Raw genomic sequence first — 1145868 nt, forward strand, 5'->3', positions numbered from 1 at the left:
AAGCAGGGTTTAATTTGACAGGATAACTGTCATCGGCTGGAGAGTTTAATCCTCATCCTCTCTGTCTCGTTTCTTTCTCTCAGACAGAAGCACATATTTTTATTCAGTTGTTCTTTGCACAAACACACACTCAGTGCTTTGCAGGGTGATTGACATCTGTGGCTGTGTGCTGGTGGTGATGACTGCTGGAGATGTCACTGGATACTCGGACTCAGCCGCTCTAAATGTGATTGACAGCTCATACTGCTGAAGTGCCATGTGCTGAAAATCTTCTTAGACAAACCTGCCAATTATCGCCCATAAACTTGACTCTGTGATTATAGTGTGACATTATGACACAAGTATTATCACTATTAGGTGTCATGTAGCCTTAACAATGTGGGCATTTTAAGGTGGAGCTGTAATAAAATTGTAATAAATTGTAATAAACCAAAATGTTGGCCTCAAGATGACATTTGGGAATAGTGCACCATAAATTAAACAGCTCATTAATAAAGGTCAAAGTGGAGATTTTATGTTTTATACAAAATCAGCTAAATAATTTGCAGGGAGCACAAATCTGCATAGTTAGTTTTAAGTAAGTAAGTGTTATATTAACAGTGGGTTCCGACAGAGTTTTTGAATAATATTTCTAATGAAGACTACTGAAATGAAATTAATTGATTAATAAATTATACCTGCATTTCTAAATTTTCATATAAATATGCCATATTATCTTTTTTAGCCATGCTAGCAGTGGCTGTAGGGATGGTAATGTCAATCGGTAACAATCGGTAACAGTATCAAACTACTGGATGGATTGCTATGAAATGTTGTACAGACATTCATGTTCCCTTCAGGAGAAATTGTAGCAACTTGGCCGACTCCTGACTTTATAATCTTGCGGCATCATTGGGTCAAATTTTTAATTTGTTTTATTTATGACAACACATGACATTCCCATCAGCCTCAGCTGTACTTTATGTTTAGTGCTAATTAGCAAATGTTAGCATGCTAACACGCTAAACTAAGATGGTGAACATGGTAAACATCAGCATGTTCCTGTAGCATTGTCGTTGTGAGCATGTTAGCATCAGCACTAAGCACAGCTGTGCTTATTAAGTACAGCCTCACAGAGTTTGTAGCTTGGCTGCAGACCCTTAGTCTTGTTTAAACTGTGCATCATTTGCCCTGTGCCTTTTTAAACACATAACGTGATGTTTGTTTTCATGTTGCATCATCAAGATAAATTACAATATGTCTAATTACATCTAATTTCTACTTTCTTTTTTGTTATGTTCTCTCTATGTCTTCTTAAAAACATGAAATGTCCCATATTGTTTAAGTACTTATGTACTTAAACAATATGTCTGCTCTTACAGCAAATCTTATGTCCTGTTATTTCCTGATACTATCCAGTTTTTTAGTACTTTGTATCATGTCCTGTAGATTAATGTTGAAACACAGAAGGTAAACAGCAAGTTAAACCCCCGTTTTGGCCTATTTTTTAAAATTACATTCTCATATCTTTGCTCACTTACACACAATTCACTTGGTCAGTTCATCAGTTTTCAGAGACCAATAAAAAAAGATACTCACAAACAGAGATTCAGCACTTTCTCCGATTTATTTGCAGTTCGTCAAGCATAGATTATGTCAAAAACAGTGACAACCATAGATCATCACTGCTGTGAATGTTGCTACTAATCAAAACCATCAATACAGTGAATTCAAATGACCCCGCTCATTCATTGTCATTGGCCTTACTTTGATAATTTCAAGGATCAAACAGATTCTGTGGACAGATATCACTTCATAGTTTCACAGGCAGCATCGTAAAACTGTTTCTTTTAATCCCCTTTTTGTCAAAAATAAAATAAAAAAACTTATATTTACAGGAAAAAGTAAACACTCATCACTCATAAGACGCTATTTTTGTCAAAACATTATAAATTAAAAGTGAAAAAGGGGAAAGAATGAATCCTAACAGGGTGGATGCGCCCAAAACAACTCACACACAAGTAGTTCAAAAGATATATATATAGATGTATATATATGTATGTATCCATATATATTCTGTATATATGCTTCTCTACAAAAAAGCAAGTTTACTCTTTCTATGAGTAAATACATTCTACTCTACAATCACTATAACAAGAGTGTACATTCCCAACCAAAATGCTTTGATCATTTATCAGGAGGATATTGGACTTAAAGTGACCATGACCAGGAAGTATGCAACAACATGCTCAATGTGACTGCAATATCGTGTGTATGTGTGTGTGTGTGTGCATATGCATGTCAAATAGCTTCCCATCCCTTCCGGTTGTGCTTCCCAGACGAACACACAAACACATATTTCCCCCACGACACACATGCACACACACCCGGAGAAAAGGAGCCGTTCAGCAGTTAGTCGGGTTAACTTTGCCTCGGCAGTCCAAACGTGATCCCGGATCTATTTCTGTTGCTCTGCAGAGTTCAGAACGACCCGCGGATGGACTTTCTACGGCTCTTCTCCCTCTGCTTCCAGACATATTTAGCACGACTCCCAGGTTTCAACCCTAACTTTCTGTGCTAATGCAAGAATGAGCAAGACACAGTTTTCCTTCAGAGGCTGGATTTACACTCAGGAGAGATTTTACCTGACATTTCATAACTGTCTAGACGGTGAATATCAGATCACATACCGTATGGTTTCTCACTTCTGAGACTGCAGGGATGATCAGACTTGTGCAACAAAGCCCTCAGAGTCTTCGGTGTCTGGATGAATCCCATCCCGCAGAACAAACCAGAGCCTGTTTCCCAAAAGCATCTCTGCATCATTCGCTCTCCTTTTTGACCTTTGACCTGGCAGGGGGATGAAGAGGTGCCTTAGGGAAACCGGGCTCAAACGGTCTCCAAATAGAAAGTCCAAAAACCTGACGTTGCTTGGCAACGAAAGCACTCAGAACCCTTTAACCACTGAACATATTGCAGCATCTAAAACACGCAAAGCTCCTGCATTTGGTGCCAAAAAAGTTTTTGATGACAGCACTCCTCCCTCTTTTCTCCTGACAGCAAAGCTCGAGTTGTAGTTTGCTTTTTGGACCAACAGGTAACTGCTGTTCATCCAAAAAGCAAACTTATGTACAGTGCTACAGACAGCCCCTTATACAGCACCAAGATAACAAATGGGGGAGATGGTGGTGTGTTTTCTCAGCTATACATGGCTCAAATCCTAAAGTACAAACAAGGCCTAACCACTTGTGTAACTCTCCCTACATACAGTACAATCTTATGTGTATTATACAAACCACAGAGCAAAGAATGTCATGCTGTCTCAATGTGCTCAGCTGTTATTGTCGAATGCTGAAATATTTACATAAATTATTACGTGTGCTTGTGTGTGTGTGTGTGTGTGTGTGTGTGTCAGGTGGCCCTGAGAACGATGTGTGGGCGTATTGCTCGTGTGTGTTTTGTGCTTCTTAGATTTACAGGTGTAGTTGTTGAACGCCCATTAAGAGGCAGCGTTTGGGCAGGGAGGGGATGTGTGTGTGTTTACAATGGCTGCCACTGTTTTCCTGTTTGTTTGTGATTTCTTAGAGACATTTCTGGGGAACACTGGAGCAGGAAGAACATCCATCAGAAAACTCGAGGTGACCCGAGTCCAGCGCAAACAACCATTACTCTTTAGAAAAGTTATTCACATGGACATTACTGTCCAAGCCTTCAAACACGGCTACTCTGAGCATGTTTCTTAAGGAAAAAAAACAAAAAACAAAAACGTGTCACAGTAATGTTTTCTATTCTGAGACATTTCATAGTGGAGTACGGCTGGTATTGTCATCTTCCTGATGGTGCAGCAGTATGGGAAACCGATGCCGAGCCTGCACTGAATATGGATTGTGAAAAGAGCAGCATTCGTTTCATTCTCCTTTTTGTTTGTCATGCTTTCTCTAAATCATCACCAAATACATACTTTTAAATAACAAGAAAATGGGATCATTTGTTTCTTTTCCCTGCAATAATCCCTATTAGACCACAAACAACTTGGATACTTGGAGTATATTATTTAAATCAAACCTCAGGCTGATTCCTCTTTTGCATCTAATCTTGTTGTTACATTTCTAAGAAACATGGGGCTTTCAGATAGTGGTAAACATTTCGCTGTAAACCCGAACAAGAAACACACATGTGGGACCTCTGCCTAACCAGGAGGCAACAACCCCCCAGACTGTACAGTCCCACCAGACCGCCTGTGCCAGTTTTAGACTGACTGTGTTTCCCTGAGCTCTCACTCTGCCACCCTTCCTCTGTACGCTGTCGTCCAGCCAACAGACCAAGAGGACAGGGTCAGTAGTCAGGGTGACTCCTCCTGTGTGTCTGAGGGGAAATGAAAAGGTTGCTCACTGAGGTATGACTGTCTGCCTTATTAATGTGGGCCATCTGGACAGAGAGGACGGGGGCAGAGGGGAAATCAGGAGAAGTTATTCACCTCCACGTGAATTCCACATGAGGATGAAAAGTCAGGGCAAAGCAGTGCCCAGACCTAGAGATGAGATGACTAGAAGAGTTGAAGGAAAATCAGAGCAAAAAGTTTAGAATAGCTATGCTGCAAACCCCACAGCAAAAACAGACACGCACTGCAAAGATGCACAGTCAATAAACATGGGTAACATGTTATTACACAGGAGGTGATTTTTTAAGAAGCAGGATCTAGTTTCTACGAGACATCTTAGTATCTTAATGCTGCTGCACGTCAAAGAAGTAAGATTATCCTGGCACTAATTTACTCTCCTCTCTACTGTAAATCCTAGCCAGATAAGGTTCTCATATGGAAACAAAGATTAGCAGATGAAACATCTGTAAAGTTTCAATTTCCAGGACACTGAAGTGGCAGCCTGGGTGTCATTACAGGTCATTACCAGTTAAATTTCTAATTTATAAAGGTTTTATGACTATATAATACAGACTTTATAGATGAATATCCCCTGGGCAGTGGACATAGAGCACACTGTATAGCTAAGTCCAATTGTTGAAGTTGAGAAACCAGCAAACTAAATTATGACCAAAAGCTTGTTAGCCTGACCTCATTGCTTTAAGACACAAAGCTAGAAAATAAGTACATGTTTCAGTTTACCTCCAATCTCACAGCTTGGTGGCATAATTTTGTACCATCTTCAGTCAAACTGCCAAATTCTCTTAACTGTCTGCTCAGTGGTGTCAAAAAAATCTTATTTGACTTATTGTCTTAAAAAAACGGGCTCTGGGGCCTTAGTGAGTTTATTGTCGCTTTCTCAGGCGCTGTTTTTGTTGAATCAAAGCTGGCACTAACACAGGAGATCAAACTGGTGCCCAGATCAAGGCGAGCATGAGGAGAATCAAAGCCTTTTTGATGCACATTCTGTTTGATTCTGCTTCTGCTGACTTACATCTCATCTCTATTAAAGGATAAAAAAATAAATAAATAACTGATGAAGAGCTTTCAGAAGCATGTAAGCACCACAGAAATATGCAGAAATCTCACACAATGCTGAGTGTGACTGCTATCTCAGTGTGTACTGTGTTGTGACACCTGTCCGGTTCCAACAATACCCCAAAATTAGACTCAACATACTATGTGAATAAAGCACTTTAGAGTTTGATTGAATATCTCTGCTCTCAGTCTAATGATTATCTACATAAATGTCTTTAAAAAAGACCCATCTTCTGTCTCAAAATACAAAGTCAATATCTAATCTCAAAAGCTAATTTTGCTTCCTCAAATGTGTGTCTTGGTGGAAATGTTGTCTCTCCCAATGCAGAGTACTGATCCGAGATCAGCAAATGATGATGTTGGTGCGCAGGCAGGATCATATAAATCCAATTCAAGGTCCCACTTTTGAAGATTTTCGCCGGGCTCCACCTTTAATTAGTTAGCCAATAGTTTGTGCTGTGTCTTTCCCATTGTGTTAGAAGGCCCTTTGACAAAGCTGTTTCTGCCACCAGCAGCATCGCGTCCATACAGTAGAGAATTGCCATAGGAGGTTGGAGGGAAGGGTGTGTGTGTGAATGTGTGTGTTTTCAGAAAGAAGGAGTAATAATGGGTGAGAGTGAGCTGTGCTTTTGGTCCCTAAGGCAAGCGGGACAGAGGTGACGAGTGTTGATGGGTGTGTCCATTAACACGTGTAGATGGTAGAGGAAGGAGCGCGTACATCAGAGTATACACATACTATGAACATACAGTACTGTTTTTGTAACAACAGTATTCCCTGCCAGCAGTGAGACTATAGAAAATGTGCTTTTTGACAGGAAAAGTGTGTGTGAGTGTGTGTGTGTGTGTGTGTGTGTGCAGGTGTGATTAGGTTATGAGTGTGTTCAGTAGTAGGCACCTCTGGTCCGGGCCATGTAAACAAACCTCGGGCAGCAGAGAGCGTACTCAGAAAGGCTCAGAAAGACATCAAAGACAGAGGAAAAGTTTGAAGGAAGGAAAGAAGGAAGCATTATTATTCTAACAGCACAGGTTAATAGGAATACCAAAGATAATATTGCATCTCCTAGAACTAGCTTCAATTGCTCAGTGTATATAAAATTGGAAGAAAGCTATACTGTGATATTACAGTTACATTTCACTTTATAATTCTAAAATATTTTATACCAACAATAATTATATTTTATAGAATATTTACATAAATACATCATCATATAGTAATATTATTTTCAACACATCGTTATAGAAACATACACCATACATATATGTGTATATAGTCATGTTATAGCCACACATACACACACATACAATGAATATACAATCAAAATGAGCTATTGCAATGCTGTGTTGGGTAAAACTCCATCGGACATTCACATCTTCTCAAGTAAGTAAGCTCAAAGAGAGGAGTTCAGGTGTATTGCTATAAGAAAGACCAACGTTCAGCCCAGCCTCGCACAGTCGCAGCTGAACGGTTCTCTCAGAAATCCGAGTATTGCTTTGTGTAAAGTTACTCTGCTCTGAAGTGATAATCTGGGCGGAGAGTAGAGGAAACAGAGAGAGGAGCTTTGAGCCTCTCGGTCAGTAGGTCAGATCTGCCGCTGCTGCGGGGCAGAAAGTTTTCCCAGCGGACTGATCAGTTCTGGATCTGTGAGTGCGCCACCTGGATAGAAAGGCAGCCCACTTAGACGGACAGAAAAACAGGTGTCCTGCGTATACAGACAGGTAAGTGTGAAGAGCCTATCCAACAACCTGCTGCCTCTAGAAGTCAGAGAAGAGATCCTGGGGACCCAGATGAATGATAAAAGGTGCGATGGTCCGAGGCTGGTAGAAGGGATTGTCAATGAAAAGACCACCTGCAGTGAGATGAAGAGCAGAGACAAAGAGAGTAGGAGTGGTTACTATATGAATAGACCTAGAAATCGATAAAACACAATGTGAGGCTTCTATACATTAAACTTTCTTCAGTTCTTTGACAACAATCTGGGTTTGACAAAGATTTAATGTCTATGAATGATACAGAGACAATTCCACAGGGATAAAGAAATCCAATAATGTTAGGACAAGGTTCCTTCCAAAAAAAGTGGTACTTGGAAATGTTCCAATTACCTGCTTGTAACATCTACATTACATATACAAGTATCCATAAACTACTCACTTTCTTACCGAGAGTTAAGTGAGAACATAATATTATCATCCTGATTTTTCCATATTGTAACTTTGCTATTTTGCTGTATTCTGTTCACGTGACATCTATTGCACATCTGTCCATCCTGGAAAAGGGATCCCTTCTCTGTTGCTCTTCCTGAGGTTTCTGACTTTTTTTTTTAAAGGGCTTGAGGGTAAAATGGAGCATGAGATTATCAGGAGCAGCAGTAACGCGGGTGTTGTATCAGACCGTCGTGGTGAAGAGGGAACTGAGTCGGAAGGCAAAGCTTTTGATATACTAGTCCTCCAACTCTCACCTATGGTCATGAGCTTTGGGTAGTGACGGAAAGAATTAGATCGGGGATACAAGCGGCTGAAATGAGTTTCCTCCGTAGGGTGCCCAGCCACCCTTAGAGATACAGTAAAGAGCTCACACATCTTGAGAGAGCTCGGAGTAGATCCACTGCTCATTCGGTTCGAAAGGAGGCAGTTGAGGTGGTTTGGGCATCTGATCAGGATTCCTCCTGGGAGCCTTCCTTTGGAGGTTTTCCGGGCACAACTGGCTCAAGACCCCAGGGTAGACCCAGAACACGCTGGAGAGATTATATATCTCATCTCGCATCTGAAGGCCTTGGGATCCCCCAGGAGGAGCTGGAAAACGTTGCTGGGGAGAGGGACGTCTGGACTACCTTGCTTAGCCTGCTGCCTCCGAGACCTGGCCCCGGATAAGCGGCAGAAAATGGATGGATGGATGGATGGATAAATAAAATAGACTTGACAAGATTGATACCAGTCTCATATCTGTCATTAAATATAAAGCTGGAGCCATGGGACGATTAGCTTAGCTTAACATAAAGACCAAAAGCAGGGGGAAAGGTAAAAAAATCAACCGGCTATCAGCACTGCTCTGCTCTGTCCACAAGATATAAAGTGGGCAGAGCCAGGCTAGCTGTTTCCCCTTTTTCCAGTCTTTATGCTAAGCTACGCTAACCGGCTGGTAGCTTCATATTTAGCGTACAAACATGTGAGTGGTATCAATCTAACTCTCGGCAAGAAAGTGAAGAAGCGTATTTTCCAAATTTTTTAACTATATTTTACAGCTCTTCCAGTCATGAACATACAGTAGGAGCTGAATAAAAAGCCCAATTACAAATATTAAATCAAATATTAGTGCAGTTGTAGTAGGATGCTAGCAACAAACATGTTAAGACTGAAAATGAGATTGACATAGGTAAGGCAGTTTTGAAAGTTTATACTCTCTTTGGGGCTTCAGCTCTTTGTGCACTAAAATTACTGTTACTTTGAACAGAAGAAAAACAGAAAATATAAACAGAATGCAAAAGAAATTAATCTTCAATCATGTGAGATTGAAGTAAAGCTTTGGTAATGTCAGACAAAATCATTTGAAAGGTTTTACAACAAGTCAATGGAGCTCAACCAACCATTGGACAAGCTATTGGGTCCTCTCATCCAATGGCTGCGCCTCATAGCTGTAACCATGGAGACGTCGTCAGGGGGTTATCACTCGCTGGTTGGATGACCAAGAGTGGTGAAGGGCTAGCATAACTCTTTTTTGTACCTTTTTAAGCCGAGTTCATCTTAGTCTTTTATTTTTATTTCCTTTTACCCATGATATTAGGTCATTCTTATGGCAAATCTTTAAATCTTTATTTGAAACAGAGACTGAGGCTAGAGGGAGAGTTTTGAGCCCAAGTTTCAGCGGCTCAGTTTAATGTTGATCCTTATTTGCAGGCTAACCAAAAACGTGCAAAAACAACAAATACAGCAACGATACTGAAATAAATAAACAATAACAACAACATAAAACACACTGACAGTGAAGTTTCAATTCATGTGAGTCCCTGATTGCTGCTTTTGATTGATAATTATGTGCACCACAGTTCATGTTTGTGGTTGACATGTTAACCTATGACATTGACGTCTGTCAAGCCAAATAAGAAAAATATGGGGATTTAAATGTAGTCTATGTAGAAGTAACATGTTTTGTCTTGTCCAATTTTTGACAGCTGAATTCAGTGACAACAATGTCCTGAGATCCAAAATTGCTGCTGCAAAAAGGCTGCGGTTGGCTTTATATAAAAGCTCTCCATATATACTGTAGGTGTTACCTCTGATAGCCGTGGGAAACCTGCCAAATATTAATCCATGTCAGGTAATGAGATCATGCAGCTGAATGCAAGATGCAGGATGTGACAAGAGCTTTCTAAATTCATCCTTTGTCTTCTTGCCTTTCTCTCTGAATATCTATAAGCAGAGGGTCAAAAGGATGTAACGAGACGCACTGAGGTACGTGGAAAGATTGTAATTCAATCTGTGCCCATGTATGAGTGTGGAATATTAAAGCTAAATGTAAGTTTAGGTCACAGTATCATATGCAGGTTGAATGTTGAATAAGTGGGTAAATCTTTCCACATTCTAAGTGTCATAACTGCTCTAAAAAGTCGAAACTGCATCAACTTACCAGCTGAAGACTAAATCAGATATACACCAGGCACTGTTCAGCTTTTATAGGAGATAAACTTTATTCATTTTTCAACATTATTATTTATTTATTCCTATACATCCTTCACACAGCTCACATTATTATTTCCTTTTTACAGAGAATGTGTGTGTTGTGTGTATCATATTGCAAAGGCTTCCTACAAAGAATAAACACAATAACAAAAGGCTGATATAGACTCAAAGAATGAGGTCACAATTCACAGTACAAATCCTTCAAGTTTCTGTTTAACTCTTAAGAACTTAAACCTGCAGTATCTTTTCATATTCATAAACGTTTTTTGGAAACATTAAGAAAACAAAATAAAGCAAAAAAAGCACTGTTAATGTCCTTAATCCTCTCCCCATCATTGATATTGTAAAAAAACAAAACAGACTGATTTTCCCTTCTAGAAAAAGTGAATTGTATGTTTTGGAAAACGTGTTTGGTATGCATGTCTCCTGTGCTAAAAGAAGTGGTAGTGGGAGACGGGGTAGGTGGGCACTTTCATGACAGGCAACAGAAGCATTCTCTTGGGCAAACCTAGAGGGGAGACATGAGAAGAGCACAGCTCTGCATGAGTCCAGGGCAACAAATTACCACGTTTTTTTTATCCTCACTACACTAAACACTACGCTACATCTAGGTCCAACAAACACCCCTCGCACTACACAAACAAGGCTCCCAAAGGGGGGAGTGAAAGTGTGTGAGAACAGGCAGGAATGTGTGTACACAAGGTGACACCCTTCATCAGTGGTTAGAGGAACCGAGAAGGAGTGAGATTCACGGTTAAAGACAAGAAAACAAATGGCCAAAGTTAAAGATTCATTTAGGTTGATTACAACTTGGGTCTTATTTCTGTAGTTTTAGCAATCTCTTCCTTCAGTAATGTAAACATTGCAAGTTAATTGCTGAGATCTGGGAACACGGCGACATAGCTACAAGAAACACGAGCGGTCAGATGTTCAGACAGGTTGAACTCAAGACAACAGGTTAGCCGGATTATGTATCACTTTTTTGGAGGTAAAACTGAAAGTGAGCGCACTTTAAAAGTCAGCAATAATCCCACATTTCAAATAAATTTGGCTAATCAGGGGTTTTGTTCTTTTAAGTGATGTTAGCACATTGCCAGATCTCAGCAATTAACCTGGCGAGTACAATGTTATTATTACAGATAGGAATGACGGCCAAACCTACAAATTTTGGACCCAAGTTGTAATAAAGTGGAATAATCCTTCAAAAGGAGACAGCTGAGCAGGAGAAGTTGTTGTTTGTACTGTTCTGTAATGTATAGGAAATGTGTCATTCTAGAAGAGCTTTTGGAATAATGTCTCTGTTCTATGATATAATGTCCTGTGTTCTATGATGTAATATTCTGTGCTCTATAGAATGTTCTAGTTATCCCAGCAGCTTTCTAGAATGCGTTTGTCAAAAAGAAAGCCCAAAGCAGCAATGGGTGCCTGAGCGTGGTGAAAAAGCAGGAAACAGGATGAAAGCTTTGTATCCAAAACATAAAGGAGTAGTTCCCAATGTTTTCATGTGCCTTTTTTTCCCTTCTGACTGAAATGTAAGCCCCAATGGGACCAACCCAAAGATTTATTTATTTATTTTTAACCAATTTGGACACTTTTTCCTCTTATTCTGGCAAGTAAAAGTCAGTAAAAGTGATTAAGGATTTAATATTTACAAGGTCAGTGTAAAACACAAGGATCTCCTTCCTGACTTGCAGCCCACAATCTCTCATTTTTTCTCATCTGCAGCTCTGCATCATAAGTCAACTGGGTGTAAAAAGAAAAAATTGATTTCCACCTTATTGACAGCAGGTGTATCTAATATTTTATATGTATTTGTGTTTTGCCTCAAATTTTTTTCTGGCCAAATGTTGGGAACCAGTGAGCAAGAAGCCAAGCTTAACAGAGACAACAACCACCACATAAAGGTCTCAATATACTGTACATGCTCTGTGCTGACGCAAATTGCGAGGGTGAATAATTTCATTCCAGAGCCTCTGAGTATAATTCTAGTTCTCATGTCTATCTTTTCTTTCCAAATAACATGAACTGAACCTGACTTCCTACCTACTTGTGGGAAGTTACAGCTCAGGTTAAAGCTCAGGGTCAGCTGAACTCACAATGTTCACCCACCAGGATACGTGACATGTACTGATGAGTAACGGGGCAGAGATGCACACAGTGTGCAACGATTTATGCTTCACGATACACGACATTTAATCATTTATTTACCAAGTTTTTTCATTGGCCAGGTAAGAAGCTGCCTACTGAATGCCCAATCAAATATTTTGAATGTCATGGCCATTAACATACTTTAAAATAAAAACAGTCACTGAAATTTGCTAGTTAGTTGTAAACAGAAACTACCATTGAATTCTGAGAATTTCAGTAAGCGGCGCAGTCACAACAACATCTGAAAAGCGTGTGAATGCCAGGGACTGAAACGAAACACCCCAAATGAACGCAGAGCTCCAGCTCCACCAACAGAAAAACTAAGGCGCACTTCATATTCAGGGCTGTTGGGATCTCAGGGGGGTACTGAACGTCTGCCTGCGGCCCCAGACCGGTTCATTCTAGCACATAAGACCCATTCAAACTCCAAGCTGTAGGATGGACAGAGAGGCCTCCCAATGCTACATGAGTGCACACACTACACAAGGCTGAGTCTGTTGAGGTGACAGAGGGATGTATGGATACCTATGCTGTTAAAGGTCACGGACTAGTATAGATTTTAGCCTATAAATGTCTATAATTCCTCTGTGTGTGTGTGTGAGAGAGCCCAGTGACCACTTTCAGCAGTAGCTGCAGTGGCAAAGCTGCCCTGCCACCCTGTCTTAAATAACAGCAGGTAAAGTGAGGAACTCAAGACTATGCGTCCTACTAATCTGAACAGAAATGAAGATGATGGCAGCAAAAGCAGTGTGTCAGGGTTAATATAAGTCCAGGAGAGCTTGTATAGTTAGTTAGAGATGGCTGTTTTAGGACTGCAAGTGCAGGTATGTGTGTGTGTGTGTGTGTGTGTGTGTGTGTGTGTGTGTGTGTCATCGTGATTATGATTAGTTTCTGGGAGTTTTGAGATCAAAGCTTGAGATTGACGGCAGTTCTCTCTCTGACAGAGTAGTAGTCCAACCATAAGAGATGAGGGAGCAAGTGGCAAGAAGCAGATTAAGAAACAAGTGGTGGCACAGACAGATTTGCTTGAAGCATGCAACAAAGAGGTTTAAGCTTTGTTTAATTATGACTGAAATTCAGCGCCAAGCCTGAAAACTGGGATTAGAATGGGATCAAGTTTTAAAGTAATTTGAGAAAAGGGGAGATATTGAAGCAAAAGGAAGTGGAGAAGACGGGTTGGAGCTATAACTACTACTTACTGAAGAATGATTTATTTACCCACTGATGGTTAGCAGTTACGGTATGTTGGGTTAGGAGGGAACTATAAGGTTAAGAGACGAGAGAAGGTGGAAGAAGGGAAGAACAAACAAGAAGCACGTACCGTATGCAGGAGCAGCTGCTGCAGCTGGGCTGTAGCCATACGGTGTCCCAAAGCCTGTTGGGGAAGAGGTTACAGGGTCGAATTCAATTGCGCGCTTGTTTAATTCCAGGCTGCACTTTTCAACATCTTCAGTAAGTTTAGATGAGTGTTTTGGCCACTCTAGCAGACAGCTGACAGCAATTCTGATCAAAATGCAGGGCCCAAAAAGCCCCAGATAATCTGTTGGCCTTTTTCCTGCATGATTCTCTGTTAGTACTGTTTATTATTGAGCTCTCAAACAGTCATGCATGAACTGTCCCATGTACTGTATGTTACTGAAGGGTATTTCTGAAAGCTTGTGATATTTCCAAAACAACTGCAGGGGGAGAAAAATGTATGCTTTTTTTAACCAGAAAACTGAGAAAACAGCCTAAAGCAGAAGAAAATGTCAGTACTGTAAAGCCAACAGTAAAGGAAAATGCCAAGCCCTGCGCAAACAATCATGTAAAATTTTGTATAGAACACAAATTCTATATAGTAGTAAAAAGTAATTGGTAGGGTTAAGTGGGAACAGTGACTGGAGAATAATATGTTCAGTAAAACCTGATGAAAGGATGCAACTGTGTGGACATTTTTTTGACATGATGTATGTATTATGGTACAATTGCTCGTGTCTAACTATCATTTTAGAGGTTGATAAAATTGCCCATAAAAAAGACCAAAATGAGAACCACCCACATAAAAAAATAGATGATGCATTTAAAAAAATCACAAAAGTCTTATTGCCTAGGTAAAAACAACAAAACCACACACAGCTATCCTCTCACAAACCTGGTGTGACATATCCAGGTGCGGCTGCGCTGACGAAGGCTCCTCTTGCGAGGGCTGCTCTTCCTCTTCCTCTGGCTACCTGAGCTGCTACTGCTGAGGCTGCTGCTGCCACGGCCAGGGCTCCTTTAGTCTGAACACAGACACATATTATATGTAAGTGTGTTTCAATCATTCATGATACAAAGATCCACACAGTGTTTAGATACAAAGATACACAGATCTGTCTGCGTAAATAGGGTGCACAGAAATAAAAAAGCACACACACACACGCACACTTATCCAAGACAATGTTCTAATGCATTATGGGCCTCATTGTTCACAAATCTGTCAGGCTCATTGACAAAATAAGTGGAAGAGTGGTGATCTGATTAGACACTTGTTAAATGCAGTAACATTGATTACTGAGGGGTAAACAAAGTGGACAAATTGTCCCACGGCTCTACAGAGGTGATGCTGATCAGAAAAGACTGCACTGACAATTTGGCTCTCAAGGAAAACTGCAACAGATTACGTTGATTATATTTTGTTGTTTCATTCTCTGTGTGTAAAAGCATGTGTCCTAGACTGAAATAGTGTCATCTGTGTCTGGCATGTACTGTATGTGTGTGTCTCCTTGCCTGAGGCAGTATCTTCTTTTTCTTGTTTGCAGCTGCGTTGGGACCAGAGAAGAGTTTTTCCAGAGCTGCTAGAGCAGCACTGGCCTTTGCTACTTTTTTGTTGGGGCCTGCCCCACGAAACTTCTGCCCATCGACCTCCACCTGACATGCACACACACAAATACACACACAGGATGTAAAATATTAATCAAAACATGTTTTATGATTAGAGTTAGACAAAAGGAACACTGCATTTTGTGAAAAGTAATTTTTCCACAATAGATTTTCTATTCTAATTATCGCTGTAGTCCTTTCTATTAGTGGTTTCACATTTTATGTTACAGCTCTGTCAAAACTAACAATCACACAATAATGTTGCCTAAAACCCATGTGTTTATCAGTCATCAGTAACTCAGCCAGCGAGTCTGGCTGAACAGTACAGCTTGTTTAGCAATGTCCTGCTGTCAAGCAGGCCTGCTAATCAATCAGCAGAGCGATGGAGCAGCCAGGCATGTCGGAAAACAACGCACCCCACAGAGAACAGGCCTACTCCAGGAACCAAGCTGACTGATTGACACTACTGCCTGTCTGAGTGTGTGTGTGGCTTTGCCTCTGTATGTGTCTCCCCCTGGCTAAAACGCATGTACGTGTGTTCTTGCGAACTTTTCTATATTTTTTTGGATTATATGTCATGGCTCCACACTCTTTTACATGTGTACGTATAATCTTTTACCAGACTCAGTCTTTTTGTGTACGTGAAACTCTCACCTCCATAACAAAGCGTTTGTCGTGGCTGCCTCCACTTTCAGAGATGAGTTCATATTTGAGGCCTCGTCTCTTTTCGTTTAGCTCCATGACGGGGTTCTTCCCACTCGCTGTTAGTATGGGACCCTGAGTTCGCACCTGGGGAGTGAAAAGATTATTAAACTAAATTAAATTAATTCAAAAGCATCTTCATAGCTTTATTAGAAAGCAAACCTGGGAGTATAATCAAAATTTCCCACACTTAGACTTTAAAAAAACATTTGAATTGAGTGTCACGTTTCTCAAGCCCCACCTCCAGTGTGTTGGAATTGTCCGTGGAGTGTGTTGGGTTATTGCTAGTGTGTGATGACGTCTCGCTCTTCCCTTCACCGTCTGACTTCTCGTCTGAACTCATGGGGTCCAGGTCTGTATCAAAACCTGTTGGGTATCCCATCGCCTGGAGAACCTAGAGAGGGAAGATGATGATAAAGTAAAAGGGAGTTGGGAGGACACAACGTGGCAGGAAAGAAATGGCAAAAAAAAAAATCAGTCATATGCTAACATTATGACAGATGCTCTGAATAGGAAACCAACAAAAATATTTTGTACAATTGTATTTTGCTGCTATTGTGCAGGCCTTCATGGATATATTTATATGATGTATAGTTATTTTTGGTGTGTTGTTTTTGTAGATTTAAAAATCCAAAGTGACTAAAAGAACAACATTGTCTTACTACTGTACTTGTACACAATCTTATATGATATCTTCATCATTACTTATTATTATAGTTTCAAGACCAAAAACATAACTTAAATCACAAGTACAAATGATGAGACCAAAAGTATGCTTACCTAAACACATTAAAACAAATGGGAATAAATCTGAAATCCAGAACTTTCCACATGTTAGTGATGTAAACTACTAGGATGGCAGAGGATCCAGGTGCCCTTGTAATGCTGTCTAACACAGAGGTTCGTAAACGGCTATCTAGCTAGCTGAATGAAAATGCCCTCAGTCAACCAGGTTACATCTTAGATCATTTATTTGCTAAATTGTTGAAATAACACACTAAATGGCATGAAATAGATTTTGCAATATGAAAATTTTCCCACTGATACATTAATGGCCCTTTGTGTGTGATGATTGTGTTTTGAACAAACTTTATTGGCATTATCAGCCAAAAAGGTAGAGAGCTGCTACACAGGGCATTAAGAATGAAAAGCAGTGCATAGACAGGAAATCCAACCACAACGGTAAATGTCTGACAACCCCCCACACTGATGACACAATTAACTATATTTTAACAAAAATTTCTTCCAGAAGTCATTTGTAAGTCACACAATGGTTACAATAAAGCCATTACAATACACTGGCTACACAGAGTCACATGAGTCTGCTGTAAGTCCTCGACAGCACACAGAGCAGCAAAGTGATTCAGAACAATATGCAGGCAGAGGAGAAAAGGAGAATGACAAGTTTTTGACCCAGATGGGTGATTGTGTTACTGCTGCTGAACCAGCCACTACGTTTGAGTGAAGAGTGTGTGAGAGAGTACAGGAGATGAAACTGAGGGAGAGAAGGGGAGCTCAAAAGGTGAGTGCATGAGAGAAAGAAAGTGAGTGAGGAGGAGAATGGGAAAGGAATAGAGATGGGGAGAAAGAGCCTTTTATGGGAATGGAGCGGATGGCAGATTATCCCAGCTCTGTGCTCTGGAGAGCCTCTTTGTTCACAACCACTCTGGGATTACATGGATTTGCTCACCTCCATCCCTCCTCACACGCACCCTCACACTCACACACACACACACACACACACACACACACACAAACAGGCACACACAGACAAAAACATATTTATAGATACACACACACAGGTCTGGCTGCAGCTGGAGCTTAGAAAGTTCTTCAGGTAGCCAAAAAGTGGGTCTTTTATCATTTTGCTGTTCTGTACACATATATATATATATATATATATATATATATATCTGTGTATATGTCCAAATAAGCACAAGCATAAATCAGAGAGGATCACATGCATATGTCAGTTGCACATACCACACACTTCACTCCTTGTCCTCCATTTGCCTTCTTACCTTGACTGCGACGTGGAGCTTTGCGGTCTTCTTGGAGGAGCCAGATGCTTCGTAAATGGTTCCATCCAGATCCACAGACATGGTGAAGACCGGAGCGTGAACTGGGCCCGACTGGGACAGCAAGCGATACTGCAGGCCTGGCCGGATCTGGTTCAACCGCATCAGGGCGTTCATTGGCTGGTTGGAGTCTATGGCTTTACTATCTAGGACTAATGCAACAAAAATGGAGGAAAAATGGTTACAGTAGAAAGTAGAGCAGATTAGGATACATTTAATAAGGGTTTGTATTTATTATCCAGCTGGAATTGGACAGACTGGGTCAATTCAGAGATACTGTAGGTAATAAATCATATTTTCTAAAGGATTTCAGCACTCTTGATGTTTTTTCATGATGAATAAAGGTTTCTATGTTCTTTTTCTTTCAATCACTTTCCTCCTGTTTGTCAGTATCTAAAAATGCCTCTCTGTCTCCATTAGTCGTCGGTTCATCTTCTGCTTGTATGAAGAAAGAGCTTGGGATGGTTGGGTGGCCTACTAAAACGTTAGCAATCAATACTATTGATCTGACTCCAAGGGATGTAAGGAAGGTGGAAGGGAGAGAAGCAGACAGGGAAAAGACAGAAAGAAAATAGAGAGAAGGGGAAGAGAAGCAAGGCTAAGGCATCTCTAGGCATTGTGCTGCTTTGTTTTCAGTGGTTTGAATAAAACTAAAGACAATCCAAGGGTATATAGGACAGAAAAAGCATAAGAAACAATCAGTTAATAACACTCAATAACAGCCATTATTAATTTTTTCCTTCCTTCTCATACCTTTCCTCAGATTCCTCTTCATCTTCTTGATGAGATCCTTGTCATCCATCGGTCCATCATCGTATGGCCTCTTCAGACCTAAGCCTGGAGAGAAAGCAAAAGGGAGAGACGCAGAGAGAAACACACAGAGAGTTGCTAATCAATCACCAACTACAAGAGATGTTTATATGAATACACATGAAGGCACTTGTGTGTGTTCAGAAAGAAAGGGAGGCAAAGTCGCATGAAAACAAGCAATATGTGAGAACGAGCATAAAGATGGATAAACTCACAGACAAGATAAACAGAACAGACAGGCAGACCAGAAATCAGTCAAACAATGGGGAAGACATATAAGCTCCTTTCCTACATGCACCTTAATCTGTAAATGCTCTGGCAATTTTCCATGTCAGTGTCATGAGAAAGCTCGAGTCGATTTTGCTTTTTTTGGGAGTCGCTTTGAAAATGTGCGAACTTTCTCTTGTGTGAACAAAAGCAGAAACATTTCTGCATAAACCACACATTTTAGTTTATGACATTTCACCAAGGCCACCGTGTTTTTGGTGCAACACTGAAAAAACATTACAGCGGAAAAAGCAGGCAAGATATCAAACATTATATCTCATCCTTAAACATATTTTTGTGATGCTTCACATGTCAGCAATATTGACGGTGTTGTCAGTGCTGGTGTGTAGAAAAAACACCTAATCCAGCCAGAAAGGTCACGTCATGTGTGAAAAGATTTGATGCAAAGTCCGACCTATGTCCAAAATGCCCAGATAACTGAACCCAGGAATGCTGTAGGTTTCATGTGAGAAAAGTGGCAGACAGACCAACAGAGTGAAAAATGGATACATACAGACTGAAAGCCTGAATAGACAGATAATCAGACATGTACAGACAAGGACAGAAACACAGACATGTGGAGGGAATATATTGGACAGAAGACAGAGATACACAGGCTGAGGTAGACTGAGCAGACAGGCAGGTAGACAGGTACACACACCTTCTTTATCAGACCAAGGGTATTTCTGTGATGGTTTATTTGAGGGAAGAGGCTCCATCTCCAACACCTTGTAGATCTGTCCGAATGCCATGAGTCTGAGAGCACGCTGTTAAATGCGAAACACACACAAAACACAGGGAAAGAGAGTCAAATGATTTGCTGATCTCCCACTGTTAAAAGAGGTACTCCAGCAATTTAGTATTGCACTTATTTAAAGTTGGATCCTACACTCCCCATAATGCAACTTGATAGCGTTTTCCTTAGACCATCCCTGCCCACTTCTTTCAAACTCCACACTTCCAATTTGCAACGCAGGCTTTCTGTTAAAAAAAGTCTCAAGCCCAAGCAGAGAAACTTTGGAAATCCTAAATTGAATTCTAAACGTTATCCTGAAGCATTTTACTCTCTAGCTAATCTCTATAAACAGATATCTGCATATGAATGCAGAATCTGTAGGCACATAATTTTGTTATTGGAAGTGTTCTGGTTTGTAGTCCATTTGTAGTCAAGAAATATTGGCCAATCACATTTGAGCAGGCTTTGGTTGTATGCAGGTAAACAGATAGCAAGAGAGGCGGAACGCTTTGGCCGAAATGCAGTCTCGTAACCCACCAGCTATCGTCTGACGATGATTTAGCCTTTTATCAATCTCAGCTCTTTATTAGCTTTTTAAAAATGTATCTGGATTTAAATCGTCATCAGATGATAGCGGATGGGTTCCAAGATTGCTAATTGGAGAGTAAACAATGACCGGTGCACAGAAAAGGAACTCTTGGCCCGAAAATCCGCTGGCTACACTGGAAGCCCCAAAACTTTGGCCATTGTCCCCAGAGGCTAAATCGTTGTGAGATATGATAGCTGATGGGTTCCGGGATTGCTCTCTAGCTGACTCCCTCATTGCATTCTGTCTTTATATAGTGATTGATTACTTTAAATGAATGCCCTGCAGCTTGTATCTTCCTTCATGAAGATAAGCTCCTCAATAATGCACATTTTGTGCTTAAATTCTGTTTTCATTCAATTTGAAGTTAGCTGTGCTAATGCAGGACAAAGCAGGAGCTTGTAAATTCTGGCTGAAAAACTGAGAGAGACAAGATGTTAAGCTGGAAGATTCAGGCTAATGCAATGACATTCGTCTTCACAAATATTAGGAGGCCATGTCAACATAGAAGCACATGGGCAAACTTCATGAATTAATGAATGTCTATATATTCATATCTATAAAAACTTGAGTTATCTTGCAACACACAGCATCACATTTGTACTCAAAGATAACCAGAGTAGACGTGCTTTTTAATTTTTATCCCTCTTAATATCAATAACATCAGCAGATATACTAATCAGTATGAATCTCATTCGCAATCTACTGTACACATCCTCAATCTACACAAACAATCGTAAAGATAACCCGAATGGCTCTGCTAATATAATTCCATTAGGGAGGTAGAGTGTCTCAGATATTCATGAGCTCATTGACAGAACAACTCCCTCTGTCCTATCTGCTCTTGTATCTGCTCCAATACAATTATCCCCATTGACATTCCAGCCTCGTTCAGGCTGCCTTCAAAAGAAATGGACGGCAGGATTCACTAAGCCATGTGGCTCAGAGGCTGCCCTGCTCAGTCGAGTGTGTGTGTGAAGAAGGACATGACAGCATGCACGCCCACAGTGCATGCACACAAATACTGTCCTCAGGGTGTCAGAGATGGATTTATGGCTTCCGATGGCAATAGTTTGCCACACCAATCATTAATTAATAAATGCAGCACCACACAGCTCTTTCTGGAGATGCACATGCACGCTCGCACCAGTGTGTGTGTCTGTGTGCATGCAGATTGTGTGGTTGGGGTGGTGATGGGGTCTTTCTGTCTGGTAATAGGCGTGTAGCTTACTGATTCCCACACACTGACAGCTCAGGGCAAGTACAGCTGGGTGATAACAACAGTGTCTTTAAACTGATGCGTGTTTGTGTGTGTGTGTGTACCTGCGCGCTGTAGGTAATGGCCTCAGCCTGCTGGTCGGTCATGTTGGCTAGTGTGTTTGTTGGCTCTTTCTCACATGGGTCGTGTAAACCTGGACCACCTGGGGGAAGCGACAGAAGATGACACACACACGCACACACACACACACACACACACACACACAGTTAGTTGTTGTCACTTTATGTACTGACACAGCCGCTCAGCAACATTTAATTAGGCTTCACTGTCAGGAAATAAGTGACAATGGAAATCCTGATTATTATGATGGACAACAGCAGCAATAGGGAAATGTAACTGGTTAAATTGGCTTTGAGCTTTTCAAACCAGTCACTTAATTTAAAAGGTAAAAATCCTCAACCTCTAATTGTGCCACATTTGTCTTAAATTTGAATACTGTAGGTGAATAAATATTCTTCTGCCAGTGTGACACACATTTTTTTCCACTGTAAATTAAAACTGAGCAGTTTTTATTTGAGTATTTATTTACATTTTGTTAAACATTCATGTACACTATTTTCACTCATTCATAAAGTAGGACCTTAATAAGCCTCAATCTAGAAGGACATCACTGGCTTTTGCATCCAAACAAAATGTTTTTGATTAAGTGAAATGAAACTCAGCTTTCACATACTTTTGAATAATTGGATTTTTTTCCATGGATGCATAACCCTTCAGCTGCTCCTAATTAAGATGCTCTTGTAATGATGGCTTTCCTCAGGCAGCTGTGCTCTGCTGGGTCATCGATAATGTCTCGACCTCTCTCAGAGAAACAGCTCAGAAATGTGGCTCGATGTATCTGCTCATCTACCCAAATCTAGCATGTTCCCTTGCTCACCAGCGATGCCAAGAATTTGCATGGAAACACAAGTGCTCCTCTAATGATTCTTAAATCTTTCCAGCTGTATATTCACGCATCCACCATGGCTCCATACCTGGTAGCAGTATGCCTGAGGCCAGACACTCCATGACTCGACGCAGGGCTTCTCCAGCCCCGAGAGGTCTGTTGCAGGTGGCAATAGCCTTCTCGCAGATAAGCTCTAAGGGCTGCAAGAACACACACACACACACACACAAACCAATAAAAAGGTATTTTCCCCTTTTACACAATACCTATAGTATGTGAAATTAAACTGACAACAAAATTAAACTTGTGGAGTGCGAACTGACACTAGCAAATATTAAAAAAAAAGTATCAATCAATCTGTTACTTAAATGTTGTATTTACATAACATATTTAGTGGTTTTTCGCTAAACATAATTCTTTCTTAATAATAACATTAACAGCATGTCTGTCAATCAGATCTTAATGACACTATTTTATGGTGACTGTATCAGCATTCTTAAGCATAGTATGTGACACAATTTATTTATGGATGACATTTCAGCACAATTCTTTAAATTTCAATAGAAATATGAACCTCCAATCTGTACAGCAGGGAGATGGAGGGCATTTTGTAATAATGCACAAATGCACATAATAGCATAAAAATGTATGTAAATGTAAAGTTCAAGGGGACGAACACTTTCTTTTTAGTTCATAGGATTAACACTAAAATGCACGTAATTAGAGCAAAAGACTCACCCATCCCTTGAGAGGTTCCCAGGCGGGGTGTCTATTGCACATGTCTCTAAGTATCCTGAGAACAATAACGCAGGACTTGAGCCCGTTCACTCGAGCCTGAGAGGGATAGAGGGATGGACAGGGGAGAAGAGGGAAAGACAGAGGGGTGCAAGAAGGAAGATTAAACAGAAAGAGGGAGGAAGGGAACAAATTGACACAGGAGGAGTGGTATTTGTGCAAACACATACAGATAACAGCCTGCTTTACACCCCAAAGCCACATAATGAAGTGATTGTATCTGTCTAAAACTCCCCACAGAGAATGAATATCCTGAGTTATGTTTAAGACACTAAACATTTTGAATTTTAGTTTAGTACTAAACATGTTTTACTACAAATATTTGTCTTCATTTCTCTACATTCTGATCATGTACATTGCTTTTTTGTGTCAGTAAGGTAAGTGAGTTGGGAGATAGATGGGGAAAGGTATGGTAGGGGAATCAAAGGGAAGCATTGACATACTGTACAGAGCAGGCAGGTTCACATAATAGCCAAAAAGAAAAACAAGAATCAGCCATTGCTTTTGTAGCCTTACGATTCTTCTTACATTCATATTTTTTTCCTAGTTCATATACAGTGTGTGGAGTGCAACATGGTATATAGCAAAAATACACTTTTTGGGGAGAATCTGAAGGTATTTTTGTAACTGATGTGTAATATTTGGCAATTGTTGTTCATGATGTTGTAAAACAACATCCTGCAAACTGAACTGGAGATGAGTGAGCATAAAAACATATATATTATAAGATAATTTGTAATAATTCTAACATAAATTAAAACGTATGCTAATAAAAATGTGTAATTTCCCCACACTTTTATCTATTCTTAATTAGTCTAAACTGAGCGGGCATAAAAAGCACCATAGTATCAGCTGACAGTGATTGTATTCCCTCTGGGTGAATCGTCAGGCAACAATAAGCATTGGGCAGGAAGACAGGAAGTGAGTGGGTGCCGACCTGGAACCACTTGGCGTGTCTCAGCGCTGCCAGGGCCAACAGACATCTGTGTCTATCCAGCACCTCCCCCTCCTCCTCCACAGCATCCACTCTCTGCGCAGCAGCACCCAACACTGCCACAAAACAATAACAACCCAATATAGAGAATGTGAAACACACACACGTCATGTCTGAGTGTGTGTGTTTGAATTTTGCGTGGGTGAATGTATGCAGACACACTCAAAAACTGTGTGTGATTGCACACATACACACACACATGCATGGATATTTTGGTACATACAAGGTGTTTTTTATGCCATAAAGTTGTTTCTCTCCTTGTAGAAAGTGCTGACTCTCTACAGTTCACAGATCTGTGATGAATGCCCATAAAAATGTCCTCACTCTTTAAAAGGTGTGTCATTTTCAACACTGTGATCAGTCTAACATGTGTTAACTGCATCACATGTTGACATCCTTAGTACATAGTACAGGATGCACTGTCCCTCGTATACATATATGTGTTGAAAATTACACACACTATTTAACAGTGATTTTGTAGTTTGCTATCTATCTATCAAGTCACTGACAAATCAGTGAAAGGGAGAGCAGCCGGGGTCACAAGGGAAGAGACAACTTTGTGGGTTGGAGAGCCCCCCACAGACATACACCAAACAAATACCTAAGGAGTGTTTGATTTAATGCGTGGGCATTGCTGGAACACACACATTTCCCTGTGCCCAGCAAGGTAAATCAATCTCTCCTTTATGTATTTGAAGAGGATTTCATTTATTTTGATCCAGTCTGCACCAGGCGGGAGTCAAAATAGGAGTTTATTTTTCTTCCGGATTACTTAAGGTGCACTTGATTTCGCAGACTCGTAGAGAAATGGTGCAGAGAAAACAATTCAACACCCTGTCTGGGCAAACACAGAATCAAGCGCTCCTAAAGTAGAACTGAAAAGAAAAAAAAAATAATTCTACGAAAGTTTGACCCAGTCTCGGACAAACACAACACAGGAGGGATCAAGGCAGGGTTTAGTCAGAGCATCGTGGTTGGTAGAAGAGGAGCATTCTTACACTTTTATATGTAAGCGTTTGATTCATGCCACCACACAGCGGTTGAGTTACAACACTCTCACCCATTCTGCTACTTCAGAATCAAAATCTATGCTATGCAAGGCGAGCTGAATCAAACGCAGCTGTGTATGAATGAGTGCGGTTACATGGGGTTTCCAAAGAGGGTTTATTGTGTGCGGGACCTACTGGAAGTGACATAAAACACACTAAAGGGCCCTTTGGGTGTCTATGAAAACACAAGGTAAATATTTTCCTGATCACTCTCCCGTAAAAAGACAAATCCTTCCCTCAAGAGGTATTAAGTTGAAATGTCAAATGTGTGGTAGCAGCACGAGAACATCTATCACACATTATACCTGAACTCATCTGGCCATTATTGCAGCGTAGCTCTTCTTCTGACTGATGCATGCAGTGGTGTGTATTTGTGTTTCTGTGTAATGTATAATGGTGTATCTCAAGGTCTGTCAGAGTGATCCCAGCTGCATGTGGGGCCGCTCTGCTGCAAGTGGATCATTATAGTCTTTCTCCTCTCGCTTGTCCTCCCACTGTTCTCTCAAATGCTCTGCTGGCCGCTCCCTCACTCAGCGCGCTTCTTTTATCATTATCTCCTTCTGTGTTGTCTGATTTTAAAAATTCCCTTTGCTTTCGTGTCTCCTCTTATTTACTATCACAGCACCCTCCCTCCCTCTGTCACCACACAGAGCAGCGAGCTGTATCTGAGCATGCATGCATGCAATGATGTGTGCATAGCCACAAGTACAACTTATATTCAATAAAAAAGCCAGAGCTTTCTTTCTAGAAACATTCTACACACATGGGAATAATAAAGCAAAAGTGATAGCTTTAACTCTTATTAAATGTGCGTGCGATGTTGTGCATGAGTTTGTGTGTCTTTCAGAGATAGTTTACACTAATATGTTGCTAATAAAGTTCTGAACAGGCAGGAGCAGCCAAAGTTTTAAGAGAGCTAGAAGAGGTGCTGCCATTGGATAACACCACTGGTATTTGTGCCTGTTAATGCATTTTTTTTATGTATAAAAGTATTACACCCTGCCTTTTAAGATGTTACCCTATAGACTGGCCCACATCGCTCAACCTCCATGGGTGCCAGATGAAATCTGAGCAATTAGACATCCAGTCGAATTGGTGTGGAGAAAATATACGAGCGGTCTTCTCCATCGTGTCTAGGCACGTGGCATGATGTACGGCTAACCTCTGTGCTATCTCTCATCTCTCTCTGAGACCTGAGTGCCTAGTTGGACGGGAGCCACAGGATGGATGGGCAGCTTGCTACAGCTCAGTTATTGATTTCGCTGGCCTGTTGGCCTTGCTCTCCCGTCCCACCTCCCACAACCAATTATAACCAGTTCCTGCTACCCATGAAAATGGGGGGATGGGGAGGGAAGATTGTTATTAGACTGAACTCCTGTACCTGTCTTGTCTTGTGTCAGCATCAGTTAATGAGGTCAAACCTCTTGTTTGAGGGAAATTGTGCTCTATAACATATACAAATACAAGATAAAATTAAATTGAGTGTGTGTGTGTGTTGGGGTGTGAGAAAGAGGGAAAAACTTCAACTTGTGTGTCTTCCTATCTTTGTGTGCCTACCTTGCCCATTGTTCTTCTCCTGCTCCTCCTCTTCTTCCTCCACTTCCACGCCCTCCTCCTCTTCTCCTTCCTCCCCATTCTCCAACTCCTCCTCTTCCTCCTCCTCTTCTTCCTCATCTTCTCTCATGGCCGGTGAGGTGAGGGTAATCGTCAGTGTGAGTTTGGGCTCTGTTGTAGTTTGTACCAAGATGGCTGCCTCGGGCAAGGAGCTTGTGACCTCATATTTCTCTTCTGTCAGCTTCTGTCATGCGTCAGACAGACATAACTGGATGGTCAGAGGCCAAGGTCACAACATGACTCAGTACAGATGAAAAAGGAGAAGAAGCAAAATATATCTGAGCCTGCTGCTGCTCCCAGATGCTGCAACATCACCAGGTGTGACAGGAGAAATATTAAGTGGCTACCGTGCATGAGAAAACATTTAGAGAAACTGATTTTGACATTATCTCTTGATATTTCCAAACAGGGCTATTTTGGGCCCCATGATGTAACTGACATCCTGAACTAAAACAGCATTGTGAAATGTGAGAAGTATCTCTAACTTGCTTCTATTTTGGGCCCCAGGATGTAACTGACATCCTGAACTAAAACAGCATTGTGAAATGTGAGAAGTATCTCTGATCTGCTTGTCCACACATCATAATGGGCAAACACACAGACTTGTTTTAAAAAGTCACATTTGTACCAACACTACAACCCTATATCAATCACACACGACAACATGCAAATGAATAAAGGGCACTGAATTTCTTATGTGAGCAGATATTAGAATTTTAAAGTAAAGCTGCCAAAAAGAAAAAAAAACCCAAAACTAAATAAATAAAGGTGAAAATGCTGCTTCTCCTAATGATGAATGACAAGTAAGCCTGGATCCTTCAACAGATATCAGTACAGAAAACATCTCTCATTGGGCAGAGGTTATCTAATGACCTTAATATTTTAAAACAGGCTAATGAGGTCCAATTAAATTTAACATAAACAATTAACATGACAACATTATATTGTCAAAAAAACATTATATAAACAAATTATGCGAAGCTGTGAGATGCATTCGATGACAAAGGAACGAATGAGAAAAAAAAATCATGAAAGATGATGTAATTATGTGAAGTATGAAAGCTGGTATAAGCTGTACATTGTAATGTACTTGTGTGTGTGTTATGTGTCTACCTCTATTGTTTCTCAATGTCACATATTCATTTGTGAAACTGTCCATTCGTATGTACACTATGATTCATTCAGCCCCATTCTGAAGGAATCAATTACTTCTGACCTCTGTGGTCAGGACTAACAAGTACTGATGATAATGAATTCAAGTCAGTACACACAGCGGACCACATTTGTTATTTAATACACACGTGCATTTAAGCACATGTGCCAACATACAAAAAATTAATGGAAACAACAACATTCATGCAACAACAACAAAAAACTTTTGTCACAGGAACTTGCAGTCTCGCCCACCAAGACACTTAAACAAATTAGTACACATCAACACACACGTTACCCCCACAGGAAAAAAACAGGTACACACAGACTCACAAAAGCATATAAAGTCATGACTGACTATAAATATTGAATAAACAGAAGATGTGAACTAAAATATAGCATAAGTAAAGGAGTGGCCCTGAGGAAGCATTTGTGTGATGTGTTGCAAGTACAGTATGTGTGTAGTTGTCTCTGCTGTACCTAGCATGTATTGCGCTTGCTCTATTTGCAAGTGGACTATGTTTTTGTGTATGTGTGTGTGCTTGCATTATTTAGTTTTGTTGGGCAATAAATTTGTCATCCAGTCACATTATGGTGACTCAGCTCCAATGTGGAGGCAAAAAACTCCTTGCAAGGTTCATCACATATTTTAGGGTAAGACTTGGTTTTTGGGACTTGGTTAAAGGGGAAATATGTAAGAATTGAGACTACGCTCCACGTGTTGAATTCATATTCCAAATAAATAGGGAGCAGTATATCACATATCAGGTCATAACTGCTGCTAACTGCTGTCAGCTAGTTAGCACAGTTTGCCGTGCAGCTAACTAAGCGATCCTATTAGCTGACTGAGCACCAGAACCAGAGCCGGGCGATTTTGTTTATTATTATTGTAAGCTAAGAGAGCTTGTGTAATGTAGCAAACTCGCCACTGGCACACATCTCCCAGCTGGAACTATCTGAGCTATACTATTGGACTAGTTATCGCTTCTCGAGGCACAGGTGGTATTACAACACAGGACAGGCCGGAACGAGGCCGGGGCTAGCTGGTTAGCATACTAATTTCAGTACATATCTCTGAAACACAATACATACATGTCTTTGACATGACATCAGAACTGTTACTTCTTCACATTCTGTTGATAAAGTTAGTTTGAATGTTTTAAACAAACATTCTGGCCAAATCTTACAAAACACCTTTAAAGCTAGGATTAAGTTTAGGTTAAGATTAGGGTAAAGATTGGGGATAGGTACAGTATGTGGCAGTTATGGTTAGCATTAGAGTAAGCTTCCAATGAATGCAAGTCAATGCAAGGTCCTCCTAAGCGACAAAAACAAGTGCATGTGTGTTTGTGTGTGTGTTTCTGACACTGCTTAAGTGAGCAGTGAGTCGCAGAGGGCCCATCTACATCCCATTTGGCTCTGATGAGAAAATCAGAATCTCTGGTCACTGGGCCGAGACATGAGATTACCTCCCTGCCCACACACACACACACACACACACACACACACACACACACTTTTCATTCCTGCCGTTCTCTCTCTCACTAACCCACTTAACTGCTAAAGAGAATGAGCAGAGAAGAGGCACAGGGACAGAATTTATTCATTGAGTAATTTCTGCACTAGCTGGCCAGGTTGGAGAGTTTTAACCACGTTAGTAGTTATTGCTAAATATCCTCTAACAGATTTTTAGTGAATGCAAAAGTTCACCTGGCTGCCACAATTTCTATCTAACAAATTATTTAAGGGATTTACAAGGGTGACTCTAATCCCTAGGTGCTAAATAAGGGATGAAGGAAGTAGAATTCAACTTAATTCCTAGATCATTACAAGCAGACAAGTACAAGAGTCAAAGTCACAGCATGTAAAAAAGATGAAAACTATGTACTATTTGTGTATCTGTGTGTACTGTAGATTTCAGTTTATTTTGTGTGTACGTGTCTACGAACGTCAGGAGCTTAATTTCTGTGCCATGACTTGTTAATGAGGAAACATGACACTGAGGTAGTGATGAGAGTATTAATCACACATGAGTCAAGCATACCTCTCAACTTCTGACTTGACAATATTGCTGTCACTTGCCTACTTATGCCAACACTCAACGCTTCTCCCTACACTTACGTAATACCCTGATTTAAGACCATGTATTTGCATTGTGCAGTGCTATTATTTCATTAAGTGTATATCTGTTTTATATGCATTAAAAAATACCTTTTCATTTAAACTATATTGTCAATCCCTTTGGACCACTAGCTTAGAACCTGAATGATAAGCACTCTAGACATGTTATCTTTGGTTAATGGCCCTTTCATCGTCATTTATATGCATGCCAGAGTTATCTTTTTTTTACTTTGTTATGGCAGTAATTAATGCAATACGAGCCAATGGTGAAAGGGTTACATACACGTGAATTTACACACACGCACATAGCAGTGAGAGTTGGCAAATTCAAGCAGAAAAACTCATACAATGTGGACGCTTATCCAAATATATATAATTATATTTCTGACATCGGAGAGGACTGAGCTATAACAACTTTCTTGAATTAAATTTGGCAGACTATGATATCACTGGTTTGATGCAAGGTTAAGATGCAATTGTGTGTGTATGTCAGCAGCATGTTTGCGATTGAGTGTGTGAGAGAAAACAAAAGACAGAGACTAGTAAGCATGCAGCTGTGTATGTGTGGGTCTGTGAGTCTTAGTGTGTGTCTCTAACCTCTATCTGTGTGGGTAAATTGTGACAGACAGTGTCCAGCAGTGTCTGTGTGGGTTTGTCTCTACATATCAGCACGAGCTCCAGGTCCATGTCGCCTTTGATCAGAAGGCCTTTGGCCACCAGGCCGATCCTCATCACTCCACACAGCACGCCACCACTGCTGGGCTCTCTGTTTTTATTGAAAAATAAACGATAGGTAACATTCGCATCTTATGTGGTTTTTAACAGTAAGGACACATTTCAATTTACAGTTGAAAAATTAAAATGTTACTACTTCCCTTTTTTCAATAAAATCTATGCTTGGCTCTCAGGGAGTTAACAAAATACTACAGAACTTTAAAAGGAATATTACTTTGACTTGATCACATTATCATCACTAGTATTTCATACTTAATCCTAATCCCAAATGTGTGTCTAATAAATCACTCTGCAGGCAAAAGGTCTAGTTGAGTTTGTCAGTGTCAAAGAATATTTTAATATGTATCAATATTTTATGTAATCTTTGGTAAGCAGCAGTATGATTAAAATACAAGGTGCCAGTTAAGATTACAAAATAAGATCTGACAAGGCAATTCAAGACCTTAATGAGAAGTAGTGAACCATTAATAAAAAGATTCATGAGGATAGCCCAGAGATTGTCAAGTGGTTAAGTTAATTTCGTGCTCCTCCTGTTCATCTAACTCTCTGCAAGAAAGCGAATAAGCGTATAAAATGTCAGACTAATCCTTTAAAAATTTTGGTCAGACAAAATAAGCAACAGGACGTTGTCTCCTACATCATGTCAAGTTTCTTTTTATAGACTAAATAATCAGTCCATTAATTATTTGAAAAGAAATCAAGAAAATAATCGAGAATAAAAAACAATCACTTCTCCCCCACCTGTAGCTGTCAATGGAATCCTCAGTTTTCTCACTGGGCTCATCTCCAGGATCATCCTCCTCTGTGCTGTCTGCTGGTTGGCTGTCAACCTGGCTGTTGATGTCGCTGCTGCTCTGATCCAGCCAATCAGAGACGTGTTTGAGGGCGCACTCGACAGTGGACACCAGCGTCTGAACGGCTTCCAGCTCCTGAGAGGAGGGGTAGATGGTGGAGTGTTTCGCCATGACGTGGCGGTCATCGTTACTGAAGGAGCGGAAGGACCTCTGGAAGGGAAAGGAGATTGAAAAATAAATAGAAATCAAATTTCAGTACATTCTGATTAAAAGTGGCTGGAAACACTAAGACACATAAACGCACACCTGTACACAAACACACTCTCCCTGTCTTTGTCTAAAGCAAGGGCACCATTGAAGAGAGGTTTTCAACAACAGATTGATCTTTAATCCATCAAATCGAGTTTTAGTCAACCTGTTGGGGACTGACTGACAAAAGTAAAAAAATAAATAAAACACACACACACACACACACACACACACACACACGTTTGCATAAATGCTTGCACCACAACCGAACAGCAAACTACTAATTGTTACATAAGCCAAGAAGGAAGAGAATACAAGACAACAGAGTAGGGCTCTGGGAACAGTACAGAATCTTTGAAAAGGACAAAACAACGGTTGTAGCAGGGGAGACTGAATTCAAAGATAACTGGAAAAAGCGAGATGAAGGAAAGGACCAGGTGTAACTGAGGCTTTTGTGATTCCCACTCTGCCATTAATCCCACCCAGATGGGTCCCTGCTTATGCGCATACATATGAAAACACCTTGTAAATTGCGTGTCAGCTGTTTACATCTTCTTATGTGTCACAGTATTTCAGTGGGTGGTTGTTAATGTGGATAAATGTTAAATAGTAAGCACTTTGTTATGTTCGAGAGTGTTACTGTATTTAAACATCTGACCATTAATTAAATGTAAAACTACAATGGGGAACTTAAGTGGAAATGTAGGGAACAGATGTTGGGATAACCTTTCACCTTTTAAGAGTGCATTATAATTTATTATCAAAGCATAACATTTGCAGCAATACACATACTGTAAATTCTCTGGGGCAACTGTATAATTAATAACAAAAATACCCGCACAACAAATAATTAATATATCACAATGCTTGCCATAACACATTCATTAATTTTATTAATTCATCTGTGCTTATATGGCTAGCAGCAACACCACTGTTGCACTCTTAATTTTAATTCTGTTTTCTATCTGCATTATGTTTGTGTTATTATATGCATAAGAATAATATCAACCAGAATTAGAAGTCGCTGCAGCTTTGATGTCTTTTTCTTTTTCACTGGCTTGATAACTGTAGTTTTGCTTTGTCTGGCTTTTTATTTCTTTTTCTCTCTCTTTTCCACTCCATCTTTATTTTTTGGAAATATGAACATTTTATATCTGAGAAAAACAATTAAGATTACAAGGTATTATTTACATCATCTCTTGGTAATGTGTATCTGAAGGAGGAGGTTCATTTTCAAACATTAGAGGTTATCACAGCACGCTGGGGAGCCTGAGGTACGTAACCCAGTTCAACATGAGGAGGCTGCTCTCAACAAGCTGCTTATCTCAAAGACCCACATTTCCCTTTATTCACTACACACATCTACTCAAAGAGAACCACACACCAGGCATGCTAACTGACACACACGCACACACACAGAGGAGAGATGACCTTTTTGGAGTAGTGTAGTTTGAGCGCTACTATCAACCTACTTGAAATCCAAGGACCAACTGCACACACATACACACACACACACACACACACACACACAAAAACACACGTACACACACAAAAACACACGTACACACACACTTCATCCCCATTCTTAATTGAACTGGTGACATTCTCTTTCACCAGAGTGAGTGAGATAAAGCCATTAACAGAATGGAGGACAAGCACTGCACAATAACTGCAGCCTCACAGCTTGTGTAGCTCAGTATGTAGAGTGCAGCACAAACATTTGGCAGGGTTCCACACTCCGTTCCCACTGGAACTGCAATTCTCCAACACTTTGGCAAAGGCACACTGGAGTGACATGGAGTGAATTTAGATACCTTGAAAGAATATGCAAGTATTTAAAATCTGTGCAATCTGGTTTCTTAACATTATCATGTCTTATTTTGATCACCGTGACATGCATGGCTTCGTCTGACATTTCCAGGCAATCAATACTTTTATGTGACTTGAAATGCTGTTTTGAATAGATCTGTCTGTCAAAAATATTAAGCCTCCTTCCTTTAAAGAGACAACATAGGCAATACAGTTTCAATTGTACTAGCTCAGAACGTTTAGATGATTGACAGAAAATTAATTTTGACAATTTCGATAGTTTAATAAATAACTGAAATATGAAGATTTGTATTATCTTTGGGTTTTGGACCGTTGGTCGAACAGAACAAAATAAATGTGATGATGCATTTTACACTAATTTGTGACTAATTGAAAAATGAATAGTTAGATTAATAGATAGTGAAAATAACTGTTACTGAACATCGGGAAAAATCACTGCTATGAGTAATTATTACTGTCTCATGTTTTACCTCTTATATTTATAGAGAAAATGTTATATTTTGGCTTAAGCAAAAAGTATTGCACAAAAAAAGGTGATAACTGTGTAACTGAGTGTGTGTACTTATGTGCTTGTGTACCTACATGCACGTGTGCAGTAATGTGTGTATCTTTATACTTGTGAGCCTTCTCAGAGCAGTGTTTAATAGACCAACAGTCGCAGATTTTATGAGCCGTTGCTAATGGGAGCTTCTGCAGCCATAAACCACATTGCGAAGAGAAAGTGTCTATGTATCTATGTGTGTGTGTGTGTGTGTGTGTGTTGGTACTGTTCGACCATGGGGGAGTTGCTGCCCAGCCGCTTGGATCACCATGTAAATCAGAGCAGTTAAGGCGGACTCACTGACAGGAATCGACCTCCTAGGCCAGCGTGTGCCCAGATAATGTTGCAGACATTTAGACAAGTGACACGAAAAGTAAGCTACTGTAGCCAAGAAAGGAACTGATGCAGGATTTTGCAGTTTCACATTAATTTGAGAGAAACGGTGAGGCAAAAATTTATTGTAACATAATGTTTTTCATAACATTCTTCAAATTTAATGGGAACATTTTTTTAGTTTTTGATCTAAATTGGTCTGGCATTATCTACAGGTGGGTTAAAGAATTTTTTTTTTTTTTAGAAAAACAACGTAACATCATGAAAGATGAAAAAACAGACATTTCAGCATATGGGTATCAGTATTACCAATTTAATGCTGCAAGTGCTGTGTGTTGAAACAGCTTAAGTTGCTCTCATGCCCTCTCTGCAGCCTGGTTATACACACACACAAAGACGCACACTCAATCTGTTAGAGACAACACCTTGGTTGTCCTTGAATCCACCCTGACTGCCACATAACCTAGAGGTCAATTGCACAATATGTCTTCCTGTCCAAGTGTGTGTGTGTGTGTGTGTGTGAGCGTATGAGAGCAAAATAAATCATAAATGATGGTTAAGTCAGAAAGGATCTCCATCCAGATGCCTGTAACAACCCCCAGTGTCACTAACACAAATTAGATTGTGTCCAATTTCAGCACATTGACCTAAAGTTGATCCATGATGGTGAAAATTAGGTTGAGGTTTTTTGCAGGGCCAAAGTTAATGCTGCTATGTCTCCAAATCTAATACGCCATGGTCAAATCAATTTTTGATATTATAGTTTAATGTAGAAAATTAAACACGGCAACAACTCTACAACAAAGTGTGTCGGGGCAAGAAACGCGAGCTGACAATCAGACAGGTTGCAAACGAGCCAACAGTTTAGCCATATTATGTTTGTTACACTTTGTTTGGGGCTAACTGAAACTGAAAGCGAGTGTACGCATGTCAGAAATACTCTTCTAAATTGGCTAATCTGCAGGTTTGTTTAAAACCTGTCTGATCATCTCACTGCTCATGTTCCCAAATATCAGCAATTAACTTGGAGAGCGCAATATTATTATTGACCAATGGCCAATTGTACGAAAACAACAGCAGAATTATACTTTAACATCTTCCAGGATAAAATGTCCCACAAAGTCGGGCATAATTGCCATATGGTTTAACAAAATTAACATCAACTTCCTGCTAAACTGTTTAATCTCCCTCTTCTTTTTCCTTCTATTGCACTCGAATCCTGTTTCTAAGTATCATTAATGTTATTAATTATAATTGTATACTAATAGAGTTTTAGCATAAATTTAGCTCCAAAGCAAATTATTTCACTAAAGCTTAGACCTGATAACTTTGTAAAGAGCCAAATATGAATTACAGAGAATGAAAGTGAGTGAAATCATATGAGGGCAAAAATCTGTTGCCTGCGATTCCTCCTGCCTACCATGGAATCAGAAACAGACATGCACACATTCAACTGTTAAATCCAAGCTCCCTGCGAGCCACCGGCTCACACCATGCACAGTGCGTGTGTGTGTAGATACCTTCGTATGCCATTGTTGCATAGTGCTTTTAGACCACACACTTACCAATTACACTCCATTTCATGCTCCAGTGAGGCCGACCAGCTGGCAGGCCCATGTTACATAACCACATTACACAGCATTTACAACTCGCTGTGTACTAAACTAGCAACACAAGAAAACCCCGTACATATCATGGTAAAAATACTAATGCACACACTAAACATGAAAAGTTTTATGTGACATGTGCACATAAAACCTACACGATCAATTACACAAAGTGTCTTACACACACACACACACACACACACACATTACTTCCATCACTTCTATCCATCACCGCCGATTCTGTCCTTAATGCCCTGCAGTAAAACCATTTCAGTTCAAGGTGTTGTGGTTAGACACGCACACTGTCAGTAGTGGCTGCTTCACTTTAGAAGAAGCAGCATCCAATGATTTGCCTCTCCATCGCTGGCTGTCTCTTTCAGTCTCTTCCTGCCTCATTTTGTCTCTCTGTGGCCATCTGCTATCAATTACATGACCCAATGCCAAGGAGACTCACTGGAACCATATCAGCTGTGATTGGAGTGATGCTCTATAGCTCTCTTTGTTAGAGAGGTCTTTTTAAATTTTTTATGATCTATTGCCTATTATTTTTAGAGTGCTATTTAGGAACATTGCACTGTATGTGTGTGTGCTTTGGCAGTGCACCTGAGGAGGTGTTTGTGTGCTCTTATTTTTAATAAGTCAAGTGCCTAAAGTGTGTGCTAAGACCTTAGATGACAGCACACACTACAAGGTATTGTGAAGAGAGAATGAGAGATGAGGGAGAGAAGAGGAGTGGAGAAAGCCTTTCGAAAGTAAACAAACAAGGTCGACCAAAGCTGAGAGATCGACAGAAGGAGATGCAGGGGGATAAAAACAAACTGGATTTTAATATTTTTAGACAGCTGCAGAAACAAAGGTTTATTTGAAATAAAGCTGACAACACAGGCCAAAACACCCTCATAGTAAAACCATAACAAAACCCAGAAAAACAAATCGCTGCCCATAAATACCAGGCAAAACAATTTTAGAAGTGGTGTTTGAGAAAATGTCACATCTCTTTAGTCCAACATGAAACCAAGTAAAGTTGAAGGAGAAAAGAAAATTCAAAAACTTCAAAAACCCATCACAAAATAGGCTAGAAGTGATGGGACAAGCAACACACACACAAATAAAAAAAACTCAGCGCCATCTCTGTAACAGCCTAGGGGAGATTGCATTAAAAATTCATTCTGTGATTTATCTGCACTCTGCTTGGCAGGCCGGCCCGCCACACTCCGCTATCCTGTTTTATTGTGCTCTCTTTCTCTCTCTCTGTCTTTCAAATTACCACATACGTGCAGTCATACATGAACATGATGGCAGGGCAAACATACATCAAAATATATAAGCAAAATTACATTTACGGCTGCATGATCTAGCTGCAAAACAACAAACAGGCTGTCCATGTCAAGCCGGACGTCTCAACTGTCCCGATAAACATGAGATAGCTCAGGTTCGATTCCAACCCTTTGCTGCATGTCATCCCCTCTACAGCTGTCACTATCCAATACAATAATCTTAAAAAAAAAAAAACCATGGGAGGAAAGTCTGCTGTCATCCATCAAGCTTATAAACCAGCCTTCAAACTACAGTACCAGCCTACTTTGCACTAATAGAAGGTACTTTTTTATCTGTGCCCTTTGCCCCCTTTAATGTCGGCATTGTTTAAAAGGTTTATGGCCTGCCTATAAAATATTATGACCGGACCGCGAAAAGCAGATGAGCTGACTTTTTCTGGGGCATACTATAACAGTATTGAGTATGGCCATGTCTACATGAGGGAAATACCAGAATACAATAAAATAAACATAAAATGATGTCATATGGAAGAACAGGAAAATGTTCTAATGAAATATGCTTTCCTGAATCGACAAAAGCTTTTAAAACCTTACTGATTTTTATTTTTGAAGGCAATTCGGTCTTCTACTAACTGTACATCAAAGTCACTGTGAAGATGTATTTTACATTCAACGCAGTATGAGAAGTGGAACCGAAACCACAATATTGTTTAAATTTACTCTTGGCAACTCCTGCTGTGACACACCCAGGAACTGAGCAGTGACCTAATGATTACATGTACAAGGACCAAGCTATACAACATGCTAGACAGATACAAAATAATCAACCCAAAATCTGTGTGTATGTGTGTGCGTATAGGCACAAAAAAAGAGGGAATGCCAACGCGGACAAACACTGTGGGCATGTGTATGTAGAAAGCTCAGAGGAACGTCGATAAGCAGTTTGGTGTATTGTGCGGTTTAATGCGGTGACACGCTTGCCAAGGTCACCCACAGTATTTGCTGCATCACCATAACTCAAGAATAATCACAGTATTGTGTTTGCAAGCTGCATACACACAAACACACAACACACACACACACACACACACACACACACACACACACACAGGCATGCACTAGTCTCATTACCCTTGGTTATTTATGAGCTCAACCATGTGCCCTCTTCTGTAATGTCCAACCTCAGCACCTTCAGCAACATCTTGTTTTCTCTCAATCATTCATTTTTCTCCTCCCTGCCCCCTTTCCCTTCTTCTCTCTTCCTCCCTTCATTCTTCCAGCCTCCCCTACAAACCACACTTCACTTCATTTTTGTTCCTCCTTCCTCCTCTTGTTCTGGTTTTTAATAATTCATCTTCTGCTCTGCTCCCCCCTCGGGGGAAAAGCTCCCACTGTCACAGGCCAAGACCATTAATCAATCCCTCGTCTCGCTCTCTCTATCCCCTCTCAGCTCTTAACCTCTCTTCTCTCCCCCATTTCTCCACTCTCCACTTCTCTTTTTGCTTTCCATATCCTTTGCGCTTTTTATCTCTCATGTTTCTGTCCATCATTTATGTTTTTATGGTTTTATCTACCCCCACTTGTCATTCTCTACCTCCACTGCTCTCTTTCATCATCTGAGGCGCCCTCCCCTCCTCCTAAACAACACAGTAGTTCTTTTTCAACATCTTCTTCCTCAGTTAACGTGCCTTATTTCTGCATTCATTCAGCATTAGTGCTTGTGCACTGGTAGAAAACTGTAGACCAAGGAAAATTCATCTTCTATCCTTCTTATTTAACATCAACAAATGAATACAGGCAGGATGTAATTAATTCCATACATAATTACTAGTTTTCCAACTATAGGATTACAAGCATGTGGCAGAGAACACATTCATTGCCTTCAGATCAAAATCCCAAGAAAATAATCTAGAAAACCTAATAAATGGCCAACAGTATTGACAGTATTAATATTCATTGTTCTTTATCTTCTTAACCTCCTGTCTCTTTCATTCTTCTGTCTTCTACTTCTTGTCTTTCCCCAATGAAAACATATAGCTTGTATAGGTATAGGCATCTCAAGTCTACTCCCCAAGATGCAAAGCTATACACTCCTGTCTGCAGCACTAGCTCTTATCAGGTATCTGTCTTTGACACGCATGCATGCATGCACGCACACGCACACGCGCGCGCACACACACACACACACACACACACACACACACACACACACACACACACACACACACACACACACATTGTTGTCATGTCTAGAACAAGTTATCAGATTGAATAAATGTCTGGAGAGTGTTTCTCTATTGTTGATAATCCACCAGCATCCAAGTGCACAATCACACACAGGCATTCACGCACCAGCACCTACAGACCGAAGAGTGTATTACCATGCCTGCAGGAGGAGAGGTCGCACGTTTCTTTCGTTTTCTTCCTTCTGACGCCCGCTTCTGGAGTTGCTGGGCGTGCGGTGGGGAATGCAGAAGCAAGGTTACCGGTCAGGATGTTGCTGTCACACTGTTTCCGCTCCTCATGTGCTCCTCTGTCACTCTGGCCACAACTCTACGAGAGGTTGTACTTCTAAGAGATGGAGAAACAGAGAGAGGAAGAGGAGAAAAGGAAGAAAGGTTGATCAGTGACTCAGTAACTAAAGGAGGAAGTGTCAAGGGAAAATTGCAATGCTGCTTCTTCTCTTCCAGATTAAAAAACACAAAAAAGTAAGAAATGTCAATTTAATAAATAATTAAATTAATAATATAATGAAATACATTAAAACAAAGAGCAAAACAAATTAAAAAAAAACAGTAGCATGATCATCATCTAACCAGCATCAACCCCCATCACCCTTAACCCTGCAGAACCCAATTCCACCCATACCTTGATTTTCCCCTGTAACACTCAACTCTCACTCTCACACACACAAACACACACACGCATGTATGTAAAACATCTGACAAAATGGCTGCTCAACCCATGTGGAGACAGGCACATGGACACACACACACGCATTAGCTTGTACACAGGCCTTCATTCATTTTTCATGAGCTTGCAGGGTTCTGAGAGAAGGGGATGAAATACAAACATGTACTTGTTTTCATACATTGGGTTACAAACTTCACACACCCTCCTCAATTCACACACACACACACACACACACACACACACACACACACACACACACACACACACAAACTGCTCTTTCTTCTGTTCTAATGGAAAAAGACATTCAGGACCATAAATGAGTGGGTCACTAGATTCAAATAGAGTATACATGTAGATTTATTTTTTTTAGTATGTACAGTATATATATAGTAAAATATACACACATAATTAGTTTAAAGGAGAATGCCACAACAGTGAGTCTCAAAGTGATTCCTTATTTTGGCAATAATGAATGCACAGTGACATTTCCAATCACTTTACAGAAGAAGCAATGACATAATTGTGTGAAATAATTATTATGGGATTTGTGCTTTACTCTAAAATACTGTGTTTTACTATAAAGCACTCCCAAACCACCCCATGATGAACAGTGGAGAGGGTGACAGGAGAAAAAGGACTGACAAAACTCAGAGCTGGACTTAAAATTACAGTGTTTAGTGCTTGGCGAGCTGGACCACTGTGCTACAGAGTGCTCCTTCAAATACAATGTGGGACAGTAATGGTTCTAACCTTATCTCTTCCTTTCAGTGAACAAAAAACAGAGGTTATAGTAAAGTAATAGTGAAAAAGGGCTCTATAAGAACAACAATATATATATATATATATATATATATATATATATATATAAACAAACAGAATATAACCAATAAAAAATTCAATACCGGTAAACCAATTAACCTTTATATTTTTCCATGCCTCTAATAATGAGCTCATGATTTTCTTAAAAAAATTAATTAATTGGAACTGCAACCTTGAACTTCAATGAAAGTTGTTTGTGAATTCTACCTTCAGCTCATCTTACGGCTCCATAAAGTAAACTATACATATGGTGTTGCAATGAAAACACAGGCCAGTTTTGTCAGTGCAGATCACAACATGAAATGTCAACAGTATCACCACTGACAGTACACAGACGCATCTGGTCAGACTCAAACCAGAGCAATGACATTTATAGAGCTGTGCTTGTCTGCGTGTGTTCACACAGGAGTGTATAAGATGATTTCACAAAGGTCTTCCAGATTCAGGGGTCGGCTGTTCAAGCAGGTGTGGGAAAAAAAGTGCTCATTTCATTAATGAAAACTGTGACAAAATGTTTCCATGACAATGGTGAGATAATGACGAAAACTAAACAAAACAATGGGGCATGGTAGCAAAAGATTGGCTGAAATTTGGACCCACTTCATTTGTAATGCTGCAGAAAAAGACTGATTGCTTCATATCTGGAAGAAGTTAGATAAAAATGCCTCACTTGAGTACTAAAATAAACCACTACTACAAACTACGAGAAACTACACAAAGCTTTTCTGACTTTTGATCTCAAGACTAAAACTACAGAAAATCGAAAAATATCAGGGCTGGAACAAATTATTATTTTCATTTTCAATTATTATTATTTTCTCGATTAATTAACTAGTACTACTAAAAACATCAGAAAATAACTAAAAATGTTTCCCATAGCCCAAGGGGATGTCTTCAAATGTCTTGTTTTGTCCAACCACCGGTACACACTTTAGAGAAACTAGAACAAGCAAATGTCTGTCTGTTTTTGCTTGAAAAATGACTGAAACGATTAATCGATTATCAAAATATAGTAGCAGAGGTATAGTAGCAGTAGTAGCAAAATAGCAGCAGATTAATTTTCTGTCAATCGACTAATCGATTGATCGACAAATTGTTTCAGCTCAGAGAAACAGCCTCCAAAAAGAACACTATGGTGCCAGAGTGTCATTATTGTCTTTGAGTTTGATCTGCAAAACCCATAATCTCTGAGAAATTAGATTAAGTAGGCGCTGCACTAATATGGGAAACAATACAGACATTTATGTGGCAGAATCCAGGAGAAAGTACACATGAATCTATTAATGTCCATTACAGACACCAGACTGATGCTGTTGTACCTTGCTGAATGATCACTGGTAGTTTGCTTTCCAGTTTTCTTTCTTTTTTGATAAATAAACAGTGTCACTAAAGTGTAGAGTATCTCATCAGCTTGAGGCTACATACATCCAGGGTTCTATCTGGATGCTGTCAGGGGACAGAAAAGATAAACACATGTGATTGTTGGTCTCTCCTGGAGTAAACCTGCTGGGGGATTGAATTGTGGTGATGCTGCAGCCTCTCAGTGAAAGCTCAGTGGGATCCAGGGAGAACAAGAACAAGAGAGGGAGAGATGCAGTGAGTAGTTAGAGAAAAGACAGAGAAAACTGGAGAGAATGGGAAATGTGTATGAACAGGAGCTAGTAGGACAAGGAGAATAGACAAAAGAGGCAAAGAGTAAAACTATAAGGAGAATACAAAGTGGTGCAAGGGGACAGAGGGGAATCGGATAAACAGCAACCACAGATATTGAGCTGGCCCCTCGGGCAAACAGACTTCACCAGAGGCTGCTACTCATTTTCTCTCCAGCTCTCCCTCTCTAAGCCACTGGCAGCTGGCCTGCACACTGACAATTACCTCCTCAACACACCTGGCAGCGACAGTGTCTGTGTCTACGCACTTGTGTTTTGCCAGTTACCTTACAGCCAACACTCCTTGCTGGAGGGGGGTAAGCTCTCTTCCAACATGGCTTGGCCACTTAGGATTGTATGCACATGATTATAGTGCAAGCACACATACACAGACACAAACACACTGCCAAGAAGCATAATAACAATGTATCAGCCCCCATTCAATTCTCATTATTAGAGCAATTCAATGATAAACAGCAACACCAATTCCCTCCCTTTGTTTGTCTCTCATGGCATCTTCCGTCTCAGTTTTCGTTAATTAAAATCAAGTGTACGCAAACGAAAAATACACCGTACAATATGGTTAAAAAATATAATGAAACAAAGTGCTTATGTTGTTTGAATCAAAGCTTAAATGAAGCCCTGGATATTCAACAACAATGTGTGGCCTACACTATGCCCACCCTCCTCTGTCTCCCACTGAGACTGAGGGCGACTAAGGGGACCATGTTTTCACAAGCATGGCTGTGTGTTGCCTGTACAAACTGCCTGTTTGTTCATAAATCCTCTTGTGGCTTTGTCTTCCTTGGGCTCACACTGACCAATTATTACATTTCTCTCTGCATCCACCCTCCATCTCTTTTTTAAGGCCTCCCACAAGTGCTCTTATTAACAGCATCCTGGTGAGTCATTAACGTGAGAATGTGAGAAAAGGGGACAAACTGGGAGAAGAAGCCCTACCTCATTAACGCTGGTGGTGGCTCATGGCTTTACCATGTGCATACACACACACACACACACACACACACAGGCATGCGCACAGACACCATCATCTCAATTTGGTTCCATAGTTATTGAATATATTTCTCCTAGAAGTTTACGCATAAGGGAAAACACACACACATCTGTGCTGTGTCCTTCCTGTGCCAAGAGTTGGTGATTATATCCCATTTTCCCTACAGAGATGAAAGGAATCAGGCAGAGGATAAGAAACGAGGGATGGGAACTGATTGAAAGATGAAGGAGAGATAGCAGAGCTGGGGAATTTGCTGAGATGGCTCTAAGCAGCAATTTACACCTTTCTCATTTGATAACCATCAAATAAGATGAGCAGTGGAAGAGACAGTGAAGGGAGACAGAGGATTGACAAAAGCCAGAGAGAGTGTGCTAATTAGTGTTGGAGGAGCTTATTTTCACAATGTATTCCCTTTTAGAGTTTTGATTATCTGCTTAATATTGTAATCAGATCATCGGCCTTTTGAATCATTCTGCTTTTGAACTTTGTAAAATGTTGTGGACTGATCTTTAGTGACTGTACTGTAGCACGGTTGGAAGTTCGATCCACCAGCAACAGTGCCAGCAGGATACCAAGATTCAAGACACACTGTCATTATTTCACCAGTGAAAGGTCGTCTGATTGATGGCTGGTTACGTGCCAGAATAGCTGGAGGAGAAATCTAACACTACAGCCACAACCAAATTGTGCTGGCACTTGTCAAAATTATGAATTATAAAACACCTCAATGTTTTACTGTCACAAAATATGTATCTTTTTTCATTTCAGGGAGTTTTAGAGAACCCCAAAACTAATGATCTACTATAAAAACCATCTGTAGTGTGATTATAACTGAGAAATCCTTGGGCCCTGTCCCAGGGAAAATCTTCCTGCCACAGTTTTTGGAATAAGATACAGTTCATACAGAACACTGATTTACTTTATACAAGCTTACATCAATCTATGTATTTTACGTCCACCTTGCTCGTCATCACTTCCCCTTTATTTATTTTGTTGCAGTCTGTTACTTACTTTTACTTTTTTGTAGAAGGCTCTCTATCCACCTACACATGTGCATGCATGTCCACTTAGTGTACAGCACACTGTGCAATTGTCCTCTTGTTATTGTATGTTTTCAGGCCTTTGTTGGTCTATACAACACGTAGCATGTTTATATGCATTTACAGCAGCAACCAATGACTTGTTTTTATTTTTGATTAATTGTTTAGTGTATAAAATGTCAGAAAACATTAGAACATGCCCATCACATTTTAGGAGATATTAAAAACATGATATTCAGTGAACCATGATATAAAACAAAGAAAAGCAGCAAATGTTATGTTAGCAGCAATCATCTAATCGATTCATCAACTAATCGTTTCAACATTAAATGCACTTAATATAACTTATTTGACACTTGTGGCCTAAAACTAAAACTTCTATTAGTGTTTATACCTGCACCATATTGTTTGCTTTTGAGATGAATCCATGTTTTTGGGCAGATGATAAGAAAGTGACAAAGGATTTCATGTAGTGTTAAAAAAGCAGGTGCTGAGGGACCCTTCATAAAGTAATGGGTATGTATCATGTACTTGCAGCTCTGTGCGTTAGTTCCAACTCTTGGCCTGCTGTCACATGTCATACTCTACTTTTTCTAAACCAACAACTACACAGACGTCTCTATGCACTCGAGTGAAGCAGACCTACTATGAAGCTAATCTCTGCAAAGAAATGAGCAGGTGTAAATATGGGTGATGTTTCTGGCAGTTAAGTCTGTGTGTTATTCTGAAGTTATTTTTGAGCACGACTGTTGATTTTTCTCTCACATAACTATTCCTAGGTAAGGTATTTTAGATCTCATGAATGCTTTGCTTACCAATGCTATTTCTGACCTATCATGTTTAAGCATTAATTATACACCTGAAAGGATGTTTCAGTAGCCTCTATGCTATATTAGCACTAACTTGTGTGTGGCTGGCTGGCTCCAGGGTTATTGGTGCCATAATGTTTGCATCAGGAAAACATCTGCAAAAGTGTGTGGTAATGAGTTGGACCAACATGCACACACACACACACACACACACACACACACACACACACACACACCAGCACACACAAATAATGAAAGTCTTACGACCAGGTGGCACAAAATAAATAGAATGGATGCAGAATCACGCTCCAATACACCTCTCTCTAACCACCTATATTGTGAAGAAGCCTGCATTGTATAAACAGGTGCTAGTATGCCCGGCTATTTCTCTATTGGAGTGAGGCTGCAGGACAGAGAGAGAAAGAGACAGATAGAGAGACAAGCGGTCAGACACATAGACAGTGTTACAGGAGGAGAGAGGCTCACTGAGACAGGGAGATGTGGGGACAGAGATTGAGGTAGAAAGACAGAGAATTACATTTTTGACTGCAGAGGAGATAGCAGAGAAAAGCTCAGACATCTTCAAAGGAGACGGTGAAGACGAGTGCAGTCTCTGTTCTTTTTTAAAATATTTAAAAATGGATGTTGGAATTTTGATGAAAATGAAGATTTTCTACAAACTCGCAAGTATTTCTCAACTAAACTTTGTTATTCATGTCCCATCTCTCCTCCAACCTTGGAACATCTCATTTCCTCATCTATTTCCTTATTTCCGCTATTTCTTTTTTATCCGTTTTTGTGCTGCCAACTATATATTCAGAGTTTAATAGACTAGACTGCAAACAGTCTGTCTAAAATAGAAGCATCAATAGTTTGAGTGTAATCTGGGCAGGATAAAGCAGGTTTGAGGGTTTTCTTTTTTTGTAGCTATGGCTCACAGTTTTGCTAATAGTCAGTAAGTTTGACTTTTAAAACACGTAAAAAAGTTGCTACTATTTGCACATGGAGAGAAGGAAGTACTACCTGCAAGCTGTAGGGTTTTTGTGAACTTCATCCAGGCAGATTATAACAACTATTACAAACACTACAATATGCCAACAAAACAATGGATTATATTTAGAGAAACAAACACAGAACATCCTGATTAAATACCAACTTAACTCATTGATAAGTGTGACAGTCCAGTTACACAACATTAGGTTGCGAGGGCTTTTCCTTCCCATAAGGAACCGACTTCCTCTCCAGTCAAAGGCAAAGGTTGGACACTCTGACCCTCCTGTTTTTGTGCCATTTGGTGTCTATATGGCGACCATTTATCCAGATGTGAAGAACATGTGAGAGTATAGGTCCAATGGCACTACTGTGGAGGCTGGAGTCAGCATGCCTTGCAGCCGAAGAAGAGCCTGTATTTCACTGAGAGTTGAGAGTCATGCCAAGACAAGCCGCTTGCTGACTGGGTGTGAGGTTGCCATAGCAGAGTGCCTGATTGCCTGCTTGCGGAAATAACCAGCAAGTCATTTAAATATGGGAGGAATGCCTGGCCAGTAGCGGTGACAGGGCCACTACCAAACACCTCATATACAGTATATTAGAGGGGCTTGGGAGATCCTGAACAGCAAGACCCTATACTGATACTCCTGGCCACAGTGTAAGTATCCATGTACCCACAGACCATTTAAGTCAATGGACATAAACCAATCCCTGTGACCAAAGATGCAAAAAACAACACAGTAGCATCAAGAACTACACTGAGTAGAACCCATCATGCCTGAGTTCACAAATACCTGGAATTGCAATGGCGAGATCACCCTTGATTGTTCGTAGGAGAGAAGAATGGAAAACAGGCCTCTTACAACCTCCAATTGATGAGATTTGAGGAAACAATCTTTGGGTTATGAATCTACCAGCAAAAGCAATTAACAAACAAGCAATGCTAACTTATCAGTAGATTGCAAGGACTTGAGAGTGGTAGACTAGTGAGACGCTCCTTTAATACAAATGTAAAGGCAGAGTGAGTAGTAAGAGAAGTAGCTAGTTTGTAAACTGTCTTACAGATCTCGAGACTGAACTTAAATACTGAAAAAATGCAATTTTTCACAAGAACAACATTTTCTTGCTGCCCACAGATTCTTACATTTTCATCTGCAAATACACGCATAACACACAGAAAACAGCCGCAATAAAATTACTAGACACAAGACTACTCAGAGGTATCAGTGTTCATGCACTTTGCTTGAACATACACCCTATACAGTAGAGAGTATGATAAGGAGGAAGTGACATGCTGTAGATATTGTCTGCATTATGTCTCATTAATGCAGGACTATGCAGCAGGCTCGACACATGCTGGAAGGATATTAGAACAAAGGACACCAGGACCATGGTGTCAGGTATGTACTGCATGTGCATAATGGTGGGGAGGTGTGCTGTTGTCTTTCATCATTTCCTGTTACTTCTTCTTTGCATCTCTCTCAAAGCCAAAAGAGGTGTTTGTACACGTACTGTATACAATTTATACTCTTTTGTAGCTACTTTTACTATCTTTCTCCATGTCTCTGTCTCCCTGTCCTTTTTTCCAATGTGTTCCTCCCTGACAGATTTATGTATTTTTTTCTACTCTGTTTTCTCTGTCCATTCCTCTAAAACACTGTTAATGTTGAGCACTTGGCACAGAGAATAATTTGCAGGTGCGGCAACAAGTACAACAAGTGCCAATTGCAACCTAAAAACACTCTCAGGAATTGGTCCATTAAAACATTACACAATAATTTAAGGCCCTATTTTTTAGTTTTATGCAATGAAACTAGACTTTTGAAACATTTATTGATAAGTGTTTCATTTATTGAGGAATTATTATTATTCAGGAACAGGGAGGAACAATATAAGTTTAATGACCACATATTCTGAAGACAAATGTCAAATATAGATGGATATATCTGTTTCATGAATAAGTGAACATGATTCTCCTCAGTATCACAGTGGACACACACTGACTCCACTGAACACACACACATAAAAGCAATTACCTCTCCTACTGACTACCACACTGATTTCCCCACTGATCTCAACTTATGCACCTGGTCTGTTCCAATTTATCTTAGCTCTCTTACTTCTCTTATGTTTTCTTGCTGTTTTGTTAACTCCTCGTTCAGTGTTTCATTCTCTTTCTGGTATTACATTTGATTTTGTTTGTCATTTGTATTTGTTTATGTTTGTTTATTGTTTCTTTTGTGATGAAATGCCCTTCAGGTTTTTTATTCTATTTACAAAATAAAAAAGAAATCCAGACAAAATATTGCATAAAACTTTCTGCTAAAACTGATTCTTTATCATTGACAACCATTCTGGTAACCAAATTATATTTGTGCTATTTTTTTTAAATGCACAACATACCTTGATGCTTGTTGCAGTTTTCTGGTCTGTTAGTCCTCTATCTATTGTCCACCATTTTATTTTAATGATCATTTTAATCTGCTGTACCACTAACCATTAAAATCAGCGATGAGATGAACAAGTGATGATGACTAAACACTGCAGGTCCACTTCTGCCACACTAACAGGGTTCAACAGTCCAACGGCTATTACGTTAAATTAAATCTATGCTTCTTTTGAGAGCCTGCAATCAAGAAGTGCGTCAGTAATGCTCACAATAAGGGCAACAACCAAACACACTGTGAACATACCCTATAGTTCGCAGCCTGATGCAGTTGACAAATGCCGGTGCCTTGGAAACAAGCTTAGAAAAATGAGGATAAATTACCATGCTTTGGTTTATTGATTTTAATCCATATTATCAGCAGGACAAGGTTAGGTCAAGTTTTGTTGAACCCAGTCATTGATTTCTGTGACCACTGACAAGCTCCCTTCAGTTCATTTTAACTTTTGTCTTGTCTATATTTGTAGGCATAGGCTTTCCTGTGAAAGACATTCTGTTACCCTGAATGTGTTTTTAACTACTACACTGTAGTTTTGTCTTGACTGGGTCCAGGTATGGGCCAGGGGAGGTCAGAGCACAAAGTATTGATGAGATGGCAGAAAGCAGAGAAAACGCTGATGTTGCTTCTGGGAAGGAAATAGATAACATTGACAGGGGAGTGTACCTCTCCCTGGTCAATTATCAAAATGGAGAAAAGCTGTATGTGTGCGCAGTTCCTGCTGACGGTGGGTCAGAGTGGAGAGACTTGGGATAGATCTATCTATCCATCCATCTATCTATCTATGTTTACATTATGTGTGTGTGTATGCAGCCACATCATATTAAAACTAGCTTAGCATTAGTCATCTCAGGTACACCTGTCATCTCCATGGGTTACCTTACTTTTAGCTGAAAATTTAACTGCCACACATACACACACACACACACACACACACACACACACACACACACACACACACACACAACTGAGTACTGTCCTGCGTCAGTGTGGGGAATAAATAGACTATCACTATGCCAGAACTGAAGCATGGTGAAATTGTGTGTGTTTGTGTGTGTGTGTGTGTGTGTGTGTGCACTCACAGGCTCCTGCTGTGCTGATTTCAGCAGGAACAGATGGTCCTGCCAGGGCTCTGCCGAGGCTCCACAGTCCATAGTCTGTGAGAAGACTTGTGAATGTGCATACAGTGTGTGTGTGTGTGTGTGTGTGTGTGTGTGTGTGTGTGTGTCTTGCAGATTTTTTCCTCTGTTTTTCCACCATTTATCTACGGCACACTTCCTGGTACAGTACCTATTTTACACACAGACACACCGATTGTTGCAGTGTAAGTGATATCCTAGTGGTCTTTGGCCTACTTGTCTGTTCCATTGACACTTAGCAGCTTAATCCTGCTTGAAAGGCTCTTCTCCGCTAAGCTAATGTTTGCCAACACACAAAGCTGTCACACCCCCAGCCCTTTGTGTGTGTGTTTGTCCGAGCAGGTTTGTGCATATGTAACTGGTTATTCACACATATTCACATAAACACCAGCTGTCAAAAAAAAGGGAGTCTGGGCTTTGCTGCATCCTACTTACACTATTACTCAATAATAAATAAATAAATATACACACAAAAAAACAAACAAATAAATGGCAAACAAGGAGTGTTACTGACACACAGCAAATGATCAAATTATTGAATTATCGTGTCATTTGTAGATTTTAAAGCAAGGTTACATAAATGTATGAAATTCATGCTGGCTCATTTACTGAATTCTTACATCACTTAAATTCTAAAGGCTGCACAGATGTATCGAGTCGACTGGTAAATACATCTATACAATATGGAGAATAAAAAGTAGAGGAGTCCAGTAGACCAGTGGTTGACTTAAAACCCTCCCACTTTTGAAACGCATTCTGTGTGTTACGAGTTATGAGTGCATGAGGACAGTGCGGTTGTCCAGATGTGGACTAATTCCCTAATGGGCTTCTACTCTACAACACACACTAGCAGGCAAGCTGGCAAACAAACACACACACACACACACACACACGTTGTAGTACTGCTTGGTATCCCAGTGGCGTGTGCATTATCTGTCTGTCTATCTCTGTCCATTTTCATTAATAAAAGCAGTAGTGTGATGGGTGAAGGCAGATGAGCAGATTAGCGAGATGTATTAGGAAAGCCAAATCACATTGAAGGATCAAGTATTTTTAAGAAATTAATTTCACAGGATGGACTCAGACTACATTTTGGGCATTAATAAACATAGAACAACTTCAGTGACTTTAGCTGTTGCCTCGCCACTCTGCTTCTCTGTTCAAACAGCAGAGAAAATCACTTGAATGCAGATTGCTTCCCCCTTCAGCTGAAATGACTGAATTCATGGACTTTGCTAACTATCAGTTTCAGGTAACATTCTGCAGAAAAAAAGTTATTTTTCTGTACTCAAATACAGCTCACTAGAAATAGAATATTTATTAGATATTAGTATTTATTTAGTTCCCACGTAAACACACATATAGCGTTGTCTATCACAGATAGACAAAGTAAACATGTTTATGTTTGTGTACTCATTCTGTCTGATAGTAGTATTCATAAAATGTGTGCTACATTAGGCAGCTCCATTTTCTCTCCCAACCCTCCTAATTCTTAAGCTGCACTGCTTTAGCAGTGGCTGATCAGTGACTCCATTCATTCCAGGTCAATTTGGTCAGTGTGCTCAATATGGCCGTTTCATTACACACTTCCTTCCTGTCTGTCTCTCCAACTCAGGGTAGAAGAAGGAGGGACTGAGGTGGAGAAAGGAAGGAAGAGGAGGAGAGGGAGAGGAGAGGAACGGTGGGATTGATAGGGGTGTACAGTGGGAGAGAAGGAAAAAAGCGTAAGGGAGGTTAGAAACAAGAGAATAAGAGAGGGAAAGGGTAGAAATGAACAGATTGAGAGAGATAGAAAAGGTTTACAGTATGTGAGAGGGAGATAAGTGCAACATGATGTGTGTGTGGGGGGTGAGAGAGAGATGGTGAAAAGGGTTGAATGACAGTATGTAAGAATAATGGAGCCATAAGGTGGGAAGTGCAAGGCTAAAGAAAGGGAATGAAGGGAAAAGGGGCAAAATAGTGAAGAATAAAAACTGTAAGGGAAGAATAGCAGCAGAAAGTGGAAAACTGAGAAGGACAAAAACTGGGTGAGTGGAGAAAGGTGGGGACAGGAAGGAAGGAAGGAAGGGGAGGCAGGGGGAAGAAAGAACAAAGGAGAGGGTGTGAAGAGAAAAAGAAGGTAAGAATAGTAGAAGGGATGAAGAGAAGTGAAGGAAGGCAAGAAGAGCCTGAAAAGGCATGGCTAAAATGATTCATTTCTTTTTCACACAAATAACAAAATGTTTTATATTAATACTAAACTAAACTTTACCTAGCCACAGGAACAGGTGTTTGTCTTTCAAACTGTGTCTTGCCCAAGGCCACCTCCATTAAAATCACAGATTAAGATTTACAGATTAAAAGATAATTTCAAAAAGGAAAATGTAACAAAAACATCTTTTTGGATGGTTGCAAGATGCAAGTCAATGTGGACCAGGATAAAAATATTGAATTAACTATGTCATATGAGGCTACATGCCCAGAAACACCTCATAGTAGCCCACATGGCCACATACACATATGTGTGATGAGACCCTTCTGTAGCTGAGGTCAAATACTCACTCTGTTTATCAGTACAAGACTCTCTTTTTCATGCTCCAACTTCTTATGAAATTATTCTGCCTCCGCTTCCTTCGTTTTCAATAGCCATCAGCTATTCTCCATCAGCCTCTTTTGTGCGAGTGTTTGATGTCCAAAGGTTCAACTGTAACAGTCATGGCCACTAACAAGCAAGAAAGAAAGTGCAGAAAACTAAGAAAAAGAAAGAAATTCATCCTCAACTCAGTCCCCAGGTTGAGTGTTTCTCAGCAATTAGGTCACTTATTTTAAATTAGTGCTTAATTGAGCTCAAACCAAAACAACATTGTGACTCACAAACTGCATCTCCTCTGCTTTTAGATTCTGGCATGCTAGTGTATGTGTGTGTGTGTGTGTGCGAGAAAAGCATTAAATTGCAACAAGACATGAGACAAAGGAGGGAAAAGAGAGTGAGAAAGAGATTTAGCCTCAACTTTTCCCCTTGGGATTGGTCGCCATGGCTACGGAAGCATTTTTGAGATGAACGTGGGACAAACATAAGGAAGAGTGAGAGAGACAGAGAGAGATTACATGGCGGCACTGAGATACTGTCATGACGTGCACAAGTGTGTTAAATGTAATGTAGATAATAGATAAAGCATTACTTAAAGTAAAATAATAAAATAGAAATGATTGCAGAGTTCTGTAGATTCCAACATATCAGCGTATTGATGTATTACAAAATGTATTACCTGACTTCTATGCTAAACATTCAGGATGCAATAACAAAACACATCTGCCATACACAGCACTGCAGCTCGGTAACAAGATACTTGATATCCAACAAGAAACACGTAAGGCGGCAGGAAAAAGCAGTGACCCAGTACGCACTCTATGAACTCTAATGGAAAACAGAGAGCAATGAGAACAAACAGCATCAAGAGACTATAACATCTCATCTTACAACCAGACAATCAGACTCCATCTATATTTCAAAAGCTGTGACAATGGTCCGTCATGATCCAAGATTAGTGGAGGGCACCTTTAATGAGGAGGAGGGCACAAAAGGATCATGTTTCCATGCTGGCAGGCTAACTACAGTATCACCTGAGGGCAATTTGTCCGAATTCTGTAACAAACCTTGAGGAAGAGTAATTGAACTTATGCATTAAATCCAGTGTTCTTAAATGTCTCATCATCTAACCAAGAAAGTGAATTGAACTGAAACCTTGAATTATTGGTTGTCTTTTTAATGGACACAGTGTCATCTGTTATGTTACAAAGCATGTCATTGTGGGATGTGATTGACAAGCAGCCACAAGCATTATTAAAGAAAAATATCTATTAACTAATTAATAACTACATAACTCCCTTTCACTTCTGTTTGAACAACTATATATTTACTACTATATATTTCAGTACGTGGACAAAAATTGTGCTCAACAATAGGTTTGTCAACATTTGCATAAAGTGCAGCCAATGTTACTGCCGATGAATTATTTATGGAAACTAAAGGAAATAGACTTGAAGACTTGAAAGGACTCGTTCTGCTTGTCAGTGTTGCCATGGACCTACCAAATGTGTGTGTGTCTGCATTTGGGGGGTTGAGTGAGTGTCAGTGAGCGCATGTGAGCGAGAGAGAGAGAGAGAGAGAGAGAGAGAGAGAGAGAGTGATGTGCTCTGCTGCGCTCACTGGCAAAGTCACTGCTTTCTCAAGGACACTGCGGCTAAGGGGCAAGAAGGAGAGAAAGAATGACACACAGGAAGAAGAAGCAAGAAAGAGGCAGAAAGAAATAAAGACATTTATTGATAGAAGGCCAAGTAAGATAAAGAAATAAGCAGACAAAAGCGAAAAAACAGAGTGGAAGAAGCAGCAGATGAGAAAAGTGTGAAAAAAGAAGGGGAGATGGAAAGAAGGGGCTCTATGTGAAAAATACTTCTTGTTGGAAAAACAAGCCATACAGTATGTGAAGTAACCAGAAAACATTGTTTGGCTTACTACCTGTTAAACACAAAAAAACTAGGGCTACAACTACCGATGATTGTCACTATGAATTAATGTTTGGATTATTCTTTTTAGCTTAATCAATTAATCATTTTGTTTTAAACTTGTTTAGAAATTGTGAAAAATGCCTGTCACAGTTTACCAGAGCTCAAAGTGACATCTTAAATTTATTGTGATATAGAACATAGAAAAGACAAAGAAATGTGTGATATTTTGGCTTTAATGATTAATATCTTATCAAAGATGTTAATTAATGTCAATTAATGTATGTATGGATTTCCTGTGATTCATCGACTAATCCTTTCAGCAACACTAATACAACCTAAATCGACTGACACTAACAGGCCACCCCAGACAACACAAAGAGCCCACTGAGCAGCAGCAGACATGTTATAGTTATGTTATGCACACTGTGGAGCAGAGCAGAGGAGCAGCCTTTTCTGCCTGGTTCAGTCTCACCAGCGTTCCACTAAAACCTCTACAGCAATCAATTATTTACACATAAACAGAGACACGCAGACCCCAAAACACTCCCACTGAGATGATAGTGGGGAAGGCCGCTGGGTGAATTGCATAAAAGCTACTTTACATACATAAGTAGGCAGTTTACCAAAGCAGTGGGTGAACTCGGCAACCACTCGGACCAGAGCCCCCTGACCAACTGTGATCAAAAAATGTGTCTAACCTAAAAGCATCCTCAGTGTACATTAATACTGAAGACCAGACCACAAGATGAACGTGGGTCTTTAGTTTATTCAGATACACAGATGGGTAGAGAATACATATAGGTGAGCAGATACAGTAGGGCATGAGATATATAGGTAGAGGGAAGATTTTAAATTTTATAAAAATTTGAGTCAATGTTACCAGTCACTTTAAATGTGGTACCACATCTAAGCTTTCTCTTCTTGGCCTCCAAAAGCTTTTGTGTCAACATGTGAAAATTGATTGTATGTTGTTTACATATAGGAAAAAAGATCTGTGCTGCCATTCTTGTTGCTCAGTAGATATGTACTTGCACATATGTCTGAAAATGGCTCTCAGCATTTGACACCTCTTCCATTTGTCGCTTTCTTATTTGTCAAAATTTAGCCCAAGGTAGAGAGGAAGTCCTAATTCCTGCAGAGTGAAAACCATTGGCTTCTCATGAACTTCTCTTGACTCTTTCCACATTAACTCATGAAGTGATAATGGAAAATCCATAACAAACACACATACATGCACACACAAACACACTCAGTCTTCGGCTCAGCAGGGGTGTGGACCAACCTCTTTGCTACAGGGCTTCTCTTTTTTCTGGCTGATTGGGTTGCTCTGTAAACAGTGAGCCACCAGTCCTGCAGCAGCCCTTCACGTACAGAGCAAGACAGAGCGCAAGGCAGAATATACAGAGATATATAGACAGAGAGATAAGAATGGATTCCGTTATTCATTCCACTCACCTCCCTCTGGCCTCCTATCTGTTTATCTGCCCACTTTTTTTCGGTGTCTGTCAGCCACTGTGTCTGTCTGGAGTCACGGTGTCAGAGCAGGCAGGGTTCAGTACCTGAGAAGACATGAGTCAAAGGTCAGTTAACATCAGTAAGACAGCACTTAAGAATCATGTTCAGCTTGACTTAAGTCACACGCTGACCAGCTGACATTAAAGGGGGAGTAAAAAAAAAGAGGAAATAAAGATATGCTTGTGTACTTAAATAGTCATGTATTTCCTTGCACACGTGCACTCACACAAACACAGAAGTATATGCACGTACACCCTTCACTGCTATCTATATGTAAACAGTTTTCAAGGCAAGAGATAGAGAGGGGCGAAGAGAGGCCTGAACAATACAACAGTGAAAGATGAGAGGTTGGCACTCTGGCAAGTGTATCTTTAATCTCTGTGCAATAAGAGTAATTATTTTGCATTGAAGTATGACTGATTCACTAATGTGCACAGCAGACCCTCATTGTTATATTATTTTCTCCTTCCTGCAAACATCACCTGAAAGGGCAGTGGAGAACTGGTGAGGGCAGAGTGGACAGGGCCTAGGGGACAAGGGATAGGAAACAGGAAAAAAATATTGTAAATGAAGCATGGATAAAAGAAAAGAATAAAAAAAGAGATTGTAAGAAGGGAGAGAAACCAAAGTAAACTGAAGACTATTTGTGGAAAACACAGAAGCGTACAAACCCACTCACTCACTGACCAGAAAATTGAGACACTGCCTCCGGGTTGGAAGTGGGCCCTCCCTTTCCATTTGCATATGTGTTGCTACCTAAATACGTGCATGCAACATCAATTCCATTTCCGCACTTGCTTTCCATGCAAACAGATTACACTGAATGACACATATAGCACTGTATCACAGGTACAGTTGTAGTTTATTCCTCTAAGACATGTTTGTTTAAGATGCCTATTAGCTTGTCTGCTGAATTCTCATTAGCCACTTTGTATAATAAACTGCTGACCCATTAGTTTTTTTTATATTCCCAGCACAGTACAGGAAAGTTGCTTACTTTAATTCACTGTTACGGAAGTCTGATGTACAACCATACTGCAATAAGCACCTGTAGCTTTTCGCCTTCAAACTACTTTGTATAAACTGATTTATCAAAAGAAGTCATTCTCAGTTAAAACCTCCTTTACCTAACTAACACTGTCATAGTCATTCGAGACTTTACTGTGAAACAAAGTTACAGAGAGTATTGGGTTTGTGAACCATTGTGTCCTTCTTTGAGCTAAAACATCTTTAGGCACCATTAATTGATGAACCAGATGAATCTTGTTGGGTTTAATTTGTACTATTGTAAATCAATGAGAACAGCCCTGATTGCTGGACTACTGGGAAATATAAATATATATCTGCTTTGCACAGTATTCATGAAGGGAGTTACAAACCATTTACAGAACAGTGTATTACAATGCATCAAATACAACCCTCTGAGATACTATGTGATCACATGTCCCTCCCTGTGTAGCAAAGTCTGACAGTGATGATCCTGACAATAGTGGTACACCCTCCTACAAATATGAGACACAGTCACACAGCCAAGAAAATCAAGGTTGAACAAATCCACAGTATTTTCTTTGTGTTGTTTGGAGAAGTGGTCACACCTTGTACAAGAGAGCATAACTGAGGTGGGTGTTGGTTGGTGTAATGGATGTGATGTCATTGTCCTGCAAGACAAACTGGTTCCCAGTCGCTTTCTGATTGCATCTCTATTCACAACTCTGACACGCACACACACAAAATCACACACATCAGATTTACAAGTACTATGCGTAGGGTACACACATAAACACAAACTCACTAACACACAATCTTCACGTTTTCAAACCTTTGTTGTATGAGCAGTGTAAAACATCTTTGTATTAATTTATATGTATCTGAGTAATGGCTAGACTGTCACTGACACATTCCGTTTCATCACACCATTTTTTATTTTGTATGCTTTGTTTAGAAAAACTTTGGACAGTTGGACAGCTGGCAAACAAGATGTGACAAAGGGGTTGAGAAAAAAAAAATCAGGTTGGTGACAGTTGCAAAAAGTGTGGATGTCTTATTTTTGTTGGGAAACTGCAGGTGATATTTCAAAACTTATATGTCTTATAATAAAGACAGAAAGAACACACTATTCAGCATTTTGTGTCTTGGACAGTAACTCAAAACTACAACTGGTATAGTATACAAATGTGGGTCCTTGGAAAGCTAAGCTAGAAGTTAAATAGGACAGTGTTTTCCTTGTGTGCAGACCAACTACCAAAAATCATACACAGCAAAAAGTACATCATTACAATGGAGATTATAAAAAACAACCTATCCCAGATATATATTTATTCTCTCTGTAGCAGAGCACTTCTACAGGGGTTAATGGAGACATACTGTCAAGATAATGGTCTCCAGTGAGTGACACGTGTTCTTAATAGAGTGCTCGTGAGAGAGGAAAATAAACCTTCGGTCGACAGCATTATTTAATTTGGCAATCCTTCACATCTCATTTGTAAACCATTACTGATGGTGAGAAATCAGAAGCTCAGTGTCAAACTACGAAGCAACGGTGCAATGGAGCATAAACAACGACATAATTTTATGCTACCGTCGGTGGTAAAAGAACCTGACTGACCTGACTGTGCATAAAACACAACCTGTAAGAAATTGAGCTTATTAGTGACAGATTGCCAGTGTCACTGATTGCCATTTTTTATCAGAGAAGCTGGACAAAATGTATCATGTAATGCAATGATCAACATTTAAAATATATATTTACATAAAACATAACAAAACACAAAAGTAGTTTCATCAAGTCATTCTAGTCCACTTTCTGCCCAATTTAGCTTTGTTTTCTAAACATCCTTACAAGTGAAGCTGTACTACTGATTTCTCAGGTTTCTGCTGTAATTTTACAATACGATAAGGTGACGCTGTTGATTTTACTTTGTGTCGTCTCTAATCATTGTATTATGTTTGGCACTGTGCTCCAGGTCTTATTATTATCATGGACTAATCAGGAAATGCTGCTTATTTTGTAATGTCTTAATCGAATTATTTTATTAATATTGCAGTCAGTGAAAATGTGGTCTTTGAGGTTTTCTAAGTGAGATTGACATGTCATGGGAAGCACCATAGTTGATCTCACTGTGAAACACCAGTGTGCTTTCATAAAAACATAATAGACCATTCCATTTCATTCTAAATTTGTTTCGCTAATCAATTTGTGAAATAAAATTTAAATGACAATCCCTTTTTAATATTCATACACTCTAATAATAATTATGATGTGAGAGTATCCCTAACCTCATTCTCATTTTTAAAATATTACATGTAATCCTAATCCAGATAATCTCCGTTATAAATCATTTTCATTACAGTGATGCTCTTCCATACACGATTTGTATGTGTTTAAAAACATAAAGGGCAATTTTCTCAATTAATTCAGTTCAAAGACTTCTGAGACCAGTGCTGGTATGTACAGCATGTGCGTATGTGTGTGTGAGTTAGAGTCTGTGCATTTCCTAGCCAAAGGTGCAGGTAACCAGACAATTTAAAAAGTCACAGATATGAAATATACACAGGCGTACAACCACAAATGCTGTACAGAAAGATTGCAGTACATAGAGAACCACCAGCCAAAGAGGAACAAAGCCCTCTCTTAACCCACGCAATGCACACCTTTGCACTAGCACACACATATACATGCATGCACACACACACACACACACACATTGGAGGAAGCCCTAGAATTGGTTCTCTGTTTCTATATTTCTTCAGTATATAAGGCCGTCTGGCCCATAGATCTCCACTAACTTAGCCTTGGCTTTGGAATTCCAATCAGGAAACAACTAGAGGGTGAAGGGTGGGATGGGTTGCTGCTAGATGGAGTGTGAGTGGGGGTGAGGACAGAAAGACCTGGTTTTTGTACAAAAGTCATAGATAACAACAGATTACAACAACAGCAGCAGTGAAATAAAATGACAGAGAAATGAAGATGTTGATACAAGCCTAATGCACAGTAAAAGAGTTAGAGCGTGAGGTAGTTAGAGGCAACATGGGAGGGAAGTGCAGAGAGATGACAGGTGTTTCCAGGTTCAGCCTGTTGTTCCTCATTCTTGTGGGTCAGGAGCTGTACTGTGCCTTCTTCCACTACACAATAAAAGCAATTTAAGCCTATATAGATGCAGCCATTGCAGAGTAAATTTACTGCTGACTGCATTTCTTTATTCCTAGGAGCAAGTATTCAGAGAAATCAAATGACCTTCTCTTGTAAAAGAAATGATCTAGTGACCAGTTCAAGTGAATCACAATTTTGAGTTTGAGAGTAAGCCACTTATCTATTCTACTACGCATAAAAAATTATTCGGCTATACTGCAGGTTTGATGCAAGAAATTATAGAGAATTTCTATGAACACTACCACTGTTAACACACAGACACACACAAACACAATTACACACTCGCTTACTCAGCATGTTGAGTTTGAAATAAACCCCCCAAATTCTCTGAAGGCCCAAAGTCCAATTAGAAAAGGAATGATAATAATTTAAAAAGGAAGACAATGTAATGCTTTTTCAGCATTGTATCTTTCCACTATTGATCCAAAAAAAGATAATGGCCTCTGTACTAATCGAAATTGTGTTGCAGCAACTTTTTGCTTTGCTAAAAGGCACACGGACAGCTATCTCAATTCTGTAGAGTTATTCGGTTTATTCAAGCAAAACTGTTTGGTGGGACACTAAGCCGGTGCTCTAATAACATCTGAACGCAAAAAGTACACACACTGTTCTGAACTACACACACCCACTCCCAACTACACACACATTCATGCACAAAGTCTGCAAAGTACACAGACACACACACACATACACAGCAAGCACTAGTCATTGGTTGTGATTTGACATCTACAAAGACACCACTGTTTCAAACGTCACTAAAGACCCCCTTTATGTTATCCATATAGCTGCAGCAATTGGTGCTGGTTTGTGGGCACACTTGTGTGTCTAAAAGGTGTGTGTGTGTGTAGGTCCCTAAAATCACTACTCACAAATTAGTCTACATTCAGCATTGAACAGTGGCTTAAATGTTTAACACTAACCCATTCTGTAGCAGAACATACACACACACACACACACACACACACAGGACCCTATAGACAGTGCAAAATGCTTTTGACACTAATGCAGCATAGGAGATATAACTTAGACATCCTGTATGGAACCGCCAGTAAAAATTGACACAATAAGGAAATGACAGATATTTTAATGTGTTCTATTTTGAAAATGTGCATTTTATGTTATGATGTTACAGGAATAACTCGCTTTTGGCTGACAGCATACTGTAAAGCAGGGCTGTGTCATTCAGAAAAATATCATATCATTATTTTTCTAATTTGTAACGATATCTGTATCTATATCTGTATCAGTGGAAATTAAACTAATGAGAAGTCTGGCATAAGTCTTTTATGTGGTAAAACTGTTTAATTTATCGAATTTATCAACAGAAAATTAATCAGCAACTATTTTGATAATCAATTAATTATTTATATATTATATATTAATATAATATCTTTGGGTTGTGGATTGTCGGTTGGACAAAACAAGCAATTTAAAGATGACACCTTGGGCTTTAGGAAATTGGGATAGTCATTTTTCACTATTTCTTATCGAATGATTAATCGATTAATAAAGATCATTTTTGGTTATCACCATGCAAATCCTTCATTGTTGCCGCAATGCATCATTTTAGGATTATTGAATAAAAAAAACTGTATTATAAAAATGCAACAGTACTGCAGAATTTATGAGTCTAGCTATATTTTCTAGCCCAACTGTAAAGCAGCTGCAGCAAGTGTTGATTTTGCATCAAGGTTAGCTACAGATAGCTAATTTAAGCTTGTTTAAAAGGTGTTTAAAGTCTAGATTTTATACAATTTCCATCATATCGTCTTGGTAGATCAGTCTTAACATTTGCATGGGAGATATACAAAGGGGTAAAGATCAGAAAGAGGTACAAATCAGAAAACAAAGGCTCCTATCTGATTGATAAATAGTAGGAAAGGACATAAGTGTGTCATAAAACTCTCACACACGCAGGCACAAGATCACGTCAAAACTGGGAGTTCTCCTTGAAAAGCAAAATATGAACATATGCCTGTCCTTCAGTGAAAAATTGGGCTTATATGGTCTATCTGATGTCAGCTACTCTGTGGCATTTCATTCAATTAGGCATGCAACCAATGGATGCAATTCGCAGCCTTTATCCAGGTTTATAGGCCATGCTGCAGTGAGTAAATGCTGTGCTCGCTATCATATCAGCCTGACAACTGACAGAGTGCTCAAACAGAACATGAAAAAGGCAGACAGTGATGACGGGGAATAAGGAAGGGAAGTCTTGACTCCTTGTGTTTCTCTCACCCACTCTTGTATCAACACACACAAGCACACCAAATGAGAAAGAGTGACTAAGTCTTGCCCTAGGCTTCATACAGTAGCTCTTAACAAATCCAAGCCTTGCCCAATCATTTCCCTTCTCTCTAGGTTGCCATAGCTACAGTCTGCCTCCTTGTCTGTACTTTGGGAAGGGTGAGACTTTACCACTATGTCTGTGTGCATGTGTGTGTACTGTGTGGTAACCTCAAAAGATGGGGTCTTAACACTTCCTATCCTACTTCTAATTAGTGCTGAAATGAGTAGTGGATTAATCAATTAGTTGATCAACAGAAGATTTAGATAAAAAACAATTTAGATAGATAAATCATTGTCAAGTAGAAATCCAGAACATTCTCTGATATAATGTGAATTTCAGTTTGATACCTTATTTGGATAAATATTAACTTCTTAAATGTAAAGTGTTGTCAAAAAACAGTGGCCATACCAGAGCTTTACTTAAATAAAATTGTAATTGATTGAAATCAGGAACTATCTGATCAAAGAATAACTATCTGATCAAAGAATAAGTAAACAAGATTATTAATTTGACCATAAATTTGATGCCAGCTTTCAGTACTTGACAGTTTATGAGGTTTGGTAGTACAAACACATATTGGTAACAAAAAAGTGAAGAGGTCTGATACCTACACTTAGGTACTAGCTTCTTCAATGTGAGGATTTGTTGCTTTTCTGCCAATAAAATACAGCAACAGAGTACAGCAGTGTATGTGAAGCTATCACAAGTCAGTGGAAATGGTGAGAAAATGAGTGTGTGTGTGTATGTGTGTGTGCGAGAAGAGAGAGTTAAAGCATCCCAAGAGATTGCCAGCATTGCCAGCCTTCTCCTACTTCTGTAAACAGGACAGAAAAGTCAGGACACACACACACACAGATGGGACTGGGTGTGTGTGCGCACACGCTCAAGGTGCATGCGTGTCTTCACAAGCGTGCTTCTCAATGCAATACACCAGATGTCACCTTGCAAGCACACCATAAGTGTGTGTGTGTGTGTGTGTTTGTTAGCTATCAGGTAGATGACAAGAATGATATAAACACTTGAGGATCAACATATCACTAAAACTCCCACCACCTGCCTGCCAGCAGACAAATATAAACACAGTCTTCTCTTACTCTGCTATTTCTTTATCTCACTGCATCGCTCCACTTTTCTCTCTGTTCTCGCTCTCTGCAGTCCTGCCATCCATCATCATTAGGAGGCGAATAGATGCCCTGTCTACACCTGCAATCACTCTCTGTCCCTTTACTCTCTGAGGAGAGGAGAGGAGAGGAGAGGAGAGGAGAGGAGAGGAGAGGAGAGGAGAGGAGAGGAGAGGAGAGGAGAGTGCAAGGTGAAAGGTGAGGTTTTGGCCATTTAAGAAAGATTCAATAAAAGGAAAAAATGCAGATACAATGAATGAATCTGTGTTGTCTATTTATTTTACTTATTTATTTACTTATTAGTCTAACTAAATTAGACTAATATATATATATATGTCTATGTGTGTGTGTGTGTGTGTTAAGACTATACCATCTCCCGATAGATTGATAGTAATCAATACAGCAGTATAAAGTGAAATCTTAATATAAAGCTCAATACTGAGCAAACTATTAAGTGTTTATTACATAGGGATTAGCGAATTAGTGAATTCGGACACAGTTTTGTGATGTAAGATCAAAAAACAGGTTCAGTGGGGTTTCTGCCTGGCTGAGGGGCTAGGTGAGGTCCAGGGGGGACTGATATTTTCTGAATGGGTTTTAATTCATTATGTCATACAAAGTAGCTTCTGTGTTAAGACAGATATATCTTGTTATCATGGTATGTTATTTCATACCGCATGTGTATTTGCATTTCTATGCAAAATTACACATTTTGAATTTGCTCTTTCTCTAGTTGTGCTATGACAGAGCATTAGACACACTGTACCAAGTATGACAACACCAAATAAAGTCAAGTCCCAAGTGTATGATTAAAAAACTTGTGTATCTTAAAATAATATTACAAAACTTGTTATCAATTTATTTATGATTTGCTTTTGTTCACGTGCATAATTGTCTGTCCATCAAGCCAGTATCTCGTACCAAACAAAGCAGGGAGTTGATTAATCCTTTACATTCCTAAAGGAGGACAAAGGATCAAAGCCATTAAAGACAAATATAGAAAAGGGGGGAAGAAGCACAGGATGGTACGAGAGGAAAGGATGGGAACAGCTAAGATGGAGGAGGAGAAGAGCAGAAAGGAGCATACGGATAAGGGGAGGACGAGCAGAGGACAAAGTATTGTCTCCTGTTAATATGTAAAAATAACTCTGCTGCTGCCTGGTGGAGGAGCTAACTGGGTCATAGAATTCCCACAGAGAGAGAGAGAGAGATAGAGGAGAGAGAGGAAGAGGTATCACATCAATTGAGTCTGTGGTATCAGTGTGAAGCAGAAGTCAGTCTCTCTCTTCACCTTAGGCTGTCTGTGCACATCCATTCCATGTATTTGTTCATCTATCTATCTATCCATCCTCCTAATAGTCCCCATCCTACCCTCCCACATCTTTTCAACTCCCCCTTTCCTCCGCCTCTAGTTCCTTTGTTTACACCCTCATTCCTTCCTTCCTCTGCTAATAAACACAGCCTCGACTTTATCACACACACTTGCTAGCCTCTCACATTTTGCTCCCGAGTTCCTCTTTTTCAGTTAACTCAAGTCTTGGTCTCCCTTTCTCTTTCGCTGTCTCTGTTTTCTCTCACTGTAAATACACATTTCTAACACATCCCACTAAATGGGTGAATGAAACGTGGTGTGAAATACATTGCCAGTTAATCTATTAATAATACAGCATTTAATTACCCAGCAGTTAAGCAATGTGACACATCTTGTACCGATGATAATGATGGTGAACCAGGCTGATAACCTTGTAGGAATAAGAAGAATATTTTAACTCAAGTTATTACATTGCATTACATTATTATCAGTGGCACAAAATCTGTCCTGAATGCCTTACACCATGTAATAATCACTGGTTAATGGGATATTGCGCTCTTAAAACATTATCTGGCAATTTACTGGGCTTCAAAAACATGATTTAATTTGATTTTATTTTGGTTCATTTACAAACTAATTTACAGCAGTTACTCTGTCCTTACTTTGTCCTTGGTTTTTGGTCACACACAGCTCTGCACAATGTTCCATGTCATACATTTTTTCCTTGGTCTCTCCTCTTTTCCATCTGGACTTTTTCCCTATTTTATTAATTCTTATTATTTATGCATTATTTCCATTCACATTTTCTCTGATTGTTCAGCACCTCTTCTATTTTAGTCCACATTGTCCCATTCCCATCCATCAAATCCATGCTACTTCTGTCTCAACTTGGGCACCTGTCTATCATAGCATAGCATAGCATGGCATACTGTATGTGGAGCACCTGGAAACAGTTTAGCAATATGTGAGCATAATATCATATTTAAACTTTTCTTATTTCCTTCTTACCCACTGTACCTGCTCAGCTGCTGCTTCTCTCTAATGATTATGCAGCTACTGTGGGTTAAAAACCTGAGGACTAAAGATTATTTGTTTACATAACTGGTCAAAACCAACCATTTTAAATGCTTTTAAATTTTAAAGCTATTTCCAGATGGACTCTAAATTACAAAGACATAGTTTCTCTCTCACAGTTTTTAATCTATGAAATGTAATCCCATGAACCAAATATTTAATGGTCTGCTGTGTTTTGGGGTTTTTACTGTTGCCCCAGCCAACTTCGCAGCTATAAGAGTAACCCATAAACCATACAATGTGTGTTGGTCAGCAATTCTGAGCAGTAATTCAAATCTTTATTGATGAAGAATGCTGTAAGCATACTAACTATTTTTGCAGACTATTTATCAGGCTACTGTACATACTGCACTTGTGTGTTAGCCAGAGCCGAACATCTAGAAGACAAATTAATATAGGAGTGCTCTTACACTGGGGGATTTGCCACCTGTGTATTTTCTCTTTAACTCAAATTGTCAGAACATAACAATTCTTTTGGCAAAGGTAAGCAATAATGTGAAAAGGGGAATATGCAAATAACCTCTCGGTGAAGGTCAATCTACTGCAGAATAATTAAGATACCCTTTACCTCTTTGTTCCTTTTACTTGCCATGTTTCTGCTAATTCATAATCTTTCTTGTTAACTATATGTAGATTACCCAATCTCCACTACATACATGCAAGTGCCTGGATGGAGCTAAATTTACTTAAAATGAGTCCAGAGCTTAAAATGATTAAGAACTCAAAGCCTCGATGGATTAACCTGCAGGGCTGGTCCGAAATGGGCAGGGCTGCTTCTTGGCTGGCTGACTTGGGGCAACAGAAATAGCCTGAGCTGACTACGGCATATGTAATGCACTGCAGCAGTCCTCCAGGGTTCCATGTTTATGCATCTAAACCACCTGCTGCATTTGTATTTGTGCAAAAGAACAGCTTCATATGCTTGTACATGTGATTGTGACAAGGGTGGTGCAGGGTGTTGGTGTTGGTGTGTGACATTTGTGTGGAAGAGAAGAACAGAAATACTCGTGCGCTTGGTAACTCCCACATATCATGCTGTGGTACACTGCAGTCTTTTAAATTGAGGGCCCAAAGAGTAAATTTAGTTTATCCTAATGAACATAAAACATAATCTTATCCTTGTCATGTGTAGGCCTTTAGTTGAAGAGACACTGCACTACAGTGTTGCTACAGTAGGTCTTTGACAGCAAAAACTACTCAGGGTAACTGAGAGAAAGTATTATGTAGCCAGGCTTCTGTAAGCCTTCTATGTGTGTTGGTGCATAAGTGGAAAACTTGTGCAAAAATGTTGGATTGTGTGTTGGCTGTGGTGTGTAAACAATTTAGAGTGATGTCCATAACTATTTAGAAAATAATTAACTTTTTTTGACTTATAGTCAATAGTCTTTTAATGCATTTGAATAATGTATGTATACTGTAGCACGCTATTAGTATGCTATTTTTTGACTGACAAATATGCAATATGGAAGAATACAAAACTATGCAGAATTTAACTACTGGGACAATAAACATCTCTTTCTTGTGATTTTGTGATTAAATATATTTTTATGAGTGTGATTTTGTGAAACTCTGCTGCAACCACAGCCCTATAGCTGCTGGCATCACTGCAAGCTGTACCCCACAAGTACAGAACATGTGTTTGTCCATGTGTCTCTAGTTCCTTTTATTTCAACATCTGTATAACTAACAATTTAGCAAACTGCTACTGTATGCTTCTGACAGAAAACAATGCCGTGCATTGTTTAAAACTGAAAAGTTTAAAGTCCATAAGCATCAAAACAATAAACCCATTTTATGACCAACCAAGAGGATAGCAAACCTGAAATCTTCCTTCTTTCCTGAGACTTTGCTCTTTAAGAAACATGTTGCTTAGATAATTCAACACACTTAATGAAACCACCAACTCTGACATACATAGCACTTACAGACCTGTGTGTGCATTTACCTGAAACAGATTAGCAAATCGACACAGATTAGAGTGTAGCCTACACATAATCTATAGATAAAGTCTGAAGTCTGACTAGAACTACACAGAGTGAGAAAATGTAATTCTGTCCTCTGTGATAACAGCCCTATTTATACAGCCAATGAAATGAGGCTTGCATTACACAGGAAGCAGTATGGTTAGCCTTATGAGAAAAGGAAACAGGAACTTCCCATTTAGCATGGATTTATGGTAACATTGACATGTGTATATGTTGCAGAGGACAAATGCATATCTAATTACAGTATTTTTTTAGAAACTACCAACACATACATTGATGCATGCTTGTGGGTTGTGCCTGTCTGAATTTAACAAATTAACAACAACTAATGCATACAACGCAAAACAGCAAACATCTTACGAAACTGGTGGCTGTACGTGAAAGCTTTACAAGAAAACAAGTTCCTTTACCAGAGTCTTCTGACCAGTCGTATTTGATTTGTGTGTCCACACCAATTTTCATCTTCAAAGTTAAAACAATGATGTTCAACAGTTTCATATTATGTGGTATGGTTACAGAGGAAAACCAGCCAATTAAATGATGGACACGCAAAGTATTTAACATATACAAAAAAAGAACATGAGATGAACATGGCTATCTTGATATACAGAAGCCAGTACAGTAGCAAGCACACATGCACAAAATCATTTTGAAGGCTCCACTCAGAGGCTGCAGTACATCTGGCAGGGTCCCACTAATATCAAGCCAGTACTGACTTATGAACTGCCAATATCGCCACAAAACACACAGCAGAGTTGGCTAAAGGTAGTGCCACTCATTAAATGGAGATCAAGCAAAAGGTCACTAATCAGTGCTGTATTGATCAAATTACCATGAATAATCCAGCATGATGACAAAAATTGATACAACTATATTATCTCGCCATCAATAATTAACAATCTAGAAAATAGAAAAACATATATTTTTTAAAATCTTCCTTGCTTGTGAATCACAACTGATTGTTTACTATTGAGGGTCAAGACCTCTCCTCTTTGACCTCTGCCAAAGGACATCAGGGCTGGAAGCAGGATGCATATAAATAAAACACTAGAGTGAAGCCACATACTAACAACCTATGTCAAAGGAAAGCATTCTGTCCTAAAATGACAGTTTCATGATTTCTGACAAGCATCAAAAGTGATCAGATGCCACATACTGTACCATACGGGTGAGCCCTGCTCCGCAAAGAGGAGGACCCCGCCCCCCTCTGCTACAGCCAAAGATGCCCCTGTGCCTCTTCCCCTCCCTCTTTAATGACCACATTGTGCTAGACTGTAACTGAGCTGATCTCTTTTTCATGCACCTTTAATTTCATCTAGTTTTATTTTGAAGTGTTCTCTTATCCTCATGTGTCTTGTTGTTTTACTTCCTGTATTTGTTTGCTTTTCCCTCCAGTTTTGATTGTTTGCCCCACCCTAATTAGTTGCACCTGTGTCTCGTTGTCTCCCGTACCTAGTGTATTTAGTATAGGTTTTTCCTTTGTTTGTCAGTTTGTCATTTGTACGCGGTACCTTTGTGTCTAGCTTTCTAGCCCTGTGTGCCTGTTGTTGTTTGTCAAGCGTCCCAGCCTTGGTTTCCTGTATGTTCAGCTTGGACTTATCTTCGGTTTCTTTTTGACCTTGCATGGATTTTTGGATTTTGAATCTTGCCTGCTCCTTGTCGGATTTGTTTGCCTGTCTTGGACTGCCTTCCCGATTTGGACCTCTGCCTGCCGGACTATCCGTGTAAGCCTTTCCTCTGTAATAAATTACTGAACTGCATCTGCTCTGCCTCTAAGTCTGTGTTTGGGTCCTATTCCCTCGTGTTCCCTGTTTCCTTGCGTGACACCCATACAACATACATCCCAAAAAGCAATGACAAACAAAAAACAAACATTATCACTAAAGCTGTGAGTTTTTCAAACTTACTAACAAAAGCCAGGACACTCATAAATAAGTCATGGTCTAAGGTTTGGAATCTAAATCCAGCTGTGCAGTGGCTGGCACAACATACCACTTTGAAGTAGCCCTGAGTAGGATGGAAATGCGCGGAAGAAGGTCTGAGCCATTTGGAAAATAAGCCTGACACTACAGCAGAGAGAAACAGATCAAGAACGACACACTACAAACAACCTACCTGTAATCAAAAAATCATATTTACCAAGAGTCCAACACTGTGTATTAACATGCCAGGACAGCCAACCAGTTCATGTACAGGCCAACAGTTATAATGCTTAAGTAATAAAGAGGTAGAAATGTGTTTGTGATGTCAATCAACTGGTACAAAAGCAATTCAAACAAAGACAATCATTACTCACTTATGAATAAAATAGAGAACTTCAGCACCATGGAGAGCAAACATCCCAAACTAAATATAGTATACAGCAAAGTTTTCTAGAGTACATCAGATCAGATCAAAGTTTGTCAAAAAGCAAATAACAACTGAGCTACATAACACACATCATTGTATATGGACTCACCAGCAGCTTGTACAGTTGCAGAGGGCAACTCTCAGCAACCATTAAATGCACATTTTGATCAAATAGTCCATGTTATAAGTTACAAAAAACATTACAACTCAAATATTACATGCAACAGTATATTATTGCATCACGCTTAACAAAAAATACTCTCTTTCCACAGGATGCAAGTACTCAGAGGAAACCACATGGGGAAGATCATTTTCTCTGCTTTGGAACAAGTTTCCTGAGGTTCAGATGACTGACTTTATAACATCTTGTCAGTACAGTATATTATTTTGACTTAAGGGAGCAACAGCAGCACCTTTTTCCACGAACAGCAGCGGCAATAGATAATAAAGCAATGCAAGACATATTTCTCTTTGATTAAAGGGCATGAGTCACTATCATGGTCTTTGTATTGTTATTTTTCCCACTTGCTGCTCATTTAAACTGCAGCACCAAATCATATCAGTCCTGTTTAACAGCTATACACTGGCTGCTTTTTTAGATTTAAAATTTACTGATAACTAAAAGGCCCCCAGCGACATATCAGACATCTTTTTATCAGTAATGAGCTGAGGCACAGTTCAGTCCTCTTAGCAGAGCCCAACTGCTTGTTACACAGACTGAGCTGGTAACAGAGGTGACTGAGCCTTTGCTGTCAGAGCTCTCAGGCTTTGCAACTTCCTGCAAGAGAAGCTCATGCTACCAAAACCATGAAAACGATATCAGTGCAATGTGACTGGGTCTGTTGAGATTGGGAACACAAGGAAGTGCTGCAGGGACGCTGGCAGACACTGTTCAGCCTTCTTGAGGTGTTGTGTGTCTAACTCAATGAGTCACTTGTGAAGGAAGGTTCCCACTTGATAACCACAATGTCATGCCCACACTCACTCAGCCTGAAAGCTAGAATAAATACTGCAAGTGGTTAGTGTCACTGTCAGTCTGATGGTGCTGTAGAGCCTGTTTGTTTGTTTGCTAGTACTCGTCTGCAATATCATTCTATTTCAGTTTAACTCTGAATTGGACCCCTTTATGAGTGCTCACCAATCCAAGCTGCAAATGAGTTACATCTGTCCGTCAAGTCCGTTTCCAATCACAGGTGCACCCTGCATGTTCGAGCCAGCATGTGTGGTTTCAACTGTTTTTCTGTGGTTTGGGCCGGCAAGAGAGACTGTTTGGAGAAAGCTGTGTGGGAGCTGTTGGACTATAGCTCTAATGAGCTGGGGATAAAAAGCCAGTGAGTTGGACCAACATTTCTTTATTCCAATATAAGGTACATCCCACAGTAGCCTGGGTATAGTTCACACACAACAAAGTTGTTGTAGAGTGCAGTAAATGCATTTATAGGGTTCTTAAAACACTTCACATTTACAAATGTCTTTTTCTCAATATTGTGTTTAATACTGTAATAATATGTGTTTAATACTGTATTCATGTGGCTCTTACTCTCCCCACCTACACATAAAACCCACAGCTGAGTGCAAAATATTTGAGACAGATCCACTGGGGCATTGTTGAAAATTCTTACACGGAAATGTGGCAAACCACTAACTTACATTAGGCTAAAAGGAGTGAACTAAAAATATAAACAACAATCCAACACTGAAAAAAGATCTGAAACACATTTAACATCACAAGCTGATGACAAATAGCCATGTAAAGTTCTGAAGGTGAATTATATTTTAAACCTAACTCTTGAATTTAGGTACATTTCCAAATAAAAGGTTTGTAAGTGTAAAATTCCTTCATGTAATTTCTCAGTATTTCAGTTTCATCCAGGCTACTTCACTTACATTGTTACAAATGTAACACAAGCCATATGCCGATTCTCCTCATGTCTGTCTAGCACTGAGTAGACTCACAAACATATGAAATAAAAAATTATATGATACATGAACTGGAAAAGGATACATGAACATCCAACAGAGGATATTCACTCTTTGATTCTGTTTTTAATGCTCTGCCTGCTTGTGTTTAATACCACAACACACAATGAGCTGAATGCTATAAGCCACCAATGATGAAAAACTATTTTTTGACACTTTTGTAGAGATGAAACAAACAGGCAGTGAGATGGCTTATTAATTCAAGCAAAAACATATAGATGCACACAAACAAAGACACAAACATTTTTGCACATATACACATCTCTTGCTCTCCTGTCCTTCCTTTTCCTTTCACAGCTACACACACACACACACACACACACACACACACACACACACACACACAAACAAACAAACACACACACACACACACGCTCACAGGCAGCTGGCTGAGTGGTGGCTGTGCGTACGCAAGTCTGGCTGACACTGATGTGTGTGCTGGAGTGAGACGATGATGTGGCTCCAAAAGATCTCAGGAGAAACATGGTGAAGCTTCTCTGGAAGTGCTATGTGTCTACTCACAGGAATGTATGTGTATGTGTGTGTGTGTGTGTAAGAGTGTGCTGCTCTGTTGTATCCTCTACTTTTTATCCCCATCCTCTCAGCAAGCACAACAAACACGGGTGGATACACTTCAGTAGCTTTGAGGCATCTTTGATTCTACACTCTGTGTCACAGATAAACACATACAAATCTAACTAGCACATCATTTTATCTGTGTACTGTCATTGATACTGTACATTCTATATATTGTTTTTTACCATATTAAAGGAAAAAATCTGTAGCTATCTGCATGTTGTTTCATCTCGTTGATGTGCAGGGCAAATGTTATTGACTGAGTTGATTAAATAATGAAATTAGACATTGGCAGAAAAGCAGAGCATTTCCAACCAGATTAAAAGCTACAGCTAATAATCTATTAGTTTGGTTTATCAATTATTTAGTCAAGTACCTTACTGTAAGTTATCAGAGCCCAGAGGGATGTCTTCAAATAGCTTTTTTTGTCTGAGCCAAAAAAAATCAAAAGGGTATTCAATTTACAATCATCACATTTGAGAAGCTGTAACCTGTGTATTTTTGGTGTTTTCACTTTATAAAGCACTTACTATATTATACATACTATTAATCGACTATCAAAATTGTCATTTACTAACTTTATATCAATTGTCTAATCAACAACAAATCATTTCAGCACTAAAAACAATTATACATTTTAGCTTTAAGCCTTGGAAAAGAAGTCATGTATAGGTAACTGTGTCCATATGTGTCACAACTCATAGTCTGTCTCAGTATTCAACAAAGGTATTGCAATATGCAATATGATTTTGTCAATAACATGCACCTCTGTTTGTGATCCTCTTCCTCCGCTAGCTTGTGTTTCAGTGTGCGCTGGTGTCCTTGTGTAGAGGAGAGACACCAGAATCCCATAAATCCTAATTTATTAGATACATTTCCTAATCAGATAAAGACCCCCTCCACACACACACACACACACACACACACACACACACACACACACACACACACACACACACACACATACAGAGACCCACACAGCATCTCACTGATAATCTCCATCACCAATTACGGGTGATATGCCACAGCTTAACATGAAAGCAGCAATAAATCTGCTAACACCAGTCAGCTGGTCATTGTAGTAGAGAGAAAATATTGCTTGCAGGTGCACATACTGCAAAAGTATCATTAAGATATTTTCTGTCATTGCTTTTAAGTGAAGTATAATTTTTCCTCATTTCTTCAGAGATGCAATTCAGATGTTTTTTCATGCTTATTTCCATCTAGTATTCTCAAACTGTGGTGAAAGATTCAAAATTGGTCCCAAGACTTTTTCTTCAGAGTTCCTATCAAAGCAGCACAAATGTATGCTTCCCATTGGTCTCATGGAGACAGACTTGCCTACAGTTCTTCATGAAAAGGTTTTAAAACTCCTGTGCAAAAGAATAACCTTGAACGATCCGACTGGTATTTTTATTCAAGTAAGGCTTAGTGAGTGACCAGGCATGCTGTATTTCAGCACTTTTCTACTTCACACTCAGACAATGTATGAGCTGTGTGTCAGTCAAAAGAAAAAATTCTGACTGTATTTTTTAACGTTTTGATAATCCTCAACTCTGCCTCTCTCCTTTGTTACTGGCTTGCCATCCTCCTTTCTGTTATTTTTTTGTGATGTGAAGGAGAGAAAGGCAAAGCAAACATTGCTAGGGTGGCTACCTCATATCTACATTGTGGAAACAAGTGCTTCTTTGGACTGAACTCGATCCATGCAATGTTTAGTGCTGTTAGACTGCTGATTAAGGCAGATTGAGCTGGATCATGTGTTTCAAGGCACTAACAACTAGCCCAAACAGACACTACAAACGTACAACAAGCGCTGGCAGTATTCTGCATGTTTGTTAGCAATGAGGGTAGCCAACAACCCCTCATCTGCTCTAATGTATTAATAAAAAACATGAATGGAGACTTAACAGTGACAGATGAAGCTCATAAACACAGCACATCACACTGTGATGAACAAACAGCCTTTCACCAAGCATACATACGTTATCACATAATAACAATATATACCTACTATTAAATTGTTAAAAAATGTCCCAGTACAACCAGTCTTCAACAGCTTGTTGGAGCAAATGGAGGTGACTGCCTTGCTCTATGGCACCTTGGCAATAGTTAAACCATACTAGGATTCAAACTGGCAACCATCCAGTCACAGTCCAAACACGGTCTGCTTGGTTTGAATAAATAGCCCGATCTTCCAGGAAGTCTGAATGAGGGCAAGCTATGGTTTCCCTGATCTAAGCTCTTTTCGACGCAGTAAGCAGAGCTGGGACATTAGAAGAAGGGGATACGGGAGGGTTGTATGTGTGTGTGTGTGTGTGTGTGTGTGTGTGTGTGTGTGTGAGAGTGAGAGAGAGCTCAGAGTTCGGCTGGGGTCTGTGTAAATGGGTTTTCAACATGTGTACGCTATATGTGTTATATGTTGCTGGGTGTGTGTGTGTGTGTGTGCGACTGTGTACAGAGCAGACAGGTGACACTCAATGAGCCACAGTAGTTGAGTGGTAAAGCAGATGGGCCTCCCATATAAAACTGTCAAACTGAAGACGTTCGCTTCACCCAATCGATTCACTCCTTCACTAGCCTAGTTGCTAAAGCCAGAGAAATGCAATATTCTGATTATTATTATCTGCACCGAGTCCATGTATACACAAATTATTAATTAGACCTTCATAGTGCTCATCAATCAAAGTGAAAACAATAAAACACCAATAACATTCCTCCATTTTCGTACAACATATTCAACCGGACATTTCCTTAACTATCTAAATTCGGATTGTTGGGTTAGGCGACTTATGAAACATGTAAATGCCTTAATCATGCTGTTACATCTAGGTATTTACAGTAATCAGGTTATGGGTAAGTGTGTAACTGTAACTGGATGTAACTAATTCCCTCCTTTCATATCCTCCACTCACTTAATTTCATCGAGGGCTCCCATTTGACAGTTTCTTCTATATAAGACAGTTTAGTACAAAGCGGCGATTGACAGCAAAAATAAGACAGGGTAACAGCAAAGATCACAAACTGCATGTGAATCAAGAAGAATATGAATTTTTGGTTCGCTCCTGAGAACAGGAGCTGTCAGGATGACCCGCCCCTTCTTAATCACATCTATACCTCAACCTCTTTCCTTCTGTGTGTCAACACTCACTCCATCTACACTCTCCAGTCTTGTTGTATTCACTGTCTACCCTTATACTTGTATTAAAATGGCACACAATTAGTATACAAATAACTGTTGTGGTACTGCTAACTGCACTAACTAACAAACCCACCAATGCAATAAAAAAGAAACATTCTTAACTCTCCTCGCCCACATGTCCGTCACTACAACCTCCTTCCTGGTAAATCCATCATCACATCAGCAAGTGAACTGGAATATGCAGCGACAGAGCTTGAAAGCTCTGAAAGCTTCCCTCGATAAATATGGCCTTCCCCCAATGACATTATAATGCAGTGATACTCAAAGTCGAACGACATGTGGCATTTGTCAAGATTCTACAAGAAAAATGTTGGTCATACACACTTCAATCAATCAAATGAACGTGTTTACACTTATTCCTCAAATTTTATGTAATCTGACCAGTTGGTTTGTCACGTGTATATGATCATGAAGGATTTTGTGTGACATTCATCAGATCATTTATAGTTTTTGAATTTGCACTGATAAGCTAAAATTAAGATGAATGTTTTTCCTGGTTGAGATATTTTTCAAATTATTATCACAATAATCACAAAATGATGTCATATATCTACTGAAGGAGTGAATGGATTTTCCTTCAGACTCGGTACAATCTTTGAGCTTTATCTCACTTTGTAGAATAGGGATTCTGCATAAACCCACATTGAGTGGTTTACAATGCCATCTGGAGTATTTTCCCTTGTGATAAAATATGTCAATATTTGATTTTCAATTATTTGTGCAAAGCAAAGATGATAAACACAATCAGCTGCATGTCATTTGTTCTTCACTGGCCTCGCTAATTAAAGAAATATTGAACTCAATCTCTGAGGAAAAACAATGTATGATAGATTGAACAATTTTGTATGAACTCTGCGTCTACATTAATTTCACAATTGACCTTTTATATTAAGCTAAATGAGTGCTGAGGTTTTTGGTGTGTGTGTGTGTGCAACAGCTGCAATAATTCAAGTTATCAAATTTCTTTCAGACGCTACCAAGACACTGACTACTTAATCCAAATAACAGATTTCATTACCAATTAGTTCTCCATAGGAATGCATAATAGCACTCTTGTCCAAGTGATAAAAATTAACCTGACCAAGCACAAAAAAGGAAATTAAACTTTTGTACTTGCAGATTATGAGTACTGCAAAGTACAAAGAGTCTCAAAGATCTTTAACAAGATACCAATATAACAAGCTACAGTAAGAGATTACAATTTCAGATTACAAAGGGTTTACTTTTCATTGAGAAAAAAAACATTTTGAAATTTCATACTCCTAACGGGCAATGAATTCGTCATATACAGTACATTAAGCGACATTGTATTGTTACATTGTATTGTATATCTGAATAAAATGAGAATGCAAACGAGACTTCCTCAGGAGGAACTCACTATTATTTCTGTAAGTTCCCTAATGCATCTTATTGTGCCTTTGTTTCATTGTAAAGCAGCCACACAGAGCCAAAGTTCAAGTTAACAGTGACTTGAGAAACCAAACCCTGAACAGTTCATTTCAGGTTCAGTGTTTGTGCGGAGTGGTGCAAGCTGTGGTGCAGGAAACCTTACATGGCCATCTCTCACACTCTCTCCCTTGGTCTGTCTCACTGTCTCTCTTTGTTTCTCTCTCTCATGGTCTGTCTCTCCCTCTCTCTCATCTCTTGTCTCTGTGACTCTGAGCTATTCCTGGATCCCACACTGAGGTGAAAGGAAACAGGAACGGCTGCACTGGCTGTTGGTAGCAGCATTTTTTTTTCTCTGCAAAGAACCACTCTTCCTTTTGTAACACACTCATACACACACACACAGTCAATATTCCTGTGTTGATGGCTTGTTCCTTAGCTAGTTGGGAAGATGTTTCCTCAAACACGTTGGTGTGACGAAAGCCATTCCTGTTCCTGCAGATGGAATGTAGGGGGAGTGTGTATTTGCATGTGTGCTTGACAACAGAGTTACGGTCAGCTGGATGGATCTGAGTCAGCAGGGTGCAGATGGGTCCTTTATTATTGTCATGTAGAGGGATATTCAAAACAGTAGCACGCTCTCTGCTACTGTATCTGCCCGTTGTACAGTCTCTTCTGCACCACAGCACCACAGGGACTCTCCCTAACTCCCTGAAGTGCTTACTGGAACCTTGGCAGCCAGCTGCCATATCGGCCAATTAGAAAAGCTTTTACTAAAGCTCCAACCAATTGGATTAGTGCTACATTTCCTTGCCAGATGAGACTCTAAATGTGCTGCTGTGTGCTAGAATCTGAGAACTGGTGGGCAGACTCCTGTTTCGCTGACAGGCACTGGGCACCAGAATACACACATGCTGCAGAGGTAGTGGCAGGAGAAAGACACATCTCATGACACTATGAGTGTCCTCTGCTACTGAGTGTGTGTTAGTGAGATTCTAAACTGTTTATGCCAAGAACCTAACATAAAGCTAACCAGAACCACGGCAGCCGAGGGATCATGATGCTGCTCCCAGGCATACATAAAACAGACACAACACGGATGGGTTTGCAGAAAAAAGTTCGAAGCAGGTTATGCATACAGAGATGACAGCAGACAGAGAAGGGAAGAGAACAAACTTAAGAGTAAAAAAGACAGAGACTAGACATTTTAGGAGTTTTTCCTTATCAGAACCGACAATCTAAGAATAGAGGGTGTTATCTGCTGTACAGATTGTAAAGCCCTTTGAGGCAAATGTGTGATTTGTGTTTTGGGCTGTATAATAAACTGACTGGACTTGACTTGAAAACTAACTAAATTGTGTTTGTTTACCTGACTGAGTGGGGAATACATAAGAACATATTTAAGTGACAAAATTGTGATTTTCTGGTTTGTGGCTGTTATTCAATTGTCACTCCACTGTATTTGTGTGTGTGTTTGTCTTTGCCATGCATGCCCAGTGCACCTATGTGTTGCCAGTTCTCTATGTGTCCTTAATCTGGGCCCAAGTAAGTTCCATTAGTGGAAATTAAATCAACTTCCAAATCCACTGAAGCAATCCAAATCCATTGGTAATGCTTCAATCACCTGTTTGATACTAGGAAAATCAAACACCAAAAACTAAATATAGAAAGGTCAAAAGCCCTATTTTATATAGAAAATGTTCTATAATTCTGATTGATTATGCCTTTTTATGGTGTTTTGACTTAGGAATGTTTGATTTAACATTTAAAGGTGGGGTATGCGATTCTAATCCAATACACATATATTTGTCAAATTCAGCGAGTATCTCCTCATGGTCCGCTAGCTGTCCGTTCTGTGTGCTCGCTGAAAAAAAAAATCTGGTATTTGTACACAGCCCTGGCTCTGTAAATGCTAAACAAACAAAGTGGCTTAGACCGGGCCACACAACACCATTCCAGCTATGATTTGTGTGTCAGGTAACGTTAAATGACTTGCCCGTGGACATTCAGCTTACTTTCTAGTTTGCCAAGCTGTGCTGTTGTTGTGATGTTTTCTATAGTAGCAAGAGAGTTATGAGTATTGCTGTCTGGGGTTGGTTTGCTGGCTCTGGGAAACTGTCTTGTCCTCTCTGGCTGTTAACGTAGCTGCAGCAACTGTAGGGACAGTTTGCTAACCCACAACCTAGCTAACATTAGTTGCATTACTTGCTGTGTTGTTGGTATTTGTCATGGTATTGGATTCCTGCAGAATCGCATACCCCACCTTTAAGATCAAAGGAAATAAGTCTTGAATGTATCATGTCATCCTTTTCATTTTTAGATGTGTGTAATTCAATATTTACCTTCTCAAAATGTCAAATAAAGTAAAAATAATCTATGGCTGCCTTATCTGTAAGTGTAAGAGAACAAAGAAATGCAAAAATATGCCAAGCAAAATGATAAAAGAAATCAGAAAATAAAAGAAACCAAGAAATGAATACGGGGGAAAAAATGAAGAAAAAAACTGCATAAAAAAAAAAAGAAAAAGAGCGTAGCACAAGGAACAACAATATTTGCCAAAAGAAATGAGGACAAAAACAAAAAAATGAGAAAGAGAAAACAATGCTCGAAGACAGACATACTGAAAGAGACAAAGACAGATTGTGCATTGTGATCGTTTAATACCAGCTCGCTCTCCCTCCTTCTCATCCTCTTATCTCGTCGATACTGATAGAGAGTTCACTGCCAAGTCAATGCTTACAAGAAAGAGTCTGTGAAAGTGCTCATGGGGCCTGAAGCATACACACTCAAACACACAGGTATACACACACTCATGCACACTCTCAACCAACCCTATCCCTGGTACTCTGCTCACTTTTCAAGGCTGCCGCTGGATATTTGTCCATTACGCTCCATTGCAGAAAAGAGACATAAATACTCACACAAGTAAAGAAGCAAGAATGCAAAAGCACTGACAATCTAAAAAAGCAAGGATGTAATAACTCCATCTCTCCCTCTCCCCTTCGTATTAACAAAGTCCACTGTACACAGCACAAGAGGAGCATTATATGGCTGTAACAAGCAACAACTAAAGAAGTCTGTGTTTCCACTCTATAAATCAACTCTATAATATGCAAGTGAAGCTGGGGCTGGGCATTAAAACAAAGACACCCCACATTTCTATCTAACCAGGGCAGGTGTGACTGAGTGTGTTAGCAGGGACACCTCCTGCACATGAAACAGGGTGGAGCAGGGTGGGGCAAACAAAAATAACCTAAAGGCAACAGGCCATTAGTCAAGCCTGGAGACCACCAGGCACAAAGAACTGATAAACTCCTGAAACCAGCACAGACCAAATGGAACCACTAGACCACAGTAGAGACCAAATACAGCTCAATTAGTCAGTCGATCAATACAGAAACAAACTGTCCACACATAAAAATGACAAGAGAAATGCTGCCAAATCTATAATATTGCTGTTTCCACACCAAGAGGAACTGTTTGGAAAGTTTTGCATGATACTGTGCAGGCAGGTCTAAAGACCTTTGTACACTGACAAGCTGGTATGCCTGTTGTGATCTTTCTAGTTGTTATAAGACAGAGAAAAAAGGTTTTAGTTTACCGATTAGCCTACCGCACAGGCTTAGGTATGCCAACAAGCTGGTTCAGCAAGAAGTGAGGGCAGTTCAGCATTTCTTTCTTTCACTGTCATTCACTGGATCCCACGCGCATGCACGCACACAGAAACAAACACATTCTCCCACATACACACATGCGCGCGCACACGCACACAACAGAGAAGGTATATAGTGTGAGTAAATTACCTCGATGATGAAACGCGGTGCTTCAATAACTTACTCTTGGTTCTCTAAAACGGTGCCTCGTGAGGGATAAAAAGGGAAAAATATACTGACAAAAACAGATAGCTAATACTAAATAAAAAACTGTCACACCTCAACTAGCAGGACCTTATAACCGAACAAGAGTTGGAGAAAATATTTAGGCTATAAAGACCTAAATGAGTTTATATACCATCGTTATCTCGCAGCACAGTGCGGAAGTAAGCTATCAGACACCTGCTATATAAGATGAGCTATAACGTCAAACCGCCACCTCTGCTCTCCCCATCGCAGGATAATTCCGTTTAACTCCAAAACATCTGACTGAAAACACTGTAGACTCACAACATGAGGAAAGTTTACGTTTCATCACGTGTAAAGTTCCTCTTTTTGGGTTCTTGTCACGGAAAAAAAGCGAAAGCAAGGACGGAAAACAATTAAAAAGAAAGACAGGAGATAAAGTAGTTGAACTTACAAACCTCCATCGACCAAGAGCAAGTGAGAGATAAACAAAAATTAACCAAAACTCCTGCAAGTAGCTTTTTCTCTCTTGAGATGGCAGCGCTGAACTAAAGCCTTCATAAAATACAAGGGGGGAAACATAGCTAGAAAGAAAATATCAACCAACTTACGGCGTTAGTAATAAGCTGTTGAGAGTCCGTCACTGCCACCAAAACACAGAAATCCAAAGAGGCAAATATCCGAGCTCAATCTGACAAATGAGAGAGTCGATCTGAGCTGTCACCGTCAAGCCGCAACGAGGAGAACTAGTGCCTTGACAACCGGGGCAGCGAGCGCGAGCCCGGAGCCGCCTGCTGGTTTCTCTTCTCTCGCACGAGACAAGAAACAGGGAGAAATCCCTACAGATGAATGAAGGTGGCAGTGCGCAGGCGCAGACAGGGTCGGTTCATTCCGGTGGAGTAGGGCTGTAAAAAGGCAGAAACATAGCAGGGCAAACGCGCTGCATTTACTTATTTATACTTCTGAGACGAACAGAAAAGTGACAGTGGGATAAACAACCGCAGATATGTGGACAACACTAACAGGGCTGTAGAAAAAATACGCAATTATAGACTAAAGAGCAGTTATTTGCATAGTGCATCTAATTAATTTAGGACTACATCTATTGATTATTTTAATCATCAATTAACCTGTCATTATTTTTTTCAGATGAATCGATCAATCATTAAATCGAGGCTATACCCTAATGCGTCAGAAAACAGTGAAACATGTCAGTAATAAGTTCCCAGAGTCCATGGTGCTTCAAATTGCTTATGTTGTCCATATATCAAATATATTTAATTTACAGTGATACAAATCAGAGAAAATCAGCAAATTCTTACATTTGAAAAACTGCAATCAGAGTAGCCTATGTCTGTCCTTTTTACTTGATACATGAGTTAATGACTTAAATGCTTCATTAATGAAAATGTATTGGTTACCAAAATAATTTTCTGTTGGTCGACTAATCGATTTTTCGACTAATCCTGTCAGCTCTTAATTTGACTCATGTGCTAAAACGATACAAAGAGACACAAAGCCTTTTGATTGTAGTTTAAACTGGACAAAGTAAAAAAAACATGCAGTAAGCTACATTTACGTAAAAATGGGGAGAAATCACAATTAGAAAGAGCCTAGAAGTAGCCTATATCTTGACCATGACTCCCTCTCCATCCAAGTGAAGCAGGCAGTCTTATAAATAATTCAACAATAAAAGCTTGCCTCTGTCTGCCTGGTTGCATGCACCGCCAAAAGGAGCCTCACACCCCCTCTGCACGGCGTCAATCTATGCGGGCGTTACCAATTAAAAAAAAATTGCGAAGCAAAATAAAGTTCAATCAACATTCTTGTTTCGCAAATGGCTGTGGCCGGTCAGCCAGATCAGTCAGGGATTACAAGGCTTCTGTCAACTATCAATAGCCTTGTGTGCCCGCGGGAGACAAGGGGAGAGAAAGGGAGAGAGAAGGTGGGAGGGAGGAGCAGGGTGGCTGAGTTTCAATGCGCAGACGGTGCAGAGCAACCAGCCGATGATGCTGTTTGTCCTGTCCGGATCGGAGGAGAGCAGAGCCGCAAGCGACGACAAAATTGAATCCAAAACATCCTGTCCCAGAGCCCCGCATCTGAACAGTAAAGCCTACTATCCCAACAGAGCTGCTGAGAGGGGATGAAGGCAGAAAAAGTGTAAAGCCAGGGGAAAAAAAGCAATTTACCTGCACCTCCCGTTCAGCCCGCCGTTATTACTTCCCACTCAATGTGGCTTTCAGCGCTGCCGCTCACTCCGAGCTGCTCCTCGCTGAACGGAAATTTAGACAACGGGATTTGTTCACGTGGTCACGCTCAGTGCTCCTAATTGGCGGAGCGGCTCGAGCAGCTGCTCGCTCGCACCTGTACGGTGAACGGTACAACGCTGCAGGGAGAGAGAAAGACAGAAGAAAACAGACTGGTGCAGGATATATTCATGCATAATATGGATCGCTTCCCCTTTTACTCTCTCGCGGTGTGTATCAGAGAGAGCAAACTATAATAAGTCCACTAATAATATAATTTATGACAATTGGGAGGCGTTAGACATTTTTGACAACCGAAAAGGAAACGGAGTTCAGATATATAACAATCTAATAAAATTCCTATGGATTTATGATAGATAGTGATCTGGTAAATTACAAAAAGTAGGCCTATACTATGAACACAATCAGATCAGAGCATTGTTAAACAATTAGGCTGAAGGACTACTGTCAGATTATTTGTTGTTTTGTTATGTGCAAAAATCTTATCAGCATATCTATGACTGCACTAAGATAATAGGCAATACACACAGTAGACTTACAGTAAGTAAAATTAGACTGCTGCTTGTGGAGCTTCCTTTTAGTTTTTTGGAATCAATATTACTGCCATCCAAAAGGTGGTTAAATTCCTGTAGTTAAAAGATGAGTAAACTGAGTGAGTGTTCATACTCTTGATTGCATCCCTATGCAAAGTCTGAAAGCTTAAGGCAAAAAGTACTAAATTATTGTTCTAGTAAAATTGAACTGTTTTGAACTAAACTCTGTTAAAAGGCATGGCACGCTTAACCTATGTTTTTAATCATAGTTTAATGTCTGAGTAACATACCATTTGCCTCTTGTAAAAAGAGATCTTAATCTCAATGAGACTTCCTGAATAAATAAAGCTTAACCAGCAAACTAACAAATGTAGAAAATTAGAGATAAAGATTTGAAAATCATTCAAATTTGAAACCTTCAGTTTGGGCTTGAGTGCTACGTCTACTGTAGCTACATCATGATAATAACAATGACAGATCCGTAGATCAAACCAGTCTTTACTGTGACATTAACAACATAAGTAACATCTGTCACACATCTGTCATTAGCATGACAGAAGAATTGCCATGGCCATCTTTTGAATGACACACCAACTAACATATTCACATTTACAAATCCATAAGCATAACCTTATAACACAGACACATATACACAAGCAAGCAGAATATAACACCAATTACACTACACTGACACAGCCACAGACAATCAACACATTTTTATTTTCTTGTATTTATGTAAAAATCTCATTACTTACTGAAACATTGCATGAAAAATATCAGCTCTCCCATGTGAAAACTGCATTTTGTTGCCTTGTACTTGTACATGTGTAATGACAATAAAGTTGAAGCTAATCTAATCTAATCAAATGTACAAGTTGTGAATGTTGGGTGTTCATTCCCTAAAGACCAAAGGCAGCTCTATAAGATGTTCACCACCTGTTCTGAATGGATTATAATATCTCTCTGATCTGAATAGCTTTCCATGTACAGTAATTATGGCCCAATCAAGTCAGTTTTAAAAAACTGCGCTGACTAGGTTCAAATAGCAGAAATAAATGTTATTAATTAATGAAAAGCACATTGTAATAAGAGTATTGTATACGTATATTCAAATAATATTTGCAGCAGTCATATGCCAATAATGTACTGGATTTACAGTAATTTATGTCTCTCTACTTAGAGCGTAGCCCCACACACACAAATATACAAACACACACATGTTGCAACATATTTGAAAAGAGGTTTTAATAGCCTAATTGCGGTAGAGGCTTGTAAGCAAGGCAGAGGCAAACCTCAGAATATAGCCTATAACCCATTCCCACTTTAGCACATGCACAAGCATACCATACACACAGAGTTATTCATCTACCTACTGAGGCCACGGCATAGTAGCAGTCAATGGTGCAGGAGTATTTTTAGATTTCATGTGGGTTGCAGATGCTGCTCTACTGAACCAGGTCACAGCAAATAGAACAGTGTTTTCACTGTAACATTCAATGCCTTTGACTTCCTCTCAGTTTTCCCATAAATGTTTGCCTTCCCATATTTAGTGTCAATTTTTTAAAAGAAATTTGAGAGCAGAGATGTGAGATGTTACTACTGGCACTGCAACTGTAACTGAATGTAGTGAAGTAAAAATCTCTACAATTTGTAATATCTTCTCTTCTCTGTGCTAAGATTTCAGTTTTCTTCATTGGACCTGGCAGATTAGGCCAAGACACTCAACTGGCCTCTAGGCTGTTGGCAGTGATATGGCTCTATGATTTCCCCCTACTCAGTTTTGGCCCAAATTAAAAGCATGTTGGTTTTTTTAGGGCAACGTAGGGCATTTATAATTGACTATGAGAAATCTGACACAGTTGCAGCACCAACTGTCGAAAATGTGCAGTGAATCATCTTGTGAGCTTACATATATATGTACTAGTTGTTATAAGCTTGAAAGTTTCCCCTGTTTCCAGACTGGAGGATACCCCTTGGTTTTTGGAGTCAGGGGGTGGAGAGTTATTATCTAGGAGAACAAAAGCTGAAGAGCAGAGAACAGAGCAATCTCCCCCTCCTCCTGTGTCCTTCTATCCCTTCCTTCATCCGCCCCCATAATCTCTCCATCCCCCATCCACACTCACCAACACAAACGCCTGCCATCTGACACCCCTCTAAGGAGTTCTTTTTTAGAGTTGTCTTCTAAAACACACACACACACATAAACATTGTTTGGTGGTTGCGAGGAAGAGCTCCTATGTTCTCAATCCAAGACAGAGAAACAGGCCAAATGGCATAGAGGGAAACAGACGGAAGGACAGACACCCTTTCTGCAGGTTAATCAGGCCTACGTGCACATCAAGAAAGAGGAAGAAGCAGAAGGATTGAGAGAGACTTTCTGTTGGTGAACCATAGTGTACTGTAGGTTGCAGCGTGTGTGTATCAACCGTTGATCATTTGGTGTGACGCCACCTGGCTGACTGACCACAAGCAGGACATGAGTTGTGTGTGTGAGGAGTCTTGCTGGGCCGGACAGAACTTCGACGGGCAGCAGATGGTGGTGCTAGTGTGGCATGGGCAGAAGAGCAAGGTGGACTCACACACATGGATGCACACAGCCTGCCCTACTTGTGGTCAGACAGCCAAGATCGCCAGGAAGAAGTTCAATAAATACTACCACCCTTTATACCTTTTTATCAACCGTGTAAACATTTATCCATCTGCTTTCGTTGCTTATTAGCACTCATGATTATGCAGACCACGGTACTAATTTCTTTTCTAATTAAAAAGTTTCCTCACTATATTATGGAGGAGATGCCATGTCACTGTCAACAAAGGAATAATCAATCTGTTTAAGTATCTATAAATTAATGTAATTCAGCACAGTACAATACTGCTGTCAAACAGGTGTTTGGAATCTTTGTCAGCCTTGTTTGTTTTAACATAGAGTGAGTATCACTTTTTAAATAAGATCTTATTGTAATGTTGGAGTTCCATTGTACACACAAACAAACGCACTCATGTTTGCACATACATACACATACATGAACATACAGATGCACAGGCACACACACTTTCAGGGGGCTATGGCTGTGCAGCTGTCTAGGGAGTGGACGACATCTCTATTGTTGGAGTGTGATGGATGAGACGGGAACTTGGACTATGGACTGGGGGAAAAAATTTCTTCTGCCCACATTGTGTACCTTCATTACTGCAGTTGATGGAAAAATATGTTTCAGGGTGGCTTTTTGAACAAGGATGTCCTTTCCTGATCCATTTCCATCTCATGAAAGGTGAGGACAAGAGTCGTCCAATTTGCATCACATGGAATGAGCAGTTGATGACGTGACACCTCCACAGTGCTGGTATTGTGTGCAGGAGATGGATTTGCTTTGAGAGCATGTATTTATGTGCTTTGTTATATTGCTTCATATCTGGGCTTTAGATCAGTAACTCTCAGTCATTTCCCTCACACACACACACACACACACACACACACACACACACACACACACACACACACACACACACACACACACACAATGTGGTCGTTGTAATCTGGTCGGGTGAACATCTGTTGTCAGTGACAGGTGATGGTAAGGTGAGACCACACTGTGCCCCCACCCAAAACCTCACACAAATAACCAATACACACTCACATACAGTAATGTTGGGTGCAGCTCAAGCTTTTGGCTGTCAGACTTCATCTCCGTCTCGGAGCATCGGAGCAATGGTGGTGACAGCATGACATACCCACTCATCAAAAGAGTTGACACTCTCTTTTGTTAGTTATAATACTCAAGGATTTTCAGACCGGCTCACCAAAATAACACATTATGCAAAAACACAACAGCAGGTTTTCCCGCACCAGCAAACCACATGAAAAAGTCTCTCTTCTCATTAAGATATAAAACACATGTATTATTTTTAAATCAAAATCATGTCATCCTTGATGGCAAGCATCTTGAACAATATGTTTACTGCCTTCCAGCTCCATTATTGTTCCATAGCTGACCCTGACCCCTGAACTCCCTGCACAGGGTGGCAAGGGAAAAACAAATTTATCCTTTGGGACCGTTGACATTTCATCATCTAGGCATCAAGCAAAAGTAATAACCTGATAATCAGACTGAATTGCCATTTAATTTCAGAATTTGAATTGCTGAACAAATTAGAGATACAGTATGGGTGATGATTCAGAGGTCTGGAACCAGGCTACATAAGTATGCTCATATTATTTCACTAATTACCTCCAGGGCTCACTCTAGACACGCACCTATGTAGTCACGTTGCACATCGATGTTTTGGAACAAGATGCTTGAGAAAATCAGGCTAGCCTCTTCAGTCTTTTCTTTTAAATCACTCCCCAAAACCTTAATGATGCAGCTTTATATTGAAAGCTGTCATCTTTTATTGGTATTTTAATATCTGTTAATTTCATTACAGCTGCTTTTTGATTTGAATGTTTTTTTTAATTATTTATCTGGTGTTCTGTTAAGCATTTTGTAAATTTGCTTTGAAAATAAAGTTTCTTCTAATTTCCAACAATAAAGAAACCTAGTGTACTTGACTGTTTTTGATTTTAATAAATCATACAAAATAAATATACATATCGCACATACCAACACTGACAGGGTTTGTTGGTCGACTTTGTATATACAATTTGCATTCACATTACCTGGTTGGTTGATGATATTTTCCCACATACCAACAATAATGAGATGACACATCTTCACAATTTGAGTTCTGATGCCTCATCAGTTTTGCTCTGCTCTAAATGTGCAGACTGTTATGAATTGCATCTATTTTAGAGTAAAAGGCTAGCTTCTAGATTCAAAGAGCGTTGACATATTTGTTGTGAAGTGACCGTGTCATTCAGTAAGGAGAAGAAGCACAAACTGGGTCTTTTGCCTGCAGTGCAGTACCTGCCTTTTATTTTTGTCACTGCATGTCTGCGACACAACAGGCTGCAAAGAGCTGAAAATATGCTTTTACATTATTATCAAACTATTGCTACATTGTAAGGGCCTTCAAAGAGCAGAAAGTTGGAAAAGACACATACAGAGATACATTCAATGTTGCATGAATATAAACCTGTACTTGCACACCTTTAGAAGTGGAAACAGAGTGAACAGACTTTGACTAACAGACTGTTGGCTCGATGATGCAAAGCAGTGAAACCACCAACTCATGCGTTTGTCACTGTTGTATCAGTCAGGCTAGTGTGAGCTACCCTGAAGGTGTCATAGTTTAGCTGTACAAAATGCTGCTCATATGACATTCCATCAAATGTACAATGACTTCACACTTCTGGCTATGAGTTTGATATGGGAAGGAGAGAGAAAAACAGAGAAAGAGCCTTCAAGGCAGAAATACACAGAAGAGAGAAAACTGAACCCATACAGGGTAGCTCTGATTGCAGCATTGATCTCAACCTTGATGAATATCTATTACTTTCCATCAGTGAGGGACATCAATCCAGCCTGTTCAACCCCTACTCCACATGCTCAATCATCTCTTGTCAACCACCTGCCCGTTCCCTCCTACATAACATCTCGGCACTTTCATCTTCCCCCATCTTTACATCCTTCCATTCAAATCCTTCCACTCCATCTCTTGAGATTCCCTCCAGACCCCTGCATCTATGTTCCCAGTATAGCACTTCAAAAGCAACAAAAACAAGGGGACAGCAATCAGGGAAGAGTGAGAGAGAGAGAGACATATAGAGAGGCTCCTGTATCTACACTGGAGATTGTTAATGAATACAATTACTTTCTATTAATGCTTTTTTAATTAACTAAAATGAATAATTATAATCTAAAGCTACTTACACTGACTTTTGGTAATGCTGCAATAATTTTATTAGGGAGCAGGTGTTGGGAAAGGGATTATTACCTGATACTAGATATCATGATCAGAGTTGTATATATGAATATATCATATTCATAATGGCAGAAGATGTGACATACAAAAATCTGTGCATGTGTGAGCGCATGTGTGTGTGTGAGAGAGAGAGACAGCGAGTGTCTGCCTAAATCCTTCCATCTGTTGAGCAATAACAGATCTCCCATTAGATCAGGCTGAATGGAGAAAATAACAAACAAAAATATTCCAGATCACTGAGTTCCCAACTGTAGAGACAAACTCTTTGCCACCACACCAAACAGATGCATTTTAAAATGTCAATGTAGTTTCACTATCTACAATTAATCACAAACCTACTCCACCTGAACACTTCTCTTCCTGCAAACGCAGACAGTCTACATGCAAAGCTATTAACAAGGTTTGTTCATATGTTTCAGCAAGGGGCACATTCAGCTGATCCTGTACACAAAAATCACAATTCATTACTTTGAAAAGCTTGTAGGGACACCATCGAAAGATGAAGAATCTTTGAGTTTTTGAATGTTTTTATGAACTGAACTTTTGTGCATCATGCTTGTGCTAAATGTCCAATTCTGTGCTAATTAATGTTACAGCTCAGATGTACAAAGTTGAGTTATAGACAAATGAGATAATATATTTCACAAAGGCCATCAATATTCATTCAGACTTAAATTGTATCAGCAAATATTGATGAATAATCCAACATGGTGATCCTCATAGGAATATATGCATTACTTGCTGCAGTATCACTTCACGTGTTTGATATGATTTAATATATATATGTATATAATATTTACTCAACAAATGATGACTGTTCAGTCTAAATTCACACCATACGTGCTGCCATGTCGGTTCTACATTGCTTCAGCATTGCACCAATATGTTGTTTTAGAATGTCAAGAGCCATGTTGAGGTGAATATGTGAAGCAGCACTGTGCTGATTGTAGTAGGTCTTCTTCCAATCCAGGCTCTGAGATCAAATCAAAATCAAATGTCAGTGTGAAGCCGTCTGCTGTAGCTAATGTGTGCTAAGAATGCAGTGGTAATATCATAACATCATATGGTATGGTTGTATGTTTTGTTAGTATATGGTAGCCATCGTGATAGTTACCCCATGCCACTGTATACTGTACCTCATGATACTGTACCATTATGTAAAAACTAGCACTTTATGTCCATACAATACCATGTGCAGAGTAACTACATTTACACAGCTACCTAATGTAAGTGTGAAAATAATACATTACCATCATTATTATTCCTAAACTTGGTGTTCTTACTATTGATTCGAGCTTAGTATTATGTTAATTGTGTGCGTGCACATTTCTGATGTCTGATAAATAGTATGTAAATGGGTGTGTATTTTAGAGTAGAGTATTAAGAGCAATGTAAATCCCTTGGATTTAGATCCAAAGGAGTTATGTGTGATTGACACGTCTCTGTTTATAATACCCTCTCTTACTCTCCCCCTTTCTCTTTGTATTTTATTTTAAATCATTTTATCTCTCTGCCTGTCTCACCCCCTCTCACTCAAAAACATTTGCATGCGTTTCTGCCCTCCCAGTTTCCCTAATGATGGTTCAGGCCCTGGATTCTGGGTACTATGATGAAAATGAGCACAGGATATTTACATCTTTGTGGCTAATCCAAATTGAATGTGTCCCGGGCCCTTAATCAGCTTTTTTTATTTATGAGTCTGGCATGTTGGGTTTAAAGGTGTTAATTACAGTTCAGTTTTAGAGCTGTCTTCTTCTCTTTACAGAACATGCAGCACGGGGAGATGTGTGTGTGTGTATGTGTCCACATATCTGTATATCAATGGGTGGCCTAATGGACATTGAAATGTACACACATGCAAGTGTTCAACTAAAATCATGAACCAAAATATATATTTTCTTTGCACAGACTTGCCTCTCGGATATACTCTATTTATGCAGGAGTGTGTGAACACAAACGCATTCACACAGATACCACTGACATTTTATTAAGGCGTTTCATTATCCTGTCACTGATAAAATAATTTCATTTCTGGTGGGGACGTTGTTTATTCCAGTTAAACCTCTCCTTACTGATTTTTTGTCAGTTTTGTCTTTCAATTTAGCAAACAAACTCCACAAAAGCATTGGGACCTGTGATGTTGTGCAACAGCAGCCAGGGAAAGCTTTCATAAATAAAGAATCTCCATGTTGGATTTTAACTTTGCAGTGTGCACATGCTCCTCCTTAAGAATTTGTTGCCATTCTTCACATCTCACTGCCGATACTGTTTTTGACACTCTTTTATCACAGCCATCGTGGTTTTGGTCACTTCTGTTTACTTTTGATTACTGTTGCCATGACCCTGCTTTTGTGGAGTTCCCAGACATAAACAGAAAAAAAAACTGCAGGTAGTTTTCACAAAAATTAGCCTTAACAGTGTTTCAATAGTTTTGGCAGCTCAAATCACTTGTAAGTACATTGCAGACACACATTAACACTCAGTTGCCCTATCTGTCTGTCTCAGATACACACTGGTACAAATCTTTAAAAAAACTCCACTGAAACACATTGTTCACCTACAAGAATATCTCCTTGTTAGTTTAACGTAAATGCATGTTCAAATATAGATAATGTGGGAAAATGTTTCAACTATAAGAAAGATTAAAATAATGTCTCAGTTCCTTTGATTTAAAGAAAGAGTGCTTCTTTCTAGTCTTACTATTTTGCCAGCAAAATGTTATTTTATTTTAATTTTCCTCATCTTTCCATCCTTGTTAAGACGATGTAATCAATAGGTCTAAATTAAGTCTTCTTTGAGCTGCAATCAGTGATCAACAGCATCTCAATGTGTGTGTTTGTGTGTGTGTGTGTGTGTGTGTGTTGTTGTTGGAGGAAAGGGACATTACAGAATCATTTGAGATTGCTTTTTAAATTTACAAAAAAACAGAAAAGAAGAGAAAATGCTAGAAAAACAGTGAGTGTCTGTAGTCATGTTTTAAAATCCTTTTCAGATGATTTAAATGTGTGTGTGTGTGTGTGTGTGTGTGTGTGTGTGTTTGCCTGAGAGACAGAGAGATAGAGGGTTAGAAGAAAGAGGAAGGGAAAATGAGAACAGTATGCCAGGAAAGAATTATGTCTCAGTTGTGTTTATAATGTGCAAGTAGGTGTGTGTGTGTGTGTGTGTGTGTGTGTGTGTGTGTGTGTGTGTGTGTGTGTGTGTGTGTGTTGTTGGTTTAGACGTCTGCCTCTGATCTGCAGGCTGAAGCTAGATTCACACCTGCTGAAGACTTTTTCCCAGACACTCAGAAATCTGTCACCTCCACATTTCTGCCTCTCACTGTCTCACTCTTGCTGTCAGGTTTTCAATGATCTTTTTTCCACCCTTCCTTTCCTCTGCTTTCTTTCTTCAACTTTTACATTCATTTATTTCTCACTTCTGCGTTGGGTTTTAGGGCACAGAGTACTTTCCCACAGAGATGTGCTCCTCTTTTTATAACCCTCTTACTTTTTTTGATCTCTTTCTCTTCTCATTATTTCTTCCTTTCTCAGTCTCACACTCACCTCTCTTGTGACTCCATCTCCTCTCCTTCTCCTTTTGTTCCTCCCAGTACAATTTCAGAATAATGCATTCTGTGTGGTCATGAAATCCTACATGCAACAGAATGTAACAGAATGAAGTGCATTTGCCTTAAAAGATATAAAATGACTAAAAGACACTAAAAGAAAATATGTGTTTATTTTTCTTCCTCCTCTCATCTAAGCCCAGTGCCATATAATTAGTTAGTTTATATATAAGTGTATATATGTGGCATCATCAGGGTAATTCAGTGCTTCAAACATCAACACCTGGCTTCACAGCCACAATCTGCAATTATCAAAGTTGAGCATCTCACTGGAAGCTATTGGAAATTAACTACCATGCTCAGGACCTAAGAAAGTGTTCTTCACTTTCCATAGCTGCAATTTGAAGCCCATGTAGTAAGAGGACTAAAGAAGACAGTCAACAATGTTTTCTTTAAGCAAGAACAAGTGAACTGATGGAGAGGATATCCAATTATGTTCAACACGAGACCGATGACCTGGCACTGCCATGGAGGTAACCTATCCCCAAAGCAATCAGTGAATCTTGTCCAAACACCATATAGTGAAATGCTTTGAATTTAAAATAAATTATGTGTCAAAATGATCTCAACTCTAACTTGCCAGCTCTTTCAGAGTTTTTAATCGCATTTCACTGTCTTCATCAGTGGATGGAAATGGCTCAGGTGTTATATTGTGACCTTAATGTGGAATGTCGGTCATGTGATAACAAGTGGTTGTATTTGAGTTCAAATGTGAATGGTCTCTTTGATCTTTCTCCTGACTCATTGTTGAGGACTTGAACCTCTTTCCAGTCAATGTTGTGACTGCTTTTGGTCTGATGTTTCCAGACAGCTTGTATTTTGGGTGTAGCAGCAGCGATCTTAAAGGAATAGTTTGACATTTAGTGAATACACTTTTTCGCCTTTTTGCTGAGAGTTAGATAATAGGTTTGATAACCACTCTCATGTCTACATGATAAATATGGAGCTACAGCCAGCAGCCGGTTAGCTTAGCTTAGCATAAAAGAACAAGAGGAAATAGCAAGCCTGGCTTTAGCAACTCTAAAGCTCTGTAATTAACACGTGGTATCTTGTTTGTTTAATCCATACAAAAAACGAAGTGCAGTAACTTCCGTTTACTGTATCCAGGCCAAAAAATAGTCCGGCACATTACCCCCGGTAAAAACATGTAATTTTTACACCGCAAAAACCCACAACTTGTTGTTTGTACATTTCAGTTTCTGTACGGATTAAACAAAAAACATATAGTTGTTTCCCGCGGACGGAGCCCGGCTAGCTGTTTCCTCCTGTTTCCAGTCTTTGTGCTAAGCTAAGCTAACCAACTGCTGTTCATATTTATCACACAGACATGAGAGTTGTACTGTATCTATCTCCTCATCTAACGCTCTGTCAGAAAGCGAATATAAATGTTTAACTAGTCCTTGAAGTCTGGGTGGGATTCTCATCATCCTCTCTCTCAGACTTGCTGCATCTCCCTCTCTCTATCCACCTCCTCACTAATATGATGTTTTTTCTCTGTGTAGAATGGTCCTCCTGATCTTTTATGCTGCAAGTGTTGGTTAAAGTTAAATTTAGATATTGGTATGTGAAAAGCAAGCTGCAGGAGAAAGTGGCAATTCACATCGTACGACAAAGACCATCTTTTATCAGATACAGGGGTTACGATCTCCTCCCCATAAACAACCACATGTCACTGACAGCTGAACCACTTCCGATCACTAAGACCGTGAGATGCAGTTGAGAGCTCAGAAAAAGCTTGTAAGTGGACCTTTTAGTTGAGGTTACTTTGTCACACATTATGCTCCCATGGTCAAGAATGAACATTTATACCTTTATGCTCTCGAGCAGACAAGTCCAGACAATGTTGGCTTGATGACTAGATTCATGTATTTGTATCTCACACTAAAGGACACCATGTCTGGGTGTGCTGTGATGAGTGTTGTGGCCGACAACTGCCATGTTGATGTGCTGAAGATCCTCCTTCAACACAGTATGTTGGAGAAGGAGAGAAGACCAAACTTCATCATAAACATCCTCTAGTTTTACCCCTTCCCACTAGAGGAAGAGAGGTACGTCTTCAAGGACAATCTGATATGGAAGCAAATAGACTGCATGCTGCTCCGCTTCAGGGTGCGCACCCATGTTTTCATTACACACCTACAGGTTTGTGGAACAACATATTTAAAAGGTAAACTCTATCTTAAAATACTTACAAATTCATAACAGAATAACTACGAGATAGAGGCTATCTTAGATTTGTTTTTTTTTGTGAATTTCTTGTGGCTAACCTGCTAAACATTGAAGGGGAAGAAAAATGATGTACAATGCACTATATGTTTTATACTGTACTATTTAATGAAAGGAATCATTTACTCAAATTACAAAAAGAATAATTTTCTCAGCTACCTCTAGTTGTATCCTGCCATGCAGATATTTTGGTATGAATTGCCCAGGTTTCAAAATATCTGGCTGTAAAATTTCTGCCTCCACGCCAACACAACGGAGTTGAACTGAGTTTCGTCTGTAGTGATCAAAGCATTTAAAAGTTCACCTGATTCCAGACCTCTGAATCTCTTCCTGTGTCTCAATGTGTGTTCAGACAGTTCAGACCTTGTGTGATTCACACGAATTTGACCGCTGGACCATTTGTGTTTATTTGCCCCAAACAGCTGTGTTGTCAGCTCAGCTTTTGAATGAACTCAGCAGAAACTCTGGTTCTTTCTGTTATTTCCCTTCAGTCTCTCTCCTTTTCCTCTCGTCTCTGTCCGTTTCTGAAGCAGATTCATAAAGGCCTGGGATATGCAATTGCACTGCCTCTAAAACTGGCTTCACGTTGTGTCAGATTTTTTCATCGAATAAAGTCTTGGTCTTGTGCTGTGATGGCAGTTTCTCTGGTTGGAAAACAACCACCCCAATCAGAGTTTTGTATGCAGGGTGAAAAATAGGGACATTGTCTTTATGTGCCAGAGGCAGACAAATAGCAGCAGAAAAATTGCCTCAAAAATGTCATCAAGCGTGGATGGGATCACTGTTGTTGTAAGTTGACTTACAGAAATAAGAACTCTTAAATCTGCATATTTCTTCGATTGGCATCAAAAATGGGAAGTTAATTGCTCCTAGCAAGAACTACCACAGCTTCTGTTTTAACTGAAGATCACACTTGCGGAATGACTGTTTCTACTGATTGTTGTTATTGATTGGTTAGGACAAAACAAAACAAAAATCCTCCCTCTTCATGACATGACATGGCATGACCACATCGTCAGGAGGTGAAAGATGGAATCCAAGTATTGTAGAAGTAAGACCCCTGACAGACGGCTGTGAACTTCTTCCTGTGTGGTCTCCAGGGTTTTTCTCCTGGTGCAGCAGAATTAAGCCACCTTCATTAACACCCAGCTACACTGTAAATTTAGACAATGAGATCTTATTTCTTAGCAGTTTATTGTCCACACACATAAATACACTCAAGAAGGCACACACACACACACTGTAGAGGGTGAGCGGTTATTTGTCAACAATGCTATGGCACTGTGGTCGCTGACAGTTGTTGCTCAGCCGAAGAAAACATCATCTGAGCAATGAGATCAAGATGTTTTGGAATTTCTGTCATGCTAACCAGCGTTGTTTGTAGAGTACATGTGTCAGTGCTGAGATATTTACAGGGGGACTCAAGTGCTCAAGCAAAAACAAAAGACACTAAGCATACAGAAATTGTTCAGGATAGTGGGGGGTTTATTACTGTAAGAAGGATTATTTCTGCCCTTTATTAGATCTGGTTAAAGAAAATCATACATGAGTAGCAGAGTGTCAGGGATACTCCAGGCACCACTACCCACTAAGGATCCACACCTGCTCCCAGTCACACTCCTGCTCCACGTTAGCTCCCAATCACAGTCAGCATAAAAGCCCTGCACTCACCTCAGTATGTGTCTGACCTCGTTTGAATTTAGGACTCTTCATGCCACTTGGCAAAATACCTATATCTCCCTTCTCCACGCGATTCCCCCTGTCTCCAGTGCATTCTCCCTCCTACAGACTTCCTTCTCTCCATGCCCACTCTTTCGGGCTGTTATCCAATAAAGAACATTCTCTTTCCATCTCGGTGTCCCCTGCCTGTCTGTTGTGTAACACAGAACAAAGTGCCACTTTAGTTCTTATTTTATGCTTGAGATATATTTTGGGGCAAATATACTGCCTAAAGTAGATCTTGGCATTTCCTCTTGTAGAATACAATGATGTTGATAATTATTTGATAGGATAAATTAGGAGAAAGGGCCACATATTAACGGGAACAATGAAGTGAAAGTATTTATAGAGTTTTTGGGAAAGCCAACCCAAGCACCTGTTCCTCTAACTGTTTACTGAGCTAGACCACCATGTATGTGAGTGTCTGTGTGTGAGTTTGTGTGTGTGAGAGGGAGGAAAAAAACAGGAGAACAGAAGACCACAACAACATTATAGCATAATATTCAAAGTATATCCACCATCAACAATGGTGATTAGTATATTCTAACCATGAGCACTTCAGTTTAATAAGCATACATAGAACATGACAATGATTAACCATTAACATTAATTGTTGCTTGACAACTCTGTCACAACAGCAACAATGAGAACAATAATAACGAGAATACAGGGCTTCCCCCAGAAGATTATTTAGCTGAGGTGGTACGCCTCCCGGATCTTGACAGTCTAAACAACAGCCATATGGAGCTTTGTGCAAAATACACATTGGGTCTTCTTCTCCGAAGGTTAATGTTTTATTTCATTAAAAATGTATACATTTTAATTATGCTACCTCCACTATAAAATGCTGCTGGAAACCCTGGAATAAAAATAGAAGCATAAGTAATATGGTTAAAAAATGGAAGGGATGTAACAGTACTGTAATTATTTTTCGTAACAATTACAGCCGCCACTAAATCCATGCTCATTATACATAAGTAATCAATGATCGCGTTTATTGATCTTCAGCCCAGAGGAATGGGAGGTCACTAGGGACAGGCGGCATAATTGACTTAATCAATGCACTCACACTAATTTGGTTTGGAGCCAATGGAAGGGTGAGCTTTCCTCAGAAAGGCTGGGCAGGGGTCAGGCCACCTATCTGTAGAAAAATTGAAGTTTGTGATCCAAGATGAACGCAGAAGCCATTTACCTGTGACCTTCACCTGAACTTCCTGACCACTGAGGCAGTAATTCTGAGTGCTGGGCAAAGGCCTGGGGGACTTAATGTCCATTGTGAATTTAGTACATTAGATCAGTCGGTTAAACTTTATATATACAGTGCAACAGTTATTTTTACATTGCAGCACAGTGCAATACACAGTACTGCACAAAATAAATTGGAGATAAATTTACTTTCTAATATGCATTACAATAAATGCTCACAGTCCAGTTAAGCATGGTAGTTGTATGGTAATATATTAGTTAATGCATTCTGTGCTTCTGAGGAGCAAATTACACATGAGTGCAAGAAGACAGGTGGCACCATCACTACATTTTATGTTACATGTTATCAATCCCAAATTGTTTGACATGTCTTGTCTTTTATTGTAACACACACACTAACACTTTTCATCCATAAGTCACACTTTTGAAATTATAACATTTGGCCATGATCCACCTAATTTTAACAATACAATTTTCAATCATACTTTCAATAGACCTTTTTTATAGCAGACATTTTGGCTGGTCATAGCAGGAAAAGCACAGGTGTAACTGATAACATTAAACTTACTGGAACACTAAATGGAACTGAAACAAAATGTTTCACCTGTGCTTTTGGATTTTATGATTCCTTACTTTCACCCTAAATCACTTTATGGAATGGTCCCAGATCATATTTCTGAGCTACTGTCTTCTTGACAACCTATACACCGCCTGTCGTTTGATACTAAAGCAGACTAAGTTTTTGATGTCCAGGCACCTCGGTACAGGAATAACCTGTAATAATTTTTATTGAAAGGGCACACTAGGACTAGAAAGCTAACATATAGGTACAACAACAATCTGACACTGAACAAAGGAAACACAGACTTAAATACACTCAGGTAGGGGAGACAGTGAGAAACTGATCAGGGCAGGGCAAACAATCAGAAGGAGGAAGTAAAACCACAAGACACATGAGGGAAGGAGAATATTACAAAATAAAACTGGAAATAACACATTTTGTTGAACTTATTTAGATCCGAGAGTATTTTTACTTCCCATCTAAATGTCACTGTACAGGCTGGAATAAATACCTTGGATTACATGACATCATACATAAAGAATTTATGTATGATGTCATGTAATCCAAGGTATATTTCATAAAATGTCACGAATAATAAATGTGAGAATTTCAAATGAAATGTCTGCTGTCAAAAAGGTTTATTCACATTTTTCCCCTGGTCATGTTTGTTTCCCCACTTTGGTATCCACTGGTACATAAGAAAAAAAATTGTAGAAAAAGTATTTCTCTAATCAGTTTCAACAGTTACATGGATATAATTTGTCACTCAGTTTATAGCCTAATCTTATGTTATTTTTGGCATGTGGTGTGTGGTGGAGCACTGACGGAGTGTGAAGCAAGAGACTAACAAGACAGACAACAACTTGTCTGTGCCTGCTCATTATCCTTGGATGACAGTGTGTGTGTGTGTGCGTGACTAGACTCCAGACAGACTTTTGTCTCAAAAGTATTACAGTAATATCATATTTTAATAATGCTTATTGATCCATAACCGCACAGTGTTGCATAAATTACTTTTTACATGCAGAAGAATTATGCATCTAATATTTGTTTTAATCACTGTTTACAATACAATTTTATATTTTAGACTATATACAGTACCAACAAACACCACAGTAATACCTTTAGGCCACTGTGCATCACAGGAACCTGTGAATGCTGTTGCAACTGTTATGTCCATCCAAAAGTCAACATTTACAGTTAAAGTTCATCTGGTTCCACCCTGATTCTGCCTCAGTTGACTGTGCAAACCAGTTCTGGAATCTGAGCCCCTTTTACTGTAAAGACACCCTCACAATCTTTTAGGAGAGAGGAGAAGCGGGAAGGGAAAAGAACAGGGAATCTTGCAAAATAAAAGGCGAAAGAGAAATTGAATTGAACTGCTCTGTTCTGTTACCCCGAACATTGACAATATTTATTTCCAAGTCTCAGCAAAAAACTGAGTCATTGTTTTGTGTGAGGCCAGCCAATCAATCATTGAGTACTCGCAGGGATTTGTCTTGTAAGAGTGTGGTGTCACAGTGCAATAAACAATAATTGATATAAAAGAGCAGGTTAGGAGGAATAGGGAGCTAAATTACTCAGTGTTAGAGACTGCAGGGTGTTTTGTTTGTGAGACAACACATGCTAATATTCCTCAAGAGAGTGAGAATGAGTTCGGAAGATTGCAAAAATGTGAAAAACGAGATACATGGAGACATAAGTGTAAGTGAGACTAATGACTGCCTCTTTTCTTTACAGATGAGATGAGATGATGCAGCGTTAGCACACTGGGTTTGATGTATGTGATGATGGCTGTTGAACAAACAAATGTTGATTTTTATTTCCATCATAATTGGCTTGTGAAAACAGAGCCTTTAATTCTAGTGGCAAAACACCCACCTGAATTTCAGTTAAATTGTTCAATATTTAGTGTTTTGGTTCCAGACCTCTCAATTGCCAGCCAAATCTTCAATTTGTTAGCTATTCACATACAGCATGCTAGTGTTTTAATGGATCTGACCTAGTTTTGCCTTAAGAAATATACAGTCTTGCAACATGCCAACCAATTCACTGATCTGTGAGTTAGATTTTGATTTATTTGATCTATCTGCACTCTGATTGATGCATCTCATGTGCATGAAAAGGATTTATGATGGAGAGCCCTACTTGATTATAATGTGATGCTCTTCACAATCCAGTTAGTCTTGTAGTTACCCTTAAGGAATTATCCTATTTTACTTCTCTATCTCATGACCCATGTACTGTAGCAGTCATGTTGTTTCTCATAATGAAGTGAGAGCTTGAATGGTTCCTGAATTTGAAGAGAAAAATTACAGCTACAATAGTAAAGAAAAACACAGGTGGAGAGAGGGAGACCTGGAGGGAATATAAGAAAAAATAGCATGCATGTGGAAATGAGATTGTGTGTTGTGGGAGCAACATGGCCTCAGGTTAACAAAGGGAGCAGAATGGGGAGAGAGAGACAAGGAGAAGGGAAGGATCAACAAACACTTCTATGAAACCAAACACCTGAGGCCCCGCTACCTCTACCTCTCCCCTGTGAGCTGGTAGCAGTGTGGCAGGATGATGGTAAGATTCATGGAGTCCAGATGTATCAGTGATAAAGGTGTGTTTGTTTTTGAGTGTGTGTCAGATAATGAGGCATGAAGCAAACATTTTGTCACCACACAGTTAGAAGAAAATGATGGATTAAAATATTTTAAAGAGTAAATCCATGCTTTCTCTATGATAGTAAGGTATTTTTTATCAAACAGACAGACACAGACATCTGAAAATGCGATTGAGTACAAAGCAGTTTAGAAATGTACTTAATACCATTCTGTGCAGTCAGTAGGTCAAAGATTTATTAAACAAGTTATTCCCACATTTAAAAAAATGTATAGCTAGCCAGATTTTGGCTGTTTGCAAACACATGGCAATCATGTTGTCTGATTACTACATTGCACATCATTATGATTGATCAAAGCTGCATAAATTGGTCAAAATTCTGCAAAGTCATTGAGTGCAGTAGCTTACATAAAGAACTAAAAGAGGGAAGCACAAAAACCTTAATTTTAATGAGGGTTGTATTTATTCATGCTGCAGTAAGTTTGCAAATGACCACACCTTTCAGACAGATATCATATGAACAGTGAGATCAAGTAATGCATCACGTCACTTGTCAGGAGCGCACAGTTTAGCAGGCAGGCAGCTGGGGCATCATTAGAGCAAGCAGCGTGCAACGGATGCTGCAGATGGTCTCTGTTCTTGTCAGGGTGGATCTGGCATGAGAGCTGAAGTGCGAAAGGCTTGAGAGAAAAGATTTTTCTCTAGCAAATCAGGATGAGAGGTTAAGACACGGGCAGCACCGTGTACAGAGGTTATGCATTTATAAATCTCACGTTCTCTCTCTCTGTCTGTTTCAGTTTATCACCTGATGCTTTTTGTTGGCGAGCCTATTTTCAAACTTTGGTTTCACCAGGATATGTCCGTGCCACTTCCACGCTTCATGTTTGCCCAAAAGTCACACCAGAGGAGCACCTGAGAGGCCCAGGTGTGCCTCTGGCCAGCCCGAGTGCCCCTCTGTTTCGACCACACGCTTGGAAAGGGTGGGTGATACAAGCGGTATTCAAACTCCTGGACCTTTAAGTTAAATTAAGAGTAACTACTTTAATATTTACTCTAGTAAAGGAGTAAGTCATGTATGTATTTTGCTGATCCTCCATATTACAGGGGGATTAAACCCTGTCACGTATAGCCACTGTCAGCAAATCCTGTTCACTGGCACACTCACACACACACGCACACACAAAGGTCAGGGGATAAAGCCCCCTCTGTTTTTTTTTTCTGTCATTCACAATTCAGGTTCAATATCAATGGTTACTGCAGTGAAAAGAAGACAGACTGGTTTGTTGGTGACACAGCTGATGATTACAATTAGTCATATTTAACAATTATTATCTATGGATCCAGTCCGTATGAACACACAGACACACACACTGATTTGCAAAATGCTTAATGCATCTTTGTGCTTATGTCTTATCTTACCACAACTGTCTGCATTTTCATCCCTTGGCAGAGTGTACATTTATTGAGATCACTTTTCAAAAGAACTGTTTCTGATGTGTGCCAGCCAGGGGCCTAGGACTGGGGGGGACAAAGGGGATGGAGTATACAGGGCCCTCATGTGAGGAGGGCCCACAAAGATACTAGAATGAATAGCCGTGGATGCGGGGAGGGGCCCATAGAGAATGCCTAGGGTCCAGAATTTTGTGCTACACCCCTGATGCCAGGCTCACAGACTGCTGCATACTTTATTCATAGCATGTAGCCTACCCTCCTGACACTATAGTTCTTTTAAGCATTTGTTTGGCGTGTTACATTGTGAAGAGATAAAGAGCATGCCACTGAGGAGAGACTGTTGTTGTAGCTGGCTGTATTTTCATTGAACGTTAGGAACACAGCATTAGACCATCAGTCCTGGCTTGCATTTTTTCGACTGGCTTACATTTTTTTGAAGCTCATCCCCGCTGTAGAGATTCATCAGCTTTATTACACATCCCTGAAGGCCTTAAACTGGAGGACTTGAACTTAACTCCACTCAGATGGGATACAACTCCTTAGTGTTTGTAGAAAAGTAGTCAGTTAACTCATAAATCTTGGTGATGTTTTAGATTACATCCCACAAATTATAGTGACAGTATTTACATATGGGGTATCAATAAAATACTTATACCAGGACAAATATGTGTGTAGAAGGGAAGAAGAGATGTTAAAGGATAAAGTCTAGTAGACCTACCTATTTAATAATTACAAGGTACATTAATATTGTTAAAAATGGGGATAGCAGGGTAACATTGCAGTTTGTGGAGATATTTTGCTGTGAAGTCCATCTTCTCTTTTTATATCAGTACTGAAACTCTACTACTCTAAATCACTCTAATCATACTGTAAATCCATGGCAGAAATTTGCTAGCCTAGGCTCACTAGCATGGTACTTTCTAGCAACAACATAGCATGACTTCTCATACCCAGAATGCAACACTCTGTTGATGCAACAGGCCATTGAGGCTGTCCCTGAAATATACCCTAATGTTTTTTGGGTGACATTTTTATTATTGAGGGATGCTGAGACATATAGCACAGCCTCTTGGTCCCCTGTATGTAACCTGTAATATTTGTTATTTGTACTGGTTAATTTCCCTTGTAAAAAATAAAAATAAAATCGTCAACCTGTTATAGCCAGTAATTACTTTGCTGGTGCTCTATGTGCACAAAGCATTAACAAAATCACTCATTCTTTGTAGTTTTGAGATAACGCCTCTCCTCAGCTAGCTAGCTGAAAAGTGGACGAAGTAATGATGTGAGGGCTTTTGTAAGAAATTCCAGTTTCTGACGCAGGACCTCCTGCTTCACCGTGATGTGATTACATTCACATACACCAAAAAAGTCTGCAATTCTCAGACTCTCAGTTGATATGGTCTGACTCAGAAACTGTCCAGGCCCTGTGCCTCTGGGCCTCTGTGAGGAACAGTTTAGCTGAAACAGCCCTGTCAGCTTCTTTCTCTCACATGTCCTGCTGTGATTTCCATAACACTGAAGGTCATTGAAGGCTTCAGAACAACTGAAATACTTCTATCCTTTTAAAGTGCTTTAGAGTGAACTCCATTGCATTTATAGCAGAAGGATCAGATCATTCTCATGACTGGAGCCTCTGTACCTTGCAGTGGCAAAAAACTGAGACAACCAGAATGTGAGGGCTAGAACTAGAGCCCGAGATGTGGAAAAGAAAACTCCACCTCCACACTTCTGTATGGGGACATAAAGTGTCTGAATGGGGGGAGCAACAAGCAGCCTTGTGACCACCGTGACCACTCTTCTGAGAATAACTGGAGAAAATCCAGGCTGGAAGCCACAGTTATGTGGCATTTATCTTCTTTCGAGTGGTAGTTAGTACTTGTGTTCACCATAAATAATGGATAAGATGGATACAGAGATGAAATATACCAGTTAAAGACAGTGTAGTCCCTCATTCGTCCAGGAGTGTTCCATCGTAGCAAAGGTTTCAGTCGTAGTCATCTGGACAGTGTTTTCAGAATCAAGACTTTTCGGCTCCCATTCTCAATTGTGAAAATGGTCTGAGAACTCAGAAATTTAAGCTACTCTGTGTCTACTCTGTGTCTGCTTAGGCCCTACCCTCAGGGAGGAGTCTTCCTGAGTGTCTGCTGTTTACCCTGCCTAGTTTCACCTGAAACTGAACTTCAGTGAGGGTAGATCCTAAGCAACACAGAGTAGCTTAAATTTCTGATTTCTCAGACCATTTTCACAATTGAGAATGACTTCCGGATGGGAGCCGAAACGTCTTGATTCTGAAAACAGTGTCCAGATGACTACGACTGAAACCTTTGCTACGATATACCAGTTAAACTTAATGTACCCAAATAATTATACCACAGTCACTTGCCTAAGTTAAAAAACTCAAACTTGATTTTCTCTGAGTGGAATAGTTTGAGAAAAACATCATTAGTAAAGAAGTCTGGTCTTAACCAAAACTCTTTAAGGATTTGACCTGGAGAGTCTTTGAACTTTCTTTGATGTTGTTTGCAGTGATTGCATCAATACTGAGAAAGGAAGATGGTGATGAGATTGGTGCATTTCCTTGTGAGTCACCTTGTGATTGTCAGAAGTCACGAAACAGCAATAGGTGCGACAACTCACATACACTTTTGGTTTCTTAGCAATAAAGAAGGTTATGCTCTTATTTACAGAGGTTCTATTCACTGCAGAGACTGAGACCCTGTTGCTAGGCCAAGGAAAAAGTCATTTTTTTGTGTTGCTCAAAGCGTCAACAGATTACATTTGAAAAACTTAACAGCAAAATGTTTTTGCTGAATTAATGTCCCGATGACTCAAAATAACCCACAGACTATTTTATGCCAAATTGAGATAACTCTCTACATAGTCGGTGGATTACTGTAAAGAGTTTTCTTGTAATTGGGGTGAACTGACCTTCTGCAGACTGACAGCAGAACTTAAGGCACTTAACAACATATAAAATGACACAACAGCGAAATATTAACACCTTATAATATCATTGTTTATTCAACATTTCTGTTTTTGGCTGCCTTTAGCGCGCACCATTTCCCATGAGCCCTAGACCAGCCGCTCAATTCACCCCACAAATCAAATAAATATGCAAATATGGACAGTAGAATACTTAACAAACAAACAGAAAGGATCTGTGTCTCCCTGTGTTGTGCGCTTCAGTGCACAGATCTGTGTTTGTGAATTTGTGTGTACAACTTCCAAATCTTACAATCGCTTCCAATGCAAATATACTAAAGAAAACATCAACCAACAGTATCTGCAAATATGAGCTTAATAAGGAGGAGAGAATGATTGATAGTGCAGGTCAATGCTCTTTTAACACTACTACACTTTCAATGCAAATGCTCTTTCAAATGGATGCATGTCCCCAACCACACACACACACACACATCCACATGCAAACAGAGTGATGCATCATGTAGTGTAATTATAGCAATCTGATTAAAATCCAACTGAGAAAAAAATAATTGAATGTTCCATACAGCTGTTGCAAATGTATTTGAATACCAAGGAACACAAACACAGAAAATTATATTCAGATTTTAATATTTCAGCTTTGTTTTTCACAGGATAATGATGTTGTGCCGTTGCAGCAAATAGGGACTCTGTCTATCTGTCAATATGCTCACTGCCCATCTAAACTCCTGCCTCTTATTAGATTTCAACCATAAATAATTGATGACTTTGCACCTCCCCCATCTCCTTCAGCTGTGGAGAAGGACACTCAAGGTTGAACAATGTGATTTTGAATGTGCATTTGTGTGTGTGTGTGTGTGTGTGTGTGTGTGTGTGTGTGTGTGTGTAAACCATGAAACAGAGAGCAGAGATCAAAGGACAGGGAGCGTCTGTATTTGATTCCAGGAGTCAGGGACTGAGGGATAGATGAAGTGGAAAGAGAGAGAGTTTCATACAGAACAAACATTAACATTAACAAACATTGACAAAATAACTACAAGAATGGAGAAGCTTTTGATAAAAGTAGATGAAACATTTATGATCTGCTTGCAGAAATTGTGTCACAGTGCAGGGTTTATTTATTATTAGACAAATGGCGTATGTTAGAGACAAAATAATAATTTTTTTTTTAAATATGGGAAGGGATTGGCTCAAAATCATTTGTTATATGTTGGCTTTTACAGTAACAGGTTCGCAGGTTAGCAGATGTTCATGGTTCTTCATAGTCACAAGTCTTCACAAGGACCAACAGAAATTATGTGTGATGCTTATCTGCTCACATCATCCAACATGCAGATAGAAGAACATTAATACAGAATTATACAAATGTGCATTGTTAGCTGCTGACATATTTCATGAATTTCAAAACAGAGTGAACACTTAATCTATCCCTTCCAGTGATGTCTCTGACAAGAGCAAAGTACAAAATACAGGATAACATTGTCATAGTTTAAGTAAGTGGGTTAAGAGCCGCTTATTACTGTAAATTAGGAAAGTGAATGCAGAAAGAGGGAAAGCTTTATGATGACACTTTGTACATGCTGCTCAAAACAACCACAGTTTAAATTTGAGACTGAAACTTAAAGTATTGACCTTAGAAACAGCAGTTGGCAAAACCATCTCCCCACAAGGTCCATTAGTGGCTGTTATGGAGCTTTCGATCGTATCACACGATGCTCCTCAGCAGATGGAGTCGCATGGTTGACGTGGAATTGTAGATGTTCAAATTTCCATTTTCTGAGACCATATTTTTTTATCATTGTTTTTAACTTGGAGCACATTCCCACCAGGGATCTGCTCAAAAATGGAGATGGAGCTGAGTTATATCAGGACAAATAGAAATTACATTTTAATGAACATTAACAAGGGAAAATGAAACAATAATATTGTTGAAATAGATAGACAGACAGATATATATAGATACCACAAAAATCACTTTCTCTGAATAGTGATCTATGTAGACAATGACCCAGTGGAGTGAGATAAATTAAGGAATATCATCAAGCTGTGTTTTAATTTGGCAGGCATTACACTCACAATGATCCCTGACACCATCTGCCATCTTCATCTCTTTGTTTTTCTGTTTCCCCCTCTCATTCTTTGTGTTTTTCAGTCTCTCTTACACACACACTCACACACACACACACACACACGCTCTCTCTCTCTCTTCCTCTTTGTTTTTTACCCTTACCACACCTCTTTACAGTATTCCTTCATTCATTCTCCAGTTGGTAGTTCAGTATGACAGTCACATGTTGACTGGGTCAAGGTCTGTGCTGGCTGCGTGGATGCTAAGAGAATAAGAAAAGATTAGAATTAAGCTGACATGGTGTGTGTGTGTGTGTGTGTGTGTGTGTGTGTGTGTGTGTGTGTGTGCACGTTTGCGTGTGTGTGTGTGAGAGAGAGGGAGAGGAAGAAAGGAAAATAGGAAATGTTTTCATTTCATCCCCACAATGAGCTTCCTCATGCATATTGCTAAACATCTAGTATCCAAGGTAATTTGATTTGTATTTAATTATGCCTATTTGGGACCTGTGGGGTGGCTTTGCAATATGTTATAAATATTTCTTTGTAGAGTGGTAAATGAGCTATCAGAAGCAGTGGTTAAGAAGTAATGAAATATTTAAAAAGGGGTACTTCCCTGGAATGTTTAAATTTTGTTCAGCTCAAATGGCACATAGTGGCATGGACACTGCTGGGGTGAAAGTAGCATGTCTTTGTAGTCAGGTCTGATTACACCTTGACTTAATGGTACCTATAGTGTTTTGAATGAAAACTCACTGTCTCTACATATCCCTTTGTTTTTATCTTCCTCTTTCCCTCGTCTTGCATATGTAGTTTGTATGCTGATCTGTTATATTCCTCTGAGAGCTGAATGATGTGGAGTTGGAAAGCTCTGTGGCCCTAAAACAGGATTCCATTCAATCAGAAATACAGTGATAAAGATACTGAATAGTATAACATCATATGTCTTAATAGAGATGATTTGTTTCCTGCGTGTAAAACAACTGTGACAGGATTTCCTGGTATTATTACAAAAATGATATATATAATAAAGAATGTTCTGACCCAGAAGTTGTACAGAGGCACTGCACTCCAGTCATACATGTAGCTGAAGATTTGAGGGAAGATTGAAGGCATGTCATCACGTCTCTCTGAGGACAGGTTTGTCACACTCCGTATTATCCCTGCCCCAGTTTCTAGAAATAATAATTAGTTGGACTGAAACTACAGTTATGGTTTTATGGTAAAAAGTAGAATCCATGATAATGGTAGATCCACCACTAAACTGTAAAATACAGACTAGGAACCTACTATCATTCTCACATCGATCGTCAGGTCTTTATGAAAAACACTCTAGACAACATTTAATGATTTCTAATGCCGTGAACATTTTGTTTACATTAGTAATGTCAGGAGTAAAAGTTTAGAAGAAGTAAAACAGGCTGATATTTTCAGTTATGAACCAGTGAAAACACAAAATGTTTATTGTGGTCTCTATACACTCTGCAGTTTAGTGTTAAAGATGATGCCAGGAAATGGGTACTTGAACTTCCTGGAAAACAGTGCATCTTCAGTGGTGACGTCATCCTGCATTAGTGGGTGTAGCTAATTAAGTCAAACTAATAAAGACATCCGAATTATTTCTACAATGCTGCTTTTTTGCCCTTTCTCTCCATACTAATATGTTGTTTACACATTGGCTTGACTCTTCACTAGCCTCTTTCAACAGGAAACACCTCAAATTACGGAAGTAATGATACATATACTGGAAATCATTACACATACAGCAGGTAAAATAAGTATTAAACACGTCACCATTTTTCTCAGTAAATGTATTTCTAAAGGTGCTATTAAAATGAAATTTTCACCAGATGTTGGTAACAACTCATGAAATCCACACATGCAAAGAAATCAAACCATAGATGTCCATAAATTAAGTTATGTGTCATAATGTTAAATGACACAGGGAAAAAGTATTGAACACATGAAGAAAGGGAGGTGCAAAAAGGCATGGGAAGCCAAGACAATCAGTAATTAGAAAGCAATCCTGCCCCTTGTCAGTGCAAATTAATATCAGCTGGTTCAGTCCCAACTGATGGCCTATAAAAAGGTGTCTCATTACTAAGGTGTCACAGAAGAAACATCTCATGATGGGAAAAAGCAAAGAGCTCTCGCAAGACCTTATTGTTGCAAAACATACTGATGGCATTGGTTACAGGATTTCAAAACTTCTGAATGTTCCAGGGAGCATTGTTGGGGCCATAATCCAGAAGTGGAAAGAACATCATTTCACCATAAACTGGCCACGACCAGGTGCTCCTCGCAAGATTTCTGAGGAGTGAAAAGAATTATCAGAAGAGTTGTTCAAGAGCCAAGGACCACTTGTGGACAGCTTCAGAAGGACCTGGATTTAGCGGGTACAATTGTTTCAAAGAAAACGATAAGTAATGCACGAAACCGCCATGGACATCTGCTGTTTATAAAATTATGTTTTTTTCACTCCATTTTCACAGTTTCCTGCATACCTCTCTCTCTGGACTGCTGTCCATGGTGCTGATCGCCGCCGTCCTCATAGCTCAGGCTGAGTGAGAATACGGCAACCGTGAGGATTCAGGGTCAAATTTGTCTCTTTTGCCTCAGCTGATAAAGTGGGGGGGATTTAAGCTACAATGAAGCACACGGCAGGTCAGTGTGACTTGATGCCTAGAATTTGATCCAGATTATTCTTTTCCCCCTTGAATGTGTTGACTGACCTGATAATCTTCCCACACTCACTATGAGAGCGTCATCAGACAAGGACAAGGACAGGACCTGCCTCTGGTTCTACTGACCATCTGTTTTAAAACTTTTCCTCTGAGAGACCAATCTCAGTAATCACCAAGATCCCTTTGAAGCTCAGTAGTGTCTGTCTGAGAGTTATTATCTTACTCAAACAAGCACTCCTCAGATTTACTCCTCACAGAAAATCAATCTCCACAGTTTAACTATCTAGTGGCTAAAACTTACTTTGACCCTTGCCGCTGTTGTTGCTTGTTACCATGCAATGTGTTATTATACTCAATTTTATACAATTTTTTATACAATTTATATGCAAAATGTTCAAGTTCTGACAACATAAGGCCCACTACTATGGAGTGAACATTGCTGATGTCATTCTATTCAGTAGATCTTCTAAATATCATACATACACCAAAACACTACTGCACATTCAATGCAGTTTCTTCTTCAGCTGCAGTCATCCATGCATGTTGCTTCAGATGCATGCAATTATAATTTGATTTACTGTAAGTGGCTTACATTCAAATCAAGCACACGCATTTGCATTATATAGCAATCTCAGTTATTTGCAGTCCTCTAGTGGTTGAATGCTGGCAGTACATGATAGAAAAAGCATGGACAGAATTACAGTGGAATGTACCAAAGCATTTCTACTGACTTTATATCATAAAGACAGAGTGATACTGTTACAGTATTAGAAAATATACAAGCTGCATTTATGCTGTTATTGTTGATGTTGTGGAGAAGATTGTTTTTAGAAAGCAGTGATGTTGCCATGTGAAAACCCCACAGTTTATGGTTCTGTAATTATGAGCGTGTGTTAGTGTGTTAGTTTCATAACCACTTGGCCTCTGATGACTCTTTTCATGACACCCAAAATTTGAAGGGAAGCAGTGGCACCAGCCCAATAATTTTAGAGACAAGTACACGAGTTGAATGCCAGTGGACTGAATCCTTGAAATGCCAAGAAGATCAGACAGAGAAGTGAAACAGAAGAACACTCCTATCCTTCAACAACTCCCACTGAAGGGCCATTAAGTACTTAATCCCCAACTGCTCCGATGAACTTGCTCAGGGGCCAGAAGTAGAAGTGAAATGAACCCGGCCAGCGTCATTGCATGTATGTAACCTTGTGTGAGCTGCAGCTACTCCCGCTGCTGTTACAGTAAATACAGCGAAACTGTTTTATTGAATTTGCCTTTTCCATGCTGTGATAGTACACGAATTTCACATTTAATTTTATAGTTTAAATTGAGTAACAACAATGCAAATAGGCCTAGGTAATGAATAGAATTCCACTCCAACAATCAAAAATGGTGATTGCTTTAACACAAAGAAGTTAACCTATGCTTTAATAAAGCATTTCTTCATCATTGGTTATCATATTATCTCATGATAGTGTTACTGTATGGACTGTAGTGCTTTAGTATGTACATTTTAAAAGGAGGACATTCGCACACATACTATATATAAACAAATGGGATGTAAATTCATAATATCCTGTTTATCCAAACATTTTGAAAAAAACCCAATACCAATACAACTTTATCCCTGACAATGCACTAGTATGCAGGCATAAATAGTAATATAAAAATACAGCAAAATGTATATAAAGTTATGGACATACGGGCAAAGATCAGTCCATCGCATCAAAATAATTGCAGTTTTCATTGAGAAGTCACTGTTGACTCCTAATGATTCAATACCTCACCAACAGAGAGAAGTGTTACTATGAGAGCTGCACCTGGTGCAGATGAGTCACCTTCAGCTGGCTGGACTGCTAGAGTTGGACACACAGGCACACACAAACACACACAGAGGCACACACACTTGTATTCCTTATTACTAAGCTGGCCTCTTAACTTCCCTCCCAAACCACAAATGGGATAACACAGAAATGAATAGCAGCAGATTTTGTTGGTAATTGAGTGTTTTCATATGTGCCTATGCAGTTGTGCTCTTTACTGACTCTTATCATTTACTGATATGGACATTTAATGACACTGGTTAAATTTTACACCACAGTAAACAATTTCACTTACTTTCAGTTTATCTTATTTTGTGACAAAGGAATAAAAAAAATCAAATGTTCATTCATAGGAATCATAATAAAATGTCTGGGAAAGCCACATTGTTGGGAAGCTGTCTTTCCTGCTGTGACTGTGTAGAGCTACACTAGATGCAGAGACTGGCAGGTTCATGCCAAAACAAACAACAGGCCAAAAGAGTAGTTCATTCAGCAGTATAATGCCTGTACAGTATCACACAAGATAAACTTAATTATGAGAAAAACTATGTATATGTTTTCAGAGTAATTGTCACACCAAAAAATTGTGTGTGTATATCAGTTCCGGTGTGGCCAAGTCAGGTAAAACAGAAAGCAACAGTGGTCGATAAATTGTTTATTATCTCATTATTGCCCTCATAAAGGGCATATGGTTCAACACATGCCAATTAAATGACTTGTGTCTTCATCATGTGCCTTCCAAATGTCTCTTCATTGATGGTTCTGAAGTAAAAACTTCAGTCCCAGTCCAGTGTCCACGGTATAAAGAACACTGATTCAGAGTCCTGGCTCTCCTCCTCCTGGTCTACAGGGAGACACAAGCTGCCAATCAAAGCTGGCAGAGATCCTGTAAACTGGAGTGTTCTCAGGTCTTCTTGCATTTTTCCCAAATAACTCACTCAGCCAACATCTGAGCATCACAGAGAGAGCCCCAGTGTTCCTGTCTATATAGAAACATGCCAATCCCTCAATGATCCTCACTCACCTTCTGCACTCTGGATGACGCCCAAACCACAAACCAACAGCCACACTTAGTTCATTTTACTGCATGTGTACTTTACAACTGATTACTTACTATGTACAGTATGTCTGATCTACAATATTGCTGATAAAGTGACTTTGTACATTTATATGTAGGAGTCATTACAACCATTGACATATTATAATAACTCATGAACAGCTTTTTTTAAAGCCTAGTAATGGCTTAATGATGTGTTTGATCCCATAATTCATAAAGTTAATTAGGTTTATATTAGGTTTATTAGATGTAGTCTTTCGTTTGAGGAGTGGGAAAAAAAGATGTAACTATCCACAGTTATACATTTATTTTAAATGTTTAGCTATGTGTTATGCATTACCGTTCTTTGGTATGATTGGTCTCTGTTGGTCCAATAGAGAAATTCAATTGTCTTTGGTGCCCCCTATAGTCTGAAACACATGACGACACATTTGAAATACTTTATTTGAATCCACTATCCAATTACAAGTATACTAGATTCAAATATTTACAGAGGTTATATGCATTCTTGGACACTTGTTAGCTGTAACAGGTTGGCTATTATATCAACAACAAGATCATGTTGTGCAGTTTAGAGCCCTTACATTACAGCCATTCAGAGTCAGAGTCTATCAAATAATGTGGATGGTTGTTTTCAGGATGCCATAAATACACATGCACATTGTAAATGCTGTTGTTTTGAATTGCAATAGATTGTACAGGTGTACCTAATAAAGTGGCCACTGATTGTTTATAATAACATTTTCCTTTTTGTCACTTTTTATTAGTAACAATTTAAACATATTTTAGAAAAGAAATGGTGACAACAAAGCATGGGAGCCAAGCGGGGTATACATTTCTTGGTCTACAGTCTTTATGTCCATATTGTTCTTAGATTTATCCAGATCCAGGTAGGATTGTGTCCTTATTGTTTCCAGTAAAGGTGATCCATTTCTCCCATTTTCTGGGAAAGAGTAAAGGAGGAAAGACTGTCGAGGGAAAAGGTCAGTTTGTCCATCACATATGTATATTGCTTACTATGTCCATCCATTGTGTAACACTGGGGGGTACCTTTTTATACCAATTTTTAATTATTGCCTTTTTGCAGGCAATGGGTGGAAACTGGATACAGTTTTAAAATTATTTCAGAATTTCTCTCTTTACATGTTCTAACCAGTACATCAATCAATGTGGAGCCCTCATTGGATACTATTCAAAATTATTAATGAAGGAAAGATAATAAATGCCATTGGTGGACAAATTAATGCCACGCTTAATGGCTCAAGCATTTCATACCAAATGTCAGGTAATTATTTTTTATTTTTGGAAACAGTAGAGAGAGAGGGGTACTCAGAGTGTGGCATCAAGTCAAGGTCCTCACAAGTACAGCAAAGGATGTATCTGTGTATGTGCCAGGATGAATATGTGCTTGTGTGTTTGTGCTGCTTTAATTTCACCTTGATGACAAACAAGGCTTCAATATTTCAGCTCCCTGCCTCCCTTATGTATGACAAAATAGAGGTCACGTCAATAAAAAGTGCCAAAACCTGATGACAACACAATCTGAAACACTGCCGTTTTGACCTTTTCCTCTCCCACCGTCATTTCATTTTACGATCTTTGGGTTTTTTTTGCAGCATTTCTCTTTTATTGGACAGTATACAATAATAAGTGACAGGTATAAACGAAAAGCAGATGCCATGACACAAAGGAAGAGGGAGACATAGAGACGAGGTTGCATGCCCACAGAACATAAACAGAGACCTCCACAACATTTTATCTTTGTTTATTTTAAGAGACCTTAAAATAAACAAAGATAAAATGTTGTGTTTTATATATATATATATATATATATATATTACCTCTTGATGCATCCTACCCTTCAGTCTCTGGGGACATGAAATGCAGTGTTCAGTTATATAGCAGCTGTGACTTTCATTCGTTGGCCAAAACCTTTTTTGCTTCTCCTTCTATTGTGTTTTTGTTTCAGGTTTTCATTCGTCACTCAAGTGGCAGCTACAAGTCATTTTATTCCTGTAGTTTATTAGATCTAATCAATTTTTATAGATATCCCAACAGTATTATATAAAGTTAAACCTCAACTAGCTACAACATTAAAATGATTCTTACACATTTATGCATCAACAATAATTATTAAAGTTAATGATTTAATATGTAATGCTGCATAATGAGTATGTACGTGTTGCTGATAATGTCCTGTACTTTTAAGATTTACATTGCTGCATTCCACCACTGCAACAGCTTTCAGAGTGTCCTCAGTAGATCAAAGTGGAAGCAGTTGTCACTGCCACAAGAAAGCTGACAGCAGGATCATACTAAAGGTCACAATCACATTCTAATAACAGTAGATACTAATTCAGTTGTTTATGCAGTGATTTCAGGATAGATGATTTTGTAAATGTATTGTACCATGACATGCGTCCTGTGTTGTACAGCAGATACAGAATACATTGGAGAAGTCATCCAGATATAAGTTTATAATTTACATTCAAGGAGTAACAGCTCAGAGTAATTCATTCAAGTGCTGCTTAGATGCTACACTGGAGTGGTGGTTTGCAAATTTGTTTTAAATTACAGCAGGTTTGATTGGAGAAAGTAATACAAAAGATAATCACAAAGTTTCCCACCATAAACTGAATTATCCCAGTGAATACAATATTAGCACCGCTTCGCCAAAAGTTAATGCAGACTTTTAAATAAAGATAATGGAAGCAAGAAAAATGTGTTAAAATCTTTTTAATAAGAGAAAAGCATTTGTCTGTTCTATTTCTGACAATGTTATCATAAAAAACATGGGGGATAATAGTTATAATCTATTAGATATATTTTACCTATATCATACAGCAATATGACACTCCAGTAAGCTTTTATATTGTGTTTCTGAAGAACACAACTGTACATACACTTTCTTAAGTGGGTAGAAAAACAAGTATGTAATATTTTGGTGTTATAATTACTGTTGTTGAGATGTGTGATAAACTGATGGAGGATCAGAATTGTAAAGTAATTTTGGAAATAAAATAAAGTGAAACTAAGCAAAAGGTATGAGAGACCTCAGTCATTTCTATGTTTATCTAAAAAAAGGTTTCAGTTTTGTGTGTCACAGGGCATTGAGTATCAGCATGGCCTCGGGTCAAAGTGAGTTATCATCGTATGAGGAGGCAGAGAGTTGAATTATTGAAGGCTTGTATTTTTCATCAAGGTGAAATTAAAGCAGCACACACAGGCACAACACACACACACAATCATTCACTCTAGCAAATTGCTTCTGTGGAAAACCTGGTTGGGACACAAAATAAAAGTCCAACCCATTACTTCAGGGTGTGCGTGAGCTCACGTGTGTTGTTTGTGTGTGTGTGTGTGTTTACCACACTAAATCATATTTCTCACTTTACTCCATCTACCTCCATACTGGTGGATCACAGAGCAGTGATCAGCAGTCATGTTCAGTTGGTTCAGGCTACAGGCTGCACTAAAAGGAGTAGTTGTTCCCCTTGGACCTTACTCCCTAAGAGGACCCTGTCCTGACGGGCACATGGCATTCCACCAAGGGACCAGCCATCCAATGATTCACAGAAGAATATGGTATCACAAAAACACACTTTAAAACACAAAAATGTTTACATGGCACATGTACGTATGATGGGATGAAACAAACCATTAGGCCGAAAATTAGGCAACAAATCACAGTCTTCTTCGTGAGTCTTAATGACTCCTAATTGGAAATGTGCAAGGCCAATTTACCAGCAATTTTCTAGATCAAACATGCCTGTATCTGCAGTAATCTGTGGTGAAGTACATATGGAGTAGAAGGAAGTAGGTATTTTTTTCAGGGACATTTGGTGGCATCCAGATGACGATTAATGGAAGATAAGGGAAGATCTCTGTTTAACTGTATAAACTGACCACAGTGATCCTTTCTAGGACACTGAGATTTTACAATGCATGTGTGCATTTGAGGAGCTTTTGTCCCTGGATTAAGAAGTTGAAAGTGATTTTTAAAAATTTTAATTTTATAAAACCAGACAATGTGATGATGAAACCACTGAGTAGTGAAGTGTCTAAGTCTGAAATATTATCTTCAGAGCATCTTTGGATGATAAATTGAAGTGAAATGAACAACAAACCCTTGTTGCTCTTTTAGGTTGCAGGTTGATAAATATGTTAAAATAATAATGGCCTCTGGTTTCAGCAGCTGATACTGCCTTTGATAAAGGGACTGTTTCAAAGTTTCAGTGTTTCACATGTACTGGAGTTTAATTTAACTTTGTGAGGTATTTTTTACTCTGTTCTATAACTTCACAGTTCACAGTTTCTTAACTATATAAACTGGTGGGGTATAGTGTTCACAGGAAGGAGGACGTCTTTGTAGAAGCTGCACGCCCAAAAGTCAACAGGAAGTGAAAAACCATGAGCCTTCATGACTCATGCTATACACTAAATGACTAGCATACACATATTACAGTAACTATGATCTCTCTGACATGACAAATGAAACAACAAACCACTTTAAAGTTTACTGTACCATGTACTTTTTCAAAGAAATAAATGAACACACATATAAAATGTCAAACTAAAATGTAAAAAATAAACTTATATTACTGTATTTTGCATTTGTGGAGTTTGTTCCTTCATTATGTTTAAATTCTAGAAAATAATAATAATAAGTGCTGTAAAACAATAAATAAATAGGGGAAAGACACAAAAAACAAAAACAAACAAACATAGTTTCCAAGACACAGATGAGTTACTTTCCTTTTTATAGGCATACCTTTTCAAAATAAATGATTATTTGGGTGTGTTGGTTAAGATTATGATCAGATTGTGGTTACAGTTACATTAAAAGAAACCAACATTGACTGCTGGCAGGAGACAGGATGCTAACCCTGGTTTCTGGCTTCAAAGTAATGCCATTCTGCCTTTTCTCGTGAACTGGCCATTGTTCTAACGGCAAAGTTACCTGTCAGCAAACAAAAACACACTGCACATTCTGTTGTTTTGCTGGTAAGGACAGTCTCCAAAACACACCCTTATGAAAATCTCTATCGTCAAATGTTTCACTCCTAAACATGCAGTTTTCCCCTTTTGTTTCCACTTAAGTATCTCTAAGACTGGGAAAATCCCTTCCCTCCCACACTGTCTGTAGTTATATATGAGGTTAACACTGAGAGAAATATTCATACCCAAGACTTCATGTTTTTTTTTTATAATTGCACTATTCCATTAAATGTTATATGTGTATATACCCAAAATTCAGCATGAAATATTTGGTATCTTTGGAAACTTTGGGGTTTCCGCTTGAATTTAAAATAAGCTCTGTGGGTTTGAAAAATGCTCGGCTGCACAGCAGGAGTTAATGGCAGATCCATCAGTGGGATTTTTAAGGGGTTTAAAACATGAAAGATTCTCAGATGCCGAGATTTATGTTGAACTTTCTTGAGTGATTTTGATATCATTTTGATTTAATCAAACATAACTGATGCCAGGTTTCAACTTAATAATGCCAAATGACAAACTAGCTCATATACACCACTCTTACATCAGAAATGTATGATGATCACCCGAAAAGCTATAATTGCAAGACCTACATTCTGTGGAAAAAGCAAATGACATACACATCAGTGCTGCCTTAATTAAAAGAACAAGAACACTTAACATAATGCATAGGCATTAGTATCTGGTGTGACTCTCACCCATATTCACAGAAATTAAATTCAAATTTTGGGTGCACTGCAGGATGTCCTGCATTAAACTGAGACGTGCTGACAAACAACAACATGTCCCAGTCACTACATAAATATTCTTTCATTCATTAATTTAACTGAATCAGGCAGTCCTCATTAATTTCTCCATAAACGTTAGGTGCACCATAGAATGATTATCTTAATTGTGCTGTAGTGTGCAGCAGCATTATGAGAGATTAACCTAATCAAACATTAACTATGTATATAAACTGTGTTGGGAAGATTAAAGCTCTCCTGGCTTGAAGTAAATAATCAGTGATATCAAAGGTGAGTTATTATTACCTGTGGATGAATTTGTAACCAGCTTTTTATGTCAAAGGGACCAAAGTCACCAATCAGCACTTCTGTTTTATACATTTTACACCCGACACTCTATCTATCTTATCAACACTTCCAGCCAGAGGGCATCCTCACATGTTCATATTTCTCTCTTCCATTCCTCTTACCATTGGTTCTCTCAGCTTTACACAGGAAGTGTAACAGTCTGCCCTGCCCCTGTCGCTGCCTCTCATTTCTCTGTATAGTCTCTTTCACACATAAAAAAACTGTGTGCAGTATCTCACCCACAGAGAGAAGCTGTGGTTCAAGGCTTCTCCTCCTCAACAAGAAGTCATCCTCCCTATCTGGCTCTCCTTTTCTGTTTTATTGCATCTCCTCTCAGATGATCCATCTGTCACCCACCTGCAGCTGATCTTTTACCTACACTGCAGCCACATCATGAGCATACGGAAACTGAGTGAGTACTGTGTGTGTGTGTGTGTAGAGCAGCTGCACTTTGTTCATGTGTTTATGCGTATAGTCTTCTGGTGTGTGAGTGGTTAAATAAACCAGTTAACCAGACTGTTAGACACCATCAGTCAGCCAGCTGCTCAGTTTTGAAACGTTTTTGTAATAATGATGACATGCAAAAATCAACTTGCATGACCCTTTTTGTTCTGCAGTTGAGTCACTTACGTTACGCAGTGTTCATTATATTTCATTTATATACACCATATAATTTAATTAGACACAGTATAAGTTTTGTGAAAGCAGGTCTTTTACACAAATAGCAAAAAATTTGCATGCCTACCAGAGACACCCAAGCAGGATGCACCCACACACTCACTCACACGCACATATACACTCACACTCACACGCACATATACACTCACACACACACACACACACACACACACAGACACATATGTTTCACTTCATAGCTGCAAATGATAGACTGCTTCTACATCTGAAGAGCGACTAGCTCTGCAAAACAGCATTTTGCTGTAACAGCCGGGCAGAAAGAGAGATACTTGTATATTAAAGCTGCAGTCACTGATTTTTTTTGCCACAGCAGAACAAGCTGAACACACAACATCTGACTTTGGAACTTACCTCATAAAGTTGTTATGGCGACCTTCTTAGCAAGCAATTAACCTACTTACACGTCTAGGAGACAGGGAACAACATTAGCATTCATTTGGAGTTGTGTTTCTGTCCACCTGATAAATTAAAGTCCTGTATTCACTCTCCTTTTGGCTCTGTTTTAGTCTTCACCAACTGCTCAGAAAACTTTCATGTTATGTCATGTTTTAGCCTATAAGATGCTCCAATATGTTCCACAGCTAGTTGCTAACTTTGCCTGCTGTTTGGTGTCGGGCAGGTGGCTGAATGAGAAGAGAATTTGTGAGTCGGAAAACCAAAACAATGAGTTTAAAGACACTAAAAAAGCTCAGTAGAGATGAGGGGGAACTGCAGTGTTGGGTTTGTTCACATCTTTCCACGTTACAACCCAAATGTCCTTACTGGCCCCAATACTCTTGAATTCTTGAATTGAACTCACACTTCTAATTTCCTCCTTAACTAAATCACCAAGTCTTTTGCAAAGCCCTCCTTCAACCAACAAAGGATTAACATCTCACCATCAATGCCTGAAAAAAATCCAACTGAGAGATTGCATGAGGATGAGTTGGTAGTATAAAAACACTGACTAAGGAGAGAAAATTCAAAACAGACTTGAGGTCAAACACATTGACCAACATCCTAGAGTTGTTACCACATGATAAGCATTTATTCTTTTTTCTTCTTCTACCTGTTCCCCTCTCCAGGTTTCAAGTGGTTCGGTAGCCTCACCAACCTCTCTTTTCGCCGCTCTACTGAGAAATCAGACTCCAAGTCTTCTCAGTCGAATTCTGCAGCAGGAGTGGGATTTGTACCTGAAGATGGCACTGGTTGTGGTACAGTCACCACGGCGAACCTGGATCCAGTTGTTGAGACAACGGTGGACGACATGGGTGCCATGCGTCCTCGCACCGCCAGCTATGTCCGCTCCAGTGACAGCTATACACACATGGGTACGCTGCCACGGCTACTGATGAAGAGGAGAGTCAAGAATAATAAAGGTAAAGCAGCAGAAGGTATGAACAATACTTAAGCAATGACATGTTTCTTTGTTTTCTTCTTTTTTCTCTGGGTCCCCCTGTCTTTGTCTGCTTTGATGTTTATTTCGGCTGTCCACCTTTTCTCTAGGAGGTTCCAGCAGCAACAAGAAGAGTAAAGACAAGAACAGCATCAGCAGAAGTCAAAGCCAGCGACCTGCAAAGGATCACAACTGCTGGCCCCCGAGGCTCACAGACACCTCATCCAAAGTGGCTGGGGACGAAGCTGGAATTAAAGCTGACACTGGGCTTGGCAAAGACTGTCTCACTGATCCCAAGACCCACCCTGAACCTACAGATGAAACAAACACCCAAAGCACCATCTCTGGACCCATAGCTGCCTGCAAAGATGTGTCGCCATCAAGTGGCTCAAGTGCTGCAATCCAACTTGAGACATGTGACAAGCAAGGCATCACCCAGGCAGGTGCAGACTTGAACACAGAAGAGACTTCATCACCTCCACTCAGCCAGGGCAGTGATCAGACCCGGACTTGTGAGGATGATGGGTTAGAGCCCGGGCCTGTATCTGAACCAAAGGAGAAGGCAGAGAGCAGAGAGCTGAGAGACAGAGCAGACAAAGGAAACCAAAACTCTGACAGCATTTACAGGTAATTATTTTTTCTTTCAAATTTTGTTTAATTTTCTTTGATGCAAACAGATCATTTTCTTTCCTTTTTTCCCTCCTTGGACAATAAAGTCACTGCAGGAGGAAAGGTTACTGATTGGGGAGGAGGGGAGAGTGCCATTCATTTAAGGGCAGGTCCTGTAACAGTTTTACCCAGATTTCTTTCACAGTAGATAATGAGAATTTTAATGAAACTAAGCAAAGGTCACAAAGAAAAAACATCTAAGCTTGTATGAATCTATGAATTAATGATTGTAGGCTATGTCTTTTAAATTGTTGGTTGCTTATTATGATAATCCCCATCACACTCAACACGACATATTGCATTTTGGTTAAACAATGAGTGTTTGATGCAGTCTGACCCTAAAGAGGTACAGTTTTCCTCCTCAGTGCTGAGGCTGGATTTCCAGAGTAGGCAACTGTCCCAAGAGGTCCAGGGGCCGCCAGAAGTTCCAGTCTTTTAGAGTGTCAACTAGTTTGTAGTAGTTTATTGAACATTTGGAAGTATTCACCACTAAAGCACAGTATCAACTAACGTGATAAAGGTCTTAAAGCTCCTGCTTTACTACCTGATCTTGAGGCCCTGTCTTGAGGAGGGTCCATGTGTCAAAGTCAGTGCTGGAAAGTAAATTACTTTACTTAAATGCAGTTTTTCCATTTTATGTTACTTTTACATTTGAAAAACATATGATCAGTTTATAAAATACAACGCATTGTTAAAGATTAAACCAGTGGTTCCCAACCTTTTGCCTTGTTACCCCTAACAAAAAAGCTGTGGGGCCTAATTTCACATTTCTATAAGTTGTTAGCAGTTCCACCAAAGAATGATTTCCTCTCATTACTCTTAACTTCTTATTTTCCTTTCGGCTGTTCCCTTTCAGGGGTCGCCACAGCGAATCATGTGCCTCCATCTAACCCTGTCCTCTGCATCCTCTTCACTCACACCAATTAACTTCATGTCCTCTCTCACTATATCCATAAATCTCCTCTTTGGTCTTCCTCTAGACCTCCTGCCTGGCAGCTCCAACCTCAGCATCCTTCTACAAACATATTCACAGTCTCTCCTCTGAACATGTCCAAACCACCTCAATCTGGCCTCTCTGACTTTATCTCCAAAGCATCTAACATGAGCTGTCCCTCTGATGTACTCATTCCTGATCCTCTCATTACTCTTAACATGGTTTTAAAACAGTTTGAAGTCCCAAGAGGTAAAATTATCCAATATTTTACAAAAAAGGTAAGATTTAGAGGAAAAAAAAGTCTTTCCTACCCCGTTAATTATCCTCAAACAGCTACAACAGTAAAATGTTGCGTACACATCAATATATCAGTATTAGCAATTTAATAGTGACATATATAATCATATGTGCATTTCTGCAGAAACAGTACTTTTAATACTTTGAGCAGATTCGGCTAATAATAACTTTGCACTTTTACTTCAGTGCAATTTTGAATGAAGAAGCCTTTACATTGTTGTATTGGCACCTGTACTTAAGTAAAGGATCTTAGCACTTCTTCCACCACTAGTCAAAATCTGAGCCCTACATTATTTCAGTTTTGTGATTACATGTTACAAAAGGTATTCCTAAAGTAATGTGTTTAATAAAATTGCCACATAGCAAATGTGGGCTTGGTCATATTCCAGCATAGAAAAGCTTTACACATAGCAGAGAGCGTGAATGAGCTGTGGGTTAGTACCTAATACGGGCGCAGCAGCACATTTTTGCCCCTGGCCCTCAAAACCGTTTAATGCGCATGCTCTGTGGGTACGCCAGGGGGCGCAAATCGGTATTAACTGCGCGTAGACCTGCCGGGGAAGTTGGACAGTTCACTCTTCACAGTTTGTGCTGACTTTGCTGTGGACAGGACTTGTCTCAGGCGATGGGTGTGAGGTGAGAAGATAACAGGATTCATTACTTCATCTTTTAAAGGCAGCAGGTAACATTGATTCCTTTTATTGATCAGATGCTGCTGGAAAGCTGCCGCACTGTTGGTGTGATGCTTCCATATCTTGCATCGACCTGCTCTGACACACAGGAGACCGACATAAACAAGCGTTTTGTGTGCTCTTTGTGTGTGTTTCATAACGTTGTAGTTGACTTATCAACAAAGTCAGAACTTTGTGGAAGGCTTTGAGGGAAAATGTACTGTAACTCCTGAAAGGTGCCCCTCTCCTCCTCCTCTCAACCGAGCAGATTGCATTTTTTCGTAGCTTTCCCGACATGCCAAGGTCTCTCTGCCTCCAGTATTCCATGCATGATAGCTGAGTGCTTGTATCGTGTTACAGTGGGATTTGCACTGCGTGTGTATGTGCATGCGTGTGTGCAGGTTGCAGTTGTGCTGGCATTCACGGGCGCGCATGTGCGAGCGTGCAGGATCTGCCATTAGTTCAGCCCAGGGACCGTGGGAAATATAGCTGTATGGTATAGTGCAAGTTCAGTATGGGCACATCAAAGAGCTCTCTCTCTTCTCTGTCTGTTCAGCCCTAAATCACAGGTCCTTCCATCTCTCAGCATGACTGTCCATTCCCTTCTCCTATTCTGTCGAAAGTGCAGCTCTTCACTTCTTTGCCGGAGTTTGCCTGCTTTTCTGGAAAACCAATTTAAGTTTATTCTCAGACAGTGTTGGTGGTGCCTTTGGTGGCTGGTAATTTGGCACCATTATGGGTTTTGTTCTTTAGCCTCATTGTCCCTCATGAAGTAAAGCATGTTAACTCCTTTGTTGGGCACTAATTTGAAAAGGGGAGGAACATGTTAAATCTGTTTAACTAGGGTTGAAACAATTAGTTGTTAATAGTTGATTAATGAATTAATCATGGAAAACATTTGTTGGGTTCAGCATCTCAAATGTGTAGATTTGATGCTTTTCACTTTCATATATAACATTAAACTGAATATCATTTGGTTGTGGACTGTCAGATAAAACAAGCTCTTTCAATACATCACCTTGGACTGTTAAATTGTGATGGTATTTCTCACTATTTTTTGCTATTTTATTGACAGAACAATTGATTGATTAATCAAGAACCTGCAGATTAATTGATAATGAAAGTACTCTACTAATACCAATTGCAGCCCTAGTCAAAGCCAATTGCAAGTCAGTTTTCATTATCTAGCCCAAAATCACAAGTTTCAGAGGGCTTTACAATTTGTACAACATGACAACCTCTGTCCGCACATCCTGGAGCCAGATAAGGAAAGACTGGGAAAAAAACTTAAACAGGAATAAGCAGGTCATTTAGGCACCCATAGCACGTACTGTATACTCATCCTCTTCCAGGTTAGGCATACATGCTGCAGCTTGTACAGAGTATACAGATGTAGCAGAGTATAATATTAAGGACATATTATGTGTAATAAGTTCAAGAGTTTCAGGAAAAGTAATCAAACAACCACAACTGGTTTTGCATAAGATTATGTGGAGCAGTTGTTTTTGCATCTGAAATATGTATTAATATCAATCCAAACCTGACTTGCAAGAATAGTTTAAACCATTTTCTATAATTTCAGAACATAAACACAAGGCATGTCAATGAGTGAGCCACAACTGGTATGCCTGACAAGGACTTCAGCTCTACTACAGTGCTTGAAGGCCTTCTTCCTATCTAGGTCTGACGTTTTCAAAGCCTCATGTATGATCGGTGTGTTTTTGTATTTACAGCTCAGTCACATTCTTTTCTGATAAATGCTGACGTTATCAGTGCAAATGATGGAGGCAAATACTTTACATTTGTACAACCATTTTTTTTTTTTTAGTTTAAGCACAGGAGCAGCTTGGGAGGGGAATGTAGAGCTCCTCTGCCGTGGTGGGACCTATTAACATTCCCAAGCCCACTGCCATGATGGGACCCTTTGATCTGGCCTCTCTGTGGTCATGTGTAACACGGCTTTACTCTGGGCCCTATGAGACTCATCATGCAATTGGGAGCTGTGCTGATTGATCTTAAAACGTGTCTGGGTGTGTAATTGCCCCTTTAGCTTGTGCTCGCTTTGTATCACAAAGCTGCACGGCAGTACCCGCAGTATGGCTCCACAGCACAGTGGGGTTTTTGACACATGATCCAGACCCATCATGAGTGTAAAAGTGTGAGTTATGGTGCCTGAGAGATTTGAGAGGCCAGCTCCATATTCAGCAACCTTAGATGCTCAGTGGAGTTTGTTATCTGTCTATTTTCCACGAAGCTCGACTGCAACAGCATTGTACTCACTGGAGGGGCTACTGCAGAAGTGGGTCATGGGAATATAGCCATGTTTTTTGTCTGTGGTAACATACACTGCACCTGTTACAAGACCAGATCAAACACAAAAGCACCAGCATGTGCACATGTGTGTCGATATGTACACACAATTTTGACAGAGGTTTACAGCCCTTTTCCTGTTATTACATTGCCTAACATTTCCCCTCTTTTATCTCTTTTTTTTTCTTCTTAAGCCACATGGAGCCAGTACAGAGCCAGGCGGAATATGTCCAGGTAAGTCTGCTCTGTCCAGGTGTGTGTGCATCTGTATCTGCCCTTGTCCTGTCCTCTTCTGTCTGTGTGTATGTCCTTGAATATGTTGTATGATTGTACAGATTAATGTGCTCTAAAAAGTAACTCCATAAAATCAATTTCACTTTTACTCAGGTAGATTTTAAAACTAGCACTTTTTGTTCTGCTTATGCAAAATGTCAATACATTAACAGTACTGATGCTTGATTAAACCACTGTAACACTTTGTCCACCACTGGTATTGGTGATGAATGTGAGAACACTATAAGGTTGCTTGTAGATAATGGAGAGACAACAATAATATAATTTTTACTTAACTGTCTTTTTCTGTCAGTGACAGACATGCACAATTTCCTCCTCTCTCCCGCATTATTGAATTAGATTTTTTATTGTGAGCGCTCAGATGTAATTGTGGGCTGATTATTAGCCCCTAGTCTTCAGCAGTTATGCTCATTTCAGCAGGCTCACTCTGCATTTAGCTAATTTGGTCTGCCATTTAGCTAATTGTATTTGGAGTGAAGTGCTAATGTCAGCACTGTGCAGCTAGCCAGCAGTCTGCGCTGCAGCCAGTAGGTGGAGCCATACACTAGAGTTGTGAACTCCTTAAAGATCAGAGAGCATCTGAAGCTGCTTCATGACCTTGGAGATGGATGATAGGGATTAATGCATCCTATAGACCGCAAACACACATTAATACAGATATTGGACTTTAAACTGAGAGAAAAAGTAGGAAGAGCAAGAAAGTGAAGCTCAAAAAGGAAGGAAGGAAAAATATGAGAGAGGGAAAGAAAGACTGAAGTGAACTGTTGAGCTCTTGGGATCAGATTTTTTTATTGATTGTACATCACAGGCAGGGTGGTAAAAGCCTTCTGCTATGACCCTGACCTGTCTTCCTTTTGTAAAACAAATATATGCAACTTCCTCTGACCACAACATATTGACTGTAGTTAATTCCCACCACACTGCCTCGCGTGTTAGGATTTTAATGTTGTAGGCAGAACAACGGCATTGGAAAATCTGCATTTTTTGCATCAATTTCTCATCATTGAGAATATCGGCTTGTTTTACTGCTGTGTTTAAACATAACTGATGTAAACAAAACTTAATATCATCAGAAAACATTTATAAGCTACAGTGAGCTGTTTAGTATTACTGTAGCGGTGGTAAGCCACCCAGATCCTCTCACATCTCGTCTCATCATCAATTTACTTAGTAGATGAACGCCTAAAGAACTCGTTAAATAGTGCCTCTGCTCTTTTCTCCTGAAAGTTAATGTTTTATTTTATAAAAGTGTATACATTTTTTATGATGTTAGTGATGTGGTCTTTATTTCAGGCGAGGTGATACACCTCCGCCATAAAACACTGGGCTGTGTATTATGGCCTGTCAATCAATTTGGGAGTGATAAGATCCAATTGTCCTACAATTACTGATCTTATAATTTAGCAGCATGGTCACATAAAATAAGGCATTTCTTATGTGATTATTATTGCTATAAGTTAGGCTTTTTAGGGGCATTTCTGCCTTTATTTGGTGGACATTTGAGAGGTAACAGGAAGTGCACTGTAGGCCACCAGGGCGCCTCTATAACTGGTATTTAATACAATTAACGTTACTCTCACGCTGATACGAAATGACGCCTGACTTTTTTTGGTTCTGAAGTTCTTCAATTTTAAATAAGCTTGACATTTGTGAGTGCTTTTAACATGAATTTTTATAATATTTCACACATGTAATATTGGATGAACACACAACAAGCACATCATTCAGATTTTAAAAAGCAAGACGAGGAGCAGGGTCACTGATTTCTGCTTTAATCCCCAACTCACCTACTTTTTTTTCAAATACTTATACATGTTTTGTCACCCGAATTAGTTTATTCTTTCCTTTTCTCACTCTTACACTCCACAACAACCCGTCCCGCCACCACCCACCGCCCCACCCACTCCCTGAAAGCTGCCAGCACTCCCTCCATCTCCTTCCATTTCTGTGAAACATTTATGACAGCTGATGTTTAAATCAGGAGCTGGCCTCAGTGTTCCCTGTTATAATAGGAAAGACCAGGCCAGTGACTCTCCCCCGGTTTGTCACATGTGCACGCTCACACACGTGTACACTTATTTACTCACATACACACACACAGTATCACACATGCATGAAATGAAAATGAGGCAAAGTTCGACAGTGAGAAAGACAGACAAACTGATATGATCTGAATATGCCCAAAGAAGATAAGCAATCAGTAAGAAAAGCCCCTGATGCATTTAGGGCAAGTTATTCATCTTTTAGGCTTTATCATAAAATATCCATCATCATTAATTTTTCATGCGCAAGTACGGCCAGTCAAGCAATATCTACTGTTTTTGTTTTTGTGACTTTTAGTGAAAGATGTAAAAAGCAGTTTTAAAATGGTTGGGGTTGGTTTGTTCAGTCAAAGTGTAAGCTTGTTTTTGAATATTGTGTATGACGCGTATGTGTGTGGCTACTTGCTCTATGATTGTGTGCGCTTGTTTTTGCCTGCAGCCCAGCCCTGCTTTGTCTCCTGTCCTATTTAGTGGTTTGGAGCTACTTTGATGGTAGGGGCAGGAGGGGTTTGGTTCATATGAGGTTTATTAACATATGTCTGGCACTTGACTCACACTGGTGCTCTAAAAAAAAATATCTTTGTGTGTGTGTGTGTGTGTGTGTGTGTGTGTGTGTGTGTGAAGGGGCTCAGCTGTGTATCTGTGTGTTACTGCATGTTTGATTATGCGAATGGTTTGAATTTCCAAAATCTGTATGTGTCTGTGTGCCGCCTGATTAAATGAAGGCAGTGCCCTGTGGGTGCATGTACGTGTGTGTGCGTGTGACTATAACAGTAGATTGAATTAATGTGGCGCCTCTGTAAATGAGAGGGGGTGTAAACTGTCAGGGCAGGCCCTCGGTAACACACCCCTGGTAAGTCTTCAGTTACTGTTCCTTCACCGTGCAGACAGACTGACAAAGACTCAGACTCAGACACATGTCTGCACACACATATAGTACAAACTCTGTGTTTACTCATCATGGATTATTGCATAAATCAGTTTATTTAGGTCACCAAACAGAAAAGGGCCCAGATATGCACAGTATTTTTTTATGGCACATAGTTGTCATAAATTTGCCTTAGATTTGACTCTTGGGACATGGACAAAATAACAGAAACACCTTAAAATGCAATGCTGATACCAGTTTTTTGAAACCCACGATGTTCAATCATGATAGAGTTTTCCATGGCTACACATATAATTTTTCAGTGTTTGTAGCTGACGCACCAGCAATACAAGATAATAATGACAATGCTAGCAGGTAATGTTTACCATGTTAGCCATCTTAGTTTTTAGCATGTTAGCATGCTAACATTTGCTAATTAGCACGTCAACCTCAAGGTGGCCTTGAGGAATAGTCAGGGGATTATCAAAGTCAGTAGGCTTCATCCTCTGGGGACCATGAATGTCTGTAACAAATTTTGTGGCAATCTGTCTACTGTAGTAGATGTTGAGATATTTCCCTGAATAAGTGAAAACTTTGACCTGCTGATAGGGCTAGAGAAAGACTCAGAGGATCACCAAAGTCAATAGGGTTCATCCTCTGGTTATCTGTGCCACATTAACAACATCTATCCAATAGTTGTTGAGATATTTCAGTCTGAACCAAAATGGTGGGCTAACCAACCAACTTTGCCATCCCTAAGAATGACTATCAGCAAGCTCACTTTGCTAATTGGTTTTCAACTTAAAATGACTCGTTTTCTAGCTGCCTTTGTAATGATGATTTACAGTACAGTGGTCGCTGCCTGAACTCCTGGTGCTATAGTCATAAAACACTGAAAAACTGTGTGATGTGATAAAGAAAAAAGTCTAAAAATTCCTAATACCACATGTAAAGTACAGGAAAACTGCATTAGCAAAGAGGACCAGTGGTCACAAGCACACTGAGTTGAATCAATACCTCTGAGAGTCTCAGAAAAAAGCTCAGATTTTTACTGCAGGGCTATTGTATTCTCAGATGTTTCTGTGATTTTGTCCACCCACTTCAAGGTCAGCATGCTTGTGCCACTAAGCAGAGAATAATGACACATTGACCTCTGTAAGACCATATTACACACTGCTTTATTCATGCTAAAGATGTGTCTAGTTTCACGCATTTGTTTAAGGCTAAGTCATATTAATGTGATTAAAGCAGGACAGCTGATTTTTAATTGCGCTATTTCACACCTAAATTCATATTTTCTGTACAGACAAAGTCACAGCGTTTCCAGCAGGCCTCTTTCTCTCTCGCTGCATCATTATTGCAGGCTGATGTTTCAAACAGGCTTTGAAACACATATCTGGTGGTTCGATACGGATTAACCAGTCGGTGAATGGGGTCCACCCTGTGAAAACACACTGATGACAATCAGACACACACACAAATCATTAGCTGTACCCTCTTAACCCCCAATGGAGCCCGTCCTTTGTTTTTAGACACGCACGTGTGCACATATGGACACACATAAAGATATGTGTGTACATATAATCTTATTTCTGTGTGTCTCTTTTCGTCTCTCCCGCACATACACACATTGTACTCTATCCCCTCTCACACTCTTTATCTCTGTGTGTCTGTCTCTCTCTTACTTACACACACTCACACACTCACTCCTTTCATTAGTGGGATGCTTGTAGGCACATGCAGGGATTCTCCATTGTGCTCCCTATCAGCCTGCGGGATGGGGCTCACTAATTAATATTTAACTGAAGATTGCCTCCAAGCAGGGGCGGAGAAATAGAGATAGAGGTCTGGAAGGAGTGGAAGGTGGAGGGATGGCCATGGAGGAGAAGGGAAGGACAGAGGAGAGAAGGGAGGGAAAGACAGGGATCAGAGACAGGAGGACATGCTGGAAGGAGGAGGTTAGGCTAGTGATGAGAGGTCGGGATAAGGAGGAGGGAGAGATGAGGGGAGGAGCACGGTGATAAGAAGGGTTGGAGAAAGGTTGGATTCGATAGAGCATAGAGAGGGAGGGGGGAGAGGGAGTTGAGGGAAACGAGAATGCTGAAAAGAGAAAGCAAAGGTTCAATGGATGGATGACAGTAAGAGTAACAGAGAAAAAGAGACAAAGAAAGTGACTAAAATGGAGGAACGAGTATCTGTATGCAAGTTTTCTGACAGAGGCACTTGTGAATGCAGAAAATGAAAGTAAGATGGATAAAAAGATTTAAAGGGAAGCAATAGCGAATAACAAAGTAAGGATGAGGCAAGGAAAGAAAAAGAACAAGAAAGACGATTCAGGGTAATGAAGTGTAAACGACACTAAAGTAAGAATGAGACTCTCTTTAGTCGCAAAATGGAACGAAGTTACAACCATTTTTCTTTCAACCTGTGTCTGTGGAGAGTTATGTCTATTACATTAAAGAATCTTAAATGAGATGGAGCAGCGAAGGCCATGGCTTGATGAAATGCCCTGGACTGTGTATTACGATAAATTGGCACATTTATCTCCATAATGAAATATGTAACAATAGCAGTTTTTAATACAACTTTGTTATGTTGACTCACGTCTTAATGAATTACACTATGCCCATATAAAAATCTGGACTTGTGGACTGGACTGTGGACCTTTCGGTTGGTTGCACTAGTGCATAATTGTCATTGGTTGTTTTAGCTGCTACTACTTTTATTTAAATGATGTGGGATTCAGACAAAAAAATCAGGAATTTACTATATTTAGGTCTGTAAGAGATTTATAATATTGGCATTTCAATAAATTCAGTTAATTGTCAGCCCAATTCAAGCCATAGTTCTTCTTAGCTTCTGGAGAAAAGCAAGTAAAAAGTTACTGTTGCACCAGAATAGCTGCCCCTTGACTGTTACATCGTAGTGCAGAGCACAATATATTTTTCTCTGTATCAAGAAATGTCAGAGAACATGGTGTGACTCAGCTGGGGTAAATCTGTTACTTTAATGTCACAGCTCCCCACAGCAGCCATTTGATATCTGTTTGACTTAACATAATTCATCGGAGGATGCAGAATGACATGTGGAAACACAAGCCAGAGCACTCAGAATGTATTTTGCTTCAAAACAATGAGAGGATATGCTCCTCTTAGCAGTATTCTTTCACTTGTGCAAATCAAAATTCGTAATATAAAAAGTATGTTTTTAAAAGTATAATTTTGTAGATTGGGTTTTAGCTAATGCACCTTACAGTGCAATACATTTTCATTATGACCTGTCTGAGTGGGAATTACACCCCTAACATTGCCAATTTGAATGCTAAACTCATAGCTATAGCGGATCATATATGTTTTAAACTCTGCATCCATCATGTTGTCACTTGTGTTTTTCCCACAGCATGCATTTTGGGTTGCATGTGTGGCCAGATGTAACATGCTGTATGTTGTGATTGTTTTGGCATGGTATTACAGAGGATTGAGGGAAGGAGAGCACAGGGCCCCTCTTATGAGATTATTTTTGTCCCTACTGTGTAATCTGTCTAATCCAGCGCTGGATGGTTTGAGATTACATTAAGAGGAGATGCTGCAGTTAATGAATCCATCCTGTGTCTTGTAGCTCCTTATCTATCGGCCTTTTCTCTGACCCACTAGCATGCATTCAAGAGACAGATTAGCAAAGTGATTACTGGCATCATCTGATGCTGTGTGTGTGTGTGTGTGTGTGTGTGTGTGTGTGTGTGTGTGTGTGTGATAACCTCAAAGACAACGTAAGAAAAGGAGAGAAAGAGAAGAAGAAGGAACATGTCTTTCTCGCTTATGTTATGCTTCCCTGCAATGGTGCAGACCAAACTAAATGCAGTGTCAGAATTTTGGATGCTGTCAAGGCTCTCGCAGTGTTGCCATGGTGAAGCGTCCTCAATGATGTCACTCACTCAGGTCTCTGGAGACAGAGCCCCACCCCTCCTGACATCTCCCTGCCGGTATGTGTGCCCGTGTTTGTGTGTGTGTCTGTATGTGAAATGGGCCAGTGAAAATCACACCGTGTTATCCTTGAAACACCTGCCTGTGAGTTTCAGCTTATAATGAGCTGTCTAGCTGCAGTCTGCGTGGCTTTTTAGAGACACATCATTATATTCTGCTGCGCACACACACACACACACACACACACACACACACACACACACACACACAGTCTTTCTCTCTCTCTCTTTTGTCTCACACACACATACACACACACAGAAGGATAACATTTCTATCAACATTATTTCACCACAGGAACCAAAAGCTCTGTAGCTCCTATCTCTAGTAATATACAGTGGTGTGTGTGTGTGTGTGTGTGTGTGGACATGTAGGTGGAATAAAAGGTGTAAATTTGCATTCAAGCTTTTGTGTGTATATGTGTGTGTGTGTGTGTATGGTGGAGGGGGGGCACCCCTGTTGGGTTCCTTTCATGGCAAAAGAAAGCTTAGATTCCTTTGGGAGGCTGCACTCCTCCTCCTTTCTCTCTTCTCTCTTTCTACCTGCATCTTCTTCATTCATCATCTCATCTTTTAATTATCTTTTCTCTCCCTCCTCCCATCTTTTCTTACTTTCTCCATGTTGTATACTCCCCCCCATGTCAGCATTGTCTCGCACTGAAGCCGGGGTTGTCAGGAGGGTGGGTGGGGTTTCTGCCTGCAATTCGACAGCACTTCTCTGTACTTGTGCCTGCTAGCATTCACCCCCCCATCCCCCACCCCCCACACACACACCCTGCCTCCCTCCTCCCTCCCCTCCATCCATCCATCCATCCATCCATCCATCCCTCCCTCCCTCCCTCCCACCCACCCTTCTTCTCTCCTCTGGTCCGCCCTCCCCCACCCACACTCCTTTCATCAGCAAGCAATGAGGTAATCCCTAGCAGCCGCGTGAAGTGCTGCAAGTGCAGTGAGAGGGAGAGAAGCGAGAGCAGAAGCGACAGAAGCCGGTGCAGGGCAGAAGCAGCAGAGATGTCAGGAGCTGTAATATCACTAGTTGTTATCAGTACCAGCTGTTAACAGCTCGCTCGTAGCTAATAGCTGATGTGGTTACCAGCAGCTGCTTGCAAGCTGTAGCTGTGGTGTTAGCTGTTTAGCTTGTAGCCTGGTTTTGTAGTGGTGGCACTATGTTGAGGAGCTGTTAGCCAGGCAGAAAGGCACAGAGGCAGGCAGGCAGGCAGGCGAGGAGGCTGGCAGGGGTGGGACAGGCTTAGCCCAGGGGCTTGGGTTTAGATCAGACACCCTGGGTGGAGTACAGAGAAACAAGAGGACAGGAGACAGGGAAGAGAAGAAGAGGAAGAAGTGAGAAGTAGAGGAAAAGGAGAAAGGAGTGAGGGGAAAGGTTTGAGGAAAGGTAGCAGAGGAAGGTGTGCACCCACCATGACGGAGAGGTGTAGTCTGTGGAGTGCCCTGTCGGCTGCAGCATGCTGCTTCTATCGGGGGTCTTTCATGCAGGTGCAGGTGAGTGAGCATCTATGTATGCATGTGTTTCTGTTTGTTTGTATGTATGTGTTGTGATACAGAAACAGAGAGCCTGTGCTTCCTGGTGTGTAACAAAGTGCTTTCAGTACATGATATGTCATTACCAGGCATATGTGTGTTCTGATTTCATATACTGTCCAAGTTTCCTTATATTTGGCACATTTGTCTATGCACGTGTGTGTGTGTGTGTGTGTTTGTGCTTGTGTGTATTCAAGGGAGGTGCGCTCACTGTTGGCTCCTCTCCTGTCCCGGCAGCCGGTAATGTCTGCTAGCTGGCAGACTGATGATATCATAGATGCTGTACAGTACTTGGGTGTCAGTGTGAAATCACCGCGTGGAGAGAGATAGAGGGAAGCGGCGAGGGAGGAGAGGGGTTTGGGAGTTTTGTATGTGTGTAGGAGAAAAAGAGAAAGGGAATATGTGTGTGTGATTTGTGTATGAGAGAGAGAGAAAGTGTGTGAAGGGTACCATAGAGTGAAGCGTTCAGTATCAGTTTTACTTCAGTCTAATTCTGGCTTCATGCTTGAAACCTAATATCCGACTTATTCCTCGGACAAAATGACACCCACAGTATATGTTGTATGTGTATACAGTAGTTTCTGTGTCTGTTATGCTTGAGATTTGATGCTCTTTGGCAAAAAGCTTGTGTTTTCAAAATGTCAACCTTTCAGGGATCAACAAAATCAAGTTTGTTTTAGGAGGATCTCTGGGCTTTTTTTTTTTTCTGGCAGGGTTTGGTTTGTAGAATACAACCAAACATGAGACTCTTCAAAGTGAGAGTTGCAAGGATTTCACATGACAGCAGTGATGAAAGAAGAGAATACATAAAGGGAATTGGTTAATATATGAAATAATGGGAAATAGTAGACCAAGAGGAACCAAAAGATGTTATCGCCTGGGGTTTTGATACTGTGCTGGACTCTCTTCTCTTCTCCCTGCCACGTTGTTGTAGCCGACTGTGTTGTTATAATTATGGCTTTACTTTAAATGGCAAAGCCGCAGAGTTGTGTTTGTGTGTGTGGTTTAACTGTGTTTCAGGGCAGTAATCCTGATGTTTTCTTTCGTGTCCCACCTTGTCCCTGGCAGCAGGACATTTCGTCAGTGTGACAACTAGCTGAGACAGTAAGTGTCTTCATGTTGGGTTACTTAGGTTGTTTTGTTGTTCTAAAAACAAATGTCTGTCTGAGAGAGCGAGAGAGAGAGAGAGAGAGAGACTCTGTTCTCCTCTGTCGAGGTTTTGGAGGCATCTGCTTTTGTTTAGAGTGAAGTGTTTCAAAGCTCAGAGTAATGAAGTCGTTTTAATTGAATCTGTCATGGGGTTCCTGTGTAGTGGTGGTTGTGGTAGGGGTATGTGTGTGTGAGTGGGGGGTAAATTAATTAGCAATCGCTGAATGGTTCGAGTTAAGTGGGAGCCTTTCTATTGTAAAAAAAATAATTACTTAATTCCCTGCAACTTGGGTTTGTTTACAAACAGTGTGATTTTGTCTGTAGACTAATATTGATTCCCCAATCTATTCTAATTAAACATAGCCTGTCACACACAATATTGTGTGTCAAGTAACCCAAACAGTGTCTGCTACCCAGAGAAGTGATTCTTTTATCATTACTTGGTCTGTGCATTCAGTGTCATATTGATGCTTTTTCTTTGCCTCCAGGGGGTAACCATTCGTTATTATATTTACTCTCATAGTACCTTTCTCTTAGAAATCTGCAACTGGTGATTTTGTTTGCTTTTAAGGATTACTCACTGCCCGGCTGGTGTGTGAAACTGTGAACACTCAGGGGAACCAGTGATGCTGTCAATCCTCTTATCAGTGTTTTACCCCAAAAAACTGCCACCACTTGGTGAAAATAAAGGTCACTGCCATCTCATTTGAACTGTGATACATTTTGATGATAAGTAATTGGTAGATTTGGTAGAGTTTTTAGTTTTTAACTTATTTTTATGAGGTAACTACATTGTCACTACCAGTACTGAAGCAGTGTTTTGTTACATTTACCGCTCAACATTAATGATTTTATAACATCTGATAAGATAAGATGGTAAAGATGTATACCAGATACTTAATGATAAACCCAGATGTTAACATCTGGATGGTGTGTAACAATAGTACTTTTTTCATAAAAACTAAAATAGACAGCTAAAAATATGATGTGTTTTTCAGGATGCTGTGAGTATAATTACTCACAATTACTCTTTGCTGTCTGTACACCACTAATGACTGCAGATTGTTTTGTTCATGCAGGCTGTTGCTTCGTGAGTGTTCATGAGTGGTCTCCACAGCAGGAAAAACTGCTTCCACTACAGAAAATGTTAAAGGTACAGTTCACCGCAAAATCAAAGTTACATATTTTTCTTCTTACCTGTAGTGCTATTTATCAATCTAGATTGTTTTGGGGGTGAACTGTTCCTTTATCCCTTATATTTTTTCTTTATAAACTCAAAATAAGCACAGATAAATTTGTAATGTTGACACTTCACAGTTGCAGCCAGAAAGGGTCAAATACTATAAAACAAATAGTTTTAAAACATTTATTTATGAATGAATTAATAACACAGAATTGTTACCCAAATGACATGCAGAGATGATGTTGATACAGGGACAGTGGTGTGTGACCTTAGCTCATCAGCTGTATCAGTGGAGAGAGATTACACTTGATCCCCTGGTCTAGACTGCAGTATGCTAACTATGGACACACGCACACACACGCGCACACACACACATACAGACATGCAGCTTAACCATTGTGTTTGCATTATACCCAGTGCTTCCAGCGCATCTCTGTAACTGGGACAATGTAAATGTCCGCTGGAGTCCTGCAACGGTAAAATCCCATGAGCCCCCAGAAAAAGACACACACACACACAAACTGATGCATGGATGCACCCCCCATTTAGATTGTTTTTGAAGTTAATCCTTTTATTCTGCGAGCCACTTTCCCTCTCCTTCCCCCTCCCTCTCTCTGTCTCTCTCTGTCACTCCACTCTGTAACCTCGTTCCCTGCTGACCCGACCAGCATGTGGCAGCCGTCATGCCAGCCAGCAGCCGGTCCCTCTGTCCTTTAGCGTTCCTGCAGCCCAGCTGTATCTGGAACGTTGCATGGCACCTCTCTGCCATCCAGTCCCATACACTGTTAACCAAGTTTCTGTTTGTACAAACGGATTCTCAGCGATTCTGTACCTCACGGTATTTCTGGACAAAAACATTCAATACAATATAAGAAAAAAGTTGCATCATCCTGATAACCTTAATTTTGAGTAAAAGAAGGACTCCTGTGATGAGCATAGCTCTGAGGATCTTCTGGTTATAGAATGTGAAGAGACAAATGGGGAGTAAATGCAAATGACCTGCTGATTATGCACCAGAGTCCATCTAAGTAAGTAAAAATACAGGGTGTTGGCTTTGCAAATTACACTGCTAAAATCAGATTTTTACTTGAGTTTTTGTAATATTGATTTTTTTAATCCAATGTTTTAAATATTGAATATAAACACTGATAAATTCACACATTTGTAAAAATAGAAACAGACAATATCGAGCTGTAGTGATATGTACAAGTTAGATCGTCATAGAACTCCATTTATTACATGCAGCAGGAGGATTTTTTTCATGAAATCCTACAAAAAATAGATCATACATATTAAACTGGCCAGCTTTATTGCATTGATGTCCCTTCTGTATGTCTCATCTACGCTTTATCTCTATTCCCAAGAGCAGGTTACAGTTTAATAACAGAAATTGAACTGATACCCTTGGCGAAATGTTCTTTCTATGGTACCTCATCTATATAATACGTATATCTCTACACAGGTCACAGTCTGTACTTTGATGTTATTAGTTTAACAGTAACAAAAAACTGTTATACGTCCTCACCTCCTGCAAGTTAGATTGTTCTCTACTTTCAGTGATGTCTGATGCTTTTTAGATTTTCTTCCAAATGATGACATCGTCTTAAATTGATAGGGAGAGTTTGGTTGGTTTTGGTCCACTCAGTCAGTCACAGCAGGTTAACCAGCAATCAGCTTGTCAGTCAGATCCCCGGGGGGCCCAGTGGTTTTGTATTAGCTTTACCCATCACTCTCTGTTTAGTCACTGCTAAGCTAGCTGTAGAAGATATGGCCCTGCCAATGCCTATATGTGTGTGTGTGTGTGTGTGTAACTGTCCATCCAAGCCAGAAAGGGAGCCCAAGCCAATTGGTATGTTTTAGTATTGAAATATTCACCATGTAATCCCCTCTTCTCCACTCCTCCTATCTCTCTCTCCCTCTCGCCCTCCTCCCCAAAGCTTTTCACCACAAATCCTCTTTTGGCGTGCCTGCCTGTCACACCCTCAGGCACATAGTGTGAAGGGCAGCTGTGCATGCGTGTGTATGTGTGTGTGTCGGTGTGTGCATGTTCCAGAGTCCATATCCTCATTAGAGCACTGTGACGTTTTTGTGCACTAATGAGGAACAAGCCTGCGTGTGTGTGTGTGTGTGTGTGTGTGTGTGTGTGTGTGTGTGTGTGTGTGTCAGCTGTGACGTGTGTTTTTCATGTGTGTATGACTATATGTGTGTGTGGTGCCCCAGACCATTCTGAAAAATTTGTTCTTCATTCACGTTTCTCTGTTCTCAGCTCTTCTTTGGGTTGTAATGTCTGGCTTATACGAAGCATCAAATCTTACAGTTTAGCTTCTGGTTTATAGTGGACAGAGAAGGATTAGTTTAAGCCGGCGTAATCGATCAACAATTCTTTAGATTAAATACTTTATACAAGTTTGTTTGACACCAAATCAAAGAGAGGTTCTCAACTCTCACAAAAACAATTCATGTGAGTGTTGTCTAATCTGCCACCTCTGTTAAGGTTTGATTACTTGTGAGGGAAAGATTGGGGTCATGGTTTAAAGAAACCACCATTTCTGCTGGTGTTGTGGGAGCAGAATTAATCACCAAAGTCAGATCCTTTCATACGCCCAACCATCCTCAACCCCCTCCCTAACGGGTTTCGGGTTTCATGACATCCTGCTACTCCTGCCTTTGCTTCTTAGAGAGAACTGTCACTATTCACACAATTAGAGAGGTCGCTTGCTTGTCAAGAAAACATAAACATCGGTTCGGTCAAAGACACTAATGTCAAGGAATTGACCATTTACAGCAAATGTTTAAACAGTTAGATTTGGTGGAAAAGGGAGGGAGATCTCAAAGAATCCGAGCAGCAACGAAGATTGTAATCCCCCGTTAATAAACACATACATTCAGTCGGCGTTCAATCAACAATACCAATAAGTGTGGTTGTAATGGCCACGCTGTACACCTGAATATGATTGGACATTACTAGTTAGCTGAAAGCCATGAAGCTGTGAATGACCAGTGAGTGATTGTGAGGCATGAATGAAACAAGTGCAACTTCAGTGCTTTGCCTGAACCCGCTGTTTATTTCTAGTGAGGACAGTTCCATAGTCTCCTCCAGAGCATCTCCTTCTGGGTTTTTCCTGGATAGCCGTCATGCTAACACTGTAGAGGAATGTGGTTAGAGGTTAGTCAGAAACATCACGAGAAAGTGTTGCCTACCTTGATTATGTGTGTTGGAGGCTTGAGGCCCAGATTGCAATAAAGCCCAACCAGCTGACTTCTGTAAAACTGATCTGTCATGACAAAATCTAACATCATTTACAACCTGCAGTAACTAACTACTACCCACAGTGATTATACTGTGACTCAAAATTTTCAGCAGCTGCCTTACAGTAAAAGCCAAGCAGGAGGCTTTTATCGCCTTCGCTCGAAGGCTTTTACTGTGAAACAGCTACAGGAAGTGTTGAGTTAGCTTTAACAGCATACTAAAAGTCCACTACTACCTCATTCTTCATCAAGTGCTTTGTCCTTCTAATACATTGTGCTCAGGCTCTCTCTTAATCTTCATGTTGGCCTAAGAGGTCGGAGAAAACACTGAGAGTTAAGTGGTCCTTCAGCTGCAGGTCAGTATTAGGCAGCTTACTCTAAAAGGTAGAAAGAGTGCTTTGATCACTAAAGAAATAAAATGTGGATTAACAGATGTGTTGACATATGGTTCATTGAGCCTCATATCAAATAATGTTAACTTGTTTGCAAGTTTAATTGTACACATTAAAAGCTCAGCTCTAAATTAGATCAGTTGTTAGACCTAAGAGCAAAGAGGTGATGGCATTAGTTATAAATACTGTAATTTAAATAAATGTGGCCAGGCAGGCTAGTACAAATGTGTCTTCAAGCACTCCATGGTTCAGCGCATAATGTGCTTCCCGTTCAAACAAGTGAAAATGCAAAATCGAAATGGTCTCCTCACATCATGACTTTTTAGCTGCAGGCCAGGATCACAGAGGTTTCCAGCTCAGCGCTTCATGTGATCAACTGTTCTCTCTCTTGACATGATAGAGGCAAGCTTTAAAATAGGATAACATAAGAACATAAACCTGTGGTGTAGACTCTTTAAATAGAGCCTGGTGGAGGACAGAGATTATTCTAAAGAATACCTGAAGAGGTAGAGATAAAAATGCCCTTCAACTCAATGTTATAATTATCTTCTTCTCTCTCAACATTTAAGTGGAAGAGCTTAAAGTAATTGCTTTGGCAAATATTTACATTTTGCTTCTTCTTTCTTTTAGTGCCTTTGCCCCTATAGAAACTCCTAAATGTTCAACTCTGTTCTGCGATCCTGCAATCACAGTCGCCGAATTCTCCTTTATTCGGCTTACTGAATCAGGTTTTTCATTATTTGATTTGGCAGATTTGTTTGAATCTGTGGATTATGCGAGCTGAGTAAAACATGTCACATAATATCCTCACAGGGATGCTAATGATGGCAGGCTGATTGTTCCTGGACTTGAATGGAGGTATGAATGCTGAAAGGTGTAGACACTCCTTTAAATGAAGAGAAATGATCTATAGATGATCACAAATTGTGAAAGAGCTCTTGATAACTTTGAGCATAAAGGTGAAATTTCACTATGAACAGAGGTTTATTGCATCGCACATTAGCACACTTTATGTATTGCATCCACTTTGCTTGCCATTGATCGAGAATAAGAATAATATTCTCCTCTCCCCTTTTTTTTCTTATCTTTCTCTCTCACTTCTCACTCTGTCTCCACTTAGTGCTACATTCATTCACAAATTCTAATGATGAGTTTTAAGATGAATGAAGTCAAGAATCTGTTAGTTTTACAAGCTAACCTTCAGAATTGACACAGAGGGCTGAACAGTGTGTGTGTGTGTGTGTGAATCAGTCCTCTGAAGTCTCTCCACTAGCTTCTCGCGGAAGAAATCACACATGCCTGTGGATCCACACACACCATGCTCACATATGCTGGGTACGACACAGCTGAGAGGGAGTGTGGCATAGTGAAGGGATTTGGAGCAGGAGGCTGGCAATTGTTTGCTCTCCTCATCTTTGACCTTACTTGATCTTGGAGAACGCGGAGGCTATTGGATCACAAGCGGCTGCAGCTTTAAAGGCTCAGTTTTCCCAATTGAAACAAATAGCCGTTCCAGCACGGGGAGTTGTGCTCTCATGCTTTTAATGCTCATTGTTTGATACAAAAAGTAGGGACTTCTGGTATGAAATGATACATAATGGATGCAATCTGGAAGAATAGCACATTCTCAGACATTGAGATGACCCTGATGTTAGCAGGAATGTTGAATTAGTTAATGTTATTATTATTATTATTGTTAGAATATTATTTGTTATAGTTACACAAATTCCTGTTGTCTATATTCATGTTTCAGAGGAAAATATAATAAAAAAACTAATTTAGTTATTGAAGTTTTTGTTTTACATTTATGAAGTGTTTGGACTCATGTAATGCAAATGCAATGAAGTGTGTTTGAGTTACAGAAGGCCCTGGACCTCTGTGCAGTTTTTAATGCATCGTTTTCCTTTAAGAAAAGACCTGGGTTCTGTTAGAGCGTCTCTGGGTGATTTGCAGAGAGCAGCCGAGAATGGCAATGAACACACTTGCTGGCACTCGCTTTTTCTCTCTCTCTCTCTCACACACACACACACACACACACACACACACACACACACACACACACACACACACACACACACCCACAGACATTCACTTATGTATGTGTACATGCCTACACATGTATGCATGCATGGGTCTACGCATTGGGGCTGGAAGTAATGGGTTCTTTTTTGATTGTCGATCAATCTGACAATTTTCAAATCAATGAATTTTTCAGTCTCTAAGGTGTCAACAAGTTGCATTTCATTTGCATTTGCATTTGTTAAACAGCTTAACAATTAATCGATTATCAAAAATTGTTGTCAGATAACTTTCTCAATTTTACTCAGTTGAGTAATTGATTAATTGTTTCAGCACTACTGCAGATGCACAAGTTAAACACAAGTGCTCACTCATAGAGATGGAGAAGACTTGGCAGATAGAGGTACTGATATCATTTTTTAGTTAATAATGAAGCGGATTGGGGTGTTAATGTGAACCAGATACAGATACTGATTAGAGATTAAACAGATTTAATTGGCTGATATTTGATAGCTTTGTTGGAAGTAATTCAATTCAAATTAGATTACACTTCTGCTAATAAGATAGAATTCATGCAGTGAAGACGCTCAGATCGTGTGCTGGAACACATAGTGATAGATTAGTTTAAGCAGAGAGACAGAGAGAGACAGATGAGAAGACTGTGTCGAGTGAACAGTAGATATCCGTTATTATGTTTCCGTTATGTAATAAGTAAGCAATATAAGTGTCCAGATATAAAAGAGTAATGGACAAGGAACAAGTAAAGAACATCCTCCACCAAGGCAATTATTTTCTGTATCAGGACATCTCAAATTGCATGATCGTGGTTGGTGAAATGGCTTTCAGTATGTGGTATCTGGATTTGTATCTATTCTGTGCATACTGGATTTTCCATATAAACTCGCAACTACAGTATGTTTAAATGAGATTCAGGGCTTGTTTGCATCTTGTGTTCACACGTGAAGTCTTGGAAGAAATCCCAACAGCTATGCTGGCAATTACAAGCCCGCGAGTGACATCATACTCTAAAAAAGAAGCGTGATGGTGAGGGCTGGGGTGAGGAGTGGGAGGTGTGGGTGGTAAAGGGGGGGGGGTGTAAAACATGTAGGAGGAAAGAAAGAAAGAGAAGAAGGAGAGTGAACGCGTAGCACTTCGTAACAGGCTATCACAGGCTAATTTCCCATGAGCATCTCTTAGAGGGACGTGACTAGTGTCTCTCATGGGAGTGTTTATTCTCACACCTTCACACGCACTCACACACACGCACACACTTCCAAACACTGAAAGCTAGTATTTTTTCTGTTGCTTGAAAGCACTTGCAAGGGCAAGGCTGCTCTCAAAAGGTGTGCACGTGTATGCATCAATGAAAAGAGGTGCGAGTGTGTGTGTCGGTGTGTGTGTGTAGTTTATTACAAAGTCCCAGCTAGCAGTAAAAGCTCCATCTGCATCACCATGACAACAGCCCGGTAACAACAGGGAGACAACACCCATCTCAACCCTCCCAACCCCCATCAGCTGTGTGTGTGCGAGAGTGTGTGTGCATGCTTGATTACTTGCATATTTGATTGCGTGCATTTGAGCGAAATTCCAGTGTGTGTGTGTGTGTGTGTGTGTGTGTGTGTGTGTGTGTGAGAGAGAGCGTCCATTAGGGAGCATCCCAGCAGGTACTGTCTGTGTCTCTGAATGATGGACATGATGGACATGTATGCCTCAGTGGGGAGTGGTCAAACACACAAACACGCACGCACACACACACATTTACACACACACACTCCATTGCTGCCTCTGTATGAATGGAATTGATACCTCAGCGGTGCTTTCCTACCGTCTGCCTCAGCCAGCCAATTGTTCAGCTCGCTGCTCAACCTCCAGGAAGAGATTACATCATTGCTGGCCAATGACAGCACAGCTCTAGGGCGTGCTTCTTTCTGATGGTCTGCATGATCAGGGGTGACGAGGAAGGTTGTGTGTGTGTGTGTGTGTTATAGTAATAGGGAAATAAAAGTGATTGATATGCATCCGTGGTCTACCTATGGGATCAAAGTGTTCCTCATTTACATCTCATCATATACTTTCACTACCCTCTTTTCTTCCTTCCTCCCTTCTCTCTTTTTTCTCCCATCTTTTTCCATCTGTAACTTTTTGCCTCTTTTCCCTTCTTTCCTTCTGTCCTATCTCTCTTTTTTTATTGTCCGTTTACTTCTCACCCCTCTTTTTATTTCTGCCCTCTGTAGTTGCATCTTCAACTGCATCATCATCATGTTGTGTGTTTGTGTGTCCAAGTTCCAAGGCTAGTCAATAGGTCATTGTTTGTACTGTGACTAGGCAAAATTTATGTGTGTGTGTGTACTGACACAGCAGAGAGTAGGATGACACCGTGACCGAGCTATAGATAAACTTGTTTGTGATACACTTCCCTATACTGTGACCTTCCATCTAAAGTGAGTGTTTACATCAAAATCATTGTGTTGGGATTCAGTCAAACTTTTGACTACTGAGATTTATGGAATTGCTGTAAATGAATTTTGTAAAATGTTCTTTATATACAATTTATGGAAATGTCTGTGTTAGCTAGCCCCTCCCCCAGCTCTAGCTTCATATTGAACGGACAGATACAGCACATTTTGGGACACAGTATGTCTTAAAGTAGAGCCTAATCTCTTTACATATACAATTAAATTGAATTTGTGTATAGTAATTAAAAAAACAAAAAACTGCGGTTGTGTTTGTCTGAGAGTGTCCGTGTTTGTATTTACATCTTATTTCTTGGCTGTGTTTCAGCCAGCAAAGCTGATTAATCATCTGCTGTCAGTCATTGATTAATTAATTAGATGCTGTGTCACCATATGTGTGTGTATCCATGGTAACAAGGCTACAGCTTATTTATTATTTATTGAAGTTAAATAATAATATAAGTAGTATTGAAAGCATATTATGTATACGTGTAATAAGTAGGGAGTAGATGTTTATAATGTTATGTTTTTAATTTAAAGTAGAATAATAGCAATGACCCTCTGCACTGTCCGCCAATTGCCCAAAGACAAGAAGAGGGCATATAAATTGCTTTCTGTTATAGCTTTCCTCTTAAAATCACAAGTCAATGAAAGATACATATTTCTATTTTAATTTCAACCAGCCAAGGCCCTCCTCACCGTCCTCACCAACCCCCACCTCTCATTTTGCCTCTCAGCTGCCTGTCCTTCAACTGCTGCTTCCTCCCTTTTTGTCCCTTTCCTGTTTAACTGCATTGGAGAAATGCATTGTGGGTTTGTGGTTTTCCCTTCACACCTGTCACTGTCAAGATAGATGGTACTAGTATGGATGGTAATGGTACTGGCTTGCGGTTAAATGGCAAGTAAGGAATGGATGTGTGTGTGTGTGTGTGTGTGTGTGTGTGTGTGTGCGCGCGCGTGCATGCATCAGTGTGTACATCTGATTGGTTGAAACGTATGTTTGAATTCATTAATGTGTGTCTGCACCTAGACATGTCAATGTGTGCTTGCCTTTTTTGTATGTGCGCACATAAAAGTCGCACACAACAGAGCAAGGTTAGTATTGATGAGTCCTTAGACCTTCCATCCATCAGTGTGATGACCTTTTACCCCCCCCAAAGCCTGCAAATTAGCCATTAATGGTTCATCTCAGAGGATGGAAGAGAGGATGATGGCAAGTGGCACAGCCCTTAGGGGTAATTGTGTGTGTGTGTGTGTGTGAGTGAGTGGTTGTGTTGCGTTTTTCTGAAGAGATATTGCGACTAAGCTGGGCAAAGGTGTTTGTTATTGTTAGGGGCTGATTTAACATACCATAATTAACATATTTGTCATGATGAGGTCTGTTTTAAAATAATGCTTTTCCAGTTTGCTGACTGACATTCAACCCTCTTCCCCACCAATCACAAGCTCTTCCCTGAGCTGCCAAAATGAAAGGTTAGATCTGTATTTCCAGCTGAGTGAATCAACTGCCCAGAGCATCTTTCAGCTGTCCCAGCTGGTCCTGGTTGTCATAGACACTAACTGCTCCTGTTTCAATTAAAGACAAAAGGAGGGTATTCTTAACTGTGAGTGAAATGGTGCTAAAGAGACCAATCAAATGTGAGGTTTTAACATTAAAGGATTTTACCTGTACCTGGTCTCAGAATAATAGCAACAAAAAATTAAATGATGAAATATGTTCTGTGAATAGAGCAGAGACTAAGACGAGATGTGCTCTCATTAAAGGCAAATAAAAGTTCTTTAAAATTACTAATCAAATTATACAAGTGAGAGCCAAAGTAACACATTCCCTGCAGCGTAAAACATTTAAATTTGGAACATTTTACCTAACATAAGGCTTTACAGTAGCTTTCCTTTAATGCGCTCATTGTAATGTATTATGAATACCCTTTGTAGATTGGGTTGTCAGAGTAACAAAATTAGGAATTCAAATGAAACTGGTCTACAAGCCCACTTGAGAGTGTGTATAACATACTTTTTAAAAAAGAAAAAGAAAATCATATACATTTAAGGAATGGCTGATTAAATGCCTTAAATGCCTATTTTTTTATACAGCATTTTTATTTCCTTCTCTCTCCTCTGCCTCCTAGTGCATCACTTCTCTCTCTGTCTCTTTCTCTCTCTGTTTAGCTGATGGAACAAGGTGATGCTCCTGCTGTTTGTTTTACAACAACACACAATCGCGCACACACAAACAACTACACACCCATGCCGACAGACTGGCTGAATGGATCGGTGAGGGAAAGTGCACAGTGAGGGGAATGCTATGATATGTGGCTGTGGAGAGATAGAAGGAGCGACTGAGATGATTAACTTAGAAGAGAAGGGATGAAGGAGAATTTTGAGTGGAGGGATAAATGAATGAAAGAGAAGAAAGATGAAAAGGTAATGGAGTGAGTTGGCAACATAATAAAGTACATATTAAGAGAGAGAGTCAGAGATGAGACGAACAGATCAGCTGTGATGCTGGTCAGAAAGGGGAAATGAGACAACTGAACTCCCTCCACTTGTTTATCTCCATCTTTCCCAGCTCCACCCTGGTAAACAGGTACATGTGAGAATGAGAATGAGGAGGCGTACAAGAAAGACAAAGAACAAGACAAGTTCAGAGGAAGATAAGAGGAAGAAATATTCCAATAAAGAGCATGAAAAGCTTAGAAGTGCAGTGTTTGTCTCAAAAAATGTTAGGTGGATGAAAAGTGGTGGAAAATAAAGCAGTGAAGTGAAGGAAAGCCATATGATGAGTCAGACGTGTGTGTACATTTGAGCAGTCTATAAATTGCACCGCAGAGAGGGAGAAGTGAAGTATGAGAGGCGCAGGAAACCAAGCAGAAATGCAGTGACTGAACAGCAAAGCCTGGATTCACTTTGATTACTCTGTGCTTTAGCCAGCCTCGAAAGATGGAGAGGGTCGGTTCATAAACATCTAGAAAGAGAATTGTTTTGAAACCGTTTCTTTGTGATCCAGAATAAAAGACAGTGTCAGGGATTTATTCTATATCATTGCTAAGTGTGCCACTAGTAATGTAGGATGCACACAGGATGGCTACTGCATTATAAGGCTTATTGGTCAGACAACAGCTATCCAGCTTAGTTGTTTGGTCACATGATGAGCAAACCTCTCACACTGTTAGCAGCCTTTTTTAAAAAAAACCAAAAACATACCAATAGTGCCCCTAGCAGATACAGCCAGAAACACTGCGTGCTCAGCATTAGTTAATGTCCTCTGAGTACCCCATGCAAGTTTGCTCTTAGCGAGGGCAGAAGTGTGTATTCCACTGATAGACACTCGATGGCGAGAAATGTAGCAATGCACCAAAAATGGCAAAGAAAAAGAAGCCTGCGAGTAAGCACGCATGGATGTTAACAATGCAGTTTTCTAATTCTTCCAAAAATCTGTTCTGAAAATGTTTCGTGAAAATGCATGTTTGTTAGGCCTCAAGGATACACACAGTGTCTTTTGTTTTGGTGAGAAATAGTGAACGTAAACATGATTTTGTTCTTTAACAAAAAAAAAAGTCATTTTATGGTTTTATCTTGAAGTTAAAGTTCATTCTTTACCTTGGAAACAATTTGACAAAAACAATCTTAAAGAGTAACTTCAAACTGAAACCTCAGTGAAACCTCGCCTCGCTTCAGTTGGGTGTGGTTAATAGTGTGCTTTGTTGCACCTGTAACCAAATCCAACAGTGATGTCACAGTGTATTGACACACCCTGGAGTACACTTCTACATCACTGCAGCAAGGTGAGAAGTTAAGCCAGCTGTTTACTTTTACGTCTGTCTTAGAAATGTGTTATTCTGTACATTTCTACTTACATGTGATGTTGTTATTGATTTTGATATTGTTAGTGATTAGTTCAGGACATTTTCATTCTAAGTTACTTATGTCAGACACTCCTGTTGTTGAACACGAAAAGCAAACTACAGAGCACAACATACTGCCACAGCGATGGTGAATTAGCCATGAGCTGTTATGTCATAGATTATGTCATAGATTACAAATTAATTTAAGTCAGACTGTTGCCATATCCTTTATTCTTCTGTGTGTAAGTCCCTGTGATGAGTGATGCTACAGTGAACAAAACTGAGAGCTGGAAACATGACTACTAAATGTACTTGTCCCAGATCCTCTCAGCCATGTTGGCAGAAACCCAGGTCACCACACACTGTAATGTGTGTAAATTTAAAGCATGAGTCATTGTAGGAAAACAGCAAAAAGCTGTGTGATTGAGTGGGCTGCTGAGGTATTTGTTTACTCTGGTGTGGCTCCATGACTTTGTTTTCAGCTATTGTTGTGGTTGTATTATCAGATTTTAATTAACTGAGTTCAGATGTTGGCAGTAAATTCTTGGCAGTAAAGTTGATCTAAAGGGTTTAGTGTTATTTTATCTCAATTCACTGTTTTGTCTATCTTCACTGTACAGTCTTTAAATGAAAGCTGAATCTTGATTTGTATTATAAGTCTCGTGGTCTTCAGTCAGGGGTGAACTGCTTGACCAACCAGTAGCAAAACTGAAGTATAGAACAGAAATATAGGAAAAGATCACAGATACACACACACACACACAATCATACACACAATGGGATGCCATGATAACTGCTCCCAACCAGCCATGTTTTCCTCTTCAGTACACCCCACTGCACATGACAGAGCAAAGCACACATGGGGCACATTAACCTCTCTCTGTCACACACACACCCTTTGAAGTTGTGAGGACCGGCCAAAATGTCCTCACTTTCCAAAAAATGTCCTCACTCTGTAGGTAAAAAAACGTGTTTCAGTCCTCAATATGTAGCAAGTACAAGTACGCATATTCACACCCCACTCCCTTACTGTCGACTCAGCAATGCCACACCTATAGATGCTGTTGCCATAGTAACACCATACTCTGCATGCCCCAGCTGGTGTTTCCCTGAGGAAAAATGTATGTGTGCTTGTGTGTGTGTCTTATTTTATGTGTGTTAGTGTTATGTGTGGTATCTTGTGTTTATTCTGGATAATGATTTTGTTTTATGGACATCTGTCCATCCCTTCATTATTGCAACAGTAATGAAAAGGAGTCTTTCCATATTACAACAGACAGATAGATAACAGACATCTGCAGTAAAGCACTGCATTACCTTACTTTCCTTGTCCCTCTCTGCTGCATGCACATTTCTGTGCAATAGCTGTGCAAATTGTAAGCAGATAAAAAGGACAACTAAGTATCTTTTGTTTTGTTTGTTGTTTCCTTGTTTTCCAGTGTTTCTAAAAGTTGTTGGCACCATATGTGAAAATGTATTAGTGAAATCAACAAAAAAAGAGCCTGTAGCACTTCTGTAAACATGGCATTGCATTGCTGCTTCCTGCCTAATGTCCGTTTGTTTCCATGTACAGTGAAAACCATGTAAACTGAACGATTAAGATCTGCTTTTCTTAGCTTATGAAGAGTGGACTTTTTGGAGATACATGTTTTTCACAGGATAGCAACACAATGCTGCATCTACACTCCTAAAAATGAAAATGAATCGGATCCTGATAAAAACATCTGTAGGTACTAATTATTAGGAATTTGACACTCAAAAACTCAAACAACCCACCAACTGTCTTCAGATTCTTATTAATTGTTCCTGAATCCTGATTGGTGCTCAGAAATACATGACATCACCTTTTTGCAACCGAGCCCCGCCCACTTCAAACCAGCGAGAAGAGCACAGAGAAAAAATAAATCCACAAATCTGTCATGTGAAATAACCAGAACGGTGCTCGAGTGCTCATGTATGACCCCATCACTCATAGTCACCCTTAGTCATCTACACTCTGCGCTCTAGTCACTGGGTGAGTCTATGCAATAGAACTGTGCATGTGTTTGTATTCAATTTGTATGTTTGTCCAACAACTTCAGCAACGCAATGTGTGCGGCTACATTGCTGTGTCATTAGCAGAAGTATTAAACTAATTTGAATTGAATTAGCTTCATGCAAGCTATCTAATTTCATCCAGAGAAACGTCTAATTAAATCTGTGTAATCTCTAATCAGTATCTGTATCACACTCTGGGTGACATCAACACTCCAATCTGTTTATTTAATAACTAAACACGTTATCAGTACCTTTAGCTAAATGGAGCTCTGTTATCTCTATTTTTACCTGTGTACACTTGTGAGTGTGTGTGTGTGTGTGTGTGTATATATTATGTAGTCTTTGTATACATGCTATTTTTGTGTTCCTGTTTGTTGTGTGTGTTTTATTTGTGGGAAAAGAGGGTTTGGGTTTGTGTTTGTGCGGATGCTTTGGGGAAATGGATGTTTACTCCCCTCACTCTTCTGAGTGTGTGTGTGTGTGAGAGAGAGAGAGAGAGAGTGAGAGAGAGAGAGAGAGGGGTGTGTAGCCTGTAGGCCTGTTTAGCAGAGAAACCATGGGGTCAGGAGGCGAGGGAGAGATGTGCAGTTAGGAGTCGTACTTAACAGTCAAACATCATTAAAATCTTCTCTGCTCCTGTGTGTGTGTGTGTGCATCAGCATGTCATGTGTATTTATATCTGTGTGCGTATGTGTTGGTGTTTCTCCATCAAAATAAAATAATAAAAGTTTTTCTGTTTTGTTTCTTTTTTCTTTTGCATTTTGTGATGTCTAAGTTGCTGTTGCTGTCTGTTTTCCCTCTCATTGGTGCCAACAGCGCTGTCATGTGCAAACACTCTGGATACAATAGTTTCTTAAAAGACCGAGATAAATGAGCCAGAAAATATATACACAGGAGTGACAGTATTGTAGATACAGTCATAATAATAATACACACTCACACATGCATACAGACACATCCAGAGAGGACATTCAGCCCTTTAGGCAGCTGATTGTCAACATATATCTATTGGAACAATGACATGCACACACACACACACACACACACACACACACACACGCGCTTGTGTTTCACTCTCAGTAATGGTCTTCTCATCAAAGTGCTGATAGGTGTTGCTCACCAGGTTGATTAGAGAGAGAGAGAGAGAGAGAAATAGAGAGGAAATGCTTCAGTAGGTCTTTGAGCCAGAAACAAAAAGCAGGAAAAAGAAGTGATTCACAGAGGAAGCGACATTTAAAATATGAATGGTAGAGTCAGACTGGGACACAGAGAGAGAAAGATGGGTTTGGTCCATAGAGAGGAAAGCAGACACTTGCATTAATATATTTAAGGAAAAATACATTTTTTAACTACAACTTGTGCTTTATTTTCATTGTTGTGGCATTCATATCGGTTTTGACAAGATTTTACTCACCAACATTATTGATGATATCTAGGGACACAGAGGTGTATGTTTTATACATACAAGCCCACAGTACTTTTGAATGACTTCAACCAGGGAGGGAGCCTTAAAGGTTATTACCCAAACTGATTCTGCAGAGCTACGTCTTGGTTCAACCTGGTTTGGCCTAATGTGCTGAGATGTACCAGAAGCTGTGGCTCACACTGTGCTACAGTGCAAAGGATGATTCTAAAAGACATTTTGGGTGCATTCGCTTTTGTTTTGACTTCCACACAAGGGCGTTATTTCCACTGGGGATGGGAGGGACATGTCCCCCTCACTTTTCAAAATCCTTTTTATGCTCCCCCTCCCCACTGGATTTACTTACTAAGATTTCTGAAAACAGAGCCGTCTTACTGTCTCATCTGAGAGGAGAGAGGAGTTGATAAAAATGTTTATATGCTCATCAAGGTTGCTTTCAATTGTCACAGCAATTGAGCTTTATGAGCAGAAGAGAGTGCACTGAGGACTTTATTTTGCCCGGGGTTATGTCTCTCAGGCTACAAAGAAGCTACTGCCCTATCCTCTGATTGGTGGAGGCTGTACCTGCAACCCTGGAGGAGGACTACAGGTGCTACTCAGGACTGTAAAAATACCACAAACAACTCATTTTTATTTGCAGTCAATATTTTCCTAAAAGAGATGTTATATTTGAACACCAATCAATGATAAGGCAGTAACGGACAGTGCTCTTATTGGGGAAAAAAATCAGCATCAGCAAAAATGTAGGAACAAAATGGAGGAAATAGCATTTGCCTTTGTCAGTGTCTCTTCATGTTTATAAAGGCCCTTGAAATTGAGTCAATAGACAGAACGGGGTTGAGAGCCGGGAAGAGACAACCTCAGAAGACCTGGTAAAAGTGAGAAAAGAGAGAAAGCAGCTGATGCAGAAAGCAGAACTGTACAGCAGAAGGAGAGTGTAGTTTTGAGAAAATGCCATGCAGTGCAGAGCGGCACTGTGCTTCCTGCAGTCTCAGTGGGAGTGTAGCTGTATGTCATATCCTGTCCACCACCTGTCACTCAACCCAGGGGGTCTCTGCTCTGACACCATACTGACTGACAGCTCACACCTGTGCTCTATATGTGTGCGTACAGTATATATTTCTGTAGTAGGATATATATCGGCATCCAGCTGCCTCAAGGGGTGAATGCCCCGTGTGTGTTTGTGTGTGCACATGTGTATGTTTGTAGGAGACACTCATTCCTAACGACAGTAGAAGGTCACTGTTATCAGTCTCATATTCTCTATTCTCTCTCCACCAGTCATCACTCTCTCTCTCTCTCTCTCTCTCTCTCTCTCTCTGAAGAGAGTATCTGCTTCTGTGATACTGTCTGATCTTATGAGACATCAGCAGTTATTTTTATCTCTGTGCCCCCCCCCCCCCTTTTTTGGAATTCCCTGGTGTATCCCATATCGAGAGGAATCGATACTGCAAAATATAAATAACTTTTTATCTCAGGGTCTATGACTACGCTATTCTTACTTACAGTCAAAGCTCTCATCCCAAACCAGTTTGGGCGAAGGTTTGAAGCTTTCACTTTATCTTTAAACCATCATCAGGAGCAAGTACATGTGTCAGGAAACAACATCAAATAAATACCATGTGTGTCAGCTGCATCAATTAGGCTGACTTGAGGGAGACTCGACGTACCACTACGACCTGCAAGGCAAGGGTCACGTGACTGCAAGCTGTTATTACTCTATTATCTAATAAAGCACACTGTCTGATGATGTTTTATGAGTTGTTATTTAAAGAAATGTTGCAATGGACACATTTCAATAGGAATTAATTATTGAAAAGTACGTTTGTTGTCTGTTTATTACAGTGGCTGTGTCCTCTTCATTATCTGATATAGACTGAATAGAGTTGGTGAAAGTGTTTTGAAAGGCAACTCACACATAAAAAAATCTGAGGGACAATTCTGTGAAATACAGAAATGAGAAATTAACTTATATTGAAGGTACCATTAATTGTGGTTTTCAAAAAACATTCAGAAATGAATATTCATGAAGGGTATAATGTCATATTTTGGAAGGAGGTTGGCTTGTTCCAAGTCTTTAATTAGTTTGGTTCTCTCATAATCGTTGCAAATTTTTGCAGTGATTACATTTAAGTACATTTAAGTCACTAAATAGAATAGAATAATGAAATGCAGCAGGTTGAACAAGCTTTGCAGCATGTTTCCCTATAATGTGCAGAGTCATATACAGTTGTGTTATGTGCTTCTTCACTGATTAACTTCTTACAGTACAAGTAGACAAGCTAGCAACCTTGTTATGACCTCGGCAGTCTCCAGTGGTCACATGACGCCAGCCTTACAGATAAGATACATCAACACACGTCATCACCCGCTCTCCTCAACATCATGTAAATAACTTCAGTTAAGAATGGCTGTTACTCCAACAAAAATCCCAGGGTATTAAGTCAGAGACACTGACAAAAGAAATTAATTGGGTTCATGCTTGTTAAAATGCAGTAGCTCGGGCTCAGGGGGAGTTCAGGCTGAATCCAAGTTGGTTAAAAAAAAGGGGGGGGTGCAATTTTTTTGGAATTAGAATCTTTAATCTTTAATTTCTTTACTAACATTGTAGGTGTAACAACTTAAAGACATATACCCCATTTTGCCTCTCTCTTTACACTAATTCCTTATTTCTTTCACATTTGGCTTGAGAGTAAACCACTCCCCATTATATACTGAATTTCTTTCTTACTTACATATTCTGAGAAACAAGTAAAGAATATGATTTGTCATGTAATATGTAAAAAATACAAAGTGTTAAACCCACCAGTGAGCTTTTTTTATTGCATCATTGCAAAAGCAGTTTCATTAGCTTTTATTCAATGCCATTCTCACCTTGCTAAGAAAAAATAAAGGGTAAACATAAAAAGTCTAATGTTACCAGCACTCCCAATAATGCTCATATCATTTTACATGTGTGTTAAAGACTATTATACCCGTGTGAACCAGTGTGAATATAACAGTGGAAGTCAGGCTGGAGGGCACAGAGGGATTATGACAGTCTGGAGAGAGGTGATATTGGCCACGTACATACACATAAACCCCTATAATGTGCCTGTGTGTGTGTGTGTGGGGGGGGGGGGGGGATAGGAGGATACAAGGATCTTTATGCAATAATCCTGGTTTCTATCTCCCAAAAAGAGAGGAGACATAGAGTTGAGAATTGGACCCCTGACCTTGATGTGTGTGTGTGTGTGTGTGTGTGTGCTGCGCTCGTGACCAGGAGGTGGGATCCCCCCACCGCCCAAACCCAGCCTCAATCCTCCCCCCACTGCCACCACCACTCAGGGCGTTACCATGACAACGGGGTTAGAGGCTAGCCCACGAGCTGAAAAAGAAAGATGCATTCTGACATGAGCTTAGATCTAAGTGCTGCAGTCTGTTTAGAATGCATTCCTCTCTTTTGTTGGTGCTTTTTTGTCTGTTTTCTTCCCTGCAGGTTTTAAACTTGTCAGCAATTATCTTCCATTTCATTTCTCATTCATGCCTTCGCTCTCGGAGTTGTTGTATTTTAGTCGCATCCCTTGCTCAAGGTACTTTAGTTTTGTGCTCCTTCTGCAAGAATTAGCAAACAAACCTGTTCATCCACAAACAACAATATGCTGATTTGAGCCAGAGTTAAAACTCTACCCTGCTGTGTTGTGCATTCTAAATACCTGTGGCGGTAAATTTTTTGACTTAACATCAAACACATGCAATGATGAGGTGGTTTCAGTTAAAAAGTGGTAACTCTCAGTTGAATCTTAATGACTACTCAGATTGTTTGTCTAATCAAATAATGTTCATTAACAATATTTTAGAACAGCAAAGCCTGCACGCTTCCACAGAAAAGAAAGAATACAGCAAGTATGCAAACTGGACAAAGTAATAAACATATAAAATAACCAATTCAGCAGTAACACCACCCCCCCCACCCCCACCCCCCACACACACACACGCACACACACACACAACATGCTAAAAAGAAAGCGTGTGTGTGCGCATAATATATGTATAAATATGTGCATACATTTAGAATTTCTCCCCATTATCAGCCCTTTCATTTGTTTTCCTTTTAGGTGGTCTGTTTTTTCTGATACTGATGTTAAGTGATAGGAGAGTCAATTTTCACTTGGGGAGGGTTTGGTGATGTCATCAGAAGAAAGTGTCTTACTGGCCCGCTGTGTGGAAAAGAGGCTCAAGTGTGTGGTCCCCCCCCGCCAACCACTGTAGCCTGGTCCCAGACTCACCCCCATCCATTCAAACTATACAGCACACCCACCATTATGATGAATATATCTAAGCCCGTCTTTATATTAGCAGTGTTCTTATCTTTGATAACCTGGTGTTACTTTCACTCAGACCAAAAAAAGAGCTATTAATAGTGCCATCCATGTAGAACACACACATATGCACACACGCCTACATGGATGAATACACACCCACACACACCTATCACTTTTCCTCTCTTCGCCCCTCTGGGGAAGCAAAGTCCTGCATCAGCTGCTAAATTGCCTAAACTCTCTCATCTGCTAATGGGCTGCCTGTCTTCCTGCGTGTCTGCCTCTCTGTTTACATTAATGAGTCTCTGTTGTCTGTCTGCCTGCCGCTGTGCCTTCCTGAATGTCTGATGTCTTGTCTTGTATGCTAGTTGCTTTGTCTGTCTTGTCTCCGACTGTTTCTGCTACCGGTCTGCTCCTGTGCCTCTCCTGTCTGTCTGCCTCTTGGTTCATGAATCTGTTGGTCTCTGTGTTTTGATCTGATATTCTTTGCCTCTCTGCATGACAGTTGTGTTGATGAATCCTCTCTCATGCTTATACTCTCGATATACACATCTTACAAATAAAAATGATCATGTGCTTGTATGCTACTAAACCCACGGGAAATGCACAACATAGGATATATAAGGGAGCCTGCTTACATTTTATTTCTTTCATTCTTTGCCACTGAAATAATATGAAATATATATGATAGTAGCAATACGAATCATATAACTTCTAGTTATGTTGTAGTCATCTGTATATAATGTCCATAGTACCACTCACGTAAAATATTTTCAGAATATTGCTCTATCCTGCATTTATGCACATACTTCATATCCTGCTTGCTTATTGCTCTTCTGGTTAGACCTAAACTGCATTTCGTTGCCTTGTACTTGTACATGTGTAATGACAATAATGTTGAATCTAACCTAATCTAGTCAGCGGTAGTATCGTAGTTGTAGTGGTGCTAATAGTAGCATTAATAGTAAATTAATATAGTAGCAGGGGCAGTTGTAGTGTTAGCAGTAGCAGTTGAAGCTAACCGTAGTAGTTGTTATTCATAGCAAAAGTACTATCAAAAGGCTATTAATTGTACTGGTAGTCTGAGTAGAATTAATGATAGTAGTACTTGTAGTAGTAATAGTAATTTGTGACAGTAATCTAAGTATTATTTGGATGATATGAATAATATATAATATTATATAAATATTAGTAGAAATAGGTTCATAGTATCAGAATAAGTAGTCGTACACAGTAAGTCGAGTTACTGCTACTGTAGTTGATGTAGTCTTTTTTGCACACCAACAGGCAATCAAATACAATGATATGTTGGACCAAGGACTCTGGTCTGATAAGCGTGGCATGCACCTAGACATTGTAATTATACCAGTAATATCATATTGGTCTTTTTAAAAGTCTCCCATTGTACTTATTCCCTTTGTGTCTTCCCCTTTTGTCATACTCTCACCTTTTCTGTGATCTCTACTTCACCTCTGCCCCCCCCCCCCACACACACACACACAAACACACACTCTTTATGAGTAGAGTGTGTCTGCCATTACACCACACAGTACGAAGGGAAGACATTTCCCAGCAAAACAGGCACACAATATGTACAAATAGCACCATAGAGGAATGTCTCTGCAATATTAACATGGGGTAGATTTAGATTGATGGCTACTAGTGTGTGTGTGTGTGTGTGTGTGTGTGTGTGTGCTGGATGCATACTTTCTATTTCTCTCATGTTAGGATACAGTAAAGTTGATGTTTTCTGTGCCTTTCTCTGTCCTTGTCAAATCACTTTTTCTCCACTGCTCCTTTATTTTCTGTCCATTTTTCGCTCCCTCTTTCAATGTGTCCCCTCTGATGTCAGCCTATTTCATGAACCATATCATAAATAGAGCCCCATTGACATTTCAATTTGCCCCATAACCCTTCATACACACACACACACACACACACACACACACACACACACACACACACACTTATAAACACCAAGTTCATTGTTGAGCATCAGTTCAGTGGCAGGCCTCTCCTGGGTTTCCACGGAGACAAGGAAAAGCAATAACGGCACACTTGACCCCTCTGCTCTTTTATTGGCCTCTTCTCCCTTTCACACACACACCCACACACATATATACTCACAGACCTCAAATCTAATCTGGGAGAGTGAGCCTCCATGCTGATATTCCTCCATCTTCCCTTGAGGATTGGCGAAGGAGAGAGGAGCAGGGAGAAGAGGAAGTTAATAATTTCATCTTGCAGTGACCTGGAGACGATAAGATCGATTGTTTGGCTCTTGTAGTCACCTCATATCACACACACACACACACAGAGACACACACACACACACACACACACTCATGTGGGAAGGCAGAAACACACCCTATACACACAGATTATCACGGTTTCCCATCCTTGCGCACGCTCTCTTACACCGTCTCTGCCTCACTCTCTGTCTGTCACACACATTCAGCAAAAGCCTGACAACTTACTGAAACTTTGATTGTGAAGGATGATGAGAAGAACTGTGGGCAAGAGGGAAAAGAGAGAAAACAGGAGAAAAACACTGGGCCAGAGAGAGAGAGAGAGAGAGAGAGAGAGAGAGAGAGAGAGAGAGATTGAAGGAAAATATTAGGAGGAACGACAGGCCAGCCTTAGCGACAAGGCTGTTTACTGTTTATTTTGGTCTCCGGTCTCACTTCTCATCATATTGGCAGAGTCGAAATGATTTCCTTTTCGCTGTTTATTCCTGTGTGGATTTCTTGTGTTGCATGGTTGTTTGTGTATGGGTTTGTGTGTGTGTGTGTGTGTGTGTGTGTGTGTGTGTGTGTGTACATGTGTATATTAGTGTGTCCTCTGTTTGCCTCATCTAAGATCATCTATCTGAACTCAATCTTTCTGCAATCATCAGTTGTTATGGTGTCTTCACGTAGCATCAAGGTCCCAGTGGGGGATTTCCTATTTTTCTTTCCACACCTACACAAATAGTTCCTGAGTGGATCAGTTACTTGAACACATACTATCTTCAGGAGCTCATATAAAATGTAGAGTGTCTAATTAATCACGCATGTTATGTGGATAAAAACAAGTTAAATCAAGCACTTCAAACATTCTGTCAGAGTTTGATTGTGGATTCAACCAATCCAGGTGTCAATATCAGCTAAGAAGCTCGGCTTGTGCTCATTATCATTCACTCAGACACACATAGCTGAAGAGTGTATATGAATTACCATGAAAATATTCAGTGGAATTTATTTTCATGTTTTACAACCCAGCTTTCCCCCTTCTGCCATTCTTTGTGCAAACAGAAATATGAAGCTTTGAAATCTGACATCTGATGTATGAATGTGTGTGTGTGTGAGAGAGAGAGTGTGTATTTGGCATTATTACAATCCATTCTGAGTGACCACACTTGAAAGCTGAAGCTAGGTCTCCACTTTGCAGACTTCTCCCTCTTAGTAATCAGGTCAGGGTCGATTGGATTGTTTCTTGTGTGTGGAGTGTTTGTGTGTGTGCCTGGTGGAGTTTTTGTGTGTGTGTGTGTGTGTGTGTGTGTGTGCCTGATTGAGTGTGTGCATGCTTGTGTGGAAGGCAGTATGCAGTGTTTCTTCCCTGCAGTGTTGCCTTCTGTAACGCAGGTGTGTGTTTTTGTGCATGTCTGTGTGTATTTGTGTAAATGACGCTCTGCTGTAGCTAGGACGCACACACCCATATTACATTATTATACGATTACATGATTTTTTTATGCTCTAAACTAAAGTATTTTCTCAGCATCTTTTTGTATTGTAAATTCTAAATTAAGCCGTTATGAATATATTTATGTTATTAAAATGAAAATGAGATCCAAATCTCTATGGGATTTACCTGAATAAATAAAAATTATATATAGACTGTGCATCTAATCTATGGTCCATTTCCATGTCAATACACTGTAGGAGCTACGTGTGATGAGTCCCATTGCTCCCACCGATGTCTTATTTTCCTCTCGTGTTTGTTCCATGCAGTTCTCCAAGGAGAAGTACCTGCTGGAGTCTCCTCCTGAGAAACTTCGTAAGGAGCTGGAGGAGGAGCTGAAACTGAGCGCTGCTGACATCAGGAGCCATGGCTGGTACCATGGACACATACCCAGAGAGGTAAACGCACACTGTGAAGTGCACTGTAGAATCTGTGTACATGCACCATAGAGTGCATTGAGTAAGTCGTGATATTGGAAGGCCTGAATGGATGTTTGAGAATAAATGGTTACACACATATTTTCCAAGGCAATAAACCCTTGAGGTAATGCGCTGCCTGTGCACAGTATGTCCCAGCACATACACAGGTACACACAAACGTATACAGTATACTATTTTGATTATTGAGTAATCGTTTTGAGTCGTTTTTCAAGCAAAGACTCTAATTATTCTCTGGTTCTCAAATGTGAAGATTTTCTGCTTTTCTTTGTTTCATATCATTGTTAACTGAATTTTTGGGGGGTTTTGGACTGTTGGCCATTAGACAAAACAAGAAATTTGAAGACGTCACCATGGACTCTGGGAAATAATATTGGGCGTATTTCACTGTTTTCTGACATTGTATTGACAAAATCAATCAATTAACTGAGTAAGAATCGTTAGTTGCAGCCCCAATGTATATAAAAATCTCAATTTCAGCGAAGGTTTTAGTGTTACAACTGTGAGAATTTGCGCTGTTCTCTGTGTTATGTCATTGTAAAGTGAATATCTTTGGGGTTTTGGAGAGAACAATTAATTGAGTAATTGAAAAAATTATCTACAGATGAAAATGAAAACACTCGTTATTTGCAGCATTGCAGCCCGAGCTTTTACATTGTGTTTTGATTTCAGCTAACACACTGTACTTTCATACTTCTATATATAAATAACCAAAACTTAATTTATTACTAGCAAGTGATCAGTTTTCAAATCTTTAGTTATCAAGAAACCCACTAAGATATGAATAGAAAGCTTCAAGTTAAACTTCATGTCACAGTGAAATAAATTATGAATACATAAATAAATAAGTTCTGAAAAAGATGTATTGCTGCTCTGGTTTGAATTTAAATTCCCCACATTTCATGATATATTGTAAAAAGACAGAATTAAGTGAGATAAAAGTACAAACATAATAGTATTAGTTCTATGTGGGTTGATGTTTTTTTCAACCAAGTAGTATTAGTTGAGCGATTACTTGGCCAAAGTCTCTGGCTTTGAAAGCACAGTTTAAATGCTTTACACACAGAATGACACTGATTAATGAATCCCATCATCTGTCACAGCTCAGTAGGAATTGCTTTAGTGTTCAGAAGGAGGGGGACCTCTGCCAAACAGACAGCTGCGCGTGTTGCTGATGCACGCAATTGCATTTCACAGCTGGTGACTAAGACACAGATACACAGAGACACACAACAACACACCTGCACCCACACAGACAGACAGACACACACACACACACACACACACACACTGCATGCACATGTGGAGGGACAGCCTCTGTCTCTTGATCAACCTCTGTCTCTCTCACACACTCATAAACACAGACACAGATTCAAATCAACCATCTGCGAGTCTTTCCTCTTTTAATTTACATAAAATATTCATGGATCGCCCCAGTGTATACTTGGGGAAACCCTGAGCCCCCTGGTTACCAAAACAATACTTAGTGACTAGATTTCACACATCCTGTGTGTTCCTGTACTGTGCATTAACTTCCCTAAATCCTAACCTTCCTTCCTGCTTCTTCCTTCTGTGTCCCTCTGTTCACAAGTCATGAGTGTATGGACCAATGTGGCTTTCCTTTTAGTCATTTTATTTGATATATTTTGTTCCAAACTGTGTAAAGCATGATATATTCTGAAAAGCAGTGAGGGATGAGATAAAATAAGCTACAAAAACTCGCCACAACAGGAGTATGGTTAGAAATGGGAAAGATAAGAGGATCCTGCACTAGGTTTGAGCTTTTGATCTGTGTATATACTGCCTCCTGCTGGTCCGTGACACTCTGGGCGCACTGTTTACCTTGTGCTGTGCTGCATTGCATATTTCATGCCTTGTTTCCTGTGTTGAGTGAATTTAAAGCTTCACACCTTCTTCCTTCATCAGCAATGTCTCTTTGCAGGTAGTTTTAAAGGGAATACTGCTCAGTTTGAAATATGCTACTCTTTTACTACATGGCTACTAGATCAAAATGTGTGATCTCTTCCCACAGAAACCAGAGACACATCTGCAGTGTACAGCCTGAAGCTGTTCCATTGACCATGAATGTGGAGATTGCTTTTCTTGATTGCTTGTTTTGTCAATAAATTCAAAATAACTTTTATTTTTACAATAGTGCTGAACTGGATAGAATGTGTCCTCAGAAAGTCATTCCGGCCATTGTCGCTGGCATTTTATCCATCATTGCCAATTGAAACTGTGCATAGCAGAGAGAATTTGGCAGCGAGAGAGGTAGTTGTGTTTGTTTAGAAACACAAACTGTCCTAAGGCATTGTTATAAATAATCATGATTCTCTAAATTCAATTATTCAACAGTCAGTGTCAGAAACAAAATATTCACACTCATGCTGGAGCTCCGTGAGCCAAGTTTGCTTCCAGCTTTTAAGGACTGGAACATTTTGTCCCGTTTTTTCCAATTTAAAAACATATGCATTTTTTTCTCTGTCTAGGTGTCAGAGACTCTGGTTCTACGCAATGGAGATTTCCTCGTGCGCGACTCTCTGACCAGTGTGGGTGACTACGTACTGACCTGTCGATGGGATAATGAGGTGCTGCACTTCAAGATCAGCAAAGTTCTGGTCAAGTCCAATGAGACCAAGGTACTTATTAAAGCTTTTACTAGCTGTCTTAGCACTCATCACTTCTTAACAACTATTTTTTGATACGCTTATATGTGATGCCTTTTGCCTTGTTGTTAAATTTTCTCTCATATGTTTTTATTCAGTGATTTTAATTTTTAAATCCTGGGATGCTTTGCATTTACATTTACATTCTGTAAGCATAAAAACAGTGGAGATGAATGTGCTGTTGCTGTTGTTGTCTATTCTCTGTAGTTTAATGAAAAACAATCAAACCTTCATCACTCAGAAGGTCACTCAGTCCTTTTCTGGGTGGGATCTGGAAGAGCACAGGTGTAACTGATAACATTAACAACGGCTCTGTTCCATTTAGGTGTCTCAGCCAGTGCTTTGCCAGTGAGTCAGCATGCACCACATCAGAGCCCCTGGCATTAAGAACGCATAAATGGAATCCAGCCCTTAATAATGTTATTAGTCACACCTGTGTTTGACCTGTTAAAATGTTCACTGTGTGAAGGGTGTATAGAGTCTTGACTACAGTTTTTACTGGCCTTTATAGACATGGCAGTGTTGCCCATAGCCTCCTCTTCTTATCTCACTTCAGATCAGCACCATACCTGAATGGAGGGCATTTTTAACTTTTATTATTTACACTTGTTTGTTCGTGTTTGGCAAGATCCATCCTCCATTTGAAGAGGCCTATTTTCTCTTGTTGCCCCCAATGATTCAAGATGTGTGTGTACCTCGTTGGCCAGCTGTGTCTCTCTTGTCTCTCTTCTCTGCTTCCAAACCTCAGTTCCGACCCTGCTTACTGATATCAGTTTCATTTTATTATGCACAAAGGAGTTATTAGATAACTCTGCACTGTGTAAACTGCCTTTAAGCACTGCAGAAATAATAGAATTTAAGCGGAACAGCAGCATTTTGAGAAAGTAATGAACTCTCTGGTTACAAAACATGGAGGGTGATATTTGAGCGATTTTAGTACAAGAACGAACACATATTTTCTCACTTAAGCGAAAATCCTGCAGCACCACTCCGTTCAGCGAGTCCATAGTGCAAGCTAATTACAGCAGGTATGCAAAAAAATATGTTATATTAAATTCTATATTCTCTTCTTCTTCAGGTGCAGTTTGTATTGGAGTCTGACAGTTTCGACTCGGTCCAGGAGCTTGTGCGGTTTTACGTGGGCCAGCGCAAACCGGTCTCCCAGTCCAGTGGTGTCCACATCTACTGTCCAGTCAGCAGGACTCTCCCTTTGCGCTACCTGGAGGCCACCTTCGCTCTGGCCAACAGCAAGCAAGGCTCCGCCTATTCGCCGTCCAGTCAGAGGGGAGCGTACATCAAGAGAAGGAGCGTCACCATGACTGATGGGCTGACGACTGAGAAGATGATACCTCACAGGTGAGCCAGGAGGAAGAGGAGTGGAGTGAGCAGCCAATAGTAAAACCCTGACAATTCTTTTTTGCAGTCTTCATCATATTTGTCATTGTTTCATTCTTGCTTTATGTTATACACATGATCAGTGACTCAGACAGCCCCAGTCCAGTTAAGACGCCAGTGGTACCACCAGAACCAGAGTCGGAACCTGTGCCCAACTGCAGGTTTTGTGTGTGTGTGTGTGTGTGTGTGTGTGACACTAGTGTTGTGTTTGAGCACTAAACTAGTGCACTTACCGCCCACATTCCTGTGGTCCCCTCACTTCACGGACACCATTAGCACCTCCCCTAGTAACGAGCATTGAGTCCTGTTAGTGACCTCAGAGTGAAGTTGCAAAATGACTTGTTCACTTGGCCACTTCTGCACTGGATCCCTCAAGTTTCAAACAGAACCAGGCTGTTTGAAGCTTGAATCTACAAAGAAGGAGCAGACAAATATGTTGTGCACAGTGGAAATAAATGTTAGCCTCATAGGGAGTATGGGAAGGAGTTGAGCAAGCTTTTAAAGCATGGAATAAAAAAAACAATGATGACACACACTGGGCTTTCGAAAGCAAAGATGTGTGGAAAAATATATATTTGGGCATGATTGTTGGAAACATTTCCCAGTGTTAATGCACTAAAAATAGTGAATAGTGATCTTTTCCTAAGAAGCCACATTGCACTACATTCTCTGCTCCTGCTTTAAAGTCCTAAACATGGTTTAAATGAATAAATAACACAAGAATATGTCCTGTCATCTTATAAATGTGACATCCTGAACTGCACTGCTTTGTGAGGTTCCCCTCAGTACCTTGACAGCTTTTAAATCCTTACCCAAAGATTTTTAACATCCTAAAAATGCTGTGTTTGCAGCCCATCGACAATCCACCACCATAAAGACGCAATGCGGAACTGTGCGATGAGCATGGACCAGATTCAGGAGTATCGCTGCCCCTTGTCACCTGTTGGGGAAACCCCATTGTCTCCTGCATATAGTGCTAGTAAGTGCCAGAGACACACAGACTCAAGACACATGAATAAAAAATAAAAGCTTTCCCTCTCACATTCACAAACACAGTCTCCATAAGAGATTGTAAGACTCTTCTCTCTTTCTTCAGTCACCAGGCAGAGAGCCCACTCAGGCGGGCGGGTCCTGGCTGTCGTCCCACCCTCCCCCGTGATGCGTCGTTCCAGCGACCCTCAGCTAAGCCCCTCAGCCAGTAACAACCCTCCAGAGCATCCCGCGCATACCTCTCACTCGGCACACTCCTCACCCGCCCATCATCCCAGCTACCAATCACATTCCTCAGAAACAGCAGGGAGCTACTGTGACCTCAGACCTTGCCTCGCCGGGCCCCCTAAACCCCCGACTAAGAGCTATGTGGAACGATTGCGAGTGGAAGAAGGGAGGCAGGACGGAGCGAGGGAGGAAGGAGAGGGGATGTTCAGCGCCCCACAGGTGGAGACAGCGTCCTCATTCAGGCCATCCAGGTACGAGACACAGACAAACACACGCAACATTTTGCTTCTAAACTTGCACTTTATGATGTTTCCAAAGGATACACATCTCTTTTAACTTGCGTTGTAGTACTTTTTGAAAGGGACTCACTCCCTCCCTCACTAAACTCCCAAAGATTTGTGTTGTGAGTCCTACCACTATTTTGTCAGGAAAATGACAAGAAAGAAATTCAGGAGCTAATTCAGGAGTACGTTACATGCATTGAGGGCTAATAGGGTGTTCACAATGTCAAAAACGTAGTAGACAGTAAACTTTCATCTTGTGCAACAAAGACTTTCTGATAACAGTACACAACAGCTTACTATTTGCACCAACAGTGAAGGTCGCTTCTGCATGAATCGTTCCTGTTTTATTTCTCTCTTTTGAGTGGAAAATGACATAACGTGGAAAATCTGGATAATGTTGATCAACTTTCATTGTCTATTTGTTAAGGCTAAACGTACATTTAAGGAATTGTTGTTAGGTCCATAGGAAGAAGAGTACATACAGAAATATGGCTGTCCTGCATGTCAAGTTACTTTATGGCTGGACTTTCAACTGAGTCAGATTGGTGGGCTCAAACAAAAATTAAAAGACTTCCACTGATTTGTTGACCAAGAAGACAGCTGTTTGAATGGAACTAAAAAGAAGTATTTCAAGAGATGCAGTTAGAGCCCATCACTACAGCAGGATACATGTAAGGCAGATATAACAAGGAATGTAGGGCTTTAAGTATAGGCAGAAGCCAACTTGTGTAGCAAACACTAAGTGAGAATCCATATTCTCTCAGGATGTAAAGGTGCTGTGTTCAAAGGTCAGTACACCTGCTGACATTTTGTCATAGAGGGCAAAAAAATGGGAGTGAGGCAATGTTGACCACACACTGCAGTATAGAGACTGGAAAATAGACTTGAGTAAACAGTTGATAATCCTGTGGGAAATAGCCTGAGGGCAGACTTTGTGCTGTGGTCAGAGACACAGCAGATACTGTATTTTATTGGGCTTACAGTGCCATGGGAGGACACAGCAGATGAGGCTTGTAAAAGAAAATGGTCAGGTACACTGAGTTGGCAGCAGCGATGGAGCAGGCAGCAGCTTTGGACATCTAAGCGTCCCCTGTGGAAATTTGGCGCAGAGGGATTATTGTCAGTGTACGGGGGGAAGTAGCTGTTACGGCAGTAAAGGCTACTTATGCTTTGAGGCACCAGTGTGAGCCAGTGATTGGCTGGTTGAAGAGAAAGCAGCATGATTAGGACACAATGTTACTACTAGTGTTGAGTGTCATATGGTAAGGAATATACACTGTGTATCTGGTTTGGTTTGCTCATGTATTAGTCCAATTTGTCGATATGTATGGATGGCAACTATTTGTTAGGGACTTGGTTGCAGATATATCAGGTGCATTTGCTGGAAAATTGTGTTCATGGTAAACTTTCAGCTCTACATTATTAGTTTTATAATGTGTCACATCAGTTCATAAAGGCTTAAATTACAATTACACAAAATAAGTAATTCAACAAATAACCTTAAGACCCCTTCGTCAGAAGTTGTGGGAGTAATTCTACATCTGCATGCATCTTCTTTGAACCAAACAACTGGACCACTGGATGAGCCTACCAAGACATTCTGTTGTAACCCGTTTATCTTGATAACATTCTTCTCTTGCAGTCCTTGCCAGTGCTCATGTCATGTCCTGGTTCAGTATCTTCTAATACAGTAATCGCTCCTGTGCAGGTACGAGTCTTGCCTTATGCCAGCTGAGAATAAGCCTCTGGAGATGTTTGTGCTGAAGAGAGTCAAAGAGCTGCTGGCAGAGGTGGATGCAAGAACTGCAGCTAAACACATCACCATGGCAGACTGCAAGGTACACACAAACACACACACAAATGTATGCAGTACCCATGTGTGTACTAACAAATACCTGCACACACATGCCACACATACAACTAATCATTTCTTTTAACTCTTGGACAGGCGGCTAGAATATTAGGCGTAACCTCAGACATGCAAAGGATGATGGGAGTGTCCTCAGGGTTGGAGTTACTGACACTACCACATGGACACCAGCTAAGACTTGACCTACTGGAGAGGTACAAACACGCATTTTTACTGTCTTCTTTCATACATCACTCACTGCCTCCTTCATTAATTCAGCGATTGATTATCTGTGCTCTTCTGTTCTTCTCCTCCATCTCCTCTCTTCTCTTCCCTCTTCTGTTCTTATCATCACCCTCCAAATCTTTCATCCCCTTTACTCTCTTCTCATTTTCTGTTCCACCTCTTTTTTTCCCTCTCCTTTCATTATACAACATCATAAATATTTCTCAATCAATGTGACAGCATGTTACTAAAAGCAAACTTGATGAGAACTAAATGTGAGGCATCAAACTGTGCATTACAGCTTTGTGTGACTTCCTCTTCCCTATCTTTGCTTGAGTCTCCCAATAAACTTTTTGTACAACTATTCAGCAGAGTACTCGAAGTAATATATATTTCATCAACATCTGAAGGCTCCGTCAGATTATATCACTCATATAATACACCACGATCTGCCACAATGTGAATTTCCAGAGTGGCTTTCAAAACAGGCTTTGACTCAGTATTCTCAATAGTCTGCCTTCCTTTCAGCAGCAATAATTCCCTTTTATTGATAAGTTTTACTGAATAGCACATTCTTCTTTTCTCAGGTTCTACACCATGTCGATCATGATGGCAGTGGACCTGCTAGGCTGCACAGGAAGCACAGAGGAGAGGGCGGCCCTACTCCACAAGACCATCCAATTGGCAGCAGAGTTGAAAAGCAACCTGGGCAACATGTTTGGCTTTGCTGCCGTGATGAGAGCCCTGGAGCTGCCACAAGTAAGAGAGCTACAGATAGAAGTAACCATCATTAGCAAAGAAAATCTCCAAAGGTTTTCAAAGAATTTTCTCGAATGCATTCTTAAAATGTTTGTTGTATCACTCATTACTTCAGATTTCCCGCCTGGAGCAGACGTGGGTGACATTACGCCAGAGACACACAGAAGGCGCTATTCTATATGAGAAGAAACTCAAACCTTTCATGAAGAATATGAACGATGGCAAAGGTGAGATCCTAGTTTACATGGTTGGTATGTGTTTGCATGTGTTTCATGCAAAAATGCACCATTGTGTTTATTTACAACTCTGAACTCAAAACTCTCCTTTGCTCACAGAGTCTAGTGTCCTGTCCAACACCTCCCTCCCCCACATCATTCCCGTCCTGTCCTTATTGGAGCGGGGCATGGCTGTCGGGGAGGCGCTGGAGCCCTGGGAGAGTGCAGAGGTGGGAGTAGACGTGGTCATGTACCACCTAGAGGCAGCTCGTACCATCGCACAACACGGGGGGATCTATAGAACCAACGCTGAGACCAAACTGCAGGGTAAGACCGAGGGCAGTTTTGCAATGTTGATTTGTCAGTGTGTTGGTCAGTTGCACATTTGGGCCATCCACCACTTTAGTACAGACTGAAAAATTTCAACAACTGTTTAATGCATTACCATTTTGTACATTCATGGTCCCCAGAAGATGAATGACTTTTCCTCTAGCACCACCTGCAGGTCAAAGTTTTCACTTATCCAGTGAAATATCTCAACATATATGCACATACTAGATGGATTGACACAAATCTATAAACACGGTTCCCAGACGATGAATCCTAGTGATTTTGGTGATAGCCTGACTTATTATAGAACGAGATTTCTCGACAGCTACTGGATGGATTGCCATGATATTTGGTACACACATTCACGTTCCCCTCAGGGTGAATTGTAATAACTTTGGTGATCACCTGACTTTTCATATAGCGCCATCATCAGGTCAAAATCTTGATATGTCCAATACTTTGTTTTATGACCAAACACCTGCAAAACATGGCCTTCCCATCAGCCTCAGCTGTACTTTGTGCTAATTAACAAATGTCAGCATGCTGACATACTAAACTAAGACGGTGAGCATTATACTTCCTTAGCATCAGCATGTTAGCATTGTCATTGCGACCATGTTAGCATGCTAATGTTAGCATTTAACTCAAAGCACCACAGTGCTTAAGTACAGCCTCACAGAAGTGCTAGCATGGCTATAGACTTAAATAAAAAATGCATCCCTCTTGTGAACCGTAGATTTTTTTTGGGGAAAAGTACATTTTCTCACCACCCCTCTACCCTTCATACTGTTTGGTTTAAGCGCATTAATACAGTCAATCTTGGTAATTTTTTCATCCAAACTGACCTTCAGAAATGATGAAAATCAGCAGTTTTCTCACCACAGCCTCTTATGTTCTTATGGTATAGCTGGTATTGTGTTACATCTTATGCTGTTAATGTATCGCTGTTAATAATGATAAGTGTGTTAAGTATCAGTGTTATCACGACATCACTGATTTGATGTAACGATTGTGTGTGGTTACTATGTTAACTGTATTGATCCCTAATACATACCCTAATGATTCTCAGTTTGAGGCCATTACTGCTTTATTGAACCGTGTGTCAATAGCTATCAGCTCACATCTCTGTTTTCTGTTATATCTCGCTATCGATCAGCCTGACCTCAGTCTGCTCCCTTCATCAACAATGCTAGGAGCCAAAGTTGAGATGCTTACTTCATACAGTTGTTGAAATTGGTTCAGCTCAGGATCTTTCTATTTAAAAGCTATCTTTAGTTAATCTATAGGGTAGGGTTTAGAGTTTGAATTACTAAAAAATATACTTAATAAACATCAAGGCACACAGGTTCAGTTGCCTGTAGCCTTATTGTAATGACCAACAGAATTATGATATTTAAGCATGGAAGTTTGAACAGTATGTGTGACAAAATAATCTCATGGTCCACTTTTCAGAGCTCATCCCACGGCCTTCATCAGCAAATGTTACTGGCTCATCCAGTGACCTGGAGTGTGCAAAGTCTGTCATGTGATAATAAGTGGCCATATATAGAGGAGAAGAGCGCTGATTTAGATAATGAAATATGGTTCAAAGGTCCAAAAAGGCTAGTTAGTAAGTCTTTGAGTTAAGATTATTTATTTCAGTTAGCTAATTTTATTAGTTGACAAAATCAGCTACAGTTCAGTTTTAGTTTTTAGTTTTTCCACATTTTGTGTTTTTATTTTATTATCCAATGATGGAATTTTGTATTAACTTTTTCGTTTTCTGTTCTGTAATCGTGATACAATGTCATCTACAAAGAGTAACATCCTTTCCTCTCCTCTCCAGGATTCCAGGAGCGAGCAGAAATACACGAGATCTTCCAGACTGAGTTTCAGATGCGTCTCTTGTGGGGCAGCCGTGGCTCTGAAGGCAGCCAATCAGAGCGTTACGAGAAGTTCGACAAGGTCCTCACTGCCCTATCACACAAGCTAGAGCCTCCAGTGCGCCACAGCGAGCTATAGCACCTGCCCCAGTACCTGCCATCGCCAAACAACTGGTCTTGTTTTGCATCGCAAAGGATGATGTGGAAGAGTCTGGCGTGAACACTGGGAGGGGTGAGAGTGACTGAAGAGGCAGCTAGCAGAGCAGGTGCAGTTAGCAATAGGAATAGAAAAGAGAGTCTCACTTATAACACGTGTTGCACTCACTGTGGACTTCTCCTTTTGTTCCTCCCTTTGGACTTCATTCCAATTTAAATGGCATCAGAGAGGAGTCAAGCGAAGTGGAAAAGAAGATGGGAGAGATGGGTGACCAGCTCCTCTGCTTGGTACAAACAGTAACATGTGTATGGTGTGTCCCGAGGGCCAAACAGAGCTGCAGAGTTTGGCTTTGCTCCAATAAAACACAGACACTCTCTTGTTTCAAACAACTGCTGTCACACACTGTAGCAGAAATAATAAAAGAAACAATAACTTGCATAGCTCATATATAGATGTTTTGTCTGTGTGAGTGAGTGCGTGTGTTAGTCTTTATGTATGTTTACATTTCTTCATTTTTGTATGTCATTAATGTTTCATGTAGTTTTTTTGTCTTATTGATTTGTTAAGGATATCTAAACATCATGGACGCTGCTTCACCAAACTCACGAGAATCTGTCAGTGCTCATTCTGAGGGAACCATGTTCATATAACCTCATTAAATATGTATCAAGCAGTCCCATTGAATCCTATTAAAAATGTATCAGGCATGCATTAATAAATGTATCAGAAATGAAACATTTGCAGAAGTAATGCAGCAACTTCAATATGGGGGCTTTGCGAGTTGTTAAAAACATTTAAAGGACAAAGCAACCTCCCTTTGTTGTAGCTGTCTGACTAATACATTTGATATTGTGTGTCTTGCGCACAAATTTCGCTAAAAACAGCACTATGGGACAGGAAAAATGGGATGCGTCCTCTATAAAATTAATTAAAGCAATGTTTCACTTAGTATATAAACATTTATGATGATGCTTTGGTATGACTCTAGTTGCAGTTTGTGAATTTGCAGAAATAATTAAAATGTTTGATGCATGCAGCTATAAATGTTATACCAAGTAAAATGTTGCTTTAAACTACTAATTTAAATATAACAATGTGTGAAGCTTCAGAAATATACAGATGATACAGTGAAGATATTTCATATCTGTGGATAATCTTGAATGATACTGAACAGACAGAGAAATCTGTCATCTTTCATCTTTTTTTCACTTTGAAAACCAATGAATGATAAAAGAAGTTCCCAAACCGAATCAAAAAAGGACATCCCTGCTACAGAGAATGTCTTTTGGTTGTATGTCTTGAATTTGTGTTTCGGCAATAGAGCTTAGATGATCCTAATCTTTTTATTGCTATGGGATTACATTTTGGTTTAATGTTCAGTGTTAAATCATTGCTGTATTTACAGCACGTGGGCCTGAGAGGGCTGGAGCCAACTCTCAGAGCTATGCAATCATTTCAACCAAGGGCTGAGACCCCCTGAGGAACAGACACCCATTCAGAATGTTTTAGAAAATCTTTTTTCACGTTTTGCCCCCTACATCACCTTTTTAAAATGTCTATCCCTTGTTCTATCCAAACCGATTATCTATATATGAATGAAAGTCATATCAGATATTAATCAAACAGAAATAATCCTTCTACCCTAGAGTCGCATATCAGAGATCCTTAAATGGATGCTTTATTGTCCTGCTTTCTAGTCTGAACCATATTTGGGGTCAGCTGCACAGATCAGTTTGTGAGGTGAGGAGCCATGTGTCAGTTCCCACTGAGGTCCAACAGGGGGCGATCTTTAGTCAGCAAAAAAAACACTGAATCATTAATTGTAATACAGTGTAACAGGAAGACACACACACACACACACACACACACACTGAAAAAAACACATTGATTGTGTGTGTTTTGAGACCAATGTTTGATATTAATGTTATCAGATATCAAACCTACTGGTTTAGGTTTGATATCTGGTAACACTGATGATGAAAAAGTGATGATGATGATGATAATATGTATGTTTTAATTTGTCCTCTGTTGAATGCTGTACAGGAATGCTCTGACAGTGTGTGGATTCTCCTGTTTTTTTTATAACAGGACTGTATGAGATGAACTTGAAAAGCAAAAAGACAAGAAATGTTTTAGGACTGATCTCATGTTTTTTACGTACTGTACATAGCGATTCACTTTTTTTCAAATAAAATGATTGCTTGTGTCAAAGAGTTTGATTTTGTTCAGGAAATAAAGCATATGATGTAACATGTATACTGCTGGTATAGTTTTGACTGTGTAATACCTTGCCATGTACAAGTGTAACAGAATGTAGTCCTACATTTATTGAGGGAATATTTTAAATGATCAGATTCATCTTTTAAAAAAAACTAAAAGGCGTAAACCAACAATTAGGTGGTGCCTGTGCAGCCAAAGCCTGATATAGTTTATTCCTCTGTGGCATAGACCTCCAAAAAAAATTGTGACCTGTTTTTAATCGAACAAATGGGTTTAATGCTGAGTGCTACAGACAGCCTGGGGAAGTTGGAAAGTACTAAGAGGCTGACTAACACATTGTTGTTTTGGTCTTTTCATGGGATTTGTTGACAATAATTATTAGAAGAAGAAATAAGAAAAATATAGAAGACTGCCAGACTAACACACAAGGGACTCTTTACATTTCTTGTTATAGTAGGAAAAGATAAAGGTGGTGCACACATACCCCACCACCACTGAGTTCCAATGAAGATACTTAGCAACAACTATTTTAGAATTGATTAGTATAAACAGTTAAAGAGCCTTGTCCAGAAAGAGCCATTCTCTTGCAATGCACATTGGTAGCCAATAGGGGACAGTATTTCACTGTCAAACCAAAGCCGACCCTACTACTGAGTTATCCCTCATCTAGCCAACTGCAGTTATGAGCATCCTGGTTCCTTGTCCAGTTTAGGTGGCTGGCAGTGCAGCACTTCCTTAGTTGTAATGGTTCCTCCCCAGGTACACAAGAACATCCTTAGTCCACTAGTTTCTTGGATCATGCACCCTCCTGGGCACTTTAGCTACTCTATTAGTGTTTTTAACGTTCATGATGCATAAAAATCTGCAATATATCTCGTGTTTAACTGAAAATGCACCGTGTGAAGTGCACTGAGCATGCGTGTTGTGCGAGTCATCACACATGTTTCTTGCAGACAGACCCATGGTGATGGTAGTGGGAGGGAGACAAAGACAGATGGACTGTGTGTGTGTGTATCCATGCAACTGTGAGCGTGTGTCCGTATGTGTGCATGCTTGTGTTTTTGTATCAACTTGTGCTTTTGTCAACATGTGTGTGTATATGTGCCACAAAACAGATGTTGCAGGAATACTGCTGTTGCTCTTGCTGCTTACCCCCTTCATGGAGGAGGCAGTAGTGCGGCCTGGCAGCTGTTATACTGGGGGTGGGGGGGGGTCGAGTTTATTCCAGGTGAAAAATTTCCTGGGAAAAACAAAAAGTAGAAGAATTACTGCATTTGTGACATTAAGAAAGCTATGATGTAGAACAGTGAAGAACAAAACAAAACAGAATACAATAGAATCAAACAGAATAGAAGAAAATAGGATGCCCCATAATCTGCTACAACAGAAAATTATCATTCGCTCTGCTCTTTGTCTCGCCTTTCCATACAGTTCCATAGGCGTAACATGTTATGGATGTAATCTCTAAGAGGATTCTCTCTGCTTGGTATCATGGTACATGTTAATTTCAGCTCTTTATGTTCCTTATTGAAACAGACCCAAGATCTCCCTGGCCTGCCAGCCAGCCAGCCAACCAGCCAGCCAACCGTCATCAATTCACCCCTAATCTCTCCCCCCAGTCCTTTTACAGCTAATCCATTGTGTTGGTCATTGTCATCTGATCATGTGTGACCCTGGCTGCTTTATAGCCGGTGCCTGGCAGCGTAGCATTGACTTTTGACGTCCATCTACAGTCAGATATGGGGGAGAGGGGTCCAAACTTGCCTCCGTTTTAGTGGATTTATGATTGTAATTTTGCTTGATTATGAGATTTACTCTTTTTAAAAAATGTCTAAATCACACACTGTATTTTACTTAATATTTCAGACTATTGTTGCTCTTTGCAGTACAGTTTGATGAAGCCTTTAACCATCTAACTTTGAGGATGAGAGGCTGAGGTGAAGATGACAGATGTTTGGGGACAAAAAAACATATTATTTGTCATGTCAGAGGTTAGTCCTTCACACAATGAAATAGTCTAATAATCTAATAAATGCGTGTTTGGCCTCATGAATCGGGTAGAGAGTCACTCTTTTAGTGAGTCCACGGTGGAGAATTTGAAATTTAAAGGGTATGGGAATATTGGCATTGGATGATGAGAGCAGATCCTTTTATCAGGGTATTGTGTATTCAAATTTTACAAACACAGCTTTAAGAACATTAGATTGAGCATGTCCACAAAGGTTAAGGTTTATAGCTATTTTCAACTGGATATATATATTTAAAACATCAAACTATCTCAAAAGCATCTTAATTTAAAATCTAATTTGAATATTTACACCCGTAAAACAAATAAAAATCATATTAAATACAAGTATTGCAAATATTTGTGTAAACCTAACAAATACATGTAAAGGCTCCTTTTTCTTTACTGCGTACTGAGATGAAGAGAGCACGGGATATCCATCAGAGTACAGAAGTGCGGCGTATCGTCCACAGCTTTACGTGAACCTCAGGCAGCTTAGCAAATGTGACGTGACACCCGACGATGGTGTGATCGTTCCTGGATAACTACTGAAACTTACAAGCCATAACAATCTCACCCACACCCCATCTTCTGCCTGTTTGCCTCCCTCTGAGCTCACCCCATGACTTGTTTTCACTTGTAAGGATACTTCTCATCCCAGCTAGGGCGACAGACTGCAACCACAAATGGCACACATCATGTCTTCATTATCTTTCAAAAACTTCCACTGCGGCCTCCACCATCAGAGGACCCCCTCGTTTTCCCGCCTGCCTCCCCATCCATGCCTCACTCTTCCCTCACCCCCGCCAGGCCCCTGGTCGATCTGTCTATCTGCCCCTGCACTGACTCCTCATTAACACATGAATGAAGACAGGGAAGGGCCTGCTAAGGCTTGGACGCCAACAGAAGGCAGCGGATTTGCAATTCAAACCTCTGACCGACCCTCTCCCACCCCCACCTTATCCTCCCAGCCCTGTATACGGGGACTGGAACTGTCACCAGTATGATTGAGGGTGTATGCAAGGAGGGCGAGAGGGATAGAGAGAGACAGATGTGCATTCACACACTCATGTCATGCCACAGTGCAAATACATGCAGACATGCACATGCACAGGTGAGAGCGAGAGTGCTGTGTATAATGACTTTCCAATATAATGACATAAAGGGAATACCAGTTCATAAATGTGGGCACCATTACAAGGCTCAGTAGTTGCACAGATTTTGGCTTAGGAACAAGTGCATTTCGTAATTTTATCCTGGCCACCAAAGGTATAAGAAGTACATAAGAGCAAGGCACTCAATCAAAACATGGGAAAAACAATTCCAGGTCTGGCTTAAAAATTATAATTTCAGTCCCTACACTACAGGAGTTTGACAACAATACAATTCAAAAATGGCTCATTCAGACTGTTGCTGCTGGCGTCTTAACGAAGACCAAGAAAAGTGACCACATCACACCAGTTTTCAGGTCTCTTCACTGGCTTCCAGTGTGTCAGAGAACAGAGTTTAAAGTCCTGCTGCTTGTCTATAAATCTCTGAATGGCTTAGGACCAAAATACATCCCTGACTTTTACCCTATGACCCCCATCCTTTATTTATGTCTCTGTTCTTAACTTTTTAACATCCTTTAAAATGTTTCTATTCTTTTTCATTTGAATGTTTTTATACTGTTTTTATTTCCTATTTTATGTTTTTTATTCATTATGTAAAGCATTTTGAATTGCCTTTGTGTATGAAATGTGCTATACAAATAAACTCGCCTTGCCTTGGGATAAAGGAATTGGTATTTGCAATGCTGACTCTAGAGTTCACAGAAGAACAACTAAAACATGTGTGCAGAACAGAATTCAGTCCAAAAAGTGAGTGTATAACTGAAAGTATAAAAACCGAAATTCTGGAAACATAAAAATAAAGAAAAAATATCCGAAGAAAAACTGACTCTTTAGGTGAATTTGCTCAAACACTCCTCATACTGAGGGCAAAGTTCTCAATATGAAATATAACACATAATATAAAATCAATGTAACAGAGCAACATTTTTTAAATAAAAGGTTATAAACTGCACTGTAACCAAATCATACACAAAATGATTAAATACAAAGTAAAGAGATAATAACCTAAACACAATTTTACATATTTTTGCAACACTTCATCTAATCATGGCTGTGCCCAAAATCATTCACTCATTCACTACACACTTACACTACATAGGCTATACTATGAAGGGGACTGTATAGTGAATAGGGATTAGAGAATGATTTTGTATTTTCTTTCATTATAGGAGGCTATACAATGTAGTAGTGCTGTCTTTTTTTTCTTACATTTTGAATTATCATATATAAATTGTAAACCTTGTACAACATGCTTTAAGCAACACTGCACTTTATTATGTTCACGCCCATAAAGGACATTTTAATTTGAATACTAGAAGGAAGAAAGAAAGAGAGAGGTGGAAATGATCAATTAAATAACAATATACTTGTCTATCGTTTTAAAATAAATTGTATTCAAAAATAATTACGAGTTTGCTTTCAGTTTGCTGATTATCATCAAGTCTCGTCTTGAAAAACTGTATGCAAATAATTACGTCACGTCCGACTTCCCCCTCCGCTACTTCCTGCATGTGCCGACAATATGGCAGCGCCCACAGCGATTCACCTGGAGTTTGGGTAGGCGAATTAAAAACCCTTTATGATCGTTTTGTCTGCCTGTTTTGATGTTGTGTCGGCAGTTATGCGGAAACAAAACGTTGGGCGACCGTTGTATTAGTTTATTTTTGTATCGTTATCCTTCGTTAATTTAAACAAGACCTCAAATCAGTGTAACAGCTAGCTGCCTGATAGTTTTGAGTTTGTTTATGAAATGTCCATCATCTTGTGGTCGCTTCTTCTCTCTAACGTGACAGAGTAATAGACAGAGGTTTTGTGTTGGCTTAAAACGATTTAGAAAATTAGCAGAAAGAAAAACACTAACTCTCATATAACGTTACACAGCAACAGAACTGGACATAAGGAAAGTGAACACTGCTGACTGACTTTAAACATCTTCTCATTCTGACCATGCTGCACTGTGCAGCCTGTAAAACATTTAAAACTGAGATTATCTCAGTCCTCCATGAGACGCACACAGACCGTCCCTCTCTGCATCAGCACGTACTGATGTCGGACCGACGCCTCCAGCAGCTCAGCCAGATGTGCAAAGTCTGCCTGGCAAAACATCATTACTGAATATAATCAATGAACTGCAAAACCAAATAGACCTTACACTTTGATTCAAGTCAGACTTGCATCACAAAAATGAGGACTTGAGACTTAACTTGCTCTAGGCTGCTGTGAGAATTTACTTACTTGAGACATGCTTTGAGACTTGACCACAACCAACATCAAGTCTAAATGGATTTCTTTAAATGGATCTCTGTCAGTTTTTCCAGTCACTAAGATTTTAAGCCAAACTGATCACCAACTGGTTGTAAACTCAACACAACTAACTAAAATAACTTAAAACTGAGATTAATTTAATTTAATTTTTTTTTAACTAACTTTGTTTATTTTCCCAATAATTACTATCTCTTCAAAGTTCTTGCACCCTATAAAGTCTTATGGACAACTGCGTTAGATCATAAACTGTCACTGTGAAAGAAATTCATACAAACAAAGCCCACCAGTGCCTATAATTACTATCAAATTATCTTCAGTTCTTTCCAGGAAACTTCCCAGGAAAAAAATAGTAAATTACACACCTTTTAAAATAAAGTGCTACTTAATTGACACATTCATGGATAAAATAACCAGACATGAATGTCTGTCTGTTTTTGGCTAATCCACTGAATTAAATACCTGACAATTCAAAGTACTTTATCACGGTGATGCAAAAATCCTATAAAAATACAATATTGTCATAAAGCTGCCCTGCTCAGTGATTTGCAACATTGTCCACAATGACTCAATACAAGCAGAGTTATGAAAGGAATAATTGTAACAGTATAAACGGTATGGCAAAATCTCTGACGGTTGACAAATACATCGTCCAACCTTAGCCGCACACCACGAACATTTAATTGTTAGACCTAAGCACCATTAACACAAATTCAGATAGAAAATGTTGAAACGTAATGGTCAGCATTAAGAGTAAAACAGTTTTCCACTCATGTGACATAGCAGTTTGGTCATCAGTGTCTTGTATGCTTGAACCCTGTATACCCCTGTCAGCCGAAGAACTGATGGTCTGCTTCTGACCTCTGTTCTGTCGTCTTGATGCTCCTCATGAGAGTTAATTAACGCCAGTATTAAGCAGCAACAGTATTTTCATTTTCCAGTACTCTCAACACAGCTATGTTAACAGACAACTAGTTCTTTGCCAGTGTTGATAGACTGATTAATCCTCCACAAGTATCTAAATGCCACAAAAGCACACACTTTATTGATCTATTTGACTCTTATTTTTTTCTTTTTTTTGTCTAGTGGTGGAGCAGAGCTACTATTTAATGGTGTGAAGGAACATCATGTGACTCTTCCAAGCCAATCCGAGCCTTGTGAGTATCACCTGTCACCTGTATGTGCATTTCTTTCTTTAAAATAAATGCTGTGTTTACAGTGTAAGAGACTGTGGTGACACAGTGTCAGACGGCTGCTTCTCCGGAAACCTAAGGATGAGAACTGTTCCTAGTGAGTGTTGTGTTTAGAGTTACTTCTTAAAGGACCCGTCCAGTGTTTCTGCAAGTTTTAGTCCATTTACTGCAAATCACACAGGCTGGTAGTATATGTTATGTTTTCAACTATTTACTACACAAACATTTACATTGTCATGTTCAGCAACATCCATCTTTGCATATTATTATTCTTCAGGTTTTTAATCTTCTAACAGTTTGTTAATGCAGTGTAGTCAGCCAACCCTCAGTCCACCAGGACATGAATGCATGAATCTTTGCAGACTTTTCAAATAAATCCATGTTTTTAGCTGCATTGCCATGTGATGATTGTTAAATTAACTAAATGAAAACTAGATATGAGGTTCGGTGTGATGGATTACACATCACGTTTTCAGCCACATGATGTACTGAAATGAGTGGAAACCAATGGCAGGTAGGATAAATGTTTTCAAAAATGTCATATAGGATGGTTTGTGGAGAAAGCAAAGAATCCTTCATACTGTCCATCACTTGTATTCACTTTATTAATGACGTTTCGATAGTGTGCAGGATTCTTTCTTCACAGTCAAGAGTTTGTAATCCTATACACCTCCAGTGAGGCTTTTTGGTATGCAAGAACTTTGTCAGAATAGTTACTTAGAGAATGGTTTGGAAATGAGTGGTAGTAATATAAAGATAAATTGCATATGAATGCAAAGCCATCAGTATTGTTCTGATTTCACATAATTACATCTGTTATCTCAAAACAGTAGACAAATAATGTTTCTTTTTCTAGATCATAATTGCCACACTTTTTATTTATTTAACTTTTATTTAACCAGGAAGTCTTTTTAAGATACATTATCTCCTTTGCAAGAGTGACCTGACATTGTACTTAAATATGAAATATGAACAATATGGAACTTCATCTATATTAGGATTTGGGTGGTGGGGACAGATTTTGCAATTTGTGGCGTGTGATTTGCTTCAGGGCTATATCTGTTTAGTGTAGCTGTCATAGCACTGCTGTAACAGTAAATTATGGAAACACGCGGTGCTCCATAAAGCAGCCGATTCTTTTGGAAATTAAAACACTATCTTAAATTTAGAACTGGACATTAAACTGTATATTTTAAAAACATACTTTCCTGCATTATAACTGCTGATATAGCACAACAATGTTTTAATAGAACATTATAACTTCAGATTTATCTTAATTGGGACTTGAGAGTCACATGTATTGAGGTTTAGTTGACACTATGCTAGTATCATACAACAAGAAAATCTGCAAGCAATATTATTAACCCTTCACAAGCATTTAAGACAAATGTAAATAATCAATATAATAGCTTTCCCTTAGCATTTCTATGTCATAACTTCCTCCCATAAACCATTATCCTCCCATCACTTTCCCTTTTCTTCTCTTCCTCTTCCTCCTTCCCTCCATCGTCATCTCTAACATCTGTGTGGCTGCCTGTTCTGCTTCTAAACTGATCCTTTCTGACTCTTTCACTTGTAAATGTTGCCCACTGGTAATACCAATGTATGTGAATGTGGGTAGTAAAGGGGGTAAAAGGGAAGTTTATGTTTTTCTTTCTGTGGGTTGCAAAAGAGAATTAGGGTGACAGAGCTCAAAGTCATTTCTTGTCTGAGGTCATTTCGGCTGACTTGGCGGCCGCGTGCTCATTTCTCAATTCATAAAAACTTTTCCACCTCAGGTTCCAAATTGATTAGATTTTATTTTGCTGAGGGATTCAGGTTCCTTCCAATATGGGTCACTAACTCAACATGGAGGAGTCAAGGGAAAACCTGCCTGCAGCCCGATTTTTATTTCCCAAACCCAGCTGAGGACCCAGGTCATTGAGAACATAAGGGGAGGGAAAAGCGAAGGCTGTGAATGGCAGTCACCTAGAGCTTAAAATGTCTTGTGATATATTTTTTTAAAAAATGTATTTATATATATGTGTGTATCTGTGTTACGGAGTGAGAGAACAAATGAGAGGAATATGTGTCTTTGGTCTTTGACTAAACAAAGAGTGTTCATCCATGGCGTTACCACGACAACAAAAAGACAAGTTGACCAGAACAGGGAATGTCAGCCAGATATGACCTTGCAGCACTAGCCGACCTCTGCGTGCGTGCACGTGCGTGCGTGTGTGTGTGTGCATGTGCATGTGCAACACTACAAAACCCGAGGTTTTGCCATGTGGTGCACAAAGTTCATAATTATGACGTCAAAGGAGCACAGACATTTTGACATTTCCTGATTGTATTTGCTCATTGTGATCTTAAGTCTAGACTGTTTGTGCGTCTGGCAAGGTTTGCTGATCCTGAAAATGTTGCTCCGAACTACTTTTGCGTTACATATATGTGTGTGTGTGTGTTTAGTACAGAAGGGGTGCAGTGAGGGCAGATATAATTGGTTCTGAATCCTTCGTATTTCTCTTTGACCCCAGCCGGTGATTGATGACCCTCGACTGAAAGTCTCTCTCCCTCTCTCTCTCTCTCTCTCTCTCTCTCTCTCTCTCTCTCAACAACCCCCGTGGTCTAAGGATCACACCGTTTTAGCACCTCGCATCAACAGAAAGATGGATAGCTCATTCCCCCCCTCACATGACCGTCATAATCGCACAAAGACAGAAAAGGAGGGGGGGGCTGCAGGCACAAAAGAAATGCGGGCACAGTTTTGAATCAGTGTCAAAATGGCGCCTTTTCCCTCCCCTCCCTCCATGTCTCCTTCCATCCATGCAACGCAGCTATCCCAAGATGCTTTAGCAGCCTGTGATACATTTTCCTTCTCTCGTCTTCTTGTTCCCTGATCTTCTTTTCCCCTTCTACCTGGACACCGAAGCGCTATCAAAAACCTTCACCTCTCAATGTCGTCGTTCTTTCCTTTCACCTTTCTAACTCCTCCTTCTTTACATTGTCTTTCATTTTTTTATACAGTTAATTTATATAAGCCTGTCTTTTTGGTTTGTGTAAATTTGTGTAACCTTTTACAAGAAAGCCATTAAAAGGGCAGCGCCCAATGACTGTTTCTGTTATAAAAATCTTAATTGATGAAAGTGATGAATGATGAAATGAATTGATGAAAGTTATTACCGACCTGTGTATTGAGCTAAGACAACATATTTATTTTCTGTGTGCAACTTTGAACATGTTTGCTTGTGTGTGCGTTTAGGGAGGGAAATAAAAAAAGAGAAGGCAAGAGATGGAGAGGAAGAGGGGAGGTGAGCAGGTTTTTACGAGAGAATTAAAGAGAGTGTGAGAATGTGCGTGTGAGAGAGAGAGAGAGCAAATGAAAAAGTAAATGGGGGGCGAGAGGATGAAAGAGCGAATAAGGGGTAATGGTGGAGAAAAATTACCAATAGTCAAAGGCAGAGAGAGAGCAAAGAAAAGAGTCACCACAAAGAAGGAGTTATGACTGCTGTAGTGATTAGTTCTGTTTTTAGCCCCGCAGAGGTGCAGGTCAAAATTCACTGCCTGGTACTCTGCTTTGTGTGTGTGTGTGTGTGTGTGTGTGTGTGTGTGTGTGTTTTGAGGGGAAGTATTTGTCTTTTTTTATATGGAGGCCTGGAACCGTAGAAAACTAGCACTATCATTATACTACTGAGCTGGCTGACAGCACTGCAATTAACCTGAACACTATTCACACAGGCTTGGAGCTGCATGTGCAGACACATGCACACACTCACACACACACACCTTATACATCACATATCATCCACTCAGTCTGTTGCCTTCATAGCCACAGTGACCGGGCAGGTGCCTCTAGAAATCTTTTTTCTTCTTTTTTTTTTTCATGAATCTTTTATTATCACACGCTAAATGCCACAAGTAAGCCTTCTGATATGTATTGTGGAATATGTTTTTGTGTTGTCTTAGTTTATATTTTATTCTATTTTATCTCTAGTGGGTATTCGTATTATCTGTTTTTGTAATTGCCATTGGTTCATTGGTTCAAGATGGGAGCACTATAATTTCTGTGATTTTGTGGATGGAAAAAAAAGATTTTTTTTTGGTCAGATGTGTGGACCCAGTTTTGAAAAACCAAAAAAAAAAAAAAACACTTGAATCCCATTGTAACCCCTCTCTCTGTATAATTTCATCATCTGAAAGCCCGGAAAAGGCAGGTTTTTGGGTGAATTTTCGGAAGATTTCAGAAAGCAAAATGTCTCAGTAATTTTAGATGTGCTCAAACACAAAATGTAAGCCTGCATTCTATATATAATAGAATAATTAATTGAAAAGTCAAACAAAATCCAAATTTGTCTCCACTGTGAGCATGCAGCATTTTTTCTCCTGCATTTTTCTGAATGTATTTCATGTAAAAAACTGTGGTCTTTGCTCTGTTTTAATGTGATGTTAGCTCTGCCTTTGATCCAGCTGAACTCCTGAACCCCTGCGTGGTTCGACGCCTACCTGCTACGGCTTCACCGCTCTCCTTACACCTGGCTTGGGATGACTCACTGTCGTTCTCTTAACCCTCGTATCTGCTCCATCTGCTGCTCTCTTTTTCTCTCTTGCTCTGTTATAATGTATTTGCTCTTTTTCTCTCTTCTGTTTATTTACTCTCTCCTTGTATATTACCATCCCTCATCTCCTCTGTTCTTTCGTTCCTGTGTAAACTAGTCAAGGAGGCCGATACTGTTAATTCTGAAGGTGTGTGTGTGTGTGTGTGTGTGTGTGTGTGTGTGTGTGTGATATGGCTACCAGCAATTGCTGTGCTCTCGAGTGTTATCGCGAGTCGTCGTGCTCATATACATTAAGTAGACAGCTGTGAACATAAACACACTCGAACACACAACCAGGAAATAGTCACAAGAAAATATTAGATTTGTGTGTTTTGTTGCATTCACCTGCTTTTGTTGTTTTAATGTGTCTATATTATTACACTATTTTCATGAGAAAACATACAGTTTTGTAAGGAAACACACCAAGCACTAATACACAGACACTCGAAAGCTCTTACACCACCTTGAATCTTAATGCTAACAACCGCCATTACTATAATATATTCATTATTAGTTGTTTAGTGGGGATTTATCCTAAAACCTCTCATTGTCGTTGCCTTTGTGGCTGTCTGTCAGTCGGTCTGAGTGAGGCTCAACCTATTGTTAAGACAAGGTCAATCTGATTGTTCAGGAGGTCAGACTAGTAGAAAATTCAAGCATCGCTGATATTGAAGCCCAGGCGATTTAATGTTTGACTCTAACAAAGAAAATTATTATTCTGAAATTGGATTTTCTGTTCATTTTATTAGTCCTGCGTTGAAAAATTTCAGTATTCAAGTGTGAGGCTAGAGAGAAATATAATTTAATTTATAGTTTTTAAGAAGTAGATGCTTTTGGAAAATGTCTGGCTTAATATTAAAACATTTTTTTCATTTTAACCTTTGAAAATTACATGTCCAGCTGTAGATGGTCTTTGTTTTCTAATCTGTTGAGTCGTTTCGAGATTTATACATGTAAATCATTAATTTTATTTCTTTCTAACCAAGGTGAACAATGTTCACTCTTGGCCACTGACACCAGTCAACCCTCCCCCCATTTCCAGTGTCCTCCCCCCTAACATACACATACACTCATAAATATACATGCACACAGACACATACACAGCCTCGTCCCGCATGGGGCTTCTGTCGCGTCACATCGACCAGGGGGCTGGAACCATGCACCTTGACCCTTAACCCCTGACCTGTGACCTCTGTTGTCTGCCTGTGTATGGGCTTTGTGTGTGTCTGTGTGTGTGTGTGTGTGTGTGTGTGTGTGTGTTTTCTAGGGGACATGAAGCAGCTGCTGGTCTGGATCCAACGGAACCTGCTGAAGGAACGGCCCGAGCTCTTTGTCCATGGAGACTCTGTGTGAGTGTGTGCGTGCACTTGACACACACTTGATCTGTGTACAACAATATAAACTTAAAGGATATGTTATACATCACACCGCCACTGGAACAAAATCTTAACTGCCAAATATGACTGTAATATATGATCAAAAATTGCTCTATAAGAACAGTTTTCAATGTATTGAGAATTTGAAACTGAAGTAGACAGTGAGTCGAGAAGCATTCTGAAGCATTTTTCCTGCAGTTCAAAACTGCTGAAATGCTGAGGGAAAACAGTCTAGCCTTCAGGTTATGGGTTTCAGTAAGATGATTACCTGTGAGCAAGTGTGTGTGTGTGTGTGTGTGTGTGTGTGTGTGTGTGTGTGTGTGTGTGTGAGCGTGTGTGTGTGTGTGTGTGTGTGTGTGTGTGTTGGTCCAGAGCTCAGCCTTATAGGACTAGCTGACTTTTACAGCTGCCTTTGTGCGGGACTATTTATAGCACCACCTAACCAATGAATGGAGAAAAAGCTGGACTACCTATAAACCTTATAGATTAGATGTGTGTGTTTGTGTGTACTTTGTTGGCAGCACACAGTGTTTTTTGAGCAAACCATCGTCAAGGTGTTTCTTGATTATCTTTAAAGAAAATTTAAAAAAAAAAAGATCTATGGGTGTGTGTGATTCATTTACAATCTTTGCCTTTTCTTTAAATTCTATGGTTCTTTCTCAACGCATCCCTGTTGTTGGTGGTGTGTGTGTGCCGTTTGTGTAGACACACGTTTGTACTCACAGGTTCCTCTCACATTGTCCTCTCTCACTGACATCATAGAGCATCTACAAGGTGGAGAGAAGCTCACTCTCAACAGTATGAGAGGCATCAGTATCTGTTTCAGGCATTATCTCACCACCTAAACTGTTTCCTCTGTGGCTTTCAGGAAAAAAACACCAACATGTTTGAAGAAGACTGCACCCATAGGTGTCTGTTGTTACCCTCCCCCATTATCCTCTTTTGAAGGGTGGTGATTTTTTTTTTTTAGGCTTCATCTGTTATTTTTGGGCCCCCATTAATTTACAGTGACAGTTTCCCCCACAATCTCCCTACTCTTTTACCTCTGCCACTTATGTCTCTTTTATTTAAAAAAACAAAACAAAAACCCTCATCATTACTTTCAGTCCTTGTTAGCCAGAAAACAATTTTGGAATTCGTGATTGGTAATACAAGTGCTCTATACATATTTGCAGATAGAGCAGTTTAAATGTACATAGCATTAGCAGCAGTGAGTTACCCCAAAGCGCTTGTTTATGATCCTATGTGGGCTGTAACATGAACATAACACACACATGCAGTCACTTATACTGATTGGTCAGACATAATACTATTATTTTTATACTGTGAAGTGTTGAAAATTAAAACACCATACTTGATTTAATTTTTTTAGCAATGAATTGAAAAAAAAAAAAAATCTGAAAAGATTTCAGTAAAAGAATCCAAACATTTTTTTCTAGTTACTTTCAGGTGCATTCATCAAGTATTTGTTTTTTGCAAACTACATTTGTTTGATTATAACTGTTAGTCAGGCTGTGTTCACAAATAAGTAACCTCTATGTCCCAATCCACCACCCCAAAAAAGTAAAGACTAAACTGTAATTGGTAATAATTAGTCAGAATTTAATTATTAATAATAATGTGTGTGTGTATATATATATATATATATATATATATATATATATATATATGTGTGTGTGTGTTCAAAATACAGTTTAATTAGACAGGCTTAGATTCAGAGAGAAAATAAAAATCTTATGCCCAAGAAATTCTCTTTTGTTAAGAATCATTTTAATCTTTGTTGTAGCGTTTCTTTCACTAATTTAGTTTTCATATTTTGTAACAACTTGAAAGTTTGTTTTTTGTCTTGATTTTTTTAAAAAAAAGGGTGCTTTTTCTGCACATCTGTGGAGCCTTTCCTGCTCTACCTGTTTTGTATGTTTTTACACGCATGTGTTTGTGTGTTTGTGTCTGTTTCCTCTAGGAAATGTGTCTCACTCAAACTGTGTTTTCCCACAGGAGACCTGGGATTCTGGTGCTTATCAATGATGCAGACTGGGAGCTAATGGTGAGCACTGGGAGCCGTGTTCACTGTCATATGGTGTAGCGAGAGAGAGAGAGTGTGTGTGTGTGTGTGTGTGTGTGTGTGTGTGTGTGTGTGTGTGTTTCCAGCAGTTTATAAAAACATGCATTATTTTTATTTTAAGCTCTTTTATCCTATGTTGTAGGTTTTCAGGATGCACCATTACAGTGTTAAGTGTTTGGAGATTGTGCATACAGTTGTTTATGTCTTCATGCATAGGTCCCTGTAACTATATAAAAATGCTTGTGTGGACATTTAAATCAGGAAGAGCAAGGTTAGCCTATATGTTCACTGATACTGAGATGGTTCATTTTCTCTGAGTCAGTTAATGTTTCATAAAACGTGAAAGCAGCTGCAAGTTTGTCCTTGGGGTCTCGTATCTGAACACATATTTACATGCACACACAGTCTGAACGCTTCAATTTGAATCCATTGATTCAATTACGGGAGGCAACACAGGATGTAAATTAAATGAAAAGTTTTTCATTGATTGGACCCCAATGGGAACACAGGAGTAATACACATATTTTTATTGGTAAATACAGATATGTCTCCTTTCACTTGTAGAGGTGTTTGAATATTGAATATTTTGTGTTTTCTAAACCTCAGGGGGAGCTGGACTACCAACTACAAGACCAAGACAACATTGTGTTTATTTCTACTCTTCATGGAGGATAGAAAATGAATTAAGGAATACAAACATATCCTTGACATCTCTGTAACTACCTTTTCACCACATCCTCTGCACTCTTTCACCCCCCGCCCCCCCACATCTCAGCAACACGCCACCCCATTGGACGCTGGGGATGAACCGTGACATCTGAGGTGATTGATGTCGGACCGCAGGAATGAGTGGAAATTCAGAGATGGTTACCAAGAAAAATGTGGAAACTGTGAGAGGAATTCTGTGGACACTTGCCAAAATATAAATACCAACATTTTTTAAAATCAAACTGGACAAGTTTAAAGGGCAGTCACAGGAAGCTCTGGTTGTACTGGTCAACTCACAGGTGTGTAAATACCACAGCTGGCGTGTAAACCTTAATCTCCCTGCATCCTCTCCTCCAGCATGTGAAGCTGTGAAAGACAAAATGACCTTATCTTGGGGTCTAATGACCTTCAGTTCACGAGAATATAAAAGAAAAGGTAGCACTTTACTTCAACCCCCCTAATTAGCATTTCTAGGCAGTATATAAACATTTAATAAATTCATAACACACTGTAATGCAGTTGTAAGCAGGTATGAGTACATTTTAAGTGTTTATTCATGTATTTGTCAACAATTATAACTTCCCCTATGAAGACATATTTTATATAATTCTAACTGCTCATTCATTATTTGTTTATACACCAGCAACCAGTTATGGATGCTTCACATGTGGGGTTACAGTTGTTGACAATAAACAATTCAAAATATACATCTGCTTACTATAAACAATGTATTAAATGTAAATATAGTGCTTAGAAATGCTAATTAGGGGGTTCAAATGAAGTGTTAAAATGCCCCCCCCCCCTCCTCTTTTTTTGGGTCCCATGTGATTACATTTTTTTTTAACTTAAAATATGTTTTATTCTTCTAAATGCTTCTGATATTTTTCCTCACAAAATGAAAAAAGATTAAAAGCTTTTTAAAAAATAGTGTCAGAATCGTTTTTTCATTGTTGTTTTCCTTACATTCCTGGCCGGAGGGATTATTTTCAGTTATAAACACAGCGGTGAAATAACGAATTAAAGATAGGTTAACATAAATTAGGAAAATGTAATTATTATACCCTCGCACTTTAATTTACGAAGAATATTGCATTTGCTGTAAATAATCTTTTTGTAGTGAATTTCTACTGCTATATGTTGACTGTCGTCAGTGTTATAATTTTTGTTCTCCCATGAAAATGTTATTCTTCTACAAATCCCAAACCCACATTGTGTGTTTCTGCACTTCACAAACTCTCTCGACAATGTCAACATGAAGTCCAGTTTTGGACTCCGATCCGAACCACCCTGCGCCGCACACAGAGCCCTGTAGCCAAATGCTTTTCCCAATTAGGATTTTACATCACGCTTCGATAATTCCCGGTGATAGCTTATATCTGATCGATTTAAGCCCATGCTCTGTGATCACACTGCAGTTTTAGGCTGATTAGACGAGACTTGAGGGAGATTTTACCGTCCTATAGCCCCACTCAGCTGGAATATTCATAAGCGGTGTGTGTGTGTGTGTGTGTGTGTGTGTGTGTTGGGGGTGAACTACAGGACCACTGCGGGAGGTCGAGGTCTAGCCTCCGGGATGCCCTCCCATGATCGCCCGGGGCGACCTAAAACCTTTTCTCGGTTGTGGAGTCCGATTTGCAACGGGAAACCGACCGATAATGGCGGTAGAAAGGAAATGCTAATGAGGCTGCGAGGGGGTTAGAGAGGAGAATATGTGGCTCTGTCAGCCAGTGCAGGCCTGGGATACTGAGTGTGTGTGAATTACAGAGTGAGGAGATGAGTAAAAACATGTTTCTGCATGTGTGTGTATAGGCTTGATGGCTCTTCTAGGCCCCCATTTTAAAATGTTGCATTTCTTCCCTAATTGTTTGGACCAAATAGGAACATCAAATGTTTCAAAGTTTATGTAGGCTGTTATTTTTTTCATATGATCTGTTATAGCCTATACATTATGTTACATGAGACTCGAATCAGGTGCAAATCAGATTTGTACCCACTTTTTAATTGACTCTCAGCTTCAGCTAGCACGTATATGCGCTCTGTTAATAATACTGGTGGTCTTCCATCAGTCCTGCAGGGTCTGGACTACTACCTGGGCCTGCACGGTTTATGGTTTAGTCCACGTCCACAGACTGCACACTGACTGGCTGACTGCTCAGCAGGAGAGAGCTGGTGACGATGCTGGGGGTGAGAGAGTCGGCCTGGCCTCACCATCAGATCACACACGTGTATCAGACCGACTCGGAACAGTTCAGGTCACAACACTGGGTGTAAAAAGCGCCTATGATCTCCGGTCTGCGGTAAACAGCCATAAAGTAAACACTAGCCAACAAAAATTAACTACCAGACTATGATTTTACATAATAGCATTGATCTAGTATTTTTTTAAATATATATATATACCTTTCAGGCTGACAGGATGATCCTTTTGAAATTATTTTTTTCTGTAACGAAAAAGAGCAAAACTACCTTGCATCCCTGCATTAAAGGAAATATTTATTTAGTCCTAATATTTCCCCTAATGTTGACACAATTTTAACCGTTATAATTAAACATTTGTGTGCATGTAGGCTAAATAAAGTGACACCTGCCTGCTTTCTTTTTATGCTAAAAGCAACTGTTGCCAGATTTGCTCTCCATCTTGTTTTCTGATGCACCCACAGGCTCCCACAGTTTCCTGCAGTGAATCCAGTGCTGAGGCTCAATGCATGTTAGCTGTATGTGAACAAAACACTATATACAGCTCAAATTGCACAAACTAATGAAAGCTAAGCTTACAGCCTGCAAGTACAAATAACTCTATTTTAGCATCTATCGCCACATTCAAAATGTTACAGGACTCAGCTCTATTACAACACTCCAGCCTGCTGATTATTATTGAAAAGGAGCTCTTTATGGGAAACACATTCCTGTTATGCATTTAGTTTGTTAAAACGCAGAAACACAGGTGCACAAATCATGCATTTTGTGCAGAACAGGCTTCAAATATTATCGGTTGTAATTTAGAGGCCACCGGTATTCTGTAAATTAAATAAAGAGAAACAGTAGCAGAGACTAGCAGAGTCCATTCTGCAAGAGCAAACACGATGCACTGATCCCCTGGAATTAAGAAAGGTTAGCCTTTCATGTTCAACAACAACAACAACAACACACACACATTGGCTGTGTGTGAGTCTACAACTGAGAACAAAATAAGGACGTTTTAAAAAAAGATACTTGAAATAAGAAAATATCTTTTCGAGGTAATATATTTTAAAAAAAAACTTTAATCGTTTTTAATTATTTGTTAGATTAATCTTAGTTTAAATATTTAATCATTTATCGTTAAAAAACAGAACTATTTTAAAGTAGTAAAATCATTATTTAAAAAAATGTACAAAATAAAACGATAGAAACACCTAATGGGCCACGTGATTGATCCGTGACAGTTTGGCTCCAGAGATTTGGAGCATCAACCTCCAGGCCTCTTCTGTTCGGTGTGTTTTCTGTTTTCACAGTACTGTTCACACTTTCACATTTAGTACACTGCCGGTTATTTGCCTTAGAAGCACTAAATGCGTTTTAAAAATTGTGTTTTAAGTAACAGCCCCATATCTGTGGTTATGTGGCTTCCTGTGGATGCACTTTAGGCTTTGCCTTAATAGGCTCTAAATATATTATAAATGACTAAGAATTATTTAAGAAGCAATTTTTTTACCGCCAAATGCAGCTTTTAAAGAAAACTTTATTTAACTAATCTGCCTCGTTCATCTGAATGTATCCTGTCCAGTTAATATTATTATTTTTTTTTAGCTTTGCTCGTCTCAGCCACAACGTGCTGCATGCAGGCCCCACTCTGTGACCACTCAACTTACTGCTTTCTACTATTTGCCAAACAGTCGATACATCAATGCTCCCAGTCGATATTTGCCATTTAAAACAAACAGTCTTGATTAGATCTTCGACAAAGTGTAAATACCAATCGGGCCAACCACAACGCACACCCCCGAAAAACACATTACATTAGGCAGAATAAGGTTTCCTCCACTTTATTGGCCCAGGACCGCGCCTTTTTCTTCCATAACATGCTAAATATGGTTTGTGGCTTACCTGAAATGAGACAGTTACAAAACAAAACGACACTAAAGGCCTTTCTACAGCCTTCTTTGTGGTTTGGAGGCCTACAGTCTTGGTGTGGCGTTTGGCCAAAGACAGCAGTGATGAATGTGAGTCTGCAGCAACAGATGTCCATACACAATTCTTGGGGTTGAATTTGAGTTTACTCAAGAATTGCGTTTGGACAATCAGTCGCTAAAGACTCTGTATATCCTCTGCCAAGATTAAAATAGGAAATTAAGCATTTGATTATTTAAATCACAAGTGTGCACGGGCACAGTTATTGTATAGGCCCATGGCTGCACCTGCTACCTAAATGCCCTTTGACAGTATTGGCTACGTCTGACACTGAAAACTGTTTTCTTTCCCCCTTTTTTTCTACAAGATAGGGAGTTGCAGTACTGTGCATTATTTTTGACATTCTCCCTGCTCAGCATTGCCTCGGATTCGCCTTTTCCTTTGAAAGAAAATCAGCTTTCTCACAGTGCATTTCCAACACGAAGCTGTTGCAGCAGAAAACTAAACTTCAAGATATTAAAAAAAAAAAAAAAAAATTCTAATCTAGCCTGCAAGTAGTGCAACTTTCCTCCAAACTAGTGGGCCTACATCCCAAATGCTTGAGCACACTCCCTTATTAAATGTCAGCTAGAAGCTGATCCCCTCTGTTGGACTGATCACCACATTAGAAGAAAGTCCATTCTTTTTAGCAAATGTTTGATAATGCTAAGGAGGCGTTGTTGCAGCTTTGTACTTTTTCTGTTGCTGTTTGACAACGCTACCGTTATCTCTCCATGTCTTTACACATGGTTGGTAGTTGTAAAGTTAACCCCAAGTCTGTCCAGATCTCAGGGCTCTTAAAATGGCTGAATGGCCGTTGCATCTTTAAGTAAAATGTCACCTCCTTCGGTTCACCAGAGAGTCTTACTTTTAAAGTGTCTCAAAAAAGGGTTTAAAAGACAGGAATCAAACAGCTCAACTGGACTTTCTTTCATTTTAAAGTCCGAGGTGAGAACGCCAGGCAAACGTTTCGCCATTTCTGCACCTGTGTACTGTCATCGATTTGGGGAAAAACTGCTCAGTTGTGGTGCCTCAAGATGCACAATGGCTTTCCACGGATGTTAAATCTAAAAAAAAAAAAAAAAAAAAAAAAAAATTATATAAAAAAAAATCCCCTCCTATTTGAAGAAAGACACTTGGAGCGTTTTTATTCTTCCCTCTGGTGTTTTATAGCTGGTGATGAAACCGAAATTACAAAAAAAGGAAACCCCTTAGTTCCCGTTGGTGCGTCCTTGGTTCAGTTCCCACGACGTGCGTTCTCTCGGGTCTCTGCTCCGTCCAAATGCCCCCCAGCGAGCAGCGTTGGATGCTGACAAAAAAGAGGCTGAGGAGCAGGATAGCAGCGGGCTCCGTACACTCCGGACAGACGCTCCTGCCTTCCTTCCTTCCATCCCTCCTTTACGGGTCTCTCGGACTGACTGACTGACTGACTGGATGGATGTCTCTCTGCCCTCCTGGCTTTTTCTTTTCGCTGCTCCAACCAACGCTGCAGCCGCGACGCAAGGTGGAGAGAGGAGTGGAGAAGGTCCTGGCTTGGTACTGAATTTGAATAACACCACGGGGTGATAAATGTCCATTGTACTGCTTAAGTAATGAATCTCTGCTGTCCTCTATGTCACACACACACACACACACACACACACACACACACACACACACACACACACACACGCAGCTGCGATGAGGGACCAGCAGCCCCTCTTAAAGACACAACAGCCCTATTTTCTACCCCAAAAGAGATTACAATCCCGACACTGTTTACTCTCTGACCGCATTGCATGACGTTTAGTGTTTGTCTTGTGCCCCCTCTCTTGTGTGAGCAAACTAGTGCAACGCTGTAACCAGGCACTTGGACATAAAGCGGTGCCTTCAGCGCCATGTGCAGCCATTCTGCTGCAGAAAGGGCAGCCTACTGTAGGCCTGTGTGGCAAGTGTTGTCCGGAGTGACAGAAAATGAGTGGATTATATGATGCTCATGTGACAGACGATTGATGGGGCGACAGAGGCCGCGTTGTCTTATATTTTACATACTGATAAATCTTTATTTGTATAGCACATTTCATACAAAAAGAGCGCAAAACTGCCATGATCATTTTGAATAGGCTTAGCAATGCATTGCACATGTCCCCTTACACTATAAACCCCTGTTGTGTTGCACTTGTGCAGTTCTTCTTCTATTTATTTTAAAACGCCCAGGTTAAAGCCTTTAGCCCTCAAGCGCACCTGGTTAAATCATGCACACTGTGACTAATGCAATTTTTACAAGCATTTAAACAAAAGAACCAAATTAAAGAGCTTTTTTGAGCGTGTTCTGTTTGTATGCCCAACTGCATTTTAGCACACTGAAAAAATCCTATCAAGAGAGCTGGCACGCTTTTATGTCCCTGCCTGAAACGGTTTTGTATAAAAGCCCCAATATGTGAGTATAATTCAAGAGGTAAAAGGCTTAAGCCTGCCTCCCTCTCACTGGAAAAGGGAATCTGAATCAAGCCCATCATCATGTCGTGCATTTCAGCACTTTTGAATGCTGCGTTTGCGCTGCAGCTTTTTGATGCTTACAAACGTCACCTCCTCTCTCTCTCTCTCTCTCTCTCTCTCTCTCTCTCTCTCTCTCTCTCTCTCTAATAAATCATCCTGTCTGATCCCGCCCCGGGCGCAGGGGGTCCTCCTCTTTAAAGCTCAATCCGTTTTTTCCCTTTTCATCCTTCTGAAGAAGCCGAGTTAACCTCTGCTGATCCACAGGGCCAGAGCCCCTCTCAGCCCCAGCCCGCCTCTCATTCATTCAGCCAGTCACTCATTCATTGCTCCTTTTTTTTTGAGCGGTGAAAAGCAAACCTCTCCATATCTCCACTCCTCTCTCTCTCTCTCTCTCTCTCTCTCTCTCTCTCTCTCTCTCTCTCTCTCTCTCTCTCTCTCTCTCTCTCTCTCTCTCTCTCTCTCTCTCTCTCTCTCTCTCTCTCTCTCTCTCTCTCTCTTTGCCTTTTCATGCCCTGACTCTTCCAGAGGCGGGAAACCCAGTAAGAAGTCAAGAGGGTCCACTTTCACTCTCACCTTGACATCCTTCACTTATGGTATTTATGGATCTGAAGAGTTTTGACACTCAATTTATGCTGTGAAGCAGTAACACAGTGCAAAGATCTTAGTTTGTTCTAAAACTAAAAATGTCGCTTATAAAAACTGACTGACAGCTCAACAAGTGATGCACATGATATGTGGGATCAATTGCAGCACTATAAACTTTTTTAGTTTGTGGATAAGAAACATCTTTAAATCTGCAAATTAAAATACTAGACCACTTCAGGTGATACAGACCACTTTAAGGTCAAGAACTGAATCAAGTTTGTCCCTTGAAAATGTTGTTCCTTCAGTTCTTTCTCTTAACTTGTGTGTATTTGGCTTCAGTTAGTGAGAAAACACAATGCTGAATGTGGAAATTGTCCGACTTTGCAATTTAACAAATCAAATCAAAACTATTAAAGGCTAAATAGCAACACAAACACATTTTAAACACTATCAACTCTCTTCAGTTGTTGAATTAAGGCCTTTTAGCTTAGTAGCTTTCATGTTGGCTGTTAGTCTTGGTGGTGTATAGTAGGGGTGTGTGTGTGTACACACAGAAACAGTAGGGGACCGCTGCACTCCACGCAGGGGCCACTGTGCTTCCCTCCATTCACAAATCAATGTTTAACCCGCTGGCTAAAAGGCCTGGCAGGGGAGAGGGAGGCCCAGTCGGCAGGGTGGGCTATGAAACCATTCCGTCGAGAGATGGAGAGGAGAGAGAGGACAAAGGGAACAGGGGATTCCTTAAAATAAACCTCCTCTGGTGAAGGCATCTCCTCCCCGCTGCTAGGGCACAGCTATAGAGGATGGAGAGCAGAGGAGAGAGGTTAGAGAGAGAGGCAATGCTGTGGCAGGGAATGTCATTGAAATTTATAGTGGGAAGCATGTTTAGGCAAGACAGGACATGGAGTCAAATGGACAAAGAGGTAAATTGGGAGGAGAGTTTCTGAACAGGCTCAGTGGACAAACACAAGCCCTGCATCCATATATCTACCTGCTGGAGCACTATTGTCTTTTCTAAAAAGATCATTAAGGGGCGCAGCACTACGCTAATTTCATCCAGCAACCATGATAAAAGTGAGACTTCTTCATCTGTACTGGCAGCTTGCAATATTTAGTAGAGAAAATGTACGAGATAGGCAGGAAATATGATTCACAACCAGGGGTATTAAAAGAGACAGACAGCAAATGCAGAAAGCCAATTACAGAGAGGCTTAAGGCCATGACACACAAGAGAGACAGTTTTAGCTTTCATTAGAAATTCAGTCATTGTTCCACAGTCTCATGTAGTGTTGCCAAGCTATGATGTTTCTTATGGGGGAAGTACTTCGCGATGATGTTCTGAAGAAGTCATATCATCAGCTATTATACCATCCGATGTAGCTGACAGGACATTGTTATACATGTTGTTGAGGGGGGGGGGATTTGACCTTGTGACCAGGCTAAACCAATGAAAACACACTGCAAACGTCAAAAACATACATGTGTGTGAGTGCAAGTTTTTCTTGGTGAGAGAAAAGTTGACTCACCATCGGGGGCTGTACTTTGTGACACTGATGAAAGGCTGAATTGTAAAATAGATCTTGAAGAATCACCAAGTGGCGCAATGGCTAAGATTAAAAGATTAAAAGAAAATTCTCATATAAATGCACAACAGAGTGTCCTGTTATTCTCCACTCAGGCCAATTCGCACTTCTGCTTTCCCTTCACCACACACACACACACACACTCCTTCCCCCCAAGCATGCCGCTGCCTAAACATCCCCCAGAATTCTTTGACAGTCGCTGCGCTGTTGCTTGGCAACGAGGCGACGGACAGCGTCATCCAGGGAGTAACAGAGAAGATGAGAAGCAGAGAAGTCTACACTAATCTCACCATTACTTTGTAGAGATCACGGGGCCCAAGTGTGTTCACAAATATCCTGTAATTTGTTATTGTATGTCAATGTTTGCAAGATTTAAAGATACAAAAGTAAACCCACCTTTGAGTAAATGTGCAAGGTTTGAGATTTCTGTGAGAAGTTAAAAAAGATGAATTTCCTAAATCATGCCTCTGCAACCGAAATCTCTGAAGTGACGCTAAACTGTCGCAGCATAAAGGTAGGTGAGTTAAAGAGAGACACCATTAAAATGGAATACATTTTTAAAAAATCAAAGATGAATAAATAAGATAAATGTCTTGTTGATGATCTGTTTCATATTCATGAGAACAGATAATGCAATCACACCTGTATCACTGACCTCATAATCTCATTATTTCAAGCATTGCCAGAGCGTTCAGTCTGAGCATCAGCTTCACTCTGCTGACTAAGTGGTGTTGTGTAAAGACCTGACGTACACAGGTCATTTTTTTACTGAAGCAATTCTGTTTAAGTGCTTGAGTCAAACAGCAGTATTGGCCACCTGGGTTAAAAAAACAACAACGCCCAGCCTACTGGTCAATTTATCTATAATGCTGCCAGCTACTCAACATCCCCTCTTCACACTGTCCATTGTGACCAGAAACATGACGTCTGTAAGGTTGACTACTAGTGATTTAAACACAATTACAAACACATGACTTGTCGTGCAAAAACGTTGTCACAGAAACAGCTCTTGTTGCATCGCTTACACATATTACTGAGATGAAAAGGGGAAATTCTTGCCAAAAGTGTGAGTTTCAACAAAATGTACTTTTAATCTATGTAACTAAATAGTGACTGAATGTAATGTTAGTGCAACAAAGTAAGAAGGTGTAGTCCCTCATTCGTCCAGGAGTGTTCTATCAAAATCACACAACGACTTCCCATCTGGAAGTCATTCTAGAATGACTTCCGGATGGGAGCCGAAACGTCTTGATTCTGAAAACAGTGTCCAGATGACTACGACTGAAACCTTTTCCATGACAGTGCAACAAAGTGTGCACCCCAAAAACTCGGAATTGAAATGATCATATACTTATTACAATTCACAAGGTTACATTTTCACAGTCACCTTACCAACAACCTCCTTAGCAACCAACTGGATAGTAGCCTACTGTTGTTTTCAGGACAGATTCTAGAGATTCTCAAATATCAGCTGCTCAGTAACTAAAAAAATGTGATTTTGAAAACGCCATGTATGAAATTTTCGGTTCGTAAAATTAGTTTCATAAACTCAAGTGGTCGTGGAATTTTCTGATCCAACAGATGATTATGAAACCATTCAGTTTACAATAAAACCAATAACCACAACTGTAGTTTAGCGCTGAAAAGATTAACCGATTAGTGGATTGACAGAAAAATGAACTGATAACAATGCTGATTATTGACTTATCGTTTAAGTCATTTATCAAGAAATGTAAATCATTCTCTGGTTCCAGCTTCTCAGATGTGAAGATCTGCTACTTTTCTCTGTTTTATATCATTGCAAATGGGTTCTGGATATTCAAAAACAATCATCAAAATCATTAGTTGCAGTCCTATTGGAGTCACTATAGATTTTCACCGATACAGTGGCTCAATTTGATATGAGTTCAGATAAAACACATGACTGCTTAAATTGTGAAAACATTACAGTCCTGAGATACACAAGATGACATGGGAGGAGGGGAGCAGACAGAGTGAGGCTGCTGAGTAAGAGGGTATGTGCCACGGCTCAGACCCTGAGTGACAGGTATTGACCCGCCCAGCCAAAAGACAGTCTCTGTGGGAACGCTATTGATTATTGCCACAGCAATAAAGGTCCCGGAAGCTTGTGAGAATGTCACGACTCTCTGCTGCCTTCCAGCCCCGGTCCCAACACACAAACACAAAGACAGAAACACTTTCCCTCTGACACACCCTAACCTGCAGCCACTCATTCTCTAACGCTAACAAAAGCGTTCTGACTGGGCGAAGAAATAATGAAAGAGAGATTGGTGGCATAGTGACTGGTGCCTGGTGGATTGAAAAGTACGTGTGTGTGTGTGTGACTGTGTGTGCACATGTATGAGTAGCTCCAAAAGACATATTTGACCAATTATCTTCAGTGGCATCATGCAGATGGTTTTGGTTTGTTTTGCTTGAAGTTTGATATATTTTTGTTAGATTTCTGCTGCCACTCCAGTACAGTGGAATTTCATTTGTGGGGCTCCCAGCAATGAAGAATTACAGTTTTCCTGTCTTTCCAGAATCAGTGCCCATGCTACTCAGAATGATCCGCAGAACATGTTGATAACAGTTTTCATTTAACTATTTTGTCACAGCAAGGACTGTGGATTATTCAGGATAAATGGATTGTGAAAAGACACCTTGCTGTTGAATTTTCTAAATGTAATTTTTCAGTGCTTTGAGTGCCACAAACAAAATTCCATTCACCTCCATTGAATTGAGAAGATACAATGGAGGACAATAAAACCAAAGCTATTTGCATGGCTAGATACCACTAGAGGTGAGTGAGAAAATAGTTGTTTTTTTGTTTAAATTTGTCCGAACCGACCATTTAAGCAAAGCCACGCCACAAGTAACTCGATAACTGCAGTTCTCTCCTGCAATCTGGTCAAAACAATGAAGATTTTCTTTTTGTCTTTCTTTCTCTCTCTTTTCCTTCTCCCTCTGTCTCTCATTCACACACCCCCACACACAAACACCATCTCCACCCTTGACCTCGCAGTGAAAAGTTAGTGCACCCGAGGTTGAACTCTCCCAGATCTGCCTCAGACGCAAACGCTGGGAAAGTGCCCCTGACATACGTGCATGCGTGTGTGTGTTTGTGCGTGAGCGTGGCAACACTTGGGGTGTCATGAATAGGGGAGATTTGACCCTCAACCCCTTGACCTGTCCACACAAATGGCCCCTTTAACCCAACTCTGCTATTGTCAGCCATGATTGCCTCCGTTTATTCACAGAGCCCACCAAAAGAGTCAAAATTCATTATATACCACTTTGCTTATTATTTTCCATCCACATTTATGCCTCTACGTCTCTCCTCATTTCTTCTTTCCATTATCCTCATTCTCTTTCTCCTGCTCCCATCACTCCTCTTTTTGCTATTTTCACAGCGACCTCCACTTCTGATCTTGAATTCTCACTTGAGTGCTGAGCAGATTGAGCATTAGTACTAACATATTTGCATCCTTAAATTCACTATGGGTTTAGCCTTACTCAATTCTCAGCTAAAAATGTATCGTACAAAACTTTCAGTCGGTGCCGCCACATCTTTTGGAATTTTTAAAAATAATTTTACACTTAAAATCAGTATTTGTATTTTTCCCAAGATGCGCCAATACTTTATTTATACTTAGAAAAGTATTTTTCTTCTGACCTAAGGAAGATTTCTTTGAAGAATTAACTGTGTGCATGTCCATATGTATGTACAGTATGAGTGTGGATGGACTGCTGATTGAACATGATGAATTTGACATTGTTTCTGTAATTAAGATTGTTAGTTTAGTGATGTTGTGTCTAATCTATCTAATTTTGATTCCTGGTTCAGGTTATGTTAACACACGATGTTTCATGTTCAAAAAACATTTTTGACAATGTTATCTAGAAGATAATTAAAACTTGGTGGTTAAAAACAGGTGGTCCCCCTGCAGCAAAACCTGAACTGAACACTTAGTTGACCCACCATGTTGAGGAACAAAATGGGAAGTGGGGACTGGAGATGCAAGTATAATATCCCAATTATGACCTCATCAGTAGGAGACTCTACTAAATAAGAGGGATCTGTTGACCCTTGGAAACCGGTGGTTATTTATTTAATTGAGTAGTGGAAGCTATCTTTACCTTTTCCATCTATTTCTGGGTGGCATATTCATTTGCTTTATGTTTCGTACTTTAAACTCATTACCTAACCCTCCTTACAGGAGACTCAGCCATGAAGCCCTCCTGCCCCTGTGGCATGAATTCCACCAGACTCTCTGTGCTTCAAACAGGCAACCACCCATCCCCAACCTTCACAAACAAGAGTTAGATCCCATTATCTTAAATAATTTCAGATCCTTTTTCAAATTGTCTTTTCTGTCTAAAGTACTTGTGCCTTTTCCAATTATCATCTTTTTTGAACATAATCTTTTTTGAGAAATTTCAAATTCTGTGTGTGAGGTAACCAATGAGCTCCCCCTAGCAGCAGATGCAAAACAACCCAACCTCTGTGTTGTTTCTTTGAGAGCTCAGCATGGCTTTTGACACAGCAGGCCATGTACAGTAATTGTGATTAACCCAGTGGTGAGAAATACTCTGATCTTTTACTTAAGTGAAAGTAGCAACACCACGGTGTAAAAATACTTAAAGTGTAAAAGTGTACTTAAAGTATCAAGTGTAGTCATTATGCCTGATGGCCCCTTTCAGTGAGTTATATTATTACAGTGTTGTTTGAACTGCTTTATACAGTGTGTACTTTAATCTACAGCAATCATGATACTTGCAAAGATTCTTGTAACTGCTGTTGCCAAATAAATGTAGTGGAGTAAAAAGTGCAATATATCCCTTTAAGTGTAGTAGGGTAGAATTTTAAAGTAGCATGAAAATACTCACGTAAAATACAAGTAACCCCAGAATTGTACTTGAGTGCAGTATTTGAGAAAATGTAATTAGTTACATCCCCACCATTAACCAAAGAAAAGCAAGTGATCAAAGGCCTCAGACAGGTTGAGTAATGGGCCTTCTCTCGGCTCAAAACCTCCCTCTGCTGGTGAATCTCTGAAATTGCTGCCAGAATAAACACCAGAAACTAACATATACTGATGTAGTGTACATTTTAAACCTTCATTTGCTACATTTCAGACTACATCTTTATCCAATATCTCTCTTACATATTATATTATATCGCATAACATGAAATGCACATGCTTAATGTGTATATAATAATGTTAATCTGAATGTTTATAAAGAGTTTCCCCTCGGGGATGAATAAAGTATTTCTGATTCTGATCATTTTTCTGTTGATTTACGAACTATGATAAAAATGTAACAGGGAGAAAAGAGCTGAAGTAGCCAACTATTACTGACACAAAGTAACAATGTAGCATCACTTGAAATCGTTACTGTAAATGCATTTATTGATATTTGACACATTTACAAGTTATTTAGCCTGCGGTATCAAATGATAAACTGATTTATGCGTTTAGAGGTTTTTCTGACTGGATGTTAGCTGCTGAACGTCATAGCCTCCCCACTGTGTCACCATTGTCTACAGAGATTTACGAAGCACTACAATTTGGCCAAATCACGCCTTCATCTTTGGATAACGTTGTCAGACTTTTCTTGTGCCACAGGCCTAAAGCGGAAGTTGTAATGTAACCCTCTCTCTGACTGGGTTTGGATTTGTTCTTGGAAAAAGCGAGCCAGCCTATACACCAAGTAGGGGGGTTGAAAACTTGGGAAAACCCTGTTTTTTTTCTTGGACTTGCTGACGCGTCCAAGCGGCTACGTGCTGTGCGCCGCGGATTGATACCCTCGCAGCTTAAACCATGTTACTTCACTTTCTAGTTTTAGGGGCCTTGGTTTTCCAGGCTGAATGTTACTTTTCGGAGGAAAAGTATCCGGAGGAGTCGAAAATGCAGCCTCCTACGGTTGTTGTCGCTATCATAGCCAGAAACACCGCTCACTCCCTGCCGTACTACCTCGGAGCTCTGGAGAGACTCAACTACCCCAAAGATCGCATCTCTGTGTGGTGGGTTTCCTGCATGGATTCTGTGCACTGCACGCACTGCCAGGCTGTTTGTACAGGACTCTCCTTTTTATCCGACTATAGCAGCCGTTCAAAAGGTCAATGGCATTTAAATTAGTTTGTGAAAGCAGCAGCGTCCTACCCCTCCCCTGTTCCTTCTGTGCCTTTCACAGCCCAGGCTGCCTTTCACTCCAACACATTCATTTCCTACTGTGGATTGCGGGACATTTTATGTTCTGTTATGTAATGTAATGTTTGTTCTAACTGCTTTTAGCAACGATGAAATGTGTCTAACACTAATGATTAAAACTCACAAACTGAACTGTCCTCCAAGGGTTTTAGCAGTATATGCCTCTGTGGGGTACTTTGGTGTAGTTTATGTGTCATAAAGTAACCCTGATCTCATTTAAAATCTATTGTGCTTGTACATTTAAAGTTTGCCTTGATGTACCTGGATCTAAGAAGAAAGATGAACTGTTGCCGGGTTTCCTAACAGCACAAAATAGAGCTGTGATAATCATATAACACCAGCTATGGAGAATAATGATGTAGTAAAAATGTGATGTTATGTGGTTTGTATAAAGGTGATAATGATACTATAGGTGGTGTGTAATTCAAGTACACTTTTCAGGTAGAGTGGGGATATTGAAAAAAAATCCTATCACAGAATATGAAATTTTATATCACAATATCAAGTAAATTGTCTACAAATTGATTGAGAAATAGCTAATGGATGAAATAACTGTGTCTGATAAGAGTGTCTGTTTTCAGCTAATCCAGCAAATGAAATATCTGACCAATCAAAATACTTCATCTCATTCATGCAAAAATCATATACAGTAAATATCCAGTATTGGAATTTACCACAGTATAAATAGTATTGTAAAATCTCTAACAGCTGAAACATTTACATTACATTGACTCAGGGTATATATCATCATATCAGATCTTCATCACTTTTGATGATGTGCATTTACTTTATACTCTGCTTTCTTTGTGCTTCTCAGGGCAGCCACGGATCACAACACAGATAACACCACAGCCATACTGAAAGAGTGGCTTACTGTCATGCAGAAATTCTACCATTATGTTGAGTGGAGACCAATGGACCAGCCCACGTAAGTCCAAATATATTTAATGTATTGAACTTTATTTACAGTAGTGATCTGGGTAAATAAACACCCTGTCCTGATCCTGTAGGTCATGTGTAGATCGAAGCGAAACCTTCTCAGGACACTTCAGTAGGTGCATTAATGTGAAGGAAAAGAAAGGAGTAAGCCTACTTCCTTTGTTTAATTTTATCAGGATCACAATCAAAGATTCCTTAAAGCGTCATTCTGTTGGTGATAAGTTGAATTTATCAACTGGGCGTAACCAGATAAATTTGCAATTGGTCCAAGTCAAAACTGCACTTTAAGCACCGATCTTGCTCACGCACTCTCACTCTTTTTTTTTTTTTTGTTTATTAACACACCTTTATAGCCTCTACGTCTGTAGTTCACCTATTAGTCGTGGTGGAGCCACTGTATTGCCTAAAGATCATTTTTCACTTTGCTTGTCCATATGCGTAACTCCGTGTGGACATCTGTCTGAGTTGAAGAAGCCATTAGTGGAAATTATCAGTGCATGTCAGTTACACAGTCTAACTGAACTCTGCTAATCTGCTAACAGGAACTGAACTGAAACTGTCAGTCTAGCCGTTGTTTAAGCTGTTTATAGACATATACAGTGTTAACCGCATATAGAATTTATTTGGGTGATCCACCCAAATAGATAATTTATTTAGGAAAGGTATTTAGCTAGAAACCTTTCAGCCTAATCCAATTAGTTGTAAAATATGAGATATGGTAAATCAGTACAACAATATATTATAATGTCTGTATTGTTTCTCTCTGTCTTAGGTCTTATGCAGGAGAGTTGGGTCCTAAGCATTGGCCCAACAGCAGATATGAGTATGTGATGAAGCTGAAGCAGGCAGCACTCAACTTCGCCAGGAAACGCTGGGCCGATTACATCCTGGTACATAATAAAATAATCTCTCTTGTGACAGCAGTGTAAGATTTATATCAGATCCCTTCCTTGATTTATCTGATGAGATGCGTTGTTGCGTCGTTTCATCCAAGAAAACGATTGTTCCAGAGACATGACACCACAGTCACTCTCCTATTCTTCTCTCTTTCCTCTGTCTCTCTGTTTCAGTATGCTGACACAGACAACATCCTCACCAACCCAGACACCCTCAACCTGCTGATAGCAGAGAACAAGTCAGTCATCGCTCCCATGCTAGACTCTCAGGGAGCGTATTCCAACTACTGGTGCGGTATCACTCCGCAGGTGAGTGTGAACTTGATAGTGATCAATCGTCTGCTGGAAGGGAACAAAAAACTGTGTTAAGGACAAGTCAGCCATTACTTTTGGGTTGGACACATGGGCAGCACACAAAAGTGACTAGAAAATAACCTCTTTATATCAAGATTCCTCCTACACATGCATATCTGCTACTTGCATAAACCTGTAAATATTTGTTTTAAAATAAATATGATTTCTTGATTGTATAACTTTGCTCCCAGAAAAGTGACAGAACAGAGATTATGTTATGTTCAAAGGAACCATACTTTTTTATATTTCTGTATGTTCCTACTCTTACTGTATTTCCTAATCCATCTCTCTCTCAGGGATATTACCGTCGAACAGCAGAGTATTTCCCCACCCGTCACCGCCACAGACTGGGCTGCTTCCCTGTGCCCATGGTCCACTCCACCATGCTGCTGGATTTAAGGAAGGAGGGCATGAAGAAACTGGCCTTCTTCCCTCCACACGAGGACTACTCGTGGCCCTACGACGACATCATTGTGTTCGCCTTCTCCTGCCGGGCTGCAGGTTTGTTAACGCTTGCTTGTGGTTATGTTTTTGTAATCACATCCACTTAAAGATGAGGGAGAAAAAGAAAAGTAATTAAGTTTACTCAAATAGCTCATTCATTCATTCATTGACTGATTCATCTTTGATGCTATTCAGAGATACAGATGTACCTGTGTAACAAGGAGCGCTATGGCTACCTGAACGTGCCGGCCAAACCTCACCACACCTTGGAAGACGATCGCCTCAACTTTGTCCATGTCCATCTTGAGTCCATGAGTAAGAACAGACTGTATTCACCATTTGTTAACATTAATAAAGACAAATACAGACGCGAATAAGAAAGCAAACTGATACACAAACTGAAAAATATATGAAAAGCAACAAACAGCATTCATTTGTTAATCCTTGTCTTATCAACCATGTCGTGCAAGTTCATCATGTTGTATTGGTTCAGCTTTCTTTTTTATTAAATTATGTTCTTCTCTTCTAACTTGTGTTCCCTCTTTGTCAAACAGTTGATGGTCCTCCAATGCACCACTCACGCTACATCCATATGTTCCCCAAACAGAGAGACCTCATGGGCTTTGATGAGGTAAAAGAAACCCCATTGTTTTTCTGTACCTGGTACACTGTACCCTAACTTCTTAACTTTTAAGTCTAAAATGATTATAACAAGGCTATCTTCTATTATCTATTTATCCTGATTCTTAAATGGTATTAATCAAAATGCTGGTGTTATGCCTGTGTTGACATCTGCTTTTAATTCCATTTTTTAAACACACACAATGGGCTACAAAATAATGAGCATAAAGGAATTCAACTCTTTTTAGGCTTTTTAGGCTCATGAAGCACGTTACTTTCTTTAAGTTTTCATCTGAAGCAATGCAGTTTAAGACTTGTTCACAGAAGTCAAAGGTGGGAGGTAATTGATATACATTTCAGGTATGACATGCAGTTTACAGAGTTAAATGACCATTTGTCCTCCTCTCTTCAGATATATCTGATTAATCTGCGACGCCGTTCTGACCGTAGAGACCGGATGCTGTTCTCTCTGAATGAGCTGGAGGTTGACGTCAAGGTGGTGGACGCTGTGGATGGAAAGTGAGTGCACTCTCTCAGGGAAAGACTCAACATAGTGAGAGCGCTCAACTGGCTTAGATGTAAAGTGTGTTTTGAGTGTTTCTATGAGAGAGAGAGAGAGAAAAATCAATACCAAAATTGCAGATACTGACAGAAAATGTAGATTGGAGAATGGTCGGTGAGAAGGAAAGAACATTCCCTACAGAAATGCACTGATAAATCAGCTCATCTGGTCTGGTTTACTGGGTTCTCCCATAGTATCCTGATATTTTTGGCAAATTCTGAATAATGGCAACTGGAACATATCAAGGTTAATATCCTTTAATCTGCATTGTTCCTCCTGAATCCAAGTCATTGACACTTCCCCATTTAGTTCCTTTTTTTTTGTTTTGCTGTTTGCTTGCCTCTTTCCCTCCTCCTGCCTCTGCCTCTGTTTACTTGTATTATCTGTCTCAAGAGATGTAACAATTTGTTCATTCAGCTCATGGTTCATGATTTTACTGTATGCTCATGGTTTATTGCTAATCACATTTTGAGAAAAATCTGAATGAAGACATTTATGACAGAAAAAATCTGTTTTTACTATACTATATACTGTACATGTGCACAACCAGGGAGTTTTCTCATTATGCAGGTATTATTAAAAGAGAAAAAAATGTGCAACATTAAACCATACACCTCCATCTGGAGATACTAATTGTGGTGTTGTACATGGTGGAGCATGTTTCTTTTCGGTGTAAAATGAGAGACAAAGCTCTCTATAATGTCAACACTGAGATCCCTTTGGGAAACAGTGTGCAGGCAACAGTGGTCTGTGGAAATATGTAAACATAATAATATAATAACTGTGTGTGTGCGTGTGCGCAGTGCACTGAACAGCAGTGACATTAAGATCCTGGGTGTCGACCTGCTGCCAGGCTACTATGACCCGTTCTCTGGACGCACCCTGACCAAAGGAGAGGTGGGCTGCTTCCTCAGCCACTACTTCATCTGGAAGGAGGTGAGAAGACACACACATTACACATAAAAGTCTTTATTGCTTGACTGAATAATTAACACGTTACATCATATTATGATAATTAACATGTTACATCAAATTATTCATACCTCCATTACTGCTGTGCAATATCTTAATAATCTCAATAAGCTACACTACAACTCGACAGTACATGCACCACTACTTATTATATTATTACATTGTATTATTATACTGTATTATCATCATCAACTGGTAAACCCACTTGGCACTTCACACTTATTTTATTTTATACTTATACCCACCTGGTACTTAATTTATTTTCTGACCTGTTTTTTATAGTGTATTGTATTATATTTTTTGCTAGTACTTTCTCCTGTGTGCACTGACGTAAAGGCGAGCTGCTGTAACAAAGAGTTTCCCTTTGGGGATCAATAAAGTATTTCTAAATCTGATCTTGTTTATTTTCTTATTAAAAACAACAATTCACCCAGCCAGGCTAGTTGTTTCCCCCTGTTTTTGTGCTAAGTCAAGCTAAGGTAACTGGCCGCTGGCTGTACCCTTATCAGTGACCTGTTGGGGCCCCTAGTCAAAAGTTCCTAGGGGGCCCCTCCAACCAGCGTTGATCACCATTCTGTTATAAATAATCTGACACCAGATTATTGTCACACTTAGCTAGCCAATTAGTTAAGGCTAGACTAAATGACAGCATTCAGTTATTTACTGTTATACTTAATCGTCATTAGCTGCTCCACTTACCACTGTCTTGCTTTTTTCCCACATCTTCTTTTTTCACTTCCAGACGGAAAACTCCTCTTCATTTTCCTTCATTGACTTTTAATTCAAACTTTGAGAATGTTCTCACCCCTCTTTGTCACTGTCCCATATTTTCTTTCTCTGTCAATTTAGTATTTTAATAACAAAATCTTGAATGTTTCTTTCTTTGTATTCCTTAACCATCTCTTGGTCATTCTGAAACAAATGTTTTCCCCTCTTCTCCTCAGATGGTGGACATGCAGATGGATAAGGCGCTGATCTTTGAAGACGACGTTCGTTTCCAGGCCAACTTCAAACGGCGGGTCCTCAGACTGATGGAGGAGGTGGAGCAGGTGGAGCTGGACTGGGATATCATGTAAGATGCACACATTTTATTCACATGGTTCTTGTTTTAGTAGGGGTTAGGTTAAAGGGTGAGGCTGGTTAAGTCAATTTCAGTGTCAAAAGTATGTTGTGCGTATATGTGTTGAGGAACAGGGTTAGAAGTCAGAGGAAAAATTCAAGTCCAGGAATGTAATGCACATCACTCATTTGTGTGTCAGTGTTACTGGGATTAAGGTTTCCAGAGGACATAGAAACAAATGTTTTTAATTGAAATCATACTGAAATGATTAGACAAAACTTCAGACACACGATGAAGTCATTTTGAAAGTATGTATCACCAGGACGATAAGAAATGTACCAGCTTCTTTTTTGTGATTCCCATAACTGTCTGGAAATGGTTAGACACACATGCAGAACCAATGCTGCAAAAAAAGAAAATGCTTCGAATATGATTTCCAACCCATTTGGCAACAATGAACAGCAACATTACAACAACAGATTTCAGTACTCAGATGTTTTGGACTTTGCCTCTTTTGTTCTTCATACTCTTTTTTTTCTCATTATGGTTTAATGTTGCTACAGATACTTCGGCAGGAAGCAGGTGAATCCTGGAAAGGAGGAGGCGGTGGAGAACGTTCGCAACTTGGTAATGGCCGACTACTCGTACTGGACTCTGTCCTATGCCATCTCCCTGCAGGGAGCCCAAAAACTGCTCAACGCTGAGCCACTGTCCAAGATGCTGCCTGTTGATGAATTCCTCCCTATCATGTATGACAAACATCCCAAGTATGTATAACAGCACTGACTCCACCAGCAGAAATGTGCACATTTGTTGAACCTATGCATGCACACTTCATACTTTTCTTGTTTTAATCTTTGATCCTGATGAAAATTTTGGTGAAATTATGTAGTTGTTTCTTATCAATCATTTTCACAATCAGTGACTTCTGTGATAGAACTTGTCTTTCAGCACTCTACAACCTCCCTCTGCTGCCAGACCTATAAAGCTAAAACTGACCTCATAATTGCTAAAAACAGCCTTCCCTATAGTCGCCTAAACTTGTGTGCACGCTATAGTTAAGTCTGTGGTTTACTTCTACAAGTTTCTTTGAAAAGAAGGTCAGTTCTGGCCATGATCTCTATTCTTGTCAGTTTAATATGTAGTGCTTGTCAGGCTGAATTTAAACACCACATTTCAAAGTAGGTCTTCAATCTTTCTGAACATTTTTCTTTCAATGATGTACAGGTTTCATGGCAGCGTCTCTTTCTGGGATTGATTGTTTGGATTGTCTGGGATTCAGATGTGCTTGTGGCAGACTTGTGCTGAACTTAACATTTCTTTTAACGTTTTTAGCCACGCTATTGGTATGGCTTGAGGGATGGGAAAATTGGCTGGTCTGACGGTTGGTCCACCACGTTGGTCCACCACGTTGGTCCACCACGTTGGTCCACCACGTTGGTCCACCACGTTGGTCCAGACTGAAATATCTCAGCAACTATTGGATGGATTGCTGTGAAATTCTGTACAGACAGTCGTCGTACCCAGAGGATGAATCCCAACAATTTTGGTGACCCCCTGACATTTTCTTTAGCGCTACCATGAGGTTTACATTTTTGTTTTTTTGTGAAATGTCAACCATTATTGGATGGATTGCCATGAACTCTGGTGCCGACATTCATGCTCCCCTCAGGATGGATTTTAATAACTTTGGTTATGATCCCTTAACTTTTCATTTAACGCCATCATCAGGTCAAAATTTGAATATGTCCAATACTTCAGCCATCAACTAATAACATTCCCATCAGCATCGGCTGTACCTCTTGTTTAGTGCTAATCAGCAAATGTTAGCATGCTAACACGCTAAGCTAAGACAGTGAATATGGTAAACAAAATATCTGCTAAACATTAGCATTTTAGCATTATCAGTGTGCCATGTTAGCATGCCAACATTAGCATTTTTCTCAAAGCACCGCTGTACAGCCTCACAGAGCTGCTAGCATGGCTGTAGACTCTTGTTTACTTTCTCTTACTCATGTTGGTGACAGGTGGTCCAGCAAAGGTTGTCTCAAAACAGCAACATTTAGGTCCTCCCACCAGTCCAAAAATTCCTCTGCTCTTCTTTCTCTTCCCTCACTAATTCCTCCTCTATCCCATAACCCCCTTAACTCACACACAATGGTCGTTGATGTCATTTGTGGTTGTTGTTTGTTTGTGGTTTATTACAAAGACATTGTGACGTGCATTAATTGTGTCATCTATGAAAAACACTGCAGTTTTATAAAATACACACTTCACCTAATTTATTGGCAGCATCTATATGCAACCCTGACCCCATTTCTGACCCTAATATCCCTGACATCAGCCTTAACCAAATTACTTCTCTCATCATCCCACAGTTCTGATCTAGCAGAGTAACTGAGACACATATGAGCTCACTGTAAGAGATGAAATGCACCTTGTGCTGAAGGGCCTGAAAACCAGAAGGCTTGGCAGTGTCTGTGTGCTCCATCATGTGTGGAAAACTGGCTTATAGCCAACCCACTTTCTCTATTCTCTCTCTCTCTTTCTCTCTCACCTCTCTGATTCTAATCCGACATGCTTGACTACTCCGCTAAGAATGCACAACGACCGCACACCACACATTGGTCCTGCTGTCGCCCTTCATGCTAAGAGTAACTGAACTGTCTTTGAAAATCAGCCTCTGTCTCCATCTCTTGTCAAATCAGTGTATTCCAAATAAATCACAAAATATCACAGATATCAATAATTAACACTGAATTGTAGGAAAACTTGCTAAAAGTGCACTGATATTTAATGTTTAATGCAGTTTGTTTTCCATACTATTATTAGGAGTTATAATTTTTTTTATTGTGACATACTAAATATATGTTAAAGTCTCAAATGAATCAAATCACATCGATATCATCTGTATCACTGTTCTCTCTCTGCAGTGAGGACTACAAGTCCCATTTCCCCAACAGAAACTTACAAGCCTACAGTACACGCCCCCTTCTGGTCCAGCCGTGTCACTACGCCGGTGATGCCCAGTGGGTGAGCGACACGGAGACGTCGACTCTGTGGGACGATGACTCTGTACGCACCGATTGGAGGGGTTCCCACAAGACCCTGAAAGGGGCCGCGCCTCCACCCGACATGCTGTCAGCTGCCTACAGGGATGAACTTTAGTGTAGAGCTGTGGAGAACCTGCAGGTCAAAAGGCCATGAGTTCAAAAAGACAGACGCTGAGAGGAGAAAGTGTTCTCAGATGTAATTTCAGTCATGCCACTGACATGCTCAGTGTCATTTAAACAGTACTTTGTTTTTTTTTTCAAAGCATGTTAGCAAGTGTATAGTACAAGACAATTTTTGGGGGGGAAACAATATAAGGGACAGTGTTAATTGAGGCTGTTTGTAAAGTAAAACAATGGGTGTTTTATTACTTGTACAGATGTATTAGCACAACTGATTTTCTTGAGAACAATCCATCCTTTAGATATTTTTATTTACTTTATTCAGACATTTTTAATATTGTGAGAGTTTATACAGTTTGTGTGCCTGATGTCAAGAGCATTTTGTTTGAATGTATGCTTGTGCTGGTGTGTGATGATTGCATGTTTCTAATGCTATTTAGACAGCTTTTAAAAGGAAACCGGAGAGGCGGCTTTACAAGGACTTTTGTTATTCTGTTGAGTACTGACTGAGGCTCCAGTAGCTGCACTGTTTACAACTCCTGGTAAGTCCGGACAAAAGTCTGATATAATTATTGCTATGCTATTATTTCTTTGTTTTGGTATATGTGTCTGTCTATCCATTTTTTGTCCATGTCTTCCATCGGGACTGTTAACGGATACAATTGTATTGTATTGTAACACAAAACTGACCCTAGTTAATATTTCCTTTGGCTGCATTAATAATTTTAAAGCTGATGTACCTCATGGTTTCTAGGGACAGTATAAGACTTTTTCAGTGGTACCAGATTGTATTCAGGAAGTACTTCATTAGTGAAACTAACACATTGAATGTTTGCATTTGTATAATTTAAGCTTTTTTGACTCAATAGACTACCTTCTACTCTATGGCTGCGTTTTAATAGTTTCTACATTTCACACTGAGCCACAGAAATTGGATTTCAAGGTCAGATTTTGTATAATATTTACTAAGCACTCCCAGTTCTGCTGCGATTAGGTCATCTCTTCCACTCTGGCTTTTTAATTTTATGTTTTCGGAAGTATCAAACTGTGTTTATATAGACTTAGAAATGATATAATATAATCCATTATTCTTGAAATAAAAGCACACAATATTTGGACTTAGACGTATCTGACATTACTCTAAAGTATTGTAAAACGCAGTTAACAAAACCTTAAAAATGTTTCATATCATCTCAGCTTAACAGTAACCAGAAACAAAGTGGTTTCAGGCTGTTTGAATTGACAGTACATATGCTTGGCACTATGTTACTGTACAATTACTTGAAAAATCAGTTGACACATTTAATGTTTTATCATATATGGTGACTAATTTAAACATGCTCCCTTGAAATAAACAAGTAATTTTGGGAGTGCTCAAATATCTGTATAAAATCAGTGCATCATAGTCCATCTGGTGGACAGTTCTCCCCAAAAATCAAAAATACATATTTTTCCTCTTACCTGTAGTGCTGTTTATCCATCTAGATTGTTTTGGTGTGAGTTGCAGAGTTTTGGAGATGTCGGCCGCAGAGATATCTGCCTTCTCTCGAATATAATGGAATTGGATGGCACTCGGCTTGTGGTGCTCAAAGCACCAAAAATATACATTTGAAAAACTCAACAGCAATGTCTCTTTCCAGAAATCATTCCCCGGTTACTCAAGATAATCCACAGACTTTGTTGTGAGCAGTTTCATGTAGGGACTATCGGTAGAAATAAAATACTTCCTATTTGCTGCTACTTTTGAGAACAACCAGCTACTTTCCTGTGCTACATCTTATGTTAAAAAATGTCCCCATATGTGTAGTAGATGTCTGTAAAAGCCATATTAAAACACAGCCTTTAATAACCTTTTTTGTAACATTACTGGGATCCTTAAATCTAGGAATGTGTTGACACTTCTCTGCACAGGGTTGCAGTGCAAGTAACTGATGTTGTAATTCTGATGTCCCTCATGGATTTAGATTACGATGACCACGTTACACTAAACTTATATTACATTCATCTGTCTTCAGAAGTATTTATGATGGTCTGAGTTCATGTATTCATTTTCTATTTGTTATTATGAGTGTTGCTTTTCCTTCGTATGTCTTAATTTATTTGTCGATTCTTTCTTGTTGTGGTTGATGGATGAGACACACAAAATTATGTAAAGCAAGCAATCAAAGTGCAATGGCTTTTCTGCCAAAATCCTCTCTTTCAAATGTCTTTGAGAAATACATTTGTATTCAGATGTTATAAAACATGATGTTAGGAAAACTGTATAGCACACTGTTTTTACACTTTTTTTTATTGACTGAATGAGATTATGCATTTTGTTAGTTAATAAACCAAACTTTCTGTGGACAGAGAAGTATCTAAGTATATGGTAATTTTAAAAAAGGACTACCAGATGTTGTACTGGCAAAAATCCACCACAAGAGGGTATAATATAATTTTTATGCACTAACCAGGTGAACCAGGCATGTAGTATTCCCTGGATTTCATGAAAGTCTTTAGACAGTTGCAGGTTTCCATTTGTGACTGGAATTTGTATTATTTTTAAATTTTCTTATTTTGTTGACTCTAAAAATGGACCCACATGGAAACAAAACAAGATACTTTTGCATATTTATTGTTTCATTGGCAAACTTTCATAATAATGACAATCTCTTTAATCCTTTTTACGCTTTAACATCAAAAATCAATCTCAGTCAATTAATTTACAAAGATATTTTAGGAGTTAAGGAGATATTGTAAAAAATAAGGGGTCTAAAAACCAATCCAAAAGCAAATCCATTAGTGGCAAGCTCTAAATATTACTGCGTTATGTTACAGCAACTGCATACTGTAACTGTATTACTACTCAATTAATGGATTTTTTAAAAATCTAAATAGGATGTCTGTTCTGTTACCATTGCCAAAGTGTAACAAGTCAAACCAGATACTGTGTATTCAGCTCTTTTGTTTGTGTGAAGTCATGTTGGTTTCACAAGTCAAATGCAATGGAAAGAGTGTATATATATATAGGAGACTTATATTTACTTCTTATGCACCAATAATACTTACGTCAGGACAGAACTTTGAGTGAGTTTCTTTTTCTCTGTCTACACACACCCATACTTGACACAGACACAAGGCTGTGTGTAAGTGCACACACTAGCCCTGTGCATATCATAGCTGTCTGCAGTGTCTGCACATGCAGTAATCTATCCGGTTTACATGACCTTATTTCCCTCTGGAACACCATGTCACAGATCAGAATGAATGAAACTTTGCTTAAGATAAGTCACAACATACAACCCCATAGGCTTGCTGTTTGCACAAGCATAGCATGCACACTTGTGCACACATATAAAGATGTGTGTGTGTGTGTGTGTGTGTGTACATGCCATGCTGCACTTAATTTCAAGTTCAGAAACTGTTATTCAACCATATGAAAACACACACACACATACAGTACATGAGATAGAGGGATTGGCTGCAGCTCCTAGATTCAGCTTGTGTTCAGTTCAAGGCTGTATGATCTGGAGAGAACCTCCTGTCACAGGAGGGAACCTAAACGCAGCGCCTTATTGGCTGCTGGCTTGGAGGTGGGGATTCGTGAGATCAACTTGGCAGGCGGAGAAACAGCATATAGCTCAGGGCTACAGAGTGTGTTCATAATGTTGAGTTACTTAGGCAGTGTTGTTTTGGGTTTTAAAATGTTTTCTCTTCTCACCCTTTCTTCTCACTGCAAGATTTCCTCCACTATGTATCCAATGGCTCACACGTGCAAACTCTTCATACATGACGTCCTATGCAGAACTGATGTTCTACTTCTGCTTGGTTTAGTCTCTAGACTTTGAGGACTCTCAACAGCTGCTACCCTGCCATCCCCCCAACACACACACACACACACACACACACACCGTTTACATAATTGAATCTAAATAGAACTAACAACAAATCGACTGCTTCTGCGTTCCTCCTTTGACAATGACAGTTTTCACACAGTCATAGAACTGGAGTTACATCCATCTAAGTACTATTTCTATTTTGAACGTGCTTCGCCCTCTAATGGGCTTTGCTATTGGTAAACACCTGAGGCGAAGGCTGTTATGGATGTAATGTGCTCCCATCTGGGCCTGAATCCACTCGTACAGCAACTCAAACCCAACTGCTGACTGGGCATCGACCACCTGAGGGTCCACAGCCTAACCACATGGCTTCAATCTTGAAGTCGAATGTAACCTGAGTGTGTAAATCCGAACTGGACGGTGCCCCCACAGACGTTGCACCAAGCACAGAGTGAGACATACAACCTGACGACGTATCCCTGAGATATGACAGCACAAAGCTAGAGATCATGAAGCAATGACTTCCAATAACACGCTCCTAAAGAGGTCAGTTGATAAGACAATGCATAACCCATTGCCTGCTAACCTGTGCAAATCGCACCACACAATCGAGCTATCTGCTAAGCCGTCAGAGAAGAACCCTTGGCCCAGGGTCGATGTAGACGAAGATTTCCCAAAAAACCTGTTGTGTAGCAGCAACAAGAAATCTTGCCCTTTAGCCAGCTGCAATCACTGATGCAAACACCCCCAAGCTGTGACTCTTGTCAAACAGACCTGCAGAGATGCAACATATCCTGCTGTCATAAAGACCTATATTCATTCTTCTCTGTTACATCTCAACAGGAGCCATCTCAATAGCCAGAAAAGAATTTGGCAACAAGTGAAACAAGTATAAGTACAAAAACATTTTCCAGAGTGGTATGTAGCCTATAATGAATATAATGTATTTTGTCTTTTATGTGTGTGTATGTCTATGTATATAGTATGTATGTAAGTATGTATGTAGCCTACTATGTGTATATATGTATGTATGCTTGTATGTGCATGTTTCATTATTTACGTCTTGTAACTATTCCTAATGTTGCTTACACGTTAAAATAGTAGCTGTAATTGTACCATTTTAGCCACCAAAAAAAAGAGGAGCTGGCGTTAAGCTACAACCAGGGGCACCCACTAATAGGGGGAATAGAGGGTGCCTCCTCAGACATCATTCCCCAAACTACTTGGGAAACATATGTAGCATGTTGGTTACTGAGCAGGGGATCCTCTAAGCCACAGTAATCATCTTCTTCTTCTGTTGGGTTTTATGGTGGTTGGCATCCATAAGTGATGCCAGCATTAAAAGCAGTTTTCTCTAAACAGTTATTTCACCTAGGTCCTAAAATGGCCTTGTGTAATTAATTACAATATATTATCATAAATAAAATATAGCTCTGTGAAAGTGTAGACTAATTCACTGACGCACAAACTAACCTGTTGCTTTGTCTTTTTGCTTTCTCTTCCCTTTTCCCTCTTCCTCCCTGCCTGGACAACATGAATGTACTGTTTTACTTCATATGTATTTACTGTAGTTAATGCAATACCTTATTTTAACTGAAACACCTATCATGTTGCTTTACTATATTTTAATCATATACTTACATCATGTTTTCCCCTGGGGTTGCTAGCTAGCTAGTTGTTAACTTGTTTGCTTAGCTAACAAACGTGTTCCATGTCCATGTGTGTACATGCTGATCTGGGGTCAGATTGGTATGATTTGGGTATAAATAAATCATTTCATTTAAAATATATGGATTTTTATTTATAGATATTATTCATGTAATTTGCATGCAAAATAGGTCTACCCAACAAGTGGACAAAAAATTCTACCTGCGGCAACACTTCAAAAGTAGCCCAATTCTGTGGGGAAAACCGTGGACCTGGCAACCCTGGAAGTGGCTTAGGAGGGAGGGAGAGGATATTTTCAGTTTGGATGGTGGGTGTCTGTGAGGGGCTGCTCACCTCTAGATTCAGCCGCACCCCAAGGCCGTTGGATACCAGTTTGAAGACAGGAATTAAAGTACTGTGGTGGTTTTCTTTGCTCCTGGCACCTCAGGGCTGATCAGCCTCTCAGTGAACACAGCCTCTGAGTCCGACAGGGAATACAGTACCCAGGTGATTTATGGAGTTTCCTGTTGGACATATAGCTTTTCTTGTTGCTTGTAAACTCAAGTTTCCGCTAACTGCTGTTAACTTTAGTTTCACCAAAATCAGTGAATAAAGTTATAAAGTTGTGCTTTTGAACAGTGATCAGTGAGGCCCAAGCTATATGTTCTTTCCTAGGGTGGCAAAGGCATGACCTGCCCTACTCTGCCTCTGATTGGCTTACCCTGATACTTACCCTAGGGAGCATCCATTTTTGTTGCAGCAGTATTTGACAGTTAAAAGAGGAGCAGCTTTCCTGTGAGTGGGCGTGGTTTCAGTGCCTCAGTGGACACGCCCCCAGCGTTTGAGAGCAGAGAATACTGCTTATTTTACTTACTTGGCGCTTTTTTTAATCATTCAAATTTGGCTTTGGTTAATAACACATTTTTCTGTGGTGTGACAAACTCAGAATACATATTTATCATTGCTTTACAAACCAATCTTATGGAGCTATCCGCAGAGATCCACAGAGGTGGAGTTGGACTAGGTCAAGCTTTACCTATTTAGTCAAGCTCCACCAATTTGGCTCTGCAGTGAGCACCACTTGGTCTGTTAACTGGACAGGTGGTGTACAGTTTGGGTGAGGTTCTGAATGAAACTGTGTCACAGCTCTTGTCAATCAGGTTTATTTGTCTTTCTAACATGTTCTAAAGTGTTGTTAGTAATGAGATATAGCATAAAACATGCATTTTAAATGAATGAGATGTATACTTTGAAACAACATTGTGAAAAAAGAACATTTAACAGCAGAGCTGAGCCAGCAGTATTTGGTAGGTAAATCCATGCAAGCAAAACAATTTTCCTCAATTAGATTATTTAAGGCACAAAAAGAGCATACCACAGCAGCACAACTCTACATAAACATGACATCTGAACTTTTCAGGTCTGGTTGACCCGGACCATACTGCTGCAAGTTTTAACTCCATAGGTCGTACATTTGACCTTTTTGCTGATCACTTCTAAATGCATGCTATAGGTTTATGAAATTTCAAGATATTTCCATCATTGGTCAATTGGTTTATATTAATTTCTGTACAGTTTGATTAATTAGCAGACACATGTGCTTGAGTTGTGTAGGGATTTGAAATTCTGTGTCGTTTCTGCCCAACATCAGGAATTTAATTCCTTATTTCTTATTAAGTTGTTATTTGACTGACCTGATTTCTGGGTTGGTACCTTCGAGTTTACAGCAAGCTTGAGAGACTAGTCGCAACGGAGGGGAGGGGTCAAAACAGGAACAAGGTTACAACTGCATTCCCCTCTACAGCTCACATTATCTACGGAACTGCTGCTCCTGGGCCAAACTTTAAAGCGCTGTCTCTCTCTCTGGTAAACAACTATTCGGCTACTTTTCGCGACTCCAATCCCTTCTGCAAAGTACCCCCCCCCCTTTTTTTTTTAGATCTTGTATCGGGTTTATATTCCCTGGACAGTCTGTACTGTAACAGGCGGAATCGAGTGTAAGTGTGCATGTGGAAACCAAACTGCTTTCATGCAACAAAGTAACTGTATGATGGAACATGCAGGTTTGGTAACGTTGTATTGTATTACATGCTTGTTGGTGTGAGATGTCACATGCTGCGTTTATGCGCCATTACCGCTTGCTGCCACTCAGGCTGTTTTTGTTATTTTGGGACGTGCATGCAGTCTATTTAATGTATATGTTCTATTATACACGTCAATGTGCATGGTATTGTTTATTCTCAAGTACAATGAAGCGATACAGGGTGTTGTGAGCATGCTGTAAAAACTTTAAAGAGCGCAAGAAGCACAGGACCAAGCGTCTGCTATTGGTTCGTGTCCACAGGGACTTTTTTGTGGACACGTACCACAAAAGACGTACACGTAACTGTTGACTGTTGTGCGTTAGCAGCCAGTTTCTAGACAGTTTACTGCGATTTTTTCAAATCCTATTTCTCGCTGTCAAGCTATTGGAGGTTTCATGTTCGAACTAGGTTACAGAAAGATCAAATGATGAGTGGGAACCATACTCTGATGAGGACTCGCGTGTAGACCAATGGTAAATGGACTGCATCTATGTAGCGATTTTCTTGGCGGTTTGCAACCATTTAAATACCGCTCACCCTCTCCTTGCAAGCGTGTAAGAGAAACTACGGTGGCCGCGAAATGCGCGAAAAACGCAAGTAGCCGTACATAGAGCCAGTGTTTGGTTTGTCCGTTCTGGACTACTGTAGAAACATGGCGGTGCAACATGGCGACCTCCGTGGAAGGGGACCCGCTCTCTATGTAGCTAAAAACGGCTTTTTCTAAGGTAATGAAAACAACGATTCTTATTTTCAGGCGATTATACACTAATGAAAACATACTTTGAAACTACTTGCATTGCACATGACTTTATTCTGAATATTGAATATTCTGCACATATAATCCACATATGCTTCTGCAGTGTGACTCTGTCCCTTTGTGTCTGCTGACTGCCCACAGGGGCCATGGCCTTCCTAGGGAGTGCAGTTCGGCGGGTGGTGTTGGCAGTGCGGCCTCCTCTCTCTCCCTTGTGCAGGACAACCGCTCGGTCCTACAGCTCAGAGCCCACCAAGGAAAAAAGTGTTCCCTACGAGAAGACACTCAAACAGGAGAATGGAGCCTCCTCTGGACCCACTAAACCTTTACCCAGGTTAGCTTAGTGGATGAATGAATGTTGTTTACTGTGTTATGTGCTGTAAAAGTGACTGTTGACTTCCAGCAGTTTTTGCAATTAAAGACCAGCTTCTGTTTGAATTTTTACATTCTGACGAGATGATTTAGGATTAAGAACATGCACATAGTTGGGTAAATTGAGTTGTGATTATCGACCAGTTGATGGAGGTATAATGGTCATGATAACCAGTGGTGGAAGAAGTATTCAGATCCTTTAAAAGTAGCAATACCACACTGTGAAAATACTCCACTACAAGTACAAGTCCTGCATTGAAAATATTACTTAACTGCGTAAGTATTATCAGCAAAATGTACTCAAAGTATCAAAAGTACTCATAATGCTGAGTGTTTTACTATTGTATATTGTATTATTATTATTATTATTGATGCATTCATGTGTAATTTGCATTTTACTGTTGTAGTTGGTCTAGGTGGAGTGGATTTGAACCAGTTTATATACAGTTGGGTAGTTTAATATATTTTTTACGTACAAACATATGATGAACTTGTTTTGTCATGTTTTGTAAAATCATATGTTTTGTACGTAAAATTTTAGTTTGCATAGTAACCAGTAACTAAAGTTGTCCGACAAATGTAGTAGAGTAAAAAGTACAATATTTCCCTCTGAATTGTTGTGGAGTGAAAGTATAAAGCAGCATAGAATGAAAATACTCAAGTACAATACTAGAGTAAATGTACTTAGTTACATTCCACCACTGATGGTGTCCTCTACAAGGCCTGGACAGATTGTAGTGCTCTGGGGTTCACTCAGGTCTGAAAGCAATATTTGTCAGTTTAATAAAACAAACATCATTTTGAAATAATGGAAACTGTGGATTTAAGTAATGATATCATTCATCTACTCATTAATAAAAATATAAATACTATTCTTTTTAATTTCGGGGTTGGGACTTTAAAGCAATAGGTCGACATTTTGGGGAAATATGTTTTACTTTTGTGCAGAGAATTTGATGAGAAGATCGATATCACTCATATCTGTCCATTAAATATGAAGTTAAAGCCATTAGCCAGTTAGCTTAGCTTAGTATAGAGACTGGAAGAGGAGGGAAACAGCTAGCCTGACATCATCCTCCATAAAACCAGAAACTGGATGGATTAAACAAACGAGGTAAGTGTTAATTAGTGAGCTTTAGAGTTGCTGGTAGGCAAATTTTGTTACTTAATATATTTAACGGACAGACAAGTGAGTGGTATTGATCTTCTTATCTAACTCGCGACAAGAAAGTGAATGTGTATTTCCAAATATGTCAAATAGTTCCTTTGAGTAACTGAAAGGACCTTTTGTTTTTGACTTGGTTTGATTCAGTGAATCGTGTCACTGTTTTGTGTTTTAAGTGGTATCATCCTTGAAAGTCATGTTTTCAGTTCACCTGTAGTTACCTGCCACCTGCCTCAGGTCAGCGGATGTGGTGGTGATCGGAGGAGGCAGTCTGGGCTGTCAGACCATCTACCACCTGGCTAAAATGGGGATGACCAACGTAGTTCTTCTGGAGAGAGACAGACTGACTGCTGGCACCACCTGGCACACTGCAGGTAACAAACTGTAAGGATATGGACCGGTGTAAGGAGTGTGTATGTACCTGAAATGCTGAAATGTTGAGCATCCAAATATTATCTTACTATTTTTAAATTAATATGTTTTAATTCCACATTAATTGCATGGTTCCAACCCATGTAAAACATGCTTAAAATGACGAAGAACTCTGGGTTAGTTGGTTTAACAATAAAGCGAAATCCATGTTGTTACATATACAGTACTTCTACCAAGTGCTATACATTGCTGGAAGCATGCTGTTATACTGTTTAAACCATCCACCCTTATTCTTACTCCTTAATTATCTACCTACAGTATGTTCTTTCTAACCTGCACTTCAAGTCTTTATAAGATTGCTGTAGAGAACGTGCTCATATTTGTGTGTTTGTATGTTCACCTGCATGTGTGCTCACACACGGTTCAGTACGTGCATTCCTGAATTTTTGTACATCTGCCGATGTGTGTGTCTGCTCACTAGGCCTGCTGTGGCAGCTCCGTCCCAGTGATGTTGAGGTAGAGCTCTTGGCCCACACCAGGAATGTGATCAGCAAAGACCTGGAGGAGGAGACGGGTCTCCACACAGGTTGGATCCAAAATGGAGGACTCTTCATTGCCTCCAACAAGCAGAGGCTGGACGAGTACAAGCGCCTCATGTCGGTAAGAATCCAGAATTGTTGCATTGATAGATAAAGCAATTAAAGGCTTATTATAGGACCTAATATTTGGGTCGATTTTGGTATAACTGGTGTACTTTGAAACTGGTACTTTCACTGTTTTCTGAGTTTTTCACGTGATGAAATACACCAAAATTTGAATAACCTCAGCAGAACTTTCCCTAAATTAAGTGTCACATTGGGAAAGTAAATGCTATTTTATCATTTAATTTATTTTTTATCATTTTCAACATAATTACTTAATAGGACTCATTCCTCTTGCAGTGTTAACTAATGTCCAAAAGCAAACTTCCTTGATGTGTTTGTTTGATGAGGAATCATCAAACAATCAGCCCTTTAATGCTTGGCACAGAGGGAGATATTGAATTGGCTAACATTTGCTAATGCTAGGCTACATACTGACACCTAAGTATTATTGTAGCTGCCTGTTAATTGTTTTTCGCTATAGTACAGCCGATGTGCAGAAATGCCAGAGCGGCTGCTCTTGCATTGAGCCGAGGTTATTTAAATATGTAATTAACTGGCTTACAGCTTTATTATAGCATTTAAATGATTTCCATAGCAACAGGTGTTATTGAGTCCACTACAAAGTAGGTGGCTGCGAATGCCAACAGGTTTTTTTTTTTCAAGAACACAAAAAGACTTTGGACAGAGGAAGCATCACTGTGACAGCAGTGAGGTGGGATGAAAGGAAAGATCTTTACCCATAGAGGTTTATCCTTGTATTCAAAACAATTTTAGTTCTAAAAGTCAAAATGAATCAGTTAAGCAAATAACTTTTTGTAAAATTCATACACATTTGTGCTACAAGAAAAGGCTGTTTGCTCTCTTAGCCAGTTTTTTTAAGAATTGCATGTTAATGGGGCTCAGGGCTTTAAAATGCAGAGTTGATATTTGGGTTTGTGATTGCTCAACACCATGGTGGCTCCTGTTTACCTTGATTATGTGTGTCTGAGGTTCAAAGTTCACTCGAAACTTCACCTAACCAGTGCACGGTGTAAAACCGATCAGCCATGAAAAAGCAGCGAACATGTTTAGATCAACAATCCTCAGTTAAAACTTAACTAATGATATGCTACTAGTGACTTTCACTCAACTCCTCCGGCAGCTGCTTCACAGTAAGAAAGATAATCGGATGTGTTTGCTTGAAAGCTTTTACTGTGCAGGAAGCACATGCAGGAAGTTTTCTCATTTGATGTAGAATAAAGGTGATACAACTGATCTTTATGTGAAAAAAATCATACCATAGACCATAACCAATAAAACATGGCATCTCCCCATATTTCTAGCTGGGTAAAGTTTATGGTATCGAGTCCCATGTCCTGTCACCTGCGGAGACCAAGGACCTGTATCCTCTGATGAATGTTGATGATCTGTACGGGACTCTGTATGTACCAAAAGATGGCACCATGGACCCAGCAGGCACCTGCACCACCCTGGCCAGAGCTGCCTCTACCAGGGGAGCCACGGTAATGTGTGCTGGTCTGCTGACTGGTGGTTTTCTTGTTGGACCAGCAGTATACACAGTGTTTTCTTCTATTCATGGATATACATCATATATTACAGTGGTTGTGCATATTTGTAATTGCTGTCTAGTCAACCAAATAAAAATCAGTTATTCTTTGTACATTGTAGCTTTTCTGAGTTAGTTCTTGTATTTTTTAGAACAGCAGATGGGTTGTGTGAAGTGTGGAAGTGTGCCAAAAGCTATAAATTAGAAGCTTATAAATCGTGTGCATGTGATTTAAGTTTCTGTTTATTTTTGCATACTTTTCTGTGTGCTTTACATCATGTTGCATCATGTTAATTGTCCAGATATAGTAAATCCCACCCATTGAACCCTGCAAATAGCTGTTCTGCTGTGAATACTTATGTACATGTGATTTTCTTTCGGTTTGTATTTTTAATTATTTTGCAAAGATTTCAAACAAACTTTTTTCACGTTGTCATTATGGGGTATTGTTTGTAGATTTTTGAGGAAAATAATGAATTTAATAATAAGGCTGTAATGGAATAAGGCTGTAACATAACAAAATGTGGAAAAACTGAAGCACTGTGAATACTTTCCGGGTGCATTGTATACTGGTATACAAATTTTAAAGGCAAGCCCTTTTAGTAATAAAATGCTAACTTAAGGCTTTAGTCTGACTTTTTGGCCTCATGAAGGTAGCTACGTTTTTGGTAGATCACCATGGTAACTGAGACTGCACAGCTGCTGGAAAGCAGGCTAAGCTCAGGCTAATACTGTCGTAAAAATAAGAACTAAATTACCAATTTTTTTTCTTAAACGATGTCACCTTTTCTAGATTACCTTACTTAGCCTTACAATGCTATTGCTGTTATATGTGGAGATGTAGAGAAACTCAGCTAACATGCACTTTAGTGTGCTATTTGCTCTCAGAGCTACTTTATGTTTCTCATATTTCAAAGCATTTTACATTAGTTACTGTATGGTAATCAATGAGGAATTATGAAAATATGAATATGATTCAAATTGTGTCAATGGAGAGTGATTGATTCAGTATAGTGAACCCATACTGCTGTCACAGCAGCGTTGGAGAACATCAGGCCACACTTTTGAATAGAAAACTTTTTCACACAGATACTAAAAGGGCTCTAATATTATTCGATTGATTTTCTGTACCTTACATACTTGCAGAGCATATACATTATCTCCATGTTGCATGTGAATAACTCCACACTGTCCTCTTTAAATCAGGTGATCGAGAACTGCCCTGTGACTGGAATCCAAGTGCGGACAGATGACCTCGGTATGAAGAAGGTGAAGGCAGTGGAGACCCCTCATGGGACCATTGAGACGCCTTGTGTGGTGAACTGCGCAGGTGAGATTCAGACAAGATCAGCTAACTAATCATCCCAAAGACAACAAAACCACAGGTTATAAGCATTTTGGTTTTATTTGACATATAAAATAAACATTGTGCTTTGCACATTTTATGTGAAGCATTCTTGATGTAACTCAGGGAGATATTATGAGCATTCATCAAGAATTAAAGGTGGCATTTTTATGACGTTTTTGTTTCTGTGTGTTACATGCAGGTGTGTGGGCCACCAAGCTGGGAGAAATGGCCGGAGTCAAGGTGCCTCTTATCGCGATGCATCATGCCTATGTGGTGACAGAGAGAATTGAAGGCATACAGGTACAGTAGGACCTCCATCTGTTATATCTGAACAGCTTGATTGTGGTTCATGATGTATTGTACTAAAAAATAAAATAAACTATTGGCACACCTTTCTGTAGGCCCTGTTAGTATGCTGGCAAATGGCAGGAATGATTTTCATATTTTATTTTATTGCTTTTGGAGCATCATATCCTGAAAGAAAATGCTGACCTGTGCAGCAAAACTGTATCTGAAAGTTCTTGTATTGTTGTCAGTACAAGAAACCAGAAGATGGAACATGTGAATGGAGACATAATATATCATTTGTAATACAGACCTGTATCTAATGTAACATCTTTTAATAATTTTAATAATTGTTGCCCAAACACAGTCCAAAAGGTATGCATGCTACTTGTGTTTGTGTTTGTTTCAGTATGGGGTTATTTTAATTTTAGAATCTGCAAGGTGCATTTTATTAACTCTACCGAATGACATGTTGAGCTGTTGTGCTCTTCACCTGTTAATACTGATACCACATACCTTTGGGGTTTATGTAGTGTGTGGACGTAGAGTTAGCTGTAATGTTCTGTTTTCCATCTTGTTGATGTTGCCTTTCTGCAACCTTAACATTACACATAAGCGTTATAGTATTATATATTTTTGCACTTAAGCAAGCATTGTTAACGTAGCTGCTTTTTTCAAAATCAAAGTCTAGTTAATTGTTCATTGTTTTGTTCATTTTTATTATAACATAAAGCAGCATGTTTCCAGCAACGAGGAATTACAAGTAACTATGATACCTGATTGTATGTGTAATGATACATGTGTGATGCCACTATTACCTTGTGACAATTATTGTAAGATTTCACAATTCATTAGAAAATATTAAAGCCTTACATTACATTATGCATGATTTATAATGCACTATTCAGGTATCCTCATAGAAAGTACTACTGTAACTTAGATTTAATTTAGATTAGATTTAATTCTCCATGGAGATAGAAATTCATTCATCTGTCTGTATGGCCAACAGGGGGCACTGTGACATTATAGATTTTCACCTGTAATGGTCCAGACTGCTGTGTTGGAATGAGATGTGTGTATGCTTGTTTGTGTAAGTGAGAAGGGGATATTGTTTTGTTTTTATCCATTAATGCTGATAATGTGTGTATTTGGGGGGCACTGTGTGCACTCTGTATGGAGATATAACACATGTCTGACATGGCTTGTGAACATGATCCTTTGTAACTCTGTGATTGTGGATCTTGTGTGTATTGTGTGTTAGATTTAGTTAGTGTACACATGCATAACCGTGCTCATCCTCTAGAGGCCGGTGGTTTTAGGCATGCTGTCAGAGCTTCCCTGTGTTATGTAGTTTAAGAGCAGCTTAACCAGCATTACAGCTACATCATGTACACAGACATCAGCCCACACACAAAATGACACACTCGGGTGCCATCAGGAAATCTGTTCCTACCAGGATGTGCAACTTGTCAGGTCAAACATCTCATGCTGACCACATGTCTGTCTGTCTGTCTGTGTGTGTCTGTGTATGTGTGTGTGTGTGTGTGTGTGTGTGAATAGTTTGTTTTTGTCCTTGGAGGCTGTAGTGGATTTAAATTTTAAAGGTACCAAGCTTGCTGATAGGAATTGGTATATGTTTTTTTTTTTTTTTTTAACTGTGTGAGTACATGAAGGACAGAGTGTATTGAAGTTCAATGCTCAGTATTGATCACATGGAGTAAGCTGCCTGATTGTACTCAGCACAGAAGAGAGAGGAAATTAGCAGTTTAGTTTCTACTATATGTAGTGCGCCATTTTCCAAATGTCAGCTCGTTCACAGGTATTTTGCTTTTGTACCCAGCGAACCAATTGACTTTCGAATGAAAAGCACTCGTGACAGAATGAATACAAATGACACAACATACTTAAAGTGGAACTATTCATTAGACACTTGTACAAGAATGTTTACTGTGATTCAAGGGGGTGAATGCTTCTCTCTGCTGTGTTTTGAAAGAAGATTTTATGGTATGTCAGCAGCTGCCATACCATACATAAAGAAACGATATGGTTTGTTAAGGTATGTCATGGTATGTGTCACTGGTGCTGTAAAGATTTTTATGGTTGTTATGTCCCGTATTGTGTACCCTGTTTTGTACATACCAAAAGCACTGAATGTGAGAATCTGGGTGGAGTAAAGGGAAAAAGGGATACAGCATTGTAATTTCCCTTTTGTTTCAGCAAATTTCCCCCATTTTTATAATGGTCCTTTTTGATTTAAACTTTTAGTTTTTTAATTTTATGATCATTTTAGTTCATTATCTGATAGAACTACCAAGCATTTGCTGGTACAGCTTCAAATATGCTGTCATCATCTTGCCTTACATTGTGTCTTGTCATTATGAATGAGTATTTTACAGTTCTAGCTGCCAATCAAAGTAATTAATTTTTTAGATAAAGATTGAGGCTCTAGTAATTTACGGTGTGCCCTTTACATTATGTTTGACGCTTTAAAAGCTTTAAACTTACTTGATGAAATTAAACTGAAAAATATTAATTCTCTCTTTTGAATATTTCCACTTTATTCTTCACTCTTTGCAGAACATGCCAAATGTCAGGGACCATGATGCATCGGTGTACCTGCGCCTCCAAGGTGATGCCCTGTCTGTGGGTGGTTATGAACACAACCCCATCTTCTGGGATGAGGTAAGCTTGAATATTAACTGAATTATTAACAGTCTCATTCTCTGTCGATAGCTTTGAGACTCTAAAACCTTCTGTATTGACTACTTGTGTGCCTAAGTGAGAGCCATGACGCAACGTCTATCTTGTTTGACATAAAGTCAGATACTTCAATTAGGAAGCTGAATAAAGTTTAATCCAGTGTATATACTTCTCTTTGTCTCTGTCAGTTTGACCTCATCTCTTATTTAGTCTGTTTTTCTTTCCCTTGTCTTCATTACTTGCTGCTGTATTAGCTTGGAGGTCAAACTGTATTCATAACAGGACTCATAAAACTGTGTGTGTGTGTATATATATGTGTGTGTGTGTGTGTGTGTGTGTGTATGTGTGTTCACTAATCTTTCCCACAGTGGTGAAAGGCTCTATTCAGATCCTTTACTCAAGTAAAAGTAGCAATATCATAATATTGAATTACTTTATTACAAGTAAAAGTCCTGCATTAAAAACTTAGTAGTAAGTAAAAGTACTATTATTAGTATTATCAACAAAATGTACCATAAAGAAAAAGTTTGACAAATGTGCTTACTTGCTTTCATGCCAAGAGTTGGATAAGAAGATTGATACCACTCACATCTGTAGCCAGGAGGCAGCTAGCCTAGCTTAATCTAAAGACTGGAAGTAAGGGGAAGCAGCTAGCTTCTAAAGCTTACTAATTAACACATTATATCTTGATTTAATCAGTGTAAAAAGTTTGTAAAAAAAATTGTAAAAATTACAAGTTGTGGTTTTACTGGGGGTTACCTTTTGGACAGAGCCAGGCTAGCTGTTTCACCCTGTTTCCAGTCTTGCGCTAAGCTAAGCTAACCTCCTGCTGGTTCTAGCTTCATATTTAGAGTACAAACATGAGAAAGCAAATAGGTGTATTTCCCAAAATGTTGAACAAATTCTTTAGTATAGAGCCGCACTCAGGATTTTTTTATGTTAGCTTAGCATGAAGACTGGAGGTGAGGGAAACAGGTAGCCGGGCTCTGTCCAAAGGTTAAAAATATGTTTTTTAAAGCTGACTTATTTACACAATGTATCTCGTTTGTTTAATTTTGTTAGTTTAATAAAGAGAAATGTAAAATTGACAATTTGTGGTTTTAGGTAGAGTTTAACATGAGTGATATCAATCCTCTCATCCAACTCTCTGCAGGAAAGCAAATAAGCGTATTTCCCAAAATATCAAACTTTTCTTTAAGTATCAAAATTAAAAGTAGTCATTATGCAGAAAAAGTAAGGTTTGCAAAATGCAAACAACATTGCAAGTCACCCATCAAACTGTAGCTGATGGTGCATTGAGGCAAGGTTGTTATACTGAATAGAAAGACATGCATAAAATAATAATAAAAAGCGTTTTTCCACACTAACAATCCTAATTCAGTTTTTTGCTTGGTACTGTAAGTAGGGCTGGGTATCAAATTCAATACTTTTTCACTTCTGACTGAATTGTGTCCACTTGCACTAAATCAGTATTTATGAAAACTAATACTAAACTCATATATACTGAAACAGTATTAAACACTGACACAATTGAAAAGTTTGGTTTTGCTATAATTTATTTTTATTTTTAGAAAAACGTACTCAGCAAGGTAAGTTATCAAAAAAGTACTCTGTTGTCATGCATGGTAAAACTCAAATATCTTATTGCCTGCACACTAGATATTTAATTTCTAATGGGTAGATTGACAAGCATGCTCCTAAAGGAGATAAACTCATTGATTTTAATGTCACCATAGCTGTTCTTTTAGCACCACCCACAGACCTTATATTTTTAGTGCCGCTACTGGTGAAATTGCTTTTATTGGAACATTAAAACCAAAGCATTCCTGTAAAAGAATGAAATTACAAAAGGCTGTGAATACCTATTCAAACTAGTGTTTGGCAACTATAAACAGTAATCATATAGGCAGTTCTTTCATGCACCGGCTGACTGTTTAAAGGGGTGGTTGATTTTGGAGATTGATCTTTATAAAAGCCTTTGAATCGACAGGTGGTCTTGGTCTTTATGGATGTGTACTTTCTCTCAAGGACAGGTTTTTAGAGCAGTTTGTTAACTGGACTGGAAGGTTTGGTGGCAGGCATCTCTGCTCTTTTTCCTGTCCTGGTGCTCCACACTTTTCACTTCTCATCCTTCCCATTTGATTTATTCATTTCTTCCTTTAAATCTGTGTTCTGCTTACAATGCAATGTAATCCTGGACCTATCATTCACAGGTAAAGATTACTGTATCTAATTCAACTTGTTCATGTTTAAGAATCCGTCATAACAATAATTGTGATGAAATACATTTCAGTGGTAAATCTTGTAGAAACAATCCAAACAGAAGATATTTCTGTCTTTAATAAAAAGTTATCAAGCCCAAAAGAGAAAATAAAAAATAGAAAAGTCATGAAAAGCACCGGACAGAGTTTTTACAGGTCACTGATAATATCTTCTTGCCTTAAAGTATTTCTGTCTGGCTGCCTGCCTGTCTACAGACTCCTCACTGGTTTTTACATTTTAGAGGATTTCTTTGTGCAGAAGCAGCTTCTTTTGTTCTCGTTCTGCAGCTGAGCGTTGCTTTGATGTCTTGAGGCGGATGGAGGAAGAAAGAGGAGATACAGAAAGGAGAATTAGCAGGGAGACGGAGAGAATAGAGGATGCCTACTGAGTGACGATGAGCAAGATCGATGGCTTGGGAGGGATTGAGAGAAGTGAGGTGGCTAGGACAAAGAACACTGCTCCTCAGATACTCCAGTTGAGTGTCAGGGCTCGGTAATAATGCTCTTTTTTTCACATAAAAGCAGCTGCTGTCAGCTCGCACATCCCTGTGACATTCAAGTCTTAATCAAAACTGAAAGTGTCACCACTGACGCTAATTGTAAAGCCATAGGAACACTTCTGTCTAACTTAAATAATCTTCTAACTTAAATAAATTAAATTCAAATAAATTCTAACTTAAATAATCCCTTATATTTAACATTTTTAACATTTTAGGCTGTAAGTTGCTGCTGTTAACCAACGTGATATGTCTGCAATGACTCAGAAAAACTGTCACCGTCTGAAAGTAAGAGAATGATTGCTTTTCTGGGACCGAAGAGCCAGCATGGAGAAGAGTCAAGTTTGAATGGAGGGGTGCCCAGATCAGTGCCAGGATACAGGGAGAAATACATGACTGATAAAATTGCTGCACAGAGCATAAGCTGGTGTGCTGGACTCAATTTGAGCACCCTGAGTCAGTGAGATTAGTGTAGGAAGGGAGAATTTTAAGGCGAGGCGGTCTGAACTGCTCGGCATGAGTTGTAAGAGCTAAAGGCTCCATTTTGGCCCGGCTGACAAGGAGGGAGTTACAGAAGTCCAGATGAGGGAAAATTAAAGCTTGGACAAGGAACTGAGAGGGAAGGGTCTGATTTGACAGATGTTGATTCCCTGGTGGGAAAGAGTTGATTCAGCAGATGCTACATGATTGTGTTGTGGCTGCAGTGTGTCTTACTCTCACAGTTGGCTGTCTACAGTCGCATGTGGTGACTTGGACTGAAGTCACAGGGTTCTTGTCAACAGTAATGAGGAAGAAAAGGGAAACAGAGCACGTCAGTCTTGATGACATTGGCTTTGACATGGTGCACCAACATTGAACATCCATCACTACAATTCACTGCAGGAGTGGATTGTAGTGATTCATTTTTTAGGAAATAGGAACAAAACAGCCAGAGCTGAGTATCTTTGGTTTTTAAAGTGGCTAATCAATATTTTTATAATAACAATGTATCAAATGGCAATGTAAAAACAATGAGACAATGTGAAAGGGGTCGCTCGTAGTGATGAACCTACAGAGAATTTTCCCTCAGGAGGTGGTAGAGACTAAAAACAGAGCTTAAAGAGAATGGATATTGGACTTCTCTCTCCACTCCAGGTTGCCAGAAACATATAAATGATAATATTGCTCCATAAGTGCTGGATGTGTAAATAAGCAACTGTTTGCTAACAAGTTCATCATACTGTATGTCACTGTTGTGTTTACAACTTTTTTTCCGCTGCCCCCAAGTGGCCAAGAAAATCAGTTTATTGCAGGTTTAAAAAAAAAAATCGTGGAATCTGTCTGTGTTCTATTTGACTACTTAAAGTGGTCACATTATGCTTTTGTGCTTTTTTGTGTTATATATCTTTTTTGTGCATGTAATAGGTTTTCAAAGTGAATAAGCCCAAAGTTAAGCTAAAATAGAGCGTTCAAGACATAGGGTGAAAAGAGGTGCTACAGCAATGTGTAGTATGACCAAAAATATGGTGTTTTTTTGAAAATTAAACCATGTAAACCTATTCTGGTACAACCCCATAATCAAATTAGGAACCTGAAAATGAGCATAATATGACCACTTTGAATTCCTTGGGGGGACTTTCGTGCATAATCAGTTGCTAATTTGCATTTTCTCACAATTTTTCTCTTAATATTTTTCTCAATGGAAGATGTGCCCCTTGTAAAAGCACCTGTTTACCAAGATCAATGTGTTCTTGCAGCAGGATACATAATTTACATAAAATCTGCATGAAAACAAGTTTAAAAATCTGGGGGTTTTTTTGTAAATATGTTTTTAAAACAGAAAACAATGAGCCTTAAAAACTTCCCAACATGGGCAGCTGTTTTTAAGAATGACACACTTGTGTTTTGCCGGAAATAAGTAAGTCATGTATTTGTGTGTGTTTTATTTCCCAGGTGTCTGATAAGTTTGCCTTCAGCCTGTTTGACCTGGACTGGGATGTATTCATGCAACATATTGAGGGTGCAATCAACAGAGTTCCTGATCTGGAGCAGACTGGCATTAAGTCCACCGTTTGTGGACCAGGTACACATTTTTGTGAAAATGCACATTTCTTATAACATTATGCATTACAGCAGGGAACAAGCAACTTTCATGACACTTCTTAAATTGGACACATTCTAATTTAAAAGTGAAATGTATCCGTCTGTGAAATATCTTATGCACCGCTCCCATACTGCATTCACTCATGAATACCTAAACTAGCAGGCTATGTGTCATGTTTGTAGAGGAGATAGTTTGATTAGCTCAAGCCTGACTTCCTGTCCAGGCAATATCACGTTGCCGAAGTGGTTGAGTGAGCCGGTCTGTAGCTGTGAAGCCTGAAAAGTTACAGTATTGAATTGGATTTTTCGTCATCATAGTGTGATGTAGCTGTTGGAAGAGTCTGAATGGTTTTGTGAAGTGAAACAAGTGACAGCTGAAACAAACATTCACACAAATACACACACAAAAGAAAGAAACAGCAAAGCATGAACAGAAAAAAGTAGAATTGGAGATGTTAATAGAGATATAAAGAATGATGAATAACAACATAAGTAGAGACGTAAAGAAGGAGCCATGAAATGTAGAGAATGGCAGAGACAAAGAAAATCTAAGAAATTGAAAGCAAACAATGATGTAAAGAAAAAATAAATTAAGGTCAGAAGTCAAGAAAGATGAAGCTCATAGAGAGAGGAAGCTCAGATAAAAATGGAGAAAAAAATTGTTGAAATTATTGTTGTTGCAGAGCATCTCCTCGCCTGTGACCCTTGCTTTGAGGCTGGCTTTTGTTTGATCTTAAGTGTTGTGCTTACATGACAAGTACACCACATTGAGCAATGAATTTTCATAGTGAGCTTACTGAGTCCTCAACCATTTGCTTGGGGACAGAGCAGGACGAATAGAGCAGAAATCTCAACGAAGTGTTATGAGTTCCATGAGTACCTATGTGCTCAAGAGGATATAAAAATCCCACATATGGTTTGGTGTCTTGGTAATGCACTCCTTCAAAAGGTTGGTTTAGGATTAAGGTCAGAATAACAATTAAGTATAAGGTTAAAGTTAAAGGTTAAACATGTTTTCTTTTGGCATATTCAGCAGATAATTGAATGTGACTGTCATGATACACACGTGTATGTTTGTATGTACTGTATGTGAGGGAGAGTGAATTCATGTGTGTATTTTTAGCCCCAGTGAATGAAGTACTTGACCTTGGATTTCCTTCTCTTTCAGTTCAATTGGATAATTATAATGTGTGTGTGTGTGTATATATATATATATATATATATATATGCACTTAATGTACAAGGTAATTTATTTATCATTATACAACACAAGGTTGTACAACGAACCCAAATACTCTTCGATTTTTAATTAGTTTTCCAGTCCAGAAAAGTGTAAGTGAACCTAGATCATTTTTGAACCACAACTGTGCTTGCAATTGTGCTCTAAATATTTTAGGAACCCATTTTTCTTTGGGCCCTCTGCAGTCTATCCAGTGGTTAGATTGAATAGGTTTAAACTGTGATTTGTCAGTCCATAGTATGTTCAGCTGCTATTCCGTGATCCAATTCCAATAGTGCTAACCCTGGACTAACCTACTATTTCTATTTTGAAGTTTTAAGAATATCTTGCCTGTTAATTCCAGCTTGTTGACACTGAAACAGGAACCTGTTCCTTTTTAAAACTGCACAGATTTGAATGCTAAGCTTCCAATTACTTTTACCAATGACTGCTGATTTCTTATATTCTTATTTAACTGTTGCTCAGAGGTATCTTTGTCTCTTTCTGCCCTTTCACTTGTCAGTCTGGTTGAACCATTGTACAGCGTTTTGTTCTCCATGTACAAAACATGACTTTTTTTGCAAACCCTTACCAGTGTTGGACAAGTAATTACTCGTTATAAGCCTTTTAAATAAGTCTCCACACCCACATATTAAAAATGTAATGCATGCGAAAATAGAAAATGAGACATTGTGTTTTAACAAGCAGCCAGCCTAACATTACGGTTTGGAGCCTAGACTGTATGGTTTGCAGGTATTTACTGACCATTAACAGCTAGCTTAGCCTCTGGTGACTGCACGCCCTCACCCTCCAACTCCGAACAAAACTAGCTTATTCCTGAATGTTGGCTGACCAGTAACTAACATTAGCAAGTCAGCTGAGAACACACAGCATGTAAGTAACAAACCACTTTCGAGTTACCGGGAGGAGCTAACCACCTAGCCACTCCAGCTCCTGCGCCAAGCTAACACGTCCCAGACCAGTTTGTCCACTGAATGCTCAGAGATAAAATTGACATCAACCCTCCATCAAACTCAGACAATGAATATTTGTTTTTATTCATTATTATTAAGTTATTTAACCAGGAAATCTGAAATACATTATTTACTTTACAAGAGATCTGAAGAGAGACCTAGCCAAAATGACAGCAGAAAGTAGCTATCAACAAATAGCTAACAATGTCTTATAGCATAGTAAAATAAGACTTGAAAGACGTCGTCACTGGATCTTTTACACAAAGTAAAAGTGTTATTGGGGAAAATATGTTACCTCTGTGGTAAGTTTGTGTATCTTACATTTGTTGCCACTTTCATCATCCAAGTTTCTCTCGCTGTCTTTTCAGAATCATTCACAGCAGACCATAAGCCGCTGATGGGAGAAGCCCCAGAGGTCAGAGGTTTCTTCCTGGGCTGTGGTTTCAACAGTGCTGGTAAGTGCTGCAGGGACGGAAAGAACGGGGGAAGACTTTTAAAGAAACAACAGAAAAGAAAGGGAGAGAAATGAGGAGTGCACAAGGATGACAGAGTGGAAATACACCAATCTCCAGTCAGATTGTCAACATCATAATCTTTACCTAAAGCAAATATACATATCACTCACAGTTGTATGCTTTCAAATACTTCATGGTGTAGAGCTTTCAGAATCAGAAATTCTTTATTGATCCCAGAGGAGAAACTCTTTCGTTACAGCTGCTGACTATCACGTCAATGCACACAGGAATCGAAGTACTAAGCAAATCAAAATATAATACACTATAATACAGGCAAGGTATAAAAGCTAAGTATGGTATAATACAATGTAATAATATAAGTAATAAGTAATAGTGTAATAATGAGAACTGTCAAGTTAAGTGTAGCAGATTAACCAGATTATTAGAAGGTGGATATTGCACAGCAGCAATATAAGTATGAATAAATATCAATAAATAGGGAATATTAAACAGAAAACAGAGTATATTGCACAGGAGTATTAAACAGATAATATTGCACAATACTTCAAGTATTGCAGTGATGTTCCCTTGGGGGAATCATGAAATGATGAAGCTAGAAAGGTTAAAGTGATATTCAAGTAAATGGCAAAATAAACAGGAAGAAAACAAGCAAATTGCCAAAGAGTGTTTTTCCTAGATTTTGACCCAGCCATCGCCAATCTCTGTCGACACTCTCAAGGCACAAATGAATAATGGAGTGCTTTTCATGTTTCACAGAGTCCACGTAGAACATGCACACACACACACATACAAACAACAACCCAAGTCACTCCATTACTTACGTACTTACTCCATTAGCTTACCTCTGACATTAGACAGGGAGGAATGTGAGTATCTCAGCAATCTGAAAAACATAGAGAGAGGGGGCGTAAAGGGTAAAGTAATCGCCATCAGCGTTAACAGACATTTAACGCTGATAAGAGCAAAAGACCACAGGGTCGAGCTCTAAAGTTGTTATGACAAGAGCTTTGGCGGTGCAGCGAGGTGCATCGAGGTGGAGCTCTAATGAGTGAGCATACAGTATTTTCAACACACACACACATAATGCACAGACCTTCCTTCTCTGTTGTGTTTTGCTTCAGAAGTGTAGTTTTTGTAAGTTGGATGCTAAGTTCTTGCAAATTGCTGAATGGTCTTTGCTGTTCTCGCTCTCTTATTCCCCGACCACTTATCCATGAGACACTCATTCTGTCCATCAGTCTGATCGTAGGTCAGTTAGTATCTTGTTATTTGATTAAGCAATTAGTCTATCTATACAGAAAATGAATCGGCAACCATTTTGATAATAGATTCATTGTTCAAGTCCTGGTTCTAGTGTCTCTATATATCATTGTAACTTAAATATCTTTGAGTTTTGGACTATTGGTCAGACAACACAAGTGATTGAAAACATCACATTGGGTTTTTGGAAATTGTGATGGGAATCTTTCACTATTTTCAGTCATTAATAGACTAAATGATTAATTTAAAAAAAATAGTGGACTTATACTTTATGCAAATAAAAATTTTATTTGCCCCTCTAGTGTGGGTTTTACAGTGTCATGCTGGGACCAAGCTCATTGAAATGGGCCAGGCGTCACCGATATATCACACCTGGAAACAGTGACTTGATAGAGATTTTCCACCTGACACGCACATCAAGGATGGTCCAAATGTCTTCCACTTGCCTGACACACACACACACACACACACACACACCTGCACTCAGCATGCACACACACACACAAACAAAGCATGCTAGTTTTTATTAAAGCAGGAGCTTGGTAATGTCCACTTTTCCCCATGTCATCCTATTTTCCTCTCTCACTGCGTCTGTCACTATTTCTTCCCCCTGCCTCTTCATGACTCTGGGGAAAAGTCTTCTGTCCTTTTCACTCCATCACACATGCACACATGCACACATGAACTCACACAGCTCATTTCACTCAAGGCAGGGCAAGACAACCGGGGGAAATCAGAAACCACAGGGTCAAAGTTGACAGTTTCACATTAAGAAATCCATCATTGAGTGCTCAGTAACTTTTTAAGCCTCCCTTTAATTAATTTTACTTGCTGGGGTTCATTTTGGTTTCCAAGCAGTGAGTAACTCTGCTTACTTGTAGAAATTGTATTTGTTGCCTAGCTACCTTAAGTTACTTATTCTAAGTATGAAAACTATCATGCTGAACTCTGGGCTTTTTTAAAAATCACACTAAAAGGCACAGAAAATTGCCTGTATTTAAGGCAGTACATAGTGAAGGCTGAAGGTTAGTGGCATAACACTTTTTGCTGGGATAGAGTTAGTAAATAGCCAATAGCAATGAGACCTCATCCCGTACAGTTGTGGAGGATAGAGAGATAAATGGAAGGGTTGAAGGGGATGGTAACCCTAAAGAGAGGTAATTTGAATCCTTATGGAAAAAACAAACAAATTCACCTCTCTCGGCTACAAAGCAAATAAGCGTATTTCCCAAAATGTCAAAGAATTCCTTTTAAGTGTAGAGATGGACTCAGGAAGTGTTTAAAATTGCTTAGGATGAAAACAGGAGGCAGGGTGAAACGGCTATCCTGGCTCTGCCCAAAGTTCAAAAATATGCCTACTGTGGCCTAAAGTTGACTTATTTACATGATGTGTCTTGTTTGTTTAACTCGTACATAAAGAGAAATGTAAATATGTCAGTTTGTAGTTTTAAGGGGAGTTGTGTGTTGTTCAAAATATTCTAGAAAATGTGCAATTTGTGACCTAGATGTTTGCAAATCAACATGCTTAGTGGGCTACTATGGTAGAGAAGGATACATACAATTTTGTATGTTTTCTCCCTCTTTTTTTTAATTGCTAGCACCATCAGTGTAAACATCACAAAAGAGGGAGAGAGCAAATATCTGAGAGAATCTGAGAGCAATGCAGAAGAGAGGAGAGGCAGAGATTGATAATGAACAGACATAGAAAAGGAACAAATGTTTGCACATCATAAACAAACAGAAATAGAGTGAGATACCGATAGCGGGTAAGCAAAGGGGAAGTACAAAGGCTGAGAGGAGGTGATGATAAGATGAGTGGAAGCATGAGCATGAGGGTTCACACGCAGATACACTCTCACACATCAGCGTGGTTATCTCGGGTGACATTTTTCAGTGCCGCCTCGCCTTGCTGGTTGTCTCTACAGTGTCTTGTGAGAACTCCATCATGCCCCTCCCACCCTTCTCCCTCAATCTCTCTAACCCCTGCTCCAATTCAGCCATCCATCCCGCCATTCAAACGTCCACCTGGAGCTTTGGTTAGGACTGACGGTGAGATGAGTGGAGCGATGAGAGATGGAGAGAGAGAGGGGACGCCACGAGAGATGGAGGGATAAAGGAGGGATGCAAGGACGCATTGGTTGTGTTGCTCCATAGTGTGTATACACGTACACACACACACACACACACACACACACACACACACACACACACACACACACTGTATGCAAATTACCAGCAACACAACACAAGAAGGGGGTTGCTAAAAGGGAGCAGCTCATTAACCCAGCAGTTTTGGGACTGGATGGATAAAATATGTTTGTTTGTTGGTCGAGTTGAAATGAACAGAATGCTGCAGCTGTCGCGTGCAGCTGATGAGGTCAGGTTGCTCAGGGGCAGCTTTGAGCAATGGTCAAATGATGGAACAAAGGTCAAAACAATCCTCTGTAGGTCATATGATATCTAGAGGCTGTAGCAGAGGACAAAAACTTCTCCAGATTAATGAGACATTCTCAAAGTCTAGTGCTTATGCACATTGCATAAGCACTAGTGCTTATGCAATGGACCCAGTAATCTGTGACAACTGGATAAAAGCTGTGCATTTATTCTTTAACTAACAATCATTTTCATTATCAATTAATTTGTCTTTTTTTTTTTTGCTTAATCACTGAATCATTTCATTTATAAAATGTCAGAAAATAATGTAACATGCATATCACAGTTTCCCAGAGTCCAAGGTGATGTCTTTGTTTTGCTTGACCATCAGTCCAAAATAGTGCTGTCACCTTGTGCTCTGGGAATTTGCATGTTTTTCTTTTGTCATTTCATCGACTAAATGATTAATCAAATACAGACTTATCGATAATTTAAAATAATAATTAGTTGCAGCCCTAAACCAAAACCCAAAGGTATTCAATTTAAAATTATATACGAAGATAGATTAGAAGCAAATCCTCACATTCAAAAATAATGGGTAGAACGAGCAAATTTAGCACTTTTGTTTAATAAATGACTTAAGCAATTTATCGATTATTAAAATCGATTAATTGATTAAAGTTGATGTGTTTTCTGTAAGGAAATGAATGTTGTTATGAGATGTTGTTAATAATAATTTCTGTGTTATCTTTTTCTGTGTGTGTCGTATGTGCGTTTTTGTCAGGTATGATGCTGGGAGGTGGTTGTGGTAGAGAGCTGGCTCACTGGATCATACATGGCCGCCCTGAAAAGGATATGTATGGTTATGACATCAGGTACATCAATGCACACAAAATATTTGAGCAGTGACAGTTGTCACAGGAAGTGTCATAGGTATGGTGCCACTCTACAAAGCAGAACACGATTTTGAGCTCCCGATTGGCATTTTATCAAAAGAGCAGCAGGAACCAGAATAATTATGAAGTTATAATGAAGTCATGGGCGAATTCACAAAAGGATTGCACAGCTTTTGCGGCCGCTGAACCTGCATAAATATGACAAAAAGAAACCGTGAAATTCTCAAAGCACCCGCAAAGGGCGAACTGCACCCCTAACTGCTCTGCCAAGCAAATAGCGTCTTGGTGCTCCGGGGGTCTTTGCAGGTATGTGAATTACGTAATATGAATACATTTGGCACAAAATTGGCCCCAACTATGCAAATGAGCCTCTTTGCAAAAAAAAAGTCCAATTCACAAACACCAGCGCTAATAGCTAAACGCAGTTAGAGTGAAAACTTCTCTCCATGCACCCAGAGGCGTGAGGGAGAGCGCACAGTTAAAGCACCCCAAATAACAATCACTCCATACAGAGTGAGTCATAGAGAAACGAGTGACATCCCACAGATAGAAACGAATGAAAGAGCAATGGGAGTTATTAGATAATTTGAATAGTTATAATTAGAATAAGTTCTCTTTCAAATCAAGCATCTTTCCACGAGTAGAAAGTATTGTTCAACTGCATTCATAACATTTGTTTTTTACTCAAACATTGCTTAACCATGTCATGTGATATGCTACTTCAGTAGACCTACACCTTAAGAACAAATAGGCTATTACTGGGACCACTACAGAAAAATTGCAGATGAACATTTAACAGGCGCAAAACAACTGCATATTGCACTCAGCTGCAAAACTTTGCATGTGTTTGCGCTGTAATATCATTAGCGCAATATCTTTTGTGAATTGGACCTTGAGACGGCGCAGATAGCCTTTGCAAATGATGCGCAATTGATGGTGCTATCAGCAGCCGCAATTCATTCTTTGTGAATTTGCCCCTGAATGAATGTAACGTTTAATGAGCATTAATCTTTTTGAATTCCTCTCCTTCCTGTCTAAGGCGTTTCCATAACTCGCTGACAGGCAACCAACGCTGGATCAGAGAGAGAAGCCATGAGTCGTATGCTAAAAACTACTCTGTGGTGTTTCCCTTTGATGAACCGCTGGCCAGCCGAAACATGAGGAAGGACCCTTTCCATCAGGTAGATGAGCGGTTTGATCGCCAGTGCAGACGGTTAAACAGGGTGTTTCTGGAGGAGTTCAAGGAAACAACCCTAATGTGCGTTTCCGGTGTGAGTTAGTCAGACTCCTTTCAACTGTGATGTGTCATTTAATTCAAGGCACCACAGGTTTTATTGGCACATTTAAAAAAAATAAATGAATGTTTTGCCTCTGTACATGTAGCAACTATTGCTAATGATAGAAAACAAGAATCAAAAGAACTATGAATAGATAATACATTAATTTTATAACATTTTATACTAATAGACACATTTTCAACTGTAAAATTAGTAAAAACACAAATACACATAGAGATGCACAAAATAACAAGAAAATATCCTTTGTGGAGTTATTGTGTTATGTTAAAGCGTGTTCCTGTTATCTATTCTGGTGCCTCTCCCTGTGATGTTACGAGACCATCTTCATATATATTTTAATGATTAACATTAAGCACGACCTTGGCTTTATTCAAGCACTTTCAGTTAGGTAAGCAGGGCTTGTACTGTCCGTGAAAAAGTGTAGGCAGTGTTGTGTATCTCAAGATTTAGACAGACAGACGCCTTTTGGCTTGTGCATAGCTGAGGGGAAATTTCTGGACCCATGGTGATGAGGTTTCCTAACATAGATGAAACCAGTTCACCTCTTTAAGTCACAGGCACATCTCTACTGCTATTATCTGACCAGTCATCTTTGATAACTTTCTATATTTTTAGAGGTTGTATGAATCACTCCTTTTCTCCTCATACCTTTTCGGATTTCCGTCTTTTCTCCTTCAGCCTTTCATTCCGCTCCTTTTTCTGTTTTTTTTCTTCCCATGTATCTACCCACAGCCTTCACTCATCTGTTTCTCATGTAGTATTCTCTCTAATTTGACTTCCTCCCCAACACAATTTTCTCTTCTGTTCATCCTGCTATTTATACTTAATGTCTCTTTCTACCTCTCACTCACTCCCTGTGGTTGCCACTGTCTTTGTTCTTGTCACAATATGTATTTTGTGTGAGAGAAAAAGCAGTGCCGCTGTTTCTTTCCCTCAATTAAACTCTGTAACCTCAGCGTCTGACTGGATAATTGAGATAGTAATGTGACTAGAGCAAATCAACATATGAACGATGCTGCTCAAACCCCAGGTTGTGTATGCTTGAACTTGAACTGTGTGTGCATGAATGTACGGAGTAGACGTTGAATAGAGTGCACTTCAGTTGATGATGCTTAAAAATCATATTTAAGTTGCAAACAGGAATGTAGAACCAGCTGTATGTGCTTTCATATCTGTTACTGAATATTTTGCCAAGCCAGTCTTGAAGTAATGGTGATACAAGTGTTTGCAAAGATATAATTTGTCTCTGACCCCATCGCTCTCTCCTCCTGTCTTCTCTGCTCAAATTTAGAGACAAATTGACTGATTCAGGTTCAGGCAGACAGCAACGTAACTTATCCCCAGCAGCTACATTTATTAATGAAATCTGTGCCAACATGACTATAAATGATACACTTAGCTTCGGTAGCCTGGTCTCAGATGTCTTTCAGCTTCCTTTCTCTCCTTAGCCCAACACAAACTCTTAATGGGCCTCGTCACCATATTTTATGCATTAATGACCCACTTAGCCTTGCTTTCCTGTTCCAGACTTCATTTACCTTTTAACTATTGCAATTTCTACCCCCGCTCACGCATGCAGGCATTCTTTCAGAACAGATTACTGTCACAGAAATTGCATTAGCAATGTTGTCAATGTATTTTGTAGATCATGTCTACTACTTTCTTAGAGCTTGTTTTATTTAGCTTCCCTGACACCTTTCATGCATAATTAACCAGATTTCCTAAAGGGCTTTTTTTGAAGGTTTTTTACAGAATGAGCAAAGGCATGAAGGGATGGTAACTGTTTTTAATGTTTTTCAGTTACTGGTATCTGTCCTCACAATGAATTTGTACATTATGAAGAATAGTTGACTTGTATTTTGGATTAATTTCTATCTGATTTAATTTTTTGATTATAAAAAAACAAGTGGAACTGAAAAAACAACACAAATATCATGTGAAAATCACATTTTAAAAATACATTTTCTAATGCAAACAATGTAATTTAACTTTTTATTGTTCTTTTTTAATACTTAAAGGGACTTAACATGCATAATCAGCAGCCCATTTGCATTTTCTCCTCATTTTTGTCCTCACTTTCTATTACTGGAATTCTTTCTGAGCTATGCACATTGCAGGAAGACCGTGGTTACTGTAAACTATGGCGATACGTTTCTTGCTGTAGCAGGATTTACAACAACTTTCAGATGTGTTTTGGATGGGTCGGAAAATGAGTGTTTAAAATAAGTTTAAACTGATCTGCTCCTTTTTTTTTTTTAAATCCAGGGGGGTTTTTGGTGAAAAGACAAAAACCATGAGCCTTACTTGTAGCATAATGCAAATAATGCTGTCAAGCTGAATTTATTACTCCTAGTTTTTACAACAATAGCTCCATCTGTCTTGAGAGCAACACGCTAATGACATATGACGCGCGTCAAAATACCTACACTGTGTCCGCATCAACTCTACAGAGAAGCAGTTTTATTACATTCACACACACACACACACCCCCCCCCAGATCTGCACATCCTGGTACTGTTTGATGCAGTATGTGTTACAGGCACATAATTCACCATGGCCAGATTTTGCTGCACTTTTGTGTTCCAGTGCAGTGCAAAACTTTCTCCTCACAAATATTTATAGACCACTTGCAATTTGGGAAATCAGCCTTAAATATTCAAATAGCTTTTGACTTTCAGTGAGTCATTGACATTACTGATGGCACTTTAAATTGAAAGCATTTATCTAATGTAAAACATGGACACCGAGGGTCAATATATTGTGTCAGCATGCAGTGTTATTTTCAGGCAGCTGTGACAGATCTAGTGTCCTTTTGTACAACACTGTACCATTAAGACTTAATTCCTTACCATTACAGCTTTCTCCAGCCAGCACAAAAGACCTTAATTTGCATGATAACAAGTGCACGGTGAGGTATTATCATGCTATGTTCAGCATGATTATGGCACCAGATTTTATGCTAGCCAGCTACAGTACAGAGACTGAAAAGACACAAATAACTGCTCTCAGGTAGACAGACTGTAGCTCGAAGGAGAGCACAGTCCCTGTGAGACTGGGTTGGTCCAACCCTCAGCTGCAAGCCCATTAGACCCCTGCTAATCACTCGTTGAGGGCCATCACCTAGCAACTAGCCTTCTTACTGTTGGAGAGCCTCAGATAAATGTAGGGGTGGCAGAGAGAAGAAGAAAAAAACACTGAAAATGTCTAATTATTATTTTTTAAATGAGCTTCTGTTCATGATACCGGCTCTTGCTCCTAATCACGACTGCATGTATTATGGCTAAGATGTACTTAAGGAGTTTGATCTGCCAAGGAAGCTGTCCCTATGCAAATAATGAGACTGTCTTTTAGGAGGCAATACAAGATTATTTCAGAGCACAAACAGGCCATCTCTGACACTGCTACTCACACGTTTTCTCCACCTCGGTAGCACGGATGGTAAATATAGCTTGGTGTGGGAAGTTTTGGCAAGAGACAGCTAGCTGCCTGCTCGGAGGAGAGCATAGCAGAACACACCAAACAACCGACTGTGGGCGACTGTCAATTTTAACATAGAGGATGGTGAGCTCTGAAATATCTTATTTCAACACTGTTAAAGAAATCAAGAATTAAAAAGTGTACTATATTTGCAACAGTTAGTTACAACAGTTAAAAATCAGTTAGTGCTGCTTAAATACTTAAAAAAACAGCAGTCAAAATGCCCTTGAGTAAGACTGTGGTTGCTGTGACAATTGATGTGTTCAATTCTGTGTATATTAAGAGTGAAGTTGTTGAATATGAGAATACATTTATGATGATACAAATTTGTGAATATATGCTCTCAATTAAAATGAAAAACATCCAGATTTCTTAACTTTGGCATATGTTTTCGTGCAATGATTCCAACGTAAACACTGAACAGTAAACATTCTCCGCTAGTACTCTCTGTACTGATTTTATATCTTTGTGTGTGTGTGTGTTATTGTTTGTCTTAGGTGCTGACGGAGCAGGGCTGTGTGTTCCAGGAGAGACATGGCTGGGAAAGACCTGGCTGGTTCAACAAAGGCGAGCCCGCTCCCGTGAGACACACACACACTTACACTACACACACATATACTGTACACAAGCACATGCATGCCAGTGATTTATTTACATCCCCATACTGACACTTTGAAAGACATAAACAATTAAGATGCAAATTTTCTCACAATGCTGGCTGGATAGCGACTGTTGGAACAGATTGACTGCCAATAATAGACGACACTGACACAGTATCTGGCCCAATGCTTCGTCCTTCTTTGTACTTGGAAACGCTGATGATTAATTAGTCTCTAACTATTTGTGTGTCTCTATTATTGCAAAGGTTAAAGACTATGATTACTATGGAGCTTATGACATTAAGAAGAATGTGAACTACAAATACAACGAATTGCTGGGCAAAGAGTACACCTTCGACTTCCCTCCACATCATGACGTGGTGAGATACAAGCGTAAACGTTTGTGTGTGAATATGTGCGTTATTTAGTAGAACAATGTTATTAAATTTCATGCAACATCCTGTTTTGTCAAACAACTATGGGCCAAAAAAACTCAAGGTCCCCAGATGAGTATGAAGGCTCCCATGAGGAAATGGAACATGTGTCCTCATGGGAAACAACAATCATGGACAACTGACAGGGATGAGAGTACAGTCAGTGAGGTTTATGGTGCATAAAGTGCATACCAAACTAGCTCAGCAGCTCAGAGGACACACCACAAGGGGAGAGTTACCAATCTTGACGTCAGAACCTCTTTATTAGTTCTCCCTTTAATTTCACAGTTGTGATGAATGTTTCCTTCAAGGATCTGGATCCAAATATATACAGTCATCTTAGGAATGTTTGGCAAAGAGAGGAAGACACTTTCATTTATTGGCAGGGTCTGTGTTAATTGGATGCACGTGTGTTGCGTTTTGTTTTTTAAAAATAAAGATTAAGAGCGAGTGCCTCTCGTGTAGACACGGTGTGGCCGTGTTTGACATGTCCTACTTTGGAAAGTTCTATCTCACTGGACCAGATGCCAAGAAGGCGGCTGATTGGCTGTTCACTGCTGATGTCAACAAAAAGCCAGGTCAGTCTGCTGCAGCAAGCACACACACACGCACGCACACATGAACACACACACACAAATGCACAGACACAGACAGATGGGAGAAAAGATTGACAGAATAAAGAGGGCAGATATGTGGATAGAGGGACTAAACAAGATGTCAACACATGAGCAAAACAGTCCACTCTTCCACAAAATCTCAAAATACCACTAATACTAAATGCCAGTATGGAGTACATCATAACCGACAGCTATGCCTGCTTTCTGCAGTGACAGGTGTGTACAGATGTGAAAATGGGCCCGATATTTTTTTCTCCACTTTCCTCACATTCCCACTGTCCGTTTTCACTGCTGAACAGGATAGATCGCCTCTGTGTTGACAGCAATATCCTTTCAGAAACTGTTATTTGTCATCTGACCTGTGTGGGATTTGAAACATTTTGGACACTGAACCCACAGACACTGAATGAATGGGCTGAAAGCAACACATTGCCTTCACTCATTTTGTACAAATAAAAATGTAACCTGTCAGAATCATTTGAAACAAATAAGTCTACACATGGGTGCTCTGATGGGGAACTCCACATGGGGAGCACTACTTAGCCTGTAAAAACAGTTGTATGGAGACAGTTTAATGAATAGATGCTATTAGTTGCATTATGGGAAACGTAGGATCCATAGCACTACAAGAAGTACCAGCACACTGGAAACACAGCTCCCTTTAAATGTGTTAGCAACGTTTCGACCAACTACAGGTCTTCCTCAGACAAATACCCACGGGACGGAAATGAAGAATAGTCTTGCACAAACCTACAATCAATAGGTCACAAAAGATACAATAAAACTGTCAAACACTGATTTAAGTAATAAGGTGGGTGCCATAGGTTAACAAGACACAAGGGGGCACCCAGAGTTATTAAAAGGCGTCTTAGGGGGAGTTTCGAAAAACGGATAAAAAAGGAAAAAATACGTAGGCTAGGATAATATGTTTCAGAGGCACATAAAAACAAATATATAGGCTATAATGATAGGATGTAAGATCCAGCAATTTTAAAGCCTGACTCATACTAGGGACTGTTTGGGAATACTAGGGAAGTCGGAATCCCGGACTCTGCTGCATCAATTTAGACCATTCCTTTTTAGTCTGTCTCTTGTTGGACAGATTAAAAACCTACTGTAATTGAAGTGCAATACTAAATCCCTGGAATAACCCTTTAAGCTTGCACAGCTGGTGTTAAACACTCACCAGGAAATGTGTTTACACGTGTGATACCTGTAAATGCAATATTTTCTTTTCTGTAGCCTGTGTGATCGATTTGTGATGACTTTATTATCCTCCACTCATTATGACAACCAGATTCACCCCACCTACGAAGGTAGCTTCTCAGAAACGTGGCTTTTTCGACGCGGTAGGTGATACATCATCTGACCTTGCTTTCTCAGCCTCTTTGTTTATCACTCTCTGTTTCTTGCTCCCAGTTCTCAATGTACAGCAATTACAGTGGCCACACTTGCTCTGAGAATATTTAATGTCTCAGCAGGCCGATTTATGCTTTGCTAACACATTTACACAGCCCTTTTCTTTAATACCAGTGACAGAATGAAACTGTAACATCAATCATTCATTCAAATGAGAGATGACAGAGGGACAGCCAAATATTAGCATGTCACTGCAGCCATCAGTTCCTTTGGCCAGTGGATGACAGAAATGTTATTGTTTTGTCTCTTGTGATTAGATACAGACTTCATTCATTAGGAAATTATATTCATGATGTTCTCATTATAGATGTCTTTTGTTAAGTGATGTTCTCAGCAATCACTTTCAATGGGGTTCATATTTCCTTGGTAACTATTTTACAAAAAGATGAGGTTCACATGTCGTCAGTGTATTCCCTGGAGGCAGAGATTGATACTGATTGCTCCTTAAAAAACAACAAAGTTGTGAAAGAAGTGTAAGTACACTTGAGTTTATTAAAAATTCATTCTTAATCACACACGGGGGCCAGGAAAGCACACACACACACACACATATACACACACACAGTCACACAAAAAGCCTACAAACTGGATTACTCAATAAGAATCAGTTACAAACAGAATAACTCAAATTCGGGTTCATTTTTTAATTCTGAGATTTCCATCGGCTCGGTTCCAAGAGACTGCACACTTTAAATTGGCCTACAAAGTCTGCCACGATAATTAATTGTTTATGTGTGTGTGTGTGTTTTAGGCTCCACTGTGTATACCTGCATGCTGAATAAGAGAGGAGGGGTGGAGGCTGACCTGACAGTGAGCAGACTGGAGCGTGGTGCTGCCAACCTGCCCCTGGCACCAGAGTCCAATGGTGAGACACAGAGTGAGTGTGTGTGTGTGTTGTTTTCATATTAACCTGCTCCACTGTTATATCTATTGCCCTCTCTGTTTCCATTCTTCTGTTTACCATTTCATCACTGTTGTGTTTTTTTATTTTAACTGTTGTATTTTTTATCTGTTGCTGGATATATTTGTCATTCATCCATCCATCCATCCATTTTCTACCGCTTGGTCCCCGTTAGGGGGTCGCGGGTGACTGGAGCCTATCCCAGTGACTTCGGGCCTTAGGCAGGGCACACCCTGGACAGTGGCCATATTTGTCATTCAGTTGTATCTTATTTTTGATCTATTTTTGCTTTCTTCTCTTTATTGTTCTGTCTCCCAATCTGTCTATCAATACTGTACTATATATCTGTTGTATTAATGAATATATTCTTTTATCTATTATTTTTCAGTTCATTCTGTTGTTCTCCTCTATCAATCCAATATATCATTGTCAGTCTATCTGTTTTGAAATCTATCTTGCAACTTCAATCACTCTATCTTGTTGCTCTGCTGTATGCATCTATTGTTATGTTCGCCACTCAGTCATTTTACCTACTTTTATATATATGTCCTCATCCTCCATTTTTTCCCACTTCACCACAAAGCCCATAAAATAATGAATAAAAAGAGTGTCTCCGGTTTGAGCCTAGATGGGCCATTGTTGCATGTCACCCCCAGGGTACACACAGATCAGGAGGGACACATTTATTTATTTAAGAAATACCATCATAGGTGGGAAGCAGCAATTAAATGCCATGATGTGTAAAAGTGACTGGTGCTAGATTAATTATGCAATCTTGACACGTCCTCTTGAATATATCTGCAAAAAGGTAGTTGAAGGTAACATGACTGATTCAGTATAGTTTGCCAAAATGTTATAAAGTTGCTTAAAACTTATACAGCGTTTTAAAGTACATATAACATCTGTCATTTTACCTTTTGTTGTATTTTGATGTAGCTGTCAATTTATTTGTTGTCTGTTGTTGTCAATTTGTTGTTCCACTTAAAAGTTTTTTGTCAGTTGTATTTGTCTAATGTTCCATCTGTCTGTTTCTGTCATGCTCCTTAATCCTTTATCACTCTTTATTTCTTTCCTGCCTTTTCTCCAGGTGATGCATACTACCTGGCCATCGGAGGCGGTGTAGCAGAGCACAACTGGAACCATATTAGAACGGTTCTTCAGGACCAAGGCTTCCACTGCCAGCTGACAGACCACTCTGAGGACATGGGGATGATCAGCATCCAGGGACCCAAGAGGTGGGGAAAGAAAAGGAGGAGGAAGGAAAGGAGGGAAGAGGGCTATTAATGAACAGAGACATTGTCATGATTTATATATCCAGGTGAGAAAAGGACAAAAGGAGTGAGTGATGGGGTGCCCCAGTAGCTCGCTTGGTAGAGCATGCGCCCTATATGCAAGGCTGAGCCAGGGTTTGAATCAAGCCCGCAGCCCTCTGCTGCATGTCCCCTCTCTCTCCCCCACATTTTCTGTCTCTCTTCAGCTGTTTCTATCGTATATATAAGGGCAAAAAATCCCAAAACATAATCTTAAATAAAAAAAGGAGTGACGGAAAAGAGCGGTGGAGAGGAAAAAAGAAGAGGGTAACTGATTGGTCTAAAGATGAGTTATGATTCACATCCTGAACACAAGAGGTGGGGAAACTGAAAAGACAAACTGTTCGATCGATAAGAGGAGAGCAGGTTAAGAGCCTATTTTCAAGACTTGGCCATAGGCATAAGAGGTGAGTGAATGCAGCGACGGAGGTGAATTGAAAACAGGAGACAGAAGCAGGGAGGTTTAAGGGTAATTCTGCAGTTTAATATAGCCATTGGCTGTTTCATGATGCTATAAAGTAAATTCACATCTATTTTTCAGTGAATGATAATGATAGAGAGCACAACTGCGAGCAATCTTTATCTCAACAACAGTTTACACCATGGGTTTGAGGTCCATGGGTTTAAAAAGTTGTACCTGGCATGACCCGTCACTATCTTACCTGAATCATAAAGGACCCGTCCATTTAAGAAGCCTCATGGAGGCAAGAGCAACTGGAGTCAAGTCTGTATAGACCTGAATGCAACATGATTCCAAATGAACCTATGGTTGAATGGATGTAATTTTTTTAGCCATGCTAACAGGGTGGCTCTATGGATAGCAATGTTAGTCTGTCGCTCAGTCCAGACTGAAATATATCAACAACTATGGGATGGAGTGCCATGACATTTTGTGGATGGTATCCATGTTCCCCTGACGATGAATCCTACTGAGTTTGGTGTTCCTCTGACTTTTCCTCTAGTGCCGCCAGCAGGTCAAAGTTGTCATTTTTCTGGTGAAATATTTCAACTAGGAATGTCCTGATAATTTTATTTTTGGCTCAGATCTCAATCCGAGTCTTTTAATATTGGATATCTGCCGATACTGAGTTCGATCTGATACTTATATTTACCTAAATGTTGATTAAATATGTATCTGACACACTGAAATAACACGAGCTACTTGGTCTAAATACTGAAGGCTCTGGTTCAAAACTATGAAGTTTACTACTTTAATCGAATCAATAATTTAAGCTTTTAGAGTAGATAGATTAAAGTTGAACTGGAGAATGTGGCACCTGAACTTGATGTGAGGCGATCAGAGTGAGGGAAGACTTATCACTCTGTTGGTTTTGTGGGAACCACAGAAAGTCTCAGTCAACTTGCGAATGTACAGTGGTGTTACAGAGCGGATCTTCTTCCCTCACAAACAATCTTTAGCTGAGCACAGACATGGCTACAGAGAGCACTTTAACCAACAGACAAGATTTCATTTTGGCCTGTTATCCAGTTACTCTTGTTCAATGTTTATTTAGCGTCAACTGATATGATCTGCTGCCAGCGACATTTGTCTTTTTAACCGGTGAAGCCAGCTAAAAATGAGAAGCTGCTGCTTGAATGTTTTGTATACTGCTGTTTGCTAGTAAGACAGAGAGAGGGGAGATACCAGATTCATTAGTGTCAGAGTATTTAGCCAACTGTGTCTGAACTCAGAGTCACTCACACTAGTGCGCCCAAATACATTTTCACATTCACACACCCAAATCTCACTCACATATGCAGCAAAATGCTGCACTGTAGGCAGTCGTAAAGGAGAGCAGCACTGCATGAGCAGGCTGGTGATCCTACTACTTTTCCTCCAGCGTCACCATGAGGTCCACATTTGTGGTTCTGAGTGAAATGTCTCGACAACAATTGGATGGATTGCCATGAAATTTGGAACGGACATTTATGTCCCCATCAAGATGAATTGTAACAACTTTGGTGATCCCTTAACTTTTCATCTAGCTCCATCATTGGGTTAAAAATGTGATTTGTCCAAAACTTTGTTTTATGACCAAATACCTGCAAAACTAATGACATTCCCGTCAGGTTCAGCTATACTTTTATATTATACTTTGTTATACCTTGACATTTCTCTAATAACTGTAGAATTACTGTACTATTGGATTAATACAGAATTGTTATAGGATAACTATATAACTATAACTGCATAGTGGATACTGGTGTTAAATTCAAAGCCTCTCAACCGTAACCAAGTCTAGATTGTCGCATAAAATTTCTGTAATAAAAAGGCAATCCTATAGAATCATATCTCTTCTCTACGCTGTCTGCCACAATGCCTCCCCAATGTAAACACTGCAGTGAGAAATTCAAGGACTAAATGTGAAAAACTCTGTTTAGCAGATATATAGTCTTTATATTAGGTCTCATGAAATTATACTGTACAGCTTAGCAGGGATATAAAGTTGCAGATTTTAAATCCCTGAACGAGAACAACCAGGGATTAAGTTGTGACAGCAGTCTGTTATATGAATGATGTCAAACGCAGGGTTTATGTGTGAAAGTGAAATGTACATAGCTGTTTGTTGATTTATTTCAAGCCCTCGAAAGTCTCTTGCTCTTGTGTCTGTTGTTGATAATATTCAGCAACTTCCATTGTCTGTGTGTCAATGTAACTTTGGTTAAATGAAAAGTCTGGCTATTCTGAAATGGAGGCAATGCAGACATTTGTATGGAATGCCTGGAAAAAAACACATCTACAAAAACCTAATTTTTGTCATCTTCCACTGTTAACGGCAGTAACAATTACATTTGTAGGATACCATATTCCTCATACTTACTTTTTTCTCCCTTAAACTCTAGTTTTGTGGTTTTGTGATTCTTGGGGTATTTCAGAAAGTTACTGAAACCTAAACTGAAAATGTTGTTCATTGTGTTCAATGTGTTCATTTTTTACCCTCATCCATCAGAACCATCATCCATTGATTTCTTCATCTAAGGATGAGAAATGGTGTACTGTCCAGGTGAAAATGGTACTGCATATTCGGACATGGGATGTAGTCCAAGCTTGTCACTTTCTTCTTGCTTCCTACAGCTTCCCTTTGTTCTTCACTCAAAGAGCAAACCGGGCCACCTTTACCTCTTCCAATCTCATTCTCTGAACTCCTCATCTATCTTTTCTTCCCCTCTCACCTCCTCTCCTCCCCACATCACCGCCCTCTGCCTTTGTTCTTCCTTCTTACCAGCAGCAGGGTTAGGGCATTCTGTTCTCTGTGTGGGCTGTGTCGATTTTTTCTCCTTGAGGCTTTTCTCATCTTCTGTTCTCCTAAGTTTCTTTCCTCTCTATGTCTCTGTAGATCTTATCCAGGTCTTACTCACTCCCTCCCCAGTCTTGCCTTTTTGCTTAATCGCCTATTCTCAATGTCCTCTTCCCCTTTTTCAGATTTTTCTCTCTCCCTCTCGCTTTTATTGCTTACGTCAAACCAGAAATTAGTGCGTCACTAGCAGCAGTAGCCCAATGTGTGTGTGTGTGTGTGTGTGTGTGTGTGTGTGTGTATCTATAATGGAACACACACACACACACACACACACACACACACACACACAATAGGATGTTGATTATAGTGCTCATTGAGTTTTCTTGAGCATCCAAAGCTCACTCAGCTTGTGAGTGTCTGTATTTGCATCTGTGGAGGTTTTTGCTTGTGTGTGTGTGTGTGTGTGTGTGTGGATAATATAAACAAGATTGGCATCTGTATTGCCTCTCTCTGCACTGTAATGATTCTCAGCTCCTCATTACTTCTGACACATATGAAGAATTTCAGAAAATCAACCCTCCAATGTTTGGGTTTTGCTTTTTTAGCAACAAATTGATCTCTTTTAAAGCTTGAGGAGAGAGGAAATTACAGCGTTTATGGAAATGCATTTGTCTCTAGTTTTCTCTCCCAGAGATGTCTCATTCCAATTCTCCGGAGAGGGGAGTCTGTAAACTTGCAGATTTTCTCTCACACAGCTTGGCAGCTTGCTTTAAAGGGTGAAACTGGTACTTTTAACGTTTGCTTTGTAATTATTAACCATAATAATAATATATGAAATGATGTGATATCCTGTAGGAGAGCTCTGTCTGTGTATACATCCTCTGATCCACAGCTGAGAGACACAGTTAAGTGGCAAGTCAGAGGAACAAATTGGTGGTTGCTAGATTCCCTCACCACACACACACAAACAGAGCCATTCACTGATTATATATAGCTAATTGGCCTTGCTCGTGTTCAGTGAACAAAGAGTTTCTTAAGGGAGGGCCGAAATTGGACAGCTAGAAGAAAATATCAGCCAGTGCATTGTACTAGCACATACATGCATGCCTGCACACATGGATGTATGCACGAAATGTTTTATTCACATATGACCATACCCGCATACGTGCATTTCTACATCCAACTATGATCACATTGATTGCTTTTTAGAAAAAAGGGAACCCACACAGATGCATATACAGTACACGCAAGCGTAACTTGAACCCTTCCCCAAATATCTTCAACCCTGGCTTCCTGCCACACTGTTGGAAAAATATCTTCCAGAATAGGCCTCTACCTGCCCACTCACAAACATACAAGTAGCAAAGTAAGCTAAACTTAGTCCTTTATTTTCTGTTGACTCATCTTTATATAATATTGATTTTAGTGTGTGTGAGTGTGTGTTTGTAGAATAAGGAGAGATGGTACAGGTACTGCTGTAATTTTGTAGTAATGTTTTCTAGATTTTTTTTTTTAAAGTCTGATAATTTGAGTATTTCAAAGCATACAGAATAAGTATCTTTCACCACACCAGTTGCACAGGTGCAAATACAAAATATATTGACAGATAGCCACTGTTCATAATGTTTCTGTTTTCTCTTTATGTGCAGTCGAGAGGTACTTCAGGAGGTGTTGGACACAGACCTGAGCAACGAAGCTTTCCCCTTCTCTACCCACAAAGTTGTCAACACAGCAGGGCATCAGGTGAGAACACACAGAGACACACACACTCGGAGCCTCGACTCATTTCGACAGTAACTGGATATGGTACATTTGTCAGCTTCAAAATAACCCTGTCAGTGCTAGTTTAAAAAAATGCAGGTAATTAAAAATAATAATTCTATGCAAATCACATGCTTTTGAGTCTATTATTTCAAAGGTTCAATCAACAGAGATTGTAGACTGTGTGTGTGTGGGGGGGACAGATGGCATGTCTCAAGGCGTCCTTGTGACTTAATTAGATGTCAAGTCTGTCCACATGTTTTGTTTTTCTCTACCTTCTTTCTGCTTTCTATCTCTACTTCTTCCCCTGAGGTCTAACAATTAAAAACAGTTTATAGCGCTGTTGTTTACAAGCACTGGGAAAATCATATATTTATTCTTAGCTGTATCTTTCATTCTGCTTTCTCACAATAATGCTGTAAGGTAATGTAGCCTCAGTCAGTTGACCTCTACACTGTTCCTGGCCTCAGACCAACATGAGCATGTTGCACCGGCACACGCAGCGACACATATGTCCACACACACTCGCTCTGTCTTAGTTGCTCTTGCATGAATTATGCAACGCTCTGGTGATTGCAGTCAGCATCTTCTCACAGCTCTGCAGAAGTGTTTGTGCATGTGTGTGTGCGCGCGTTGCTTGTGTTGTGTTCCAGCTGGTTGCTGGCCTTGTCTGGGTGACATTTTAATGGCTACACTGCTGCGAGAACAGAGCTCGCTCTCTCTCTCTGCCCTCTGCTGCCCTCATAGCTCATTAGACACTCTCTGTCTCTCTCTCTCTCTCTCTTCCCAACTCGCTAGTTAAAGCGAGTGTGCTGGCATGCGTGTTAGGTCATTTGAATTCATGTTTATATGCATTTGTGTACATGTGTCTGTGCTATGTGTGTCTGTGTTTGATGTGTGCCTGGTAAGTGTATGATTGACAGTGTGCATGAGGCATGCATGTGTTTCTGTGTGTTTTAAGTTTGTCGCCTGTTCATCTGGTGGAGTGTGTGTGTTGTGAATAAGCACAGGCCTACATGTACTGTCCTCCCCAGAGTTTCATGGTGTACATATGGGGCCCAGGGTGATCCCTGGCTGGCCAGATGGTCTGGCTGTCACAGCACCCACTGGGGACAATGTTGGAGAGAGTTTTCTCTCCTCATTTTTCACTCCCCTCCACATTTTCTCACTTGCTTACTTTTCTTTTCATTCACATATATTTTTTTGCATCCTAATCATTCTGGTATTAGTCAACCTGGGTGTTATTCTCATATTATTTCTATCGTGACTATTATATCCTGACAGATACAGGAAAAATCATCTCAGTCATCTCAAAGTTTTATGAAATTAAAGTAGTCCTCTGGAAATGCCTGTACATTTTGTTGCAAACTGCATAGCATGACGGATCCACTTCTTCTGTCTGCCATATTAATGTGTGCACACCAGTTTCTTTACATTAGAGTGAGTCTGTAGCATACTTTTGATTTAACTTGTGTGCATCATAGAGATGAAGGGGAAAATGCAGGAAGACAGTTTGTGTCTACAAGTTTCCAAATTGCAAAAATAAAATGACAAGATACACACTGTGCACTTTTCATGGATTGCCACTATAAGATAAACAGATTCTAGTTGTGTTCCACAGCTGCTGAGCATTTCACTACAGCATCTACAATGATTTCCAGGGGACTATGTTCTGTTTTCTTGCAATTGGAAATACACATTTTTGAGATAATATCTGTTAAATTGAGTTGTTTTGGAAAGCTGTGGGAGGCTCACACTCTTGCTGCATTTTCCAAAATCTCTACAATGGAGGTGTTGCGTAAAATGACCAGTACTCATAATGGAAGAAATTATGAGAATAACACCCAGGTTGAGAAATACTTGGCCTTTTCCGTTTGATTCGTAGCGTCTCCTTTCCTATCTTCAGTGCTTCAATTTTCTTGTCCGTCATTCTTGTACATGTCATCTCTTTCCGCCTCTCAGACCCTGTCTCTACCTACTTCTCTGTACTGTTTCTCTATTCTGTTTCCTCTGTCACCTCACTCCCTCCCTACTCTCCTTCTGTCACTTCCACCTCTTAACCCCCAGAAGTGTTTCTTAATGTCTCTCAGGACTTAAAGAATTTTGGACACAACATTCTTTTGTAAAGGGAGATTACAGTTTCCCTCTTTCCTTCTTTGTGCACTTTATCTTATCCTTGCATCTATCTATTCTATTCTAATTCTGTTCTGCTGGTTTCTGTGTTTGTGTGTGTGAGTGAGCACAAGCAGAGGCATGGCAGCATGGTCCTCTGCATGCCTCTCCATCTCTCTAAGCCTCCTCTCTACACCTCTCTCGTCCAGGTGCGAGCTATGCGTCTGTCATTTGTCGGAGAGCTCGGCTGGGAGCTGCACATTCCCAAAGACTCTTGCCTTCCAGTCTACCATGCTGTCATGGCTGCTGGTGCAAAGCACGGCATCATCAACTCAGGCTACAGGGCCATCGACTCACTCAGCATAGAGAAAGGTAACTTTTAATAAGACATCATAAATAACTAACCGTAACTTTGCATTGAGCTGTAGCTTTATAAAGAATACTGCACAAACTACCTGTTGCTACGTCACCTTTCTTTTAGCTAATATCTTTATTCATTCTTTCCCTCTCTTTGTCAGGGTACAGACATTGGCACGCTGACCTTCGCCCAGATGACACACCCTTGGAGGCGGGGCTAGCCTTCACCTGCAAACTCAAGAGTTCGATCCCGTTCCAGGGCCGTGATAGGCTGGAGAAACAGAAGGAGGATGGGCTGAGGAGGCGCATCGTCTGCTTCACCATTGATGAGTCAGTAAAGCCTGAGATTACATGCTAGTCAGAAAAAATTGGAAGCATGAAATGGACAAATTGTCTTTATGACAACATTGTGGGAAATTTTAGAAGACACAAAAAACTAATTTTTCTAAAATAAGGCTTCATGTAGTGAAGCCACTTTGACTTCTTCCACAAATAGATTCCCAACCATAACCTAAAATAATTTAGAGAATCTTACTCAGAGAACCAAAACCTTAATACTAACGCATTTACTAAATGTGCAGTGAGTAAATGCAATACTGATTAAAAGAGACCACATGTATAGTTTGGATGCCTGAGCCCTGAGCTTCATATATACTGTGCAGCCGTTTAATGGAATATTACAACATTTCTTTTAAGATATTTTACATGCTAGATTTCTTAAGCAAATACAGGCCCAAACTGAAACTTTGGAAACATTTCTGACTTTTTCTCTTAGATTTTTGTTTGAAAACACATAAACATTCAAAATATTTGACTTAATTTAGATTCTGAAATGTAATAACACCAACTCATGGTTTGGTTATTACTAATGTTTAATCTTCAGCTGGAGGATTACATCCTGAAATGAGATGAGGAAATTCTACAAACCTTACATGTATCTTATCAGTTCGATACACTGAAAAATGCATGATGGTCAAACTAAAAGTAAATGTTTTTCTCTGCTCCTGATCCTGTATACATTTTGGAGATGCAAGCACACAACAATTTGCTATCATGAAAACATTGCTTTTTATATGTGAAAGAGACATTATCAAAGTTGTGTTTGGGCCTGGCAGCCATGATTAGTGTGAATGTGTGTAGTTGTGTATGTGTTTGTATATACAAGGGAATCTTGTGTGTGCAGGAGGACGTGTGCTGTGTTGTAGTGTAAGTCTACGTGTTACTGTGCACATGAACAGATATAAGCAAATATGCTCTGGGTTTTAAAGAAAAAAAGTTCAACTTGAACTAAATACCTTTTTTTGTGAGCACGTGAAAGAAACAGGTCATGTGTGGTGTTTGTTTGAATATAGTTTCTCCCCCCCTCTACCAGGAAAGTACCCATGTTTGGTCTGGAGGCCATTTTCCGTAACGGCGTTCCCGTTGGTCACCTACGGCGTTCTGACTATGGCTTCTTTATCGACAAAACTATCGGTTATGGATACATCCGCAACCCTGATGGAGGAGTGGTAAAGACCTTAAACACACAACACTTACACATATACCTACACACTGTGTCCATATCATTACCCTCTTTAATTGTTCTTTGTTTAAAACTTTTGTTTTGTTCTCTGTGCTGTCATTATTTTGTCTCATATTTTGCCTAATTTTTCTTAAATCAAGAAAATGTTTTGCCAGAGTGGTGAGATAATTCCACCTGTCACGTGTGCATCAAATGTGCATCAATATCTTGACAACAAGAAACAAGCACAAGCATTAAGAAAACATCTTGATCTACAAAATTCTTGAAACAATTTTCAAGCAGGTGAGATGATCACATGAGTGGTAATTGAATTTTCTTTCTACAAATTTGAGCACTCAATAATTCAATCAAATTTGCTCGGGCACACCAGATATAATTTTCCTAATGCTTGGAATGAGTACATACACCTAACCAGAAAAACAAAGTACTCTATTTGTGTGGTTGTGTTTTTCATACAAGCATATGAGGAGTCTCCTTGTATTAGGTTCTTCAGGTATTATCACCTGTCTGTCAGGTACCACCACTCACTTTACACTGAATAATAAGTTTTATTGGCCAGTATACAGTTTTTTGTGTGTTTCTCTCCTGATAATAATACAGGCACACACAGAATAACAGATGGAACATCAAACAGGAGGATGGAAGCAGCAAGAGAGATATAAAAAGTTATTGGTTGAAGTGGAATGCTCAAAGGCAAAGACAATTTTTTTAGGTTCTGAAAAATAGAACAATCCTTCTGTGATTTGTCTGTGAGTATTTTGATATGCATCTATGAGTGTGTGCTCAATAGACACACATGCTGTGTGCGTGCGTGCGTGGTAGCATGTCTGCCTTTGTGTTTGTACGTGCTCATTTGTTTAATATCCATCCCTGAGTCGTGACCAGCGAAACAAAGCGGATTGACCGTTGGCTTTGTCGAGCACTTCAGTTTGGAAATGCACTCACATAAATGCAGATACATGTGCACAAAGACACACACACACATTCACACAGGTCTATGGGATCTAGTCTCCTGTCACTCAGTATTACAGATCACATCCCCTACAATCACATCACTGGTTTCAGCAGTGTGTGTGTAAGTAGTGTCTTCTCCCCTAAGCAGACCTGCGTGTAAAGAGCCATACAAGTGTTTTCACTCCTCTGTATGCTTGATCTCTCTCTGTTTCCATTTCACTGCTCTGTGGTATAGTGGTAACTAAGGAAGTAGGGACACCATAAAATGTATCCCCCAATTTCATTAGCTTTCAGACCTACAGAGTACTGTACATGCATCAGTGGTGTTTGACAACTAAGTGTAGTGAGTGTTTCCTGAAAAATAAGTAATAGGTAATACTGTTAAGCTTGTATGTACTACACCACCAAATAATGATGGGCAAGATAGTAAATGAATAAATTCATTCAAGTCGCAGTTATAGCGTCTTAAATTTATGTATTGTGACATATTTCCGAGTGAAGTGGAATATGTGAGTAGGGTATAATTTCAAGAGGAATTTTACATCAGGTTCCTCATATTTGATTGGATCGCTCAAAAGTGGGCGTGGCGTACTGTTTGCCTCCACCCACATCTCCCTCGCCTTTGTTGCTAGACATCCAAACACATACCTCCTTTTATGATATTGCTCTGCTTGCTATAACCGCTCCCTCTAAAGCCTTCAACATGGAAGTAGTAGTATGTGGTGATGAGAGAGAGGTGTGTGTGTGTGTGCTGTGCTGTGCGTGTGTGTGTGTGAATATGAAAGAGGGAAAGAGTGACAGATCAGTGGGAGAACTGTGGGGAGGGAAAAGGGAGTCAGTCAGTGAAAATTAGCTTTCTGGGTTACGAGGGAACTGACATTGACTCATGAGTGAATGAATTACTTTCAGCGTTTTATAACTCCTGCACCGTTCTCTTCTGTCAGATATGAATGCCATGAAATTGTCCGTTCTGGAGTGCTGTGCCAGTTGGGAACAGTATTTTTTTTTTTTTTTTTTTTTTTTTACAGATTGTGGATTAATTGGTCATCTCATTTTCACTCTCTTTTAATCTCCATGGTCCTCTTCATCTCCCAAAATTTTAATTCCCACCTCTCTCTCCTTTTCTTGCTTATCTCCCTCTGTCTTTTTTTAAATCAATTTTTTTTGGTTTTCTTGTCTCTCATTTCCCCCCCCATCTCTCCCTGTCTTCATCAGGTGAGTGCCGATTTCATAAAGACCGGCGAGTTTACCATGGAGAGGATGGGAGTGACGTACAAGGCCAAGGCCCACCTCAGATCTCCATTTGACCCTGAGAATAAACGCATCAAGGGCATCTATGCTTGAGAAGGACCACACATGTAAAAGACTGGTTGGAGAATGAGGCTGAGAGAGGTGCAACTGTTTTTTTTTACATGTAGGTGCAACTGTTTTAGTCTTTTACGAGGCATCTCAAATGTTGATAATTTTATTCATATTATATCTGATTTGGTGGAAATGGAGGGGATATAACGACAAATTTAGATGGTCGAACATCTGTATCACGATATCAAAGAGGTGCCGATTTCAGTCTGACATGAATTTTTTGTTGTTAAGGATGCTTCAACTCAGCTCCACATTGTTATACCCTCTCTGGGTTTGAGAGAAACAGTGTTCCCTTGTGAATGTTCTCATGTGAGTCGTATTACTATGAAGACAAATTCAGTCTTATTATCTCCAGTAATAAAATATTTTTTTTACCAGTACACCTGGGTTAACTTAAAAAGACCCATTCATGATCCTGGATTGATCATAAGGACTCAAATAACAGCACATGATCAATTTTTAGCCAGTTTTAGAAATAGAAACTAAACTGAACAATCTCTGTTCTCCATGTCATTGGAGTTTTCAAGCGGTATGGTTGCATATATGATACCTTAACACTAGATAACTCTGGAAGCCCTAATCTTAATTACCATGATCATAGGTGTGATGGTAATGTTATATATGAAGCACATACAGCTGTTTCCCTTGTAACCAAAGTACAAGTTACAAATGCTTGTGTGTCTAAAGTAAATGCCATAAATTAACAGTTAGTGGCCGGGTCCTTTTGTGTACTTAAGCAGAAGAGAAAACTACTGTAGACCTTTTTTAGAAATAGGCTGGTAATAGAGTCAAGCCATTAATTATAATTTTGTCTATAAAGTGCTCTGCATCATATAATGTAGTGCTGTAATATTTAATTTCTAATTCATCCCATGAGGCCATAGAGTACCGTATTAGGGAATAAAAGTATTGTTAAACTATACACTAGCCCTTCAGGCAGTTTGACTCAGATTACAGTGACTGATGTTTGTGCTGATAACAATGATTAAAAACAGAGTTTTACTTGCTTGTATGGTATCTAAATCATAGGCCTGAGTGTTTATCAGAGTTGCAGGGAAAGGGAGAAAAAAACACCTCAAGGCACAGTGTACCAGCCGGGGACAAAACACTGCTGGAGAAAAATGACAGAAAAGGACGAGAGTTATCAGAAAGCAGCTGTTACAGATAGAAACCCCTTTGTTTTCTGATCCATCCCGCCGTTGCTTTGCTCTGCGGTGATAAACTGCTGTTTGCAAACTCCATTCTCTCTACATTGTGATTTAATAAGGCTATCTACCAATTCAGGCTTTCTTAAGAGCTCTCATTTTGTCTTATTTTGCTGTTAAATCAAACAACATTTTGTGCATCTGCTTCATGGCAAGGCCCTCCCAGCAGTTCAGGGGGCATAATCACTTCTCTCTGTTTTCCTGTAGTACTTTTACTGTGAATCATCTGCAGGAGGCATTGAGCAACACCACATTAAAAAACGTCTTGGTCTCATTAATTAATACTTTTAATTCAAAATATGAACTTAGTAGAGCTGAGTAGTGAGTATGGCTGGACTGTATTGTAGGACTTGTGTGATTAAATTGTAAATTATCCTGAATCAACTACCCGAGTCCTTACAGGTTATTCGACAATTTACTGAAAATGTGTGGTGCCTTTACATGTATAAAACTGTGACTTCAACAGTAAGAAGAGAAATCACTAGTTTAGCAAGTGATTCATGTCTTTTATGCAGGTGCAGGTATGAGTAATTAAAGATGTTTTGTTAATTCTTTGTGTTAACATGAGTGTCTGCAAGCTAACTACAAAATGTAGTTTGTTTTAACACTTACTATTAATTATATTTTCTATCTGTGTTTACATCCATTTACACTAACACAGTTTTGGCCAAACAAAAACCAAAGTTCATCACACGCGCTTTGTGAACAGCAGCCCAAAAAGTGTGTCGAAGTAGAGGAAGCCTTTTTATGTATAGCTACTATTTACCTCTCAGGTGTGTGTTGCTGCACATTCTGCACAAGATGTTTACTAATGTGGAATGATTCATTGATTCTGCCCAGAAGGCAATTAATCATTGAAATGGTTGTTCTCAGTAGAAGCTTAGGTTAATAACAAGATTTATATGGGAACACTATCACTACTGGTCCTCTACCACAATATGTCCACAGGTATTTTCTAAACCAGCTTATAGTTTATATTTTTCTTTCTTCCAATAGTGTGATGTGATTATTGCAAAAGTCTTATTGATAGAAAGCTGGTGAAGTTATTTCTTAAATGCAAAAAGTATACATTTTTCAATGCTGAACATTTAAATATGGTTCTTAAAATTGTTTATTCTTGTTGTTACTGTCTTAAGAGAATTTGTTGACCAGTTTAAAGAGCAAAAATGACCAGTGGAAGGATATGACTAATTTTTTTCTGTCCAAAACTATTTGTGTATTAATAAATTCCTTTTTAACTGCCAGCATTTTTGTGACATTTATTATTTAACACACAAAAATAGAGTGAACATTACAGTGGTGAACTATAAAAGTGATGGATGAAAATTAAAGTAATTTTAAATTGTTTCTTTTCTTTTTTCTTTTTTTTTTGGACTGTGATTACCGCTCAAGTCAGTCATTATGGAACAGTTACAGACTGAAATGATTCACCAAATAGCATAAAAATCATATTAACGTTTAAAGTAACAGCTTTGCTTCACTTTAGTCCCCAGCACCAATTTGTTAGTCGTGCTTATTTTTGTTTGTTACATGCCTATCCCAATTCTTAGTGTCAGAAATAATGCCCTTGTCCAGTGCTTTGAAACATGACATATGAAAAGGATTTTTTATTAATTGGTGTTTACTAATAATAACACAGGTAGTGGATGTTTATATAAGCATATAATTACAGCAGGTGTCATAAAACCCACTAGAAGACGACATCTATCCCCCAAACACAGAGATATAACCAGGTCAAGTTCTGCAAAATCGCAGGAGCATGTTTAACCTTCCCCAGGATGGGTGCCCTCTCCCTGGGCTGAAGCGTATCGTGATGCCCCCTCGCTCAAATTGGAGGTGTAAGGGGACGGCTGGTGGGAAGTACCCCTCCCTCACAGGGGTAGCGAGGTTTTTCAAGGATGGAGGTAACCACCGGTACAGGCTGTTTGTCCCACTCTCCCTAGAGAAACAGATATATGATGTTGGTGGGTTGTTTGGCAAAACGGGTAGTATCCTTGATATTTAGACAGCAGGTTTTATTAGGTAATTACACAGTTGGCACTGAACAATGTATCAAATGTGGTGCATCTTCAAAAAATACACTCGAGTCACTACATGCCAGTCACTTGTCTGCAATAGGAGAGTCTGAGGCTGTGTCTTTCAATAGTTTTTGCCTCTTACCATTTTTGTTAATAAAACTCCGACTGACAACAGTTGGTGCATTGCTCATTATTCCTTGCAAAGTTTTCTAGTGCCAAACAACATCTGCTGCCCTTTATATGGAGTATCGACACTACAAGACAAACACTGTGAGCGGAATTAGTTTGAGATTATTTCACACCTGACGGCTTCACCCAAAATATCTTAAAAAGCAATTGTAGCCAAAGTCTTTAACTGCTTAAAGTGGCACCATTAATGGAATGCATGCCAGTTTATCAAAAAGACCATCCATAGTGGTGGAATGAAATAAATGTCAATGAATAGTCTTGACAGCATCTTTATATATGTATGAAGACATCTAGCAGTATGCTTCCTGTCATGACCCTTATCCTGATGTTTTAAATTACGTGTTGGTTGCCAAACCTGTATCAGCTTACTTTGTTATCTAGCACTCCTCTTAGTTGTGCTCTCGATGTCTTCTCACACACAAAAAATTTAATCGGTCTGATGTAGGTGTATTTGTCCTGGTTTGCACTTGCACAACTGATGTTACACATCAAGGAGAAAGCTTTTTCTGACAAACAATACTGATCAAGGCCTCTACACAGTTTTGAACTGTAATTGATTTATTCGCTCTGATCCAAACATCTTGTATCTGTGTGTGTGTCTGTGTTTATATTACAAGTTAACAAGCTGTCCATTTAGCTGGTCTGCCTATGCCATCCAACTGATGACTGCCTTTGAACTAGTTTAACTGGTGACTTGGCAGTCGATTGCAGTGTGTGTGTAAATGTCTGGTGTGTGTTCGATTGGGGACTTACAGGAAAGAGGCGTGCAGTCGACTGGTTGCAGTGCATGGAGATGGGCGCTGTATTGTATAGGGAGTCCAGCACTTCTCCGGTGAATTTGTCCCACTGTAGCTGAGAATACTGCTCCGTCACACTAACCTCACCACACACACACTGGTCATTTCCGTGGAACCTGGAGGGAGGAGGGGGAGAGGTTGAAGGAAAGTCGATAAAAGAGGGAGGCAGAGTGAGATTGAGAAGGAGGAAGAGATTGAAAAAAAGAAGCAGTTAGAATTGCCGTTAGGAGAACACAGTTTCACTTTAAAGGACAAATCATCTGGTTTTCGAGATTAAAAGAAGTAATCACTCTGGTTCCCGGGAGCGAAGGAGGGGGGAAGGGATGAATGCTGAAACCAAAAATTGCTTAGTCACAAGGGAGATGGAGAGGAAGATGCGAAATGAAAGAGAATGAAGGACAAGGGGAACAAGCAAGTGATTTTAGAGGGAGAGAGATGGTTTGTGCATGTGTTACCTGTTAATGAAGTTAAAGTATTTCTGCAGGTATCCTGGGTCAACATGGCTCTTGCAGAGCTCCAGCTGAGTTCGAGGGTAGTAGTGAATGTAGTTAACACACATTTCCTCCATGATGCCAAAACCTCCCTGAGGAGACAAAGAGATTTGGATTTAGATGGGGAGGAAGGCGTGGATATATGGTACAAAGAGCAGATGTAGGTATTAGGAGGGAGAGATGGAAGGATTATGAGGATGAAGGAAATATGGTGAGTTTGAAGGAGAAAGATGGAGGGGAGGAGAGAGATTAGAGAAGGCAGTGCTCGAGGTTACTCTTTTGTTGACAGTGCTCAAGGTGAACTTTTACAATATAAAAATAGTCCTGTATATTTATAGTGTGCTGCTCACCACTGTAGGCTTGCTCCTGTCTTCTGTGTTATAAGTACACTTTGTTATGAGGACGTCGCCCTGCAGGATCAAGCACAAACACACCAGCACTTCACCTAATTCAAAAAGTTTAACAAAAGACCACTGAAGATAATTTAAGGTTACTTAGAGAAAATGTGTTATTTAAGAGCCAGTTGTTTGTTTAACAGAATTCTACTTTGAGCTCAGCTGCTGTGGTTTTGTCTGTCTCCCAAGAACTTCCTATCGCAGCGCTGATTTTACAGCCTGTTCTATTTACCCTCCATTTAAGCGTCTTATACAGCAGTGAGGTATTTTAATTCAACACTTTAAATGCAAAGAATGCAAAAAATACATCTGGGGCTCTACCATTCAGAAGTAGTTGGCTGAGCTTGCAGAGTAGTAAAATTCCCATTCTTGTCTGAATGTAAAATCTGCACAGTGGAAAACTGTCTTTGGTTATTTCAAATGCAGGCATAGTTACTACTTACGGGTAAAACATTCACCATTTTCCTCAGAACTCGGATCGTCTATAAGAAAGAAGATTAAAAAAACAAATACAGTACATTAAAGGGAAAATTCACCCAGCACCCATTTTTAGGATTCCTAAAAAAATGTTTTTCTATCCGTATATCTGGACATGAAAACACTAAACCTAGAAATATAGCTGTAACACAAACACTGACAGTGATCTAAGGGATTGAACAGAACAGTGCTTTGTTTAAGTTTTCCAAAAGTCTAAATAGAATTCCTTGTTACCACTGGACATATTTTTACAATGCATTTCCCTCACCCTGTACAGTAGATTTATTTCAAACACAGCAAGATAAAACACTGGTTGCTCTTGATGCTTTCCTTGGAGGCAGTTTTCATACTTATTAGTTGTGTGTGTGTGTGTGAAAAGGTCTATTAGCTTTGCTGAGAATGGCTTGTTTTCATATGCCTAATGAGGCTGCAGGGTTTGAAACAACACTGCCACACAGGTACTCTCAGATTAGTCTGACATCAACAGCAGCTGGAGATTTTTATCAGGCAGTCTAGCAGATGACCTTCTCTGCTCTGTGTAGGTGTGTGTGTGTGTGTGTGTGTGTCTGCCTCAGGATATTGTGCATAAAAAAAACAACAGATGTCGTCTGCTGACTCTCAACAATGTTTATGTTGTTGTTTGACAGTTTTGATGTTGAGTTTTTTTTTAATCTGTTGTTTTGTAGATGGAGATTATAGTGTGCTAAACTTCACGAGGCCTAAATTCATGTCATGACTGACATAATCATGTCTGCTTATCACAGAAGCGTTGTAACTTTCTGTAGAAGACCGACAGGTCAGCAAATTGCACAAGAGCTCAGATAAAAGTTCAGGTAATCAGTGACTGGCCAGTTTTGTATTGTAAGTGTTCAGTCAAAAGTAGTACAAGTACATATTATGTATGCTGTGTACTTTTATTATCAACAAAAAAAGGTCATATGCAAGTGTTAAGGTGATGTTTCTTTTTCTTTCTTATTAAAGCACAAATTGATGTGACTAACAAGTATTGTCCGTGTAGCCAAAGCCTGAGATGCTGATTCCTCTGTGCCATAGATCTCAATTGTTGTCCAAAAACTATTAAAAACAACATCAATGAGACAGGTGGTTGCACTGGGTGACATGATCCTTCATTACAATAAACATGGGCACTGTCATTGTTTTTGAGATACTCACTAGAGCACCGCGTGTGTGTTAATCCACCGCTGAAAATAGTCTCCAACAAATTTACTATTTACACCTGTTTGAGTAATGTTTGCTAAAAACTACAGTGCCCTGCTGTTTTTAGGGAATTACTTCGCCTTTCTTTTAAAGAATGAAATTATACATTTATAGTTTGTATATAAGATTTATGTTCTCAGTATCAACCAATGGGATTGGGGTTGACACAGTGTTGGTTTTGGTCTTTTTATGGGACTTGGTGACGATAGGAGAAATACAGTATAATGCTTTAATATTTTAGCTTCTTGTGACTTGTGTAGCACCACTTCTTTGGCCTACAACTTCTATATCATTCTGTACCATTATTTTCACTTAAACTAGGCACTGTTTTCAGAGTCAAGAAACTTCTTGATTCTGAAAGTAAAACTCACTTTTATCCCATCCAATATAAGATACAATGCACAATGCGCTGAGTTCCTCTGGGTCCTGCTGTTGCTCACCTGGTAGTGTGTGCTGAAGTGCTGGTCCTCCTGTACCACCTCCAGCTCTTTGCCTCCCCTCACCAAAACTGTCCTCACCCCGCGCCCCGCCAGGTGGGTGTGCAGCTGGGATGCAAATATATAGATTCCTCCTGGAGGCAAGGCCTAGTTAGACAAACAGACCGAGAAACAGACTCTTTTAGGGTCAAGCTCCAACAAAAGATTTTTGTGCTTTAGGGAACAAAACTTGAAGAAAAATGTTTTAATATATTTTTTGGATACATACAGTCTGGGTACACTTAGAGGTGCAATATCCATTTAGGTAGAAGGTGTGTTGTTTGGGTGGGACAGCCATGACAGGAGTATAAACGAGGCCCAGCTCCATGATCCCTGCATCGTACCGCCTCAGACTAGGGGTGTAATGCAACCGTATCCCTGATGAGTCACGATGGCCTGCATGAGAATTATCATGGAATATTAAAATATGTCACATGCAGTCAGTTTACTAGTAGATCATATTAAAATACTGGATTATTTTGCACTAAACCAGGCTATTTAAGATTTGTGAGTGGTAAATATAATACAATATAATACAATAGAAAGTCAGCAGAGAAATTAGAGAGAGGCACAAAAGAATTTAGCAGGTGTAATGAGTGTGTAATGTGTGCTCTCCATCTGGGCCTGCTAAACACACACGCTGCTACATTTTGATTCACCTGGAGTTTATCTTGCGTAGGCCAGAAAATAATTGTTAAAAAAAATTGCTCGTGAAAAAAAATGACTGCAGTCAATATTCCTAAGGTGTTAAGAGCTGTTCTGGTGATATTTCTGAGATAGGTTTAAACATTCAAATCAAGAAGGTTCCCTGGTGACCTAGGGGGTTTATCTGCAACATCTCCAGTTCAACTCTGGCTATTCCTATTGTCTCTCTATTGTCAATCCTCTCATAAAGGCATAAAATGCTCCATACATACTTAAACTAAAAAATGCAATTAAGATCACTGAGCACAGCAGTGTTGCTTTTATTCTGGCTTGATTATTAGCATTGTTTGCACTATCTCTGTTGAACTGGAAAGATTGAAGGAAGCGATAAGGTGATGCACACAATCGTAAGAGAAAAACAACTCTTCAAAAGGTATATCTGGAAAATTTTAAATGTATCGCTTCTGTAGAAGAAAAGCCCGGCTCTCATCTGGAGAGATGTGGAGAATCCTGTTGCTTGTGTGTGTTTTAAGAGAAAGAAAAAGACAGAGGGCATGTGTAACAGTATATGCTCGGGTTCAAGTGTGTATGTGTACTGTGTGTACCAGATATAAGGAGAGGGTTGTGGTAATGGACCTCCAGACGAAGGAACCTTGAGGAACCTGGTCCACCCATAGGCAATCCTGCATCAGGAGGATAGTAAAAAGCCTGCAAGCAAACACACACACACATTACTCATTATGCACAGATGCTTTGAAGTCGTAGCAAAGACTCCTCTTCTCATATTGTACAGAGTTGTGAAGTAAAAATATGTGTAAAAGTCAAAATACAGTTGTATTTTATTCCTGTTTTTTTAACAAATACTGTAAATTTTACATCTTCACAATAACTTGGTGGTTTGTTGTTATATTCTATTCTGGCATTGTATTAGATATAAAAGTACTACATTTCAGAGTGAGGAAGATTTCTCTAAAAAAAAGCCACTTGTGGAGGTTGACAGGTGTTTTAGTGAAAGGAACCAAACTATAATCACACACTGCAACTTTTCAGAAAAACACTTTTTTTAGCCTCCTTGCTCATTACGTTCAAGGCAGACATTGTTACCCAGATGTGTAAACGTGTACCAATTAAGTGTTGAAAGACATGCATTTGGCCTCTCTAGAGTCTTGACAGGTGTTTGTCAAACTTCCAGATGAGAAAGGTTTATTTCACCCACAGTACTATAGGATGTCTTAAAATCCACCTAAAACGAGTCCTCCATCCTCTTTAAGATGTGATCCCCTGTCAAAGTGGTATATCTAAGGAATCACAATTACATTGTTACATCTTCTTGCCCATACTGCAGAGATAATAGCCTCTCTAGCTCTACTAGTGTGGTTCTCTACCATTTTTTATGATGGCCTCTAAAAATAAAGGCGTGCCTACTCACAAATTCCCAACCACCCACAGAATTCAAAATTGTATCATCAACAGATTGTAGGACTGAAAAGGTGTTTTTAAGCTGATTATAAAACAGAAAACTGAGCATTAACACATTGATTAAATCATTTCAGTCTTTGCACTGGTTATGTTCCTTGTTGAGAACCTTCAAATGTCTTTGAATCCTTTTGGGGCTCTATGAGCTGGCTCAAAAAATGTTTATTGATTATTTCTACACGGAGAAAGGTTGTATTCTCATATGAATGCACCCTCAGGGATGCTGGTATATTTTCTTTTTCTTCCTCTTTCACTTCTTGGATTCTGAACTGTTCTGCATATCGTAGCAAGAATTGATCTTTGAGTCACTGCTGACGCAATGGGCGTCAAACCTCCACGCTATCATCACGGAATCTGGATTTAATCTTGATTCATCATCAGTGTCCTCATCTATTTCACAGGGAGGTCCACCTTAAGCCACTTCTGCTGATACATACAGTTTGTAATGGAGGAAAGTATTGTTATATTTAATCATGTCGTAACAGTAAAATCCTTAGAGGCTTGCTTTCTCCGCTACACACACACACACTCACACACAAATGCACCTCTTTTTCTCTGGTGCTGTCCTCTCTCTTCGCGTTCTGACAGTGTCATACATTATTGTTTCTCTACTCTTCCAAATTTCCCCCACTCTATTTTCATCTTTCTCTCTTGTTTTGTGCTTTTGCAAGGCCACGTTTCCCTTCTGATGCGGTGCCGGGGAGAATGAAACAACACTATTAAGAGGTGATGAAAGAGGCCTGAATATTTCCCACCTAATCTTGTCTTCACAGCTCACAGCTCACAGAAGGCATCCTGCTTGTTTTTGTTTGGCTGGCAGATAATCCAATCAGAGAGGGGCCAGGCTGGCTGTGATACAGTGGGGAACAGAGCAGAGAAATATGGTGACAGGCTCACCATTCCCTGTCCTCTCTGCTTTATGTGACTAGCAGGCTGCTTGCTTGCTTGGTCAGCCGGCTGGTGGGTAGCCATAGTACATAAGTGGGGTGATTTAATGCCTGATAAATGACTGACTAGCTGGCTGAAGAAACAGGTGCTTTTCTCCTTTCAGGTGCTCTGTTTAAAAAAAGAACTGCAATTAGTTTGTTCTGGAAGTCTGGAAAAAAAAATTAACTCCAGTGGTGGCTGTGGTTTCCATTAGCTGAAAATGAAATTAAACTAATGGACTGATCAGTCAGGGTTTTTTCTGCTGTTTCTTTTTTTTTTTTACCACCAGAGTGGCACCTTTTAGCTGACTGACTAGTTGGCCACCTGTTTTCAAAGCACATGTAGTTATTTTATCCATTGTTAATACAAAATATGAAGTAGTTCAACTTTAAATATATATTACTGAGTCTAAAGAATAAGGAAACCAGCCTGTAAAATATTATATGTATACCATATGTATGTGCTAGTTGACAGATTAATCGGTTGAATGAGAATATCAGCCATGATGAAACCTTTTCTGCCTCATACGGTGCCTCTTTCTAAGATACCAATGTACATAAATATGTGGTTCATTCGTGTTTGTGTCGAGTGTCCATGTAAGAAAGTAATTGCATGTGAGTGTGCTTCCCACATACAGACTGTCTCCGAGCTCTTAATAGTGAACTTGTGCTGCGTATGGGATCATCTTTTCAAGGTTTTCTTCTCAGTCTTAGGCTTGGATATTACTCGCGTAGGAGTTTTTGTTTATCTCTTATAATAGGTACGAGGACTGGACCAAAATCAAGCTTTATTCCAACTCTTTTTCAATTAGACAGTTGTGTATTAAAAACATGCCAATGTATATGTTTATTCTGCTTCATCTGATGGTGTTTGTGTGGGTGCTCTTCTATTGTGCTAGTCAGTTTGAATCTTAAATCTTTTGCAAAATGATGGCATTCTGGTTGATTGTTACATCTTCAGGGGCAGTTTTAGGGTTAGGACTTATTTGCTTCATAAGTTATATTCAGGTAAGTGTTGCGGAAATGTTTGCAGAACTGTTTTGTTTTATCGAACAGGAAGTTAATATAGCCAGTAGAAGGTCCTCGGAAGGATAGAAGAGGGTGTGTGTGGGTGTCTGTTTCCCATCATACCTCAGCACCCATAGCCCATGCAGCTAGCACATGGCGGCAGTAGTTGAGCTTGCCCGGTTTCATCTTGTCATCACAGGAGCCGCTGTATTCTGGAACATCGCGGATATCTGGTGAACATTCAAACACTTCCATGTGATGCACGATGGCCTCGTTACCTGGAGTTATCACTGACTCATACTGGCAGGAACAGAGAGAGGTGAAAAAAGAAAGAAGTGAAAAGGAGAGGGTCATGTTGTTTTATGTGTTTTTTCTGCTTAAAGCTGTGGCAGCATTGCTATCTCAGACAGGTATGTCAATAAAAACATTGCTGAAATTAATTATATGCAACATACTGTGCAATAGGTTCCATATATTATTCTACTGTACGCTTTTGTACTGAATCTGCTCACATTTATTCACATCTATTTATAGATCTGTAAATATGGATGTGAGGTGATGTGGTTGTTGTGTTGATCCATTTTCTTAGATTTATGTTTCTTCTCTCTAACCATGACAATGCAGCTCTTGTTGTATTAGGCCAAGCTGGTAAACAAGGAACAATAATAGCTGTTTGTGCACCATCTCTATCTAAAACACCCACTCGACAGTGTCTAAATAAACTCTATGTTAAGTGTTTCCATTTTGAGAGGCATTTATACCATAACAATGTGGTTCTTGGGCATGTTTTCAGGCAGCTTCTGTATGAAGCACCAGTAGGTGGTCTCTTGATTTGGTATGATGACATTCGGCGCCACGACATCCAGCGTTTGCACATCTGGAGGCAGGGTGGGTGACGGCGTGTCGGGGCGCAACATCAGCACTCTCTGTACTCCTGTGTGGATCTGGGACAGGTTCAGCTGCTCGAGCGAGTCAAGTGGTTGATCCAAGAATCCATAGATGATGTGCACAGTTCCCTCCTGACCAATTAAAAAAATCAGAAAAGAAAGCATGTTTGATGGCTACGAAGCAGCACATGAACAGCAAAGATGTGTATTTCGAATGAATAGTCTCTCATGATTATTATTTGGCTGAAATGCCTACTAAGGCAAACACAGAGAACTTTTCATTATGTTGTCATAGTGATGAGCATTGGTTTTGTGTCTGCAAGTTAGAGGTCTGATGTGGTACCATGGCAACCATAATCATTATAATGAATGCTTCAGTGGAAATTGTTCTGATCCTTCCAACTTTCTGAGTATTTTATGTACACACCTGAAACCATGACCTCTCCATGATAATCAATCTCATTGCTTTTTTTAAAAAATATGCACTAAAGACAGCAATGAAAATATCACAAAAAAACGCAGACACACACCTTCCCACACACACGGGCACAGTGCAAATGCACAGTGTCGTTCTTTAAGTTACACACATGCGTGCACTCAAACACCTTTCCCGCCTCCCTCCCATGTTATCTATGTGTTCTTGCCACCTGTTAACTGTCAAGTTCAGTCAGTTCAGGATTGACAGACGTTATTTTCGCTTGAGGCCATATGTGACCTATAAAGCAACACGTGTGCTTGCCCTTTACATGTGCACTTACATGTGCACTCATTTCTGCAAACTGAAGATTCTCATTGCACTCCACTCCATTGCATTCCACCTTTGCTGTTAACAAGTCCAAAAAGCAATTTATATTCACAATCCCAGTCTGAAACAAAAAGCCCACATTCTGCTCCCCGGACATGTTCACACACACACACACACACACACACACACACACACACTGTGTAACAAAGACTTTACACACCTCTATGAGGTAGTCTCTTGGATCACAGGTGCTGAACGGTCTTTTGAAGAGCAGGTAGAATCCGTCAGGTTTCTGTTTGGCTTCAATCAACTCGTAGTCTTGTTGGCTGTCCAATGAAACGTGACCCTCGCTGTCACTCCACGCATCCTGAAGGAGAAGACACACACAGCACCTTTAACAAGTCAAACCTATGAATATAATAAACTCCAAGTAGACACAACAAAACATTTAAGAGCACATTGTTTTATTCATCAGATATAGTCAGGATTTGGTGGGGCAAGATTAGACTATGGAGAACACTTTCTTAACTGCGGATTTGAGTAACAATTGAGGGAAACAGTTCATTTCCATTTTAAAAGAGGTATGGAGGGTGTAGTTTTGCCAAGTGAAACTCATTATTCAACCATTACTGAATAAATTCCAGGGGAACTTTGTGTCCGTGCAAACTAGATTGGAAAGTAAAGACTAAACAAAGTGCAGCTACAAATTCTTCAAATTATGCTCTAAAAAAAACTAACCCATACTTGAATTTTGCAGAAAAAATGTTTGAAGGGGAAAGTTTACTGAGACACAAAAGAAAGCTTTGTGCTGAAATGTCACTTAAATGTCATCACCTAGAGGAAAAATAATGTTGCTATTGTATGCTAATTTTAAAATGAACAAAACAAGCCTACACAGTTTTAGTGGATTGTTTAACAGTAGATTTATGATAAAATGAATAGAAAGAATACAGTGAAACTGTTTGGGCAGTTCATGTTGTGAAACCTTCCCAACCGAATGTACTTCGGAGATTCGGAGATTCAGAGAGATTGCACTTCTCTGCCAGGAGGCCTTGCAACAGCTCCGTCTATCCACTTCTGTTGTGTTTCTCACATTCATATCTGTCCAGAATAGCACCTAAGTTCTCTCTCTTTATTTCTGTCTCCTTCTCTGTCCCTCTTATATAACTGTTCTACAAACTGCTATGATTCTGTAGCCAACAATTTTGAAAATACATACGATATATATAAATCTAAAAAAATGTGGGCAGTATACAGTATGTGTTATGTGTGTTACATGTCTGTGTACAGAATACACTAGCTATGACCTCTGCTGAGAGACAGTCATATCTTATATCTAAGCTAAGTTCTAAGTCTTAAAATTGTTAAGATTATGTATGACGTTTTGGTAATATTTATGTCTAGGTTAGGGTTAGACAGAGCTACAGTTAGGTCAGCTTTTGGTGTAGTTAAGAATCTCTGATGGACTTAATGGTCTGCTTAAAATATAAGTTGGGATCCTTAAGAAAAAATAAGTTGGGTTAAAGGATAGGTTTACATTTTTCAAGTCTGTCTTATAACACCACTCACATGCCCATATGTACACTTAAACAGTTTTTGGGTACCCTAACCATTCCTCCAGGCTATACTGGTCTTGAAGAGATCCTTTCCCAATGTGATTCCAATGGCTGGCCCCATTTACACCTGGCATTAACACGTGAGCCGTATCCGGATACATTATCTAGATAACGACAACCAATCCACGGGGCCTTTGCATTTACACCTGGTATTAATAAGTGAGGCAAGACTTGCTAGATACTGCTACTACTAGTAACTTTTGCCAGGCAGATTGAGCAAGCAGGAAGAGGCAGAGTTAGATGTCTTTTCAACTTGCTGGGTGAATTTTTTTTCATAAGAATGTGGTCACACTGTATGGATTGTATTTATGCCTGGCTGAGATCCAATCACAGTGCGAGCCTGACCATTTCGCCAATCTGATCTCATTCCAATCACAATGAGTTCTGCGAGCATTTACACCTTGCATTAACATGTGTTTTTCCTTATCCAGATGGGATATCCAGATACAGAGCTCAAGTTAAGTATAGTATGTTATTTCCCTGGACACTGTTTCCTTGCTGAGCTACAAGTCACACCTATCCAAAGAAAAGAAAGAGAAAAGAAAAAAAAGGTCTGTCTGAATATCTCTGGTATGTGGGGACAAAATCTTAAATTTTAAGTCTCCATGGGCTGATTTGAATACATTGATTTAAAAAAGGATTTTAAGAGTCCCTGAACTGGAGCATATCTATATATGTGTCTATATATATGTGTGTGTGTGTGTGTGTGTGTGTGTGTGTGTGTGTGTGTGTGTAAGAGAGGGAGAGAGGACTGTAACTCAGCAGTGACCTTTCTTCTGCTGGTAGATTTGTCCTCTTGAGAGAAGAGAGACAGATGGTACAAGGGGAGGAAGGCAGTCGGAAGCAGAAAAGAGATCAATTTAACAGGAAAATACTTTACAACGATGTGAGTGTTACATTATGATGGTTTGATTTTAAACTGCATGGATATGTCACACTGAAATTCGGGTAACTTAAAGGGAAACTAGGCTGAGTTTAGAAATGAATTCGGGGGTCAAAACTATTAATGTAAATGTATGACATGCTTTGTTGAGCAAGCAGGAAGAGTTATGAAGAGTTTTTGCTTGTAAAATACTTAACTAACTACATTTAATTAATTACATTACATTTAATTACATAAAAGTTCATTATAAAGCACCAAAATGCACAAAACTAAAACCAAACCATATATCCAAATCCAAAAGTATCCCTTGATTATCATTATGTAAGGTGTCTGCCTCAAAGTTGGTTCACTGTCTTACTGGTCTAATTTAAGTGGTCCTCTAATTTGTAGATCGCTATTCTAGTAATAGCAACATATGTATACAGAAATAAATGTGCTGTCATAACGGCACATTTATGCTTATGGACTTATGGGACACGACGAAACTCTGAAGTGCACCATCCAATAGCTTTCATGTTTGTGGTCTCTGGAGTCCTGCGAGCTCCCTCTGGCCTCAGATCGAATCACAGTCGAGATTCCCAGCAGAGATTTCTTTTTTGTCTTTTATCTCTGCTGAATAAGTCAATACAACTTTACAAACCACCCATTCTCTGTTTTAAAAGCGACACCTGTTTTTTTTTTAATAATGACATTTTATTATTTTTTCACATTAATAATGACATTATCATTTTTGTTACAGGCCTGCAAAGATGTCATTCTCAAAAACAAGTAATAGCAAAAACAACTTTTAGATTTGGATGCTGTGGTTGAACATTTAAACAAGTGGCAATAGTTGGTTAAAAAAAGTATAAAAGTAAGAGTTTTTAGCAGAATAAATGTGCAACAGTAGGCCCCAACACTGGGACAACAAAATGTCGCCCCTTTGTAACTTTTTAACTCATTAACAATTTTTGTTTTGTTTTACATTACACAATATTCTCAGTTCATATTACAGTTAATATAAAATGAGATTTATTTAGTAGATTAACGTCATTTACTGATGTTTACAGTGATCAAGGAAAAAAATTGATAATAATATATAATGTTCATTGAAATTAATATTATATATTGAATAGTTTAAAATGTCCTTATTTCTAGGCATTGATGAGAGGGACTACAAAACTACTGTCATGCAGTAAATCTTTTTATTTTTGCCTATTCTAAAAATTGTGTATTTTAATATTTCTACATACTGGGGTCCCTAAACAGTATTTGAATTGGATAAATTGGGCATGACTGGAAAGCTGAGACTCTTGTGGATTCAATGAGCTCAATTGAATTCATGTGTGATGCTGTTCCCCATAGTAGCCATTTCATTGTAGTGAGACCATTTTTTGAAACGTGACCTCACTGTATAAAATTACCTCTTGTGACCTCTAGGATAATCACAGCCTCTTGAAACTTTACAGCCACAAACTAAAGACTCAGGCCTCCCTAGGTATATTGACAATAAGAAAGATGCAATTCTTACAGAAATCTCCAAATGTCAAAAGTTTTAGAGACCATATCACATAATGATTTTTTTTATGGTGTTCCTCAAGGTCTTGGTGTTTTAATGTGGTATTTTTGAGGGATTTCTGAACATTTTTATGAATTTTCAATTGGTCAAAAATGGTTCAATTCTGCACCAAATCTGTGTAACAAATTGTACCAACCCAAAACTTGCTGCAACACCATCATAATGTTCTAAGCCTTTATACACTCCAAACTTTCATAATTTGAATAGGCGGCCTAACCAAAATACAGTGTTTATTACAGATTTATGACTAGAAAAGAGCTACATCTCATGTTAATCTTCAGATTCCAAGCTTTCAGATGATGTATACCATTTCTATGTGGCGTGTACTGTTGACCTACTATCTCCCCCTAAAGATCCTCTGGAACAAGTTGGACTTAAGAAACTTTACTTAACTTACATTAACATTGACATTAACTCTGCTGTTCTTCCTGCACTGAAACAGGCAGGCCATTGTGCTGAAACCACATAACATATGCAAACAGATGAACTCCTTATTTGCTTATGGCTTTCACCATAGATATACAAATTGTAAATATTTTAACAAAACAGGTTTACTAGTTCTGTAAAAACAGGTTCCTCAAGGTTCAGTTCAATTCAGTTCAATTTTATTTATATAGCACCAATTCATAACAGAAGTTATCTCATTGCACTTTTCCTATAGAGCAGGTCTAGACTGTACTCTTTATAATATTATTTACAGAGACCCAACAAATCCCCCAAGGTCCCAGCGTATGTCATCTATTAAACAACCAATAAGATGTTAGTAGATACCGTCTCAGTTCTTATGTTAATAGTGTGACACAGATAAAGTAGATAGAAAAGGTTTTTCCCATGAAGAAGAATCAGAATTTATACTGGATCATTTTTACTGCAATTAGTATTTACCCTGCTTACTGTTTCTCATTAATATTTCCACATAAACCCTAAAAAAATGGACAAAATGCAAATGAAAAGGAACGTAAACAGAATTTTTATAGCAAGATAAATTGTTTTTCAAAAACTTTTACCTGGAAATTTCAGGAAACAAAATCTTAGTTGGATTTGTTAAAAAGGCTTGGGTGTGGCAAAATGAAAAAGAGGGATTTTCCACATCTTAATCAGCATATTGGATTCAATTTTGATATGATAATATCTGCTAATGATTCCCTGATGAACATCAGCCATTAGTGCAGTTTGAGTGATTTCCAATTAGCAGGGGCCGATAACATCCTTTGTGAATATGTGATCATAAAGCAAGCCGTGCGCCGGCTCCTCATGGGAAAACACCAATCTCGTGCCCTAGGCACCACAGACAGATAAGGAACACTAAGAAAGAGGGAAACCTCCACTCCTTAAGGACTTTCATGTAATCCCTGTGCATTTATGGATTTGACAAGTAAAGATAGACAGAACATTTGGAAGAGAGAGTGAGAAAGTAAAATTATTTGATTTCACACCTTCTGTTTGGAAACCTGCTTGAGGCGAGCCTTGTGTCAGTCTGACTTTTTATAAATGTAACTCCCCAAATTCTTTTAAGTTCAATAATTTGAAAGATTATACAGATAACACACATCACAGGACTGCTTACCCCAAAGTAGCTATTAGTTCCAGAGTCCCACAGCACCACCAGGTCAGCGTTGGTCAGCTCCCCGCGGTCAGACATCCCCAGGACCATGCCGTGTCTGAGCTCCGCGACCTTCAGCTCCATGTAAACCTCCTGGTCAGCGTAGCTGATGTTCCAGGCCAGCTGGAGGTCCCCACGTGGGTCAAGGGGCATGCGGAATGGCATGGGGAGAGGTGGGAGAGGGCTGGAGAGGTTTGATTTAAGGCTGGACACTTCGATAGCATTGGTGGGCGCCTGATACGAAGCCACCAAGATGACCATTAGAGCAGCCAGGGCAGTGAAGTACATGATGGTGACGTCCTGAAGGCGAAGGTTCTTACTGAAGATCTTCATAGCCCCAATTATGGCAGACAAATTGTCATTTACAAAATTACTTTTTTTTTTCGTTTCACCTCTGTTTTTTCTTTCAGTCTTCCTCCGTCTCTTCAGCTAGAGCTGATTTGGAGTTCAATCCAGAAAGTTGTGAGGAAAGTTTTTCTCCAGCGTCGTCGTAACAATGCTGCAGTTCTGTATAAGCATTCACTCTCCTAACTCAAACACTCACTGTTTTGTTTTCCTCGTCAGCTCTGCTCTCCTTTATGGCCACAGTAGACTCAATTTCACCCTCGCAGTGCCCAGGTGTGGTTGTTTATTCTTTTCTTCCCATGTTTTCTTTCCTCTTAGGCCCTTATTTTGTGAAAAGTTTGACTTTTGAGTATCACTAACTTTCCAGTCTTTAGGTTTCTCTGTTTCCAAGCCCTTGTGGGTATTGTCTCTTTCCTCTGAGCAACTGGTCTGTCTCATCCCCCTCCCTGCTTTTTAAGAGACTCCTCCCTTGTGAGTTGTCTGTTTTTATCCAGTCTAATAGTATTACATTTGTTGAGGAAAATTGGATTGTATCCTTTAAGCCCTGGGGTCAACCATGATTCTGTACATCTGCCAGCCCCTAATTGATCCAAATTCAACCATTATCAACTACAATCTGCTTAGACTAAATAAACTTTATTGTGTGCTCCATCTCTGTCTTTTTTTTTTTTTTTGCTTTGGTGAGCATGTATCATACATTTTCTTGTACATTTCCTGACAAAAAGTATTCCACACACTATACCTCTCACCTGGCTTGTTGGGTATTTGATTCAAAGTGGATTTAGGGGGCAGCAAGCACTTGTGGATAAACATGTAAACAAGGCATTAATGCATTAGGCCTTTTCCTCAAGCCACCGCCTAAGGCTGCAGAAGACCTAATCAAACTGTCAATTATGGGTTTCCAAAGCAAGAGGGACACATTCAGGTTGGTTTCAAAGGTTAGTAAAGCCCCTGTAGAAAGGTGTGTGTGCTTGTTTCCATCTGTGTGTTTGTATTTGGTAAGAAGCAGGTGAGATACAGTGGACAAATGGATTTTAATGGATTTAAAGAGAAGAAAAAAAATTACACACAAGGAGCTTGACATTACACAAAATCAGGAATCACAGCAAAACAACACAGAGTCGAAGAAAGAACTGAAGAAAATCTAAATGAAGTAAAATAAAGTTTAAAAGGCACAAACACAGGTACAAAGTTTTATAAAAACACAAAAAATGCATTTTAAAAGGGCTTAGAGAATAAAAACAAATATTACATGAGTTTACGTGCAGTTAATTCTATGTATAGCACCACCACTTGGGTTGCAAACACTATGAAGTGTGACACAGACAGAGTTGAGAATTCTCCATTTACATTTTATCTGATAAAAATATAGTTTATTTGTATACTGTAGCACTTCTCAAAACCAATGTCACATAGTGCCTTACATAAAGCAGACAATAAATACAGAAATAAATTCAACAAAGTGGAATAAAAACATCATAACATAAAAAAGCTAAATTACTGTATATGTATAATGTATAGGGGTGGCCAACAATGTGCTACGGTGATCCAACACCCTGCAGGTTTGAACGGTCTTTTTCACAGAAGACATTTTGACATGTCACAGTAGGAAAAGCACAGGCATAAAAAATAAATAAAAAGCTGAAATCCATTTAGCTTCTTCAGTTTCAGGGTCCTGGTATTGTGCATGCTGCCTCACTGTCACACTGTCATGGCTTACTGGGACACTTGAATAGAACAGAGCCATCGTTAATTAGTAACACATGTGCTTTTCCTTCTATATGACAAGTCAAACTGCCTGCTGTGAAAAAAGTGATTTCACTGATATGTTCGTTCCCTCTCCCTTAAAGAGTGCTAATCAGTCTGTAGAGTATTTGGTTGAAATGAAAACCTGCAGACTGTTGGCCATGATACATAGGTGGCCCCCCCTCGGTAAAGAAAGTAGCAAGACATCAAGCATAAACATGTAAAGAAGGTGCAACAAAGCACACTTCTGACCAGACCCAACCACAAGTGAAACCGACTTGAAACTTTCAAACCAGAGAGGGCATTAAAACAACGCTTTTCCGCTTGGTAGTAATACTCTTTAAAGCTGTTGTATGCAATTCTAATCCAATACACGTATATTTGTCAAATTCAGCGAATATCTCCTCACAGTCGCTAGCTGTCCGTTCTGTGTGTGCGCTAAAAAAAAAAAGAATTGGTGTTTGTAAACAGCCCTGGCTCTGTAAATGGGAAACAAACAAAGTGGCTTAGGCCGGGCCACACAACACCATTCCAGTTATGATTTGTGTGTCAGGTAATGTTAAATAACCCGTGGACATTCAGTTTACTTTCTAGTTTGTCAAGCTGTGCTGCTGTTGTGATGTTTTCTATAGTAGCAGGAGAGTTATGAGTATTGCTGTCTGGGGTTGCTTTGTTGGTTTGCTGGCTCGTCCTCTCTGGCTTTTAACGTTGCTGCAGCAACTGTAGCGACAGTTTGCTCACCCACAACCTAGCTAACGTTAGTTACATTACTAGCTGTGTCGTTGTTCGCTCTATATCTTGGTATTTGTCATGGTATTGGATTTCTCCAGAATCGCATATCCCACCTTTAATAAAGTAATATGGATAGGGATAAGTACAGGATGGATGGATGGATGAGTGGACAATTTACAGGAAATGCAACCTCATTTGTGCGGTAGTTCGGCACATCTCTTTTCATGTTCTGGTCTAAAGGGATCATTCAATACATTCCAAGTTCCAGTGAATTCCAGAGAAAGATTATCATCAAATGTGCTGTAGGGTGAATGCCAGTTCTGCGTGTGTTGGATTAAATTCTGTACGTGACGTCAAACCACTGAAAAAGGTCTGGTTCTGAGCACAAAACAGAGAGAGCAGAACAGAAAGGCGCAGGTTGGTATCGTGTTGATGTAATAAAGACTGTTAGTCCCTGAGGCAAAAGCAGAGATGAGTGTGTCCTTCTAATGTCCCTGGCCGTCACATGAAGCTCAGTATTCTTCTCTTTCTCTATGTGTCTTTTTTTGTTTCTTTTCACCTTTTACACCATCACACATCTACCTCTTTACCCGTCTGTCTTGCTGCTCTCTATTACTGCTGATCACCCTCTCCCACTCTCTTCCCGCCCTCTCATTTCTCTTACATGCACACTTATCTTTCTGCTGCCGCTGCTAATGTGTCAGCAAACATAAACGAGACAAGACGCCGTAAAGTCGGCTGTGATCCGGAGGGAACAGCAGAGAAAGAGGGGGATAGGATGTAAGATTGCTGGGAAAGAACAGATTTAGAGAGAGAATGATGGTCCATTGTGTAATCATGTCTGTGTGCAAAAAGCCTGGGGGTCTATCTGACATTATCCTGCCTAGAACAATGCAGATATTGCCCCACAAAACTTTCTCATCATGCATGGATTTCAGTTTGGGAGAAGATCATGCATGGATACACAGATACACACACAGAAGCCAAAACAATTTTGCGACCAATGATCCATAGCTCACAAACATAGTTTTATGTTGTGTGGTGTGCTACCGTATTCTGTTACGCTATGGTTTGCGTTGCATTTAGTGTCTGATTGCATTACATGTGTAATATATATCTAATAGTCCTGCATCATGTTCGTCTTTTACAGAAACTGCATCAGAGATACATTGTATTGATTTAGCTCAATGGTGACGAGTCTCTGGTATTAACTTATAGGATTGTGTTTATTATTAGGTTTGCTAAATACTGCATATTGTTCATTTAGCTACACAGAAGTGGGACAAAATAACATTACAAGAACACCTTTCGGTGTAATGCAATATCACAAAAAAACCAACATCCTCAATAACTAGGAAAGAGTTGACTCAACAAATAAATAAATAAGGACTTTATTTAACAATTTCTTTAACAAAGTCTCAAACACGCTTCACAAAAAGCATGGCTGGATTACGAAAAGGCTCTGAATACTTCTTCCACCACTGCCAGAGATGCAGAGACCAACCAGTATTCCTTCCTGGTGGATAAAAGCAAAATTCACCTCAACATGACCAATCCAACCATCTCATTCTCTCTTAATATAAATATTTTAACGCAGCACACTCTCAAAGTGCACTAATCTCCACTTCTGTGAGTTTGAATAATGAATGCAATAAAAACTCACACTGCTACTCTTAATGCTGCCTCTAACTGCCCCTCGACCGATCTGACTCGGAGAGGTGAGCCGTTGTAAGGGTGGATGGGATAATCAGATGATGAATGAAGAGTTTGGACAGGAGAAAAGAAAGAGATGATGGAGAAAGGAAAAAAAAGTGCCGAAACAGTTCAGGTTCAGAGGCTGAAATATGTCCTGTAGTCAGAGTTAGGGCAATAGAGACAGAGTGAAAGGACAAGAGACAGAGGGAGGTACAGAGAGAAAAATGATCCTTCCAGGGACAGTTGTGTCCGTCGTCCTAATGGAATTTAATGAACGTTTTGTTCCAAACAGAGTCCAGTTTGTTTTTCCACCTTGGCTGAACCTTGGGCAGAGGACAGGTGTAATTTCTTAATTATCTTTATAGAGTTGGCTGTCACATATGCATACAGCTCAAGTGATTAACTGCTGTGACTGTAAGTGGGAAGCTTAATGAATCTCTTCTAGCTTCTGGTTTCCAGTTTAATAGGAGGACGTAGTGAAGGTCTGACTGACTTTCAGGTTTAGGATACAGCTGGCTGTGTGTTGGTTGCTGGTGATACATTTGGAGAGTTTGTCTGAGGAAGCGCACTTCCCCTCAGCTACCTCTTCATCCCACTGCTCAAGCACCTGCTCTGTTATTTCTCCAGACTTGTGATGCTGACTTTTTGACACAACTCATTTTATATGCATGTGTAGATGTGTTTGTGCACGTCTGTGCAGCTTAGAGCTCTTCAGAAATTAGGTTTTTTTTTATGTAATGAAAATGTTTAGCCACATCCCCCCTAATCAAAGCTCACATACTTCTGCTTGGAAGTCAAAGGGGGGCCTCATCCAGCATCTTGTCCCTCTTTTTATTCACCCCCCCGTTTCTCTTCTCTCTAGCACCCATAGCCAATCTGAGCCTGTGACTAAAGCGCCATCTCTCAAGCTGTACACTCCAGGCTGCATTTACTCACTGGGTCTGCAGGCGCTAAGAGCCACCTCTGAATTTAAAGCGCATTTCACTCGTCTCCGCGCAGTGGCGGACGTCGCTCTGCAGGAATCAGCAAATATACGGAAATCCAACCACCGTGCATCAAACATAGGCTACAGTAGCCTATATTATCGGGGACTAGCCAGCTGCAGACACTTTGTAGCCCTAGAGCGACTGCTTGCCAGCTTGCTTTTAGCCAAACATGGGATGCAAAGACAGAAACATACTGGAAGGAGGAGATAGATAAATAGATTAAAGCGTGCAACAACAAAAAAGCCTCTTATCGATTGGCCGCGGAACCCGGAGAAGCACTAAAACAAATATCTGACCTCGACCTCCTCGGACGGTGGGAAACTGGTTGTTGAAATGGAGATGTCGAGATTTTCTATCATCCCGTCTCCTCCTCCAACACACATGCTGCTCAGGCTGCTGATGATGATGTTTGCGTAGGAGTGTTTTATTTTGCGGACAGCCGTTGGTAGACCAGTCTCTACTGTTCAAACAACTCCAGACAAGCGGTGGATGGAACTGTGTGTGTGTGGCTGGCTGCCTGCTGCAAACACATCTTTCCAGAGGTATTGTTATTGGAGCTCATTTTTGCGTCTTTGGGGTGTTTTTCAGTTGTCTTTCTGCGAGTCTGGAATTGGACAGAAAACGTTTTGCATGCGAACTGTGTCGGGAAAAGTAGTCTAGAAGCAAAGAATACGAATTATAACGTGGACATTTTTGGCAAAGGACGCATTTGCTCTTTTGTCTTTTTTAAATTAACAACCAAAGAGGATAAGGCCCAGGGGTCGAGCTCCATCTCTACTTCGATAGCAGACACTTGAGTGTTTTGCTGATTACTTTGCTGACATTGGGGGCTTCGTTTCATTAGTGGTTTCATTCTTCAGTGACTGAGGTCGACACAAACTACAACCAGCAGAGGTCGGGACCTGAGCTCCAAGGAGCCACCACTACCCTAGATGTGACCCGGTGAATTCCTCTTATCTCTGAAGGTAAGATTCTTCACCCTTTAAGAGAGAAGGTTCGTCTTCTGCTCCATTTACTCATTCATATCTTGGATATTTATATATTGGGTTCACTTGTAGCAAAACGGATCCATCTGCTTGTTGAGTCATACATGCAGTTTAGAAGTTCTGCATGTTAGAAAATTGATATGATTACCTGCTGAAGCAGAGACAATGAGTAGATAGCTAGATAGACAGACATACAGACAGATAGATAGATGCTTGGGCAGAGAGTGCTTCATGAGTTTCTCATTTCAGCACCATGGACAGAACCACACTTGTCTTACAGCAGGATGGGAGGAATCTACTTTTCTTCTCCTTGTTTCACCCAGAACATTTATAATTCATTATAATCCATATACACAACATTCAGTACAATGCACATCTAGCAGAGTGTTTTTTAGGAGCTTAAATTAAACCATGGCCAAGATACATTAGTTCAAATGAAAAGATGTAGATATACAAACAGGCAGAAAGATAGATGAAGAGAGGGTGAAGGCGAGGGAGAGGTTCAGAGAGGTGCTTTGTATGACAGACTTGCTGGCTGGCCGGCTTGCCACATGCTGACAAAACAGCATGGCTTGTGAGCCACAGCTACTGTCACCAAATGTTAGCCATGGTCACATCCAAACTGTTTGCTCCAGATATTTTTAGGCAGGGTGGAAATGCATCTCAAGCAGCATTAAGGCCGTGCAACACAAAAAACATTCCACTGAATGCGGTTAAAATGACAAAATATTTTAGGCAAGGGAACACGCAGGATGCAACCCACCACCTACTGGGTGTTTTGGAAACACTGTGGTGGATGAAGTAATAACTAACCAGCCAAAATGTGACCCACAAGTTTAGCTGTGAATATTTAAAATTGCAGCTTCTACGGTATTTAGATTTGATAAAAGAAAATATTTTCTGTCTTTAAAAACAGTCCTGGGGCAGAACACAGGGGAGCAGTCAACTGGGCAAGAATTTGCACAACCCACGTTATAAAAATATAGAGTTATAATTAAAATCTGACTATTTTTTTCATATGCAGTGATGATAACTCCTGACCTCTGTAGTTTATATGTCAAAAAAGTGATTGGGAACAGTTATTACACAAACCTTCCTTCTCTCTAGCAGAGATATTTTGGTGTTATAGTGGAGGGATGGACCTTAAGAGTCTTGGGGAAGATTTGGTGAGATGTATTTTACTAAAAGCACTATTTCATACTGCCCAGACTGGAAAATAACTTCTGTAAAAGTATCATCACAATGTAATGCAACCTGTTAGAGTATCAAAACTTCATTGTGCTGCTTCAGTCCAAAGCCTCAGTTCAGGCTCTATTGTATGCTACTACCAAAGGAGGAATAATATTCATGTGTGTATCAGCAGACATAATTTGTAGCTAATGATTGAGTTTACCTGAGCTAATCTCCCTAAATGCCTCACCTCTTCCTCATGCACTGAAAAGTTTGAAAGCAAATCCTACCACATACAGATTTGTGACAAATTTAAGAAAAGACCTGACTAAATGAGTGGATAAAACAATGCGTGCGGATGCTTCCATACAGAGTACGAAGGGTCACTGAACGTATGAAAATGATGTGAACAATATCACAGCGCTCCACCACCATCATCAAAACACCAAGAGAGGTTCAGAGAGGCTTGTGGTGGCACCAACACTTCACTAAGATGCGTAATGTAGGTTTTCCTTTTAATTTCCTGGGAGTCCTCTGCTGTATGGCTGTTCATTGAGCTACAGTGAATTCCGTTATGATGTCAGTGCTTCTATTTTGCCCATGCTGCCTTAGTTTTAGCATCAGAGTGGTTTTAAGCACTCCACATCATATCATATCATATCACCTAGTCAAAGACAGTATGACCTAAAGCTAATATAGGGAATGACAACTGGACAAAATTTGTGATGTGGAAAATGAAATAAATACACACACACACATACTGTGCTTCTAGAGGGCCTACAACAATGAAAGACAAGGCAGGGCTTGTGTTCCCATGGCGACTTCCTCAGTGACCCTCGGAACAGCCTTGGCCCCCTGGGAGATCGGTCATACTCCTGTGTGCACAAACACACACACACACTCAAGTCCCCCTCAGAGCGTGACTATGAGTGACTGTGTTTTCCTTGTCTGCTCGCTGCTGCTGCTCTACCAGCCTCTCAGTCATTACAGCAGGAGAGAGACGAGGAGGAGAGAGAGGGAGTTGAAGGACAAGCAGATGAGTGGGATGGAAACGCAAATTTCAAAGACAGATGGGTGATGAAAAAAAGATGAAGAAAGGTGTAGAGAGAAGAATGCCAATAAAATAGGGAGAGATGGAAGGAGAAGAGGAGGAGGAGGGAAGGTTTTAGACACTGGCAGAATTGTCAAAAGTTAATGCAATTACAGAGGCGGCATATACACCTCTCTTTTTTTTCTGTGCATTTAAAGTGTACTCACATATCAGCTTAATTGCCTTTAAAATGCACTATTGGGAGGGGGGATCGTGATAGATCTGCTGTGGTGGAGATAAAGAGGAGAGAGGAGAAGTGGAGTGGATGGATTGAGACTGGGGGAAGGGAATATGGCTGCTCAATGATCATGTTTAACAGTCACCACCCGTTCCTCCCTTCCTCCACCCGTCTCTCCTCCCCTCCCCCTCGTCACCACGCTCTGCTCTCCCCTCGCAGCTACACCCAGACGTGCTCACACATCACGCTCACGTGCCAGATGGGTTCCCACCCAGACACTGATATCACTAGCGCACGCGTCCGGGTGCGGCTGGTCAGCTGCCCTCATCCCATTGAAGCTCATTTCAAGGAGTAGAAAGGAGGTGAGGGAGGCATGGAAGGAGAACAGGAAGAGGGTGAGGAGAAACAGCAGCAGAAGAGCAGCTGCTGTTTCCTTCCTGTGCCATCATCCATGGCAGCTCCATGATCACGTGTGTCTGTGAATTTTCATACACATAAGATATGAATAGTGCCAATATTTGTATCAGTTAATCTGGTAAACAGAAGCCTTCATTTTCAGTGCGATTAAAGTAAAATTATGTGAGTTTTTTTTTTAAAAATAGTTTGGGCGATAATATCTAGCAACTTAATTGCTGATTTCTGGAGACAAGATGACATCACTAGACACACTTCAGAATTAGGCCAAGCAAAATGAGCAGTCAGAACATCAGACAGGTTATAAACAAACCCCAGTTTATCCAAAAAATTAATACAATTTTAAAATAATTGGTAGGAATGATGGCTGAAACTACAAAAATAAGAGTTATGTTGTGAAAATATAGAATTTTCCTTTAAGCCTTGCACAGCCGGCCTGTCTGTCTACATGGCCTGCAGCATGCTGCATACATTACACACTAAATATAAAGGCAGATGGCATACTGCTCAGAGTATGTTTACAATTTGCATGACGTCTGTAAGTACAACCTACAATACACAGTACATTTCAAAGAAGCCTCGGGGCTTTCTCATTACAAACTTTATGGTCCAAAGCCTTTTTTACAAATCCTACATGCTCATTATGGGAACAGCCAAGATTAGCTGTTTAATGTTAAATCTGAATCTGAAAAGTTGCAAACGTCAACATGCTCCTTTTGGAAAGTGATGAAGCAAAAAGAATTTAAGAACAAGCCAGCTCAGCAAGGTCATGACTTACTTTGCCATAAGAGTTGATCACAACAAAAGTGCAAAAAAAAAAGTGAGAGGAGCGATTCTCATTCATAAATTCCTCTTTCCAATGCATTGTATCTTATTATGCATCTCTGCAATTCTGCCTGACTGCACTGTGCTTCATGTTTATCAGCTTAGACATTAGCATACAGTGAGTGAGCTGGGAAAAGTTGGTTCAAGTACCACAAGGCTAGAACTTTTAAGCATAAACCACCCACTCAAAAAACAGAAAAGGCGACGGTGAAATGTCAGTCTGTAGCCCCGTCACCATAGTAACTGAAGACCTATTCGTACTTTTACACACACTGCCTCTTGAGCACTGACCGTTAGCACTAACTACCAAGCAATCATCAGCCTTGAGCGTTTAACACATTTCCTTCAACCATCTTTTTTTTGCCTGAGACTTTTAAAGGCACACAGACATACAGAAGACACATGCAATTAGATAACTAATCAAGCGCAATACTGGAAATATCATGCATTTGATGTTTACTCACCCATATGATTTCTCCTTCCAAGACGTCTTTCCTAATGGTTAGCAGTGAGGAGCTTGATGCCACATACACAAGGATGTGAGCAGAACATTGTTTCTATAAGTCACATATGTACATCACACGTGTGTGTGTGTGTGTGTGTGTGTGTGTGAGATAAGAAGACCAAGGAAAATTCAGAGATTAAGGCTGCACAGAACTCAGATTTTCAACAGATTTTCTTAGATTAATCCTTTTTGGCATGATGTAGAGTTTTATCAAAATTGCACGTTTTTCTGCTCAAACACAAGCATATAAAAACATGAAGACAAAAATAAAAGAAGATACGATGTTCACTGTGCAGGATTTCACATCTGAAATAAGTTTCTGTCAACTGATTTTCACACTGCTCTAACCATTTGCTGCATGGGAAGTGGAAAAAAACATTAACGTTAACTCCTGGCTATGGTCCACCAAAGTCCACCAACCTAAACGTCATGAAATTGGGTACCAACACATACAGTATGAGCATTGTCAGGGCCTTCTAAAACCGTTACCATGACAATTAACAAAAATTATTCATGTGACTGCTTTCTGATCTGACACTGCTTCGGTTAGGTTTGGGCACAAAATATTCTTGGTTAAGATTAGGGAAAGATCATGATCAAAAGAAACCAACATTGACTGCTGGTAGGAAACAGGATGCAACCAGTGGTCTACAGTATCAAAGTCACATGCTTTTGTGGTGCTATAACAGCATCACATTATTACTACTGCCTTTGTTCCTGACAGACAAGAGTTGTAATTTCAACGGACACTAGTGGCCTTTGTCAGGTAAAAGATGCCATTTCAACAAACAACAAAATTTGGCTTTTTTCAAATCAGTGAATTTGAGTGGGCAGCCCAGAGAAGATCAAGACCAAGAGAGTGTTAAGTCTGACATTAAGGGCTTTATGTGCAGGTGCAAGGCACGAAGCTCAGCTCTGTGGCGGTGAAGTGGCATTTTCCTGAAGCACAGTTTTTTTCCCTTTGCCTGTGCCAGTTTGGTATTCATGTGACTTGTGCACCACAGTTGGAGGACATTCGCAGAAGAGGGTGTTTCACTGACAATCCAGGGGTGAAGTACTGCAGTTATGGTGTTTTGTGCCTTTTGCCATACGCCCGCTCGGACCAGGTCAGGTCAACTTCAAGGCCTACATCTGGTTCCGCTTGAATAATTTTCTATGTCTTAAGATAGACAGGGAAAGAGAGCAAGTCAGGGATAGAGACAGAGAGAGAGAATATCCTAAAATCTGGTTCTGTCCAGGTTCAGGAAGAAGAAAAAGTGTTGAAGAACTTTCTAAGAATGCAAAGTATTGCAAGTGAGTCACATAACTGATGATATTTTGTGTGTGTGCACGTTTTTGTGGGTATCATTTCCCGCAGTGCATTTTGCCATATGTAACAGCTGTGATGATTTCATCAGTGCCTCAGATACGTAGTAATGTCTGACTCTCCTGTGACTCTTCTGAGTTGTGTAACTTCTTGTAAATGCCTTGTTTGCTTTACAGACTATGGCTTTGAATATGCAAAGTGACGAACAGCATGATCTATCACTCTCCATGTCAGAGGCGCTGTCTTTGCTTGTGAGTGGCATTGCTGTTCAAAGTGATGTTTTAAACAGAGGCCTGCCCATGCTCCCTAAGGCAGTGCTCACCAGCTGAACAGACAGAGAGCAAGAGTGGTGGAGAACAGAGAGGGAGACAAAGACAGTGAAGTTAATGGAAGGAGAGGCTAAACAGACAGAGAGAGGCCACAGGGAAAGAGACGGCAAGAGAGCAGGTGGAGATAAGAGAGTGAGGCAGTGGAAAGCAAAAGCAAGGAAAAGATGACAAAAAAGTGAATGACACAACTGGCAGTGTGCCAGGAATATGGATGGGGATATAAAAATATGAAGGAGAGCAGCACAGGTACCCAGCTGCCCTTTACAGGAACCTTTTTGCTAGGAAGAGGCAAAGACAAATATACACACACACACACATACAGGCAGATGCAAGGCAATTTAGTGTATAACACCCCCTTATTCATAAAAATACAAACACAGATAACTTTCTAGTTAAGTTTTGTTACACATAGAACTGCTGCCAAAGGACTCCTGTGCTCTCTCTTCTCTCCTCTCTGGCCCACAAACCGTGTGCTTTGTCAGATGTGTGCAATAACAGCAGCAGCAGCTGGGGTTATGTAGCGGTGAACACTGAGATAACCCGGTTGTAATGTTATAATACGACTTGACCTTCACTACACCACGTCTTGTTTCACTACATTTACTGTGGCATCTGGCCAGGCGTGTGTGTGTGTGTGTGTGTGGGGTACTGAGGTACTGTATGGTGCATTTTAATGCACACATTTAGATTGAATATCAGATGAAATATCCATTATCCAGTATGAGGACATTATCACTGATCATGTTACATGTCCTTGACTTACTCTGGGCGCTCAGGACTCTACATTCACACAGTCTGCAAAAACATCTGCCTCTCTTTCAACCTTCTCTCCTATCACACAGGTCACACAGGTGCAGGCATTTTTCTTCTGATTTGAATTTTTGTAACAGAATAGAGTGAAAGACATTTTGTTATAGCTAGAAAACATGAAAAGGCCTTCTGTATGGGTTGTGGTTAAACTGTTTTAATATCCATCAAGGACTGTAGACAATAAGAAAAGTTTCAAGTGTTACAAGTTGCCCTCAACTTCAGTTCAACTTAGTGCAGTAATGCCACAAAAGATGATATTTTCACATTTAAGTACTGGTTTGATGCATCCCGACGCTGTTGTGTTACACGTCACGCCTTTTTTTCCTTCAGGAACGCCGGCATGCTGTCTAAATCACACACTGGGGCAGCATTATGCCGGCGTTGTTTGGTTCAGTGCAAAAAAGCAAACCGGCGTAATGACGGAACTTCTTTACGGCAGTATTGCGGGATGTCTGTTTAAAAAGGGCTTATGTTTGACAAGTTGACAGCCAGTCACACACTGGGGGTGACCACGCATGCAAACTGTATACAGCATGGGGGGTTTGCATGCACAGTAGCAAACAAGATAGGATATGAAAGCTAACATTACATGTGAACTGTGAAGTGACTTCCTGCAGAAGTTGGGAAAATGAAGGAGTTTTGAATCCGGTTTTGAATGTAAACTACTGTATAAGAACTGAAGGAAAGCAGAGATGTTTGATACATGCAGATAAAATAACAATGTTTGCTGTAAATGTACATCTGTGCCTTTGTGCATGATGACCTGTCTGTATTATATGGAGACAACTACTGTATATCCAAAGTAAACCTACAGCTACAGCAGCCCTGTCACAGTCATATAGTGAGAAGACTGAAATTTAGAAAGGTCCAAAATCATCCAACCAATAACATTTAGTGTAATTGGTTATGTAAAATACAGCATTTGATCTCAACTTCATCCACTTTGCTAAGAAGCCAAATAGGTCCAGATGTGACCACACTGTATTATTCTGGCATATGTGACATTGTTGTTTTAATACATTTGCATACCTGCCAAGTTTCATCATTTCATTCATTAATGTAACTTTATACAGATTTTAATTCAGAGCTACTTTTTCTAGTCTATTTTGCTGTGTGCAGAGATTAATGAGCACAACATGTCTCCAAACAAGTACTTGTACTTGTTTACACGGGTTTACGCCTTGCACATTCTGTCATATATGCCAGTTGGCAGCTTATCTGAGACACATGGAGATGTTTCAAGACACATTTTCACCAGTCAACCCAAGCTAAGCTAACCAGTCCCCAACCCAGGGCTACAATCATATGTACCATGCTGTTGCTTGGGGAGAGAAAGCAAAGTTTGGAAACAGTCTAAAATTGGAATCATCTCATTGTCAAGTGTCAAGGAGCAAATGTAATTTAATGGTGTCTTATCTAATTCAGGAAGAGGAAAATTAATTCAATTTATTTGAGGGCAGTGTATTACCCTGAAAAGACCATGTAGCTAGAAGGAAGGTTTGTGTGTGTGTGTGTGTGTGTGTGTGTGTGTGTGTGCGCGCGCGCTGGCCCTTACATATTACACTTTTGAGTGTTTTGCAGTAACGTCTTAATCTGTCATAGGGACAGACTCAGTACAGTATTATCTGCTTGGTGTTTGCATGGCTAACGTTTTTCACACCAGGAGGCCCTAACGGAGCTCTGAGTGTCACAACAAACTGTCTCCTCTGTCGCTGCGATTTCTCAGGAGCAGACTTGACTGACACTGAACTTATAAACCAAGAGTGAACCAGTGGCAGGCAGCAGCTACTGTTGTGATTCTGGTTAGAGTTAGAATAGAATAGAATAGACACACCTATGTGCACACTATATACATGCAGAGATTATGCATTGCCAAGTGTGAGCGAAACGTGCTGAGATTTGGTTTGTTTGTTGCTTTCATTATTTTTATTATTAAATATGAAAGAACAAACAGTGCAGAGAGTTTGCATAAATATCTGTCGACAGACTGATATTCTGTCATGAACAGCAGTTTATTTTTGAGGGGCCCAGAGACTGCAGAAGCTGTCGAGCTGTAGCTCTGCTCTTGTCTGTTGTATTTATGCAGCACTACGCAGAAACAGTAACTGCTGTCCGTGCTATTAGAGTGAAGTTGCTTGAGATGTGTGAGTGTGTGTGAGAGTGAGTGTGTGTGAGGAGGAGATTTTGGAATAGTTTGCTCTACATGTACTGATACACAGACACAGACAAATATGTGCACTTGCCTCAGCTATGACCTGTATATTAAACAGAGGTATCTACACAAACGCAACAGTCTATCTATATTCTAAAGTAAGCCTGTTTTTACTCAATGTGTTGGTTGCAACTGTTGCTTGATTACCATGTGTATCTAGTGGTTTTGACGCACCAAGCTGACATTCATCCATCCAGTTGTGCAGGGCCATCATTGAGTCTCTGTAGCAGACTACTGGCTGTAGTTTTTGCGGTGTGTCCGGCACTAGTCAGGGCTCATCAGTGGCTGATCATGAGCATGTTGAATCGACAGCAGAGGCAGTCAGTGAGATATTGTAAACATTAGACAGAGCTAGTTGGGGTAAAATACCTTCGATTGCAACACTTGTTGCAGCCATTTTTTTTTTTAGGGTTACTTGTTCTCTCCACTAGTGTGTTAGAGTTTATCCAGATGCTCATCATTTTATTTGTCTCCTTCAAGTGTCAAGAACCAATCTGTGTGCTCTGTAAAATAGGATTATTGTTTAGTGAGGAAATTCGATTTTTATTTAGGGCCAAAAGTAAAGATTAAGGCTTATAGAGCAACTGTCACAGCCTTTCAAAAACCCTGAACTTGTCCACATATTTCCATGACAAGAGCTGAAGGATACCTTTTTACCGCTTTTGCATCACTCAGTTTCAGGGCTAAAAACTGCTCTTCAATCCATCAACTGTGAAGTTCAAAGAAGTGTAATATCTCTGAGCCAACTTCAGCCCCTGCTGGTGCCAAGATTATAGCCTGTCACACACAGACTAGTGGTATTATTTGCACAGCAGAGGGTAGAGCATGGCATGGCAGAGGGGAGGAGCAGGAAGTGCAGTGGCAGACTGACAAAATCTGATTATATGCAATTATTTTTGAGATGATATGAAAGTGAAAGCTCATTTTCTTTAACCGTTCAGAGGAAAAAACAATTTTGGAAAATAAATTATGTACTCACAGACTGACAGATAGACATCCTTTTAAAAGATTTTTTGTCAGATTTGTATATACAATTCAAAATTCAAATCAAAGTGAAAGAGGCAGGAAGCTTTTACATTGTTTGCACCTTTCACCCTTCTTTACGCCATTCTTACTGTAAAAGTGCAGTGAACTGAGAAGTTTGTCTGCTGCTACGTTGCAGACACACACACCAAACACGGGGCATTAATATGCTTTAACATATTATCACTTCTTTTATACTGACACAATGACACTGACTTTATCTGAGCACTGATGTGACTCATAAAAGCATCCTCATAATGTGATTTTCTCCAGGAGCTGCACTTAACTAGGAAACAATCCATGTTCTGTTATGTTTCTGTACAAAATATTCAAGATGACTGCTTCCGCCATTGACTTGCTAAGAGGGAGAAGAGCATAGATTAAAAGAGACTGTTTATAGCTTTAAGAGAACTGACTTGTCGCTTACCAAAGAGGATCTAAAACAACAAAAAGAGTTTCAAATATATTAAAAATATGTGTCACTGTCTGCAAACAATTACAGAAGAAAAGTGTCCATTAAATGCTGTAAACAAATTAAAAGTAGCAGTTCAGTTTCATAAGAGGTTTCCTAAACTGAAAGTGTTTGCACTGCCTGATAATACAAGTTTTTCGAGTTTTTATCCACTGGAATATTGTAGCGGGAACATCATTCATTTTCCCTACATGAATATTTCTTGTTACCTGTAGTAATTTAATCCAAAAACTGAGACAAACCCAAAAGTGACATTTTTGAGAAATACTGCAGGTGATGATACTCCTTTGAAAGGCTTAATTTTCTACAATTTGACAACATTATAGGGTCACAACATTCCCAGATATTCCTTAAAATGGAGTGGGATTCCAGAGGTAAATCTAAAAAAAAAAAAACATTATCTAAAAATACAGTATGTTGTGGACAAGGGAGGGCAATCATGCTTCCAGTGCATGCACAGCAAAGTTACAACGCCACTTCTTACATCAGCATGCAATTTGAACTGAAAGAACAACTAAGCAAGGTCACTCTAATGGATGAGATACATTTAGCGAGCTGTGTAATTAAATGAAGAGACCCCGAGGTCACCATGAAGTTTTTTTTCAAATGTCCTCATGGTGCTATATTCATACTAGAGCCATTTTTATGATATATCATTCACCGAGCGGCACTAATTACAGAAACGTTTTCCAAGGCAATACTTAGACCCATGAGAGGGATAAAAAATGTTCCTGGTTTCCAGTCATCACTACATGAGAAAACTAGTTCCTCTCTTTTCTTCATCCACAATCCCAAACTCTCCCCCTCCCTTTCTTTCCGACAGCCTTTGGGATTTCCCAGACACCTGATTCAAGGTCAGAGTTGGGGTGAGCTCAGCTGGTCAGCGCCTTTTAGTAGAGGGATGAGGCAAGGAGAGTTTTACCTGAGGCTAGCTCTGTGTTGTCATTATTCTTAGAGGTGGGTGCAGGGACACAAAGAAATGGTGGCAAAAGAAATTTTTGTGCGATTGGTGAAATTTTATGCTGGAACAGGGTGAGCCAGGAGGGAGGAATCAAATGATGCTGCAGTCAGGGTTAGTGCAGCCAGACAGGATAATATTGTGGCAAGGCTTACGGAGGAATTTGTAAGCATATTAAAAAGTGTGTACTTCAGTCTATGAGTGTGGAAGAGGTGGGTTTGTGAAGATTTTTTGGGGTCTATGTAACTGCTTGCATTAAGGCTTAATGGAGATTAAAAAAAATTTATAAATATTTTAAAATTAACAGATTTACTTTTATTTTTTTTTATAAGTGACTACACTATGCAGGAATGTTGAATACTTATTCAATCCAACAGAAAAGGTAGCAATTTCAATTAGAAGAGTCTTAAAGGGATAGTTCAACATTCTTTCTGTGAAAGCAAGTAAAGAGCTACGCTCGGGAGGCTATTTGCTTAGCTTAGCATGAAGACTCGAAGCTGGGAAATATAGCCAGTCTGGCCAATATGCCTACCAACACCACTAAAGTTTAATAATTAACATGTTATATCTCATTTGTTTTATCAGTATATAAACAGAAATGTAAAAACAATTTGTGGTTTTCGGGGGAAATACATGCTGTAACTATTTCTTGGCAAACAGCCGAGCGCAGGATTTCCTGGAGTCTTGTCATCATAGCGAGGTTTGAGCACGTAACTTCCTTTAAATCCATTTTACATTACTGTTTGTGTACAGATTAAACAAACAAAATATACAGTGTCAATAAATCAGCTTTAGAGGTGGTAGTAAGCATATTTCTGAACTTTACAGAGAGCCAGGCTAACTGTTTCTCCCTGCTTCCAGTCTTTATAAGCTAAGCTAAGCTAAGCTAAGCTAACCACCTCCTGGCTGTAGTTCCACACTGAACTCACAAACATTAGAGTGGTATTGATAATCTCATCTAACTCACAGCAAGAAAGCGAGTAAGCGTATTTCCCAAAATGTTGAACTATTCCTTTAAAGCCATACAGATGTATCACAAGCCTATCACAGCAGGACAGGTTATGCTCCAAAGAAACAGTAATGAAGTGTACAAAGTGAATCACAGTGGCGCTTCATTATCTTCACGGTGGTGCATATACTGTATGTATCACACATAAGTGATGGTAGATGTGATTAATGTTGCATAATTGAAATTAAATTAATTTTAATTTCCTCATTGCACAGTTTATTAGAGGTACACAAAGACTAATTGAGGACAAAAAGCTGTACTCAAACCGCTTTTGTAACGACACTTGATGAAGCATGGGTCATTGTGTCTTTCTTTATATTAACAGATTGGAGCTCTGTTATCAAAGACCGTTTGTGAGCTTGAAAACAAACTCCTGGCATAGAAACTTGAGCAGCCTGAAGGACGTCAATCACTAAACTTTTAAACATAAAAACATTTTTTAGGACTGTTTGGCTTGTGTCATTTCCTTAGAGCACCATGTATGTGTGCATGTCCTGTGTCTTTGAATATGGCTGCAAATATATGTGTGAAATCACTCTTTGACAGCGACAGCTGTAACAGAGCTCATCCCATTGTTCTCGGGGCATGTTATTATCTTTTGTGTATGACTCGAACCCGCCACCTACCACGTACTTCTCCCCATTCAGCTGAAAGCCTGTCAACAGCCATTATTTCTAGCAAGACCTCTGCTGTGATCCCTGCCATGTTCCATCAAAGCGTGGCAATTTATTCCAAAGCCGACTGTCTGAGCATGTTAGCTAGTACTAAAATTACTGCATGTGAGTGTTTGTGTGTGCGTATCCCCACTGCTATGCTTCTTTCGCCCCAAACCTCTTGTCATTCCTGTGGACGAATACCAGCAAAAGGAGCTGAGCAGACAAGTTTGCCTCTCTCCAGTAGCTAATATTTCACAATGGAGTCTGAGTTGCATGTTTGCGTGTGTGTGTGTGTGTCTGTGTGTGCTTAAATAATTAACGTTGTTCGTCGCCTTGCTGCAACACATCCTTCACACACTGTTCTGATTTAGGGAGCCCTAGGAGCTACACTTTGCCTACCTACCCTGCACAGTAACTAATGCATGTACATGTCTGTGTGTGTGTGTGTGTGTGTGTGTGTGTACACATGAGTAATGACATTTCCTGTGTCACTGGTTGGGTGCATTAGTGTTTGTAAGCTTGTCGAGATTTCGAGTAGTTTTTTGTTTGTCTGTTTTTTGCAATCGTAATACATTGAAATGCTATACATGCTTATTATTATGTGGCTGTTGTGTGTCATTGTGTGTGTGTGTGTTTTGTACGAGCTATTACTGTGTGTGTACCTATTAGGGTCAGAGGTTAGTGACTAGGACCAATTTTCTACAGAAACGGTTCAATACCACCACCACCACCACCACAGGAAATGCTCATAACATAGATAAACAGGTTTTATAGATAATATACTGTATTTTACTAAATGCTCCACTATGTTCACAAGCTAGTCCCTAACTTTGTCTGCTTGCCGTTTGGTGCTGAGCAGGTAGAGTACAGTGGGTTTATCAGAGCTTTTTCGCTGAAAACAGCTGCCTGCTGCTGCTGGAAACGAGGTTGGTGAGTGCAGTGAGTTTGCTGTTTCAAAACAGTTAGCTGCGGGTCGTAAAACCAAAAGAATGGGCTGAAAGACGTTAAAATGCTCCCATTACACATTGTCATTTGATCCATTGTTAATATAAAATATTGATTAGTGCAGCTTTAAGCTCTTTATTATCAGTAGACAGAGTATTAATATTTAATAAAGCTCTAACTTAAGCAATAAGTGAAGACTTGATCAATAACACTGAGCTTCACCTAAATGTCAGACAAACTTTTAGCATTCAAACTCTATTTCTTGATTTCCCATTCTTGTTTCCTGACATTGAAAATCCCCACATTTCCCCTCTTCAATTTAACATCAAAGCGTTTAAGGCCAAAACGCTCTGTTCTCGTTGTTCCTCCATATTGATTTGGTTGGTGGACTGTGTGGCCTGCAGATTGGATTAGTGTCCAGCTGTATTCCAGCCTGAGGGGAGAGTAGCTGTGTTGTGGTTATAGACAGGGCAGATAGCTACTGTAGAGACAGTCTGATCCATTCTAACTTTATAGAGCATCTCTGGAGAGACATCTTAGTTACCCACAGAGGAATTCAAGAAGAATTAGAGGTGTTTCAGGGTGAGAAGGTCAGAGCTGTCAGTCACTTGGTGATTAGTACTCTGTCTTACAGTAAAGTGCATGTGAGTAGGCAGAGGGATGTTGATGGAGAGCATTGTTTACACCAGGATGTGGAAGTGGAAACTGGAACAAAGTCAATGTAAATTGCGTACTGGGTAAGCAGGAAATAGTTCTGTTCTGACTGTTCATTTACCTCAAAATGCTCCATATTTTGTGTCCTGACTTTGGCAGTCCTGTTTCTTTTTTCACTATTTCTATTTTAGGGTGTGTCCATGTCAGAGTTGAGTTAGATCTTGACAACACAGGTCTATACTGCTGTGTGCTTGCTGCTGATAATGGCTTACGCCATTGACTCATAGCTTAGCAACAAGCCTACTGGCCTATTTTTGGTTTCAGGCAATTATCCACAATGCAGTGTGATGCTGTGGTCCTATGACACTTCCAGATTGTGGATGTAATGAAGGGGAAAAAATCTGTACCCACATATGTCAAGTATCTGCAGGGTTGTCCCCAAATATAATATAATGTTACTAAACCTGGCAGCAACTTCCTTATTTCTATTCTTAAATCATTGTGTGGTGAAATCTGTCCAAATATACAGTGTACTTCTACATCAGGGACACATGCAAGGCAAGCAGGCAAAAGGGCACCACAAGACAAACAATGTTAAGTTATGGGATAAGAGGAAAGATTAAATATTGTAGGAATGTACAATTTTCAGTTTTTACTTCTAATATTTGCTTCATTGTTGTTGCATACTCAAGATTTTGGTGGGTGTTTTGTGTTTTAATTGTTGATTTATTTAATCAACAATTGTCGAATGAACTGCATACGGATGTTGACAATGAAACAGGACGACTATTATTGCCACCAAACTATTATTGCCTACATATGTGGAAGACGAAAGTTCTTGGCTGCTGCAGGGATCAAACTCCTCAGTTATGTGACAGCCTCAGATACTTTCCTGCTTTACAGTGAAGGGAAGGCAGAACAAAGGAATTACTTTTGACAATTTAAATGACATTACAATGTTTGTGATTAATGTACATTACTTTCAAGAGTGAAATTAATATTTAATGCCTCTAGGCTCAAGGCTTCTTCCGGTAATCCAGCTGCTGTAGAGACTGAAAAGAGGTAATTAAAGGGAAGCATTGATCTAATAAACTGAGAATGAGGTCAGTTCAGTCTCAAGTCAGTTGTACTGCTGCAAATGTTCCTATGACGTACTGTGGCATTCACCCCCAGTCATTTCTATCTGCATGTGACATGTGTGTAAAACTGCTGTGAAGGAAATATATTCCAGTGTTCAAACTGGAACAAATATCAATTGACAAAATCAACAAAATAAATTAGTCTCATGTAGATTACCTTAAGATCATGGCTTGGGTTTTGTGAATCACATAAAAGGACAGCATGCTAAAGCCACAGCTACACTAGCTGGAATAAATGATATATAAATACAAATGAAACATGTGATGTTTGCATATAAGCAATTAACAAAAGGAAACAATCACAATCACATATAAACAAGATAGATAGATAGATAACAGTGAATGTAGATCTGTTGAATCCTGCAGAGCTTGATGAGTATGAGCTCAAAACTCATGAGTCGCCGTCTCCATTTGTCTTTGTTGTGAGCTCTTATTTAAGGTCAGAGTTCACAGGTCACCCACAGCTGTCCGGTTGGATGTTTCCTGCTGATTGATGGAAAGGTCATGATCTTTCTCTCTGTCTGCTTTGCGCATTACCTCACATTATTCTGTTTCTGTTCTGGTATCTGTTTCTTTTCTATCGGCTCATTGTTGAATGAAAAATATCTTTGTCACCTTACTTGCAAATTTTACTTGTCATGTCATTCATTTTATTTTATAAGATATTTTTTTTCTCTCCATCTGATATACCCTTGGTCTTGGTTTTAAATAATCCCTATTTCATTGGGAGATACATCTGATTAAGGAAGCAATGAATGACTTTGAAAATCCTCTCAGGAGTGCAAATGTGTAACCACAGACTCTCTCTACTACCTGTTATACATTTGCCCACAAGATCTCCAGTCAATGTCTTGGTATGCATTGTTGTATTTTATGCAGTTCAGTTTATATTTTAAAACAGAGGCATATAGTGAGCCATACATCCCCGACTATTAGCTGTGACAACAAGCAGACTCAGCTGCATTCATTCTGAGCTGATTTTTTGTGATTCAAGTTTGATTTTCTGTTTCAATTATTTGGTATTGACAACACTTTTATATCCTGACCTCTCTGCCTTCTTTTAAACACAGATATTTTGTTTTTATTTTAATAATGTTTTATGTAGTTTAAAGTATTTTGTTTTTCACATTGTATTATTGTGTTCCAAGTGGGCTGGTATTAATACAAAGACCACATAAGTGTTTTAAACTGTTGTGTTTGCAGCCTTATTACTACTACTATTGCAAAGGTTCTGTCTACCCCAAGGTTTGTGACATATAGTACTTCATATTTACTCTCAGGAGCAAATGAATATCAGCTAACATATGGATTGCATTTGATGTTTTTATTTTGCTATTTTACCATATTCCTACAGTTTATTTAGTAGTTTGTAAGCAGTGGGCATGAACAAAAGTTTCTGGGAGTAGGCATTTGTGAGCATAAAACATCTGTTGTCATTTAACCATGGGCTTGGCTTGAATATTTCACAACACAAAATCTCAGCAAAATCCCTTCTCTTTTCTCATTGCTTGTTATCTTGTGCTTTTAAAAATCTTTTTAGTCACCCAATCACCTTGTTTTTCTTTGTCACTGTCCCATCTTTATCTCCTCTTTTTCCCATCCACTCTTCATCATTTTCATGTACCCTCTGTTTTTGCTTCACCTTTCCACATGTATCTCTCACACCGTTTTCTTCATCCCCTCCATCATTTTGTCTCTCAATTTCATATCCATTCATCAGATCCCTTTCTATGCATATTACTCAGCTCATCTTGACCTCTTTCTCCCTCTCGTTCCATGTCAATTTACTGCTCACTCTGTCTTTGTTCCTCTCACCTGCTCAGTCACTTCAACTCTCCTTACTCCCACCATCCATTTATCTCTTATCTGTCATTTCTGCGACTCATTTTCATTGCTGTTCTGCTGTTGAATGCTGATTTCCCTCTCTCACACACTTCTTAGATCCCGTCTATATAATGAGCAGCATTTGTAGGATGATTCTATTACATGTCTCCTAACTGCTGGATAATTTAATAAGCACCACTGAGATGACACACAGTTATAATCTACTTAATGAAGCCACTGTACTGATGAACTGTGTGCTTTCTTCTCTGTCATTTCTTCTTTCACTTACTCCCTACCCTCCTCTACTCTGTTCCACTCTTTCGCTCTCTCTGTTCCTCTCCTCCCATCCTCTTGCTCTCTGCAGGGTGTTGATGGAGAGCCATTCGAATGACAGCCGGTACAGTGGTCATCACTGGTGGAATTCTAGCTACTGTTATATTACTCCTTATCATCGCAGTACTGTGCTACTGTAGGCTGCAGGTGAGGCCACAGCTGCTTTGTTTGCAGAACTGCAAGTAAGGGATGTCCCTGAATATAGCACTTTGTTGATAGTCATAGGAAGGTGTTAAAAAATAAGTATAGCTATTTTAATAGGTGAAATTGTGTTTGTGACCCTCAATTACCAAGGATAATAAGGTCTTTATTCCAACCAAAAATTTTAAGCTGAATTTATAGTATAGCTACATTTTGTGTCTCTATATATCTCTCTATCTGTCAAGGTTGCACAATCCTCTGTGTTATCTTAATAGAAAATGTTTTAGAAATGTGCACTCTGCGCTGTATTGAAAATACAGTGAGAGACAGTCACACTGAATGGGGAATGGTAAATCAAAATTTTGATCCATCTAATAGTTTCTGACATATTTTAGTCAGGACCAAAGTGGTGGCCCAGCAGTCTAAATGACCGACATTGCCATCCTTAGAGCTATGCCGCTAGCATGGCTAAAATGTAAATTTATGGTAATGAAGCAAAAACTCACTGTATGTCAGTAGTTCTTGATCATGGTCTTTGGGACTCAGAGCCTGCTGGCCATCAAATCGATACAGATCATAATTGGAACTTAGGTGAATCATCTATAGATTAGAAAATGTCTAAGATTGCTACAAGACTGTGAGGAATAAAAGCCATAACTGCACTCACAAAGTGAGTGGTTCTCCAGTCTGAACCCAGTCTTGTCTACAAAGTCTTAAAGTTTAGGAAATAATTCTTTTGATCATTATCTAACATTAGTTGTGTTACAGACTTCAGTTTCATTTCCTACTAGGGAAATCACATTGTGGTCATTTTTAAAAAGTCATCATGCTGTCCAGCTTTCTATGGGGGCTTTGATATTCACATCTACTGGTTTTGGCCAGGTGCTCTGTACCGTGTAGGAATAAAATGAAAATGGAATTAGGTGAAAAGAACTGCTTTCTGTTTTCATGCTTGACAAACTCCATTTAGGTTGAAACATCCCACTAATAACACCACAGGGAAGCATTACTGCAGTTAGTGGATTACTATTCCAACATTTGGATTTGTTTCTGTTTTACATTATACTGTATACTTGATGTTACACTGAACTAATCCCCTATGCCATTGCCTGCTTGGACTTGCAATGGAGCATTAAAAATATTTTTGGCATGCAGAATATGCAACAAATTGAGTGATGATTGCTTTCTGGTGGAGAGTTTGATGAGAAGATGGATACTCTCATCTCATGGACTATCTGTCCATTAAATATTAGGCTACAGACAGCTGCCAGTTAGCTTAGCTTAGCACAAAGTCTGGAGACGAATGGTGAAAACATCCACCTACCAGCACTGAAGTGTAAAAACCACAATTTGCCATTTTACAGATGTATATTTTTTGGCCATGACCAGTAACTTCCTGGAGTCTCTTCAGGTTGCCTGGCAACTGCTCAGAGCCAAGAATTAGTCCTGCACATAATCCCCCTTAAAGTGAAAAAATTGTTGTTTTTACACTTCAGTTTTTGCACAGATTAAACAAACAAAATATAACATGTTAATTAGTGAGTTTTTGAGGTGCTGGTAGGTAGATTTTGTTACCATTTTATGCTAAACTAAGCTAACCAGCAGCTGTCTGTAGGATTATATTTACCTTATAGACCTGACAGTGGTACTGTATCAATCTTCTCATGTAACTCTTTGCCAGAAACCAAACGGGTGTATTAATTTATCAACTTCTACCCCAAATATGCTTCATTTTGTGTAACTGTACAAGCTGTCAAAATGCCCTGAAAGTGAAGCCTAGAAATCACAATGCATTACACCCATTCAGACCAAAGTAGTTTACATTGACAAAACAACTGACCAGCTGCACCAACTAACTAACACTGCCCTTGTCTCAGGGCCAAGTGCTCTCAGTAGCAGAACTAAAATCGACTTTTCCTGCTATCACATACTTTTTAAATACTAAAAGCATTTTCACACCTGTGGGACTGAACTATTTTTGAACACTGAAACTCATCCTTTCTATCAAGGTTCAGAAAATATTTGTGAAAGCAACTTAATCTCATTATCATGTAGCTCCTAATTTGAACATCTGACCAAAAAAGGCATCTGATCATAAAGTAATTTCTTTAGCTTTAATATACACAAGATTTGGGTCTCAACAGCTTAGTCTTGGGACATGAAAAATATTCCAAACTCAGTTTCAAAAGCTCCTAACAGTACTTGCATATGGATATGGTGTTTCTTCACAATCAATGCTACAGAATGGAGAGTTGATTCTCAGTAGGTAGTACTAGAAATCTTTTCAGTCATTTGGTTTTAATGTAAAAAAAATGGCTTAATGGAGTTTTAAGGGAACAAAACAAGAAAAGTATGTTATGACAGTCAAGATTGCGTTGATAATACAACGCACTAACGTGTACACTAATATGTATATAATACGGGCAGCTGCGGCTCAGGTGGTAGAGCGGGTCGTCTACGGATCACAGGGTTGGTAGTTCGATCCCCACGTCCTCCTGTCCACATGTCAAAGTGAACTCCAGTTGCATAAGCCTGTGCATTCCTAATTGCCGGTCCCAAGCCCGGATTAATGGGGAGGGTTACGTCAGGAACGACGTCCAGTGTAAAAAGCCGGCGAGATGGAAACAGATGATCCACTTGACACTAATATGTATATAATGGCTTAAAAATTTGGTTTATTACTGTAAGGCTAGGCAAAGCAAATGTCGCACACATAGCGATTCAAAAGTTCTGAACACGTGCTCGAGACATTTACCACCTTAAAAATTTTATGTAAAACGTCTTCTAAGAGGGGTTTCTGTGGCTCAGCAGGTAGAGCATTAATCGCAGAGTTGGTGGTTCGTACTCAGCTCCTCCTAACCAAGTGTCCATGAGCAAGACACTGAACTCCAAATTGCTCCCTACGGTAACGTTAGGGCCTTATATGGTAGTTCACTGCCATTGGTGTGTGAATGGGTGAAGGAGAGGCAAATTGTAAAGCGCCTTGAATAAAAGCACTATATGAATGCAGTCCATTTACCGAGATCAACGGGTAAATAAGGTAACATTGTTAAAGTGGAAATTATATGATCCTTTCCACTTTCTTTCTTATATTTCACAGCAAAATCAAAAGCGATCCCCAAATTATGGCTTCATATTAGTTGGCGTGATGCCAGGAATTAATTTGAAAGCTACATTTTGTGGGCCAGAAATAGCAACCACAAATTCTCCGCTGAAAAGTGGATTCTGTATTCAAGTCCGTTTGAAATGTAATTGTTGTGGATTTGGCACAATAAAAAAAAATATCAGAGACCTTTTCGACATCATACTGTAGCATGTGCAGCTTCATTGTGACGACACATATGAACATCCAGGGTCATGTGGGTTGAAGAACACCTCATGGGGAAATAATGTAGTGTTAGATTATGAGAGATATCCTCCCTCTGAAGAATGAGTACTTTCTGTCCATAGTGTGCAAACCATGGACAATTGTCTTACATCGTTGATCAATGTGTATATACATTAATTTAGGCTATATTTATTGTATTTTCCATTTTCTTATACTTAATATGTACAAAACCTCTAGCTTTATGGTTGCAAACACTGTAAAATACTACAACATGACCATAATTATCATGATATGGAGACTTAAATTACATAATTCAATTCTTTTAATAAATGCAATATAATAAATTATTGTCTGGATAGTACATGTAAACTAACTTGCCAAAGCATTTATTTTGCTGTTATGCCTCTTTTTAACTCCCCACCCTCTCCCTCATCTCTCTTACATTTTACCATTTCTCATTCGGTACCTTTTTGCACTAATATTCTCCCTGCTTCTCCCTCTCTTCCTCCCGTCTTCTTCTCTCATCTCTGCTCATCATCATCCTTCTCCATGTCCCATCCTCCTTCCTCTTCCACCACCAGTATTACTGCTGCAAGAAGGAAGAGTCCGAGTCGGAGGAGGAGGAGCCAGACTTTGCCGTTACGTCCCGCCTCCCGCCGGTCCACTCCAATCACAACATTGTGGCGGCGACAGCCGCCGCCTCCTCCATCCCAAATGGCCCCGCCCTTTTTTCCACCCCTCCGCTGGCCAGGAAACTAACACGTTCACAGACCTTCTGTCCATCCTGTACACACTATGAGCTACCTTTCTACCTCCAGCCCCCTCAGCCGCAGCTCCACCATCAACCAGATGGGTTGAGGAACGGAGGTGACCGGATCAGTTACCGCAGCGTCCAGCAGCAGGATCTGGACCTGCCAGTGCCTGTGAACATTTCAAACTACCGTAAACCAAACCTCGCCCGGTCGGTCACCATGAGGGACATGTTCACACGCAGCTGTAGCATCAGCACTGATGTTTAGCTGGGCGATGCTGGAACTCGGTGTAAGTTTATGCTTAAATTAAATGGGATGGCCTAGGCTGGACTGGGCTTGAGTCAGACTGTGTTTTTGTTATCTTGCCCAGTTTAGTCCAGTCTAGTATGATCTGATCTAGTCTGGTCTCGTTCTACTTCACCTCTTGCAGAATGGAGGACTCAGATGGCTCTCAGGACAGGATTTTCAAAGGTACTATGCTCAGGTCCAGGACCTTACACTTGGGCCAAAATAGAGTTCAAAGTATCTAAAAATGTTAAATTATCAATAACATGAACTTCTTGGTTTGTTTTGTTTTGAATAGTTCTTTTTTAACAATAAGAATGGAATTTGTTTTACGATTTGATAAAGTTTGTGTAGACCTACTTCCTCTCGACTCTTTTACCCATGGCCCGAAAGATAGACAGATTCCCGCCATGTCAAAATGACATAATCGGCAGGGATTTTCTCTCTGCCATAGCTGCTACAAACAAAATATGATTAGGAGAAGTCTAGTGTTCCCTTTTCCTATGATGGGATGATCTGTCTGTTCCTCTATCCACAGATTATAGAGACTATAAAATATAATTTACCAGTGGAGAGACTAGAGGAGGAAAGGGGATGTCGTGATTTAGCTGCCACCCACAGACATTTTACATAGATTTAACTTAGGCCATAATATTTTAAGACATAAAGGGCTCCAGTCTCCAGTTTGGCTGGTTTCTCTGAGCATCTGCTGACAACACAGTGTATATACAGTATACTACACTTCAGCAGAGAAAGACCTCTGTGTTCTTGCAGACAGGTTGGACTAGGTGCCAAAGGGGGATGGGTTCTTGCATTTGTGTGCATTTTTGTGAGTGTGCTTGCATGCATGTGTGCGTGTGTGTGTGTGTGTGTGTGTGTTTGTAACTCGATCAGTTGTTATACAAGAATTCTTATTCCATACAATTAAACACAGTCTGTCACCCCTATGTATACTGAACCCAGTGGTGGGTTGCAATAACATTTTAAACATTTATTGTAAAGGTTGAGGGGATTGTATTAGTTTCAATGTGCCACTTTTACCTTTAAATTCATGTTAATGCTAAGAATGACCCAACCAGATGATACGACAAACTCTAAGTGGGTTTGCAGCTATTTTGTCAGTGTTTATTTAACTGATTAATGCTATAACACAGACTCAAGTTGTAGGTGACAGTCAGAAGAGCAAAAAGTTTTTACGGCAACACTTAACTTTACAATGTGATATTCATTATAGTTCTTTGCTGGAGTTTCATTTTGTGGACTCTTCACTGCATTCCTTGTGTCTGATTTGTTGATATATGGATTCATGGGCTTAAGATTAATTCACCTTTAAAGGCACATCTATAAATATTTAAAAGGCCATAACATACACTCCAGTCTCTCTCTTCTCTCGACTCGTTGGACTGAGGAATATTTGCTCTTGCTGAGGTACTCAAAGAGTTCCTTCTTGGGATTGTTTTTATTTTCAGCGCTTGGCTGACCAGGCCGGCCGGAGGGCTCATATTCTGACTGGAGGAGCAGTGGCTGAGTTTTATGGACACAAGACACACATTTAATGAATGAAATTATTTACTGCTTGATTTCAAGAAGAAATCCTGGTGGTTGTGTGAGGGGCTTGAAGCTGATTGAATTGTCCCTCTTGGACCCCTCGCCCCTCAAAATGGATGGTAAATGCCGTTGTACCCCCCCCCCTTTCTTTGTCTCTGTTGATTTTATCAGCAATCATACTCATTTATTTTCCCAAAGGGTGAAACAGTGAATGATTTTGTTTTAAGTTTTTCCTCTTGTGACATGTGCTTCCCTGCAAATACACTACGACACACACACACACACACACACACAAACACACACACACACACACACACACACACTTCTCAATGCTATGCTTTCCTTACTTTTTAAACAGAAACTATGTGACAGTTGCACAAGACATTTAGTGCCATAAAGAATTATGAGAGAAATTGATGATGATTATTATTATTATTATTATTATTATTACAAGTGTTTATTCAAATGCAGTGTTGCTTTTACCCTAAAGTATTTGAATTACTTGCTTTATTTTATGATCCAGCTGTTTTTTCAGACTCAGTACATTACAGCAGAAATGTTTCTGTCCTTGTTTCTAATGTATAACTAACAGACACATTGTTGCTAATAAAATGGTGTGAAACTCCTTCTGATCAGTTTTGCTGTTGCAGTTAATTTCACCAAAAACCAAATGTTGAGTAAAATTTTCTTGTGGTTCAAATTCATATTCAAATGTTTTTGAATGACAAGCCTGGGAAGTCATTCATTCAATTCAAGTAATTTACAAGTTTAAAAAGATATTTGCGGTGTGTACTTTTGTATGAAGTGAAGCCTCTTGATATAAAGGTTTATCAATGGGCATTTACTGTAATGAGAATGTGTATTACCTGGGCAGACAGGACTCCACAGGACCATATTTCTGCTGGGTGCCAAATGTTGAACAGTGGATTCAACTAAAAGCATGGTGCATCATCCAGGATTATCTTATTTAGTAAGCAGCTAAACGCAGGGTAAATATCAGCTAGCTGAAACATATGCTTTGGTTGGAGCACCACACCACAGTTGAGCCACACAGAGAGACCTGCAAGCAATCTTGTAGAAAATATGAGTTTCATTTTATGTCTAGACCGCAGGATGTAGACCATTAGGTTTACTGATCAAAGTAGCTTGTTTGGACATCTCTTTGAAGAAAAATGAAGTTGTACCATCCTAGATTGAAAACAGCAATCTAATTCTGTTTTGTTTGGTGCATATGTTGGCTATTGTTGTTGATTAAGCTAATAAGCCAACATCTGTTCATCTCAACCATCTCAACTCATAGAGGAAAATGATTTTTATTTCCCAGCGGCAGCCAAAAGTTGTATTCTCTAAAAGCTTATAGGTGTAAATATGTCTGAAAGGGAAACCAGTGAACCTACTAATATGTTTTTCTTTTATGTTAAAAGTCAAACATCAGACATACTGTAACAGATCAAATTTGAACATGAGAAAACAGTGAAGCCTGGCAAGCCTCTAACCACAGCAACAGCAATGCAGCATCTGTTTGCACACAGATCCAGTCAGCCCTGAGGCGATGAGGTGAGAGTCATGACAGCAAATATGTTTTAATGGGAAGGGTAAGAAACAAGAATGGGATGTTTAAGTGTGATGATAAACCGACCTGACAGTTAGAGGCGAGGAGATGATAGTCACAATGAAAACTCACCCGTGCAGGGAGGCTAAAAGATGAAAATGGGTTTAGTCTGACAATAAACTGAGTGAGTCAGAGAAGGGAGTAGACTAATCACACAATAGAAAAACAACTGAAAACTATTTCAGAGAGGAAATAGAAGTGGTTATTAGAAGGATGAGTCAGAGCTAATGAATGAGAAATAGCACACAGCACAGAATACACAGACAGATGGAGGCGTAGAGGAACTGATATCAAACCGAGGCCTCCCTGGCAGAGACATGAATAGCCATTTTGTGATGGCATTAATACATCAGCACTGCTTCAGACATGAAATACCTTTCAGATTATGATGGATTCCCTTTGATGTGGATACATTCAAACTCCCACTTATTTCTACATGAATTGCAAGTACTGTAACAGGGAATTACTGTCACACTAGCATTCCACCCACAAGGCAAATTGGCTGGAAATGTATTTATTGATTCTCTTTACAGTCACCATAATTTACATGTAATGATACCAGGACCACTTGTCTGAAAACATTGCATCTCAGTTTTCTGGTCTAGAACATGTTTAGCATGCTGTAGCTTGGGTAAACTGCTAGACCAGCTCTGTCAAATGTAAAGGCCTTTGTAACATTCAGTTAAAAACACCTGATGCGGGAATGAGGTCTGTCAACGCTGTGAAAGTGAGGTTGGAGGTCTGTGACCGTATACTTCCATCACGACTGACATTGTGCAGCTCAGCAAGAGTCTGCCTCATAACAGCCTAACAATCTATCAGCTGCTTTCTATCTGAGAGTCCTTCACCCAGGCTAATAGCTAAACATAAACATAAATCTTTCCTTCTGACAGCTAACCAGCTGTCCACCTAAACCTCCAAAATGTGTGTGTATTTCAATGAAACCACCGATTTGTAATGTTATGGTTGTATAAAGTATACATTTCCTGACTGCTTACATATGTGCACTACAGAAGTATATGTAGGTTTTTGGTGTGTTTATGTATTTTTGCAGGCATTTCTGTATTTATTTGCATAAGTGTTTTTATAAGTACGAAAGCCCTAAACGGCCATGGATTCAAACTTTTTATTTCCTCCGTTTTCCCATGATAACAAGTTTTTAAATTTTATTTATTTTCTCGAGATCACAAGTTATTTATGTCATTATCTCGAAAAAAAACAAAGCAGAGGAAATAAAATGTTTGAATCCATGGCCGTTTAGGGCTTCGAAAAATAAGTGCTTACAGGCTATGTGAATTATTTAGAGGCATAATCGCCTCCAGTGTAAGCAGAGCTCATAGCGCAGCCTTTAGAGGTGTATCGATGTTTTTTGACATGCTTTGAATCATCCCCCTCATCTACCTCTCATCCTGCAGCAATGTGCTCTCTCTCTCTCACTCTGTCTGTCCGCTGCATCTCTTGCAGTCTCTCTCTCTTTATCTTTTTATTCCCCCCCTTTACTGTCTAGTACTACATGGTGTGTTTGTGTGTGTGTGCCTATTTTATGGTCCCTGGCCATAATTCCCCAACAGTGGAATTTAGATGCAGTACAGAGGAGCGGCCAGGATTCCCTGAATTATGAATGTGATAGATACGAGGCTATCCAACTAAGATTACAAACCAAAGCTTCCTGCCCCTTCTCCTCCTTTCCACTTATTGTCCTGCTGTTTCAACCTCCTGTCCTGTTCCCTCCTCTCATTCCCATTCCTTGTTCTTTCCCTGCTCGGATTTTGCTTACTTTTCTCACTGCCTCCTCTTCCACCTCCTCCCTCTCATGCTCTCTTTTCAAATCCTGCTTCTCTAATGGTAGTGGTAATAATATTAATAAAATTATAATAGTAATAATAATGATAGGAATGATAATAATAGTAATAAGACTAATAATAATACTTGTAGTAGCGGTTGTCGAGCAGGAGCATGGGGATAGCAGCTGGCCCGCAATCATAGATCCATCTTAGGCCTACTCTACCGCAGCGACCTGGGTTTGAGTCCAGCCCATGGCCCTTTGCTGCACCCTCCCAAAATTCAGAATACGGACTAGGAGCATGGTACACTATAACAAATAGAATTGGCTATAGTGTTTTCCAGGCTGGGTGTGAAAGACTAAGAACAAGGCTTTCGAATGAGTTATAATTTAGTTTAGGGTTGATTAATAGGCTTAAGTCGAAGATGGCTGCAACTCCACCTCCTTATGGTCCTATTTAGGTTCATAAGCAGCGTTCTTGGGCATAAACAAAGACTGCTGCTAAATTCTGTAATGATGATAATAATGATAATAATAATAACAATAATAATAAAACATAGAGCACTTATCAAAACAAAATACAAAGTGTTTCACAAAGAGAGAAATAAAATACCACAGTGAATGATAAAATATAAAATAAATGAATTACATAAAAACAATAAAATAAACAGACAGCTCAGGTAAGATCAGGATATGCTTTCAGATAAAAATGCGTTTTGAGAAGAGACTTAAAAGAAGACACTGACTCAGACTACCTAATTTCTTCGGGCAAGTTGATCCAGAGCCTCGGGGCCCTGATGGCAAAAGCTCTGTCCCCCTTAGTTTTCATCCTGAACTCAGGAACAGACAGAAGACCTCTGCCCGAAGATCACAAACTACGTGAAGGTTCATAAGGGATTAAAAGGTCTAAAATATAGTCTGAAGCCAGGCCATGAAGAGCCTTAAAAGTAATCAATAAGATCTTAAAATCAATCCTAAAACAATCAAGGAGCCAATGATACTGTGTTCTATTACTGAACATATACAGAACATTCCTTGCCAATACTTTAGTCTTTTATTTTGGTATTCCTGAGGCCCCTCACCACCAGTATGGACATTACCCTGCCAAAAATAAACACAGGCAGTCCAAGCTTTGAGAGGTTGGTAGCACATTAGGATGGAGCTCTCTCCTCAGACTATAGACAAAAGTACAACCAACATTACAAACAGACACGTCTCCATTGCCCACATTAACAATAACAGCAGATGTCATATTTGTTGTGATAGTAAAAAAATGTCATTGTCATTAATGTAGTTTTTGTACATTTGCACAAATGAAACACATGACTTTGTGTCCTTAATTAACAAAACTCAGAGATATATGGCATCCGTTCAGAATAGGTGATAGAGTAATACACACACAGATGCTTATTGCTGTCAGAGATGTGGAGAAATAGCCATCCTCCACAAATCTCTCCCTCTCTGTCTCACACACACATGACCGCGCGCAGGAACCATTAATGCCCAGTGTGTGTAATCTTGCTTTCTAAAAGGAGAAAAGGCCATGCATCCTGTTTGAATTTTTCATTCCCCACCCTCTCTGTCTCTGTATAACAACTGATAAATAAGCAATGAATCCTGTGGACACAACGCAGAATGGACTTGATTTTATGTCCTCCACACCCCAACACCATCTCCCCTAGATACACATTTTGTCTGCCTTTCTCTTTTTTGTCTCACTCTCTTCTTTTCTCTATGAACCCTGTCTCTCTTTCCAACGCATGCTCTCTGCCTCTCTCTCTCTCTGTTTTAAGAGCTAAATCTTTCACTGTGTTCCTCTCCCTTTGATACTTGCCCAGTGAACCTTACTGGAAAGACTCTGGCACCAATATGTGGTGGAAAAGTGTGTGTGTCTCTGTATGTGTCTCTGTGTCTGTTTTTGTGGATTGAACGTGACCTTTTGCTTTGTTAATCCACCACCGATTTAGATTTAGAGCGCTGGTGGCTTTGAATCAGTCTGAGAGGCATCTTGTTTGGTGAGCAGTGCAGACTAGCCTCATTTTAGATTAGCATGAATATATGCCACAACATCGCTGTATTGTTATGCAATATTCTTCTCTGTCAACAAGTGTGTGGGTTGTTTCAGACAGAGAGAGAGAGGGGAGAGAGTGGAACAGAGATAGTCTGTATTTGAGTGTTATGAAAGGTGAAGATGTGATGAAGATAGAAATAAAAGTCAACTTAAGTGGTACTTTTTCGCCACCTGGTGGTCCAATAAGGATATGGCTTTGTTGACACATTCCAGCCAAAAAAATAAACGTAATATTTGGGCAGACAACCCCTCTCAATGTCCATAAGTTTAGCTGTTAGAAGGATATTTTGCTTTAACCAATTATAATGAAAATCAACTGAATGGTTAAAAACACTTTTTATATTGTGACTTATTTTGGCGTGAAATAGGCTTTAATTACCCAAATTTGATGATCTGGTGTTATCTATACATGCCAAGACTGGAACCACAATAGGACCCTTGTTTACAATGCTTTTGTAGGCCTATAATCATGTAGCTAGACAATAACGCTAACTCTTTGTAGTCCGTTTAAAATGTAACGTACTAAGTATCATATATAAAACCAAAGTACAATTCTAGGTTGTTTCATACTTTGAGAAATAACTTGCGTTAATGTGTAAATACTATAAAGTCTCCCAAAACTAACCCGTCAAGAGTCGTGAGTCACAATCGACATTTTCACACGGTTGTTACCAGGGTAACAAAATTGATCCAAGTCCCGCCTCTCTGTTTCAAGAACCAATCCGGTTTTATTGTGCGTCTGTTTACCGTCAGCCGCGAATTGCGAACTTCCTACTTGTTCAAGTGCTTTACTTACTGCATTAAATGAACTATAACACACATTTTCATAATATTGAAGGCAGTATGAACACAGAGCAGTCTGCTGAAATCCACTGTAGTGCAAATAACTGTCCAGTTTCGACGCTGGAGGGGAACGACTTGAAAAAAGGAGCACTGAAAAGGTAACTTGTTAACAATTAAGCTAGCCCTAACGTTAGCTAGCTGATATATCGCCTACTTGCTAACGTATGCTAACTTTATTTTCAGGCAATGCTGATTAGTTGTAATCACTTAAAAATATGTTTTACATAGCTTTGTTGCTGTGATATTGCACCAAGACCTTCCGGAGACGACATGTGCTGTAACGTTAAAGATGCTCAGGGATGCAATTTACAGTAACGTTAACTATTTTAGCGGAGGAAACAGAAATGCATTTAATAAAGACGAAAATCTGTATTAGATAACCTCAGACATCGTAACATACTGCACTATTTGACAGGTTTTTTTTGTGGCAAATGCATATATGAATGTCTTTTCTGTTAGCTGGCCAATGATCACCGACTAGAAGTCAAAGTGTACCCACTTTCTTGTTGACCACAAAATCATCAACTATCTATCCACCTAGCTACCTTTTCACTCCCATGAGCTTCCTCTGGGTATCCCACTTATTCTGTTCAAGTTGTTAAAAGTACCTTTTGCTTAATTTGTAAAATATACTGGCTCTTTGCAGAACTTGACAACATGAGATATTTCTTTGCGATCGTCATCTGAGTAATCATTGGTTCAATGATTATAATTATTTGGCCATAGCCAGAAAATTGATGAAGCCTTGTCTTCAAATCCAATATGTATGTTTACAGGGGCACGGATTTAATGAACTTAAAACATAAGTAATATGATGTGTTTATTGACTGTGTTTGTATGTAACAAGTTGGAAAATGACTCAATATTGTGGAAGGTTTGCACTCTAGCTGTAAACCTGTTGTTGTTTTCTTTGGATGTACACAGACAATACAGCTTTTATTGCTACTATTGCCCTTTAGGAATTACATTTTGAGAGTTAATGAATATTGAGAGAATATGTAACCAGCCACTTCAAAGAAATGTTATTTTTTTATACATTTTCTCCTCAAGTGAAACATATCCTGTCTTTAACAATAGTTTCCTTCCGGTCTCTCCCTAGAACTCCATTCTCAAAGTTTAAGAGAGTACACTCCAACTTCAAATCACCTGTAAGTAAATCCCCTCTCTGTCTGTCTGTAACACACATACATATAAATCTTATATGTAGTGCCACATGTGCATCCCAGTTTCATGGTTGTCTGTTTTGAACCCCACAGCTTCAAGTAACTGAGAGTGCTAAAGTTAGCCCTGCAGAGGAGGTGGCAGAGCTAGAGAGGAGAAGAGAGCAGCTGGACAAAGAGATAGCACAGCTGGAGGCTGAGTGAGTACAGCTGTGTGTGTTTGTCTTGTACTGTATTTCTGACTTTGAGGTTCAATTTGAATAGTATGGGTTTAGGTTAAGCATGTAGTGTTGATGACTCAGTTTAGCATTAGGGGACAGGGAATCAATAGTGTTGATCCCCACAAATAATACCCTGAAATACCTATAACACATGTGTGTGTCCATGTGTACGCTTTTTGCCTGCACATAGTTTTGTCAGTCTTTGGACAGATCTGCTTTTGTGTGAGATCTGTTGTGTGTGTGTGTCTGTGTGTTTTTCCAGGGGATACACAGTAGATGAGCTGGAGCATCATATTGATATGCTGCATGAATACAATGACATCAAAGACATCGGACAGTCACTCCTGGGCCGTATTGGTAAGAGAAATACTCATGTAGACATTTCAATTCACTAGTTTTTAGTAGCAGTTAAAAGCGCATAATAGTAGCCTAGGCTTGCAGAATTTACAAGAACAGTATAAAATGTTTAAGTTCTAATGTTTATAATTGAATATTGTGGGTCAGATACATTATACTCCAGACAAATTTATAGACAGGTGAATGTTAAGGTCTCTCCATTCTAGCATATACAGAATTAATTTTTTTACGGAACTCGCCAGCAGTCAAACAAGTCACAAGTATAATATATATATATATATATATATATATATCTCCAACATGTCTGCTGATCGTGACAGCCATTTATAGGATGCATCCTCTCCTCCCTCTGTTAGCAGTGGCTTTTTTGTATCCATGACAGATGAAGTCCACTTGTGGGTATGACTTATTTTATTTACTATATATTTCTCTTCACACCAAAAAAAATAAAATTAAAATAGTGTTGCACAATGACAGCTAACCAAAACTGTCAGATGAATGAGTTGTCTGTCTGTCTATGTGACTCATGTTTACACCTCTTGGCTCATTTATAATAAGCAGTGTGAACCCTGAACAGACTAGATGAGACATACAACAATATGTATTTTTCTGGTGTGATTTGGACCAAAGAAAACAAACTGCACAAAGGTGTGATCACATCCTTAAAAACAATTTCAATGACAGAGATGACTGTAAATAGACAAACAAAGATAACATCAGATTTACCACATGGTCACATACAGTTGTCACAGTCTATACCTTATGGTATTTTGATGGGTATGCACCATTAAAATAGTATAGCTAAGAATGCTGTCTGTGGAGAAAATGAATGAGAGTGTACTCATTAAATTGATATGCAGCCATGTCCATCTTTATGTGTGCTAAAATTTACATTAATGTTATTTATACATATATCATTGGAGGAAACAGTTGAATAAGTGATTATCTGATTGGGTAATGCAACTATACCTTGTAGGAAAAATGTAAACTAAAAATGATGGGCTTCTCTAGGTCTCATTACAATATATTGAGAGAAGTTTATATTCAAGTTGTTCCAGAGCCAGCCACCAGAGGGCAACAGAGCAGTGTCTCTGTTTCCCTCTGAAGGCTGAATCAAAAGTCAGGGCCAGGCTTTCATTTGACTTTAGTATTTACACAACTCTGATTATGTGTGCATTTAGATTGCATTGGCTTGCCTATAAAATATTCACTCCCATTAGATTAACACTTAACAGAAAAATGTCATTGGTTGAAGTGCTTCTCTTATTTGGACAAGCTTGGTCAGGTTCCCACCTCATCCATCTTAAATAAACTGAAAGTCCTTTAATTTTCTGTGTCCAGTCATATGTTGGCTAATATTGATCAGCATTGTTTTCATACATCATATGATGACAGAAATATCAAATTACTTGAAATTGGTTCTACATTTAGTAATCACCTACTGTAACTCAAATCACGGATAGTAGCTAGTACACCAGTTGCAGGCTGTAGACCCTTCACTTTTCTTTCTCAGAGAGATCAAAAAGTTGTGTTGGCATTTCACCTTCTCCCTACAACTCCTGTGACACTGCATAGTACTGTGTAAATCCATCAAGTAAGGATGTGTCTGGGGGACACACACCAGTATGAGGAAATAGGCTACATGACTGTGCTGTATGTGTGTGTGTCTTTAAAACATATTTGTGTGCATGTGCTGCAACTGCATGAGGTTGAGGAATTGTGGAGAAGTTCACACCATTCACACTGTTAGGGGGTTTTGGTGAATCATAGCCAAGTCACATTATGGTCTGTGCGTGTGTCATAACAAACATGACTTTTTACCTACTTTTACGTGCATGTGCTTGTGTGTGTGGTGTTAAATAAAATCTGGACAGAATATGTACACAGGAACAACACAGATAGTTATACATTCCTCAGATGCTAATGTCCACTTTTGTGTTATTCCGTGTAGAAAAAAATGGGCAAGCTCTCATTTTTAGATCTATATGGTGAGTTAAAAGCTTGCTATCTCTTTAAATTCTTTCTCAGTACAGTGAAGAGTCAGGATGATAATGACCTCTTAGTGAATGGAGGTGGCATTTCCCCTCTGACACAATGGCAGTCTTTCACATCACACACACACAAAAGTACAATCTCTGTCTGTCATGCAGACACATGCATACACTCACACATACACAAACTGTCAAACACAAACACGTGCTATCATCCTCTCTTTCCCCCTTCCTGCTCGCTCACTTTCTCTCAAACACACACACAAAGAGTCTGCACTTTAACACTGAGTTGCTGTTGTATGCTGTTATGGGTGGGCAGGCTGTAGAGTGAGAGAAGAGACAAGAGGAGATGCCCTGCAGTACTCTCTAAAGACAACTGTCCCTTTGTCTCTCACCATGTCCGTCTGTCTGTCTGTCGGTCAAGTTTAAGGTCATTATCATATCTCCCTAGAAATTTCCTTTTTTGCCTAATATAGTCTGCAAAATATTGAAATTTTCACCACTTTAGAGATATTTATGTATATTACTTATGAGTTTCGCTAATGAGAAATTTGCCCTGAAGCAGAGTTTGTCATTGTTTTATGAAACAGTTATTGTGATTATTGTTAATTGTTCCTGACAGATACTGTTTATAATCAACAGTGGTATCCCTGTCTGAAATTAGCCGAGTATTCAGGTAAACTGAAATGTCAGAGAAGGAAAACAGACAGGATAAGTGCAGTTTTGAAAGGAAACTTCCATTCAAAACCTTGTACTGTAACCTTGTACTGTAAACTAACGAGTGTTGAGTCTTGAGTGTTGCACCGCAGGCGCAAAGACGATTGATGAAACCATATGAAAAAAATGAACTCAGCCCGGCGCAGCTCAGCATAGCTTGGTTCTGCGTGGTGAGGAAGAGATCTAGATAGTGGGGATGTTAGATGGTATATAGTCAATTATGCTTTAACGGGGTTAATTTATGAAAAAAAAAACTTTTTATTATATTTTAAGCTGCAATGAAAATGACTATGGAGATGGGTTAAGATAAGAGGTCTGTTTAATTTCTATTAGCATTTTAAAGCTACTGTTGAAAATCTTTTCACAGAGTACACGCCTTATGTTTAAAGTGATTCATTTGTTTGGTACTGTGATCTTGGTCTGTTCAGTGTTTTGAAGATTGTTTGAAAAGTAGATTAGAGGGAGATGACCCTGCTGAAGGAGCCTAACCCCCACTTTGCTATGTCTTGCAGCTGCTCTGAGGGGGACCACCACACGAGATCTCTACAGCCACTTTGGTCTGGAACTTGATGACTGAAAAAGAGCCTGGAAAAAATTAAAATACAGTGGTGAGAATGGTTCCCCAGACAAAGGGGAGAGGGACATAAAGAGAAAAAGGAAAGACCAAAGAACTTTTTGATATGAGGATGGATTTAGACTAAAGATGTGACTGCAGGAACTGTGTTGAACTCAATTGGCTCCTTCAGACAGAGGTTTGCTCATTTTCTTTGTGATTCTGTTTTCACCTCTTTACAGAGGACGATCTGATTAACAGCAATGAGCATGATAAGATGAGAATAGTGTAAGTCCAGCAGGCAGGCCTGATATTTATAATAGGCCATGCACACAAACCATTAACTTGAGGCTGTGACAGAAAACAAATGTTTATATGACTTTTCTCCAGCCTATTGCCTGCCTTGGTTGTGCAAGCATATAAATGCTATTGAGACACTACCAGCTTTGAAAGGCCTTGTTTTGACATTTGAGCTTATCTAAATGGAGTTTGGAAAAGGACATGCATGATGGCTTCATGAATGTCAGTTATTTCTCTGATTTTTGTCTATGTACAGAAAAGAGGGAATGCGGGAGTGTCAACTTAAAGTGTAAAATATAATGTGTTAGCTCCTAGTATAATATGCTTTGTACACTGGCAATAACATGTAATAAATAAGTCACTCAGACAGTATGTTCCCATTTGCATTGTTACCTCTGAACCCACTATGGAAACTAAAAAGAGTTACAGATAACATTGTAGTTATAGCATTCATTTTGTGGAATGAAACAGTTGAGCTCAACTATGTCAGAAGGTATCACAATACACTGTCAATTTCTGATATTCATTTCACACCCTCCAACCATTTATGAAGTGAAAGTGTAACTGTTAAAAACAGATGCATTTAGTTAATTTTGATAGACTCCACCTTTTATAACAGGTCTGTCTGTTCAATTTAACCCCTAATATGACACATTAGTTAACATCCCCCTAAAGGTCATGCCAATCCCACCCACTTTTTAAAACGTTAGGGAGGGGAAAAGGATATTAGGCAACTGTCACACAGTTTCCTGTCTGACTCCATGGGACCATCTAAAAGTTTTACTACAAAGAGAGGGTTGGGTACCTACTTCCTTTATTTAAAAAAGTCCCCAATGCTGCTCTGCTTGCCTGAAATGTTCAGTATATGCACTAAACAGAAAACACAGACTGATGGCATAATACACTGGGCGTGCCCTGATCTGTCTGAGAACCACTGATAATGTGTCTTCTCAAACCGATAGCAGCAGACGAACTTCACAGCCCTAATGATGTTGTTTGACTGTGTGTGAGTGTGTGTGTCGATGGGCGTCTGTTCCCTCACGTAAAATTGCAAAAAAATGTGTGTATGAACTTTTATCCCTCATTTGCAGGTCAAAGCTCTTCCTATTTTCTTATATTGATCCTTGCATCACCTATCATTCATTTACAATCTCACATACCGGGGTCAGTGTGGTGTATATATACTCTGTGTTATTGTACCAGATGACACCAGATTATAAATGCTGATCAAGGCGCTCACATGGTTGCAATGTAAAACTTTTACCTTTATCTGATTAGTCTTTGGTATTGCTGCAGATGCGATGTATTTTGTGTTAACAAATAAGTGTGTCTCCATTAATTTGAGCTGTCTAGACCACGGGGGAGGTAACCTCTTTTAACCTGCAGCAGCGACCTACAGCAGTTTGTTATAGTATATCTTTTGTAATCTTCCCTAATTATGCAATGTGCTTCATGACATGACACATTGCTGTGATGATCACTGTGTAAAGTGTCAGCCTCCTTGTGTCATTGGGGGCTAATGTTAGAGTTGCAGTAATCAGCAAGACAAAAAAAAGTAGGTTTGACATATTACTTGGCATACGAATAATCATCTTTCAGTGCTGTCTGGCCCTGCAGTCCACATAGTTAAGTGTATGTAAGCCACTTGTATTTTCATATTTATTGGTTGCCAACCTTGAGTGCAAAGACAACTGCAGGTTTTCAGTTGAACAGATATGCTAGAGCTTTTCAATTCAAGCAATCAGCTGATGTAGCTGTCAGCTGTGTTTGGTTGCAGTGACAACCTGCAGGTTGACGGCTAATTGTTTTTTGTTTTTTTTGTACATTTTGGAACACAGTGGCACTTGATAGTAATGTCCGGGCTATTGTTTGACACCCTGTCCTTCCTCATTGCTCCCTCCTCCACGGGTCCCTTCAGCTGCCAGATGCGTATTTAAAGCAAATCTTGTGGCTGAGTAATGAATGGACGTGGTGAGGCGGACTCCAAAGGCAGAGGCAGGGCTCATTTTACGCCACACGGTTCAGAACCAGGGCCTTTTTGTCACTACCGGGTGGAAACTGCTGTGCGTAGTGCTGGCTTCGCTTACTATTGGCGAGCAGGCAGGGCCGCACTGCATTTCCTCTTCACCAGTGCCGCAAACCCCGCCCCTGCCGGATGGGATGTGTAGAAAATCGCCTTCCTCGATTGGCCCAGGCACCCGTCCGTCAGAGCTTATTCCTGATACACTGATGGGACGCTGACGGCGGTGGGCGGGCGCAGCTTAGAAAATTATAAGGTCATTTGAATTGCGCTTGCTAGCGAGTTTATCGGCTACAATGAACCCAGAATTGATATCAGTGATTGTTAAAATGAACGGATGATGATCGCGGGGTCAGAGTCAAAGAGCAAAGCCAGGCGAATTTAACGCCCGACCCACCGGAGGAGAGGAGCAGCAGCTCGTTGTGGTATTAACAACAGGAGGGGATCCCGGTGCGTGTGTGTCAGTCTCTGTCAAGCCAAGCGAGCGGCGGCAAGGAGCGGAGGGGGCGACCAGGCTAGCCTATAAGCCGATCAAGGCGGAATCGCACACAACGAGTTTCACGTCTAGGATTTCTGCGCACCTACATGCTGTGACGGTGTGAACGGGGTGCAAGGTATGTAAGCAAAAAAAACTGCTCATCCCAGCCACAGCCCAAACTGACTGTGCGCCCCCGCGATGCTCAACTTCACGGATGGATTCGGTTATTATTGGCAAGGAGAAAGGGAAAGGAGCCCGGTAATTACTCCATTGTCCTCTGTCAACCTTGTGAGCGATCGACGGGACTCGAGAGGTGGCTCGACACTTTATTATCAGGCAGCTCTCAGTCCATGAAAGGTAATTTATGTGAGCGTGGACTGCATATTCAGCATGCCCCTTCATCCTGAAAGAGGCTGCTGCTGCTGCTGTCACAACGTCCATCGCTTCCTTGCTAAGCCGATGCGCGTAATACGCTGCGCATCCTGCTTCCCAGGCGCGCCTGTTACCATGATAACTTACATCAGATTAGCCCATTAAATATGGTCCAACCGGGCTACGATTGAAGGCCTTGTGTGAAAGCGCACATGGCACGGTCAGCGAGGCGTAGTCTAACCAACAGTGGGTTGAACCTCTCCATCATTTCCCTTTCCACTACCGCAATATGATGCTACGCGCCTTTTAAATTTCCGGGTGTAGCAGCAGCAGCGAATGAGCAAGCTATAATTTTTTTCTTACTGTGAAGTGGCTGCTGCTTTCTTAACGCGTTACTGCGTTACTGGGCTGTGCTGCCATAAAAGAGATATCTTCCAAAAAATGCCCAGTTCTGCCATACTGATAAACAGAAACAACAGTCCTGCAGTGTTTTTTTTTTTAAATTAATTAATTAATTTTTTTACGTATGCTAATGCATAGATAATAAGCAGTCATGTAAACCTATCCTTTACTGCTTTAGGATCATCTTCCTAGCTATCTGGTGGCACTGAGCACCAATGTCAAGGCATGCTGCTCGATTTTCTTTGAGTCAGGGTTTCCCCAAGGTCTCTGTAGCCTTGGGTTTTATTCAGCTGCAAGAGAAAACTCAAGGATTTTCTCCAGTTTACCAGTTCTCCCCATGTGAAAAAATGTATTGCACTCACATGTGTAGTATATTAACAAAGTGTTTGTGTATTTGGTTTTACATGCAGATTCCATACAATATGACAACTTACTTACTTATGACTGGTTGCATATGGGTAACCTCTTCCTCATTTATTACAAGCTCGCAGTCTACCAGAGCTGAGTCAGTGGATTAAAATGGGCACCGGATGGGTAAACAAAATCATAGTCATTAGTAGATAACATTCTTCAGTAGTTGGCTTGAATACCCTCTTGATCCCTTCAAGATCAGGTTTTTGTTTTTTGGCTTACTTAAACCAAATGTAACCTTTCTCCCACTGTACTGATGTTTGGTCTGAAATGTTTATTATTAGTTGCCCAAGTCTGCAGCCATCATCCGTATCTATATGCGTGTGCATTCTTCCAGGATGATGCGTCTAGCGTGTTGCACAGCCCTGCTGTTTGTGTTGAGGCTGCTGGTGGGCTTGCCTTGGTACCAGGTTCTCCCGGCCATCCTGATCTTCTACCTGGGAAGCGGAGGATGGAGCTTCCTGCAGATTTTTGCCAAAACAATTGGCAGAGACTTACAGTAAGAATGGGGATGTTGTGTAATGTGTATGCATGGTTTCAGTGTTAATGAAGGTTAGAAAAGGCATGGAATTTCAATGTTGTTCATTCTTTCATTTGCTATTTTTCAACCAGTCAGGTCTTGTCTTACTGCCTGTTGTCAAAGGGAGCTACAGCCAGAAATATAGTGCAGTCTGTAAGCATTTTGACATTGACAAATGTACTGTTGTTTTGGTTCTACACTCCAGAACACTGGACCTGAAGGGAAACAATGACTATGAGGGTGACATGCTGACTTTCAGCTCTAATTTGAATGTGTTAACATCCAGATTGGGCGAACAATATTAGAATGGTCTCACTGCACTGTTATAAATTTACATACATATACATTTTTATACAAAAAAGTTTATGATTAATTTATGGTTCATTCAATGCAGCTAAAAGTCCCCCTATGAAATCCAGTGTGCTGGATACACAGCCAGAACAATAGAAAATGTGTCACTGTCCAAACACTTACAGGCATCTCAACAATCAAAGTTCCTGGAAATAGTTGAAGTCAGCCAAAACAAGGCCTTAGACATAAAGTAATACAAATTTGACATTTAAACACACTGTAGTTTTTCACAAGTAGTGAACAAGAAAATTATGCCATATATCATTGAAAAGTCACAACCAAAAATGTTGCAGGTCTTTGCTCAGACCACTGGCAAAGACATTAGTGTAGATAGGGCAGGGCTATAAATGAGAATGATCATTTATTACCTCCTGATGGAATGATACATGACAAAACAATGATACTGACTCATAGTGATACACAGTAATGTTGTCTAAGTTAATTATTAAAAGCAAGCATCCGCTCAAGTTTCACACAAACTACAATCAGAATAAATAACCGTGCAAGTAAAGTGTTCTCACATGTTTGGCCCTGCACAAATGTAGCCTGTCGTCCTTGAAAGACCTGAGGCTCTTCCTCAACAGGTTTTACAGCCAGTGTTTGCAACTGGCTGCGTATTCCTGTCGTGCATGTTCCACAACTTTGTGGCATGGCAGGTAGCCTGACATACTTTAGACAAAGGACCATAGAGACAATGGGGGAGGGGCAGGTGTTTTAATGGTCTTACCTCAAGCCAATATTTACAGTTGGGGGTTACCATGGTAATTTGTTCGTGTTTAACTTCCTTTTTTCCTCAATAGCTGCAGTGCTGGTAGAACAGGAAATTGTAAAAGATGGGATTTTGTGACCTCTCCATTAGCAATAAGCCAAAGTGACCTAACCTGTAGTGATTACCACATTTCTGTGACCCATTGTATACAAAAGATGGCCTCTGCTTTCTCATTGGTCAGAGAGATAAAGATCACAGTTTTCGAAGGCTATATTTTAAAGACATTTTGCTGAATTATTATATAATAAGAGCATGCCACAACTGAGTTTTCTTTTTCTTTAGACCTATTACTACCTATGCTTCAGCTACCTAGTTTGGTGCACCTGCTCAGATGCAAATACCCCTAACTATAAGTACAGTTCTGATAATGTTGTCGTTATTCGTCTATGTACTGACAATGTCTGAAGCCTCAAGGATCAAAAATCACTATATCTGACCATGGTTATCTGGACCAACATGAAACTAATCCGCCATGTAAAGATATAAATATCATCATCACCACCACAATGTAGCCATGAAGTAACTTGGCTCAACAGATTTTTATGATGCTTCAGTAATTATACAGTGCTCAGGAGATTGCCCACTATCTGTACCTTTGCACCATAAATGTAAATTATTGAGTGATATCCTTCCATCTAGGCAGACTTTGCCCCTTGGCCTCACCCAGCCATCTGTCTCATAATGTTTTATGCCGAGTGTCGTTACATTATTTTGCTTTGAATATCAAATTACTATGAATGATAATACTAGTGGTTTTGCATATTTTAGTCCTACAAAATATGCACACTTCATATTACCGCTGACCATTATCCAAAGGAAATCCCAAGTTTTTTGTTTGATTTATCGTCATTCATGCATCTACTGTGCAGAGGAAGTGACTGGTTTCCATACAATTCACTACAGTGTAAAAATCAAGATCAGAGACTTACTTTTCAGCTTTTACATCAAAGGGTAAATGGTCTATAGGAATTATTCCAGGAAAAGTTATTTTAACTGGCTGTGTTTCCCTCTCTTTAATAATATTTTCTCTTGCTCCTTCAGTGCGGCAGGTGTGTTATTGCGGGTGAAGATGAATGTCAGACGCCACCTCAGAGAGAAGAACACTATTCCAAAGATCTTTGCTGAAACATTGCGCCGCCACGGGGACAAAACAGCACTGATCTTTGAGGGGACTGGGGAGAGGTGGACCTTCCGACAGTTGGATGAGTACTCCAACAGAGTGGCTAACCTCCTGCTGGAACGGGGTTTCAAGGTAGGTCTGGTCTACAAAACAAAATATTCCATAAAGAATTAGGAAAAAAGACTTCTGTGGCAAATTTAACATATCTTGGTCTACAAGCTTTTTGAAAAATTATCTGCTTAATAATAAATATATATATAATAATAAATAACTGCTTAACTTTAAAAACGTACACACTACTGCAAAGAATTAAATTTGATTTGATAATTAATTCACTTTCTGTGGAATGGTGGTAAAGTTATTAATAGTGTGTGTCCAGGTAGCTCACCTGATAGTGCGCTCACACCATGCACAAAGCTGAGTCCTTACCGGGGCGGCTTGGGTTCGAGTACAGCCCGCGGCCCTTTGCTGCATGTCATCCCCTCTCTCTCCCACATTTCCTGTCTCTCTTCAGCTGTTCCTATCAAATAAAGGCAGAAACCTCCCAAAATAGTGTGTGTGTCCATCCAAAAAAAGATGGTCTGCTTACTTAATAGCTTTACTTTCCAAACAATGATCAAGCAGAACTGATTACTCTTAATTGTTAAAACTCTCTCAGATGTTGTTTCCATCCAGGAAGAGGGATGATATGACCCCTTTATAGAGACTTATGTTCGATAAAAATAAACTATAGTCAATCAGCTGATGGCCATCATTTTGACAAGCCCCTCTTTTTCTGTTTTTCTCCTCAGGAGGGCGATGTTGTGGCCCTTTTCATGGAGAACAGGTCCCAGTATGTGGGCCTCTGGCTGGGCATGGCCAAAATTGGAGTAGAGGCCGCGCTAATCAACTTCAATTTGAGACTAGAGGCCTTGGTCCACTGTGTCACCATCTCCAATGCCAAGGCTGTGGTGTTTGGCTCAGAGCTGACTGATGGTAAGAGCAGGGAGGATGGAGGAGGGGGGTGGGTAGAGATTAGAGAAGCATCTGAAGGATATGTGGTAGATTTTGTTTGTTATAGTAGTAACATAGTCAAGTTTATAGCCAAAAATCAGAAGTTTGTCTCAGAGGGCTTTACAATCTGTACAGCATCAACTTGATGAGTGCTGTGATGCTTCCGCTGTGATGAGAGAGGTAAGTGGTGCAGGGAGAAAAGCAACAGAGGTCATAAAAGATAGATGGGTTTTTCAGGAGGCGTCTCTCCGATATCAGTCAATGAAGCTTTAAATGGCTGATGGACGGAAAGAAGGGAAAAAGTGATGAAGAGGGAAGTGGAGAAATATCTCTATCATCAATCTGCATTTTACAAGGTCTGAGTTGGTCAGAGAAGAGAACTGACTGTTAAATGATCAACTAAAACAGATACGAGGTGTATACAGGAAAAAAACTAAAACACAACAATGTATCTGATGTAAAACCAGCCCTGCTGAGTCACATATTGTTTTTATGAATTAGCATTATTATTATTAAATCTCTTGTTTTAATGGATAATAATTACAGCATATACAATAATTAAATATGTCTATGTTTTCCTCATACTTAATACTGGTCTTGACCTTACATCTGTTAGATTGACTAATAGATTGACAAATTAGTTGCCGAGCAACTGTTCAATGTGCAATGATTTGTGATTTTTGCTTGGCAATAAGATTGAATTAACTGTTCAATTTAAATCAAACTATTACATGATCACAGTATGTCTAATCTACTAACCTGCAGTGTATTATTAAGCATGCCTTATATTGCTTAGACGTGGGAGGCACCAATGATATTAAATTGCAGTGGCTCAGTAGAATGGTCAAACATAAATTAGGGATCTATTTCAATCTCTCTTTTGGGTCCCTGCCCAATCTAAAAAGCCCTGATCTCAACAGCTATAAAGAGTGAATGAGTTTTGAGCTGTTCATCCTGGGACTGATGGAACAGTCTGTGTATTGGATCCTGAACTTGTCATGTGCTTTTAGACGTTTAAGTAATTGGAAACGCAGCCTCTTTGCTACTGAGCAGGCTAAGTCGAGCCAGTAGCATTACCACTGAGCAAGCATGACGCAAGGCTTTTAAATGAACATACTTTGTCTTTTTTTTTTAGGAGAAAATATGAGAGCTGTTTAAATGTGTTTTTCCTTTCTTCTGTCTGCTTCACCCACAGTCACATTTATTGATACTTTCGTCACACTGCACTTCCTCTCTTCCTCTCTGCTCTCTCTCTCCCACTCCCCCAGCTTCCACCCAAACACCCAAAGTTATTTTAACCTACTCTCTCCCCTGTTAACCTGCCCTGTACCTCCTTTTTTCTTTGTCTGCTATTGCACCATCTTTCCTTCTTCTCTCTGTCAGTAATAATGCAAATTACTCCAGTTTTGTGGTGCATAAATCTTGTACCACATGACGTCCTCCTGCAAGATGAGATAGTGAAATATATCTAATTTACTGTAATGTGTTTCTCTCACTCATAGCGGTGTGTGAGATCCACAGTTCAATGGGGAAGGCAGTGCAGATGTTTTGCTGTGGAGACTGGGACCCCCAACGAGTCCCAAAGGGAACCGAGTGCCTAGAGCCACTGCTGGATGGTGCCCCGTCTCATCTGCCAAGCCAGCCACAACGCTGCTTCACCGGTGAGAACAACATGCCGATCATAACTCTCATAACCAATCCGGATCAGAGTTTCCCAACAATGTTAATAGTTTAAAGAAGAACAAAAACAAAGACACTTTAATTAATTCTATATATATTTTGTTATTTATTTATAGTTTTATTTAGAAGGGACAATGCACAATGCATGTATTGTACCAGATATAGCTAAAAGCTAATTTCCATCTGTATTCCCAGAGATAAAAGATCAGTTGTAGTAAATCAAAACCTTACACACACAAAAAACAGACACAAAAAAAAACATCATATGAAAAACTAAGAAACAAAACAAAAAATAACAGCCACCCCAAAACAAACAACAGAAGAACAATACTAAATCCCACTAGGGAGCACAACATCAGCAGTCCCAACACCAGTAAAACAGACAGTTCATCAATACAAGAAATTACCAACCAAAAACTCAGTACCAAACACCTGGCTCTTAACCAGGACCAAGAAGTACGACCACATCACACCTGTTTTAGCCTCTTTACATTGGCTCCCTGTTTATTTTAAGATCTTGTTGATTACTTTTAAGGCTCTTCATGGCCTGGCTCCAGACAATTTTTTAGACCTTGTAATCCCTTATGAACTTTCACGTAGTTTGAGCTCTTCGGGCAGGGGTCTCCTGTCTGTTCCTGAGTCCAGGATGAAAACTAAGGGGGACAGAGCTTTTGCCATCAGGGCCCTGAGACTCTGGATCAACTTGTCCAAAGAAATTAGGTTGTCTGAGTCAGTGTCTTCTTTTAAGTCTCGTCTCAAAACACATTTTTATCTGAAAGCATATCCTGATTTTACCTGAGCTGGCTGTTTATTTTATTGCTTTTGTGTATTTTATGTATTTTATTTCTTTTATATTTCATCATTCACTGTGGTATTTTATTTCTCTTGTTGTGAAGCACTTTGTACTTTGTTTTGATAAGTGCTCTATAAATAAAGTTGTATTATTATTATTATTATTATTATTATTATTATTACCAGTGCTGGCCACATTCAGTGTCTCTTAGCTCAATAACTACATACCTGATTGTCCTTCAACCATGTTTTCAAACTAAATTTAAAATGTTTAAAAGTACTGCACTTTCTGATACTCAGTTGTAAATAATTCCACATTCCAGCTGCCTTAACTGAGAAGCAGTTTTGCCTAACTGTTGTAGACCGAAATTTAACATAACAGTCCCCTCTAGAGGAAGCTCTTGTTAACCTTGAGCTGGCTATGCAAGTATGAAGTAATGAAGTAAAAACATTGTTAATCATATGCTGCTGATAAACTAAATGAGAGAAATCATTATTAACCAGAATTCTCCACTCTTTTTATTGTTATAGTTATTGGGAATTACTGATGACTCATCACCAGAGATTTTATGAGTTGCTTGTTTCTAAGGCAGATCAAAGGGACAACAAATTTAATCCACAGTATTTATAATAAAGTCATGTAAAATTTATTTATATAGCCCAAAATCACAAATTTACCTCTAAGGGCTTTACAATCTGTACAGCTTACAACACCCTCCATCATTAGAGCCCCTTTCAGGTAACAAAAAACTAGGTAGGTAGAATAGTTGACTGTTTTCGTTGTTATTGTCTGCATTATTTGGCTTTTCATATTTTTCATTCTATCCACAGAGCTAATCAGTTAGCTCTTATTCAGAACAATGAATCGGGTCCTACCTGCTCACTCACTTTTGCTCTTTAAACACTACATGTAATCACTGACAGCCACACAGGCTGTTGCTGCAATAAAAACCATGTACACATGTCATGTTCATAAAAAATGTGTCTGATTATCTGGACAGATGGCAACCAAAATGCATCAGGATCAATCACACATGCAGAGGTAATTAGAGATGAAGGGAATAAGCATGTGCATACAATGTCACTGACCAACAAGGTCAGGTATAATATGTGCGATTTTAAAGAAAGAAGAAGCTGCATGTTGTAATATGTTTTTGTATATTCTATGGCTGCACGATATGGTAAAAAAAATCATATTGCAATAATTTTCACAGCTATTACGATATCAATATGATTCACGATTAGTGGGAATGATAATTTTTGCATCACAATTGTAATTTTCACTGAAAACTATTAAAATCATGATGTGACATTTGTTGGGTTCTGTACCAAACAAACTTGTTTCCTTACATCTGGAGAACAAGATTTGTAGGTCAGCTGATTTGTTTATGCCAGTGAAGGATCTGAAGTTTGTACATTGAGGTAGCACATAACCACCATGATCCATTTCTCTAGCTGTATAACAGAAAGTGTATTTCTTCTGTTTAGCAGTGGTTCGAGTTTATTAAAGATAATATTAGTTATTGTGAGCAGGAAAGACAAATCCAAACACAAATGGTCCGTTGTGATGTCAGGGACCTCTCAACTGGATCTAGAGCCAGTTCAAATATATCTGGATGTAGGACTTTTGGTCTGAACATGACCTCGCTGTCTAACTACACATCGCACTGTATCCCTGAGCAAAAAGGGACTTAATGGTCTAATTTTCACAATCTTTAAAAAGGGATTCTGCTTAATCAGAAGTGTTGTTTTTTCAAAAAGAGTAAATTGAAAGTGCGCCTTTTTATGCACTCAAGCATGCTAAAACGAGCACATTTAGTTGTTTATGTCATCTCATTCTCACTCTGCTGTCTGTTTCAGATCGCCTGTTCTATATCTACACGTCGGGAACCACTGGGATGCCTAAAGCTGCTATTGTTGTGCACAGCAGGTAGGAAGGAGCCGTGCAGCTAACAGACACACAGGAAATGCAGCTGCTCGCTTTGTTGATCTGTGTAGCTTTCATGTGTAGTATAAATACTGTTAGAAGAGAAATACATAAGACATGTTGGTTTTGTTTTGACTCCTTTTACTTTCTTCTCTTGCCCTGCCTCATCCCACCCTGGTTTTCAGGTACTACCGCATGGCAGCCTTGGTATATTATGGCTTTAGGATGACATCAGATGATGTGTTGTATGATTGCCTTCCACTCTACCACTCTGCAGGTAAAACTATAACTGTGTGTGATTAAAGTCGAGATTTAAAGTTACAGTATGCAACTTTTCCTCATGTCAGGAAGTCCATCTTCTCGTGTTCCCTTCAGTCAGTTAAGTTCCTTATAATGTTCATCTTTATGAACTTTCTAGCTTGAAACAGCATCCAGCCTAAGGTAGTGGATAAAGCCAACAAAAAAAGTGGTGCTAATGTTCACCTGTGTTTTTGAATGCGTCTTTTCTGGCACACATTTAGTTCAGTGTTATTGACTTCTTCTGCTAACAGAAAGTGATGCACAAACTCCTCAACATCTCTGAAAAGCCAAGTTCAGATAAATGAAGGGAATAAGAATGTGTATATAATGTCACAGACAAACAAGATCAGGTATAATGTGTGCTATTTTAAAGAAAGAAGAAGTTGCTATTGTTGCTTTAAATTATATGTCTTTTGTATATTTCCATGTTTAGGCTAGCGTTCTATGACCCTGACAACTCTTATTTCTTTGTCTACAGGTAACATTGTGGGAGTGGGCCAGTGTATAATACATGGCATGACTGTAGTCATCAGAAAGAAGTTCTCTGCCTCGCGTTTCTGGGACGACTGTATCAAATACAACTGCACTGTAAGCATAATGTAGATTATAAATCACTGCCACAGATTTAGTGGGCAGAGTAGAACACTGCAATCTCAGTGTTGCTGAAAAGATATCTTCCCTGTCACTTTCTACAAAAATAATCTCAGGATTTAATGTTATTCCCCAGTTTATCTCTTTGAATCCCTTTTTTGTTATTGTAAGCTTGGTATTAAATCATTAATTAGTCTATTCGTATCTCTGTTCTGTCTCATCACCAAACTATTTTTTCTCACTACCATCTTGCTCCATTCTCCTCCAGATTGTGCAGTACATTGGTGAGATCTGCCGATACCTGCTGAACCAGCCAGTTCGGGACACGGAGCGACAGCATCGGGTGCGCATGGCAATGGGCAACGGCCTGCGCCAGTCCATATGGGAGGAGTTCATGAACCGCTTCAATATCCCACAGATTGCAGAGTTCTACGGAGCCACAGAGTGCAACTGCAGCCTGGGCAACTTCGGTAACAAGGTAAGAATGTGTCCTGCTGTGAAGTGGTGATGATGCTCTTTTTGCCTAGATTTTCTTTGTCAGCCCAAGAGTTTAAATTGGCATTATTGTAGTGAAAAAACCTCTTCTGAAATAATTAAGATTACCACCACCCTCTTGTCCACACATCCTTTCACCTGACGGAGTTTCACATTATGTTCAAAGGCTTCTCTTTTCTGCACTGCTCTAAAATCCTCTTCATTTTAAGCACTCTGTTATTCTAAAAATGTGTTGTTCTCTCAGTTTTGGTAGCTCTCATCAATGTAACACAACACACAGTACTGCAGCCTTTTGGCTGGTTGTAACTGGTCTGCCTTCGATTTTCCACACTGAAAGCTTTGTAGTTGTTCATACAGTTTTTTCATACAGTACATATTTTTGTTTATATTTTTTGTCTGTGCTCTAGGTTGGGGCGTGTGGCTTCAACAGTCAGATTCTACCCTTCATCTACCCCATCAGACTAGTGAGGGTTGATGAAGAGACCATGGAGCTCATTAGGGGTCCTGATGGCGTCTGTATTCCCTGTAAACCTGGTAGGTTTACTGTGTACACATATTAAACATCAACTTTACACTTGGTAAGCTTAAATGTACATACAGAGTGCTGGTGTTAAGCACAAACAAACCTCAGGAGCATATACAGCTGCTCATATATTCCCATCCACATCATATGCTTGATTATCATTGAAATAAAGCTGGAAATGCAGTGTGTACTTTTGGCAGCTTGTAGTTATTCTAGCTATTTCTTCTTGTACACATTGGTCTTTCAACTTACTGGTAATAATAATTTAGCCGACTAGCTAAGACTGGCACATGAACAGAAATGTTGATTGATCCTTTATAAATAAAGAATATTAAATGAAAGGATATAGCTCTATATGTTAAGAAGAATATAAAGACTGAAGATTCATCCTCCACGTACATACATCTTGTACATCTATCTGAAAGCACAACTTTAGGCATACTGCAGTTATTTTGCTGGAAAGTTTAAAATCAAAAGTTACTGGCTAAGTAAGTGGCCACAACAAGGCTTCAACAAACCCCCTCAAATTTATTGTGTAGCATTGTGTTTATAATGTAAATGTACTGTAGACATACAGACATGCACAGACACACTTAGTCCTTTCTGAAACCCCTGATGGAGCTCAAACAATCCACTTTGTGTGTGAAAATGGTAATTTGATTTAACATAAATGCCAGTTATACATTCATAAATTCTTCTGCTCTCTCTCTCTCTCTCTCGCTCTCTCTTGCTCTCTAGGTGAGCCTGGCCAGCTAGTTGGTAGGATCATTCAGAATGACCCTCTTCGGAGGTTTGATGGTTATGTCAACCAATCAGCAACCAGCAAGAAGATTGCTCAAAATGTCTTCAAGAAGGGAGACAGTGCCTATCTCTCTGGTTAGAGTCACTCTCAAATACACACATTGAGTTATTCACTGTATTCCATGCTGACTGACTAAATGAATATGATCTTTCGCCCCTACTCTCGCTCACCAGGTGATGTGTTGATCATGGATGAATGCGGCCACATGTACTTCAAGGACCGCACAGGAGACACTTTCCGCTGGAAAGGAGAGAACGTCTCAACGACCGAGGTGGAGGGAACTCTCAGCAGGCTGCTAGACATGAAAGATGTAGTTGTCTATGGAGTGGAAGTACCAGGTAAAATCTTTCAATATACATGCTTTAATACCTGTTCCTGTGCGTGTCGTTAGAATAGGTTACTGCAGCGTGCATAGAGAGATCAATGGAATACTGAATAGATATTTGACAAGAACCGTACTGTGTTTAATATTACATTACATTTATTTAGCTGACGCTTTTATCCAGAGCGACTTACAATAAGTGCATTCAACAATGTGGATCAATCCAAAAATGACAAGAATCTTGCAAGTACATCAACTTCATCAAATATGCTGAACTGCTTCAAGTGCTACATTTAGAAGCAATAAGCGACAGAGCAGCCACCAGTAGCCAGAGCAGGGTGCAGAGGAGCAGTGTAGTGTGAGAGAACCTGGGTAGGTTGAACACCAGATGTGTTCTGCATCAGCTGCAGAGGTCAGATGGCACACGCAGGCAGACCAGCCAGGAGTGAGTTGCAGTAGTCTAGACGTAAGATGACAAGAACCTGGACCAGATCCTGCCATACTAATAATAGTTATTATAACTGCAGTGTCTTGGTTTACTCTTGACTTATTATCACATGAAATGAATTATGCCATTTTGAAATGTCCATACAAATAAAGCTGAGCTGTAGCTGAGGCTCTGCAGACTGAGTGACACCAAAGACAAATCACAGACGGCACTTTCCAGTCGCTGTGATTAGATTAGATAACTTCATTAATCCCCAAGGGGGTGACTAGTTTGACATGCACATGTGACAAATAACAAAAGATAGTCACAGACCACAGCAGACAACATATGAAAGACATTTTCTGCCACAGTGTTATTTACTCACAAACTAACAGATATTCCAAGAGGACATTAGTGTTGCTTGGGAGCCCGTCAAGACAAAACAATATATTAATACAAACAGTGATGTATAGATTACTATATGAAGTGTCTCTTTCAATACTAGCAGTATATGAAGGGGAAGTGTACAAGTAAGATACTAAGACATAAGGGGGGTTCTGCATAGCATTCATGGCCTTGTTGCACAAACATAAGCATCTGTCTGACATTAAACCTCAGTGGTCCACAGAAATAATCCTCTTGACATGCCCATTTCTGTGTGCACAGGAGCAGAAGGAAAGGCTGGAATGGCAGCCATCGCTGATCCATCTCACTCCACTGACCTGGAGAAGTTTGTGAAGGACATGGAGAAGGCTCTCCCTCCGTACGCGAGACCTGTTTTCCTCCGCTTCCTTCTGGAGGTCAACAAGACAGGTAAAATGCTCTTTTCACTGCCAAAAACTGAGATTTTCAGAAGATAGTTATATTTTTGTGCAATTTGAAAAAAACTCTGAATTAGAACTTAAACATTTGATAACGTTTGATTGAATAGTGCTGTGTTTTGGTGTTTTCAATAAGACAGTTAAGAAAGTGAAGCACAGTCATTCTAAAAGAGCTAAATGGCAGCTTAATTGGCTAAATGAAATACCTACATAATCTCTCTGTCTCTTTATTAGGAACATTTAAGTTTCAGAAGACGGAGTTGCGTCGGGACGGCTTTGACCCCAGAGTGGTGTCAGACAGACTGTACTTCCTGGATTCCAGCAGAGGGCGCTATATGCAGCTGGATGAGGAGCTTTATCGCTCCATACTGTCAGGGAAACACAAATTGTGATGACCAGACTGACCACTACATGTACACATAGACAGACACACACACACACACACACATACACACACATAAAGGATTTAGAAAAGAAGACAATATTGTGTGACCAGGATATGCTGGACCTTGTTCCCATATACACAAATACATAGAAAGTAATAGCCATACACACTCCATGCGCCACACTCAAATGCCAACACATTTACACATACATACACGTACACATTGTATTCCCAAAGCCACTTTGCTCTTTAAAATCCCTAAAAACAAACGTATGCACGCCGCACGCACAAACACACACACACACACACACACACACACAGCACCATTCCATCCATCCCTCCTGAAATCTCCCGGCAACTCCTCTCGCTACCTCAGCAAACACAGAGAGAGGCACAAACCTAGTAACCAGGTCTATTTGGTAACTTGAAACCACCCTTCATAGCCACACAATCCCTGCCCACACAGGCCTCAAACAATGCACGCCTGTTAATCCTGTTCCATCAAATCAGATGTGTTGCTGGGGGACACAACTGGGAGGGATGCGGAGTACAGGCTGCCTGGCATCCAGAATGCAAAAACTTGAAACTACAGATAACCACAGACTTAATGGATGCTGAGGAGGAACATGGATTCAGTACAAAAAGTGTGTGGGACAACGGAGGGACCTACAAGGACCTAAACTGTCTCTCGGTTTGTTGTTTTGCGAAAGACTGGAGCCTCTACTGTCCACTTCACCTGCACAATTAGCCAGCAGTGACAAACCTGTGTGACAACTACAGCTTTTCTCTATCTGAGGTTAACTTTATAAAAGTATTCTCTGGTCTCCTTGTCTTCATTTCCATCTTTGCTCTACAGAGCTTGAGATGAAAATGAGGCAAGGACGCCAAGGTTGTTTGTTTGTTTTTTGTTTTTTAAAAGGGAACACCGTAAGGATGTGAGGGATTTTGGAAAGCCTTTCACATGTAACCCACAGTTACAGAAGTTATATTAGACCAGTGGTTGAAGCTGAAAGATCTACTAAAGTGCAATAGGGCTCCAGCGTTTGCAGTGCAATAATCAGCCGCACCACATGAGAGCTGATTTAAAACAAAGCTTTGTATTTAAATATGTCTGCATCACACCAAATATATTTAATTTGCAGTGTTTATTTACATATTTAAGAAAATATGTAAGTTTTAGTAATTTATGTTGTTGTAGAAGCGTTCTCTTTTGTTATAGTGCAAATGAATCAGGTTGTTTTTTGCTTTATGTGTCCAAATCCATTCAGTAACTCTTGGAGTCCTCAAAAAGGAAGCTGCAGTATGCATTTTATATCAGCTGCTGGAACACAAAGTAAAATGATCTGACTGATTCAACCCTGGGCTAAATACATGGGGCTATTTCCATAAACAGGACTTGTTCACATACTGAGCTGACATGCAGTATGTTTGTGTGGCTGTATTGTGCAGGTTTTGCCCTAAAAAGTAGACTTTGCCTATCGTAGGGATGTGTGTATATTCTTCTTAAACATATGAACAGGACTTGACAGCAGAGAAAGAAGCACCAAATCGCCCAATCAGCGACGACTTGTTTTTTCAACAATATTCTGGTGCTAAAGAGGGATGTTCTGCCAGATTTAAGAGCGCCGAAAGATCCAAAGATTCAAAGACGGGGGTAGGTACATTATTACGGAGGGGGTGCGTTAGAATTATTACAGTAGAAGAAGAGAAAATGTGCTTTGTCATCGATGTTTTGTCTGTTGTTTGCAGTAGCTGTCATCAGAGGTTGTAGCAGCATGAATGAGCATCATCAACCACAAACAGAGCACTGTGCCTTACTGTGAGTTCACCTCCCAGATTCACAGGCCCTGGCCCACACATAGTGTCTCATATGGTTCCCTATGTTGGACTTTTACCTTCACTTTTTTCATTCAGCTTCTGTCTACTGTAATTTTGTTTGTCTGTCTCCAAGTTCCCTGTCATAGTAGCCTGGCAAAGCTGGCCGAAATGTTGGGAGCTCATATTTTATTCTGAAAATCATCTGCTAAGGATCAGTCCATTGACTGGCACCTTCATCCTGCCCGGTGCAGGAAGAGTTTGCATTGATGTCTCAATGGGCAAAAGTCCAAATTTTGCAAGGCTGCTGTCATAGCATTTTTGAGGACTCTATCCTCCTCACTTCCTTTCCTTTGAGTCTGTTCTGGTCTTTACTTAGTCCCAACTGTAACCTTAATTTGTCTTCTAGCTTTGATTTTTTGGGTTTGCCCAAGTTTCCATTTGCTCAGCACCTTTTACTTTAAGCCTTTATCATCTTTCTGCCAAGCACCCCAATCCTTTCCCTTAATCCATCTCTAACCTCTTCCCTCTTTCTCTCTTTTTCTGTCTTTGGCCCTCCATCCCTTCGAGCCGGCACCTCTGTTTAAACCTCGCTGTGTCTGTCAGGTACCGAGCCTCACTCTCTGCCATGTCTGCTTTATCTTGCTGTGCTCATGTTGATTCAGACAAAGGGATAAACAGTAGTTGCATACATTTCAGATATTTCCTAATTGTAATTCGTTTAGTGTTTGATGGAGGGATTTCTTATCCACTTTTGAGATTGTTCATGAGGCCTGGTGACATAAAGCTCCAACCATACACTCAGAACAGTTTTAATGTGTGTTATGTGTAGTCTGCCATTACCCTGTAATGTTTTTGTCTTACCTTTTACAACTGACCACATCCTGAGTCACCTACAGCCAGGCTGGCCGCTGCCAACAGAGGTTGTGTAACGAGTCATTTGAAGACTGGCTGTGGTGTAGAGGACTTATTATTCTTCATGAGTTTTACTGTAGCAATTCTTAGGCTACTTTGTTTTCTGCAGACTGAGAAGGTACTCTCAATACCTTTAAACAGCTTTTCTTAGTTCATTGATGGCTGCAGTCTGCTGACAGTGATCGTCAAAGTTGCTCTCACCTATCATTTCCCTGTTTGGGGAAAAAGACCAACAAAGCCATTTGACAGAAATTGAGATTCATCCCTGCTTCCTGTGTGTAGTTCAAAGAGTCTCTTTCTCACTTGTATTTATTCTTTAATGATGAGTGTGAAATGTTCTCATGAATGTCTGAAAAAGCAAATGAGTGACCAATGAAGATGATGTTGTAAAGTGTGATATACGTATCTAAGGGAACGCAGTTTGGCTGTTATGATGCTTGTGACTGAGGGTTGCACTTGTCAGCCCTGATTGCAGTCCTACAGCAGAGCACTCTAAGATGTTTCCATTTTCACTTTTTTATTTTTTAAATGAGTTAAAATTATTATTTTTCAAGGAACTGTTAATTATACTTGATACTGATTGTTTCACTGCTATATGTGTTTGCTTTTGTTTTCTTTGTCTGAAGTCATAGCTTTATGATTTTGGTATAAAAATTGGATTCATGCATAAGACAATCGAATGGCAGTTGTTTTTGTGTACCTTTTTTACAAAAGGCACTAGGAACCAGCTAGGGAGCAAGCTTTTCTGGATTACAGTGGTTGCAGATGTTGACCAGGAGCCAATTTGCCATTTTCCAGCTAATAAATATTGTTGGCAAACCAGATAAGTCAGGTGTAAAACCTAAAACAGCTGAAGGCCTGCAGGGAGTGACAGGTCCTAGGGACAGGGTGTGTTGAGGTTTTGAGACACCTTTTTTGACCAGAGGGGGGCGCTGTGTCCTTGCCAACGGTTTTTTTCTCAGGAAAGGGAGAGTCAAACAGAGACACACAAGTTTCCATGGCATTATTTTATCATGCAGTCTTTGGATGACTAATAAAATAACCTAATGACTACAACTTAAACAACTGTAGTTAGAAATGTGCTGGTGAAAATGAAACCTTATGTGATACATTTCAAAGTGTGGGATGTTTTCCTCCATTTGTAAACCAGATTTAAAACTGGTTTAAATATTTCAGTTGGCCTGTGGATATTATCAGTTAAAATCACTTGACCCTGTTTCTTTTTTCATCTAAGAGACAAATTAGCAGGTCTTCTGCATATTTTTACATTATTATTTGGACTAAAAATGTAGTCAGTCCCTGTCTTCCTAGCTCATACTGAAATCAGTCAAGATAATCTGAGTCTCTGACTGTAAAGCCCTGCGAAAAATGACTAGTTGCCTCTAAGATCATAGTTAAGTTGTGATTATGTGGCGATTATTACACACCAGGCAGGCCATACTGTAGATCAGAAATCCTGGCTGAAGAGTTGTGTTGTATAAAATTTCTGTGTCTCTGCTCGTGCTGTCCCTCACGCTTCTGATCAACATTTCTCACTCTGCTTTTTGCATTTTTTGTTTGTCTGTTTTTCCCTATCATGGTCCTCAGGAACATCAATCAGTGCTAGAGAAGGAAACAAGTTTGTACTCGTCTGCCTGTGTGTGTGTGTGTGTGTGTGTGTGTGTGTGTGGGGAAAGTTGTTTTTTTTTTTTTTAACATTTTATTTTCTTGTCTCATTGCACATGCGGCAACTCTCAGCATGTGCAGAGTGTGTAGTGGAGGTCTGTGAGGTGTGCTGTGTGTGTAACACACACACACTGATGTCCTCTTGTCCACTGAAGGCTGTATACATCATGCATTTCAAGAAAAAGATAAAAAGCAGTGCTGCAAATGGAAAATCATTATTAATAAAAACTATTTAAATTGTACGCTTGGGTTCTGATTGTTGCACCACTTTTTTGTGATTGAGCAGATGTAATAGTTTGATTGATGCCTTACTGCTGTGTTTAGCTATTCCGGGGAAAAAACCTAAAACATGCTGGTGATATCGCAACAGTTAACACTAACAGCACGGCCATTTACCCTAAAAAGGTTTTTTCAATGTACCAAACATTGGGTTAGGCAGTTCACTTTGGGTCACACTCGGATGGTTTCCTTTAAGACAACTTCCAGGTAAAATTTAAAATGTTATATTTGTCTAAATGCATTTGTTTTGTTTTTTTAAGAATACATTATGGATTTATAAAAATTTACTTAGGTTCATACAATCTTATGACTGACATTAGACAAAAGGTATGAATAGCCCCTTTAGGCAGTCTAACAACCAAACTATTCTTTCTAATTTACATACAGTAGGGTCTGATCTAATTTCAACAAGTCTCTCTAATTTTAATATATATGTATTTAATTTACTACTGTGTCGAATCAGGGGAAAAAAAGATTTGCACATCCAATATTTCTTATGCAGGTGCATCAGAGAGGAGCATGATATCTTGTTTTAAAAAAGGAGATTCCTGCACATTTATTGAATCAAATTAATCTTTCGGTCCTTACAGAGCTTCTTCAGAGTATGATGTATTTGAAAGAAAATCGTACTTTGCATGAATCAGATTTTTTTCAAAATAATCTACTACTCCATCCAAAAATGAGTTAGACCCACAACCCACCTCTAAGGGACTCAACAGTGAGTTCTTGTGTCCTGCGAACACCTCCCCACAAACCCACTTTGAACATTGATCGTATGTTCTGTACATTCATTTACTCTACTCACTGTTGGCACAGCTTCAGCCCTAATTTTAGCAATGTCAAGCTACTCAGCTGACCTCAGAAATACAATTATATATCAAAGCCTTTACATTACTTACCTTTTATTTTTTAGCTTTAGCCTAAACTGTGAACGTGTTTGTTACGGGCCCTTTTGAGTCATTTATCTTTACTCGTTTGTGTTTTTTGGGATAACAAAGCCAAGACTAGCAATGGACCAGTCAAGACAGAAATACTAAAACTGAGGAAAGTGAAACTGGAGGTGGAAATGGAGTTTCAAAATGAATCTGTGAGACCTTTACAGAAACGTATGACCAGTTTCTCTTGTCATGACATGAGTAATAATTATGAATAACATTTCATACTGTAGTTGAAACTTGTCTTATTTTATATGCAATTATGAAACTTCAGTTCAAGTTTTAAGACATTATTCTTAGCACTGGTGGAAAAGTACCACACTTAAGTACAACTTTGAAGTACTTTACTTGACTATTTCTATTTTCTGCCACTTTATACTTCTACTCCACTACATTCCAAATGTTTTTATTGTACTTTTTTCTCGACTACCTTTTATTTAACAACTATAGTTAGTAGATACTTTACAGACTAAGATTTTTCATACAAAACATATGATCAACTTCTAAAGTATGATGCATTGTTATAGAAACTTCCCAACAATATATACAATAGTTCCACTTCGTGCAACTATAAGGTACCACTTACATATTAATGCATCAAAATAATGATCCACTAATAATGTAATGAGAGGAGCCATTTTGCATCATGAATACTTTTACTTTTCATACGCAAAGTGCATTTTGTTGCTATTACTCTATACCTTTTGTACAAGTAAACTTATATACCAAACGCAGAATGTTTACATAGTATGGTATTGCTACTTCTACTTAAGAAAATGATTTGAAGACTTCCTCCACTACTATCTGTTAGGCTCTTTAAAAACCCCAGTAATAGGTCTTAGATGCAGAACCTACTGATCCCTCTAAGCTTCTTCTTCGTGTATATTTCAATGTGGGACAAAGTCTTGTGAAACCAGTGTGTCTGTGCTTATGGGTACAGCACATGAGCTTCAGCTGATGCTAAGATACCACAAGCATGATATATTCCTGCACCTATGGGAAGTGAAGTCTAAGTTGGAGTTGTTTTGGAGCCACACATCTCCAACACTTGGCCACTGTTCCCTGATCCCTAGCGATGATTGGCTGACAACCAGGTGGGTGGATCAGGAGAAAAACAAACATTGCCACAGGGTTTGCCACTCTGTATCTATTGACTGCCTACAGCTCACTTAGGCTCGGGACAGATACCCTCTCTCAACCTTTCAGTCCATCCACCTCGCCGCTTCATTTGTCCACGCAGCCATGAGGACCACTGTGGTTGCTGTTGTCATGGTGATGTTGTGCGTGATGATGGCACACGCGGACATGAAGCCGCAGAGAGATTTCAACCTGCAGAGGGTAAGATAGACACACACACACACACACACACACGAGCAATCAGCTTTTTATGTTTGTTTTGGGAAATGAATGTATTTGAATCAGTTTTCAGATTTGTTAAGTTGGTTCTGCTAATTTTTTGTTGTCTTTCAAGTGACTCAAGTGACTTTCAAGCAGATTTTTGGGTCAGTGGTTAAGGTTAGGGTAAGGGTCACCAGGAAATTAATGTAAGTCTATGTAATGTCCTCAAAAGTGACGTAAGTAATGTGTGTGTGTGTAGTCAAAGTTTGAGAACAGCTACTCAGTCGTTGACCCAAAACAAACAGTTATGGGTTTAAGTCTCGCCTCAGCACAAATTGTTATGATTAATACATTTGTGAATCCTTATTTTCCTGGTTTCCTCACACACGAGAGGTTGAGAGAGGTCACTTTGACATTTCCCATGGTAGATACATCATGAGAAATGTCTTAAAAAAGGAGGATCTTCATTTGTTTCCTGTGGCTGATTTGATAGCTGACTGGATATATCCCAGAAGCATTTAAAAGATCACTATGGTGGGATTGTTCCATATTTATCAAAAGGTAAGATATTTGCCAGTCTGGTGTGGGTTAATGCAAGAAACTATTGCTATGATTTCCTCTTTTTTTCTCCTTACAATACCCATTCTATTCTTTACCTACAAAGCCTAAAGCAGCTCAGTGAAAATGCAGCAGCAGGTAAAAATTGTTTATCGCTTACATGTCATGACTCATGTCATGTTAGTTCAAGTCAGAATGTTCCATCAGTATTCAACATTCACACTCCCTCCATCCAGTCAGTGTTTTTAATGATCTATGTACAGATATGAGGAAATGCTGTGGTTAGCAGCAGTGTTTGCAACATGGTACAAATATAGCTCACTTGTTTTCCCACTGGGGCCGTTCATGCTAAAAATGTAGATACTAAAATTACATGTATGTATAAAAAACAGCCACAAAATGGTGCAGGTTCCATAAAAATAAATAATCTTTTCCATGCCTACGCTTGGTGACTAATGGTGGATTAATGACTGGGGAAAAAATGTTGCAATGCACATCAAAGGACACGTCTGGTGGTATTCTACATTTTTCTTATAAACAATAAATCTCTTAAAAATACCAAAACCATCAATGAATTGTTAAATGAATTGCCTACAAAGCCTTATTCCTTTGTGTCACAGATCTCCATTTTGGTCCAGAAACTATTAAAAACACATAGATGAGCTACATAGTTGCACTGGGTGACATGTTCCTTCATTTCGATAAACATGGGCACTGTATTTTATTTTGAGTCAATCCCACAAACACCTTACTGCCAGCTTTATCCTAAAATGTACAAACCAGTGAACTTTTTTCCAACATCAGACATTTTGACCTTTCAGAGCATGGAAAGCATGTTTAACCTGTGCATAAATGATGGTTAGTAGTTAAAGTCAAATATGCTTTTAGAAACTCAAGATTGTTGATATGTAAATTTAATTTTGTGTGTGTGTGTGTGTGTGTGTGTGTGTGTGTGTGTTTAGTTTGCAGGTAAATGGTACCGGTTGGGCCTGGCCTATGACTCGCCAGCTTTTGTTCCCTACAGAGACAAACTGAAGGCCTCCATGGGCATGATCACACCACTGCCAAACGGCAATGTTAACCTCACAATGTGGGATGCCACGTGAGTCTGTGTGTGTGGGGCAAAACAGTACGGTACATGTTGTAAATTGGCCACAAAAGTGTATGTGCTAGTCAAAGAAGAGAGGAAACCAGAGGGATGTATGGAGTGAAGATAAAGACACATTGTGTTTCCTTTGTGTGCTTCAGAACTGTAGGTTGTCAGATTAAGGTGTACCAATATGAGAAGACCACCGTACCTGGACAATTCACCTACTTTAGCACACGTAAGTCTCTGCTCACTTCTAACCTGACTCATCACCTTCCCAAGAGAGAAGAGAAATGATGTTTAGTAAGCTCTGTGACTTTACTTTTTCCATGACAATGTAAATATTTGATTTGCACTCACTGAGTGCCCACAAGCAAACAACCACAACGAGCACACGGATAAAAACAGGCAAGACACGTGACAAATATTTCAGTCAGGACACTCACATCAAGGCTTTAACTATTTATTGCAGTAACATGCATTTTAGTTTGTCTGTGTGGCTCTGCTCATGTGATGCTCTGGAACAAATCTGAGCAAACTTCTGCAAACTGATCCTGAGCCTGAGTTACACAAAATTTAATGAACATGAATAAGTGTTAAAAACACAAAGAAGGGGCTGGGGAGGTGAAGGGAGTTCAATTTCTAAAGGCAGGCAGCAGTGCAGCAGCAAGGATGCAGAGCTCAGCATTGTTGTAAGCAGACTGAATGAGCGTCAAATGTTTATATGGACCGCCGACTGTGAGAGGTGGTCGTGGACATACAGGACTGTTGGGTGTGTGGAACATGTGACCATAAAATTACTTCTGTGCCAAGAATGGAAATAAAAGCAAAGTATTTGTATTTCTAACATAGTAGACAGCTATTGACACAATTTCTGTATTTGTTCTGTGAATTTGTAATATATTTCAAATATATGCACTTCTTGATTCATTTCAATACTACATGTATTTATACTTTATATTCTTTCATGTTTTATTCTTTCTTTCATATATTGTATTATATAATGTAAATGTTAATTGCACATTTTATTTTTATTCATATACAGTATATTTTTAATCTGGTTGCCTTTGGTATATTATACCCAGTTTTATCCATCTCATATAGACCCTCTGTTTGATAGCTAAATTTCTGCCTAACAATTTCATTTTAAATCACAAAACTCAAGTCATCCAAATTGTAGGTTACTATACAGATGTTACTAATTGTTCTACAGAGAGCATTACAATGTCACTCACATTGATTTCCATTCATTCTCATATTTAACATATTTAACACACTGAATGCCAAGAAGTCTTTGTCCCTCACTTCTGTGTTGTACTTTCTGTCAGGCCATAACATGGTGAAGGACGTCACAGTGGTGGACACAAACTACACTGAATATGCTTTGGTTCACAAACACAAGGCTTTTAACAGAGAATACACACAGGTGGCGCTTTACGGTGAGACACACACACACACACACACACACACACATATATATATATATATATATATATTACATATTACATTACATCTAAACATGAGCTGCAAAGTCACTACTGTTCATCATTGTGTTGTCTGTCAATATGTGTCTGTCTACTTGTTTTCAGGTCGCTCTCAAACGGTCAGAACTGATGTAATTCAGAGGTTTAAAGCCTTTGCCTTGTCCCGGGGTTTCCCAAGAGAGTCTATTCTGACTCCACCTCCAGCAGGTAAAGTAAGGGGAACACACACATATCTACACATATACAGTATATACACATGCACACACATATAATGGGGAGAATTAAATGACCCTGAAGTTTCCTAATTCTCGTCTATATGTTTTCTGGTCAACAGGAAATTGCCCACCATCAGGATCTAGACGTTAGGTGAGTCTTTTTATTTTCAAATATGTGAAAACCAGGGGAGTTACTTTCAGGTGTGTGAGTGACTTCTGTCCAACAAATCTTCTGAGTAAATTATTTTTTTTTTACTCCCTGTAGGTTCCCTGATGCACCTGAGATGAGAGTGGCTGCATATTCTGATGTGCTGCTCCAACCCTGTATTCTCTGCTCCACTTTTTTCCCCCCATGCATTTACCATGAAGTACTACAAAGAACTCTCTTTCTGCAAATATCATCATTCTGGCTACAATGATGATAATTAGTAAAATAAATATTGCTGATGAAATGTATACATCATCCTCTAGGCTATTTTAAATCATTTCTTTTCCAAATTACCAAACATCAAACAAAACCTTCACAGAAAAAGGCTTCTCGTTGTGGTAGTTGGTTTTTGCCTTTCATCAAGTAGTTTATATAAAATCTTTGAATTAACTTCCTGAATATAATCAACTGGGTTGTTTCACAGTGTTGACATAGTTAAATAAACAATATTAACCACCAGGCCGAGTGCAAGTGCATGTTTGAGTGTGTGTGTGTGTGTGTGTGTATAATCTACACTGCAAGAAGTGTAGTTCACATACGAACACCAGGGGGCAGAACCTACGCATCACTACATTCAATATGTTTCTGCTGTGAACCAGACCTCATAGCTCTCTCATGTGCTACCTAGTGCTAGCTAATGCCAAAGCTAGCTGTGTAACCTAATATAATGCACATATGATGATCAGGATACTGTGAGAAATTAGGTTAAAGCCACTATGTGTAGAATTAGGAAAATGTTGACTTTGGTTCCCCGCGTGGTAGTTTCATAAAATACACTGTGGCAGTCCAGCCTTTTCCCTACTAATTATCAGCTGTTACATTCTGACATGTATTGATTGGTTGTTTGTTTTAGCTTCAAATTCTGAAGTCCAGTGATCCATTGCTGATTATACGGACTAACAAACACACAATCACATGGACACACTTTAGTATACATACACACACACACACACACACACACACACACACACACACACACAGAGACACACCAAGACACACAAAGACAGATAAAGAGACAATCAGAATTTGCTCGTTTAGTTTTGAGTTCTTTGACGATGCAGAGAGCATTGAGTCTGGTGTCTCTGCTGGTCCTGGGGTCGGCCTGGACCCTGCAAGCGGTCCCTGTGCTCCCAGAACCTCTTATCCTCACACAGGAGAACTTTGATCTGGGCCGGGTAGGTGGCTGAAAGACAGGCTTTTATTATTTTATTTATATATGACAAAGATATCATACTTTCCCCCTCCACCTTTTAGTCATGTAAAATTTTATTAATTTGTTTTACCATATTATGATTTCAGCAGCTCCCCATGTGAGACCCCTTTCTGTCCCTTTTAATAACCACTGTATGTATGTAGGGATGTAAATTATGACTAATACTACTGTAACTGTGTTTTGAAAAATAAAATTTGAAACTATTAGGTTTTATTACAGGTTCTAAGGTTGCTGTCATGGCTGTACAAATGCAAATGCTTTACTATACAATAAATATTTCTGTGTCCCTTTGCAGTTCATGGGGAAGTGGTATGAGGTAGCAGTGGTTTCTACTTGTCCTCACTACATGCAGCGCAAGAGGGGAAACCCCGTCATTGTTGCACTGGAGCTGCAACAAGTTGCCTCTGAGGGCAACTTCACAACGACGACCACTAGTTTCAGGTCAGACAGATATGCATTCTAGACATTTTAAAGTGTGTTTATAGTCAGTGTGACCTGTGCTATGTTTACATGTGTGTGTCCCTGTATGTATGTAGGAATGGCTCGTGTAAGCAGACGTCCACAGATTATAGTTTGACCAACACTCCAGGACGATTCTTCTACCATGTTGCAAGTATGTTTTTCTAGATTCCTTCCTCTCCTCATCCCTTTGGTCTAAATGTACATTCTGTCCAAACCTTTCACACCACAATAACAAGGTTTTCCTAATGTTGAACTAAAAAGCAGCAGGCTTGGTATATCCACCACTATTATGTGTTTACAAACATGTCATGCAGTGTATTGTGAACACTTTCCTTCCTGCAGGGTTCGGAGCAGATGTTGATTCCTTTGTGGTTCATACCAACTACGATGAGTATGCAATGATGCTTCTGCTGAGCACAGAGAAACCATCAGGAAATAAAACCACCACAGTCAAGCTTTATAGTGAGATACAATTTTTGAATCCATCAATATATTAATTTGTTGTGCTTTTTGTATGAATGTTTGCAAAATGTGTTGTTTTTCATTCTATGTCTGGATCAGTCTGTGTAATGGTAATTCTGTCTTCTTCAGGTCGAACTATGAATGTGAGGGCTGCCCTGCTGGACGACTTCAAAACACTGGTCAGACAACACGGAATGAGTGATGACACTTTCATCATGAATCAGAACAAAGGTACAAACACAGACACACACACATTCAGGAAAAGCACAGGTGTAACTAATTACAAAAGTGATGAATGTGTTCCATTTTGGTGTGCCAGTGAGCCTACATTCACCATAAGTATGAAAATTGCATTAAGTTTGAAACATGAATTACATTTTTTATGGCTTTTTAACACAAGGAGTCAAATGTTGTCAGAAACCCCCTCTCCATCTTACTGGCTTTCCAGGTGAGTGTGTTCCAGATGAGCAGGTGACAAAGCCCATCACTACTCTGCCTCAGGTACGTGCTTCAAACTGTGATGTGCTGACATAACATTTGCATACTGAAACCACGCATTTGTATTTGTATGAAGATAGATCAGTCACCTGTTGTGGGTACCTTGTCTGTCATTCAGATTTTGGTTCCCAAGAGGTCAAAAACAGATGTGGTTCTGCCTGTGGTTCGTGCACAAGAGGAGGACGCTGGTAATATTTGACCAGGTGAGAGGACTCAGTGTTTAAAGGTAACATTACATTTACACTGATCAGTGTTTAGTTTGCATTCATAATTTTTCTTTGGTTTAGAAAGAAAAAATCCATTCATTATACACTCAGGCTCCCCCTCATGGGAACTGTAGTGTACAATTGTGAGCTATCAAGGGTACTTTTTGCCCCCATATATTCAATGTCATTAGCATTTTATTCTATTTTTTTATCAAATCAAATCAAATTTTATCAATTTAAAACCTGACACATATTGTATTTTTGTCCAATTTTAGCATATTAACAAATGTAATTTATTGTTACAGAGTGAGAGATCATGTGGAATACCTGAAGAGGAGGCTCATCACACAAACACCAAACATCACACTATTAATGCATTGACTGAGAAAACTATTTTCCTGAATCAATAAAACAACACTGTTTTGTTAGTTCTGACTTCCTATGTTGTTTTCACTATGTTCATAATCACTATTTTATTATGGTATTGTATTTTCATTTATGTGAAAGGCTTGGTATGTCAAAAGTAATTTGTAATGTAGGCGCTTTGTAAATAAAAGTAATTCAGTGTTTATCTGAGTGCATTTGACCTTTCAGAGTAAATACAGAAAGCCATACTCTATATCTTATATTGCATGTTTGTCTGAACCTCTAATTTTTCGAACATAAAGACAAAAAAGAAAGAAATGCAAAAATGTGGAGTCCTAAGGAGCTGACTTGATAAAACACTGTTCTCACCAGCAAACCATTAAGGAATATATTGCTTTTCATAATTAGTGCTTTATTGCTTATCAGGGATCAGTAAGAATTAAAATTTCATCTCCCCCTTATGATAAAATAAATAGTTTGGAGCCATATTTATTATTTAGATCTATAGGTTAAAGTGAACATTCTTACACCAGATAATATATTGTCTTTGATTATCTATGTTTTAATTAATCATGGAGGAAACTCTGCTTTGGGTCCTTCTAATGCTGAATGGACAGATGCTCTATGGATGATAGCTGCAGCCTCAGAAGAAAATGCTTGAGAAGTCTTGATAAATGTACAATGTCATTTAAATGCTTTTTGGCTTTCTGTAAGTTCTGTGCCTCTAGAGGTCAAAACTACTGTATATACATATAGAATGTGAATATATGACTTCTCATATAAAGTCTCATCCAACAGAAGACACCAGCTTTGTAAAATCAGAGGTGCTCAGAAGTTGGGAGGATTCCTGTTCTTTCCTGTGATGTACAGAGCTCCAAAAACTGTACTTGTGTGTAACATATACACAATACAGAATGAAGTATTGTGTAGTTGTTACTCATTCGTCTCTCAGATCATGACGTGTATTGATTTGTTGATGTTGTCAAAACTCTGAAGTCCAGCGTTTAAGTGGTCAGCTGCCCAGGCAAGTCAGAGCACAAAGCGAGACACAGAGAAGCAGAACTTTGCTCTTTTACTTGTTTGTTTTTCACTTGGCTGAGTGAGGACATGCGGGGGCCATTGCACACAAAACATAGGTCAATGCCCTGTCCCCATTTGAAGAGTTGAGATGAGGTATTTTCCTGGGATTGAGTGTCTCAGACTGCAGTCCTCCCAAAGACTGGTGGACAGACAGGCTGATAGGATGCAGAAAGCAGTGATTCTGGTTTCCCTGCTGGTGCTGGGGTGGACCTGGACCCTCCAGGGGCTCCCTGTACTCCCAGAACCTCTCTACCCCACCCAGGAGAACTTTGATCTAGCCCAGGTGAATGGCTGTGTTCTGCGGTCTTGCATGTTATTTTTCCTCTTTTAAGTATAATATTCTGTTGTTTTGAATTTATACAGTCAGTATAAAAAGGTAAGAGGTGAAGAAATGGACTTCTGTACTTCCTGTGTTCTCTTTTCCACCATTTTCTTTCTGTTATTAGATTATCACCCTTTAGTTATGATTTTGGGGATAAAATGTTTTATCCTGCAGGCAGTGGAAACCTTCATACATTAATGACCTAAAAATACATATCTTGAATAGAAGCTAAAAGTTCTTGTGATCTTTATGCATTAAATGTTGAAAACGTTAAAGCAGTTTGGGCTTGAGATGACAGTTTCAGTTACACAAGTATAAGTACGTTAAGTACACATTAGTAAAAATGTTTTTGGTCTGGTATACTGAACCAACAATATGTATTTCTATTATAGGTTTTTTGTGTGTATTAGGTAAATAAATACATTATTGTAACTTTTTCTAACAGTTTTTGGGAACATGGCATGATGTTGCCGTGGCAAGTACATGTTCTCATATGCAAAGTCAAAGGGGAGTTGCAGCCATTGGTAAACTGGTACTGCAGAGAGGTACCACCGAAGGCAAACTCAAGATGACTCGAACTGTACTCAGGTTTGTAAGAAGTTCGTTCATCATACATTTGCACACATTTTCACAAAAACACACTAATGTACATAAATGATCAAAATACATGTTTTTGAAAGTTAGAAATACTTTCTCATCAATTACATTTAAAAAAGAAAATCCTTTTAAAATTAAAATATCTTCTATTTTTACAGGTTAATCCAAGGTTATGAGATATCAGGGGAAAAACATGAATATTTAATTAGCTAATGCATTTATTTATTACGTCAATGCAGACACATTGGCTAATCCTGGCAATGTGTTTTGGTCTGACAACATTTCAGTGCAATGTCCAAAGTGTAAAATCCAGTGGTGTACTTGAGTAACGTTTTGAGGTACTTGTACTTTATCTGAGTATTTCCATTTTATGCCACTTTATACTTCTACTCCACTACATTTCAGGGGGTAATATTGTACTTTTTACTCCACTGCTTTTGTCTGACAGCTTTTTTTGCTAGTTATTTTGTAATATTATAGATAAAGTTACCCAGCAGTATATAGAGTGTTTAGAATTAGCCCCACCTTTACCAGCTTAATGTAGTAATACATATAATAATATAGACATAATACATATAATCCATTAATATATAGTACCTTTAAGTAATGTCTTTACTGTTGGTACTTTAAGTATATTTTGAGTACTTAAGTATTTTACTTAAGTCAAATTTTGAATGCAGACCTTTTACTTGTAACTGAGTATTTCTACACTGTGGTATTGCTACTTTTACTTAACGAAAAGATCTGAGTATTTCCTGGTATAACACTGGTCAAATTTATTGTGTCTTATAAATATCTTATATATTCTGCACAGATGACACTCAAATTAAGTCAGATGCCTGCTGCATTAAATTTGAACACACAGATATAACCTGTCACACATGGTTTGTTCCACTAGTAAGTCATTTTTTTGTGTACGTGCAGACATGGAACGTGTAAGGAGATGTCTGGGGACTATGAGCTGACCACCACACCAGGACGATTCTTCTACCATATTGCTAGTACGTCTCTCTCGCTCTCTCTCTGCCTCCCTCTGTATAATCTTGCAGTGATACAGCTCTCTTTTCAGTTAATGTTGTCCATGAAATATTCACAGGTATTATATCTTTCCCTTTCAACAGAGTGGGGGGCAGACGTGGATGCCTACGTGGCTCACACAAACTACAATGAGTATGCGATAGTGATAATGAGCAAACAGAAATCATCAGGGGATAAGAGCACCTCAGTTAAGCTTTACAGTGAGTGGACACTCTCCATAGTTGCACTGGAACATTATCTTATTTATTTATTCATTGTCGTATTTTGCTATTTGAAAGAGCAATAGCTGGGATGATGTTTTCTGTGTGAGTTTTAAGCACCATTTCAGCTTTAATTCTGTTGAATAAACCAAAAAAGTAAAACAAAACATGTATATTTTGTTTTTTTCAGTGGCCTGTATCATTTTTAACATCTCAAGTATTAGATTTCATTTATTTCATTCAAGTATTAGGATTTATCCCCTCATCTATGTTAAGATAGACCATCTTATTGGACATGAATAGATATAATACATTTAAATCAAACTGAATTAATAGTTTTTTATGAAGTGCTAGTTTTATCTCAAGTGATTATGAGGTGAGTCTGAACACATCATTGTACCTCAAACCATGTTAAAGTTTTAGTATCTGCTTCGTCTAAATAACCCTGTCCTCTTCAGGTCGAACTATGGCTGTGAGAGCCACTGTGCTGGATGACTTCAAAACACTGGTCAGACAACAGGGAATGAGTGATGACACTATTACCATTAAGCAGAACAAAGGTACAACACACACGGAGAGAGATTACTACACACACCTCGCACTAACACACCTCTAAATATGAAAAATTCAGACGATGTTTGAATGAGCGATGAAGGTACATGGAGAGAGATGTTAATATCACTCTTCATGAAACAGTTCAGTTCAGATCTTTTTTGTCCTACAAGAGGAAATTCTACAAATATAAAACATAAACACAATAAAAAATACAATAAGACAATTGAAGACATTAAAAGAGTACATAGTTTGGCTATAAAATGAATGGGTGTCTTAATGTTATGTCTTCATATAATCTCTGTGCAGGTGACTGTGTTCCCGGAGAGCAGGTGGCAGAGCCGTCAACTCAGCCTGAGCCTCAGGTACTCAAAATACATTTAATTAATCTAACCTAAACTGTCTCATCATGTATCTTTATATTTTCATTTAAACACAATTTAACAAATTCAATACAATTTTAATATATTTTAGTTCTTGTTTTATTCTTCTCTTTTAATGATTTAAATCCACTCTGCTTTAACTCAAAGAAATCCCTTTCAGCAGAGTATTATTACTAACAAATACTGGTAGCAGTAGTAGCAGCAGTGCATTTAAATAGTGATGCCTCAAATAACATGTAATACTTCCAATATTTTGTAAACAATTTCATGGGAACATGTCCTGCTCAGATGACCATGGAAAATTAAATGTCCTTTTAAAGGTACAAAAACAAGCTAGACAAACTTCTGCTGTGCTCTCAGTGGAAGAGTAAAATAATGAAATAGTAGAACAGTGTAAATGTGGTGGAAGAAGTATTAATGTTTAAGCATAATGTTGAAACAAAAATCATGCGTTTTCCTCAAGTAGAACTACAGATGTATTTGCACCAGAATGTACGCATTGTACATTTAATAAGTGAAAGTACTCATTATAAAATACTGTCCCTTTCAAAATGTTAAATTATTGATGCATGAATTTGGACAGTACAATTAATGTTGTTGCTTTACAAGAATGTTTGGAATATTTGGTGTTCAGCTGACTTTGTATCTCTAACCGAGTCTGTCTGTGGCTGTGATACAGCGGGTGAGGAGAAATGTGGTGCCTTCTTTGGCTCCTGCAGACGTGGAGGGTTCTGGTGATGATTCACCTCTTTTCAATGGAACCAGTAAGTGATCAGCTTACTCAGTTGAGTAACGGCATGCCCTGATACATTTAGATATTACTGTACAGCATGACACATTCATTTTGATCAATGTGTGTATTGAATGGATGCAACTAATAGCTATCTATCCTTCCTTGTGCTATCTCTCTCCCTCTCTCTCTCGCCGCAGTGGCCTGTAAAGCAGCACCAGATACAGGACCGTGTTTTGGGCTGCACCAGCGTTACTTTTACAATTCCTCCTCAATGAGCTGCGAACTCTTCAAGTATGGAGGGTGTTTGGGCAACCAGAACAACTTTGAAAATGAGAGAGAGTGTCTGCAGAGATGTCGTACGGAGGGTGAGGAGTGAAACATCTGCATATGGAATGATTATACATGCAGCATCAATCTTTTTGCCCACTGCTAGTTTATTCTGCAATATTTTGTTTTGTTTAGTTTTGTTTGCATTTCTTCTTTCAAATTTGTAATGGCCATTTCCCCATGTACTACTAACAGCTGTTGGGGTTGTGCTGGGAAGGATGTTGAATACCATATCAATACTCCAAAACACAAGCAGTTGTAGCCACATCTTTTTACCAACCAGTAGAAGTTGCTGGTGCAGCAACAGGGATATGATCCCGCATTGGGTTACCACCCACAAATACTGTTGATTGTGTCCAAGGAGGCTCCCTGCCAAGCCTGAAGAAGGGGATTGGGCTTCCCATCTGTTGGCCAGAATTAAGTAATATTCCCTGTTATGATGCTCAGGTGTGAGCTGTGGAAAAAAAAAAAAAAAAAAACCTGGAAATACATGAAAATATCAACACTCATCTGTTCTGTCTCCCCAGCTGTGTGCCGTCTGCCCATGGCACCGGAACCCTGCACAGGCCAGCCACCAATCTGGGCCTTCGACTCCAGCGCCGGTCTGTGTGTGCCCTACAAACAGGGCTTCTGCCAGGCCAACGCCAACAAGTTCTACAGCAAAGCCGAGTGTGAGGAGTACTGCGGGGTGGTGAATGATGGTGAGAAGATAAAGGAGATATAAAGAAATACAGAAACACAGAACAGAAACACAAACACATCTAGATTACCCAGCCTATGGCAAACCCACAGCCTCACATACCTGTTAAAGAAAGGGAATTCTGCACACTGGCATAAATGCCGATGCCTGATAAACACCACAAGGAAAACTGCCTGTAGAACTTCTACAGTATGTATTCATGCAAATGCGACACTAAAAAACACATTAAATCTCCACCCACATATGATAAAAGTATTGAATTTATTTTTACTCTTTGACAGACGGAGAGTTGCTGAAGGCAAACTGAGTGAAATGAGGAAACGTCGCTGCTCATCTGAACTCGTACAGAAATGCAACATGAAATAAAATAATGTGAAGTTATACCCCACCAATAAAACAAGCCATTACTCTTTTTGTTTTCTGACATTTCTTGTTTGTTACTGTTATTTATTATTATTCTTGTTTATTGCGTGTAGGATTCCCATTAGCTTCTGCTGATGCAATTGCTTCCTGGAGTCCATAAATACATACAAATGACACAAAAATCTGGACATGCTCCTTTTTCAGCTGCTTCAGATATCAGTTGTACCATGACGCCTTAGATTACGACCCACAAAGTACAGCTTAATTCTTCTCAATTTACAGTGGAATTTTTGGTACTAACGTTGGACCAGTACAGTACGTACTGATACATACAAGTAGGTACAAGGGAACAAGATGTGAAGTTCCTTGAGTGCCGCACACAGGTCCAGTGTGTGGCAGCCGAGACTGTTGTTGCTTTAGAGATGATTTGTATAGCTATTGCCTGTTGTTTCTGCATTAGGTCTGCTCGGTCTTGTACGTAAATTTAAATTGTTTGACATTAGTTTACCTTTAGAAAAGATGTTAAGTTTGAAAGTTATGATATGACCCATGGCTCATTATATCATATTTCAATTTTGATATTGTGCAATGATTCTCAATAAAGTTTTGTTACTCCATAACAACAATGACAACAACAGTGATAATCCACATTAATCTGAACCACCTAAGGCTTCTGAAGTCCTCTGTAAGTACAATGTTATAGCCCTTACTGTAAGAAAGGCCTACTTTCAGTACAGTAACAGATTATGGCTTGTAGTATGTTCCTGACAATACTCTTTTCCCTGGATCTCTGTTTGTTCCAAAGTAGAAATATAAATGTACCCCGTGGTTATTTTGGAACTATGTAGTTAGCCTATCCTTATTTTATCATCACATGTATCCTACCCCTCCAGTGTAGGTAAGTAATATGATCATTTTGAAATAATTTACAGCAGATGTATCAAATCCTACGTAGAATGATTGTAATGATCATTCTACTTAGGAGATCGCTGTTTGTGCCCCGTGTGAAACCAAAAGTCAATGTTGACTTATTTTTACTTATGTAAGTTAAGTTACACACGTAAATTAAGTTATGGACGTCATTTGACTTACGTGACCAACTTATTAATATTTATACTTCTGTCTATACTGTATATAGCTCACCTATAGCGTATTCAAATTTGTACTACTGCGCTACTTATACTACCGTACTACATATTTTGCTTGCTGCACATGTTTTGTTACTGTATATATATATATATCTTAGCATTTAATTTCATTCTGTTCGTACTGTTTACCTGTTACATGTATATATACTTATATGTATATTTTAGCATATTCATATCTACCCCTTACTGTTTATTTTAATTTATTTATTTTACCACTATACATATGTACATTACTCATCACTGCTTTTTGCATTTCTAGTTAGATGCTAAACTGCATTTCATTGTCTCATTACTTGTACTCTGTGCAATGACAATAAAGTTTAATCTGATCTAATCTAATCCAAAAAAACAATGTAGTCCTGAATTAATCCAAATCTCTGACAGTTCTCTGACTATTTTAACCAGAGTCAAACTAGCTTGCAATCCTCGAATAAACCTGTCATTTCAGGATGTCCTATTGGAACAAGTTAAAGAAATCAGAGTACTGCATATCACTTTGAATTGCCATCTCTCATGTTCTCAGCACACTGATTGCAGAAAATGAAAAGAGGCATATGCACCAGCAGAAAGTGTTCTTCCTCCATGTGTTTAATATGAAAATTGTTATATCATCACTGGTTCTAACCCTCTAGTCTGCAGATAATAAGGACATACAAAAGCTAGATTAGCTCTGCACTGTCCAGATCACATTAGGATGGACTGAAGGCATTCCACACCCTTATGTCTACCTATCATCTGTTCATCACTTGATATTTTTATGATCCCTTCCATTAACCTGTTTACATTTGGACTTGCACCTTATTGATCTTTTTCTTTTTTTTTTATTTGCACTCTATATATTTGCCCGGCTGGACAACAGTTTCCCTCGGGATAAATAAAGTTCTGTCTTATATTATCTTATTAAGACTTAACTTTGTCTTACCATCCTTTCATTCATCAGGAAAACCATTTTTTTTGGAGCATGTTACCAACTCACATCAACCCAATAATGATACAAAAGTGTCAAATTGCAAGTGAAATATAATTCACTGTGGATAACATGGTCAAGTGGAAATATCTAACTTTGTAATCATTTTATGGTCCTGTTATCTCTGTCTGGGTTATCTACTAATTCAGTCTTGTTTTATGGACAACAGGACACCACATCACTCTCCTATAAACAATAAACAACAAACATCAGCCAAACAGAGTAATTAGTTATTTTATTGGTGATCTGTTATAAAATAATTTCAGATATTCTGTGAGTGCTGACACAAAATCATAATACTTCTTTAATGTGCTGTAATGTATTTATGTAATGCTGGTTCATGTGGTATCTCTCCATGATGAGTTCAGGTGAGCAGCGATGTTTCTTCATCTTACTTTTGCCTTCAGGAAACATTTTCTCCTGCACTGAATTTGAGTTGGTCTGCCGCAGAAAAGGACTTCCACAGAACAAATCCTTTACTTTGGGAGCCATTCTTCTATAAAAGAGCAAAAATACATTAAATGCTTTTATCATATCTGGGTGGGGATTTGCTGTAACTTTGCATGGACACATACTGTATGTACTGTACAGTGAGTAGATACAGTTAAACACCAGAAACTATTTCACAGTCGTGTTATAAAGATGGATGTTCACAATCAATCAGCAGCCTTTGTCAGCTACAAAATAACTCAGGCAGTCAAAACTTTGATATGTGAGTTTTAAAAGCAACATGAGACAACTACAGCGCTCTGAGATGTGTGAAACATGTTTTGTATTTCACCTTCAGTGTGACATCGCTGCATACACTCTGTCTCACTTTGAAAGTTATTCAGGTTGCCCCTACACCCTCCGTAGATGAAGACCTTGCAACTATTTGAGGAAGAGTTGTAGAAGTAACGTTTAAAACGCGCCTTGCATGGACCTGTTTTCGGCTGCACTTTACAGATCTCTACAGGAAGAGAGAGGGGAAATAGCGCAGAGAGGGAAGATGACTGTTAGTTGACTCTAATACATGCCACTACTGTATTGTTTCCACAGTCTGTTACTTTGTTGAACATCAGAATCAGGAACTCTCTTCCATTCAGGACACATTCATACCATCACTGCACAACTAAATATAAATGTACCACGTAAGTTGATCTCTTACCTATTCTACTGAACAGAGTTGTATCAACAGTAGGATTCTCCACGTCTGCAGGAGCCACAGAGGGCTCCACAGTACTGTTCACCTGCTGTATCACAGCCACAGACACTCGGTCAGAGATACAATCACACTTAAAACCTCATATTACAAATATTCCACATTGAACTTGTTTCAAGATTAAGTTAAACACTTTTCCAGTTTGGAAAATTCTGTAAGGTGTTATTCCAGCTCTCCACTGAAGCTATGTCACATTTTAAGAAGTGAGATTTTATTATCCAAAACTTTCTTATTATTTTTTAATATCTGCATCATTAAATCAAAGGGAAATTGTACTTGTCCTGTTTGTCCTGTTTGTCCTGTTCCTGTTAAAAGACCAAAACTACATTAAATACTTTTATCATATCTGGGTGGGGATTTGCTGTAAATTTGCATGGACACATACTGTATGTACTGTACAGTGAGTAGATACAGTTAAACACCAGAAACTAGTGTTAAAAAGATTGATCATGTTAGGTTGAATGACAATCAGCAGCCTTTGTCAGCTACAAAATAACTCAGGCAGTCAAAACTTTGATATGTGAGTTTTAAAAGCAACATGAGACAACTACAGCGCTCTGAGATGTGTGAAACAAGTTTTGTATTTCACTCCTCACCTTCAGTGTGACATCGCTGCATACACTCTGTCTCATTTTTAAAGTTGTTCAGATTGCCCCTACACCCTCCGTAGATGAAGACCTTGCAGCTCATTGAGGAAGAGTTGTAGAAGTAACGTTCAACAAAGACCTTACATGGACCAATTTCTGGTGCTGCATCACAGACCTCTACAGGAAGAGAGAGAGGAAAAGCCGCAGAGAGGGAAAATGACTGTTAGTTGACTCTAATACATGCCACTACTGTATTGTTTCCACAGTCTGTTACTTTGTTGAACATCAGAATCAGGAACTCTCTTCCATTCAGGACACATTCATACCATCACTGCACAACTAAATATAAATGTACCACGTAAGTTGATCTCTTACCTGTTCTACTGAACAGAGTTGTATCAACAGTAGGATTCTCCACGTCTGCAGGAGCCACAGAGGGCTCCACAGTACTGTTCACCTGCTGTATCACAGCCACAGACACTCGGTCAGAGATACAATCACACTTAAAACCTCATATTACAAACATTGAACTTGTTTCAAGATTAAGTTAAACACTTTTCCAGTTTGGTTGACAACACCACAAATTCTGTAAGGTGTTATTCCAGCTCTCCACTGAAGCTCAATCACATTCTACGAAGTGAGATATTATTATTCAAAACTTATATCTGCAGCATTAAATCAAAGGGAAATGATACTTGTCCTGTTTTTTCTTTTCTGTTTTATACACATTTTTATTTAAATTCAGCCTGGATCAGCAACAGCATTAAAATGTTGCATAAAAATTACAGCATTAAAACAGACATGTGACATGAAACTATAAACCTGTTATTCTCTGTTGAGATAAGGAACCAGGATGGCAGCCTTTCAAGAGACAATACAAGAAAAAAATAACATGTATATGATCAAAAAGAAAGAAGGATAGAAAATCCTTTACTGAAAGAACTGGAGAGCTCAGCCACTCACCTGATCGAAGTCCCCCTGCACAGGGACCCCCTGGAGGACCAGCACACAAACCAGAATCATTGCTTGCTCCATCCTATCAGCTGTCTCTGAAGTTCTGACAGCTTGAATTGATGGAAATGTAGCTCCTTGTCTCACCGTTTCTTATACTCCTCATCTCAGCCCAGATAGTGCATTGACCTATGATTATTTATGTGTGCTGTGCTCCCCCCCATATGTACTTACTCCTACAACCAAACATGGCTGAGCAATCAGAGGCCCTCAGTAGTTGAGAGGATTACTGTTCTCTCTAAGAATACAAATACTGTAAATATCTATAAAAGACACAATAATGCAGGATAAAATATAATGTGCTTGTTACTGATCACTCTTTCACATCATGGCATTTATTTATTTGTTTTATTGATAAGTCCAATGTTCAAATGGTCAGCTGTTCAGGCTAGTCAAACGTTGAAGCAGAACTTTGCTCTTTTCACTTATTTGTGAAGGAGTGAGTACATGCGGGGACAGCACAGCACACATAAGTTATCGATCAGTGCCGTGTGTTGGCTGAGATACGACGTATAGGAAACAGTGAGGCAAGGAGATCATTCACAAAGTCTGCCTCAGTCCTCTCATTTCCCAAGACCCCTGCATTGCCATTCTCCATCCATCCACCGGATGCCCACAGACTTTCCCACCTGTCCTGGTCTGCTGTCATTTCAGATCCAGCCACTCCCTCCTGCCCTGCCATATCCCCTTTCCCGCTTTTTCCATCACGTGACCTTCGCCGCTCACATACTCACCTGCTTCCCATTTCCTCAATCAGCCTGGCAGTATTTTTACCATCCATCCACACTTTGCCTGATTGGCAATGATGCTTATGCCTTTGCTGTCCAGTGGGGCTTTGTTGGCATGGGAAACAGACGTTTACGTTGCCAAAGCAAGTGTGAAATTAAAAAAAGATGTACATAAACAGAAGAATTGTGCTATTAAAAATAATCTATACAGATAAAATAAAATAAGATTAAAAAACACAATAATAAAAAATGTAGACTTGCAGTTAAGAAATACAAATACAAAGAACTAGGTTATATAAACACTGCAGCATGTTGTTTTTTATTTATTTATGAATGTTCCCTCTCAGGTGGCTTGCCGCTAGGTGGTTTAATCTACCAGGCTTCATTCGGCCCGCCTCACCTCCACCTCTTTGCCCATTTTTGGATGAGGCGGAGTCAGGCACTGACTGGATGAGGGGATTATTCTTATACAGCCTATTCTTTGTAAATAAGGGCATGCCCTCAATGATTCCTCGAGATTAAATATATATTTTCTGGGATGGTGGGTGGACAATATTGTTGTGCCTGGAATGACCTTCTAGATAATCACTTTTGTCATTGAGTGAGATGAGAATTTGTTTAAACATCATTCTTGTTATCTTTGCAGGTATCACCCTATGTCTTGCAGTAGTTTTATAAGTCGTGAAATTTCTTTTGAGTGAATTCCAGACTAACCCCCGAGGCCACGGACTTCTCTCAACTCCTCAAACAGTCCAGTCGCTAGAAAAAATGTAGGCCTATCAATTGTACATTTCTGCAAACCACAGATATGTGCAATCTAACCCCAAACATAAGTAACATCATCATGTAGGTTAACATACTGAACATTTGTCTGTGAATGACTTTTTGGCAAACAAAAGAAATATAGTATCTGTCCATGCATAGCCCTTATAATATATAAAACATGAAATATTTCCTATTTTGGTGTAATAACAATGCTTTACAGGCGTTCTGTATTTTGTCATCCCCATCAAATGTGTAACGGAAGGGCTCACCACTTCAAAGCATGAAAATTATTGGGTTTTACTGTAATAGGGTCAGAAGAAAAGAAAAAAAATATATCTAAAGAACTAAAGATTTCTAAATTATTATTAACATTTTTACACATACAGCAGTGGGGTGTGTAGGACCCCAAACAATGGAGGAATAGAGCCAGTCTCAGCAAAACACAAGGAGTAGCCTGCATATTCTTTATTATTTTCTCTTAATATTATATTATATTCTTATATTAATAAATATATTCATATTATTATTGACCATTCATTTTATTGTCAATTTTATATTTTATATTTATGATTCTTGACCTGCAGTACTTTGCTTTATATTTCTTATATTTCTACTATGTTTTGCACCAAAATACCAAAGCAAATTCTTTGTATGTGTAAACCTACTTGGTTACTGATTCTGATTGGGCCTTTGTCATCTACATGTCCAGTGTTTTTCATTGACTGGGCTTAACCAGGAGGGGACGATATTGCTCTATTTACAGATTATTCACACGATCAGATAAATGCACACACATTTGTACAATAAAAGACACAAACAGTACACAACAGCACCTTCCTCATTCCTGTTTCATTAGCTCCTCTACTTCCATTTCAACTCTCTCCTCGCTGCTTATGTTTGTTTGTTTTTTTTTTACAGCAAATGCGTCATTTAATGCTGCAAAATCACCACATACCCTCACCACTACTTGCCCCCCCCCCTCTCTCTCTCGCTCTCCTGTGAAGGAGCCAGGCTTCCTGGTCATAGTTCCCAGAGTTCCCGGCTGCTGTCAGTAGAATGCTGGGAATATCCGGAGAGGAAGGGGAAGTGACATCACAGCGGTGACCTTCCGTACCAGGCCATATCACCTGGTGCTGGCTGGAGGAGAGCTACCAAACAAGCACAAACACACACACACACACACACACACACACACAGAAAACCAGAAGCACATTCACTGAGAAACCTTATTGACACACATAGGTTTGCTTTCCAGGAGACGAGAAAGAGACAGAGAAGAAAAATTGTGAGCAAGTTCCCATGAAGAGAGAGAGGAAGCGATAACTTCAAGTGGTCACGCAGAAAGACACGCTGAGCTGACCACATATTTGACAGGAAAATTCCCACCACACACACAAAATTCAGTCAGTCCCACAGTGTGCTGTGCAAGCCTGCTCCCTCAAAATGTTTTAATAAAATACAGAAAGACAACTTCTGATGAACTTGAATTACTTTCTAACAAGTTAGAAGAAGGTTTAAGAAAGTAAGAAAGGAGAGGAGATGTTTTTTTTAACTAATTCAAGACAATTAGAAAGATAAAATCCGACCTCCATCCTCCCCCACTGTCCATATGATGCTGAAGGCCTCCATATTGTCCACCATCCTGTAGTAACATGCTTCACCCTCAGCCAGGCCTTCATTCCGTTTGCTGTTACACCTGCTCAGTGTCCACATCCTGAAACCGCTTCTCGTGGGAGTTGGGGGTATGAAATGAATGAGTGTGTTGACATTTTTCTTTCTGGAGGAATTTTTTTGACCAAACACAAATAACCACAAAAAAAGAAAGATAAATTTATTAAGCAGAGTACTGTACTTAAGCACAGTTACTTGAATATTTCCATTTTATGCTACTTCTACATTTCAGAGGAATATATTGTACTTTTTACTCCACTACATTCATTTGACAGCTGTACTTACTCATTTCTTTTCACGACCCCTTGCAAAAAAAACAATGTCTGGTTCGGGCCATTTGTCACATTTCAGATATCCATGAGTTGTTAGCAGTTCTACCATAAGTGATTTCATCACTTAACTTCTTTGGTTTTATTTAAATAATCATTTATGGTAAACTTAGCCATTATTTCATAAGAAAAGTAAATAAAATAGAAAAATGTACACAAATTTGTGTAGCAGAACTTTTTTCTTTCCTTTCTTTCTTTCTTTTTTTTTCTTCTTTCCTCTCCCATTTATCATCTCACATGCCCTCAGATTTATCTTGTCATCCTTTAGAGGTAGCCGGACCACTAGGCTGGTAACCACTGGACTAAACTACCTAATGGTGTATAAAGTAGTTAAAACTAGCTCCAGCAACAACATTAAAATACTGCATCTGTATTAACAATCTAATAGTGTCATATGTAATATTCTGTCCTATGGGCCATTTTTCTGCCGACTACTTTGAGTAATTCTGAGTAATTCTTCCACCACTGCAAATAACGGAAATGAGAAATCCATCACCAACCCAAAAACAAAGTGAAACAGACCAATACACACAGGTTGCACACAGATGGGAGCTGGAGTTTGGAGAGTAGCTCAGAGGTTACATTCTCTGGGAGCAAAGGCTGGAAAACACATATACAAACCCACAGACTTGCACAAACACAGACATACCAAGATACACACACACACAGCAAATTATATATTGAAAGAACATGTGTCTCTGAAGAGCAGAATGGACCGAAGAAGACATGGGACAGGGGAGGTATGGACACAAGGAGAGAGGGGAGTAAATAGAGACCAAGAAAGAGGGATGGGAGAGGTAAAGAGAGAAAGAAAGAGAAGATGCAGAAGTCCCTTATTGCCAAATCAGGAAGAGAGGGAGGAGGGATGAGTAGCAATGGGGTGAGGAGAGAGGGAAAGGGAGAGACAGAGTGTGTGTGGTGGAGACGTCATTATGCAGGATGACAAAAGAAGAAGGGATTCTCTGGTCAGCTGCTGCTGCTGCTGTCACTGTCTATTGTCCAACCGACAGAGGACCCCCCCTCCACACACACACACACACACACACACACACACACCACACTCTCTCATCTTGTGTTGGACATCACTTTCTTTCCTTCTTCAAGTTCAACTCTGATTACATGGCCGACCAACTGGCGGCCCCCACCATTTAAAGACCCTGCCAACCCCCTCCCCTAAACCCCAGCTGTGTCATCTGAGTGTTTTCAGTAAGTCTGAGATCGAACAGATGTTTGCTCCAAAAAGACAGTCCAGAAAAATTTGCAAAGGAGTTCATGTGTGGAAAGAAAACACTCAAATACTTAAATATTGCTCAAGTAGAAGTAATATTGCTTGTGTTGGAAACTAGTAAAGTAAAAATACAAAAATATTTGCTTTAAAGACTGTAGCCTTTTCAGTGTGAATAAATCCTACCAAGTAATCTCTTTGCCTGTCAGTGCTGTGGTGGTCAGCAGCTGTCTCATAAGTAACATTATGAGGGACAAGAGATTCATATAAAATTTCAATGGAATATCCACCTGATTGTGTCAAAACAGCATAATGGAAAAAACAAGTATTTATTAGGAATACTTAATAAAGGGTTTATATGTTGCTACTCATTGCTTTACTAACACTTAGATGCACAGGTCATTGGAACCAACACTCTTTCATAAGTGGGTCAAAAATGACGCCTATTATAATAATAGTTTTTGTTTAAAAAAAAATATGCTAACTTCATAATTTAGTTTAAAAGCATTATTTAAAGTATCACTGTTTATTTGTCAACATTATCAACATTACTTTATATTAGAGTCTACCTCTCTTAAATTATGCAGTTTAGACACTAAGCTAGCTAAGCTACGTAGTCATGGAAACGGTTCATCCACATTTGCAGTGCTGGCAAGTTAATGTTAGATAGTAGCAGATAAAATGCATATGAAAAGTTAGGGTAATGATATAAAAACGTTTTTCTCTAAAATAGTAAAAGAGGTAGCTAATATAAAAAACTCGAATGGGGGGTAATAAAAAACTTGAGGAAAACCTGGAATGAAATACTTTCTGTCACACAAATATTGAACAAAAAAATTGCAACAACTGCAGACCCTATTGATTGTTAGAGTCATAAAAATATAACCCTTTAATAACTTACTAACATACCTGCATACATGGCATCTTAATAGAAAGTCATGAAAAAAGAGTCATGTGTCTCACTTTGTAAACCTCGCAACCCAAAAGTTGTTTAATTAAATGACATATTATTAGCTACAAATCATTAATAAATGACTAATTAACTATTAATAAAGCTGTTAGTTACACCTTATACACCCACTAGTAAGTGGTAGTCTGCCTAATCCTAACTCCACTTTAGTGAATGTAGTCACTGATTTAAGACCATTTAAAAAAAAACAAGTGCCTGAAAAAGCTGCTCAATTAAAGTAACGAGAGTGCTTGTAATTAGTTGTTTTCCACCCATTGAGAGCTTTTATTGTTTTTCATGAAGGATGTTTTATAAGAGGAGGCGATAAATTCAGCCAACTAATAGAAGCAGCTATGAATGAAGCTCCTTTCTTCCCTTTGTGTGTGTGGTGTGTATGTATGCGCCTCACGTAGTCGCCAAAGGTGCTGAGCTCTGCATTATCATTTATCTTCCTCCTTGGTGTTTCTTCAGGCACTGCGCAGTGGTGTTTCAGTGTGTATCATGTTGAGTAAGAATATTAGAATGTGTTGACATATTTGTGTGTATATACAGTCAGAGTGAGCTCATGAATGTGTAAACACAACTTTTCTGCGTGTCTTCATTTCTGCATTCAAGTCACTCCAGACAAAATGACCCTTGACAAACTGACCTCAAGAATATTCAACCCTCCACTGTCTCTGCACAGTGTGTGACACTCTGGCCCATTCTCCTTTGACTAGCCTCTCTTTGACACACACACTCACACACAGAGGGTATATGACCACTCGATGACACTCGCAGACAGGCAGACACAATAGAAGACCCAGCACATTCTTTTCCCCAGGTGGCATAAAAGACGCAGCCAGATCAGTGGCTTAATGGGCTCCAAACCAATGGCCGATGATCATTAACCCCCAACGAGTGTCAGTTTCTTATACCCTTAGCCAGACTATTGTGTGACCACTGTGTGCTCGTATCCAGACTATTGTGTGAGGGTTTTTTTCTGTCATGTGGAGCTGGTTAACTGCTGGACGAGGGGTCTAACTTAGGGCATGAGATGGTGACAGCATGTGTTGTCCTGACCTGAGAAAACTGTGGAAAACTGGCCCCTCAAAAAAGGTGTATGAAGTGACAGACAGTGGCGGAATGTAACATTTAATCAAGTCCTTGAGGACAGTTTGGAGGTACTTGTACTTTACTTACTTGGTTACTAGTTACTTCTCAGATTAAGATTGCACATATAAAACATATGAACATCTCATAAAATGATGCATTGTTAGATTCAGCTATGCAACAGTATATAAAATTGTTCAAATTTAGTTCCATGTTGAAAATATTAAAATGCTGCTTACACACATTAATGCATCAGCATTGATAATCCAATGATATATATGATAAATATAATAAAATTCTTTTTGATACTTTTTGACTTTGATGCTAATACTTATATGTACTTTTACTTAAGTATTCATTTGAAAATAGGACCTTTATTTATAATTTAGTATTTTTATATTGTGGTGTTGCTACTTTTACCTGAGTGAAAGATCTCAATACTTCTTCCACTACTGTTGTTGCTGAGTCGCTGTAACTTTGTCTTTAAGTTATGACTTTCTGGTTTGAAATGTCAGCAATTGAAAAAAAGTCATTTATCATAGCGTCAGACAATTAACATTTTCTTTAAGTTCAGAGTATGATGGTTTAAAAAAAAGCACCTCATCATCAGATTGTGGCCCTCAGACTAAGAAAACAACTTATTACCTCATCAACACAGAGGAAAGCAGTGTGGTGTGATCACAGCTACAGAGCAGTTCAGGCTTCTGCACCAGGACAGTTGCACACAGGGTTGAAGAACAGCACTTTAAAAACTTGGTTCCCCTGTAAAATATTAAACATTTTGGGTATTTGAATATTTGCAATGACATCACTCCTAAAAAAAACCCATTGAGTTTCTGCAGGATAATTATACCAACTACAATTTAAACATTATTAAGCATCACAATTTCATTTCCATCCCTGTACTCCATCCAATGTCTTTCTTCCCCTCTCTTCTTCCTCACTTCACCCCCCAACAGCTCTCAGATTCAGCAGGAGCTCACTCCATCCCTCTTTCTCCCCCAGGCCTCCACTCCAATTCCCTACAGCCGTGTGTGAGTGTGTGTGTGTGGACTGCTGGTGGTGGGAGGACAATGGGCAGTAAGGGGGCTGGCTGAATAGGACCATTGAGTCTGCTCAGCCAAACAGAAAAGCATCTTCCATCTCACTTCAAAACCCACAGTTTCACTCTGTACAACCAGGCCTTTATTCTCCATAATTTCACCCTGACACACATGTACACACATATGCGCGCACACACATATACATACATACATAAACATACGCATGCATACATATTTATAAATATATATGAACGCACTAATCATAAAAATAACAAGGGCAGACTGACTCTTGACAGTCTAAAACTGTGTCAAGTGTCAGTTTAGTTGTTCAGATGATAACGGTTCAATTTGTCATCACAACAGCTGAACCTGAAAGTTCACTTAGAAAAAATAGAACAGAATAGATGATAAATGTTGCATTAAAGCAAATTGTAAAGACAGTCTTTCAAAAGCCAGAAAGTCAACACAAAATGTTTGGATTTGTTATTTTTACTGGATTCTGGATATTTTGATTTGTAGAAATATTGTCTGTTATAGTGAGAGATGTGGCTGGTCATCCTGTAACTGCAATATACATGTATAGTTACATTTCCTACATTTTGGAGGGGATTTTTTCCTCTCAATATATTGAATGTCCTATTGTAGATCTATTCAGTTTTGTGCCTATATGTGCATTGCCCTTTGGCTTGTTAGCCATTTTGGCTGATGAAGACCTGGTAGAGTCAAACTGTTTCAGTCCAATAAAGTTTGGATGCTATTCAAGTCAGTGCATACTCTCTGCTTTTTCCATCCTTGAATTTGCTGTTCACCTGCACCTGACCTAAATATAGGATGGGATATGCACTCAATCACCCTCCTGCATTCTTTCAAAAGCCCACAGCTATAAAAAAAAAATTTAGCTAGTGCATATGGAGATTAATTTCCAAAGCCATCTAAGCCTCATTTTCTTTACTGTAATAGAAAAAATAGCTGCAACAGCTGTGTCATAATATGTGTTAACAACCTAATTCACTGTAAACCCGTTAACAAGAAGTATTATCATAAACAGCCTGTCAGACAAAGACAGCAGGCCTTGACAGAGAAAGTGCTGTCGCAGAGTGCAGTATCACCGACCGTTTTTGTCAGTGTTACGCTGAGCCATTTAAACTCCACCAAGCTCGTTAGCCTAGATCCAGCCCTGTGGCCAGCCTGCTCATTGTACATCCAGCACACTGAATCATTGTGTAGAAGGATAATCCATACAGGGTAATTGTTACACCCTATCATGCAACACATAGGGACAGCAGCATTTAGGTATGGACGGATGGGTGGGTCCATCCAAATGACACATGCAGCTAGATATGAAGTACTTAGAACTTGAAAATGATCTTAAATGCAAATGTGAGCAGAAGAGTTTCAACACATAAACTCAGTTTTGAAATTTCTAATTTAACAGCATTTGTGTCAAAATGGCATCACACACACACACACACACACTCAACACACACAGCACACTCTCCTAAGAGTCCAGCTGGGCTAGGTCATGACACAGTGTCCCCAATCACCCCGATCTATCTATCTATCTATCTATCTATCTATCTATCTATCTATCTATCTATCTATCTATCTATCTATCTATCTATCTATCTATCTATCTATCTATCTATCTATCTATCTATCTATCTATCTATCTATCTATCTATGCAAACAACACAGCCCCACCTGGCTTGCAGCAGGTCTGTGTGTTGGAATGGCATGACATCTAACACACACACACGCACATGGAGGAACAAAGGGTGCAGGCAGCAGGAGATGTGATGTTGGAGTTGTGTGCATGTGTGTGTCAGAGACGGGGGGGAAGGCTGGGTTGGGGGGGTTGAAGCTCCATATGGGCACCCCACCCCCTGTGTCCCCCCTCCCTCCCCCCTGCAAACAGGCAGATGTCAAATGGGACGTGCCTCCCTGACGGGGCACAGGGTCACACTGCACAGGGGTAAATAACAGAACAGGAGGGACAGAGAAATGCCTTCCTGCCAACACCCCCCATCCCCAAAACACACCAGAAGAGATGTATACACATGCTACCAGTAAAAAGCTGCTGACACAAACATGCCAACACACAGCCATGTGTACTGAATTACAATCAGTGTGACAAACTTCTAAAGTAGCATGTTAAACCCGACTTTTGATCAAATCGAGGCACTTCCAAATTGGTTTTCATGCAGAAGAAAAAAAAAAAAATATATATATATATATATATATATATATATATATATATATGAAAAAATATAAGGAATGTGAATAACATGTATTTACATCCCATTTGAGCCTCATCTGTTTATGCCACATCCATACCTGATCACTCTTCGGATAATGATTGTTTTGAAGTTTTTATCAAGTTCAGTAGTCATTTTATTTCATTGTTGTGTTTTGTATCAGTTTATATGTATTTTTATTCCTCTAACTATCCTTTTTACAATAAAAGTCCATCTAGGAACAAGCATCGCAAATTAGTTGAGGCCATAAATGCCATATTAAGTGGCATTAGTCAATACACTCCTAATATTTAAGTCTACCACCATTGATATAAATGGGGTGGACAAACTATTAGAAACACCTCTCATTACAGTTCAAACTACAGCCTCAAAAATGATCATGAAGAATCAACACCTCTCTGTTTCATTGAACATATATATTATAACTTTCATTAAGTTAGTATTTACTGCAGGGCTGTTGTATTAGATTGCATTATTTTTAGTTATGTGTACCTAATAATGAGTGTATTTAAATATAAATTACTCAACACCAAACAGTGATTGCTGTGTGTTTGTTCATGTCTCTGATGTGTCTATTTGACTAGGAAGGGAGATGCAACTCGACTCGAGGACAGGTGTCACTTGTATGTGTGTGGAGGTATGGGCAGCAGTCCTAAACAAAGCAGGGGAATGGACACGCACACACACACACACACACACACACACACACACACACACACACACACACACACACACACAGGCTGTTCTCAGTGTATTGAGCCCTGAATGGTTACGCCCGCAGGGCAGGAGTAAGGTTACTTTACATACTGCACTTACAGCTCCCTTTACCACTGGGGTATAAAATGGATTTGAATGAGAAAGAGGGGAACAGAGGGGTGGAAGGAGGGGGGAGAGGGGTTAGAAGGGGGAAGAGGGCCAGGGGACTCCCTTTGTGTAACAGGAGGTCTGCTGCTGCTCTGGCATGGCTATGGAGATGGAGGAGCGGGGTCATTCTCCCTGCTCTCCCTCCCTCTGTCCCTTTACTATAGGCTGACTGCTCTGTCTCTCCTCCTCATCCCACCCTCCCTCTATCCATCCCTTCCTCCCTATTAGCATAGCAGCTGCCTGATACATGGCGTAGGGTGGGGAATGGCCAGGTTTCTGTGTGCATATGTGTGTGTGAGGGTGTTTGTCGGAGGGAGGGATGTTAGGGGGGAGGATAGAGGGGGGTCCAGTCAATGGCGGTCCGTCTGGCTGGTCAATAGCAGCTAAAGCAGGCTAGACAAAGGAACCGGGAGGGAGGGGATGGGGTCGGGGTGTGTAAGGGAGATGGAGGGAGGAGGGAGGGGTGGAAGAATGAGGCAGTGAATGGAGCGCCTTGTCACTAGCGCTATGGAAAGAAGCACAGAATGAACTGGAAGAATGAAAGAAAAGTTCAAAAAGGAGCGAAGGGCAAGGAAAAGACCGGCCCGACCACCTGTCTCTCTCTCTCTCTCACTTTATTTCTTTTACTCCCCTTCTTACTCACAGGCAGACCTTGGGGAGGGGGTGTTCACTTGGTCGTGTTTAGTGACAGACATGTTTTTGTTTTCGGAGAGAAAATGTTGTATCAGCAGGACTTAAAGCTCACTGTCATCCACCAGCATCACTGACTCTGTGCTGATTTCACTACACATTGGTGCTGCGGTTTGATGATGATTTCGATGCTCCATTCTGTGACAAAAAAGTAACCAACATAGTGCAAGACTGTCAAAAAGGATTTCACACAGGATGAATCCACAGAAAATGTGCTAAGTTAGGAGATGAGACTGAGGGATGTGATTATGGACACCAGGAAGAGTAGTTGTTGCCAAGATAACAACTAAACAGGATCCAAATAAACAATAAACAATCTCCTATGTCTAACAATAGCACTTGTTAAATATAGACACCTGTCCTGATGGACTATGGACAGAGGAAAACTGAGCAAATCAGAGGGGAAACTCGTGTATGTCTCGTGTATACAAGATTATTAGGTGTTACATGTGGAACTCAGTCTCACTGTTTATCGCTCCCTGCGATTGCTGCAAGCAAGTATATGTAACCTTTGAATGAAGAAATAGAACATTAGATAAGTTGTTGTTTTTCATCTACACTCTTACTTTCTAAGGTATACTGATTGGCTAATGTTAGTGTTAGCTAACTATAGCTAGATAGTGTGCAGCCGATAATGCTGAGTCAGTTTGTTGACTTTTAGTCTTTTAAGTTATAGAGGTTTTATGCTTTTTCCACTCACTCTCACTCAGTTCACCTAAAGATGATGTCATTAGAGCAACTGACTCAAGAGAGTTGTTGGAAGTGTAAGAAAATTCAATGTGCCATTATCCTGTAACTGCAATTTGTGGCGTCAGTGGCTGCTGTTCAGCAAGTTTTACATATAGACTTGTTTTACGTTGAAATTGTTAGAACTTTTTGCAGTTAAGTTCATCCAACAGCCAATGACAATGCTGATGTCATGTAATTATAATTTAAAAGCTATAAGAACCAGCTGATTCTATCTATGATGAGCTGATAAACAGAGAATGTCAATTTGTTATGTGGACCCACAGAATACAAATTCATCAGGTAGACACAAACACAACTTCATATGAATGCTAATGCTGCTAATAACTGTTTACTAACAAGTTCACTATATCAACTTTATAAGGTGATTATTTGAAAGTATTGTCTTTTAAAATCAAAAATCAAGTAATGCAGGTTTAAATTTGGTTATATTCCAACATAGAACATTAATTTGGTAAATTACAGATTTCTGTCGCTAAAAATAAACTAATTACAGGTCTGTAAAATAACTTCACTGTTGTCGACCATGCAGTTAAAGCCTAAAAAAGTTTTTTCAGTATTAAATTGATCTAAATACCAAAACGACTTGGTAAAAATAATAATAAAAATAAATTTCTCATGATTCAGCAAAGTCTCAATCTTTGATATCATCTTATAAAAGAGTCAAGCACATTCAAAGTCTAAGAACATCTTTATGAACGATGCCTCAGGCGCACAGGTGTGAACGTTGTGGAAAATTCCCAGAACAGCTGTGAGCACTAAGTACATGCCAGGACTGCTGTCCTTCTGTTCATAGTTCATTAATTATTGTAAACATAATTAATGCACACCCACACAGGTATTTTCAATTACTCTGGTTGATTAGACCTCTAGTCAGTAGGAAGTTAGGTGGAGCTATGATGGGAAATAAATAACCAAATCACCAAACTCTATGTACTATTAAGAATGATAAGAACCTAAGATAAGAGGAGAGGGAAGGAAATGTCACTCAAGTGCAGTTTGCACACACAGTCTTGAGAAGAGCTCGAATCAGGTAACATAAGTGAAAACACCTGTGTGGCTGGACGATGGGTGTGTAGGGCTTTAACGCTTTAATCCCAAGTAACATCTAAGACACATTTTGGGAGATGTCAAGATTTGAAAGAAATACAGTTTAGGCGAAGTGACTTTGAGCAGCCATGGTTATAGTTATTAACCATTTCTAAAGTGTCCTTAGGAAAACACTAAATGGTGTATTCAAGTAGCAAATACAAAATCCTGCCACAAGGATAAATGAAGTCTTATTTTGCTTTACTTTGCATAGTCTCAAGAGGAAAAATAGTACTGTAAGTTAGTTTCACCTTAACAACCTGAGGTCATTTAAACATTATGGGTGTCATGTGGAGGGCAACATGAAGTAAAATCACAACCTATTGTGTAGCCTAATTCAAAATACTGGAAAGGCTGTTAAACAGTTCTCTAAGTTCCTCTTTACGTGGCTGTCATCACATCACAGGTTCCTGCAGCAACTCTAAAAGTTCCTCATATGTGTTCTATTCCTAAATGTAAAACAGATCTCATTCAAACAAGCCGTTTGTATTACATTATCACTTAAACAGATGGCAATCGTGTCAATACCGAGGCACTTTGAGGAAGTCATACACAGGGTCTCACAATCAAAGTTCCTCTCATTGTACACAAGTTGAACAGGAGCTGTTATAAAATGAGGAATTCAGTGTTGCAAAACCAATTAAATTGTGTTTTACACGTATCACAAGATGTTCAGTTAATCTTGTGTCTTACAGATCGAGTGTAACCCTTCAAATGAGGGGTGTAAGCATGGATATGAATATTTTATGAGCCACTGAACAATGGCCTTTTGAATGGAGATAGAAGATAATCACACAGATGCACTTGATTGCAGCTGCTGTAACATCAACAATATTTTACTCAATTTATCTGTGAAATACAAAAACAGCAAATACATACACAAATGCAGACCTGTAACCGGTTATATTTGCCACTGTGGTCTGTTCACTTTTTTAATAAAGTAATTTTGATGCAGTTTTCTGGACTTAATACGATTCCCCAGATAATTCTTCATCTGATTTTCCCTCACTGTCTTTTCTTCAAAATTCCTCCCAGAAATGCCTTGCGTTATCTGGCTCACTACAAAGCAGGCTGCTCAATGCACAGGCCAGACCAAGACGAGCGAGGGAAGCCAAGGCACATGAAGAACCTATTAGGGGGCCTAGCAGCCAGCAGCAACCCTGGGAGGCCAGCCAACTCAGTGTGTGAACAATAGAGAACCCAGCTCAACAAAAACATCCTGCAGAAGTGAGAGACTGGGAGGGAGAGAGGAAAGGACAAGCGAGCAGCAGGCCAGATAGCCCCTTTTCGGCCTGCCACGGTATCAAAACACAGAGGGGCTGGTGTTTAGAGGAGCTAACTTTGCTGGTGTTGAGTTTGACAAAGAAATGCATCAGTTCGGTGCGCTTGGTGTGGTCAGTGCAGAATGTTTGAGCTGAGGTCATAGATGGTTCAGCTGCAGCTCAGAAATCAAGTTTAACGGTTAACAATAGCACAAGCTTTTACCTGTCAGTGAAGACCAGATGTAAGATACTACTGCTTTTTTCACTTAGAATTTAAATTCGGATCATACAGAAATGAAACCTCTCAAACCACAACCGTTATTTCCACCACATTTGTAACACCCTCTTTACTCAAACATTTGCAGTTAACTGCAGGTCGACACCCAGTAAATGTTACAACATGAACAGGTCCTACATGTAGAAAGATGTATTGTCGTGTCGCTTTTCCCACGACCCTCCCACAGCTGTGCAATATCAGTTGCAACTCAGCATTTCCATGAAATGGGGAGAACATGAGTCAATCAGAGGTTTCACATCAAATAAACAGGTGCTGAGACTCAAAATGTAACCCATAGTATATTGTGCTTGTTTTACCTATGCTACAAGTACAGTGAAGAGGAGATAAAAAAAAAAGGACAAGAAGCCAAAACTCAGCTCTGCTGCACAGAAGATTATTGAAAATGACAAATTTTCTTCACTTAAAAATCACAGTACAAAATGCACACACTAACACGGTGTTTATTAACTGTTTATGGCTGCAAATTAATGTGTGTGTTCCAGTTTTTTGTCTCATGACCGGGCCAAATGAAGTGAGAGTGAGTGAGAGTTTAACCAAGCATTTTCAGGGCCATTTCATGCATCATCACAGCAGGCTAAGCACATATTTCACGAGAAAAAAAAAATCACTAAAATAGACATAAAAAATAACAAGTAGGAATATGTTTTGTTCCTGTCCAAAAAATCAGCTGATTGCAAATCAGTGAGTCTTTTTTAGGAGCAGAGTTACACAGCTCATGGGAAGGGGTTAGTAAACAAAGATAATTTGAGAAAAAGTGAAAGACATGCTCAAGTGAGAGGCAAAAGCAGGTTGTTAGCAGAGAGCTGAATTGTAGTGCAAAGCTTGGGCCTTAACCGAGCACAAGAGAGGAGTGTGTGTTGGAAAGTTTTTGAGTGTGTGGGGGTAACATAAAACCAGCTCTCCCACAACACACACAGGGGAGGGGACCCTTCTTTAAACTGAGCCTACCCACAATGCACTGGGCTCTTTTATCCTGGCACTGAAAGGATGAGGCCAGATGAATGACAAAAGGAGAGAATGGGGATCTGGGTTGGGCCCGGTTTGGAAGACAAGGAGGGAGAACAGAGAGAGAGGAGGGTGGGGGGGTGTTTCCCAAACCAACCTTTTCTATAATAAATGTGTTGGGGGGGCATGTAGCTTTTGCTTGGGACTTGAGGAAGAAATGTATGCATACACAGAGAATTTGAGTTTAATGATTTCTTTACTGGCTTGTACACAAATGTACAAAAATAATACAGCACTCATCTCCACATGACATCACGTCATCATCACAGTGTTACAAACGTTCAAAAATAAAAGAATACAAACAGAAATCAATAAATCAAACATGATGGAACATCTGCATCACTCATGAAAAATCAGCTGTTTCCTCTTGCTTGAAATGAAGCAAGACCAGAAACACAACTTGGTCCAAAGAAGTCAGCACTTTTTTCTTGTTTTTTTAAAAAATCATCTCACTCATGTACACCAATCCGGCGGCTGGCTCCTTACGTCATAAATGTTATGACCCTGGTAAGCCAAACAACCACACAACCGTGCAATTTTTAATCATGTTACAATGATCTTACCATCAAATGTATTATTCCCCTTTCAAAAAAAAAACAGGAAGACAGCACTTCAGAAAAGAAAGTGCCCCAAGATATCATCATCATCATCATCGTCGATATATATATATATCCATATGTATATATACATACACCCAATCACAGAGATACACGCATCTTTGTTTAAAAAAAAACATCATGTTTTTTTCCACAAAGTAACACACACATTAGGACATTATCACCTGGAGCATATATTTATACAATAGTATTTTGTTGTGTTTGTTTTTTTCTATTCAGAAAAAATTTAAATGTTGACACATAAAAGCCAACTTTTCAACAACAGTCATCAGTGCAATATTCAAACAAAAAAGAAAAAAAAAACATCAAGTTTAAGACAAGCGATGCATATTTCATTTGTTGCCTGATACCAATCTATACCTTGATGTAGTGGATCTATCGCTTCAGTTTCTTTGTGGTTGTTCCAGGTTTAAAATGGGAGGTTCTCAGTCTGGATGACTGTTTTAACACAGCGGCAAGGGGCCCTCACGAGAAGCACACAATCACACACACACACACACACACACACACACACACACACACACACACACACACACACACACACACACACACACACACACACACACACACACTCATCAGCTTCTCATGAGGTGAACCAGTGCTGCTGTGAAGCTTCTATACAACTGTGGGCCATTTGAGCAGTAGGCTTAAAAAAAAATTAACATCAACATTAACATTAACAAAAAAGAAACATACAAGCAGCATTGATACAAATGTTAGGGTGCCATGACTTTCAAAATGCAGCAGCCAAGTTTATGAAACCAAATTTTCTTTTTTTTTTCCTTTTTCCGTGACATCCTGCTATAGTCATGTGTTGTTGTTGTTTTTTAAATCTTCATCGTCCAACAGTATTAGGGTCCTGCTCAGTAGTAGTAACTATTCCAAAGCCTTGGCTCCTGCAGTTACCCCGTACAAACACTGGGGGCGCACAAGGCTCCGCATTTTTGTGCAATAAAACTCCCTGCATTTATAAGTCATGCGATACAATTCCATTTTTTGTATGACTGAAAAAATATAGAAAATAAAAACGACCATACAGCCTGATAAAGACACAGAGAGAGAAAGACTGAGCAAAGTGGAGGTTTATAGGGAAAACATGCAACAATGGCAGTGTGTGTGTGTGTGTGTGTGTGTGCGTGTGTGTGTGTGAGTGAGAGAGAGAGAGAGAGACAGAGAGAGAGACAGAGAGAGAGAACCACAGACTCCCTTGCAGAAAGGCAAAACGATGCTTTGCTTGTCAGAATTGGTTTGGTTGTAGTGTAGAATAAACTGTCCCGACTGAGGATGCAGGAAATGGGTTCATTGCATCTTCTGTATTGAAGTCCATCATGTCTGTTAGGCTACATAGCGGGAAAAAAACATACTGGCATGCGGATGATCACAGACAAATTGTGAATCTCTTCAGACTCCAAACAACGTGGCAGAGTGGTGAGAGAGCTGAACAACTTGAGAATACTTTATAGTCGAGGTAGCTGGCAAAAGGAAACCAAACAAAGTCATTTTAATGGGAGGGAGGGAGGGAGAGGGAGAGAAAGTCCTCTTGGGGGTCAACAGGCCATAGAGGGGTGTCTCGGGTGGTGGTGGGTGGATGGATGGGGGGGGGTGGCAGGTCTACCTCCACACGGGACAGTTTATACTACGAGTCTGAAGCAGCTTGAGTCACCCTAGATATTTTTACACTTAGATTTGTTTTAAGAAGAACCACAACATATTTAAAAATGCATCTTCTCAATGTACCTTCATAAATAAAATTTTAAAAAACCCAGCCTGCTTTCACAGTGATGACTAGGATGTTAATAAAATACTGAAAGGAGATTATAAAGTGAATTCCAAATGCGACTTTTTTTTTGATACAAAGCGAAAGCAGCGGTTTGTTTTAATAACACAATGACCACTGGCAAAGTGGTCGCACTGGCCTGAACAGTTGGACGCCAGCATGGCAAGATCTGTAGGCAGAGCGCATTCAGCTACTGTCTCTTCTTTTCTTTTAAAAACAGAAACAAAGTAAAGCTATTGTGTACAGTACTTCACAACAATGATGGAATCAGTTGTTGTTACATAATGATTACACATCTGAAAGCGTGTTGGATAGCCATAATGCCGGTCTTTGAGTAGTAAAAAAAAAACAAGATCAATGAATCTATTAAAGAAAACAGACCTCTGGAAACCAACAGAGGGCAACCCTTCTTCTCTTGTTCATGTGTCTTCCCTTTCAGATATTCCAGCATGCAGCCATATAGCATCAAGTGTCGAGTTTCAGATAAAATAACTTAAAAAGGGTTTAAACAAGTGAACAATGAGGAGCGACAGGTCAAATCTGCGCCCCCACAAAGAAACTATTCAACTGTACTGGGGATGGGAGGTCAGGGAGAGGGGTGGAAACTGGGCCATCTGCACTCTGGAGTCCAAACACACACATGTGATACACAGACACTGGCTTCTTTTATAGTGGACGACAAGATCTAATATACACATTCAAGAGGAAAGCTTTAGTACCAACAAACTCACCAAAAAGGCGTTTCTTTTGTTAAAGATTCGTGTTGAAGCGCTGTGTATGAACCATGCGGTGCTTCACTCTGGAGTGCACAGAGAGCCCCGTTTGGTTTACAATGAGGGAAGATTATTGTGCAGGACTATTTTTATTTCCTTTTTTATATAATTTGGCACAACTATGTAGATAATGGCAGTTGTTTGTTTTTTTTTGCTTTTACAAGAGCCTGTATGGCTTTCCCATGTGTTGCAGTTTTATTTTCCACTTGTTGTTTTGTTATTTTTTATTTTCTTATTTTACCTGACAGCAGAGACAGATCACCGGGCGCCAGAGGAGTACTTGGCCTTGGTGATGAGGTATAGCACAATGTCTTGGTGGCCCCCGAAGGCGGCGATGTGTAAAGCGCTCCACCCTTCCCTGTTGGCCAGCCGGATATCTGCACCAAACTTCACCAGCAGTTTTACCAGCTCCAGGTTGCCGTCAATGACGGACTGGTGGAGGGCCGTCTGTCCTTCTGGCCCGAAGGAGTTGACGTTGAACTCGCAGTTTGTCATGTTCTGCAGCAACGAGTGCAGCTCCTTGGTGTTGCCCTTCTTCACCGCCTCCTGGAAAACCCTCTGCGGCGCGGAGCAAGTCGACACATCCGCCTGGCTCATGGTTGCAGCTCGCTGGAGGGTGGGGAACCAGTAATCCTGCCTGGGCTCTAAAGCTGATAATAATCGTCTTCTCCCTGTTGAGCGTCTCTGGTCTGGTGACAATGCCACAGTTACACTGGATTATAACCAGTTATTAAGGCACATTAAAGTACTAAAACAGAAAAAAGAGCACTGTATATATCCCAAAAAGGACAAGAGAGGAAATGACACACTTGGTGTGCAAAAATGTTAATATTTGAGAGATCCTAAAATCCCTAAAACATAAAAGGGTGCTCTCAAGCGATCCAGGGCTAGTCTCTAGATGTAGTTCCCCCTCTGTAGCAGCAGCAGGTAGCCTATAGCAGGGGATGGAGAAGAGGGACACCTCCGACTTCACTTGGGGAAATTGGAAGTATGACCACTATCTCCACAGGGCAGCCTCCGCAGGTTTTCCTTGAACGGTCCGACCTGTTTCCTGGCTACACGTCCTGGCTATGTGTCGCTGCTCATGTGGCCAGGGTGTCTGGGAAAGACAAAAAAGACAAAAGAAGTCCACATGAATCCCGATTCCTCACCAACAGACTGCGAGAGAGACCCCGCATTCCGCCACATCCAAGAGTGAGAGGGGACACCTCCGTGCGTTTACGCACGGATACACTGCTTGATTTTTCCCACTTAACATGTCTGGAAATGTAATCCGCTGCAGATTTGTGACTTACCTTTGACAGATGGACGGGTCCGTTGCGACGAAAACGATACAAATCCACAGTGTGGCCCGGTCTGTGTCCTCTGCGCGGTCCGTGTGAGTCTCTGCCCTGCGCTGCGCTCTGGGGGAATATTTTACGCGTCCTCTATTTGCATGACAAAACCATCCCAAAGAATCAACTGTGGAGGAATGGGCGGAAACCCGGGGAGGTTATAGGCTGCCGGCTCGGTTAGGGGGAGGGATCAAGGCCCTGTGAAACTGCAGGGAGGGGGCGTGGTCTTCCGAGGGGGGAGCCAAATGTTGCTGCAGAAATATTAAACAAGTCGCCAGCAGCAACACGGTGAGCTCTATATCCGATCTTCTGTAGCCGACCCCAGGAAGCCAACTGAAAGCCAGAGGTATGATGCTGCCAGACCTGTAAACTGCTGAGAAAGCGGGCGCGTTGTAAAGGATCATCAGCTGGATTAACATCAATAGGAACTTGAAACAAAATGTCAATCAAGCTTCTCCACGTCTCATTGACAGCGATGTAAATGACTAAAGAGCATCAGAGACGCAAAGCAAAAGGTCTACTAAAAAACAAAATCAAACATCCAAAAAAAATAATCCCACACCCATGTGATAATTTTCCGCAACATAAAAATGTGACATCAGGCCTATATGCTGTTTTATTTTGACTCTAAAAACAGGTGAACTTTTATGAAATAGCAGTCTTATTATCTCACCTCAATCGCTCCCGATCTAACTTCTTAAAAGGAACAAAATCTCATCGCCGGCTAGTGGACTACATATAATATTAGTGAAAATAGTTAATTAATATATGTTTTTTTTTCAAGTAAAGATAGTGGACCATTGACACCCTTTCATGTTAAATGGGGGGAGAAAAAGGTGCTGATAATAATGTACTATCCAGGAGAGGGTGGGTTTACAGCTATTTAATGCTGTTGGAGCAATATAACTTTGTCTGCAGTGTGACCCTGAAACGAATGACTGACCAGTGAACAGCTCAGTTAATTTTTGCACGAATATGAAATAAAAATGAAGAAAATGTTGGGTCCAGTATGTGCCCTTGTGGGTAAATGCTATTTCAGACTCAGAGGCTGTTGCATTTACAGTTAAAAGCAGGACATACAAAGGAGTTTTGTTCTCCAAGGCTGAAGGGAGACATTTAAATGTAGTTTTAACAGCGACTGTCTCAAGTGTGAATGCATCTTTTCACAACTAAAAAATCTAAAACCTCACAGAGCCCGTGTGTTCGCTCAAGACAGTGATCACCTCCGAACCAAATGGGGAGGACAGTAAAATACAAAGCCCAAACGGTCGTATAACAACAGCTTTGAGGAGGAGATTATTGGTGGCTGTTTAAATCATAAACTGCGGATATATTCCAGTTGTTTTGAAATGACTATAGACTGTGCGACTTCAAATAACAAAAGCCCTGCGCTACTTCCTTTTTGCAAGTGAAAAGAGGTGACGCTGTGCGCAGATTGACACGCCGCTCAGATCCCCCCTCTACCGTGGGAACTGGGTGCCTGTGTGTGTGTGTGTGTGTGTGTGTGTGTGTGTGTGTGTGTGTGTGTGTGTGTGTGTGTGAGTGAGAGAGTGAGAGAGAGAGAGAGAGAGAGAGAGAGAGAGAGAGAGAGAGAGAGAGAGAGAGAGAGAGAGAGAGAGAGAGAGAGAGAGAGAGAGAGAGAGAGAGAGAGAGAATAGGTATTGATAGATAGAAACACAGTTTGACAGAAAGAATGCATGTGAAAGTGACAGAGCAGGATACATAGATATATTGAGGGAAAGAGAGAGAGAAAAATGTGGAAACCACAGCAGGTATCTCGGCCTCTCTCGGGCCGTTTGCAGGGTTTGGCTGCATTCATCTCATCTGTGTAACACTTTCTTCACCGCTCTCCGCTCTGATGGTTGGGTGGCTTTCACACTGTCCTCTTTTTCTCACACTCTGAAGTGTACATTTGGCGCACGTCTATGGCTGCATCTGTGTACATGAGCGTGTGATTGTGCATCAGGCAGCAACGGAGATCCCACACATGAAGGTCTCAACCTATTTTATTGAATCTGAAAAAAAAATCATTGTTAATATGACTGAAAACATGACTATATTTTAAGATATAGCAAGGTTCATTATTTCCTATATAGGCACATTTGGAGTGCATTATATTTATCATGAAAGGTGTTTGTTTCGTAAGACTGGCTGGCAGGTGTCAAGTGAATTGTGAAATTTAATTGAAACATAAGTGAAACACAAAGTAAACCGTTCAACCGCAGCTCTAAATAAAGCTCAAGCTGGTTCAGTAAACCTCAGCTAACCCCTTGAGACAGTATCTACCTCCATGTTATGTTACTACAGAAACTAACTTAAACGACTACCAAAAAAAGGATGTAATATACAGTATGTAGTAATCACTTATTTTTGGTGGTCACTGTGATGAAGCCTGCAAAGTGTCCCAGTAGGCCTATAGAAAATAACATTTGCAGCAGAAGTGCCACTTCATGGCAATTGTCATCTCGTCCATTATTTTTCTATATAGGAACCCTTCATCACACATTGTCACTCTTATCAAATTCATCCATGATTTTGTTTTTAAGTAAATCGAACTGAATTGCTTGGGTTCATTATTTTCTATAACAGGACGCCTTGTGGTGCATTATTATGGTTTTAAAGTTTGGAGCCCCTTTGAGGCAAATTTGTGATTTTGGGCTACATAGATCAAACTAACTTGACCTTAATCTATGGAAAGGTTCGTCCACAGTGGTACACACTGGTAATGTAACAGTCGTGTTGCCATGGTTACCTGCAAGTTACCATACCAAGCATGCTGATCTAGAACCGTGGTTTAACTGTTGGTTTAACTGTTTAACTGTTTAAAGGTGTCCCAGTATACAGTGAAATATAACCTGCCAGCCAATCATAAATGAGTATTTCTGTTGGTCACTATCTTAGGTGTTTGTCATAGATTTGTTGAAATGTATATGTTTGACTTTATGACCCTCTCAAGTGAGAATAAAGGATGAACAATAGGCCAAACTGTGGGAGTGGGAGACTGTGATTCATCTGTTTTGGACACTTTCAGGTGCATCTACAGGTGACTGGTTGTGTTTCCTGTTTGTTCCTCTGTGGCTCTGAGTCATTGATAGAAATGTGATGAATAGCGAACAAAGACCTTTTCAAGAAGGCTACAGTACCAGATGTGTGTTCTTCTCAACAGTCTTCATATGACACAGCATTGACCTGCATGGGCTTTGTGTTTGTAGTTCAAAACTCTCATAGCACATTGGCAGGGAATGTATAAAGGTTATCGGGTTCCTTTTTCAGATTTGATATTTTTAGGATCATTATAAGTTTTTATGTTTGTTATGTACGTGTTTTTTCTTAGGGTTACTGAATGATGCAGAACATCTTCTGGAAAATCAAGAACATCTGTCCGCTATCAGAGCTTTGGCTGCAGTGCTTCTGGACACTTGGAAAACATTTGCACAGACCGCAGGAGCCAAAAGTTTCTCCGATTGGATGAGTTTCTCCCCCAAACTCTTTGGCATTTGCTCTCCTCTCTCTGCCCCCCACCACTTCGCTCCTGAGTCTTTCTTGATAATGTGCATCTGGGAAGCAGCCAAAACCAGATACAATCATGAGGCTGTTGTGTAGCTATAGCTACTTCAAGCAGAGATGAAATAGTTATTATTATTATTTTACAATCTCTGAATTTCACTTTGACAGGCCAGACTATTAACACAGTTGTGTAAAGGCTAAAACTCAGTTTACAACGACCAACAGACGCATTCCATGCGTGCTTAAAAGCGCACGCCAATCACAATCATAATTTGCAATAACCGATCTCCAAAAATATTTTAGTCACCCTTTAGTGAGGATAATCAGGTTTTGTGCAGTTAGCCTGAAGGGTCGCCTTGGCCCAGAGGCTGCGCGAGTTCAATTCTCCACAAACTCCTAAATGGAAACTGGTCACACAAAGACAATACGAGTCTGTTCTGGTTCTATTTTTTGCAGCCATATCTCTTTTCTATTGCTGTGTGTTGATAAAAAAAAGACATGTGGGTTTTTTTTTCCAGCGACACAGAAAGAACCCAGAGTCGCACAGTGTCTTGTAAAAGGTAAAAGGACCGCCGGACAGATCGAGGCAGATCGGTGCGCTGTGCCGAGCTTTGGCGCCGAGACCCGGGGCAGCCGGGGCCAGACAAGACGGGAGGAGCCTCTCCCGTCCCGTATCTTTGCGCGCATGCATGTCGCTGAAGGAGAGTCCAGATAGGAACACTCACACACTGGGATATAAGAAGGAACATTCTTTAAAAACTGCCATTTAAAATTAATTTTTTTCTTCATCATAACGCTTTGGCAATATTGTTCTTTTACATTCATGCCAGAAATCATGTTGAACTCACCGTGTGTATGTGTGTGTGAGTGAGAGAGATGGAGAGAGAGAGAGTGACGTTTTACCAGGAGGGCGGGCCTTCTGAATCCAATTCATTCCGGGCACCACGTGTCCTCAGAGCGTGGGAAAGAGGCGAGCTTTTCTTCCCAGCAAAGAAAGAGCAAGGATCAAATAACACGGCGCTGCAGCAGAAAGCTCGCGCTCTGCGCAGAGGCAGAGGCTGCGACCACCCGGACAAGGACGGGACAAGACACACAGAGAGGGGCTTATTTGGGAGCTAGGGTGTCGACTTCATTCATAGCAATAAACTACTCAGGGTAGATTAATGTTACTGTAGTTATTATACTGTAAAGTCTGCTTTAAAAAAAAAGCGGACGGCAACATGCCAAGATTTTTTGTATTCCAGGATGTATGTTTGAGAAGAAGTACGTCATCGTATATGAAACTATAAGGACCAACTACAAAAGTAGGCGTCTCGTTCAACCCTCATTTTGCGAATACAGAGATATTTTTTCCTATGATGTAACGTCCCGCAGACAAGAATTAGGCCAGTCTCCCCTCCAGATTGATCTAAACGGCCACCTTCTGCTGGCAAGCTCAGTCATGTATCCAGTTTGTCATCAACCCGAAAGTCTAATTTGAAATAATTTAATATAGAGATGGGAATCTGTTTCCCTTATCTAAATGCAGGATTGAATGAATAAATGAAACTGAAATGAAAATGTTTATCATCCCCAAGCAGACATTTTCTTTGTCTTTTTAATTCTTTAAAACACATAATGAAGACCCTAGCCTGGTTCAGACCTGTGAGTCACTGCCCACATCTCAAATTTTCTCTTAGCAATTCAAATACGAACAAAAATGAAAGAACAATTCAGTCTTTTTATTAGGCTAGGAAGATTTTGGAGAACATTTAGGGGAAATATGCTTATTTGCTTTCTTCCTGAGAGTTAGATGAGAAGATCAAGACCACTCTCATAATTGTAACTTTATGCTAAGCTACAGCCAGCAGCTGGTTAGCTTATATTAGCACAAAGACTGGAAACAGGGAGAAACAGCTAGCCTGAAACAGCTAGCCTCTATCCAATGGTAACAAAATCCACCTACCAGCACCTCAAAGCTCACTAATTAACACATTATATCTAGTTTGTTTAATTCATACAAAAACTGAACCAGCCTAGCTGTTACCCCCTCATTCCAGTCTTTGTGCTAAGCTAACCCCCTGCTGGCTCCAGCTACAATAAATAATAATAAACATATCATATCATCACAGGATGCACTGCTTGAGAGCTTGTAAGTCATGTCTAAGACAGTAATCCACACGACCTCTTTTGTCCAAGACAGTTTCTTGTTGTGGTGGTAGCCTAGATGTTAGATTTACCTAGGACATAGGAGGAGCAGGTTCACCTAGCACTCACAACAATGAACAGTCAACTTCACATTCATGCCCACTTTTGTAACATTCTTCAGAGGTGACACAACTTATAATGTTCTTACAGATAACTGCATTAATGGATGGTGTAACATTAATTACTGCAACAAAAGCCCTAAGCCTACATTTTGAAATACCTTTAACATTATGCAATTGCTAATATGCTGTTATATTACTTACATGCAGGGGTCATGACCTGCCATTTAAGCATGTGATGTTGAAAATTGTCCACTTCTTCCAAATTATTTCTTTTAAACATCTCTAAAACATATGAAAAGGAAGTTGATAGAGAGAGGACTGATTTGGGACATTTGGTTAGATAAAGTCATTTTTATTTCCACTATTTGTTTTAATAAAGGTTAGCTCAGCTCCTTGCAAACCGACTGCTTGTGAAGTTAGAGATCCAAGAATTTCAGCTTACAAATATTAAAGGGTCAGTTCACACCAAAATCAAAAATTCATATTTTTCCTCTTACCTGTAGTGCTATTTATCCATCTAGATTGTTTTGGTGTGAGTTGCCAAGTTTTGGAGATATCGGCTGTAGAGATGTCTGCATTTTTTTTTAATATAATGGGACTATATGGCACTTGGCTTGTGGTGCTAAAAGCACCAAAAAAAAAAAATTTTTAAAAACTCAACAGCAATGTCTCTTTCCAGAAATCATGACCCAGTTACTCAAGATAATCCACAGCTCTGTTGTGAGCAGTTACATGTAGGAACTATTTTCTTTCTACCGACCGTTCCTACATGAAACTGATATCTCTAAAACTCGACAACTCACACCAAAACAATCTAGATGGATAAATAGCACTACGGGTAAGAGGGAAAATATGAATTTTTGATTTTGGGGTGAACTGTTTCTTTAAACACTTTACATCTGTATCTGGTTATCCATGATACCATGATACGATAATTAGGTTATAGTGTGCATGTGGTGGCGAAATGCTTTCACTGAAAGGTTCAAAAAGAAGCATCAGCTTTAGTCTCTGACTTCCTCCTGCAGCTGCTGTGATTCAAACACTCACTGAAACACAGTTACCTCAGTGTTTCACAGTATGACCTGTCTTTGTGGCTTTTTTGATGCAAGTTAAGTGATCAATTAAATAAAGTGCACATCTGGCTATGGTTAGGGTTTCTTAGATTTTATGACTGTAAAACTCAGCACTTCCAATGTAGTCTCAACCAAATGCAGACTATGTACTTCTCCAGAAAACACCAGAAAATCTTTAATTGTAGAATTTTCCTCATTAGATGTCTTAAAACCCTTTTGGGCAATCTCCTTTTCTGCAACCACACAAGTGGAATTTGTGAACAGAGAAGAGGAGAAAGAAAGAGAAAGAAAGAAAGAAAGGTATGAGAAAATATGAAGGGATTCAGGCGGTGTATGTGTTGGGTTACTCTGTGACCTGTCTGCTTTTCAGCCCCGGGGCAGGAAACCCCCACACTGTTAGTGTTACACCTGACAGACATCAGTGAAGCTTAGATGATCTCATCAATCTGTCCACCCTTAGTCCTTTACCATCTGTGAATTCTGAAACAAAGAATACAAATACCGGCAGACAGACAGAAATGATTATAACTTCTCACAGATAAATAAATGAAATGAAAATCTGTTTATTAACACATATTCAGCTTTCAGCTAAATAATTAAAACGTTATACAAATGTAGTCACAGAGAATGAATATATACAGTACCACCGACTGTTAAAAAGGCCAAGGAACAGAGTCCTGTCATCATTTAAACTGCAGCTTTTAAATCAAAACAATTAAAAAGAGTTGTCACAAAATGTGACCCCAGTAAGTGTTAAATGGAACAAACTTAACGTTGATGCACATATTTAGTTAATGCGCTTTCTAGTTTGATGATATATTTACCCTGCTGAGTCAAAGTGTTCTTGAGGAATAAATGTATTACATTTGTGTACAATTCAAATTATCTCAATACGCTCCAAACCATAATCACCATGAATGTGCCATGGTATAACAGTGAATACAATCAACAACAAAAATTACCAAGTCCAAACACTGTCTTTGGTTCACTGAGATTTAAACTCTTACAAACACAAAAGGTTTAAAACCATCAAAACTATATACATCTAAAAAGAACTTAGATAATAATAATAAAAGAAATGATAATAAACCCTTCATCCAGTCATTACATTATCTTTGTTTTTTTTAGTATGACTGTCAAATTTTAATACCAGATGATTAACTGAGGGCAGTCCTTTCATGCAGGTGTCAAAAAAAAGAACTCACTTATCATAGAGGACTAGTGGGCTTACTATTTACTTATGACCTAATTTTTATCCAAATGATTTGCGATACAAATTTCAAGTTGGTGTTCTCACTTGTAATGTCATCCTAAATTCACAGTCCTTATGCCTCTTTTGTTATTTTATCCAGTCAATTAAAAAAGAGAAAAATAAAACTAATATTATATATGAGGCAATTTTATTTAATTTGATTTCATGACAGCTAGGTGCTAAATGTGTAAAAGATTATTCTAGATGTTTTTTGAGGTTCAGGTAAACTGTAGTAGCAGTCAGTTCTGCTGTGCTGCTGTAACGGCCGCTGCAGCTGATTCAGTGTCCTCGTCTGTTATGTGTAAGACCTCCTGAAACATGGAAAGGACACGGCCAAAATGAGAGCCTTCCCAGAACACCTTGCCACATCTGGTGCAGACATAGAAGAGCGGTATCCTCGGCAGGAGGCCGGGGGGCACGGTGTGGAGCTGTATGGGTGCCCCCCCGGGAAAGGTCAGGGTGTCGGGGTCCAGCCCTGAAAGGGGGGCCCAGTGACACTGAAGGGCATACCTGGGGAGTTCAGGGGTCACACCGGGGGTCAGAATGTCACCAAGCTTCTCCTCTTCCTGTTGTTGTGTGTGGTTAGTGTTGTCATGGTCCTGCAGAAATCCTACAAACAAAACACTACAAATTAATGACAAAACTACACTAAACAGAAGACGTAAGAAGTAATGATAAGTAAGTATGATAAGGAGTCAACTAAAAATGAACCCTCTTCCATGATACTGTGTGGTTTGACTGACCTTTCTGTTTAAGCATCCTGACCATGTCCTTTCTGGGCACCGCCATGTACTGATCGCTGTTACACGCCTGGACAAGCAGATAAAAACAGTAATTAACAGCAGCGTTAAAAGAAGGTGAGATGTTGGACACAGCCCTGTTAATTCTGACGAAAGAAAGATGTGGGGAGAGGGGGTTTCTGTTTGACAATGCAACAAGCACTTTGCTTGAAACATACTGACCCCTCAATCCTACTGGAGTAGATGGTGACTTTGACCCTTCTCAGTCATATAGCAGCAATGTGTGTGAAACTTAAAGTTTACTTTAGTAATGCTATGGTTACTATAGTGACCAAAGTTCACCTGTTCAAGTCGAAAAGTGTCAGACCTGCGTTAAAACCAGGTGTCGACCAGAGTCACAGAGCCTGAAAGCTTGCGTCGACTCATTCACACCAATGGCAAACAGACATTTTCCCCTAGTGCCTGCTTTGGTGTGAAAGGGGCTAAGTGTTATAGAAAGATCAGATCAGTGTGTGAGTGTGTGTGTGTAGAGACAGCGTTGACGCCTCAGTAACGTTCACATGTACATGCTGTCCTGTCCTTCTCCATGGTAAAGGTCTTCCTGGTAGGGCATTAGTGACCTCTTGTTTGCCGGCCCCTAACATGCACACACACTTGTCTGTAAGCCATCCTGACAGCATGTCAGTGCTAAAAGCCTTGTCAACACACCTGAGCTCCACCCAGCAAACAGCATTCCACTTAGACGTGGGCTGTAAATCAAACCACACTCACAGACCTCACAAAGAAAGATCCTTGACTAGCTCACTTTAGGCCAGTTCGTCTCTCTTTACCCGGGAAAAGTTTAATGAAGACTGCAGATTGCAAGTATGTCCTCTCCTGTGTGCACATGCAGAGCCGTGTTTGCTTCTGTGGTAACTGGGGTCAGGAAAGGAGAAAGCGGCTAGACAGTGGAGGTGTGGGAATAGCCGAGGTTTCGTCTCCTGTCTTGTCTGTGGGAATGAATCTCTCCCTCGGTACATTCTGTATTCTCCTCTTTATATTCTGCCTTACACGCACACACACACACACACACACACAAAATCACCACACAGACAAAACACAATTCGCACAGGCTACACTACAGTGTGCATAAACCGCATGCATACAAGTGCTCACAGCGCATACACATGGCTCACACGTACAAGTGTGGCGGCAGCCAGGAAAACAGACTCAGCTATTTGCTCAGCTCAAAGTTTCCCAGAGTTGAGCAAGCCAGAACCTGCTCTGAACTCTCAAGGCTAAGCCACGGACAGGCAGGCACACACGCACACCGTCTCACACACACGCAACCTGGATGGAAATAATTCTATCTATAATTACACACAGCTAATTACAAATGCAAAGATCCTGGAGTTATGAAAAAAAGTGAAATTATGTAAATTTAGAAATAACATTATGACAAATGTTGCGGTGATATTAACACACATCATGGTGATATTAACTGATATGCAGGTAAAACATATTTGTGAACAGTAAGTGCTTTAAGTGCATTGAAATGAACATGACAAAATGAACTTGGTCAAAGTGGTGAGGTCTTGCGGTGCCTTATATTTGAATGAACACAGATGGTGGCTCTGTGCCTTCATCTAAGATTTGAAACCGGGTTGGACCGGATGATTTCAGTAACATTTTTTCTGTTTTTGGCTTGCTGCAGGACACGAAGACTTAATTTTTCCACAGCACCACTTAAGTACTAGAGTTTTCAGGCACGCAGTTGTCAAAGACAGCCTAAAAAGCATAAAGCTATGAAGGTGCCGTCTCTGCAGCTCCTACACGTCTAGTGACACACAAAGACTCAGACTGACAGTATTGTCAAACCAATTCAAATTTGGCATGTTTGCACAGGCAAAGTATGTTTGTGATCATCAAGAAGCACGGCATGTGGCTTCAGTCACCGCAGACTGTGCAGGTTGGTCAGCTGGAAGTTTTTATAGAATTGATGCCTGCAACCAGTCCACATTGCCATGTTATTGATTGTGTTTTAAACATGTGTCTTCCGGGTGCATGTCTTCTCTAACCGCAACTCACAAGCTCCTCCCTATGACACTGAATGTACTGACCAAGTTGCAGTGAGAATACTAGTTTTCCCTCACAGTTTGTCAGCATTTTCAAACATGCCAAATTATATTTCAATACTGGCTTTAAGTCGGCATTCTCACCAGGCTTCTTCTTGCAAGTTAAGGACACAGAAGGGCCTTAAGATCAAAAGGTTAAACCAAAAATGAAACCATCAAATCAAAACATTTTCTCTTATTTTTATTTAACTCTACAAAGTTTTAGGCAGTTGCTACATTGCTGCTTTACTCTTTTGTTCTGTGTTTTTCAGGGAACCTCCTGCATTCTCACACTCCGTGTGGCCGTGCCAGAGAAAGAATGCTCCTTGCCGTGACAACAAAGGCCATCTAAAGTGTGATACTGTGTTTCAAAGAATGGGAGGTGGTTGAAAAAAAAAAAGAAAAAAGAGGAGAGAAAGGGGGATAGTGTAGAGGAGGTAGGAAAGAAAGGGAGGGAGGGGGGGTGGGAGATTTTTCCCTAACGTTCTCAAACACACACATACTCACACTACACTGGCTCTGTAGGCAGCTCCCATGGGAAAATCCTAGAGCAATCTCAAAAGGCGGTGCTTTTAGGGCCGATGTAGGTCACATGGTCAGAGCAGCCAATTGGCCACTAGTGATTTGATTCAAATTGTGGTAAGTCAGGTAAGGAGCAGCGTGGGAACTGGAGAGAGAGGGGAGCAAGAACTGCACCATCGTTTCCCTTTGAAAATGTTGTCTTTCCTTCTCAATGTGAATTTCAAGTCCAAGGCCGCTGTGGTCTAAAACATACACACAGTATATAAGAAAAGAACATCTTTTTCTAGAAACTACAGTAACCCTTCCAAGGAAAGACAAATAAAACATACAACACCAGAGATTCATTGTATGCTCCCATCATCCCATGTCTGGGACGTTCTGCCATCTTTGATTACCTGTTGTCATTCTGTTGGGCAGCTATAAAATGTTGCTGCCACTGCAAAATTATGTAGGTCCATTGTAAGTGGGATGGCATACTGAACTGGAAAAGGCTGCCTCATACTACGGTAGAAATTATGAGTAAGGAGCAGCTAACTGGGCACTAACTTTTCCTCTGCTTTCCCACACAGTCCCAAGGTCATGCTAGGTGATTCGGATACCTTCCAACAGCGATGGACAATTTCATACATGATTTTTACTGACGGATGCAAAAAGTGACCTGTTTTAATTTTCTTTGGGTAGACAAAAGGAAGAAACAGGTAGTGGAAACATTTGACTTCATTAGACACTCTCCCACTGAAAAAGTTGACATCATTTCAGAGTTAATCATTAAATCAAGTCTATCTTTGAGTGGAAAATAAAGCCTAAATCAGTTGTCAGTCTAAGCCAAAGAGGTGAGAGCAAGTCAGTTACTGGAAGACATAAATACATTGATTTAAAATTAAAGAGACAATCTTGTGGTTCAGTAGCTGCAACATCCTACTATGGATTTGAACTAGGAATACCATTTTATCACCTCATTACCTTCTCTCTACCAATGTTTTTTTACTCTGCAAACAAACTAAAGGCAAACTTGTTTTTTTGTTTTTTTTATTTCTTACATTTGCTACAAGACACCATTAGATTTTGAAATGCAGCCACATTAAGGTGAAGTTTGAAACAATTGCAACCACTCTTCTAATGTTGAAAACTAAATAATAGGATGAGGGTACATGGGTAAATTACTTAATAAATTCCACAAAAAACACTGGGAATAAATACAACTGATTATTAGTTAATAAGTCCACATTTAAAATAGTGATTTGTCAAAGCAGAAAACAAACATTGAGTCAACAGATGATGACTACAATATGATTAACACTGATTTAAAAAAAAGAACCAAGCATGTCTACAGCTAGGTAAAAACATTCTTATAACTCAGTCTTGTTATAAGTCTTGTACTACATGTGCTGCAGTTTATTAGCACATTCTGTCAGTTTTTAAGTAGTTTGATAGATCCTTTAAAAAATAAATTCTTCCTGTATATACTGTATCTAAATACCTAGAGTAGGGGTCACTTTTCTGCTGCAGCAGGAACATGAGGGAAATACTGCAGTGACCTACTAAATGTACTTTCCCACAGTATCCTGAGGGCATCTGGCCAGTGTCTCAGCCCGACAGTCTGAGGTAATTACCAGCTCTGTTAACTAACCAATAACACCTGACAGCAACCTGAACTTGGACCACAGCAAAGCCTGTCTGGGCTTGACATCACACACACCTTCATCTGACTCACTTCATTCACACACATGCACAAACATACACTGACTCACTTCACTCACACACATGCACAAACATACACTGACTCACTTCACTCACACACATGCACAAACATACACAAATGCACTCACACATACCTCAGAAGCATGAAACAGATGTAAAAACTCACATGCAACTCTCGCACACACGCACACCCTTCCCTGACTCATGTTTGCATCCACTCATTTCACCTGCATGAAACACTATTATTTCGTTCCTGATTTTCCCAGGGATGCAAATCTTTCAGTTGTGTTACATAGAATATGACTGCGAAAGCCTGCTGTTAATTTTATTTCGGAAATTGGCATGCATGAAGAAGATATTACAAATCCAGTGAACTCACCAAAACATGTGTGCTTTGTTTTCTATATCAAGTTGCTTTGTTTTTTCAATAATGCTTAATTGCTCCTTGTGCTCTACTCAGTCAATTCTCTAAGGGTTGAGGGGGTGTGGCCCCGTCCACCAACATCCATTTCTTATTGGCAATCGTCCATGAATAAATTCTCTAAGTGGCATTTTTCTTTTAGAGTTTAAATCTATTCCTTTAACTTTATATTCTAAAAAATTAAGAAAAGCCTTTTGCCCAGTAGAAAGCTATATTTATGATTTAGCCTCTTCCTCAAATCGTAAATATATTAAATGCAGCATCTACTTACATATAAGACTGAAAATCATTGAAGTGGTTGTATTATGGATTTTTTAGACATTGGATTCACTTACAATGACTTATATATATTTTTGAATACACTTTATTTTGTCTTGTTCATTTTTATACTTTCTTTTACTATATTTACTTTTTTTATTTTAAAAAAGATGCTTTGTGTTTATCAAAACTATTTTACATTTGTCCTTTTTCAGTATATGGGGTTGACTTAAACAAATCTCAGCATATACACTACTGCAGTTTTGTACCCAAATGTAATATTATATTCTAGTAACTACATTAGGTTATTGTAGTTAACATTACATGAATATGAAATGTATTGTATTGATGAGATCATTTCATTCTTTACCATTAATATTTCATTGATTTAAAATGAGGATGTGTTATATTAGGAGTTATAATAGATCATCAGTAGTGACACAAGATGAGGCACATCCATGACTTCATGCCTCTGCCCTTCAGAATATGTAGAGAAACTTTTCTAATTTCATCCATTGCTTGTTTGGTCCCGCTCCCTCAGTCTGTTTAACTCTTGCTCAATCTCTTTTTGTTTCTTTCTCTTGTTAACTTTGTTTTCCTCTTTCAACCATTTTCTCACCCTCCACTTGGCCTCAACATTTCTGCCTTTTCTTCCCTCCCTCCTTTGCTCCCTTAGTCCCTCTTTATTGGAGCTCACTAAAAGGGGTAATGAAGAAGATAATAGTCTAGAGTCTAGCAGATAACAGTCTAGCCGTCACACAAATAGCACTAATGCTTTCCCTTGGCTTGGCACAGTCAGTTCATTCTGTTTTTTACCCACTCAACCTTCAACCTCAACCTCTATCTCTGCCTCTCTCCAATTGAACCTATGTCTTCTCTCTTGTTCTATGTCTTGCTTGAAGCTCCATCTACCCCCTTCCAGTGTTCTCTTCAATTTCCCCCTCTCTTCTCTCTAGTTGTCTCTCACCTCTAACATCTTTCTTGCTCTCCTTCTCCAAGTTCTCTTTTTTTCTCTCTCTTCAGATGCCAGAGAGCTGGGGCCGGTCTAAGCCAAACAGCTGAGGGAAAACAACGTACTGAAAAGGTCCAGACAATGCTGCTCACTGGGCAATGGGTTTTGAAGAGGGATCAAAACAGCTAATCTCAAATACATAAAAAGATGGATTAAACAGCCAGCCAGACTCTATTGATATAGAAAATTAATCTGCAACTATTTTAATAATCCATTAATTGTTATAGCATCGAGCAACAATGACAAACATTTCCTTGATGTACAGTAGCTCCTTAATTGTGAGGATCAGCTGTTTTTCTTTGTCTTTTAGGAACGTAAACCGACGATATTTGGGCTCCGGTTCTGGTGTTCAGCTAATAGGACCGCTAACTTAGCTGCATGGCTAACTGCGCTAACTAGCCAATAGCAGTTAGTAGCAGTTATGAACTTATATGTGATATGCTGCCCCCTATTTATTTGGAGTACGAATTCGACAGGTGGAGCGTAGCCTCAATTCTTACATATTACCCTTTAAGTAAAGGATGCCAATACTTCCTCCACCACTGATTATGTGTTGTCGCACTTAAAATCTTCCATGGAAGCTGTCGTTTTTTGAATGCTAACAAATTAACTATTGTTTAACTTTGTTAACATCACTAAGGGTTCAAATCCTAACTGCAAATGCTGTAGTACAGTGCCCTCCAGAATTATTGACACCCTTTAGTAAAAATGAGCAAAACGAGATATGAAAAATGTCTTTGTTTATCCTAATAATCATTTCATTCAAAATATTCACAAAAATGGAACCTTTAATTGAAGTAACATAATTAAAAAATTTTTCTCATAAATACTTGTGTCACAATTATTGGTACCCCTTCATTTAATATTTTGTGTTGCCTCCCTTTGCCAAGATAACAGCCCTGAGTCTTCTCCTATAATGCGTGATGAGGTGGGTGAAAAATGGCACGGGATCTGCGACCATTCCTCCATACAGACTGGCAAAACCTTTATTCTGCGGTTGGTAAACCATTTTTGTGTAGATTTTGAGGTGTGCTTCAGATCATTGTCCTGCTGGAAGGTATTTGATGGATGGTTTAACTGAGAGGAAACTCCACATGCTCAACTGCATAAGGTTGGGGAAACCCTGGGATGCTTCTCTGCCTGTTTTCTTTGGGAAAACACGATTGTTGAGGAGACAAATGATAGGTGTTGTGGTGCTGTCATATGTGCAATAAAGACAAGTGGTTCTCACAAATATAGAGCATCCATACAACAGTTAACATTTGTCTTTTTGAGGCAGAGCTGTTACTCCAAATGTTTTTGCCGTTTGCCAATGCAGTGTGACGTTTACACGCACTTACACACTAAAACTGTCTAAATATGCTCATTTTTCCCATGCCTTCACTGCACCCATTCAACCCAATATTGTTACGACATCCAGAGCTTTTCTTGACATGCGCTAACAGTTCTCAAACAAACAGTCATTACACCCACACATTTCAAACTGAAATTCCACCCACTCGACCTGAATCCATCAGGTCGAGTGCGCACACACACACACACACACACACACACACACACACACACACACACACACACACACACACACACACACACACACACACACACACACACACACACACACACACACACACACACACACACACACACACACACACACACACACACACACACACACGTCATGGGAGAGCCACTGGCAGATTCCTTTGCTCAACGTTCATCACTTTCACCCTCCAGCCCCCCTCTTCACCCCTTCTCTAACTATCCTTTTTTTCCCCCCTTCTCTTCCTGATGTAGAGGCACGCAGAGAATGTTATTGTAATGCAGAGTGATTCATCCAGGACTGTAAATATTGACAGTGGTGGTGGCTGCTGCTCTGGTCTGTTCTCTCCTGAGGAGCTGTGAGGGAACGGAGAGGAAACGACTCTCCCACATGGCTTTTTGATAGACAAGGTGTCAGTGTCTGGGTGAGGTACCAGCAAATCATTTTACATACTGGCCTTCGTGTCCGCTGGTCTGACAGTCGAATGCTTGCTTAACCAGATGTGGGAGTTCCTTAGCAACAAACACATTACAGTGGATCAAGTACTAGACGATGGTGAAAAATTATCAAGATGTTTTGTGGTGGAGACTCACACATTGCTTTAAACACAGTAGTGATTTGATTTACCTGTCAATGCCCAGCACTGAACCTAGTAAGCCAAACCTCACTGCACTCTTTGTACTTTACTATTCAGCACTACTTTATGAGTGCTTTTATACTCTTGGTTAGACTATGTTTTTTCTTTCAACTTGATCTGCTGTATTGTGCTGGAGAACTGGAGCATCTCCTGTATTTCAGCACAAATCTTTACTTTTCTGCTCTCTTACAGAGCCAGGACAGTGACTAGAGTTTGGCAGTGAAAATAAAATTTGGCACTGAAAGCAAAACCTGAACTGAAAAAGTTGAACCAACACTGAAAAAGTTTATTTTTTCAGTTAAGGTTTTGTTTTCAATGCCAAACTCTAAAGTCACTGTCCTGGCTGCATACTTTCTCCCCTTCTCCTGACTTCACTGGTAGTGGTAGAAATTCTGGCTAATTCTACGGCTTGAGGCATACACTGCTGGCCAGATTCACACAGGAGGCTGGTTTATTTTTTCATGTCTTTTATTTATATGGCACCCAAGCAGGATCCCAATGAAACAAATATGGTCTCTCATTTTGGTGCACTTTGATGAATATGTGGGCAGACTACAGTAAGTGAGATAACTTTATACTTTTGTGTGGGCAAAAAATCATCTTCTACATAATAATTTCAGATACAACAACACCACTCAAGCAGTATTGAGTGCAATTTATAGTTTCTGCCTCTGTCTGACCGCATCTGTGAGGCTCGGCATGGACTGTATGCATGGACCATGCACGCCAACAAATGTGTTGGCACGTCTGTGTATGCAGACTCTCCATGTAGTATACACAGAACTACATGTGCATCCACTGTCCGCATCCCTTTTTGGACTACATCCGCCAGCCATTACATACTCTACCGGCCTTAGTTAGGACTTAACCAACAGTGGGGGAGTTTGACATATTTACAGTTTCTACAATTTGTAACTGACATGTGAATTAACAGTTTCTGAAGAACGATCAAGGAGGCAGGTGGAATGAATTTCAATGACCAATGAGTTAATTCTCATGATTACTGCCTCAAAGAATATCCATTTGTTCAAAATAGCAAATACATCTTTCTCCAATTTATCATGGAGTTTTAAATAAGCATGAAATTCCCAATAGACTCCTTTAGCAGAGCACAAGAACTGAGGACGTCAGTAAGAATGGGTAATAAGAGTTAAGCATGTTAGCAGTATATATTTAGAGTACCATTTAATAGCAGATAGTCAACATGTTTGTTTGTGGCTCAAGGTGCTCATTCATATCTAACGCTTTGCAGGAATTACTTCTATTTCTATTTTATAGGGACCACATATGACCAACTGGTCCATGAGTCAAAGGAGAGAGATGCTGAGCAAGATAGTAACATCATTACTGCTTCAAACCACTGCTGAGCTTGTGGACCTACACAAACAGACACAAACACACATCTATGTCTCTCTGTCATCATATATATTATCAGAACACACAAACAACTCACAGTGGACAGGCTAAGGGAGGATGAGATAAAGGCAAATAAAAGAGGGAAAGGGCTCAGGGTTAAGTGGCAATAATGATGCAGAATAAGACATCAGTGTGTGTGTGTGTTCAAACTCACTTCAAAGTGTCTCTGGTAGCCTTGTTCATATCAACAGGAGACACGTGAGAAGAACACAGTATTAGAAATGCAGAGAGGTAGAAAGGGAGGTAAAAAAAAAAAGAAGTGGGGGTGTGGGGTTAAAAAGGAAGCAGTACATGATGGTGAACAAAGGCTGAACGGAAAGAGAGGACTGAGGTTGGAGGAGGGTAAGGAAGGGTTAAGGAGAAGTGGGTCGGAGGTGAGAGGTTGTGGTATTAGGGCAGTGGAGGGGAGGGGACTCGCGGTGAAGGGGTTCACCTCTAGTGTGAATGCAATGAGGTAAAACCAAAAGAAAGGACGATGGAGAGAGTTCCTGTGTCATACACCCTTTTTAATTCCACCCTTCCTTCCCTTCCTACCCTCCTCTGTCCCCTTCCCTCCCTCCACTGCTGCTCCCTCTCTGCGACCGGCCCCAGCAAATTCCCTAGGGCCAGGGGCAGTCCCCTTTCAGTCTCCAGTGACACAGTAATTAGAAGTGTGGGAACTGAATCCGTCCCTCTTTCTGAGCCCCGCACTCCCTCCTTTCGCTGACCCCCACCCCCCCACCCCACGAAGCAGCTCCCGGCTCCTACCCTTCCCCTCCACTTCCTTTGCCACCTCTCTTTTTGCACCCCACCTCAGCTCTCAATCTCAGGAAGTAGCATTTAACAGGTCTGACATGAGAACATTAGAAAGATATATGATAATATCCAAAACTGATATCGAATTATATTAAAAATAAAGTATCTGCACGCCAGCATCATCCACAGCTAATTTGATGGATACCTTCAAATACAGACAACCGATGTTTTTAATTGACAATTTTAAGGATACTGAAGATATAAACATCACATATTAGGAGATTCAATTAAAAATCGTACATCTTACAAAAGCCCATATTGGCTTAATTCTCATGGGCCACCTGTGATGTTCATGGGAGCTACACATCACACACACTCACACACACTCAACCCCATACCCTTCATTTACACCTCCCCCCCAACCTCACCCCCGCCTCCTCTACAGGCACAGAGTCCCCTATCTCTTCGAACAGAGCAACGCTGTCTCTCTCGCTCTCTGTCAAGCCCCTCACCACCACCCCAACCCCCATTCGCTATCTCTGCGGCGATAACCATGGGAACAGCAACACTGTGGGAACGGGCCACCAGTTGACCAAAATAGACAGCAGGAAAATGGAGGGAAAGAAAGAAAGAAAGGGCTCCCTGCATCCAAGGAGGCCTGTGTGTGTGTGTGTGTGTGTGTGTGTGTGTGTGTGTGTGTGTGTGTGTGTGTGTGTGTGTGTGTGTGTAGGAGGTCCATGGGATCATCCAGACAGACAGGTACTCAAGCACTCCAGTCACCTCTGGTTTCCACCAGCAACAAAGGGGATGCTGGGTGGCTTGAGTTGCTACATTAATTCATTAATGGATATGCGGCTTTGGTTTGAGTTGGTGGGACATACCGAAAGTTCGCCTTCTCACACACACACACACACACACATTTTTAACGGTCTTCCAGTTACTAGATAGCAGTGTCCCATGCAAAAAGGCTACACCCGTAACCACAAACACCAACACCCAAACAGCACACTAATACTACACCATCACACACCCAGTCACACCCACAACCACGCACTTCTAAAAGCACACGTGCAAACGAAAGCATTCAGTCTAAAAGTTTACATATGTTCAGGAATGAGATGACTGGAATGACTGGCATTTAAAAACTTACTTTGTACACTGAAATCAATGAAAATACCAGAAATGAAGCATTAAAATGCTCTTTAGTTCTAATAAAACTTGACTGTAATATGTCACAATATTATATTAGCTTTTTGCCTTTTTGTTTTAATCTTGGTATTATATCATATTCATCATCATCTTATTGCATTTACCTTTGCGATTAATCCAGTCTTCATCTCTTTTCATTATAAAGCACATGGTAACTTTCTTTTATGAATTAATGTTATTGTTATCATTTGATTATCTGTATTTGGATAAAGGTGTGATTCCCTCCAACGACCACATCACAGCTTGAATACACACTTCTGATATAGAAGCTATTCTAGATCTAGATATCAGGAATACATGTTTGTAATAGTATGTTTGTATTTGGTGCATGGGCAATGCTGCTGGTCTCCAGAGAGTACACACAAGAATACATGCATGCAAACACACTTCTCAGACTCCATGGCAGTAGTTAAAATGCTGGGACTCAGTTCCTATGAGAAACATTAGACACTGGTTTTCCTTGGCCTGAGAGAGGAGGAGGAAATGAGGAAAAAGACGCAAGTTGCGCATCATCATTATTATAATTTTTTTTTTTTTACCTACTGCGGGGCTAATTTTCCATCCCTTTTATATCCTGTGTGTCTCTCAGTAGCTTAGAAGTCAGAGAAATCCAAAGTCTTGGCTTCGACTCTTATTTTCTCTCCCCAAAACTTACAGTATTTATCTATATTCAGTCTATCTCCTTCTTTCGCCCTGTTGCTTTGTGGGTTTGTCATATATGTCTTCTCTGTACTCTTTCTTTGCTCTTCTGATTTCTATCAATCCGTCTACCCTCTCTATCTATCTACACTGCCCCCCTCTGCTCTTTCAGGCCTTTCCCAGGCCAAGCAGCCTGACCTCTCCAGCCGTCTACCTCTTTGCTCCCTGGGGGTAGGGGGTGTCTGCCTGTGACCATTCCCACCCCGCAAGGACTTTCACTTTAATCTGACTCTGTGAGTAACAGAAGAAAGAGAGAACAAAACAGAGAAAATGTGTGTGTGTGCGTTTGTGTGTGCCTGCCAAGCCTGCGGCTCCCAAAGCAAACAGACTTCTAACCTCCTGATAGCATCACATCACGCAAACTGCAGGCTTTAGGAAGAACCACAGCAAGACTTAGTTCAAAGTTTTAAGGCTGAGCTGGCCTCACATTCCCAAGACCTACACATGCACCTACAAGCAGCACAATGCGACACAAACGCAGATAAGACATTGAAAGAATGTTCACAGAATGTACAGACCTACACTCAGAACGTAAACTGTGAAAACACACAGTCGCAGTGATGACATTCACAGTTTCACACATGAGACCAGTAAGAAAAACATTAATACATAACAGGAGCATCAACCCTCTCAAAACACACACACACACACACACACACACACACACACACACCCAAACACACAAAGTACAGTGGTTGAGTTCACAAACCACAGACTATGTGGGGGGTTACCATCTATTATGTCTGTCTCCATGAGGTTTAAATTTAATTGTTGACACAACTCATTCTGGTAAACTGCGCGCACACACACACACACACACACACACACACACACACACACACACACAAGCTTGCACTAACACACAGCATGCACATACACAGGGGTGTCGAGAAAAAAAAAAACAACAACAACTCAGCCCACGATGGATGGGCTTATTGTTGTATAAATATATAGGTCAGTTGTTTCCAGTCTTGCTGGTTTTCTATCAGTTGCATTAACCACATTTTCATGACACTGAAGGTGTAAAACAGTTTTTGATTGATGGTTAGAATAAAAACCTGCAGGGCTCTGGTTCCTGTGGACCAGGATCTGAGTTGCTTTTTACACCAGAGAGTACATGTCTTGCACACACTATATAATTCTACATAAACTGAGAATCATGGAGCATCCACCTTTTTATGACTCCAGTGAGTCTTAACAGTCCCGAAACAGAATTTCAATACCCCTACTCTTGTGCTACTCTAAGCACACAGACAACAGACCACACACATTCATCATGCAGAGAGACAACAATCATGAGCTGAAAGGTAGCTAAAATTATGCAGTTAATAACCTAACATTAGCAAAACACAGCAAGGACATGATTTGCTTCCTGGAACTCCTTCATATCATCAGGTATGTTGTTATTATAAGCACGAACCTGCCTAAGAAGAGGTATCTTTTCTTCTCAAATATTGTTTTATAACGGTCAAATGTCTACCAGAGCTTATACTGGTGTCCTAAACATGTTAAAAAATATGCCACCACATATCTAACCAAAAACTTTTAGTTTATAATTTTCTGCAGTCTAGAGCTGGGTGATACAGTGCAGTTTGGTCACATAATTAAATTGGAATAAAATCCTACAAACTTCAGAGTAAATTTGGTAGAATGACAACTACAGGGTAATAAGCAGTCTTGAATCAATCAGTAAACAGAAGACTGGAACCACGTTAGCCTGTTAAGTTGTCTGCCTCTACAAAACCTGATGCAACCCTCATATTCTTGGCTTAAACCTATAATCAAGTTATTCTCTCTCCTGGAAGTCACAGCAATCAGATCATGCTACAAAAAAACCCTTCAAATAGAAAAGTAAAAAGAAATTGGATTTCTGCCAAAGGGACTCATTTGTAACATCACATGTGAGCAAGCATGGCTGCCTCAAAAGCATGACTGCATGTGGAGGAATTAACCAAGCTACTAAAGTGGGCACGTGTGCCACAGAGTTGTGATAATAACAACCCTAAACCTCTCACCTATTTCTCATTGGCAGGTATTAGCATGGTTGACAAGAGTTCGTTATCATCCTAGTTGTGTACAGTGCGGGGCAGAAGAAGTTCGGATGGTTTGCAATGTTGCACTGCGCGCATTGAGTGTGGGAGAATGATCTATGATTCACTAAGCTGCAAAGACCGAAGATCACATTTCACTATCGCAAGGGAAACCATTATACCATGACCACAGACCAACCAGCAGTATCTGGGAGAGCAAAACACAATTGCTAGGGCTAGTTCTCACAAAATATTTCTGAAGTTACTAATTTGATTTCCATTTCATTGGTGGAGGCAAAATTTGTTGGTAACCTTTCAGTAAATCTAGACGATAGAAGATAGTTGCATGGATACACACGCTTTAGTAGGGGAAAACAATTTAATGCAATTGTTCATCAATATTTTTAAGTTTCTAATCAACAAATCTTTGACCTACTTTTGCAGTTAGTTTCATACAGTCAATGTCTCAGCATGCCCTAATTATCTTTTTAGCCTGACTTATATACCTAAAAAAAATGCACACATTTCCAAGTTATTCAACACAGTGAACAATAAGGCATTTTTTAATGGCTTCATATATGTTTTGTGTGGTACTGCTGTCATTAGCTGACCCAAGAAAACACAAAGAATTCTGCCTCCCTTAGGAGACTATATAGAAGCAGAGGGCAATCACTCACAGCAGCACAGTCTGGCTGTGCAGCTACTGTGCTCTGAAAAACATGAGAAACTTCCTTTTTCTGTGTATGTTGCAGAGGAAGGCATCAGTAAGTGGTTCCCTCTCCCTGAGCGGCAGGGGAAAGTAGACCCTCTCGAGTGCCTCTCGGCTTCCCCACCTCCCCCATGAGCCAATAACGCAGTCAGACACTCAGACACACACACACACACACACACACACATACACATTCATGCTTATGCTTACGCACGCGCACACACACACACACACACACACACACACACACACACACACACACACACAGACACAGACACAGACACTCAGACACACAGTGTGGTTTCTCCTCTGGAGGGGAACATAAACAGGGCTGTCTGTCTGCGAGCGGAGAGCTAGTTCTCATGACATCACCACCCAGCAGGAATGCTCTGCTCTGCCCCGTCAAAACCCCTCCACCGGCCAGCAACTCGCACACACAAACTCACACACACAAAAACACATGTTGAATGATTTATGCACGTCCACATTTTCACAGGGAAATGTACCACATACACAACACACACCCAAATGGCATTTAGAGCTATTTTCTCTCCTCTGGCATTTTCTTAATTTGCTGTTGTTTTTCATTTCTCACTGCTCACAGATATCTTCTCCCTCTGCATCTCTTACCTTATCTTTATCACACTGTTTTGCTCGTTCTTACCCATAATTTTTCATAATCTCATATCTGTATTACCAGTGCTGTACAGTGTCAAACAACACACAGACCCCAGAAATAAAGAGCAAGCATAAGAGAGAAATTAGAAAGTACTTAAGTATAAACGCCTGAATATAGAGAATAAAGCTATATGACCTATGAGAAACTTTGTGTGTGTGTGTGGGTGTGGGGGACATAGGAAATTACGCACTACTTCATTGTATTGGTGTTTGGAGGAAAAGCCCTATTGAAGCTCTCCCTCCTTCCTTCTCACCTCTCTTCCTCCCTCTCTAACTCTCTCCTCCCTTTTCCATCCCTCTATCACTTCCTGCTTCATCTTGCTCTTCCTAACCATCTCCCCTTGCTATTTTCTCCTTCTTATTCCACTGTCTTGCTACCCTCTCTCCATCTCAACCTGTCACTAATGTTTTCACACAATTTCTCTCCCTTCTCTTTTTCCTCCTCTCTGTTTCTCTCAGGCTTTTGGGGAAAGCAGGGGCAGGAAGCAGCTTGGCTCTCAGACAATGGAACACATCAAAAAGCAGCACCAGCCTCACCAGCTTCTCACACACACATACACACACAAACAGAGCAAGACAAACAGGACATTCCAGCTGCCGGCTGCACCGGATTCCTCGCCTTGGCTAATCTAAAACGGAGGAGAGTGAGACTGGGAGTGGAGCGGAGCAGGGAGGCAGGGTGAGAACAGTGGGTGAGGGAGAGCAGGGGAGAGAGAGAGAGAGAGAGAGAGAGAGAGAGAGAGAGAGAGAGAGAGAGAGAGAGAGAGAGAGCGAGCGAGAGAGAGGCCAAGCAAAGGGGAAGAAGGAGAAACTGATACAGAGAGGGAGGGAGAGAAAGAAATGCTGGGGAGCAAAAGAGGGGAAATTGGAAAGGATGAGGATTAGAGAAGACTGAAAAAGGATTTGCGAATTGTAAGACTGAGTTTTTAAACAATAATGTGTTACTGTAGAATCCACTACTACTACTGTGAATAACTGTCAAAGAACAGCAGCGGTTCGATCCCAGCTTCCCCCAGCCCACATGTCGAAGTGTCGTTAGGCAAGATACTGAACCCCAAATTGCTCCCGAGGGCTGTGCCTTTGGTGTGTGAGTGTGTGTGTGCGAATTAGTTAGTTTCTTTATACTAATGAGCAGTTGGCACCTGCCTTCAGTGTATGAATGTGTGTGAATGGGGTGAGTGACATGTGGTGTAAAGCACTTTGAGTGGTCGGAAGACTAGAAAGGCGCTATACAAGTACAGTCCATTTACCATTTACAAAGTGAGGAGGTGAAATAAGGTAGAGAGAATAAGAGTCAGGTAAACAAAGGAGAGAAAAGTGGAAGCAGATGAGGAGAGAAAGGGGGAAAGCTGGAAGCAGCAGAAAGCTGTCTTCGTAACTGATTATTACATCTTGAATGATTCCTAGATCTATAATTACCTATCCACACATTCATCCGCCCTTCTGAGTGCTAAGAGAAACCTCAGTGGTGTCTGAGCAACTATAAATTCACACACAAGCATGCAGATGCACACACACACACACACACACACACGCAGATACATATCATGTATGCACCCGCACAGACAGCTGTCATTGCATTACTATGCTATCCAGGGGCCAACTAGACTGTGGGAAAAAAGAACAGGCATGATGCTTGGTGAGTGATGGCTCATCTTCTTCCTTATCTATCAGTGTGTGTGTGTGTGTGTGTGTGTGTCTGTGTGCGTGTGTGTGTGTTTGTGTACTATTGTGTCTGCTCAGACAGCCATGAGAATCAACTTCAAAATGAGTCAGGGACACTAAAGACACATCTCACAGGTTACAAGCTGACGTTTTTCGGTGGGATTTTCACACCACTTCCAAAAAAAAACTGCCTACTTCTCACAAATTCAACATTTAACCGCAACAGCAGACTAAAGCTGCCTTCACATGATATGAAATTTGCTCTTCGCTCACCGCGAGGTAGGGCGCTATGCACAGTGCAGACACTTGCAGAGGCAAAGCACTAAGTATACATCCTTATCGTTAACATTATCATTGGATTTAGCCAAGTTCGTAAACTATATACCTATTCACAAACGTGGTAGCCCCACCTGACTGCTGACATTTTGCCATGCATTACTTTTCCTGGCAAGATTGTCGTATGTTTTTAAATCTTGTGTTATAGAATTCAGGGAACTGTGAAAGAGTATGAGTTTTTTTTCCATCACTCTCTAGAGTGATTCCATCCCCGCCTTCCATCCCCGCTTTCAAAGTCTCAAAAGTCAACTTCACAAGCGAGCGTTGAGTAGTTGCAAGCACGTAGGGAGGGTCGAGCGAGCGCTCGTCACAGCCCTGTGCTCATGGGACCGCATCTGTGCACTTGAAGCAGAAATGCTTTTCCGCTTGCGGATACTGTTCTGTGCGTTTGTATCACGTGTACGCGCCTGTTTTTTATGTGCGCTGGTTTTAAGACAAATTAAACGGCATAGTTACAGCCATCTACTGCAGTTCAAATGCGAATATATCAATACTTTTTGCCGAACAGGGATTGTTAACCATTAAAATACAGTGTGATATCCACCATTTCACATTCTAACTAAATGCTTTTTCCTCAAAGATGAACTGGTTTGAATATTTTAGACAATCCATAAAGATCATTATTATATAGTTTTAATTTGTAGGTCCAGTCATTATCATTTATCTTCTTTCAGTGGAGTCATATCGTATAATATAACTCAGATTTCTGCTGTCCAAATACAAAATCTGAGCATTAGTTATCAAAGTTTTTCATTTGCACATCCACATAAGAGTTTGGTCTCATGTAAGGTATAACACTGAAACACAGCTGACTGCTTTGAACATACCCTTGCATAGGACTTCTCAATTAGCATGAGCCAATGGTTCCTCTTTCATTGACTTCTTTATGTGTGAAGCACAAAGGAATAGGCTCATTTCTCTGAGGAACAATCACTCAATGAGTTAACATCTCATTCCAGTAAAGAAGTCACCTCCACAGAAAACATTACACCCTGACAAACACATATCGACAGTAGCTAAGTGAAAGCTAAATATTTGTGATGTCTTACTTGCTCATTCATTCATAAACTCACACATTGGAGTGACACAACAATCACAATGGCCTTTCCTGATTTGGCTCCCTTACAGACAGACAGAAAGACGGACACAGCGACAGCATGTCGCCCCTCAAAATAAAAAACAGACAAAGGAGACAGACACACAGGCTGCCCATCAGTCACTCATAACTGCACCCACTAACTATCTACATGTGTGTATGCCAGACCTGTGTTATGTGTGAGCAGCACTTTCTCCCAGTGTGTGTATTCACTTTTAGTACTTTCTCAAACCGTGTGTGTGTGTGTGTGTGTGTGTGTGTGTGTAACAGGAGACGCGAAGCCCTCACCACACACAGTGGGAAATATTTGGGATGGTTTCCCTCGGAATGTCTTGGCGTGCCTATGGAATGCCCCCCTCCCCACCATCTCCTCCACCCCTTTCTCGCTGTCGCTCCCCTCTCGTCTCTGGACAGTGGAGGTAGAGTGGGAAAACGGCGGGACACACAGATTTGACCCGTTTTTTCACCACGAGGAACGGTACATGCACAGAGATGGCACACAAATGCAGACGGAGCCACGGAGCTCAAACACACTTACAAACACACACTGTGTGCATGTGTATTTAAAAATGACATTAAGGTGTGAGAATATACAAGTCTATAAAAAGTGTCTTCTGGATTTTACACCCTGAAACTGTCTAACCCTATTTCACTCATACACTCACACATGCACGAATATACACACACACATACACACAGAGCAAGTAAAGGGTAACTTTAAACGTGTCTCAACCTCTCACATTCCTCCTGTTTCTCAGCCCGCGGCTCTCTTTGTAGATCAAAGGACAGACAACAAGTCTTTCTATCGCCTCGCCCTCCTCCACCCCTCCTCTTCCTTCAATGCCACCTTTCTCAGACACTCTCTCTTCCTCTCGCTCTTCCTCACTCAACAAACACTCATCTCACTTGCACACAAACTGATTATTTCTCACACAATCTCCATGTTATTTTTGTCTTTCTCCCTATTTGAGTTACTTGCTCCTCATTTGCTTTCACTGCCGTTCCCTTTCTCTCTCCATATTTCTACCTTACTGCCATCACCTCTGTTCTCACTTCTCTCCCTCCCTCCCTCCTCTTTTCCTCTCCCTAAGCCCCCACATCTCTCCCACCCCTCCCTCTCACGGTGTGGCGGTTCCTGTTGCTCTTGTTTTCACTTCCCCAGTAGTCTGGTGCGTGGGAACCAGCGTTTCTGCTGCAATAGTGTCTATGACTGAGTCTGAGTGTGCTCTTCACTGTTAGGTGTGTGTGTGTGTGTGTGTGTGTGTGTGTGTAAGTAAAGGTGCTGAGGTGACTGAGTGTGTGTGATGGTGTCAATATGTGTTGGTCAGTTTTGGGTTTTGAGTGCGTATGCATATTACTGTATATGTATGAGTCTGGGTGTTTGGTTTGTTCCATGTCTATCTCTCATGATATCTCTGCTATCTCAAGATGTCTATAAAAGGCCAGTATGGGACATCTGATGGAACTGCACAACCCAACGGAAGTGTGTGTGTGTGTGTGTGTGTGCATGGTAAGTATAGACGCAGCAGGCATTAGTGGTAGGAATAGGATATAGCTGAATAAGGAAACTGTAACAGACCAATAGCCAACTCCACCCTCTTACCCAACCCCTTGCAGGAATCCACACAGATTAAATTTAAGGACTGCAGACTAAGTTAAATACTGTGACACATGTCAACATTTTGACACAGTAAAATGAATCTTTCCTTGGGGCTGAAAATATCTTTTATTTTATTTATTTTTTTTTTTTTTACAAATTGATATATTGTGAATAAACTATCAATAAATGTTATTTCAAAAATAAACTTATTATTATTTTAATTAAAAACAGTATATTCATTCCAATAAGATCAATATTCAAACACATCTATTGTATGTTCACATCCTGTAGTTTTCATATGTGCCAGAGTAGAGTGACAAAGCTATATTCTTCTGAGCTTTAGAAGGAAATAAACAATACATTTTCTATCACATGAACAATTGAAAATATTATTAATATGGCTACAAACCAGAAACAGGTGTTTCTCTATAGGTTATCCAGTTCATCATGTGTGGTATGCCTCTGACATGTTTAATATTTACTCATTTATTTTTATAGGGACAAGAATAGTGGCCTAGACCAATGCCATATACCATATAGTTTACAAAGCCCTTCCCTAGATGGGCCTTTATACAAAAACATGCCAAAATCCTGTTTTCCTACAAAAAGAGGTGACTTTAAAGTTAACATGATTGTTCCTCTTTTAGTGTGAATAAACAAATAAATATTTATTTTAAATTACTTGTATAAAAGAACACAACTCCCATTAAACACCATAAATAAAGATTTTGAATGATAAATTTTTTTTGTGTTTTTTCCTTTTTTTTTTTTTTTAACCACTTCTTCATTGTACCTAAGTTCAAGTAAGTACTACTACATCTCCCTTTCCCTCTTGGGGTCTCCATGGTGGACACACATTCCTATGCCTCTAAAATCTCTCTCTATTGATACACAAAGACAAACATTAACCCTTTCACTGCACAATCTTTACACACGTACACAAGTCTGTGGGTAATCTCCTCTTCTGTCTTTTTTTTTTTTTTTTTTACTTCTCTTTCCTCAAGACATTCATCAGTGGTGTATGTGCATAAGGGAGAAACAAAGGGAGAGAAACTAACCCATCCATTGCTAATCATGAGAGCTTTACAATCAGATAACAAAGGGGTTAACTTCGCCTGGGTGGGCCACAGAGCAGCCCCTAGGGTAAATCTCTCTCTCACACTCACACACACAAGTTTGTTTCACTGTCCCCGTGGGGGTCAGTCATTGACATAATGCTTTCCCTAGCTCCTTACACTAACTTTAACCATCACAACTAAATATCTAACCTTAACCTAATTGTAACCTGTACCCTAAAACCAAGTCTTAACCCTCAAAAAGCAGTCTCTACCCATGGGGACCTCATGGGGATATAAGAACATGAAAACCTCACGCACGCACGCACACACACACACACACACACACACACACACACACACACACACACACAAATCATGTTTAATTTGTTATTAATTAGTATTCTACTTGACTGACTATTTCAGTAACATATTTAACTATTCAAACAGTAATCAACATATTAATATGAACAGCATATTGTATTTTATAACCTGCATCCTTAAGGTAAGGTGCTTGTATATACTCATTTATTGTTGGTCTTCAATTAAAAATAACATTTTTAGATAATAATCTTCAAAAATTAAACTCCATAAAATTATCAAGGTAGACAGAAAAGACAAAGGCAGGCCCTTTTTCAGGCATTTAAAAAAACTCAACAGATTTTAAATTAGACTAGGCCTAGACTTGGCCTTCCTTTAGCCATAATATAGCCAAGTGCCTTTCCTTGAAGTGGCAGCAAGAGTGACTAATAAATACGAAAGATAGGTGGATGACCATTTGGCCACTGGTTGTTTAGGCAGATTTTTTTGGTGTGTGTGTGTTTGCATCATGATCTTATCATCAAGACAGGAGGTAGCATCAAGGTGGTCTACATTTTGGGTCCGAGACAAATGCACCCAGTGGTGTATCTTGACACATTTCGGGCCCCCTACCAGGAGCAGGCCAGAACACCCAAATTTAGAAACTGTCCTGCAAGGATACCCCTCCCAATCACAACCACCGCCACAGATACACAAACACAGCCGTTATAGCACACACAGGTTTCCCTAAACAGCCACCCATGGAGATATCTACAGGTCAGGTACCATAAATCCGACAATGATTGATAGCAAACATATTTTCTGGGCTTCTGGGCTCCTCTACTCCTCTACATTTATGTGTATCCATATGCAAGTAAGCAATGTTTCTGTAATTGAAGAATGACGAATATGATACTGAAAGATTTTTGAGGAAACATGAATTAAAATATATCCAGTTTCATTTCTCCTCCAGGTTCAACTCATTTCTATCCTGGTTCCCCATTGGTTAAATTACCTTCCAACTCCTTGTGTTACACTGCATGTGAGTGAAAAATGTCTTTCTTTCTAGAAATACCTCATGTTTAATTCTTCCTATGATTTGCCTGTACAAGTCCAGGTTGTGGTGGCAGCAGGCTAAACAACGTAACCCAGACATCCTTTTCCTCAGCCACATCCTCAACTTGGGGTCCCTGAGGCATTCCAAGGCCATATGGGATAAGCAATCCCTGTCAGCGTCTCCTGGGTCAGCCCCAGGTCCTGGATATGCCCTGAATACCTCCACAGGGGAGCCAACCAGGGGGGATACTAATTATATACCTTCTGAATGTCAGAGTTCCTCATCCTTTCAGTAAAGGTGAGCCCATTTGGCAGTTTGTATCTGAAACCTCTTTTCGGTACAACACAATTCAGTACAACACCCTCAGTACTGCCAATGCCATACCCATCTGCCTGCCAATCTCATACTCCATCTTAATCTCACTCATGAACCAGAAGACCCAGGTGAGCCAAACTATCTCAAGTTTGTATACCTTCACCTCTTGCACTAGCTTCAGCTCTTTCCCCAACTGAAAAGTGAAATGCCACATCCAAAGGCCCTGTGTTTGTAGTCAGAGTTCAGCATGTCAAGGCCCCCACCTTTTCCCCACTGACAACACTCCAAACATAATTTTCTCAGAAAAGTAAAATAAAGTTTTTTTTTTAGAAAAGCTGTTCTTCTCTATTCCCCTTTTAAAATATATTTATTTCTTCCCCTTTTACTCAGTATTACACAAAACACCACAAGCTTTGTTCTCATAATTCAGGAACTTATTCAGTTCAGCGTTGTTTTATAACCACAGAAATATTTCCTGGGTATTCATGCTACTTGTACTTCTCACTGATTTAGGAATTCAAGCTTTTTCCACCTTCTCATTGAAAGTAGTTGATTATTAAAGCATCAGCTAAATGCCTAAAATAGAAATGTAGTCTGTGGTACGGCTTGGAATTATTGTGTAATTGTATGTATGTGATCTGCCTTCAATCAGCATTTACCTCTTTCACTCAAGCCGTCTGTAATGCTCATCCTTCCTCCAATTTTGTTGGCCTGCTTAGTCTTAGACCTCAGCTGGTGAACTTATGATTCTCTGTGCTCACTGTAGTCACTATTTTCTCCATTTGAATGTATTGATAATAATTATTTTAGTTAGTAGAACAACACAGAATTCAATGGTGAACTTTATACACAGTTAATTTCAAAGCGTGACTTTTCTTACCTGGCAGCGGCTGAATATATCGCTGGGAGTGGGCTGGACATTGAAGTGTCTGAGGACTCGAACGGCTTGGTCCCTGGCCTTTTCCGAACAGTCGAGGGACAGACAGCGGCCTTCACCTACCTGGGACCGCAACTATATGGGGAGACAAAAACAACACATGTATACAAAGCAAACAAGGAACACACACACACACACACACACACACACACACACACAGTGCATGCAACCACACACACAAAATGCATCATGAGTTTGTAGATTTGATATTTGTTCATGAGTTCATATTAGTTAGTACTTACACTTTGGAACGGTTGTCCACATGTAAGTATGACACGGCCTTCAGCTTGTGCTAACTGACACACAACAAATACACATCAGAACAAAAGAACACAAGTGCAGTAATGCTATTATTGGTGATCTAAAATGTGTCTCTTTGTTCTTCCTCTTGTATGTCTTTGTTGTCTGTGTATAAAAAGATGTGTGTATGTCTTTAGTTTGGACTGCAAACTAACCTTTGCTGCTACTCTATGATCATCAGTGTTCTCCAGCATGACCACATCGACTCCTAAACAGCGCAGGTACCTCCCAAGTCCCTGTAGCATGTTGTCACACACCACCCGCAACTGCTGGGGGGACACAGGGGGGGTGTCTTCTAAGGGCTTCTCGTCACACAGGAGGCCTTTCTCTGTGTCAGAGCGAGGGGGACTGACCCTTTGAGCTCCCTGACATTCCTAAATGGAAAGAGACAATAATGTGATACTTAACTGATCCCCACAGGGGGATTTTCTTTTCACTTGCACCACAGTGCAGGGAGGTCAAAGCACAGGGTGAGCTATACAACTGCACCCCTGGAGCTGATAGGAACTGCTGAAGTGTCTTGGTCAAACACATATTGTCCCTCCCTGCAGGTTGGAAGCTCAAAACCAGGTTCTTCAGCTGGAAGTTTTCTGTATTTATTGCGGCATTTGTAAGCTCACAGGTTATTACAGAGCTGAGAATTGTTTAATGTATTAACACAATAGTTACTAAAATAGAAAATGGGTTGGTTCTAGTTCATGACTGCAGTCTGTGAAGTTAAACATCAGATATAACCCTGCCAATGTTCAGCTGAGTGAATGTTCTACAGACATATGGAGTAAAGGGCTAGAATTTGGCAAATTAAAAAGGAAAAAATCTCATTTATCACGTCCTCTTTAATTTGCAGTTAATTAGCTTTTATTAAAACTACCATTCTGATACAAAGGCCCTCCTAAAGTTACCTGCGTGTTTTTCCTCAGGTTACTTGTTTATTCATGACAAAGTCCCAGGAGAGTGTACAGAAATGCTTTTTAATTACGTGAAATAACAGATTGTAGGTCTGAGAGGACGACCATATTACACGTATTCAGAGTCAGACACAAACACGTCAAGGTCAGGATCACGAAAAGGTCAAGTGCTAAATGTTAGTTTTCCTGAGCTAGGTGTTGACCTCCTAGGAAACTTTGTGACTTTCATTCATTTATCTTCACATCCTAGAACGCAAAGCATTTGGTATCCATGGCAATCTCATAATATAAAGAACAGTATCAATAACAGCAATTGCTGAAGAGATGGTAATTGACTCCTGACCTCTTTGCCTTGGGTCTTCTTGGCCTGTTTCTCCTTCTGCTTCTTGTCTCCACTCTTCTCTGATTGGCTTGAAGAGATGCTGCGTAGGTCAGCTGGTAGCCCAAAGTATGCTGGGTTTCTGGAGAGGACAGAGTACACATCCAGCAAACAACAGACATCTGCCACTAGAAGGATGTTAAGAAACGAGAGAGAGGAAGAGGGGGTGAATTTATTGGTTTGCAGTTCGTAAGGGGATAACAAAATAATCTGTGATATTCTATAGCAAAAAGAACAGCGACCATCTGTCTCCCTGTCATTGTCTGTCTGTGCATGCATAATACCTTACCTGCATATCTAATTTGGTTGATGCGCAGTGGCCGTTTCTCCCAGTTGGACATCTGCTCTGTCTTGTCCAGGGGTCTTCCCAGGACTTGTTGTACCATCAGACTGAGGCCTTTCTCTGCAGAGTCCTCTCCTACAAGCACCTCTTTAGGTCGAATTTGAGTCCACTTGACCTTACAACGCTGGATCTATAAAAGGGAATTACAGACATTAAAGTTAGAATTAAATGGTATGGCCCAGTGTTGAATATTTCTCCTCTAAAAAACAGTTTCCATGGTTGCAATTACAGCAACATTATTAATTTTGAATGATCTAGAATTTGTGACAATGCAAGCCTCCAGGCAATACATGTTTGAACTTTTAAACAGTCCCTTGCATCTAATTTCCTGCCATCCTCTTTCAGCAGGACATTCCATGTGATTTTCAAAAATATTTCTTGGATTCCTAACATAGACTGTAGAAAAAGAAGTGGACACAGCCTCTGGGTCTGAAAAGTGAAGCCAATGCGAAGTGCCTTAAACCTGCATTCTTTCTAATGGCCAGCAGGGGGTGACGCCACTGGTTGCAAAAAGAAGTCCGATTGTATAGAAGTCTATGAGAAAATGACCCTCACTTGATTTATTACCTCAGTAAACATGCTCCTAATTAGTTTATGGTCTCAATCACTAGTTTCAAGTCTTCTTCAATACAGCATGATGTTCATTTTCTAAATTATGGTCCAATTTAGAGTAAAATACGATAAAGCAGGGTATGCTTGAGATTGACCGGTTGCTACCACAGCGACCTGTCAGGATCCGTATCCACTGTACTGTGTACATGTCCACTTCTTTTATACAGTCTATGATTCCTCACATCCTGCACGATGCAGCCTTCTCCAGCAGATGGTGAAGCAACCTCATCAGGTTGGTTCATGGTGAAGTAGCCTTCTCAGTTCCAGCTAGTCTTAAGTATCAAAACTCAGATCCTCCTCCTGTATACATGCTGCTGAGAAACTACTTTCCTGACTACCTGCATGACCCATTCTGAGTTTACAAGTGATTACACATTTTTATGCTGAATGTTGTGATAAATTTCATCAATTTATTACACCAATGAAATGTAACGAATCCTAAATTTAGTAAAACATTACAGCCCTACTAATTAAGGAAGCATGATGCTCTAATAGTGTCTTTTCTATTGTCACTATAAGACCAAATGCAGGATCTAATTTGAAGTAATTTGTATGGAGTTATGTGAATGACAAGATAATGTTACCTTCTGGTGTATACTAAGAAGATCAAGCATCCCCTCCATCTTCAATGGTTCCTCTAAAAGCTGGTGCCAGGTGGCCAAGAGACACTTGAGATCCCCTGACATACCATAACCTGAATGGGAAGAAAGGAGAAATGTTAGAGACAAATGTACAAACAAAAATACCTCAGTTGAATTTGATTTAACCGTTGTCAAGTCTGTTGCTTACCCAGTTTAAGGATATTTCTTTCAGAGAACAAGCTCCTAATGAAACCAATAGTGTCTGGGTGTTGGCAGAATCCGTTTGCACAGAGGTCTAATAAGAAAACCTGGTCAAAACTGCAAGCTGTATCAGGGCAACTTGCTGAGTTGAAATACAGCCAAACGTAGGCTGCCACTCCATGTCAACTCCTACTACACCACCTTCCTAAGGATAAAGACAGGGATGGGTAAGAAAAGAGCTAAAAAAAATGTTTTATATGATTCACTATAAATACTTTCAACAGTAACCCAATTTGCCTACCAATTATTTAAAGAAGCATTCTTTTTCCTTTTTTTGTTTTTGTTTTTTAAAATCAAGCATTTACTTCTCTGTACCTTCAGCACAATGTTTTGACATCTCTGGAGAGCTTCTGGCGTATCCACAAAATGAACCTTGTCTTTGGTGAGTGGCACCTGGTAGAACTTCTGACAGTGAGGCTGAGATGGCATCCACTCCTCAGTTTGTGCTGAATCACTCAGATGTAATTGTCTGAGCATAGGTGAGAAATGTGTATATTTGTGTGAGTGTGCACATTAAAAAAGAGGCAACAATGAGAAAAAAAAAAGAAAAACACTAAAGACTCATCAAAGTAATTCTGTTTCAGACTCTATGAGAAGGGGATGTGGTGAACAAAACTTAGGCTCCAGGTTGCAACTGTTCCTCCTTATATAAAGAAGTACAGCCTGTGCATACCACAAGTTGTATAATAAGATATATTTATGCATATTTTGGCCCGACTCACTGTAGATCAGGCGGTAGACTCTGCTGCGTTTCCCATACCCCACAGGAAGTCGATTTCTGGGGATGTTGTATCTCAGTGACCACTGAGAGGCTTTCTGAAGACCACAGTACTTCACCAACATCTCTACCAATTGGATCTGTAGCTCAAGGTCATCTGCCACTACGTACTATACATACATAATACACATACACAAAAAAAATTAAATCACACATCCTGCATATCATATTGATACTAATATATATACAGAGTACAGCATATCTCTACACACTGTCATATGCATACACACCTACAAGCAACACCTACCTGTACATGGTCACTCCAGTTCTCCTCTGTCATGCTTTTCTAAAAGAAAATAGAGGGTGAAATACAGAAAAATACAAAATGAGTATTATTAATTAATTCTGTAACTGCGTAATCTGACTCAGATATTGCCCTTTTCAAAGTGTGGTGTTGCTGAAATAAATATTAATCAAAATTGCCATCACTCGTCCCAGCAGTTCTGTGTGTCTGCTCGTCTGTGTGCCCCCTCCCCGCAGATCATCACACAAGGCGATCCTATTAATTTCATTGTTGCAGAAGAAAGCGACGCCCACAGAAACACATAGCTTTAAGTTATAAATTCATGAGGTTATTATAAAGATCAGCTCTTTATTGTGATTAGAAAAGAGCAGAGGAGAAGAATCGCTTGTTGATCGGTGCGGAGAAATGCGCTTCTTGTCTGAACAGCCAGGCTACTGCTCGCAGGAGAAATGACCTTCCGTGGCACTTCGTGGTGCTTCCACCTCCTGTGTGTCCCTGGCGTTAAAGGATTAATCGATTATCAAAATAGCTGCCGATTAATTTTCTGTTAATCGACTAATTGACAAATCGTCAAATAAATTAAGAAGGTGGATTAAAGTAATGTAATCAATATATTTGTTGAAGATGGTCTTAAGCACTAAAATATTATATAAGTACAAACAATTCAGCTGCCAACTATAAACATGTGATAAAGAAAGTGTGAAAAGTGTTTATTCTGGACACCACACAAGAAAGGATGTCTCAAAGATGTTACTATTATTATTGCCATTCATTTCGTACTAGCTAAAAAAAATGCAAGTCACTGTTGAGTAGCCTGCTTGAATACCTGGTATATATTATGACACTTATAGAAAGCCTGCTGCATCACTTACCTCCACAAACCTCTTGTACATGAGGAAACGCATAGAGTCCAATCTCCTCTTGTGCAGAGCATTGGGGCACAATCCTGTGTCAAAAAGATGATCAAATCATTTCTCCCTGACATGTACACCCCTATATGAACAACTACACACATGCCCAGTCACACACCTTGGTCAATGATGAATTTCTCCATGAGTCGAAAGACTTGTTTGGTGAGCATTTTGGGCTGGATCTGGCCCATGCACTGTTTGGAAAGAGAGAGGCGAGGAATCGCCTGCGGAAACACAACACAACCATATGAGTTCATACAGCGGCACACTGATGCCTACATACATAGGTTCCCATACGTTCACACATGCTCCATACTTGCTTATCTCTTCCACACTGAAGCTGGGGTGGCACCATGAGTCTAGCAGTCTGACCAGTCGTTGTTCTAGATGATTGTGGCCTGTGACAAAGCCTTCTCCAGCAGATGGTGAAGCAACCTCATCAGGTTGGTTCATGGTGAAGTAGCCTTCTCAGTTCCAGCTAGTCTTAAGTATCAAAACTCAGATCCTCCTCCTGTATACATGCTGCTGAGAAACTACTTTCCTGACTACCTGCATGACCCATTCTGAGTTTACAAGTGATTACACATTTTTATGCTGAATGTTGTGATAAATTTCATCAATTTATTACACCAATGAAATGTAACGAATCCTAAATTTAGTAAAACATTACAGCCCTACTAATTAAGGAAGCATGATGCTCTAATAGTGTCTTTTCTATTGTCACTATAAGACCAAATGCAGGATCTAATTTGGAAGTAATTTGTATGGAGTTATGTGAATGACAAGATAATGTTACCTTCTGGTGTATACTAAGAAGATCAAGCATCCCCTCCATCTTCAATGGTTCCTCTAAAAGCTGGTGCCAGGTGGCCAAGAGACACTTGAGATCCCCTGACATACCATAACCTGAATGGGAAGAAAGGAGAAATGTTAGAGACAAATGTACAAACAAAAATACCTCAGTTGAATTTGATTTAACCGTTGTCAAGTCTGTTGCTTACCCAGTTTAAGGATATTTCTTTCAGAGAACAAGCTCCTAATGAAACCAATAGTGTCTGGGTGTTGGCAGAATCCGTTTGCACAGAGGTCTAATAAGAAAACCTGGTCAAAAACTGCAAGCTGTATCAGGGCAACTTGCTGAGTTGAAATACAGCCAAACGTAGGCTGCCACTCCATGTCAACTCCTACTACACCACCTTCCTAAGGATAAAGACAGGGATGGGTAAGAAAAGAGCTAAAAAAAATGTTTTATATGATTCACTATAAATACTTTCAACAGTAACCCAATTTGCCTACCAATTATTTAAAGAAGCATTCTTTTTCCTTTTTTTGTTTTTGTTTTTTAAAATCAAGCATTTACTTCTCTGTACCTTCAGCACAATGTTTTGACATCTCTGGAGAGCTTCTGGCGATCCACAAAATGAACCTTGTCTTTGGTGAGTGGCACCTGGTAGAACTTCTGACAGTGAGGCTGAGATGGCATCCACTCCTCAGTTTGTGCTGAATCACTCAGATGTAATTGTCTGAGCATAGGTGAGAAATGTGTATATTTGTGTGAGTGTGCACATTAAAAAAGAGGCAACAATGAGAAAAAAAAAAGAAAAACACTAAAGACTCATCAAAGTAATTCTGTTTCAGACTCTATGAGAAGGGGATGTGGTGAACAAAACTTAGGCTCCAGGTTGCAACTGTTCCTCCTTATATAAAGAAGTACAGCCTGTGCATACCACAAGTTGTATAATAAGATATATTTATGCATATTTTGGCCGACTCACTGTAGATCAGGCGGTAGACTCTGCTGCGTTTCCCATACCCCACAGGGAAGTCGATTTCTGGGGATGTTGTATCTCAGTGACCACTGAGAGGCTTTCTGAAGACCACAGTACTTCACCAACATCTCTACCAATTGGATCTGTAGCTCAAGGTCATCTGCCACTACGTACTATACATACATAATACACATACACAAAAAAAATTAAATCACACATCCTGCATATCATATTGATACTAATATATATACAGAGTACAGCATATCTCTACACACTGTCATATGCATACACACCTACAAGCAACACCTACCTGTACATGGTCACTCCAGTTCTCCTCTGTCATGCTTTTCTAAAAGAAAATAGAGGGTGAAATACAGAAAAATACAAAATGAGTATTATTAATTAATTCTGTAACTGCGTAATCTGACTCAGATATTGCCCTTTTCAAAGTGTGGTGTTGCTGAAATAAATATTAATCAAAATTGCCATCACTCGTCCCAGCAGTTCTGTGTGTCTGCTCGTCTGTGTGCCCCTCCCCGCAGATCATCACACAAGGCGATCCTATTAATTTCATTGTTGCAGAAGAAAGCGACGGCCCACAGAAACACATAGCTTTAAGTTATAAATTCATGAGGTTATTATAAAGATCAGCTCTTTATTGTGATTAGAAAAGAGCAGAGGAGAAGAATCGCTTGTTGATCGGTGCGGAGAAATGCGCTTCTTGTCTGAACAGCCAGGCTACTGCTCGCAGGAGAAATGACCTTCCGTGGCACTTCGTGGTGCTTCCACCTCCTGTGTGTCCCTGGCGTTAAAGGATTAATCGATTATCAAAATAGCTGCCGATTAATTTTCTGTTAATCGACTAATTGACAAATCACAAATAAATTAAGAAGGTGGATTAAAGTAATGTAATCAATATATTTGTTGAAGATGGTCTTAAGCACTAAAATATTATATAAGTACAAACAATTCAGCTGCCAACTATAAACATGTGATAAAGAAAGTGTGAAAAGTGTTTATTCTGGACACCACACAAGAAAGGATGTCTCAAAGATGTTACTATTATTATTGCCATTCATTTCAGACTAGCTAAAAAAATGCAAGTCACTGTTGAGTAGCCTGCTTGAATACCTGGTATATATTATGACACTTATAGAAAGCCTGCTGCATCACTTACCTCCACAAACCTCTTGTACATGAGGAAACGCATAGAGTCCAATCTCCTCTTGTGCAGAGCATTGGGGCACAATCCTGTGTCAAAAAGATGATCAAATCATTTCTCCCTGACATGTACACCCCTATATGAACAACTACACACATGCCCAGTCACACACCTTGGTCAATGATGAATTTCTCCATGAGTCGAAAGACTTGTTTGGTGAGCATTTTGGGCTGGATCTGGCCCATGCACTGTTTGGAAAGAGAGAGGCGAGGGAATCGCCTGCGGAAACACAACACAACCATATGAGTTCATACAGCGGCACACTGATGCCTACATACATAGGTTCCCATACGTTCACACATGCTCCATACTTGCTTATCTCTTCCACACTGAAGCTGGGGTGGCACCATGAGTCTAGCAGTCTGACCAGTCGTTGTTCTAGATGATTGTGGCCTGTGACAAAGCTCTCTGCCAATGGCAACTTATTCTGCAAGATTAGCGGTACACACATCTGTAGAAGAAGATTGGAGATGATTGGTTAGAGATTTTAGTGAGGCCATTTTGAAAAGTTCAGATCTAACACATCTTAAGTATGCTTACGTATTCACTGCTTATTAATAAACATGCTCAAAAGATTACACAGACACGTCTGCTGAAAATGTTTTGTCTCACCTCCTCCATATTCAGTTCTTTCTGTAACTTCAGCTTTATGCTGAGTACTGCTGCCTGTGAAGAACAGAAAGTGTAAAACAGTGACAAAACAGAAACAGATCTTTTGCTAAATCAAATTTTTTTGTCTGCCATAAAAATTATGTTAACATCAAATGAGGTGCTCACCTCTTTGTAGCAGTTAAGAGCCTGCAACCTCACAATGTGCAGTCGGAGAATGGCCGGATCCAGGGAATTGAGTTGGTAGATGTTTATGAGAATGTCTACAAAGCTGGGCTGGGTATCTGTTAGTAAGCTCAGAGCCCGTCCCTGGAGTGCCGTTGCTTGCGGCTCTAAGAGTGAGCTCAGAGTAACCTGGTGGAGGGACACAAATGACGACGAACCAAAAAAATATATAAACAAACAATATCTAAAAAAAAAAAAAAGTTTTTAATTTAAAGCAAACTAATCTCTAGTTTGCTTTATACTGAGATTGAAAACATGAAGAATAGAAAAAAGAAGAGCCTGGAAAATAAAGTAATAATTGTTGCTGATATGGATTGTATCGGAACTCATCTTGCTGTCGTGGTGGTAGTGGTAATGGTAATACGTGTGTGGCCACGAAGGTGGCTCATCAGGAGGTCAGCGATAAAAAATGTACAATATACAGGAATAGCTCAGATGATCCACATGCTCCAGTTTTGTCTTTTAGAGGCACCTCATGAAACTGGCTTTTAACTGTGGAAAGCAAACCTAAGCTTCTGGTTAATTTTTACCACTGTGCCAAAGTGTGCTGACATCCTGCGTGTCAGTGTGGTTCACCAGTTGCATGAAGGCGGAGCAGCAAGCTACTCAGAGAGTAGTAAAGACTGCTGGGAAAATCATCTGGGTCCAGTTACCAGACATTATCACCATCTACACCTCCTGCTGCCTGCGCCAATCTCACAGTACCATCAGAGACTAATCACATCCAGCTCATCACTTGTTTGACCTTCTGCCCTCAGGAAGAAGATACAGGTCTATCTGAGCAAGGACTGCCAGAATGATGAACAGTTTTTTCCCCCCCAAGCAGTCAGGCTGCTAAACAAAACCAACAACATAACATTTTTATACCTCTTCGCCCATGGCACAAGTCTGAATTCTGTGAAGTCACAATAATGACTACAGGGAAGTTTAGGATATATACACATATAATACAGTATGATGTATGTCTTCTGTCAGCTTACAAAGATGACAGTTTAATAAATTATACATATTAAGCTAATTATTATTTCAATATGCACACAAACATTGTATATGCTCTTTAAGCTACATATTAAAAAAAGATACCTGTAAAACTCATTGTCTGCAAGTGGGAACATTTGTTTTTCTGCCTAGAGATGGTGCACATCGGCATGTGTGCTAAACTGTAAAACTGCTAAAGGTGAAGCAGGTTGGACTGGAACTGTAGAAGTGCTGAAGTGTCCAGAGGTACAGGTCTAAAACTGATGGAACTGTAACTCTGTAGTATATTTCTTTAGTTTAAAAAAGTTTGTTTGCTGAACCGCATCTACCTTAGGATGTTCTTTCATCCATGTTTGGAATTCCATGAGGATGTGATGGCCGAGGGTGTGGCTCCGACCCTTCTGTTTGCCTGGACAGCTCTCCAGGATTGTTAGTAAGGCCTCCAGAGGCTCTGACAGCTTTGAAAATCCCTGGAAGGCTGCAAAATGTAGCTGTGGGGGGAGAAAGAGGGAATCGGGGGTGTGAATTAAAACTAAAATCTTAGAGAGGAAAAGGTGAAGGTATAAAACATTACAGCTTAATAGTCTTTTTAATCTTATTTTCAGGTAGATTCATTCAAATGTGAACGCTATGTGCATCATTGATATTATAGCCACACAGAATTCATTGACAATTACACACAACCTTTGCAGGCTATAGGTCATGTTCAAGAGAATCTCATAGACACAGTTGTTTTAGTTTGAAACTAAAGATTGCTTCTTCACCATTATTTACATATGATTTGTGTGCAAATTCTGAATTTATCAAAATTATTTAGTGATTATAGAGGGGAGAGTTACCCCTTTGAAATTTAAAAACCTGCTATAGAACATTTGCAATAAATATTACATGTTTTCTAAATTGTTTCTAGTAAATGAGTCAAAGTTGCTGGTAAAATTAGGTATCTGACAAGCAGAAAAGCAGAAACACAGTTAACTTTCCCCCTTGAGCCAGGCAGAAACAGAGACGTATGACACATTTTAGGTCTCAGCTAAAGAATGCAAACTCTGGCATTAGAAACTTCCTACACAAGAAAATAATATCTGTGTGAGAATGCTTTGCACTGTGTCTTAATTTGCAAAACAGATGTCATCCACTCAATATCCTCGTCACACAGATCTCAAGTTCATTCAGTGCAACGCAAATTCCTTCCTTCCTTCCTACTGACAGACACTCTGGTTTCCTCATTAACACACACACACACAAACACACTGGTGAACTTCATTTAAACATGCCGTATCCATGCTCTCTCTCCTCCTCATGTTCCTTCCTGCAAGTGCTTCTTGCAGACACACAAAGACTCCATCTCTCTACCTTTGTAAACACACACACACACTCAACATTGCATGTGTGGAATTGACACACGCTGTGAAAGTTCTCTCACCGTCTGCAGATCTTTCCGGTTCCATAGCTCGAAGAGTTTGTCTCTCAGCACGGCAGGGTCAAGACCTGGGGGGGATCACACATGCATAGATGAGGTGGGGTTTCACTCTGACCTTTGACCTCTATCAACCTGTCAAGGAATCAAACCTATTTGCTTTTTTTTTTTTTAAATATATGAGGCACCTGATGGCTTTCTATTTGGGTCTTTTGGGCCTTAAAATAAAAAGTTCTGATTTGGGAAACAAATTGCAAGATGCAAATCCTCTACATCTAGTTCTTAAGGCTGTAATTCATAAAAAAAATATGCAGAGGCTATACAAGTGAGTCATTTTGCCAACAATTACAACCCATTTCATTTTTCTACTGAAGCCTCCAATGACAAGCCATTTAGTGTTTTTTTTCCCAGTTAGCACAATTACATGCCTGGGCAAATGCTGTTTATCAACTCTTCCAAACAATGTTGCCTGGCTACAATGGCCTTTACCTTGCTATACAAATATAAGTTTGGCACAGGTCATAAAGACTATTCTGAAAACCGCAATGCTGATTTGCCCTTGCTACTAAGTACTAGTCATGTTAATAAAAGGTCAAATTTGTTGCCAAACAGTCTTGAAATACCTTGTTTTGTGTCCAACCTAAATCTTAGCTTATAGGTAATGCGATATACTGGAAATATTGTTTGTTAAAACAGGCATAGCTGAGTAGCCATAACGTCAAATATTATTTCTTTAACAGGCATGGCAGAGCAGCCATAACATCGGATTAACAGCTGAGGTTGGTTGGATAGTAGAGGAACCCGACATTAGCTCTGCATTCCAGCTGAATGTGCAGCCAAAATACTCTAAAGAAAACTCTCAGGGCACATTTTTTGGAAGGCCATGGTGGGTAAAAGGACCTAGAAACAAGACATGTAAGCATGCATGTGTGTTTCACGTTTTGTGTCTATCTGCCTGTGCGTGTGTTCCACTGAGTCTTCTCAAAAGCTCCAGCTTCTTTCTCTGTCGCTCATGCTGTGTGGGCTCTACCATACCTGCCCCCCCTTTCCCAGGGCTAGCTTTCCTGTTCTCTGCTCCCTCACTGCAGCAGCCTCTCTCGGTTTTGTCTCGGATTTCCCCAGGAAAGGGCTATGCGGTGGTCATGGTGTAAAAAATACAACCTTCCTGATGCATAGCCTGGGAAAGCAGACCAAAAGGTCTCTCCCACTCTCTGTGTTGGCCTCTTTCTTTACTGTATCTCTCCTGGCCTTACACTTTTTGTCTCTTAAACATGAACTTTACCTGCCTGAGCCTGTGACTTGGTTCAGTGTTTTTATTTTAGAAAATGCCAGTCGTGCTATGCCAGCCTTTTTGCATGTTCTGGCCCATTTAGTACAAATCAGTATGCTCTACATTAGTGTCAGTCACTTTCCAAAGTATACAATAGATTTTTGTAAATGTATTTCCTATCTTCCAGACAATCAGTGGTTTTAAATAATTTCCACTTGATATGAAAATATATTTCCAGTTACTTAGAAGTTGCTTGATAAACTGTATTTAACCAATCTTAATGGATATAATACCTGCTTTTATTTTTGTAAAAGAGGCTTAATTGTTGCATGGTAATGCAGCACAGGCTTTTCAAATTAACCTACACTTCAGTACCTCACCATGATGCCACAGCTTTGACAGCAAGATTACAGAACGCTATGGAAAACGGTCAACAGCAAAGTAGACTGAATATGTAGTAAATGGCCTAAGACGTACAAAACACTGCTACGGTCCACTGAAAGATCCTTTAATTTCAAGCATTTGAATAGCTACAGAGTTTCCTTTGCTGTTTTCCGTGGTTCTCTGCTGTTATACACCCCACTCCAGCCCATTCATCCCACTGACGAACATGCTTACGTGCACAGGGACTCACTAAAACACAAACAGCACACCCCACTTTACTTCAGTCTCACTGTTTGTGTGAGGAGAGGAGAGGAGAGGAGAGAAGAGGAGAGGAATGTGGAGCATGTAGCTTCTTTATAGTCTTGGCTTGTGGGTGAATGACAGAGCTGGAGGCTCCCCATTCATTACAACATAATGACCTCCATCACCACATACAAATACACGGACAGTCGGCCACACATACAGCACTCCTTCACCTCTGGGAGGGGTGTTTTTTTCTTCTTTATTTGACACAAGATCATTTGAAATATGAGAAAATACTTCATATTCACTAAGTGAATTTTAAAGTAATATGACCCTAATCTCCCACTCTTACAAAACAATAGAAGTCACACTTAAATTTCAGTAAAATTAGACAGAGGTTAAATCCACAGGCAGTTCTAACTGCCTGTTGCCAGGCAGCTGCCAAAATAAAGGAAACACAAAGATCAAGTGTCTAAATTGGGCATTTGGTGTCACTACAGCCACCAGAACAGCTTCAGTGTGACTTGGCAGAGGTTGTGCAAGTGGCTCAACTCCACTGGAAGGATGCCACAACATTCCTCTACAAGTACTTCTCTCCTTTTGTATTTTGTTGTAGGTACTGGAAAAACCTTTCAACAGGTGCTATTACAGAATCTTGAAAATGAGGAATATTTTAAAGCAGTGTTTGCATGTTAATGAATCCAGAATAGACCCGCTACAACTTGGTTTCCATCCAAATGTGGACTGACATATGCCGAGAGGCTCTACAGTGAAAAAAGAATGATAATGCTAATATGATTTTAAACCCCATGAGCTCTCTGTGTTCTGCAAACTAATGTTGCCAGGAAACATACATAAACAAAGCTACAAATCAGAGATGAGTCAAAGTTAGTAACTACACAGTGGCAACACAATTATCTACACTACAATAGGGAATACCTTTAAAAAAATGTTGTAGGTGAACAAGTGCTGGGGACGGTTAGTTGGGATTTAAAATTTTATCTATCAAAAGACAACAACCTGTTGGCCAAAACTCTATCAAACCAGCCTGTTATGCCTATAGTGTTGCTTTACTGATTGTTATGTTGATTACTGTGATAAACCGAGTTAACTCATTTTGTTTTCTCCTGAATTGTTTTTCTTCAGATGTTAAATTGTTTGAAGAAAATGTACGTGAACACATGTGCCTTATAACCACTGCATAAAAGCTTTGTTACCTGACATTCATGACATCAGAGGTAATGTACATTTCACTGCAGATATTACTCAGCTATGCCTTGTACCTTTGGAGTCTATATACCCAGCATCACACTACAGTTAACCATCATGTGTGTTGTTTCTATATTAAATATTGAAAGAGAACTGTGTGTTGTAAAACTGTGATACACACCCACTGCCTTCGGAGTAGTATGGCTCATTTCTGTCCACAAGATGGTGTGCTGCTGTCACTCTGTTGAGGGAGGCACACAGAAAATCACAGTACTATAAATAGAACGTCTCAACCACAATTGCTTGAATATATTACTGTCACAAAATAAATGTAGAGACACTTATTTGCTAAATATGTAATTATGTACCACATACAGTAATATGGTAAAGCAACTGAACTAATAATAGCTAATAGGCCAAGATAGATACCCTACTTACAGCTTGTTAGCTTATGCATTTGCTCTCATTTATATTGGGCAACAACTTTGCAGTCTCTTGAAAGATGTCACTGTGCCAAAAAACTGAGAAAAAAAACTGAATTGAAAATCAAAACAAAAGAAAGTGAAAAAATGTCATACATCCAGCAGTTTAAAACAACAACATTAAGGGAAACTGTTCAGCACCTTATGATTATGAACCAGTTTTGCTGATATTATCATTCCTGCACACACACACACACACACACACACACACACACACACACACACAGAAACCTGTGGGAACAGCAGCCTGAGAAAGGGCAAGATGCCAGCTGGCTGAGACTTGATTTCAGGCTGAGGATGTTTTTTTAGGCCTGAAGTCTGGTTGTTTCTCCCTATCTGAATGTCTGCAGCTTCCAGAGGCGGGCTTTAGCATTCAGTACTGTCCAGACAACAACACTTTTTCAGGGGATGAAGGAGGAAGAGAAGAGAGACACGGCACCTGTAGTCATGTCTTTTTATTATCTTCTATCCCCACCTAGTGGATATAAAATAAATCCTACTTCCTCATTGCTTAATTTCACACTTTGTGTTAGCAAACATTAGGTTGTCTGGCCTAGACAAATCAAGCACAGACTCTAATGACACCCGTGCGTGTGTTAATTTCATAGTTGCTCGAGTGTTTCTCAGCCAACTAAAAGCCACAACAGTGTTTGTAGTTTCGCCAGTGATTGTACCTGGTTAGCTCGTGACTCACTTTGGGCTAGCTAGCTCAAACCTTTGTGCTATGTTGTCATGTTGAGCTCAAATACAGTAGACTTTCTTTTTTAGTGTGTCAACAAGCGAAATATATTTAATTACACTAATGTAAGGTTACGTTATCAATGCGAATGAACTCACCATGTGGTACTTTCTTCCAGTTAGCTATCGTCAGGTAGAAGTTATAGTACCTACCTAGCTAGTTACATCAGGTTAGTTTGTATATACTAGTCGACCAAATTACGCATAGCTATTTTGCCCTGCGTAAACGTCCCAGGCAGACCTTGTCCTCACACTATACACAAACCAGGCTTTGTTCGTCAGGATTTACAGACCGCAACCCCTTAACCATGTCATAACATCACTCTAACGGCAAAACATAAATATCTAAATGTCAGATATTTGATTGATGGAGTTTATCGGGAGCGATAACCACTGTAGGTAAAGCTGCCTGTAATACTAAAAGTAGGGCAAACAAACTTGTTTTTATTCTTCATCTACTGATTGGTTTTCAGTGGAGGCTATCATACAGGTTGAAAGTGTGCTACTGCCACCTTTTGGTTAGGGAAGGCAGAGCAGGGGACGTTTTTTAAAAAAAAACAAACATATTTAGTTATTTCCCCCAACAAATTTGTATTTGATGAGTTTTTCCACATAAGCCGAATATTGTAACATCATTGAAAGAACAGTTTAAAAAAAGTACATGGTTTAAAAAAAAAACACAATAAAAATTGCATACTTAAACCAGTATCATAATAGTCATCTGGGTTCCCTTAGGTGGCCACATTTACAGTATATGCCCTGTAATATAAACAAGCCCTACACAATGACTTCAAAACAGTCATTTATCTTTGAAGTGCATTGTAAAGGTAAACATAGAGACAGTTCTTAAAACCACCGTACACCAGTCTACCCATGATTTTCTATAACTATTTTGCATGTAAAAGACTAATATTTGTTATGTTATACTGTATATCCAGGCTCATATAGGTACATACACATAACATATGAGTAAACTTATTTTGAATAGGATTTTCCCCTGGGGATAAATAAGGTATCTATCTATATCTATATGAGTCTAACCTTTATTTAAATTAAACATATGTATTATTTTTAATAATCAGAATACAATCAGGTATTCAGTTCAGATCCAACCCAGAAAGGCCTATAAAATAGTGGCCGTACCCATTTCACTTATAGGTATTCCCAACCTAATAAAAGTTCAAATGTTTACTGTATCAAAGAAATCATTGTGGCCACATCTATATATAATATATTTACAGTATTTGTTCAATTAGTACCCTAATCCCATCCAAATCGGTCCAGTTTAACAGTTATTTTTTAATTATATTGTGAATGTTTCCATATTTTTTAATGTCTTTACATTTAACTACAGAGCTAGACTGTGCCACTTCTTTACAGAAGTGACTAGAATTCAACAGAAATACTGGAGACCGTGTCACGTGGGCCAAGTTGTTTACCACGTGCTCTGCGTGTCACCCCTTAAAATGACGCAGCCTGGCTACTTAAAACAGCTAGTGGCTGTTGTTATTGTAGCTAATGTTGTTATTGACAGGAGCTGAACTTTCCGTCGTGGTGCATCATATTCCCCAGTCGGCTCTGCTGACTTCTCAGGCTGGCATTTAGAGCAAACATAACTGTGGCAGACAGCTGATCATAGAGAGCAACACTGTCTCTAATTCTTCCAACAAGGCTAGCATTAGCTAGCGTATCCCACATCAGAGCTATCCAGCTAGTTGCTTAGCAGCGATGGAGTGGCTGGGCAACGGAGCTTCAATTTACCGCGATGAACAGTCTAGCAGTGACCCAGCTTCAACAGCCATGGGCTCCAGTGGTGTTTATCCTCACCAGCAGGTAATTAGTTCATGCTAGAAGTCGGGTTGTTGGCTGAAGACGTATATCTTCATCACAGAGGTAATGGAACGGTATTAAAAACATGCTAACTAGCGAAGCCTGTTTGGGGATCATCATTATGCCAAGTTCAATTACTTGACAGTTAACGTTAGCTATCAACGTGTGGGCTAGTGTCTGTTTTTCAATAGTGTTACATTCTACCTTCACCATCGTGTCTTATCAGTTAGCTTAGAGGGAGCAGCTGCCATCACATTTAGCCAACAACTCTTTATAGGGCAAAACATCAGTGACCAGGCTGCATGCTAGAGGGAATGCTAACCTGGTGCAAACCCACAGTTGCGCAGTCAAGCTAGCTATTTGCCACAACCTGTCCTGAGACCATCCATATGTGGGATGGTGAGATCAGAGGCCACAACAAGACATGAAGCAGCAGCAGCTCACTTTCCCATTCCCCCAGGTCCTCGATATTCTCAGACACCCACAGCTGTGTGTGATGTCTGCTGATGACTAGAAAAGGCATTTGGCTGTTTGGCTAGCCATGGGTAAGATGGAAACAAGCATTTCTTTATTTTTAGCCCTCTAGCCCCACCCTGTACCAAATACAGCGTGGTTGTGGTCATGAAAGCTTAAAAGCCAATGGCCTACATTTAGTGTGTGATTCAGAGTGAGCAGGCAGTTAGTAGGTGTCAGCTGTTCACTCCTAGTAGAGCCAATCATTCTGTGGAAAAAGATGTATTAAAACTAAACAGAAAACTTGGGGAGGAAATTTAATTCCTCTCTCCTCCAAAGGATGTTGTTTGCAAGTTCAGTTTAAACTTGGAGTTGACAGATTATGTTTAAACAAATTGAAATTCACTACTGCAGGATTGTTGCATATGCAAATGTATGCTCTAATTTACAAATTTAAAACAATTTTGATCCAGTAGCACCTGTTAAAGTTCTTTTGTGTTCATTATCATTATTTTGTTAGATGTACACACTTTCCTCTATTCTTCTTGTAAAGCTTTGTCCCCTTTGCAAAGGAGAGCATCCTCAGGTTGTCGGACAAGGCAGTGCTAACTTTCCATCAGTCTAGATTTAAACATCAAAGTGCTTTTACCGTCTGGTCGTACCAACCACTGTGGTAGGTAGACAGGAAATATTAGTTCCCTGCCCTGATTTGTTCAAAGCACAATAACACTCAATCATTGTGTATGTAATAAATGTATGTTACAAGGATTTACTGTTAATTTGACTTGAGTCACTGACAGTATGTTCCATTTCTCTCATATCCTAATCTTTCTTCCATTTACCTCACACCAGTCACCATCATCACACCTTTGTGATTGTGCCATGGCTTCACTGTGCCAGAGCCAGCAGCGCTGTGTGAAGGCCTCTATCGTCTCCAGCTGGAGACTGGCTGAGGCCCAGGATCAGCTATGTTCTCTTGGCGTCCACAGCTCCGAGTCCCTGGAGCAGGAACGTGCTCGGACTCTGACCTGCCCCACAGAACTCACACACACCGAGGAGGAGTGGCGCCGCAAGGAGAGCATGCTGGGAGGTCATGAGCCCAGCCGCAGTCCTGTGCTCGGAGCTGTCGGAAGTTGGGATGTTTTTGATAAGGTAAGCGTGCAAACTGCTTTTTTTTTTTTTTTTTTTTTTTTTTTCTCGTGTTTAAGTAAGCTGTTGTGACACATAAAGCTGACGTGGAAAATTAAGCAAACATCATGACTGATTTTGAAGATTTAAAGTGAACATTTACATTGTGTTGATGTTTATTAACAGTGTCTACTTATTTGACTGTGTACTTACTGTCTACTGACCATGTAGTAACGTCATCAACATTTAGTTAATGTCTCCTCTCTTTTCCAGAGTATCATCAATGTCCAGAATCAACCTATAGAAATGGATCAGGACAAGTGCAAGACGTTTCTCCAAAAGTATGAGCAAGAGCTCAGGCATTTTGGTAAGTGAGATGCCAAAGCTGAAGTTTCTTATAAGAATTGTCTCGTTCTCATTAATGGTAAAAAAGGCTGTGTGTAGTTTGTTTTTTAGTTCAATGAAATGTCATCGTTTAGCTATTCAACTTGTAGCTTCAAGATTGTTGCAGCTTTAGGCTGAATTCCTCCTCCAGTTTCACTAGAAGAGAGCATATTATTTAGTTTTCATGTGCATACTCGAATGATTAAAGATGGGGTTTGTGATTCTAATCCAATACATGTCTTTTTGTCAAATTCAGCGAATATCTCCTCACAGTCCACTAGCTGTCCGTTTTAGTGTGTGCGCTGGAAAAGTCCAGTGTTTGTACACAGCCCTGGCTCTGTAAATGCTAAATAAAGTGGCTTTGACCGGGCCACACAGCACCATTACGTTAAATGACTTGCCCGTGGACATTCAGCTTACTTTCTAGTTTGCCAAGCTGTGCTGCTGTTGTGATGTTTTCTATAGTAGCAGGAGAGTTATGAGTATCTCTGTCTGGGGTTGGTTTGCTGGCTCTGGGAAACTGTCTCGTCTTCTCTGGCTGTTAACGTTGCTCCAGCAACTGTAGCGACAGTTTGCTAACCCACAACCTAGCTAACGTTAGTTACATTACTTACTTACTTACTTACATTACATTACTTGCTGTGTTGTTGTTTGCTCTATATCATGGTATTTGTCATGGTATTGGATTTGTCCAGAATCGCATACCCCACCTACTGTTTTTCAGCCAACTCCTGGCCCTTGGCAGTTATAGAATTGTTTCAATTGCAGTTGATGTTTTATCCAAATTATCAGTACTTTCTATGTACATTTTTATAGAAGTAAATGGACTGTACTTAAATAGCGCCTTTCTAGTCTTTCTGACTACTCAAAGCGCTGCAACTACATATCACATTCACACACCAAAGGCACAGCCCTCTGGAGCAATTTGGGGTTCAGTGTCTTGCCCAAGGACACTTCGACATGTGAACTGGGGGAAGCTGGGATTGATGACCTGCTCTACCACTAAGCCACAGTAACAGAAGTGCCTCTTAAATTATTGCAGAGAACGTGTCTTTACTTTCAACTTTTACCATGCCAACAATCTGATGCCTTTTTTCTTCTCTATTTGTCAGGTATGTTGCGGAGATGGGACGACAGTCAGCGATTCCTCGCAGACATGCCTCAGCTCATCTGTGAGGAAACGGCCAACTACTTAATTCTTTGGTGCATGAGACTACAGCAAGAAGGGGTAATGTACTTAAAGGATAACGCTGGTGTTATTCTGTCTTTTTTTTATTATCAACAATACCTCAACAACAAAACCAACAAGGAATTTATCCTGCTAACCAGTCAAAGCCTGATAAGGTTTATGCCTCTGTGGCAGAGAACTCAATTTCTGTCCAAACACATAAGAGCCATGTAGTTGCAGCAGGTCGCATATTCCTTCATTATGATGAACATGGCCTGTGTAGTTCATTCTTCCCTTCTAGTCAAACTAGAAAAGCAGCGTAAACATGGAACCACGTGCCTGAGCATGTGAACTGACATCTGCAGACATTGAAAATGCTGTTGTGGGGTAGTTTTGGTATAAACTACTCTGACCATACTGACTGCAATAGGCCTTTTTCACAGCAGAGATTTTGACTTGTCATTGTAGGAAAAGCACAGATGTTCTATTAAAGTGTCCTGTAAGCCGTGACAGTGAGCCAGCATGCACAATACCAGGACCCTGAAACTGAAGCGGCTAAATACGACTCGGCCGTCATTCATTTTATTTACTATGAAAGGCCTATGCATCAGTAAGCTTTTCGTGTGTTTTTGGAGAGTTCTACATGTATGGCACCACTGTTGTGCAAGTTCACACTTCACAAGAGCTATCTCAAAGTTCATACAGATTAAAATGAACTAGTTCATAGTTAACAATTTTGAACTAAGTTAATTTCTTCAGTTTTTTTCCTTTTTACAAAATGCTGTGAGTTTGACTTTGGTGGAGGAACTTTGCGGCTGTTGGCTCGTGGTCGTTCGTTTTTTTTTTTGTTTGTTTTTTTTTTTTTTTTTTTTTTTTTTAATAAATGATTTCTTGTGATCATTCACTCGCAGATATTTCCCAAGACTGGTCGGATGCTTTAGCTCGATGTAGTGTTTCAAAAATATGTGACTAATCAGATTCTGTGACCCAAAACGTGGCACGCCGGGTGCCGTAAAACGTGCGTGAGCATCATTAACTCTTGCGGGCGTGAACGACACTCGCGTTCATTAGTCGCAAACGGATACGTTCAGTTCACCAAAAATATGAGCACATTCATGCACAAAACTGTATGGCACAGAGGCTAAAACATGCTGTGGCTGTACAGAATGTATTTGCAAGGTGGATGAATTAATTGTAGTTTATTTAGTCTTTTTTATCAACAAATCCCCTGATGAGATGCTAATGTCAGCCTTATCCTTTCATTGTTTTCATGATGTGCCACTTAAGAGGTCCAACAGAGTGAGGCAGTGTGCTTGCACACACAATGACATAAGAACTCCCTTCAGTGATCACTTCTGTGTACTTTCATTATGATCCTAATTTGCATTAGGTATTCAGGTGTCAGATATGTTTAGCTGTTCCTTTTTCCCTTGGTGCCAACTGAGAATATTACACTTCCAAATAAAGAAATGGCCTCACCTGCTTTCTTAATCCCATATGTGGGTCCTAATTTTCACATTTTTATTTTGAAACAAATTTTTAATGAATGCAGTATGAAGATGTTGGAAGGCCACAATTTACCATTATGCTGTCAGTGCTAACCTCTCTGTAGAAATCCAACATTTTTAGTGAGATGCTTCCGAAACCTTGCCACAAATAACATGCACACTGACGCTCCAGAGAGTTTACACTCCAAAGTAGCTGTAAACACACTATATACAACAGTGCGTACTGCATAGATGCTAAGTATTAGAATTCAGTAATTATATAGTTTGTGTCCTGCAGAAAGAAGCACTAATGGAGCAGGTGGCGCACCAAGCTGTAGTCATGCAGTTCATCCTGGAGATGGCCTCAAACTCTCAGCAGGATCCTCGAGGCTGCTTCAGACAGTTCTTCCATAAAGCCAAAGTAAGATGCACACATCTGCTGATATAAAGGCAAATAATTTTAGAAATTTGGCTTTAGTCTTGGATTTTTCAGTGTTTTGTAATGGATAGTGCAAGGCTGTCTGCCTGATTTGAAATCTTCATCTCCCCTCAGACAAATGTTGTTTGCTTTTGCGCCATGTTTTCTTATTATTGTTGCTGTGTAGGACGGACAAGATGTCTACTTAGAAGTTTTCCATACAGAGCTTGAGGCCTTCAAACACAGAGTGAAAGAATATGCAGTCAAGTGTAGAGGTGACACACCCAACAACGTTGAACAACAGAACACTGGTGCAAACTGCAGATTCGACCCCAAAGAAGCCCTGGACTCTTTACCCCCAGTAAGCGCTCCTTCTCTCCTTTTCCCTGATACTCATAGGCTATTGCAGTTACCCCACGCAGCTGTAAGATGGCACCATTGAGCTGTTGTATATTAGTCCTCTGATTTTTATAGAACTTGTAAGGGTCATCTTTAGTTGGATTTTAAAACTTCAGCACTCATGTTCTATTTTTTATTTTTCATTTTTTTAGTGATGTCATTGTCACAAAATATGCAAATAACTATTTTCACGTTTGCTTGCTCATGTTCAGTTTCAAGATACGTGTGTGATACCGTATTTCATAAATAAGGACAGCACTACAATGCACCAGGGAAGGATTCATGGGAATTAGGAAAACAATGTGCAAGTTTGCACTTGTGGACACAGCAACTAACAACTTTTTTTTTTTTAAATCAACAAACCAGGACCTAGAGTTCGTCATGTTGCTGATGTCCTCAGTGAGCCCAGACTTGCTAAACGTGTATGCAGACAGCCTTTTTGTTTTCTTCCTTAATGTGAAACACCAACTTCTGCCACACAGAAACTTGATAGAACATCCTCACGTTTAGTTTTACCTGACTTTGTTTGTATTAAGTCTGAATATACTGTAAAATGTTGCCCATTGAAATGAATACTACTGTGCCCTATATGTCATTATTTGGATAAATGTAGAAACTGTTACAACTGGTAGTGAAATAGGAATGTTAGTATATAACCAAAGGTTAATCCCAGACAACTGGACTGTCTGAAATATTAAGACAATCGATGTAATTATAATCATGTGGTGTTTTGGTGCTGAAGTGGGAGCATGTAGGCTATGTTTTTAAAAAAAAAAATAAATAAATAAATAAAATGATTATCCATGTAATAAATGTTTAATTTCTATGTATGCATGTTAGTGTATACTTTTCCAAGTCCAAAGAAACAAATAATATCCTCACGTCTGCCATCAGTCTTTCTTTGTCCCTTCCCCCTTTATCATTGTGTCAGCAGCTTGGGTATCCCAGTGAACTGGAAAAATTGCCATTTAAAGAGAGGAGTTACATGTGACCAAATGGGCACTCTCTGGAGCGCTGAGTTGCCAGTCTCATACATATTAAAGGCCTTTGTGACACATTAGTTTACAATGTCATGTATAATAATATGACCGAATGGTCACACTCTGAAGCTCTGAGTTGTCACTCTCATACATATTAAAGGCTTGTATACAGGGCATTGTAAACTAATAACAGACATGAAAGAGATTTTTATCTGAGGTATTCCAATATTCAGATGAAGTAGAGTGTGAAAGTTGCCAAAGGGCATATTCCACAGGCTTTTCTACTAAACTTGATCTCTGTAGTTTGGCAGCCTTTTGTAAGAGAGAGAGAATGAGGCCTCCTCCCCTCTCTTGGCCCCACAGCTTGAGTAGCTTAACACATATCCAGAGAAAAGAGAAACCTCCCCTTCTCCCCCAGAGGAAAGATGGCCACCCAGGAATGCGATCAAGCCTGTTGAAACTGAAGCTTGGCTCTCCTTGTCCTGCTTTTGGATTTGTACTGTTTTCTACTCATAGCATCTCTCTTCACTTCAGTTTGAAACCTCTGCAGAGGAAAATTTGAAAATTCACTATTAAAATTCTAGTTTCAGCTCAAATCAGCGCATGAAATCTTTTAAAGAGGCAGAGTGCAGTTACATAACCATTATAATCCTCTAACTAGGCATCAGTAGGTTAATCTCCCAGAGTCTCTCTCCAGCTCCATTTTTAAACCATTTAGATTTTTGATTTGTGCATGACAATCCTCACCTGTGAATGGTTTTTGATAAGTCATTGGACCCTCCTGTCTCTCTCCCTCCACTAGGTGGCAGAGTATCCTATGAAGCGCTGTATAGAGGCAGGACTGTGGACAAGCACAGGGAGGTGGACAAAGGATGACGCTACAGAAACAGACGACATGCGCATGATGGAGACCTCCTAGGAATTGCAGGCTCGGCCCCTGCTTTTCTTCAATCTCCATCGTCTCCCCATTTAAAATAACCTGAGTTTTAAGCCCTCTTTACACAGCAGTCCAGGCTGAAAAACACCAGTGCATATCAGGAGACATGATCAATCTTTTACGCTGTAATTTTCAGTGGAGAACCTGCAGGAAATAATGGTTCACTGGTGACAAACATTTCTCAGTGTTGTCGATATTGAGTCACTGTGGTTGGCGTCTGGTGAGTTGGTTTCTGCAGTGTCTCTTGCCAGCTAAATGCATGTGTTGTGCCATAACCCTGGTTTTACAGATGGGAGTTCTTATATCATTCAAGCTGGTTCTCCTGAAAAAGAGAAACATCCTTATGTGACCGCAAAACAAACTGACAGATTGAAAAGAAAACTCCAGACAACACAAAGAATACTTTGGTACCAAATCAATAACTGAAGTTGGACTCGGTCAGGGGACATGTGATGAGTATTGTTATAGCTGCTTAAAATGAATCCTGTCAAGTATGAGAGAAGCATGACTGACCGTCAGTGGCTTTGTATGTATGTAAGTGTACATTTTGGGTAATGGTGAAAGTTTTATATAGAGTACAACCTGCTGACAGCCTACTATACTGTGCTTGACATTTATTATTTGGTAATTCTGGTATTTTTAAACCTGGGCCCCATTTTTCATATTTTGGGATCTAAATGACTAACAGGTACAAAATATGTAAAAATAGGGCCCATGTTTAAAATGACTGAAATTACCTTTTTTTTTTTTTTTTTTAAGGAAAAGTGTCTTGAAGTAAAATTTTAAAACTACCTGATCGTGTGTCTACAGTAACTACTGTAAAATAGGGAGAAGGTGGTTGTTCTGTTGAACAATTTGATTTCAATCATGATTAGTTACTTCTGAGCATGTCTGCTTTTACCTGAAGGCGAAGCATTGGTTTTGTCTGGAATGAAAGTGCTTGACCTGAGATTTGCTGCCCTTCTCGTCAGTTGTCATACCTTTTTTTTTTTTTTTTAAATTTAGTTCACTAAAAGCTAACCGGCTGGCTGTATGTTAATGAACAAAGAGCAGTTTATCTGTGTTTAATGGCATAATGTCTGAATCTGTAACGAATACAGAGAACATGAGTGTTCCAGTTGTGGTTACTTGGATTTGTTTTCTCTAGCAGTTAACTTGTCAGGCTAGAATGACTTTACAATCTAGGCATTAAAAGGCCTCGGGTCAGATTCGCCCTGCAGGGTGATCTGCATGTAAGGAATTGCGCACACAATCCCACAGGCCTCCCATAGGCTCATTAGCAGGAGAGGATGAATATTGCAGTACGTGTGGGTGGCTTGTCAGTTAGCTGACTCCGTTGTCTGAAAAGAACCGACAAAACAGGTGTTTTAAGATGGTAGCGTTTGGTTTACTTTTGTCTTGGCTTTTGTCATACATTATTGTGTCATTCCCTGATTGTTGCCATTGTTGGGTAGGAAAGGTGGCAAAAGAGTGGTCTTTCTTATTGCTCGAAGTATAACAAGCATTCGAAAGTTAATAAATGATTATCTTACGACGCTGCTTTTACAAATGCAGAACAGGAGCTTACGTCTTGTGATTTGAACACTTTTACAGTTCATGTCATTTATGCATTTCTTGAAAGGCAGGACAAGAGTGGTTTTTAATGTCTATGGTTTTCTAAAAACTATTCCTAGTGTTGTCTGGAGAGGCTTAAAGGAGCAAGTAAAGTGTGCAAGTAATCAGACTACCTCCTTTACATCTCCTATTACCATGCATCTTTGACAGATTTTATCTACTGTGCAGACGAACATGTATTCATACATAATGCCCACATAATACAAGAGTCATAATACAAAATCACTGGGAAATTGCTTGAATTTCCGCACAGTCCACATATAACAACACAAGATGTTGTTGTGCACTTGGCTGCATTGGCTCTTATTGTGCTTCAGCCTTTCGGAACAATAGTCAGTTGCTTATTTATTTAATCAGCTTAACATGAGGCAAAGACAAATAATGAACTAAAGACAATAGTGCATGCTTTTTAGTATGTGAGACAATATTCTAACTCCGCATTTATTACACAAAGCACTCAGCTTTCGATGGAAACATGCGTTTTAGAAGGGAAAAGTCTGCCCAATTTTATGAGGATACTTGAGACAATTATAGTGTTGAGTGTAAATGTGAATTATCCATATTTGGGTGCAAGATGCATGGTGATGTAAGGTGTAAAGTGGGCACTACCTTTTTTTTTTTTTTTTTTTTTTTGTCAGTTAAGCTGGTTATTATTCATCAGCTGAATTATGCTCCCTTGGGATTTTTTTTTTTTTTTAACCAGGCATTCACATAATCTAAGCCTCAAATATCAACTGGCCCACAGGCGATAAGAGTACAAATCACATCTTTCAGTACGTAAAAGGTTTACTAGGCCTGCATGGGCTTTGTGTATTTATTTTTTCTGGTTCAGTGATGGTCCAGAGTAAAAGTAGCTTATATTTTCTTTACCAGCTTGCCATCTGTACCCAGCATCTGAAGCAGAGTCACAGCCGCCATTTTCTTTATACAAGTGCTCTGTGCTGACTGTCAGTGGTGTGTTTGGCTAAAGTTCACGATTCTGGGATCTACACCTGTGTAGGCGATAAAAAGCACCGGTATGGAGGGGAGGGGGAAAAAAAGGGCTGAGCTCTCCACAAAGACTTTTACTCTATTTGTATGCAGAAAGTTTCTTTCTGCATCTGAATGTGTCCTGCACTTTATATTTCTCTTTTTCAAAACAAACTGTTGGGGGGGGGGGGAAAAGAGGTTGACGTGGAGTGTTTGAAGCACTTGACTTTATTTTTCTCCATACCATATTTTGATTGAATCACTTTTTATGTGTGTTCCCAGTCATCCAGAATTTAATCAGAAATTAACATTTTTATTTTACATGCAGGCTTTAGATGAGCTTGTGTTTTGAATTTTTTTTTTCCCCTTTTTGTATTGTTTGACTCTTCTTGTCACACTGTTCAAGGGAGCTTTTGCCTGATGTATTAGGCGTCTAATTAACTGTCCCCTTGATGATTAATATTCTTTAACAAGACAGCCAAAATTAGTGTGAAAATCTGCTGAGCAACATGATCAGTAAGACTTTTATTGCAGACTGTGGAAATCAAGATACCATACGATGCATTAAAGTACAATACATGTGTTTATGACTTAAAGTTACAGTGTGATGCCTTGTTGATTCTGCAGTGCACCTGTCCTCTCACTATTCATTATTTCACAGATTTGCTCTGCACGGTGCTGGTCTGGGGCAGTTCAGATATGAGAAGTATCATAAATACTGTAAACAGAGGTATTGTAAGCAGTGACGCTAAAACAACACGCTGTAGTGGTCTTAAATGTATTTCTTTTTCTCTGTTCAGTGACTAATCAACTATGCAAACTAATTGAATGGCTTAAGCTGTTGTACTAAACCTGTGGCCAGTGTCCATGGGGTCTCAACTACCTAAATTAGCTAAAGATTATCACAAAATGTGAGTGTAAACACTGAGAGACTTGGTATAAGAATTTACTTTTTTAGATATATATTTTTTTTATACATTTAAGTTGTTTTTGTTTTTTTCCCCCGTCCAGACGTACTACCAACACAAAATACATCCTTCACACACAGGAAAGAAAACTGATTATATTCCAAAAATGCAGAAAATAGATCCATGGGCCAGTTTTTCTTAAATATAATATCAATTTCTTTACACACTTTGACCCAGAAGTCATTAAAAAGAGGGCATTCAAAAGTACAGTGGAAATATGAACCATAAGTAGTTTTACACGTTTTTAAAGCAAAGGATTAAACTTGTAACTATGTATAACCTAGCTTTCCCGAGCTTTGTTGGCAAATAAGCAACCCGAGGAGCTCGACCAAACACACTCATCATCCAGAATAGTCTCCAAATCAGCTTCCCAAGGAGACCTGACATGAGCCGTGTTTGTTGTTTGGGATTGACAGGGCCCTATAAAACCTGGTGATAAGTTTCCTTTTGAATAGCCTTCTCCACAGCTGAAAGAGAGAACCCATTGGGGTGCAACTTAATAGCAGAGGTGATAAAACTGCATATTTGCAAATACCTGAAAAGGCTGTTCCAAGGAAGATTATACTTCTCACCGATCAAAGGCCGATCACAACGCCGTCCGTCACCAAGTCGGCCACAGTCCCTAATCCCCTTTCCAGACCACAAGGAAAAGGCGTGGTCCACCAAACCAGGAGAAAACTGGTTTTAAGTGGACAGGTTCTGTAGGTTAAAAAGACTGTAAAAACTGGTTAACTTAAACCAATGACTGGGAAGCTACCCAGTTGTGTTGTTCTGGTATACAATAACATACAACAATTAGTATTAGATGTTTATTGTGATTCATAATAAATACTCATGACAGTTGTAAGTTGTCTATGAAGAGGTGATGTGCTTTTAAACATTGTATCCAAGTGTTTAGAAATGCACACAGTACTACAATTCAGGAAACATTCACTTCATAAATCTACAGTACACTGCAAGGCAAGTTAGCTTCTCTGTGGCGCTTAACATGGTGAAACAATAAGACTTCTGTGCTAAAACAGAACTGCAGATCAACCTTGAATGTTGTGATATCTTCTAACAAGATGATAAACTGTGCTTTAAATGTTTTAAGTTTATCCCTTTTTTGCAATAACGTTTTCAGTTGTCAAGTCACATTAAATGGCAAATACCAGTATACATTTATAGACAATTGGTTAAAATAAAGGAACACCTGGTTAAAATGGAAACAATTGGTGTAATTCATGAGGCAACACTATTAAGACTTGAGGTGGTTGAAAGAAGCTGTTAGACATTGGTGGGTTTAATTAAAAAATATTCAATATAAGAAGTGTGGTCAGTTTTTACATTATTCAATCCTGTGGTCCATATTCATAAAAAGTATTTACAGACTAAATCCACTGAGCTACCTGTTACATTTTCAAAAGCAGCAAAAGGCACTTGAGTGCAAAAGTGAATTTGCAGTAATTTGTAGAACATGGCACAATTCCCTTTAGGGCAATAACCCACTGCATAAGAAACAGTTGAAAAAGCCCTTGCAATATTGCTTTCAAAAGATTTCTTACCAAAAAGGCTGGAAAGTCTCTTATTTAGCTCAAGATACCCTGTTGTGTGTGCCCATTCTTTTCAGTGCTAAGAAAAGAACTCATGATTGCAATTTAGAAAACCTAAAAGTTAAACATTTATACATAACGCCACTACTTAAAGTTGGTTGCATTCACCAGAGAGGACATGCCATAATAACTATTCCTATCTTCATATACAACTTCACATTTCTTGTGTACTTAACCTTTATATTCTGCTGTTCTTGATATCTGAATCAGTGACGTCTCCTGGCTTTCTGAAGGCACATTATGGAATGAAGAGACATTCTTTTTAAATTCTATCAACTAACGTTTGAAGGATTTTATGCACACATCCTGAGGGTTTCCCAAATCGCAACACTGGAAGCAGTGCAACAGTGGTGTAATAAGCACATTAAAAGTTGGGTTTTACCCAACAACAACTGTAGTGTTACTATTGCTTCCTGACATAAACTGTATGACCTTGCTCTTCATTTTGAACATAAAGAATATATTATTACACAGATGGCGCTCCCCTTGTTTCACAGAAAGTGGCACCTAATACATCGATGCATACAGAGTGGTTTCTGCTGGTAAACTTTAACCCTTCTTGTGCCTCTCTGTTCAGGCTTTCTATGCAACCTTCTGGTTGGCAGAGAAGAGCTTTCTGTGGAGGAAAGCCTCTACGTGCGGCCAGATCTTGTTGGTTTCTGTCCCAGAGAAGGTCTGTAGCACACCTTTACTCCTGGCAGGACAAAGAAACACAGAAATCAGTTTTTTACAGTCACTATCTCAACTGTTATTCCAGTGTTACACAGCAATTACAAAAATATGTGCGTGATCTATTAATCAGTTTTGAATGTGAATGGAACTATGAGTATTACCTTCAAACATTCTGTACAGCAAATAAAACGTGTTAAACAGCAATCAAAGTCAACTAATATTTCATCCTTTAAAGTGAACATTCTATCCTCTTCTATTCCCAGTCTGTAATTTCATGCACTTACTTCAAATGATGAACATCCTCTCAAACATTGTGGTAAAAATAAGTGGGACACTAGCTAAACACATCCCTGTGGTTTGAGGGAACACAGAGTAATATGTTTTCCTGCATAATTAGTCCAGAAATAGAAATTATGATGCATGTACTTTCAAACTGGGTCCACAACCTCACAAGAGAAGCATTTGTACTTTTGTTTTGTGTTTCTTGCCTGGGTTTTATTGATTCTCGTAAAACTTTAAGATAAAAAATATTGTGTATGTGTATTCATTATCAACTCCTGTAATAAGGAGAAAATGGGTGTTTGCACTTATTAGCTTGTCCTCTTGGAATGTGGTTCTTAAGCAATTTTTCAGTCATGCAAGCAACTTTGAGGAATGTGCAGGGAGGACAAGGCCCAAGGTTAAGGTTCACTAGCATTTGGCTGTAGCCTTTACCAATATTAGACATTTATGTGAAGTACACTTCAGTGAGATATTACGCTGTAATGCAGTCAGACAACTGCCCATTTTTCCTCTTTAAGTTCTCTGTGCAGCGACGCAAAATAGGTTACTATAATAAACAAAGTCCGAAAGTAATCAACATAAACGTAAGTAGGTGGAGGTATATTTTGAATTATCTGGGCTATTCTACCTGTAGTACTCTAAGACGGGCTCTGTCTGGGTTTCATAGGCCTTCAGTCTCCGCGTGACCGTCGCTGGTGTGTCATCCTCCCTCTGGACCAGAGGCTCCCCAGTCACGTCATCAAAACCCTGGAGAAAACACATAAACAAATGTTGTTGCTGACTTAATTACTTAAAAACTACACCTGTACAACAGGCTGTAATAATACTTTTTAAATGCATGTTGAGATGGTGTGTACATATGCAAAGACAATGTCGGACTCTGTAGTTTTCTTTGGGGCCCTGCCAAACCTGACCAGTGATGACATGGTTAACCGCATGTCTTCATTATGCCGCTGGCTGTCGAGGTGGTCTGATTAGGAGAGACGACATTCAATCAACTTTGGATGGAGCAGCTCTCATATCTGGAAATCTGGTCGAGTTTATTAGTGGACTTAAACCACGACAACTCAAATCGGGCACATCCTGTCTCAAAATGACGCAGAAAAACTAGTCCATGCATTTTGGATTATTGCATTTCCTTATTATCATGCTGCCCAAATAAGTCCCTTGAGACTCTCCAGTTGATCCAGAATGTTGCGGCACGTATACTGAGAAGAACTAGGAAAAGAGATCATATTTTTCCAATATAAGCTTCTCTGCACTGGCTCCCTATAAAATCCAGAATGACATTTAAAATCCTTCTCCTCACCTTCAAAGCTCTTAATGGTCAGGCACCATTGTATCTTAAAGAGCTCATAATACCTTATTACCCGACTAGAACACTGCGCTCCCAGGATGCAGGGTTACATATGGTTCCTAGAGTCTCTGGGTTCGGGAGGCAGACATCATCTCCACATTTAAGAGTAGGCTTAAGACTTTCCTCTTTGATAAAGCTTATAGTTAGGGCTGGCTTGGATGAGTCCTAAACCATCCCTTAGTTATGCTGCTATAGACCTAGCCTGTCAGGAGACTTCCCATGATGCACTGAGCTCCTCTCCGTCTCCATCTGTATGCATTTTTATCCCATTTCATTTAGTTTTGTGCTTTCTTGTCTCTCTCCTCTCTCTTTCTGTTGCTTTCAGCAGGTATTTCTGCCTCCGGAGCGGCAGAGACTGGATCTGTGGTTGTGGGCCGCCTGCTGCCCCTGTGTTCCCTGTTACTACAATTGTTATTATTAGTCTTATTACTATAATTATCATTATTATTCCTATCACTATCATTCCTACTGTTATTACTTTATTAATATTAATATTACCACTACCATTACATTATTACTATTTTAAAATTCTAGGTCGAATTTGCATTGTGCTTCCCCCTCCCCCCCTTCTCTCTCTACGCCCCCTCTCTTTATGTACCTGCTGAGTAGAGGCTGAGTAATAAGAGGAAATATCATAAAATACATGTTTACCAGAAAAAATGTGAGGAAACCTGCTGAGACAGAGTTGCTTAATAAACGCTTGAGGCCGTATAACTTCCAGCCATTGTACTAGTCCACAACTGTAGGACTTATCCAGCCCAAACCTAGACACAGCACACAGACGGGAATGTAAACACTGCTCAAGAAACACAGAGTGTTGTCTTTGCTTTTAAACCAGCTCACCAAGAGGAGAGACAAGGCTGAAAATAGCTAAGCTGAATAATTTTGAAAGTCGTTATAGTGCATTGACTATATAATAACAGATTTTCTTGTATTTTCACCCTGTGTGAGATGTCATGTCTGTTTAAACATAAGCCAGCACAGCAGAAGGTCATTATGATAGTCTCATGCAGAAACAGTAGCAGGAGGTATGATGACATTGTGATATCTTATAGCCACACAACAACAGGTCTTTTTCACATTTTGACTTTTCATTTTAGGAAAAGCACATGTGTTTCTAATAACATTAACAATGGCTCTGTTCTATTCAGTGTCCCAGTAAGTCATATTATTATTTACACCTGTGCTTTTTCTACTGTGTCATGTCAAAATGTCTTTCATGAAAAAATCTCACTTAACTCTGACTTTCTGACTTGTGTATTATTTATGACATCACAGGGGTTTGGTGGTGCAGGCTAAGGAGTGCTTAATTTTCCAAATCCCACACAATGCACACTTTGTTTTTCTGTTACAAGGTAAAAACATGACTACAGCCACACAAGCGGCTCTGTGAGGCTGTAGCCTACTTAGGCACAGCAGTGCTTTGAGCTAAATGCTAACGTCAGGCTAACATGCGCACAATGACAATGCTAACATGTTGATGTTTAGCAGGTACAATGCTAATGTTTACAATGTTCATCATCTTAGTTTAGCATGTTAGTATGACAACATTTGTTATAGCTGAGGCTGATGGGAATGTCATTCATTTTGCAGGTATTTGGCCAGAGACCAATGGACAAAGTCAAATGTTGAGCTGCTAGTGGCGCTGGAGGAAAGGTCGGGGGATGACCAGATGACAGTAGGCTTCACCCTCTGGGGAACATGAATGTCTGTAAAATTTCATGGAAATCCATTCAGCAGTTGTTCAGATATTTTGGTGGTCTGGACCAAAGTGGTGGACTGACCGACATTGCCATCTCTAGAGCCACGTCGCTAACATGGGTAAAAATTCTCTGTGGTAAAACATAGCAACAGGTGTATTGAACTGACTTAATCAGAAAGACAAGAAGGTAAAGTGAAGGTGTCTAAATATCTCGACACTATCTCAAGCCAATCTAAATAGAAACATGTACCACACAGGGTAGGGATAATAATAGTGTGAGGTGCATTACATTATGACCCTTAGTTCCAGCACCAACAGCACAAATATCTAAACATTAACATTGACCAGCTACATCCCTTCATAGTATCAGACTACCTCTTGTATAGTTCAGCAGGAGATGTTGTGAAACATGCATAGACAATTCCAGGAATATGACGGTATCTTCAGTTTACTCAGAGGGCATGCACTGTCCCTAAAGAGCATTTCTGGGTTAAGGAGGAACAGCATGACTAGCTATCCCAAAATCAGCATGAAATGAATGATTCACGTGGAGCAAGATTCTTTTGAAATGTTCACAACACTTTGTTGAATTTATGCCTCAAACAATTCAAGTTGTTCTGAAAGCTAAACTCAGATCTCTGGTAGTAGGTAGATGTGCCTAATGAAACAACCTTTAAGTGTGTTCACCATTTGAAGGGCAGGTGACAGCTGACTGAGATGCTGAAAAATGTCCTATTCCTCTGTAATTTCCTCTTAATTAGCTATTTTCTAATAAATGTAAAAATGAATGTTGAAATGCTGAAAACAATATACAAAAGGACAAAAGATCTGTAAAAGAAAACTTGATAATGTCGATGTCAGATACTATTTTCTATATAAAGAATTTGCCTGCAATTATCAGAGAGCTCTGTCTGTAGTCATGGTAACAGATGCAACATGCACAAAAAATTATGCTGATCAAAAGAAACTTCAATAAAATGATTTTGCCTGATACACATCTTCACAAAACATATATAAATTAAGGAAAACAGTAGGAGTGAGTTCTAATAGCATGCATAATTAAATAACGCATGCTACTGAATGATGAATGAAGATGATACTGAGACTCATTCTTGCTCATTTACATTACTTTGCAATCACCCCAGTCTCCCCAGTGTGTCTTTAAAAAAATACAAACAAGTGTGAGAGTTCACTATTGTTAAAACCTAAATTAAGCTGACAGTCTTCTAACTTCACTAGCTGCCAGCCGCTCTGTTTACTGCTGTGTAATTGCACTGGATGACAGCAAAGGTCCTGGTTTGTTTTATCTTCTTGTCTTTGCAGTTTGTTTTTTTGTCTCCATTTCTCAGTTTTTCAGTCTTTCAATCTGTCTTCCAGTAATCTCGCTTCATTTTGTTTGGGTTCAGTTTCAGTGTCTTTGAGTTTATATCCCAAATATTTCTTTTTTTATCTGCCTCTTCTCTTTACCCCTGGGCCAACTGTATTAGCCTCATATTGGCTTCTGCACCTCATTTTTTCCAGGGTGGGGTTTAGAAAAACCTGAAACAATTCACTTATCTCAAATAAACAATATTCTTTACTTCTTAGGAGAAAAGAAAAGCCAGTTGTGAGCAGCAGGTCCAGAGTAAATTATTAGCCCAACTTAAAGCTCAAGGACATTTATGTTTGAAAAGACATTTTCTGTACTGACAATATCTGGAAACCATAAACTGAAACAAGTAAGGAATGACTGGTAAGAGAGGATGTACTTACAGGGACTTTTGGTGGGTTGAAATCTATGTTGTAGACTCTGCCGCTGGGAGAGTGAGTCCAGCGTGAGGTGAGCCTCTGTTTGATGGTCTGGAAAGGTACATTGAGGTTGATGACTGTGTCCACACTGTAGGATTCATCCAGAGCCTCTGCCTGGGGTACTGTACGAGGGAAACCTGGTAGAGCGACAGGTACAGGGAAGATAGAAGGATGTGATAATTAACTATACCAGGATTTGAATTAAATAGCATAAGAACAAATTAGGTCTAAGCAAACATTCCCCTGAGAGCAGACAACTAAAACATCCCTACAAAGCACTTCTGTGGATACATTTAAAAGATCAATGATTTATCTCACAGCTGTTTTAAGATCTATAACAAACAAAGGTGACAGTACGTTCATGCTAGCAATCGCTTCCCAGCAGAAATGAGTGGCGATACAAACTAGTGCGGTCTTACCGTCGAGCAGCCAGCTGCTCTGCTCCAGTGCTCTCAGGTCACTCAGGATGAGACGTGACATGACATCATCGGGTACCAGCTGACCCTGATCAATACAGGACTTCATCAACAGGCCGAGCTCTGACACACACACACACACACACACACACACACACACACAGAGAAACAGACAGAGGATGGTGTTCATACTCATGACAAAATCTAGTCTTTTTCCCACTTTATAAAGCCTACTTTAATCACAATATGAAATATTAGCTGTACCTGCTTGCCAAAAGCATCTTATGGCATTCATCTTCTCCAGAAAAATAGTAACTTTTGTATGTTTTTAGCTGCTTCAACCCTGCCAGTTTGTAATGGCTCCCTAACTTAAAAATGAGGTTTACAAATATATAATACATCATGCTGAATTACAGAGAAATGTGTATAAAAATATGCACAAAACATTTAACATATTTCCATTTGATATATCAGTGCAGTTTTGGCATTGTGGGTTTGAATATCTAACTCAGTGTAGAAATGGAAAATAATTTGACGAGATAATCTGTGTTCAGGAGGTTAAGGCATTTCCCCCCCTATCACTTCCTCTTTAATTGGTCAGAGTCCAGCTGAAGAAAGGAACTTCCTGACGAGCCTTGCAGAAATGACCTGACAGTGCTAATATACTTCTGTGATGTCACTATGAAACAGAGCAAAGAGTAACACTGACTGTTGTTAAACTATAGGCTGCAATCAGGAAATAACCTTCCTTTGTGTTTAGTACATGATAAATTGGCAAATGCCTCTTTGGGGCCTGAACACCGAACCCTGAACAAGGTGTTTAGTAAGAAAAGGTACTGTTGCACGGCTACAATGTAACTTAGACAACTTAGGAGGATTTGCCTACTGGTAAGTGTATTAGTCCATTTAATACACTGTGACAGAGTTTATATGCAAAAGCTTTACAAATGTTCAGTATGACTTGTGAGAAGGTTAGTGAGGCAATCTCAGGAAGTGGAAGGTCACTGGTTCAGATTCAAGGACTGTTTGGGAAAATTTGAGCAGGGAAAGTCAATAAGGAGAACTGCTTTGACTGCCTGCTGCTCCGGTGGAGCTGCTCAGCTGCCAACAATACAAGGATTTAGTTCAACCGAGGAGCTTAAAAAAGTCTGTACTGTACATGTACAGTATGACAGGGCGTGATGAGGACAAAAGCTTGTGTGCATAAATAAACGTTTGATTGTACAGCAACAGTCATTGCAGGAGACATTAAACCCCACTTTAACCTTGCATTACTGCAGTGAAATTCTCCAACCTAGTAGTTTCTCTGTCATACAGCTGTAAAAACACACTTCTTCATCTGTAGTCCCTCCTCTCAAGGCACAACGGTGCACGGCCTTCCTTATCTTTACACCTCTCTTTATCTTCATCCAAGGTGATATAGAGGAGTAATGGGCCTCCTTCCAAAGTTCAGGTAATGTTGAGTGTTTCCAGTACAAACATAAAAGGACACGCTCTATAAACCTGCTAACCAGTTTGACCTTGGTTAAAGAGAACACAGATTCTTCCATCCAGTCCCTGTTCAACCTCTGTGGTACGTATGTCACACAAGACAAGAAATCAAACTGTTACAGGAGTGGTGCTCTTATCACAGCAGTCCAGAAAACAAACGTTTTTATTTTCCACACTACAGCAGAACTTCCTGCAGTGGTCTCCTTTGTGTGTAATCATCTGCTTATGTTGTGAGTATAATAATAAGTTGTGTGGATTGTTTCTAACAGTGCATATCATCCAGAAAACAATGATGAAGAATAATATTTTTGAAGTGTCTGGGTTTTTTTTTTGTTAAACATGTAACACAGATATGCAATAATCTTATGTTACAGCCTATTAACTGTGTAGATTGCATGTAAGACCATATCTATGCTGCCTTAGTGTATGTCTGAGATAGGACCCCGCTATCTTACCGGTTTTGGCGTTGATGTTGCCTCTCAAAATGTCCCCACTAGAAATGTGTTTCAGTCCAAAACTTTTGGTTATGCGCGCAGACACTGTTCCTTTCCCCGACCCCGGAGGTCCCATAATGACAGCACGAAAAATCTTTTGAAGAACCATCTCTGGACGATTATTTGTTAAACCTGAGTTTTTAGGAATCGAATAGCCGTGTCTTTCCCATGAAACCCCTCTGTGGATGCGCAGCCAAGACTGGTTCGGAGCAGGTAGGCTCTACTTTCTTTCCCCAAAGAGTGCGCAACGTCGCCAAAAGTGGACACGTCTTCTGCAGCCAGTCTCGAATCTCACTGGACCTTGACTTTTATTTCCCTCAGCGCTGCAGAAACAGAAGGAAGAGGAGGAGAAGGAGGGGGAGGAGGAAGAAGATGAAAACGACGACCAGTACAATGCCAGAGGGGGTAGACTGGGATGCACTCCTCTGACGACGCACTCCGAGCAAAAAGAGCTTCTTTCTCCGGCGTGTTGACAAACTTCCTTGCCTATGTGACTGTTTACGGTTTACTGCAGATGTATTTATTGTATAACACGGTTATGTAATTGGTCTACAGGCGGAAAAAAGCTTGATGGGAAGGTTGCAGTGATTAATCCCTTCCGAGCCTCGATCCCTTCAGCGGATAGACCTGCAGATTGGCAGGCAGGCAGCATCGAACAACAACCAATCTGCTGTCTCATATTCAGCTTCTAAAATAAAGAAATTAAATAATGTTTGCAGACATGCCTGATCTAAATAACACTTAAATAGTTAAGAAAACAACAACTTCAGGGTTAGATTTAATCACTGTGTTAGTGTATCAAAATACCTGTCAATAATTTTGAGAGCGATGGCGGGTTTCAATTAACTTAAGTTTGTTTTTATTTTATACCTACTGTCCATATTAAAGAAAGATAAAAGAGATAATCCGTACAAATTATGGTAGTAACAGATTTGTTTACATTTTGTGCCTTTAAGACTCAAAAATATTATATAGCCACGCCCACATTGGGTTAATGAATGTCGTTCTGGTGCCATCTAGTGGCCAGCTGCGGCAGTGCATCATTTAAAAAATCTCATTTTTGACCCTCCTGTTTTGCCGTATCTTATCAACGTCTTCCTGGACAAATACACGTGGATTCCACTGACGCCAGGCAGAAACAACAATAACATGGCAAGCCATGGACTCACATACGACGGCTGCAATTTCTTTAGACAGAGGCTGGTTTTATCCACACTCAGCGGGAAGCGTGTTAAAATCAAAAACATAAGGTCTAAAGATGACAACCCGGGGCTCCGTGGTGAGTTGCAGATTCACTCTGCATGTGTCGTCGCAGTTAGCTCGCCAGCTAACGAGCTAGCTGTTACGCAGTTGGGAGTGTGTTTTATCACTGGGCGTAGGAGGTGGGGAAACGATGGGACAGTAGTTTAAATGTGAGATAAATGCAGTTTATTCCAACTGTACAAAGTCGTGTCGTTGTTTTGCTTGTCAAGATAATTGAACCAGTGCTTGCAGAGCTCTGCCTTACATTATTGGAGTGACTTATCTTGGCATAAGTGAGCGAAGATTATCAGAAGTTCCCACATTAGTTGCAATAATACTCTAATCCACTTGTTTGACTCCATATGTTTTGGTACTGTATGTAAAATATATATAAATAAGGAAATAATTTGGTCATATATACTTGTTGACTTAAAAAGTGTTTTGTAGACTTTTCTTTAATCTAAGAAAACATGGCTTTCATCCACAGATTGAGCAGATGTTTGATTTGGCTAACTGCATTTTTCTGTCTGTCCTCTCCAGATTTTGAGGCCAGCTTTATCAGATTGCTAGACAAAGTGACCAATGGCTCCAGAATAGAGATTAACCAAACAGGTGAGTGTTATAATTAGGATATAACTATAATATTACCTTTTGTCACAGACCATGAGGTTTATCTAATTACTGTTTACTGTCAGTGGATCGCTAGAGAGCTGAGATTTCAGCATTGTTCAACACCAACAGCTGGACACCATGAAAATGAATAATAGGATTTTAGCTGAAGTTATTTAGCGTTTTCCAGAGTATGTTGTTCCCTCAAATATTTTTTTGTCATTTTTAGCGAGTTGCATTGATGTAAAGTTCAACTGTGGTGATGTCCGAAAATATAATTATAACCATCTCATTTCACATAGAGAAGTTGACTGCATTAACGAGCAGAAAACTTTACTGTGGTTTTATTTTTCTGACTCACTCACTGTCCTTATGTGTCTTTATTTACAAGGTACTGTGTTATTCTACCAGCCTGGCTTGTTGTATGGTGGCTCTGTAGAACATGACTGTAGCCTGCAGCGCTCGATTGGCTACTATCTGGAGGCTCTGCTCATGCTGGCTCCATTCATGAAGACCTCTCTGAAGGCCACACTCAGGGGAGTCACCAACGACCCTACTGACCCGACGGTGAGGACACGCATGCATGCATCTGATCACCTTCTAAACATTACGCTTTGTTTCCTAATTTTGCTCCTTCTGATTTCTTTTTGACTCATCTGGCTCATGAACACTGGGTGGAGCTGAAGCGTGCTTCTGCAAAGAAACATGTCAACTTCTTTGTATAGTGAATTTCTGGGTGAAGTGCACCCCTCCCAAATCCAAATGGACACTGCCCTCTGGTGCAGACATCATTACATGTCATTATATGCAAAATCAGATCAACAGTGTTGCAGAGAAAAGTTGGTTTCTTTTACAGACTGTACATTTGATGTCTGAGGTAGAGTTTTAGGACAGAAACGTAATAGGTCTGGGACATAGTCAGGTTTTTGAATCAGTTCAGCGGTTCGTATATTAACTTGAGAAAGTCTTGAAACAGTTTGTGGTTCACATTATAAATTTGCAAATGCACTCTTGTTTTCCTCGTTGTCACACCCATTTTTGTTTGCATGTTTCATGTGGTGTTATAGCAAGTCAGTCTCAGCCACTGCATCATCCTTTCTTTGCTCTTTCATATGAGCTGCACTGTTTCAAACTGTGTAATGTCAACAAACCACAGACAAGAAAAGCAGTAAGTAGTAGAAGCAGAGACACTAGAGAGAGGTGTTGTCATGGAAACAGTGAACAGCGTCTCTGTTTGTTGCTGTTGTAGATTGTTGTCTTGGTGTTCTTTAGCAAGGTGGTTTCCATTTTCAACCCCTTTGAAGACACAAGTGCGTCTTAAGGGTTTAATCACTCTGTCTCCGACAGGTCGATCTGCTGAAGTCCACAGCCCTCCCTCTGATGAAGAAGTTTGGCATTGATGGAGAGGGCTTTGATCTCAAGGTGAGGACACAATGGTGGCCTGTTGATAAGCATTGTATAATGTTATACATTTTACATTCAAATATAGTGCTGCTGCTTGAAAAAAAGTCAGTCTGTCGTTCTGTCTCACGCTCTCTCTCTGTATTGCTGTTCCCTCAGGTGGTGAAGAGGGGTATGGCACCTGGTGGGGGAGGAGAGATAGTTTTCACATGTCCTGTCCGCAGGACCATCAGGCCAGTGCAGCTGACTGACCCAGGAAAGATCAAGAGGATCAGAGGAGTGGCGTATCCTTATCATGCTCACAGTGGTGGCCTTTTTTCATCTGAAAGCAGAAATTAAGTAATATACATTTTCATTTAAAAGCCTTTTCGCATTTCAGTCCTATTGTATTTTTTTGTTTCTATTAGGGCTGCAACTAACAATTATTTTCATTATTGATTAATCTAGTTTTATTAATACTACTTTTTTTTAGTTAATCATTTTGTTTATAACATGCTAGAAAATTGTGAAAAATCACAATTTCTCGCACTCATAATATCCTAAAGTCCAACGTGACAGCTTCAAATGTCTTGTCTGACAAACAGTCAAAAAGCCAAAGATATTCAGTTTACAATGTTAATAAACAGAGAAAAGCAGCAAATCCTCATATTGGAAAAGCTTAAACAAGATCATTTTTGGCATTTTTGCCCCCCCCAAAAGAAAACAATGATTGCTTGTCAAAATAGATGACTAATCAATTAATTGACTTATCTCTCTTTAGTATCTATCTAATGAATGCCAGAAACTAAACTTGCCTGTTGTTTGCTGGATTGATGGTTACTGATTACAGGATGAATGTCAAGCATGGGAGGCTTTCTTGGTTTTAAACATGTTTGTGCAAGTTGTTTCTCGAGTTTGTGCTCCTTTTTCAGTTTCAAGTTTAACTCATTTTTTCATTGATGAATATTGGTGATCTGTTTTCTCGCACCACACAACAAACTCACACTATGAGTCATCAAAAGTCCTTGACAGTCTAAACCCAGATATTCAGTGCGAGTTTCTCCTCAGATGGCCAACAGGATAGTGGAGTCAGCCAGGGGCGTCCTCAACCAGTTCCTTCCAGACATCTACATCTACACCGACCACATGAAAGGAGCCAACTCTGGCAAGTGAGTATCTCAACATTAATATATTTACAGGGCCATCACTAGTTGATCAAAAAGTCCTGCACACTGTCTATCACATGTACTCACTTTATTCACAACTCCTCTGTCCTCAGACCTTTGTGAGGTAAAATCCATATAGGCAAACACCGGTACTCTACGGCAGAGGTGTGGACTCGAGTCACAAATCGGACTTTAAACTCGACTTGACAAAATAAAAAAAAAGACTTGCACCTCGACTTGGACTTAGTGATTTTACTTGGACTTGAGCCTTTTGACTTGAAAATGCTTGATACCTTCCCCCAAGCCCAAAGATTAAAAAGTATGTTATTCAAAAAGTGTGCCATGAGTCAGTTCATTTCCTGAATCAACTAAATACAACAAGACAGGACAGAAACATACAAAAGCCGAATGGTTACAGTGCATGCCGTACCGTCGCTGGTTTGATTCCAGCCAGTGACCTTTGTTGCATATCATACCGTCCCTCTCTCCCCCCTGTTTTCCGTCTGCCTCTTCACTGTCTCTATCCAATAAAGGAAAAAAAATTCCCCCAAAAAAGCTAGTGCTATATACTCCGAAAGTGCAATGTCAGCACTACTTTTTATGATTTAATTTCAGTCGCACTTGTTTTAACAAGTAAATACAAATTTTAAAAAGTATTTATGATTTGTGTAAATTTAATATAGTATTACTCTTTTGTTAGAATGTCATTACATTTGGTAAAGAGCGCATTATGACTTGTTTAGGACTTGGGATTTGACTCTGGACTTTTCTTGATTTGGGACTTAAGTGCAAAGATTTGAAACTTAATCGTGGCAAAACAATGACTTGGTCCCACCTCTGCTATACGATACTGAATGTAAACACAGCCTGGGAAAACCACCAATCAGAAGGCGCCAGCAGCACCTGCCAGCATCCATACGAAGTCAAAAAGCTCTTCTAATTGTAAACAACATTTACAAATGTCAAAAGATAACCTACATAGATACATCAGATGGAATATTTCCATGTACAAGGAGTCAAAGGGGACAGGCTAAAAATCTCTGTTTGGAAACAAGAATAATCAAAGTACAATAATCACAATAGTCAGAAATCATCAATCACAAAAAAATAATTTTCTTTAATAATTCATGATTACAAGTGATCATCAGTGGGCAGGATTTTTTTGGTTCTTTCACAGTCAGAGGAACCTTGAACAGACAATTATTCATTGCTGTTATTCATGGTGACCGTCACTACAGTTTATAATGTAAAAACGGCCATTGTACATTTATAAGCAAATTTTCAATTATCCCAGCTTAAAATAATTCATGTTGGTTAACCACAGATCTCCAGGTTTTGGTCTGACCCTGGTGGCAGAGACGCTGAATGGCTCCTTCCACAGTGCTGAGATATCGTCCATGCCCCAGGGGCAGGGAGACCCCATACTACCAGAGGACCTCGGCAGGAACTGTGCCAAACTGCTTTTGGAAGAGATACATCGGGTAAGTACTGCATAGACCCTCACATACAGTACATACATCAAAGAAAAGATCCATGGTTTTTTTTGTCTCAGCCTGGGATCAGATATATTTTGGTCTTAGTGAATTTTGAATTTTAAAGGAAATACATTGTAATCCCTCTATCAACAATGACTTTGTAGGTTTAGGCTGCTGTGAGGAGGGTATACAAGAATTTTATTTTATAGTCCAACATTTTCAGCCTTCACATAAACAGGCCTTGTGTCCATGAACATCCAAAAAGTGCATTTTTAATCAAACAAGGGAAGGCTTGATATTGATTTGCAGAGTGACTTTATATTATTTTGTGAAAATGTGCTGTGTGTTGTTTTGGTTTTAGAGAGGCAGTAGACAAAAATCAAACCAGTGAGGATTTGCCAACACAAGTCTTTGCTACATTATTGTGCATGGTGTCTGTGTTTCAGTCGCTCTAATACTGCAGGGAAATGAGGGCTCTTTCATCACATAACTGATTTACTAAGCAACTGCCATTCAAAATACCAAGCCTGTCCAGTTTTATTTGCATAATTATAGCAGACTTAGTGGTTACCTGCCTGTACTCAGCTCCAACAAGTCTGCTAACACTTTACAGAATACATACAATGCTAATTAATTATTGGATATTTTTGGAGGGATATATATTTTTATAAGCTTGTGTGCTGAGAAGTCATTTTTATGTTGAAAACAAACTTCCTGAAGAATGCAGTATTATGATACTATGCTACAGTTCAACTTACTCAAAAATCACCTTTTTGTTGGTTGGTTACTGTGCTGGAAAATCTCCATTATCACTGGAAGTTGATATCAGGTCTTAATTACCCAGCACACAGCAGCTGGAGGATTGGTTTCAGCCTATCCCTGGACAAATCAAAATTCTTGGGGAATACCTGACATACGCAGTCAGGACACATTAGAATCTCAGCATGCAACAGTGACATTTATTGCCCTTGTTTATCCACATTCCCTGATAATGACCCCAGTCTGGAATTCAACTGAGAAACTGTTTGTGGGAAGAACCACAATGTAGAAAGCAACTAAATGGTATTTCCATTCAAACCAAATGTTTTGATCAGGAATTGTCTCAGTTCCACTAAGATGGATGCTATAGTCTGTTTAATAAAGCCGTCACGTAAGTATGTCTGTGTGATGGAAAAGTTTGCCGTAACTCAGAAGTTCCTTGTTCTGTCAGCTGGGGCTGGGCCTTTTTTTAAAAAAAAAAAAAATAAATAAAAAGAAGCACTATCAATATCTTAAAGCCTTTCAATGATACATGCTGTATGTTGCATTCAAACCTTATTGTTTTAAGTAGAGACATTAGAAATAACAAAAAAAAAGTACAGAGACAAAGGAAAGCCAGATTACTCTTCTCATCTTTACTGACTGACATATATATATAAAATAAATAAATAGCCAAAAAACATCAGTACATTTAATAGCCAAAAAACAGCAAAACAAATAAGAACACAAAAAAGATATTTAGGATTTTATGCCATTCTATTATTTGTAATAAATATGCTGTCACGGAATCTATGGACCCTAAAGTGTTCAAAATTAAAATATATAATTGAGGCCTTATAAAATAAATGCTTAAATAAATAGGGAAATAATAATAATAAATAATAATATATATTTGAACAAATAAATTGTAAAGTACTATAAGAAATTATCATTTTTATTTCAAAATGGCCTTTTTTCAGAAGTCTAACTTTATTTCCTAATGGCTTTTCCCCCAATTACCCTTTTATTTCATGTCACATTTTCACATTTGTTTTCGCAAGTTTTTGAAAATGTTTTGCTCACGGCAACAGGAGTTGGTGTTGCCCCCATGACATGAAAAGTTACATTATGAAATAAAAGTGTCATTACAAAAAATGTCTAAGATGAAATGAACTTCAATTAAAAACTATTATGGAAATAAGAATCATGAATTAATATTTCATAATGAGTTTTAATAATTTCTTAAATTGTTTCACAGTTTTTACACAATTTATTCATGTTTCTCATTTATTTAATTTTTAAAAAACTTCGGGAATCTGTAGAAATCTACTTCCAATTCACAGATAGGTCTGTGCAGAGCTCAAAGGTCAGTGACTTCACTCACACCAGTGTTTCAGTTGATTAGGTGATGTGTCAGCTAAATAGTGTTAAATGAGATAAATGAGGAATTCTTGACTTGGAGACTAACGGTTATGTTTGAGGCCACAGAAAAAAACCTCATATCTTTCAACCTGTGTAGTTTGTCCCCAAGTGTGACTTACAGTAGTAGCTGTAAGACCAACTTGGCTGTTACTAAAAACATATAGAGGCACAAATACTTTCACATAGTCACACAGGAAAAAGAGCCCACTTCATCAAAATATGTACAATTAGATCCAGTTTGCCTCCACATGGCTCTCCCTCTGAGCCCTCTCTCATAGGAGCCATGTGAGTCCAGTTATCTGGTCAGGGTAGTGCTGATTAACTCTGAAACAGGAATATTGTTGGACTCCAAGCAACAGAGTGGGTAGCTAACGTTTCTCTTTAGCAGCCTTGTAGGGTGGTGGATTTAAAATCCTTCCGTTTTGAACATTTTGTTTCTTTTTTTTCAAAAGCCACAGCTGCTGGTAAAACAGGTAGTTGCTGGTAGATTTTGAACATCATTTGAATAAATGCAGATTTTAATACCTAACTGTAGCAGGAAGACTGGAAGAGGTGATTGCTACAGCAGAAGAAAGAGGGTAACAGCAGTAAAATGGATGTGTGACTCTTGTGCTGGAATAGTTAATTTTTGAAAACCGATAAAGGAAAAGAAATTTGCTGGATTGACATTAAAGGGCAGGGGCGCTCTGTATGTGTGCGTCTGTTTGTTTTATGGTTAATCAGTACAGTGTTCTTGTAGTAAACCAACGCTACACGATGGACATTTTGTTTTTGGAAGCAACATCAATACTGGACAGGAGCTGACGTAAGTGATGCACGCTTAAAATTTTATTGAGTTTTTGATGTTAAATGATCTTTGATTTATTGACAGAGATTACTAACTTGGCTGTGAGGAGAGTTTTGTCATGTGCAGAATGTTTCCACACTATTTTTACGATTAGATTCAGCTTAAGTTTAAAAAAAAAAAAAAAAAAAAAAGCAGACCATAGTGGTTACACAACGAGTCTGAAGACATTCAGGATTTGAGGCAAGGGGTCCAGTGAAAATAAATTTTTTACCCAGGTATGGATTATACCTTGTTTTTTTTTTTTTGTTTTTTGTTTTTTATCCAAGTATTACTGTTGAGCGCTCTCACTAAATTCAGAACATCTCAGGTTGTTGTTTTTCTACAATAAGAATGGTGTCGAATTAGGTTCAAATCAGTCCTCGGGAAAGAAGCTGTTACTCATTGCTTTGTTCACTGTTAAGCTAACAAATGCAAAACATGGATTTTTCTTTAATTTTTAAAATTTCAACCTGTTGGCATCCACTCAATTTTATGTTATACAGTTTTACAGGTTTAGGTCTAGTAAGTCTGTAAATGATCACAGAACTTGCTTGAGTTCACCCACGTCCCCCCCCCAAATTTGATTGTTGGGAAAGGGGGTTGCTGTTCGCTCAAAGGATGCAAGGGACTTTTCCATAAGGCCTTGTGGCCGGTTGGTGGCTGCTGGCCTCTTGGGAGATCTTAACTGTCTCATGTTCTCTGTGAAAGGCAGGGCCTGAAACTGTTCATATGTTATTTTTCTTGTACTGAAATGAAGCTGCTTGTTGAAAAGAATATGCCAAACAAAGTGGAAAACCAGAAACTGTTCAGGAAAGATTTAAGTAAAAAGGTAAGGTGCTCAGGCGCAACACTTTTTCGACTTTATCTGCTCTCCACTTTGGGAAAAGTGTTTGAGAAATGTCATTGAGGTTGTATAAAACCTCACTTTAAAATTAATAAAGTTTCTTGCTCTTAATAGGAACTGTTATATTTTTACTAGAGGCAAATTAAGCGTGATTAGTAAAATGTTGTGGAGTTAAATGTTAAAAATATGAAAAATTCACTCGTATCCAGACAGTAGGAAGTACACACAGAAAAATATTTGTAATTTGTACATTAAGGTGGACTTGCTTTCTGTATTTAACCTGTCAGAATATGGACAACCCATCAATACATACATTACTCTCAAGTCTTGTTAATGGAATAAAATGGTGGAAATAATTGTGATGGAGTGGTGATGGAGGTGTACTTCATAAGGCTACAAGTCATGAATTATTTCTTTGAATTCATTTGAACATACCAAGTTTGCAGAAGGAATGCAGTTAGCAAAATCTCTGCTACATCAACAATAAAAACAATGTCACCATAGTTTTAGTGATATGATTATGTAATTGAGTCATATTCCTGCTGACAAGCTGTAACGATGCCATAATACTACATGACTGTCACATGCATACTTAGAATGGATGCACAGTACAAGAAGCTGATGTTTTGTAGCTGTAGTTAAGCTTTGGCCGCTGTACCTTTTTTTTTTTTTTTTTTTTTGTTAATACAAGACATGAAATAGTAAAAGTCTTATTACAAACTTAAACTGACATAATCACAGAATGGACAGCCATTTTAAAGTTCATTTAATCTATAAAATGTATAAAATGCTCTTGGGTGTGTCTGTCTTGCATAGGCATCTTCATACGGGCTGGTGAGTAGCACATAGCTGTTGTGGAGTAATCACGATGGCATGTAATCTCTTGGACACAGAGTGGATCCTCTGTCCTCTAAATATCTTGTATGGCGAAGAAAAAGGGGAGCAAAAGACGAAGGGTCAGAGGGGGGCAGAAAATGCAGCATTATTTAGGGAGGGGGGTGTTTGTAGGGAGATAACTAACAGAACTGAAGAACTGAATTTGTAGAAAGTGTCGTGAGGAGGAGAGAAATGCCACAGTTGCAACCTGTAGCCAAAGCCTGCAGAAACAAGCCATGCATCCTGTCCCAGACTTCGTCATTCGCAAACATCCACTGTGTCCACGGTCATTAAGAAAAAGTAGTCAAATAAAACCCGGCGAATTTTGAAAAAGATCTAGGTAATAAAACCTGCCTGCCTGACCTCAACAAAACTGTAAACAAATGTGCTTCAAAATGTTTCGTACTTGTAGCTTTGGATGTATGTTTGTCTTTAATTTGGATCAGGACCAAAACAGATCAACTAAAAAAAAATGAGTGAATCAAAGTTTGAGTTTAAGACATTATCACCCTAAATGTGTGTCCAGAGCTGAAAAACATCTGTCCCCTCAACAATCCCCTCTTGGATTCTCACTGTTCTGCAAGTGTAGATGGCTATCAGTGTTGGACCATAGATAACCAATCTTTTTAAACATCTCCACCTCCATGACGTATTTCTGTGTTTTATGTTGCTGAAACACATCACCCCTCCTCTTTCCTTGTTTTAGGGTGGCTGTGTGGATTCATCCAATCAAAGCCTGGCGCTGCTCTTGATGACCCTTGGCCAACAGGACGTGTCAAAGGTTCTGCTTGGACCCCTCTCCCCGTACACGTAAGCCACTGTCATTCAGTAATAGACACACAAAGCTGCCTGACCCTCTGAACTTTACAAACAGGCCCTTGGCTTATTCATAAGTCATTATACAGATGCACTTTGTCCAAATGTAGAACGCACTGGACCTTAAATTTTGTTCTTCTACGCGTCCATTTTTGGCAAGTAACAATATTCCAAAGTTCCAAACACTCATCAGTTTGTTATACATAAGCCTCATTGTTTGTTTTTTACTGATTTTACTTAAAAATACCAGGATTTTTTAAAGTTTTTACTATTTTGCTCATAAATTTAATATCCTAATGCAACCCAAAGTTGTTGTTTCTTGCTGCAGAATTGCAGTTAGTAAAAAAAAGAAAGAAATGGTTGATGTTTTTTAAAATTGCAACAGGCAGAAAATAACAAGCCCCAGTTAAATGCAATCACTTTGGATTGCTCCCCCCCACCCCTAAATTCTTTGCATGTGCGTTCGTTTACATGGTCAGTTCATAAGAAGGTGTTTGGTGAATGTGTGATAGATGGATGGATGAATGAATATATTTACAGTTTAAAGTTATGTTTGAACTACATTCATTTCTTGTAAACAAACCATTTCAAATGTTTAAGGATAAAGAAGGAAAAAGAAGGGGGGAAAAAGCAATTGAACACAAAGTTAATTTCAGACTTGGTCGTCACCACAAATGAGGAGCGAACTATGAACTGTCCATTTTCAGTTATCATGGTACCGGTGCTGTGTCCCTCTCAAGTACAGTACTATGATAACTGAAGATTGGCAGTGCCATCACAATACACTCCTCCCCTTACTCAGGTAATGCTGATGACAGACGACAGCCTGTTACCTTAGCGATGTTGTTTATTTTTTAAAGACGTTTGAAATTCAATTTAAACCTTTGCAATTTTTTTTTTTGTTTCTGTTTATGTAAATTGGCTTTGCCTTATACATTTTTGACATCCTAGCTTTAAGAATTGAAGGTAATGTGCATGAGGGAGAACATATAGGATTGATGCCCTTTGACCTTTTACCAACACCACTCAGCATGGTGTAGAACAAGGACTCTGTGTTCTTGAACTTCCAGTTCTTCCAGTTCAGTTATTTGTTGACAGTTGGAATATATTTCATGCAACATAGGGTGAACCCCTTTCCTTGCATAAAAATGAATCAGAAATGTAATCACCCATTTTTCTTACCAACTTTCTTCCCTCTCTCTCTCACTATCCCTCCAGGATTGAGTTCCTCAGACACATTAGAGATTTCTTCCAGATCATGTTCAAGATTGAAGTGCAGAAGCCTTCAGAAGACGAAAGGAAAGGGGGAGACAAGGTCTTGATGACCTGTGTAGGAGTCGGTTACAGCAACATAAACAAAACCCTGAAATAAAATTAAGTGTTTTTATATAAATGGCATGTATCTCTGTGCTCACTGTACACACACACAAATAGTAGAATACAGTATTTTTATTTTCTTAAATGTGAAAGTATGACAGTTATTTTGTGTGTATATTGCCAACTTTTATGTGTTATACATTATACAGGAAGAAATGTGCAGTTAATAACAGCTAGCAGTCACATGGAATACAAACAATTTTATATATTCAAAGACATTCAACGCAAACTTCATATCCATGAATAACTGCTTCTTCTTTGTGTCTTTGTGTGTGAATCATCCAGTCTGCATGGCACTGTAGTTTAAAACATCAATGTCTGGTTGAACATTACTGGAATTCCACATTAAAAGGGCTTTCTAGATGTTTAGTTCCATGTATTAGTATGATGCTATTGGAAAGGTCAGCGACTGGATATTCACGCGGTTCCTCCCATCTGCTATGGGGTAAAGCTGCACTTCATACCACATGTTTCTCATCACAGGAGCTGGGAAGAGTTAGTCTTGGCCGCATAGACGCTTCAGGGCGTCACCATAACTGCCAGACACTTCAGACTACACAAACAAGAAGACAAAGAAAAGGGTGGAAAAAAAACATGAAATCATGTTTGTCGTTCAGGAACACGTCATTAAAACAAGTGTATTTTCTTATGTTAACAACCTAACAAAATTCTTGTCCAATGTCTCAAACAAGATACCAAGACATTTAAACTTTGTTGAACATTTATGTTTATGTAGAGTCTACTGAACGTATTAAATTTCATCTCTGGGCGTGTGTACTGACCTCTAACTGGGAGTAGAGGGAATTTCCAAACAGCTTCTTGTACTCGGCTCTGATTTCCAGCAAATCGATCTCCGAGCGACTGGTTATTATCCTGGTCAGAGTGGACTCTGTGGTCCCTGCACCCTGGACAAAGTAAAATTTGGGAAAGAAGGTAAGGCACAAATTAGGGTAAATCAAATAAAGAAAAAGCAGTCTCTTCTTCCTTAGCAGCTACTCATATCACATACATTATCCAGCAATAATGGCTACTTCTATGTCTGCAGTTTACATGTTTTTTTCTGCTTTAGAGCTTGTTTGCACATTTCAACCATTGGTGCGCATTTAGTCAAAGCAGCAGCAATAACAGTGGCTTAACATTCCTTTCCACACCACTGGTGACAAATACAATTGTATGATGTAGCTAAAAAGGACAGTGCAACCAAACAATATGTGGATTTTGTTTTGGGAGCCACTGATAGAACTATGGGCTTTTGGGTTTATTTTGGGGACATTGTACAGCTTACCTTCATGCTCTTGAAAAGGATCTCAGCGAAGTATGCAGGAACATTCTTCACACATTTAACTAGACAAAAAAAAAAAAGCTAATAAATTAATAAGTGCTTTATGTTAAATGCGTCATAGACGTGCAATGAAATGAAAATGAAGATGCAACACAATATGAATGGACTACTGTTCAATGTAAGGGGTCAGAAATACGCCGACAGTATGACACATTTTTCTCACCGACAGCCACAAGTAGCTCCTCCAGGTTTCCAGACATCTCGCTCTCAATGCTGTCCTGCAGAGTCTTCTTACTAATATTTTTGTACTCTACCAGAGCTGTCAAAACACAAGAGATTTGAATACAACTTTTTTTTCTCCTGTTGAAGCTGTAACAGATTTCTTTTATGAAGTTGTTTTTTTAGCAGCATGGCTCTAGGGACGGCAATGGTGGTCTGCCACATTTTTTCAATTGCCATGAAATTTTGTGCAGACGTTCATGTTCCCCAGAGGATGAATCCTACTGACTTTGGCGATCCCCTGACCTCTAGCGCCATCATCAAGTCAAATTATTAATTTGTCATCGCCATCACGAGGTTGACAATTTTGGCTTTTAGGGAAATATCTTAAGAACTATTGGATGGATTGCCATGAAATTTGGTACAGGTATCCATGATCCCCAGAGGATAAATCCTAATGACTTTGCTGATCCCTTTATGTTTCATCTAGCACCATCAAGTCAATTTTTTAATTTGTCCAATACTTTGGTTTATGACTATATATACCTGCAAAACTAATGACATTCCCATCAGCTTCAGCTGTGTGTTGTGTTTAGTGCTAATTAGCAAATGTTAGCATGCTAACACAATAAACTAAGATGGCGAACATGGTAAAAAAAAAAACCCTGCTTTGCATTAGCATGTGAGCATTGTCATTGTGAGCATGTTAGCATGCTGACGGTAGCATTTAGCTCAAAGCACCACTGTGCCAGAGTACAACCTCACAGAGCTGCTAGCATGGCTGTAGACTTGTGTTTGTATTACATTAGCATGTAAAGCAATAATATATAAGGGATGTACCCACTCTGTCGAAGCTGGGGAACACTCCTGTGGCACAGGATGTCAATAAACTTCCCCTCATCAGTTCCCCACTTCTTCTCCCCTGCTTCGTATAGGGCCTGGGTGGAATGATAGTGAATGTGAAAATACATACAGCTTTAGACTATATGTTTAAAAAAAGAATCAAAATCAACTTTTTTCATGGCTACATCCAGTGGCTGCAATACAAGGGACAATTTTCACGTTAAACATAGGAGAAGCAGGTTCTGACTTATTTCAGCACTGTTAACTGAGGTGAGTGGTGCCTTCAAGCAACATGAATGTCAAAATAATAATCGAAGTAGTTTGTTAACATTACACCTAAAGATCTGTAACTAAACTGCTCTGCAGTGTGTTTTTAATGCCACTGGCCTAATTTCTTTACATCCACAAAACATCAACCATCCTGTAGCCATATTAACCACATGAGCTTGGAGGCTGTACTATGTGCCATTGAAAAACACTTAACACTAAAATGTGCTTGAGAAACAGGCAGAAAAACGAGGGCTGACTACATGATGAACTATTCAATTGTAGTGAATATACCTTAGCATCTGCTTTAGCTTTGGCATTATCCACACTGGTGCTCTCGTCTCGCTTCCCCTGTGAGGATGGACAGAAGAACATAGTTTGTGATACGTAGAATAAATCCAATATATTTGGCATTTGCTCATTTAAGTGACAAGCCTTACTGAATGGCATTTTTAATATACTTGTCACAATTCAACGTCTAAGCTAAACATTGTTTGCAATTTGATAACAGAGATGACAAGCTTTGTGGAGAAAACAGGCCTCTAACTGAAGACGGATTGTATTATTGAGTTGATTTTGTTTTGTCTCACATAAGACAATATGATTTTTAGCAGTTTTTCTTGAGGTGTTGGTTGATTTCTTTTCATCTCATTTTTGAGATGGGGATGTTCAGAGTTGTCTGACTACAATAAATGTAATGCTTTAGGTCTGATTCTCATTTGTTGGGACACGTCACTTTTTAAATTTAATGTACAGTACCTCAGCCAAGATGAGCAGTGCTTTGCCATAATCTCCAGACACCTCCGACCGCAGATCATTTATCATCGGTCTTCCAGTTTCTTGAATGAAACAGCACAAAATAGATAATTTCACAATAATCTAGCCATATTACACCATGAACATTTGCCAACTGTTTCACAACAATCTGAGTCACTATCTAACCAGTGAAATTACAAATACTTTGTGGTGAAGATACAAACCTGCAAGGTATGCTTCAGACATGGCGATGAGCTGTCTGTTGGATCTCGAGGCAAAGATTTCTGTCAGCGTACTCTCTGTGGTCCCTGCACCCTGTATGTGATGAACAAAAAATATACACAGTGAATGATTTGGTAAAATTTCATGATTCCAAACAAATATGAAGCAAAACAAGTCTGTATAAACACATGAAACTTGTAGAACTGGTGACTTTGCTCCCTGTAAAATGTTTTTAATGTTGTTTCTTTGAACACTGACCAAGACACATTTTTGTCCACTTTATATAAAACAAAAACCTGACTGAAACACATATGAATGTCTGCAGGTATGTAGTCTTGGTGCATCAGCAGGCCAGTACAGATTCTGTTTTGAAGCAGGGTCATGTCATCTTGAAGTTCATTCGACACAGTCTCACCTTGATGGCTTTGATGACTTCATGACAGTCATAGACAGCAGGAGGCGTTGCCAAGGCTACTAACAAGTCCTCAAAGTCTCCGTGAGTGTCTCCCTTCAGGTCAGCGATTAATGTCTGATGGAGGAAGGTTGACAAACACAAATCTTACTCCACCGTCATGAAACTCATTTTGGTTTATGTCTTTGTCACAACACTCAGAATTAATATTTAAAGTAAGTCCATCTATATACCCTTCCTGTGGCTTTCTCGTAGGCCTTAGCAATAAGCTGACGCTGAGCGTTACTCCTTTGGGTCAACACCTCAATTAGTGTCTTTTCTGTCGTACCTATAAAGGAGAGGACAACACAAGACAGGCTTACCACTTACACTGCAGTTGGAGAGTTCATGGCTTTACAACCTTATATAACAGATATAAAACTCGTTCTGCTAACCGACAGGTGCCCAAATTTAGTAAAATATGATTAAAGTGCTTTGCATGTTTTCCTGTAAAATACAATGAAAATATATTGGTAATGGTGGCTCATTGACTTACCAATGCCCTCTATGGCCTTCCTTAATGCAGACACATCTTCTTCCACTTTGAAGTTTGCCGTGTCCTTCACAGTTCCTCTTGCACTGGACTGACACAGAAACAGACTCATACATAACAATGAAATATGATCAATCAGTGTTATTGTTGTAAATGTAAAACAATAACACATCTCCATGTACAGTATATACTGTTTCCTGTTCAATATTTTATATTCTGAGCATCCCTATTTGTCAATATCCATTCAAGCAAGAGCAACCCATGTAATAATATATCATCATTATCATCATCATCTTCATCATCTCCATAATACTGCACACTACAAGGTAAGAGTTTGTTCAACTTACTGTCACAGTCAGTGAGGAGGGGGAGTCTAAGAGCAGGTCCAAGTCATCCTACAATACAAGTCAACACATATGCTTAAATTATCACCTATATTTTCTCGTATTTTACGCCTAAAATAAATAAACCATATTATCGCTCACAGACAGCCTGCAACTACTCACCCAAACAGACATAGTTGCGGTTGTAGAGAAAAGTCTCAAACTAGGGAGAAGAAAAAGCATACAGTATCAGCATCTTGTCACTGTATAGTGATTTAAGTTATTACAGTGTGTAGCTGGTATTGTTTTCATCGTGTGTGTGTGTCATCATGGCAAAATGTGGTCCTGGAGGAACTACCACAGAAGTGGTTTTAAGCACTTCGCCAGGTGTTTATTATGTCCGTCCGTTTGTCTGTCTATAGACAGATTTTGTCGTGCAAGATGCGAAAAGTCACGAAACTCTACAGGTGTGTGGTTGAGATCAAAATGAAGGCCGAGTTTGAAGGTGGGTGTGGTCCGAGCCATGAGTACTCAGAGTAGCCTACTTATGCTCGTGGGTCGGAACGTCGACGTGTTGACGGGCGTCGCGGCTGGTGTGATCCCATCGCAAGATGGTCTCTAGTGTCTCCTGCTTCTGATTGGTTTTGCTCTCTGCACATTTCTCTTCAACTTCATCCTCCGACTTTCACTGCCAGCGCGTTTGGCATCCACTTCGGCTAACATAAACAAATCCACTGGCGTATTCTTCTAAATAACTTCGTATAAGTCCACAATAACTACCCTCTTTGGACAGTTAGAGGCTGAGTAAGCCAGCATAGTCGAGTGGACACGTATGTGAATAACCCAGCAGAACATGAACCTCTGTGCCAGCCGCTGCATTCTAAAATACTAATTTTCCCGATCAGTAAAACATAAAAAAAAAAAAAAAAAACGGGACACAGACAGACAATAAAGACGTGCGCATACATAAAGACTATGATCAAAAGTCAGACAATGGTATTTTTCGTCTCACCTTAGTGACAGGGCCGGACTGATGTCAGAGGAAGAATTTCACAGTGTTCCAAAAATCGCCACACCTTTCAGAGAAGTTGAGAAGGCAACGCCCATTATTAACTGGAGGAAGTTGAATCATGGAGACGTTTTTCATACACGCCTCCTCGTTTGTACACAGTGTCCGTACTGCCCTGTCAGATGTCTTATACAGACACATAAAGCAGGTGGGATTTATGCTATGTCTTCTCTGCAATTTGACTCCCTTGCGCAACAATCTGCCCACCTCACTAAAACCCAACACGCTCTGTAATAACCTACTGTGGGTCCAAAGTCCTGTTTGCTCTCAGGGCAAGGACCTGAGTCAGAGAGAAAGAGGAAGGAGATTAAGAAACAGGAAAAAATAGGCTATTTGTTTTCAATCGGCCTTATCTCTTCAATTCGATAGGCTTTATTGGCATGTGTTGCCAAAGCATTAGGCCTACGATTATGATGAAATTAACAAATATAATGTGATTAACAATATTAGTTAATAAAACAAAATAGACAACGAAATATAAATTAATTTCATCCCCAAAGTAACTTCATGTTCAAATCACAATTTTGTACACATTCTACAAATAGGCCTGTCCAGTCTAGTTCCTTTAGCAGAACTAAACCAGCCTTTAAATCCTAACTGTATTTTAGATGTCTAATAAGAAATTATAGACTATTGTGTAATTATGCAAAATAAGTAACAAATTAAGGGTTCATTTAGTCTGAGCAAAATTCATCGATAGCCCTACTTAACATCCTGAGGCTAAACTAAATGTCTACAGCATCCAGCAGCTCACCACAGCACCCTACATTGGAGACATTTAAGGGAACCATGGCAACAAGAGTGCGTCCACAACGAGACACCGACGTCCTCTTGAGGGCAGGCCGCATTCGCTGATGCACCAGAGTGAAAAATATTACCACTGGTCAAATGTATAAACAAATAAATGCATACAATCCAGGTGAGGTGTGAAAGTGATGTACTGAGAGGAGAGGGACAGCTGCGACATCTTGTGGAAAATTGTAGAGACTACAGAAGTGACCTCTTCTGGGCAAGGAACCTAGACTGTACAAAACAGGCAAAAAAAAAATATATATAGATAAGATATGAGGATTTATGGATGATGACACTGTGTAGATACTTTTTAGTGGGTATGGGCATATTTTCGGGTTCATTGTGTTCTTGTTGAAAATACAAAATATTATACATTGAGTGTAAACATTTAGTCAGCGGCCATTTGCATGGGTGAATTATATATATATATATACACACACATATATACATGTACTGTACACAAAACACATCTTCCTTGACTCCACCTACCTTGTGACGCGTTGTTTGGCTCTTTGAAATGTGGATATTTTACCCTAAGTACAGCCTGCCAGGGAACCTTCCCGGAAAACAGTCCGACGTCCGTTACATTGTTAAACTGCTACCCTAAGCATATACCTAATCTAAATGTTCTATAATCACAAATATAACCACTTGAAGCGTGGACTTGTAAATGGGGAGACTTCACGTTAGCCTACGTGGGAGTAAAGCTTGCCTGAAAGCTTGCCTGAAAGCTTAAACCCAGGGCATTCTAGCCAATTTGTACCAAAAAAAAAAAGGCCTGGCCGTTCTTTGACAGCTCGGTACTCGACGTCAGGCTACTGTATAGCCGTAATGACACTTGGCGACGTGTCATCGACCATTTCACTGTATGATAATCAGTTTACACGGCAAGTATTCCATTTGTTTAGTACAAGATGATGTTTAGACCTATCTTACTTTCTTTATTTAGCTATTAAGATATTTATCTTAGATTATCTAACTAGCCTGCATTGCTAACGGCGAACTAGCAACTTGTTAGCTGGCTAGCTACTGGGATCCTCCCAGCACTGTGATGGCTAGCAAGCGTTAGCTACACTGTCTCACTGAGCCATCAATTTGGTAACTACCTAAATATTTTCTTCATATTTCTTTATATTTCTTGGTTTAACAAGAAGTGAGCTGTTAGCCCTGTGTGGGCTTTCTCTAATTAGCCAGTGCTTCGTGGTCAGTCTTGTTTTAACAGTTATTGCTTATCGAGACTCAGCTGCAGCTAGCTGCCTCTATTGTTTACATGGATACGGTCAGCTGAAGTTCTCTGTGGGCATGTGGCGGTCGTAACAATACTGGATCAACTACAGAACAACCACAGTGGAAATGGAAATGGAGCTGGGAGGTAGCTAACGTTTATCGACGTTAGCCAAAACTCTACAGCCGACTCTCTACCAAAATGAGGATGATCGGGCTAAAGGAGGACAGCTGTGCCTGCTGGACTGTTTGATTTTGTGTGGGCGTTGGACAAAGGACAGGAGTTTGTTTGTCCATATTACAGCTTAACCTGAGGCAAGACTACAAGAGGAGAATAGGACATAAACTGTGCTGGGAACTGGCCTACACTTCCGGCACTGGGATGATGCTAAAGACCCTACTCATCACCAGTCTTCTTGGCTGGGCGAAATGTCACGAGAGCCAGAGCATGACACCAGAGGAGAAGACTGTTATCAGGTGAGGAATGCCTTGACAGACACTGTTTATATGTGTTTGTGAATTAGTCTCTGCAATATTGTGAAAGACATTACAGTGTTTATGCCATTTTCTCATTTGATTAATTGATACCACATTTTTCCTTTGTTTTGCAGGGACCAGATTGTTGAAATGTTTGATCACGCTTATGGCAGTTACATGGTAAGGTGTTTACTTTGATGTAATAATTGTAATTACCACTACACTTCTATTTACAGTACAAAGGGAAGTTGAGAAAAGCTGAAGAGGTCAAAATTATAGCAACACTTAATCAGGGTCATCCAGTTAAGAAAAGCTTGAGTCAATGGCCTCAGTGCAGTTGGATCTGATTTAGTGGAGTTGTGCAGAAAGCAAACATGCATGATTTTGTTGCAGCTGCAGTGTCAGCCTGGTGCAAAGGATGCCAACAGAACATTCTGTGATTCATGGTGGTCTTGATTGTATTGATTCGTCTTTTGTCAATGATGATAGAGATGTCTTCCAGGAGTCTTGATTTTCCTCACGTGAAGCAAGGATCATGGGTGGCTACATAAGATTTGACAATAACTAAGTAAAGTGTAGGTTTATTGTAGGATGCACAGACAAATGTTAGTAAGAAATTGATGATGGTCTTCAAGAGGGTGATTAGAAAAGCTGTGGAGATGCTGGGAAGAAGGGATGGGGCAGATGGTATTACTGGTGACAACAATCAGTTTTAGTTGAGGCGTTAATGAGTGTCGGAAGGACATGATACACACAGAGGAAAGACTCTCCCATTATCAATTATGGATGAAATCCTGTTGTTGGCTATGGGAGAAACCCTTAATATTAATATCTATCATTAGTAGCAAGATATAATTTATATTGTTTCTGCACATTTTTGTCCCCTGATTCTCTGTTGTGGTCCTCAGTATTGCCTGACCAATACTGGATTTGTTTAGGCCAATATCAATATTTGAGAGCTTAAAAATCTGTAAAACAATATATAGGCAGATAAATAAAATTAATAGATACATTTTTTTAAATAAACACATAATCTCTCAAATTTTGTTTTTCAAATAATTAATACAAAGATATGTACTGAGTGGGGCAATTAACAGTTGAAAAATATGCTCCCTGGTGCACAGACTATGCAACAGTAACACTCTTTCTAAACTACCTCAAACATATCGTTAGCATTTCTTTACTGTAATTTTTTTTGTTACTTATTTTTGACTGGCTGATTTCTCAGTTGGGCTCTAGTTCTCAGACCTCAGAGCCACAATTCATTCAAGCCATCTAATTGGAAACTGATTTAAATCTGGGATACCAAATTTAAATTGACCCTCAATCTCAGTCTGCGAATAACTGGCATTGGTAGCCAGTAAAATTTGGGGAAAATGAAGAAAAAAAAATGTTCCACCTGTGATCCAGCAGTTGTTTAAGACATTTAGCTTTTGGTTGCTAGTTTCTTTTTCCTCCTAAGGAATTTTCAACCCCCCAGCCGCCTTTCCTTAATGACACCTTTGCTGTACATTGTTAAATGAAGCTTGAAGACAGTTACTGTTGTTTGTGTTGCAGAAATATGCCTATCCAGCAGATGAGCTGATGCCTCTAAGCTGCAGGGGGAGAGTCCGTGGCCAGGAGCCCAATAGAGGGGACATAGATGACTCCTTGGGGAAGTAAGTTCATCATCAACAAACAAGCCATGTATTTGTAATTCATCAGTTGGTTTAGACCAAAGCCATATGTACCTTTTTAAAGTCTAAAAAGTACAGTAACTGGCTATGTCTCCTTTATAGCATCCCTTCATAGAGCTGTGCTATAGATGCTTTTTAAACTCCTACGTTGCTGATTGTAAAAATGTAACTACATGTTATCAAAATCTATATATTTGCTTGTGTCCAGTTTATTATATCTGACCTCACACTATCCCTTGCCTGCTTTCAAGATTCATTCTCCACTGTGAAAGATGGTTTTCTATTTTGTCATAAATAACTAAATTAAAGAATGAGACGGTGTAGTCCCTCATTCGTCCAGGAGTGTTCTATCTATCTATTCTCAATTGTGGTGAATGACTTACGGATGGGAGCTGAAACGTCTTGATTCTGAAAACAGTGTCCAGATGACTACGACTGAAACCTTTTCTACGATAAATTAAAGAATATTATGTCCAGAATAAATTTTTTTTATTCAAGCAAATATGTAAGGGAATGTGGATTTAACACAAAAGGTGATATGTAATGTCATCTCTTTTGAAAAAGTATTTTGCATTTTCAAAGAAGACGAGGACTCATTTCTTTTTATAATAGTATGCTGTTCCAAACAGATTTAATTAGACATGGAGTAGATGCCCTAGTTTTACAAGAATGCATTAATTAGATGCTAATATAAGTCAATGAAATTTATAAGAAGGACCGTATAATAAATCCATTTATGTACCACGCATGTTGCTTAATGTAATTTCACCCCTTTCCATTTGACATTTGACAGTCTGTGGTTCATTACAAATGAAACTGGATCAGTGGAAAAGTGGGACACCAGCTCCACTGCTGTGCCAGAGGCTCGCATCATAACATTTCTTCTGCCTTTTCTGTAGGTTTTCTCTCACACTGATAGACACCCTTGATACCCTGGTGGTGAGGACTTGCTTTTCCTCTGTTTACAAGCATAAAAGTAGTTTGATCTGCTTTTGTTTCTGAGTCTTTTCCCTGGTTTTTGACAGTAGATTTATTTGTTCCTGTCTGTGTGTGTGTGCGCAGGTGTTAAACAAGCTTGATGAGTTTGAGGACGCAGTGAGGAAAGCACTGAGGGATGTACGCCTGGACAATGATGTGGTGGTGTCTGTGTTTGAGACCAACATCAGAGTTTTAGGGTACAAAACATGTCTGTGATTTATTTATTTTTGTAATGTGTGTATGTATGTATGTATGTATGTATGTATATATATATATATGCTCTTTTTAATAGAATAGTCCTTATAACAATCACTACCATTACTAGACAGAAATTCCCTGCTGTATAAAGTATTTCAACCCATCCAGCCCAACCTTTCTGTTTAATTGTGTATTTTTAAAAGAAAACCTTTTTTCCTCCTTCATTTAATTCTCCCCAGAGGGCTTTTGGGAGCCCACGTGATGGCTGACCTGCTACGGCAGCGTGGGGAGAGGATGCAGTGGTATCGCGATGAGCTCCTACACATGGCCAAAGAGCTGGGCGATCGATTACTGCCTGCCTTTAACACCACAAGTGGCCTTCCCTACCCTAAGGTATCCCTTATTTTATTGTTAAATATCACAGGTCTTATTTGAGATGTATTATATGCCGATGGAGCAGACAATATACTGTCAGATCTCGTGGATATCGTGGATGGCCCTGAAATGTGACTCACTGCATTGATAGAGAAAAGTTCCTCCAGTCAGTGCACCACAGAGGAACTAATGAACAACATATAACTTATTTTAGTAAATAACTTAAGATAATTTGAGCTTAGTGAAGTGACAAGATACATTTTTCATTGTTTTGGTTTTCCAGGTGAATCTGCGGTATGGAGTCCTGAACCCACTTTCACGCACAGGCACTGAATCGGACACCTGCACAGCATGTGCTGGAACAATGATCCTGGAGTTTGCTGCCCTCAGCAGATTGTCAGGAGAGTCTGTGTTTGAGGTATTACCTCCCCCTGCCTCTCTAGAAATTAGGCTTTTTAATGTTTGTTTTGTTTTTTAACATGCCTTTAATTTGAAATTACTGAGATTTAAGAGTAGAACACAGAACATTATTAGTTTTGTTGGAAATTATAGCTGGCTATCACTGATGCCAGTTGTTGAAAGATGAACTCATATATGAATGATGTAATTATTTTTAACAGAAACATTTTAAGAATATAATACTTATTATTGTTTTACAGGAAAATGCCAGGAAGGCTCTGGATGTCCTCTGGGAGAGGAGACAGAGAGGAAGTGACTTGGTGGGGACTGTCATCAATATCCATAATGAAGAATGGGTCCGGAGGGGTGAGGCAATTTAAACACACACATGCATCGTGTAAAACCATCAAAATTGTGAAATAGGCAAGAGAACCACACATATTCTTACACAGATGGATAAAGAACATTGATAATTCAGAAATACACATACATATTCTACAGCTCTATACATGAACCATATTATAGTAGTTTGACTGTCTTCTCACTTCTGTTTGCAGACAGCGGAGTTGGCGCTGGTATTGACTCATACTATGAATATCTGATGAAGGCCTACATTCTTCTAGGAGACAATGTTTTTCTGGAGAGGTTCAACATTGTAAGTCCTCCATCACTGCATGCCCACACAGAAATCTATATCCAAGCATTTGACTCCTGCTGTATTGTACTCCCTGTTGCAACATAATTGGCCCACTTCTGGCCATTTTCATTTTCATAATGTGATTGCGGCTTAAAGACATTTGCTAATACATTTTTATGATGTTTGTCTGCAACAGCACTACAGTGCCATTATGAAGTACATCAGTCAGCCTCCCCTGCTGCTCAATGTACACATGCACAACCCCACTGTAAGCGTGCGCAGCTGGATGGACTCTCTCTTGGCATTCTTCCCTGGCTTACAGGTCAGGGTCTTAAGATTGCACTCGATTAATTACATTTACTACCATTAAAACATAGTAGGAGGCGTAGAAATTGTTGCACACATGTTTCTGGAGTGACATTTATTTCTCACACAGGTTTTGAGAGGAGATCTGAAACCAGCTATTGAGACTCATGAAATGCTTTACCAAGTCACCAAACAGCACAAGTTTCTTCCAGAGGTAATGAATCTCTGCTTTTTTGTTCTATTTAACAACATATAGTAGACATATATAGGCAAGATAATGTATTTATAACACTCAATAGGGGTGTGTAATATGGATACAATCTTATATCACAGTATCATGATAGGATTCTATATTGTGATATAGCAGATTTCTGGAAATCCAAACAAGAACTCTAAACAGTAATCAGATGGGGATGTCTGCTATAGCCTGATCCATTAAATATATTGAATTTAAAGGAAAAGTGTGTAGGATTTAGTGGCATCTAGTGGTGAAATTTCAGTTTGTAACCATTTGAATACCCCTCGGCTCACCCTCCCCTTCCAAGCGTGTAGGAGAAACTACGGTGGCAGCGAAAGGCCCTATCTAGAGCCAGTATTTAGTTTGTCCGTCCTGGGTTACTGTAAAAACATGGCAGTGCAACATGGTGACCTCTGTGGAAGGGGACCCGCTCCCTCTGTAGATATAAAGGGCTTATTCTAAGGTAATGAAAACACAACGATTCTTATTTTCAGGTGACTATACACTAATGAAAACATACTTATGAATATTATATTCCATTTCTGCCAATAGCTCCTCCTAAATGTTACACACTGTATCTTTAAATACATGACAAATGAAGGTACTTCATCATAATGATGCAAAAATCTTGAAAATCCAATATTGCCATGAAGTAGTCCTTCTCATTGCAGCATTTCCTGCGATAACCTAATAGAATCAGAAGTATATCTTCTATATACCTACCTATATACTCCATTCAGAGACCCCACAACAACATCCAAAGAACTGCAGGCCTCACTTGCCTCAGTTAAGGTCAGTGTTCATGACTCCACCATAAGAAAAAGACGAAAACCACTGCTAAGCAAAAAGAACATTAAGGCTCGTCTCATTTTTGCCAGAAAACATCTTGATGATCCCCAAGACTTTTGGGAAAATACTCTGTGGACTGATGAGACAAAAGTTGAACTTTTTGGAAGGTGTGTGTCCCATTACATCTGGCGTAAAAGTAACACCGCATTTCAGAAAAAGAACATCATACCAACAGTAAAATATGGTGGTGGTGGTGTGATGGTCTGGGGCTGTTTTGCTGCTTCAGGACCTGAAAGACTTGCTGTGATAAATGGAACCATGAATTCTGCTGTCTACCAAAAACTCCTGAAGGAGAATGTCCGGCCATCTGTTCGTGACCTCAAGCTGAAGCGAACTTTGGTTCTGCAGCAGGACAATGATCCAAAACACACCAGCAAGTCCACCTCTGAATGGCTGAAGAAGAACAAAATGAAGACTTTGGAGTGGCCTAGTCAAAGTCCTGACCTGAATCCTATTGAGATGCTGTGGCATGACCTTAAAAAGGCAGTTCATGCTTGAAAACCCTCCAATGTGGCTGAATTACAACAATTCTGCAAAGATGAGTGGGCCAAAATTCCTCCACAGCGCAGTAAAAGACTCATTGCAAGTTATTGCAAACGCTTGATTGCAGTTGTTGCTGCTAAGGGTGGCTCAACCAGTTATTAGGTTTAGGGGGCAATCACTATTTCACACAGGGCCATGTAGGTTTGGATTTTGTTTTCCCTTAATATTAACAACCTTCATTTAAAAACTGCATTTTGTGTTTACTTGTGTTATCTTTGACTAATGTTTAAATTTGGCCAATTTTCTTTGTCACATTCTTACTGAAATCTGTTCATTAATGTAAATAAAATGTTTTTTTAGAAGAAGCCAATGTCACTAACATCTTTTGCTGCCCTTGCTTTATCTCCATGCAGGCTTTCACTACAGAGTTTAGAGTTCATTGGGGCCAACACCTACTGAGACCAGAGTTTGCAGAAAGCACATACTACCTCTATAAGGTGAAAAACCAGACATAAACTATAATAAATAAGCTGTTATAAATCAGCTAATTAATGAAACTACTCCACTCTTGTGCTATACACACAAAGCATTTTTATAGCAAAATGAATGTTCCATGTAAGATGTGTGGTGGAGATTATATCTTGATCTTTGCAGGCCACTGGTGACCCCTACTACCTCAGAGTGGGACAGTCCATCGTGGAAAAGCTCAATGCCTATGCCAGGGTGCCTTGCGGGTTTGCTGCTGTGCAAGATGTCCGCACTGGGATGCATGAAGACAGGTATACAAATGCCATTATACACATGTTTACACTGACATGTTATTTACATTCCCCATGTGGATTAGTAACCTTAGATTTCTTTTGATGAAATAACTGCTGTAATGGAACCTCAAAATATATCTTGTGAATGTGTGATAACATCTTCTGTTTCTATGTATGTGTGTGTAGGATGGACTCATTCTTTCTGGCTGAGATGTTTAAATACCTGTACCTGCTGTTTTCGGAGAAGAGCGAGCTGCCCATCAATATTGACGACTACATCTTCACCACGGAGGCTCACCTTCTCCCTGTATCTCTCTCCACCACCAAGCCGCCCTGTCAAGGCAACATTACGGTGAGAGCTCTCACTTCATCACAAACACATGTACAAACATTATGTTGCCATTTTAAATTTTGAATGTCTGATTGATACAAACTGATATACGCTTTAAACACACACAACAAAGACATTTTAATGTAAATGACCCTTTTAATATGTGAATTGACATATGAGTGTAGGAGCTAAAAAGTGTTGTAAGTTTAACTGTTGGTCCTGTGCTTCAGGAGACTGTTACTGTTTCTCAAGAAGAAGATCTGTTCACACACTCCTGCCCCAGCATAGAGACGTTGTTCCCCAACAACCCTTCATTTGCCAAAACCATCCGAGACAGCTACAAGTACCTCACTGGGGTGGGACGAGCCTTCCACCCCTTACCTGTCAGGTGTGTCCAGTCGCAAGGGGCTTTTGATTTTGGAGTGAAAAAAACCTGTTAGCCATTATTACTTTGAGTTTTAACTCGGGTGTGTTTGTACTTTACAGGGAAATTGAACTACCGCTCCATGATAATGGCATGGAGCCAGTAGAGTTCTTGAAAAGCATGGGCATTTCTCTCACTCCACTGAATGAGGTCACGGCAGGAGACATCGGAAGTCAGAGGGTATTTTATTTACTTTGTACTCAGCATGTCTTGCTGCTTTTTAAATTTTTGGACCTCCAAAACTTTAGGGAAGTCAATGGTTTGCACTAGGCCCCAGCATTGTCGCAATGACCTCCTAAACAGAAAACATCCCTGAAGAATTGAGTCAGTGCAATAAACTAATTTCCTTTAAAACAGCAATTTTACATCTAAAGAAGATAAGTAATTAATTTTATTGCATTTTTAGCATTTTTGTGTTGCACTGGTGCAATGCAGGATGTTTCTCTTAAAAAGTGCATAGTAGCTAGTCTGGCAAATGAGCAATCATGGAGTTGCAGATATCCCAAAAGATCAATATATTAAAGTATAAGTATTGAAACAATATTGTGCCCCAATATACTGTATGTACTATACATATGTACTTGTTTGAAAGGCTTTTCTTGCTAGCTAAACCCTAACCCCTTAGAACCTACAGTGGTGGGTAAAATGGGGATATTTACCAACATTTTTTAGACATTTTCTTGATTTTTCTCTATGCTTAGCAGTAGTGACTGTACACTATTATGCTTTCCAAAATGGCTGAAAAGTGAATCCTAGCTGGTAAAACAAGGGGGAAAACAAAAATCACCAGGATGTTCTTCAGCAGGTTTCAATGGCACCATTTATTGCCTTCTTTGAGTTAAAAGTATGAAGAACTTGTTTTCAGTTCCTGATTTAAGACCTGATTTTGTCCATTTGGCTCCCATGATGCACTCAAACAACCTATTGAACCATGCATTTGTATGCTGTATGCATGCCTCAATGGAGCTGTCAAAACAGCCTGCTGCTATATAACCTGCTGTTAACCAATTATATCTTTCAAATTGTACAAATAACAGGGCTTTAAGCAGCATGGATTTAGAAAATTATAAGCCAAATAACAGAGCTTTTTTTAAACAGATTCCTTCATCATCTTATCAGCTATGCTACGCTCAGTTCTGTGTTTACTTAAGCAGTAAGTATGCCCCATTTGGTATCATGAGGTTCCCAACAGAGAAGGGAAAAGTGAAATGTGTCAATCATAGCAAATGGATTACCAGTTTCATTTTGCTTTTTTAAACGGTTTATAAGCATTGGATTAATAGCAATGTTAACGGGGTGGAAATTGGGTCAAGGTAATGAATGTACAGCTTTAAATGTAAAAAATGCCTGGAATGTAGGTTACTGTAATATACAGTATTACAATGTCCACAAATTCTCTGATAAACAAAGATACATACAACTTCCCTTTCTTAACTTAAACGTGACACTTAACATTATGGGAAAACAATGAGTTCAAATGGCCAATGATCGTTGTTTTAAATCATCATTAGGAGCATAAAGGAGTGTACCGAGTAAAACTTGTGGCAGAGGTAAGCCAGACACCGGAGGAGGAGGTGGTGCCTCATGTTGTTCAGCTCATATCCCCTCCATTTCTGGGTAGGACGGTCCTCACAGCGGGACCTGCCAAGTTTGGAATGGACCTCACCAAGCAGGAGCACGGGGTGAGCTTCTAATGTGACAATAATACGGTATACAGTATCAGCATTAAAGCTCCCAACAAGTCGTGTAGCTTTTATAAGAAGCATGCATTTAATGATAATAACACGACCAAAAATTTAAAATGTTACAACTACATTGTGATATTTCCCAAGCTATGGAAGTGTTACCTGTTTTGTTTTACCTGCACTTCTCCTTATCTCCATCCATTTAAGAAACACAGTAACTTTCAATAACACACCCAAACTTTTGTGCCGCAGGTGAAGGGCAGCATAGTGAAAGCCTCACCTTACACTGCATGTGGGCCAGTAGATAATACAGTGGAGCTTAAAGGCAATATCGCTCTGGCACTGCGTGGTGACTGCATGTTTGCTGTAAAGGCTCGTCGGCTGCAGGAGGCAGGAGCCATAGGAGTCATCTTTATAGGTGAGGATGATAACCAGAGGAGCTGAAACCACCTCAAAGATCAGTACGCAGAGGTTTGAATAACTGTCAAATACTGAAGGCTGAACCTTAAAGAAATTGTTCCAATTATTCCCTTATTCTTCTTCTCAGACCACCGTGAGGGAAGTAATAGTGAGGAAACTCCCCTCTTCCAGATGGTTGGAGATGGCGACTCCACTGAAGACATCACCCTGCCTTTGGTCTTCCTGTTCAGCCGTGAGGGTGCCGTGCTCACAGCTGGTCTGGAGGAACATCACAATGTGGATGTGCTGCTGCTGCCCAAGGAGAGGCAGCTGGGACACGGTGAGGACCGGGAAGAGAAAGACTAAAGGATAAGGCTGGCGATAGTCTATGTTTATGTGATTGTCAACAAATCCCATGAAAAGACCAAAACCAATATGCGTTGGGCTGTCTTTCAATACTTTACAACTTCCTCAGCCTGTCTAAGCCCATTTGTTCCTACTGAAGATATAAATCTTTTAAAAAAAAAAATTTCCAAAAAGCTAAGTAATTCCCTAAAACAGCTGGTCACTGTAGATTTAAACAGGAATGTGTGAGTATAAGTAAGTATTTGATGACATTCACTTGGGCAAACGATCCATGTCACTACTGGATTTCAGCATTCAAACTTGTACTGATGATTCAGAAGGCGAACTGCAATTACATCAAACGTCAAATCTTAGTTACTCTCTCTGATCAAATCTTAACTCTCTGTTCTCGTTCTAATTCTGCATATCATTGGCTCTCCTCCTCATCATCCAGAAGAAAAACCTGTCGGCATGAACATCAAACTCCGCCTGGCAGAGGAGGGGGAGCTGGAGAAAGGAGCAGCCAGAGGGTCCACCTTGGAGTTTGTCTTGGAGAAAGAAGATGTGCTTCTTAAGGAAGAGGAGGAAGAGCTCAAAGGACGACTACAACAATCGCGGCAGCAGCGGTTCTGCACGAAGACAGCAGAGAATGACCGAACTGAACCATGTTCAGCAGATTCATCTCAAACCTCAAACTCTGACAGTGGACCAGACGCAAACCCTTGACCACTGCTGAGCCCGAAGCAGCCAAGTTTCCTATCGCTGATCCCTCGTCAGTTTCTGAATGGCATGTGCCTCAGAGCCTCTCACTGCCCTACATGGAGGCCTAACTGACCCAGCCTGCATGTTTACAACAGATGGAGGAGAGCCAAGCAGTGTGATGGCCACACTCCCATCCTGTCTTGACTTAGAAACCTAAAGATGGTTCTATATTTATTATACAGAGTCAAAGTGGAGCTTTTATTCTGTGCAGTGCTGGTCTCTCTGAATTGAGGGATCTCATGAGACTAAACTAGGTAGATAAGGGCTGAAAGCTGTAGGTTAAGATTTCTGGGCTGGTGCTGCCTACACCTAACCTGTAGTGTTGCTATTGTAGGCACATACAAGGTGTTTGTGCTGATCATGATGTAGACCATTGACTAGAGTTTAAAATTACCTCACCTTAGAGGAAATAATATTGAAATATTGATAAGGCAAAAACTTACTCAGCTAGGATTTTATGCAATGCAGTTTGTTTTTAATGTAAATTGCCTCTTTTCCCTTCAACAACTACTTAAATATTCAGCAATGGTGAATGGGATATTACCTGGCCAGTAGGTGGAGTTAGCAACCATAACTTCTCAGTAGTATAACGTTAGCAGATGAAGGAGATGAACTGGGGCCAATTTGGAAAGGGTATTTTATTTTGTACTAGTAAGTAACTTCAGGGAATTTCAAGAGTGAATGCAGTTTGTGAGGTTGACCCATTTGATGAAATGTTTGTGTGTGTGTGTGTGTGTGTGTGTGTGTGTGTGTGTGTGTGTGTGTGTGTGTGTAATAACTATATTACCCAAGAAAGCATCTCAGCTAAAATAATTGATATCAGATGAAACCCTCCTGTTTTCACAAAGTCATCATGCAAGGAATTAAGAATAAAAAGTAGGCTGTAGGCTCGACCACCGTGAATCTTTAGAAATTACGTTTGGATTTTTCAGGTTGTATGCTACTTTTTTCCAACCTATAAATAACTGTGTAATCTCTGTTCATTTGAAATGAATCGATGTAATTTTGAAAACATTGCAAAAAATGGCCAAAGCTGTATTTCTTGCAACTGAAGTCTACATGTAACTCTGGTTAGTTCCAGATGCAGCATCACAGGTTGGTCTGCAGTGCCAGACTGATATGCACTTTGAAACACGGGTATGATCGTCGATTCAAACAGAAATGACAATTCAGCCTGTCTTTGCATTTGTTTGTGTGTGTCGCTTTAAGTAATTTTGAATTGCAGTCATTTATCGTCCCATTTACATTGTGTAATGATGCAATTTTATAGCCACAAGAAAAACTACAGGTTTTAAAAACAGAAGAAAAATTGTAGTATTTAGTGACATCCCTTAAGGTTGCTGGAGCACAGCAAGGTTTTTGTTTCATCTAAAATGGTAACAGTCAAACAGGAAAGGCCAATTGAATACTGTACAAATACTCAACAAATTTTCTGGAAGCATTTTGGATCCAGATTTGTTGTCTCTCTTGTCAAGACCTAAATGTACCCGCTGTTAGTGTCTCTCACTTTCTACACCAATTTAACCATATTCTTGGCATTCTTATGTGTCATAACTTTATGCAACAATTCAGAGAGATGCATAACTCTTTAATCAGTTTGTTCATATTCGCTTCTTTCATTCTCACTAATAACTTGTTGCATGATTTTTGTCTTTTGTGGTACATGAAGTATAGTAAGTATGATGCTGCTGAATTAATTTCAAGTCTTAATCCATCGTGACTTTTTTGTTTTGTTTAGCCTGTATGAGGCTTTGCCAACCGGTATACCTCAGGATTGTGTATGTTACTGTACACACAGAGAACAAGACCATGGACAAGAAGAAGGGGATACTTTTTAATTATTTTTCATGCTATTTAATTTTGTTTTCAGCTGTTTTCTAAGGTTTCTGTTGATCAGTGGCTGAAAGTCAAAAAGTGCCAAAAGAGATGCTATTTCTGTTTCACATCTTCTCTGTATTTAGTTTTTGACTGTGAGCTGAGGCAGTCTCGTCAATAAATTGAACCCCCCCCCCCCACCCCACCCCCCCACCCCACATTACAGATTTACATTACTCTGCATTTTCTGCATCAGTGGCTTCTTCTGAACCATTTTATGTCACTTGAGTCTATCATGTCATATTTTAAAGTAACAGATTTGGTTTCTGGGTGTGGTTTGGACTTTACTATTCAACATCCGTAATGATCATGGTGATGATTTTACTGTCGTAATGATATTTTTAACTGGTTTACACACACTAAGTAGTCAAATCTGGAACTTGAGCACTCAAACACAACTTGAGTGCTCAAAATGCTGACGGAATTTGACTGTAAAACTTTCTACCATTTCACTGTATGTTACTTCAGTAAGAAATATTTTCATATAAAGGAGCAACAACAATATAATTTCTTTACATATTTCTTAGATTTCACTTAAGATAATTTATCGACACTGTCTTTCCTGTGTAGTATTCAGAGAGGAAACATGAAGATTAATTGTGTCCAAAAAGCAGAAAACTAAATGCCCCTGTCCTTGAACAAGTTGTGTATTGTTAAATACACTGAATGACAGCTTGAAACATTTTGTGCCAGATGAGAACAGCTACCACAGAATAGCACAATCACAAGAATGATGACGTTTATGATGACATAATTGATGACAGTGGTGATGCTGATGAGAGCAATGGCAAAACATTACACCACAAATTTGCAAATGATTCAAATACTTAGGTTTTTGGATAGTATAGTGAAATTATACTCAAACAGTTCTGAGTGGATGAAGTTCCTGGTAGTCATGTAGTCGATAATATTCATCTAAAGTGCCTTCACATTCAATGATAGATATTTCCCACATGATAAATGAGCCATGCTTTTTTTACAAAAATGTATAGGACTACTAGTATTCAGTGCTGATACATAGATATATTCCACTTGACTATTTTCATCTAATGCTGGCCAGCTAAAGGTTTTTGTTTCTGCCCTGGTCACTGAATTTTGGCCTTTGTTTGGAGATGGTCTTTCAGCTCTAAGCAAACAAACAGGCCAGGTCTGTCGCCAGCTGCCAGTCACCATTTAGTCTGTGTTTGGGAAAGAATAATGGAGTTAATAGGCGGAATGGACAACAATAGAAAGAAATTATACTACGTTATATATTTGTTTATTTGATGTGTATTCATATATCATAAAACATGTTGTGTGGCATAATTTTACTCCACCTGCTACATCCTGCCAACTTGGATAAACGTACATTATTTGCTCATTAACTTTCTACCTCAACCACTATCTTCATTATGCTGTTATTAGCCCATCTGCGTTGAAAATTAATTGATAAAAATAAATAATTGAATGATTGGTTGACAAAGCGTAAACTCATTAGCATTAAAATAAGATCATTATTTTTTATCAGCACATGCCGCTCTCTAGCAGTGTGTAAACCATGTAACCAAGCACATCTTAATTCTAATGTTATTTAAATCGGTTTTCTCACGTCATCACGTCCCACGTACCTCCTGCGCTGGGCCCTATTTCTAATCGCTCAGTAAACTGCTGCCTTCAGGTGCTATGGGAAACAGTGACATCTCGATTGTAAGAATTTGCAGGTTATGGTAAAGGCATAAAAGATTACATTTAAAAGTGGAAATTTCCATTTATGTTTTTGTTGTCATGGTGTGAGAGTGGATGGAGTTTGCTTAGTTGTCATGGGGTTAGCTTTGTCATCATACTTGCCTCCACTTGATGTCATGTTATGACAGCTAAGCTATCACCAGGACAATTGAGAATACTATTACCTAATAGAAAAGGGCAGACAAAGGCAGACCTGGCAGTCCGAAGAGGACAGGCTGTGCTGTCATTGTGATGAGGGAGCTGTAGAGACAGAATTACACTTTCAAACAGAATGTCAAAAATACAGAAATATTAGGGAGGATTTCTTTCCAAAATTTGACAGAAAGGGAGAAATTACCCCTCACTCTGGGGAAAAGATAGAATGTGCAGTCTTGGCTATTAAATGTGTCACTTCCTGCCACAACAGAAGAGACAACTAGTCTATGAGTGACAGATAGACATTTATAAATATACTTATACTTACAATATTCTACTCACCTTTATGTTGTTATTTATAGACTAAATAACCACCATGCCTCACTCTCAAATGACAAAAGGCTGTCTTGCATTATCCCTACTATTAACATCTCTTTATTGTATTCTATTATCAGTAGATTTTCTTTTATTATTTATTGAATAATGGATATCTTGTATTATCCCCACTACCATCTCTTTATTTTATTTTCAGTTGATTAACACTTGCATTGTTTTTGTTAGTCTTGCATTGTTAAAGTCACATTGAAATGGTACTAATACTAACTTGATTACTTATATGCTATAGCCAGTATTTTGGCAACTCGTGTTGAATGTCATGCCAATAAAGCATATTGAATTGAACTGAATTAAAACTCCATCAGCTGAAGAAGACCGTGAGATGCGGTTGATAATAATGCTAATAGTGCGGAAGAGCTAATAGTTAATTGTTTTCTTTTAGTAAAATAATTGCCTTTTCTTTTTAGTGGAAACAAACAGTAAACAGCTGTGTGCTCTACCGCCTCTCATTGTGCGGGCAAGGCCTACATTTTATTTAATGAAAGGACCAACGCTAGGCGACTTTATGTTTCATGTTTCGATCACATTAAATCAAAATGGCGACTTTGAACAAGTTGATAGGGTATTGCCAGTCCCTGACTGTCTGCATAATACTTCTTCTTTTATTTTTTAACAAGATAATGTGGAAAACACAAGCTGCTGTCTGCTCGGTAACAAGTCTGTGTTTTTATTTAGGAGTTTACGAGGAGACCGTGAAGGCAGCATGTCAAACACACACTCACACATACAGGAGCACACACACCCTCTCCTTCCCTGCCTGAAGCTCCGCTATCTTTAGCTCTGCCACGGATTAACGTTACAGTGCGCAGTGTGTGGACAGACTGCTCCCCGGTGCGACCTGTTCGGTTTATCGCTGTGTGTGTACTTTGCGCTGAAGCTCTCTCGCATTAAAAAAAAAAACACTAGACAAAATACGAACATAAAACAAAAGTGATGGGGGAATGACAACAACCTCCGCCCCCGTCTGCTGTTCGCCGTCCCCGAGAAGACCCCAAGGATGCTCCTGCTCTCCAGTCCGCGGAACGGACGCCAGCGCCGGGCCTCGCTGCTGCTACTCGCCGTAGTCCTGCTCTGTTTCGTCCCTGTCAGTGCTAGCCTACCAGGTAAATTCACGACAACACAGAGCTAACTAGCACCAGACAAACCAATTATCCTTAGCGTAAGCTCATTTTCAAATATCCCGGGATTGTCTGTCATCAATAACCGTTACAGGGACATCTTTAACTGATGAGCTCGTGACAAACAGAAAGGCAGGGGCTTTTTGTCTGTAGAGGAGTCTTTTAAACCCACCGAGTACAGCGTTTTAGTGAGACACGTGTATTTTTATTTACTTTTTTATTGTTGTTTATGGTGTCATTTTGTTACTGATAAAGTAGCTCGCTAGCATGGGATATCCCATGAGTTTAGATGGCCGTTTTGGACAGGTTAGACAACTAGGTGTACCTCTGAGTGAGTGAGAGAAGAGCACAAGGAGAAGACAGTGGCGAAAAAAATACTGATTCCCTTCCTTGTTAGGTTACTCAATGCATTTCCTTGTATGCCCACAGATTTTTATTATTACAGTAATCTAGCCCAAATGTAAAGGATTAGGTAGAATTTCATAGGAGGTCTATGTGGAAATAGCCATAAGAATATTCCTATACTGTGATATTGAGATGCATTTTAATTATTTATTAATTAATGTAGTATTGCTTTGATTAGTTTAACAGTATATAATATCTCAGAAATATGGCAAATGCCTATCACAGTGTCATTTTAAAGACAATACTAAGCAGTAGTGTTTCTAGTGGTGTAATCTGAGCAGCAGCCACAATGTTTGGAAAAGGAGCAAAGCAAGCAACTGTTTCTACTTTTTGTATATAATTAAACCTTAACTTTATTTATATAAACTGTAACTGAACAAAACATTTATGAAAACAGGAATGTATGAATTCATCTTTTCTCAGTTGAGTAACTGGTTAATCTGGAAACTGGTCTGAGCACTGCTTTAGATATTGGAAACATATTTGAGTGCAGGCTTATGCCTGATTGTGTGTGTGTGTGTGTGTGTGTGTGTGTGTGTGTGTGTGTGTAATGGGTCTCCACACAGTGATGATTGCTGTTGATGTGTGCAGGGGAGATAATCTGCTTCTTAGCTTTTAACATAGAAACCCTGTGGGAGAACCACCAGCTGGACTCTCACATGTAATCTTTAGCCTTTATGTGAGGGACACACACACACACACACACTGGACTCACAATGAACATCTACTGCCTTGGACACAGACATGTGTGAATTTATAGGTTTTAATATATATTTTTTCATCTAGTTCACCCCAGCCCACTAAAGTCTGTCCATGAAATCAAATGGGTGTGTTGCTTCATTTTGCTTGTGCACAACACAGAGCATGGAGAGGATGTGGCGCAGTGTCAGCTTTTGTTTCTCCCCTGTAGGGTAAATTAGAAAAGTCCAGTGATTTTCCACTTTCCATCTCCTCACAAATCAAAATTCTACCAATGCGAATGCCATCATTTCCTCTGTCAAGTGCTGAAAAACTAAACTGTGGGGGAAAATATGGTTTGGTGACGTAGAGAAGTTTTCCAGTGTCAGAATAAAATTATCATCAAATCATCACCCCTCTCTCTCTCTAAACCTCTCTCTCTCTCTCTCTCTCTCTCTCTCTCTCTCTCAAAACCTAACATGTCACTGTTGCCAAGTGCTCGCTCATGGTGGGATTTGTTGGGTCTCTGTAAATAATATTATAAAGAGTACGGTCTAGATCTGCTCTATAGGAAAAGTGCAATGAGACAACTGCTGTTGTGAATGGTGCTATATAAATAACATTGAATTGAATTGAATTTTGTACAAGATAGAGACAGACAAAGCTGTCAATACACATAGCCTCCAATTGTTTTATATGTCAAGAAAAGAATAGTACGTTTGGTGTCATTAGCAGTCGTAGGATTTTGCTAGTGTGATTCGTGATGATGTGCCTGTTACATTTGAACGCCGCTTGTTCATAAGAATGTGTGTCAGTGTGTCAGTATGTGGGTTATTGTTTGCGTATGTTATGTTGAAATACCAAGACGAGGCGAAATGACAAATTTTTTCACTCCGTGTAATGAAGTGAATGTGGCACATTGCATCACATGAATTTTATTGTAATCATATCCTCTCCAGAGGCACTGTTTAAGTAAATGGCACTTTATTATAAATTGTTAAGTACATTGGAGGCATCTGCTGAACCTCAAAAAGCACATTCAGTATTTATAGCTAGTCAGGTTTCAGGATAATTTTGCTGGAGTGTGACAACAGCATGAAGTGCATAGTAATCAGGTGGTTGATTCAGCAAACACCGACACATCATCATGTGTAAATATGCCAGAAAGCTTTCACAGAACATTTGGTTCTTGGGATGAAAGTAATACAACATTTTTACCTTAACATGCAGAATTTGTTGTGTAATTCAGGCTCACTGGGGCATATTGAATTAGCAGCATCAGAAAAGTCACTTGTTTATTTGCGTGTTCTTGCAGCTTTAATTTTAGCATTTCACTGTAGAAACATCATCTTCACTTCTCAATATTCTAATTCAGCCTGATCATTGTTGTGTTGCCACGGTTAAATGCCAGGTTTGTCATTCACCAAACCCACATAGAATTGGTGTGATTATTATTCAGAGAGCCACTGCCTCCGGCCTTTTCTTCCACCAGGATTAAGCTTTAACGATTGATATCTTCAGTGCCACACACACACACACACACACACACACACACACACACACACACACACACAGCAACTGGCCTCTGTGTTTTCAATCACCTTTTTTGTCCTGAAGCAAAATTAGTCATCTGCGTTGTAGCGGGGATTGAGAGCAATGAAAATTCAGGGGGAAGGACACATGAACACTGCCAGGGGACATAAAGACCACTGAGTCGATGACTGGGTTCATACGTAATGATTTCTACCCTCATATGACTGGAGATTAAGTTTAGTTTACGTATGTTTGTATGAAATTAAAAGACCAGGTATCTGGCTCGAATGAGGTACAAGGCAGGGAACTAACTCAAGCTTGAATGTTGAGAGTGATAATGTGAGGTTGCTACATGCTATAGACAGTGACACAAATGATCATCTGTAATACTGGGCCAAATTAATATACACATTCACATACATACATACCTTCAGTTTTGTTTTTTGTTTTTTTACCATACTTTGATATATATTGTATGTGAACTCAGTAATTCCAGGAAGTAATTTAGAAAATGCAGTTTAATGCTAACGAGTACTCCTTCTGCTTTCAAATTGATCTGTTTGGAGCTTGTGTGGTCTTTGAGGGGATTTGATATTACCAGCGTTCAACAGTGAGTGAAAGGGAAATTTACCACCCAATTATATTCTGGTAACCATCATACTGAAATTATGCGACAGACAGGAAAGACTTATCTATATTATTGATCTGCCCCATTGTGGTCCTTGTTGTCTCAACTTGGAAGTCTGAAAAATATGTGGTCAGCCAAGGCTTCTTTCTTTCTTTGCCCGATCGCTGCCTTCTTCATTTGAGAGGGTACTGTTGGCTACCAGACCTCTCCAGGAAATGAGAGAATTAATCAACTTACAGAGTGCTTACAGGCATTTGATCAAGCCAGAGTCAACCTTAATTGTTGTACCAGCAGTTTTTATCAACCCAATCATGTGATGAAAATTGACAAATCAAGATGCAGCCTATTTACTGTCATCGGTTTTGCATTTGTGTGTAGCCACATCCTTACCAAGAATGTGCAGTATCTCTGTTACCTGATTTAAATAGAAGCACCAATAATATCTGAAACATGAGTATCAGTGCTGACTCTTCTTCCGTAGTGCTCATACCAAGAAATGTGTCTGTTTTAGATACCATAGCAGGTGCATGACACTGAGTAAAAAAAGCCCATGTTTTTAATAAAACCTCATTTTAAGGTGATTTTGAGTCAAAGCCGTTTCCATCAGTCAATCCAGTTAAAGAAATACTGAATCAGCTCACAAAAGAAATGTTGCCTCACAGACTATTCTAACAACTGAACCAGCCAGAGGCCAACAAACAAGATGGCCATGAAAAAGGAAAAAGTCAGGGACCTTTTTTGCCACCTGCTTGCTGCCATTATATAAATCCCTTTAACCTTTGTTCTGTTTGCTGCAGGGTGTGCTGCTCTGCTCCACTCTAATGATAATGACACAGTAATTATCCCCTGTGTAATGGGTTAGACTCATCATTGTCTGACATGACAGAAGTTACTGCAACAGAAAAGACAAATGACAGATGCAGGGAGCGATAAGGCAGAAGAGACATGGCTGCACCACGAGAGGAGAAAAACAAAGACTTGTTCCGCCTCGTTCTTCTACAAACTCGCATTCCATTGAGGATGAAATTCTTTGATTTTTTTTATTCACTTCCTTTTCACCTTTATCTCTCTCTACTCACGTATCTACCAGTGTATTTCCTGCCTCGGCGTTATAATGTGTCTGCCTACGTGTGTGTATGCTTGCACATGTGTGTTAAACAGGTGCAAAGTCATGCCTCATTTTCCACCAAGCATGGCAGAAAATTCTACATGTAGGAGTCACTGCGTCAGATTATGGTGGGAAACCAATACCTACAATACACTAGTATACTGAAACTGGTAGGGTAGACCGTTTCCACGCATTTAGTCATCAAATTTAGGCTCAGGGCTTTTTGACACTGTGTTCTGAGTATGTTGTTAAAGACTCAGAGCAGACTGAGCAATTTTCTTTACGAAAATATATTGGCAGTTGACTCTGAAACCTACATGTATGCTTTGTCAGCGTTTATCCTGGCTCAGAATCCGATCAGAAGTGGTTTTAATGCCTACGCAAAGTCGAGGAACTCATCCAAAGTGTACAAAATGTGCAAAGTTTTGTTATAGTATGCTGTTCTTTGTTGAAGTAGCTGAGCATGCAAAAAACTTTTTCTTTCTATACTCACAGTTCTTATTTCTTTTCCAAACAGTCTATCACGCATGCTTATTTTATGATCACACTATTGTTCTGTTAACATCTGTCTGGCCCATTATTTGCACTCCTGAACACTGCTTTCTTTTAATGTCGCTGGTCTTAAAATATTTTTTTCTCCTTTTTTTATGTGTTAATTAATTACTTAAACCTATTAATTCACAATAGGTTGTACTGGGGTGGATATTGTGTGCACTGTCCAACACTACACTAGTAATGGGAAATATGGATATCAAGGTATATGTAATTGTATTTCCCGATATCAACATATATAATACGATATGACATTTATTGAGAAAATCATTCGGGAACCTGTTCTTTGATAAAATAAACACGCAGGATTTTTTGTTTTTGGCTAATCCATTATGAAAATGATTAAAATAGAAACTTGAAAAATCAAGGCACTTCACACTGATGCAAAAATTATGTAAAAACAGCTACGGGTCCATTCTCTTTTAATCAGAAATATTCAAAACCGATTAACTGTGATTCGGTCCAGTCTATACAACAAATCCCATTCTTGAATGGAGTAAGTGATGAATGGCCAGAGGGCAAATAGTATGGCTATGACTGTATAAACAGTATTGCAAATGACAACTATTTACTATCTAGTAGTAGTATAACATCATATTGCCTAATCATAAGTCACAGCATACAATAGCAGTGATGTGTTGATGGCAGTTTCCACTTGATATGGAGTGTTTGGCTTACTTCCTGTCTGCTATTAGAGGGTCAGGAAACACACACAATGGGAGTGTATGACCCTCCTGGCCTACCCGTTTCCTACTTCCTCTCTGAATCTCTCTCTCACATACACAGACATGCACACACAATTACAGATTGGGTGACATTTGTTGTATTGTATCTGTAGAACAGCTTGAAGGAGCACAAGTTAGCAGTGACATGAAAGGGGGAGCTTGCTTGCAAGTGTGTATCTGTGTGTGTGTTTGTGTGAGTGTAGGTGTATACCAGGCTGTGTGAGAATGCCTCTGTTTGCCTCCCAGTTCTTCCTGGCAGAGCTGCTGCTGAGCACACAGCCTGGCAACAGCAGCAGCAGATGGTTAGGAAAGTCATTTTTCACTCGTTCCGAGGACTGCTTTCTGAGTCCCTGAGTTAAATAATGTTTTTTCACACCTCCACTGTTTTTGCCGATACCAAACGACCTGATGTACTGCAGAAACGTGTCTGTGTTTTTCTCCCCTTTTTCTTCATCTTCTCGTCTGCCTTGTGTTGTATTTCTCTTCCTCTGTCTCCTTAATGGAGCTCTCTAATTAGCAACAGCACTGTGTGGGAGGCATGTTGATGCAAGGCCACCTCCTATGGCGACTTGACATTCACTTCTGTGGCTCCTTTGTTATGCTGGTAAATAGATTTTAGCTGCTTTGTCATATGATTATCACGATGAGCATCTTTATTGGTTTAGCTGTGTTTAGAAAAAACTGCCATTATGTAATCATGAGTTAGGGAAAAGAATAATAATAATTAAATCTACTTGTCCTGTTTATCTACTGGTGCACCAAAAGCGTATTATTGCAATGTAGTTATAACAAAAATGGTTTCATGTAACTGAATGCTGTTTTCGATGTATTTGACTAAAGCTCTTCCCTGATTTTCACACTTGCTTTGGCCTACCTCACACACCTTCATAATGAAGCACACATACAGTAGGTTTGAGTTTGAGTGCACGTTTGGGTATATATGGGTGCTTGTGTGTGTGAGGAGAATAATTATCTGCATTCATGTGACTGCAATAGGTTCCACCGTATTAACTTCCCACATGATGAATAACAGATGAAGTGCTGGCCAGAGGTGCTCGGATTCTAGCTTCATTATAATAAAGAGTGCAGATTTTTTTTAAATATGGAACACATTGCTTTCTCACTTCCATTATGGGGATTGAATGCTGCTTCCTATTTTGTCTTAGACATGAGTGATTCATTTATGTGGCAGGATTTGCAGATTGTCTTTTTTGTGCATGATGAAACGTATGTGTCGGGACAAATACAGTAAAATATTCAGCAATCTGAGATGCAGTCTCTTACGATGGATTATCGCAACATTATTGCACCGGTGTCTCAATACGTTCTCCTGTGATACTGAGGTGTAGATGTACTGTGCCTTTACTACGGACCGTTTCACTCTGGAGCTGAAAAGTTGTACTTGTAATGAATGTAAGTAATGTAATGTAACATGTATGAAACATTAACGGGAACAGTCTTTGGGTTACAATTTTGGCCTTAATATCTGGACAACATAGATAAATGAGACCCAGAGTCAGTCATGCTAGTGGCTTTTTGAGGCTGTACTGCACAGCGGTGCTTTCAACTAAATTCTAATTTCAGCATGCTAACATGCTGATGTTAGCAGGTATGATGTTCACCAACATAGTTTAGCTTTTTCCCATGCTGGCTGACCTGATGATGGCGCTAGATGAAAAGTCAGGGGATCCCCAAAGTCATTAGTCAGGGAATGTGACATAAGACCCAGCACATATCTGACAAATGTATTATAAACTGGCCAATCCTCACAATGAAGAAAGGTCAAGGAGTTTGAGACAGGAATGGGTTGTTTGATCTGTGACATGAGTACAGTCATCTGTACCTGATCTGGGCCTAAACAGCCCTTGATCCTCAGACAGATACCAGATCAAAGAGTCGTAAAAAATGGGCGGTGGAATAATTTGACAACAGGACTCGTGGGTGAGGTGAGGAGAACGAGAGGGGATAGACAGGGAGAGGGAGCTAATGACAGATGGAGGTTTAAAGGTTTTTTAGAAAGGGCAGGAGACATGATGCCTTGATAGAAGTTTTTAGAAGATACCAGCAGGGTCCTGTGTCTTTAGCCTTGGATTGGTATGGAGTTGAGAACTGAGATGATTTACTAATGGCATTGCTTACCCCAGCTATTTAGGCAGTGTTAGCCATGCAGAATTCAACACAGCAAAGACATCTTCATTTTCAATAAAATATCTTGGCTATCTTATATACTGGCCTAGCACTCCTCTTTTAATTTAACAATGCTATTACATTTATGAAGAAGTGGGGAACACTTCTCCTTATTTTGGACATATTTTAAGGAAAAAAGCCTAAAAATTAACGTCATGGTTTTCATCATGATAGTAAACTGAATGTCTTCAGGTTTTGGACTGTTGGTTGAACAAAACAAGCAATTTGGAAAATGTCAGCTTGGGCTCTGGAAATTGCAATGGGCATTTTTCACAATTTTATGATATTGTATAGACCAGATGATTTATGGGGATTTAAGGTCATGGGGGTTGAAGGAAATCAATAAGAACACGTGCAAAGATCAGACAAAGGTTTGATACCTGGAGGGAAATGAAAAGGAAGGCACGTGGTGTGTAAAAATAGAAGTCACGACAATTGAGGGAGTGAATAATTAAGAGAGTGAACAATTTTGGATGGAATCAGGAATGAGGGAGCTCGGCACATGAGCACGTTACACTCACAGATGTGGCAGCGGGGCCGGAGCAGGTGATGCAGCAATTAAATGTAGAGATGACAGAGAGTTGTAATAAAAGAATTTGATGGGTAAATATTTTCATTAATCGTTATTTCATCATTAAGTAACCTATATAAAAAAATCTATGGCCTAAATCAACAGCAGTCTGAAAATATACAATTTACCTTGAAAGGCTGTATCAAAAACAGACCAAAGAGTCCAAGAAATACAGAATAAAAACAAATTTTTACTTTTAAGTGACAAAGACAATAAGAGAGGGTATTGTGCATTTAGTCAAATGACTTAAGTTTACCATCCCATATAACAAGTCAGACAAAGCAGCAGTAGTAGTAGAGTATGTGGAATATGGGCAATGTACATCATAAAGTCACAAATATGAAATCATTTCACACAAGTGCAAAGTTATGAACAAAAGATACACAACACAACCACATAGTAAAGATTAAATCTTGGAATACCTATGTCTATTTTTTATTTCAGATAGTTTAATAAATAAACTGAATAGTTTGCCACAGTTTTAGTTTTTATGTTTTACAGTTTAAAGGATTTTTTTTTATCACAATATAAGTGGGGATAAAGATGTATCAATGGATGGATAATAACACACTAAGCATGAATATACTGTATGTGTATGTGTGAAAAAGGCAAGTGCCACTCCCCTGCCCCTCTTCTATCTGCTCTTCATCTCTGCAACACTCCCTGTCTGCACATGTGCTCCTTCAATAACATATCTTCCCTGATATTACAGGCCTTGTTGCCATGGAGGTCATTGAGATTTCCCCCTCAGCGATCTTCTGTCATATGTAATTATCTCCTTTTATGTAGCAGTTGAAAAAATCAGGAAAGGAGGAATGACTGCAATAGAAAAACAGGGATTATCAATATTGTTTTTTTTGTTATTGTATCTCATAGCACCTTAGTGAGTTCTGATTTATCAATGCCACATCGCACAGGTAGTAATGAACCAAAAAATAATAATAATTGAACTGTTTAATACAGTAGGCCTATTTATCCACTTTTGTAGATCATTTAAATACTTAAAGTATTAAAAATCTTACATTTCTAAATAATTTATCAAAAAGTTCTTCTGTCTCACTGGCTACTGCAAATGCACAACCCACCAAGCTCAAACTGTTTCTTTTCACATTTCCACAGAGGGTTTTTACAACACTGATCTGTCACCTATAGACATATGAACAACCCTGATCTTTGAGACCTATTATCCCTCAGAAATACTGAGTTCATCCACTCTCTTCTCACCTTATAATACCTCCTGCCAGTATCAACACCCACTGCGCTGTTCACCTTCAGCTGGCCCGCTGTGCAGCTTTGCTGGGCTCATTATCTGCTCTGATAGTGTCCCTCTGCTCCACCTGCCCTCTGCTACCAAACACACCTGCAGTGGTTCTGTGACCCATTTTTTCCTTTGTGTGTATCTGTGCTGTGTGTGTATGTGTTTGAGTATATATCTAAATGCAGTGTTTGGGCTCTATTTATTTGTCACACTGGCAGTAATCAGGTCAGGTGATTATCTAACCTGACTGTGGGCAGATCTGTGAGAGAGCAGCTGTAGATCACTCTTTACTTTGGTTTAACCTGACTCGTATTGCCAAACAGGTGGGGCTCACCGCACTGCGAAATGCATATAATAATTCAAAATGTACTTTTCTTACTGTCCAAACATTCTTGTCCTATCTGGCAAATGTCAACGATGTTTTATTTCTGAATAGAGCTGAAGAGCTGAGACATCCACTAATGAATCGAGTTTCGGCTATTAAGTTGAAGCATCTCTTATTGAGAGCATTTTTGTAGTACTTCTTTCCTCACACAGACTGATATTTAACTGCCTCATTAACCGCACAATTTCTGCATCACAGCAGTGTGGTTGGGATACTAATGATTGATGTCACTCTCTGTCTCACACAGCTGGAAGAAAGTGCCCTCACCAAATAGACTGTGCCAGAGAGGGCCGCCAGTTCTGCCAGCCTGACTCCTCCCACTGTGGCCCCTGCCTCTCCCCATTCGAGGAGAACGAGGAAGGACGCTGCGTGATGAGGAAGAGGCACCATCGGCATGGTATGAAATAAAAAAACATTTCACACACAGACATGCTCATGCAGCATTGCATTCTCTACATAGACAAAAAAAAATGGTGAACTGAACTGATACAGAAAGAAGGGAAGTCAGAGAAGACGCCCTTCCCCAGATTTTCTTTCACTCCCACTGACCGACTAACTCATTCAGTGCGTTTATATGCACACAAATAACTTGCTATGGTAAGATAAGGTAATTTTACATGAGATTAATGTCTGGTACCCTGCAGGCTAATATCTAATAACACTACAAAAAAAACAAGCAAATCTCTTTCTTTTATCTTTTACATCAATGAATTTAGAGAGCACCTCTGGTTTGGTTTGGATTATTGACAACATTCTTATATATTTATAAAATACAACACGTCAGACTTTGTCAGGGAGAGAAAGATAAAGAATTATGTAAATCATTGTCCCTGGTGTTTTCACAGTTCAAGACACCTTAAGTGTTACTTCTGTTCGAATTAGAGCTGAAATGATTAGTTAATTAACTGATTTGACAAAAAATTAATTGCAGCTATTGTGATGATCGATTAATCGTTTAAGTTAGTTTTCAAGCAAAAATATCAAATACTCTCTGGTTCCAGCTTGTAAGGATTTGCTGCTTTTCTTTGTCTTATATTATTGTAAATGGAATATCTTTGGATTTTGGACTGTTGGTCGGACAAAACAAGGAATTGGAAGATGCCACCGTGTGCTAAAGGAAATTAAAACATGTATTCTTTATTTTCTGACATTTTTATAGAAAAAGCAATTGATCGACAAAACACATTTGTGCACTTTATGACTAGTGTGTTTGCTGAATGAAAACACAGAAAAGATTAAGCTTGACAAGAGTAAAGTGAAGACTGATGAATAACCAGGTTCTGCTTATTCTAATTACAACCTCAATTCCAGTCAGATAAACCTACTTACGTTTTAAATGAGTTACAATAATCGCTTCACTCTGGTTATAATCAAATTATTAGACTGCACATAAATGTACTGACTGATATACTGCCATTCTTTCTCTGTTTTCCTTAACATCTTCACTCCACATTCATTCCTTGTCACTGCCTCTTTTCTTTTCAGTTGATCTTTTCTGTATCCTGTTGCCCACATTTCTCTTCCACTCCACCTCTTTCTCTCGATTGCCTATTGATTTTGTGCTCTCCTTCTCCTCCCCGCCAATCTTAGTTTGATCTCTTTATTCCTTCTCCCTTTCAGTATCTCATGTATCTCCTCCAGTTTGCTCTTTTCTTGTCCAGTTCTCTTTTCTCTACGTCGTGTTGTGGTCCTTGCTCTCCCTCCTTCTTCCATCCATATCTCTGACAACTGTGGTGCAGTCTGATCCTCTTTTTTAATCCGCCTCTGCCCCTGCTGTGTCTGCAACACACACACACACACACGCACCGCCCCGCACTGGCGGCATTAATCACTTAGATGACATGCATCTCTCTCTGTCTCTCCCTCTCCTTCTTGCCCTTCATTTCCATCACTGAATCTAATATCATTCAATGAAAGAGCCAAGCTGCGAAAATATATCGTATTTGTCTGATTTCCACGGCATGGCATCGTGCTGCTGGCACGCACACCATGTTTCAAGACGGCACTGCAGAAATTAGAGAGAGAAATGGAAACATGTTGCATATTTGAGTGCACTGTGTGTATTTATGTTTGTGGGCACGTGTGTGTTTTCTGCAGGATTAATAATTTAGATGGGTCTGCAGCAGGAGAGGAGACAGTACAAACTTGGCTCAAATTATTGGCGGCAGCATGAGAGAGAAGTAAACATGAGAAGGAGATGAGTGTGAGGATGTATTGGAGAGAAAGGTCATATCATGCAGAAGAAGAGAAGATTTTTTCTCATATGATGATAAGGCCCGGTCAGTTATTAGTATTTGGACTTTGGATTTAATTTGTATTTGATATGTGATGCAGTTGTGTGTGTATATGTGTGTGTGTGTGGTGTTGTGAATCGAGCACTTCGTAGGCCCCAGCTAAGCTCCCTAGTGGTTACATAAACCCCAGAGAGACCACAGAACACAGTGATCCTCATGTGACCAACTCCCACAATGACAAGCACAAACACACACAAAATGTTGAAATGAACCGATGAAATTACTGCAATTTCACTCCTAAATATACCATATTTGGTTTATTTGGTTTGTCAGGGTCAGCGCACATCTCTTAATGCATCACAATAACACCATAAAGAGCTGCTGCCTTGGTAGTTTGGCAGCATTACTGACTGCAAATTACACCTCTGAAGTCACTCTGTTGTCACTTTAGAGGAAATATGATGGCTGTGTTTACAGGACTGAGCAACTGATTATCTAACATTTTAGTGTGCTTGCTAAAGCATGAAAAATACACATTTTCAATGCATCAGTATTTCAGAGTTTTCAGTTGATCAAGCTGACTCAGTGGCTCTGCAGCAAGGTCAAAATTTTCAGCTTTTCTGCTGTTCTATAGAATAATCACAATAATATCGTAGAGCACTTTTAAAGGTTACATGTTTTGAGAAAATTAGATGTTACAATTTTATGTGTGTCCGTAAAAATGCATCATCCCAAGTCTGCATGTACGAGAGTGGCAGGATGCCTTGTCCTTAGAGTAAAGGAGACAGAAGAGCAGTCCAGCTGATCCAAGATACTGCTGTCATGCTCGTCTTACACTACCCAGGATCCTACTTTGTCACTCTCCTCCTGCTTTGCCTTCTCTGGTTGCCTGCAGCTATTGTCACATCAAATTCAAAGGCCTGTGAGTAGTGTGAGGCTGCTATAGCCTTGCTATAAGGCTGATTTACCCCCCTACTACCACGCCATGGCCTCTACACTGCCTCTGCTGACTGCGTAAAAGGGCCATCGACTAATCAGATGTTAGGATCTTGGTTGATCAATGGACCATTAGCCATTTTTTATGGTCAAGTTGTCATACATTACAGACTTACACATTCACAATAATCACAAATATGCTTTGGCTTTTAATAACCATTAGATTTTTTGATCTCGGTCTGCATGTCCTGCATTTATCCTAAAAGGGACAAAAATACTGGATGACTAAATCAACCAATCAATTATCAAAGAAATTGTATGACTACAGTATTATTCTACTAAATAATTACTGATGGCAGCAGGGCTAGTGTTTAGCTCTCTCTTTCCTGTAATGTCATGGTTCTTACTCACTATGGGTGGAAGTACCCACCCATTCTAGTCACTGCAGTAGCTGTAATGTAAACCAATGTTCCTCTTTCTTACTACAAAATCACAGTCCTCTTTTTCGTATCTTGCATGAAGAATTATTATATCAGCTTTTCTGTCATACATTATTATACCTCTGTGGCCTTGCACTTGTTGGTCTGTTCATGTAGTTTGATTGCTTGTAAATTGCAGGTATTCAATGGTATTTTGCTGTTGTAATCACTGGAAATCACTCTGTAGGGAGTCTAAAATGTCTAATATTTCACATACTCAGTTCAGAGAGGGTGACAGTGCACAGTAGGTGAACAAGTGAGGCCGGCAGCACTTTTTATTGTAAGTAGGACCTGCTTGTATTTGACATGGAGGCGTGCACTGCCATTGGTAAACATACAGTATGCCTCGAAGCCATGTCCTTTGTTCAGAAGACGCATAAACAGGCTGTGAATGGTATTCTTTATATGCAGTTAAATCATATATGACTGTCCTTCTGTAGCTCTTTCTCTAAATTGGACTCTGTTTGATTCCCCCCCCCCTTTTTGTGCTATATTTTTACATTTATGCAATATACAGTATAATAGAGCAGTCAACAAACTGTAAAGACCAAGGCTCCAACAGCTGCTAGAGTGGCTCAGCGACACGCAACATGAACAAATATCCTGCAGCAGTTTACTTTGACAACACAAAGTTAGATCACTAAACTGATGGAGAGCCAAACTACAGTTTTATTTTGCTAACAATGAAATAAACATTGTATCACCTTTCAGTGATACAGTGAATTGCTATCAATGCACAATGAAACGGTCCCGTCATCATATTGTTTGTTGTCTCCTGGCGTCTCAGACCAGACACCGACCATCTGCTCTCAGAATGCGTGCATGTCCTCTGACCTTTAATGTGCGTGCATGCACATTGAAAGTAGCTAGCTAACTATTGTACCTGCTCATCAGCTACTAGAGAAGAGATGGATTTTGTTATCACTTTAGCTGTCGCTGTCATTTTAACAACAACTGACTGGCTAATTCAAATCAATTTTATTTACATAGCGCCAGTTCATAACAGAAGTTATCTCATTGCAGTTTTCCTATAGAGCAGGTCTAGACCGTACTCTTTATAATATTATTTACAGAGACCGATCAAATCCCACCATGAGCAAGCACTTGGCGACAGTGGCAAGGAAAAACTTCCTTTTAAGAGGCAGAAACCTTGGACAGAACCAGACTCAATGGTGGGCGGCCATCCACCGCTAACGAAAAATGTAAAAAATGGCTTCGGAGTGGAGCCACATTCATTCATAGCTAGATAATTCCTCTGTTGATCGCTTACTCTGGAAATTAGCAAGCAATAAATAATAATGATCAAAACATACAATCAAAGTTAATATGAACAGTTGGCAAAATAAACAAAGTGCCAATGCGTTGATTGCTGTGGGTATAAAGGAATTCTGGAAATTTCTGGACATGTTTGGTTTAGGTACCTTGAAAGTGCTTGAAAGGTTCTTCAATTTTACTCTTAAAAAGCTGTACGAACCCTGAGCACTGGTTTAGACCTGCTGATGTAGTCATCTGGAGACGAGGAAAGTGATTGCTTCTGCAATGACTGCTAGAGTTGCACTTTCTTTCATAAAGTGGAAAATGAGAAAAAGAAAGAAAGGAGACAGGCAGAAAGATACTTATGGCTATCTGTGAATGAAGCTGGTATAGCAGATTTTTTTTGTGTCTTGCATATTTATTATTTAGATAAAAATGTACTTTTGTAAGTCAACTATATTTGAAATAAAAAAAATGCATTGAATGAAATATGTATTAGCAATGCTTAGGTAGGCAAATATAGTTCAAATTAGTTTGAAAAAGAAAATACTTTTATATTAACAACATTGTGTGTTGACTTTGACTGTATTGTAGAAATTAAGAGGCTATGAAGTATTAATACGTAGATACTGGCAGTGGCAACTGACTGAAGGTCTGACAAAATAAATTTGTTTAAAGAAAGGGTAAATTTTTTTCTGTGGTTTATTGCAGACTTGGAATTTTTTTCATTGCCAGATGTATTCATTTTTAACACAATAGATGAAAGACAGGTGGGACTGTTTATTGAAGGTTAGAACATTTCCTGTATTGACTAGAAGCTTTGCAGTCAACTGTGACTAACTATTTATAGCAGGTGGGTGACTCACTGCCACATTTATAAGGTACACCACCTTACCAACTTTAGATTTCATGAGCAAAATTACATTTTAACCGTGCGCCACTCCCTCATTCTAAAAACAGACTAACTAATAAAGTAGATACTGTGGAAAGAGCACATGAATAAGAAAAATCTGAAACTGTTTTTGTATTTTGTTAGCTGTCATTTCAGTCAAAAGTCCTGGTTTCAGAGAATTTGAGTGTGAACTCTCAGTCAGACTGACCCACAGTCTCTCTCTCTGTTGTCTCCCTTCCTTTCACATGCTCCATATTAAATTTCCCACTAGAGGGCAGCAGGACACACTGAGTAAAAATCAATAATTCATGGGCAGGACTGAGGACATGCTCACTGTGAGGGGAAGGCACTGTATTTAGTTACAACCTCCCCTAAGAACTCAACATGGTGACATATCAAACTAGGTTTAGTAGTTTGATAGTTCGGAGTCAAGAAAGTACTTTGCTGAAATTATTAGTTGATTGACACAACATCATGAAGATTTATGGAATTTATTTCTCAGTTACTTTATTATGATTTTTTACAGTTTCGTTTTTGGCTGTTGGTTTAGGGCGCACTTTGTCATGAATCTAGTCATCACGTTGGGCTCTGGCAATTTGTGGTGGACATTTGACATTTCATAGATTAAACAAAATACATTTATGATCAAAATAATCAACACAATAATTAAAAAAATATTGTTGCATTATACATTTGCTGAATTTAACCCCAGATGATATAACCATGGACTGATATACTACCAGATATTGCTAATGATATCCCATTCTAAGCTTTGCCTTGGTATGTCAGGTAATATCACAAGACCCTCAACACAGTGTTATTAATTTAAAAGCATTAAGATTCTTCAGAGATGAAGGATTTTTGTTGTGTTTTTTCCCCAGTGTTGGGATATACTGTATAATTACATCACAGTACATTTAGCCATTTCCACACAAATGAAGACCAGAAATTTGGAAATAAAGTGACAAGATCTGTGAAATCAACCCTGTCTAAAGAAGGACAAGGGGACAGGAAGGGACTGTGTGTGTTTGTGTGTGTGTGTGTGTGTGTGTGTGTGTGTGTTTGTGTTTGTGTGCACGCACGCATGTAGTTTGGGGGAGGAAGACATGTGAATGGTTTTTAAGTGAGAAAATAGAACAGCACAGATGTGTGTAACCCTCAATCCCTGTTGAGCTGTTTAGTGTTTGTTTGTTGTACCCAACCGCCCCCTGGGTGCCTCGCAAGAGGTTATGGGTCATTATCAAGCCTGTGACAAAACTCTCTTACACAAGGAGAGGTGTGTGTGCTTAGCCAGTGTGTGACAAACCACACACATACACGCAATCACCACTTTTTTAGGTGAATTATAAACTTCAGCCTCAGTGGAGTCCTGAGGATTTCCCTATAAATAAACATTGCTCATCCAGTTTTAACCATTTCCCTGCAGATTTTAAATCAATCCACACTTACAATACAACCAGTAAATATCTCATATTTGTTTGAGTCTCCTCTGAAATTTAAACCTGTATTACCACATGCTCCTGGCGAGCACACGGGCACGGCTGGAGCTCTCAACCACCTGCAAAGTACAGATGGTGCATCCCGCCTCCACAGACACCTGCTATGGAGTGCACTAAATGGCCATTAGTGAAGGGGGGTAAGAAAAAAAATAACAAAGCAGGCAGTAAACATGCTGGCATGTCATATCATACACATTACCTCAGCCAGATGGCCAGCCTTCTGGAGTGAAAGTGACACTGTAATCATTAATGTAATGTTATGTAGGTGGTTGTGATAATATGTAATAACACATTTGTAATGATTGATTTACCGGCACTGCTCATTTATTTTTAGTTTTTTTACATGGATGTTATACAAAACAACTGTACCTGTATTGGCACAGGATGCTGAATGGATGATATCATGCACTTTTTGCATTCTCAACTTCTTTTCTCATGACGTGCCGCCTCTCCAGCTTTGGGTGCAAATACCTAGAATTTGATATTTGATATATTGCAGGGTAACTTTATAATAGCACTTTGATCACCTCCATTAGCAGTGAGCTATGGGATCTATTGTGAATGTAGCAACTGAAGCCCAGTGAAGCCAAAGTTTGGCTGATTGCTCCTGCCCCTGTGGTGCTCCCCACACACACACACACACACACACACTATCGGCCCTGGTCGCCCCGGAGACCTCGGCAGTACTGCAGGAATGTGGCTCACTGTCTGGTCGTAAGGGCTGTTAACAACAGTTTAGTATTGTCTCCTTTTTTTTATCGGTCCACAAACAAACAACACACATGGACACACTCCCTGTCCATTACTTCAGAGGCAAGACCCTGAATAACACATGTTGGGGACAGGCATGTGTACATGCCTAAACCATATATATGTGCTCTCTGTCTCTCCCTTACTTACACACAATAGTTACACGTTACATACGGTCATGAAAGTGGACAAATTAATTAATAGAATAAGATAATGAAAAGACTCATTAAGTGCACCCCGAAAGAAAAAACACAGTTACTCCTCTGTTTGAAGATTCAGATGTTATTAATTGTAGAATGTGGCTAAATATTTGTTAATATGGCAACCTCAGTCATGGGTGTTTTTGCCCTGGTAACTGCTTGTGGTGCATAACTAACTGATTTGTATGTTATGTGTTTGAATGAAGGTGCTTTTCTTACATTAAGAAGCATTTAGTGTCGCTGTGAGTGGTAAAGCATTTTATGCAATCTGGATTTTCTGTTGCATTTTTTTTTTATTTGTTGCTTGTACTTAAAGGCAATTAAAAGCATGTTTAATTTATGTAGAGGTGAATGAGTGAAACTTTGAATCTTGTCTGTTCTTTAGGCAAAGTGACATTCTACCCCGACCTGGATGAAGAGATTGATTACCTTCACTCTGTCATCGAAAAACAGGAAGTAACAGAGATCAAACCACCAAAAAAGCAATCCAAACATCCTGGTAAGAACCCTGAGCCCGGTCATGAGACAGAAATATACCTGTATAAGTAACAAACACTTCCTGTTTTGTGTTAGGAGGTGTGGGATTTACTTCAAACATGAGGACTGTTCTTCTAATATAGAGAGTGATTTTTTTAAAAAGTGATACAGGATTTAATTTTCTCCCTACATGTCCTCTAATTGACAGTAATTTCCATCAGATATTGATTATGACTCTGTTGCTGTTTGTGTCTTCCTCTCTCCAGCTGCCGTCACCTCCCAGACAGATGTTAAAAACAACAAAACAGATGCCTCCAAACACAAACAGAAAAGCCAGAGTCATCTCTCAGATGAAAACCTGCATGCCATCACTGCAGCCCCCAGCACTGTAGTTTCTGCCCTTCCTAACACACCAACCCCCCAGCCCAGGGCCACTGGAGTTGAGGGCCGAGCCGGTCCAGTAGCTGTGCCAGCATCCAGGAATGACGGCATTATTGTTAGTGAGTATGATTTTATGTCCTCGACACAGTAACACAGCGATGGTAAGAGAGCAGATGCCTGTAGCAGTCTTAAAAGGCTTTATAGCACTCAGAAAGTGAAAACGACTTTTTATTTGGTGGTAGGGAATTCAGGGTGCTGGTATAAGATAAGGGTGTAAGCAGATGATGGATAATGTTAAAATATGGGTAATTTTGTCAGCCTCAATTCTTGTTAAGCAGTTTGACTTTTATTCTCCATTTGCCCCCAATAGAACAGTCAGTTCTTCTCATCATACTGTGGTCATTGCTTTTATGCTGGGTATAATTTTACCCAAGATGACCATAACAACTCATAATCAGCAAATGAGCTAAGATATAATGTCTCAGCAAGGTTGTCGTCTCACTCAATCACTCCTTAACTTGCTCTCTTCCCCTTTCTTTTCTGTCAACCTGCAGTAATGATCTCGCTGTGTGTGGTGGTGGGAATTGTGGCAGTGATCCTGGCAACTGTCTGTTATGTCAAGTAAGTCTGAACACATACGTACATTCAGAAGTAATGCAAGAAGCAGCTAAATGTGGTCTTTTTGTTGTCGAGTAAAGAACAGTATGTTATGGAATTCTCTAAACCAAATTAATATACCAATCAGAGTTTGTTTAAGTGATTTTTAATTACATAATAAACCAGATTAAGTCAATTATTAATGCTTATAAATTAGCAAAAACAACAAAAACTGCACTTTATTTTTGATTTACAGTTAAGTGGAGAAGATTAGTCAAATAGTTTAGTTATGTTTAATGTGTACACAGTTTTTCTCATAAGTGTACATTCATTGTAACGTTTGATGTGATTGAAATGTAAGTTGGCATCATGATATTTAAATTTAAGTATGTATCACATTGTTTAATGCCAGCCAAATGCTCATCATCAATTACACAACATTTTATGGAGGGGTCAGCCTTCACCTCAAGCCTTTTAAGAGATTAATTCAACTATTAGTGTGTTTTCTGGCAAGTACAGCTCAAAGACACCGGGAAAAAAGTGTTCCTTCAGCACTGCTGGTTAATTCAGTAACACTTCACAGAAGACTACTTGTGGGTCTATTTCACTTTGTGGTATTTTTTTGAATTCACAATTTTGATCATTTATACATATTGAATACACTTTGACCCTTAAAATCAAAGCCTCCTTCCATTTGCTGTTCATGTATCATCAGCTGTGAGCTTATGTTAAAGGATGTTATAATGCCAGAGGCAGGAAACAGCCCTCAGTATTGCAGGAGACTCAGATTCATGATGTCCCCCACAGGTTGCAGAAAGAATCGCATCTAGCTCAGAAGGTCGACTACCCTGCATTCAGAGGGGCAGGTGCGCCTGCTGCCACAACCAAGGGTACCCCGGTAAGCACATTGCTCTTCCTTCACCTAACTGCTTTTGTTAGAACTTGCTTTGTTTCCATTTCTCACTTCTTCTTCTGCAGCAACCACATGATTTACTGCTGTGCACAGTTTTCAGACGTATTATCCACACTTCCTTCTTTTATTCTGTCCTCAGATGGGAGATAAGAGTCTGGCCCAAAGTGCCCAAATGTATCATTACCAACATCAAAAACAGCAGATGCTCTCAGTGGGAAAGTAAGTTTTGTTTTTCTACACTCTTTCTGCCACTCCCTGCCTTTCCCCTTTTATCTGTCCCTCATATCTCTATGTAGACTTTAGAATTTCAACCACATCCTCTGAACTTGCTTTAACTCAAATGCTCAAATGGGTTTTTTTCCCCCTCTGCAGTCACAAACCTGAACAGAAAGTCCATGACATAGAGGTCACATCCGATGAGGAAGAAGTGGGAGGAGACTTTACAGTATATGAGTGCCCTGGTCTTGCACCGGTGGGTAGACACACAGGCATACACAAAATGAATCATTTCTGATGCTGTTTGATGACTGAGAATCCATTTTTCTTCCCGCCTTGACAGACTGGAGAGATGGAAGTGAAGAACCCTCTGTTTGATGACTCGACTTTACATTATCAGGGGAATCACAAGTGAATGCTGAACACTTTATATACACGCACACACACACACACACACACACACACACACACACACACACACACACACACACACACACATTTCTCTGGAAGAAACCACTTGATCTCACACTGCATGCATAGAAATGGAGGACCCTGGCAGAGAATGAGGTGATAAAAATGATTGTTTTCTTCTTGGCCCTTTACTATATCTGCCCCGAGTATAGCTTTTAATACAACAAATGTATGTTGGGTTCCTTGTTAATTTATTTCTATCACTGTTTCAGAGCATTCCTGTCTTTTAACATAAGGTTTAGACTCTTAAGTTAAGATTTTCTCCTCCACCTTTGTAATTTTCCTTCATTTCCACAGCTATTTCCAAAGAATGTGATACAATAACAGAAAAGTGTACTACAGACACACACACACACACACACACACATATATATAAGCGAAGATGGTGCCCTCCCTTGTTTTGACATGCTAAACCACATTAGCTAGTGGATAAACAACATTTCTATCAGATAGCCAGGAAATATTTAAAATTAGTCTCTGTGATATCTCTGTGAAAACTCCCTAACACAACACAAGGTTTAGCACTGAAAATGTCACCGTTGGTGTTGCTAATTTTATTTCTTGTCATATCAGCTGCACATAAAGATTTTAAGAATATAGAATATAATGATGATGATGATGTCTGTTTGCATGGTTTGACTGTACTGTATTTGAATCATGGCAATCCTTTGATGAATTATTCTGCCTCCTGTATGTATGCATTCTGTTGTTGGAGGAAGAACGTACAGTGATAGTGACTTCTGAGCACTTGAATAAAATTTTTGGAGACAGACTATACTGATGGATGTGTAGGTGATAAAATATCTTGTATTGTCCCTCTTTCCTCTCTGTCCTTGTCGGTCCCAAGTTAAACTTGTGCTGCAGAATGTACATACAAAGAGTGAAAGTGTTCACTTTTTATATATATTTGTACATGCAGACCAAGGATTGGAATTAAAACTTTTTACCACATGTGAAAATCACTTTGTTTAGCCTTTTCCTTTTGTGCTTGTCATGATATACATTTCTTGGACATTTAATGCCTTTATTGGTGAAATGACAGGAAATGAGGGAGAGAGATGCAACAAAGGTCCAAACGCTGGACATTGCTGTTCATGGTCAGTGTCTTAACTTAACAGGGGTGCGCCATAACAATGCAATAAGGCCATTTTGTTCATTCTTATTAAACATCTAGTTAAAATAAAACAAGAATAAAACAAAGAGGAAGAAAGAAACCTAGTAAGAGATTTTATGTGTGATAAATGCAATGGAAGCATATCAGAAAAGCGATGGAAAGAATGTGCAACTGTGCTCGTATTATCTGGTGGTGAGTGAAATACATAGAATTTGTTTAAATCTGTGTTATTCTCTTTAAGGACAGTCAATACAAACTAATTCTGTGCAGCCAAACGTTCAAATCCACAAAACTTCCTTTTAAAGTCCTGGGTTTGAATATCTCACTCAGTGTAACATCATATAGCTTCAATGAAAAGCTGAAACAAGCTGATTCAGAATATAAATGTGATACTGTGTGGAATATGATGATTTTTCAAACCTTAAAGCTTAACAGGGAAATGAAAGGAAACTTGATGTTAAGGGGTTAAAGAGAGAGGTGTCAAACCGCTGTGCTATAAGCATTTCCTCTCATGAACTGTATCATCACACACGCCTTTCACCTCGCTGTGTGCCGCTGACTTTCTGTCTGTTTTTTGGTAATCCTGTTTGACCTTGTTTTACCTTAGGCACATAAATGACTACACCCAGAAAGTGTGTGTCTGTTGGGGGTAGGGGCAGAGAGAAAGCTTGCATATACCTCCATGTGGGTTTTGTGTATGTGGTTGTATGTCCTTGTGTGTTGGGGAGGGGCTAGGTCAGCCTCCTGTCCCCATTGAGCCACATGCCAAGGGCCGTTAAAAGCCCTTTGTGCTGGTGGAGAGTGGAAGGAAAGCAGCCATTGGCCCTCGGATAAGAACCTGGGTGGGTGGAGGGTCTGTGAAGGTGGGTATCAAAGGCAGGGCCGTTAGGAAGAAAATCAAAAAGCCATCAGACTTGTTTGTGGGAGACGATTGTGCTGCTCAACAGGCGAGGCAGTATTTACATTCCAGCGTTTTACTTAATCAAATCAGTAACTTTTAAAAGTAGTGACTGAGACTTATGCCCATCATGTTTGAACTTCATTTATCTTTTTTTATTTAAAAACATTACAATTAAGCAGTAAAATTACCTTTTAGTTGTGTTTTTGGTGTCATTATTCACAAAGATCTTTGTAATTGTAATTTCTAACAATCATATGAAGAAAACATCAGGGGATTTCTAATAAATAGAGCTTCTCAGAAGTGTTTAGAACCACCAAATGTAACTGACACTGTCCCCTCTTGAGGTGACAAGTGCAGCTATACATCAATGTGTCATTTTCACAAGTTTAGACATGAGCATACCTATACAATCCTTGAATGAAAGGCAATGGTAGTTTCTTACAGCGGGACCAATTGTCGATCACATGACAGACATAAATCAGTCAATAATTTAGACTGTAACATCTCTCAGTCTGATATCACACACACGTATGCATGTGTTGCTTTCCTTTGAATGTACACAGCCTGCAGTGATTGTGAGAAGAAGAAGAGCAATTTACACGATTAAAAAACGCTAAAATACAGACTGATACTTCGTATGTTTTGGTTATATTGCTCCAGTTAGAGGTAGTTTTTTCTTCACTGGTGTGACTGGTTGAGGTGTGCAACACATTCACACTGCTGCCATAGCAACAGGCTTTCTTTTACCTGACACTTTCTCCCTTTCTCTGTTTGACTGGATATGCCGTACGAGCAGTGAGCAGATCTCTGAGGTGTCTTGAAGAGGCCACTTAAAAAGAACTAAAGACAAGATCTGAGACATCTGGGGGGTTTTCAGCTAAATCCCCAGATACTCCCCTCACACATCTCCTCCTCACTGTACCGAGCTATTCAACACTGACCCCCCTCCCCCCTCCCCTCCCCTTCTTCCTTTGGACACCCTGGGAGCTCTGTGCTCTGCTGTCCCTCTCTCTCTGAAGCCCTGCCTGAAGTCTACTATCTCTCTTGCTGTCTGTCTTTTGCATGACAATTATTCTCCCAAGTCCATGGCCCAGGACAATGCTTGTATAGTTGGGGTTTGATGTCTTTTAAGCTATTGACCAGGCTCTTGTGGTCTCCCCAAGGTTCCCTGGTCCTGGACCTACATGGCTTTGTATCTGGGAGAGCAGAAAGAGTGCTGATCTCCTGGTTATAGTGTAGTAAGAGCTGTTATTTCAGGTTCAGAAGAAGAAATTCTGTCTATATTCAATGACTGCTGTTTACAGCCTATGGCGACAGGCCCCCAAGTAGGCCATGAGATAAGTTTGAAATGTAACAAAATTATATATTTCTGCTAGACTTCTTGATTATCATATTTTTCTGGTGTTTTTCCATCACATTGTCTTGTGAAATACATTTTTATTCATCTAAGCCTCCTCTAATTAATAATTTAATAGCACAATCTGCAAAAGTAACATCATTATTTAATCAAATTGTTTACCAGTCACATATCACTTCATTTTGAGGTGATACCAGCCACCAAAAAGGATGGATCTGATGCTAATTGATTCCAAGCTGGATAATGTACAAGAAATATTCCAACACAACTTGATTATTGCACCTGCAAACCTTTAGACCAGTTTAGGACCTTATAGTCCATATCAGACTGGATGCCAAGGCATTGGCCCTCGGTGAACGCAGACCAGAGTGAAACTTCAGCCTGGTGTTTGTTTCAGAGGACAGGAGGGGGAGGTGGGTGTGGGGCGGAATCAAAGGGTTGAGACTTATTGTTCCAATCTGAAAAGAAGCTAATGGTCGACCATCGCAACTCGGGATCTGAAATCCACGGGGTGCCCCGGGGCCAGGTCGTACAATGGCACCCCCTCTCCTTTCCCGCAGTGTGTCTTCCTGCCGCAATCTGCGGCCAATGACTCGCGCTGGGGGAGCGCATCTGTACCATTGCTCCGGCCATCCAGGCTTTTGAATGGCCACCGATCAACAGTGAATGGGAGAAGTTCACCTGAATGTTGTTGGTCATTTTATGAATAAGGTCTCAGTTTTCTTCTATTTCTAGTGTAGTCTCGTTTTACGTTTAAACAAGTGCTGATGTAAAATAGCGTAACCCCTGTTTCCAATAAAGAACAAACGTTTTTAACACAATTAAGACGATATAACAGACCCAAGACAAACATACTCAAACATTCAGTTGGTAAAAATGAAAATGTAATACTAAGGTTAAGGCGTCATGTGTGTCTATCAGCACTAATTCACCAGTTCACAACACTTCTTTATGTGCCACCACTTTGGGTTTGTTTGTCACCCTGCTTATCTCTACACTTACAGGCCATTTCAAGTAGCCAAAATCAGTGTTTTCTATCTGCGATGTGTTGCTCACGAGCTGTCAAAACATTCTCATAAATTTACATCTGTTTGTTTTAAATTAAATGTGGCCCGATTAATTAAGTTAATTTGTTTTATCACAGTTATTTTGGATTACAATGTCAGTTTATTTAATTTAGTTTAAATGTTAGTGATTAAAATGAATTCAGGTCTGACTGAAGCCTCAATGACAGGGATTTTAATATCAAAGCCATCTCCTTGAAGGGGAATAATTTAAACAAACTAAGCATTATAATTCATGAATGAGGTGAGCAAGTTATAGTGTTACAATATGTATTTACAGAAGCAGTGACCCGTGCCTGTTTAGCAATGTCAAGACTGACAAACTGTTGAATGATTAATATTTTCCCGAGTAATGACTTGGCTTTGCGCGTAATGATTTTTAAATTCGCCTAAAAAGCAGAAAACAAAAAAAACAAAAACAAAACAACAAAAAACAACACTGTTGGTCTGACGCAAAAATGGCTCAAAGTTTATGTGAAAACACGCCCACCACTTTGGGAAGAATCAAGGTCATTCACAAATTCACCATCAGCTGTGCACAATTGTCTGCGCTAGCCAATGGGCGAAGAGATAAACACCCGCAGCTGTGATTACGAAAAGCTGTGGTGTCGGGGCAGGAAAGGAGCATTTGAGCTTGAAGGTGAGGTGAGTGACGGTGGTGTTAAAGATAGGGCTTCATGGAGTAGGCCGTAGGCGTATTGGCGGTTATGTTGAACCAAAACGGCAACTGCGTTAACCTAAGTTTTAGCACAATTTCCCCCAGAAAGGACTTTTCTCGGACAGGTGCTGGGTTATTTCTGGAGAGCTTCTTCCTTTCTCATCCCTCTTTGGGTTTGAATTTGAAACGGATGAGCAGGTTGAGCAGTCACCGCTGACTTTTTTTAAACTTTACATTTTGGACGCGCGCTTGTTAATAGGCCCTCACACCGTTTGGAGGATGTCTGAAAGATCGCAGAGTCCGGAGTGCCAAAGCCGGCCGTATGACTTCAGTCGGACCAATCCTTGCACCCAAATTTTGGGTCAGGAGAGTTTGGGTAGCGCTGCGTCATTCCAGCTTCCCCACGGCGTCCTGCCAGACCCGAGCCTCTTCTACAACAAAACCGCTTATAGTGGCATCACACCGGCATCCACGCAGACCTTTTTCCCCTTCCCACCCGTCGCCAGTGACTACAGGGGATCTGACCTGCAGGCTGGAGAGTTTGGGCAACCCAAGCACTGGTATCCCTTCGCTGCGCCCGAGTACACCGGCCAGGTACCCGGCGTAACAGCAGCTACCCAGCCTATAAACCTGAGCCCCCCCATAGCCGAGACCCGGGAGCAAATCAAACTACCCGAAATAAAGACTGAGAAGGACACCGGTGATGACTACTCAACGGAGATAAAGGTTCAGCAGTACGCAACACCGCCAGCCTCCGCCGCCATGCCCCATGGAGTCTTCTACTCTCCGGCCTGGAACCCGTCCTTCTGGCCCGGGATCACCCATATCACACCACCCGGCAGCAATAACCAAAATCCCTCAACATCCTCTGCATCTTCACCATCTATGTCCCCTTCACCCCCAAGCAACGGGTTATCAGGGAACGCGTTTTTCAACGTGAACGCAACCCAGGCTGCCACCGGACCCCAGACGCAGAACCCGGCCTCTTCCACGCGGAGCAGCGGGTCTTCCAGCGGCGGGTGCAGCGACTCCGAGGAGGTAAGACCAGTCATTGAATCAGGTCTCTAATTTTAACCAAATACGCACAGTTTTCTTTTGTGAGAACCGATGCAACTTGTAGGGAATCTGCCCACGGTATTACATGCCACCTAGAAATGTACCCAAGTTTTCCATCTGTAATGGTTTTGAAGTGTTTTTTTTTTTTAACAATGTCCTTTTCTACAGGAGAATCTTTCCACCGAAGAACTGGAGCAGTTCGCTAAAGAGCTGAAACACAAACGCATTACCTTGGGTTTCACTCAAGCTGATGTTGGCCTTGCCCTGGGTAACCTTTATGGTAAGTTTGGTTCCCATATGGAGATACTGGTTTATATTGTACTATGTGTTTTTTAGGTCAGAGTTCCTAGATAGTCACGATCAGACAATGCATAAAATAAAATAAAACAGCTGCTTGACTCTTCTGTGATCCATGATACCACATGCAACTCTAAGAAATGATCTGGTCATAACTGAGTCCAGAGTCAGTGTCCATCTGGGATGCTATGCTATAAACCCTGTTTGGTAGTCCACGCCAGACATATTTTCTGGATTTGTAGTTTGGTGTTAAGATAACCTGTGGATCCAGGTTTGGGAAGTATTTCACTTAAACTGTCAGGGAACTTAGAAGATAAACTCCTGAAATGTTGGTTATATAACACATTGGGACTCTGGTGTAGATGAATCTTGTATCATAGTTTTGGCTTTTTTAAGTCAACGATCCTAGTTTATTGCCATGTGATATTTGTGTGTGTGCATGCAGGTAAGATGTTCAGCCAGACGACTATTTGCCGCTTTGAGGCTCTGCAGCTGAGCTTCAAGAACATGTGCAAGCTGAAGCCCCTTCTTCAGAGATGGCTGAATGAGGCAGAGACCTCGGAAAATCCCCAGGATGTAAGTCTGCTACTGACATCTGCCAACTCGTTTACAAGACAACAGATGATCACCGAAATTCATGGGATCGGTTGGCCTTTTCAGGCCTAGCTAACTTCCTGCTGAGCAAACCTGAATCAAGGCCCTCTACTCTTGTGAAGTGTAATATGCCATCTAGTGGCCATAAATAAGCTGTTTAGTGATCAGATGAAACCTTGTTTGAACCTTGACTTTCCTACATGGCGTACACCAAATGGGACAACCATCTGTTCAATATAGAATACACAACTTCATAAATAATGCTGTATTCAACACTGCATGAACCCTTACTCCCATGTTTCTGATTCATCAGATGTACAAGATTGAGCGAGTATTTGTTGACAGCAGAAAGAGGAAGAGGAGGACCAGTCTGGAGGGAGCTGTGCGCTCTGCTCTGGAGTCTTACTTTATTAAATGTCCCAAGCCCAACACCCAAGAGATCACACACATCTCGGATGACCTTGGTCTGGAGAGAGATGTAAGTACAAACTCTAAAAAGTGATGCCGTTTTGCCTTATTTTTATTTAAGGAATGTGTGTCTAATTAGTCACATTTTTAAAATACTAATGTCCTTGGCAGGTAGTACGTGTTTGGTTCTGCAACCGAAGACAGAAAGGAAAGCGCCTGGCCTTGCCACTGGATGAGGAGTGCGATGGCCAGTACTACGAGCAGAGTCCTTCCCCACTGAACATGGCCCCCTCCCCCGTTCCCAGTCAGGGCTACCCTGCTTCCAGCTACCCTGGTGCCCCTCCTCCCACGCTGTACATGCCCCCGCTTCATCGGCCTGACGTCCTGAAACAAGCCCTGCACCACGGACTGGTTAGTCACCTGACTGGATAAACACGCTTAGGTAGTCCTGGCCAGAACCACAGATTGCCTTCCCAAAGCCTCTGTCCAACCCCAACTCATGCTGAAGACGAGCCTCTAAATCCAGTAACCAGATCCACCGATCATGGGATAGAAACATTCCAAGTGTGGAGGCTCGTCTGCTGACTGCAGCAGTGAGATGGCTCAACGTGGTGGTGAAACTCAATGAACTGCCATGGGCTACATCCTCTTACCATTGACCCTGCAACTCAACACCAACAACTGCTTTGACTTGGAGGAAAATTTAAACGTTGCTGAATGTGCCTTTTCTGTTTTTTTTTTTTGGTTTTTTTTTTGTGTTCTTGGATATTGCATAGTAAATTATTCCAGTGAGATTTGATGCTACAGTATATGGTCGATTTGTGGAGTGAGGATGGAGTTGTAAGTGTGAGCAGGTTTAAAGAGCCAGGTTATTCCTTCCACCACTGCTAAATCCCGGGTAGGTTTTCTGTGGCGCAGATGAGGAAAGATCTGGGTTATCAAAGGAATCACAATGTGAGGGATGCCTCTTTAAACAGAATTCATCGTCAACAGTTTGGTCAGTGTTTGTGCAATACTCCTGTGTCCCATCTGAATAGAGCAGCTACAGTATTTGTCTGAACGGTCTTGTCATTGAAATGGAAAATGCAAATTCTCATTCAGGGTGCATTTTTCCCTTTGATTTTGCACAAAGTTGATTTTGTAATGTTGAATATTATCTTTTTTTTTTTTTTTTTTTTTTTTTTTTTTTTAAATGTCTCATTTGTATACCAAGCCCAGCCCTGTGGTTGTTGATTGTCATTGACATCTTTAGCAAATATTCTGCCGTTGTTGGGGGACTGAGATTCAAAGTAATATTTTCAGGGAATGTGACTTGTTGTTACTCACAGGTGTCATAGCTGCTAATTCTGCCAATTGCACACTGTCTATTTTCTCAATGTCTCAGGTGAATGGTAGTGAGAAGTCCGACCTGAATTGGTTCATTATGCAGTCAAGTTGAGGCTATGTTGTATTTCAAAACCTCCATTTTGTTTTTAATGTAAAGAGTTTTTTTTTTTTGTTTATGAAATGCTGAATAACACTTGATACTAAAAGTGAAGTTTGGGTGCTCATTGGAGTGTGCTCATTGAAGTGTTCTCTTGTCCGGTCCTATTGTGGTGTTTTTTTTTTTTTAACTCCGATTACGTTTTAGAAATATATTAAATTTCATGTAGTCACTCTTGACTATACCTCCATGACTTAGAAATCCTTATAGGTGACCATGAATTTTTTTTTTAATTTTTCTTTTTTAGCAAGACCTAACTTTGAGCGGTCAATTAAATTGATCATCATTTAAATGATCCTTTAGCACAGTTACTTCTACTGATCTTGATCTATGAATAATGTACTGACCTAAAGATTTACTAATGTGCAATCATAACTATTACATTCGTAACATCGTTTTTAATGTGACACATTTTCTCAACAGATTGTAAATGGCTTAAATTCAAATGTATTGAGATGTTAACTACACTGAGATGTTTTCAATCAAAACACCCTAAACCTTAAATAGATATCTGAAATCTAGAAATTCAGTAAAACTGATTTATGTTGAACAGTCCATATGTTGAGATTTGTGCAAGCTGCTGGAATATTGCCTTTTTTTCCCACCAAAAAACAGGAAATTCTTTTGTTGTACACCTACACTTTAACAGACATGCTCCTATTGTCCAACCCATCTTGATTTACAACCAGATATCGTGTGCGTGTCAGTGCATTGACTGAGGAACTGAAATTAAGTTCTTGTTCTTAAGGCACCTCAGCAAACTGAATTGTTACCTACTGTAACTAATCTTTTTTTTTTTTTTTCCCTACACACAGGTTTGAGGAAGTTGAGCTTTGTTTAAATCAGTTGTCAGAAGAAATTAATGGTGTTCCTGCAATGAAACTCAGCGACAATTTCTCTCAAACCATCGTTTTTATTGTCAAGGGAAGATGGACATGAAATGAACAGAAATTAGTTTAACAAGACCAAACTCTATATGAAAGGACAGTCTTAGACATCTTCTAAACCAAATACAGTGCTTAATAAAATATCATAAAATATCACATCATTCAACACCATGCATACCTTTTGAATGGTACATCATTATGAAAATATAAAAATGCTTACATTAATAGGATATATCACATATTCAGCCATTGTTTTATTACTGACACTGCAATTGCAACAGTGCGGAGTGGGAGTTGTCAAATTTCAAGCTTGAGGTGTTTTCCCTTTGGTAGAAGACCAAAGCCATTTAAACTACTCTTTATTGGTCAATTTTTTTTTTTATGTTTTTGGTATGTTTTTTATTTATTTGGTAACAAAATCAGCCTTTGTAGCTCTGGACAGAGCCAGGCTAGCTCTTTCCCCCTGTGTCAGTCTGTGTGTAGCTGGCTGCAGCTTCATATTTATCATGCAGACATGTGAGTGGTACCAATCTTCTCATTTAGCTCTCAGCAAGAAAGCATATTTCCAAAAATACCAAAATATTCTTTTAACCCTAGAGAGGTCAGGCATGTGGTATAAAGTGCTAGGGATTTAATTCATTTGGTCATTGTTCTTAATACAGTTATTAGTTAAAGCATGTTAGTTGTGTTGATTGTGTGCATATACTGTGTAGAAACACTTTTGCACAATGTCCTTGGACAAGATTTCCTAAATCTCAAAGATGTAATGCTTCACATTTTTCTGCAATGTTCAAATTGCTTTCCCCTTCATTTTCATCCATTTTCCCTTTTGACCTGACTATAACTGTTTGGCAGTTTATTTTATTGGCACAGCAGTAACATGAAAACAGAACACACTCTGAAAAAATGTATTAGAAATAATGGAAGAACAAGGAAAGTAAATAAGTACTGATGCAAAAAATGAGGTCATGAAGTCTGCTAATTTGTCAAAAATGAGGTAAAATTTGTAAGTTATCAGTGAAAAATTAAACACAAGTATGCAAGCCCAAGTGTTTAAGCATGGACCCAGGCCTCTAGGTCAGAGTAAACTTTCTGCTGCACTGAACTGTTGTATTTTGAGCAGATCTTACACAGTCTTTCCCTCCAGTCTTTGTACAACTTCACTTTCCAATGATGTTTCCAGGTAAAATATTCACTGTAGCGTTTCTTATCCTCTGCAAGCTGTTGTAGATGCTTTCCTAAGTCTTTTATTGATGCAAACTCATCAACATGGATGAAAGAATTCGGTGGAGCCACAGCTTTGTAATCGTGTAATGGCGGTCCCAGGACGACAGGCACTGCCCCGCCTTGGTAAGCGTTCCTCCACAGCTTCTCTGTGATGTAATCTTTGGCGACTGAGTTCTCAAAAGCCAAATAAAAGTAGCAGTGAGAGATTGTAGGCAAGAGGGCTTTAGTGGTGAGGGGTGCCTTTGTCCAACGACCATAAACCCTCACAGGAACCGTGTCAATGAGCTCATGGTACACTTTGCTTCTCTTGTGGTGGCTCCTGTAGTTGCTGACCACCCAACAGACCAGAAAGCTCTTATTCAGAGGGACATCTTCCATCACATGTCCTTCACCCTCCTTTGGTAGCAACTCGCCGTAGGGTACTGTGATATCAGCATCTCTCCTGTAGGTTATGGTCATGTTGAAGACATTTGCATAGTGCTGCAAGTTTCCATTGTAATTAGGGGACTCCAGGGACATCCAGGCCCACCTCTGGTCCTGTGGCCGTGGAAGGTCAAAGGGCAGCTTTTGGTGGCCCAGCACCAGCTCTCTGTTGTGGAACACCACCACATCAGCTGAGGGGAACAGGGAGCGCTGGTCCACCAGTCTACAGCGAGGGATGCGATAAAGGTCCCAGCACACATCACCCCTCAGGCTGAATGACCTGCCAAAGGGCCAGTACCACAGCAGGATGGTCATGTTTCTACTGCTGCCACAGTTATAGAAGGCGCAGGTATTTATGGCTGTCATGGTCTGGGATCTTCTCGACCATCCATTGAGAAGACACAGCGGTAAAACACTGAGAAAGAAGAGGAGGAGGCCCTTCTTCAGTACAGTCTTTTTAGTGTTATCACACCTCTGTCACAAAAGGGAATGAAGAAGTAGGATTATGAAGGAGTGATGAGGTTCATGTGGCTTTACCTTAAGCAGATGTTAAACGACAAATCACATATACACAAATAACCACTTTGCAAACTATGCTGCTCTGTTTAGATGAAATTTGCATGTACGTTTCTTACTGTTCCATGCATCCATTAGATTCCATTAATTTCCATATGATATAAAAATCACTGTTGTGAGGTAATGCAGACCAAACTTTTTTAATTCAGTCTATAGCCGTCGTAGTGGTGTAGGGCTTAAGGCGCTGACCATGAACCGCAATGTCCCCGGTTTGAGTCGGTTTGACTGTCAACCAGAGGCATAAAATGACCCCAGGAATTGTTAATTGATTTTCATTTTGCACATGAATGAATGGAAACCAATTGCCAACTGTTGTAAAAAATTGAAAGTATATATGATTTATAGTTAAGTAGCTATAACTTGCAAGTATGGTCCTTTAACAATAACCTTAGTGCAGTGTATTTGATAACCCATCAACAGGTCAGTTTACCTCTGATATTTCATTTGATTTACTTTATATAAAATGTATAAACAAAACAATAAAATGCAATAAATCTCTATGTAGTTCTGTAAAGATGAGTCTGTAATTGATCTCACAAATCTATGTGGATTGGACCAATTTAGAATTCAGCACATCTTTACAATACCAAAAATAAAAAGATTAATTTCTGTCCAAAATCAATATTTTTTTGTCACACTGTGAAAAAATGAACGCTGTATAAATTCAAGAAAGTAATTTGTATGTGAAAACATTAGCAGGATTGAATGGTAGCCTGAATGTTCTCATATCTGCTTTGATTAAGTTTTGAGCAACATTTATACACTTGACATAATGATTTGAGACTTTAATTATATTTTATAGACTCTTATTTTGATGGAAAAAAAAATTTCCAAATAGCAAATCACAATCAGTAAGGCATAGGCTTTAATGTTACACTGAATATACTTTAAACATGATATACTGAGATTAAGATAAATTTGACCACTTTACACCATCTATCTGAATCCTGAGAATGACCAGTAGTTTTGTCACTAACCTGAAAGCTAATATTGGACACAGGCTCTCCTGGGCATCCTTCATAGAAAGTAAGCATGATGTTTTACAAATTGTAACGGAGCTATACGCTCTCAGTTAAAATCATACGACTTTTAAATTATACCCTTATCTACTGTAAAAACAAATATTATTCACTAAAGTTTTCCAACCTTTAGGATGAAAACTGTGGAGAATTAGAGCTTCATGCATACATGAAAAGTAGCCCTACATATTTAGGGACAACATTTCATTTTATTCGAGCTACATCAAGTTTTCATTTAAAATCTACTCAAGGTTAATACAGGAGGCATACAGACAGTATCAAAACAGCTGCTGAGCATGACTTTGTACTGATGTAATATAATAAGAAACAAGACCATCTCAAAGGGGGATTCTTAAGGTGTGACAGTCATAACATAACCAGAGTTACAGACAGATGAACGCTTTTGTACAAGCCATGCAGATATTGCTCTAGTATCTATGTAGAGATCAGACCTGTCTGTATTTGACTCACAGCTCTAAATGAACCGAGAAAATGCAGAAAGAAGCACTTGGAAGAAAATTGCTAAAACTAGAGCTATTTGATTTTTAGACGCAATTCATAGACACCAAGAGATGCATTTTCTTAGACTCCTCTTGGTGTTGTTCAAGAACTTTCTTAAAATAAGTGAATGTCTGTTGCATCAGTCGTCATCCAAAGTTCCTGAATAGGGACAGTGATGATTGTAATGACTCACCATTGGGTACTCCAACTCAGCCTGTGACACCCAGTATGAAGAGGACTCACCACCATCCATTCAAATCAGAGACCTTGACATGTTTCTGCTCAACCTCGACTCAAGAGAAACTTGTGCAAGTGTCCTTTTTTCTGCATGGAAAAAAAGTTGTTAAGTGCTGCCGAAGCCAGAAAACACACATTAAGATCCATCCGTTGACATCACTTCACAATCAGTCCATGAAATGCAATCCAGTCACCTATACAAAACATTTCATACTGTTACTTTGTAAATCTTCTCTGTAATGTGTGAGGAGAGATAGAAAGAATGATATAACTGTTCAGAGGACACAAGTTGAATTATGGGTCAGCAGGTAGTGGGGGTTACAGTCCAAATAAATGCAAAAAAATTACATTAATATGATGAATTTGCATTTATTAAATTGTTATTATTTATTAACATTTAATCATTCAGTCAAAGATATCCTTTGTGGTTGTCATCATTTTCTCTCTTTTTTGAAAGTCACTTACTTAACTGCTGCACATTATGTGGTTTCTCTTGGAAGAGAATATTATGAAATGTTAAATCATAAAGTTGAAGAAATAACAGGATTGTGAAACAGATCACAGTCTTGAAACTTTCACTTTGCATAAGACAAGGAAAAAGACCTATGACTGAACAGTTTATAAATAAGGAACTAATACTCACACAGGATGTGAGAAACACAAAGGATGTGGAGCTGTTGAGAATGCTAAAAAACTAAAAGTTAGATGTTCTGGCAAAAAATTTTTTTGTATGTTTGCATGAAAGAGAAAAAGTACATAACAAAAAAACAAAAAACACAGATACTTAACTTATTTACACCTAAGTATTTATTATTTCACACTTTTGCACAAACCAGTGTAACTACCAGAAAATGTGCAGTAAATAACAACGGAGATGTCATGGATAATGATAAAATAAACTGTCTATGCTCTTCCATCAGACTGATCAGTAAGTCATTTGTGTGCTCTCAGGCAGTTAATACAACCTGCCGATGTCATGCCTCACACTATCCAAATATAAGATAAACATAAAGAGCAGCCTTCAGCATAAAATAAGCACAACCAAGTTGCTAAACCGCACAGAAACACACTCGACAAAACTGAAGTACCACAGCTCAAACCACATCAGTAACTTGAAAATGTAAAAATAGACTTTTCCAACTACACCTCTCATCTGATAACATAAAACAAACTTCTCACTTAGCATTGATTTCATTGGATTTCTTTTGAGACATAAATCTTTACTTAAAAGAACATAGTTTGGTAATTTATTATATAATGAGAAAGTAGTTTCTGGAACACAATGGTGTACAGAGACGGCCGTATGCACGCGCTTGTCTTTGAAAAATATCACAACCAGAATAGTTAAGTAGTAGGTCTCTATAGCTGAAAAAACTCTGAACAGAATGTGGTGAAAGATTTATGTTGGCAGTGGTACTGTTGTCTGCTCCCCAGCTTTTGTAGAGCGTTAGAAGGTGCAAGTCCTGCCAACTTAGTTTCAACCCTGATTGTATTGATTCACTGACAGTAAACTGGGCTAAGTGCAAACTATCAGCTTTGACATACAGCTATAGAGAATACAAAAGAATATGTGAAACATTTCAGAAGTCAGACCACATTGACCAGAAAGACACATGAAAAAGAAAACATTAAGCATTTTCCACCAACCTGATCACAAGATGAGGGCTTTGTTCTCTGTTCTCAGTCACCACCAATACCATTTTTGGTCGCTGCTGGTAGGAACGTGATGATGAGCTTGAAGTGTTAAAAAAATTAAAACGCAGCCCCTTTTAAGGAAGTCAAGGTTACAGTTGAATATGATTTGAGCGCAGAATCATGTTACACGCTCCATCCTCTTCAATTCTTGCTTTCTAGAAATTGTGATGCTATTCTGCTCTCTTTGGCAATGCTCTGCAAAAACAACTGAGCATAATCAGATGGTGTTTGCTGCATGTCTGCACTGATGGGGAAAAGGGGAAGTGTTGAACATGATCTAGAATTAAGATGGTGGTGATCACACACCAGTGAGTCATCAGTGTAGCTATGTGTGCATAGTAAAAAGATGATTGTCAATACCAAAAGGTAGTAATGTGGTATTTATTGACCACACAAGTTAGCACCATATGAATGGTGAAAAGTTTAGGAGGAGGAAGGAGTTGATTATTTGCCCTTGATACAAAGAAATTAGTGTTTACCAGAAAGAGCATTGATGTACAGAGTAATAATTAAGTTTTGGCAAAGGCACTGAATGGGAAGATGGCCTTATGTTTCTTGTGTGAGGACTTCAGTACTCTAAAACATGATCTCAAATCACAACATCTTCCACGCATGTGCCCATGTACATGTGCCTTCTTTGGCAGAGTGACAATCAATACAGCAGGTGCCATCTGCATCAGCCTTGTTAGTGTTAAGAAATGATCATCAGCAGGAAGTAACAAACCAAAATATTTCTCAAAATAAAAGGTTATGTTCCGGTTAGAAATGACTCCTCATCATGTGTATATCGACACAACTTATGAATACCTGAACAGACAATCAGGACTAAATTACCTGTGTAACAGTTTATACCGCATTTGCTATCAAACTCATGTCCTATCCAAATCCTAAATTGCAGCTTAAATTTACAGTTATGCTTGCATTTATGTCAGTATTCTAAAAGACCACAAGAGGGGAGTGTGCTACAGAATAACATTGACAATGCATTCACATTGGACTTGTGTTTGTAAGTTCTTGTTGGCAAGGCTGGATCACTGACCCAGCAAAGGGTTAGGCAACTGCCTGGGGGGCCAGGACCCCTCAGACCCCCAGAGGCCCTCAGGTTCATGCAGGTGCATGGTTTGTATGTTGTATGTAATTTGACTAAGTGTTTGACTGAGACTGTTTTTTTTAGGAATCTGCACCAATACAAGTAGAATAGAAATAATAGAAAAAGAAATAAGTACAATAACACCTTTCATCAATGTATTGTAACATCATTTGTACTTTGGACCTCATTTTATTTTTTCTACTTTTATATGATTTTATTTCACTGTATGTATTTACAGTATGTTTATACAATATATTTCATTATGTATACTGAGTATCTTGGGCAAAAGTTAGAATTTCCTTTGTGATGAATAAAGTTCAGTCTTATGTTATTGTCATCTTTCTAAATGCTACACAATTTTATGAAAACCCTGATCCTGCAGGACCCCAAGCTTCTGTACGGGACCCACACACTAACTCTTCTTCTCCCTCCAGTACACACTCAGTGTACATATTCTTTCGATATAGTATTTATTGTAACTCCTCCATTAACACATTGTTTAAGACCACTTGTTAGTGCAACATAGGCTGCAATTTAGCCCCGTGGTTCCTAATGTGTTGGTCATGTACATTAAGATATAATAAAAAAATAAACATTTTCTGCTATTTTTCCTTTAATCTTTGCTTTTTTAATATGAAATACTCCAAAAGGAGTCCAAAAGGTTGGAAAGCACTGGTGTAGCTCATCCTCTTTGGCACATTAAATCTTTTTTATGCCTTCTCTTTGTGGGGTGAAAATATTTTTTTATAATGCCTATTGTGTTTTTGTTGCCTTTATATTGCATATTTAGTTTTAGTTTTACTTGTTGCGTTACATTTCACTTTACGTCTTGTGGTGTGCATGTGATTTATAAAAAACAGATAATATTTAAAGCAGCTCAAGTTATACCTTTGTGAGAGAAACCTCCGAAATTTGAGCCTCCAACCCTTTTGAGTGACTTTTCATTTGGCAGTGACCATAAAGTATGGAAGTGTTTAGAAAATGAATTACGTTACAATGAGTTGTGGTTGCATGCATGTGTGTTAGGGATGTAGACTTTGACTGTTTACCCCCTAGGGAGGACGTGTGCACGCTTCTCCTTTCTGGACTCACTCAGTTAGTGTTGGTGATGTTATGAATAGCTGACTAGCACACACACACACACACACACACACACACACACACACACACACACACACACACACACACACACACACACTGGATTAGAAGACAGCACTTTTGATACTAATTTGCATGTCTCTTCAAAGTCTGGATGCTTATAATAATGGTGATTCTGGGCTCAAATCACAAGTAGGTTATTTCCTTATTGCTAAATGAATCCACTGCATCCACTGCAGGCATAAAACACGACATGATCCAACCTTGCAAAGGGAAGCAATGTGGTTCCTTGACGAAAAAAACACACATCTTTCCGAGTTTTTATCTCATAAATTTGTTACTTTAATCAAAGAGAATCTTTTATCTTTTTTTTTTCTTACAATGGTCCACTTTGTTTTGTTCCTTTCAGTGTTCCCAGGGATGTTTGGGCTCTTAGAAGGGACAACACCTTTCAGTGAGATCTAGAACAAAACAAAATTTCTAAATTACTTAATTATAAACCTTGTACAATACATGTACTTGTGGATTCCACAGCACAGTGTCAACGATGACTGACAATCACACCCTAATTTCCTCTCTTGTGCATACTTGCCTATGAAATGACACAGTTATGTGGCTTCAGCCATATCCCCACCGATCTGTTTCGTTCTGGTTTTGGATCTTTATCTCACTCCTCTCAGCTTGCATCCTTATTTCACTTTATATCAACTTGCTTGGGGGTGTTTCTCCCTCCTCTCTCCAATCACAGAAACCTCAGTGAATACCTGCTACATGAGAGCATTTTCTGCATGTCATGAATGCTGATCAACTGAAAGTAGGCTGCGGGATGAACACAAAACAAACACAACAAACTGAGAGGAAGACACCAAAATACAGAAACACTATTGACGAGAGAGACAGAGAGAGAGAGGGAGAGAGACAAATGAAAAGATTTTATTTCAGGTGAGATAAAGGTGAATCTCTTTTCTTGTTAAACTGTAGAGAGACATCCACAAACTTCAAAATGTGTCCTTTGTGTGACCATTTCCCCAATTCTCAATGTCTTTCTGACATGATAAGAAAATGCACAATATGGCCAAAAGTATGTGAAGTAAGTATTTTGTTCTGGGGATGTTTTTCATTGTTTGGCCCCTTAACGATCTTAACGATACAGCTTCAATAATATTGTAGATAAAAGTGTTATTCCAACTTTGTGTCAGCAGTTTGGGGAAGGCCCATTCAACATGACATTTCTTCCATGCACGGAACCAGGTCCATAAAGAAATAATTTTCAGCATTTGGTGTGGAAGAATCTGACAGGCCTGCACAGAGCCCTGACCTCAACCCCATCCAATGCCTCTGGGATGAATTGAAGCGCGGTCTGCGAGCCAGGCCTTATTGTCCAACATCAGTGCCCGACCTCATGAATGCTCTTGAGGCTGAATGGGAGCGAATCTCTGCAGCCACGTTCCAAAAATCTTGTGGAAAGCCTGAAATCAGAAGATTGGAGGCTTTTTATAGCAGCTTATTAATGCCCATAGTTTTAGAATGAGATGTTCAACAATCACATGTATTTTTAATGTGCGGATGCCCACATACTTTTGGCCACATAGGGTACAAAGTGATTAAATTAAGCACTTATAAACATAGTCGTGTTATATAATCATTGTAAATTAATATTTTAATTATACATTATTCAAAGTGCACAAAGCCTTAAATCTAATGAGATCAGAATCAACTGTGCTTATATGGCTTTATTTTAGTAGAGTATAGTCTTTTAGTGTGTGATCACTGTGTAATCCAATATCTGCATTTCACTTCATAAACAAACTTGAAACCACAGATAATACACTTCACCATCTTGTGATATGGCAGCCTCTGTGACATGCTAATAATGTACCTATACAGTAGGCCTATTGAACTGACTTAATGTGGTTGAGATAAAGTGACAGAAAGCAAGCGGGGGCAGATGGAGACAGATCCAGATTTGCTGGTCTGACTGGTAAGGGCAGGGGAGGAGTAGGCTGCCTCACAAGGCTTGAAAGGTGTGGTGAGTGACGAACAAAAAACAGAAACAGGTGCAGAGAAGAGAAGAGAAGAGAAGAGAAGAGAAGAGAAGAGAGAGAAGAGAAGAGAAGAGAGGGAGGAGAGGTGAAAAAAATACAGGTCTAGTAAAGATAAAGCAGTGTTCTTGCATCCAGTGCTGACTGTGACCACCAGTGTGAGTACAGGCTTCAGTAATACATCTTGCTACCAGTTTCAAATGTGAGTGTGTGTGTTTGTGTGTGTGTGAGAGAGATAGAGAGAGAGTGAGAGAGTGAGAGAGTGAAAGAATGAGATTGCAAAATAATCATAATCACACAGAAATATAAACTTCACAATTTTTTTTAAAATTTCTGACTTGTCTTTGCATTGACAGTGACAGAAACTAACCATTTTATGGATCCAATATAGATAGGTGGACAGAGAGTAAAAGACAGAGAGGCAGAAACAAAGATGGCAGAGGCCCCGAAGATTGAACTCTTCGTTAAGGTAAGACCTACAATAATTGTGATGTGTTGTGTTTAAAAAATCCTGCTTAAACATGGCACTACCTAAATCTCTGACAAAAATGGATAAAAAAAGACAATTTTCGGGTGTCCAAGTGTCTGCTTCAGTATATCTTAGCTACTTTGATAATTGATTTTCTTTCATTCATTAACTGATAGTGTCTGGGACTTTCAAACATGCTGCTTCAGCTTGTCAAAATGTGTTTATAACAAAATGTCAGCACCTAAACCCTCCCAAAGACTCTAATATTATCATTCTGTATGTTGCAATGCATTTCATGATAATACTACATTTACAGTTGAAATGATACAATGCTGGACTGTTGTAACTGATGAAGAATGGTTAATCTCACTATATCTATCTCTTGTTATTTAGTCACAGTATCAGTGTGAAACCAGTATGAACAGTAGAAACTGAAAAGAGGCCTGTCCAGTTTGGAAACCTGTGTCCTGCGCTTTCAAAAATGCCTTAGCTGCTACACATGCCTGTGACTCAATTACAGTGGTGTGAAAAAGTGTTTGCCCCCTTCCTGATTTCTTTTTTTTTTTTTGCATGTTTGTCACACTTAAATGTTTCAGATCATCAAACAAATTTAAATATTAGTCAAAGATAACACAAGTAAACACAAAATGTTGTTTTTAAATGAAGGTTGTTATTATTAAGGGAAAACAAAATCCAAACCTACATAGCCCTGTGTGAAATAGTGATTGCCCCCTAAACCTAATAACTGGTTGGGCCACCCTTAGCACCACCTGTTTAAACATAACTTAACTGTGGTTTATCACACCTTATTTCAATTTCTCTAGCCACACCCAAGCCTGATTACTGACACACCTGTACTCAATCAAGAAATCACTTAAATAGGACCTGCCTGACAAAGTGAAGTAGACCAAAAAGATCTTCAAAAGCTAGACATCATGCCGAGAGCCAAATAAATTCAGGAACAAATAAGAAAGAAAGTAATTGAGATCTATCAGTCTGGAAAAGGTTATAAAGCCATTTCTAAGGCTTTGGGACTCTAGTGAACCACAGTGAGAGCCATTATCCACAAATGGCGAAAACATGGAACAGTGGTGAACCTTCCCAGGAGTGGCTGGCTGACCAAAATTACCCCAAGAGCGCAGCGACGACTCATCCAAGAGGTCACAAAAGACCCCACAACGACATCCAAAGAGGAACATCATACCAACAGTAAAATATGGTGGTGGTAGTGTTATGGGCTGGGGCTGTTTTGCTGCTTCAGGACCTGAAAGACTTGCTGTGATAAATGGAACCATGAATTCTGCTGTCTACCAAAAACTCCTGAAGGAGAATGTCCGGCCATCTGTTCGTGACCTCAAGCTGAAGCGAACTTGGGTTCTGCAGCAGGACAACGATCCAAAACACACCAGCAAGTCCACCTCTGAATGGCTGAAGAAGAACAAAATGAAGACTTTGGAGTGGCCTATTCAAAGTCCTGACCTGAATCCTATTGAGATGCTGTGGCATGACCTTAAAAAGGCAGTTCATGCGAAAACCCTCCAATGTGGCTGAATTACAACAATTCTGCAAAGATGAGTGGGCCAAAATTCCTCCACAGCGCTGTAAAAGACTCATTGCAAGTTATCGCAAACGCTTGGTTGCAGTTGTTGCTGCTAAGGGTGGCTCAACCATTTATTAGGTTTAGGGGGCAATCACTATTTCACACAGGGCCATGTAGGTTTGGATTTTGTTTTCCCTTAATAATAACAACCTTCATTTAAAACCTGCATTCTGTGTTTACTTGTGTTATCTTTGACTAATATTTAAATTTGTCTGATGATCTGAAACATTTAAGTGTGACAAACATGCAAAAAAAAAAAGAAATCAGGAAGGGGGCAAACACTTTTTCACACCACTGTATATCAGGCTGCTGTTGAAAATATATGATGTAGCAGGGACACCAAACACTATTTAAGTAGTGGGTGGTTTAATCTGGGTGTAAATCAGCCTCAACCCTCCATTTGAAATTCCTCAGCTGTTGGTTTAGACTGTCAGAGCAGAGCAGGCTCGACAAGAATACCTGTGCAGGTACTCATGGTTGGTTGGATACATTACAGCACTGATGCTAGAACCAACTTACCAGCATTCCATTTCAAAAACATATTTTCTTACATTGTTTTAATGTCACTGTTTGCAAGCAATGAAAAGTATATGTGTTTATAACGTAATGTCTGTTTGTGTGTCAGGCCAGTGTTGATGCTGAGAGTGTGGGGAACTGTCCCTTCTGTCAGAGACTCTTCATGATTCTTTGGTTAAAAGGGGCCAACTTTACCCTCACCACTGTGGACATGAAGAGGTGAGAGCACATTTATTTGTGTTTCCATGAACTTATTGGTCTTGTCTTTGAGACTGACACATTAACACATACAACAGCATGCACAGTTCAGAAAGGGTTGCAGAGGGGCTGTGAGCCTATGCCAGCACACACTGGGTTAAAAGGGTACAATAGGTACAATAAGGGTACAATAACACATATAGACAGACAAACGCATTCACACTTACACAGTATTCATGTTTGCACATGGGGAACTTGAACATCACACAGAAAGGCCCCAGCTGGCCAACAAGATCAAACCCATGACCTACCTGCTCTCCATCATCACCTCTCTTTAATGTTAGACTAACAATAATGACAAATAATAATAATCAAGAGGAATTAGAATCTAAAACTTAATAGTAAGAATAGTAGCGAGAAAGGAAGATTAAAACAATCAAGATCTTCTCAGATGTTAAAGGTTTGAGACCAAACTCAAAGCTGTCCAGTGTTTGCTGGTGTCCTTTGATAATAAGTAATAATTTGAAACAGCAGGCGAGGTGAGGAGGTTTTTAGAGGTAGGAAGGTGCAGTACATGCATTTGAAGGCGAGGAGGGAAAGGTTCTGATTGCAGTCCTGCAAGATACCAGGAGCCAGTGCAGAGAAGTTACAGAAGGAAATAAGAGAAAACGTGGTGTGAATTTGTATCACTGAAGCATGAAACATTAACTCAAAATATTATCAAAGAACTTTGTCCTGAAAACTTAAACACAAACTGGGAAATGTATCTAAAGTAAATTAGAAGAAACCGTAAAGGAAATGAACCTGTAAATGTGATCTAATTATCCCCTTCTTACTCATTTGTATTTGTTTGGTTCAAAGTTTGTCATTTTTATTATTTGATCACCTTTGGTAAGCTAAACCTTGCTTGTTGTTTGCTGTTCTGTTGCAGGGCACCTGATGTGCTGAAGGCTTTGGCTCCAGGCTCTCAGCCTCCCTTCCTCCTCTACAACGAAGAGGTCAAAACGGACACTAACAAGATTGAGGAGTTCCTGGAGGAGACTTTAGCCCCACCACAGTGAGTAGAATGCAAATGTAAAGAGACGTTTAAAGATGCAGGCTGATTGTGTGTGTATATATATATAAAACACAATACAATACAATGTATATATATATATATATATATATATATATATATGTGTGTGTGTATGTATATGTATGTATATATATATATATATATATATATATATATATATATATATATATATATATATATATATATATGTGTGTGTGTGTGTGTGTATGTATAGAATATCTCATTCATTATAGTGCCGACACATGCTCACATTTTTATTCTACCAATGGCAGGTATCCGAAATTGTGTTGTCGATACAAAGAGTCCAACGGTGCTGGAGAAGACATCTTCCGAAAATTCTCAGGATATATAAAGAACCCCAATCCTGCATCAAATGACAGTAAGGGCATTAGTTGAATATTCATCAAAATGAATTTACACTCATTTCTATTTTATATATAGCCACATGATGGAGCCTGTTACATCTTTTCTGTCCTTAGTGCTAGAGAAGAAATTTCTTTCAACTTTGGTGAAGCTTAACATGTATCTAGAGACACCTCTGCCTCATGAGCTGGACCGGAACCCAAATACCACTGAGTCCTCACGCCTCTACCTGGACGGTGACGCCCTCACCTTGGCAGACTGCAACTTGCTTCCCAAACTCAACATTGTAAAGGTGACCAGAGTTCAGCAGTACTCATTGTATAAAAACTTTCTTTCCATCATTGGGACATAGATCTGTTAATTTTTATCTCTGTGGTGGAGAGGTATTAAAAGCGGTAATGAGCCGTTCCTGGACTTTAAATTCTACTGATGACTTTTTGCAAATAACACAATCTTAAAACCCCTCTTCCTCCAGGTGGTGTGTAAGGAGTACCGTGACTTTGCCATTCCCGCAGAGTTGAAAGGTCTGACACGTTACCTGGATAATGCCTACAAACGAGATGAGTTTCGTTTTACCTGCCCAAATGACTCAGAGATCCTCATTGCCTACCGCTCTGTGGCAAAGTACCTGAACAAATAGATCAAGAGGGAGAGATGAAGCAGTAGAAGTGAGAAAGAAGAATAGAATGAGAATGAACGCAGAGAAAAGGTGACAAAATGCCTGAAAACTGTACATGATTTGTGTCAAAAAAATATGAGTCTGGATATTGAAATTTATTTGCAATGGCATGTTCAATAATTATATTTCTATAAAAAGTACTGTTGCTTTCATGAATTGGGCTCTAGTATTTTTAAAATTGCCAACTGCTACATCAAAGTTGCTTAAAAGTTGTATTTGTATATATTTTATTGCAGGCTCTGGTTGTACTCATGTGGATTTCTTATTCAGCCCCTGTGAGAGCGAGAAAGCACTGTAAATCCCAGAGAATATTTATGTTATGTCTCATTGCTCATGCATGTATTGTGTCTAAGCATTTACATTTTGTTGATTACAATATATTAATTAAAATTGGACATGAAATATGTCCAGAACATTACTAGTGTAAACATAAAAAAACAAATCGCCTTGGCTGTAGATAAGGCAGACTGTAAAGCTATTCTTTGCTTCTAAAATGTCTTTTAATGGAAAGTTTTCAAACTAACAAGGAATATTGTTTCTCTTAATGGAAATGAGTTAACACCCCTTTACACCATTTTCACAGTCCATCTCCATGATTTTTTGTTTTGTAAATTACTGCACGTTTCTCAGTAGTGACTAAGTTATGTTTAACTTTAACATAAATGTAAGTTAATGGAATGAAAACAGGGTGAAGAAAAATAAAAATATTTTGATATGTTCAATATTAAAGGCTATGTGAAAAAGTTTCACTGGTGTTGATTGTATGAATATTATGTGAGCTTGCAATAATGTGTAAATGTCGGGGAATCAAGTTATACAGTATGTGGCCTGGAAGTTAATTGTTTAACTTCTCTTTACTGTCTGTTTTTGATGACCATAACAGATTTTTCACCATGACAGAGGACAGAGGGACAGAACTGAGCATGGCACTTAATCAATTTCTTGATCCATTTTGGATTAGTTTAGTTCAAGACTCACACAGAATGCAAATCAGATTTAACGGATTCAAACGGAATAATGAATGAAACTAAGTAAGTAATAAAAGTACTCATTATGCAGGTACTTTTATTATTACGTATAGCCTATATTATACGTTCATTGGATTATTATCACTGATGCATTTAAAAGCAGCATTTAAATGTTACTGGTTAAGGTGGTGCTCATTTTAATTACTTTATTTACTGTTGGGTATTTTATTTTACTGTATAACAATGCATCATATTTCACATGTTCATAGGTTTTAAAAATCTTAATCTACACAGTAACTAGTAACTACAACTGTCAATTGTAATGTTGTAAAAAGTACAATATTTGCCTCTGAATTGTAGTGGAGTAGAAGTAGGCTATAAAGTAGCATAAGATGGTAATACACAAGTACAAGTACACCAGGATTTGTACAGTTCTTGAGTAATTGTACTGTTCCACAACTGCAGCTTATAGTACATATTCTGTGTGTTTGTGCTACTAACAACGTTAAGAACTAAAATTTTGTGTTGTGTAAACAAACAGTAATACCGAAGACCTTCGTTACGAGATGTAAACAGGAAGACTAGGATGTGCCTAGTCCGTTCCTGATTGGTCAAGTGCTTTGAGTGGTACCAAGGCAACAGCAGATATCAAAAACGCTATTGGTGGACGTAGAAACATAGGCGGAGCCAAGCAAGTGACAGCATACAGATAACTTTGTTAGCTATCTGCTAACTTTGCTCCATCGTCTGTTTGGCAATGTTACTAGCTTGAAGCAGCACACCAGAAGTCCTCGAAAAGTAAGCCTAGTGTTTTCTGTCCACTGAGTATTCCATAATTCTTAGATGTGAAGTTGACTTTGTTTTTTTATAATTACTGGCAAGACGGGTAATCTGAGTCAGCCAGCTGCTAGCTAGTGTTATTTTAGCTAACGTCAAGCTATAGCTAACGTTGTGACTGTATTAAATCTGCTACTTGAAATCAACATCAGTCGCCGGTTACTTTGTTTCAGGCTAACTATGCTAGTTTGTCGTTTACCTGTTAACACTAAGACACGAAGCAACATGATTAGCTAGCGGAACATGCTGCTAATTCACAAATCTATGTTCCTCTTCCCTTTTCCTCCAACAACTTGTGAGCCCTCCATGGAATTTAACCTCCTCTCATGTACCGCTACTGTCTCTGTGCGATTCTACCCAAATTTCACCATCTGGTTTACAGGCGTTTTACAGAATGGAGTGCCATGAAGATGATGATGGAGACTTGTGCAAATGGGCCAGTTTAGTAAGCATCACTATTATTATTATTATTATTTTTTAAAACATAGGCTATGTGAAACAACTGGGACGGCAGTGGGGACTTCATTTGAACGTTTGAACATTGACAGTTTCATAGGCCGTTGGTAGCTGTTGATATTTTACTTACTGTTAATTGGATTAAAGAAACTGTGCTAACCTAACTTATGTTTCTAGGTGCTGGTAAACAGCAAAAATGACATCAGAGCACGAGTGCAACAGTTTGTGGAGGAGAGGATGCAGACCACCATGGTATGAAATAACAATTCATTGACAGCCAATGTTTTCAACAAGCAAGGAGAGCACTTCCTGCATACAGGGTTGCCAATTGGGCTACTTTTTATTTAATTGGTCCAGAAAAAATGTTTTCAGCATGTGTGATAATTTGGACTACTTTTTGTGTCACTTGGGCGGTTTCCCCAGATGAAAATAATCCAATCCCCTCCACTCCTCTGATTACTATGATTGAGATTGACAGGGCACTGAGTTCAGTAGATTCGGCTCAACATGCAATGAATGATAACTGATGACTGTCAAAGCCAAATGTCACTTAAGGTTATTACTTAAACTTTTTTCAAATTATTATTCTCTCATAGCATAGAGATAAAAGACTTAACCTTACATTTGTTAATAAAAGTGAAGACTTTTAACTGTGGTTTTGAGCTTCTGGCAACACTGTCTGCTTATAGCATGTTTGCATTTGTCATTACATCAAGGATGTAAAGAACCAAGGCCATACAACATACTATTTGTTTTGAGTATTTATTATAAACAAATTTTCATAGTATACTGTTAATTACAGTTAGTATACAAGAAATCAATATTATACTGTTTTGTAACAAACTGTGACTTTTGAATGTCACTTCAAGTTAAATATCACAAACAGACTGCAAAATGTTTGACCAAAAATGTAATAAGTATTTGTTCCTGGAATACCACTATCCACAATTTGTAAAAAATAAATTCCAGCAGAGAGCAGTAAGCCTGTCACAATAACTACTTTTGTTGGACGATAATATTGTCCCAGAAAAAAAATGCGATAAACAATATTATTGTCATTTTAAGACCATTTTATGCCACTGATATAATGCTAATATAATAGCATAATAATGCAAGTACACCCTTTCAAAGAGCAAAGAACTGACACCCACCCATGGTGAAACTTGGAGAGCAGATGATGAGAGGACAGAAACAAGGCAACCAGAAATTACAACAAAACGTGTCTCAGACTCTGCATAGTTTTTTTTCTGTTCATTCAGCTTAGGCACTGTGAAAAAAAATGCTCAGGCGTTGTGCCCAAGTCTTATAATGTAGGGGAAACCCTGCTGTTTATTCTGGCATCATGTTGGCTAAAATGTTGGTGACATTCTTATCCAAATAAACACAATGGTCAATATTGTATGATATGTGGACATGACCTCGATAATTTTTGCTGACCTTGGTAAGTCGATAAAGTAATTATCGTGACAGGCCTAGTGAGCAGCTCCTCTATTTCTTTTGGGCATTACATTATGGGACAATAGCACAACAGCACACTCAAATCTCGAGTGCTTTAGTATGCATGCTGTAATTTTATTTTGTCTCCTTTCCATTGTGAACACACTACATACTCAAAACCTGCTTAGAATTAGCATGTGGTATTTAATTGAGACACAACTTTGAGACTTGGATGGATAATAGTACTAAACCAGCACCCTACTGCCCTATTCTGTGGGCAGCTACACTGCAATGCCTTCTCATGTGACCATACCATTGTTGCAATGCTCTTGTCTTCTAGCTCACAGGTGTACTGATTGGAGCTGCTGTCGCAGTCTCACTGATTGGGATTGTGGTGCTCTTCCTTTACAGGAGATTCAAGCTCGCTCGTGAGTCATCCAACCTCTTCCTGAACTTAATACTCATTCTAATGCTATAATACATATTTTACATATTTTTTGCGTGACTCTAATGATAAGGCTCTTCATGGAATTCTATATTTTCTTTTCAGTTTTCTTCAGAATGTGGTCTTAACATCACTTTATTTGCATTTTGTTTTTGGATTCTCTGACAAGGTGAAAAACAGCCTGGTGTACCTCAGTATCGCTTCAGAAAACGAGATAAAGTGCTCTTCTATGGAAGGAAGATAATGCGAAAGGTTTTCTCTATTTCCATTTCCGTTTCACACTCATACACAATCATTTACAGTCAGTAGATTCATCTCAGTACTGTAAATTAGGTGCATAGGCTTTTCTAAATATTTAGGGGAAAGATTATGCTGTGTAAATTTCTAATTTCTACATTTTCCCTGCATCACACTAAATGTTATCCTGTCCCCAAACCCCAAAGTGTTTGTATCTTGTTGCACTGCTGCATGAAACATACTTCACTAGCATTATAACCTCTAAGGCGCCAGTAACTTAGCATTGTAATGCACTCTCATACAGTGAGAAATTACTTGCATGCATTTAGCTTAGTAATAAATGCAGGTCCTCATGATAATATTAATTTCTTACATTTAATCAATACTACTAAACTACACCTGTGTCTACACACAAAATATATTTTATATATATATAATATATATATACTGTCTGCAGTAAACAACAGCAAACCTTTAAATATTGAATATGTTTGTTTTTCTAAGGTCCAGACGCTGTCCTCGATTCCTCCTCCCACCTCTACCTCAGTATCAAAGCAACCACAACGCATACGCAAAAGAACCAAAGTTCTGAGCATAGCTCGCAAGTATGCGCCATTAATACATTTTTTTATTCTGTGCGTGCAAGTGAAACCTTGAAACAATGCTCCTGATTTGTTTTGAGCCTTGCTGAGTGGATTGATTAAAGGAATTTGTGAAATATTCTTTTTGTGTCTGTCAACAGAATCCTGAGGATCTGTAAAGATCCTCCCACCCTGCAGCCCAAGGAACCTCCTCCCTCCGTGCTGGAAGCTGACCTAACAGAGTTTGATGTGCAGAGCTCAAACCTGCCCTCCGAGGTCCTCTACATGCTGAAGAATGTCCGGTAGACAAATATACAACTTTTCCATTTAGCCTCTCCCATTGTTTCTCCCATTTGTTTTCATAATGTGTGTGTCCTGCAACTTTGTTGTAGGGTCTTGGGTCATTTTGAGAAGCCCTTGTTCCTAGAGCTGTGTCGCCACATGGTGTTTATCGAGCTGCAGGAGGGTGAAGGTTTGTTCAAACCAGGAGACGATGACGATAGCATCTATGTGGTCCAGGATGGACGACTCGAGCTCTGCATCCAGGAGAACGTACGTGGATAGCATGTTGATTTTCAGTTAGTCTTCTTTTCGGAAAAGCTTAATTTGGTTTTGTTGTATAGTGGTTCTTGTGCATATTCACTTTTTATGAGTAACTCACCTATCATATTACACACAGCCATTTGATCCATTGTTAATGTACAAAAATATCAAATATCATCTTTACAATTGGACCTACAAGGAGTGATACAAGGAGTGATAAACTGAATGAAATGTGTTTAATATCAAGACAAAACTGTAATAATCATGAATCTTGTTGTATTTTTATTTAATTTTTCGATACATGATTCTAAAATTGGGACAGGTCATCTTTAATGGTGCCTCTGATCATTAACACTTAATCTTAATCTTAACACTTAATCACATCTTAATGAAATGTGAAGCAAGGGCATAAGCACACTTTACTCTGTGTAATGACTGTTTCAATGTCCTCTTCTACCTTCCAACGCCCATGTGCATAGCTCATGAAAATATATGAACAGAAGAGGGCAGTAATGTAATATTTGTCTAGATGCATTCCGCTGTTTCAGAACACAAGAAGTAGAAGAAAAATGATGCCTCTCCACACTTTCGTCTGTATTTAAAGGTACTATTGATAACATTGATAACATCCAGCCACTAGATGACGCACTCCCCCTCCCATTCCAGTGGTTGACAGTTCGTTGCACAACCTGGATATTTCATGGTTGTGTGGAGTGAGACTCAGACTCAGTCATATCAAATGATGAATCTTTCGTGATACAGTAATTAATTTATTTTGCAACATATAGCTATACATTAGCTATAAATTTAAGTTACATTGTGCTGTGGTGTTTCATGTAATGTTATCTGTGGTAATCTTAGGATATGGCTAGCTAGCTTTAGGTAACCTTTTTTTCCCTCATCAATTAATAATTACAGGGGCCTTATATTGCAACACTTACTGTAAAATGACATTTCAGTCATCCATTAGGTAAATATTTACATTTTAATACAGTCAAATAATATATGTGTATGTATGCAATATACAGTGGTGTGAAAAAGTGTTTGCCCCCTTCCTGATTTCTTAATTTAAATAAAAGGGGGCAATCACTATTTCACACATGGCCATGTAGGTTTGGATTTTGCTTTCCCTTAATAATAACAACTTTCTTTTAAAAACAGCATTTTGTGTTTACTTGTGTTATCTTTGACTAATATTTAAATTAGTTTGATGATCTGAAACATTTAAGTGTGACAAACATGCAAAAAAATAAGAAATCAGGAAGGGGGCAAACACTTTTTCACACCACTGTATATGTGGCTTCACTCTAACGTTTGAATGGATCTCTATTGTTGGTGTCATTTCTTGTATTTGTGTTTTCCTGTTTTTTAGGACGGTACAGAACCAGTAGTGAAGGACGTGCACCCAGGAGACAGCGTCCACAGCCTGCTCAGTATTCTCGACATCATCACTGTGAGCTCCTTATTTTTTCTTCATCTTTCACATCACACTAACGTCTCTGCTTCTGTCGTCTTTTGTCCTCTGATCTGTTTCTGTCTCAGTTCTCTGTCTCCTCTACACAGTTTATACTTCCACTCATGTTTCTCTCGTTTAGAAGCAAATCTTTTTGTACTTCCTGTTCAGCTCAATTTGTTTAACCTTTACCCCCAATTTAAGTATTTTGTCCAGTGGCATGCTCTGTTTTGTTTCCATTTCCTATGTTGTCATACATAGTTATAGTGATGTTATATAATTTCTTTACTTAAACGTGCATCTTTTAGGAATGAGTATTTGATTAGTCAACATCTTGAAGTTTCATGAAAATTCTGGCACACTCATATTGCTATTGCTCAGAACATATTGTACTTAACACTAACTAACTAATTCAAACAATTAAAAATTAAGAAATCAAAGCTTGGAAAAACACATTTTTTTTGTTATTATTAGTTATTCCATGGACAGCTCTCATTAGGTGGTTATCAATACTGAAGTCAAAGATGTATATGGGGTTTTAGTGACTGCCTCCTCTGTCTTTTCTTAATTCTATGCTTTTCTAATTGTTTTTTCCTGCCTCTGCCAGGGTTATCCAGCTCCATATAAGACTGTATCAACACGGGCTGCAACTCGCTCCACCATCTTACGTTTACCTGCATCAGCCTTTGAATCTGTGTTTAAGAAATACCCAGAGACACTTGTTCGTGTCATTCAGGTACCAGATTGTCTAACAATAAATATATAGCATCAGAAATCAGAAATACTTTATTGATCCCTGAGGGGAAATTCTTTAAGCTACAGCAACAGGCAGCATGCATGTTGGCGCATGCGCACTATATTGGCATGTAGTGTTTGTTTTTCCTTGAGGCAATTTTTCCGCCCTCTGGAACACATCATTTTAATATAAAACATAATCATTTTCACTTTGGGTGTAACTACAATCTGATGTATAATATGTTCTGCTCTGTTTACCTGTTTGATTTTGTGTGTGTTGCAGATAATCATGGTGCGTCTCCAAAGAGTCACCTTCTTGGCATTACATAACTATCTGGGCCTAACAACTGAGCTCTTCAATCCGGTAGGAGGGAATTTAATTAGTGCGCACACATTTATGTGTATACACACACAGTCATGCAGAGAGGCCCTCATTGAATACCTAAGAACCACTGGTTATGAATTTGTACATAAACAAGCACAGAAAGTCATATACACACTTGGCCACACACATGCAAGCTAATTTCACACAACATTAAGCACAGTATCATAACTCACTCCTCCATACAGCTCAGTGAAAATGAATAAAAATGATTATAGCCCCTCCACAGAAAACAGGGAGGTCAGTAACCTCTAACCCGGGCTTGCCTCCGACTTTATGATAACCAAAAATACTCCTTAATTTTGTCCTTTTTGGGAGGGAATATGTGGAAGGGCATTCACTTTGCCAATTCCTGAAGGCTTTTAAAAAATATATTTTTATTGATTATTGTAGTTATAATATGTCTCCAAACATCCTCAAATAATTAATAAACAAATAAATGAAGTACTATTTAATCGTTAAGAATCATTAATCATTAAGAAAGCTATCACCAAATGGCCATAATCAAATGTCTATACCGTCAGTATTTCTGCAGTGCTTTACCCACTGAACCACACTGGATATTTGACTGTTTTTTTTATTTTTTCTAGAAATGTGTAATTTACACACAACCCAGTTGTGATCTTGATGATCATTTTCCTGTGCTTCAAATCTATTATGAATAAAATATTTTAGGGTTACTCAAAATGTTACTGTTGTCCTGACTAACTGAATTGTGGACTGTTAACTGATTTGTTTTGTTGCCAAATTGACAGGACAGTCAGGCGGTGCCGTTGTCCAATGTAAACAGTGTGATGGGAGAGGCGAATACTGGGAAGACTATTCGTCGTTTGCACTTCCAGGACGAGTTATCTGCTGGGACCACGGAGAGCCCCACAGAGACAGGTCACATGCTCACACACACATAATTCTAAATATACAGTACACACACATTGAATATTTTGAAAGACTGATCCTGTGCTGGAACTTCACTTTACAATAAACAGATGGTGTAAAGGACAGCCCTTCAAACAGCTATAGGAAGCAGCGATCAATCTCAATGCCCACTGACTGCGCAGGTGGGTTACTATCTTGGACATTAGCGATCACCAAATGGCATATGTCTGTATTCATTTCTTGCACAGACTTGTCACCGTCGCTGATCTGAAAGCAAGGACACACACACAGACATACCTAAACTCATAATCTTCCTCCTTTGTCCTGAGATGCAGGTCTTGACCTGAACATGGCTTGTGAACGAGCTCGAGTCACTATAGATGAGGCTCCATCCAGTCCAGTCACTCAGAATCAGAATCAGTCTCACAAAGTAAGACTCTCCTGCCATGTCAACTCTTTACATTGAATCTGATGTTGGCTGTGTAGATGTTAACACCATATCCCAGCATCCACTGCATCTTATGCTTCTGCTTGTCTTGTTCTTCCTTTTTAGTCACTCTCTTATCTCTGTCTTTATAGTCCAGTCTGAAGAAGTGTGTGACAATGCAGCAGACACCCTCTGAAGTGTTTCACTACACAGACAGTGGGGGGCACTCTGATGCCGTCCACCTCAGTAAGAGCAGCATAATCCTCCAGGCTGCTAAGAAGGACCTGCTGGGAATCATCCAGCTGCAGGTGAGAGGTCGATCACATAAAATGAACATCGACTGGTATAAATATTTTGGGGGTTACTTCATTTTTCAAAACAAAGGTAATACTGATTTTGCATGTGTATTGTGCAATTGAACACGTTTTATGGGAAAATTCTGATCACTGGTTTTGGATGGATTAGGGTGGCAGGTCTAATATATTAGGAGAGGTCAGTGTTTTTGTGATGATATAAATAAGCAGTTATTCCGAATATTATTCATTGGTTTTATTTTCTGTTGCAGGACCCCAGTCTACTTGAGGGCAGAGTGACCCTCCATCAAGTCAAAGCTGGTTCTGTGGTGGCTCGTCAGGGAGACCAGGTTAGAACAACAACTTACAAAGCAGTTACAACTTCCTCTCTGTTTCATGACACTGAAGATTTTATGTAAGGATTTTTTCCTTGTGTCTTTTATATGTTAAACTTGCTCAGTGGTGGCTTCCATCAACAAGAAAACTTTATTTGCATTAATTTGTTGTATTTCAGCACAGTATTTAAAAATATGTTTAATTTGGCAGCCTTTTCCACAACGGTGTTGTAAAGCACAATTTGCACACAGTGACCCTCATCCACTCACTCAACTGAGCCACACAAGTAAATGAAATAAGATTTCAATCTTTTCTCTTCAAGGTTAGGGCAGTTTGGTCCGTTCAGCTGCACATGTTTTCTGACCACTGTTAATGACTTGCAAGACTTTGTGACATTTGCAAATCATAAAAATTGTTGTCTCAAAAAATAATCATTGTCTTAACTTACATGCTCCATTTATCTTTTATTGTCTCTCAATAAAATTTAACTGTGATACAATTCTCAATGTCAATATCAAGATGTCATTGTTCAGTTCTCATGTCAAAATGAGATATGAGAAAAGTTACATTTTACCATCATTTAAGAAAATGTTTATTGAAATTCATAATATATTAATGATGATGATAATTATTGTGAAAAAGTTTTTTGATTTTACATTTTGTCCCATTAGTACACCTGAATCTTGGCCTTCACTTTCAGACTGTGACTTTCTCTCCTCTCTCTCCTCTTGGTGTTTCAGGAGGTGAGCATCCAGTTTGTGATTTCTGGCCTCCTACATGTTTACCAGCGGATGATCGACCGTGAAGAAGAGACGCGTCTGTTTGTGACGTACCCTGGAGAGCTTGTCGGTCAACTTGCTGTCCTGACCGGAGAGCCCCTCATATTCACTGTTCGAGCCCAGCGAGACTGCAGCTTCCTCTCCATTTCCAAAACCCACTTCTATGAGTTAGTCACATGGACACACCTGCACACACACCCATCGATGCATAAATGTGTACTCAATATATGTATTCTTCTGTACTGCCTTACTAAAGCGGAGAGTAGTAGCTAAAGATACAGTGAAATTTGAAGGCTCTTAGCCAAACTGTATAACAGATATATAAGTTTTAAAACTTATAAAACTAAATTTGATGCCTTTTTATACTAATTATTAATAATTGTTAGAAAACTTACATAAAATCCAAAACACATTTCAATAAACTGTAGTCTGTTTAAGCTTGGCTAGTTTCCTTTAAGCAAGTTAGCTTTTAGCAGGACTAGTTACTTTTTCTCCCTCCATTATCATTTTTGATTTAGCTGCTGTCTTATTTATGTGGTATAAAAAAAACTCAGTAATTAAGATGTTGGATCATCAACAGTGATTTGGGTAAGTGGGTAAATTGGGTTTAGCTAAGTCTGTCTCACCAGCTAGCCTCAACTAGCCAGAGAGCAGTCACTGCTGTTTGGTTTTTAACGGTTTTCTAGTTCTTGTGAACAAATATGTAGTTACTGCATTTTGGCTTTGTAGAGCAGTGTAGACTTAAAAAAAAAACATAATTATACTCAACAAAAAGACCAATGAGAAGGGCCTGTAACTTTTCTTTTACCTCGATTCTTGTCTTTTCCTCAGGATAATGCGTGTGGAGCCAAAGGTGGTGCTAAATGTTGCTCACACAGTGGTGAGGAGGATGTCATCTTTTGTCAGACAGATAGACTTTGCTCTCGACTGGATGGCTGTGGAAGCTGGCAGGGCGGTCTACAGGTATTCTACTGATAACCTTGTATACCTTGGAAAAATGGTCTTTGTTGACATTATTGCATTCATGTCAACAAGTCAACAATGGAGGCAACTAAATTCTTAAATTTGGTTGTGATTCACAAGCTTGTTTGCTTATTTGCAGTGAATTGAAGTTATCTGTATATTTTTCAGGCAGGGAGAGAAATCAGACAGTACGTTCATAGTGCTGAGTGGTCGACTGCGCTCGGTAATCATGAAGGAGGATGGCAAGAAGGAGCTGATAGGAGAGTATGGACGCGGCGACCTGATTGGAGTGGTAAGGACCATGATGGTGCGGGGGAAGATGGTGGATAGAAGGTTAAAAACTATGAATATCAACTATGTGTGCACTTCACTTCTAGTATCCTGATAAATATTAATGACATATCAGGAGAAACAGTTCTGAGTTTTTCTTTAAAGTCTATCAAAAAACTTGCAGATTTAAATATCCATGAGAAAAATAGTTTGTCAGTAGTTAATCATCACATTCATAGCATGTTCACTAGCAGTAGAAGACTATCACTGCCAGTAAATAAAAACTCAACCAAGTACATCTTATGAATATTTAGGGGGGTAACTATTAAACAATGCAAGACAATTAAACCCATAAATTTAACCTTAAACGTTACAGTTTACATATAATTCTATTAATTTATTTAGAATACTTCATGAAAAAAAAACACTTTGTCTGAGGCTCTTTTTGGGACAACTCCAAACACATTTAGACTGGAGCTTACACTAGCATAACTGGCAGGTCTGCTGAATGAAGTGTGGGTATACACACTGCAGTCGTTTCTCATCTTGTTTGGTTTGATTTAATCTGAGTAAGAAGTAATTTATATTCAGTACCTGTTAAACTATCCAGCATATCAGTACATTTACCAAGAATATAAAACGTGTTAACATATGTTTCCTGATATTGTCCTTCATGGGTTAAGGTCTAAAAATGGATACTAATGCCAGGACTATTTGCATTTTCACTTTGATAAACTACGTAAAGCAAAGTCATTTTGTTAAACTTCACCCACTTTCCTATTGGCTGGTGTGGCTGGTCTCTGCCACGATGCTTCTAATAATACCTGGGTTGATGGATGCTGTGGTTACTGTTACCTGACGGTGGCAATAAGATTGTAATGGCTAACAGTCTGAGACATATTTAGCACGGCTGTGTTGACGTCAACTCTGGATGATGAAATGGGGAGAGCTTATTTATAGCTCTTATTTTATTTTTATTTTTTTTTACTTGAACTTAACTCTGAAACAGTACAAGGCTCAACAGTCATGGACTTTTATTATTATTATATCAAAACTTAAAACTGATTTAAACCTTTACATGCATACATTCTTATGTAAGTGGGGTATTCCCAAAAGTTTATTTATTTGGTAGTACATTATGTTATGTGTCGTAATGTTTAGGAATGATTGGGTTTTCTTTTTATGTTATTATATTTTCGGGTTGTCCGTCGGTCCGTCCCATTCTCATGAATGCGATATCTCAGGAACCTCTTGAGGGAACTTATTCAAATTTGGCACAAATGTCCACTTGGACTCAAGGATGAACTGATTAAAATTTGGTGGTCAAAGGTCAAGGTCACTGTGACCTCACAAAACAAGTTTTTGGCCATAACTCAAGAATTGATAACCATATTTCACAGTTGGTCGGACAATGAATCGGTGACACTTTTGACTCAAAGGTCAAAGGTCATTATGACCACAAAATAGGTTTGCAGCTCATGGAGAAGCTTTGCATCTAAAAATGCCAGGAGAAAACAAAACCCCCACATTCTGTGTAGCTATACTCTTTAAGAATCCATCTTTACATAGAAATCAAGTACATGTGTACCTGTTTAGCCAATATAGCTATGATAATCCTTCATTAATCAGTTCAACAATGTATATTCACTGTAATCACACATATGTATCATCAATATAGGGCTAACTTCCATTTAGCCAAAAAATACACTTTATGCCTTATATTCAGTTCCTTCCAGGTATTCACTACATATATGAGTCTGGACAGACATGGATGTAATGGCCAATGTGGCTTGTCCTTCATTTTTCTTCAGGTGGAGGCGCTGACCCATCAGAACAGAGCCACCACAGTGCACGCTGTACGAGACTCTGAGCTGGCCAAGTTACCAGAAGGAGCTCTCAGCTCCATCAAGAGGAAGTTCCCTCAGGTAGGGTAAACCTTAAGCCTTAAATTTAATTTCAATTAATTTTTTAGAATGGAGATGATTGAACCTAGCCCGACAATGAGCATTTGAATAATTGATCATCAACTGGACAATAATGTGGGTAACGGGTTCCCAAAATTATTTCCATTTTTCTTTTACTTTTCTTAACATTTTGAATATAAAATCAAGTTTAATTTACTGCACATAAATGACAGGGAAGCATTGCTATGTATGTTGTGTCTGTTTGATGAGTAACAAAGAGTCGCTTCTAAAGTGTTTGTGCCTCTCAGGTTGTCACCAGGTTGATCCACCTACTAGGACAGAAAATCCTCCAGCAGGTCAATGGTCCTCTGACAGGTGTGTGCAGCTACATGTGCGTCTCCTTGGTGTTTAGGGTTGTCCGCCCTTGTTGGTGTTTATCTCAACTTACTGTTGAATGGGAGGGTTACTAATATGTTTGCATGTCCCCAGCTCGCAGTTTGGCCCTCCACACCCCCGGTAGTAAGTGGGATGCAGGGAACCAAGCCTCCAACCTCTCCACTGTGGCAGTCCTGCCCGTATCAGAAGAGGTACTTCTCACTGCCTTTACCCTGGAGCTGCAGCATGCACTCATTGCAATAGGTAAGAAAAAAAATTCAGGAGCTCAAATTTACCTACTGCGTATGTTTCACTGCCATCAAGAGGTCAGAGCTCAGGGTCGACGGCACCTCAGGTCCTAGATGGTCTTTGTAAACATCTGGCCACCCTTAGACACTAGTGTATCTGTCTGCAGAATTCATAGCACAGGCATGGACACAGACGTAGGTGTTGTGTGTGGTCATCTTATATTATAGGTGCTGCCTGCTACGACGCAACTACTCTACCTCTTCCCCTGTAGATGACTTGTTTATTCCAGTCTGAACTGGGAAGGTGCCCTCAGAACAGCTCATTTCCTCTAATCTGTGTTTGCTTTGGGTCAAGTAAGATAAACAGGGTCAATTCTTATTGAATTAAGGAATTCACTTTTCATTACAAGAGTATTTAAAGGGACAGTTCACCACAAAATCAATTCAAATTCATATTTTTCCTCTTACCTGTAGTGCTATTTATCCATCTAGATTGTTTTGGTGTGAGTTGTCAAGTTTTGGAGATATCGGCCGTAGAGATGGCTGCCTTTTTGGAATATAATGGAACTAGATGGCACTTGGCTTGTGGTGCTCAAAATGCCAAAAAAATACATTTGAAAAACTAAACAGCAATGTCTCTTTCTAGAAATCATGACCTGGTTACTCAAGATAATCCACAGACCTTGTTGTGAGCAGTTTCATGTAGGAACTATTTCCTTTCTACCGATAGTTCCTATAATTATCACAAATTGCTTGAATCAGCGTGGGTGGCCGTTTCCAAAAGCCTCCGTTTTTGCCCATCCAGACTAGAATGCAACCCCTAGGAGTTTTAAAACAAAAACGCGGCCAGCAGCGTTTCCAAACTTCTTCGTTTTCGGGGCTTGAAAACGCAGCAGTAGTGTGGGCTGTAGGTGCAAATGTAGCAAAACGTATGCGTTTTAAAACGAAAACGTAGTAGTGTGGATTAGGGCTGGGCGATATGGACAAAAAGTCATATCCCGATATATTTAGGCTGAATATCGATATACGATATATATCCCGATATTTTTTCCGCAAAGTGAGAGCAAATGTTCAGTCAAAGTCAAAGCCAAATATGATGTCACAAGTAGTTTTATTGAAACCAGCCATTTCAGTGAACAGTTGCAAAATCAAATGAATAAATAGTAAACAGGTTTTTTCACCTGGTTCATAATTAAATGCTCAGCTGTTCAAATAACAATAAAATGTAAAAATAAATACTGTATAACAATAGGACAGGAAGGAAAGGAAAATAAGGAAAAACTAACATTTTAATATGTTTTTGATTAAAGTAAAATATCTGAATACTCCTTACAACACTGCACTCACCAATAGCCAAGTGCAATCTGTGACCGAAGCACTGCATCCTCAGCCACTCGTTCAGCTCAACCGCTTTAACGATGTTGCTCCCGTTGTCGGTTGTTATAGCAACCAGATACTTTTCTTGGAGTTTCCAGCTTGCAATTGCGTCCTGCAGGGCCTCAGCTATGTGCTCACCGGTGTGATCCTGGGGGAAATAACTTGTTTGCAGACACGCTGTTTTCATCTCCCAGTCTTGAATGAAGTGAACTGTCACGCTCATGTAAGGCTCACACGTCCTGCTCGACCACATATCGCTGGTCAACGCAAAATGGGTCATGTTAGCGAGCCGGTCAGCAAGGCTCTGTCTGATTTCAGTGTACATTTGTGGCAGTGCTTCTCGTGCAAAGTAGTTGCGACTGGGAAGCTCATATCTCGGGTCCATAGTTTTCAGTATCTTTTGGAATCCGACTTGTTCCACAGTTGCAAAGGGGACCATATCTTTAGCAATGTGATAGGACACCGCTTTAGTTATAGTACACCACTTGACACTTTTCTTTTCATAAGGCACACTGCGGAAAAATGAAGTTTGCAGTGAGCTTTGTTTCGGGCTGGAGCTTTTTCAGGTTGTCGATGGCTTGCGGCTGTGGCTTCTGCAGCTCGCAGTTTCAAAGACTCTTCGTACTGCAGTTTGTGCCACTGTTTTAGGTGGTGAAAAAGATTTGTAGTGCTTCCACCCCTGGCTGTAACTTGTTTATTGCACTCCCTACAAATAACGTGATGTTGTTGCTCATCTGATACTTTGAATCCGAACCATCTCCAAATTACTGAGCCACTGCTTTTTCTTTTACTAACCAATTCCTCCGTGCGCTCCGCAGACGTAGTTGCTTCCTCCATGTTTGTTGAAGAGTGGCTCTGTGCCTGCCACCCTCGAAGAGGAGGGGCGGTGGCGCGGGGAGCAGCGCAAATTTGAACTATATCGATATATGCGATATGGTCTAATTCCCTATCGCGTCTAAAAATATATCGATATATTTTTTTATATCGATATATCGCCCAGCCCTAGTGTGGATGTAGCCTTAGTTTCTTAAAAATAAATACAAAGTACCAAATTTTTTTTTCTTGAAACTGCAGATAAAAGTAGCAGCACTTTAAGACATGTCAACTGGTCAAGTGCTTCGACCAGACATTTTGACTGTAACTGCTGTGATCTTTCATATACAGGTCCCACTCTTCTGCTGACCAGTGATATTATCAAACAGCGACTTGGAGCTGCAGCACTAGACAGGTATGTTTTGTGAGTTGGTCGATTACATTTTTTCTTTGGACCTTCTGTCTTTCTGACTCACTCATTAAATTAATTTTAAGTAAGCTTTCTTGGCACAACAGGAAAATACTGTGTGGTGCCAGCTGGTCAATACTGCCTGTCATTAATGGGCTCCTTTCCTCTTCAGTGTCCATGAGTACCGTCTGTCCAGCTGGCTGGGCCAACAGGAAGACATCCATCGCATAGTTCTTTACCAGACGGATTACACACTGACCCCGTGGACACAGCGGTGCATCCGTCAGGCCGACTGCATCATTATTGTGGGACTAGGAGAGCAGGACCCTGCTGTTGGGGAGGTGAGGTGTTAGGGATGGGTTACAGGTGGAGAAAGGTGTGAGGTGAATCAATGGCAAGAGTTAGGAATCCACTTTGATGGGTTTAGGGTTGCTTTACTGATAATTTCTTTGTTCTATAAAAGTGAATAAAATAGTGAAAAATACCTGTCACAAGTTTCTAAAGTCCAAGGTGACAACGTCTTCATATTGCTTGTTGTGTCCAACCAACAGTACAAAACTTAAAGATATTCATTTTTACTCAATTTACAATTATATAAAACCGAGGAAAGCAGCACATTCTCACATTTAAGAAGCTGGAATCAGCAAATGTTTAGCATTTTTGTTTGATAAATTACTTAAACCTGGCCTTTTTGGGCACTTGGTCCAGCAGTTACAGAGCAACATTATCATTAATTTGGAGTGGTGTTTCTGGCCACTTTGCAAATATAAGTCCAGTATTTTTAGTTTCTTGTTTAGTTTTAGTTTTTTAGCTTTGTTTTTGGTCGAGGGAAATGCCCCTTTAGCTGCTAAATGCTCCACTTTGTTCATTAGCTAGTCGCTAACTGTGTCTGTCTGCTGTTTGGTGTCGAGTGTACGGTGGATCTTTAGACCTTTTTCCCTGAAAACCGCTGCCGAAAACGACACTATGAGGGCAGAGTGATCCTAAACAGGAAATTGCGGGCTTCATCACTACGAGCAACCCCTTTCACATTGTGACATTGTTTTCACATTGTCATTTAATTGATATTATAAAAATATACATTATAGCCCCTGTAAAGGATACGGCTGACGTTGTTTTATATTTTTATTGTTGTCATCAAATGAAAAGACCAAAACCAACAATGCATTAGTCCGTCTCTCAATACTTTCTGACTTCCCCAGCCTGTCTGTGGCTCTCATCCCCAACCCCACTGGTTCATGCTGAAGACATACATTTTTAAGAACCAGTAACAAATAAATCATTTCACGTTTAAAGCCCCCGTACACCCATAGTCCACCCACACAGCCACTGGTGCCCCCATGTAAAAAAACAAAAACAAAAACAAAAAAACGCTGTAAGTGTGACCTCTTGGATGCCCCTATGGTAGATAAAACATGATAAAGTGCTTCTACGGTGGCCCAATGTGCAAGAAAGCTTGATGACGTGCCCTCTAGGGTGCCCTACATGCGAGAAAATTAGTTGGGCTCTACATGCCTTTTAAATGGCTAAATAGTTCATAGTTCCCTGTGTGTTTTTATTACAGAGGTGTAGTAGTTATACTTAAAAGCTGAGTCACATAATAAAACAATTTTAATCTTAACCAGGGTTTGGAACTGTTTCACCATAAATGCATCATAACCTTCTGTGCACTGGTGCCCCTCCGCATGCAGCTGGCACCCTAGTTATTTTTTTCACCCCTGCCCCTCAGATAGCTTGAGTCCACCACTGCACACAGGTGTTTTCATTTATGTTGTCTAATTAGACCTCTTCTCAGGACAGTATGGGCGTGTACAAACAGCGCTTGATTGACATCTCCCCCAACATTCTGTTGGTTTCGTTGTATCTATTAGGGCAGGACAACTTAGTTATTTGTACAGTTAAGTGACATTATGTAATCAGAGCTCCATCCAACTTCCACCACAGTAGAGGTCTAATCAGGCAGAGTAATTGAAAACACCTGTGTGGGTGTGCAGAGCCTTTAATTTCATTTCCTAAAACAGTTGGGCACTGTAGTTTTTAGCCAACATTACTCAAACAAAGGTAATTACTGTAATTGTTCCGGACTATCTTCAGTGGCGGATTTTGTGAGCTAGTATTTACTGCAGCAGGATGGTGTATGTGGGGTTGACTCAAAATAAACTACAATACCCATGTTCATCATAATGAAGAAACACGTCTCCCAGAGCAACAGTGTGGCTCGTTGATGCATTTTTAATTGTTTTAGTACCAGAGTGGCTGTCTATGGCACAGAGGAATAAACTATATCAGGCTTTGCAATAATTGTTAGAAGGACCAATTCATTGGTGGTTTTGGTCTTTTCATGACCATAAGAAATATATAGAACACTAGACTTATCCTATCTGGGACTGGAAATCTGAACGTCTTGTAAAGCTGGAGGTGAATAAAAACATTCATGGGTTAATGGTCTGTGTTACAGCTGACCAGTTAGCATTGAACTATTAGGATTTTTCTCTCCAGAGAAATCATGAAACCAATTATTATTAACTAAGCTCTTGTTCAGTCTGCACTCTGCAAGTGTGTTATCAGACAAAGATCTTCGTAGAGTCTGATTTGATATAAAGCTCATGCTGATCATTACGCTCTTGAACCAGGGGTTTAACCAACTTAATGGTCCCACAGGCTGTGAAAGGTTTGTATTTGAGCCTTGGGCATACAGGAGAAATGAGCAAAGGGTGGATGGATGGATGTTGTGAAAGAGAGGTGGGGTGGGAGAGAAATGATCAATATTTGCTCAGGCTCAGAATGAGTCATAGGTCTGGGTTGATTTTATCTTTCAGGGCACACATGCACAGACATCCTCTCACCTTGCACATACACTAAACCTTTAACAGAGGGTCTGTTGCCTGGGTTGCAGATCTGACCTTCCTCTCAGACTATTAAGCCTTTTTTTTTTTTAAGACTGCTAATTCAGGAGTGTCATATAATAAAACTGCCTCTAATGGGAAATTGCACTTGGAAAAAATTAAATAAATTTAAAATTAAAATTATTAAAAATGAAAATAATTAAAAGTGAATCTCCCAAATAACCTTCCCATTCTTATTGCCCCACCTGCTACCCAAAATTCCTAAATATAACAATTACTTATAGTGTATATCATTCGGAAATCACATCTGAAATTACTCCCAAACACAAACATGAAATTGCAATCACACACCAAGTGCTAGTATTGTGTTACCTTATACCTAGTGTAGTCACAGGTTTGCAGTATTTTTCTGGGCTAGCACTCAAAATTCTGTGCAAGCACTGCACAGGAGCCGCTCTGAAGAAAGTGAGGAGTATGAAATGTTCTAAAACATCTGTGCTCGATGCCTCCCCTCTAGCTGGAGCGTATGTTGGAAGGAAGTGCAGTGCGTGCCCAGAAGCAGCTGGTGCTGTTGCACAGAGAAGACGGCCCCCCACCCAAAGGAACTGTGGACTGGCTCAACATGCGAAGCTGGATCTCAAGACATCTCCACCTCTCTTGTCCCCGAAGGGTCTTCTCTAAGAGGAGCCTGCCCAAACTGGTAGGATTGGAAATTATGACACGAGTGTTTTATTTTCTTCTCTCGTTTCTCATCTGCAGACCAAAGCACTTTCCCTTGTCCCCTTCTGGCTGTTCCCTCTTAGCCTCTCATTTAGTATTTTCTCATAATCTTCTCTTATCAAAGATCTTAAGATCTTAATATTCTTTTTTTCTTTTTTTTTTTCAGTTGGAGCTGTATCAACGTGTGTTCGAGAAGCCAGCAGATCGGCACTCAGATTTCTCCCGCCTGGCTCGAGTCCTCACTGGCAATGCTATTGCCCTTATTCTGGGAGGAGGAGGGGCCAGGTAAAGCCACCCAACTGTCTGTCTTCCCAACCAGTTATTCTAAAAGTTCATGTCATAATAAACCATAAACTAGGACATGAACTTTTATAAATAAAATTTTAAATATGATGCCTCTTCTGTGCTTAATAGATTTTATAATTGCCAGAGCCTCAGACCATAATTACAAAGATGTTTGGTTTATCTTTCTGCTGGCTGGGTATATCTGTTTCTTTTTGTTTAAATAGTCCATGTTTATTTCTCCACCCTCCTGTTCAGGGGCTGTTCCCAGGTGGGGGTAATGCGAGCAGTCTGTGAGGCTGGCATCCCAGTGGACCTCATTGGCGGCACCTCTATTGGTTCCCTGATGGGGGCGCTATATGCTGAGGACCGTAGCCACAGCCGCATGAGGATGAGGGCCAAAGAATGGGCAATGGTGAGAGTCAAAGAAACAATAAAACTAGTCTTGTAATAAACTCAAATATTAAGAGCCAAATATGAAAGACAATGATATTTTGATCTGCTTTATATCATCCTTCTTTATATCTGCTTTATATCAAGTAGGCATTTCAAATTTTATCCCACCTATCATCAAAAGACCATTTCAAGTCCCTTTTCCATATTCTTCCATACTCAGTTAAGCCTTTTTTCCCTTTTATTAGTCAGGGGACACTATAGAGGTGACAGGAAATTAATGTAAAAAGATGTTGGATGACAAACGAAGCTCCCCGGACAGATTTGAACCAGGGACGTCCTGTGTCTTAGGCCCTTAGACCACGAGCACACCCCTTCCCACACCCTTGGACTCAAGGATGAATTGATTAGAATATGGTTGTCAAAGGTAAAAGGTCCAGGTCACTGTGACCTCACAAAATATATTTTTGGCCATAACTCAAGAATTGATGACCATATTTCACAGTTGGTCGGACACTGAATAAGTGACACTTTTGACTCAAAGTTCATTGTGGCCTCAAAATAGGTTTTTAGCCATAATTTAAGAATGATTTGGGAGATTCCATTGATAATAATAACCAGCACAGAATGGGCTTTCCTCCATCTCATCCATTCTGCCTTTCACTTCCTGCCTCATTCTGAATTTCGAGCGTCATTGAAATCACGTGACTGCAAACAATGTATTGAAGCGCGCCTAGCTAATCGTGATCCTGTGAGGTGAGTGACTGAGTTTCACCTACAGCTCATAGAGAGGCTTTGCATCTAAAAATGCCAGACGAAAACAAAAGCACCACATTCTGTGTAGCTATACTCTATAAGAATCCATCTTTACAAAGTAATCAAGTACATGTGTACCTGTTAATACATTTATTATAATCCTTCATTAATCAGTTCAAAAATGTATATTCACTGAAATCATACATATGTATCGTCAATATGTTGATAACCATTCCATTTAGCCAAACAATACACTTTATACGTTTTTATTCAATTCCTTCCATGTATTCACTAAAGCCAGACATGGATGTAAACTGCAACTTGACTGGTTGGCCGAGGCATACATTCTTGTTTTTTATCTGTATTGAATTAACTTGCAGTAAAATGTTGATGCATCATGACCTTGATCAAAGATCTTCAGGATGTTACACAACATCTATTGACTGCAGAGCTACAAGGGTTTTCTCCCTAAATGGTGTATTGGTGTATTATGTCAAGAATTAGGCCAAATAATTGTCACAAACAAATGGTTTAAGTGGGATCATTTAGTAGATAAACATTATTCTGTTTTGTGGAAGAGATGATGAGTTCGACAGCTCCTCCTCCACTTGCTCCATTGTCTCCTGGTGAGAGTAATATTTTCAAGCAGCCTCAATTTTATGCTTGTGAGTCTGTCCTTGTGTGAAGGTGACTAACAGCTTTTTTGAAATTTTAATGCAGTTTAGACCTCTATTCTAATTTTGATGTAGTTAACCACACTGTGCTGATTAGTCATCAAAAGTAATCGGTTGGTGTTGCACATATAGCCCTGGATGGTGTGTAGATTAAGCTCATGAACAGAACCTTTTTAGCTGTAATATGAAATTTATCCTTATGTCTTTAATACTGTGACCATCTATGATGGCTAATTTGAGACACCTGTCCAGGTCTGCAGGCTGAGCATGTGGTATGACTCGTCTTCCCACAGTGTATCCAGCCCCTCCTCCTCTGGCTCTGTCCTTGGTTCTGAACCTTTCATCTAGAAGCAGCTGGCTGGGTTGCTGCTCCTTCATATCGAAATTAAAATAACCACTGTTGTAATAAAAAATTTGGCCTTCACAAAGTCATGTGAACAAAGTCATATGAGGACAATTTGCTCTGTTGAAATGTTGATGCTTTTTATGTGGAGTGAATTTACCTGTTTTAAAATGTTCTTTTACATCAGATTAAATTCTGCTTTGTACTTGAGAAAACAGATCTTGGAATTTTGTAGAGGAAAGAAACCATTTGACCTTTCTTTTGACCGGCTTTCCCTGTAGGATATGACTTCAGTGTTTAAGAAGGTTCTGGATTTGACGTATCCAATCACCTCCATGTTTTCTGGCGCTGCCTTCAACTCCAGCATCAGCAATGTCTTCAAGAGCAAACAGATTGAGGTGAGTGAGATAAGGTTACTAAGTAGAATCAGAACTGAAATGGTGACTAAAGAAGAGTAAACATACATGGCAATCAATACGTTTTAGCAGATAAAGATCCTGAAATATCTGTTGGTGGTGCAGGAGAAGTAAATAAATCATGTGAGCCTATTATGTTATCTGTTTCGATGTAACCTTTTGTGTATGCAGGACCTTTGGATCCCGTATTTCAATATCACAACTGACATCACTGCTTCGGCCATGAGAGTACACACTGATGGTAGGTACAGTGTTCTGTTTCTTTTATTAATTTTAAAGAATGCTTTGTTCTTGTTTGTTTAAAGTGTCAATTCAATGTCAATTTCTTACCTAAAATGGCATCTACCCGTGCGGATAGTTTCCGTTTTATTTGCCTCTGAGATTTCTGTCACTGCTGTCCCCATTGGTGAACTGACCTTTTAATTAGTCTCATTGATGAGTTTAATTTTCTGTCGGTTTAGGGTGGTTGCTTTCAATTAAATACATAGTGCTTAGTAGGCATAAAACTTAAAAGAGTTGCCTGTTTGCTGTTTGAGGTTCTCTGTGGCGGTATGTTCGTGCCAGCATGTCTCTGTCTGGGTATCTGCCTCCTCTCTGTGACCCCAAAGACGGACACCTGCTGATGGATGGAGGTTACATCAACAACCTGCCAGGTTTGTTGCACTCAGTCGTTTCAGTTTTAATCCTTCATACCTCCCACTATTTTACCATCTCTGTATGATAGATTATTTCACAAAGCTCTCTTCTTCTCCTGTCCCACCTTTGTTTCTGTTTCCTCCTCTTCTCCCAGCTGATGTAGCTCGCTCCATGGGGGCCAAAGTAGTGATAGCTATTGACGTGGGTAGCCGGGATGAAACCAACCTCACTAATTATGGCGACTCGCTCTCAGGCTGGTGGCTGCTATGGAAACGCCTCAACCCCCTAGCTGAGAAAGTAAAGGTAATGGGTTGATTAAAAATAAAGACACAAGAGACTGTGCGAGGATGTGTAAAAGTAAATGAGTCTTGTGAATAACAATGAGGATATTTTTGTAGGTGTTTTTCAGTGATGCATATGTTCATTTATACACTTGTGGTCTCAGGTCTTGAACATGGCTGAGATTCAGACTCGGCTGGCTTATGTGTGCTGTGTTAGGCAGCTGGAGTCTGTGAAGAACAGTGACTACTGCGAGTACATCAGACCTCCAATCGACAGATACCGTACACTGGAGTTTGGCAAGTTTGATGAGATTGCTGTAAGTATGAGAAAGGTGGTGTTGTCCTGTGATTCTGATTTTGTTTTCTTCTCAGCTGTTTCTTAACTTTGTTTTACCCCTGTTCATGAGTTATTTTAAAAATGTTGATTTCTGTAACAAACATCAGACAAATTCCCACAAAGCATTCTGATTGAATTTATGTTTATTTATGTTATGTTTTCTGGTGTATCTTTTAATGATTTTGCCCATCAGTAGAGAAAATAATATTGATGTGTGAGCATTTGTGTGTATTTGTGTAATGCAGGAGGTGGGATACCAGCACGGAAAGACTGTGTTCGATGTGTGGGGTCGCAGTGGAGTGGTGGAGAAAATGATGAAAGACAGACACCAGGAGGAGTTTCACAACACTCAAAGCAAGAACAATGTAAGGATAAGGATGGATGGAGCGAAAAACATATGGGAATGCTGTAGAATATATGACAAGAAAACCATTAAGCAGAGTTCAGTGCAGAGTAACTACAGAGTCTGGGCCTAATTTTCCTCATGGTTTGAAGTATAACAATACATTCTCATCACAACTCTGATGCTTTTCAAACCTCTTTGGTAAAAATTGTGGTCTACAGTGATGTAGCTGACATTTAGAAGTCAAAATATCATGCAGTCGTGGTTTAATCAGAGCTATTTAAAACATGTAAATACAGAGCTGCAATGAAATAGTGTGTCATAATCACTTTTTGTTTTGATTGTCTGAGTTTTGCAATCAAACTGAGAGGGGAAAAATTTGTTCACAAACACATTATCTGAGTAACTTCTTGGTGTTAGTACCCATCTGTGCAAAAACAGGCAATGCAGGCTCTCCTGATATTTTGTTCACCTCTGTCATTAAAACAACATAACATTTTTAATATCTTAGGAGTAAAAATAAACAAACACTCTTCCCATGAACATTGAAATCCTGATAAAAACATTCCTATGCAACAAATGTTTCATCCTCACTAGAAATGATCTTAGATTCCAGAGGACTTTCAATATATTATCAATCAGAAGCTCTATATTAAATCTAACATATCATCAACAACCCTTGCCTACATTATTGCATCCAATGTGAAGAAACCGTATACACATAACCAACGCAATAACAAGTGTAAGTCCACTACAGAGTCAATATAGACCTTAACAAACAGGATCTTTCAGGAAAATGTGTCAGAGGTTGAAAATGATCATTAATTACCTTTTTAAACAGAAAGAAAGTGTGGGTGAAGTCAAAGCTAAGTGTATACAGTACTCCCTAATCTTACATTCTTAATTATATAATATCGAATTGATGAGCTTACCTAAAAAGACACATTTCACATCCTCATGAGTTTGGTCAGTATTTGTCATCTCATTTGCAGTCTATGTACATTTAATCGACCACATACCATACTGGTTACGTTTTCTCTCATTATTATTGTTTCTACAATATATCCTTATTGTCAGCTGCATTCCGTCATTAACAGTCTCATGTATTAGGCCTTTGGCTAGACTGCTGTTAAAGCAATAACATTATAACTATGCATCGGTCTTCTCTTAACGTACAGAGAAACAGATTTACCGTACACCAGATTTGTCCCGCAGCAATGTCAAAGAAAGACAAAGGACCAATGAAACAAGGGAGGAGAGGATGATGAAAAAAGATGAGATATTTACCCCTAATCTGAGCAACAACATCAGGAGGATGAAGGGGAAAATAGCAGGGTTGATATTGAAAGTTAAACTAACAAATGAACCTGAACAATTGTCGAGAGAAGGATGGAGCTACAGTCATGGTTGCAGATTTGGAGCTGTAATGCTTAAGAGTGTCTTATAAATAAATCCAATTTCCATTCTTTAAAACAATAGCCCTCCCACATAGGCAGTTAATGAGTGCCTTTCTATTTTCAGGTGCTACTGTAGGGTGCAGCTCTCAGGGAAAATAATGGCCCCCCCCGTGATGGATTCTACATAGTATATTCAGTAGTGTCGCACAAAATGCAAAGAAACTAAAGAAAAACACAAACTGGTGGCATAGATGTTAAAACAATAGTTTGTGTAAGATCCAGAATAAACAGCTAAAGATTGCAAGAGAAAAACAGTCTACTCAGTAATCATTAAATGATTAAATGTGATTCGTAGTATCAGTCACTGAGGAACCGAAACAGACAATATTATTATTTGCCCTTTACCAAAATCTATATGTCTACACACTAAGAACATTAGTTAGCAAAACCAATCCAGTTTAAATAACTTAATACTAACTTACTAAGATGTGCTTGACAGAAAGACAAGTGAAAATAGCAAAAAAGTCTCCATCATAGCTTTCCATGGTTTCCTGTAATGTTTCGTATCGTGTTTTAAATAGCGGAGAAGGGTCTGTCAATCATAAAATGTTGTGTGGACAGATTTTGTGTCTCTTAATCCCCTGAAAAATAAGGATGTTTTCACAATACAGTATTTTAAAGGTGTAGTACATCTGCACAATGTTGCTTAAATGGAGACAAAAAGACTAAATCCAAATCAGCTCCCTTCTTCTTAGTGAAATTGCTGGCTGCTATTTATGTTTTTACCAGTGTACGAAAGGAGGAATACGTTGTAGTTCTAACAGACTAGAAGTTGACACCTGGCAGCTGATGTAGTTAGTCCCTCTAACTGTTAGTTGGCTCAGTCTATTTTGAGCATTTCATTAATTTGTATATATATATATGTGTGTGTGTGTGTGTGTGTGTCTTTCAGGTGGTGACGTGTCCCAATGCTTCCTTTACTGACCTGGCAGAAATTGTGTCCCGCATCGAGCCTGTGAAACCTGCTGTGGTGGATGGTAAAACTATCGACACACTCCAACACTCTCACTTTCGGCCACACCCGTGATCATACTTTTTTTTTTTTCTTTTTTCAATGTGTACACACAGTGTCTGGGAGAAGGCATGCTATTACTGTTTCTCCTCCATGTTTGCTCGCTTTTATTTGTTTTTGGGTGGGTTTCGTTTTCCTGTCATACTCTATTAGCAAATTAATCTGTTTTCACATAGGAGAAATTAGACTGCTGAATCCCCATTGCAGAATACATTTTTAGCAATTATGTGTTACACTGTACACACGCAGGTTGTAACATACAGAAGGAAAGTAGGACCTGTGCAAATGTAATATTTGCAGTCAGTAGAAACAATTCACATGTTTAAATTATATTTAGAAACCATATTTAAGTGCAACCTAATACAGCAACCAGGGAAGTTTTTCTCAGATATCTCCATCTGTTTCATTCTTCCTCTTCTTTCTATTTATAACCTATTTGTCATCCATCACTCATCAAACTGCTCTGTTTGACTTCTCACAATGTTGCACATTTTAGCTTTTCTGACTCATTCACCCTCACACCCACTTTTTATTTGTCACCTTTTCTAAGCACCACGTATTCCAACTAATTCACCCACAATTTGCTTCTTTGCTTCCTTTCTTCGCTTCTTCCCTCTCTCAGAGGAGTCAGACTACCACACTGACTATGAAGAGGAGGCAATGGAGAGCGCTCTGTCTGACATGGAGCTATACAATCGCTATGGAGAGCACACTGAAGGGGAGGAGACTGCTGACACGGTGCGAACCACTGGTTTTAAGGGTTTAAGTACAGCAAGTAGCCATTGAATTTTAGGCATGTCTAAAACGAGCATCACAAACTGTAAATGTTCACCTCTGCAGCGTACTTCCACACTGTAATTAATTTTATACTTTTTATTTTTATTCTACTCAACACATTTTCACAATTATTGGGCACCATCACTTTTTCTTAAATGGAGACTTTGGGAAAGTCAAAAGTGTCTTGTTGGCCATTGTACAAAAAGAGATTTAAGTCCATCCTGGAGCCAGGCCCAATGCATGCTTTAGAAGTGATCAATAATACCATTCTGAAATTAATTGGAAGACACTGCAGGGCCACCTAATTAAACTAAAACGATATGTTTTAGTTCTAGTTAAGAGGTAGGGCCTGAGAAAGTTGTAAAATAAGAGGATTTTCTGTAGTTAGGTCAAGACTCGATTAAGCCTTGAATGTTTTCCAAATCAGACAAAAAAAGAAATGATCGCATATACCAGTTCATAAAAGATTCAGGTCTACTGGAATCACTGGGTCTTACTGGCAAGTAAAACTAGTACTATAAACATTTGCTGTTTACTAGTACTTCAAACACAAAGATGAGTAAAGAGATAATTAGTGAGAATGGATTGGAGGTGTCCAGCGCAGGCCATTACAGAAAGGTCTAGAGAAATGCCTTTTTTTTTTTTTTAACTGGATGGTTTAGAGTCTGTAACTTCCATGATCAGGCTAGTCAGAGATCTAAAGAGCAAAATGAGCAGTTCAAATCACATAAAATTTGAGATTGTTAAAGGATATGACTTTTTCTTTCTAATTTTATTAGATGTATAAAATACTACTCCTGATGAAATGTAATTTGAACTCCTTGTCCCTTCACTGGTACATAACCTTACTTCTGATTCTCAGGATGAAGAGCTGGAGGGGAGACGTGCACAGCACATTACCTCACTCACCGACAGCCACCCTCAGTCTCCCACCGTATCTGACAGTTCACTGGACATACCGTCGAGCCAGGAAGTCCTTTCCAAACAGTCCATTAACTGAAGACCGGTCTAATGAACTCTGCCCCTGCAGGTCATCACAATTTAACCTACCTGTCTTTGCGACATTTTACCCTCCAGTCTGTCCCACGTGACTCAAGACCTGTTCCCTGCCCCTGAGACTGTCAGCATGACTGTGATGACCATTTTGCCCTCTGTAACCTGGCCTCGTTAGCTGTGTGGCTGACATAACAAATGGACGCTCCCTTAAAAAAAAAAAAAAGAATACAGGCAGCTAGTTTCACATTTAATCAGCTGCAAGTCTTATGCATTCCTGTTATAGAAGACAGCTGCAAGTCTAGTCTTTTCTCATATTGAGATAGTCAAGGTTACTTTATGTTGCTTTACATGAGTCATACCAGTCCAGTGGAAGATAGAAGGAAGGACAGGTGAGGAGATACTATTTCCATGAAATATTTTTTACATGATAACCAGATTTGAGATAGTTATCACCTAAATCACAAAATAACTTGTATTTCCACTTCTGTTATATAGACACGCAGATTGTTTTGACATGATTTTCCCAGGTTTTGACATGTCTGTCTCTGAGATTTCTGCCAAATACAGCATTGAAAGATTACATAGATAGAAGGAAAAAAAATTCACACAATTATGGTTATTTTTCTGACTTTTCGCTAATTTTGCCCTTTTCTGTTTGAATTCTGCTATTTGCACCTCCTCAGGCCACTAAAAATCCTTCAAGTGAGTGAGTCCAAGATGGCAAAATCACTCGTGCTCACAACACCTCTCCACAGTAATGCCATAACCTGTAATGAGGGGTCACATTACTTTATTTTAAAGAATCACAAGCCAAAAATGTTGGGAGACACTGATCTGAATAATCTACAGAACACACTGTCAACAGTTTTCATTGGGTCTGATTCCTCAGTAGAACGTGGATCCAGTGCAAACTGTTGACAGTGTGGTCTGTGGATTGTCCTGAGTATCTGCGACACTGTTTCTGATGAGAGATATGTTCAATGGTGTGAGCATGACGAACGAAATTCCATCCACCTCACTTGTATTTGGAGCTGCAGAAATCTCAGAAACTGAGATTTTGAAACTTGTGCAAATAAAACCAAAACTATCTACATGGCTAGATACCACTAGAGGTAAGTAAGACAAAAACACTCAGGAGATGCAAATCCCTGCCACGCTGGCAGTCGAGCCAAGCCAGCACATGTATATGGAAAAGGGCTATCAGTGGCCACTTTATCAGGTAAACCCGTCCAATACAACATGACATCTTTACAGAACTAATAATGTTCAGTTTTTGGTGACATTGTCGGAAATGTGTAAATTCAATTATGTTTATTACTGAGGTCATAGTTAAAGGTTGTTATATTGTTTCTAGTTTTTTGTTGGCCCTATTTATGTACATCGGGGGCAGAATATTAGAAACACCTCTGAATATAATGCAGTCCAGCACAACACCATCATTAACTGTGACCGCAATGCTAAAACATATAATTTAGTTAACACCTCCTATGACAGTGCCTGATTATAGGCGTCATAGAAGTAGACTTTATGGCAGAACAGTTGTTTAGGATTGCATTAGATTGTACAGGTGTACCTAATAAAGTGAACACTGAGTGTTTCTGAGCTAATTACAGTGAACAATTGCTCTTTCAGTCTACAGACAGTATGGGCATGCAAGTGTTGAACTGTTGTATTAAGATAGACTTGAACAAATCTGAACCTATCCTTTAATGTTTGTATTCGATCTACGTAATGATCCTCACCGACACTTGCCCGCCAAACAAGACTAATTTAAAACCAGAAAGAGAGCAAAACAAGCAATACCCACAGTGTGCCTGAGACATGGAGGGAAGTAATGATTGCAATCCACTTCAAAGCACTAGTTTCCCTCTCAGCTGGCGAGACAGCCCCCCCCCATCTGTTTGCTGGCTTGAATCTATCAGACACAGACTGAGCAGCAGACAGTGTGGATCTGTTAAGTGAACTTGTCTCAGTACAGTTTTTGCACAGGGGCTATTTGCAGCAGCAGGGCAGTTCTTCACAGGAACATGTTGTGTAACACAAGTTTTTTGGTCAAAAAACAGTGATCAATAGAATAGTCAAATAGTCACAGAAGTGAATAATTATATATTTTCATTATCAAGCCAAGAATGTATACAACCTAAGCCCTACATGATTTTAAGTCACAACAGCTGGACAATCATTCCAGAAATGCAATGCAATGCACAATTAAACTAACAAATCGTTATATAAGCTTGTTTAACATACCTCTCTGTATGACACTATACCATTTTTATACAGTTAACTCAATCTCAGTCACAACTAGGGCTGCAACTAATGATTACTTTCATTATCGATAAGTGTGATGATGATTTTTTCAATTAACAGATTAATTCTTTTGGTCTATGTAATGTCAGAAAATAGTGAAAAATGGATATCAGAGATATCAAAGATATTCACTTTACTACAAAGTAATTCCAGGAAAAGCAAGAAATCCTCACATTTGAGAAGCTGGAACCATCAATGGTTTAAACACATAATTGATTATCAAACTACTTGGCGATTAGTTTTCTGTTAATTGACTAATAAATAAACTAATATAAGCCGGCCAATTTATTAGTCAGACTCTAATCATTAGAATATCAATGCAACTTTTTCTGATTTTATTTTCTTCCCACTTGATATTGCACCCTGTGTGCCTCCCTGTATGAAGCTTCTGTTCTGTAGCTAAAACTGGTGCTACAGTGCCTGCAGGCTTACATATGTAGACAGTAGGAGAATCAGTGTGATAAACACTATGGGGATCCCATATGGTGTTGCGTAAATGGAGTCTAGACACAGAATGTGCGAGCAAGGCGGAGATAGGAAAACATTTGCTGTTTACCAATGAGGTAATGGTGTTTGCACTGGTGTTTTTTTTTTTTTTACTTTTGGGCGGTTTCCAAAAACCGAGCACAATGAATTGACATCTGGCAGAATGAATGTTTCACTACTTTATTAAATGGGACATGGTAATGGATGAAGTGCTTATGTAATATGTGGAACTTTGCCATCAAGTTAATGTAACAAAGCCTTAGATGACCCATGTGGAAAAACAACCACTCGTGCCCTCATTTGGCATGCCTTTTGATGATTAGAGTACAATAATGAATGAAGTTTACCAATAAGCCTGTACTGTATGACATCAGTTACTTGTCTATATTTATGTTATTTGATTGTTTTTGATAATCTATTGTTACTAATAAACCACTGTTTGTTGTGTATTCTGTGTGTCTTTCATTTTTCAGTTTGCCATATTGCTTTGTAGTTTGCTGTAGAAAGCAAATGTGACCATTTAGGGCTGCAACTGATGATTATTTTCACCTTTAATTAATATGCTTTTTATTTTTTTTTATATTCAATGAATTGTTGGTCTATATAAGATGAATAGTGAAAAATCAGAGTTCAGAGAACAGTCCAAAACTGTACATTTTCACATTTGAGAAGGTGGAACCAGAAACTTTTGCTTGAATGACTTGACAGATAATTAGTTTGTCAAACTTTGCTGCTGAGTCATTTTCTGTTGATCAAATAATTGATTAATCAACTCATTGTTTCTGCAATATGACCATTTGTTGTTCGAAGGAGCCCTGGCAGAGGGAAAAGACAAATTCAGAGGGAAGTTTTACTTAAGTTAACACCAGAATACATAAATCTACTTAGTGCTGTTGCCTGCAGGTGTCTCCAAATGAGAACATATGTTAATGACACTCACCTGAGTAAATAAAGTGTCATTAAGAAAATTAATAAAATACCAACCAATGAAAAAGTGGTTCTACTGGGAGGCTCGATTGTTAAATGCCCTTCAGTGGGAGTACTAAAGGCTCCACATTGGAGTCAGTGTGTATCCGCCCTGCTTAAGTTTCCTTGTGCTACACCCTGAATCTTTATCATCTTCAAAGGTTTATAAAGCACTTCTTCCTACAGAGATGGGCAAGCAAAAAGAGAAAAAAGATTGTATTGTAGAGCAGAATTTTCTTAATTTATTTAGGCTATTAATCATCCTGTGACCACTCAGATTTATGGTCAGATCCCCTTGGGGTGTTCCAACACAAAAAAGAAAAGAAAATATCAACCAATGAAGAGCATGTGGTTCAGATGGGTGGCTTGTTAGTTAAATGCCCAGTGGATCCCACATACCACCGTAGAGGGTAGAAACAAGAACAAATAAAGGCATGATTTCTCCCATAGTCAAACAACACGAAGCTCGGGTCATTTGGAAACTGCCCTTTATGTGAATATGTCTGACTGTAACTCTGTCTATGTGTTACTAGACCTGCAATGGACTAGCAATCTGTCCAGGATGTGTCCCTGCTCTTGCTCCCTGCATGCTGGGATATGCTCAACTCCCTCCCAAGTATAGACGATAAATGTTCAAGAAAAACCTGTAACACCATATTTGTGTTGTATTGAGCTCAAGGGAGAGTGCTAAAGAAAACAGAGATTATCATAAATGAAGAGCTATCACACCTGTGGGCCTTTTTACTACACACACACACAGAGCGATGGATCACACATACCAATGGATGATTAATCCCACCTTATTGATGTGTCCTGTAATGAGCTTTTTTTCAATCTCCCACCCTCCCTGGGGAACGCAGACTTGCATCAGCTAATTAATGAGCACACGGGGGAATTTAGGTCGCAAGAAGGGCCGGGAGAAGAGAACGAGAGGGGAATAAGTGGCACTAGCCTCGATCGATATCACAGAGAAGAAAGTGGAGGGCCGCAAAAATGGGGTGGATGAGTACAGGCTTACAGGATATTAGAGTCTTTTGACAGAATGACAAGGTTGACAGTAGACAAGAGGTGCCACAGTGCTGGTGTGTTGGTGAACAATGACCTCACTCTGGACTGAATTACTGTGACAGGCAGCAAGAGATTTAGAGAGCCATTTATTGAAAAATGAGGCAGGTGAAGGGGGGGACAAGGGGAAGTCTCTGCCTTTAAACAGACGGGCAGTTTGATTTATAGAAGGTCATATTTAACAGTCCAGAGCCGCATACTGTATAGCTCTCTCTTTCCATCTTTCCATCCATACAACGCTGCTCATTTCCCCTTCCTCCCTCTTGTTTCATCGCCTCTCATAATTCTTCCTCTGCCTGCAGGCTTTTGGAAAATGGGGGCAAAAAGGACTTAAACAGGTAAGTAGGTCACACTTTTTGTTGCTGTAGTGAAAGCACCTCTGTGACGTGTGAATAGAAATGTACTGTGTCAACACCCAGAAAGGTCCCCGTATAAAAATGTATTAGCACCACTTACTGAACCTAAAATGTAAATTTCACAAATACCATTTACTTCATTATGATTACATGAAGGTGATGATACAATATGTAGCATAGGAGTCAATTTATGGTCTTACAATTTGCAAACTGACAGAAATTTTTTTTAAATCCATTTTAACCATTTTTAACAACATGGATTAATAGTTTTTAGCCGTGCTAGCAGCAGGGATTGCAATGTTGGTTTGTTAGTCCATCACTTTTGTCCAGATTGAAATATCTCAACATTTTATGGATTGCCATAAAATTCTGTACAGATATTCATGGTCCCCAGGGGATCAATCCTACTGACTTTGATGATCCACCAACTTTTCCTCTAGCACCACCACAAGGTTGACATTTTTGGTTTTCAGTGAAATATCTCAACAACTATTGGCTGTATTGCAATAACATTTGGTGGACATCCACGGTGCTCTGGCAATGAATCCTAATCAGTTTTGGTGATATCCTTGTCTTTTCATCTAGTGCCACCAGCAGGTCAAAGTTTCACTTATTTAGTGAAATATCTCAACCTGTGAGTGATGGATTGCAAAGACATTCTGACAGAGCGCCATCAGCAGGTTTGGTACAAAATTTTGCGCAGACATTCAAGTTCCTCAGAAGATGAATCCCACTGACTTTTCACATTTGTGATTTTGAATGAAATGTCTCGAGAACTATTGGACCCACTATTGCCATGTAATTTGGTTCAGACATTCTGTTCATGTTCTCCGAGGATGAAGTGTAATTGTAATGAACTTACATCTAATGCCATACTCAGATCAAAATTGTCCAATACTTTGGTTCATGACCAATTACCTGCAAAACAAATGACGTCACCATCAGCCTCAGCTGTACCTTTTGTTCTGCGCTAATTAGCAAATGTTAGCATGCTAACATGATAAACTAAGATGGTCAACAAGGTAAACATACCTGCCAAACATCAGTATGTTAGCACTGTCACTGTGAGCATGTTAGCAAGCCGATGTGAGTGCTGCAGCCTCACAGAGATGCTAGCATGGCTGTAGACGCTGTCATGTTCACATTTTATAGACTAAACAATTACTCCAAAAAATCAATAGATTAAATAATAAAACAAATGATAATTTATCATTTATCACCATGCTGAGACAGATGCAGGCAATCATCAGGAAGCACACATACAGGTTTAGAGGTTTTTTTTCTGAGACACATTCAGACAGTACTAACAAAATGTATCTTGGATGTGGATTCAGGTTGGTCTACACTTGGGATTCTGAAAAAAAGGCGCAGGAATCATTTCTGACTCATTTTGAGTTGAGGCTTTGCAGCTGAGATCATTCTGCTGCAGTCACTTCTCTTCACTGCCCTCGAGTTCAGAGATCTGTCAGCCTGCAGCTACCACTCCCTCTCAATACGTCTCTGCCATCCATAACATGAGACATGTGCTTAGTTTCAGGACAGAAGCACTATCCACTGAATCCTCCCTTCTTAGGAGAATCACATCTATCAAGAGTCTCATTTGAGGTAAAATTGTGTCCATGGCTGCAGAGTCATTTCTAGGACTGTCTGGATAGTTTTGTGTGTGTGTTTGATGTTTCTATCTGCAGTTTAGCACAGATGCAGAATTAATGTTTAAGAATATTTTGTATTTTTGTGGCTTTGACACAGTAGTGATACAGTGATACTGAGCTCAGGCAGAAACAGATTTGTCAGCAGTTACACATATTAGGGAGAGTTATTTATAAATATATATTTTAAAAAGCAGTTCATTTTATCTAAGTGCTGTGTGGAACAGTAGAGTTGAATTTGCATTCAATGAAAAAAAGATATATATTCACTGGAATAAAGCTGCTTCAATTGCAAACTTACGAACTAGATTTTTTTTCTGAATGTTAAAAACTATTATGGAAATAATTCCTGCTGGTGGTGGACCAAATGGTGCAGCAAGCCTTGTAGAAAGTATTTTCACGTGGGTTGTCTAATTGCTTTAATTTACCTTCCTACTTTTTTTTAACCTTGCTGTCAAGACACAGCATGTAAAAGTGCAAAGAGAACAGGCCAAAGGAGACAAATCCAGATTCATCAGATGGTTATGGAAAAAAATAAAAAAACCACAGACATATATGTACATGAAGTAAATCTCCTAGAAGCTCATTTGGTTAAAGCATGTGCTATTAAACTATGTCTCATTGTGATGAGTAACTATTGAATATAAATTGATATATATATATATATAAATTGAAATTATTAATCCATTAGTCAATCAACAGAGAATTCATGTTGATTTATCAATCAAATATACAAACAATTTGCTTGTTCCAGTGTCTCAAATGTGAGAATTTGGTTATTTTCTCTGGTTTATATCATTTTAAATTGAATATCTTTATATTTTTATCTTTTGCAAATGTTGGTCGGACAAAAAGCAATTTGTAGACGTCATGCACCTTGGACAGTGGGAACAGGTGATGGGCATTTTTCATCATTTTGTCATATTTTACAGACTAAATGATTAATCAATAATCACCCATCCTTCCCATCTTTCTTCACCACAAACATTCACAATAAAGCCAAAAATCACACTACATTTAGCAGAAGCTCATCCTAAAAGAATTACAGAGTGCAAAAGCAGAATGAAGCTTGAATCTTACTGTAAGTGGAACAGCAACGGTATCAAGAGAGCGGAATTTAATATTCCCATAAATAATCACACACGCAACTTCAGGTTCTGTTGTGTCATGTACACAAAATAAATGCCAAGTAGATTTTCTTTGTGTCAGAGATGCAAGCTCCAATAGAGAACAAAGTAATTTTTCCCAAAATACTTGTATCCAACAGCTTGCTTCGTCAGCTCTGGGCTCAGTGGGGTCCAGTAATTTATGTCCGTTATCTCTAGATTTGTCCTTTTTTTGGTCTAGGTTTCAATCACAGTGAGTCAGTTGATCACTGCTGAAGGCCTGTACAGGATGGAGCGATAAGAAGAAAATGAGATTGTCTGTTGTACCCGTACAGACACTATCAACATGAGGCTGTTGCTTTTCTTCAGCAGTTTTTCTAGTACGTGGTGCCACAGAGGTGATGAATCATATTTTACTTTGCATAACAAACATTTTACCTCTCAGACATAAACAAGACGCTTAAACATTTACAGTAAATATGATGGAACACTTAAATGTTAACACCCCTCTGCATACACTACTGAAGCACTCATATACATAACAGTATTCAATCTCTGCACGACTGAACTACTCTCATATACAGTACACCACTTCAACACCTTCACATTACTGAAAAAAGCAGTCAGAAGCCTCTTACACACACAGCTAAAACACTCACATAGTCAACTACCACTGATTACCTGATTTCCAACGACAAAAAATACTGAAATATGCGAGAAATTTGCAGCCCACCTGTACGCATTTCTTTGTTGTAAGTGAGGACATTAGTTCATTTGCAACCAGGGAAACAGGACATGAAGACGTGGGAATAACAGGAAAACATTTGTCCACCACACAGGTCTCTGTACCCGCTATAATCATAGGACAAAGAAGGGTATTTTAAGGAAGAAGTATACTGTCGGAAGGAAATTTGAATTATGCCTGTTTTTGCAAATGTCTGTCAACAGTTAAGTAATAAACAATATGCAGCCTACGTTTTCACGCAGAAATTTTACTTTAGCTATAATGTCAGCAACAACTTGTACCACCAGCATCCCAGAACAATTAGGACAAAAACCGGCCCATTCATGCAGTTTTCTGGCCACACCAAGAATGGAATACTGGCACCTCTACTGTTAGGCAGTGAAGGTCAACTACAATTCACACAAAAGAACAAGCCACTATAATATATTGAAATTAGCAGGATGGTGAGCTGATAACCCATTTTTTATCCAGAATCTCTTATCAGTATCTTAAATCCACATCACAAACTGCCCCTCGAGCACAGCTTTCAAGCTCCACAACACATTCAAGACAACTAATCAACTTTCACAGCTGAAAATAAAATCATATCCTCAACTGGCAGCTTATGTGGGTCTGGATATGAGTCTGCAGAAAAGACTAAGAGTATGACTACAGATTTGTGTGTGGGAGTGCAGGTCCTGTGTGCTGTGTACTGTGTAATACGTTAACGGACAACACAGCATCAGAGGTCAGGATGAAAACAAAGATGGAGTCACAGCTGCCTGTTGAACCAGCATAAGGTCTAGGCAGAGCTGCTGCTTCTTTCAGCTCTCTGCCAAGCTAATAATACCCACTAACGCTGCTGACTGGGAACACGAGGTGAGAGCACCTTGCTGTCCAAGTACGTCACCGGGGTTTGCAGGTGCTAAAAGAAGAATAACTTTTCCCCAGATAGAAACAGGGTCACGGGTTTTGAATATGCACAAAAGACAGACTCCCACATACTTGCTAGAGCCTAAAAAGAGCAAATACAGGATGCAGTGACGTGAATAATGTATTTTTACACCAGACTACTTCAGGTTTGGTCAGAGATATGTATTTTGGAGTTTGTTTTACATAAATGAAAGATAAAGATAAAACAGGTCTGATGACTTTTAATGTAGTAGCTCACAGCTGTGGAGGTGGAAATGCAGACGTTGTCAGAAACACACTTTAACCTCATTGCCAATTTGGTAGTTGGTTGGGTGGCTACAGGCCTGAAAGTGATGTGAACATGTTATTTTTGTATTTTTCAAATGTTTTTTCATGGGTAGCCTCTTCAACAGACTTCCAGGCCATCACATGACAAACAAACATTTAGAGTCTCAGGTGATTTAGAGTGTCTAATCCACCTGGTGTGCTACTTTTTGAGAGGAAACCGTCAGAAACGTGGGAGGATACACCAAACATGCCAACATGCCACCTGTGTATGAAAATATAATTATATGAAACATCAGAATTCAGTCTGCCGCTTCTGCAACCAGACCTCGTAAAACTAGATGAGAGCTGTGATTTCAACAAGAAAATCTTCACTCGCGATGGAAAGATGTACAGCGCTGAAAAGGAGGAGAAAGTTTGTTGTTGTTCAAAATTGTTGTATTAGAGAGACATAAAAGCAGAAATATCAACTCAAGTGTTTATGAATGACCAAATGTTCACATATGTGTGTCCCACTCTGTTAGCCAGGGCAATACTGTAAATAGCCTACTGTTCCATTTTTCTAAGGGCTGTCATCAACATGCATTGTCCTTCCCTTGAAACTGTTGTGTGTTTAAGTGTGTGCATCAGTGTAAGGATCGAAGGGAGCACAGCGCCTGTCAGCACCAGGGTCTCCCATAGCTCCCCCCCCCCCCCGAACTTTTCGCTGACCGCTCGTTTATCACTTTTTTCTCCTGCACTTCCCTCGTCCTTTCGATTCTGTTGCTGGATGAGCTGTCACCAGCAGCCCCCTTCCCTCCATGTTTCATTTCTGCATGTACATGGCTCAGTTTAGTGATGGGAATTACGGCTCTTAAAGGAGTCGGCACATTTAGCCATCTTTTCATCTCATTCGTAGGTTCATTCATGTCTTACTAATCCAGGCCTTTAACGTTTTATTTGTCAAGTCCTTTTCACCACCTCCTCCCCTTTTCCATTTCTCTCACTGCCCATGCCTTCCTCTGATTTTTGTTTTTGTTGCAGGAAAACCCCTCTTCCTACATTTAATGGTCTCTCTCTCATTGTTTGCCAACCCACAGAGATGTGAGGCATTTTGGCAGGGCTGCCCTCAGAGGCATTAAGCCACAGTGAGTGAGAAACCAAGTTAGAAAGAAATGACCTCTTCCCAGCCGAGGAGCGAGACAGAGCCGAGACCTGGGAAACAAAGGGGTTTAATCAGATCAATGTGCCCTTTGTCATCTCGCTGTCTGCCCTGTCAGTCTGTGTATCTGTCTGCCAATTTGTTGTCTGTTTGTTCCTCAGTATCTGTTTTCTATGTGTCATCCATCTCTCTGTCCAGCTATCTATCTGCTTGTCTTTCAATCTGTGATCTGTTTTGCCTGTGAAGCCACAGGTGTCTGAGCAAGTTCAAGCTCAAGTTCATTTATTTATCCATTCTGATATCAATATAACATTGTATTGGCTGATATTCTTTTTTTGTAACATATGAGGGATATCTTGTGTACAAACTATGTCATAGCAGCACTATTTCTACAGTAACATAAAAATAATTTTGGTATCTCTTTACTGAAATTTCTTGTTACTTATCAGCCGACATATGTACCGAAATTGATGTGTCTGCAATAACCTAATATGGGCCAGATAATTTTTTAGTTGGGCTTTACTGTACACAGTTGTTTATCATTCGCAGGTCTTGGGCTGGGCAATTATTCAATGTTAGTGTTTTAGTTAACTTTCTCAGATTCATGTTATGATAAAATTAATGTTTAATATTTTCATTCTATGACTTTGTAATGTCCAAATTAAGGCTTCTGACCAAGCTGTAATTAACAAGACTAAGAGTCTACAGAGCTAATTAGCACTAAACACAAAGTAAAAACACTAATTAATATTTGACCTCATGATGGCACTAGATGAGTTAAGGGATCACCAAAGTTATTACAATTAATCCTGAGGGGGACATGAATGCATGTACATTTCATAACATTTCCCTTTAAATCCCAAATGTCAACCTCATGGTGGTGCCAGAAAAAAATCAGGGGATCACCAAAGTCTTTAGTATTCATCATCTTGGAACCATGAATGTCTGTACCAAATCATCTAGTGGATGGTGAGATATAATTCACGTAATAGGTGAAAACTTTGATTTGCTTGTGGCGCTTGAGGAAAAGGGATGACAAAAGTCAGTATGATTAATCCGCTGAGGAATGTGAATGTCTGAATTATCTCAACAACTATTAAATGGCTTACCATGAAATTTTGAACTGACCAACATTGTCATCCCTAAAGCAATTCAGTTAGCATGGCTAAAAGCCATGGCTAAAAGTCTTCGAAGTTTTATGATAGCTGAAACGTACTCCAGTCTGTGCGATATCAATTTACTGAGACAAGCTACTGGTCAGGGACCTTCTCTAAACATCTAGCAGTTTTTCCTTTACACATATGAATAGTTGGGTCACATCATACCAGTGGAACACAGTTCATTGCCTTGAACATGAGCTTGATTATTTCACTTGTGATTATGCATTTGCCATATCATGATATATATTGATATCGAAAAATATCCCTTTTTTTTGTGATAAACACTTTCTCTTGGTTTAGTTCAAATGCTCTTATCACAACTGACCGTGAAAGCTAACTTTATATTTTATCCACTAGAAATGTATCCAGTTATGCAAGAAGTGAGATTTTACCCAAGGGGCTGCTGCATACAGTGTCATGCAGTATATACACTGCATGTTACATGCCTTTTTTGTGTGTTTTGTGTTTTCTCCATCCATGTGTCACCTCATTTATCACAGTCTGTATGTGTGTCTGTTTCGGTCTACGTGTCTGCCTGTCAGTTCACCAATCTCCACTCGACTTCTTGTTTTCTTTATATGTGTCAGGCAGATATACAGGACACACAGAACAGCTGACAGTCTCTTCAGCTGTCTCTCCCTTTGTCTGCCATGGTTGTGCAGCGAGGAGAGCTGCAGCACGGGACAGACAGATGCTTTCTGGCACTTCGGCTTCACATTCAGCTTCATCGTGATGTCCCTGGAGCTGCAGTAAATCACTAGCCTTGCTGCAAAGGACACATTGTTCCTGGTGGTTTTTGGTATGCACCAAAAGAGTTCTCAGAATAAGGAGCAGCGTGTTTGTGAGTGTGTGAAGGAAATCTATTGTTAGCTCATGTCTGGTGACATCATTGAGCTTCAATTTTTACAACCTTAGCGTTTCTTTCTCCTTCTCTCTTTCGCATACACACTAGAAGTGAATGACTCAAGCAAGGACACATTCGTCTGGGTAAAAAGAGACAAACAGGGCTCTATAATTCATCATTCAGCCTCTGGGAGGACAGCCAGCGCTGGCTTCAGTCTCACATTCATCTGCAGTGCAACACCACTGTAGTGGAGCCCTGGGCAAAGCTTAAATATACCCAGTGGAGACTTCCCAAAGAACCACTCAAATTTGTTTACATTCTAATACCTGCTAACTCTGCAGGAGTTACAGTAGAGGGAGGCCCACTGGAGCTAACACTAGATCTGAGAACTGCAAATAACACATTCATGCTGTTGTAGTTATAAATATTGACAAAATAATAAGCCTTTTTACGTGGATTGTTTTGCGGTTTTATATGATGCAAACACGCACCCAGAACATCACATTCACAGATTTTCGGAGAAGTACATATTCCTTTTTACAGCTAAGTGATGCCATTGAGCGGAGACCATTTCTTAAAATGTTCTGTCAGTGCATTCAAGGACAACATGAACGATTTTAGAATTGGCTGCCAAACAGTAACCCTTTTACTGAAAGAAACAGCCCATTATCCTTTTCACAGCCTCTGTATTTGTTCATATTTTTTGAGTCTGATTTTACAAAAACACATAGCTCATTGAGGCAGTGCTTTTCGGCAGCTCACGCTCAAATGTCAGATGTCAAAATGTGTTCCTGCTTAATTTACAAAACTTAAAACTTACTTTGTGAAAAAATTTAATAAATTGCGTAAATGTGCTGGATTACATATCTTCGGCAAGTTTCAAACCTCTGTAATGTGAATTTCATACCAACCCGGCATGAACTGAAGCCAGTAGCTGCATGGAAGGTGGGAAAAATCAAAACTACAACTGAAATGACAAGTTGTTTAATCAGTTAGTCAATGGACAGAAAATGAATCAGCAACAATATTTATAATTGTTCAAGTCACTTTTAAAGCAAAAATGCCATACATTTGCTGGTTCCAGCTTCTTAAATGTGAGGAATTGCTGTTTTTCTCTCTTTTAAACCATTGTAAATTGAATATGTTTGGGTGTTGGTGAAACAAGAAAAAACCTAACAAACAAACAAGCAATTTGACGACAATTTGACGACATTAATCATGAAAATATTCATTAGTGGTAGCCCTATTCAAAACTTATGCTTTGAAAAATGGTCAGCAACAATGCAAACACATTGAATGGCAATTGCTGAAAAAATGCCAACCATAAATAGCATCAAAAAATGGGTTAGATTTCATGAAAATGGTAAGGATTATAATTTTAATGTCTTCATATGCAATCTGTAGACTACACATTTTTCTAACTGTAGCTACAATGCAGCGAAAATCTACATTGGACAGTAAACCAAACCAGACAGAACCAAACTACAAAGTGAAACAGTTCAGTCCCTCTTTCACCTACTACCTTGACTATGACTCTTATCAGCTGCTCCTGCAGATGCCACACCAGCCTGTGCCCCTTTTTTCCATTACACATTACTTATTTGTGTTTCTCCACTTTTATTCCCATTTCTTCCAATCTCTTCCACTTTCCTCTCTCCATCCCCCCTCATTTTACACCTTCCCCCCCTCCATTGGCTTCCTTCCTCTCTCTTACCAGCCTCCCCTTCACCTCTCAGAGAATCAAACCACTGTTCCTCAGCCAACCAGAGAGCGTAGGAATCTATTAAGCACCATAGTGGAAATATGTCACCTGGGAGCTGATGTTTCGAGCGATTTAGTAGGGAGTGAAGAGGGGAGAAGAGGAGCAATGGAAGAGGAGAGGTGTGCTGCATTGCCAAGGTGAGACAAGGTGGGGATAGGTATGGGTGTCACGTACGGAGAAAGCCTTCCCTCTTCTCTCTCCTACTTACATACACACACAGACACTCACACACACATACTCACAAACACTGTGGCTGGACCTTAAGAGCCGACACAAATGTCATTAGTCTCAGAGGTGATTCTGGACCAGTAATGAGATTGGAGGACTGCCCTGTTAGAGTTATATCACCCTTAACAACACTGTAAATTCACCTCCTTACACTGCAGTGGGCATACATACATGACAACTCCTCTCCCGCCATATCTGAGTAATAGCAACTTGATTTTTTCTTTTTTCTTACAGACTTGATTTTTTTGTTTGGTACTAGATGGTTCATATCATATAGAGCCAGTGAATCTAAGTACTGATCCATCAAACCGTGTAGACAAGAAGAAAGGTTTGGAAACACCAAATGTTGTAAGCGATATGTTTGCTAAAATACAGTTTTGATTGAAATAGTTGTTTTATATTTGAACGTTTCTATTTTGGGAAACTTTGTACTTTTCCTTCTCTAGAGTACATTTACACTTCAGAGGGAACTGTAAGTTTTACTGTATTAGTACGTTACTTACTTTGCATATTTCTTATTGTATTTTTCCAACTTATATTTGAGGTCATAAAATATGACATGTTGATGGAGTTTAAACTAGAAATCTGATATATAATCCATGCGTCGGCTTCAAATTTTAATTTTGATAATGTTTTCTATATAGAGCAGAAGGCCTTTTAAATTAATATGAAGTTAGTTTTTTGTTAATTTAGTTTTGATCTGTAATGGATTTTTAGAGATTATTTCATCATAGCCTGACTGTAATACTTCGGGGTCCATAGGGGAACATGTGCTAACTTCATTCACCTAATATACTGTATTCTGAGTGAAAGTAATTACATATTAGATCATTTCCCCCTTTGAAGGGTCTTGTAATGTAACACTGTAAAAGGATATCAATTAACCAATTATATATAGTTAATATGTACATGTGTGTTTTGTTTTTACTTGTGTTTTTACCGTGAAAATATATTTTGCATGTCGCTATAATGAAGAAACTCCATCAGTTGATAATTAAACAGCTGTACAGATGTGTTTATTGGTGTGCATTGTTTATGATTCTATTGGTACATGTGGTATTTTGTTAAACTGTCACTGCGGCGGACAGGTTTTGGAGCACACCCACTTTTAAACCAGTGGGTTTGCAAGTGATGATGTCACGTACTTCTGTGCACCAATCAGGGTTTAGCAACATTGGAATCCAAATCTGGTGAGAGTTGGGTTTTTTGTTTTTTTTTGATTGTTGCTTGTTGCTTGCTGTTGCTTTTTTTAGTCATTATTTAACATTACAGAGAAACCTAGTTTTTAGGGGCTTTAATGGAGTATTCAAACTTGGGTACTTTTTTCCACAACTGCATTTTATGAATATCAAGTAACTAATAAGCAGATTACTTTCAGCAGACTTTTCTAATCAATAACAATCAAACAAGTCACCAATAATGTTCAATAAAGACACGTAGGCAGCCTGTAATCTATCATGTTCTCACTTGTCAAAATCATTGTCAACAGCATGTGTTACTGGCTGTGGTGATTTCTGAGTTTATTTCTCCCACCACACCCTGAGCTCCTCATGTTTTAATTACGTACCACTGTACCTGGTTCTGCCTTTTGCCTTTTGCATTTTGTGCATCCCACATCTCGGTGATACTGAATGTGTCTACTCTATAGAGTGCTAGAGAGTGCTTTAGGGATGTATTGCGCTGCAGATAAAGCCAGCAGGGGGAACCAATAGGAGCAGAGATTATTCTGCCAAATTAAAGTTCTTAACCATTCATGTAATAAATTGTGTTATATCCTCTGAAATGTGTAAAGTGAGATGCTGAACATTTATGGTGAAGCTCTGGAGTGCAAATGTTCAGCAACCCAAATTAAGACTGAAAGCAAAGTTAGATTCATCATTTACAGTACAGTACGAACCTCAGAGATATAAAATAGTAATTATATGATAAAATATGCAATTTTATTTCTGTGATGTGCCTATTTTGTCCCATTTAGCCACTGAGAAATAAATTATTTCATCTTAAAAACCATGCATGTTATGTGTATTGGTCTAACTCACTATAGCTCACATAATCACATATATTTACACATGAAACTACATTTCCCCAAGTGCTCCATGTGTGAATTAACAACCTGTGCTGTCAGAAAGCACTGCGGAGAAAGATGTGACTGTTTGACCTTTTAGCTGAAGGAGCTCTGCCCTGGCTCTTCTCTGCCTCGCTTTTAGAAAGAGAGCCTGCTTTTGTTCAGGAGCGTACAGATGACAGAGCTGACAGTGATAGCTGCCTTTGTAGAGCAAAGGGCCAGCTCATCACTGTCGCCACCATGCAGAGCTGCAGTATGAAGTACTGTACTTGCGGTTCCACTGAAGCAATTCACTGTACACACTGGGGAGGACATGTTTTGATAAATGTTGATAAATGTTGAGTCAGTGTCATCTAGAACCTTTCCCAAAAACTAATGACAATAATAATTTCTGTTCACTGTGACAAAAATCCTCAAGGGAGCTGCTATTGAAGACAATTGGTGCAAAATGCTTAGTCCTACTGGTTTTAGGTGTACAGATTCAATGAAAACATTTATTGGATAATGATTAAATGATTCCAAGTGTCTGATGAGGAGGCCAGAGGAAAAGAAGACGAAGACTGAGGGGGAAGAACATCATGCTAGATGGAATCAGCGAGCGTGTAGGGTGTATAGACGTGTATATCCGAGCTTTGTTATTCCCTCATCATGCGATAGAATTAAGACCTTTAATCCTCCACATAAACTACGGGATTCCACGGCTCATTTATCGCTGCTGCCTGAATCTCACAGGGGCGTGGGTGGACGACGTGACAGCGGGGATTCCCGTTAACCAGGGAGAATGACAATTACCATCCGGCCACCTTTGCCCAGCAGAGAAGAAAACGTACATGGAGCGATGGTGGATGAGTCACCAGGAGGGACCATGTTTTAGTCCTCTAATGAAGCTTAGTGATAAATAACGAGGGCTGACCTAAGTCTCTGGGGAGGTAAAGAAGAAGTGGAAGAGGGCACGGTGTGTGACGCAGGTTAGACACGGTGTACACATATGCACACCGGACATAGACAACCCCTTTGTTGAGGACAGTCAAACTCTCTATCTCTCTAACATCTTATTTCATTAGTCTCTTTCATTTCCCCCCGGCCCTCCCTACCACTGTCTATTAAATTCATGTTTCCCATCTGCCCACTTACTGTCCTCTATTTTGAAGTCTCTGTTCTCTCCTTTCCATATTTCTCCTTGGGCTCATTTAGGGTCGGTCATCTTTTTCCAAGACTCTGCCAAATGCTGCTCTTGCTAGGTCATTCTCAACATTAGTATTCACAGCAGTCATTTGTCCAAGTGGTTCTTCTTCCAGTCCTGGAGAGTGTCTGGTTTCAGCACCATGGAGAGTTCCGCAGACTTCCATATCAGGGAGCCATGAAGGATTTTTACAGCCTTGTTTTTTTGTAGTTTTGGTGATCATTCCTTTGAGTTTGGAGAACATTTCAAACACTGACTTAATTGCTGAGATCTGGTGTCACGGCAGCATTGTTATAAAGGATTCTAGTAAGTCTGGTGTTATCACGTGATATCAGTACCACACCTGGACTCCATTTACAGATTAAATGCAATCCCCGAAAAGTAATTCTAACTCAGAGTCAGAATTTTCTTCTCTACTTGTGGCTTTCTTCAGCTTTTCCTATTTAGAGAATAGAGGTGTGGCATAGGGTTGTGCAGTAAATATCCTGTTTTTAAAGATTTATTTTCAGTGGGCTTGGAGCTGAGAGCCACAGACAAGGTAGGGAAGCCAGAAAGTATTGCGAGATTGCCTAACACACTTTTGGTTTTGGTCTTTTCATGGGATTTGTTGACAAATATATATTATTTCCAGCCTTATCCTTTAAACAAACAAAATGAGAGACAATTCTAATCCAAATGAACAGCACACCTCCTCTGCCTGATGATGAATGTGAAATAATGTTAAAATGACATTGTCATTTTAAATTGAACAATTTGTCAAATGCCACATTAACATAATTCCCAATTACTTATTTAGACAGACCAAACAGCCTATTTAAGCTGCTGCTGGCAGCTTGTCTGCTCTGTTTATCAGGCAAGTACGAGGCCCTGACATCAAGTACAAATTTGGGTGCACGCTGCAGTCACAGCCCTTGATGGGGATCTGCTTGTATGGCAGCTTATTGCATGCACAGCCTGCCTGCCTGTGGAAGTGCTCATGGTTCGTTTATCAGCTACAGTGAGAGTGTGTGCCATTGGAATTGCGTTCACACAGGCTTCTTAGAGCGAGATTGATGTGGTGGCTAGTCCATGTATGCATACGGGAATAAATGTCTCTTGGCTGACCTTGTTTGTTAGTTTATTTGGCCCTAGCTGTATTGGCTCTGGAGTACAGAAGCCCTCAAGGCAAGTGAGAAAAAAAATTCTGGTGATCCATTTTTTAAGTCTGATCTAAATGTTTTCTGTCCTGTTGTTGATGACTTAAGAAGAGGGGGGAAATGTTTTGCCAGTATCACCATACATTTGTTTTTCATCTGTGAAAACAGGTGAAAAATGTTTTTTGTCAGGATAAGTTTTTGTTGTTTTAATTTTGGCCACAAGAGGCTGAAGTGCAGCACTTCAGATTAGCGCAGATTAAAATACACTTTTAGCCAAAAGAAAGACATGACAGTAATGTTAAATAACTTACTGACACACAATATATGTACCTTGTGTTTAGAATGCATGGAGAAATTACAACTCACCTGGAAGAAAACATGAATGCTTTTAATCCTACTAAGAACATGGGGTAGTGGTGCACTTCAGCCTCTTGTGGCCGAAATGAGTATCACAACAATAAATGCTCAGAAAAGTGATACTGCCAAAAAAACATTTTTCACCTGCCAACATTTTTTGCCACCTGTAGAACAAACAACAGTAACTTAGAAAAATTATCCAGGCAAAACCTTTTTTTCACCTCTTCTTAAGCCATAAAAATAGGAGAGAAAACAATTTAGATCAGACTCAGAAAATGGATCACCAGAATTTTTTTTTTCTCACTTGCCTCTCAGGCCTTCCGTACTGGAGAGAGGGGGAAGAAGCAGGGAAACAGGTGGAAAACAGAATCACTGTACCTGAAAAATATATGTGGTTTGGCTTTTTCTAGAAATGTGGGTACGCTTGTTGTGTGAAGGAGCAATATATCAGCGTTAGGTCCATAATAGCCATCACTGCATGTTAGTATTATAGGTCTTTACAAGGACAAGTCCTGACAAGAACACTGTTTGGCTTTTGTAAGCTGTAGCGTGAAAATACAACCATTTCAACAGATTTGAAGTCATTTTTCTCTTGACTTTTTAGGGAAGATCTACATGTTTTTGAAATTGGAGTAATGGGATGTAATATAATTTTGTGATATATTTTGGTAGTCAATCTAAACTGAGACTTGAGACTTTGCAGCCTCCCGGGTTACCCCCAGTTAACTTGACAAACACACATACACACACACACACACACACACACTCAACCCACTTTCTCTCTCCCCGCCCACGGATTGCACTATCCATCATCTGCCCATGAATCTTTCCTCCTCCACCAGCACACTTCATTTCTTTGCCTCACTTTCTGTCACTTTACTGCTGCCATCCATCTCCTCTCACCCCTCCCTGCTCTGTCAGCTGAGCAGGGTCCTCACTTACGGAGATATGCAGTAGCTTTTTGATTTTCCGTCTTTGAATAGACACAGTGATTCTTGGCCAATAGACTGATAGACATAGACCTTTTCTTCTGTCCATTTTAATATTCGTTCACACAAAGTAATGCTGGCAGTGAAACATTATTTTCTCGCCATCTTTTTAACCCTCATTTGCCCTCCAAGCTGTATTCCTCTTTACTTTCTTCCAATCACTGTCTCTCTTCTCTCTCATCTTCAAACAGTCTGTCTGCCTCAAGAGAATATGGTTTACTGCAAAAGTCCTTGATGTTATTATGGTGTAAGATGTAAAGTTTGTGTAACAAACATTTTGCACAGCACCGTGGGACAGATAACACACAAATCAGTAGCTTATCATTTGCTTAAAAGGGTTAGAAAATCTTCCCTTGATATATGAAAGAGGCACACAACAGCTCAAGCAAAAGTATAAACTGAGTGGTGGTGTTGGTAATGGATGCACTAGCAGAGCCATCATTCACATGCTGTCCATTTCCTCGCTTCAGAAGGTTACAAGTAATTCTTTAAGACAAAGAGTCAACATGCCATGCTAACGGCTCTGTGAGGCTGTACTAAGGCACAGTGGTGCTGCGAGCTAAATGCTGATGTAACAATGACAATGCTAACATGCTGATGTTTAGCAGGTGTAACATTTATGATGTTTACCATCTTAAATTAGCGTGTCAGCATGCAAACATTTGCCAATTAGCATTAAACACAAAGTACAGCCGACACGGTTGGGATTGTCATTAAAACTTTTGACCTGATGATGTCAGGTCAAAAAAGTCAGGGATCACCAAAGTCATTAGGATACATTGTCTGGGGAGCATGAATGTCTGTACAAAATGCTGTGCCAATCCATCTAGTAGATGTTGAGCTTGTTTACACGATAATTAAAAATGTTGACCTGCTGGCAGTGTTAGATATAAAATCAGAGGATGGCAAAAGTTGTTAGGATTCATTCAATGAGGACCTTGCATATCTGTACCAATTGTGAAAGTCTAGATATTTACTGTAACTCTTAAAAAAACAAAACTGTTAATCTCATTATGGCACTGAAAGAAAATGTATCCATCCAATTTCAGTCTGGACCAAAGTGGTAGACTGACCAACACTGCCATCCCTAGAGCCATGCTGCTAGAATGGCAAAAGAAGTGCACAGTAATGGTAGAAGTGAACACCCACTAATCTGAACAGAGAGGCTCACCTCCATGCATTGTTGGATAGGAAAACAAACGTTCCATTGCTGATAAAATTGAGAAACTGTGCCATGGAATACTTTAAATTAGAAATGTCTTGAAATTAGAAAATATAATAATATTATAAAGAGCATTAAAGTATAAGCATAAGAGACACTTGTGACAGGAGGAAGATCTAAAAGCCAAAAAAAAAAATGCCACCGACAGCTAAAGCCAGGAAACAATCCTGAACATACTGAACGTACTGCAATCAAAGTTACACGCACAATCTGCCATAAGCGAAATCTAAACCAAATTAATTTGATAGTGGGAACAGGTGTGGGAATATCTGAGAACATAAAAGTCAGAATATAAGTGTTAACTGTGTTACCCTACCACCAAAATGACATTTCAGCACAATTGGATAGCTATGTCATTAAAATCTGGAAAAAAAATACAGCTGATTCTTTTGGCACAATGCTATGTTTTATGTGACATTTCCAAACAATATAGTTAAATGTCTTGTCTTCATATTGTGTCTTGTAACAGACAATGTTGATACAAAGGTTGTGAACTACTTGACTATAAAGCTCTGTGCAACTGTCCTCTTGTGTCGTGAGACTTAATTAAGCAGTCAAATGAGATTATAATGCACCAAAGTTCAATACCAATAGGAAGTATCATTCTTTAATGCGGGTTAGACCCTCTAAATCATCCTCCTTAAATTAAACAGTATATTTAAAGAACCGAGAATTTTAAAAGAGTTTAGTGTTATTAACATTCCCTTGGGTAGGTATCAAAGTTTAATATTGTCTCACTTAAAGCTTTTCCAAGCGTTAAGGGTCTTAACTCACTCTTAAGATTCACTACGCCCCACTATACCATCTGCACACACATTCATCATCCCCATCCCCCAACTTTATCCTAAAAGTCTCCAAAAATAGGGCACGCATCATGGTTTTGTTAGATTAAATATCTGGACTGCCCGAGAGGTAAAGTCACAATTCATAATCACAATATCTCACTTCTTCTTTTGCCCTGTCACATAACTTCTTGCTTTGATGGTATTTTTATCAACTGGTTTGCACACATTTTCTCACTGTCAGATGGACTGATTAGGTCTCAGATAAGGCCTGATAGTATGTGACAGCTTAATGTGTTGGAACTGTACAAGTTTGATAATGCTGAAATAAAGCAGAGCTGGATTTTATCACTTAGGAAAGTTTGATCCACCAAAAAAAAAAAAAAGAACCCCAAAAAAACAAGATTAAGAGTCTACAGCCATGCTAGCAGCTCTGTGAGATGTACTGTTTGGCACAGCTGTGTTTTGAGCTAAATGCTAATGTTAGCATGCTACAAGAACATCTGGTTCACCATCATAGTTTAGCGTGTTAGCGTGCTAACATTTTCAGATTAGCATAAAACACAAAGTACAGCTGAAGCTGAAGGGAATGCCATTCGTTTAGCAGGTATTTATTTAGATTTTGACCTGAAGATGGCGCTAGATGAAAAGTCAAGGGGTCACCAAAGTTAGTACAATTCATCCTGGGCGGGGACTGAGAAGGGAAACAGACTTGCGTTAAAACAGCACAGGGGGCTGTGTTGGTGGTGCCGTGTTGTTTAGGTACCAGTGAGACAATGAAACCATCCAGGAAGTAAGTTGAGTAATAGATTAATGAGTTTAAAGGCTAATCAGACGCCAAAACACTGCACAACGTTTTGTAATACTCACAGACAGGATTTTACAATTCCTGAAAGTTATCAAGGCAGCAACTATTTTGTCTTTCGTCACAACTGTCGTGATTGTATTCATATAGCCCAATATCACAAATTTACCTCAAGGGGCTTTACAATCTGTACAACATATGACACCCTACTCAATATACTGGTAAAAACAGTTTTCATTTTCCATAGTTGGACAACTGTAGCCTATGTTAAGCTAAATTACACTTAACATATAAAATTACTTTTACTGTATATCAGCTTGTGTTTATTGTTCATTAACAAAGAATGAATTTTCATTCCTAAACTAAATCTGTTGTTGAGAAAAGTCAGATTGAGAGTGTAAACTCGTGCCACTTGGCTGGCTGCTGTTGTAACCGTTGCAGACTCAAATATCGATCTGCTTTGCAATCAGTCAAATGGTGAGTGCTCGTCAGGGTCAGAGGAGACACTAATAATTTGGGCAGATGTGGATTTATGGCTGTATGTGTCTTTCTTGTCCTCCCATTTTCACTGCTTTCATCTATTTTGTCGCTCCTTTCCTACCTCTTTTTCAGCATATTTTAGCACAGCGATATCCCATCGTGTTTGCTGATAGCAGACACATAGCTGCACTCCTTTTATAGAATGAAAAACATGAATCGCTTCTTTCATTCATCCTTGTAGCTCTCTTTCTCGCTGTCATTCTTCTGCATGCTGTCCCCTCTATAACCTCTTTTCTCTTTTGGATCCCTGCGGCCCATTCATGCTTCCTCTCTCCACCATCTTTCTACTCTTCTTTTTTCTGGCTCACCTCCACCGTCCTGTCCTCTCTTCATTTATTCATCCCTCCTTCTCTCGTGCTCATCTACAGTCCATCCACACACACTCCCTCAGTCTCGTCAGAGCTGCCTGGAATTATTTACTGCTTAATGGCCTACAGCAGCTCACACCAGCCCAGCGGTGCTTTGCTTTATTTATTGATTTTCATTCCTTTTGTCTTAGTGTGTGTGTGTTTGTGTGTGTGAAAGTGTGTGCAGGAGAAGCACATACTAAAAGATATAAAGCCCAAGGATGTCCTGCGCATTCGAGCTGCTGGTGAAATGACCTGTGGATTGAAAGATTGATTGATTGATAGATTGATTTGATGAAGGCTAATCATGCATTGTGCATATGTGTGTGTGCATACACTACAGCGACCAGCACTCACTATCTACTATCGTTGACTAGTGATCAATTGTCTCTGAGCAGTGTGAGTTAACACATTTTCTAAACTGCTGGGACTTTGGCCAACGTTGATTTATTTAAATAAAGGGAAGAAACTCAAGCTGTTTAGCATAGCATTAGATAATTAAAAAGTTTGCATATAGTATTGGTTTCTACTATTGATTAAAATACTATATGTTTAATATAATCTGGTAAAAATATACAGTATACTCAGAATGGTTTTCTGGCTTGTAGTGTTATAATAATCAGTCTTTAGGTCCCAATTTACAAATGAATGGTGCATTTCATTTTGCTCTTTTGTGTTCTTTTCTACATGACACAAAATAGAAGTGAGCACACCATCTGAACTGTTAGATCAGCAGTAGATAATGATATATGACAAATTCAAACACCTGCTAGATTTTGTTACTACAAATTAGATCTTAAATTACTTGTAAAATCATAAATCTCTGCCACACCAAACTCCCTGCACAGACTTCCACTAGGGCTTTAAAGTCACTCCCAGGAAGATATAAAAAACCCCTCCCTTTAGGCCTTTTTCCTCCAAGCCATGCAGCGCGAAACACACAACGTTTGTAAATTAAATTAAGGACTTTTCACCCGTATAATTTTGTTTAATGGATTGTTTTGTACTGCATCTATGTTAGATCCTATGTTTAGTATGGCCTAAAGAAGTACCGAAACACCAAGTTTATGGGTGCATCAACTGATAAAAGTGATGACCTGATTGACTTTATTAATTCAATACTTTGGTCTCATTTGTAATATTTATTTTTATTTATAGAAAAAAAAAATCATCAATCCATCCTTGACTGAATGGCACTCTAATTTTGGATCCTTGGCTAATGCAACCATTGCTGTACTGAGAGATGAAATAGTGATACTTGATACTGTTCTTGAATAAAATTTTAAAAATAAGTATTTTTCTGTCATATGCCATTTTGACTTCAGTGAGGGATTTTACTTTTTCCACTACTGCCACAGTCATAGATCATCAGCTGTTTAGGATATCAAGTCATTGCATCTCTTCCAAGCACAATTGCACAAGAAAGAAAATACAAAATGGGAGCACTGTGGATCCATGATTGAAGAAAGGAACCTCTCATAGGAGTGCTAATCAGTAGCTACACTGTAATTCTGCTCTATATATACTGTAGGAGCTGCACTTTATTATCTCAGTCAGTTTGCAGCACTCCTTTGCACACTGATTGAAAGTCCTGCCACAATGGCTTAGAAAAAAACATTCAACAGCAGAAAAACATCAAACAGTAGCATGATAACAATAGCTTTAGACTGTGAAGTGATGCTCACGGAGCACTGCAGCACCTCAACCTCACTGCTCCCTCTGTCCTTGGCTGTGGATGAGATGCTCTCCATTTCGATGTATGTGTGAGAGAGAGGGGAGCCCTTTTACCAAAATGATCGATTACATAACACTAGGCAATAAATACATAAAGACACACAGATAATAGTCCAAAAATGGATGAGATGAAAGGCAGAGGTTCCTGCATGGATGGCACCAGTGTCCCTCGCACAGTACATCCACGCCCCCCTCCTCTTTGTGATGATGATGAGGGTGATGGTGATATCACCACCCTCCCATAGCATTTCCAGATCAATGAGAGAGAGAGAGAGAGAGAGAGAGAGGTCTGTGTATTTTCAGCCACACGCTGACAGCTGTGCAGCTACCCCATGTACGTGCTTCATATCCGGAGAGGCAGTAAGAGAGAGAGGGAGAGAGGCTGGCGTCCCTGTGTTTTTTTTTAATTCTTTTGCTCTGCAGACGCGTGCGTGTCATATCTGCTCCCGGATTTCCCTTCAACTTTTTTTGTTTTGTTTTGTTTTTTGCGTTTTTTATGCTGTTTTCACTGTCGCATTCCTCCGTCCTCAAGAGTCTTTGGAATGAACTGTTTTCCTGCGTCGTTTCCATGTCAGCATGGGAACTGCGGTGTCCAAAAGGAAGAATTTAAGAAACGATGCGATATCTTCCGTGGCAGCAAAAGTTAGGTGAGTGACACCCGGAGCTCTCCGCCTTTGTGTCCATTTTTTAGGCAGCCTCAGGAAGACCTGACAGACATTTTAGCCTTCAGGTCCGACCCAAGCGAAGTTACCATGTGTTATAGTTGAATCACCACTGCGCTATCCCGGGTCCTAGCCCTTCTGTGTAATGCGCAGAGAGGCTCTTTGCGCTTTCCGCACGTCTGCCGACTGTCCCGTCTAGCCCGGGGCGGGCGGCTGAGCAAAATTGTGCTTAAATTGCCCTTTATTCTCTCCAAACTGCACATGTAATGTACAAATGTAGCCTAGGCTACCTATAGGGCAGGTTGCCCTATAATTCCCTGAGACTGTGTTTTATTAGGACTAAACTGGAAGAGGATATGTGCTCCTGGCGCGTCGCAGGTTTTACTGATGTTGTGAATGAAGCATCATTGTGTAATGAAAGTCATGCAGAGGCAAAGCGAGGGCTGCTGTGACTCACAGTAACCTTGATACATTTTCTTAGTTTGGCATCACCTAGAATAGACTATCACCTGCAGTAAAAAAAATACCCTGCCGTTTGATTTTTACGGTCATTTAAACAAAACCGCCTTTCTGTCTGGCTGCATCGACCCGAGCGGACAGCGCAGCGATGAAGCTGCTGCCTTCACGCCCCGAGGGGCAAATGTTCCAGCTGTCAATTAATCAATCACAGCAATCGATTCGGTCTTTAGCAGCGATCACTAATCACGGTCAGTTACTGGACCGGTCACAGAGGGCAGCACTGGTAAGCGGCTGTTAATTGATTCACTGTTTGGCAGGAGTCCAACCCGTTAAAAGCTGTTAGCGACTCACTCTTTAGAGACCTTCACTGTGTGGGCCGTATGGCTTTTTTTTATAGTGGCCAGGTCCGCATCCAGCTGTTATAGCACCATGCAGGCAAAGTAATAGCTATTTCCATCCTGGGCTGCCTGGGCTGCCTGGGCTGCATGTCTGAGGTTGAGCTGAAGCTGCAGCACGTGCGACTGTGTTCATACGTCTACACATGAAGTGCTGGACAGCGAGCTACGATCTGGAGTGAAATCAGAATACAAATTCAGCATTTCTGTGCTTCAGCAGTGGCCTCGCAGCAGGCCCCAGTGTGTGATTTTAATTCAATCAATGAATGACCTTGACTTATGCAGACTCCAACAGCTACAGATGTGGGCTGATGTGCTATTACGTCATTCTCTGTGTGTATGTGTCCTCCTTACGTTACACAGCCTGTATGTGAGCCTTCCTCTGCAGGCATTGCAGTGTGTGTTTTTGAAAGGAAGATGTCAATGTGATGCTCATATACAATGGCCAAAGTGACAACAGAGGGTGTCTTGAGCAGGTATCCTACTGTAAAAAACGTGTGTGTTTCATGCTCATTTATCCCGGTGGGGACTTTAACCTGAATGCACACTAACCCATGGGGACTTGTGTCACCGGGACAAAAATTGAGGTCCCCATGCGTAGAGACTGCTTTTTGAGCGTTAAGACTTGGTTTTAGGGTACAGGTTACAATTAGCTTAAGGTTAGACATTTAGTTGTGATGGTTAAGGTTAGCGTAAGGGGCTAGGGAAAGCATTATGTCAATGACTGTCCCCCACAGGGATAGTGAAACAAACGTCTGTCTGTGTGTGTGTGAGAGAGAGAGAGGGAGAGAGAAATAGAGAGTCAATCTCAAGGCCGACATGACACCATTCCTTCATGTCTTCAATGGAATTACTGACATACTACATATTACACATCTGACACAACTAAGACGGTGTAGTCCCTCATTCGTCCAGGAGTGTTCTATCGTAGAAAAGGTTTCATCTGGACACTGTTTTCAGAATCAATACGTTTCGGCTCCCATCCGGAAGTCATTCTCAATTGTGAAAAAAATAATAATAATTCACACCTTTTCTACGATCTGACACAACTGTTATCTACTGAGTATGATCCTTTCCTACTCACACACACTCAATTGCATGCACATATTTAGTTATTTATACTCTTATATTCACACACACACACACACACACACACACACACACACACACACACACACACAGAAGCACAAACACACACAATTCAGAGTTTAATTGTTCAGAGCTAAAGGCAGAATGAACCTTGCCTCCCGTAGATGGGAAATGCAGCCGAATCACATCCAATATTGATCAGCCTTTCAACTGCACAAGACCCCATGAATGTGGAAGCAAGCACTCAAAAGTCGTTTCTCTCCATTTCACCACGTCACTCACACACAAACATATCTACATGCATACAGTGCATATTTCCATTTCATCTATAAACGCTTGCTTCTCTTCTCTATTTTTTCGGAAGTGCAGGCTGGACTCTGAATCTTCTCTGCAGATTTGTAATGTTAGAGCTCTTTCTGCAGTGTCAGATCCAATATAGCCATTTATTTAGCAGCATACATTTATATTAAAAGTCTTTACCTCAGATCTGTTTTGCACTTCCATACATTCAGTACATTTTGTGCTGCTCTTGTGTCACGTGTAATGCCACAATACATTTTGGGAACAGCTGAATGCACAACAATGTCCTTCAGTGACACAACTGGAATTATCTGGGCAGTTGTTTGTTGGTACAAGGCTAGACGGCTAATTTTGTCTTATTATATTTGGTTATGCTGTAAAAGGTCTGTTTAATAATATTTGGTTGCAACTTATTAAGAAAAAAAACTTACTTATTATTGTTAAATGCCTTTCAGATTATTGGATTATACCCCTCTATGTTCCTACATGCTGGGAATTGTGTGATGGGTGAGTACGGTCATAGCTGAGTTTTGACTCATCACTTTCTCATCTGCAACTGTAGCTAGTGTTCAGTCACCTCAGCTTTCACATTATATTAGAGGGCATAAAACACTGCTGGTCGAGTAGACGCAGGTGCACACACACATGCAGCCTCTCTGTCAGTGCAACCTCCAGATGATGCTGCTGTGTATCTCGCCTTTTTAATTCCTTTATAATTCCTTCTTTCTTTTGCATATACTATACACACAGAGACACACACACACTTTCCCGTGCATTCAGAATCTTACAGGCAAATGACAGCAGATGTATTTGTCTATAAGTCTGAGTCATCATTCTTTACCAATGCATTCTGGCTCCAACCATCAGCAGTACCTACCTAACACCATGCCCTACTTCATGTTTAGAGTTAGGGTTAGAATTAGGGTAAGGGTAAAGAAATATCCTCACTCTGCATCTCAAACTGACTCACACAAATATACAAACACATTCCACTACACACATAAATCTACACGGTACATGTATTTATCATTTACCAATCCTGACAAGTTTTGTAATCTGTTTCTCTTGCATAAACATTAATATGACCAAAGTATATGAAACATTTATTGAATAAGCCGACCTGTTTGTGGAGGTCATGGCATAGACGTTTTTTACGCGCAACAAATCTGCACACTGTGAAGACAGTTGTGGTCATTTATTCAAATGGATAAAAACAACTCATTTAGTGTAGGTTTTTCCAACTGGCGACCTCTTGTGGTCGTGGAAATAAAGACTGTTCTCTCCCAAAACACACAAAAAATACATTGGTTTGTTTATATGATCACGTTTGCTCAATGTTCAGTAGCAAAGCAGGAAATTGCGTGGTGTTCTTATACGACTGCAAATATAGTCTATATATTGGTGAAATGGGCATAAAAAGCATCTGACTTTGACATGGGAGACCAGGGTTTGCATCCTGTTTCCTATCAACAGTCAGATTTGGTTTCTTTTAACCATGAAGACAATGTTTTTCATCATTAACCATATAGATTATCTTTCCTTAACTTCAACCAAGAAGTTACCAAAACTTAATCACTCAATCATTTTTCTTACATGACCATAATCGTACTGCTCTTGCACTATAGGAAAAGTTAGGGGATCACCAAAGTCATAAGGATTTATACTCATGGATATCTGTACCAAATTTTATGGCAATCCGTCCCATAGGCATTTCAGTCAAGATATGCCACTAAAAACCAGAAATGTCAACCTGCTGGTGGCGCTAGAGGTTAAGTCAGGGGATCACCAAAGTCAGTAGGCTTCATCCTCTGGGGACCACTAATGTCTGTATTATAATGTAATCTATACGGTAGTTGTGGAGATATTTCAGTCTGGACCAAAGTGGTGGACCGACCGACATTGCAATCCCTAGAGCTATGCCACTACCATGGCTTAAAATGACTTCTGGTGTGTCTTTGTCCTACCGATAGGTGTGCCAGATCAGAAAACGCTCATTTTGGAAAGCACCGACAGATGACCCATTTTGTCATTGAGGTAAGAGGACTTGTTAGTGGACACCGCACAAGAGTGAATGACCACGTTCATAGGAATACATACAAACAATACATAAGAAACACTAAAGAGCTACCGGGTGTTCGTCTGTGCCTGTGTCATCTTATGCATGTTTATGGATTGCTGGTTATGAAACAGGTCGCACTCTCCCCTCCAGCAGCTCATGAGAAGCAGCGAGCGACTGAGTGAGGGGGGCAAAAAGAGAGGAGAGATTACCTCCAATTTACACACCAGAATTCTGCGACACTGACTGAAAAACCAAATGCTTTGATCTTCCATCAGACAGAGAGGAACGGCTGTGCTGTGGTTCAGCTGAAGGGCATTGGACAACAACGTTCACAAAGCTGTGGGGGTGTGAAAGATGGCGTGAAAGATGAAAGGATTGTTTTTTACAGATGGATGAAAATGCAAATCAAATATTGTGTCTTAGTTTATTCGGGACAGTGTAGGCTTGCAGTCACTCTGTTCATGGGTCGAGGGCTGTTACATAATTGTTTTTTGAAACAGCAGTTATTCAGATTCACTCAAGCTCAACAGAGGGAAACCGTTTTTCCTCTTAAGTTCTGAGAATCTGGTCATTCTTTGCTAAAATCTTGCTTTATTATGCTTTCTTATTTCCCTCAAGTATTTAAAAAAATATATACACTATCTCCCTATCTCTTTCCCTCCTCCTTTTTATAATCAGACAGAGTAATTTTTTGCCATAAATATCCTGAATGAGGCAGATTTTAGTAATTACAGTCTGAAGAATGATTATGGCTCCAGCAGCGTTATGTGATTGTTTGTCTGTCTGCTATCTTGCATATTTATTCTATTTTTTATCTATTCTTTGACGAATCAATCTCAGCCCAAATTTTCTCAGTTGTCATGGAAATGTAGATGCAAGCTTAATTTGCTGATGAAGACCTTGTGATACAGTCGAAAGCTCCAGAACTAGCGAGCAATTGGACTTTGAGTGAAAATCGCTCAGTCAATTTCCAAGGGCAAGAATGGACTGTCAAGTCAGACAGCCTAGGCAGTTGGGTTTGGGTTTTTTGTGCAAAATGTGCACAATATTTATGTATTTTGACATTTTTCTTTTCATTTAAAATTTTTTTCACAATGTTTTTTTACTTTTTATCATGTTTCTTTCTCTCTTTTTTTAATTTATTATTATTATTTTCAGTTTTTACATTACACCATAGGCCTTCTTCACAGAAGTAATCATGACATGTCATAGTAGGAAAAGCACAGGTGTAAATGATAAAAGATAAAAGAATGATGGTTGAATTCTATTTAGCTTCTTCAGTTTCAGGGTCCTGGTATTGTGCATGCTGGCTCAGGGTCACACTGTCATGGTTTACTGGGAGACTTGAACAGAACGTAAATGTTATTAGTAACACCTGTGCTTTTCCTACTATGTAAAGGTAAAATGTCTCCTGTGTAAAAGGCCTATTATTGGTTTAAAAAGATATGAATGTTAAATATGTGTAGGCTACTACAGAGAAACAGTGTGATAGTGTGTGTGTGAATCAGTTGCATCATTCAGCACTGTATGTGGTTGGGGTGACCCTCTAGTATATTGACATTTTAATCAGCTCCCTGATCAGGTGCTTCGTTCCCACATGCCCCATAATGCACCACACTTTCAGGACTGCAATTAACATTCCCAACTCCCTTCGGCCTTCAAAACGCGCAACAAGCCTCTCAACAGGTTCCCATCACCTCTGCTGCGCATTTATGTGTGTGTGTGCTCCTCCATGTGTGTTTGTAGGAGACCCAATTCAATTAGACCATCTGAGAGGTGGATTCGATTAAGGAGCATTAAGAGTGAGGAATTTCTTTGCTTGACAGTCCATTGTTTACAGTGGAGAGACGCCCGGGAGACATCAGCTCTGATGATATTCAGACCAATGGGAACACTGCCAGGGGAGTGATGGCCTGTTTTCAGCCATGAGCCGCTTGTCCTCTAAAGATATATCGTCACAGTGTTAAACGGCATCAGAATCCACAGGGAAAAGGCATGAACTGATTGGATAGGGGTCAATGATGGCATGAAATATGCTGTATGTTGCAGCATTATAACATGTGTCTCTACAAGTGCCTGTATGTCAGTTCTTTAATCTCCCGTGAGTCTTCAGGGTCAATTTTGTAGCCATGGAGATCATTTGTTGGTCAAAATTACAGCTTAAATTTAAGGACAACCTAATTGTTTTACTTAATGATGGTAGGTATTTTTCTTTTTTTACTAGATGCCCATTATTATTATTATTATTATTATTATTATTATTATTATTATGGTAACATGTTCTGAAACTTGGCAAACCAAGCCATCAGGAGGATTTATAATCAGCTCATTTTGAGACCTTCTTTGAGTGGGATTTGTATAGATTGCTATATGTGCCGTTTCCAAGTTCTACTTACAGTGGTGTGAAAAAGTGTTTGCCCCTTTCTGATTTCTTTTTTTTGCATCTTTGTCACACTTAAATGTTTCAGATCATCAAACAAATTTAAATATTAGTCAAAGATAACACAAGTAAACACAAAATGCTGTTTTTAAATGAAGGTTGTTATTATTAAGGGAAAACAAAATCCAAACCTACATGGCCCTGTGTGAAAAAGTGATTGCCCCATAAACCTAATAACTGGTTGGGCCACCCTCATGCTCGAGTTCATGCTTGAAAACCCTCCATTGTGGCTGAATTACAACAATTCTGCAAAAATGAGTGGGCCAAAATTCCTCCACAGCGCTGTAAAAGACTTGTTTTACGCTTGATTGCAGTTGTTGCTGCTAAGGGTGGTCCAAACAGTTATTAGGTTTATGGGGCAATCACTATTTCACACAGGGCCATGTAGGTTTGGATTTTGTTTTCCCTTAATAATAACAACCTTCATTTAAAAACAGCATTTTGTGTTTACTTGTGTTATCTTTGACTAATATTTAAATTTGTTTGATGATCTGAAACATTTAAGTGTGACAAACATGCAAAAAAAAAAAAAATCAGGAAGGGGGCAAACACTTTTTCACACCACTGTACATATAATTGCATTGACTTACAATCCACACATTACATATACTTTAATTTGTCTCCACTTGGAAGGGGACAAATTCCCCACTGCTTTTTAGCAAAGAATGGTTTGCTTGCAAGGTGCATATCAAAATGTGGGTGGGCAATTCACACCTGTCAGAGCAAACCCAACCAGAAAAAAAGTTTGATTGATGAGCGCTAAAAATGTAGAAAATTTAGAAAAAAGTAAAATAAGTAGAGGATAAAGTAACACTGGAAGAAGTAATGAATAATGTTTCACCATCTGCTTTCATTAGTAAGCACACACTTGAAGAGACTGAAGAAAAATGGCATGTTTACAGTTTTGTAATGTTCCCATCTGTCAAGTATCAATCTAGTATCAGTAAGGCAGTTGAAGTGCTGAGGTGCATCTTCCTGTTGTTGAGGATCCTTTTATGCGTCTGCAAAGTGGTTAGCGGAGTTTGTGGCAGAATGTGTTCAAGAAGGAGTGGAGTGTGTGTAATTGTGTCTGACTCATACAGCTTGCGAAATGCTGTACACTACAGTATCTGCTGAACTGTAGACCCAGACAAAGGCAGAATATGCTCATATTCACTCTCACTCGCTCACTCAGAGGGAACAAAACAGATGACCAGACAATAAGCGGGAGCTTCAGATTTCATGTTGTACCCACAGGAGTTTACATAACAGAATAAGAGCTACTACTGGAATTGAGTTCTGCATAGCATCCTTGTTGCATGACATTGTAGTTGGAGACTGTCCTCCAAAGAAAGACGACAGCATCAGTTGTTTCAGCAGATGACCAAAAACGGCATATGTTTATGTTAAAGTGACAAAGCCCTCTAGCGGCCACAGTAATTATGGCTGTTGTCTGTCGGGAGAAAAAGAAGGAAGTCAGGTGAGGTTATCTTTTGAGCGACAAAAACATTTGGAGAAAGTTTGGCGTAGATGGGCGGGTCAACAAAACGTCAGACTGTGACACGGGAGACCGCTGTTCGTTTCTTGTTCCCCCACTGACTGTCAATGTCGGTTTCTTTTAACCACAATCGCAAATGCTAACTGACCTTAACCATGTAGTTATTATTGTAACCATGACGACGCAGATCCCCTAAGCTTAAAGAAGTAGTCATTTGAACCCAAACCAAGATGTTTGTCCAACCTGAACTAAGTACTTACTTTTACCCAAACCTTAATCTTTCCCTAATCAAGTCGTTTTTGTGCCTAAACCTAAGCAAGCCTTAATCATACCTTTGTCACATCATAAAACTGATTGACTGATTTATAATGGTTTTGGAAGGCACAGATAAATTTAGTTGTCCAGCAGATAGGGGTGTTAGTTGAGAAAATGCTTCTATGTGTCATTGTGGAGGGCAGTACAAATAAGGGGCTATGTCATTTAATTTGGAGACTTGTTGGGTCTTTGAGAGCGGGAACTTTTCCAAACTCCTGGTTGTTGTGTTCAAGGACACTGTGACATTCGAGTTGGCAGTTGTCAGGAAATCTAACCTCATGTAAAGACAAACAACAAAGCAAACACGGACGTTGTGAAGTGGATAATGTGACTCTGGTCATTTCTTTCATTAAAAGCTAGCACTATGTAGAAATTTCACTAACTGAAAAGTTACATGGAAACTGTGGTTAACACCATGTCATAAAAATAATACAGGTACAAGGCAGCATATGGGTTTAAAAAGTCACTCTTTGGTTGCCGGCTCCTGTTTCCCATAAGCTCATGAACATGCCACTATGGAACGGGAAAGTTAGTTATTTATACTGTAGTGAACTACATGGAAACCAATGGATTCCTGAAAGATTGGAAATCAATCTAAAAACTTCTGTTGAGAAAACAAATCTTACCAAGGTCACCAAAGTCTCAACAAAGTCCATGTAGTACCTATTCTGGAGCTTTCGATCATAGCACTCGATAATAGCACTTCTTGTCCACATTGGCTCAAAGCTGATGTTCAAAGTTCATTCTTGACCATTCTTTGCTTTAAAAAAATTTAATCCAGAAAAAACTACACTCAATCTACAAAAAAACTCCATCTGCTGTTGAAGATCATGTGATAAGATCAGAAGCTACATAATGACTACTTAATGGACCTCGGAAACGGCTGTTTCCAAGATAAATAATGAAGTTTGAATTTCATCTTTTAAGTCAACGTGGGCGAGAAGTCCTTAAAATGCTGAGAAAAATCACAATTCCATGTCGGCTGGGCAAACTCCATCTGCTGAAGAAGATGTGATATGATGATATGATAGAAAGCTTCAAATGGTCCGCCAAACTAAATGGACCTTGTTATGAGATTGTCTTCTGTTATGCTTTTTCCAAGGTCAAGAATGAAGTGTGAGCCTCATTAAAAAACATTACGTGTTGCAAAATCCTGCCTACACAGTATATTTATTGGGTGAACACATCTCAGAAACAGAATTCTACTTTACATTTAAGGTTAAAGTTTTCACTCTCGTGCAGCCAGTCTCCTCAAGCTCTCCATCACTGTCAGAATAGCTAATCTGATTTGATCTGAACTTGAACCCTTGCCATCCTTGTCACTCCTGTTTGTTTTCGTATTTAATGGGCCTGTAGAAGCCCCTTAAGAGGTTAAATGACTGAAAGGATTTTATGGTTTAATTGAAAGATGCAGTCGTCCCTGCTGTCTCTCTTTGTCTGCCTTTTCCTCAAGTTTACTCCACCTTTCATTTTTAATATGCCCCCATTTTTCTCCGTACACTCCTCTTCCTCTCTGCTGTAATCCTGTCTCTCCTCCTCAGAAACTCCCCTCCCTAACTCGTTTCTTTCCCCAAACCCCTGTCACATGTCTGAGAGCATGCAGAACGAATTTCACACTTGCCTGTCAGGCTCTTCCTCTTCGTTCTCCTTCTCTAACTTCTCCTCCTCATTCATTTTTCACCTGTGCTTCGAGTATCTCTGCAACCCCCACCACCTCATGCACGTGTGTCCCTGATGTGTTGTGCTCACATATCATACATGGAGTGGGTGCAAAACAGTGACATGAGAGAACACAGAGAGAGGGTTTGTTTAATGGACGGATTGAGAGGCGTTTTTCTCTACCCGTTTCCAACTCAGTTTCCTCTCATGTATAATGGATGATGCAAGTCTCTTGCACCATTGTTTGCTGATTCTAATCAGAGTGCCCGGCCTGTTGAATAATAAAACAGGAGCGGGCAAAATGAAAATGTCTAAGAGCTACAGAGGGACACCTGCTGATTACAGTGTAGACCACATTTATCACAACTCTCCTTAACAGGACTGGCTGCTTGTTATATTACCACATGCAGACAAACATTTTGTCTCTTTTTTCTGTCCTTTCTTCTCTTTCGCCCTTGAATATATTATACAGACACTGACTCACACACACACACACATGCACATACCTATGTGCATGTACACACACAAATCTCAAGGATTATAACTTTAAGGTAATACTGACATTATTTCCTAATCTTTAGGCCCTGTTTTATAGAGTGAAATCTGGTTTTAAAACCTTTATTTCAGTTTATAGTGTGCTTGCATGGTGCATATTCTTAGATAAATGTATTTAATCAACACACAAACCACAAACTAACTGGCTCACAGCAAAGCAAAGTATTCCAGCATAAGAGTACTGGTTGGTGTCTGGGACTGCAGGCAAAATACACTATGAAGCTGCTATGTGTAGTCTGCTAGGTCTACTGTACTTGATGGACACTAAAGGCAGCATGTTACATACACAATACATAGAGAGTTGTGAGAATGAGGGGGCAATGGGGCCCATAGGTGATTTGTGCCCTACAGGGGCCTACTGGTGGATTTATCCTGCATGTGAGCCCGTGTGCAAAAATGTCACATTTTTTCTTTTCTTTTGTCTTTCTAATAGGGGTCCACACTAGCCTCAACACTGGTGTGGTTGAGCTCTCAAAAAACCTCCCCTGCTACCTTCATACTGGTAAAAAAGGAGATGTTTAATTACTGATGTAAGTATTCACTACGAACTGGCATTGGTCGAGGACATCCCACAATAGGCTAGAGTCCAGAATTGTTTACTTATATATGTTATATGGCAGATTGTGATGGGTTTAAAGTAACTTGAAAGTCATAGTTCCATTTATAGGGACTCCTCTGGTCAAACATATACCGTTATAACTGTGTTGTTCTTGGAAGGTACTGTAGGTAAAATGTGATCTCTTGACTTGGCCTTGACTTTCTGTTGCATTCATTGCATTGTAGTGGTTTGCATTATAAATCTATTTATAATTTTATCATCATGATTATGTTGGTCTGTTCTGTATACACTATTGCATGTCCCAGGAGAGGGATCCCTCCTCTGTTGCTCTTCCTGAAGTTTTGTGTTTTGTGTTTTTTTTTTAGTTTTTCCACAGGGTGTCGTATGCTATACAGATTTTCAAGCCCCTTGAGGCAAATTTGGGATTTGTGATATTGGGCTACATAAATAAAACTGATTTGACATTGGACAGGATTAATTTATGTTTCTAAGATGTATATTTAATGTTGATTGACTTATAACACAAGGCCATTTTCTTACTTCTGTTTCCTTTAAACATGTAAAGCAGCTTTGTTCACATAAGTTGTCTCTAGAGGAATCCTGTTTTTTTTTGGTGGGGGGGTAAGAGAGAAGGAAAGATGGTGCATCAGAGAAATGTTTGAAAAAAGTCTGTTTTCACTGCACTCCTGCTCTTTCTGTGTGTGTGTGTGTGTGTGTGTGTGAATGTGGTTGTGTGTGCCTGCTGTGTTGGACAGGCTTTAATAATTGACAGAGCTGCCAGGGAGGAGGCGTACACCCACAGATTCCCCTGTATACAGGAGATTCTTCTGCACTGATGTGTGTGTCAGCAGTCACCTCTGACTTTAGCTGCATTAGGAGAACAGACCATTTTCCTGAATCTACTGAAGGATGTAAACAGTTAATTAGCCCTTGATAGTGTAACTTATTTTTCAGGATCACATCGATATAAACTAAATAAATGATGCATAATGCTTTTTACACCAGGTTTTCAAAAAGAAAACAAGTATGCTGACAATCGATCCATTAGTCTGCCTCTCCTAGTTTATCATTAGTGATAAACTAAATCAAACCTCAGTGTTAAAAGTCAGTTTGCATACAGTGAGTATTCTCATAAAAGTTAAATTAACAATACAACAATGTCAGCATTTTTTTCAAGTATAGAAGATGAAGTATAATTCATTCATTCTGAATAATGCTAAAGTGTGTTACATTATAGATGTCTTAATATTGTTTTATTACTGTAGGTGGTCTTAGGTCTTCTTCATATGCTGTTGCGTAATTTAAACTAGCTGGAGTCTGCTGTTAAATAACAGATAAAATCTGCTGTATTTCCTCTGAGAAGTAGTGGAGTGACAGTTTTAAGTCTCACAATATGGAAATAATCACTACTACTACTGTCTCAAAAGTATCCTCAAGTAAATGCAGTTTATTAGACAGTGACTTCCTAGCTGGAAGCAGTGCGAACAAACAAACATCTGATTGTTTCAGTTTTTCCCAATGAAGATGTCCTAACCTGCTCCGCGCACCAATGAACAGGCTAAGTGATGTGTTGCTTGCTTGAAAAACCGCTCGCCCTGGTTCTATTTTTGCAAAGTTTTGCGCACTTGCTCCACCTTCAACCTATTCATTGGTCAAAATCGGCGCTGATGTCCTTGACATTTCCATTTACCCTCCAGTCAGCAGTCAAGAGAGAGTTATTTACGAGGTTGAGAAGCGGCACATCGTGTCTACCGTGTAATCACTAAAATGAATCATTCTAGCTGAAGAAATTATTAAAACTTAAGAAAATTATGTTAGTTATGAATAAATAACTTAGACACAGACTCATTTGCAGAGGGAGAAATCACAAGTGGCGCCAAAATAAAATCTCATCCCCCACTGCAATATCGTTAGTAGTATATCTGGACAATTGGAGAATCTCATCATGAGCCTTGCTATAGGAATAGATGAATACTTACTCACATTTTCTACTTTCCTCTCCTCTCATTCTTAATTACTATCATGAATAACGATTCATACCATTCTAATAGTTATTACTGCGGTATGTTTCCTCTCAGTTAGTATCCATATTGACACTGAAAGCACATCTTCAGAGTTATCTGTTTTTCTTTCACCCCATCTCTCTTTGCTCATCTTACACTCCTGTCACACACTGACTAGAGGAATATTAGGAGGTCACTGTCATTCAACTGCGAGACCTAGGGCAATTTTTTTTAATTTTATTAAAGCTGAAGCTCACTATGATATGGAGCTTTAGCTACAGCATATGTGGCTGCATGAATAGCTGTAACATATTTCTATGTGTATTTCTTTGTGTGAGTAATAGGAAGACCAAGAGAAAAAAGGAGCTAAGCAAGCACCAGATGCAGTACTGTGGTTATGCAGCTCACAGCATCTATTTTCAGCACAATTTCAAACAATCTTCATCAGTTGCTGTCGAAGTATTTTTCTTGACACAAAGATACAGTATATACATCCATACATACATTGTGTGTGTATGGAACAAGAAAACAAATGCACTTATGGTCTGCCAGCTGCAATTACATCCACCAACGCAAACTAAGGTCATACTGAGAAATGAAGTCAACAATCCTTCACTCCATCTCCTCCGGCTGTCTCTCTTTCAGTCTGAGGCTGCCTGAAGTGTGGAGATAAAACAGCTGCATCTTAATCTGTGGGTGGCACAAGCCTACAAAGAAGGCAATTAGGTTTATAATTTACAATTCCCTTGCCCTTCTCTCTTCTCTACCCTTCCATTTCCTCTCATTTCTCACTCAGCCCTCCTTTCCACCCATGAATTAATGTCTTTATGTGTGTCATGTGTGTGTGTCCCCACAGAGCAGCACGAGCATTTGGAGAGTACCTGTCTCACACACACCCTGAAAACCGAAACGGATCAGGTCAGCGTCTCTGCCACCCTGCCATTTTTCCGTCCCTCTATCCAGCTCTGCATATTCCATTGTGGTCTTTAATCCTACCCCCACCTGCGTCACCCCATCCTCTGTTGAAATGCCACGTTGTGATCATTAATGTATCACAACAGCTGATAACTGAAGAAAGATGATGATAGTATCCTCTGTGTCATCTTCTTTTTCCTCTATCACCTTGGTGTATTTTTCATTCTTTAACACTCATATTTGTCTTTTTCACCATCATGCTAGCTCATCTTCTGTGTGAAACCTTGGTGGGTCCCGACCCAGAGTCGCCAAGTGACACGATTGGCCCCAAAAACAACAACCGTCCCTACTCCAACAGCACCAAGGGCTGCAAGGACAACCGGGAGCCCAGCCTGGTGAAACCCCCGCTGGGCGTAGTTCAGCCACCTCCCCCTTCCATCACCATCTCTACCAAGCCAACGCGGCTGTCCCTCGAGCGCAGCTTCTCAGCGGAGGAAGACCAGCAGAAGTGTGTCGAGTGCACCCTGCAGCCTGCCCGCGTGTACACCATCACCACCCAGCGCGGTATGCTGATGAGCAGCGGCCGGGGCAGCAAGGAGAGCCTAGAACTGGACGTCCTGAAGGAGAAGTCGGGGAGTGGCGGGGTGGGATCCAGAGGTGGCTTGATCCAGCCCTCCACTTCCCCTTCCTCCGCCTCATCATCTCCAACCCAGTACCACCATGCCAGCAGTGGCCGTGGTGGCAGCCACCATCACCGCGGTAACCCTCACCATGGGAACCACCACCACCACACCATCTCGGGCACCAATGCGCCTTCCAGCAGTGGAGGAAGTAGCGGGGCAAGTGGAAGCAGCAGTAGCAACCAGCAGCAGTCTTTAACCGTCGCTGGATCCCACTCCCATGTATCACACCACCACAGCCATCACCATCACCTGTCTCAACCCCCACTGCAGACCTCTGTCAGCGCCCACAATATCCGCAGCTGGGGCGAGGGTGGAAAAGGGGAGGCGGAGTGCAGCGGGCTGGCCTGTGACTCGTGCAGCGGCGCCCCCTCCCGGAGCCAGGGCTCCCTGGACCTGGAGAGCGCGTCCCGAGAGGCAGGCAAGCAGCACCGACGCCTAGAGCGGATGTGGAGTGTGGACCGGGTGACTGGGCTGGAGAGAGGTGAGATGGCGGAAGACACAGAGGAAGGGAGAGGCGCTGAATTCCAAACGAGGGCGGGGAGGGGGGGGGTTGTTCATCAGACCCTGTGGCTGGGATTGGCGGGTTTGGTATTGGACCAGAGATGAAATAGCATTTGACTAATTTCAATCACTTACACATAGTAAGTGATTAAATATTAAATAAATATTAAAATACACATAGTGAACATGAGGACAATGCGATCTAGCTGATATTGTTGTTGTTTTGTTTTTTTTTGCCTGAGCGATTCTTTTAATTGGAAATATATACAGCGTGTGGTCAAAATAGTCAAAACAGGATTACCTAATAACATACTTCCCCTATAATATAATCATTTTTAATTTTTGTCGAGACAATATTGTTCATTTTTGAGTTTGAGTTTGAGTTTAGTAAGGAATAGCTTTACAGATCATTTTTAATTTTAAGTTATTTTACTGTGAAAAATCAGTCTAATGAAATCAATCCCACATATAGCTTAGACCTTGGTTTGGATGAATTAGAGTGAAACATCTGGTAAAAGTGAGCTAGTATTACATATAATTGTTCAACACACTTTTTCAAATCTATTTCTTCTCAGGTCTAGTGGGGATTTGAGGGTTTGATGTTGGATGTGACGTGGTGGTCTGTATTTCTGACTCTTCGTCTCCCCGTCTCTCTCCTCTGCTGTCTCCTTCTGTGTGTCTCCCTCTCTCCATTTGTGGAGTGGTGGACTGTGAAGTGCTGGAGCTGTCGCTGGTTTTGTGCTTTCATATTTCTATTATATTTATTACAACATTTGCCAATATGGCACATAGATTTTTCTGTTTTCTCACTTTACCCTGGAATCACCATTTTTCTCTCTAATTGCAGAGGACACTAACTGGTTCCCCAAGGAAAATATGTTCAGCTTTCAAACTGCCACAACAACCATGCAGGCGTGAGTGTCCGACCTTAAAGTACACATAAATCTTACATGTACATAAACGTACATACATGCACACATAGTCTCATTTATGGTATATCTTCTGTATGAAAGGTCAGGCTGGTGTATTGACAACCAGAGTTAATGGACAATATTGGTGTTTTTGCATGTTTCAGGCCATTAACTACAAACTAAGATAAACCTTTATTGGTCCCCAGTGGGGAAATTGCATATGTATTTTACTGCAAACCATTTTCCAAAGCATGCTATAGGTTTTTAGATTGATTTCGTACCTTCCAGGCTGCCATTTATTTTTATTTCAGTAAGCTATAAAAATCAGCTTGCAGACCCTAAAAGCCTGCTCAAGGAGGACAATCCATCATAGTGACTATTTTGTCAATTCTTTTTCTTTTTGGTTAAAGTTAAATAATTCATGCATGGTAAAGCAGTGGAACGTAGGGCTTGTTTTGAAAGTTGGTGCATTTCAAGGACCATTTTACACCTGAGATTTGATTGTTGGGTGCTGAACAGCAAAACACGACCAAATTCTCATTATCACTTAATAAATAAAGGTGATAAGTTGTTGACTTAAGCAAGTTTCAAGTATCTGCAAGTTGATTTTTCATAGCATGCTGAAAGAAACCAATGATTCCCTTAAATCTAATAAACTGACCTAACAAGACTAAGAGTCTACAGCCATACTAGCGGCTGTGTAAAGATGTACTCAAGCACAGCAGTGCTTTGAGCTAAATGCTCGCTAACATGGTCACAATGACAATGCTATTCTGTGGCTGTTTAGCAAGCATAATGTTTATCACTTTCACCATCTTAGTTTAGCTCTTTTACATGCTAACATTTGCTGATTGCAGTAGCACTAAACATAAAATAAAGCTGAAGCTGGTGCAGATGTTATTATTTTTGCAGGTATTTGGTCATAAATTCAAGTATTGGATGAGCAGACATTTTGACCTGATGGTGGTGCTAGATGACAAGTCACCAAAGTTATTTGGTTATCCTCTACAGACCATGAATGTGTGTTCACAATTTCATGGCAATCCATCCAACAGCTGTTGAGATATTTCAGTCTGGACCAAAGTGCTGGACTGACCGACCTACAGCCATCCCCAGAGGCCTGGCTAAAAATGTGTACAGTAATGTTAAGTATATGCAGTTCGAAGTTCAAGGGCTAAAACATGCAAAACCAATAGTGTGTTCTTCTAAAGTAAGTTTAAAAAAACAAACAAAGTGTGTGTCTGCATAAAAGTGCTTGTGAGCATCTGTCTGAGTATGATAGGAACTTGAGAGTCTTCTTCACATCACCTGCAGCTCTAAAAGATATCTCAACTGTTACAACCACTTTGCCTTAAAATGTAGAATCTCCAGCAGCTTGCCTGACTATCGCTGTCTTTTTTATCTCTTTTTAAATGTATCTTTTGCACTTTCATCTTGTGTTAGATGCTTGTTAGACCATGTTCAGAGCACAAAGACAGACTCAGTCAATATATAAAAATGGTTGTTCATTTGGTCCATTAAATAAGCACATACCAGTAGCAATTATGTGGCGTCACAAGTTGACCTTTTATTCACGGAGGTCAACTATGACACACTCTTTTTGTCTCAGTCTCATTATAACTCTCCCAGTTCTCCCTCTTTCTGTTTTTTACACTCACTAGTACCTAAACTGTGTTTTTTCTCTCTTTCGCTCTCTCTCCTCTGTTCTTGCATACTAATTAATCATTGGACACTCAAACAGGATATCGTGAGTATACTTCGTTGCCTGCTTCAATTTTTTTCTTAGCTTACTTACCTCTTGTTCTTAACTGCTGTTCCTTAACTTTGATGTCTACCATTTAACCTTCATCCTTGGGCTGGATGAGGTCTGTGCGTATATGTGTGTGAGTGTGTGTGTGTGTGTATCAAGTCAGAAACCTTTTGTTGTTTGGGTTATTCTGGCCTTAAACCAGGACCAATATGTTTTTAAACTCTGATTGACAAACTCAGTCAGCACAATTAATGTATTTTAATTCAAGTAAAAAAAGGTGGGGAAATGTCCGTCTGTGTGTTGGCTGACCTGCCAAACTAACATGTCCGTCTGTGTGTTGGCTGACCTAACATTGGCTGTCGGCTCACATCCACCCAGCAGTTCTGTCAATTTGGTACACACACCGCCCCCTCACTTAGGACACAGCAATAGATAGAGTTTGGCCATTTAAGATTTTTGTGGCAGTCATGTTAGTGCACTAATCCTGCTCCACGGTCGTCGCCAATTATCACTGAATCTGCTGGCTGACTTTAGACGTGTTTGGAACTGACTGTGGCAATTGGCTCTGGAGAGATTTGTTAAGAACAAGTATTTATAGTGCTAACATGTGATCCCTAGTGCCTTCTGGTTAAACTATTTTATCAGTTATAAAGAAGTCAGTTTTCAGCTATCTATTCAATAAGTCACATAAAACCCTGGTAGATAAATATCCAGTATGAAATTTCTTGCGTGTAAATCGCTGACTTCTGTCAAATGATTCCTGAGTGTTTAGGCTAGCTGAGAAGTAGGTTAAGCAATCAGATAACATAATAGTGTGTTATGTTTAAACCAAGCCAAGCCTTGACATTTCATACTGCACAACCCCTGCTCCAACCACACCTTGCCTAACTAAACCCAACTAACCCAAGCTGCTCTTAAATGTTTTCAAATTCTTTGTATGTTGACCAAGCTAACCTCTGGCTGCTAGCTTAAAGTATAAATGTTGAGGGTTTATTCAAAGTTCTTACAGTAATTAAAAGGATAAAGCTGGTGATTTTCTATATTTTTCTTATGGTCAGCAAATTGTATGAAAAGACCAAAACCAACGATGAGTTGATCATACTGTCTGTGTAGCCAGTGCCTGGTAAAACGTATTCCTCTGTGCTATAGACCTTCATTGTTGTCCAACAAGACTAACTGCTAGTGGTTTTATGAGGCTATACCATGGATGTATTATAGAAACTTGATACTGGACTTCAAAATGGCGCCAATTCACTTGAATGGCCCACTGTACATGAGCATTGGTGTTTCTCCCAATGGCACCGCCCACGTGTTCCCACTTGGCCCATTGACTTTACATTGGGATGATGTCACGCACTTTAAAATCACTTTTCTAGACTTTGGGAAAGTTTTACAAATGGAAAATTATTTAAAAATTCCTATCAGAAAGAGTAATAATTGACCTTGTTTTCAGTTGGTGTCCTGTCAACAGTTTAACAGACATCCCATTTATAATGGTGGTCTTAATACATCCATGGGCTATACTTAGACACAGCAGTACTTTAAGTAAAATGTGAATGTCAGCATGGCAGAACAATGACAATGCTAACGTTCTGATCTTTAGCAGGTTTAATGTTTACTCTGTTCATTATATTAGTTTTTCATTAGTTTTGAAGGTATTTGGTCATACCCCAAAGTATTGGACAAATTGCAATGTTTATCTGATGATGGCGCTAGAGGAAAAGTTAAAAGGAGTACCAAATTCCATGGCAATCCATCCAATAGTTGTTGAGATATTTCAGTCTGGACCACAGTGGCGGACCGACTGACAGACCATAAAGCCATGCCACTAGCATGGCTAAAAACTGTTAAACACACATCAATGAACCAGCTCGTTGCCCTGGTAACATGTTCCTCCATCACGATGAACATGGTAAGTTTAGCTTATTTTGAGTAAAGCCCACAGATGTCATGTAAATACTCCCAGCGCACTAAATGTGTATTAAAATTGTCCTTAACAAATGTACTATTAATTTACTCTTATTTGAGTAATATTTGCTAAAAACTACAAAACCCTGCTTTTTTTAAAAACTGAAACTATATATTTGTGAGAAGTTTTTCAAGATTTATGGCCTCAGTTGGCTGGGCTTGAAGCCGAGTGGCACAGAATGGCAGGGAAGTGCAGAAAGTATAGAGAGTATAGAGAGAGACAGACTAATGCATTATTGGTTTTGGTCTTTTTATGGGATTTGTTGACAGTAAGGAAAATAATAATGCCAGCCTTAGCCTTTAACAGGACATTTTGTTTTGGGGGAATTTTACAAGCTACTCTCCAATACTTACTCAAAGTACCCACAAACACACAAACAATTATGTTTAGCATGGTTGGAGATGCTCCATCTCTAGTTCTGTCTCTGCTATGGACAAATGTTAATAAGCTTCCCTGTAAACAACAATTAAGTCTGTTGAAGACACAATCACACAATGACAGTGATGCATTTCACACCATGTTTGTACTTTGACACATAAAAGTCCAGCATGAGCCCAGTGATATCACTTTCTGCTAGCCAGAACATTTTCAAAATTTCATAATGGCTGATTAAAATGAATGGCTGGCTTCCACAAACACTTTGCTGTCTTTGCTGTCGATCTATTTCTAGTGGATTACAACTTTAACATACAAAATGCATCCATGAGAAATGAAGACCAGGCTGTGGGTAGGAAGTATTAAACCCACAGAAATGGAGAATGTACACTTTTTAGACTGGAGCTGCTACTTGAGACCGCAGACCTCAATGAGCTGAATTAAGATAGTGTAAGCTCAAATCTCAACATACCTTTAAACTGCACATAAAGATATAAAACAAGTATCCATGACTGATTCTGGGAAAGTATCAAGAATTGTGAAATTCCCCAAAAACAAACCATTCCTTTAAGAATTACATCTCAAGTGGAACGACTGAAAAGGCACAAGAGGTCACAAGATCGGTGCCTCGATTGGAAGATGGATTATATCACATGCAGACTAGCACATTTGTTGCAGGGGTGAATAGAAAATAAGATTTGAGCTGCTGATGTGACTGGACTTTTTGGTCTTTATAGTCAAAGCTAGCTGCTGCCTACCTACAACAGCCTTCCCTTCACAGCCAAATAAACCCTGCAGCTAAAAGCCGTGGCATCAGCCTCCCTGCACTGTCCTACCCCTCGCTACGCCAGCATTCTCCCCCTCTCATCCCTTTAATACTGTGCCACGTCCTGGCAGGGCTTTCCGGGGATTTGTGCAGAGAAAAAGGAGAGAGAGGGAGCAGAATTCGGCAGAAGTCATCCAGAGGTACGGAGCGCCCCCCGCCAGGGTGTGCTTTGCTTGAGCGCCGTTTGTGCTTGTTTCTGGCTATAGCTCTGTTGTCGGATATTTACAGCCGTGTCTAATCTGACTAAGCCAAAGAGTCACAACGTGGCACTTGAAGGTGTGAGGACATCAGCAGCTTTCAAAAGGATCTGCTTACTGAATGCCCTGCTACAGTGCCCCAATTCCAAAGCCATAATCTGACTGCCAACCACAGAAAATCAGATTTTTATTCTTAGACAAAACTAAAAAGATCAAAACGGGTGGGTGGTTAAAAAACCTCTGATAAATCTACTGGTATTGTGGATTCTACTCAGCCACACCTAGATTAACTACTGGTTGCAGACTCGCACCTAATCTATAAGAAAGGTTTTGTAAAAAGTTTTGAAAGTCGCAAAATGTGACATTAGAGTCATTCATTAGAGACAGCATTCAAACCTACAATACAAGTTTGTTACTGCAGCATTCTGTCCCAAAAAAAATAGCATAGTTTGGAAAAATACCATTTGGAAAACCATTGGAAACACAGAGTGAGGTTCTGTAACACTTGCAGGAATAATGACATCAGTAACAAGTTCAGAAGCCGTCCCACTCAGGTCCAGATGCTCCGTCACACAGGGGCAGATGGTGAATGTGACACCATGTTGTACATCTCAATTCCTTTGACATCTTGGTGTCATCCATCTGCAGTGTCAGCGCATTAACGATGTGTGTTATTTCATCAAAATGAGTGGAAAACAAAATAGCAGAACAAACTTATAGGAACACTTTGCGCCTTTGATCTAAAAATCCTGCATCCACCTGAAACCATTGCTTTAAAAAAAAAATTATATCTTATCACACTAAGGCCATGTCTACCCTAAGGTAGTCACATTTTAAAATGCAGTTTGTTTTTTTCCCCCCATTTTTGTCTTTTATCCTCAGTAAGCTGTGTGTTTGACCACCAAAACCAGCTCAAAGTTACTAAATTAGAAAATGCCGCTTGTGTTCCAGTATTGACCTGGGACCTGAGATTTCTTGATGATACAGTATGCGATGTATTCCTGACTTGATGGAACACTTTATTCCTCAGCCTTATTTCTCTGTAAGTAACAAACAACACTTTGAAAACAACAGAAAGCTTCTTTTCAAATATGGTGAAGAGCTACTGGCTCAAGATTGAAGCATTTTTGTATTTTTTTTTTTTCGATCTGAATGGCAAACTTTAAGAAAGTAATAAAACCACGAGTGTGGAACAAAAACCTTTGACACAAAGTGTTTTTAAATATATCTGCATTAGTATAGACATTGCCTAGGCCAGAAAGCAGAGCAGAAATTATTATTTTCATACAGTAGCAGTTTGGAGGAAGGGGTTGCGTCAAGTACCAGTGAAGACAATAATCCTCATCCCCACATTGAAGACAATTTTTACCATAGTTATATACAACAGAAATATGCAAAGAAAAGGTAGAAGAGCTATTTCAGCATTGCGCTTAATCACCCCTGTAATCACAGTGCTTTTCCATCATGAAAAAAGAAAAAAGATTTTACCTCTTTGATGTGAGTGTCCCCTTTACTTTATCATGCGTTGCTATTTCCAAATGATCAATCTGGTTATTTTATCACGTCTGACTATACTTAAGTACAATTGAGGTACTTTTATTTTACTTGAGTACTTCCATTTTATGCTACTTTATACTTCTACCCCACTACATATCAGAGGCAAATATTGTGTATGTACAATTGTGGTCAAAAGATTTGAGAATGACACAAGTATTGGTTTTCACAAAGTTTGCTGCTTCAGTGTTTAGATATTTTTGTCAGATGTTACTATGGTATACTTAAGTATAATTACAAGCATTTCATAAGTGTCAAAGGCTTTTATTGATAATTACATTAAGTTTACACAAAGAGTCAATATTTGCAGTGTTGACCCTTCTTTTTCAAGACCTCTGCAATTCGCCCTGGCATGCTGTCAGTTAACTTCTGGGCCACATCCTGATTGATGCAGCCCATTCTTGCATAATCAATGCTTGGAGTTATCATGCTGGAAAAGGCATTGTTCGTCACCAAACTGTTCTTGGATGGTTGGAAGAAGTTACTTTCAGAGGATGTTTTTGTACCAGTCTTTATTCATGGCTGTATTCTTAGGCAAAATTGTGAGTGAGCCCACTCCCTTGGCTGAGAAGCAAACTCACACATGAATGGTCTCAGCATGCTTTACTGTTGGCATGACAGGACTGATGGTAGCGCTCACCTTGTCTTCTCCGGAAAAGCTTTTTTCCGGATGCCCCAAACAGTCGGAAAGGGGATTCATCAGAGAAAGTGACTTTACCCCAGTCCTCAGCAGTCCAATCCCTGTACCTTTTGCAGAATATCAGTCTGTCCCTGATGTTTTTCCTGGAGAGAAGTGGCTTCTTTGCTGCCCTTCTTGACACCAGGCCATCCTCCAAAAGTCTTCACACCTGCCTGCTGCCATTCCTGAGCAAGCTCTGCACTGGTGGTGCACCGATCCTGCAGCTGAATCAACTTTAGGAGATGGTCCTGGTGCTTGCTGGACTTTCTTGGGCGCCCTGAAGCCTTCTTCATATTTAAATAGGAAAAATAGATGAAAATAAGTTATAGAGAGTTACAGAAAGAGCTGAAGAAGGTGGGAGGGAAGACCGGACAGATTGTCTTTAGTTGGAGGTGGAGGTGGACATGCTTTCTCTCCGATTTCCTCTCTTTCATTCTAAATCTTATTAACTGTCTCCACACCTCTCCTTTGTGGGCAGCTGAGGTTTAAGCACAGGACATTCAAGGTGAAAAGATGTCTGTCTGACTCTGTGTATTAGTGTGTTTTAGATTGCTTCATCAAAGTAAGTGATGTTGCTTATCTTAAATTAATACAAAGTTATATTTGCTCCTTATTAGACCATGTTTTGGCATGTTGGAATTTGTGTTGCTCATAAAATTAGCAGTGAATTTTATTGTTTGATGTTTCAAGTTAACTGTTTTTCTGCTGACATTTTTATGGAGGTAAACCAAGGACAAAGACACTCCAAAGATTATTCTTTCCCCATTTATTTTGTTTCTATTTTTATGTGCTTCTCCATAGCCAGATAAACATGGACCCACTCACACATACACACACACACACACACACACACACACACACACACAAATCACATGCTGAGATCATTAATCATGAGTGGTAGCTTGGTGTACTGAAACAGATGCAACATGGGAGGGAGGCAGAGAGATAAAAGGATGTTTATCTGGGGCTCTTGCATAGAACATCATGTCAGGATCAGGCAGAAAGTCACTTTTTCAAAAAATTTGTTGTGTTTGATCATGTAACCCTTAAAGTCTCAAATGGAACCTGAGCGATGACTAGCCGGCCAATATTATCACAGATATACAGTATATGCATTGTGTATAGACAAATCCACCAGCTGATTTATTTTATTTTTTATTTGAATATTGTCAGCTGAAAGGCTAATTTTCATTGGCAGTCTCTTTATCCGATGTTGCATCCTAGAATAACAAAAAAAATACAATATGTACAATAGTTTAAAAGAAATGTGTTGTGCGCTCAAGCAATGCCACCATTATTGCAGTGGCACAGTTGAACTGAATATATTTACACTGACAGTGAAAGTGCGGATGTTTGGGTTGTTCACGGTCAGCAGTCGCACCCTCCGACAGACTCAGGTTGCTTATGTGAATGTGAAAGTTATTTAGTCTCAAAGCACTAGTGTGAAATTGGTTATGACACAGGCTTTAAGAAAAAAAATAACCAAAAGTGTATCGCCTCTGTCTGACTTTCACAGTCTGGATATGAAAGTGCTGTGAAGTAATAAACTCAGCTGGCATTACTTGCTAGCTTATGATTATATAATCAAACTTGCAATCCACGATTTCTTGCATTGTAATCAGAAGAAATGATTACAATGTCTATTAAAACTCACACACACGCTAATGTAAAAGAGGAATGTTGGACTACCAAGCTAGCAAGAGATAATGATGGAGAAAACGGAGATAAATTAAAGTGAAATTGATTTTATAGAGCAGATTCTTGAGGATTTTGCTTTCTTTTGTTTTCCACAGTTGAATTTATTGTTGAAGCAGCTGATGACACAACAGAAAAGGCGTTCTGTTGAAAATTTCGTTGCTAAATTTTTTAGATTATAACCTTAAATTTAATGGCATTCAATGACTATATTTTTAACATGTGGCAGATTCTACAGGATCTCCGGGACAAATTTATTGCATAACGTCTCACTCAGTACACGTCTTAGTCACTCTTCTTTGATAACTTAATCTGAGCAATCCTTTTTTTAGAAATGTTTGTGTAAGTTATGGATTTATGTTAAAAAAAAAGATTTTGGCTGATATATTGTCATCAGATTTTTTTAAGTTTCAAATATTGTCATTCTATCGGCCTCAGAAATCAAGTCATCTGCCTGGAACAAAGTAAAAAACCACACACCATTATGCACCAGTTTGTCATTGCCTCTGATGTGGCTCTGCTAAGAGCAGATGCATCAAAACCTACGAAATACAAGCAGGGTTTCCCTTTTGGCTAGTGTTACATGAATGAATCTCCTGCGTCTCATAGATCTACACTATAAAGGATGAAAAGGAGGTACTTTGGCAATGTGGTATATTACTGTACACCCACACTGCTCCTCTGTGGAAGTCTTTTAAATTCACATTGACAAGGAAATGTGTATATTTACCAATAATTATCTATTTTTTAACCTCTTTTAGTAGAAATAGAAGCTTGACACTAAACTCCTCTTTTTGTCTTGCCTTGCTTTGTTATTTCCCACCCACCGCCTCTGTCTTTCCTCTTTCTCTCCTTTATGTTTTGGTTCTTCCTCTGTCCTTTGTTGTCCCTCCTTTGCTTTGATTTCTCTACCCACAGGAACTTCCGGAAGCATCTTCGGATGGTGGGCAGCAGGAGGATTAAAGCACAGAGTGAGTCAGAGATGTGTGTGTGGTTGATATGTTTGCTCAAATTGACTGTGATGTTGTTCACACTGCCATCATCCGTGTTTTTTCTCTGTTTCCTGGTGTGTTTTTGCACATGTGTGGCACCAAACGCTGCTGCTTTGCTGGGACTTTCTAACGCTCTATTGCATTTCCTTGAGGACTATATGTTTATCAGTGTGTGTTTGATAAGCCAGCGATATGAGTCTGTGCATGTGTGTGTGCATGTGTGTATGTAAAAGTGTGTAAGTTGTAGGTGGTCTTTTTCCTGTTGCATTGCTTTGAATGTTTGCGGGGTTTTTGTTTTCTTTGAAGACAAAACATTGAATGATATATTTTCAAAAGGCAAAAAGCAAAGTGATGATTGGTAATGATGGAAGGGTGTGTGTCTGTGTGAGAGTGACTGCAGATCTATAAGACACTGATAGAAAACCAAAATCTATAGATCCCTTGTTCTAGATTGGTTGTGGCTTCAATGGCAATCTGAGTGTACTTTTGTTATGTGACTGGTCTGTAATTGATTAGCTTGTCCAGTGTTCTGACTTTGAAAACTGAATGGAAAGGAAATGGTGACGGACAAAGTAAGCTAAACTAGTTAATATATGCCCCAATGATTCAAAATATTGGTTACATTTTTATTTATGTCAAATTTAGATGCAAGCATTTCTCTTGTACCAAACCACAGTTTTTTGACTTTAAGAACTGATTGCAAAACAAGATTCTTCTTTTCATATTTAAACACTCAAGCGATTCAGATGACCAATCTGAAATGATTCTTTCCAACAGAAATATGTAATTGCAATTTGTTTGCAAAAGTGCTTGGCCTTTGCTGTGAAAATTATGCAATTTGTGCCATTATTTTCTGGCCCAGTATAAGGTCAGAATGGAAAGGTGTAAAATTGGCTTATGATTATATCAGGTGTTAATCGTTTCTCAAAACACAAAATAATTGCTTTGTCAGACCAGCCTGAACCCAATTAAAACCCAAATGTGTCACCTATCATTGCAGAGACCAACTCACCAAATTTTGTACCTTGGCAGATTTTTGCACTGTAGACATTTACTAAAACCCAAAATCTTGTTGCTGCTGGCAGTCATGTCAAAGTTGTTCCATACCTCAGACTTTCCCTGCTGTGAGGAGGAACTAGTTCTCCTTGAGCTTATTTCTTCAGGTGAACTGACATTTTCCTCATGGTCACAGAATCTGGTGGCAAGGCTGCAGTGTTGATTAAGCCAAATAAAATAAATTACATATAAAATTAAACCCAATCTGGTTCTGACTATAAAAGTCAAACCTCTAGTCAAGATCACAGAGTATTTGTGATGTCTGGATCACAAAATAGGACAAAATGTTTTGATATGATTACAAAAGTTATTTCTAAAAGGAAACCTTTGCCACAAAAAAATGTCCTTTTGATCATGTGAAAAACAAAACATGTTGACCAAAGTTGACCTTACGAATGCTTTGGCTAATGAAAAGTCATTTGTACTTGAAAAGAACAAGTTGGTATCAGCAACCAAATGAAAAGAGAAGCATTAGCAAGGATCCATCAGCCTAGAAACTACAGAGGCCAAAAAAAAAAAGGCGCCTTGAGGGACACTGTTGATTAACCGTGTCAAACACTTTCAAGTAGTCTAAAAATGTTCTAAGAGCACAGTGATTACTGTTCAAAGCAGAGCTGATTTTATCAACGAGTTGTAGCTCAGTAAATCTGTGAAATAAGAACAGTCCTTTTAAATCCATACTGATGATGATACGGACAGAAATGAGCATCAGGATGCTTTATAATGTTAAAGATATATGGTTGTTGGCATTTTGTGTGTTTGTTTGACGTTTGTATATGCAGGCATTTGTTTGTGCGTATGTGCAGAGGAGAGACGGCATTGTATGTACACTCTATTTGTGAACTTGTAGCTGCATCCGCCTTTGCACTTGTGTGTTCTAGGTGGTGAGTGTATAGAGGAAACAGCCTGTTTGTGGACTTGTTAGTGTGTGTGGTATGTGTGTGGTATGTGTGTGTGTGTGTGTGTGTGTGTGTGTGTGTGACTATCTCTCCCCGCCTGCACTAGCATTCGCTGAGCGTAGATCGAAGAGTTTCAGCCGTTCCTGGAGTGACCCCACCCCTGTCAAGACTGACTCTCCTCATGAACCCAGAGACAGTGAGTTAACACGGTCTCACTAATGTGCATGTACACACCCACACACACAGGCGCCGACACACACAGTTTCTTACAACTGCAGTGGGTAGACAAAAATGGTCCAATTGAAAACTCATGGAAAAAGGCTTTAACTCTGAAGTAACCAAACCACATTTACAAACTTTGCTACAAACATGGACATTTACGTAAATGTTCAGATAGCCCAAAAACAATCTGCATGGGATTGAAGAGCGTCCAGGGACAGATTCATGAGCAGAACAAGTTTTAAGAGTATGCAAGGACATTCTTTAGAGAATAATAATAGGTTTTCTCCAAGAAGAATTTTATTAGTAAATGTGAGCGAGCCAAAGTGTTTTTTGCTTGTTAAGTATGGAGTTACTTTATTCTGCAATCAAAAAATAGGTTTAAGACCAAAACTATCCACACTCACTAATTTGTGATTAAAATTGTCATCCAAAAGTTTTGTTTGCAAGACGCCATTGATTTTCTTGGCTCCCGCTGTCTTCTCCGCGGACTTCAAAGCTCTCTCTCGCATTTACTAACAGTGGATGTTGCCAAGCTGTCACGCTGGCCAACAGAGACGCGTCTTTCGTAGGTCCTATCCATGAGATTTCAGCTCAACATTTGGAAATCGCAAAACTTTTGAATTTGCAAACAAAACTTTTGGATGACGTTTTTAAATCACGCATCTGTGAGTGTGGATAGCTTTGCTCTCAAGCCTATTTTCTGATTGCATAATAAAGACACAAAGTAACTCCATATGTAAGTTATCAGTTTGTATTCCTGCATGCAAAAAGTACAGAATTGACCTGGACCTGTAAGACCTCACCTTTTAAATAACGTCAAACTACTTCCCAGTGAAGTCAACTGACATTCTCAATTGTCTACAGACAAAGCTGTAAATTAAATATCACAATAACTACCAGATACAAAAATTTCCTTTTAAAGATGTTCATCTAAAATCGTTTAAGTCTCCTCTTGTTTTCAAGTGTTTATATGTGCCAAAACAGCTGCAAAGAGAATTGTGAGAACATATTTAGAACAATGTACTGTGTGCAGTCATAGATTACCCATCTGACCCTTTGTGCCCTCACATCTTGACTGGCAATTTGATTACAGCTTGAGTTTGCTTTCTGCTCACTCAGTACTTTTGTCATTAATTAATTTTCTTACACAGGAGGCTCATGCGGAGAGTTGAAAGCCACTTAAGGAGCTTTTGTCAGCTATAAAAAAAAGGTCTGGTAATCAGCACTTTGATATATGAGCCAGCTTGCAGTACAGCTGGAATGAGGCCAAATCATCTGTAGCCTTAAATGAAGGTCAACCACACAAAAAAACAAAGAAAACAAAGAACAGGGTCCTGACAACATTTAGAGTACACAAAGTAGGGAGTGACAAATACTGCCAACTGCAAAAGTCTAAAGTACTGTAACTAAATACAAATTTGAGGTACTTGTACTTCATTGAGTATTTCCATTTTGGGAGATTTCCTACTTTTATTGGACAACATACTGTGAAATATTGTACTTACTTTAGCAAAGCTAACTCTTTTTCATTGAGTAGTACTTTGAACTTGACATTAACGTTTAATTAAAATTTTGAATGTTTAACTGAGTAATTAAATGTTTTTCTATGATGATTTTGCTAATTTAACTTCTGAACTTCTTCCATAACTGGCCAACTGGAAGGCGGCCTAATATGACTTGTTTTTATCAGTGTTTCAATGGTGATTTAGTTACTTGAAAGTTAAAGCCACTTTCCGCAACTTGTATAAACAGACACATGCCAAATAGGACCTGTGATATGACAGTATACTGTACTGTATATTTCTATACTGCAGATCTCTCTGTTGAAGTAAGGTGACATTTTGTCATCACGGTTTTACAGCTCAGTTCCTGGCTTTGGCAGATCAAGAACAATTAACATACAGAAAATCCATGGACACTTGCATAAAACACACGATCACACGTACAAACTGACTGTCTCTGCTGTTGACTCTGACCCTGTCCATCTGTCTCCCTATGACCGTGGGTCTTTCTTCAACTTTGTGACGCTCTCTCTTTCTGTGAGTATGTCTTCCAAAATGGAGTGTGTGTCTCAGTCCAAGTGTGTCAAGCTGGTACAAATGTTAATGCGAGGACGCGTGTGAAGTGAGTCTAAAAGTGTTTCTAAAAGGCTTTGAATACGTGAATCAACACACACCGTTTGCATGTGCTGTTTGTCTATGTTGATGTCGGAGTTTCTGTGGTTTGACGTTTTTTCTCCACCTCCATCTTCAGTGTTTCTGTGTTTCAGAGTGTGATGAAAGATAAATGAACTGTTGATGACAGTCTAATGGTGTAGTTGATGCCTCATTCTTCCTCTTTCCTGAGGGAAAGATATTGTTCTCCAGAGGAGTGATATTAATGATCAATCTTGCTCGTCATTCTCCCCTTTTTTCATACTCTTCTGCTTCAATTCCCCTTTTCAAACTGATATTTCACCCTGGGTACCTACAGTTTTTTTATTAGATGGTTTAAAGAACCTATCGACAAAGTCTTTGAACTAGACCTTGACACTGATACTGGATTTTTGAAGCCACCAGTTGAAAAAGAAACAATTTCTTGTTACTTATCGGCCAACACATAAACCAATATATCTGTGATAAGCTAAATAAAAAGGAATCTAACTGTGGTGGTAGATACAGTCATGATTCCAGAGAATCAAAGGAGTCCAGAGGAGAATGGCTTCATACAATAGCCTTTTTATTTATGAATTTTGTACAGGACAGTAGACATTTTGACTTGTCATTTTAAGAAAAGTACAGGTGTTACTAGTAACACAACGATGGCTCTGTTCTATTGTCCCAGTTAGCAAAGATGGATGTTAAAGTCACATGCATTTTGTTTTTATCAATAAACCAACTTTTCCACCTCAGCCAAGCAGGAAAACTATTTTGCGAGATTTTTTCAAATTCTCTTGGTTTCCACTCAGGTTTTTTTATGCGCATTTTGAAAATGCGTATAAAAAAGTAGGTGGATGGAAACCCACCTACTGTGTTAACTACAGAACATTTTTACTGCAGTTATTTTGACTTGTCATAGCAGGAAAACCACAAGTGTAACTAATAACGTTAACGATCACTCCATTCAATTTTAGCGTCTCAGTAGGCCACGTCAGTGAGCATTGTTAATGTTATTAGTTATACCTGCATTTTCCTGCCATTACAAATCAAAAACTCCCGTTAATAAGTTGCATTCTCTCCTTATGCTAAAGTAATAAAATCATTGTTGATTCTATAGGACAAATGAGTTTGATACCACATTAATAAATCCCCCTCTAGGTGTCAAATAATCCAATAGAGCTATCTTGTACCATAATCCAAGGTTATACAGTTTAATTGAATGACAAACTAATATGCTAATCATGCCTCTGCGTCATCATAATTTTTTGTGCATATATCAAAAGTCTTTGAAACAGTGGAATAGCGTTAGTCACCCAGACATAACCACTGACCCTTTCTTCCCAAACATTCAGATTCCTGCGATTACGCATTATTACACTATAATTCTAATACGTTCTTTGATATTTCTTCATTCCGATAGTGATACTATTTTATTTGAGTATTTTGAGTGATGTTGTAACTCAAAATACTAACCACAACCTTGCCCTCATCACCATACTATTCAGTTGATAATTTTATAACATGTTAAGATATAAATATAGTGTGTAATATACTATACTGTACATTATGATTACATGTCAAAGAAGCCCGGTTAGTTTTTTATAGCTCTCCTTGTTAGCTGATGCCAGAAATCCGGCTGCCACACTATCAGTCAGTCTTTTCTTTTGCTTCTGCCAGCTGTCTCGGTTTTTTCCTGTTCCACCTGTCATTTTCTTATGCCACCACCATTATCAACAACTTCATCCTTCTTCCTCTCCTCCGTACCTCACCTCTCTCCACTTCGTGGACATGCCATTCCTTTTCTCACAGATTTTCTCTTTCTGTCACCTTTCCTGCCTCCCACCCCACACTTCTGCCTACACTCTATTATCTCAAGTCCTTTTCCTCAACGGTGTGTGATATTCTCTTTTAGGTGGAGACCTGCAGGCCTCCTGTGGTACCCTGGATGAAGGAGGCCTCGAGGACAGTATAGACTGGGAGGAGGAGAGAGAGATGGAGAGGCTGGCCTGTGAAGGAGACGACTTTGTACCTCCCAAAATCATGGTAGATTATTTAATCAAATGCGAATTTATATTAACTCATTTCATGATTTATGTTTTGTGTGTTCTCTCTGAATTATTGGGGTGTTGGATGCTTTGGATTTTACCTGAGCAGGTGCTGCTGTAAGTTAAATCCCTGCTGATGTAGTGTGTCATCCTTCAAATGATCCTGGTGTAGGCCTATTGTTTTTCTGATTTCAGTCTCAAGCTCAAGCTTAGTGTATTGAATGTGTCGTTTCATCTCTGCAGTTCAGTTCAACCATTCCACTAATAGAAAAGAACAATTACAATTCTAAACAATATGGCTACTTAAAGGGGTACTCCACCAATTGAGTATTCCATAAAGTTGGCAGACTTACAAGGGAAATCATTTTAAGCAGTAGAGATAGAGATATCCAAACTTTTAGTCTTGATCGTATAGATCAAGTCCCCAAAACACTGTATCCTACATTTCCCACAATGCAACTCAGTAGCATCTTTCATTAGACCCTCCCTGCCCATGTTTTTCAAACACCCACAGTTTCTAACACAGGCTTTCTGCTAAATATTTGTAATCTCCAAACCCAAGCTGCCAAAATGAGACAGATTTGAAAAAACAACCCTGATGACATCATCAGGGTTCTTTTTTCAGACCATAAAAAGGTCCCTCCATAGCCACAGACATCATACAACTGTTTTCATAGGAAGAATACTACTCTCTGTGATGAGTGAACTGAACCTGTGAAATCGGTGAAGTGTCCCTTTAAAAATATAGGCTCTGGAGTTGTCTGAGCTGAAACCCAGGGGAAAAAAATCAGAATAGATTTTTTTCTAATCCCTAGTAAACGAGCCACAAGAAAAATGGTTATTTTAGGAAATGGTTATTTTAGCATTACACACTGATGGCAGATCTAGGTTAAAATTTGCTTAATCTCAGGAGGGTAAATTAGGTGCAGTATCTTAAATGCAAGGTATTCTCTACCATACCACTGTGAATATATAGAGCTGCACATTCCCTGCAGGCATGAGAGTGTGATAGAGTTTGCTCTTTTCCCCCTTTCTTCTAATTTCTCTGAAACTCTGCCATTCTCTTCCTTTTCCTCCTACTTTGCTCCATTTTCTCCCATCTTCCACTATTTCCTTTATTCACATACTACTTTCTCCTTCACCTTTAGCTGATCTCTTCTAAGGTCCCCAAAGCGGAGTACGTTCCCACTATAATCCGCAGAGATGACCCCTCCATCATCCCCATCCTCTATGTGAGTCGAACATTTGACATGTGTGCAGACAGGCAAATTACAATGCATGGATAAACCAAGCGTACAAGTTGTTTTTTTAAAAGGTGTTCTATGATAAAGACGTATTGTAATGTAACTTAAAGCATTTTACAATGTTAAATGATTATGTTTTATGGTAATGTATTGTTTCTTAGGACCATGAACATGCAACTTTTGATGATATTTTGGGTGAGTAATTATTCCTGTTCATGTTATTCATGTTAGTCACCCATTTTATAAGACTTCTACCACTTCTTAGTTTTTAAAATATTGTTCCAATAAGGGATTTTCATGCAAAAACATACAGTAAATAAAAAATAATTATCTAAAAAATATGATTCTGACAATAAGAACAGAAGATAGAAATAGGAAATATGAAAGTGACAATTGCAAATGTTTTTGAGGCAAGAAGTAAATATAACACTAGTGTCCAACTAATGAAAGTCATCTCATAAAGAACAAGTAAAGATAGATACATAATAACTAATAAAAAATAGAGCCATACATACATTTATATACAGATAGACATATGGACAGATAGATTTATATGACATTCAGTCACCTTTCGTCTTGTGGCTGGACTGTGCAGCAGTTTGCCTGAGGAGTGAACTCTGACTCATACTGTGAGAGTTAAAGGTCAGAAAAATAGCCACCTGCAACCAACTAACTAAAAATACATCAGATCTGTCTTATTTGGTCTGTTCATTTGGAACCGTTTAAAATCATGCAAAATTACTTAAATACTGTTTAAGACAACTCTTAAAATTGGTTTCTGCATTCTGAAAATGATGCTCTGTTGCTCATAACAGAAGCACTTACAGTAAATAGTCCCGAGTTTCCCAAGATAATAATGAACCCTGCACTGAATAAAGCTCACATACAGTTATTGAAAGGATGTCAAAGGATAATTTACATATATAGATTTCCATTTGACACGGTTGAATTCAAATTAAACTACATCTTCCATTAGTGTCTCTGCTGTCTATTATTGCACCTGTACTTGTACTCACCCTCCAGAGTTCCTTTGTGTTCACTGCTCATATTTCTCCCTCTCTCAGTACATTGTTACTTGCCTCTTTTCATATTCCTTTCTCTTTCCATTCTCGTCCCCTGTCGTTCACATCAATCCAACCCTTTTTCTCTCCCACAGAGGAAATAGAGAAGAAGCTCACAGCTTACAGGAGAGGCAGCAAGTTCTGGAGGATGCTCATCTTTTGTCAGGTGAGGAACAAGGAGATAAAGAACAAAAGTACTGCTGTATTTCCTGTAAAATTGTAGGTTTTATTTGGGATATATGGGGTTATGTGTTCATACACTGCATATGGAATTCCCTCAGCAACCGGCTAGACTGCGTTAAGTTCCTTCCTTTGGGATCTAAGCTCTCAAGATCTTAATTACGAAGAGGCAAATTGGCAGTTGCAATAGTACTAATGTGTTTTAATCTTGTGTGCGTTTAGGGAGGCCCTGGCCACCTGTATTTACTGAAGAATAAAGTGGCAACTTTTGCTAAGGTGGAAAAGGAGGAGGACATGAGCCAGTAAGTTACCGCCGGACCACTGAGTCTATCTCTGTTTGATGAATACTAGTTTATGTCGCCAAATATCCTAACAATTTCTTTTGACAATATCTTATAAAGCATGTGACGATGCTTTGTAAGACATGAAAAACATGACTGAGGACAATCTGAAACTTGGCCAAGAGCTAGCTGTGAAAAGAGTAGCATTACAGAAGTATTTTATCATTGAGATACCTCAGCTGCATTTTCATTGAGACTTTTATTCCACCAATAATCAGAATTCCTCTCATAGAAACCTCCACCAAAATAAACTGGCTCATTCCCAAAGAAATCTTAATTTCATTTTAATTTTGGGCGTTCAATGGATCAAAGATTCTGACACACACTTGTCATGTAAATGCTCTTTACTCTATTTTCAGAATATTAATACTATTTCTGTCTCTGATTTGATTTAAATCAAAGATGTTCCACTGGGATGATTCAAAACTCTGTCTACATTTTTCCTTTATGAGCACAATCTACTACTTTTCTGAGTGATGCATCTCTCCCAGAGGGACCATCTTTGAATAGGCGACGTTCACTTGTTTCGGAGATTTAAACATAAGGCTCACCTTCTGCTCCATAACTCTGGTGGAAGAATACTCTGTTAAAACGGTTGCTTTAGTGCCAATGTGCAACAGTTAATCAGTAAAAGTGACAAGTGCTTGACGCAGGCTTATCTTTCTTGAAATTACATTTGGTGTTGCCTGTTAGAGCTCCTTTTTTGTGTCATTGCTTGCTGTGGTGAATGTAAACAGGACAGGATCTTTTTATTTTGCTCTTGTGTATTCAATTTCATGGGAACTGTCAATCAGATTGATTACATTCAGAGGGGGGAAAAACGAGCCTGTGTAAGTGTAGCCTTTGTTTTTGTTCAGATTCTGGAGGAGGCTTAGTCGCTTCATGAGTAAAGTCAACCCAGAACCCAACCTCATCCACATAATGGGATGCTATGTCCTGGGCAACCCCAATGGAGAGAAGGTATACAGACACGAATGCACACAGACACACACTCACACACACAAACAACATTAGCTCACCGTTACCCTTATTGTGCCAGATAGGACTAAAAACGTCAAGCCATTGTACATTAAAAATGTATATATTAAATCAGCAAAGAAAATATCCCACCATGTAGTGGCTTATGGGGTTACTGCATAGGACTTATCTGCCATATAGCTACACTGTAGCTAACGTTTACCTCCTCAAAAATGTAACTACACAGCAGACCTGCTGAGATACTACATGGAGACCACAAGAACTGTGATTGGTCAGCTTGTGTTTTCTCCTAGTTCCCAACCCCGGTGTAGATTGTTGATAACAACAACAACAAAGACTCATTAATCTTCTCATTTTCAGTAACGCACAAGTAGCAAAGCCAGTTCCACTGCAAACTTTCCTCTCACTGCAATCGGCACTCTTTTATAACAGTGCACGAAAGAACGTACTGTAAACACAATTACTTTGGATATCAATGATTGCACGAGGCAAACCTTCACTTTGTCGCTCTATATCACAAATTGATTGAAAAAATGTAAACACAATTACTGTGGAGCATACAGGCAGATAATGTGCGACAGATCCAGAACGGTGAAATCTGATGCTGAACTATGGTGGGACCAAGATTTATGTGCCTCACAAACTGATTTAATAACATGTATATAGACTTTTTGATCCCTGTCTCTTATCATTACAGTTCAGTACACTTCATGCTCTGTCCTGCCCAATTTTGTCTCTGCCTTTCTTTGTCCTCCCTGCTCATTTCCCCGTTTGGTGTCCTCTGCTTTCATTTTTCTGTTCCGATCTCTGTTTGTCTTATAATCACTATATTATCCTCCTTGCTGTCTCAGTTTCTCCCTCTCTCTTCCTTCACTTTGGTGACTGTGTAATGTTACTGGATATAGCTGAGGGGCACACATGCTGAGTAATACTGCCCCTCACTCTAACTGACATGAACAAATAATACGACACATAACCACATACAAAAAAAATTATCAAAACACACACAAAAGATGGCAGACACGCATGCACACACAGACGCACACCATAGCCAGCGGTGTTTGTCTGACCTAACTGTCTGTTCCAGTCATGTCTGCCAAAATGCTTTGTTATATAAAGTGGATCTCTCTGGGGTTGATGGACAGTCTGGCAGTGTGCAGAACAGACTGCACTTCAGTGATATCTCCACCCCTGCAGACAAACACAAACACATGCAGTTGTTTCAAGAGAGCTTGAATCCAAAACAACAAAATTGGTGTGTTTCTCTGTTTCATTGGGTTTGGCTTACAAGATCCCAAAGTGATATTTTCACATGAGGGGCTTGTCTGCTGTAGTCTTTATAAAACTTCAGTCAGAAAATAGAATTAATGAGATTTTACTTTGCTTTTCCACCTTGTTGTTAGTGCTTTCATTCTGGGAAATTATAAATCTGTTCTCCATTGGCAACTTCACTGCATGGCCAAAAGTATGTGAACACTAACATACTGACATACAGTATATTATATGCTGCTACAACAGCCTCCACTCAGACACAAGATTTTGGAGCCTGGCTGCAGGGATTTGCTAGCATTCAGCTACAGGAGCATTAGTGAGGTCGGCCACTGCTGTTGGGCGACAAGGCCTGGCTCGCAGTCCGCTGAACCGATGAACCTTGCTCAAGTTTTGCTGCAGTGCAATGCAACGTCATTCAACAAGGTGCTGCGTAGTTCAGTCAGATACATGCAAGTGCACACTCCTGGTAGTCAATCATTTTCCTGGTGATAACTTTCCAGAGTTGTACAGTCCTGTCTCATAATCTATATATAAACCACTGTACAGCGTTTTGGCGTCTGATAAGCCAACAAACGCATGGATCTGCAACTCAAGCCAGACTTTCTGGATCCTTTTTCACCATCTCACCAGTACCTGAAACAACACATCTCCCACTAACGCAGTCTCTTTCGTTGTTATTTTAACATCATAAAGTAAAAAACAGAGGTGGTGCGTGTATCATCCGACCATTCAATTATTCCATTCCATCTGGCAAACAGAAAAGAGAAAAATGGGTCAGAATTTCAGTTTTTGTAGGCTTTAATAAAGGCAAATGACTTCTGTGTTGTCTTGTTTTTGTCTTGAAATGGGTAATCTAATAAACAAGAAAACCAAAAAACAAGTCTTTTTTCTGTTATTTTGTTTTGTACTGTTTCTCCGCTGTGAACATGTGCGGTCTGAGCTTACCTTGCGGAGCACGCAGATTCAAAGAAAAAGTTTGTAGCATTTTTGAAATTAAAAATTCATTTTAAGGAATTTGATGACAGACGGACTGTAGTCTGTTATGAACATAAGAGTGACCAAGTACACATAAATAGCGTTTCCTACTGTGTGCAAGGTTTCCTGCATTAAACCCAACTGGTGAAATAATGTTTTGTCCTCACTGATATGTTGTTAAGCATGGGAGTTTAGACAGTTATCCTGCGATGCACTATGTATAAGTGTATATCAACTTTTGGTGAATCAGTTCTATTTGTTACATCCAGAGTCACCACCACCAAAACTGCAGTAATGGTCATCTGTAACCCACCAATTCATCATCCAGACATCATACACACACACACACACACACACACACACAAAGGCTATGTACAAGTAAAAACTCAAAAATGTGATAATGTGTGATGTGTAACTTTTTTAACATAAAGCTGAGGTTATCTCATTATCAGTACAATTCTTACAATGCATTCTGTAGGATATTTCTGGTCTAATAATGCCTATATAATTATTATGCAGGCTACAGGCCATCGGTCAACACTGGTGAACCGGAAAGTCACTCTGTGCGCTCTGAAAAAATCTCAAAAACAGAAATTAGACTTGTTTTTTGGTTTTCTAATGTATTTGATTACCCACAGTTCTTTTCCTTTTTTGATGTCAACAAAAAACTAAATTCTGACCTGTTTTTGTTTGCCAGATTGAATGGAATAACTGAATGATCGGATGATACACTAACCAAAGGCGCATTTAGCCTTAGATTTCTCTGACAGGGGGTATCTGGAACTCTCATGACTAAATTCAAGTGAGGAATTAATGAGCTTCAATTTTTAATGTGCACAGCAGGCAAAAAAAAATGCAGAAGAAATGACGCTGCACTGATCCAATTAAAAAGTCATTATGTAATTAGGGCTGCAACAAATGATTATTTTCACTATTGATTTATCCATCCATTTTTTTCTTTCGATTGATAGAATAATGGTTTAGTCTAAAAAACACCCATCACAAGTTCCCAGAGCCCAAAGAGTGCTTGTTATGTCCAACCAACAGTCCAAGACCCCAAAATATTCCATCTACAATAATGATGGATATTATATGATGGATTTATGATGAAAAATCTGCTAATTCTCACATTAGAGAAGCTGGAACCTGCAAATACTTCACCTTTAGCTGATGAATGACTTAAACAATTAAATGTTATTCAAAATGTTCTAACTGACTTATCATTTCAGCACTAAATGTCATATTGTGGTAGGGAAAAAAACACTTGCAGGACTACAAATGCAAACTATCAGCTAGCATCTCAAATCCTTCTAATTCACAGATAAGTTCACTGTTTGATTTTAATCTTCTTTCTTAATTTCCTGAACATTGGACTCTTCGCTGGGGATATGACCAGGACTAGGGTCTTACTCTAAACCTTTTACAAGCTCAGAGGCAGAGAGGTTCTATGAAGACAAGCAGGAGAAAATGAACACTGTGGCAACTTGTATTCTCATGTCATTTCTTCGCTTCCTACCTGCTCAGAAACGAAAGTGCATATGTCTCTTTGGCAGTAATGAGTTAGATTCATTGCTGTGTGTGTGTGTGTGTGTGTGTGTGTGTGTGTGTGTGTGTGTGTGTGTGTGTTGTGTCTGAAGATGCAGGCTCCCCTGCTGTGAGTGTATCCAAGTGCAGTAGGATTAACTGGTGTTTGCTTTCTTATCTCGACCCAACAGCTGTTCCAGAAACTGAAGAATCTGATGAGGCCTTATTCTGTCGAGTTTGAGTCACCGCTGGAGCTGTCTGCACAGGGTGGGTCTGAACACAGGGAAACACACGTAACATCCAGTATATTTGAAATGACGCAGACAAACCTGTATGTCCAGCATTAAGTGCGTGCTGGGCACTCACTTGCTCTTTCTCCTCCTTATCCTCCCTATTTGGGTGGTGTTTTGACACAGTGTTTCATATTTTGATGTGAATTAATTTTTTTAATTGATCCAACTCATATAGACTTATACGCACTCCATTTTGTGCACAGCACCCACCACACAGGAGAAAGTGGTCATGTTACTTTGTATTTTCTTGAGACCCACTCTCCTCCCCCCCTAGCTGCAGGTGAGAGTAGGGACATGCAGTACTCTCTATTCAACACAGTAGTCAGTATTACAAAAGCTTGTTCTCAGTTCTGGACAACAGGAAACTCTTGTCTGTTGCACCCAGATCCAGGCATCCTCTTCTTTAGCTCTTCACTTTCATAAAAAGTTTCCCACAGAGACAGTTCTCTCTCCCCACCTGTACTCTTGGTGCAACAATAAGTACACCTCCTGCTACCTGTCCATTAGAGGCCCCTCTGCACCCCTGATGACTTACAATTTACACATAACATCAATACAGTACACAAGGGTTGAACTAATCCTCAAATCAAATCCCACAAAACTTTTGACCCCGTCTCCTAGAAATTATGTTTATATACCACTAATTTGCAACAGCAAATATTTCGAGGCTAAAGCTATGCTGCCTGAATTACGTTTTTTAATCAACACAATCAAGAAATGCTGTTAAACATATCTGGAAAGTGTTGATATTCAACATATTTACAAATAATTCATTCAGCTTTTGCAATACACTATCCGGATGATTAATGTTTTTTTATGTTATGTTTATGCCCTCACATCTAATGCTTTGTGGAAACCCCATACTATACTTCTACTACTGTTTTGATATTATGTGCTGCAGTGTGTTTTTGTTTGCTGATATAGAAATGGAAAATGTTCTTGGATAACAAAGTGATTCTGCTTCCTTAATGTGTGATTCAAACTTTTCCTGTCTCATTTACCAATCAAGGCAAAGAGATGATTGAGATGTACTTCGACTTCCGCCTCTATCGGCTTTGGAAGACACGCCAGCACTCCAAACTCTTAGACTATGAGGATTTTTTGTGACGAAGAAACCTGGATAATGGGTGCAGCGGAGCCCTCCAGTGCCACGAGGAACCTGTTAAAACTAATCCAATGACTGAACACAGCTCAACTGTAGTGCTCGACCCGCCAACTCAATATAAACAGTCATACCTGCTTTCAGGTACTAGGAGAGGAAGAAGAGGGATGGCAGGACAAGGAGGCTGAGGACAAACTAAAATATGCTGTGCCTCTGCTCCACCTCATTTTCAGAGTAAGGATCGAAGACTAACAAAAAGGGCCGAAAAAATCCGCATAAAAGAAAAAAATTAGAGAAAAGCAGAGACAACGGGACTGTCCACGTCTTAGTCACCAACTCTCTTTGCCTCTTAAGTTTGAAAGCAAAAAGGAGAATCAAAAATTCAAATGTGTAAAAAAGAAATACCACTTTAGTCACACCTCTGTTGTAAGGACATACTTTTTGAGGCTGATGTGCTTCAGAAAAATCGCTGAAACTCATTCTGTCATAATGTGGTTCTGTTTTTTGACTGGACCTCTCAAATAATCTCAGAACCCGCAAACATACATACACATAAATAACCCATATGTCGATGTGTGTATATATATATATATATATATATATATATATATATATATATATATATATATATATATATCACATGAATATATTAGCATAGCTTTAGTCATGCAAATAATACTCCATATGAGAATAATGATGCATCACTTATTTTTGATGTGCATTGTTGTGCAGTTTCATATGGAAATACTTTGGAATAACTCAGGTTTTAGCCATGAAATAATTAATCTGTTTGTCTATTCTATCAAGATATTGTAATCTTCATCGCCATCGCTTGGAATGAATGTATTATCTCCCTAGAAATGTATCTTCGGTTTGAGGAACTGAGCTTCATGTTTTGGTAAAATAACAAAAAAAAGTACATTGTGCTGATTTTGTGTGTGAGTGTGTGCGTGTGAGCGTGTTTTACATGTTAACAAAAAAAGACAACATGCAGATGTGTTGTGTGCATTTCCGCTTCTCTGTTAAAGCAAAAATAATTGTTTATCACCTTCATCCCCCCAATTTTTCTCTCTTTCTGTAACATACACACAAAGGCATTCTAGTATGATTCATGATGTCAAGAGGGATGTAACAGCCATCCAAGTGCTCCTACAACTCTAGTGTAGGAATTGCCCTATTGATCCCTCCTGCTCTTTGCAGAAGGTTCAGGCCACTTAGTCAGCCCCTGTCAACGGTGCCAGCTGCTCTCACTATCTGCCAAACACTCTTGGCTTCTCTTAATGGCAGCCAAACGAGCTTCCACCACCTCTCACTTCACTGGGCTGTGATCCAGTCTGAGGACCGGAGCTCTCTGAATTGAACAGATCTGCCAGGAGTTTAAGCTGTTAACAGCCATCTGCTGCCCCTGCCAGGTGTCAGCTAGTTAAAAGGCCAGAAATATGCACTGAGTGTGTGTCTGTGTCTGAGACGCACTACCCGAGTGACCTGAGCGATCTCAAATAGATTAAGGATGGTTTAATGTGGAGAGCAGCAGCATATAGCCTACTGCTGGACAGCAATCTGAAACAATGTGCAAGTGCTCGCTCACACACACACACAAAACACCAGTGCTGGGACGAAAAGAAGCTTTAAGACGTCAATAAATCAGGACAAAATTAAAGGGGCACTCCACACAGTTTACAAATGAAGTCAGTTTATTTGTCATGAGGAATACTACTCAGCCTGTGAAAACATTTGTATGATGTCTTCTGTGAGGGAAGATTTCTATAGTCTGAGAAAATAATATCTCAGCTTTGACTTGAAACTCCAAATTTATAACTGAAAGCCTGCGTTACGAACTGGCAGTGTGGCATTTGAAAGACGTTTACCAGGCGTAGAGAGGGTCTAATGAAAGACGCTATCAAGTTGTATTATGGGAAGTGGTTCAACCTCCCAACTTTATGGAAATGCCATACTAAATCACTTAGTACCCCTTTAATATATTTTTAAGAACAGTATTCAACAGAACAGTTTTCAAATTTGCCTTATGTTAAAATAGGATGGTGACACTCCAGAAGCACAACAAATCTCAATACTCTAGCCTCAGTGTACCATTTGAATTTTTCAGGTTGCCATGTTTCTGCAAAAGGCTCTGATGAAGGCAGATTTGCTTAAATGCTTCAACCTAACAAATAAGTTGAGGCCAGAATATTGAGCGTTTGTGCTTCTGGAGTGCTGCCATCCCAGTTTTTATGTGTCTGCACTTTTCAACTTTTTCAAAATGCTGCTATATTTCAGGCGTAATTTTCCAAATGTGGCAGCAATCCAAGGAGACATCGCTAAGTCACGCCACGGCTCACTTCTCAGCCAATCACAGCAGTGTCCCACAATGACATCAGCCCCTGAATGTCAGCAAAACACCGCTGTAGAGCAACACTGCCAAGTGTGATTTTGCGTCATTGAGTGTTCGAGAGGTGATAGGCGTGCAGAAAGTCCAGAGTGCACAAGGAAAAAGATAGTAGTTACTGAATAGATTTCAGTGGTCCCAGCCCTACATAGCACACACACACACACACACACACACACACACACACACAAACATACACACAGGCAAAGATATTCTACATCTGTGTATGGTAAATACTTTTCCATTTGTCATTATTTGTGTGGATGTGTTAATATTTGGAACATTATGTGCAGACGTTTTTGTGTTAAAAGTCAACCAGTCTCACTGGAGTGCTCTCTATCTCTCTACTAGCAGAACTCTGGTTTTTATTTGCTTTTGCCCTCTCTCTGACATTGCAGTGCTGGCCTACAGTTTGTCTGGCACAGACAAGTGCTCTCTCAGCCTGAGTCATGCAGTTTCACTACAGATTTAAAATTAAAAACTTACACAACCTGTCATATCATTGAGCCATTTTAATTCCAGCAGAAGCATTAAGCTGCCAAATTCTCAAAGATGTTGCACAGCTGCTGGGTTTAATGGAATATTTTTCCTGGACTTTACCCTGGCATAACTTTCAGATCAGAAACATGGACACTGGTTCATTTAAAGCAAAGCAGTAATGTGATGGATTCAGATCCATCTATAAAGAAATTACTGGTAATTAATCTTCTGTTTGAATTTATTGGGCTAAACTGACCATGATGTGAAGAGCACTCTGACTCAGGAGTTTGAGAGAGCTTTCTTGTTTTCTTCTTGAGCAAAAAAAACATAATTTCACCGGAAATCTAATTAAAGATGCAAACGTGTCTATTTGTTTCTCTCAGTCTGTGTTGTACTATTTGCCTTTTCATTTCACATATTATAAAAATCAAACAAAAAAGGAGCAAGGTGTGGTTTTCTTTTAGAAATTATTTTCCCCTCTTAGAGAATATGATCTCTGAAATCTGACCTTTTGTTTCATTAAAATATGTGTAAAACAAACTTAAGCTTAAAGACACAGGAGACAGAGACACTGCAGTTTGATAGGACTGCAGAGAAAGAAATGTTTCAGCTTATTTGTCATTTGAATTACTTTTACTCCGACCAATTATCCAAAAGAACACAGATGAAACGCCACTATCTCTCCTTCAACACTACTCTTTATTACATGACCAAACAAGGTTCTGCACTCCAGGACCCTTCCTCATTTCAAACACTGGAGTTGTGAAGTAATTTTGGTTGTAACAACCTAATAAAACCAGCCAGCTACACCACACATACAGGCATGTTTCCATTTAGGATGTGTAATGCACAAGGTTCTGCATTACAAACCCCATTTTAAGTTTTCTTCCTAATGAAACCCCCTGATCAAATTGCTCCAACTGCTCCAGTCCTATTTAAAATGGCAAGAATATGGTTCATTACATGTTAACTTCCCAGTATATGCCACAGCAAGGCTATACAAAGAAATCTGATTGGATACATTTGTTTGTTAGGAATTCCACTTGAATTTAGTTGAATTTTACCCTGTGGTCAGTAAGGGGTCAATACACAGGTGAAATGAAAAGCTTTGAAAGCAAGTTTACTATATACTCAGAGCAACCTCTACAAAAGAGGCTTTTTATACTGTAGACTAATTCATGCAAAGCTGTAGCAGAGGGGAGAAACGTGGATACAAGTGGCAAGTCTGAAATGAAGAGGAGAGAAACAGTCTATCATGTTGGGGTGGTTTAACACGCAGATTCTGTCTGTGTGGAATAAAACTCTCAGTTCAGCCTCAGTGCCAGAGATGAATTGGAAGAACAGGGAGACAGAAAGAGAAATATGTAGACAAAAACAGCACACATTTTGAATTATTTTGTCTTAGGTGCAACATAGTATGCAAAAATGCATATAAGGCTGTCATGATAAACAAAAAGTAGTTTTTAGGTACCTTATCTCCCTGTCCCAGAAATGCCTCGATCCCTACTCTCCATGCATTTGCCTTTCATGCACTCTGCCTTGTGTGCACTGCTTTTCCACCTCCATCTCTCTTTTTCTTTTCTCCACTCGAATTAGAATGGTGAATTAGCATTGAGTTTGATATGCAAAGCAGAGTTTGCAAATAGTTTGTAGTTTGCTAATATTCAACAGCAATCCATTTTCACAGTCTACAGTATGTCCTGATTGACTAGAGGCTTTAAGTCCACTTCTATCCCTACGACATTATCACGTTTTACAGACTTCCCTTTCACCTCTGTCTGGAATGTGGCAGACACAAACATGACAGACTATTTGACAGAGAAAAACGATAAGTGAAAATGTATAAACGTGTGTAAAGAGACAAGAGTAAAACATTATATTAACACAGACAGCTTATGGTAGCCAGCATCCCGCAGTAAGAGGAGCTCTCAAAGATGCTCTTATCTTTATTGTGACCTATTATGCTTTTCCTAATTTTCTATCATATATAATGTTACAATGTCAGATGTTCATTTTAAACGTGGCCAAAGTTTCAAATAATGAGGTAGGCTAAACGTATGTAAGTAATCCCTGTGAGCAAAAAGCTCAGGCTTCAGACTGCCTAGTTGGCATCAACTCTGTGATGCTCGCTCATGATCTGCACTGGGTTGCACCAGCTATGTGTAAATTCTCTCCTAAGTTACGGTGGAAAGTCGACACTAGAGGATTAGTAACTACTACTTATTTTGCAACTAAATCAGCTACTAAAACTGGTTGCAACACGATTACTTGGGGCATAACCTAACTAGTTTGGACGTAAAGTCATAACTAAGGCAAGTGACCAATCAAAAATCAAAGATAAGAGTTCCATCATCGTGGTTACCGTGCTCATTAGCTTTCTGGCTGGAATGAGCCACTTGGCATTGTAGGACATCTTAGTAAGCTAGATCAATATTGAAATCTATGTTGCAAAATGGCATGCAATTAATGAAAATATTATGCTGTGTGGCAGAAATACTGTTTTACCATTAGTGAGTATAATTCTGTGACATTTTATAATTTACACCTACCCTAGGGACCTGGGTAACTATGTAGTTGTTACTTAGAGTTAGTTTGACTTATCTCCATAGGTTAACTGACGATCTGGGGAAGACTGGAGAGGAGACCTGGGGTAAGATACTGCAGGAGATGGATGATTGGATGGATCGCAGGTGTGCAGGAGGATTGGTTGCAAGGCTTGATTGGTAGTTGGTTGCAGGTGTGTATGAGAGGGAATGAAGGCTATGCCAAGACCAGATCTCACACACACACACACACACACACACACACGAACAGGGGACAGACACACACACACACACACCAAGAGTGGACAGACCAGACACACCCACACACACACCCAGCAGGGGACAGACACACACACCAACCGGGGACATACACACATACTGGGATAGAATACCAACAGGGGGCATACACACATACTGTGATCAGATACCAACCGGGGGCGTAAACACATACTGGGATCAGACACCAACCAGGGACGTACACACAAACGGGACAGTGACCAGATATACTTTAGTAATGCATGAATCACAACTTTGTAATAATTTACGCTATAACTAGGCTAAGTTCGAACTTACACACAGCTGGTACAACATGCTGCTGGTCCAGGCACAGCACACCCCATTATCTGTACGGATACTCGTTTCAGCCAAGTACTTGCTCAGCCCTGGTAGCTGTCATAGCAGTCGAGCCGGCAACACAATAATGCAGTGTGCAAGGTCACAGCACTGGGTGTATAAAGAGAACTGGATACAGCGGATGGTTTAACATTAGTGAATATGGATCTGGTACTAGGGTGTGCGTTTTACATTGAATCATAAAACTGGTATTTGTATCTGCATTAACCTGTCTGAATTAGATAAGTTGTTTTTTGAAAATATCCAAAATTAGTTACCTTGTATTGTGTATTACTGTTATTACTTATGGAGCCCCAAAGTGTTCAGTCTTAAATGAAGATGAATAAATTGTGTAAAATCTTAAAAAAATAAACCAAGAAATGTGAAATGATTTAATAAATTATTAAAATTAAATTTCAAATGTCTGTATTTCATAATGAGATTTTTCCCAGTGACACTGAAACTATTTACGAGATCATTAAAAGTCAATCTCATCATAGCGGAATGTTATTTCATCATTTTTATTTTCATATCAACAAAGTTTTATCTTTTATTTCATTGTAGATTTGTTTCAAATTCCCGGCTCATTTTATTTCATAATGTCACATTTCATGATGATACCACTAGTCACCACCCCCTCATCTTTCAGCCAAACACATGCCCCCTGCCTCTCCTAGCAAGCTGGACAACTGCTACCAAATTTAACCAGTTAGCTCCTGTTAGCTAGAGCAAAAAACAATGTCAAAATAATTCAGAATTTTGTCACACTGTTTTCGATCTCAATGACCAAAAACAGCCTAGCCATGATAAGAGTGACAACCTACGTCTGTCTGTCCATCCACCCTGTGCCTGAAGTGGAAAAAAATAAGTGCCAGTAGTCCCCTTATTCACATGCTGGCATGTTTATCAGCCAGTATCAGCAAATCATTAAGTATTACATTCTACAGTGAATAAAAGATCCTAGGATATATTGCTGATGTTCACAACACACATTTATTTAACCAAGGGGACAGCCATTTTAATTATTAGAGTAAAATATATTAAAATTATTAATTATTAAATAATTATTAAAAGTTATTGTAAGGATAATGTAACGTTGCTTAGACTAGCCGCCAGAGCCGGTCCTGAGCTCCCTGGGGCATTAAGCAAAATTCTGCTACGAGGCCCTCCTACCTGACCCGTGAGCCACGTAAACCATTTGCCACTGCCACACAGTAATGCGTGACAGTGCTCCCATTACAATCCTCCCTCCTTTAAAACTGTTTGCTCCATCTGTCGGTCAAAAGCCTGGTTTATGCTCAAAGCAGATCCAGCATCTCCTCTACTGACAAACTTAGCATTTTATAGCATAGCACTATTATTAATTTTATCAGCTGCATCAGGCCCATGAAAAACTGGCTGCCCAGATTTCCTTTGATACATTTTCAAAAGTAAAATACTATTTATACTATGGCTTGGCTGAGATGTGCATCCTGTCAACAGTCAATGTCAATCCATTGGAAGTGGCTGGCAAGCAAGCAAGACACAGACAGACCAAGAGATGCTGCCCACCTGAGGTGAAGACAAAAAGTTAGTAAAAAGTACAGTAAAAAAGGGACTAAAACAACAGTCTGTCAGAGGCAGGTTAAATGTGTTAGAGGAAAGTTTGAGGCATCTCCTAAAACTAGATTTTTTATCCGTGCACTGAAGTTGTCTGTGTGAAATAGCCTGCAGGCTTCCTTTAACTAAAATCTTCTCAATATGTTATTAATCTTTTCTGAATACCAAAGGCTTAATATGCACCGCCCTTTTATTCCATGTAGAAAACTCCACATGGTCAGAAGTCAAACATGGATTATTTGACATTTGGGCAGAAAGGGCATTGTACACAAATCAAGCACTGGGGCTTTTTCACTCATGCCTCTGTCATAATAATAAAGACTGTGTGCCATGTCACATCCCCATATTCCAGTGGCTTAGATTTATATTAGTATTACAAATATGGCTCAGATTTAGGCAAACTGGCTAAAGAATTTCCCATCTGCCAACAATATGCCCAGTAAGGAAATTGACATAGTGTGTATTTTCTACTGTATACAATTTTGCAACTGAGTTTTGCGTGTCATTCCTCCACATCTGTTTTCACTTTTTGGAAAAGTGTAATAATTTTTGTCCAGTATCCATATTCCATCCTTTTAATACTGTGAATAAGATGACATTTGACGTGCACATCATGTTTTTGGCACGCAAACCTAAACGTACTGTAAGTCAGCCCCGTCATCATTACCCAAACAACCATCTGAAAGGGATTCTTCCATTTCATTACAAATGTATTGTCTTAGACTTTACATTCTATTTTATTAACTGATAGTTATTTTATGAGATGACTTTATACTTTATAAAAAACTGTGCATGTATCGATAGCCAAATCTTGCTTTCCTATAGAAATACTACATTAGGAAATACTTTATGTTTTCAAATATGAGGTGAACAAAATCTGACTAAGAGACGGTGCTTCACATTGTTTTTTCTTCTTCCAGACTGAGCGTCTCTCTGCAAAAATGTATCTTTAATTTTCATGGCTGCTGTCAAGTACCTCATTTGAGTTCTTTCTCACTTTTTGTAGCATCATTCACATAGTCCTTTAATCTTTCCAAATGCAGCATTGGTAGCAAGTTAGTTTAGTCCTGCTGTTCTACTAATTGAAAGCTTATTTTACTCTTTATTCTACTTTTTTAAATCCTTAAACCTTTGATGTCATGATCTTTCTATTTGGAAGCCAGAGACTGCAGCCAGCTTTAACTGAGCAGACTACAAATACAGTGTAATAATGAAGGGGAAAGGGGGAGCTAATGGAAGAAAGGGGCACCACTGAACTAAAACATCTCACCTGCAGAAGTAGGTCTAAGTGTGCAGTTTTACAGAACGCTGAGCAAGAACTTTGTTGTATTTTTTGTTATTTTCTTACCTCTGGCAGCTTTCAGCAGGTAAACAATTAACTGAGCATGAAGAGTGAAGGCTCAGATTCTGTCACAATCAGCACTTCTCATTTGCTGATGTGGGGTTTTAGGCTCCCTTCTGTACCCCAGCAGGGGGCATCACACCACAGTTCAAGACCTGAAATAGACTCTGAACTGCATTTACACTGTGTCTTATATGATGAACATTACATTGTTCTGCAGTGAGACTAATTTGTGATGGACTTCAGCCCCAGAGACCCACCTGTTGGATTATTTTATGCTGATGTTTTGATGTTCATGGCTGTATGTAGAACGGCCGATGCTTTTTTAAGCTCAATCTTTGTTGTACAGTTCTTCACACTTATAATGAGATTTCTGACTCACTGATCTACTGTATACATCAAACATGTGGATGCCATGCACAGAAATAATTCTGTTCTGTATTTTTCTGGTACAACATTTAATTTCTGGTAACTTGATATTAATATAATATTCTCTTTTTTTTGGTGGTTTATTAATAGCGCAAGATAAGTGATTAACAAGAAGACACATATGAGACATAACAAGGCAAGACAGAGAAACAAGGACAGCAATAAAAAAAAATACAGTTACGATTAAATAATTAAGCAATTAACAGGAGTTACCTGAGTACATTTGCAATTTCACATTTAGATTATATTATTATACACACACACCTACTGATGTACGAATAGGTGTATGTGTGGGAGTTGTGTGTGTAAGGATATAGGGGGAAGAGAGACAGAGAAGGGAAGATTTATTTGTCTATTTTGGTTAAATTTGTCATTTAATTTTCTCGACACATAAAGGAACATGTAATCTGCCAAAATATATGAGAACCTGAAAGTTATTCCAGAGTAATTTCACATGGACAGATGAACTGCAATGCTATGAAATTAGCACAAGAGGTCAGTGTCACACTTTGTTTTTGTCCAAGATGTGTGACACCTCCACTGAAGTGTGAAGTGTGGAGACTGAAGGTGTTGACATATTTTCCACACCAAAAACTGACAGGTGCAGTGTGAAAATCAGGAAACACAGAGGTCATGAGGAACAAATAAAATCAATATCATGTTTATGAACTTCTGCAGCATTCTTGAGGAAGTGATTTTCATCATTTCTCTTTTATTAGAAATTGAAGAGAAAAACCCATACCTGTTTGGTGAAGGTCTGACTCACCATAAGGTCAAAGAATGTTTTTTTTTCTCGCACACAATTTTGACTTCTTTTACTCAGTTAGCTTGAAGTCAGCATCTAATGGCAATTAGAGGAACTGCTTAAGTCACCATGGTATTAATTTCTGCTTTTAAATGGAGGTTTCCACATGTAACAAAAAACGAGTAACCTAAATAAATGGAAACACATAAAATACTGTCTAAACAATGAGTCACAAATATATTTGTTTCAAACTAACCGATAACGCTTGTAAAAAAAATGCCCCATTTAATCTGCACAGTTTGAATGTAGAATATGTTTACTGTAAGTAAAGCAGTTGGAAGAATATACTGTAGATGTATAAAATTTGCTGTTGACATACATAAGAAAGGAACAAAATGTGATATTTAGGCTCTCAAGAGTACCCTACAGCTTCAGAAATGTTATGGTACACAGCACACACTAGTGGTCTATTTCTGGAACTGAAGCTTAATAACATTCAGACCAAAAACATTACAGAAAGGCAACAATATTTTATTCAAATGATGAACAAGATACAGTATGTATAGAATAACTCATTTAAAGGTCCCATTTTGTTGTCAGGGACCTCTCATGCTATGACAATACAGTGGTATGTGTTCAGTATGTTGGCATGCATTTAGAAGGAAAGAGCCCCCAAAGCTCTTAATGAAATACATTTACACTACTGAATGCAAAATCATGTGAACAGTAAAAGTTAATCACTTAGCCTGGCTCTTCTGACAAGAATGGGCAAAGACTGCATTGAAACTAACTACAGATTTAAATATTGTACATGTAAAATATTTATCTTGTGTGTGGAAAGCATGTTTAAATGAGGTGACATTTCACAGTATGACACAAATTGATACATTTATGCAATTAATTTTCTGACTAAATCATGGGCATTAAAAGATCATTAGCTATCATCGAGAAAAAAGAGTATCCTTCAAAAGTACAGTACAGTAATGTTATGAAAATCTAAAGCCAGAGTGCCTGTCTCTATTTTCAGCACTCCACAGTGGAGAGCACAGCTTAATTACATCTTTCTGGATAAAACATTGGGTAAGCAAAAATAAATTACAATCAGTCAACAACATACAGCCCTCCTCATCCAGCCACTGAGCGTGCACACTGTACGTGACAATGTGCCAGGGCGTACCATTGCACCATACAGAGAAAGATGCATCATATGCATAGTACTAGTCTTAAAAAAACAGACATACAGTTCGTATAGTTCAGAGTGACATGCAAGTAGTAAGTTAAAAAAAGTCCAAAGTCCCTTTCTCATACAATCAGCACTTAAGTGCTGAAGTAATGAGTGTGTGGAAGCATTAAATGCAGTAAATACTGTGTCAATATCCTATGTTAGAGACACATCGAGTGACTTTATCTACTTACACTACCATATTTGAGAAAATGGAGAAAACAAATGAAATGTAAACAAAAGGAACACAAGTGGAAAAATCCTAATTTACTGCTTTGGGATCATCTAAAATAAAACACATCAATAAATAAAAGTAAAGTAATAAAAGTACTTTATAATTCATTTGAAATATTTGCAGAGTGGCCTACACCGACGACCAAAGATGACAACGGTTTTTAAGTTCAACAATATGCATAGATTTGTACAAAAAGTCTGCAGCTGCACCATGCTTCCATCTCAAAACTTCAGTAGCAAGCTCTAATAGCTCAATAAAGAACAAATACTTTAAAGGTTTGTTTTCTTTAAGTTAGCGTACTATATTTACAAAATTAGATGTAATTGAAGGTTTTGGTGTCCTGAAAATGTGCAGTTTTAAAATAACACCAGTGATTCTTACAATACAAAACAAAAACATTCATAATTTTAATTTCACACGGTTGAAAAATGTGAACCTCTGTTCCTCAGTATCACAACACACAACCTTGTTTGTCCAAACAACTGGAGAGAACTGATTTGCAGTTTAAACAATAAAAAACCAGACAATGGCAACAGAATAAAAACAAATTCTGTTTTTCTCATATGCATTTGGTAGATCACTACCTTCATTAATCACCATTTGTTGCAGCTCTATGAATTTAAAAATATATAGCAAACACCTAAAAATCATATCATTGTTCACTTAAAAAATAAATGATTGTTCACAAAGCACTATATCAACTGTTAACGCTTTCTATTGATGGTATTAAATCAGAGCCTTGATAAAGAGCCAGTGATAAGACAAAAAAAATAATCGAAGTGTGTCTATGAGCGTGCAAATGTTTATAAATAGCTTATATAGTGTTTGCATTGGGAAAGTAAACACATGCATTCAATGAAGTAAACATATTTTCACTCCCCTTTTCATTTTGGGAAAACTGTACAAATTCTTCACTCTAAAATATGTTACAAAACTGGGCACTGCTACTCTGCGGAGTGAACCAGACAATCATTGTCAAGAAACCTGCTCTACTAAAGAGAATGTCGAGGTGATGGTGAAGACAACCATCCCTCCCCATAAACCATCACCATCGCCTGCTCCCATGCCCTGTATACCTGAAAGAATTGTCAAGTAAAGACAAGGAGAAACACAAGTGGCTGAACTACAATAAAACACGAAAATGTGTACAGTTGACGCCTGAGACAAAGCATGCTAGGACTATAAATGCATGCAGGATAAGAGGAGGGGAATGGGTTGGGCAATATGGGCTGAAGACAGCTTCAAGATTCAGGAGGATCCTCTCCTGGAAGGTTCCCATGGGACAGTCTAAAGTCCCACAACCCCAAACTGAGCCTTTTAAGAGGAGAGAATGGAATAAAAGCTTTAAAAATGTTGTCAAAGTGCCTTAGATCCTTAATTTCTCCCTTTTTTTCTGCGTCCACCACACTTGTCCACCTCCGAGGAAATGTACATAGGTGCAGGCTGCCAGTATCAAACTGTGAGTAAAGGGGTGTACTGCTGTGTGGTTGCAGGCAAGCAAATACCAGCGTGCATAATAAACCCTCTGCATCAGGAAAGAGCCTCATCCTCTCCCACGTAGGGCAGGTCCATATTCCTCATGCCATCACCGCTCTCCTGTTTCCTAAGTAACACACCAGAGACCCAGCATTAGTTATAGCACTGCTATGGGCCTGCTGTCAACCCTATATCACTGAACAGAGAAAGGAATAAGCTACTGTTAAGCTATGTTTAGGAACTATTAATTGTTACATAATGCAAGGCAGCAAGCAAGTTTACATATCATACACAAGGGGAAACTTTAGGAAATAAAGAAAAGGGGAAACATGGGGAAAAGTTATATTAAAGAAGTTAATTGGTTTTCCTCAAGGAGAGACACAAAGACATCAATTAACAGGCATGTCCTTTGGATACGTATGGAAAGTGCTTCATGCAAAGGAATGAGTAACATCTAATTAAGATAAATGGATGCTCTGGGCTCATGATGAACTGAGTGTGGACAAAAAAATGCTACTTTTGTTTTGACTGTCAGACAGGCATTGACTCAACTGTATTATGTTCTTTTTTGAAGTAGAAGCGTAAAGTGTGGCAGTATTGTATTTCAACACCACAAACTGCAGCCTCAAGTATTGCTGCAAAGTTGTATCAACACCTCTCTGAAACTGGATTGCAATAGCTTGCGCAGGTCTTCATGATATTTTGTCCATCCCCATAATATTGTGTATTATTCCACAGATCAGGTGCTCAGAATATAATTCTGTAAGTATTTAACCACAGCTCTGGTCACTTATTCATGGCCTTGTTCATACAAAGTAGCTTATGCAAGTCCAATTTAGCTTTAACTATTTAAATAACTTCAATTGCTATAATTTGTTATATAATGAAATGGGATTTTATGCACTACACACCACATGCTTCACCAAAAGCACCCTTAATATACAGTAATTCATCTTGCAGGTACTACAGACTCTAGAGCACAACATTCCTGAAGATGTCTTGTCCAAACACCCCTAAACTAGCACAGGCTAGTTTACAAACTCGGTGCACAAGAGTATTTGACCATTAAAGCTATATTGAGAAATACAGCATGCCCGGGGTCTTAAAGTATACTCTTAAACAGTACTAAAGCAGGCAAGAGTTGTCCTAAAGTTATTTACCTTCTTTGGTTACAATGAATGTAGCAGTATCTCACACTGCCTCCTCTGCCTTTCCTGCAGGGCAGGAGAGGGAGGAGATAAATAATAACAGTCTTCTTGACAAACTACTTGATAAACATTAGCTGGCTATACTTAGAGGACCCAGCAGCTCTAAGTAAGAATATAGTAGTGACAGCATACTGTTACGACTACTTTGAATCCTAATATTACTGCAAAACCTTAGCTAGAGACAGAGTTTAGAGTCTGTAGTGTGTCTGTACACAATCCTTACGTGAGCATTTGCCCTGGAGCGCACAAACTGCTGCGGTCCTCTTTACGGCCCCAATCAAAGGGGTTCCCAAAGGAGCGCTTCCTCAGCATAGTTCTCACCATGATCTGAAAAAGAATTATGTACAATACACAAATCCAAAAATTATGCTCAGAAATGTAAAGAAAAGAAAGAAGAAAACCCTCACTTTCATTATAAACAACTTATAAACAATGTTCTGTTGTATAACGACGGTGGTGTTATGGTAATATCAACACTTTTTATTTTATAACCTTCATAATGAGCATACATTACCAACAGATCTGCTATATCATTTATTTTTACTAGATGCCATAGTTTATTGTCCTACAGAACAACAGACAGCACTCAGCATAACCCTAATGTACCTGCACAGCACAGATCATTGTGCCGTGACAAAGAATGGCAAAATGACAGCAGATGTGGTAAATTTACAAGTTTACAAGGTAGATTTATTCAGCATTTTACAGCACAGGGTTATATAATGAGATTAAGTTTTAGTTCCCTTTATGCTACTCACAAAAACAAACGTTTTATACAAAAATTATATACAGTAGATGGGTGAAAAAATAATAAGTCATAGAAATAAAACAATTTTACATGGTGGAGCGCTGAGGATGAATTGAGGAGTCTCACAGTCTGAGGGAAGAAGCTGCTCTGTAGTCTGGTGGTACAGCAGCAGATACTTCTGAATCTCTTGCCAGATGGCAGCAGGGTGAACAGGCTGTGGTTGGGCTGGGTACGATATTTTAGTATCCCTTGTCTTTGTCTGTATGTTCTACTTTTTAACTTTGTTCAGTTGGCAGGTGTGTTCATAATAATGTTGTGTCTGTCCTTTCAATTTAAGTACTTAAGTGCTAGTTAGAGAAGATCACACAAACAACAAAGCGCTGAAAGGCTTCAAATTCATCCCAAACTTTCATATCTTTCGCAACATTTGGCATTAATTAATGTAAATTATGACAATAAATTAAAAAGTCATGCATCTGGTGTAGCACAAAGTGCAGAGAGGGCAATCAAGTAGGTGGTAGTGGTGTAGTGACTGTGTTTTGGGGTGGTGCGATGTGACTGAAATATAGTAACAAAATTAAATATAAGAACTTGAAAAATATCTTTTATACTAATACAGACGTACAGAGAATTAGCAATTAGTTTGCTCCTGACAAAGCATTCATTCTCAGTTTTGTCTCAATGTGTGACAGCATGCCTCTCTCAGGGAAGCTGAATTGAAAATGAACTGTACCCATCAGATGACTCATGACCAGAGGCAAAAACAAATTAGACTTGTGCATGACTGTGATGTTCATAGATGTGATTTTTTCTAAAATCTTCTAAAATAAAAACAAGTTCATAAACTCACCACTGTAGCCAGGCTGGGGATGTGTTTAACAGAATTCTCTACCTCCTCCTCAGTCACCTCAATCAGCATACAACAGTTGTCATCCTCCGGCGGAAGCGGCTCCGCACCATGCCTCGTCACCCATGAGTGCACCTGCACACAAACATGACAAACACCAAGACTAACTTTATAGAACAGATGCACGTTTATAAAGTAGACCAAGTTAAGCTATGCAGGATACAGGTTACAATTTTTTAACAAGACACATTATTTACGGACTTTCATAAATGTCACATTTAGAATTAAATGAATGGATAAAGAACATTGCAAAACAGACTAGCCATAACTCTGTATTGTCAAGGATCTGACAAACAGCAGCATTTCAATATTAGGAGATATTTTTTCCTCCAACCACAAATGGTTTAAATTGCACCACAGCACATGTGACTGAGGCATCACTATCAGGACAGCTTCATATGCAGATCAAAGAATGAGTTCCTGTAAGATGCAGTGGTTTCTCTTCATTCACACAGACGCTCTTCTCTTTTAGAAGTTCTGTTTCAGGTGGTTTACTGCACCCTATGTAATATCAAATGTGCTTTAATGCAAACTAATGGAAAGAGAGTGTTTACCTTAATCTGTGGGATTGATATTCTGGTCTCTGGATTCTTGTCCAGCATTTTCAGCAACAAATCTTTGAGATCATCGGAGATGTCAGCACTGCTGAGACAGAAAGAATCTCAGGTACAGATTAACTTACATTTAAATTTTGCAAAATAAAAGATACAGTAATTAAGTAAATAAATAAGTGGCCACTGAAATGTGTATTTCATGTATAACTTTAGCAAACAGCCATTTAATTATATAAACAACAGCCACTGGGTAGTGATAGCATTTTGACATAGGATGATTGGAGGAGCAGAACTGACTGTTCAGGTAACTCCACCGGTTGTGTTTTGATTTTCTGATGAAGACTGAGGATGCGCTCATCCATAAATGGACACTGTAAATGAAAGAAAGGTATTAGTTCAATGGACAGATCATGGACCAACAGATTGTCATTCAGGAAAAACTCTAAAACAACAAACTAACAAAATCACAGTATTTAGTGTATCTGTTTTTGCCAAAACACTCACTCACCACTCCAAAGACGAAGCAATAAAGTGTCACTCCCATGGCCCAAACATCCAAAGCCTACATGATACACAAATGTGATGAAGATTTTCTGTTATGAAATTGCTCCTTCAGTGTATGATAGTTGAAATCCACCACTGTACACAAAAAACATATTTGGTCCCAAGAAAAATATGAAAACTAGGACAGTAGATTATATATGAAAATTATTTTTAAAACCTAAAAGCAAAGGTTCTTGCATTTCTGAACATCCCCAGAGGGCGCTAGTTAGCTAACTGGTCCTTCACCTTTCCAGAGAAGTTCTTTCTGGTCTCAGAAAGCGTTTCAGGGGCAAGGAAGGCAGGTGTTCCCACTGTGCTGGTCAGGAGGGCATCAGCCCCCTCAAACTGGTTACTGACTCCAAAGTCTGCTATCTTAATGTGTCCATCTTCTCCCACCAACAGGTTAGAAGGTTTGATGTCTCTGTGGATGATCCTCTGGTAATGTACTGTTGAAACAGAAAAAGAAAATTATTACAGCAACAAGATCACCTTTGAAAAATTCTGCTTATAGCAAGAGACGATGAATATTCTCTTACAGTGCAACCAAGTCTGGATTGAGAGGGGGGTCTTTTCATCTTCTGAGAATTTGAATTTTTAATTGTGAACAAATCTGCTGTTGGCTTGATGGGATAAAATTAAAATGGCTTGGACCCATGTGGAGGAGTCTCTGGCACTCTGGCAGTGCACTTAGACAAGAAGTTGGATAAACATTTCAGCAATTACAGCAACAGAAGGATCACACCCACCGTTCCTGCTTTAGATGTGAAAACAAGAAAAACATACTAATCTGTTTGAAATATATATTTTAACCAAACTACCTGCACTGTGACTATAATTGTTATTACTTAGAATGAGGAAAAAAATGAAGCTTCAGACTGTTTCATTGCCCCTGGTGCAGAGGCCTCCTCCTCTCCTGTGCTGAAATGCATTTGGAGCCATTTGAGATCATGTGAAATGAGCCTTGTGTGTGGCTAGGGTCAAGCACACATGTAGGACTTGTATAAATGGCATGGAAGAATTGTAGGACAAGGGCAAATCTAGATACAAAAGAGCTTCATCTTGATACCTCGATTATTTAATTCTAATTTCGACATTCCCAACACTGTATATAATAGACCTTTATCTCTATAGGGGACACAGAAGATTTAAGAAAATTATCACAGACAAGAACAGCTAATTATGGGATATTATTGTGTATTAAGTTAATTCTTCAACAAAATTGTTTCATTTCCAGGAGGTAATTATCTGTATTAGTGTCTGTCTGATCATTTTTACTCCAAGAAGGTTAAGGTTGAAGTACTGAGTTTCCTTTTTTACAATCATTTTAAATTGCAAGTCAAAATTAATCTGAATCTGAGAAGAATCTATATTAAACTGCAGCTCAATCAATATTGAATCAGCTTGAAATCACAGCATATCTAGATGCGTAACAAATGATCTAAGAGAGATAGATACACAACCCTAAACACCTCATTCTTAATGCTCTACCACGCAGTCACAGGCTGAGTGTTGTTGTTTTTTTAAATGTATTTTATCATTTACTGTGGTATTTTATTTCTCTGTGAAGCACTTTGTTTTGATAAGTGTTCTATAAATGAGGTTATTATTATTATAAGAGTAACAGGAGGTTTGGAAGACTCACAATACTCGATTCCCCTGAGCAAATCTTGGAAGTAAAAGCGTGACTGGTCCTCACTGAAAGGTTTATCTGTAGGTACCTCCATCACAGCCCTGAATACATAAACAGGTACACACACACACACACACACACACTCAATTAGCAATCATAACTAATGAGATTGAGCTCATTCCAGTGTCACAATCATTACCATAAAAGAGGCTTAGCTTACCCTTGCTTGACCAGCTCAAACACTGTGACAGAAACACAGATGAGATTAGTGATGAAAGCTTTTCGGTTACCAAGACATAAACAAACTAAAAAACAAGATATTTTAAGATGAGCTTCAAATAACTTTCTTTTATGCTTGCTTTATGCATGACTGCATGGTGTGTGTGTGTCTTTGTGTATGTGTGTGTGCTTGCGGCGTGTATGTGTTGTTCTGAAAGCTGACTGTCTGGCCACAACGTACCCATGTACAGATGGTCCTCGCTGGGGTCATCCAAAACCTGGCGCCAAATCACAGAGAAATGGAAATGAGTCTAAACACACACACATGCACGCACACAATAGATCATCTTTTGTATGCAGTGAAAATAAATACACCCTGGAATCACTCTGGAATCTCTAATAATTGCACATAGAGTACAAAGCCATGACAATGTTACACAGACAACTGTGTTATAATGCCATAATTTTGTTGTATTTGAGGCTCTTTAAAAGGTCTGGGAGGTTTCAGTCATTGCTACTCTCAAACTTTGTTTTCCTTTCCCTTTGTACAGACGTGTTAGAATGAGAACAATGCAACAATGCAATTTGAAATAATGGAGATTGTTGTTTTGATCCTTATTTTTCTGCTATTATCTGCTGAGGCTTCTTTCCAATTTGTTCCATTAGCGAGTTGGCAACATACCTTTGTTGCTCTTTAGAGAGAAGAGGCGCAATCAGAAGACTTAGCCCAAACTGGGTTTTTTAACCTTGATCTCAAACCTGCACTTTTTCTCCCTGAAATGAAATCCACTATGGATTGGAAAACTTTTCGTTTTTGAAGACATAACAGATATCACACACAATTCTGTTTAAAACGTGTTCAGGAAAAATAAAAATATATGAAAAATAAATTAAAATAGCCAAAATGTAGGTTTTAACAGCATTCACCTCTACTAGTTTCACCACATTGGGATGGTCCAGCTTTTTCAGGATGGCAATCTCTTGATAGACCCGCTCCAGGGGTCCTTTGGGCTGAGGGAGGCCTTCAGGGGCCACTTTGGCTCCACGAGGGGGAGGTCTCCCTGGGTGGGCATGGATTTCAGGTGAGGGAAGGATAGGATGGATAGAAGGACATGATGGTACAAAAGACAGGGTGGGTTTCAGTATTGGCATGCAGTGTTCATGTACAACTGAAGCATAGACTATACTCTCTGCAGTGTTAACAATCTGTCCCTGGCTCCAGACTCACGTGGGAAACCTGCCTGCCTCATCAGCCTCCTCTTGGACAACACCTTCATCGCCTACAGGAGAGAACGGGAGATGGATTTGGATAGGGGGGAGGATAAGAGAAAGAGGGAGAGGGGGTGAGAGAACCAAATGGGGAAGAGATCCAGAGAAAATATGAACAGAAAGGTAGACAAAAAAGAAGAGTAAGACCCAGCAGAGTGAGATGATGCATATCTGACAATGCACCCACACACACTACATGAATATCTCAGCGCCTATGAATTTCTCCCCTCACCTTGAACATCCTTTGTGTATTTGTGACTACTAACATTGATCAGCATCATCATCAGCACAAACGATTATAAAAGCTAGACTTACAAAAGAAGACACTGGCTGTTCTTACTGTCAACCCTGGTGCAAAATGATATAAATAAAGTAATGTACATTGCCTCATCATTCCTTATCTTAAAAGAATTACTCAAGATAATGTCAACTAAACCAACTGATAATAATGTTTAGCTGTAACTCATAAAATATACTTGAGACAATTAAGGGTGTGAGCGGTATGTGTATTCGTCTCGAACCGTTCCGTACAGGACGTTCGGTTCGGTATGCGACTTCCTTGGATCGTTACGCCATGTGACCCAAACTATTACTGTCAAAATAGTCTGTTTATGTCGACTAACCGCACGCGTGGAACAAAAATTATAGAGCGTGAGTTTTACCTGGAACGTTTTGGCAATGCACCAGTTGCTGCCTATCAGCTGTAGCATGCTATTCATCTTAACCCAGTTAGCCCGGTTAGTCAAGCTCATGTAGTGTCGCTGCCTCCGAATGGTAAACACGAATGAGAGACCAGAGCTGGAGGATCCTCCCTGACATTTAGATCCACTGTATGGGAGCATTACGGTTTCCCGGTTAGTTACGATGAGCAACTATGAGTGTCAAACTGTATGCCAACATTGTTCAACTAAAGTCGGGTTTGTCTGTGGAAAAAACTTCAAACATGTCATTTACAACGGCATCACCCAAATTTATTGATTAGCGGAACAAGACAAAACCAGATTGGAAGTCGAGTGCTTCTCCACAGCGTTCAGGCAGCCTCTCACTGTAGATTCGGACCATGCCATCATAACTAATGTTATAACGTTAGGAGTATTTCTCGCTGCAGATGTGCGACCACACTCAGTAGTAGAGAATACAGATTTTAAGCATAAGGTCAAAGTGCTTGAGCCCCACCACAACGTGCCTTCCCGTGTGCATTTCAGTCAGTCCGTTGTGCTGCTCTGTATAAACCAGCGCAAGCTGCAGTTGTTGTTGAGTGCATTAACTGTTACAGTAAGAATCATGGTCAATGAACCACTGTTTAATGTTTACATTTTTCAAAATAAATTACAAAAATATTTTTTTTGTTTTCCCTGCTGTACCGAAAACATACCGAACCATGACCATAAAACCGAGGTACATACCAAACTGTGAATTTTGTGTACCGTTACACCCCTAGAGACAATAAATATATACTTTGAGACAAATTTGTGATTTATAAATATTACTGATGGACTTCTGGGTGTTGTTAGCTAACTTGACCTGTTTTATTTTAAAATTATAAAATTATAAATATAATTTAATTATAAATGTACTTAAATACCATGTGAAAGTTAATGGTACCCTGCAAGTACTAGGATAGCCTACATGCCATGCCATGCAGATTTCTAGTGGGTAACCAGCCAGAGATCTCCTTGACCATTTCTTGAACAACTACTGTAGCTGACAACCATCTAGGCAGAGTTGGACAAAGAGCGCAATGTGTGACAGCTACATTGTTGGGTGGATATTTTCCCTGTTCGGGGGAAACAAGACTTTTTTTAATAGCCTCAATGCCCTCAGTTATTATGGCAATGATATAATCACTGAATGTGACATGTGGGCTTTGTCACTTGGGAGGAATATTAAAATAATCCCCATGTCATTGTCCGTCAATATCATGCAGCTTAATGAGAATTGCAGCTCTAATCATGAAGTGCAAACAGAAAAGCTCAAGCTGATGTGTTATTACAGTACTCAGCGAGGCACAATTAACTGGAGACATTTTCATATGGGGAGGTTTCACATAAAATCACACCAGTAAATGTGACAAGGGGGTCTGCTTGTTATGAGGCATGTCTGTGTGTGTGTGTGTGACAAATGATAAGGAATGAGAGAGAAGTGAGAGAAACACAGACAGTGTTAATAGTTGGGAATGAATCACATCTGTATTTGTGTGTGCATGAAGTACTCACATAGTATGTATTGTCATCCTCATTGTAAGCCAGCTTGACAACACCATATGAGCCCTGGGCCAGGAATAAATCAAAGAGAACAGAAGCCAATAAAGTGAGACTTAGCAGCTGTCAATTCTTCACATAAAAAAAATAAAATCACACTCTGTGCAAAGCAAACTAAATAAATCCAAATACACACAGGAACAAATACACATACACACAGGAGGGAAGTGTGTGGGCTGACAGTGTTCACTGAAAGAGTACCAGCTGCTTCAAAGTGAGAACAGAGAAATTCAAATCATCTCTCCCTCTCTCTCTTTCATTTTTGATTTCAGGCTAATTAAGGAAACTGGATCTGGTTTATGCTATCAAGCTCCCCTTCCCACACACAGGAAATTCAGGATAAAAACTAGGCCCAATTAGTAGCCTGTGTGCACAAATCCATGCCCAAAAAAAAAAACTAAGAGAGAGAGCAGGATCAGTTCCTGCTGGGGGAGCAGATTGGAGAGGCAGCACAGAGCTCATCCTACAGTCCCAGAGATGATCTGACAACAAGAGCATCTCCAACAATCTTGAAAGGCTCTAATTGTCTCCGCTGAACACTAAACCACACACACTAACATGTCTACCTACATGCAGAAATCCACAGACATGCACATTCTGTCTTATTAAACCCACAATCTAAAACGTGCATACAAGCACACACAACCGCGCACACACAACCGCTCACTCACACACACACACACACACACACACACACACACACACACACACACACACACACACACACTTGTATCCACTAAGCCTTGCACAACCCTTAGAGAGCGCTATTTATACCACCCTCTCATCCATCTTCCAACTCTCCCTTGGCCTGGTAGTTTACACAGAGTTTGGGAAATGAGGACAGCCGGGAGAGAGGATATCAGAGACTGTTACTGCGTGTCCTTGATGATGTGCGCTACTTGACAGACATGCAGTAGGCGGAAGGGAGAGGAAAATGGAAGAGGCAGTGAAAGGGAGCAATCAGTGAGTTGTCTCTGATGGTACCTTTCCAATCTCATCTTTCAGCTTGTACTGGTTGAGTTGAACACAATCCTTGAAGAGAGGGAGGTAAGAGAAAAGAGAGGAGGAGAAAATGGTTTCTTTTCAAATGAAATCACATCAGATATTTTAGCAGTTAAGATACCCTAGATACATCATGAGCATTCATACAAAATTGGCTTCTTCATGCGAAATCATGTCCATAAACTTTCACTTCAATTAAATTTTCTTTTTTACATTTCCATTTTCAACAGAAACTCATAAGTGCAGTGTTCTGCACATCAGTGTTCCCAAGGGTGCCTGATGTCTTGCAACTTGACACATTTTCTGTGCTTGTCAGCATGTCAGTATGAGTCTGCAATCACTGTCCCAGTTCAATTTGTCATTCTCTAAGATTCTTTCAAAGTAAAACCTCGACAAATCCAGACAAATCCAGGTTTGTAGTTAATATATCTGCTAATCTTCAAACGTGCCTGAGATTTAGGATGTGTTTCCCAGTTTTGTAGTATATTTTGTAGTCTTTAAAGGGAACTAGGCAGTCTAGTACAGGTGTATTCTACCCTCATTTGTATGATGGAAAGCAATGTGGATTTAAAACAATGAGTGATAGGAACACAGACACTGCTGAGAACAAACTGAACCCAGCCTACAGAGAATGATTCATACAAACAACTAGAGGTGCTCTGGCTAACCAGCTCTTCATTAAAAACATATTACTAAATGTAATTTATTTGATTGTTGGTCTCTTGATTAGATCATTAAAAGACCTAAGTGCAAAGAAAGACAGTAAGATGATGTGAATATAGAATTCAGAGGAATTACAATGATCAACAGCATTACATTACACTTGCCATAAGACAATATTTCAAATTATTTCACCTAATTAACCTTTATTTGTATTTGTTTCACATCTACAATATGTGATTCTGTGAAAGCAGAAATGTATATCAGGCTCTAAATTTCATATAGGAGAACCTCTGCAGCCTGCTGCCCTAAGAGAGATTCTATCTCCAGTACATGACATTTACAGGTTTCTGCGTCTATGTGTAACAGGGAACACAACTATTATCTACATCTACTGAGACTGTAAAACCTTACCTTTGCGTCCACAAAGCTCAGTCTTTACCAGTGTGCTGCTGCTTTTAAGACAAATGCACATGTAGTTCTGCTTACTTTCAGACGCAAGTATGATACTGATATTTTGATAACTAACAGATGTTCAAGAGGAGCACCTCTGTACGAGCCTGGCTCTGTGAACATTAGTTAGTTTGTTCATCCATGTGTAACGCTTCATGCAATGCAGTCCTTAAGGGAATACACTGGTCAGATGGTGCAAAGACCATAAATTATATAATCACAATTATCATTACACTGGCTGTAACCTCATATTGGCTAATTTGTAACTGATTTCTTCTTCATCTGAACAATCATGGACAAACAAAACTGACTTGGTTCTACAGAGGGTAAATATTAAGGTAAACAACTGGTATCAATATGGCAAACAGTAATTAAAGCATTATTTTGTTCCAGACAGGCTGGGACACCTTTTAAGCAGCAATGTCATCATCATAGAGGCTTATAAAAATTCAAATCCTTAACACTGGAATGGACTGGATGTTAGCCTCAAGGCTTGACCATACCTGGAGGTCTGTGATGGAAACACTGTGGGACTCCACAGTGGGCCGGCGGGGCAAGCGTGGCGAGGAGTGGGGTGATGTGATAGGCGAGTAGGGTAATGACGGGTAAATATAGCGCCCGTTGAGTCCCGGAGAGCTGCAGGGTGATGCTGCCGATTGAGAGCGCTCCTGCAGAGATAGTTTCCTGTCTGACAAGCTTAACCTTCCCCTTTGCTCTTGGCTTTCAGGTAGCAGAGCCTTTGGCCGGCCAACTGTGTGGGACAGCAGGTCGCAGGAAGGAGTCCGGAAAGGTGTCGCCACAGAGGAAGCTGGCTCGGGCGTCTCAGAACTGTCCATTTCTTCTACCTGAAATGTGATACATTCAAATCATATATATTTTACTTATTGCATGTTCACATGTGTAAGGCTGTCTTGGTACGGGTTTTATATGATGATCAATATGTAGTATTTGTCAGTTTATATCAACTTTATATGAGACAATGCAGTTTGTGCCTATCTTCTAGATGACATTGTGTATTTCAATTCAAGGCATTAGTACAATTAAATAAATTGTTTGCCTCCCTTCCTTTTTGTATTAACAATACCAGCAAGACCTGCACATTACAACACAATCCATTATAACAGATGGACAAAAAATACTTTGTGTGAGATTAATAACCTTAATTATTTTTTGAGAATGTGTCAGATTTTTCAAATGTTGATTCCACTCATGCTCATGACTTCTCAATTTAGATTTATTTATGGATCTACAAAATACAAACGAATGCATGGGATATCATGTTAAAGTGAGAACACTTACTGCCTACATGGTCTCAAAACTTCATAACTACGAGTCTGAAATGGGGTCTGGAAAAAATAAAACTATGGGCATGTATCATGTGTCATGGAACCATTTCATTCAGTAGAAACTCAAATGTCCAATTAGATCTCTGGTACATATAGTGTTACCTGGGTGTGTTTCATCTTACCTCCTCCTCTTCCCCAGCCTCTCCAGGTGGTCTGCTGGGTTCGTACTCCGTGACCACGATGAGGGATTCCATGGGGTCTGGGGAGGGTGTCTCAGAGAGGGTGTTCAAAGGTGGAGCGGGACAGCTGCACAGCAGATCAGGCAGGGGTTGTGAGGGCTGTGCTGGGGGTGCATGACTGCCACAGGAGGCCGGCGGCTCAGCAGAGGGCCAGGGGGTTACATGACAAGGAAACATAGTGCCTCTTCACAAAGACTGACAACCACTGCTCCATCAGATGGGAACCTTGGGGGGAATTGGTGCCTAAGACACAAGAGAACATTCCAGAATAAGAAAATACATGTGGAGAACAATTGCTGTCCTTTCAAATATCTACAGCCCTATTAATAGGTGGAGCCTTTAAATGGTACGAAGTACTGGGACAGAGCAAACTGAAAAACAAACAGAAAGAGTACATTCTGAGTTATCTGGACAGTGTCCTCCTTAAATGGCTACCCTAAAAAAGAGTACTATGCTCCTGAAATACTAGTAATATCTAATATAGCATATCTAGTATATCTATAGCAATATATAATATCAGTAATATTACAACCTCCTTCCTCCTCCACCAGCCACCTCTCTCTCAGCTACATCATTCTTTACTGATGGCAGCCATCAGTGTCCAATTCACAGAACCACTCAACCACAGTGTATCTCCTCTGGTTAAGGGTGTGTTACAATTGTTTGCATTTTCCCCTCTCCCTGTGAAAGATGTCTCTACACATCTGCTCTCGAGCCATCCCAACACCTATTCCCTCCAAGTTCTTTCAAGCCAGCTCACCTACAATCATGCCTGCAATAAAGTACATGATTCATGCTTTATTGGCTTTGTGTACATTCCCCACAATGTGGAGCAGGCTGAAAAAGCCCAGTTATCAGTTCTCACCGATAGGTCTGTTGACAGCCTTTGACATGGTGAACCAACAAATCCTCCTGTCCACCCTATCTGAACTAGGCACCTTGGCTACAGCGCTACTCTGGATTGAGTCTTACCTCACAGGACAATCAATCAAAGTGGCATGGCAAAGAGAAGAGTCTAAGCGTCACTTCCTTTCCACTGGGGACCACAAGGATCGATGTGTGGTCCACTTCTCATCTCAATATACACCACCTCCCTTGGTTTGATTATCTGCTCACATGGTTTCTCTTGCCACCTCAGCTCTATCTGTCCTCCCCACCAGATGGTCCCACTGTCTCGGCACGGATCTCAACCAGCCTCACTGATATCTCAAAATGGATGATGATGGAATGGGACCTTCAACTTAGTCTCTCTAAGACTGAACTTCTGGTGATCCTAGCCAGTCCCTCTATTCAGCACAACATTAGATAACCAGCTCAGCTCAGAGGTACCAAACTGAATTCAGTCAGCAGAATCTCTTTCTGTCTTCAAAAATCACTTGAAGACCTACCTCTTCCAAGAGTACCTAATCACAATTCTTCTTTCGCATGTTCATTCTAATAACATGCTCTCTCTCCCTCCCTCGTTCTCTGTCTATCTCTCGGTCAAAACAAATTATATAGAATTTGCTATGAACTTAGGCTACTCCATGCACCTGCAATCTTGTATCACATGTATCAATTTGGATCTGAGCGTGGTGGCACTTATTCTCAAAGGCTTCTCCTTGATCTACTGTGGCTTGGATTGTACCTCATTTGTACATGGCTTTGTACAAATGCGTCTACCAAATGAACAAATATAATGGTAAATGCACAGGAACTACTTCCATAGCATCTTGATTATCTTGATGGAGTTGCAAGGTAACAAATCTACACATGCTGACTATAGGCTAGGGTTTGCAAACATCAACAAATATCAATTAATGGCATACAAGCTCCCAATAGCTTCAACACTGTTTTAAAAGAGTTTCCTGTTTACACCTGTTCTACTAACACATCATATGGTTCTTCTGTGGCATGTTCAACCAGTGCATAGTGCACAATCAACTGGAGATGAGGTTACTCACTTAGCTTTGGATTTTTGCCATAATTTGCTCATGCTGCATGACCAGGGTTATAGGGAGGGAGCCCAAGACCATATTTAACCAATACCAATATCCTGCTTTAGTATTAATGTTTTAGTTCAACACATAAAACAACAACTTTGCAACGAAAATTGGACTTTTCTGAGGTAGGCCTTAACAAACGGTATATATTATGCATGTAGGAAGAACAAATACAAATAAACAAAAACCTGGTCTACCTTAAGTATACTCCCTTTACTAAACCTACTTAAAGCAACTGTGAAGTGGGAGTCAAGATAAACAAAAAACAGACAGTAACTGTATATTTTTAGCCAAGAATAATTTAGGGCTGGCATAAATCCTGCGACAAAGTATGACAAAATGTATATATACAACTAACGTTTAATTACCTTTGCACACAGCTGGAGCTGTCAGTGTTTGACTGGCCAGCGTGAACCAAGTTGTGTGTATAATGAAAGGGTGTGGGAAAAACAATCAGAGATGCTGTTAACTAGCTCTGAAACATAAGTAGATACAGCTCTTTCCGTATGAAACATCCGTGGGGTCTGGACTTTTTCCACACATTCTGTTAAGTGCTAATTAATGCAAACAAACATGTCTAGTATCACAAACTTCCGCTCTAAGTGGACAGATTTGATGCATCTATAAAAGCCATGGTTCAGTCTGCTTTTGATGTCAGTTATACAACGTGGTTAATTATCATTTGTACAGCATATAACCAAAACCTTTTTTGCATAATGTCAAGAGCACCATTTCCATCTCCAAGTCCACTCAGCTTATTATCTGCTCATTATCTGTGAGAGGAATGGAGAGAGAAGGAAAGGAGGGAGTAAAAGAGAGAAAGAAAGAAGCAGAGAGGGATCCTTGATTTCCGTTATGGTTTTGAAAGGATTGTGGCACTGTCAGTGTGTGGGAGCTGAGTAAATCTCACAGATACAGGAAAACAAGGGGAGGCAATAAGAAAAACAGCTCCAGCCAGGTTCAGAATGAGGACCATGTGTGGGAAGAGACACCCACTCCAGGTGGCCTCTCTACCTCCATTGCCAGCCTATATATAGTGATGCTAACTCACAAAAAGAAAAGAAAGAATCACCACACATTTACACAAAGACTCATATTGAGCATAAGTTCCATAATTACTTCCTGGTTTTCTTGACTGCTTGGTCTCTTTAGCCCCTTTCACACATACTGTAAAATAGCCATTACAAAAAGTCATCGTTATCATGGGATGTTACGTCAATCTTGAATGTTACAATTTTTTCAAAAACACACATTTGCCAGCTGTTGTACCTTTTTCACTTTTCCTACAATACCCAGTATCCTTGTCTCATTCTGCTGAAAAAAGAAGCTCTTGAAATCCAGTTTGACTTTTGACATAGTATCGCTGCCACCAAAGTGACACAATGTGCCCTAATAAGTGGACTCAGTGGAGTACAGAAAAACTTAGAGACGTGACCCTGGATGAAACTCGCAATGCACTAGTTAAGGTAGACGTTTTATATCCAGAGAAGAGAGGCAACTTACCAAGCTTGATCTACTTGATCTCTGATAAATGGTAAGGCATACATGTAAAGGTTTCCATTCACATGAAGAGGTTTTTTGTGCAGTTTCTACATTAGTGATGATTAAAAAGTCTTTACATAACTTTATCACTTATAGCAAGACACACAATGTCACTGCAAATCTCATTCTCCGCCGAGGGCGGGGTTTGGAAATTAGCCCTGAACGTCAGTCAAACAGTGGTTCATTTTGTCTTTGGTGGCAGGATTTGCAGCAGCATGAGAAATCAACAAAAGGAAGCTGAATGCCAGCTTAGTTGGTTTCTGTTGACGTTTTGGGGTCAATAGCCACTAGTTAGGAAGTGAGTTCCGGAAACTTGAAGCTACTGTTAGCCTAGCACTCATTAGAATCCTTTACCTTGGAGCTCAGAAAGCTACTTTGACACAACTCACACGTCATGTTTATCAATCTGTTTTAATTATGTCACCCACCTCTCACCCCAAATTAGGAGGGGACTGGACACAAACTAATACTATATCCAAGCTTTCAGCAAAACATGTGAAATATCAAATCCCTCCTTGCTAGACATCCTTGCTAACTAGGCTAAGCTGCACACTAGCACTAAAGATAAAAACAGCATAGCCCCCAATGTTTCTATAGTTCCTATACAAAGATAATGTATATCAAGGATGACTGAACTGCTGGCTAAAGCCCTAAACTTCTCTGACCCCTGGTGATCGCAGCAGCTAGACGAAGAACAAGCAGTTAGATTTGAGCCTTGTGAAACACCAACAGATGCTGCCTAGCTCCAGATGCCATACTGCGCCTCTTATCATAACAAAAGTCACATGACCTGACATTCACTATCTGGGCAGGAGGGGAGGGGGAGAGAGGACTTATCAGAGCTTTTGGGGGTCCAAGCCATAGACATATAAGTACAACACAAGGCCATCTGGAGCAGAGGAGAATCCCCAGCTTCATTAAAAGATCAACAAGGCAACCCTATCAGTGATCTGCGAAGCCGCGAAAAAAAATAAAGCTCCTGTAAATGGAGGGATGAGCATCTTCAGCCAACTTAACTATAGTGTTATCACACAATCACAGTTCAATATTACTGAGAATCTGAAATATTTCATTGTCAGCCAAGATATTTAACTCCAAAATACACCACACTTAGGCACTGTTATGAAATACTCTTTGGAGATGTTTACCCATTATCAACTCTGTATCAACCACAAAAAACAGTTAATATTAAGGCTACAGCTAAAGATTATTTTCTCAATTAATTGTCAGAAAGTAGTGAAAAATGTGCATCATGATAACCAGAACCAAAGGTGACGTCTTCATACTGATTATTATGACTTACAATGTTATACCTAAAGATATCAATTTTCCAATGATATTAAACAGAGAAATTGACCAATTGAAAATTAATCGATTAACAAAGTAGTTTTGTCATTGACTACTCGATTAAAGCGACTTTCACCTCTAGTTGATTTTTTATTTTTCGATTATCTAACAAGTAACACAGTAATGTTGGTATATGCGAGTTAGATTACAATCATTCTTTACAGAATAATGACATCCATAGAATAGGGAAGTGTAGCCAAATTTGTCAACAGAGACCATTTGGGAAAATATACAGTGTATACAATTCTCACGATTTAAAAAATAGGATTTACTGCCCATTCGATCACCAGCAAAAATAGAAGATGGTGCATTTCAAGTATGTTATCAAATCTGTCATCATGTGATAAACAACACCACTGTATCCTGATGAACAGTGGTCTGAAAACATTTCAAAATCATCAAAACACTGAAAAAAAATACAGGAAAAGAAATACATTGGGGGAACATACAGGCCGATATTGGGTGCTATCTTTTGTAAAGGACATGTTAATGCAATTCTTAATTCTTAAAAAGATCTATACATAATAACAATGAAAACAAAACTGTTTCCATTACAATCCACAGCAGCATTAACTTACTTTCAGCATAAGTATTAAACGTTAACGCAATCAAACCATTAGCAAGACCAAGACTCGTTATTTACATTGTTTTCTTGCGTTAACTCAGAAACACATATTACCTTTGACTCTACTGTTATAACGTTACTGTTATGTGCAACTGATATTAACAATGGTTTCGCTTTCCTAGTGTAGTAATAGCTAACTGACACGCATAACTGAGAATTATCACATTGACTGTAAACATTAAAACAAGCAAGCGCCTTTTACTATCAACGCTATCACAAATTCATAGATGAAACGAGTATTAACCGTCGTCTAAGCTAACTTAGCCCTAAGCGTCAAAGTCAAACAGCTCAGCTAACGTTAGCAGCTGCTTCTTCTGTCAGATACAGATGTTGGGCAGGAGTCAAGGATGCTAGTGCGAGTGAGTAACGTCCATAGTACGCCCGATGACACGCTACGGAAGACATGCAAACAAAAAACAAATACATGTACAACATTAAACCTTACCTTAACGTGTTTCTTAGGCCCACAAGTCACAATTGTGAGGTTGCCTCTCCCTCTTAAGCTGCGGTGTAAGTAACGTCTCTACCACGACGGCTAGCTAGTGGTTTGAGAAACGGGGAGACTGTAGCGGACTGATAACCGATGTTGTGATGGACCAATCCAGCTGAGCACGCAGGTCCCGTGCTTGACATGGAGGAAGTGTTGGAGAAACAGGCAGTGTGGTAACTTACCGTTAATAGATGCAGCAATGTAATTCACAAGAACCTAACGTTACATTACGGAAGAGATGAGCTACCCTTTGTTCGCCTTTTCGTTTAACTCGCGACCTCAAAATAAAACACTTCATGGTTCTTGGGGATTTCTGCTACAAGCATTTTGTAGCCTGCTGGCTCCCCCCTGTGGTGTATTAGAGTCGCACCCTAGAATTAACAGCTTTGTGGGGAAGTTCTTACACTATTTCTCTTTTGTTTATAAAAAATAATAAAAAATAAGTATCTACTCCACAGTAGATACTTATTCTATCAAGCAGGTTAGTGACCAAGTCAGCACCTTCTTTAACAACCTCCATAATGTGATTTTTCAAGCGCCAGAACCACTGAACCTTATTTGTTCAGAATGAGGTGACTTAGTTTTTCCTCTCATGTTAACTGGCTGACAAATTTGCACTGATTTACAATCTCTCTGGCAAACCTGAGCAGAGACTGAGGCAAGAACATCTTTTGGACCAGACAAACATTGGTCCCAGGTACTTGTGGAGGATTACAAGTATTTGGGAGTACACTTAGATAACAAACTGGACTGGACCAAGAACACTCAGGCTGTTTACAGGAAGGGCTAGAGCCGCCTCTATTTTCTGAGGAGGCTGAGGTCCTTCAACATCTGCCGGACCATGCTGAGGATGTTCTATGAGTCTGTGGTGGCCAGTGCTATCCTGTATGCTGTTGCATGCTGGGGCAGCAGGTTGAGGGTAGCAGACGCTAACAGACTCAATAAACTGATCCGCAAGGCCAGTGACATTGTGGGGGTGGAGCTGGACTCTCTGGCGGTGGTGTCAGAGAGGAGGACGCTGGCCAAACTACATGCCATCTTGGACAGTGTCTCCCATCCGCTCCATGACGTGCTGGTCAGGCAAAGGAGCACCTTCAGCGGAAGACTCATCCCACCAAAAAGCACCACAGGAAGTCATTCCTGCCTGTGGCCACCAAACTATTTAACTCCTCCCTCTAAGGGTTAGTCTGTATGACCCTAGGTCACTAAACTGGACATTGAGCTTTACATCTCCGCCATAATTAATAATAATTGTGCAATTTTCTATGTACTACTTCCGTGCAATATTAGTTTTCCCTTGTTAGTTGTTTCTTATTTATTGCTACTGATACTATATACCTCAATTACTCTTCGACAGTACATGCACCTCCGCTTATTAATATTACATAATTAGTTACATTGTATTTTAGACTGTACTTTCATCATCAACCAGTAAACCCACTTGGTACTTGACACTTAGTTTATCTTATACTTATACCGACATGATACTTAATTTATTTCTGACCTGTTTTATAGTGTTTATAGTGTATCATATCGTTTTCTAGTACTTTCTCCTGTGTGCACTGACGTAAAGACGAGCTACTGTAACAAAGAGTTTCCCTACGGGGATCAATAAAGTATTTGATTCTGAAATTTGAGTCAACAGTCAGAACATGCAAGGTGTAACTGGTGCATCTTGCCAATCACACCAAATACTTAACATTTAATTTGTTATCCTCAATTGTTTAAGCAGGAAAGAATTCGATCTATGATGCAAAATCCCATTGGGGCAGGTAGGATGCTAAGAACTAAAGTGATCAAATAAAGAGTAGCCATTTGGAAACCTAGTAAATGTGGCCTTCAGTGAGGGAAAGAAAAAACAAAAAATTAGTGTCACTAATATCCAAGTCAAGTTAACCAGACGACAAGACACAAAATTGAAATATGTTTATTTTCATTAAAAAAATGAAATTAAAGCAATAAGCTGCAAAATACAGGATGGCAAACAATATCCAAGATATCCAATCCAAAGAGACAAAATAAAAAAAAAAAAAAAAAAAAAAAATAAAAAAGACTATACAATGCAACAATCTTAAACACAGCTGGAGCAGTTATCGCCTCTTCTGGAAGATGTTGCCTCTTCCCATTCCACCACGGCCCCGACCCCTTGCAGCCACTGCAGAGAAAAACAAGGGGGAAAAAAAACAAACAAAAACAACAGTTTATTAAAATCAGTCTGACTCAAATAGCAGGTCTCGTCTTAAAATAGAATTCAATACACAATTTGCAGCCTAAAAGTAGAACTAAAATCAATGCCTCTGACAGCCCAAAAGCCAGGATAGGAATGTATTTAATACAGGGATATTTTAGTCCACTGAATTACTCCTTACGTGGTGTATATGTTACTGTATCCACAAGTTAGGGAATGTCACCTTAATACAATGTTGTGGCTCTTTAGTGGAAGCCTGTTTAAATCTGTATCTTTCTCAGGTTGGCAACCCAGTCACGGTCATGTCAAAATGCAAATACCATTCACATGGATGAAAAGTGAAAAAGTAAACATATCTATAATTAAAGTGCTAAGTAGATGCATTGACTAGTAACATTAAGGTTTCAGCAACATTTGTGGAAAGCATTTCTCTCCTGATAAATTGTAGTTCTGCTGCATATAAAAAAAAAAAAGACTCGTGTAATTCAATTTATAAACTGCTGAAATTAAGCACAACTGCCACAGATGTGATGAGGTCGACAAAAACCCAGTGTCTTTCGAAATGTCCGAGGAGATACCTGTCCAAAATCTTCCCACTCACCTTGTGCTTTGAGAATAGCTGCCTTGCCCCTTCCTGCGCCAGATCCCTGGTTCTTGTTCTTCATACTCTTTAACATAGGAGCATTCTTTAACATGTCAGGTAAGATCAGGAAGCGGATCTTGCTGCCACGGATGTAGACTTGCTCCAACTGTGCCACCCGGCCATCACGATAAGTCACTGTTATATTGGACATCTGTAGATATAATAAAATAAAAATTCTTATTTTAGTTACACAGTGGTTCACAATCCAGGTCTTTGAACAATACAATGCTGCTTTCATTTCTTAACATCTAATGAAGGACTGATTTACAACTTGGATTCCAAGTTATTCAAATAAGTAACTAGCAGGATTGGGCCACAGCTGAAATACTTTAGGACCAGGGTAGCCAACTATTGTATTGAATAAGACGCGCCACCAGATGGGGGAGATTGCAAACCATAGATTAACTAGAAGTCAAGAATCACTGTCTCTACTTGCATGGTCAATCATGGTGACAAATAATCCCATATTTAACTAGTAGCTTCAAATTGATTCAACTTTTAAATGAGCAGATGAGGAACACATAAACACTTAAATCCATAAAAACAAGTACAAAATATTTCAGTTGAAAACCATACATGCACGCAACACACAATAGAGTGGAGGGTTAATTTTTTTTAATATTTGGATCCTCATTAGCTGTTACCAGTGCAGCAGCCACTCTTCCTGGGGTTCACGTCAGGGTAAAACTAGTGAAAATCAAATGTCAATGTGGAGGAAACACTTTCAACACAACAGCTTCAGGAAAGTTACACAAGAAGAGGGTAATCTTTAATTTTCCTGAAATCTCACACTCAGTGTTTTTTCTGTATTGTTACTCATCACACTTATGGGCATTTACAGCACCACATATGATAAGATTATTAAAAAAACTGAAAGCTCGCAACTAAAACTAAGGTAAGTGTATTCAAGTAATCAGGCAGTAAGGAGGAGCTTAATTTGTGATTATTATTCATCCTTTATTATTAAGAACCAACCTGGCAGTTCATGTTGTCTTCAGCCTCAATCAGCTTGCCCCTGTACACCTCTCCAGTGTTGGTTTCACAGGTCACAATGTGTCCCTCTGCCTCATGCAGGACCTTTATTGGTACGCCAATGGACATTTTTCCAGCTGTCTTTCTGAAAAACGACATGTATTGTGGGAAATGTTACAATGTGCTGTCCCATAAATGGCTGTCAAACCCATTTCCTACAATCTACCCTTATTTCAAAATCTTTAGAATGGAGATGTTCGGCTGCTGGTCCAAAATCATGTCTTTTGTTTTTGACACCATATTTGGTTATTTAGTTATATCGTGAAACATTACTTCTGTTTGTTAAACTGCTGAGAAACCACTAATTGGGTCTGTCAAAATTCTTGGATTATGTGAAGCTATAAATTGCTAAGGCTAACGTTACACTGCTTTGGCTCTGTTACGGTGTTCCTAATCAGTCTAAAACGTAGCTACTACTGTTTAAAATATTACAGTGAGCTAATACATAGTAATCAGTGGCATTTGGTAAGATGCCATGTAAGAATACCTGAAACTCAAGCTTGATAAATATGACCACTTTCTTTGTAAAAACGGGGAAACTTAACCGCTAGCTAAATTAGCTAACTAGCTAACGTTAGTCCTCCATGAATTTACAATAATACAACATTAACTTACCTAACAATAGTCTTAACAATAGTTAAGACCTCTATACATAATTTTGAAGTAATTATTGGTATTAACTACTACAAACCAAAGCCTGGTGCAATTTAAATACTTAGTTCACATTAACATTTGATTCTTCATTGCAGTAGGAACTTCGATGTCGGAAAATAGATGTAACCATGTTGGCCAACTGAATGAATAAGATCTTTTTAACACAGACAAACACCGCTGTTGGGTAAACTAAGTGAAAATATATTTTATCCAATTTCTTTAAACGGTTACCTTGATTCTGCCTTGAAAATTGATTTCTTTGTTGTTTCTTCTTGAACGAGTCTGCAACGTGCATTTGTCGCTTTAGCCTACCTTTTTGAGCCTTTTTCCGCCTACCCACAATGCAACAACAGTTCGAGTCAAGTGCTTCCTGTGGCGCCCAACGGTGCATTGTGGGACTTGTATTTTTTAGCTAATTTATCTTTTTTTTAATGAAAAAATACTGTTGACTGATTTGTTTATGACGTAATTGCATTGTTAATGGAGTTATTGTACTGGTTTGTTTGATTTGAAGTGCTAATAGAAAGTGTGCCCAGTGTTTTTCCTGGAGTATTAAAGCTCTTTTTGCCTGATCCTTGGTAATTTTTGTCATCTGAATAACAAGGTCAGCTACAAACTGATTACAAGAGCTAGACATGATTTTGCATAGATTTATTCACAAGAGGACTGAAGTTAAAATTGCAAGCGTTTATGCAGTCTATACATAAACATCAATGCAAAACAACAATCTCCCACACACATACACTACCATCACACATGCTATACATCAAGACTTTTATTAAAACAGGTAGGCCTACATAAGGTGTGCACTTTTTTATTTTTCCCCAGTGTGGTCTCTCACCGAAGCAAGGTCTATCCACTAGATATTAGACACCCAAAGTTTTGTGTATGTTGTGGGTCTATGTCTCTACTGCATCAGCCTGAAAGAGAACACAAAGAAAATCACACATTGCTGTTGCTTCTAGAAACTGTTATTGAGTCTCTGCTAATTTGCTTGTTTTTTCTAAAACAAAACAAAAATTTGCGTGCCAATGTCATGCTTCCCATATACTAATTTATGACTGAATGGCTACTACTATAAAGATGCCCACTGGATTGTTTTTCTTTCAGGACATCATACCATCATGGACCCTGCTGCTGCTGCTGCTGTGTGTGTGTGTGATTACAAGACAAATGATGGTGTTACAATGCAGATTCAGCGGGTTCTAAGGTATGTATCTTCAACATTCCCTTGTTTATTTGTGGTTTAGTTTTGTTTTTCTTGTCTTGAAATTACTCAAATATGAATCACCCATATTGAATACAGAATTTAACTACTCCTTATCTCATGTTTATCAAAATAGCACAAAAACAAAGCATTAAAATGAAGTGGCTTATTCCAAACCACAAAGTATAATACACAACTGATATGCATAGTTTTTGAATAAACATACATCAGCTAGAGACATACCCATGTATGTTTATTCCTGGAGACATGTCTCTGGGATTGCTTTAAGGCACGTAAATATTGCTTAATGCACGTCATTCCTACAATGGAGCTTTTTAATGAGGAAAGAGAAAGCGTAATGGCATAATAAAAGACATCATTAAAAGAACCTTCATTTGATTTCCATTGCATTAGGCTCATTGACTGGCGTCAGCAGCCAGTCTACTCTGTAAACACCTCTTGCTGAGTAGTCTGTGGTCATGTGTATGTACTTAACTTGTGTGTGTGTGTGTGTTTCATGTTCTTATATCACGGTGGGGATTTTGTGTGTGTACGTGTGTTTTTCATGCTGTCTATCTGTGCAAACCTGACTCAGAAAGTTGCCCCACTACAGGCATATGGAGTTATATTTGAATAGGTCAAACAAGCCCTTTGTTTTGGATGGTTGGTAACTGCCCTGTATACATCGGGTGCCTTTGAAGCATATGTCACATAGTTGTTGAAACAGCAACAGACATGTGTTGCCTGGCAGTTATCAAATCACTGATCAAACTAGCAACATCAAATGTTCTGTAGCTATCCAGCACTTTGAGAGATACATTTTTTAACAGATCTTTACACCAAGAGATGATGCACCACTTATGCTTGCCTTCAAACAATGTCTTCCCCAAGTTATCAGAGAGGGCCGTTTATGGTTCATTCAGACCATTAGTTACAGCTCTTAGTAGGACGTACTTCTGTCTGTACGTGCTTCATCTATAGCAGTATGGAGTCGTATGGAGTTGTATGTAGGTACATATAGCTAGGTTCATGGTAAGACTGCTGATTGATAGTTGGGTGTGACTGAAAGTCATTCAGTATTGTAGTAGAAAGTGACCTCAGCTGATGACAAACAGTGAACTAATAAGTATTTAAGACTTTTAATCCTGCAGTGGGTAAAAACAATACAGATGACCATTAAAAAAGTTGATCTGATGCAACATTATCAAAAAAAATGCAATTCAACAATTTAAAAGTTTAAAGACTCTTAAAAACGTATTGCAAGTTACAGTACATTCGAGAAAGCATTGTTTTCTGCACATTAAGATGCATTGTTTAATGACAACACACTGCCGTAGATGTTATTGCACTGTATGTCAAGAAAATTTAAGTATCAGCCCATTTTAAACATCCAACTGCTTGTGACAAATTCTGTTGTGCGCTTGTGGATCGGATGCAACTCAGAGATGGTTGATGAGAACAAAGTAATAAAGCAGGACAAAATATTGCCTGGTAACCAGTTTACATGACATCCGAATAACAGAAGGAGAAACAGATTTGCTGTTTTTGTTGATATGATGAGGCTCGGTTAATCCTTCTTCACATTGTCATGTTTGCACAGTTATATGTTTTATGGTAATAAAAATATATTTTGAATACCTAAATATTTTTGTTATGAGACTTCTGTAAGCTCTGTAGAGCAGACTAACTCAGTCTGTTTTAGGGAGAGAGCATGAACATTGACAAAAGCAATGCAACTTCCACTGTCTTTCACCTCCAAAACATCTGTTGTTCCCTTCAGATATGTGACCGACTCTACTCCATCCTGAACAGCAAATCCCATGATGTGTGGCTGCTCTTGCATTGCTGAAAGGGTGCTACACTTTATTTGGTGTCCGTTGGGTATGTAGCTGCTTGGTGCACCATCAAACTTTGCTGCCCATTGACAAGAGGCTTCATGAGTAGTGTTTGGTGGAGTTTGGTCAGGACTGGGGTCCAGGACATAGCTATTAACTACTGTGCCACACGATGAACCCTCTTTACTGGTATGGGAAGAAGTCCGCGTGATACTGCTGCTCCCAACACCCCTGCTATCACCACTCCCAATCACAAACCCATGTCCATCCCTCTGCCCTAGGATGTGCTGATGCAGGATCCTCCGAAAGGTCTGTCTGAACTCCCGAATGCGATAAGCGTAGATGAAGGGATTCACAACAGAGTTAGCATGGGAGAGGATGATGGCAATGTTCATCACCCAGATATGTGGGCGCTCACAGTCCTGACACAGGTAGTTGAAACAGTTGATGATGTGCAGCGGAAGCCAACACAGAGCAAACAAACCTACAATGATGGCCAGCGATTTGGCAGCACGCACTTCCTTCTGCAGGGTTGAACGAGATGCGCTCGACGATGAGGTTATTTCTCCAGGAGCAGGTGTGTGTGCAACTTTGAGACCCATCAGTTGGAGCTGGCGCCGTGCAGCCATGAAGATATGGGCATAGATGACCAGCATGACCAACAGGGGCACCAGAACACAGCCAAAGAAATTGAAATAGACCATGTAGTCCATGGTAACCACTTCTTCAAACAGACACTCCGTCAGGCCTTCAGGGCAGCTGCTGCTAGCTGCGGTGGTGGTGTTCCAACCTGTACAACAGAGCCAGGGGTGATTTATTGCCAGCTTTATCTTTTAATAATGTCAGTGTCAGTACATTTTTTCCATAGCAGAAATAATTCTACAGTATATCCATTATCTATACTGCTTATCCTTAGAGGGGTCACGGGGGGGGGGGGTCTGGAGCCAATCCCAGCTGACATTGGGCAAGAGACGGGGTACACCCTGGACAGGTTGCAGTTATTTACAGGGCTGACAGATAGAGACAAACAACCATTCACGCTCACACCTACGGGCAATTTAGAGTCATCGATTAACCTAACCTGCATGTCTTTGGACTGTGGGAAGAAGCCGGAGTGCCCGGAGAAAATCCACGCAGGCATACTCCACACAGGAGGGCCCCAATTCGAAACCAGAACCCTCTTGCTGTAAGGCGACAGTGCAAACCACTGCACCACCGTGCCGCCCCGGAGAATTCTATATGGTAAAACATTTTTCATAGACTTATGGCAAGTTAATGTGCATGGTCTGAGTTTCAGACCTCTCAAAAATCATCTCAGCAGTAAGAATCACTTAACTGAATTTCCCTAATTGTCAATGTTGCTGTGAATTTGATCACTTTTCTCTAGAAATATGTTTTAATAAGGGGATGTTGAGGCTTAAAGCAGGGTATGTTTGGAGATGTATTTACTTTGATTAACTCTTGACTGCTGCTTACTCACCCTCTTTTCCAAAATTAATTTAAACAACTGACAATGAAACAAATGAACACCAAAACGCAGGTATCAAACAATCTCCTCAGAAACCTATGGACAATGTAACAGTTGTCACAGTTATGTTTTTCTGCAGGCTTGAGTAGCAACACATGAGGTATTGAGAGCATACATTTAAATTTGCCTAAATAAATCTCCCACCTCTGTTCCAGCCCAGCATCGGTGTCAGGCCGATGCCTACTGAGAGAACCCAGCACAATGTGATGATGCCCTTAGCCCTCTCCCCTGTCACCAGGCTGTTGTACCTGAAAGGTTGAGCAGAGCACAATAATACATTAGGGCTAGTTGTTTTATCTAATCTCAATGTGATAGTATCCCTCTGAGACAAAGTCAATATTTGGTGATTTAAATGAGGAGACAATGGCTGTGCATTCAAGCAAATTTTCAAAACACTGTAACCACTTACAGTAATCTGACCAGTACCTCTCCAGTACCTCTGTCTGGTGATTAAAGACACACCACACATCAAGTGTTTCAAATATCTAAATCCAATCTGATGTTGCAAAGGTCTGTTAACAACTCAAATGTGTTGATGCCAGTGCAACAAAAGCCTTTGTCTAGCAAAAGTACCCGTTTGTATGTTCGTCCATCCTTCCTTCCTTCCTTCCATGATAGATGTGACAGTGTGAAGTCCTGTTATGTGTCATTGCATGACCCTGCAAACAGTTGTGCATAACACATTTCCTTCCTATAATGTAATTTACTGGCACATTTCTGTTTTGACATCAACTCAAAGCTCATTTATCCATATAAGAGCTTCAGAACAATGCGGTGAAATACACATAATTGTAGTTAAAGATGTAAGCTTTAATATACATTGTTTTGATTGCTTGTAGCTTAACTCAGGCTCTGGCTTGGATTCAGACAAATATTGGCTAAATACCATACCTATTGACATAGGTTAGACATTTATTTTACAATGCAGCCACTGATAATATTATGTTATAGAAATGAATAAATAGCTTTATGTTAAAATATTTAAGTTTCCTTTGTTTTTTGGTTTATTTCAACAAATCTGACACACTGACGTAAAAAAAAATCAACACAGTTCTTGGTTCTGATACATAATTCAGATCTATCAAGAATACTTGCAGGCACAACTGGACCTGACCAACCTTTTAAAAAATCCTAATTCCAACATTTCAATTTCCTCTTTTCATAATTATTGCTGCATCCTCAAGTTATTAAGTATTTTTGAATAAGTATTAATGTGCACATTACTTTATGCGGACATAAGGAAATGTACAAATTTGGTTAGAGGAATAACAATAGAAAATCAGCATGAATAACTATTCTTGGTAACATCACCTCACCTACAGCCACTGTCCCATGTGACTGAGATCTTTCATGGCCAGGGTGGCAGCCAGTAGGTTATATTAAGCTTCCTAAAACTCTGATGAATTATTAGCTCTCTGGTCGGTCATGCCAGGATTGTGGCACCAATGTGAGCACACAAACACAACCAGAGGCCGTTATGCAACCGCTTATGCAAATGCATCACCTGCTGTGGATTACTAGATGAAATATCCTCCCATGACAGGAGTAACAAATGCAGCTGTGGCTAAACAACAGTAGCTCTGTTTACATACATATGAACAATGAGTCGATGTGTGTGTCAGAATACCTGCTGCAGAAAGAATGAACAAGGTACTTTATTGTAAGCTGCAATATACATGAGCCATTTCAAAGAAATAGTATTTGAATGACAGGCTGGTTGATTTACATGGATGAAACTAACTAAACCCTTGAGCAGGTTTAATCTCTCCAACAGCACACAAATAGTAACCCAATAAAGTCTGTGGTGACATATATCGATGTCCACACTTAGCCGGCCCGATTAGCCTTAATTGAATAAGATCTCTCTATAATTCAACGTGTTTTGCTACACCACTGTATATGTGCTTTGGGCGCCTCTCTTGTTTAATGGTTTACCCACACTCCTCTGACTTGAGTGAAAAGAACATCATGTTTAAAATGTAGATGTACTGTGTAAGAGGCAACATTTATGTCCAACAGCAAAAAAAAATAATAATAATAATTTCCATAAATTTAAAAAAAATATATAGCTCCTTCAAGTCCCAGAAAGATTTGGACAGTCTGAAAAGTTAACTGAATTTGGTTGAAGTGAGAGTGTGGAAAGCTGTCTCTGTTTCAGTTTTCAGTACAGCTGATGTTTCCCCTCACCTGAGAGGGTTCTTGATGGCGATGTAGCGGTCTACAGCGATGGCCAGCAGGCTGAAGATGGAGCTCTGGGTGAGTATGAGGACGAAGCAAGCGATGAACAGGCAGCCGAAGAAGTTGGCACAGAATCCGGTACTGATGTTGGTTTGCAAGAAAACATCACAGGTGATAAAAACATTTTAAAAAACTAAAGCAATTTTTCTTAAATTATTACCCCAAATCAGTCCCAGATTCATTACACTTTGATTCAGGATTACGCTGAATTTGAGTCCTATAAATAGATGATTAAGACATTTTAAAATGAAAAAATAAACATAATGACACCTAATAGTGATAGCGAAGGGAATTGCCAGCAGCCCCACAGCAATATCAGCCACTGCCAGTGACACCACAAAGAAGTTGGTGATGCTCTGCAGGTTGGAGTTGAGGCAGACAGCCCAGCAGACCAGAATATTCCCAGCCACAGCCAGGCAAGCGATCACCAGCTCCAGGCCAATATAAACCAGCTGGTCATTCTTCCACATGGTTATTTTTTCCTCTTTTTTGCTTTCTTTGCGCTTTCATCACACAGACTCAGCTGCTTGACGTCATTTTAGACAAAATACCTGCTTGCCAAACCGCATGGTATGACTTAAGGGAAGAGTGATTGTGTCATGGGAGGACAGTCGAGGGAGGAAGTTCCCATCACAAACACTCGCACCTTTTACTGTCGCACACACTGTTCCAGTCTGTCAGTCTTCCTCTTTGTCTCTACAACCGTATTTGTCTCTTTCGTGTTCAGCTCGGTAAACTTTGTCACAGGCGGCTGCAGAATATTGAGGAGCAAGCGTCAGGGAGTTTTGCCCGACGGCTGCCAAATTAAGAGCAGTGGTCTGGAGAAAGAAAGAGAGAGAGAGAGAGCATGACCTCAGTGGTATAGCCTGTACAAACAGATTGCAGGTCACCACACAGACACACACACACACGGGCCAGAAAAGCCATCTATCTCTGGAAGACAGGGGGAAAGTTTGTTTTCTATACAGGGCCAAAGCAGACAGTCCAACAATACACCTTTTTATTTCAGGAAAAAGTTTCCCGAAACCCTTCACACACTAATCATTCCCGCTACTGACATGCTTTCCTCCAAAATCACTGATAATTACACAAAATAAACCTCCTGCACATTTCAAAGCCATTGTACCAATACTGAAACACTTTGTTAAGTTATCTTTTTTTCAGGGTATTTTGCTGAATTCCTTTATGTTGTAAGCAGATTAGGGTATATTATTACGAGCAGTGGTACAACCTCAGATAACTTTCATGAAGGAGGAGTCTAAATGAAATGTGGGCCACATTATTCAGTTAACTGGGCTGCAACAGCTCAGGGGAGTGAGAAAGAAAGACAGACCGGTTTCCAGATCATGTCAGATAATAATAACCATGGCTGCATCGATACTGTAGATTAGTCAGTGCAGTTTTATTAATTTTCTTTCCAGCAGTTAGATAATAATATAAATAATAATTGAAATTATCTTTGAACTACAGCAAAGAAGTAAAGCTGTTATGCAAGTTTGTGTGGAAGGCTGCTATCAACTTGCATGAGACATTGCCAAAGTTGAGCAATGTGCCAGTTGCAACAGCGGACTTATTCTGTTGAATTTTGAAGTGCTTTTTTTTTTTTTTAAACATTCTTAGTAGTATCAACCCGGACTGGTACGACCCAGCACGCTTAGTCACTTTCCTGCCTGTAGTTAGATGAGAAGGTCGGTACCACTCTCATGACTGTGGGTTAATATGGAGCCAGAGCCGGGAGGCATAAAGAGTGGAAGCAGGAGGAAACAGATAGCCTGGCATTAACATCTTAAATGGGCTGCTGAAGTCAGTTCACCCAGACTATATGGCACACACATTTCAGACACACATTTTTCCTGTTGGTTGAAACACAAAAACATATATATAAAACCTGCTTTATTTCTTATAAATTGAGGAACAGAGCACAGAGTAGACATGTATTTACTACAGGGGAGAAAAATGCTTTGTAAATAGTTCCTGCCAAGATATACAGTGAGTAAAATTTGACAAGATAAGATTCAACAAGATTAGATGACCGGGAAATATTGGTCACTAGGAGACTTACGTCTGCATATTTCAGAGAATAAGAACTCCTGACCCAATCTTCATTCCATCTTGATTTTCCGACTATGTCAGAAATGTATCCACAGATTTATGTGACGCTGGCGAGGCCTCAGTGTAATCTTACCACAAAATTACCAAGTAAATTGACTAGTTTCAGTCTTCTTCTTATGTCCATACACTCTATGAGCCCATGAGGATGCTCACTGACCTTCTCCCGACGTCTCAAGCTGACATCTACTGGATGTCAAATAATTTCATTCAAATCTTAACGCTTACGTTCAAATCTTAACGTCAGATTCTCAACCTTCAATCAGCTTTGAAGTGGATGTAGCTTTGTATTATGAAAGCTGTGATAATAATATTAATTAGAAAATTTGCCAAGTTAAGTTTCAATTCAGTTATTGAGGAATTCCCCGTTGAGTAATATCAAATCACAAACATTTTGGGTTTGGAAACTCACATTTCCGTCACAGTTCTACAAAGAAATGTTTGTAATTTGATTTAAATATAGAAGGGTTATTGCTTTAGATTCCCTACTTTAGTAGCACTTCTCCGTTAAACTGGCCTCACTTGTACTGTATAAGAAGAAAGCATGGCTTACATGAAAATGTTAAGACACACTGGTGGTGACAGTGTTGAAAATTTAAAAAGAACAAAAACAAACCAACCATTTGCTTCCCTTCCACACATTTCCACACATTCAAGGAAGGTGTCACACATAGTTCTTTCATTAATCTACCTCTGTTGGCCACGTATAACCCTGTAGCGCTACCAGCAGCGATCCCGATTGGCAGTACATTGGACCAAAGTCCTACTTTTCTTCTATTGTTCTGCTACAGAAACCTTCTCACAGGCCAAAGGAATTTAAAAACCAGGGTTAATCCAGCGTGTTTGGAAAGCTACAGCAACAGAAAAAATGTCCAGCCCTTTTGTTTTTTTCAGACCTCAAGAGGCTGCAAAAATTTCTGAACCTGCACAAGAAAAGTAATTCTTCAAAGTTAAAGTGAAAAAAACTAAAACTGGACTTACAAAGCTTTTCCCAAACGCTGGAGTTTATAGACCATAAGCCATCCCATGGTGTGCCTTCTTGTTTAACCATCTTCCAGTTGGTTGCTTTGGCAAAAACTACTCCCCAATATTATGAACATGGCTACATGTGCCAAGAGGCCTTGGAGGAAGTGATAAGAAAATGCACATCCTGCTGGAGGGGGATCTGTCTCTGCCCTGTCAATCACTGTACCAGCTCAGCGCCACCAGAGTCAACGTTAAACAAAAAGAAAAGCAGCTGTATTACTATTGGCGAAAGCACTGTGTGTATAACTAATGAGTTACTGACATCATATTGTGAAGCCTTGATAACAGGACAGGATAATAGGACAACAGAGACATAAACATGACCTAAGCCAATATACTGCACAATCACTGCAGGGCAAGTTCGATGTGATGGAAAACAGGTTTCAGCAGTTCATTTCCATCTATCATAAATACACACACTATCATATTTACAGCTACTTACAAATTATAGTAAGCTTATTCCTAATGCATTATGTACTTTTTTTTAAGTGTTCATCTCAGTAACGTATCTAATTCATCTATTCACTGGCGTAAAAACTCCTGACACAGTGAGCGCTTCGGTAGTTACAGAACAACCAATAACTGATATAGTTTGGATGTGCTTTTGATATATTTGGTATTTATAAAACACAGTCGTTATGCCACAGATTTTGGGAAACACCTGTTAAACCGTTAGGCTACTACTCGTGTTAGAAAACAGTCCAAACATCAACTGACAAACATACACAGCACATAGCCTGAACAAGCAGAAAACAATCCCTCTTTTCTTACCTTATTGTGAGTATTTCTTTCCCCCCAATCAGCGTGTTTAGATGAGCACTCTGTTGGCTGGCAGCGCACATTCAAAAATAAAAGGACACAATAAGCTGAATCAAAAAGAAAAACTGCTCTGAAATGGCACCGCTGCTCATGTTCGGTCTGTCAGCAGACGTTTCAAGATGCGCACTTTGACAGTGCAACAGGAAAAAGCGAGGCCGCAGGCGTGCCTCCCCCACTCAATCCTCTCTAGCTCTCGTTCTCTCTAGTGTGTGTGTGTGTGAGTAAGCGAGAGTGTGAGACTGTGTTGAGGGGGTCTTCTGGTAAACGGTGACGCACGGGCGAATGGAAATAACTGATGACAAAAATAAACGTACAAGGGACAGAGAATAAAATAAAATAAAATCAAATACAGTCAAAATAGACTCAATCAACATTGACCTTTTATAGAGCCTACTCTGATTTTCACATCTTAGAAATGTCAGCCGTAAGGACGCGAGAAAGCCCCTTGAAGTCCACGTGCACTCCCCTCCACCACACACCTTGTTTGGTTTCATGCAAATGAGGCGGTGGTAAAAGTGTGCACATAGTCAGATGGGAGGACTGTAAACTGTTAAAGATTACTTCTGGGTTTTGGTTATAAGTTCATATTGTGTATCCATGGAGGTGCGCCAAACTGAATGTTTATTTGTTATATAAATACCACAGTGTGGTGCCATCTTTTGTGCCTTAAAGCTTTTCTTTGCCTATGTAAAGCACTTTGAACTGCCTCTGTGTTTGCAATATATGCATAAAGCTGCCTTCCCTTGCCTTTAACATTTGATGATGCTATTTTTGGACCCCCTCACTACCAAATAATGCATTATCAAAGCTAAGCTCACACGCAGTTTTACATCTCTCTTCCCTTTCACTTCTCTTTTTGTTGTTCTCTTTCTTTGTCTTTATCGCTCTTGCTCTCGGAAAAACGGCTAACATGACATAGGCATTAAAACTATTAGTCTAATTCAACTCACATTTCCAGTGGCACAGGCCATTTTGGAACCACTGAGATCCTCAGATCTCAACTCTGTCTAATTGGTTAAGACACATTAACACGACTTTGAGCAGTGCATTGCTAATAAATGATAAACAAAACTAGAGAAGTATTATTAAAACTCATGTTTCTTATGAAGAACTGTCTACGCAAACAGTTTACGCAGTGATAAGAGTGACGCTGCAGTTCATGTCATCCTGTGTCTTACTGTTAATTAGTCAGACCCATGATTCATCACTTCTAAATAACTTCTATCCCAGAGAAGGCCCCCTGCTGAAAGTCTTGATCTTCTTTCATATCAACAGGATTATAAATGACAAAGGAAATCTTTACTTGAGACAACTGTCAAGCGCATACGGTGGAGGTAACATTCAGGCAACAATATGTTAAAACGTGACTGCTCCAAATGCTCACACAGTGTTGCTGTTCTTTGTTGAGGAGCTTACTCTGTATCATTGGCAGCTGTTGTTTCTTCAGTCATTAGACAATGACACATTAAGGAGATGGCTTAGACCTGTCAAAAGATTTATGTAAACCCTCAAAGGCATGTTGATATTTTGGGCATCTACCAAAAAGCATCAGAAATAGTGAAAATAGTGCACAGAATTTACCAACACTGCAGTACTGCATCACAGATGGGCTTGAAGACATGTCAGTATGCGGATTACAGTTTTGTTCCCTATGTTCCCCATTTATCCAGCCTGTGAAATACAAATTCATCCTCAAGGATATTTTCCTCAAGTGTGACCACAGACCTTTCAACACACCCAAACCGCCATGTCCTACCAGGTGGCTCACAGGACAAAAGCAGTGAGACTATACTGGTCAGAGTTAGCATCAACTGGCCTTTTTAAATGTTCTGCTAGTGCACCTACCACTTCGAATGGAAGAGCGACACCACCTGATTTGCTCTCTGCATGATAAAACTAAGAGACTTTCTGCTAGAAGTGTGGTGGGTTAAAGCAAGCCTATGTAACTTTCACTGAACAGCTCACCACAAGTGAAAACGATAATTGCTAAAAAGTACTGAAGCACTTCACAGGAGGAACTGATGAAGTGAATGTTTGTATACTGTCCTTTTGTTAATTAAAAAAAAGGAACTGAAGAAGTGTGGTTGTTAAAGCACCCAGCAAAAACAGTACAAAAGGCATAAACAGACTGAATATGAACATCTTCAAAATCCAGCTTCCTGAGGCCCTCCTGACAGCTGCAATACATAAGGGTTTCCCTTCTGTCCGCTGTTGTTGTCCTCCACCTGACAGATTTTACAATATGCAGTAAAATGATGCACTCTATAATAATAGATAATAATAACTCAACTAGCATCTTTTTCAAGTTGTGTGCATTTCCTCCTCAATGTTATAAAATGAGCACCACAATTGTGTCAACCCACATTGCCCTCCCTGCCAGTAAGGTAACAATTTAAAGAAGAATACAGTAACATTTTAAGTGAAACTTTTCCAAAACAAATTAAATTAACCATAAAACGTTACTGGCAAGATGATTTAGAATCAGTTTAATTAATATTTTCTATTGTTATTCATTGTCTTTCAAACGCACCAGGAGTCTTGTACGTCACTGCTTAGGCCAATATAATTTTTGCACTTTTTTATAATGGATATAGATGAAGAATCACATTAAGATGTAAACAGTTGATTGTATTCATGCTGAATCTATCGTGTCATAGCCTTTGTCATGTTGTATAGGGGTGTGGGTGTTAGGATGACACGACAGTGGTTCAGATTTTCACAGGAAAAGCTCCCAGGCTGCAGGCTTTATCTCTAATTAAAAAAGAAAACCAATCATGCCATTCTTTGTAGATACAAGGAGATTTTATTTACCATTTTTGTGTACAAACATAGGCTGCAAATGCCTTCCAAACATGTTTGCCCTCAGAATACAGTATTCCTTTTTACAGTTCTACAAGCAGAACATTGAATATTGAACAGGAACAAGAGTCAAAAAACTGAGGAAGGTAAAAAGAGAAATTGTTCGTGGTTGGTCAGCAAGTCTCACCCTCAGCTTTACGTTGTAGGTGGAATAAAACAAAACTAGCATTTTTTCCAAAGGTTAAAGTAGTCTAATTTAATGTCAGCTTGATGTCATAGAGGCGGCAGCAGAGGGTCATTTGAAAGTATTAATTATGGAATGGAAATGTAGTGATAATTACCAGGGTCATGTACAATAAATGGAAGAGATTTGTAACTTTCATATAGAGCAATATGTTCCATATCTTCAGGCTATTCCACAGAAAAATTAAACCTTTTTTGTTGTATTTACTTTTTCATGTACAGAACTAAGGGACTGAGGTTATGGAGGGTACATGCAGTTACACTGACAATAAACAGACCAAAACAATGTGGATTTTAGAGCAATATAAGACTCTTTTCTCCTCTACCACATACCGACAGCTTGGCTTTTTTCAATGAGACTAGAGGTGTGCCAGCTCAATCCTTAACGATCATACGTCAGTGGACGCCACAATAAATTAAACAGAAGCCAAATAATGTACTCTCTAGTATAATACATATTATACACAAGTAAGAGAAGTTTGAGATATGTAAACTCACAAAATCTACCTTCTGAATTGACGAGAACCTTCACCTGCTTTTCAGTTATCTTAATCAGTTGGCTAAACAATCACAGTGGCCAGTCTGCTATACAACATAAGTAACTACAGAGATGAGCCAACAATGCAGGAGTAGGGGGTTAAAAGATGTTTGCAGTTGTACACAGGGGTGTGATTCTGGGTGACAAACAGTTGTAACTTCAACAGGATGGTCGATAAACAGACTGTAACATAAGACTCACATTTTCCCTAAGAAAGCACACCATATAAAGACCATTTTCAAAACATTAATTTAGCTTTAGATGATATTATATCATAAATAAATAGCTCCAGTAGACCAAATATACCAAAACAGAGGCAAAGCATGGATAAATAAGAATAAAAGTCAGTAAAGGAGTTGAAGAGCTAAAACAAGGACACAGGCAAGAAATTCTGTCCTTTGCTCCATTAAGATTGACTTTAACATGGTTTGAATTACAGCATCACAGTCAGATGAAGGTGGCAAGTAGAACGGGCTCGTACAGTATGAGCTAAGACCATGCTTAAGTTTAAGGTCCTGTCTTAGTCTATAAGAGATGAAAGGTGTGTGGCTGTCCTCAGCAAAGGCAACAGGAGACTGAACAACGCTTCCACTGTCAGCGTTTCCACTAACGTTTAGAGTACCACAGGCGCTAAACAAAAAAAGTGTTGAGGTACGATAGGGTAGAGTAGTGTAGGCAATCAGGATGAATGAATGAATGAATGAATGGTGGATTTATTCCCTGTCTCACATCGTAAAATACAGATGATGAAACAATGGGTGCATGCTACAGTAGGCCAGAATTAGCGGAATTTCATAATGGCACTAAAAAAAAAAAAATGAAGGTATGAACACTTTCAGAATCAAATCTCGACTTTGTTATTTATGTGGTTGATACAATGGTGGTGTTTTATCTATATTACCACGTGTAAAGTGAGTGTATATGTCTTAACATGTTTGAGAGTTGATATTTATCCAAAAGAAAAGACTCCTCTTGCTTTAAAGACATTTATGTTGAAAACTTAACATTTGTTATTAATAACATTTACTCATATATGTCCCCCTGTGTTATCTTAAACATGGACACAACCACACACAAGCCCTTATCAGATCCACTAAACTGGTCAATTGGTTATAGTTTTATACCTAAGATATATATGGGAAACCAACCTTGATATTTATCCTTAAAGGATGGGTTCACAAGTCTGCCTTTAAACAATAGCCAGGTGCCAATGTGAACACTGAAACAGGTTTTGCCTGTTGCAATCATTCTTCCTGTTAATACTGGTGATTAAAAGATCCCTTCCTAAAGCACTTTCAATGTAAGTGATGGGGACATAAGTCCTGATTCTGTGCAAAGTATCCAAAAGTTTATCTGAATTCCCTCTTTTGTTTCCCCGGACGGTGTTTTCGCGCTGAGCTGTGGTGAAGGGTAACAAAAAGAGGAAATTTGGTTCTATTTTGCACAGAAAAAGCACTGTGGATTTTGTTTCCCATCACTTCCATTGAAAGCATGTTAGGAAGGCATCTTTTGGCCAGTATGAACATGAGTGAATGATTACACCAAGCTAAACCTGTTTCAATGTTCATGTGGGAACCCCCGACTATTAGTTTTGAGACAGACTTGAAAAAATTGTGAACCTATCCTTTAAATTGGCCAGATAAGGACGTGCTGTAATAATGTAAACCAGATACACACAAGTTAACAACATCCCAAAGTCTATGATGACATATTTGTGAACAAGGCAGCAATAACAAGACCAAAAAGAAAAATCAATAAAACATGCCTGCATGTTAAATCAAGAACACAAAAATTTAAATGAGAAATATGTAATTCTACTATCAACAAAATATTAAGAGCTTTCCTTTAAATCGGCCATTGAGTTGGACACCACAGTTAAAAGGACAAAGACGTATCAGGAGAAGATGAAACAAAATAATATTCCTTCATTAAAACCAACAGATATGCTCTTCAATAGACATACATGCTGAATGCTCAGGTCACTTGAATTGTAATACAGTAGTTCTTACATTGCATGAGTGCACTTCTGCAGCCACAGATTAAATGGTACAAAAAGAGACACTGTCATGAGTGTGTGTGTGTGTGTGTGTGTGTGTGTGTGTGCTGTATTATGACATTGCATAATGTCTACACTAGACAGGCGGTGGTCTCTGGATATGAGACGCTCTGCTGAGGAACACCCATCATTTAAAGAGCTTGTGCCTTTTCCACAGCAGCATACAGTATGTAACTACAATGTGTGTGTTACCTTCATAATAATATCTAAATGAATAATTGATAGGCCGGACAGAACAGCTGAGTAGAACAAGGCTAAATCCTGCTTATTTACTGCAGGACTCGAAGTCAAGGCTAAGACCTACCACTTTCTTATGCAAACAGAAAAAATACACATAGAAAAACAAACCAATTTCTCCCCACCAGGCCCCCAAAATAAATTACAATAATAGCAACAATGATTATAATGTTAAACCAAAAGAAAAAAATACAACTTTAAGATTATGTACATACTGTAGCTGTAAATACAACTGCTTCCTTTTCTCTCAAAAACAAACAAACGACATATTAATTTGGCAAGATGTCCTATGTTACAATAAGAAGGACATGTCGTCAGCAAAGATATAAACACAGACAATTCCTATGTTAGAAAATATATTGCTTCCTGGATATTTAAGCTGAAGACACAAACAACACAAATAGAGGAAATTTGCTTTTATGACTGGAAAAAACGCAAGAAGTCAGAATGAAGTGTATTACTAATCATCCGGTTCCTTTTTTTTTAATCTTACAGTTCCTCCTCGAGCAGTAGCGTTTGTCTCTGACTCCAACCGGGGTTTGTTTACGTTGTAAACACTTTAACATACAGGTGTTGGCTTCCTGACACAAAGAAAAAAAGCCAGTATCATGGCAGCTCTGGATGTTCAACTCCCACAAACAAACAGCACAAATGACTCCTCTTCTTCTCAGAAACGCACTGAGATCATGTAAGACACGGTTAGAATTTTCCTCAGCAGGACATGAAGCAATGTTTTGAGATGGATAAACATATTTTACAAGAGTCTTAAGCAGATGATTGTCCAAAACAAACACAGACAGAGAAACAATGCCCAAACAGAAAAGGTACATGGAAATTCCCAATTTGTTGGCAAACTAATTCAAGAATGAAGAAAAACAGATTTCATTCTCTTATGGACTGATCTTGATAATTTCTTGATTTATGAACCACAACGGTAAAGGTTCAGTGTTAAGACCAACACAGGGCAAGGTGGAATATGTAGATGGCAGACGTACCCGCATCATCACTGAAGGTACAAGGAATTAGACTAAATATCAGGTAATGAGAGATATGAACAGCAAGGACCTCACATCCTCTGAGCTTCAGAGGCCCAATGGTGCCCTTTTGTGTTTGAGGGGGCGCAGGCATCGCCCGAGACAATCCTTTCCAGCTGCAAGATCCTAATGGAATCTGGTCAGTCAATTCAAAAACATACTACTATAGGCTCACTTTGAGCCACAGTCCGTGTCTTTTTCACTCTTTCACAGTCAAAGTCTCAGGTCGGCAGAGTCAATGTTAACTCTATACTTCAGTGGAGAAGAGGATGCTCTGTCGTTTACTGTCTGGGGTGGGGATCGTCTCCAGCTGGAGGAAATACAGCAACACCTGGACCTGCAAGGAAATAGAAAACGGAAGAGACACAATTTTGTGAAATAGAAAGGAGGTTTTGGTTCTTCAGGCTTGCAATTAGACGAGTATCTTTTTTTTTTCAGAAAAAAGCTTCACAAAATTCAAAGATAAAATGCCAAAAGAAGATCTGTGTGGCTCACCTGTGCCATAACTTCCAGGGACCAGCTGTCCCCCATGCTGATGGGTTGGGTGGGGTTAGCGGGGATCTTGCTGTCCTTCTCGGAAGGCCTCAGCAAGGTCGGCCCAAACACCGTTGCCAGATTGTGGAGAGACATCTTGTTGATACTTTCTTTCTCTGCCACCCTGAGGAGAGGAAGACAGGCAAGTCCATTAGCGAGGTAGACAGAGGACCAGACCACATGCAGGTGATGTTAACGTGCAGTGATGGATGCATTTATTAGATTCTACTAGTGCTGAAATGATGAACTGATCAGTCGGTTGACAGAACAATGCAACAATGCTGATATTCGATTAATCATTTAAATAATTAAGCAAAAGTGCCCAACATTTGCTCTTTCAAGCTTCTGTTTCATATTTATTTATTTATATTTGAGCTGCTAGTACGCTTCTTCAGAAGTGCTTGTCGGTTGATCAAACAGCTCTGTCCGATCGTTTTTATAACCTTCCCAAACCGTCAATCCAACATTCAAACACACTTCACGCTGTGATTGGCCAGCTGTGCAGCAGTGAGAAAGTAAGAACTCCCTGGCTCTCTTTTTTCTTTCTTGGCACAACTATTTCTGACACTTGTCATGTGAACAGCTGAGTGTAACACTATGAATATCTTCCAGGAGAGACTGTCTGACAATGTGGACCGTAATCCCTGTATTCAAGCAATATCTCTCACTCTCTCTATGACGGCCAACTTTTCACCCCGCCTTTGAGTGTGGCCGCTCGGAACAACTATAAACACATTTGATTTCTGACATAGTCAGACAACATTCAAACTAGTTCTGATCGAGCATAACCTGATCCTAATTTTAAATTGAATCTATTTTGGTTTTGAAATGTTGGTCGGACAAAATAAAAAAGCAATTTGAAGGCGTGACCTAAGGCTATGAGTCTAAATGATTCATCCATTAATCAAAAAAATTACCAACAGATGAACTGATAATGGAAATAATTTCACATCAAGCATCTACTGTCCCTACCAACAAATACTGAACACAGTTTTGCCTTTATCAATATAAATATATTTTAAATAGTTTAATTTGTTCTTTCTAAGTATGTGAACATCCATGTCTACATATTATGCAAGCGTGTGTGTGTGTGTGTGTTTGTGTGTGCGTGTTAACGTGTTCCCACCTCTTCAGGTGATCCAAAAGGAAAAGGAATGTGACCAGGTTGGGTTCTGGCAGCGACAGCAGTAAGTTCAACATACAGCTCTCTTTGGCAACACTATCAGACAGGGCTGCATAGAAGCAAAGGAATTGAGTTTTTTCATATCCTGCAAATGAAGAACTTTATACATTTTGACATTTAGAAGTTGCAACTACTATGATCAACTACATCGCTGACAATCGATTGATTAATGAACTGATAACCAGCTGTGTTCGATAGTGACTTACTGATGCCACCTGCAAAATTGGGGTAGAGCTCATCAGTGAAGAGTGGTTCTGGCAGCTCTCTGAAGTACAGCTTCAAGGTCCCAGCGATGGCATTGACGTCCATCTCACTCATCATCACTGACACATCTTTATGATCTGCAGGAGAGAGACGACAACAAAATGAAGACAGGAAGTTGTGCGAGGAGGATGATAACACAGGGAATCACCTCGGCACAAGCAGCAGTCGCCATGCGTCTTATTTTTCAGTATCTCATCAGAAATACACACACTCCACACAAGATATGCTCACAATTAGCACACTAACGCACAAATTGCAAATGCAAGTTGATAAGGAGTTAGCTCATAAGTCTGGTTAATCAGTTCACGTCAGAGGAAAATGCCTCACGTTAACAAACTCACAGTCAGACACAGAGCTACATTAATGATCACCTGATCCACAGATAAAGAAAGATTAGAAAAAGGGTTTCCTGTAGGTGATGGTCAATAAATCCTCTCAGCCTTCTTTCCTAGAAATGCATGGCAGTTACAGTATTATAACCAACACAGGGGGTGTAAAGACAATCTATACTTTTTGCTGCACATTTTTAAAGACAATATAATCTCTTAGTAGTATCACTATTTATAGTTTATCCGGCTTCTCTGAAGGTTTGGGGATCTTAAAACAAGTCTACTAAATATAATGCTCAGTTGTACCAATTCCTTCATGAAAATACACACATGGAGGATTTTAACAGAAATATGGTCACACTTATATGTTTACAAGTGACAACAGTACAAATTAAAATAAAACAGATTTTTACTTAAAAGCTTTATTACATAAAACCTGCGCAAAGCATATACAGTATGTAGATGAAGGCTATACTCACTGGTGTCAAAGGCGGTCTTCAACGCCTGAATGTCAGTGGCGACTCCCGATACTCGGTAGATGCCCACCTCCTCCATACCCCTCCTTTCAATCTCCTCTAGGCACTGCCGGACAATGTAGGGAACCTTGGAGCGCTCTCGCCTGTATGAAGATAAACATCAGTGATCACCAACAAGCAGTTTATATCAAGTAAAACCCTTATCAGCATAACTAGTGAATAAATGATGAGAAACTAAATTGAGACAAAAGGACAGAATGAACTAGACTAATAGCTGTGCTTTGCACTGTTTTGATTACTGGAAGGGCTGGTAATGCTTCTGGCTCTTTGCTTGAGTTTCTGTTGAAATGCTTTATCTGCAATGCTAATTGCTTTTGCTGGTAAATCTAGTCAAGTCTACCCACTTGTTGTCTATCTCATTAATGTCACCCATCAGCAACAACAATGGCCACAACACACTGATGCTTCTACTACATGCTCTCTCCCCCTTTCCCTCCCAACTGTCTCCCAACTGTCTCCCTACCTCCTTTGACCAAAAAATTAGGATAAGAATAAGACACTTGGCAGTCTGCACAGGAGATAATGTGGATTTGTTAATGCTGATGAGAAAGTAATAATTTGTGGGATGTGAGGAAAGAAACAAAAAGATTAGCACATGCATAAAAGAGGAGGCCTAGAAGCGAGCCCTGACGGACGTCAGTGGAGAATACAAATGTGCCCTTGATGCCTGATAGACCGATAGAAGCAAGGGAACTGTCAAACAGATGATTACTCTATAATTAGGCAGCTTCTGTGTGTTTAAATGTCAACTCACTTGGTTACTGTGGAGATCTTGACTCCAAACACACCCATTGGTTTCCGTGAGGGCATCCTCTTCAGGCTGAACTCTCGGCTAGTGAACTTCATGGAAAGTTTAACCTCGATCTGACACAGGAAAAAAGGGCTTAAAGTTAAAACAGGCTTACAGAGTGAGAAGCCAATCTATGAGCCTGAAATCCATCTGCAAAAGCCTTCCATGTTCTTGAGGAAATCCTGCCATGTTAAAATCAGATGTAGACAGAGAAATCAACTGCTGAACCACATCCTGCAGAAATTGTTTAGAATATTCCTCACTGCTATGTGCTACTCTAATATAAATGTAAGGCTGTATTGGAGCTACGCAACAGTGACACCTAATATGAGTATTTTGAGATAATAGATAACTATCAAATTTGTCAACTTTTTACAAGGGGAGGAAATACAGGAATGCACTCTGCTAAAAGTATAATTAATGTGATCTACTCACCCCGTTCATGGGAATAACTGTTCTCTGCCAGTCTTTGCCTTGGAGAGTCTGAGGGTCAAGCTGGGCGGAGGATAAGAACAATATATGTGTATAATATTTTATTAACATAGTGGTATTTCATTTGAACTAAAGAGATATTTCACTCCATTGATTCAAGCTTATCATTAGTAAGCTATTTTCTAAAATGAAACCGCTGCAGCTACATGATTCTTTAATGTTTATTTTCTTTGTTTGTTTGATTAAGTTATCTTTACATTCTGTTGTCCTACATATGTACTGCTCAGTTACGTCAACATAGCAGTGCATAATAAAGTTATAATTGCATCAACAGTACAAATCTATCTATCTATCTATCGTGGTGGAATGTTTTCAGAGGTGGTTTTCTGTTACATCCCTTTACTGTATTTTTATAAATATGATAAACACATCTAATTTGTTCAAAGAGACTAAGTTCAAAGCTAAAAGCTGGGTACACACACAGTACACATCTGACACAACAAAACAAACACACACACAGTATACTGTATGTTGTATGTTTACCTAGGCCTAAGTCCCATGTGGTTGCGTGCAAAGCTGCATCATGTTTCTCATAAGTGAATATTTCACCGCTGACTGTTCTTTGGTTTAAGCCATTTAACTACAAAGAATTACGTTCCACTAAAAACAGCAAAGCCGTAAGAGCTCTTTTTGCTTCCTGATAAAAATCACGTTTTTGGCCAACAAATACAATTTTATCGTCTACAGCCTTTACCGGTCGAAGGTTTAGCGAGCCCTGTGCTGTTAAACAACATATACTTTTCCAATAAATCGCAGATCTAACTGAACTGATTAAATGCTGACATGAAGCCAACAGTATGAGCTGGGACAGTTAGAAACACTGCGTAAAAGGATGAAAGAAGACAGCAATTTTACAGCACATTTAGTAGAGACAGGCTTATATGTATGCAAGTTGTTGATTAAGCCTGTTAAATTAGGAAAAAGACAATGTGATTTGAGGTGAATGTGCATGTTTAAGGGTCAGGACTTTCTGTTAAAGGGATAAATATATGGAGCACATGTAGTGACAAACTGAAAATGTGTAGCACAGTTTGCAAGGAAATATTTTTTGTTATTGAACAAATATAAAATTGTAAGATCAATAGCATTTTGGCATTTGTACTGTGTGATAAGAATATTATAACTTTTGCTCACAGTGACTTTTGACACTAAATAAATAATATATTGTAAGAAGGGTAGGCATAATAATCTCCAGCCTACACATTAAAAGTAATTAATCTTCTCTTTTTTTGCCTTGCCGTGTTTGTGTAACTACTTACATTTTGGACCAAAATAGATTTCAATTTCAAATTCCCACATACACTCACAGACATATAGAACATCTTTTTATCTATCTAAAATGTACTACATTTACATGTGTTAGAAACACATTTAGGCAGGTAAATGGTAAATTACCTGAATGGTATGTTTGGCTACCAGCCACCCTGGCATGTTTATGGTTATTTTATTCTGTTCTAAACATTCATTTGGTTGTTAAATCAGTAAAACTGGGAGCTAATCTGTGGGATTTATCAGCCACTGTGGCTTCTACTGACGACGGGAGTAGCAGTTTCTTGCCATGGATTTATGAAGATCCTGCTGGGCAACTTTCTCACCACTCTCGGTAGTTTGTTTTGAATGACATCATCTGTCAAGAAGTGATCATGTCACAGGATTACCAAAGGAACCACTAGGTGGAGCATGTGACTGTAATTCACAGTTTGGCAGAAAACAAGCAGACTTGTCCTAGTGTAGATGGGTACTGCAATTTGAACAAACTGTTCAGGATACAGACTTGTCAGAATGAATACTGCTTATATTAATTCAGAGTGCGTATGACACAACATGAAGCTGATGTTACACCATTGTTTTCACTCATATAAAATGGCAAAGTCATTCGTGTTTTCCTGTTTTTCCTACTTTTGTTTCTAAGTTTGTTCAAGAAAAACACAAAATAAGACTTCACACATCTTTCAGACACAAAGAGAATATCGTGGGTGTGAGGTGAAACAATGTTCATCCATGTACAATCTCACACACACACACGTCAACACACAAACAAACACACACACACCTGCCGTGCTGTGGGTAGAGGAGTAAGAGACGGAGGTTTTTGGTGGCAGTGAATCAAAGGAGAGACTTGTGTTTCAGGCTAAATCTTTCTGTCTGCCTGTATCTCTCTCTCTCCTGTATCTTTGCTTTCTCTCTCTATTGATCTCCTGAGTGACACTTGGCATTATCCTGCAGGCTGGCGTCGTCTTGGCAACCTAATCACCTGTTATCAACCTGCGATCAGTCAGTCTCATGGCCAGACTGCTCAGGAAAGTGTCTGTGTTGGGCTTTTCAGGAGTATTTTTAGGATTTTGTCATTTTTATGGACAGAGCTCCTGGTAATATTGATGTCATTTGTACATGTGCAGGATGGTACTGCTGTTACTCAATAACCATTGTTAACCATGTTTTAAACAGCTAAACCTGGCAGCACAATGATAGATCAATAGCATGAAATTGAAAGCTTTGTGTAAAATGCTGCACATTCTCTCACTGCATCGTAAATCTTAACTGAACAGTCACCACTTTATTGATATTCAAATGACTCCCTGACATGTACTGAAAAGCAATTTCCCTCCATTTAACCAACCCCTACCCGTCCATTACATAATGGGGTAATTAATCTAATCAGCCAATTTTTACATCATGCTCAGTTTAAGTCATCATTGAGCAAAAATATGGATTTCATGCTTTGTGGCAGCGGCAGTGACATAACTGCATATCAGTAATGAGTCATGGTGGGTCTGCTGAAAAGGGGGTGACGTCATGTCATACCGGGATCTGTCCTTTCCCCATGATGCGGTCTGTGCTCTCTCCATCCTCTTTGTTCTGCTTGGTTTTGTTGTAACTCTTCTCGTAGCAGAGCAGCCTCAGGGTCTGAGAGCCCTCCAGATCGATCTCAAACTCCTTATGGGAAGAAAAAACACAAACATTGTTGTAGGGAGATGATTTTGCACAACAATTGGTGCAAAAATGTCCAAGCTATGAGTAGAGACAAGAACAGAGAGATGATACCTCCAGAAAAATCTGCATCCACCCTACACATTAATCCATACATCCCACCACTGCTGAGCACATTCCCTGTAATTATGTACGGGAGTACTCTGCATATGGTTTGCACATCGTTCTGAGGCCCACACTGTGTTGGTTCTCTTAGCATTTGGACAGATGTGAGTCATCACCAGCAGCCCCTCATTAGATGATATTATTTCCACTTTGCTGAGCAAAATCCTCAAAGAGTCTTTGGGTCCACGATGGAAAAAATTGTGCTGCAGATGAACCGATCCACTGATTGTGTCTCAAAGCTCTTCTTCCTCCAACATCCAGCTGTGTCATTAATGCATTGATATTTGTGTATGTATGCCTGCTTGCATGAATATACAGTATGCATATGTGTGTGTTTGCTACATGTTTGCAGGGGCTGCAGATGCTCTGTGTGACTGGTTCTGTTGGACATCTTTTCATTACTCAAAGACGGACAGCTAACTGATTACAGGACCAGATGTCATATACATGACAGGAAACCGAAACCGTACCAAGAAGGAAATGTATTCATATACTGTATGGCTTTATTAGTTGAAAAGTTTTCCAATGAAGGACATTGAGCATATCGTAGAAAAGGTTTCAGTCGTAGTCATCTGGACACTGTTTTCAGAATCAAGACGTTTCGGCTCAATTGAGAATGACTTCCGGATGGGAGCCGAAACGTCTTGATTCTGAAAACAGTGTCCAGATGACTACGACTGAAACCTTTTCTACGATAGAACACTCCTGGACGAATGAGGGACTACACCGTCTGACATTGAGCATAATTGATAAAATAGTATTGGAAACATCACGTCTTACAAATCTGTGCAGGTACCAATTCCAATTTTTCTTAACTTTAAAAGGCCTTCAGGATGCAACACAGACATTACAAGGCCAGGTTTGATTCTTTAAAATGTAAAAAAGTATTACAGCATTGACTAATAATTGACCCCTCTATTAATACAGACTCTGCAGGGACATTTTATTTCCTACTGGAAAATGTAGAGTTGCATGCTTATATTGCAACAGTCTCTCACCTCATTCCATTTGGGTTCAGTTGTGTATCGATACACTCTCGTCTTAGCTTTACTTGAAAAGAAGCCAAAGGAATCCACCTCCAATGTGCAGTAGAGATCTGATAGAGAGGAGAGGATTGAAAAGATATTACATTCAGAAAGTGTTCTTTGTGAACACATTACATAAGCCATTGAATTGGATAAATGTTAGATGTTAACCCCAGAAAGCAAATTATGAGGAATGAGGAATGAGTCACGTTCAATATGTCAAAATGTTTCAAGCATAGATCTCCAGGCAGGTGTGGTGCAAGTCAGTAAATATACCGCACCAGCAGCTGAAGAAATTCATTCTAAAAATGGAAATTCGTACAAATTGACCAGAAATTTAAGATGTAAAACTTCAAAGTTTAACCTAAAATGAGAAGTCTGAGTGAAACACATAATTCCATATTTCTCCACCAGAAAAAACTGCAAAACACTGTTTTCCACTGCTCCATGCTCACATCAAACTCATTTTGTCTGTATTTTCTGTTTATGGGGAGTGACTCACTCAAGCTCTGTTTGAGGCCGGAGGCAGAGTGGACGATTACATTCAGGAACCCGTTGAGACCGGGGGATTCATCCTCTGGAAAAACAGTCAGCGAGCAGAGAAAAAAAAAACAGACGAGGAGGGGTTAGAAAACCATGTAGATCTCTGTTTGTTTTGGAGCAGAATCAGACACGGACGTTAGGGATAAAACAGCCCTGTACAGTATGAAACATGTGGCTTAAACCTCTGTGTACTTTTTATCATAATTATTAATCATAATCATTTCTTTCTAGGGCAGTTTTTTTGGGGGGGGCATTTTATGATTTACAACAGTAACAATACTTAGCCCTAAATGCCTTATACTTTTACTGTGGAATTTCTACTAAATCCACCATGTGACAATGAGTAACTTACCTTCTTTATTGATGCTAAGTGGAATGTGGTGGACAGTCTGCAGTTTGACACAGGAGCTGGTCAACATTTGCAGCTCCATGGAAGTCAAGGAGGAGGTTTTGAAACCTTGAGGGAAGCAAATACATGAAGACTGTAAATTACTTTGTATATTGGTTTCTCTTTTGCTAAAAATGCAAGATGTTTTGCAAATGGGAAAATCTAGCTGTCACAAATAAAAAAAAGCTTAGTTTGGATGAGACATTGTCTCATAGGGACACTTACATTTCTTCTGCTGTTCCTTGATGACCTCCCTCCACTCTGCACGTTCATAGTCAGACGAAATCAGGAAACTGTAACTCTGAACATAAACACATAAAAAATGGCTGTTATTTCATCACCAATTAGTCTAGGGGAGAGGCAGGCTGAAAAATTAAAAGGACACATCATATGTGCAAATATACTATCTCAAAGGTTAAACTCTGCAGTCATGTACTGTATTCTCATCTAGCCAGCTTTAACAGATGTAAGATATCATACAGAAATCGCTCCACACTGATACAAGAAAGCCTGTAATTATGGATCACATCAAGGAGAATGACGCTTAAATAAGATCAGCGAGGGGATATTGTGCTGGAAATGAAGCGGAGGACGACGAAAAGGCAGTAAAATGTGAAGAACAGATGAAATATGGAGGAGAAGGGCGTATGGGGAGCAGTAGGAGGAGGATGATGGGGCAGAAATGATGATGAAAAAAGAGAATGAGGCAGTTAAAGCTGGAGAGTGTCATCACCTTGCCATTCTTGTTGTAGACTCTGAGAGGCATGCTCGGAGATGTTAACAGGAGCAGAGACTCCTGCTCAGAAAGCTTCTTCCTGAGACGGTCGATGACTTTTGAACCCTTGTTGGCTCTCTGAAATCACAGAGGTTGAAAAGTTTGACTGTGTGTGTATGTTTGTGTGGGAAACCTTACCTTGATCACCTTATATTGCTGTGGAAAAATTCTATATCCAACAAGTTGTGTGAAACTCTTTCAAAATCACAGAGGACAAACTTGCACCGTTGTGCCTCTACTATCGGTGTCTGTTAATCTGGATCAGTGCGCATCCACGCTACCTTCTCTCTCTGGATCTCACTGCGGAGGTGTGAGATCTTGACCTTCATAGCATCGAGCTCTTCATCGGGGACTTGGGGGATGGTAAGTGGCTCGGTCTCCTCCGGGCCCTGGAAGGTCAGCTCAGTCAGCGGGATGTACCACTTACTGTCATACTGTTGGTTTTTACTGCAGTGGGAGGAGGAGAGGAAAAGGAGAGGGGATGGATGGTGAAAGGTGAGTAAAAAATGAAGGACGTGGGGTGGATTGATAAAGATGGATAAAAGATGTGGACAGGAGACAGTGGAAAGGGGAGAAAAACATAAAGTAAAAGGAGAAAATTGGACAACAATTAAGAAGTAGGTTAACTGTGTTTGTGAAAAGACATCAACAGGACCTTTAGGAAAATCTTATGTATTTGTATTTTTAATGTCCATTTATGATGATGTTTTTATTACACAAGACTTTTACAAATATTTCTAGAAGTCTTATGTCAGGTCTCAGAGATCTCATTAATAGTTGGAATTTAGCAGAAGAAAGAAATTTCATTTGAGAACATTTATTTCAAACTGTAATGACACTACTACAGGTTGCTTGCAGTGTTGGTAATCTGTGTATTTTGGTGTATTTCACTGATTCAGTCTCTCTAACTTGGTGAGGATTAGATGCAAAAGCAGTCGCGTCTCTTACCCTCCGATCTGTTTCTTCAGCTTGGCGCAGAGCAGCAGATCAGTGAAGAGGAAGACATGCCGCAGCTTCCTGGCTCCCTCCACCAACTCCACCATGAAGCTGTCCCTCAGAAGCTGGCGGCTCTGTGGCAACAACAGACAACATTGGTGGGTCAGTGACACAAAGCTTTTGGTGTTGATAACTGAACAATTAGCTCATTAAAGAGGCACATGGCATGACCTGTCACACAAAAACGGTTGGTGTCAGTTGTTCCACTTGGTTGGCTGGTTGAATAAACATTGAAACTGTACTTATCAATGAAACTTAAACATATGAATATTCTTTTTAATATAGTAGTCTGTATTATGGAGGAAACAGCTTCTCAGCATACAGTATAATATTAGTGACAAGTCTTGGTAACAAATCTGTTACAACTTGTCAGACAGGAAACAGTTAGTTTGCAGTGCCTTTGCATTGGGGCTGCATCCTAAAGCTTCTCCTCTCTTCCCACCTTACCAGCCCTCTGTTACCAGCAAGGAACTTGGAGGAGATAAGGCAAAGAACAGTGTGGAGGAGAGGAGGATCCAAGGGAGACTGGATTTTAGTTTTACTTGCTACGCCATCATCAAAAATGCCCGCTTTACCAGATCATCAGTGGCAAAGCTCATGGGCTCAATATTAACCAAATTATTATCCACAAATGTGGAGGGGTTTGCATTAAATTGCATTGATTAAACTAATTGTGAGTTCTTTCTCACATTCTGGCATAATCATCAATTTCGAGGACACAGAGGAACGAATGAGGTAGCTGAAGCGAAGTAAGAGTGATTTTTGGAGCTCTGGGACTTATCACTGATGTCAGACTATGAAATGAGATGTGTAATACTGTCGTTTGCCAAAAGGGGGCAGTGATGTCATTTTCCAAATAAGAAAACACATTTACAAGAATGGACTTGGAACAAAAACAAGGAGCAGGCAAATGTATAACCACAACTCAATAGTAAGCGGTCCACTTTCACATGCTCATAACCTTGGTTTTACTTGTGGTGCAGGGTATAAAACGGTTAGGCAGGAGAGGTTTACTGTGAAAAAATTACATAATAAATAAGATTTTTATTTAAGTCAGCAGGCAAACAGAGCAGGTAGGCGACACAGACACAAAGGATTTTACAGTTCATCTACTGCCGCTCTCCAAACCAAGCAAATCAAAAAGTAGGTTGGACCACCAATATCTGCTAAAAAACCTTGAGTGCACATTTTACTAGTTTACATTTTAAACAAAATCTATTTTTCTTCACACGACACCTTAGCTTCACATGCAACCAGTAACCACCCCTTCCTATTCACTTCCATGTTGTTCCAGGGGCTACACAAGCACCCACCACGCTCCAAACCTAGCCAACCTTACAACACCCCCGCTGCAAGGCCATGAAGCATGACATCGCACTTGTTCAGAACCAATCACATCCCTATCTTCATCTTTGTGCTCTCCTGTCCCCTTCCTCCTCACCCTCCATCATGACCACACAGTTACTGTCACCGCCAGAATACACTGAAGTGGAGCTGATGCTTATATAGGAGAGGTTTATGTGCTTACAAAACCTGACTGGACATCTGCTGGCAAAGAGGAGGATCATGCTGTGTCACTCGGCGTTAACGCTTGTGCATGATGGATAGGGTGAAGGGAGGGTGACAAAGACAGAGAGAATGTGTCAGAGAAAGACATCACAAGGGAAGTGAATGGCTGAAAGGAAGTGGAGAGAAGGAGATAGCAAGAAGAAGAAATGAGAGAGACAGAGTAGCTCCCGATGGAATACATCTCATTCCTGCAGTTTCTTACTGTAGATACCAAACCATGTGACACGTCACCAAAGCAGCTCCACTGCAGTGAGCCATTGTTAAGGCATTTCTTTATGCACATGCAAGCACACCCACACACAAAAATCCTACAGCAGATTACAATCATGTTCTGATCCCCCGAAATAAGGATCTAACAGAAGTCTAATTCCTACTGGTGGATGTAATTATTCATTACCAGCTGGGTAATAAAGCCTGCAATGGTGACGGCCTATAATAGATAACTTCCAGATGAGTTGCTCTCTGTCTATCTGGCATTTTTCTCTAGCACAACTGGGATGCTACATCAGTCAGAACACACACAACAACTCACTCCTTCCTTTCCTGATCCACTTTGTGTTGTAATGCAGACTGAGATATGTTGAAATTGCTCATTGTAATGAGTCTGGTAAGCATTTACTGTTCATGTTCATCATTCAGACTCCATCTTTGGGTGATGGGACTTTGATGCCACAAGAATGGCACATCTATGAAGTCATTCCACATGTAATATAATCCCCTGAGGATATTTTCTAACTAGAATGTAAAACAAGGCTCCATCTTGCCTTTCTTCTATCAATCTACATGCTGTCATGTCAGTCTATATTTAGGACGTGTCCTGAACAGTAGTTAGAGTAAGACATTGGTCATTTGACATATTACTCAAATACAACATTAAATTGAAGGAAGTACATCCAAGATAAGGCCCCAACAGATGACGTGCTCAGGGAATGTCTCAGGCAATGGGGAACAGAGGAAGACGTGCTGGAGGAAGGACCATCATGGGAGGACAAACCCCTACACGGGATGTACCACCGGAACATAACTGAAGTGGCTGATATCAAGAAGTCCTACCAATGGCTAGAGCGGGCTGGATTGAAGGACAGCACAGAGGCACTCATCATGGCTGCACAGGAGCAGGCCCTGAGCACCAGAGCAATAGAGGCCCAGATCTACCACACCAGACAAGACCCAAGGTGTAGGCTGTGCAAAGAGGCCCCTGAGACAATCCAGCACATAACTGCAGGGTGTAAGATGCTGGCAGGAAAAGCATACATGGAGCGCCATAACCAAGTAGCTGGCATAGTGTACAGGAACATCTGCACTGAGTATGGACTGGAATCCCGAGGTCAAAGTGGGAAACACCTCCAAAGGTGGTAGAGAATGACCGAGCCAAGATCCTGTGGGACTTCCAGATCCAGACTGACAGAATGGTAATGGCGAACCAGCCTGACATCGTGGTGGTTGACAAACAGCAGAGGAAAGCCGTTGTGGTTGACGTGGCAATACCAAGTGATGGCAACATCAGGAAAAAGAACATGAGAAATTAGAGAAGTACCAAGGGCTCAGAGAAGAGCTGGAGAAGGCCTGGAAGGTGAAGGCAACAGTGGTGCCCGTGGTCATCGGAGCACTCGGGGCAGTGACCCCCAAACTGGAGGAGTGGCTACAGCAGATCCCTGGAAGAACACCAGACATCTCGGTCCAGAAGAGTGCAGTTCTGGGAACAGCAAAGATACTGCGCAGAACCCTCAAGCTCCCAGGCCTCTGGTAGAGGACCCGAGCTCGAAGGACGAGACCACCCGCGGAGGGTGAAGGACAAAGTTATATATATATATATAGAAAAAAGACAGAGAGTCCACAGCCATGCTAGCGTTGTTAGGATGTACTCTACACAGCAGAGCTTTGAGCCAAATTGTAATGTTTGCCATTGTCACCATCTTAGTTTAGCGTGTTATGATGCTAACATTTGCTAATTAGCACTAAACACAAAGTACAGCTGAGGCTGAATGTCATTAGTTTTGCAGGTATTTGGTCATAAATCAAAGTACAGTATTGGAAAAATGGAAATTTGCTGGTAAGTGTTGAGATATTTAAATGGATATGCGAAAACTTTGACCTGCTGGTGCTGCTAGATGAAAAGCCAGGGGATCACCACAGATCACACAGGATTCATCGACTGGACACCATTGATATCTGTACCAAATCTTAATGACTGAGGCATTTCATTAAAACCCAGAAAAGTCAACCTTATGGTGGCGCAAGAGGAAAAGACAGTAGGCCACATCCTCTACCTGAGATTTGCAATACTGCCGCACTCTTGTTGTACGATTTTGTAATTTTTATACTACTTTATTTTCATATTTGTATAATTACTTCTTTCTTCTGTATGTATTCTCCTCTCCTAACTTTCTTTTTCACTTTTCAAAGAGTAACTGCACCCAGTCGAATAATCTGGCTTGCTATGCCAAATAGTGGTGTGCTTTCCACACCCTGTGCAGCAGTGATGTAGCGTGGCACTATGGTACTACGCTACATCACAGTTGGCTGTGGTCACTGTTTCGACAGACCACACCTGACCACACCTAGTTGTGCTGTTGGATGTGGTCAGAGGTTCAAGGGACTTACAGTATACCTTTCAACCCACAAAGACCAGTGCAGCTATGTTTTTCCTCCTTCCAAAATCTAGCGTGGGGTTACTCTTTAATTTTTTTTTTTCTATGGATGGTAATGTGTATATCACTACACGGCTTTGAATCTTGAACCTTAGATTTGGAAGTGACATTGTTATCCAACAAGCTAAAATCTCCTGCGATAATCATGATGAGTCAGCAGTAAATTCTTAGACTGGACTAGATAATTGATTGGATTATTGAACAAAAAGTACAACAGTAGATTAGGTTGGATTACTATACAGAAAGTACCCTAACTGACAAACTACTAACACTGACTCATGCAGATTAAAATGAAGGGTCAGCAGAATTGTTTTACACAGGAGCTTCTAGATTTGTCTTTTTGTTCAGGTAAGTGAACTGGACTTGAAATGACCAACTGAGAAACTACGGCTAATCAAGCTTCAGTGATAATCCTCTCCTCCATTGATCTCAAGATAAAGAGATAAAGTAAAGGGAGGGATAACAGCTAGATTAGAGATTTACAGGCTTGTAAAGACTGTGTGGGAGTGAATGGGAATCATGTGCTGGGATAAAGCAAGACTGGCCACTAAAATACTGCAGCACAAAAGCATCTGTTTAACATGCACATTCAAATCAGTCATTAAAAAACCCTCAACAAAGGTTTTGCGTTTTGATCATCAAATCAGAATTAAGATCTTATGAATATTAATTTTTGAGTTGGCACAGAAAAAAGATTTATGTAAAAAATAGCCTCGATAATGCTGTTCTCATAAGTTTTATTATTTTAACACTGAATTAAGGGTTTGACACACTCATTGAATGCTTGTAGGTGCTTATTTAATCAAGGTTCATTGTTTTATCTTTGGATGCAGACACATATTCCAATTGAGGCTCATTCCTACTGTACATCAGTAATCTGATGAATTTAAAAATGTGCTTGTGCTGCTGCTTTGCTCTGCTACTCAGGAAAAGACATCCTTAACAAACCAGCTGTCTCAGCGCATCAGATGACATTTTCATAATATTGAACAGCCAGTAGGAGAAATGTGACTTTCTCCATTTCTCATAATAGCTGACCAGAACATCAGCAACACCGATTTGGAAGGAGAGCGACGTGAGGCGGAGCACGCTGACTGCACAGAACGTAGATTAAATATTGACCATCTCCTGTAGGAGCATGGCTGAGAGCGTGTCGGCGAGTAATGGCATGAATTTACAAAAAATCCATGCTTATATTTAGAACACACGCTTGAAAGGGCATCTCTGCGCTTAGTTGGTGTGTATGTGTAAAACAATGTGTGTATATGGGGACGTGTTTGTGTAATGATAGAGGGAAAGAAAGATGTACCGAGAGATGAAAGTGGTGTAGATGAGTGTGTGCATTTCTACTCAAAACACACACACACACACACACACAGAGTCACATCAGGAGCATATCTTTCCCACAGGCAAACAAAGCAGAGCGAGGACGTGAATTGAGATTTAGGGAGCGCCATCATTTGCATTTTAATTAAGCAGCTTCTGTTTGTCCCCTCCCCTCATCTGGTCGGGCCTGGGCCTCTGGGGGCTACTTGTGCTGCTCTGCTCCTGCATGCCTCCACTGAACAAAACAACAGGTTACTCGCTAGTGTGTACACATAGAGGGTAAGAGTAACGCTTAAGCACTCCCTAAATCCTCTACATTTCAGGCCAGATCATAAACGAGCACTGTGTCCTCTTTCCTATTTCCTATTTTTTCCTACACAAATCCTGCAGTCATCCAGTTTGTGTTGGCATCACATGAACAAAGGATAATGAGGGTAACTCCTTTACTAAGTTAAACCATCAGCTCTATCAAAGGCTTGAGTCCCTCGTTGGACATCTGAAGGCACAGAACAAGTATAGTCATCAACATTGTAATGCTGATAATGTGCACAGACATCGCAGAGAAATTGGAGCACAGATTCAGCTTCAGCAGAGCAACAGTTTAGGAGGGTGAGAGTGTGCTGACTTTGGTAGCTTATACCTCATAACTCAAATTACTTGACCGTTTTATGTAATTATAGATAATAAAACAGCATTACAAACTCCTCTACTACAAGTGATAAAAGTTTTATTCTTGGCTGAAACAATCTCTTGGCTTAAGCACCGTCCTCCTCATTGAATGCAAGACATCAACTTCTCAGCTTCCCAGGTAATGACAGCCTTTTGATGACTGAAGCGAGCTATATGTTGCAGTTCAGTTGGTCAAATGCAGACAAAAACCTCAGGCATATTATATACTCTGTCTATGGTACGATATAATGAGCCCCATCGATTTCCATGTGCTGCTTTCATGTATCCACAATAAATATTTGATGACTGGTGTGGAGGTCTGGACAGACTGGAATAAAACTGAGGCCTGTGGGGATAGGAGGGGACGTGTGTGTGTGTGTGGGTGTGTGTACATGTTCAAAGGCAAACAAGAGCAAGAGAAAGGGAGCAAGTGATTGGAACAGAGATTAGGAAAGTGTGTGTTTGTGTGTGTGTGTATGTATGGAAAGCGTGCAGTAATGACCCCTCTGTGAGCAGAGGGAGGAGTCGGCACAGCCTTTTTGCTCGTTCGCTCCCACCCTCCATTTATGAATAATTAACTTGGAATCTGCCAGTCAGAGCGGACCAGTGGCTCATTACAAGGCATTATGTACGGCAGTGTCACGCAAGCTATCAATCAAGAGGCATCCATTCATGTGCGTCAAGTCATCTCCGGGGGTAAGAGCGACAGTGGGGGGTAGATTGTGAGTGAGTGTGTGTGTGTGTGTGTGGTTGCGTTTGGGGAGATGGAGGGATGGGAAGCCACAAGAGAAACACAGCAAACAGAGAATCACCCTCAACTAGGCAACCCTGGTATGACCATATAAGGGCATGGGCTATGCATTAGGCTGCAGATTGGCGGCCCCTGTACAATCATTTGGCAGTGACTTCAAGGTCATTTTAGAGGGCGGGGTCATGACATTATTGTGCTCAACATCAGAGCTGGAAAGAGTTAAACTGATGAAAAAATGACTATTATCTACATCTTTACTATCCCCTGTCTGAGGAAAAGTGGAGGATATAGATTGCTTTGAATCCCCTTTGGGTCTTATTAGAGTTAAAATGACATCTAAACCTAAGGGTCATAATATTTGATTTCTGAAAACACAATAAAACTATTTCCTGCTGTTTCCTTTATGGTGCAGCAATACCAGTGTTGGGTTGCAAATTCAGAATGTAGCCAGTTACATCAAATGTACGTACTGTATGGTTATTTGCTCTGGTTCATAGTCATGTTGTCAAAAATACATTAAAACGCAAACATGTTAAGCCACAACACAACATGTAATAAGCACGCTGTAACCCCCAACAACACAGTACAAAAACTGTAATTTCTGTCTGCTGCTTAACTTTCCTGTCAGGTCTTTCAGTAACCCCAGACTACTTTATTTTAGTCCAGTAAATTAGTGCGCACTACAGCCAAGTAACATATCACACTGCCTATCAGCTGTTAGAAGAAGAGCATGGCAATAGGGTATAAAACTGGGCTACAGAATGTGGCTCATTTCAGTCATCTGCTGTTTTGTAAATCTCTGAACGCTCACCTCTCCCTTCTTGACAGTCATAGACTGGCGTCGGGGAGTCGTCTCCTCATTGATGCTGGACAGGAAGTTCTGGGAGATCCGCAAGGCGTCCTGCAGAAGCGGGTGGTCCGGGTGGCTGGTGGGTGTGTGTTTGAGCAAGTCCTGGAGTACAGCAGTAGATGGAGAGATATTAAATCAAACAAAAATGTCCAGGTAAAAGAACACATAGTATGCACACAGACATACTAAAACATTACAGCACAGTACATATTACTATTGGTCATTCAAATACGCCCCTCTTTTCTTTTCCTTTTTAGCTCTTTGATACATAAGAAGTTGAGTCATCCTCTTACTCAAAACTATTGCCTAAAATGCACCCCTGCTGTAAACAGTATGTATAGGTTATTACGTTTGCAATAAAGCCCTGAATCCTATCAGTAAATGGTAAATGATTACATAAAAAGGTCACATATCTAATCTGTAATCTGTCACATATTCAGCATTACAATTATATTCTTTCTCTAATTATATTTCTTTACAGAGACTTGAGTTGAGTACAGATAGAGAAAATGTTTTATCGAGATGGTGACAAAGCAGATTTGTAAGAAATACCTGAAATAAAAAACAATTACTTTCAATATTCTGACAATGTTGGCAAACAAGCTGCAGGTTGGGTTTTGATCACCTGTGTCATGCCTTCTAGGGCTAATTTGTGAGCAACCGAGGCAATTATTAATACACGCCAGAGCACGATTGTGACGTGACATTATTAAGATGTGTGGCCGCTTCAGTGCTCACTCTTAACTTACATGAAGCACCAATGTGCTGCGAGTCACTCTGTCCACTGGTTTATATAGCAAAGCTGTACATGAAAAGAAGAGAAATCAGATTGAATTGTTTATATGACTGAATTACTATAATATGCTGTATGTAAATAATTTAAACTAGCAAGATGTGACTGACCCTCTAGAGAGTTCTTGGCCGTCTGGTCCTTCGAGTCCTTGGGGCTCCTCACCTTCAGGTTCTGTTTGGAGACAAAAGGCAGGCAAGTTGAGAACCCCTATAAAAAGACCATTAAAAATCAGTTCAGTACAGTTAAGCAATATGAAAACATAGTGAGGTTATTAGCCATGCTCTAGCACTGAGGTCATCCACTTCCAAATTAATTATGCCATCCTCAGCAGCTCCCCCCCCCCACCATCTTGCTCAAATGGCTCAAAAGTCATGCATCATTACTTAGGCCATTAACAACCCTCCATGATGAATTCCCCATCCTGCATGTAGACACCAGCCTCAACGCTAACTGGCAGACCTCATAAAACATAGACGAAGGCTGATGGTGTATCTGAAATTGCCACATGCTTGAAAAAATATAGGAAGAAAATGTACTAAAAAGAGCTCCAAGACTCAGACACCAGACTGCTGAACATACTGTTCAACCCTGGACTTCATTTTTATCCTGCTAACCTAAAGCTAATCAAGTAAGAGTTGTACATTTTCTCCATTTTAATGTACATACTGTAGTTCAAATAAGCCCCCCACAACAAGTAACATTTATAGTGTTGAAACATCCTTTTTAAAGGCTGCATCTGAAGCTATTTTTGTGGCTGCTGGACAAACAGAAAAATCCCCAAATCTTTGAAAAGAGCTGTACTGTCTGAACTTTCACAATTCCCAACAAAAATATAACACTCTTAGGAATGTAGATTACTAGTTTAAACCAGAGTCAATTTTGTTATGTCAGCCTCCAAAACTAGATTTGAGGCATGAGAATAAGTGCTTTCAAATCTAGTTTGTCTGTGATAAAAGAAATTGTTTTCCGCCACCGAAGCTGTTGGAAACTTGCGTTTGGGGAAACGATAAATGTACAAATTTATTACGCTGTCAAGGCTCATCTACAGTCAGCGTAGGTGATACTGAGCTCATATTTCCCTGGTCAGCGATGAGAACGAGACCAAGCTACAGAAATTACCAACAATTATCCTCTGCATTGTCCCATTTAACTGATGTACACACATGTGTAATGTAAATGTGTAAATCTACACATGGGCACACACACACACACTCACACAAAGTTGCCTCTGGCTGCATTTGTGCAGAAGTATTCAGCAGGACATTCAAATTTAAATGCAGGGAAATGATAAAAGCTGCGTGGGTGAATAATGGGAGAGCAAGTACAGTACATCAGGGACAAAACTGTTAAGCAGCTGCAAAATAGACTCTTTCTATACAACCTCTCAGAAACAATTCCTTTCCCTAATAGTGCATAATTTAACACTCTGTTGTAAGTCAGTTATGTTCTTTGTCATTTTTGTGTGACTGGGTAACACAGCCTTGCTCTCACAAACTGTCCAGCTGCCGTGACACGTTGATCATCCTGAAATAATAGTAATCATAGCAACCACACTAGAGATCTACTGCGCTACACTGCTTGGTGACTTTCATTATCACAACATACTAAATGTGCCGTAGCAGTAACACATTGCATTGTTGGTGCACAACGTTTATATTGTATTCCGTAAACTGTATCATTTCAATCAGTGATTGGTGAACAGCAAATCAGCAAATGTGTGTCATCAGCAACTGTGGAGAAAGGAAAGTTGCACAAAAACAAACAAGTGTGTAGGAGGAGGATATCGCCAACCTGACCCTTATCTTTTAGAGTACAAGCAGGACTTATGGGAGTTCAACAAACAATTTAGTGTAATGGTGGTGAAAATAACTCCTGTGATAAATGTTCTACTGAACGTATACTTACTTTTATCTAAATTAGATACAGCATTGCTCCATACAGTTTCACAAGTCACACAACTTGTGAAACTCAATTGGATAATTAGCTGGTATGCAGGGGGTTAAGTGTTTGACTGACTGATTTTACACGGTGGTAAAATGATCCCATAACTGAGATCACAGCTTCAGCCTTTGCAACAGCTTTGAGATAGAAGCCAAACCAGTAACTGTTCCCTTTAAGTCCAATTCCTTTGCCCACATTTACAGTATAGCTTTCAATAAAAACACACATTTTTATCCCTGCTTGGCATTGTTATCCATTCTTTCCTCATTGTTATCCATTCTTACCTCAGAGATTTCAGCAAACTGTGTGTTAGCCTGGCAGCACTTCTCTGCCGTCTCCACAGCCAGCTCATAGTTGTCCACAAATGCTCTGTAAACTCCTAGCTGGCTGGCCTGAAAGAAAAAGAAACAGAGGAGTGATGTGAAGTTCACTTTTTTATCAACAGATTAGACATGCTGAAATGTCTGTCAGTGACTGTGATTTGTGAAGAGATTGTTCTGCCTGCAAACCATCCATTAAATCAAAAATAAATGTTTAATACATTGACTTTAAACTCTAAGTAAGCTTCTATATAGGATAAATAAATAGCTGGCAAACAGCATTCCTTATGCTCTCAGACAGAACAGTTCATTGTAAAGACAGTAAAAGCAATGAAACCCACAAAACAGTCTTTCAGTCAGAGGCTCAGACACATTCAAAAACAGTCCTCTTCACTACTTCCTTTTCTGTCTAAAAATAAGACAAGATTCCTTTGCCTTTATTCATCCCCAGAGGGGAAACTGAGGTGAAAGGACAGAAATAAGTACAGATAAATAATAATAAGTAGTATATGATATAAGAATAGAAAAACTACACAAGAGCAATTAAACTCAAGGCAAGGAAAGCAGTACACAACGACCAGTGTTGTACTTAATCTAATAGTGAAGTACTGTCTCAAGTGAAGTGACATGGAGGTGTGATTAGTAGCAGCAAAATACCAAGAGTGTGTGTTGTCAAGTCATTTTTTTCATTTATTTATTTTTTCCTTGTACACGCAACTAATGAAAAGAGCCAGACAAATGGAGGCACAGCAGCATAATGTAGCCTGCTCTTCATGGTCAGTCAGTACCTTTGTTTGAACTGTTATTGTCAAGCCTCCATTTTAAGAAATGAGTATAGTTGTGAGAATGCTGGAGAGCCCCGGTGAATCGCTTCATTTCTCATGTTTTGTTAAAATCCAAACTATGGACATCACAAATAGACACATCTTAACGATAGACAATATAAAGTCCACCTTGACCTTCTCAGTGTAACTTTGAAAATGCTAAATTGCAATAGTGGGTAGATGTATAATCCTTGAAATTTCATATCTGAGACAGGAGATTCAGTCCAGTCAGCCGTGTCTGAGAGACTGTATATGACTTGCAGACAATTGAACGGAACAGCCAGCAAAGGAAAGACACGGATCACGGTCACAACAACAGCATGTAACTACGGTGCTCCCCGCAGCCGTTGCCTTGGCAACCAGCAAGACCTGCACTGTGATGGGGTGAGTAATTAATGATTGGTGTAACAGGAGGCTATGAAAGCACATTTAGGAAGCTGGATGGCGGAATAAAACTCCACCAAACGCTGCCTGCCAGCGCTGCGATCCATCTCGACGGTGAACAAAAGGACAATCAATTCTCCTGAACAAAAGCCAACGGAGGAGAGAGTACAGTGAAGACGGGCTTTGTGTGTATTGTCGAGAGCCACACACACACACACACTCTCACACACACTTCTAAAAAGAATACCAAAAACCACAGAAACCTTACCTTAGAGTATTGAATACATGAGCTCTTCATGGCCTAGCTTATTGCTATATTTCCGACCTTTTATCCCCATACAAGCCTGTGTGGAGCCTCAGTAATTTGGGCAGATGTTGTTCGTCCTTTCCAGAGACCAGGCTTAAAGGGTAATTCAGTTTATTACAACTTGGGTCTTACTTTCATAGTTCTGGCCATCACTTCTATCTGTTATGATAGCAATGTACTTATTTCTGAGATCTGGGAACATGGCAACAGCGCTATAATGAAATTCAACGGGCTAGAAATGAGTGGTGATCAGACAGGTTGTAAACAAGAAAGTTTAGCCAGATTATCGAAAGCTAGATTATTTGGAGGTCAAAACAAAAGTGATAATAATCCCTCATTGCACAAGAAAACTCTGCATGCACAACTATGGTAAGTACAGTAGGTCAAAGCTGAAATAGGAAGTTGGTCTATGATGGATGTACACAATGAACAGTTTGAGTAAAATTGTGAACATCTGCCTTTGTTTTCTAACCCTCATGTTAGAAAATGTCCTCATGTTATTGTTTCTGATAGGAATGATGGCCAAAACTATAAAAGCAAGACTCAAATTGCAACAAACCAGAATTATCCTTTAAAACTAGGGGGCACAGAGCCTTTACAGTCAGTGCCCTGAGGCACTGAAACAACCTGCATCAGGAAGTAAGACTGGCTGAGTCAGTGCTTATATTGTTAATTTTTAATTTGTTGCCTTGTGTGAAGCACTTTATAATTAGATTTTTGAAAAGTGCTCTACAAATAAAGGACTACTACATCTGCAAGCCAATAACTGTTCTTGTCTCAAAATGACCTCATTCATCCCCCTTACATCCTATTTTCAGACATTGCCCTGAGCTTCCTAACTTGATCTTTGCTGTCATGGGGGGGGGGATCAATTCTGGCAGGAATGTGAAGTCACAAGTTTTCTAAAGATCATTTACACTTATTATGTTCTCGCTGGCAGTTACAATGTGTGTATGTGTGGTAGATCTTAAAAAAGTTTTTAAAAAAAACCCAGCATCAGCTATAAGGCTGCATGCCACGGGCCACCTGAAATTAGTACCTCCTTTGTTAACAAATAATTGTCCTCATTTGTGTTTTTCAATTACTCACTGATGAATTTCAGGCAGCAAAATTGTTCCAAAATGGATCTATATATGTGTTTTGCACATACATCCACACACTAGGAAGAAGTAAAATGGAGGTAGGCGAGGAGTAAAGCAATTTTCAAAATCCTGCAATCCTGTGTCCTGCCCTGGGCCACACAATCTGCACCACAGCGGAGGCCATTCAGAGCGTGACATTTTGACTGTGGAGAGAACAGAGAGCCCGAATGTCTGCCAGCCACATCCACAGAGCCGCACACAACGCCGTGAAGGCTTACCGAGTGTACGGCTGCAGCTACAGTATCATAGCAGAAAATGGCTTTGGGTGATGAAAGAAACTGCTTGGGTGTTTGGATTTCTCAGTTCAGGATTTGTCCTATGTGAGAGTGTGGATGTGTGTAATCCACAGCGGAAAACAACATTAAGAAAACAGCCTCATGACAGACCCCAACCATTCATGAAAAGACTGGATTTAGCCACTTGGTTTGTACGGGAGTTCTAACCAGAGTGAAATATTTTCTTACAGAGGGAAGAAGCATTTCTTAGTCTACAACGATATAATGATATAAATAGACAGAATTAGAAAGGATAAGACCCTTCATTTGCAGGTAAAACAAGTCTACAGCTATGCTAGCAGTTGAACAGTGGTGCTTTGAGCACAATGCTAACATCAGCATGCTAACATACTCACCAAGGCAATGTCAACATTCAGATGTTTTGCAAGTATAATGTTTACCATGTTCACAGTCTTAGTTTAGCGTGTTAACATGCTAATATTTGCTAATTTGCACTAAGCACAAAGTACAGCTGAGGGCATGGTACATGAATGTCTATACCAAATTTAATGTCAGTCCATATCATGGTTGTTGAGACAGTTCACACAAAACCTCATGGTGGCGCTAGAAGAAAGGTCTGCGAATCACGAAAGTGATTTTAATTCTAAAATGCAGTGACCGAAAGAAAAAAGCAGAATTCTCACATGCTTGGATGTCTTTATGAAATTTTAGTCTGGAAAGCATTCACTGAGATTTGATGAAGCGTGGGTGAAGCTATGGCGACTAGCCACCCCTCAACTTTTTAATCTTGTGAACAATAACTTCAACCAGGTTATGTAGATACAAAATTTTAAATGGTATGCCATCTGCATGGTCTATTTCTCACCTCAGCTTTATCCAAAATCTGATTTTGGTAGACGGTTGCAATGAAATTTGACAAACCTTACGCAAATCCAAAGGAAGCCCAGCGAGATGCAAGTAAGGATGTATCAGCAAATGAGAGCAATTGTCAATCAGTCAAAGAAAATGTCCCACACCCATATAAATCTTAGCAATCCTTCTGAACCACAATATAGTCTGTTCAGATAATATAAGTATTAAGTATTTGTGAGGACAAATGAAAGATCAAGAGGCATTCTTTGTCTTCTTCTGTAAATTCACAGAAGGCTTTTTTGGTCCACCACCTCAAACACACAATGTTAGTTTATCAGTTTGCCTGTCTGTCTTCATGATGTAAAACCTTCACTTTGCCGCTGTGCATGAAGTGTGTGTTTAGGAAGAGCAGGAGCACGAGTGTGATTTAGCCCTATTTTCAGCCTTCAAACACACTTCTGACACTCATGCTCATAACCTGTCAGTGACGCTTTGCCTCTTCCTCTTTTCTCTGCGTCTCTCGCCTTCCTTGTTCTGATGTTTTATGATTCCTAAAGCCCGTCTGCTCCCCTCACAGATTTCAGAGTCATGGTGAGACAGCTCTATCAGAGCTGCAGCAGCCTAAATCTACTTGCATACCCTACTCTTATCCTCTCTCAACCCTCCCTCCCCCATCCCTCGCCTGTATCACCTCCTCTACTCTCATCTAATCTCTTCCACCCTCCTTCCCTCCCTCCCCACCTCCTAACGGAACGGCTGTCATGTAGCCTTTTTTCCTTTTTTTCCCCCTTTTTGTAGGCTCAGCATCTTCTCCTCCTGATTTTTATTAACTACTATCTGGAGACAGGGAGGGAATTTGGCCGAAACTGTGTGAGCGTGTGTGTGTCTGTGTGTGTGCATAAAAGCACCAGTGTGTATGTACAGTAAACATGTGTGTGTACATGTTAGGGAGGAAGCGCGACAAAGACAGCCACACTCCAGATTGGAGAGGTTGATAGAAAAAGTGTAAATAGAGTATTTTGTTAGGCTGATGTAATGGTTGAGGCCAGACAAAGAAAATAGGTAAACGTACGCTCCGTCTCCCAACTGAAGCCCGTACGACAGAGTGCGTTTCCTGTTTTGGTGTGATCTCCTGGTCGACTCGAGTTCACCTATGTTCACCTTTAACCTGTGAATTCTAACAGTTGACCAATGAAAACACTGATGCACTGTGCTTGGGAATAGAGAAGTCAGTGGTGTGTCATCACCATAGTTTTTACAATATTACACTATCAGAATACTAACTGCAGCATTGCTCTCAAACACTGTAAACTGTCTACAATCACTTTGCTCAATATTTATCTTTTTTACCCACACCAGAACCATGACATTAAATTTTTTTTCAAGGCTGAGTGTGAGGCAGTTTTGTTGGATAGAAGGCGAGCTTTTAAAGAAACTATTTAATAACAACTGGATTATGACAGTAAAAGATACAAAATAAATCTTTCAAATTTCTTAGCTTAGCCCCAAGGGGAGCCTCCTGAGATAAACTGATAAGAGTGTGTGTGCGAGAGAGAGAGAGAGAGAGAGAGAGAGAGAGAGGGTTCCTATTTATAGCAGCTTCTTCGAGACACAAAGCACACTGCAGTGATGGCCTCAGCTGCCTGAGGCAGAAAGGCAGCATTGTGAAACATGGCTGCACCTCCCTCTCTGTGTGTGTGAGTGTGTGTGCATATGTGTGTATATGTGTATGTGTATATGCGTGTGTGTTTGAGCACAAGTGAGTATGAGGAGGAGAGAGGGAGACAGGGAGAGTGAGGGAGACACTAGTGGGAGAGGAGCAGTATTTGGGAGAGAATTAACAAATGATTCATTGTGGGTTAATTGACCCATTGTGAAAATGATTAAATAGACCCAGTGCACATTTGGCCCCGACATCCTTGGCAGAAACTACTGGAGGGCAGAGACAGAGAGCAAGCGGCTGTTGAGGAGGAAATAGAAAGAAAAAGGACGATTCAGATTCAATTTGTCTAAATTTAAAATGATAAAGAAGAGCATCACTACAAAAATCGAATCTACATTATTTTTAATTGGTTTATTGAATTACGCTGACAGGTCCTACGTCTGAAAGCCTCCCAATTGAAGAAACGACATTACTTTGAGTAATAGCACAGGTTTTGCTTTGGGTCCGCATCTATAGGTCAGAAAATGCAGCTGTAGCACCCTGAATGTCTTTTCTAATACTGTCAACTTTTTTGGGTGCCCACTGTTGTCACTTTGATTAAGGGTAACAGGCAGGCAGTTACACCCAGGGACGTTTCTGCAGTCATGTGCACAGACACACAAACTACAACCCCAAACACCCCATCCCTTTCACTAATCTCTTTCTTTTTCCTCACCAGTTTCTGGAAGAGGTCCCCGACTCTCTGGTGGTGGCTCCACTGCTGGACGCGGGGCAAAAGTCCGTCGTAGAACTCCCTGTGGATCTCATAGAGCTCAGGCACTTTGAAGAAGATCGTTTCTATCTGGGCCACAGTGAGCACAGGCTGCGACGTCGTAGCGGCAGCTTTCAGAGGCTTCATAGGCTGAGAGGAACAAACAGTGGAGATGATAGGTGTGAAAGTTGCTTTTGCAGGGCATCTTGTACATACATTTAAAAAAATGTATCTGATCTGTATCTGTAAAGCAAGCCCAAGTACCCTCAATCATATTATCTGACTAGGAACAAAACACTGGCTGCATAAATTGGAAGTACCATTGTTGGTACCAGTGCTGGCTGAAGATTGTAGCATATAGCCTACAAGTGAATTTTTGGACACATGTGAATGCTCTTAACTATAGTACATAACTACAATGTTTTGACTGATTCAGGTTTTAAGTATACAATGTAATTTGACAGGTTACATCTGCCTCTTATTCATCTGATCTCAGACATGCTCTACTACGTTGGTTTTTTTGAAGCCAGACTATGAAACTTTTTTTTGTTGGACTACAGCCTTACTTGGTCTGGGATAATCAGTAGCTTATAATGAAGGTTGGCAAACTTTAAATGGACATTACTCCATTAGTTTGCTGTCTTTATGACCTTTTTCTACTTGCATGACTGTTCTAGCTTGTCAGATAAAAATTTAAATGGTTTTGTCATAAAAGTAAAAAGAAGTTAATTTATTATGGCAAACAGTTGCTTATTTACACATCCAGCAGACACAGAGCAGCATTAGCATTCATTTGTTTCTGGCCACCTGATGAATGTAGGTCCAAAATTTACTCTTCTTCTAGCTCTGTTTCGGTCCTCACGAACTCCTGAAAAAAATACATCTGTCTCTTTAGCTCCTAAATGCTCCACTATATTATGTTCACCAGCTAATCAGTAACTTTGTCTGCTGTTTGATGCTGAGTGGGTAATATACAGTGGTTTAATCAGAACTTTTTCACAGAAAACAGCTGCAGTGAATCAAAACAGTAAAGTTGCAGGCCAAGAAACCAAAACAATTAGCTGAAAGATGCTAATATGCTCCGTAGAGCTGAGCGGAACTGCAGTAGGTTTGTCACTACGAGTGACACCTTTCACATTACTTAGTGTAGTCATTTATTCAATTGTTGGTATAAAGGTAATGATCAGGGCAGACTTACAACAAGTGACTGAAGAAATTCTCTGGAAATTATGGGAAATTGAATGTGCCATTATCCTGTGATTTCCACTTGTGGCTGTTCAGTAAAAGTTACATAGTCTCACTTTACGGGTGGGTGATATTATTGATTTGCAACATTGCTTGCACTGGCCTGATACAACATATTAAAGGGATAGCTACCATTGTAAAAATGGGCTCTTCTCATGGTATATACTTTCATATCACTAGACCCTGGAATGTTTCATGTGTCTTTCTTAGTTACATTTTGGTTTCATTTTGGTTTTTTATTTCTACATCTACAGCAAAAGCCAGCCAGTAAATAAGGATTCATCTTGTTACCATGTTCCATTCACATTTTGCTAATGCATCTAGTGGCACCAAATGAAATTCAGCGTGAAGAATCTTATCATTAAATAATTACAGACTTATGTCAAAAAAGTCCATACTGAATACTCAATTTGCTTAATCAATCGGCCTACCGCTAATAGGATTCTTCTGTATAATATTGCTATATGTAGTGTGTGTGTTCTCACCAGCAGCAGTGCCTCCAGGTGACTGAGGTATGTTTCCTCGGTGGCCAAGATCCCAGAGAGGACCCACTTCCTCATCTCCAAACCTTTTTCCAGATCACATTCAGTCTGTAACAAACACACCGACATATAATAATAAAGTTAAAACAATATCCAGCAATACAATAGTATGAACACCAATTAATCCAATCATGTATGTGCCCACTATTTTTTTTACTTATTCTTTAAATAAGTGGTCTTAACTGCTTTCACACTAGGAGGCACACATTTTTTTGTGTCTGAGGCATGAAGACCATTCAAAGCATAGTATTCGTTATATCATCTGGTAAAAAGACCTCTAATATGACTTGTTTCTAAATCGCAAGTTGAAGTGTTCCCAGTTCTTTGTTGATCTTGAATCTCCTGCAAGGTTGCTGTTCATGAGTGCCACAGTTGAGAAAATCAAACAGCAACAATTGCACCTTCTAGAAATCCTCCCTGGTTGCCTCCCCATTCCCCTCTGCCCGGTCAAAGCTCACTGAGGAGTACGGACATGAAAGAAAACAGAGAGACAGAGAGATTCCTCGGGCTTTCTTGTTTAACCACGAACTCTGAAATAACTCAAACAGGCAGGGTCTCCCGTGGGAGCAAGGTTGGCATATAAATATGTGTCTGTGAGAGAATGTGCAAGCGCCAAGTACGCATACACACACACACACATACACAGTGAGCCCAGGTTGGGACGTGGAAGCTTCCAGTCCTTCAGGCTATGAGGAGGAGGAAAGAGAGAAAACAGGGAGGAAGAGTGAGAGAGAATGACATAGAAAGAAGAGAAGAAGAAGAGACGGAGAGGAAAAGCAAGACAATACAGATTCAGTGTAATTAAGAGAGAAGAGAGAGAAGAAAGACAGCAAAATATCATGATGACATAATGACGGGGAGACAAAGATAGAGGGTAGGACTGCATGTTTTATATATCTGACAGTCTAGAAAGAAGAAAGAGAGTAAGAGCAGGAGATAAAATCAAAGTTCCAACCCAAAACTTGGAGCTACACATTGTACTATGTACCTTAGCATAATGCCACCAAAAGGCAGGATTTCTGTTTCTCTGCCTCTTTAGCTGGGAGTGATGCAAAGAAAAAGAGAAAGACAAACGACCACAAGATGAGAGAAGAGGCATGGTGAGAGGAGACAAAGATTGGCCATAGGAAGTAGAGAAAGAGTGAAAAAACGCAAAGAGAAAGAGTATATCGCAGCAGGAGAACAGAGGACGGCAAATGAAAGAGGGAGTATACCGTCTTCTCCACAACACCACATGCAGCTTGATCCAGAAATCTGTGTCATGTGTGAATGGGTGCCAGAAAAGTTGATGTGGAAATGTCCCTTCTGAGTGAAAATCCTGGGATCCATTGCCGGTGTAAATAAAAGCCACCAGATTCCTGCATCAAGAACAACTAATACATTTTCATAATGAACCTTTAATGCAGTCTGGCCTCCCCATCAGGAGCTGTCATCTTAAGTGTGTATCTTCTCTTATCTTATAGACAGTAAACCCTAATGCTGTCATGTGTTTACACAGCAATCATATGGACTCTGCATGTGAAAGGGGCCAAAGGAATGTCAAGACTGAGAGCACGAGAAAAGCAAATTCGGGCTGTGACTTAAGCTGCTATGAGAGGCTGCCTGGCTTCTTGAGACATAAAATAAAATATGTGTGTTTGCGTGGATGAGCGTGTGTGTTGGGGCAGGGGGTAACAGCAAATCAGAATAAGAGCCAGACAAAAGATGTGAATTGAAGTGTGCATGTATTTTATTGTTTTTTGTTTATATTTTGCTTTATTCTTAATTTTTTATGTTGATCTTTTAAAGGATAAGTTCATATTTTTTCAAGTTTGTCTTACAACAACACCTACATGCCTGCAGTATGTACATTGAAACAGTTATTGGTCGCAGTAACTGTTCCTCCTGTCCACACTGGCCGTGACAAGATCCCTTCGAATGCGATTCCAATGGAGGAGATGAGGACAAAATCCACAGTCCTCGTTCTGTGCAGAAAAGCATTTATGGGGAAGAGAAATGCCACCGCTGATATTTCAGGTCATTTTAAGATAGATTTAAACAAATGGGTTTAACCTATTGATTATCACATTTGGGATGCTGGCAACCAGCTAATGTTTGGCATTTTTGCTTTTAAAAAGGACTTCAACAAATAATTATTAAAATTGCACCATTTCTGAGTTAATCTATTTGTGCAAGCATTGTATAAATATGCATGCTAAAATGATGTAGAGTATTCTTGTGAGCTGCATGTGAGCATGTACTGTGAGTACTTGGATGTCTGTGGGTGTACGTGCATTTATTTAAATGACGGGGTAAATGGGCCTGAAACCTGTTTCCATGGCCACTCCATAAGCAGATGCTAGCACTAGTCTAAGGGGACTGTTATAGCCCAGAAGATTATGAAACCTGTCCAGGATTGTTATGGACTCCATTACATAGGGGTCCATTATCAGCACGGTTACAGCAGGGCTAGACTACTGATTAGCCTGTTAGCCAAAAAGCATGATTTAAAAGCAACAAACACATCCAGCACACCATACATGTAGATTCAATTTCAGCAACTTGAGTTGAAGTTACTGCAAAAAAATTAAACATTTACAAGTTGCTGTATGTGGTTACAGTTCTATTTACAATCAATAACCATTAATCAATCAATAACCATTAATACTCCTGAACTTAGTGTAAAGGATTTGAAGAAGCTATGTTGCACTTTGCTCTAGCTTCTTAGCATCTTAACACGATGCTGAGTGATAATGCTTTACATTATCGATGAATCTCCTGATTATTTTCTCAGTTAATCATTTGGTCTGTAAAATGTCAGAAAATAGTGAAAAATGCTGTCTTCACATGTCCTGTTTTGTTTAACCAACAGTCCAAAAACACATAAAACAGAGAAAAGCAGCAAATCCTCACAAATGAGAAGCTGGAAGCAGGGAAAAATTACTTTTTAAAAAGTTACTTTCCTGTAGATTAACTAATCGATTAATCAACTAATTGTTGCAGTTCTACTTTATTTAATAATATAGTTTGGAGAAATCAGGCAAAGACTACAAGTAGAATGGGACAGTACTTAAAGTATATGCACATTCTCCTCCTCTTCATCTGACTGTTTATCTGTCTTCAATAGTTAATACTTCTACTGTATATTTTCTCTCTTTGTCTCTCTTTCTTAGGTGAAGGATGAAGGAAACAATTCTGACAGACATGTATTATGTATCACACAGCTGTCTGGGGATCTGTGCTGTATATAACAATATCTGTTTCCCCTGAAAAAGCTCTACGTGCTCATTATGCATAGACTCTAAGACAACCAAAAGTGGAAAAGTTTTCTCTTTTCATATTAAGAGTGCAAATAAAAGGGTGATGAAAGCAAATAAGCAATGCAACTATGATTTATGTTCGCTCTTAAATGGATTACACTGCATTGCAGCCACTTTGAATCTGTCTGTCTCCACTGACTTAAAAGGGAAAGCCTCGGGCTGCAACGGAGCCCCCTGAATGTTCGTGAATTAATGAAAAATTAATGAATCATTGCTGAGCTACAAGTATAGGCGTGAGCTATGTGACTTTACCCTCACAGGATGTGCCTGCTGGTAAAAGAACATGAGAAACACGAGGGCCCATTTGAAGCATCAAGAACATTCGAAGCAAATCATGGAGACTTTAACATTCAGCCACGTTACTGAAGTAGCAGAGGGGAGACGAGAGCCGTAAAGTGTTTATTCATCGTTTCAGACCCCAGACGACTCCCCTAGGAAGTACCCACATCTCCAGACATATCATCTTTTATTCATCGCCGTGGCAACTAATGAGCCCATCTCTGGGTTCAGACTAAAAGGGTGTCTGGCTGCATTTTTTGGTAATCAAAAAAGTAAAAATAAAACACATTCTTCCTTGCTTAGGGTAAATTTGGGTTTCACGTCAAGTATGTGCAATAGCGTCAACAAAAGCTAATATTTCACATTTGAACCCACACTTAAACCCTTTCAGCTCACACAACACCCCTGAGCGGTGGCTCAACCTAACATGATTTAGGGATTCAGATTTGCTTCTGATTTGTTTATGCATGGATAATGTTCGTGGGAGATACACGAGAATCAATGCAAACAGTGTTTATTTGACAAGCGCTCCGCTGTAGCTCAGGAGGCGCAGATAAAAACTGAGCAGCAGCGACTGTAATAACATTATTCTCCATCTCTCTCTCTCGCTCGCTTTCTCTTTCCCATGGAGTGTAGGAGATTCATATAAACATTCAGAGCCAGGGTGGAGAGGAGAGAAGTGAGCTCCAATGCATGCCCTGTTCCACACTTTATTAACCCTTTTCAATTTTCATTTTTCATTCTAATCTGTTTAGCATCCGGTTCTGCCATCCCCCGCTTTCTGAAATGCCTAATGTGATTGCTTCCTATCTCTACATGTCTGCTTCATAATGGAGTTGTCTTAGAATTATCCTGTGCTGCAGGAGAAAGACAGGTTGTTTTGTTTTTTTTTAAATGCAGCATTACTTCTGGTTATTTAAAGTGCACTTCAGGCAGATATGATAGATGTTGACAGAGTTGATGTCTGCAGGGGTTTTCTGGATAGGATGTTCTCAATGCCGCATCGCGCCATAACTTCAATTGCAAGGAAACAAGCGGTGCAATCAGTGAATGTTCAATGTTTACAGATGTGATAGATCATAGCAAGGGAGATTTCAATGTTTCCTAATCCACTGAAGTTGGTCATCTGGAGGTTTAGAGGCTGAGTAGGAAAAGAAATTACCTCCCCCTTCAGGTCGTGACCTCAAAGTGTGATGTCAGACAGGATGAGCAAGTAAAGAAAATGAGGAGGATTTAGCTATTTTAATATAAATTATGGATTCACAGGAACAGAGAAATCGGCTCATGGCTTAAGAGGAAATCTGAGGGCGCACTAGTGGCCTTGGGGTTTAAGGCATTGACCATAATCTGCGGCGTCCCAGGTTCGAATCTGGGCCAAGGACTTATGTTGCATGTCTTCCATTGTCTCTCTCTACCTCATTTCTTCATCTCTCCGCTATCAACTATCTAATAAAGGCATTAAATGCCCAAGAAAAAATACTTTAAAAAAAATAATTCTGTTTAACTTGGTGAGAAAAAAATAATTAAGTGGGCTCTGGCTGTCCTTGATTGACCATACAAGTATGTGTCACACTGTGCACTAGGATAATAGGAAGTAACATATGCAGTCAGTGTTTTTGCAAAATCATTAAAAAGATTACGCCACAGTCCTCATACTTCAGCTGACTTCCGATCAGTGACCCCCCTCTTTTCCCTCTTCAGTGCAGGGAAGACATTATGAGAGAACAAAATTAAATCAGCAGTATTGCTGATGGTGATGACTCATCACGGTGACATCATAAAACCATCAGCTTCCGCTGAGCCAATCAGAGCTTGTCTGGGCTCTGACTCATCAATTAAAGAAGCAGACTGGGAGGATGTTTGAAGAGTGGCTGTCCAAGGGCAAATCAAGGACGATGGTAACTGCATTTTCATGACAGTTTTTGAAAGCATGTCAGGCTGCGTGGAGAATTTGTTGATGGATAAAAGTTGTTTGACTGTGTAATATATTTAACTGATTATCAGATGCTTCCTCTGCCAACCCTAAACACACACACACACACACACACACACACACACACACACACACACACACAATGTTGGGTTTGCTCAGGGATTCTGCCTCTAAACACGAGAGTTTACTCAGCAAATTGTCTTCAAACTCTGCTACAATAAATGTACCATTCTGCTCTGCGAGAAGAGGATGTGCGTGTGTGCATTTGTGTAGGCACTGGCTTGTGCAGCCTAAAGCAGAGATGACATGATGCGTGTGTGCATATGTATAAATTAAAATCAGCGAGAGTTCCAAGGTCACAGGTCACAGGTTGGATGCAGTCAAGGGACCCATCATTTATTGGCAGATTCAAGCTATCAATCAGGCGCTCACTCACCAGCTCAGACAGCGAGCAAAGACAGAGGGGGCGGAATTACTGATACTGCTTCATGACCACTGATGTGATTACTTCCTCCATGGGCACAGTGGTGAGAGGCTGTATTAGCCTATTACATTCTCCCACAATACCCTCTCTGTCCTAATCGAACACATGGCTCCAGCATGTTCATCTGCTACCTACAAATTCTTTGCTGCAAAAAAATTATGTGTAAATGGTGATGACAATTAGGAAAAAATATACATAAAATAAAAAAGAATATATAAATCATAATAGAAAAAAATTGCAATAATAAATAGAGAAAATATAAATACTAAATACAAAAAAGAAAAAAGAAAAAGATAAGATAGCCTAAAATAGATTCTGGCTGTAGCAATGTTCATTTTCATCTTTGCTGACACTGGGGTTGTGTGTGTGTGCATGTGTGTATCCTCTCCATGGTAACCTTTGAAGAGCACCAGACGTCATAGATCATTGGTTTTCTCTCCGCAGAAAAGAAGAAGCAAAGGAGGGAGGGTAAGAGGATGAAGGCAGTGATGGGGTGATGGAGGTGATAGGCAATGCTGCCTAACACCCTAGATGAGAAAAAGCCAGACTCTTAAGGGGGATAAGTTTCTTCACTGGATGACTGCTTCTGGGGTTATGAGGCAGGAGATATGGTCCTTTATCAATCCTCTCAAAAGGCAGATTTGATTCCCCGTCAATTGACAGATTTTTGACAGAGCAGGATTGCTCTAAGAATAGATTAGCCCACTTCCTGCACTGTATTGAGGTCAAAGTACATAAGTATTGGCAGCTACTGGCACCAAATGGTATATTCATATGGTATTGTGCTTTATCAGTAGTAAAAGAAAAATCCTTAATATTAAGAAGTTCACATCTTTGGTTTGTTTTCATTTTCTGCAGCTGAGTTGCTGCTTTACCGAAAGGAAGAAAATAGTTGAGAAAATTAGTAAGCTATGGCGGGATGGCATACTGACCGACTTGGAGGACTCTAACGATCCAGAGGAGAGGGTGTCCCGACTGCTGCGGCTCTTGGAGCTGAGGTGTGGCGAAGACGACGGCGAGTCATCAATGTACGGCAGGATGTCGTGGTGCCTCCGTTGCTCCTCTGCGCGGTCTGCATCGTAGCCGTATGAAGGAGGGGTCCCGGTGAAATGACCATCTGTGAGGGGAGAGAACAAAACCTTCAGTTTGTACTTTTAACATTCTTTCAACTTTCTTGATGTTTCTGCTTTATGACACAGTTCGCAGTGGAGAGTCGGGGTGCCCCCACATGCCAACCGAGTTAGCATGGATATGGTGATTAGCAGTGTGGCCCGACTGATACAGGATTTTTAAGGCCGATACTGATAAATATTTTGGAGTTCTGTTAACAATATATCAGCTGTTTGGAATTCTTTTTAACATAATCAAACAATCTTGATATTCTGGACGATTTATCTAATTTGCAGGTCTAGATGTCTAGTTTAAAACTATGCTAAACTTGGTGGAAAACTAAAAGTCTAGGTTACTTACAGCCACTGTTTCAATATCTGAATGACTATATTTCATACACATAGAAAGATCATTAAAAGACATGCAAATGCTGTTGACACAATAGTGTTGGTTATACGCAATGTGATGTCACTTTTCAACCAAATTTAAGTCCGCTTACAACATATTTTGGCCTACAAATCACCAAATTCATGTTTACTATGAAGCTTTCTATACTGTACTCCATTTTAAGAGGAACAAAGGTAGGGAGATATAAAACTGGCATTTGGTGATACCAAACAGTCTCCTAACACCATCATTTCATATCTTTTAAAATATCTTTTTATCTTTTAAAACACAACTTCAACAAAATTAACATTCATGTTAACGGTGCCCTTTACAATGCATGCTGTGTAGCTAGATGTCTTACATTTGCTGGTTGGCCTCATGCTCACAGAAGGTTGTCATGTGTATTGTAGTTAATTTTCAACACTAATTAATGCAGGTCTAGAAACTGGGGCACACAAAATGAGCTTCCCCCTGCATCTTTGTTCATGCACTCATACAAAAACATAAAGCTCTGAGAGGAAGCACTTGAAGAGGCCAACTACAAACTGGGTCAAGGTTCAAATAATTTGAACATCGAATGCAGCATCTCCAGGGAAATTTTCAGCAACCTCCCTCTGACCTGCTTCTGCGGTGGGCGCTATCACTTTCTCTGAGGGAGAATTACAGCTCAGCCAGCACAAAGCGGTTTTGGCTATGATTATGTGTGCTGCCCTTTACAAGGAGAGTTGGGAGAGACAGACAGAACAAGAAACAAAGGTCAGAAACTACAATTTGACTACAAAATGATTCATTTTACAGTGTCACATAGAGTGAGGTGATGCATTTCATTGATGTTCAAGTTGTGGCTTTCACTAAACGTGTTTTGGTGAGTTAAAATTGTTCGGCTTCCAGGAGGAGAGAGTACAGTCAGTGGTTCGGGGAATCTGGTGTGTAACAGCTGAGGGGGAAGACATAATGCATCTCTGAATGTCACAGAAGACCTTTTGCTCATCTCCTCCCACTCCTACATTCAACAGAACCGTACTTCTCAGAGAGCTGGCCGGGCCTCCTCTGTGCTGACTCACACTAATAACATGCCACGGCACTTTCCAGAGTAACAGTCAAACACAAACACACAGAACACACTCCAGTTCACACCAATTATAAGCATTCTGTAGCTTCAGAAGGCATTCAGCTAACATCTACTTAAGTCGTTTTTTGTGCCTCTATTGCATCTACAATCTCTCTTTCGATGTGTTTTATGAATTCTTGGCTCATGCCAGCACACACACAGACATATGCTCTTAAAGTCACAGGTCACAGAGTGAGGAAAAGAAGAGAGAAAGAGATAGAAAGAACAATGCCAGTGTGTCCAGGGCCCGTCTGACCTTCAGCCCACCCACCGCTCGCTCCGTATGCACTCGCTGATGCCTGTGGGCGGGTGCGACCCACTGCGCCTGCTTATACCAATGGCATCCTGCCAGGCAAAGACCAACTGAGACTCTGTGTAAGTGTGTGTGTGTTTGTGTGCAGTCTCTTCCCACAATGCCAAACCTCGCAGCAAACCAAACTTGAGTAGTGTACTACATATTCTTCATTCATTTTTAGCCTTAGTATGTGCCACTGTTGTTATTTTGCAACCCCTGCACATATGCTGTTTTTTATATTTCATAATTTCCACAGACTCCTGCTTAATATGTTTTGGTGTTCATTAACACCTTCCTTCATCTTCTCCTTCAGTCTTTTCTTTGCTGCATCCTTTTCTAACTTGCAGTGCACTGACTGAATTGCACTGTAGTATCATTTTAGGTTAGATTTTATGTGTTTACAAAGCACATACATACACACTCAGCCTGTAGCAGCTATCTGTATTCATGCCAGTTAGCATTACTGAATTACCAGATCTAACCGTTTTAGACCTTGTTAACAACAAAAACTTTCAGAAGACAACATGTTAACAAGAAGACAATGCACATTTTTAGGACTGATTCACTGCTTGTCTAAAAATACAGGGTGTGGACATGAAAAACACCAAGTGGGAAATGAGTGAGTGCCATCCTGGCTTATTATTCTTATGTTTCCTAACCCCACCTCTGTGTATTCATGTTAGGGAGCATGACATCTCTCTGACTCTGTTTTAATCTTCCTACCACCTTGCTTTAAAAAAATGTTGTCTTTAGAAACACACTGAGGGCGTGTGTATGCCTGTGTGTGTGTGTGTGTGTGTGTGTGTGTGTGTGGAATGCCTTTAGTGCCCACACAGTCCTGAGGTCCAAAAATATTGAGCATCCAAACAACCATTTTTAGGCTGTAACCACCTCTTGGCTAAAAGGGGGTACAGTCACGGACATAAAACCACAATCATGAATAATAATGATAAACCATAGGAAAATGAGGATGAAATGTCAAACGAACCACCGCAGCTCTGACTAAACAGTGTGTCTTCTGGGGAATGTGTGTCTCTAAGGTACAAAAGCATACATAAACTACATGGTAATTAGCTATTTTATTACAAATAAAACAAGACAATGCAGAAGTTTTCTTTTATGAACTAATTAAGGATTCATAAAACAAAACTGTTGAGACCATAACTGGTCTGCTAATAGGCTTGTCTAATATAGTGTTCATGTACATCTTCGAACCATCTTAGCATACCATTTACCTGTAATGGATTTGTGCACATGTAGAACATGTGTGTGTGCATGACCAGCAGTTTCCAAAGGGGGAGGGACTGAGCTTTACAAGTTGGTTAATGGGTCACTATAGCCTGTGGTCGTCAAACACTTGGCTTCAGTCAGTCCACGTCTGACCTCATCTCGGCCCAGACGCTGCTCCTAACGTCGCCTTGAGTCACTTTCTCCCTGTCTGTCTCTCACGCTCTTTGTATGCTCCTGAATCTCTGTGTATATCATCTTTCTCTCCTTCTTGTGAACAGGTCGCTTGTGTTTCTGTTGATTTGTGGCCTCTACAGCTGGCCTCTTCATCCACATGCTGCTCACAGATCAGCATCTTCCGTTTCCTGCTCCGAGCTGCCCCCCCCCGTTTCAATCCCCGTTAGGAACAGAACAAACTGCAAATGACAGAAAAGCTAACACATATGCCTATAGAGCAGGTGAAATACACACACATACACACACACACTTAGAACATTCTCCAAAAACAGTCCACCTATTGATTTCTTCCTGGAGCTATTGGCAAAAAAAACAACAACCAAACTCTGTTTCGAACCACACAGAAATAAAACACACGCACATGCGCACACACACATTCCTGTAAAATGTTTACATGGAAACAGTGTTTGGGAGGGGAACAGGTCCTGCTTTCCGACTGCAGGTGGAAAACTACAATCACACTGGGAACAGCTGGTGCTCCGCTGCCATGGCAACACATGGATATTTCCAAAACAGTACCACAGGCAGGGCAAGGGTATCAGGGTGTCAGGGTGTCATGTGACACTGATCTGTTGATGGGACATCAACAGTGTCAAGACTTAGGCTTCAAATACTGTACATGGGAGCTGTTTGCAACTGTTAAATCATTACAACTTCTTTCTTAGCATAAAGACTGGACGCACAGTGAAACAGCTAGCCTGGCTCTGCCCAAATGTAAAAATAAATCTGCTTACTACAGTAGAACCTCTAAACTCCATTTAACACGTTAAACCACAACTTGATATTTTTACACTTCTGTTTTTGCAGAGATTATACAAACAAGATGTAAAGTGTTATTTAGTCTAAGTTTGTCAGCACCTCATTAGCTACTTTAAGTGTACAATATGTTTTTCGCACTACCACATACAGTAGGTGCCTTATTGTAATGAGACATCATTTTGAGAGGCCACTTAACACACTCTCTGTCACTATTCATTATTTGTCTCGTGCTATCGCTCTTTTATTCTCTCTTTATTCTCATACCTCTTCTCTCTGCCCTTTTCTTTGACTGTGTCTCAGTCTTTCCTTTTCTTGCTCTCAGCCATCATTAATACAACATCTACTCAGACATGTTACAGTGCTAAAGTGCAATAGCTTAAAAAGATGAATGAGCTAGCCCTCTATTTTCCTCATTCTCACGAATACAAGGAATTAAAAGGCTTGTCCGAGTTTAACTGAGGTAAAGAGAGCTGTGGCCAAGACAAAGGAAACAATTGTTGCCTAAAGCCCTGCAATGCTCTCTGTGGTGCTGCAGGAAAGTAAAAACGAGGAAACAAGCCACTGCTAAGACAGAAATAATTATGAAAACTACAATAATAAGAAAGAAAATGATGAATAACAATAGAATAGACAGAGACAATGCGACAGACTGAGAGCCATGAAATTAGAGAGAGAGGGAACGACTCTCAAAGGACGCATAAGATATCCTCGATAGTGAAGCTGCCTCTCCATCCCCCATCACGCTTTACACTCAGCATGGCCATCATAAATCTGCCCCGGCTGTTGACGCCTTTATTGGAGGAGGCCTGTCGTCGTAACACTGCCAATATAACCCCACCTCTGGCTCTTTCTCACACACACACAATTGAAATACATTCACACACTTACCTTAAAGCCCCACCCAGTCCCATAGGATCCTAATGTTACGCTACAACACTCAGAGCCCTCTCTCTTAATCCAGCCATTTGATGAGAGAGGAGAATGTAATCGGAGATCGAATGGTGTGTTTTAATGGCTTCCTCCAGCTCCCCCCCTTAAATCTGATTCATATACAGTGTGCTAGCAGGGCACAGTGGATTTGGGAGGGCTAAGCTTATTGAAGAGGCCAGGTCTGGATACTGGAGATAAATAAGATGCACCCCTGTCTCCCAAATAACATTGCAATTACTGCCTCTCAAAAATGGTGTCAAATGTATATACAGCACTGTACTGTAAACTATGATGGAAAGGGAACTGGGGAGAGAGTTGCCGAAAGAAGAGGAAAAGAGAGAGAGAGAGAGCACCCATTCCCCTGAGTTCCTCCATCCCCTAAATATCTAATTTAGAGACAATTTGACACAGAAGAGAAGGGGCTGGCAGACGAGTGAAAGTGGAAAGCTGTGGAAATTAAAGTGAAGCCTCAGCTAGAGTTTCGCTGGGGGGGATAGACATGCCGTCAAATGAACTTGAACACAGCGTTTCTCCCGTAATCCTCCTGCGACTGCACAGACACTTGACAGCAGTTAATTTGATAAATGTCACTATCTTGTCATTAGAGGGCGGACATAGTGCTATAAATTGTACGAGAGGTATTCTTAAATTCCTAACTATCTGCAATTCAGGCATGAAAATGTGGAGGTGTGGCTCCTTTCTACTTACTCTCTTTTCTACTCAGAATACGCAACTATGGAGACAGTTTAAAGAGGAATTGTTTGCTTTCACTTGAGGTCACAGTGGGCACTTTGCATCTCTCATAGAAACCATTCAGTGTAACTAGATTGGGAAGGAAAATGACTCTCAAAAGATGAAGATGAAAGGCATTCTTCACACAAGCAAAGTGTGTATTTTGCTACACAAATCACCATCTCTGCAGAGGCAATGTGTCCCTGGTAGCTTGTTTTATTTTATGAATTTATTTTTGGTATTTCTTGCTCCTTTGAGAGGCCCAACAACGACCACACATTCCCTATATGAAGGCAGTGGCTTTCCTCATCTTGTTTTTCCAATTGTTTTCAATTTATCATGAATACTATTTCACCAATCACAGCCGCCTAATGTCTATCTGCTGGTGAACACCTCATTCCCGCTTCCTGGCATTATTAACATTACTTGAGTTGAGAAATCATAATAAACCAATTTGTTTCCTGGAGGTAATCTCTTTGCCTCAGCGTTGATAATCTCTGTGGAAATGACCCAGCAGCAGCAGCCGGTTTCAGTTATAAAGCTGGGATGATCGCCAAGTCAGAGACGCTGCTCCTTTAAAAACAAACAGCGCCCCCTGCAGTGATGCAATCATCCCTTTGTCTCAGGATGGAGGGATGAGAGGCAGAACAGGGATGAAAGAAACAAAATCAACATAGGAAAGGGCATGGCCTGAAATCACTCCATTGGAGGAGGAGAGAACAGAGAGATGAGCAGAGCATTGAGGTTATTTGTATATGTGTGTGCATGCAGAGGTGCTGTGTTTACCATGTGACTTCACAATGCTACAGTTTGTGCTATGAGCTTTTTTAATATGTTTAAATGTTTGTGTGGTTTTGTGCGTTTTCCTAAACAACTCATGGGGACAGATGCAACTGTTTGTTTATTTCTCGGTGGCAGAAATTTATGACATGGACAAAGTCAGATATGACAGCCAGGCTGCTAGCATTGATGAGTTAGTTTCACCTGCAGCATTGCCTGTGGCTGCTTAATATGCTGCTTACTGTGATGCAAAAGAACAACTTTTTAAGTATTAAAACCCATTGCAGTTGGACTTTCAACTGGATAATGTAGGCGCCAGGTTTTGACAAGGGAGAAGAATGGGTGGAATAGATGATGTGATATCTCTGTTTCTGCTGCATCGATTTTGATGTCTTCTTTCAAACTGTCCATCATGAGTCTGACAGTTATAGGAGTGCAATGCTGAATTAGAGGAATACTGACACTATATTATCACAACTACAGTGGCAATCATGTCATTATCCTCAGTCTTTTATGGTATTTCATCTTCAAAGGAGCATCAGCAAAGTTACAGTCAATCTTCACTAAACCTTAATGAAAGCATGTATGCTGCCACAATGATTCTTAATCAACTAAAATGAACTTTTGAAAAGTTTAGTGCAGCAAGTAACGATTACTTTCCCTTAGTGACAAATCTGCTTATTACTCTTTTGATTAAGATGAACTGTCCACTCTACATCAAAATTTCCCAGAGCATGAGGAGACATCTTCAAATGTCTTGTTTTGTCCAACAGTCAAAAACCCAATGTTATTAAATTTACAATGATTTAATACAGAGAAAAGCAAGTGTGGGCATCAATTTTGTGTCAACTGACTAATCCATTAACTGACTAATTGTTGCAGCACATAAGATATTTGAATTCTATGTTCCAAGAGCCTCAGTTTACACGAGATTGCTGCCAGGGAATACTGCATCGCTGTCATAAGTCGGGTATAAAATATGGGAATGTAGACAAACAGGGAGACAAGGAATAAAACAGGAAAATGATTTGATAAAAAGGAAGACAGTGAGAGGAAGACAAAAGTTGACAGGCAGGCAGGTAGCAGATATATACAGAAGAGAATGACCCAAACACAAAAATAAACATAATCACAGTAGAAATAAAGACATGGACACAAAGATAATTACACAACCAATCATACAAACAGCCATATGTCGTATCTTGTGTGTTGTGTCAGCTTCCCTCGGCGCTGTGTGTTTTACATCCTCCTCTGTACCCTCCACTGCTCTCCCTCTCTCTGTTTCAGCCAACATCTTTTGTATTCTCTCTCTCCGTCCTGACGCCGCTTCCTTTGATCACACAAGATTTTCAAGGAGAGCGCTCTCCTGTCTCAATGGACACATGCTCAGCACACACACACACACACGTCGCTCTACCCTCATCCTGCCAGACAAACCTTTGATTCCACAAGCGCCTGTCGTGTCTTCTCTGTCAACTGCTAAAGTCATTAGGAAAGAGACTCATTACCCCGACCCCCGAAGCATTATGGGGGAAATAAACGTTCAAATTGCTCTGACTCTGATTAATAATACAGCGTGCTAAATTACTCCGCTCTGGAACATGGACGGCGCTCATTAGACTGCGGTTTCTACAGGCAAAGATGGTAAAGTGTGATGAAAAATAGAAGATGCTTGGCTTTTAGGTTGTTATGTCAGCAAATGGTATACTATGGGAGTTTTAGCATAGAGGGATGATGATGGGTCTTTTGTGGTATTTATGTGCATTGTCTTGCTCTCTGCATCTGATGAAGGCAGTCACAATAATAGCACATTTTTATCTTCACTCCACTCTGCTCTTTACTTTCCATTCACATTACACAACAGAAGAGCTTTCTTTCTTTCCTCCACATTTTTTTCTTCTAAATACTACCTTTCCTCGGCATCTCTTGCCCTTTGTTGCGTCTCTCTGCTTTCCTCTCATTTTCCTCTCGTGTTGGCCTTTGTAAGAGCCAGTCTGCGATCTCACCGCGGCGGTAAATCTTGAGGGCAGACCTCAACCCTCTGACACTCTCTTTAATGCATCATGAGCACCACAGCGACTGCGTGTGTTTCTGTGTGGGCGGAGAAGCAGCCTCATTAATTTATCTACACTGAAGCTGGCACTTAAATCTCCATGGCTATCTGCAAACTACTCTGCGGGCCATCATAAGTAATGTGTGGGTTTTAAATGCTCTAATGTGCTCGACAAAAATAGAATGAACGGGACTGACAGGAATGCTATTTCTTTATCTTAGCAACAGTTGTTAAACTTGGTTTAAAGATGCTAACAAATACCCCAACAGGCCAAAGTTGACTGAAACAGTTTATCCTTTAATTTAATGTCATCAAGTCATGGTTTGGAGAATGAAGATCCTCTTGTGTAAACCACAATAAAAGATCACAATGATAACTCCTTTCTATTATGGTAAAGTCTGGATCAACTTTGTAAAAGAAGCTAAAAATGTGTGAGTAAACAATTTGGCTGAAACTGAGCAGAATACAGAGGGCTCATCATGACCTATGGTAAAAAGTTTGATATGCGAAAGGTTTTAAAATATTCAAATCTGTTGCTTTTCATTAAATCTCCTGACTTGGCTTCCAATAAAATATGCTTCTGAGAGGTAATGACACTGAAAGGCTATTAAGAACAATGTAACAGAATGAGGGGTAACTGCCAGCAATGCTAACTAGCTAAATGTTTGTTGTTTAATCATCTGCTAAAGTTAGAACTGGAGTGCAACCAAATTTTTGAGGCTGATACCAGTATTGATATTTGAGAATTAAAAACATCTGATAATGATATATACACTTTTTCTAAACTATTTCAAACATTTGTCTTTTCTGTAATGCAATTTCTTGTTACTTATCTTCCAAGATATGCTAATACTGTTATATCTGCAATAAGCTAATACATTGGCTCAGCTGATTTATTTATTTATAGTTGGAACTTATGCTACAGCAAGACTTAAGAGTCTACAGCCACGCTACGACTCTATTAGGCTGTACTTAGGCACAGCGGTGCTTTGAGCTAAATGTTAATGTCAGCATGCTAACATGCTCACAATAACATGCTGTTAACATTGTGTTAACATTATACTGTTTGACAAGTAAAATCTTTATCATGTTCACCATCTTAGTTTAACATGTTAGCATGTTAACATTTGCTAATTAGCACTAAATACAAAGTACAGCTGAGGCTGATGGAAATGTCATTAGTTGCAGGTATTTGGTCAAAAACCAAGGTATTGGACACATTTTGCATAATTATATATAGAGCCTTGCCGATAGTGTGGCTAATAAAAAAAGACAACATATGAGTATAAGGTATACCAAAATATTATCACATTATCACAAGTGTTTTCATGTGTCTGTTGCTGGAGGGTGGAGGTACTCAAGGCCCCAAGCTGTGCAAAGGTCAGAGGTTAGAGGTTAATGCATTGGAGGATTGGGGACAAAGGTCACATGGGTTTTGTGTTACTATGTGCTTCATATGTGTGTGTTTGTGTGTCCATGTATGCCTTGAGCAGGGGAGCTGAAATCCAATTACCAAACAGTATTACTACTTCAATCAATAAAATCATTAGCTAGGAAATGCACCCTGGCCCTATGAGTTATTGACAACACATACCTCCTCTTAAAAATAGTGATCTTGACATCATGAACGTGTCTGTACTCTGTACTTTTTATAAATAGTAGTCTTTCATTTAAAATGCACTACATTTTCTAAATCTCATCTCTGTATTGATCTCACCCTGAAGCTTGTAGCCTTGCATCAGGAAAACTATCCTCCACATTTCATTTGGCTTTGTTTTAGCCCTGACAAGAACGTTTTGCTCCGGTTTCATTTCATCCAGTCTGACAGAGCCTCAGGATGTGAAAACAGAAGTAAAACGCACTTAATAATTGTTCCACGTCAGTGTCTGACGTGTGATAGAAAATTTGACACTTTAAAGTTATCATCGATGAGTGCACTTCCACAACTTGCCATCTGGATCTGATTTGAGACACTATGCTGACAGTTGGACGAATGATTGAGAAATAATATATGACAGGCCACAATATTTTTCAAATAAAGGAAGATTAACTGTCTGACAGGCCGATGTTCAACAGGGGTCTAAGAACTATTGAAGTGTCTTTTCTTCCAAAAAAGTATTATTGTTGATTTTTACTGGTACCACATTATTTTCAGATCCACATGTAACACTAGTATTACTCCAATTACTACAACTACTACTGAGCGTTACTTAGAAAACAGGCCTGATGTGATGCTACACAAGCACTCAACAATAACTAATACAATGTAATAATATATCAATGCATCATTTATTTAATTTAGAGATGAACGGCTTGCAGTGGTAGAAGTATATTCACTCATGTACTGTACTTACTTCCATTTTATGCAACTTTATACTTCTACTCCACTACATTTTGGAGGCAAATATTTTTTATTACATTTATTTGACAGCTTTAGTTACTAGTTGCAGATTCAGATTATTACAAAATATAATCAACAAATCCATTTTCATGTATTATTATAGATTAAGGTGCGGTGGTTAGCTTTCTCTCCAGTGTAGGACTAAGATATAAAATCCATGGCAAAGAAGTAATGAAGTAAAGTGCAAATGGCTCATATTCTTCCAACCATGCTGCTTGAAGCTGCCTCCAATCATTTTATGTACTTCAGACATTCAATGAGCGTGTGTTCCTGGCATTATTTCATCTCTGAGTCCCATCGCATCATCCCCATTACAATCCCCAGAGTCCTGTAACGCAGGTAATGTTGCAGTCTTGCTGCTGTTGCTGCTGAGATTGTCTCTAAGAAACCGAATCAAACCCCCTGCTAGGCCTTATTGCCAAACAACTGAACTTTTGCCTCTCTATAATGTACTGCAGTTAGCTTCATAAAGCCAATACAACTGGATTACAGGCATTCAAAGCCATTTTAATATTCACATATGACATCATTATTACGTTTTACAGTGGGCAGCTACAAAATCTGACATAAACTGATGGTTTAATTTGTTCATTTGAAACAGCACGATATTATTAAGAATCACAACGAAATAGTATTTCGAACAAAAAAAATCTTGTTTAGATCAATGTATTTCCGGTCAAAGCAGGATGTCACATGTGTGGGGTGGGATCATTCAAAACTATTAACCAATGGTATATTGATAGGTAGGTAGGTAGTTTGATGGGAGGGGCCGGATTGAACATTTTTTTGTGTTTTTTTTAAATAATTAAACAGTATTAAGTAGTAAGTAGAGTATGAGGTACCCATTGAAGATGAACTTACTTTATATACAGGTATAAACACAAAAATGCAAGAAATCTTTACTTTTTGGCATTCAATTTACATTAGGTGTATGACTTGCAAAATTAGCTAACAAGCTGAAAAAGTCATGTCTGATTTCCCTGCACAAACTGAATATGCAAGAGCCCCCTGCTTTAGAAATGCAAAACTGTAACACTTTGAGGCATTAAGAAAATCATTATTATATGCCTGATCCAACCTGAAAACAAACTGAAAAGGCTCCACCTTAACCCTGTCCCCTCTCCCGGCTCAGACGTCACAGCCTGCAGCGGTGCTTATCATCTGCAACCAGCAGAACGAGCACAAAAGGTCCCAATCTGCCTAATCTCTGGTCAAACACAAGCTGCAGCATCATCGCTGCTCAGGGCAACAAACGGCTGTTTTATGCCGGCGCTGTTCAGGGGACACGTGTTAGGACTTTGCTAAACGGACCATATAGATTTGCCAAAGCCTGTCTCCAGGGGAACTGTCGCCTGGGTTACCACGGCCAACAGGAAGAGCATTTCATTTCTGATTAGGTAACCTGTCAGGATGCAGAATAGGCTTTTATTCATGCTACTTAGGAAATATAACCAGAAGGAATTAAGTATCCTACGTGAATATCTAATGAATCCTAATTTGAACAAAAAATAAACCAAATAGTAAATCCCAGTGATGTTTGGTTCATGGACACTTCAAAAGCACACTTAGTTGCTTATGCACAGATAGATCTAACCTGCATCTACTTGCCTTATCATTTGTTTCTTGACATCTAACTATTTGAAGAACCAAATTCGGATAACAGCTGACTCAAGACTATTATGGTAAGCATGCTACCTTTGAAATAGAGAACAGTAAAAAAAATGTGTAAAATTGCATTCCATCATAAGGTAAGCTGTCATTTTAATATCCTTTCAATGCATTTCTCACCCAATCCGATGGTTGCCATGGAATTTCTGTGGCCTCTCTCTCTTCTTCTCTAATCTTCTCCTCCGCCCCCTTTCTTGCCTTCCCCCTCTTTATACTGGCACTGGGCCGGTCTGACTGCCTGCCAGTTTCAAGCGTCCCAGCATCAATTACCTGAACCCAGCACTCACATATTCCCATAATGGCTCTAAAACACACACACACTTACAACATACATGCCTCACCCCCACACAATGCCTGATCAAATACACACTCATGAGATACAAGAATATATCCACACTTTCAAAAACCTAGACTCTCAGCCTTTCTCTATTCATGTGTACACACACACACATTTTCACAAAATGAGGACACTGAATAATTAGGGAGATGAAAAAAGAGTCAGTGCCTACACAGACAGTCATTTCAATTATCTCTATTCCTCTGGCTGTCTGGCTGCTGTCTCTTGAAGGTTATGGGCTCAGCTCACCACAGTCTCATCTGGGACTTAGTCATGAGGAGCCAGTTTGCCATTTGATTCCCCTCCATGCAGGATCCCATGCTGGATCTCAAAACTGTGCTGAAGAACCGCTGTGTCTCCCCGTGTTATCCCACCTTTCCTGCTAAGTGACAGCTGTCTGGACCAGGCGAAACAATTCATACTGTATACAACTTAGAAATGCTTGGCTGACAATGATAAACATTTATCCTCGGGTTTTATAAAGGATGAAGGATTTTAGACAGATTCCACAGTATACTTGTGATGTTAAGACCAGCAATGGCTAGCAGCCAAGCCAACTGCATGGCATTTCTTCTCTCTTTACGGCTGTATTGTGACGATAAACAGGGATGTTTGAATGAAGCTCCTCTCCTGCCCTCACTCCCACTCCTAAATCCTCCCAGGTTATTGGGTGCGTGGCAACAGGACCTAGCAGGCAGACACAGGAACCTCTGGGTAGACCTGTGTATGTGTGTGTGTGTGCTCTTTATCTGCTTCACTCTGGAAACACATGCAGGCACACTGTCCTCCATGGCCCTGCCGCAAGGACACAACTCATAATAACCCAATGTCACACTGACAGTTACCAGTTAGGAAATATGTTTAAAATAAGTGCTTTCCATCAACCATGACATTAAATCAAGAGATTAGTATGAAACTTAATGCATGAATATCTCTCTCTCTCTCTCTCTCTCTCTCTCTCTCTCTCTCAAAAAGATCTGAACATCAATCAAAGAAAAGGCAGGACTATATATCATAGTATCTGTTGGGTTAGCGCATTAATAATACACAGGTTTATAGAGCATTTCATTTTTTGTTATACTACCATTATTATAGCCAATTTGATTGTAATTTGTTATTTGTTAGATTTATATTTATATACCTGTATATGCAGGATATGTATGTAAATGCATGGTTCTGTTTGAAAAGTAATGACTGCTTCTGTATATATATAGCCTTTGTGCAATTAACTCCTCTGTCTGAAATAGCAGTAAGTGAGTAAGAGAAGACATCAGAGGGCTGACGTGTAACCATGCACAGGCTGGGTCTTTTTTGGGAAGTCATTGTGTGTGCATTTTCTGATACACATAGCGGATGCACCTCTCTGAAAACTTTAAAACATGCAGTTTGAGCTTTTCCTGCACTTTGAAAACCATGATGAGGCTACAAAGACAGTGGGAGAGATACTGTCGTTGTGTGCGTTAAAACGTTAGAAACTGGAGAAGGTGGTTCAAAGTTGAATTTATTTGAACTTTTTCACCAGTGTGTTGTGTGTTGCTTATATGGGAGGGAAAACAAGTCTGGCCCCCCAAATAAACTCTCTCCATAGAAATCAATGGAAGATTTGCTCATAAAATCTGTCTCGTGCTAAATTGTGAACACAACAGAAAAAGTAACGGGGGTTGACAGAAAGTTAGTGAGAGAAAAACAGAGAAGAGAGATGAGACGAGATAGGAGCCTCTCAGAAGCATTAACTACTTAGAGAGAGACGGTGAGGGAGGCAGTGTGAATTAGAGTCTTTCTTCTCTGGCGCCTCGAGGGAGGAATGATATATTCAATTTGGGTTAAAAGAATGTGTTTAGAAAGGAAACACTACGACGGGCCCGGAGTGCATGCAAGACACGGATTGGAGGATTAATGCCTTTTCTGTGTTTCTGTGCTGGATGGTAATTGAGAGATTCAGGACTGGAGCTTTTACTGAGCCAGATCAAGGCTACAAGCTGCCACTGAAAACTACAAACATGGCCACGAGGGCAGCTGACTGTCAATCAGAACTGTAAAAAAACATCATACTCTGGAGGGAGGAGACCACATTCCCTCCCAAGCTTCAACTCGTACTCGATTTCTTCTTCTTCACCTCCGATTTTTTACTGACTCCACTCGCTTCTTTCTCCCATTTACCTTGTCAATCACATCTCTCTATTTCTCAGACCTCCATGTCTCACATCTCAAACTTTCTACTAATCATTTAATTGCTCTCCTCTGCCTCTACTCCCCTTTCATCTCTCCCTTCTTTGTCTCTGGGGTGGTGACTGATATTGAGGTGCCAGTTACATGGCCTGCTAGGGTAACATTAGCCTGCTTATGTAACAAGACACTACAAGCAGGGGAGAGCATGGCACTGCGGGTTGTAGAGCTGCTCATATGTATGCATGGGTGTACGCCCACGGGTGTCATTTAACTATAAAGCATTATGAGAGAGCAGTAGAGCACATAAGCACTTTTAAAGCTTCAATTCCTACAGGGAATCAGAAAGCTAATATTGGTTTTGCTCCACTGTACCAAACGATTTAACTCAAATAATGCAAAAACAAGCACTTTGTGATAAGTTGCAACCTATTTGATTCTGTGTAACTGAATAGAGCGCTGAAGTTAAACCAAAACTTCCAGGTTCGGTTCCAGAGGTAAAAAAAAATCTCATTCAAAATCAAGCTGCTATTTGTAATAATGCAAATAACTAAAAATATAACATAAAGATGTAACACTGTTATGTAATTAATATTTCTGTTTTTTAGCAGCATTCCAGCTCCAGACCGTTAGACATGAGCGAATAATGGGAATGGTAGGTAGATGTTTACTAGGCCGCAGAGATTACAGCAAAAAGGTTGGAAAGATGAAAATAAGTGTGGTTGGATATCATGGATAAGGGAGAAACAGTTACGATAACGTGTTATGGGCACTGATGCACTGGAGACATTTCATGGGAACTGTAAACTGTGTGAGAATTTAAATTCTAAAATCAAGTAATGTAGTAGATACTTTATACATCTATTTATGTAAGAATATGTATTGTAAATGGCAGGAACACATTTAAGAAAGACTGATGAAAGAACTACAGAGTAACAGAGTTACAGAAGTAAGTGGGATTAAGGCTAGCCTGAAAATGGTATCAGGACTTTCGGCTTTCTCTACAAAGTGCCAGTTTTGCTGCCTCTAAAGCAAGAACATGCATAAGTGCGGGCAAAGTTGCCTGAGCAAAAGCCCATTTGCCCGCTTTGGCTGAGCTGCCCCTCTGGAGGGGAAAAAAAAGGTTTTATTTATGCTGTGCGAGTAGCTCCTAATTGCTAAAATTAGACTAAATGAATCTGCCATATCATCCAAACGTTTATTATTGATACGCATGCCTCCGTGGGACACCGAGATGGAGTGGCCCTTGCCCCCTGTCATGTGTTACTATAGCAGCTGTCTTTTACAATCAAATTGATAGATGGCAGCGTGAAGCTTAAAACGAGCTTAAAAAAAGGGGGTTGCCCTTTTTTCAGGTTAGAGCAACAGCCCCTCAAAAGGTCTGTGCATGTCCCTGCTCTAAAGAAACCTGTTCTTTGTGTCCCACTGCTATTTTTGCATAGTGAGGGTTTCTGAATCTAAAGCTAAACTAATAATACATACATCAGGAGTGTATGACACAGTAAGGGGAAACATGATGAAAGCACAGCAGGTCCTTGTACTCATTCAGACAAAGGCAGATTTCCACATGGAGCGTAGGCGTCCTCAAACTCTGTGGAAACGACCTCCTTTGGTGTGTGTGTGTGTGTGTCTGTGTGTGAGCAGTACAGATGCATGTAAATACGCCTCAGTGTTGATAGATGGCATTTATGTGTCCTTGTGGTGCATTCGGCTCTATATGAAGTCAAGTTTGCGCAGGCATGTGTGTGTGCCTGCATGTGTGTGTGTGGCTCTCCTGCCGTGTCCTTGGTATGTAATAAGCATGTGGGCCTGCGGCTCTTTGCACATCTGTCTGATGATCGAGAGATTGTGCAGTGCTGCTGTGCACCATTTCCACCAGCAGCTGCTAGACCCCCCACCTGCTCTGCCCTCCCAGTCATTTTTTTCTTTACACACACACAGACACACACACACAAATGTTTGTTTCACTATCAGTCATTGACATAATTCTTTCTGTAGCCCCTTACCCTAACCTTAACAATCACAATTAAATGCCTAACCTTAAACTTATCCTAACCCTAACCTTAACCTAATTGTAACCTGTACCCTAAAACCAAGTCTTAACCCTCAAAAAGCAGTCTCTACCCGTGGGGACCTCAATTTTTTGTCCCCACAGTGACACAAGTCCACATGGGTTAGTGTTCAAGTCCCCACTGGGATATAAGAACATGAACACACACACACGTACACACACAGGCCAGATGTGCATGTTATGTACCAGCCCAACAACAATTTCAAATGGCAGCTTCCTCATCAAAACGCAGACAAACAGAGACATTATGACCCAAAAAAGAAGGCAGACAAGAGACGTACAGACTGCGTGGAACTGCAGAGGAAGAACAAAGGAGTAATTTTTGTCATCATCCTTGGGAGGTGTGTGTGTGACAATGAATCAGGCCTGTCTCACCACTCCATGTATGTATGTTCTCTCATGTTGTACGGTAGAGCAATGCAGTGGAGCAAACTGGATAGTTGCTTCGTTAACTACAGCCCCAACGTCCTGCTGTCCTTGAATCCAAACACTTTCTGTCTGAAAACCTTTGATTTAGCTTTAACACCCAAAAATGCAGGATAGCTGCAAAATACAGGCTGTGAGTCAGATTGAAACTAAAATGTAAAACATAACATTCCTGAAGGCAGGATTTATTGCACGGCTGTTGAATTAGACTGCATTAGTTTTAGCTAGATGTACCTCCATTTGGTACTTGATCTCAACATGCAGAGGTGTGTGTGATGCAGAAACAAATTATTTCCAGCTCATACAGAAACACACATTTGCATTCGATTCTGGCTGAGATCCCGTTCATAATGTGACCCAGATTAACTCTGGAGGTGGTCTGGCAGATCTGATCACATTCCAACGCAATGGGCGCTCATATTAATATGTTTATCCAAGGCCTTTGGAGTGTTTTAATCTCACTTTTCTGTCATTTCCTGAGTAGGTAAACATTTAATCTTCAACTAAAACTCTTGAACACCACTGAACCATCTGTTCCCATGTACATCAGAAAGCACGAATTAGGGTAACACAGAGAGAGATAGGAAAACAAAGACTAAGATAGATAGAGTGGTAGAGTGAGCAAGTAAGAGTAAGGGGGAGAGAGAAAACTTAGCCTAACTACTTGTTAAGTATTAATGCAGACATCCTCCAAGTACAGGGTTTTCTGACAGTCCCACATGTCTGCTGTGTGTGAGTGCGCGCATGAATACACAGAGGAGAGTGCACGATGATGATGATGATGATGATGATGGGAAAGTCATTATGCAACCAACACACAGCATCACATCACTTTGATTAGACTAGCCAGCTGTTAATTAAAGAGAAGCTGGACTCAGCTCAGTCTCATGTTGTTTTCAGCAGCACTTGAGTGAGAGGACACAGAGGGGAAAATGTCTGGTTTATATATGAGGAACGGATGGATGGACAGATGCATACAGTTTAGGAATAAAAACAAGGTTAACTGGTGGGGGGATGACATGCTGTGACAATTTCTTCCTATCAAAAGCTTAAGGGCCAAGTCACACCAGAAAGTGGCACAGTGAAATTCATCTACTTTGTGAAATATGTGGATCTAGAGGCTTGGTGAAAGAGGGACCACTCACAGGGCTAGTTGGTAAACTACTGTAGCTGGCGAGCGAACTGCTAACATGTTAGCCAGCCAGCAACATGCTAGTGCTAGTCACAGTCACAATAGCTCCCTGAGTTTCTTTCTGTTTTTTTTAATAGGGCTTTTTTGGCTCCTGTCATAGTATAAATGTGACATAGAAGTTAAGAAACCCTGAACTCTAAATCAGTAATATGCTAAAGTCCTCCTTCTAATGTAAATATAAATCAATCAATCAATCACCTTTAATACAGGTTACTGCAATTCAAAGCACCTTACAAATGACTGACAAGCTGATAAAAATGCTCAAGGCATTAAGCTATGATGAGATCCAAATACACAGGCACACATTCAAGCTTTACGTGCAGAGAGAGGCAAACGAATAACAGTCACACATCAACACGGGCTGATGCACAAAGGTAAACAAACAAGATACACAAACACACAGGGGAACAGTGCAGAGTGGAGAGAAGAGGACAAAACACCATTAGCGTATTTTTAGCTTTTCCTCTGCATGAGGCTGGTAAAAAAAACAAAAACAATTTCTGGGATGTTTTCACAGCGTTATTTTGCCTGATGCAGAATTGATTCTTCAAATCGAACTATCATTTTACCACACAGTACATTTACTGTTTACTGCATTTAGTCCTTTGTCTGTACCTTTGCTCATCTTTGACATTTTGGCCTTTCTGATCAAACCTGTTCTCACCGCTCACTCAGAGATGGATGGAGGCCGTCAAACAGCACAACAAGTCTCAGAAGAGACTAGGTGCATTTTAACGTTAAAAACACAGGGAAACAAGCTTGCAGCCATGTTGTTATATTTTTTCAAATAAAGTTTGTTTAATAGTTTTGCAGCTGTCTGCTTCAGAAAATCAGTTAAAATGCCTTTCTAGAAAGCATAGAACAGAGTGTAGAGAGTTTAGTCAATCAAAATAAAGAGGAATAGTTGGCTTGAAATAGAGCTGTGACCTCGAGAACAAAAATCAAATTAAAGTGTGAGTCTCCCAAAAGACTCTCTACGCTGCAGAGCCACAAATGCAACTATTCCCCCGTGGGCGTCGTGCGCTCCACTAACCTGCCCGCCGGAGCGTCTGAATGATGGAGAGAGGAAGGAGACGAAGGGGGAAGAAGGTAGATAACAAGAGTGTGCTCATGAATGTATATTTCCTGTTGCTACATATATGTGTAGCCGTACCTCTGTGTGTATGACTGTATGTTTTGTTGAGATTATTTGTGTGTATGTATTCGTTAAAGTGGATTAAAAAGGCCATATTGCCAGCCATGTTGTTCTGTTCAAATGAGCGTTCACATCAGCATGCTGCTGGAAAAAACACTGTCAGTACACACGTACACACACACACAAACACACTCAGATGAGGCTCACTGGGTGGTAAGCAGGGCAGCTGAGTGTCTCTACACAACGCAGTGCTGAATGCATGATGTTATGAATCACTTTACATACTCTGTCAAGGAAGATGCAAACACACAAAAACAAAACAATCGTCAGTGAAAAAGCCATTGAAACTCCACTGTTGTCTGTTAGATGAAGGAATACGTTAAGTGCGCTTCAACCAACTCACAAGGAACGAGACCTGGCGTCGAAACGTTAGTCATTTAATAAAGTTTATTGCCTCAAGTCTGTGTGCTCCAGTATCCATTGTTGTCTGTATCAGAAGTTAACTGAACAGTTGGTTGCTTACCATGTGTGCAGTGCTGTGGTGTAAGTATAAATACCAGGGTGCACCTGGACTTAAGAGCCACATGAATCTTGTACTGCCAAAAATGTAAGGTGCAAGGTGTAAGCAGAAATCAGTTTCCTTAAAACTCAGAAATCAACAAGGAAATGTTAAGAAAAATGCTAAAAGTTTTTGACTTCAGACAAATCCTGAAACAGCCAAGGGATCCAAGATGGTGCCATATCATGGTGTTATATCTTGAAAATTCTACATTTATTTCCTGTATGTCCTCCTGATGAGTTTCCGTTTCTCAGATATATGTTAGATTGAATTGTAACAATTTACAGTAAACAGGAGGTGAACTTGGTATAGACCACCAAGGTTCAGCCATAAAAAAAACTGTTTTTTGGGGGAGGATAAAGCTACTCATATCAAATCAATTAATCAGAAAAGATACATGAACACTGTGGGGGGAAAAAAAAGGAAATGGCCTTTAAAAATATCCGAGTCATAAAAAACAGCTTCCATCTGTAGCTGGGTATACCATGTTGTTATCCTCTGCTGATGCGAATAAGATAAACCCTCACCAGGCAGATACAATGAGTTATAAGATGTACAGTGTAAGTTAATATTACTCCTACACACACACGCACACACACACACACACACACACACACACACATACACAACTAGAAACAAACAAGAACCACACAACTACAACCACAAAAACAGATTTGAAACTGCTTTCTGTGTGTTGAAATGTTAATGATGATTATTTCCATGTTTCATGAAGCTCTTGTCAACTTTCTGTCTTTGTCTGGGTTTGGTTTTAAGTCTTTATTCTCCCTGTTATTACATACTGTAAACATTTCTTCGTACAAATGAATGCCGCGATGCAAAGTGACCACTTGTGAACTAGTGTGTGAAATTGTGAATAATCTGTAACCTGTCAATCAATTTTAAAGTATGCATCATGGACCGCCTAAATGGACAATGTAGAAAAATGTAGCCATGTAATGTACTGTGCACAGACAAGAACATTTAACATAGAGAAACACACGCAAAGACAGTAGACATCTTAATCACCAGACACGAAGTCACTAAATCAAACTGACTGAGGTGGCCTCAGACAGAATCTCTGTCTCTGCTGTACGTGAATATTTCAAGATGGGAACTCAAAAAAAACCCCGAAGGATTTTGTGTTCAGTGTGCAGGTAAGTATTCATCCAGAAAGGAGGCCTGTGAACCCCAAACCACATACACTCCTTAATGACTGATTCCTCAGCACGTAATTTACATGTGTGCTCCTATTACCCCTTATCTGCCAACAAAAGCAACCTTCATATAACACTACAGGAGACCTGTCTTACTGACAATAAGCAGAAACAGATAGCAGTGAGCTACTGTTGGGATATCAGTGGGATACAAAGGACAGGGCCCCTAAACCCACATGCACACACATGTCAGTGTGTGAGAGGAGGTGTCTGACCCAAATCCTGCTCATAATGTCTGACTGGGTGAGCAGAAGATGAGGTGTGTGTCACACAGGCTGTGTAAGGATACATGCAGGGAAGCACAAGTTCAACTGTGCGCATGGAAACAATGAACACAAATTAGTGAGAGAAGTGTAAGGACATGCAGTATTTATATTTGTCGTTTTGCGAGTAACACTTCTGTCTCAGAGCGCTACATAGAGCAGCTAAGCACGGCAGTCTCCACTATACAGCAGGAAAAAGAAGGTTAAAAGCACAACAAATCATCGTCAGCCAGCCATGATAGCTTCCACTAGACCAGTTCCATAGACAGGCATCAGTTTTGTTTTGTTGCTATTAACCGAACCGTTAATTTAAGAAACGACGTTATTGTTATAAGTTGCTTTTAAAGTCATGCTAATGTGAATGAGTGTGAACTACATTTGCATTGTGGACACTGGTGCAGCGTTATATCAACAACTTGTTTCCCAGTGTATTCTGACACACTTGGCGTGATGACAACACATACAGTGCATTAAACACAACATTTCAATAGTAAGAAATATTCAGATCTTTCAGAAAGTAACAATAGCAAAATGTAAAAATTGTGTTGAATGTTATATATATTACATTATTGGATTATTATTACTGATACATTAAAATGTAAGAAGCATTGTAATGTTGGAGCAAGTTGATTGCCTGATATCAGACAGAATTGTCAACTCGTTACACTCCATTTCCATCTTCAGTCAACTTGGAGGAGCAAGCGGATTCAAAGGTCTGGACCCAGTCAAGCAAGTCGAGGTGGAGCGAATTTAAACTACTTTATATACTGTTAAATATGGGTGGTTAAATCTATAGTAGTCACTATAGCTGTCAGATAAATTTAGTGGAGTAAAGTAAGTACCTTTAAAACTATATTTATGTACAGTAATTGAATAAATTAATCTTGATTAGGAAAACCTCCACCATTCTCACAAGCACTACTTGGCAGTAAAATTGGAAAATAAATACATGTCGACAGGCACACACAAATTGACACATTGTTGTCAGTGCACTCAGCAAAACATTTGAATGATCTCACACCCTCTTCGGCTGCACTGGCCAAAGTAAGTAACCTTTTAGCACGGAGTCGTGAGCCCTTGGCAATGAGCCTGAGGCAATAATGAGTCAACCAGTGGTCAAGGACGGACAGAGAAAAAGAAAGGCAGAGAGGTGGAGAGAGAGAGAGAGAGAGAGAGAGAGAGAGAGAGAGAGAGAGAGAGAGAGAGAGAGAGAGAGAGAGAGAGAGAGAGAGAGAGAAACCATTATCCATTGAGAAGTGAGACAAAGGACGGTGGGGCCTCGCCACACTCCAGTGAGAACAAATAATAGCTCCCAAAAAAATGGGACAAGACCCTCGAGTGACCCACTTTTTCACCGTTAGTAGACCAGTGATACTCCACCAAAATGATCAGCCAGTCACCCATAACTGTGTGAGGCTGTAGGTGTGTGCGTATGTAAGAAAGAGGAGAGAAAGATCCTTATGTGTGTCGGCAGAGATAGGGAGGGGGCGTGGGAAAGCAGCATGTGCTTCAGTTCATCTTCACCTCTCTCTGGATCCCTGTCAGCTGTGCCCCCTCCCCTTTCATATCTCTCCGAATTGTCATTATCAGGTAACCTGCTGCATATTGTTTTGTCAAGTAATTGTTTGATCTATAAAATAACAGTAAAACAAGTTCCCAGAGCACAGGGCGACATTTTCAAATGGCTTGTTTGGTCTGACCAACAGTTCAAAACCCAAAGATACTCAATTTATAATGATATAGCCCAAATAGAAAAGCACCAAAGACAATCAAGTAGATAGCAAATAGTCAGAACTAGTATTCACAAAGAGTTAACAAATAACCTTCTTGTACTTTTTTCACACAGTCCTTTCGGCCAAATCTTGTCTGGTTGGGTTTTTCTTTTTTGCTTCTGCAGCACCCTGAGAGCAACCGGAGAGCTATATTACCCATGTGTGGAGAAATAATAAACAGGTAAGACACGGTGTGAGTGCCTTCATGAGGTGATTCAGTCTCTAATTGAAGTCATCAATAACACAGCACACAGGTCTCACAGTGATATCAGGGGGGGCTGACAAGCTGTCTGCAGTCCACAAATTCGCTTTTACCACACACACGCACACACACTCTGAGGCCTGTTAAATGTGCAACTTTGTCAACTCTTTGATAACCCTGTTGTCGTCTGGCGCTAGCTACTATCAGCTGTAATTGGCCCTTTATGAGTCCATTTCAGCAGCTAAATTTAGCAGGGAGAGATATTATATCTGTTTAACCACTTACTGAATATTCACAGTTTTAGCCTTAATATTTGGACACAAGAATCTCAGATAAAAAGGTTAAAACAAAGTTTGTATATTTTATATCTTCCAGGTACTTCTTTTGTTTATGTACTGACTTTCTTGTTCATTTTTATAATTGCTTTTGTTGTTTAATACTTTTTTATTTGAAATTTTGAGATGATGACAGTGTAACTCCCTTGATCCTGAACTCCTACTATTTTAACAGAAAAGTCCATGCAAACAGCATTTTTTTATTTTTAAAAAGGGACAAGTCAGGAATTAACTTTCAAGAGGAATATGAAAAGGTCCACCATTGCACTCCATAGATGTGACTGAGATCCAAATTAGTACCTGCATTATCCAGATTGTTTCTTTAACAACCATATGGGACCCAGGCTTGTTTCTTTTGAGTCACCAAATGGCACATGTCTTAAATATACTTTAACAGGCTTTGCCTCAAGAGCAAAATGAACTCTCAGTCTGAAAATACTTGACAGCACTTGTTCTTGTGGCGGTCGCTCTTATGACTGCAAGCCTTTTATGGACCTTTCTTCATTACTCATCCGATGAGTTTATTTAAAAATCAGTTTTGCCCTCTTTTCCTCTGTCAGTTGATGTTCCACGCCTTCAGATTGAAAATAGACTAATTCTCATTCAAACGAACACGGATGAATACATGCATGTACACACACACACATATATATATATATATATATATATATATATATATATATACATATATATATACATATACATATACATATATATATATATATATATATATATATATATATATATATATATATATATATATATATATATATATATATACATATACATATACATATATATATACATATATATATATATATATATATATATATATATATATATATATATATATATATATATATATATATATATATATATATATATATATATATATATATATATATATATATATATATATATATATATATATATATATATATATATATACACACACACACACATATATGTGATGTCCCACCCCTGCTGTCCCCTCAGTCAGATGTTCCGCCTGAGATCCATGAATCAGCCTTGCGCAGACAAGATGAGTGACTGTGACATCAGTATCAAAATATAGCAGTGCTGCCTACATCTGACTTAAAAGCATTAGCAGACGCATTTCTGCTGAAGCCTAGCCTCGACCACAAATAAACGCCCATATAAAAAGTGTCCACATTAATGCACAAAGTGAACATTGGTCAGACAGAAGCTATTACCTCCATGAAAGTCATTAAATCCTCTGAATGATGTCATAACCATACTTGTTTCACCAATCCTGCTTTAAAACATTAACATTTACCTCTGTGGTTCACAAATTAAACACATTCTCCACAAGATTATTACTAAATGCATTGGCAAAGTAACCATGTTGTAAAGGGGAAATTCTGGTATTTTTCAAACTAGGTTTTATTCTCATAATTGTGGCCATATGGCTCATGCTAACTTTGCACTCGCCACCTCCATTGTAGCGACTCAGGACACACAACTCCAGCAAAACAATATGCATCGGGGTAAGCAGCGTCAGCCTCCTTAAGCTTTCCAAATAAATGTAAATTTTACATAAATCCTTTGAAACGCTTCTGAGTCTAAATGAACGTAAACACAGAAAGAAGCCCCCCTCTAAGTTAGAGAGTTTGTTTTCCCTCATATTTTACTAAAAATCTTTTCTCACCAGTTATGCATTTAACAATCTCTGCTTATCATCTTCTCTAAAATCCTGCCCTGCTTCCACTTTAAAGCGAGTTAAAAATAAGTCGACAGAGTGAGATGGCACTTTTTGTTTTGCGGAGGGAAAAGGAGATAATGGCTTTTTACTGGCAGATAGCTCGTTTTCTCAAGAGGTCTGGCCTTGCGACTAAAACGGCAACAGAAAATGGCCCACAGTCAATACCAGTCTATCTACCTGAATAGGATAACACCCTTTAACCTGGATATAGTAATTTTTACATTAAATTTAACCTCTGATGCTCTAAATTATACTGGCTGTTAAGTCTGATGGATGGATGTGTTTTTTTATTTTTAATGACATTCTGAGACGTGCTACTGTAAGAGTTTTGTCCTTCAGACCCTCTGCAATACCTTCAATGTGTCTTTTCATGTCTTTTGAATGCATGAACACACACATCTGATTTATTTACAGTATCTATGTATTAGGGTTAGGTAGGGTTAGGGTTATTTGATACATTCAATTTATTGTCTACTCAGAAATAAAGCTTAACAATGTGCGTATTCATTAATCTTACAGTCTTAGTAAAATATTTTCAGTTTCATGCCCAGTGGTAACGAGTGGAAAGGTTTTCAAAGATTTAGACCAAGAGAGCCCAAGAGAAAAACTGAAGTAATGAAAGTAAGAAAGGTTTAACTTCATGTTTAAATCTTTCTCCTCAGTTGGAGAGGGATGACATAAGCCAGCTAGTCTCTGATCGCCAACACAGCACATGAAAAATGAAACGCTACATCGCCAGCTAATTCACTTACATAAGAGCCTCAACTGAGATGTGAATTTAAAAGTACAGTGACAGAGAGAAATACGAAGAATAAACAGAGAAGCATGTAGGAGGGAGGCAGCGAAAGCAAGACAAAAATGTCCATATTTTACTGTCTATTACAAGCCTGTGCATTTTAAATTGTCCTTTGTATTTTGGCCAAAAAAAGTACAGTACATTAACATGACATCAAACCTAAACTACACTACAATTATTCTAATATATACTCTAAGCTTCAGGACATTTTTTATATCACAGTGGATTTCTCAGACGCCCTGTGAAGATTTCTTCTCCCACAAATCATCTTTCGGTCTTTAACACACACACAGACGCACTCAGGCGGTGGAGATTTAGTAACTATGATCAACACTCCGCTGACAGGGGAAGGGATGTAATTCTCCTGCAGTATTTCTGGAAACATGCCACTTTAGTTTTAATCTTGAGTCCAGACAGATCCAGGCTGTTTGGCACTTCCTCTTCACATGCATCGCAATTGTTTCCACCTTGTGCGAATATGTACAGTACATGTATCTCAGTCAGTGTGTGTGTGTGTGTGTGTGTGTGTGTGTGTATACATGTGTGTCCTGTCCTGAATGACATTGGAGGACTGCAGACACACATATGCATTTTGTCTTTCTTAATCTCAGTTTAACTTTTACCTGCAACGCTGCTAATAGGACAAACTCACTATGTTTGCATTCAGTGCTTTGTAATGTGAAAAAGGAACCCGCTAATTGGTGCAGACTAGAAGTGTGTCCAGACTGGATGTGAAGCAAATTTGAGATTTTAACAGCATACGGTCAGTGAAGCGACACAAGTGGACACAAACAAACAGACGCAAAGTCACTTTAGGTGACGCAAAATGTCCACACGAGTTGAAAATGTTTCAACTTGAGCAAAAAAAAAAAGTGCACAAGACTATCTATAAACATACTAAGGGATATGGGACGCAAATAACACACAAGTTGGAGTTTCTGGTAAGTTTTGAGATCAGTCAGAGTCTCGGCTGTCACACAAACACAGGCACATGTCGCTAGCTAGCTACAACTAACATCTGTACAGTTAGTGAAGTTTGTTGCGAATAAACTTGGACTGCGCAAACAGTCCAGCGGTCAAATTCGCACCAATTACATCAGTAAAAATGCTTTGCATTCAATCTGAACGCAATTTGAAGACAGTGAAATAAAACATACCATTTCTAAGTTCTAATCCTGTGTCTGTAAGTTAATTATTCAATTGTTATATTCAAAAATATATGTCAGACAATCATTTTTGAGTGTTTTTATATTCAAATTCCTGTTTTCTTTTCTTGCAAAACATTAAAATATTTTTAATGACTCATCTTGAACTTGGCCGGATATACATACTGAAAATGTATCCAATAAAACGTGATTTGGGATGACTAGCTAACCCTGCCCATCATATAAAACCGGACTTGATAGTTAGCTCATGGGTCAAATATCATAATAGGATGTGTGTGCTTGGATGTCATTTGCCTATTTTTTCACATATCCAAAGAATGTGCTTGAGGTCTAATTTATTTATTAATCCGTTGTTCTCCTTACAGAAGCTAAAGATGCTCTAACTGCCGTTTCTCTGTGACTTCATTTGGGTTTCTTGGAAAGACAATAGAAGGCAGTTTGAGGCCACGGTGTGTTCTGGACTTTATGTACAGTATGTAACCATGGGAACAGTGAAGCTCAAAGTGACAATTATACAATTATCAGTCACAAGGCTCCTGTTTTCACAGCGGGAGTGAGACAGGGGAACACCTCCGTGGATTCAGCAGTACATCCAGCACAGCTGCATGCAGCTTTTGGACGGCCGCGCACACACTCATACAGACTAACACACACTGACACGCACACGCACATAAACATTCTGATCCAAAATCTCACTTGAGCTCTCACCCAAACATACACACACAAACACACACACACAAACTTCCATAAAACTAACACATCTGTTTCTCCCTGTGAAAGAATAGAGGCCTTGAAGCGAGATGCCACGATGAGTCTGCCAGAGGAGAATCTAATTCTCTCTGTGTTGTGCTTTTCACTGAACCCATCCCCACCTTGGCAGGCTAATTCAATTCATTACTGCTAATTGTGTCAGTGTAAAACACTGGAAGTTTCCATAGTGTGGAGCACTACGTCTCCTCACACAGTCAAGCCATCTGTTTGGTTTTCTGCAAGCCTTCTCTCTTCACGAGACAGAGCAAAGATGGCAGGTAGCTGGATGTGTTGTCAATGTGCAACCAGACACAGCCAGCGTAAAGATCATACTCCTAACTGAATACACATGCAAGTTATTATTGCATTATTGCTCCAAGCCCTGGAAGAAATGTGTGGATCTTTTTCTTCCATTTTCAACTACCAAAACAAAACAAACATAGCTTTTAGTGCTGATTTACAAAATCTGACGATAAATGGTTTCCAGCTGTGGCATCGCCCGTGCTGATGAGATGAAAGATAATGACGGATTTGTACAGCAAGGTTACTAGTTGGATGTGAAACTGCTGGCTGACTCGCTTTGTTCAGCTGCAGAAACTTGTAGCTTGAAGGTAGACTTCAGCAAGGTGAAAGCTTCTCTGAGTGAAGGGTAGTTTCAGTCACCACCAGGGAACATGGCTGCCTAAAGTGCCACAGATTGCCACAGTACAGTCATCTCACACAGACAAGGGTTCAGCCATCTTCTGCCGAGAGATTTAAAGATGTCTTCTGATGGGCACCCTCACCATGGATTCACTTAAATAATCAATAGAGTTATGAATATCTCTTGGGTGGTGCAACAGTAATAAAATTATTCCACTTTCCTCTTGCCCGGAGAGCAGACTGCACCACAGGTCCTCGTATAGATCACTGTTCTCTGTTTTCAATTCAAGGTCAAGGCAAACTGGCAGAAGCACACACACACACACACACACGCATACACACACTAAATACAAGAACACATTTGTGCCCACACATTAACAGACAGACAGACACACATCAACAGCAGGGAGGGGCATCCCTCTGTGGCCAATAACACAGTGCACATGAGAGATGAAGCGTTCAGAGAAACAAGAACAGCATTTCCACTGAGCGACTAGTGTGCTTACATTACGTGTGCACTACAAGGCAATGCAACCAAAGAGTCAAGATCTCATGACAAGGCCTAAAACAGGAGGAAGTGTGTGTCTAGAGTAAATAGTGGGTGTGAGGTTTTCTGCAGTGTGTTTATCTGTGTGTGTGTGTGTGTGTGTGTGTGTGTGTGTGTGTGTGTGTGTGTGTGTGTGTGTGTGTGTGCACGCGCACTACGCCAAAGCTTCTCTGGTGACACAGGGATTCCTTGAGACACCTTGTCCTCTGGCCACCGTCCAATCCACTGCAGAGAGGGGGGCAGGGACAACACCATGTCAATCATTTGTCACAGAACTTCGGCTGCTCTTTATGCCCCTGAGGACATTCAAACAGTGACTGCAGTGCTTCTGTGGACGTCCAATTGGACATAATTTTCCTACATGTTTAATTAATTCTCTCTCTGAGGCTGTCCAATCACAAATGAATCGCTCACTGTGGGTGTCCAATAATAAACTGAATCACAAACTATCCTCCAATCCAGAAAAACCTCTTTCATTTCTGCACATATCCAAATACAAACTTCTCTATCACTCAAATCAAATAAGATAGTAAAACCTGAAACATAATACAGAGTGCACAGTAAAAAGGGTCAAATTGACAAAAGCATCACAGTATTGTATTGAACTGATTTGGATTCAGTTTTTTCCCAGTTTGTGGAGTGGCAAAATGTACAAAACCTCCATTTCTTAACTTAAAGTCAATGAGAAATTTCCCTGTTTCACATGATAAGTGACTAACCTAAATTTGTTCTGGCAGATGGAGCCACGTGACTGAGCCTACTGTAGTGTTGTTTACACTGCTGTGTGTACTGTTCATCATCTGTTGCTACTAGACACTGCTTGTAAGTGACTGTTTAGGGGCGCTGAGTTGTAAGCTACGAGAGCATTTACAGATTGAAGTCAAAGTCAGAGTAAACAGTCCTTGCCTAGCTAAAGCCTCCATCAAACCCTGGCACGCTATTCAACGATAACACTCAATAACGAGGTAAAACAAAGCACCCCAAACACAAAGAAAGTCACACAAAAGCACATTCACACAGTGGTGGGTAAGTCATCATGTTGCACAATAATTCCTTGGTTGCAGGTATATGTGATTATGTGACTCATGGTAGTTGCAGCAGGATCTTTCTTTTAAGCTTGTCTTCTGCAGTGTTTGCAGCCATAGCATTTATTATTTCCTCCTTTCAAAATCTGTAGCTGAAAATGCAGACTGAATGAAAAGGTTTTCCTAAATGGTGCATCACTGGGCAACTGCAATAACTGGAAAAACTGCTTTCTGTATATGAAGTTTGCTTGGGAATTTAAGTCTGTTTCAAAGCTCAGGTATCAGATCGGTGGACAGTGGACAGTGGATCGGAAGTGGACAGCCACAACCTATACTAAACCAGTGGAAAACACTGCATTCTAATGTTAAGTGATTGAATTTGAATAAATTATAATCCTTGGAATAAGTTGAACATCATCATGAACATCATAAATGCATCATTTCTAATAGTCAGTTGATCTGAGAGTGGATGTTTCCTTGCCCATGCAATGACGACTATTGATGATACGACACGATTTGCTGATGACATGTTTAGAGCTGCAACGATTAGTCGACAGAAAATGAATTGGCAAATATTTGGATAATCGACTAGTTGTTTTAGTCATTTTTCAAATAAAAATACCAAATATTCTCTGGTTTCAGCTTCTCAAATGTGATGATTTGCTGCGTTCCTTCGTCATATGTGACAGTAAATTAAAAATCTTTAGCTTTTCAACTATTGATCAGAAAAAAACAAGCAAATTGAAGACATCACCGTGGGTTCTAAGAAATTGGGAATGTAATTTTTTCACAATTTAGCAGTTTTATGGACTAAACGATTAATCGATAATGAAAATAATCGTTAGTCGCAGCCTAGACATGTCCTGCTGAGTAGTTCTGGGGGAGTCAGCATTTCTCAGCTCACTACCTACATTTCCATTCTACTGTAGATATTGGTTTAACCATCAGATTACGGTGTGTGTAAGTGTGCAGACATGAGCATGTGCATTTGTGTGAATGAGGGCGTGTAGACAGTAGGCTGGTATACTGGGTGGGGAGTGCGGAATATGACACCCTGTGTTACGACAGTCAGTTTCTAGTTTTGCAACAAGTGGGCTACAGCATCAATAATGGACGACAGAGAAAGGGATTAGGCAGGGAGGCAGAGTGGTGCGTTCATGCCAGCAAACATGCCCTTTTATCAAAATTCAACAGTCAATTAGTGGGTATGTATTCAGCTCTACATGTGTATGAGATGGTAAGTTTGTATCTTAATATCCGTATTTACATTTTTGTGTATTCATGTGGGGCAGAGGAGGAGAAGTGATGTACAACAGAGACATACAGTACACAGAGGTAATTAGAAATGTTAACTTTGGGGAAATGTCTATTATTCAAATGTGTATATGTATAGGCAAAGAGGCTGACTGCTACCGTTAGACATTTAATGTCTAAAACCTTCCTCTGGCTTTCTACTGATGGACACACACACACACACACACACACACACACACACACAGCACAAATTCAACGAAGCAAGCTGACAAGAGAAAACACTTCTTGAGTTGTCACTCCAGGCCAATCACAACCACTTTGCCCTGAGCACGCTCGGCCATTTATAGGTCTATAAAGTGGGCCGGACGACAGAGAGCTGCAGTGACAATGACACAGGAAGATATTTAAAACTGGAGCACTCAGAGAGAAAAACGAAAAACGGAGAGAGAGAAAGAGGAAGAAGAAAACAGAAATAAAGCTTAGTTAAATGAGACTGTTTGGACCATGTGGACAACATGTGGACACATGGAAGGACAGAGGAAGCTCCAAATCCAACAACAAAGCAACACATGCGGAATCACTTCATATTCTCTTCCTCCTACATTCACAAACAGCTCTGTCACTCAATTCTTTGCTTTTAACGCAGAGCAGAATATTCAGTAAAGTCAATATCCCAGTCAGCTGGTGAGTTCTTTGACATTTTACACACCAGTGTCAAATGTTTTTTTACCCCCAATGCTCCTGGTCTCATTTTTGATGTGTTAATAACATAAGCATGTGCTTATGTGTGAGTCAAATTGCCCATTTGGCTTGTAGCCATTTCAGACAAAGTATCAGCCCAGAGCAAACATCACACACCTTCAGTATGGCCTTGTTATCTTGCAGTCAGGGATATTTGCACAAAGCTTCTGTTGAAGACTTACGGATTGCTGGCCCAACCAGAAAATTGCATAACTCTGACAGAAACTATCCAAAGTGCTTGTTAAGCCGCGTTGAGCCTCTGCATCATTCAAAAGTTACGGAAATTATCTTTAACTTGAAAATATGTGTTTTAAAAGCTTTGCTGGGGGCACAGGTTGAGCTGGAAAAGCCAGAGAGTTGGATTTCTCATCTCCGTTTTGCTCTCGGGTAGGTACGTAGGAGGAGAATCAGGCCGAGAGCTGCTGGCTTGGATTCTGCCGCCTGTCAGAAGAAAAGAGGCCTAACAATGGACTGAAACAGAAAGACAGAAAGGGACAATACAGCTACGGATAAAAATACTATGAAAAGACTCGGCATCCCACATTTAATTGCAGATTCTTTGCAGATGAGTGATTTCCATTCACATTTCTGCCAACCTGCTCAGGATCACATTCAGATTTATCCAAAACTCAGTTGTTATAATGGAACACATTTGATATAACCATGATTTCTTCTGAACTGAGAGGCAACAAATTAAAACCCAGAAGATAACGCCTGCCGACTGCGGTGATGTGTCCTATATTTTTGCAGACAAGTGCAGCCTCTCCAAGAACTTATAAATCAGTTTTCATGGCCAAATTGGGCTTAAAATCAGCCTTTATATTCCATGGTGTGCTCCAGGCTGAATAGCACTGAGTGAAAGAGGCAGGCAGCGAGAGAGAGAAATGGTCAGGGGGATAGAGAAAGGGATATTAAGTGACATAAAAGAGATATCACAGAAGGAGGGATGTTACCGAAGGGCATTCAGAGAAGAGATGGAGGAAGGGGAGGGAGGCAGATCGCAACATGAAATCTGATCTTCCCCAGGAGCCCACAGTTATCCAGTCCCTCTGCAACTAGCGGCTCAACAAATAACAATAAATGGAGCCAGAGTAGGAGAAAGTCTACTGGAAATCAGACTTCTCTTCACATCTGGTAATTTTGTTCTCCATATATTTTTTTGACATTTAACAAATGTCTGTTCAGACAAGACAGATTCTGCTCTTCCTCAAAAGTTTCTTTCTCCCCCACTCCTGTCTCCCTCCATCTGTGCACCCATCCTCCAAACAGCATGTACAGTATCTATCCTGAATCCATATGCATCTATTGTGACAGTAGGTTGTGTCGTGACATGGCTTGCATGTTTTTAAAAAAAAAATGGACGTTACCTTTTAATGTTTTTCGTATAATGTCATCCACCCTTTTCTTGTTCCTATTATGGCACTGAACACTTTGACAGTTTTATTTGTCACCTAGCAGCAGTGTTTTCATGACTTAAACCACTTGAATGCCAAATATCTTGCATACTTGACTTCTTTCTCTCACTGCTCCTGGTCTTGTCCATGCATATTCCATGAAACACACAAAGCTCCATCACAATCACTTTCACAGACCCTTGCCTTCATTCACACTCTAAATGTAATTTTTTTTAAATTTTCTGTGCTTCTATGTGCAGGACAAAGCATCTTGTGTGCAACCTTCACACTTTCACCCAAATAAAAAGTGTAGAAATGTGCTGAGGAGCAAGGTTAATTTAGGTTAAATCATTTTTACAGTGTTGTTCTTCTCAACTCCAGCTGTTTCCACTGGCTCTGGGCCACAGCACTCACCAGACAGGAGTAGCCAGCTGCAACATTAATCAACAGCCACTTTACTCATTTGCTTGATAACGTGTTATTTTCATAGCATAGCTACTTCATCCTGCAGTCTCTCTCTTGCAACTTCTTTACCTCTCTAACTCACTCACACAGCAGGATCCCACCCACCCCGCCCAACCCGAAACCTAAAACACACACACACACACACACACTTTACCTATAATAGCCCGGGTAGCCTGAAACAAGTGCCATTTATTGAGCAAACTCATCCAGTTGGCCAGTGTAAACACAATTCAATACCAAGAGCCTGAGGGAAGAGAGAGAGAGAGAGAGAGAGAGAGAGAGAGAGAGAGAGAGAGAGAGAGAGAATTGGGTTCCATTTTGGATCCGGTTCCAGGCTGGTAAAAACACCTGGATTAGATAAGTTTCAAGGCTAATGAACCTCTTATCAAATCTTTTGTCTCTCTTCAAACAATGTACAAAACCTTGAGGTAGCAGGCTTCTGAATTTTAGTCTGCGCTGACCGTCAGTTAAAATGACAAATGTCACCAGTGACGGTTTGAACGTTAATGCTGTACGTAAATTTGCCAAAAGGACAAAATTAAACTTTTGGCTGTTGTTTAGTTAAAATACTCTGTGCAAGCTGCTGTCTGTATTCGTCCACTGATTTTTCTGAAAGAACCACTCGACGATCACAAGTCAACTGTGTGATTTTGCAGTTCAACAAGACCAACAGAGTTTTGAGTCTTCTCTACTGAAACAATCTCGATGATCTTGTCCTGTCAGTTTCAGTAAGTCTGAATCTCCCACTTAGAGTTTCATCTATATCATTTCAGGAATTCAAGGAATTATCAGCTTGATAGCGGAATCAAGCTGAATCTGGGAGCTCCATTATTTGGAAGAAGTGGTGGAAAATAAGGTGAGGTTAAGTTAGATAGTTACACCTGTTAATTCAATATGTCAGATACATACAGTATATGTATATGCTGCTCATCTCATTTTCAGGTTGTAGCTACATATTCTCAGTTTTAACAAGGCTGCAAATTTGTGTTGTTACTGTCTATTCAGCAATAAATCTCAATTAAATCTTTGAGTCTTAGCTATCTTTTAAGGAAAAGGATTCAGGTTTGAAAAGCAGATTCCATTCTGGATTCAGATACAATAAAATGCCACTGAACTCAAACTGTGGTCCAAGCAATGCGTCTTCAGAGAGATAAATACAGTCTGCATTCATGCTTGTAGACAGAGAGAATGTGCATGGATTTGTCCTGTCTGGCAGAGGGGAAGAGGACAAGGTGTCTCATCCTGTAGCTCTTCATCATCTGCAGCTACAAAAAGCTAATAATGTCTGAAGCTCTTCCTCCCTCTCCTCCAGCCTTTCAGCTTCACTGTGGAAACAACTTAAGGGGTTTTTCTGTCCCCGTAGGAGTGCACTGATGAACCCAGCGCTTCTCTTCTAGCAAAGGAAAAAGAGAGGGAGTCCATGCACTGGATATTACAAGCTCCCAAGTATTTAATGAGGCAATGTTTTGACTATCAAGGGCTTCGTCAGGATTTTGTCCTGCATCTGCACCCAGCTGGGGTCGGATGTGAACACTACCCGCCTTCTCTGCCTCTCTTCTAGAAGCCAGGATGCATTCAAAGGCGAAAGGTGAAAGAAAATTTCACTAATAATTAGTATGTACAAAATCTGCTAAACAAGCTAGCAGTGGTCACTTAAAGACAATCAACTGAACAATATCATTTCATTTGTATTTCATCTGTATCTATCATATATATGACAAATAACCATGCATCTCCACAGACAGGTGCATGATGTTTCTTATCATTTGCATCCATGATGCTCTCGATATCTACGATTTCAAGGACATTCAAGAAGTGAAGGACGGGGAATACTACATCCTACGTATTGCTTAACCCTCAGTGATCCACAATCCTTACTACTGACAGTAAGCCGAGTTTAACTCTATTAAAGGCAACTAAACCCATTTTCCGAAAGAATTATAAGCTTTTAACTGTCTGTCCACACACACACACACACACACACACACACACACATTTAAGCTAAACACATTGAACATACATGTGCAAGAAGTGCATGATGGCCAGACAGACAGAAGAAAGAAACACAGACATGTAGATGTAAAGAAATAGCTGGAGGAAAAGAAGAGAGAAAACTGAGCCGCAGGGGAATAGACTCGGCTATACTGTTCTGTAACAAGGAGGCCGGCTGCTGACATTTGGCATTGATTGTGTTGTTTTATAGGCATTCGTCAGTTAAACCCCTATTGGACAATTACAGAGAGAGCCTGCATGCTCCTGCAGGGAGGGTCGTGACTTTGATCTCTCACTGCTTTTCCCCTCTGCTTGATGGAAAACCCGCGGAAACAAAGACGGAAAGGTGGTGCGCCTCTAATTGGCTCCAAGCGAAAGGAAACCAGAAGCAGCTGTTTGAATGGGGCATGAATGGAGAAAGAGAAATAGATGGAGAAAGAAAGAAAGAAAGAAAAGGAAATGGGAAAAGGTAGGCTGAGATGAAGAGAAGAGGAATAATAAAGTGAAAGAGAAGAGAGAAGAAATTTAGGGAAGAAATGAGGTGAGAAATAAGAGAGAGAATGCCTCACTGAATTAAATAAAAGCTCCATTTGATACATGTTCATTTTCTAAAAGCCTGCAATATCTACACACTGTAGTGCAGGAGTAATCAGTCGAACCACCAATCACATATGATCATAATTCAGTGAGGAAACATCACCATTTAGTCAGTGTTTACTGTCCTTTATCCCTTTTATTGTACCCAATTTTTGTGTTAGGCGGCTAATATTTCGGTATAACCTGCTATGCATACAGGCCAGCGATGGTTTGTGAGTGACGATAATCCCAACTGTAATATATAGGACATCTTGCATTGCTGTAATGAGTGCGGCTGTGTTATATGAGGGGAAATGGTAATCTGATTGTTAGCCAGTTTCTAATTCCCAGACTAAAGAGTGAAGATTAAGGTTTACATGTTTGCATGACTAGACAGGTTTCTGTTGCCGTCTAATCCAGAAAAGAGCATCACTGGGCTTTCAAATGTGTGTGACATGTGTGCCACAAGACCACAGGTTCACCTGAATTTCATGGAAGGAGCATGTTAGCCTTTTATTTTGTACACTTAAAAGTTTGCAATGTGTATTCCTTGCATATTTTGCATATACTTGCCTCTTTAAGTACCTTTTGGTGCATTTCTACAGTATGTGTCTTTGTTATTTTTCACCCACCCTAAGGGCTCAGATCAAGTCTAACAAGTCATGCCAGTCTCAGACAGCTATATTTTCAAACATGCAATGTTTTCAATCAGACAGCAGTAAACTGTGCTGCATTTTATTTTTTATACTGTTTTATATTTGTATCACTGTGTTAAAAGAGCAATCCAGCAATTTAGTATTGCACGTCCACAAAGTTGGGGGACTCACAAGATTATAGATTAAGAAAAGAGAGGCGGAGATATGACCTGACCTTTAGTCACTTACATATATGGGTAAAGAGCCAAAAGAATTGGATCCTACACTTCCCATGATGCAATGACTGGTTAACATCCACGTCTTTCAAACTCCATGCCCACAGTTTGTAACACAGGCTGTCTGTTAGAATTCTGTAGTCTACAAATGGAGATACTCAAGTGACGTGACTTGAGTAATTTTCTCAAACTTGACAGAGCTCCTCCAGAGCCACAGGAGACATGATGCATCTGTTTTCACAGGCTGTGTTGTACTCCCTGTGACTCCCGCATATTCACTTTGACATGTAAAATAGGTCAAATGCTCCTTTAATGTCTAGACAAGAGCACCAGTAAATCTGGACAAATTCTCTCTAAGGGCCGTTTTGGGTGATTCTGATATTAATCTTCATAGATGCCACGTTGCCTCAACCAGAGACCATTCACCAGGTCTTTCTTTCCAACCCACCCCCCAACTTTAACCCGGTCCCTTGGAGAGCTGGCTGTGATAAACGACCCGTGCAGCAAAGCTAGGATACAAAAAACCCAGAAAACACACACACGCACTTACACTACAAGGCCAAAGGCCTGTGGTGAGTGGTTAGCGGTAGACGCTAACTAGCACAGTTTCCCTGCACTGTGGCCAATCCAGATGACAAGCCTAGTGACTGCCACAACATGGGCTATGTTACAGAGAGCCAAGATGGCCGCCGTTCAAAAGAGCAAGCAGTTACACATGGGAAGAAACAAGTCACCAAAATTTATGTAAGGGATTTTCCAAGATGTTTTTTTTTATTTATTTTTTTTACAAGAACTGTCGGTCACCAGAGGAAAGATTGTGGCTAGATGCCTGGCATAGGAAGTAAACCAGCACACATAAGAAGGAGAAGATATAAACAGAAGCAGGGAAGAGTAATTACCCTTTGGAGGGCTGTGAGTTTGTGTTTATGTGCGTTTGTATTTGCATGTCTGTCTGCAGCGTCCAATTATGATCATCCAATCTGCTTCCCTTCACCCAAAGGTTAGCTTGAATGTCCGAAAACTCTCCCCAGTCCTCACACTAATGGACAGTTGATGCACACACACACACACCATCCTTAAAACCGTTTGTTTCACACACATCAAACACACACACTGAGAGGTCCGCATTTGAGTGTAGGGCGGAAACTGTCAGCTCCAGCCCCACTAACCAAGCCAGGCAGTTTGACTCTCACTGGGTAGCTGCTGGAGCAGCTCCACCCCCTGCCCACTGCCAACCAAGCTACGCTACGCCAGCCTCTGTGCCAGGCTGGACTTCTACTGCAGAAACACGGGATGCAACACCACCAGACAGGATGGAGTGCCATGCTCTGAAATACACACTAATAAGCAAACATGGAATATGACCGTGTAGTTTAGTAATTTTATATACATGGTGACAGAATTGCTTCGTATATTGAATATTGTTTGGATCTAATGTTTTTATTTGATCACTTAAAGTTGTATTTGATATTGTTATTGTTGCCGGGAGCATGATGCTATGTCATATCAAGCATGCTGCAGAAACAAAACGCTACACAGCACACAGCACAGTATTATGAGCATTCATATTGTCCATTGTAGCACACAGATACAAATAAAGAAGTGGTGATAGAAAGGCTGTTTTAGTAAAGTCTAAAAGCACTCGGCTCGTTCGGTTACATTAAAAGTGAAACTAACTCAAATCTTGAATGAGTAAACAGGCTTTTTTTACTTTTTCTCAGAAAGGAAGTTTTCTTCTTCCATACCTGATCCCAGCAAAGGGAACAAAGGGGCCGTTTTGTGCCTGTATAATTGGTCCGAGCAGGTTGCACCAGCCCAATGAAAAGCTTAGCTGAGCACCCAGCTGGCAAGAAAGGCAGATCCGCTTTCCACCCCCCACCCCCCTCCACCTTTTTTTCTTATCCTCCCATGCTTCTCTCCTCTCCTTTCCACCACTCAGAGCCTGACTGTGAACCTGCAGCTCCCGTGTGTCGGCTGAGGTAACTGAGGCTTTCACTGCAAAGCTTACTCAACAGCACAGACTGAACAAGTCTTTATAAAAACTACCCCCCCATCCCCCCATTGTGAAAAGGGGGTCATTGTGCCATGCCGGACTACTGTAAAGTATTTGGGGTTGGCCGGAAGGTACCGCTGCACCCCCCCCCCAGCACATACACACGGAAATACATGCTGAATCACATGTTGCAACAACTGCACACACACACAAACGTTTGTTTCACTAGTCATTGACATAATGCCTTCCCTAGCACCTTACCCTAACCTTAACCATCACAACTAAGTGCCTAACCTTAACCCTTACCCTAACCTTACCCTGCACCCTAAAACCAAGTCTTAACCCTTAAAGTCCCCACCGGCATATAAGAACATGAAACACACACACACACAAAGGCTCAGAGAGGACGAAACATACACATCCTCAGATCCTCTCTGGCATCGCTGCTACAGACCGTCATCTCCACTGCCCACCCGCTTGTTACAGGATTTACATTTGCTCAGAAAATCCCCTGAGACAGACAAACACACACACACACACACACACACACACACTCTGATTTCCTTGCAGGTTAGCGTTAGCGTATGTTTAACATCATGACGTTAAGCAAAAAATATATTTAGCAAAATACTCAGAAGACACACACAGAGCGGCACTGATGACATCATCCAGTTTAATCTGCAAAGGTCCCTCAGGGACACCAAGCCCTTTTCTCAGTCACACACACACTCATATACTATAACAGACACACACACAAACTTCCTTCCAAAGTTAGTGACTACTAGCTAGTTTCAAACTAGTGATTTACTAAATCAGGTTGCACCGTTAAAACTTAAGAAATGTCTTAGCTAGCAGAGACGTTTTCATTAATGTATACATCCGCTAGGAAACATCTGTAACTGCCAATCCTTTGTAGGCTAAATGTATTACTTTGTTTTATTGATATTTGCATATATGTTGGAGGAATCTCTGTTTCAGAGTTAGTAGCATTCATCTAGTTTAGCATGAGTGGGAAATATCAGATTATTTTGTAATTTGAGGTATGTTGTGTTATTTTTGTGAAATGTAATAAAATCTTCCAAGTTTACATTATTATTAAACAGCATTTGATAAAGTGTCAGGTGAGATGTGTGGACCGTATTTTCTTTTACTCTTCGCTCTAAACGGGTCTTGTATTAGCAAGCTAACGGCTAAGTTTCGCCTCATTCATTTTGCTCTACAATTTCACATCTATTACAAAGTGAAATGAAACTGAAATGTCTATAGAAATGCTTCACGGAGGTGAACTTTTCCCCCTCAAATAACCTTGACGTCTAAAAAAAAAAAATTTCACTTTTTTACCAAATTTAGCTCAGTTTTAACCTTGACCCCTAGATGTCTTTTTGACCTGCAAATTACCAACACCATACTTACTGGGATTTTAAATCAAAGAACAAAACCATGCTTGGGCAACTCATGTGTGCATTAATAAGAATTTAATTCAAAAACATACAGTATTTCATCTATAAAATGAAACGATAAATAACCCTAAGACCAGAGAAGTTGACGAAAGAGGTAGTGCAAGAGGTTGTGCCTAAAAATATAGCTGCTGACAGGACCCAGCTGAGGTTGTGGACAATACAACCATTGAAGCTTTCTCAGGTCTGTCCTTCTTTGGCATCCCCGCCCTCAGAGACACAAACCCACAGGTATTCCCTGGTTTAGAGGCAGACTTCCCTTCAAATGAATCAATGGAAACAGCAAGAAATATGCCACCATTTCGTAAGTGAAAGCTCCCTTTCTTCAATGAACCGACCTCACTAAAACTTTCAGCGGTTAATTTGTGTGGGGTTTGGTTTTGATCTTAATTCACCCATTTCTCCCACCTTTCCCTGCAGCCCTGTGTGTGAAAAACATTCTGATTGCTCGGTTGGTTTCATTTTAATGCACCTTCTCTTCTATCTTCCACCAGAGACCTGACTATGAACGTCTTAATGAGAATTTTCTTCACTTCTGCAGAGGTTTGCTTGCAGAAAGAGTTGAAAAACTGAGTCATGGTGATGTGAAAGAGACTCGTCTGTTGTCTCAACTCGGCACGAATGATCAAATGCGTGACGTAACATTGCTCGTGTTTGTTCGGTTCAGTTCAAAAATGGTAAGCTGGCAGCTGACGGTTGTGCCTCCAAACATGTTTTGCTATTTTTTTCATGGGCCTAGCTTTTACTTGCCAGGCGTCTCCGCTTTCCCACTGAATGACACTCGAGGGAGATAGCTTTATTTTAATCTTTCAGTCATTTTGTCATTCTGTTTTCTGTCGTAGTCACAAAGACCTGCTCATCTCTGCTCAGCGTGTAGACTTTTCATCCTAAAAACCCTGCAACATTAAACAAACAAAACACACCATGAAACAATTACTACTGTTGCTGGCATGCAGAGAAGAGAAGAGAGCCAATCACTATAGATCAGAACAGCTCTGGCAGATGGTGTGACTCCTCCACAGAGAGACATTGGCGTCTCCAGACTTGGGTCAGCCACAGGCAGGAAATATTCTTCCTCTACGACCCAGTCTGACCATTACCTTCAGCTACAACACAGGAACACATACATGCACACCTATTGCTGAAGGCAAAGCAGCCTCAAAATAGAAGAGTAAACATCAAGTGTGTGTGTCTTTGTGTGTGAGCCTGAGTCTGTGTGTTTCTGTTACGCAACGGGAGAGTTGCATCCCTGACCAATGAAGCGAGAAAAGACAGCTCCGCCTTGCACTCTGCCTCCCTCAGTCTTTCTCACAACACCGTCCCACTCTTCATTATCATCATCAGCCGCCCACCAAAAGCACACTCTCGACTCTTCTCCCGTACGCTACCCTCTCTCTGTTCTGTTGGCTAAAAACTATACACCACCGGGGGCCCAAAATGATGCAGTATTCATCACCTTCACTGTCAACATCACGCCTGTCTGCCCTCAGCTTAAACCCCAACTAGAAAACAAGACCACTCTGCAGGGTGTCTAACCAACATTTTACTTTTTATGCTCAAATTCCAGATTATCCCACTAAATGCATCGCTGTCTGCAACAACACCCCCCATCCCCCCAAATCCTCCATCTCTGTCCTTGCTCTTCCGGCTCGCCTAACTCCCCACAGGGCTCACTGTAGTGGAAAAGATGTTAAAACAAAGAGAGCAGACAGTCCAGCGATAATCCTAAACACAGCAGCTGGGGAATTAGCTAGCCATTTGCTGAGGACTCGCTATCTGGGTTTTGCTGCTAACTATGCACAATCTTAATTGCTGTTAGAGCTAAGAATGTTAGCATTGTACCTCATTGTTGGTGGTGTTTGCCTTATTACTTGTCATCAGGGAGGGAATGGTAATTAAAAGGGAAGATGTCTTTCACTTTCACTGCAAATATGTCTGAGATGGTTTTCCAGACAGGAATGCGATCCTGTACTTTGATGATCACGTCCTGTCTGGAAAAACATTTTAGTTGATTCCGTCAGGGCCACTGTGTCAGTGGTTCTATTCAAATAAATGAATTATAGATGCACAGAGACCTGTTCTCTGTTCAGGGTATTTAGGCAAGGAGCAGTATCGGGTTTCAGACAGTAATGCTACCCAGAATGATACCAGTAATGTCTTCAGTACTGAATCACATATTACAACAGCAAAGCATTATTGATATCAAGCCTTCACATTACTTCAATTAGCTATAACTTTATTGTACATGTACAGTAGGCCTGCTTACACATTCTCTTTATCTTTCAGGGTTGTCATTCACCCATCTAATACTCTCTCTCTGTTTCTCTCACTATCTGACTACCTCTTCCCAGTTCATCCTGGCACTGGAGCGGGTGTATGCTCTGCCTGCACGCTGCTGCCTGTCTGATCCAGCAGAGCGCCAGTCCCAAATCTGTTACAATAAAGTGGGCGCTAAAACACCACTTACTTCCACAGCAGAAACCCAGAGAGAGACACACGCAAGATTTGCACAACCGCACCTTGGTCAACAACACTCAATGTCTAAAAAAATGATGTCAAATATTTGAACTACCCGAGCAGTGTTTGGTTTTACTTCTTGTGAGCTGGCACAGCCTCTACAATGGAACATTTATGAAGGAATTACAGCAAATTAAGCCCTCCTAATGTGCTTCTTTGAGCAACACACTCCACTGTTGTTGGGCTTGAGCCTGGCAGCCAAGTTAGCAAATGCTCATGCCATAAGCTCCAGGCTGCACATCTATCTGCTAGCTGCTGTTTTATTACAGGTGCCGTGGCTCGAAGGCTGCAATTTAGTGGTTAGGGGTACTGCATATAATTGTTTGGAGAGATTAGAGTGGATTTCTTTTGTCCCAGTCTGTGCTAAAAGCTGGTGAAGAGTTTCAACATAAGGTTTGGAGAATTGCCTTCTTCTCTGTCATGTTTCAGGCAGAAAGAGAGACAGGCATGCAGACAGACACCTGTGATTGGAATTCCATACTCAGAGCCGCAGGAGTCGTCTGAGAAAGGCTAGACCTGCACTTTCAACCCAGACTGACCGCATTTATTGTTCACCCACCCGACTGACATTCCAGGAATAAGCAGAGGTGGATCTTTCATCTGTCTCCCACACAAGGCCATCCAAAGGACGCACTGTTCTGCGTGTTTGCGTGCACACACACACACACACACACACACACAATCACGCACATACTATCAATCACGTCAACATTTGGCTGCTTTGTGGTTTTAAGAGGAAAGACGTATTACGTGAAGAAGAGGCTAAAAATGCAAAAGAATATATGAAAACATAATTCCAGCATGAATAAATTACACTCGTTCACTCAGGCTTTCATTCATCTTTCCTTCCTCCACACACAACCAGGCGTACTCGGTTTCCGTGTGGGCTTTGAAATGTCCTTTGCAATCCAGCCCCCCTACACTCCACCACAACAAAGATCAGAGACAGCAACCACCACTCACCTAGGTGGTCTCCATGGAAACTGTTGTCGTGGGATGTTCTACCATGGGGCATAAGGTCATGATGGGCAGCAGGTGGCCAGATTTGACCGGTCTTGCGAACGCTCACAATAGTGGCTTCTGACATGACCACGTGGCCTCCCTGCTGCCGGTGGTGACGCTTCTGGGACTGTGGTGTCGGAGGGCTGCTGCTGTCAAAAGAGTGCTGGGAGTTCTGGGAGTTTTGGGACGGCGAGCGGCTCTTCTCTCTAAAGGGCCGGCGGAAGGCCGTGGTGGGACTGGGTGAGACGTGGCTGGACTGGCCAGAGGAGAAGTCCTCCTCGCTGGACGTAAGGTTCTCGTTGGAGCTGCAGTCCGGTGTGTAGCCGCCGCCTCCACCAACGTCCTCAAAGCTTCCTGGGGAGTAGGAACGCCGTGGCCAGGTCAGGAGGTGGTCATCACCTCCCCCAACGTCCCTCATTGTGACTCCACTACCACCGCCACCGCCACCTCTACCATCTCCACCGCCACCTTCACCCATCATCACCCCACCAACATAGACACTGGAGTAGGCCTGGAATTCAGAGGGCTGCCAAGGAGGGGGTGGAGGTTTGCCACCATTGGCCCTCCCTGAATGTCGCTGGTTGGGTTCCCCGTCTTCATATTCTGCATCGTAGCCGCAGGTGCTCTCAGTGGACCGGCCTCTATACACTGGCCTTGCACGGAGCTCCCCTGCCACCGTTGCCAGGTTACCTGGGAGGGAGTGAAGGGATCGCTTTCGCTCCATCTGCATGGCCTGGCTGCCCAGGGTGCTGATCTTGTCGGAGACGTCACGGTCGTTGACCCTGACCAGACCCCGCTCGTGGTGGAATTCCATGTTGGAGTAGAATGGCGGTGGTGGCGGCGGCAGTTGCTTCTCCTGGCCCTTCGCTACATCACCCGCTGAGTGAGAGTTGGCCCGTTTGATCCTCTCAAAGTTGGACCTTAGAGCTGCCACGCCAAGTCCCATCCCCAGCTTGTCCTTGGGGTCAGAAGGCAGGTCCTTGTCTGGGGGCGGAAGGTTGGGCCTGCGGGGGGAGACGGAGATGCCGCCCCTCTGCTTGGACGGAGAGAGGCCATCTAGGTTGTCGCAGGATGTTGACTCAGCCTGCTGGGGTACCTCAAAGGCTGACTCCAGGCCGTCACCGTGGGAGGCCGACTTCCTGGCTGGTGGAGGCCTGGGTTTGGACCTGCCAGCTCCATCTCCAAGAGGCTGATAACGGCTCCTATCACCAACTCCACCACTACAACCACCATACCCTCCTCCTACTACTACTCCAACTCCACCAGTCTCCTGCATGTGAGGCTGCTGGGACTGGGACTCCGCGCCCTGTGTGGCCGAGTCCACCCCCTCGTTCAGCGGCGTCTTCCTGAAGCCCCACCGCTGCTTGTCATAGCTCTTCCTCTCCTTGGCCAGGAGGGTCTGCAGGTAGATCATGCGGAAGCGCTCCTTGTTCACCTCTTGCTCCAGGCGCCTGATGGACGCTTTGCACTTCTCCAGCTCCTGCTCGATACCGCCGACAGACCGCAGCTCCATCTTGGGGGGCTCCGACTCCGGGAATTGCGCCTTCCACGCTTCGATGAAACCCACCGGCTCCACCATAATATGCTTCCTACTTTATTTCTGTGACCGACCCTGGTTCAAACACACTAGGTGAATGATGCCAAGGGCGCACCGCTTGTCCTTTTTTTAGTCCAGATCGCCACAGAATCCTTATCGACAACAATGGCCACCTACAGTTAGAAAGCGCTGACAGTGTTTATAACAGGCCTTTAGGTAACCCGTTCAGAAACACACAGTCTAATTGCTGACACTTGCCGTGGGTTGCGCAGATGCAACAATGCATCCCATTCTGAACAAGAGAAACCGGCTCTTCAGTCAGAGGAATAGCTGGGAATGTGTGAGGCATAAAAAGGGATAAAAAGCTGTAATAGAGCTTGTCCTTCTCATGCATTATTCCACAAAACGCCACTTTCAGAAGAAGAAATCTTAGTAAAAAAATCTCAGCCACGACACAATGACAGCATCTGTCTTCGCCGGGTGACACGGGTGATCTGGCTCCCAGGGAGAAAAATGAAAAGAATTAAGTGTTTTAATCCTGCTAGATTTACTCACTGTCTGTGTCTACCAATCCGGGTTTGTCAGCGATAGCAGGTCCGTTCACTCTCGCCCATTCATATGCCAGTAATCCCAGGTGCTGCTGCAGCTCCGGACCAAGCGCCTTTGTACCATCAGCGCTCAAGGAGAATGGACAAAAAGCGCAAAACACGACGACAACATCTGAGTTTCTCAGAGGACGCGATCAAACTGGTGGGATCCGATGTAAGTAAATGAATTGTTTCGTTGTCCCATTTTTTCCACGGCATGTACGTTGTATTGTTGTTTTTTTAGGTTCTTTCCCAGGTTTATCCCGTTTCTTCGGCCGTGATGGTGCTGCTGCGTGCGCTCCCATCTCAGGCCAGCAACACTGGAGGGCTGCAGGAATGGGAGGGACCAGAGTGACAGTGTGCCTGCTGGTTAAAGAGACAGAGCACGAGATGCCGGTCACCCCTCACCTGATTATTGTTAGTCCCGGTTAATTTTCTGGCTTTGAAACTTAACTGTTCAAACTTCATTTTCATACCTTAAGAATTAAGGTACGCTTATTTGCATAAGCAGCCTAGGTCTATATATTCTCCCAGCTGTCATAGGTCTGGAAACTCCTGGCACATTTGGCTCTTTTCTTTATTTTACTGCAGTTGTATGATTGCTGGTTTGCTTTATCGCAAATTCAGGCAGCTACATAAAGCTTACAAATCATGTATTACTACAGGCTGCAATTTTAACACATCCTTCCAAATGTCTTAAGAAACAGTAAGCTATCACAACACCCTTTATTAGCAATTAATAAAGATAATTTCAGCACATTACTCATATTGCACCTTCTGGATTCCTTTAAAAGCTTTTTTCTGTAGTGTAGTGGCATCTTTAACCCAACGCTGCCACCTAGTGGCGTACTATCGTGTGTGTGAGATTTCTAGTTTACAGACAGCTGCTTTGAAAGGAATATATTTAAAGATCTCAGTGTAGAGCTCTTCTAAACTGCTAACCCTGTTGTATAGTTTTGCTTTTAATCCTATAAATGACTGTAATTGTGTAAAACAAAATCACTCACTTCACAGGAATAAAGAAAATAGAAACAATTCAAATACTATATTGTTTTATTTACCTGAAACCAAAACCTCAGTAATGCATGTACAATCATTATTAGTCATCAGTAATGATCGTCTTTTTACATATGGTTAATATTGTTCTTCGACCAGGTGTCACTGAGGGGGCTGCACTGCCCCCTCACATTAGATCACAGTTTTACAGCAGTTGATAAGGATACATGATAACAATAACAATAATAATAATAATGCAGAGGCTATAAGAAAATAGGAGAACATTGCTGTACTGCAGGATTACCAATGAATCAAAGTGTAAGTCTGTTGTCCTAATTGCAAAGGACTAACTCATCAAAGTAAATGGATCAGTGATCGGCCTACAGTAGTTACCAAAAGGGAAAAATGAAAGGTAAAAACTCAAAGTAGAGCACAGTGAAGCTCAGCATGAGTCATTTCTAAATGTCTAATATTGTGAAAATAACCCAAACCGTTACAATACAAACAGTGATTTCCTAATATCTGCGATATATCCATCTTAAAACCATCTTAATGTCATTTGAGTATTATACATTAGAATCTATAAATATAAAATGCAAAGCCTACATACAGCTGAAACGCATGCATGAATGTTTTGTACACTGATGTACAGCTAAGACCATTCAACCCAGTGTTTTGAAGGTTCTCTACGTGACAAGCTACCATGGAAGTTGGAAAATAAGTTCTTCATGCAAGGAGGAAAGTTGAGGGTGTTGAGAACTTCCCTGCACACAAAACTGGAATAATGTCATATTGATATAGCATCTGCACACAGAGGTATAAGTGTGTTAAGAAGTGTGTGTGTGTGTGTGTGTGTGTGTGTGTGTGTGTGTGTGTGTGTGTGGTCCTGTTGCAAAGGGAGCTGTGTTTCCTGCCCAACCACTTAAGTATACCCTTGTGTATTTTAGTCGTATTACTGCAAAAGCATGTCCTTTTTAGTCTGTGCAAGGGTACACACACTGCTGGTCATCATGGTGTCTGAGGTGTGTGAAGTTAGAGTGAGCACACAAACTGGACGGCCGGACGACTCCAGCCTCTGAGACCACTCTTAGAATTTTGCAAAGCTTTTATGAGAGCCAACCTAAAAAGGGAGAGAAAAACTACATTAGTACATAACACTATTTAAAACTTTCATGACCAATTTACATTTTAAAATTGTACAATTTTTCTACGGCAGCATCAAGAGTAGTTATTGGTTTTGTGAATATAAGCACGTGTCAGAAAGGTGAAAAGAATAGCACAGAGTGACATTCACAATAGTGGCATGTGGTCAACATCAACGCTTAATCTGTTTCAGGGAGTGTTTCTCTGAAACAGTCCCTGCTGTCCTCTTGTTTTATTAGAATCTATTGTAGTGAACTTGTATTTACCAGTGTGTGAAATAAGCAAATGGATACTCACTCTAGTGACATGGGAGCCAATGGAAGGCATTGAGGAGGAAAAGCACACAGTTGTTAAGTGGAACACAAACACACAGTGCAAACAAACCCAGGCTTCTACCGAAAAAACATGCTTTAGATGGGGTTTTCTCACAGGTGGAAATTTTCATACAAAACTATGCTTCAGTGGTCTAAGATAAGTGCAGTTGACTGTATGGGCTCTAATCCAACACTACCACAAAGTATGGTAAACCCAGCACAAACTAAGACCTCTAAATATTAAAGCCTCTAAGAGTCAAATATACACAAGATCTGTTTCTCTGTGTTGTGAATATCTCCTGCTCGTCATATTGTGCCAAGGAAACTGAAGCATTCATGTTTGAAATGATCTGTATTCAAGTATAATATGCACATACAAAAAACATTGGATATGAATAATGTTGATAACCATTGGCCTAGTATTAAATAAAGACAGAAAACACTTTGATTCAAAGGGTTTATGAGTGTATTTTTCCTTTAAGTAAAAAAACAACATTTTGGGTCCTTATTTGCAATCCACGTTAATTTGGAGTACTTTCTGTATTAGTATTTTTTTTTTCGTAAGACTTTTACATTACGGTCCTTTGAATCAAACGCAATGGAGATGGTAATTACATCATCCCCACTCAGTTCTGTCTCCAATGCAAGACACAAATAAAGTTAATGTCAAAAATCAATACAAACAATATATATCCTTTAAAAATGTTATAGGGAAGGAAAATTTTGTTCTGTTTTCTGCACAAGCAAATAGGGGCACACCTCAAATGTTACGCTTTAGCAAGACCGCTTAGGAAAAGCATCTAGAGATGAGCAAAAAAAAAAAAAAACCAAACAAAAAAAACCAAACAAATCTTTATCATATTGAGGTAGCTGTGCTCTGCCCAGTGCAGAAAAACTGGCTTATTTTCAAATCATTATAGTAAAAAAAACAAAAAAAAAAAACAATTACATCCATGAAGTTAATTTATACTCTAACATTGGGGGACACACACAATTAAATTAGAAATGAGAAACCACATACAATTCATGCTTGTTCACAGGACATGCGGCTTTTGTTTTTCAGGATTTTTTTTTCCCTCTTTTATTTAAGCGGAGCATTCAAACGTTCACTCCCAAACCTTTCCCCGTCCTCATCTGCCACACGGAGCTTGTCCTCTCTGAAAGAGTTCTGAGTTTATACTGAAGACACAATGGTAAACATTAGAAAAGAAATCAAGGCGGAATGTCTAAGCCACGCTGGTCAAAAAATTTACAAAGCCATAAAAAAAAAAAAAGTTGCATAAAATTTTATCTCTGTACAGATCAATGGATTTCTGATATCTTGAATTTTCTTTTCACAAAGGGGGGAGCTAAACAAAACAATTTGCTGTTGCAACTGTAGTGACATGAGACAAATTATGTTCCCAAAATCATTAAAAATATAAACCTTAAAGGCAATATTGACATTAAGAAGAAAAAATAAACAGCAACAGTATCTTTTCTTTCAAACCAGCAACAAAGCCCACAGCTACAGGAGTGATGATCTAACACTCGAACAAGCATTTAAAGCCTCACCCATTCTCAAATCCTATCCCAACTCAAACCAGGAGACTTCTCAATGTTAACAACTGATATTATTTGTTACGTTTCATGTGTTAAAGTTGGTCCTTCTCATACACACACGGTAGGCACACACAAGTACACACACTAACTCTACGAACACACACACTCGCTAGCTATGCACATGTAGGAAGGCAGAGAGGGAAGAGGGAGAGGGGAGAGGAAAGAGGGAAGTGATGGTGGTGGTGGTGGGGGGGGAAGTCGAGGTTGTGCTCAAGTCAATCAGGACCAGAACATGTCGGCCATGTTAGTGTCGGAGCTGTAGATCCAGAGGACCAAGGGGAGGGAAACGGCCACAAAGGGCCAGGAGATGCCCTCCATACATGCAGATAGGCAGCAGCCTTTGGAGCCGGCAGGCTTCTCCAGCTCTTTACCGGGCTCCAGGTAGTTCCTGGCGGCAAACTTGAGAAACTCGTCCAGTAGAATGACAGGCAGTGAGATCTTGAGCACCATCAGCCATTGTATCAGGTTTAGAGGGGTGATCTGGAAGATGATCTGAAAAGAAATACACAAGACAAACGTCAAACTGCTGTTCAGTCTGCATGGTAACACATTCCAGTTTTCAGAGACAGCAGACCATTTTAGCTTCATATTTGACAGCAGAATAAATAACTCTTGCATCATGACAACATTACTTTTGTTCTGTGTGAACCTCATTTCACAGTATCACATTCTACGTGTGACACTAAAAAGAAATATTTCTCACTGGAAGAGGCTCCACATAGAGGATGAGGAAGTGAAGGGACATGGAGAGGCAGATGGCTCCCAGCAGCCACACGTTCTCCCAGGGAGGCATCCTCAGCAGGGACTGGTTCTCTGACACACTGAGCCACAAAAACAAAGACAAATGGACATGTTTGTTAAAAACTCACTCCATGACTTAAGAGGCAGTACTTAAATAAAATAAATAATGAAATACTGCAATGTGTGTTTATTACCCAATATAAAACACAGGGTTTGTGTGTGAAAGTGGAACAATTGGTCACAGAGAGCATTATCTGGGGGAAAAAAATGACTAAAAGACCTAATGACCTGCTAATTTATTGGTAATAACAGCTGGGAAGATGCCTTGCTCAAACTAACCTGTTCAAGGCATTGCACATCTCAATGGTGACCAGCACCGACAGGGCCATGGTCATGGGATAAGGGGACTCAAACACCTTACAGTCCAGATCCTGGAAGTCTGGATTCTCTGGACCACACTGCAGGAAGTGGCTCTATAAGGAGTGGGAGATTAAAATAACAGATTAAAGCTTATAGCAGATTAAATTAAGTTTATGTGTTGAAGAGCGTTTTTAGCGTGATAGTAGTTGCTTGGCTGTAATTCATACCAGCTGGTAAAAGGTGATCCTGGGACCATCCTCAGCAGCAACAAACCACCAGGCAGCAGCACCAACAGTAGCAGCACCCACATAACCTGGTGAAGCAAACCAAAAAGACGTCACTCATATAATGACACAGATGCCTGGTTACTTAAATCCAAGACGAAGGCAAACTATAATTAGATGTAAGCGTTTTCTATTTACTACTAGCTTTTGCACTGATTAGGTGGTACTTCCAGGACATAAAACCACACGCTGGTGGTTGATGCTTCCCAAAGTTTTCTTCCAACACTTTTGTACCAGCAATAAAGAGCTGTTGAGTCCACATGTGAATAATAGAAACACTACTCAAGAGTGTCACATGCAGCAACCACTTACATCCAATGGCTAGGTATCTGAAGAAGAGCCATCCGGAGATGAGCGGCTCACGGGCGTTGCGTGGCGGCTTGCTCATGATGTCCAAGTCTGGTGGGTTGAATCCTAAAGCAGTGGCAGGCAAACCATCAGTCACCAGGTTGACCCAGAGCAGCTGGACAGGGATAAGGGCTTCAGGGAAGCCCAGAGCTGCAGTCAGGAAGATGCTACACACAAAAGAAGCATGATTATGATTAAGAAAGAGTTAAAAATAATAATAATAATTGTGTGAAGTTAAGGTATGATGTGTGTGTTTTTGTTTTTCAGAGGGCTTTAGTTGTACAGGGAATGGATTGTGTCATCCTTACCAGACAACTTCGCCCACATTTGAAGAGATGAGGTATCTGATGAACTGTTTCATGTTGTTATAAATGGCTCTGCCTTCCTCAACTGCAGCTACAATGGTGGAAAAGTTGTCATCAGCCAGCACCATCTCAGAAGCGGTCTTGGCCACAGCTGTGCCTGAACCCATGGCAATACCAATTTCAGCCTTCTTTAGAGCAGGAGCGTCGTTTACTCCATCACCAGTCTGAATGGAGAGTGAAAAATAGGGCAGGAAATTATTAAGGACACCAAATTTTAGAATGGATTTCAGTATTTTACTGTGTATAATAAAGTTTCCACTTGGAGATCACTGAATCTCATTTTATTTAGTTTTGGAGGGAACTGTGCATCAAGAGCATATTCAAACAGAGTAAACTAACAGGTAGATAGTAACATTTTATCAGTCCTTTTTTTCTTACCATGGCTGTAATCTCATCATAGGACTGCAGAAACTCAACAATCTTAGATTTATGTGAAGGCTCAACACGGGCAAAGCAGCGGGCCTTGACCACAGCTTCTCTTTGTGCAGCAGGTGACAGATCGTCAAACTCTCGGCCAGTGTATGCCATGCTAGAAACATCATCGTCCTCTCCAAAAATACCAATACGTCTGCAGATAGCCACTGCCGTCCCTAAGATACAAATGATAGCACATTTACTTCTTAAGGATTGCTGAAATGTAGTATTTGAGATCATTTTCCTTGTGTGTATTGTACTAGAATGTTCTCTTGCATATTAGAATGAACAGTGTAAAAAAAGTTATACAATTTGACAAATGACAAATCATTTGTCAAATTTTATCTCTAAGCAGATGTGACTCTCTCTACGTACCCTTGTTGTCTCCAGTGATCATAATTACTCGGATGCCTGCAAGACGGCAGAGTCTAATAGAGGCTGCCACCTCTGCCCTGGGAGGATCCAGCATGCCCACACAGCCAACAAATGTCAGATCAGTCTGGATGATAAAAGAAAAATAGATGCAACATTCAGAACACTTATAACTGCAACAATGTCACACCTGAAAAGGAACCTAGAAACCAAAAGCGAGACAAAAGCTTCAGGTGAATCCAGCGACTGTATCAATTTGTCCCAGCTCTCACCTCGTATTCAATAAAGCGGGTGGAGTCCTCTAACGCCAGGTCGTCTTTGTTCATGTGGCTGTCTCGGGTGGCCAGAGCCAGACAGCGCAGGGTGTCTCTGCCAGTTCCATATTCCCTGATCACAGACATTAGTTTTTCCTTGATGCCAGGCGTCAAGGGCACCTTGTCACTGCCTACACGGATGTGTGTGCACCTGTCAATCACTCCCTCAGGGGCACCCTATGAGAAGACACAGACAAGAGAATGAGGATGCAAATGAAAGGACAAAACAGTTTCTAAGAGAAACATTTTCAATAAGTAAAACTTTTTATTTAGTAACATTTGTAGGAAACCAATGTTCAGTTATCCTTTAATGATAAAGACTCACTCTAACATGATCATTATAGTACTTTCAAGTTAATGTAAGGCATTTATTTTAATAGCATGGATAGATATCCAGAAAAAAAGCTGGTCGGCAATATCTAGTAACACCAGTAATGTCATGTTCTTATGTCAAAGACTTGGACAATTCAAACCATACAGTAATTCTCAATTTGTCTATTTCTTACCTTTACAAACATCTTGCCAACAGAGGAACGGGCCTTATTAGGAGTGCAGTACACAGACATGGACTTCCTGTCTCTGGAAAATTCCAAGGTAAACTCTTTCTTCATCAGCTGCTTGATCACCTAAAGATATGATAAAACACAAATGCAATTGCCTTTTAACAGTTTTAGTTTTTCTGCATTTAGTTTGTTTCATCTTATTTGAATAAAGTATAGAAAAGTGCAAAAACATGTAAGGGAATGAGTGAAGAACTGAAGGTTGCATACAGAATTACAGGCGTTGGCTCTCTCGATCTTGGACAGGCCTTTAACATCTGTATCAAACACGTTCATCTTCTCCACCAGGCATGTGAGAGCCGTCTCTGTGGCCTCACCCACCTTCTCATACACACCTTTGGTCTGGACACACACATACACACACACACACACACACAGAAAAATGGAAAACCACATGGTCAACCTTCAGCAGAAATTGTCACAAAAAACATGTAAGGGATTATCAACTGAGCCACAATGGGGCTGAAAGATTATGTGCCAGTTAACATGCAAAAAACGATTCACAACCAACCTCATTATAGTCCAATGAGGAATCATTACACAGAGCACAGATAGAGGCCAGCTCCACCAAGGCATCATACTGGGAACATCTGACTGGTTTGCCGTCATTGAACCTAAACAAAACACAGATGTAGACAGGAAGTAACAAATGAGCTAATTGTGCAGACTTTATGAAAAACAAGGGGGGAAAAGCGTTTGTATTTGTAACATCTTGAGACCCACATGGTGTAAATCAAAAATACATTTTCACCTTAGCTTAGAAGGATCCCCTCCAAGTAGTGTGAAATGGATTTATTGTTATAGATACATTATCATCACTGGCGTATGAGACTGAATACTCACACTTCTCCATCCGGGGCATATGTGGAGCCAGTAATAGTGAATTCCTTTAACGAACAGTGATTCCCCTCTGCCCGATCAATGATAAACATCTAGAAACACAAACATTATAGAGACAAGCTATTAGTACTTAATACTTACACAAATCATCCGACACAATTGAGAATTTCAACAATATTTCTGTGCCACATTTTAAGTTCTGTATCCATTCCATCATATATTTAGGTATAAACGCCAAAAAGAAAAGATGGACAGAAAAAAGCTGAGATTCGGATGGACACTGTATCCAGCAGGTGGCAGCAGACTAACATCCACAGCAAAAAATTTCACATCATGAGTCCACTAGAACATAGAACAGAGAATAATAATGAAATGCTGAGCCAAAGCAGACACTGAGCACTCTGATGGGGAGGGTCCATAAATGTCATCTTACAGCAAGGCAGACACAAAATTCCTCTCTGCAGTCACACTACATGAATATACTGCATAAAAGTCGATCACTTTAAGACGGAAATAGTTTGACCTTGAGTATCCACATCTTTGGGTAAGGAGTCTGGTTTATTGAAGGTCTTCATAAAATTAATTCAAACTGTTTTCAATTGAAAGTACAATGAAGGAATGTTTAACCACAAAAAATAGCCATATCATATTAATATTTTATTCCCCGTCCAAATGTAAGAGGCTGTTGATTTTTCCAAGACAGGGATATTTTGATATCAGCAACCAAGGCCAAATCAGAGGGGGAAAAAAAGCGAAGCATAGAGGTTTTGAGTTAGACAACACCAGAACTACTACTATAGGTGTAAAGGGTACGCATTCACTCATACATAACACATTCTTACATACAAAGCACTACATTTGCCCAAAATCGAGAGGGGCAGGACAGAGATACATGGGGGATGAAAATAGAGATATCCGAATAAAATGATGAGCTGGCATTACGGCTGCACTTCCCTCAGGCACTCACAAGACTACAAAAAGCAGTGATGTCAGTGGCGGTCCGACCCAAAACAGAGCAAGTAGGGAATTCAATTTTATTACTACCCTATTCGGACAGGGGTGGTGACTGTCAAATAGCCAGGAATAGCATCCTATGGTTTCCAATATGAGGCCTTTCAAAATTGCATAGTTACATAGTTTTGACTTTGAAATTGTGCAGGATGAGCAAGGCAAGAAGAGACAGACAGGGGGCAGACAGAAAATCTTTCAACACAAGGTCAGTTATGCAACTCTACTGCAAGTGACTAACTACTGCATACTGATCAGCATGCTGCCTGAAAAAGAAGGGGGGAGTGAGGAGGGAAGAAAGGAGGAGAGAAACAGACAACCTACAAGATAAAGGGCTGAGGAATAGCACTGAAAAAGATAGATGGACGGAGCAAGAGGGAACAAATGACGCTAAAGGGGAAATCATGCACACTTCGTAAGACTAAAATAGACAGTAAATTGTAAATAGATAATAGTTCATATAGCCTAAAGTTTTAAAGAAGAAAATAAGAAAATATATACACATGTACTTTTGAGTGTTATTTCATCTCTGCCTGTGTACAACTAAATCCTTCATTATCCGCTATTAGCCATTCAACGTCAGCAGTGCTTAGTGCTCAATAAATCCCTACCATCAGCAAAAAGGGTTGCTTTATTGCTCAGTGAAATGTTTACACTTAAAAACAGTTCTCAGATGTCAGAAAAGCAGTGCTTGCTCTTTCCATGTATGGCAACTGTTTTAAAATTCTACTTATTTTTTGACTTTTCTCCCATTTTTCTTCTAGTTTAAAATGACCAACTCCCTATGCACTGCAGACCTCGTCACCCCTACACTGCCATCGGTGACACATTGGGCCGACACCATGTGTATGCCATACTATGCCATATTTTGGTACCAAAAATTAGGTCAGGGTCCAGAAAGAGATGGATCACTCAGTTTAATCACTGACATCTTCAGTTCCAAAGGTCCCACTGCATCTTCTGTTTAAATATTATGGTCTGTCACTTCTGCAATCCTATTCTAAAAAGGTACAAAAATAACACTAATTTCACTCACTTGCCCCATCCGCAATTAACTTTCAAATCAACTCATCCAGTGAGACACACTGAGCATGTCCTGTCACTGTGTGCTCATTTATCACTTTGCTGGCAGGAATTTTAGCTGAGCTGACTATTGAAGGTTACTGAGCCAACTTTAAATGACTGCCTTCAATAGCAACAGATGGCCTGTGAGGTAAATATGGGAAATCATGGAGTAACTATAAGATTTCTGATTCACATTTAATGCACAGGAAACCTTAGACTTGTGCCTTTAAATTAGATAAACATCCACTATCAATCTTTTGCTGATAGTAGAGGTTTCAGGTTTCTTCTCTTTGTCTCTGCCACTGTTCACCCATCTCTTACCCTGCACACAGACATCTGATTGGTGGTCAGCGTGCCAGTCTTGTCAGAGCAGATGACAGACGTACAGCCAAGGGTCTCCACTGAGGGCAAACTGCGGACAATGGCATTCTTCTTGGCCATGCGACGTGTTCCTAAAGCCAGGCAAGTAGTGATGACAGCAGGCAGACCTGGAGACAAATGGCAACAGAACCACAGAGGGAAAGAAGAGGATTAAGACATACGGGAGAGGAGATAAACGGTTACAGAAAGAAATGGAGACAGCCATTTATATTAATTTATTTACTCGTTATTTACTAAGTGATGAAATACTCATTATTTGTCCCTGTATCATGAAGCATTAAAAAACATCCCATAAAGCACAGCACTGGAACCTCTCAGCACTCAAGCATGTCAAGGACATGGCTGCACGTGTGAAGCTCTCCAGCTTACCCTCAGGGATAGCAGCAACTGCCAGAGCCACAGCAATCTTGAAGTAGTAGACAGCGCCTCGGATCCAGGAGCCTCCATGGACAGGATCATTGAAATGTCCAATATTGATCATCCAGACAGCAATGCAGATCAGTGTGATAACCTTGAATTATACAACATTAGTATAAATTTAAAAGATCATATTAATAGCAATCAATTAATCATAAATGAAATAAACATTATACAATTTGAAACAGAAATAGCTGAAGTTGTAAAATACAAAAAGGCAAAAAACAACAGTGTGAGAGGATAAGGTAGCTTAACAAATTACCTTGGATAGCTGCTGTCCGAACTCATCCAGCTTCTGCTGCAGTGGTGTGCGCTCCTGCTCTGTTGATGCCATCTCATCTCGGATTTTGCCAATCTCTGTGTTACCACCTGTGGCCACCACCACACCAACAGCTTTACCAGCTGCAATGTTGGTCCCCTGTGGAGGAGTTGTGAAAAGCAGTAGAAAAGACAGTAGAAAACAAAACATATTACACATACACAGCTTCTGGGCATAGGGGTAAAACTAGTTTAACAACTATTCTGAGACATGTGTCACAAAGACACAGAGAGGAGATTCAACTTGCAATAAGTGTCAACATGCAGCAAGAGTCAATACTTCACTTTCCTAAACAAATTGTAGAAATAATGGAAGCTACTATGAAAGCAAATATGAACGGAATGGAATGAGTGAACTCTTTAGCTGTTCAGACATGCACTCTGATTGTATGTTCTCTTGCATGTACAAGACAGAACAAGTAGAGATATAAATAGATAACTCAATATTTCCCTAAAGTGCTGTCACTCTCAAATAAAAAAAAGTGGATGTGAAGAGGGATGGTGAGATAAAAAAAACAACAATAAAGAGGATGAAGAGGAGGATGACAGCAGAACATTGTTACCTTCATAAGTGTAGTCAGACTTAGTGTAAAATAATACTGAACAGACTAAAATGGTCCTTGTGAGTCACTCACAGAAAAGAGCATGTTCTTCTTGTCCTGGTTGACAGCACGTGGGTCAGGCACCGGGTCAGTGTGTTTGATCACAGACACTGACTCTCCTGCAGGAAAAGGAAACGATATGAAGGAGGGCAGCAGTGAGAGTTTCTACGCAGGAGACCAAAGTTAGTTGTGATGCTTGGTTGATACTTTGGGCAGATGTGTGGAAGACGCTTTGCAGCTGACTGAGCAGGCCTGACAATTATCAAATACTGCACTGCCACTGCCTTTCAAAACCCATATGTGATGTGTGCTTGCACTGTGTGTGTCTGTGCGTGTAATTAAGTGTGCAAGGTCTGTACTGTTCTGATAGAGTGAGGCAGGGAGCATTTGAAAAGCAGTATGGCCATGAATGGGGAAAGGAAGCAAGGAGAAAAATAGCTGAAACACTAAAATATCCCATGGAATTTGCTACCAATTAAGGCAGCAAAGCAAGACAGGAGCCTTAAGGACTTAATTCACATAAATCTCTTCTCTCGTCCATTATACATCCCTGAATATTCTCCCCTTCTAATCTTTTACATCTACATCGCTGTCCAATTATCCATCCACAGATTCATCCATTTACTTTTCTTTTCCTCCACTTGTTTTGGCATTGATTGAGCAGCCATGACAACAGTGTAATGAGGGCATGTGCGTCAAAAAGAGGAGGAAATTGTTTATTCTTGTTCCGTGTCTGGCTTGGTCAAAAGAGGTGAGTCGGTTGCAAAGGCAGGCCAAGAAATTATGTACAAGTAATGCATGTCTACATATATGTTAGCTATACTGTGAGGACGCCCCGATCACATTTTTTGCCGCCGATACCGATTGCATATCGTCTATGAGCCATATACCGATCGTTTGTGTTTTATAGCAGCTAGTATAGTAGTATTAAAAAATCAAATACTGGAATACCTTGAAAATTGCCCCTTTTTTAACAAAGTGCTTAAAAAGTCCTTGAAATTCAAATGAACCACACAACACTGTCTTATATTTTGACTAAAGTTTTGTTCATGAAGTCATTATAATTAAATTGCTCAGAATCACAAATTGCTCAGCTTTTCATCCACGTCCGATTGATCTGGGCATCCCTACTATACAGGAAACATACAAAATGTATAATCAAGAGCAATGGGTGAGGGCAGAGACACAAACATGAACAGAGACAAAAAGGGGCTAAACAATTTAGAAATTGTTTTACCTGTAAGAATTGATTGGTCTACCCTCAGTGTGGTTGACTTGATGGAAGACAGCCTGATGTCTGCAGGCACTTTATCACCAACTGTGGACAGAAACAACAAAGCACAGGAGACTCTTAAGTACCTCTTCACAATTTAAAAGCATCTGTAAATGGCATTGACTACAGGTGGATGGATACTTTGTACAATACAAGCAATAAAAGCAGATGAGTGGTGTTCAGATTTGATGAAATACCGTATTCAGTCATGTAAATGTCCTACATGTAAAAAGACAACTCTTAAATTAGAGCATTTTATCATGAAAAGAGAAAATACTTTAAGATAAATGCAATAAACAAACAAAAATTACCACACACATACACTAAAGTCTTGGAAATAAAATCAACTGCTGTGTTACCCCAACGCATGGTCCTTGGGAGTAATAAAATAATCAAACTCAAGTTATTTGTTGGACAAAGGCTGAGGGAAAGTCACGCATTGAAAAATAATTAATGTTCCACTCTTCTCCTACACAGGACACAAATAGATTGCTGCATTCTTTCCACTAACACTGGCTTTAACAATCCCCAGTAAAACAAATGTAAAATGTAAATACACACCAAATTCTAAACAAGTGTTTCCTCTGCAGAAAGCAGATAAGTAACATTAAAGCCAGACATTTATTAGTTTTGCTTAGAAGGGTATCAACAGTTTGACTCGTTTGTAGGATTTCACATGCAGTTTGGGTCTGATCTGGGCAGATAAATAGTGCATCTGATAATGAACCAGTCAGCTTTTTGGTTTGATTGAAGAAGTATGTAAAAGTTAGACCTTGTTCTGCATTAAGATGCACATCTGCTTTCAAGTGATATTTTTTTTTTGAGTTTACCATTACAAAGCACATCTATGGAATGGGACTGGAATTACGAACATACAATATATTATCTCTTAAAAAAGGTCAGATCCATGATGAAGAATAAAAAAAAAAAAAATCTAACCTGAGACAGTGTTTTTAAAAAAAGAGTCTTAAGTATATTAAAGTCTTATTAAAGTACCTATTATGTTCCTTGTATAATACTGAACTATTACAGTAAGGCCACGGGCCAGCTAAAGGTCCCCATAGCACCCAAAATTGATGGCTGATGTTTTAATGAAATTCTTAAGCACAATGCCACTGTTGCATAAAAGTGAAATATTACTTTCAGCTTACAGTAAGACATCACGCAGCTTGAAAAGATGAAGGTAAAGACAAAATATAAAGCAAGAGATCCCTCTGTGGACAGTAGTGATAGACATGTAAACCAACCCTTGGGCCTCTGTAGTGCCCTTCTGAGTCGAGAGGAAGAGAGGGGAAAGGAGGAGAGAATGGGAAGAGGGATTAGAGGAGTCGTGCAAAACACACGTCCAAAAATGGGAAAACTATTTTGATCAGTTGCTAATGTACTGCTGGATGAGGAGGAGGGGGAATGATAAAAACTTCTGCTTTAAAACAAGGAGAATCCGCTCTTCGTCATCTGAGTTGAAATACAAACAGTGTGACGTGTCCTTGCATGCAGACTGTTCATTCATTGCCACCATTCTCATGAGTTTGTGACAGATTTAAAAGCCACTAATACAGAGACTGAAGTGAGGAAATTCTACTCAAGAAGTAACTAATAGAACAAACACATCACTGCATTGTTTCACATCTTGCTTACACTATACCAATAATCCAAAATGCACAACCTGTTGTAATGCTGAGTTCATGGTGAGTGATAATACTTCTGCACTGTACCAGTTGCACTACCAAATTTGGTCCTTCACTTGATTAGAGGCTATCAAAACCACTTCATCATCACCTGCCTGCTTTCAAACTAGATCCCTCTTAACTGACAGGAGATGGTGATAGAGATGAACAAGCATAGCATGAGGGAGGACACAAAGGAGATGAGCAACTGCAGTTAATGGAAATATTTAAGACCCAAAGCCTGTGGGAAGGTTCCTACAAAAAGCCACTAATTAGAAAACCTCCTACCTTGAAGTAATAGAGAAACACTCCTATTTAAAACCCATTGGTGTATACTAGGAATAAGGTCACAGCAATTAGAATAGCCCACTTTCACAGGCAATGAGAATAGTTTGGCAGGAAGAAGGCATAAGATCTATTCATTACTCAGGCCTTTTAAATGAAACCCTTATCAATAACAAACATAGGTATGCTGGTAATATTAAATTTCCAACAAGTTCACTGTCATGACAAACCTATTTCTCCAGGGAATAATTAACCTATTACAGTTCAAAGAGGAAATCATGCATTGGTCAATAATAATTAATTAGATAAATAAGCATAAGCTGCAATTATCAATGTCTCTGAACTTACAGTTACTGTTTATTGTTGTTGCTACAAGTCATTTTGGCACAAAATTAATAGTTATTTTGCAATTACCTACAGAAATTTGCTGCAGTGACCCAAAATTTGCAGCTGTTTCAACTCAAGAGTGAAACAGCTATCTTTCCTTTCATCTTACATCACATGCTCTTTTTTTAGCTTATTTTTCTGGGAAAGAGTGGTCAGCCTCTGGGATAGGGACCTCTCTTTCTCCCATGTGAACAAATGATTTTATCTGTGCTATATGTTGCCTAGAGTGAGGTACAAATGCCAGTCTGCATACACTTGAGTGATAATACCCCATCAGCGTCGTTTTCATACCCTATCAAGGGTCTGTATCCCCCCTTTCCTCCCTTATACTAACCATGGTCGACACCCCTAACCCATGTGACTGATAGTATAAGTCTTGACACTTAGGAAATGTTGCAGAAAACAACCATAAAAATATAACAAAGTCTCTGGATTTGAATTACAGAGCAGATTACACAGCACCCAACTATGCATCATGGGGGGTCCAGTGAAACTTTAAAGGCCTTAAGGGAGTATATTTGCTCTCCCAGTGACTGGGGCTCCCTGATGTGCTAGCACGTAGGCTTGCAGCCTTCTGGGACCTTTCATGAGGTCCTCCAGCACTCAAGGGACTCTTCCACTTCTCTTATGAATGGAAAAATCCCAAGACCAAACCTTAACTTACACAAACACACATGACACTGTGCATTCCATATCATATTCTGTGTGTTCCAATAATGGAGCAACACCTTGAACATGTGAGAGGCAAAGGGAAAAAAACTAAGAGCATGGACAAGTGGAATAGACAGTCAGCAGAGGATGGGCAGAAAAAAAGAGCTTGGATGATGACAATAGACAGACTATCCTACACTCTTAAACACAAGAGAGGTAATCTGGCCATGTGGCCATCTGGAGCACAAATTATTTATCAAATTGAAGCTAACATTTCTAAACGTGACATCCTGCCTTGCTGTCTCCTCCCACCTAGGGCAGGACAACATTAATGGTGAACACTGCCATCAGACTGTGGTTAAGATAAACCACAAGCCAGGAAGAACAGAGGTGATCAGTCTCACATATCCGAGTTACATACAGCCAGCAAGAAAGAATCTGCGGAGAGAAAGAAAGTGGGAAAGAAAGGACATTTTATTCCTTATGCACAGGATGTTGTTGCTACAAGGGTCAAGGTCATCACTTTGGCAACAGACTAAGAACCTCTTGTCCAATAAGGAAATGCTAGGTAAAACAAAAGAGAGCAAAGAAGTAAAGAATTGTCACTGTTGCCTCAGCAGAGTGCTGGCAGTAAATAAAACCAGTAGACTTGCTTACGGTTTTTAATGAAACCTTGCAATACTCCAGAGAACAAACTCAACTGAGGGACAGTGAGTCACTATGATGTGGGCAACACAAGCCAGAAATTGAAAGCATAACTGAAGACAACTAGGAAAGCTAAGAACCCTCCCTGTAAAATGAGGTGATGTGAAAAAAAAAAGAAAAAAAGAGTAAAATCTAAAACTGAACTGGCTTTTGCAAGAAACTTCAGAGCACACAAAGGTTTACCTTAACCATGACACCTTACTGTCATACTTCTTATGGTCCTGCATGGCTAGTTATGTAAAGCAACCCTTTCTGACATTGAATGCTCAGAAATGTTTGTATCGTATGAACGTTGAACATACGAACATAAGAGGGAAGGTGAACTTATCAACAACAGTTCAAGACATTTCATATTGGTGTAATACATTAAGTGACAAAAAGATAACCTACACTGATATGGGCACTGCTTGGGGGAATTCCATAATTTAGGTCCATTTAAATTCCAAGCTTATGCAGAATTTCTACCCCACTCACAGTCAAAAGTGCTGCTGCCCAGTGATGCGCTCAATGCTGCCAATAAAAGTGTATTTCTTTTGGTGTTCACAAAGGGGTCCGTAAGTCAGCAGAAGTAGCCCACTTCCCCTATAAGCAGTTACAGGAAACCCCGTTGACAATGTTTTTTGACTGCTAGTGTCTACAAGTGTAAAACAGCCCACTGTGTCCTGTGCTCACTGAACACAATTTTAATGTACACCTAAAATGTGAATTAGGCTGGCTATAGGTTAGCTATAGCTAAATTCAGTAATTAAAACAGTAACAGTAATTAAAATTTTGCTTAAATATAGTAGAATCAGAATGCACCAAAGGCCACCATATTGACATCTTGTCTAAAAATATTTTCTCTGAGAGGTGACTGCATTAGGTGACTGGTGCTAGCTAGATCCTTTCCCATTAAGCTGACAGCTCAGAAGTATGCCACTGATGCAAAAGGAGGCAGGTGTGTCATGTGATGCTCTGCCCAGAAAGACAAAAGCAAACTGTGACTGTCAATGATACCCAATTCATACTGCAGCAAAACAATGAACTGTGACAAGTAAGCAGTCACTGTAGGAAAAACATGTTTCAGAAGACATTCCTGAGATCTACTCCTGATAGATAGGAACAAGATGAGGAGGCTATATGGGTCACATGATCACTGACATTGTACAGCTGAGCTGAATCTGGTATCAGGAACATGACAGTAGGGTTGGGTACTGTTATTGATAATCAAATTTAGTTGATTCTGATTTCAATTGCAATTCTTGTCTAACTGTGGTTATATTATTAGAGTAAGAAAATAAATATTTAATAAAAAAATATTGAATGCAAAAAAACAACAACAACCACCGTATTTTGAGCAGATAGAGGCTGCCAAAAATCAAACTGGCATATATGACTAGGTACTTTGAGTCTTTTTAATAAAAAGATAAAAGCAAAAAATATTCTGTATTTAGCCAAGCATACGTTAATCGTTTAGTGCTTTACATTTGTTTTTACTTAATCTCAAAGTGCTCACATTAGTTGATTCTAAGCCATTATGAAGTATGACTTGGCACATCAATGATGCTGCAAAGTTATACCATAGTACAGTAAATGTTATGTCATGTTAGGCAGGCCACCTCCATTGCATGAGATTATTTTTATAGTCATTACATTTTGCTGTATCATTACTGTACAGTATTTTGTGATGCTTAACTAAACTTGAGTGCTAGCTCCAATATTGTAAACGCTATATACAGACACTGGTGTTTTGGAACTTGTAGAGCAGACCGAAGCACAGTAGGTCCAACCTTCCTTTTCAGTAACCAATAAGCTGAAAATGGAAATTGGACATACAATTCTCTCTCTCTCTCTCTTTTTATTTAAGAGTGGTTTTATTCTATCATTCATTGTCATTTGTTGGAGGCAGGTCAGATTTAATTTCATGTTTGAGAAAACAGATATTCCCGCGATATGCAGCAGCTGCAGTAAAAAGTTACAGTCACTATAAGCCATGATGTTATGTCAGGCAATTATAAAAGTGCTGATTATGGTTTTGACCCAACTGATGTCTAAAGTCTTTATTTAAAAAAAAGAAAAAGTGTACTATTATACAAGACAACTTTATCTAAAATTAACAAATCAATTCCGCACTTATAAAAAAACAAGTCAGTATGAGAATTAACAATCATTTTCGCACACTCAAGTTAGACTAAAGTAGTTATTTAAATACAAATTTGTCCCACAAAGGGTAATACAGCGTTGAAAGACACTGGAACCACACTGAGTAAATCCACAACCCTTTCTTTTAGCTTCTGACAAGATTATAAACAGACAGTAAAGACATCTTTTCTGTGACCCTACTCCACTAATGTGGAGAAGTCTTTTATGGGAAGCTACGTAATTAACACAAACAGAGAAAAGACAGAAAAGAGGCCCACTGAGAAAGACTAATCAGTAAGAAACCACAGAAAACAAGAGAAATAAGGAGCAGTGACGCAAAAGAAACATATGTGGCCCTATCCAAGTTGAGGTTAGCCAAGAAAAGAAGATGTTGAAGAACAGATTGGACCTCTGCTCTTGTATTGCATAACTGCTTTACTCGGTACTACCATTATTCTGAAATTGAGGGGGATGAACAGAATTAGAGATCAGCTGTGTGTGTGTGTGTTTAAAACTGTAAAGTGTACGTCATAACACTGTTGATGTTTACAGAATTGATGACCAATGTTATCCGTACATCTCTTACAGTCACCAATAGCATCTGTGTGTTGAATTACAGCCACAGATTCATCCCCTATTTATTTTTTTTAATTAAAAAAACAAACAAAAAAATGATATGCTGCACATCACTGACTTATTAGATGAAACAAATGGAGCATATTTGTCAAGCTTGATCAGAGAGTAATCTTTTCTGCAAAGTTTTTACGTTAACTAATCAGAAATTTAAAAACTGGTCAGGTGACTCATTCATAATCAACTTTAAGACAGATACTAATACAGACCAACCAATTAAAAAAAACTTTGCTCTCTTCTGTTAGAAAAAAGGCCAACATGAATAAATCAAAACACATTTCTTACTGCTATAAATTACATGATACCATGCTAAACTCTTTGGCCAACATGCAGATTATCTGTAGTTTGCAACCTACAAATGTCTTGCCCAATGTATTTCAGCCGTTAGAATGCATGCCTACAACTTTTATGCTCAACATGTTCTCCATTGCATCCATCTCCTTTTTTTGGCTTTGTCAAAGCGATCACTCATGTTCTTCCACACCCTCTGATAAAACGCCTCTTCCTTTCCAAGTGTGGTGGCTCTCTCTTTCCATGAATGTAAGGCCATCTGACTGTCCTTTTGGTCTCTCAACGAAGATTGAGATGTCTATACAGGCGTACCTGTTCAGACAATCTACCTTTGAACTAGTCCATCTTGAAATAAAATGCCCTGCTCAGTGGCTGACCAGTCTCTAAAATTAGGGAGGTGCCTGACCATCCACTGCGACGACTTGTGAAGCCTACGAGCATTATGCAAGAGGCGCAATGACATCACTTTTGGCGAACGCACCCTCCCCGACAGAGACACTGCATCGAGGATAAACAAAGTTGTTGTTTTTTGGCATTTATGCTTTATTTTGATAGACACAGTAGAGAGAGACATGTAAGAAAGGGGTGAAAAAAGAGATGACATGCGGCCTTGATACATGGTACAAGCTCTACCAGGTGAGCTACTGGGGCGCCTCAAACATAAACAAAGCTTAATACTTTAATCTTACCCGCCACCTCCACAATGTCCCCGGGCACAATGTCCCTGGCCTTGATTCTCTGGACACTCTTCCTATCCTGGCGGTACACCTTCCCCATCTCTGGCTCATACTCCTTAAGTGCTTCAATGGCGTTTTCTGCATTTCGCTCCTGAACAGTAGAAATAGGAGGAAAAAATGTTAGCGTAATTTTCACACAAACACCAAGCATGTCACAAAAACTGGATGAAAAGGGAGATGGAAACAAAGCAACCTCTCAGATATGCTGTTTCAGTTAGAGTGCTATTAATCAAAATGGACTGATGAGAATCTAATCTTTACATAAGCAAAGTGACAAATAAAAAATAAACACATGACCAGCAGTCTAGGATAGACAGTGGAGCAGAATTATTTAAACACTGGGACATGTTGTAAAAGGATGAAAAAAATTTAAAAAGTGAACTTTTGCCTTGGTCACATGGTTCTTTTCAGATATGAAACAACACACCTTAGAGTTACCCTAACTATGGAACTTTTTGACTACAATGGCATTCTTACTACAGTTTCCCCAAATGTTCCGTTCCTGCCTGCTCAGTTCCTTCCTAATCATTCTTCACTTGCCCTTTTCTGTTAGGGCTGACTTGTCTGACAGATTACTCTCAGATTGGATAGTTTAGTGGCAGCGCCCAGCCTGGCAGGCAGGCAGGCAGCTCTCAACGAGACATGGCAAGACAGCGCACAAATTATGGTCTTTTGTAAGGGATAGTAACAGGGACACAGAGCCATTAAAATGGCTGCCAGTAAAGGTGAGGCTTTAAGATTAGATTATAATCTTAATTTCAGAACAGGTAGGGACATATCACTAACGACAGAAAACAGCAGATACAGCCTCCTCCACTTCTACTTTATTCCACTTTATATCAGCCACTTCACAACTGTGCATTTACACAAGCCTCAGCAGAACCTTCATCGAGAATTTCATTTACAATACACTCCAGCAACCTGGTAGGTTGGGTGGATCTCTGCTTGGTCTTCTTTGACCAAGTATGCTGTGTTGTGATTTACAATCATGGGGATTGTTCTTCAAATGAGTTTTAGACATTTATCCCAGGAGACATTTGCGCAAGCAGAAACACCCTTTTGATCTATAACAAGAGTAAGAAAAATGCTGAAAAATACCACTGACCTCAGGGGAAGACGTTATCCACAGATTATAATTCAGGGGTTCCCCTACTTGTTGTTATAAATCTGTATGGGGCATGCAAGGTCTTTCTTAAAGTTAGCTAGTGTGTGTGAAACAAGCAAGAATCTAGTGAAAAATCTAAGGGATGTAGTGTATGGAGTGTCAGTGTATCTGTCTATCATTACTGACTCCAGGGGAACATGCTGTTTTCTGGGAAATTCTGAATTTGATCAGAAAGGGTGCCAGTGAAAAAATAAAAAGATAATTCGTTTTTCCTGTGTGTCCTGATGAATGCCTCCATCCACGACTGTTGCTACCTTTGCTTCCTGTCTATAATTAAGGTGTATGTTGACAAATCAATACTGCTTCTCAAACGAACGGACACTGTAAATCCTGGGGGAAAGCCAAGACTCGGCAGGCACATATAAACACAAAGACATAAAAATACCTCCTCATAAGTGGTATTTAAAAACAACTTATTTTGTTTTATAGTTTTACTCTTGAGGACTAAGGGCCAATCCCAACACATACCTTTCCCCTAGCACTTAGCCCTACCCCTCCATTTTGCGCATTCATGTGTAGGGGTAGGGTGTCCCGATTCTTGTTGAGATCGAGGGGAAGGGCGAAGTGCTAGGGCTATATGGCCCTCAACTGAGGTTTTACAGAGGGACACTTCTAACAGAGTGTTACGAAAAATCTCCCACAATGCCTTGCGCATCATTGTCAAGATGGCGGCAAATTGTTCACAGGAAACAAAAGAAAATCACAAATTATGTATTTTCTTCATAAATTAAGATTTAAAAATTATAAATATCGGATCATCTTAGTTTAATGTTGTTTAAACATTTTCTTTATAATTTTTTTTTTTTTTTTTTTTTTTTTTTTTTCGCTAGTTGTGTGTGTCGTTAGTATGCTCATGTCTCTAACAAAATAGGTAATGTTATACCATTGTTTTAGGACTGATTTGTGCATGACAGTGCCACATTTTCACATATTTACATGTCGCATTTCCCCCTTTTGATGGCATATGACGCCCAAAATTTAACTCAAGTCCAGCAGTGAGATGCAAGAGAAATCACCACAGCTGAAGATGGCATTGTGAGATGTCCGGGCAATAAACTTGTCACGTCTGTTTATAATGCCATCGGAGACTACTGATGACGTATTAGGGTCTTGAAGAGTTGTTGCATTTCAAAGGGGAATATTTCAACCAGTACTCCTTGTAACCCTGTTTCAAGGGGTAAGGGGCACTCGAAAAAGTGAAAATAAAGAAATGGGTTAATGCCGCCTTGCTCAGTGAAAGGGTAAGAGCTAGCGTTTCTCTAAAAGGGTAAGTTAATGAATGAGGACCGGAATATATCAAGTAAGGAGAAGTGTATGAGATTGGTGAGTGTTTACCATGAGAGTCCAATAGGATGTGTGCTGTATCCTTGAGCTGAATGGGCAATGTTATATTTCGAATTTCTGTCTTTAATGATAAAAATTGAATTATAAGCTTTTCCATTCCATGTTTCTTTCCATGGCATTAGTTTCCTCCTTCAGTAAGACTCATATTAAACTTGTACATTCAATACACATTTGGTGACTATCAACGTGGAAGAGGCGCACATTTTCTTTCTGTGATATCATGCTTTTAAGCAAAATCTGTCAAGTTTTTGAGACGTGTCTTCGGTTTTTGCTCCAGCTATTGAGCTATTATCATAACATAAGTTTGATATGAGGAACAACTGGCAGGGCAGAGTCAGGTAGCAAAATTCCACCACTCTTCATCTTCCCAGCATTAAAGTGACACCATCTGCCATCACTCCTATTTAGTACATTTGGACAAATCCTCATGAGAAAAGTTACTTCATAAGCAAAGCTCACCTAACTATCCACTGTTAGGTCATCATTTTAAATTGGCAAAAAGAAGTCGTTGTCTCAACTTTCAAGGTAACTATTTGAGTACTCATAACAGTACATAAACATTTGGCTCAAGAAGACAAGTTTTTAATAACCCATACTAAGGTAGATTTGTAAATGTAATATGCTTACCTGCCAGACTCCTACAATGGCATTTGCTATGAGGATAAGGAGTATAACAAAAGGCTCCACGAAGGCTGTTACGGTTTCTTCTCCATCTTCAAACCAGGCCAGGGCCTACACACAAAACAGAGAAAAAGAAATTAACAATAATTAAACATACCAAAAGAAACAATTAATACTTAAGTGTGAGATACTGAGACCATTGTAGACATTACGGAATAACATTACCTGCACCCCCAAAGAAACACTATTTTATATTTGTGATTCTTGATTTTTGCAGTAAATCTTTTATCTTATGCACCAAAAAAATAATTCAAATGTGAAAACCTACTTGGCAATAAACCCGATTCTGATCAGGTTTGTTTTGGGATTTTCACGTTCCACGCACTTTGCTAGTAGGCGAAGTTGTGCCAGAACCCCACTTTGACTTTTACATATTTGGCACAATGATTTTAAGTATCTAACAATCATTTAATAATTCATAATAAATATCGAGCCAGCTTCTGCCAGTATTGCAAACTGGGCCAAGTGTGTTAGAAAGTCATGTCACAGAGACTGAGTGTAGTAACCACTTTCTCCTCTTTTAGAATCTGTGCCAGGAGTTAAGTGTGTCAAACGAAATGCCAACGGCCCCCCTAACTTCTACTCCAACCTATTTAAGCATGGCCAATCAGACGTCAATTTCAATTCTATCAAGTGTCTATTAAACAATTTTGCACCTTTCAGTTCCTGAGCAACTTAATATAATGTCTAACAAATGTTTGTATACAACTTTGTAGTCTAAATTTTGTCATGCTGAAATACATGTAAATGTGTCTGCATGTGCTTGTGTGATTGAGAGCGAGCTGCATACTACAGGCAATGATTTATAAGCTTTGTAACCATAGCGAGCTGTCATCGTCATGCCTTGGTGACGGATGATGTTCTCATCCAGTAGGCCAATAGTCAATCCTAGTAGAAAGAGGCCACAGGATAGTTCACCTAACACTGTGTCACACAAACTACACTGGGCACTGCCAGTCATGGTGACAAGAACACAAGCATCACAAGTTATGTCTGTCCATTTATGGAACCGTCATGTTATATTCATGATAACAACATGAATACTGGACATCAAAGTAATGTTGAGAGTTTTAGGCAACATGCTAGAGTGTAGCGGCACGTTAATGCCAGGAAACTCAATTATGGACTTCTCAGATGTCTGTCGCTTTCTCTCTTTAACAGCCAAACTCAAAGCACACTGCTCATTCCAAAAACGTGCCACATAATCAAGTGACATTACTATCTGTTCCCAGATTAACAACATATCAGTGTTTCTTTTTAAACTATGGACTTCTTGACTATTGATGCGATAATAATCTTTATGAAACAACAGGCTCAAAAAGGCTGCAATGACTTATGATTTGCTTCAAGAGCAAAAGCATGTATGCACTGACATAATACCTTAAGACAGAATCATGAAAAAAAAAATGGTCATCTGGGTTGTGTCAACAGAATCTGGGCGCCCTTCTTCTTCACTTTGTACAGCATTCTTGCTAAGCGGTGATCTGCACTGAATTAATCAGAGAAGGACTATATACACTTCGTAGGATGACTGAGCTGTGCTGAGAAAATAAAAAACCCACTGAACTCATAACTGAAAGGGTGAAAACAAAGTTGGTGGTGGAGATGAACATAGTGTTCAACTGACAGAATGTCATGTTTTACTATTTGATTCCCCCCAAAACACTGAATATTCTTGGTGGAAACAAAGCAGTCCCTTGTAAAGATCTCAGCGTGAATTACCCTCTCACTACTTTAGCACTAAAATACCCTATCTTTACTCAACTTTATCTTGAGTTGCCCTTATGAGTGTCACTACCTGCTCACAGACTTTGACTACCACTACTCCTGATAACATCGTACAGGAGGTATAGCACTTGGCTGTACACAAGTCAAATTTGAGCAACTGAATTTATTTAACTAAGACAGCTCTATCTGGCCCATACTGGCTGAATGAACACTAAACAAACAACCTGTACAGTTAACAAAACATGTGTGTTATACTTACAAAGGATATGCAGGCAGCAAGTAAAAGGATCCTCACAAGCAAGTCTTCAAACTGTTCAACCACTAGTTCCCAAAGGGATTTACCTAGAAAACAAGAGTTACATTTAAAAAAAATGCCAATGTTTCCCTTTCATTGAAAAATTAAGAATGAGAGATTCAAATCATATACAGGTGACTCCTTGCATTTATATAAAAAGGTACACTCACCCTCCTCAGCTGGCAATTCTGCAGATCATCCCATTCAGACCGCAGACAAGAGAGATGGACAAGCAGTTAATTAAATGTCAGTACTTGATATACAATAGCATACTGCTGTAGCAGCACTGACGCAAAATTACAAAGATACACAGTACAATGGAAGATGATATGTTTACTGAGTCACAGAAGTGATGGTTGCCAGTATTTCAACATACAGATAGTGACGTCAACAACCTCTTTTTATGTTCGGCATGTCGCCCGTTACAAACCGGGAGCCATTGGCCATACATGACATGATTGTTTTTGAACAAACTGATGTTAACCAGCTCCTTACCGTTTGGTCCATATCGTTCCCGTTGTTTCTTCACTTGCTCTAAACTCAGACCTGTGCTTTCATTCACGTTAAAAAAGCTGTAAACTTCTTCAACCGTCTTTGTGTGTGCGTTGTCCATGGTGAACGGCCACTTGAGGACAACGTTTGTTTCGCACTGTTGGTCCCAACCTCAATCTGTCACGGTTCTCTCCTCTATTGATGTCACCCCGGCACTTAAAACAAAAATACTTGAAAATATTAAGAGCACACCACGGTGTTGACTGTTACCGGTTAATTAGCTATACAACAAGACAGCGCAGCGTACAGGTGTCTTGCGAGAGTGGACGAGTTAGCGGCTCCTTAGCTAACGGATAGCTAACAGGCTACAGCTAGCTAACTGTTGGGCTCCTATGGCTCCGCTTGAATTCGCCGGCTGTGCTCCGCTAGCGTTCCCGTGAGACCGAATTATTCATATCAACGTCGCAGTCTCAATTGGATGTTTTAATACCTTCCTCTTCTTTTGAAACGGCGAATTCCAGAATAATTCTGTTCAAATAGATGTTTTAAACATGTGCTTAAGTTGCAGCTCGGCTCCCTTCGACCACTGCTTCTGTGGTGCGGAATCTCTATCGTCCTTATCTGCACCAATCGCGTTCGTCCGCTGCAGCTCTCGCGTGCGTCGAATGCGGTGTTCAGTGTCCGCATGTGGAATCAGCTCATTGGTTGGAGACACCGGAAATCCTACTCTCTCTCTTTCTCTGTCCACGACGCTGTCCCTGTGTGTGTGTGTGTCATGGATATAGTGTGCGTGTGTGGTTTCATAAAGACAGTTCACATTATATTTATGTATTTATATTTTCTACACAATTTCCAAATACCACCCAAGCCACAGTACGCTTATGTGTTTAATTTAATAATATGTTTTGGGGGAAATTAACAATGTAATAACAGACTTACCAGAGACAAACTCAAGAATATGTTTTCTGTTTTGGTCTTATCAATGAAATACACAAAAATACAAATACACACATTTGTGATAAACACTGTATTACAAACAAGGTCAAGGAATATGATAATAGATCATGTGAAAAATGTGCTTGAAAGATATAAAATGTATGTAGACTGACTACAGTTGTGATTTTTATGGACTGGTCAAGGAACACTTGTAGGCTTTTCTTTCCCTGTATTACTCCAAGATACTTTGGACGGATATAGAGAACTTTGTGACACTGACACTTGGTAATGCTTTAGAGATGAAAGTATGACATCCACAAAGCAAAATGGTCAAATTCCAATTATATAACTTTTTACAAATTAATTTAAATGTTACAGCAATACTATATGTACATTTTATAGCCAAAAAGCAATCCAAGCCGCCTACATTTTAGTTGATCATAAGACTGTAGTATAACACCCCTGGCAATGTAAATAGTTAACTTGTTTCATGTCTTTTTCATGTCAATTTCAATCTCTTCTATGGTCTATATACAATTGAAGAATGGAGATTCCTCTCTGTAGATTCTATAATCAAAACAAAATGTATGTTTTTTCACATATGTAGTTTATGTGCTCAGTAACAGACTGATAAATAATCTTAGATTATTATATTTCACCACATTTCATCACCAATAATGACCAGTTTTCTGATGTTACTGACCAAAACCCACTGTTCTGTTCTGTTCTACTCCCAAATGTCTTGTTCATATAAGTGAGTTTCTTATTTCTCCACCGTTCCACTTAATAATTTATACTTTGTTCACTACTGTGAAACATTCTTCAATCTTCTGTTCTATTTTGAGTGAGAATTGCAGGTAAATGAGAACACAAGTTTAGATGTATGTTAAAAAATCCATACTTCCCCCTAATGAATGCTGCAAGCACGAGGCCTGGTAATAGGTAATAGCTATCAGTTTATTTATCTTATATTTGTCAATGTTACTGGAGTTGTGTGAGAAGAATCCCATGCTCTGTCAGACTGACAGAGCAACAGTGTCAGTGATATAACACAGTCCTTATCATTGGCTCTGTAGCCTTTTATCATAGTGTCAGAAAGAATTTATCTGTAAAAGTAGTTCTAAAAGTTGTCTTTGAAATGATACCATACAGTCAAATTGGGCAGTGACATGTCTAAGACTACATATACATAGAAAGCATATACATATACAAAGAACCCTTTAAGCAGTTAAAATCAAAATCCCTAAAGACGATGAGATAGCTCCTGTGTGAGATGGTTTCTGTCTTTTGCAGCCTACAGTATCTACTGTCTATCTGAAAGTTATATTCAGACACTGTGATTAATGTGTGCTGCCACAATGAGACGGCTGCTCAATGACAAGGAAAGACTAAATCTGTGCAGCTATAGTGACAGTTGGAATAGCCTGATAAAAAAATCAAAATTAAAACCTTCTTCTGCAACTATGTATATATATTATATATACAGAGAGAGAGAGAGAGAGAGAGAGAGAGAGAGAGAGAGAGAGAGATGGATATCATTGTGATTTTTTAATGGTAATGCCCATAAACAAATACTTGCTATAAAACATAAATGCGTATGTCTTAAAGGACAATTCCCACTTGGTTTTATGTGACTACAGTAATGTCAGTTGTTATGCTTCATTAACAAGAAATATGCTAAATGTGGAAATAAATGATCCTGTTATTTTTTTAAAAAAAGATACCAACAACATATAAGAATGCAGTAACATTATTGTGATTTTCTTCCCCAAACCTAAAATATACAAACATAATCAAAAATGTTAGTCACAAAAATGCATATTTCACCTTCACTTTCACATTTTTGGAAGCACACAATAACGTATAGTTTGTAAATCTAGAACAATATAATTTATACGCTGTGATGTAAGTAAAAAAAAAAGTGTGCACTGTGGAAAATGTACTTAAGTTACAGCATATACTGTGGGTAACTATGCAGACTTCAACCAAAATAGGGGCAAGGTCAGAGTAAGGGTAAGTGATAATTCATAATTTCAAGCTGAATAGACACTTAACAGTCCATTCTTATTTCATGCAGTACTAAAAACTGAACACAGTGTCTCAAAAAGCAGAAGGATTAAAGTTATCACCAGGCAGACTCTCAATGCATCTATGATCCTTGTTGGTTGCAGCATCAAAATATGGTTAACTCTATTACTATTATACAAATCATATAGTGCTGTTAAGCCTGAATTCAGTTATTATTCTGCAGAATTGTAGCATTGTTGCTTGAGTAAATACAAATCATGATTTTTAGAGTGAATGGCACAATGTGGGTTGAATTAAAAAACAAATGTTAACAGTGATATTTTCTCCCTTTCAATTTAATTCGTGTACAGCATATTTCATTGTTTGCAAATAAAGTCGCTCCATTCCCTTTTCACATTTGACAAATATGTGATGTTTGTTTTGCTCAACAGCTTATGTAACTCACCCAGCAGGGTCACAGCTTTAACAGCTGTGGATTTCTTTTTTCTTCTGACAATGAGGACAGTTTTTATATTCATTATTTTTTTTTGGGGCTGTGTTGGCGACTGTGGCCAACTCGCACCATGTAGGAGTACAGGTGAGTGTAAGCTTTGCAGAAAGATTTAGGTCTGCTTTGACAGATTGTTTAGTGGCTCACAGTGAGGCCAGTCCACTCTCTTTGGAGACCGGGGAATCCCCATCAGACTTCAAATGCTGACTTTGTCTGACTCCTGGGGATAGATGAACATTTCTGCCATTATGCAAAAGACACGGTTAACATGTCACATAGGGAAATTTTATTGTTTTTTTACTCTTTTGTCATTTGAACCTGGGGGTTATTTTAGGACAACATAAATTTACAATTACCACTTGTGTAGATTCTCTTTACACTCAGTGATTTCATAGCTTTTTAATTTTGAGATTTAACACTCACTCATGCCCCTGTTTGCTACTGTCATAAAGAAGGCTATTTAAAGCAATAACATGATAATTTATCTAAAAATGATCCTACTCTGAGCTGTTTCATCCAGCAAAACCTTATCACCTGCACTACCAGTATTGAAGAATCACTGTTTCACATTTACAATCACCAGAGTCCAGTAAGATCAGCATGTTGGAAAAATGGGCACATGCTAGGTGTGATATGGGATTGTGGCAACTGGGGCCCTTTTCCCATAGCATGCCTATGTTTGGCATTCGGTTTTCAGCAGAAAACTAGCTGATCACCTTATAAGGTGTGATGAAAAAGTGTAAGTGCGCGTTCTAAGGCCATCCCAGGATGAGAAGTTTAAAGGTTTGGCCTCTTGACAACCAGTATCCCTCGTTGTTGTGGTGTCCTTGAGAGAGACATAAACACCTCTCTGCTCTAAAAGTGCTGAATCTCTTTGCCACTATAATTTGACTTAAGCGTTTACCCACATGCGTTACAGTTACATGAGTCACAGCACATTATGATGAGTGGCTACTGTAAATTAATATAGTAAGGACTTCTTTATATGGACTAAAATGATGGAGAAAGGCTTATTCTGTGCATTATGTCTTTGGTTTATACAAAAAAAAGACATATTTGTCATCATGTCTGCTTGCTTAAATTATATGAAGAGTTCAGGTGAAGTCGGAATATGGTGAATTGAGCAAAAGTGACGGGAAGTCTTTGTGAACTTCTAGACACAAGCAACCAGTCTATACAACAAGGTGATGAGTATTAGCCTATAACACGATATATTGTAGTCTACCCTATCTGAAAATTATAAAGAGCAATAACAGCTCAGTTGATGTTTTGCTCTGACTATTCACTGATAGTCATTGAAGCCCGCCTGAGGAAAAATCTCATGCTGTCTACAGTTTTCCAGAGTATAACAACATGACATTATCTATGAGAGTCAGATAAGACCGAAAACCATAACCTAAAATACAACTTAGTGCCATTTGAATTTAAAAACCAAACAACTGGATGACTCCTCTATTTGTGTGGTTTTGCTGCACTCGAGTGGACAAAAATATTACTACATGTGGATGTTTCTCAAAATTCTCTGTAATCCGTAATTTAGTTGAATGTGGTGGGGGATTTTTTTGTCCTTAATGTTATTCCTCACTAAATGTCAACCATAGTCAACACATGAAACCAATATTATTACATTATACATTACATTATATTATACTAAACTGATAACATAACAACAGTTCTCTGAGAGTTGGCTGTATGCTGAGATCCTGCAAATGTGTTGGAAGATGAAAGATTATAATAGTGGTCCTGAAGTTAAGTCCTTAAACACGTGCAAAATGAGTTTTAGATTCATCACTTGCTCACATTAAGAGACTTCATAAACGATCAAATTAAAAAGTTTAATGGTTTGAATGTGGATGTAAAATTCCCGCGCAAATCGCAAGGTTTATGATAAAATGAACAGGGACAACGCTGCAATCAAAGAGGGTCTTTGCATGTTTGCATTCTGTCCAAAGAGAGGCTACATTTACAGTGTAAATAGATCCGTATATACCATATATACACTGCTATGACGTATGCGGAAGAGAGAGAGAACAAGACGAGTCTCGCGATATTTACATCAGGGGTCAAAGTTGACGTTGGCCATGTGTGTATGTTGCCGCATCTACCACAGCACTGTTAGATACAGCTACAGTTTGTACTTCATTTATAAATATTCGTGAATATACTTATTAAAATTTGGGTTAAAAGGCTGAGTTACGTTTTTAGGGGATTGTTTATTTCGTCAACGGTTTCCTTAAAGTTAGGTTTGTCAGAATATTCGGTTCTGCTCCGCGTTAGCTTCCGTAGTTGAGCTGAAATGCCAGTTTGCATCTTTTAGCGGCAGGATTTTCTAATGATGGCTTAACGTGACATGTTTAAAATCCGACCACTGTTGAGTGTCTTAGTTAACCACAGACTGACGTCAGAGAGAAACGGTAAGCCAACCTGATAAGACTAAGTGAAATTGTGTCAATTTATTCAGTCTGCAAGCTGTGGATGAGTTTGTTCCTGTACTGCTGTTCGCAAGACTTATCAACTTCACAGGTGGCCTTTATAAGTTCTTTTGCATGATGAGTGAAGGATCCAGAGATGAGCAGACAGCCAAGCTGCTGAAAAGAGCCAATGAGGAAAATGAAGACTCTGCTGAGAGGGTGCAGGTTACAAAAAGGATAAAAGCAGAGGGGGAACCCACTGAAGATGAAAAGAAATATCCCAAAAAGAAAGTGGTCCTCCTTTTGGCATACTCAGGAAAGGGATACTATGGCATGCAGGTACATACTGTAGCTGGTTTTCCTCTCTCTGTTCTAAGCACTTAATTTTTTTGTACATCCTGCTAAATTTAAATGTTTTCTGGTTTCAGAGAAATCCTGGAACCTCTCAGTTTAGGACCATTGAAGATGATCTGGTCACTGCGCTTATTAAATCTGGTTGCATTCCTGAAAACCATGGCGATGACATGAAGAAGATGTCTTTCCAAAGATGTGCCAGAACAGATAAGGTTTGGGTTTACACAGTTAACACAATAGGAATTAATTTCACAGCACTAAGCCAACAAGGAAGTTTTGAAAAAGAATGAAATATCCGCTGTATTGTGCCACCTAACTGTTGTATGTTGTCACTGTTATGCGTTACCAAGTGTAATGTAATGGGGAGTGTTATCATATTTTAACGAGCCATGATAAGCTGCATAATAAGTTTGCATACATCATTGTTACTGGTATGTCATTATGATAAACTGTGTTGGTGTTTGTCTATTTGAATTTGTTTAGGGTGTGTCTGCAGCTGGTCAAGTGGTGTCTCTAAAGCTGCGGTTGATTGAAGACATCATTGACAAAATCAACGAGCATCTGCCACCACAGATCAGAGTGCTCGGTGAGACATTGGTTCTTTATCTTTTTGTATTTGCTGAATTACATTTTGAATAACAAGCCCAAGATGTTGGGGTGATGAATGCTAAAGGATAAAACCACTAACTGGTTTTCATAATCCGGTCTTGTTGATTGGAGCTGAGAGGAGGGGTTTTAACATTCAGCAATTCATTTTTACTTCTTTTCCGACAGGTCTTAAACGGGTGACCCAGGGTTTCAATTCCAAAAACAACTGTGATGCCCGTACATACTCCTATATGCTTCCAACAGCGGCCTTATCCCCAAAAGACTATGATACTGGGAATATAGCAGCCTTTCGCCTCTCTCCAGAGACACTTCAGAGGGTGAACTGTCTGTTTTCTCTCTACAAAGGCACCCATAATTTCCACAACTTCACCTCTCAGAAGGCTGCAAGTGACCCCAGTGCCCGCCGCTACATCACAGAGATGTCTTGTGGAGAGCCTTTTATCTGCAGCAATACTGAATTTGCAGTGATCACTGTGCGAGGCCAGAGCTTTATGCTGCACCAAATCCGCAAGATGATCGGACTGGTGATTGCGGTGGTAAAGGGCTACGCGAAGGAAGAAGTGATGCAACGGAGCTGGGGACAGGAGAAGGTGGACGTGCCCAAAGCTCCAGGACTGGGGCTGGTCCTCGAAAGGGTTCACTTTGACCGGTACAACAAACGATTCGGAGGGGACGGGCTGCATGAGCGTCTGGAATGGGACCGCGAGGAGGAGGCAATCAAGGCCTTCAAGGAGGCTCACATCTACCCCACCATTGTTGAGACAGAGTGTCAGGAGGGCTCCATGGTCAGCTGGATGTCCACACTTCCTATCCATGACTTTGAAGCCACAGCTACTGACACACAAGACAATGAGGACCAAAAACAGGTATCTGGAAGTCCTAATTTATTTAAAACCCCTGATGTTTGACATTAAATATCCATTTTGTTACATATTCTTATTCATTGTTGCCCTCCATTTCCCACAGGACAATGCAGATGTAGGAAACAACTCTGATTAGTTCACCCTGCCTGCTGAAAGAAGAGACATTTTCTCACCAAAACATTCTCTCTCTTTTGTTGGGAATTATCTTTCTTTTTAGTATATCTTCCAAGATTTACTTTTTTAAAAGTGGGATTTAATTCTGCTTCTCTTATACAAATGTTATTAAACAAACAACAAGATAATAAAAGCCTCTGTGTTCTTTATTGTACCCTGATTGTGACCTAATGTTAATTTCACCCTGTAACAACTGCGGATGCCCTCTGTCAACCTGTGTAAGATGTACATGAAGGCGCATAATGTTCATGCCTTGTGTCTTAAAATTTGTATATGCCCTTTCGTAAATTATATTCGTGTTGGTAAGATCATCCCTTACCAAGAAACCTTAGATTGTTCTGAGTCAACATCAATATTAAAACAGGACACTATAGCTTTTATGTCAGAGCTACAGTAGTGAAGATAGGGTTTACAAGGGACATAATCTATTTTATTATATCATACAGTTATTAATTTAAATTCATGTTTTGATCTGAAAGTAATGTGTTGACAGAACTCAGCTGAGAGGTACTCAGTTTAAACTTTTGATAAAAATGTGTTACAGTTGTACCCAAGCAGTGATTACTCTCAAGCGGTAAAACTTCACCCTCCAGTCACTAGGAGGCGAAACAACCGTTGTTTTGGACTAATGTTGCATTCATAGACCTTTGGATTTAAAGTAAAGTAGAACTCGCACCTCTCAACTATGATTGAATGAAAGACAATGCAAATGAAAAGTGTATATATATATATTATGTACACCCATATACAGCAATATTCATACAATCTACTCTAATTATGAGTTTAAATTCATAAACAAAATTTCAAGGATGTGTGCCTTTCATGATTGTAATACCTGTTTTGTCGTACTCTTCACGTAACTTGAACGGAGCATCACTCAGTAAACATGGCGCCGGCCAAAAAACGCAACGTGAGTTCGGCAAAAACAACAGAACAAAGTAAAAAAACAGCTAAAATTGACCTAAATAGCAAAGTCGAAAATATACTCGAGAGCAGAAAACATGCCAACGACGTTTTTGACATCCTCGAGTTCCTTCAGGTAAGTTATACTTCACATTTGTTTGAGCACCTCAACTGAATACATACTGGTTAGCTAGCTTTATTGTCACCGAGCATGTTGTCAACTTCTCTAGCTCACTAAAGCAGTACTCTGCATGTGTTTGTATTCTCCGTGTCCGTTTGTAGTCAGAAAAAGAGAAGGATGTTATCAGTGCTGTCAATGCGTGCAACAAATTGTTCTGCACTTTGTTGGAGAGGAAAGAGCTGTTTATGGGAAAACTGCCCGGCGAGGAGGAGGCATTGAGTGGTGAGTATAGGCTGATAATCCATTATAATTAACCCATGTTATGGAGTGGAAGTTAGCAAGTTTCACACTAGCACTACTGTACATACAGCTGAGACTGATGGGATATCAAATGAAAAATTCTGAAAATGTGTTTATGACAGGACATTTAAGTCCTGTATAAACTTACACATTTCATTTATGTCATACATTTCAGCCTTGATTAAATAACACATATACAAGATTTGGCTGTACATCAGACAACGACATTGTTCCAAACTCTCACTTGGGTTGCATATCATATCATCGTTGTTTGTATCTGTTGTGGTTCAGGAGGGTATAGTGCTGAGGAGAAGTACCGCATGTTCATGCGACACCGTTACAACAGCTGTGTGGAGATGCTGCTTGAGCACCTCAGCCATGAACTTCACGAAGTCAAGGTGAGTTGACTGAAAGATTGAATGGAAATGGTGCTCTCACACACGCGCACACACACGATAAAGAGCCGTGCTGCTTTTAATGTAAGAATGAGGTACTGTAGTATGGAGTCATGAGTTTTGTTAATTTCTTTGGTCACACATTTACTTAAGACTGCCATAAGAGAAGGCTGACGCAGATGGACACGTTTTTTTCAGACATGAAGTTATGTCAAAGTGAGTATACATGATGAGAGACATGTGCAGGAAGCTTTGTTCATTCTGTCCACATGGTTCTTTTCCTATACTTCTCACTAATGCAGTACAGGTGTGCAGGCGTTTTTCACTTGTGCACAAATAAATGGCAAGCGTGATTAGGTACAGTTATTAGTACCAATATCCTGGAGTCAACGCCCTCTTTGATAGTAACACTTTGTTCTCTTTGGCCTTGTTAAATTAACTATTGTCTGTAAGATGGTTTATTATTATTTCTGAAAGCCGTGGGAATAATTGTAGATGACAAAGGGAATCTAGTATACTGTGTTAGATTATTGGCTTTTATCTTGTGTACTGTCATGGCATACCAGCTCAGGTCCACCAGTCAACATTTAGTTGTTATCTTTCTGAAACACCAGCTGTAATCAACCATTATGCTGCACTTGGGGACCTAAGAAAGGAAATCAAGTTGTCTGTTTTTTATAAATAACTGTCCAAATACAGGAGAATGCCCTGTGCTGCCTGATGAAGTTTGCTGCAGCAGAAGGACAGCATCCCCTCGAGGACTTGGACTGGAGTGAACACTACAGTTTCCCAAGAGAACTCATCCAGGTAGGATTTTGTGTCACACAGCCTGGCCATCAGTGGAGGGATAAATAATATCCTTTGAATTGTTCTTTTGTGTGACTTCCCCATGTTATTAGCCAAGACAAGAAATAAGGCAAAATACTTTTGAAAACATTAGTGGCACAGACGCCTTCTGATATTTCTGTTTTTATTTCATGGTCAGGCAGTGGTGGACAGACTGCTGTCCAAAACTACAGACACCTCCCTGCTGATCTCCAGATTCCAGGAGTTCCTTGAGATGGACGATGTACGCTATTATGTCATCAGCTCCATCCGTGAGAATGTGGGAAAAGTCATGGACAAAAACAAAGGGGTAGGAGTAATCTGTTCAGTGCTTAGCTCATCTGCTGTGGCTGTACTTGTTTAACGCTTTCATTGTCACAATTTAAATGCATTTTAAAAAATGTTTTAATTTAGTAAATATTACGTGGTTTGCTGAATACTGTTGGCTTTTTCTTGTTCCTCTCAGGCAGTGGTGCCCATATATCAGAGCAATGTGTTCACCCTCATGTCCAACATCAGTGTGCCAAGCCAGGAGTCAGAGCTCAGCAACTTTATGGTCAAACAGGAAGGTGAGACCTGTTTTTTTTGACAATACCGTAGTGCCATAATGTGAGTTTCTTCTTTGCAATGATGCTGAACTATCACTGTGTGTATATGAATGTTATTTTTCAGTAATTAAAATGATGCATTTTCTTCCAGCCAAGATTGAAGACTGGAAAGCCGCTAAACTGAATGTAAGTAAAATATTTTTTATCCAACATTTCGGCACATTTTTTTCTTGCAACTTAAATGTTTCCTGAATACGATTTTTAAATGTTCTACCTCGTTACAGGAACACAAGCGTGTCTTTGAGAGGATGTGGCTGGGCTTTCTCAAGTACAAGGTATTATACAAATCTTGATTGCACAAACATGCCTAAAAATGTTTTTTAATGTTAAACAATTTTCTACAATCAATGTATTCTCTGTACACATCTATGGCACTGTGCCATCAAGACTATGCTTTGTCTCATTCATTTCTCATCTCTGTTGTAGTTGCCAAGCAACATGTATAAAAAGATCTTGGTGATCCTCCATGACTCCATTTTGCCCCACATGAGTAAACCCACACTGATGATTGACTTCTTGACTGCTGCCTATGAAGTTGGTAAGTTGTGCATGTGGCTTAGTAGTGACAGTACTCTTCTATGTACGAACTTCATGTGAGCTGAACTAAAAATAACCTTGGTGGCATTTTTACATCTGGTCTCTGGGATGTATTATTTCTATAGGGTGTTGCTGGTGATCATGATATGGCATTTTGTCATTTTTTTCAGGGGGGGCTATCAGCCTGCTGGCCCTCAATGGCCTTTTTGTCCTCATACATCAACACAACCTGTGAGTATTATATGAAAAATCAATTAATTTGGCCACTTTTAAGTGTCACATTAATTATAATAAAATGTGGAAGACACAAAGAGCGTCTCCATCCTGAATCTATAAAGGACAACAGTAGACTGAAAGATATTATTAATTGCATACATTTTTTATGTTGTGTGTGTGTGTTTTTGCAGAGATTACCCTGATTTCTACAAGAAATTGTATAATCTGCTTGAGCCTTCTGTTTTCCACGTGAAGTACAGAGCACGCTTTTTCCACCTAGCTAACTTGTTTCTTAGTTCCAGGTAAGATCATTCATGCTTCACTAAAAGTTTTTTTTACCCTCAGTTTATCCAGTCATAGTTGTCTGCATCTGTCCTCTTGGAGTACTGGACAGGTATATAGTTGTAGTTAATACTATCTGTAGTTGACCTGCAGTACCTGAGTTGCAGATTGAAAGCTACATTTCCCAGTATAACCACACCTTTTTGATTGCTGGCCACTGATGAGCCCCACTGATCTAAATGGAGGTCAAATGATACTGCGGCAGTTGTTTCTGGGGGAGAAAGTGTTTTTGTGATTTAAACTGACTGTATCTGGGATATATAAACTGTTAAACAACCTAGTGATTTGCTTCCCACTATTCAAGATAATGACCATTAAAAACTCAAAAAGCATACATACATTAGTAACATATATGCTGTATACATGTTTGTGCTTGCCTCCAGTCACTTGCCAGTGTACCTAGTGGCTGCGTTTGCCAAACGCCTGGCTCGTTTGGCTCTCACAGCACCGTCCACAGCCCTCCTCCTAGTGCTGCCCTTCATCTACAACCTGATTCGTCGCCACCCATCCTGCAGAGTCCTTATTCACAAGCCCAGCACAGAAGATGGTGAGTGTCAGTCACTCTTCTGTTTATCGTTGTAATTTCTCAATATTTGTAATGTCAGACAGTTTGTAAGAATTTTACTGTGAGGTACAATCTTTTAGCAGCATTTTAGCATATATGTAAATGTCTGTTTCTATTCATAATGATAGAGCCTTTGGAAGACCCGTATCTAATGGATGAAAAGGATCCTGCTCAGTGCCGTGCCTTAGAGAGCAGCTTGTGGGAGATTAAGGTGTGTACAGAATGTGATGGTTTTGGATTCACAAATAAGTCATCCATGACACTGACTACAACTTTTAGGAGTCTAACTTCATTGAAGTATAATTGAAAATGAAGTAAAGTTCTTTATGTACTTTTCTTCTCCGTTCCTGCAGACACTGCAGAAGCATTACCATCCAGATGTGGCCAAAGCTGCTATGCTGATCAACACACCCCTGTCAGAACAAGAGGATGACATCAGCGAGGTGCTGGAGATAACAACATATGAGGTGACACTTCCAAACTTTACTGGTTTCTTCATCTGTTTCTGTAGTGTTTAATAGTTTAGATAACAATTACACAATGTTGTCTATTAGCACGTAGAGACTGAATGGAAGTTAACTTTAATAATGCTAATACTCATTGTGTCCAATGTTCTTATCCCCAGCTGATGGAGAGAGACCTGACACAGTCTCAGATGAAGAGCATCCCACTGGAGTTTGAAACTGCAACACAGTTACTAAAAGAAGGTGGAGATGTGTTAGGACAGCACTTCTGTCTGGATTAAAACAAGTAATAACAAGGAATTGCATTCACAGTGTGGTATAAATATCTGGGACCAATTCATCCGTCAAGGTGAATGTTTGTAGCAGTTTGGCCTGAACAGGAAGTGTGGACAGACTTCTCTTCTGAAAAATTATATAAATGCCTCTTTGAGCAGCAACAAGAATAACAGTAATGCATTTGATCTGGAGATGTTATGTTTTTCTCAATGACCATTGATGTCTTTGATGTGTGACTATTGTATATCAATAAAAACCTTTTCCAAAGCTCATGGTGAATAAGTCTGTATGTCTATTAGGCACATTTTTGGGACTGTTAAATGAAATCAGTTACAAAAGAATGGGATTTAATTTATATATTTATTAGCTGAAGGTTTTACTCCAATCTAATTTCTGTACAAGTTTGAATCCTGTATGGCCGAAATGGTCAATGACTGACAGATTTACCATCAAACTTTGAAGCCATATGGTGCTTAGTAGTTTTTGATCATTTTGTCACTTTAACTGTTGATTTCAGTGTCACTGCTACAGAAGCAGTTAGCCATTTCAGCTAAAATGCTATGCTAAACCCCGTAAGCTACGTAAAGAACCATATTTATATTTTCTCAGCAGTTGATGACACCAGTGATCAGGTGGCCACAAACACAACTGCTTAAGTGTGAATAAAATCTTTTGCTAACATGTTAGCCTAATAACTTTATAATATGTCAGGGCTGTGTCTGTCTATGTGTAGTTGTAGGTTTGCCCTGAAGAAGCTACAAAACAATGTAATGCAGCATTACAGGCCCTGCACACCCACACAGGTGTTTTCAGTTACTCAGGATGATTGCATGTTGTGACGTCACCAAACTCCAAGCGTTAATACAAAGGTAAATTGTCCCACCCGAACAGCTGCAAATCAATTTACAGGAGATTCTGGAGAGGTCAAATACAGTGTAAACATGCCCACACAGTCATGAGAAAATTATCAGCGTTATGCTAAGGTTACAGGCCAAACAGGTGAGAGGTTGGCCTTAACCGCTCTTTTCCATCTCCTGTTTATATTTCATCCTCTTGTTAAGTGTGCCATATGGTCACACAGCAGGCAGCCGTGGGTACAAGAACGCCGTGAGAGAAAATTCTGAATCATACCTGACTTGTGTTTGAAAAGAGCAAGTCGAATCAGGGAGAAGCTGCCCAAAACATGTAGGACACGCTAAGGAGCAAAACACATTTGAAGCCATGGTTATAGGCTACGGCATCCCTGCAGTTTAAGTTAAGAGTGTTAATGTACTGGATTTTTTTAAAGGCTTATTGTTATCGAGAATTACAAGACACTTGGCGCCAGACTCTTCCAAAACTGGGAAGGTGAGAAGATCACGGTGAAGAGGATGAGAGAAACAGAACAGCGTCACTTGGATGGGTAATAATCTTGCAAAGTTATTCATGACAATATACAGCATTTCACCGAAAAATATTGCACTGTTAAGGACTTTTATGAATATTTAAGTTTTGCATTTTTTCAGGAGCAACATCACATCCTTAGATAAACGTTTTGGTATTTTTTTAAAGGATCTGCAAACTGCAGTTTTACAAAGTTATTCTCTGGATGCTGAAACTTGTCCACTGCAGACAAAGTGCGTGCATTAAAAGTACAGAGCTTGGAGCAGGGCACCAAAACCATTCACAGCTACTTTTGTAAAAAAAAATTGTAAGAGGAACTTTTTCTTTTGTTTAAAATAATGCAGTGACCCCATTACTGAACTCCACTTGTTCCTGTGACATCTGAAATGATCTGTCTTTTTAACTGGGTATGAAGAGTTGTTTGCTCAGAATCAAGCTGAGTTAATTATATGGCATTACAATAGTAATGCACTGATGTCTTCCTCAGAGGGGGATGGCATAGTCTAAAATAAAGCAGCGATATCATGAAATCAATCATAGTAATGGGGTGATAGATCAATTAATAGGTAGAGGCCCAAATGAAACCCTCCATTTGGGCCTGGATAATGACATAGGCACAGCTCTCCTCTCACTTTGATAAATCTGTGAGAGAGATGCTTGGCACTGCAGCTTCATAGATGGCTTGGCAGGATGGGACATTTCTGCATAAATCTACATGACTCCTGAGCTTTGTGTGTGTGTTGTTGTTGTTGTTGTTGTGTCTGTCCTCCTCCTCCAGTCCCCTGCAAGGAAATAGAAGCTGTCCAAGGTGAGTCAGCACAGAGAAGCTGTTTGAGCATTTGGCTGAGGCTCTAAGAGAGACGGGAAGAGGGAGCTGATTAATCCTACAGCCCCCCCCCAATACCTCTCAGAAAATGCAAGTATGAAAACAAATCACTCGTATTACTTCTTTGTCCATGAATTAATGGCACTTTGTTGTTCATAGTGTCCAAAAAATCTGGTAACTTTTTGATCTCTGTAATCAAAATGTTATTAAAATGTGATCTTGCAGTTGTTTTTGTTTATTACAAAAGAAATGCGTAAGTCTAAAAGACAGAACACAGATGAGTGAAATCAGCTGTTTGAGTATTTATTATGATGCAGCAGTAGAGTCAGATAAGTAAAATCTCCTGAGGTACAAGCTGCATTAACCTTCTTAACCCTCCATGTGTCACTATATAGTAGTTACTGTGAATATGGTATCCCTGTGTGTGAGAGAGTGTGTGTGTGTGTGTTTGCACAAAGGCACAAAACAGGAGAACATAGATGGGGATTTAGCACTGACTGATAAAAGCTGATGTTTTTTCCACGCTCCCCCCCTGTCGTTGTGTTGCTGTGATACAGTAATCCTCTCTTACGTAACTGAGTGGAGCTCTTTCTCTCTCTCTCTCTCTCATTGAACACACACATACACATGCACATGGGCACACACATGTATATATCAATCATACCAGTCAGCACCTACAAATACATGTAGAGGAACTGATGCAGAGGGCAGCAGTGTTAAATTGGAAATGTTTGCTGTAACAAGCAAGTAATGTGATTTTTAATGAAAGAAGATGAAGGAATTGTACAGTAAGTGCCAATAAAGTCTTTGCTAGATTTGTTAGTGCTATGTACATGCAATAATGCCATGTATTCTTCTCTATGTGTTTGTGTTTTTTCTAAGTCCAGTTGCTAATTTTTGTTACACTAAAATGGATTTGTTTCAGGCCAACTTAGTGTGGGGGAAATTTGTGGCGATAATATAAAATAAAACATCATACACAGTTTACTGAAAATATTGTTTCTAAGTGATCTACTTTGCCTTTGTAAAAACTGAAAATATGGACTTTATGTTATTTGCTTGAAATTTTGGCATTTGTAAATGAAAGGTTTTCTGCTGATGGATTTATTATATATTGTTTTGGGTGGTAGCCTACCAAAATAAAAGTGTGCAAGATAGTCAGAAAAAAAGACAATTATGTTGAAAAATTGGTAAAATGCAGTGGTGTAGATGTACTAAATGTAAAGTAAGAAATACTTGGAATGTCACTTATGTAGACATTCAGGTGAACTGTCCAGCTACTAGCTAGAATCTGTAACAAAAATAGAACAACTGAATTCACTTTTCAGATGCATTTTATTCTACAAAGTACATGCAAAAGTTCAGTAGTTTTGCAAAAGTGAAATTTAGTGGAACTAAAATATACATCTTAACTAGAAACACTCAAATAAGTTACCTCAAAATTCTCAAGTACTGCACTTGAGTAAATGCATTTGGTTACCTGTCAAAATGCCAAGGTACTTGGTATGAATACCGAGTGCAGTGAATGCATATTTTTCTGTGTATGCATCTGTTTACAGTGCATTTGTTATGTAAATATTCACTTGTATGTTTTGGTTTTGTTTGTGTGTGTGGCTCAGTAAGCGTATGCTTGTATGGAGGTGTGAGGTTTGCAGTGTGGCTTCAGTGTGTGTAATCTCTAGTTGTGTTGGTTTTGCAGGTGATAATGCGGGATCACACGTCCAGTGCTCATGTGGAGGAGCTGCTGAGGCAGTCTCAGATGGAGTTACAGTGGATCCAGGGACAGCTGGCCATGATCGCTGCCAGAAACATACACCATCACCACTTGCACACCAAGGGCAAGGTACTGTAGCACCATATACTGTAGGCCTGTTACTACTACTGCTACTACAGCTATGATAAAATCTATAAGAGTTTATATTCCTACTAGCCATGATAGAATGATCCTGTTACTAACCTTTGTTATTAGTCCACTTGAGAGGAGGAAATCTGGGGATGAAGCACCTAATTTCTGGACTGTTCTTAGGAAAAAGGAACATCTGCTCAACCTAACATTAGATAACCGTTTTTAGAGTTACATTGATGTTGTGGTTTGTCAACCGCCTTCTCCAATACATTCTTCACAACACAGAAATAGATCTATGCAATGCCATTAATCGTGATGTGTAACTTTTTAATTTAACAATTTGAAATTTTACCAAATATTTAGCCCTGCATATATACCAGAACGTTCAATTTCCCTCTTAATGGACACTTAATTGCTAGCATTACTGGAAAGAATTGAAAATGTTTGCCTATTATGCAAGTGAGAATTACACAACATTTGAATATCTTATCACTGGGAAGGTTTCAAGTTCATTTAAGATGCTTCCACACCATGCTATGACAAAGTGCAACAAAATTATTATGCGACCGCAACATCCATTTTTGCTCTCAAGCAATTTTGCTGAATGTTATTTAATCTCATTCTAGCTCCTCCTGTCGTAACACAAGTGTTAGAGAGTTTTGTGTTTTTGACCACAAATCCCTTGTTTTCAATAATCTCTCACCTCATCTGACCCCAACAAATGTACACCTGTCTGCTGTGGTGTTTTTGGGAGCTTTGATAGCAACTGGCATGCCATTGCCTGATTCAGATTGGCTGCCCAACACTCTTTTATACAAGGGAATGATATATTGTAATACGCTTTCTATCCTTGACTCTTTATGGGGATAAAAACAGAAGCACTGCCATGGGTCAATGAAAACACTCAGGCCTTGAAGTGAAATATCAAATAACTTTTTTATGTTGTTGGCTAATTTTCTATTTTGTAATATACACATATTTAACAACACATCCCCATTCTATTACAAAATCAAAATGTTAGCTTCTTGGAAAACAGTGTGTCATCATGTAATCAGGTGTAAAGAAAAGTGTTCAACGCAATAACACCATCCCAGATGTTTGGATTTTTCTGCCATTACTTTTATTCTATTTCAAGCGTTTTACAAATATGTCCAGAAGAGGACAGCATACTTCTGAAAACACATTTCAGTGTTCAAAATCCACCAAGTTGAGAAAGATGCCAGGCCATGACATGGTCCAAAGAAAGCAGCTTGTTTAAGTAGTTAAATGATACATTGCCTTCAGCGATTTGCATATTTAAAGGGGTCATTGCATATGTCTGCCCAATCCAGTTTCCATCTGTTCCTGGACCCTGGTCTCACAGGGCTTCATGTCATGCCTGAAAACCAATACACTACAAGAGTAATGCATCTACAGTAAGGATGGGAACAGACATTGAGCAAGTGTTGCTAGGCAACAGAGTGGAACAGAGTGCACGTTCTGCTTTCTCTTCTCACTCACGCATACTTAGCGTCTCTTTCTTTCTGTCCTCTCCTCTGTCCTGTGCCTCTGTCCCAGTGCTAAGCAGAGAACGGCTATCGACAGAATACAGTGAGTGTCCGGTGCTGATGTGACCTCACTGAAAACCACCACACTGATTTAATTTGAGTCCTCTGATCGGGGATTTAGAAGAGGTGAAGAGAGCAAAGGGATGGTTGTATCCGTGCTCTGTCCAGGAACATGACAGTGTAGATTTGATTTGATGCTAGAGGAAAGTTACAAGTAGTAATACCAAGGAATTACAACTGACTGAAATATAGTGAGATACATATGAGATATATTTGTATAAATGTGGGATGGAGTGATGCATGGATCGTTGCTTCTGTCAACAAAACACAGAAAATCATTTTCTTCTGCCTGTTAGAAAGTAAGACACAGAGGAGATGGGGATGCTGGACCGTGATCTGCTCTGCTTGGGAAATGTATTCAGAGGGAAAAAAAAGCTCATCTATGATGTAATGATTTACACATCACTGCTCAACAGATTTACACAGTCCATTTAAATGAAAGCTGCCACGCATGTCTGTCTCTTTTTTTTTTTTTAGCACATGTGACGTTTCTGGCCGGTTGAACAGGGCGTGCACATGTCTGCTTATGAGTGAGACAGAGTGAAAAAGAAGGAAGGGGGGGTAGGGTTAAAGCGTGACTGGAAGAAGGAGCAGAGAGCGCGAAAGGAAGCGTTAACAGATTCAGGGGTGGGACTGAGGAAGCGTGTGTGTGTGTGTGTGTGTGTGAGAGAGTGCCAAGCCACTGTAGCTGCTTTTGCTTTCACCGATAGGGTGAGACATCCAGCCTGTTACAGTGGCGTACAGACTAGGCAAGCTATTAAAGCTGCAGATTGGAAGCGCTCATTGCAACTGCACACACAGGCACTTGTACACCGGCACGCACATGCATACACCCGGACGTGTCACCTCCGCCTTCACTGCCAGCTTGTGATGTGACTGGAAGGGAAGAGAGTCATTTTGGGACAAAGGGGTTACTGCCTTTAAGGTAGGGATATTGTCATTATCTGTATCGGCAAAAACATCCATGTCTGTACAAACTGCTGTCCCAGTCCCACTGTTGATTTTCTTAATCTCAAAACACACACACGGTACACTGGATATTGCTGTAGCTGCTGTGAATCTCAGAGATTTAAAGCATTCTGGGGAAACATAAGATAACATGTATTCCCTTTTATGAGGAGCAGTGTTTGTGAAGGATAGTGAATTATTTCTCTCCTGAGTAGTTGACTCTAGATTTATAGCAATCTGTCTAAATCCCACTCCCAAGTGAAACACATTCAGACAACACTTATACTGGACAAGAGTAGCTTGAAAGGCTTGAAAAGACTGATTTTCTTTTTCGGAAAATCTGTTTAATGGTAGGTCAGTAGCTGTACATCCATGGCTGACTGCATCAGGCAGCCCTGATGCAAGTATTTCACTCACACACCAGATGGCGATATGACAACCTATTTAAATCACTCCCATTCAAAATATGATTACCTTGAGGTCTCCTGGTGGCTCGGTTGGCTGAGCACACGCCACTTAACCACAATGCCCTTGGTTCAAATCCAACCACGACATGCTGCTTTCCTAATCCATTCTACTGTGTACCTCCACCATAAGTCAGCCAACAAAGCAGAGATGCCATAAAAATCCTAGAAAATGATGGTTTGATTAAGTGAACCACTGAATGAATACACACATAGCATTTCTTGGTGTCATGATGAATTAAAATCGGTAGCTATTTAATTACTCCAGAAGTGGAGGAGAGCCTAACTGTGCACGGCATAAAGTAGCAAAAAGCCCCTATTACATAATTATATGCTGTAACATCTTATAGCTTCCCACATTATCTGCTTTGCTTAATAAACAGTCACCCCAGCCTCCAGTTGCTCCTCAGTTCTAAATGGATAATCCATTCACAGTGTACCCATCATTGGTGGTGTCAGCAGTGTTGTGCAGGTCAGACAATTCACAGAAATGAATTTCCCTGTATGTTTCCCCCCTGTTACTGGGAAATATGTTTCCACAGCTGATGTTGCTTTCATATGAATAAATAATTTGTTGTGGAAAATTGTCTTTGTAGTATTTCACCAATTCTTTTTCCAGGTATTCCAGGTATTTCCTTCTTTTGAAATAAATGTATGAGAGTTTCAGAAGGCTTTGTGAAAGGCATCATCGTAGTTAAGGACTCCAACCTGTTAACCCAGGTTAAAGCCCTTTTGACCCTTCTGCTCTGCTGACATGCCTTTGAGCCGCATACTGACTACCTTTTGGTGCTGTTCCATAACTTTGACCATTGCTATCGTGGTGGTTAAACCCAAAAGTAATTTCTCTCTTTGGAAGAAGGAAAAAAAATTACTGTGCATATAATATAGCACCTGAAGTGGTTAAACATCTTACATTGTGTGTCACTGAAATCAACAATGACACACACAATCAAAATGTCAACCTAGCAAACTGAACCAAGGTGAAGGACACTGAATAGATAATGAAATGATACTGAGAGAACAGACATCACCTCCACCAGTAGTTGCCTGGCTATTCCTGTCAATATGTTTATTGAGCAACAAGTGGTTCAATTTCCAATATCGTAGACTTCCTCTGAGCGCTGTATGCCCGAATAGCTAGGTAGGACGTATGCTGTTGAGTAGAGATTAATGGAAACATTTTCCCACATGGCTTCATTTGCGAGCACTAGTAGAACTTGGAAGTCAGTTTCCATAAGAGCCTGCTTTTGATATTTTTAAATGCTGTCTCAGCTCTGTCTTACTTCAGTCAAAACTTCATTTATAGCTCAAGTAATCTTTTACCTGTGACGGACCCCTTGGGATGGACTTATTAACTGACACTAGTTTTATTCAATTAGATTGAAAGAAATAAAAGAGGAAACAAGCTGTTTAATAAAGTGTTCAGTAAAGAGCAACTGAGATATTATAACAGATGTAGACAAGCACTTGGAAATTATTAGTTTGTGTGTGCTTGTCCCACTGTGATGAATATGAAAAGGAAGAGAAAAACCTAATATTAAACGCATACACAAAGGAAAATCCTTTGTTTGATGTTAATAGTCTCAAGGTGTCTGCCGCAGGGTCTTCTCTCTCTCTCATTCTTTCTGAGACTGCCTAGTGTGCAGTTTTTATCAACTAATGAATGCTTTGTTCCTATCTCATCCTTCCACACATTCTCGGTCTGCATATTCATACAGTATATGGTTTGTATCTTATCTTATGGTCATCCACAGTGGTGTAATGTTGTGGACCTTCTCATCAAACATCATGAAGCCTATGGAAAACAAACATAAAATACAGATGACCTTTGTTACATCACATAATGACTGGGTGAATGAATGCCAAATACTGGATGTAACTGTATTATGTGGAATAACTGATATCCAATTCCGTGTGATGTGATGCAGTGCGCCATTTGCTCATCCACACTGAATTAACACCGTTGGGAGTGGATGCATGGCCCAGAATGTGCACCTTTCAATGTGTCCCGTTTTAATTCCTCCCCTCCTGGCTCACATTTAGCGGGAGATGTTGTCAGAATTTCCTGTGGCCCCAGAGTGAACGAATGCGTCATGATTCCCAACTCTGACGCAGCTCCTGTCAGAGCAGCTTAGGCAGCTCCCTCGGTACAAGTAAGATGTCTCCCAAGTGGACGGCACAGTGGACACACAGGACTGGTTGCAGTCACAGCCTCTGTTGACTGATTTGGGGAGTGAACTTATCATGTCTCAATTAGATGTCTCAACCTGGCATTGATAAGAATTGATATATACCATTCATTTGCTCAGCCCAACCAGATGCAGTAATTAATTGTAATTTTCTTATTTTGTATGGAATAAAAAGTGTCTAAAAGATTTGAAATGTGAAATGTTCAGAAATCAGTGTCATTGGCATCCTATATTTTTTTATTCTCTGTTCTGGCCACAGGTTGTCAGGTTACCAAAATAATTACTTGTTTTTGATTTTTTGAGTGCACATTAAAATTTTGCACCCGTGGGTTTCTGGTCTAAATGACTCATAAATCCGTCCTCACATGGATGTCCATATGGCCTAATATCTTGCTTTAAATAGGCTGACTGATTGTGTTAGTCTGTCTGTCTGTCTGTCTGTTTGGAAAACCCACAGTACTGGTTGGCAGGTCTATCTATCGCTCTGTCTGTTCTCGGAAAGTCCACCATATTACACTGGTGGGTCTATCTGCAGGCTTGTCTGCTTGGCAGGTCTGCTGTATTAGCAGGTGTATCTGGCTGTCTTTCTGTCTGCTTGGCAGGTTCATCATACCGGCTTTGGCTGTCCATGTAAACTGACATATTGCCTGCAACTTTGTTTTGTGGAGGATGATAGTCTGGCTTGCAGTCATGGGGATCTGGTTGTTGCGTATGTGTGTGTGAGTTCTTTTGTGCGCCCGACAAGATAACAAATGCTCTGGTAACATGCTAATTGATATATTAGAATAATATAAACTGATATTAGAACCATCTGTTGGTTGGTCTGTCAGGGGTTGCTACAAGGAAAAAGTGCTAGAAGAGAACAATGGGCTGACACTTTCACCTCTTCCTTAATTTTCCTCCAAATGGAAAAAGGTAATTTCAATTTTGGAGAGAGAGCAGAGATAGAAGGGGCAAAAAGAGACAAGTGAACAGGCTTTAGATTAATGCAGCACAGGTTTCTTTAGCCTAGGGTGGTAATGTTTTCCTTTTTATAGCTGTGGTAATGTTGGAGTGGCTGGGCTGGCTAAATGTGCTTTTTCAGGAGGCAAATGGGAAGACTACACCCCATTTGGGATTTCGGATTGTTGCTTTCTAAAATGTTCCCATTTCATACATTTATATCACTCAAAATAGAAAGACTGGAGCGGAGCATGAAATCCATTTTTAGATTAACTAATAGAGAAGAGTTCTTTCCTCTGACACAAAACAGAGCAAAGGGCGTCCTCACATCCTTGGAGGGTGTTACATTTCAGGAGGCACAGGCAGAGTTTACATCCACATATCCTAAATCAGCTTCCCCCTTACCTCAGCCAAACAGCTGCACAGTTCCACTATCATCTACAACCACTCTGGCCGCCCGAAAGTGACTGGACATTTTGTAAAAGTACAAGATTGACAGCAGAGCAGCTCTATTCCAAGAGACAAGACAACTGTGAACTCAAAAAAGTGCCATCAAATTGTGCAAATTGATGTCTGGCATGAAGGAAAACTAACTGAGTAATACAAGAAACTATTCAGACCTCAAGAGGAGCATCCAGCCTGCCTATTACAGATATGCAGTGCATTTCCATGGAGGGTTCAATCCCATCAAGAACATTTTTAAAGAGAAAAACACTGACTGGCAAATCCTGCTGAGGCTCAAAACCTGTTGCAGTAGCAGCTTCATTTTCAGGCTTGGTAATCCTTTTCCTGTGACTGACCCCACAGGATGAAACTAACGCCTCAGTACATCACTGTAAGCAAGATTGACAGTAGCCCTATGTTCTTTTTTCATAACTTATATTAATCAAGTGCTTAATTTCTCCATATGTATATTTTTCATCTGTTGATCAGACAGTCCACCACTTGGGTCCACACTGAATTATCACAACAACTATTGGTAATTAATTTGGTACCATTATTACCAGGATGAATTGTAATAACTATGGTAAGCCCATGACTTTTTCTCTAGCGCCATCGTCAGGTAAAATTTTTTATTTGTCCAGTATTTTGGTTTATGACCAAATACATGCACAACTAATCACATTTAGCTGCACTTTGTGTTTAACGCTAATTAGCAAATGTCAGCATGCTAACACGCTAAACTATGATGGTAAACATGGTAAACATTATACTTGCTTAGCATCAGTATGTTAGCATTGTCATTATGAGCATGTTAGTATGCTGACGTTAGCATTTAGCTCAAAGCTCCACTGTGCCGGTAAAGCCTCACAGAGCCACTAGCATGGCGGGAGACTCTTAGTCTTGTTACTGTATATTTATTTAGTCTTGTTAGATTTTACGTATAGTATGAGAACTACTACAAATAATAATGATAGTATTAATACCAGAAACGTCTAATATTATTAGTAATTTTTCCTCATCTTTATTTTTTGCAGTCAAGATATGAAGTTTCATCCCAGCAAGCTACCGGACTCTCAGTCTACAATGTGAGCCGCTTACTTCGATTGCTGGAGGAGAGAAACCGAGCTCTGAAGCTTGAAGTAGCCACGCTTCGCCAAGAGAAGCAGCAGTATAGGAAACTGGTAAACGTTCCACTCCCACCACCCCAGATGTTCCTTTTTTTCTCACACAGACACGCCCATAATCTGTTTTTCTCAGCAACTTTGCACTGTTCACACACTCATTATTTGAGATGACAGTGTTTTTTTTGCCTGCAAATGAGCACAATGTACATATTTACTGATAACTCTCCTCTGGAACTGAAATTATTAAGATGTTATTATTGCGTTACTTACTGTATGTATGTAGAGAGTTTCAGTGAGCGCACTGTATTCTAGTCCCTATTGCAGCCTTTATTCTACGAGGACGCAGCTGTGTATAGCAGGGTGACTCGCATGTGCACATATACTCCCTGTGTTTAGTCTTGGTTATGCAGACATATGGACATGTGTAATGTGGTGTAAAATGGGAGGGGCGTGTGGTTTGGTGTGCATTGTGCATGGGAGTGTGCGTGTGTGCAGGGCCATGTATATTTTTGTTGCATGCATTTGTGTATTTAGTGAATTTGTCCTTTGGAGGCCTCCCCCAGGTGGTCTCAGATGGCAAGGTGTGTGAGCCGTTGTCTTGGAAACACGCCCGTTTGCAGGAGTGTGGACAGACTGTCAGAGGGGAACTGACAGAGCATAATGACTGCTTGTGTTACCAGCCTCAATGGCTTGAAATTAGTGTCAGTAAAATAGAGCGAAACCCACATGCTCAGCATTTCCAAACGTTTATTGACAATGTTTCAGGTCAGCGTTAACCTAGCATTGCCTTTGCATTTGCATATGCGTATTAGTCTGGAACCTCTCACTTCATTTTCGATTTCCAAGGGGCGTTATCAACGGGCGCAGACCAAAATGCCTCTGGACGCAATTGGATAGACCTACAACCAATCAGAGCAACAAAGCATGTGCCGTCCTCATCATATCTGTCATTTGATATCTGTCATCATATCAAACCCGCCCCATATTAGATACACGGTTGTGATTGGCCAGACCAGATCCATGGACGGGTGTAAATCTGTTTGAATGGGAGGGGGGCCAGACATATCTGCCAGAGCAAATGAAAGATGAGTTCGGCAGATTCGTCTGGTTCCCAGGCTAGGTCAGTATTGCTCTCAGGCTAAAATTGTTTGTCACACCACTCATTTGGTTTGTGATTGAGAGCACTGAGACCTTCTCCTCATTGATGTAGTATAAAAGCATATCATATTTGAAAAACTAGTGTAGACCGAAACTGAAATAATTTGCTGCAGTCTCCCATTTGTTGCCTCCATATTAGAAAACTAGATACAGTGCAAATGAAGAATTAACCATACTCTGCCATCACTCTTTTTCCCACTGACAACTATCACGTGTAAAACTTTCCCAGGAACCACTGGGCCCTCTCCTTTCACTATATAAGCTGAGAATTAACTTATGACACACCCCAATGTTAACTTTTAGCATTTTTTTTATCACAACACCGTTCTTTTCGAATAGTGAAATTTATGGCAACCTGCCCAGGGGGAGATGTTGTCCATCTTCACAGCCAAAACCTTGGCACAAACACCCTGTTATCTATCATCATAGCTAACATGCAGTAGTCAGCAACTTAACTCAATAGTGTTATGCAATTATGTATGTGTGTTCGGGTAGATACTGTTAGAGGTAGTCCAGCTGGGTGCCTGGCAGTCTTTTTGCTGTCACTGCTGACAGCTACATGATCACAGACTGCATCATGGTCATTCATGCAAAAACACACTCAGCTATGGATCAGTTAGACTAAGAGAAGTTAAGTTCAGTCATGAGAGCATATATATATATATATATATATATATATATATATATATACACACACACACACTGTGGGCTTACACTTAGTGAGGATATTGAAAGAATAGAAAAGAGGCGAAGTATCACTTCCATCAATTTTGATTTTAATGCTACATTAATTTTCTTTCTATTTATCTTTTAATGAGGGTGATGGTCAAAAGATGCATTGTAGTAGAGCCAGACAAAACACTCATTAGATTGAAGATATAAGATTAAGAGATATGCTGGTACAAAACACACACTTGCACACACCAAATGGCTGATTAGCCAGTTAGTTAGTTATGGTTTAAATGGAAAACCCCCTTTCCTGGCTTTCAAGGCTCTTAAATGTCAACTCTATTCTGTGCTATTACTGCGTAATGTATCAGTTGTCACTGTAAAACAATTCACACATTTGGTTACATATTAGCAGCATGACATAGCGTGCTTCTATCTCTTTTGCACAGGATGATAATGGGTGCATAAAATTGGGCTATTTCTAAATGTGTCGAAATGTACTAGCTGTAGTACATTATATAGTAACTATCAAGTTACTGTGAGATTATAACACCTTTTAAAATTGTTCTGATTAAGTTTTTGTCTGTAGGAAAAAATATACATTGATCACATATCACACACAAATATCACTCTGCTGCTCCCCTTGGCTCTATTTGCTATGAAGCTGGAGCTATTTGACTCGCCAGGCGGCCAGGAGACGACACCAATGCTAATGCTGCTCCGTATCTGCTGGATGTGTAAATAGGTGACTGTTTGCTAACATGTTCACCATATCAACGTAAAAGTTGATAATATGCCAATGTTGTGTGCTTGTTTGTGCTGCCCCCAATGGCCAAAAAAAAAAAAAATCTGATATCGCAGGTTTAAGTATTCTTACATTTCATAACTAACCCAAATCGTAACCCAGTTTGTATACAGTGCCAACAGGCACATTCTGGTTGAGTGTACATGGTTCTCATCCTAGTACAGACAGTGTAGTTGAGTATTTGATTCAAATCCAATGTGGTATCAGCAGCCTGGGCATCTGCACATCTTTCAGCAGTAGATGCCGGCTCTCTCCCAAGAATTGCCACCTTATTTTGCTGAAACAGTTTGCGCGCCCATTTCATCACAGAGCAATAGTGTTGAGTCGAGGTGCAAGTTGAGGGGCTAGACTAAGGCTATTCCATGGATTGGCATCTTTGGGGAAAGAGTGACCACACCCAGATCAGGGAAAGAGGGGGCCACTTTTAACTTTATTCCCCTGTTGTATAGTTAGGTAAGGGTGCAGCTAAATGCCTAAAATCCACCACCTTGCACTGTTGCATTTAATCCTTGTATTGTTGAGAATGAATTTCATTGGGCACTTCTGCTAGATTCTTGTGTCTTCATCTTTTTTTTCCAGTTCATTTGTTATTTTGCTACCTAAATGGCAAGAAAAAAATACTGAGAAGGTGGACTGCTTCCCAGGGAAAAAAACAAAACAAAACAAAAAGCTTTAGACTGGTTGCCTGGAAACAATCTGTGATGGACAGTCAGAGAAAGGTACCTTGGGTGAGGAATGACCTTCTGTATGCTGTGTGACTATTGCTAAAAGGCCACAGCTGTCTCCTTGGACACCATCCCTATGGCAACGACTGTGTACTGCTAGCAGCTGGCCCACTCAGATGATAGTCCTCATGATGATATGGGCTGTCCCAGTGCGAAGACGAACAACGTCTAATCAATAATCCCTAATAGTGGTCTCAGCTGCCTCAGTAATTTCCATTTAACTCCCTCTAATCAAAGGTGCACAGACAAACCAGAGTTAATAGTATTCCAGTGTAATATAACACTAATCAGCTGGAATAATACTACCACCACCTACGGGATATTCAGAAAATTCACACTGTTTTGATTCACAAGGCTGTTTTAACAACTGATATTAGACAGGGTGTGTTTAGGCTGACGTTTTTATCCTTTTCTTAATTGAATTTATCTCAGTGTTCTTTCAGATGGCTCAGTTGTCTCTATATAACTACATTATCGTCTTTCCCCCAGTCCATTTCCCATTCCATTCCTTGTCTTGTTACTTAAGTAAAACTACTAAGAGCTAAAACAAAGCACTATAAGCTTGCTCAACAAGCATCATCCAACCTGTATCTAGCTCTATTCCCAAACATTTTTAAATTTTAAAACAATGATCATGAGAGAAACAAACTTAAAGGTATGTTTAAAAACACTAGACCAATGTTATATATTTTGTTGAGTTGTGTACTTACATTATCCCTAATGTTTCCAACAATGTCCAAAACCCAGAGAAATCCGTAATTTTATTCAAGGTAACAGTGCGTTTCTTACTTGCCTCTAATTGCTATAACTTCTGGGGAAACACGTGATATGTCGGATATGTCAGAGAGTGAGGAAGGAAGTCAGCGAACGTGACTAAACGTAACGGGAATAAAACTTTAATACATTACCTCGTCCGTGAACATGGTTGTCACGTCAGATAGATTTTCATCAGCAATGGTGGTTGTTTAACAACGAAGACAACAACTCCCATGATCCCACGCTACTTTGTGATGTCATCAAACTGCGTCTTTTGTTATTGTTTTGATGTGAGAGACCCTTAGCGACAGAAATTCCATACTGTGCGTTTAAGACTTGCAATCTAATTAGCAAGCTAATCTTCTGCCAAAATATGCCATTTTATCCATTACGAATATTCATGCAAACATTCTAGTTAATCAGATTTTGAAAACCACATAGCCACTACCCACAAAATTCTTGTGTGGGTCTGTGGCCCAGCTTAAGACTTCCACTAGCTCTGTCCACAGTTTCTAGAGAAATCTGTCGTATTAGACCACAAATGTAATTTTCAATAACGAGTTCATACTGAAAAGGGTACAATGTGTCCATTGTACCCTTTTCAAATAAAAACTCATAAAACAACACCGTCAAACCCACAGGCAGCAGTAAAAATATGCTAGCAGATTAGCTTGCTAGCGGTAGTGCTAGCTCGGCTACCCTTGTAGGTCACATGATCCTCCACTTTTAATTTGCAGTAGTCTGTGAGCCTCTTACTTGCTTTTCATATTTCTCTCAGCTCTTTTTCTTCACTCACATCTCTGTTCTCTCACCCCTCATTTTTTCTCCCATAAATTTCAAATCTCTCCCCTCTCTCCACTCTGCAAACTACGTTTGTCCTCGCTCCATCATTCTTCTCTTCCCCCCTCTGACTTCCTGTCTTAACCTCCTTAGTGTCCACACCCAGGCAGAGGGGTTGACTGAGGCCACAGGTCTGGCCTGTGCAGCTTCATGCCTGCAGTAATTTAAGCAGATGTGATGTATATCAGGGAGGGCCATCGCAGCCCATAATCAAATTTCAGACATTTTCTGAGAGTTCATTACAAATGACACAAATTTTGAAATGAGTCATATTTTCTTCCTGGTAGTGAGTGGAACATATTTAAATAATAACACCAATGCCATTTACGTTTTCCTTATGATTATAATTATTTAGGAAACATTCAAACCCACAGCCACAATCAGAGGCTGCTACAGTCTGATCTATTGTAGTTTCCTCACTGATCCTGAAAGGCCTGTTGTCAGAAATCCCAATACAAACTATGTTTCATGGAGATTATTTTCACTTCTACCATAACTGTACACTTAACTTTCAATTCCAAACAAATGGACTACTCATCATGACCTTACTGAGTAATTTACAGTATATACCGTATATATAAAGATTAATCGTTGCTTATAATCAGCATAACAATTAATGATGTATCTCACAGTGCTGCTTCCTAGGCAACTGCTGCTTTCATCTTTCTTTGAATTGGAGCTGGCTATAGAAATAGCAGGGGGAAAAAATCTGTGAATAATGGCAGAATTGTGCTCATCTGAGAGATACAGAGACAAGATTGTTACATAAAAGTCCAGCACTGCCTTGATTTCAAAGCATACACTGACACGAGTGTCCGAAACAAATTTGCGGTCTATCTGGTGGTATTACTGAATCATATTAGCCTTAAAAGTGGAGGGGAAAATAAATTCTGTTGCATCAGAAGGAAATTGTGCTAAAAATATAGCACTGTCAAAATGTAGGGCCCTCCTGGATTAATTGAAAATCCCTTTAACCGGATTAAATCATTTTAAGGACTAACTGTGGTATACCCACACTCACACTCATACATACACATGCATGGACACTCATGAGCCCCCACACATAAGCTGATATCAATATGATATAATTACACATTGTGACAAGGCAGTGTAGGCAGTGTGATAGCAAGTGTGTTCTGTGTTGTAGTTAAAGGCTAAAAGCTGTGAAACTGTGATGATTAGAGTTGGAACAGACAGAAAATGGAATAATTGGTCACATGGGGATAATATTTAGCCCCACATTTCATGCATGTAGAATTCAACCCAAAAAAAAAAACGAGTTTGTGTTGTGTTTTCAGTAAACTTCACATAAAAGCACTGCTATAAAAGCAGTCAAATGTTACAGAAATTATGCTAGTATGAAAACCCCCTGTAGCCTTGAAAGGTGGCTGTAAAATGTTTGTAATGTACTCCATAATGAAGGAAGAAGGCTGTGCTCATTTTGAATTCACAGCGGTTACAATAGATTTTTATTAGCCATGGCATGGCTCTATGGATGGCAATGTTGGTCTGTTGGTTGTTGCTCAGTCAGTCAGTCCACCACTTTGGTCCAGACTGAAATATCTCAACAACTATCAGATGGATTGCCATTACATTTTGTACAGACATTCATGTTTCCCAGAGGATGAATCCTACTGACTTTGGTGATGCGCTGATCTTTCCTCTAGCGCCACCATCAGGTGTTGGTGGCGTTTGAGATGTTCTAAACAGCTTAAACTATTGCCTCTTGTTCTATACTGAAATCGCTTGTTTACAGAGCACTTTTAATTGTATTCAGGCAGGGTAAAATAGAAATATCTTAATTTGTCACCTCTGCTGAAAAAGAGTTATACAACAGAACAAAAAGAATGTTTACTCATCAAATCCTTTTTGTGACTACTGCAATGCCACAAACATACAACAGTTTAAATGCACAAACATGGAATAGAATAGACGTACGTGTCACTCCCCAGCTCACCAACCATACATTATAAAGTGTATTAAATGTGAAAGCAAACATCATACTCCAACTGCAGACATATATACCTTATTTCATTGATTTTAAATTAAATGAAAGTGCTGAGGACCACTTTAAAGGAGTTGTGAGACCCAAAATATACTGTAAAAGTAAACAGTAAACACACAAACATTATACACTATTTAACATTATTTACATTATACAAATTTGGCGTCTTTGAGTAATCCGTTGGTAGGCCTTTTCACAGTGATTAATACAAAACTGACCAGCTAAAGCTACTTATTTATTAATACCATCAACATTATTATTAGATGTGTGTATGTTAGTAGAAAAAAAAGCAAATGTGGCATCAATCAAGACCCTGTTCAATTAGTGTCATGGCTTAAGACATGAATTATGGAGCAGAAGAGAGGAGTTAAGGTCTATCTGGCAGCTGCTGGCATCATGCAGGCTGCTGTCATTTCAGTCAATTTGGCAGACAGGCAGGAAGGTCCAGACTGTGGTTGTACAGGGCAGCTTTCCAATAAACCGTCCTTATTTGTATCCCAGACTCCAAGATGTCTGCTTCCTATTGCCAATGATACCTCTTCTCCTAACAGTAGCTTCTGATGTAGCTGATGGTTGTAGCAGGGGAGCTGGCTGATTAATTTAACAGAGTGGATTTCCGCAGCTCGCTGCACACGCGTACAGCGCGAGAGAGAAAGGGGGAAATTGAGCAGAGGAAGAGAGAGAGAGCGCGGAAGAGAAACGGAGAAAATGATGGAGGAAGGGTGTTAAGGAGGAGGGTCTTCGGGGGAGAGAGTGAGAGGAGAGGGAGAATAGGAAAGAGAGAGTGTGTGGAGAGGGGGCGGAGGAAAGGCAGGAAGAGAGTGAGGGAGAGAGAGACACGCAGGCCCCGGAGCTGCTACTGATGCTGCTGCTGCAGCCGTTTGACAATTCCCCACCCAGAGAGCAGGGAAGAAGGGAGGAGATCAGAGCAAGGAGGAAGAAGGAGTAAGCAACACCTCAGTCAAGATGCTCCTGTGCTAGCCAACACACACGGTAAATACTAATCCTTTATCACCACTCTGCTTCCTCTTTACTGCTGCTGTCTATCTCTGTGTCTGCATCATTGGCCCGAGTATGTTTGTGTTTGATTTAGCTCTGTTGAGTCCTATATATAGTGCACAGGGTTAGCATAGCCAAGCAGCTGGGGAAAACCTGTCTGTGCAGCTGCTGCAGGAGGGGAGACAGACGTCCACAGAGAGGTGGAAAGGAGAGGAGGATTTGTACATTTAGTCTCTTCTGGGACTTCCAAATCCAGCTTCTCTGTTTCTTGACTGTAGCAGAGCCACCTGTTTGGAGATGTGTGGGTGTGAGCGGTGTGTGTTGAGGGGTGGGGGGTAGTCTTTACGGTGTATAGGTCTAATGGTGTGTTTGTGGCTTGGAAAGGTTAGTATGTGCATGTGAGTGTGTGTGTGTGTGTTTGTGCATGGATTTTTCAGAGAGTGTAGGATAACGCTGCCTTTTGTCTGCTGTGAATCATGAATATAATTTTTCCATAGTATGCAAGCATTATGATTTGTAAAACAGCATATGCAGACACATGTTCACATGATCACTTAGACACACTAGGAAAGAGACAAACATGTGTTGCTTTGTAAAACAAATTGATTTTGGGTGTGTGTGTGTGTGTTTGCCTTGACGTTATTGGCTTCGGTAACCTGAGCTTTTCCTGGTTCCTGCCTGCTGAGGGGTTGCCAGGTGTTGGTGATGAATATTAACCCACTTGTGGCTGATTGACACTTGCTCTCCACCAGTTATTTATCTCCCATGAGGCAAAGTCTCTCGCTAATTGTTTGCGTATGTGTGTGCATAGCAAGATGGTATACTCTATACACTCAGTTGCCAGTTTATTAGGTACACCTACAGTAGCTAAAACTAATACAACCACCCTTCAATTCCTACCTTCATGTTCAGTTTTGGTTTAAAATTTTTAGAGTGATATTGATTCAATTTAAATGTCCATTTGGAAGCTGTAGTTTGTGGTGTTATTGAATTGTATTGTGATATATTAAGAGGTGTGTTTTGTCAGTCCAATTTATATCAGTGAGAGTAGACTAAACATTAGGAATTAGTCCACCCAAAATACATACAACACTGTTCATTTAGATAAGAAATACACCAATGTCACATTTTCAATAATAAGCGTTTTTGGATCCTTCCCTGCCTTGTTGCTTGATGCTGTTCATACTAACTGTTGTGTCTCTTGTTCCAAAAACATATTGTCGCTGCTTCTGTAAATGTAAAACATATCGCTTCATATGTATTAGAGTTTTTTTTGTGGGAACGCTTATGTGTTAGCCAGGTGTTGAGAGCTGCAAAGCTTTAAAGCCTTTAAAGAGCTGAGTACTGGTATCAATGAACATTTATTTTTGTATAAAAGTTTGAAAAAATTTGGATAGGGTATTAGCCAGTAAAACTTCTGTCTAAGGTTAAACAACTAAAACAACTGGGCAAGGTTATGCTTGTTGTGTCTCGCTGTAATCCTTTCATGATAAGAAAACTTGATCACCTATCACATTTTGTGCACAGAGCATGTGTGAAATTTGCAGAGACCTCTTGATGAGTCTCCTTGATGAGAAGAATGGAAGTTGGTTTTATCAGGTCAGTTGTTGAAACAAGAGAGAAATCAAAGCTATCCCTACGCCAGCCACTCGTCAATTGTTTTAATTTCTCTGTTGGAGATGGGGGTGTGTTACTATATATTTTTAAAACAAGTGTGTGTGTGTAAGTTAGTATATGCCTGGTTCATATGCCTGCACCATGCATATGTTTGAATATATAGCTATGTGGGTGGGTGACAAACCAAAGAAGGTATAGAGAGAATAGAAACGGAGAGAGAAAGAATTGGTGTTTAGACAGCTCTGCTAAAGTCTCTTTTTTGCAGTATTTTGCTTTGTATGAGTGGTGGAACTTACTCTTTCTTACTCTCTCTCTGTCTGTCCTCTTTTGTCTTTCCCCCATTACTTTTTTTTCTAACCACATAAAGGTATAAAAATCAGGTAGTAGAATTGATGGGGAAAATCTTATAATCCCCCCTCATTGTGCTCCTCTTGCACCATTCTCCCATTTCTTCTTCCACTTCTTCATCTCCATGCGGCAGACTGGTAGGCTGCGCCAGCTGACGTTCAGTTGGATGCCAGAGGGCGAGAAGGAGTGAGGGAGGAAAGAAGATAGGGGAAATGAAACTTGTGTTTTCAGTCTCATGGCTGATTTCCTTGCTCCTCTCCCGAGATTATCAGTGAGTCTGGCAGCCAAAAGACAGCCTTCTTGACTAATCAAAATGTTCCTCAGGACATACAGGCACTGCAATAATCCCTGAACAGTAACAGCCTGGTAGGGGTGTGTCAGCACATATCAATAGACACATATGTACACATGTACTAACATGTGGAGACTGAGTTGTACATCAGCATACCTTTGTGTACTTTACATGCACACAGACAATCACACATTTACACATTTACTCTGGATTACATGCCATCAAATACACTCTCCCACATTTCCACTGTATTATTAACAGTATCCACACATGCTTAACCCTACTGTACTCTAAAGCTCTACTACACATCCACATCATATAGAGTCAATCCTATACTGTGTATTGTATATGTGGGTATTATGTTTTTGTGATTTTGTGATAAATTAGACAGCTTTTGTTTGCAGTACTTGTATGCAGGCTTACATTCAGACAATTCAAAGGGCATCAGATATGTTGGATGTGATACTTCATTGCTACTTTTTATCATCCTGACACTCCATACCTGAAAGAGAACAGTTTCTATAGCAACCCCATCATCCCCTCACCCCCACCTCCGTTGCATGTGTGTGTGTGTGTATGTGTACACGCAACCCATGTAGCTCCGAATGCGAACACATGCCTGAATATGAGTGAGTACTGCATTGATTGCTAGCATACACACCATAAGTGTTGATGTCATTTAGCCAGCGGGGGAAGTAGGGAGGGAAACAATAAAGGAACATATCCTCCGCACATTTCCTGGCAGTTTTTCAAGATACACAGAAGTTATATTAAAGGAAAGACACAGAGCACTGCAGAGGGAAAAAGCAAAAAGAGGAGGGTGGGGCAAAGGAGCAAAGTGAGAGGAGGAAGAGAGGGAATGTCAGTAGTAAATGGATGTCTGATTGAAGTCTAAATACAAATACAGTTTAATAAAAAATAATGAGTAGCACTTAATTTTTCTTGTGATGGTGTTCTTGCTCCTTTCCAAATTATTCTCATTATCTCATGAAAGAAATGGGTGCAGATTGGTATTTAAGCACTGATTCACCCCTTATGTGATTTTATTCAAATGTATATAAAGCAAATGTAATTTTAAATAGATTCCAGACTGTCAGGCCACATGTATTTCTTCTTCATCTGCTATCTAGATCACTTTAATGAGTATCAATTAAGGACAAGTGTACAGAGTCCTCTGGATGACATCCCTAAAAGCCTCTATGACCCTCAACCAAGTTATACGATGTTGTTTATAGTTTTGGCATACGTGTAGGATGATGTAGCAGACCAAAGTGCCCTTTCAAAAACATAATTCCACCATGGCACTGCCAGGCTAGGCGAGCCCTTTAGCGAAGGATCATGCTGATAAAAGGCCTGTTAATTCCACAGCACTAATTGTCTCCCACTGTTCCCTGTAATATTTTTTGGTTGCCTCTCCCTTTCTTTCCCCTTTCTCTCTTTCTCTTTAGGCTCCTTTCTCTTGTGATCACACTTTTCTCTCAGTCTCTGTTCCTCAAAATAACTTCTTAATTACCTTCTCTTCCCTAAATTGTACCTGTCTTGTGCCTCTGTCTTTCTCTGCATTTACCTTCACTCAGCCCGCCCATCCTCCTCTATTCTCTTTCTTTCAGTCCCTAATGTTTTGTATCTGGAAGGGCTTGAATGATTAAACATAGGACAGAAGCCTTTGGTGGACTGAACACCAAGGGCAACTAGATGGAGGGAAGGATGGAGAGAGGATGGAGAGAGAGAGGAGTACACAATGTCAGACAGACCAGCCTGTTCGAATACAGATGACATGACAGGAGCTGTGCTCCTGTAACTGTCACCTATTGCTCTGTGCCACTGAGTCCTGCTCACTTGAGACCTAAAACTCGGTCACGTGCATCAGCTGTGCAGTGTTACAGGAGCCATTATAGAATTCTCCATTTAGTTATCATTGAATCCTGAACAGTAATTCAACCACAAATACAGGTTACCAAATAGTAGATACAAATCGATCTGTTGTCATATACATTAAAATTACACCTGGGAGAACCTTTTTTGTACCCAGATGATGTGAACCAGATGTACTGTACTATAAGTGGTGTTTTTATGGTCATTATCAAATAATTTTTTTTTGACAGGACACTCTCCAGACAACTGGGAGCTTGACGAGACGGAAGTCTATGAGAGATTAAACAGGCGCTTTTGTTCAAAGGTTAGCGATGTAGTCATGGTAGCAGTCCCAATTCTTTTTTTCCATGTTGCACGGCAGCTGCAGTGTTGCTCTGCTCACAAGAGGAACCATTTGGTAGCTTGTGCCTTACTAATGTAGGAGAAAATAAGTAAATACGTAAAGTAAGCAATGATTTATTTCTATAGCACTTTTCTAAACAAATGTTATAAAGATATAATAGAAAGAATACTTCACATAAAAGTATTAGCTAACAAAACAGAATTAATAAAACAGAAATAACAACAAAAGAGCAATAAGTGACTAATATACATGATCTACATGATAATGAGTGGAAACTATTCCAAAGTTTAGCAAATACTTGATCTTAATTTTAAGCAGAGCTCTGGGAACATGCAGTAGAAACGGGTTAGCCAACCTGAGAGACTTTAAGTCCATTAAGAAATGTACTCAGGGACTCCAATGTCTAGTGCCTGATAGATAAAAAACCAAAACATTATAATGAATTCTAAACTGTACTGGCAGCCAATGGAAAGAGGCCAACACTAGCATAACGTTCTCCCAGAGCTTTGTCTTTGTTAGAAGACTATCTGCAGCATTTTGAAGTATCTGTTGTTGAGTATAAAATGCAAGTTTTGTGCTGTCTACCATTGCAGAAGTACCTTAGTTTGTCCTTATATGCCCTTTTTCGCAGTGTGATATACATACAGTAGGTGCTATTTCTTTTCTTTTTTTTCTTTTTTTCATGTATAGTTTTAGATTGTAAACCCCCATAGAAACCAGTGGTGAGAAAACCTCTTCTAAGGCTCTGTCAGTGTATTTCTAGCGTACTGTACATTTTAGCAACTGTGCAATGGGGTCAGATGTAAATTATTTAACACTTGTGCAGTATGTTTTGCTGCAGATTGGGGTCATGTGAGCGTGCATTTGTGGGTATTGTGTGTGCATCTGTGTATGCACACATAGAAACGTGGGGTGGGGTGGGGGGCATCCCTGGCCGGGTGTCGTTTGTGTCTGAGAGAGTTTTATGGTTTTGTTTGTGCTTGAGCATATATATGCAGGCTTGTGCATGTGTGAGTTTGTGTGTGCACTTGTGTATTCTGACCATGAAGGTCCATCCAAGCATTATGTGAGCATGAAGGCCCATCCAAGCACATGTAATCTCTAACCAGCTCTTGGGCTGCTCATTAGCATTACACTGATCTTCCTCAGAACTTATTTTCCAGCCTCTGATATTCTCTGTGTGGCCTGAGGGAACAATAGGTCCTGTTCATATCAAATGTGTTATGTCATCAATGTGACTGGAAGCTTTGCTGCCCACGTCATGGGAGCCCTATTTCACTCTCACTGCCTGCTCCCACAGTATGTACATACAGCGCACACACACTTCAATATGCACACTCCTATGCCCTAATATTCCCTGTGGGGCATGTGTATTCCCAAGAGAAGCCAGTGTGTTTCCTGGAGGGCCCTCCTCACACAGTACACCTGGAGCACCGCTACATATCACATATAGTACACAGTCAACGCTAATATGCTCACACGCGCTCTGTCTTTCTCCCTGGCCCTGTTCAGACAACTTTCAGATTGGATTTAGATCCAGATGAGATAAATTGCAGTTCACATCTGGCATCAAATTGTGCCTTAAATTGTGCTGCATCAAAATTTAAGACCAAAATCCAGTTACGTTGTAACAGCTGCTACAACGCATGTCTACAAACCAACCAATCAGAATATGACATGAAACAGAATACACTAGTGAACTAGTGTAATGCTATTGCTAAAAACATATTTACTTCAAATTCATTTAGCAAAATTTGCTTTTCATGTTTCCCTGTTTTTTCCCTGTAGCGCTACGTTTCACCACCTGACACGCCTCAAAACTGACATCATACAGTCTGACATAGATTGTGATCAAGACTGTTTTAGACCCATCTCGCACAGTGTGACAGTGTTATTTCACAGTCTATAGATGACTTATTATGCAACTATAAGTATATCAAGCTTGAGGGGATATTAATTTCATACCTGGCAAGATGGAGAAAAGATCTTTCACAGTGCAGGAAGTTATGGATGCAGTCATGCAATCCAAAAGCGAGGAGGAGCATGAGGAAACTAAGAAGGACTCAGTAAAAGGAAAACTTTTTTTTTGTCCTCTAATGCACTGAGTGTGAGTTGTTTGTTTTTTTAAAATCTAACACTGCACAAAAATAATAATGTATAAAAATCAATGTTGTTGTTAATCATTGACATGTCCCAGGCTGTGATAACCCCAAAAAAGCCAGTTTGCATTCAGTATATGGAGCATATTTCATTTCTTGTGTTTTCTCTCATAAACAACAACAGTGGCATCATGTCAAACAAATTGACAATTACAGGGTTAAAATCCTGAAAATGAATGAATATTTAATTGTTATGATCAGGACTGATGTGGGTTAAAAAATAACTAATTGAAAGTGGAAAAAAATATTTATATATAACATTTTTATGGCAGTTTTTTGACACGGACATTTGTCCTCTATGCATTTGAGTGTGAGTGTTTTCTTTACATCTAGGACGGCACAAAAAAAAAAGATTCATAAAAATCTATTTTGTTGTTAATCATTGACATATCCCAGGCTGTGATAATCCCCCCTAAAAAAAAAAAATCCAGTTTGCATTTAGTATATGGAAAATATTTCATTTTTTGTGTTTTTATCATAAAAATTTACAGTAGCATCATGTAAACACATTGGCAATTAAAGGGTTAAAATCCTGAAAATGAATGAATATTTAATTGTTATGATTAGGACTGATGTGGGTTAAAAAAAATTAATCAGTGAAAGTGGAATTTTTTTTAATATATAATATTCTTATGCCAGTTATTTGATACGGACATGTTTTGTCCTCCATACTTTTAGGTGTGAATTTTGCTTTAAATGTCACGCTGCACAAAAAATAATAATGCATAAAAAACAATGTTGTTGTTAATCATTGACATATCCCAGGCTGTGATAATCCCCCCTAAAAAAGTCCAGTTTGCATTTAGTATATGGAAAATATTTCATTTTTTTGTGTTTTTATCATAAAAATTTACAGTAGCATCATGTAAACACATTGGCAATTAAAGGGTTAAAATCCTGAAAATGAATGAATATTTAATTGTTATGATCAGGACTGATGTGGGTTAAAAAAAATAACTCATTGAAAGTGGAAAAAAATATTAATATATAATATTTTTATGGCAATAATTTGTACAGTACATTTTTTTCCCACTAATACACTGAGGGTGAGTTTTTTTTTAAATCTGGCACTGCACAAAAAATAATAATGCATAAAAATCAATTTTGTTGTTAATCATTGACATATCCCAGGCTGTGATAATCCCCCCTAAAAAAGTCCAGTTTGCATTTAGTATATGGAAAATATTTCATTTTTGTGTTTTTATCATAAAAATTTACAGTAGCATCATGTAAACACATTGGCAATTAAAGGGTTAAAATCCTGAAAATGAATGAATATTTAATTGTTATGATCAGGACTGATGTGGGTTAAAAAAAATAACTCATTGAAAGTGGAAAAAAATATTAATATATAATATTTTTATGGCAATAATTTGTACAGTACATTTTTTCCCCTAATACACTGAGGGTGAGTTTTTTTAATCTGGCACTGCACAAAAATAATAATGCATAAAAATCAATTTTGTTGTTAATCATTGACATATCCCAGGCTGTGATAATCCCCTAAAAAGTCCAGTTTGCATTTAGTATATGGAAAATATTTCATTTTTGTGTTTTTATCATAAAAATTTACAGTAGCATCATGTAAACACATTGGCAATTAAAGGGTTAAAATCCTGAAAATGAATGAATATTTAATTGTTATGATCAGGACTGATGTGGGTTAAAAAAATAACTCATTGAAAGTGGAAAAAATATTAATATATAATATTTTTATGGCAATAATTTGTACAGTACATTTTTTCCCACTAATACACTGAGGGTGAGGCTTAAGGGTTAAGGCTGCAACCAACAATGATTTCCATTATTGTTTAACAATTATTTCTTCTGATTAATCAGTTGTTTAGTCTCATAAACAGGTGTACATTGTACAATGATAGAAAACAGATACAGCAGGTGCATACTTACTGCGTACTTAGGTGCATCTCTCTTTCCCTCGTTTCCTGTCATCTCTCCACTATCGCTATCTAGTAAAGGCATAAAACGAAAGCACACTGCAATACAGGAGCCGTTTGACAAAAGTGATTTGTGAGCACTGCTTATGCTGATCGCAAATGGTAGCAGCATCCCATTTCATAAATGGTTGTCACTTGCGAGCAGATACAATTTGTAGTCCTATTGGGCACTCACATGCAAGCAAGTAAGCAAGCAAAGCTTTATTTATATATCACATTTCATTCCAGGTGGAAGCACAATGTGCTGCACCAATGCTCATGCATTGGTTTGATTAGTGAAAAGTGTCAAAATGAATGGGAGAGGAAATGATCTCATGTTGCAAATTGCAGCTTGCATGTTGCAAATTTGGTGAAACAGGCCTGCTTGAGAAAATGATAACCATAGCTACTTGGTAACTTGCCTCAGATGTGGGCCTAAAACTTGTCTGAGTTGAGTTGTTTGACATCAAATTTGTTACTATATGGTCACATGCGTCCCTGAGCGGAGACTCAAAAGCAAACGCTGTATATATGTATACAACACATACACAAGCACAAACATTACAGAAACTAAACTGTAGCGCTCAGATGAGTAACAGGGGAAGCGACAGAGGAATTCGAAGAGTGAGGTGAATGAGGATGTATGTTACGTGGAGGAGACGTTAATCTCTCCTGACGGTAGCGCCGGCCTCTCTCTGCCTCTCCTCTGTCTTCTCTCCTCCATAAAAACTCTGGATTGTCTCCTGCTCTGTGAGAGGCAGGCAGTGGAGTTCACATGTTTAAACAAAACACTGTTTGATTTCTGCTCAAGAGAAGAGGTGAGCATAATTCTCAACTACTAATCCCAGAAGACTCTTTATTTGTGTACAGATTTGAGTCTATGAACGCTTCTTGATAAAATCTTGAGTATGTGCTTTGAATAAGCACAAAAGACTCCTCTGTGCCATGATTTCTTCCCTGTAAGAAGATTTTGTACATGCATAAAACTTTCACTGCCACACTGACCTGATGTAGAGTCTTTTGGGTTGGAGACATTGTTAATATTAAACGTTTGTGACTGCGTAGGCTGGATTTCCATTCAAGCTGCAGTTGATCTACTTTATTAAATCTGCAGGACTGAGTCACATATTTCATATTCAGACATTTTTTCAAACCTTTATTTACATATCCACTAACAACAAGGGGTTCCCTCAAATTATTAAGGTATTATACATCGTGAGAACGGTTACAATTCTAACTTGATTGAGTGTGTGTGTGTTTATTATATGAGGTAATTCTTGCCACATGAAGGATTTTTAGTGATTTTTGAATCCTTGGGATTCAGATGAGAGGTCTGGAATGCTGTGGATGCTCAAGAGCTTAAGGCTAATGTATGCCTGGAGATGCTAGTTATGCAACTCATTCATGCTTGCAAGCACACACACAAACAGAGACACACACATACTCCAACTCACTCTTCACTTTATCGGCATTACCCACTGCCATCTGCGTCTACAGTTTACAAATGAAATGGCCTCGTAGGTCCTGTGGCTGTAACATACGTATGTGCTCACACATATACATAAACCCATGTGTATACACACACACACCATAAAACTAGATTAGCCACACATTTATGTTTTATGAATGAGTCACCTGTAGAGACACATTAGTGGCATAGGTTAGAGGAATGTCAAATGGGAATATTTGATAGCATGCTGATGAATTATCTATCAATGACATTATGGTAACAGTCGCCCTGAACTGCACTTCATGATAAGCACAAAGAAAAGAAGGGTAATGCAAAAGGTTGCATCCAAATGTGAAAGATGGATTTTCCAAATAAAATGGCACACATGAGCACTACATGATTTAAAGGTTAAAGGAAACTACTGATTGTGAATGCACTGTGTCGCTATTAGAAAGTAGTTGTTCAGGTGTCATGCACATGCTGTAAACCAGAGGTATTGCACAGTATTAACGGAATTATAACTGATTGATCTCAAAATGTTCTTGAGACTTGCAACAGTCTGCCAAAGAAGCTGATGTTTGGCTGAAGATTAAGTGGGATTGAAGTTGCACTTTCTCTTGTGAAAAGGCAATCACGTACTAAGCCCTTCAGAGGACAAACTCTGTGTTATATATCATCTTTTATGCTGCAGTGAAGACCTTGGTAATGCTACATAATAAATCTCCCAAATGTCCCTCATTATCATAACCAATTCCTTAAGTGGGGATGTACAGTGCCAATGTACAACTGCCTTAAAGGTATCATCAACCTTGAAAGTGTGTCCTGTTTTGGATACATTGTATTGTTGTTAACTGGTTATCATACTGGTGGTTTTATATGTTTTAGTCCACTGACATTTTTTCTCAAACAGTATGTTTTTTTTAAGATATAGGTGATCCCTCTTCAGTCAGTCATTGGTTTCCTTTCATTTCAGTGTGGTATAGGTCTTGAAATATGCTTGAGGTGGGTGGTCCATCACTGCGAAAATATAGCTACATGGTACTACAATCATTTTGAAAATGCTCCTTGAGTCGGCTGACATGAGTTTTCTGAAAGGCAACAGTTCCTGCTCAAAACTGCTGAGCTGTCCGTGGTCCTGACTGCTCCAGACTTTAGACGGTGCTGAACGGACAGCTGATGTTGCAGCAGCTATTAGTGGTGGAACAACAGTCTGACTCCATTTGCCCATTCTCCAACCACATTAAGTGCAGAACAATCTTTGACACAGATACACACAGTTGTTGGTACGCAAACACACATTAACTGTAGTCGTCCTATTAAACCACTCAGCACAAAGTTTGGTGGGTAGCAGTGGAGGGAGTTATCTGTTTATGATATCACTATATTTCCATAAGATTGAAATGATCTGATACAGTAGCGTGAAGAATTTAGTTTGAGGATCAGTTTAAACAACCAGTGTGTGCTGTACTTTATATAACTTACAAAGGAAAATAGAGCAGAGATTATGCTTTATCTTTGGGTTGAGAATGAGGTGAGAAGGCAGTCTTTGTACAGAAAGTAAAGTTGTCTAATATGATCTCTTCTCCAAACTTAAGTCATGAACTCCAGTTTAACTTTCACATGGAGTTGTTATTGGAAACAACTATTATATTGTATGATTGAATGCAGCAAACTCAGCATGTTGCAGAACCGATTATATATGTATTTCTATATTTTCTACAGGTAATATCTTTACTTATTAAATTTAATTGACACATGGTACATCTCTGTTTGTCTGTGACTTTACTGGTGCGCCCACTCAAGACAGCAGTCAGTGTCTTTTCCACTGTGTTCCAAGTGGAACAAAGTGTTTCCACTGTGACGTCTGATTAATGACAATCCTCTTGGGAGTTGAGGGAGAACAATAGCAATCCTCTATCCACAAGAATCCCATTTAGAGTCAGCAGTAGCCATCATAGAAATCTCTGTACCCATGATTTCATCCTTCATCTATTCTCCATTCTAACTGCAGCAGCTACTGGCTTATTCCTACTGAAATACTATATTGCAATATTTAATATTACCAGTATGATCCCAAACCTGTATTTCTAAATTAAGCAAATCTAAGAGCCTGTCCGCGTAATTTTCTGTTGGCTTGCAAGAGGCAAGATTTGAATGTTGCATTTAATTCTCATTAACGGCTGTTTTATTCTTAAGTGGCACATCCACAATTCAAAAGTATTAACACTTCCTTAAATACACTTGAAGCCTGCATTACTATAACATACAGCGTCTTCCAGATTTAAAGCCTTTACTGCTAAAAACAGCTATGGTGGACAGAAGTAAATTTACATTTGATTAAACAAAGCTGTGGTGTGCTTCGTAATGAAGAGAGGGAATTATTTGTGGATTCTTCATTCATATTTAACCCAATTTGGATCAGTTTGAATACATGCCAATAGATCCAAATAAGTACATCAAATTAAATCATTTTCAATGACTTTCTTCTTAACTCCTTATTGTCAGGTAATCAGAACCCAGTGGGAAATACCTGGAACAAAATAAACTTTTTTTATACTGACATGTTGTTGGCCAAATCAAAGTAACTTCCTGGTCTTGTTTGGACCAGAGCAAATGAGAGTTCACATGACAGAAAACATGACGCTGCAGTTTTTCAGACTTTCTGATGCAGTGATGCATGATAATAACCAGAAGCTTTGCCTGAATCTAATATGTCGTAATTGTGTTATTTATGGTACAACTCAGCCCCTTCCCTTCAACATGGCCTGATCACAGTATTGTTTTGGTTTGAAACAAATTAGGCAGATTGGTGTAACTACAGTCATGCTTCACCCAAAATGTATCTCTTGAGTATCACTCAGGTAGCTGTAAAAAGTTTTAAGAACAGAGGCTGTAAAAGCTTTATTTAAGCTTTATTCTAATGTTGACTTGTCGTCATGAGAAAAAAAAAAGCTTCTCCACGATCTTTGCAGATGACCTTGTCAAGCTCGTGAGCAGGTGCTGGTGTTTCTGCTCTTCTATCTATTGTCTGGAGAACAGTTCTGTTCAGCTTTTTCAACAGATCTAAGTAGACTCCAATCAACATTTGTTGAGGCATCAGCATCTCATTGTGAGCTTTACTTTACTTGCCTGGGTTTGCTCTTGAAGGCACCTTGATACATGATACAGTAAGGCCCAGTGCTAATCTTTGTCATCTTTATAAGATGATCAAAAACACTTAAATGTTAACTAAAGATATGTTTTTTTAAGTAGAAATCTCCTCAGATGCATGTCTGTGCTATAACCAAAACTGAAAGAACATTCACTGTTTTAAGACATGACAGTACACAGACACTACATTACATCTAACACAACACGTGGTTCTAGAGAAAATTATACTACATGACACCAAAGGTAAAACTGCAAAGATAAGATGCAGCACATGCATGGTGAAGGCTATTTAATTAGTTTTTTTGTTTGTTTAAGTCTTCAACTTTTAGCTACATGGTACATCACTGTGTTCTGCCTTAAAGGAGTAGTTTGACATTTTGGGAAATAAGCTTATCACTCCTGAGAGTTGGATGAGAAGATTGATACCACTCTCATATCTGTCCCTTCAATATGAAGGTACAGCCAGGAAATGGTTAGCTTAGCTTAGCATAAAAACTGGAAGCAGGGGGAAAACAGCTAGCCTGTCCAAAGCTAACAAAATCAGCCTGCCAGCACCTCTAAACTCACTACTATGGAACGTGTTATATCTTGTTTGTTTAATTGAAGTGAAAAAACTGAAGTGTAAAATCAGCAAATTTTTGTCGAGCCTAATAAGTTAGCTGTTTCTGTCTGTTTCCAGTCATTATGCTAAGCTAAGCTAACCATAGGTTTATATTTAGTGTGATTGGTATGAGAGTGGTATCAATCTTCTTATCTAACTCTGGGCAAGAAAGTGAAATAAGCGTATTTCCCGAAATGTCAAACTATTCCTTTAATACTTTCACAAGTATTACTACTATTGTAAGGTTATTGATTTGCTCATACAGAAAATGATATAAATTAATACTCCTGATGCAGAGACTTAGAGATTCTGGGACTTTAGAAGCTCAGTGAGAGGCTGGCCAAAGTGAGCAGAGCAGATTTAGGGCCAGGAGCTAAATTAGTGGGTTTGGGGAGAGAATAATAATCATGGTGGTGATGGAAGGGAAAGTGCATGCATCAGTGTGTGTGTGGGGGGGACACAGAGATAGATGGAGGGAAAAGACAGAAGAGGAAGGAAGAAAGAAGTTGTCGGAGTGAATTAGTCATTAGCGGTGTTGAGGTCTCTCCCCTTACCCTGTCCACTCTTTCTACACGCACATATGGATCTCAAATTTCACAACCGCTCACAGATACAAACATACACACACGCACGCCACACTTTCACTCAAACATGGATCTGCACACATGTCCTCGGAGTGCTGTTAATCACCCGTTAAGTTGTTTTTCCTTAAGAGAAAGCCTAATTATCATATCCTTATATATTCAAACCAGATTCCTCTGTTTATTTGTGCATATTGAAGGTTTAAATTGGCACAGTAATGTGTGTGTCTGTGTGTGTGTGTGTGTGTGTGTGTGTGTGCGTGCGTGCGTGTGTCCCTTGGCTTTGCAGTATAGCACTGTGTTTACAAGATGTTATGGAGTGTTAAGCAGAGCTGTGAATGTGTGATTCACTGGAAGTGGGAGGAAGTGGAGAAGCAGACATCATTCCTGAGGCCCATGAAAAGAAGCCTTTAAAAGGTCATTCTTTTTTCTTTTTCTCTGTTTCTTCGTTTCTTTTTTTGTTTCTTTCTTTCTGTTGTTATCATACCACGGCAGCCTCAACCGAACTCGAAACTATGTTTCACTCGACCTGTCTTCCTGTCCCTGCCTAAAGTTTCAGCACAACCCTTCTTTCCAGTTATCTTTACATCCCTTTCAACCCCCAGGATGACTGCAGCTGGCACCTCATTATGTGCCACGTCTCCGTAATTACCAGTCAAAGGCAGAAGAACAAGATCATTTCTGGCTGCTACTGTAGCTAGGTGTGGTTCAGTACACTAACTGCTCTGTAGTCTGCAGTGATGTGCTGTGGCGACAGCGTTACACAATAAGAGCAGCAAGTGAACTCGCTCACCAGTCTCTGTGTCTTCCTGTCCTTGTCTGTTCTCTATCTGTGTCTTGGTTTGATTGTGTCTTCCTCTGACAGCCTCTCTGCCTGCACACAAAGAGATGGATGAACCTGGCTGGCCCCTCACTTTGTCTGTTCTTCTCCTCTTGGTTAGGGTTTATCGAGTTCCTCGATTTGTACTGATAAATGTAATTATAAACCCCTGAGCTGCACAATCTTTTCTTGTGCAGAAGCTGAAATAAGGCTTGAACTCCTCTTGAGTATATCATAGCAATCAGGCTCAAGAGAGCATATTGCATGTATATATGGTGTATCACAGTGTTTACATGGTGTAGCCCATCCGTTTAGAATAAAGGCAACACAGACAGCTGTGCTTTATGAAGCTAGAATGCATCTTTTGCCAGTAATATTGTGTTTCAGTCACTCAGGAATCTACATTTTCACGAGTTTACTTTAAAACCTACACATATTTAAAAGGTAATTGAATTAAATCCTCTTTTGGAGACTATAAATCTTCTTATTTTTATTTGGGGGCAATATTTTTTGACATGTTGAAAGAAAATCTTACTTCTCTTGAAGCCACCATTTAATCCTGCTAGACGTACCATTAAAACAAAAGCTGTGATCGACTCCTGTTGCTTTTTGTTTAAAGACAAAGCTGAATAGAGAAAAGTCCCGACTGCTATTATAAATTACTTATCCACATATTATAGTCTGGATGCCGAGAATGACAATCAACAGTATGAGCTCAGTGCACTAGCATGAAGTGGTATTATGTGCCAGGATATGACCAGTTGCAGTGAAATCAGTCTTGAAAGCTCAGAGCTATGATAGGAGGAAAGCATTGCCCTAGTTTGAGTCTGGCGTAATTATGTAATGCTTGAGTACCTGCAGCACCAGCGGCATGACAACTTCTGAATGTGAATCTGGGCAGTGGAGAGTGCAGACAGGAACTGCACACCTCTTTTCGATCCTTTTACGTGGTATGCATCTTAATCTCATCTTGAGCTCGCTAGGTTTTACTGACATTATGCACTCATTTGCTTATTTAGCATTCGACTGTCACATCCAGCCTCCCATCCTTTCATCTCCTCAGTTTGTTTCTTTTTCCCAGATATTTATCCCTCAAACCTTTTCCCACTTCCTGTTCCTCTTTCCCAGCATCCCTCCATCCCAGCATCCTTCCTCTAACCCTCCATCCCTCTCTCCTTGTCTCTTTCTTCTCGTGCCCCCCCCCTTCAGCTCTCCCCCTCCATTCCTAATGCCACATACCAAATGGAGGGTGACAGTATGCAGCTGTGGGTTTTGTCCTCCAGACAGCATCTTAGAGAAAAGCTTAGCCCCACACACACTCATGCATCCAGAGGGAGGGAGGGATCGGCACTAACCTGAGTCTTTCATCTGTCGCTTATATAATAGTTTTAAGATGGAGTTACGCTGTGCAGCTTGCATACATGATGCAGTCAGGCCTAAAAGTCTTTGCAATGGGGAAGATCATGTATCATAATGTAAAAACTGTCCTTTCTTTTCCGTTGTTATTCTTCAGAAAGTAAAGCTCCATGCTGCCTTGCAGGAGAAAAATCGTCTGAACCTTGAGCTGATCAAACACCACCTGAAGGCATCCAAGTATGACCAGGTATGGCATTCACACAGTGCACAAGCATGTATTGCAAGGACACACACACACACACACACACACACACACACACACACACACACACACACACACACACACACACACACACATTGATGATCAGTGGTCAACCAGGCCATGATCAATGGTAAAATATATTGTGTTTTGCACTACTGGTGATATAGGGGCTACGTATCACACGCACAATGTCTTATAAATGGCTGTAACATCAGTCATGTGTTGGAATCTGTGGTCCGTCTCTACAGATCAATACACCTGCAGCCTTGTTATCATCATCACATACAGTATGTTATCATGTGTTGCCTCTTCATATTCTTTATATTGCTTCTTCCCGCACAGGATGTATACATGTGGTATTAATCTTATTTCTTCCATCTCATACGCACACATCATTGCTACGTTTCCTTTCCTCTCCTTGTGTCTTAACTGGCACAGTCACACCGTGTCTCCCACTTCACACATGCATGCATAAACACGCACACAGACCCAGACAGAGACAGAGTCTGTGATGGTAGGCGATTAGCTGCTCTGGCACTAATAGTGACTTTCACAGAGGGGGCAGTTTTGACACGGGTCCAGGGAACCACACAAAAAGATGCCATCTGTTGCACCGACAAGTTGGGCACAGAGATGAAAAGAAGTGGGGCAAAAGTGTGTCCAGTCCCGCCAGATATACAGTATGAACAAGTGTGACTGGCTTGTAAGGGCAATCATGGCAAAGACACAGGCTACATGTAGTGGACTCTGCATAGAGAGAGAGAACGAAGGAACGAAAGAGGAAAAAGACAGAACCTGAGAGGGAGAGAGGAAGAGAAGGGAAACAAGAAAGTGGTGATATCATTACAGAAAGTAATAACAGAAAATAAATAATACTTTCTCTGGAGGCTATTTGTCAGAGTTCAAGAGAATGAACTGGGTATCTCTGACAGTTTCATTTATTATTATTATTATTGACTCAATTTATTACGACTCAAAATCATAATATTTATTGTAGGACTTGTATTGGACTAAATGCTCTTTGATCTGAAGTGCTCTCTAAATAAAATGTATTGTTATTATTATTATTATAGTCCGCTTGAAAATAATAATGATGGTACTACAGCTTCTGTCTCCAGCTCCAGTCATGAATTCCACAATATGAATGAACTAATTTCTTTTGCAACAGTCTTGTTTTGTACACTTCGCGTAAGCGAGCTTATCATATCGTATCTGTTATGTTAATTAATGAGATGATTGGTGTGTGGCTGAGGAACGGTTCTGCTCGATCCTGTGAGGCCACCTTTAGAGGAACCAGCTGAGCTCAAGGCCTCTGACTGAAGAAGAAACGAGGGGCAGAATGCTCAAGTAAGCAGCTCTGTCTCATCAAGGCTAAATGGAAATGTGCTGATTAATTTCTCTTCAGACAGTGAACTCCCAATCAACCCTCCAGCCAAAAAAAAAAAAAACCCAGCCTCTATTCATAAATGTAAAAAGTAGGTCTACTGCACGAACAAACCTCATAAAAATGGCGTGCTTGTTTTCCTCTTTAAACCCCCCCAGAATAATGGATATATTTTAAATCTCTTCAAGTAAAGAGGAAATGAACGTGTGTTAGCTCACTTTGTTGTGTTTTTCTGTTTGGCTGTCTTTCTTTATGGCCTTTTATATCCATTTTTTTAATAATCCTCTTAACCTCCTCTTGCTCTTTTTATCTTTTTCTTGTCCTTCCCCCTTCCGTCCCTTGCATCTGGACTCTCTCTGTTCATGTAGGTGCGATCAGAATATGACCAGCTGAGAGAGACCTTTGCTGTAGTGAGCCAGGAGAGAGACGTGGCCCAGCAGCAGAGGAGCCAACTCCAAGGCAAAGTGGAGAACCTGGAACAGGTTCTAAAGGTGAGACATCCCTCCATTTATGTTTGCTGTCATCCCATGTACCTCTAAATACAAATATCACTTTAGTCTCCCTTTAACGTTGAGTCTTTCAGTGTCTCCTCCCTCCACAAGCATTCCTTTGTGCGTTTGTGACCAATAATACATACCCTTTATACCCTTTGATAACTTAATTAAATTTGGGCATATTTTCTTCTGAATCATCTTTACTGCAGTACTGTGGTAGTTTTAGTTGTCTGGCAAAGAATGTGGAGTAAAAAAGACCATGTGGCCAACTCCAGATAACTTAATAATGTCAGAAAGCAATTTTGAGTATTGAGGGAGAAGTGCTTCAGTACTGAGTTTTACCTGAAAGAAACTAAACTCTTGGATTACTTGATCAAAGGATTTCAATTCACCATTTTTCATATATCTACCCAAAATACACATTTCCTTTCTCTATCTACAGAAAGGAGATTTAATTATCTGCAGTTACGGATTTGATTATATCAATTAATCTGAATTTAGTTCAGGGATTGATACTATAAAGCTGAAATAGTTTCTTGCTCATCTCTCCCATTCATTTGGTGGAGAAGACCACCGACTAATATGTCTCTAAGTTTCAAGTCTAAACCCTTTATCCTCCTTTCCTGCCCCATCACCACCACTGAGTCTATCTGTCCACTTTTTCACTGACATACTGTATATCTCACTACATTTCTCCAGCATTCCCATCTTCACTCATTCATCCCTCGTTCACTTCAGTGGTTCTGTTTGGCTCACACCATTCATCACATTATTTGGAGATTTTTTAGGCCCTATTTTCGCTGCCTCTTTTGGAGATACTCCCATCTCCCATGTGTTTGTTTTCAAAGAAAACTTTAGAAGGAAAGTGATGCAACTCATGAGGTGTCATCGGTTTCATGGAGAGGCTCTTTTTTCAGCGTGTTATGGTCTGCCAATAGTAATCAGACACAGTCTCACTGCGCCGTGAGAGGCACTCTCATTACAAATCCTCGCCTCCCTGCATCTCCTATCGATTGTCTGTTTGTCAGGATATTTGAGAGAGAAATGTACCCATCTGAGAAAAACTGACCCGCTCCCTAATACAGCAAAGACAGGTTTGTCACTTTCTCATTGTATATTGATTATGAAGACAAAGAGACTATTTAGAGAAAATTACACAGGGCGATGTGGGTGGAGAAAATAGAGATGGAGGAAACACAACATGAAAACACAGAAAAGGACAGACTTGATTTTTTTAAAAGGGTCCTCCAGTCAACACTAATGAGAAACAGCACCGTCAATCTGGTAATATATAATCCGTTATATAATCTGGTAACAAAAAAGGCTTATTGTCACATTTCTATGGAGGAATTAAGACACGAGTCAACATGACCACATTTTGTTCTGGGCCTTTCTATCAAGAAGGTGTAAAGGGCAATATGCAAATATATAGTGGCTCTTAAATAAAGTGGCCTGTTAAAATTAGCACCGAAGAGGGCAATCCATCTAACTAAACAGTGCTAGTAGCGGCTAATGTAGCCTTGAGCTGCTAGCCTCAAGCAGAGATGAGGAGTGGGCTACAGAGGTCTGGTAAGCTCACTTCTTTCTATCTAACTCACTTCTTTTTTTAATTTTCAAACTTGTAGTCTTCAGCCCCAACTGATGTTGACTCAAGTGACATCACTTGAGGCAAATTATCTGATTTTGCGCAGCTCCATCTAGAGCCACAAAAGGCTTTATACAACTTTTTACACATGCAGTAATAGACCTGTAAATAGACTTTGATGTGTGAAATGGGTGGAGTTCCCCTTGAAGTCTGATTCAAGTATAAATCTGAGGTTTCAGGTCTCAAGTCTACAGTTCTGCTAGGCAGTAAAAGTCACCTGTCTCAGAGATCTCTGTCTGTACAGTGTTGTGTACCACACAAATGCCCTTTTTCTCCACATTGTGGAGCATCTCGTCTTGCATTGAGGCTTCAGTCACAGGAAAGGTTGGCAGTGATGTAAGGCTTGTGTAAGGCAGGTTGTTGGTTTAAATCCAGTCTGTTTCAACGTGACATCACAGGGTGTTTGCTGAAAATGTAGGTGAGTTCATCAAGCCCTCCCTGAATATCCAAGGGTTAAAAAAAAGTTTTCACTAAGGCTCCAGTGACAGCCTCTCAGATAGCCCAGTCCTCTGCAGCTTAGAGCTTCTCCCTGATTATGCAAAGCAGTGGCTGCCTGCTCAGGACACATCGAAGCCACTCCGGGAGGTAAAGAGGCTTTTCTTTTTTTCAAGGGAGAGAGAACACAGAGAGAAAATGATGAATGTCAGAGCTTTCTAAACTGTATTTTCTTCTTAAGCCTGCTGAAACATCTTATGGCCTTAACTCTGTTTCTGCAAGATGTGGCAGCTGGTCGTGACTCAGTGGATAGATACTGTATAGTCATGACTCGGCTAATTTGGGAAAGGGTAGATTTGGGATCAGCGTGGGTGACCATGTGTGACAGCTTTGTCTGAGTCAGTTCGGAGTATACAGTGGGTTACATCTGATAGATATACAGTGCAAATGATATAAAAAGTTCATACTGTATAACACTATTTATACTTCCTTTACTTCCATAGTGAACTCAACACGAGTGCCTGAGATTCCAAAATTTGACTTTAAAGGAATAGTTTGACATGCTGGGATATAGGCTCATTTGCTGTGCAGTAAATATGAGGCTACAGCTAGCAAACGATAGCTCAGCTTAGCACAAAGACTGGAAATGGGGGAAAAAGTTAACCTTGCTAAGTCAGAAGGTAACAAAATTTGCCTACCAGCAGGATAAGCAACAGGTTATTACTTGTTTGTTTAATCTGTAATGGTACCAACAAGACATTAGGAAGTCACTGCTACCGACCAAGAAATAGGCCCATAACCCCCTGTGAATCCACAAGTTTGACGTTTTTACACTTTTTTGTACAGATTAAACAACAAGATATACTGCAAGTGAGCGTCAGAGGTGCTGGTAGGTAGAGTTTGTTACCTTCATTCAGAGCCAAACTTGCTGTTTCCCCCTTTTTCCAATCTTTATGCTAAGCTAAACTGTGTGCATTTGTTTTTCAGAATGCAGAGTTGCCTACGGCTAATTGCCATTCAGGTGGATTAGGTTCAATTTCCTCAAAGGCTCATTGCCAGGGTGGTAGCCAGCCCACTGCAGAACACACCTTTCTTTCACTGCCAGTGATAGCAACAGCAATATTTTGAAAATTGTTAAGGCTTTCAAGGTCTAGCTATATTGAATCTGTCACCATCAATAGAGAAAGATTGTGGTATCATTTCTAAATAACATCCTTCAAAGTAACCACATCCTCTCCCTCTCCCTGTTTCTCCCTAGCATATGCACGAGGCTGTGGAGCTGAAGCAGCAGCTGCAGATAGAGCATGAGCAAGCCTTGGTGGCCCTTCACACCAAGCAGAAGGCGATCAATCAACTGCAAAAGGTATGGCCGTATGGATAAAGGCAAAAATAGAAAATTGGTTAATGAAAGCTTAATTTGTATACGTTTGACATAACCCTCCTGGGTCATTGGAGCAGTGAAGAACTGAAGCTCCTTGTTCAACAATTGATGTGTCAGTAGCCAGATTGTGCTGAATCACTGTCATTGAATCACTGTTCACTGTATCAGAAAATATAAAGACCTCAGAAACCTCTCCAAATATCAACAGATTTTATTAGAAATGCAGATTCAGCTTGCGGCACCTTTCATATTGTTTGATAGTGTGATGAAGAGCTCTCTGCTAAAAATGTTGCCTTTATAGTTGTTGATAAATTTATACACCTTGTGAACATCTTTCAGCGTGCTGACATGACTTTTTTCTAGGTGTATTGTATTCTGTCTGGTACCTTTTTAAGATTGGGATATATCTTTCAAATATCTTAAAATATGAAAATAGAAATATCACAAGGGACACAGATTTAAATTACGAGTGTTTTTGACACTTCTGAGGCTGTTTAAATGTCTGCCTTACTTTTTACCAGGTCTGGCCCAAATTTGTGGCTCAAATTAATGTTTATATATTTAAGGTTAAGAGTTTATGTATTTTATCCTCATCGTGTCTTAGATACAAATATGTAGTTTTGAACATTTTAATTGGTCTATCTTTGTCCTGTTGCAGACTTATTTTCTGTTAATTGTTTACACGCTATACAAAGATAAAACAAAAAGCCCATTTAGAATCTTCTTATTCTAATGACTGATATGTGAATATTCTCAAAATTCCTACTGGATTTGATCACTCAGACTTTGATATGGTCATAAGAGAGCTGAAAAGCAACTGCTTCCTGAGAAATCTGAGGTTTTTCTGTCTGTTGTCAGTATGTACCTGCTTATTGTCCTGTATTTGCATTGGTGTTTGTTCAAAGAGAAACAATTAGTCACTGACAGTCAAACAGACACAAATATATCCAGGCAGAGGCTAAGTAATTTGTACAATTACACAAAGAGGTTGTAAATGCTGAAAACCGTGCTTTACTTCTGCTACCAGCCACCACTTAGACACTAACATACCCCAAAATAAATCCGTTGCTGTTCATCAGAGCTGTGCCATCAGGAGTAGGCATCTCTTCAAGTACCAGTGTTGTGATCAAGCAGTGAGCCTCTGCCAGGATATTGGCTTGACAGTATGTCAGCTGTGTGCTGTCTATTCTACCTCATGGACTGTGATCACAGCGTCAGCTGTCACTGTGTGTTTCTGTGTGTTCTCTGCAAGCTCAGGTTCAAGCTGACCAAGAGCATGAGAAAGCAGTACACCTGTTAGAGGTACCGTAACATGAACAAACACAGATCTTTACCTCAGTGTTACCTTGCTTAAATATAGTTTAGATCTGTTTTAAGCTGATGAAATAAAACAAAAACATCCTCAGGACGTTTCATATAGTATTAGACAGATGTGGAATGAGGGGTCCTACAGTGTCAACTGTATAAAACAATGCATATGATTTTAATGTAGAATTAAATGACCACTTTTAGAAGAAACTAGTCTACCAAATGTCAGCTTACACATACACACAAAATATTATTTATTAGTCAAATAATTTTCTTTTCTTCCTTTGATTCTATTTAATCTGTAAAGAAAAATGTTGTGTGCCCTGCACCACTCACACAGGTGTTTTCAATTACTCTGGCTGATTGCACCTCTACTGAAATTAACCGTTTGCTAAGCCCTGCCCCCCTTAGTTACTGTTGCTACGCCTAGCTTTCTGTTCTTTCACAATGATACAAAAGCAGATATACCACTCGAATTTTGTAGGAATTTTCAAAACAGTGTGTACTCGATTTCAGATAGAGATAGATATAAGCAGGCTTCTCATTTCTTGCCAACCGTCGAATTGGGAAATGACCACTTTTACTGTCCCAGACAAACAGTCAGCATCCTCTTCAGTTGATGATCTATGTATAAGACGTAAATAAAGAAACAACATTGTTCTAGAGAGCTAGTTAGTCCTAATTATTAGATATTAAATGTGATATGATATGAAAAATTAATTATTATTTCATTCTAATATAACCCTGTTTGGCAGCTTAGCTTACATGCTTGTTTGTATTTTCAGCATCCAGGACCAGTTTCAACACAGCAGGGACATGCTACACAGTGGAGGTGCTGGTTATGAACAAGGCTTTTTTTAAATTAATCTTAACTTGTTACCTCTAAAACGAATTAGTTAGTTAATGATGTGGTCCTCTTCTTTTGAAGTAGCCTAACACTCTATTACTCTAGGTGGTAAGCTAGTTAGCCAGACTTGCTAGTGTTTGCAGCTTACGTTAAAGCAGATAAACACACTGTTAAAACCATTCCTCACACATTTGCTCTTGTATTTGTGGTTTTTACGCTAAAAGAAAAGGCACGACCCTTCAAACTTTCTAAGTCCCCGTACGCATGCTTCAACAAGTGGAGAAATCCAAAGCTTGACAGGTCTGCTGTGCATAGTTATGGTTGCTAAGCTATGACTTGATATTTGCTGTTTGGGGAAGGGATTTAGTGAGCAGTAAATTATGTGAAATCACTACACTCCAATGTGCTAATAAGAATGATAAAGATGTGAGTTGTCCTGTCCTAACAGGTACTACAAAACTAACAGGAGATTGAGGGAGATGTCAAACAAGGGCTGTGTCTGAAATCACTCCCCATTTACTATATAGTACACTATATTTACTGTCTGCCATTTTAGTGTTCAAATGAAATATACTGTATGCACTATATAGTGCCCTCAAAATCTCCATGATGGAATGAAAAAAGTAGTGTCCATGACTTGTACCCTGCTTTAAAAGATGCCTTGCTGTAAAACCCATTTGTTTTCTCTGGTTTTCCCTTGATTTTATACTATTTATGTTGTGGGCTGTACACTTGACTTATCTCCCTCTTTCCCCTTTTCTTCTTCCTGTAAAGCACTTTGTTAACTTTTGTTTTGAAAAGTGTTCTCTTGAAGAAGTTTACTTGCTTGCTTTTGCTAACAATCCCAAAATGCAATGAGTTGCATTTTATAGATGCAAAAATTACAGTCATGTGACACTACGCCTGTCAGTAATGATTCGTAAGCGTCAGAAATCTCCACTTGCTGCTCACTATAGAGTAAAATATTGAGGATTATATAGGGGGTTGGTGAATGACTGAATGAGGGAGTGATTTCAGACACAGCTCTAATAAGAATGATAAAGGTGTGAACTGGTGCAACAACATTAACAAGACATTAAAGAGATGTCGATCAAGCATGGTCTGCAGAGAGGAGGTCAAATCAGGCTGAATAAGTGAAAACACACCTGTGTGGGTGGACAGTGAGTGTGTAGGGGCTTTTCTGTTAGGCAAGATGAGGCAAACCTTAACCTGACTGTGTGCAGAATCTGTTGGGAAAACTCAGAGACTCAACGGCTTCTGTCATGTTTCTGGATCTTCTTTTAATGCAAGTTCTACAAGAAACTTTTTTTGTTCTGAATGTCAGTGAGATGTATACTATACTGTAAGAACATGCCCTCTGCCCTGAAACAGGTGGTGTGGCATAAATTATGGCTTGAAATTTGAATTCCACACACAGTACACTGGCCTTTTTCCTGCCCTGAAGTACTTGTGAACAAATGCTGTAATACTGTGTAGGTTATTTAATACTCCACATCAGTTTGTGACTCATACATGAGAGAGTTTAAAACAAACACTAGCTCAGCTTCTGTGTTTGCAGTTGTATTCCTACCGCTTCCTTTCTCTTCCTGTAGCTTTTCTGTACTGTTGTTGTGTAAAATATTACTCCAAACCTTTCTATCACAATAGTTGCAGACTCGCACAGCCCATTAATGCTGCATCCAGACTGACCTTGAATACTTTTATAAATTTCCCTATGATCAAATCACTGACCTGCTGCGTTTCATCACAGTCTTTAAGATGCTTGTCACCAGCTCATCTACCCGAAATTATTTTCTCATTTCACTCTAAATCCTTTTGTCACGAAAGAGGGTGTAGACTTCTTTGAGTCTAGTTCAAGTGAGGTCATGTTATTATCCATCTGAAGCACTTTAATACGATTTTACTGAGCAAGCAGTCTGAATTTGGCGCAGACAAACATAAAGAGTTAGGTCAAAGAAATGCAAACTCCACAGGAGTTACTTCTCTTCTTACAAATCCATTGAATCAGTTCATAGACTCTTTCACAGGCCTGTTTCTCTACACTAATGGGCAAACACACACTTCAACAGGAAGAAAAATGTAGCTCCACTGTCTGTAGGGTCAAACGAAGAAACAACCCTCTGTATTCTGCTTTTTGTGAAACCACACTCCTCAATCATTTTGTGCTTGTTAGGCTTTTTCAGTTTGACAAACATATTTGTCTTTCTTTTTAGTTCCTTTTACTTTAATTTTTTGTTGCTGTAGTATATTTATCTGCACTGATAAATATTATTGTTTCGCATTTCTCTTTTCCTTCTTTGCATCAGTTAGAATGGCATTTATTGTTGTTTGGTTCTATCTTCAGTATGTTTTTTCTTTTAATTTTTCTTCTTTCTTTGCTTTTTTCTGTTTCCCTCCTTTTTGTCTGAACAGAACAATAAGGACAGAATGTGTCAGGTATTTATTTTCCTCCCTGATTAGTTTCATCTCCTTTCAGTTGCATGTTTGCACTTTCAGCAAATCACTAAAGCTTCCAAAACCTTTAGTGGGTATTTTGTGCAAATTTAGAATCCATATGTGTACTGAATGAGATTGAGTACTACTATACTATTGAGTATACTACTCACTGTGCACCCCATCCATCTTCCTTGACTTCCTCTGATATGATATCTATGATATGACGTCTTTAATGTCTATACTGTAAGTTTTATAATCCTCTTAACTGTTTGCAGTACTCAGGCTTTGTTATCAGAGTTTAGCAGTGTTATGTATCAGCAGCTGCAGCAGTGCAGATGACTCTACACCTCCATAAGCTATAGGCTGCTATAATTGTTTTTTTTTGTTTGATCAGCATTAATAGGTAAAATATTGGCTATTCTTCAGACAATTCTTGTTACATGTGATGAAGCACACGCCATGTTTTGTGTGTTACAGTATATTTTCCCTCATGATTCACTCTTTACCTCCTCCTCTCTCATGTTTGTTTCACCCCCCCCCGACCATTACCACCTCCTCTGCTCTCTTTGTTGTCTGTCAAAGGTCAAGGTTCGTGACCTGGAGCAGAAATGCAGGTCACAGAGTGAACACTACCACCAGTTGTCCAAAGAGCTGCTGAATTTCCGTTTGCAATCAGATACTGTGGACATCCTTAAAATTAATCCCACTTCCGAATCCCAGATCCTCCTCTCGCCTGAGAAGGAACTCTCACAAGTCATTGTTGGATTTGAAGCCCAGCCAGAGGCAGGTGAGTCAGTGGTCTCAGCTCATAGCCAAACAGTTTAGAGCAATTGAAAAAACATTTGGTTACACATTTCATTTTTTACATTTTCTACAATTTACTATTATTATTGTTATTAGTAGTAGTAATAGTAGCTGTGGCAGTAGTTTTTATGGTGCTTTATTATGGTTTAATTATGATTTTATATTACTTAACTCCACCGATTTTACACATCACATCATATCATCTGTTAACAGGTCTTGGGGAGTACTACTGCACATGTGAAAAAAGTTGTATAAAGCCTTCTGTGGCTCCAGAGGGTGCTGCGTGAAATCTGATAAAATGTTGGTCGGGGCTGTAGCCGCTCCTCATCTCTTCATGAAGCTAGCAGCTCGAGGCTACATTAGCCACCAGTAGCAACACATCCAAATCCAACTGAACTGTTGGTGGCCGAGTTGCATTGTAGGTGACGTAGGCGCCAAGTTTTGACAAGAAGAAGAATGTGTTGAATAAAAAAGGTGATATCTCTGGTTCTGCTGCATCGATTTTGATACTTGCTTTTTTAAAACTGTCCATCATGAGTCTGACAGTGTTATAGTGTTACAATGGTCCACTACCAGTGGGGTCCTCCCATTCTAAAAAATGTATGCACTCTAGACACTCCACATAAAACTTGCATGTGATCAAAAGACTTATGATCAGAATGAAATGAGAGTCAGAGTGATCTAATCCCCAGACAGCTCACATAACAGCTGGATCAGCTCAATCCTGACCAGAGGTGGACACCATTAATGGCAATACTGCTTATTCATGATCAATATCTACCCTAATCGATCACAGGCCCGTATGGCACGAATGTGGTTTAACACGTTAGTATTCTAACGACAGTGCAACCTGCAGAGCCAGCAGACTCACTGATGCTTTTGTGCTAATGCATGATATTACTCACTCACAAACCACAAGAACCCACTGATACAGTGGGTCCATGTTGTTGACTTGACTTTAATTTCCTCAAGGAATTTAGCTGTTCGCACTCTGCAGTTTACTATTTTGTGTTTCCCACATTTCCTTTCAAGTGTGTTTTTTTCCCCCCAAGGACCTGAGTGGTATTTAAGGACAAATGCATTGCAGATGTGAGATGTTGATGGGGGTGGAATAGCCTTTGCCACGAAGAGTGTTTGCTGTACATTCGCTTCAACAAGAGATCAATAGCTGTGCAAAGAGCAGCAAATGGGTGCAGAAGGAATGACAGTTGCTCTTTATTTGCTATGGAAATCAATCTCTCCCAGGCGATGAGAGCGCGGCAAACACGCTACTGATCTCCGAGTTCTTGCCCTGCACACCACAGACTGGAGACAGAGAAAGACCAGAACTGCTGTCTGTCAAATCCAGCACCGTGACAACGGACCGCCCCAGCAGCCCTCGACAGCTGACCCCCTCAGAGGTGGGTCTGAGCGACATTACATCCCCAAATTTAATCACATTAATGCATGTATAACTTATCATGTCTTCAAGATTGATTTAAGTTTTCTCTGCTCTCAACATTACCCTGGTTAGGTTGACTTACATAGTCATATATTCAAACTTTGAATATACTTTGGTTTACTTTGCTTACTCTTGGGTTTGAATTTTAATTATAAATAGTACATGTAAATGTGAATGACATTTATCTTTGGTTCTGTTGTCAATCTATAGATGGAGGATGAGGCCAGCCCATCACCCAGGTCCAAGCCTCGCTACACAGGCCAGGTCCGCCTTTGCACTGCCCGTTACAGGTGAATGAGACGAGCTTCAGGAGTCTGTTGATTTTATTGCCCGTAGCATTTTGAAGTTAAGCATATTCATTTAGAAATGAATAAAAAAAGAAAACTAAAAAAGTGAACATTTCTCCTTTCAGTTATAACCCTTACGATGGACCAAACGAGCATCCTGAAGCAGAACTCCCCCTTGTGGCTGGAAAGTATCTGTATGTGTATGGAAACATGGACGATGATGGCTTCTATGAAGGTGAGAAGTAAAACAAGACTCCAAGAAACATCAAAGATTACAGTACAGCAGGAGGTGTCCTTTGTTGCTTTCCAAGTCTATGATTTTGCCTGAGTCCCAGTCTGCTGCTGTAGCAGAGAATGCTTGACAGTCACAACAAGCGTGTGCATCATTGCGTATTAATTATCTCACAATGAGACAAAAAGCCAAGAAGTGTGTCAGCTCACAATTATCCCCCAGTGACTATTTACAGTGTTGTATTTGGTATCTAAATCCCCTCAACATCCTTTAAAAGTTAAAATGACCATGTTTGGTGAACATTGACTGTTGTAGCACTGTACTGTACATTGTGGGTATATGTATAGTTGTTGTATATGTACAATGACATGTATTAAAAGCTGTCCATAACATATTTTGTACCCTTCAAGTCACTTGCATATCTTGTTGACTTTGTACTGTATGTGCGAGACATGACAATACAACATAATCCAAACTTTATGTGAAAAGACTAAAATGCTGGCGCAATCATCACTGCACACTCTGCTACAAAGGTGGCTCTTGTTAGGTTGCATGACAGTTGCAGCATGTCTGTCATATCCTTGCTGGTTATTTTCACCTTGTGAACTCACCTCCTCTTTGTCGGTGTCTGTATTTGGCTCATGTTGCCATGATTTTCAAGACTGTTCCCTTTGAGATATCAAATAATTTTGCTTTTTTTTTTACTGATCCACATTCAGTTTGGGCACAGATGATTGTGCTCGTTGAAACTCTGTTTTTTTTTGTAAAATGTTGCCTTAAAAGCTCACATATTAAAGCTGCCCACCTTTGTATCAGTGTTTGTATTTGTTTATTAGTTACCTTAAAGTTTTTCCACTAGGTGATTACATTATTTTGGCTACACTTGCGTGTAAGTATAAAAATCCTGTACACTTTTTATAACTGGTGATTGGAGTGATTCTCTGTCTAATCTCTTTAGAATTATGAAGGCTTCTCCATCAGAGGCAATCCTAATCCCCCTAGCTAGCAATCCTGCAGACAGTGCAGCCCGCAACAGCCACAGTAGTACTCAGCAGTGATTCATTAGCTGTGGGCGGTGAGATTGCATGGCATCGTAGAGGAGCCTTGTATTTACCACACAGGAGGGAGACTCAGGCCTCAGACCAAGCTGTTGTCAAGATGGGACCTTGGTCCCTTTTAGCTTGATGACTAATCCAGCGGGGCTCAGTTTAATCATCAGCACACACAAACAACACACACACTCACCCGTACACAAATACGCAGACACACACAGATGGTTTAAGGTCTTCCAGGCCTCTGTGGAAAAAGGGATTGCAGGACAAGATGATAGGGAGATGTTTTGAAGACAAACTTCTTCCCTTTGGGAAAGACTACAGTGCAAATCTAAGCTGTTTTTTTTTCTTCTGCATTGACCGCGGCATCTACATGCTCTCGGTGTTCCTGGAAATGTTCAAAAGCAGTGAACTCAAGTTCAGGTTCTTCAAAATGTTGAAAAGGAGTGTTTTCTTAGTTCTGTGTTTACTGGAGAGAGTATAAAAGATAGTATCAGTGAACCAGTGGTAAATCTTACATCTTAGGGAATAGTACATACTGTATATTTACATATCTCCCACCTCTCACTAACTGACTCATTCCCACCCCGCAAGTAAAATTGCTCTCACTGATGATTATGTGTATTCAAGTTACAGCTTTCCTTTTGTCTTTGTCATTTAAGGAGCCATTAGTGAAGCCTAATTTTAACATTTGCAGGAGGCGTCACAGAGGGACTGATTTTCTATAGAGACAGTTGTTAAAGGGTAGTATTTTCAAGTAGTTGGCGTTAGGCTTTTTGTTCATCAACATGAACATGAAGAGGGAGGCACAAAGATGAGTTATTTAACTTCTACACCTGCCTCTCATCTTCTTTCTGTGTCACAGGGGAGCTGCTGGATGGCCAGCGAGGACTTGTTCCTTCCAACTTCGTGGAATTTGTCCAGGACAAGGAAAAACCAGCGATTCAGTCTGGGGAAGGAGGGGAAGACCTGGGCCCACTGGACCATGCACCCCTAGCCTTGATGGCAGTGGATGGAGGTGCCTCCCAGGATGGCCTCCTGGGCTCAGCTAACGCCTTGGTTCCCTGTAGCAATGGGACGGGGGGCCCCCTGGACCTTGAGGACCTGGCTGAAGACGTTGTGCCTTATCCCCGAAAGATCTCCTTGATCAAGCAGCTGGCACGGAGCGTCATTGTGGCCTGGGAGCCTCCACTAGTGCCTTTGGGCTGGGGGAACATCTCTGGCTACAACGTGTTAGTAGACGGGGAGCTTCGTGCCAGTACAGTGTACGGTGGCCGGACCAAGTGTTTGCTGGAGAAGCTGGACCTGGACGGCTGCGTTCATCGTGTGTCGGTGCAGAGTGTCACGGACCGGGGCTTGTCAGACGAGCTGCGCTGCACCTTGCTGGTGGGAGCCAACGTGGTGGTGGCGCCGTGCGGTCTGCGGGTGGATGACATCCAGCGTGACACTGCCGAGCTCTCCTGGTTGCCCAGCAACAGTAACTATGGTCACACCGTGTTCTTGGACGGGGTAGAGCACGCAGTGGTAAAGCCAGGAAGGTATAGACTACGCTTCCTCAACCTGAAGCCCCTGACAGTGTACAAAGTGACGGTGGTGGCACAGCCGCACCAGGTGCCATGGCAACTGCCGCTGGAGCAGAGAGAGAGGAAAGAAGCTGGTGTGGAGTTCTGCACTCAGGCTGCAGGTCCGCAAAGCGCATTTCTATACATAAAGATACAGTATCAATAATATATACATAGCTCCATAGCAGACAATTGTCAGTAATTTTTATATGCTTGCTTTTATACATGTTTTAAACAATCTTGATGAAGGTATGAAGGACAGATGGAGATTACAGACTGCTACTACTCTGTTTATTTCACTTTACTATAAGCCAGCTATAGTATGTAACATAATGCCATATCAATTTTTAGGTTATTGCTCTGTGCTGTAGAAGAGTACAGTACAGCATTGCCTTACCATGCCGTTGTTGTGTATTGTATTTTGTCTAGGTCCAACACCATATTGCAGAACAGGTCAGAATGAAACATCAGTCTTGGGCTGGGTTTCCCATATATCACAGCACAAAATGATTTCCTTCTGCTGAAAACCAATGCACAGAGATGACATTAGTGCTATGTTACTTTTGGAAGAGGGTTATAGTCATGAAACTGAGAATGATTGTGATATGAGCAATCAATTAAGGGATCAGGGCAAAATGGCATTTTTTTTTATGGTTCAGAGATTGAAAATTTCATCTACAAATGTTGTTGTCATTCATGTATCTTTTGAAATTTAAACACGTTTTCTGAAACCAAATTCAAATGCAATTTTGCCCGAGTTTGCTTACTGCACTGAGCACATCACTAATTAGAAAACAGCCACGCATCACAAGATATGATCCTTAATTATTCTGATGAGTCATTTCCTCAGCCTATAGCCTAGCCTGTAGTAACCAGTGCTATATAAAACAGTGCCACTCCACTTCTCACTGAAATTACCATTTTGTATGAGTGTGCATTTGCTTCTGTTTGAATGCGGTTGTGCATGTTTTATCCAGTGATCCAGGAGAGTGGAACACAAAGAATGGGCTGTAGTCAGTCTCTCTGGATTGTGTCCTGCATGTGGAGACAACAGTGTTTCTCTCAGGAGCCCAAGAAGCCCACATTGTTTTATTTTGCCTTAATTTTTTCCCCTCTCATAAAGAGTAGTATGAGATTATGGTACAGTACTAGACCAGAGGTGTACAGACTGAAAATATTATTCTGAAAATATTTGGGGAAAATACTGCTACACCAAGAGGTTTTCATTTGACATCTCATTTTGATTATGGAGTATCTTAGGTTAACCAATGTTAGTGTAGCACCATAATAACTTATCATGTTCTTTTTATAAACACAGCACACGACTACTTCTAAATGTCCCCCACTAGCAATGTCACATTATCACAAATGAACTGTGTATCTCTACAAAGTCTAAATAAGGTGTTATGTAATTCTTTCCCAAATTTAGATATGCAGGGCAAATTATGAATGAACCCAGTTTGTTGTTTCCTGAATCCTCCCTCCACCTCACCCCCTCTCTTGTATGTGGGCATTTCTGTGCATGGTTGTATGTGCCAATTTGTGCATTTGATGAATGCTTCACACCCTTTCCTCTTGTTTGTATATTAGTGATTTTAAAACAGTAAATTATTACATCCGTCTTTTAATTTTTTCCCCTTACACCTGTTCTCTCACCCCCAGGCCCTCCCCAGCCTCCCCAGGATGTACAGGTGCTCTGTGGGCAGGCTCCAGGGGTCCTACAGGTCCGCTGGAAGCCCCCTCTCCTCTCTCCCACAGGGACATCTAATGGGGCAAACGTCGTTGGCTACGCAGTCTGCACTAAAGGACAGAGGGTGAGTTAGCAAGTGTTACTATTATTGACCAAGACTACGTACTTATTGTAGCTCACTCTGTTAAAATATATGGTGAGTGATGGTGAGGAGCTCATCTTGAATTAAAGGCATCACTCATGATTAGAATTAGCGGGAAAATAAGTGACTTTGTACAGCATCATGCAGTACAGAGGGCCTGGTTCATGGACAATTCACAAGCATATGGGATCCATATTTCAAAGGCCTACATGCAGTACACAGATAGAGTATGTAAAACACTGTGTGAGTTGTTTAATCATATTTAATCCAGTTGAAACATGAGAACATACATCACAGATGGGATGGTAATATCCTCTGTTGTTGAGTTAGCATTATGTCATCAGTGCCCTCAGTGTACACAGCAGTGCCACCTACTTGTGATTCATGTTCAGTGCAAGACTCTCAATCTGGGCCCTGTGTATGTCTTGGAAAGATCTCTCACTCTCTCTGGTGACTGCCAAAGCAAATCAACACAGTATTCTGAAACTTTGACAGCACAATGTTTTCTGCCTTATTATATGTTTCACATACTAGAGCAAAATTGAAAAATGTGGGCGGGGGTTGCTCAGAACAAAGAGAATACTAACCATTTTCCTATCTTAGTCTTGGAGTGTTACCAGTAGTGGGGCTGAAACATTGCCCTGAGGGTGGCACAAGAGGAAAGAGCATGGGGTCATTAAAATTGGATTCATTCTATAGGGATGTGATCATGTTATCACTTCTGATGTATTGATTATAATAATAATGTCGTTTCAGTTGTTAAAAATGATTATGCAGCTTCTGTTGATGTTAACATTTTATTTTCTCTTTTTAAATTCAGATAGCTGAGGTGTTGTACCCAATGGCAGACTATGTTACTGTCGAGCTGACAAGGATTCAGTGCCTGGAGGCCAGGGAAGTCATCGTGAGGACGCTGTCAGTACAGGGAGAATCCCAGGACTCCCAAGTCGCCGTCATTCCAAACAACCTGCTCGTGCCTCTACCTGCACTTCCCCTGCCACCGCCAATGCACCCCCATGCAGGCCCCCCTCCACACCCTCATCCTCAACCCCACCTCCAATCCCCTCACCATCCTCATGCCACACCTCAACTTCCTGCTCTGCCCCAGGCACATTCACAGCCACTCCCACCCCATCCTTCACACCCTCAATCCCATGCCAGACTTGCTCATCCAGGTGGACCCCCACACCCTCAGCCTCAGCACCTACATCTTCAGCCTCACCCGCCCCACCAAGGTCCCAGGCCCCAGCACCAACTGCCTCTGCTACCCCACCCCCAACACCACCCTATACCTCAGAGACCAGTATGTGCCAGAGACCTGGATGCCAAAGAGCATGCGGCCCACCATGGGGAAGCTATTCCACCTGGCCAGCCTGGCTGGGACCCCACACGCTCTCCCTCTTCCCAGCCTCCTGTGCCCATGCAAGGCCACACCCTCGAGGCCCCCCCCCCTGCCAATCCACGCTCCCCGTCCCCCCAGAGGATTCTTCCGCAGCCCCGGGCACGCTTATCCCGGACACCGTGGCAAAAGCCATCGCCAGAGAAGCAGCTCAGAGGGTGGCAGCAGAAAGCGGCAAGGTCTGATGAAAATGGAAATGCTAAATCTAATCACGCCTTGTTATAGATGAAAATAGAATTACACAGTCAAAAAAATAATACAGCTTGACAATAAACAACAATAAACAATAAACAATACATTTTATTTGAATTTAAAAACACCTGTATATGAAGGGCAAAAAATGAAGGGTATGTGGCGATTTATTGTTTGCATAAAAAATTATATTTAACTTCCTATGACTGTCAGTATATTAAACCATAAAGACAGCAGAAGGCGTTATCGAACTGGTAAAAATATAAAGATCAAGTTCTCATCAAAATACTGTAAAATACAATAACCAACAATAATGAAGTACCACTGTCCTCCCCCGGTCTCTGGTACTCACTTTCCTCACTTTTCATGCATGTTTTCAGGGGGACAGGAGCCAGGGCAGATACGGAGAGCAGGGTCATTCATTTCACCAGCATCACTCTGATGAGGAAGAGGAAGATGAAGAAGGCTTTGCACGCAGCCGTCGGAGAGGACCCTCAGTTGATGAGTTCCTCAGAGGCTCTGAGCTGGGGAGGCCGGTAAGAACAACATGATAAGTGATGAACTTTTGAACTTCAGCCTCAATGTGTTTTTAAATAGAAAGCCTCTTACGTGTGTGTATGTTTGGATGTGTGTGTGCATGTATGTCTGAGTGGTTGCATGCATACACTCCTTTGCCCGTGTCTCTGTGTGCGTTCATGTGCGTGTGTTCACCCATCCATGTGTGTTTGGTGTGTGCATGTATGTATGTATGTGGACTTAAACAATTGCGTCTGTGTGTTTGTGTTTGTGTGTGTGACTGCCAAAAGCCTCACTATAGTCACAATGAAGATTATCACAGCGAAAGCAGCCGGGGCTCTGACCTGTCTGACATCATGGAGGAGGATGAGGAGGAGCTGTACTCTGAGATGCAGCTGGAAGAGGGACGCCGACGCAACTCGCACAACACACCCAAGGTGCAGTTCTTTGCACTTATTCTAAACCCAAGAGTCATAACCACCCAAATTTATTATTATTTAGTGAACTGCACAGGCACAGATACTTCAACTGAGACTGCTGCCTTGACTTACATTTGATATGTGTTTTTAGTGTGTGTGTGCTGAGTTTAATTCAAATTTCTAGAAAAAAAAACTGGGTTTGACTTCAGCACCATGGAGAGAAACAGAGAGAGACAGACTGGGTTTTAATGCTTTCAGGCAGCATTTCAACATATCAATGAAGAGAAACGGTACTGGAGCAACATCTTTGAAGTTTGAGTCTGGACCAATGTTTATGATATTAGTTAGCAGAACTTGCTAATTATGTCATATTGCCTACCAGTTCCTCTGTTTTAAGCAGCAATCCTCTCTATTTAGTTATGTGATTAGATTATACTAGGTGGATAGCAGCAGCCTGTGGTGTATGATACAGGCTATTAGTAGGATCGGAGGTAGCCTGGAGCCACGGCGGCTGCCGCAGATTCAAAATACAGAACATTGACGTTGCGGCATCCTCTCACTGTTTGAAAGCACCTTTATTGTTTCGGCACCACGGAGAGAGACACAGGGAGAGGCCGGAAGGGAGACAACACATTAACATTGACAGTGTCATTAAAATTTTTGTTATTTTTTTTTTATACAAATTTTGATTCAGTAGTATGTTAACAGTATTTACTTAATTTTCGAATGTTAAAATTTCCCGTGGGCTTGTGTGTGTTTGAGTGTGTGTCTATGTGTCTGTGTTTCAGTGTGCCTGCCTGTGAGTGCTGCATGCATTTTGTTTACATACAATTTGTCGAGTATGTCGATGTGTGTTTTTTCACATATTGTTTGCGAGTATGTCCATGTGTCTGTGAGCAAGAATGTTTAATGTTTGTGAATGTTTTCTGTGTTTATGTGCATTTCAGACAAACACTCCCGCTGGAGGCCGTCATGACCGGGAGACCGGGAGAAGAATTCATCATGGCGGTTCCCAGCCTCAGAGACGACCTCTAATGGTCCCCTCCATTGGTCAGTATAGGCAGGGGGCTAGAGAGAACAGAAGGGAGAATCTTTTATTTTATAATTTTGACGTTTTCAGTGCCATAGAACAGTAGTGTTAGTTGTTCTGTTAAAACCTTCATGAGCTTCAATGTGTCTCCAGATCACCTCTGTGTCTATGAACCATGCTCATGCCCTTCACTACCTGAACATAAGGTTGATCTTGTAAAGATTATTATGATACAACAAGCTGACAATGTTCTTAAACTGGTGTGCACAGTTGGCCTACATGTTGATGCATTAATCTACTCTGATAAAGAATCTGACAATCATGACAGTTTTGCTATATAAGTTTTCCATAGTTGCTTTCCTGTGTGTATTTGGGATTACCTTGTGTCTAAGCAATAAGAAGCTTTAGGTGGCACCACAAATCTTTAGTTAACCTTTTGGGAGGGGAATGTTGAGCTTTGCATTGTAACCCCATCACCCTGTAATTGGTGTTTCCTGTAGAGGTAACCTCTGAGAATAACAGTGAGGGAAACCTCTCCCCCATCACCGAGGATGTTTACTATGGCAGAGTAGCTCGGCACAGGACGTGGTCATCCCGCAGGCACATGGGCGGCACCAGGTCTCCCCATGGTATGTGCCTGCAGTCCTGTTTCTACCACCACAGCATGGCAACAAAAATGCCACCAGCAACTGGCAAATGGCAAGACGTAGCTGTGGACACTTGCAAGTGCCTGTTTCTCTGTCTTAAATAATAATAGTTATTATTATACTTACAGTTGAACAGCATGACTGCACTGCACTGAAATGGTGGAACCACTGGGAAGCCATACCTGTGGTCCAGGATGAACGCTTCCACAGTTGCGGATGATAAATGATTGATTGACTGCTCAGAGAATGCCTCACTCACTGCACTGAACTCCAGATGCCTGCTAAACCCCTTCCCTTTGTGGTACAACCACACCTATTACACTTATAATGAGAGCAGTCATGCATGTGATTTGGAAGAAATATTAGTGGTAGACATTAAAGAATGACTACACATTCACTGCTTTCTTGCTTTCTTTAAACATTTGAGTTTCGTTGGACATTTGAACTGTTGGAAATGCAGTTGTCCCTTTTTTTTCTTTCCTGGTACCACATAGATACTATTACCAAACCCTCTGTAGGTCGTCAAATGCTCACCTGGGAGCAAAGCATTTCACATCATGCTTGTATTTTCAAGCACCAAAATAAAGCTTTGGCCCAGCAGTATCACACTTTGCTAGCTGGTGCATTTTCCAAATGCCAAATTCAAATAAATGACAGGCTTCCACAACAACTCTGCCATCTCTGCATTGGACCCCTCGCTGCTACAAGGGTTGGCAATATGTGGGAAGTTTTAGATATTTGCTTTAAGTCTTAGAATTTCACTTAACGTTTTGTTTTTATATAAAGTGAAAATAGACATATGGAGTTGTATCTTTATCTTTAGGTGCATTTCTTATTTATTTACTTTTTGTAGCGTGCATGTCACAGTCTTGTGTGTTTCTGGTGTTGTGTCATGTCCATGAATAACATTCTGTCTGTGTATTGCACCATGGTTTGTCTTGCTCCCCATTTGTCTCTCACTGCATATTCAAACATTAAAACAGGCAAAAACATAAAAATACATGTAGTGTGTGCGTGTGTGTGTGTGTTTGTGGGTGCATGCATGTGTGCTACAGTAAATGATTTAAATAGTTGACTGACCACAGATTTCTTCCTGCATGCTGATAGGCACAAATATGACTAGACAAGAAAATCAAATCTGTCATGCAATACTGCCCGATCAAGTTAATAAGACTTTTTAAGACCCACAAAAAAAATCCTCTCATTGATTTTCTGTGATTGAAGCATGGCTAAGGTACATCACTATGTAAATACAAGGACTTGCTCACCATAGTAGTGGTATATACTGTAGTTTGCAAATATTAAATATTTCTACAAAGAAACAAAGTCTCCTCCAAAGTTCCTGTTTTGTGGGTTAGATCACATTCCGTGGTTGTTCTACTTAGTGACGCAGGATGATGGAATTGTTTTGTCTTCAATGTGTTTAAGATGGCTACAGGGATCGGGATCACTGCTCTCCCACGTACTATGATGAGTCAGAGCCCGAGGAGTCCTTCCGGATCTTTGTGGCCCTCTTTCACTACGATCCTCTGTCCATGTCCCCCAACCCAGATGCAGCTGATGAGGAGCTGCCCTTCAAAGAGGGGCAGATCATTAGGGTGGGAGTTTACAATTAAGATACTGATAGATACTGTGATGTACTGCATTCCTGATTATTCTGTCTTCCTCTGTGCATTTATTTGTCTTTAAGGTGAATCCAAATTATAAGGTACTTTGGCCATGAACAAACACTATAATCCTAAAATGTCATAAATATTTATTGTAGTGTACAACTACAGAAAGTATGTATCCATTCTATTCTAACAGTTCTCATACAGCTCTCTTAGACTGACTTCACCCTTCACCATTGTTTGTTTTTTTAGTCATTAAAAATTACCTAATTTTGTACAAATTTTTCTGGAATTGACCTTTAAAATAGGGAAGAAAATAAAATTGCATATGCCACTGAATATCTAGCCCTCTACTTCAACTAGAGCATATCTGAAAAACATGCAAATCACTTGCATGACAGTACCGCAGTCATCTGTAAAGATTTTTCTCGAGGGACCTCCAGTCACCATAAAAGAAGTACTAAATATGTTTTAAAGCAGGAGCTCTAAACATCACTCTTTCACTCTCTTGTCTAACAGGTGTACGGTGATAAAGATACAGATGGGTTTTACAGAGGAGAAGTGAGGGGCAGGATGGGGCTGATCCCCTGTAACATGGTGTCAGAGATACGAGCGGAGGATGAGGAGACCTTGGACCAGCTCATCAAACAGGGCTTCCTGCCACTCAGCACCCCTGTGGACAGAATAGGTACTACGCAAGCATACCCCCCCCCCCCCGTGAACAAGTAAAGATCTTTGGGCTTGAACGCACAGTTATGGAACTGCTTCAGAAAGTTTGAAGTGAAAGTGAATGAAAACATGAGATGAAATGCTTTCTGTTAAAATTCCATCTATTATTGCTTCCAGAGCAGAACAGAAGAGGCCTCCGTCGAGATCAGGCCTCAAGGAGGATGGTGGCTCTGTACGACTACGACCCCCGAGAAAGCTCCCCTAATATTGATGTCGAGGTATCACTAACTGCTAAGGACCCCTGGCTGAACACACACATACTTAGGAAGTGCTGTATCAGAGGATAAGCATAAACAAATAAGGGCACAACAGATTAGGACATAGTGGACTTTACTTGGATCACATTCCTTGTATGTCCCTTTCTGTATCTCTCTCTTCTGATAGGCTGAGCTGACCTTCTGTGCTGGTGACATCATGGCTGTCTTTGGAGATATTGATGAAGATGGATTCTATTATGTGAGTGTCGCTTGGCCATGTTTGCTTTTCTAATCAACACTTTATATTTTGTTTGTTTAATCTGTACAAAAACTGAGCTGTAAAAAGTTGTGCCACATAACCCCCAGTAAAACCACAACATGTAATTTTTAGACTTCGGTTTTTATACAGACTAAACAAACAAGATATAACATGTTAATTTTTAGAGGTGCTGGTAAGCAGATTTTTTTTAACCTTTTGGCAGAGCCAGGCTGGCTGTTTCCAGTCTTTATGTGAAGCTAAGCTAACCGGCTGATGGTTGTAGCTTCATATTTAGCACACAGACATGAGAGTGGTATCAATCCTCTCATCTAACTCTCAGCAAGAAAGCAAATAAGCATATTTCCCAAAATGTGGAACTATTCCTTTAATGTACAGGCCTTTCCTAGGAATTAACAGCAATGTGTTAACTGTAGATTCCAGATGTTTGCACATTGATTGATTACAGGCAGGGTGGTTGGTGTCAAACAGATTTTAATTTAACAAATCAGAGTGAATCTGCAAATTAATAATTTTGAAACAGACAAAAAGGTGTAGGGAGTGGCAGTGTAAATTAGTTTCTCATGCTCTGATTTTAGAGAACAAAGAGATACATTTAATGGAAAGTGACCCGATTCAGCCCTGAGGGGCTGAGAAGAAGAGAAATTAGAGGCTAAACAGTGAATATATACTACATGTTGTATACACAGTATGAAATACATCATGTTCAGCCACTCTCTCCTCTCCTCATTTCCATCCACAGGGTGAGATCAACGGCCACCGTGGTCTGGTTCCCTCTAACTTCCTGGAAGAAGTGCCTGATGACGTGGAGGTGTATCTGACCGATATTCCATCCCACTACCCCCAGGAAGAGCCTGCCAGCCGGCCCCCTGCCAACTCTTCCGCCACTGTCTCAGAGGGCAAACGGGTACATCATCATCGCCGCTCTCAGCGCTAGGCCCTGTGTTCATCCATCCTCCGTCCTCTCTCTTGATTTCCGTCTCTCGCTTCCTCCACTTGCCGTTTGTGTGCTGTTCATTGTGTGTGTTTGTCCATGTGGTGACAGTGGTGACTATATACAAACTAACCCCCGCCTCCTTCTCACTCTTTGGAAAAGGGGACAAAAATCCAGTGTTAACACCTTTCTGAGTCTCAGAGAAAGGAAGAAGCAAAGCCTGACATGGACAGAGAGAGGATAGACTGTGGGAGCTCTGTGGGTGATTTATGCATGTAGCACTGGTTAAGGAGGACTTGAAAAAGGCTCAACTCATTCCTTACACAAGATAAATTTGGTACCTCTTGCACTCTGGCCTCTGGCACTGAAACACAAAATCAAATTGTGGTTATTGTGTATTAATAATAAGAAGTGCTTTATTAACACATAACAATTGCTACCCAATGAAAGAAACTATTTGAGAAGAAAACTTTAAAGATGAAAAAGAGAGAAAAGCATGCCTTTTTCAAACTTGATACATTTTATAATAACTTTCTTGGCTCGACTGCTGTATTTCCTTAAAGAGGCTTTGTTTCTTTATGTATATTGCACACACATCAAATCTATTTTTCAGCGCTGTTGACAGTGGATATGCCATGTTTGCTCTGAGCTCGAGAGACAAAACTAATCGCAGCACTGATACATCCATACTGTGTTGTTACAATGGAACAATAAAAGAAAAAAATTGGATATTGAAAACATTCTTTTTTGCGCTCTGTGTTCATGTGTGTTGGTGGTGTTGTTGTTGTTGACGTTGTTGTTGTTTTCAGTTTTCATAGTGGTGTGGGTTTTAGCGACGGTGACAATGCTGCCACATCTGATTTCTTTTTTGTTTTTCCTCACCCGCTTGGCAAAACAAAACAAACAAACAGAAGAAGATTGTTCATTTCACACCATAAATGGCTCTGTCTGCCTTGTACAGTAAGTCGGCAACTTGAGATACCAAACTCGCGGCTCTAATGCACACAGCTTGTGGTCACAGCAAAAGGCTTCTAAATGCCACTTTACATTATGGAAGCACTTGTCAAGTGTTTCTGTAATGCTTTTGGTCATGGTGACATATCAGATCAGTAAAATTTGTCATTTTTCCTGGTTTGAGTGTTACCAAAATGCTTAGGTACATTTTCAATGTTGTTTGTTTATAATATTTGCCTCAATACTGAATAGCATTATTTTTGTCACCCAAAGGCGGTGTATTTACTATACATCGCTAACAATTTGGACCAGAGTCTGAGAAATCTAGACTTGGAAATCGGAAATTTCATGATATCAAAATACAAACTATCATCTTACTGAAAGTGTACAAATGCATACCTGTGTATCCAGCTGCTGCATTAGATGAGAAGCCTGGTATCTACAGTTGTGTCCCTGGGTGTTGTACTTTACATGATTGTACTGTGTGTTTCCTCATGGCCTAACTGATGGTGGACCTCTCCGGCTCTGTGGTGTGCTGATGTCGTGCTCAACATTTGATGGCTTCCTCCTCAGTGTTTCTTCTACATATGTACAATGTGTGTGTGTGTGAGTGTGTGTGAAAACATACCAAATCTCTACTGTCAGTTTCATACCGATCAACAGGCAGGCAGATGATAGCTTTGGCCATTTTAATACAGTATGTAGAGAATATTTAAGTTCTATTCAGTGTGGATATTATCAGGTACTAATTATGAATGCTGTTTTTCCACACTCTGGGCCCTGAATTGTTATGGTTCATACCTAAAACAGTTCTCAGACTGAATATGCAACAACTTCTTTAATAATATTAAATTTAATATCACCACTGAATTTAATTATAAAACTTGAACACATTAATAGCAGCAGTTACAGTGGCCAAATCACACATAACAAAACAAACAACATAAAGACACTCTGAGGTAGACAATAAAAACATAACTAGAAACTGAACTAAAGCTGAAAAAAAGGAACATTGTTAGGAGAGAGAATGCAAATTTTTGCCAAGGCTGTATAATGCTCTTTCTTCTTCTAACTTCTTTCTTACTTGAAAATATTTAAAGCTTTTTAAAAATCTGTCTCTGAATCCAGATCTGCATAAAAACACATTTTGTACTGGACAGCCATGTGATACGTGTGCCATCTGGCAATGTTAAGAAAGAAGAAAAAGTATTTCTTGACCTAACCTTCCATCAAATGTAATTGAAATTTAAAAAAAGACGTTTTAGATTTCCTGCTAACTAACGAACAGGAAAAGCAGACAAACACAACCTCCTTGCAGGAGATAATTACAAATAATTTATTTGACATACTACAAATACAAAATACTCACATTTCCAGCACTCCATATTACAGGATAAAACCAATCAGTTGTTTCTCAACAAGTACAATCAAGCAACAAACAAATAAGTAAGACATAATTGAGTCAGTGGGTAATTTAGATAAGTGGGGTCTTATTATGTAGAGGTCTTAGATACACAGAGAACTCAAACTCAGAGGGCTGTACACAGCTTTTTATACAAAACAAGAAATGCAGTGTGAAATCTTTCACCACACAGCCCACAGACAGACAGACAGACAGACAGACAGACAGACAGAGGCCTAGTCTGCAGTCAAAGTGTTGCTTCTTTTGTAATACGCCGCCCCATGCCTCCACACCTCCCCACCGCTTCTCTCCTCAGGTTACCACAGAAACCACCGACACGGTCGACAGCGACGCCACACCTGTCCGAGCGCCATCCCCGATTGTTCGGCCCCTCCTCCCAGGCACCATGAGACCCCTCAGCCCTTCGAGGGGCCCCCGCCTCCCGCTTGACCCCCGGGACCCGCGGGACTCCCAAGATCTGGCAAACAAGAAGAAGAAAGGACTACTTTCCAAGGGGAAGAAGCTGCTGAAGAGACTCTCCCCTGTGAAATAAAACAAAAAAGCATACATGTACAATACATGCACATGCTGGGCTCTGTATATTGCACCCATACAATCAACTCTGATCCAACAACACATGACAGAGAGGATGTGAGCTTTGTCTCCTGGACTGCGTGAGCCTATTTGAATATAACCAGTGATACAATTATTCATGTTTGGTGATGGATACAAATCAGCTAAATTATGTACAGTGCAGTGCCAAAATCAAGAGAGGTCACCTGCAGACACAATATTACTGTGATGTATTTTAAATCAACGGATGACTAAAAAAAACAAAAAACAAACAAACTAGGATTTTCATGACATGTATTTTTCTCTTTTCTTTATCATTAATCAAAGGAACTATACATTTATTTCAAGCAGGGTAGCTGTGAAAACAAAGCATCTGGTCACATCTAAGTTTCTAACAGGCTTTTTTCTCAGCAAAAAAAAACATAAATTTTTGTGGAGTATTGATGTCCCTACAAGGAAACACAGACCATACTCCTCTCAAATAGACTACACTGTTATTGAGGCATTCTGTGAAGTAATGCTGGCTGCTAACACAAAAGGCTTTATTCAGTGCAATATCATGGAGAGGTGGTAGCATATGTGGGAAGAAAAGAAAACATTTCCACTTGTACCTGTGATTCAGCAGAGATTTTTCTGTGATGAAAGGAATAAAAAAAAAGAAAGGATAGCAGATTGTCAACAGGGCATTAACGTCAGAAACACAGAGCTTACCTGTCTCAGTGGCCTTTATGAAAACGATATGAGCGTGACATCCTCGTTTGATTACAAGGTTGATTTACACCAGGTTTTTTTTTGTTTCAATGATGGGTCGCTTGTGCTTTGTCATTTTTGAAAATTAAATAAGAGCAGAAATGTCTGTTGTTCTCACTGTCAAACTGTCATGAAACGCCTAGTTCAAGACAAAATTTTTGTGTCTGTCTTCCTATTGCACAAAGGTGGGTGTTCTGTCAGATGACTGGTAAAAGACATGTTTTGTGTGCCTGTGTGTGTGTGTGTGTGTGTGTGTGTGTCAGGCAGTATGTGACGCATTCATGTTTTGCACCTTTCATGTTTCTTGTTCACTTATGTTTTGTTTTTGTTTTTTGTTTTTCTGAATGAGAGGCCATGTAGTTATTGGTCCTGTGATCTAGTGATGTGCTGCTACCTCCATTGCCTGTGCACTGTTTTGTTGTCTCATGTTGATATAGAGGGCCACGTTAAAGCATCATAGAAATGACAAAATCGAAATGTCAAGGTGTGCATTGTTCTCTGGTTCATCTACCTGAGGTCTGTGGAGAGAAATGCTAACTTATTTAACTTAAACGTTTTGTATCTGGTTACATTTATGCTCTACATGACTTGTACTTACAGTACATAAGGACTATACCATAAAAAGTTAACATGTAACACAGATTATATACATTTAAAAGGGAATCTGATGCAGAACATTTTTTTTACTTTATTCCTATGATCTTGGATAATTGAACAATTTATGAAATAAGCAGGCGTACTCAAAGCTTGAGTCTGGAGAGGACAGACACTAATCAGTTATGCCAATATTCTGTTGTTGCTCGATTTAGTTTGTTGACTCACTGAATGTTTTATATATTTATTCGTCTTCAAAAACAAACAAACCTATTTGCATAATGCCACTAAAAGATTTGTACCAGAAAATGTAATCAGATCAGTAGAAACTACTTAACATCCCGCAGGCTGCCACACTGACTGCCTATTAAATCAGTTTTTCATTCATTGTCAGTGTGAAAGCTCCAAAAAATGTGTCTTGATTACAAGACGGATTAGGCTGCATGGAGTGAGAAAATAAAACTGAATCTGGATTAAGTGTTCTATGTGATTAGTGAAATTAGAAGTCAGCATTTCACTCACTGAAGTTTGAATGCCCCCCCTATATTCAGTTCCAATTTAATTCATAAATGTTATTTGAAATGATTCTCACATTCAGCACATAATTTCAACTTTCACATATCCTATTCAACCCTTGTAATGTTTTTTGATGGTTTTAACATCCAGGTAAATTGGAAAACCAGGAGAGCTTGGAGAGCTAATCAAATTCTAAATGGAAACCCAAAAATGCGACCCAAAAATAAAAGACAAAAACAGAAAACCAATCAAAATCTTTTGTTTTCTCATAGGTTTATGAAAACATATTGACTTGAAAAATAGAAACATTTGCCACAGACATTTTTTTTTTGCATTTCTAATCAGCTTTCTGATTACACTGAAAAAAATGAATGAACTTCAAAGACATTCAAACTGCAATGCTAACCTTCCATCTCCCTGATCACATATAGTCACATAATTCAAATGTATTTATCTCAAACACAACTCAACCCACTGCCCCACCTCAATTGTTGGTTTTCGTTTGGTTTGTTGTTGTTTGCGTTAATTATGCAAGATTATAATGTTATAAGTTGGAATTTCATTTTTGAGCGCAAACATTAACTTGGATTACTGAGAGGAAGGGCGTGCATTACTGTACCGACACTTTGTGTGCTGTGGAGATGACTAAAAGTGCTCAAGAACTCAATTACTAACTGGAGGGATAGTATGTCTCATAGCTTTAATAATTTAAAAACTTCTCTCTCTGTTTAGTTTTAAATATCCATTCTATCCTATTTCTCTCCAGTTGTCTGTTATGTCAAGTTGCACTTGAAAGATGAGTCAGATATGAGTTTATTGTGTGAAACCGGGTTTGTCTCTTCATTATTTATTAATATTATTGATTAAATGCCAAGAGAGGGTTTGCCAAAATGGAATGTAAGAAAAGTTCGGCTGGCAATAGGTTTACATCTGATTCTTTTTGTTCCAAAGCTGTTCATGTATAGTTTCTCATTCAGTCTGAAATACTATAATATGTTGTCCCAATACCAAATCATTCACTTGTGAATGGGTGTAGTGTCTCTAAACGCTGTAGCTCTTTTGTACTTTGATCCATTTGTAGATAATTTATAAATGTTTCTACTTGATTTTACGACAGCCTTTTTGTTAGTGCACTGAGATTTCCTCTCCCTGTAAAAGACTGCGAGCATTCTCCATAGTGTCCTTTGAAATCAGATGTATCAGTCCACCGTATGTGCTTGCTTTGTGAATCAAAGTTTAAAAAAGAAAAAAAAAAGAAAAAGACAAATCATTGGACAGTATTTATGGTGATTAGTTATGTGTGGGTGTGCATGTGAAAAAAATACAACTTTTATAACCAAATTAAATTTGATATTTTTTAGAATATCGTTGTTTACATTCATTTGTGTATGTAATGTGTTTTCACTGAAGGAAGCAGGTCAGATTTGGACCTGCCGTATTTATTACAGAAAGAAAATATTCAACCTTTTGTGACTCTGACCCTATGACATCTACATGACAAATGTTAAAAGTGATACTAATATTCTGGTCATCTGGGGACCTGCTGTACGGGCAAATCACAGGCTGTTGGTTTAAGAAACCATCCTTCAACTGACTTCAGCTGTCATTTATGTGTCACTGAGCGAGTTAATGCATCAGTGTTCTTAGCTGGGTAGCTTAGGGTCTGCGCTGAACCTCTGTGAAGGGTTTCAGCTAAAAAGAAAAGTATATCATATGGATCAACACAGTTTTACATTATCATTATAATGTGTAATGCTATATAATTAATTCAGAAAAAATTATTTGAAGTCTGGTTGTAGAAAGGAAAAAAATTGACTAAATTTCCGGTCATATTTTCATATCCTGGCTTGATGGACCTGACAGATGGCTATCCTGGATCTTTAATTATCAGTGTCACTCAAATTAATGAGATGTGATATTTTTTTAAAAATGCACTGAAATGTATTTAGGAGGGTAGGTGTGTAGCAGCTGACATTTGAGCGATGTATGAAGCTGAAATTCAACATGTAGATACATGATCTGATGAGCACATTTTAGTGATATAACATGGGTTCGTATTTCAGGATCAATTTCAGACACCATCACCGAGGCTTATTTTCATGGCAGCACCAAACAAAGCTATTCACAGCCATCTACAGAGTAATATACTTATCTTCTTCTCAAATGAATGAACTGAAGGACTTGATAGATATTAAGTAGCTCATGCTGTAAGTAAAAAGGCTTGGCAATACACAGACAGTGTCCTAATGGGTGCAGTTAATTGTATTTCAGAGGTTTGTCTGCAGATCTGCTGGCTATTACGGCAGCCTGAAAATAGATCATTCTTTCAGTACCTTCAGACAGTGGTCAGTGCACATTTGGAAAGGTATACACCACAACTGCTTGCTATATCATAGGTTGATTAATGGACAAGGACAATAACAGGATGACAGTGACAGTTTGTGGAAATTTTGACCAAGACATGACAAACTGTATGATTTAATACATTAGTTGGCAGTTTATAAACAAGACTGGCTGTCTGTTAAAAATCAGATTTCCAATTAACAAGGACAGACGTGGTTTCAGTGCAACAACAACAAGAAATAACTGAAGTGCTGTTAAATGAGATCTGAAGTATAACAGATGTTGACTCTCATCCATGACTTCAAACTCTTTCTGACTGGAAGGAGCCTGAAATGTTGAGTCTCGGTGAGCTACAATGAATGAGTCAAAGAGGCTCAGTTCAGAATCGCAGAATCGAGTTTAGATTATTGTTAATGGCTGAAAAGGTATTTACTTGTCACCATTTATAATTCAAATCAAAAATGTGTCACTCTCTGAAAAGCTGATTCATGCATTCATCTCAACCAGGTTATGTTACTGAAATGCTCTCTTTGCTGGATTTCCCAGAGAAACAATAGGAAAGTCCTCACACGTACAGTCAGAAACAAATAAATCACTCCAGTACTTAAATCACTTGATTTGCTCCCAGTGGAATACAGAATCAACTTCAGTGGTTTGGCTCCCCAGTATATTTCTGACCTGCTCACTGACTACAATCTAGTCAGAACTGTCAGGTCATCAGGTAATGGTTTTCTAGCTGGACCCAGAATAAGATCCAGATCTGGTGATGGTGCTTTTAACTACTTTTGTCCTGTTCTCTGGAACTGACTGCCTGATGACCTGAGAGCTGTCACAAGTGTGTCCACATTCAAGTAAACCGATAACTGTTCTTTTTTCGCAGGCTCATGATTAGTTATTATGTGTGTGTGTGTGTGTGTGTGTGTGTGAGAGAGAGATGTTTGTGTGGTTTGTCAATGTCTTTTGGAGGGTGGGTGGTTGTCAGTGTTTGTTCTTGTATTTTATATTTAATGTGTTCTCTGTTTCCCTGTAATGAAGCTATATAAATAGAATTGCCTTGCCTTGCCTTGTTGTTAGTGCAAGCATGGCCATATTTTCTATTTCTCTCACTACAGTCAGTCCATAAAAGAGAAGTAAAGTTTGTATATTTTATGTAACTACAGGATACTTAAAGTGGCACCACTTCTCTCCCCTTTCCTCGTGTACTATGTTTCCATTTTACCATAACTTTTTAATTTAAGAAAATAACCATCAAAACAAAAATATCTTAACATTTATTTCATTTTATTTTCTACAATCTTTTCTCACAGCTGTCACATATTGGTGTGTGAGTGTGTGTGTGTGTGTACAACTGCCAAACCTGTCGCTGTTTACATGCTGTTACATCACAATCCTCAGGAGGGCAGCAGTGCTTTTCAGTTGGGCGGTGACAGTAGGATGATGTGAAGACTGCAGTTTCACAATGAAGAATGTAATACATAAAGTGACTCATCAATGTATTTAATTGTCTGATTAAACATTTGCTGATGTCAACACAGTTACCACACAGACCCACATTTCCTCCATAGGGCTGAACTTGAGAAAAAGTCCTTCAGCCTCCTCCTCCTTTTTTATACCCTCTTCTGCATTCATATGTGCTTAATTTTAATGTTGATTCAAGCAGGAAAAGACTGAGAAAATACTGCAGCATAACCCTGCTGAAACACCTATACTGTTTTCAGGGAGGTAAGAAAGAAAGCAGATTGAATTTGTAAATCACTTAATCTTTGTTTTGTTGCTTCTAATATATTCGCCCTATACTTTCCTCTCTCCCTGTCCTTCCTGTCCTCGCCCTCTCTTACCCCCCTCCCTTACTTTTTTCCCCTCCCCATCCACCACCTCCTCTCTTTTCCTTCTCTTCTTCTCGCTCTTATTTTCCCTTGCAATCCAGCAGATCTATATTGAGCTGTAAGTCTCTGGAGTCCCCGGGGCCATTGGATGTTTAAAATTCTTGCCAGTTGTAACCTCTCTATCACCTGCTTTCGTCCTGCCTGCCACGCCACCAGAGGGGGCATAAGGAGACATCCATCTTCTGCTGGCCTTTTTGAATATTTCACAAAACCTCAGAGTGCCAGTTAAACACTCAACGTCCATTTGACCTGCCCCAAAATCACAGCAGGTAAAATATTTTAATTTGACTTTGATATACCGAGAGACCTTTTGTCATGTGGCAAGTTGGAGATTTCTTTTGAAGTCTCTGGGCTTGAAGAGTTTTTAAAACTTCACTAAGTTCATACAGTAGGTCTGTGGTAAAGAGGTTTAGGGGGGCTGTGTATGGTACTATAAATTGCTTGGCATATAATAACTGTAAGCTTTCATTATATATGTTATATCCTTCTATAGATACATACAGGACCGAAATAACCAGTTTGAGGGCAAAAAAAAAAAAAAAACTGGGCCCCTATTTTACCCCCCTTTTCTCCCACTTTGTGTGCATTGTGCATGTATTCTCTTACCATTAACCCTAATGTAGCAAGCATGGCAGCTTCATTACACTGTATTTTTCCTAGATACCACAAACCAACCAGTGCTCCCATGCTGGATTACTAACCTGTAAGTTAATTTAATTACCAAAAAAAGCACATGAAACACATTTCAAATGTTTAACATATGTGGAACACCATTTCACATGTTTAAATTTCACATATAAATACATGTGGTTTACCGACATTTCACATATGCTGTAGGCACATGTGGTTTTCAGATATTTCACATGAGAAAACAACACTTTAACATATACTAGCACATGTGAAACACATTTGAGATGTAATGAATTAACATATGGGCACATGTGGTTTTTGGATACATTTCACATTCACATTCACATTCACATTTTCATAAGGGAACTGACATAATAACATTTTCACACAGGGTTCCTCTATAAGACAGGGTCTCAAGTTTAGGTAAAAATGCAAAAACTATAATTTCAGGTTATATTGTGCTTAAGCGTTGCATATGCAACAGATGGCATAGATGAGAAAGACCCGTTTTCCAACATTTATTCTACTCTACTGTGCAGGAAAACATCATAACACTCACATGTATTGTCTCCAGGGTGGTCACTGCACATCTGGACCCTCATCAATACAAAGCAACACTGTGAGCACTTTTCACTATGTCTCATGCAACACAACAATACTAACTGTGACATTATAATATATACATGGCAGTGACAGTGTTTCCCTATGTTAGAAAATTATTAGCTGAGAGCTTCTGAAATGGACTTATTAACATAATGATATTAACAGTAAACAATGTGCATTAAAGGTTAAACTTAAATGATCTGTCTATCAAAGAAACCAGTAAAATAGTGCCAACATTTCACCACACAATTTACCTTCATCATTGAGAAGCAGCACTGTCAAAGTATCTATGGAAACTTGGCAGGTACATTAAACTCTGGTATAAAAATAGCTTACACTGCTCAATGAGATAAAATTCACAAATACAAAACAAAATCATTAGATAAATAAAATGAACAAATACAAAATAAAATTAGGAATTAATAGATACATAAAGTACATTTTTAACTTTAACTTTTACACATACATTATTACCAAACAAATTTTCAGTCAATCAAATTACCACAAACTAATTGCCACACAATGAACCTGGAGCCTTTGGGCCCTGAGGCTCTGGGGCCCAGGGACAGCTGCCTGCTTTGATTTGCTAATCCAGCCTTGCATACATAAAATAGAAATAATTTCTTTGCATGCTTAAAATGACTATTATGAGACATACTCATAATAGTCGTACCTTTACAAATATTTATGGAAACATTAGCAATAAAACATGACCTGGAGCTGTGTACACTTAAGTTTTACATAATAGCTTTTTTCACCTCAGGTGATAAAATTCTCATCAAAAAAGCAAGATCACACTGAATAGTTCACCTGTGAGTCCATCCATCCACTCCAACATTAATGCATTTCCCAGCAGATGGTTTGAGGCAAGCCTCTTACCTGTCCATCATGGCACTCTGAGGGCAGGCTGTCGGTGGGAGGACATACCACCTGGCTGGTAACTCATTTGAGGCATCCCGCAGGGTGGAAAAGTGATGTTTATTGAAGCCACGCTCCGAGAAGAGCATTCATTCGTCATCAGCGTAAGAATGTTGGCTGACATCAGCGAAAGGGAAGAAGCCAGGGCACACGCTTCACCTTGGTGATTCATCTTCCACCGAGACTGCTTGGAGTGGGAGACGTCCACAGGGCACAACTTGGCTGGAGAGCCCTCAGAGCTCCAGCACCATGAGTCTTGAAAAGACTGGCTGCCTGGCTGGCTGGCTGCCCCCTGGCAAGCTGTAGTGCTAAGTGTTATTACACAGGTGTAACGGCAGCTATATGTTCAGAGACTGGACTCCAGCACTCCCTGGAGATCAGAGTAGAGAAAATAGAAGAATTTTCCAATGATTTCCACTCAGAGGGCTTTATAAATGCTTATGGCTCCAATTGTCTTTGGTATTCTTGAACGATTTTTTCTGTTATTATTCTATTCATGTGCTCCCCCTCCCCCTGCCAATCGGATGCAGCATCAACAGGATGAAACTTAGCTAAGTTGATCTAATGACTGTTTGATGGATTGATGAAAGTGAAGACAATAGGATTATTAAGATGGAACATTGCTGTTCAATATCCATCACTGAGCTTGATTACTGTCAGTAAAGCTTGATAAATCTACTAATCATATGATGACGCCACTGGGCCACGGAGGCATCACAGGCTGGTCATAGTTCATAGATCATAGGTGAAAGGTTCCTCAGGTGATATAACCTGTCCTGGTTTGTTCATACACAGTTCAATGTATGTAATGCGCGCCCCTTGTGTCAGTTTTCCTTACTTGTAACATTTTCCTCTGAACAGCATTAAGATGTGAATTGCTTTTTTATATATTTCCTATTAGAACCTATTAGGGTTTTTGCTGTTGTCATTTAATGCATAATGCTTTTGTGATGTCTAATTCCAGCTTGAATTATCGGTGTCATCATGTTTTGATGTTTAATTGAGAGAGGTACACACTTCCAAGACACTCTTGGTGGGGAGCAAAAAAACAGTGTGCAGATTCTGTTTTCTGCCATCATGCTTTGATATGAAATTGAAGCGTCTATCAGGTAAATCAGTGCAATTTTGAAAATGCAAGTAGAGCAATGAGATGCATTATTTCAAGTTTCATCAAAATTCAAGCAGTGGCATCAGAGATATGAATGACACATGAGCGACAAAGCAAACATACACAAAGTAAGTAGTGGGTTGGCAGACGCGGTGCTTCGAAACATACATTTATTTTATGCAGCCATGATCAGCCAAAAACTGGATATGTATTATCAACCAATTTTCAATTTGCAATAGACTGGCTTAGTTCAGTAGCAGATCCAACAAGACTAAGAGTCTACAGCCATGCTAGCAGCTCTGTGAGGCTGTATTTAGGCACAGGGGTGCTTTGAGCTAAATGCTAACATCAGCATGCTCTCAATGAAAATGATAACATGCTGATGTTTAGCAGGTTTTAGAATGTTCACCATCTTAGTTTAGAGTATTAGCATGCAAACATTTGCTAATTCGCACTAAACACAAAGTACAGCTGAGGATGATGGGAATGTCATTACCTTTGCAGGTATTTGGTCATACATCAAAATGTTAGACAAATTGAAATGTTGACCTGATGATGGCGCTAGATAAAAAGTAAAGGGATCACCAAAGTGATTACAATTCATCCTGAGAGGAACATGAACATCTGCACTGACATTGCCATCCTTGGCTAAAAAGAGTCAATGGTCTGTTTCCTGAATTCCTGACTAAGCTTTGGCTCTGATCAGTAGTCACTGATCATTAATTTCTCCTGCTATTTATATGTTTCAACAGCTCAATGAGGCACAGTTTCCTGAAATTAACTAATTAATTAAATTAATTTAGGTCTTGACCCATGTTGCTCCACATCAAATGACCTCCAAAAACCTTTGAGCCACCCAGCAGCAGCTTTATATCCAGTATTGGAGTCACACAAGGTGCATCGGACCACCTTTCTGTCATCTCTAATAGCACCAGCAGCAGGTTGCATGTCTGGAACAACAACTGAGATCTGGAGACTTTCCCAGACTCAATAGTCGGTGGCCTCTGCCACTGTCAGCTTTAATAAACACATACAGCAAAAAACACAGACGAACTGCTCAAATTAAAGCTCAGTGGCTTCAGAATGCAATGCATTTGCTAACCCTGCACTGTAAACACTACAGCAATGTGTACAGTAAAATCAAGCTCCTCTCCTGAGATAATACAGACTCCATTAGTTCTTCAAAGTTTTATTGCTATCTAGAGATCCCTAAATATCTCTCTAAGGCACATATTTATTTTAATCAGCCTCTGCTGTCAGGAGAAAAAAACGTTTATTCACCAATGATGCCTGCATGCATAATGCTGTCACCTTGGCACTGGTGCCACCTTGCAATAAAACAGGCAGTGAAGCACCGGGCACAGTGGGTTTAGCTGGATGACATATTCTGCCAGTAAAGCACATTTGTTTCAGAGAACAGGTATTTAGGGGGATGTTGGAGAGTGGAGAAGTGAAGACTGGTCTGACCAAGCTCATTAAACCCACTTGGTGTTCTTTAATGTAAATCTGATGTCAGCACTTAGTCCGATGTCTCCGTGCAGAACCTGAGTGGATGGATGCCACAGTGCTTAAACTGCATACCCCTTTAGACACAAAGCTTCTCATATTATAGTCTCCCTGGTTGTAGGGCGCACTGCAACAAGACACCATGCTATTTCAGTTCAGGCTTTGAACTCACACCGATGCTCAGTGTACCTCATTATAATGAGTGTATGGGATTTTGGGTCAAGGCAGATGAAGTGATACACATAAAAAGAGAAAAAAAAGTAATTACCCAGAGTGTTAAGAAATTGAAAGTGGCCTGAAGGCCTGCTGTAGCACAGAAAAAATACATTTCTACTTGACTTTATTTGACTCTGAGCACACTGACCTCAAATATGTAAATACTGCGTGGACACATAAGTGAAGTAGTCTGAAATTATCAGTAAACAACTTTACATTATGTGGTTTAGCAGGATCCATACAACACTAAAGTGGAGTGTCTGTTGATCCTTTGTAACATGTTGCCAAGGGTATAGTGTGCTATGACACCACAAGGCTTTACAGCTATACAGTAGTGCCTGCATCCATCTGCTCCATCCTACGCAGTATGATCCCATGTGATGCTGTGGACTGAGAATATGCAGCTGACAGCTGGCAAAACCTGCACTCAACTTTCCCCCCCTCAAAAACTGGCTTAAGTAAAATCATAGGCCTTCTGAATGTATTATGCACATCTGTGAATTTCTTAGAGGAACTTTAAATATAGTAAAACACTTAAAAACAACAGTAAATAGTAAAAGTACACACAAACACACACACACACACACACATATATATATATATATATATATAGTCAATAGGAACTTATTTTATTTTTAAATAAGGTCTAATAATAATAATAATCTTAATGTGTACCTGCATATAAATTCGCCCTTTCGCCCAGAGTCATATCCTTAATTTGTTAAATCAACATTAAACTGACTCATGGAGAAACCACTGATCCCCGCAGCCTCATGTGCATTTAATTTTCTCGCAGCTCTTCCCCCCTACCGGCGATTACCCACGTGGGTCTCGTTAATCTGACAGACTGCACATGTTTACTGATTTCTATCAGAATATTCGTGCCTGTTGCTGTCCTGCCTTGCCAGCGGAGGAGAACACCCCTCTTATCATTTAAAGAAATCAAAGGACACCACATTTTAAAACGATCCCAGATGCAACAAGACTAGGCTTTATGTGGATAAGGAAGTAAACCAACATTTGTTTCTCTTTCACTTGATCCTGTACAGTCAGAGGAAGTAACTTTACCGGGAATCAGACAATGTAAGGATTTGTTTCCAGCGCTTTCTTTCAGCCGACTGCAGAGAGTCACCCAAGCTTACCTCGGTGCGCACCGGAGGGGGGAGCAGAGTGGACGGCCAGAACCTGCAACTTTGCTGAAATGATGCTCAACTTTCCCCACCGTTCATTGTTCCCAATTGTCGCAGTAGCTGTTCTTACAGCTGTTAAAGGTGAGATTTATGACTGCTGTGGACGAATGGCAAAATGCTTTCTGATTTTTATTTATTTATCGGTCTTAATCGCTTCATGTGTGTTGGAGCAGACCCAAAGAACGTCTTCACACATGCGGCAGTAACTGGGTTGGAAGTAGCTTAAAGGCTTCAGCTGTGTTTACAAGGGAACATTAATGAAGATGAAATGATTATATATGCTCTTGTATATGCTTTGATGATCTAAACTCACACACAAATTGGATACAAGATTCGCCTTATTGTAACCCCCTTATTGAAGTTAGGATTCTGATATATGTACAAGATGGGACAGCATCCTTTTAGTCTATTATTAGCACTGTAAACAGGCCCAACTGATAGACTATGCAGTTGTCATGTGCATTAGGAGGTCTTTGAGAAGTGAGCCTTAAAAATATAGAAACAGTTTAGAAAATGTTCACATTGGGAATATAACATTTTTTGTTGCATGATGTGTTCAGGGGACTGGCTGTATAAGGATGTAGGGCTGTGTTTTTTTTCCCCTATTTTTTTTTTTTAGGGTTTTATGGTTACTACACATGCCCTCTGCCCATTTCATTGTCCCTCTGTCTAAATGGAAGTGACAGCATGCTCTCCAGTGTGCATCGGGAAGCCTCATCTGTGGGATTAAAGAGGCCTGAAGCTGAGGTTGCACAGCTGTTTCTCTGGTTGTTTAAAGATAACCTGCATTGGGAGCTCTGAAGTCAGTGAGCTGTCTGTCTCTCTGTGATACCAATATCATGCGAAAGACTACTTTCCGAGATTGCCTGGGTTTATATCTGCACATGATATGTGTGTGCATTTTTCAGTATACATATGTGGGACTGCTGTATTTCTGCTAGTGCAGGACTCAGCTGTGCAGCTGTGTTCTTAATGCATGTCTAAGTGATAGAGTTCAGCCTTTGATATCTTCTCTGCTTGGGCTCCATGAATATGCATAGCAGCCTTATCTTTCAGTCCAGTCACAGATGTGCCTGTTGTGTCAGCGAGCCCCTCTGAGGTTGAACATTTATAATAGTAGTTTAAATATTTAAAATAATTCATTTTTCATCTAATGTCACAAGTCAAGATAATTCAAGGAATCCAGCCAGGACTCACCAAATTAATATCTGATCAATAAATAATATGTTCACTGATGTACAGCATCACTGCTGAGGCTTCATTCAAAAACTTTAATTTTTTAATGTTTGTCTCACAGACCAGTGTTTGCTAGCAACATGTGAGTGTGTGAGCATTACCTATAATCATCATCTCAGTGTGAATTATGTCCTTTCCCAGTCAGCTTATGGTCAGACATGTTGCAGACTTGTTTTGAACCTGACTGAGGATTATTTTCCTCTTTGTGTTTTATTATTTTATTTTCCTCTTCATTCCATTCACTGTTTTGATACACCTGCTATGTGATCGTTGCCAGTTAGTATGAGGATATACAGTATTTTAACAAGATAAAACAAAGTCAGCATTTAGAAAACTTTTTATTTTAATTGATTTCTTTATCCTACTGTATCAAACTTGCTAGGATTTGGAATCAATTCCCTCGATTATGATGTTTTATCTATTAATTCCTGTTTTGGCTAAAAGCCAATAATTGTCTAAAAGTGGAAATCTCAGATTTGGATCATCACCAAAATCTAATTAGGTGATCTTTGGCCTAGGGCCTAGATGTTCACCAAATGTAAAAGAAATCCATTCATGGGATATAAAAGGTCTGTTCTGTTAAAATTCAGTAACAACAGCAGTAACACAGTATCCTTTAGTGAAGATGATAACCCCAGGATTCCACCGGGCATGGCTGTGTTGCATTACGGCTGCGTTGCGTTACGCAGCAGATGCGCCGCAGCACGTCCCAGAAGCGGCTCTCCGCTCTTATGGAGCCAACTAAAGGTCATGTCGAGATTTTTTTTGAGGACTACTTTTGCATTCCCTCGCAATATGTTTTGCGTTACCTTGCAATATGTTTTTACCTCGCAATACTTTTCTTCTTTCGCAAAACATATTGCGAGCCATGGCTTTTAGGGGGCTCCGTAGCTCCGCAGTGAATACGCCTTGAGTCTATTTTTGATGGAAGCCGCGTCAAACTGGACAGAACAGATGAACTGGACAGGAAGTCAGACACAGAAACGGCATAGAGAATCCGGTGCAACCCGGCGTAAGAGTATCATAAAATGTCAGTTTGTTTAAACAAATTAAATTAAATGTTTGTTCTGATAGCCCCAGGTTGACAGTTATACAGCAGGGAATAGGAAATAAAACACTGGTGTTCAATTGGATCGCCTATGCATTATGTTTTATTTTACTTTTGGTTTGCCTTAGTTCTGCAGATATGCAAAAATCATGTGTACCAGCCAATATCTATTTTGGCCTGTAATATGAAACTCCCTATGGCATCAGTCTGATCTCTGGAATCTATAACACAGTTTCCGGTGTGCTTTTCTGAATACTACATTTTTAATATCAACTCTGACATATGAATTTTTTCATAGATTTTCCCTTTGCCTTCAGAAAGAAAATTGATTCACATATAGATGTATTCATGAAATATGGTTTGAAAATCAGAAAAGAATGATATATCACTAAGTCTTTGTTGGGGGGACTTACGTTTGCCTTTTTAGATAAGTTATTTTTGGAAGGTAGGGAAAGTCAAATTCACACATTAATTCTGGAGGCCTTCAACATGGAGGATGGCAAATTACGAAGTGTCTTTGGCAGGAGGAAGTGGGAGCTGTCACACACAGCATCCTGTTGGGAAAAACAGTCATCTCACAGATGAGACGAGGGGCTTTTTACCACTCAAACATTCGCCATTCCCTTTGCTGCATCGCATAGTAGTTCGTGAAGAGTGGAAAAATATAATTTCTGTTGAAGGACAAGTATAACTGACACTTAAGAATGCCACTTAAGAGTTATACACTTAGTATTCCTCTGTTTTAGTGCTAGAAATGATAACTACAATAAACAATATAATGTGTTTAATTCCCTGAAATAATCATTTAGCAGAATGGACATTTAATCAGCGACCTGTTGATTTACTATAATGGTTACCATCTGGTTACATTGTATGAAATGACACTGTATGGTCTTTTCCAATCAATCCAACTACACTGAATGCCATCATTAGATTGTTAAATCTGCACTTCATGATACCTAGAAGTGAATGACTTTGGAGGAATAGTGTGTCGGTTTTCACAGTGGATCGTGTGAATAGTCTCTTCAACTTTTACAGACAGGTGAAGCCAGGGTTTGGAGTCGCTTGAAAGGCAGTATGAGCAAAAATGTGCTTAACATAAAGCTGTTAAATAATTTAATTGCTCTCCTCTTTTTCAGTGCAGGAACTACATATGGAAGTTTGCCATATTTGCTGCATCAACAAGTCATTGCCTTTACCCTGAATCTCACCGCCCTTGGTTCCTCGAGATGACCAAACTGCCCTCACCAATTTTTCTGGCTCCCTCTAGCACTCAACTCATCTCCTTTCTCGACATTTTGTGTTGTTTCTCCAGCCATGATCCCTTTGTCAACCCTTCATCTTCCCGCCATGCCCATCAAATGTTCTCAATTAAAGTAACTGACTGATTTTGTAAGTGGCAACTGTGTGCATCTTAATAGCAGTTTTAAAACGTTATACTGAAATGTTGAGTTTAAGCAGTGGTAGAGTAGTTATTGCACTAATCTCTCTTTCTAAATTCTCCCATCCCAGTTGCTGAAAGTCAGAACGTTGCTAAGGACATTGGGACATCCTCCACCCCATCTCCAATTTATCCCACCATCAACTTTCAGGTCCTCAATGTGGACCACGTGTTTCTGAGGCAGGACAGTCCAGAGCCATCAGGGAACTCCAGCCTGAAGGCTCAGACTCAGACTTTTCTCATCACTGGTCCAGGTGCTGGGCTCCTCGAGCCAGCTGTCAATGCTTCATATGGCCCCCTGACTGTAGATGCCCCGATTCCTCCAGACCAGCTCCTCAGTAGGCGCACGATCCTGCCAGTCATTTTGGTCCACCAGGTTCGTTCCTCATCCCCTGTTGTCAAGATTCTCTTCAACATGCCCACAAAAAGTGGTATCACTGTTGGCCAAGAAAGGATGGGGTCAGGAGAAGATAATGGGAGGAAAAGCGCTGGAGCCATGGTAAAGGATGGAGCTCACTGTGTGACGGCTTACGCCTTCTGGGAGACGAGGGAAGTTCGTGGGGCATGCCTGGTGTCTCCAGGTGGATTCTGTGTGGCACATCTGAGGCCAGAACCCGCCTGGTTCAGCTCAGCCAGTCGATCAGGCAGCTCTAGCAGGGAAGCAGGAACAACCGAAGGAATTAAGAGGCTTCAGGGGAACCTTGTGGAGGTCTACTTCCAGAGTCGGAGGGATCAAACAGGCCAGTGTACCCCACAGGATAGCCTGCAACGTGTAGGAGTGGGAAGAGGAAGAGACTCTGGGGGATCAGGGACACCGATGAGGCGGATAGGAAGTGTCAGTCTGCTCAGAACTCCACCAGGGAACCCCACCTTTTTTCGACTGAGGCTGGGGGGCGCCGTGGTGATCCAGACCTCTTCCAAGCCCCTGAAGACCACTGACGTCGCAACTTTCTATGTCTTCCTGGCTAGCACATCTACCCTGGAAAATTTCACTCTCAGGTGAGAGATCTTCATTTTTTTCTTTATCAAGCTGCTTTTAAAGGAATTGTTTGACATTTTGGGAAATAGGCTTTTTCCCTTTTTTGTTGATTTTTATAAGCAGTTGCGGTTTAACGGGGGGTTATGTGCCAGTTTCTTGGCCTTGAGCAGAAATAGTTCGGCATACAACTTACCTGTCAAACCATAAAACAACTCGTTTTTACATTTTTGTTTTTGTACAGATTAAACAAACAAGATATAATGCCAAGCTAAGATAACTGGCTGCTGGCTGTAGCTTCATGTTTACCAGACAAACATGAGAGTGGTTTCAATTTTCTCATCTAACTCCTTTTAAAGGGGAACACAATATCGCATATTCCTGGGGAGCTTTGTAGACATACAGTGTATAAAATATTTATGTTTTATTGTACTTGTTAACTACTCTTTAATTTTCTTGAACTCACCACAGTTTGGATATGGACTTGCCCTCTAGTGTTAGATTTTACACTGGCCTCTGATAGTGTAGGTACATATTGTAGAGCTGTTTTTTAAGTACTTTCGTGCACGTCCAAGTCAGATCTTTAGTCATTTGAGTTCCGTCAACATCCTAAGTCCTTCAGGGGGAGTCCAAGCCAAGTCACAAGTCTTCTTGAGCAAACTGCAAATCAAGATGTCTTTCAGGTCTCTGTATGCTAACACTTCAAAATCGAAGTTCACTTCAAACTTCACAATCAAAGTTGTGTTTATAGTGTTTTTCACATAACTGAGACTAAGTAATTTCAATGTAAAGGCCTAAACATTAAATATTCAAAGTGTGTGGCTAAACAAGTTATTACTTGATATACTAGTTACTTTACTTTTTTTTAAATAAATCTTTATTAAGTTTTAACAAGTTAAATACAAAGTTTTACAAAAACACAGCATGAGTTGTAATTTACAGAGAAAGTAGTTACTTTACCAGGTCAAAACATGATACTTGCAACTTTTGCTCATGCTGCCAGATTTGGATAGCTATTTAGCTAGTCTGTAAGCAATAGATGTCAGTGCTATAACCTGTATCTGCTGTTTTGGTAGAGAATAAACTAATGTTACACTGAACCAGAATAACCACATACTATAGTATGCCAACATCACATTTGGCCCTACATAACTAAATAAAGCAAGAGGTTATCTTAAAATGCCATTCCCAGACAACATTATAATTATTCAACTATGTTGCTGAGTTTGCAGAGGGCAAGAGTTTAGGAGGAGTCACATAAAATTTAATGGTCACTGAAACATGTGAAGCAGAAAAAGAGACTGAAACCAAGTTGAATCATTATGATGTACAGTATATTTGAGCATCTTCATGAAGGATAAGCTCCATGCATTTAAATGGTTACTTAAGGCACTTGAATACTGATGGGGCTTGCCATCAAGGCTATTCAGTAAAATGCTTGAGCGCCAACATGACTTGTGTTGTCTGCCAGTTTCACTGGCTTCATAAATTACTGACATGTTATATCCTGTCTACTTCACCTTTTCAGTTAGTGGGGGAGTTATGGAGAGCACTCTTCCATAAACAGGGAAATAATTGGCAAATGATTCACTGGTTTTCATATCTCAACATCCCACTAACATTTCAACAAGGTTCTCTGGGTATTTGACTTCATAAATAATGCATCTATTTAATGGAGCAGGAAAACAAATAACTAAAATCTTCCTGACTCCTTTGGGTAAAAGTAAACTTAATATAAAAGCAGCCCTGTCACACCGAAACACACAGTTCAATCTGTTTCAAAGTTTCGACTTGCTGCCTTTTGATGCACATCACTGAGTGGAGTAAAATTGTTTTTTATCTGAATGCTTCAGATCAGTAAAGTGTAAAGCCATCACAGTTTGGTTTGTGTTTCCAGTCTTTACTCAGCTTAATGATTTTGTTTGAAACGCAAGACAAATTTCACTTTAATCCCATGATTTAGTGATATCATGCCGCAAACAACATACCAACCCTGCATTAATCTGCAGCGGTATGCGGGCAAAGGAGAGGAATGTTAAGATATGTGTATTAATCCATGGGGCACATACAGTAGTTAAACCTGTGGCTGTGTGTCAGTCAATCCCAGTGCTCCTCTCAAGTATCCGACTTTCCAGACCATCCACAAACACAAACATGCTTACACACACACAAACACACAAACTAAGTGACCTGAATGTAGCTCTGCTAGCATTGTTGAAATCACGTGAGTAAGAGTTGGTAGAGAGACGCTGACCCTTTAACATCTGCTGTTGTTTTGACTATTTGGAAGGATTTACAACTTCTCCACCTGAAATTCCCCAAACTCTGACTCACTGACCGTACCGCTAAAGTTCCTCCAGTCAGGTCAGTGATTTCAGTCCGTGTATTTCTGACCTACTGCCACATCCAGAATGAGATTGGACAAGAAGAGGGGACTGAGTCCAGCAGTTAAGTCCATGTGAGGGCTAGCTCTGAGGAGCTTGGCAAAGTGATTGATTCCTCCTGAGGAGAAATCCCTGCTCTGCTTCACTCTTTGGCCCAAGATTGAGTCCACTCCAGCAGGGTTAGGCCAGATAATCTGTGGTCCTGATTGAAAATGCATCAAGAGGTTAACCCTTTGGGGTAGAGATGATCTGGGCTGACTGCCAGATTAACTGTTTGTGTGTGTGTGTGTGTGGTTTGCAAAGCCATCATAACCACCTGTGAAGCGCACAGGCAGCTTGTAAACACAACATTTGTTATTAAAAATCATCTATTTTCAAAATTGTCATACATGGCGTTACAAACATTTCATCTGATTGATTATCAAACATTTTTTGAGCTCACAAAAAACAACTGGTAAAAAACAACAGTAACAGGTCAACATCAAAAAGTGAAAATATACAATATTGAAGTATGAGCAGAATTTGTCAAATTCAATCTGAAACCAACAAAAAATGCCATGTCCACAAACAACACATTTATAGAAACCCTCCTCCATTTCTTCTGCATGAATGGCTAATCAAATAAACAGGCAAACAACAGAGTTGGGAGCTCTCCAGCTTTCACATTTTTGAAGAAAGAGATTGACTGACTTTGGTAAAACAGCAGTGAAGAATTTAGTTTACAGGTCGATATCCATCCTGTCCCCCACCCGTGGTCATGAACTGTGGGTAGTGACTGAAAAAGACAAAGAGCGAGAATAGAAGTGGCCGAAATGAGGTTTCTCTGCAGGGAGGCTCGTGTCTGCTTGTGGGTGAGAGAGTCAGTGATCCAAGAAGATCCTGGTTTTGAGTTACTGCTCCTCCACACTCAACAGGAGCCAGTTGAAGTGGTTTGTACCCTCTGGGAAGGATGGTCATCAGGTGCTGTTGTCATTGTGATGCTCAGCTGGACAAGCAATAAGAAGATGAGTTACTGGATGTAGGTAGTTTGGTTAAATTGTGATATGCCAAAAATAAATTTCAAACTTTGGATTGATCTCTGTAATAAAATCAATGTTTATATTTATAGTATTTCAAAAATTCATTGAAATTGTACATTGAGACGGAAATGTGAATATTTGAAGTCTGTGTGTCTTTTATTCAGCATTTGTTGAATTGTCAGCGTGTGTGTGTGTGTGTGTGTGTTGTCTGTGAAACAACTCTGACCTTGACGCTGTCTCAGTATTTATTGAATAGTCTTGTTGCTGTTTGATTACAAATCAGTATTCCTAAGTGTGTGTATTTGGACGTGTGGGAGTTCTGACCATGAGGGCATGCATACTGACCCTTATTCTAGTGTGAATACATTGTGTGTGTGTGTCTTTCATCTGCCAGTTTTAATGCTCTTCAACTAATTGAAGACTGTTTTGTTGCTGAAATGACAAACTACAGGTTGTTAAAACAGAAACAGACAGCTTGTTTGCTGTAAAATGGCAGGTTGCCTCTCTAAACCATTACTGGGCAGAAAATATGTAGAAAAATAACCGTTTCTACAATGATTTCCAAGTATATTATGCTAATCTACGATTACTCAGAATCTTTGCTATCACTATCAGACCGTGAAGTGGCTGGGCTAGAGGGCTGCTGCTAGAATGTAGAAAACTGACACTTCTACTAAATCCTAAATTTTTGTCTGAACATGCTGAGGGCAGGAACAGAATTTGTAGTAGACATAATGAAGGTGTAGATCTGGTGTTTAATGGTACTGTATATGTCTTTACCTTAGCATTTGTTTTTTAGTTTTGCTTTTTGCTTTTGTTTCGTTTGGACAATAAGCATCCTTTCATGGCCCCCCGTTCTGACATGGACGTCATACATCATCCCAAGTTTTGGTGACTTTAATCCAGCGGCATTCACAGTTTGCAAACCTAATACAACACCTCATTGAGGTTGAGGTTCTTCAAATTATTCTTGGCATGAATATCCTGCTGATAAAGCTGCAGGAGCTGAGTGATGCTCTTGAGTAAGCATGGGCTGAATTCCCTCTGGAACATTTCCAGCACCTCGTTGAATCCCTGCCATGAGGAAATTGGCTTGTTTTGGAAACCCACGAAGCTCCCACCCCGTAGCTAGGTGTCTGTGTGAGTGCAGATTAGTGAATCATTGCATTTTTAACGTGGATCAGAAGCGTTTCATGTCCCATGTATCTCTTTTCACCTTATGACTCAAATAACTGCTCTATGACGCTGTTCAATGAGATTTGATGCAATAATTTAGCAGAGGGACATCTGCTTTAAAAAAACAAAGGATTGTTGGACCTCCCGGTCTAGTCCATTCACATTAATTATAATAAGCGTTCTATCTCTCCTAGCAGAGTGCTGTAAATGTGTGTCTGAATCAGACATCTGATTAACTGATTCCCATTTCTCCCCAGGGCTAATAGGAATAAATACCCCTGCTAATTCTCAGTCTGCCGGCAGCCTGCGACACATCAGTCTGTCGGTGACTCACCTTGTTGGGCACAACATGAACGACTAAACACACAAACAATACATAAACAAAACATGTGTATGTATGCACAGAAAATGCATGCTTTTGCAAGCAAATGCACACAATCCATAGCACCCTCCCACGCCCTCATGTTTCCTTACCAAGACAACAGATACAAAGAACTGCAAAACATCTTTTATAAAAGCTTGGCTCTGTTTCAGTCTTGTCGTAAATCCAAAAGACAAAGATGGTCACAAATCAAGTATTTCTGTTCAATGTTAGAGCATTATCACATTGTATTGTACAGTGTCCTGTACAGCGCATACTGCACAATATGTGCTTGTTGTAATAAAATCTTTGTTGGTAATAAAAGAAACAAAAACTAAGTACAGCACAAAAAGCTTTCTTAAGTCTTTTTCTTTACTCAACTCACATTAAACCTGAGATAGTCAATGAGACATCTCTCCCAAAGAGCATATGGATAGAGTTCAATTCATGCTTTGCACTAACTGGACTATGTATGTGTGTTTCTGTATTTACTGCAGGGCAACAGTAAAAACGGGCCTGTCATTCAGTGCAGCGCGACCCAGTGACTCTGCGCTGTGGGACATCGTAGTGGAGCCTGGCAGAGGAGCTACTCCCAACACTGTCTCTGTTGTCTGTCAGAGGAAGGTTGCTGTCACTGCAAAGAGGTCAGTCCACTGCATCTGCAGTACATGCAGTGCACAGTGTTAGAGGTTTTTTGTTGTGTTTTGTTCTTTCCCTACACATAAAATATTTTTTATCTTTCAGGAGTTCTTCGGACAAAAAAACATCCTGTCTGACCACCTCTACAGACACTTAATGTCTAACACTCATCTCCAAACTACAGAATATTACAATGATACTGCAGGAACAAGAACATTTCCCAGCTGTGTTTAGTTTTCATAGGATGGGGCACAGCAATGCTCGAAAATAATAGATAGATAATTGGGACATTTTGCAGTTCAGGAAAAATCGACTTTGTTTGACTTAATGCAACTCAGTTCAACTTAGCTTACTCAGTTCCTTTGTTTTTCTATATATTTTCTTAAAATACTTTATAGTTCCCATTTATTACAATGATTACCTTACAAAAGAATCACACAAAATCACAACTGTGTCTGCCACCACCCATCACCCCTGCACTCCACAGAAAAACACATATACACCTGTTTATACTACCTTATACAGAAAAGAAACAAATGAGTTAGTATAAAAGTAAAACATTATGGAAAGAAAGACAAGAGAAAGAGAAGAAATATCAGGTGGAAACGGCTTAAAATTATCTTCAAATTTATAATCCTGGTATCTTGTACTCTCCTTTTTCCTCTCCAAATTCATATAACTATGGCATCTCAAATATATTCTCTCAATCTATACTCCCAGATCTGATCTTAATTCAAATAGCTAGTCAATTAGGAACTTCACTTACTTCCATTAGTTATCATCTCCATTTTGTAGGATCACCAGTTTTACTCTCCAAATTGCTTTGATGTGACTAAAATAAATTGTAAATGAGACATTTCAACAGTAGCAGTATATAAAAGTGCTGCTGAAGTGCTTGCACTTCTATTGACTTAATAGTAAATGAATATTCATTTCATAGCACTTTCACTGCTTGATTTACCTGATACACCCCAGTTGATTACAACAGTTTTGCCTGATGTTGTTGGTGGCACACACTAACAGCCACCTCTGCCCAGCAACCTCCCACCCACACAGGCACACATCGCCTGCTGTCCGTCCGACCCACTTATCCGTAATCATCTATAATCACGGCTACGTTATCCAGGCTTAAGCGCTTGCACGTTCAAAAGGGGGAGATTAGGAAGGAGAGATATTCTAAGTTGCGACCCTTTATACTGAGCTCCCACTAGGACACACACACAAACAACGCATGCAAGCATACACACACACACACACGCACATGCACACACACACACACACACACACACACACACACACACACACACACACACACACACACACACACACACATCCACATATACTCCAACCTCTGCTTTCAAGTGATGAAAGTCCCCCTTAATAGATGGATTTCCAGGAAAAAGGGGCATTAACCCCTTCTGTGTTTCTCTGTCTCGCTCTGACGCAGCCTTGCACAGTATTTTCAGTGAGAATCCTTTCAATCTGTTTAAAATCTGTTCATTTTATTTAAGAAAATAAAGGAAGATAAGGACCATAGCAAAGAAATTAATTGGATTTAGTGTGGAACAAGTTAATTTTTCATGCATTCAGGTCTACTTGCCCATGACACGCATGACTTCAGGCATGTTGTAAAGGTACAAAGACACAGATGAGACATTAACTTTTTACATCCTCCAATATTTCAACAGAATTACTATTTTCTAATTTTGTCTGATTGTACATTTGTCATATGAAGTTCAACTTCTAAGGAGATTGTAAAGTGTGTTTTGCCTTTTTTTCATCTGCCTTTTATTTAGTGGCCTAGAGTCCCACACATAACCTCATAACGCCCCCTTTCAATTCATTTATGGTACACTTCATTCCCACACTGCATCAGTCCTTGAATTCCTTTTGATAGAGCATGAATATTTGTATGTGTTCATATGGATATGTATGTATATGTTTGTCTAGTTGCTGCTGATTTCAATATTTGTGACCTTTTTTTTAAAATGTGAGATTTAGCCACGTGCTGTAGAGGTTCATTGTTTTGCTTTATGCAAAGTTTTGCTCCACTTCAAAGTGCCACAGCTCCATTCACATTCACATTTTCCCTTTGATCTGTTCCTTCTGGCAGGTATGCCTACACACTCTCTACAGCATCAAATAACATCACATGCCATTTCTTTGACAATCCTTTGACCAGAATACTTGGCTCAAGTCTCTGCCAGCTCGCTTAATCTTCCTTCCACACTCTCACCTTATTCTTCCATCTGCTTATGGAAATGAGACCTCTTGTGTATTGCGTTCACTGGTTCAAACTCTACAGTTTGTTTTTCACAAATTTCAGAGTAATTTCTATCTTTTTCATTTTCATAGGCAGTGTCTCTCCAAGGAACCTGGGAGAGTACACACCTAATCTCAGCTCCTTCTGCATTGAAGCATCTTTGTCTCTTGACACCAGACAGACAAAAAAGTCAAATATGACAGTTTTCAGAGGTTTAATAACAAATATTCAGCAGGATTAGATTTCTGTTGGATTTCTAACTGACTGGAATGACACCTGTTTGTCTTGGTCATTTAACTGCATCACTTCTAGTTTTACTTCTTCTGGACAAATTAAACCCAAATATTAGACTAATTTAACTTTAGATAGCGTGCTAACAATATCTTAACACTCACCAATATTACCCTCCAAATGAACACAGTTAAACTTATTTAGTGGTGATTTTGATAAAACTTGAACTGTATATGGGCAGAGACTAAGTGGTAGTTCATGTTTCATTGCTCTCCACAATTGAACCCCTGATTTAAATTCCATTTAGTTTAGTTTTCATCATTCATTTTCCTGTAATATATACAGTATAGCCACGATTTTACTGTCTCTTGAAACAGCATGGCCTATATTTACAAGTACATGTACAGAATGTCTGTTTCTACACTAGACCTGTTATTAGGAATGCTGTTTGTATTGGTTCAGTGTGAACATCCAACCCAAAACACAATATAGTTTTGATTTTAAAATATATGTCTCCAAAAAAATCAGAATGCAACCTTTAAAGAAAATGTAACTTTTTTGAAAGAAGAAATACCTAATTCTTCATCCTACAAATGAAACATGGACTTCGTAAACATTAAAGCCACCCTCGTTCAACTAAATGCGCTTACATATGGTGGCTAATGATAGCTAATGTTAGAAAAGTTCAGTCAGTTCACTGACTTAATGAATCTTTTTGACTTGTTTTACTGTTTATCATCTTGTGGCCATATTGGCCGCTGTTGGGCAAAGGTTGCCAAGGCCTGCTTTAACTTGTCTAACCATATTGTATTTTATATCACATTTTATATCTAAACAGGGGTCTTCTGGAAGTTTTACAACTGGACTTTGTGCCAAAAGATGTATCAGAGCAGGCTGAAAGTCAGACAATCTCCTGGCGTCTGGAGTTACCGGGAAACGTCAGGGATGTGGGCATAATGCGCATCTATACAACTCAGAGAGACTATATAGGGCTGGCACCTCTGGTCATGGTGAGGACAATATCTTTATTCATTTATCTACTGTTTAAAATGTGGACTTTATATATTTTTCTGCTTCTTACATATACCTTACACATAGGAACACTCCATTCCCTGCAGGGTGCATAGTAAATGATCTATTGTATCTATTGTAGTCGTATTACTCCAGATGTTTGAGGAAAGAGGCCCTATAAAGTACACAAAGGATGGGGAAGATCTGTTAATTGTAGACAGACCCTACACAAGGCCACTTGGCTGTGTCACAGGTGGAACATTAAAGTGGGGTATGTAAGGGTCTTCTACTACCTCACTCAGTTTTAATGACATTGGTATTCATTGCCTTGATAAAGAGTTTTATACACTTAACTTCCTGATGATTCCCTTGACAGTTCTATCCACACAATAATTAGTGTTTTTATATGATCTGTTCTGCCTGACATCATATCATACAAAAAGTCTTTAGAAAGTTATTTGTTTTGGCATTCAACTTACACAAATGGTAAAAATCCTCAAAAATGTGTATTCTGGTCTTACAGTTAATTGTTGCTTTTGAAAAGAATGAAATTAATATCTATTCACTTTTGTTACCAATCAATTTTTAAAATTTAGTTTTTCCTCCATGTCAAATTATTATAGGTCTGCAGTAGAGTTCGACAAGATTCAACTCACCTCTGCCTGTTTGCAAAAGACACACTGTGATCGCAGTATTATCTATGATGCATTAATATTATTTTTGATGCTTAGGCTGATTCCCTGCTGCTATGTGTACTCGTCTCAAAAACCTTTACATTTTGAAACGACCACCAGAAAATACAAGGTGCATGTGTGTCTTGGCTGTTTCATGGTACAATAGTTGACATGAATCAAACACACATTGGGGAGGAAATATATTTCATCTCAATCACAGAATTCACAAGGAGAAAAAACAACTTTTTTTCTTCTGTAACAGTGGAGTGAATAGACTTATTTCATAAGCAGGCTGTGGCTCTTTTCCTTTAATGTAAAATTAGTGTGGCTTTATATTTATAGCAGAACAAATTACTGTTACAACCACATGTGATCCACCCCGCCACTACAGACGTAAATAAAAAAAGCCGCACAACAGCAGAAAATGTACATTTATTACAATCAAGGGAAGTGAAGGAAAGCCACGGTGGCTCACAGCAAGAAGGCTGCGTGTTTGATTTTCTGACCTTTCTGTGTGGTGTTTGCATGTTCTTCCCATGATAATGAAGTCTTCATCTCCCTTTCATATAATCCTATAAAGGATTTAGCACTTTGACTCACTGAATGAACAAGTAAATGAAGGAATGACTGAACGAACAATACCAGGTCTTACCACAGAGTGTAAATATAACGCTGTTTTCAGAAAAGAAGCAGATTTAAAACAGAGCTGAACTACTTGAGCTGAACTTGATCACCACAAGCCAGATTATAGCAGAGCTTGCGGAAACATTGGACATCAAGATCTCTCAGTGTGACTCTGCCAGCGCCACAGAGCGCTGATATTGCTTTCTGATTTTGTGCCACCCCTGATCCAGTGGCTTATGTTTGGGTCAGTGTCGCAGTCTGAACTAGATCATGTCCTTTTGGAATTGCGGTCAGCAGCTGTCAAGCCGACAGAGTTCAGAATGTGAAGCTGCCGGGGAACATCTGCCGAGTGTTGCCTGATGCTTTAGTCCACAAGCATCAGGAGGAAAAAAAAAACACTGATCAACCAGAGCTTCTTACACACACACACACACACACACACACACACACACACACACACACACACACACACACACACTCACACACTGCCAATACCTATAAAAGATTAAACAGACGTTATCACAGATCTTATAAACTGGAAAGTAGTTGTAAATCCTTGTTGGAGGAGGAGTATGTATAAGAGCTAAGCTGCTGCTAAGCATTGACAAAGATGTAAAGTACAAGGTGGGAAAATGCGTTGGAAGATTAGAAATGTAATCAGGTTTAGGTGTTTGAGTGGTGATCTACTGTATGGGTGATATAATACAGTAGAGGATTTATTTTCATCCAGGTGCGTGAGTTTGTGAGAGACAGACATGCACTGTATATTATCATCATAGAGATATTATTTTTTTCTTTTTTCAAGCACATCTGTCCAGTTTGTGTGTGTGTGTGTGTTGCATCAGTGTGATTTTAAATGAATCAAGTTTGTGAGCCTGCAAGTTTTTAATCCCTGTTAGTCTTGCCAACATCCTCTGCCTGTCATCTCTGCCCTCATACAAATAGTGATGATTGTATTGTATAATGTATTAGTCAGTCAGGATATTCAAACAAGTTTCTAATGTACGGTGTGCATAAAGCCTGGCTTCTTTCTATATACTTTCACCCTTATAAGGGACTAGTAGATAGTTTTGGTTTTAGAGTAATTCTGCGTTGTTTCATATACTTACCCAGAGTAAACTTAATGATGGTGCATCTTTTTGAATTCTCTGTGTGCAGTTTGAAGTTATACTGAACATGTTGAATGATACAATCAAGTTCAAGTTAACCCATAGCTTAGCTAGTTACTTGACATCTATGGGATCAGGTAGCAGCTCCTCTCAAAGCTGTAATACACCTTCTAAAAAATTATATCCAAGACTCTATGTTATTGCTTGGAACTCTATTGTGTCTGCTGCTTTGGCTGCTGTGGTGTGAAGAAGAAGTGGACTGAATGTTTGATAAACTCAATTCCTTGCTATTTTTGCAAGTACAACATGTGGTGTAGCCGTTCATCTTTGGAAAAGTTTGATGCATTTCCCTATCTTTCATCTGCCATCCAGCAATTAAACTAAACTAGGATAATCTCAGCCTTCAACCTTCAAATGACACTAAAAACAACCCTAGCCCTCTGTCCCTCATTTTCCTTGTACATGATATTGAATAAAAGTGTGACACTGTAGCTAACCCAGACTACTAACATGCTCTTGATCTGCCCTTCTTTCTGCACAGAACACTGACATCTTGAATACTGCGGTGCTGACGGGTAAAATGGTATCTGTCCCTGTGAAGACTCTGGCTGTGGAGGCCGATGGCTCAGTCACTGATGTGTCCAACTACACCAGCTGTAGGTCTACAGAGGAGGATGTACTCAAGGTAAGCCATTAAAACTACAAGCCTAATCAGCTTGGATTGAGATGCTTACTCAACCATTTCCGTGTTGCTTGAAAAAATACATAGGAAATATTTTGGTAGAAATGGCATTTGTGATCAGGAATATACCTGATTTTTGCTCTTGAGCAATTAATTGCACTGCCAGAATTGTGAAAATGCATGCACGCTTTGTTTCATACAGCTGTAATGAAGAGTTTGTTTCCAAATTCCAACCAAAATTACAAACTATGTGTAAACCATAAATCTAAACTTTTAGTGCATGTGGTAAATTAATCATATAAGGTGAAAAACAAACAGAGATATTACATTACAAGGCTTTTCAATCGAGTTTCTCTTTAGTGCATTAGTGCCACACGACAAGTTCATCTTAAATTATGTGAAACTGATTATTCAGTATTCACTATGTATGCACACTTTACAGTATACATAAATAAATCAGTTGTGTGTGTTTTAAACAACTTTTTTTTTTTACATATATTAACCGATTCCAGCCTTTGTTTCTCTCATATTTAATTTCAGTATGAATTGAATATATCATTCAGGCCTAATTTGCATACAAAGCAAATGTTTGCTGAATGTTTGACAGTAAATAAACTGAATTTGAAGATATTGAAAAGCAAGATCCATTCTGGTGTATAACTCTAAGACATCCACTGTCACTGTGCCATCATACTCAACAGGTCCAACTCTAGTCTGTGTGTGTGTGTCTGTGTGTATGTGTGTGTGAGTGTCAAAGCATCGTGGATGAAAGCAGCCTCTTCCATATGGCATTAGAGACTGAGCTCATGATCCCACCATTCAGTCCATAAGCACAGTGATTTGACCTTTGTGTAATGGAGCCATGTTATTTTCCAGTAAGTAAGTAAAGTTTATTTCTAAAGCACATTTAAACACAGCTAAAGCTGACCAAAGTGCTGTACAAAAGAACATTAAAATATAAAGCAAAAAGTAAAAAGAAAACACAAAGAGAAACATACCAATGGCAACAATAAACAACAAGGGACAAATACAGGATTATAGACATGACAGCAGATTGAAAGATTAGTTGGCCAAAAAGGCCAGTGAATAAAAATGTGTCTTTAGCCTCAATTTTAAAAAGGCAGTGGTGGCCTAAAGGTAGGAGAAGCGAGGTTGTTGGAGGTTGTTGGTTCACTCCCCAGACCAGCAGGATAAATCTGGGCGGGGAAAGTTACCACCACTGAGGTGCCCTTGAGCAAGGCCCTTAACCCCAACCGCTCCAGTGGAGCTGCTCAGTGGCCAGCAGATCAGACTGTGGTTGTACTGGACAGCTTCCAGGTGTGAATGTGTGTAACTGTGCGAATGGGATCAGGGGCTTCCTCTCAGTTCAACTTCCCTGCATAAATAAAGGTAAAAAATCAAAAAACTGTCACCTTTTTAGTTTTAGTCGTGACAGTTGGACATACAAGAGAGATTTGTTGTTAGAACTAAGAGACCTAGGAGCTGCATGCCAGTGAATAAGGTCTGTGATATAAGATGGGGCCTGACCATTAATATCCCTGAAAGCAATCAGAAAGGTCTTAAATTGAATTCTAAATTGAACAATGAAGAGAGGCCAGGACTGGGGTTTTCAGTACCAGTCAACATCCTTGCAGCTGCAGTTTGGACCACCTGCAGGTGAGTTAATGAAGACTGAGGAAGGCCTAAATATAGGGAATTGCAATAGTCCAGTCTTGATGTAATGAAGGCTTCTCTTTCCCGTCTGTGAGAATGTTTACTGATTATCTCAGAGAAATATTTTGGCTGGCTTTTTTGGCTGCTGTCTGGTTAACCAGACGGTTTTGAAATGTTTCAAATGTAACTGAAAGGTGATCTCTCTTTCATCTCCCACTTAGCTTTCTGACACGCCTGCCTAAGAGAATGGGTTGAATCGTCCAACCACTGATGGGATTTAAGTTTGGGATGTCTATAGCTCAGTGGGGCTACAGAGTCCAGGATAGCTGAGCAGGAGGAATGGAAGAGGGAAATTAATTTATCTGGGCTCGAATGAAGCTCAGCAGCAGAAGAAATAGGTTGTGATGGCATTTCTTTGACAGGCTTCAGCAAACTGATTTGAAGTGAGAGAATTTATGTAACAGGAGTAGTAACCAGGGGTTCTGGCAGTGCACAGAGGACTACATAAATTGGCACTGAATACAATAGACATGTGATCAGAAAAACATGCATCCTCGATATTAATATTATCAATAGAAAATCTAAAAGACATAATAAGGTCAAGAGTAAACCCTAGTACATGGGTAGCTTTATTTATATGCCAAAGAAGGCCAAAATAATCCAGGATGTGTATGAGATCGTTTGCCATGGGTTTACCTGGGCAACATACATGAATATTAAAATCACTGACGATCAACAGTCTTTCATGCAATGGAACAATACGGGACAGGAAGTCGGAGACTAGAGGGTGAGTTACAGATTTTATTTTTACAGTCTGTGATTCAAATGTAGAATAGCTCCCAAAAGAAAGTGTCTGTAATTTAAAGTGCTTCTTGATAACCATAGCCACTCTGCCCCCTCTGCCAACACACCAAGGGGTGCTAATGAAGAAACAGTTTGCTGGACACAGTTCACCAAAATGGTTGACTCACCATCACCAGATCACGAGAGGTGAAAATGTCATTTAAAATGAATGTCTCATTAGACACAGACCTAGCATTAACCAGGGCCATTTTCGCCTTAAAGCAAACGACCGGTTGCCTTGACTTTTGAATGTATTCCGGTGTCATTAGACGACTCGGCAGCCACTGGCTTTGCGAATGTGAGGCTGTGTGTTTAAGTGTAGTAAGCTTAAGCGAGTGAGAAAGAGGCAAAGAGAGGGAGACTGTGTTTGTGATGATTTTCTGTATCAGTAGAGGAACTTAATCCAGTTGTTTATTGTGTCTCTGAATGGTCTCTTAACCTTCCTGCAGTCACTGACCCCTCTTAGAGCAATGCCGCTAACGGATGAAGTTAAAGCTTGAAACCACAAACTTTTATACTATAACTGCCACAAGGGTGAATCTCTATTAGGGACTGATTCACATACAGTACACAAACTCTTAGATTTAGCTACATGCTAACATAAGATTAGCTGTGTGTGAATGAAGTTAAAGAATCATAGTGTGGTTGCACAGGGCTGCACAATGAAATGAAAGTTGTAGCTCCCTTCATGCTACACATACAGAACATAAATACAAATATTTAAAATTAGAATAGAATAAAAATAAAAACAACATATACAGTTACTTATACATATATTATACAAAGGTAGTAGTATGGTAATGTGCAAAACCAGCATAACAGAAAGTTTCATGTCATGTATTCATGGTGGAGTGCGGAGGATGAGGTGGAGTTGAAGAGTCGCACAGCCTGAGGAAAGAAGCTGCTCTGAAGTCTGGTGGTACGACAGCAGATACTCCTGTATCGCTTGCCAGACGGCAGCAGGGTGAACAGGCTGTCGCTGGGGTGGGTATTGTCTTTTAGTATCCTTTGGGCTCTGCGTAGGCACCTCACTCACAGATATGACTGATGCTCGTTGGATGGGTACCAATGATGTTCTGGGCGGTTTTAACCAGCCGCTGGAGAGCCCTTCGGTCATGGGCCGTGCACATCCCATGCCAGTGTGTAATGTTTCCAGTAAGAACCTTTCTATTGCTCCTCTGTACAAGAAGTAGAATTTTGCCTTCCATGTCCATGACAGGTTCTCTGTGATGCTGATTCCCAGGAACCTAAAACTGTTCACCTGCTCCACTTCAGCTCCACTGATGTAGGCAGGAGTGTGTGTCTTTGCCTCCTTTTTCCTCCACTATTTTCACTAGCTAGTTGGTAACTTTGTCAGTTAGCAACTAGCTAAGTTTTTTGCTGAAGATAGCTGCCAAAACAAACCAAACAATGAGCTGAAAGACACTAAAAGTTCCATAGAGGAGGGGGACAGCAGAGTCGCGTAATAACTGTGGTTTGTCACTTTTACACTACACACAGTCATTGATCCATATTTTAATCTATTGATTAGTGCAGCTTTAAATGCAAATCATGTATACTTTACATTTTTAATGACCATTTAAAGTTTGGGTTTTTAGATGTATTTTATTTGCCGCTTCATGCAGCAATTGGCATCTATTCATTTCTGTCAGTTAGCAGACTCCTAAAAGTTTCTTTAGTTGTGTAATACACCTATACCACATGTTCAAAGAAAACGTGGAAAAAACTGGTTCTAGATACAATGCTCCTCATTTCTTTTGAAGATTTGAACTCTTGATACTTGAGCACTTTGAATGCTACTTGTAATTGTTTTTCTTAATGTGTACTGTTTTGTGTATGTAAATTGTGTGTTTGTTCATTTGCTCATAATATGCTATCTTGTGTACAGGTCTCTCTTAAAAAAATATATCTTGATCTCCATGAGATTACTTGATTAAATAAAGGATTAAATAAATACATTGTCATGCAAAAGTTAAATGCAACTTGATTTGAAAAGTTCACTGTTCACTGTGTTGTCTCATAATTTTCTAACTTTGACGGAAATATAGATTTTTTTTACATTACACAGAAATTAATCGAAAACAATGGAAGGCAGGGATGGTAGATAAAACATTTAAATTTCTAAAACACAGGATTTTTTGCAAAATGGGTAGCTGTGATGTAAAGTGGACTTGATGGGCCGAAACATGCAAAACCACTAATACTGGTATTTTAAGATGCAACATTCTCAATCTGCAGTAGGCCCACAACAGTGCATGTAGACAGGAGGCAAAGACAAAAGACAGAAGTGCTAAAATAATGCCCAAGGACAATTGCAGGATAAAGAACGACTTTTAAAAGTTTAAATTGTGATGTTTTTTATCAACATGTCTCATCACTGAGCTGAAAAAAACCCTCCACATGATTTAGGTGCCTGTAGAGATTAATTTTCAAGTGTCCATTGACCCTACAGTACATTTAGCTGCATTGGAGAGATGCACAAGACATCAGAGATTTTGGTCCGGACCAGTCGGCATGATGGGGAAAGGTCTTCACAGACAAGTCTCCCTCAATGTTGCCACAGGAGTTCAAGTTGACTTACCTTGGAAGTCATTCCTCCCTCTGCTTTTTCCTCACTTTTCCCGCCTCCCCCCTTTTCACCTCCCTCTCTCCAGTGCTACACTCTATATTCTCCAGTCTAGTGCCCTCCAATTACCTCTGTGGAGCCACTGGTTTGTTAAGATAAGTGAGGCGGCAGTGGAGATAGGCTTCCAATCTTAAATAAAACACACCAACTGCTGTGTCTCACCTCATTGCTCTCACTGGTGGGGACTGCAACACTCCCACCTACAGTACAGCAGTACAGGAACAGTGGTAAGGCAGAGCTAATTTGTATTCGGTAACAGTGTCATAGAGACCATGGTCGTGAATTTACATGACATAAACAGAAACATTGTGTGATTCCCTGGCCAGACTTTAGAAGTAGTGCGAAATTGATAAAATGTGTGTCTGTGTGGTTTTAGCTTATTTGTATTGGTGCCTCTGTTCCCACCTCTCCTCTCTTTCCAAATTCTTATTAAAACTTTCGTATTCATTTTCCATGGGGCTTTACATGGACAAACCTCCGCTAGTGCATGTCTGGAGAAAGTTGAATCCCAATCACTAGACGACAGTTCAGTCCCAACTCCAGTCCAGTGATTCTAATGTAATTCTGAACTTTTTAAAAAAATCCCTAAGAAAAATCCCTTTCGTGCCTAATATCAAGATATTTATAGAGTGACAGACTGGCAGAAAGAAAGGAATGCCATCTGACAGTCTAAGTTTTTGGGCCAGACTCAAACCCAGGACATTGGCCATGAGCCCCTCATTCACTTTCCTCTTTCACTTGTTGTCTTGTCTGTCTTGTCCAGGTATCAGAGCGATGTGAATACATCTATGTAAACGGGAAGGAGACTAGAGGGAAGAGCAGGGTGATGCTCAACTTCACTTATGGTTTCCTGAGTGCTCAGCTGGAGATGAGTGTATGGATGCCCCGCCTGCCCTTGCTAATCAGTGTGGCTGACACAGAGCTCAGCCAGATCAAAGGCTGGAGGGTCCCTGTTACTACAGGGAACAGGAGGTAAGGCCAGACCAGTTCTGTGTCAAACAGCTGCATTACTACACATCTTTTGTTGCTAGAGGTCCTGTTAGCTTGATTGTGAGGGTGCCATGTGAAAAAATTCATAGTTAAAAGCAAAAGTGGTACTAAGTCTTAAGTCTTGGCTATGAAGTCAAGTCCCAAGTCAAGACCAACAAGTCCTAAGTCAAGGCCAAATCCTAAACTTCGTGTTTCTAGTCCTAAACAAGTTATTATGGAACAGCAGCAACATTAGGCTAACTTTATTTCTTGCCACCTATGAATGACAAATAGCTGACATTAGACCCGGCCAATTGTTTATTGATTTTAAAAGACAACAATAAGGCTACAAAATCTTTGATACTGTCATTTTGTTGCCACACTGACTTTGATGAGGGCTCATCGATTTAATGTTTGCAAACATTAGGGCTAAGCTATAGCTGGCCAACGAACATCAACACTAGCCTAGTCCATTTACTGTTCTTTGTGAAGTTGTTTCATGTCCGTATGTGATTCTTGTGTCTCCATCTGCGATTTCTGAGCCGAATGTTATGAATGTTTTTTCTTGAACACAGTCTTGTGATAATCTGGGGTATCATATGTCGTTTTTGCGCTGGTCTGCGCCGACAAATCACCTTTCCCTGTCGGATCAATTCAAAGTTTATCACTTGTCATGAAAATGAAGAGTTGATTCGCTGCACCATTTTTTATCTTTAGACTCGGGGAGGACATTAACTCATTCCAAGTCAAAAGGTCGTCATGTGTACAAGTCATGTGACTTGAGTCCACACCTCTGGTTAAAAGGGCTTAATATAAGAATTTGCAGTAAGAATGAATACAAGAGACTCCTACATTTACATGCCTCTTCTAGAAATATTTGTCGTATTTGGTGTTTCCTGTCAAATTAAATGTGTTTTAAGTCTTGTTTTCATATGTGAGCAACCAATCACTGGGTTATGCAGTTGACCTTGTAGAAATAGTTAAAAGGAGAAAGATAGCTGTGCAGGAAATCTTTGTCATTCTTCTGTGTCTTTGTGATGTTTATAATAATCCGTTTTTGTTGACACAGTGTCGGAGAGATGTGGATGTATGGTAATTTTTCGTTCGTTAGTGGTGGTTGAATTGGTTTACAGCATACTGAGAGGTGTGTTTCTAATATCCGTCTGTACACTTTATATGTAGTCAGCCACAAAAACATCACATCTTTGTTTGGTGGATTAATGGGTAGGACACTGCAGAGGCAACACAGTTGCCCTGGAGATAAAGGTTAGTGGGATTTCACTCAATACTTACAGTAAAGTCATTATTTTTCACTCAGTACTAATGACGTTGGCCAACTGATGGGCTGTTTTCTCCAGTGTAAAAGCTCTCTGGGGCTTTCATTTTCCAAAACATTCAATACCGAGCTCCGGACACAAAAAGTTACTAGGTCAGAGATGTGAATTTTCAATGGTGATTGTAAAGGCCAGTCTCAGCTCATGATGAAAAACTGAATGACTTTTCTGTGCCATGCCTGTGTTACTGTTTGCTCCCATTTGCACATACAATATGTGGCAGAGAAGCAACTGGAGTTTCTGTCTAATTGGCAGCGATTGAACTGGATTGACTGGTATTAGACTTTGGGCTTCATACACAAAACTTAAATTATGTTTTCTTACTTAAAAACAGTGTGGATTCATGAAATATTTTCACCCATGCATTGCTTTTTTTCCCTTTTTTGTGTGTGCATACTGTTAAATTGTAACAGATTATGATTCACAGTAAAGTTTTCACTGTTATTTTATCACTGTTGGTTTCAAAATATATTGAAATAAACACTTATTATGACACTGTATTCATTGATGTTAATAAGAAGGTATGATGGCTCAAAGGTCATCAAAGAACTAAAAGAAAAGTTGAGTAACCATGGCAAAGAGACACATGAACATTTGTGTTCATGTGTTTTTGGAAATCATTTTTGAAATACTACAAAAGCGCAATTAAACATATTACTGATGCTATGAATGTTCTAATTTCAAAACATTTAATCAAAGACAAATATAAGACAAATATATAGATATACGTTGAGATAATGACAAATATATATGTTTATTCTCTGTGGGCGCAAGGCTGGTTCAGTAATAATAACCTCCATGAATTTGACAAAAGGATTGAGAAAAGAGTTAGTTAGCTGTCTGGTGTTGAGTCACATTTATTTAATTCAAGAAGCATCTCCGTTACATGTTAAGCTCTGACCTTGGGCTATATAATAATGATGTTTATTTGGACTGTAGCTCTTGACAGTAGCTCTCTGCCTGCAGTGTGAAAGCATATCCACCAGACCTCCAGCACACCTGTGGTGCAGTGAGTGGCAGACCAGCTGTGCTTATGATAATTATATGATCATTGCTGAGGGGTTTCAGGATGGTTCACAGCTTAACCTCTATCACCCACAAACAAACCAGTCAGCCGTGGGATCCTGGTTAATTTAACTTAAATTCAGTTAGAAGAAAAGGTCACTCAGCAAATGTTATGTGCCTCTATAGCATCAACAATCACACTGCTAGTCTCCAGTATTGTTCTTGAGTTCATAGTCTCTCTGCTGGCCATTGGGAAATATGCTTGTTCGCTTTCTTGAAGATCAGTACCACTTTCATGCCTGTACGCTAAACATGAAGCTACAGTCAGCAGACGTTTAGCATATATTGGCTTAGCATAAAGACTGAATGCACAGGGAGATAGCCAGCCTGGATCTGTCCCACAGGATTATGTGCTGGACTATTTCTTGTCACTGTGCCTTGCCAAGAAATAATTCAGCAAACAATTCCCTGTAAAACCACAACTTGTTGTTTTTGTATGGTTAAACAAAGGATATATAATGTGTTAATTAGTGAGCTTTAGAGATGCTGGAAGGTGAATTTTGTTACCCTTGGACAGAGCCAGGCTAATTGTTACCCCCTGCTTCCAGTCTTTATGCTAAGCTAAGCTAACCACCTCCTGACTGAAGCTTCATATTTAGCATACAGGCATGAACATGATATTGATCATCTTACTCTCTGCAAGAAAGCAAAAAAGTTTCTTTTGTAAACTATTCCTTTGAACTGTTAGTATGTGACTTACTATGTCTGATTACCTTTGTGTGTCAGGTCGACATGGGACAGTGAGGAAGAGGAGGAGATGAGGAAGGGCAGGGGTTGCATGCTGCAGTACCAGCACTCTACACTCAGGGTGCTAACACACTTCATATCCCAGGCTGACGCTGAGGTGCTGCCTGATCCGCTAACTGGGGCAGAGCCTGTTGAGTACTTCCTGGGTCCTGATTGGCAGGTAAAAACATTTAACAATCATAACCGAAGCTGACATGCCAGCGCTTACTAGCAGGATTTAGGTTATCCAGTCTTAATTAAATTTGTCAGACAATAAATAGAAGTTTCATCTTCTAAAACTTACAACAGCTAGCTAGACACTGAATTAGTGGAATGATAATGATCATACATTATCGCAGTAAACAATTAAAAGTTTTTCTCTCTTTTGATTGACAGGTGGATGTGACCAATCTTGTACGCTATTCTCTAAAAGTGGCAGATCCTGATGTAGCCAGGGTGCAGGATGGGGTGGTGCTGCAGGGGCGTGGTGTGGGCACCACTACTGTGCAGGTGAGCCTTGATGTGTGTGTGTGTGTGTGTGGTTTTAGCAGTTGCATTGCATGCTATAATCATGTATATCCACCTGCAGTTTGGATGAGGTTTTACTTGTTGCAGGTGCTGTCCCCTCTGACGTCATCGATCCTGGCTGAGAGGAGCATCAGGGTGCTGGACGATAAAGTGAGTGTGACAGAGCTGGGGGTGCAGTTAGTTTCTGGACTCTCTCTGTCCCTGCAGCTCAGCCCAGGCAGCAACAGGGCCATCGTCGCCACGGCAACCACACGGGAGCTGATCACACAGCTCAAACAGGTAAGTAACTGGAAAATTGTAACACACAAAGCATAAAAGTGTGAGCCACGACTCAGCTGTTCATGATGGTACTTGTCTCTTTTTATGCCTGTTAGTTTTACAGTTACTCATTTTCAGCCTCGCCACATAACCTGTGAAGGACCATTCAACAGAAGGTGAAAATCAAATGGGACAGTAAATTAACAAAAGCGGTGAATAATGTTTGTAATAATTAATAATAAATTCAATGGGAGATTATAAAAGCGTCTTTACTTATTGTGGGATTGTTTGTGATTAAGAGTAAATCATGGATTTTCTCTTTTTATTCAGATTTTGAAACAGTGAAAATAGATTTATACATTTGTCATGTGATGCAGAACCGCACATTTTTGTAAGAGATTAGTAGATTTATAAATAAGCATTGAAAGATAACATCATGACATGCCATCAAATTGATTCTAAAATTGAACAGTCCTAATTTTCCTTCAATACATTAAACAACGGCCACATTCTTTAAATCACTAACTCTCTCACCATGAGAGTACCTGTCAGTGTCAGCCCCATAGACAAGGTTTCATCAGAGAGCTTAAGGTTGTGATTAAATATCAAAGGTGAGAGCCCACCATGCGTTTTTTTGATGGTACTATTCTAACTGTGTAATTATTTATTGGCTTTTTAACACGTAAGCTATTTCCATTTTGTAGTAATCTGCTACCACTGCAGCTATGCTTTTGCAAATACAGTATGTGCAAAGTCATCCCTTTCTTCATGTTTTTTCTGTTTGTTTTTTTTTTTTTTATGTGGGCATTTAACATTTAACAAGCCCCTGGCATTCATCACTGACTTCCACTGACAAGGTTCCTCCTTTTATTACGCACAGCAGCCAGGAAGCGCTCACAGATGCATGTATAAAAAGCAACAGCATCAATAATATCACAGTCTTCATAGACCCTGAATTTTAAGACCAACATGCTCCTTGCACTGTTAGCAGATTAGAAAAAAATGATATGTGCAGCTACTCTTTGATTTTCCCACATCAAACCTTGTAGATAAGATTTTAGTATTGATTTTAGATTAAGGATTTAGCACTTACTTATAGTCTGGCTGAAGCCAAAGGAATTGCCGACATTGCAGATGTAGTTAACCCTGTTTAAATAATTAATTGATTTTATTGATTTAATTCGATTAGATCCTAAATCTACTATGTTATATACATGTGCCTGGAGTGTACATTGTTAAGAATTTATGGAGTAATTGTGACCAGCAGGGCGACAACTTGCTTACTGTGTTTAGGCAGCAGTACTTGTGATACAACCACTTAAAGTGTTTGGCAAGACATCTGTAGGGACAGAATAGTTTGACAGCACAATGTTTAATGAAACATTTTATTTTATATATTAGTGGATACGAGTAATAGAAAGCGATCATGCAAGGAATCAAAAGGTTCTGAATAGAAATGGGAAAGGATCACACCCCCGTTGTTTGGAGAGGTAGTTGGATGAAATTAAAAACTCTAGATTGTGTTAGGGTGGCGGTGGAAACTTTGGTGGACAACAGGAAATTACATCTGGACGGAGGTCAGGGGAGGGAAGTGGCATCTTCAGCGTAGGAAGTAGTTTCAAGAGAAATATGGCAACAAATAAAGGAAGAAAAATCTTTGAAGGAAAATGGAGGGAAATTTTGGCACCTCATAGTTCGAGATGGAAGTAGGCACTGATCTCTGCTGGAGTAATATGTAAAATATGTCACTTATGTCAGGCTTAGGTCATGGCTTGCAAGTCAGATTATCTTTAGGAAAAATGATTTCTTCTTATGTTTAGACTAAGAGAAACTTTGCCCTGTACACCATGATGATGACATTATTTACCTTAGAGTAACAGTTACTAGTGTTTGTTTGGTACGCCATAAATATTCTTTTGGAAATCTAAAGATCTGTTAGGGAAATTTGGCAATAATCGGCATGGTTAATTATTATATTGTGAAACATCCAAATGTGAAAGCAGTGCAGGGTCAGTGATTTTCAACAGCTTAAAGCCCACATTTCAATGACCATAAGCCCAAAAGCAGAAAGAAAAGTCTTATGTTGTTATGGTGATAACCACACTATTCCACATTCATTTACTTTTTCTCCAGTGTTCCTGCACAGGGAGCAGAAGCAGTATATGCACCACAAACAATATCATTCAAAACAACTTTATTGTAAACCTTCTGTGAAGGCGGGCTTAAAATTACACTTTAAACTTGCTATGATAAAATAGTGTGTTATTAACGTATCCTAAATGTTCATTTTCCAACAAAGTCATAATGGGCTTCTACAGAGAGGATTAGAATGATACGAATTGCCACAACAGAGCAGATTTATACAACAATGACCTTAAGGTTGTAATAATATTTGTGTTTCTCTTTGCCTTTCCGAATGTGAACTCATTGTGTTTGCAGCCCCGACCATCATCTGCCGGTCACCATGCTGTGTGAAACAGTGGAAGAGGCAGACAGGGTGCACAGATGATCATTTTAAAAGCTCGTTCACACATTTAGCCATGGCAGCTTGCCCATTTTAAATCAGCTCCCCGACACAGGCATGGGGCAGCAATTAGGCTGTCCATAGCTGTTGGAGCGACAGCTCACTTTACAGTGCACTGTCACTGTGGTTGGTCTGCCCCTGTCAATAACAAACTATTAGAACCATGCCAGTGCAGATGACCAGCCAATTGTGTCTATGATGGCAAGCTATTCTGCTCAGGGCGATTCATAATGTATTCAAACCCAAAATATAGGTTAGCTCTGTGGCGACCCAGTGGTTCACATTAGCAACATTAAATAGGTCATTGTGCATTAATGTGATTGGATTGACTAATTCTGCTCTTAACATGACCCTTGTCACTGTACTTTTTTGTTCTTGTTTAAAGGACGTCTATTATAATCTCTTTATCCACTTTGGTTAAATTATATTTCATGCTATGACTTCTTAGGACTATAATTTATGATACAATAGCACCCTACTGAGTGTAATCATAGAGATTAGCATAGGCAATTTAGTGTTATTAACAATCATGGGAATATAGCTCTCACTGAAGGCAGGGAGGGAATATTGATTTGCTGCATGTGTTCTGACCTGCTTTTTTACATATGAACTCTATATTGCTCAGTTATCACAGTCTTTTCTTTCTTTCTTTCTTTCTTTCTTTCTTTCTTTCTTTCTTTCTTTCTTTCTTTCTTTCTTTCTTTCTTTCTTTCTTTCTTTCTTTCTTTCTTTCAGGAAGCAGTGGTCAGCTGCTGGGTTCAGTTCAGTGATGGCGCAGTCGTTCCACTGGAGCTGTTTGACCGCAGTATGTACTCTCTTACAGTCTCTACCCCAGATGACGGGGTGGCCACAGTGCGCCGTACACCGCAGTCCACATTTGTAGTAGCACAAGGTGAAGGAGAAGGCCAGGGGGCGCTAGTGAGAGTGGAGCTGAGGATCTGTGAGGAATGCCAGAAGTCCAAGAGGAAGAGCAAGTTGGCAGTGGGCACAGGGCTCCTCAGGATCAACTTCCAGAATAACAGCAGAGTCGTAGCAAGAGGAGGAGTTAGGAGTGGGGTTGGCACTGACGGAAATAAAGATTTTGATGATGGTGCCTCAGAAGTGCTGGGTGAGCTTAAAACGACAGTGACATTGCAGCATGCGGTAACAGATATGGATAAATGGTTGTTCAGAAGCACAGTACCTAGCCAGCTGGGGTCCACTCTGGCAGAAACTACCACCTCAACCACTTTTTCAACAAGATATATGCAGCCACATGTCGTTTGGATTGGAACTACAACCAGAGCTACAAGAAGTACCACATATACTACCATTCCCGAGACTGCCACTACAACTATGAGCAAACCAAGCTTTAATACACCACTGAGCACTGCCAGACCTATAGACACAACAGTGGGTTCAGTTAGTAAAGAAGAAGGGCAGAAGAGAAGCTATGGAAACATGCTTGACAACCCCAATCCACCCCTTACCAAAGACATTCATAAAATAGAAATAACACACAAGAAGGAGCCTCCTAAATCTAAAACTCCAAAAGTAATTGAGAGCGACCTCATTAGGACATTCAGAGCCATGTCGGACTTGGAAATCGGCATGTATGCCTTGGTGGGAGTCTCCTGTGTAGCTATCTTGGCTTTTTTGCTCAACTGTGCTTCGTATAAGCTCTGTTTCTGGAATCATAAGACCCCCATACAGGCAGGCCTGGCACCCAGTGAGGACCCGAAGGATCACAAGCACGACTGGGTGTGGCTGGGGAGCAACAATCATAGCACTTCCGCGGCAGGTGCCCCAGCTCAAGTGTCCACTCTAAAACGTGGGGCTCATCGCCCTCTGGAGTCCCTTGATTCCATAGACTCCATCGGCCACCGCCTGGAGAGCACCCTGCCCACTGTGAGCGCCCCTGCTGTCCCCGAAAGAACTGCCACCCTGGGCCGCAGCAGGACCAGCTCCCAGCAGCAGCAGTTTCAGGGAAAGGCAATCGACCCCATGGTGAACCGTTCAGCCACCCTGCTGGCCAGGCCACATCGCAGCGAGCCGCTTCATTCCCCCACCAGTAAGCGGAACCAGGTCCAGTTCACCACCTTCACCACGCTGGACATCAAGCACTTGGCTGCACTGAAGAAGAATGGTGTGGACTTAAACTGGGCCAACCAGCATACGCAGCAGCACCAGGCCCCTGCTGAGCCCAAGACACCTTTACCTGACATGCCATGGCCTGTAGTCAAACCTCTAGGAGAGCCCCAGTGAGTTTGTTGGACTGTGTCTGTGTGTATGCGTATGGGTGAGTGTGTGTGTGTGTGTTTGTGTGTGTGTGTGTGTGTGTGTGAGAGAGAGAGAGAGAGAGTGAGCAAAAAAGTGAACATACACAGCAAGTTCTGGTGTAGAATGTCTAAAAGAAAAGAAGCTGGCTTTTGTTTTTTTGATAAAAGATAAGTCACTTTAGGTGAGGTATTTATTGAGATTAGATAAAAAGGACAGTTTATACTGAAAAAGTGTGTGCTCAGCGAAAGCCTGTAAATACATTATGTAATGGTGTACCCATGAAGGGCAACATAAGAGATACTGTGATTAGCATGTTTTTATCCTCTAAATGCAAGTTTCTTGTATTTGAAAAAGACGTGCTCTCCAGATCTGATGTTGTAAATATACATATATCTATACTATTAGTTATTTCTACATTTCTAACTCAAACAAATGGATTTTCATCTCCTTTTACTTTTATACAATTCTGTTGCCCCTGTAGAAACGGCTCCAGATATTGCTAGCTGTCAGGGTAAATGCAGTACGGGAGGGATTATTTCTTGTAAGTAATTCTATTCTTTTCCAGCCTTTTGTATTTTTTTCTAGGATTCCTCCAGAGAATACCTGAAGAGTCTGTGAAATTTGTCAGAGAATATGCAACATTTATCAAGTTATTTTGAGCAATCTGTCACTGTAGTCTTCACCGGATATTTATTCAAATCAAATGCATGCTATGCAAATATAAGCTGTGCAGAGTTTGAAGTGGACATTGTTTCTGAATTTTTTTTAAACAAAGTTACCTTGGGCTTCAGGCTTCTCCTGGGGGCCTGGTTCTACAATTTGTAAAAATGTCTAATCTCGGTCTGTTGACACAGAACAATACATATTCAACTCTAAGTTTTTCATGTGTGAATGAAAAATGATGATGCCTTTTCTGTGTAACATCCTCCTATTTTTAAACTAAAATGTGATGTGTATTTCCTATGAGATCCTATCAATAAAGAACAAATGGATACATTTGTTATTGTTGAGATTCACTTTAATTAAATCATTGTTTTTAAAGCTTTTAAAATAGTAAAGTATCATTCATAGGAAAGCACATTGAATGGTTTGGATTATAGGCTAAAGCTCTCTGCTATGAATCAGTGGGATTTAATTATGTTTAATCACTATTGAATGTGATTTAAGGCTGATGTCATTCAGTGAAATGTCATACTGACAGCAACGTATTTGATGTGCCTGCCAATACGGGGATTCTGTGCTGCTGCACAAAATAGCTGTTACACAGAGAGTAAGAGAGAGATTGGAAAAGAGAAAATGATTCTCTTTTTATGTATTGTGACAGTGTCCCCAAAGAATTACAGGTAGCCTATTTTATCAATGGTGGGGGCTTGCATATGATAACTCATGGCTCATTTGTCGCTTTCTCTCCATCTTACTTCCTGTGTCTCTGAGGTGACCAAGGCTACACTTCTCAAAATTACATTCTAGGAGCTGTGATGCATAAACAGCATCCCCAGCTTAAAGAAACCCAGATAATCTGATGCCCTGCACCTCAGGAATTGGCAGCTGTGGATATGACAGTAAGCATCTTCACTTCCTGCTGCACAACAGCATCGGGTGGATTTAGAGTGTTGATAAAAGCAATTTTAATAACTTTCTCCCAAATTCTCTACCTACAGGCCCAGCGTTTTTGTATGTGTATAAACTCTCTCCCCTTTCCAGTTGATTTATCTGTCCAGCAGCGACAGGAAAAGTAAACAAACTCCCCTCGGAGATAAGCTGTGATTCAAAGCTGTCTCTGTGGTGCATCATAGCCCGGCATCTTTGATTGCGGACCTGCTGTATCATACAGGACACAGAATTCAGAACTCAAAAGTTCTGACATAGTAATGATTAAGATATAAACGCTGCACAGTTTGTATGACAACAATGGAGTAACAAAATATGTCTCAATGTGCTTTTCCACTGAAATCCTGGCTGCGACAGGAGTTTGTCTTGAGTGGTTGGGAAACAGCACAGTGAAGTATAATTCCAGTTACATTATTTAGCAATAATCCATTGAGATACAAGTCCATAGATGTAGCAGTCAGGGCTGCTTTGCATATAATGAAGTATATAAATAATAAACCGTGTGAGTTTGTCTTAAAAACACCAAGACAGGAATAGAGTCCCTCCGTATCATTACAGCAGGATCTCTAATCTGGAGCATCAGCTTCCCTATTGACAGATTTAAGGGATTGGGGTCATTGTGTTGGAGGATTAGTGTGCATTAGTGGACCCTCTCCATGGCACACTCCTGATAATGTAGGCCAGAAGAGACAAGGTCACTTATTTCACAAGGCTGTTTTCCCACAGGCTGGACGCATAGTCACAGATGGAGGCAGGTGTTTGTGGGAAGGTGTAGCTGCAAATGAAAAAACATACTTATTTTGTGGTCTGTTTAAGTGAACAGATATAAAAAGTACTGTAATGTGATTTTTAAAAGGGAACATAAAACAGATAGGCAGACAAAGATAGACAAAAGAAGACAGGCACGCACAGAAGTCAGTCCCAAGATATCACAGGTGGAGGGGAGTGTATGGCAGCTCATTAAGACAAAGCATCTCGTGCTTCCCCACTACACTCGTCGCTGTCATTGCTTGTCAGCACAGTGTCAGTGCTCGGTGTGCATCATAAGATAATGTCACCAATTTTACAAAGAAGAAGACAAAAAGCAGAGGAGAAGTTCTTTGTGTTAATGAGACAGACTGAAGAAAGCAGCCTTGTTGGAGCAGAAGAAGGGACAGCCTTAATTGACAAAAGCAGAATCTCATCTAGAAGCAGTGTGTAGACAACAGGTAAATGGGTGTGGTCACAATAATTGTTGTGTTTTAAGGAGACAATATAACACACATTTATAGCCAAGTGTGCAAGTATAATGAAACTGCAAAATGGGAGGGGAGGATGAGGGTGGGAGAAAAAAAGAGAAAACTCAAGAGACAGACTGGGACACAAAAAGTCAGGCTGACTCTTCATTGCATGACTGCCTGCTACTCAGAAAGTGTTTGAATTTTTAAATGATCCCAGTTATGATTTCTTTTTTTTGGTGCTTGGTGAAAGAATTGTACAGATTTTTTTTTTCCCAAAGTAAGTTTTGTGCTAAGGCACTCTGTAATTCCCCACAGACATTGAGCCAGATCCTTGTGAGGTTTTGCCATGTCAATATGAGCCTTAGGAGCCTGGTCATGTAGGCATATAAATACGTTACGTGTGAAAATTTCATTTCTTTAAAACATGACAATAGTGAAATCTGACTGGATTTGTGAGACCGTGTTAAACAAGAATCTAACCATGCTAGCCGCCCTGTGAGGCTGTACTTAGACATAGCAGTACTTTGAGCTAAATGCTAACGTCAGCATGCTACCATGCTGCAGGTAATGTTTACCATTATCACCATCTTAGTTTGGCATGTTTACAAAATGTAAAGCTGGGGCTGATGGGAATGTCATTAGTTTTGCAGGTGTTTGGTTATAACACAGGATTAAATATAACTGTAAATGTTAAGTTATGATGGTGCTGGATGAAAAGCGAAGGGATCACCAAAGTTATTCCAGTTTATCCTGAGGGGACCTTGAATACCTGTACCAAATTTCATGGCAATCCATCCCATATGGGTCGAAATATTTCACTTAGAACTAAATATGTCGACCTGTTGGTGGCACCAGAGGAAAAGTCAGGGGGTGACCAAAGTCAGTAGTATTCGTTGTCTGGGAACCATGAATGTCTGTACAAAATGTTATGCCTGTTCATGTAGCAGATGTCAAACTATTTCACTGAATAAGTGAAAACTTTGACCTGCTGGTGGCGCTAGTGGAAAAGTCAGGGGATCACCAAAGTCATTAGGATCCTCCGGGGACCTTGAATATTTACAAATTTCATGGCAATCCATCCAATAGTTGTCAAGACCTTTCACTCAAAACCAAAAATGTCAACCTTATGGTGGTGCTAGAGGAAATGTCATGCGATCATCCAAGAGGAGGCGTCCTCTGTGGATTGTGAATGTCTGTACTAAAGTTCATGGCAATCTATCTAATAGTTGTTGAGATACTTCAGTACTACTGTATCAAAATACAATGACAGAAAGATGTAATATATATAAGAGCAAGAGCTCTAAAAATGGTACGTTGGTTATGATGGTACGTTTAAATTCACATTCAACAACAGGCATTGTTGCACACACAGGCAAAGTGAAATAGAAAGAAAAATGGTCTGACCCCATGTTAATATACTGAAAAAGGATCAAGACTTTATTTAATTAAAGAGAGAGATGGGTTTGGGTCAAAGCACCATGGAACATGGAACAAGCTGGCAATTGTTCAGGTTCTACATAAATAACCATAAATAAAAGTGCACAATGACCTTCTGCTTATGTCCCAATTTTGGAAAAACATCTCTGTTTCAGCTCGTATCTATCATAGGACAGAATGAAAGAGATTTTAAATGGTTAAAATAGCTTTGAAACAACAACAACAAACATCAAGAAATAATCTGGTTACATTTACCGTTTCAGAAAAAGGCATTCATTCATTTATTTTTTGTGTGATGTGGCATACACATACATTTAGTCAGTAGACAGAGAATATGATGTCAAAATGTATAAGAAACAAAAACCTCTCATACTTGACATGTTGTTCTTTGTTAATGCAAATTACCATGAGCTTGTTATTGTTATTTCCTCTTATTTTCATTATTTTTATTATTCATTATTATCAGAATCATCATCTGTGTGCAAGTGGATAATAAGGAAATCAAAGCTTTTAAAGGCATGTAATTTGCAAAAATTATCAAATCAGCCACAAACTTCACATTACATGATACAGCTGTGACAGGCGGATTAAAATAGTCCATGGAAATGAGTGAAAAGTGAAAAGTGTTGCATTTATAGTAAGCCTGCCACCACAGATGTCACAAGTCTTTCATACATCACAGTAGAGTTGGTTTCTTTCACCTCCAGCTGCTTGCTTCTGAATTTATTTTCTAAGGTTGTTAATGTGTTGCACACAGCTACATCTAGTTTGGAAAAGCCATGAAAGACTTTTTATGCCTCCTCATTAAGAAAACATATTGGTTGATTGCTGTTTGGCCCTTTTTATGAGTTGTATGCTGCACCAGAAATAATAGTGTTGGTACCTTCAAGAAAAATGAAATGATGGGCCTGCATAGCAAGTCAGGCGCACCATGGCGACATTAAAGGTGTTTGTAATGGAATAGTTGTATTCATCCCTGAGATAGCTGCAGGCGCCCGCATGGCTTCGCAGTTACTTTTCCACCTCATTTCAGATCTGAAGAGCAAGGTGTGTGTGTGTCTGAGAAATATACACAAACTCATGCTTGCACACAGAAAGCGTGCCTCTGTCTGACTGTGCATGCTGTGTATGCGTTAGTTAAGGATGAAGGCAAAGGAGACAGAACTGGTCTGGCAGACGCAGCAGAAATAAGGAAAACATATGACAGGTTGCAAGGTTGGAATGGTAGAGTTTCTTGAAGCTCACACAGATGTTTGAAATATTTCTTTTTTTCAGCTGACAGACATTTTTAAAGAACAGTAAGCATCAGTGTTTCATCTACAGTAAGCCCATTTGTTTTGGAAATGTGGTCTTGTCTTGTATACAGTAGACAGTTCTCTATATCCATTTAATCCTAGACAACCATTATTTTGCCTCTCTGTCTCTCTGCCTCCTTCTCCTCTACTTGATTCCCCACTGTCTTCATACTTTATACACATGCATTCATTTTGCCTATAGCCCTTGAACAAAGACTGCCTGTCTTGCTATTTTTCCTCACTCTCTTTCCTTCCCTCACACCTGCCACTCTCACTGTATCCTCTTGATATTTGTTTCCCCTCAAATTTTTTGCTGAAACAGTGTTTTCCTCAGAGTCAGACTTAAGGTGAAGCCACAGGAACTACAGTATTTAGGATTCATTCCGATTTGAATCTTCAATGGGTCCTAAATTGCAGTTCATTTCTTGAATTTTGCTTTTTTTAAAATTAAAATTCAATACAGGAAATTATTATTATTTTTAGTAAGTTAGAATTAAATTTGAAACAAAACAAGCAACAATTGAAATATGACAGATTATAAATAGATAGGTGACAAATTAAAGGAAAAACATAACGTGTTGGAACAGCTTCAAGCTCCTTGGCATAGATCTTACAAGTTCCTGCAACTCCAGGAACACAATTCTTCCAGAAGATATTCCCTCCTTTGGTGTTTTGATGATGGTGTTGGAGAGCACTGTCTCTCTCTCACACTGTAGGTGTGTACTGGGTTGAGATCTGGTGGCTGTGGAGGCCATAGCATGTGATTGACACAATTGTCATACTCATGAAACCATGCAATTACCCCTCATGTCTTTTATAGCAGCCTCTCTATTTGCTATGTTAGTCACTTTTTTGCATAACTGCCACAGATCTCTGACTCAATAATTAGCCTCTGTATTAAAAAGTCATGTTAAGCATTGCTTTCTTACGAAAAACTAAATATTTACAGAAAATGGAGACCCAAAGAGTTGGCTGTTTGCCTATGCTGAAGGAAGCAACAGCCAATCACATAAGTGGCTTTGCCCTTTTTGTCACGATTGACAGACCTAGACTTTGTGATGAAAAGTGACATACGGTTATTTGTAAAAAAAAATGTATTAAACACATGAAAAACAAAGGACGTTCTAAAATAAACACTGCTAAAATGAAAATGACCTGCAATAAACTCTATTGTTAAAATAAGGATGATATAACATTTATTTTGTTTTCATTATTTCATAATAATAAGCTCACATTAAATGTATCATCATCATTATATGAAATATTTTGTCTACATTTCATCATTTATTTAATATTTCACACTTTGGGTCTCCACATAATATACTGCACATGCTAGCTCAGGCAGAAAACTGGAGCCTCACATTTGACACACTCAAGTTGCTGCCAAATATATCAAACGCACCTTTTCCAAAATAAAGGCGGACCATTTAAACTACCACTGTTGGAGACATTAGTTGCTAACAATGCTGCCTCACAGTCAACTGTGGAGTCAAACGACACTTCAAGCCTTTCCAGTGGACTCTAAACTAAGATGCCAGGGATCACAGCTAACTTCACCAATTTAAGTACTTGATGCTAACATCTGAGGTGACGTCTTGGCTCTCTCTGTGCAGTTGTTGTTTGTGTGTTTGGTACAGCAGTGCTGGTTGATGTTGCTCTAATGTACCAGATGTGCTTGTTGGTGATGTCTTGTGACTGCTGGCTGCTAATTTCCGCTCTTATGCTGCCATCTATGTGCAGTATTTGCATTGGTAACTTAGCTATGAATCCAATTCTTGTTTTTGTTTGGCAGGTGTGTTGTGATGCCTTCAGTCTGTATCTGTTGAGTGTGTTTGTTGTTGCCAATTTTTGTTGAATAGGATTTATGGCACATTTCCCCCTTGGTTGTTGTTTTGGTTGTGGGTTTGTCAGTGGAGGGTAATATTTGCTACAGGGATGTAAACATGACTGTAACCTAATAGCTTCCCTGTAATATAAGCTTCATGTGAATCTCAGCATGTTTCTTAACAGGATAGGTGGTCACATTGACATTTTCATCACACACTTGATATATACTGTAGCTGTATTATAGAGAAATATTTGAACTCAAAACAATAGGTTCATTTTATGACTTGCTTTACAAACTGCTGATATCCTGTTCTTCTATTTGCGCTGTTGCTGCTGCGATGCCGGTGCATTGCTGAGTTTAGATTTATCCATCTCAGATCACTAGATAGTATGCTCCTTGTGGTCTGAGGTGCCTAGCAGGTGAGTTGGCACACAGTGGTTGGTCTCAAATACTGTAGTAGATGAACGCTTGTGTCGGGCTCTGTAACTAATGCGGTTTAGGGGAGAAGGTTTACTATTGTTCTGAGCTCATTGTATTTTGGCCCAGATGCCAAATCATTCATATACTCGTGTTAACTATACTGTGCTTTCACATACTACATCTGTTCCATGTAAGTTGGCCGACTGAAATGAGCTGCAGAATCAAAGAAACCTGGGAATATATTCATATTTAAGCATTATGCATCTGAACTTGTTGTGCACCACTAACCAGGAGGCATGAATGCATAAAGTTGATTTGTAGGTTTATTGCTGCTCTGTCTCTCTCTTTCTCTCATGCTTCATCTCTGTCGCTTACTTTCTCCCACATTCAGCTGCAGGCCACTATGTTAATTGTGCCACGGTGTTGTCTTATCCAGGCCAAGAAGAAAAGGCGATTCTATTTAGATAATACTAATTCAGCAGTAGTCTGTTTACTGCAGCAGTTGTCTTGATTCATTTTTCTGCTGCATCAAGGTTGGCAGTAAAGCTCAGTGGGGAAAAGTGAGTGTCAGACCACACCTGTGGTGTGGAGCTCCATTAGTTGAATTCATGCAAGTGATTTGCCGTAGGGGCAGTGATAGACTTTGAAGTGATGTTGACAACTTGTTTTGCATCATTTGGACAGCAGATACATCACTAATCCTGTTTTGACTGACACACATCATATGGATTTCTCATCAAAAGTACATATGCAAACACACAAACATAAAATGACACACACAGTACCTCTGTACACACATATTTTACCTGCACAGTAAGGAAATCTGTCTCTCAGATTCAGACACATGTGACAGCTTGTTTTACTCTCTAATTTATCTTTCCTCAGTATTATGCCTTGTGGGTAATGCAGGCATTCAGTGATAGGAGAGACTAATATCCCAATTACAATCGGGGCCTGTCTTAAACTTTCATTCACCAACAGAGGGCTGATCTATTTGCGTCTGTTTTACACAAAGTCAGTGACCCAGAGTATCCCTGTGTCAAACCATTTACACAAGATGTGGACAAGGGCTGAGACTCAGGCAGTACATCATGTTGTTGTCAGGTCTGTGGTCATGCAGCCAGTTAATTATTCATAACTTCATGACCCTTTTGACCCCAGTGTTACACGCTTAGGACCTGCTTTCAAAATGGGTTTATGGAGGTCGCAAGTCTTCACGATGACGGTTGACCTGTGTTGGATGCTGAGCTCAGGGTATAAGGGAACATAACTGACCTATATTGGATGCTGGAAAGCAGCCACAATGGTGGACACAGCAGCTGAATGGGCCTTAACCACAACAATCCCATACCTAAACTTAACCACTGTATCACCCTCTGTATTTTAACACTTTTTTTACCTAATGCCCATAGTTAAACATATACTGTACATAAACACATGTACATATATATAACCGTAACTGCATAAAACTGTCCCATTTTGGGATTCAAACCTCAGGATCACTACTAAAGCTCAACCAATACATTGACATGGCCAATATATTTTCTGCCAATTTTAGCTTATCACAGATATCAGTAGTGCCATATACTGTATGTCAGTCATTAAGTAACAAGATACTGCAGTACAGAAATGACAAAGATGTGTTTGAGGTAATTTAGATAGTGTTGCCATCACAGAGTTTGTCCACCAGAGAGCACTTCCAAATATATTTTTCAACTGTAAAGTTTTACTCTCAGTACAGATCTTGGTCACGATTCTTTAATAATCAAATTTAAAGGATCCTTATCAAAAATGTTTTATTGATGGAAGTGGTGTATTAAATAAAATCATGTATCGCTAGCAGATTTTTTAACACTCAAATGACAATATTTATATAAAAATACAGTAACAGTTGGGGTCTAATCCAAAGAAATACAAAAATACAAAATTTCCGTTCCCCCACAGGACCCAAAGAGCATCATGTTAACATTAACGCTTGTCAGTATGATGTACAAACATGATTAAGTCATGAGAAGCTAATGTTACTTTTAATGCTCTTTCATGCATTTATTCATGCCAATCACTTTGTTTATAACAAAGTTGTAAAATTCAGTGGCGCTTGTAAAACAAAGACAAATCTTCAGAAGAGGAAATTATTTAGAAGCCCACATGTTCGCCTCAGGCTTCCATCTGGCAGTATCTGCATCATTGCACTTGTCACCAGAACTGATGGGTGCGCTGTCCACGGCAGCTTTTAGATCATGAGGAAGACCGTGTCATTTCGTGACATGGGACTTTGATTGTCAGTATTACTACATGTCTGAAATTGTGTAGGATTGGTTTTGCCGATCAAGCAGCGACATGCGGGGGTGTACCCAGCAGGTGGTTGACTTCCACAGCCGTCTGATGTCTTGATACCCACAGGACGTCTGTGGGCCGGGTGTGTCAGTATCAAACTTTGCTACCCTGGATTCAGTGGCAGAGATATGTAATTACAGTGTGTTGCATGAAAAATGAAACGACAGAGAGAGAGCACGAGGGAGGGAGGTAGAGAGAGAAATAAAGTTATTACCTTTGCAGTGACAACTCACTGGCAGAGATGGAGGGCCTTTGATGGTGGGCCCAGTGTGTAGCTTTGTGATGTCAAATTGAGGATCTGAGGATCATTTATTCATGAGTCTACATCTCTAATGCCTACTGGCTGGCTAAGTTGTTTGTATTGCTTGCCTCAGGCCTCTACAGTGGTTAAATTGCTCCCGAATAATTTATTTTATTCGCCATTATTTCAGGTTTATTTGGTTGCAGAGGAAGGAGTCGACACATTCATTTGCTCTCTCTTCTCTCTTTTACTGTCCCTTGTGTCTTGTTGCTCTTCCACCAAAGGTTAAATCACTGACCAGCTTGTTCTCTAATCACATACACACACACTCATACAAGTCTACAAAGATGGTCTGGTAAGGATGTGGAAGTCAGTAATATGTCTGATATATCAGAAGTCTCATTTGAGAGCTAGTTAGTGCAGCATAAAAATAGAACTGGATGAAACTGAGACCACAGTAGTCAGGTGGCTACTTATATGCTCAATCAAATGGCAGCCAATGCAGTGGTTGTATGACCAGTCACACACACACATACACACACAAAGCTATCCCAAAACATATTTTGGACAAGTAACTACAAAAAACTCTCTTACATCTGCTAAATATTACTATTTTGTAGGTAAAAAATTAGGTTCATATAGTGTAGACCATATTTTTAGTCTTTATAGATTATAGTGAGGTAAAGATGAGATGGGAGGGGCATAATGCTCAATGAGCCTAGGGCATCTCAAGTTCACAGTGTTGTACAGTTTGTAGTCACTGTGAGCTGCCAGGGTGGCTCAGGTGTCAAAATGAAAAATGGTTTGGTGAATTTGGTGTTTGTACAGCTGAATTTAAATAGCAGTTTTTTGGTCTGCTACAGCATACATATTTGCTTTGTAAATCACATGTGGTGTGCTCTCCTTTGAAAAAAAAATCAGAAACCAAAATTTATATTTTATATTTTTTTGGTTTCATGATGGCGCCCCCTATCTTTGCATAAATTCAACAGAATACTGTTAGTTCTCCGTGTACAAAGGTGGGGAACTTGTTTCCATACAGCCCATCGTTTTAAGGTAGTTTAATTTTAAACCATATTTGCATGAATCAGTAACATCACCCTTCTTTCATACGCTTTGTACTTTGTGTACAAAATACTTAGTGTATTGTTCCCCTGCCAGGGCTGTCAATCAAACACAGAAACCGACACGCCCCTCCAGCGGCTGAGACGGAAAGGAGCATTCATTCTTTTTTTCCTCCTTTTAATAAGAAAAACTTTTAATACATTAATAAAACACATTGAAATTATTTTTGAATGCAAAAAGGGATGACTAAATGTGCTTTCAGCTGGACTTTAAAATTACTTTATCATCATAAAGAGCGAAGGTAGAAAACATTTGGATTTCCATTAATTCAGGAATCTACTTTGAATTATACCATATGTAAATTTCAGCAGCAGTATCTGCATCAGAAAACAACTACTTAGATTTAGTAGTTGTTTGGTGTAGGTGCATGCATTACATTATGATAAATGACCTGTCAGTCATTTTTGTGAGTGACTGTAGAATATCAATCCTGTGTGATAGTATTTTTTATTTTTTTGTCACATTTTTTTGAATCACAGATTGTGACTTAAAATGTACTTATCATACAATTCATTCCAATTAGGAAAATAAATAAAACAAATATAAAATGTACCCTTTGCTTCTCTGCAACATCAGTTGTCCACTTTCAAATTTCTTCTCAAAAACAATATTATAAAACAGATATTCTAAGTGCTTGCAGTTCTGTTTGTTGATCTGAAGTGCATGAATGCACTTGGCAGGTCTTATTATATGTAAAGTCATTTGTGAATATTTTTGACTTTCCCCATCTGCTCATGTCTAATCATAAAGAGCTCAGTTTGTTCAGCTAATTGACTTGGTAGAAAACCCAACCATGGACATCTTTTGAAACTTCCTTACTTAAAACTCTTCTCTGATGTCTAATGGCTTAAACAGTTATTTTTCCAGGAATTACTTATTAGAAGCTTTTAATATATAATTAACAAATTAATTCAAGTTAAAAAATGTGTTTCCCACTGAACCTGCATCCATTATGTTTGCTGGAAATGTGTAAAGCGAATTATTAGGATTATCAACTCTCATTGAGAGTTTTGATGCTGTATTTTAACTTTAGCTTTCTTCTGTTCTGTAGAAAAGAAGCAAGGTCTGTAGCTGTGGACCTTGCTTGGCACATAATTAGACAAAGAAATTGTATCCAGGATATACAAGTCTTTTTTTTTCTATGAAAGAGTCTGAAAGTTAACAGGCTTAAATGATGTGTCAGTATGTTCTTTAATCCTCTGGGATTCATAATGAAACATGACAAGGGGGAGCAGCTTGTCTTTGTGATGGGTGTCAAAAATCATGCTGACTTTAGTCATGTAACTGCTCTGCCTGTTTCAGTGGGCAATGCTGGCTTTTTCTCTTGCTGAAAATAGGAGGTTCACATATCGAGATCAAACACAGAAAATGCCAGTTTTTAATTGCTGCTCTTCTTTATAGTTTTTTGCGGCATTTCTCTGCAGCAAAGATTCTTTCTAATTCACCATATCTTTGTGATAATTGAGCCGAGCTGAACGAACATTGGATGCAGATTTCAAAGGATGAGGTGGGTTTCTTGTCACACCAGCAGTGGTCTTGATTTCACACTGTGGTTTCAGTTGGATCAAAATGTCAGCCAAATGCCTAAAATGTAAATGTGTACCTCTGGGTTGTGAAATTTCTTTACATATGTCCACTATTATCCATCTGTGACATCAGAGTGGGTGGGAGTGCTTATTTGTGTGTGGAGACACAGTTCATATGAAACAAACCTTCTGAAAATACTCATACCTGTCTGAAATATTCATGGTTGCAGTATTGGATGACTCAGAAGTGCTGAATCACTTCCTGAGGTGAATAATCATCTTACTGGCATCCTGGATGCACAGGAGGCCTATAGTCTAAAGAGAAAAAGAACAAGCAACAAGGGCACTTTGCATTACTGTGGTTATTCTATTTTTGGCCTTTTCTGTACATATGCTGTATCCTTCAATAACATATTTTCACCATTTAGTCTCTTATGACCATACAGTAGACAATAATGTGTTTTACACAATATCAATATTCTGTACAGATGGTACCTCCTTCTGGAGTTTTGGTGGTACGAGGACAGCCAGCAATGTATGTATCTCTATCTGTATCAGCTTGTTTGGTTAATTTGCTATCTATTGCATAGAGAACAAAATGCCACTGTCTAGCTCTTTTAAAAGGAACAGGAAACTCATTTGTAGCTTAATAGGTTTTAATTATGTATGTTGTCTTGCCATCAACTCATAGAAATGTCATCAAATGTTGTTAATTGCTCCTTTGTTGTTTCTTTACCTAAATTTTTATTATCTTTATTTCTAAGTTCAGACACTGGCCTTTGGTTTGGCAGTGTTTCATCACATGGAAAATGTCCCAATAAGGAACAAGGAATTAGTCTAATTACTGCTGACTGAAGTGTTGAACATTTGGCTGAATTTATACCATAAAACCTCCACTTAGCTTATTCAGAGTGAATATTCACATATGACTGATACAGTTTATGGCTGTAATTTCTCTACCATAACACTGTGTGTGCCATGTATATGCATTGCCACAGCAACCTACGCCATGTGGCTTTGCTGTTTCCCCAGTCCTCTTGATTTTATTTGTGTGTATATATATATATATATATATTAGTCCACACCATCCTGTCATCTGGACTTCTGTGAGAAAATTCAGAACAATTTTTTATCTTTCAAATGCTTTACACAGTGCATCACATGTATTCCTACAAACAGATGCGATTCCAAATTAAGTTTCCTGTAACTTTAACCAATGTCTGACATATTGTAAAATTGCTATAATTTCACAAATTAGCTTTCTTTTTATTCTCATATCATACACTATCATCTTCCAATTAGTCCCTACACACCAGTGGAACACCCACACAGGTGTTTTCAATTATTTTGCTCCATTAGACTTCTTCTCAGGAGTGTTTGGGCATGTACACACTGTGCTTGATTGACATGTCTCTCGCTCTCCTGTTGCCCCTGTGACATTTTTCCAATTGCTACGAGTTTGGTGACTTTATGTAGTTCTCAGCATAGTTCTGCCCATTTTCAACCAGAGTGAGGTCTAACCAGAATGACTGAACACACCTGTATGAGTGTGCAGGGCCTTTAAACACCTATATGAATAAGATTGGTCGGCAGTCTTTTCATGAAAACAGAACCTTGGCCTGAAGTATACAAAACGTTTTCGAGCTAAGCCACTTAATGTCAATGTAACTGTGCTCAGATGACTTTTCACTTGTGAAAAAGCCAAGTGTACAACACAGCAATAGCTGAATTAAGTTCATTATTGTTTATTTTATCATAGTCTGTAGTCTTTTTAAACTCAACTTGCTTGCAGTAGCAAAAACACTGTCTGTTACTATCATGTTTTTTTAGTCCAAGTCCACTGTCTGTGATAAATCAAACAACCTTCTAGGAAATTATATCAACAGTTATGTGTGCTTCCACAGGAATGTAGTCCATTGAGCTTTCCTAAAAGTCTTCTTTAGTTGTAATTTATTCCTTTTCACAGAAAAAGAAATTATCATTGCATAGTGAACATATGGGCTTCTTACCAGTTAGCACAACCATGCATTTATCTGGCCACTCACTATGAAACAGTCTATTTTCATCATCAGCTTTTCTTTGTTTTGAAAGCCAAAAGAGACATTTTGGCAGTGGTTTTATTTTTAGGTAGCCATCAGTGCAACAGCAGCACCATTGCTGTACATGGCAAACTTGGACAAATAGGACTGAACTTGAAGGAATTAATAGGTGCAACTTTGGAAAGGAAAAATAATTAATTATGTTTTTTCAAAATAAGTTGAGTGTAGCAGTTATTTATCTATCTGCACAAATAATGTTTGATATTATGTAGTTATTTGATTACCTTTCAAGGTGTTCTATAGATCAAGATAGGCTTTTGTCATATAGGTTCTACATGTAGTTTGATCTATCCATGGCAAGCTGCATTTATGAAATTCTTCCATTGAACCTTCTGGTGAAAGTATTTTTTGTGTGTGTTGAAAATAGCTTGATACCGATTATGCATTTATGTCTGGCAGCAGAGGTCAGATAAGAACACAAGTGCAGATAAAGACAGGAGACTTGGAGGAGATGTGGCAAAACAATAGGACTGCCCCCCTAAACACTGATTCGAATCATCAGTCAAGAAGCATTTGAGTCGACTGGCATTTTGTCAGCCGAATCAATGCCCCTTTTTGTTTGTTAGCCGCGTCAGTAAACACAGAGTATTGTAGGATAACAGCCTGGCAGGCTATAAACTTTTACAAACTCTCCAAATTACCTAACTAAAAAACTAACTGTGATGGAAACTGAGTGGGGTGATGGAAACGGAGGGAAGGCATTAAAACGTGAGTCTTACAGGTAAAACATGAGACTTAAGCTGTTATAGGACCGACAGGTCCAACCCACACTAAACACACCGGCCCTGGTCATGGTTAATTGGTTACCAAATTGGTAACCACGACCAGTGGTGCAGACAGCCTGTGTAACGTTAGCTAACTATCTGATGTGACCTCTCTGTCGGTTCGGACTAAGTGTCCAGAGGATGCTCTGAACGCTCAGAAACTGGAACTGTGAATTTCTGAACGACATTTCAGTTAGAATGTATGAACGCACCCATATTTATAGCTGAACACAACCAGCTGGCTAATAGTTACTTTTAATCATTAAACCATGCTTTAGTTTAGTTAACTCCGTGTGGGCTCTAGGCTGCTGGCATACATAACATACCTGAGGTGGATAGGGCAATGAGAGATGAACCACGAGCTAGGCAGTTGATAACTGTACATTTCCCCCCCTGTAAGTGATGCACTTTCGCTTGATGTTTCGAAAGTTTTCGCCCTTACATGCAAAAGACTTGTTACACTTGATGCTGACAACGAGCATTGTCAGCATCGTCTCTATTGAAGTGTAACCAGATTTTTTAGCGTTTAGTTCTCTCCGCCATTGTCACTAAGAGCAGGGTCTGTGTGTGTGTGTGTGTGTGTGTGTGTGTGTGTGTGTGTGTGTGTGTGTGTGTGTGCTCGAGTGAGAGAGAAGAGCTGGCCCCCACCCTCCGCTCATATGACAGGCTCAGACAGAGAGATCTCTCTTCTGGATTGGGAATAGCGAAAATGCATCATAGAATAATGTCTTAATCTTATTGCAAATTAGAAACAGAGCTGATGAGATAAAAGGTGCAAGACAACGTTTATGTAGTCTAAATAAATAGGAACTCTATTTTCTTAATTTCTCCAATACTGATAAAAGTAACATTGGAGCTACAGTCTTTAATAATTTTGCCACGGGATCGTTACCCATCCCTACCTTTTGAACTGTTGTCATTTTTTTGCAATACCGCAGGAGGATTACCATTCTGAAGCAGACGTACGTCCTCTGAGTCTAGGACAAAGCAGAAGTCTGCTGGTGTCCTTGCTCTTTGACACAAGATGTGTAGCATAAGACTCTCCTACAAACACCAAAATTACCCATTATGTGTTATGTCAATCCCAGGACAACTTGTTTATTTGTATGATAATGAGGTTGAAAATTGTTCAGTATCAGTTATTTGTGTGTATACTGCAACACATATGAGGCACCCACCAAGAGGATATCACTCATTCATACATATTATTCTTTTATCAGTTGTATAAAGAAGAGCTGTAAAAAGTGACCTGTGCTGAGATGTACCCAGACACTCAGCAGGGCGATTGGAGCCACCAGAGTATTACAAGTTTTATATGGAAAACAGTAGGACCCCTACCCAAGAACAATCACAAAGTAGAAACAAACACACCCCGTCTCACTGTAGAGTCTGTATTCATGCATACAGGCCCCATGGTCTGTATCATGCAGGCTTCATCCTCCATCGCAGCCTCCAAACATCCTGCTGAGATCTCCGACCAGCTCGCCTAGAGCTCTGAATTCCACTAGTCAAGCAGAGGAGCCGTGTTGAGAGAGCAGACGCTACTGAAATAATAAATGATGGACCACACACACACACACACACACACACACACACACACACACACACACACACACACACACACACACACACGCACACACATGTTTGTTTCACTATCCCCATTTCACTAGCCCCTTAACCTAACTTTAACCATCACAACTAAATGCCTAACCTTAACCCTAACCCTAACCTTAACCTGTACCCTAAAACCAAGTCTTAACCCTCAAAAAGCAGTCTCTACCCATGGGGACCTCAATTTTTGTCCCCCCGGTGACACAAGTCCACATAGGTTAGTGTGTATTCAGGTTAAAGTCCCCACCGGGATATAAGAACATGAAACACACACACACACACACACACACACACACATACTGTATACACAAACACTAGTACTACAGAAGAAGTGAGGAATTGGGGTGTAAAAACTGCTATTATAGACCCAAAGTAGCTTTTAAAGAGCAACTTAACCCCAGAGTTTTGGCTGAAGTGCCTCTACCCTGGCAATTAAAAAAAATGCCTCTAGAACATGAAAAAAGTATCAACAACGGCAGTGCGGGGAGGAGTGCAATTGGATAGACCTACAACCAATCAGAGCAACGAAACGTGTGAAAATGTAGATGAAAGCTGCCACCATATACGTCAACTGCCTCCAGATCAGCCAATAGCAAAATTCAATTGCAATAGCTAGGTTTCAACCATAGACTGTACATAAAGATGGACGACATGACAGCTCCCCAAAAGTGAAGCCAAAACATCTCGATCGCCCCCTGGTGGCTGGCTGCAGTGTAGGTCATATCGCTGTTAGCGGATAGGACATGAGCCAAACTAAAATCTCAAAGTACACGTCAAAAACATTTTTCCCCATGATGGTTTCTGTCATTTTAGTTAGTTCTTATCATGCTGATGTCTGTTCAAGTGTTCGTTTTTCTGATAAGTTTGGTTTTAATTAGTTATTTGTTGCTATAAAAAGGGGGTTTCACGTCATGATTGACAGCTGAGGCCAGGTGTAGGGGCGGGACCTCGATAGCGCGGCTCCAATTCCGATCACTACTGCGCAGACTCTGGCTCCAAATGACGTCACCAGCGCAAGATGGCAGCTCCCGTATCCGGGATATTTTGGCTTCATTTTTGTACAGTTGGAGGAAGTGGAGATGCGTCGTCCATCTTCATATACAGTCTATGGTTTCAACCTGGGGCAGTTACTATTCATATTTATAACACAATATGTAAAATTCAAATACTTTGCACTAAAATGTCAAGATTTGGACCTGAATCCACCAACAACACTACTAAATACCCATATACATTGGTTTTCTGCTGAAAAAAGTGGTTTGGTTACTCTTTAAGTACCGTATTTGGCATTTCACACTGATGAATTTTACATTACATTACAAGTGCTTATGTTTCTTAATGGTGCCATACTATTTAATTACCTTGTGTACCATTTCAGTTACGTGTACTCAGTAGCCACCAGCTGGTTCTCTTTATCCCTCTTGTACTGACAGTACCTGACTTGTAGAGCGCGGGCATCTGGATGGATGAAGGCAGAAGGAGAAGGAGAGGAAGAAGGGAGACAATTTGCTCCTGTAATGGGTCTATTGTGTCCCCACATGCGCTTTTCCTTCTCTCTAGTCACTAGAGGAGGCATGTGTTGCACTTGGAGACAGATGGTTTGAAGCAGATTTATTTTGGAGCCAGGAGGGAGACAGAGGGAGGTAGCAGGAAATGAATGAAAAAAGTGGGAGGGCAGTGGGAGAGAAATAGAAAGAAGTGAAGAGATTATTCTCTGAATACAGAACTCGCTGTTAGAAATCCTTTGATTTAAAAACACACAGCCGTTACGGAAATCTCCTGTGTTTTAGACTGGACGAAGATACAAGAAGTGTCGAAGTGTTGGGAAATTTTATTTATTTTATTTAATTAGTGTTTTTCCCCCCATTATTCTTATTTTTGAGCCCAGTATCCTTAGGAATTGCATTCACATGGACAATTCATGACTGATGTTCATTGCCAAAGTTCAATGCAAAAGCAGGAAGTAGTGTGCACTTTATGTAGCAAGGCTGAAAGAAAGGGTGGTGGGTAGGTTGAGCGTGTCTGACTTTCATAAAGCCATGCAAATATGGTAGAAATAAATCATAGAAAAATGTTGGTGCTGAACATTCAACAAGGCTAGGAGCCCCCACACACTAGCTGCTCTGTCTGGCTGTACTTAGGCACAGCGGAGCTTTGAACTGCTGTTAATATCAGCATGCTAACATGCTCACAATGACAATGCTGATCTTCAGCAGATTATGTTTACCATGGTCGCCATCTTAGTTTAGTTTTTTGGCACTAAGCACAAAGTACAGCTTAGGCTGATGGGAATGTCATTAGTTTTGCAGGTATTTGGTCACAAACCAAAGTACTAGACATATTCAAATTTTGACCTGATTATGGTGCTACATAAACAGTCAGTCAAAATTCATCTTGAGAGAAACATGAATGTCTGTACCAAATGTCATGGCAATCCAACCAATATTTGTCAGGACATTACTATCTGAACCAAAAAATAACATGTTAAAAAACATGTTTGTGGGGCTAGAGGTAAAGTCATTAAGATACATTGTCTTGGAACCAAGAATGTCTGTACCCAATTTTGTGCAAATCCATCTGGTAGATGTCAAATATTTCACTGGCTACGTGAAAACATTGACCTGCTGGTGGTGCTACAACAAAGAATCGGGTGATCGACAAAGTCTTTAGGATTTATATTCATGAATATCATGACAATCATCCAATAGTTGTTATATGTTAGATGTTATATTTCCATCTGGTGGTGGTGTACTGCTCGACCGACCGACATTGCCATCCCTACAGCCACCCTGCAAGTGTGGCTATTTAAAAAAATAAATGTAATAAAAACTGGGAATGAACTGACTTAATCTGGGGTTTTTCAAAATGTTCCACTATCAGTGTTCTGTCTGACAATACAGTTATATTATTACTTATACAATCAATTCAGTAAGGGCTACAATATATGTCACAGTCTGATCTTATGTTGAAGCACTTCAGTACCCTCAAACACAGTGTCCTCGATGTAAGCTTTCAGGTTGAAGTACAGTAATTGCCTGTAAGGACCTAACCTCTCCTGGCATTAATATCCAGACCTAAACTGGCCATCAGTAATACTAGTTTCAAGTGAAAGGTGCTAACTGTTGCCATGTTGAAAAAGTGCTTTATGTAAAAGCCACAACTGGCCACTATTGGGCTCCTGATTCATTTTGCAAGCTATAGAGCAGGTTGTTTCGGCCTCCAGAGTCACTTAAACGTGCTCTCATTTGCTGCATAAGTAAAATGACATTTCTCTGCTGCTGCCTCCTCCCAGGCGGTTGGTAAAATGGCACCCAGAATTATTTCCACATTTAACACTTTTAATTGAGCTGCCATGTGCTCCAGAAAGTGTTTCTCCCGTCCTCTGCGGAAGCTCCATTTTGCTCCATCAGTATCCAAGGCTGTCTGCAGGTTTGTGAGGCTTTCAGTGGAAAGGCTAAACGTCTGGCTGTGATCTGAACTGCCTAGTGTAATAGGGTTAATTGAATCAGTAATCTATTTACACTTTGCCCTCAATTACTGACTTAATAAAATGCTGAGTCACTGTGGAAGTCAGCTAGCACTCAGGCAGAAAGCTAGCACTTACTGCATTAAAACCACAGCTACTCATATATCAAAATACCAAAAATAGCTGCACTAGATACAATCTTACTCACACTTACAGGAATTACGAACTTAATTCTTTAAACAGGTTTTGTGACAAAAACCTGCATTGCAAATATCATCACTTAGATTTTTAGATTTTTAAACTTATGTTCCGTGAAAGTGTTATATGTTTGAAAAAACAAACAAAAACAAACTAAAAAAACAGTTTCATAAATGTTGCAAAATGCTATTAGAAAAGGGGTCACATAATAGTGCAGACAGTACACTAAGCCCAGCTCACTGACAGAGAGGCAGAAGGGGCTTGACAGGGTATGTCAGGGCAGCAAATAAATGTTTGAATGGGAGAGTGGGCCCAAAGAAAGGAAGCATGTACAGGCAGACAGGCTGACACCACCCAGATAATGGAGCTGCCAGAGGCCCTCCCATATTACATCTCACCTCGCCAAAACACAATCACAAGAAAACACATGCACACACACATACACAGCTGTGTCACATATAGTACACTCTCAAGATTTGTATTGAGCTCTTTAAGAAATGGATGCCTGAGAGTAAGACAGGTAGAAAGAGAGCCTGAGTAGGGTTGGATAGATGTGAGTAGAGGATGCTTCACTGATTAGAGGCTAAGGCATGGGGCTATACTGAAAAACCACCTCTCCATGTACTGGTAATCTCCCCTGTCAGCTCTTAGAAACAGGCTGTAATTTGATAAATCGCTGGGCTGAGATGAAGTGAGAATAGGCTTGACAGTGCATGGGCCTCCCATCCTCTGACACCGATCATCTGATCTCTTTTTACAGCACATTAAATATAGAGCCCCTTTCTTCCATGGCTTCCCGTTTAGAGACATGCTAACGATTTGTGTTGCCAGGAAAAGCATAGGATTAAGAAGCAAGAGGCTGTGGTTATCGCAACAGAATGGTAGGAAATGTTCAGGCTTTAGGCACAGTTTAAATTGATTTGAAACAACTTAGAACAGTGATCTGCCACCTTTTGATCAGTAGTTTGGATTGGTTCACACGTCATCACAGTTCCCTCTCAATATTATAGCTTGCATGAACAGGTGGCAACCCAGGAAAGAATGAAACCGAATGTAAATACAATTAGGAGTCAGTGATATGGATAAAATCCTCTATCACAGTACATGTAATTTTATATTGTGATATTGATATATTGTGATATTGTGTATTTTCTGGAATATCAAATAAGAAACTGTTTATGGATAATACAGCTAGATGGGAAAGTCAGTTTTTGTGTAATCTAGTGAATTAAATATCTGGCAAATCAAGAAATCATCCAATTGATGCACAAAATAATACTAAAACCACAATGGTCTAATACACTCAACATTAAAATTAGCTACATGGTATAAGGTATGAAGACTAAGAATTTACAGCCACGCTATTGGCTCTGAGGATGGAATTAGGCACAGCAATGCTGTGAAGTAAATGCTAACATCAGCATACCAACATGCTCACAATAACAATGCTAATATGCGGATGTTAAGCAGGTATAAGGTTTAGCTTGTTAGCGCTAAACACAAGGTACTGTATAGCTGCGGCTGATGGGGATATCATATGTTTGGCAGGTAGTTATAAACCAAAATATTGGACAAATTGAAATTATGAGGGTATCACATTTCATGGCAGTCCATCCAGTAGTTGTTGAGACATTTCAGTCCAAATCCACAAATGTCAAACTCATGGTGGCGCTAGAGGAAAAGTCAGGAGGTCATTAGGATTCATTCTCTGGGCACAATGGACGTCTGTACCAAATTTCAAGGCAGTCTCTGAGCGTGCTGGCTAGCTGGCAACCCCCAAAGGTGCTAGCTTGCTGTCGTGGCAGTTTGTGGAGCTTCTCTCTGCTGCTTTGGTGCTTGAGTCGCTCACCTCCTGGGCTTGTCTAGTTTATAGCACAGGTTAGAATCATAGCTAGGCTAGCGTTAACATTTTGCAGACACCTGGAATGGTATAGCCAATCAGAGGCAGAGTCTCATCTACAAATGTGCAAAACCTGTTCACATGTAAAAATGGATCCACAAATGCCTAAATATCACTTTACATGTATTAGTTGTGGTTAAACTATTTACATTTGCAATACCCATATCATTTTTATGTGAAATTTAAAATGTGATTTTACAGAGTAAGTTATGCATATTTGCAAATCGCTCTGTATTTTTGTGGATATGACTTTATACCACACAAATAAATAATGTTTGCGCATAGCGAAATATTTGTGGTTCAATCCACATTTGTGGATTGTCTTCTGTGGGTAACACCTAATAAAGTCCAATAAAAACTTCAACATAACATATAAATCTCTGATGATAGACAAATGTATAATGTCTTGCAGTATATGTAGTGCTTAAAAGATTAGTTGATAAATCAATTCAAGTCAAAAAACAGAAAGTTCATCGACAACAGGTTTGATAATTGTTAAAGCTACTTCAAATAAAAAGGCAACACATTCTCTGTTTCCAGTGTCTCAATGATGAGATTTTGCTGTTTTTATGTACCTTATATTACTTTAAATTGAACACTGGAATGTTGCATTCAAGGGAAATAAAATAATTCTTAGTTGCAGCTCTAATACAATGCACAGTACAAAAAAATATTAAACACCACACAAACTGCAGCCTCAAAAGTGACCTTAGCGTAAATCAACACCTCTCTCTTAGGAGGAAAAAAGAAACTTCAAAAGCTTTAAAAAGGTAGCATTGTTGCAAATGTATTGCATCAGATTTCATTAGATTGTACAGGTTTTCCAGTAACAATTGTGTCTCCCTGCGGTATCTTTGTCATTGTCAGCACGCTGTAGTAAGGACCATGGTGTGTTCTTTTCTATACACCACAGTAATATCTGAGGAGCTTCATGTATTTTCACACTACGATATCTTTTACTTTTAAGAAGTGTCAGTTGAAATGTGTACATATGTACAATGCAATCTCAGCCACTGTTGTGGTCACAATCTAGGTTGAATCTCTACTGTTTTTACAGTAACTGTTGCTGCTTACTCTTTCCAAACTACCAAAGTGTAAACACATGTAGACACATAGTTAAATGAAAATGTGGTTCCAGCTTGCAGAATCAGTACTTGTTCCTGCTAATGTAAGAAAGGAGCACAAGGTGTAAGTACTGACTGAAGGTATTTTCTGTGATAGTGTGTTAATTTTCAACTAGTAAACTGTAAGACAACAGATTTCCCTATTGGACACTGTGATATGTGGTACAATTTTAGTTTACATTTACATTTTCCTGTTCACATGCTGTAGTTGAAAATAAATGACATTTGTTTGCCGCTGAAGCCTCTTGTTTGAAAGAAAGCTTAAACATATGCTCTCCCCAAGAGTGCTGATACCAAACTGCAAAAATCTGTGTGTGTGTGTGTGTGTGTGTGTGTGTGTGTGTGTGTGTTTGCTTTCTCCTGCTGGCATTGTTTATTCTGTAGATCTTTTACTGGGAAAGCACTGGCCAATATTTTTCTATCTCTACACAAAAACAAATACACACATGTCCAAGGCTGCCTACTTAGCACATGAACAAAAAAAACCCCAAAACCCCTGCACACATGTGTTGTAAGCAGCTTTGTTTTATTATATTCTGGGTACCTGCTGGCAATTTTAATTGTTTTAACCTTAATTTATCCAGGGAAAGCTGACTAACACTGCTCTGCATATGGTTTATTTATTGCAGTTTATTATATTAGTAGCAGTCAACACTCATTACATGCTGACAAAACACCACCCAACACAGGAAGGAATACAAGAAGTTTCTCAGCCTCAGACTGGCAGCTCAACTAAATATATTAAACTGTGTTTTTTTTAGACAGATGTTTGACAGGTGAAAAGTAGCCCTTCTTACAATTTAGGATGACAAATACTAAGGAGAGGAAGGGGAACAGCAGTGCCAATAACATTTGGCACCAGGTGCCAAGTGAGATGACACTGCAAGTACAGGGGCTGAAATACTGTCTATTTGTGAGACCATTTTGCAAGTTATAAATTAAAACAATGATTTCACAATGTATGATAAATTAACATGAACCCCTGGTTGTACTTGAGAATCTTCACTTTCCATAAATAAATAACTGTCAGTGATGTTAGAGAGAGAGGAATGTGACAGACAAAAAACAGAGACAAGTTTGAGGCCATAAAGTAGCAAACCCACTTAAAAAATCTAATCTAAACGATTTGTCTATTGCCTGTTAAAATGCAGTATTAGCACGTCAATGCAGCTGCTCCGGTGACTTCATTTTCATAGGTCTGAAGGGAAGGCAATTTACCCTGCAAAATATCTCTTATCTCCTTTAGCAGTCATTTTTTTCTGTTAATAAATCCCAAACTTCTGTTCTTAGACAAATGAAAAGAAATATAACAAAGAGAAACAAGTATTTTCTTCACACCAGCGCATGACAGAGACACTCATTTCCAGAAAATGTAGATGTTTTTGCAGTGTTGAACCTCCATTGTAGTAAAGCCACCAGCTTGTATCATTCAGAACAACTAGTAGGTGCTGGGCACTGGGTAGACCAGGGCTTAGCTCTGATGGTTGCAGTGGACGGCCTTACTAACACAAGTCTCTCCACAGCTCACTGTCTGACAAACAGACAGATGGAGCCTTGAAACAAATAAACCAAAGAGTCTTCTCCTGTCATTTGTTGGCAGCAAACACAGACAAAAAAATGTGTGTGCTCTCCAAAAATACATGTCACCAACAATGTAGAAGGTGGCTTTAATTTACTGTTAAAGTTATTTGTATTTATAGCAAAAGTTTTACATAGCATTTCTTAACACTTCTATATCACTGCAAAATATCATTTTGTGCTTGACTACAGGCTACAATTGTGAAATTATTTGTCAAGTTAGCTCTGTAACCATTTGCAGATCATTTCCCCAAAATGGTGGCTGTAGGATAACCTGAGCCAAATGCCAGGGCTCCAACATCATGCCAAGTGTATCAGTGATGAAACTCAGGATGAGCACAAAGCTCTCCTTGCTCATCAAGTGCATGTACTAAGCTGCTCTGCAGTCTATTGACTCTTTCTTTATGGCTTCTAGTTGCAGAATGCCTCATTTCACCATGCTGCATTAGCAGGTGATTATGTCGCTTGTGCAAAGGCAGCCCAACTGGGGTTTGAAACCAGGCCAAAAAAGTTTAAATCTCTACAGTGTCACTTGGACTCACACAAATCTCGGATGTCGCAGGCAATCGAGTATAGTAGAGCCATCTTAACGATTGGAATCAGGGCCAATCTGAGCATATTTTAATGGATTGGCATCGGCTAAAATAAACCCGATCAGCAGGTTGAGGGAAGAACCTCCACTCTACAGCTGCGGTTGGTATGAGTGTTTCTGTAGTTCCAACAAATCCAACAAAGTGATAGGTCTTCTCTCTAGCTGATCGCATCACGTCAATTACAGGAGTCTGCATTCTCGCAGTTAAATTTTCATTCATATCATATCAATAATTGAAGCTTATCAATGTAGTAGTTTTGAACCAGGACCTAGTGTTTGGATCAAGTAGCTTGTGAAAAATAAGGTGTGTAAGATGAAGTAGGCTACAGCTGTTATTTCAATGTGTCAGCCGCATATTTAATCAACATTTAAGTAAATATAACTATTGGATCAGACTCGGTTTTGGCAGATACCCGATATAAAAGGACTTCGATCTGGATCGGGGCCAAAAAAAACTTGATTGGGACATAACTGAGCTGGTCTTACACTTAATTTCCAATTTCAAAACCGCATTTTAAGCCTGGTTTATGCTCGACGCAGTGTCCCCGGCGTGAAGGTCCGCAGGCCAAAAATGACGTCATCGCGCCTTTTGCGTCGGGCCACTGAATTTTTGTAACCAGGCGTCCACGGTGCACGGTGAGCTTTTCATTTCAACATAGACGCTGAAGCTGGCTAAGCAGGTTCGCCTGTACAAACACATCTACCACCCATGTTGGATAATGACATTCTTCGACAACGAGCACTGCGCTGAACATAAACGCCTCTGTGCTCACAGCTCTGTGGAGGCATGCGCCACGGCGTCTCGCGCAAGTATAAACAAAGCTTTAGCAGCTGCAGGTTCATTCGTTCAGCGGGCTTAGTTCAAGAGATGTTATCGTTCCCACCTATTTTTCAAAGGATGTCTGATATTTTTCATATATTTTCTGTTGGCACCTGAATCATCAGTCTATTATAGATGGAATCAGTTGTCAGTGTTTATAGATGGAGGAAAATATAATCCTTCTTAGGACCTCACCGCACCAAGAGGGCTCTGGCCCCTCAATAACTAATGTCCTCTGCACGTCACAGAGGAGCCCAGTTAATGCTCGGCTGTTAGAACAGACTGGGCAGAGGTTGTCCTTCATGAACAAATTTATGCTGTGTTTCACTGTTGTTACTGTCTCTCTACGACATGTGAGGGGCACAGCCAAAGCATTATGCTGTACAGTATATATGCATCTCAGAGACACAATCCACTAAGGAGGATGAGTACATGAAGAAATAGAATATGAACATTGTCATATGATATGCATGGATGGATTGGCTTTGGAATGCTTGGCTTATGCTGCAGAAGCTTTTGGGAGTAATTTTCTGATTATTTCTTTTTTTTTCAACCCAAAGAGCATGTTTTTTTGCCACAAGTTGTTTTGGAGAAGGCATAAACAAAGTTTCACCAGCTAACTTGCTGCATGTTATTCTAGATTGACAACTTGAACGGTTTGGTGCTGTTTAGATTGTCATGAGCTTGGGCAGATAATCGAAAATAATACAGCAGCTGTTTAGGCATATAAATATTCAATGTTCAACAGTAACTTATTAACACATTGACAGCAACAATGGTTTCCACTCAAGTATGCTTTTAAGCAAGTCTGTTTCTTTGATTCCTGAACTTTCCCTCTCTACAAAACTATTTACAACAGCCATTCTCTTAGCCTGGTCTGTCAGTATGGCATTGTGCTGCAGAACAAAGAAACCAGCGAGCAAGCCATCATTATCACTTCAGGGACCCAGAATACACATTCCCCCCAGGATGCTGGAAAACACAGACCTAAAAACAAAAATACCATCAGAGATAAAATAAGCGAAAAATAAATTCCAGAGGAGAATAGAAGTGGCGCTTTATGTTTAGTGGAAGGGGGTGTATTAACAGCTGCAGCCCCATCTCTACTTGGAGCTCAATAAGGCCATCACCACAGGGATTTCCAATGAACAACTGCATGTAGCTAAAAATGCCATGATTCCCTTAATGAACTATTCGTTATTTTTCAGGGTTGCATCAAGTCTCTGGGCCTGATCCAACTCGCTGAATTGTTTACATTTCTGGACAGAGCCAGGTCAAAGGCATCTTTTTTTTTTTTAAAGGGTTTTCATTTGCTGTCTTCTTCATCCTCACCAAGAGCAGTGTTTCAATGTCAGCAGAATAAAGAAAACAATACCACATTCAAACCTGTTTTAATTGCACCAGTCTTACCCATAAATCACATTGTTTGTGCTTGTGCATGTGCTTCACACACACAGGATAATTCTTTATCTATACCCACTCGATGACAAACAAGCATGCAGTATGCCAACGGGATTACTCACTGGCCAGTGTATACATACATGTGAACAATAATAGCTCAGAGGTCTCTTGTACCTTTTAGACTGTACCCAGATTGTTTCTGAAATAAATTTGGCTTAAATTAATGAACAGGACAACAGTACTTCATTGTGATGCATTGTGACGCATTGTGTCATATGCGTGCAAACACACTTAAATACAGGGGATGTTTAAAGGAAGCACATAGACACAGACAGCAGAAAATAGATTGGTCTGTAAATTTAAAAAGGTGGGTTTATTTTACATAAAGCTGTGAGATAAAGAATGAAAGCACATAAGTAGCTGCTGGAGACGCAGACCACCATTCCACCACCTTTTGCCTTAATCACTCATTGGTTGACTACTTCAGTTAATATAGTTATTCAGTCAATAACAACATTGAAAACTAGCACTGAAATGATTAGTCAATTAATCATGTAGTCTATCAATCTGTAGCAAATTTGATGAATGAGTCATCTTTTAAGTAATTTATTTTAATAAAAAATGTCTGTTTGATCTTCTCAAATGTGAGGATTTGCGGTTTGTCGGTCAGTTGGTCGGTCGGTCCACCACTTTTGTCCAGATTGAAATGTCTCAACAAGTATGAGGTGTATTTCCATCCTCTAGCACCACCATGAGTTTGACATTTATGGTTTTGAGTGAAATATCAACAACTGTTGGTTGGATTGCCATGCAGTTTGCTACACACATTCAAGCCCCCCTCAGGATAAATTGTAATCACTTTGGTGACCTCTTGACAATTCATCTAGAGCCACCATCACGCCAAAATTTCAAGTTGGTCAGTGCTTAGGTTTATGACCAAACACCTGCAAAACTAACATTCAGCCTCAGCTGTACTTTATTGCTAATTAGCACATGTTAGCATGCTAACATGCTAAACAAAGATACTGAACATTATACCTGCTTACCATCAGCATGTTAGCATTGTCATTGCGAGCGAGTTAGCATGCTGGCAGTAGCATTTAGCTCATCTGTCTGGAATCACTCTAGATATTTTGTCATTTTGAATCCGTTTGTGAGTCAAAGCAGTTTTGTCAGCAGTGACAGAGAGATGGGTTTGAGGTGGTGGGTTGATAGTTGACATCAGTAGTGTAATTGGTGATGCTTTGCCCAGCCTGCATATCAAAGGGAAGAAATGGAAAGGAGATAGAGCGGTCGTGTTGAGGATTGTTGGCATAGTAATGGTAGGAAAATGTGCTAAATAGGATAACTAGTGATGAATCAGCATAGGGAATGGTTCGTGATTGTGACGGGTCCATTCCATTATACCTGACAGCAGCTGTCAGTTAGTTAGTTAGCGCGAGTGCAGACCGAGAGATCCCTGTGTCAGCAAGAGGAGTACATGGCAGTTCAGTGTTGAGGACACAGGCACAAGTCTAAGAATGCAAAGACTGAGGAGTGAAAGGCAGCTGTAGCAGTTTAGAGTGCCTCAGTGGCAGGGAGAAATCTCAGTGGAGCAGACTGGGCTGTTTGTGGTCCAGTGCGATAAGATATGTCCAGTGAGATGCTAGTAAGAGGTTAAGATTTTTGGAAAGGAATAAAAGAAGTAACACCAAGCTGTAGTTTTAGACATTAAAAGGCTCAATGTTTTGATTTCTCGCGAAGATGGCTAAGTGAATGATAGTGAATACATAAAGGCAATTAAAGTGGCATTTACCAAGGGCTTGAAATACAAATGAGACAGTGCTACGTGAAAGAGTGCAATGAGGCAGCCACCACATTTATTGATAAAGAGATTGTTTCTTTCAATGCAGTGGAAAAGCCGTCTTTTAAATCAATGCTCAAGACACTTGACCATCAGCATGATCCACCAGGTCAAAAGTATTTTTCTCAAGTTGCCATCCCTGAGATGTACAATAAACTGAGAAACGAATTTCAAGTTTTGATCTCGGCGGGCCATCACTTCACGCTGACGATGGACATGTGGTCAAGTATTGATATGACACTGTATATGTCGCTGATGGTTCATTTCATTAACAAAGACTGTATCAAAGTGCCTCCAGAAACAAGCTTCTTTCCGGAGAACCACATGGCAGAAAACTTGCCCGACGCAACTGGCAACTGGATCAGATCAAACTGTCAGTAATAACAACTGACAACACCAATATTGTAGCTGCGATTAGGAAATTGGACTGGCAATGGCTAAATTGTTTCAGCCGTAATCTCAATCTAGCTGTGAGTAACGTAGTCTCACACGAAAGGCAACGCACTGAACGAGCCGTGTGGGGCTAGCATCACTAGCCAATTTTCCCACAGCTGCGAAAAGCACAGCAAGAGCTGGGTCTACTGGAGCACTCTCTAATTACATTCATGTAACCAACACACATCATGTGATGGCCTTGATTCTTGTACATGTGTCTTGTGATGTCTGTTTATTTATTTATTGTGTAAGCTGACAGAACCAGGACACATGCATTCATTGCATGTTGATATCAGAATCAGAAATACTTCATTGATTCCTGAGGGGAAACTGGATCATCTTACAGTTGCTCACATTCTAGAAGAGAAATATATATAACCATAGAGAAATTCTAAGAAAAATAAACATGGATGGAACAATATATAACAACAATATACATAGAAAAATACAATATGAATATTATAACAGTGTGAATAATAAGGATGAGAATCTATAAATGTGTTAAAAAGCAAGAATAGTACAACTAAATAAGACTAAATAAGAAATATTAGCTGTATAAATGCAGCAGTAATGCAGTATAAATATACACAAGAGTATTGCAGTTTAATTATTGCACAACAGTATTGTACTATTGTTCTTGATATACGTGCATAAGGAGTGCATAATAAACTTGCTGAACCACAATTACTATCGATGTTTAGCCTATTCCAATTACACCTAAACTAACGCCTAGGCCTATTACTAATGTATTGTTGGGGCTCAAAACAAAAAATGATAGAGAGAATTCTGGAGCAGAGCACCTCAACCCGGCACATTCAAAATGCTGACCGACGCCCACATCCCTCTCTCACTTGGCAAGATGTTGATGTCTTGAACTCCATCAACAGAGCTTTCAAGCCAGTCAGTGAAGGCAGCTAAAAGTCGATAAGCGCGACCCGGAGTGTTAGTTAAAAATTACTCTCCCAATCTCCAATATCCTCCAAATGTTTAGTTGTGACAGGGAACCACCTAATAAGCCCTGCATTAAAAAAAATATAGCTAGATGAAAACAAAGCAAAAAGCAAGAGAAAAAAGCATCTGCACTCTAGCAAAGCAGGAAGTAGTAGGCACCATCTCTGTTTTTAATCATAGATAAAACATTGAAATATGTTTGATTTATTATTTTACCATCACATCATCACCAAGACCTTGTGAGAGATGCACAATGTGAATTTGGATTTTGCACAGGCTTTTATTTTGTACATCTACTGAGATTTATTGACTTAATCCAAAAACACACCGCTGTCCTGAGGCAGGTTTGTAAAAAAGCATCACTGTCACAGTGCTCCTTCTTTTAAATAAAATGTTTACAATCCGTAGACTTTCGTGGTAACCTGGGGACATCTCAAATGCACAGGTGCTTGGGTTTGTTTTAATTAGGGTGCAAATTATATCTGAGTAGATTCATAGGTACAGTAAGTGGGCAAGACAAATTGCATAGGAAATGCCACATTAACATGTAATAAGACTGAACTAAGTTATCTCTAATTAGGTTGCCCTTTTAGGAAGGGGAGCATATCTGTGATCCTCCGGAAAAAGAATAATTGTCTGAGAGGGTTAGAAGCTTTTTAGGGCTCTGGTGCACTTGGCCTAAAACCTTTTTAACAGCTGATTATAATACACAAATGATACCCACAGGTATTATTAAATGGTGCTTAATGTAGATGATAAGAGTGTTAATTATGCTTAACTTTATTCCTGACTACTGGATACAGTACTATTAATAGGTATCATTTTGACTTATAACAGATACTTAGGCAGTCTCCAACTCACTACCATATTTCCTCCACTGATGGTTCTCATGAATTACCATTTAGTATCTGGGATGACAACAAGGTTTTTTTGAGCTTTTAATGACACCCTTCTTGCACCTGGCTCCTATAAGTTCACACTTTGAATTTTATTAATCAGACATTTTCTTTTGCCTTTTGTTTTTCGCTTTTTATCTAATGTTAATCACAGTGTGGCGTACAACAACTCAGTAAATTATTACCAGTATCCATCATTATTTTAAAACATTATTGTAAAACAAATAACAGAAAAGCTGTCTCTTACCTGACCATTTTGTCTTTCACAGATAAATTAACACATATACATTGGGTAGAGTATTTACATGAATATCTGAATGTGGTGGTGGTTTAGAGTGGTGGGATGATAGGTGCAAGATAACTTATCTCTCCTGCTTCAGCTGGCAGCTGCACCGACTGTCAACAACAACAGGCACTTCATTTTGATATTTGATGAAGCCACTGTCTGTGTACTCGCATAAACCAGTCAGATGAGCAAAAACTAGACAGAAGAATACAACAGCCAGACCAATGAATCACACAGCAGCATGATGGAGAAGAGTCACCTTCAGTTTTAATTAGTCCAGCAGCCAATTTTAAAACAGAGATAGAAAACGATGGACTTGACCAAATACTGACATATGATAAAAGGAAGAAGAGGTCAGACGTTGGGCTTTCATTTCACAGTTTGTGATCATTTGTTCATTCACTGTCATGACTCTTTTTCTGGGATCCAAAATGTCATATACAGTAGTTTAGGAAATGAAGTGTGTTTATGGTCTCCACCTAATTCAGGCATACAAACTGTAAACTGGACTGATTTTTATGGAACAATATAAATGAAGGAATTGATCCATACATTATTTATGTGATTGTCTGTTGATTCTCTTGATGGTGATCAGTGTTTTTCTGTTTAATATAACTCATTTATTTTCTAATCGTAATATCAGGCCGTATGAAGATTTAAAGTAGTGTAAAATGTCTACTTTTATGCGAAGTATTCAACTGAATCAAAGATCAAACATGAACACAAGAAGGGAAAATGTACGGGCTAACAAAACTTTTTAAACCAAAATCAACATACTGAAAACAACCCAAAACTCAGCTCCATGATTAATGAATATAATAATATTAAACTAACTTGTCTCCAGAGATATTGGTATTAGTTATCTACACACTTTCATTTCAGGTACCAGATCAGACACACATGCCTCCTCTTTAATAATATCATGCGTGGATCTGGTTTCTGGAGACAAAACAAAACAAAAACTAAACTACAAACCAAACGAAAACCAAACAGCACTTTACAAAATGTTACTATACATATAATACCTTCAAATCAAACTCTGCATTTATATACAATACAAAATTGCTTTTCACTCTTCTCTCCTAGAATCTATAATTGCTGACATGTGGTACAGAGCATACAGCAACTCTTTAAAAAAAAAAACAAAAAAAAAAACAAAGCGCCAAAAAGTACAACAAATACAACATTAAAACATGATGATTTAAAAAAGAAAACATAAAACAAGTACATGGCGCATAGAAAAGGAAATTGGACCTCAATTAAAGACAAACAACGTACATTTAAGTTAAGCAACAATATCAAGTTCACATTTTCCCCTTTATAACTATGCTGTGGTGTCGTGGCAAATCATGTCTCATTGCAGTCCGTTGCTTTACCCTTTCTGAATACTGTCATAGAAACAACAGAGGCTGAATGCACAATCCTGTTGTTATGGCGAGGTACAGTTTAACAGCAGCCCCAGTCTGTTTTCTGGACCTCTTAGTCTTTTCCTCTTTCCGTTCCTCCCTCCAACCCTCATTCCTTCCTTATTCTGAAGGCATTCAGGTGAGTTTCTCTTTAGTTCATTGAAAACACCTAGTACACCCTATGCAGTGTTCTTAATTGCATTCTCATTAAGCTTTTCCATGTAGTTCCTAAGATCCTTTGAGTCCCCAAGCTCGATGTCCGGACATACCCATTTTATCTCGCTGGTCTGCACTAGTGCTAATGGGCTGAGCACTGGACATCCATTACTGGACTTGATGTTGGAAAAGGTGGTGAACTTCACCCTCTTTCTCTTGGTGGTGGGTGAGTTAAGCGACTCATTCCTGTGATCCCTCCCACTTGAACTACAGCCTCCCACACCATTATTACCACGCTGGACGCCTCCATTTAATAGTTGACTACCTTCCTCTAGGGTTCCACCCAGCTCGTCTTGCTGTTGCTGCAGACATAGCCCCTCCTCTTGGCCCAACCAAACCCAGTCGTGGGCATGGGGCATTGCTTCTGGGGCCTCCAGGGACAACTGCTTGCTACGGTACTTATATGCATAAGAGATGCAGTTAATGAGAAAAACCAGGATGGCCAAGCAGAAGACTCCCAGCAGGGCATACATACCAATCTCCAGGTCTGTCAGGCCTCGTCGGGATGGCAACAAGTCCTCATCAGTGCTGCGGCTACGAGGCAGCTCTGCTTTGTCTGGATATTCAGAGAATTCGCTTGGGACCCTTGCCCCGCTATCTGCTGATAGACGGCCCCCATTAGATCTCACTGGGACATGGCCCCTGATGGTAGTGGCTCCATGGTTGATTAACCCAGTTTCCATGTCAGAGATAGATCCGCCATAATATGGAGGATCAGGACGTGTTCGCCGGTCTCCTGGTTGTCTGTATTGCTCCTCTGGCTGACCAAACCTTACTTGTATGTTTGCCATTCCAGTGGCTAAGATAGTACGTCGTTTTCCTCTCTGGCACACTTCTGATGGGCTCATTTCAACACGCACAAGCAAACCCTGACCTTCGCCCTTGGCAACAATGATGGGCCACTTCCATGCCTCACTGCGCTGCACCACCACCACCTGTTCATCCAAAGAGGTGGCTGCCAGGGTGAAATGGGCAGGGTTGTAGTTATCTAGAGGAGTCATGGATCCATCACTGAACTGTAGCCAAGCACTGATGAGGGACTCCTAAGAAAATACACATACAAACAGAAATTGGTACAGTACAACATCAGTAACCCAAATAACCCCGAAAATAACTCCAAAAACACTAATCTGCACATTTACAGCTAATGCATAATGACTGGAAAATAAAACAGGTGGAAGCTAAAGTGAGCCTTAATTGCAGTAGAAAGGCTCATAGAAACAATAGAGTGGATATGAACTATTCTCCTGAAAGCCAAATATTCTTTTCCAAGGGAAGAGATGGTAGCCTTTTTCCATTTTAAAGTATAATTACAGGAATAACAGCGCTGTTCAGTTCAGTGGTTGGATATGCAAATCAAAGAGATGGCTTCACTATATCAAGAGTGAATTAATTAAAAAGGAAAAATTACATTGCATATCATACAGTAGACTCCATAATAACCCTGATTCAGCTCTGAACTTGTAAGCCAAATACAATGCATAGTACAGTGCTAATACAGTGAAAATTAGACTTTCCTTCTTCTTGTGGTAGGTTAAGGAATGATTAATAATGTAATATGCTGTAAGATATTTGGATGCCTTGAATTTGTACCTGTTTGAGCGATTCAATGACTTCCTGCGTGGTTGCAGTGGCGACGATGGCCCTGTTGCTGCCTGGGCTGAGCTGCAAGGACAGAGAGAGTCCAGACACCAACTGCACACCCAGCTCTGTCACACTCACTTTATCATCCAGCACCCTGATGCTCCTTTCAGCCAGGACCGATGACGTCAGAGGGCACAGCACCTGCAACACACGCAAACACTTGCTACTCACGATAGTCCATTAAGATCTGAGATGGCATTGTTACTGTGAATGAAGAGGAAGAGCCAATTTGCTAGTGACCACTGTTGTTGACAATTATGTCACTGTAGATGATAAGATGTCCAATCCCGAAAGCCCTGCAAGCTGAAACCTGCACTCTAAATGGAGTTTTGTCAAGAAATGCCTTTGTAATTCCTTCTTTGAATTTGGTCATAATCTCTGGGTTCCAGTGGTATGCAAAGCAAAAATAAACTGATATCAAAACAAATGTCCACACACATATCCGCCTACAGCTTTAACGGAACGTGACCTTATAGTTCACTATAAAACTGAGCCTTAAAGAAAACCCAAAAATACATATTCTCTCCCTTATGTGAAATATTAACCTATACCTACGCTCAAAAAGTCCTCCAAACTGAATGACAAAATATGTTGTTTGTAACAACACATAGAAGCCTTTTCTAATCTGACGCCCCTTTTGACAGAATGACATAATTTGTTTGTGCCTTCCAAAACTGTTAGAGTCATGGTTGGAAAAATAAATAGTATCTGACAATCGTATGGGTAAGGTTTGGTTATTTTTAGGCACTAGAACAGGGTTAGGGAAAGATCACGGTTTGTGTTAAAATAAGTACTTTGTTAAGGTTAGAAAAACATCTTGGTTTGGGTTAAAATGACTACTTTGTTAAGGTTAGGGGACCTTCATTGTCATGGTTACAAGAATACCTACTAAGGTTAAGGAACGATCATCGTTAAATGAAACCAACGTGGACACCGGGAACCAACAGTGGTCTCCCATGGCTAAGTCAGACGGTTTGTTTATCCATCCACCCCAACCTCCTCTGTGGACAGTACTGTTAACCGACTTCCTCCTTTGCTCCCATTGGCCAAGAGTCATAATTACTACGGCTGCTACTGGGCTTTTATACCTGAAGGTAAAATGTCTTTTTTGGGCATTTGCTGGAACGACAGATGAAGTTATTTTTCTTGGGAGGACAGTCTCCCTATACTTGTTTGTGTACTAGGTCAATAAAAATGTATGTAAATGGAACAAAAGAAATTGCACTTCTACTGTATTATAAACTCTTATATTAAGTAAAGGATAAACAAACACTAACATAAAAACGCTCCTAAACTCACATGCAAACATATATAAATCATTTCCACCCTTCTAATACATTCTCCACCTCCCTGAGTTGCCAGAGGTGTAAGCATGTAAATAGTTGTGATATTGTTATGAGATGAGAATCCCTCCCATCCGCTCCAATTAGGGCTCGTGTCTCTCCTCCAGCCGCCCCCGCATGGCCGCATTTACCATCCATAATGAACTGTCAGCACCGATCACTGCCTGATTTGTACAGACCCTTTTCCTTGTTTTCTTCCTGTTTACCTCTTTTCGTTTTCCCTTTTGCTTCCCACACAGTGAAACTGATATCCTTGAATGTTAAACACAGCTAAAAATCAGTGTAGTCTCACAAAAAGGGAAATATGGTTTAACCTTATCTCTGACATAGGTTAAAAAGGCAGGCTGGTGGTGATTGTGAATCAGATATTTTCACACTAACAATTAAACATGCACACTTGGTTGTCTTGAATTCTGAAGTATTTTTTTGTACAGATAAAGGGAAAGCAAAATAAGCAATGCCATAAAATGTTCACCAGAAAAATAATGGGATACTGGCTTGTTGGAAATGCTTCATAGGCAAAATCGCTGGTTTAAGTTGAACTATGCAAGAGTCTGGCTGGCAGTTGCACTTGTAACCAAAGGGTATTCTAAAACAAGCATCATTATCATACTTTCTTTACCTCCACCTTTGGACGTTTAGATTCATATCATTATAGGTGAGTATTGTCTGTTTGCTTTATATTAAAATCAAATCAAACTGAATTCAAAAGATACTACATGCTTTGCTAACTAGGAACTTAAGCTACTGAAATATAAGCAAGTGGGTACCTAACTGTAAAGTTCAAGAAGCCACGCATCACTTTCTCTTAGCAGAAGAAGCTGCCCAACTTCCAACAATGAAAAGAATGTACTGTATCTTTCTCCTCTACAGATGCCAGGATGTGCCTCTATAAACCCCCTACGGAACTCTCCACAAGATGTCAGGAGCATTTTTTGCATCCCTTAAATAGATGAACAATCCTCTCAACCTAACCCCGACTACATACTAACAAATGTCCCCATTTTCTACTGCTCTCCTCTCAGAGATGTCAAGGCTTCTTTCCTTGATTCTGTGGAAGTAGTCAGATCCCTTCTCCTCCCCTTTATCAGATTCCTTTGTCCAATTTTCATATGTCGTGTCTCTCCTCCACCCCATTAGAGAGATTGCAGGTCCTGTATTTGGCCTAGATAGTCGTGAGAGTCCCCCACCAGATATGTCAAGTCCCTTCCTCACATCAGTTTCAGAGTTTACAGGTTGCTTCATTCCACCCCCAGAGAGCACTAAAAGACCCCTTCCAGACGTCCCTCTTTCTATTCAAAGCTGTCAAGAGACTTGTCTTGTATGATTTCTGTCAAAATTCCCAGAGGGCTTTCACTACCTGACCCCACAAAATCCCATTTGCATCTGGATCTAGTCTGGAGCAACCAACAATATCACATATTGAATGATCTGTTGCCCAGATCATGTCTCTCTGACTCATCATAATGACACTTTTGCAAAGGTTAATGACAAAATGTATTTTGCATGCAAGTAGCCAGAAGGACGGTGCTGAAAAGGATTCATTAATTTCTCTTGATACGCCATTGAACTTGCAACCCAGTATTAATGATCAAATTACCAATTGTATGGCCAACATGGAATCATCTAATACCTCAGTGGCCTTTTGAAATCCTTGGCTTTCATTTAATTGTCAAATCCATGTCCTTCATTGACACGTTGGATCAAAATAACTCCTAATGCGTTATATATTCAAAGCCTTAAGAAATTGGGGCATGTACTGTATTAGCACTATGTTTCTTGTATGATAGAGACAGGACTCCTTCCATTTTTTAACAAAAGTGCTCTCCAGTTCACATAATCCTTTTCACAATGTCCATATTTTCTTATTTTGTGTCTTCTGGGTTTGACTTTCTGATACCATTGCTCATGAAGGCAGTGCTGTTTGGCAGCCAACTCTCATCTCAGATTTTGGAGTCCTCAACCAGCACATGAACACAGACTAGATCAGCAGTATATTGTTGAAATCAATCCCCAACTGCATTACCACTCAACATTAAGGTAACACTGAAAAAAATAAAAAGGTATATTCACAGTAGTTTATTATCTAGAATGGACCTAAATGACTGGATACCACTGGCTGCTAGGAAGATATGAAGATAAGCTACATTCAACAATCTATTCAGTTGTCTATCTACAAAAATAGCTTGATCTTTTAAGACATTTGAGATGGGCTTTTAAATACAAATAATACAAAATCAATTTTGAAAGAACACATAAAATACAATCTGTCTTCTTTGCATATTTCTTCTTACACAATGTTTGAATAAAAATATATTGTAGAAGAACATAAATTGTGTACAACCAAATATTGGAAAATGCAAAACAAATATTTGTTCTTTTTACACACCATTTGTGATTTGCTGATTATTTTAGTCAGATCCGCAGCACATGTTGCTGAAAGGCCAATGCATGGATATTCCTGTATTTTTAATAGTGTGATTGAGATGCCAAGGAGCCAAACAAGGGGTGTACTGTATGTAGCTTTTCTTCACAATAACTGTGAATGAAATACTAGGGAAATAAAGGACACAGGAAATGGTGATATTGAAATGGGTTGTGTTGTTTTTAGGAAAATTAAGAAAGCCACTTGAATATGTAACCCTAGTGGTTCATTGAGCTGATTTCATGTTTTGCTTTGTATGTCTATTTCACTAAGTGTTTACATGATTTCTCTGGCTTAAGCCCAAAAGCTCTGTCCTAAATCAAGAGCATGTTCAGAATGATTTAACCTTTCCACAGATCACCTGAGCAGCATACCAAAGACTAGACTCAAAACACAACTGCCACTTTGAGTACAAACTGTTGATTAAATAGTAGAAACATTAACTATCAAATCATGTCTGCATTCAGTGGTACAATTAACCTTTATGTTCAGTCATATAATATGCATTTCAATAGAGCGATATCTCACTTATAGGTACCACAGTATGAGTTTTGAATTATAATTCACCTTGTGAGATCTAGATCAAACTGCACTGTAGACAGGAACTAAAAGCATATCTGAAATAATTCCTTCATTGCCATAGAGACATACTATAAAATAAAGTATCTCTTAAGGGTTAAAATTCCCTGTATTTTTACAGACCCTCCGTAGTTAGATGCAGTGATTGCACTTGGATTTCAGTGTCAACAATTGGAAAGCACTTGTATTTGAAGTTGGACCTAAAATTGATCTGAATTAAACAAATGTCACAGTCCCCTTAACACAATTGTCAATACTCTTGATTGTGTTTAAAATCAAAGAAGTGACGGAGTGAGCAAGTGTAAGAATACATTTTATAGTAAGGTGCCAACATGTCTGTCAAAATGCTAATCTTTTTCTTGTATGCAACCAATATGGTAATGTAATCCAATATAACAACACCACAAACTATAGACTCAAATTTTTCTGATGTTTCGGCCAATAAATCAACTTAATTAAAACCTTTCTGGCACAGTCTTTATAACAATTGATCTTTAGAAGCATTACAAATGTAGCATATTGTTGCAGGGCTGCTATTTTGAACTGCAGTACATTGTAAGTTATCCTCCAATTTAATCCACCCCCTGTACTATATAATCATACACACAGTGCACTAGTGAATTGGCCTGAGCTGACTGTGTCAAAATCAGGGCTGGATCCATATCTGGTGGTCAAGCTACAGCATAATACAGTTTGTTAAATGGCCTATAGAGCCATTCATCCTTTATACAACTGTATAACATCTGTACAAATCAGTAAGATGTAAATCTACCAGATAGCTTTGAAGAAAAATGAATGATATCAAATGGCACACATTTTCAGTTTCTCTTTTTTTCCCATTTCATTGGTATCAAACTTAACACAAGGCGATCTCACATAGCTTTCCAGTCACTTTTCCTTCCATTTAAACCATGTCCTGGCCAACAGTGAAACAGGACTATCTCTCTCACACACATAATCACTCCTGCAGTGCACACAGCTCTTCAATTTATAAATAAGATTATGATTCCAATCCAGTGCTTCAACAACGTGTTGTTCTGTGTTGTGCTATCTTGTAAATGCCAGGTTGATGTTGATTTACAGTGTGAGCGGGCACACGTGCCGTCCTGAGCAAAGACCTGGTTGTAGTATTAGATAAATAGGATTTTGAGTGTTTGTGTGTGTGGTGAGAGATAGAGAGGGAGAGAAAGAAAGATGCAAGCTTTTGTTAGATGTGCCAAGAAGGCATGTTTCTCTGTCAGCTCATGATAGGTTTGTGTTTGTGCCAAGCTGCAATCACTTTCCACTGCCAAACCTGTTTTGTCTTACTCTACATTCTCTATACATATAGCTTACTTCCAATCCCTTTCTTTGTATTTTTTCTAGTTTTACTCTAACGCAAACTATTTATTTAAAGCTACATTAATTCTATTTTTTTCTGGCCATTTAGGGGCAGAAGAACTCAAGAACTCATATTTTCATCTTATGTGTTTGCCAAGAATTGCCTATTTTATACATACAGCAGACGGGGCAACATTAGCATTCATTCAGAGTCATGATTCTGCCTACCTGATGACTGACTTTTAGAAATATTTCTGTCTCCACCAACCCCTCTGAAAAATAGCTGGATTTTAGTTCATAGATGCTCGACTATGTTCACCTGCTAGTAGTTAACTTTGTCTGCTGTTTTGTGCTGGACGGGTAGTATACATGAGAGTTTATCAGAGCTTTTGTGCTGTAAACACATGCTTGTTGCTGCAGGAAACAGGATTTATAAGAGTGGAGTTTGTGAGCTGTACAACCAAAACAATGGGCTCAAAGAGGCTAAAAATCTTGTAGAGCTGCAGAGTTAGGTGATAATTTCCGCGTAGCTTCGTCACTACGAGCAACCACTTTGAGCCATTGTTGGTATAGAAAATATTGATTAGTGGCACTTCTCCTCTCTGCTTTGTTCATTTAATATCAGGTTGTAAACAGAAAGAAGGTACACCGTGCATCCAAATCAGTATTTTGTGACAGGCTTTCTTCTGTGGGAATTTTCTCTATGACTTTCCTAAAACAACAGCCTAGTTCCAGACCTCTGCATTGCACGCCATATATATGATTTCTTCAACAATTCAAATAAGTCTGGTGTTGTGCTCGCTGATGGCACTTTCCTTGTTTGGAAAAACAATTGAGCCATTCAGAGCTTTGTATGCAGGATTAAGAATGGGGATGTTGTCATCCTGTGTCAGTCAGAAAACTAACAACAGAAAAATTGCCACAAAAATGGCAACAAGCATGGATGAGATCTGACTCAGCTTTACATGTTCTAAGTTGACTTACAGAAGTAACAACGTTTAAATGAGTATATTCCATTCATTCACATGGCAAACATTTAATTTGCTGCTCCTAGCAATAGCTACTGCAGCTTCTGTGTCGACTGAAAATTATGTCGACGAGACGGATGTGTCAGTCACCACTGATTGGTTGGACAAAATAACCCCCACCCCCACCCAAACAGAAAATGGCTAACATGAACATGAGCATGATGTTGGACTGAATAATGAAGTGAAACTAAATGGCAACGCAGTCTGCTTTTCAGGTTACCAAAACACACAGGCAAAATTCACACACATACAACCTGTAGTTTGGTGGTTCCAACGCTCAGTCCTATTAGGACTTGTCCCTCCAGCAGTTGTGCAACCTTTGGGTCCTCCACCCTCAGAGAGTCCTTGACCAGTTGTGTCACCTCCACTTGCCAGTCACTACCCAGCAGGAAGTTCTGCTGGCCCAGCCCGTCCTCCTCCGTGGCTCCTCTAACTTCTCCGGTATCTGCCACAAAGTGTGTGAGGACACGCAGGGTGGTGCTCTGATATTGGGCCACACAGCTGTTCTCTGTCCTCTCATCAGCTGCATTATCTTCGTCCTTGTCATCAGTGACCCTCTCATACCTACAGCAATGGGAAAAGAGGGGCACATGAGCAATGGGAATGAAGCACAGATCAATTACTTATAACAGTGAGGAGTATAGAGGCAGATAGCAGAAGTGTGCTTCAGCTATAAGTAGTGAAAGCTCTTTGTGTCAAGAGAAGTCCTCAGCAGAAAAAGATACTTTGAAGGTTATCACCAGTATAATTCTACTTTTTCCTATCGCAATTCAATGTAATTCATTTTTTTTTCTTATCACCATTAATGCCCATAAAGTCTAAACCCTCTGATGTATTTACTGCAGTCAAAGCCTCTTCTGTCTGTTGTGCTGCAGGTTTTCCCGACCTCCCGAAAATCGTAGGCTCCCAGTGTTTTCCATTAAAAACATCTTGCAGAGACAAACTGCTGCCTTGCTTACTTTCTCATTTTATTTAAAAGGGCAACTGATATTTTGCTGTATGTCTGCCATTTATTTGGCCCACGGCAAACACTTTGCAGATATAGCCATCTCAGAAGATATGTTTTGTAAAAAATGAATTTTCTGTAAACCATAGACTGGATAAAACAGCTGCAAACCCAGTAGGGGGGTTTTGTGACCCATTTGTTCTATTCTTTACCTCCTATTTAAGTCAAGTTTTGTCTGGCCTTTTATTACATTAACAGACCCACATTAGACTGGAGAAGGTAGGAAAGGAAGGAAGGGGCAAACAACCCTTTAATGAAAAATTGAAGAAATGCTTAAAATAATTATGGAAGAGGGCTAATAGGTGCCACTGTGGACCTAATAAGACATCCAAACATTGATACAAATAGACAGAATAGTACCATTTAAAAAAGCTAAAATATAGTCTCAAAGCCATTACTATGCAACATTTATATGGCACCCAGATGATTGATACACGTTTTACTGTGCTTTGTAACATTAAAAAAGTAAATACAAATTTACACATGATATGATAAAACACATGATATCCTGCTTGGCTGCAATAAGGGTCCATTTTATTCTATTCTGCTCTACTGTATTGTATTTTCGAAGCAGTTTATATTACTTCATGATTAACTGGTATTTACTGTACCTCCCAAAAGTTGTAGGTTCCAATTCTTTCCAGAAATAGATGATAATTGCTTGTAGACACAAACTGCACCCTTGGCTACTATAATACATACTATTGAACAACACATTGTACTTTTTGGTCTCCTGGCTGAGCTGTGGGAACTACAGTGATGGGTAAAATGTGGCCTTGGGAAATGGATCCGCTCCAAAGAGTTACTCAGGTTGACGATGAAGAGAAACATCTATGACAGCTATGGCTATGAGGCATATACATCACTCTTATCCATCCGCACTTCATCTTACATCACTCTTTATCACTGCATATAGGTCTATTTTGTTGTCCTGTGCATTGTCATTGTCATCTCTCTCACACTGCATGCCTGGCTCTCACTCTATATTTCTCACATCAATTTCTAACTTGACTTCCCTGTAATCTATTTTTCAACTCTCTCTCTCTCTCTCACCTTTATTCTCTTACTCTTTCGAGCTCTGCCTGCATTTCTGCATTTCTCTCTCTAACAGTCAGGTGGCCGGGGGGAGTGACAGTGACAGTTTCCATTAGGTTTAATGAGGCATGGCCGGTCAGGCAGAAAAACGGGCTGACAGGTTAACATGCTGTGGCCCAATGGCTTGGCTCAGTTCCTAACCTCCCTTCACCATCCCCTCCCCTTCCCCTATTCCACATCAGTGGAAGACGGACGGCAGAGGGGACGGCAATCTAAACCAAGGTGACATTTGTGGCTGGCAACAGAAACATGAGGTCAGGTCATGTTTATAGCAGTGAGTGACAGGTCAGCCAAGGTGTCGGAGTCTAATGAGGTGGCTTACGCGCTTATGTGAATGAGCGCACACAAAGTCGGAGGATGCATTGATAAACCTGTGCCAAGAAAACGTTTTCCTTTCTTAATTTAGCTTTCTCTTCTTTGTTTTTTTTACCCCTCTCTTACAAATATGCACATAAACTTCACATAATATGCATTCTTCATGCAGTGATGCACTTGACAGGCATGACTGATGTGATCAGGCATATATAGCAGGGGGTATTTGTGTTAGAGTGCCACCCTGTGGGGTGTAGGCCAATGGGAAATGACACAGTGACTTTGTGGCAGGAATGTACTTTTAAAAAGATGTTTTCTGTACAGAAGTTTCACGCATATGATAGTTATATATTTAAACCATTTACTGTTACTGCTAAATGGGGCTTAGCCTACTCAAAATCTACAAATTCACACACTAAAACTTCAATGCCAGCAATGTTTCTATTTATAGTATATCGAGTTCAAATCACCAACAATAAATAGGACGTATGTGCGCCAACTGCTACATCATGTAATTACTGTTTTATAAATTATGCGTGAATGTAATGTCCTGGCTGAGATGAAGAGGGTAAACACTGGGGCATATGGAACTGAATTCCTTTTTACATTACAAGCACACTAGTGTTTCGGTGCTTAATGTCTTCACCATAGTTTACTGTCTGTATGATTACAGTAAAAGATAATTATAATAGCTATTATTAAATGTAAATTAGTCAGTGTGCTTCAGTGATCATCTGTTTTAATTTGAATCGGTTTATTTCTATTTTAATCAGCCATATTCATATTTGAAGAAAAATCACAAATTTAAATATTTTTATTACAACCATCTTGTACAACTCACGATGCGCCGCACAGATCATTGCGCACTGTGTCACTTTTCAGCCTCACACTCTGTAATGCTCAAAATTATTACTCATTTCTTATTCAGCATAAGTACCTTTTGGGAAACCAGTCCAATGAATTATTAGACACTCATTATACCACCTCTGCAGCTGCGCCTGCATTTTATGCCTCATATGTCTGCACCAACACTACCAAGCCAATTTATTGTAGCCTCCTTTTATTTTACCAAGTGAAGAATGTGATTCAGATCCACATGCAGGGATTGTTAAAAACCTCTCAGGTTAATGACCTAAATAAAGAAATTTAGACTTTGTCCACTAGACAAAAAGTATTTTTCCTGTGGACCAATGGTTTAGCTTGTTCAAGAGTCTAGTGTTTAAGAAGCAAGTATCGAGTTTGTTGTGCTGGAAATAGATGCCTTATAGCTGCTGATGTAGTGCTGCAGTGTTCAATCCAAAATGGGGGTAAATTTAACAATAATAAATAATACAACATGCAACAGTATAGATGCAATAGACAACCAAGCCTTACCTTCTGTTGCCCATACTAACAGGGACCCTCCAGCCCTTTATCTGGCTGAGCTCGGGGTCTGCCACATCGATGAGCAAGGGCAGGCGGGGCATCCATACACTCATCTCGAGCTGGGCGCTCAGAAAACTGTAGGTAAAGTTCAGCATCACCCTGCTCTTTCCTCTTGTCTCCTTCCCATTGACGTACACATAGTCACATCGCTCTGACACCTGGAGAAAAAAAGGGAAAATGACAGAGGCGGCAAGATGAGAGACAGACACAAAGAGATAAAGAAAGAAGAATTAATTTGAGACTGAAAACTTGGACAAAAGACAAAGTATTCAAGTTCTTTATAAGTCATTTCAATATAATTATTCTACAATTTATCATAGATGTAGTAGTAGTAAATTTGTCATTTGAAACGCTTTGAGGAAGATTATCTTCTGTTCTCTTTGTCCAGTTGAAGGTTTTCAGTCATCAGCCCCTTCGGAGGTGCTGGAGGGTGGAAAGATTTGGCATTGCTTCAATGAAACCTCAAGTGTCAGGTCTGCTCAGTTTCTTCTCTGTGTGTGTGTGTGTGTGTGTGTGTGTGTGCTTGTGTGCGTGTTTGAATGTGTGCAGATGCATCTTTAATGTGTGTGCATGCAGGATAATGTGTGTACAAGTAATGTGACTGGTCCAACTTAACAGATGGAGCTGAGAAAAGACACAAACCTGCTTCATCCAACCAGAGAACAAAACACTTGCTCAAACCAAATTATGATTGGCTGGACAAAGTACAACTCCACTCAGTTACTGAGGTTTCTCAGATGCATCTCCAACATAGAGGAATGATATAGTAGGAACATCTGAAGTGTCTCTCATTATCTACAAAGCACCAGAATCTCCTCATTTTTTTCCCCCCTTGAGAACCAAATCTATTGAACAATCTGTTATCAAATTTAGTTTGTAATCACTTGCATTTCAATTCATTTCAATCTCAAATACCATCATAAGGTTGATTGGCACAACTGGTAATTTCAGCACATGTCCTCTGTACTGACAATTGCTTCTTTATAACAAACCAGTTACAAGAAGACTGTCATCTGTCTCCACGTCTTTGCATATAACTTGGCAGCTTTACTCTCAAATGATGTCAGACCAGCCCCTATCTCTGAGGAACATAACTGACAGCTTGGTATCTGTCAGTTCTCTACTCCTCCTCCCTTTCGTTTCCTCTTTCTCTTTCACTTTCTCTCCACTCTTTCACTCTCACCCTCAGTCTACCACAGTATTACTGTACCTCCTACATGTTCAGTGTTCCTGTAATGAGAACAGGTCGTGCTTCAGGAAGGGGAAGGAAAGAAGTGGGGGAAGGTTTAAGATTCTACCTGGAGTTTTGTTCAAATGATCAGTTTCATAAATCAAATTGCCACCTGTAAGTGTGTAACATCAATAGCAACATTATGTAGCGTAGTGTTATTTGATAGGATCAGTAGTCATCACTTAAAGTGCAAGTCAGTGATGACTTGCACTTTAAGTGATGACTACTTTAAGCACTTTACATTTGATCAAACTAAGGGCTGCTTGATTAAAAGCTGTGCATTTGAAAATGAAAATATTCTATGCAACTATGACTGAGATATTCAATTAATTAATTAATCCGTTGTCAGATAATTTATCGTCAACAATTTTGATAAACCATTCAAATTGAATTCAATTGATTATCAAAGAAAAAATGCTAAACCCTGAGTGTTTTCCTGCTTTTCAAAATGTGAGGATTTGCTGCCTTCCTTAGTTTTATATCTTTGGGTTTTGGACTGTTGGTCAGACAAAAGAAAAAACATTTAAAGGCATCACCTTGACCTCTGAGAAATTGTTATGGACATTTTTAACTATTTTCTGCCTAAGTGAATAATTGATTAATCGTGAAAATAATTGTCAGAATAATTAACAATAAAAATAATCATTAGTTGCAGCCTTACATGCAACTTGTTTTATAAAACTGATACAGGCTATGTAGAGGAGAGTAATAATATAATACTCATAAAAGATTGTTGAGAGAGCTGTCTGTCCTTTTTGGTGCTGAACAGTTAATGCGAGTTGATGATCATAGATAATATACTGTATGCAAGTGAGCCTATTTGGGAGGTGTGTGCAAGCTGAAAAGTCACAGGAACACACACATACACGACATGTACTAATGTGCAGGGTTTCTAAGGGCAACCATCCAGAGAGTGAGCTGAAAGAATCCACTTCAGTCCTCATTGAGTCTCTCAAGCCTCACCTCTATTTTTGTTCCTTTTTTGTTATGCTCATTTTCTCACTCTCTTTTCCTCTCTCTGTCTGCCTGTCTCTCTCACCCCAATGCTGAAATCAATAAATGCCAACCCATCTCTACCTTTTAATCTCTAGTTTTGTTCCACTTTGTTTCTACATAAATCCATCTTTATCTTTCCTTATGAAAGAGGAACTGGAGATGATAACCATAAAGATTTAATTGAGATCTCAGGAAGGAGACATTTTCTTCACCACTTGAACAATTTAGCACTTGACTGATCTCTGTAGCCTCTGTTATCACTGTGAATGTGTCATGAAACCACGCACAAATCAATGTCACTTGAAAACAATCCTTTGTGTTGCTAATCATGCAGGCTTGGAATATGTCCAGAATGACAAACACAAACACAAATAAGACACCACAGAATCAAATTCAGAGTGTGGCATACATGACTGAATTCATGACCAAAACTGATTGGATGTCCAGTTCCTGAGAGAGTGTGGCATTTGACACTCACATTGTACTGTAATGCACATTTCTGTGTAGCCATTTTCTAAAGGATGTTAAAATTTCTGTAATTCATTAAAAAAGAAAATTGTCTTAACTGAACTTCAGGGCACTGAGCATAAGTGATATTTTTCTTAAATGATTCTTGCTTAGAGCAGCAAGTAGTAGTTTCCATAATCTTAAACTATAAAGACTTACTATAACTATAAAGTATATCTTAGTGTGCGTTTTAGTAGTTTTGGGTATACCTTCGTGGCTATACATAATTGTGATTAAAAAGAGACACATCAAGTACAACTCATGTTAGAACAGGAGATCAAAACATTTCTTATTTAGATTCTGTTGAGCTTCGTTTAGCTTCATTTTACTATTTGTCTCATTTTATATTAAAATCAATCTGCGTTTTAGAAATGAAAATGTGGGGGAGGATATATTGTAATCCCTAGCTTTCAAGATAGTTTTTAGAGTAAACATAATTACATTCCCTGCAGTCCATTCATTTTCACTTTTTATTTTAATAGAAAATATTCAAACAATATTTTTTTGGTTCAGTCACAAAGCATGAATATGACCTGGAAGCCAATCAAAAGCAGCAAGAGTCCACTGGGTCATGCTAATTCCTGGCCTCACTTGCTACTGCGCATTACTGTATGCCTTATGATAACGGGTAGGCGACTGGCAATGAAAGGGAAAACATTGACAGCGGATGCTTTAACCAAGCTCATCAGCCAAATCAGCAGCAGACACAGGTGTGTGTAGGTCCTTACACCACTGCACAACATCATGTGTAGAGGAGGGCATTTCAACAGAAGAGTGTAGGTAAGACCATAATAAAATGGGCAATCTGTTAGGTTGGCTGTGACTTATATTAAGGAGCATTCTGCATTTGCAAATAGGGAGTTGACATGATTGTATTGGCTGAGTGTTGTAGTGAAGCTGTATTCCTGAACTCCTGTGGTATATTGGTAATACATCTGTTATATCTAACAGATGTATGGCAGGTTCAAATCCCATGTGGCTTTATGATGCTTTCTTGGTAAATGTTAATAGGAGCAGTAAAGAGCAGCCGCACTACGGCTACCGTAGCCATAACCATAGCGCCATAGATTCAACCACAACTGCAGCCATAGTCCGAGCAATAACCATATCCACAGCCACAGCTTCAGCCAGCACAGCCAGGCAGAGCAGCTGCAGCTGTGCTCACAGCCGGTGGCTGTATACAGTCAGTGCTCTGCCTTTTGAAAAGAGTAATAAGCAATAAATGCATAATGTAAAGTGTCACATCATCTCTCCTTTCTGTAGTATCTGCAGAGCGGTTCCCTAAACTGGCAGTGTATTATAACTGAACTGGACCAACACACTCTACTGTTCCTATGGATCAGGGGGAATGCAAAACATATTGCAAGGGAATGCAATGTCTGTCAGGCAACTTTTTATGTCTTTAGTTTATGTTCATGCCACTGTGCTATAAGAATCAACTTGTTAGGCATTTATTTCTGTATTTACCCAGGACGTCTGAGATACATTTTCTCGTTACAAAGAAGGCCTGGCCAAAATGGCAGCGATTAATATGCAGATTTTTTTCTCAATTAATGATTAATTGTGTGGTCTATAAAATGTCAGAAAATAGGGGAATAGGGACAATCACGTTTTCCCAGAGTCCAAAGTGGAGTCTTTTAAATTGCTTGATTCATCTGAATAACAGTCCAAAGATATTCGATTTATTATCATAGAAGACCACCAGCAGAAGAAAACCAGCAAATATTCCCTTTTGAAAAGCTGGAAGTGGATTGTTGGTATTTTTGCTTTAAAAATTACTTGTTTTAGGTTCATTTTGTGTCAATTGACTAATTGATTAATTGACCAATTGTTTCAGCTGTACAGTGAACATAAAAACTTATGGCGAGCTTTGAAAATAGGTCATTGGTAATGTACAACATCTACAATTGGTAGTGGTGGGGTTAAATGAAAAAAAGCACCAATATAGTCCTTCATAAGCTTGGGTAGTGTTGTTTGGGGTAATTTTAGGGTGAGGTCACCATGGTCCATGCTGTGAGAAGGACATAACCCTCAAAGTTTCAGTAAAACTATGAGGGAAGACGGAGATGCCTCCTGATCAAAAAGTTTATTATTTTGAGATCCTTTAAAAATAGGCTGGAGAGAGGAGGGGTACCGCTTACTGTTCCCAAAACAGGCGGGTGGGCAGGGAAGTGCGCTACCGAGGTCAGCGTCACAATGTGTGGTACTACTTCAGTGGATAATTAAACCCTTTGAGAGATCTGCCTCTTCTCTTGTCTCTGATGTGCATGTACTGTACGGTACACAGAAATGCACAAAATCAGCTCAATATAACACAGACACACTTGCAACACGATTCTTTTTCTGTCACACATACTGACAATTAAGATCAAGCAGTTTATTTTTCTCATTTCTCTCACTTCATTTTTTTTCTCGCTTCTCCTTTCGCATTATACAATGGGGCCATGTTGAAGGGCAGATATTAAATCTAATGTTGCCACAGTGGATAGCTCAATCTTTACCTACTACCTTTACTTACTGCATTATACTAGTGGCTTTACATTTTGTAGATTAACAACAAATCCTGTGTAACATTTCCCAAAGCATTTAAAAAGGTTTTAGATTAATTACCCAAGCTTTCAGAGAGCCAATGAAAATCAACTTACATTTGAACCTTGCTTAAGATAGGAAATCAATCACAGTGAACATCTTGTCACCTCTATGGTTTGTCAAAGTTATGCTATTGGCAAGTGGTAATGAAGGTGCAAACAGGGGCTGAGAAAACTCTTGTTGTTGGTGCATAAAGCTTTCAAACAGCTTTTTAATGCAGGAAATGACAGAGGTCATACTATGCTTTGTATAACATACTGAATATGAAATCAGAGTGCGAACTATATCATGGCCTAGCACATCTGATATATCAAAACCAAACATCACAGTAGGATACAATACGGCCAACTAAAGCAGGGCACAGTATCACCTACTCTGCAGAGTGATGTACTATATTCTATAGTTTATCGGCACAAATAAGACATGGGTAAAAATAAACACACAAAGGTATGAGCATTAAATCAAAAACAGAGCATGCTGCCTACAAGGGATCGAGTCCTCATTAACAGTGGTTAAAGTTACCCATCACATACAGATGAGCATGGTAATTTATCGATACAATTAAGACATCAAATGTGAGGGTCATGTATCAACAAACCAGCCTATAACAACACACACATGCATGAGCATTGTAAATACCCACAAAAATAGGCCAGGCTGCCTACAAGGGATCCGGTCCTCATCAACACCCAGCACATAAAATACAATGCTAACCGTGAATAATACAGTTAACTGTGGTCGCTTCTGTTTTAAGGGCTATTCCCAGAGGCCTGGCCTGTGTTTTTTCTGATGTTTGAGTTATAGTGAGTGAAGTTTATGATATTACGCTGCCACACTTCGATGGTGATGGCAAGAATAGCATCCGTGCTGGTATCTTTTATTAAAGTGAATTAGTGATGAATCACCCTCATGCATGAATCATACATCAATAGCCTAATTTTACACATGATCCATGATGATGAAGATACTGAAAAATTGAAATGCATGGCAAAAACAGCATATTGTCAATATTTTACAGACCCCCCAAAATTTCACAAATCATGTTTGCAGGGGAGCTCATGTCTTATTAAGGGGAGCCAAGCTCCCCCCTGGCTCCCCTGTAGTTCGCACCCTGTATGCGATGCAGTAACATTATTTTAATACTATCTGGAGGCAATCAAAATGAGCAGAGGGAAATTAAGAGTTGTACCAGCATTATATGCCCTTCAAGCAGCAATAAGAATAAACAGCAACTTTTGTCTAGTATGAATCCCAGCTGCTGTCTTCTTGAATTTTGGCTCCTCCATATCAGATGAGGATGTATAGATGTCAGGCAACAAAATAATCAAAAACAAGCACAGACTAGTTTCTTTGACAGCTACTGATCTAACGTTTTTATTCTGCTCCCTCTCTCTAGAAACACTGCTCATATTTTTAGTTTTTCACTCCTTACAATAAAATCACGGTTAATCTAGGTTATAATATCTGCACCTGTAAGATTTCCTCTGACACACTTTTTTTTATAAGCAGACATTTACTGTCAATTGGTTGGCCAAATTATCTTAACTGTAACTAACATTTATAGTATCATGGCCTTTTATATATCACTACATTTCCTCTCATTCACTTTGAGCCCATAATGGAAACATGCACACAGTTATATGAAAAAAATGTATTTAGAAAAATACACTTCCAAAAGTATGCTGTCTCTATTCTTTGATGAATATGGATTTATTGAAGAAGGTCTGCATAACCGGGCACAGGAGCACGTACACCTGAAAACTGTTTTAAGCACAACTTCAGGGAAAAATGCTTTCTTCCAGCAGCTCGTTCAATGAAGACAGATTTCTCTGGATGATTGCTAATTATTGCTGATTTCTTTCTCTCAATTTCTGGCATATCATTTAACAAAAGAAATAAGCCAGGCCCTGTTTTGCTGGAGGAAATTCAGCACCTGCTTCCTAGACTAATGTGCACAAACCACTTCTACACAATTACTACCCTTTGTTCATGCTGCTCACCCACCCACGTACCACTAGAAAGCTGACCATGTAGCAGATTACAATAAAGAAAAATTGGAAAACAGTAAAAATAAAAAATGCTGAAAACACATGCCCCACTAACCTTGATAACCTGTTCATCTGTTGACTTGCATTCCACTGACTCTGTTACATCAGAGACCGCTCCATCTGTTCCAACAGTGACTACCTTTACTGGCACGGCGACTGTTCGCCCAGTGAGAACAGCCGTGTTGAGGATCTCAGTGTCCTGCAAGGGGGAACAGGAAGACACAAATCAGTATTAGTTCTAACAACATCAATGACTGTTGGGGCTAACAACTAGAGCATGACCGATTCTGGATTTTTTAGGTTGATAACAATTTCAATATTTAGGGCACATAACATACACAATCATTTTTAAAAAGGTTCCCTGAAATTTGGTCAATAAAGAATTGTGGCCAAGATGTACTGATGGGGACATTTTACAGTTGAAGGATTTTACTTGTTAGTGCTCTCTGGTGGACAAACTATGTAACGAAGCATCACATCCTCCAAATTAAACTATAAAATACATTCTACAGACTAGAATGACACGTTATGATCACAGTGGTTTAGGTTTGGTTAGGTTTAAGGAATAAACAGGACCTGGTTAGGGAAAGATCAGGGTTTGGGTTAAAATGACTACTTTATTAAGGTTATGGGACCTTCGTCGTCATGGTTACAGTAGTTAGCACTTGATTACGGTCATGTAAAGATTGTGGTCATGATTAAAATGTGGGCTGTAAGTAGGAAATGGTTAGTTTCCCATTTCCCAGCGGTCTCCTGTGTCAAAGTCTGACGTTTTGTTATGCCATCCATCGACCCTGACCTTCCAATGCTCACTTTATAATAACGTGACCCGAATTCCTCCTTTGCTCCCGAGAGTCATAATTCCTATGGCAGCTAGAGGGCTTACTACACCATAGGTTGTTTTGGGGCATTTGCTGAAACGACTGATGCTAATTAAGAATAGGGCTGTCACGATTATGAAATTACTGTTGACGATTAATTGTCATAATAATTGCGATTAATGATTTAATTGTCCTTTTCTGTTCATTTTATGCCACTATTATAGGATAAGCCCAATGGTTTGATAATACACATACACCTTATGAAGAAGAAAAGCCATTTATTGTCATTGAACATTGGAACGTGTACATTGGGGGGTGGGCGGTGGTATCATATAATAATTGAAAGAACACATTAATACATTACCCTATTTCTAGTAGGTTATTTCTTATGTTACCCATTACTTAATTCACCAACTTATTGTAGTGTTTACTCACAAACTACTTTAATCTGCTCACCTTCCTTTTCCCTTCAGATCTCTTTTCCCCACACACAGGCACACACCTGCACCTCTGTCTCATCACCTTGCCCCGCTCCGCCTCTTTCTATTTCTGTCTCCGTTGACTTTCTCCATCAGCAGTATGTTTTATAAAGTCGGCCAAAAGAACTTGGATTTTTTTCACCCGTGATTCCGTTTTCACTGCAGCAGGTGAGCCACGTGTGGCAGTGGCCTGTTATTAATGACGTAGCCTATTGAAACGATCGAAACCAACGTGGCACCGAATAACATTGGCTTGCATGACAAGCTTTTACTAAACAACAGCATAAGTAGGCAGACACTCTCTTTCTGTGTTTCTCTGCAGAGCATGTGCGATTGTCAATACACTGCACAGGAGGGGTGAAAGCAGGGGAGATTATCCATTAGTTATCCATTAGTTAATTTTTTTATCGTCCTCTCGGACTGATAAAAAAATTTAAATAAAAAAATGCTAAAATGGGTCACCAAATATACTTTGGCAGCTGCTTTTATACCTGGAAATAGTGATGGAAATATGACATTTCTGTTCTGTTCATCCAGCTGTTTTTATACAGGAGAATGGAAAGGATTCTAACAATTATGCAAAATGATCGTGGTGGGCTCAAATAATCGCGAACAGGCGATTATGTAATTATTGTGACAGCCTCAATTAAGACACACATCTTTGGTATGTCTGTACTGCAATTTACTTATTGGCAGACATATATATTGATATGGATATGTCTGCAAATAGGCTAATATAACTGACACGAACATTTTTATGTTGATAATAAGTCTCAAAGTAATACTCAAAGTAAGACTGAGATCAGTTTTATGTCAGTATTATTCAGAGTTCTTGTTTAGCCTACCTTAGAACAGTTCCTTGAACTAGGGAGAAACAGATAGCCTCCACTAAAAGAGAAAAAAATGCCTTCCAACAGCTCCAACTTTACAATGACCCATTTTCAATTTTAGTTAAGTTCCCACCTACAACATGTAAATTAGACAGCTGTGGGGTTGTTAGTATAGGCACGTTTTAATGGAGCTATGATACCTGTGCCCCTGCTTTCTGTGTTAGTGCTAAGCTAAGGCAACCAGTAAGTAAGTGTGAACAATACTTTAGACTTTTCATTTTGAATTACTGCAGTTCATAATTTCAAATGAACATAAATAGAACATTAGCTTGTATCAGCTGCCATCAGCTGTTTCATTCATGCTTTACTATCAGTGGCTCATTCATCAGCTGCTTGGCTACCAGCTGACTAGTAACATCCAGTGATGTCTATACAGATGTAGCCAGCAACCTTTATAAAACATGTCACTGATATGCTGCTGATACATGCAAACGCCATTTGCTGCTGCAGCTCCCTCCACCATTCACCTCCTCCTTACTCTATGTGCTAAGACACAATGTTCATTTATGTTTTTAGGGGGAGATTAGTTCCCCCAGATTAGTTTTCCCAGCAGAATCCCTGTTGCTACTTAGATTCATTGAGAGCTCACTCCACTAAAAGTAACTGTATAACCTTTCCTTGATGTACTAAATGTCTCTAACTGACTAACCTAGACACTTGCATTTGGGCGTTCTGTCGTAAACAACAGGTAAAATATTTATTTACTTACTGTCGCACTTTTCAAAACACTATTTATAAAGTGCTTTATATAAACATGAAAAAAACGACAAAATACAAATATTACACAGCAGTGGTAAAATTCAGCATGCACATTACAAATGACCTGAATGAGTCACTCTAAGTGCACAATAATAGCAAATAGAACAAAACAACAACATAATCAGGGATGGCAGAGAAACAAATTAGAAAAGAACAATGTGTACACACAAGCTTTTAGAAGTTTTTAGGCGAAGTAGCACTGACTCAGCTGAGGGGGAGGCTGTGTCATAGTGTTGGACCTAAAACAGTAAAACTAAAGAACATTTAACAGCGTTGGTGAGCAGATCAGAGAAGTGTTGGTCCAGTGTATGAAGCTTGAGACCAGACATAGAAGGAATATTGTATATTTACAGTATATAGCAACATACTGTACGTGAAAATAAAATGCTTTCCATGTTTAGTGATGTGTTCTCTATACTCACAAACTGGATTCAAATACCAGTTATTTGAAGGGCCACATCTTCTGCAATTGTTGACTATGGTTGCTGCATCCTGCATCTGTGGCTCTTCATATCACATGCCCCTTTGAAACATGTTCAAGTAACCCAACAAACTACCCTATAACATTGCCAGACTCACAATGGACACTTAAAAAATGGATCAAGATCAATGCAACAGAACCATAGATATTGTCTTTTTTATTCCATGCATTCTTCTTGTCAAAACCTGGCAGCCACAATGCAACTCGACCGCTGACAGTTTGGTTGGAGATTCAGAGTTCAGCCCCGGCCGATGATGTCCCAAGTGACATTGCTTTATTAAATTTTGCGCAGCTCCCTCTGGAGCCACAAAACGCTTTATACAACTTTTCACATACTATGTAATAGTACTCGACCTACTACTAGAGCTGTAAACAGACTTTGATGTGTAAGAATGGCATAGTTCCCTTTTAATGAACGGTTTACTGTGAAGTAGGATCACACTACAGTCATTTTAGTCTTTTACAGCTTTACACTCATCTCAAGTGAAAAAAAACCTTTGACAATAATACTTTATGTCAAATTGCAGGCGTTCAAGAGATATCACAATATACACTTGAGAATGGAAGGCCTTATAGGGGAGAAGGAAGAAGAAAATGAGATCAATTAAGACAACGTCTGGTAATCCTTGAGCTCTGTGTGTTGGTTGTACAGGAATATGCTTTAACAGTGGATACTGCTCATTACAGCTTAGTTTCAATAAAAGACTACTAAGAGGCCCAAACCTTTGAAAGCCAAAGTAAAACTGGTCTCCAGACAGCTCTTTGTTCATCAAAACTGGTGCCTCTCTGTTTGCTTTGTTTCTTCACCCTTGTGCTCTTTTTGAGAAAAAAATAAATAATTTAAAGCTCAACTTTAGATAAAAGAATTCAAAGCCTATTAATACGAGGTCTCCTTTGCCTTGTTTCTTTCTCTCTTGTAATCATATTTTTCTGTTTTCTGATAGCTTTCTCTGACATCTGTTTGGAAGTTATTTCATCCAGATTGCCAATAGTCTACTCTTAGCTATTATTTGAAAAACATAGAGATTTTTTTTTTGTCTTTATTCCTCTGAAGGTGGCATTTTTTAGTATGGAGGGCAGTGCTTTTTCATTTCCTTTACAGAAAGACCACAAATCCAAAATAATGCCAACAACAGTCACACAACAGGCTGATGTTTAGTAAAAGTCCTGATAAAAGAAAAGAAAAAGTGTCTAAATTCCTTTTTCTTTGTCCAAAATATGGGCAGGTGGCGAAACTTTTTTCTAACCTTTTCATGGTAATGGTTTAGAAAGATGTTGGTTTAATAAGAGTGAAATAGAGTACAGTAGAGTAAATAAAGTTCTTACTCAAAGCACCATCTCAGAGAGAGGACTCAAACTAACCTGAGCCATGCTCTGACAGACAGTGTTATTGTCCACCATGGCTTTTATTGAGGTATCTATTCAGGGTCTTTGAAAAAGAACAATGCCATCCAATCTAAGCTTTTCACTGAAGTTTCTGGGGAAATACTATTTCGCCTTGAACTTCTGCTTTTTTAACTACCTCGGTAAAATGCGTGCAGGTGATCCAAAGCTTTTCTTGCATATTCACATTTTTTAAATGTGTGAATGACCTCACAGTTTATCACAAATCTTTCACACAGCATCTCTCAGTTTGTTTGGTCTGCCACGAGGGATACAAAATCTGTTCCTGGAAGTTAAAAAGAAGCAGGGGAGAAATGTGGTATTCTGGTGTTCTGGTAAAAGTGAGCTATTTACTGATGTTCTGTACATAGTTGATGCAAAATGGTTAGACTTCTAATGCATTTCAAGTTTCATGATGATATCATACGAACTTGTGGGCGTATGCTAGATGTTTGTACAGGGCTCAACACTAACTTTTAGAAGTGGTTGCAGAAACTGCCAGTTTCAGTAACCTTATATTTTGAGTAAATAAGATATTATGCAGTTATATGTCAGCTTAATAATGAAGATGTGACATAAAAGAATGTTTAAAATCTTTACTACAGTAACTGAACAAAATTCTTTGTAGTTTGTGTTTTATCTGATATGTTACAGAATTTGATTCTTAAGTGTCATCAGTTAACATGTCCACCCAAAATTCCAGCATTCGTTCGTGATGTTGACGGGTTAGTCGAACTTTTTACCCCACAGTGAAACAACTTAATTTTCTTCACCATTGTCTCTAAAACAGATGCCTGTCCGCTATTTTAATTTTTAATATTTTAATATCACTAGTGCAACAAATATTAAAATGTAATTTATTTTGGGGTGCACGTTTTGCTATCCCTATTTTTTTATGTTAAACAGTAAGGGTGTCACAATTCTCCAAATCCACGATTAAATTTTCGATTTAAACATATTTTTCCTGCACTATGCCATTGTCAGTATGTACAAAAGTTCTCTGCTCAGTCGAGACTTTCTTGGTTGCCACAATTACTTTGATGGCAACCAAAGGAATTGGTTGCCAATTTCTCAAAATGGTTGCCACTGGCAACCTGGCAACCGTTACTGTCAAGCCCTGTTATATGTGTGTTGGGAGTTTACAAAAATGAAGGAAAACACAGAAAGTATATCATCTCTCTGTTTCTCAACTTGAATTTGAGAGTGAAGCGCTCCTACTTAATGACATTTACTCACATTGTATGCTATAAAGCCATCACTCACCATCTGGGATCACATCAATTCTCACCCCTGTTCCTTAGTGAACAATGAACAACTTTGCTCATAATTATATGATAAGACAGAATGTGCAGTCTCTAGTGATAAATAAGCATCCATAAGAAGTGCTCTATGTGTGGTCTGTGCTTCTGCATGTGATGGGGAGTGTCTATTTTCACTTAATGAGCCATTAACACTGACACTGGAACAACACTATGAAAAGCGAGGTCTCAATGAGCATGAACATGTATTATGGAGACTGTGCCACAAAGAATTGAATATTGGGTCAGATATAATACACACAATCGAAAACACACAATCTCGAGTGGAATTAAGTGAAATTTGGCAAGACAGCGGGAGTGACGCATGAGGCACAAAAGGCAGTATGTTTTTCCATGAAAACCGCCTACTTCTCACAGAGTATTGCCTGTCTGCCTAATACCCTCCTGGGGTTTTGAGGGGCTGAAATGCATGTCCTATTCATGGGTCCTATTTGTACACAACAGCAGATAAAACACTCTGTACTATTAGCCTACACACACACATACATATGCTACATATACACCAACCCACACATATGTATACACACGCACATGTATTACCTTCAACACGAGCACAAACACACCCTTGCTGCACTGCTAAAAAAAAAAAGCCATGGCTCTCTCCTCACACAGCAGCTTATCTTAACAATCTCTCATTGCAGTGCAGAGAATAGAGCAAGAAAAGAGGAGAGAGACGGTGAGAGAAGGAAGAATCGATAAAAGGCCATTACGCTTCTGTGCAGCCAGGGTACAAGGGTGGAGTGTGTGGGGGCTGCTATGGCTGTGGATGAATGATGTCTAAGGTAGCAGACAACCTATAAGAACCGTTTAGATAGTATAATAGTTAGGCTACTGTATGTGAGCGTCTGCAAGCTCAAGGACAGACGCTGGTGATGGGGAATCAAAGGTACAACACTCTGAGCAATATATTCCTGAGATCTGGTGACTGGATGGGCGTGGAGGATGTTAGAAATCACTTTTGGATTTGTCTCCCAGTTTGCATGAGGGCATTTTGATCCTGAAAACTGCAATTGGGTGGCCACCCACAGCTTTGGCCATAACTATTGGGATCAAGCACAGTGGGTTGAATACATCCTTGGCGTGGATTCATCCCTTTTCAAACCATAAGCACATACAGGAAAAAAAGATTACAGATGACAATCAGTTTATATATACAGCTGCATGAAGCTCAAAACACACTGCTACAGATTCAGTCTCCATATATCCCAGTCAGTCAGTCAGCTTCAACTTGCAGTTAATTATGTTCTGTTCACTATATGTCGCTTTGTTATGATTTTCTTCCCACATGAAATAATTGTATTTTTTGTAAACATCCATCCATCAATGTATTTAAATGCATTGGTGGCATTTTAATGCATATAATAATAGGCCTATCACAGGGTTAACACATATTGACAGACAACAATTCACACTCAAATTTACAGCTACGGGAAATTTTAAGTGGTCAATTAATTTGACCTGCATTACTTTGGACTGTGGGAGGAAACTGAGGGTGCTATCAATCGAACTCATGCAGACTAAATACCTTTCCAGAGACCATCTGAGATTTTATGACAGTAAATGTGAGATTTTAGCATAAAGTTAAAAACAAAAGTAAATACATCTGCTTATCATGTAATATTACGGTGCAAAATATCTCTTTTTTGGGGGCGGTGTCCCATTTCTGTCTGTAGTCACTATTTATGATATATGAGGTCCAGTTGCAGTCTCGAGTCATAATGCTCATAATCAGTTATTTCTTCATGAGCTCTTTGTGACGCCAGAAGATAAATATACACTTAAGGATCAGTAAAGTTCCTTGCTATCAGCCACTGGAATCAGATTTCCCCTTGTGGGTGCATGTAGCAATCAAGATGCTAATGAATTGCCAACACTGTCTCATTAATGAATTACCTTTTGCAAAAAAAAGCCAATGTGAACACAAATGGGACCAGAACTAAAAGGCAACAACATATCTTATATATCTTTCCTTGGTCTGGACCAAATGAACTGAACTACAGGTGTGAAAGCATGCTAAAAGTAGATAATTAAATAACCAACCCTACCTGCTTTACTTTGGGCTGTGGGAGGAAATTAAGCACCTGGACATGATGAGAATATGCAAACTTCACACAGGACCAGAGAAAGTGAAGCTGAAGAGGTGAGCAAGACTAATGACTAATGGTATATAGGAGAATGGGAAGGAGACATCTGAGATATGTTTAGCTTAGATCAGGGCCCTCAACACTGCTTAACAATGGCCAGAAATGTATTATTCACTGACTGAACAGATGCCTCTGACCCATGGAGAACCACAGCTCAACTATTCACTAACCGGCTGAGATTGACAGTAAGCTCACAGGTCTTGTACTGTGTTGGCCTACAGCGCTTTTGAGTACGATTTATATTGCCACTGCAGCCCTCTCAGCTATTCAGTTCATATCAATTATCAATAAAATGTCCACTCCCTCCAGCACCTACACAGTCTACCCCTGCAACTCACAAACATCCAAACATCTCACAGCCTATAGCAGGAGATAAAATGAAAGCAACCCCCGCCCCCCCACACACTTTTTTAGAAATAGTGATACAACAGCAGGGGAGAGCGGTGTTCATAGAATGTAATCTTTTTATGGTTATGGCTTAGGAAAAAGCCACAGGAGCCAAGTTATTCAGCACTGCGATGTTGAAGTCAGAGAGAAGCTGTAGCAAGGTGCTGATAACCGAAATGACGAGGGATGTGATAGAACGGGCAAAAAGATGGAAAATTACTTTTTCTTTCCACGAGTGAGGAAGTTGTCAGTCAATTCAGGTGCAGCTGTTGAAACTTTTTTAATTACCAGGTTTGACTCAGGGAGGTGAGTGTAGATGAATAAAACACTATCCCTTATCTACAGAATCATTTACTAAGATCACGTCTCTTTTGCATGTACGCTGCATATTCAATAAAAAAAAAGAGCATGTTAGTTTCATAAGGATTAAAATAAGCTAAATAATCAACTACTGTGTCTCCACTGATTTAACAGCAAAGCAGCTATAATTGCAGTATTAGCAAATAAAGAGTTGGGGGCAGTTTGGGGGCATTCTGCCATGACCAGGAGTAAGAAATACCATTATTGATTATTAAATCAGGACCTGCAGTGATTTATATTCTCCTCATTAATTAGATATTGATTTATTACATAACCTGTTGGCCTGACAATCTGTTGGATTTTGTTTTTGTGAACTGTGAGCTCTGAGTACTTTTAGTGAGATTAAATATTAAGCCTCTGTTTTTTTCCCCCTCCTCATACTTTCTCACTCTTTAACATTAGGCGAGGAAATGCCAAAGTCAGCAGTGGTAAATCGGCCCTTATAAAGCCTGTCCATATTGTGAGGACCCCTCTCCTGTATTTGGAGGCCATTTCATTAGAATAAGACAGTAGAGCTGCACTGCGCTGGACCCTGGCCCTAGCTGGCTGAATAAAAGACTCTCAAGCCAGACTGACAGAGTGGGGACAGGGTGAGGGAAGGCCAGCCAGCAAAACATAAACAAACACAACAACAAATTACAGAATGGACAGGCTTAGCTTCAAAGTAAAGCCTGACTGACATACATAGAAGCTGCATCCTGGGCCAGAGAGGGCGGAGAGAGACGTTTGGTGACAGGAGTGAAATCATTTTTTTGTGTGTGTGTGTGTCTACAGTACAGAGGACATGCATACAGTATCTGTGTTATTCATCCAGGGAGTGTTGCTCTTTCTCTGCAACACTGCCTCATGCTCTGTTACAAACATTCATGCTTAGAAGATGCAATGACTACTACTACGGCCACAGAGCAACTGCAGTGGAGTTAATGAGGGTTACATATATATATATATATATAAATATATATGGAGAGAGAGAGCATCTTACATCATGCATGGTGTGACATAATTTCCCAATGCAATGTAGGATAGATGAGCAGACATTTCCTGGCTTCTGGCCCACATTAAAGCAGCTATAATCAATATTTTTATAATAACGATGGATCAAATGACTATGTTTAATGCCAAAAGAATCGCTTGTAATGAATATCACCCGACTCTACAGTTCCCATCAGCTCTGTGGAGCTACATAGCTTCTTTCTTCTTTCTTCTCCTCCTAAATGTTCCATACTTTAAATATACTTTACCACAGTTGGTGCCGCTGAGAATCTTTAACAGGATTTTAGTGTATTACAGATATATTTATAAGTGAAGTACCATCAGAAAGTCTCCTAGAAGATGTGAATGCAGCATTGAGAGCGATCATGGCGAGATCATGGCGAGGATGAATACAAGGCAACCCCGACGCCAACTACAACGGCTAAGTGAAGTACCATCAGAAAGTCTCCTAGAAGATGTGAATGCAGCATTGAGAGCCATCCCTACCACAACCATCACTGAAACCAATGAGCTGATATACGCCTCAGCAGCAGTGATCCTAGAGATGCTTGGCTACAAGAGCAACCATGGGAGCCATGAGAGACAATACCCACCATGGAAACGAAGGTTGGAGGCAAAAATCAAGGAGGCCAGGAGAGAAGTGAGCCAACTGACAGAGGCTGAGAGAGGTGCAATGAGAAAGCAAGTACCCAAGAAGTACAACCAGATGCCCATACCTGAAGCACTCGAAACTGCCAAACAAAGGCTCCAAGCCTTGGCCAGCCGCCTAAAGAGATACACAAGAGATAATGAAGCCAGAAGAATAAACCGGCTGTTCGCAACTCAACCTGCGAAAGTGTACGCTCAATGGCAGGGTAATAACAGCAGAGCAGACCCACCAAGGCTGGAAACAGAACAGTACTGGAAAAGTATATAGGAAAGGGAGGCATCACACAACAGCGATGCACAGTGGCTGGCCGCCCTGAGAAAGGACCACAGCAACCTCCCTGAACAGAATCCAGTCACCATCACAGCGGCAGACATCCAAGAAAGAGTCTCAGGTATGAAGAACTGGAATAGAACAATGGAACAGAATATGACTCAATGCACACATGGATCACTGAATGCTTAGAGATGTACAACATCAACAGGACTCTAAGAGACTTCATTGCGAACTCGATGAGGCTGTGGAAAACCACCCTTGAGGCCAATGGCAAGCCGCTTGCACAGGTATCCATCAAATGTGGCATATACCAAGGAGATGCACTGTCCCCACTGCTGTTCTGCATAGGACTGAACCCCCTCAGCCAAATAATCAACAAGACTGGCTATGGATACCGACTCAGGAACGGGGCCACCATCAGTCACCTCCTCTACATGGATGACATCAAGCTATACGCTAAGAACGAGCGGGACATCGACTCACTGATCCACACCACCAGGATCTACAGCTCTGACATTGGGATGTCATTCGGGCTTGAGAAGTGCAGTCGAATGGTGACAAAGAGAGGGAAGGTAGTCCACACAGAAGGGGTCTCACTCCCAGTGGGAACAATAGCAGACATTGAGGATGGTTACAAGTACCTTGGAATACCACAGGCATATGGCAACCTCGAAGAGGCAACAAGAAAGACGGCAACGGCCAAATACCTCCAACGAGTAAGGCAAGTCCTAAGAAGTCAGCTCAATGGCAAGAACAAGGCCCAGGCAATAAACAGCTACGCCCTGCCAGTGATCAGATACCCTGCGGGAATAATAAGGTGGCCAAAGGAAGAGATACAGACCACAGACGTTAAGACGCTCCTCCTCACCATGCATGGAGGGTTCCATCCCAAATCCAGCACCCTGAGACTGTACGCTAGCCGTAAGGAAGGCGGCCGTGGACTAGTGAGTGTGAGAGCCACTATCCAGGATGAAACATCCAAGATCTACAAGTACATCCAAGATAAGGCCCCAACAGATGACGTGCTCAGGGAATGTCTCAGGCAATGGGGAACAGAGGAAGACGTGCTGGAGGAAGGACCATCATGGGAGGACAAACCCCTACACGGGATGTACCACCGAACATAACTGAAGTGGCTGATATCAAGAAGTCCTACCAATGGCTAGAGCGGGCTGGATTGAAGGACAGCACAGAGGCACTCATCATGGCTGCACAGGAGCAGGCCCTGAGCACCAGAGCAATAGAGGCCCAGATCTACCACACCAGACAAGACCCAAGGTGTAGGCTGTGCAAAGAGGCCCCTGAGACAATCCAGCACATAACTGCAGGGTGTAAGATGCTGGCAGGAAAAGCATACATGGAGCGCCATAACCAAGTAGCTGGCATAGTGTACAGGAACATCTGCACTGAGTATGGACTGGAAACCCCGGGTCAAAGTGGGAAACACCTCCAAAGGTGGTAGAGAATGACCGAGCCAAGATCCTGTGGGACTTCCAGATCCAGACTGACAGAATGGTAATGGCGAACCAGCCTGACATCGTGGTGGTTGACAAACAGCAGAGGAAAGCTGTTGTGGTTGGCGTGGCGATACCAAGCGATGGCAACATCAGGAAAAAGGAACATGAGAAATTAGAGAAGTACCAAGGGCTCAGAGAAGAGCTGGAGAAGGCCTGGAAGGTGAAGGCAACAGTGGTGCCCGTGGTCATCGGAGCACTCGGGGCAGTGACCCCCAAACTGGAGGAGTGGCTACAGCAGATCCCTGGAAGAACACCAGACATCTCGGTCCAGAAGAGTGCAGTACTAGGAACAGCAAAGATACTGCGCAGAACCCTCAAGCTCCCAGGCCTCTGGTAGAGGACCCGAGCTCGAAGGATGAGACCACCCATGGAGGGTGAAGGACAAAGTTTTTATATATATATATATATATATATATATATATATATATATATATATATATATATATATATATATATATCTCCCCACACTTGCAATATTGGAAAATCAAGACCAGGGATGAGGCATGAGAAACGTGCCTGGTGCATAAGGCTGAATCCACCAGGGGTAAGAGTGAAACAGAGAATTAATGTCAAAATGCACAGGAGAAAGATAAAACAGTAAATTAGAGGCCCATATATACACAAGAGGACTTAATTAAGCTGTAAGGGGCATTATGGCCACATGCAGATGGCTAATGTTGCCTTGAGGACACTTAGCATGCCGGTGGATAGCCGCACTGCACAGTCTATTAGTGCTCTGCCAGGCCATTTCCAAATACAGTTTCTGACAGCGTGACAGTGTGACTGATGGCAGACTGCTTGAATACCGCTGGCCGGTCCTGATGCTGTGATAGCACTGTGTGTAAAGTACAGATATGAGGACCGCTTTCTTTTTTACTTATCTGTTTCTCTTGCCTGCAGAGGATGCAACTTATTAAGTCTGATGTCCTTGTTGCCTCAGTCTATCGCTATCTGTCAAACGCTGGTATGAAGTCAGTATGGAGAATGCTGGATTTGGCCAAACCCTAATTATTCTAGACAAAGGCGCTCAGCCGTGACCAAAAAAAATAAAAAATAAATGTCGAGCTTCCTGCTAATGGTCCTGATTATAATGTTATGGGACCATGAGCACAAAGCTAATGTTATTGAGTTTGAAATGGAGTGAGTTTCAGAGGCTATGAATAAAATGCTAATGATTGCATTTGGGATGTACTGTAAAGAGCTATGGGTGCCACACTGTCTCTTCTAATGAGAGAACAGAGAGGCACAGCAATAGAGAGATCTAAAATTCATGGGAGGATGCAGTAAAAGTAGCGCACTCTCAGTTGGCAAGTTCTCTGCATGTACTGTCTTTCAAGCTTGTTAATGAAATGCTTTCACCGTCTCTCTTCCCGTCTACCTTGTTGGTTCCAGGTTGAACAGTTCAGTATCACACTTTTCTCTCTCTGATTCTCCCTTTAGCATCCAAATAAGTAAACAAGTGAATGCAAGTGCAAACAATATACAGGCATTTGTCTTTGTGACAGTGAGCCAGCATTCACAACTTGAGTTCAGTGAGTTCATAATAACACAGTAATGTACAAGGTCTCTCGTACGGTAAGAGGAAAAGAGCACAGCGGGGGCAGTGTCTTTGTAAGTGCAGCTTTCTCTTAGCTTCTCTTCTTCAGTTTACACTTTTGATCATTAGAGAGTTTTTGTGCTATTAAATGTACTGATTTAAAAAATGTCGAAGAGATTGTTATAACCTGAATCAGAGAACCACTGGGGGTTCTAAAAGATACCCTACAGTACAAAAATTCTTCATCTGAACATTTACGGGCCGGCTACATTGAACACGTAATGTATGCGGACCGTCTGAGGAGTGGCTGCTGCAACACTACGCTTCCACTATAATGAATGAAATTGGCTACACCAGGCATGATAGCAGCACCTAAGTGGTGTGTATGCGCAAACGTAAAAATAGACCAGTCTTCTATTTATATTTTTTACGTGAGGTGTGCGCGGGTGGCCCTTTTACACAGAAATGGGTCATAAAGTGTCTACATATTTTTTAACTTAAACTACCAGTATACAGGAACATGGTTATCTTATTGGCAGTTTGGTTTTATACCTATTTGTTTTTTCCTGTCACCTGCATCCTTTGATAATAGCTGAAAAGAGAGATTAATATAACAGACTGACAGGGAAATTCTAAAAGGAAATAAAAAAGGAAAAGATGAGTGATCAGGGCTTATTGACCTAACGTTAAATCCCTGGTAACTCTGATAAGACATGTTGCCATGGAGATGGCAGATCTGTGGATCAGAATACATTCGCCAAATTCATCAGTTACCAAGATAAACTCGTCGGTTACCGAACAAGGGAAGAACAATGGATGAAATTAATTCGATTACTGAAGTAGAGAAATTGTAATTGTTATATGACCCAAGTGACACCAACTACAAGGACAACACGAGAAAAGATGCAGCATGGAGAAAGATTTCATTAGCAGTTGGAGCCTCAGGTGAGTGATAATTTCAATAAGCTACATTTTATGTTAGCTAGCTAATTTAAAATGCCTATAATTGCATTGTTTACTCCTGAATGCTACTGTAATGATCAGTAGGCAGTAGTTTTATATTTATGGCTATTTATTAGTTTATTTATTGATCGTAATCTGTAGATGTTAATTTACCCATATTACACAAACTCGGTGAAAAGGTTAAAGTTTAACAGAGCTGTGCTGGGTCCAAAAACTGAACACACAATCCCAGTCCCAAAACGAAACGATCACTGTCTTGTTTTGCCTGTGACTCACAGACACACAACTCTACGCTGTATGTGCGCTGCAGGTGTAGCCAGAAAAAAAGATACATTCTGCGGCACATCTGCTCCGCGATGGTCTGCATACGTTATGTGTTCAATGTAGCCAAAGCGTGAACATACCATGGAATCTGTTATTAAATGCTCCTCTTAAATCAGTTGACGTTTCAGCTTATTTCCAATATGAATCAACACATTTTCCAATATAAAGTGTCATTTCCTGATATTAGCCCACCAATCTCTTATTCTTGTCTGTTTAAAGGTAATGATACAAGGGAAATTGAGCATTCAGTTTAAACTGAATGCTGAATTACTTGTTAAGATAAATGTTTTCTGCAGCGTATTCAGCATTGAACTACAGCATCCAGTCTAGCCAAAAAAGACTCAATATTGCGAGTCATCGATTGGACTATAATACAATACAAATTGCTCTGTTTTATTGTCCTTGAAAGGGACCGGTTATGAAATGATGGGCTTTGTCCATTGCTGCGGAATAAATATCCAGTGCTGATCTTTCTTGCTTTTATGCAGTGATTGCAGTCACTAGGAAGCTGCATGTCTGGGTTTAAGAAATAACCCTCTGGTAACAACTTATTTGGCAGGTTATTCCTAGACTAGCTCACTCACCATTTTTTCACCATCTAAAGCTGCCTTCCTCTCTACTTGTACTTTCTTAGACTCTCACATCTCTTTCCTCCTCTCTTTTTACATTTTAAGATCTTTTTACCTTCAACCTTTCTCCATTGGTGCTATTAACATACTTTCTGACAGTTTCAGTCAGTCATCCTAAAAAACAGTTTACAGCAGCTGTCAAGTGAAGACAGACAGCAGTGAGTACTGTATTTCATGTTTGGCAGACAGTAGGAGTGTGTGCATGTGTGTGCTTCTCTGTAGGAGTGTAGGCCAGAGGCGTTCAGAGAGCGATGAGAGTTTTATTGTTTTATTTATTTATATAACAGGGCTGTCTGGCATTCTGTACACAGACGAGTGCCAGCAATGATTGGTGTCTACCTACAACTTCTGCTGCAAAGGTGGAGATTGATGTCAACCACTAACATCCAGTTTAATCAAACTATTTGTTGACTCTCTGCCTTTAAAAGATGTAATATTTAGAGGTACAGTGTACTCAATGAATAATAAAACAATATTGTATAAATGCTAATAAGCTGAAAAATGAACACAGGTTTTTTCAGAAGTTGTTATGGACTTCTCAGGTAGGACAACACATGTCTCAGTGCTTTGATGGCAAAGTTGGTCTCAAAGATCTCAGGCTTTGCTCTGGTTAATGTAGAATTAAAGCTGCAGTCTGTAACTTTCTGTGCATTAAAACTACAAAGAGGAGGGGGCATCTAGTGTCACATTTGTAAAATTGTATCACCTTGATATGCACTGCTGTAAAAAAAAAAACGTTATCGTCAGACGATATAATGTGATACAAACATACAATTTACTGAAGTCATCAACCATGAATGATCACCATTTCTCAATAACAAAATACAGAGAGCATCTCCAATCACAGCAAATGCTCTGTCTTTGGTGTTTCACTATATTCCAGCAGAGAGATGGATACAATAACAACAGAAATATATTCTTTACAATGCTATTTTAATTGTCAGCTTGTTGTGCTGTTTCAACGTTTACCTTAATTGTTGCAGTGTATGATTATAAGTTACTTTAACCTTACATGTAAGAAAGTAAAGTCACAAAGTACAAAAGTAAAAAATCTAATCAAAAAATCAAAGTGACAATATACATTTTTATGTTAGTCTAACTTGGAGTAAGTTGGACAAACTTCATGGCAAAATTTAAATTTAAATTGTCTTTGTCTAAACTTTTATTGAAGCTTGTTGCCTTGAAACGCCTCGAATTTAAATGTTTTACAGTGCAGAATCTTCTCACGTCAAGAATATTCAACCCCAATAAAACAAACCGCTTATCCTGTCCTCCGTGCGTGGGCTCCCAATTCATTTCACATAAAACTTCACTGTATTTCAGATCACAGTGCACTGCATGTATACCTCCACAAACCCCCCGATGATGATGATGTATCACAAGAGTTATATAAAAATCTAGGGGCAGAAGAGATTTTTCTACTTTTTCTACTACTGATGTTTTGATATTCAGCCTAAAAACATATTTATTTCCACTATCATTTGGTCAATCTTATTCATCATTAGGAAAGTGACCCATCATCTTTTGTGATTATAAGTTGGTCGATAAGCATCAGCGCAAGTTCACTTTCCGACAAGGACCAGGATTTCAGCAATAAAGCTGGTGATTAAATGTTCAAATACATTTCCAAATCACTAAAAGAGTAAAGATAATTGAGCCTTTGCTGTCAGGGAATCTAATCTGGTCTCAAGATGCATTTGATAGACTTAACTCATCATCATTATCATTATTAACATATAGGTTGTGTCCTGTTTTTCTATTTTAAATCAAGTTGTCTTTGTATAATTCACGCACTCTGTCAGCACTTAGTTTATTAGAAATGCAGCGTTTCTAAATGTTGTAATTCAACACTTGCATTTTCCTACGCACCTGTCTACCAGGTATAAATTAGACAACACTTGGTTTGTCTATTTATTAAATAAAAAAGTAATTCCAACATTGACAAAGAAAGCTGTTCACTTTTAAAAAGACATTAAAAGTTGAGAAATATAGTCAAAGTCTCAAGGCTACTCTACTGGCCAGAAACCATAAATCAGTTGTGAACTGTTGCCTCACCAAATTGCCTTAATAAAAGTTTATGAATTGCTTGAAGGCATTTGATTTTTACATGGCCGTAACCAGTGAGGAAAATTAAAACTATTCTTATCTCTTTGCAGCATACCGAATGTTTTTCCTTTCATTTTGGAAAAACTATTTACATAGTCATTATCATAATACAATTAGCAATCTGAAACCACTTGTCAATTCATCCATGTTTGGACTGTCCAAATCCAAACTCAATTAACTTCTCAGTCAGCAAATTCTGAGAGCGGTATTAACCAGATTACTGACAATTAAAAAGGGCAATCTTTGTGTTAAAAATACTTGGGCCTGCCTTTTTAAGGGGACCAATATAATAGGATAATAGTAATTTTATCATATTTTTTCCCTATCACTATTAGTAAAGAGTTTAAACACTAATTTATTTGGACAAACCTGCCATAGAATGGACAGGTCTTCCTTCTTACTGTACCACGCAGAGGTCAAAGGCTCACAAGGGACAATCCACAACGAGCCGTATGGTTGTGAAAACATAACCCATGATGTAGAAGTTAAGAATCCCTCATCGAAGAGCAGAGGATGGTTCTTATTATACTGCATATCTGACATTGGACATGCAAGCAGTGACTAATTGTCTGTTCATAATGTGGGAATAGAAACATTGTTTGTTCACCATCTTCGGTGAGGTGAGGTGCCTGCGCAGAGCCCAAAGGATACTAAAAGATAATACCCACCCCAGTCACAGCCTGTTCACCCTGCTGCCGTCTGGCAAGCGATACAGCAGTATCTGCTGTCGTACCACCAGACTGCAGAGCAGCTTCTTTCCTCAGGCTGTGAGACTCCTCAACTCCACCTCATCCTCCGCACTCCACCATGAATAAATGACATGGAACTTTCTGTTATGCTGGTTTTGCATATTTCCATACCACTACCTTTGCATAATATATGTATATAAGTAACTGTATATATTGTTTTTATTTTTATTCAAATTTTAAATATTTGTATATATGTGCCGTGTGTAGCGTAAAGGGGACTACAACTTTCATTTCAAAGAAAGCCATCTTATTTGATTTTATTTTGTTTCTGTCGAGTTTGAATGGAGTTTGAATGAAGTGTGTTTCAGGATGAGTTAACAAGGCAATTAGTTCGGTGAAAGAGAGAGGTGAATTCAGAAGGTGTACAGTTGTATTTTTCTGTTAAATAAGGAAAATAGGTGAAAGAATATTTCCTTTCTTGATTTTGGGAGTTTATTTTTGTTAGCCTGGTTAACAAGAAGCAGTGAGAAAGGTCATTTTCTAATTGTTTAATATTTATATTTAATATTCCAATAAACTTATGTTAACATAAATACATTGAATTGTTTTTCAGACAGTGGATGATGAAGAGAGAGAGAGAGAGAGAGAGAGAGAGAGAGAGAGAGAGAAAATACAGACAGACAGACAGACAATGGAGAGGTGAACAGTGCAGCACTACACTGAACTGTATCTGAATCTGTATCTGTATATGTGATTATGTAAAAAAGCATCAAAATAGAGCTTGTTTATCAAAAGCTTTTACCCTCCTACGGAGTTTAGCCCTGAATGTCCTCTAATCCAAGAAACGCCCCTGCTATCACCACCAGGTAAATCTCGCAGTATACAGAAAGTGTCTGAGGCGATGCATTGGCCAGAGCGGAAGCGGGGAGCAACCCAGAGCCATGTAGAGAGCTCCCCAATCCACCACTAGGGCCTACTGAAAAAAAAAAAAGGTCCATTGGAGATTGAATGTTTATTATTGAGCATTGTTTATTTTGTTCATTATGATTGCATAGTTTGTGTTAATATGCTTTGGCAACGTTGTATTGTATGCAGTCATACCAATAAAGCCACTTGAATCGAAATTTAACGGAGATGACGCAAATCTCTCTCGACGTGGCTCTGGAGCAACCATAGTGACGGAGCAAGCTACAGCAGCAAGGACAAACACGGATAACCATTGGAGTAGCTTTAGCTTTTCCTTGTTGGAGAGCGCTGAGAGAAGGGACTGAGGGCAGACACAGATGTCACTTGGTTATAATATTAGTAAGCTATGTAGCTATTACATTTACTCTACCTAAATAATGGATTATTGTCTTTGAACTGTGGACATTTCTCTGTATTTTTGTAACTTTTTCTGAACAGGAGCCTGGGTCAAGCTCACTGTAGGCATACATCATAAGCATGCATCAACAGTGTTTGTGTAATTACTCTCATTGCCAGAAGGGGAGACTCCAGCTCTAAGTCCATTTACCTGATAATAATCACATAGTTTTATTTTTACTTTCTACATTTTGAACATTTTCTATGCAGGACTTTTAATGGAGTATTTTTACAGTGTTATTAGTACTTTTACTTAAATAAACGATCTGAAATAATAAACGTCCTCCACAACTGCGCAGGTCTTGGGTTTGTGTGTCAGTGTCTAGGTCTGAGGGGACTCAGTATCTGCTCTGATCATGTGGTGTGTCGTAATCATCACTAGAGGGAAAATGTGATTCATGAGGCGAGATGGAGAGTGTGAACTGTGAAGTGCATTTGACTCTATGCTGCTGTGTGGGTGTTCTCTCTCTATTTTGGATCGAATCGGGTCTCTCCGGACTGAGTCTGACTGTCCCCGGGCCCTTTGTGGATCAGGTCTCCCTTTTTTTTTTAACAAAATACATTTATGCTTGTATGGTTCGTGTAGGTTTTCCATTTCGAAATGGTGTCTGGTACACCCAAAAGGAGGATGCCATGTCAGACCTGCCTAGTATTTTGAAAATAATCCATGCCGTCCAGCCATGCTCATGTTGTAATGCTGCCTTAAACTTAACATTAATACAGACTTTGTAGTACCAGAATGAGTGATTTCAATACTTATAGATACACACAAGCTTCCAACTTCCAAAGCTTAACCGTCCCACTCCTCACCATGGCTAGTGGCACGATGCCACCCAGGTCCTGCGGTGCCAGGCGGATAAGGGTCGGCACCTCACTGGTCAGGGTGCGGGTGAGCGGATACTCCACCTGCCACGTCACCTCCCTTCCCCCCTGAGTAACCATCAGCCCGTTCACCTCCAGGTCCACCTGCAGCACTCGCTGGTAGCCTGCTGCCTCCACTCTGCAAGGGGTAGAGAGGGAAAAGATGTGTGTCAGCAGTGAATTTAGATAAAAGAGGAGGGCAGGAAAGGAGAGGCAAAGAAAGATAGGTGGCAATCAGAAAGGCACAAGCGAAAGGATAACAAGACAGAAATAAGGTGGGAGTCAAAAGGAATGAGAAAGTAGCGGGAAAATAGATGAAGGAAAGGGAAAAATAAGACCGTGGAATAATTTGAACAAAACAGGTAAGTACAAAAAGGGAAAAAGATGAAGATACTGAGACTATGCCTATAATGGGAAAAAAATTTGAGAAAGTGAGTGAAAAGAGACGGTTGAAAGGGGATGAGGAAAAAATAGAGCAGAAACAGGGAAGAGGAATTGGGTAAAAGAAGGTGGAGAGACAGAGATAGAAGGGAAATAGGTCTTTAACATCCATTAACAGGGGTGTTTGGAATGGGGGGAAAAAGGAGTGAAAAACAGCAGCTGAGAATTAATTGTACATTTTAATCAGGTGTAAAAAAAAAAAACGTGTAACACAAATATTTTATAAGTAGAGGATGGTTTTGCTCTATTACATGCAGATGTTGTATAGGGATATGCTATTTTTTCCTAGAATTTAAGGAATGTATCCCTCATCTCACAATCTTATATGAAACTAATTGCGTCACTATTGAAATTCATTCTCACATCCACACAGAACCATGATGTTGGCAAAAAAAAAGTAATTTATTTTTCCTCTTGCAGTATGGAGCTTCTCTGGCAGAGATTGCCAGGGCCAAGCAAATAATTTTCTCTCAGCTGATGGAGATGCAAACAAAGCAGAAAAAACAATGAATGCAGAATAAAATCCTCCAAACTTATTTGATTTGCTGAGCGCTAGGTTTGATCAAGCTGCTGCCTCTCCCTCAGGAGTTCTTTGTCACAGTCAGAACTTGATGTAACACCTTTTCCAACAACCACACGCAGCTATACATGCTGTCTTGAAAAATACAATTTGCACTTGGGGATCTAGAAGTGGCTCACATGTTGTGTAACACTACTTCTTTAGATGACAGTAAAAACAAAAAGTTAAAGGCAATTCAAAGAGGCGATAGATGTATGCGTCTTAGGCTTTCATATAAAGTTATTTTTAATGTATACCATACTCTTTTTATTTCGAGCCTGAGCAGTATTTTTGTTGTTTGCTTCTCACACAATTAAAACAAGGCTGGAGAGAGCCCAAATTGAGCATGAGGAGGGGGGTGTTGCAAGTAAGATCCAAGGTTTTCCTTGAACATATTTTGGCCAAGCCCGTATTTAAAACTCCCCCAACTCCCCCCTTATGTGTTCGCATTTCAGATGCTAGCCTCACTTCAAAGTGCAGCTTTAAGGATCCACTCTGGTAGAAAAGTATAAGGGAGAACATTTTGGAAGCTGAAACTCAGTGTGGATGAAAACAGCTTGAATAGCAATTCTGGGTCAGGCGGAAAAGCTTTTCTGTTTCAGTGGGTAATGTTCTGAATTATACTTAATATGTTTCCAAAAACCACTGAGAAGCTTTGGCTCAGGGTGATCACAGGTGAATATCGGTGTGAATTTGGCCACACAGTGAGCGCTGTTAAGATGCAATTGTTTAAAAACAGAGGAATTATAGAGGTATTCTGTACTGAGGTGTAGTACAGCACAGTTGGTGGTGGTTCTTTGTGATATTGTTTTTTTATTGTATTTTATTTTACCTAAAACACATGCATACCACTTCTTTCCCACCAAAAAAATAAAAAACAATGAAAGAAATTCTACTTACGCTAAAGGATATGGGTGGGGAAAGTTGATATGTTGCTTTTTGTCAACAAGTCCCATGAAATCAACAATTCATTTATCTCACTATACGTAGCTTAATCTTCTGTGCCATAGAGCTCCATTGTTGTCGAAAAACTATTAAAAAAACACTTAAATCCCTCGTACTGTTGTTGCACTGTAGTTTATTTTTAGTTGATCCCACTTACACCATCCCTTAAATACTCAGAGCACCCAATCTATCAGCAAATGCAATATTTACTCCTGTTTGAGTAATATTTGCTAAGAACTACAGTGTCCAGCTGCTTAAGGAAATTACTGAGCCTTATTAAAAAAAAAAAAAAACTATATATTTGCAACCTGTTTTTAAAGATTTATGTCTTCAGTAGGAACAAATGGGCGTGGGGCTGAGCACCACAGGCAAAATCGTGAAGTTGTTGAGTATTCCAATCAGCTCTCCAACACATTGTTGGTTTTGGTCTTCTTTTAATGGGATTTTTTGAAGTTATTATTTTTGGGGGGCATTTTATGCCTTTATTAGAGAGTGACAGTAGAGAAACGACAGGAAACGAGGAAGAGAAATCTGAAACAAGGGTCCTCAGCTGGATTTGAACTGGGACTGTTGCGGTTCATGGTCACAGTCATAACCCCTAAGCCACAGGAGCACCCCTAATGGTGTTACGTTTCGTGTCAAGCAGGGTAGCAGGGGAAACAAGGGATTGGGCCCAAACGCAGACACAGGAGGCAGAGCAGGTGCAGTTCGACGATTTAATAAAATACAAAAGGCTTATAAGGCAGTAGTCAGTACCAGAGAAGCAGTCCAAGCAAGGCAAACAAGTCCACAGGAACAGGCAACAAACTTCAGGTAAGGTACAGGGAAACAGAAGATTAATCTAATGAAATACAGTGGTAACCAAGGCCAGAACTCTTCACAAAGAGAGAAGGGAAGCACACAGACTAAATACACTCAGGTGAGGGGAGGTGACGAGACACAGGTGAAACTAATCAGGGCGGAGCAAACAATCAAAACTGGCGGGAACAGTAAACAAAGACAGGAAGTAAAACTACAAGACACATGAGGGAAAAAGAGCATTTCAAAATAAAACAGGAAATACTATACATTAACCCTCAACCCATGAAAAATGGAATGTGTTAACTGTCAAAAATATTGAATAATGCCAGCTGTATCCTTAAATATTTATTTTCAATATACAATTGAGACATTACATCCATCTTTCTGCAAAAGATGTATGGGAATAGACATTTCTCCCACACTCTCATTACCCTCCCTCTCTGTCCCATCTTCCCCCAACTGTCCTCAATTAAAATTATAAACATTTCTATATTGTACTGACTAAAATAGTGAATACAAGCAGCAACATTACAGGTGTCCAGCAGAGTAGCCTGTCTGTTCTGTATAACAGTCATTCGGTGAAGAGGGCAAATCCCTACCCTCTGGCACCTGCTTCAGATTCCCCTCAGTCAAGACAAACCGATACAAACACTCATTCCTCTCCACAGCCATTACCCTCCTCAATGCAGGGAAAAGGAGGTAGCTTTCCCATCATGAGTATGTACTTTTAGGATGATGTTTATGCTTATGTTGTTGCCACTGGACGATCTTGTTGATGTATTTTTAATTGTAATGCTATGCTGGTCATACTTTATGTAGGGGGATGACAGGATAGTTATCATTGTATTGTTCGTTTTCCTGTTCTCATGATGCAGTACTGCTGAGTCTTTGTTACTCTTATGTGATTTCATGTTTGTTTTTATGTTGCACTTTATGCTGCAAAACCAATTGCCCTTCGGGAACAAATCCATTTTTTTAACTTAAACCTTGTTGGTGATGGACCTTTTGTACTGTACAAATATCCAAGTCCAAAAACTGATCAGGTATTTATAAAGATATTGAAAATGAAAAGTATTGCCAAATATTCCTACAAAATGAATTGTGATGACATTACCAAGAAAACCCCTCCGAAATAACAGTTTGCACTTTTTTAACCATGTGTTCATGTGGGGTGCCGTTTAGAAATTTCTAGGCAAATTGTTCTCTTTGAAATCCATTTCCTTTTCATCAATGTTAAGCATCAAAAGCAAAATGGAGGAAATGCTGAGAGCAAACATCTCACACAACCTGAATGTAGTTCTATATGGTTCCCCATATTAACTAATTTGTTGAAAATCCCTACTTTTATGTGTATGACTGGTGGAATGTGAGTATCAGTCACTGCCTGGAGCTCAGGTCCATCCATCACTCTCTTTTCCTTTTCAATTTCTTTCTCAGACAGAAATTCGGACCGCTACAGAGCCGCAGTGGGATATCCTCTACTGCCTGACATCATGCTGGGCTCAGGGGTAGTGACTGCAATGATTATGTGGTTTACGCTTATGGTGTACAATTACAGCCAAATCAATTATCTGCAACAGACAGTCGTGCTTTACAATGAGGCTGCAAACAATCAGGGCTTTAGTGCTGAACACTACAATACAACTCCCCTTCACTCCCTATTCAGTCTGTCTTTTCCTGTGTTGTCTTTATTATTGTGTCTTTTTCTTGTCTTGGCTCTTTTTCCTCTTTTCCTCCCCCCTTTTTAACTCAGTCCTCTGGCTTACCTGCTGTGTTATGTTGCTCCCAATAGAGGGCAGTTCGCTCTCTCTCACCCTCACCCCTTCAACCAGCATGAGTTTGGGATGATGAATGTCTGCAGCCCACCGGTTGGAGAGGTCAGCCTGCTTCCTCCTTGTCTCATTAGAATCATAACCGCACCGTGTGCCCTTTTCTCAGCACGATTACCATACAATTTAATACACTCACCGGCAACTATCACTTCTCCTGCCCTGACTCATGGACAGAGGATGAAAGCAAGAGGTGGACACAGAGACAGAGCCAAAACACAGAGCGGAAACAGGGTTAAAAGGGCTACAATAAAAGCAAAATGTCTACTGGGATCACAGAACTGACTGTGCCACTACAAAAGCGTACAGTGACAATGCCCCGGTATCGTATAGTTTGTTGTGGTGAAATGAGGTGGAAAATCGGTCATGTCATTTTGAGGAGGTTTTTGAGGTATCTCCCATTTGTCAGTCCTATTGTTGGGTGTGAAAGCGCAAACAGAGGTAAAAGAATCCACTCAGAGGAAAATGCTCGTGCACTTTCAATTCTGTAAGATACATTTCAAACATACCCTTGTTGTAACAAAGGGGCTCTCAGCGGAAAGAAGCGGCATAACAGCAAAAAAAAGAGAGAAAATGACAAGAATGAAATTCCTTTTGTTCCAAAACAGGAAAAATAAAAGTGGAGCTATGGAACACAAAAGCCCTGTTAAACATGCAGCCATGTTTTCCTCTTTTCACTCTTAACACCTCCGTGGATATCTGGCTCTGAGAGAGGTAGTGAAAGAAAAGTCTGCTGTCTCTTTTGGAGACCCGAGGGGGTTCCTTTCATGCACAGCAGTGATTTGGTTAGCACTGACAACAATGATACATCAAAGGCCTGAATCTATTTCAACACAGTGAATTGACAGTGAGTCCAACAATAGAAGGAGAGGGGATGCGACAGTTTGTGTTTGTACAGTATGTGTTTGTATGCAGTAAGATTAATACCTAAAACAGCTCCATTAAGGTAAAAGTGGATATAGTTTTGTCCATAATGGGAGCCAGAAGACAGTGGGATTTACTTCATGGCCAACAAGTCCAACTGGTTTGTGCCAGTGTGAGGACATGCTGTAAATAAACTTGCTGTCCAAGGTTGGCCATGACTACATTTTTTGTGTGGTCAGATTTCTGTGGTGGATTTCCTTGCCAATGACAATTTGTTTGTTTGATGTGCTGTGGATAGAATGTTTGTTTGTGTTTGTGAGCCTGCACACACTATTTTGCATGTGTGTGTTGACTGTGGGTCAGACGAACAAGAGATGAAGACATCTGCGAGAAAGTGCCTTCCAAGCAACATGCTAAGACACATAACAGTAATTCCTGGCCTGGTTTCTGAATGATGACTTCACAGAAAGATGGTGAGTCTGAAAATAAGAAATTTAATATTTTTTGTCCTTATTAGTTAGATTTTTAAAATTTTGATCACTTGTTTTGTCTATGAAATGTCAGAAAATAGCGGAAAATGCCTATCACAGTTTCTTAGAGCCCACTGGTCATCTGTCTTCTCTGGTCATCTGATCCATCTCCTGGTTTGATCTCTCCTGTGTAGCCAAATCTTCTTTAAAAAAGCATTAAATAAAAATTAGCAACTATTTGAATATGGAGAAGGAACCAGAAGTCATGCACACTGTGAGTCACTCACTTTATTTAGGAACAATGTTTCAATTGGTAGACCTTCATCTGGAAAGAATCCAGGGAATTTGGGTGTGCACCAACTTTGTTGGAGGGTCAAACGCTATTTTCTGTTGGTTAGCGAACTTTAAAAACGATTCTGTGTTTTTTGAACCTTTTGAACCTTTTAGAGCCAGGCTAGCTGTTTCCAATATTTATGTTAAAATTAAATGACTCACGTTTAAGCTCCATGTGTAAAGACATGAGAGTGGTATTGATCTTATCTTACTCTCTGCACCAAAGTGAATAAGCATAGTCCCAAAATGTGTTTAACTGTTCCTTTAATGGAATTGTCATTGTGTGGTGAAGATGTTTGGGTAAGATGGAATTATTGTTCTTTCTTGCTTTCTGTGTGCCCTGTATGTGATGATTTGCCTTTGCAGCTGTTTTAATTATTTGTAGTTCACTTACTCTCCAGCTGTGTGGCTGAGTGTTTTCTGTACTTGGAGTGTCAGTGTCTCTCCACACAGAGATACGTTTTCATTCTAATTGTTTCGAAGATCTCAAGGGAAATAGGATAATATCTCCAGTGAATAAAACCTGGTGTCAACAGGAGCTCCATCTGCTGCTTTCTACAGTGTAGTTATAAAGGTCACTGCACATTAATAGTGGAGACTACCTGTGATGACTGTAGTTCTGCAGAAGCTAACCCAAGTGTGTGTGTAATGAGGTCATTTAGCCTGGTGTAGTTGGGGGTCATTAGAATATTATGGTTAATAAATTAGGATCTGGTGTAGTAGAAACCATATTGTGTGTGTGTGTGTGTGTGTGTGTGTGTGTGTGTGTGTGTGTGCATATGTGCATCCCAAAGGTGTCCAGGCTCCTCTCTAATGAGTTTCACTATCTCAGGTCTAATATCTATCTCTTCTCCCTGATGGTGCTAATGAGATCCTATTGAAACTAGCGGAACGCGCCCCCGACACTCCTCCTCTACCGCAGACCTGAGATGCAACTGAACGTGATAGTTTAGAGACGGTTGTTACAGGCGAGGTATTCAGCTAGCAGGGCCATTGGAGGCCCTGTGGGGCTCGGGAGGGCTGATAAGCAGGAAAGGGTAACAGAGAAAGGAACAGATGTGGTAAAAAGGCCACAGAATAAAACAAAAAGTGCAAAAATAGCTCAAAATTATGTGTGAGTAGTCATGATTTATTCATTGTGAAACGCCAAAATCCTTCCCCAAAGACAGCTCAGTGAGCCACGTCACAGTTGTTACTAATAAATGTGCAGCGCTCATAAAACACTTGCGCTATAATCCTAACCCTGTGCTATCTGGGGGAGTGGTGGCTTTCCATCCAGTGCTGTTTCATCTGTGTGGAATGGATGTGTTTATGGAGTAATAAACATTGACATATGACAGACAGATAATGAAAGAGATCATAAAATAAAACCATGTCAAGAGGCAGATGAAATGTAAAATAACCAATTTATGTATGCTGGAGATTTCCCCCAGGATCTATCAAACCCTCAACGTCAGCCCTGTCCCTGTCAGTACAGATTAGTTTGCTTTCACAGTAGGCCTGCAGAGTGCAAAATGGGTGGCAGGGCATAGGGTGAAAAAACTGAAAGAGAAATATTGCAGTTCTCCCAAATTGCCTTTTTGGTATGTCTCTTCTTCTTCAATATTTTCTGAAATAACCCCTCTGTTTTTTTCTGTTGCCGCTGCATCTTGTCTCTCTCAACTGCCTACTGGTTTATTTTCTTCCTTTCTCTGTGCCATATTTTTCCCATATTCCTCTCAAACGGTGTGTGAAATGAGAGGATTCGGGCTTCCTGCATGAAACAGATGTGGCTCCACGCATCAACCAATCAAAAGGCGATGTCGCCACTCTGCACCACATCCACATAGCAAAAGCCAATCAGAGCCTAAAAAGTAGCCAAGAAAACACAGACATCTGCCGGGAAATTGGAGATGTTAACATGGTGCAAAAAACTCTACGGTGAGCTCATCTTTTAAGAGTTGAATCTAAGTCAGATCATGAGTAGAAAGGCGATGTCAAAGCAGCAAGTGAGCTTTTTTGTTTTAACCACATGACCAACATCATCAGGTAACATTCTATGTATTACATGTAAATTAGTATTTAAATTCCCCACACTGTCTCAACGCCAGGTTCCTGAAAAGAACTATGATAACAGTGGCTATTTTTTTTCTTCAACATACTGTTTCAGAAATACCCTGCTTATCACATAGCAACAGTGTGCCTGGAAATGTATGTAAATTGATCTCAGGAAGAAAAACACAACATATCAACGGAATGTTTCAACTGTCTCGTCAAAATGTAAACCTCAAACAGAAAGGGTACAAACCTTACCTATCAAACACTGATGCTTTTCCATAAACAATCCTGTCTCATAAATATTCTGTTCATATGCAACTAAACGTGAACGCATTCCACGTTATATTTTTTTATCAACATAATGGAATATATTGAATGTATCGGTTCACAGCCAACATAAAATGTTAATACTGAATGTATTGTCAAGACGTTCACTGTCAACTCATTTAATTAGTTTTCTCTACAATAATGTCGGTTTGTCTGTTGGACGGTTGGCTTGTTAGAACACTAAACTAAGATGGTGAACATCAACATCTTAGCAATGTCATTGTGAGCATGTTATCATGTTAACATTAACATTTAATTTAAGTACAGCCTCACTAGGCCGCTAGGTTAGTGAAAGACGGTGTTCTTGGTAAAATAATTGCAAAGGTCTATGCTGATTTGAAAATGGGATGTGTTGCCTTTTTCAATATTTACCAAAAACAAAGTTTTTCCTGAACCAAGTGTCTAGTAGCCTAGACCATACACAGGATGCAAATTTTGGCTATGTACGCCACTCCTCTAGTGGTTTTAGATCTGCAGTATAATAAGGCCAGACTTCCTGGATTGGAATAAATGTTGCCAGTGAACGTAATCCAGGTGGTTCCTCTGAAATGTATAAACCAAAGCAAAAAACAGTATATGAACATATTTCGTAGGAGAAAGGGATGTTCACAAAATGTTTAAAGTTTTAGTGGTTACCAAAATGTATCCGTCATATGGTCTCATTGATGTGCTGTTAAGGTATGCATAACCACTTGAAAAACCACTGATTATAAATTGCAAAAGGAGAATAACAACTTGTTTGTATCAGAAAATAAATGCTTTTAACCTCTAAAACAGAAAGAAAAGCAGCCTCTATAAACCCTTTGAAGAAAAGTGTTTACTTTTTACCTCTGAGTCAGCTACACTGTAGTATGAGATTAAAGAATTTGTGGAGGTGAGTGAAGTCCAAGCAAAATTTTATTTGAAGAAATGTTTTTCTTCTTGTCTCTCTGGATATGTGAGACCACACAACATCTGCTTGAGAGCCAACCAGTGCCACCACCACCACCTTTTAACTGCTGGCCACTAAACTGCTCCCAAGGACCAGCTGGTGGTTACAAGCCATGCTTAAGACAGCAAATACAATGCAACACAATCAATCACTGTATAAACACCATCTTCTATCCCCTTATTGATTTCTGTGAGCTGTAGGAGTGTTAGTAAAATTCTCCAGAGGGCTATGGTGCTCATCCTCTTATCCTGGACAATAAGATCAACTCAGTGTGACTGGCTAATCTCCCCCTTGGAGTTTAAACTCGCCACTAGAAATGACATTTTTTTCCCTTGTTACTCACACATATACACATAGATGACAAGGGATTAGATTAAGTTGTCCTTTTTATTATTTGCCTCTCAGTTGCTGCCTGCTACTGTTGAATCTCATGATTTTAGGCTTTGTGTGTTGCAGCCTGAGAGGTATCTATTTGATCACACTTGCTAGAGTTTTCTTTTATATTTCTACCCTTTAATCTCTCTTCTTGCATTTGGCTTACCACTCCCCTCACTTTACTCATTCAGCCTGCTTTTTTTTTCTTGTTTTAAGTCAATCTGTCTCTCAATGTGCCACAACATTGTGGGAACAGAGGAAATTCGCCATCACACCTGCCCTCCCCATTTCACTTGTCTTTCCTAACTTCTGCTCTCATAAGAACTTCAGTAGATATATTTGGTTGTAACATCTACACAGAGAAGGCCAAACAAACCATTTAAACGACTTAAAACTGTTTTTACCCCTGCTCATACTGTACCTCTGATGTTCTTGACTTTTAGCAAGAATCCTTGTTTTGAATAGATGAACAACTTCACTTGACCTCATTCAGGTCTGGCCTAAGAGACTTTCAGTTTCAACTTCCTATTGCTGGATGGAAATCTACGATGAAGCTGGTTTTAAAAGATGATTTCAACTAAGTGCTAGCCACAAGAAGTATGAAGCGTTTGACTGACACAATCCCATGAGAGTCCTGCACCTTCTTTTCCAAATTGATAGTCTAGAAAGTAAATATAAGGTCTGGCTTTGGAAAGCTTTTTGGATAATTACAGTGTTTGCTTTTGTAGGTCTTGCCACTCCGCATTTATTCCACATTAGCAATGCAGGATTTTTCAACAAATTCTTTAAGGGGTGTAATGGTGAAACACCGACTCCAGGCTGACATGCGACAACAACCATGACTGAATGTTAGAGCCAATGAGATGCAGATCCTCTTGTGGCCTCTAGCCACAGGCATCAAAGTGTGACCATCACTGTGTTAAAGTCATAGTCAAATCTTGGCAGCAATTTTGAAAATTATTGCTAAAAAGGACTGCTCAAAATTGTGCGTGTTTGGGGATCAGTTTGCATTTGTGGAGAGGTCTCTCAGCCTATCCACACCCAGGGGATTTGGTAGATGTATGATTGTCTCTACCAAGGTTCCAACCCAAATTACGATTTTCTGCTTTGAAACTGGCAAGATGTGTGAGTGGTACCCTAAACTTACATCCCAGCACTTCTGAAACACACGGGCATGTTGTCCTACAGCCCATGTATGGACACATGTGTTCAACATACACAATAAAAGGTCCACTACACTGGAGTGCACAATGTGGGCAAAATTTCTGAACACGTACGATAGACAATATGACAACACCGAGTGTTAATAAATTATTGCTAGTTACACAGTAAGGTAATAAGCCTTCTGGCTTCATGTAAATGAAGTTGCTGTGGGGAGTAGTGCTCTGACGAACTCTTATTTTCATTAATGTTGAGTGGCAGTGTACTTACTATGAGGTTTTGTGATATTATTAGGTATTTTACCTAAACATGCCGTATGTATAAATGTGCGACTAACTATTTAGATGTAAATTTGTGACTTTGTGGCCGATTTTTACCTATAGTGTAACTCGGCCGTGCAACAATCTGAGAAGAGGTTCAATGGAAATTTCCGTCCAATTACATGGTAAGAATTTTATTTATATATTGCACAGTTCCTGATAAAGAGCATTTCTGCTCAGCAAATCTAACCTGGATAAATAAAGGTTCAAAATCAATAATGCATTAATCTGCACTGATGCAAATTAACTGCATAATCAACCTCACATTTGGATCTTCTTCCATTTTTTGTCTCTTAAATTTCTGTTGCCAGAAGCATATTCTCAGCTGTGGTTGCCACAATAGGCACAATAGTTTACTGTAAAATGCGTAAAACAGTATCCTCTTACTGCAGGTTAAAACATTTTGATGTACAGTAAGAAAATGTAAAAATAAAAAATAAATACAAAAGATGTTACTGATCTTGAGATATCACAAGAGAGTTATGGCTCTTTGTATTTGAGAATTCAGTAAATTGTATTGAAAGGTCATTTTCAAATTTGCTCTGCTATGTTCACATTCACAAAGTGTAGTGTCTGTTGTGCCCTTGCTGCAGTACTCTGTGTCTCAGACTGTTTTAGCTGCCCTCTCCTGTTTGTCCAGCTTCTCTAAATTGCCACTCAAGTTCTAATGAGGTCTACTTTGTCTTTCATTCGAGTTAGGCAGTGCTCATATCATTGTATTGTATGTTATGATGCTGATGGGTCATCGTTATACTTTTTTTTATCTCACACTTTGTTTTACGTGTTACACCATTTCTGACAGAGTAAATCAATATGACTTTTTTTTTTTGCTTCCTTTGTGTATCATTGAAATGGTTAAATAAACATTTCAAAAATATCACTAACTAGTGGGCCACATTGTTAGAAGCTTGGTTTTGATTGCTTTCTCATAAAATGTACCAGAATCTTGTTTTTTATATTTTCAGGATTTTACATGAATCATCTATGCAATGCACTCTTTTTTATGCAGGCTTTACAAAGGTATGTTACCTCGAACCAGCCCAGTTTCATCAGTGACACCTGCATGATTTCTGGCCACAAATCTCCCTCTCGGTCTCTCTCTCACACACTCAGAGGTAGAAATTAATATAAAAACAGGCAAAAAACCTGCAAACCTAAGCAAACAAACAAACCGTTGCCTGGTTCAGTTTATTAGATTGGTGTATCTGGACAGGGTTAATAAGAATGCTGAACCCACCATGACCCCTTGCTGGCCTGAACCCTTACTTCTGCCCCCTTGCCTCATTAATCTGTCAAGTAAACAGAAGTCTCTCCTCCTCACGCACTGGATGAGAGAGGGATTTGGTGAGAGAGGGAGGCACACAGGCCCTTATTTTGCCATCCCTTACATTTCTCTCCATCTGGTGTTAAACACAACAGTTGAGCAAACAACTTCCTAGGGTGTTAGTCTTGAGATTTGCTCTCACCTACACACTATGAAGTCTATGAAATGTCAAAATAGAGAATTCGGATTGTTTGATTTGTCCGACCACAATCCAAAACCCAAAGATATTTAATTTACAATCATATGTGACTAAGAAGAGCAACAAATCCTTACACTTGAGAAAATGAAACCAGCAAAACCAGCAGACTAATCAATGCAGCTCTACACTCTAACCAGTGTGTTTAAATTGCTGGTGTATGCCTGTGTGGTGGAAATCCCTTGACAAGTTCTTGCAGTACCTCAAATATAAAGTACACCTCAAAGAGAGCTCTAAAGCATTAGCAGGGGCCAAGGATTCAGCAGATGATTTATTAGAAGATGAAGTGGATCAGAGGGTCTGAGCCTTAGGGTCCCAAGGCCAATAGGCCTGCCTTATCAAACACCACCAGGCTCCATGGCCAATCTCCAACTTGTCTGTCGGCACTTCCCCACCAGCGCTGGCTTTGGTTGCTGATAAAAGTCAGATTGAGGAACTACAGAGCTTTGTTAAAAGGAGAGGAGACTTTGCTTTAGTTTTACTTTAAAATGATTAATAAGCTTGATTCCTAAATATATACTCAAAGAGACAAGAAATGCTCATTTAAAAAACACGACTGTATGAATCTCCAGTTCACTTAAATTTTAACAAATGGGGTGAGTTTAGACTGCCAAGACACACACAATTAACCCTAACCCTATCTGATTTTGAGTTTCCATTTAACTCATTACTTGACAACATGGGAAGACCATTCTATAAATGTTGCCCCTAAACACAACAGGAGAAAACACAACAGACTGACATAATAGATAACCGAAGAAGTTAACCTCCTGTTAGTTTCCAGCTGATTTCATGCATGATGTCTTTGGCTGCTTTGCCTGGATTAGCCACAGAGCCAAGGCCACATTCACAGTCCCACAGGGCTCAATCAAGGATGTTTCACTTCACAGGCAGATACACTAGTTCACTGATAACATGCAGGTCAAGGATATGATACAATCCACAGTAAATATCTAATTCATGCCACGAGTTGATAAGGGAGAAGGCTAGATGGAGGAGAAGGCAGGGCGTATCTCTAAGTAGGAAGATGTGGTATAAATCATTCCCCCAAGATTAAATTAATTATATATCATTAGTGGCATCACGTCCATTTTGATTTCCATTAATGACGACAGGTTCAAGGAAATAAATCAGTAAATTAATTTTTATTTTGATCATGTTAGACTCAGGGGGCTGTTTCCTCTTAGGAGCCTTTATGACTGCATAAAGCATGGGAAGGCCCAGCAACACACAGGACTCATATGCCACTCATGCAAATTAAATTACACACGATCAATATTGCAGATCCATCTAACGATCACATAGTTGCCTGCCTTGGACTGCTGTAGAAATCTTTTTTAATATAAGGGAGACAGCGAGAAGAGCATTTTACCAATGCATTAGTGGCCCAATGGGTAAACACAGGAAAATAAGATGTCTGGATGATTAGTTAAAAGGATTACGGAACATATTCAAATATTTTTCATACCAAATTGTATGCTACCTGTACCTGTGATAAGCCAATTGAAGAAAACAACAGTTCACAAACATACAAATTAGACCACCAGGGAGGGTAATTGCTTCGTCTACCCTATCAATCACCTTTAACAATGTACTTTTAAAAGACGCTTCACACATTCAAGGACACAGGAAACTGCATGCACTAACACACAGAAATGCATGTTATCTCTTTCTCACTCCGCATTTTTTCTTCTCTTTCTCCAGCATACACACACAGTTTAAATCCCTTCATTTTGTCTGCTAGAGTGCACTATTTTGAACCACTGTTAATTAAACAGATTACAACACAGAACTAATCAAAACTGCAACACTCTTCAAGCTAATGGCAGCATGTTACTACATAAATAGGTGCATAGGTGAGCACACACACAGATACCCTCAGCAGTCAGGTCATTAACATCCATGCATCTCGCTGATGCATGGAGAGTTCCTCCATTGGAATCAGATTGCGCTGAAGGGACCTTTGATTTAACTCACGTTATTAATGCAGTCCCACTGGTCCTGCTTCGTCTGGCCATTGATTGTATGTGTTCATTCCCCATGTGACTTAAGTTCTGTGCAATCAGAAAGAACAGCAGAGGCCCTCTGACCTCTCCCGCTGAACTGAGGAGGACTGAATATCGAACTCCTTTCTCATTCAATCTTCACTCACCATTGTTCTGTCAATTACTCCGGCTCCTAATGACTCTCTGGAGAAAGCCGCCTTATAGACACATGTTCACTAACCCAAACAATGTACATTTGCATGGGCTCACAGTTCATGGGGTGCAGTCAAATGTCAACACTGAATGAACAACCATTCTTTATTCAAATCAGCTCTTGTGTATGTATTTATGCCTAAACTGGAGCTCTGCAAGCTCATTTTAAATACACAAATTCCCAAATTACATGCACAGCTAACATATGGAATATAATCATCACATCCACTGTAGGATGACATTATTGCTCATAATAACATGCATGTGAATGACAAATTTCTACTATTTTCTAATGACAGGATTTCCATAAGAGAAGCCACATAAACTGTCTTGCATTATATATACGTGTAGAGAAAGTGACATTGAGACGGGGCGAAGAAGTGACGAGAGCAGGAGAAGATTGCACCTCATACAAGGCCTTGGGCTATTATTACCATATCATGAGAACAATCGATCAAATTGGATTAAAATGTACATGCTGTTTCAGGCATAATGAGATCATGAATACGGCGCAGCTTCCATATGTGGCACAGAATAGGCTGTTCACACTCCTGGGGCCCCAGGTAACCTATGTGTGATTGAACACAGCTTGCAATACAGGGACCAACACCCCTCTATGTAGTTGTTGATCCATGTCCACGTTCTGGTTGGCTGAAAACCTCAGCTGGTTCAATAAAAAGATGATTTTCCTTTACTGTTTCCCTAGGTCTCGGCAATATAGTTGAAATTATATATATTATTAATATTTTCTTATATGGACATATATTGCAATATGGCGAATGTATGCAAAATGAAAAGGATGTTAAAAACATTGAGCTGTGTTTCACTCCTGCATATGCTTGCTTTTTACCATGTGTATGTGTAAACAAGCAGCTGCGACATGAGTGGCATTGTTCACATACAGTACTTGCCTGCAATCTTTGCCTGAACATGGAGGGCTAAAAAGTATATCTGCTATAGGCCAATGACTGCCCTGGTCAAGAACAAATACCTTCATTCAGGACTTCAGATTGTGCACATCGTAAAGTTAACTTAACACTGTAAAACTCAAAGAAGTGATTATCATGTTAATGTTGAGACCCCTGTACCATCATAGATAAATATCCCTTCAAAACATTTCGGATGCCATTTGAATGTGTAGTTAAAAGTATATCAGAAGCATTGTCCCATTAAATGCGACCAGACTCATCATATGTGTAAACAAGACTTTAGCTGTGTCCCAATTCCATACTACATACTAATTGTAAACAGTAAATGTTATTTCATTAACAAAAGTATTGGACAAAGTCAAATTTGACCTGATGGTGACAAAAGACAAAGTTATTAGGATTCATCCTCTGGGGAACATGAATGTCAACATTTCATGGCAATCCCTCTAACGGTTTTCGAGAGATTTCTCTCAAAACCAAAACTGTTAACCTACAGTGTTGGTGGCAGAAAAGTCAGGGGATCAGTAAAGTCATTAGGATTCATCCTCTGGGGAACATGAATGTCAGTACACAATTTCATGGCAATCCATCCATTCATAACAGATAACATTGATGTATCGCCCCCCTTAAGAGCATAGCTTTCTATACCTCTCAGCAGGTAATCTCACATAACAATAAAAAAGGCTATATGGTGTACGGGAAGGAAATCTTAGATAAAACAATGCTTAGCAAATGCAGTCTTATCTAACTAGAATCTTTATGGACTACTTATATGAGAATTGTGGCTTGCTTTTTTCCCTGGCACACTGCAGAGTATGCTAATCATTTCAGTCTAAAACAAGCTTGGGGTTTCCATTCCCCTCATTGATGCTTGCTTCCTCTGTTTCACAGAAAGACCCTCAGAGGCTCATGTCACCTCCCTCAGCAGATGGCTGGGGCAAACACAGAATGACAAGCCTGGATTTCACTGATGCTTAAAACATGATTTCACCAACTGTTGGAAAACAATTTGAATCTTTAACCTATTTTCACACCGGAGCTTGCACACTGAGCATACTTTCCTCATCAAAGGCTTAGCGGGACTCTGAGACTTTTCATGCAACTTCCCTGCAAGATTTTCTTTTTCAAATCCTAACCCTAAAATACATTTCACTACAGCTGCAATAAGTGCAAACATGATGAAACACACACTGTAAGGCATACATTGTTGGCTCAAATATAATTCCATTTATCCTGGTGTCTTATCGCGTTGTCACTCAGACGTAAGACTATGGTGTTGTTTTTAGATAGCAGGCCTAAGAACTTTGGTTTACGGGCTTGCATCATTGTGTAGGTGTTGTAAGGCTGTCTTGTCAGTCTTTTAGAGTAAGCCTTACTCCCACTCGCTCACAGTGGGACTCCTCTCTAGCAACAGCAGACAAATTGAATGTGGTGGCATGTTCTATGATCCCGTAGACTTTGAGGGTGAAAAGATGCTGGAGGGTTCTATTTGTTCACTTGTTTGTTTGTTTGTGTGTTTGTGTGTGTGTGTGTGTGTGTCAGACAGCACACGTACACTTGTGTACGCACACAGACGGGACTCAATTAATATTTACAGTAAAAAAAACACATTTGCATATTTTACATGTCAATTATGTCTGAATAATGTTCAGACATACTGTCAATATTCTATTGTAGGTTGAACCTACTGTAGGAACCTTTTCGTTACACTTACAACATGGTACAAGACTGAGTTGAATGCTTTCTCGTTAACAGAATGGCTCTCATCGATTTTAAATTTTTATTTTATTTTTTACCCTGTGGCGTGAGGCCATGATGAAACCATCAGTCTCCCTCACTAAATTTTAAACTTTCATCAATATCAACTGCTTACAGTATGATTATCCAACTAAAATTCAGCATGCTAGCAAGGAGGATATAAATGAGAGTCATAACCTAATGTCTTGTCATTATTTACAATGCTTGGCTGCTTTCATAATATAAAATATAGAAATCTGCTGTCTATCTAATAAACGATGAAACTGATGAGAAAAGTAGGGATTTCCTAACGAAGAATCATTGGTGAATGCCCCTCGCACTCACAAAGGTCATTAAGTCATCATATTAGATAAAACGATTGACAGAAAATTAATCTATAACTTTTTTGATAAATGATCAGTCGCGTTTTTCAAGCAGAAATGCCAAACATCCCAGAGTTTCAGCTTCTCAAATGTGCAGATTTGCTGCTTGTCTTTGTCATATACAATGGTAAACTGATTGCCTTTGGGTATTGGACTGATAGAGATCAGAAAATACAGATACATAAATAAAGAATAAAATAAGTAATAACAAATGTGAAGCTTCCATGCCTGAAAAAGGACTTATGTCTGTCAAAAAGCTTTACTGCTCTTGAAGTGAGCACGTCCCTCTGTGCATGTGTTAATTTGAGGGAGTGAGCAGATTGTGAAATGTTGACCATTAGATTCGGTTTACATTAATTAGTTGTTAGATGCCACACCTCACCTTCTGCAATTACAAATCAAACTCCCATTGCAGCCTGGAAAAGCTATTGATTGATACTCTGAGTATTGGGCCACAAGACTGCTACTGCTTTAACAAAACCTTCATTTGTTTCATTTTCCCCCTCAATCAAACCAGATCTCCAAATTGTGTTAGCTTTCATTAAAAAGAAATAATGGAGCCAGAAGCAGCTTGAGTACCTGACAAGCATGGCTGATGACTCTCTTTTTGATATTGCAATGTTATTATCCTATAGGAATATCACTGTCAACCCCATTTACATGGAGGGACCCACCCACTTCACTCACATCAACATGTGCAGACACAGAAGTAACATGTAGATGATTCCCAAGTGTGTGTCGATTCCCAAGCTTAATTATCCCAACATCTGATGGGGATTTTGAGTTCAATAGCATTTGCAGCACAAAGAATATGAATTAGCTTTATGGTAGGGAGAAGCAGCGGCTCATTCCATGGTAACAGAGTAGTGACGACACAGAAACACAGGACTGACTGGTGAAGGACGACTCTTAGCATTTAAGGGTCCTAACACATCTTCACAACAGAGCAGGCAGTGTTGTCTGATGACTGATCTTGCATCAATCAGCTTTATTACAGCCTGGAGACTTGCACAGCCATGAATGTAGTAGCCTACTTGTGGCTGCTCAACATGCACTCTCTTGTGTTAAGAGGGGCACAGAAACTAGATAGGTTGGTGTCTTTTTTGAGGTTCTGAATTCAGTTTATTTTTCAGAAGAGGGTTATGTCATATGAGAGGAACTGTGATGTTTCATAACAGCTTATTGCAGAAAACATGCTGCCATGCCTTAATTTGGATAAACTTGAGTCATTTTGTATATCTGTTTAAAAAAATGAAAGACCACAGGGTGTCTGTATAAGGCTAAAATGTGTAACTGTATGGGCAACTATGCTGATAAGACATCAGTGGTTAGGATCAGGTCCGGCTCACTATAGGATTTCCTTATCTCATGCACTACCCACTCTGCAATCCTTGCTGTCTGCATACAGATGCCTTTAAATAAAAAATGCTGACCACAGTGTTCTGTGACACAGATCAGCATTTTTAAAAAAACTGCTGGATTGGTTTCTAAAGTGCTTCTTTGGGCACAGTGAAGCGTGATGCTGAACGAAATCCAAAACATTTTGAGAACTTATGATGAGTGTAGATTTACATGCTGGGTTCACTTTCTCTACAAAGGAAATACAGTCAGAGTCTTGCCACCAGGCAAACTTTTTTTCATATAGACAATTCATTTACAGCGTGGCATTGAAACCCAAACAGCTAAAGATGTAATCCATTCCCATGCAGGCTTCCATACATACTGTACCTAAATCAGCATTTGTCAGAATATTGAGTTTTGTTTCTCTGGTTTGAAAACTGCTGCCTGGGGGGGGTGTTCACACAGTGAACATATACATACATGAACACATCCATATATTTTGTCGATATATGTTTGGAAGTGAAAGGTGACTATTATCTGTAAATGTTAGAGATAGCCCAATAGGCTCCTTTCTGTACCTTAAATAGAATCATATAAGAAAACACAAAAAAATCACAATTATGATGGTTTGCTCATATTACTCTAATTGAAGCATTCAGTGACTCTAGTCACTTAAAAAAACAGCAATCTGCTGGTCTGTCTGCTGCAGTTTCTATATTATTTTCTTCTTTTGGATGAAGCAAAAACATAAATTAATGTCAGTAAAAAAGGATCTCACAGGCTGCAGCAGCATGTACTTCTTGACTTAAAAATAAAATAACTTGTTATGGCTTTTATTGTCTAGCATGCGTCAATGGTTTACATACTGTAAGAGTGACAGTCAAATGAACTTTGTTATCATTTAACATATGCTCCTAGACTTGGTTTCACCTCTTGTCCTCTTCTGTACCACTCCTGTCATTTATTTGACTTTTCACACCTCACTCTCAGTTTCTCCAGAGCACATAAGATCAGTACAGTGAACATATGGCTGCTAAAGTAACTAGGCCACTGTTCTGAAGCTGACACCTCTGGGACATGACTAGGTGTGTTCTGACCTCTCCTAAGTGGTCGTTAGGTAGAAACTGTGTGTGTGCGCACACAACGCATTTGAGTGTAGTTTGTGTCTGTGCACAGTTCCATCAAGGATAGATCGTTACTCTGAGATACAACTGTCTCTCTAATGTCCACAGTTGATTCTTGCCTCTCCTGACTGGCCGTTGTGAGTTTAGTCATGAAGCCTGTCTGAGTCAGTCTGTCACCTGGCAGTCACACTATTGGCTGTAATGTCGCACTTTTTACCATGAGCCAGAGGAGACGCATCCTGCTCCCAGTGTTTATCTTTCAGGTTCTGGCAGCAATGCTGTTTTAATGGTCGGCAAACTGAGTTTCAATTGACATTAGGAGAAATTTTATGTTTTAGGGCACTAGTCTTTTCAAACTTATTGGCTTCCATCTCCACATATTTCCATTACCCTCATTCAAATTCTGGCTAATGAAGATCTTTTTGCACTTAACCTGACTGATGGGATATCTCCTACCCACAGCACAGCAGTTGAATAAAATGACTCAGAGTATGGAGCTGATACTGGTGAGTAGGAGAAAGTATGTCAAAAAGGAAATCATTACAGTTAAATTAATTTAGAAAATTGCTTTTAAGGCTTTCAGACTTAATTCAACAAATCTTGCTTCATTGTAGTCTCAAAGCCAGCCTAAATGTTAAGATTTTTATTTTATTTTACTCTGGAAAATATCTACAGAGAATCAACAGAGCCTACCAGCTGGTAGCTTGTCAATCAGAGAGCTATAATAGATGATGTGACTGGGCACCTCAACTCCTAAACCTTGTTTTGGTCTCATAAATGAAGCAGGATTGTACAACTGCAAGGCCTACTTCTTTCCTAAAAGCAATTCAAAAACTGATTTCAGTGGACAATGTAAGTGTCGAGACAGCTCATTTTGTCCCAGTTTGAAAATCAAAAGCAAAAACCAGTAAAAGGAAGGTTCATCTTTATGCCTGACCACAAAAAGCAAAGCATAATTTGTGAGCTGGCTTCACCACTGCTAGTCAGGAGGTGAAACTTACACTGCAAAGGAAGCATTTTCATTGTTTTTCCCCCATGCACTATTAGCATATTTTTACAATTTTAATAAAATAGAAAAGACCATGACTGCTTTTCTCTCTGTTTAACCTCATCAAAGAAAATTTCAAAATTAAAGTGCAGTGTTTTGACTATCTTCACATTGATAAAGACTTGATGTGCTACAGTTATTCCATTTGATATGTAAGCTAAAGAAACCTAAAAGCACGGGTCATGGCAGGTATTTCATTATCATATCAATACTTCTAGGTAGTCTTTTGTTAAGTGCAGAATTGCAGAGTATAATACCAGATTCAACATGTATGACCTTGATTTGAGCAGTCCTGTATAATTCAATGTCTCTTCTCCTCAGCGGGGCAGTGAAAGAGATGCATGTAAATGATAGATGACTTGTCATTCATCATTGTCGTCACCTTGACACCCAGCAGGAAATAACAGCCCAGCCAGGGTGTGTCACTTCCTGTGTGCAGCTACTTTGTCTTTGCCTAAAACCGTTTAGCTGTCGAGTTGAATGTCAAATACTGTACAAAGACACACGTACACACACAGCAACACACACACAAAGAGACACATAGTTATTATTCATTAATGGAAACGCCATCATGTAAGCAGCCATCACCCACACACGAGCACAAATACATACTTTAAGTCCTTTTGTCATAATTAAAAATTTGCAGATGCTTTCTTGTGTAAAGTGCTTTTGTCAGATTTTTATGCAATCACTTAACACCGCCAAAGCTGGAAACTGTCAAATTTTACACATCATGAATTTAAGTACGTTTTTTAAACTTGTAAAACATTACATTATGTTTCCGTCCTTATACTAGAGTCATACTTAAAGGATGACACTCGTGGTTTGGTATGTTTTAGCCCATAAACTACATATTAGGTATACACTGTACCTCACATTACTAACCAGCCATTTTCAAAGCATACCACAAGTTTTAGATGGATTTCCTTCCTTTCAAGCAGCCTTTTGTATTACATGAGATATTTACTCCTGTGTAGTAAACATCTTTTCATCTCAGTTTTTATGTCAAAGTTGTATTAATGGAGTTAATGGATCCTGTTGGTACATTCAAGAACTCACTGTCAACAGAGTTTTGAGGGTCAGCTATTGAACGTCCGCCTCTTTAATGCAGCAAACGACCAGATTCACATTATTCTTTTCACAACATCCATATCAGCTTATGCTTTGTCTTTTGGATTTGATTTTTTCACAACAGAGATCATAAATGTAACAACATTAATTGCTTGGATGTTTTGAAAACCACATCATGATAGGAACACTGACAAGAAAATAAACCCCTCCAGGATATATACTGTGATGGATCGTCCATCTCGAGCAAATGTCAAGTCTCTGCTGCTGGTTGATGCACTGAAATGAATGGTTGTGTAGAAGGTGGGAAATCAGTCTTAAAAGATATGGCATGCTTTTAAAAATGGTCAGCAGTAAAGTATACATAAGTATAGTTAATGGGATAAAATATGCATAACCACCAGTAAGGTAATTTTAATAAGACCTGAAAGCTTGCTTCACTATTTGGGGGAATACATATTGACTGGCAAGTGTTCTCCTAAAACAACACTGATATTTCAGACTCTTCTTCAGACTGTCATTTGTTTGATTGGTAGGTGGCTTGAAAGTACTCTTATTAGTTAATTCTCATAAAGGGTAACCTAAGATGATTAGTTATTGGGAAATTAATACTATTGGGAAAAGTTACTTGGATTCCTGCTTATTCCACACTAAGATGACAATTTAAACTGAATGTGATGTATCATGGGTGAGGTGTGAGTTACAAAGCAACATTATCATTCATTTGGAGTCGTGTTTCTGACCACCTGATGAATGCAAGTCCAATATTTACTCTCTACCAACTCCTGAAGGAAATATCTGGCTCTTTACCTGCTAAATGCTCCACTTTGGTCACCAGCTAGTCACTAACTGTGTCTGCCTGCTGTTTGGTGCTGAGCAGGTAGTGTACAGTGGGTCTTTAGAGCTTTTTCCCTGAAAACAGCTGCCTGCTGCGGCTGAAAACGACACTATGTGAGGGGTGACGAGAGTGAACCAAAACAGTAAAGTTACGAGGTGGACAGCAAAACAATGAGCTGTAACTCACTACAAAGCTCTGTAAAGCCAAGGGGAGCTCAGAGCTGATAATTATCTGTATGTTCATCACTACGAGCGACGTCTTTCACGTTGTCACATTGCTTTCACATTGTCATTCGATACATTGTTATTATAAAAAATATCAATTATAGCTGCGTTAAAAATTTGCCACAAATACTGTCATTTTTAAGAAAGGCTAAATAATTTCCTAAACCAATTTGTAGCAAGCGTCATCTCGTCTTCTCAGACAGGAGTAAATAGTGCATTTGTTGGGGGATATCTTCAGATGTGCATTTGGTGCCCTATTGAGTAGGCTGTACAATGTATGTGGAATTGACTCAAAATAAACTGCAGTGCCTGTGTTCATTTTAATGAAGGAACATGTCACCCAGTGAAACTGTGCCACTCAATGATGTTTTAATTGTATTTTGGACAACAATGGCAGTCTGTGGCACAGGAATAAGGAGGAATAAGCTATTTCAGGCAAACACTTGCTAGTAGGGTAAATCCATAGTTGGTTTTGGTCTTTTCGTGGGATTTGTTGACAATATGAAAAATCTAGAATATTTCCAGACTTATCCTTTAAGTGCAAGCAAGAGGCAACACTGTGTTCACTGAACAATACATTTCTTTGACTACACTTGGAAATGGCTTGAGGACCTGCGTGCATGGCAGAATGAATGGTTCAGATGCTGAGTCATGTCGTCTTTCATCCTCACTCTTTGCAATCACTCTTTACTGACAGCTGTCCGAGACATGAACAAATGTGCTGCTGCTTTCTGGTTGTTCAGCAGGGTGTTCAGTTCATATTTCATTCACACATTGATTCATTCTGTAGAAGGAGGGAGTCAGACGTACCTCTGACCAAAACTGTTCTCCTTTCTCCGACAGTGGAGGGTGACAATCCTGTGACCTTCACTTCTGACATCCTGACTCACCGTCCACACAACAGGATTACTGGCTCTTGCTCCCAGGAACGCCACGCCATCCTTCAGCTTCACCCTGAAACACACGGACATGCACAGGAAAAAAAAAACAACAACCATTAAATTAGATGATACTGGAACTGTCACCAGAACAGCTTGCATATTAAGTTCCAAAGCTTCAGAAACACACATGGCTTCTTTTACACTCTGTCTCTCTCTCTCTGGCACACACAAACATGTCAAAAGAAAGAAATGGAATGAGGTGGCGCTTCAGTTGTCTCTCACAGAGGTCACAAAACAAACACTCACACACATGCATGACATTAAACTAGCTACTGAACAAAGGATTATATTGGACGATAGTAACAGACTGATCAAAAACATGCTTTACCAATATAAAAGCACTAAACTAGCGCTGGAGCTACAAAAGAAGAAAAAAGCTTTTGAAAGGCTTTTGGTGGTTGCTAAGTTTTGAGGAAACCATAACTACACTTTTCTCACAAAATCTGGTTAATAAAGGAATTCTTACTACTTTTGGACCATATCCATTTGGATAAAACAAAGTGGAAAAACAAACTTTTTTTCATATTTTGCTTGGGATGAATATTGCTCTAGGAAAGTGAATCTGGCAGCTACAAGCCAAATAATTTCATTAGGACAATACAGTTGGCTGAATTGGAATAATCACAAGTCAGGGGCAGTGGGTTCAAATTAACCTCTGTGAAAGTGTGTTTAACCACCATGAGAGTACATATTGAATGAAGGATTAGTCTTACATGAGTCCTGTTTAACACCTTGTAATATCCCAACACCAAGACTCTCTCTGGAGCAATAAATAGGCAGCAAGCTCCACTTCAGACAGTTCTGGTCATTTTCCCCCCACACCTGGGGTTTTATCAGTACTTCAAATCCTGCAGCCTCCATCCCGCCTCTACCCCACCTTTTTGTCCCTCCAACACTTCCATTACTCGTGGTCACAGTCTGTGTGAGGCTATACAGGTGCCGAAGAACCATGACCTCCTCCTCTTCCACTATAGTGACACGCTGTTGCTCTCCTCCTCCTCTTCTGTCACATGAAATTACCATGAAGTACATGAGCGGCTTTCAGTACTTCCTTTTCCAACATGACAAATTGCTCTTGTTCAAACCACTGGCACGAATGGGCCAGAATATTTCATGTGAGAAAAAGACGGGAAAGATGGTAAGAAAAGGCAGATCTAAAGTAAAACACCAACACCACAGAAAAGGTGGGGAGAGACAAAAATTTCTATTCAGTGAAACATGAACGCTGGGTAATTTTTCCCCACATCAAAATAATTGGAAACTGTCCTCGTTCTGGAACTGCGAACGACTTGTAAAAGATGAAGAAAAAAACAAGCGTTAACGGGGGGATAATGACAAGACAAATCATACAGCAGTCCTTAGAAGAGCACAGTCGTTACATCTTCCGTGTTCAACCGGTCTTCTTTGATCTCAGGCTGCCAAGGCGGTAATAACTGGCCTTGTGTTGGTTGCTGCTTCTGACGAGCAAAGATAAAGGCCGCCGGTTTGGAAGACACAGACAATAACTAGGAGGAGACAACAGATCGTCACCTTAGCCATGGCACAGTAATTACTACAAACTCACAAGCAGATTCAGCACTGACGGTGGAAAACGGGGGGAACGGTTATCAACTAATATGCACTAAAATATGCTGTATTGATCAAATATGAAATTCTATTTTGAGTGTGGAAATGCTTTAGGTGCCATGATGATACAGAGCAGCACCCTCTTTTCTGCTTTTTTGCTAACTTGTATTACAGATGCCAGTAACTTATTGTGTTTGCATTAGTGCTCAATTTTGATTACCTATTGATAGTTTCAGTCATTTTAGAAGTAAACAGTAATTGATACGTTTTAGCAAATGAGAAAATTTGCTTGTTTAGTCTGTTTTGATTCATTATAAATTAAATTCTTTTGGGATTTTTTTGGCTGATGGTCAGACTTAGTGAGCATTTTAAAAATACCTCTGGCGTCTATGGTGTTTTGTCACTACGTTTGGCATTTCATAGAGTAAATGTTAATCAGTGAATTGACTAGTTGGTTGATGATGATGTACAATGAAGCACTCCTGAACTACAGTCTTAATGAATAAGCTCTCTTTCTTTCTTTCTTACTTTCTTTCTCTCTTATCTAAATATATATAAGTAATAATATTAATCCGCATTAATATTAATGCACTTTACACAGCAGGAAATGAAACTGAATAAAACTGATTCTGAATAAAATGAAAGACCTCGTGAGACCACGTGTCTTGTGTGCAAATAACAATATTTAGACAGCGTATAGAGATGTTAAACTATCAGTGTATCAAGATAACAATAATAAAGTAACAATACATTGCCAATAAAATGAAACCCACATTCTACACAATTTAAATACTGTAAAAGAAAATGTATTTTAAAAAAGTCTCCACGTTTATAAAAATGTCTCTTGAGAAGAGATTTAAAACGTTAGATGTAGACGACTGCAGATGAGAGTAATTACCTGAGTAGTGCCCGAAATAACTTTTTTGATTTTGCCATCTATCTCACTATATATTTCTCAGTATAGAATTCCTTATTTACTAACAGCGGTGGAAGAAGTATGCAGATCTGTTACTTAAGTAATAGTAGTATGACACAGTATAGAAATTCTCCATCACAAGTAAATGTCCTGCATTCAACATTTTACTTAAAAGTACAGAAGCAAAATGTACATAAACCTGCAATAACAATTTCTTTTGGCCACTTGGGGGCAACGGACACAACATTGACAAAACATCACATTTAAGTTCATATGGCGAACTTGTTAACAAACAGATGTTATTTAGCTACACATCCAGCTTTATGGAGCAACATTAACATTCATTTGGAGCCATATTTCTGCCCACCTGATGAATGTCAGTCCAATATTTACTCTCTTTTAGCTCTGTTTTTGGTCTGAAACAACTCCTGAGGGAAATATCTACTTTAAAGTATAAGTACTCAGTGTTGTATTATTACATATATTATATTATTGGATTGCTATCACTGATGCATTAACGTGTAAGCAGCATTTTTATCTTGTACCTGTTCAAAGTGAAGCTAATTTTTACCAATTTGATATCATTATTTTGGTAGTCTCATTTAAAGAAATTATTGTATCTTCGATCATTATCATACATTTTGTATGAAAAATCTGGAAATCTGCTAAGTAACTAGTAATAGCTAGTTAGATAAATGTAGTGGAAAATGGTAAGACTCAAGTTAAGTTCAAGTACCTCAAAAAGGACAGTACTTGAGTAAATGTACTTAGTTACCGCTGTATAGTGAGTAGTGAATTGTGAATAAGTGAATGTCGGACACTGTCCTAGTCTTACGTCCAGTCCTCGGGACCACATAAGGAGTTAAAGAGTCCGAACACCAGACTTAGTGTGACAAACATATATACACAGCTTTTAGGTGTTTTGATGATAAAAAAGTGACCTCAACTTTGAGAATTTATTTAAAAAAGTATTGTATAGTTGCAGTATAGTACACACAAACACACATAAAACAGGGGCAGGACAGATTTGCACTGTACTTGAAAACTAATTAAAAAACGGCATGTTTTAGGCAAGGTAAGTGAAGACCAGCATACATTTCCCTGGAAGCAACTGCACCCAATTTCAGGAGACCTTAAGATGATAATGACTAGATAGCATCCATGAAAAGTGCAAATATGCAGGAATGATTACATGCTGTCATTCAAAAACATATTTCTTACTTAATGCCTAAATGGGCTGTCTTGGTTCCCTTGACAATAAGTGCAGATGGGTGGGGAAAAGGCTCACATTAAGATTGAAGTAGAGGAAGAAAAAACAAGAGAGTTTGAATAACATCGGGGTGTGTTTGTTGGGAGGTGGTGTAAAGGTCTTTGTGGTGAGCAGGACAGCTTGGTGTTAAAGGTGTTTCAGCAAAAAGAAGGAATGGTGGTTTACAGAGACCAGGCAGGCGGATTAGAAAAGACAGGTGTTGGATCAGTGTGGATGAAAACGGACAGAGGATGGGGGTGGAGGGAAACATTCAGGCGAGGAGAAGAGTTGAAGAGAGGGCTTTATTGGTTAAGAGGCTAGAATAAGAACTTAGTCAGCACTGGCATTTGCTGTCTGCTCTGGTCTTGTATTTCCAACAATAAGAGAGACATACATATTACATGTCAATGTCATCCTCAAGAGGCCATTTGCAAGGTTATTCCACCCACTAAACTTAAAGTTAAAATAATAATAGTATAAATAAGAGCAAACAGCAGGAAAATTATTCCACACATGTGAACACATTGGCAGAGAGTGGGCTGGTGGACAAAGCTAACCTTTAGTGGAGATAAATGAAAGTGAGAACAATTGCTCTGATATCTGCTCCGCCACAAAGAAACCACCTTTAGTTCCTACATCACAGAAAGGCTCCTGCTAAGGAAGAGCCAGATGGAGAAAAGCTTTAATACAGATGAGCCACAGCACATTCATATATAACCTGTAACCAGTTTCAGAGGCATCATTAACTAACCCAAATGAAACATTTGAAACCACTGAAAGCCAAAGCCCCATAGATGACAAATTGGTCTGGTGGGTAGTTAGATAGATCTAAAAGACACAATAACTTATGGTTGAGCATATTTTCTAAATTAACTTTAAAAAGGTCATTTAGCTGAATTCAATTTAGCAGGCGAAATTGGTTAAATCACATTAAGCTAGTTTAGTTGGCCCGTGTCCCTTAATGCTCAAACACCTGCAGCTAAATCCAGTTATGAAATAAACACACAAGCTGTTGGGCATAGAAACCCGGCTTTTCTTTATGTTCCCTCCTTCCCTCTCTATCTTTCTTGTTCAGAAACAAGATAATCTCCATCACCTCAGGGGAAAATTAAATTAGGTAGTAGCCAATGACAGGTGAACCAGGCTGGGAGCTGGTTCAATAAATTAGTAGGGTGAAACAGGGTTGCGCTGGAGATGCTCTGAGTCAATTAGCTGAGGAATTGTTGTCGGTGGAGTGTTTTTAGGGGTGAGTGGACACAGGCAGATGCGGAGATAAAGAACGAGGTAATTCAATTAATGAGTTTGATGCTGTTCTTCCCATTATCAGAGCTAGTTAAAAGTGCTGGTGCGTGGCAACGCTGCGAACGGAGGACAAGATTAACACTATCAGATAAAGAGCACTCGCCAGACAAAGCTCATCTCCACCCATGTTTCTCTCTTGTCTCACTCTATTGTCTCACTTTCACGTTTCTATTCTGACCTCAATCCCTGCTGTCTCTGTCCTATCTATTTCCTCTGAAACATTCTGCCTCCCTCACTGTAGGCCTATCTACACACCCAAGCCTTTCTCACATCTCTCTCTATCCTTCTCCTTCACAGGAGCTCCCCATCTAGCTTTGGTGCTCTGCACTATAGTTTTTAATTTGTTAAAAGAACCAGAGATCCTGCACACTGTTGGTCCCTCTAATTCACTTTATTTAATTGCTTTATTTCAGTCGGTAAACCTTCATCAGGTAATTTGAAGGTCGACAGACTGGCAATGTGCATAAATTCTGGATCCTTCTCATTTTTTGTTTTTGGCCCAACACACCTGTAATTAAGACTTTATGGTTTAAAAGAACTCTGTTGAAAGTTTTTAGCCATGCTAGCGGTTATGCTCAAGGGTCGGTCGGTCCAGACTGAAATATTTCAACAACTGTTGGATTGTTTGCCATGACATTTTGTACAGACATTCATGGTCCCCGGAGGATGAAGCCTACTGACCTTTGTGGTCCCTTTGTGGACTATTCCTTAAGGGCCACCAGCAGGTTGACATTTTTCACAGTGAAAAGTCATGATAACTGTTGGATGGATTACCATGCAATTTGGTGCAGACATTCATGACATGTTTTTTGTGAATGCTGGTGATTCCCATGGCTTTTCATCTAGCCCCATGATGAGGCCAAATGTTAAATTTGTCAAAAACTGTTTGGTTTTCTTTACAATGAGCTTACTAAAGCTCTTTCTATTTGCCCTTTCTGATCCTCACTACTGCACACGCTTGAAAATGAAACAATGAACAAATCCACAAAATTATAACTTTCAGACCAAACTGAAAATACAGGGGGATGGACACACCATTGACACATATACAGTGCAATCCAATCCAGTAACCTTACAGCAAATACTACCTTGTCTCCAAGTTGTAGATACAGTCTGTGATGATTTGCTCAACTTTTTCAAAAAGGAATGTCAGTTGAAAAACATTTTACTTAGAAAAAAAAGAGAATTTAAGGGGTGTCTATATTCAAGCAGGCTATCATTGCCTCACCTTCATCCACACCCTCTAATTTCCTCTGGATGTTGCTAGGAAAGTGCTGTTGGAAAATGATGCCTTACGTGAGGATTACCCGGTCCTTCACTTTACCCTTGTTAAATGTCAATTTCAGTTCTTGCTGCCATTGACCACCTCCTCATTTCACCATTCTTTACAGATCAATATCTGTGTGATCCAAACCAAACAGTGAATGGATGTGCTTTGAGGGTATCAGAGCTGTGAAGGGTTAAAAGCTACCCATCTATCAAGGGACAAAGATAATCAAAGGGAGTAGTGCTTAAAGTGCTACTTAGTCATTTGAAATTTGAGTGGATTGTATTGAGTGCTAATTAATTGAGGAGTTGCTGACTGTCACCAAACACTAGACACGTTTACAATCAGGTGGCTATACTAGCAACTGTGCTGTCCAAGAAAAAGCACAATTTGCTTTTCACTCAGAGAAGACTTGATTGCCTTCAACCAAATTCTCTCTTCATCCATATCTGGATGCCTGAAAAACAACAACAAGAGTGTGGTGATGCCTCATCTAACATCTCTTTCACAGTCTTTTTTTAATTAAAGGGAAAAGCAGCCAGATAACTAACATATAGAGCTTGGATCTGGGAACAAACTCCAACCTTTAAAAAAAAAAAGAGAGAAAAAAGAAAGAAGAAATAACAGTGAAGAGGCGTGCAGCTGACTTCAAATGAGATGAGGTTCAAAATATGAGCTGGCCATAGCCTCATGACATGAACGAATCCATGACAGATCAAGAGCAATCATATGGGCAGGAGCACTGAGAAATGAATCTGAGTCGAACTCAGAGAAGACCCTTGTGTGAAGAAAGGAACATTTCATTTGAAAACCTGGGCATGGTTTCATACATACAGTACATCTTAAATACATCTTAGTTGTGAGAAAATCATCATTTTGCTGTCAAGAAATAAAAAACGATCCTGGTGTTTTGAACAGAGGCATCAGTATAATCTAGAGTCACAATGGCCAGCCTTATGATTCTCCAAAAATGGCTTTTTTGTCACCCATCAATTGAGAGCCTTTGTGCATCAGCTGAACAATGAACAAAATGGGTAGCGCTATATATGAAATGAAAAAAAATTAAGGTCTTGTTCTTGGAGTTACGTTTGAGAGAAAGAAAGAAATCACCAAGACTGCCTTTTTTCACCTATGTATCATAGCTAAAATTTGGTATTTTCTGTCCTTGGCTGATGCAGAGATCCCAATTCATGGCTTCATCCAGACTTGATTACTGTAACATGTTGTTGTCAGGCCTGTTGCGTTCTAGTACTAAAAGTCATAAAATGGTTCAGCATGCTGCAGCTAGAATCTTAACTACAACTAGAAAATTGGATCATATTACACCAATTTTAGCTTCCCTTCCTTGGCTCCCTATCCATGTCAGATCAGACTTAAGGTGCTTCTAATGACTTACAAAATTGTAAATGGGCACGCCCGCTCTCAGAATACAGGGGTCCTGTTCGTCCCCAGTTAAAAAGAAGTCAGCAGGCTGTAGGGCCTTTTCCTATCCTAGCCTTCCTCTGGAATAACCTCCCTGCTGATATCAGACAGTCTAACTCTATTGAGGCCTTCAAATCCAAACTTAAAACTCATATTTTCACCTTAACTTTCAGTTAGTTGCTTATTATCTGATTATTTCAGGCTTGCACCTGTTACCATTATCCGTCCGGCAGATCGTTCTGAGTCTCAATTAATCTAAACATGTAATTATAATCCATGTTTTTCCTGCCGATGAGAATACTGTAAACTTTCTGCAAACCACTACATCTCTCTAACCCTCTGTTTGTTTGTGTCCCACAAGCACAGCTGTGTGCCTATCTCTCTCTCTCTCTCTCTCTCTCTCTCTCTCTCTCTCTCTTCTCTTTCTCTATTTTCTCCTCCTTGTTCAAGAGAACAGGAGACGAGGTTGTGTGGCTCAGGTCCATTCTGTCCACCTGAAATTGCTCCCGGACCATTCTTCGTATATTTTGCAATCTATTTATAATTTTGTCATCCTTATACTGTAATTTTACCATGTTGGCTTATTCTGTACACACAACATCTATTGCATGTCTGTCTGTCCTGGGAGAGGGATCCCTCCTCTATTGCTCTTCCTAAAGTTCCTTCCATTTTTTCCCCTGTTAAAGGTTTTTTTGGGGAAGTTTTTCCTCATGTTTTTCCTCGCTGTACAGAGTGTAAAGGCCCTTGAGGCAAATTTGTGATTTGTCATATTGGGCTATATAAATAAAATTGACTTGACTTGTTGTATTGGCTGAAAAGCCAATTACTACATCAGCAGTGGGTTTCAGAGAAGTGTCATGCTATATGAACGGCTTCACATTAAAAAGAACAAATTAATCTTACTTCAGCCACACGTCGTTGAACATTAAACAAATAAGCCTAATAGAATCCTTAAAACATCATTTTGTAAGCAAAGGCCTCAAGAGTGCTATGATAATAATAATATGATGAGATAGCACTAATGTGGAGCCCATTTCTGCATAATGCATGGCTGCTGTTTTGGGCCAGAATGCAACCCATATATAGGCTATCATAGAGGGGGTGTGAGATGTAATTAATGCATAATTTACTGAAAAATGGGAAGCAGTGGAAGAGAATGATAAAGGAAACAAAATTGTAGCTCATAAAAAGTGAAATTTATCAAAGCCTATAGCTTAGAGCAGTCATTGACTTTAATCTGCCCCAAGCTCTCATTATCTCCTTATGTCACATTATATTTAAGCTTATTTCCAAAACTGTAAGAAAAAAAAATGTTAAAGAAAAAGGCAACAAAGAATACATGATATTCTGTATAATGAAACAGGCTGGATGTGGTTGGGTATTGACTGAAATGACAAAAAGCTCTGTGTGTGTGCAGCGACTGTGTACATGAAAGCAGGCCAACGGGATGATGACACTGAAGGGTATGACAGCGCAACACCCACTGTGGCCAAAGGCAAGTCACCTCCAGTAAATCACAGCCTGGCTCTTTCCTCACAATGCAAGACTAAAAATGTAAAATTCAAGAACATTACCAATCTGGTACATCTACATTTAGGATATTTCAACCCTCATTTGCGTCACGGGATTTGTAGAGCAAGCACGGGATTTCAGATTAACACAAAACTGAAATATGGGTCACGAAGTTTTTTATTTATTTATTTTTATTTTTTATTTTTCATAAATGCAGAAATGTACGCCAAGCAGTGTACTAAAAACTTCCAAAATTTTCATTCGCTTTAATGCTGGGTTTCAGGAACTCACTACTACTGCTGCTGTAGATTAGCTGAAGAAATGAGGTCATGTTGTAGCAGACAGAAGCTTGATCCCTAGGCTTGCCATTTGAATGGAAGCCTAGGCAGTTAAATAGGGGATAGTGCAAACACATGCAGACACTGCTTCCAGTAAAACCTATTTGACATAAGGTTGCATCCAGCGGATAAAAATTAGACTTCGCATTGGATTTGTTGGGTTGGATGGATGATCCAGGACTGATCCAATATTTGGATGGACACAGAAGGGGGCCAAGCAGTATAATCTCAGGATGTATGGGACAGATTATGGCAAGTTGGTAAACCTGATGTAAGAAGGGTTACACAGATTAAGTGAAATATCTCAACAGATTGGCACATTTATGGTTCGCAGACAGTGTACCATGTTAACATGCTAACATGCTAAACTACGATGTGAACATGGTAAACCTTATATCTTCTAAACACCAACATGCTAGCATTGTCATTGTGAACATGTTAGCATGCTGATGTTAACATTTAGCTCAAAGCAATGCTGTACCTAATTACAGCCTCACAGAGCTGCTAGATGGCTGCAGACTCTTCTGTCACTCAATTGTAAACATAGACAATCTATATTGACAACCTGTGTCAATACAAGTGTATAAGCAATTTATTATAATTGCATCATATATAATGAACCTGTACTGTATGTCCATATCAATGATATTATGAATGAATGAAGTACTTTGAACTTAATTCAAGTGTAGATATTTTTTACTAAAAGTTTTAGTTGAAAATTCTTTCCAGACAGAAAATATACAGTACTGTCAGAAAACAGATTTTGCAGCTTGCACATTAAGGAGAGGAAGAACAAAAATTCATAATTGCCATATGTATGCAAATTATATCAATCTGAAGCCATTACTGAAACAATTAATCTTTGGCAATCACTAAAACATTTTAATCATGATCGTTACAAATGGTTGACTATTCATTATGCCCTCTAATTAGATCATAAATTGTCTGAATACACTGTTGTGGGAGGTTTTGAAGGATGTGACACGTTGGGGACAAACACAAAAGCCAGCTAGGACAGATAAAGTGTGCTGCATTAATGGCCCTGGGAGCCAGGGTTGCTGAGCAGGGACTATTCTCTCCGGACTTCATCTGTGAGTGATTTATTGACTGACTGAGTGCTTGAGCCTGCAGATTAGTGGTCAGGTGATGCAGGTGATCAGGATCAGGGGTCAAATGTTACAGTATGTCATTCACCTGTCCTGATTTTGGGGACTACAGTATCAGTATTCCTGATGTAATAGATTAAATGCTTCCTGCTGGAGTGAGTGAGCTGAGTGAGCCCTGGCAACAGTAGACACATGATTGGTCTAAATGTCATGTGTTGTTGTATTTGTCAGTGTTGTGACATTTGTGCGGAGCCGTGGGAAGGCAGTACAGTAAGTGCTGGAGTGGCAACGTGACAAGAAAGATGACAGCCACCATGTTAAACCAACATTTCAGACAATGTCCATCTAAAAACTGTCACATTGGTGTCACAAAATGTTTGCAAAGTGTGAGAAAATTGGCTCTTACTGAGAAAACCCAAACTCCAGGAATAAAATAAATTCCATCTTGGTTTCATTCACAGTCATGACAAGGTTATGTTCACATAAAATCTCAGCCATCCTCCAGGGACAAAATAAAGCATTTGTCTGAAATGTCTGCACACCCTCCTCTGCACTCTGCCATGTGCAGATTATTGGAATATGCAGAGCTAAAATTGTAGGTAAATCAGTTCAGGCCTGCTCTGTAAAACCTGGCATGTCAAGGCAGTACATTAGCCCCATTTGCACTTCGTTATGTGTACCAGTGGGTACTGCTGAAAAGTCACCATCATCAGGCTCCACTACATACAGAAGACAGGGAAAAGACCCAAGTCACTACATAGTCATCTGGCAGGGTTTGAAATGTGTGTGTGTGTGTGCAAGTCTGTGTGTCTGTGAAAGAAAATGAGGACTGTGAAGGATGCAATGGCGACACAGAAAAAGACAAGCAATAGAGAGAGAGAAGATAGAGGGATGATTTAGGGGTTGAATAATTGACTTTGATGAAGGCCTGGACAGAAAAACAACAGATAATCTCTGCTGGCTGCTGTGCTTTTCTTTTGTTACAAGAGAATACAAAATAAGTGAAAAAGAAAGAGATTTTGAGTGTTTGTTTTTGAGTAAAATGCTACCCTACTGCTCTCCTCACAAGCAAAAACAAACAAAAAAATCTTGAAAATCATATGGGGATTTACAGATACAGATATTTTTGTATTTTGCAAAATAGAGCTTTGTTATCAGTGGCATCAAGAATAATAGACTTCCCAAAAATCTTGTTTCTCCTTCTCCAAGTCTGTCTTTCCCTCATCATCCCTTCCTCTCTAACTTGTTATTTTTCTCTCTCTTTCCCTCTCAGGGCCCTGATCAGAGATCTGAGACTCAGTAGATCTATAAAGAAAAAAACAAAGCCTCCTCATCACTATGTGTCTGTGTAAAAGTAAATAATGTGGGGTTTTTTTTCCTCAGAGGCAAAGCTAAGTCAAACTGCATGGCACATATTTGTGTCAACGCAGGTTTTTGCATGTAGCTTGGAACAAATCAAAAGTCTTGGAGTCAGAGCAATGCCTGATTTATAAATCTAACATACTGTGGAGGTACTGATATGAAAATTACTAGCATGAAAGGAGGCGTTCACCAGTAACATTTTGGTCTTCTGCCTTGTGTAGAACGTTTTAAATGCTAAAGTAAGAATTTAAATGAACTGAACAGAAAAAAGCTGTCTGGACAAACAATCTGACCCCACTGCATAGCTGACAGTAAACTTCTATAAAGTAAACTCAATAACATCTTTTTACTGTGTTAACAACCTTTCAAGACAACTTTATCCTTGCAAAATGGTTTCATCATGCACTGTTCATGGTGTGCATTTCAGTGGCTTATTTTGCACTTGCTGGGAAGTGCATGCTTTACATCACCAAAGGAGAAGGCAGGGTGAAATTTAAGGCTTATATACAAGCCGACCTCGAACTTAAGGGCATACACACAGAAAAACACACACACCATCAGTTTATATGCTAAAAAAACATGGTTTCTTTCTTTTTTTCCATCAAAACGTGCAGCTTTATTCAACATTTTAGGATTTCATTTCAATCCCAGAGAACAAATATTTGCTCATAATGTGACTGTTGCTCGTTGCTGTGGTCATGTCAATGCTTACAAGCATAGCAAGTATTCTTGCGTTGTGCAACCCACCACTTTGTGCCAGGCAGCACTTTATCCTTGTTTTCCGTGGTCATCTTGGAGACAAGAATCATACAAAATAATCTTTCAATATTGATCTTTTCCTCCTAAGAGATTTTTCCATAGCTGGTTAAGACATTCTTGGCTTCCTGTTAGTTTTTAAATCACTGTGGCACTTTCTTGCAAAGTTTGCCCTCATTTACTTTAAGTTAAAAACTTTCGACCCGTCCATCTTCTCTGGTTGCAGGCCAGGCCTGTGTTGCCTGCTATCCTACAATGCCTTAAGAAGAGATTCACGCCACATTCTTTAGAAAATAAATGGGAGTGGGCATCTCACACTGCCAGTGAGTCTTCACCCTCTCCAGTGAATGAGAGATAACGCAAACTGTCTGCAAATAATGGTAAATTCACTGCACATACAAAGTGCTTTTTACCTTTACAGACAAAGCGCTTTAAAATTCGCCATTCATGAACACACACCATGCTAAGCACTGGCCTGGCCATCCGGAGCAATTTGGGGCACACGGACACTTAGGAATGTGGACAGGAGAGACCAGGCGTGGAACCACCAACCCTGCAATTAATGGACAACCCGCTCTACCCCCTGTGACAAAGCCACCCATATTGAAACAGGATTTTGATGTCACAAAATGTACTATTTGTTGGAAGATATGGTACATCACACAGTGTGCCTGTTGATTTAAACCATTATACTGTTTCAATCAGCTAGTCATCCAAACTTAGTGACAAAACAAGTCATTTGACCAATTTTCTGATGTGACGCCCCTATTATCAGGAGAACTTTGTTTGTCTGTGCCAATCAAAATGCATATGACTATTTCCTGATCTGCCACCTCTTTGGTTAAGGTTTGGTTAGGTTTAGATAACTAAAACTAGTTGGTTAATGTTAGGGAGAGACTGAGACACCCCATGGCTTGCGGTTCGGATGCTGATCATGAACCGCAAGGTCCCCTGTTTCATGTCCGGCCGGCTTGTTGCATGCTCTGTCCTGTCTCTCTCCTATTTCCTGTCTTCTTTCTACTATGGCTATCTAATAAAGCCATACAATGCCCCACAAAAGACAATGTGGGCTCTTGGTAGGAGAAAGGATGTGAACAAAGTGAGTCAAAGTGACATTTTGTTTGCCTAACCATCCACCCAGACCTTTTTTTTTGTGGCACTATAACATCTCGCTACTTTTGTCTTTGATACTCAGAGACAGCAGTCATTATTTGCCCCACCACAAGAGGTCCCATGTCAACAAAACGTAAACATACTGTAGGTCTGTTCAACCAAACCACCATTGCTTTTGTATTTCTGTTAAAGAAGGACTCATTTTAATTGACCCACCAACCCGTGATACACATAGCAGCTTATAATACCGTATGATTGACTTGATGGTCCTATGTGTACACACATAAAAACACACTCTCACGTAACCTTGTACCATAAGTGCAGGACGTGACATGCCCTCCTTCCACTTTTCACTTCCCCTGCAGGAGTCTAAGCCTCTCCTCAGTGTGTTGCAGCAGTAATATGGCACTGGGGGAATGGGTGGCTGCCGGTGTTTTAACAGGGATGACCAACTCACTTCTCTCCTGTATGTTGGTAGTGCTTATCAGCCAGCACCATGCCCTGAGCAGCGCTTCCACTTCACAGGGCCACCAACACCTCGACTGCCACTGGATGTTTACACTGATCCCTTCACAGAGGACTCCCTTGGGCTGCTGTCTCTGTTTGTGTGTGTGTGTGTGTGTGTGTGTGTTTGTGTGCATGACTCCCTTGGGCCACAACACAGCTTGTCTGCATTGAGCCTTGTGGTGACAATGCTGGGTCTGTTCCTCCAGACCACAGTCAAACACTGCGTGCCAGGGGACGAGCGATGGAAGAATGAACAAGGGCAAGTGGTCAATCAGGCCTGAACCACCTTGATGTGTGCTATGAAGCAATGGATAAAATCACATACCTGCATACTTTCAGAAATTTGATTCACACAATATATACAATTTTTTTTAATTTAGATATTCTAAAGCTGGTATGCAAGTTGTTGAATGAACACTTCCAACACCATGACTCAAATTACTGTGGCTACATTTAAAATTAAGGTTGCTTTCATGCATAACCTGCTTGGAGCATTTCAACTGAACACTGCTGCGTTTGCCGTTTGGTTCTTTTCCTTTAGGGTAATCTGAAAGCTGTCATTCGAACAATCCAACGGAGACCACTTGAAAAGTTGAGTCAAAACTTGTGGTTTTAACATAAACTAAAGCAACCACAGAACTGTGTTCTTTATGTGCTCTTAAGCCTGACTTATGCTTAATGCAAGGGTTTAACAGGAGTCATAGACATAGAAATCTACGGCGTAGGTTTAGGGCGTTTTCACACCTAGAGTTTGTTTGCTCTGGTCCCAGTCAGTAGATAAGTTTGTAAACTTGGAGCATTTTTCCCTTGGTTCGATTTTTTTTCACACAGAGAAAAATCCAAGCAATGCATCACTACAAACCATGTGAGAGAGTTCACTCTCATTGGTTATATGTGTCTGGGGCGGGAGCAAGAAAGTAAATACAGGAAGAAGGTCCTGTGTTCTGGACTAGTGCATATTTCTGTGAGAGAAACATTTGCTCATAACCGTGGTAATTATCTGGGCAATATACCAGGCAAAACTATACCAGCAGAATGCCAAATGTATTTCGAGGAAACGTCTTGAAAATACTATAATGCTTCACACTTTGCAAAGAAGACGCGCTGCCCTCAGACAACAAGGGAGCTAATATTGAACATGTTCAATAACCGTCAACATGTTAAACCAAAGACGTGTTTGGCAAGTGAGATATTTTAATGGTAGTTGGGTCGGATCGAGGTCGGATGACGTTCCCACCACAAACGAACTGGTTGGTTTTAATCGCACTCGGGTGCGGACCAAAACAACCACACTTCAGACCCTTGAGAGGAGGTGGTCTCGGTGCGGTTGTTTTGGTCTGCACCTGAGTGCGATTGCTGTGTTCACACTTGCCCAAACGAATAGAACCAAGGGGGAAAACAATCCAGAGTCCAAATTTAACCTGACTAAAAAGCGCAGGTGTGAAAACACCCTCAGATTTATGTTTCATCGTCAGACCTCATCCATTGATGGCACCACTGTAATGCTAGACAAATCATGGTAAGCGGAAGGTTTGCAGTGCAGATGGTTTTGCCAGATGTTGCTAAATGATATTAAGAAGGAGAACACAACTGAGTCTCTTTTTAATGTGCTTCATGTTGTCTTCACTACCAACAACCACCACCACCGCCATCAGAAACTTGTCGGAGAAAACACAAGCAGCCCAAGCTGACCTGTCACATTTCTTGCGCAAGTGGTATCTCCTTGTCTTTGTAATTGCATCACAAATCCTACAGCAGTAAAAACTACAGCTTTTTGTTGGCACCACAACTCCTGTTAGGAGTGATACTGTGTGTTTTCAGGAATGTGAAAGCAGAAAATGTACATCATGTAATTATTACTTTTTTTAGAAAACTATTTATCAAAGATATCATAAAGGAACGACATATAAATGACATCTTAAAAGGCAAATTGTGTCAAAAGGGGAATCAGTGATAATGTGAGGTCATCTTTTAGCATCATCCACAAAGCCATGCTCAACATATTGTCAAATATTGAGGGTAGTGTTTTCTCTTATACACACTGACACATGTGCTTGAGTCTGTTAAGTAGCACTCAGTAGCACTTAGCTAAGCACGGAGCTGTCAATAAGCTACAGCCAAAATTTAAAACATTCAAATTTTTGCAAAATGTACCATGCTTGAAAAAGTCTTTCATTAGTCACCCAGCAGAAGAAAGAAGCACAAGCCGCACACTGAAGCCTCAGCTGGCCACTCTATCGGTAAGACTGCATTTAGTTCTTTCTGCTTCGTGTTACTCATATTACTCCACATTTTTTTCAGGCCTTGACGTTAACCAGCAGGAAGTAGCCAAGACAGGGCTGTAATTTTCCTCTCTGACACAAGAGACTCACGCGAACAGTACTCACCTACAGTCAGACCCATGTGCAACTTTCAAATTGATTTTTTTAACTAACTCATTAAAGCTGGGAACAGATCTTACGATTAAACCTGCAAAGAAATTTCCTACCTCCATTCTGTCAAACAGTTTGTCTTGCTAACTTACGCTGCAGTTTGTGAGGAAAATGACACAGAAGAAAGACACTAAATCTGGATGAGATGTTGGGTGAGGAGAACAAGTGATGTAAACTCTACAGAAAGTGCTGAAGGTGAGTGAACTTGAAAAAAGTGAGGTGAACAGGTGAGCTGTGTCTGTGCACTGAAAACTGATGAACTGAATTATAAAATAATACTGACTCATGACACAAAGCACTATTTCACTGTTTGCTTGCCATCCTTGTCCAGGATTCAAATTTTTATTACGACTGCTCATGTGATGTTGACGATCCCAATTCCACTCGTAAAAATTAAACATGCTTGAAATAATCTTACTGAGAATGATGGGCAGCGACTAGATCAGAAAGCCAATTAATAGAATCATTTAACACTACACACTGTATGATTATATCCGGACTGACAGAACCAAATAACCCAGACTGGAACAGACTCAATCCAGCTTGGTCCGATCAGTTGTGACCTCCAAATAATAACTATAGTTGACCCATAAATCGGAGGCGTCCCTGCCTTAAAGAGACAGTTCACCCCAAAATCAAAAACACATATTGTTTCTCTTACCTGTAGTGCTATTTATCCATCTAGATTGTTTTGGTGTGAGTTGCTGAGTTTTGGAGATATCGGCCATAGAGATGTCTGCATTTTTTTAATATAATGGGACTATATGGCACTTGGCTTGTGGTGCTCAAAGTGCCAAAAAAAAATACATTTGAAAAACTTAACAGCATGTCTTTCCAGAAATCATGACCCAGTTCTACCGAAAGAATGTAGTTCTTACATGAAACTGCTCAAAAGAAAGGTCTGTGGATTATCTTGAATGGTCATGGCAGTGTGGACATGGAGTTTTGACCCTGTACTGGGTGATGGTTTGGAAATGGATTGGAGTACATTTTATGATTCTCATGAAAACACTATGCAGCCACTAAAGCAAAAGCAGCTGGAAATTGTAGGGAAAGAGATTTGATGTGTTTGTGTGAGTGCACAGTTTTGTGTCAGTTTGTGTGTCAGGAAAACGAGACAAACAGAATCGGAGTGAGTCCTCGGGGCCATAACACAGCTTGTCTGTAGTGAGAAAAGTGGAGTGACGCTGCCAGATCTTCTCCAGTCACCAATATTGTGGGCCAGAGAATGTCCGAGAGTGAACAGGGTGAAATGATCATCTAGGACTTTACAAGCCTTTACAAACGTGGTAAAACAACAGATGCTTCCTCCAGGGTTTGTGCAGCAACATTTGAACCTCAAGTGCCTGACAAAGATGACGGTGGAGGCTGAAAGACTGCTGTGCAAAACACAAAGGGAACACTCTAGAGTGAAGGCACCATTTTCTGTTATATTAGACTTGAAAATGAGGAGACATAAAAATGTTGTACAGTACACACACTTAGAGAATTTTCTTCTGGGAAAACTTTAACATCATCTTCATAAAAATTAACTACATAGAAATTACTGCTTATTCATCTGTAAAACAGGCATCACCACACCTATATCTTGTAGAATTATTGTCTATTAAGTAATGTGTTCAAGGCTGTTATTCTGAAAAAAATGTGTACCAAATGTCAAATAGGAAAACCTTTACAGTTTCAATGATACAGAATAATTTATTGCTTCATTTAATTGTTTTGATAAGATTTGACCTTAGTCAATGCACGCAGAAACTGTCACCAATCACCATTAAGAAGACCAGAGCATTTGTTAACTTATGTAGAACATGTATTTTTTTATTATTTAATACTATATCACTGTATTAATAGTGTCTCTCTTTTAAATGCAGTAAATTCAAATAATTATACAACAAAAACATTTTAAGTTCAATAGTTAATCAAAAAATAAATAAGAAAATCTTCAGCTTTTTATAATTAAATTTGTTTGTTTGTTTGCAGGCTTATCTGTTCGTATGAAGATTAATCATACTGACGGCCCCCTTGATATTACATGAAAAGCTATCTTTAATGAGGTTTGATCCACCTACTGAAAGGGAAGTTCTCGATGCAATGATGAGAAATTCTGCAGCACATCATGATGAGATCAGTTCATCTCTAGCAAATAAGGTGTATCCTTCATTTATCAAACCACTGGCATATACAGCAGTGATTATTCCCTATTCACTGGAAACCAGAGTAATTCCAAGAAATCTCAATGTTGTTAAATTAGTTCCCAGCTTGATCTTACCCAAGATTTTAAATTTTTTGGCTCAGAAATTATACTCTGTAACTAAACTATAATATATATATATATAAGCCTTGTTTCTGAGTCCTGACTAATACATCTCATACATCCTGTTTGCATTAAATGGCCAAACCAAAACCAGTGCTGGTTGGTTTATCTAAAGTTTTAAAGTTTAAACATCAACATTTACTTTTATCTGACACTGATTATTATTATTTTCTCACATGTTTTCAAATCATTTCTCTCAGTTTCAGTCATTACACACAGGACACATTTTTCAAATTTGCTAATTTATGCAGTAGCACTGCCCCTTTAAAGGCACTTGGTGGCGTTTGGACCACTATGGAGCAATGTTTTTATGAGCGGGTCCTTGTTTTGTTTGTATCTAGTACACACACAGGAGGATGCAGTTGATGGGATACACATGTCAGTGTGTGCAAATCAAACCTCTTGAATATATTGTTTGTTCCAGCCTCCATCAAGCTGCTAAATTCTAATGCTAAATCTTAGTGCAATAGAGCAATGTGCAATAAATACACAAGCACTTTAGCACTTTAATTCTTACAGTTTCTTGTTTAAGCCGCTGTGTTGTCAATGTCAAATGTATAGTCAAATGTCTCTTTTATGTTTTAAGATGTTTTCATGTGAAGCAACTGTCAAACATCTCATTGTGTCAAACACTTCTCATGTTTTTGTGATGTTTTATGTGATGCAACGGACTGTAGCACTGTGCCCAAGACAAATTTCCCCTCAAGGACAACAAAGTTTACTCTACTACTCTACATAATTGCTGACGATTTCTTGCAATTTCAATGGTGATAATGTGTCAAGAAACGTAGCAATGTGATAGCAAAGGGCAGGGAAGAAGAAGAGTAGCAAACGTGGATGTAAACAATGAAAAAAATTAAAGAATTGGCTTTGCAAGTTTTTTGAGAAAGGAAATTAATTCAGCTGGTATTTTTAGGTCTCAAGGATATACAATTCATTTTGGCCTAAAACACTGAATGTAAACATAATTGTGTTTGTTTATTTACTCCACCAGGTACAGTACCTTTATCTTAACCAAGATCTTTTACCATAGGGGAAAGTTGCATCACCTTCTGTGTAATGTTAATGAGTTTTTCATCCAGTGCTTAAAAATCTACTCTCTCAAAATAATATGGAAATAGGAAGGAGAAAGCCTGGTTCACATAACAGGTGTTTAAGTCTAATGTGGATTGAACAAAATGATGAAAAAATATATTCATTCAAATTTAAATCACATTTAAAAAGGCAGCTACACAGCTGTTTCATTAAGTTGAATGGCAGTGAAGAGAAACTTGATGTCACTTTTCAAAGACACCAGACAAAAAGAGACCAGACACTTTTCAAATTTTTCAAATTACAGCCCATAAATTCAAGTCAAAATGTCTGCAGATTTCAGACTATTTACTGTCAGTTCTCCATCAGAAATAGAAGACATCAACTGTGGTAAACTTAAGTTCACCCTGTCAATTTATCACCCTCTGTTCAAATATTTTATTAATTTTATCTCATGAGGTTTCTTCTCACGATGCTCCAGTTGTCATTTAGATGTTTTTTAATGTAACTTTCTCTAAACTAATTATAATGTTCTATGTTTTGAGATTTTTAATTTGCACACACGAACACAAAGTGCTAAGCAGTGGGTGCTGGCTACTGTCAGTTACACAACATTCACTCTTTTATTGACCTGTCATTCGTCTTCTTTCCTTCTGAAAGGATATTTCAGTCCTTCTTTTCTCTCTCTCACTCTACCCAGCAGGGCTGTCACTGACAAAAAAAAAAGAATCATACAGATCACATGCATCACACACACATCTGTAGACATATGTGGACACACACAAACAGTCACTTGCATCTTTCTCTCAACCAGCGTACACACACTGACATGCAAACACACACACATGAAACCCCCTGAGCAGATCAAGGCTTATCCACCCACAGTGGTGGTAGCCCAGCAGGATGATGAAGGCTTGGATCCAAAGTACCAGCTTATATCTCCAGATCAATGGCTGACCTCCCAAACAGCTACAGCCAGACTGACCAACACTCCACAGCTTTAAGCCCAGCCAAAGGCACTGCTCCAAGCTGCATGCTGAATATTATATCAGTCTAATGATTCTCCCCAGAAGCCCAGACTCTGTCAGCTTGTCAAGTTCGTTTTTTCTCTGTTGCTCTCTCTAGGTCTTTGTCAGTGTCTTTTTTTTTTTTTTTTGGGTGTCACTGCCTCGAACTCTGTATTTCTGCATGTGTCTATGAAGGTAAGGCGACCTGTTCTGGGAATGAAAGCAAAACACATAAAAGAGTAATATTTTTGGAGGAGCAGAAGGTGAATTTTAACATTCTGTAACGTAACTATCATTTCCAAAGCTAAGGAAGTGCTTTGAAATGTATGAAATCAGGAATGATACCACCACTGTTAGAGACTACATAGGGTTTTCTTCAGACATCAAGATGCCTTAAAGCTCCTTGGCCCAAAGCATAGCTCTCAACCAAGCATAAACTGCATAAACAGTCTCAAAATCTGACTGGCTTCAGAAAATACCGTTGAAATAAAACACACAGAGGTGATCACATATAGCATGAATAAAAATACATGTTTGATCATTTGAAAATGCAGATTCAACAAACACTAAATAAATGCGTAGGAGATTGTTGCTATTATTATTATTATTATTAGTTCTGTCAACTGAGATTAATGAGAGTTGTGTTTTTTTCTGCCTGTGTGTTTATCCCGTAACTGTATTTATTAAAATGTTAGTCCTGACGCATGATAAAAGTGATTTTACTTTTCATACTCACTACTGAAATACAAGGGGGATGTGGCTGTGGGTGTGGCCTCTAACAAAAAAAGCGTAAAGGATTCACTCACTGTGGCACTTTGTGTACAATATGAGGCACTGTTGACTTTCTCTAAAACTATAAAGGTGGCGGTCGTGCAGGCCTAACAGGCTGACTGCACTGAGTGTGTTTCAAGCGCGTTTTTCAGTCGTCCGTCTCATCATCTAACAGAACAGATATTCTTTCATTTTAATCAATACAGGAATCTGCACCGATCACGTAACAGCTTGTGCTTCACTTGCATGTAGTTGCAACTACAGTTGGGTGTAGTTGCAACCCAAAGCATATTTTACGCTTCTAGTCGATTTTCTTCTGACTTACGTGCTTAACTACACTGATTTTTTTATTGTAAGTGCTAGCAAAATATTTCTAGTGAACAGCAGTATTGTGGCTGAACGGATTCAGTGTAGACACTGATGAAGGACTGCAGCTGCTACTGCTGTGCTGCTGACATGATGCTTTCGCTATTTGGCTGGCACATACAATAGTCACTGAAAAAAGAGCTAATTGCTGTTGTAATAATCAGCTAAAGTGTTTAAAATTGGCATTTTGGCAATTTGGCATCTCTCATGTCTCATTTCAAGTTTAATATTATTATTAGTATTGGTTGTAGTTGCAGCAATGGTAGTAGCAGTAGCAGCATCATACCTTTGTTGTGGAGACTGGTAGCCACACTAGCAGCGTGACTTTAGGGATGGCAATGCCGGCCTGTCAGTCAGTCCAGCACTTGATCCAGACCAGTGTTTTCTATTACAGGGGAGCCCCAGAAGCAACAAAATTTCAATTTGGAGGGGTCTAAATAAATAACCGTTAGCATTTCTAATGGTCCCACTTCTAATCTAGTGCCATCATCAACATTTATTGTCCAATTTAGAGGGGATTCCCCCAAGAGGGATGGATACAGGTCATTCTGCTAACAAGGGGGATGGCATCTCTCCTCATATCGACTACTGGCTGTACTTTATGTTAAGCTAATTTGCAATTGTTAGCATGCTAACACTCTAAGAAAGTGAACATGGTAAACATTTCTTCTAAACACAAGCATGTTAGCATTGTAATCATGAGCATGTTGGCATGCTCAAAACATCGCTGTGCCTAATTACCACCTCACAGAGCTGCTAGCGTGCTGTAGATACTTAATCTTGTTCTGTCATTATGTTCATAAGTAGTATGGTAATTGCGTTTTATGTTATTCACCTTTAAAAGACATTCATGTAAGCTATTACAGTGCCCGACTATTTTGAGAGAGCAAGAGGGAGAAAGCTAAAGCAGAAAAAGTGGAAAAAGCTACAGCAGAAAAAGCACCAGGAGAAAAAACCCTCAGTCAACAGAGGTAACAGGCTTGCACAAATAACACCAGGCCAACTGCACAAACAGATCCTTGCTAATTTAGAGACACGGCTCCTCTGATTTTTTTCTGCCAAAGCAAGGCATCAATTGTTGTTCAAACGGTTAGCGTTTTGATATCATCTAGGACGGCGCTTGCCTTTAACTGACTCAAAAGCTCCCGTTAAGTTTCCTGGTTCAAATTTGAAGTGTTGTGAATGAAGCCAAAATCTGTGGCACAGTTCACATGGGGTAAGTCATTACTGAAGCACATTTTGTTACCGTAGGGCAAACAACAAATGTTTTTACGTTGAGTTAACTTATAGCGAAATCATGCTGGTTGCTTCCCTTGGTTTTTGTCTTTTACACCTTCTCTCACTCTCCTTGTTTATCGTTTGTTTGACTGTGTTTCAATCTTTGTGCATCTCTCTAATCCCTCTGTGGGTGAAGCAATTTTTTCTATAGCTGGGATGAGTTAGTGCGTTTTGTCTGCTTCTGTGGCTGACTGTCAGTTTCTAAAACAGGCTCCCGATGTATGACAACCACAACATTTCATCATTTCTCTCTCTCTTTATGTCTTTGCCTCAAGTCCACATTAAAATATGCATGACTTTGAGTTTGTGTTACAGCTGTCAAGTCTGTGGGATCAAACTAATCAAAGTAAATCCTTATGAGAAACATCAAGGATAAACAAGTGATTAGAAGGCCAAGCTTATGATTGTCTGTGAGAGTGAGAGAGACACCAACCCACAGTTAGCCAGCAGAGCTTATTCTGCCAGGACAGCTTCACTACCTAATCCTACCCTGTTTGTCAGTGCCTCTAGCCCTACATATATCAGCTTCAACTCAGACAGCAGGAGCTGGAGTTAACACTGTTGCAAAAGTTGGAGTAGAAGTGTTGCCTGAAGATGTTAACAACAGCATGATAACTAAAGGAATTGCAGCAACTGCAAAAAAAATTAAAACTCCCTCACGACAATCTCCTCTCATTGGTGCGCCAGTAGATTTATGATCAAATGTAATTTCTGTTTTAATGTTGAGTGCAGCCCTTAATGTAGAGAGCAGTGTCCCATTTGGCTTTATCAAAACTGCAAAGAAAATTCTCAATTGCCATCCAAATTTTTGGGGTCGAGGTTTTAGATGTCAAGGCTGATGTGTGGTCATAAGCTGCACAGTACATTCAGAACTTAATGGTTGTCAAGTGAATTTCATTCGCCCCAGAGGGCTTTACAATCTGTACAGCATACACCACCTACTACTGGTAATGGTGGTGGTCTGAGTTAAGAGCAACCAGTCATTATTTGTGGAAGTCTTGTTTTTTGAGTGTTAGAGCACATTATCTCGATTTATCAATTAAATATCACTGAATGTTCATAGGTAAGCATGTTTAATTGTTCTTCATGATTCTTTGTTTCTCTGTGCATATCCTAAGTGAAATGGGTGTCTATTGTAATGGACAGTAAATGTGAGTGCCTCAATATTTTTGAGATGATGATTAGTTAGAATTCCACTTCCATGAGTCGTAGGCATATGTTTGCGACAGCGTGCTGCCTAAACTAGCTGTAGTTTAGGCAGCAGAATAATTCTTATTTTATCTTGGTTAAATGACAAGGAGCTCAAATTTTACTAATCACGTACCACTGTGTGCAATTATCTAATGGTGCCAGAGACTGCACATTTTGGTTTCCAAAAATAATGTAGAAACTTCATGAAAACTGTGAGGAGCTCACAACTAATATGAAAGAGGTTTAAGATCTTTGGGAAATTTTAGATATTTTATTCTGGGTTATGTATAGTGTGAATCAAGTGAAAAGAGTTATTCAGTCTTGCTTGTTGCATCTGAGAAACACCATTTTTTCCCCATCTGCAGCTGATTCAGAATGCAGCAGAATAATGAGACCTAAAAGACAGCGAACCTAATCTCCAAATTCAGCAACTTTCAATATGGTTTCACCTAAATGAGCAGTGCAGTTCATTATAAGATTTTATTTATACGTTTATAGAGAGACAGAGAGAGAATAAAATAGTCTATTGCTTGAATATTGTAGATCTTGTTTTATTAGTTTTCACACTGCCGGTTAAAACAAGAAAGTGGCTGGTAAAAAAATTGAGTGGCTGGTAGATTTTGGAATCCACCAGCTGCAGTGGCACTTTCTTGGACAAAAAATTTCCAACCCTGCTCGAGACATCTCTATTTCAAAGTCTAGATTAAAGTGACTGATTGCACTTTTAATCAGAGCCTTACTTTTACTATGAAAGTAATTAGTTGGACCTTCTCTTATTTTGACAGTATAAAATAATAGAAATGGCGCAACCTTGTCTCCTAGAAATTACTATTATTGTTTTGTTGGAAACGTAAGGAAGAAATCTATTAACATAGTTGCAAAATGTTGTTGAGCCTACTGAACCTATCAGCAAAATGTCCACTGACAACGTGTTTCATTTCATTGAGTTTAGATGACACTCGCTGTTTCAATATGTAATTTCCAGTAACTACTTTGTTGTCGCACAGCTCTATGAAGGAGGCTATGGAGAGACATTAACACTTCTGGATGCCAAAAATACAGATATTTTTCTAACACAATGACATTATTTTATGTGGAGAAAACCGCTTTTTTTTTTTACCAGCTATGGGTATTAATAACGTCAGAGGTATGAATCTCCTCAGTATTAGTCACTTTTTTTCAAGTATTTGTAGCCTTAAAGCACTATACAATAATAATAATCATAGAAGTAATAATAATAGTATTAGTAATAGTAGGGGTGTAAAGATTAAGCAACACATATCCAAAAACTTACAAGAGATCCAGAAATATGGCTACATCGATATACAACGACATATCTGAACCAGATTCTGGGTGAAATTCAGCTTTGATTCATGGTGTATCATATCATTACAAAATAATCTGTATTGTTTTTGTATCAGATTGTGGACTATGCATCTTAATACAAGTTGAAACATCTAAGAGGGATAGATACACTTCCCTACCTACCGCGCACACTTCAGTAATCCTAACACTAGACCAGATACGGAGCACCGCTCTCTTGGGAAGATCCCACTCCAGCTTCTTTCATTCTCTCTGCTGCCCTTATGAAAAGCCTGCAGGACTTTCACAAGTTCAAAGCAACTACAGAGAAAAAACGAAGTGACCTCTGACCCCTGTCGATACTCAAAGTCTTGGGAGTTATCTGTCACTCTGAATGGTACGGCACATTCGTACGGCCCTCTGCCAAGCTGTGAGATCACAAAAATCCCTCGGGGACATGCAGCCTTTCCAAAGGCAGATGGACAGAGCGAAAGCAAAAAAAAAAAAAAAAGGCAGGCAGGCAGGCAGCAGGGAAGTGGCAGAGCAATACATTCTGGGCTTCCAATGGCCAATAACTTCATCAGTTTAGACACAAATTCAAGAGGAGAAATGTGATGGAAAATCATTATGGTAGAAAATACAAGGATTCAAATTACTTGCTGCAGGCAACTGGTGATTGCTTTGTGGTGGCAGGGCCCAATAGAGAGTAGGGTCTAAACAGTGAACAGTCTCCCCAGGCCGCAAATGACTAATTACTTATTAATGAGTAGACGAGGAAAGTCTGTGCTTTCAAAGTAAACAGTGGTGAGCAGGCCAACTGAGCAAACGGAACGAGGGAGATGGGTGAAGAAGGGCAGAAGAGGGTAAAGAGACTTTGAAGTGTACACTGAGACAGAATTGACTTTTAATTTAAGGCAAGAGTCTTCATTTAAATATAAAAACAAAGGAGGTTTTTGCCAATATTTCAGCACAAAGAGGAAGAACGTGTCAAGCTCAGGGAAAGCAAGAGTATGACAGAAAAGGAGAGCGCGTGTACAGGCAGAGAAAGGTTAAACAGCACAAAGAGGAGAGAGAAACCAAGGCACAGCGGCAGATAAAATACATGAAAAAGTCCAGATAAGTACAGAAATGGAAATGGAAAAGAGACATACCTATCTTGGATGACCTTTACCAAGAACTGAATCACAGAGGAGTGCAGTCAAGATAAGGCTAATACACTCAGTCGAACATCTTTATGCCAACCTTTTCTCCTGATGATATTTCAGCAAACATTGGCCAATAACAAACAGCCAAGACACACAACCTGTAAACTGTGTTCAGCATCCGAATCAGCTGACAGGAAGCTCTGTATCATGTCTGCATAACATCTGAATACCTCCAAACAGGCCTCAGCTAAATCCACTTCTTTATTCATAGCTACAAACACCAAACCTGCCTCCTTCACCTGCCAAATCTCTGAATAATAAAACAACTCGTGCCGACTGTTTGGGCTGGCACGGCATGAAGAATCTCATACTTATACCTTCACACTCTCAGATATTAGAAATTCATTTGCATTCATCAGCAGCACTGCCCCCAGGGGGATCTGTGGAAATATGTTGGATTGTTTAGTCAAAATTACAATACAGCTGGGGCAATTTATCTTTTGAAAAGCCTGTTAATTTGTTCAGGAGGAAATGGTGTTTTCATTTGCATGTTGAATAAGGAGTAACTGGAGAACCCTTTTCCAACCTGTTACACCACTCTCTCCATTGCTAATGAGGCAGAGAGCAGGGAATTACTGATTCTACCGGGAGCCTTTAGCATGACAAACACACCATGACTACAGTTGGCACAGAGCACATCCATGTGTATGTGTGTGTGTGAGTGTCAGTGTATCTGTGTGTACACATATGTCTGTATGTTTTTCCTGCAGCTGCAATTAAAAGCTTACAATTAAGTTCAAAATAATTACATTATATTAGTTAACATTAGATCAAATACAGCCAATTACACAATAAAGCAGAGAGGAATAATTGCCAATAAAATAGCCCTTTGGTTGTGTGTTAAGTGTGCTGATTTTGCTGTGCAGCTAAAGAGCTGGCTAGGCATCGGTATGTATGATAGTTATCATTTAAATATGTAACTCTACAGGAGGAACTGAAATTATTCCTACTTGAAATTATAACCCGCATTTATAGTAGAGGGTAGGAAGTAATGTCAGGTATAACTTTAATCTAGCATGCCAATGACACACAGTACTGTATATGATGATTATTATATTAAAGAGCTAAAAAAAATAATAAACAAGGTTATTTGTGGCTTTTAACTCAAAATTAATTATGAATGAGCCAAAAGAAAACAGTAAGCCAAACTTTATCAGCTGTCTTATTAATAGGGTGCTAAGATTTACAGTTTAGGAGACACAGACGACTAACTGACTCTACAGCCTCAGTGTTTTAGAAAACACATTTATATGTTTGCATATGTTTGTTCTCTATTTGTCCCACAGTACAATGTGGAATCAAGAAGGAAAAACAGCCAACATAATATTAAAGTTAAGAGTCAGTATATAGACTATGGTATATGGTAATGTTTACCATATTGAAATTAAAGTGTTTACACGTTTTGCAGAAACCCGATTCCTCTAAAAAGTTGAGCTTGCGTGATAGGTTTGATTGGTAACATTTTATAATATAGCCCGCGATTTACAGTGTAATTTTGTTGAAAGAATCAGGTACCACTGAAATACTTAAATGTAGGTACAGTGGAAGAAAAGAAGACTATGGGGGGCAGGGGAGAAACAATTGGGCATTTTAGAAGAAAGGAGAAATGAATTATACCCATAAGTATTTTTGTAAATATGGGTTCTTGAGGGTACAGTACTGGGAAACAAAACTTAGGGAAAATGGTTGTCAATAACACTGATATTTAGCGGTACCTATAAAGTGATTGTGGTACAATGTATTTCTCAGTTACAATATGCTACCAAAACTGCCGGGGTACAGTAAGGTAATGAAAGGGGCTTTGGAGAAATCTCTCTAAACTCAAATGGAGGGCTTATTGAAGAACACATAAGATATATGGTTTACATTGCCAAATCGATCACAGTGGTAGGCTACCCACCAATGCTGGGGTACAGCAATGTAATATTGGGGTAGGAAGCTCAAAGAAAAACTGTACAAATCTTGGAATAATGAGGGACTTGTCAATCATTTATGGAGTACAGGAACATACTTAAAGTATATGGGACTTAACAGGTTAATCTGCTTGATCACTGCATAGGCAATTTAGCCTACCGGCTTATTCTTTGTATTGTCTAAAGTGCAGGTGCTGTCCCTTATAGTAATGGATGAATAAAAACAAATGCTTTGATTCTTACAACAAAATTCCACAGTAAATTCCAGGCTGTATTATAAAGTGATACCGTTTGATCATCAGGTTAATGTCTTAAAGGGACATGTGGCAGCTAACTGGAAACTTCTTTTTAGTGCTACAACATTAGAGCAGAAACAATTGAGGAAAACTGTTGGTGTTTTTTTGTTTTTGGTATCAATGATTACATTTTTGTTATTTATTAACTAAAACACGAAAGTTGCTTTACTGTTACCAAAAAATAGTTTATTCACCACCACTAGCCTTGCTCTGGTTTGTGTATAAAATGACTGCTTTGCATTCAGATCACTGTGACATTTCTGCACAGCATTTAAACACTGAGATATGAGACTGAGGTCTATATTAACCACTGTGACCCAAAAGGTGGATGGGTAATCCATCTGAATCTAATGATAAATGTGCATGTAAGCTTGCTGATTGTATACTGCTCTCAAACAAGCTAACAAAACAGACTAATAAATCATTTCACACATTATGCATCTTTTAATTGGGAAAATTATTAGCCTTTGGAAATCTACTCCACATAATCAGTCAAAAAGAAAAAAATGTTTTAGTCTTGTTGTCATACAACACTAGCAGTGATAGCAGTAGTAGTTTGCCTTGCCAATGGGGAAGGTAGTCAAATTAAGAGCAAAATCATAACTGCACAGAAATTTTGAGGCATGTCATCTCGCTTTAGGTTTTGCTGAGAGTATTAGAGAAAGTGTACAATGAGCCTGAAAAATTCAAGGTGCTCTGTCCAGGTAAATGCAAGTAATCCTATGTCAATGAATCAGTTTGTAAACAATATATTAAGAGGATTATACACCACATTATTTTCTCAAAGTCCTAAAGAATTTTACATTCATATCAAAAAAATCCATAAAAGAGTAAAAGGAGTAAAATTAAAAGTAAAAACAATCTACTGATTCCATCTGACAGCAGCGCATGTAGTAAAAAAGGCTATAGAGAGAAACTCTCAGTATTGTTTTGTCACAAGTTACAGCAGACTGTGGTGGAAGAGAGGGGGGAGATGGCAATATGACTGCTATTTAAATTAAAGAGCTGTATAGTTTGTGCAGGGATGTGCAATAGTTCATAAGGTACAAGGTTATATATTTGTCAACACAAAGTTGTATAATGAAATGAAAGTTTGTAGTCCGTTTATGCTACACACATAGAACATAATGGATAATTAAATTCATATTAAAATAGGGTAACATAAAATAAATTAAATAAAACTAAATAAAACAATATATACAGTTACTTATATACATAGTCTATATACATACACGTAAACACCCAGGAAATAATTCTACAGCGCATTTTTTGAATTTGCGTCTGGTGGAATCTAAACAGCAGATAGAGATAGAGATGATAATGATATGGTTTCCATCTTCACATAAAAAGTTCAACATTTGTGGGACAGTGTCCATCCACTTTGCCTGCATTTGAGCACCAAGCATCATCAATGTAAACCATAAACTGTATAAAGTACACAGAATGAAGTTTAAAGAATATTTGCAATGGGCAAGATACTAGTCCAGAAGATGTGCATTAATGTAATGCATTGAGACAGGACTGTAGACTTTACGTTAATATAACGTGTAGGGAGGGGTTAGGGGGGTATGGGAATCAGTGTCAGTAGGGGTCCCAGGCCTTACTGATGAGGTAAGCTGCGGATAGGAAGATGCTGTTCTTTTGGTGTGAGCCTCCTGCGGTCCATCAGGAGGAGAGGGGTCTGAAACTATTTTTGTTCAGGGTGGGAGGGGTCAGCCACAATCTTTCCTGTACGCCTCGAATGATATGCTGCAATCTGTCCTTGTTCTTGGCAGTGGCAGCAGCGTACCAGATGGTGATGGAGGAGATGAGGATGGACTTGATGATGGCGGTGTAGAAGTGCACCATCATTGTCTTTGGCAGGTTGAATTTCTTCAGCTGCCGCAGGAAGCACATCCTCTGTTGGGCTTTCTTGGTGAGGGAGCTGATGTTCAGCTCCCACTTGTAGGCAGACTCATCCCCACCAGAGAGGAGCCCATTGAGGGTGGTGTCATCCGCAAACTTCAGGAGCTTGACGGACTGGTGACTGGAAGTGCAGCTGTTGGTATACAGAGACAAGAGCATAGAACGCAGCCTTGGGGGGAACCGGTGCTGATGGTCCGGGAGTCAGAGACATGTTTTCCCAGCCTCATGCTGCCTCCTGTCGGACAGGAAGTCTGTGATCCACCTGCAGGTGGAGTCAGGCACAATCAGCTGGGAGAGCTTGTCCTACAGAAGAGCTGGTTTGATGGTATTAAAAGCAGAGCTGAAGACCACAAACAGGATCCTGGCATAGGTTCCTGAGGAGTTCAGGTGCTGGAGGATGAAGTGGAGGGCATTATTTACTGCATCGTCTACAGACCTGTTGGCTTGTAGGCGAACTGCAGCGGGGTACAGGAGTGGGTCTGTGATGGATTTGAGGTGTGACAGCACAAGGCGCTCAAATGACTTCATTACCACAGAGGTCAGGGTGATGGGTCTGTAGTCGTTAAGTCCTGTGGTCCTTGGTTTTTTGGGGACGGGGATGATGGAGGTGGAGGATTAGAAGCAGGCTGGCACATGGCATGTCTCCAGTGAGGTGTTGAAGATGGTGCCTTAGCCATTGTTCGAAATAACCCAGACTGACCGTACCAAGAACGCTGTCTATAAACACACCCACACCAGAACATAGGCAAACATTGGCAAACAGTATGCAATCACATACAGCGAGAGAGTGAAGCAGAACCATGACGTTCAACATACCAGGATCCACACACATACACTCTAGTGATCAGAACTTGAATTACACCATCATCATGGGTATCAAGTGCTTAAAGGGTATTTTAGAGGGTTTTTTTTTTTGTCATCAGGAAATCCAACAACTGAGAGAAAAAGACACTGAATAGCGCCACAGGTTTAATCCTGTAAGATAAAAGCAATGCGCAACAAAGCTGACGCAAGATTAATCATCAGCGTTCGGATGTTCAGTTACAGAGTTTGGTAAGCTGGCAGTCAAGTACTGTAAAGTAGCCTGTGATTTTCAAACACTTTGAGGTTTAATCTTTTGGTTGCTAATGAGGTATTTTGGTTGAATTTCTGTGCTATCCCAACGGAAAACATAAAAAAGCTGAACTTCTGAATGTTTCGGGGTGCAATACTGGTGCAAAAAGGCACTAAAGGAAAAATACCGCCTTTAAAGTTCCCATTTATACACATGCTGACAAATATGATAAACACACACTGTGAGCGCTAATACTTCATGGGAGTTCATCATCACTGGAGTGAGAGAAAAAGCAATGAGGCTTTTTGGCAGATTTCCTGCTCACCCAGGGTTGACAAATTGCCAAGGCTCTCTGTCACAGCTCCACTTTAAGGCTGCTAACTGTTTCATCTGCAATGATTTAGATCTCAGACATAAAAGTAGCCCAGTGGAAATGCATATTCCTTACACGTTAATTTGCATCACACAACATGGAGCAATTACAGTCACTTTGAATGGTAATTTGTACGAGACAAAGCTCAATGAATCAATAACTACTTTGTTGTTGTTGTGTGGAATCACCTGAGGTACAATATTTCCTTAGACAGTCAATTTTGAAGGTGAGTACATGAAAACAACCTTCATAAATAGCACAAAGGCATAATTAAGATGTTATCCAGTCAAAACAATCCCCTCTAGACTGTCAAAGATGCAGTTTGGAAGGTGTGAAGCATTATGATATCTCTCTAATTTCTTTCCAAAATGACTTGGAAGGTTACAATACTCACAAACAAACCTTCTCTGTAAAACATTATTTCCAATATTTAAAAAATATTCCTTCTACAGCAGCCAGTAAATCTCATCTAAAGAGAAGCCGCGCTAAATGTGAAAAGATTTAGCGTAAAAATAGTGGTAGGAATAAATTTTAAAAAAAATCTGTAAATGTGGTACCTAACCAAAATGACTCCTTAACTGTAAGCAGAAAAAAACAGTACCATAAATTAACTCTCTTCAAACTTTTCTCTCAGTTTTCAGCTTTTTACTTAAGTTGAACATCACTGAAATATCCCGTGCTTCCACTTGCAGAAAACGTTGAAACAAAAATCAAGAGGTTTCAAGTTGGTCTAGAGCCAAGACTTGGTGTGTGGCAAGCTCTTTCTTTGTCCTTGAAATTGTCTGCCTGCTGAAATTAACATTTTCTCTTTCTTGCAAAAGCAAAGTAGGACAAGGATGTGAGAGTGTTGTTCGTCTGTTTTGTTTCACACAATAAAGCTATGTAATTGATTGCATGAGATTGCACGACATTATGTTTTTCTGATTAGTAGACAAATGACCTAAATAAACAAGGTAAATAAACTAACTGATGCTGGGCAGTTGACTAGCAGTGTCATGGAAACGTTGTCCGTGGACTGGAGTATGGTGTGGCGAATCGAAAGCTTATCATACACACAGTTTCTAGTCTCTAACGCCAGAGGTTAATGCTGGATTTTTGTCCACTGCATTCTATTTTGATTAAACAAGCTGTTTTAAATAATGTTTCCAAACCTCAGCAGTATAGTATTGTAAATACATGACTGGACTATAACTGTGTTGCCTACTAACTCTTGAACAAGAAGGCAGATTTGACAAGTTTGCATAGCATAGCTACATACAGTACAGTATTTTAGGAACAAAGAGACAAAGAGGCATTGTACTAGATTAGTTATACCCTGCATGATTCATTTGAGTATATGACTCAGACAAACAATGACTAAGAATTTCTTGAGAAGATTCTTCCTGTTTTATGCCTCAGCACAATTTTACACATAAGTGACAGATGGGTTTGCTATAAATGTTGTTGTGTATTGCAAGATTTGTGGTTGTGGAGTGTTCTCATAGGTTTTGTCTATCACTCTGCTTCCTCTAAAAGCCTATCAATGCCTTCTTTTCAACTGCTTGTATGTCCAATGATTTCTATTCAAATTAGTTTGGAAAATGAGAATACATTAGTAGAGCAACAGAGTAAACTGTGTTCTCCCAGGAGGAGGCTGACTCACCTGAGGGTGAAAATTTGCACTGAAGAGAGTGTGGAGAGAGCCAGAAAAGTAGAAACTGTTTCTCTCTGCCGAATGGGTTTTGATGGGGCCATCACTACAAAGTTATTGTCCAGTTTCAGCTCCGACAGTGGCTGAAACAGCCTGACACTCCCAATACGCTGCATAGGTGTATGCCCTGCAAAATAGCCCATCGGCCTCTGCTGGTCTGTGCGAACGGAGCTGCCCTTTCTTGAATCCTCTGAGCTGCAGTCTCCACTGTCCGTGGTTTGAACCATGTAGTAGAGCTCCACAGGAGTGCCCTGGGCATGCTCAGATACCCTCTGCCTGCCTGGCCTGACGGTGGGGGGGCTGAACCAGCTGGCTAGGGGCTCCAGCTCGGCAACACATATCCCCAGCTCACCTTTTAGCCTGCATGTCCCACGCACCTCTTGAGTCTCATGGAAGGCGAACATCCTGACGCAGGGCAGCTTGTGGATGGCGCTGTAATCATCCCAGTCCCTCCCTGCAATGTAGAACAACACTTGAACCTTTGGCCAACTGGGGTGAATCCTCTCACTGATAATATAGGTGTGGACCTTCCAGTTGAATGTAAAGAGAGGTGACGATGATGCGGATGTTGGCCCTGACGATGAACTGAAGGAGGGTGTGTTAAATGGCCCTGGCAGGGTCTGCAGCAGCTCCAGAGGGACAGGCTGCTGGACAGACAGCGGCCCATAGCTAGCATTGACAAAGGGCATCTGCCGGGCCTGGTGGATGAAGAAGGACTCTGTGCGAGCCTGCAGGCTGGAGTTCCTCATTAAGTCCTGGTTTGCCTCCTGTAGGAAGAACGCTGACTCAGCATTGAGGATCCGGTAGCTGACAGGCAGATAGATTGGCGTGGGGCCGTACCTCTGCAGGCCCTCCAGGATCACCTTGCTGTTCACCACTGAAACAGAGAGAGAAAATGACAATGAAGGAGATGTTATCTACCCGTCAACCTTTGTTTCAGCAACTGAGTTAAAAACACCTGGAATAATCCAGCACAGGTCTGGTCATGCATTGTGGTACTTGAAGATGTATGAGGAAGATTGATTGTGTAAATCTTATCAATAAAACCTGAGCCAGCTATGAAATCAAAGAGCAGAATGAGAAAAATTGGAGGAAATAACTCACGACCTGGACGGCAACGCTTCACATTTAACATAGCATGTGCATGAATTGCCTCCAACCTGAGGCAATCATATCTACAGTCAGTTCTAGTGGTGAATGTTAAATGGTTTGTTGGAGACATTTCCATATGATATCACTTTCATGAGCCGCTGCTCTTATTTAAAAGAATTTGTTAGACTCAATTCAAAACACTTGCGTCTATCTGAGTCGCTTGCTTATCAGGCATGTCCACATTCCCTCCTGCTCTCGATCCTTTTTTATTATGAAACACTAACTCGATCTGTTTTTCTCTCTCCTTCAAATTTTCCTTTTCTTTTTCTATCTCCTTCCTGCATCCTTCCCTCTGTCATTTCAACCTCCTCTTATGCTTCGCTACTGTCAAGTATGGAAAGTTGGCATCAAATGCCTGGTCAGATTCTTAAGCTGTGTCCCAATCCCATACTACATTAGTAATTCTAAGCAGGTTATGAGTATGTAGTGCATTCACACTGGAAAACTGACAAAATTACATACTCAAAAAAGTCACTATGTACAGAATATACTACAAAGAATTGTCACTGTCCCACAATGCAATACATAAAAAGAAGCTATTCACAGGTGTTTTTATATTTCTGTTTGAATTTACATTACACATTAAATATTGACGCTCTGAGAAAGCTGGCATATGTTTGTTAATGAAAACTAAAAGATGAAAACCTTATATTACGCATGCTTAGGCAGGGGTTTTCAAAGTTCTGACACTGTGGCAGAACTTAGATCATATTGGCACCAGCATTGAAAAATATTTAAAATGATACCCGGCCTTTGTTGTCTCTCATTCTCTCTTTCACTTTCTTAACGGTTTTATTCACAACCACAGTACACTTCTATATTAAACCAACTATCATGCCCATCCAAACTCACCAGACCCTGCGTGGCCCTAAAACCTGCTTCCATCCCTCCCTCTCAATCCTGCAAGTCCTCCCCACCCCCCTCTCTTTGCCATCAAGCTCCAGATATTTGGACTGATGGAGTAGCCCATGAGTGCCCATTGATTTTCTGTCCCGAACCCTCCGTGCTGCTGGAGACGTGGCGTGGCAGTGATTTGTGACAATCCATGGCAGCAGAGCAATGACCGGCTCTCCAGATGGACAGAACCAGCATCAGAAACATAAGCAGCACTTCAGAACGAAGCATCTCAGCTCTGACACAGAAGAGGGAGGAAACAAGGATGTAGTGAAGGTTTACCCCACCTCCTCAAAACCCTGTTTCACCTTAAGGGATATCTTGTCTGGTTCTGTGCCATGCATTAGGCTATTTACAGTAATAGATCAGACAGCTCCTGGTGCTGAAATGACGTTTTCATTATCTGCCTTTCATTTGAATGTCTTTGAGAGATGTCTCTGTATCAAAAGGCGCTGTCTTTGACTGTAACCCAGCCTAATGGGGGGGGGGCTAATGAATCGATCAGGGAGTCAATATCCAATCCTTCTTCATCTGTTCTAACTTTTAAGTCGAGGTATACTGGAGCAACTAGGTCTATTTTGGTATATTACACAGGTGGGTTGAAACTTCAATGGCAGGAAATAAAAAATCATGGCATCCATTTTTAAGGCAATTTTATTCCCTAATAAATACAAATATGTTCAAAATACGGCCTGTGTCTCTACCACAGCTATGAAAATTGGGTTTGGTTGCCCAAATGAAAAACAGCTGAACCTAATTACAGACCTCTATTCTATATAATCATCTGCATTAATAGCAAAACGTCTGACACTGATATGGGTAACAAAGCCATGAAAATAATGAAAATGAAACATAAATATAAATTAGTTGCACTGTAATCAGTTGCTTTTTTGTTTGTATTCATGTTGCGCACCTTCTTCAAACTACTCGAACTCCTGAGTTAAACTGCATTTATATACACCGCTGTATCCCTGATGGGGAGGAATGCTAAAGGATGTAAAGACCTCCACTGAGACAGTTTACTGTAAGTAACTACTGATACACAGTTTTGACTGAGAGAATGATGTTTACCTTTTAAAAATGACAAAACACAGCAATGTCAAGAGGGAAGTAGGTGCTTAGATGGTGCTGGAGCATGCTTACAGCACAGTGAGAGGATTTTCCAGTCTCTCTGTTTCTCTGGGGGATGTGACACACTGTCCTAGTTTCCACTTACCATGACACAAACGAAACCAAATACCTCATTACAGCAGAAAAATGTTGTAATTTGTAACTTCAGATTTATAATATGTCCCCTTCTATGACACCAATAGGACGTCGTAAATAGAGAGGCAAAGCCGGTGTGATTTGCAGCCCTGGGTTGCCCTTGGATTTCATGTCTTCAGCTACTGTACTTGTAAATCATGTCTGCAGGACTGTTTCTGCAAATGAAAAAGGGAATGATTTGTGCAGATAACTTAACCCCTGTGGTAAATCCTAGCTCTAAACTCTTGTGGAGGATTTCTGGGCACTGCCAACCCCTCAGGACGTAGGCTGAGGAGTCTGATCACATATCAAACATGCAGCTGAACCCGACTGGCCTCATCATTAGACATATGTTCAGGATTTAATGCCGTGATGTTATATTCACGTAGGGGCCCCACAAGAGCATGGGACTCCAAATTAAAATGCTTTTAAAGTATTTTCCATGGAATTCCTACAACATGCAGCAACCAACTTACCTAAAATAAACTCTCAAAATGGTATTAAAGCATTCATGTCCCCAAGACAGCCATGTGTGGCTTCAAATCAAACAGTTTCTTATAATCACCTGTTCTCATCCCTGGCGACCTGAGTAGAACTTTACCCAAGAAATATAATCCCTTCATCTTGCCTCTCTCCTCCTACTCCTCCTCCTTTGCTCATCCTATCTTTATCCTCCACCATGTGTGCATCTTGCAACCACTCCCTGATCAAACATATTAAGTTGGCCCAACTTTAGTAATACATTAATCAAACAGATTTTCTTATAAGGAATCTATAGAGAGAGAGAAGTGATCGAGGTAAGAAGTGGGAAGATGAACAGCAACAGGGGATGGAGTGGGGAAGTGGGAGGTGGTGATGATGGTGGAGTGTCTTCTCGCAAGTGTTCAGAAAAAGTCAAAAGATTACAGCACAGCAAGATGATGTGCATGGCCCACATGCCTCCTTCATTGTTGGATTCAGTTTAAAATTAGACTTGTTTTTCTTGTAGAGCCATCTCAAACACTGCAGAACATTGCTCTCGCCTGCTTCAGAAACACCTGTACACAAGTTCACTGCTTTCCAACCTGCTGATGCAACTCTTACTGTCTCTCCTCTCACTGGAAGAATACAAGTGGTCACTGACAAGGCTAAAATCTAAATCTGGTCCATCTGTCCGTTCATCCATTATCCATTATTTACCCCAAACAGTTCTGTTTTGGTCCATAATTGGCTCAAAGGAAAAGTCTAGCAATATTCTGTATGTCTCTTATTGTCAATAAATCCTATGAAAAGACAAGAACCAGCAATGAATTTATCCTGCTAACAAGCAAAGCCTGGTTTAACTTATTCCTCTGTGCCATAGAGCTCAATTTTCTGTCTATTAAAAACATATCAGTGTGCCACACCTTTGCACTGGGTGACATGTTACCTCATTACCATGAACATGGGCACTGTAGTTTATTTAGACTCAATCTCACAGACACTGTCCAGGTGCCCAAATTAGATTAATCCACAGCTGAAAATAGTCCTCAACAAATACATTATTTCTGTTTGAGTAACATTTGATGAATCCTTCCATATCTTATAATAATGTGTCTTTTCAATTTTCACTTTCAAACAAAACAGTCTAATATGAGTTATCTTTTCAATAGCCACAAGGACTTACAAAAACAATGAAGATGGACCTAACCAGCTATATGCAGTTATTGTAAGAAATAAAAGAGGGTCCTTATTTCAGAAAATCACCCCAAGACACCTGTTAAGCTGCCCATAATATGACATTTTCATGCTGTTTGATGCAGTTATTTGTTCCTCTGTGCTCCCACTTTTGTATCAGGAAGTACCAAAGTGTTTTAGTTTACTGATTATGGGTTTTAAAAAGGAAGGCACATCTTGTTTTGTGTCTTCTAATACAGACATTTAAAAAGCTTTTGAAATCCCAAATTTCCACAAGGTAAAACATTAAGACGTGATCTTTACGTGGCATTTTCTTTTGTTAAACATTTGCTCTATGTGGGAGCTTGCTCTGCAGAGGAACTGCTGAGGGGACCTTGAAGTCACCATCAATGGACCTACTGTCGGTCAGTATGAGGGGTAACTTTTTCTTTTTCAGCCACAACAATGGAATGAAAAGGGTATTTTGGGATCTTAGGGGGCTGGATATAAATGTCAGCTGCTGCTCAGATGGAGAAAATGCCATTGGCAAAGTCAAGAAGTTTAAATACCTTATCAAAGACAGTTTCTGATAAAGTCTTGTGTGCACACAAAGGGGAGAGAATCTCTCCAAAACCACTGAGCAGCACGACAATTAGCTAAGCTATTGAAAACCGCCCAAACTATTTTAATTGTTGTATTGACTGAAGACTGATTTGAACAAATTCAATCGAGCATTATAGTACCATAATACTATTTAAAAAACTGAAAAAAATGCCATCAATATACTTTTTTCTCTGTACAAAACAAATGCCTAATTTATAAGAACCAAGAAGAAGAATGTCCAATACACATACAGTATATTCATTATGCTTAGGCTCATCTATTTACAATCTCAAAAGCACACTTTGAACCTTCTTAAATTCATTGCAGGCTACTAGATATAAAACCATCTTCAGTGGCTAACAATATAATCCCCTGGTTAGTGAAATGTCCTGGGTGAGAGCTCAACACAAACAAAACACACAGGAACTCTAATCGCTCTAAGTGCCCATCACATGCACCCTGACACTGCAGGAGAACCAGGGCAGAGCAGACAGCCCACTCCCAGCTGGAGGTTAATCACATCACATAAACGCTAAGCACACCTCATCTTTCATCACTAGGCAACACATTTATGCAGCAATCGATAGGTGGGATCATATTTTCCCCTTTCAGAGAAATGAGGGAAAATGAAGTATTGTGACCCTACCAAGATGGATGGGGCAGGGCTTCATATCTTACAAATATCAGCATTGAGTCTGAGCCTCGTGTTTCTTCAAAACTTGAGTTGTTTTCGTCTCTGACCAATCTTATGGCCTCTTTAGTTCCAAAAATGATCTTTGAGTCATTTCTGTCGATAAATTCCTTGAGACTGAACATAAGTCATTTAGCAGCATGCTCGTCATCTCTCTTTCTCCTGAGCACCTGCCTCTCATCTCACCTTCCGAGCACACAACGCATATAATCACATCAATACAGATATATTAGCGGGGCCACATGCCGTGTTCCTCCGGGACTGTTGGTCTGCATGAAGAGAGTAAAAGACATTCCTCACTTTCACATAGGCAGCCATAATCTCATAAATGAAGCTGCTGGCAGCAAATGTACATCGCTTAGCAATAAAGAGGGATTCGTCACAAAGGCATAATTATTCATTTGCATATTAAAAATAGATGTTTTAACATGTTCTGAGATTATGGGTTCAGTAGGGGTAATGTTAAATACTGCTAAGTCAGACAAAGAAAAATTGAGCCTTTGTGATAAATCCCTCTTTATGTGAAATATGTTAATATATTTGAAATAATGAACATTTGCTGGCTGTGCCGCCCTTCAATAGCTAATTAAGTAAAATAAATGAAGTAGGCTAAAAAGAGGATTAAAACAATTTTAAATGATACAGTTCATCATTCTTTGAACATGCTTTCTACCATTAGTGGGTCTTGAATAGGTAACCACTGTAAGTCCTGGACCCCAAAATTTGAATACTGCCCATTTTTTATGCTCTGTGATTGAAAAGTTCAACATTATCATCAAGGACACAGCCAAAAGAAAGCTAAAATTTCCTCCTTGTCTCTGCTGAAATGGAGATTCAGAGAGTAATTACATATTACATGGTCTAAACAATGCTGAAAATGAGTTGTTTGTAAGCTGTCACTTCTTAAACAGCCAATGTGTTGCACCACAAGCTGCCTCAATTAGATCCAAAAGGCTGTTAAGAATGACATTTAAAATCCATCTTCCTTCTCTGCTCACTTGGAAGTAATGTATTTCAGTGTTACTGGAATCTTAAAGAAACACTAATGAAACTGAAAAATATAAACCTCCCATCTGGGCATTAGTTATGCCCGACTCGGGAAAACTTCCAGCAGCTTCCAAACATTTCTTTGTCTGCATAAAGAAAATTTTTCCCACTCATACTGCAAGGCATCGCGTCTCCCTGGTGGGGGTAGTGAGCAACAGCAATGAACAGCTATTCGCCCGTTGTGCAGAGAGGAAAACAACCTCAAACCTTTCTGCCTTGAAGACACATTTGGGACATGAATGGGCTTTTTATGACACTTCAATTCTGTCCATTGCCTGTGACCCTAGTGTTGTGCATTGTACAGAGTCAGGAAGGGAGGAGGTGAATGGCGGAGTCACTAAGGAGATGGCGGTTGCTTAGATGAGATGAACTAGGAGACGAGAGCTCTTGAAGGAACGGAGCAGAGCAGCAGTTGGCCTTCCTAAGAGGGCACCCACAGGGGTAATCGAAGGCTTTAACTTTAACTATGTGGGCTCTGCTGTTGTCATTTAAGATCACGGATTGCCTCGGTGAGCTTATGAATGTGACCAACTCTCTCTCAGTGGAATAACCGCACTTTGAAAGTGAGTCAAATAAAAGTAGTGACAGTGACAGATGATGCAGTGGTGTGCTTAGACGAAGGGGGATCTGTGTCATAAATAACGGCAACTCTCGCACATGATAATCATATACAAGTGAATCCATTTCAGGTATACTGGATAATCTACACTGGGGATGTTTTTGTGTGTGCAAATATATGAAATCAGATGCAGTTAAGTGGGTAAGAATAATGCAGTGAGTTGGCAAAAAGGAGCAGGGTGAGTAATGTTCTGGCATTTCCAGCAAGGTTACATTGTAAGAAAGTCAATGGGCCTTGGACATCAGACACTGCAGCTGCTCCAGGAGCTCAAATAATGCAAACCACAATATTATTTATGTTCAGAAGAAGGGATGGGAAGGAATTCAGTACAATCGCTTACTGTCTTTAAATACAAATGTACGCATGGAGAAATAAGTTATTTCATAATTTCAACAAATCACACACGCACAAAATCACATTTTTATATTACCAAGTAAGTCAATGAAATAAACATCAGTTAGGTTATTTAATGTGTAGCTTTTACAGTACCTTTTAAAGCATGAATAATTAGGCAAAAGATAATGAGAAGAACCTCCAGGATATTAGATTATGGTTACTAATAATAATGCAGTGTGGTGGGCAGATGTTTAATGTCTTCATGTATTGATAAGAAATCATTCTTATCCAAGCATCTGAAAATCCACAACTGAGAAACAAAGATTATAGCAGGACACTACAGGGCACTCGATAGTTCTTTTCCTTAAAGTACTGAGGCCTAAGTGTATTTATCCTATTGACAGGTAGAATAGTAGAGAATGAATGAATGTCTGTTATTTCATCTTCCTCTATAAAAGTGTTTTTTTTCTTCATATCACACAGACAGAAGGACAGCTCCATTGGTCCCTCCATAATCTCTTTAAACACATATCTGCATAAAAATGCAGAATCTGTAGGCAAGGGACAAGATTTTGGTATCAGAAGCATTCTGGTTTCCGTTTGTAGTCCGAGTAGTATTGACCAATCACGATTAAGTGGGCTTTGGTTGCATGCAGGTAAACAGTCCGAAATGCAATCTCGGAACCCATCGGCTATCACCTGACGACAATTTAGCTTTTTATCTCGGAATCCTAGAGATTAGCTTTTTATTAGCTTTTTTAAATTTAAATTTATATCCATTATCCGGATATCCACTGGCTACACTGGAAGCCCCAAAACATTGGCCGTTGCCCCGAGAGGCTAAATCGTTGTCATACGATAGCCGATGGGTTCCGAGATTGGTCCCTCTATAATAACAGGTTGTAGAAATCGATGTAAAAAGGGCCGCCAAGGTAAGTGAATGCGTCTTCAGTTAGAGACACGCTCTTGAGTTAACATTTTATAAGGAGGAGAAGTATGATGGGTTGTATAGTGAAGCTGAAAAAGCGAATCTCAAGCTCTACATGGCAATACTGGAGAACAGTAATGTAAAACAATGACATTTTACAACGCTGTTCTAGTAAAAGTAGTCTAAGATGTTAGCGATGCGGTCTGTGGACGGCTGTAATTGCACAAAGCTCCTGCAGAAGTCAGTTTTTACAGCTCAAGGATCTGTATCTGCTGCCTGGTGGAGGGGGGATTTAAACAGGAGTCGAGGGCTTGTTAGGGGTTGTGTGCTACAATATAATGAGTGCTCTACGTGTGAAAGCATATGTGTTGAGGTTTATGTGGATGGGAGTAGAAAATCCAATGATCAGACCACGCAGTACAGACATGCAACGAAACAAGAGTACAGGTGAGAGGAGATATGGATTGTGCATGTGCTTATAATGCATGTGTGTGTAGATTGTGTGTGATTATTTGTCTATGTATGTCTGATTGCATGTCATAATGTGCATGCTTGTGCTGTAAATGTATGTGAATGTGGGATCTTTGCTACTGTATTATGTATTTGTGTGTGACTGAGTGCACATTTATACGTGTGTATGACTGTCTGCGCATGAACACACTTGGAACCGCTTAGAAACAACTGTCATGAAGCCTCAGGAAAACTCCATCAGCAGAAATTTAGATTTTGAGCCAGCATGCACCCCACTGGTCAAACTACAGATGATCAAAAGTTTAGCCTCTGCAGCTCTAATTCTAAAATCTGTAATATATAGCCCAAATGCATTTTTTTGAGTGCTGAGGAATGTTTGTAGTGAGACGCCTCTGGCACAGATACAGTGGACTGTGTTGATCGGTGGCACTGGAGGAAAGTTGCACGCCTTTCACAGCAGTGAGGTGGTAAACAGCATGGAAGTGAGTAGCCTGGTCTCCATGGCCCTGAGGAAGTCCACTGCACGCTCCAGCAGGAGCAGAGGGAGAGAACAGACAGTCATTTCGCTGCTGCTCAGAAACTCTGAAATGAGATGAACTCCGAGGTCTCTCCCTGCAGCAAGCAACGCTCATGGCATGCATTTCTTTATCCATATCCTCCCCCAAAAGTGCCACAGAGAATTTTGAGTCTTTGAGTGAGCTTAGTGGTTAGGGGAATAAGCGGGAAATGGAAATAAAGATGCCAAGAGAATGGCTGTCTATCATTTTCACTCAATGCTCAGACCTAGTTTTATTTGTCAGCCTCATCTTTCTCTTGCCAGATTTTGTGACTAACAGAAGCTGTGAAAGGTTTAGTCAGATAATTACCTTGGGATTGCCTTGGGTTTTTGCTGAGAAAAAGCTTTTCAGAGAGTTTCTTCATTTTTATAGATGGTCATAAAATAAGATGCCGCACATCATAAAATGTCTTCACGTCACCGTTGAAAGCTGTCTCTCTCTGGTACATCACTCATGGTTGAAATATGTGTGATACAGAGGCCCAAGGTTACCCATCCTATAGGCAAGTAGAGTAAATCTAGAATAAATCTAAGTTAGAGATTGACAATCTGTTATTTCATCTTCTTCTAGGTGGTACAACTATGAGAGTTATTTTTTTCGCTCCTTGCTCCCATTTCACACGAGCAAAAGGGCAACTCTGTGGGCCCTCCATAATAACAGGTTACATAGGAGAGAAAAAGCTGTTGAATCTTCAGGTAGAGACACACTCTTGAGTTGATCTTAAATTTCCTTGAACAAGGATGAGAAGTCTGATGGTACAGTGAGCTGACAAAAGCAAATTACCTTGTAGAAAAATATTAAGGACGTACAAATGTGGAGCAGCCTGTAGTTAAGCAGCAGTGTAGAGAGAAGACGAGTGACTGCACACTCAAGTGTGTCCTCTGACTGAGGAGACAGAGTAAATGAATGAATGAATGAATGTGTGAGGGAATTATGGTCTCAATCTATGCATTTAAAAAAGGTTTCTTTTTATAATAGGTGTGAAAAAACTAAAAACTCTCCTTAAATCATGCCTGAACTCAATAAATGACTGAAGTAGTTGAAATCCTTGCCTAATATTTGAAACATTTAGACAATAACTCCAACTAAAACTCCATGTAGGACTCCTTGCCGAGTGAAAAAACTCACTTCTTCCAAGACACCTGCGAGCCCACTGCCAGGTGAAATTCTTATATAAATCTTATCACGATGCATTACATCAGCAGGATCACCTTTAACACCATTCACTCAGGGGGTTTTTAACGACGGGTGTCTAATAAAAGTGAGTGGGTAAAAGTACAGTACTGTATGTCTAGCCCAAGGACAGAGAGAGGTTCCCTGCAAAACAACATGAGAAAAATGTATCGTTTAATGATTTAAAAGCCAAATTGATCCAATTGTCTCATTTCTTTTAAAACATTTTGTAAATGAGCTTTGATTACTGGCTGCTTAGATGGTACACATACTGTATGAAGCAAGGTCACATGATCATACATGATAGCTGCAGGATATTAAAGCACTAAACTGCAACTACTTACACAACCACTACAGCTTTGAGAGCCAGATATAACACATATGTATATTTTAAGACCTGTGCCATCTATAAGGTACTAACAACATTGCAAACTTTACAGGGTTGTTTCTTGGGGTCTTTTTTCAGTGAAATGTATTTGGAGTTCATGTCAAGTATTGACTGGAGAGTTGTTTTATGCTCTGATGGAGGTGATATTGTTTTATGGAGTTTGTTTAAATCTAAAACCGGTGTGTGTGTGTTGACTGAGGTAACTGACAATTTTGCTATACATGTAAGATGTATTAAAACTAAAATAGAAACTAGAACATTAAAAATTATAACATTTTGACTCATTCATTAAGGAAAGGAAATGTCTTTCAGAAAACTTATATCAGTATATCATAATGGCTCTTTGAAAATCAAGGTAGTTCTTTCAGTATGAAGATAACTCTTTGAAATCACTTTGACAAGAAGCAGAACTGCAGGCTAGATTCATTACCCACGTAAAGTGACCAGAACAGAGCAATATAACAAGTGGGTAAGAGGCACTGCAAATATCCCTGCGGACAACCAAAATTGAGCTGTAATGATTGGCCCTATCCAGGTAATAACCAAGCTATTATTTTGGCATTCATTTGCAATGAGATTTTGAGATTTTTCATTTTGTATTACCTGTACCCTTATGTGAGACAACCTCCAAAATGTGCCTGATCATGGACTCATATTAATGGATGTGTGCTATGCATTGACAATGTTTACACAAGTGAAACTTTAGTTTAAGGTGATAATTTAGGATTATCAATAGGACTGGGCTTAAAGCACATGACACAACACTTGAACTACAATGCAATGACATCAACAACAACAAGACCACACTGTAAAGGTCAGTACAGCCATCATGGCTGAAAGCTGAATCCAGTTCAAAAGTGATTCAAGCAGAAGTACAACAAATGGCTGCTGATCTTTAAAGTCTACAGCTCCATTCAAACAATGCTAACTGAGATGCTACTGGTTCTAGGGATGGCAAATGACAATCGGTCAGTCTGTCCACCAGTTTGAGCCAGACTGAAATTTCTCAACAACTATTGGATAGATTGCTATGAAATTTGGTGCAGATATTCATGGTCACCAGAGGATGAATCCTACTGGCTAGTGATCACCTGACTTCCTCATCTGTCATCCACAGCAGGTCACTTATCCAGTGAACAATCTCTACATCTACTGAATGGATTAGCACAAAATTTTGGCACATTCATGGTTGCCAGATGATGTAACCTAATGACTTTGGTGATCCCCTGACTTTTCCTCTAAAGTACCCATGATACATGATATCAACAATGACTTGTTGTTGATTTATTTTGAAGTTGCTGTTGCCTTGACATACAGACTAGAGGCTACTAATGGACAGTGACAGTGACATAACTTATGAAAGTTTTTGTTTCTGCTTTTCTTTCACATCACATACATTATTTCTTTTTGTCTGAGCTTTCAGTTCTCCATAGCCCCTGCCTCCCTATATACTCTATCAAGACATATAGCAGCATGTAGCCACAATGACATTTATGTCACAGTCTGGCACTTCCACATCGATTTGTGTCCCTGGAAATCAGTCAAAAGCATATACAGACTACCTTTTGTGTTCCCTTTTTGCTTGCTTTCATGCTGTTGATCATCCAGATGCCATCAAGCTCACAATCTGGAGATCACTTGCCCTCTCCTCAGTTCTAAATATTAACATTAACCCGTTTATCAGAAGGATCAAAAAGGTTAGCTCTTTTGTTAAGAACACTGCTGGTATGAAGATTTGCAGAAATTGGTGCAGTAAGAAGAGCATCACACAGCTATGATGGTCTGTGCTTCCTGTGTGGCTCAGAAAGAACTCTAATGAGTGCACTTAAACTTCCTCTCTTGATTTTCTCTATTAGCATGTGCATTAGCACATTTGTGCTTACATGCACCGGTATTCATATCACATGTCTGGGTGTCCAGAAAGCAGAGGAGGCTCTTCCAGAAAAGCACTCTGTTGATGAGAGCAGATCAATATCTAAGCCCCTATTATCATCTCCAACCTAACTAGGAACCCAAAATTATTCTCCATTCAAAGTACAGTACAGTGCTGAAAAAAAAATGGCAGTGTGATGTCCGCATGAGCCTCTTTATCTCTCTATGGCCTCCACAAATTTATGAATCATGAAATACTGATCAAGTCGGTCCTACACTTATCGAATTGGCTTGTGAAACTGGAGGGTTCATGTGGAGGCCTGAACTGTTTCCATTTGAGTAAGATCATGGCTGATAACACGAGACAATGTAAGCCGAAAGACTCTGAGGGCAGTGGCAATTCTGCATTAATGAATGAACTGAAGGTGCCTAATGCAAAAATAGACTGTATGAAAAACATAGTGGAAAAGCAAGTTAACAGTAAAATTGATAGCTTTCATGGATTGATGGCCCTCCCTTGAAAAGGGAGTTGGAAAAAACAGCTAAAGAAATGTGTTTGAATCTGGAGCTTGAAATGGGCATCCTGAGCTCAAGAATGGAAAAGATTTAACTGAAAATAGCTGAGAAAGCTATTCAGAAGAAACAATTTGATCCAGATTTCTCGCTAATATTAGTGGGGTTACCACAAGTGGACAATGAGGATTTAAAGGCTAAGGTGAAAGACCTGTTGAGTGAAGGCCTCGACTGTGATCCAGTGCCCGACCTAGTTGCTGTGGAACATATACGGGTGAGAGGAGGACGCCAGCCAGGATTGGTAAAGGTGGAACTACAGTCAGTACAGGAGAAAGTGGCAATGTTTCTGAGAAAGTCAAAACTTAAGACCAGTGACCGCTTCCAGAGTCTGTGTCATCTGCGAAATCACATACAGGACGGCCGTTGGATTCTTATTTCAGGAGACTCCTCAGAGATTTTTATTTGGCTGGCAAAGGTCAACTGGTCAAACGGACCCCCACGGGATCCACAACAGGCGACAGCCTGCGAGACGAATATGCCCAGCAAGTATTGAGCAGTTTCTGTTAGTTCACTGGAATGTTAATGGATGGACGTCAACAAACTGTAAACTCAGAACAGTAGCCTACTGCTTCATTGTCTTGAACCAGATTTAATTTCCCTTTCAATGAGACTCATTTATCCAGTTACTCACTTGAACTTGATGAATTTTACTTGGTTTGGACATAACTGCACTGCTCATGGAAGAGCTGTTAAAGCCTGTGGTTAGTATTTCTGTTAAGAACACTGTTTTTGACTACTTCTCTGTAAATGTTGTGGATAAAGCATATGATGGAATTCTCTGTTTACTCTATTTATCCCCAGAAACTTCAACATGTGGACGGAATCCAGATTTTTTCTGTACTCCACAGATGTAGACTTTGTTTATATTTGTGGTGACTTAAATACTCATATTGCAGATTTAAGACATTATGCTGATGTAGATGATGTTTCCCCAAGAGTTGTATTGGATACGGGTGTAAATAAGTACGGGCTGACCATTATTGAATTTTTAAAAGATTCTAAATGCTGATACGGGAGGTTAAATCCAGAAAATGATAACTTTACATCTATTTCTGTGCGGGGTAAAGCTGTTGTAGATTATATTGTGACACCACATGTTGATCTAAAAACATGTCTTGAATTTAACGTTTACACGCCCTCTGATCTTGTAAACATTGTTAGATATGAAGGTATCCATTTGATTGATGATCGTAGTAGACTTCCTAACCACTCTGTGCTGTGTCTACGATTCCAAACAGGAGCATTCTTTAACAACCATAACAGTGTAGACTTTCAGCAGCATGTAAAAAGATGAAATAGAATCTTCCCTATTAATTTTCTTTCTTCTGAAATGTGCTGTAAGGCTCTCATTGAGGTCATAGATCAATTGGAAAATGGCCAGAAAATAACCTGCGCTCAGCAGAGAAAATGTTTCTTAAGTATAAGGACCAGAGCAAGAGAAGGAACTTTAAAAATTAATTTAAACGTTGTCAATTTAATTTTGATAGAAGGAGATTTTTCAAGAGATGTTTTAAGACAGGACAAACTCTCCAATTAGAGCAATTACAGCTCAGCAATCCACAACAATTTTGGAGGGAAATACATAAACTGGGTCCAAAAAAGAGCAAGCTGATCGCAATGGATATTCTAATGGAAAATGGTGAATTTTCATTTAAGACTAACCAGATATTTAAAAAAGTGGGAAACAGAGTATAGTAATTTGTTTAATGATTTAATGATCAATTTTTAAATGAAACCTGTACATTTAAACCTGATCTTGAAAATGGGATGAGTAATACAGCATATTGCTTAAACCATATGCTGAATAGTGAGATTACACTGGAGGAGGTGCAGAGGGTAATAGATAAAGCTAAATTAAATAAAGCTGTGGGTGTGGAGGACATCCCTAATGAGGTCCTTAAAGCCCCTAATATGTTGAATATTTTACATTGTCTATGTCACACATGCTTTCAGAATGGTATTATTCCATCTGTGTAGAACAAATCCATAATTAAACCCATCCCTAAATCTGCAAAAGTTGACCCAAGAGTGCCATTAAATTAAAGAGGTATTAGCCTGATCAGTACAGTTTATAAATTGTATTCAGGTGTCCTCAATAATAGACTTAATTATTACCTAGAGTCTCATGTGGTGTTGGTAGATGAGCAGAATGGTTTCAGGAAAAACAGGGCATGTATTGATCACATTTATGCCATATCCTCTGTGGTGAGAGCTAGACTACAAGAGGGAAAAAATATGTTTGTTTGTTTTGTGGATTTCAAGAAAGCCTTTGATTGGCTCAATAGAGATCTTTTGGAGTGTAAGTTAGTTTGCTCTGGTATTGATGGTAAATTTTACAGTGCTATCAAAACCTTGTACAAAGCCCCAGCAGCATGTTCACAGTTAAATCATTTCAGGACAGTTTGGTTTCTACTCCATTTGGGGTGAAGCAGGGAGATGCTCTCCCCCACATTATTTGCCCTTTACTGTATGTAAATGATTTAGCTCAAGAAATCAAGCAGGCAGATCTAAGTATACCAATAGATAATATGAACTTTAGTATTCTATTATATGCTGATGACATTGTGTTGGTTGCAGGGAAAGAGATTAATTTACAAAAAAATGGATATTGTGAATTTATGGGGTAGTAAATGAAGACTTGCTATTAACAGAGAAAAAACACAGATTATACATTTTAGAAAGCAAAACAACCATACATTTCAGTTTGGATCAATGCCTTTAAAGTACACCAGTTCATATAAATATATCAGTATACCCCTGACAGTAATGCTATTTAGATTCGAGCCATGAGGTGTTTTCTTGGGGTGCAAAATATACAGCTAAGCGGGCTATTGAAGGGGACATTGGATGGGTCTCAAGTCTTGAAATGCAGAGATGTGAAATAGTTTGGCTGTGGATTCGCCTGGTCCAGTTGCCAGAGGAAAGGCTAACCAAAAAGATGTTTAACTGGGACAGAGCACATGGTTACCCTTGGTCAAGAGAGGTCTCTGCAATATTTTCTCTCTTTGATTTACATTTTATTTTCAGCAATAATTTGCAGTGTAACATATAGTCAAAGAAAAACTACTAAAGATCCACAAGGAACAATGGAAGGATGAGATTTGGAATAAGCCAAAGCTCAGAAACTATGTTCAAATCAAAGAGGATTACTACACTGAGCCTTATATACAATTAAATTTACAGAGAGGGCAGAGCTCCCTGTGTGCTAAGTTAAGAACTGGTACCTTGCCTCTGGCAACTGAGGTAGGCAGATATACATGTGATGTGATCTTAGTGTTGCTGTGGAATTTAATTTTGTATTCCATTGCCCCATGTACAGCAACTTGAGAAATCATTTGTATGAGAAAATGTAGTTGATGATTTGTTTTGGTTGTCTGAAGGTAATATGTTGAGTTGGCTCTTTAATGAGGAGGTTTTTACTTTAGCAAGATTTATAGAAAATGCATGGAAACTAAGACAGAGAACACTATATTCATCATAATAAGACCTTATTTGTTATGTAAGTAAGTAATTGTTTTAAATGTTAAATTTGTGGAACTGTATGTTGTGATTAGTCATGTGGCCATCCTGGTTGTTGTTGTTGTTGTCCAGTTTCTTGTAAGCCCATACCATAAGGTGCAGGACATTCATATAAACAACTCAATCAATCAATCAATCAATCAATCAATCAATCAATCAATCAATCAATCAATCAATCAATCAAAGTTAATGACCTTTCCTAAATACCAGCACAAGAGAGCTTGCTTTTTTATACTAGTTTGCATCGATCTGACACAGAGTGTGTGGCCCTGGACAAATTCATTGTATCCACACAGGCCCTGTAAAAACAAAGACTCTTCCAGACTTTGATCATGGCTCCCAGGATGAAATATAAACTAGAGCGGGTGACCAGCCAAGCAAGACAGGAGGTCCACTGAGGAAAAAACAAACACATAGCAGGTGTTATTTTTTTCATCAGTAACTTCAGCTGATTTACCAGCATGGTCTTTACTTAAGGCTCACATTCAATGGCTAGTTGTGTTTTAACAACCCAGCTGAGCGGTTCATGAGCATCATATTGGGCATCATGCCTCGCAACTCTTGGCAGCTTGGCATAGCTCCCCTGGCCACTAGCAAGCTCTTGTTGTTTTTATATTCTCACTTCAGCAGCAAGAGCCATCAAAGATAAAAGCACAGTTGCGCTTTGTCACACAGAGACAACAGTCATGAAATTTGAACAGCTAGAAGTACTGATCTAGCAGTGGAGACAAAACTAGTCTCTGAGCAGAATTCAAATTCAGTGACACAAATTCAGGGAAATAAAATGCAGAAGTCAGCCTGTAATTGGAATGATTAGGCTTTTTATGGTGTCTCTTAATGAGATACGATAAAATACAATGCATAAACAATTTGAAAGACCACTGTAGAGAACAAATAAAATATGTATGCTATATCTACATACATATATTAAATCATTCTTACTTTTAGAAAATATTACAGTAATTTAATCACTAAGAGCAATTAGTCAAAATTATAATTTGACTGTATAAATACATTTTAAAAAACAACAACACAAACTCATTGAGCTGTCATGATAATAAAGAGATTAGCCTACAATGTGGATCAATATTAAGTGAATAGGGCTGCAACTAACAATTATTCTCATTATCGATCATATTTAGCCATTTATTTCTCCATCTGATTTATCATTTGGTCTACACAGTCTCCGAAAATACTGAAAAATGCTCATCGCAATTTTCCAAAATCCAAAGTGATGTCTTCAAGTTGCTTGTTTTGTCCGACTAAAAGTCCCAAAGCCATTCAATTTACGATGACATAAAACAATGCAAAACAGCAAATTCTCATATTTGAGAAGCTACCACCAGCGATTGTTTGGCATTTTCGCTTGATAAATGACTGAAATTAATAATTTGAAGATATTTGGTTGTTTAATTGTCTATCAATCAACTAACTGAACAATTACTTCAGCAAATTAATTTGTCATCAAGAACATAAAAAGCAGAGATAGAAAGAAGAAAAAAACAAACACTAAAGGAACACTGAAAGATATTTTTAGATCTTTTACAATAATGGCAGTGGTTTCAAACCATGCATACCTTCCGAACCAACCATCTATGACAGCATAGTACAGTCTGTCAAAGGCTTCAGAACTCTGATCCCAAAATCTCCACAAGGACACTTTTCATAGCTGGGCAATCTTTCCAGGGCTCTCATTCTCAACTCGGCATCACTGTGAACTCATTTCAGAGCCACACAGGATGTTTCACACTCCTCATTCAGTCAGGGATGAGATGGATTCAAAGGTCACACTGTTTTCTGTATGAGGGGTCTGCTGTGCTCAGGAATGGGGATTGTGTGTGTGCATCATGTATGTGGGCCTCTATATGTTTGTGTGTAAATATACACAGGTTAGTGTATGTACCAAATGTGTAGCGTGTGTCAGTGTTGTTAATGTGGGCGTCGATGAATACCTCAAACATAACATGGACCTACTTTATAGGATTTGCACGTGTGTGTGTGTTCCAGATCTGTGCTCAGCCCCCTGTAGAGATCAGTGGGGCATGTAGAGGAGTGCCTGTTCCTACCAGTACACACTGCTGCCGAGCTGACAGCACACACTGTTCAGTGGCTTGCATATGAAAAAGAATATTGCGCAGCTCAAGGGGGGTCTAAGAATTCTACACACACACACATACACATTCCCGGCATACCCCTGTAGCTGTAGTGTCTCTCTTGATCTTACTGGTGAAACAAAATTAACAGTGGTCATCTCTGGGGTTCCACGCTCACTCACACGCAGTCTCCAAGTATCGATACGAGGATATCACCCCAAAATTACCCAAACCTCTCTCCCTTCTTCTATTATTCACTTTCTCGCTCTCAAGTTTAACTTAAAATTTTCTCTCTATTCCTTTCATGCATCATTTACTGTCTGCTGTTTAAGAACTTTTCAACTAGAGCGTAGGTTTGCATATGGACAGTAGGGATATGTCCTTACCAATATTTTGGGAGGACATAATTGTCCAATATTTTAGCGAACAAGTTTTAATTATCTTTGGAGTGAAGTCATATTAGATAATTCCAACGTGCCCTCCCAGAGGCTACGTCAAATTATTCGCCTAGATAGATTTGAGTATTGCTTAGCAGTTGTTTCAGAATAATGGACAGAGCTGAGAGAGTGAGGAAGAGAGAGAGAGAGAGAGAGAGAGAGAGAGAGAGAGAGAGAGAGAGAGAGATGCAAGCCGCAAACAGCTGTTTATATGCGCTTTCCCCTGCTGATTTTGACAGAGATCAGCTGGAGGAAGTGTTGCGCCCCTACCAATGTTGAGACCAAAACTACGCCCTAGCGTACATTTGTCAGCAACTACTGTAGAAAATAACAGAAGAAGTGCAGACTTAACGAAGAGAAACCCTAATGAGGCCAGTTTTTCTGGTGCAACGTTGATTTAAGTGACATGTGCGACCTAGGGCTGATCATTTTCAGTTTCATTTAATCTCTCATTTATTTTTTGATTAATTCAGTAATTGTTTAGTTTATAAAATGTCCACAAATAGGGAAAAATACCAAATACAATTTTCTAGAGGATGGTGACGTCTTTAATGCATTTTCTGATCTGGTTCTAGTGGCAGGACAACATTGTTTGTCAGTGCCTTTCCAAATGCATATGATTGTTAGACAAATGACTTAGAGGACTGTTTTCTGACCACCTACTGTATATACTTAAAAGACTACTTTACTGATTTAGCATTGCACTCCAATAACATTGTCGGATTCACAATGGACTTTTTTTTCAAAGTAACAAAATTGATGCAGCAGAACCAGAGATATTGTCTTTTTTTATTCCACGCATTCTTCGTCCTTGTCAAACCTGGCGCCCATATTAACCACAATGCAACGTGCTCGACAGTTCAGTTGTGATTTTGGTGTGTTATGCTAGTAGCAGCTAATATAGCCTTGAGTTACTAGCCTCAAGCAGAGATGAGGAGCAGGCTACAGAGGTCTGGTAAGCTCACTTCTTATTAACTTCACACTCCCAGATTGTTTTCATTTTTAAACTTGTAGGCTTCAGCCCCAGTCGACATCATTTTAGGCACTCTCTCAGATTTCAGATTGTGACAGACTATATCCCTTTAGATTTACAATGGAACATGAGATGGGAATTGCCGCTGGCACCAGTAAAAAACATCAATATACAACAAATGTGATCGATAAATGGTTGTTGAAATATGAATGAGATTACAGATAAACAGACATTGTATTATATGTTAGCTAGTTCACATGTAATGCAACCGCAAGGGGGCACAAGCCAGTGTCTTCTTGTGCCAGTCCCAAGTCTGGATAATTGCTAGGTTTGGTCTTCAGGACAGGAACGCAGAAGGACAGATGGTGGTAGACTTTGCAAAGAGGATGGAAATGGCTGTAGTGAACACTTTCTTCCAGAAGAGGCAGGAACATAGGATGACATATAAGAGCGGAGGTAGAAGCACTCCGGTGGACTACATCTTGTGTAGACGTGGTAATCTGAAAGAGACCAGGGACTGTAAAGTAGTGGTAGGGGAGAGTGTAGCCAGACAACACAGGATGGTAGTGTGTAAAATGTCTCTGGTGGTGAGGAAGATGAAGAGGACAAAGGCAGAGCAGAGGACGAAGTGGTGGAAGTTGAAAAAGGAAGAATGTCGTGTAGTTTTCAGGGAGGAGCTGAGACAGACTCTGGGTGGTCAGGAAGTGCTCCCAGATGACTGGACCACTACAGCTAATGTGATCAGGGAGACAGGTAGGAGGGTACTCGGTGTGTCATCTGGAAAGAGGAAAGTGGACAAGGAGCCTTGGTGGTGGAACGAGGAAGTGCAGCAGTGTATACAGAGAAAGAGGTTAGCTAAGAAGAAGTGGGACACTGAGAGGACTGAAGAAAGTAGACCGGAGTACAGGGAGATGCAGCGTAAGGTGAAGGTAGAGGTGGCAAAGGCCAAACAAAGAGCATATGAGGACTTGTATGCAAGGTTGGACACTAAAGATGGAGAGGTGGATTTGTACAGGTTGGCCAGACAAAGAGATAGAGATGGGAAGGATGTGCAGCAGGTTAGGGTGATTAAAGATAAGGATGGTAATGTATTGACAGGTGCCAGGAGTGTGATGGGAAGATGAAAGGAGTACTTTGAAGAGTTGATGAATGAGGAAAATGAAAGGGAACGAGGAGTAGAAGAAGTGACTGGTATGGAGCAGGAACCAGCAAAGATTAGCAAGAGTGAAGTGAGGAGGATGTTGAAGAGGATGAAGAGTGGAAAGGCAGTTGGTCCTGATGACATACCTGTGGAGGTATGGAAGTGTCTAGGAGAGGTGGCAGTAGAGTTTCTGACTAGTTTGTTTAACAAGATCTTGGAGAGTGAGAGGATGCCTGAGGAATGGAGGAGAATTGTACTGGTGCCAATTTTTAAGAACAAGGGAGATGTGCAGAGCTGTGGCAACTACAGAGGAATAAAGCTGATGAGCCATACAATGAAGTTGTGGGAAAGAGTAGTGGAAGCTAGGCTAAGGGCAGGGGTGAGCATTTGTGAGCAGCAATATGGTTTCATGCCTAGAAAGAGTACAACAGATGCAGTATTTGCTTTGAGGATGCTGATGGAGAAGTACAGAGAAAGTCATAGGGAGTTGCATTGTGTCTTTGTAGATTTAGAGAAAGCATATGACTGGGTGCCGAGAGAGGAGCTGTGGTATTGTATGTGGAAGTCTGGAGTGGCAGAGAAGTATGTTAGAGTGGTGCAGGACATGTATGAGAGCTGTAAGACCGTGGTGAGGTGTGCTGTAGGTGTGACAGAGGAGTTCAAGGTGGAGGTGGGTCTGCATCAAGGATCGGCTCTGAGCCCCTTCTTGTTTGCTCTGGTGATGGACAGGCTGACAGATGAGGTTAGACAGGAATCTCCATGGACTATGATGTTTGCGGATGACATTGTGATTTGTAGTGAGAGCAGGGAGCAGGTGGAGGAAAATCTAGAGAGATGGAGGTCTGCTCTGGAAAACAGAGGAATGAAGCTTAGCCGCAGTAAGACAGAATACATGTGTGTCAATGAGAGGGACCCAGGTGGAACGGTGAGGTTACAGGGAGCAGAGGTGAAGAAGGTGTAGGACTTTAAGTACTTAGGGTCAACGGTTCAGAGCAATGGAGACTGTGGAAAAGAGGTGAAGAGGCGAGTGCAAGCAGGTTGGAACGGGTGGAGAAAAGTATCAGGTGTGTTGTGTGATAAAAGAGTATCAGCAAAAATGAAAGGAAAGGTGTTCAAGACGGTGGTGAGACCAGCGATGTTGTACAGCTTAGAGACAGTGGCACTGAAGAAAAGACAAGTGGCAGAGCTGGAGGTAGCAGAGCTTAAGATGTTGAGGTTCTCTTTGGGAGTGACGAGGACGGACAGGATCAGGAATGAGTACATCAGAGGGACAGCTCATGTTAGATGTTTCTGAGATAAAGTCAGAGAGGCCAGATTGAGGTGGTTTGGACATGTTCAGAGGAGAGACTGTGAATATATTGGTAGAAGGATGCTGAGGTTGGAGCTGCCAGGCAGGAGATCTAGAGGAAGACCAAAGAGGAGATTTATGGATGTAGTGAGAGAGGACATGAAGTTAATTGGCATGAGTGAATAGGATGCAGAGGACAGGGTTAGATGGAGGCACATGATTCGCTGTGGCGACCCCTGAAAGGGAACAGCCGAAAGGAAGTTCACATGTGATAACATACATTACTTTCTTTGATATCATTTCTGAGAAAAGGCTTAATGAAGATATAACGGATCATATTAAGCCCATTCAAGTATTTAGTGTGATTGATTATGGCAGTACACCGGCAGCTAAAAGTGAATGACAGCTTGTGAGTCACATACACATTTTCTCTGCCTCATTGAATTGAAAGAGCTAATATCCAAATGGAGTTTTGACATATAAATAATACATGGACAACCTGAATGTGGGTGTTTTGTTTATAAGTATATTCAATTTTGCAGACAGATTCAGATAGGCCTCTGATATGGCATTTACAGCTGGGCATGGTCTTGAGCAGCATTGCTCTTTTACACAAATATATAAATCTCTGCACTCTGCCGGTTTTACAGCTGACACATAATTAAATCCATTTCAATTCATTTCGTAAAGCACATTATTTTTTATTTATCTTGAAATAAAGTTCATTTGGGGAGTTCATGCAGAGTAAATATGAGCATTTTTGATCAAAACAGCTTTTTCTTGTTTTATCTTTCTCTTCTGTCTTCCTTCCCTCCCTCCCTATGAATTCAATTTATCTATCATTTTCAACCTTGCCTCCTCCATCTGTCTCTCTTCCTCTAACTCTTCTTCTTCTTCTTCTTCTTCTTCTTCTTCTTCTTCTCTTCCCTCTCTACCTTAGCCTACAGCTAAACCCTGGAGAAACAGGAACTCGACTCCCTCAGGTCCCCGTCAGCACCACATCACAGAGACTTTGCTATGACACCCCTCTACAGTACAGCCTGTCACCCTGTCAGTCAGACACACACATACACGCACACACACACACACACACACACACACGCACACAAAAATGGATGTAGACTCATGCATGTACATACATGTACTGTATGTATAACGGAAACACATGTATAGAGTGCACACAAAGTTAAAAACAGCACCTGAACTTAAAACGAAACACCACAGGCGTTCTCATGAAACCACTTTGTGTACATACAACCACAAAGAGAGACAGACAAAGGCAAACACACTCACATATACACAAACACTGAGGAATAGTGGATCTGTCCCCAAACACAGGTGACACTGTCTTTGTATGGCAAGCTGAGAGGAAGTGTACAGCGGCTGTCACAGCTACTGTCACGGTCAGCTGCGTTTCCCGCTGAGCTCTGCTCACTACACCCAATCTATAGTACAACAGTCAATATTTACAGCCCGCCAGAGGAGATGCTCCCCGCCGCCAAAACCAACCATTTTACTGCACCTGCTGCCTGGCTAATTAGACACATTTGTCTTTCATTTAGCCAAGCTTGAAGTGTGGGAAAGGCATCAAAGGAAAGTAAGCAGCATGCCTCATTTTCGGTTTCAGTCAGGGCTTGTGCCAAAAAAGAATAAAACCATTTTTTCATATCTGAAGATGTGAAGAGAAGTTGGTGCACAGGTTGTCAGTCATTTTTTTTCTTGTTTGTTAAGATGGTTAAAAGCCTGTTTTAATGCTACAATTAAGCTTTTTATATCCACATCATTCTTTCCACAATGTTCTGGTTTGTTCATTGTTTGTATTCTTGCAAATGGACAGCATAGCTTGTGATAGTTCTCTAGCAGTCTACTTTCAAGTCTTGGATATCAGATTCCACCACTTTACCTCACTACGTGAACCAGATAAAATCAGACATGTTTGAAAACATCTTGTCAGCCTGCAGTGCCACACTCTGCAGTAAAGAGCCTGTTCACACTACAGGATGATCTGCCCAGGATGCTGGGAAGGCCGGGTCAGGTGTAGAATTACTGTTAAAATCGTCTGGTGTGACCTTGGCTCTGAGCACAAATGGGAGGCTTCTGCTGTGTAATAATCATGCTGAGATTGCGGAGGCTGCAGTCTCTTTCTCCATTTCTTCCAGCTCTTTTCTTTCTGTTATCTCTCTTCATCCAACACTATGCCCCCAAGCCCAAATGGTTTTACATTTCAAATTCAGATTTTTCTAATTGAGGTGAGAGCTGTGGGCACTTGCAGAATATACATGCTTGAGGGGGAAGCTTGTCTTTAGGACCAATCTGCTCTCTGAATGTATCTTACCGGCATTACCATTCAATGATTATATAACTAATCTTAACAAGATTTACCTTTCTGTTGATGGACTTTTTGGCCACTCCCCACCAAGCCAACAAACATTTTATCATTGTTGGTCAAGCTAACATGTTAGCAAACAATGGCCTATTGACAGCACAGAGCAGCAATGGCATTAATTTAATGAAACTATAAGTTCAATATTTCACTCTGCTTTTAGCTCTGTTTTGGTCTCCACCAATTCCTGGGAAAATATCTGGCTCTTTAGCTGCTAAAGATGCGACTTCTTCAGCACCTGGTTGCTGACTTAGTTAGCCGTTTGGTGCTGGGCAGGTACAGAAGCTTGCAGAGAGTTTATCGGGGCTTTTTTGCTGGAAACAGCTGCCTATACAGTTGATACCAGTGGAAAGACAGGACGACAGGACCATACAGTACATGTTGTAAAACCAAACAATGAGCTGAAGGAGGCTAAAAAGATATATATAGCTACAGAGTGGCTGGTAATTCCTCTTTGGGTTTGTCAATAAGAGAGACCCTTTTACATTACATCTAGTCATTTTATTAATTGCTAATATGAAAATATTGATAAGTGTGGCAGTAATTCTTTGCAAATTGATTTTGAAATAAACTGAAATCGACACATGCCATGGAAGTGAGGAAATCTAAAAACCTTTGACAAACATATGGAAAGCTATCAGTAGTACTAATGAAGAGTGTACACAGTTTGTCTTCAATGGACTATAGCATGCTGAATCACTGGCATAATCTTTTTACAGTCACCTAATAAATGTCCAATGTCAGGATGAATGAATTTTGTGTCAGCTGTAGCTCAGGAGTTTGCGTGGATAATCCATTAATTGCAAGGTTGGCAGTTTGATATCCCCCTCCTAACGTCCACAAGTCAAAGTATGCTTGAGAAAGACTTTATACCCCAAACTGCTTCCACTGCGGCTGAAAAAATGTTACTTTGGACAAAATCATCTGCCAAATAAATGTAATGTAATGTTGTCAGTTCTGATCTGGACTGACCTGCTACTGTTTCATGCCTTCTTCCACAGAAACTACGACTTGCAGATTTTACACTGTGCTGTGCTGTATGACACATAATTTGCCTTTCCTTGCAACTGCAGGGCATTACTGTGTGGGCTGATTGAGCCATTTCACCATTTCCATGTTCTTTTCAAGAAATGTGCAACTTATCACGTGTAGAACAAGCAGAGTTTGGAGTCTTGGTGATGTAAATTGTCTGCTTGAGTGGGCATTGTTGTTGTTAAACCTCCAGTTCATTCTCCTGTCCCTGTGTCTAAACTCTGATTATCTGTTGTCGATGCTGCTCTCAGATTTCAGCCTCGGTGAGTCTTGTACGCCTTCACACTACGTGAACCAGATAAAATCAGACATGTTTGAAAACATCTTGTCAGCCTGCAGTGCCACATTCTGCAGTAAAGAGCCTGTTCACACTACAGGATGATCTGCCCAGGATGCTGGGATGACCAAGTCAGGTGTAGAATTACTGTTAAAATCGTCTGGTGTGACCTTGGCTCTGAGCACAAATGGGAGGCTTCTGCTGTGTAATAATCATGCTGAGATTGCGGAGGCTGCAGTCTCTTTCTCCATTTCTTCCAGCTCTTTTCTCCCTGTTATCTCTCTTCATCCAACACTATACCCCCAAGCCCAAATGGTTTTACTTTTACATTTCAAATTCAGATTTTTCTAATTGAGGTGAGAGCTGTGGGCACTCGCAGTATGTAGATGCTTGAGGGGGAAGCTTGCCTTTAGGGCCAATTTGCTGTAGCAAAATGACCTCTCTGAATTTATCTTATGGGCATAGCAAAAACAGAATTTAAATTAAGTTCCTCATTATTCATGTTCAATGTGTCCATAATGGAGCAATTAGCACAGGCTACTTAATTGCTGCAAGCAATTAAAGCTGTGAAATTACATGATCAAATAGTGTTGGGCAGTGGGATCAGACTGGGAACATGATTTAATTTAATTGCTCGTTATTGAGGAAATTATCTGCAATGTCTCGGGGGTTATCAATCAGTAAAGATGTGTAGGTAAGGAAGAATCATATTTAATATCAACTCTAAAGAGCAAACTAACTTTTTGCATTTAAAATGTATGTTACTTTTCCTTATTTTTCCTCCTTATTTTATTCTAATTGCTTGCCTTGCTGTAAACGTTGCTAAAGTTCACAGTGGGAGATTGGTGCTTGCAAATGGATGTGAACATACTAATGAAAACACAAATCTCACACAGTCCTGCAGCTCTAAAATCACACTGATGGGGGTGAAAAATAATGGAAAGCTGTTGCTAGTAAAAGAAAATAAAGAGAAGCCACAAAGTAGTAGTAAAATGGAGAGCCACAAAACTAATAATGCTTACATGTTGTAAAGAATTTCCCATTGATGTGATTCAGGGGAAAGTTTTCTTTTTGTTTCTTCAGCTTCTAAACTGGACAACATATTTTCATCACCCTACATAAAATAATGGGTATTTCCACTAGTGAACATAAAATGCACTCACAAACACACACCTGACTGGAAGGAGAGATGAAGAGAGAGGAGGTGTGGCACAACACGCTACCAAGCAAAATTACTGCAGCTCCACTGACAGCGGTGAGCCGACAATGTGTGTAAGATACAGTCTGTGCAGCTACAGTAAACTGACAGCAATCCCATCCTTCGATCACTGCTCCTAGTCGATATCACAGTTGGCCCCAGAAATATTTATTAAAGTGAGGGAGGAGACGATTTTTTTTTTGCACCCAGGAAAAAGAGAGAGGGTTGGTGAAAGAAATTGGCACTCTCACAAACCTGGATGGATTCTGCACAGTTAATTAAGATAAAACGATTCAATTCTAGAGAGATCGAGGCAGCGATTCAGTGTGCGCGGCACGTGGAGGCCATTCTGATTAGCAGCCAGCCAGCGTATTCCTCGACATTTTGATGCGAGACAATCTTTTGCATTTTCAATTACACACTCCAACAACCCTCTAACTACCAAAACCAAGCTTATTTGCATGATTGAAATATAATTATCGCAGGCCAAAAACACAGTTCTGTTTTGGTTCCTGTTACAATCCTTTTCACCCCCTCCTATTTTTCTTGCTGAAATCAATCTCTGGTGACAGGGCCCATAAGCAAATGCATCAAGATAAAAGTCTGACTGTAAGGAAAATAATGAAGCTATTGGAAGCCATTTTGTATTAGGTTGAGTATAGAGCATATACAGGATCTGTAACTAACTGACTCTCCTGAGGTGACTCCCCAAATCTTCCCCTTTTCCCCTCCTCAACCACAACTTTTAACAACTCAATAGATTTATTGAAGACTTCTTACACAAGCAGTCTCCTTTTCAAAATCTATCTTGACAGTTAAGTTTTTGTTTGCACAAGAACTTTGTTAAAGTTTGTCCCGCTTGTTTCATTGTGACTCAACTCACACAACAGTGCAGTGTCATTTTTAAGATTTTTAGGAAAGTTTTACTTTTTCGCAGTTAAACAAGCCCTCAAAATCACAGTGGTGCAAGAAAAAAGTATGAAATATTCAGAAAAATACATTTGAGGAACACAGAAGGTATTTTATTTTTGGGGAGCCACCCTCAGCTTAGGGCCCTGAGTCATCAGTGCCTCTGTGGACAACTGCATCGCTTCAGAATGCACACATGACAGCTGGTGGAAGAGAAAGTATATACAGTGTGTGTGTGTGTGTGTGTGTGAGAGAGAGAGAGAGAGAGAGAGAGAGAGAGAGAGAGAGAGTATGAGTATGAGAGAATGAGGAAAACAGAGAAAGAAAAAGTAAAAAAGAGAAGCTCTTGACATGTAACTATTCTGCATGCCCCACTCATCTCCTCCTCTTCTTGGTCAGGAGATTTATTAATAGAAGTAGACCAGATGCCTGTTATGACACTGTCATATCTTTCCACGGGTCACTGAGCAGCTCCTGGGCATTATTCTGTTGTCTGTTAGCAGCATGTAGGTCTTTTCCCTGCAACACACACTCCTGTAAAGGTGTTTTCTCACCTGACACGCAGATGGTATTTACGCATCTCAATTATCAGCAGCTGAGACCATCCTTTCCACGATCAGTCAGCAAGTGGATGCTCGATTATATGTTTTAGTGTGTGTGTGTGTGTGTGTGCGTACACACGTACGTACGTACACACGTACACACACACACACACACACACACACACATTTGAACATGCAGGGTCAGCTCTTGTTTTTGTTGTCTTACACTATAGGTTAGGGTGTTAATTTTCATACTGAATGAGCAAATGAGCAGCCAAATGCTGCTTATTCACTCCCCAGCTGGTGACAGCAGTGACCTGTGATAAAAGTGATTAGCAGGCAGCAGCATTAGCTGCTAGCATATCAGTGACCACACGAACAGTAGCGTGTGGAATAAATAGGCTCTGCTACATCCTCCCAGACACCCTGGAGTGAGCTTTGAGAGAAGAATCAATTGTTTGCTGCTGTTTGTTTTTGTCTGGCAAGCCAAAAACAAGGGTGATATCTGGCTACTGAACTTTAGCCTCAGATTTTGTCCATGCATCAATACTGGTGTGTATCCTGTCCAAAACCTGTCAAAAAAACATCACTTTAAAGTTCACAATTTCCAATGGCATAAAACAAGCCAAACGCAAAAGCAAAATATTGTGCACTTTACTAATTTTGGCTGCGTAAAGTGCTAAGCAGTGACCACAAACATACATACTTATATCTTGAGTAGCCCTCAGGAAGCTTGTTTCTCACCTACATGTACTGTATAAGAAGCAGTGAGCTCTAAGCAAATTCTTGAAAACACAGCCAATATCCACTTTCACCATAAAATACTGTTACATTAGTTCAAGTTACAGTAGTTGTAATGTGCTGAGTCGCAGTTTGATTGTGCTGCTGTCTATGCATACTCAACAAAGCGACAAGAAGTGCTCTAACAAGAAGTGGTGGGCAATCCCTTCATTAACGCAAGAACATCCTCCATATTCTGACTGGATGCCCTCTGGCAATCCAGACTGACCTGACTCAGCAACAATAGAGCACTGTGATGCCACATCACTCTAGCTTCAGCTTATTCTACTGTAAAAGTCACTACTCTTTTTTTACTCAGAGATAAAGGCAGTTAAATCTTTAAAATAGGGATATAACAAAGTTATTGTTTCTTCAGATAATGAAATAGCTGAGGAGTAAATTTCTCTTCATATTATAGACTTAAATGTACTTTATGTAGCATTTTTAGATGTATTCTTTGTGGTGTTTTGTTCTTGGTGATATAGGCAGTGAAGACAGGGCAGAGATCCAGAGGATGTCAGCTAACCCTTCTGGCCAGATTTGCAATCGATTTCCGACTTTACTTTGACTCTGGCCAGGACTTTAGCCTTTGTCTCAGGAGTTCACAATCAGTTTTTCTGCCAAGGGCACCCAAAATGCCTCCAAGGGTAAAACAAAACAATACTGTATAAAGCACAGTGCAATCTGATTTGGACAATACTGCCATTAAATAATGACAATGTAGCTTCATTTCCTATTAAATTGATTCAATTTTACTTTTTAGTAAAATCTGACCTTAAGCAGCAAACATTTCAGCAGCAATAACGATATTCAAGATTTCCATACAGTTTGTGTGTGCTGCAGTTACTCTGTTCAAATGATGTATGTAACCCCATGATCAAAAAATCTGTGTTTGAGACAAAGGAAGGCAGAGAGAGCAGTGTATACAGTATGTGTGGGTGTGTGGTGTCAGTGCACCACAGTACAAGGATGGGCTAAATAAAAACTAGATGCAATGTGGACCGGCTCATCCCTGCTTTATGAGTTGAACAGCACATCCTTGGCTATGTCACATATGTAAGGAGCAGCTATGTGAGTGGTCCTGTAACTTCAACTTTCCATCAGTTTTCCCAGGAGCCTCATCACAGAGTATTCCTAGAGCAATATGTGTTTGGCAGCACAAACGTGTTTGTGGTTGCTTTGTGCAGGCACCGTGAGACTAAAACGATTTCAAGGCTCACTAAGGAATAGTTGCTTGAATGCAGTTGGTTGTATAGCTGGTTTCTAGCTCTCTTTTGCTGCAGAGAATCAACACGATACTGGCAGGTTACTTATTGGTGGCCTTACATGTGTTTTGTTCCAGGAACCTGTTTTCATCAGGTGATTACCCATCTTATACAGTATATGATCCAATTACAGCTGATCATTTCACTTTGCCCTACTTTGCTCGCTAGCTTTCTGCTTGTTGGCACAAGGAAGCAATGCTGCATAATAATTAGTGGCTGAAGGATGTGGATCAAGAAAAAAAATTCTCTTAACAATAAAAACAATGTTGTCAAGACAAAAAAAGTCATTGTGTGATGAGATTTATTTTTAAGTAAGTTTCATTTGTTCCACTATCTGCTATTGTACAAAACATAACCGGCCTCTTCAGTGTATTTCACTCACATTTTAAAATGCAAAGCAGAAGCAAATAGCTGCTGAGATCTAATGGCCTCATTTGTTTGCATTAATTACGCTAATTTCTCAAAATGTATGTGCCAATGTTTTACTGACGGGAAATTGCTAAATGCAGCAGCTTTAAATTTTTTAGTTCTATTTAAAGTTTCAATTTGTGCTCACTGACGTCGATGGACACACATGAGCAGTTTTTACCGTCTCTTTATCCATTAGGCCGTCTTGTTGACTCGAAGGTGAGCAGAAATAAACTGCCAAGTTCAATTTAAAAGTTTGTGAAGAAAATACTGAAGTAAGTGAAGTATTTAACATACAAATTCAAGACATAAGAGCAGTTTGTGCCTAGCGCCGTTTTTCCATGCAGAGTACACCCTCTTGGCGCCTATTATTGTGGCTGGCCTTTATCGCTTTGTGTGAATGTGTGCATGTGTGCATAAATGTGGGCAAGTTGCCTGAATGCTTGAATAACTATATAAGACTGAGCATATGTTCATATGAGTGTATTTGTATGAATATATCCTGATGTTTGTTTGTTTGTATGCACATGCTGCACATACTCAATCAGCAAACGTGTGCAAACACACCCAAACTCAGATTAATCATTATTTGTTTTGAGCGAGCTTTCCCCATGATGGACTTATTTCCCATTCAATAGTGAGCAGAACCTGCCGGGGGCATTTTAATGTTCCACCTCCTCAACATTCCTCAACATTCTTCTTCATTACAATGCCGCAACACCACAAACATGACCTGCACCAATAAAATGTTCCATAAATTTCATCATGGCCCAGAATAGATTTCCTGCAATCCTCGTGCTGAGGCAGGGATTCGGCACAATGTGATGTACTGTAGCTGGCCTGAATTATTGAATTATCATACAAAGGAAATAAAGACTAAAGATTTCTTTATTTCATTCAGCCCTCATCAGACACTTGTGCACACAACACAGCTGCATCAAAGCAAGAAATCAATTTATTTTCTGCTCTGCCTTATTCAGCCACCGCATGCAGTCCCCAAGTTTATGAAGACACACATTATAATTAGTCTACAAAGACTCACTGAATATTCAGTGGTCCAGATCTACTGTCTCATTTTACCACAATGTGGAATGAAAATAGATGAACACATAACACAAGTTTGGGACTGATTTTTGATTAGCAAAGCCGAACACTATGGAGCACAAAAATAGATTAGTATACATAATGAAAAGAGATGAAAATAGATTAATTTTCCTGCACTGCTTTGAAGGATGTTCCATCTAAATGTATTACATCACTAATAATATATAATGAGCGTGATAATGTCATATTTAGTGGGATAATAGTTTCGGCCACATCAAACTCATTTCTCAGTACAGTAAAATGAGTCTTCCTAAGCCTTTTCTCCTCTAATAGCATTATCAGCCCATCATTTGTAATTTATTTTCTCTTTTGTGTGTGTTATTTAACCCTGAAAGGAAGAAAGAAACAGCCTTTTCATTGGATTGGAAAAGATTTCACCCTGTCAGTGCTGAGCCACAGCAGCATCACAACCGCACAAAACACGACAAGCACTCCAGCCCGCCATCTCAGTGGCCGCTTGTCAGCATCATGCTGCCAACAGACTGTGTGCCCTTCACTTTGTCCCACCTCCCAGTTATGGGAAAGTGCACTGAGATTATGTACAGAATGCTCTGCATAGTGCAGAAGCTTATACTTCACACCACAAGTCTGATTCCCATTGAGAAGCCTGTAATACCACACCTGCAGAGCCAGATAAGCCCTCAATCCTCCCTTTTATTCTACCACTATTATTCTCCTGGGTAATATCACATCAGCAAAAAATGGGGGGGAAAATCATTATGAAAGAAAAGCTGCGAGCAAATGGAAATTCAACGACAATTTATGATGTTAATATTCATACACATGCCTTATCCTGCATGTTTTGCATGCTGTATGCACTGCAGGGTGTGCAGCGGCTTAGTCATCCCTAAATGTTGAACAGTGAAACTTAATCGGCATACTGCAACACTAACGTCATAATCAACTAGCCGATCATTCCTCTGACAGCTGGAAAGATAAAGTCTTCTTTTTCTATGAAATTGCAGTTGGGGGTGGTGTGATGGTGCAGAGGTAATTTGACAACAGGAAAAACGGGGGTTTATGATTGATGGCTACCTCTCAAAAAAAAAATTCTCACGATTAGATCCACTGCCTTCTTTAAACAAGCTAACCTAAAACAGTCAGTCATCTGGCAGATTTATCCATACACCCTTAAGCAAAACAACTTAAACAAATATAAATTGTGGTGCAATGACTTTATTTCTGTATGAAAAAGTACATAACGTGACAATTTAGAATAACAGATTTATTAATTGGTTATTCATCAATAAAAAATCAAAGCCTGACAGCAGACAGGATGAGTGAAGTGTCCTGTCCCTGACTGACTTGACACAAATTTGGTGTCTTGACACCACATGGACGATTTGGTCCAAAATACTGACCAGAGGCCTTTGATCTGCTTTCTGACCCACTTAATTAACCAGCTAGACCCATTACAAAACCATGAGAGTGTTTAATATAGCAAAGTGAACCATGAATTTGAAAGCAGCATGGTGCCATTTCCTGGCTTTGATGAGCAGACACGACTTTGCGAGCGTGCAGTGCTGCAGTGGTGGAAAGCTGGCCAGGAAATGTCAGGTCATCAGAATCCTGTGATTGCAGTACTTACATCGAGAGGGTTCTCTAAATGTAAATCCAATCTAATGAGCTCACCATGGCATAATTTAATCAAATCTACATATGAAAGAACCTCTGCCCTGTACGACACCGGGATGGCAGTGGTAGTAATTAGCTTTACAGATTGTCTCGGTATGTCCCGTTTGTATGTCCCGGCTTGTGAGGAAATCCAACCTAAGAATGACAAGGTAAATATTTGCACTAAATTGAACAGAGCAAACATGTTTTGAAGATGAGTAGAAAAACTATACTACAGAGAAGGAAAGTGTTTGATGCAAGAGCTTCAAGGTACCAGGCTGCAATTTCTGAATAGCAGGTTTCTTCAGTATGATGAAAGGTAATCAGTCCAATTCCCCCAGTTCATTTTCTCAATATAGTTTTTTCACCTTTTAAGGATTGTGCTTTCTCACTGTACTCCAGGATATTCAAACACTCTTTACCAGTGATTCATAATGCACATATGTACACATACAGTGCTTTTTAGAATACCCTTTATATTAGTGCTTGAACTATTCATCAAGCACTATCAGCAGAATATTTAACAAGTCTATAAATCAATAAATGAGAAAGAGTCTACGACCATGCTAGCAGCTGTGTGAGGCTGTACTTAGGCACAGCGGTGCTTTGAGCTAAATGATAATGTCATAATTCAGTGGATCACCAAAATCCTTATAATACATCATCTGGGAACCATGAATCTGTACAAATTTTGTGCCAACCCATTTTATAGATGTTGAGATATTTTGCTGGATATGTGAAACATTTTCTGGTGGCCCTAGAGGAAAAGTCACTGGATCACCAGAGTCAGTAAGCTTCATCCTCTGAGGACCATGAATGTCTGTACAAACTTTCATGGCAATCCATCCGATTGTTTTTGGAAATATTTGGGGCTGGATGAAAGCGGTGGACCGACCAACCGACAGACTGACTGACAGGAATTGCTATCCCTAGAGCCATGCTGCTAGTCTGAAAGATAATTACAAGCCATTTATCAAGGAAAAATGCCACACATTTGATGATTTCAGATTCTTACATTTCAGGGTTTGCTGATTTTCTGTTTCATATCATTTTAAATTAAATGCTTTTGGGTTTTGGTCTGTTGGTCAGACAAAACAAGCAATATGAAGCATCACCTTGGGCTCTGGGAACTTGTGATGAACATTTTCTGACATCTTAAAAGTTAAATGAATCGATCAATCAAAACAAAGATTCATTATGAAAATAATTACTGCAGCCCTACTTGATATGCTTTTAACAGTCCTGCCACTTTTAACAACCTCTACAATGTGCCCTATGTATCTGACATTGAGTCAGCGATATCTGCTTTTTCTAACAGACTGTTGTGGTTTAAACAAAAGCACATCTGCTGCTGCAGATAACTGTGTAGGACAGGCAGTCACTGCATAGAGAAAAGCTATCTGATGCTGCACTCTGCATGCGATATGTAGAACAAAGATTGTAATGCAATACAAGGACAAACATGTAGCATACTGTACTGTCGGTTCCTGTTGGCTGCATGTCAATATATTGCAGTATTTCGCAACATTTTCTGCCAAAATGAGACAAAAAATTTTTTGGTCTAAAAAAATGACCTGAGCAATTAGAGAAATGGCAAGTTGTGAATTTGAGCATGGCATATTTTTGTATTCTCTTCTATAAAACATGGGGGGAGACAGACATTATATATAGATGATGATATATCCCCAACCTATTCTTATATGAAATTATTTAAAGCAAAAAATCAACAGCAGTCTTTGGATCTCTGGGGAATCCATCAAGCAAACCCATGTAGGGACCAAACCAGAAGGATGAGAAACTAAAGGAAATGAAAGTGCTGATAGTGATCACACCTCAGGCTGTGTGTTAAGACACAGGTGGACCACATCAATCTACCTGTCTACCTCATCAGTTACCATAAATAAAAATGGCATGTGTCCTTCCATGCCTACTTTGGAAAGTGAGAGGCCTGTATCCTCACTGTATTCATGGGGATTACACACACACTGGCTCAGAGAGGCCCATATTACCTGCTGGAAAATGCTGGCACCCACGAGGCCCCAGACCGGTACCAAGAGCCCACACAAGGCTCACTCACTCAGCGTCATGCCCATAGCGAAACAAAGGGGATTTCATGTCTCTGTTTAAATCCTTCAGCTTTGGATACATTTCAGCCCCCCTATATGGACCTTTTAAGAACTGATTTATCCTCTATTACTGGGGCACTGGGCCCAGATCGGGCCCTGGGCAGGCTCAGAGCAGCACAGTATATTGTACATGTGGGAAACGGGGACAGGATGACTAAATAAGAGACGTCGTAAAATCACTGTTATTGCCTTGGAGAGGGTGCAGGCACGTGCTAAGCATAGATTAAAGCACTGAAAATACACAGTATGGCCTATAAGTGATCAGACATTTAGGGTAATCTGATCAAACAGTTTGCCATAGCCTTCAAATCTCCTGCGTGTTGACAAATGTTGGAGCAGCATCCAGATGAGTCAAAAGCCTCAAAAATGTAAGCAGAGATCTTGTTCTCTTTACATATAACTCGGTAGCCCTTCACTAAAGGCACATTGGGAAGGAAATTGGAAAATCAGAGCTCAGCGCAAAATGCTCTGCCCTCTTCACTTTGTCTGTTGAGTCAGTGCAACAAGGCCAAGCAGGCAGTGGATTGGCCATTCCTCTTCTATTTAGATTGATTGTGGTGAGAATGTATGTTGGTTGGTCTGGTTACCCGTTGTAATTAAATTCTAAAGAGAAGTAAAGGCCACGGATGGCGGGAGAGTAAAACTAATGAGTGCATGGAGACAGTGGATGCAATGGACAAAGTGGAAATGTGGATAAAAGATTTTACCATGGATTACAGAAATAAAGCATGATGTGCGGGGCAGCAGATTCTGCCAGAAGAGGTCAAGTGAACTGCTTTGTAGGGTGATAAAATGGGAAACTATTTACAGCATAGCTGAGACAGATCATAACAGTGATGGGCAGAGTATGAAACAGGTCACTGGTTTCACAGACAGAGGGGCTGCTGATGGATGGAACATTGGAGTTACAAGGGGATGGATGAATGTCTGTGTTGCACTTGTAGCATTTTACATGTGATATTATGTTTATTAAATTATAAAAAATTATACCTCAGTAAATCCATATAATACAGAACAAACACAAGATACACTGGCAGAGGTTAAACAGAGTATCATTGCATGTATTTAATAATAAGTACATTAGTTTTTTATTTATTATTATTTATCCCTTCATGGGAATTAAAGGAATAGTTTGACATTTTGGGAAATACACTTATTTGCTTTCTTACTGAGAGTTTTGATGAGAAGATTGATTCCAATCTCATGTATGCACACTAAATATGAAGCTACAGTTAGCGGTCACTTAGCTTAGCTTAGCATAAAAACTGAAAGCAGGGGTACTGATTAACACTGTATGCCCCTGATGTATCCGCTGGTTGTCTCGCAACCTCACGCTGACATCAACACTCCAGAAAGTCACCACGCCTGTCCAATAAAATACCCCTGTAAAAACACAGTGTGTCATTTTTACACTTTGGTTAAACAAATGAGCAACGTGTGAGTGAGCTTTAGTTCTGGTAGTCCTATACAATTGGGCAGAGCCAGGCTAGATGTTTCCCCCTGTTTCCAGTCTTGATGCTAAGCTAAGCTAACTGGCTGCTGTCAGTAGCTTCCCATTAACTGTACTGACATGAGAGTGGGACTGATCTTCTCATCTCATCAACTCCCGCAAGAAAGTGAATAAGCTTATTTATCCTTCTTTGTACCATCTTGACATAAAACTTATTGGAAGGAGATGATTATATGTACATTTTTCTTCTTGCTGGTAATATTCAAGCATTCTTAAATATTATACCGTTTTGAAGAAAAACTGCCAGCCAAAATTTTGAAGGGGTATAGTATAGTGTTAGTTTTCTTATATAGATGTATGCAAAATTTTTAATAAAGTGGTTTTGTGTAGCATAGTCTCAGTTTTCTTTAGATGCATAGAATTGTGTAAAGGTATTGTAAGCAAGCATCCTGGGTTTGCCTAACTGTATAAACTTAATAAGGAAACAATAAATGGGACGATAAGTCCAAACTTCTGAATTTAAACATTGTTATTTATTTAGAACATTTTGTTGTAACACACCAAACAAAATAAAACTCCTCTCTACCTCCCTCTCCCCTTGAATCTCACTCAGTTGTCCCTCCTGGCTCCCTTACAGTCATGATGGTGGCGAAAATAACAAAAACAGGGATTTATTCATCTTGTATCGTGTCTAACTTTAGTGGATCATAACATATCGGGTATGGAATTAATCTGCAGATGCTCCAGTTCAAGATGAAATCATACCTTTCTATGGATGTCAGTTTTTGAGCCACAACAAAGGCCAAATGTGGCCTGCAACAGACAAGGTAATCCTTGTTTTTAGCCTAGCCGATTGCCGGAAATGCCTTTTGCTAAGTCATAACATATATCGTAATAATGCGAATACTGTTAAAAAGATGAAAGTCTAAGCTTTACAATAGGCTCAGTCAATATAATAGGTTTTTCAAAAATTAGAGAAACCACAAGAGGCCCTTGAGCATACAGTCATAAATGTGCACAAAAAAATTAGGCTGATGGGTCCAGTAGTATGCGAGATTAGCTGCGGACAGATACACACGCACACACATGACCAAATGCATGATCCCCTCCAGACTTACGCCTAGCAGAGAAAAAAAACAGTAAATGAAGAGGGAAGGAGAAAGGCGGTTGGAGATGAGAGGGTGACTGAAGATAATGAAGATGTGAAGGTGAGGGGGATGGTGGTAGGTGGGGAGAGAAGGAAGAAGCAGGGGAAAGATGAGGAGGATGAGAGGGCGAGAATATGAGAGGACGGCAATGAAGAAAGACCATAATATGAGGATCTACATTTCTGATTATTGTGAATCTGATTACAGATTCTTTTTTTTGGCAGGCCACGCCAAAGTTGAAAAGCTGACATTTTGTACGTCACCACTGCTAATACAAAAACATCCACAAATCCCCACACAAACTTACACACAGACAACGCTAAACTGTTGATGCTCAAAAACAGATTTTTCTCATTCCGTGATGAAATCTGTTCCACTGCTGCACAGATTAAAATTTTCTGACCTAATAGGGCCTACCTACTGGCCATCAGCACATTTAATGTTAACTAGAAATTGACCAATAACAGTTTATTAAGGCTGCTCACAATTTTGGGTTCAGGTCTGGCCTGAAGCCCACAGATTGATCAATATCTGTGTCTCATTCTCCCGGCCACAAACCATACATACATACAGCCACTGAAAAGCAATCCACAAAACCTTGGTACTAAATGAAACTGTGTCTGCCTGTTTCTACACACAGTTTTATACTGTTAAAATGTCCTGAAGCACTGTGTACTGTGCATTGTTTGGACATTAACATATAGAATACAAACTGTTAGTGCTTTAGTTGGCATCGCCTATCAGAAGTTACATGCACAACTGCACATTTCTGATAATCTACACAATTATTACATTGCAAAAGTGCTGAAGGTATTCTCATCTATTTATCACTATGGCTGACATGTTCTGAGCCTCACTTGGCTTACTGCATGAAAGTATTAATACCTATATGGATATAGGTTTTGGAAGATGGAAGTCCTATTGCTAATACATTTGTTTTTATTGGCTGGAGCTCTCAGCAATGTTTACCTCTCTTGAGGCAGTGTTGCTGAAAATTGGTAAGGGAATTGAGTCTTGGTTTGGGAACCACATTCCTATAGGTGTGGAATAGTTTCCCCTCAGGTTTCAATTCCGAAGTGTCTGTCAAGTTTGAAATTAAAATTCACCTGTCTGTGTGTGGAGTTTTTCTTTTCTTTTTTTCTTTTGCTGTTGTTGCGCTAGGCTGAACTTTTCGAGTGGTTATTTTCTCATCTCTTAACATCTGATGAACCGGGTGGTAAATCAATCAGTGAGGAACAGCTCTTAACCAGAGTCAGACAAGCAATAACGAGACAGATAGATAGAGAGGGACAGACAGACTGAGAAAAGTTTTTCCACTGTTATCAATCATGTTTGGACAAAAAAATAACACTAAGGCAATAGCTTTCTGCTCTGACCAGGGCAGATAACGGCGATACCAGAAAACTCTCGCATCACCATGTCATCATCTCTACCTCGGTACCTGCAACATTCACAAACACAAACTGATACAAAATTGCACAGCTCTCTTCAGAAATACAAAAAAAGAAAAATGTTATTGGCTTTCTCTGAAAACTTGTTGCAAAACTTCTGCGCTACTCTTCCGTAGTGATGCAGAGCCATCTCAGCAGGGGGTTGAAGCCCAAGCGACAGACGAGAACACGTATTGTACCTCCACTGTCTTCTGGGTTCAAAGCTGGTGAAGCGAGATAAATATGTGGTTTCTCTCTGTCAATCTTTCATACAGGAAGTGACAAAAAAGCTGTTAACATTCTTTCTCTGCTCTGATTGCGTAGGTTCATTTTCATTTCCTTCTGATTTTCTGGATGTGCACTGAGTGTTCTGTTAGTTATGCTAATTGTCTCCAGACCTCCCGCAGAGTGCGATCCTTTCCCAGTTGGATGGCTGTGAAGTTGTTTGCCCAAGCAGATGAGTATGTGTGTATGCCTCTGTGTGTGTGTGTGTGTGTGTGTGTGTGTGTGTGTGTGTGTATTTGTGTGTGTATTTGTGTGTGTTTACAGTGCGCTACAATGTGTCACAAAAGCTTTAGTGATGCTGCGCACGTGCGTTTGTGTGTGATTATGTGTGTCGGGGTGCATCAGCACGGATCTTCATGTGCCAGCCACGGTTAGGCGTGCTGTATTCCCAATCCTCCAAATACTGAGTGAAAAAGGAAAGCAGGGCAATGTTTCATCTTAATGCTGTCATATAGTGATTATTCTCCTTTTCATCCTTTCTGTCTTTGATCCTATTAGTAAAGCAAAACCTGTGGGGAAAAAAAGACACTTTTTACATTTCTTTTTCCCCAGTGGAATACATCCTATGGATTTTGGGGAAAGCAAATGACCATGCTCTATGACTGAGGAATAGTTAAAGGAGTAAAATCCCCTCATTTGTCATGCTGTCTAAAGCCTACGCCTTTCTGAATTATCAGGTTTAACTCAATGTAGGCCTCAGTATTTTTATTTGAGTTGAGCAGCCCAAGACCTGCCTGGCTGTTTTCAGTCATCATTAATAATTGCTATAATAGTAGTTATTAGAAAGCATAACTAAGGAGGCGATTGCACTGGACACACAAGAAAAAAACAAGGTGCACCATAATTCCAATAGTTTGAATTTCCTGCACGGAGAGAAGTGTCGTCCTTGTGCAGTACAATCACTGTGCAACATCAAAGTCAGTTACTGTGAATCACTTAGCTTGCCCAGCTAATGACATTAGCTAATGCCATTAGCTAACTAAGGGGGAAAAAACCCTCACCATTCATTTCAGTTACATCTCTCCCAACCTGATGCTGATGACATTCTCCACAATGTTCTGTCTTTACCACAAACATAACGCAACAAAGGCCGCTTCTGTTTGTATCAAATTAGATGGAAATGAAAAGGCTTTGGAGGTACGAGGTGTGTTCGTGCTTGTATTTGAACTGTGGATGCTCAGAGCGTTTCTCCAGAAAACATAAGGTGTGCCAGGTGGATGAAAAGGGTGTATCAGCAGGGGGTAAGAATTGCCTCAAATCCATTGAATCAATTAAAAATTGTTCACTGCCAAAGAGGCATTTAGTGTCAACACCCCTAAGAAGAACTGCTTATCTGGGTCATTTGTATGCCTGTGTTAGAATTTAACTTTTTTTCTGATTAATATTTCACTTAAGGTTTTTCCTAACATAAAGATTTAAGAATGATGCAATAAACAACTAAGAAAACTCCTTATATTACATATAAGTAGTAATAGTTAGTATGAGTTTTTGCAATACTGTACCTCCACAGTTGCTGCGGTAAGGCTTTTTACATGAGCCCTCTGCTGTGCAAATGTTGTTAATGAACGCCTCTGCTGATTCGAAAATGTTCCTAATGTTTAGGCACGCATAGCAGAAAGATCGTGGTCCTGCTTTAATATTGAAAAAGTGAACAGTGACTTATCACACAGCAGGTCTCTGGTGGTGTCACAGTCCTGTACTTTGTACACCCACCGGCCCTACGACTAGCGTGCAGAAAAAAATCACTTGCTGTACTTGGTAAAACAAATGAATAGTATATAAACATAAATTCTCCATACCAGTTATTAGAGAAAAAAAAATCCAAAAGTGAAATACTGAAAAGGATGAAGCGAAACATTAGTTAGCTATTACTGCTAGACCAATGCACAAAAACTAAATTTGTAGGAGGAATGACTGCTGCTGAGCTCTCATGCCTGTAACTAATCATCTCACCATCAGGTCCATCTACTGCATCCTGTTGTATTTATTCAACAACACTGTAACTAACTTGTGGTGGTTAAAGGTGTGGAGAATCCAAAAGGTCTGCAGAGACAACAAGCCACAGTGCAAATAGTCTAAAAAATCTACTCTCATAGTCTGTAAATATAGCAGCTGAGTGACTGCATAGCTGTCTCACAGCTTGTAGCGGAAAATGGTAATCATAATCTGTAATTATAGTAGCTGTTGATTCGAAGTACATATTGGGATTTCTCTCCTTTTGGTATATTTTCATTGTCTCCCTCAATAAAAATCTTACCCAAATTGTAGTTCAGTGGCTGGTTAGAGATTCTTCAAGCTTTTCACCCTCTTTTTACTGATTGTCAAGCTGCATTAATTGATATTTTTATATCAATAAGGGATAAAATGACTGTGTCATGTGAAAGGTGTCACTTGTAGTGAAAAACAGACAAAAAATGATCACCCAAATCTGCAGTACCACTCAGTTCTACAGAGCTTTTTAGCTTCCTTTGCCTCATTGTCTTGGTTTTCTGGTCTGCAATGCCTGTGCTCATCAATCTCAAATTCTGCAGCAGTAGCAGGCAGCTGTTTTCAGAAAAAAGCCCAGAAAAGCAGACTGTATGCCACCAGCTCAATACCACATGGCAGACAGAAAAAGTTAGCAACTAGCTGGGGGAAAAAGTTGAACATCTAGAAAGCTAAAAATCAGAATATTTCTCTCAGGGGTGGGTGGAGATCAAAACAGAGCTAAAGGGAGAGTGAATATGGGATTTACATTCATCAGGTGGACAGAAATATGACTGCTGTGCAGAAATGAATGACAATGTTGCTCTGTATCTGCTGTAATTAGGTAATTGTTTGCCAAAACGTCTGTTGTAAAAACTTTCTAAGTATATAATGTGTCAATTTTGTTTTTACAGCTTGTTCCTATGTCCCCAAGTAGCTCCCCAAAAAATCTATGACTGTGGCTTTAAACTGTTTCACAGGTCATTTACAAAAGTATGAGCTGAAATGTTGGTTTAGTTCCTCAGGAAAGGCATTTGCATGTTTCTTAGTAATTCTTAATCCATAAGAACAATCTTAAATTGAGGAGACTATGTAAGTAACAATTCTTTGGTTAACCAGTGTTGAGATCATGCTTCATTGGGTTCCCACAGGGATATTTTACAGTAGCCTCAACACTGTTATTTGTCAAATTCTCAATTACATAATACATGTCATATACATCTGTTAGAACTACTAGTGGCTCAGTTCAATTCTTAATCAAATCTCATTCAATTTACTTTATTCCAGACCACAGTACATAGTAGCTTTTTGAAGCATACAAAAATGTGGGATTTGTACTACAAATTTTACTCAACACAGTTCTTTAAACGACCTTTCACTTATGTCTTGTGTCTCTGTGTTATGACCCATATAATGTGACATATGGCTCCCTGGTGCAGTGTTTCCTTCTGCTGCCCCCTGGAGCCTTGTGTAAAATACAGTGTCATACAGAGCAAGCCAGGCTTCATATATCACGGTATAATATGGCATTTCATTCAGTGATAGCACATTTTTTCACTGGATTTGGTGAATTATTATTAAATGTGTGTTTGTCTAGAGGGCTATTGCTTTACAGACAAAATGCGTTCTTTTCAGTGTGATAAACTTTGACTTTGCCTCTGGAAAGTCAAACACTTTTTTCTGTGATGTTTAAAAGACTCCAGTAACAAGTATCCTAGTGCTTGTTTTATGGTAATGAACATTACATCTCAAAGCCTTTTGAACCATTTAAGGAGAAAACAAGAGTGAAAAAAGAAGAGAAGGGGAGAAGATTTTCACATTAGAGTTTTCTACAAAGTCAGCTTAATGTATAGGCTTCTTCTTTGTCGCTACCCAGAAGCATGCAGCCTTACCAACCTCCTCCCAGCATTAAACCGGGAGATGCTCAGAGCCAACAAGTAATATCCCATGAGACATTGCTCTCCTGGAGGTAGACGCCAGTTTAGATTTCACAGCCTTAATGTGTGTGCAGGGTCACTCTGGGCTCATTCTCTCTCCTAAAATTGGCATGAGATAATCTGTTTTAAGTCTCAAGTTTTTCGCTTGTTTTGTCAGTAGACTGTTAAACACTGTGAAAAACTGAGGTGGAAACTGAATGTCCTGTGAAATCCACTGCAGCCTCTAAAAGGGTCACAGCAGCACTGATAATTGAAAAAAACATTTTTGGTAATCTGTTTTTTAAAAACAGGTCTGACCTGTTCCCAGTTTGAAATTTTTTGTTTACTTCTGTATGAGTTTATTGATTGTGATTTTAAAAATGATGAAAAAGTTCTAAGGAAAACATTCAAACTGAAGCCGTGGAAGAGATGTCTTTACAAGTTGGTGCAAGCATTGTAAAAATGCTACCTCTCAAGTGAAAGAAAATGTATCAGAATAACAAACAGTGCAACTGAAAAGGTTAACAGGAACAATTAATTTACTTGGTTTGTTAGAGCCAGGGACAGACCTGGACTGAAAAAATCCCTTAACTTTGACCAGCCAACCACAACAGGTGCAAAGACACTCAACAACCTCTAACTGCACTATCACGATTCACGATAGTCGATAAAAATGCTGACTTGACTAAAAGTCAAGATATTGTGGAAATAGCATCAAAGCTCAGTGAGCTATAGTATGCAGGGCTGATCCTGGCCCTCTGGGGGTTTATGTGGAATTTGCTAATGGGGCTCATTAACTCTTTTTAATTCAGGAATTACCCACCAAATATAAACTTTCCACTGTTTATAATACCGGTGTATAGCATTCAGGTTTTGCCTGAGGACCCTTTCTGGACAGGTGATCTTACCACCTAACAAGAAAAAAATGGTACATAACATTTGCTATGTACATTAGCAAAACACGGCATTCTTTGTGATCTCTGCTTTTCTCCATATTTTATGTATAATAGCTGAAGTCTCCCTATTCAGGAGTGCTCCAATTTATCTGCCTGTTTCTATTTCATTGAATATTATAAAATTAAATAACCCAGCCCAGTATCATAGAATTTAAATACATATTAGACCTCACGGTTTGCCAACATTTAGTTCTAATGCAGGAAGTAGTGTGCCCTTTATGTAGAGAGGGTGAGAATAAGGGTGTGGAGGTCGTGGTAGTGGCTGTTTGACTTTCATGCAGGAGACCAGAGTTCACCTACCATCACAGACATGCAATAAACATTCACTTTTTTAATAAACACTAACCACTATCTTTCCCTAACCTTTTTAGTTGCCTAACCCTAACCATACTTTATTGGCCGTTACCACAATCCTTCCCTAACCGTGGCTAAACAGGTAGTGGTGATGCAAGGCAGCGGATTCGTGGGAAATCAAGTGAGAATCCATCTTGCCAGGCTTCAAGCTATGCGCTTGTGTCTGAACCACAGTGGTTCGGGCCACCGTCCTATGAGGAACTACTGGCAGCTAAGGGCGTGGTTTAACGCTAGGTGTGACACAGCAAGAAGCGAATGTTCGTTCAAAAACAACAATGGTGACTCCTAAAAAGGTTAGTGTAGATGCTGCTGTAGCATCAGTTATATCAGAACTAGAAAGTATTTCTTAATTGAAAGATGATCAACGAACACCACAGAAGGCTTTTGTCGATGGAAAAGATGTTTTCGCTCTTCTCCCCGACTGGCTTCAGCAAGAGTTTGATTTACCAACTGGCTCTGATGATCTGATTGATTGAAGTTAGCCTGTGATAGACGTTGATAGACAGATGGTTCATCCATCACCTGCCAAGTAATTTTTTTTAAAGTGCCTGCCCTTTTCCAAACAGTTTCCAAGGATGACTTCCCAGATGGTTCTGTGTAACAAAACATGTGAGAAAGTGTCAGGTTATCTGAAACTACCAGTTCTAAAATTGTCCTTCAGATAGCCTTAAAACCTCTGGCTGCTGTGTTTTTGGTTAGGGTTTTGTGTGTGTTTGGGTGTGTGTGTGAGTGAGAGAGAGACACCAGGGCAGCTATTATTAAATTAAGGCTAAATGCGTTTTGGTTTTGTAACTTTTCAACTTTCCATCCAAATCCACTCTGGCCGGGCCCACACACATACAAAAGAATAGGCAAACTCCAAGTGGGATTCCTCCCACTCTTGTTTAGCACAGTGCCCTTTATATCAGTCATACAAGTACTTTTTGGAACAAGTTATGAAAACTATACAGTATGCAGATAAGACAATTATAGATATGCAGTATATAGAGGGATATTTTTGTATTTCACCTACCATTCAACATGACTTTATTAATACCTAATAAATAATTTAGTGCTCTACAAATCAGTAATAATCATTTTGCCTTATAAAAGACTTATAATAGTAATACAATTATTATAATGATTAAATAATGTGTGGGTTGCCACATTCTGAGCACAAATTTAAGAGGATCCCTCTGGTTGGTGCGGTATTAAAAAAGTCATAAAGTTGTTCATAACAAATTCTGCACCTTTTATAAGTTTGCCTTACTGTGAAGTGGTAACTAGGCAATTTTTCACCCCTGAAACTTTCTCTATCTGACTAAGAGATGACAATCCTCCAATCTGTCTTGTTTAAAAAACTGTCTATATCACATCCTATAGCATGCCGGCTATGTGGAGTATTTCCAAATGTCCTGATGGCCAGTCTGACAGTATGTGAGTGTGTGTAGGTATCCTCCACAGTATGTGCCTGTCAGTGTGTGTGTCTCATCGAGACAACCTAGAACCTCTCGGTGAAAGCAATCAGATGGCTGGAGAGTTATAATATCCTCTGAGACACAGCACACCAGGGGGTTGACTGACAGGATGGAATCTGTCTTTTTTTTCCTCCTCTCCACTTTCACCTGCAAAGATTAAGAGGCTGACCAGATTCAGTGAGATATGGATCAATCTTTGGCCTACCCTATATATTTGTGGAGTGGCTTTCAGTTGGTGAACATTTTTTTAATACAATTTTTTTTCATTCTGATTTTCAGTTGGGTTTTTTTCAGTTTTCCCTACTACTTTTCCATTTGGTTACAATAGCATTTACTCATCAACTTAATGCTGAAATTCACCAGAAATAATCCACTTGACCAAGTAAGATGAGCAGTCAGACGATTAGACAAGTTAGTTATAACAAATCCACCGTTAATCCAAAATCACTGAAAGTTAAAACAAAGGTTTACCCGAAATCCCAACTGTCAGCTATAAAGGTCCAGTGTGTAACATTTAGGAGGATCTATTGGCAGAAATGGAATATAATATTAAAAAGTATGTTTTCATTAGTGTATAATCACCTCAAAATAAGAATTGTTGTATTTTCATTACCTTAGAATAAGTAATTTATTTCTATAGAGGGAGCGAGGGTCCCCGTCCACGGAGGTCACCATGTTGCACCTCTATGTTTTTACAGTAGCCCAGAACCAGGAGGAGGACGTTTTCAGGCCCGGGGCAAGGGCGACACAGCGGGCAATGCTGGCAGGTGCCGGAGCTGGATGAGTGGGCAACGGTACCGAGCTCAGAAACCTCCCAGTGAACACGGACAGACTGGGACAGACGGAGGCCAATACTGTTAGTTGGTCACATTTGTCCATTTTCCATAAACGTGCCTAAACATAGCTTATCAAGGAACACAATTCCACTTAAACTGGGCATACACTGTACGATTTTAGAAATGTTGTTTAATTCCAACTCCTAAAGTACGAGTACATTGTCTGCGATGTAAAGCAGTGTAAAATATAAAGTAAAACTGCCCGTCTGCCCCTTCAGACCATTCTGGCTATTGACAGTTGTCAATAAAGATTTGTTTAAAAGCTCCGAGGCAGGTTGAAGTTTGTTTGCTAGCTAAGCAAGCTAGCCTATGCTAACAAGGCAGAAACGTGCTGCCTTGATCATCTGTGCCATCCTGTGTGCCGAATATGGACTCGGTGGCTAGGAAGACGTGGACAGTATGACTTGTCTATTTTTGCAGAGAGTATTTGAGGTAGGATAGCTATGTTTTACTGTTGTTAACTTGATTGCTAGCATTGTGTGTGACCATGGCATTTTCAGACACTCTATTTGCCACTTTGCGCAGGCGCAGTCAGAAAAAAAGCACTGATCTCAGGGAATCGACTTGTGGCTTTGCTTCAACTGTGCGAGAGCCTGACATCGGCCGACAAAAATTTCTGACATGTCAGAACTTTTAGCCGAACATCCAACGGCCGTTCAGGAGCAGTTGATCGGTCCTTGCTCCCCTTGTACACTGTATGGCAAATGACACAGACGAAGCTGAAATTCGGCCCAACTCAAAAATGAATCATGTGGCTCAAAAATCAGGTCAGAAACAGGCTTAAATCGTACAGTGTATGCCCATCTTTAGGCTACACACTAACCTACCACTACTGCTGCATTTATACAGTGTCTATTGTTTACTCCTCCATAATAATCAAATTTGATTTTAAAAATATGATTTTTAGCTAATTTGAAAAGATGATGAGACTTTTTTGTGGCTATGGTGAAATAAATATTTTTGAGCTGGTTAATACAACTGTTCTCATTATTATTACTATTACTTAATGGTATGATGACCTAATAACAATACAGACTGAATATGAACATGGCTGTTGAAACTGTAGAAGCAATCACATCCCCCCTTACATATTGTACTTAATTTGCAATGGGGGGTGTTTCCTTTCCTTGAAATTTTCCTAGAGTAGGCAAAGTTATAGACAACACAGTGCCAACACACACACACACACACACACACACACACACACACAGACACAGACACACACAGACACACACACCGCTCTCTCCCCTCAGTTCTCTCCTTCAGTATCTCATGGTGACTTTTCCTTTCTTCCTCTACTCACTTCAAAGTGTACTCAGTGAAAAGCTGGCCAGGTAACTTCTCGTGTGTACGTGTAACGTTAGCTAGCGCTATGCATCACAAACATGTGGTTAGAACACCTGTTTTGTCAGTCAAATGTGTATCAAACCAGTCAGTGCTATAATTCATTTCGTTCAGACAAATTAGGACTTTCCAGTCAATGTAACCTTACAAGCCAGTGGACATATCTGAGAGCATGACAGGTGAAATAAAAATACATGGGCTTTATTGATTTGGAAGGCTTCCTGTAGCAACTTCTAGATCCACGCAGAGTGGCATGACTGACAATAAAAGCTATTGTACGAGGTAAACTGTCACTGGTAATTTTTTTATTGGTTGAGAGCTTATTGGTAGGAGAAGAAACAATCATCCCAGCTTAGCTTAAAGACTGGAAACAGGAGGAAACAGCTGGCTCTGTCCAAAGGCATACTTGCCAACCCTCTCGATTGTCCTGGGAGACTAACGTTTTTCATTGCCCTCTCCCGGGGTCACAATTCTCCTGTATTTTTCCTGATTTATGACAAATGTTGACACCTTTTTTTCCTTTTCGTTATCACAACATGTTTTTGGCAATGTTGCCTACAGCGCGTGTTCGTGTCTATGCTCGCACGCTCACGCCTCGTCCTCCTCAATGAGTGAGAGACGGAGGTGGAAAGAGAAATGGAGAGTAGGCCTATTAAGAGAAGGAAATAGTCAAGCAAATTTCAGACGTCCTGGAAAGAAGAATTCACGTTTAATACGGAAGGGGGCAGGGGGCGCTTTGGTTTCGTAATCCTCCCTGTTTTTGAGATCTCAAGGTTGCCAAGTATGTCCAAAGGTAAAAAAAAATAAAAAATCCACCCACCAGCAAATCTAAAGCTTACAAATTAAGACATTGTATCTTGTTTGTTTAATTCGCAGTTTTGCGGGGGGTTATGTGCAGGACTATTTCTTGGCTGGGTGCAGTGAATTCCTGGTGTCTTGTTGTCCCAATGAGATTGTTGGGCTAACAGCGAATAATCTTGTACACTGTTGGTTGCCTGGTTATGATAAAGTAACTGTACTTTTACTTGAGCACAGTTTTTGGCTACTCTACCCACCTCTGCAAATAAGTGCTTTAGATGATATGGCTGAACTGGCCGTTTATTTTCAATCTGTCAAATAATATGACTGCTCTTGTTGCTAATGGACCCGGGTTTAGTGAGGCTGCCACATTCCCAGATCTCAGCAATGATATTTTTAAATGAAATGTTACCAAATGTAAGGATGGACAAAACTGCAAAAATAAATTATGTCATTTCCTATAAATACATACAGTAGACTAATTTATCCACCATCTAAACATAAATCTGGTGTAAAGATATCTGTCTTCTAGTAGTCATAGCTAAGTGAGAAAGGGTGTTTTACATACGCTTTTGATTGGCAGGTAAACTGAGGATGAAAACACATGATTTAGTTTTTCCTATCACATAGGTTTGGACAAGCCCACACATCTTGCAAAAACACACATAACACCCAAAAGCTCCACACTCTCACAGACAAACATATACACTTAAGCACCCCAAAACATAACCACACACAGGTGCACACACAAAAACACACATTCACTTACACACATGTTTTTCCAAGTGCAGAACTGCTCAAACTTAGTGGAAAGGTGCACTTTCTCTTTTTCTGGGTTGTGTCTGCAGCCTGTTGTTATTCCTGGTGCTCTGCAGTGCCATGCTCACACACTGCATTCCATTTAAGTGCTGCTACAACACCCAAACCCACACACTCTCTAGGCAACTGTCACAGTTCATTCATGTTAAAATTATTTTGTATTCTGCCACAGCAGCTTACAGCTAATTATATGTCTCATAAATTATATATGTCCTCTTGTCTGAAAGTAAATAATTAGCATTTCATTAACTGTTCCAAACTGAATAAAATCACAATATAAATGTTGATGCATTTACAGTGTCTCTTATTATGTGTCCAAAGCATTTCATTTCCATAATTCTTGTTCGGCTGTGTGAACACAAGTGCTCATTGACATTAGCTGAGGTTTCTCTGGGGTCTTACCTGTGCACAGGAGAAGCGCGGTGAGTCCTACGCGCCGGAGCGGCCCCATGTCTCGCCGTGGACTCATGTTTATTCGGGGGAAGCCGCTGGATAACTCCCTCAGCAGAAAGCCGCACAACTTTGCACGCAATTTATCCTCTCTGAGCAGTTCTCCATTTAAAACAAAACAGTTGTATTCCGTGCAACACCACCTGCCATCACAGACACGTAGGCACGGTCAGTATCATCCACCACAAACACAGTTATACAGCAGGCTGTGATTTTGATCCTAAAGAAGCCAAACAAGGGAAAGAGAAGTCCACATTTGTCGTTTTTACTCCAAACATGGTGAATTTATAAAGCACATGTATTTAATGTCTCACATGCCACTTGCTTTAATGCTGAGCTCATTCTTCGTGTTGGTTTAACTGTTTGTTTGTTTTTTCTTCTGAGGATAAAACAGGTGCCTCGGGGTGTGTGAGAACAAACCGTCTGTCACCCATCATACCCCCACAGCACCCAGGATGTTTCATATTTGACAAATCTGTGCTGAACGTGTCAAGGATTTATGATTCGTCTTTCCCCCCTCTCTCTCTGGGCTTTGGAAAATAAACACTTGTAAAACAACCACTAGGCGACAAAAAACAACATAAACGTCTTTAAATGGAAATAAGAGTTAAGTCTGTGAAATTGATGCATTTGTTTCTTTGCTTCTTACCATTTCTCTTATTGCACAGGATACGGCGCCGCGGTCTCATCCAGTGCTGACATGTGACATTAAAATACACCCGTCTCCCCTTGTTAGGCTGTAATCTTTTCATCAACGATAAGAGCAAAAAAAGTCCTGAACAATCTCTGTTTTCCAAAGAGATCTCATGACACGCGCAGCTATTTTATTCTCTTCTTCTTCTTTTTCATAGAGTGCTGGGATTTACAGCGGTCCAAATCACCTGGATGCGGCGAGTGACATGGAAGTACAGTCAAAATCTAACAAATAGTCCTCCAACTTTCCACGCGACGTAGACGCGTGCACAGATCAGTGGCGGTGGTGAAGTGCATCCCGAGCTGTTGCCGCTCTGCGCCCTGTGGGCTGTGGACCGGAGAGTGCTGGTGCAGAAACTGAGGGAGGAAATGGGACGCGCACTCCGGGCTGGATTGGCAAATTAGAAGGTTTGCGGGCGTCACGTCAGCAAGTATTGTGCCATCTAATTCCCGGCTCATATCACATGGGGATTGCGCTTTTTTTTGTTGGGGGGGGGGGTCCCCAAAACCTTTGGAAAAAAGAAAGTTGACGGCAAATTAGAAAGGGGCTCCGCACCTCACGATGGAATAGCCTATGTTTAATTACATGTTCGGCTAGATGGTGAAAACGAGCATAAGGCTGCTACAGGAACAACTTAAACAGTAGATAACGAACACAGAACACTGATTTGCATCTTTATCAGGTGTAGTCATAAAGCATGCCTTTTAGCAGCATTATTTGAACGCTATTTTAAATAAACATGGAGAGAAACTTGGCATAGCCTATACACTTACAATACAATCCACAATATATGATATGTAATAAAATCAAAAGGCACACATTTAGATGTGGAGATTTTCATGATTAAATGGCTAAACTCAGGTGAAAGTGATTAACAATGACACAAAACAGCACACAATATATATATATATATATATATATATATATATATATATATTTTTTTTTTTTTTTTTTTTTTACCACTCTCATAACCTAATTAGTGTCCAGTCAGTGAGGCGAGGAGTAGAGTAGTGCGACCTGTTGTTCCATGTGTCGTTCATGAGAACCAACAGTGCCCCCTACGGGGCACCTTTGACTGCACACTGCTGCCCTCAGTGAGCTTCATGACTCATGACTCAGACATGAGGAGGTGCTGCATAAATATTTTCTTCAGCACAACTACAGGTTGAACATGGTGACTTTTATCTCCAGTATGTGACATCCTACAAATGATCCTACAAATTCCATAATGCTCCTCTACAGAATCTTTCATTATACCCTCCCTGCCTGCTAAATGCCCACTGCTTTCAAACCCTACACCTCCAGTTTGTAATTTATTCTATCCATCCATCAATCCCCGCCTTTAAAGAACAAGGGAGCACAGCTGTTGGTGGTTTTGCTTCCTCTGCACCCTGCTGGGTGAAAAGCCCAAGCTGCCAGTGTACACGCTCTCTATTCCTCAAGAGAAGAGCGAACAAGCTGTAATGGGACACACAAACCAGTGACGGGTTGAAAGGCAGCCAGAGGTGCCACCCTGCAGCTGAGGCCTCTCCACAACAGTGCTAAACACCAATTACAGGCCATCAGCAGAGAAGTGGAGGGACCCTGTGGGTTCCGAAGAGAGGAGCTCCCTCCTACATCGTCTCCTCTACTTCCTGCTTTCTGCTCCACCAGCACCATTCGCATAGAATGAGATATCAAAGGAGGATGAAAAATCTGAATTTTCTTTGCAAATGACAGCACTTGAAGAAAGGCTTCTCATAACACATAACCAATTCGTGGAATTGACATAAAATATGGATTGTGTATTTCATTGTTGCTGTTTTATATACAGTTCTGACTTCCATGATGACATCTGACTTCAGCTACTTTCTGGATCTCGGTCTGTCACATTTCCCTCAAGCTGAAAAGCCAAACATATAATTATTATGTTTCCTGCATGTTATTTATGGAGAAGGTGCCACTGGGATGTTGAAAGGTTATTTCTGTCTTTCCAGTTTAAGAGTATTGCCTTTTTAGTGATTGTTAAGGCGACCACTACAGGTTGTTCATATGTCAGTGGCGGTTCAACTGATGAAAGATCTCCTAGCAGACATACAGATGGGGAGACTAGAATGCCGCGACCTATGGTTGAGGATAGTTTATGTGTAATGTTTATCCAGAATGTTCTTTTCACAAAGCTTGTCTCTTACTTGTTCATTTTACAGTCAGAAATAGTCTGAGGACATCGTGGCTCTGACCTTTTCAATCCTCTCTGGCTGCTTGTAATGATGGCGATCTAAGAATTTGAGTTTATTGCAGTCAGTATAAGTTCAACGGATGAGAATATTAGCTTAAAATACAAAATGTTAAATGTCTGTCTTGAGCAAACATGAACGAGCATATATAAACTTTTACTCCTTCTCCTTTGAAATCAGGAAGACATATAGTATATATTTGCTTTATATTTTGCCCTAGACCCTTTTTACCCTGTGAAATCTTCATCTCCCTCCTGGTGTGCAGAGTCCTGTGGAATGTCACTTGTTGGCTTTGAGCGTCTCCTGCTTTCGTTCTGGGACAGGTTGTTACAGCTGCATGCTTCTCCTCAGCCGCTCAGCTCGCAAAAAAGTGAGAAGTATATAGAATGAGCTGTCTTTGTAGAATGCTCTCATATAAAAGAAATCTCTCATTCTTCCCTTCCCTTAATTATATAAGGTGCAGCCCTTTAGATTGTGATGTTCAGTGTCATGCAAGAGGCACGACCGGAGAGCTGAAGTGGTGTCATAGACAGCGAAATTGCCCACTAAGCATCATAAGTGACTTTCCAACAGTAGAGTCACGTGTGGAAACTAGGGTCAAGTCAAGAGTTATGTATGTGGTTATAAGTGCGGCAATGAGACATAACTGCTATGTACTGTATCTTTGGTTCATGCCAACTAATTCACACACACACACAGAGTCTGAGATTCATGTATTTTCTTCCCTCAAACAGGCTGCAGAAGGCTAGTTGATGTCTTCTCTCTCAGATACTGCAGTTTTGCATTTGTACTGGGTACGCAGGAAACCTAACTAACATGGTTATATTTACAATCCCTTTACTGAGCCACTATCTTAACATTTTAGTCGTCAGTGGTATACTTCTAGGTCTGTGTTAAACATACAAAGCTTCACCAATATCAGAATTGTTGAAAGTGTCATGCTTCTGTGGGAATTATTTTCTTGCTGATCATTATTGATATGTAAACAAATCAAGTTTAATAATTATTTATGTTGTAATAAAACATTTATTTTTTTATACTCTAAAACATACTGTGGATCATAATAGTGTCTGCAGTTAAAGGACATCCATGAGAGTTGAGAGAGAAATGTGCATGTTTTCTGTGTACAGGTGATGCCAGCGGCTGTGGGAAAGAGAAACTGCAACATTGTGCAACACTCTATTGATTTGTCCAAAGCTTTTGACACAGTTGAAATGTTGATGTTGAAAGACCCTAAACACCCGAGGATTCCAGGAACATCACTGAAGATGTGTCCAGAGGCATCAGTAGATGTGTGTACACAGACCATGACGTTTTAAAACAGACTTCTTAATTCTGGACTCTCTGAGCAAGCAGTCGCTTGGTTTTCAAATTACCTTAGTAATAGGTCTCAGTGCATTAGATATGATGGTCTGTGTTCTGATATTGTATCTGTCTACAAGGGTGTACCACGGGGCTCTGTATTAGGTCCACTTTTATTCACTATTTATATAAATAATCTGGGCCAAAAGATGTCAGATGCAAATTCTCATTTTTATGTTGACGACACTGTCATATACTGCTGTGTGGAAATTCTTATACAGGCCACTGAAAGCTTGCAAAATGATAAGACCAAGCTTATGCTTTTTACCAACTCTAGGAATAGGCGACAAAATACCCCTTCGAAGGAGATAGTTTGTTAACTCTTATAAATACCCGGGTATTTTGATTGATGACTCCCTCACTTTTAAGCCACATGTGCAGTATCTGTTGAAAAATCTGAGGCTAAAACTGGTGTTTTTCTTTTAATGTAAAAAAGCGACTTGTTGCTGCCACTTTTATACCTGTGTTGGACTATGGTGATCTTGTATATATACATGCTTCTGTTCAGTGATACAGCTTAACATGCTTCCTTGAGGTTCATTACAAATTGTAAACCTCTGACTCACCACTGTAAATTATACTCTTCGGTAGGCTCTTACATTGGTACACTTTTATATATAAGGCAATTCTTGGTCTGCTCCCACACTACTTATGTCTCCTTATCATGCAGAAAAGTGCTGAACAGTACACTCTGCGTTATCAAGACTTCTTTATGCTCTCTGTCCCAAATGCCCGTACGGAAATTGGAAAAAGGGCATTTGTGTATTCTGCACCCTCGGCATGGAATACATTGCAGAAGGACTTGAAACTCAACAAATTAATGCCGTTAAATGTATTTAAATCCATAATGAAAGAATTAGCGGCAGATTCTTTGGGATGTAAATGTTTTTAGTTTGCCTGTCTGGTTTGTTTTTTTTTTGTTTTTGTTTTTCCTTTTGTGTTTTCTGTCTGTAACTGTCTTTTTTATGCCTGTGTTGCAGACTGTCATGGCCAGGTCTCCCTTGAAAATGAGATTCTTAATCTGAATGGGACTTTCCTGGTCACTCTGCCCTGAACATACCAGAAGAATCCATGCCTCAACATCAGACCAGTGAGAAAGTTCCGTGTGTGAGTGATTTAATTACTGACCAACCAGAAACATCACATCCCATCAGGAGGAGCATGCATTGAAATATAAGTAAATACACATCTGAGCCTGTTCAGTTGCTTCATGGACCAGCTCGGTTTTACTTATACTCTGTTCTGAAATTACAGTAAACCTATATTGCATTGAACTCTATATTGAACGCTATAGTCAATCTTCTTATGAAAACAATGGATCAAGTGAGTGCGTGTAATGTGAAAGGGGTCACTCATCATTACAAACAAACAGAGAATTTTCACCTAACGCTGCTTTTCTGCTCAGCTCCACTGAGCGTTTCAGCACCTTTTAAGTCATGTTTTGGTTCACTTTCACCGCTCTCATTGCGTCATTTTTAGCTGCAGCTTGCAGCTGTTTTCAGTGGATAAGCTCTAAAAACACAGTATATGCTACCTGCTGAGCATCAAATAGCACACAGTCTCTGGGCCCCATGTGCCTGGTGTTGCCACTTTGCTCCCTCATTAAGACCAGGAAAACTGGAAATAAAATCAAATTTGGCATGCTCTCACAGGTTTGCAACCAAAAGAAAGGGGGCTTTGATCAGCAGTGTGCACAGACTGGCCAGTCAAACGTGTTTAAATCTTCCATAGACACCATCACCTGCAGCTGGACTACAATGTCACATGATAGACTGCAGTTTTTGAAAAAGTCATTTGGCATGCTTGTTTCTGGTTCACGTTTTGTTTTGAGGAGTTTGCGAGTCAAGCCTGGTAAGTTTGACTCTTCAGGTGTGCTACAAACTCTTCTACCTGGCGTGGACACCATTAAACAAACAAACCTCGAGTTGCAGTGGGAATATGAATGTTTGCTTGCAGCCCTGTATTTGACAGCATTCCGACAGCCTTGGATAACACACCATGTTCGATCTATCTGCCGTATACTGCTGGCATTACAACTAAAGAGCCTGTGCACAGAGATCTATTGGTAAACAGCCAATGTGGTATTTCCTTGGGTGAAGTTCACTAAGCGGTGATGTCAGTTAAGCTTGTCTGGTCACTTATGCAGCTGTGAGATGAACAGAAGCATCTCCTCCCCAAGTGACCCATATATCATGACACAGCAGCACAAGTGGTAGTGTGGAAGGAATCTTAAAGGGCTAAGTGTGAAGTATTAATCACGTTGGTCTTTCTCTATAAATGTTAAATTGAGAAGGTTAGCTGGAGGCCCAGCTGCACTGTTAAGTTTTTACAACAAAAGGTTTTGCAGTTAAACAGTTTTCTTCATTATGCAGTAGATATTGAATTCACCTACGTAAAGAGTAAAAGAGAGCAGAGGAATGAGTCAGTAGATGCTCTACTCCCCCCTTTCTATGCCTCCCTCATACACACACATACATACACACACATGTTAATTAAGGGTCATTACCAGAGAATGACCTGATTAGAGATTTAAAAAGAAAATTGTTTTATGCCCTTCTCACAGCAGGAGCAACACAAACAAAACAATATCATAATGTGCTGATGAATGAGAGTAGAAAGGCAGACGCACAATGACAGCGATATGTTATGAATAAAAGATCAGATGCTGCTGTGAAACACGTCTTCCTTCGCAATGTGATGCACCTTTTAGATATTCCTCAACGCGCATGAAGGACCAAAGAGGACATAGACAAGAGTGTCACTGAAATTCACTGAGAACTGGGAACAGTCGGAGAGAACCAGTAGTGAAGTAAACATGTTACCAAGCTCTATTTTTTAGTTTTCTATTAGTACATCATGACCATGGCAAATGGTCATTTTTGACCAGCTGGCAGGTTTCTGTTATAACGTGGCACAACAGGACATATCACGCATAGTTCTGGTCAACATTTTAACCATCTTTCTACATTAGTGCACAAGTTATAGAGTTGCAAAGTGGGAGACATTGCCGGTTTCAGAAGTATTTTTTCCAATTTCAAAGTTTTTTTTTAATAATATTAAAAAAATTGCCAATTCAAATGAAATTATAATCCTTAAGCTGTCAGTCCTGGTTGATTTAGCGGTCAGTGCTAACCTCTGTGACAGATACATTGTGTTTCCTGCAACTGCTTTATCAGTAAAAGCCACTCTGTATTTCACCAGTTGAATGCTTTTAATGTGAATCAGCAGCAGAAGGAAATGTTGGGTCTATATTAGCAGTAACTTAATGCAGCTGTGATATTGCATTAAACAGTGACTAAAAAGTTAGTCACACTGGTTTATATGCATGCACCATTTCCTGCGAATCACTTGTGTGTATAAAGACAATTTGAATCGAACGTGGGAATGTCGGACTCCACCACAAACAATGAAAACTACTACCCTATATAGAGAGGTAAGAGAATAAAAAGTTTCAAAAGTTTGATTTCATGAAAATCTTAAGGATTATAGCTTTAATGTTCCTCAACACAGAAACAAAGGAGTTTCCTGGACAATTTAACTATACTACAGGTTTATGTTATATCAGTTTTAGCTATTTCATATCTGTTTTTTGAGAAATCATGTTTCTTCTGTCAGTTTGGTATGGCAGATGGCTCTACATACCACAACAATAACCATCCCTCAGCTACCATTACTATGGAGAAGAAGCCAGAGGTGGATTCAGAGCTGCAGTAAATTCACAAATGCTTCTTCGTTGCAATCGCTAACAAAACACCACACCACACTTGCCAAATTTATCCAGAAATGATTCAGAATCCGAAAGTAAACTGATTTCAACTAAGCTCAATGATTGGATGTTTCCTACTGAAATGCTGCTTGGGAGTCATAGTTGGCATCTCTCTTTACATTTTTGCATACACAGACGCTTTCTTTTTTCTTCTTTCTTTTGACCTTTTCATCAAAGAACCAGAAAGGTTCTAACACAGTTAGAATCTTTTGTACTGATAATTAAACCGTGAAAGTTTCACCCCTATTCAAGCCGATGAAGAGCTCCAACTGCCAGTCACATTGCATTATCTATGCATAAAATGAATGGGACCTTTACTTTCAGGACCTTAGAATGTACTGCATTAACTCATCCAACTTCCCAACTCCATGTTAAACTACAGGTAACCATAGAAACAGTACTTCAGCTTCGTGGCATGTTATGAGTTATCTCTGACTGCGTTAAACATAGATTATAAACAAACTCTAAAAAATATTTTTGCCTGTAGTAAGTGGCCATGGTATAAGCATAATAATACAGGTTGAACAAGATAATACAAGTATAATACAATATATAATACAATATAAACAATAACTGAGTCTGTGGAGAAAGTTCTTCACTTCGCTTTGCATTGTTTTTCACCTTTGCCTCTTCCATTATTTCCATTTATCGGGACACTTTGTTGTGTATTATAGCTTACATAGTTTATTAAAATAATCACAAAATCATGAAATTACAAAGTGTTGATGACAACCTAATTGGCACAATAAACACATTTTACAGAATTTATCTCAATATCACTAACATCAATTTAGCCCTGATGGTAATTTTTATAAACAATCATAAATGTCTTAATGGCTCATCTTTTTGTCTCTCTGTCTGTTTATTCTACTCTAATTGTCTCTTTTTCTTTCTCACTCATACACACACACACACACACACAGTCAGATTGTGAGATAATTTGAAGAAAAGATTTCTCCCCCTGTGAGTCGAGCTTATCTCTTCTTAATATTTCTTGGAGATACATCGGCTGGTTCACACACAGAGCATGTGTTCTCTTCTAAGCAAAACCGCTGAAGTATTGATTAGCTGCATTACACTCTTGCCGCTACCATTCAGCAGACTTGGAGTGAGACTGTTAGCTGATCTATATTGATTAATGAGGACAAATGAAGGGAGGATATGCTGCTCCACCAAATAAATACTTCTTTTGTTGTCTCGTTCATATTTTCTTAATTAATTTTTAAAGCTTTTGGGTTTTGTGGGTTTGCAGTATATATCCCCTGACACAGGCACTCCAGCTGCACTTATTTTATCATCAGTCATTTAATGAGACACATTAAGGATGACAAACCACAACTTGGACATAAAATACTGGGGGAAAAATTGACAGAAGGAAAACCGTGATTGTAAAAGAGCAGAGGTGTCAGCACTAAAGACTGATGACCAGACAGCAAGATTCAAGCAAATATTGTACTCACACACACTGGTCCAGCAGTTCTGATGTCTTTAGACCCATAAAGGATCAAAATAAGAAATGTAATCACAAACACACATTAATATACAAACTGATATACAGTCACAAGTGCGAAAACAAGCAGATGCTCACCAGTAATTTACTGTTCTCCATCGCGAGGCCCTCTTCTTGCCACTGTGGCTGCGTTCTCCGGCTGATGTCAGGGTAGAGTAATTAACATTTATCAGTCTCAAAGAGAGACCTTTCCTCCACAAGGGGAGAATGATGTGTAACTTGCCAAGGTCTTTACTTGCCCACTCCACTGCTCCCTCAGCCATTACCAACAACAGGCAGTCAGGGAAAGAGCTCGGATCAAGGCCGAACTGTCATCAGCTGCCATTACACGCTGTAGAGCATGTAATACTGAGTGACCGGCCAATTCGATATGACGTGCTCTACTTACAAAGTTCATGACCAACGATACAGCCATTAGATCTAATGTGCGCAGACATCAGTAATGATATCTTGTAAAAAAAGACTGAAAAAAACATTGACTGATCATTACCATTCCAGAATAAAAAGTAAACACCTTACTTTATGCTCACACTGCCATCAGTGTAGTTAATGGGTCTCCCACATTTGGTGCACTGTGGGCAGCAATAAAGTTTTGACTTGGATAACATTTCAGGATCATAAACAACTATATACAGTACTCTCATGCTAATTACATGTTAGTATAGCCGAAGAACCACGCAGTCTGTGAGAAGAAACAATCCCACAACTGCCACCACATTTATATTTAAATGTTGCTAAATCCTGGTTGGTGCACGGAAGTATGACCTATTTTCATTCAGAAAATAGGTCTTTAAGGTTGTTAAAAACATCTTATACCACTCTGTCTGACAGCACCATATACAGTTTGCTCTGTATCAGATAGTTCCAACTCTAACTAATTGAAGCTAATGTATGTATCTCATATTATTTACACTGCATGAAACTGCATTATTTACACTGCATGAAACATTGAAACCCAAGAGTGTTTTTTTAATAGCCACACTGTTCCTTCAAACGGAAATATTTTAGAAATGTTGTGCTTCATTTGCACCTTTCCCCTTCACCTTTTCAACCTGACATTGTGGATAACTCTAGAACTTTGGGATATCCACTAATTTTGGAAAAAGTACTGTGGGTTTAAACAACGTTTGGCAGCACAGTATGAGTTTGTAATGACTGGTCCACTGGCATGCCACTGCTTGTTAAGCAATCAGATACGAAGTGCAACAGAGAATTACATGCAGCACTCCCTTCTCTGACTGACCATGCATATTGGCAAGAGCAATTATGTTGAAACTTTGCATGTAGAATCGCAATGTCTCTGATGTGATCATGCAACATGGTACAATCTTCATGTTGCACTTCATGGTGTGAAACTCATGAAGACAGTACATTTGACACTACTTGAATGCAGGATACATTAAAAAACCCTGGACGGCAGTAGTTAACAGCTTTTTTCCTGAGGCTGAATGCTTATTTACAGAATTGTACAGAAGGTGCAGAAATCTGATTTCTGTTGTTGGTTAATGAGCATCAAAAGGTCAGTTCAATCTTTGTCACATTGATTAGCACAACAGAAAAAGGAAGTAGGTGAGCTGCTGGTTGAGCCTGAACTGATAATTAAACATAATATTTAGATGCTCCTCTGACTATAGAAACTACTTCATATCTGCACTGTACTTTTAAAAGTGTCAGCCTTCAGATGGAAGGCCTATCTAATATTTTAATGATTATTCTGGAAATGTACGGTAATTGTTGAATAATAACAGTGAGGGAGATCAGATAGAGGTGTGATAATTATTACCACTCGTTTTATTGTTTCCCCACAGGCTCCCACTAATCAATGCAGAACTCTAATATAGAGCTAAGCGATAGCAAACAACATAATAAACTTTTGGTAACTTCCACAATGAAATCTCTACATCTGAGTTTAATTTATGTATATTCACCTGAGGTCTACCTAGCTTTGAAATTAAAGAAAAACTGCATTAATTAACCAGACTAGCAAGGGTATAATTCTGAGGCACAAAGTACCCATCACCTTTTGAATTAATGTATAATCTTGCAGCAAGTAAATTACGTCTCCAGACTGACTTTGTACACCTTGAGATGGAGCCTAACAGTCGGCTTCAATTAAAAAGTGCTTGATGAATCATTGTCATGAAGTCATTCACAGAGTCATAAAAGGAAAACTTAACATTTTATAACATCAGATAGGAGGAGATAATCATCTGTATATGATTTGTATGCAAGGCAAGTCAGACAATGTTACTACAAGGGTTGGACAGCTACCTGGAATGTATGTTAATAATATTTCAACACCTGACAGTACCATCAAAGTGCTTGTCCCTGCACGGGAAGGAATACTGATTGTTTTCTGATCACAGATGTGGGAAAAAAAAAACGGCTCACATATCTGGTAATAGATCAACAAGAGTCTTTTCCCAGAGCCAAGAGAATTCCCTTTTTCAGCCGTGTGACATGGAGAATAATGCTGCATTTGCCCAGGTGGCTAAAGCCCCTTTAGTGTCTCTGTAATCCACACCCTTTGCAGCACTGCCAAACATCAGCTCCCCATTGCAGTCCCTGGATAAGTGGGATGGACAGCAACAGATTGCCCTCCAGCCCATTTACCTGCAGTACTAAAGGCCTCTGTGATGCACTCAGAGCTATTTAGAAGGCTAACCGCAACACACTTTGCCTGTAACCTCCAGTGCAAATCAGAGATGCACTCCCAAAAATTGAATCAGTTACCTTTTCAATTACTTTTCAGCTCCAGTGGTAATTGGTAAACATTATCTCTGATATTACAAGGGGCACTTTGATTCATGAGCCAGCCATGGTTAGAATGCATGCATGGAGTGCTAAATAGATTCATTTGTGAGGACAATTACAAGTATTATACTATATTATATTACACTATATTTCTCTCTGAGGACTAAAATGTTCAAGATTTCACTTTTTGTTTAACAACCAAGATCATGCTCATTAAAGGCCCATCTCTATTACATTAAATATTCACAACTAATAACCTAATAGAAACCTAACTCCTGGGGTCTGTTTTTTGAAAATTTTTCCTCTTCTGTTAATTTTGACAATTTTCAAAACAGTTGCCATACTTGCGACCTATGACCAAGCCTTGCAGAACTTGCAAATTCATCTGCAATTTGTGAGTGACAATCCTTTGTGAAACATGATGCTACTTTTATGAAAAGCCTGTTTGGTGCACGGAAGTACGTGACATCACCTTTTTCTAAATGAGCCCCGCCCACTTAAAACCAGTGAGGAGAGCACAGAGAAAAAAAGTAAAACAGAAATCTGTAATGTGAAATAACAAAAACTGTTCTTATTTCGGCATAAAAAAGTGTGTTCATGTAGGACCCCCTCGCTCTTAGTTAGAAGCTGACTGAGAATATATGTTTTACACCTGACATCATTATGCATTGCTATTGTTTGCACTGATCCAATCATGAGCCAATCCCAAATGACAAGCGCATACAACACCAGTGTTTTCACATTCTCTTGTAATTTGTGTGAAAGCTCATTGAAAGATAATGGTATCAATCCAATCCATGAAGCTGTGCTATACATGTTCTTTTCTCAAGTAGATCCACAAAACATGTCCACTCATGGAGACATGCAGTGGTGGAAAGTAACTAAGTACATTTACTCAAGTACTGTACTTAAGTACAATTTTGAGGCACTTGCACTTTACTTGAGTATTTCCTTTTTGTGCAGCTTTATAATTCTACTCCACTACATCTATCTAACAGCTTTAGTTACTAGTTACTTTGTATTTTGTATTTATAATTTGAATTGGCAATCAACTAATAAATGATGATGTATTATTATAGATTAAGCTACCCAGCAGTATATAAAGTAGTTACAATTAGCTCCACCTTTACCAGCTGCGATATTAAAGTGATGCTAACACGTAAATGCATCCATAGTTATAATCCAATGATTTGGTTTACGTGTCCTTGAGTGGGCATTCCATTTTTCTCTTACTTCTTGAACCAGAACAAGGCCCTCGTAGACAAATGAAATGCTGAAGACAACAACAGAGAATGTTAGTTAAGTGTTTACGTTGCTGCTGCATGTGAACTGACAGCACAGTGTGTTCCGTGGAGCCATTGAAGAGGAGGTTGGAGAGGTGTTCAACTGCAGTACCATCATGTTTGTAATGAGAAAAGAACAGGGCGCACTGCAGCAACATAAAGAAAGAAGAGCTCTATTGCACATTAAAGTCTGGAATGTTTTACAGAGGGTAATAAAGCCCCCGGCTAATCACATTCGCCAGAAGGGCACTATCCTTCAGCCAATGACTACGTACAATCATCGAGGTTTACCTTCACAAACAGTATATATCTTTCTTTGTTTTCTGGCAGGAAGAAGAAGAGGATGAACAGGGATTTGGTATTGCAGTAATAGATTTTAAGTGTGCCTCTCATCTCACCAGATATAAATGTAAATTACTTTGATACAGTCATGCTTGATCTGCAAAAAATATGCATTGGCTGTTGCTTTTGGGGGCTAGTTTTGTCACAGTTTAGAATAAGAGGAAACATCATCAAGACGTACTGCAGTAGTGTTTTAAGTGTCAGAGATAAAGGCTCAAATATTATATGTAAGGTAATTTAACATCAGGTTAATTAGCTAAGAAATAATACATTTCTCTGCTTTTTCAGAGTAAAAGAAACTATCGCTTAGTACATATGAGCTCATCGATCAAAGCTTTTGTAACCTAAATATCACTTGATACTCAGCTTAAATGTCCTGTTTCCACTTCAACCAGAATAAATACCCAACAGAAACAGTTAATGTCCAGTGTCTGTGTACTGAGTTACTCTGCAACCACGCACCATGTCACCTGACATAAAAGCAGCCAGCCTATTGTTTAGTCAGCATAGTGGTGACACACTCACATATGGATGTATTTTATGATTAATTTGGCTCTGGAAGACTCGAGCAATTAAAGAGGTCTCATTCATTAAAAGGGGCATTCTGCTGAATAGTAAATAAAGGCTCTTGCAGGAGGAAGATGAAACAGGTTTTCCTGCTTTAGAGTGACACTAACACAAGAGCAAGATTTAATCAGACAGTTTATTGAGCATCCCGTGTAATTATCTTCACTGGTAATACTTTACTTTTTACTGCCTCTTTTCAGTTATTTCAGCTTATGGATTTATGCAATAATACATTATTGAAAAAACATTCAATTACAGTGGCATGAAGCATATTAAATGTAGTTAATGTTTGTATCTGAGAAGTTACCACTATGTCAGCTTTCTTCTCTTATATATCTAATATAGTATTGTGTTGTGCACTAGTATTAAGGTGATTAGTGCTTTTTGATTTTAATTGAAATAATTCACCGTATTTCCTTACAATTCAAGAATTCAGGAGCCTTCAAAGCAAGTATAGAATCTGACTGTTGAAGGTTTACATTCTGTGAGAAGGCTATAGGGATAATAATGCCAGTTGGTCTGTCGGTCAACCACTTTGGTCCAGACTGAAATATCTCAATAACTACTGGATGGATTGCCATGAAATTTGGTACAGACATTCATGATCTCCAGAGGACAACTCCCACTGACTTTGGTGATCCCCTGAAATTCTAGCCCTTTGGCTTTTAGTGAAATATCCTGGCAACTATTGAATGGATTACCATGAATTTTAATAACTTTGGTGATCCTCTGACATTTCATCTTGCGCCACCTTCAGGTCATCGTTTCAATTTATCCAATAGTGGGCTAATAATCAAATACCTGCAAAACTAATCGGTCTGTATATGTTTTAATAATTTGTTTACTGGATTAAATCAAAAGTGGCAGAAATGAGAAAATGACTTGTATTTTCGTTCTATCATTTTTTAACGAGACGCAGAAACAAAAATATGAGTTGAATTCTCCTCGTTTTGTTTATAGGTACAAAAACAAAAGAGACAGTGGCAGAAACAAAAAACGAACTTAATAGACTATTCCACCTGTGGGTGGGCTTGCTCCTGATTGGTTCCTGCTCTTTGTCAATTATTTTTCCGCTGTGCCACCTTCATAAAAAGAGTTCCCTACTTCCCTCTTTGCCAGCAGGTTGACAGCCTCATCTAATTATGAAGAATGTATCAATCTTCGAATAAATAATATAATAAAGCATCATATCTATTTTCAAAATTCAAAGAATAAGCTCAATTTATCCTCATTAACACTATGGACAGTGGAAATAGACAGTGGAAGTGGAAGAACAGTGGATTGGAAATAGAAGACATACCATCAAAAACTATACTTAAAAAAACTGACCAGCAGGTGTCGCACTGTGTCTGAACTCTTCATCAATAGGTCTACACAGGGCTGTGGGCATGGCATCAAGGTGTGCGATCTATAGTGCTGAAAAATAATGTTTTATGGTCTGTAATATTGGAAGGCTTTTAACATTTTTTGTGTCATTTAAAAATAATAAGTGCGGTTTTACAAATTTCTTAGCCCTGCCACATATGGCATCACTGGTTTTGTACCTCTAAACAAGACGAGGAGAATTCGACTCATGTTTTTGTTTCTGCGTCTCATCTTCTGCCACTTTAGATTTAATCCCGTAAATAAACTATTAAAATGTACACAGACCTTAATTAAATGCCATTCCCCTCAGACTCAGCTGTACTGTGGTTTGTGCTAAATAGCAAATGTTAGCATGCTAACATGCTAAATTAAGATGTTAAACTTTATACCTGCTTGCTCATAGCACCACTGTGCCTAAGTACAGCCTCACAGAGCCGCTAGCATGGCTGTAGACGTTTAGTCTTGTTCAAGACATCCACTGCCTTGTCAAACCTCATAAAATCCTACAATTCTCTTGTGTTGGACTACATATTTGATTAAACGTTAGTGCGCCTTCCTTTCCGGCTTCTTTATATAACATGTTAACTCGGAGGTTGTGTAGTAGATTCATTATAAATGTTCAAATCTGTGGTTTGGCTCTCCCTTTCTTATCCAATTTTCTCCATCTATATTCACCTTGCCATTGCTCCTCTGATGCCTGTTTGCTCTCCGTTCACCCATGCAAGGCTTTCAGTGTCCTAACCATTTAATTCCCTCTGGATCTTGCGTCAATACATATCAGTTGCTTTCTTTTTTAAGACATAACTGAAAACTCATCTTTTTAAATAAGCCGTCCCCGCCAGCTTTTTAATCTACATATATAAAATGCATCTGGCTATCCTTGTCAGATCTACACTGTGTTTTTCATTTCTTTTTATGCATTAGTTTTATGCTGCTTGTTTATATTTGTTGACCTTTGATTGTGATTTGTACATTGTCCTTGTGTGAAGGACTTGAAATTGGCTTTTGAATAAAAAGTATCATTATTGTTCTAAACTGCAATCTGAAAATGTTTATGTTTGCATACTTTAGTTCTAGGACACTACAGGATCATAACATAATGTTTTTTCATTAGGATTTTTGAATTACAGTGATCTGTGACCCGTTGCAAGGCAAAACGATACCATGCATATTCTTGTCCAGAGTTTGGTTCAGGGATATCAAGACATACAGGAGATAAAGAAATGCTTAGTAACAGAATTCAGAACTGTTCCTACATAATTCAAAGATAAAAATGAGTACAACTAAGCACACTGCAGCTGTAAATGACCACATTGTCAGACTTGTACAGTCAAATGTCAACCAATGCTGGTGATTGGAAAGCTGACTTTTCTTACATGCAGTAGCAAACCCAAGGCTTCATTTACATATGCAAAATGACTCCATGAAATTGCACCACAACTCAATTGTGACACAACATTTTCTGTGCAAAAGGATGCCTCTCCTCCAAATATCCCACCAATGGAAGGTCACCAAATACATGATACCCACTCAAGTGGAGAAAGGGTGAAAAATGTGTTAAGCCCCCAACCTAATGGAGTCCTGTGCCAGTTATGTAAAGCAGAAAAAAATAAATTGAGAATTTTATGGAAGCCTATGAGGTTATCATAAAGTAAGTGATTTATTCTGTTTAGTTTAGTTTGTAGGGAAGAGCAGGAGGCACTTTGCTCACTTGATGATAATATGAGATGATGTGTTGGGTTCATAAAACAGTCCAAAAAATTAAATATGATTATTTTCTAGGATTTTGTATTGAAAGATAAAGCACACCAACATGGTTTGGCAATTCAGTCAGCCAAAGTGGAGGAAAAAGATCTCCACATCGTGCACTTGTGGAACTTGCCAATGCCTTCGGCTGAGTCTAACATAACTTCTTGTGGGAGGTTTGGACTTTTCAGTAAAATGAGTAAAGGCTGAGCATATTTTAAAAATATTCAAATGTGCATCACAATAGCAAAGTTCAGTACAGAAGGGCAGCATCTGCAGATCATGACAGAGTGAACAATTTCCCCTCCAGCAATCATTAGGGCATCATACTGGGTTTAAGGCAGGGAAAGGCTATGGTGAGGGTTGCACCTTCCACCCAGCAGGGCATATATGATTAAATCATATGCAGAGTCTTGTAAAAAAAAAAAGGTTACTGAACACACTGGATGTAAATTGGACCTAGAAATTGGATCGCAGCCTAAGCCTTTCCCAAATGCTAAGTCAAGTATAATGAAGAGAATCTTTATTTCACTACCTCTTGTTAACAGAAAACTGTCACATAAAAGCTCTATATAGAGGAGAAAATAATTCCAACTGTCTCAGAAAAGACAGTGAAAGCTTAAATTACAAGGAGTGGCTTCAGGAGATTGGGCAGGAGACAGTTAGAGGTACAAAGGGATAATTGAGGGCATGGAGGTGTCAAAGCCACCTGGCAAGATAAAGGAAAATTATTTTCTTTTTTTTACAACCTGGGTCATATTATCAGTAGTTGTGTACATCATTGTTATTAAGGATTGGTATGTGACATTTTGCTAACTGACTGATCTGGGGATGTGGCGACATTGTTAGATTAAAGTTCAGCAGGGCAGGGAACACAAGTGGTCAATCAGGCAAGTTATTTAAAACTGTGGTGCTTACCATTAAAAAACAGCAGAGGGAGAGACAGAAAAGAAGAAAAGAAGGAGAAGGGGTTAGTTTATAGGATAGGAAATGATTTGGAGTCTCATCTCCACAGTGTCTCTGTTTGGGCAAACTGCTTATAGCTACAGTAACCTGACAGAGGACAACAGTAACACTGAACATGGAAGCAAAGACAATTTGACCTAACTCTCATGACTGCAGTGCAGCGTGTAAACAAGGCCAGATTCAGCTGCTCGGATTGATGGGTGCTGTCAAAATAATTGGGGGTCAACAGAAAGAGAAAACAGTGATCTAACTGTCCTGATTTCTCTTTACTCCTGCCATGCATGGCATCAAAATACATTTCACAGTGACCACATCAAAGTGGCCCAGATGTGTTTGGTTTTGAGCCAGCAGAATGGATGGGGCTGGCTCTGATGTGCCACGACTTCAGTGGTGAGCTTTTCCTGAGTTGGCGTAGGCCCAGTCTCGGCTCCAGAGCAACTCTGCCCTCTAGCTGCTGAAGCTGTGAGCCAGACAGGCATGAACTTCTCCCTTTGGAAGTGACTAATATTGCTTGGAAAATTGCTTTAATAAAATAAAGTTGAAGTCCTATAAAACTCTTTTACTATGAAAATGAGACTGATGGAATATTATTTTTTAGTAATGGGTTGAGTTTTAACAATCATTAAATTGTTTCATTATACATTGATTAATTTATGTATTTATTTTGTATTCATTCATATTATTTGTTTCATAATGTCTCATTTATTTATTCAATATTGGCTATTTTGGAGTTTCATACTTGCAGGGCTATCAAGCTGAGCTATAAAAAGGAGTCTAACGTTATTTATTATGGCGCGTTTTGATTTACCCCTTAACAACCCTTTAATTTGTCCTTTAAGTAGCTTTCAAATCAAATCAAGTTTATTTATGAAGCACATTTAAAAACAACCAGAGTGCTGTACAATAAAATAACACAGATAAAATAAAATAACATAACATTGTAACTGCAAAAAAAGCAGCAGAGATAACATAACAATACTATCCCATACACAAATAAATAAGTAAAGGAACAGATGGAACATTTAAAACACAGAGGAGTAAAAAGTGAATCATAAAACCTTAAGGACACTCAAAGGCATGTGGGTCTTAAGTTTAGCCTTAAAAGTGTCAACAGAGGGGGAACACTTCATTGAAAATGGTAAACTGTTTCAAAGCTTTGGGGCGGCTCCTGCAAACGCACAATTGACCTTACACCTCGCCTCAATCGAGGGACAGCCAGGAGCAGCTGGTCTGAGGATCTGAGAGATCTGGGGTTGGAAAGGGGGCAGAGGAGCTCAGAGATGTACTGGGGCACCAGGCCGTGTAAAGCTTTAAAAACAAATAACAGAACCTTAAACTCAGTCCTATACTTGACCAGTAGCCAGTGCAGGGATGTACGGTACAGTCCAGGTGTGATGCTGTCTCTTTAAGGTTGGACAGAGAAAAGAGAACTCCCACACATTGTCATTTTACTTGCAATAAGCTTTATTAGAGATACGTTTCAGTCCTTAGACCTTCATCGGGTAAAACTGAGGAACATTCCAGACAGATGTAGCTAACACCTCCTCAGGTAAGGCCAATCAGGCAATCAGTCCCACAGGCTGTATGCATTTAGCCAATCAGAAGGCATATCTCACCATCACAAAATGGACATTCTCCAATCTATAACGGACAGCAACTACATCAATTTATATGCAAACACTGAATAATATTAATGTCAGTTTATCCAAAATCATCTCTTCCATAATGACAATAAAGTTAGGCTAGTTGTAGATCTCAGGGTAACACTATTGTAATTTCACAGTTTAGGCTACCCCATCAATATACCTCTAACTAGGCACTAGGTTACCATAATACAAAATTAAACCAGGCTTTTCAGTCTATCTTGAAGGTTGGAAAAATCATCTCATTTCACTCTGTTTGACAGTATGACATATTCTACATTAGCATGTTTCAACTCTTCATGGAAGCTAAATAATGTTTAATGAGTGAAATGTTCAAACCCAATCCTCCATGTTTGTATGGCTGCATTGTTTCATCAAATTCAAAATATTCTCAATGTCTTGTGCATAATTTCATACATTTCCCCAAAATTCAGCCTGACATATTCGGTATCTTTGGAAACTTTGGCATCTCCATTAGAATTTAAGATAAAATTTTGTGGGTTTGAACAATGTTTGACTGCAAAGTATGAAATTGAACTGACTGTAAAATAAGATTAATATTAAACCAAGGTGTTATTCATGGTAACAGTCTGGGTCTGTTTGACACTGTCAAAGCAAATGATCCTCATTCTCTCCACCCAAAAAAGAGAAGAAGTGGCATTAGAAAGAAGCATTAGAAAAAGCATTAAATGTTTACTTTCTGAATACTTTCTTACATACACCAGTTTAGGTCATTTAAGATTAGGATATTAAAAGTTGTTTTTTCAGACTTGGATATTGACATCATGAATGCAGTGGTCTTCAGAACATCCAGGGTTTGACTTAAGATCAATCATAAATGTGTGTCTGAGAGAGAGACCAGACAGACTAACGAACAGCCAGATCTGAGGCAGATCAAGACAGAGTGTCAAATACAAAATGATATCATGAGCAAGTGTAGCCTCATTAAGAGCAGTGCAAAAAGTTCATTTGGGTCATTCTTGTGTTTTATACATAAATTACATTCTGTCAGTTGAAATCATTCTGGTGAGATCCTCCTGTCAAGAAGGTTTACAACTGGCACTGACTGACCCAGCAACGACAATAGATCTCTTCCAGGTAGAAAGTAGTATTATTCTGTAGAAAATATCAATCCTAGAAAAATACATTTTTTAACAAAGTCAGATTTTAGGAACATATTCTATAGGAACATAGGTTCTGAATCCGTGGCACTGAAATCCTGTTTTCAGTTCAGTGAGTTGATATGATGGACTTTTGCAACTACATTATCGCGCCAAAGCTGTCAGCAGAAAATCGCATTATTCATGCTGAATTCTAAAGATATCGCACTGCCATGGGACAAGAGTAAAGTCCTTCACAATAATAAAAAAGTCAAAGAAAATGAATAGTAGCTCCATCCAGTAGCTGTTGAGATATTTCACTGGAAGAGTGAAAACTATGACCTGCTGGTGGCGCTAGATGAAAAGTCAGGAGATCAGCTGACATTCATGGTTCCCAGAGGATGAATCTAAATGACTTTGGTGATTTTCTTACTTTTCCTCTAGTGCCACCATGAGGTTCACATTTGTGGTTTTTAGTAAAATGTCTCAGCACAGATGGATTGCCATGCAGTGTGTTACAGACATCCGTGCACCCCTCTGGATGAATTGTAGTAACTTTGGTGATCCCTTAACTTTTCACTTAATGTTTTATTTGTCCAATACTTTGGTTTATGACTAAATACCTGCAAAACTAATGATGTTCCAATCAGAATCAGCTGTACTCTGTGTTTAGTGCTCATCAGCATTCTAACACACTAAACTAAGATGGTGAACATTATACCTGCTACACATCAGCATGTTACCATTGTCATTGTGAGCATATTAGTATATATTATAAGTAAAGCTGTGCCTTAGTACAGCCTCACAAAGCCCCTAGCATGGCTACAGACTCTACTAGTCTTGTTTTCTTATTTGTGCCTTCTGTAATCATAAGTGGGTGAGGATTATTGACATGAAATTATATAACTCCCAATGATAGACATTCATCCCAACTTGGGCCCAGTTATCTTTCTTTTCTGGACTTCAGGAAGCTGAAAGGGTGAGATGCACTAAGGATGCCAGAATTAGACAATAACAAAGGGGAAAGATATGGAGCCCAGCTATGGATCAAAAAAGGGAAACCTTCAGAGAGAGAAATGGAAAGATACTGACTAGTCCTGATTTTCTCAGAATCCTCATACAGTAAAAGTTTTCTGTACTCCAACTAAAACACAAACTCTTTCATCTGGAACATGTCACTGCCTGTGATGGATGACTTCTGTCAAATACAGCCAACCCATCTCTGAACTATGGCCAAGACCCCACCTGATTTACATGAAAGAACAGAACAACACCCCCTACTCCTCATCCTTTCTCTTTTTTCCACATGGACACATTGAGCCCCTCCCTGACTCACTCCTGACAGCCTTTGTGTCTTAGCTGGGCTGGAGCCACAGAATCTATCATCCTTCTCCAACTATGCTGCTGCGGCTGTCTGATCAATGATACCAGTAATAATAACTGCCACGCTGTCACCTCTGTCTCATCATCCCAACTGGCACAGCCAGGGGCAGCTCTCTGCAGATTGCCTCCACAGATTAGGACTCCATTAGAGAAGCTATTTACCCACCTTTCCTCCCCTCAGGCTTCACTTCACTTTGTTTGCCCACCAAAAGACCCCATGGAGGACATTATAACCTTTTTCAAAGTGAGAAATAACTGCTTCATGTATATTGCTCCAGAGGCATCTGATAAAACTGGACTCTGGAGTTCTGTTTCGAGGTACCACTGCAGTGAGGATCGTCTTAAAGTTTCAACTTTGGGGCTTACGGTAAGAAATTGCATTCAGCTTTTCTCTCTGTGAGCACCATTCATCATTTTGCCAGAACACACCTCCATGGCATCAGCCACACTCTCAGTTAAAGGCTAGCTTGGAACACGGCCACTCTTCTCCCTTTCTCTCTGCGATAAATATGCAGAACCACATTTGGCTTTGCAGGAATGAAAAAGAGTAATAGACACACATATACAGTATATCATGTGTAATTTTTTTTTCAGATGTTATTGCAAAAGAATGGCTGAACTCTCTGGTTCACCCCTCCAGGCTGCCTCAATGGCATGACGGCAGGAGGAAGTACCGTAAATCACTGGCCCTGGCACCCCAGCCCATTACAGCACTCACTTAAACCAATCATTAGAGAAAGAAGACCATTGCATCCCTGCCCTCCTCTGCCATTACCACTTCCATATTAATCATTTGCCTCTCTGCAGAAGCAGCAAAGAAGAACAAAGGTACTCATTTACCCCCAAAACAACAGTACAGGGTTCTTTTGGCCTTTTATCTGCATGAGTAAGCTGGTTGGAGCTGTGGCGTTGGAAAGCACTGTTGCTCAGAGTAAAAACTGATATGTAATATGTTACTGTGAAACCTTAATATAAGTGAACATATATAACTTTTGGGAATGATGATGGCTCCCACTGGCTGCTTTAATTATGCACAATGAGCCTTGTAAATCCAATATTCATCCAACAGGGAATGATTTTCAGAAGAATTGCTTCTATTACACACTAGAAAAATAGGTATTTAAGCAGATACAAATGATCTATTATGTCAATGTAACTCCCCTGTTTCTCAAATTTCCCAAAAGGCAGCAAAAGTGTTTTGAATTTTCAATGCCAATCTGCAGAGAGAAATTACTAGAGTGAATCTCGTCTCTGGCAGTCCATTATCGGACCAGCTTCTCTCCAGGTAATTTCACTGGCAAGCGAGTAGTCCCGATAGACAGAATGGAAAGGAAAAATGTCATATTTCCTCCACCACTCTTTAATTCATGAGTCCTCTGCCTTATCAGACCACTGGAGTCCTGACCTGTTTTACTTTCTGCAGGCGTCCATTGTGTGTGTGGGTGTTCTTCCCCCTGAGGACTTCCGTCTTTCCCTTCCCTAACACTGTGCAGGCCAAGGTTCCCTTGCTTCCCCCAAGGGACTGATAACACCTCACACATACTGAGTCAAGGGGATGGGGTGGGATAAGGCTTTCAGAATTTAGAATTGGTTTTCCCCAAATTTGATTAGCATTTCATGGTGCTCCATTTTCTCTTCCTGCACCAAGGGCAAGCGGTGGGATTATGCAGTCTACCAGATGTGCATAAAAATAGCATTAGCAAAAATACTTAGCATTTACTTTAAACTGCTGGGGGCACCAGTAAGGTGGCGTTATTCACACTGGACACATACAAGGAGTACCAGAGGGCTTTACTTAAAAGGAAATTCCAGTTTATTACAACTTGGGTCTCAATTTTGCCATATTTTCTATTGGCAACAAAAACATTACCACCAGGTTAATTGCTGAGATCTTGGAACTCTGCAGCACTGCTAATAAGAAGTCCAGTGGGGCAAGAAACACAAGCTGTCAGACCATCATGCAGGTTTCAGACCATCAGGTAATCCAAAGTTATTTGGAAAAGAAGCAAAGGCGAACAATAAAATCACAATCCAAACTGTCCTTTTAAAACATCCATCCACATCCACAGTTTATAAACAGACTTTCTGGTTCTACTTTGACCTACTGTACTTGCTGTTGTTTTGCGAATGCAGTTTACCTGTGCAATGAGGGATTAATTCCAACATTTCGAGTGTGCTCACATTTACCTCTGAATAAAGTGGTAGATAATCTGGATATACTATTTGTCTGAGAGTCTGACTTCTCATGTTTCTTGCCCCGTCAGACTGTAGTGATGTAGCTGTGTTCCTAGATCTCAGTGATCATTTTGGTGAATGCAATGTTATCATAACCGATAGAAATTATGTCCAAAACTACAGAACATAAGATCCAAATTGTAATAATTCGAAATGATCCTTTAAATCTCATACATGTTTCTACTGTCCTAAATAATGTCTCTAATGCTTTCCAATCAGCCCAACGATACAAAGCAGGTTTATGTTAATGAATGTGCACGTTAAGATAATATCCCTGTCTCTGATTGGGTTCATTGCACTGTGATTGAATCTAATCAAATAAAAGCAGAGCAGTTAAAACATAATTAAGAAGAGGATTAGATTGAGGAACCCATAAGTCACTAAACTGATCAGAGAGGATGAGCAAAGACACCGACTGCCAGGGAAGAGTGCCAATGAATGATAGATCACAGGTCAGACTGATCACTCTGCGTCTCTGTCACATGCTCTGTCAAATCAAAACTTGTCGACTGGAAATTTTGTCATAACTTTTGACCTATTGGTAAATGGATCTTGGTGTCAATATGAACCAGTAGAGGAGGGGGAACCATCACAGGTTACATCAGGTTTAATATAAAGCAAAAATATTTACAATACAATTTATGTTATTCATATAGACAGAAACACGCAGTAGGATTATGCCAGCCAGGCAGTCTAGATATCTTACCATTACGGATAGCTGCTTGGGTGGAATATGGCAAGAGTGAGGTATTACCTGAAAAAGCTTTCCATCAATCATAGCAGGCAGACTAATGTTTAAAACTAGGGAGGCACAGCTGACTATACAGCATCCATTTGTCTTGTCCTTCATTATGGTCTTTCTCTGTTTGCATTGATTGGCTGCAGAAAATGAATGTGAGCAGCGAGAGGAAAGATTTAGAAAAAAAATGGTGAAAGAGGAAGAGTGTGTGTGAAGGAGATGGAGAGAAGAGAAAGAGACAGACAAGATTAGGAGGTTAGAAAAACTAGAGCTAACAATAATAGAGGAGTATCTGAAAAACAGACAGCAAAGGCATGTTAGGGTTAGGAGAAACAAAAGAGTAAGACAAATTCAGAGTTTAAGAGTGTCAAACACACTTATGCAGTCAGATAATGATCTAGGTTAAGCACAGGTATGGCCCTCATCCAGCTGCCCCTGGTCACAGGGAGGTCAAGCAGGCCACATCCATCAGCAAAGAAACGCAGGATAGACTCTTAAATGGCCCAGTTCCACCCCTTCCAGCCACTACAGAGCGATGACGGCCTTGTCTGAGATAAAGGCCGATCCATTGGTCTGATTTGTGGCTAGTGGGGCAATTTCAATACCTGTCTTTGGCTTGATAGATGAGGCCCTCGTTTGATAAAGGGCCAATTTGCCACAGGGCCAATAAGGATGAAATTGCAGCAGTCGCCTTTATTTTGTCCTCTCCTCCATCCACAGCAAAACAAGGCTGGAGGGAAAGAACCACATAATACGTAGTAGGCACAGTAAAAACAGAGCTGGGTGGAATATTCACTTTTGACTTGTGGCAGAGACTGAGGCTGTCTTTGATCATGAGCACACATCCTGTTTCTTTAAACAGCAACAGTCACATTTTAACATATGAATGTCAGAAAATAAAATAAAAATGGCCTTGGGTAAGGCCTAGGCTGCTCAACAGTACACATGGAATATTAACTATGGATAGGCCCAATTCAGCTGCAATAAAATAAGACACAAAAAAGAACCACTTGCCGCCTGTCGATCCTTCCTCTAGACTGAAGCTCACACAGGATAACTGTTAATGACAAGTGGCGAGAAGTGTCAAACTCAGGCTGCCAATCAGAAATCTACAGATTTGATGCCTAGTCCATTGTAATTGTGCGCTTCAGGGTGGCGAGCGTGCCCGCCATTACTGCTGATGTACCTGGATCGAGCTCCTGGATTCCAAATTACACTGAAAGCACCAGCATGCTGGCTGAAATCTCCGGAGAAATGTGAAGTCTAGAGGCTGCATATGTATCTTTTCAATTTCAAGAAGTCAAGCACCCAAAATTGCCAAAAGCCTTCGGGAGCACTATCTTCTTTGTTCACTCCCAGAACGTCTCCATAGTAATTAGGAATATATGTGCTTTAACTGGCACAACTGAGGACAAAGAAGTCTGGGAGGACACCTTAATGTCATGCTTCATGCAAGTATTCTGGCTATATAAGATAAGGAATAGAATAAATAACATGCCTATGTGAGGCCCACGTACTTATAACTGCCCTAAGGTTGTTGGGTTTTTTTTGCGGAGGTTACCACTCCACCTACGCCACATCATAACATGTAAATCATACTGGATCTTGGAGCACGCAATCATCTTGCTCTTGAGGATACAAATTTGCTGTTTGACAAAGTTTTGACATGTGAGGTAGCATACACACTTGAAGTTTTCAAACACCAGGAGTTGCAAGCATATTCTAGACTCAAGGAAATTTGAGACTTTCCAGTTCACATATTATGATTGGTTTTAGTGTGGCCTTGGGAAAAGAGGGAGGCAAACAGGTTAGTTAACTGATTGTTACTGTACATCAGTGACTCATAACGTTTTTGTCAGATGTACCCCCAACAGCCGTGTCAGATGACCTAAAGTACCTTTGATCGACATGTTCCAAATGTGTTCATTTATATTGATATGAACAGGCTATTATTTAAATATCAATAATAATATTGAAGTGGACATAATAGTGGATGTTACAATAACTTTTTCATACAATCGAACTGTCAGTGTTTGCATTCGTTCTACTACCACGTGGAGTGGCAGAAGTTGGATGTTTTAACCATTTATCCATTACTGAAAGCTAACTATTTCAACTGTTTATCCATTACTTTTAGCTTTTTAATAGTTTCAACTTATCAGGAGTAACCACACAAAAAGAAGGGATAGCACTGTGGAGATAAATTGCATAAAAAAGGCAAATGTAATGACTGTGTGTGGAAAAATCTAACATTTTAGAATAAAGTAATGGATGAAAAGTTACCGAGATATATTAGGCATCTGTGAGATGTGTCAAAAATAGGAGAGGTGTTAAATGAAAATAGAAATTTGAAGTATACTTTTATAAAATATGACTTTAAAATGTCAGATTTTTGTCGGATTTGTACAAACCTTGAGAATACGTTGAATACAGACATATTGATGCAAGAGGCAAAACGCGATTATACCAACCATTGTTCTGATTGCACCACCTGTGTTCATTACAGTCATGTTGCAGAGTAATGAATCAAAATTCAACTTCCCAGACAGAGATTATCAGTAACCTTGTTTATGCCTCCTGAGTCTCATTGCACTTGAGAATTTCCCCTGTGTGCACTCTAAAACATCAATGGTAAATGAATTTTAAGAATTGGTCATTGAGCCTATTTTGGATCAAATAACTCTTTGGGACACACAGAGAATGGTTTTTCACAGAAGAAAAAGAAATACATTGAAATGCTTCGGAACAATCATTACCCGCTGAAACAAATGTCTGCTAAAAACAGCAGCAAGTGTAAGAATAGTGTCTTCTCTACTAACAGGGATTTGATCTAAAACACTGAAGCAGGAAAATAAATTATAAAAGAGAAGTCTTCCATTTAAAATCAAGGGTACTTGTGCAGCCTGGATCAAGAGATTTTCTTCAAAAAAAATCATGTGATACCACAGAATCATACTTTTCCCAAAAGTAATATTTCAAAGTGTAATGCTCTTTGAGAGGGATATTAAACACATTTTACACACTCACAGTCTCTTTCAACCTGTTTGCATGCATGAATGATCTGTTAGACGTTGCATTATCCAGGCCAATCTTGTTTTCATCCTGTAATCTTGTTGATCAATTCTGTTTTCCTCTGTGTCATAGCTTGTTGTGCATCTGTATAAGTGAAAAAATAGGAACATTGATGAACATTGAACACATGGAGCCTCTCATTCACGACCACCAACTGAGAGGACAATCAGGACAGCTATTCCTGGTCATAAGCCTGAGGGAGCCCTCTGTCTATTACTTTACTAGACAATGTTCAGTGATAGGGCAATTGGTTTTTATAAGCACAAAGCAGCAAGTGTTGTCCCGGTTTTCCACAGTACGTAATTACAGTGACGGTTCTAAAGGTCCTGCACTGAAATGTCAACATGCAATAAAAAACACATCCGAGGTCTATTTTGCATACAAGTATATTCATTTGTTTTCTAGGGGTATTATGTGTCATATTCGCCTATAATCTATAATTTATTTTAAATTAAAAAGTCAAGCATCAGAAATAACCTTTATTTGTTAGCTAGACTCAGTAGTAATTGTGTACAACACTGGTTCCCAACCTTTTTGGCTTGTAATCCCAAAGCAAAGTCTGCTTGTGACCGTTCATCACAGGTTATGGCTTTATACTGTGGACATGAGTTGTGAGCAGTGTAACAAAAGAGTGATTGTTTTCCTACTCAGATTGGTTAAATTAAAGTTTTAGAGACTCGGAGTTGGCCTTTCACAAGAATAAAAGCAAAGTTTAGAGAAAAAATTAACAATTTTAAGTAACACAGTAACAAGTCCTCTTTTCCTTTCTTATCTCTTTGTAATTCACAGCTGACCAATAGAAAGCAGGTTGAGGGGGAAAAAAATAAACCTCAATGGTCTTGCCTCTGAAAGATGCTTTTCTTTGGAGATTTATGTGAATACTGGGAAACCATTATACACATCTTTTATAATTGTGCCCTAACATTGACAGGCAGGATGATATTGGAACCCCGAGCGTGATGTGTCGGCTGTACAGTGACAAAATTAGATTTATTTACCAGCCATTTATTAATCATTTTGACTAGCCCTCTAATTTCCGGGCAGAACGGGGGACTCCAGTGATGTTTGTGAGGGATGAGTGCATTTAAATCAAAGCAGGATGTAATCAGCCATGCAGGGTGTTGAGTTGTCCCTGGGGGATTTAATACTCCCATTATCTAAAACAGGGCTTATCAATGTGAAAAGAAAACATGCATCGGTGTTACACAGAGCTGACAAACATCATACTAAAATTGCCAAATTTGTGATTTAACCACATACCAGATTAGTTTTTAGTTTCTTCTCTTTTTGTTTCAATTGTTTTCTCATTCTTTTGTCAGACACTTTATTTTGGAAAATGCCCTATAAATACAACTGGAATTCAACAATTTTATCATGAAACTTACTTTATAAAACTCTGCTGATTGTGTCCAATAAAACTGTGTTGTTCCCATTGGAGTTGTCATACATATAATGAATAATTATTGTCTATCGGAAGATAATGAGCCTGTAAGCCCTGGCTAACAGGAGAGTCTGTGTCCTGGACAGTGAGAAAAGCTGTTGTGTAGCTGCAAGATTGCAGGTGCAGTTCCCCAGATGATCAGGAAGGATGTTGGATGGGGAAAGGGATGTTCTTATCTCACACATTTACTTGACATAAATCACTAGTGGTTGCAGTAGGCTGCTCTCTGGTGTGTTTGTCTAGCAAGAAAATTGCATGCTCAGCAACCTTCTCTGGATAGAAAAAATAGATAACTAGGTAAACTCTCAAAAGTTGCAGGTTGTAATCTTAAACTCATCCATATTTGAAGACATAGAAGCTTTCCATATAAAGTGTGGGTCACACTGCCATCTGTTGAAAGGTAGCATCAACCTACAGTGCTTATGCTGCACTGAAAAAGGACACCTTTTTAAATGAAAGTGAATGTCTTTGTCTTTCTACTCTTTATCCTCTTGTTCTTCTTATTCATTTATATAGTATGAAAATTCTGCATCACTGGCTGCTTTCATTTCACATCACAGCAGATTATTATTAGTTTTATTTATATTCATTTCCCTTTTCTTTTGAAGTCATTTCTGAATAGCTTACAGGCAGGTATACAGGCAACAGGCAGGTCAGTTCAGGTCCGGGTTCGGGTGGCAGAAGCTCGAAAGCAAAAACAACAAAGCAAGTAGGACGAACTGACAGAGGAACAAAGGAAGTGGACCGGTATATGTACTGAGATGTAGGTGAGGAGGTGGGCAGGGAGGGCCAGGCAACTGCAGAGCAGATGAGGGAAGTGGGAACAGGTGTGTAGATGAGTGGGGCAGTCAGCTGACGGAGAAAGGAGGGAAAGTCCAAGGGCATCTGGTGGACGGATGGAAAATGGCAATGAAGGGGCCTGGGGAATAGGGAATGTGGCTGGAGACGAGGGTCAGAGAGACAGACTGTGACATACAGATGTGATTATAAAACATGACTGTTGATCATAAATAAATAAACCTGATTTGGATTTGAATTTGACAGTTTGTCTATTTATCTATTTATTCTTGATGTCTGCCTACTCCCAGAGATGATTACTTTCTTTGCTGGTAGTTGAGTGGTGGTACATGCAACCTCCTATAATAAACACAATCATGAATTTCACATTTACAGTAGGCTATGTATAATTTCCCATTCAAAGGAAATGAAATTCCTTAAATAAGCCACTTTAGAAACTAAAAACAGCAAATGAGCCAATTTGATGTTGTTGAAGACATGTGAGTATTTTATAAAGATAATGACATTTACTCAAGCCAGTACAAAGTGGCTATGGTTGACTGATGGCTATTTGTAGCTGTGATAAAGATCTATATAGAGCTTATATTAATATCAGTCTTTTGTGAAAGAAGGTTATTAGCCCTCCTGGGAATGCAAGACAATGAAATTAGTATAGAAATGCTGACTTTTTATTGTGTGCATGTACTCTACTTTTTAAAACTTAATACTATAATGCTTTACTATGTGAAAATTACTGTTATGCGACACTACACCTATCAGTTATGGTGCAAAATGCTAATAAGACATAAGCGTATTGTATTGATTGTATATTATGTAGTAATAAGTGAAAGAAAGGGTAGTTCAGTTAAAGCTACACTCTTCCTCTATGTCTCTGTCCATGGTGTTGAAACATTCAAACAGAATGCACTCAGTTCTACAGTATATAGCCCTTCCCTGATGTCTTCCCTTCAGTGAGCCCCGTAGTGATGAAATTTGTTACATACAAGAAGGGAGCCCTTTGGATCCACAGCGAACAAAAGAAAAGCAAGACATCAATTGATGTTAAAATCAAATTGTCTTTGAAACCAATCGAAAGAAATGTTTCATAACAAACTGTCTCTGATTAAAAT

General features: G+C 39.7%; 36 protein-coding genes and 1 long non-coding RNA gene across 92 annotated transcripts; 23 read left to right on the forward strand and 14 right to left on the reverse strand.

Moving 5' to 3' along the window:
* Window positions 1-1587: 1587 nt before the first annotated feature.
* On the reverse strand, window positions 1588-83919 carry LOC122865494 (spermatid perinuclear RNA binding protein). Of its 9 annotated transcripts, XM_044173995.1 has the most exons (22): window positions 83810-83891; window positions 82232-82525; window positions 56839-56882; window positions 56297-56400; window positions 56124-56202; window positions 39917-40106; window positions 31646-31908; window positions 30767-30935; window positions 26840-27080; window positions 24177-24289; window positions 23183-23278; window positions 22533-22644; window positions 21603-21700; window positions 19619-19724; window positions 18634-18717; window positions 17824-18032; window positions 16044-16196; window positions 15755-15889; window positions 15008-15148; window positions 14391-14520; window positions 13581-13634; window positions 1588-7284 (listed from the first exon to the last, which is right to left on the reverse strand). In XM_044173995.1, exons 6-22 carry the CDS (start codon window positions 39917-39919, stop codon window positions 7190-7192), a joined length of 2202 nt encoding a protein of 733 aa, XP_044029930.1. In that variant the 5' UTR covers window positions 39920-40106; window positions 56124-56202; window positions 56297-56400; window positions 56839-56882; window positions 82232-82525; window positions 83810-83891; the 3' UTR covers window positions 1588-7189. The 9 variants fall into 9 exon arrangements, with proteins under 9 accessions (XP_044029930.1, XP_044029924.1, XP_044029929.1 ...); XM_044173989.1 differs by lacking the exons at window positions 56124-56202; window positions 56839-56882 and having other exon boundaries at window positions 1588-7091; window positions 7181-7284; XM_044173994.1 differs by lacking the exon at window positions 56839-56882.
* A 36592-nt stretch (window positions 83920-120511) lies between these two features.
* Window positions 120512-175395, forward strand: sh2d3ca (SH2 domain containing 3Ca). Of its 5 annotated transcripts, none has more exons than XM_044174332.1 (16): window positions 120512-120709; window positions 122058-122366; window positions 122479-122995; window positions 127444-127483; window positions 162012-162140; window positions 164669-164818; window positions 165924-166201; window positions 166324-166401; window positions 167092-167219; window positions 167337-167709; window positions 169451-169580; window positions 169691-169806; window positions 170404-170575; window positions 170691-170802; window positions 170911-171117; window positions 172946-175395. In XM_044174332.1, the coding sequence occupies exons 1-16, from the start codon at window positions 120691-120693 to the stop codon at window positions 173119-173121; spliced, it is 2934 nt and encodes a 977-aa protein (XP_044030267.1). In that variant the 5' UTR covers window positions 120512-120690; the 3' UTR covers window positions 173122-175395. The 5 variants fall into 5 exon arrangements, with proteins under 5 accessions (XP_044030267.1, XP_044030268.1, XP_044030269.1 ...); XM_044174333.1 differs by having other exon boundaries at window positions 120513-120709; window positions 122058-122351; XM_044174334.1 differs by lacking the exon at window positions 166324-166401 and having other exon boundaries at window positions 120513-120709.
* A 4544-nt stretch (window positions 175396-179939) lies between these two features.
* Window positions 179940-191442, forward strand: urm1 (ubiquitin related modifier 1). The gene is made up of 5 exons (XM_044174554.1): window positions 179940-180033; window positions 181825-181895; window positions 187773-187854; window positions 189880-189928; window positions 190553-191442. Exons 1-5 carry the CDS (start codon window positions 179999-180001, stop codon window positions 190619-190621), a joined length of 306 nt encoding a protein of 101 aa, XP_044030489.1. The 5' UTR covers window positions 179940-179998; the 3' UTR covers window positions 190622-191442.
* Window positions 191443-205035: 13593 nt separating this feature from the next.
* Window positions 205036-217038, forward strand: cercam (cerebral endothelial cell adhesion molecule). Its single transcript, XM_044173284.1, has 12 exons — window positions 205036-205477; window positions 206482-206592; window positions 207376-207493; window positions 207674-207808; window positions 208150-208354; window positions 208493-208612; window positions 208852-208928; window positions 209331-209437; window positions 210284-210416; window positions 211397-211524; window positions 212076-212279; window positions 214446-217038. Exons 1-12 carry the CDS (start codon window positions 205275-205277, stop codon window positions 214678-214680), a joined length of 1776 nt encoding a protein of 591 aa, XP_044029219.1. The 5' UTR covers window positions 205036-205274; the 3' UTR covers window positions 214681-217038.
* A 2364-nt stretch (window positions 217039-219402) lies between these two features.
* sardh (sarcosine dehydrogenase) lies at window positions 219403-267269 on the forward strand. Of its 6 annotated transcripts, none has more exons than XM_044173279.1 (22): window positions 219403-219421; window positions 223133-223322; window positions 224763-224899; window positions 225379-225557; window positions 226864-227043; window positions 228294-228417; window positions 228635-228735; window positions 231298-231402; window positions 236111-236240; window positions 238822-238908; window positions 243347-243437; window positions 244498-244639; window positions 248731-248814; window positions 249099-249212; window positions 249706-249844; window positions 252054-252179; window positions 253291-253438; window positions 258402-258495; window positions 260835-260997; window positions 261144-261312; window positions 262355-262490; window positions 264674-267269. In XM_044173279.1, exons 2-22 carry the CDS (start codon window positions 223138-223140, stop codon window positions 264800-264802), a joined length of 2763 nt encoding a protein of 920 aa, XP_044029214.1. In that variant the 5' UTR covers window positions 219403-219421; window positions 223133-223137; the 3' UTR covers window positions 264803-267269. The 6 variants fall into 6 exon arrangements, with proteins under 6 accessions (XP_044029214.1, XP_044029211.1, XP_044029215.1 ...); XM_044173276.1 differs by lacking the exon at window positions 219403-219421 and adding an exon at window positions 221861-222016; XM_044173280.1 differs by lacking the exon at window positions 219403-219421 and adding an exon at window positions 221861-222016 and having other exon boundaries at window positions 252054-252167.
* A 348-nt stretch (window positions 267270-267617) lies between these two features.
* Window positions 267618-284760, reverse strand: dbh (dopamine beta-hydroxylase (dopamine beta-monooxygenase)). Its single transcript, XM_044173282.1, has 12 exons — window positions 283398-284760; window positions 277994-278140; window positions 276903-277160; window positions 276265-276441; window positions 273337-273439; window positions 272316-272482; window positions 272051-272194; window positions 270359-270397; window positions 269871-269930; window positions 269485-269612; window positions 268986-269145; window positions 267618-267964 (listed from the first exon to the last, which is right to left on the reverse strand). The coding sequence occupies exons 1-12, from the start codon at window positions 283764-283766 to the stop codon at window positions 267851-267853; spliced, it is 1866 nt and encodes a 621-aa protein (XP_044029217.1). The 5' UTR covers window positions 283767-284760; the 3' UTR covers window positions 267618-267850.
* A 4038-nt stretch (window positions 284761-288798) lies between these two features.
* fam163ba (family with sequence similarity 163 member B, genome duplicate a) lies at window positions 288799-314455 on the forward strand. 2 transcript variants are annotated; one of them, XM_044174730.1, is made up of 3 exons: window positions 288799-289902; window positions 307807-307922; window positions 311826-314455. In XM_044174730.1, exons 2-3 carry the CDS (start codon window positions 307830-307832, stop codon window positions 312261-312263), a joined length of 531 nt encoding a protein of 176 aa, XP_044030665.1. In that variant the 5' UTR covers window positions 288799-289902; window positions 307807-307829; the 3' UTR covers window positions 312264-314455. The 2 variants fall into 2 exon arrangements, with proteins under 2 accessions (XP_044030665.1, XP_044030666.1); XM_044174731.1 differs by lacking the exon at window positions 288799-289902 and adding an exon at window positions 304271-304562.
* Window positions 314456-320016: 5561 nt separating this feature from the next.
* swi5 (SWI5 homologous recombination repair protein) lies at window positions 320017-325804 on the forward strand. Of its 2 annotated transcripts, XM_044173204.1 has the most exons (6): window positions 320017-320236; window positions 321238-321286; window positions 321395-321498; window positions 321782-321876; window positions 322233-322275; window positions 325097-325804. In XM_044173204.1, exons 1-5 carry the CDS (start codon window positions 320100-320102, stop codon window positions 322253-322255), a joined length of 408 nt encoding a protein of 135 aa, XP_044029139.1. In that variant the 5' UTR covers window positions 320017-320099; the 3' UTR covers window positions 322256-322275; window positions 325097-325804. The 2 variants fall into 2 exon arrangements, with proteins under 2 accessions (XP_044029139.1, XP_044029138.1); XM_044173203.1 differs by lacking the exon at window positions 322233-322275 and having other exon boundaries at window positions 320021-320236.
* A 1815-nt stretch (window positions 325805-327619) lies between these two features.
* slc27a4 (solute carrier family 27 member 4) lies at window positions 327620-346575 on the forward strand. Of its 3 annotated transcripts, XR_006375408.1 has the most exons (15): window positions 327620-328071; window positions 329458-329619; window positions 331802-332012; window positions 332672-332855; window positions 334376-334534; window positions 337206-337275; window positions 337458-337549; window positions 338051-338160; window positions 338432-338641; window positions 339066-339192; window positions 339920-340057; window positions 340157-340321; window positions 341399-341545; window positions 341788-343592; window positions 343688-346575. XR_006375408.1 is itself a non-coding variant. In XM_044173192.1 (14 exons), the coding sequence occupies exons 2-14, from the start codon at window positions 329459-329461 to the stop codon at window positions 341943-341945; spliced, it is 1932 nt and encodes a 643-aa protein (XP_044029127.1). In that variant the 5' UTR covers window positions 327620-328071; window position 329458; the 3' UTR covers window positions 341946-346575. The 3 variants fall into 3 exon arrangements, 2 of the variants coding, with proteins under 2 accessions (XP_044029127.1, XP_044029128.1); XM_044173192.1 differs by having other exon boundaries at window positions 341788-346575; XM_044173193.1 differs by lacking the exon at window positions 327620-328071 and adding an exon at window positions 328087-328292 and having other exon boundaries at window positions 341788-346575.
* Window positions 346576-348691: 2116 nt separating this feature from the next.
* Window positions 348692-352896, forward strand: ptgdsa (prostaglandin D2 synthase a). 2 transcript variants are annotated; one of them, XM_044173201.1, is made up of 7 exons: window positions 348692-348885; window positions 350406-350545; window positions 350692-350768; window positions 351859-351969; window positions 352120-352221; window positions 352349-352380; window positions 352495-352896. In XM_044173201.1, exons 1-6 carry the CDS (start codon window positions 348790-348792, stop codon window positions 352378-352380), a joined length of 558 nt encoding a protein of 185 aa, XP_044029136.1. In that variant the 5' UTR covers window positions 348692-348789; the 3' UTR covers window positions 352495-352896. The 2 variants fall into 2 exon arrangements, with proteins under 2 accessions (XP_044029136.1, XP_044029137.1); XM_044173202.1 differs by lacking the exon at window positions 348692-348885 and adding an exon at window positions 349264-349446.
* Window positions 352897-353357: 461 nt separating this feature from the next.
* Window positions 353358-355706, forward strand: LOC122865155 (protein AMBP-like). Of its 2 annotated transcripts, none has more exons than XM_044173195.1 (8): window positions 353358-353612; window positions 353946-354091; window positions 354187-354263; window positions 354455-354574; window positions 354704-354805; window positions 354975-355075; window positions 355191-355275; window positions 355584-355706. In XM_044173195.1, exons 1-7 carry the CDS (start codon window positions 353493-353495, stop codon window positions 355269-355271), a joined length of 747 nt encoding a protein of 248 aa, XP_044029130.1. In that variant the 5' UTR covers window positions 353358-353492; the 3' UTR covers window positions 355272-355275; window positions 355584-355706. The 2 variants fall into 2 exon arrangements, with proteins under 2 accessions (XP_044029130.1, XP_044029131.1); XM_044173196.1 differs by having other exon boundaries at window positions 353396-353612; window positions 355023-355075.
* A 742-nt stretch (window positions 355707-356448) lies between these two features.
* Window positions 356449-362000, forward strand: LOC122865154 (protein AMBP-like). The gene is made up of 10 exons (XM_044173194.1): window positions 356449-357007; window positions 357492-357634; window positions 358568-358644; window positions 358765-358881; window positions 359340-359441; window positions 359743-359798; window positions 360496-360580; window positions 360747-360914; window positions 361404-361577; window positions 361858-362000. The coding sequence occupies exons 1-10, from the start codon at window positions 356813-356815 to the stop codon at window positions 361881-361883; spliced, it is 1143 nt and encodes a 380-aa protein (XP_044029129.1). The 5' UTR covers window positions 356449-356812; the 3' UTR covers window positions 361884-362000.
* Window positions 362001-364272: 2272 nt separating this feature from the next.
* LOC122865157 (kunitz-type serine protease inhibitor bitisilin-3-like) lies at window positions 364273-367147 on the reverse strand. Of its 3 annotated transcripts, none has more exons than XM_044173198.1 (7): window positions 366806-367142; window positions 366218-366302; window positions 365852-366019; window positions 365532-365560; window positions 365202-365286; window positions 364836-365003; window positions 364273-364547 (listed from the first exon to the last, which is right to left on the reverse strand). In XM_044173198.1, exons 1-7 carry the CDS (start codon window positions 366875-366877, stop codon window positions 364531-364533), a joined length of 624 nt encoding a protein of 207 aa, XP_044029133.1. In that variant the 5' UTR covers window positions 366878-367142; the 3' UTR covers window positions 364273-364530. The 3 variants fall into 3 exon arrangements, with proteins under 3 accessions (XP_044029133.1, XP_044029132.1, XP_044029134.1); XM_044173197.1 differs by having other exon boundaries at window positions 364273-364550; window positions 366806-367121; XM_044173199.1 differs by lacking the exon at window positions 364836-365003 and having other exon boundaries at window positions 364273-364550; window positions 366806-367147.
* Window positions 367148-384481: 17334 nt separating this feature from the next.
* Window positions 384482-388864, reverse strand: nrarpa (NOTCH regulated ankyrin repeat protein a). Its single transcript, XM_044174105.1, has 2 exons — window positions 387328-388864; window positions 384482-387131 (listed from the first exon to the last, which is right to left on the reverse strand). The coding sequence occupies exon 2, from the start codon at window positions 386627-386629 to the stop codon at window positions 386291-386293; it is 339 nt and encodes a 112-aa protein (XP_044030040.1). The 5' UTR covers window positions 386630-387131; window positions 387328-388864; the 3' UTR covers window positions 384482-386290.
* Window positions 388865-394738: 5874 nt separating this feature from the next.
* On the reverse strand, window positions 394739-436526 carry exd3 (exonuclease 3'-5' domain containing 3). The gene is given in 22 exon segments (XM_044173917.1): window positions 394739-396057; window positions 396191-396257; window positions 420155-420286; window positions 420454-420507; window positions 420667-420885; window positions 421763-421926; window positions 422088-422271; window positions 423338-423447; window positions 423543-423650; window positions 423653-423740; window positions 423911-424064; window positions 427304-427470; window positions 427608-427646; window positions 428475-428548; window positions 428632-428738; window positions 428831-428970; window positions 429132-429185; window positions 429297-429482; window positions 430661-430822; window positions 431755-431819; window positions 435036-435095; window positions 436174-436526. Coding segments are annotated over 21 exon segments (2673 nt in total). The 5' UTR covers window positions 435064-435095; window positions 436174-436526; the 3' UTR covers window positions 394739-395686.
* Window positions 436527-437530: 1004 nt separating this feature from the next.
* On the forward strand, window positions 437531-448437 carry cdc37l1 (cell division cycle 37-like 1). Of its 4 annotated transcripts, none has more exons than XM_044174632.1 (7): window positions 437531-437907; window positions 439210-439509; window positions 439759-439852; window positions 440982-441097; window positions 442823-442945; window positions 443130-443303; window positions 445124-448437. In XM_044174632.1, the coding sequence occupies exons 1-7, from the start codon at window positions 437803-437805 to the stop codon at window positions 445238-445240; spliced, it is 1029 nt and encodes a 342-aa protein (XP_044030567.1). In that variant the 5' UTR covers window positions 437531-437802; the 3' UTR covers window positions 445241-448437. The 4 variants fall into 4 exon arrangements, with proteins under 4 accessions (XP_044030567.1, XP_044030566.1, XP_044030568.1 ...); XM_044174631.1 differs by lacking the exon at window positions 445124-448437 and adding an exon at window positions 443708-444156; XM_044174633.1 differs by lacking the exon at window positions 445124-448437 and adding an exon at window positions 443554-443803.
* A 1167-nt stretch (window positions 448438-449604) lies between these two features.
* Window positions 449605-459276, reverse strand: ak3 (adenylate kinase 3). The gene is made up of 5 exons (XM_044174639.1): window positions 458565-459276; window positions 456622-456741; window positions 456167-456339; window positions 451984-452102; window positions 449605-451095 (listed from the first exon to the last, which is right to left on the reverse strand). The coding sequence occupies exons 1-5, from the start codon at window positions 458710-458712 to the stop codon at window positions 450984-450986; spliced, it is 672 nt and encodes a 223-aa protein (XP_044030574.1). The 5' UTR covers window positions 458713-459276; the 3' UTR covers window positions 449605-450983.
* On the forward strand, window positions 453196-455409 carry LOC122865779. The gene is made up of 2 exons (XR_006375542.1): window positions 453196-454067; window positions 454306-455409. It is a non-coding gene; the product is annotated as an uncharacterized LOC122865779 (long non-coding RNA).
* Window positions 458321-471390, forward strand: rcl1 (RNA terminal phosphate cyclase-like 1). Of its 2 annotated transcripts, none has more exons than XM_044174626.1 (9): window positions 458321-458339; window positions 460386-460457; window positions 460846-461021; window positions 461802-461876; window positions 462015-462139; window positions 462878-463003; window positions 464325-464481; window positions 469888-469991; window positions 471216-471390. In XM_044174626.1, exons 3-9 carry the CDS (start codon window positions 460947-460949, stop codon window positions 471367-471369), a joined length of 816 nt encoding a protein of 271 aa, XP_044030561.1. In that variant the 5' UTR covers window positions 458321-458339; window positions 460386-460457; window positions 460846-460946; the 3' UTR covers window positions 471370-471390. The 2 variants fall into 2 exon arrangements, with proteins under 2 accessions (XP_044030561.1, XP_044030562.1); XM_044174627.1 differs by lacking the exon at window positions 458321-458339 and adding an exon at window positions 459666-459882.
* A 41-nt stretch (window positions 471391-471431) lies between these two features.
* anxa3b (annexin A3b) lies at window positions 471432-477466 on the reverse strand. 2 transcript variants are annotated; one of them, XM_044174636.1, is made up of 14 exons: window positions 477243-477466; window positions 476414-476453; window positions 476255-476302; window positions 475911-475998; window positions 475609-475703; window positions 475379-475492; window positions 474966-475056; window positions 474745-474824; window positions 474280-474336; window positions 473720-473813; window positions 472880-472975; window positions 472660-472718; window positions 472157-472279; window positions 471432-471927 (listed from the first exon to the last, which is right to left on the reverse strand). In XM_044174636.1, exons 2-14 carry the CDS (start codon window positions 476423-476425, stop codon window positions 471871-471873), a joined length of 1014 nt encoding a protein of 337 aa, XP_044030571.1. In that variant the 5' UTR covers window positions 476426-476453; window positions 477243-477466; the 3' UTR covers window positions 471432-471870. The 2 variants fall into 2 exon arrangements, with proteins under 2 accessions (XP_044030571.1, XP_044030572.1); XM_044174637.1 differs by lacking the exon at window positions 477243-477466 and adding an exon at window positions 476776-477136.
* A 1304-nt stretch (window positions 477467-478770) lies between these two features.
* Window positions 478771-491422, forward strand: si:ch211-282j22.3 (ER degradation-enhancing alpha-mannosidase-like protein 3). Of its 2 annotated transcripts, XM_044174623.1 has the most exons (21): window positions 478771-478978; window positions 479620-479792; window positions 479927-479972; window positions 481350-481450; window positions 482368-482407; window positions 482531-482643; window positions 482884-483037; window positions 483303-483437; window positions 483679-483784; window positions 483976-484073; window positions 484252-484377; window positions 484492-484575; window positions 486345-486428; window positions 486586-486710; window positions 486879-487044; window positions 487254-487411; window positions 487510-487627; window positions 488959-489129; window positions 489385-489550; window positions 489680-489871; window positions 490331-491422. In XM_044174623.1, the coding sequence occupies exons 2-21, from the start codon at window positions 479698-479700 to the stop codon at window positions 490600-490602; spliced, it is 2550 nt and encodes an 849-aa protein (XP_044030558.1). In that variant the 5' UTR covers window positions 478771-478978; window positions 479620-479697; the 3' UTR covers window positions 490603-491422. The 2 variants fall into 2 exon arrangements, with proteins under 2 accessions (XP_044030558.1, XP_044030559.1); XM_044174624.1 differs by lacking the exons at window positions 478771-478978; window positions 479620-479792; window positions 482368-482407 and having other exon boundaries at window positions 479958-479972.
* A 4072-nt stretch (window positions 491423-495494) lies between these two features.
* npdc1a (neural proliferation, differentiation and control, 1a) lies at window positions 495495-518175 on the forward strand. Its single transcript, XM_044174638.1, has 9 exons — window positions 495495-495872; window positions 506165-506314; window positions 514547-514660; window positions 514905-515138; window positions 515574-515640; window positions 516424-516514; window positions 516669-516748; window positions 516902-517001; window positions 517089-518175. The coding sequence occupies exons 1-9, from the start codon at window positions 495767-495769 to the stop codon at window positions 517158-517160; spliced, it is 1014 nt and encodes a 337-aa protein (XP_044030573.1). The 5' UTR covers window positions 495495-495766; the 3' UTR covers window positions 517161-518175.
* Window positions 518176-522227: 4052 nt separating this feature from the next.
* On the forward strand, window positions 522228-526401 carry pou5f3 (POU domain, class 5, transcription factor 3). Its single transcript, XM_044174625.1, has 5 exons — window positions 522228-523348; window positions 523535-523646; window positions 524109-524239; window positions 524571-524735; window positions 524837-526401. Exons 1-5 carry the CDS (start codon window positions 522590-522592, stop codon window positions 525095-525097), a joined length of 1428 nt encoding a protein of 475 aa, XP_044030560.1. The 5' UTR covers window positions 522228-522589; the 3' UTR covers window positions 525098-526401.
* A 640-nt stretch (window positions 526402-527041) lies between these two features.
* Window positions 527042-532952, reverse strand: LOC122865773 (fucosyltransferase 7 (alpha (1,3) fucosyltransferase)). Of its 3 annotated transcripts, none has more exons than XM_044174630.1 (3): window positions 532666-532952; window positions 530975-531105; window positions 527042-529100 (listed from the first exon to the last, which is right to left on the reverse strand). In XM_044174630.1, the coding sequence occupies exons 2-3, from the start codon at window positions 531028-531030 to the stop codon at window positions 528089-528091; spliced, it is 1068 nt and encodes a 355-aa protein (XP_044030565.1). In that variant the 5' UTR covers window positions 531031-531105; window positions 532666-532952; the 3' UTR covers window positions 527042-528088. The 3 variants fall into 3 exon arrangements, with proteins under 3 accessions (XP_044030565.1, XP_044030563.1, XP_044030564.1); XM_044174628.1 differs by having other exon boundaries at window positions 527042-529159; XM_044174629.1 differs by having other exon boundaries at window positions 527042-529159; window positions 530975-532952.
* A 3992-nt stretch (window positions 532953-536944) lies between these two features.
* On the forward strand, window positions 536945-542589 carry clic3 (chloride intracellular channel 3). Of its 4 annotated transcripts, none has more exons than XM_044174800.1 (7): window positions 536945-537101; window positions 537335-537412; window positions 539638-539747; window positions 540658-540783; window positions 541074-541180; window positions 541281-541456; window positions 541640-542589. In XM_044174800.1, the coding sequence occupies exons 2-7, from the start codon at window positions 537377-537379 to the stop codon at window positions 541802-541804; spliced, it is 720 nt and encodes a 239-aa protein (XP_044030735.1). In that variant the 5' UTR covers window positions 536945-537101; window positions 537335-537376; the 3' UTR covers window positions 541805-542589. The 4 variants fall into 4 exon arrangements, with proteins under 4 accessions (XP_044030735.1, XP_044030738.1, XP_044030737.1 ...); XM_044174803.1 differs by having other exon boundaries at window positions 536952-537101; window positions 537339-537412; XM_044174802.1 differs by having other exon boundaries at window positions 536956-537145.
* Window positions 542590-543480: 891 nt separating this feature from the next.
* Window positions 543481-574498, forward strand: pnpla7a (patatin-like phospholipase domain containing 7a). Of its 2 annotated transcripts, XM_044173784.1 has the most exons (36): window positions 543481-543609; window positions 544031-544093; window positions 544282-544356; window positions 545882-545969; window positions 546156-546238; window positions 546728-546828; window positions 546966-547106; window positions 547197-547356; window positions 548720-548800; window positions 549408-549536; window positions 549819-549899; window positions 550673-550802; window positions 550904-550975; window positions 551129-551223; window positions 551373-551528; window positions 551786-551863; window positions 552590-552795; window positions 553460-553591; window positions 553760-553883; window positions 555673-555786; window positions 556074-556140; window positions 556255-556404; window positions 558930-558993; window positions 559160-559328; window positions 562351-562533; window positions 562720-562838; window positions 563094-563250; window positions 565283-565399; window positions 565589-565658; window positions 565954-566070; window positions 566208-566356; window positions 566499-566651; window positions 566917-567036; window positions 569364-569448; window positions 570106-570221; window positions 571123-574498. In XM_044173784.1, exons 2-36 carry the CDS (start codon window positions 544043-544045, stop codon window positions 571258-571260), a joined length of 4071 nt encoding a protein of 1356 aa, XP_044029719.1. In that variant the 5' UTR covers window positions 543481-543609; window positions 544031-544042; the 3' UTR covers window positions 571261-574498. The 2 variants fall into 2 exon arrangements, with proteins under 2 accessions (XP_044029719.1, XP_044029721.1); XM_044173786.1 differs by lacking the exon at window positions 570106-570221 and having other exon boundaries at window positions 571123-571260.
* Window positions 574499-596879: 22381 nt separating this feature from the next.
* On the forward strand, window positions 596880-643064 carry nsmfa (NMDA receptor synaptonuclear signaling and neuronal migration factor a). 7 transcript variants are annotated; one of them, XM_044173787.1, is made up of 15 exons: window positions 596881-598054; window positions 612236-612297; window positions 612559-613458; window positions 614326-614392; window positions 616131-616136; window positions 624353-624405; window positions 626488-626577; window positions 630654-630784; window positions 631935-632018; window positions 632192-632225; window positions 633187-633257; window positions 633494-633573; window positions 634470-634572; window positions 638553-638628; window positions 639664-643064. In XM_044173787.1, exons 1-15 carry the CDS (start codon window positions 597984-597986, stop codon window positions 639759-639761), a joined length of 1926 nt encoding a protein of 641 aa, XP_044029722.1. In that variant the 5' UTR covers window positions 596881-597983; the 3' UTR covers window positions 639762-643064. The 7 variants fall into 7 exon arrangements, with proteins under 7 accessions (XP_044029723.1, XP_044029722.1, XP_044029726.1 ...); XM_044173789.1 differs by having other exon boundaries at window positions 596882-598054; window positions 612559-613395; XM_044173788.1 differs by lacking the exon at window positions 616131-616136 and having other exon boundaries at window positions 596880-598054.
* Window positions 643065-650407: 7343 nt separating this feature from the next.
* LOC122865658 (calcium/calmodulin-dependent protein kinase kinase 2) lies at window positions 650408-672110 on the reverse strand. 4 transcript variants are annotated; one of them, XM_044174393.1, is made up of 18 exons: window positions 671746-672110; window positions 665748-666047; window positions 664783-665124; window positions 663149-663196; window positions 662120-662173; window positions 659863-659914; window positions 659562-659695; window positions 658876-658912; window positions 658636-658657; window positions 658428-658516; window positions 657032-657231; window positions 656751-656804; window positions 656540-656613; window positions 656243-656333; window positions 655632-655763; window positions 654257-654360; window positions 653986-654039; window positions 650408-652952 (listed from the first exon to the last, which is right to left on the reverse strand). In XM_044174393.1, exons 2-18 carry the CDS (start codon window positions 665979-665981, stop codon window positions 652880-652882), a joined length of 1794 nt encoding a protein of 597 aa, XP_044030328.1. In that variant the 5' UTR covers window positions 665982-666047; window positions 671746-672110; the 3' UTR covers window positions 650408-652879. The 4 variants fall into 4 exon arrangements, with proteins under 4 accessions (XP_044030328.1, XP_044030329.1, XP_044030330.1 ...); XM_044174394.1 differs by having other exon boundaries at window positions 656243-656330; window positions 671746-672109; XM_044174395.1 differs by lacking the exon at window positions 653986-654039 and having other exon boundaries at window positions 671746-672108.
* A 1591-nt stretch (window positions 672111-673701) lies between these two features.
* snrpd3l (small nuclear ribonucleoprotein D3 polypeptide, like) lies at window positions 673702-676697 on the reverse strand. 2 transcript variants are annotated; one of them, XM_044174919.1, is made up of 4 exons: window positions 676539-676697; window positions 675597-675738; window positions 674580-674772; window positions 673702-673945 (listed from the first exon to the last, which is right to left on the reverse strand). In XM_044174919.1, exons 2-4 carry the CDS (start codon window positions 675720-675722, stop codon window positions 673881-673883), a joined length of 384 nt encoding a protein of 127 aa, XP_044030854.1. In that variant the 5' UTR covers window positions 675723-675738; window positions 676539-676697; the 3' UTR covers window positions 673702-673880. The 2 variants fall into 2 exon arrangements, with proteins under 2 accessions (XP_044030854.1, XP_044030855.1); XM_044174920.1 differs by having other exon boundaries at window positions 675597-675734; window positions 676539-676692.
* A 246-nt stretch (window positions 676698-676943) lies between these two features.
* On the reverse strand, window positions 676944-687432 carry adora2ab (adenosine A2a receptor b). Of its 4 annotated transcripts, none has more exons than XM_044174606.1 (5): window positions 687022-687306; window positions 683386-683933; window positions 683065-683196; window positions 681022-681125; window positions 676944-680139 (listed from the first exon to the last, which is right to left on the reverse strand). In XM_044174606.1, the coding sequence occupies exons 2-5, from the start codon at window positions 683583-683585 to the stop codon at window positions 679166-679168; spliced, it is 1410 nt and encodes a 469-aa protein (XP_044030541.1). In that variant the 5' UTR covers window positions 683586-683933; window positions 687022-687306; the 3' UTR covers window positions 676944-679165. The 4 variants fall into 4 exon arrangements, with proteins under 4 accessions (XP_044030541.1, XP_044030542.1, XP_044030543.1 ...); XM_044174607.1 differs by lacking the exon at window positions 687022-687306 and adding an exon at window positions 686206-686612; XM_044174608.1 differs by lacking the exon at window positions 687022-687306 and adding an exon at window positions 685916-686203.
* Window positions 687433-689849: 2417 nt separating this feature from the next.
* On the reverse strand, window positions 689850-778492 carry bcr (BCR activator of RhoGEF and GTPase). The gene is made up of 23 exons (XM_044173933.1): window positions 775973-778492; window positions 730671-730855; window positions 723687-723791; window positions 721921-722106; window positions 715762-715869; window positions 713647-713707; window positions 713493-713545; window positions 712705-712845; window positions 704880-705001; window positions 704213-704378; window positions 703890-704009; window positions 703382-703457; window positions 703121-703225; window positions 702728-702802; window positions 702199-702296; window positions 700910-701041; window positions 698048-698107; window positions 697577-697686; window positions 696766-696905; window positions 695900-696034; window positions 695637-695742; window positions 694472-694634; window positions 689850-694313 (listed from the first exon to the last, which is right to left on the reverse strand). The coding sequence occupies exons 1-23, from the start codon at window positions 777588-777590 to the stop codon at window positions 694224-694226; spliced, it is 4155 nt and encodes a 1384-aa protein (XP_044029868.1). The 5' UTR covers window positions 777591-778492; the 3' UTR covers window positions 689850-694223.
* A 678-nt stretch (window positions 778493-779170) lies between these two features.
* Window positions 779171-805759, reverse strand: atp2a2b (ATPase sarcoplasmic/endoplasmic reticulum Ca2+ transporting 2b). Of its 2 annotated transcripts, XM_044173821.1 has the most exons (24): window positions 805038-805759; window positions 804713-804730; window positions 804507-804589; window positions 802466-802570; window positions 799282-799420; window positions 791817-791897; window positions 790613-790698; window positions 789922-790077; window positions 789612-789753; window positions 789183-789349; window positions 786792-786880; window positions 786460-786562; window positions 786159-786290; window positions 785895-786014; window positions 785347-785565; window positions 785078-785201; window positions 784667-784878; window positions 784232-784452; window positions 783888-784090; window positions 783519-783604; window positions 783271-783404; window positions 782894-783011; window positions 782562-782682; window positions 779171-780251 (listed from the first exon to the last, which is right to left on the reverse strand). In XM_044173821.1, exons 1-24 carry the CDS (start codon window positions 805153-805155, stop codon window positions 780238-780240), a joined length of 2991 nt encoding a protein of 996 aa, XP_044029756.1. In that variant the 5' UTR covers window positions 805156-805759; the 3' UTR covers window positions 779171-780237. The 2 variants fall into 2 exon arrangements, with proteins under 2 accessions (XP_044029756.1, XP_044029755.1); XM_044173820.1 differs by lacking the exon at window positions 779171-780251 and having other exon boundaries at window positions 780922-782682; window positions 805038-805758.
* A 4776-nt stretch (window positions 805760-810535) lies between these two features.
* pus1 (pseudouridine synthase 1) lies at window positions 810536-813027 on the forward strand. Of its 3 annotated transcripts, none has more exons than XM_044174573.1 (6): window positions 810536-810902; window positions 811048-811238; window positions 811328-811465; window positions 811737-811839; window positions 812028-812728; window positions 812829-813027. In XM_044174573.1, the coding sequence occupies exons 1-6, from the start codon at window positions 810839-810841 to the stop codon at window positions 812859-812861; spliced, it is 1230 nt and encodes a 409-aa protein (XP_044030508.1). In that variant the 5' UTR covers window positions 810536-810838; the 3' UTR covers window positions 812862-813027. The 3 variants fall into 3 exon arrangements, with proteins under 3 accessions (XP_044030508.1, XP_044030509.1, XP_044030507.1); XM_044174574.1 differs by having other exon boundaries at window positions 810537-810902; window positions 810995-811238; XM_044174572.1 differs by having other exon boundaries at window positions 810537-810902; window positions 811012-811238.
* A 701-nt stretch (window positions 813028-813728) lies between these two features.
* On the forward strand, window positions 813729-818723 carry noc4l (nucleolar complex associated 4 homolog). Its single transcript, XM_044174571.1, has 15 exons — window positions 813729-813938; window positions 814085-814205; window positions 814515-814621; window positions 815318-815425; window positions 815604-815753; window positions 815910-816012; window positions 816143-816177; window positions 816276-816326; window positions 816478-816589; window positions 816759-816819; window positions 816996-817106; window positions 817530-817693; window positions 817840-817922; window positions 818065-818178; window positions 818337-818723. The coding sequence occupies exons 1-15, from the start codon at window positions 813786-813788 to the stop codon at window positions 818454-818456; spliced, it is 1593 nt and encodes a 530-aa protein (XP_044030506.1). The 5' UTR covers window positions 813729-813785; the 3' UTR covers window positions 818457-818723.
* Window positions 818724-819618: 895 nt separating this feature from the next.
* Window positions 819619-886211, forward strand: LOC122865702 (RIMS-binding protein 2-like). The gene is given in 29 exon segments (XM_044174513.1): window positions 819619-819636; window positions 819740-819853; window positions 820613-820754; window positions 822360-822503; window positions 830135-830281; window positions 854865-854954; window positions 856722-856844; window positions 860186-860290; window positions 861566-861610; window positions 864876-864899; window positions 865482-865686; window positions 866949-867103; window positions 867355-867434; window positions 867557-867666; window positions 869581-870399; window positions 870707-870730; window positions 871940-872091; window positions 872930-873605; window positions 873608-873687; window positions 874081-874236; window positions 874507-874653; window positions 875583-875685; window positions 876166-876294; window positions 877741-877910; window positions 878442-878610; window positions 878769-878869; window positions 879036-879107; window positions 879868-880032; window positions 882732-886211. Coding segments are annotated over 27 exon segments (4434 nt in total). The 5' UTR covers window positions 819619-819636; window positions 819740-819853; window positions 820613-820748; the 3' UTR covers window positions 882969-886211.
* An 8567-nt stretch (window positions 886212-894778) lies between these two features.
* On the forward strand, window positions 894779-927903 carry LOC122865795 (transmembrane protein 132D-like). Of its 2 annotated transcripts, none has more exons than XM_044174664.1 (10): window positions 894779-895329; window positions 899045-899972; window positions 905387-905533; window positions 908861-909032; window positions 911982-912125; window positions 918008-918216; window positions 921339-921519; window positions 921735-921848; window positions 921954-922145; window positions 925384-927903. In XM_044174664.1, the coding sequence occupies exons 1-10, from the start codon at window positions 895260-895262 to the stop codon at window positions 926890-926892; spliced, it is 3666 nt and encodes a 1221-aa protein (XP_044030599.1). In that variant the 5' UTR covers window positions 894779-895259; the 3' UTR covers window positions 926893-927903. The 2 variants fall into 2 exon arrangements, with proteins under 2 accessions (XP_044030599.1, XP_044030597.1); XM_044174662.1 differs by lacking the exon at window positions 894779-895329 and adding an exon at window positions 897308-897514.
* Window positions 927904-960156: 32253 nt separating this feature from the next.
* LOC122865837 (transmembrane protein 132C-like) lies at window positions 960157-1114848 on the reverse strand. 2 transcript variants are annotated; one of them, XM_044174743.1, is made up of 10 exons: window positions 1114427-1114848; window positions 1113730-1113920; window positions 1061249-1062173; window positions 1026621-1026764; window positions 1001957-1002146; window positions 981137-981280; window positions 973660-973868; window positions 970127-970436; window positions 963127-963318; window positions 960157-962576 (listed from the first exon to the last, which is right to left on the reverse strand). In XM_044174743.1, exons 2-10 carry the CDS (start codon window positions 1113794-1113796, stop codon window positions 961497-961499), a joined length of 3261 nt encoding a protein of 1086 aa, XP_044030678.1. In that variant the 5' UTR covers window positions 1113797-1113920; window positions 1114427-1114848; the 3' UTR covers window positions 960157-961496. The 2 variants fall into 2 exon arrangements, with proteins under 2 accessions (XP_044030678.1, XP_044030679.1); XM_044174744.1 differs by having other exon boundaries at window positions 1113730-1113997.
* Between the last annotated feature and the right edge of the window lie 31020 nt (window positions 1114849-1145868).

Source organism: Siniperca chuatsi, linkage group LG18 (genome assembly GCF_020085105.1).
Source record: "Siniperca chuatsi isolate FFG_IHB_CAS linkage group LG18, ASM2008510v1, whole genome shotgun sequence".
Taxonomy (NCBI): domain Eukaryota; kingdom Metazoa; phylum Chordata; class Actinopteri; order Centrarchiformes; family Sinipercidae; genus Siniperca; species Siniperca chuatsi.

Coding starts and splice junctions, on each gene's coding strand:
- swi5 (XM_044173203.1), top strand. CDS start 320,100: ATGAACTATAACACACATTTTCATAATATTGAAGGCAGTATGAACACA. Junction 321,287..321,394: donor ACTCCAACTTCAAATCACCT/GTAAGTAAATCC, acceptor TGAACCCCACAG/CTTCAAGTAACTGAGAGTGC. Junction 321,499..321,781: donor ATAGCACAGCTGGAGGCTGA/GTGAGTACAGCT, acceptor GTGTTTTTCCAG/GGGATACACAGTAGATGAGC.
- slc27a4 (XM_044173192.1), top strand. CDS start 329,459: ATGATGCGTCTAGCGTGTTGCACAGCCCTGCTGTTTGTGTTGAGGCTG. Junction 332,013..332,671: donor TGCTGGAACGGGGTTTCAAG/GTAGGTCTGGTC, acceptor TTTTCTCCTCAG/GAGGGCGATGTTGTGGCCCT. Junction 334,535..337,205: donor GCCACAACGCTGCTTCACCG/GTGAGAACAACA, acceptor TGTCTGTTTCAG/ATCGCCTGTTCTATATCTAC.
- snrpd3l (XM_044174919.1), bottom strand. CDS start 675,722: ATGTCCATTGGCGTACCAATAAAGGTCCTGCATGAGGCAGAGGGACAC. Junction 674,773..675,596: donor AAGACAACATGAACTGCCAG/GTTGGTTCTTAA, acceptor TTATATCTACAG/ATGTCCAATATAACAGTGAC. Junction 673,946..674,579: donor AGCTATTCTCAAAGCACAAG/GTGAGTGGGAAG, acceptor TTTTCTCTGCAG/TGGCTGCAAGGGGTCGGGGC.
- pus1 (XM_044174572.1), top strand. CDS start 810,839: ATGTTTAAAATCCGACCACTGTTGAGTGTCTTAGTTAACCACAGACTG. Junction 811,239..811,327: donor AGGGATACTATGGCATGCAG/GTACATACTGTA, acceptor TTCTGGTTTCAG/AGAAATCCTGGAACCTCTCA. Junction 811,840..812,027: donor ACCACAGATCAGAGTGCTCG/GTGAGACATTGG, acceptor CTTTTCCGACAG/GTCTTAAACGGGTGACCCAG.
- anxa3b (XM_044174636.1), bottom strand. Junction 472,976..473,719: donor TGTTCCCCAGCTTCGACAGA/GTGGGTACATCC, acceptor GTGTTTTGACAG/CTCTGGTAGAGTACAAAAAT. Junction 472,280..472,659: donor TCCTTTTCAAGAGCATGAAG/GTAAGCTGTACA, acceptor TACTTTGTCCAG/GGTGCAGGGACCACAGAGTC.
- LOC122865795 (XM_044174662.1), top strand. CDS start 897,409: ATGGAAGCCGCGTCAAACTGGACAGAACAGATGAACTGGACAGGAAGT. Junction 909,033..911,981: donor GGCTGGCACCTCTGGTCATG/GTGAGGACAATA, acceptor CTTTCTGCACAG/AACACTGACATCTTGAATAC. Junction 918,217..921,338: donor GTTACTACAGGGAACAGGAG/GTAAGGCCAGAC, acceptor TTTGTGTGTCAG/GTCGACATGGGACAGTGAGG.
- adora2ab (XM_044174606.1), bottom strand. CDS start 683,585: ATGTGGAAGAATGACCAGCTGGTTTATATTGGCCTGGAGCTGGTGATC. Junction 683,197..683,385: donor CCCTTCGCTATCACTATTAG/GTGTCATTATGT, acceptor AACCAACATCAG/TACCGGATTCTGTGCCAACT. Junction 680,140..681,021: donor GATGCTGGGCTGGAACAGAG/GTGGGAGATTTA, acceptor TCTGTTGTACAG/GTTGGAACACCACCACCGCA.
- LOC122865837 (XM_044174743.1), bottom strand. CDS start 1,113,796: ATGAGTCCACGGCGAGACATGGGGCCGCTCCGGCGCGTAGGACTCACC. Junction 1,062,174..1,113,729: donor CGCGCTTCTCCTGTGCACAG/GTAAGACCCCAG, acceptor TCTCTGTTTCAG/TGGTGAACAGCAAGGTGATC. Junction 970,437..973,659: donor GTTAGTATGGGCAACAGAAG/GTAAGGCTTGGT, acceptor CCATTGCTGTAG/GTATGAGAGGGTCACTGATG.
- cdc37l1 (XM_044174631.1), top strand. CDS start 437,803: ATGGAGTGGCTGGGCAACGGAGCTTCAATTTACCGCGATGAACAGTCT. Junction 439,510..439,758: donor GTTGGGATGTTTTTGATAAG/GTAAGCGTGCAA, acceptor TCTCTTTTCCAG/AGTATCATCAATGTCCAGAA. Junction 442,946..443,129: donor AGTTCTTCCATAAAGCCAAA/GTAAGATGCACA, acceptor GTTGCTGTGTAG/GACGGACAAGATGTCTACTT.
- LOC122865658 (XM_044174393.1), bottom strand. CDS start 665,981: ATGTTTCCTTGTCATGTAACCCCCTGGCCCTCTGCTGAGCCGCCGGCC. Junction 655,764..656,242: donor TATCAATCCCACAGATTAAG/GTAAACACTCTC, acceptor GTTTGTGTGCAG/GTGCACTCATGGGTGACGAG. Junction 654,040..654,256: donor GCTCCAGGGCAAATGCTCAC/GTAAGGATTGTG, acceptor CCTGCCCTGCAG/GAAAGGCAGAGGAGGCAGTG.
- clic3 (XM_044174800.1), top strand. CDS start 537,377: ATGGCAGAGGCCCCGAAGATTGAACTCTTCGTTAAG. Junction 537,413..539,637: donor AGATTGAACTCTTCGTTAAG/GTAAGACCTACA, acceptor TTTGTGTGTCAG/GCCAGTGTTGATGCTGAGAG. Junction 539,748..540,657: donor ACCACTGTGGACATGAAGAG/GTGAGAGCACAT, acceptor GTTCTGTTGCAG/GGCACCTGATGTGCTGAAGG.
- npdc1a (XM_044174638.1), top strand. CDS start 495,767: ATGCTCCTGCTCTCCAGTCCGCGGAACGGACGCCAGCGCCGGGCCTCG. Junction 495,873..506,164: donor TGTCAGTGCTAGCCTACCAG/GTAAATTCACGA, acceptor TGTCTCACACAG/CTGGAAGAAAGTGCCCTCAC. Junction 516,515..516,668: donor CCACAACCAAGGGTACCCCG/GTAAGCACATTG, acceptor TTCTGTCCTCAG/ATGGGAGATAAGAGTCTGGC.
- ak3 (XM_044174639.1), bottom strand. CDS start 458,712: ATGGTTCTTCAAAAGATTTTTCGTGCTGTCATTATGGGACCTCCGGGG. Junction 456,742..458,564: donor CAACATCAACGCCAAAACCG/GTAAGATAGCGG, acceptor TGTGTGTGTCAG/AGCTCGGCCTGTTGATGAAG. Junction 451,096..451,983: donor CCCGTCTTAGAGTACTACAG/GTAGAATAGCCC, acceptor TTGTCCTGCCAG/GAGTAAAGGTGTGCTACAGA.
- sh2d3ca (XM_044174332.1), top strand. Junction 166,202..166,323: donor GAGAAGATGATACCTCACAG/GTGAGCCAGGAG, acceptor ACACATGATCAG/TGACTCAGACAGCCCCAGTC. Junction 170,803..170,910: donor GAATATGAACGATGGCAAAG/GTGAGATCCTAG, acceptor CTTTGCTCACAG/AGTCTAGTGTCCTGTCCAAC.
- fam163ba (XM_044174730.1), top strand. CDS start 307,830: ATGACAGCCGGTACAGTGGTCATCACTGGTGGAATTCTAGCTACTGTT. Junction 307,923..311,825: donor TGTGCTACTGTAGGCTGCAG/GTGAGGCCACAG, acceptor TTCCACCACCAG/TATTACTGCTGCAAGAAGGA.
- rcl1 (XM_044174627.1), top strand. CDS start 459,753: ATGGCAAGCCATGGACTCACATACGACGGCTGCAATTTCTTTAGACAG. Junction 460,458..460,845: donor AATAGAGATTAACCAAACAG/GTGAGTGTTATA, acceptor TTTATTTACAAG/GTACTGTGTTATTCTACCAG. Junction 464,482..469,887: donor TTTTGGAAGAGATACATCGG/GTAAGTACTGCA, acceptor TCCTTGTTTTAG/GGTGGCTGTGTGGATTCATC.
- LOC122865494 (XM_044173990.1), bottom strand. Junction 23,279..24,176: donor GACACGCCAAGTGGTTCCAG/GTCGGCACCCAC, acceptor TATCCCTCTCAG/GCTCGAGTGAACGGGCTCAA. Junction 7,285..13,580: donor AGCAGCTGCTCCTGCATACG/GTACGTGCTTCT, acceptor ATCTCACTGCAG/GTGGTCTTTTCATTGACAAT.
- noc4l (XM_044174571.1), top strand. CDS start 813,786: ATGGCGCCGGCCAAAAAACGCAACGTGAGTTCGGCAAAAACAACAGAA. Junction 814,206..814,514: donor CGAGGAGGAGGCATTGAGTG/GTGAGTATAGGC, acceptor GTTGTGGTTCAG/GAGGGTATAGTGCTGAGGAG. Junction 817,923..818,064: donor GCAGCTTGTGGGAGATTAAG/GTGTGTACAGAA, acceptor CCGTTCCTGCAG/ACACTGCAGAAGCATTACCA.
- LOC122865154 (XM_044173194.1), top strand. CDS start 356,813: ATGAGGTATTTTCCTGGGATTGAGTGTCTCAGACTGCAGTCCTCCCAA. Junction 358,645..358,764: donor ATTCTTCTACCATATTGCTA/GTACGTCTCTCT, acceptor CCCTTTCAACAG/AGTGGGGGGCAGACGTGGAT. Junction 360,581..360,746: donor ACCTCTTTTCAATGGAACCA/GTAAGTGATCAG, acceptor CTCTCGCCGCAG/TGGCCTGTAAAGCAGCACCA.
- dbh (XM_044173282.1), bottom strand. CDS start 283,766: ATGAAGATCTTCAGTAAGAACCTTCGCCTTCAGGACGTCACCATCATG. Junction 270,398..272,050: donor ACTTCAGCACACACTACCAG/GTGAGCAACAGC, acceptor TCTTTCTTATAG/ACGATCCGAGTTCTGAGGAA. Junction 269,931..270,358: donor AAATGGTGAATGTTTTACCC/GTAAGTAGTAAC, acceptor TTGATCCTGCAG/GGCGACGTCCTCATAACAAA.
- pnpla7a (XM_044173784.1), top strand. CDS start 544,043: ATGGAGTGCCATGAAGATGATGATGGAGACTTGTGCAAATGGGCCAGT. Junction 551,224..551,372: donor ATCAGAATCAGTCTCACAAA/GTAAGACTCTCC, acceptor CTGTCTTTATAG/TCCAGTCTGAAGAAGTGTGT. Junction 570,222..571,122: donor GGGAGGAGACTGCTGACACG/GTGCGAACCACT, acceptor TCTGATTCTCAG/GATGAAGAGCTGGAGGGGAG.
- bcr (XM_044173933.1), bottom strand. CDS start 777,590: ATGGTGGAGCCGGTGGGTTTCATCGAAGCGTGGAAGGCGCAATTCCCG. Junction 713,708..715,761: donor AGTTTGCTGAAATCTCTGAG/GTAAGAATGGAT, acceptor GTCTCCAAACAG/AACCTGAAGGTGAGGAGCCC. Junction 704,010..704,212: donor GTGAGATCCAGAGAGAGAAG/GTAGCGTGGATG, acceptor CTGTGATTTCAG/AGAGCCAACAAGGGTTCAAA.
- LOC122865157 (XM_044173197.1), bottom strand. CDS start 366,877: ATGGAGCAAGCAATGATTCTGGTTTGTGTGCTGGTCCTCCAGGGGGTC. Junction 365,561..365,851: donor GCAGCGATGTCACACTGAAG/GTGAGGAGTGAA, acceptor GTCTTTTAACAG/GAACAGGACAAACAGGACAA. Junction 365,287..365,531: donor AAACAGGACAAACAGGACAA/GTACAATTTCCC, acceptor GCTGTGATACAG/CAGGTGAACAGTACTGTGGA.
- LOC122865773 (XM_044174628.1), bottom strand. CDS start 531,034: ATGGATGGTGGTGAGTCCTCTTCATACTGGGTGTCACAGGCTGAGTTG. Junction 529,160..530,974: donor CTGAGTTGGAGTACCCAATG/GTGAGTCATTAC, acceptor CTTTTGTGACAG/AGGTGTGATAACACTAAAAA.
- sardh (XM_044173279.1), top strand. CDS start 223,138: ATGGCCTTCCTAGGGAGTGCAGTTCGGCGGGTGGTGTTGGCAGTGCGG. Junction 238,909..243,346: donor CTGTGGTTTCAACAGTGCTG/GTAAGTGCTGCA, acceptor CGTTTTTGTCAG/GTATGATGCTGGGAGGTGGT. Junction 262,491..264,673: donor GCAACCCTGATGGAGGAGTG/GTAAAGACCTTA, acceptor TGTCTTCATCAG/GTGAGTGCCGATTTCATAAA.
- urm1 (XM_044174554.1), top strand. CDS start 179,999: ATGGCAGCGCCCACAGCGATTCACCTGGAGTTTGG. Junction 180,034..181,824: donor GCGATTCACCTGGAGTTTGG/GTAGGCGAATTA, acceptor TTTTTTGTCTAG/TGGTGGAGCAGAGCTACTAT. Junction 181,896..187,772: donor TCCAAGCCAATCCGAGCCTT/GTGAGTATCACC, acceptor TGTGTTTTCTAG/GGGACATGAAGCAGCTGCTG.
- atp2a2b (XM_044173820.1), bottom strand. CDS start 805,155: ATGGACAACGCACACACAAAGACGGTTGAAGAAGTTTACAGCTTTTTT. Junction 784,879..785,077: donor GATCACTGGAGACAACAAGG/GTACGTAGAGAG, acceptor TTTGTATCTTAG/GGACGGCAGTGGCTATCTGC. Junction 784,453..784,666: donor ATGATGAGATTACAGCCATG/GTAAGAAAAAAA, acceptor CTCTCCATTCAG/ACTGGTGATGGAGTAAACGA.
- nrarpa (XM_044174105.1), bottom strand. CDS start 386,629: ATGAGCCAGGCGGATGTGTCGACTTGCTCCGCGCCGCAGAGGGTTTTC.
- pou5f3 (XM_044174625.1), top strand. CDS start 522,590: ATGTCTGAAAGATCGCAGAGTCCGGAGTGCCAAAGCCGGCCGTATGAC. Junction 523,349..523,534: donor GGTGCAGCGACTCCGAGGAG/GTAAGACCAGTC, acceptor CCTTTTCTACAG/GAGAATCTTTCCACCGAAGA. Junction 524,736..524,836: donor ACCTTGGTCTGGAGAGAGAT/GTAAGTACAAAC, acceptor TGTCCTTGGCAG/GTAGTACGTGTTTGGTTCTG.
- si:ch211-282j22.3 (XM_044174623.1), top strand. CDS start 479,698: ATGATGCTAAAGACCCTACTCATCACCAGTCTTCTTGGCTGGGCGAAA. Junction 479,793..479,926: donor GAGGAGAAGACTGTTATCAG/GTGAGGAATGCC, acceptor TTTGTTTTGCAG/GGACCAGATTGTTGAAATGT. Junction 486,711..486,878: donor ACTGGGATGCATGAAGACAG/GTATACAAATGC, acceptor ATGTGTGTGTAG/GATGGACTCATTCTTTCTGG.
- ptgdsa (XM_044173201.1), top strand. CDS start 348,790: ATGAGGACCACTGTGGTTGCTGTTGTCATGGTGATGTTGTGCGTGATG. Junction 348,886..350,405: donor GAGATTTCAACCTGCAGAGG/GTAAGATAGACA, acceptor GTGTGTGTTTAG/TTTGCAGGTAAATGGTACCG. Junction 351,970..352,119: donor CACACAGGTGGCGCTTTACG/GTGAGACACACA, acceptor ACTTGTTTTCAG/GTCGCTCTCAAACGGTCAGA.
- cercam (XM_044173284.1), top strand. CDS start 205,275: ATGTTACTTCACTTTCTAGTTTTAGGGGCCTTGGTTTTCCAGGCTGAA. Junction 206,593..207,375: donor AGACCAATGGACCAGCCCAC/GTAAGTCCAAAT, acceptor TCTCTGTCTTAG/GTCTTATGCAGGAGAGTTGG. Junction 211,525..212,075: donor GAGCTGGACTGGGATATCAT/GTAAGATGCACA, acceptor ATGTTGCTACAG/ATACTTCGGCAGGAAGCAGG.
- LOC122865155 (XM_044173195.1), top strand. CDS start 353,493: ATGCAGAGAGCATTGAGTCTGGTGTCTCTGCTGGTCCTGGGGTCGGCC. Junction 354,264..354,454: donor ATTCTTCTACCATGTTGCAA/GTATGTTTTTCT, acceptor TCCTTCCTGCAG/GGTTCGGAGCAGATGTTGAT. Junction 354,575..354,703: donor CACCACAGTCAAGCTTTATA/GTGAGATACAAT, acceptor TGTCTTCTTCAG/GTCGAACTATGAATGTGAGG.
- nsmfa (XM_044173787.1), top strand. CDS start 597,984: ATGGGAACTGCGGTGTCCAAAAGGAAGAATTTAAGAAACGATGCGATA. Junction 613,459..614,325: donor GGTGACTGGGCTGGAGAGAG/GTGAGATGGCGG, acceptor CTCTAATTGCAG/AGGACACTAACTGGTTCCCC. Junction 633,258..633,493: donor GGATGCTCATCTTTTGTCAG/GTGAGGAACAAG, acceptor GTGTGCGTTTAG/GGAGGCCCTGGCCACCTGTA.